We start from the raw sequence: 957,722 nt of genomic DNA on the forward strand, positions 1-957,722 counted from the left end.
GAATGAGTGCTTGGCATTCTCGGTCATGTGCTGAGCAGAGTCTTTGCTCTCCATTTTCAGACTCCTTGGCACCATATTTGCAGGCTCTAAGAGATCCACCATTGGTTTTACCTCTGGCCAGGCTGGGAGTCGTAGTACCCAATTTCTTGTAACCAGAGCTGATGGCAAAGAAACAAATGGTGACCTCCATTTCTGGCTTAGATGTCTTCTGCTCCATCAGCACCAAAATGAGAATACCTCCTGTGTAGCACAAATGCTTTGATAATTCAGGCTGACAACTTGTCTGCAAAAGCCAGAAAAACAGATACGAGAGAAGGCTTCCCTGTGGCCAAAATGCAGTACTTCAGTCCTGATCCTTTGTTTGCTTTTTTGTTGAAGTTTCACCTGTGGAGCATTCGGTTTTCTGGGTCTCAAAGCATGGCTTTTCTTTAGCAGGTTGTTAAATATTTACCTTCTCTGCCCTTCCCATCCCACCATACTTCAAACCAGAGAAGGGAACATTTATCCACGTACAGACTGGAAGATGCTTTGTCTGAGCAAGTAACAAATATTTGCGATTTAATAAAGACTGGAGCTTTCAGTCTTTGGGAACATGTATTTCAGTCTCAGTTTGGAATAGGTGATGAGGTGATTACTAGACCCTGGTTGCCATGGGGAAAGGAGGAGGGTGATTGCTTTTTGATTGAAGAAACCGAGAGGTACCTACAGTAACTTATTGCTAATACACACTCAAGGTGCTCTTGGCATCAATGCGTCTTACGGGGAGCAGCAGTCAGTCTCACTAATGTCTAAGGAGTCAGCTTTAGCAACATCAGTTATTGATGCTGAAGGTCAGCTTTTCATGACTGGCCATTCCTTGTAACGTCCCTCGAATTTTGTGCGACTGTGGGAGTGATTCCCACAAGGGCGGCTGATTGAATTTGCGAGCGGTTCGGGGGTACTCACAAATCAAGCAGACAGCTGGCCACCTACAAACAGGCGCTTCGGCGGCGCAAAGCGTCAGTGTGAAATGGAAGCTGGAGGCTGAGGGCTGTTTAATAAGTCAGATTATCGAGCTGGTGTGCTGAAGAGCAACTCCTGACTTAGAATTCAAAGATCTTAGAAGGAAAGCTGTACAGTGTCGGGGCTGTTCATGGGGTTGTAAAGATGCCCCAGCTTAGTGGTGTGTCTTGGAGGGTTTGCATCTATGTTTCGGTGCTTGAAGCACAAGGAAGAAGCTGGCTCCTCCATTAGATACACCAGGCCTGGCTCTTCCCACCCTGGGATAAAGCTGAAGCTGTTCCTCCCCAGGCAAAACAGAAAGGCAAGGGGAATATGAGAGAGGAGCAAGACTCACACATAGCAGAGGCCATTTTCCATCACTTTGGCAACTGTTTAGAGGGAGATCCCATGGGCTCCATCGCTGCTGGAGGCTGTGAGACAGTCTGCAACCATCTCATGGCTCTCAGAGGGGCGTCTGGACACCAGCGCCTTGTCAAGGCACAGCTTGGTCTGTGAAAGCAGCACCAAACTGTGGCTGAGATGGGGATGAGCACATCTTCAGGAGCTCGAGAGTGATGGAGAGGCTGGAGCGGGTAGTGGCTGCTCTGTCTGCTGGTGCTGAGAAGCACTGAGCATCTTCATCCTTTCCTATCCTCCTCTCCTGCAGAGCGTGGCTGAGGGCTGCTCTTCACGTCTTGTTTCTCTCTGAAAATGGCAAGTATTTGGGGTACAACCATGGAAAGTGTGGACTGACTCCTGCCCGCTTTACCAGTTGTCCCCCCAGTATTCCTGTGGGGCTCCTGTGCTGCACACAGGTAATGAGGCAGCCTGTTTGCCCTGGGTCACTGTGGGTTTTCCACCTTGCTCTTTTGCTCTGCTTAGAGCTTCTCCTGTTGGAAACAGCCCCGAGTAGCCAGAGTCTTCGGAATGACACTTAATTCTCTTATCGTTGTCCTTAATGATCAGACAGCGGTAGAGACACATCACCATAATTGTGTTTGTCTCCTTCACTGGCTTTTCCTTGTAAATTTGTTTCTTGCATTTGTTTCTGGATGGCAGATGTGTTAACGGATGGGTAGTTTCAATGTGTTTATCTTTCGTGTCTGTACATTTTGGATAGAGAAGCAGTAAGAAGAGATAAGCACATAGAAACCACTTCTGCATTAATGCCAGTAATTCAGAGATTATAAATATATATGAGAGGGTTTCCGTGATTATGAGTATATTTTAATGTTTTGTTTAATGCATTAACTCTCTGGGGACAAGACAGAGAAAACCTCATTTGTATAATTTGAACGGCTAGCAATAAAAATAGGAGCAAAGAAAGGACAAATTAAATAATTATGGTTTCAAATGTATGCAGATAGAATGTCCTCTGAGGACTCGGTCCTTGCCATGGTGTTTGTATGGCTCCAGCCCATCCTTTCCTGGACCAAAGCCTTGGACTGCGGAGCCTGCAGCACCAGGTCCCCGGCATCTCCTCAGGGATGGCAGGACTGAGGGAAGTCAAGTTCCAGCTCATGCGGTGGTACTTTCCATTTGAAAGCTCTATGGAAAGGACAGCAGGGACTGCCAAAGCCAGTTGTCCCCCTCTTTCCCTGGGTGGAAGGCAGATGATCACGTACTAAGGGGAGAGGCATGTAGGAGAAGACAAATTCATGTAGTCCCTATGGTGGCTATCTGGTTCTTGGAACAGCTCCTCCTAGCAGAGGAGGTACAGATGTGTGCTCACCAAAGGATACTTCATTTATGCTCTTTCTTGCTGATTCACAGTCTAAGCTGTTTTCAATTCTGTGTGTATCCAACTCTTTGTTCAGGGTCACACTCCATCGTCTCACCCCTTTATTTGCAGATTTCTCTTATTCCAGCACAGCATGCCAAGGAATAAAAAAAATAAAACCCAATTGCTTAACTTTTCTCACAGTTGAGAAAAGACTTGGGAAAAAAAAAAACAAACACCACAACAATAATCTATCAAAACATTTCCCATGGGCAAAGGCTGCTTGACCAAACATGCTCAGGCTTATCGGCAAAAATGAAACACTACTTTTCTCTTTCTCACTCCTTTTGAGTCCTTGTCACCAGCAGAGCACATCTCTGCTGCCATAGGGCAGGACGTAGACCTTCATCAGGAAGTGCCATGCCGTGAGGATTTCCTCCAGCCACTTCCAATAGCCAACGTGAGAAGAGTCTATGGGTTATTTGCCATACGCCCAAGCTACAGGAGCAGGCAGCAAAGAATGCCTCTGGTTGCCTGTCTGGTTTAGTGCTTTGTTTAACAGCTTCAAGTCTGCAGGAAAAAAATGTAAGGTCTTGGTGTCCAATTGTGTTGTACCCTTGCAGCCAGTGGAATCTGGAGCGAGGAGCTTTCCCCATGTCCCAGCACCGTCTTGCTTGGCTTCTCTTGGCTGTTGGCATGGAAGAGGGTGAGCTGCTCCGTTACCACCGCCCAGACCCCTGCACCCATCACTGGCCCCATTTTCCCAGGTGTCATTTATTGCTTGATGGAGCGAAAGACCCGGGAAGGAGTTTGTTGCTGGTAGGAGTTCTGGCTTCCAGTTCTGGCACCGTGCCTCGCAGAAGAGGTTTGCTGTTTCCATGACAATTTTGGCAGCTTTTTGGCTTCTGGGCTGTCCTGCCTGGACTTCAGGAAGGGAACTGGGGAGATGAGATCAAGAGGAGTATTTTGTTATTGAGAGCAAAGACTTTCCCACCCTGCACAGTCTTCCCACACTGTGCTTGCAGATGCAGATATGTGGCTCCTGTGGATGTGTTTTTCTTCTGGGACACATGTCTGTGTAGATCCATTTCACTCTCCTGCAGTTGGTCCCATGTGACATGATATTGGTTAACCCAAGATTTCCACTCACAACATGCAGTCACACAGATACTCACCGATTTTTGCAGGGACAAGGGTGTTTGAAACTTGATATGCCTACACCATTGGGAAGTATACTTATATGTCAGTATTCCTATTTCTGAAGTATACAAGAACACCCCATATAGATGGAAACCTCTTTGTTCTTCATTATCTTAATTTTCACTGCAAGAGGCTGCACATCATCAGGCTGCTGCGTTGTTCCTGGCAAATGGCAGCCTCAGGAAGGGCCTTAATACCCCTCGCAGCAAATTGCTGGAGGACTCCCTGGAGGATGCAGTCACCAATTTTCATCTTTGAAGGTCCGTGTGGAACAGGCAGATGGCTGAAAAATACCCAACCTTGAGACTTGAAGGTAACCTGAAAACATTAGTGAGAATTTTACCTCTCTGTGGGGAGAAAAATGAATACATTGCAGCTCAGACCTCTTGGAAAGATCTAATGTGGTATCTATTTCAGATATAAATTTGACTATATAAAAATGACACCTTTCTACTCAGCCTCTGGTGCTGGATCCAGCTCTGACTTGTAAATTAAGAGTAGATCCATTAAGTCGATGGAATTACAGCAGCTGATGTGACAACAGCCTCACCTTGACAGTATTTCGTTCACTGCAGGCTTCACTGAGCTCCTGCTGATATAAATCAGAAGAAACTCTTCCGAAGGTAACGCTGGTGGAGAGGCAATGAAAGGGAAGCAGGATCTGCGTGGTTTCAGGCAGCAGACAACCCATGCACACTCCCCTTGGCACCGAGGAGGCAGCACCCCCACCGCCTCGCCAGGCACTCGGGAACTGCGCTGGACCGATGGCATCAAAAATGTTTTTGCACAACTCTTGAGCATCCTTTTGTCTTGCTGCCTGGAGGCACCTCTGCACCTCCTCCTCGATATGCCAAGGTTACCACGTGGACATCACGGAGCTGCTCATCCCACCCCAGCCTGTTTCTCCTCCTGCTTGCAGAGGACTAGCTTTTCCCCTGCCATGAGGATTTAGGAGGAGGATTTTTGATACTTTTTCTATTCCATATCCTTTTATTGATGCACTTGTGCCAGAGGCCGTATTATGTTTTTAGCTTTTGAAGGAGAACATCCCGGTCTTCATGGAGGCTTTATGAGTCAACCTACCCCGAATACTGGTGCATACTGTGAGGCTGTGTAGGAACTTCTTGTTTTCTCCTGTGCTAGCCAGAGCCCAGAAGAACAGTCTGAAAAAGCAGACGTGGTAGATGAAGCCTTGGTAAATCCAGGTTCAGTTCTCAGCTGCGGGAGGTAATTAGAGAGGTTACCAGGTCACAGCCAGTCGGCGACTGCTCTGATGTCTCAGGTGCGGGTACCACTTACCTGCTGCTGGTTGTGCACGTTCGTGCTGGAAAAGGTCTTCCTCCAGGCACGTGGCTGTGTGAGATCCTTGGGCTGTCTCTGGTAATGATTATTGAGGATTTAATAGCATTATTAGTTTAGCCAGTCAGACCTTTATCAGAAGACATTAACAAGTGCATGAGAGCTTTAATATCCTTGGCAGCTCTATTTCTTGCCAGGTAATTGCCTTCAGGTGGTTTTATTTCACTGTCTGGATTTTCTTTCATTCCCCATTTTATACTTGAACTTGTTTCGGGAATGTTTTGCCACATTTTCCTTCCTCACATAAAGAAATAACAGCTCATGACTTGTGAGCACCAGGTAACAGGATACATCTGCCTAAAGACCCATTCATACAGCTCTAATTCAGCAGCTCCATTCTTGTGGTGAAGGGCTGAGGAGAGGAAAGCAGGGCTTGACTGAAAACACATCAAGTGGAAAATGAAGAAAGGCAAAGACTACTCGGCACTTGGGGTAGCAGCACGCCCGTGCAGCCGCCCAGAGGTGCTGGAGCATCGCCGGCTCATGGCTGGCAGGTCCTCATGGCCACTCTCCGCAAGCTCAGCCTTGCTGCGATGGTTAGAAATGAGAATAGTTCGATCTCTCCAGCCTGTACTGGCCAAGAGCGACAGATCCCCAGGCTGTGGCCAAGCCTGTTTCATGAAGCACGAGACCCAGCTTGGGAATCCTCCCCAGCGGCTCTGCTTGAGGACATGGTCTTCAGCATTTGAAGGTGCAGAGCTGAGAGGCTCAGCTTGGCCAGGCACGAAGAAACCATCTCCTGCAGGGCAGAGGAAGGCCAACTGCCAAGCACACGGGACAGCGAGAGCCTGGCCATCAGCGGTGCTGACTGCTGGCTTCTCTGCAGATTGGACCCAGAGAGCCTGGCAGAGGGCTGTGGCTGGGAAACACCGGCCTGGTTAAGGTTTGATTAAAGTTTGGTGATTTTACCCTGTAGTGCACACAGCATTTTGTGCTCCACAGTATCTGCTGGCATAAAACCTCACAGAGACAGAGGTAAGGCATACGGGGACAAGCTGTTAATTCCTGGACCTTTCAGATGCAGAAATATTTCGTATGTATTTTTAAAAAGGAAGTCTCAGGTAATTTCCGAAGTTTGCAACATAAACTAGCTGTCTTAGTCAGGGTGCAATGAGATAAGGTGGAAAAGGTTGGGCATAGAAAACATTTAAAATGAAAGGTCACGTTGCAGCTCCATGGGACTTCCCCTTCCCTGTGCGGCGAGGACAATCACCAGGTAATCAGTGCCCCCTGCTCTGGCAGTCCTGAGCCAGCTCTTTCCCGGTGTGCTCCAGGCACTGATTTCTTCAGGGGGTTTCTTGCAATCACCAAGAGACACCAAGCAGGAAGACTCTGGTGTAGATTCCTCACTTGAAAAAATGTTTTCTGCAAGTGCTGAAATCCATCTCTATTGCTGAAATACTTTAAAATTATTGTTTGAATGAAATAATTAAATTATAAGACTGCCTCACAACCGTTAGTGAGCGGGTACCGTTGTGGAGTGGAAAGCGGCATCCTTCCCTCTCCAGGTCAGGCAATTATCCTGGTGTGGCTCCTCCTCTGCTGCAGACCAGGTTTTCCCGACTGATTCAAGCTAAGAATGAAAAAATATCTAAATCGGGGCAGCCGGGAGCCTCATCATGGGCTGGCAGGAAGCTTGGGGGCAGGCAGTTGCCTGAGCCTGCATTGACTTTACAGCTGTGTTGTGTCAGCTCTGAGTCCTGGGACTTTGCTGAAAGATGTTTAAGCAGGCAGAGGAAGCCACTGCTGAATTCCTGTGCCCCTGGGACTGACCTAAGCAATAGTTCATCCCCAGAAAGTTTGGGAAAGTCTTGTACGATCCCCACATGTGCCAGGCAAGCACTTTCCTGGAGGTTTGCCGGAGGGCTCCAGTGATCTCTTTGGTAGTACCTGCTCATAGCTGCTCTTTTATTTGCTCCTCTAGCAGCCTCTGGTGATTTACTTGCATATTGAATATAATCACAAAAGTAAACTGAGCTGCGCTGATTTTTCCTAGAAAATTCTGACGGAGAGTTCTCTGGCTCTTTATAACAAGGGCATCACAATGTGCTGGAAACCCAGGCCACTCCTGTGCTCTCCCTGTTCCTTGAGATGTTTCAAGTCAGAAGAGCCCATGTGTCTGTGTGTGGGACATGCTGTGATGGGGGAGTGCAGGAGGGGACATGGGAACCGTGCTGGGGTCTGCTGGTGTTGCAGATAACTCTCCAGCCAGCTTCCATCCTAGTTTGAATCCCAGCATCAGTAAGACTAATATGTAAACTAGCGACAGGCAGCAGTTTCCCTTTGAAGGACACCCTTCTTTCTGGGATGCTCAGGGTGAAGGTGCTGACTCATTGAGAGGGCTGATGGATATTAGACGAGAGCCGGGTCTGTTATTTCTGTGGTGTTGCACTGGAGTGGGCACCGTGCACCGTTCGCGGGGACTGCTCAGCTCCCGCTCTGTGAGGGACTGAGTGAGCATTTCTCAGCCTGCGCTGCGTCAGCGTTAACGTGTCCTACCTCCAGATGACTTGGTCCTGCAAAGTCTGACTGTCAATCAAATTATTCCAGGTCTGAAATCATCCCCTGCTCCCACTCTTTGAAACAGGACTCAGGTTAATGTGCAGCTTTTTTTGCATAGGGATGTAAGAATAAGGGTACCGAACAGACCAAACGATGGTCAGCCCAGCATCATACTCCCGATGGTGGCCAGTAGCACGTGCTCTGGGAAGGACCAAAAGTGGAAATTATAGGTTATATACCCAGTGCTCTCTAAGCCAGAAGTCACATTGTTGTTTTTAATCACCCTTGATGGCCCTTTCTGCTGCGAACTGTCAAGTCTTCTCTTGAACCCGTTTTATTGCTATCAGCCCTCACCACCTCCTCTGCCCATGAGCTCAGCTGCTGCTCACGGTGTGAGGAAAGGTGCTGCCTTGCCCTTACACGTGCTGCCTTGACCTTACACATGCCGCCTAACCATTTCACTGGCTTCCCCTGAGTATTTTATTATGAGAAACAGTGATTCATCATTCTCCATACGAGGGCTACATACCAGTCATGATTCTATCTACTTCTATGATACCTTATATAAAAGATAATCTCTTTTTTCATCTCTCCAGTGGTGCACAGGCAGAAAATAAACCTGTAGCATTTTTGAGATGATACTGACAGCACATGAACAGATCATGGGATAGTCCCAGAGAGAGTTACCGAACAGCAATTCTCTGTATTTCCTTACTGCAGCAAAGGGTTTCAAGTAAAGCTGTTTTAAACATCCTATTTTGGTAATGTGGTAAAATGCCTGTATTGATTCAAATGGCAAAGCAGAGAAGAAAGACCCGTGGGGGGGAGGAGTGGGACTGAGATGCATTAGCAGCATTGCCGCGGGAAAACATTGTCCTCGAGACGTCTAAAATCCACATTTCTAGTCTGCCTGGGCGCATTTAGAGAGAAGCACTTTTCCTCAGCCATGCAGCGAGTGCAAGACTTTCGGCTTGAGCTCCTTTGAGGAAACCATCTGTGCTCACCAGCCAGAGCCGTGTCTGCTCCGGATGCCTCACAGGGCCAGGAGTCCCTTGAATGCCTGTCAAAGAGCCTGCCATCTGAAACGAGGAGCTTGTGTGGCCTGGAAGCCCCTCAGATGTCTTCTCAGCTCTAAATGTAAAGAGGTGTTTTATTAGATAGGAGGGGAAAAACGCCACTTTTCCCCAATGCCGAGGTTTCACCTCACTCGGAGCCAGCCTGAGTCACCCAGGCACTGCTGCGTTACGCAGACCTGTTCAGGTTAGGAACATCACTGCCAGAGCCCGGGCAGCTCACGGGGTGCTGTATGGCTTTCACATTGACGTCACTGCTTCTCATTTACCCTTGGGTGAGAGTGACCGAAATTCATTACTACCTGGCAGCCATCGGGTAAGCCGTGCAAAATAAATCAGCATTCTCCATCGCAAACAGGTGTCTGCAGCACAAAAGGAGCCATTCAAATCAGCAGGGCAGGAAGGGATTTTTCATCAGAGGAGTGAAGAGATGAATGAGTCGTTAGAGTGAGGGGAACTCGCAGGCAATGAGTGATAGTGGTCAGAGGCAGGGGGAGATTTCGCTATAGAAATGGTGGAGAAGTGGTTGGAGCGTGGGGGATAGGGAGCGAGCGTCTGAGTGAGACAAAGAGGAGGTAAAGTGAGCGATTCAACTTTATTATAGGAAAACAGGAACACTGAATGAAACTGGAAAACACATTTAAAAGTCTGAAGAGCAGACGACCTTGCCTGGTGGAAGCGGCCCTTGCCCGGTGCATCTCGGTGGTCAGGAGCTCTGCGGGGCTGGAGAAAGGCATGGGTGTCTGCGTCGGGAGGGGAAGGCACAGGCACGTTCAGGAGAACACACAGTCCCTGGTGTTTCTGCCTCCATGGAGGGTACAGAGACGGTCAGGGTAGTACCCAGGCAACAGTTCATGAGCTGAGAGAAAAAAAAAATCTTCTCTGGGATACTTTAAAATGTGGATTTCTTGCACCTTTGGTTGCATCGTTTGATCCCAGCTGTTTTCAGAGCTGGGCCAGCACATGAGACAGAGCTGGTCTGGCATCTCCACGGTCCATCCTTTGTGGTTTATTCAGGGCAGGATTAAATACATTGGTCAGGGAAGTTTTAGTGTTGTGTCACATCTGGTCTGGGGGCGGAGGACAGCTGTTTCCAGGACCTGCAGTCAGTGGGCATTTGGAGCAAGCTTTCAATGCTCCTCAGCCTGGTTCATTTTGCCAGCCCTAAAAATATGCCCTGAAAAAGGAAATAAAATCTTCACAGGCTTTTCTCCAAAGCTACTAAAAGATCAAGCAGTACCCTCCTATATCACCTGCAAAAATGCAGATGTTCTCATCTCCCAGCACACATAAAAGCCATTTCTCACCCAAAGTAAATCTGGGTAGTTGTAATTTCTTTTTTGTTCACACAAAAAGAGAATACAAATTACAGATGGCACTGCCTGTTAAGGAGGAATCTTTTGTTTTCTGGGCAGATCATTAGTAACATAAAATGTTACTGTGTGATCATTACAAAGGTGGGAATCCTGTTGGGTTGAATGGCTATTTTTTGTTTCTGTTTTTTTTTTGTGAGCAATAGGCTGCCTAGAAGGTAGGAGGATATTATTTGAAGCTTAGATTTACCAGAACGTCATTCACTTGTTCAGTAATAAAAAAAAAAGCCCCCAGTCATTGAAAGCCTGAGTTCCATTAAATGCAAAATCCTCTCCCAGGATGGCTGCTGTCTTCGTTCTGGGACTTGCGAAGAGGAGAGCCCTGCTGTGCCAGGCGCAGGTGCACCAGCAGCCGGGGCACGGGCTCTTCTGGCATCAGGAGACGGCGTGCATCCCCTCACACCTGGCATTGGGCAGGCACAGGGAAGGGGCTGATCTCTAGTTTCATTCCAGCCTTTTGTGCCTTTGTTGTATTTTTTTTTTTTGGCCCACCTGTGGCGTGGTCTGATGTATTTTCACTTTGAGCTCTTTGGGAGAAAGGTTTCCTTTCCTTATGAATACACGTCCAGTGCTCGGCGCAATAGAATTCTCAAGCTTTAGTGGGGCCTTTCGATGCTAACATAATAAAAATATACAATTTATTTATCAAAGCCTCCTTTAAAGGAGATGATGGAAGAAATAGGTTTTAACCTTCTTCTGATACTCAGAAATCCACTTTGATTCTTTCCTTCCCAGAGAAATAGCATTGCATTAGATGATTCTTATTTTATTAGCTATAAACCACTTTCTATTTTGATTTTCACATGCCATTGACTTTTTCTTGGTACAGACACAGCTGAACAACCAGGTTTTTCAAGTGCAAATCATGTTAATAGACACCCGCTTCTTTCCACTCCACCCGCAGGAACATAGCTGTAAGAAACAGAGCTGATGCCCAAAGAATATTTTCCTATTCCATTTCCTAAATCACCTCCGAGGCCATATTATTCCTTCTGAATTCCCAAACGTGGAGTGGTGATGGTTGCTTTAGTACTTCTGGCACTGTCTCTTCACATCAGAAGAATTTATTTGCATGGAGGAGTGAAACAATACGATCAGACAATGAAATCTCAAGTGGTAAACTGTGTGAATTCCTCCACCACTATTACTTTTTATGATACTGTTTCTAGCATTTCTTCTCTACTTGCAACTACAACTGACGGATTTGGAGCAGAGTGCCTCTTCTTGCTGCTCTTCATCAGCACAGGGCGAGCAGCAGCAAGCAGTCAAATCCTTGCTGTATCCAAACTGCAGCTCTGCATCCAGAGACGGAGCTGCGGGGACAGCCCACTCGTTGGGAAGCCGATCTATCTAATTATGCGACTGTTGACTGGGCAACGGGTTACACATCTAGTTGTCCCCAGTAAAAATCATTTGTCTTAAAAGTTGATCTGAGTTAAAATACGTCATCTTTTCCTCTCATTATTTGCTTCTTTCCTTGTTTCACTATTTTTGAACTGGTGGTGGGAGTGATTAGAAGAAAGTTTTTTTCCATCATTAAAATATCTGGTTCAGAAAGACCTCTAAGGAGTCATTCAATGCAGATGAGGGTGTGAGGTGCACTTCCTGAGCAGAATTACAAGGAGGTGTTCTCGCTGGAGATGGTGTTCAGAGGTGGACGCTGGCAGGAGTTCAAGCATCTACACTTGTTCTTGTGGCCATGACCTCCCCGACATCTTCTGCCTGTTGTGGGTGTTGCGGAGGGTCCTTTCCTTGCAGGCTCCATTGAACTCTGGTAAGAGAGCAGCTCTGGGACTGAGGAATGGGTTGTCCCTTCGGATAGAGAGAAGTTAAAGAGAGAGACCATTCTTTGGTGGTATTTGCTCTTCATTTCCTTGGCTGACCTGTAGAGGTTCCCAACAAAGCAATAGCATATGGGGTTGAGGCTGGAATTGGTGAGGCCAAGCCACTGGGCAAAAGGTCTGAGCTGCAGGATCCAAGGAGAAGGAGTCACATCCTGCAAGGATTTGGGGATATTGAAATCAATCCAGATGTCCATCAGGTAGACAGGCAGCCAAGAGATTGCGAACAGCAGAACCAGGGCCACCACCATCTGTGCTACCTTCTTCCGGATCTTCAGCCTGGAGGCTGGCAGAGAGCGGTTCAGGGCAGTGCTCTCCTTCAGCTTGCTGCTGCGGCTCCACAGTCGGCGTACCGTGAGGAAGCAGATGACCATGTTGAACAGGACCGGCAGGCAGTAAAGCGCACAGAAGAGCAGAAAGTTGTAGGCTTGCTTGAGCCTCTCCTGAGGCCAAATCTCCCTGCAGATGGAAAACACCAGAGGCAAGCCCTCCACCACCCCAATCTCATCCCGTTTGTTCATGAAGATGAGGGGCATGCATATCCCTGAGGACAACAGCCACACCACCAGAATGGTGCTGAGGATCCTCTTCTGGGTGAAGAAAGACCGGGCATTGAGTGGGTTGTGCACACTGTAGTACCGGTTCACGCTAATGACGGTCAAGCTGAGGACGCTGGCGGAGACGGAAACAGCCTGGATGAAGGGCACTGCTCGGCAGAGGAAGTCCCCGTACACCCAGGCTTTGTAGATGAGGTTGCCCACGGTGATGGGCATGCAGACGCAGACCACCATGAGGTCGCACACTGCCAGGTTGATGAGGAGGCTGCGGGTGGCACTCAGGCTGGACACCCGGCTCCGGCGCTTCCGCGTGAGCACCCGGATGGACATGATGTTGCCCACGAAGCCCACCACAAAGGACACCAGGTACATCGCCGTCAGGCTGATGGTGACGGGCTCCTTCGCGAAGAGGAAGAGCATCTTCTCCAGCTCTTCCCAGCCCAGCTCCTGGCTCCCGTTCCAGAGCCCTCCTTGGGTCTGGTTCTCCTCCTGCCAGAGCTGCAGAGGGCCGGGAGGGGCCCCGGGGGCGGGGGGGGAGGAATTCATGGCTGAGCCCCCCCGGGGACCCCGGGCTAACGGGGCAGAGCCTGCCGCGCTGCCCTGAGCGCTCCTGGCATCTTTAACCGGGACCAGCCGAGCCTGCAAGAGAGGGTGCGGAGAGCAGGGGTGAGCGGGGGCTCCTGGCGAGGTTTTCCCTGCTCGGGGAAGGCGCCAGGTCAGAAATGGCTTCTCGGCAACTTAGTTGAGATCCGGCCGTCAGGGCTGGGGAGGGCGGGGAGCTCCGCGTCCGGGCGGGGAGAGGGGCTGCGGGGTCCCCCCCGCACCTCAGGAGAGCAGCCCCGGCCGCGGCCAGCCGCCGCTCCACACCACCCCACCTCCCCGGAAAGTTGCGTGCCCCTCGGCCGCGCTGCGGGACCCCGGTCCCGAGCTGCCCCCAGACCCCCGGTTCCCCCCCCAGGTCCCGGTCCCGAGCTGCCCCCAGACCCCCGGTTCCCCCCCCACGTCCCGGTCCCGAGCTGCCCCCAGACCCCCTGTTCCCCCCGGCCCCGCGGCGCGGCGGCACTCACCGGGCGGAGCGGCGGGCAGCGCCGGGCCGGGCTCCTCCCGCGGCAGCTGGCACACGCAGGCTCTCGTCCCCCCACGCACCCACCTCGCACCGGAGGCTGCCGCCCGCTCGGCCCCCGCGCCCCGCACAGGCGCGCGGTCCCGCACACACGCACAGCCCTCCCCGCGGACCCGTCCGCCCTTGCACACGCACGCACGCGCTTTGCACACCCGCACGCTCTCCCCTCTTGCCCTGCCCCGCAGGGGAGCCCCCCCGTCCCCGCCCCTCCCCTCCCCTCCGCCGGGTGGGTCCAAGCCGCCTGCCCGCCGGGCTCCGAGCGCCGTGGTGCTGAAGGGACAGCTCCGCGGGGCGGGCAGGGAGCGGGCAGGCGGAGGGCAGGGCCGGACGGGGACGGGTCGTGGTCCAGGCAGGGACAGCAGGTCGAGGCAGGTTCTCCTTCCCCTCTACACTGCCCTAGTGAGGCCCCATCTGGAGCACTGTGTCCAGTGCTGGGCTCCCCAGTTCAAGAAAGATGAGGAGCTGCTGGAGAGAGTCCAGCGGAGGGCTACGAGGATGAGGAGGGGACTGGAGCATCTCTCCTACGAGGAAAGGCTGAGAGAGCTGGGCTGGTTCAGCCTGAAGCGGAGAAGGCTGCGAGGGGACCTAATATATGCTTACAAATATCTGCAGGGTGGGTGTCAGGAGGATGGGGCCAGACTCTTTCCTGTGGAGCCCAGTGACAGGACAAGGGGCAATGGGCACAAACTGAAACATAGGAAGTTTCAGCTGAACATGAGGAAGAACTTCTTCCCTCTGAGGGTGACGGAGCCCTGGAACAGGCTGCCCAGGGAGGCTGTGGAGTCTCCTTCTCTGGAGATATTCAAGACCCGCCTGGACAAGGTCCTCTACAGCCTGCTGTAAATGACCCTGCTTCAGCAGGGGGGTTGGACTAGATGACCCACAGAGGTCCCTTCCAACCCCTACCATTCTCTGATTCTGTTACTCTGTGATTCTCTGACAGGCTGCCCAGGGAAGTGGTGGAGTGCCATCCCTGGTGGTGTTCAAAAAACCTGTAGATGTGGCACTGCAGGACATGGTTTAGCAGGCATGGTGGTGATGGGTTGACAGTTGGACTTGATGATCTTAGAGGTAATTTCCAAACTTAATGAATCTATGATTCTATGACGAGTCATGGTCTGGGCAGAGACCAAGCAGGGCAGGAGCAGGCAGGGACTAGCCATGGTTTGGGCAGTGAGCAGGCAGGACAGGACTGGGCAGGGACTGGCCATGGTACGGGCAGGGAGAGGCAGGGCAGGACTGGGCAGGGACTAGTCGTGATCTGGGCAGGGACCAAGCAGGGCAGGACCAGGCAGGAACAGGCTGCCCAGGGAAGTGATGGAGTCCCATCCGTGGAGGTGTTCAAAAAGTGTGTAGATGTGGTACTTCAGGACATGGTTTAGTAGGCATGGTGGGGGTGGGTTGACAGTTGGACTTTATGATTTTAGAGTTCTTTTCCAACCTTAATGATTCTATGATTCTATGACTTTATGACCAGTCATGGTCTGGAGAGGGAGCAGGCAGGACAGGACTGGGCAGGGACTGGCCATGGTCTGGGCAGGGGGAGGAAGGGCAGGACCGGTCAGGGACTGAACAGGGACCAGACAGCACCAGGCAGAGATGTGCTTGCTCTTCGCCAGACTCTTTCTGATGTTCCCCTCTCTTTCTCCTCTCCTGCAGGTTCCCTGGGCTCAGCTACAGCAAGTCAGGGAGGTACCCAGGCGCTTCAGTGCTTGCTTCACTCTACATCAATCCACTCTCCTTTTGTGCTTTCCAGCAGAGGCCAGTACATCAATGGTTAACACCACAGCAGGTATTGGTGGGAATACACTTGAGCAAGGAGCACTCCAGAAAGAAACACAGCTTTTTGTCTTTTCTCTTAAACCGAAGGGATGGGGAGAATGGGTCATGGAAAAAGTCACTTGCAAAAGTTGAAGGGCATGGTTAGGGAGCAAGGTTGGTTTGTAAAATGAAGCTTTTGACAGGAGGTACTCTGGTGATGCCAGTGAATCCCAGGGGAAAATGTTTGGAAACAGGAACCGATACCTGTGCCTGAGGTGTTTATTTTTTATTTCCTTTCTTTGCCTTTTCTGAGAGAGAGCAAGGTGACAAATAAAGCCCGGGTGGAGGCTGTTTGTCACTGAGTGGTGAATGCCCTTGATTTCAGCGGGAAATTCTCCATCCATTTCTGTCTTTTTGTGTGAAAGAACAAAGTAAATATTTTTGGTCAGCCTTATGGGAAATGAAAGATCAGCAGTCGAACCACATTTTGGGGGGTGGGGGAATGTGATCAGTGTATAGAGCTCTTCTTCATTAGAATGTATTTGCGTTAAGCATGTGACTGCTTATTCCCGTATAGTTTTATATATGGGTATTTATAGATCTTCAGAGGCAAACAACTTCTACAAACTAATTACAGTGTGTCGCCCAGAGCACAAGGTACACATTATTCTATGCAGTGAAATGCACGGATACTCTCACGGATACCTAAAATCTGCTGCAATTTCACAGCTGCTCCACAAGCAAATAGATCTGTCGCAAACAGGCAACTGCACAGGCCAGGGTCAAAGCCAACAACTGGAGATCTCCATGCACTCAAGCTCTTGCCAACCACTGCCCAGCCTCCCTAAAGCAGACCTGTCATTACACACAGAAAACAACAGGGTGGAGGTGTTTAAGTCAACAATTTTAGTAGGGTATTAACAGAATACAAGAGAAGAGAGTGGAGAAATGTGCCAGGGCTCTTTGAATGTGTTCTGTCTAGGCAGTTACCTTCCAAATGTTCAAGCTAATACAAAAGTTTACTTCTTTTTTTCTCCCCCATGCACTTTATTTGTAACCTGCATGATTTACTGCTAAGGAATCTTTAGGGCTTAAAATATTAGACTAGACTACTAAGATGATCAGTGGTTCGATATAATTAGGATGAATCTGCTTTTGCATCCATGGACACAACTCACAAACGCCAAGTCATGTCGAACAACGAATGACAAATCCATGCACTGTGGACGGCTGATAGAGAGAACAAGGACATTGATTATAATGAGTTCATTGATTCTAACAAGTTCAAAGTCACCAAATAACTCACGATGGGGAATCTCCAACAAGAAGAAATGCCGTACCCTTTTCACGTTGGTTCCCCTCTTACAAAACAACTTTGGAGTGGAAGCTAAATAAAGCCCACTGGAGACAGGAGCCATCATTCACCAGCAAGGGCAATGGACTGGACTGTGATTGTACAGCAATGTACATCAGAAATAACCCACTGGTCTCACCGGAGTTACAGCTGTGAAGAACTGACCTGAGAGGAGGAGTGAGTCAGCCACTTTGGGGCTTTGCCAGAATCTCAGAAAAACTCACTCCAGCTCCCAAACCTGCTAAAGGCTGCCCAAACCTGCTCTGCCCAGTTCACCTCAGAGTCCCTGGGCAGGGTAAATTTAGCATAGCTGTCCCAGCACAACCTCCCCGCTCCCACTGCAGCACGAGCTGGGAGTCGCACAGCCGCGGTGATGCTCTGTCTGTCCCAGGCCCAAGAGAAGGTGTAAATTCAGGAAATCCTGAGGTTTGTCCAGCTTACGCTGGTGACCAGGTGGACCTTAAGAGTGCAACGATAGAACAGTTCCTCCAGTTGTGCATCTACCTACTGAAGCTCACTTGCTCTCCTCATTTAAACTTTTCTCCCTGCTGAGTACCCAGGGGACAGTTTGGTGGCTGGGCTCTGGGAGGGGTATTCCTCCCTGCCGGTGCCTTCCCACAGGGAACACACACACCTCCACGCTCCCAACAGAGCTGCGTCTTGACCCCCGTGTGTGCTGGCTGGCACCTAACCAAAGGGCACTTTGCTTTCTTAGCTTTCTTCCAGCGCAGATCGCGTCGTGCCTGATGTGTCTCAGCTGCTGCGGTTTGACATGAGAGCCTGTTTTGAGGTGGTGGGATTGGAGGATGTAGCTGCTTCCCCCCCCGCCCCCGTGCTTGCCCAACGGATAGGTGGGATGAGGTCTGCACACTTCACAGAGATGAAACAAAATTAGGGATTTTTTCAGTCAAGTGGGGGCTGGATTGGTGCTACTGGGATGGACTGTCCAGGGGCTGCTTGTGTTTGGGAAGAGACGGTGAGCTGGGATCACATCCCATCTTGATGTGAGGGGAGGCACGCTGACATTGGTGAAATGATTTCCTACTGGTTTTTCTGGGAGGTGCTGGTCTGAGTGCTCCTGAAAAGCACTGGCTAAAACTCAGCTTCATTGCCAGTTACCCCTTCTGCCCTGCATGCCTTTTGATTGACAGCATGGAGATGGGAGAAAGTTGGGGCAAGGGAGGTTTGTCGAGCCCTTACATCTGCCCCTGTGCTGCCCACACTCCTCCCCCCTCCCTGGACCCTTCTGCCACTGCAGCCTGGGAGGGTCTGTGTGAGCGTTTCTAATGCTCGATATAAACAGGAGTAACACTGAAATCTGTCTCTCTGGGTCTCTCTTGTCGTTAGGAGAGAGTAACAGCATCACCGTTTGCTAGCTTATAGTGAACAAAAAAAAAGGTGTCCATCCTTCTCTGCGACGTTTTCTCTACTAATCTCTAACCCAGCAGCAAAGCTCCCCAAATCCTCGGTGCCATCGGTTTGGGAGCCCTCTGAGCCGGCTTTGCCGCTCCCTCTGCCGGCAGCTGCTCTGTCCCTGGGCCACCGCTGCTTGGGCACCGCGGTTTCGGCGGGGACACGGGCTCTTTCTGGCACCGCGGTCCAGGTCCTCGGCATAGCTCCGGAGTGGCATTCGCTGATGTCAGCGCATTGAAGTGGCTGTGAATCCAGGAGGAGATGAGGCCAAAGCTGCGCATAGTTAAAGACAAGACACAGAAGATGCCAAGCGTGCTTCAGATTCTTTGAAAATAAAATCACAAAACAAATAAAAAACATCTGGGAATTGATGTTTGTTGTTTGTAATTACTTTCATGAGAGTGAAAACCTTTGTTCTCCCACTATTCTTCCCCCTCAATCAAAGAAAGAAACATTTAAACTATTTCAAACGTCCTTCGGAGGATTTTAAATGGAGAATGTGTGCATTTTTATGCCTGAGAATATTCACTGATGCCTGTTTTCATAAACAGATATGTGCCAAATTCCTTATCTTCTGTCCTTTTTATTGGAAGCCTCTCAGATTAAGTGCTCCGGAAATGTAGTGGCTGAAATAAAAAGATAATTTTGTAGAGAAGAATTTGTCTGATATGATGTTCACTCACTCAAGAATAATGAAACACCATTCTAGCATTAGTGTGATTGAGAAACCTGTCTTTCAAATATCTTTGCTTTTGGCTTGTGCAGAAGTGCAGGCAAGCAGCAGGCTGGAGAACGCAGAGCTGAACGTGCTCCTGCAGGGACCCTGCGTAAAACCGGGACCACATAATGTGAATATGACCCGGTCTCGTTAAAAGGAGAGTCACTAAATGCAGATGCACTGCACAACAAAGCAGGTTTCTTGAAGGAGAAATCAATGCTGTGGGTCCCTATTTCATTGCCCAAATCTATGCACAAGGTTTTGAAGTGACACTGAGCACCAAGTGACGTCTTTGAGAAGTTAAGGGAAGCCAGGACTTAGCAGGGGTGGCAGCTGGCACGCAAAGAAACCGTCTAACACTGCCTGCACGCAGCCCTTCTCTCCCCTGCGCTGCAATCCAGGATCGGTTGAAGCAACGATGGACTCTTCTCTGTGTCCGTGTTTTGGGTGGCCGTCTCACCCTCTTGATCCATACAGGCACCATCCACCGTGGGGAGAAATAATTAGAACCGGGCTGAAAGCAAAGCCCAAATCAAGCAGATTTGGTAATTGAGGTGTTCTGGCCAGGTTTGTGGGGCTCCGTTTCAACCTGCTGTACCTCTAGTGGTCTGAGGAGTTTGCCACTGACACTGCTGAGAAGGGAGGCAGATAATATCAAGAGCAGGGGCTGATAAGGCAGTCAGTCCTCTGTCCTTCTACCTACACGCTGCCAGATTTGCATAACAATATTGCCTCCCTGGTGCTCTATATCCAGGTGAAACAGGCTAATAAAGGGCTTTTCGAAGACAAAGCTTTCTCGGTTCCATCAGCTGATTGCCATCTGCGGGAAGGCTCTGACAAAGGCTTGAAATTCGCCCCTGTTTGCTTCTTCCCAGCTGTGCAGGCTTGCAGAGGGGAAAATGCAGGGAGGCAGGAAGGAAAGGCTCTGAGGAAAGCACTCTCGGGGCCCGGATCTGCTAGTGTCAGGGAGGAGATAAAGATTTTCAAGAATACAGCTGGAAGGAGTTTGTCTTTCTGAGCAAGATGATTTACTCTCAGCCTGGGTGATGCTTTGCTGGTAGCTGTTATAAAGTGGATACGCCTGGGATCAGGTTGCAAGAAGAATTCGAACTTGAGCACGTTTGCAACAAGAGCTTGGTGATCAAGTGTTATGTGTTTGAAAATAAGCTTTCCTATATTTTGTACTTCTAATCAGGAAATCCTTACAATTTCCGCTCTGTGGATTCAAGAGGGGATCAGCTGGGAGAAATGTGATCCTGGGTCTGAATGCTCTCCCGTAGCCTGCTCTAGTGTTTTGACAAGGTAAGAGGGGGGGAAAAAAATGCTTTGTGAGCTGTTATTTAATTTGGACAGCTTTTTAGAAGAAATCTCCACAGCTGGTTGTAGGAAATCGGGCAGGCAGAGAAGCTTTGAGAGGTTGTTATACTCTCCCAGCATCAGTTGCAAACTTTTTCTCTCTAGTAATAATGGCTCACCTCTCTCTGTGCAGTGACTCATCTGGAAAGACTTGGGCAATTTATTGGAAGTACAGTCACTGCCCTCTCATCGCCACTGACCACGTCTGTCTTTCAGCTTCCACTGTGTGCTCACGGCACAGAGTGACTTCGAGAAATGAAAGCTGACAATAGCTGGAGTTTAGCGCAAAGGCAGAGGTTACGAGGTGAAACAGCTGCATTTCAGTTTTACTCCCAGTTGTTGAAACCAGCAAGCTTTTGTGCGATAAATCACACAGCAATTGCTAAACCTTTCTTTGGACAGGGTGTCTATCAAGGAAAGGGAAGAAAATGAAGGGATGTTGGTGGCTCTTTGAACATTGTTTGGGCTGGAGCATGAAACAAGCTACAAAAATGCTGATCAGTAGCTGAGACCACAGCAATGACATCTGTGTACAGATGAATGGAAAACTCCTTGAGCTTATGAGCTGCTCAGTAGCCCTGGCCCCTCATTTAAGACAATGGGCTGGCTCGGCTCTGCAACCTGGGCTGTGCTGCAGGCTATAGAAGGGTCCAGCATGGAGCCTTGGGGAAACATCTTATAGATCATGAATAGTCCCAGCCAAACCTACCCACAGGCTGTATGGCCAGGCAAAGTGAGGGGACCAGGCTGGAGGCAAAAGCACCCGGTTCCCTCCTTTTTTTCTGCTTTGCTTCTTTTCTCCACGTGCCTTGGTTTCCTCACCTGCACAAGGGTGCTATGATACTTCCTTCTCTTTATAGCTTGCTTGGATCCCTATAGTTTTAAAGTGCTTTGAGACCCAGACAGCCTTACAATGGTGTGATGGTGCAGAGAAAGCATCCTGATCTCCATAGGCTGTTGCCTTGTGCTCTGGTGAAGTCGGACATTTGGCGAGCTATGTTCATCTAGCTTGAAGGAATAACATGATAGATTGTATCCGGCTTTAGCAAGAGGGTCTTGAACAGACTGCAGAACTGGGGGGCCAGCAAATTTGGGCATCAGGCTAATTTCTGTCCCCCTTTCCTTAGGCAGCAGTGGTATACAATAACACAGATGCCAAACCAAGCAATACCATCAGCTTCCAATTCTTCAACCTCCAGAGCAGATCCTTTGTTTCAGAAAACAATCCCTCCCCAGCCTGCATTCAATGTCTGCAGCTGGTACCTGCCACAAAGCATTCAAGGTCAGGGCTGGGAGGTGTACTTTCCTGTCTGAGCTGGCTCTGGATGGAGATGCTGTGAGTTAAAATGGCTTTACAAGGCACTCTTTAAATGCAATAAAAGAAACATTCCTCCTCTTTTCAGCAGAGACTCCTTTCTAGCTGCAATCTGGTGCTGCCTGGTGCCTCAGAAATGCCTCTTCCCAGCCAGAACTGAGAGTTACTCCTCGTTTCCTATGTTTTTTTTTCTCATACTCTTTTGAACATTTGCCCTTTATGTTCCTCAGTCCTGCCAGCAAACACCTGTGATTCCTGAGCATTTAAGGAGTTTGACAGCCCTGAGCATTTAAGGAGTTTGACAGCCCATGTTGTTGAATAAACAGCCTCTTAGATAAGGCCTCAGAGATGCAAGGAGGAAAGTCTTTGCTGATAAAGTCTGCACTTCCAGCAGTTATGTCTGTGACAACTGAGCCCTTGGAGGACGTGGGAAAATAGAGACGGGTCCAGGATCATCGAGCTGCACCACAACACAGTTGCTTAGGATCAGTGGGGAGGTGAGTAGCTCTGCAGCAGCTGTTGGCTATCAGGAGTGGTTCATGGGGGCATTGAAAAGGGAGGAGAAAGAGAGTTCTTAGTTAAATGGTTAACAACTGCCCTCCTCCTGCCTTCCTTCACCAGAGCTGATCTCTAGCTATGAGTAAGTAGCTAAACCTCCAGCATCAAATGTTTTTTTTATGGTTTTTTTTCTGTTTGTTTTTTTTTTTTTTGTAGAGGGGTGGTCATGTAAAAAAAAAAAATCAAGTCAGAAAGCAAGTGTGAAGCAGATGTAACCTGCATGACTTTCTCATTTTTCTGTGCTTTCCTAGAAGTCTTTCCCACTGTATTCAACAAGTCCTTACTCTCTTTCATGCTGCTTTTCCTATCTCAAGGCAGGACCCAGAGTCTGATATTCAGGTATCCCTTGCTAAGGCTGGCAGACACAGTGTCACTCAGTCTGATGTCCCCAGGCTGCTGCTCTACTGATGAGACATGAGTGTTGCTGACGCAGGAGCTGTGTGCTCACCGGCCTGTGAGGAGATTGCTGGTGCTTGCTGCTGGGGTATGTGATGATTGCCAGCAGTGTCAGTGGCACCAAGGAGCGCTCTCTGATCGTGCATCAGCAGATGCTCCGCAGGAGATCTGCAGCGCTGCGACACTGCCGGAGGGGACTTTGGCCCTGGGAGTCCTGGCTCAAGCACAAAGGATTACAAGCATAATTTTCCTTCATTGAGCTGGGGACAAGCCAGAGCGTTTCACTGAGCTCTACAGATCCAACCCAAATGAAGAGAATCAGTGGGAAAGAGAGAACCCATGTGGGAGATCACCTCTTCTCCTGGCTTTGCCTCCTGAGGGATGTCTCGGGTGTACCTCCCCATTTCATGCAAACTTTAAGGGAAGCAGCTGCTGCTTTATAAGCAGATCCTGCCAAGGGCAGCCCCAGTCCTGTCCCGTAGTAATTACTTTCTCTGGAAGCATTTCAGCCCAGCTCCTGCGCTGCACTTGGCCCCAGAAAAAATATTGAGCTTGGCCTTTAGGCTGGACTGCGAAGCGCTGGCCCCTCCCTGAGCTGCACCCCCAGCTGCCTCTGTTCCTTTCCCTTCAAAAGGCCTCCAGCTCTCCGGGCAGGAGCTCATGTCCATCAGTTCACTCCCCAGTTTCAAACCCCAGGTCGTGAGTAAAAGGAAGCTGGTTGAACAAATCAATCCTTCGTCCAAATTTCCCTTTGATCACCTCAATACCAGAACACAATGCCTCTGTGCAAGTCTGGTGTCCCAGCCCCCCACCTGAGCTTCTGAGAGTTTAATTGACCAACATAACTGTGGGGCTTCATTTTCCTCCACGGTTTCTCCTTAAGGGGCAGATGAGGGTCACAGATTTGGAGGGCATCTCTCATTCCCCATAAAACTGTGCAAAACAGCTACAAACAGCCAGCCCTGGCGTTCTCCTCCTAGAGATGCCCTGTAGCTCCCCAGATGTCTCTTGCTCTGAAGACCCCTTCACCCTTGGGAGGGTTTTGGCTGGAGGAAGCAGCAGATAAAATCCTGGAGCCAGCAGTAGTGCTGTGGACGTGTCAGGAGAGATTGGACTCTCTTGGTGCAGATGGTAATGGAGTGAGATCAGCTGCTGGCAGAAGCTGCGGGGGGAACATGTTCAGGAGTCAGGGCATAATCTTTGCTGCTGCATGATTTTTTGTGGCATCTCTTTATTTGTACTTGAAATGTTTTTTTGCCCTGTTTGTCTGTGGTCCTTTGTGGTCAGTTCTGGAGAACAATGAAATTGCGGTGTGTTTCTGCAGCAGTGGCTATCGATGGAATCTGTGGCCATATGAGTACAAAGTATTACCCTTATAAACAATTTCATCACTTTTCCTCCACGAAAAAAAATCTGTCTCTATCAACCCCCAAAGAAGCACAAATTAAAAGAACAATTTCTTTCAAATCCATTTCAGCATTATCAGATGTATGACACAAACATCCCAGCGGGCCTGATTTTGTCTGTTTCTGATGTTTTTACTGAAGTGATGGCCATAAGGGTAATGTTCGTTGATCCCCTGAGTTATGTCATGACAACCAGAATTTGAGGTAACCCTCTTGTCCCGGTGGTGATGGATTTATTCCAGTCCAGAGGAAGTCGCACAAACTCCAACCTTCCTGACTTGCAACCAAGACTGGGGCCATTTCCAGACTGTATTTTCTGCTCTTTTTGGAGGGAAGACGTACTGTCTGGGACCATTTTGTGTTCCTGTTATACTTGTTGCCACATGAACACGGTGGTTTCCAGTTAGTGTTCTTTATGGTCTGGAAAAACATTATAAACTTTTTAGCAGACTCATAAATGTCAACTTTGTGGTGTCCTGTGTTGTGGCTGGAGACACGGTTGCCTCTTCCTCAGAAGTCCTTGAGACTATAAATAGAGGAAAGAGTTGGAAGTGGCCAATTTAAGCATTGAGAAAGGGCTGGAGCATTGCTGTGACCTTCAGATATCCCACCCAAAGGCAAAGACTGACTTCTTACCAAGTGATCTCTTCTTGATGGAAAGGACTGGCAAGGCGGGATTGTCTTCGTCTTTTGCATCAGGAATGTGGTCTGTCTTCTGTCTGAGGAACAAAGGAGTGATCTGGGGGCAGCTGTAATTGCATTTTTGGAGTGAGTTCCTGTTAATATTTAACATTGTGACATTATGCTTCTTATGATGTGCATAATTTAAATAATTTTAGCCTTCTGTGGCCTGGTCAAAGAGTCGGAGATCTGTTGCGCTCCAAGGAAGAGGGTGGAAAAGAGAAGAGGGTGCAAGTGGAGAAGAGAGACAAGTGGACTGTTTTGAAAGACAACGAAAAAGGAGGAGAAAAGAAAACAAGAAATCAGAGCCAAGAGAAAAGCCAGAGGCTATCCACAGGAATAATGGCACTTTGTTCATTCTGAACTTCTCATAATTTCTAGACCCTGATTTACTTCTATCCTTTTGTTTGGAGTCCAGCTGCATTTCTGGTGTGTGATGAAGGGACCATGTGCTTTTATGTGTTTCTTTAAGCTTTTACCCTTTTCTGACCCACTAAATCACTCTTAGGGTCTGTCTAAGAAGCCTGGAGTTGGCAGGACTCACGCTGAGCAAACATCTCTCAATTGGTGAAAGGAATCTCTGGAAATATCTTACAAGTTGAATCTTATCATCCTGATCTACACACATAGGACTTCCATTTCATGTTAACTCTCAAGGCAAAATGGCAGTATTTTTCCAGTGCCGAAAACAAGCAACCCTCAGCCTGTGTCCTCCTGCCCGGTCACCAGCCCTTGTTCATGCCAGGTGTTTGGAGACTTGCAGGGAATGAATAACTTGATTGATCTGCTCAGTGAGGGACTTTTCATCAAGGATTTCGTTATTTGATTTTATTGACAAATACGGTAGCATTTTTATCCAGCTCTTGGAAAGAAATGTGCCTTTCCATCCCTCACATCCACACCCATTCCATCCTTCACCACGTGGCCAGCTGAGGACTAGTGCTAATTCACACCCTACTCTTGGACAAACACCATTTCTAGGATACGATTCAGGTGTCCGGACTACTTAAGACAGACTTCTATGCATTGTAGTGATCTGTCAGGCTGTCCAAAGGCATCTTTTGTAGGACCTACAAAGCCTGTTGTGCAGCCTAAGGCATAGGGGCTGAAGAACTTTGATGATCTGGGCTACAGCTAGCGACATTGCTGGGTGCTGCCTTAGTGGCGTGCGATGGGAATGACCATCACTTCCACTACAAGGACACATGCATAGCTATCTCCCTGGCTGGTGATGGCATGTGTTGGGTGGAGAAGTGGAGGAGATGGTCTCCAGCTGGATCAGGAACTTAAGGGGGAATGGTCTGCGAGACTGTCCCAACTCTGGTCTCTAGTAAAGGCCTCTCTTGGTGATTTCCACTGAAGAAATGGCAATATCGTTGAGAATCTGCAGCTTGGTGATGGATGAAAGCTGCTTCTGCCGATGCTTGTACTGCAAGATTTTGTTTTCGTCAATGAAAATGTGGAAATATTCCTGGTCAGAGTAGATTTCAACCTGAAAGAGAGACTGTGTTAGGTTCACCATGTGGCCACACATCCTCACTGGGCGTCGCTGCCATCACGTCTGTGAGTGCCTGGATATAACTCACTTCAAATCCTGCCAGAGCCGACACGGACACTGCTCACCCCCATTTGGGGCAAAAGGAGGGAACAATACAGTTCTTCTCTTCATGATAGCAGAAAGTAGTGATAATGCAAAGCCTAAAGTGAAAACAAATGCAGCACCCAGGGATTGCTGCTGGAGCTCTGCATGCCTGTGCCAGAGCTGGTGCAAATCAGCAGTGAATCAGGGGACTCAGGGGACAAGCGAAGCACTCACAGGAGACAGAGCCAGAGAGGGGCTGTTACTGGGTATGGTGCTGGGAGGAAAGGCAGGGCTAGAGAAGGACCCCAGTATTGGCTGGGTCACTCCTGTCCTACCCGAGGAGACCCGTGGGGTGACACAGGGTTACCTGGAATGGTTCCTTTGCTTCAAAGGGGAAAGTGTTATTAACCTCTTCCTTCCCCCAGTGGTTGTCGAGGAAGGAGTTGCAGACAATTCTGGAGCTGGAGAAGCGGGGATTGAAATGGAGAGCAATTTGATCTCCGGGGTCACAGAGCAAATTAATTTCAAACCTAAGACGGCGAGAGAAAGAAGTGATGGAGAGCTGTGGAGTGATGCTGCTGGCTCCTGTGAGCCAGGAGAGCTGCGAGCGGAGCGTGACCTTACATGCTCGTAGTGGAACTGGTCTCGCCCTTGACCACGATGCTCCAGCCGGGACACATCCCCTCTGGGTACAGGGCCTCGAACTGCCAGCGAGGAAGCAATGGTGAAGCATGGCAAGGTGAAAGAGGTGCATGGCCCTGTCCATCCCTTACACTTCTCCATCTTTCTCACCCTCTCATTCTTCTCCTTTCTCCCCCCTTCCCATGCAGGCACACTCTCTGCCCCTGCCTTTTTCTTACTCCAAAATAATCTCAGGGGCTCTAAATTGATAAGTAATGAAGTTGCTACAACATCCAGCTGATGAGGTGGGATTTGCTGCCCCCAAGGTCTTTTGTAAAGAGCTAGGTGGAATCAGGGACCAAAATTAAAGAAGAACCTGAATGCCTTCATTATCAGCAGGACACAAAGACGTTCTGCTCCTCTCCCTGCCTGAGTAAGGCAAAATCCAAAGCAGAAAACTTTGTAATGCTTTGAAGCAGGGTGTGAAAGATGAGGACTGAGCAAGGAATGGGTGGAATGTGGCATGCAGCCTGTCCTCATCCAGTGTTACATGGGTGACTCTTCCCACAAGCTCCTGCCTGATCCCCCATTCCACCCGCTCCCCCCATCTCCAAGGTTAAACTTGCACAAAATGAGCTGGAAAATGTTCCTTTTTGAATAATTCATAGTTTTATTAAATAACTCATTTTAATAAGAAGTGTTCACCATTTCACCCTACTTTTTTTTAGCACTCTTAATGACTTGCATTTCTGAGCATCCTCCGCTCCCAGACTTATTGCTCACATTGGGAAAATCTCTCCAGCCCTGGCATCTCCACTGCCAGCTGCGTGCCTGCCTCTCCCTTGCTACAGCTCAGGACTTTCTCTCCCCTGTTCTCTTCTCTGCTATGATTACCCCTTTCCAATGCATTTTGGGGATATGCACATTTTGGGGCAGGAGCTGAGACATGACGATGGCCAGCCTCATGCCTAAAGGCTCTGACCATGCCACTGTCCACCCCTGTGAAACACGCAGGGCTGATGGAGCTGACAATACAGTTTCAAACAGCGAGTGGTGATGGCAGCACCCAGGTTAGCCTTGCTCCAACCCTTAGCTTGTCATCTTTACAACACATCCAGCAAAAGACACACCACATACACAGGAAACAGCAATTCCCCCTTTCCTGCTGGCTGTCCCAGTGGAACTGGATGCCAAAGTGCAGACCTACTTTGCTAAAGCATTGGTTGTATTTTGGTCTCAGCTTAAACCCTCCAAGCCAGAAGCGCTGCCATCAGGGCAGCATCACCCCAGACCAGACCTGGTATAACCGAGACGAAAAATCTGTCCTATTGCCCTTTATTGAAAGCCATGAAGCTCTCAGCTTGGTGATAGCCTGGACAAGACTGAAATAGAGGAGCAGCACCACGAGTAGCATCCCCATGTCTTTCAGGATTTCTACCTTTTTTGTGCTTATCTCTGTCGCTCTCCTTTATCCACCACCTGACCCTGCATTTTCACCCATCAGACAGACCAGGCTGTGCCGGCTCCTGTCCCCAGCGCTTACCCGCAATGCCATCCTGCTCGCCTGCCCCTGTGCCGCGGACCTGGCCGGGTATACGGTCAGAGGGGTCTATATATGGGCTGGGGGCCAGCAGCCTGCGTGCCTGGGGATTAGCAGTGACACCGCGCTGAGATCTCCTTTTCAGAGCGGGCTGTCGGGCACGGCTGGGAGATGGGGAGCGGCAAATCCGGCTGCCCAGCCAGCAGGTCAGCCCGCTCATGCGTGCGGGGCTAATCCAGCCCCGCTGCTGCCCACACAAAGGCAGCGACGGCCTGGCGGTCCTGAACTGTGACGTGATGGAGCTGGCGTGCGGCAGCGATGGGGCAGGCTCACATTCAGGCTGTGATGCGAGGGGGCAGATGTGTTTAGTGCATGAAGGAAGGATGGGGGCTTCCAAAGCTTGGGGAGATATCAGGAGTCCCATCCACTGCACGGTCCAGAGAGAAGGGAGGTGGCAAAGGAGAAATGGTGGCTCCTACAGGGGCTCAGCTTCACCCTGACTGACAGAGATTTCTTTTTCTCCCTGTTTTCCTTTTTGCTCACTCTTTGTGGGTCAGAGCCTGGCCCGAAACAAGCTGATGCCAGCTCTGTCACAGTCACTTTTCCACCTCGCGGCATCCCGGGGCTGGCGGGGCTTGGGATGCTGCTGTGCTGAGCTCAGCACGCCCCGGCCCGCGCTTCCGTTCCCTGCTGGGGACAATACAGGGATTTGTGAGTGGGGCAAGGAACCCTTTGTCTGATATTTCCTGTCATGGAAAGGCACCAAGAAATGGGTAGTGATGAAAAAAATTTCAGTGATGGGGGTTTTCATACTGACAGTCAGCATGTGCTAACGTATGGCTGCGCATCACCCCCTGCTCACGGGGCAGATGCATTAAAACAGATGCCGGCCCCACCCCTGCATGCATGGGAGGCTGCGATGCTCCCGCGCTGGTCCTACAGGAATCCGTGGCTTTCGTGGTTAAAACCTCCTCACTGTATGGGTCGCAGTGCTGATGTTAGTTAATACGTTTATTTTATTTCCAGCAGATAAGCAGAATGAGAGCTACTATCCCAGGCTCTGGTGCCCTTGGCAGATGATTAAAAACGCAATCCAGCAGACATAGAAGCCAACAGCCTCTCTTGGGGCTGAAAAAGCCAAGTCCCAGGCTGGGATTTGCCCGTTTGGACTCCCACAAACCCAAACCATGTGAAGCTGAGCTTTGCCATGGTCTCCTTGCTCAGCTCCAGGCTCTGCAGGGACTGTGCCAGGGAGCACCAAAACGGCGCTCTGTGCTACAGATGGCAGCATCGGGATGCACAAGGGAGCCGTGAGCCAGCAGCGGAGGTGCCGGGGTGGTGGTGCTGGGGCCAGGGACATCCCACCCCTCCCTCCATGGATTGCTGTAGGATGCTGGACATTGGCCATGCCAATCCACCCAGCTGCACTTCTCCCCTGCTTATGGCCTGAACCCAAAGTTGTGTTTTCACCCCCCAAATGATCCCCCCCTGCTTGTTTCTCCTCCCAGCCAGGCAAGGGGCTGTGTGGAGAACAGGCTGCTTTTGAGATACCCACCACGGCGGTGGGCAAAACCAGACAGCGTTGCAGTCCTGCACGTGAGAAAGCAGTGATCTGCAATCTAGATAGCTATGCCAAGTTTATCATAATTATGTTGATGAAATCAGTGGGCTGGGGAAGGCTTGGGCATCATGGGGTGTGTCAGTGTGCAGTGGCATAGCAGAGAACCTTGCCCAGCAAGCTGCGGTGGGACAAACACTGGCTCCTTTCTATGCCCCGAGGCTGCATCTCACCCCCATGGTGCAGCAAACAGCGTGAGTCACGACCTCTAAAGAAGCTGCTGTAACCTTTTATTTTGTTTAGTAAAACCAAGCGCTTGCCATGAATCTGTGCACACAGCCTGTCCTGGCAGGGTGAGGTCCCGGCCATGCTGAGTCTCTTTCCAGCTCCCACCGCAGCCTCTGGTGGTGCCACTACCAGCAACGGCCTGGAGTTTGCTCCCATGCTGCAAAACTCTGCATCAGGCCAAGCGGTACTGGGAGCCACAGGGCTGCTCTGTGGGAGAGCAAAAACAGCCAGCTTTGGAGAGATGGGAAAGCTCTTGAAGAAGGCAGCGGAATTTAGATTGTCCAGTTTTGGGGACAGGAATTTCTGAGATGTTGAGCACTTCCCAAAATTCAAACCTTTGCTTCCTATCGGTGTTTCAGCAAAAGCAAGAACGGTTGCTGGGGAAAGATGCAGGCACATGTGTTTCACCAGTAAACGGTGCCCAAATACTGACTGGTTTTACAGGTGCACCTTTATTTGCCTTCTCCTTGTTGTGCCACTGCTCAGAAGCCATCGTAACATCTGTCTGTTTAGCAAGGAGGAAGGGACTGGAAATATGTTTAAAACCTCCGATGTTGGAGGCAGCATTGGGTGGTTAGCTCTAAATTCCATAACTTTTCCCTCTCTTTGGTAATGGATGGGAAAAAACCCAAACACACTGATTATGTGCCACGGGGATATAGAAAAGCCAGATACAGTCTGGAGTGGAAGGCAGCTAGCATCAGAAGGGAGCTGATAACCTGCCGGCTTGGCTAACTGCAGGGGATCTTCGTTAGTGACACTTTGGTGATTATCAAATCACTTAGCAGCTCTGCTTATGCATTTGTCAGCCATTTGGTCATACAGCCATCAGAGTTTGGACCTTTCCTTAAGCTGTTATTAGCCATGCCCTGCTCTTCGCTGTTTGTCCCAAAGGTTTTTTTTTCCTGCTGCTCACACCATGGCAGAAACGCTGAGTGAGGAGCTGGGCATCGCGCTTCCCACGGGAGCTCTCCTGCAAGGCTGCCCTGCGCCAGACCAGGTTTCTGGACCTGTGATTATTTCCATTAGTCTCTAGAGGTCTCCAAACACACAGCCTGGGCTTTCAGGAGCTGAACACCGCGCTCGCCTCCACACACCATACTTCGATTTTCTCCCCGTTGCGGTGTTTGTGTCTGCAGCTCACCCCCAGTGTGATGCTCCAGCTTCTGATGCCTGCTCAGGTTTTACTCTGAGCTCTTGTAAGGAAAGAGGTGGCCATTCCATGATGAACTCCGTCCAGCCCTGATGTGAACGGTGCCTGTGGTGCTGTGCCAGGTGTACTCTCCACACGCTGGTACGTGTGGTCCCGTATCCACCTTGTCCTGTCAGACAGAAACAGCACACAGACCTGGCTGTGCCCACGCCTGCGTTGTAGTATGTCCTCAGACATTATTGCAGCGCCCTGTCTCCTGTTAACACTCACCTCTCTATGGACTCACACACACGTATACAGCAGCTGCTGAACCTCAGCCATACGTACCTGCTGGAGGCCTGTGATCACAAATCAACCCTCATTCCTTAAACACACCAGTGCAAACAAGCCAGCCCAGTGCTCCCGGCCCACAGCCACGCGTGGGCAGTGGACTCGCATGTGCAAAGCTACTTTGGTGCCTAACGGTCAGACCAGGGTGGCTGTGGTCACAGGGGTGCAGCCAGAGGCAGGGCCCTCTTGGAATCACTCTTAGCTAACTCTCTTGGGACTAGTCCAGGGGCCTCCAAACCTGCAGTCTTGTGGAATAATTGAAGATTAAGCTAAGAAATGATGTATTTTTTAGTGGTGGGCTCTAGACACCAGGCAGGCTGGGCACAGCAGTGAGGCTGCAAATGGTGTTGTTGCAAAACCTCTCGCTTTTTCTTGCTTCGAATATTCTCATTCAGCCACCAGCCATCACTTGTCTGGGGAGAGCACCACGACCCCCTGCTCCAGCCCAAGGACTCAGGCCTTTTCCTCCATCTCTGGAGCCAGACTGGCTTTCCTAAAACCCGGTGCTCTTTGTTTTAGGACAATAGCTTTGCAGAAAAAAAACATACCATAAAACAATAACTGAAACAATAGTCCGGGTGCAAGCAGAGCCTCCTGGGCATTGCCCACCTGCTGTGTGTTCCAGGCAGGCTCAGCTCTTTTCTGGAGGGTGTCGGGGTTACCCCGAATCCAGGGGGTCTCTGAGAGCCTTCCCCTACCAGACCAAATCAGAGGCTGTGATTTCCCCAGCGCTCTGTGCGAGGCGTCTCCAGACTTGCTTATCTGCCGCTTGGTGGTCTTTCTACCTCCTCTGCAGCCATTTCATTTCCTCCAGGGAATTCCTCAAACTCCTTCCTGCTAGCGGGAGTCAGCCCTCTGCTCCAGCCATGCCAACTTGGGGACCTGTTACCCTGGGAAGGCTTTTGGCACATTGCTTCACCAGCTCATCCCGATTCCCTTTGCCCCAGACCTATGACCCTGTGTTAGCTCCCTAATTCTGGTTGCTCTGCTTGGGATCTCTCTCCAACGCCGCTGTCTACCAGCAGCATCCAGTGACCAGCCATTGCAGTGCCATGCCAAGGCTGGATGGTGCGAAGGCTCTTTCAGGTTTGTTTCTGGAGAGAAAAAAGCTGTTTATGTTCTATAAGTATAAACTATTTAAACTTTTTATTTAACTCAAAACAACCCTTTTGAGTTAAAATATCAATGCAACGGTCACTGGTATCTCTGTATTTCTGCAATATCTCCCTGCCATACTTTACTGGACCAGAAGAGGGCTGGAGACTCCAGGTAAATCCCTGAGACAAATGATAAACTTACAAAAATCACACATGGCTCTAATGCTGGAAGATCCTGATGCAACACCCACTGCTACACTGCAATGGGGGTCAGCTCTGCAGCCTGCATCTCTCCTACCTGCCTTGAAGAGAATTCAGTCTCTCAAAATGCTCTGCAGAAGGAGCCCCTTGCAGCTGCCCAGCCTAAGAATCACTCATCAGAGAGCGAGGAAAGAAAAACTTCACACCCTGCAAGGTGGCAAGAGAACCAGAGAAAAGCTAACACTCCCCGGCACACGCTGCCTGGCTCCAGCGCCGTGTTGACCAAGCTTCACGCGCCTCGTTGGAGTGTCAGCTCCACTAACGAGCTGCTGAGCCACTGGGAACAGCCTCGGCACTGGTGGCTTCTGGGGCCATTGGATTTTTCAGACTTTCCATTCTTTGGCCACTTGTCAGCATGTCCCGTCATCCTCCCAGTTAGGCACTGGTGCTGGTGAAGGGGAGGCCATGTCCTCTTTCCCTGGAGCCATCTGGGCAGCTGCTGGGTAAGAAATTCTACTTTGATGCTTATTGAATGGTGAGAAAAGAATTGTGATTTGGTCCCAGGCAGTGCTGCGAATGTGAATCACTGCAAGCAGAATCTCTGCCTCTCATGCACTCTCCCCCCATACTGGCAAAAGCGGAAGGTGATCCCACCCTGCGCCGGGACTGTGAACCGGCTCAAGTGCAACTGAGGCCAACCCAGGAGCTGCTGCTGTGCCTGGCATAGCTCCTGCTCACCGCTCAGGACTTCCTTTCTGCGTGGCTTTGAGGAGCAGGGATGAAAGGCAAGGCAGTGGGAACACAAAGCATGCCTGGTTTATTTTATTTATGACTAGCCTCTGCTTAAAAGGAAACCAGCATTATCAGCTCCAGCACCACCAGGTCAGATGAGTTAATGCAAGAGGAGGGTTTCGTTTACGAGCTGGAGCTTGAGTTTGCTCTTATATGGGCATCCCCACCAGGCATAGCGTGCTGCCATCTCGCTGCTACTCGTGTCATGGGGACGGCCAGGCCCCAGCCAGAAACCGAGCCAGGGTCCTCCAGGGGAGAACGGTATGAGGCAGAGCAAGCGGTTGAGCTCTGGTTGTATCTACCCCTACTTCCTTGGCTCAGGGCAGCTACACGTGCTGCAACACAAACGTCGCTGCAGCCAGCACATCGCAGCCGGTCGGCACTTGTACCTGCTGTGTCGTTCTCCACCCAGGCTTTGAGAACCACAACTACATCATTTCTTGCTCGGTTCCCTGGGGAGGAGGCGATAAAGCTATGACAAAGCAGGTGCTGTTGCCCTCGCCAGTGGCTCCAGCTGGAAAGGGGTGCAGGGTCTGGAGCACAGCTGGTGCTGGTCCTTGCCCACCATTCCTGCTCAATTCTGCAAGGTGCAGGCAGAAGGCAAACACGTGACATGGCATGGGCTGTTGTTTATTGCCTGGGGTTTCTAGAGCCAATATTTGATCATCCGTAAATAATTGCTCCATTTTATACGCAGGGACCTGATTTATCCTGTTCCTCGGTGATACCTTCCAAACTCCCCAAGGGGACATCTGTCTCCCTCTTCCCGGTGATTAATGGGGAAGGAGGAGAGCTGGCACTGGGCCTCGCCATGCTCCTTGGAGTCAGCGTGTGGGTGTACTGCCTGTCCTCCCATGGTGGTCTCTGGCTCTGAGCTAAAGCAATGACAGATCCTCAGGAGGAGGGAGGATATGTGTGAACTCTTCCTGCTCAGTTTTATGTTGAATTCCTTGTTCCTGGGGAATGGCGTCAGCATTGCCAAAGCTCCTTCCATCCCCCATCGCCTCTTTGCTAACTCTTGCCAATTCAGAAGTGTTTTTCCCAGGGGCTTCCCAGGTGAGGTTAGTCTTTGAGGGCCAGGTTACTTTGGTCTGAGCAGCTCTGATTTGGTGTTGAATGATTTACTGCCCCAAAATACAAGGGGAGGAGAAGACACATCACTAGAGAGGCTGCAGCTTGGCGGCATGCTCTGCTCCTGCGCTTGGCTGTGTGCACAAATAACAGCACGACCATCTCTTGCTGATGCTCTCCACTGCAAGCTTCATGACAGCTCCTTGGCCAGGGAGACTGCAAGGCAACAGGCCTGAGCACAGCACAGGTGGGCCACACTCTGCATATCAAAGCCTGGATTCCTCCCCTGGGCACCAACACGTGGGCTGGAACCACAGTCGTGAACCTGCAGGTAGGTTTAGAGAATACGAGTAATAGAGGGAAGCCTGGAGCTGAGAGGAAGGAGGGAGACTACCTGCAAGATTTGGGGGATGCTCTGGGGTTCAGAGAGAGGACAGATGCAAGTTCATTCCACATACTGGAGCCCTGATGGCTCTTTGCAGGTTTCATGAGGACCATTCATGTCTGGGGACATCAGGATTTATGTAGCTCAGCTTTTCCACCTTTTTTTGTTGATGTTTATTAACATAAGGAGTCATAGTCAGGTGCTAGCATCATACCTTCCCATGTCCATATTTGACATCACCATCATCATTGAAAATAGCTGTTCTACAAGGTGGGTCCTAGAGAAGGTCCGGTTTGTGGTCAAATGGTGACCAGCACCAAAGGAAACAGAAAAAGCTCAAAGCAGGAGAAAACCATGAGACAATCAGTGTCGCAAACCTTCCAGTTTCTTCCAGCTGGCTGCTCAGCCCAGTCCTAGGTGACCTTTCCTGAGCACACAAAAGTGCAAAAAATATTTACCCAGGAGGAAGACACTCCAAGCCCAGAGACAGCACAGCCTCTGCCCAGCAGGCAGCCAGCCCGGGAAGCTCTGACCGGAGAGCCACCATCCACCGGGGCTGGCGAGACGTACTGGAGACGGCGCTGCCTCTGACCAGAAGGAGCAGTTTTGCCTCCAGGCAGACCAGTGGTGGGTAGCGCTGGGACACAATAGGATGGGCATCATGCCTGGCTCCTGGAGCTGCTGATGGAAACATGAACTCCACCCCAGGGAGATCTCTGCGGAGCTTAGAGGGATTTTAGAGGTATTTGTGGAGGAGGAACTCTGGGTTTGTTCAAGAAGGGTTTAGGAACCAGGAGTTTTGCAGCTCTAGGGTCCAGAGCATGTTCTTTCTCGAGCTCTGAGCATTTGACCCACTCTTTGCAGCACCACTGGTTTCTCCTATTGGTCCTGTTGCACTGAAGCCACCCAGGCTGGCATCTGCACCACCGCATCAGTGGCATAAAGAGACCATGATGTTTGCAGAGAGGACGTAGGGTGCAATCCCCATCACACCCTCTGTGAGAAGGAGGGACGACACATGGGAGGTGAGGAGTGGGAAGGGCGTTTTCATCTTGGCAGGGCCTGGCACACATCCAAAGGGGACCAGTACCAGCAAGGACCCCATACATATCTGCCTAGGGCCACCAAGTCAACAAACTCCTGAGCTTGGAGACTTGGTCCTCCTCGCATGGGTGCTGACCATTGCTACGCAGGGCTGGTGGCTGGGGAGAAGTGCTGGGTGTTGCAGCAACCTGCGAGAGGCAGCTGGGAAGGAGGATGCAGCTTTCTGCTATTTCGGAGAGCAGGGAGGAAGAGGAAGGGCTGCTGACAAAGACTGAAACTAGAAAAATGATGATGATGACAAAAAACCTCCTCCCATTTAGGGAACCAAATACATTTTGTTTCCTGATGTGACCAGGATAGCTCAAACCGAGAGGCGCAAGTTCAAGTTACTAAACTGCAGCTCCTCGTGTCCCAGGGAGAGGGTGGCCCTTTTTGAGTTGGAAAGGACCAAACACTCCTACCAGACCCCCCGGCCCCTGACCTGCTCAGCGGCTGGGAGGTGCCTTTATCCGACTGCTTGACATCTCCTTTGCCTGGGTCCCCTCCCTGCCCTTCCCCGGCCGCTGTACAGGGCTGGCTACCAGGAGTAACTGCCTTGTGGTCGCACCCCAGAGGCAAAGGAGGTGGTAGCCAATGATACCATACTTTCAGGAGATTTTGGGGTGGTGCTGAGGAATGAGGAAGGGGAAGTGTATCCTTCCCTATAGCCGTGTTTTGTTGCTGCCCGTCCCGCTGCCCAGCTCCCCCTCAGGAGCTCTGCTCCTCTCTCCCTCTTCCAGCAGCGAGACTCCCTGACCCCACTGCAGCTCCTCGTTTGCAGACAGCAAAGTTGTTCTTGAGACAAACAAAAAGCCAGTCACCGCCCCAGGGAGCCTGTGGTCAAGGCAAGGAGATGCCATGTTATTTGGTTTCTTCTTTATTTTCGTTTTGGCTTTTGTAGTTGCAGATGGGCTCCAGCCACAAAGTCTGGAGGCAGGTCCAGCTTCCAGTGTCTCCTGACTTGGATGGAGGCTGAATCCAGGCTGCAGATTCTGACCCTCTCTAATGCTGGTGCTGGATTGATATATAATATGATTCTGTATAGTTATGGACACAGCTGAGCATGAGAATTTCAGTGGGGGGAATGAAGAGACGCTTTATAAATGAAGCATTTATTTTTTGCAAGATTTCAGCAAAAGGAAGGAATATAAACTGGCAGCAAGAGCCTGGTGTGGGGGGATGCCATGTGCCCTGAAAATGTTTCATCTAAGAAAGGCTCAATCCAGACCCATCCACACCTTGATTTCAGTTTTTCTGCTTGTAAAGCAGATCTGGGAAATGGAGTTGAAGCCCCATCTGCATCTCAGCAGCAGCTCAGGATGAGCCAAGGTACACTTGGGACCTGAGGACAGAGCTGCAGCTCCAGAATGTGCTGTATCCCTCTTCCCTGCTCCTGCCATGGCCGATGATGGGTTTCCAACCCCTCAAGGCTGGGGAGCAGGCACAGAGGGAGATGTCTGTCTGCCACAGTCAGGGCAAAGCTCCCATGGATGGGAAGGGAGAGGGGCTGCAGAGTTTCAGCCTCCATCTCCAGGAACGACCTGGGGTAGCTCTGACCTGCCTCAGCACCTCGTCGATCCTCTTTTCTCCTTGAAGTGGATCATAGCCTGGGAGAGGTTGTCCAACCACGGCTCTGCTCCTCACATCCTCTCTTCTCCTCCTCCTCCTTTAGATCTAGGAGAAATTATCTTTTCTTTCCAGAGCTTTTACCAAACTGCAAGGGATTTTCCAAAACATCTGGAACAGCTCATGGAGCTGGAGCGGAGTGTAACGCTGAGGGTAGAAATGGGGTCATGGAAACAGAGGCACCCTGTTGGATTAATGCTTGAGAGCAACACTAGGGAAGGGCTGAGTCCAAATCCTTACCCCACTCGCAAAGAAAAAGAGTTGGAAAAATTCCAGTGAGATCTCATCCATACCACCACATGCCTCTGGGTCCTGCTCCCGAGAGACCATGCCTGGAGGAGGTCTCACCAACACCCATCGATGCCCATTGCCTGCATGCGCGGATGTGACGCTGTGCTGTGAAGGGCAGCTGGGCATTTTGATCTGCCAGACCCAAAAACCTGCTCGTATGTCTCAGGCTGGGAGGAGGTCTAGAAGAAGTTTTTCAGAAAGGGCAACAAGGCCCCTCGGGTTATTCAGAGGCTGCCAGCTTGACATCCATCACAGCTGAAATACAGAGATGGCTTTTATACAAAGCAACATGCAGTTAATTAAAGAAGGGGTGTAACTGATGCCAATCCCAGAATATGATGAAAATAGATCTCTGCTAACTTCTTCATTTCTACAGGGCTAGGATTTGGGCTAATAGAAGATGATCTTGTCAATGCAACAGCCTTGCTTGTGTGGTTTGACTTGGCGTCTGGCCATGGTACAAATGGAGCTGGAGTGGAGTCTGCTGCTTAGATAAATTGATAAATGCTAATGATACAAAACCATCACGGCTCACCTGATGGGAGGGCAAACGGGGCTGGCTACAGGCTGGGAGATGCAGCTGCTCCGGGGAACTGCGGTCACGCAGCCGCCTTTCCAGTGGGGTTGCACAGAAATTGATTCTTCAGCCTCTCCAGTTTTACCTGTTTGGTGAAAAAAATAAAACCCTTCTGATGACATTTGTAAATGGCTGTGATGGAATAAGGGAGATCACTCAGCTTGGTGCAAGCCACAACTGCCTCTTCTAGTACAGCCACATGAAGATTCTAGGAACAAAAAGGGAAGGTGATATTTACAGGACGGGACAACATCTCTGTCTTGGGAAGCAAAGCATGTGAAAGTCATGGCAGAATCAAGGGGTTTAGACTTATTTTAGTGGGACAGCCTCTAAAAATGTTTCTGTTGTCCTTCGGGGTAATCCAGACTCCCAGGGTCCTCAGATTTGTGGCTGCAAAGTGCTGCAGTAACTCTGACTGTGTCCCCAGTGCAACACAGCAGCCGTGAGGGCAACCATCATCCTTGGGTGTGGTGGGGTGAGGATGGAGGTTTTATTTGTTGTGGCTGTGACAGTGGGGTGAGAGCAAGGAGAGTGGTGTTCCCAGCTCTAGTGTCCCCTTGCCAAGGAGGAGGGTGGCACATTGGGAGAGTCTGGGAAAAGAGCCCCAGAAGTGATTCAGGGACTGGAAAAGTTGCCTACTCAGGCAAGGTGGGGAAGCTCAGTTCATTTATTGAGTGTTATCTGTTTTAGCATTATACATAGAAGACTTCTGGCTCATGGTATCCCTAAATGTTGGGGTTGAGATGGGAGAAAGTTTCCCAGGCCAACAGGTAAAAGCAGGATAAGATCAAATGGATGGAAACCAAAGGGCATAACTTTGGTCTGGAAAAGACACTCAGCTCATCTGAAATATTGAAATGCAGACTGGGACACCCTGTCCCCCTGCACCAACTGCCGTGAAATCCTTAACTTCTGCAGAGAGAGTTTGGGAGACAAGGTGAGGGACTCTTGCATGACACGGCGAGTACCTCCACCTGCCAGCCGGCAGCAGGCTGTTGGGATTAAAACCCCGCTGACAGCCTCAGGCTTTCCCATCCAGGCGAGAAAACAAGCTGTGAAAAAAGTAAACATGTCACTGAAGTATTTTCCTTTCAGATGGGTTGATCTTTCCGAGCTCAGAGAAAGGACACAAGGAAGCTGCTGTCAGATGCAAACACACCAGCCCTGACTTCACAAATATTTGAATAACATTTACCAAGCATTTCATGTTATTCCACAATAAATTTAAAAAAATGAAAAAAAGAAAGGCTTTACTGGACTCTGCCAGATGTGATTCACTCAGGTAACCTCTCTGCCTCACTCAGCCCCACACTCAGCAGCCGCTGTCCCCACCAGCTGCAGTCACCCCGGAGTCCCCGGACTGAATCCTTGTAGAACCAAAAGCTCAGATGAGGATGTTGGACCCAAGCGTATCACCCATATGACACCGTGCCTGGCAGCACAGCAGGAGAGCCTGCCCCATCTCCATCACGCCCTGCAGACACATGTGTACTGCCACCACAGGGACGGGTACGGTCCGCCTCATCCCTTATTTAATGTGCAGATGGGCCGTTGTTTATGTAGGACCTCCCGAAAGTGCCTTTGCTGTTGAGCTCTCTCTGCTATTTCCTGCATTTGAACCCCTTATCAGAGCCTTGCCCCGGGAATATGTGCTTGGGAGGGTGCGTTTTATGGGTTGATAAGTTTTTATTGCAGCCAGACTTATTGACGGGATGTCTGAAATAAAGGGGTGGTGACCCTGTGTCTGGGCAGGAGGTGAGGAGGTCTAAGCAGCTCTGCTTTCCATGAAACTTTGTGGTCTGAACACAGGTTTTAAGTAAAATCCTAGCAATTTTGGATCTGATTCAGGCACAGCTGGGAAGGTTCGTGTCAGAGATCTTTGGGAGCAGCTGCCACTTGTACCAGGGAATTGGGTTTCATTTAAGTATTTATTTCCATGCCCTGCAAGAGGGAGCAGCACATGGATGTGTGGTGTCACCTGTGCCCCATGCACACCTTGGGCCCATAAGACACCCCAGGACCCCCCTCTCGGCACACCTCCGGGACATCCTGCTTGTGCGTGGAGCAGTTTGCACCCTCTCCTGCCTCAGTTTCCCTCTCCACTCTGCACACCTCCATTGCAGGCTTTCCTCCCATGTGGACCAAGTTCTTCTCCATGGTGGCAATTTGCATTTTGCTTTTTTTTTTAAACATCAGTTTAGAAATAAATTGAAGTGGCCAATAATTACTTTGCCAGGTGCTAACTCCCTCTGCACTTTAGCTCTGAGCACGCCTTTGTGTCCGTGTGCATGCACAAGCGGTGAACAATGATTAAAGAGGCTTTATTAGTCCCATGACTAAGCTATAATAGGAAAAACCTGTGTCCTTCCTGACAACAACCCGTGTGAGGGCAACAGCTTGCTATGAATGTTCTGCCCCAGCTCCTCGCTCTTGCGCAGAGGACAATGTTGTGGCCACATTAGAGGGTTCTCTGATCTCGTTTACCCCAACAAACACCTGGGGAACATAATGTTGGACGTGGAGATGGTTGTATGTGGTTTCTTCTAAGCTCTTCATGGTCTCATGTGTCCACTCCCACAGACATGACTGCTCCCCGTGTACTGCAGGGGAGCAGGAGCTCTCACCATGAAGCTCTCTTCCACAAGCCGATAGTATAACCTGCGCCTGCTCACGGAGATGGTGATGTCCCACCAAGGACACAGGGCAGAGCTGAGGCTGCAGTTCTTGGGAATGGATTTCTCTGCAGGGACTCGAACCAATGTTCCCCTAAATCAGTGCTGCAACATGAGCTGCGGAGAAGAGCTGCACAAACACCATAACAGTGCTGCCAGGGAGCCTCGTCTTCCTGATTTATTCATCACTCTAATAAAATATACTGCCATTTTTCAAACTTCACCTTTCTCTCTTGCAGCCAAAAGCAACAGACCTCATGGATGCCCCTTTGCAGGAAGACATCTTCTGCTTCTGAGATGACAGGTAGCAGGACATTTCCCTGGCTGCTGTCTAAATTGTGGGGGACAGGAAAACATCTCCAGGAGAGATGCTGTTGGACACCGGCTGGCCATGGCTGCTCTGTTGGCATCCCCTAGCCCCTGGGGTGTGTGACTGTCCTGGACCCAGCACCATGGAAAGCAATTAGGAGCTTCTGTGACCCAGGATGTGCTGCGAGATGGGACACACAAGGTTCTCTGAGATCAGCATGTTAGGAAAACTAACCATCCCAAAGTTACTGTTGTCTTCTTTGTAAGAAGGGGACGATTATTCAAAGCATTTGGGGCCAACAGATGCTGTGCAGCCTGCCCTACAGACACAACTTCGTCAAAAGTCCCCAGCGAAGGGGAAAAGGCTGGTTTTTACATTTTGGTAGAGACCTCTTCCCAGCACACGGCTTTAAGGTGGTCACTCATCCCACGTCTCAGCAGACTGATGCTGTGTGCTTCTGCCGTGCTGCAGCTGGCCAGAGGACGGGGCAGAGGAAAGCTGGGGGAGCAACGCAGGTATCACAGTAAAGAGAGAAAGCAGAGCAAGATATTTTCTTTCCTCCGCATACCTCCAGGCCCTGGGCAGCCCTTCAGCAGCTTCATTCCCATCGGAGGAGGTAGGATCTGAATGCGGTGACGGGAGCCGGCTGCCCTTTTCCCTGAACCTGCTGCCACTGAAACTCACCGGGCTGGCAAAGCCTTCTGCAAATGCCCCCCCTGAGCCAGCCAGCACGTCCCACCCTCCTGCAGAAGCCAGCATTACCATCCCCCCTTGCATACAAAGGAGGTTGCATCATAACTGCTTTTTAAACTCTGAGGCTTTTGAAGTCAAAGCCAAAGTTTGTTTTTACGCCTGCATTGAGCCAAGTCCCTTGTTCTGGTGTTTACAAGAGTCTCTTCGGTTAGCAGGAGCTCACCTCACCTTTTATAACAATGGAGTTATCTCGGTGATGTTTGTCCAGACTGGCAAGAATCTGGGCTCTTGAAGGACTGAAAATCAAAGTCACGAGAGAAACCAAATGACAGTTCTACTGGAAGATTTCCAGCTCTTGCTTCAGCTGTGGCTGAGAAAATCAGAATCAGGATTACCTACAGGGGAAGAGACAGGTTTTCAAAAGATGGACATCCTTTAGGACCAACAGGAAGAACCTCAAAAACAGGGCCTCGAAGTCCACGGGCTAGTAACAGAGTCAGCTGCACCATCATTCACCCTACATCGGTGCTGTAGGGAGAAGATGCTCCAAACCAGGCGGGAGGAGCCCCCAGCGTCCCTGGGAGCAGCAGGTTTGTGCAAAGTGTGACTTTCCCTCCATTTCTGGGCTCATTTGGGGGTTGCAGAGCCACCGTGTGAGCTCTGTCCACGACACCTTGCTCGCTGGCAGGAATCGGGCGTCCCCAGGAGCCCAGCTCTGTCTGGGACAGCTCATCGCATGCTTTCCGCTGAAGATTTGGAGGCCAGCAGTTTGCGGACACTGCTCTGGCTGCTCACAGCATCCCGGTTTTCCCAAAAACCAACCAGTCAGGCCGTCCACTTGGCATAAACACCCTGACTGAAGGGCCGGGGCTGAGCTGGCAGCAGCAGGAACCACCATCGCCAACAGGAGAGCAGGGAACGGGCTGAGCAACCCCAACCCAAATACCTCACCCCCGGGCACGGAGCAACGAGGGCGTTCCGGGAAAATTTGGGCCGGCGGATGAAAGCTGAGCGGTTAATGCAGCGCCTGTTCTGCACCGGCTTTCCAGTCGCGGCTTGCACGAGCTTCCTTGCGGACATCTGGCAGATGGGCCGAGCGAGGAATGTAATGAGTTGTGCAGATGGGAGGTGCCGCGCTCAGGTTGCAGCCCGTGGGGCAGGGAGTCAGTATTTTGTTTATAAACACAGGCAGAATGATTAAGATAAGAAAGGGATGGTAATTAAATTAAATTAAGGCTCTGCAAGTCGTTAGATGAGCCTGAAAGCATCGCCAGTCACTTTAATTCCTAGCTCTGCAGAACAGGGGCTCACTGTGACAGAGCATTGGAGGGTGACGAGGGGGACCGGGAGGCTCTTTCATGAGTTCAGTGGGGAAGAGACGCACACAGTCATATCCAAAAAGGGGAGATGGAGGGGAGTCAGGTAGAAGCAAAGCACCAGAGCATCAGGGGAGGGAGGGGAAGGTCTGCAAAGGTTCTCCCTGTGCCCCTGGGAACAGTGGTACCAGAGCATAGATGGGGAACTGAGGCACGGTGGGATGAAGGGCCAAGTTACCCCCCAGGATTTTGGTGCCAAAGGTGCAATAAAGAGTATCATGAGCCTCACAGAAGTCGATTTGGTTGTAAATGCCCCCAGACATCCAAAGCATCTCTGCAGACACTTGGGAACCTCTTGGTGAGCAGCAGAGAGGGCAGGATCGAGGAAGGCAGCCCCAGCCCGAACAGCTTGGGAGGCATTTGTTGGCCAAGGGAGCTGGATGAGGATAAGACAAGAATTTGGGAGAAAAACAGGCTAGGAAGCATGACGGCTGATGTGCAGGTTTCAAATCTGTTTATGTCTCCGGCACAGAGGCCGCAGCTGTACCTGTGCTTACTCAGAGCAAATGATGTGAACAACACCCAGAGCCTGACAAACCCACTCTGCTGGGGCACCGAGGGATGCTAGCTCCTCTTCCCAGGGCTGACAGTTTGCTGGGAGTTCCTGTGCCTGTTTATTTTTGTTTCGTGCATGCAGTGGCCCTGATACACCTCCAAGCCTTAAGTGCTTTCCCTGCTGCACAGACGGAGTAAATTTGTCCTCGGAGCTTTCGTACCTCTTTGGGAAGAGGGAACGGGCTGAGAAGGTCCGGATGCTGCAGGGCAGGCAGCATGGGGGGCTGGAGCAGCTAATGCTCAGTTGGAGGATGCTTCATTGACTGCCCGTGACCCAGAGACTTAAATCTGCTGCTGTCCCAGTTTGGGAACCTGGCGCTGGAGCACAGGATGTAGAAACATGCGCTTTTTAGCTTACAAGGTCTTCAGCCTGGTCTTCTGGTGCCAGCCCTTTGCAAAGGGCTGTTGGGAAGCACAAAGGAAGTATCAACAACCTTTGCAACAGCAGTCACGGCCAGGATGGTAAATGCAAATAAGAAGCCCCTTGGTCAGATCCTTGGAGAGGGGAAGAGACCCTTTTCCCACCAAGTGTTTGCAGGGTGGTGGTTGATCAGGGCTGGGCTGGCGGAAAGGTGTCTCTCATACAGGTGTCAAGGGGAGAGCAGCTAATTGGTGGCTGCCTGTTTCTAAATAGGGGAGGAAGCAACCACAAAAACCGTCAGGCAGAGCACCCTGTTCACTGTCATCAAGCCAGAGCTGAGCACACTTTCTAATTCCAGTCTAAGACCCTGGGAAACCTACTGGCTCGCGCCCGTTTGAGAGCCTGGCTGGACACCGGGAGCTGCAGGTAGGTGACAGCTCACTGGGATGCTGACCGAGCAGGGGGGACCACACTGGTGAAGAGGCTGGCACGGTTAGAAGGAAGTGTAACAGCTTTTCAGGGATGGGGTTGCTGCCGCGCCCCTGTCCGTGTGGGTAGGTACATCCCACGCAGCAGCCAATGCATTTCCAAAGCGGGTTCATCGGCTCCTATTAAACGCAGCAGCTGACTTCTTTGCACTGGCAAATCCTCTCCTCTTTGCCCACTAGACTCCAAGAAGCCTTCTTCCTTCCCGTGGGGCCGGAGGCAGCGGGCTGGCAGCAGGGAGGGGAAGGGAGCCGCCGGCCCTGCAGCGTGCCGGGCTCGGGGCCAGCATTCCTGCCGCCGCTCTGCAAACAGACCGGGTTTGTTCAGGCTGCTCGCAGCGATGAGGCACAAGCGTGCCAGGGCTTAAGGCTGTGGGGCCGAGGTCTGGATTTGGCTCCTGGCATGGGCCGGGTGTGCAGCGGGAGCCCAGCACCCCAGGAAGAGCAGGGGGCAGGGATCTGCAGCTCTGGGGGTGCACAGAGCTACAACCACTGGTTCCTGTCACCCCGTCCTGGCTGGTGGGACACCCCAAAGGAGGTTTCGCCCACCTGGGTCTGTCCTGGGCTGCAGTCCCGGGGGCAAGCTGAGCTCCCCATGCAGCTGCTCTGACATGATGTGGGACCCCAAGGGGAAAGTCGATGCCCTGAGTGCTGGCTGGGTCCTCGGCAGGGGAGTACATGCTGGCTTTCCTCCTGCTGATCTCCCCAATTAGTCTCCCATCTCCTTTTTTTCTTCTTCAAAGCACTAAGCGTCGTCAATCTGTTAAGGGTATTAATGCCAGGCTGAGCTGGGGAGGCTGGTGTCTCCCCAGCCCATGCACACCCACAGCTGTGCACACTAATAGTTTTTTGCTGTTCTGTCATGGCTGTTAAGGCTACAAAAGCCCTGAGTAAAGTGATCTTCTGTGGCCCTTGTCCACTGAGGCCTGGGCACATCAGATGCTTTTGAAGGCAGGAATGTGGCTGAGCATGTTCAGGTTTGTCCCAGCAATGGTCCTGTGTTTTCCTCCCCGACTGTCCAAGGGGGGGTTAACAACACATGAAGCATCTGATCAGCCCATGGGCCTGCCAGCCCCCGGTGTCCCCTCTCCACCGGCCCAGTTCCCACCACCACAGAGGGTCCCAAGGTCAGTGACTGGCGGCCTGAGACCCGGGAGAGTGTGCTGGAGGCACTGGTGGACACAAAAGGGTTTAAAGCCTAATTTGGGACAATAAACTTGGCATAAGTGTATTTATTCCAGACCTCTGTGCACGGTTGCTCTCTCTCAGGAGCCAATGGGCTGGAGGAGAGGTCTCAGGCAGCAGCTGATGTGGGCCATGTAGAAGTGACCAGGGTGCACAGGGGTGCAAGAACACCTCTGTACATCCCTCATCAGCACCCAGGGTCTTCTCTGGACCTTTAAGGGAGATGTGTAACAGCCAACCATGATGCAGGAGGGTGCTGGTTGCCCTGGGGGTCTGTGGGAGCCTTGGTCCAGATCTGAATACGCTTTTCCCTTTACCCCAGGGGACTCCAAGTCCATGCTCCCCTTCCTGGTACCCGGGTCCGGGATGTTGTGCCCTGTGGGGAGGGACCCCAGTTGTTGTTTTAAGCACTGCCTGCTGGAGACACTCCAGTCTAGATACCAAAGCAGATGCCGGCTCTTTCCTTGGATCTGAGGTGGCTCGGTGGGTTGGGGGCAGCTTTGTCATTTGAAACAGTGGGGTTAGCCTGGACTGTGTTGCCAGCAGCCCCGGCCATACAAGGGAAGAGGATCCCACTGCATGCACAGCCCTGCATTCCCCGTCCTCCCCTGCCCCAGCCTGGGACAAGCAGCCCCCAGAACCCGCTGACACCTAGGGGTGCTCCAAAGCACCCAACAGCGGAGGCCAGACAACGCCATGATGGGGACCAGGCACAAGCTGGGTCCTGTCCCTCCCTATGCTGCTGCAGGTTGGGTTTGGGTTTCTCTCCCTCTTGTTTTCTACAGTGGGCTGAAACTCTACGCCGGGGCGGGAGACGCTCAGGGGAATTTGCGATGGCAGATGGCGGGGAAAAGAGAAAAGGATGGAGCGCGCTGCCTGCGGGCACGGGAACACAACACCCTGGGAGGGAGCACAGAGTGAACAGCCAGAGGTGACCGGCCAGCAATGCTTTTAATGTTAAAAATGCATGGGACTGCCCTGCCTTCCCCGCACATGCACCTGCAGGCAAGAAACAATCCTGCTCCGGATGCCTTTTTCCTCTCTTTCTTTCTCTTTCTCCTTCTTGCGCTCTTCCCCCTCTAAATCAAAGATGTTTCCCCAGATGCACTGGTCCCCATCCAACAGATCCCTTTGTCTTGTCTCTTTGAATTATTTTTTCTTTGTGTGGATTCACCATCCTCCCAGGCTCGGCACTGGGTATCCCATCATAAGGCAGACACTGACTGGTCAGCAGTGCCAAAACTCCTTGTGACGCTGACGCAGAGGGATCCTTACCAGAGCAAAGATGCTAAAAGCTGTATCTCGGCCAAGGGAAGACTGTAGCGTGAAGTCAGAGAGCAGAGATGCCCAAAGGGGATTCAGAAATTTTTGGGTGATTTTAGCATTATAATGAGTAACTGGGATGAAGTGAAATTGCAGGAGCAGAGCCAGAGGACTTCCCACCCTAAGTGTATCATTTCCCACACCAAATGCGGCACTGTCCCCCAGCTCTGCGGGGTCACGGGAGCCTCCCAAGGATACCGTAAGCCGGGGGAGTGGGGGGGAGTGCAAGGGCTGCCCCAGCGCGGGCCACACGCAGCCCTGGGTGATGACAGCTCCTGCTGTCCCTCGTGCTAGGAGACAATGTGGACATCCCGGGTGTCATGTCCTGGGTGCCTGTGTCTCCCAGGCGGGCAGGTCCTGCTGAGCACCAGGCTGCTCGGCCGAAGCCACTGCGCAGTGACTGAGGACTGGCTCTGTACCAGACCACGGCTGTCCTTCTCTTGCAAGAACACCATTTGCTTTTGCAAACCTGCTGCTGGCTTTGACCCATCTCCAGCCGTGCTCCCACTGCCCTGTGCTGGTGGACGTTTGGGCTCCTGTAGTTTCCTGATCCTTTACCCCAGACCTGAAAGAGCACTTGGGTGCTCCAAGTCAGACCCGCTTCTCCCAGCTGGCTTGAGCTGGTTTAAGAAAAGGAATCGGCTCTCACCACAGGCCTGCCCTCACTTAACTTTGCAAGAGGAAATTTTCTCCCGAGCTCCAGGGATTGCAGGACATTTTTGATGTGAGGGAGATATGGAAAGCAAACCTGACCTTTTCAACCAGAGAATAGCTGTTTCCCCACAAGCCTGTGTTGCAAAGAAATGTTGGGTTTTATTTTCCTCCCAAAGCAGCACTGAAAACAAACATCCAACCTCAAACTTTGCTACAAAGCACAATTGTCTCTCCAGACTAGCACTTAGACATTTCTATCCGGTCCTGCCTCCCCGTGCTGCTCCCCGCCTCTCTGCAGGCTCGGGGAGTGCGGTGGGATCAGCCTGGGAAGTTATTTTGTTCCCACCAAACACCTTGGCTAGCAGTGGAGTCCTTTTATTGCCGGGATGTCATTCACACTGTGCTTGTTTAACACACATACCAGCTGCCTCTTTTCATGCTACTGCTCTGAGAACAGAGATTCACGAGGACTGAGCTCATCCTAAGTTCACAGGAAGATGGGCTCAGATGGGGACGTGGGATGTAAATCCCCTTGAACACTGCATATATTTGTATCTGCGCCTGAATTTACATCCTCTCTCTCATCGCAAGATTCCCCTGTCGTGGCGTGTTGGGGAAATGCAGTGCATCCCTCCAAGGTTGAGTTTGGGATTTTTTTTTGCTGTTCGTGACTGGTTTACTTCTTTGCATGATTTTTAGGGTAGTACAATGACCAAACAATGACTTTTTTCCATCAAATAAAGCAATTGCTGGTCAGTCACCACGTGGCCCCCGAACCTGCACCATCCAGAGTTCACCATCTCCTTGGGCAGCCACAATGTGGCACATGCATGGAGCAAGCTCTTCCTCGGCCACTGTGACTGTTTTCCCACTTTGGGACATAACAGAAGGTCCTTTCAACAACATTTCCTTTGAAAAATAATCCATCTAACTCTGTTTTTGGAAAGTGCTCCATGCTCTGCACAGGAAGAAGTTAATTACTGTCCGGGGGGTGAGGGCGTGTGTTCTCAAATGTTTTAAATGTTTAATTTTCTTGAAAGAAAAACCATCTCTGATCTCTGTTGGATCCTCTCCCTGTTTATACAGAGGGTTTCTATTAGCAGGGCCAACAGTACATCCCTGACCGCCACGTCCATGTCTTTTTCTTCTTCCCTCAAAACAGGAACCCCTCCCAAGGGGTGTGTGTCCCACCTCTCCGTGCACCTCTCTCCAGGGAGTGGGGGTGGCCAAAGCCCTCCTGCCTCCAAGGGCTTCTCCATCCAGACCTGCAGCTGGGGTGAAATTGTCTCTGACTGCTGCAGCTTTTCCTTTTCTCCCCATTTTCCATGAAGATGAGGAAGGAGAGGTGGGTTACCCCCTTCATAACCCCTTCCAGCAAGAGGCTCTGAGCAAAACGTCACCAAGACCTTTGCTGGTGGGTTCAAGCCAACTTCTGCTCACATCAGCTGGGGATGGGTCATGGTGATGAGGCATCCACAACTATTTCATATGAGGTTTCCAGGCAGAGGGTGTCTGCAGACATCCTTGCCTCCCTGTCATGGAGAAGACTGCTTGCTGTAAGCACACCATTAGCTTTGCTTAGTGCTAATTCCTCTAACGGGAACTGGGATCTCTCCTCCATCCCATTTGCACCACAGCAGGGTGCAGGCTCCTGGGCCCACCCAGCGGCTCCAAGCTGCTGGCCCCCAGCTTGTTGGGGTCTCTTACAGGGTGCTGAGCATCCCTGGTGTGGAGATTATGGGGAGATGGGCTGTTTGGTGTGACGGCCCTGAAAGCCTGGCCATGCATCACCTGCCAGGACACCCTGAGCCCCGCGGGCTGCCGTTGAGGATTGATTTCCTTTTGTTATTGTTGCTCATCTCAGCCCTGCTGGTGCCACGGTCAAGGCATTGTCGGGGTTGCTCCTTTAATGCTGATGAGAGGATAATGGGGATGGCCATCCATGCCATAATACCCATTTGATTTTTAAGGAAGAGGTGACTAAGAGGAAGGGCTGGGGAGCAGCGGTCAGGGTGAGCCAAGTGTGCCAGCTGCATGCTGTGGCATTTCCAGATTGTACTGGAGACCAAGGCCAACAAACTCTGCAGGACCTCCTGATTTCAGAGGTTGTTTCTTGAAGAGCTCAGGGCTGGGGCTGTCATCTTCCACAGAGCATTGTATGACACCATTGCCTCAGGGTGGATGATGGTCTTGGGATCCTATCCACTTCCAGGACCTCTAGGACAGCACAGGCTAGGGTTAAATGAGTGAGGTCCCATGGGAGAGCGGATGGACAGGGCTTGCTCTTCAGCCATGTATGTGGAGATGGAGGGGATTAGCTGTGGGGCTGCTGAGGGGTGGAGAGAGGTTTTGACACTTGGTTGTGGGGTTGGAGCACGAGTGACATTGGACAGGTTGAGGTGAACGAAGTGGACTTTGGAGGTTCTGTGGGCTGGATCTCATGGGTCTGTCTCCTGGGCTGTATTTAAACTTTTTCCAGCCTTTATCTTCAACTAACAAGTTCCTCTGGAGCCCTTTCCCAGAACAACTGGTATCTCACATTCTTGGCTTGAGTGCTCAAAGGTGTCCTACTTCCCCCAGTGACCGAAGCCCACAGACCCCATCCTCCAGCAGGCTGGGTATATGGTGTAGTACTGCAAGCTGAGGGGCAGGCTCAAAACCGACCTCCAAGCTGCCCTCCTACGCCAGCCATATTTTGGGTTCTAAACATCCATCCTGTACTTGGGATGAGCCAAGCCCAGTTTGCAGCAGGCAAACCAAGCTTGTGCACTCAGATCACATCTGTGCCCTGTTGAGTGTGGACCCAGAGAGGAAGGCAGTGATGCTGGGGGAGAAACGGGAGTTGCAGAGAACAGGAGGGAGAGGAGACAGGACCAAGGGCAATGCGGGAGTGCTGGGAGGCTGCAGGGGCGTGGGTTCATCTGGCCAAGCCAATGTGCTGCTCTTTGCACTGAAAACTGATACGGCTGGAGGAGGGGGTTGCCTGGGGAGCACTCAAACCTTCCTCTGCTGGGTCATGGCTCCTCACAGCTTTATTTTGGCTGTGGGGGCGGCAGCAGTGCTTTGCAACAGGCTGTTGGGTGGCTGGCGGCGCTGGAGAAGCACCAGAATGACTTTATTTTGGAAATATGTCCCTGTGGAGCACTCATTGTCCCTTGGCCATCCCAATCCAGAGCTGTCCAAGCCACTGGGACCTGCTCTGCTCGTGATTGCGCTCGCCCTCTCTCTTATCACTCTGCTGGGAAAAGAGCTGGCAAGAAAGAGAGCCAAACCCGCGCTTGCTGTCGCTCCCATCAGCAAGCTTGAGCCAAAGGCTGGTTTCTTTCTGCCTTTCTTTTTCCTTTCATTCTTCTTTCTTTCTCAGGCACATTTTTTAGGTTGATAGTGTGACGGAGAGGGTGATAATGTGGTGGGGCTTTGGCCAGGAATGGGAAGCGGGGACGATGTCCTGGCGCTCGGCAGCACCGTCTCCGTCATCGGGCCAGGCGGGTGCCAGGCAGGAAAGGGCGTCCCCAGCCCCTCGTGGAGTGGGACGGGGAGGAAAGGAAAGGGGCGGGGACAGGAAGGGCAGAGTGGCGCCCGGGGAGGGTCACACCAGGCGGGGAGAGCGCCCGGCTCCCCCGGGCAGGTTGTGCCCTTCAGCCGCCCCGCGGGTCGGGGCTTGGGATGGGGGGAAACAACACGGTCTTGAATCTGGCCCAGAATAAACAGCCTTCTGCCACTGGAGAAAACAGCCGTCCTGCTTTCCAGGCAAACGAGGAAACGGTGGAGCCTTTTTCCTCTGGCCCCATTCCAACTGGAAGGCGCAGCAGCATTAACCCACTCAGCCTGGGTGGGAGTGGGGAGCTCGTCCCAGGGCTGCAGCTGGTTACCCTGGGGATGGAGTTTCTCCCATTTGGCTTGAGCTTTGTGGAGCAGTGACGTTTGGCATTGCCACTGGGTTTCCTGCTCTTACTGTATCAACCATGGTTCCCTTTGGATGCTATGGACTAGAGACCTGCTCCCTCAAGACCTGCTGCTCTCCCAGTGGTGGTAGTGACCTGCTGGGTGGATGGAGGGAGCTGGAGCTGGGTCAGACTGGATGTTCTCACCCAGCTTCCTCCACACCAGGGATGAGTGGAGGCAAACCACAGGGAGAAGGACAGCAAAGAGCAACCCACACCTTCCCAAAGTGCTTGATCTTTAAGGAAGACACCCAAAGAACCATGAAGTCCATCACCTAATAGTGTTATTGGTGCCAAAACTGGAGCCTTCCCCTCCCTACAGGACACAGCAGCCCCATGAAGTCCCCGCGTGTTTCCACTCTGGAGCAGAGCTGAGCTGAGCACAGACGTGTGAACGAATTGGCCACAGACCCCCGGGAGCCGGCGGTAGGATGCCTCCCCACGGGAGGAGTAGCTTAGCATAAATATTTAATGGATCCAGTAAATATTTAACTTCTCTGACATGAGTGAGAATGGAAAAAATAGACCCTGGCAGGCAACCTCGCAAAGCCCCTGGGTGAGATGCTTCTGAGCGCTCTTCCCAACTCTCAGCCTGTTGTATGGGCTTCTAGGCAGGACCTGGCTTTCATTAGATATATGTGCAGAGCCTAACATAAGGAGGCTGTGATCTGAAATCAGCACATTACAAAAATAGCATGGTCTTTGCATGAGTCAAAAAAACACCCGCCCCCTATTAAACGGAATGTCACCCATCTGAAGTTTAGACCGGCACTTCAGCTGGCTCGTGCTCAGCATTAATAGCATCTCTCTGGGCATTTCTAGTTTCAGAGCGTGCTCCTGAGAGGATGAAGTTTTTTGGAGGATGGGCACAAGCTATGCAGCAGAGGAAATTGTGCTCTTCTTTGCTATTGAGGCTGCTTAACGTTAATGTTAACATTCTTAGAAGGGTTTCTGCCCTCCCCAGCTATGGACAGCACGTGGTGGATTGCAGTAAATGCAAAATGCCTCCTCTCTGCTGAGGGATCTGTTACGCCTGGAGCAAGGGAAGACCTGCACATCCGTGCTGTGAACATGTGCAAGCCAACCCTCTAGTCTGACACACTGAACCTCAAAATTTGATTGTCAGCATCACTTCCTCTGTTTTCAGATGAAACACTGCTCGCCGAGGGGATGTCCCACATGTGCAAGATGCTAGAAAAGCCCTTGTCCCATGTGTCCCGCTGCCTCGGAGCAGCAGTCTGGGATCTCAGGGAGCAGCAGGCAATCCCGGAGCTCTGTTCCAGCCTGTTTTATTCCGAAGAGCCAGTTTTGCTCAGCGAGACCTAGAAACATTGCCATCTGGTTGGATGTTTCTGTGCTAATAATAGTGCAGCTAAATATTTGCATGCAGTCCTCTTTTAGCGCTGAGGGTCCCAGAGGAATATGGGCCACATCTCTGGGGTTTTTAATAGAAAGCAAGCAGAGCCATGAAGTCAGAGGAAGAAAAGGTGTCAGAAAATACCAGGTCAATGGGACAAGGCAACAGGGGGACTCCAGCATGAAGAGGAGTCCTTCCAAAGGCTGTGTGTGACCAGCTCCAAGCGATGGCATGGGACTGGGGTGGTGCCACGTGCATCTGGGCTTGGGTGAAGCTCTGCCTCGTGCGAGGGAGGAAGCCTGACAGGTCAGCAAGCTAAAACCACTCAGACTCATCCTTCCCAAGACACATCACCCGATACTGGTCCTCTGAACTGTGGTTTCCTGATGCAGCTGTTTGATAAATATTTATCTCTGCTCTATTGCAAAGCAATTAGGACAGCCTCAGAAGTGGGTTTACTCAAGAGGCACCACAAAAATAAGACAATTTGGATAATGAATGTATCTATTTATTTTCCATTCTTAAGGACTCTCCTGAAAACTCCTGCGGAAGCAGGCATTTCCCAAAGCGTTGTGTATATGTCCAGTGCCGTGCAAAATTTAAAATTCACATCTCTCTTCTCAGTCACCTCATACTGGTTTTACGCCTCTGGTCCACCCACTGAAGCTGCCAGCTTGTACCAGCACAAGGGAGAGCTGGGTGGATTTCTATCAGGCCACTGGCTGCAATTCGGGAGGCTTGTCCTTTACTGTCCACATGTACTATCATCTTCAGCCAGAGAAGGGAGGGCCTTCTCCTGGTGCAGGCTGTCGGGTATCAGTTGTAGGTAAACACCTAGTAGCAGTAATTAGGCTGCGAGGGCTTAGTTTTCACTGCAGAATAAAGGTGTGGTCTTGCCCTAGGGTAAGGGTCCAGGGTTTCATAGAAGGTGCTTGGTCATGGAGAAGACAGTGGAGTCTTCAGTTCAAGCTGTGAGCTCATGAGAGAGTTGGATTTCAGCTTTCTACTTTAAACTGGCTTTTAGCTTTCTACTTTTCACTTTGCGCCGGACAGAGAAGGCTCTGGGGCTGTTCCCATGTTGCAAACCCATACGTAAGGGGAGGGCGCAGGCAGGTTACACTAACCACTGCGGGGTTAGCTCAGGAGTCAAGCCCCAATTTCCTGCTCATGCCTATGAGGAGATCGATCTCATTCCAGCCCCAGGTCACCTCCACTGGGTTGCGCCACGGTGTTCCTCAGGTCTAGCTGTGGTCCTGGTGTCAAAGGCAGCTGAATTGCACCCATTCCTAGGTCTCAGCCCCGATGGCCTTTTCCTGGAGGAGGTGTGGAGGGACCGAAGGGTTTGCACATCCTTCATGGAAAACTTGAGGGTGCTGCTTGGAAAAAAAGGAGCCCTTTTTATGGACTTGTAGCACCAACCAAGCAAATCCACCACGTGTCGTGGCCAGAAGATTAACTGGAGCCCATCCCTGGGACTGTGACAAAGGGAAAGAAAAGGTTTCTTTGTTGGATTTGGGAAGAGGCAGTCCCTGCACTCTTCTTTATGGGATTGCCGCTTCTTGCATTGCTTTCTTCCTCCATTCCTCGACACAAGCCTCACCGGCATTCAGGGCCATCCCACCCCCTCCCCAGCACCCATCACCATCTGCTCACCACAACCCCACACAGCCCGGCCCTGATCCCTCGTCCACTGCAGCTCCACAACCCTTTGTGCCATTTTATCCCCTCGGCCATAACTCCGACGCTTGCCCCTCGCTCCCTCCTCCTTGCCCAGAAAGGCGAGAGGTGGGGAAGGGAAAGGTTTCCCCAGCTCTGTGCAGAAATGTTCAAGTGTGTCAAAAGACAAAGCCTGTCCCCTTTGCAACCCACCAGCTGCTGCTGCCACAAAAGCGGGGAGAGGAGGGGGGCCGGGAGCGTGGGGGGCACTTTGTGACCCGAAAGGGAAAACCTTGAGAAAAGAACAGAATAAATATCCCCTCCTTCCGCCCCTTCTTAACAAGAGGGGACAGAATTAAACACTTTTGTTAAGTGAGGGGCTGTCCCCCACACCAGTTAACACGGCTCCTGCGCCCTGTCCTGGCGTCGGACTTTAACTCACTCTCTGTCGTGTCTTTCTCTCCACGGGCAGAAAATTCAATTAGTCTCGAGCAAATGCCTTCCTAAAGGACACAGAAGATGAAAATAAAGAGGAGAAATCTGCTTTCATCCTGTACAGAAAGAGGCTTTGGGGGGGAAATACAGATTAGGGAGATAAAGAGACAGGTTTAAGGCTTTCAAAAGGGTTTCTCTCTCCCTCGCTTTCTCTCTTTTCTTTTCTTTTCTTTTCTTTTCTTTTCTTTTCTTTTCTTTTCTTTTCTTTTCTTTTCTTTTCTTTTCTTTTCTTTTCTTTTCTTTTCTTTTCTTTTCTTTTCTTTTCTTTTCTTTTCTTTTCTTTTCTTTTCTTTTCTTTTCTTTTTTCTTTTCGTTTACTTTCTTTTTCTTCCTTTTTTCTTCTCTCCCTCCTCTCTTTCACTCCCTCTTTCTTGCTCTTCCTCTCCTGCAGCCATCTGATGACCAAAGCCTGTTCCCACACACCCCACTGCTGAATCTATCCAAACCCCTATGTAAGCGGAGCTGGTTTTGTCTTGCTATGAGTAAGACTCCAAACCATCCCCAGGTTTTTGCCTGTTTATACAGCTCCTCCATCCAGGTACACAACGATCCCCCACTGCCAGGGAAAGGGAACAGCTGATACTGGGAACAATTCCCTGCTGGGACACTCCTCCTGCAAACCACCAGGCATGGGGATTTCTGTTGGAGCCCTGGCAATTAGTGGCCACTGGAAACCAGAGGAAACGTTGCCAGTGGCTCAGTGGTGGGGACCAGCTCCCTGTGTGTGCAGGGCTCGGGCACTGCCTGCCGGGCACCGCCTGCCGGGCACCGCACCCAGGGGCACGGAAGGGCTGGGTCCCTCCTCCACGGGGCACTCGTTGGCTTATCGCACACGGTAAGAGAGGCGAGCATTTCCTGGCGATCACGCTTCCTGCCTCTCGATTGCAGATGCTGGTGTCTAATCACCACTTCCTCCCCTGCCTCGCGCCCTGCGCCGGGGCTCGGAGCTCCCTTGCAGCCCGGGGCAGGTTGGCATCGTCCCATCCTCCAGGTTCACCTCCCACAACTGGTTTTCCCCGTGTTGTTTACCTCCTCTGCTGCCAACAAGTTCATCTTCCTATGCTGGGCTGGTGCTTGGATGCCAACGCTCTGGAGCGAGGGCTGGTGCCTCATATTGCTGCCTGCCAGAGATAAGAGCTAATCTCTGTTTTATGGTCGTGAACACAACTTGCAGATCAGAGTCTCTGTGCGGAAATCAGGACCGTACAAACACTCACAGGAGGAGGGAGGGGGCTGGCAGCACATCCCTTTTATTGATGCTGTTTGTTGTTTTCTTGTGGGCCTGTCACTAAAAAGTACTGGGCTTCATTAGCACGGAGGTACAGCTCCAGAAAGCGCTGGGTGAGAGGGACCAAACACATTGGTGGGGCGGAAGACTCCTTTATGAGGCTGGGCATGGGGAGATTGCCCATGAGCTTTCCCTGAACAAAGCCCTCTTGAAGGTATGAGGAGGAGAAGAAGGGAAAAAGGACTGTACCAAATGGTAACCTGATTTCACACCAAAATAGCTCACAACAGCTCTATACCAAGATTTTAAGGATTTTATAGCATCTCTCAAGGTCAAAGATTGGGAGGAAAAGACACTCCAGAAACAATGTAAGAATTGCCTGGAAGGGATAAAATCTGGCTGTCCTTCCTTCCAGTACCAGCCACTGCTGTCTCTTCAGGTGCACTCAACATCTGGCAGGGGACTTCGAGTTTTTAGCCTGAATCCTTCTCCCCCAGTGTCTCTGTCTTGCAAGCTCCCTGCCACACAAGCGATGGAAATGCTTGGCTCTTTCCACTGGCACTGGCTCCGTTGCCCGGACCACAGGGGATGATGGACTGGACCATTTTCAGGTTGCTTTTGGAGATGAATGTGTAGCTGTGGCCTCCCAACATTTTCTGGTAGGCAGGAGGATGAGCCAAGTCTCTGAAGTGCCAAAGGACAAGACCACACGGGATGGAGTGAGGAGATGACAGAGTCACAAAGCAAAAGGGTGGAAGAAGAGGAAAAAGTAGGAAAAAAGACAAACTACAGAATCAGAGGGAGAAAGTCAGCTTGGAGACAGGGGTTTGTGTCTTGGCTTCTCCCTACGTGCAGGTCACCCCAGTCTCGTCTCGCTCTGGCTGAAAGCTGGAGAGGAACTGGTGAAAGAGCTGTGCAAAAACAGTATGGCAGCTCTCGCAACGCCTGCAGAGCCCGGCAGCTGCAGCGCTGGTTAATCAGTTACTTGTTCATAGCCTCAAGCTCCTGTGAGCTGCTTTCATCTCCGAGCCAAAGGAAAGGACGGATCATTCTTCAGCAGCTTCCTCTCCAACATCTGGGCTCCGCGAGAGCCGGCTCTGCCTTGCCAGGAGCAGCACAGCGACTGCAGCCTCCCTGGGCATGGGATGCTCCCACTGTCCAGCACTGTGGATGCATTTGAGGGGTCTGCTTGATCCTGGGCATGGTCTTGGTACCACCAACAGCTGTCACTCTGGCCTTGATTCAAGCTGTGGGTCTCTCCAACATGGACAACCCAGTGCGATCCAGCCTCCTGCCCCCCTGCTGAGGTCTGAGGCCATGCAATACCCAAGATTTAAATAGTCTAAAGAGAGGGGATGGCAGACACTACCTCATGCCAAGTCCCTCGTGGCCATCCATGTGGTCATCATGACCTCCTTCACCATTGCCCTGCACTCTGGTTCTCCTGAGGTCCTTGTCTTCCCTCCCTTTAAATAACACTTTTTTTCCTTCTCTGGTGTGCTACCAGGCTCCACGCTCCCAGGAAAAATTCCCACTCCTGTTCCCCTCATGGTCTGATGAGACAAAGCAGAAAAAAAATGGTCAGAGGGAAGAAGAAAGGAGCTGGTTTTGAAATGAATAGAGGCTGCTGGTCAGGCTGCCACTGAACAGACAAAGGCTTTCCAGCGTGTAACTGCTTGTCTATGCAGGGAAATTAATTGGAACAGCTTTTCCAAATTAGCTGCATCTGATGATGATAAAAATAATAAAAACAAATAGTGGATTAAGTTAAATTAGGAAAAAGCAGCTTTATTCTGGAATAGGCGTGTCCACATTCCAGCATATTTTATTCCACAATAGCAGCTTTGCTCTGCTCCTCTGTGCCGACAAGCCCTGACACTGGCCCCGTGCACGCTCCCACTCCTCCTCTGCAGGGCAATCCTGCCTGCTTGCTCTCCCCTCCTGCTGCCAGAGGCTCCTCCAGACATTTTCCTTCAGGCTGCCATTTTCCAGCACTTCTCCCTGCCTGAAAGTCCTCTGGGAACCCAGCCCAGGCTGTCTTGTGGACTTTGGTGTTTCTCATCCCAGCAAAAGCTGCCCCCAGCCCTTCCCAAGCGTGCGTGTGTCCCTGCTCTCCTGCTGCCCCTGCCCCCTGAAACAGCCTCCCAGCCAAATTCAGCATCATTCCCGCTCTGAAAATTCATTTGGGTCCCTCTCTTAGCACCCAGTCCTTTCTGCTTTGCCTGCAGCCCTGGAAGCTGGTTCCTCTGTTGCAGAGGCAGCTTGTCTGCCTTCAGCTTAGCTCGTAGATGACATTTGCGCACACATACAAAAATCCTGGGTTTGTTTTGGATGGGGAAAGATGAGAATTTGGCACATACAACTAAATAGTGACCTCTCTGACCACGCTACATTCGCAGAGCCTGGTTGCTGGATCCCATTTCATTGCTGCCAATTCCATGGGCTCGGTCTCCAGTGGAGTGAGCAGGAGTGACTCCACTGACCGCATGGAGCTACAACAGCTTGTATCAGATGAGGATCTTGCCCTTTCTCTTAGAAGAAAGACATAATTTTAATTATCTTGACATGTTTATCACTGTGAGCCCAGGCCCGTTATCTCCACGGGTTCGTTCTCAAATGTACAGAGCCGCCAGAACATAATTGTCTTCTATTAAAATCCCAGTTGAGGTATTCCTGCAGCTGCACTTTGTGTCAAAGGATAAAAAATGTGCAGAGTGACTTTCCTTGCGTTGTTAGCCAGGAGTAGCTGTTGTGTGCTGCGAGCCATTGCCTACACAATGGGGCTTCAGCGATTACAGCTAATTTATGGGTCTGCATGTGTTTGCCCTGTCAAACCTTCTTGCAGGGAGGGTTTAAAGCCATTAAAAAAATGGTTTTTGTTAGTTTCCCTCAAAGTGGCTTCACTGCATGGACTGAAATGTAAAAGCTACTGGTTTGCTGTGCGTTGTGTTGACCCTAGGTCTCTCCTGACCCAGCACAGCAAAGCTGGGACACATCCCGGGGGGCTGGCTGTGCCCTGCGAGAAGGGCAGCATCGCTGTTGCCCCTCTTTCAGCCATGGGAGCATGTGCAGTTTAATGAGCTGCCCATCATCGCTCAAACCCAGCAACCCCATCTCCCTCTCCAATGCGCCCATAGCAAGACCCTACTGCCTCCTCTTCTTCTTTGATTCTCATTTCATACCACAAAGGTGGTGAGTTTTTTTCCACTGGAATTGCCTGTGTGTGTTTGGAAAAGACTTTAAACATCTGTCTTGTTGTCTGATGAGTTACCCGCCTGATCCTGCAGCCATCTCTCTCTTAGACTGATCGCAGCCCTTGCCCCAGCAACCTCATCCCTGTGGATTTCCTTCTCCCCATTTGAACAGCTGGATAGTTTGGATCAGACAGAGTAAGTTCTTGGTGAATCGTTATTTGTATCTATTTGCTACACAAAAGAGCTCAGGCATCCTAGGCATGGGCTCCTTGACCAATGCACAGAAATGATGCTCTCTCTCCCAGCAAGTTTTATGATTGAAGGACAAAGCACAAGATAACTGGGGCTCGTCGAGGAGTCCCAGACCACAGTGTCAGCCAACCTTAAAATAGTCCCAGCATCAGCAGCAGGGCTAAAAATAAGTCTAGTGAGGTTTATTTTCATTATTATTCTGCCAGAATATGCCTTCTCCAACTCAGGGCCTCAAGCCAACCCTGCTCCTTAAGCTGTCAGGAGCAGCTTTCCCTCCTTCTCCCCTTCCTCATCCCTGTGCTGCCATCCCCATCCCCTCGGGGAACCCCACTCGCAGCCTCCCGCCAGCCCCGGGGGACCCACAGGTTGCAGTAGCAGATGGCAGCCGCGGGGCCGGTGACCTGTTAAACCGCCACCGGTCACTGCCTGCGAGCCCCCGCCAGCCCCGGGCTCTGTGTTTATTTTTTTAACACGGCCGAAAAGGCTGATCCTCGCCGGCCCTGCTCGGCTGGCAGCCTTCATCCCGCCGATGCTCGTGCTTTCCCACCCGGATCACACTGTCAATCCCCAGGGCCAGGAGCGTGCTTTCACCGGACAGCAGTTATCTCTGCATATTTCTGCCAGTCTATATAGCGCAATGCAGGGCTGCCAAGGCAGAAGCCAGTCAAACCCAGCTCTAGCGACATGGGAAGGAATAAAGCAGCAATAACCCATCCCAGATAATAGCTCTGCTCCTCGGCAAGCCTGGGACGGCATCCCATCGAGGTGGCTTTGTCCCCTCCATACCTGCACTCAGTCATTTAGGGCAACATGGGCATCTGTTACTGCCCCGCGTTGGTCCATGGGGACCCATCTTGGCCTCCCTGTCCAGCGCTGGCGGATGAGGGACCCTCGCTCAGGCAGGCGGGCTACCAGCAAATGGCACAGTGAAAAGGAATGGTGACAACGAGAAAGAGCCCATGGTCACAGGGACTGTGCAGGACCAAAAAAGCACACTGTGATGTGTAATTACCAGGAGAAGGTTGAGGAAACAACTACTGTAAGTGGGATATGAGAAGGTACACTGTGTCAAACAATTTTATTATTCTTACAACAATAAGGAGACACAAATCTCCGGGTTCAGGTTGCAAATTTAATTATCTCCTTTGCTCCCCTGCCCATCATGCAGCTGAGCACAGTCACGCAGATGCAGCCTGGGAGCCCTCAAGGGATGCCTGCCTGCTCTGGTGTGGCACGGCCCATATCCTGGGATAAGTGCCCTAGTCCCAGGCCTAGAAGAGGAGATTCCCTTGGTGCACTTCTGTCTCATGTGCCTTTCAGTTCAGTGTTAATGTAAGTTATAAGCGGCAGCACTGCAAGTCTCACTAAGCACACTATGGTGCAAGGCGCAGTACAGAGCTTCTCTGCCAAAAAACCATTTAGAGTTTATAAACAGCAGGCAAAAGGCAGAGAGAAAACTAAGGCATGGAGCAGGGACATGACATGCCCAAGTCCACTTGGCAAGGAGCTCGGTATCAGTTCAATTCACTCTCTGCTGCACTGACAAACCCTACGGCAGCACAGAAGCCAAGCTCAGCCCCACTCGCATTGTCAGGGGCGACGGTCGGAAGGAGTGTGGGGGATGCTGTGTGGAGCAACCCTGCCAGCCCGAGGGCTTGACCCACAGCTGACGCAAAGCGTGGCACCGTGCGAGGGGAAGCCTTCAAGGAGCGAAACTGTTTTCCTGTTGGAGCAGAATTGCTTTCATAGCTGCACCCCAGCACATCCCTGTCTCTCTGTCCTTTGCTTAATTAACTCCAGAGCTTGTATGGTTTTCTCTTTTATTTTAAGGCGGGGGGGTGGCGGGGAGAGAAAGAAAAGCAGAAAAGAATGCAATTTTTGAAAACGTCCCCCACCTCTGCGGGGTAGCACGGGTCTGCAGCCCCACGGATGGCTTCTTCCGCTGCCCACCCCCGCAGGACACCGGCGCTGGCCCAGCTCCCCCGCACACAGATGTGGGCTTCCCTCGGGCCCTCGGTGCCGTGCTGGGAAAGGCCAAATCTGCCACAGTCCTTTCACAGCTCTGTCGAGAATGTGTGTTCCCCCCCGACTGGGGCATCCCCCGCACCTCACAACATCCCCGCAGCGGCAGCCCCAAGGGGGTGGGAAGCGCTTCGTCCCCCGCTCCATCTTTCCTCGGTAGGAAGGATCCCGGGTAAATAAACAGCAGCTGCTCGTGAACTGGATCCGATGGCGTTTTCCCATTCTCTGGCTGGCTCCGTGATTGCATCCAGGTGCGGGGAGCCGAGGCGGGAGGCTGAGCGCTGAGATGCTGGGACAGATTTGGCATCGTTCTGCTCGAACAGCATTGGCTGCGATGGGATGACTCCGGGCTGACCCTCAGTACGTACAGTGAAAGACAAGACCCTGCAGGGCGAGAGTGACCGTGCCTCGAACCCGCGGGCTGTCCGCAGCAGGGAGGCAGTTCTGGGGAGCCGATGAGGCTGCTCACCATCCCAGTGCCATCTCCTCCCATCAACCCAGCTCTGGCACCGCACTCCTCTGGAGGTGGTCCCCATCACATCAGGCTGTGCCAAAACCAGTGGTGGCCCTCAGGCTCTGTGGAAAGTTGGTTTGAGACACAGGAAACCAAACGCAGTTTCACTTTGGATTGGTGGTTTTTTTTTAAATGCTAAGTTAGACCTACAGTTGTGAAAGCAACCCAAGCTCAAAGGTCTTTGTGGTCTGGTCTCCATCTCTGCCTGGGGAGCTCCCAGGGGAGTCTGGATGCTGCCCCTGGTGCGGGTGGCATCGCTGGTACCCTGGCAGCACCCCGGAGCAGCAGGGATGCTGACTGAAATGAGGAGAGAAAAGGTTAGCCGTAGCTCGCCCTGAGTGTGGCAGCTCTGTGGGGTGAAAGTGCAAAGCTGTGTTTTCGCTCAGCGGGGCGGGAGCTCAGTCACAGGTGAAAGGAGTCAGGGTGGCCCGGGAGAAATGCGTCCCACGGCTGCACCCGATGCCACCTCCTCTCCCGACACCCACTCACTTCCAGCCTTGGTCATGCCGCCTCCTTCAGCAGGGACTTTCCTAGCTGCCATGCCAGCGTTCTTGCCGGACCCCAGCGAAACCCAACGTGTCCCCACACCCGCCATCCTCCCGCCATCCGGGGGACACTTTGCCGCCTGCGCTCTTCGCCACCCTGGCAATGGCACGGTGCTGTTCGGCAATGAATCACCATCTGGCACGGACAGCATCCCTCTCCATACCACACCTGCCACGCTTTGGTTCGCCCTTCCCCTGGACAAGTTTTTCCCCCTCCCTTTGAGAGCGGCTCTTTTCAGCTTCCCATGAAAGGAGCCTGTTCTCCCCGTGATGGATTGCACCTGATTTCAATATCAATGAGGGCCTCGGCTCTGCCTGCAGCAGCCCCCAGCAGCCTGCTTAACCGAGGTTTGTTAACAGGGCTGCCCTCCTCCTCCCTTCCCTCTCCTTCTCCTCCTTGTCTGCACTGAAGAGCTGAGGCCGTGGCCGATCCCATCCTCGGGAATGGATTCTCCTGCCAGCCGATGGGTGCGTGGTGCACGGGGCAGCGGAGGCAGGGATGGCCTCGCAGCGGGGTTTGCCGAGGGCTGTGGGATCGGAGAAGGGTGGTTAGCGCGGGGCCTCCACCGCTGAGCATCTCCCCCGAGGAGCTTGGTGTTGCCATGGTGCCTGCTCTCCCTCTGCTGATTTAAAAAAAAAAATGAAAGAGGAGAAAAAAGATGATCCTTTCTTTTCTCCCAGCCTTTTATCTCCCCCTCTAAGGCTGTTGCTTTGAGTGCTGTGTCGAAAGCATCCATTGCTAAAGGAGCCAGAGGGTGCCATAAATTCAGGCTGCCCTGAGCGATGCCTTTTGCCCCCCACCCCATCCAATGAGGCACCTTTGTTGTTCACACTGGCTGTGATTTATGGCCTCCAAGCCAGGGCTGTTCCCAGGAGCGCTGTCCCCCTTGTCCCCAAGCTGGCGGACGAGCCACTGAGAAGGCACTGGGTGCGTTTTGGCAGTGCAATACCTGCCCCGAAAATAGCTGCATTGCTACATGCCGAACCCAGCCTGAACAGATGCCCACTGCTCCACATCTTGCGTGTCTCGCGGGGATCAGAGCTGTGATGACAGCCCCCTGCTAACCAGCTTTTTAAAGCTATCCTGTGTTTCGGAGATCCTCGGCTCGGTTCCCATCACGTCGGCCAAACGGGTGTCAGCTTCCCAGCGAGGTGCAGCGTGGCAGGCAGCTAGATGAGGCTGCGAACGGGCTCCTAACTGCCAAGCTGCAGTTCACTGCGAGCATCTTACCAGTTTCTTCAGCAATAAAAATCCCCGGCTATACTGATATCTTGCCCGAGAGAGCAGAAAGGGCAGAAACTCTATTGATACCAACCTCCTGCACTAAGAAAGTGAAACCATCCTAGAAAAACACATCCTTCCAAGCCGTCCTGGCAGCTGTGTGCAATCAAATCAGAGCCAAGATGAAGAGACTGGAAAGTCCCATGGAAAAGGTGAAGAAGAGTGATGCGAATTACCCAGCCAGCTCTGTCTGGCCCATCTGCCTGCACCCTGCAGGGACCTTAAAACCACACATGTGTTTCTGAGGATCTTACAGCAACACTGAGCCAGAGCTAGCATCTTGTTCCCCCCTCTTCTCTCTCCTCCCCAGGGTTTAGTTAAGCTTCGTGTCGTGGAGAAGAGGAAAAGGAAAACAGAAGGAGAGGGGAAGCAAAGCAAACTGTAAAAACAGTGAAGGGCTCCTAATGCCCCAGGGAGCTCGGGAATGGGAATGAGGGTCTAAATTTTGCAACAAGAAAAATAAACCGTCCTGATGAGCTGGAGAGGTGAGTCCCTCTAGATGAGGTCATGAAGATGTGAAAGTTCGGAGCAGTCAGAAGGCTCATTCTCCTCTGCAGTCCTCCAGCTTTATTCCTTCAGGGCCCAGGCTTGTGTCTCCCATGTCCTTGGCTGAGTTTTGGATTTCTGTGGTGGTTTCTGTGCTAATGTTGCTCCCAGGGGCACAGGCAAGATCCTGCGGTAGTGCCAGTGTAGCCCCTGTGGACTCTGTTGCCGGGATAGCGGCACAACTATCGTGCACCGGCCCTCACTGGGACCTGGCTGGTAGAATTTGACATAAATCCCCTGCCTGTTGCCCTGTTTTTCTTTATTAACTTGCCTCTGTTGTCACACATGACACAAAGTGACAGCACAGTTGATCCTGTTGCCTCCAAGCCCCATAGTGACACCCCATGACAGTACCCTACGTGACGAGGGCACGGCTCGACCTTCTGCTGTGGTGCACCTTCACTGCAGTCCCCGTGGCTGCAGCGGTGGTGGCCGTTCAGGCTTGGCTCTCGCCCTGCTGACCCCAGCTGAGATGAGTTTTCCACTTCTCCCTGGCACACACAGTGACAGCGGCTGCGAGGGCACAGGGACTGGTCTTTCATATTGCTCATCCCTCCTGCTCTCGACTGATGAAGACAAGCCTTTGATCACGGACTTCTCTCCCTGGAGCAGGAGAAGGCTTTTGCTGTTTTTTCGTTGAGATTCACTTTCAAAGCTGGAGCTGAGCAAACAGCTGGGGAGGTGCCAGAGCTCCTATTTTGGAGACCCGGTCTCTGGCGGAGCCGCAGGTCTTTTGGCAGGGAGGCGAGCAGCTGCGCAACAAGACGTTGCATCACGGAGGTGGATGTAGGTGCGGCCCCCATGGCGGGCTGTTCATGCCTTGGGGCTACTCTTTACTGCGGTGTCTGACAGACGCTGGCAGGTAAGGGCTGGCCGGCAGGATCAGCGCTGTCTGAAACACAAATGCACACCAGAAAAAGGTGCCGGGAGGCAGGGATGGGTAAGCACGCTGGAGTCTTCTTGACAGCTGGATTTCCTGCGCCTCTGCCAGCTGCCTGCTGCAGGTCTCTCCCCAGTCCCTGTGCAGCTCCTGGGGCTGCTGCTTCCCTGGAGATGAGGAGTTGGAGAAACTCGGGGTGCAGCGAGGGGTCTGCAAACCTGCCGCCACGCGGGTGGCTTTCCTGATGGATTCCCATTGGTATTCCTCACCAGGGAGGGTCTGCAGGGGTGCAGGGCCTCGGAGCAGAGCAGAGCAGAGCAACTTCAGCCCGCAACTAGGGACTGGATGTGATGGAAATACTTCAACAGGTCTCCAGTAGGAAGGTAAAACTCTTTCCAAGCCCAGCTCCTTGGGCAGGTTGTCCCAGGGCCCCGCCGGAGACTGTCTCGGGAGCTAACCTTGCACAGGTGAGAGATGTAAATGCCTTCTGCACTGGCTCCGCTGCCTCCCGCCAAGCTGCAATCCACAAGACAGAAGTAACTGGGATCACACGAGCCGTATCTCCGTGGGTTTTCCAAGTGAAGTCCTGGGAAGACTAAATAGGGTTGATCTCTCCCCTTTCTTCTCTGGAAATTCCCTGTGCGTATGGGTTTTTCCATCCAGCCTGCACATTGTATCAAGGAATCTGGTTTCAGCAGCTCCTGCCCTCCCGGTCCATCCCTTGTGGGAAGCGTGAGCACAGCCTGTATGATGATGACGCCAGGTTGCACCACGTGCCCATCGAGTAATTTTGGCAAGTTCTGGAAGTGAGTAAAACCAAGAAATAAATGTAGGACTGACACATATAGAGACATCCGTAATATTTTCCCAGGCAGCTTTGTGGCATGCAAGGCATTAGCGTTGTGGTTAATTAAACTGTGGGCTCCATAGCAACCGGGCAGGAATAGGGGGAATTACATATTTACTTTCACTTATAGTGGCAGCCTTCATCCTGACATTAAATGGGAACCAGCTCCTCTCCCCGCGCACACGGCTGCTCCGGGGCAGCTTCTGCAGTGGGAGAGGGAAGAAAAGGCTGCTTGTTTCTTGAGATGCCCTTTACTATTCAAGCTCCTTCTACATGGTTTTATTCAGCTGCATCTTACACCAGGCATCAAACAAGCCCCAGACTATTATGTGCTGAAAGCTTTCCCCATGGAGAAAGCTGCTTGGATCTGCCTTGTGTTTTCCAGTCCATCTCCCCAGTGAGACATACGGACAAGCTAAAACAGGCAGATTTCGACACGCTCGAGAAAGAGGACGGTGGAGGATCTGCCAGGCGCAGAAGGGCTGCCTCCCCTCGCTTCCCCGCCCTTCCCAGTGGAAATCGGGAAGGTCGCTGCTTTCCCAGATCCCGGCGTGGGGGTTTTCTTCCCCACAGGCACCCACCAGCACTGATATGAAGGACCCAGTCCCTGGCAAGGGAGGGGGAAATCTCCCCGCTGATGGAGGGGTGGGGAGGTGATAGGGAGCTGCACGACGGGGCTCCAAGCAAGGGTGGGGACTTTGCTGCTAATATGAGCTGAAGGGTGATAGGCGAGGGCTGCTCACAGCCCCAGCATCCCTGTGTGTGCAAGCGCACCTGCCCCGCTGCTCCCTCGCACCTGGTCCTGAGGCATCACCAAGGCTTGGGAAGGGGGTGCAGGCTTGGGCACCTCTTTCCCAGTGGAAATTTTCTCTTATCCATGGCTGGAAGATTTCTTCAGTGGCTGAGAATGGTCCCCAAGGGGAGATTACCCTTCCCTGGAGTCGGTCTTTATGGTTTTCTGGCCTCTCCAGGGCTCCAAAGATTTGCATGCAAGTCTGGCAGCAGTGTTTATTCACTAAATCACCCAAAAAAGGGGAATTTGCAGAAGAAAGTGGTTTAGGTGAGAGGTTGGTCTAAGCATAGAGGCAAAAAGAGAAGAGAGAGTGTAGGAAAAAGGGGAACAGGAAAGGAGAACTTTGTGGAGTGATGAGACATGTTTTAAGTTCCCTTGGAGAAGAGGATCTTCACCTTTATCCAGACCAACCACTTCGTCCATCATTTTGAAAACTTCTGCTTAGAGAAGCTTGACCCTGGAGCCGAGCTTCTGTTTGGTGAATGAGATGGAGTTCAGCGAAAAATGTGCCTTTTTGAGGGGAACCAACAATGTGCAAATCCAGGTCAAATGCAAATGCAGGGTTTCAGCCAAAGCAAGTGAGGGAGATCATTTGGAAGATGTTGAAACATCCAGTTTCAACATTTTTTTCAAAACAAAACATTTTTTTGGCTTCTTTATTTCAAAACAGTTTTTCCTATTTGAACAGTGCTGCGAGCCAAAAGGAGAAGGGTTAAAAAGGTATTTAAAAGACCCCAAAAAGGGAAGAAAACATTGTGGGTTTGGTTGGAGGGATGTTTCAGGTTGAGCTGAACCAACTTTTTTTTGACATCTTGCCACTTTCTTCCCTTGGTATTTTTTTAGCACAGAGAGTGAGTGGAGAAGCCCCATCCCGTGGAGCACCCCTGCAAACCAGGGATAGAGTCTGCCTTGCAGCCGCCCAGAAATACCCCTCTGCTGCTTAAAAAAACCCCCCACTTTTCCCTTCTCCCTGCCAAATTTTCAGAGCTGCAAACGCGGCATCACGCAGTCCTGTCTGCCCGGTGGGGACACGCATCGGGCAAAGAGCAAACCCTCCCCGGGGTCAGAAATCCCCCCGCGTCCCCGAGGGGAGCCAGCTGCTCTGTCTCAACGGTCTCCCCTCTCCCCTCACCCCCGGCACCGCTCTATTTTTCCACTCGAGCAGGCGAAGCCCAAACGGGGCGAGGAAGAATACGGCCCTTTGTGCGAGCTGAACACGGGCCATGTGTTGCGCTAATGCTGCCGGCGAGCCCACCCCGAGCTGCACATTCAGCCCTAGATTAGCGCAGCTATCAGGACACATTTAGATATGGACGATTTCCTCCGCTGTCGCCGGCGAGGGGGGACAGTGTGGGAAAGCTCTTCTCCAGGCACGGGGCCCTTCTCTTGCCCATCGTTGCCCAATCCCAGAGCCGGGGGCTGGTTGTTAATCGGATTCCCACCACGCCGAGCGAGATACAGCAGCGGCGTGTGACCTTCCCGGAGGTGCGGGACGGCTGAGGAGCCCTGTGGGAACCAGGGCACGGAATGCTCCGATAGAAAGGACGAGATTTTTCAGGGTTCAGTGGTCAAGGTCTTTTCCAGCAGGCCACTGTGCCTTGCAAGCTTGCATCCCACCTGTGATGCCCCCCCTTCTCCCAAGACGGCCCACTGGAGCGGGGTGGCATTAACCCTTGGTGGCCTGGGTGACTGGAAATGATTTTAGAGGGGCAGAAACATGTGGGAGAGGGAGAGGAGAGGCAGATGCAGCACAGCAGTAGAAGTCGCATCACCCTGTATCTGCTAATAGGACGAAAGCTTCCCTGTCCAGGCAGGAGGGTTGGATCCAGCCTGGATCAGCAGTTGCTCACCTGCTATGTCATGGGCTTGGTAGTGCTGAGCGCTACGTAGGTGATACATCCCCCCGGTCAAGGTGCTTGTCAGCCCTGTCCAAAACTGGGGTGCTGCGTGGGAGCACCCTGCCAGGTGGCACTGATACCCCCTTTCTGTGACTGGAAGGAATAGGGGCACTAGAGAAGTTATGTGGCTTCTTCCCAATTAGCAGCATGATGGGGACTAGCAGGCAGCAGTTCTGGGTCCCTCTCCCTCCTGCAACTGTGCTGTTTGGTGCAAACATATCTCGTATGCTGTTCCAAATGCATGCTATTAGTGAAGATGCTGTGCAGGCAGGGCATCAGCTGTGACCAGCAGGGACTGTGGCACCCAGGTCCCCATGCTGGGCTGTGTCCCCCTCTCCCAGCAGCCGGCTGTGGGGTGACTGGTGCAGGGACGGACTGTGGTGAGGACCATAGCCACAGAGACCTGCAGGCAGCCACGGTCTCTGCTATCCTCTCCACCAGACCTGATGCACTGGGAACAAACACCAGGTGCCTTCATTGCTGCCCTAAGGAGGGGGACCGTTGGGATGGTTCATGGAAACCTTGGGACAGGCTTTGGGGGCTGGCGCTCGGTCGGCTCGTGGGAATCGGCGGCGATGGAGAGCAAACCCCCGCAGGGACACTTCCAAAGTAAGTGCTAATCCTGCCACCTCCTCCTCCCACCCCTGTGGTGCCTCCGCACCCACTCCCGTGCTGCCCACGGCATCCCCGCTGGGAAAGGGCTCTCATTCCCCACCTTCTCATAGCGGGGAGGAAGGATGGCAAACTTCACACCACCATGTCAGGCAAGGTCCCAGCACACCTCTGCAGCATCCTGCCCCTCCGCCCCCGTGCCTTCTCACCCACCTCCATCTCCTCCCTCAGATGTTGCTATAAAGACATCAGCGGCAGTAAAGAGGTTAATGTGTGTGGGAGGAGGAGGAGGGGGAGAGTGAAGTGGTTCCCATGAACCGGGTCCAAGGCTTTTACAGCCTCCTTAGCAAAGCAGAGCATCTGGCCACGGGGTTCATTTGCCCTGGAGCAGATGGTCCTGTCCTCCATCGATGCGGCTGGGCAGGCGGGAGATGGGCTGTGGCTGATGCTGAGCCCCAGAGAGCCTTTTGTCACTTGGAGCTTTCACAGAAGACAGGGCTGAGACACACGGGGGGGAGGGAAAGGGGCAGGAAAGAGGGGCCTGGGAGAGCTCTGAAATTCTCAGTCTGAACAGGTTCCTGAAGGTGGTTTGGTTTTTTTTTTTAAGGCTCCAGAGCTCAGTGCTGACACCTTAACCCAGAGCCCCCATCCTTAGCCCGCAGCCTGTCACCCAGGACTTTTCTCCCAGGGGACTGCTGTCCCAGCCACAGAATGGCACTGGGACCTCCTGACTCTCATGCTGTTGAGTGCTTGGCATCAGTGCGAGAAGGAGAGACCACTCTGGCTTTGGTCAGCCTGCCTGGGCACGTTGTCTTGCTAGAAGGAGGGTTGGCACATTCAGAGCCACGTGTCCGGCACCGTCTGCCTTGTCACGCTGCCCAGGGAGGCTCGGCTGGGAAAGGCTGGGACCTCCTGCTGGGAGAGGCCTTGGGGAAGCTGGAAAAGTCACGTCTTCTGTCACCTCCCTAGGGCCATGATGCTGGGGTCCCAAGGCCCGAGCGTGCCCTGAAGGCTACTGTGGGACTGCCTTCCCCATAGCAGAGATACGCCCCCAAAAACAGTTGCCATATTCGCCACGCTGCTGAGCAAGGCGTTTGGTGGAGAACACCCTTGCCAAAGATGCCTAAAAAAAGATGTATGATGTGATGGTTTAAGGCTGTAACCAGAGCTTTACTTCGCAGGTTCCCGGTTTCCTAAGAGGAGTCTCCTTCCAGTACGCAGGAGGTTTCCCTGCCTGGGGCTGCTGGGCAAGGCTGGAGCACAGTCCTGGAGCAGGACCTCAACACCACATTCAGTGTACCATGAATCACGCCTCTGGTTTGTCTTCTCTCATTTATGACATCTGTCTGTGGTGCCTGGAGGGAACGGAGGCCTCCATGTCCATCTATATTGGAGAACAATCTCCTTGCTTGTCCCCTCTGAAGAGAGAGTTGAGCTTCCTGATTTACACATATCTGGGCTTACAATCTCTGACAACATATCTCTGGACCATCTCTTTATCAGCTGTGACATAATTATTGTTGCCAGAGACTTAAGCAAACCCTCCCTTTGCTCTCCAAGCAATACAGCACTCTCTCACCACTTCTTATGCTGGAGCAGTAGCCCTGAAATAGCCCCTTCCAAATTTCTGCTCCAGGGCTGAGGATCTTGAGGTCCTTCTCTTGGATCCTTCCCCTTCCTTGGAGGACTTCATACTATGACACTGCTTCTTGTCTCTTCTCACCACCCTCTTAAAACAATAACCCATCCTCAGTGATGCAGGATGTTATGCAATGATTTCTGAAGATATTACATCGCTGAGGGTTCCCGAGACCTCTTCTGCTCAGAAGGAAGATCAGCTGTGCTGGCTCCTCCAGGCTTTCTCCTGAGACCCACCTGTGCTGCCTCTCCTCTGGGTCTATGGAGGTGGGAGAAAAGGCTGAACTCACCAGGGACTCCAGATGGACCTCCATCATCCCTGCTGTCCTGCGGAAACCATGTCTTCCCCCAGCCCCTTGCCAAGAATAAAGAAAATTGATGAAATCTGTGACTTTGCCAACACGGTCCTCAGCCCTCTGGGTCTCTGATCTTCCAGGATGGCTGTAAGTTATTCTAGGAGAGCCTATATCCTCCCGTCTTGCTGGATTTTCCTACCTTGGCTCCACCGTGTCCCAAGGGGAGGACAATGTTAGCACAGATCTTCCTCTGGAAGCCTGTTTACCAGAGGATGGGAGCAATTTTCCAGATGTGCTGGAGGGAAGTGGCTTCATCCAGGGACCTGCCCATCATGTGTTTTGTATCCCTGCTAAGACATCTTTTCCTTGCAGGGAGGATGCGTGTGTTCGGCAGCCAGCCCGACTCGCATGAGCCTGGACCTGCTCCCAAACACCTCGGCCAGGGCCACGTCCGACAGGCTGCACACTCACGCATGCTGTGGCAGCTCGGCAGCTGCGGGCAGGCAGCCCCATGCAGCGTTGAGGAGAGACCAGCCTTGCGCCGGCCTCGCTGCCGCATTCCCCAGCTGCTGCAGGGACATTTCTACCCATGCAAGAACATCCCTCCCCACCCAGGGCCATGGCAGCAGGTCACGTGCCGTCCCCAGACAGCCAGCCTGGACAGCAGCCACCCTAGCAGCATCTCACGCCTGCTCGTCCCATCATCCCCAGAAATGCTCATAATTTCCTGCCAAACTCAACGTGCTTCGTCACACCGAGCCGCCGAGGGCTGCCTCACAGCCAGGCAGAGGATTGCCCTTCCCAGAAGACGTAGCAAGGAGCCAGCTTCGTTTAGAGAACTGAGAATAATAAAAGGAAACAGAATGAGCTGAAGTGCTATAGGAAGCAAGAGGCTGGGTGCTAAAGACAACAGGGGAAAGTCAATAGCAAACAGCTGTAGTGCAGATGCTGAGCAGAACCGAAAGCCTCAGCTCCCAGGACAGACTGTAACTAACCAGCAGACGCAGCCTGGGATGAGTAAATCAGTTTATCGCTAGGGGAGGAGGTCATTTGTCACTTAGGCAAAACCAGTGTGTCACAAATGGGAAACTGCAAATTCTCCATGACATTGCACCATAGCAGAGAGAAACCACAGATGATGCCGAGGAGGGCAGCCAGGACGCTGGAGGAAGAAGCATTGGGCAGGAAGAGAAAGGTCCCGATCCAACTCCATCCCATGTTTAGGTTTAAGCAAGTAAACAGTCCCATTCATGTTCAAGTGCTTTAATGTTTTATTGGGCCAGGATTTTAAAAGTGATGAAAAGTCTGTATGAATCCAGAGCAGAGGCTCGGCTGAGAGAAGAGGGAGGAACCAATCAGTCAGCACGAGAAGGCTGGAGATAAGGGACCAGTCAATGACTGGTTTATATCAGTGAGGCTTCACTGGGGTTATGCAGCTCCTCAGCAGAGAGGAGCCACAAACGGCTTTACATGGACTAAATGCAGTGAGTATCTGTAGTAAATCAGTCGTTTTAATGGGATCAGGGAGGGGCAAGTGCTGATTTCTTTGAGAAGAAGAGACACTGCAGTCTCCTTGGACTTGTCAGTACTCTGGATGGCATCCCATCCCGCCATGGGCCGAGTCACGCATCTGCCAGGCTCTGTCTATGCTGGATGGGGCTAGACATCCTGAGGACACTCAGCAGCATGAGCTTGTGCTGCAGTAGAGGCTGAGGACCAATATCCCTTCTTACATTTCTGTGAAGCATTTAGCACCCCTGCAAATCCCTAAGTGCAAAAGGTAGTCGGAGACAAGCAAGGCTCTCCCAGTTTTTGCAAGAGGCTGTAGGTGTTTTGTGCCCGGGACCAGCTCTGCCCAGCCATGCCAAAGGGTGCCAGGAAGGAAATGGAGACAGACCTGGGCTTTCCTCTGCGTTTTCCCACTCGTCGCTGAGATTTTGAGATTGTTGCTGCTCCCCCAACGCAGAGCCAGGGATAAGAAGATGGTTTCCTTGTGCCACCTCCTCCTTGCACACCCAAGGCACAAACCCAGAGTTGTCCATGGTGTACCAGTAACCGTCCATTCCCTGTTTGTGCATATGTATGTGTGTGCCTCACCCTCTCCATCTCCATCTCCACGCATAGGCTCAGGGATGCTTGCCAAGGGCACAGGGCTTCCATCCATACCTGCTTTTTTGTGGACATCTGAGTACAGAAGAGAAAGCACTGGGAAGCAGATGTCGACACAATCTCCTCGTTAGAGATGAGTCCCTCTGGACCGCAGGAAGAGCCGCCTGTCGGATAGGTCAGGAGCGCCGGTGCCTTTCGTCATTGTCCTACCGCTCCGGTGCCGAGCCATGCCGTGGGTTCCCACAGCTGAGCTACAATGGAGGCACAACAGGCTCCTCTGGGGACAAAACCTAATCTGAGAGATACCGAGGCTTAGAAAGCTCTTCCTAAAAAAGACACAGTCAAAAGCTCTCGGATGCCCTGTGTCCACGGATACCTGATACGCCCGCCTGCAGTATGATTACCTCCAGCAGGCTTTGTCCGCTCCAGCTCCCCTGAATGTCACACTTGTTCCCAAATGCCAGTGGGAAACAATGTGGGGGCACACAAGGAAAAGCCTCCTCTGTCCCTCCCAGCCTGAAAGTAAATATCAAATGCCTGTGCCAAAAGGGAGGGAGGGGAATGGCGAGAGAGGAGACAAAAAGTAAAAAGCCCAGGGTTGAGAAATGCCTCAGTGAAACTGGGTCATGGCTATCGGGTGACAGGCAGAAAAACGTCCCGGTTCTCCAAGAGGGTGAGCAGATGCCTCTGACCAGCAGCTCCTTGCTGCTGGTGGCCTCATGAGCAGACATGCCTGGCGGGTGCTTGAGGAGAAGAGGAAATGTGCCGTCATTACTCCGTGTGTCTCCAGCTACCCTATATGGTACATCATAAGGGGTGGGGTGCTTTGATGCTCCCCCTAAAATCCTTTCTGGGCTCTGAGAAGGGCAACCATGCTATGATCCAGCAGAGGTTGGAGGGCAGTGGGTTGTGGTGCGGTTGGCTTCGCTCTGCTACACTTAGACCCTCCTCGTGCCACTGCCACCACGGCAAGAGACATCACCTTCCTGCGGACAAAGAGGCTTCACAGGGTCTTCTAGAGGCTCTCCCAGATCCACCCAGCTTCCTGTCCCTTCACACCACACATGGATCCAATAGCCTCTTCCCCACGGACTGCCCGGACGTGAGCTGGAAACAATCTGATTTTCCATCTTTATCTTCCCTCCCCGCTGCTGGTGAAGTCAAGTTCTCTTCAGCCCCCTCCTTCCTGTAGGCCACACATGCTTTCTTCCTCTCTCAACGAGTCCCTTTGTCCCATGAAGGGGATGTGTGTCCAGCTGAATGTGCCTCTGGGCCAGTGTCTGGTCACTGGCCCTGCTGTGTCCTCTCCCAGATGGGGAGATGGTCCTCCCGGCGTTCCCATTGTCCTTGGAGCTTGGGCAGCACAGGCAGGAGCCGGGCTTTATCAAAGGCTTGCTGGAAATGCAAATAAACACTGTCACGAATGTGGTTGCTATCAGCTGTGCGTCCTCTTCAAACAGCCACAGAATGTCCTCGTCCTCTTCCCTGTCTGAGGGTGGAAGGGAAAAATTGTCTAAAAACATGCGTTTGTGTCAGCACAGCTACCTGGGCCACTGGCCCCAGCAGCAGGTCCAAGCCTAGGCCAGCGCAGCCAGAACAATGTGGCAGGAAAAGAGGCTTTTCTATGAGTTCAAGCTCAAGGTCTGACCCAGAAATCACTGACACCAGAGGCAGTTTTCCCACTAAGTTTATTGGGCTTTGGTGCAATCTTTTAATGGATCACTGGGAACATGGGAGGAGGCAGAGAGCAGAAGCAGAGGACACATGAGCTAGAGAAAAAAATCCAACCAAGTGCAAGGGACTGTAATGCATGGCCTGCTCCAGAGCGAGATCCCTCATTCTATAGGTCACTTAAAAAAGTAGTTATATTTCAAAGAAACTGGAGAAGTTATTCAATAGTTCACGGGATCCTAATGGCAGATCCCCTAGTGCGATCCAGGGGGCAAGGCTGGAGGCATGCCACATTGTCTTCTTGGAGCAGCATGGATAGGTGGGGTGGACCACAAAGGGAAGTCCTCTGCTTTGAGCAGTGACCCACCAAACAAGCGACAGCAGGGCCAACGGCTGAAACTGCATTTTGAAGACATATAGAGGTTCATGCATTGCAAGAGTTGATGAAAGACTTCCTGTAAAGAGAAGACAACCCAAGGAGCAGCCCCTTCTGTGGCCAGACGGCCACACAGGGAGTGTGACCTTGTCTCACAAGATAACGAGATTTATTCTGCTCCTTTTGATGGGACATCGATTAAGGCTTCCATGCTTGTGAGGGCAGCAGGAGTTCAAAGGGCTGAAGGGACAGCATGGAGCAGTGCAAGACAAGACTCTCTTGGCTTCGTCCAGAGATTTATAGATGCTGTTTGTCTTAGAGCAAGATGGATATGAACATCCAACTGCTTGAGATCAGACCAGAAAGGCAGAATCCATCCAAACTGCCAAACTGAGATGAACTCAAAATAAGCCTCAAGACCCCTGTCATATCGGGAACCCAAACAAACCATGCTGCCAGTGCTCGTGGGGCCGCAGGTCAGCTGGCTGCTCTCCCAGCAGTGTGCCTTGCAGTTCAGAAGAGATGAGCTCACTATGCAACAGAGCTGGAGATCAAACCCAAGCCGGGAGGGCAGTCTGTCTGTCTCATGCTCGCTCAGACAGTGAGCCAGGGCCAGTTTTGATACTCATTCAGGAAAAATGGCTTTTTTGAGTGGATGCAGCCACGCATTCCTCATCTTTTTTCGGTGACGGCCTCAGCTAGGGCAACTCAACAGGACTTTGCCAATGGAGCTGTGTCAATCTGGAAGTAGTCCCTTGGAAATCAAGCTCAGTTGCAGGTGCCATGAAGCAGGATTTGAGACTTAGGAACCTTCAATGGACTGAATTCGCTGCCACTGCGGGATTTGAACCCAATATCAGGCTAACAAGCCCTTGCCACCTGTGCAGCTAAGGCAGGAGAAGCAGCAAGGGCACATGTGCTCTGCCGACTCGCTGCCTCCAGGAAGCCTTCCTGCACTATTTTTGCAGCGCTGACCTCATTGCTCGTATCAGCCTGCCCTTTTCCAGCTTCCTCTCCTTGATATCTGGCTTTTGCCCCGTATTTCCTCACACGTTGAGCAATCACCTTAAGCCTCACTTCACATTTCTAGGATTCTTGTTTATCTCCCCGTGCGGCACGGGGCTCTGACGGGGCTCTGCCTTCCTGTCCTGCCTGGCCAGTTCCTCTGTTTACCTATAACACAAATTGTATTTGTTTGCCTTTTTTTTTAATGCAGAAAAACAACTTGGTACCAGGATAGACATTTTACTCCTTCTTTTCTGCTCATTTCTCCATGGTCCCAGTCACCTTCTCCAGTTCTTACCACCTGCAAGCAATGTTTCTTCTGCCCTCGCCGTGGGCAATGGCTAAAACGCCTGCTGCAAACAGAAATTCCCAGCTCAGGTGAGTCTGGAGTCTCCCAAACCTTCTAACTGGTCCCATACTGGCCACTATTGTTTGCAAGGAGGTAAAAACTTCGATCCCAATGGGGCACAGAGGGGAAATGAAAATCTCTTTGCCACCCCCACCTCCTTGTGCTCCCCCACTGACCCCTCTCCCCTCCATGATCCCACACTCTTCCCTCACAAAGCAAATTCTTCCTGGATTATATTTTAATATCTGCAAAGCCTCAAGTTTGAAAGAAAAACAAATGTGAAACCAGCTCATGAATTTCCTCGATGTGAAAAAAAGAGAAATGGCCTCCGTTGCTCCCAAGAGCCTGTGTCGGAGCCACATGGACGGATTAGTGTGGGCAGAGCTGACAGCCAGGCACTCTGTTAGACCCCAGGATTGAGACATCAGGAGCTTAAACCGAAAAGAGACGGGACAGTTGCACAGTGCAAGGGGAAAACACGATAGCAACCATCTTGAGAACTTAGTCTCTCTTGCCCCACGCATTTCTGGTACATATCCCTGGCTAGTTTGTGCATTTATAATTTATGTTCCCAGTAAAAGTGACGAGGTGACACTGCAGGGTCTCGGGGCTGGGAATGCTGCACCAGCAGGAGCATGGTCCTGTCTCCTGGGGAAAACCTGCCTACAATAGCATCCCACCCTGCAGAGGCTGAGATCGAGCTGGGAAACAAAGTCTTGCTGTTCCCTGAGCTTTTCCCTTTTGCATTTCACCCAGTTTGAGCCTGGGGAAATGACAGCTTGCCTGTGCACAGCCCTTGGTGGGGGAAGCTCCAGCCCTGGCTGTCCCTGGCTCAGCACGTGGGCTCCAGCAGCCCCTGCAAAGCATCAGCGTGTTTTTCTGCTTTGCAAAGGGATGGTGTTGTTACGAAAGGGAAGCAAGGTGAGAGATAACAGTATAATATGGTTTCCTCTTCCCTCTCAGCTGCTAGTTTGAATCCAGCCCAGGTCGGCAGTGGAGGACGTCGTTGCTGCTGGGTGCCTGTCCAGCGGTGTGTGCAAGCCACACTGTCTGGCTGCGGTCCCGCTTCCTACAGGGAAGGTGGCTTGGCATGGTCCCTGTGCCCTCTTCCAGATGAGCAGCCAGCAGCCAGCTTACTCCATAATAAAAGTCATGTTATTCCAAGTGCAAAAACCAGGATAACTATTCTTGAATAATGTCCTTTCTCCACCAGATTGGACAGCCCACACCCAGGATGCTATTCCTAAATGGAGATTGCAGTTAATTCTCAAGCTGGACAACACTTGAAATAAACCCAAAAGAAATGACCTTGTCATCTTTAGATGTGGTCCTTCAAGGTCAGGGAATGAGGGACAAAGGGGACCCTGAAGGGGCAAAGGACAGAGGCCGTTCTGCAGCAACAAGAGGAGCAATCGCTTTATCGAGGACGTCTAGTCCCTTCCAAGAGTACAAAACACGTCGCCTCCACCCTTCCTGACACAAACCTTTCTGAGCCATGGGGAACAGGAATAAGGAGTTTCCTCAATTTTTGCTACCAGGGTTTGAGCATGATCGCTGACCCAAGTTTTTCCCTGGTGGTATGCAGAAATATTGCGCCGTTCTCCACCACAGCTTGGTTTCCCAGCCTACAGTACATGTGTTTGCTTCTTGGCTCGTCTTGTTACAGCAGGGTGACAGGGGACAAAGGCTGTCCATGAGCCCCAGGGCATCTCGCAAACTGGGACAGCTGCCCCCAGAACACCCGGCACAGTGGCTAGGCTGGGTTATTTTCTCCTCCCCTCACAGACAGGAAAATTAATTCCCAGTATTTTGACTCTGTTTCCTCTTTTTCATAAAAAAATCCAGGTCTGAAGAAAGTTTCTTGGCCTCTCTGGGTGATGGGAGCATCATTCTACATCGCTTGACTGGGGACTTCCCCCCTGGGCTCTGTGTGTGGGACAGGCATAGGGGACTGGGGCAGGGACGTTGGCTTGCAGTACACAAGGGCTGTGCCTGGCCAGCAGGTCCTAATGTCACCCGGGCTTCCCAGGCACCCTGCTCGCACACACGTGAGAGGAACTTCAAGGGGAAGGCTCAAAGCCCCAAATGAGTGACCAGCGCTGGGCATCTTGGTGTGAGGTTCCAGCCCAAGGAGGGAGCTGGAAACATGCGTGGAGCGGGGGGTTAGTCCTGGACTGAATATCAACTCGGGATTTGTCTATGACTGACTGATCTGGGAAGAAATGTTCTCAACTCTCTTCTTGCCACATGGATTTGCTCTGACTTGTCTATGTTTTGGGGTTTTAAATATTCTCTTCTCAAAGGGATCATCTGTTCTTGGTTAGCTACCACCAGGCCACCCCATGCGCTGGTGGATTTCAATGGCTAGAAGGACTTGTCATAAAAGGCTGTTAGCTCCCCAAAGGCTTTAAAAAAACTGTGTTTTTAATGAAGTTTAAGAAGTGGATCTGAAAACTTCTGAACAACACAATCCTGGAGCAGCTGGGCTGAAACCTATTCATGTTGGAAAACCGTTTCTGCGTGTGCCAATATTGCAAGAGCAAATATTGACTTACAAGTATTGCATTTGCATCTATGAAGAATACTTTCTCTCTTTTTAAAGTATCGGTCCTTTTCACCTGGAGCCTTTCTTCTGAATAAATCGCTATTGTAAATTCCAGTGTTTGTTAACATCCTTGTCCTCAGGGTGTGGGTGTGCTCTGACGGGCTTTCATGGAAACACAGAGAGATCACCGTAGTTATAGTGGGACAGAGAATTGCAGATTTTCTGGAGAACATTTCAAGTTTGGGTTCCCTGTTTTCAGTGGTTTCCATAACTGCTCGTGGTTGGGCTCTGTGTGCCTAATTCTATTTTCAAGAGCCCTGAAGGCTGAGACACTTGGGTTGGGAGGGATGCAGAGTCCAAGCACGCCCCTCATCTCCAGGACAACTGGAATGAAACGCCTTCAGCCATAAATGTCGCAGCTGCCCTGCCCACACGGGTGTGACAGCCCAGCAGCAGAGCTCCTGGGGCTGTTCTGCAGCGCTAACAGAGGCTGGAGCCAGGCTGACTTTGAGATTTGCAGTTCGAATTGTGCTGCGATCTTTTCACACCAATCTGAAACGATTCTGCTGAGCACCCAAACCCACCAGGAGTATTTCTTCTAAGGCCAAGAGCTGTTCTGACACGGAGGCCACCAAGCAATTTATCTTGCCAAGTGCAAATTGTATTGCTGCGATCCAAAGTGCTGGGAGCTCTTGAGGGGGGTTGGCGGCTGGTACAGGCTTCTGTGAGACCAGTGAATCAAACCCCGCTCGCAGAAGCAACGCTGGTGGCTTCCTGCTGGTGGCTCTCACCAGAGGAAGATGTGTAGATGGGCAATGGAGGAATGCCCAGCTGTTTGCATTCACGGGGAGATGAAATGCCTCCACGAGTTACAGATCAGCTGCATCGGGATCCACCCTAGAAGAGGCTGCACTTCAGTGTCAGATCATACATATTAAGTGGCTTTCTCTGCCTATGAAACCGTGCAGCCTGGATGAAGGCTTCCCAGAGGACACTGTGGAGCAAATGGCGCTCTGCAAGATGGATGGGGAGAAGGGGAAGGGAGTGCTAATATGACACCCTGTGCACCCACCCCTGCTTACAACACGGGGAGTGGCATCACCTGCAGCCCAGCGGCGGGGTGAGAGGCAGCTGAGATGCTGCGCTGCACCTCGGGAGAGGCAGTGGCACCCGTAAGCAAACCCTTTTTCCCCGGAGGGGATGTGCTGGGGCCCTGCAGCGGTTCTAGGTCGCTGTGGTCTCAGGGGAGCTATTCAAGGGGAAAACCACATGCACATTCCTCAGCACAATGGAGCCCAGCGCCAGGCGATGCTGTGGTCCAGGAGCATCCTCCGAGGACTCAAGAAGCCGTACAGGAATACCTGAAAGAGGAAGACTATAGTTAAACTTCCAGTTCCCCAGAAGGTGGAAGACAATAAGCAGCCACCAAAAGGCTTTTCCTGTCCATCTATTTTTCCCTGCTCTGGGTCCTGATCAAGCTTTGCACATGGTCTGCAAACAGACAGACCTTCTAATTCGGACACCGGGTGAAGACACGCATATCCTTGTTGTCTGTACGAGCCTTGCAGCAGTCACCGAGCAGCTGGATGAAGATGTTTCTTGCAAACGTTTGCCACTGGTGGCATTTCTCCATCTCACATTTGGTCTCACCAGGCTCATGGGCCGTCCCAGCCTTCCGCTTCCCTCCCGAGTGCCTGTGCATCTTCAATGCCGCTGGAGGCTGGCACGGTGCAGAGGCTGTTCCCTGCCTGCTCGCCTGCTAGAGCACGCACAGCACATCTCTCCAGGTTAGGGCACCCAACCTGTCCTCCAGCTCTGCCTGCCTTTATCTCATCCCGTTTTCTGGCCCCAGCTTTTCTGCCCTAATTAGATGGTAAAAACACGTGGGATCCAGGCCAGGCACGAATGGTTTCAGCGGAGCAATTAGCCCGACGTGAGCAAGGAACAATTAGCGCTGCTCTCTGGAATTTGGCCATTGTGCGGCTCATTGTATATTTTTGCCTTAAAAGGGGGCCAGGGTGTTGGGAGGAGAGCGAGGGCCCCCGTTCGCAGAGCCGGGCTGACATTTGCACTATGTTAGTCATGCTACATGTCAACATTTTTGTGAGCTTTCCAAAAACAGAAATTCTAATGGGATGTTTTAATCCCGTCTTCACCCCCGCACGTCCCCCTCCCTTTTCCCCCTTTCAACTCCCACCTCCCTCCTCCTCTTCCCTGCCTCGCACAGCGCTAATACCACCCTCTCTCAGCTTCGGCTCCGGGAAACCAGGCGAAGTCAGAACAGCGAAATTCCTATTTAAACTAACATCACATGAAAAATTAACTGTTGCTTTTAATCCCCTTTGCAGGGGGAATGGGAAGAGAGAGAACAATTTCCCAGGGGTGTGATGGGGAAGGGGCCACCAAGGCAAGCTGGAGGAAGCGGTGGGTGAATATTGCCTCGCTGATCTACCTTTGAAAAACCGCTCGGCAACTTCATTGGGACACCCCAGGGGCGAGGAATAAGCCAAGCAGCTGTGGGGGCTCAGAAAGCAGCCAATTTCCCTGGGGGCAGCCAGCGTTTGGAAATGGCCTTGGCAAAAGTGTACTGGGGCCAGGGTGACACACGTATCTGATCTGGGGTGGATGCAGAGGGTGTGTACGGGCGGCTGCAGGAGCTATCACTGCCCCGGGGCGAGCTGCGGGCGCTGAGATGCTCAGGTCCGGGCAGGGAGTTAAAATGCATCCCCAGTCCTCTCCCCGGCTCCCTCTCCCCGGGAGGTTGTGGAGACCTGGAGCTGTAGGTAGCTGTGGGCAGGAAAGGAGTGGCCGGTGTCCCATCGTGCACGGGGACCAGCCATTGCATCAAACATGGACCTTAAAGCAAGGGATTTAGGGAGTCACTCAGCTGGAGGGGAGCCCTATGAGCAGGCAGCCACCTGGGCTCATCTCAGCTCCCAGATGCAGCATCAGGGGAGGGTCCCAGCACTGCTCCTTCCTGTGCTGCTGGCACAGCTGGGAACAGCTGGGCTCTGCCCTAAGCTGGGCTGAGGTGCGGCGTTTCAGGGCCAGACCTCACCTGCTCCCGATTCTGCCTCCCTCTGTTCTTGCCTCCGCTCCCTTTGCACAGGACCCACAGCGACTGCTGCCAAACACAGGGTAGGGCTTGGCTGGGCTGGGGTCTGGGATCAGCTTGCCTTTATTTGCTGTTCCTTCTACTCTGGTTGCTGGAGACGGGACAGGGGGTTCACCAGGATTTCATGCAGCCCAGTCCAGCCCAGTATGAGACTGGACTCCTGCCTCCTCCTTGGGGTAATCTCTAAACGCTTCCCCTGACATCAGCTTCTGGCTCATCTTCAGAAAGGCAGTGGGGAGAGGGACATCTCGGGACAGGAACGTGAAAAAATTTGGGGCCAGGAAGAATGAGAGGCCAGAAACTAAAGGCCAGGAGCTGAAAGCTCCTCTGACTGCACCTCTGGCTGGAAGGAGCTTGGGCCAGGCTGGCCGTCATCTGCGGCGAACCATGACCTCAGCTTGCTGTGCTCTGGCTCTGCCTGTACAGGCAGACACGTACGGGCTCTGTGGGCAGCCCAGCAGGGAATCTCCCAACCAGGCGGCTGCCCAGGGGACAGGGACCGCGGCGTCTCTGCTGGAGGTACGTCAGCTCTTGGGAAACTGAGGCACAGTGAGCTGGGCACCGTTGGTGGGATCCTTTGCTGCCCCACTTGCCTCTGTCTGTCTGTCTGTCCACCTAGCTGACCGCTGCTGAAGACTCTGGCTCTGTGACAGCTTGTGAGCGCAGGGCCATGAGTCACTTCAGCTCCGCGTAATGAAGTGTTTTCTTTTACCACCCCAGAACCACACTGCCAGTTAAACCTAAGCAGTGTGCAACAGCAAGCCCCCAGCCCACGACTGCTCTAAAGCCCCCCGGTTTGCTGTCAGGGCAAACACCAAATGCGAGACCTGCAGCCGGAGACAGCCTGCATCCAGCCCAGCCCAGAATCCCTGGCCGGCAGCAGTTCCCCCCTCCACAGCCTGGAGAAGAGGGGGGGGCTCCTGCCCACCATTCAGGGGATTTTGGGGTGGAAGAGCCAGGTCTGTAACGCCAGGTCTGCACCAGGAGCTGCTGTTGGGAGGAGAGATGCACAGGCTGCGGGAAAGCAGAGAGGTCCAGCCTATTTACTTAGTTCGGGCTCACTTTCCCTCCTGTTTTTACCTTCTTTCCATGGTTTTAGCAGTAAAAATTCACTCCCCAAAGGGAGGAGAGGAAAGCTCCCCTTGCACATTTTACACTGTCAAAACCCCCTCGAGATCCACCTCGACCGTGAAGACCCGAGCGAGGCATTTAATCAGCGGCGGCCGCCCCACCGCCCTCCTCGCTCCCCGCATCCACGTCCCCTCCCTGGGCTGAATAGGGAGCATGAGAAACCAGGCCGGGCAGGGACGGCCCTGTGCCCCTCGTTTTCTTTCAGGATCAGCGCGTCTACGGGGCCGCTTGTGTTCCCCAAGCCCCTCTCCCCCCGCAGCACCGGGGGCTGTAATCTGGGGGCAGCGGGCTTGGAGATGGAGAAGAATGCGGGAGCGGGGAGTGGGGGGGGGGGAACGGGGACCGTCCCCTCCCGCCACCGCCAAAGCCCCAAATTCTTAGACCTGGAGGAGTCACCACCAAATTCCATTCAACTGACAGAAAAGAAATCAAATCCTTTTAAAGAGAGCCCACTTTCCCCGCAAGAATGCTCCCTCGGCCTTTTGTTGCAGGGCTTTGCTGGCTCCCAGCAGCTCGGAGGAAGCTGCTCCAATACATTAACCAGTTTAACTTGCTCGTGACCCCCTCTGCCCGGCGCACAATGAAGCTCTTCGCCCGCTTTTTTCCCCCCAGCTCCTTTTCAGGAGCTAAATCCCCCGCTGTTCCCTGCTCGCTGCCTCTCTCGCTCAACCTTTCTCAGGCCTCTGCTTCAGCCCCCGGGAAAATAATAACGCTTTGCATTTGTATAGCCCCCCGGCCCCGTGGGACCTCCAAGTGCCCCGCACGGATCGCGTCGTGTCCCCCCCCGCCCTGCTGAGGGGACCCGCAGACCCCGAGGTGGAAGGGGAGAGACGTAGGGTCTGAGGCTGTGGAGGGTGGATGGGGTTTGCAGCAGGTCCCAGCGCAGAGCGGTGCCAGCGCACGTCGGGGGGATGATGGGGACGGGGACAGGTCAGCATCAGGAGATGCATCAGGAGCACCCGTTGCGGGAGGCTTGGGTGCTGGACGGAGAGGCACCGACGTGCTCTGCTCTCCGCAGCCAGACTCTCTGCCACAAGGGCAGGAAGGTTTTATGATCCCAGGGTGGTTAAAAAACCCAGCAGACGAAAAAAACCGGAGCCCTCGCGCTGGCCCTGAATTGCAGAGCCCATCAGACAATGGGAAGTTAACCAAACCCTGGCCGGGGAGCGCAGAAGTCTGCCGCAGGGTGCTGCCATTTTCCTACGAGTAATTGATGCAAAGTCTCTTTTGTGCTCTCAGAAAATCCCAGAAAATAAAAACGGGGGGGGTGAGAGAGGGACCGTGGGCAGGATCCGGCTCACCGGCCGCCCTCCTCCGCCGTCTCCCTCGCACGCCTCGGCCGCGTGGTCGGAGCAGCGGCCGCCCGGCCGCGCGTCGGGGCTGAACCCCGTTAAATACCCACGACAATACGATGGCGACGAAGTCGGCGCCTGACAGAGCTTTTAACCCCTGTCCGACGAAGCACGTAAATCGTTCCGGGCGGGCAATGCAGCTTTGCAGGCGGAGCGCGGCGTTTCTCTCGGATGACCTGAACACTTTATTACCGGGGATTTATTAACCGTTTGTAGCAGCCCTGAGAACCTGGGAGCCGCTTAGGGACCACCTATCGAGCACCGGGGTCAGGCTGCGAGCGGGGGCGATGCGGAGGGTTTAAACCAATTTAAACCGACCTAATACCATGGTACGGCTGAAAGTGAGATGACCCACGTGCAGCCCTGGCTCTGGGTTGGTGCAGGGCTGAATCCAGCCAGCTCCAGTAGAAAACCAGTACAGGGTTTCGGGGGGGTTAATTTGCAGTGGGAATGAGCTGGTGGGGTTCCTCTGCCCGCTGCCTGACTGCGAGGTGGGTTTTGGGACCAGGGCAGGTGGGGAGACGAGCAAAGGGGAGGTTTGGGGATGCTTGGGCAGCGGGTTCTGGCTCAGACCCATCCCTGTGGGGCTGGGCAAGGCAGGGAGCACACCACGACCTCGCAGCCACAGCCGGGCTCACCCTGCAGCATCGCAGTGGGGTGCGTTACGGGCCGTGTCCAAAACGGGATCCTTTTTGGGGGAGGAGGTGAGATGCTCCTCCTGGTCCAGCCCTGGCTTCGCTCCCACAGACCGGACACGACACCATCCTTTTCCCTTTGCCCCTTGTATTTACGGGGCACCCAAATTTTTCTGCCGCTGGGGTCACCCTGTTTAGGGTTGGCTGAAAAGCCAACGGACCGGGCACAGGGTGCTCCTGAGAGCATCCTCCCCGCGGCAGCCTCTCCTCCCCACCCCTTGGGTACCATCCTGTGCCCCCCGAGGGGTCAGTGCCGTGTCCCGGATTGGGACGGTGCCTCGCTGGGGACATCCGCGCGGCAGGCGAGGGCCGAGCCAGGAGTCCAGGCGCCCGGAGAGGAAGCCTGCGGGTACAGGGCCAGTGGCCTGCCGATCCCCGGGGAGTCTCGCTCCAACAGGACAATGCCACCAAAAGAACGGCTTCCCCTCGCCGCCACAGCTCGCCGATCCCGGGCGGCCGGGCTGAGCCGAGTGCCAGCCCTGGGAAGGGGGTTACGGGCGGCATCGGGGGGCCGGGACAGCCCTTGTGCAGCAGCACGGCGGCTCGGCAGACCCCGCCGCATCGCTCGGGGACTGGCACCACACAGAGCCGGTATTGTCACTCGCCCCGCAGCGCCGGCCGGGACCCCAACATCTGGCAGCGGCACGTGTCCCCGGCCAGCGCCAAGGCTGCGGGAGCGGGAGAGCAGCTGGTCGAGGGAAAAGGGCCTTTCCTTCCCTTTTGGCTCCTGGAGAAAGGGGCTCTTTCTTCGTTCAGGGGTTTGCCCATCAGGCTTTCAGCTGCCTCTCGAGCCGCGGTTGCTGTGCCATCGGGTTGGAGACAAAAGGCGCCCAAAAAAAAAGCAAATTGAGACTGGAAGGCTGGGCTCTGCAGCAATAGCGGGAAGTGGGGAGTGTGGGATTCGGTTCCTGTGTTTGTACGGTCTAACTGCTTTTTTTTCTTTCTTTTATTACGGGAGGCTTCTTTGGCAGCGCAGGTCGCTCCCCAGACACGGGCAGAGCCGTGCAAAACCGAACCCAGCAGCCTCCCCAAGCATTTCTAGCCCGGGGCCATGGTTCGAGGGCTGACCAGGGGAACATACAGCCTGAAAGCGGGAGAAGGCAAATGCTGGGGCTTGCCTGAGGAAGCAGCTTCCCTGCTTCGTCCTGCCTGGTATTATGGTATTGTTTATCCAGTGCCAGAGATGAATGGAGCACGTGACGGCAGGAAAAATGCAAGTTGGACAAGGTCCCTGCCCAAAAACGCAGCAGCCCCTGATTATGGCATTACATTGCAGCCCGGGCCCAAACCCGAATCCGCCTCCCTGCAGCAGCGCACACGCAGGGAGAGAAAACCCCACCAGCTCCCTGCCTGCAGAGGCAGAGGGTGGGGGGGAGCAGAGGCCCCAGGGTTCGGTGTCAGTACAGTAGCAGGTTGGTGGCACATCCAGGACCAGATTTCAACCCCAGTTTTGGGTTCAACCCAACCTTGGGGCCGCCGCTTCCCCCGCTGTCTGCCTGGAAAAGCCATGTCTCGTTTAGCAAGGTGTTGCTATCATGGTTGAGAGTCACCGGGGGGACTTGCCTGGTGTCTCTGTAGCATTTCTCTCGGGACCCCACCCGGACCGTGGGGCTGCCCCCCAGCATCAGCTCCAGAGCACGGTGCCGCACCCAGGGTGGGGTGAGCCAGGTGTGGGTCTCCCCGAGCAGGGATGGGAACAGACCCCCCTCTAGTGCCCCGCTCCCGGGTTTACCCACCGGGCTGGAGCTCCGTGGAAGTGAGAGGAGTGCTGCAGTTTGGGGGGATTTTGGGTTTTGGGGTTATTTTTGAAGTGTTCTTGGCCTCAGAAGAGACTTCTGGAGGTGGGTCAACCCGGATGGCTCACAGAATCACAGAATGTTCAGGGTTGGAAGGGACCTCTGTGGGTCATCCAGTCCAACACCCCTGTCCAAGCAGGGTCACCCTGAGCAGGCTGCACAGGACCTTGTCCAGGTGGGTCTTGAATATCTCCAGAGAAGGAGACTCCACAACCTCCCTGGGCAGCCTGGGCCAGGGCTCCGTCACCCTCAGAGGGAAGAAGTTCTTCCTCATGTTCAGACAGAACTTCCTCTGCTTCAGTTTGTGCCCGTTGCCCCTTGTCCTGTCTCTGGGCATCACTGAAGAGAGTCTGGCCCCATCCTCCTGACACCCACCCTGCAGATATTTCTAGGCATTTTTTAGGTGCCCTCACAACTTTCTCTTCTCCAGGCTGAACAAGCCCAGCTCCCTCAGCCTCTCCTCGTAGCAGAGATGCTCCAGTCCCCTCCTCATCCTCGTAGCCCTCCGCTGGACTCTCTCCAGTAGCTCCTCATCTTTCTTGAACTGGGGAGCCCAGCACTGGACACAGCACTGCAGATGGGAGGATGCGGGGGGGGGGGGGGGGGGGGGTGAGGGGGAGGCTGCGGGCAGGGCCGGGCGCGCGCTGCCCACGCCCCGCGTGGGGGCGGCCCCGGGCCCGTCCCTCCCCGGGCGGGGCGAGGGGCGGGGGGCGGGGAGCGGGGGGGGGGGGGGGCGGTTAAAGGCCGCGGAGCGGCGCGGCGGGGGCCGGCGGCGGGGCGGGCGGAGTGGGGCCGGCGCGGCGAGGAGGGAGGATGCTGAAGAGCTGCGGGAGGAAGCTGCTGCTGTCCCTCGTGGGCTCCATGTTCACCTGCCTGCTGGTGCTGATGGTGGAGCCGCCGGGGAGGCCGGGGCTGGCTCGGGGGGAGGCCGGCGGGGCTCAACGGGCTCTGCAGAGTCTGGGGGCGGCGGCTGTGGCCCCCCCGGCGGGGCGGGGACCCCCCGGGCTCCGCAGCTTTGCCGACTACTTCGGGCGGCTGAGCCGAGCCCGGCGGGAGCTGCCCGCCGCCCCGCCGAGCCCCCCGCGGCCGCCGGCCGAGGACATCTCCCCCCGCGATGTCTTCATCGCCGTCAAGACCACCAAGAAGTTTCACAAGGCGAGGCTGGAGCTGCTGCTCGACACCTGGATCTCCCGCAATCGCGACATGGTAAGGGATGGGGGTGGTACCCGCGGAATGCAGCCCACGGGTGTCAGCCGCGGTCCTGGCCCTGCTCTGTCTGTGGGGTGCTGTGGCCTGGGCAAATGCCACCCCTTCCTTCTGCTCCCCTGTGTTGCAAAGCAGGAGGGCTGTTTTGATGCCATGGGGGCTGTTCTGGAGCGAGTGGTGGGTTTGGACTGGGTGAGTGATGGAGGGAGCTGGACCTGGGCTCCTTGCACTCAGTAGCCCCCGAAATGCTGCTCTTGGGTCCTTTCTGCTGAGCATCTCTCATTGCAGAGCTCACCCCAAATTGCTTCCCACTGGAGAAACTGAGGCACAGTGTAGGGATGCAACCCAACCTGCTGGTGCCTGGTGTGGGGTCAGGTCCCTGCGAGTGCTCTCCTGGGCTGCAGGTGAGGTTTGGCAGGGCCCCATGAGGTGCCAGAGGTTGGGTTGACCAAAAGACGCCCGGTTTCGCAGCCCATGGCTGGGAGAGCAGTGGGATGTGCTGAGGTTCTCGGTCTCCTTGCCAGGAACTGGGCAGGACTGGAGTGGCTGGGGGCTCTTGCAGGTCTGCTCTGGCTCGCCCGCGCTGGAGCGGTTGCAGCTAGTCCGATTGCTGACCTTACTGATGTCCTGCCCGGAGCCCTGGCAGGCCCTTGCTCTGTCCTTCAAGTACTGAAACAAAATTGAAAATGAAAAAAAAAGGTGTTTCCTTAGGAAATGTGCCTTGCCATCTGCTCTTAAGACATTTTTTCTATCTAAGCTTAGACAGCTTCCCAAGTAAGTTATCCCTGGTCCTAACCTTTCCATCCTGCTGTCTTCACGTGTTTCCTTCTGGCCTGGAATCGTGTTTCTTGCTTGCAAACTGGGTTTTTTTTTTTATTTTATTTTTTTTTTTCTTCCAGAAATCTGAAGTGGTTGTGGAGGGAGGGAGGGGAAGCGGGGGGGAGCGACCTACCCTGGCCTCCTTCAACCTGAGGCTGCCGGACCTTGTGAGTCTTGGCTCCTACAACTTACCCCAAGTATTATGTTACCATTTTTTTCCCCTCCTTGTGAATCTTGTCCCTTTTTTTTTTTCTTTGCTCAGGTCTCATGGGCTTGGCAGTGGCTCTGCTGTCTCTCCCTGGTACAGACATTTAATGGAAGCCTCTTTTATGCTCTGCTGTCACTGCAAGGGGGTGGCAAGTGGTCGTGGGGGGAGAGGCTCTTTGAGCACCTACAGATGATCCTGGGAATGGCTGCTCTTTTTTTTTCCCCCCCTTTCTCTAGTGAGCTCCGGCTTTCTTCTAGTTTTTTTTTTTTTGTTGCGCTTCGTTTGTCCGTTTGGATTCCCAGAGACCCGAGGCTCAGCTCTCACGCTGTCCCCCTGGGCAAGCTAACAAAGCCCCTTTTCTCCTGGCGCAGAGAAAAGGCTTCGCAGCCTCTTGTGTGGCACTTTCCATGGGAACCGGGGAGCCGGAGCTGGCCGTGTCCAGGTCAGGTTGCCTAGAGATGAGGGCCATGAAGCCAGGGGGGCTGCAGCCCGGCGAGGTGCCCGCCTGACAAGCCAAGCCGCTGAGTGACGGCTCTTGTACAGCACTTGAGGACAAGGAGCTGCCGAGAGAGCGGGAGGCGGCGCAAACTCCTGCGGAGCAGAGCGAGGGTTTGGGGGAGGATGGAACACGGAGGCGAAGGGGACAAACCCACGCTGCTGGTGGTGATGGGCTCCCATCTTCCTGTGCTGACCTGGCTGCCGTCTCTGGGAAGCTTTGGGGCACCCTGGGCTTCCCCAAATTTGGCATCAAGTTGGGGTTCATTTAGCCTGCAGAGCGCAGGATTGGTGCCATGGGGCTCGTCTCCCTTGGTTTGCTGTCTCAGGGTGGGCTGTGCGGTTCCTGCATCCCCCTCCTTGCCTGGCCCCGTGGTTTCTGGCCCAGGAGGGTGGTTTGGTGACAGCGGGTGCTGCCTCTACTCAAACATCTCTCTTGGTCTGAGTCAGGCCTGACTCTGCTCATCCTGTCCCTCTCTGGCTCCTGTTTCAGTAATGGTGTTCAGGCACGCGTGCTGCCTGCCTGATGCAGGGAAGCTCCTGCCCAAGGGCAGAGAATCTCCCATGCTCGATGCCATGGCTCTGCTTCCCCTGATCCTCCTCCTGCATCAACCCCCACCTCCCTCCTGGCTGCTCCTTAGCCAGGCAGCTCTCCGGGCAGGAGGGATGCAGGCACTGGTGAGAAGGGGTTAAATCCAGCAGGTAGCTCCGGGCTGGACCCTGGCAGATAGGAGGAATAGCTATTGTGTCCTTCCTTGGCTGCTCTTTGTTCTGCCCACAATAGTCCCTGTTTCCTGCCCTCTGTCCCCTCCAAGACACTGCAAAGGGCACCCCCCTTCTCCTTCCTGCTGCTCTCTGCACAGGGAGGGCAGATCCCCGTTCCCTTCTAAATCTGCTCCTCCGGTTGCACAATCCAGGCCGGACAAGCTGCTGTTGGGGGAGAGTTATGGGTTTTCCCCTCCTTGCTTTGGGGAGAGTTTCCAGCTGTCTCAGTATCCTTAGGATGCTGGAGCGTGGTCTGGGGAAACCAGAGAAGCGGGAGGAAAATGGCCATTAGGCAGAAATCCCGGACAGGAGCAAGTCCAAACCCACTGCTTTCCTGCTGAGTTGGGTGATTTGGAGTGGCAGAGTTGCATAAGAAACGTCCCCTGTCCCTCGGGCACCCCGAAGGCAGCCGGGCGCCTCGGCACACGCCGCAGTGCCCGGGAGGGCTCTGGGCTGGGCTGCCGTCCCGCCAGCGTGGGATCTGCTGGCTGCTTCTAGCTCGGCGTGATAATTGCAGGCTTTGAAAAATTCCTGCTCTCGGGGCAGAGGGAATGGGTTTGCCTTCCGGAGAGCACGCTTCTCCCATGGCGGCTCCCGAATTTCTCTAGCACCTTGGCCAGGGTCCCCGTCCTTGGGGTGGCTGCGATGGAACGCGCCTCTCCCACTTGGGCTCCCACCGGAGCGGCTGGGACCGTGGGGGCTGCTCATCCCAACCCAGCAGCCGGCTCCCCTCCAAGCCCTGGGCTGTGTGCCAGGGCCTGCTGAGCACCGCTGAACTCGGTGCATGTGTGAGGGTCCCTTCCTGTTGCCTCGCCGTCCCGGGAAGCCTGTGTGGGTTTTCTTGGGGGGTGGGGTCCCCTTAATTGCCTGCCCCAAACCATGCCACTGTCCTTGTCCATGAAAGCCCCGGAGCTGGTGAGCGATGCACGTGCAGCGCTGGGTGGGAGGGTGGGGGACCCTCTCAGCACAATGAGCTCATTGTTTGTGAGGAGGTTATTAAAAATTATAGCATTTAAAATTACAGTGGAGGATTCTTCCTCTTGCTGAAAGGAGCAGGGGGAGGAAGGGCCTGCGGCCTTGCAAGCCTTTTCGCTGCATCTGCGGGTCCCAGCCTGGGACCCCTGTGGCAGCACAGATTCCCCACCCCCCCCCCCCAGTCCTGGGGAAAGCCACGGCCACCTGGGAGTGGGGACGCTGCCATCGCAGGGACACTGCCATCGCACTGCTCCCAACCCGCTGAAGCGGGGTGGGGTGGGGATTTCCCCTCCTAACCCCCGTGGGCTGGAGGGAAAACATCTGCTTCGGGGGACACAAAGCCGTGCAGGGACCTGCTCCCCCAGCAGCCTCGCCTCCCCCCAGAGACCCTTGCCCAGCTGGAGGCTGAGCCCCCCCCCCCCAGCACCTCTTTGCTGCCTCCTTCCCCCTGCACCCCAGTGGGGTGGGTGCTTCCCCCTTGTCCTTGGGGTGAAAGGGGGTACAGCCCCCCCGGGCACTGCGTAGGTGGGTGCTGGGCTGCTCCATCCTCTCCCAGCACGGGGAAGTGAGACGTGGGGCGGGGGCAGGGTTTGTGCACCCCAGGGTCATGGGGGTGCCTGCCCGGCCGAGGTTCCTCTTTTCGGTGGGTGCGCTGCCAGGGAAGGTGGGGACAGTGGCGGGCGCGGGGTCTGCTGAGTGTGTGTCACCCCGGGGAGCTGGCTGGACCGCTCGGCCAGCCAGTGCGGCTGGGGACGGAGGGGGATGGGGTGACCCTGGTGTGACCATGGCTGGTGGGCCGCCTTGCACAGCACCCAGCCATGAGCAACCCCTGAGCTCGGTTGGCGGAGGGGGAAATGAGTCACCACGAAAGGAGAAACAAAGAGAATGGCAAAAATAAAAAAGAAATAGGCCCTCCCCAAGGAGGAGGGGGGAGAAACTGACCCCATCGCAGCCGTAGGGACCCCGGGTGCCTCTGAGTCCCCACGCAGGGGCTGCGTGGCGCGGTGGCAGCTATTGTTCGGCGGGGATTTGGCATCCTGTGTTTCTTGAAGCTGCAGTTTGGAGAACAATGAGGTTTCCTGCGGGGGGCTGGGGGGGGCAGCGGGCCCTTCCTCTCCTGCACCCCGCAGGAAAAGTTACTCCGGGGGGGGCCAAGGGGTGCTGGCACCCCTCGGTGCCATGGCTGGCATGGACGCCAAGTCGGGGAGAGGTGGCGGGGAGTGTGTGTAAGGGGTTTGGGTGCTTGCTGCCTGGGAGAGAGGTGGGGGCCTGCCCCTGCTGCTGTTGGGTCTGGAGATGACGGCTTGGTTGGTGACAGCTTGGTGACCATGTCCTGTCCCATCCCACCCACCCGGCTGCAGACCAGGCACTGCCCTGATATCCAGCGCCCTGCATCAGCGATGCCGAAGACTGATCCGTGGTTTTTTCCCTGGCACACGGACACGGTGCTGTCTTGTTCCGCTCCTTTCCTGGCCTGTCCCCTCCCAGGCTCGGCTGGCACCGGTGCTCCTCTCCCCTGCAGCCCCGGGCGAGGGGGCTGGGCAGGAAGGGCACAGCTCCCCTCCGAGAAATGCAGACAAATTAATTAAAAAATGGAGCCTTTAATTTTTTTAGCTTTAATTGAATTCCGTGGTGGGGATGGGAGGGAGATGGGGAACCTGCGGGGCACGGATTTGCAGGGCTGTGTGCCCCTGTCCTGGTCCCCAGGGTGCCTCCTGGTCCCCCCGCACTGGGTAAACTACGGGGATGTACATGGGGAGAGGCCAGCGGGAAGATGCCTCGGTAGGATGAAGCCTGTCGGTGCGGGCGAATAATAAACAATTGTCCCCGCGGTCTATTTATAGCGGCCGAGCCGGAGGATAAGTTGCGGGGTTATTTTTGGAGTGGCTGAAGGCACAGTTGCTGGACGGCGTTTCTGAGCTAATGAAGCAAACATTTTCTGTCCCGCCTGCGTGGAGGCTGCATGTCCCCTGCCTCTCCCGTCTGCCTCTGGCAGGGCTGAGAGGAATACACCGGGGCACCACGTGTCTCAGGTTGGATGAGAAAGGGCTTGTGATGGGGCTTGAGCGTCCTGGGATGGTCTCCCCCTGCCCCGGGTCAGTTCGTACCCCCGGCAGCTGCCTGAACCCCCCTCCCCCTGCCAAGCACCTGGGGGAAATGGGGACCAGCAGCAAAATGCTGACTGGACCCTGTGGTGGGTGAGGGTGATGTCCTCCTCCATGCACAGCACTGACCCAGTCCCACCCCAGCAGTGACTTGTCCCAGGGCCATGGCGACCATGGGCATCCTTGGCCCTGCAGCCGATGGGTGAATGTCCCTGTACCCCGGCTGTCCCCTCCTCATCGGTGGGTCCCCTGTCCCCTAACCCTTTGCCCAAGGCCTTCCTGACCCCTCGGGGGGCTGGCCTCCATCCGTCCCCAGAAGCAACGCTGCACGGCGGGCTGTGCATTTGTGAGAGCTTGCCTACCCACAACCCCCATTTTTTTTTTTCCTTTCTTTTCTCTTTTTCAAGCCCAAAAGGTCACTTGTAGCCCCGTCCCTGGGAACGCGCCCTCCTCCCCTCCCGTCCAGCCTTCCCGCAGATCTGGGCTCTCCCCACCAGCCTCCCTGCTCGGGACCCGAGCGAGCACGGGCCGGCCGGGTTAACCAGCGCAGCTGTATGCTAATGCCTGCCGCTGCCCGCTTAACTCTCCTCCACTGAGTAAAGTCAACCCCGCTATTGTACCCGCGTCCTCAAACAAACCACAAAACCCCAGCGCGTTCCCGGGGCCGGCCGGCTGCGGGGTGGCACCCGATTTCCAGCTCACTTCTAATTCATCATCCCCAGCGCTCGGGCTCCACCGTCCCCCTCTGCCGCCTCTTGCCTTCCCCCCCCCAGCCCTTTTGTCTTTCTTCCTTTGCCCTTTTGTGCGCGTCTGGTTTTTAATAGCGCTCGGCAGCTGGTTGTGGTTTCTCTCCTCCAGCTTTGTTTGCTGCCCACTGATTGATGGTGATGCCTTTCCCACCCCCCCAGCTCTCTCCTCTTGCTTCTTGCCCTTCCCCAAAACCCAGGCCAACAGCAGCCCCCCCCTACTCCCCAGTCCTCCTTCCCGGGCAGCATATGCCAGGAATTAGCTGTGTAAATAGAGGAGTGCAGCCGGGCGGGCAGCTCGGGTGCCTGGGGAGGAGGCAGGGTGCTGCCTGGCAGCGTGGTGATCATGGCGGGGTGGGCAGCAAGGGACGGTCCCCTCCTCGGGGCTGGTGAGAGGCACCCACCGGCTTGGCCACCCTTGGGGGTGACGGGGAGCGGAGCCGTGGGGTGTTGTGCCAGTGTCCCGGGACAGCCACGTGCTGTTGACACAGGTGGGGACGTGGTTTGCAGCTGGCGCCGCGGGCAAACACACCTGCCCCGGCACCGAGAGCCGCCGGGCTGCCGCTTTGGCATCCCTGGACGTACGCGCCGGCCGCAGCGGCTAAAGTCTGAAGTCTCTGCTCAGATCGAGCCGTGATCTGCACCCGCTCCCCGTCACCTGCTCCTCTCTGCGCACCTCGCGTCGCCCGAAATCCCCTTGCCTGGTGCTGCCCCGTGGAAAAGGCGAGAGGGTGGGGATGCTCGGCGCGGGTGCTGGAGGGGGCTGGGGTTTGCACCCCGGCGAGGCGCGGCGTTGCGTGCCCTGTCCTGCCAGGACAGCTTCGCACCCTTCTCCGTCTGCGGCCGAGCGTGTTGCAGCGATGCCCAGCTCTCGGGTGCTGCTTTGGGCTTTCGCGAGGGAATCGACACCACGGCCTGGGGGGGACCGAGCCCCCAGGGGTGCCAGACGGCATCCAAAGCTGCATGGCCTCAGTCCTCAAAGGTGCCTCGTCTTCTGTTTCAGACCTTCATCTTCACGGATGGGGAGGATGAGGAGCTGAAGAAGCAAGCACGTGAGTCTGTGGCCCTTGTTCCTTTGCGTGACCTGGTCCCTAAAGAAGCCCCCCCACCTGGGGAGCATGGCTGGCGTGGAGCCTGCCCCAGGGAGCTCTGAAAGAACGGTCAAAATGCCGCCGGTCAGGCACGAACCTCGGGAGCTCTCGCCATAGGGACTTGGGCTGAGAACCGGGCAACTTGTTTCACTGATGGTGCCTAAAGCACCCTCAGCCCTGGAGCCCCAGCTGGGGATGGGTGTCCTTCACAGTCAGCCCAGCCCATCTCCTGCAAGGAGCTCCGGGGAGCATGCTAACAGGGTCCCTTTGCACCAGTTTGTCCCTGGGGCAAGCTGGGATTGATGGGCAACGAGGCCAGGGTTTCCTGGGAGCATTTCCAAGGCAGCCGCTCCCTGGGGCCAGGGTCAGCTCGCTCTATTCTCCCCATGCAAATATCTCCTTTTCAGGCCGGGAAGCGATTGCCTTTGAGCTGAGCGAGCAAAGAACAGGTGGCTGCTGCGGGAAAAGGCAGCGGGAATAGGGCAGGGTTTTGGCTGTCATGTTCTGGGAGGAGAAGCCGGCTCAGGGACACCCCCTCGCTCCTGGGGTGGCCGGTACATGGCCCCGGGATGGCCAAGGTGATGTAGGGTGGCATTGTGCATGGCACACGGGGTACGGCTCAACCCTGGGGCATCTGCTGCATCCGCATCCCTTGCTTATCCCTTCCCGTGTCTCGCCTGGATCCAAAAGCCATGCCCCAAGAAATTCATTCTTTGCCCAAAATAATGTGGCACGGAGGCCACTGAGCATCAGGGACATCCATGGGGTTTCCACCCCCCTGGTGCCCCTGGACTGTGCGCGGTGAAGCATCGCTGTTGGAGCAAGCGGGGAGGTGTGGGGTACCCCAGCACCGGGCTTTGACCCCCACCTCTTCCCACAGGAAACGTCATCAACACCAACTGCTCGGCTGCCCACAGCCGCCAGGCCCTGTCCTGCAAGATGGCCGTGGAGTACGACAAGTTCATCGAGTCCGGCAGAAAGTAAGCGGCGCCCAGGGCCGCTACGGGGGACGGCGGGGCTGTGGTGGGGGGGACGACACACGGTGTGGGCAGAGGCCGTTGGCATTTTTGGGGCGACATCTCAGCGTGGGGTCGGGGGATTTGCCCTGGCCCGGCGTGACACTGCTGCCGCCGCAGGTGGTTCTGCCATGTGGACGATGACAACTACGTGAATGTGCGGACGCTGGTGAAGCTGCTCTCCAGCTACCCCCACACGCAGGACATCTACATCGGGAAGCCCAGCCTGGACCGGCCCATCCAGGCTACGGAGAGAATCAGCGAGAACAAGATGGTGAGGGAGGGGTGCGAGGTTGGGGCTGGCTGCGTTTGGGCTGGGGTTCGCTCCCCGGTCGGCGGGAGGAGGTCTCACTGCCGTTGCTTCCCCTCTCTTGCAGCACCCTGTGCATTTCTGGTTTGCCACGGGTGGAGCGGGGTTTTGTATCAGCCGGGGGCTGGCGCTGAAGATGAGCCCGTGGGCCAGGTAAGAGCGTTGGCGTTGCTCTCCGGTGGGGACTCGTCGTGGTCCCAGTCGGGCCCAGAGTGGCAACAGCATCTTTGGGGATGAACATTCAACCGTGTCCTACCACCTTGCGCTCTTTGTCTTGCTGGGTGTTTCTGCAGGGGACATGGAAACAAGCTGGGAAGGACCTTGGTTCCCCCTAATTGACTTTTAATTAGAGCTGGGCACACATTAGCCAAGCCCAGACCCCATGGGGTGGCCTCGTCCTCCTGGGCTTTGCTCCTCTGCAGCTCCTCTCTGTCTCCCCGCAGCGGGGGCCACTTCATGAGCACCGCGGAGAAGATCCGCCTGCCTGACGACTGCACCATCGGCTACATCATCGAGTCCGTGCTGGGGGTGAAGCTCATCCGGAGCAACCTCTTCCACTCGCATCTGGAGAACCTCCACCAGGTGCCCAAGGCGGAGATCCACAAGCAGGTATCCCTGTCCCGATGCCCTGGGGCGGATGGAGGGGTTGGGGTGGACGGTAATGTCACCGCGTTTCATGTTGTCACCTAAAAAGTGGGCATCGTGGCTAAGAGATTGATTGGTGTGACCAAAACGTCAGCGGAGGGGGAAAGCCCCTGCGAGGTGATGCAGAGCGTGATCGGCGGCTGTAGGAGATGGGGTGAATTTCGCAGCCCCTCCTTGCTCACGCCCCTGCTCAATCCTCACGGCCATGTCGGCCACTTGACCCCCCCCATGCTTCCCCCCCCCCCAGGTGACACTAAGCTACGGCATGTTCGAAAACAAACGCAACTCCATCCACATGAAGGGAGCCTTCTCCGTCGAGGAGGACCCATCCAGGTGAGACTGGGGACTGGAGGACTGGAGCATCTCTCCTACGAGGAGAGGCTGAGGGAGCTGGGCTTGTTCAGCCTGAAGAAGAGAAGGCTGAGAGGGGACCTTAGAAATGCTTCTAAATATCTGCAGGGTGGGGGTCAGGAGGACGGGGCCAGACTCTTTCCAGTGGTGCCCAGTGACAGGACAAGGGGCAACAGGCACAAACTGAAGCACAGGAAGTTCCGTCTGAACATGAGGAAGAACTTCTTCCCTCTGAGGGTGACGGAGCCCTGGCCCAGGCTGCCCAGGGAGGTTGTGGAGTCTCCTTCTCTGGAGATATTCAAACCCTGCCTGGACGCGGTGCTGTGCAGCCTGCTGTGGGTGACCCTGCTTGGACAGGGGGGTTGGACTAGATGACCCACAGAGGTCCCTTCCAACCCCTGCCCTGCTGGGATTCTGTGATTCTGTGAGGTGGGGGGGGTCCCGTCCTCCCAAGGCCAGGGTGCTGCGGGGCCACCTCTACCCCGTGCTCAGCATCGCTCCTCTCCTCCGCAGGTTTCGCTCCGTGCACTGCCTGCTGTACCCTGACACGCCGTGGTGCCCCGCCAACGTGGTTTACTAGGAGACGGGTGTCCCCTCCAACCTCGTCCCGTGTTTCCCCGGTATCCGACGGGCGTGCGGGACCCGCGTGCGGGTGTGTCGGTCTGGCCTCGCCGCGAGGCGGACGGACGGACGTCGTTGCTGTGATATTGCACAGTGTGTGTGTACTGAAGGCTGCTGTGCGGCCCCTTGTCCCCTGCCCCGTCTGCCCGGCTGCCCGTGCCCACCGCCTGCTCCGGCCGGGGCGGTGGAGAGGGACGGGTCCTGAGCACTTAACCACTGGGCAACGCCACGGCGCTGGCGGGCCCCACGCCATGTGTGGGGAGCGACCGCGGGCGCCGCACGGCTCTGCCTCCCCCGGGCTTGCTTCTCCATTCTTTTTTTTATTTTTCCTTTCAAACGTTACATTTTTTTGGTGTGTGCCTCCCACCCCGCTCGCCTCTAACGCCCACCCTGCTCCCACCACTCCTCACCCGCCCCGTCCCCTTTCCCAGCCCCAAAATCTCAGCGGCGAAGCTCCGGCTCCCGATCCGGTTGAAGGCTCACGGGCGAGTTTTGCTCCCCGGCTCGGCGGGCAGGCAGGGGGTGAGCAGGGGACCCCTCTCAGCTGTGCTGAGCGCTGCTCCGGGGTGCTGCAAGGCGGCTCGATGGCCGCACCGAAGGGAGACGGCGGGGTGGGCTGCCAGCCGGCGTTGGCGTTGGCTCTGTTTCCCGGCAGTCCCCCCGCCTGGCTCAACCGTTGCCGGCAGCATCAATCCGTGCACTATTTATGGAGACTAATGTAAAGACTTTCTATAAATTCGGTGGGTGGGAGGGGAGCTTTTCTGGAGCCGCCGGTGTGTCTGTGCGGGGTCTCCCTTCCGTGCCATCTCCTGCCTGCTCGCGGGCCGGCCGCCGGCAGTGGGTGCAGGCAGCCGAACGCGGGCAGCCCCGCGCCTTTGCAAAGGAGCACTTCGAGGTCTGGCCCCGGGGCTACGTGGGTGTCCCCCCTCCCCGGCACCCTGGGGTCGGAGCATCCTCCAGCCATGGCCGGGCTCTGGGTGCTGCTGGGGCGGCCGGAGCACCTGAGAGGCACCCACCCTGGGCAGGCGGCGTTTCCCAGCCCAGCCGTGCTCTGTCCCTGCGGGGAGCCGCGGAGGGAGAGGGACCCCGCGTCCCCCTGTGGCCACCCTGCCTGCCACCGCCAGCCCTGTGCCCCTGCGGGAAGCGGGCTGAGCCGGAGCTGAACGTTTCCAACCCAAAGCTGAGTGAAAATAGCCCATAATGGGTGCATTGTAAATATGTTATTGCGCCAGTATTTTTTTTACTGTGCCTTTTTTTAAAAAAAAAAAAAAAAAAAAGAATACACATTGAGAAATATGTAGATTTTAAAATGCTTTTTATACGTTTTCTGTGGATCAGAAAAAAAAACCCCAACCTTCGGATAATCTGTTTAAGAAAGAAAAAAAAATTTGCAATGTCTTGTAACTATCACTTACCTTAATTTATGTGTTCCAGTATCTGGAACGTCACTCTGTGCTTTTTGTAACTAGGGTGTGTTTAAAGCAATAGATGTGGGATGGGGAACCAGCATGGACAGCGTGTTCTCAGGGACTCGAACCCGGTCGCTGCCACGGGGTCCCCGTGGGAGCCCTCACCAATAAAGCAGCTTTTTTGCTGACCACAGTCACCTGGTCCTGGGCTCCGGCGTCTCTTTATGGACGGGCTGCGCTGAACACCCCTCGTTCCCCCCGCGGACTTTATCGCCTCTGACAAAAGCTCCCAGGGCTGCGCCGAGGATGGATTGCGCTTGCATCCCGGTCATTTTCCCACGGGTACCGGGAACCTGCGACCATTTGCATCCCAGGGTGTGAGGGTCCTCTCCTCCATCCCCTCCCCAAAGGGCTCGGCGCCTCGGGGCTGGATTTTCCCAGGCTCTGGGGTGGGAGCGGGGGCGAGGTGAGAGCCGGTTGTTAGCAGGGTGCTGTTAGCAGGGTGCTGTTAACAGCCGGCGGGCAGGCGTGCGCGTGGGAAGGTTGGGGGCTGCAGGGACTGAGCCCCTTCCCTCCCTTCGCCCTCTCCGTCGCCGTTTCAGCCAACACCACACACCCACCTGCCAGCAGCAAGCCCCAGCTTTCCCAGGCTGTGGCCATACCAGAAGATCTGCCCCCCCCCCCCCCCCCCCCCCCCCCCAAACCAGCCCTGATTGTGCTGCACCAGTCCCAGCTTTCGCCTGCACCGTCCTCCCCCCCACCTTCCTCCATACCCAGCATCTTTCTCTTTTTTTTTTTTCGCTTTTTGAAGGCACACTTTACAGTTTCGCTTGAATCTCTCGGTTATCAGGGGTTGGCCTTGCTAAAAGTACAGCCTAGCAGGAAGTCGGCGTGTGCTAAAGCAGTACCCCCGCCCCAACACCCGCACGGCCTTCAGACAGCCCCAAGAGTCAAAAATCACCCCAATTTTCCAGCCCTTGAGACGCCGGGGGTGCGTGGGTGGGGGGCTCTGCATCCTGTCCCGGGGACCTGAGCATCACCCTGACCCAGATCCCCCCCCCCCAAAAAAAAGTCACAGGTACCGAGAAAGCACCCTGGAGAAACGGAAGGGTGCCTCCAGCAGCACGCCTTGACTGGGGCCAGGGACGGGGTGGTGGGTGGAGGGGTTCGTGCCCCTCGGCCCCCCCGGCACGGGGTCAGCGCGGGGGCACTGCGTCAGGCGCAGGAAGCTGTGCCACCCGCGTATTTTCCTATTGCTCATGGGGCCGTGGTTTCAGCAGCGCGGGCGCTTCCCGGCAGCGGGGCCGTCACCCTTTGTGCAGGCTGGCCCCCGCCTCGGGCCCCCCAGGAGGGATGGGGAGATGCAGCCAGGTCGGAGCAGCACCCATCTCGCCCCAGGCAGGGCCGGGTGCTGGGGACCTGTTGGCCGCAAACCAACCCGAATCTTCTGTGAAGCATCCACCGAGGCACTGGGGAACCGAAGGCTGTGGCACGGGGCTGGGATGCTGCTGCAAGGAGCAGGAGCCCCCTTGGCAGGGGTAAGGGGGGGGGGAGTGCTGGGCATGCTGCAACACCTGGAGGGGGCTTAAAAAATAAAATACAATGAAGTACAATGCAATAAAATTAAAAATAAAAATAAAATAAAATAAAATTAAAATAAAATAAAATAAAATAAAATAAAATAAAATAAAATAAAATAATAAAATAACAGAAAATAAAATAAAGTTAAATACAATACAAAACAAAACAAAACAAAACAATAAAATAAAATAAAATAAAAATAAATTAAATGTAAATAAAATCACCCCACCAAGGCTTCGGGAGCGGGGGCAGGCAGCACATCAGCCCTCCACTTTGTCCCACACCAGGCTCCCAGCCTCTCCCTCCTCGCTCCCTACTCGTGGGATGAAAAGTAAATAAATACTTGCATTAATAAACAAAATGAAAACAAAAGCAGAGCCTGCTGCTCTCGCATACTTGGCGGGCACGTCAGGCCCGCCGGCTTTCATCTGCGCCCCGGCGCTGCGGCGGGACGTCCTGTTTACCCTCGCCCGCTCGTGGCAGCTGATAAGGCGCCGGCTGCGCCTTTTGGAGGGTGATGGGGTGGGGTGTTGGGTGGGGACAAGCCCCCCCCCCCAACTGCCGCAATGTAGGACCACTGCTATCAACGCCGTCGTGCCCAAGGGATGCTCCGGCCCCGTGCCCAGCAAAGGCTCTCCCAGTCCCTGGTGGTTGCAGCACCCAGGGCAGAGAGCAGCACACTGGTTTAGTGCTTTTTTTTTTGCTGCTCCCCCACCTCCTTTTTTTTGTTGTTGTTGTTTAATTTGCATTTGGGTCAGTGGCTACGCTGGACGTTGTGTGAATCGCTGCGTTCCCAGCCCGGCTGCGGCGCGGGAGCTTCGTGGCGTGGGGACTCGTCCCTGGGGAGCTGCGCTGGGACAAACACCCGTCCCGGCACCGACGGCGGTGAGAAGCGTTTGAGACTCGGGGTGGGAGGCGGTGTCGGGAGACGACAAAACTCGCGTGAATCAGCGCCAAGCACCGTTTCCAGCTGCTCTGGCCCAGCAAACTGGAATATTTGTGGGAAACGAACATAAAAGCGGCCGGATCGCAGGGCCTGAGCGATGCACACAGGGCTCCAGCTGCGGCTCTGGGAGTCGACCGTCCCAGCGCTGGGAGAGGAGAGCGCTGGGTCCCGGCAGCGGCATGAGCTGCCCCCCCCCAACGGTGTAAACCCCCCAACTAAACACCCCCATCGGCATCGTCTGTCTTGGAGTGAGGGGTGCAAATCCCTGCGGCAGACAGTGGTGGCTTTGCGATAGATGAGACGCGGCGCTGGGGTGTGCAGGGCAGCCCCCATTCCCCCCCCCCCCCCCAAAGCAGCTCCCAGCCATTGCTCACACCCCCTGTAATTTTTTCATATTTCTACTATTTCCCACCTCTGCTTCGTCCACAGGTGGTTAAAAGAAATAACTCCCAAGCCCTCCAAAGTTTATTTTTCCCTGCTTGACTTTTAAGAACAGCCTTGACTCCATCAAAACCAGTTCCTCCCCTTCGCTCGCCCCGGAGCTCCCGCTGCTTCTGCTCTGCTCAGCCGTGCAGCCGGGCCAGCTCTGCTCCTGCAGCCGTTGGCAAGCCAAGAGCGGAGGAGGAGAGGAATCGAGCATCTTCTACGCAGCTGGAAACCCTTCCCATGGCGCTGCCAGACGAGACCCACGAAGCTGCTGCACTGCTGTACAGCCCTGCTCCCAAGCCTTCCTCTTCCTCGATGGACGTGTCCCCCTCCACCCCCCCAAATCGGGGTGGCTTCACCAGGAGGGGACGGTGCCAGGTTTGTGCCCATCCCTGCCAAGGGCAGGGGACTGAAAGCAGCAGTGATGCCGCACAGCAAAGTGTCCAGTTCTGGGTGATGCTCCAGCCATGCCCACATCAGCCTGAGGAGCACCCCCTTACTCAGGGGGAGCACAGGATGGGCTGTTGATTTAGAAACCCCTTGGGAAGCGGCTCCCTGCCCCAGAGCAGCCGTGTTTGGAGCGGATCATGAGTGGCCAAGTGATTTATGGGGTGTAAGCGCCAGCTCCCATGGTGTTCCGCTGGTGGGAAGAGGAAGCGAGTGGGAGAAGGGCTCCAGCATCAGCATCTGCAACACCTCGCAGTGAAAAGCGAGCTGTGCTTCCTCCCACTCCCCTCCATGGGCTGGGGTGGGATTAAAAAATCTCTGAGCAGGGATTTTTGCTGAGGTCATGGTGAGAAACGTTGCCTGCTCCAGGCAAAGACCTTCCTGCCTGCACAGCCAAGGCAAACCGCTCCACGGTCCGCAAGGGAGACATCAGCCCTAGAAGGAGAAACCCTTCTGCTCCTGCCGCCATCCATCCTCTCTCCACTGTGTGATGGTATGAGGGCACAGCTGGACCCATGACCCGAGGTGGCCACCCTCCTGCCCTGCCTGGCCATCTGAGCCAGTGAAGACTGCCAGCAAACGCGCCGGGTTGTCATCTCCGTCCATGCCATGGTGCTGGGACCCAGTTTGACTCCACAAACGTGGGGTGTGGAGGAGCTGTGCTGAGCCCCGGGGCTGCAGGGCAGCTGGAGGGGCCCAGGGCTGGTGGCAGCTTCTGTCCCCTCAGCCCTCCTGAGGCTGCCTCTGCTCGGAAATCCTTCCGACCGCCAAGAGCAGAGCTTCAACATCACCAGACTGGATTCTCCCCATTCAGGCTTTTCTTTCGAGCAGAGGGGCCAGTGGGGGCTCAGCTCTCTGTCTTGGGCTCCCTCGCAGTGCAAGGGGTGGCCAGGACCTCCTGAAAGCAGGAGAGCGGGATGGGCATCATCCCTCGGGGTCAGGGCTGCTTCGGAAGGTGTTAGAGGAGATAAGATGCAATTTCAGCTGGCTGCTGCCTTCCCCGGACACATGGGGGGAGGCAGAGCCCTGCCGAGACCCTGCCGAAGGAGAGCTGTGACTCCAGCTCTCAAGTGGATCCCATGGAAGAAGCTGGGCAGCTCCAGGCTTTAGCATCAGCAGCAGATGCTGCATGCACAGCACCACACTCAGCAGCAAGCACTGCCCATAGCACGTGCCATTTCCCACCCCAAGAGGTGGCAGGAGATGGGGGCATGCGGTCAGTAACTGCGTCCCAGCGAGCATGCTGCAGCCACCAGCTCTGCCTGCCAGTTCTCCTGCCACCAACCCACCCACAGCTCCCGGCGGCAACGCTCCTGTTAGCACAGCTCAGCACACCGCAGGACCAAATACGCTTGAAAGCATCTCCCCGGGGCATCCCTCCCTGCCTTATCTTTGAGGACAGAGATCTAACGGCCCACTACTGAAGGCTGATCAGAAGGTGAGGTTTCTTCAAACACATACTTCCTCCTCTCCTCTGTTCTCTCCCAGCTCTGCATTGCTCAGGAGCGAGCCCTGCCCTGCTCCCACTGGAACCAGGAGCGGTGCAGCAGGGTGAGTGAAGCCCTGGGGATGGCTGGCTGGAAAGCACTGGGAAAGGTCGCTGGGCAGGTGGCCTTTGCTTGGTCCCATCCCTGGTGGGAGTCCATAAACCTGGTAAAATATTTACGTGCTGATTCTGAAGGGGGCTTTGTTTTCCTTCACGCCATCGGATTCCCTTGACTGCTCCCCGAGCCCTTTGCACCAGAGAGCGGGTTTAATCATCTCAGATCAGGGATGAGGATGAAAATGTGTGTTCCTTCTTTGGGGGCTGGGGGGAAGAAGAGAGGCAAATTCATCAATTATTAGTGAAGGGAGGAAAAGTTGTGTCTCCTGAGATTCACAGCCGCGAGGGTGAAAGGCAACAAAAAGCCCTCTGTGGTTCTGCACTATAGGACTCCAGCGCAAGGGTGTGGGTTTCAGTCACAGCGAGACACACAGCACTTTTACAAGAAACACAGCATGTGTGAGGGGACTGGAACATCTCTTCTACGAGGAGAGGCTGAGGGAGCTGGGCTTGTTCAGCCTGAAGAAGAGAAGGCTGAGAGGGGACCTAATGTATACTTACAAATATCTGCAGGGTGGGTGTCAGGAGGATGGTGCCAAGCTCTTTCCAGTGGTGCCCAGCAACAGGACAAGGGGCAACGGGCACAAACTGAAGCAGAGGAAGTTCCAGCTGAACATGAGGAAGAACTTCTTCCCTCTGAGGGTGACAGAGCACTGGAACAGGCTGCCCAGGGAGGTTGTGGAGTCTCCTTCTCTGGAGATATTCCAGACCCGCCTGGACAAGGTCCTGTGCAGCCTGCTGTAGGTGACACTGCTTCGGCAGGGGGGGTTGGACTGGGTGACCCACAGAGGTCCCTTCCAACCCTACCATTCTGTGATTCTATGAACACAGAGTCAAATCCTTCCGAGGCAACAGCCCGTACCCGTGTGCACACTCCCATGGGGAGCAGGGCAGGAACAGCGGCACTGAGCAGGAGGGAGCCCGGGAGCTCAGCTCCAGTCGCTGGGCTGCAGGATGCGGCTCCCTCTCGGTGGCCTTCAGACTGGCTCTGCCACTTCGCGGTGACATCCAGGACAGTCAGCTGGTCCTTACAGCATCACTGGGTAGTTTGGGAGCTTTCTGCTTAAACACTTGGTCAGATCAAGGGCAGTGAGCATGGATGGAGCTACCTGCTGTCACCAAACCCTGCCCAGGGGCTTTTCCACGTCCCTTACCACCCTGTGGTTGTTTCCTCTCCGCCAAGAAGGCCTGCACAGCGTGAGGAGCTGCTCTGCTCCCCAAGTCCCTCGTCCTAGGGGTCAAGCTCAGGCACGGGGGCATCTGGCAGCAGGAGACGCTGGTTGGCTTTACCACGATTTGGTGGGGGCGAATTTCCCAAAGACCAGCAGCCTGTACGCGATGGGCTGAGGTCAGGGGCAAGAACAGCGCAGGACAGAGGCACGAGACCATTCCCCCGATCCGACTGGCAGGACCAGGCAGAAAACAGATCAGGAGAATGACAAAGTAAAGGTTTTGGTTCTCTGCTTGCTGGAGAAGTGGCAGAGTGGGCCTGTGATCAGAGAACAGTACAAAAGAAGAACTAAAAAGAAACCCGCGGTAGCCCGGGGCAGAGCTGATACAGAGGAGCCCACGCTGAGCTGCAGCCCCAGCTCCTCCGGCCCCCCGCGTGCTGCTGCCAGAGGCAGGCACGTACACGGCGCTGGCTGCTGACGAGGGTTGCCTCCGCGGCGGCTGGGGTGCTGGCGTGCCCCCGCAAACACCCTTTTTCCTCACTTCTTGGTGAAAACGAACAGCTGGCGTCCGCTGCGGCTCCAGCGTAAGCAAAGCAGCAGAGGGGTCTCGGGGGGGTATCCCATGCTATGTGTTGTGCGTGGAGTGAACATCTCCACGGGCCAAGGTCGACGTCCCCCAGCTGCTCTGGCATCTTCTGCAGCAGGGCCTGTAGCCCCCGAGGTCCCCGACACACGGCCACCAGCCCAGCTCCGTGCCCCCAGCCCGGCTCCCCCCTGCCAAAGCTCACCCTCCCAGCCCCCCGCAAGGGGCACAAGCCTTCTCCTTTCTAAAGCAGGATATGAGCAACTGCCCCCCCACAAAATGTCCGTATCGATCACTTGTCTTCACAAGTTCTTTCAATGCTGTCCAATTTTAACAGTCCAGCCTTCGAGTTGGGAGTAGAAATCCCAAAGTCTGTGATTTCTAGCAGCAACCAGATGAAGCCGAGACCCACAAGCAATGGAGGAGAGCAGGGCAGCTACGCCCCGTGCACACACCGCATCCCGCACAGCAGGGCCGACACGAACCCCTGTGCTGCTGCGCTACAGGGCACCCATCGGCTCTGTTACTCCTCCTTGCTTCATGGATCTACCACAATGGGTGAAAAGTAATAAAAATGCAGGTTGGTTTATGAAAAAAGAAAAAAAAAAAAAAGGAGAAAAGAAGACTCAGTAAATAGGAACAGTGGTTTTAAATCGTTTATTTTTAAAACATGAAACCCAAGCTGAATAGAAACCACAGAAATTACATTTAGGTTTTTTGTTTAGTATTTGCAAACCAAAAAGTTACAGTAAAAAATAGCTACGTTACAATCAATAGAACTACAGAATTGAAAGTAAAGATACAAAAATGGGCTCAATCCTCTTTAACCCTCACAATTTAAAAACATTTTGGGTAAGTGCAGGAACACTTGAAAGAAACTAGCAGGTCCAAAGTTTTAAAAAAAATTATATATATTTATATATTATATATGTATATAAAGTGGTATGATATACAACCATTATGGTTAAGAAGAAAAACAGAAAAGTTACAAAAAGGCCAGGTACATGATCACCATTAGGTTTCTGTGCACAGTGTCCAAGAAAATAAACTTCCCTCTGAATGACGTGAATAAAACTCATGGGGCCTCCCGTTAACAAGGGACCTGAGGCAGGCGACGTGACGGCTGGGCACCTGGACCCAGCGCAGAGGACGATGAAAGAAATGAAGCTTTTCTGGGACTCCAGTGGTCTCCTGGGTGGTGGCCACTGGAGAAGTCTTGGTGTGAGATTAGAGGAGGAACAGGAAGGAAGGAGCTGGGAATTGCATAGTGAGGAGCAATGTGGTATCAAATATGCAGAGCACCTAAGAGCTTCATGCTACAGTTCTTCTCTTTAGGAAAGTAATATTCTGAACTTTCTGGTTGTACAGCAATTTAAGTTCCACTTTGTTCACGCAGGCAGCCACAGGGCCTGGGTGAGCACCCGGGAGCTCCAGGCCACCAGTAACCCGTCCCGTCTCACCCGCAGCTGGGCAACACGCATCACCACCACAGCCTCCCCGAATGACTAGGGAAGCCATCCATAGCACGCACACAAAGAATTTCTAGAAAAGGGGAGTAGGCTGTGATGAAAGAAGCCACCTGGTTCAAAGGTACAGATTAAGTCTTGTTAGGTGTCTTCTCTCAAGGCATCAGATCTACTCCTTGGTGTCTGCCTGGGGCGCTTTCCGCCTCCCAGGCAGAGATGTTCACTTAGGTAGGCTAGCAGACTCCTTGAGGTGGGGAAGACCCTGGCTTCTCCTTGGTCCCTAGGCAGGAAGTACTTCAAAGACCCTTCCCCTCCCCAGCTAAAGGAAAACCCACCCACCTCATCTACTCCTGAATCAGGCGGGGTGGCCAGAATCAACAAGCCAAGATGCTTCTCTCTTCTTCGAAGGGCTCAGCACAGTATTTCAGTTCCTGCCAGAAGAAGAGAAGGTGGGACCACAAGTGAAGCATGGGTTCATCCACACAGGTACCTGTACCTGGCTTTTATGGGTATCCACCCACTCCTGTCTGCTGTCACCCTGCAGCACCCAGAGCTCTCATGAGCGATGGTTAAGCAGGTCCCTGAGAAATAGTTTACTCTCAGGAAGGCCAAACTTTTCATGTGAATACTCAGTATTTTCAGGGAACTGCTGTGAAAATCCAAACTCAGGATCACTTCAAACCCCATGCGCTGTGTTCCCCTCAAAGCACTCCAGTGAACATCCTTGCATCTTGGCTGAGATGACTGTACACGGAAAATTAACACCTATCAAATGGAGGAAACTTAAAAAGGACAGGAGGGGAAGGGAGCACTCCATCCTTCACACTTAGATGCATGGATGCACGCTGAAAATCTTAGCTTGAACCCTTTTATCAGCACATAAAATGAACTCAGTTTAATAATACATACAGGATACAAACACTACAGTTATATTCTCAAGACAGCACAAGAAATTCACAGCCAAGTCTTGATTTGATTTCCTTTACAGTTACAATGCAGTCTTGAACACTGGACACAAGAGTCCAACATGCTATTTACATTTCACATTGTGGAGATGTTTGTGTGCTTGGAAGAGTTCTCAGTTCCAAAAGAAAGTATCATTCACACATGATGATGCAGTGGAAATAAATCAAGCCAACCAGACAAGCCAATGACCACATTTGTGCTTCTGAAAAAGTAACATGAAGCGTCTTCACCAATGCAGTCACCTTCAGCTGGACAAGCTGTCTTCCATTTCGCAGTCCACAAGGTGTCCAGAGGCCAACCTCATTTCCCCTGAATTCTGGACCCTTTTGCTAGCAACCAGTAACATGAGTAATGTTCCGATAAGGTCAGCTGGGACACACCAAGTGATATGGCCTTGGCATTCTGTCACATTAAAAACAGAGACACAATGGAAGAGAGAAGTCTCTACAACTTTACCTCCTACAGCTTGAAGAGTTTGGACTCCCTCAACCATGAATGCCATCTAGAACAGATGAGTCTTCGCCAGATAGCACCTGCTGTTCACCCGAGAGGGAGGCACAGAGTCTGGGAGATCTTGGCTTTGGAAAGTCCACTCCTCAGACAAAATGTGACCATATGGATGAGGCTGATTACACTGCAGCCGTAAGAATAGGCAAAGGCCATCTGTTCTTCAGCAGATCTGTTCAGATCAGCCTGCAGAAATGCCACACTGTTGCTCAAGGTTCCAAAAACAACAAAAAAAAAAAAAAAAAAGAAAAAAAAAGAAAAAAAAAGTAGTAATAATAACAAACCAAAAGAAACCCATTTGTCTGTGTTTCCTATCCAGCGCTCTGCACAGCATGCAGCGGGGCAGCAGAGTTCCAGGATGCTTTACAAAAGTGCAATATCCATGTCAAGTAAAGGAAGTGCTGGCTGGACAAAGGTACACAGCTCACACCGCAGTCATGTTCTGCTGGCCTGCAGAGAGGTTATCTCCGTAACGTACTTTCCAGTTGTATTCTGAAGCCACAGAGCACATACCTCCACATCTGTGCCTTGCTGCAAGCCCCAGTGTCAGACGTTGTTCTGGGTGTTATGAGTGGCTATGCCAAACCTTGGAAAGAAGGTGGTCAAGGTGGCTGCTCCATTAGATGCTGCAAACAAAAAGACATAGGCTCGCTCCCCCGTTATCCCTGCTGGCACAGACAAGACCACCGTGACAATTCAGATCCAACCCAAAGTGCAGTCACACGCATGTTCAGGATGCATTTTGTGTACAGAAAAGTCAATATAGAGATGCACTTTGTTTCCACAGGGTTCCCCACACCCTCCAGCCTTCAAAACACTTGCCTTCAACTAGTAGGACCAGGCCACAGATTTTAGGGCAGCTCCCCTAAAATTGATACTGTAAGTAGCAATCTGACCCTATTCTTGGAAGGAAAGACGATGGCAGAACAGCTCAGTCTCAGTAAGGATTACATGGCTCTTGCTTCTTTCTTCAAAGCAAGGGGAAGGCTCAGTTCCCCTCAGACAGCAGTCACGTGCTTTGGGCCCTGCAAGCTAACCCTGCCACACGCTTGCACACCCAGGTCTCCTGGTAGGCTTTCAAGACAGGGTGGAAAACCTGGTGCTCATGAGCCACAGTGTCCCTCCATACCACCTGTGACCACATTTCCCTGCCCTTGTTATTTGATAACGCAGAGGTATGTTTCAGTGTGAAGCCCAAATGTGTCTGAAAGGGTATCTCAGTCCTGAGGCAAGAAAATCCTGCTTCCAGAGATTTATGGTGAAGTGTGAAGTTATCTCCAAAGCATCCTCTTCCTGTGTGGTGGTGCCCCCTCCTTGTCCCCCTTACTCCTTTGAACAGTAATAGCTGGCCCACAGCTTTTGCAGTCTATTAGTGGTTTCTATCTGAAGAGGGGTCTCAAAGGTTGCCATTCCACAGAGCTGGTACCATTTCACAGCAGGTACCACCATCCTAGTCAGCTACCTGCTAGAAGCAACTCCTACCTCACTGCAAGAAGGCAACTGACTTGAGTAAAGGCAGACTGGTAGATTCTGTACCCCATACAGCAAAAGTGAGGTGAACATCACCGAGGTGAAGACTAACTGCCTCTGCCAATGGCTCAACTCCAGTTTGAGAGAAGTTTCCCACTTTATTTACTCTGCCAGTTTTTTAACGTAATGCTCAGCAGCTACACTAAGATGCCCCCACTCAGAGGTAAAAAGACAAAAAGCAACATCACAGTTACCCTACTGAAAGGGCAGTACTCGACAGTCCCTCCCAAGAGGCAGTCTCCTCTTCCAGGAGGAAGCTGTCAGTGCCCTTCAGAGCACTGCTCTTCAGTGGAAAGTACAGCACCAATGGAGGATGTTGCCTTCTGCAGGCACCCAGCTGCCCCTTTGCAAGCCTTGTTCTGCCTCTTGCCTAGAAAAATGCCTTACATGTGCCTTAATACGGTCAGATAGTGGTTAGCAACATGCCTTGGAAAACAAAATGAAATAAAACACAATAAAATAAAAACCGGTTCTGACAGTCACAATATTCTCCAGACGTCACTTGGGTTTCTGATTCCAGAACGCAGAAGATATACCGACAGTCTTGTGAGTTTGTTAGGACTGAGGCTCCAAAAAACCTCCTTCAACGCCAGTTCAGCAACCCTGTGCTGTAAATTAGGATTTTAACAAAAGAAAACAGAAGAGAAAAAAGGTCCAGCAGAGTTCACAGGTCACTCCTGCAGGGAGAGCTTCCGTTTGCTATAAATCCACTGGTGCTTCCAGTCTCTCTTGGTTTTGCAAGCTGACTGTCCCATTAAGATCTAGCGTCAGAGAGCTGAAACTCTTTAGTGCAAAATACCCCCTATAAAGTCTTACAAGTCTTTTGCTGGAAAAATTTGGCACCAAGTGGGTAACTGGCTCCTGTTTGAGCTGTGTGTCGGCCTTGTAAAGGCAGCACCCAGAATGCCATCTGCAAGTACCCGGGCTTCCCTGATGGAGCAGAGAGGTCAGGTTCAGAGCAACTGACTGGTGCTGGGAACCCCCCCTGCTCCTCCTCAAGAATTCACATGCTAGATACATAGCAGGAAAGAAAAAGGCATTTTCTTAATGTTTTTTGTTTTTTTGTTTTTTTGTGTTTTTTTTTTAAAAAGAGTTAACCAGGGTTTGCTCTAGAAGAGCCTCAGGCTCCCAAATTACAGTGGATATGCAGTGACACCATGAGGCAGGAGCTTCCCTCCTCCCTCACACAGGGCACCGGACCAGAGGGCTCCCACCAAAATGCTGCACCGTGCATTGACTCAGCGTTCCCTCGTTGTACGCTGGTCATAGGCACCAAGCCTCCGCTTCTTCAGCATTTGACAGGCTGCTGATCCCACTGCAGAAGTGAAGAAGCTCTACCACTGTCTTTTCACCAAGTCCCTCTAGGGAACAGAAGGGGAAAAAAGGGGGCAGAAGATATTCACCAACTTTCTCAGACAGGCTACTCTGATAAAGTTGGCCCCACGCAGGCGGGCCCGGTTTCTTGCCTGGGTGCTCTCCATTGCTTGCCTGCACGTGCTTGCTCTCTCTTGCACATCAGGTACAACAAGGTGAAGGCTTAAATTCAAAAGGGACTTCCGCTCCAGTGGGCAGGTGCCAGGTTGGAGGGGTGGTCTGGACTGGAGAAACAGGAGCAGCTGCACTGGATTTGGGGCAGAACAGCAGGATTGTTCTACAAGGACAGCATAGGGGCACAGCAGTTGGCACATTGTTTAGTCTGACTGCACGTGTGGGTTTTGTCTTTTTTTTTGCTTTTGCTTTTTAATTTTAATGCACACTGCCAGCATCTGGACGAGGTTGGTTGGTGGCGAGGTATTTGGCTCTCATGCTGGAGGTGTACTGGAAGAAGACAAGACAGAAAACAAAACAAACAGAACAGAAAAGTAAGTCAGAATGACTAATGTAAACACAGAACCACAGATTACAACCACCTCCCAGCACAAAGTGGCCTGTATTTACAGCAAGCGTCTCAAGCTGCCGCTGGCTCGGTCCAGCAACAAAAGTTTCACAAGTCATTGCGTAGTCCAGTCCGAGTAACACACTGTCAGCCTGCCGCAAGGATGCTGGCCAGGTCAGTGCAGATGGGCGACTGATTTATCCAAGCTCTCCACAGCGAAGGAAACCCAACAGTCAGAGTCAAAGTCTGCCACACTTTGTTTGGGAGAAGAGAGGGAAAAGGAAGTGATGCAGATGTAAAAACGCATCTTATACCATCACCCTCTCTTAATCATGTTATTGCTTTCAACCATGCCAGAAAAGGAGGTTGAAAAGAAAATGGGTGTGCACTGCATTTTTCCATGGCATTTTACAGCAATGAGGGCATCAGAAGACTGCATGCACAGATGGGCAGTTTGAAAGAAACGTGTGGAAGAATGAATCTCTGAACAATTTATGCCAAGAAAGAACAGACCCTGTCAGGCTGGCAACAGGCTGCCATCAAACAAGATATTAGGTAATCGTTATCAGATGGGTCACTGTAGCTTGGGATCCAACCTGTGCACCACGCAGCAGTAGACAAAACTCCAGGGTGGGGGTGAGAAGAGAAAGTAAGAAAGATGAAAGGTGGTTTTGGTTTGTTTTTTTGTTTTGTGTTTGTTTCCCCCCTTATTTTCACTTTTATTCTAAACAATGTAATCCAAAACAGCTCCCAGAAGCTACTGAGGTAACATATGTCATTTATATGCTATTTGAATAACGATTTGAAAAGCATTTAAATAATACCCAGCAATAAGAAGAAAAGACTTTGCCTCTTTATGCTAGTGTGTTCAATGCCTTCCTCATGACCACATTACTGCCTCTGGGATTCTGCTACCATGATACTAACAACCAAGCAATAAGAACAGACATTTTTTTTCTTCTTTTTATACCAGCTGGAGCTTGAATAATTCTCTAATACCCACATCTAACTTCCCAAGAGTGCTCTTCAGCATACTGACTTTTTATCACCTTCAAAATGAACCACGTAAAATGGCCATTTAAGCTGGCAAAGAGACAACTGAAAGGCAGTTCCACACCAGGAGGTATGATTTATCTTGCCCACCGGGAAAGAACATTATAAGCTATCTTCAGGCTCTCAAAAGCTCAGCCCTCCAAAGACATTTTCAGAGAATTAACAGTATTTTATTAGTTTTCCCTGAAAGACTGCCCCAGGTTGAACCTCCGCACAACAGAAGAGAGAAACTGCTCCTTTAGCAGCGCTGACCCCATTGGCACAAGATGAAGACACCTGTGGCTTACTTGCACACATCTTTTAGTATCTTCCATAATTGGAAAACTTTCTGCAGAACATGGATCTTAATATAAAACTCTGGCCCAGAAATGGCATCTATATTTAGAAGACAAAGGGTACATCTGTTCCTCCTCTTTTTAAGGTCTATTTTTTGCGAGTGAGGAGGAAAGAGATAGAAAATACCAAGCTGAGCCAGTTTATGTACTATATTCTATACAGTTTATTAAATGGGATTACTGTTTCAGAAATAAAGTTTAGGGCATTATTAAAACACAGGAGACTAACCCAATGGGCTCAGAGGGGCTTAGAAGTCAAAGAACTTTCTCAGAGTAAGTAGGGCACATTTCAGGGAGCGCAATACTGAAATTACCAGCTGAGCATCATGACAAGAAGGTGTTTGAAGCAAAAATGCATTTAATTGCTCATCTTTCATCTATATTCTATATATGTGATAGGAAATGAGTATGAACAGAGAACTTCCAGGTGATGAGGTTTTGCAAGAAGTATTCAAAAAAATCTCAGATCATGGAAGGTTATCGTGCATCCTCCTGGACAAGTCATATAAGTTAAGCACACAACATGCAACACCAACTTTCTTTAGAGCATTAAAATCAAGAAGGGCCACTTGATGAACTGCATTTCAAGGATGTACAAAGTACACCCACCACGGAGGGAGAGGTCTAAAAGAATTCACTTCTTCCTCCACCATGAAAACACCCCACAGTTGTTTAAGTGTCACTAAAACAAAGTAATCAGGAACGTGAGTTTTGGACAGTCAAGCAGAGGGGATTTCACAGTCAAACCTACCTGCAATCCAACAAAAGGAACAAATCAAGACTCAGAGTTAGGGCTGATATTCTCTCCTTAACTCAGGATTTTTGTGCCTTTGTACCTCTTCCCATTACAGTTTGAACCAGTTACTCCTTCTGTTAAAGCGTATTTTTAATGAGCATGCTAAGTATGATTGAAACCTGGAAGTGGAGAGCTAACACCTCCCTGTGCACCTCATTACCAGCACAGCTCCATCAGCATGCACTGGATCTTCAGTCACTGCATTAGACTCCACGTTCGAATGCTTTGCTCCACATGCTGCTGACAGCAGTCCCTCAGCCAAGTCCTTCAGCGCATCCTCTGCTGGGAAGCAGAGGAAAGATGCTGTGGAATACACAGATCCCAACATCTGGACCAGCAGATGAAGATGTATCAACAGAAACTTGCCAGTCACATGGATATGAAACCAAACTATATTATCCGCAGTTAAAATAACTAAGCCTTTAGCTCCTTTAAAAAGTAATTCTAAAAACTTAAAGCCTAAGCACAATGCAGAGCTAAGGAGGCCTTGACCTCTACTTTGGGATAACCTGGATACAGTGCCTGACACAGCTATAAGGTATACAGTTGCATTTAGTTTCCCTTAAAGAGGAGCTTTCATAGGAGGTTAAAGAACATGCACAATGCAGCCATTCTTCTAGCACTCTCGCTGGAAGTACCCACGTGCCTATACACCCTCATTTACCCTTTCTAAAACAGCACGGCAGTCAAGTTTCAACCCATAACTTCACCACACTGCCAGCAACCCTAAAAAGAGCACCTAAAAGACTTCTTGTTATTGTTTCTCCTGCTGGCTTGTGCTACTCGACGCAGCACACTGCTCAGTCACTCCCCAGTCAGCGAGGACACACACAGTTGATTGCACACAAGTTTATTTTTGTGTTTCTCCAAAGGAAAAAAAAAAGTCTCTCCTTCACATTCAGCCTTGTTGAGGATATGAACTTTCATAGGTATGGTTTGCCAGCATATACTAGTTAGGTGCTTAACACCCTACAGCCTGTTACAAAGGAATCATTGGTTGCAAAAAAAAAAAAAAAAAAAAAGAATTAATGGGAAAAATCAGTTAATTTTAGAGATCGTAAGTTCTAACAACTCCTGTGAACTGTGCAGACCATGAGTACTTCACAGCTTACTGAGCTACACTGGAAGATCACTTACCATATGAAACCATGCCTCCGAATATAAACCATTTGCTAGTTGTGGTTAAAAACCCTACATGTATCTCTCTTCAGCTACCCTGCCAGAGCTATTTGGGTAATCCAATGAAGACCAAAGCTTCTGCATTCAAGTTCTTAAAGGTTGATCCACCTCCCAAATAGCTAGAGCACAGTAAACACACAGGGTTTGGTATCATTATGTGTATGGGAGGTACGAGATGCAGGGAAACAGCCAATTCCAGTCAGTAGGTTCCAAATTCAAAGGGACTTCATTTTCTCAAGTCAAAAGAACAGAGCTTCTGTTCGGTTTATATGTTCTTAAAGTTCTGGAAAGAATGCAATACCCTGTTCTTAGCCCTGCAGACAGCCACATTAAACTCTGGGTGTGACCTTAGGTAAGCAGCAAGACAGTGCAGACAGATCAGGTCACTTTTCAGTCCAGAGGAGATTTCAAGTCCAGAATGAAAACACTAGAATTCCCCTCCCTCCCAGCAACATTTTATTTCATGGAGCAGACCCATCTAACATTGCTACACCACCACCTGTAGGAATCAAAAAGTAGAAAAACCACCATAAGCTGATGCCCAAGAGCAGTCTTTGCAAGACTTCAGACTGTAGAAAGCTGTGACCCTTTCATAGGTGCTAGCACCATGCTTCAAGACAAGTTTGCATTCATGCACCATGGCAGAGGGCCTTGAGACACCCGGTTCAGACAGCACCCTTCCCAGCATGTCACAAGGCAGGCAGACAAATGGCAAGAGGCAGCAAGAATGCAGACCAAGCAGCAACATGGCAGAAAGGAATCCAAGGTAAGGCTGACCAGAGTCCCAGCAACAACAGCAGAAAAGCTAGAACAGCAGCTTTATGGACATGTGTTTCTGGGAAGAGAATGGAAGATACAGGTTATGGATTGCATGAGCCACCTCGGTTCCAAGTGGAACCAACACCTTCCAGTTACCATGTGACTCTAGTTCCCTTGGAGGAGCAGGTGAGTTGCCTGGTAGGTCTAATCACACCCTGCATTCAACCAAGCTAAAAAACTACAAGGCCTAATGCAGACCACCTACTCTTTCTGGAGGCAGGTGGCTTGTTCATGGACCACCGCGAGGAAAGAAACACGGGCTACCCTGGAGAACATCAGCAACTACAGCCCATTAGGAATTCAGACAATGAAATGGTATGAGGTGGGCCCTGTTCACAGAGCCTGTGGGACATAGATGGGATGATTCGGACACACACAGAACAAACGAAATAGTAAAAGGGTTTGAAACAGAATGAAATAGATAGTAGTGCTTATGCCTGCACCCTCAGGGACTTTTTTTTTTTAAACATACTGCTTTCTGACTTTAAATGCAAGGATAAAAGGAGAAGCTGCACAGATCTAACAGGCAATGAAGTAACGCTTCAGGACAGGCCACCGTTACCAGCTGGGATTTTTCAACAAATTAAAAATCCTACTGAGGAGCTTAAAGCTTGTGGCAGGTAAGTATCAGTGGTGTCGGGCACATGCCATTAATGACCAGTCAAGACAAACAGAACAGCAGTAGGGCTTGAGGGAAGCCAAAAGCTGAATTAAGACAACCAGTCCCCACTGAAAAGCTACTAGATTGGTTCTCCTTACTTCTAGAAAACAGCTTCTCGTGATGGGACAACTTGTATTCTTCATTTGGAGGGCAAGGTTAGTTCTACATTCGAGCAGCACTCAGTACTACGTGTTCAAGCTGTTCTATAGTGTGGACTCGGAGTTGAAGCTGCTGCGAGTTAGCTTTTGTGAGGCACGAGCGCCTATAACTCTCACAACGTGCACCACAAGCCTTTTCGAGGTTGATACTGCTCCTTGAGTCTGCACCAGAGCAAAACGGATTTTAATTTCAACCCTTGCAGGAGGGAATGGGGTGGGAGGTGCAGAGGGAAGGAATGTGAAGAAATAAAAGGCACTGGCCTGGGATAAACAGTGCAGGGATGAAAGGAGTGGTTGGGAGTGGAGAAGGGGTTGAGCAAGAAGGACCTTTTTTCCAGTACCTGTTCCATTTGCGGGCGCTGTTACCAGTATGTCCGTGCACTGTCCGAGGGCTTAAGCTGCCAGCTCATATGGCTGCTACTGTCCATGGCAGCCAAATACAACTGTGATGACGCAAGAAAGAGAAAAAGAGAGTGCAGCCTCAACGTGCATGAAAAACACAGTGCAAGCAAGTGAAACGCTGTGGTGTGTGTCAGCGACAAGGTGGACTCTACAACCCTAAGGGAATAGCCCTGTGGCAAGAAGGAGAAAACAGAAGGAATGAGAGAAGGCAAAAAACCAAACAAACAAAAAGCCAGGAAAAGTAACGGACAAACAATGCAGCAGGATCATCACATCTTAGTTTTCACCATCTGTTCACAGAAAGCTAAATGGAATATATCAGCTCTGCCCACCCCCTGGACATCACTTATTTGGATGGTTATCCCTTCTCCTCCCTCCCAGAAAGAGGCAGGGACATGTGCATTGGTATTCCCTGTTCATCTCTCTGCTCCTACAGACGATTTGCTACAAAGAGTTAAAATCTCTTCTGCCTCAGTACGGTGTCAGCCACCTGCTATGGAGAGCTGTGAACACAAAAACCCCAGAAAAGCCCCTTGCCCTGCCGCCTGCCAATATGAGAGCAGACAGTATTTTTATTCTCTCCACTGTTTGTCTGCTATGTCCCTCCAGAAAACATATTTATCCCATAGCCTGTCCCTTGCCTCGCCTAGGAAGAAGCTCCCCTTGTCTACAGGTGCAGTGCTGCACTCCCCTCCTCTCTCAGCTCCTGCGCTTCCCTACAGCCCATATTGATGGCTGCCAAGTCAAGTTACTCTGGAGGAAAAAAAAAATAATAAAAAAAAAATCTCATCTTTACCTCCTCTCAGAAACCAGCCTAAGGCACCAGGACTCAGATCCCCCCTCAGAGCATTACTGTAAACAGTTACCAAAGAACCAGGGAACTTCTTGCATAACTAAAGCCCCTGCGGAAACGGGTGTGCTTTCTCTGAAGCAGAAGAGCTGCAGGGGAAGGGGAAGCAGGACCTTGGTCTACAGACATTGAATGAAGATACACCTTGGCAGTACCAGAGGGACAGTGCCCTTCCTACACGAGGGAATGCCAGTAGTAAAGCCTTTGCCACACTGTATTGTGTGCAGCACAGCAGTTCTTCTGCCGAGGACCGTCTCATTGCCGAGAGCAGATAATGCTACCAGAGCTTGCAATCAGAGTACCACCAGGGATCAGCAAAATCTCCTTGTGAAGGTTGAAAGAGGTCTGGCCAAGTATAGAAACAAGGATCAACTTTCCACTCTTTCTACAGCAAGATGGACTGGTCATTTCGAAGTGTAAACATGAATGTGATGTCCCCATTCCACCACAATTCCTACTCCTCCATGCTCCAACCTCCTCTTCCTCCCCTCGATGTGTGAATTTGAACCCCCAGGAATTTGAAACATGCACCACAGAGTATTTTCTTTACCTATACCTGAAGACCGGTTGATTATTAAGCATGCTACTACTCATCCTCTGTAACCACACCACCAAGTTAGTGAGCACTGTGATGGCATGTTTTCCAAGTTCTGGTGTAAGAAAGGCTTACGGGATCCAGGGAAGGAGGGCAAGATTCCTCTAGTTCTTACACAGACATGAAGGCAAGCCCATGTTTTATCCAACATACAGAAAACGGCTATCAGGCCACTCCAAATACCAAAACCTTCCATGAAAGTTTTTTTTTTTGCCTCCATAGGAAATTAAATACAAAAAGAGATTCTAAAGAAAGAAAAACAATTGTGAAAGAAAGATTTAAAAAAAATCCCAACAAAAAAATACAAGTTTCATCCTACCATCTCTTCAGGGCAGATTAAGGAGAGAGGTTCAGCGATAACTCTGAATTTACTGCTTCAACAAGTTTAAAAAGAAACTTGAGGAACCAATGCCATAGATAGCAAGTACACTTCATGCAAGTGAATCATCCTGCTGAAGTTACACACGAAGATGCTCATGCATTTCAGTGGTGGCAGGACTGGGCCCATCGGATTACCAGTGTTAATAGTTTGAGTTTTATTCTTTTCATGTGCAATGTCCAAAGCAGCATAGCAGGGTTTTATTCTCCATGGCAGGCAAGACATGGCTTGTATTTTCAAATTGCTGCCATTTATGGGCCAGATCCTGTGTTTGGCTGCACAATCAGCTCCCTTGAGAGTATACAGGAGTGGAAAACGTGTATTCCCCAAAGTTGCTGAAGCAGAGAGGAGCAGTAAAGAGAGACTTACTGAGGGAGGTGGGGACTCCCGGCCAATGAGCGGGGTATTCTCGCAACGGGGGTTCTGGAAATTTGCATTCTGGCTCCTAGGAAAGGAAGACACACATGGTAACAGGGGGTATGTGCCACGCTTCTCTGGGGAAGGTCTTTGATGGTGACACAGGACAGAGCATACGCACCCCCAGGGCTACCGTATCAGGTCAGTCTCTGTCAAAGCTTTTCTTACAGGCCAGGTGGACCCCCTTTTTCAGACACGGGCACAAACCTAGCATTATTTTCCTCAGATTAAGCGCTATCTTTACACTCTTACTCAGAAGGGCCCACACTGAATCACGTCAAGCAATTTAAAAATAGGTCTGTGCAAAAATCTGCCTCCCTGCAGCATCGGAACTGCCAAGCTGCAGAAACAGAGATAAAATAAGGACAAAGTCTAAGGGGAAGAAAAAAGTGATGTACCAGCCTAAAAAAGATGGGCCCTGAAGGTAGCCCAAGTGTGATCAGGGTCAGGCACTTCTGGAGAAAGCTCTGAAAATCCCACCTGGACTAGGTAGCTCCAGACTGCAACAGATGTCAGAGCTGACTGCAGATACTGTGGAAGGACAGAACCTGCAGGTTTTGTCTTAAAATCTTCTAGCAAGACCGCTCTGTCTGAAGAATTAACTCTTCTGGTGATCAGAATCATTGTGCAGGAAGGAGTCTAGACAATACTTTCCTACTTCTTTTCTCTAGACAGGTTTCTAAATCGTGCAGGCAAAGCTGTTGACATTTTGGAGCATGCTGTCTAATACAACTCTTCCCACCGCAGGACTTCTAAGATATTCCCTTCTTCCAGTGCATGCCAACCAGAAAACATGCCTTTTGACACTTTGGACAAAATCATTCATCACCTTCTACTGCTAGGTTGAAAGTGCCAGCCTCGCAGCACTTCGTGACAACAGGAATCGGAGTGAAGCGACCTGGACCAGCCGCAATACAGCCTTCTTGTCGGGATACTCACATGTACTCCGTGACGGGAGCATTGCTGACTGTGTGTGCTGCTGCTGGAATGCTGGTCTCACTGCCATAACTACTCCCACAGCTATAGAGGCTGGGCATGTGCACTCTGTAAAGATTATCGTGTGTTTGTCTACTCCCTTGAGCAGCTGATTCTTCTTCCCCATCATCATCTGAGCTTCTGCAAGAAGGAGAAAAAGTTCCTCCTAGAACCCTACAATTACCCCACATGCGGGGTTTGCAGGAAACCATGGTAATCCTAGGAACCTCCCCAACCACCTTCCACACCTCCACATTTATACCCATTTGGGATGCCTCAGGGTGGCAGTGTCAAACACAGCCTACACTGCAGTGACTCAGACCTCCCACAGACACCATCTGGACTTTTACACTGCGTGATCCCTTACAACCTCCCTGCGGTCTTCTCTCAGGGCTCAGCAGACAGCACAGTTCTGCGACTGCCCCGTCACACCACCAAAGGACAGACGCACATCCTGAAATGCACAGCGCTTAAAGAAGAGAGAGGGGAAGTGGGGACGTACTGCCGTGCACCCCACAGAAAACACCCTTCAAAACTGCAGTCTGTCTCCTTCCATTTCTTGTAGCCATGTCCAAAGGGCTTTTAAGGATAAATCTCTGCAGACTTCTCTGAACTCCCATTCTGGTTAAAAAGGGTCTGCTTCAGCTTCTAGCAGAATCCTTGAAGTCTTTGCAGAGATTAAGTTACAACAGTTGTGTCCACAGGCTTTATTCTCTCAAAATGCCAGGAATTTAAAATCAATTTTAACGCAGCGCAGAGCAGTTTGTTTGCCAGCTAGATCTTTCCCCCTTTCCCATAGTATTCTCTTGTCCCTCCTATATAATACACATTGCTATTTTATCTCCCTAATTATGGGGTGAAGCACCAAGGTTTGAAATCTATTTTAGCGACGCTTGACAAAGCCAGTAAAGTGTTCTACAGGAAGCACTTTGTTGCTTGGGGAGACAGCATGGACATCATAGGACATCCCAAACATCCTGCAGCTTCTGTACACAAGGTGGCACTGAAGATTTATTCAGGGAACTGCAGCCTGCACGGTCTCTTACAGGCAATAAAGTATAATATATCCTCCACCTCCTGGAGGGAGACAGAGGAAGAAATGGTGCTCCTGGGAATGCAAGAGGGAATACCTCAGTTCCCAGCAGCAGCGTGAGCCGTCCTGGGGTTGGCATGGCAGGCAGCAGCCCACATGGAAGGCAGCACAACAGATACCACTACGTAAGCCCTTCTCCTTCGAATGGACAGACTAATACTCTCTTCTTGGTAACGCCTCTGCAGCCACACGTGGAAGAGGTGAGGAAACCAGCCATTCTCTTAAGTGCTATTCTGACGCATTTCCCTAGGCTTTCTCTGCGGGCACTGCAGGCCTGGCAGGCACTGGCTTCCTGCTATTGTTCAGGGTGTTCCATTTTACTTTGAACCTTGAGCCTGGGCTTGGACCACAAAAATCACGTTTTGAGACCACAGAATAGAATTTGCTGCACAGTCTACTGCTCTTCTGCAAGAACAGAAAATTCCAAGCTATTTTAATAGCTGTATGCGGTGCAGCAGGCAGTCAGCGAAGCGAAGGTTTGCTAAAGGCTTACCGATCAGCCTGGGTACCATCATTAATACTATTTCCAAACAGCTCTGCTGTCAGATGATTGCCACCAATTTGCGAGTATCTCATCTGTCCATGCCATGGCCAACAAGACAGTTCCTGGCTTCTATTAGCTATGCAAATCAGTCACACCAGCATGAGCAAAGCCAAGAAAGGCAAGTGTGAACTGCTTTTCATTCCAATTCTCTTCCCCATACTAGAACAAATGCCTCAAAGCAATGCAAAAGAATAGGTACTTTACAGAGATGGCACATAGTTCAAGCATTACTTTTCTCTACAGCTGTAATCATTCATCTCTGACTTGACTCAGTCCTACAGCGTACTGAATACTCTGCACACGTAGTATCCCAGGGCAATAAGGTTCAGGTGTAAATATTAACCACAACCAGAGCAAAGCCAACAGTTTTGGTTTTTTTTGTTGGACCTGTGCTTATAAAGCCTCATCCCTCAGACTCCTGGGATCATATGGGAAAGAGCTCCATATGCTCATGGGCACAAATCCAATAGCCAGTCTTCATTAGGAAAGAGCTCTACAATGCTACGGGATCTAAACCCTCTCTATACCTCTTCTGCTGCCAAGTGTGTGGGACGCTGCACACAATGGAACTGAACATGAGGGCTGTGACAAAGGAGAAGAGAACCAGGTAGATGAGGCCTTCCACTCCATCATAGCAAAAGCCCGTCAAAGCCTGGATGTAATCCTGGAGAGAGAAATGAGCAGAGTTTCCTGATCACTAGAGTGTCAACATTGAGCTCCAATTCAAAAGCCCTTCCCCGGACTATGTTCTCCAAAAGAACTTGGGAGATTGTAGCCCCTTTTCCAGAGTATACTTCTATTTTAATTTTGGAGACCTCAAGTGTTTTTTGTAACTGATCTTAACCCTTATTTTCCCTCAAAGCCCAACTCAGATATAGATGTGGGAATATTTTCAACCCCACACAATAAGAATTTAAAAGGAAAAAAAAAGAAAAAAGCTAAGACATACTTATCCACCCAACTTAAGATGCCACATTTTTCATTAAGCCTCTCAGCTCCTTCACTATGTCCCACTGCCCGAGAACACAGGCATGGAATATCTGTTTTTCTACCTTTGGACATGCAGCTTAGGCAACAGTTAGGCCATGCTATACTGCAACTATAAGGCATTCCATGGGAAAGGCAACAAGCTATTAAAAAAAAAAGAAGGCCCCTGAAGCCTTAGGGGTGCAGCTCGTGTATGTATAAAGGCATGGTTTTTAGTTTCTATGCTGATCTTTAAACGCAAAGCTAACTTGATCCAAATTTCCATTCTCCTTTTTGCTGCAGTCGATCAGTAAAACTTACTGTAAACTGTTTTGGCACACCAGAGACCTGAAACTCCAAAGTAATCAGTTCACTACAGGCTCTACTCCCCTTTTGTTCTTTCTTAGCTCAGGCCCAGTTACCAAGTACTCACCAAATGCAGACTCCGACAGTCTACTAAAGCTGTCAGTTGCTGCAAGTTGATTTCTGTTGAATTTAAAACCTCCTGGATCCGAGTAAGATACTCCTGTAAGCAACAAGGTAGTGATTACAGCAAGGAAGCAGCTTAGCATAAGCTGATCTTGGGCTTTATACAAGGGTAAGGGAAGCCAGAAAGCACAGGGAGAGCAAGCTTGAGGAGAGTTACCTTAGAGGTGGGGTGCTCTCTGCTTGCTGACCTCATGAGTTCCATAACATCATCTTGCATTTCCACTAGAGCCTTGTGACTTCCTGACAGCTTCTGCTCAACACAAAACATAGCGTTTCAGCAATTCAGACCACATGAACCAACAGAACTCCTGGGAAAAGACTGAAACCCTGCTTCCCAAATACTGAAGCATTATCTGTGTGAATGGCACAAGTTAAGGACGTCTCAGCTGACATGGGTGCAGCTAAGATAGGGTTAAGTTTGACTTTTACCAACCTGGAAGAAGTACAGACACAAAGAAGAGGGAAAGGGAAGGACCAAAAGAAAAAAAACAAAATCACATACACACAAAAAAACCCCACCATATGTGCAGCTGGGGCTGGCTCCAGGATAGAGGAGAAGGAGCAAAAGACAATGCACTCATGTTCTCACCACAGAGCACAGCTGGATTTTTTCTATTAAATCAGATGGCTGAGAAAGACTTAATGTTAACACTAGAAGTCGTTTGTATTGGGGTGCAGCCTCCATATCCCATTAAAGCACCCAGGGCAATTTCACATGCAATGGCATGTCAGAGTACACTGAGCAACCAGAAATGCAACAGATGGCAACGGTGCATCATACCACAGCTTGAAGCCTTCTTACCCCACCCTTTAAAACAGAGGAAGACAAGACTTAAAAAAATCCTAAATATAAATGGTGAAGCAGCTGGTGTCTGCCAAATGGTGGGTGGTGTGGGTTCATTCTGGCCTTTGATACATGAGACAAAGTTTGCGATGGGCCCAGGTGCTGTTCCTCAGCCCCCACACAAAAGAATAATGACTCACATTTATACTTTGACTCACATTTATACTTCAGGACACAAACCCATCAACATCCTAGGGATTTAAGAGGCGTATGTGAGAATCACTCCCTCACCCACAGAAGAGGCTGCATTTTGGGAGTGGAGTGTTGCCACTGTTTAACCCAAAAGAACCTGCATGAAGAGATTCAAAGCAGGAATATGCCACCCTGGCATTAGTTGTGGGTGCTCTGTCTCCACACTGCTGCTCTTAGAAGAGTGCTGTGTAAACAGAGGTACCACGAACAAAGCCACGGTCCTCACCACACCACACATGGGCCCCTCTAAGAGGGCATCCTGGACCTGAAGCTGTGCAGGCAGTGGTGAAGCTGGAAAAAACTGCACATGAAGTTACAGTGCCACCCTTGCACAGCTGGAAAGTAGCTACCCAAGCTTTACCAACAGGTGGAGTGCTCCCTAAACACCTTGCCACTTGCTGAGTACTGGCACCAAAAGCCTTTCACCAATACCCTGCAGGATGCCGAGAAGGGGCAAAGGGAGCTAGGAGGCTTACACTCACCTGCTGGAAAGGGTTGGGGTATCCAGCACTACAGGTAATGTAATAGCGGAGAGTATCTACAAAGACAAAAGAAAAGAAAGTCAGGCTAGATACCATTGTTCCAGCTTCGCAGTGTTTTCTGAGTGCCACAATGGAGGTGTTGCGTTCTGAAAGCAATACAGAAAATGAAAATGCAATATACGTGGAAATACTCCCCTGTCTCCGTGTAAGATTACAGTGCATGGATAGCACCAGAGAAAGGGATGTAACCTGCCTTTGTGGCAAAAAAGATCTGGTTGTTTTGGTGGGGTTTTTGTGTTGTTTGGGGTTTTTTTTTTTGAACAGTGAAAGGCACAGAGCTGCTCAACTTCTATAGTTAGGTGAACCATCAAACAAGCTTTCTTCAGAAGTCAGCACTATCGGTAGCATAACCGTAAGACATGCTCTTAGCCTAGAAGTTGTCCAACTGGATGTTTAATTTCTGCAGCTTCCAAGTGTCAGAATACTGTTATATTGTCACTGGAAGCAACCACAGGTAGAGACTGCTGCCCAGGGTACATAGCAAAGAGAAAACTCAACTTCCAGCCAACTTGCTTCACCAGCCACAAAAGATTAGCACAGGAGAGGTAGCAGTGGTGATATAAATACAGGCTGCTACTGTGGAAGCACACCATTGGGCCAAAGACAGTGCAGATAAACACCCCTATGCTACTACACAAAGCTGAATGGGCAGCTCCCTAAGTGTACAAGTTCAAGTGTTTAAAAAAGAAAGAGACCAAAAAAGACCTCTTCACAACTGGGGATTCTCCTATCACATTGAAGGAGAGACTGGTTTTAGGCAGTGTTCTGTAGAAGAACATAAGAAAGCCCTCTTCATTCAAGAATATCACAACTTTCAGTAATAAATCCTAAAAATGGTATCACTTTGAAAGAAAGCAAGGAACTGGGTGGAAAACAACAAGTTCTTGTCTTTCTGACATGGAATGAACAAGTAAATAGCAGTCTGTTTTCTGATGGATGTCGCATGCAATTAGATTTTAATTAGTTGCTTTAATTAGACTTTAACTAAAACAGTATATGTCATTTGTTTTGCATCCTTCTTCTGACTTATGCAAAAAAGTTATTTTTGGTATTGAGTCAATACTGCAGACTTCACCAGGAAAGAAAACTCTTACCATGTACTAGGATACCAGCGACACGTTATCTGTTCAAGCGACCTCAGTTCATTTTCTCATAACATCCAAAAGTTGGTCTTAATGCTGAGTAACTCTATCAGTAATCGCAGTACAGTGGAGATGTACTCATTAACTTCCAGGTAAGACTGCTGCAGTGCTCTGCTAGCAGCATCACACATTTCCAGGCTTGAAGACAGCTTTACTTCTCCTTATTCAGATGTGTACAAAACCACCCTGGTGCCCTCCTGAGCCCTTCATAATACTACACCAACTGCCAGCACGCACACGTTAGAAATATCAGATGTTCCCCTGCCATTCTCAGTAATGCTATCAAGGGAAGGAGCTCTGAGAGGCTTGATCATCCAAATACCTTTAGGTTATTTCTCAGGTATTTACAGTTCTTCAGGTGAATGGGAATGCATCAGGTCAGCAAAATCAAGGGGACGTTGGCTCAGTCAAGACAGCAAAAGCCCCCAAATACACACGCACTCTGCATTTCCCTCCCCACTAGCACCTTTTTGTCCATTCCTTTTAACCTTCTGTCTGTGACTTTCAGTAACGCATATTCTGGGCTGCAAAGGTATTCTAATCAGTCCCAGCTCAGAAACTGGTAAAACGCACAACCATGAGTGAGTGGGGCTGCGAAGGAAGCAGACCTGACTGTATCCCGACTCTGCCATGCTTCCCATAAATATTGGATGCACCTTTCGGCAAGCCACCACACTGGGGACTCAGCGGTACAGCACAGGCTGTCAGCTCCTGCGGGCTGACAATGCAACCTGACAGTTGTTATTTCTAATTCATTAGCCTACTTTGGGGCAGCTTCTGCCAGCTGCTCCACCTCCCCCCCACCAACTCTTTCTCTGGGATGACTTACATCTCCCAGCCAAGCCTCCAAACAGCAATTAGTAAAATCTGGGCAGATAGGAGGGCAGCAAGAACTGCTTTGTGTGCTCACTTTGGGCAGACCACAAGAACGACTGTCCACAACCACTGAGCCAAGGAAAGGACTGCTCCTCCCAGGCTCATAAATCACACTCAATGGCTAAGGAAAAATGGATTAAAATGCACCTGCGCTGAGAGAAGAGCATAGCAAAAGCAATCCACAGCATCCCACGCGGTGACCCAGAGGAGCTGTGATCTTGTCACCTATTTACTTTAAACAAACCAACCACTGAAAGTTTCTTTTAGGCTCCCACAGTGGTATCAAGTTTACATCACCTTTGTAGGTGCATTAAGTTGCATGACATACTGCTAATACATAGCTCCAGAAACGTTTCTTCAGGGCCTTCTGGATCATCCCTGCTGGGCAGATTACAGATGAGGGTTCCCGATATCATCATAGTTTACAGCTTGTAAGCCCAGGATAAAGGCTGCTGGTTACAAGCAAAGCAAAAAGCAGTGCAGTGAAGTGCGTGCTTCCCTTGCTTCATGCTGGAAGGCAGGATCAACAAGGCTTCGCTGCAGTAGCACTGGCTTTGCAGCTGACAAGTATGACACCCTGTACAGAAGAAGTGCTTTCCAAAATGGCAAAGCCAGCAGGAGCAGCTTTCCCCTGTGCTGAACCCAGTGTGCTAATAACTGTGTTGCTTTAAAGCTAAAGTTACAATAGGCAGTGAAGCTGCCTGAAAGCGATCCTGTGCTGCTAAGCCTGGAAATTAAGAGGAGCATGACCTCTGCCTCCATACCACCAGGATCAGAACGAGGAAAGAGCAGGAGGCACCTTCAGCGGTTTTAAACCTGGTGGAGGTTGTCCTGTACAACACCAAATCTCGTGTTTCTGTCCAGAAAACAGCTCTACTAACCCATCATTTGCACTCTGCTGACAGCTCCAGGCAATTTCTTTCTATAATTATCTTGCCGGTGCATTTTCCTCTCAAGTAAAATTCCTGAAGGTTGGAGCTAATCTTTGAAGCCGGCCTTTAGGCTATCTAGTTCAGAGGAGCAGGGTTAGGTAGGGTCACAGCTGCAGCTGCCTATGCCTGCTGTTGCTCGCAGCAATCCTCTTGGCGCACAGGCAGTGTGGGAGCAGAAGGCAAGGAAGGGAACTACCCAAAATGCTTTATTTTTGCAAAGTCTGTTTTTCCTAGAAAGGAAAGTAGAACTGCCTACTAAAGACAGCTTCAGCTGCTAGAACTGCTTATTGCTTCTGCAACCATGGAGACTTACTATTCACTTCAAAGCCCAGCTGAAATGAAAAAATGGCATTATGCACCCGCCAAAAGGCAGCAAGAGGGTCTGTAGGGTAAAAAGCAATCAAAAAATAAATTCCTAGTTAAAAAAAAATCCCCCCACCTAGGCCAGCTTTTCCTAGCCCTTCATCTCTACTTGAGCGTTCTCTAAGCAGCTTCCTTTTTACGTATGCACCCAGATGAGACTGTCTCTGTGGGTTCAGTCAGAGGAAGCTGAAGTATATTGCCTATGATGCGAAGGGAAGAAGACTCTTTTGGCCAGACTTTCTTGCCCAGGTAACACGTTCTCCACCAGGAGTTTTGCTTCCCTAAAACACCAGGCCGACAGCAAAGAGAAGTATTTGCATAACGTTTGTATTTCTCTCATATATGCCATGCTTGTACTGGTGAAATCAGTCATCGTGAGCCTTCAGCAAAGAGCTCGTAGCCATCCCACATGCCCTCCACTCAAAGCTTTCTGCTAATCAGGAGTCCAACAAAACCACACAGCAAAACACAGCTTCTCAATGCCAGCATCAGCTCAGCAGGATTCTCGAGAGTGTGTCTTTGGGCAAACTCTCTTCTGCAGTGTCTGCTGAGCCCAAGTAACAACTGTGTAACCACCACATGCCCCACGTGAGGTTTTGCCCTGACACTACTTCTAGAGAGGAAAGGGAGCTGGTGGCAGTGTCAGTCCTCTCCTTCACTCAGCTCTGGGCTTCTAAGATGAGACTGAACCAGTGAGAAGCCAGCTGAAACGCTGTGCACTACAAGAACGCTTGCTGCTTATATCTGAGCAGCTAAGTCTCAGCATCCAGCCAGACCAACTGGAGGTAAAAGGCTCCATTATCCATCCTCTGAGGTTTAAGATTTCTTTAGATGAAGCGAGTGGCTGTTTCCCATGCAGATTTCTAGTAAGAGAGTTTGGAAAAAGTTCTTCCTGTTGTTTAGACAGATTGTGCCTTTTTACTTAAATTTATGCAATAAGTCATCCGATAATAACATAATATCAACAGAAAAAGAGTGAGACTAGAAGATGGCCTCCTGCTTTGAAAATAAACATCTTGGCTGCACCAAGTCTTTTTACTAGCAGCAGGAGCTGATTACACAGCCACTCTTCAACTCCATTGGCTTTATCTCAGTTAATGAATACTGGATGAGATAGGCACATACATCAGCCTCTTCCGCAAAATGATTTAAGTCTCTCCTTTTCCAGGAAACCTGCATTAAAGGGTTTTGCCCCTCCTCCGCCCCCCCCACCCCTTTTTAATGCAGCACATTTTATCTACAAAACAAGTACATCTCTTCTCCAGCTAAAAACATGACAACAACAATAACACAATCAGATTATTCTTAGCTCCATTAATTCTATTTAGATTTGCAAGCAGCAACTAATGGACAAACAGGAATATTAACATATTAGTTGCCCAGTATCCACCACAGTTAATTTTTCTATGAAAACTACTATAACCACCAACAACAAAAAAACATTGCAAATATGCAAATCTAGATGACTCGGTCCTAGTCCGAATGCCAGAGCATAGGGCTGGGAATATTACAACACATGATACTTAAAAACCACAAATAAATGCAGTGATTAAAGGGAAAAAAGATGACCCAGCACTACAAAGCTTCTTAAGATTACTGTTTGGTTCTTATATCCTTAAAAATGGATGGCAGCACCTAGCCAGTACTGTCCAAAAGCTGATACCTAGGCAAGACTGACAACACGAGTGCGCTCTCAGCCCAACCTCAGCTGAAGCGATTCCCAAGGTCAATGTGATTCCTACGCTTACGGTAATTCCCAAAGGATTCTTCTTCATTGGACTGCCTGAGCCCATCCATCCACTCACACTCTTAGTCGCCTCTTTTCTGAGCTGAAAAATTCATGGCCAAGTACACTCTGGTGAAACTAGCTGGAGCAATCTTCAAGGGTTTCAGCCTCATCTGTCTATTCTCTATACTGCTGTTAACGTTGGTGAGCATCATCCAAAGAGCAGAGGCAGCAAACCAGAGCGCGTGAAGAGTCCATGCACTACAACTGGGAGCCTTCAAACAGGGCATCTTTCTCCAAGAGGACAACATCGATGCTGGCTCCCAGCTGCCTGCTCTGTCTCCTCAAGCTCACCACTCTCATTGTATATATGGCTCAACTGATCACAAAGCAAATGCTACAACTTACAGCCAAGCATATTAAGGGATACCAACATTTATTTCAGACTTTTAAAGATGTTTCTGTGGTGCCATTATTGGGATTAAAGTGTCATTGAGCATTGAGTGCCACACTGCAGTCCTTGTGTCATGATTTTCCTTCCTGCTCAAGTGCACAGAACAGTCCCAGCATCAGCGATCAGCAGCTATTTCCATAGCTTCTTGATCATAAACTGTGACACAGCAGTGAAAATCCACATGGGAAGGCAGAACATTTGATCATCTCCCAACCAGCTGCCGAGTGCTATGACAGACTCAGAAGTCAGACTGATTTCCTTCTGGAAAAAAGGAAAAGGCACTCACAAACGCTCAACGGCTGCCTAACAGCAGGGAGCTGACACACCAGCAGCCCACGGAAGGGGCCACCCTTCCAACTCAAGCCTGTGACAACACCTGCTCTTCCTCCTCTTCAGCATTTTGCTCAGACCCATTCACTGTTATTTATGGAGCCTTAACAACTGTTATAGCTGGCAGTGCTGCCAGAACTGAGCCTGATCTCACCCAGGGGAGCTGACTGTCCCTGCCGGGGAAAGCAGGAGGAGGGACAGAATGTCAGTCCTGCACTCACTGTCAGCCTCCAAGTGAATGATACTGATTAAAGAAAAACTGCAGGAGCCAAGCAGACAAGGACAACTGAAATGGAGAAGTAGCTCTAGGGGACATTTCTTCAGTTTCCCAGGGTTACCAAACATGCTCCAGAGCTGAGTTGGTTTACCAAATCATTACAGCACACAGCTGGCATTAGCATCAGATATTTCCCCTTGGCCTCGCTGACCCATTTGCCTCCTTGAATAACTAGGAGGCTAGCCTGGTACCTGAAGCCACATCTTCATCACCTTCACAGCCAAGAGAGGATATTTCACCTTGTACCGTGTTAAACACTCATTCTCTTCCCTCATTGCATTTCTTTGTTACAAGGAGAGCTGCCTGGCTCTGTCCTCTCCTTCCCAGGAAATCAATAAAGACGACATTCCAAAAATAAGCTGTAGGGTGGTAATATCAACCCGTACAAACTCTTTTATACTACATTCTGCCTCCAGATGTAACCATTTCTTATTACTTTCAGTCCCTGCATCCTCAGCCATGGCTACATACCTCATTTCCTATCAGTTGCACAGTAAGAGGCAGCATTTGGCTAAGCACGCAGGCATACACTGGACCTTTGGTACACAGATTCCTCTCCGATTCCTCTAAATAAGAACTAGGAAAAACACAAGTGGTTCCTTTTGCAAATCAGTGTCATTGCTTATTTGTGTTTTCTCACACACTAAACTATATAGAGGAATTATTAGAGGGAGAGAAGGTAGGAGAATAGTTAACTTTGCTATTTAAGCAGCAAACTCAGTCTTGAAAAATACTTTTCCCTTTTAGCACTTACATTATCTCTGCCGGCAGGCACCCAACTACTTTTTTGTTATGCCACAGTTCTGAATGCCACTTTTACCCCCCTTGAGGTCCAGACTGGAGGCACCCCTCATCTCACCAACCACTTCAGTCTAAATGAGGAGCAACAAACCCAAAACCCATCAGTGCTTCCACTGGATGCCACTGTGACGCAGGCATACCACTTTAAATGGAACAGGATAAACAAAGCAATCAAAACACGGCATTTATAATGGAAAGGGAAATTCATACTTCTTTGTGGCAGTTTCCATTCATTTACCCTTTAAATTAGCTCTAAAGAGACTACTATTTATAGCCACCATTAAGATAAAAAATTTTATATGCTTGTTGATAACAGATACAAAAAAGTAAGTATTCTGGGTTCAGGAATACAGACCCAAGATCACGTTTTAAAATAGACAACTCAAACTGCACACTGCTATTGCCACAGTTCTGTCACTTGGAGACGAGAACAAAATTCAGGAGTGCTACATTCAATGCAAAATAATCCGGGGATGTCTGTTGTTCCATCTTTTCACAGAATCATAGAATAGTTTGGGTTGGAAGGGACCTTTAAAGGATGTTCTAGCTGGAACATCTTGAACCGGATCAGGTTGCTCAGAGCCCAATCCAACCTGACCTTAAACGTTTCCAAGGATGAGCATCTCCCACCCCTCAGTTATTTCCACCTGATGGCTGAGACAGAAGAAGGGTTCTGAAGGCTCTTTGGACAAAACAATGCATACATGTGCACTTCTGATCAGAGTATAAATGCCTCTTTGGGAAGAACATTGGTTCCCCAGAGCTCCACACCGTACGCAAGCTCCTCTGTTTCAAACACAGCCTTAAATTCTCAGCCACTACCCTGCTCCTATGTGACACCTGGAGTCACAGCACCCTGTGCCAAAGCCAGTCCCAGCACTTACCACCACTAAGCACTGCATTCTCTTCAATCACTTTGGAGACATAAGCATCGGGGTTAATGCAGAAGTCACTGGAGCCCTAGATAGATGCAAGACAAAAGGGAAAAGGAACAAAGAACACGAGTATCAAAGAGCAGTTGAGCCAGGTCAACACCAGGGATCCCTCTACTACAGCGGTGTTTCAGATGCTGAAGTTTCTCACTGTCAGCCCCATTAGCACTGCTTTACACAGCCCGAGCAGTACTAGCTAGCACACCACACCTCTGAGGAAGGAAGAGCTCTGTACTTTTCATAGATGGAAATTGCTAGGACAGCTACTTAGAACAAGATGCACAGTGTAATGTTTAACCTCGTGTCTGACAAACCTGGAACAAAGGGTGAACAGGACTTGGCTTGGAGCCACTTACCACAGCGACAGCCAACTCCAGACCCAGGGATCCCCAGCTGACAATCAGGGCAAACACCCCAAGCAAGCACACCCTGTAGGAGACAGACAGATAGCAGATGCAGAAGCTCTGATTTCAAGCAGATCCTTTCATAAGATGTATCATTTGGAGTCCAAACCAATTACCAAACCCAAGAAATCAGCAACTACTGTATCTTCAGATAAACCACCCATTTTACACGTTTTGAACAGCAGCAACCAGAGAGGTTTATGTCAAGCAGTTGGTTCCCACATTATCTGGCACGGGAAGGAAGAAGAGGGTGGAAGCAAAGTCTTACCCTGCTTCTAGCAGGGAAGCTGAAGGCACAAAGACACAGGAGGTGGCTGTAGGGAAGGCAGATGAAGGACTACAGTCCCATTGCTTTCGCTATTACCATTCTGGACTTCACTTTCCAGTTCCAAGGATATTCAAAGAAAAATATGCCATGTAAAAAAAACCACAACCACCTACCAATCCGAAATTAGACAAATCCTTCCTGTTTCTAGAATAAATGAGTTTGCCAGGTGTAAGCACTGAATGCCTACAGATGGTTAGGGGGAAGACCCGGCCCCTGTTATGACACCTGACTTTGGTTCCAAGGTGCCTGCATCTGAACAGCACCTAAGCATCCCCATAGCCCCAGGAGAGAGACAGTCACCTGCAGGCAAACAGTTCAGAGCAACAGGTTAGGTGCCTACTACTGCCACAGGAGTCCACCTCTGCACAGGTTTAGAAGTTTTGTTCTGACAGGTGGACCTCATTACTGACAGAAATAGTGGGAAGTGTCTGCGATCAAGCAGACAAGGCAGAGGGACAACAGAGCAGTGGTCTCGGTGATGTTCAGCTAGCACACACCAGTGGAAAAGGCTTTTGCACTTCCCTAACCAGCACATTAGCTCTTCAGCTCTGCTGTCAGCATGAGTACTAGAGATATTTAGGCAAAAGAGCTGCTCAACTCCCTCAGGTATGAGGATGCAGACTAATAGGCAGTTTCATTTATGTATCCTATCTTCAAAGTAAAGGGAGGCTGGCTTGTCTTCTCAGGGATGCTTCTTCCTTCAGGCTTTGAAACACAAGTAGGTTCCCTTCCACCCACACCCTGAAGAAATCAAAACAAAAATCTGTTCATAACCAAGATACTCTTTATTCAAACCTAGTGCAAGCATCTCTGTGAGGAAGGGACACTTTTGTGCTACATTTGTGTCTCTGAAGACTAGAGCTTTAAAAAAAAAATCTATAGGTCACCATTTTTAAAGAAAAATCCATCCCTCAGTTTACCAACTTATTTTAATTCTAAGCAATTCATATTCTGTGATAGATCTGTGGCTCATCCTGCAGAAGTAATGGAGCTTCACCAGACCGACCTCTGTGCAGCACTCTGGAATAAGATGCTAAAAACTTTGTTATGCTCTTTCAAAATGGATGCTAAAATTATCAGCCATGGATCAGCAGGTTTCTGTGGTTTTATGACATAAGGACAACATGGCTTGGTGCCTCCAGCTGAGCACAGTAATCACTAAGACACATTTGTTGTTTTACTTTAAATGAAGATGACTGGGTCAGTAACTGATTGCTTGGCTAGAAGATCTAAAACTGGCATTTCACCATCTTGCTTGGCTGTGATACTCTCGGTTCTTTATGCCATGTGCTCCCTTTGGGGAATGCCTTAATATGAACTTCTGGCTAACAGAGAATGAGATTTTAATTTAAACCCTGGGTTTACCATCTGTGCATACATTTGGACTTTTGTCTGCATAACCTGCCAGGTATGAAGTCATCTGGCAAATAATAAATCTGAATACACATTCCAATTATTAATGGCATCACCACGTACCAGGATAAACTCTTGGCCATGTCAGTTGTCAAACTGTCACTATGTTTATGATACCAGTACCTTTTCCAAATATGCCAAGCTAAACCAAGCTACAAAACAGCGAGAGGAATACTTTTTTCTTGTAATGAAGCCTGAGCATGGCAGCATTTGCAGTGCTTTTCAGAAACAGACATGGATTAATACTGCAGTACCATGGCAACACGACTCCTCCTCACAACTGTACAAACCATTGCTTGTTCTCAGTTTAACATCCTCAGGTGTGACAGCAAAAGGTAAATAAGAGCAGATCATGATACAAAAGGCACACTACCAGTCCGTGTAAACACACGCAATGCTTATCATCAATTAACAAATGCCTTCAAAATTGTAGAGAGTTAAAGGGAGATTTTTAAAGCCTGTAAATTTAAGGGAGGATGTTCACATTACTGTCTCCCAGCAAAGAGAGGCTACCAGTACTACCCAGTGGAAAGCAGACTGCCCAGAGAAGTTCCTCATCTTTGATGAGAAAGCAATAGACACAAGTACCATTGCATTTTACAGCTCAAGAACCTTCCTGCTAACATCTCTTACACATAGCCCTAATCCTACCCACAGGGCTACACTCTACAAAGTCTCTCTACACTGAGAAGCAAATTTAAGATGTTCAGTCTCAGAAGTCCTTGATATCAGCTCACAACAGTCTAGAGGTTTAAACCAGCAGGCACTTGCATTCAGCTGGCCCTCCTTATCCACTGTGCCTGGGTCAGGACTTACCCCAGAAGAATGGCCCTGGAGTTTCTAATGAGCCCGAAGAGCACCAGCAAGCATATCAGGACATGGAACAGGAGCAGGCCCAGGTACCCCAGCCACCTGCAGCAAACAAAAACACAGTCCGCAGAGGAGAACTGATGTATAAAAGGTACAAGAAGCTAGTGTTACTCATAGGAAAAATGTAGCCCCTCTTTTCTTCAAGTAAAAGCCACGACTAATGATTTATCTCCAGAAAGCTCTGGATATTTGCTGCATCTGGAGTCAAGGCAGGTAAAAGCATTTACACAACACACCCAGCACACAGAGCTGTTGAGAAATGAGACTGCTCATCTTGTTCTAATGTAAAGTTACATGCAACTGGACACCAACAGGTGATGAGGCAGCACTGCAGCCTCTTGAACTTCCTAGACATTTGTTAGAGAATGCTTTAGTTATTTATTCCACATGTGTGGACAGAGGTTTTCTTTTGTGGAACACAGCTGATGCAATCTTTTATTAAATACATTTAATAAAGAGGAATGTCAGGGTGTGGTGTTAACTTACAGAACTAGTGCAGTTTTTGACTCCAGCTAATGTGTCACACAACTACAATGCACTTCTTACGACACAATAGTAGCTATCTCTGTGGCTGTTTTTTTCCCCAGTGTTAGAACACAAGCTACCAATTTTGTACATTGAGAGTAAGTTTCCCTTCAGCTGGTAATAAACATAGTTAAGAAAAAAGTTGTTGTAATGCATTTTGATTTCAACCGAATGCAATTTTGCTGTAAGAAACAAATCAGCTTGGGTGGGCCAAGAGCACCTGCAGTAACATACAGAGCCTTTGGCTCAGCCACCCAGAACACACACATCCTTGCTGCAAAACAGGTGCTACAACCACTACACTACAGCATGCTACACACCTGTACCAGTCATAGAGGTCAATCTGAATTGCCAGCTCCTCCAGAGACAGCTCTTCATTCTTCCAAAAGGGGATCTCAGTTGTTTGCCTGACCAGATCATCCAAGAGACCTTGCAGTTTCTGGATAACATGCAGGTAGTCTGTTTGCTTTGTGAACATCTCCTCCAGGATGAGCAAGTTTGGTTCCACTGTTTGGTTCAGGGCCACTGCAGTATCTAGTACCTACAGTATAGCAAAGAAAAAAGGAAAAAAGGACAAAAATAATTAAAGGACAGGAAATCAAGAAAGTAGAAGAGGATTCATTCTTACTAGTAAGTCATTTACAGCTTCCAGATTACCAGACCTCTGTCTTACAAGGCTCAGACTGCTTACCCTTCAAAAGCAACTTATAAGCATCTATAAAGTAGATAGCTTGCAAGTAGTGCAACGATGGCATCTCAGCTGAGCCTTTAACACATGTACACATTTTGCAGCCATCAGGGTTGCAGTATGATACTATGAAATTAGAGGTAGCACAGGAACAACCGACTATACTAAAATGATACATTTTACTAAGAGACTTGGCTGGTTTGGCCTGCCGCCTGCACCGGGTGTGGAAGAGAGCTGATCAGAAGCTGTTTTTAAACCTAGCAAAGAGAAGACTTCATTTAACAAGCTGTGTTTGCTTTGATATTTTTAGAAGAGCTGAAGAAATCACCACTCCATTAATGGAAGTTTTAGCACGTCTGTAAGCCCAGAAACTAACAAAAAATAAGGAAGATCCACAGGCACAGGCAGATTTGAGAGAAGAGGTGCTGAGCAAGTCTGTGCTTACCCGGTCCTGGACACCCGCCACAGTGCGGTTTGCATGGCGCAGCGAGTACGTCAGCCGGTGAATGCCGTCACTGGTCTCTCCATTCCCATAGAAGCCAACAGCAATTCCAGCACTGCAGAGGAAGGAAGCAAGAAAAGGGTAAAGCCATACAACGCACGGCTTACTGCTGCAGGGTCCTTGGTAGTCACATCGGCACTTTCCACAGAAAGGGAGGCCGTATGCCTCACAAAAGGTAGCTGGGGTAATAATAATCCTCAACCACCACCAAAAAAATCCACCTGTAAACATTCACCTGTGTTTTCCACACAGCCACCAATTCTCTGTACAGTATCCATATGATGAGCAGCGGAACACCATCCCTTCTCAATACGTATGTTCCGTTTATGGTACAATAATGAAAATCTGTTAGCGAGTGCAGACCTAGCCATGGACAACCAGAAATCCATCCAGCCGAGCAGCTCTCCAGTGGCTCCTGCAAGAGCTACCATTGCTATGTCAGGAGACGCATGCCTTCTCTGGATGTGAAATACAGATTGTTTCGTTACATTTTTTAAAAGCAGGACACGAAGAGCTTGTATTGACTGTTTGCCCAAGGCGGTGGTTCCCCTAGACACATTATCCATGCCCTCTTCTCTACATTGTGAAATACCTATGAACATCATCTATCTTGATTTATCTTCCCATTAGAAGCATTTGTGCTGCACTGATTTAAGAGTACTGGGAAGCAGGTCTTAATAACTTACTGGGACAAAAGGCTTATTTATTATTAAAGCAAGTGAATTTCAAGCTTGCAGACACAATTCAACTCCAGCTGCTTAGCAAATTACCACCTATCAGCTGATTTGCCACAACTGTCCACACGTATCAGTCTGCCCCAATTACAAAGTAAACTGTATTAGCTTAAACCTCACTTAAAGGAGGAAGACCCTGTAAATGAGTGGCAACAAGGAGATTATCTCATGCAAGTCAGCAATAGCTCTTCTATTAAGACATCGCTGCAGGAACTCACAGTTCCTCCCAAGCCCATTTTTCCTAATAATAGAGGAGGAAAGAACTTGTGAAGGGGTCACACAACAAAACTCAGGGCAAACAAACATTACCAAGATACAGATTTCCTATTCTTGTGTCATATTTAATTTCAGAGCACCTAGGATCGTTTCTGGGAAGACTCTGCAGACACCAAGGTTGTGTTTGTTGTAGTGGAAAGGAAGGTGGTGGTAGTTTTGGTGTGAATCTGAAGTTATTCTGGTTGAAACGTTTAGTTTCTTCAGAACAACTTTGTGCTTGGGCTATAGCCCTGCCATCGCAGAGCTGGTTTGAAAGAGGAATAAAAGCAGAAGGAAACAAGCCAAACTACAGCTTTCAGAACAAGGAAGTGCAGTGCCTTTATTTAACATGAAGGGTCACTAAGGGACATTTGGCATTCTTCACCATCATCACTACCCGGCTGGGAAATCAACCCCAGCAGGCAGGCCGGAGTGGGCTTCGTCTAGATAACAGACCCTTGCACAGATCTGCTGTGGCACATACGTCAGCCTGCTGTTTCTGTTCTTGCTCCACTCCTGCGGGAAGACAGCATCTGCCCCTCCTTTCCTGGGCTCATCCACTTCAGAAAGAGTGAGCAGGACATCATCATTCACCTGGCTGCATTTCTACTTTCTCCTCACACATACGAAAATGGCAGCAAAAACCATGCACTGGAAGTGGATCTACCATGAAAATCTGTGTCAGCCTCATCATTTCTCCAACAATTGAATCTCCATCAATTATAGAGAGCTTGGCCCATAAAAGCCTCAGCTGAAGAGACTTCCAGGGACAGCAGGCAGCCCACATCATATACAGAAATAGGTAGCAGTATGTAATTCTTAATATTTAGTGTTAATACAAAAAAATCAGCCTCTTTCTTCATGAGCACCATTGCTAAAACATTTTCCTAACACTAACAATGATGATAATTAAACAGATAAAAGCCCTCTGCATTCCTCCCCAGTTGCAGATATTATCAGAGCTTGATAATACTTGCCTAGGATGCACAGGGGTGGAAGTGATTAAAAAAAAAAAAAAGACATGTACACCTTCCCCTGAACTAGAGAGATTACAGAGGCAGAGCTATGTCCAGGATAAGGCAACTCAACATCCTACTGCAGCAATTACAAACCTCTGGCTTTCCCCTTGTCTTACCAGAGCAAACAAATTCAGACAGACTCTTTCAGTCTCTTGAGCAGCAGAAAACTTTAACAGTTGTTTCTACTCTAGACACCAAATAAATTCCAGAACATTCTTGACACTGAATATGCAGATCTAACTCCTTTAATTGGTGAGTGATTATTCATTCAGCCTGTTACAGCTAGTAGAAGCCTATTCTTTCAGCAAAGGCTTGGTAAGCGCCCCAAACCTGCTGCTTGGCTTGCAGTATTCCCAGCACAGCAGCACTGTTTTGGTGGAAAAGACTCAAGCAGCACTCTGAAGCAGCAGCAGTCATCTTGTCCTGAAAGATGCAGCACAGCTTGGTACATCAGCCAGTTTACTCAAAAGGTACCATTTACGAAGTGCTAGCAACTACAGGCAAGTGACCTGCAGCTCATCAGGCTGTTCAAGGCAGAACTACCCCAGCAGCCGTCCACAGGCTTCCTACCCAGCCCTGCACAGACCACAGCCTCGACTGCCCTTAACCCTCTAGGCACAGCCACTACTCCTGAAAGAAAACATTAGAGCAACAGGAATTGGGATAAAAGCCATTTAATTCAAGTAACAAATTCCACTAGACATGCGTATCCCATGTTCACTGGAAACTACACATAAAGCATTAACTATTCCATTACTGCACAGCAAAAGCCAGGTCTGCACTCACCCCCTATGCTAGCAAGGGCCACTTACACAGCCACTCCTCCTCGCAGGAGCGTGCTGTATGGTTTTGTGGCAGCTCCCCTTTCTGTCACACTAGAGAGGGAGGGAAACCATCCCTGCAGCCCAGAAGCCCAGGCTGGGGCAGCTGCCCAGACCCACGCTGCGACTGCGGAGGGGGCAAAGCTGCAGGGGAGCTGCCAGTGGGCAAAGAGGAGGAGAGAACGGCTGCTGTTCAGTTTTCTGTTTGCATGGGGCTTCATCTAAATCCAACAGTTATTTCAAATCCCTGCCTACACACACTGGTGTAAGTTGCTATTGTTTAAAGCAGATTTACAGATTCGCACTAGTTTTTAAACTACCTTTTATTTGATTAAAGGGAAACAGAGGGGCTCCTTCTCCTTAAGCTCATTCTTTTAAAGTAAAAATAGATCAACTCATCTTAACCCAAGAATGTAAGTCCTTGAGGTCAGGACAAATCACATGGCTTCTTGCACAAACCCCGGGAGGCTCAGTAGCCTAAGATACAGCAGATCCATCTCCAAGCACAGGGTGACAAAAATCACCACCCAATGGGGAAGCCTGCTTTTCTGTCATGCAGAGTGGATACAAGAACAGCACTCCTGAGTGACACAGCTCTTTTCCACCCTAGCACCCTCTGGAAGATACTCCAACGCATTTTCAACGCTTCAATAGGAAAGTCATCTCCACTTCTGCTATTCCTGCTTCTGTTGCACTCCCCTCCCCAGCACACACACACCTCTCCTCCCGAATCCACACCCTCCCACTCTCACTTCTTCCTCCCAAACCTACCTTTGTCAGTCGCCTGCCACTTCCCCCAGCCCCACCTCTCCCTTGCCTTCTTTCTCACTCATATTTTTGATATATTTTTTAAAAATACTTTTATTCATTCTACCAGGCTCTTACAGGACATTTAAAAAGTTGCTCCTGCTGTTCAGTACTGCATTTAAAAAGCCATTTGGCCATTCATTTGTTTTGGTAAGTTTTAGGAAACCCACTTATGTCAAGTCAAGAAGATACTGTACTCCCGAGCTTCACACTATCATCACCAGTGCACACCCACAGAAACACACAAGAGAGACAGTACGCTATACCAGCTCTTCAAAGAGTTATATGACACAAGACAGAAGAGCAGCATGCCACGATTTCTATGTATACCTACAGATACAACAGTATGATTTAAAGTACTGCAGGCTGCGTACACATGCTTCAGTATCACTTTTCTGCAAGAGCCAAGAAACTCAAGTCTGGACAATAGCTTTCCTGTCGTTTGCATGCAAGAGTCTCATGGGCTTAGGACATCGCTGATAAAGAACCAGAAAACTCAAGTATAAGTCCAAATTGGGTTGCAATACAACCCACAAAAAACCCCACGTTCTACAGATTATGTAAGGTACACACGTACAGCAGAGCGTTAATCCGACACAGAGAGCATATACATGCCTTCTGGTGGAGAGATCCTCCCGTTGTAACACCCACGCGTGCACAGTGAAAACCCCTCTGGGTACCCAGCCACCAGTCTGAAGAGCTGAACACTAGCCATTCCCATCACATCCTTAGAAATGAATAACCTAACTACACCAAGTCATCTTTAATTACAGTAACTTCATAAGGAGAGACCTTTTTAGATTTCATGTTCTCAGGAGGAATGTTAATTTGTCTGTCTAATTACCACCTTGCACTTTCGCACCAAGCAAAAGTGCTATTACTGGCACTTGAGAACGCAAGTTTTCACCATCTATTTGCACCCATTTCGTTCAGATATCCTCTCCATGGAGATTCCTACCCACCTTCGGAGCTGAGCTCCCTTCTGGGAGATTTAGGGTCACCTAACTGGTGGATAAGATTATTTATACAACAACTCCCCACACACAGAAATGGATCAAAATTGATAAGGACTAGGAATGAACCAAGTATTAGAGGAATAATCTAGGTGAATCATTCCTGCAGCTCTGTGGCTAGAGCAACAGGGAAGACTCTTAGAGAGACATTTTGTTGGCGAGTTCCTGTTAACCAGTTACGCCTTCCTGCTGGCTCCGCGTTCTCCCTTTTGCTCAGCAGGAAATCTCAATTCATTAGGAAACACTGATCTACAGCACTCAGCAGGTTTCAGAGCGCAAACAGCCCTCTGGGATTAAGGACTACCTAGATAAGCATCTACGAGGCATGGCTGGACTTAACCAGAATTAACTAGCTCTCAGCTAGGAGTGCAACAGCCTACTTCATACTCGGACAGACCACACCAGCTGCTGCATGGAACCTCTCGCTGCTTCAGCATCCAAGCTACTTCTTTCCCTTTGCAGACCACGGTGCAATCTGCCTCCCAGGTCAGCCTGCTATCAGACAGGCACTCTGAGCAGCCTTACTCCCCACCACGCTGAAATGTAACAGCATCTGCCAGCCTGGCACTTCTGTCACACATAACACACAGCCAGGACAGGATCTATCGAGTGGACTAATCTAACTGTGTGTACCCAACTGGGACTTCCTGCTAGGACAGTCAGAAGCCGCATGTGCATGCCCAGCTGGACGCTGGGTGCAGAGCACCAACAGGCACCGGTTCAAGGGCACTGTCGCATCCAGCTGCTTTAAGAGAGGCAGAAAACCGATTTGGGCTTTGCAGGAGAGCAGCAGCACTCACACAGCATCTTCACTCACCATGGACGGTACCAACCTGTTACCGCTCAAGCGTGCCAACTTCAGGGTGGAAATTTAAAACTTAATTCTAAAAAGTCAAGACAAATATCACTGTAGATTCAGGCAGAATCTTATTTTTAAGGATACTCCTGCATTTAATACTTGCAAAAGCAAATGGTATACCAAGGAGAACCAATGGTTCAGATTTTGAGGAAACGTAAGCAGTTTTCCAGCTTGTGCACTTGACTAGGAGTCGCATCAGGTTTACTAGAATTCATACGCTGACTTTTCAGGTTTAAGTTCTCACACACACTCTGGGAGATGTGCAGAATACCTCTTCTCACCCTTCCTACAATTAAAACCAAACCCAACTACTACACTCTGCAGCAGCTGCTTTGGACACATATGCTGCATAACAATAGCGAACAACAGCCTGTAGCAGCAGCACAACTATAAATAGCATCAGCTGGAGCTTCTGTAAGCAAGGGTTAGGACCACAGCACTTTCAGTAGATTGGAATGGATGCACCTGAAGCTCCCGAGATCACTAAAAAGCAAGGTCAATGAGGCTGAGAATTCTTCTTTCCAAGTTGTTCTCTGGTTTGCCTTTCCATTCTAGGCACCTATTTGCAGTCAGGAAAGTACGGAAGAGCTCCCTGCAATACTGGCTAGTGCACCAGCGCTACTCCTCAACACTGAGCCCCTGCCTCTACAGGCAAATCCATCCCCAGCTTCTAAACACACAACACAATGTCTGCTCTGCGGTGTTCATTCCAATACTTCAGGGGTTTTCTGTTCTCTTCAGTATGTGCCTCAAAAAAGCAAATACACAAATGGCATTAGCAGCACAATCTAGCCCTTGAACAGCTAAGCCTGGTCTTCAAGGAACATGCTCGCCTCCAGAAAGATCACATACCAGATCCACCACCTATCATCAGGCTAATACAAAAATCAAACCACAAGGCACTGCAAAATACTGTTGTCTCATTGTTATCTCCTTTCTGAATAGAGGACTACTCCCAGACCTGCCAGCCCCGCGGAGAGGCAACTAAGACCACCTGGAGTCTTGGGCAAGAGCAGATGATGCCTGGAATTGCTAAGAAACACAGTGCTCAATCCCAGGGCACACATCACACATCCTTAGAGCTCAGAGTATTCACTCTGCCCAAGTCAATACAGAGTCAGTCCAAGGCTCCTTCCACAAGTTCCCAAACATGTCCCTCCTTTGAGATGCCCCATCATTAACATTCTAGGAAACGGGATCCTCATATGTGTTGATCACAAAAACCAGGAAAAACCCAGAAAACAAACAAAATGTAAATTCTCTCCTTTTAACTTCTTCTGCACGTTTTCCACTAATTACTTAATTTTTCTTGTTTTTCAGCAACCTTTCTTTTCACCTAACCTCCAAAATCTTCTATTGCTCAGTCATAACACAAAACATTGCTTACACTAGCATGATTACTAGCAACCCTTGGAGATGGCTCATTAGTACATATAATGAAATGCAGCAGTGTCTTACACAATCTCCAAAATCTGAACGTCCACTCCAGTCAAACACCAGTACCTCCAAACCCAAAAGAATCACCTATGCCTTTTTCTTCATGATCTGCTCTCCCACGTAGTCATTCTTTCTGGACACCAGATTCTAGGAAACTTCCATCCAGACCTGGTAAATATTTCAAGTGTATCCTTCCTATTTAAGTAACAAGCTCCCTAGGATGCAGTGTCCTCGAGTTACCACTTGCAAAGTAGCAAAGAGCAGGACATTAGCTGTTCCTTTTCACATTGCTCTAACCATTAGGCAGTTCAGCAAGTAGTAGAAAGGAAGAAAATACATTACAGATATTTAAAACATATATACCAAGTGGAAAGAGGTATTACCACCAACATTCACTAGCTACAGACACAGCATACCGAGCATGAAAATGCATGCCCAGGATACCCCACCCCAAGTAACAGGGAAGATCCCTTTCAGGCATCGACCGTACCTGCACACCAGGGTTGCAATGATGACACACCACGCCGTACAGCAGCAGTCAGCATTTAGATGTTCTTCGCTCTTCCGATGGCGGCAACACAGCCAAAACGAGTAGAACAAGAGGAAGAGCAGGTCCAGAGCAAGGCAGGAGAGCGCGATGCCGCCCAACAGCAACAGGGCCTGCAGAAAAGAGACAGGCGTCACAGCTGGCCATGGCACAGCCACAGCGGGGGATGTGAATCCGGGCCCAGGCGTTTGAGGGTTCTGCAGCAAGGCAGTGCTGAAGGCATACCTTGAAAACAGGTTTTTTGTGGGTTTTCTTTTATGTTTTTTAACTATTAACTGGAGATTTTTAGCCCCGTTTTCTCCCCTCTCTGCACCCCACTCAATGAAACAACTTTCTGTACCTAAGTAGTAAACAGCTGGGCCATTTTGTCAGTCTGCAAACAGCCTAACTGAATCAGGGAGGGTTTCCTCTTTACCCCTCAGAGGTCAGCAGATTTAAAGGAAAAAAAATAGTTCAGCCAGCTGCCTCTATCTGTACAGTTCTTTAATCTTCATGAATAAATATGCAGGCTTATTCATTAGAAAACCAAGCGCATGAGTGGGTTTGAAAGGGGGTGGAATTTATTATACATGCATGAGATTGATTTAAAAAAAATGAACCCCCGTGCAATGCTTCTGTTCACAGTAGACCTAGAATAAATGCTAAACCCCTCCATATACCATCCACATATATAGGTACAACAAAGCTAATGTGGATGCTGCAGACACACTGGCTTGAAGCTGTCACAAGCTGAGTTATGTTACACCTATTTCTAGTCAGATGTTCCTGGCACGAAAGGGAAGCAATAAGTGTTTAACTCCATTCCAATTTATTTTCATTCAGAAAACCCTGGCTGAAACTCAAAAATGCAAAACAATTTTGTTAAATAAATTAGTGATAACAAAAAAAATCCATTCTAACACCAAATCCAGCCACACTTTCCCAAGCGAACGAATGAAGTAAAGAAGATGTTCTTTTACCTATAAGCTTATTTGGATAAACCCTTGGCAGTGGTGACAAATGCCAACCTATTACAAGTGATTTAAATATCTGGAAAGGACCTAAGTCACCTAGTGCTGCCCCAGTACTGGAAAGGCAAACATCAATCTGTATCAGCAAGCCTAAAACAAAGGTTTGAGTTGTTTTGGGTGTTTTTTTTTAAATCTGTATCTCTTTTCTTCCCCATGCAGAAATTCCTTAAAGAACATTTATACACTTCCAATCGAAACAATAACCTCCTCCTGGTCAAAGAAATTGTGCCCATTTCTAAGAGAGTCTGGCAGTAACTTGCTCTTTGTAGGCTTTTCTTCCCCCTACCCGCCCCAGGTCTGCTCCATAGGTGCTCCCTGCTGAGTTGTTATCCTGGCAAACTATACGAGCCACCCAACGTACTTTCCAGCCAAGCAAATGTCAGTGTATACAGACCATAAGGCCCATCACCATACATAGCAAGATTTACACGAGTTAAACCTAACTGCTGCATCACAGATACTCCATGTAGCCGTGCGCCGTTTGCTTCCCCAGCCTTAAGAATCCCACCCAAAGCCCACCCAGCGCACTGGCACGGGGGGGGTTTCCAGGCGCTGCTTTCCCCAACTGAGCAGCAGAAACCCAGTCCTGCCATGGAAAGCGAAGTTTGGGATCTTTAATGGAGAAGAGTGGGGGTGGAAGGGAAAAAGCCCTATCCCCCTTTCCCAGGCTCATGCCAGATGGTGTGCACGCCGCTCGAGCTCCTGAGCAGAAAGGGGCCTTCGAGAGGGAAGCTGCCTTTGGAGCCCCACGTTCTCCCACTTCTGAAGGCTTGCCATGTACGAGCACTCAATACTGATTTGACTAACACATTTGGCATACCAAAGCTCCTCAGGGATATTCTTTATTTTTTAAAGACATCAGGCTGCTGTAATGCAAAGCTTTCCTGCGCTTCTTTCTTCACACCCTCAACCTTCCCGCAATGCTAAAAGGCATTACTGCTAGAAAGATGAACCCAGCTGAAAACATCCTCCCAGCAACTCTTTATCAGCAAGAAATTCACACTGCAGCTCCAGATGTAGAGGAACATCCCTCAATAAAAGGAAAAAAGGAAATAAAGAGAGGAAAAAAGCTCCAGATGTAGGGGAACAGCCCCCATTAAAAGGAAAAAAAGGAAATACTAAAAAGAGGAAAAACATAATAAAAGACTGCCATGCAGCAAACAACCTGAAGTTGCGGACACAGTATACGCTTTAATTTATGCATCCAGCCAAAAGGACTTAGCTGGCCACAACACCACGATCTGCATGTCATTTTTCCAGAGAATATTTGTTTCCCATTAACGGATATGTGCCATGACAACAAGTGAAATCATCCAGCAGAGCAGTTATTAATCCTTCTGACTGATGAGTCAGTTTAGGACCCAGAGACTGGCTGGCAGTGAAAGCCTGGTTGCAACCAAAGACACGCCAGTGCCTGCTTGTCAGGATTAAATGCCAATATTTAAAAGAGCAGGGCTGAGGCTGGATAAACCCTCACTCTATCCTGCAACAGTAAATCTGGGACTCAGTTATCTAAGGCCACGTTATCCCAAGTAAATGTAAAGTTATGCACTGGGCCTTTTGCCACAAAAGAGCATCAATTCGTCTTTGAACATTTGCTGAGCTATCAGAACCTTTCTAGGAAGTGATGCATGAACTGCCCTTACAGGAGAATGGAGACAGCTTAGAGAAGCAACATATTACCACTGTGCTGACACTAATGGCAGAAGTGGAGACAGGGCAGTCCCTGAAAACGAGTGTAAATCCAAGTGGTATCAGCCAGACTGGCAGGAGACGAAGTTACAGTATTAGGAAACACTTTCAGCCCAGAAGTTGATAGCAGTACACAGGCAAGTCACCATGAGCAGCATTGCTAGCTCAGAAAGGCACCAAGAAACCTGAACACACTCGGTCTTGTGCAGGGACGGTGCTTGACAGCATGCTGCAGTGTTAACGGCCTTTCTCAACTCCAGCATGGTTGCCAGGATTCATAGCATTTACTCTCTCAGTTGGAATAAGCAGCCAAAAAAGGGGCACAAAACACGTAGGTCCCCATGCAGAGAGGGGCATCATCACAATAAGAAACACAGGGCACAGCAAAACACATCCCATGCAAAAATACCCAGGGGCTGATTAGCTCTTCCATGTGGTATGGGGGTACCCATAGGTGCTAATGTTAAACTTCAGGACACATCTGTAGATCAACCTTCAGTTTGCACAATCCCTGGTCTCCGAGACCAAGCCTCATATTACTGTGGCTCAGTTAAACCAGTGTACAAACAGCCTTGCCTACTGGATAAAAAAATTTCCACAAAACCCAGCCACTTTCAGCTTGCAAGTTCCAACTGTGACCCACATCATTAGTTACCTGAATATATGTGTGGACTGTGGTCCTGGAAGGCTAGTTTTAGCTGTTGAAATTGCACTTAAGGGATGCAATACTCCATCCCATTCTATATACTAGGTCAAACAGAAGTGATCTACATAGGAACGGGAGAAAAGGGATGTACAAGATACATTTGAGAGTATTTCCTCAGAACAAAAAGCCATGATGCCTTGTAACACGGGAGGTACACGCTGGGTCACATTCATATTAAGTGCCAAGGTTTAACATTGCCTAAAGTGCCGCTTGGTCGTCACTCGGTTGTACAGAGAAGCCTGGGCTTAGGGTCCCTTCTTCATACCACCACGTCCTCTCTGCCTTGAAGGCTACTTGGCACAAGTCCTGGCAGCAGAACAGGTTTAGAAAGTTAATTCTAAATACACAAGGGCTCTAAACAATCCATGTATTTATTAAGTACCAGTTTTACCAATCTCAATCTATCCAACTTGCAATTACCACACTCTTTAGACCTTAACTGGACTAACAGCAGCATGGCGTAATGAGCAGCTCTTCACATGGAACAGGCGATAGCTATTTCTGGATAGCACTGCTATTTTACTACTACTTAGAAAGTCCATTTAAACCTCATTAATAAACTTTAGAGCAAATCTGAAGCCTTCGGGTGGTTCCTGAAAAGCATGCAGTTTCACCTTTAATCTTCCATCAATAGTTAAAAAGTTATTTCATCTTAAAACTTCACAATTTCAACCCACAGGACAAAACAGCTACAGCTTTTGAGCATCTCAACACCACAGCTGTCTTAATCATTGCCAGATTGAGAACTGTTTATAGTTTTACCTTAAAGCTAGCTTTTGCCAAAAGAAAGCTTTCCACTGAATCTGCAACTAATGTTCCTTCTGGATTTCCATGCAACAAACTGAAATTGTGATAATAAAACAGAGAGAAGAGGTTAAAGGAGTGTGGGAAGAGAAAAACATTCACCCAGAAGAACAAATGAAGCAAACTGGGCCGCTGCCAAAAGAGCACTCATCTTTATTTATTCCATGAAGGACGGAAGTCTTCTTAGCAAGAAAAGAAACTGCTGTGGGATAGCGTCATGCCTACGCTACTTCCTACACTGTTTTTTTGTAGACCTCAGGACATGCCTAATACTCATAGATGATAAATAACTATGTCCTACCAAACAGGGTTTTTTTGTAATGCTAGCAACAGAAGGAACACACTCTGTCCCCCTCAACTTGTTCTAAACCTGCTGTGTTCAGAGACTCCATTTTCATTTCTGAAGTACTGTACGTGGTGTTTGTTGAGATACTTAAGTGTCTCAGGATGTCATTCATCCCACAGTCTCTACAGAAGGATGCAGGCTTTGGTAGGGAACGCAGCCAACCGTGTGTCTATTGGCAAACGTAATGCGGGGGGAGGATGTGGAAACCACTGCTGATCTCAGCACTAAGCCATCCCTATCTCCTCTGCCCAGGGGAAGGCCTTCCCCAGGCCAATTACTGTACTCAACACAGCGGAGGAGCAAGGCTGGGCGGGAAACGTGCTGTGGAAGAGGCTTTTCCCACGGTACCGAGATGTATTCTCCTTCATGAGGGATCCCTCAGCAGCATGGAAGAGCACCATGGAAACGGAGGACAAGTTCTACCATCTCATCTCCTTACACAGACATCTCCCAGAGAATGCACACTGTGAGGGAGCACAGTAGCTTTTCTACATAAATATTTAGGGCAAGTCCACACTGGAGCAAGCAATATAGGCCAACACTTTGCCTTTAGCTTTTTTTGGCTATTGGCTTTCCCTTCTGGAAAAGGCAAAGTGCCAAGGATTATGTCATGCCTTTTTTTTTTTTTTAATCTCCTTAAGACAATACAGACACATTAGAATAAAACAAATTTATGATTGAAACGTCTCCTAGCATGCCTAGATAGCTCAAATCTATCTAACCAAGTCGGTTAAACAAACAAACTAGCTTTCTCAATGCTGAGAAGCTACCTATATAGGCAAGGGCATTCCACAGTTAATTGGTATTAGAGCTGTGAACTAAAGCCACTTTAATTACAAATGAGTGTTCACACAGGGGTTTAATGTAGTTTAACTAGAATGGCCTTAATTCAGTGTAGTTTAATTCACTTTAGTGCATTTAAAGTGGTTTAACTAATCTGTTTTGAATTTATTCCTCCAGTTAATTCAGATTAATTTCTCAAGTGCCCTCGTGCAGGCAACGACTGAGAACAAGGCTACGTTGATTAAAGATTCATCATCATTTCCTCCATACTAACATTCTGACCCCTTATTTCATAATTAAAGTCTTTCAACACTGTTTTTATATTTGGTCCAATTCACAAAGCCTCCAGCGCAGAGGCGAAAGAGACACGACCTTGCTAATACTTGGTTTATTGCGGTAACCAACACACAAGACAATCATCGCCAGAGTTTTGAGAGCCGTGGCTGAGCAACAGATCACGCAGGTATGTCTGCACACCTCACCTTCCACAGGTTACACGGGAAGAATTCATCAGAGCACCTCATACCACAAACCAAAGAGAGATGGAAAGCACCGAGTAGAAAGGATTTGCTTAACAATTGGGTTGGATTTTTTTTTTCTCTGCCCACAAATGCAGATCTAAGCTGTGCTAATCACCAGTGAACACTGGAGTCCTATCGGGTTGAAGTCAAATAACAATCCATTTATTCCCTTAGCTGTTACCAACTCAGCAATCTCCATCTTACACAGCAAGGAAACGTTCCCAGAGGCAAGGGGGTACTCTAAATTGGATGTTCTTATCCCTAGTTTCTCCATAATGCTGGCTGAAAGCCTCTATGCACTACAGCGATGAAAAGAATGAGACACTCTCACCAAATTCAGTTTCCACTGACAGGTCCCCACAGACTAAATCTTTATTAAATGAGGCTTAGCTCAGAACTGGCAGCTTGTCAAATGAGCATTCTCGCTGAAAGGGCGGATTTCCTTTCTGGGGATTCTGCAAATTCCCCTGCAGGGCTCTCAAAAAAAAAAAACCACCACAGATGCATCAGTGCCTATGCAGGTCTTTGTCCCAAATCCCAGACCAGCAAAATGTGTAAGGAATCATCTCTGGAATAGGTCTTCAACTTTATAAGTCTATTCCTTCCTACTATTCCCAGTTGGATATAGTTAAAACAATTAGTTAACTTTGTTTAAGGACAAGAATCAGATAACTAATTGGAATATTGAGGCAAAGGACACTGAAAGGATAGGTGGAAGAATCTGGGGGGTGTCCCGCATCGCTGGCATCCACACTCAGCTTGCCCAGCTCACCCATGGCAGATCCGCACAATTTCACCAGACATTCCTTCCCCACAACAGACTAGCACACACATGGCCGCCCAACAGCGGCTCCTCGACTCGAGGCATTTCAGAAGCAGCTTTATTTCCTTGGTTAGAAAGCTGTATCATCCATTAAAGTCTTAAAACACAATCTCCTCACAAGGTAATTTTCCAGCAAACTGGATAATGGAAAGAAACCCCATGTTACAAAGCAAGTATGAATTCAATGCTCCTACAACTCAGGGATAAGCAAGCACTGCCTGCGTTACCTGGCTGAAGCCCAAGTGCTGTATAAATTCCTGTGCCAAGACCATTCCCCCATCGCCAGCTCTGCAGCGGGAGCTCAGCTATGCTCCTGCTGGCCTGGAACTGCCTGAAGGCACGACACGGCATGGCCGAGCTGCCTGTGGCACGCAGGCATGGACCCGGGCACACTCGCACAGCCCAGAACGTGAGCTAGGCAGCACTGGTATATTTAAAAAAAAAAAAAAAAAAAGAAAAAAATCCAAAGCAGGAAATGCTTAGGCCTGAAGCCCAGTGACTTAATCCAATTTCCATCCTTCTTCCCTTCCCCCTCCTACAACGTGGGCTTTCAGAGACAATGCACTTCATTTAGAGAAGGGGATTAAAAAAAAGTCTCCTATGTGCCTACCCTTACACACTATCAAGCAAAGTGCTGGGACACTGCGGTTTTTTTAATCTATCTATGCTGACCATGCGTGCTCAAGAGTGGATGCCAACCTCAAGGATTTTCTTTCAAGAATCCAGCTGTAAAGGGCTTTACTGCAGACTACCAGGTCTCTTTAGCTGCTCTTTAGCTGTTGCTGTTTCTTATTAGATACGGTTTGAAACCCAAGTATTCATACTGCTCCTGTGAGTTTCAAGAGTGTTCCTCAAAGATCGGATCTTTCAGTAGAAATGACTGCACGCATCATCTATAAGTCTTCTGTTCCTCTGTAGGACCTAAACCCCATTCTTTCCAGAACTGGGTAAAGACATGGCACAGGTTAAGATTAAATGCTGTATTTAGGATCACAGCAGCTTTCTTGATCTTCTTAATCACCTGCTCTTAAACCAGCCAACCAAACTGGAAGAGATCAGCCACTATAGAGTTTGAAGACACTGAGCTCAGCCCTCAGCTCTGACGTCCACAGCAGGAAAGGCCTGGTAGGGCGCTCACTGCAAGCTGCACACACCATGCAGTACCCCCTCAGCAGGCAGCTGTCAGTCTGCTTTGAGAGGCTTTCATATGCCATTTCTATTTGGAAGAGGATAAATAGGGCATTGGGGAGGGAGGGGAAGGAGAGAAGAAATGAGCAGAGCCACCCCTAAGTGGAACAGAAAACAAGAACTTGTTCCAGTTGTGGAAGCTTTGCCCAAAGGAACATCAACTATCAACATGGTCAGCCCATCCCATCATCAGGGATGACAGTGTTTCCATAAGCATGGCCGCCGTAGATAACGCAGTTCTGCTCACTTCTGTCATTATTTTGTATTATTTTGAACTTGCTGGATTGTCCTCTGTGATTCAGTATCACATCACTTGCATTAGTCAAGAGGTTTTGCCAGGCAAAGAGCATTTGTTCAAATTTCTTAGCAGCACATGCACTCAGTTGCACAGGATGCAAGCACAGACATCCAGCACAAGCATTCTTCCTCTCGCTGTACTTTCCTGGCATCTCTTCTGTGCAGCTCGTGACTTGCAGACATATCAAAGGAGTGAGAGGAAAACAGTTCGAGTATGGCCACTTCCCATCTTCCCCAAGTGATACAAAGCCCACACTGAGTTTCCCAATTTGTCTCCAAAATTTCCACATGAAAGAAGTTCATTTTAAGAGAAGATATTTTTAACCACCACACTTGGACTGTAGTGATTCTGGAAAGCCAGGGCAGGCTGCCTTTCATGGATTCCCACTACGGGACCGTGCACGGCACCTCATTTCCTTCACAACATCACTGCAGCCTTCCAGTGCCAAGTAATTTTGGTGGGACTGCAAGCAGGATTCGGCCCGTACAGGTAGGGAAGCTCATTCACTTTGGGGAGAGGCGAACAGCAGGACTAACAGAAGCAGCAACTTCACCTTGGTTCTCAAGCACTGTGTGCAATGACATAGGCCAATGTCTGCTCAGACCTACCAAGCTTATTTTTAAGGAGACTATTCAGGGTAGAGCAATGATTTACAGCAAGACCTGAACACCCTTTTTTTTAAAAAAAAAAAAAAAAAAAAAAATCAGCTATATGTGGAAACAAGGAATTAGTACTCCTTGCAACCAGAAGGATTATGAAAAGTGTCCCAACTGTACCACAAGAACACAGACAGTACAAAGAAACCCAGGAGATGAAAGAACAAACGTAGAAAACTCGACCATCACTGGGCCAGAGGGGTTTGTTCCTTGAATCATTTGCAGAACAATGTCTTGTCCAGAAAATTCTCAACAGCAGTATCACTGCAGGCATGACTTTAATCCCATTTATGTCTTAGGAGTTTTTGCGCCATGCATCTACTGCTGCACACCATAAACTCAAGAATAACAGTCTGTATCACCTTTGTAGTTCAATGCAGCAACTAATTTGAGAGTCCAAATTGGAATGCAAACTCCAACATCAAATTGCTACTAATGTTAGACGTGAAAGGCAACTTAAGGTACCGGATAACATTTACATAGCTGGTTTCATATCATTAGCACCATCAATAGGTCTTTTTCTAAACAGCATACACTTCGGCATTTGGAAGCACCCGAGTTTAAAAAATTTAATTAGGAGGAAAAGAGATACTTTCTGGCCAAGATAACAAATCCACCACAAATGGCTTCATCAACTGCTTCCACTGACTGGACAGGAAGGGAAGTTGCTGTAATGGGGCTTCTGCATTTATACATCAGTGATGTGAATGGGCTAGATCAGTGCTGCTCAGGTGCTTAACACAGAAATCCACATCCAGCTTGTGCTCAGTTTGCTACTGAAGCCAGTCTTCAGAATCAGAAGTGAGATATTTGGAACAACAAAAAACCAGCAAAGAAAAAACCCCAGGACATTGCATTTCCATTTATATTTGCCCCGTTTGGCTTTATGGGCATTTGTCTACAGAACTAAAGCAAGCCAAAGGGCCATTTACACAGCAAAAGCTTAGTGTAGCTCATAATACACATGAAGGCTACGACAGGGAGAGAGAGAAACAGCACTCTCGATTACATTATCGAATTACACCCGTCTAGCTGCCCTGATGGCTGACCTCTGGGAGCGGACGAAGAGCAGAATCAAACTGCCCTACATCTTTAAAAAGTCACAGCCCATTGGGCTACAGCTAGCAGTCCATATGACACCTTCCTTAAAATAATTTGTATTTGAAGTCAGCTTTAAGGCAGTACGTCAGTCATGCGGCGAACTGGAAAGGGGCAATATCCCATAGGGATATCTGCTGTAAGCTGGGGAAGGAGCAACACAGACCTCTGACCCATCTATTGACTGGGGACCTGAACTGACCTCCTTCCTCAAACAATGCAAACGTGCCATTTAACTGTCAGAGACAAACAAGTGCCATGCTCCTTACCATAAATTCACTTCAAACTTCCTCTTTGAAGACTACTAAAGTCAGGGTTTAATTAAACAAAAAAAAAAGGGGGGGGGGGGGGGGGCCGAAGGGAGCAAATCTCTTCCTTCAACTTCAAGGTCTACATTTCCCTCCCCCAACAGAGGCTCATTCACATGCAGGAAACTTTTCCACATTGAGTCTTCCTTGGTTTTATTCTGGGGCGTTTTGAGTTGCGTTTTTTCCCCGCTTTTCTTTCTTTCAAGAAGAAAAAAAAAGCTCTCCAAAAGAAATCTTCAGGAACAAAGGCAACCAATATTCACTATTGAGAACCTTCAAACCCAAGAAAAAAAATACCATAGAGAGACTAACGGAGGAAGCGGATCAAAAAACCATCCAAACCAGCCAAGGCCCACCACAGTCACAGCTGGAGCCTGTGTTTCTGCACCACGGACAGTGGGAGCGTCATTAACCACTCCGCATCGCAGCCTGCACGAGGGAAGCCACGGAGCTAACCGAGGCCTCACGCAGGCTCCTTGCCAAACGCCGGGAAGGGCTTAGGGCCTCCGGCAGCTATACAGAAGGGAAATACAATTTGAATAGAGATGCTTTCTTTACAGCTTTCCCCACTAAGCAGTGCAGAGCTGCAGATGGCCCTCTCGGCAACCAGGCTGAAGTCAGATGCTGTCCCCTCCAGAGCAGCATTTTGGCAAGCGGTCACAGCCTTCCCTCTTCACTGCTGCTGCCCAGTTGCATGCTGACAAAGAGGGGAGCACACGATTTTTAAAATCGCCTCCTGAATGTCATTCATGAGAACAGGGAAATGGCTAACAGTAGAGGCATGTATAGATTTAAAAACCTTGCAGTTACAATTCAAACACAGTGCTACAACAGGGATTTCCAGAGGGCATCCCACTTTGTGGCTTCAGGTCTCAGCAGCTCTTCTCACAGCTTCTCCATTTCCCAGCAGGGAAACGGTCCCCTTGCAACTAAGCCAAGGGCTTGTCTGCCTGCAAAGCTGAAAGTTGTCATGGATCGCTGGCCTAAAAAAAACCAGTTTCAGCTACTGGGTTTATATCAGCTTTTTACAGACAAACATACCTCACTTTTAGCTTCCTTTACCACCAGGTTTTGGGAATACGTAGGACATGGGGCTATTTGGCTGTAATACCAGTTACATCAGTTGAGAAGCAGGTGTTTGCTCCACTGTGTCCTAATAGGATTTTTCATTAGCTGCTCTGCTTTCCCAAGACATATGCATCACTTCCACTACAAATCAATGCACTTTATAGGTAAACCAATACACACAGAGCCCCCCTTCAGAGATCCCTCTTGTCCTGCTTGCGAGATCAGCACTGGTAGGATTCCTCCAGCTCCTGCGCAGGCATCATTCATTCACAAATTTTTCTGAACTGCATCTTGAGATTGATTTTACAGGAAAGTTCCCAGAGCTCTCTTAGAGGTTCTGCCTACACTGATGTCATGGCTATATTTAAAGAAGGAATCCTACTAAAGTGGTTTATAACGTGCTCTGGCAGGACAGTGTAGACAGAGCTAAATCCTATTAAGCCACTTAAGTTGCTTTCCCCCTCTGAAGTCATCTGTCAGATGCTGGCCCTATACACAGCAGCCAACCATCACACTAGCTTATCAAGAGTCATGATTAAAACATCAAACAAAACAAAGAAAAATTCAATCTCACACATGAGGAAGAGAAACTGGGGCAGTGTGCTGCTCCAGTAACCTCCTGGGATCCCAGAGGGTGGAGAAGGCTGGCGATTAGCTTTTCATTACAGCTAGATTGTAACCCACTTGCACACCACTGCACTTTGTTAGGTAAAAACAAAATAAGAATGACTTGTTTCTCTACATGCTACTCTTGATATGGAGTCAATATATTTTGAAAGGGCCATGGGGGAAATATGTCAATGTAAAGCATACTTTTTAAACAAAGATCACACTAATTGGGGTGGGAATAACCGGGAAAACAGAGCACCGTTCCACCTTAACTCAGCATCCCACGGAGAAGAGGGAAAGCAGCGTTCATAGTCACCTGGTCTCCTTTCCCAGTAACTTGAAAACAGGCACCACAGAGTCCTGAAAGATTAATCCCCATAAGTGTTAAATGTGCACATTTAGAGTTCCAGTTGCATAAAGCATTCACTCCATTAAGTCAACACATTACTGCAACAAGATTAAGAGACAAACCTCAATTTCACAGATCCTATAAAATACCAGAAAACAATAGGCTGGAAAAGACCTCTGGAGGTCACTGTAGTCCAACCTGCTGCTGAAAGTGGGCTTATTTAGTAGATCAAGTTGCTAAGAGCCTTGCCCAGGCAAGTTCGAGTGCCTCTAAAGTTAGAGTTTCCAAAGCTTCCCTCAGCCCTGCTCCAGCACTACCCGGAAAAGTGTGCTGAGTGATTGCACCCAAGGACCATTTCCCTTTGCAGCTTGTAGCTGTTGTTGCTTGTCCTTTTGCTGGACACCTCTGAGTAGAGCCTGGTGCCATCTTCTCCAAGTCCCACCTTCAGGTACACGAACACTGCTCACAGATCTGTCCACTTGCCTTCTCTCCAGGCTGAAGGGTCCCAACCCTCCCAGCCTCTCTTTGCCAGTCACGCTCTAACCACCTCAGTGGCCTTGCCCTAGGCACGCTCCACTTTGTCAACATCTCTCCTGCACGGACAGCCCCAAATCATTATGCAGCATTTATGCTGGCACACACAACTGGAGGAGATCCCATGCACACGAAATGGCTGATGACCCCATTTTAGGGCTATTTTCAGCTCGCATAGAGGGCTCGGCAAAGCACAAGTCTTCAGAGCTCATGTTTGCCTCCAGCTGCATGACCTACCCCACCTGCTATAGTCACGAATCACCAGAAGGTGACAGATCTCCCTCCACGCTGAACAGCGCGGACAGTCACTCTGTGGGCGTGAGAAGTGCAGCAAGTACCATTTGAGACTGAGCGAGAGACTCAACAGCACGGATGTGATTCCTCAAAACAACAAAATGAGACAGCTGAGGTGGGAGGAAAGGAGAGGTAAGGAAGGAAAAAAAAAAAGGCAGCAATAGAGAAGTTACACGCTTCAGACTGAAAACAAGGCACCTCGGGAGCGATTCGGGAGCCCAACCGCACGGATGCTCGTGCATCCCATTGGCTGCCACCTTCCAGAGCTGCACAGCAACGAGCCGGAGGTGGGAGGCTGCCAGCTCGCATGAGAGCTCCCCGCTCAAGCCCTCCTCCGCACCCCCACAGCCCAGCCCGGCCAGCACCGCTGCGGCTCCGGCTCATTGCAGTATCGATCCACCTTCCCCCACCGGAGGTCAACCAGGGAGAGACAGCCGAAGGAGGCAGGACCTCGGTTAAACAAAGGACAGGGTTGGTGCAGAGCAGCCACACCAGGTTATTTCAACAAAAGCAGTATAGAACAATCCCGTGTTCTACCTCAGTCCAAGGCTCAGGTTTCGCTCGCGAGTGGGAAGATGGTACTGCAGAAACAAGGATGGGGTGGAGGGGAAGGGGCAAGATAGGCAGTCGTGCTTGTGTCTGACAGGTCGGAGAAGTGCTCACACCCAAAAGGTATTAATACTGCTTAAAGGCAGCACCACACAGCATGAGCGCTGCTCTTGTAGATGTTTCGCTCCATGACTAAGAAAGTGAGGGAGGAAGCTGTCACAACAGAGAAAGCTACCCAGCCTCAGCTTCCCTGCAAAAGTGGCTCCAACTCCAGGGTCCTAGACCACACCGACATTTACAAGTGAGCAGACCTACTCGCAGAAGGACAAGCAGGAGAGAGTACAGAAACCGGCACAATGTGGAAAAACAACTGATCCAGCTGTTGGGCTTACCACCACCACAGCCACAAAACAGACCATGAAGTGTGCTATGAATGTGGAGGAGGAGAACTAGTTCTAGTGCCTGAGCACGACAGCTCGCAGTAGGAGTGCTTGTTACAGCTTTCCTCTAAATCAAATCACCATTAGATGTGAGCAAAAATTAATCTAAGACACACACACAAAGGTTGTAACTGAACAAAGAACTCTGATGCAATGGTTTGCAGGATCTAGCATAAGAAAGTCTGGAATTCTTTCCCTCCAGACCCAAAACCATTCTGTCCCAGAAGCACTCAGAGTTAGGGCCAAGCGCAGGATACCCTGAACTCCTCTGCCCTGCTTCCCAGTACGCGCAAGAGCAGCTCATCTGCAGAGCAGTCATTACTGATCAGGTGCATCTTCACAGCCAGCGCCTGGGCACACAGTGCTGACTCTCAGCCTGGAAAAGCAGAGCAAACAGAAGAAAGAAGGCTGAAAACTGAAGAGCAAACCAACCAGCCCAACTTCTACCATTTTTGAAAGAAGACAAATCAAAATTCTCAGTTGTTACATTCCTTAGTTGGTCACCAAAAACAAAGCCAAAGACCATGGTGAGTTCTTAGGCCAGTACAGTAAACAAACAAAGCATGTGGCAGGTTAATGCTAGCTACTACCAAGGCCCGTACAAGATCCCAGGTAAGCTACAAGCATGCAACAGGGGAAGATGACAGAATTTTGGGACAGGGAGAAGGTATTTTAGAACATAGGCATAGACGACTCCTCTAGCTTTTTTCAATGCTCCAGCTGCTACAAACCTCAGGAGTCCCACCACATCCAACACTGTCACCTTCACCTCTTCACTGGCAAAGGAAAGTGTGTTAGAGGGTGGAGAAGCATTAGCATCTCTCCTTTTCACCTTCACACAACTAATCACAGCAATTATTTATGCAGCCCACTATTTATGAGCCAAAAGTCAAACCACTGCAGGAACTGTGCTTTATGTCACTGCTTCCCCCAGACTGCCCGTCACTCCGCTGACCAAACTGCACTGAAGCAGATGAGAAGCACTAGCATGAAGTCAAATAGATAAGCCCAGTTCCTGATGACCAAACTCCACACTGAAATGGAAGGCCCCGAAGCAATCCATGCTGCCAGCTCTGTTGGGGACAGAGCAAAGAGCAGATTTAATATCTTAAAGACAAAAAAAAAAAAAAAAAAAAAAAAAATCACAGATTCCCCACATGCACACGTACACTCGCCCATTTCTGCTACGGTTGTCTCAAATGGAGAAAGATCTCCAAGAGATACAGTATCTTCCCCATACACTTTCTTGTCAGAGAGAAGTGGTAGATCCTGCCAGAATGCTCAGTACAAAAACATTTCAAAAGTTTTTAGGGACTAAGAGTACAAGTTCATTTGAAAATTTGTCACATCTTTTGTTAGTTCCCTTGAGTTATGTACAGCAAAACTAGTTGTAAAGACATTTGATAAGCAGACAGCTGAAGATTAGATTTCTTCATTATTCGGCAGTAGCCAAAAAGGTTCGTCATCACTTATATGGGCATAGTTCTCAGACTCATAAATTACTGTTATTTCTGCATCAACTTGCCTTTACCTCAACAAAAAGAGAGGTAAAAAGCGTAGTTTTAACAAGTGAGATCTCCCCAGCACTGACAAAGTACTACTATGCCCATTAATAGCTGCCATTATGTATGAAGGTGTCAGATGTTTTTCTTTCTCTTCTCCAGCATCCCCACTGAACATTTAGCAAGAACACCATCATGAAAAGGTTGTGACCATTCAGCACTGTAATGGGTAGGCTGGCTCTCACTAGGCTCAAGCAATCGCTCAATGCGCTACTGGTGCGGTCTCCAAGCTGCATGCAATGCAACATCTACTAAAACAGAGCCAGGAAAAGAAGGAAACCGTCAGCAGCATAGCTGCTTCTAAAATTTGTTGTTTACCCCATCCACAGATGGAAGATACCAAGGTTTTCCTCCATTTTTCCCTCACATCTTACAAAAAGGCTATAAATCCCTGTGTCCCCAGACGACAGTCTGACTTTGATATCCACTACACAAATGTGATGTCCTGTTTAAGTAAGCTATCCAGAGGTCATCATCTATCCAATCTGACCTGCCAGAGCAATGAAGCACAGCAGACAACTCCACCCTAACGAGCAAGGCTATTTTTGCTGCTGCGCTTGAGGATCAAAGCTTTTCCTTAAAAAGCTATGATCCCAGGGGCTAAGACCACTGTGGTAACAGCCAAGATGGGAAGAAAGTCATCTACTTTCAGGATACTTAAGACCCAAGCAAACATCAAGTCCATAGTAGCAAGCACCATGCAAGCTATGCATTAAACTAGTACCATTGCCAGCACAGAAGCAAGAATGCCCTATTAAAACCTGTAACTAAATCAAGGAATTCTAATATTCATAACTGAACTTAGAAGCACTGCCCTCTGGGATACGAGAGAATTTCCCCTCAGACTGCTCACCTCATTGACAGTCACGTTGCTTTTCATAATCTTGTCCACAAATTTAATCAAGTTCCCGATAAAATCTAATCAAGTTGCACAAGCTGAGTTGCAAGGGCTCTCTTTTCAAGTCCTTTAACAAGAGGTCAGCTCAAAATGAGCCTCTGATGTCCCAGGGCTTGAGCAAGCTTACTTCATGTAATTCATTGCTGTAGGCACCAAAGACCATCTTAGCTCCCCAAACTATCTTTAATACTCACTCTAATGGAGCAATGGAACACTTCATCTCCAGACAAGCTAGGTTTAGTCTTCTGTCCTTTTTGGTCATATCCTTAGTGATTTCTCCAAGCACAAAAAAGGCTCTCCCAGGTGGAGGAAAGGCCTGTTATTCACAGAACTCTTATTATAATTGTTCCGCAACTTAAGTTTGTCCCTATGGAAAACATGACCATCCCTGAGAACTACCACTAGTCTGAAACTTGCAACCATCTAAAGCAAATATAAAAGCACCCATAAGACACGTTGGTCACTTCAGCCTGTCCTTCAGCGACATTTTCTTTTCTTCTCCCCCTCAACTGAAAATACAGACTTTAAGCTATTGCCAAGTTCTAGATCCTTTTGCTGCTCCTTATCAAACAGGCATTACGAAAAATTTACTCCCACCACAATTAAGTAAGAGAAGAAACCCTTTTATATCTATGCACTTCAGACTAAGGTATTGAAAAGCATCAGCGTAACTTCTGATCTTTAAAATAAAGCAACTCTTTTGAATATTGACCAGTATGCTGATATTGTAAGAAAAAACTACTCAAGAGGTTCTCAGTTCTAAAAAGTTAACGTAATTTTATCTATGGAGCCCAGGAATAACACGGTAACATTTAAATACCACACATGACCACTGTGACATTGCAAACCAACATGACTAGTGTTGAAGCATGTCCAGCCATATCCCAACACATGGCTATCCTCCAATTGCCATTCACCTGTTCACCAAGCATGCAGAAATCTTCAGACTAATAGTTCCAATGCAGATTCAGGGCAACTCTGTCTATGAAAGTGTGAGGGGGGAAGTTTTATAACCATATTAGTCATACATTTTACTGTAATTAAACTCTTACAAGGAGAATATCACTTTTTCCCAGCATCATACTTCCATAGACAAGACAGCAAATGCTCCCACTAGCCAAATTCCTAACACTTCAACAGTAATTATTTCTAAGCTACTGGAGAGATAAACAGAACCAACAAGTTTACAGCCAGCAAACCACTCCTTGCCTTTCTCTTGTTCAGTGTGTGTAGCTCAGGTCATTTCCAATTTCGATTCCAACAGGAAGAGCTACTTCGACCAGAGCACAGAAATAAGATGCCCAGAAGCCCAGACTCACTGACTGCGCTGCATTAGAAAAGCACTTGGAAAAAAGGCTACTGATTAAAGGAAGGGTGCTGTTATCTCCAACACACCAACCTCTGAAAGGATGTTCCCTCCCAGACACTTCAATGTATGAAGTTCAGTTCCCTTCCTTTTTTTTGTTAAATAAAGTCTTTATAAAACAAAAGAAATCATTTGTTCGTTTGACTGTTTATCCAGCCAGCTTCAAAATTAAAATATTCCTGCCCTGTCTCCACTCCAGGATGGTCCCTGGTGAGTATCTCCAATATTTTACATATCCATATTTCTTTCTAGAAACTAAGCTCTAGGGAGAATGAAGTAGTGAAGAAACATGAACATATTTATCAGGCTTGACACTTCCTATCGGTATGCACACTAGAAAACAATTTCCCTGATAAATGGATGGGCCTGAACTAGTCACACAGCCCCGTCTCTTGGTTTCAGCCTCATTACTCTTCTACAGAGGTACAACCCTGCAAAGGGCTTCACAATGCAGATGGTCTTGCAACAGAGGAACTTGCAGGGAAGTGGGGACTGTAGCTATGTTAGACATGCAGTTGAACTCCAGGAGTCTAGAGAAGACAGTCCTTTGTGTTACTGCTTGTCCCGCTGTATATCGGCATTACTCCACCACCTTAGACACTGTCAACACGATACGGCTGTGTGTGATTCCACAAGTCATGTCCAAAGCTTTAAGGCACTTTGGTGAGGAGGGGATGCACGCACACCACCCAATCAGAGCATCAAATCACATAGAACCTACTGCTCTACAAGCAGAAAACTGATCAGCTGCTCATACGGCAACAAGAACAGCTCAAGACTGTTAAAGTGATGGAGAGCGTGGTCTTCAGGACAGAGAGAAATAAAGAAAGAATAAGCTCCAAAAAGGATGAGTTGATGCTAGCACTTCAACAGGAATATTCCCTGCTCAGCTACAATTCTGCAGGTCACAAAGTAACCAGAAATAAAATGTTATTACAGAGCCTTTTCACCACTGGCACAGTGGTTTGTCTATCAGCTTTCAGCACTGTTTCCGACTCCAAACCAGAAAGAAGCCATAAAGGGCAGGAAACAGCTCATCTATAAGCCAAACCCAGAAGTGTATTTTTTCCATGATCGTTTAAAAAATAAAAAGCTATGGTTTAAAAAAACCTGTGAGGTCACATGAAGACAGAAGTCAGCCAGGAACCTTTTATTTGGCTCCTGAAATCTGCTTGTTGGTTCAACATCCTGAAATATCCCAAAACGGAGATTCAGTGCACAAAGCCTTGTGCGTCCCACACTCTTCCACCCAACTCTCAGCGCCGAAGCACAGGTACTTTGATCTGGCCCCAGGTTTATGCCAGACCATGGTTACAACAACTCATCCAACGAGAAGAAAGTGTTTTACGCCTAGATCAGGTGCTCAGTCTGGTTCACCAGGCAGCCGTTCAAGTACCCTGGCCTCTAGTTAGCAGCACTGCTTCTTCTTGCACCAGGGCTAGTTACACTATAACTTGACTCACACATACCTCTGCGTGGGTGCCAAAATCTCTTTTCAGCCAGGTCAGTTTCTTGATTTGATCACCGAGCAGCTCCAGAGCGCAAAGTGTGCCAGCTGCCCTCCTGGACCGTGATCTCAGGAGCCACAAACCTTCACTTCAGACAGGGACCACTACAGGGTCTGAAGCTGCAAACTTTATTAGGGATGGAAGAGTTGCATGAAATTTAGGACTCTCCACGCAGGCCCTCAAGTTGAGGTCCCATTTACACAAAGGCACAATGCTGAAATCAGTTTGGCACTATTTCTCCACTGAGGTCCTGGCTGAAGAGGCCTAGCACAGACAAACATTCATGTTCACAGCCCAAATCTAACTTCAAATCATGCTCAGTATGTTAGAATACAGTACTATCAATTTTTTCTCTTGTACAGAAATACTGCCCAACAAGGACTAGACATGTATTTATTCTAAATGGGTGTTAGAAGCAGTTTCACCAACACACTCAGGTCTTGGCACTGAGCAGTGATACAGCAGTGCCATTCCACAGAAGTTCGGGAGCAAAAAAGTCTTTGATGCTATTAAAAAATAATCCGGCTTTCCAACGCTGCAGCTCAGTGCTGAATTTGTGCAAAAGACTTCTATAAAGCAAACTAAGCAGGAGACTTTGAGCACACAGCTACAGATAATGCCAGAAAGCGCAAGGTAGAACCTTGCTCTCCATAAACCACACCTCCTTGTACAGACCTTGCCCACTGCAGCCTGGGCACTCTCGCACAGCATTCGCCTCAACCTCCTTTGGAGATCTGTACTAACTTGTATTCACTTTTCGCTTTACTTACGATTTCACTGACAAAATTCAGCACACGCTACCTTAGATTTCCAGGTGGTTTAGGAATTGCCAGCAACAGCACACCCCACCCCTGCTGTTGGCCGCACAGCCGCCTTGCAGAGCGTTCGACCCGAGCACGCACTCAGAGCTGAGCACGTCAGCCCAGCCGCAAGCGGAGGTTCCCTGCGCTCAGCGCGTTATCACATTCTCCTGTGCAGCACGCAAGCACCATTTCCAGCGTGCATTTCAAACTCAGTCATGGCCTGCCTAGCAGAAGCAATTTGTGGATGTTTAAGAGAGATCTGCCAGGCTGCAGAGAAGTGGATTTGTTCTTCAAACATTCAGACAGCAAGTACAAAGCACGCAGCAAAGTGTTGACTTCATATAACCATGGCATTTCCTGGGTTTTCACTGTACAGACAGGCAAACTGAAAGGTACTTTGTCTGCATGGACTTCTACAATATAAAGGTGGCTTCTTTTCTTGTTCTTGAACAACCTCAAAACTTCTGCCCAACTTGGTAAGGTAACAATGGTAAGTTGTCTCTTGGATCCTTTGAGTATATCTAAGTACCTGCACGCTGCTAAAAAAATTTTAACAAAAAACCCCCAAAACACCCCCACAAGACTTGAGAACACCCTGTTTTTCTGGGTTATTAGAAAGAATAGCCTTACCAAACACAGCACAAGGGAGGAAGCATTTTGTAATGCCTGACAGTTGCCGGAGCAAAGGGAGCTCTCCTCGCACTCAGCCCAGCCCGCGTGCTGCAGGCGGGGACGTCATCAAACCCTTCGGCGATTTACAGATGCGAAGGAGGAAGTGGGGACGCTCCAGGCAGCCAAAGCTTTCCTATTAAGCCTGGGATTGAAAAATGTGCAAGACAGCAGAACTGTAAGTCGCTTGGTCATAATTTCAGCAGGAAACACTCTGCTCTTATCAGCATTGCTTCGAGTCACCCCTGTTATGCTAATCTAGTTAACTTGCGAAAACCGAAGCACCCTTGACAGAGAGGGCCATTGTGAAAAAAATAAGTCCTTCAACGTTTGTTTTCACAGCAGCTACATCTGGGTAAGAAATTACTGCAAATCATCTACCTCTCAGCAGAGCACTACTTGGATCAGTTTTAGAGGCCGAAATGCAAACACCACATGCTCTGCTGAAGCTTTAGCTGCTTAGAGCTTCATAGATCCTTGCCTCGTCCATATGTGCCACCCCACCCCAGCCCCCTGCGCTGAGTGAACCATGTGCGTGTCACTTGGACGCAGCCACCGAGCACGCTTCATTACTTGGGACTGCTGCTCCAAAGCTGGGCCTGGAGTACCAGTGTTCGCACCGAAATAACAACAAACAGCTCCCCTGTTGTTGCTGCCACACCTCAGCCACCTGTTGACAACCGCAGAGGCGCAAGCCATCACCCTGCCATGCCTTCATCTGGCAACGCTGCTCTCTTAGGACCATTCAGTGCATGATTTATATACTGCAACTGATGCAGAAGTGCACTAAATGCCAACTTCTGTCTAGGAAAAAAAGTGATCCCCACAAGCTGAAAGCAAGATTTGTGCCTTTTATAAAGGCACTGACTGCAAATTGGTTTCCCCACTTGTGATCAACTCAGCCTTTGCAATCTTTCCCCTTGTATTTCACTGGCAAATTTAAGCCACTTTGGACACTTGCTGTTGACATGGAGACTTTCCCCATTTCTCCACCCGTAAGACGCTATTCAGCTCACCACCGCAGCTCTGCATTTTGAGGGCATCGCATCCTCCCACCAAGGGACAGTTTCACTTGTCAGCAGCACTGTGCCTTCGACCTCGAGAACCTTCAACACACTGATGCCTTCCTTCACATTGTGGCAGCAACACTGCTCACTGAAGACAAAATTGTAAAGAAGCAGAAGGAAATACATTTTTTTTTTTTTCACATCCTAAACTGGCTGGTAGTTCCCCCTTCACAGGGTAACTCTGAGCTATGCTTCCCACCAATCCTCTTTTTTGTCTCTAGATGTGTATACTGTAACTACTGTACATAGTGTACATTTCACCGGCTTCTCAATACTGCCTTTAGATTAGTAACAAGTGCTTGAGATTAACCCTTTCTATCCATGAAGAATCACAACAAGCCAGCAGCACTACAGCTGAAGGGCTTTACAGGTCAAGTCCAAGGTGTTGCACAGCCACCAGATAAATGTCAAGGGAAAGGCTTCTTCGCTGAAACCAGCTGTTGGGAACACAGTCCCATCACGGCATCGGCATCTGGCACACGAGTAAGAGCAGCTGCCGGAGCAGGACTGAGCAAGCGGCCACACCAGCACCCGCTGAAGAACCAGGCTCCAGTGCTCCCTGCTCACCAGGTCCTCACGTGGCCCTGTGAGGGACTTGAAGTTTTCATCACAAACCAGGCTCTTTTGCTCCAACATCTTCATGACTACCAACTGGCAGAAGAATGGCAGATTTTGGATTATCCTGTCTTTCAGAACAAAAGCCCAGGAGCACAGACTGTTCACTCTTCTGCTTTGTTTTTAATCTCACATCTGGGGTTAGAAACACAGCCCTCTGACATTCAAACTGGAAGTACGAGGAGGGATCCAGCAAAGGAAGAAGAGATTGAATGGACAACAGCCATCTGCCTCGTCCACCTACTATTATGCACTCAGGTACTGCAGCACTTCAAAGCAACACAGTCTAGACAGATTCCTGGCCTGAAAACTCTTGGAAAGGACTATTTAACCCAGCCTCCCACACAACATCCAGCCCACAGCCACCAACAGCCAAGCAGTGGGCCATTCCTGCTGTAAACCATCCTTGTGGTTCCTCTGACCTGTGGCTCCGCAAGCCATCCAATACACACCTTGTGTGCCTTACAATGACCTCAGTATGTTTGCAATGTCACCAAGATTGGCCACTTCCACTAAACAACAACAACAACAACAACAACAACTGCATTTACCAGTCCTCCAGGGAGTGCTTACAGAAACTTTAAAAAAACCCACCTGCATTATTTAAAAACAGCTGTTAGGGCTGCCACCAGATCAGCATTCTCAAGTTAGAAGTTCCCCAGTGCTGAATGCAGCAATACAGTGTCTCACGTGTTCTGGCTGTTGTGGTTCCTGAAAAACATTTTCATCAGATCTACACCAGGAACTGGTGCTTAGTTACTTATTTGCTACTTGCTGACCATCTCCTGCATTGTTTATTTTAATTTAGCATCTTTCAGTTCACTAGACTTTCAGCCAGTTATCTTGACTGGTGAATCACGTTCCTTAGCTTTATAATAACCTTCAGAGTTAATATCTATATTTATCTTTATAGCTAACTTTGCATTTGAAAGTAGCTCTTCTGAAGCACCAAGTACCTTGTTACCTGTGCAGATCAGCATTTTGCCTGTTTGGAACATTATCACAAAGCGGGATTCACCACTGTGTAAGCAGAAATCCCCCAGGCTGTTTATGAACTCTCCCATAAAAGATGCCACAGAAGAGAGCCAGGTGGGTCTTTTTGCATTTGAGTAATTTTATACATATTTTCAAGCCAGGCTGCACCAGACAGTCAACTCACACTTGAAATATCTCAAAACTTAAGATCTACCCTTCCCTACATGGATTTTTTCTTTCTACCCTTTATAGTCAGGTATTTTAAGCCTCATTTGTGAGCTTATTTTCAGAGAGCATCCTAAACAGCAACCAGGAGAAGCAAAAACTATACGCTCCAGTGTAGGACTCAATATCTTAGGAAGCTTATTCTCTAATCAGGTGGGGCTAGCAGACCTCACTAACTACAGGACCAGCAGTAAAAACAGATCCATCGCAGATTCTCTGAAGCTAAAAAGCAGAGCACCATGCCCTCCTTAGCTCTATCGTCTCTCTTGTATCACCACTAGTGATCAGAATTCCTTGCTACAAAATCAGCTCATGAAAAAACACCATCAACAAAAAAGTAGCTGGGCAACAATACAGAGTTAGATCCACTCCGATCAACCACATCAGATTAAAGGGGAACATTATCTGACTCCCAGCCTATACAGAAAACTGGATCTTTGACAAGAGACTTTTCACAGCACTTAAAGGCTGGCAGCAGTTGCCTGGAATTCTTCACCCTTTTAGCAGGTGTTAAAGCTTCTGGGAAAGAGCCAAGCAGTACTTTTGACTCACTGAAGCAATTGAACCATTTGTTACATCACCCAAATGCTGCAAAAAGTGAAAGCAATTCACTAGAAAGAAGTTTTGAGCAGCCCCAAGATGAGACGCCCTGAAGCCACAAAGCAAATATCTGCAATAACTCTCATGTCTTCATGTTGCTTTTTATTGAATGAAAGCAAGCGGTGCATAAACTGCAGAACAAAGTAGAAGAGAGCATCTGCTCAAACACTCTTACAAAGCATTCGGTAACTTCTCACTTAACTCTATGCCGCATAAAACCCACCACGATACCGCTGGCAGTAACTGTGTGCACGTGAAGTAGCTCCCCTTCCTTTATGGGTCTGCAGAAGAATGTCACAAGACACTGTCAGCCTGCACTGCAGAACGAGCTAAAGAGAAAAGCTTTTGATTTTTCAGGTTCTTCCCATCATCTTTAACAATAAAACAGCAGACGTTTTTACTAAGAAGAGAAAGCATTTTAATTTAACTCTACAGACAGTACTAGTGGGAAAAAATGCAGTACTTTGTGGCAGACAAACCTTACCCCTTCCAGACTGAAGGGTAAGGGTGCTCTTGATGGCGGAGTGGAAAGAGGGAAGGCTAGAATATGTCCCTGGTGCCTTCAGTGTTTTAATCACATTAGCCAAGACAAGGCAGCCTGCTGCACTTGCACCTTGAGATCAGTAACAGGATCTCCGTAGGGCTTACCCTGGTTTGCTAACAACACAGACTCACCTTCTTAAAGCCTTGTTGCATTAGTTTAAGGACACACCTCATGCCACATGTGCACGTGTGTGTCCCTCCTCCTTCCCGGTTCTCCCGGTGACAGGGCCCCCAGGTACCACGCAGCACACGATGCAAGATGCTGCTCTCTCCTCACATACGTCACCGTATTTACCCTTCTTTGTGCCACGTTAATGAGGGTATTTACATGACAGGATACTTCCTTCCTAAATTCTTTGTGCCTTCCATCCTTACTGGGCACCATAATCCTGTTAACGACACACTGGTTGCTATGGAAGTGATTATATTGTCATGAGATTATACCTTCAGGTGGAAAATGTGCAAGTGAAGGAACACAAGCAGGTTTTTGCATACATTTAAAAATACGATAGTGCAATCCCACATGTAATGACTAGGAGCTTTAACAGTAGCTTTCTCTGAAAAGAAAGAATATGACTACAAGGAATAGCATAGCATCAAGTTTTCATTTGGTTTTCTCCTAAAAATCAGATTTTTTCATTTTCCTGTCACTGGTTCCTACTATTTAATTTTAGACAGTGCCCTACAGCTGAACAGTACAGTCCCAGTCACTTTCCCAGGACCCTGACAATTTTTCTGCACTCAAAACACTATCTCCTTAGTCCAAAGATGAGGGTAAAAGAAGTGACAAGATCATATAACCAAGCTCCACAACTCTAACTGCTCTTTTGTTGATTACTGTCTTTTGTAGCGCAAGGATTCAGAGGGCAGAAGCAAGAGAGACAGACTGTCTCAGATCTGACACGCTTGGTGAGACGCGTGACTAACCCAGCTTGAGCTAGCAGAGCAGGGCAGCGTATGTGCCTGGAATGCGGAACCCCACTCGGAAGCCTGTTTACCAGGGGCACCAGCATCGGGGGTTATCTGGGTGCTGCCTGGAAGTTAAATACACAACAGCAAAGAGTGCAGCGTAAATAGCCTAAAGACCCCGTTCCTCGCAAGCAGCTGGGAATCAAGCGAGACACCTTCCTACCTACTGAGACCCCACTCTGCAGCACTGGAGGAGCTTCAGATCTTTAAAGCCAGGATTGTACAAGGAACCAGCATCCCGAGCACAGCACTGATGCTCACCCGCAGTGGCTAGCACTGTTCCCTCAACCGATAGTATGGATGTATGCATGCCTGCCTCTGAACTCTTCCCAGCCTAGAGCAGTTTCAGCCATCAGGACACTTATCTAGATCAGGTACTGCAGAAATACCGTAGTAGAACCCAAAGAGCCATTGCACAATCCAAATCACAGCTGCACCAAGAACAAGATTCTTGTCCCAGTATAGTTAATGTTTTGACTACAAGAATAATATATAACTTGCAGTTAACATCAAACTTTGCCTCGTGTAATACTCCCTTACTGCAGCATTAGAACAGCACTGCGGTTCTGTTTCACACGTGTCCTGTTCTAATAGAAAAAAAAAAATCCTCACTGAGAATAAAGCTGAGGACTACACTCCAGTTTCCAGAAGCTCTCAGCCCTGTTTACAGTTCACCTATGTTCATAGCATGTGGGGGAGACCACATGCACTGACCAATGTCTGAGTGCAGCTACAGAGAAAATACTCAGGATCTCTGTTTTCCCAGGAGGAGCAACCAGCCACTTGTTGGAAGGGAACAGCACGTCCAATGCTAGTTGAGTACATCCCCAAGGATGAAAGTCCGGTAGGACTCCCACAGTTTTAGTATCAAAGAAGTGGTGGTATATGTGCGAGTAGGAAGTAAAGAACTAAATTGCTGGTGGATCCCATCTGAAGGCACAGGTGTTAGAAAGAAAGCTCAGCATTCACCACACCAGACAGCAAGCAGCAAATTTCACCTTCCAAGGGAAAAGAAATACAGATATGCCTGGTTTGAACTTGAACCTTGATGAGCATTCAAGGCCTATCTTTAAAATTGGTTCTTTCTTTGGAATCGTGCATTTCATTTATTGCATCAGCTAATCAAGATCACTCTTACTGAAGCCAGCACAAGTAAACCAAACCTAATAATTAGGTTAGCACTGAAAGTCCTGCCCATAGGTTACACCTGCAGAACTACATTTCACCTGTTGGATATGCCACCGCTGTGGTACAACAGGCACTTCTCAGGCCAAAGCGTAGCTGACACCAGCAGAAGATGATTCACATCTACCTACCAAACAAACTTGGATCTGCAGTCCTCTTCAGCACTGGGAACACGTTAAGAGGTGGTTCAATCACAGGCAGAAGACAACAGCTAGCAAATAGCTATTAAACGTATTTAGGAACAGTAATAAGACAAGCAGCAGTCTCTCAGAGCAACATTTTCTTGAGAACAAAATTAACAGCAATGAAATACTATTGCAGCCAGATGAATTTTAATAGCAAAAAAATCCACGCAAACACCAAAAAGGTTGAAAGGGCACTGGAGCGATACACACATGTGACCCAGCAAGCAGCTGCCTCCGTAAGAATTTCAGACTTAAGACAGGACTAGAGAGACAAGAAGAATTAACATGCCAAGGGGAGATTAGGGTAGCAAGATCCCCATACTTTCTCATCATCTTCTGCTGGGAGAGGAGGCAAGTTCACAGTTTGTCCCTGCCTCCTTCTCCCATAACCTCCACACCGCCCGAGGCGAAAGCTAAGCTGCACTAATAAAAACAGCAGAGCTAGCGTAAACTGTCGAGCTTTGTTATTTACACCTCAGCAGAATGCTCCCAGCATCTACTATCACTCACACGGCTTCTCCAAGAGCCGCCTGCTAATGCACAGGCATTAGAAGCACGTTCAGGGCACCGCTTGTCCACACCGAGAATTTTGCCACCTTCACTGGACATATTTTATATTCATCACCTTTAGTTTACCCTTTAATATTAGAAGTGTTTAAAATGCTTTGGAAGAGATTTTAACTTGCATCAGGTCAAGCTGAAAAAGCTCAAAAAAACCCAAAACAAACAACCCCTAGACTGATCAAGAGGTTCACTGTTAGAGCACTCAACCTGCCCCGGAACACGGTCTCCAAGACCAGCCAAGAACTTCACCAGGATCTTTACTTGGTTATACTTGTGAGAACAAAAGGCTATTTTCACCTTGTAAATCTGTTGCTCCCACTAATTTGTCTACTGAAGTTGATTCAGACTCTGTTGTCTAACCTATAAGAATTCCGTGTGTGTGTGTGTGTGTGTGTGTATGTATATATATATATATATAAATAAAAGGAACAGGCAGTGATCCAGCATATTTGACCTCAGAGACCAGGGATGAAATCCTCTCCTACCCAAGCTCTACGCACTACTCCATTACTCCATCTCATAAACCTACAATAACTCATACTGCGTGGGGAAAGGACAAGAAGGACAAACGGAAGACATCGGTCACACTTCAAAATACTAACAGGCACACAGGAAGCATTGTACAGTGCTTCTAAAATAGCACTCTCATCCAAAGTAAAGACTTCTGTTTAGCTACAGAAGTGTCAAGCAAATCATTCCATCCTCACTGGATGTGCTGTCTGTGCTTTCCACTAAATCCAGACAGAAAGACCCAAAACACAGCTGATCCTTTTTTTCCTGCCACCTACTACAACCAAAACGGTTTCCCTCTTAACAGAGCATGAACATTAATACTTGCCATTGACTAGAAGTACCTCCAACCTAGTCTTGTGCAATAGCTTCCATTTACTCAAGTCCAAGGCATTCAGTCTAACCTTACTCAAGTTTAAATCCTAAGGAAAAAAAAAAGTAAACCTATCTTCTTAATCGTATCTGTCCAAGCCCAGTGACAGCCAGCTATCTCTGTCCCTAGCCTTTTCCTAGGTCTATGCCTTTTGGGACTGCTTGCACTTGACAGCCTGTCAGTCCAAAGCTAAATGGAGATCATGTTTTCAGGGTCTACCATTGCCTTCGCAGTGATCATAACCAGAAGTAGAGTTGCAGTATGGTAGAAGTAACAAGTCCTTCCAGCCTTCTCTCTACTTCTCTTTCTGCAAAAAACAAAAAAAAAAAACCCACCATCACAAGTATTTCAAAGACACCAGAAGTAGCTCAAACTTCTCTCACAAGACCCCAGTCAGCTGCTGCCGGGGGTCACCCACACACAGTAGTTCCGAAAACTACCTTCCTTCTTATTTCAGAAAGAAGAGATTAAAAAACATTGGAAGTTTACTAATGATTTCTTTCCCCCAGAAGACTCAAAAACAAAAAGTACCTGGTACTTTTTGTTGTAGAACACTTGGCCATTCCCTAACTTCCCAACAGCAAAACAGGCAGCGTTTGCAAAGCCTACAACTGCTCCTGTTACGCTCTTATTCAAAAATTAAAATTCCCTCAGGTGCTGAAGTTTTAAGAAAAGACGTTTGCATAACTTCTCATTAGATTCTCCTTCCTCTTTTCTCTCCTTGAAAGTTACATTATGACACCTCCCAAGGAAAAAAAAACCATCTATAAGCAGGACAACTCCACCCTTTCCTCCGAGTTCAACACCACAAGGCAAGATTCAGCCAGAGGTCTGCCGCTACGCACTCTCAGCTGCTTCCTTCATTTCTACGCCCTTCCCCATTCCTCCCCAAAAACCAAATCGAGTAAGAGCTCACCACATCCGCATTTGCCAAAAAGCCTGCAACTGATGCAGCACAGCTTATTACAGCTGCAAACGTTCCTAGGCTCTGATAATTATAAGCCCATAGCTGGGTGTCTAATTAAAGGAGGAACGAATTAATGAGTTTTACCAAAGGCTTCTGAGTCACCATTATAATTCTCACCCTCAATCAGCAGCAGGACACTCAAAGGACAGCGTGAGCAGGATCAAGAGCTGGGGGGCGGGGGGATAAACCACCCCCAGCTGATGCTTCCCCCATCACGTTCCTCTCTAACATGTCACTGTCATTCAGACCCCAACAGCCAGATCAAACCCAGCAGGAAAACGCCTGGGCCTTTTGGACAGCTGAATACAAAAATGCTTCCTGAGGCAGCCACAAAGCACACACCAGCCTCTGAATGCCGAGAAGCGGCGAGATACTGGGCAAGAGGCTCTGCAGAACGCTGACTCTACCGCTTCCATTCATCTCCAGCCCCCACCCAGTGCCAACAATTACAGTTCAGTCCTGGGCTCCCAAGGAGGCAGAAATTGAAAACACGTTTTCATTGAAGCACAGCTTGAATTTCATGAATTCCATTACTCTCGACTTTCTCAGCATTTCCTGGAGTGAATACTGTAAAACAAGGGAGAAGGGGGGCCGTATGCACGGCAGCAATCCTATGCCACCCCCCTGCCCATGCCAGTCCAAGAGGAGACTACAGGGACACTTGCAGCGAGGAAGCAACATAAAGAAGGACTATTCCTAAACTGAACAAAATAAATACATGCTAAAGAAGTTTAGGGATGAAGGAAAGTAACAAACTGGCAGAGGCCTCAGAACAGTAACATCACCCATTACAACTAGCACTTAAACAGCAAGGCCACAGGCACAGCCCAAACGCAAAGCATTACAGTAGCAGCAACACAACAGAAAGCAACTCTTTGGTACATGGAAGAAATCTTAGCTACTACAGCAAGTATCAAAATCACCAGTCTGTCAGCTGGAGGAACTTGAGCGCACTGCTGAACTGCAAGAAAAAAAAGCATGAAGTATGGTGAGGTCATACTGTCAACCACATTATTAAGAAATCTACTATTGAATACTCAAGCAGTTATAGTCAGAGAAAACGGGCAGCATCAAGTAATGGGTCATTTTTTCCCCTTGTACAGTTGTTACCCAATCAACTTCAGGACTATTCAGGTTTGCTAATTAACACCCTATGGGTGGCTTTGATACCATTAGCAATACTCCTAATGGTCCCTTCACCAACGGTCTCTCCCCTGTCTTTCCCCCCAGCTCGGGCCGTAGCTGAAGGAGCATTACATCAGCCGCCACACTGAGCCCTCCTTGTAACAGACACTATTCTGCAACTGAAGTGCCTCCATTTGGATTTCGGCATTATTTTGAATTTCACTGTTGAATAGGAGGCTTGTTTAAATTCTCCGCATGAACAGCAGCGTTTCACAGACTGAAAAGGGTGTCCATGCACAGACACCAACACTGGCATAACAACGCGGCTGAATGTGTTATACATTTGTGAAACATCCATTCCCTGCATTCCCATTTCCCCTTGTCCAGGAATAAGTCCAGCATTGTTCGGACTGATTAGCAATATCTTTCATCCCTAATTTCACACTACAAAGGACTTTCATGCATATGCACGTGTGGCACCATTCTGAGACGTATCAGCCAGAAAAAGCATTTTACACTGACCGCGGAAATCACAATCTGAGGGTACAGCTCCAGTTTAAATGAGGGTGAAGGGGAGCATCAGCTCTTTCCCCTGGCTGGTTTCAATGCTGCTTTTACTACTGACCAAGAAAAATGCTCATTTGTTAAAATAATAACTTAAAAGAAGTCTGGCACACATTACATCTGCTGAAGCAAGCAACCTGACAACTATGTCAAAGTACACATTATTATAAATTTTATCCTCATATCCCAGTGCTTAGAGAAGGGAATTGGTACGAGTATCGCGACTGAGATACCAACTGCTTTATCCACACTAAGCTACTTCCCCCCTCCGCTACAAGCAAATAGCCTTGCAGCCTTAAGCACACAAATGACGACTTTGCAAGAACATTCACACTTGTGGCTTACCAAACCCTAAAGCTCACAACTATAACAGACTCAGAAACTACAAGTGCTTCATTACTTGTAAATCTAAAAAAAAAAGTTTGAAATTAAAGCCTTTGGAGCATGAAAGTGCACTGTGTTTTTGCTCTTTCCCAGTTCATCTAATATGAAAAAAACTAAATAGCATCAGCATGGCACTGCCCCACAGTGACTACACCCTAGATACCTGCAGACCCTTTCACCATGCAGCAAAAGTTACTTCTGGTTTGGGGATAAACATAACCAAATCCTAGTTTTTCACCAGTGCAATACAACCAACAGCCTTAGTCACTCCTTGAAGTGGAGGAAAGGGAAGGATTTCTAACTGTGATGGCTTTCTTCTTTTTTTAGACTGTCACCTGCGTGCATCCCCAGGACTAAAAACCTTCCTTGTTTTCAGCTCACCTGTCTTGTTAATCATCATCGTCAGCTAAAACAAAGAACTGGTAGGATGACATACCCTGGAAGTACAGACATCCTTGTTGAGAGAGGAGCAGGGTTACTGGGTTTTGGTTTTATTATTGTTATTATTAGAGAGAACTCTGCAGCATATATCGGTAAGTCCCTGAGTATTTTGAGCCTTATCCATGTCTTAAAAGTGAGAATTCAAGTTCAATACAGAAAGCAATCCTGATATATTCTGAAGTTACTCAAGTCTCATCTGAATCTTAGAACAAATAAATTCCCAGACATCACATCCCTTCCCCCAGCTATGGGAATTACATTCAGTTGAAAACAAGCCAAGTTCTCCTGCCCACTCAAGGGGAATGGCAAATCTCAACGTAACTAGTGGAAAGTTTACTACTAAAAGATAAAACAGAATCAAGAGGAGAACTGACAGAAATCAAGAGGTTAGTTGCAAATGAGCTGCTGACTCCCCTCCATCTCAAGAAAATTAAGAGTGAGCATCATCTTACTCAGTGCTTGCTTGCAGCCACCCAAATGTATTCACTTGACACCAAAGAATGTAAAAGACTGACTTCAGGAGAAGCGTTAACCATCACTGCTTCGTCTTCAGCATACTGATCCTTACAGGTACCGAAGCGTTGCCAGAAAGGAGTCACAGAGCTGACCGGGCAAGCTCTGCCACAACAGTCTCACCACACCAGCACAAATTGCATGAACCATCGATTCTGGACTTCACCCCTTCCATCAGTAAGTGTGCTGGTGGGGGGGAAAGAAGTGTAAACTTAGCCTTGTCCCAGAAGAAAACGGAAAGGAAAAAGAAATAAAAAAAGAGAGAAATGCCAAGGGTGCTTGTCCCTCCATCTGTTCTGAAGACAAGAATGTCAAGAAACCTGCTGTGACAAAGGCCCATAACTTTTCTCTATTTCATTCTTAATAGACAGATTTTTGTTTACAGGTTCAAAGCCAAATCTAATCCCATAATACAAGTAAAGACAACTTGTGGCACAGCTACTTAATCCACATTCAAAACCTTGGGATTAACTCAGAGCAAAGCACCTGACTTCCCACCCTTAGTCTCCAGAGTCATGCCTAATGGGATATGTTCTTCTGCGTGAGAATTTCTCACTTTCCCTAATAAAAAAAAAAATAAGGAGCACTAAAAATCCACAGCAACATCTGTTTAAATCACTGCTTGTTTTATTGGTTCAGCATTTAAACAAATGCTTTTTGTTAACCTGAAGAGTGTGGATTGTCCTCTGCTCAAAACAGCATTATGATTTGAGGGGGGGGGGGGGGGGGGAAGAAAGGAAGAGATGGTAAGACTGAATTGACTTTGATTAGTCCTTTCTCCAGAACACTAGCAATCAGGCTTTGCAGCTGGACACCAAGATAAGCTCCCTAAGCAGCTATATCATTTTGGTGGCAAACTGAAGGTTAGGGACCCTCATCTGCATTTTCAGTTCCTGTTTAGACTCCCTTTTTCCAAAGCAAATCCAAAATAGAAAGTTCTTGAATGTCAGCTCCTCCAAACCAATAAACGCTTGTGTGCATACAGGTAAGTGCAATATTTAGGCAGCGCTCAGAGAGGGTGGATGCATTATGAAGATTTACTTCATAAGTACTTAAACCCAGACCAGGAGACATAAGCTGTTACACTGAAGCAGAAAAAAAAAAAAGTGGATTTTCAAGAGGACAAATGTTCTCCCGGTGCAGAAGCGCCCAGGTGCCACTGGCCAGCCACCACCTGACCAGACTAATGCTTCTAACTTCGGTTCTGCTCTTCCAGCTAAGACCAGCATGATATCTTCAAAGCACCACATGCTACACAGAGGTCTCCCAAGACTGAGAAGCTCACCAGGCCTGGTAAAAGCAAACTCTCTGTGGAGGATTAATACTTTTACAATTCTACCCAGATGAAGCAAGCATGGTTTACATCTTTGCACACTCGCTTGCACCTCCTTCCCTTCTCCCCCCAAGACACGTTTCACATTTCTCCCATTCACCTTTTACCTCTCTGTGTGTACTTTGGTCTGCTAAAACCATACATTCAGAACAGTTACTTTCTTTTGACTAGAGTAAGGTAATCTACAGCCAGGGTTTCCAGAAACTGTCAGTTCTCAGGAGACCATCTGAAAACGTAGCAGCACAGCATGGGTCAGCAAAAAAAGTAAGCCTGCAGACAGAAAGCTGGCAAAGGTTGACCTGTCTGTATACCATATGCTGCTGCATGACTGAACATACGGTCAACAGAAACCATTGTATGTCTACCTTTGGTAAAAAATCAGCCATCAAAAATTGCCTGGATTCTACATTTCTGGTTATTCATTACGCTGCGGTTCCCTAGTCAAGGCTCTTCCAGATCAAACACAGAACAGAGGAGTCAGACTACAGTACCAGTTTGCTGATAAGAGCTATTACTGCATGGTTACTCATGCAACCAAGACTGCTGAGTAAAGGGAAGAGGGGATTTACCATGAGTTCTTAAAAACCTAAAAGCAACTTCAATGTAATTAGAAAACTTTGCATTCTACTAATCGGAGTCACCTAACCTTTCTGGAAATACGACCATACTAGTGTTACAGCAGGATAGCTGATCACACCTTGGAAGTGGTCCATCTATTCTTGAGGGAAACCTTCAGTCTAACCCCTTTACAAAAGGCACATCACCCTCTGACTTTCAGCCAACGAGACAAAAACACGTCATCCAACTTGACTAACACACATGTTTCCAATTTACAGAAAGGCTCTCGGTTTCAGAATTGAAATAAGACGCCAGTACAGTAGAGGAAGCTCTAAAACAATCTCTCTAATCCAAGTTTTTTGGCAGTTTAGGCTCCATCATGTTTCTCCAGCCAAGAAATACTTCCAAAGACGACATTAGCTGTTCTGTGTAGGGAAACAGCCCCGCAGAGCCAGAAAGTACCTGGCAGTATTAATTCCTTGCTGAACCTTTGCCTACAGGTTCAAGCACACATGCCTTGGATTCGAGTCTGCAAGCCAAAAACAGAGAAGAATCGCTGGGCTTACACAGCACCTTTCACTGCTGGATCCCCCCCTCAACACACATGCAGCAGTGGAAAAAGAATGTTACAACACAAAAGCACTGACAGATGTACGATAGGAAACTCCTGGGTGACAACACTAAAAAAGGCCATCTCAAAACCAAGGACTAGAGCGTACCCCTGTTCTTATTAACGCTTCCTTTAGTGTGGTTCTGCATCTTGATCAGCATGAATCAATCATCCAGTCTTTCCAAAGCACATACAGCTGCCATTACACCCATCATCCCTGCATTGGCAGTTCTGACTCTTGCAGAAAAAGCACGAGTGTGGTACAAAGAAAGAGTTTCAAAGATGCTGGAGAATATTTGCTTTATTCTAGCCCGATTCACACATAATCTATGCATTTACACAGATTCAGGTCAACATTGCCATTTTCCAGCAATTAAGCAAAAGCAGAAATTCAAGTCAAGGTGGTCTGTAGCTTAGCTTTCACAGCCTCTTCTCTGCTGTTTATAGTACACTTCTCAGCTCGCAGTGGGACTTAAGAGCTACAATGAAGTGTTGTAGGCTCTTTTTCTATCGGTACCAAAGACATCTTGTCTCCAGCAGATATCCCATTACCTGTTGTTGTGCTGTATTAAAAAGCTATTCAGCTTTTCTACTTCTTTCCAGCATGTAACCTCCACACTACCTCAAGGCTCTTAACCAACTCCACCCTGAGAAATAAAGTGAATTCAATGCCACGCAACCAAGTAAGTTACAAGTAGAAGTACTTACATTACTAAACAGATTAAACTAGTGACAGCAGCAGTCTCTGGACCATCTTACTGGTCCAACTAACTGAACTGGAAAACAAGTGGACAGTACGGGCAAGATCATCATCATTCACTCAGCAGCAAAAGGCATGAAGGCCAGAACTGCTATTAGCATGATGCTGTTAGAAGGAACACTAGCTTTGCTCCATTTTTACATTCCCTTCACTCCAGAGTTTGTGACTCACTATACAATGAAAAGGCTTTGCAGAGCACTGCAGTATGACTCAGATGAGAATACAGCCAGAACAAAACTGTTCATATCAAGATATCTTCAACCCCAATGATTCATGGGAGGATTAGGAAAAGAACTGGTCTGATAAGATCCTCGATAGGGATGACTCTGTGGAGCAAGTCCTGCTAGCAGCACATGAAGGCAGCGCTGACAGGACTCCCCAGCATGCCCAACCCCCTGGAGAAGAAGAATCACAACGCCAGCTCATTCTACATTGAAGCTCTCCTCCGCTCCCCCAGAAAAACAACTAGTTGTACTGCTGTCCACAGTGTGTCATGACAGAAGCTGAGCATCTGAAGGACATACGTATCCATCTACATTTTCAAACAATCTAGTCCAAAGAGGAAGGATCTGTTCTGCTCCTCCTCACTTGCACACCCTGTTCTAACCTGATGCTACAAGATACGCTGTGGGAGAAGATAAGAAGTAAGAAATACCAAGAGAGGGTGTTTTAGAGACCGACTCAGGTGAAGAAAGTACGCAGCCAAAACCTGCAGCTGCATTGATCTCAGCCCTTGGCAACAGCATTGCCATAAGCGTTTCTCATGCTCTCAGACAAAAGGAGGAAGCCCCTGTAGGCTGGTACACAATGGACACAGCCGCCTTGAGATAGGCCGGTGCACAGTGGGGGTCCTTCCTGCTCTGAAAAAATGGACTACATGGGACACAACAGCATAGCTAGCCATCAGATCTACATCCTTCCAGATATTCCCCATCATCCGGGGTCCCAAAAGACACACAAAGATAACAGACTTCAAAGACCAGCAGTATGTGCTTATCTACAAGCTACATGCGCTTCAGAGAGGTTTCAGGGGACAACAGCGTGTCTGCTGCTTCAGTGGAATAGTGGCTTGCGCATTATAGTAATCCTTCCTAGGCAGAGGGGGAAAGCCTGTTAAATCAGCAGCCTCCTCACCTGCAGGAGCACGTGGCACTGCAACACGTGACACGACAACGTTCAAACCCAAGCCACTGTATTTCACTTGTGGTTGAAGTGGGATGTTCAGCTGATGCACAAGTTCAAAACCACAGTTCAAAACATGAGTACAGAAAAACAAAGTACATCTCTACAAAGAAGTTACTAAAGGAAACAATTTTATAAGGAAAGCAATGTTTTCCCTTGGTCGTGGGTTAGGAAATCTTTTCTAGAGAAGCAGTGAAGAATCAGAAAGGATACGTTGCTTCCTTCTTCATAAGAAATCAGAACGAGAATGGACACTGAGCCCTGCTGTATGCCTATTTATGACAACAGTCTAGCTACCCGATGACTTCAAGCCATGGAAACTTCAAGTTATTTGCAGTTTAGTAAAGTAATCCTTCCTCGCTGCAGCTAGGGACACTCTGCCCTTTCCCATCCCCATAAACTCCCCACTGTTCTCCCCACTGACCTCTCTTTAGCCACTGGAGAACTCAAACGCAGTGTGCAGTTTAACAGGTTATACTTAAGCATCAGGGTATCAACCAGTAATGGAATAGAAAACACAAATATACACAATTTGTGCCAGTGAGACCTACAAAGAAAAGAAAAACATGCAGAAATTAAACTATAAAATAGACTTTCTCATTTTCAGGATGTATACAATCTTGCCTGCTACATACAAAAGGTTCCTAAAGAACACTGGAGACTATGCCATCACAGGCTGCAAACCAAGAGAGACGCAAATTCATAACAAAGCTAATAGAAAAAAAACTAGAATTCAGACCAAAAGGCCTTCAGATCAATTTAAAGCACAAGAGAGCATTCAGCACTACAGTTCCCGCTCCTGGATTAAATTTCCCTGTTTCACTGCATTAGAATTAATCTACATGGCTAGGAACTCCAGAGTCAACTTGCAGAGCCACAGCAGCTTCGTTACGTAACCGGCGACACCGATAACAGGCTGCGTTACCGGAGCCCGCTTGCTGTCCCTCCCCGACGCCGAAACCGGCAACGCTGCTGCTACTCAAATCCTTCTCTTGCTGACAAGATGCTCCAGTAATCCAGACATTTGGGTTTGGATTTGATAAGACGTTTTCTTACGAGCTGATGTTAAGACTTAAAAGGCCATCTACTGCCGTGCAAGAAGTCCTTAACATCACCAAGGGAGGGGAGGCAGCTACACAGGAAAAGAACAGCAGAAGGCTTGAAGTTGCAATATGATTACTGTAGAAATATTATCTGACAAATGAACACAATCCCAGATTGTTGCGAGGAATGCTTTTAAGCAAGTTAAGTGAAAAACAGTGCATCTCTGTTCAAAGGTCACCGAGTGCTTGTTTCATGATAACACGCTCCCCGAAACATCTTTCCAGGAACTCTCAGCTTCTGATCTCCAGCATCTCCGGGCCCTGGTTTCAGAGGCAGCTACCCTCCGAGGTCACGGAAACACAGCAAAGCTGCTGTGCAGCGTCACATCTGTACGTGGCCATCTTGAACTCCGCTAAGCCAAGGGAACTCAAACAAATTAACAAATTGAAGCCTCAAATACAAAGGTGAGACCAAAAGTCTGTTTTGTTTATTGGTGTAAAGATGTTTCTTTGTATCCCCCCCACTGCTCTTTGAATACATTTCTCACGTTTTGCTCTAGCCTCAGCTCATCTGTTTAAAACAAAAAGCCAACGCTTTCTGAAGTATTTCTAATATCTTCGAGGATAAAGGAGAACCGTGGCGATGCCCCAGCCCTTCTGCCCGTGTGTGTGACAGGAGGCTGCGCACACAGGACACCGCAAGCGCCTTCAGGGAACCAAAATGGTGTTTTCCAACCCAGAGCCCGTGGCGACACGAGGCAGCAGAGCCGCTGCAGCCCTGCTCCAAGATGACAGCAGAGAAGGCAGATGCTGGAGCCCACGGATTCACTCCACAACCATTTTAATTACGTGCCCCGGCAGCCAAGCGCGGGATACAGGCTGAGCAGCGTTAAGAAAAGAGAAAGCGGCGGCACACGGGCGCTGCGGGAGCATCTCGCCGTGCTCCAAGGCCGCTTTCCCGCACCGAGCCCCCCGCTCTCCCGCACCGAGCCCCCCGCTCTCCAGCGGGCAGGGGGGCTGGGATCGGCACCGCCGCCCGCTCCCCCCTGCGGCCCCGGGGCTGGACGGGCCGGCAAGGGGCGACCCGGGCCCGGGGCACCGCTTCGCCTTCTCCCGGGGCTTCCAGCGAGCTGGGAGCATCGCGGGGCTCCGGCTCACCGCGCCGCGGGGTTGACGGCCCCCTGCTCCCGGGCCGGCGAGACCCCCGCATCGGCAGCCGGGAGGCTGCCCCTCACGGGGCGGACAAACGGGACAGGGGAGCCATGGCACCCACACACAGCTCCCCCCCACACACACAGAGACCCCGCGCCGGCACCCACCTGCTGGTACTCGGCGTCGTGCGGTCGGAAGTCGGCGGCGGTCAGCTCCCAGCGCAGGCTGAGGTGCGGCAGGCGGTGCAGCAGGCTGACCCACCAGGGCGGCGAGTAGCTGACGCCCGCCATGCCCGCCGCCTCGCCTCGCCTCACCCCGACCCGCCGGCCATGGAGCAGCGCCGCGGCCCGCCCCGTTCGCTCGGCCGCCTCCCTCCCTCCTCACCCGCGGCCCCGCATGGCCAGCACCCCCCGCCCCCCGCCTCCTCCCGCTCGCTCCCTCTTTGTTCGCCCAGAGGCTCCGCCGCCTCCGCGCCCGGCGCCGCCCGCCCGCTCCCATTGGCGACGCCGCGGCCCCGCCCCGGCCCGGCCCGGCCGCCGCGGCCCCGGGGGGCTGCCCCGGTTCGGCGGCCCCGGTGCCCGCGGGGTGGAGGGGGGGGGGAGGGGTTTGCTGGGCCGCGCTGCCCCCGCGTTAACATGGCGCCTCACGCTCTCATGCCAGCCCGTTTCCCTCCAAAACGGCCCCGAAGCGGACCCGGTCCCCCGGTGCCTGCCCTCCCCGCGGTGCCGCCGGGCACGGTGCTGTCCCCAGGCCCCGAGCACCGGCGCGCTCCCTCCAGGCTCATGCCCGTGGCTCTCTCTCCCTGTTGGCCCCCCCCGGCCTGTCCGGGCTTCTCCCAAAGCCGGGGGGAAACTTCTAGAAGTGGTGAGGGGTCGAAAGAGGCAGGCGGGCTCCATCCTCCGCCGCTCCCTCTGCGGGCAGAGGTTTGGCCGCTTCCCAACGCTGCCCCAAAGCCAGCTCCGCTGCTTCGTGAACTTGGAGCCGTCGGCGCGTTGGGATGGCGGCGTTGGCCGGAGCGCGTGCGGCACCTCGGTGCTCCAGCAGCGACAGCACCTCGCTGCATCACGCCGGAGCCACGTGGAACGCGGCGGCCGTGTGCTGTGGTGCTGCCGCAGCCGCCCCGACTCCGCCGCCTTCCCCAAGCGTCTCACTCGGACCCGATGGGAACAGTTTTCATTTCTTCCCAAACAGAACCAAACTATTTTTAGTCTTAAAGGTAAAAAACACCAGCGTACGCTCTCGGGGGACGTGTCAGAAGCCATCGTGTACAGAACTGGATAACGTTAGGATGGCGTAGTAAAATCAGAAAGACAACATCAGGAAGCAGCAGCCATCCCAAATTCATTCGCTTCCTTACAAAGATTGTACCGTTCCTATCACAACTGAAATGTATCAAAATATTTGCTGTTTGCTTTTAAAAGGAACAGATTGAATGACTTCATCCTTGCTCTGCCTAGGTAGCGTGGTCCGGCACTAACGCAGCAGCTCCTGAGCTTGGCTGGTCAGTCCAGGCCGTCTCCTGGGCCTTCGCTGCTCCGCACAAGCCGGCGTCGCTGTTTTTTACTGGGTTTTTACTGCTTTTTACTTTTTTACTGTTTTTTTTACAGCATGGGTTACCCTAGGTGTTGCTTTATTCACAACTCGGAGTTGGGCCATCGCCTCAGTGACTGGCAAAGTTCAACTCGCTAGACCAGCTTCTATACATTTATTAAACCGATTACATCGAGCCTAGAATCTTCAGAAGTTTCTAAGCAACCGTTCCGTTTCTTGAAGTACGTCATTTATGAAGATCTCTCTATTCTTCTGTCTTAGCAGAATTCTCCCTCACTGGCTGCAGCTCCCCGCTTGGTTTCAGGGTCGTCTCGGGGTCGTCGTCTGTCCTTCATCTTCTTCAGTGAATTCTGTTTGGTACAATTCTGAGAAAGACTTCGAGAGACTTCAAGATGTTCTATTCAACTTACTCCTATTTCTAAAATTTAACCTATTGACCTGTGACATTAACCTTGCTACACCTTCTTATTCTTCGCTTACACTAGGTCAGTTGCTTTTTAACCCGACCATGATAGGGCCTACACAGGGGACCACTGAGAGCAGCATCCCGTGATCGTGTGGATTCTCAACGCACCTGTGTTCACACAGTTGAAACTGTGTTCTAGCTCTATGATTTTATTCTATTCTATAGTCGTAATGAATCTTCTCTGTAATCAGTCTCTAACAGTCGCCCCATCGCAGCGCTGCGGCAGCACCTCCCCTGCCACCGGTTCGAAAAAGCCCCGGAGTGTTGCACTTTAACCACCGCGCCACGCAGCTTGGAGCTGGAGGGGGGAAAAAGGACCACCCAGCCTTCGAACAGGCTCGAAGCAAACGTCTCGCGGGTCTTACAGGTTTGAGAAACCCTCGTCTAATTAGCGCTGTTTAGGTTTAGAAACCGTTATGGCCCGGGAGAACTCGCAGAATATTGGAGGGCTGTGTGTGTCTCATTGGGGGGAAAAAAAAGGTATCACCAGCTGCTTTTTTCTCCTAAATGGCAAGTCAACAGAGATTATAGAGACATCTCTTTTGCAAGTACTATTTTATTACATTCCCCAAAAGCAGCTGGGACTGCATGCTGTCCTCACTGATGCGTTTTATAAATAAGGAGAGCAGAAATGCTAAAATGGGCTGCTTAACACATTAGGACCAAATAAACACATTTCTGCTGACTTTCAGAAATATGACATCAACTTTAATAGCTTTTGACGAGGACAGGATTTTCATATGAGCATTATCAACATAGCTAAAAAGCAACCTTATCATTCACAAATAGCATTAAGACGCACGTCAGAGAGTTCCCAGCCACACAATACGTGAACAAGTACAAGATATACCAGGGTACAAGATAGAAGACCTCAGCTCCCTCCCTCCTTCTCCAAGAAAAGCTCTTATTTTTCTGCAGGGGGACAGCAGAACGACAGCCAATTTTGTTTTCTTCCTTCTTTTTTTTATTTTTTTCCTTTTTTCTCATTTTCACAGTGCCATCAAGGATGAGGAAGTGATTACTTTAAAGCCCAGTGATCTAACGTCTTTCACCTCCGGTTCGAGCGACCCGAAGACAAGGAGCTGAGACTCCTCGCTGGGGGCAGGTGATCCCCCCACGTCAACCCCTCCTGCCGCAGAGTTTATGAAATTCGGCACGAAAGCGCTCGAGGCCAGAGCCTGTCCTGCAGCTGTTGCGGCTGCCAGGGGCCTCTGCACAGGCAGAAAAACCCGACCAGGCTGCGGGTCCAGGTACCTTTGTCAGCAAAATGACGGACGGGGAATAGAAGCAGACGCAACAAGCGCTCCACACTGAGATGCTGTTTGACAAAACGCTTTGGAACAAAGGGCAGAAAAGGCTGGATGCTGTTAAATGGGAGGGGTGAGCAACAGTGTACCAGCATGGCAGTTCGAGGCGCCGTCCGGGGCCGGGGGTGAGCGGGAAGGGAAGCAGGCTCAGCAGCGCTGGTGTGCGTGCCCCTCGCACGGCCATTTGCTGCGGAGACGACTGGAGGAAATTAGAGAAGAACGAGGATTTGGGGACTAGAGAGAAACAGAGGCATCAACAGCTTTGATTTCTCCCCGACAATTGTTTACGATGATATGGGAAAATATTCAAATGAAGAGTAAAATGAACTCAGCAAACGAGGAGTAAGAGACAAACCGCAGGATCTGGCACTAGCCGCGCTTTCCATGGCCGGGCACTTCAGGATGTTGTACCACCTCACGAAGCAGTGTTTGCATTTCTAAAAAGTCTAGCGTCTCTCGTTTGCTCCTGTTCAGGTAGTTCTGGATTACATGACAACAAGACAGTTATAAAGGCTCTCATGTTTAGATTACAGCAGCCTTTTTCCCTCACCACACAAATGGGTACTCTCTATTTTGCCAAAGCAAAATGAACAGTCAAGCCACTGCTGTGACATCCCAGGAATAAAAACTAACAGTAAATCACCCTTGCATGGAAAACAGTTCTACAATCAACTGAAGCAAACTGCAAATGTCAGCTTGTTAGCTGGTAATCCTGCTGAAAAGTAACCCTAAGAGCCATATTAGCGTTCGCTAACTTGCTTTGACAGTGGCTTTGCTAAAGAATCCCTGGACAAAACAGGCAAATGAGGGATGTTCCAAATTAAAGACAATGAAGACAAAAAAACTAGTTTAAACCTCCAAAGGAAGGCAGCCGGTGCTGACCCCCATCCCCTTGAGATCATCAGGCAGTCTGTGAAAGCACTCCCAGAAATGTTCCATTTTGCGCTTTTCACAAGTGTCTCTCTGACTCCAGACATCCTACTGCTGACGTGACGCTTGCCAGGAGAGCACCTTTTAGAGCAGCAATCCCATACCCCTGGCTTTTTTTATTCGCTATCAAATGAAATAATTCAGCTTTTAATATACTCTGAAGCGAGGAGTCTTCCCCCGACTGTCAGATCTAATACGTGTTATGAAAGATTTTAGCCAACAATACAGATTTTAAAAAAAATAGAAAGGCAAGATTGAACACCAAGTGCCAGGAGATGGATGAATTACCCTCTTGAGACTGAGGACTAAATTACGGGCAGTCAGAGGGAGGTCAGCGAGACGACCGTGCCTCAGCACTCAGCTGCCACTGTTCGGCAACACCTCCGCCCCGCTCACCCTGCCACTCCGTAACCTCTGCCCTTCCATCAAGCCGTGCCCTCTTCCCATGGAGCCAGGCCGTGCCTCTGTTAAGATCACCCTTCCTCTCCTCCCAGGGCTTCCTCTGCATTTTTCTGCTGAAAGTCAAAGGAAATAACAAAGCTGGGGCTGCTCTCCAGCCTCCCCCAGATTTCGCTGCCCCCTCCGCCAGAGCTCAGTCCCCAGCCTCCGCTCTTCCCGGCAAAGCCACATTGCCGGGGATCTTCCCAGTTGACTTCTCCCAGCTTAAAGGATTTCCCCTGAGCGGAGGCAGCTGCTGAAAGGAACATACGTTTGGGCCTTCATCGCTTTCCTCTGAAGGTCTCCTAGGGACTTTTGGGTTTCAACAAAGAATAGCCACAACCAGGGCCAGCATAAAAAGCCTTAAGCCAACTCAAAGAAATCATGTGAAAAGGTTAATTCTGTCATTTCCAGTCCTGAGGCAACGCTCGCTCTCCCTTGTGTTCTACCGGTCTTTTTATACTTGGTGAGTTGCGGGGAAATGGGTGGAAGATGTGGAAATCCTCTTGCAAAAGCACCTGCCCGCTCCTTTCCTTTCCCCAGAGAGCAACACACAGAACATCCTATTATTTAGTTAATTGCAAAGAAACAATTACAAAGGAACTCGGCAAATTCTCTCTAATCACAGCGAGACCCATTGCAGTTCAGTAAGTTCAGCAAATTAGCAAATAAGTGAATATAAAAAGGAAAGAATAACACAGCTCAAATTGCACTTTGTTTTGTCACTCATAGTTTCTGTTTAATTATTTAAGATATTTCTTCATAACATTCTAGTACGTTTGTATAATAATGAAGGTTTACTAGCATAGAAATGCAATACGTGGCTATTAAATGTCTGCTGAGAGGAGGGAGAAAATTGCCAATTCTGTGTGTAAATTATAGAGAGCCTGTTCAGGAAAATTTTCCAGGTTAGATAAATAGAAGGTTCTGCCACAATTTGTGTAAGATACAAATAAGGATTGTTGCTAGATAACAACAACGCTAAGTAACGTGCGTGCAGAATGTTGTACTACAGGCATTCATGGTCAATCCCCTGTTTATTAAAAGCTGTTCTAATTTTCCATGCATATAACTAGAGGCCATTTAAGCATAGCCTTTATTTACAGCAGCACTGTAATCAAATGACAGATTTTACAGTATTTCAGTTCTAAATCCCTATTATGGGAAAGACTTTCAAGTTCCATTGCTGAAGCAGAGCCTCATCCCTGCAGAGGGGCAGAGGAGTAAGATCCGGGTGCGATATTATCGGGCTGATAGCGCGGCAGGCAAGACAGCCCTTTACAACAGGCACAATGTCCCTCCTGGTTCTTCCCAGACCATTTTGAGCATCAAAATTTCATGATACATCTGTTTGCGCTACCAAGAATAGAACCCCTAAAGGGGCTTGTGTGGTACCCAGCGCGAAGTGTCTTTGAGGCGTGCTGGCGAAAAACCTGCCGAATAGAAGGCGAGCTGCTACAGTCCCAGCAACATCTTGGGAGGGGAAGTTTTGTTTATACGCGGCTCCGGTGAGGAGAATGACATGAACGCTTTCCTGGAGGTCAGAAAAGATGTATGAATACATACGCTCTCAGATCTGAAAAAGGAAATTCGGAAAGCTGGACAGTGGAAGGGGCAAGAGGAGCAGGGTACAACTTTATCAGCAGGCTACAACAGAGTATAGTTAAGAACAGAGCAACGCTCGCTGCTCAAGGTTAATCCTATGAGCACAGTGAGGACAGAAGGAGCGCTAAAGGCCACATGTAAGCAAGAGCCAGGGTGCCTTACACACATCTGAAAACAGGGCAAACGTTCAGCAACTGATGGCAGTGCCATCTCTACCGGGCAAAGATCCACTCCAGCAAAAGTCAGAAGGAAAAACTGAAGCTTAGGAAGTTCCGTCTGAACATGAGGAAGAACTTCTTCCCTCTGAGGGTGACGGAGCCCTGGCCCAGGCTGCCCAGGGAGGCTGTGGAGTCTCCTTCTCTGGACATATTCCAGACCCACCTGGGCGCGGTGCTGTGCAGCCTGCTGTAGGTGACCCTGCTTGGGCAGGGGTTTGGACTGGATGTCCCACAGAGGTCCCTTCCAACCCCTACCATTCTGTGATTCTGTGAAGTGTCAGAGAACTGCTGCAGCACCAGACCACCAACCATGCCTGAAAATCCTCCCCTAATAACCTAGAGTCGAACATTGGTATTTCGCTCTTTGCAGATCTTAACGATGCTTGCAGAATGAATGAAAGTGGTTTTTTTTCCGTTAGAAATTCATGCGGGGAAAGCAATTAGTTAGCTGACAAACCTACCATAAACAGATGCTGCAAAGCTTGCGAGAGTCAAGGGCACTCTGACTTCAGACGAAGCCAAAGTATGGCTTAATACAACAAGTGTGAACACTTGATTGCTTTCAAGGGAGTTCAAGACTAATCTGCTCCAAGAAATCACATCAAAACTTTTCCATTCAGGCCGCATGGCCTACCTCCAGCGTTTAAGATTTAAAGCTGAAGTTTCTGCTACGAAATCCAGAGCATATGTCAGTGGGGCAGAGAGAAAAAAACAAGAAAGTGGAATTTAGATCATATATTCATCGAACACAAACTGTTTGTTTCAGTTGCGCTCTTATAGCTGTTTTAGTCCTACAGGGACTCTGCTTGATAGGAAGATGGCTGCAGGATTCCCAGGTTTTCACAGCCCTTAGCAGGGTCTTCCATCTTCACAAAGCAGCAGAAGGCTTGTCTTCCTGGGAGTCCCGAAGGCTTTTTCAGCGGACCTGGAAAGAGGTGCGTACATCCCAGTTCCTTCCCCCGGAGCGTCACAAACAGCAGCGGTAGCCGAGGTCAGGGGATGCACTGTACGCTGAACAGCCTTCGGAACCCTGGAGACTCATGTTCTCACCGCAGCTGACAGCAGACCAGTATCACCCAGTTCTCTGTATGACTATAGCACCAGCAAACCCCAGCATAGGGATTGCTCCGTGGCCCTGGCGAAGTCAAACACTGGTGATCCATTCTGCAACCCTCCTACAAAAGGTTGCTGAGAAGTACCCACCAACAACGTATTTAGGCACAGACAGTCACCACAATGACTTCTTTCGAATCTTTTAGCTGAATTTCACTGGTTTGGTAACTGGGCAGCATGGCTGTTTGAACCAACAAGCAAGCAGCACAACAACAGGTGGAAAGGCATAAATGAAACTTGCTGCACTCCGCATGAAGCCGGGTACGTTTGAGGCAAGGGCAGGGCTTTTACTTAGAGAACTACTTGACAAGATTTCTTTTATGAATAAAACACCAGAAGCCAGGACTGAAAGCAGAAGCCCATCACCTCTTTCAGTTCCAGTAGGCTGTGGCCAAGAACATCGTTCATTCCTGACAGGGCAATCTTGAACGTGTGCTAAAGAAGAAATTTCACAGCCTACACGTTTAAGAGTTATCTTCTTGCTATCGGCTCAGGAAAAGTCAGAGCAGAGGTAGAAGGTCACCCTAGGTACAAAGCGAACAGGAGCACGCAGCAGAGCGACGCAAATACGGAAACAGCAGCAGGAACACATGAAGAACTAATTTACAAACATAAACTTTATTTGGAAGTTCAACAGTTCGGAGAAAATACATTGCAATTGTTTTAGCTTTTAAAAGATCCCAACATAAATTACATCAGAGACTTGCGCAGGTCTAAATATTAAAAAGATCATAAAAATTAATGGCTCTCATGCCAAGATTAATCCTTTTCCATTTCAACTACATGAAAAGTTGCCTGTGCAGGGACTATTTTTACAGCTACGTGGAAAACAATACAGTTTTCAGGTCTTGATGCCTCAGGAAAAGATTTACAGGCATAGGCACTTAAGGGTGAAAAGAGATCAAGAGAGATAACACCCCATGAAAGTCAGACCTCTATATTCACACACAGTCTCTAACTAGACGGTACTGTAAACTGCAAAAGGTTTTGAGCAGGCAACATTATCCCATATCAGCAGAATGGAAAGTGTGCTGTTCGATTACGTAGGTTACAGTAGAGTTTAATTGTAATTCAAGACCTTGACGCCCCCACAAGGTCACCGGTGCTTTCTACAGAAGACTTTCAGAAACTGAGTATGTTTGTATTTGGCCTGTCTCAACAGTTTTGAGCCTGTTTGGGTTTGATTTTTACTGCCCTCAGCTCCGTGTTAAGGAAAACTGCCATTTATTCAAAAATTAACTTTTTCCTCCTTCATTGTTCCACTTTTCTTCCCAGATTTAGAGGTGCTGGCATTCAGACAGGTAACCACAGAGTGAAACCTAGCGTCAGTTACTACACGTTTTAACACATACTGTTAGAGTACACAATGAAACAACATTAAAGGCTACTAATACCGTGGAAGTTTCTCTTTCTTCTGTACCACACCAAACTTTGGATGCGCAGTGAGCGTACAGTTGTCTTCCAAACTAAGACGTGAGGCTCAAGCCCAGCTCAAATTCAGTATGAGATTTTTTGATAGCTAGGAGACAGCAGACCCAAATTTAGGAAGCCCTAGACACATTTTCATTCATGCCAGAAAACATCTGCTCCTTTTCACACCGATTTCTGTCTGTGCCTTTGGGTCACCATAGGACACCATCTCCCCTTTACCCCAGAGCTTGTCTATTGACAGCAGTACCGCTAGTCACACGCTCAGTTAAAATGCAAGTCATTCTGCTCTGTATCCACTTCCTAATGCTTTAATATTGGTTATTACAGGACAGTAAAAGAATGTCATCTTCATTGTATTTGCTGTCCAAGTATTTCTCTACAGGGTAACAGCTAAGTAGGTATTTGATACCGGTCTTGGTCCTGACACACTACATACTCTCCCCTCAATGTGTCCGAGGCCCCAGCTCCAGTTGCTCTCGCTGGAAGTATCCATGACAGTGTCACAGTTACAGACTTGAAATATTATATGAGCCACTCCGTATAGCTCTGCTTCTATTTAGCAATATGACTCTTTTTCATAACATGACCTCCAGAAAAAGAGGGAAACAGGTCTTAGCTTCTGCCAAGAGGATTCTATGCCTTTTATTCATTTATTTTATATAATTTTTTTATCCTTTCTACAGATGAGTCATGTGACCAAAGTACCAACAGGAAAAATTTATCCAACGGGAGTGTAAATGACATTCTTCAGACTGCTTCGGGTATGGAGAGCTCCCAAAACTGCCTTTGGAAATAGCACAGGCAGCATTTCCACTGATGGGATTAAATGAAATCAGCTGCATTGTGCTGTAGCCATCCAGTTTCCTCTCTGGCTGCAAGTACTGGCATGAACTATGATAAGCCTCAGATAGCGCTTCATTGAAATCAAAGAACTGAGAGAGCTCTGACTTATTAGTATTCTGTGAAATGGTAGCAACTGATTTTTAATTTAAAAAAGAAGGAAAAGGTGATAAAAATCTATATTTAAAAGTGTGCTTTCTGTTTACGGCAGTCTTTATTACTTCTTGATGACAAAGAAACCATTAGGGTCTCCATAAAAATTTCACTGTGTGTTTGTAAAATTAATTTCTCTTTCCAGTAAATATCATATAATTTATCTAGTTCACCTTACACCTCCCCCCCCCCATTGTAATGGCTATGAAGGATGGTGGCATGACAGTACGAACTATAAGGTCCTCCTTGCAGTCAAGAAAGGGTACAGTCTGCATCAAGGATCTGGAAAGACCTCTCTGACATCTTCGGTCCTTCCATGGACAACAATATTGTCAAACAGCACTACTTCTGGATGTAGTCTTAATTTGTATTACAATCCAACTTGCTAATTTCTGTTCCTAAACCAAACTGCACGCGTTAGGTTTTGCATATTATGGCTCATGCCAATCCACAGTGCCAGTCAGCCTCGTAGCTCTACTCGGTGAGAGAAGACTGCTGTATATTGTGATCCCTCTCCCAGCCTGTGACTGGATTTACTGCACACTCGCAGTATACATACATACATATACATATATATAATGTGTGCATAGGTAAAGTAGTACCGAGAAAAGAGATCAACAACAGCAAAGCAACATTAAACGCCTTAGTGCTCAGTGTATGAGCAATCTAGTTAGGCGAAAGTTTCAGACAGTCAAGTGACCCAAGCTAAAACAGGACGTAAGGCAACATATCTCCTACGTCAAACGCTTTCACATGTTACAGATGACCCTGCACAGTCCACCCATTTGTGATACGTAAGCAGAAAAAGCATTCACAAGGGCATCCTTCACAGAACACTCCTGCTATTATGCACCTTCTCTGAGAAATACAGAAAATTGATTACGTGATCGGACATTTCAAATACAAGATGGTACTACACATATCATTGCACGCACACTTGGAAAAAGCGATAAATAATAAAACCCTGCTAATACAATAGGCCTCGAATAGCCCTGTGACAAAGAAATGGCTTTCTAAAAGCCTTTACAAGGTCTGCACAGACTGTTCAGTATAAAAACAAGTAAAAAAAAATATTAAAATGTGACACAGTAAAGTTTTTAAACAGAGAGGACCTGATAACAAATACAAGCTGTTCCTCTTCATGTACACAGGCTGAAAATTGGAGCCATGTCATTAATCACTTCCCAATTAAGCGAAGTATTTTAGTCAACCTGAAACAAAACTTCTTCTGACATGAAATAGCTTAAGGCTTTATTGCTTTCATTTAAATTTGGCAATTGAGTTTATAATCCTCATTGCGAGACAAAACATTAAAGTGTTTTGTTTTAGTTTTTCAATCCAGACTCTCTCCCTGTACCAGGAGGAGAAGGTTAACAGGCAGTGGCTTTTAGCCATGAAGTCTGCAGAGATGACGTATCAAACAGTTACTCATTTATAGCCAAAATAATGACAACTGTCATTAAAAAGGGGATGATGTTCCCCCTTTTTTCATCTCTGATATGCTTTATCTTGGTAGAAATAGTTTTGTTTGTGAATTGAATAATTCAAGACCACCAGAGTCTATTACCAAAACTTAAAAGTTGGTGTAGTTTTTCTTCATCTGCAACAACGGAGAGACAATGACAATATCATCCGAATCGTCTGAGTGAGCTTCGTCCACAGACAGAGAGGGAGTAGGCTGCGATTGCTTCTCAGAGGACCTGGCTGAAATAATTACAAGGGAAACGAGGTCATCAATAAACAACATCGACAAAAACAAGCCCTTGTGGGAAGTCTAATATTCCTTGAGCCATTAAGTTTCCAGAATTACCGACAGTTATGAACAACTCTGATCTATATTTTTCTGCATATAACTATTCCCATTCCTCTTTAATGAAAGAGCATGCATGGCAAGCATTGACATACTGACCATACGTGATTTATCTTATTGTCTTGACATCTTTGCAAGTAGTTACACACCACAAAGTAAAGCAATTCAACACTGAAGCCACCTCAGGTCATAAAAATAAATATTTATTACATGGCCAGAAAATGAAAAAAATTGACCCAAGCAAGCTTAAGCTAAGCAGAAAGGTCATAATGAGAACTCCAGTTAGATACAGATAGAGTAAATGGAAATCAGTAAGGAAAAAAAACAGGATGGAAGCTCTCAGTGACTGTCTTTCTCCATATATCTGTAAAATATAAAAAAAAAAGTGGATTTGCTTTTTTTGCTTTTGCTTCTTTGCTGTTTTTCTGGGTGTGTGGTTCTATGCATCTCATTGATTCCAACAACTGAAGAAATGTTCAGGGCATGGACAGACAGAACCCTAATGATTCCAGTAAATACTGGAAAAATCGGAGGGATAAAATGGATGCACACAAGGTCCCTAACATCTGATGAGCAGAACTAGCAGCTTGCATCCCCTCTGCAAGAGATCTGCGAACCAAAATGAACTAAATGACAGCTATTAATACCTTCTAACATAACATCCTCCCTTCAGCTCCACTTATTTTTCAGTTTAAAATATCAATCCTCTAGAAACACTCTCCCAGACAAGAAAACAAATCAAGATGACCTGTGGTAGAAAGAGGAAACAGACAAGTAAGAAGCCATACACTGAGATTTTGACACTGAAGTGGAAGGGAAAATGGAGGCCACACAGAGGACATTATCCCAGGAGAAGAGCAGACACGCCATGGTCCTCATAGTGAACTAAGAGGTTCCCGACACAGAAAAAAACCTCCTGGTATGGAAGCAGAGGCATACACAGCAACTGGAATGTGGAATAAAAAGGGGACTGCAACCAGGCCAGAAATAGAAAAAGACTGACAGGCAGAGAGCCTGTGAATGGAAAGCAGGAATGCAGGGAGGCCGTCACATTGACCTCAACCTACAGAAGCAAAGAAACACGCATCCTTCTAGTTAAGTGAAATTCTTCTCTGCATCAGTCAACAAATAATGTAAGAGTTTTCCAGGAAGATTTATGAGCCAGTAGTACTGGTGATAAGGATGAGCAAAGAGAACTTCCAGAAGCAGGCATGATAACTAGAAGATGCAACTCCAACAATAAACAGATGTTATATATGAAACAGCTTAATTGTCCAAATCAATCTTGATTCTATCCCACTCTTGATGTCTGAGACTTTCTTGTCCTCATCCTCAGAGTGACAACTTTATCTTTGCGCTTGTGAAGGGGTAAGCACTGATTAGACTTAACGGTTGTATGTGAATTCATTACGATTTTAAAAAAGCCTCAAATTAAGTTAGCAGTTGTATCCAGAGTGGCTAGTGATATGCAGAGAAATACTGCCCTTATTCAAGATTGCTGTGCATGCACAGAACATATTCCTCCTCCCTGCCACTCCCCCGACAAAGAAACAAAATGCTAAGTTTCATGGACTGAATTGTTATTATCTGTTCCTTTTCATGGGAAGCAGCAGAGATGGCTTTACAAATCTCCAAGTACTGTCCATGCTCTGAAGATAAGCAAAGCAGCACTGAATGCTACACCACCTTTTTTTTTTTTTTTAGAAAACGCAAAGATACCTAACCTGATGTAAACAATAAATTAGAAGCCTGCAATGCTAGACCAGGATTATATAAATTTATTCTAGCAGATACATAAGGTTCTTTAAAACACATTTTCATCTTTCCCATTCCTCTCAAAATAATGCCAAAAGGCTACTGAAATTAAATGACTTGCTGCAATATATACTTTCACTGAAAGTTTAGGATCATTCACTGCAAGATCTAAAGGTCACAAAATGCAAGTTTGGACTTGGGACAAATGGAGCAAGAGCTTGTTCAACAGCTGCATGATTTAAGGCTAAAGGAATTTGATTGCTTTAAATCACTCAGCTATTAAACAAGCTCCACGTCTCACGTACTTTCCACACTGCAAGATGACCAGTGAAATACACTACATGAAAAACTAATTTTGCTAGTAGATCTTTACATCAGTCATTAGCTAGGAATGACAGATGTTGGACTTTTAGTTAACTTTAGCCTGTTTAAGCTACACAAATTCAAAAGGCAAAGAACCTGCTATAACCAAACAGACTGCCGACAGGTCACATTTCTTCATAGAGGTGGCACTTACACCATAATGCTCTCCTCCTTTCAGTGTTTTTTTTCTCCCAGTTTGTCTTTTGGGAGAATTTGGTCAAACCCTCCAGTGCACCAAGAGCTAATACTTCACTGAGCTACTTAGTGCAAGACAGCCTTCTGGGCAGTTGCGCAGTTAGAGAAGCACATACCCAGCAGGCCTCTTCCCAAGCTACCTGGATACATTCTATCCTCATCCCAGATTGTGAAGATGCCTCCCATATTTGTAAGATCAGCAGCAAATATAACCTGCTTTGCTCCCAATCTCTCCTTTTTGATATTCAGCAGAAAAGGACTGCAAGGAAGAAAGTTTGAATGCTTATAGTTTCCTCTTTATCCCTTCCAGTATAAATTCTTCTAGAACGTCTTCACTCCTCCCTTTGTCATCATAATCTGCATTAGCTTTGGAGACTTCATAGCTAGACAATGACTGTGCTCTATTAGTATTCATACTACTGCATTTACCAGACTAGGTTCATCTTCTTCGGGTCTTAGAAGCAATTTTTATTTTTTTTTTTAAAATGATTCTTTCTTTGTGTAGAATTTCACAACTGATTTACTCTGGGTTTGACTACTGCAGTACAGCCCAGGCAAAACAGAGTGCTGTGCAAGTACTACCTACTGCTTCACAAAGTACAATACACTCCTGAATATGGAATACAGTAAAGTTTCTTAAACACATTCTCCTTTACTGAAGGGTAAGCTCTGTATTCACAACCCCTGCAAATCTGGCTTGTTCCCCATCTCATATCTTAGAGAAACAGCCTCAGCTGCTTACAGCATGCTCTGTTTCTGAGCAAGTCCGCAGGGACTATCAGCTTTTCACAGACAAAAAATAAGTCAGTGTTTCTCAGGTCACCCCAAAGTTGCTCTTTTTCCTCCAACTGGTCCATAAAAGCCTAAAATATCCCACTCTGGATAGAACCAACCTTTTTCAATTATTTTTAACTCCTTTGAAGCTGCATGCCTAAGGCTGTCTTACCTGCATCATTGTTTTGCCCTTCCTATTCAGTACTTCTAACATCCTCTTAAAAGCCTCTTTGGCTTCAACTCTACCTTCTCATAAACAGCAATGAAGAATTCAAGAAGGAAACCAAATAGCATAAAAGCCATAAAAAAGACAGACATTTTCCCAGTTTGTGTTATAATAATACTAGTTGGCAAAGTTATCCGGGACTTCATTTTTCCCCTTACTGCAGCAACTGAAGACTGCTGAAAAAAACATGACTAAATACACGTGGCCAACTAGGATGGTTCTTTTTACCAGATGTCTGTCCCCTTCAGAAACAAAGTCAGGATGGTGGAAACATTCTCAGCTTGTCTATGGCTTTGGGCCCAAAATGCAGTGGAAATTACCACACTACAGCCACAGGGCTGAGGGGATTGAAAAGAAGGAGAGAGGGAACACCATGTTCCGTGAATAATTACTGCTCACACCAGAGAGAGACCTTCCAAATCACAGCTGTGACAAAAAGGGAAAGCACTGTGAGGAAGCTGGTACCGATATTGTCAAAGCTTTTATATTTTATATAAGGGACTGCAATTGCCAGTATAAACAACACATCATCAAATTAAGACTCATACACAGAGTAGAAGTATGCATTTGCACATGTGCATGCACATGCAGATGTTCCCTATAAAATTGTGCATGCACCCCCTCAAAACACGCATACTTTTGAACGCAGAGGGAAATGAGATTACCAGGAAGAGACGACATGAAGATTGAAGGAGGTCTCTGGAGTGCTGCGGAGACAGGTTTCTTCTCTGTAATGTAAACTGCAGAATCTGCTCTCTCGCTTCGTGCACTGGACGCAGAGGGCCTGCAAAAAGACATAGTGCATAGCGTGAGGCACAGAACAGGAATTGCAGTCTGTCTTCAGAGGGTATGCTGAAAGATTTCTTGTGTTGCTAGCCTCCAAGAGACAAAAGTTTATCACCTGCAGAAGCGAACTCAGACACTCAAGTGAGGTGACAGCTATGTAACTCTCCTTGTAACCATGGCAGCCAATATTAAACACTTTCAGAGCAGTAAACCCTGGAGAGAAAGGGAGTATTTTTCAAGACAGTGTCAACATAAACCTAAGCAGTAAGCAAATCACTACGTTCTTCCTGAGCTAAGTCACTAGACTGTATGCAAGATAGTATTTATTTCTTCCTCCATCAAACCCTTAACTTTTACATGTCAGGGCTTCAGATTCACTTATGTTAGGCGAGTGTACTAGCAATCAGTTTGACAGCAACTCTAATTTTTGTGTTTGTTTTGTCCAAAGAGTAATTATTTTACTTTTCCTCATTGCTATGGAAGAGAATATGCAACAGGATACAGGAAGAATACTGCTGCAACAAGAAACACTTTTAATTTCATAGTCTTTGAATTTTCTCATGAGCAAGCTCTCCCTCATTTTTGTTGGAACAATACCCTGTTCTCCTTCTCTGCCAAGGAACCCAAAGACCCCTCTCTCCAGTAATAAAAACAATTTTGCTAGTGCCTGTTGCAGAAATGTCTGTTCCTCACTTACCTCTCCTCAAGCAGTACTGTACGTGCTAAGTGAGCCCTGAAAATGGACTGGATGAGTGTCACAATCTCATCTTTCTCCTTGCAGTCAGAAGACAAGCTCCAGGACTTTGACATGGAAGACATGCAGGAGTTCTGCAATGCAATCACATCAAAGAAAACTGACCTTTTAGAGACTGCACAGAAGTTTGACACAAGCTTTCACAATTCTACTCCTGATTGTGAAAGTGGTAGTAGAGTACATATTCCCTCCCCTCTTTTGGTCTGCAGTCTTAAAAGTTCTGTAAGACTAAATCAGCAGGAAATGCAAATCTGATCATACAAGCTTTGAAGCATCTGTATTCAATTAATGAAACAGTGGACACCTGCAAGGAAAGTTCATTTATCTTCCAGAAAGGAAATCTTTCAAAGTCAAAGGACGTAAGGCAACCTTCACGATGGACATACCTTCTGCTTGTATCAAGCAAAAGTATTCAATCCTACTACATTGGGCCAGTTTACTGAAATAGAAGTGCATGTAAAGTGCAGCCAGATGGACAACCTGGATGGAGAATTACAAATTAACTTTAGCCTGCTAAAGGTCCAAAGGATTGTCATGTAAGTTGGCAAATGATTTACAGAAACTACATGTTTAATTGGTCAGGATATTCTTTTATATTTAGAACTGAGCCATCTGGAGCGAGTCTGACATGACGGAGGACACTACAAGACTTTGGTTGAGCATACCACAAGTACGACTCCTTTACTTTTCAATCCAAACATGCTTTCCCAATTCTTATTTCTGAACTTCAGTCATAAAGGTTTGTCTATTACTACAATGATTCAGTAGTGAACACGTGAGAGCAAGTAGTTTTCAACAGCACTCTGAATTAAAGAGTTAAAGATGTCCCAGCTCACTGCAGGGGAGTTCGGCCAGATGACCTCTAAAAGTCCCTTCCAACTCAAAACATTCTAGGATTCCATGATACGTTATTAGCCAAGAGGAGAACCAGGAAAAAAGAGGAGACCTAGTTACAGTCCATAATGCAGAGAAATACAGCTTTACTTCTAAGAAAAAACTGGGAACTAAAGAAGACGGAAAGGGAAGCTAGGGAATGAGCTCGATATCTTTCCAGAATTACAGTGGTGCTGCCAGCCAGTGTATTAAAACAACATCACCGGATAATTCAGAGAATTAATTCTGGAAGTACAGTACTTTACACAGTAAGCTAAACATAATGGGATGCCTGGATATCCATTTGCCCCAACAATTACCTTGTTGTGAGATTTTACATCATGCGTCCTGTTATTCAGTAACAGTTTCTGTCGAGCTAAATGTCCTCTGAAAGCTGCCTGAAGCGTAACAACTGCCTAGCATGGAAAGAAATAAGTAGATGTTAGCTCCTTTGAAAGATGGCAGCTATAAATTAAAACAAGAGTCCAGAGGGACGAGGCACATGGGGAAAAGAACTTTCCCTGTGCAATGGAAACTATTCAATGTCTTGACATTTTCTTATGTTTAAGGGATCTACAGGCATCCCCATTACTTCACGGGTACTCTGCCACAACCCAGAGAATCCCCAGCCTGTGACAACCCATAGACATACACCTCCGTGGTTTAAATTCAGTCTGGGAGGTGTTCACAATAGATCCTATCAAATACAGTTAAGTTCTAGCTGCCAACACTAGCCTATATTTCACAAATAGAGCAACATGCTCCCATTCTCATATCAGATTCTGGCTACCCAGCAGGGTCTGTGATGCTCTGGTACCATCAGAAATCAAGCCAAGTCTGGCAGGCCATTGTGGTGATTACGCTGAACATAAGGCTTTCCTCTCTACTCCGAGATTTTACTGGATTCTAATCAACAAAAAGCATCTAGATGTAAAACAGCATGTTTGTGTCACACGGTTTCTGAAAGTAGGATCTTTAATGTTCTAGGAGAAACAAGTGTAAGATGCTATGTCGTGCTATTAGAAAAAACAGCTTAATCAAAACCTTTGTGCAAACCATTTATCGAAAAGTGACAAGTTTGTCAAACAAAGCCAGTTTCTTTGTAATACTCAGAGGTGTTTCTTCTTAGCAAAGACTTCAAATTCCTACCTCAAATCTTTCTGAAGATTCATTGTAGTGAAAATGAAAGCATTATTGGAATTGTCTAACATAGAAAAACTTTCCTGTCTGTTGGTATCAAATTTTGTTCAAAATTTTCAGAAGCGTTCATCTTGCAGAACGTACCAAGTACAGAAAATATGAGACCAAAAGGGGAACGTTTTGACAAGATACATCAAAGAAAGCCAGGCTGTCAGAAGAAAGACAATGAGCCAGCCTGAAGAAAAAACATGATCTTGGTACAATAGTTCATATTACAACAATAAAACATCTTCAAAAATAACAAAGTTATTTGTTTGTCCTTTGATACAAATTAAGTCTGTTTTATTGTTTTGTTGGGTGTCAAACCCACTCACCTCATCCAAAGCAATTTCTTTTTTCTGAAATGAAAAATGCCTAAGTTAATGCCACAAGTATGTACAAATTTTATCTAATAAAGATTTTCCCCAACAATTAAAACACACAGAATACCTGTCCCACTTCCCCCTGAAAACTCAAACAAACTTCAGGAAAAAAAAACCACACAACTTTTCATCTTTGAAAGATGTGTGGAAAGTTCTTTTGCCTTTAGTTTCCTGTGAAGCATTTACAAGACCTATGTCACACCATGCCATATACGTCGAAAAAGCAGCATTATATTGTTGCTCGTAGAGCAAAATTTAAGGTTAACGCTTTTTTTTCTAGATAATTTTGTCCTAGTTGAGTGTCACTCACTACATGAAACTTCTTGTATTGTTTGGAGGATTTCAGCAAGGGAAATTTGATTTCTCAGTCATACTCCAAGGAAGCAACAGCAGCAGCGCTGCTTCAAACACTGCTGTGCTTCCTTAGTCCTCGGCCCACCCAGACCACCCATTCTGAAACTGGCTATCTCGCAGCAGAAACAACAGGGCTCTACGGAGCAAAGGCAAAAGCAGCAGCAGGGAGGACTTGAAAAAAAGCAGTGGAAGAGAAGACAGGGGTAAGGAATCGTACTGGGAAGCACTGCTGCAGTTCCTGGAGCCTGGCAGCAGGTTCCTGTAGATGCTAAAACAACAGTAAGATTCAGAGGGGAATGTCTTCACTGTTGCCCAACAGGAGAATTTCACCTTGTTTTGGTACATCTTCCACTGTCGCTGGATGGTTTTGGCTGCTTGTTCCTTCCTGTGATGATCTTTGCCTTTAACTGTGCAGGCTGGCAAAGACTGCAAAGGAGAATCTTTAACTTAGTACACTAAAGACACAAGCTGGAATTCTGTGAGGGAAATCAGTTACAAATGACTTGGAAAAAAAAGCACCAGAGTTGTTAAACGTTCATCCTGCCTGCAGGGTGGAAGGAAGTTAGAGAGGAAACTCTTGGTTCTAAATACTGCTGATGTTCAAACTCATCATCCAGATGATTGTTACAGTGAAACACATTCCTGTCCCCGTTTTAGCTATTAGCAGAGCATGGGAATGGAAAAGTTTTCATTTACACATACTCCTATTTTTCTATGTGTTACTACAGCAACAGGAACTCCAACAGTGGAACTCACTGCTTTGTTGATCAGAAGTGCTTTGTATGTTATTGACAGACTGAGAACAAATGTCAGGATTCCCAATTCTGCAATTCTTCTCTAGGAAAGACTAGTGTTAATTAACTGGGGAGCTCTCATGTCTCATCCTGGCAACTGTGGGCCCATAATCATCTGTTCAAGCTTACTGATGAGTTGGCCATCATATCACACCGACAACACAGAGAGTTTGCATAAACTGGCATAACTCTACTCTTCTATGTTGAAGAAATTAGTTAGAATTAGATTTTGTCCCAGTTCTTTCTTCTGAGGTGTGGCTGCATATTCCCCCTCTCACCATCTGATCCTTTTGATCCCTAGTTATCCCGTGCTAACTGTCATACTTCACTCGCCAAGCAAAAGTTAAATGCAATTTTAAAAGACTAGTTTCATTTATTGGTGTAAAATTCTAAGTAGAGGAACACGAGATTTTATAGACTCTGAAAAAACCTCGATTCTGTGAAAAGGATTTATTTATAACCTAAAAATGCTGAGATACAGGCTTAAGTTTAGCAAATGGATCATGTTATATTAAAAACGACAACCCACTATTAAAATGAAAAATTGGTAGGAACTTAGTGATAATTACAAATAATGGGAACATTTCAATAAATGGATGGTTACTGGCCAAGAATATATATAGTCTGCAGAGGAAAAAAGGAGATGTTTGTTGGCTGTTTTTAAAGACTTAAGTTATTTGGTATTCAAAACAAGCATCCATCAGCCTATAACACACAAAAAAGAATCTGGAGAATTGCACAGTATATCAAAAAACAGCACCCTCTTAAGCTAGTGGACGTTTTTATTCATATTTTTTACTACCTGTATTTCAGGGTCTATTTATTTTCAAGTATAAACGATCAAAATCTCCAGTAATAATTTTCAACTATCTTTAGTGAAATGAGATTAACATGACCACACTGCCTCTGAAAGCATGTCTGTCAGTGCCCATTCATCTCTACCAGCTAGTTACAACAACGTCTGGCAGAGGGATGGAAGATTGCAGAGGTATCTTAAGTTCAGCCATATTTCATGAGAAAACCCCAACTGATTACAGAGTTCCATTTAAGACTGTCCAGGATTAACAGATGTGCAAATATATTTATTAGATACCATAAAATCCAGAAAGAAGAGGTTATGAATACCTAAGTCTAGAAAAACTTCAGTTCAAAAGAGATACGGGTTTATTTTACTGCATATACATATTCCCTAATTCTTTATTCAAATATTGTGTCCTATCAGCAGTGGAATTGAAAAAAACCCCTCAATTTTAATGATGATTAGTGCTTTACATCCTGTAAACCTTTCCATGAACAGTACTCAGCTTCTATCCAAACAGAAAGGCTAATGAGTGTTTTCTGACTGGACAGCACATGTGCCGTAACTGATCACCCAACCAGCATAAAAATAATTGAAAAAGGGTTTTTTGGCTTTTGCCAGTCTGCCAGTAAGCACACCTACCTGTATCTCTATCCTTTATCTAACTGTCAACTCCTACAAGACTTCTCTCCCTCTACAAATTGGACTAAAATTAGTTAATTGGTTCATATGTTATAAGAAGATACAAGCAAAACCACAAGTGTCCTTTTTTTCCTTAGAAAGTAAGGCAAAAACACCCAAAACACTCAGAAGTGTAAGCTTTTTGCAACATTCTACTCAATAAGAAAAAAAAGCAATGGTGGGGCAGATAATCACTACGAGAACAGCTCCAAAAAAAACCCCCAAGTTGCAGTGGTAATTACTGAAACAACTTATCAAAAATCTCTCATCAACACGTCATCATTTAGAGTCTCTGTGACAAGATTTAATGCCTCTAAAAGACACAACTAGCAGCTATTTAGATTATCAGCTCAATTTGCAATATATTAGTTAGATGCAAGAGAAAAAACCCCATAAACAAAACCATGTGTCTGTACCTGATTAAGCTCTTCTACTGTATCTTCTGCCATTTGTCTCTTCTCTTCCTCCAGTTTTGACTCCAATTTCCTTGCTGTCGGTGTCAGGTTCTGGATTTCCTCACTATGGTTGGAAAGCAAAGATATTTATAGCTAGAAATTTTCTGTTATTACTGCTTTGAAAATACTAAACCTAATTCACAAAATTTGGTTGCTTTGGGTTTTTTTTAAAAGGTCAAAGTGGGAAACTGCTCAGGATAGCATAATACATGTTCTTATAGTAACTGACGTAACATCAGTTCTCAAGTTGTCATAGCACAGCCTTACATTAAAATTAAAGAGTCCCAAGGTTATAGTGGTACACTTGATTCTATTATTATTGCATCTAGATCAGCTACCATTTCATATTTGTCAGTCAAAGCAATAATGAAATGGTAGCTGATCTAGATGCAATAATAATAATGAATATTTTCTTACCAAGCAATAATGAAATAATCCTGTGCAAGGGTGGCAAAAAAAAAATTAACAGTTACACAGAATACATGAAGTAAATGGAATGACATATTGGCAATGGTACAGAAGCACAGGCCAAGGTAAAGATACTATAGTCTTTTCTTAGAAAGAGAAAAAATGTCTCCGAGCCCAACACGGCAGCTTTCTTCTTCCATTTATCTTACTAATTTTTATTATAATTTAATTCTTATTTTTACTGTAAGTCTAAGTCTTCCGCTTCCTCTAAAATCACTCTACAGAATTCTTCCCCTAGTAACTCACTCCATCCCTCCAAATCAGTTCTGTTTAAACTAATTCCCAGCTTCCTGCAGTTCACATGAACTCCTATGGATTTTGAGCCACTTCAAAAGAGAATTCTATTTTAACAGAACTTTTTTTGGTTCTGAAAGGATCTACTAATACAAAATATGATACCTTAAAGACTGCTCATCTATACTCTTTTCTTCCATCTTATTCTGCCACTTCTGCAGCTCCAGCTCCACTTCAGCCTTAGCTTGCAGTAACTGTTTGATATCTAATCTACAAACGTATAAGGAAATTAAAGCCACAATTAAGACATTCATACTTCAACAAAGTAGGTATTTTTTATTTAAACTTCTAAATAAAATAGGTTTTCTCAAATTTGTAAAGTAACTAGATGTTTCATTTTAATCAAAACAAAACGCAAGCATAGATTGTTCAGAAGCAAAAGGCCTCTTCGCATGCTCTCGCTATGCATTTTTGTTCAGAGGCGAGTTGCCACAGGAGGCAGAGTGCCTTATCAACAATACACAGCTGTGTGCACATCTCTGCTCACGATCAGATTAACCTGCCTGCCCTCACGCACTGACACACCAGACTAGTCCAAGCAACACAAACTGCAGATCAATTGCTTACTGGGGAGAAAAGAAATCACAGTGCATCATTCAGCAGAAGGCAGGCTTAAATGGAGAAAGTGGCAGATCAGGACAAAACATGTTGAAAAAATAAGACAAATTTTTACAGCAAAATACTCGCAAGAAGTATTGCATAAAGTGACATATAATCCTTCAAAGGCTTTTCAGTGTGGTTGGCAAAAAAAAAAAAAAAAGCCTTGAAAAAGGTGTTCTCATTTTCCATCCTCTCACCGACTTTCTTTTTCTGCAATGTAATTTTACAATGGTAGTAGGGCCAGAGAAAGCTTTTGAAACAGAAGCTGAAGGGACCCTCAAAAATTGTTTTCTTGATGAAAATGTGAAGGACTTATTACATTGTTTCATAATGTAACAGGAAACAATTAAGTAATTCACACCTACAAAAGAACATCATCTCAGACAGGAGTCACACTTACTCTTTATTGAGCAGCAGATTTTGAAGTGCCTTCCTATCACTCTTCAGTTTCTTCACCAACCCTTGGAGGCGACGACATTCCTCAGCATGGTCTACCTGCTGAGCGGCTGGATGATCCAGGTCTACAGCAGGTGAAGATGACACAGCAAGTAACTGTGATGACTCGCCCTCTGCTGAAGACACCCTGGTGTTCTCCATGGCACATGCTTTCTAAACAGGATAAATTTACACAAAAAATACAAAAGAAAGAAGAAGAAAATTGAATTTAGCATAAAATGATTTTATTTCGTCCATGAGAAAAGATCAAATGGAAGTTAATTCTAAAATGTGCATCTATATGTAACAAGTATGAGCAAAGAAAAAAGGGAGTCAGGGCACATGGTACAGAAGTCAGTTTACACGTATGAGTCAGAACGCACAAGGGTGATACACTGAAGCATTATATGCCATGAGCACAAGCCAGTGGTTCTGCATTTTCAGCTGGCCACACGATTACAATCACTTACTTTTTCTAGTTCCGAAATCCGCCTCACCAGTCTCCGTCTGCTCCACTCACTGTAATCTAAATACAATAACAAAGCTTTAAACATCAAACTATATCAGTGAGTCAACATTGTTCTTGCTTTTTGAAACTTCTGTCCATATAGCAAGACCATCTAAAGACCTCTGAACCCCAGCTTAAAATACACAGCAATGAAAAAGTGAGAATAGTCTTAAAATATCTGACTTCTACACCAATTGGCTCAGAAATCAATATAAATCATTCACATTCATCTGTTTTCAACAGCTGAAAACCAGTTTTCCAGTGAAACATTAAATCTTCAAGCGATTCCAGTCCAGAATTCTCAGGGATAATAATAAAGGAAACCCAGGTCTGACTGGAGCAGCATATCCAGAAGTCAGAGGGAGACTCCTGTAAGAAACTTCTCATTCCAACATTTGCCCCTCCTGAATCTTCACCGTTGTAATAACTCCCTTATTTCTACCACTGTAGGGTCCTGCTGTCAAACACATCCTTCAAATGTTCTGAAATCCCTTGCCCTATGTTCACCAACTTTTCAGCACGTACTTTTTGTTTCATTGGCAGGAGGAGAACTGCTCAGAACATGTTCTAGATCTTCTTTCAGCCTCCGATTCTCATTCTGCAATTCCTTGATGTTCCTGGATAATCTCAGGACAGCAGCATTCAGTACCTTTAGTCGTTTTTGGGTATCTCTGCCCTCTGCACTTGGAAATGGGATCAAAACCAGAATGTTAACTTAAAAGCAGAGAACAAAGCAGTAGCATTAAAAAGACTGGAAGAGCCTCATTATTCAAGTCAGTTGGCTAAGTTAACTGTCTCAGCTGCCCCCCAGTAGCATTTCTCAACACATTTTACTTGAGGAGTTACCTATTCATTTAGGAAAAATCATGCAAAGACCATCTTGCTCAACACTTTCACAACTGTTCCAATTCGCATCACAGAAAGAAGATACTTTAAGAATTCATTTATTACTTCTACTTCCTCCTCCAACCTCTTTCATTAATGTATAAACAAGGGTGCTTGTATGAGTTTTACTTAGTTGTTTTTTTTTTTTGTTTTGTTAACCAACCTTATAATGCTTTACCAGCACTCTGTGGACCACTGATTTAAAAACACTTATCTTCAGCCAATTGGGAGACTCCTCCAAAACACGGTTCAGCTCGGAAAGCTAACCTGTGTGCTCTGAATTGCTTTCTTCCACTTAAACAGATTGAGATTGAGAGAGAGGGCTATACACATAGATGGAACAACTCTCAAACAAATCCAACACACAAGTGTATTTTCAGATCACTGTGAATGCTGCTCTAACATAAAAGAAACTATTCCAGTGAAAGTAAACCCCAAAGAAATTTCTTTCTTCATTTGAGATACATTTCAATCAATGAGAGATTTGAAACAGATTTGAAGAATATGGGTAGTGTTGATGTGATGGGAATAAAACGCATCAGAAAAGAGAAAGCCTGCTACGTGTTAAAACTGTTTTTAAATATATTACAGTGATTTTGCCTTTATAATTTTTCTAATTAAAAGGGAAAAATTCTTATCTTCCAGATGCATGGAGTTCATAAAACAGATTTCTAGTGAGATGAAATACTTGTTCTTTATTGCTGTGAGAACATTCTTAAAAACTTGCTTCTGGAAACAAAGGTCTGAAGTTACTGACGGACCTACTTTTGGACAAATGCCACTGCCAATGACAATCACAGAACAGTTTGTGAAGGAATCTTACATCCCACCCACTGGAATAATTACAAGGTAAAGGGGGAGAATCTACAATTAGCACATCAGAGTGAAAAAGCTGAATCTAATCTACCTTTGGAAATTAAAAGGAATTGAAGCCATACAACCAAACAATTAAGGCTCTCCCGATGTCACGGATGACTACTCATAAAGCTGTCCCAGGCAGGAGGAAAAAAAAAAGTGAAAAACAAAACACAACACACCACCGAAAAGGGGAAGTGACAGCAATGATAGAAATCATAACCGTATCACTGAGTGCCATTATTTTAGGCTCATCAAAACCTAAATGAAAGAATTGCAGACCATTTTGAGGACTTGAAAGGTTGCTTAGTTTCTAGCTACAATTGGGTACTACAGCCTCACATAAAAATAATCACATTTCAGCATTAATACTGAAAATGAGGAGCTAAATGTCATTCACTTCAGACAGAAATAATGTAGACTTGCATCATGAAAGAAACACTCTCCTACAACTCTATGTGCCAGAGTCCTGACCTTCAACATCATTTCTTATTTCAGTGCACAGCCTCTCAAGTAGAGACTGACAGTCACGTAATGGGGAGAGACTGCCCCAACCACTGCTTTCTGAAGCTATGAATAAATGAGGACAAGAGACCTGACTCATTTTCACCTGTAAATAAATTAGGTGTCATGGCTTACAGCCTCAAGAGGCTAGTCACTGCATGCCTGAGCTCAGAGAGATGAATTTTTTTTTTTTTAAAGAGTGACAAAACAAATTGGAGTTTTCAGTCCACATGAGACAGCAAATTAGGGAAACAAGAATCGTACACATACTGACCCATAAAGAGTTCTCATATGTTTCTATCTATTTAAATAACCACATCCAAAATTAAGATAGTTGACTGTACTTAACACTAGGAGGGCAAGCATATTTTGAAGTGGTGTGGTAACAAATTTTCCTATCCCACAAGACTATTACCCTCTTCTCAGCTCGACTAACACTCACTTGCAAAGATGCTTTTACTTTGCTTCTCTTACTGGAGCTTTGTCTTTTGCCTTCGATTTTTATTTTCTCTATAGAACACTGACCCTCACCACCATGTATACACCCTCACACTACTGACAAGCACTAGTACAAGCTTCTCTGACAGTGTCTTACTACTACCACTCGTGGCATCTCAACAAAAGGTACCCTGACCTGTGGATCTGTGTCTCTGTACCATAAGAAAATAACATTTACGCAAAATTTCTTCTTCGCAGCTTACACCCTAGAGCAAGATGCCAAACTGACTCAAGACTAAAGTGCCAAACATCTAGTGAGTTTGTTTCAATCACCAGTGATGTCAGAATAAGCATGATTATGGGGGAAGATGGATTTTATTTAACACAAACAAATTTTCAGAGCTTTCATGTACTTTTACCATAGCTCTAGTGTTTTTTCCACATCCACAAAACAATCTATCTACAGGAAAAAAACAAAAAAAACCACGCGACTAAGACATATGCCAAGGCTGTGAAGCCAATCAAAGCAATACCAAAAAACAAAACCAGCAATCTAAGTGACAAAAACTGTTCCCATGCAGTTGTTTTCCATCAGTTATAGTACATGAGTGATATATCAAACATGTATACACAAAATTTTGCCTCAAAAGAATTAAACATACTTTTTCCTCATAGTCTCAGATTTTGCCAGGAGGAGTTGGAGACGATGAACCTGTGAAATATGAAATATAGATTCCATTAAGGAGCTAGCTGCAGAAGCCAACATTGCTATTGCAACACATTTGTCCATTAGGTGAAAATCAGAACAAGACTCTTTGGGTAGTAGCAGAGACGATGATGCCATCACTGAAAATCAGGCTACTGTTATAATGGCTTTCATCTAGACACCACAATTACAGATGTTTCTTTATTTTCCCTTTTTGGTTAACACACTCAGCTGATTCAAGAAAAAAGGTTTTCCAGTACATATAGTTGGAGCTATGAGAATACCTATGAAAATCTGATTCCAACGACAGGCGCAGCTAAGCTGTAAGAAACCCATCTAAAACCTTCCATTTATACCTCGACTCAACAACTGAACAACTTCCTCTCCTGTATGCACATTGAAGGACCTGCCAGACGTACCTCTTCATAACAGGTTTCCATAGCTATCCTCATTTCTTCCAAATTAGTGGTCTTCATGTCTGCCTGGAATTTGCTGAAAATAGAATAATACAAAAAATAATCCAATTAGACCAGCAAAGATGCTACAATACCTGTTGGTTTACAGTTTCTGGGTAGGTGGTTTAGAACTGCTAATATGTTCTCAGAGTTCATCAAAATGTCTTAAGGAACAGAATAATACAGATGAAAAGTAACATGGATTTCAAATTCCCTTTATTGTCTCATCCAATACAAGCCTGTAACCCCCCTAAAGTCATACTTAATATTGTTGTCTTTCTCCTTGCACTGCTGTTCCAGCTTGAGAATCTTCTGCTTTAATCCACTAACCACCTACAGAAAGAACAAAGAGCTCATGAGTTCTGGAACAATCCACCTCTTCACAGAAGTCCTATTTCTCCATAATCTTGTTCTCTCATTCTAAATTGTACCTAACCAGATACACTTCTTCCTACATTCTTCAATACTTAGTAAATCATACGCATGTCTGCTACCCCGTGACAAAGAGAACATTAATGAAATCAGACCCCTAACTTCTATCTCTGGTAACGTAACCAGCTGAATAATATTTACACACAATCATCAAATGAAAAAAACTCTGCCCATTACCCTGATAAATTCAAAGGAGCAAATAATAAGGAGAACACTCCCTAAAGAGATTCAGGATAGTGACAAAGAAGGCTCCCTAAAATGATGTTAATTCCAGACCTCTGTTACTGGTTTCTTATCTGACTACCGAAATAATAGTTAAACGATTCCCTCATTGCTTGTTCTTTCTTATTTAATTTTATTTTTTTTTCTATCACTAGTGTTTCAGCTTGGCAAGAGGAAAAAGGAAAAACGAAAACCAAAGATAATAAAGAAACTACTACCCATCCATTATCCGTCTTCTTTTCTGACAAAGCTCGTGCCAGCTCAGAGCCCTGCAAGGTAAGACAGATAAAGCAAGTGACCAATTTGGCTGCTTTATTCTACCGCCAGCTCCTTCCACAGAATTCTCTAACCTACTCATCTCCACAGTCATTTCACAGTCCAGCAGCTTAAGCTCTGAAGTTGCTACGCTCATTGTCTTATATTAGCACACTTCTCCCAAGACGCAGATCTGCACATGGAAAATGACAATCACAAGGAATTCAGTGAAATGCAGGTCTTCTAACCATGACCCTAAATGCTTCTCGGCCTTGTGGTTCTGACAGTAAGGCTCATCTTCTGCTTTCTGGTTCAGGTCTCAGGACCACATGCATCAGCCACCACGCAAGAGGTTAGCTCTCTTCTGCTCTGAGGCAAAATATTCAGAAAGTAGGCCTCTAAAGAGACAGCATTTTAATTCCACCTTCCGAAACTAAGTATCTTTGCTAAACGAACTTAACTGCACAGCATGGCATGATCTTCTTTGAACTGAGCTGGACTGGCAAGCTGAGACACACGAAACAGAAATCCCTTCACACCAGCCAACCACCTCCTGTATTCAAGCTCAGCATTCCTAGGAGCCAACACACTACAGACTCTTGAACTCTAGAGAAACGAGGAGAAGAGGGTCAACGCTGCTTAGCAGTCTTTTGCCCCACTTTTATCCCCCCCCAACAAATAGTCACCCTGGAAGGATCCAACAGTTGTTCAATTTGTTTATCCTTTCTATTGTTCTCTTCTTCTAGTCGGCGGAGCTTAGTTTTCATTCGAGATCCCTCACTTTTTTGAGCTTGTATTGTCTAAAAGAGGGGAGAGAAATTGTAAGCACATTTCAGGAACAGAAAGACACTGAGTTTTCATATGGAAACATATTTTGATGTCAATAACAATCCAACGACAATGGTAAGGATGAAGCAAAAGAAAAAAAAAGACCATCACACTGGATCAGGGCTGACAGATAACAGAGGTGATGGGGCAAAGATAAAAGGAAAAGGTTTAACAGAAAGGTAACCTTACACAAATGATCTACAACAGCCAAGATGTTTGTCTTTAGGTATCCCTAATGTTCAATATGCCCAGTCCTCATCTTTCATACACTGCACTAAACTCAACTAAGAAATTGTTAAAATGTGATGGGTAACAGCCAGGAAGGGGGGGAGGGAAAGAAAAAAAAAAAAAAGTGAGGTGGAGGGACACAGAAACCAAATGCAATGAACCTTTTCAGCGTCCAGCTAGGGCCATGGCTGGGGTTCAGGACTGGGTATACTTCAAGGATTCCACATCCAGTACTCAGAAGTATCTATCACACCATAAGAACAATGAAATTGCCTTAAACAGACACAACTTCAGTTTAGCCTTACATTAAAAATGAAAAAAAATTTGGTGGATGTCCCAGTTGTAGAAACCAAAGTATTCTGAACCAACAAGGCCTGGGCATCTACAGGTGGATGGAGCGACGCTATGACTTTCTATGCAAGTATCAGAGAGACTGTACCTTCTTCAGCTCTATAATTTCATCATACATATCTTCTTTTTCTTTGTAGTTAGGAGTTCCAGGAATGTAGCCTACAGAAAAAAGTATGTAAAATATGCAGATCTGAAAGAGGTATTTTTAACTAACCAGAAACCTTACAGTTAAAAGGAAAATACCTAGAACAGCACCGAACTGAAAACTAGGCTTTTCTGTTTTTTAAAAAAGAAGAAAAGTCAGCAAGCAAGTTAGTTTTAGAAACAGAGGTGACACGGAGATGTTACTGTATGAAACTTCTGCCAGATTTTACAGCAAATTTCTCCTAATTACTTCTCTCTGGTGCTAGATTAAAATGTCCATCTCAAGAAAGATACACACTTCATAGAAGACTGCAGTCTTCTCAACTCAACAAATCAATTATTTGCACAAGAATTCCAGAAGATGTCTAGAACACATTTTTCTATTTATGCTTAACATGTAAGAGTCTATCATCTTTAAAAGTTGCCAGAAACTCTGTATTACCAATAACAGTATAGGTGCCATTTTAAATGGAAGTGGGATTTTTAAGTTTACAGTTCTCCTTTAAGAAAAGCAGGATAAAAGTTTTAAATTTTGCTCTTCTCATAAAACTAAATTGGTTTTAATATCACAACCACACGATAAAACACTTTCTAGAGAAGAACTAAAAGGAGTCAATTGCATAGAATTTCAGGCAAGCAGATGGTTTCTATCAATGGTTCCTAAACTATGTTTTGCAAAGTCACAATAGATTGTCTACAGCTGGTCCACTGAACCATATAATATTCGCAAAATTTTCAGCTGCAAACGCATGGCAATTTGCAAAGAGTTCTGAAAGCTAATAGCGATTCATTGCTCAAAAATTTTGGAAACCCCTGTCTTAGCCAATTTAGAAATCTCAAAATGCATCCTACAGATCATATTTTGATACAGGTTACACTGAAATGGATTTTGCTTTACTGAAGCTAAAATCTTACGCAATGGGTGTTTTTACACAGAAAAAAGATCATTAACTTTTATCTACCATACCAATACATAGTTTACCATTAGTGGAAGAACGAGAATGTTTTGGCTTCTTCATTCCTAGAGCTTCCTTCAAATATTCTGGAGTGCTACTAGAAATGTTAGTCTGCATATACCCCAGGTCAACATCTGATTTCAGAGGATGGCTCATTCCTGCCAACAAAAATGGAACAAAAATGCATAAATTTAGGATAATTGTGAATTAAACTTGTGGATTTATTCTGAGCAAATGCAACACAAAGCTCCAGGTGCTGTTAATTATGCCCTCTCTAAACTCCAGTGCTCAAGATGACATAATTCCAACCACCCAAATAAATAATAGTGAAATGACTTCCTATGTAGCCTATAACCAAATATAAATCTATTTTTTAAGAGTTTATATGTTAAGTTGTCTACAACACTGAATTATATGTACATGTGCAGATAAAGTTTCTATACTAATACCTTGTTTCAGTGATCCCAGCCACATCTGCCTTGGGTTTTTTACAGCTGCACTCTCGAGACGTGCACTGCCTGTTCCCTGCAGAGATTGCCAGACTGCAGCTTTTTTAGGATACAGTTGCGTGCTAGAGCTGTATGGAGACTCTGAAAGAAAAGAAAATACCTCAGCATTGCCTTAAAAAGCTCAAGGTCACAAAAATTCTTTCTGTCATGTGTTTTAAGGTTCCCAAACACAGTCCTATTACTTACAAAAATAGACTTTAACAGCATGTTACATACTGGCTTATGCGGAGCAATAGTACAGTCATCTAACAAAACCCGCTATGATAAAGAAAAAATCCAATTCCAAAAAATGAAGAAAGGTATAGTGACAGCAATATGACTCAATGCATGCAGAAATATTTACATGTAGTTTGGATAGGCATCCTTAAGATACCTGCATGTCTGAATTCACATATTAAATTGAAATTTAAATGAAGGCATACACAAGCAACCTATCAATGTGTAAAATACATATGCTACACAGGCAAAACTAATTGTATAGCTATTAATCCACTAGCAATTTTCTTGCAGTAATCAAAGAACAGAATTGGTCTGACACCACTGCTGGTGAGCCGCTCCCATTACTACTTCAGGTGTGGCAGTCAGGTTCAAATACTGACACTACTTCCAGTTAAAATTATTAGTATAAATGTGCACTCTGTGGGCCAACTAGCTCGTCTTCAAATTACCAAGAGAAGTACAGTAAGAAGCAATGTAACAAACATCACACCTGAAATTAAACGGTTATTTTAAATTCCATCATTTATGCAAGCAAAGGGATTTCAGGAAAAGCAAGAAGATAAATGTACATCTGCCAGAAGAATATGGCCTCTTCCACATCCTAAAGCAAAATTTAAAAGTGCAAGCTTATTTATTAGAAATAAAACAATCAGCAACACTGAGCTAAAGTCTTCTTTGAAACATTCCCTGAAAGCATAAAAAGGAAGGTAAAGCAAAAAATGTATAAAACCCAGAAAAACACACAAAATCCCACATTAAATCTGCAGGTCTAATAACAACATTGTACTTCTAAGGTCATGTAAAAAAAAAAAAACAACCAACAAATGAAACAGAGAACTGCTTAGTCTACAAACATATCTATCTGCCACATGCTAGATAGCTCCAGGAATTCTAGATTCTTTCTACATAGCAAGTATCAGCACTTCTCCAAAAAGCTAAAAAGAAATTCAGAATGCTTGCCACTAGAAGGGACAACACGAAAAGAAAATAGTTTATGCTGGAGAATAAAGAATTACAATATTTAGCCTATAAAAGTCTAACTTCACTGGTTACAGAGCAAATCTCAGACAGATATGCTCTGCACATACCAATGAATAATTTTGAAGAGAGCAATAAGATGTTGTTTCAAATAAATCTTTCAGTTCCTGTGCCCCACAGAAATCTATCTTGTTCTGCAACAACAGAAGTAGAAGAAAGAAATTTGGAATACTTACTTGGTGACTTCGGTGGCTTGTGAAAAATTTTCTTCTTTAACTTCTGGAAGAGAATAAGACTTTTTAATGCATTTAAAATATTCCACTCTTCAAATATTTCACCATATAATCTCAAAATTGGCTTCAATTTCCATTTTCTATGAAGAATACTAGTTGTAATAGCACAAAATCATCTGTGTAGAAAATAAGAATAGTAGCATTAAGTATATGCAGATTTGTCTGCAGCAACGGTCACCAGACTGAAGGTGCTACCTACTGAAGTTCTGTGCTACAGATAAAAAATAGTCTATTCATTCTCACAACACTAAGACCCTTCCTACCGGTATCAAATACAAGTAGCAGCAAAGTTAAGATGAACACAGAGCAGAGGCTGATCTGTAGAACCACTTAGTTAAAGGAAAGACTTATTAAATTCCATTAAAACTCTGTAAAAGGGTTATTTAGGCCTGTAACTTAATATACAGCAAAATGAAGCCAAACACCATTTGCAGCCCCCAGCGCTGAGACTTCAGAAGGCAGTATTACATCTGGAATTAGAGGAGGTTTTTGAATCAAACTATACTACGAAAACATCATTAGCTCTCCTCTCTGAAGGGAGTCTTTATCGAGCAGGAGGCATCATGTGGATCTACTGTGTGCAAGAACATGCCGAGAGGCCTTTTAAGGCATTCACCTGCAGCGTGCCATTAATAAAACTCACCATTTCCATATCTGATTCACAGGTTATCACAGACAGGCTGTCATCTCCCTGGGAAATAGTAGTAAGTGTCACAGTTAATGTCTCTAAGTACTTTGTTACAATACACATACAGAAAACTTTATATCCTGTTACTATCACAATAAAGTTCAAGTGCAATACATTTAAATGGCGAATGTTTCACCACCGCTGCAAAAACCAGCATCATTTGCTCTAACACAAATGTTCTGTGAGATACAGTGCAAGCCATTTCAGACTCCAGCCACAGAGGCCTACACACCTCAGAGTATCACAACAGCTGAACCTTCAGGTGGTGCTTCTGCATGAATTGGTCCACCAGTAAGAGTTAAACAACAACTCATCCATCTGTCCCCTCCCTCCCTCACTTGTTCCTACCCTTGCTATGCTATGGGAACATTCAGTAAACTCAACTGGAGGAGTCATCAGGCTGAGGAAAAAAAGTCAAACCAAAGAATCAAATAGTGGTTATTTTTTCCTCAGCTTGAGCTGACAACTTTCCCTTCTTCTCAAATGTAAGCATGTCCACAGAAGAAGGACCATTTCCACTTTGCTTTCAAATTAGCTGAATGTTTGCTGCCCTTGGAGAGAGAGCATTTTCCCTTGCTGCTGACTGCACGGGGCTCACAGCTGCAGCACCACTCTTCGGACAGATACTGATCTATTGCACTGTAAGAGGCGGAGGGGGCTGGAGTATTTTTGAGAACCCTGGCTGACAGAACAGCAGCTGGGACTGACAACAACAGAGCAAGTAAAAGAGCTTTTTCTGCTGGCTGAGAGCAAGCAGGTATACATCTCACACCGCATGTCATATAGTTTTTAATTTCCTGAGGCACTGTTCCTTGCAACACGCCGATTATTTTTGTTTTTTTAAGGCCTTTTTAATCACTCTGGGAGATCTCTCTACCTAACTGTAGCTATCGTGTTAGGAACTGGAGAATGTGGAAGGCGCCCAGGCTCGACAGGAGATACTAAACAACAAAACATTCACCAAGATGTAAACGTGCAACAACAAAAAGACCCCAGTCCATGGAAAACTTCACAGTCCCTTTGCTCTTGCAAAACAGACGCCACGACAGCCACCTACGACAGACCACAGAGAACACGGGGGCTCCCACCAAAGGGCCTCGAAACCTCCACCTGGCTGCTGAGGGGGAGGGAAACGAACGCCAAGACACACACACAACCCCCCCGCCGTGCTACCGGCCCGCCGAGGGGATACAGACGGAACCCAGAACCCCGCGGGCTGCAGAGGGACGGCAGCCGCTCTCCTCTGCCTCCCCGCCACCGCCTCGCCGGCCCGGAGAGCCTGAGGGAGCTCCAGGCTTTGCACCGGGCAGGCGGGAGCGCTCCCCGGGCCGGGCCCCGGCTGAGGCAGGGCCGGGGCCTTCCTCCTCCTCCCCGCCGCCCGCTCCTTACCAGCTCCCCCTCCGCGGCCGCCTCGCCGGCCTCCCGGGCCATGGCGGGAGGGCGGCAGGGAAGCCTCAGGGAGCGGCGGGGGCCGCCTCAGCCCACGGCGCCCGGCTCGGGGCAGGGGCCGGCCTCCCCACCACGGCACTTCCGGGTTGCGGAAACCATGGCAACCACGGCGGGCCGGGCCTCGGCATCGCTGCGGAGCGCGACTGCCGCCAAGCGGCCCCGAGGGGGAAGAGAACCCTGACGCTGCGCTACGCTCCGCCAGCGGCCTCTGCCCGGTGACGGGGACGGGGACAGGCCCAGGCGGACCCCAGCAGCGGACCCCCACGGGACCCCCCCCGTACACGACAGCAGCACAGAGGCGGGATACCCACCGCACCGCGCCGCCGCGCCCCTTAACGACCCCCCTTGGCCACGCCCCCGCCTTTGCGACACTCGCTTTGCGGCCGGGGCCGGTAGCGCGGGGAGGACTCCCTCGCATCCCCGGGCCATGTTCTGCCAGAGGCCCGAGTTCCTGGCCCGGGCCCGCCGCCGCTTCGCCATGACCCGCGAGTGCTCCCTCCTCCTGCCGCGGGTCTGCGCCGTCCTGGCCGACCCTCGGCGGCCCGGCTCTGATGACACCTGCCTGGAGAAGCTGCTCGACTGGTTCCAGGACCTCACCAGGTTCGGTGAGTAACGCCCCCCCCCCCCCCCTCCAGCCCTGACTGCCGGTGAGCGGCAGGGCCTCGCCCGAGGGGGGGAGTGAGGCCTGAGGGCAGCCCCCCTCAGAGGAGCCGCGTGGAAACGCTGTGCGGTGCCTGAGGCCTGCGGGATGGCGTGGGGGGTGGTTTGGGTGGGGAGGGACCTTTAAAGGTCGCCTTGACCGATCCCCCTGCAGCGAGCAGGGACAGCTGCCGCTCCATCAGGTTGCTTGGAGCGCCGTCTGACCTGGCCTTGAATGTTTCCAGGGAGGGGGTATCTCCCACCTCTCTGGGCAGCCTGTGCCAGGGATTCACCACCCTCAGTGTCAAAAATTTCTTCCCTATATCCAGTCTAAATCTACGCTATTTTAGTTTAAAGCCATCACCCCTTGTCCTGTCACAACAGGCCCTGGTAAAAAGCCTGGCCTCATCTTTCTCATAAGCGCTGAAAGGCCGCAATAAGGTCTCCCTGCAGCCTTCTCTTCTCCAGGCTGAACAGCCCCAGCTCTCCTAGCCTGTCCTCACAGCAGAGGAGTTCCAGCCCACTGTACCTGGGCTTGGGCTAGACCCAAATTTGTCCCTGACAGTTGTGAGGGGTTACACTCAGCTCAGGCAAACACCTTAGAGTTATGAGAGAGGACAGAAGTCCTGGCAGTGACCCTCTGTTTTCTGGCCTTGGACAACACCCGGTCGCTAGATCCTACCGTGGAGGTGCTGCAGGACAACCCCTGCCTGACAGAGTTCATCACCTCCATGCTAGCACTGCCAGAGCCCAGTCCGAGCATCCTCTCCTTTACTCTGCGGTTAGCTGGGATACTTGCCGCTTCCGAAAACCGCTTCCAGCTCTTGCAGGTGAGTCAGCTACCCAGGTACCTGCTGCCACGTGTGTGTTCCGTCCTTCTATGTGGAGGACTCCTGAAAATGTATGTATTCTGCTTATAAAATTTCTGGCATACATCGAACGACTCAACAAACAGTGATATGATAATGAAAACCTACTCTTAGACTGTTTCTTTTCAGTTCTCATATAAAGCCACTGTCTGCTTGCTTCTGTCTTGCCACAGTAGTACTATGAATGCTGATATGTAGTGCTTCTCATTTTCAGCTCAAAACAGTATGTGGGGTAACACTGTCTCACAGCAGTCATTGCAAAGTGTTGTATCCCTGGACAGATCCTATAGATTCAAACTGCACCAGCAGATGTGGTTTTCCTTCCGTAGTGGGTTGTCAGGAAATCTCTGATTCCCTGCAAAAATGAGGGAGCTTTCTAAAGCCCTGCTATCTGCAATAAAATACATTTAGAGTACAAAACTCAAAACCCAATAGGCTTTGAGGGAAGATATGCATACAACTGCATAAAGCAGTCTACTGGAACTGATATACATAAGTTGTGCCAGCATATTAAAAACAAGAAATTTTAGTTTTGAACACCTCGATTGCTTAGTCCACGAAAGAGAGATGTTGAGTTTAAGCATGAAATTCTGAAAATTTTCTATTTTAGTGATACTTCTACCAAGAAAAAGTTTCACTACAGTATTGATACTCTTGACTTGGATGACAGGGCAACCTCTCCACTCCCCTCAAGCCCCTTTGTTTACCATTTACTCTGTGTGTTCTCCTCTGACCTCAGCAGGAGCAGCTGTTGGTCAGGCTCTTTGGTAGGGATGGGCCTCTGAGCAGTGCACTGTGGGAGAATGCATCTGTGCGAAGTGGCTGGGTGGAGGGTGTGCACACCATGATGCATCACCAGCCTGCCCTGCACTTCGTCTGCAGTGATGGTGAGTACTTCTAGGACTGGGAACTCCCCAAATCCTCTGTGTCTGTTTTTGTTAAGTTAGTTAGCATTCAGGTTTGTTTGTTTGGTTTTTTTCCCCAAACACTGAAGATGATGCCCTTTTTAGAGGGGAAAAAGGCACATTTTATGAAACGCATCATAAAAATATCTTACTAAAAGCCTGCTGTATTCTTATTTGTAACTCTTACTAAAAGGTACCCTTCAGTGTCATGTTAGTGCAGAAAAACTAACCAGGGGCTCATTTATCTCTTAATACTTGCACATATTTGCAGTCCCATTGTTGTTGTGCAGGTATGTAGATTCTGCTGCGAACACCAAATTTAGATCCCGTGTACGAAGAGGCCTGAAAGACGGGTTGGTATTAACGTGCGGCGTGCGCTGCTGTCCATGTGATGGAAAAGTAGTGCCGTTGCTGCCGTTCATGTTTTTCCTGCTGGTTGTGTCTGGAGATGGTACAGGCTCCTTCCATAAATACACAGTAAGCACGCTGTCACCTCCTAACATTGCTAATTTTATGTTGAAATCCTCTTCTGTTGCTGAGTTATTAAAACACCTGAGGATCTGAAAACAATTTTACTGTCTTCTTTTGTTTGCTTTTTGTTTGTTTGTTGTTAAGGACAGGCTGACTTTGAAACGCTGTAGAAACAACAAAGTATAAAAAACCCCACCAATGCCATTTAAAGCTGTGTGTTACTTGAATTAGAATAATACACATGGGTGGAGTGCAACAAGGCTCCACCTCACAATAGGAAGGCTGTTGTTTTTACCTCCAGTGACTTGTTTTGTTTTCATACAGGAGGCATAGATGTGATCTTCACTCTGCAAGGGGATCCCAGCCTGTTTGTGGCTTCAGCTGCCAGTCAGCTGCTGGTGGACATGCTCACCCTCTCTGTTGAGTCTGAAACAACTGAACCTCTCAGCGTGAAGGACTGTGACTGGCCAGTGTATGCCCAAGTGATTATAAAGCATATAGAAGATTCCCTTCAGTCCAGCTCTGTCTCTCACATCGAGCAGTCGTTAAAACTGTTAACTAGTCTCTTTGCCAATTGTCGTGCTACGTGGACTAAAGTACTTTGGTTAGGCATAGCAAAGCAAATAGAATCCTTTTTGATGGAAGAGACTGTTCAAGCACAGCACATGCTGGCGAATCTTTTGCTTCACGTGGCATGGTAAAGATCTGGGACCTTGGATCCAGTGATGAATTACATCTGTTTTCCACCGTGTAATAGGACATATTACCTACACTTCTTTCTTCTCAGGTCCCCTGTGCTTTGTGACACTGAAGACAGTTTTTGGGCATTAGTGACTACTGCTTTGCAACACTTAACCCCACTACACGCAGGTCCTTTGGCAGTGGGAATTCTGAGGCTCTACAAATGGTAGGACTTCCTGCAGTGAAATTTTTGCACTCTGCAAATGTTTCTTTACTAATCTCTCTGGTGTCTTTCCAAGAACTGTTTTCTTCCTCACTGCATTTTCCACTACATTCTTTAATATGTAAGACTGACTGGCAAGAATCATGCCAGCAGCTAATGAACTTCAGACACTGATAATAACAATCATACAGTTTCAAAGAGGGTGAAGTGAAAGGAGTCAATATCATATTTACATGTATACACTTGCATCTTACCTACAGCCGGCCAATTTCAGGAAGAAATAGCCAACTCCTCTAACTTTATACTGCCAAAGTTGATTAAGATGGACACAATTTGACTGCCTGTCAAATCCAGTAGTCTCTGTTCAGTTTTCTCTTTCACAAAACACTGAATAGTGTAAGAGCTTTCACTGCTGTCCAGCAGAAGTGTGCATCTGGAGACTCTGTCGGCAGCTGTAGAATAACTTAGAAGGAACCTGGAGGGGGGATCTAATTCAGGCTCTTGCTCAGTGCAGGGCTAACTTCAAAGATAGATCAGGTTGCTCGGGGCCTTAACCATTCAAGTTTCAAATATCCCAAAGGGTGAAGGTTACACAGCTGCTCTGAGCAACCTGCTCCAGTGCTTAACCACTTTCATTTCACTGTGAAAAGTGTTTTCTCTATGTCCAGTTGGAATCTATCTCATTGCAGTTTAAGATTCTTGTCTTGTGCGCCTCTGACAAGTCTGCCTGCATCTTCTCTATAACTCCCCTTTAGGTAGTGAAAAAACATCAAGAAATCACCAGATGTTACATGAACACAGCACATATGGGTACTGATTTACAGGCTAAGTAACACCTGTATCTTATGATATAAGGACATTATTTTGTTGGCAAGAAAGGCCTCTCCCTGAACCCCCTTCTTACACAGAATCCCACTGTCTGCATATCTTGATAAGGCTGCTTGTACATTCCAGACCCAGTTCTCCTCTGCTTTCAGTTAGCCAGGGAGGCTTGGAAGAAGACTTGAATTGGAATAATACTTTCATTGCTCTGTCAACGCTGGCTTGTTTAAAAGCCTTCATGAAAAACATTATTCTGCTCAGCATTTAGGGGCAGATGTTTGGGAAGGGACTGAAGTGTTCTTGTTTTGGTAACTGCTGTTTCCTGCTTGAAGCCCACAAGACGTGAGGATGCAGGCGCTGACTGTTCTACTTCAGCCAATGGACTGTATTTTGAGAGCAGCCTCCCAGCCTCTGGAATACGCAGGTACAGTTGTGACAGAAAGTTAGAGACTAGTCTGCTTGCCAGTGTTTTAAGTGTCTGGTGCAGACAAAACTGGAGGAGGAAGAGTAGAAAAAGTCAAGGATAGTAGCAGTGTTTGTGGTAAAGTGCAGCTTCCTACTGACAGTTGCATTTGAAGGGATATGTGTACTGCATCACCTGAAAATCACAGAATCCCAGCATGGCAGGGGTTGGAAGGGACCTCTGTGGGTCATCTAGTCCAGCCCCCCTGCCGAAGCAGGGTCGCATACAGCAGGCTGCACAGGACCTTGTCCAGGCAGGTCTGGAATATCTCCAGAGAAGGAGACTCCACAACCTCCTTGGGCAGCCTGTGCCAGGGCTCCGTCACCCTCAGAGTGAAAATCTTGATTAACTTTAAAATTCATAGTCCTTTGTACTCACTGACAACCTGAACTCCTCCCTCCTTTGGTCCTCTAGGTTTGCTGGATGAGTCTGTTAGTGATCCTGCTGCTGTTGAAAGTCTGCTGTCCTCCAAGTCATCGTGTGTTACTCTTCTGTGTCAGACCCTCGCTCATCTGGAGAAGCTGCTGTCTCTGGTAACATTCAGAGAAGGAAAAAAGCCTGGGGATCAAACTGGTCCTTGAAAGACACCATTACGATTGGTTGCAAACTTTTGCTGTAGGGCTTAACAGAACGTGGAGAGGAGCTGACAATGAGGCCTTCCATATATTAAAGAAATCTAGCACAGTACGCTCTGAATAGGAAAACAGAGGAATACTGAGGCTTGTGAAGAGGGACTGCACTTAGTTTTAAATACTTCTTCACAAGCTTCATTACCATACCTTACTTTTACTGCAATTACTCATCCAGTGAATAAACATGAACTGCTTTCCCAAGCAGTGAGAAGAGTCTCCTTCCATCTGTACAGTAGTTCTTGGGAGAGAGGAAGATAATTTTTTGGTAGTTATTAGCATTGTGGTACCTTAAGAACACACTAGAAATTGCAGTTTTTGCTGCCTCCTGACTAAAAACTCCTGCTCTGTATGCATGCTTGAGACTTTTGCTGGAAATTGTTTTTTCTATTTATCACTTCCCATTAGATGCATTTGCGAGTGGATTTACCCTATACATCTTTGCTACACTCTGTCATGACAATATTACAATTCTGTAATGGCTTCCTGAGTCCATCTTCTCCTCTGGGAAGCACGATAAGCCGAATCTTGATCAATTCCTGCAGAGTGCAGAGGTCAGCTCTTGATGTCCTAGCAGCACTCTCAAACCGAAAAGGTGAGTTAGTCTTTGCGCTTTTTTTTTTTTTTTTTTTAATTTTGGAAATACTTGTCTATTCTGTAGTTTCAGAATTTTTCATTCCCCTTCACTGATCTTTCTGAATGAAGCCTGCCATTTCCATTTCTGAAACTTGTTAATTTTTGCCAATTCTTCTTACTGTCTTGGCTAACCTTACTTTCTGTTGGTGAGCTAGGGCAGGTAATGCTGTAATTAAAAAGATTTTAGTGGTTGTGAGTGATTGGATGTTTCTGCTTTACTCTGGGGACTGTACTTACTTTCTCCTCCAAAACAGTTTTTCTGTGTCCTTCTGTATTTCAGTGGTTGAATTGTGATGTATTGGTCGTTTTGTTTTGTGTGTTTCAGGCTGTGACACACTCATAGGAAGCACCTTCGATGTCCTTCAGGCATACCTGGAGAGTCCGAACACCAGCCCTACTGTGAGTAGAGAACGAAGGAGAGACCCAAGTCTATTAGGTTGCCCCAGTGGGATGTAGTTCTGAGAAACTGTCTGATAATAGTTGTTTCTTAGCACAGTTTCTATTAGGATATGTAGGAGACTTGTCTTAGTTCTGGGTGGCTTGCAGGAAATAGCTAAAATTCTAATGAGTGGAGTAACTGAACAGTCTTGAAAAGACAGGAGCGATTGCATCAAAGAGCAGCACAAACATACTCTACATGGCTCGTCAGGACTGAATTCTTTGCATTAAGGGGTTTTGTTTTCTTGGTTTGTTTTGTTCAAATGACTCTGATGACAACTGCAAATCAAAAGCTGGAGGTACTAGAACTTTATAATACTAAGGTGAGAACAGGCATTTTCTAGGTGTTCGTTAAATTTATTTGTGGTTTACTTCTTAGTAAGGAAGCATATGTACTTGTTTACTCCAAGAATTTCTCTGTAAGTTTGAGGCTAAAATGTTTTTTGTCTAGCATAAAGGCAACAATGCCTCCTCCTGTAGTAAAGTAAATCTGCTTTATATTGCTTCAGGTTCTAAAGAAAACATTTCAAGCTACATCCAAGTGGTTGGTGTGCTTGCAGGAACTGTCCTGCTCCAACAGTCAGTGGCAACAAACTGAGAAGATTTTGGAAGGTAACGAAGCTATTCAAGTTTGGACAAACAGCAGCTAGTGGCATGTGTGAAATCTGCTCTTGCCTACCTTTCCTGCTCAAAGCACTTAAGATTCATTTGTTCACAATTTTGTTGAGTTGAGGTTTAGCTGGCCAAGCAGTGCTTTGAAGAACTCTGGGAGAAGCACACAGCAGCAGCAAAAGGGATTGCATCAGATAAAATGATGTAGAGGTTGTACAGCAATTTTTTCAGTAAGGCTTGTTGTCTTTCATGTCCATTCAAGCTTGTCCTTTGCACTTACAGGTGTGTTTCTGGTGCTGCAGAAGCGTTTGTGCAGTCCTTGCTGGGAAGTAAGAGATTCTTCTCTGGAGTTCCTCACTGTCCTGATTAAATGCTTGAGAGGTAGGTGCAGAGATTAAACAGTTCAGATTCATTTTAATGTTATGAAAGTCAGTCGGGCTTGTGAAGCATCCTCTGACCTGTAACTGGAGGAGTAAGAAAAGAAAGAATTGTCAGGATTTTTTACTCTTAGGTCATGATCAAAATCTGACACAAAATTAACAAACTTGCCCTACTTTTCTGTTGAACTTTGATTGCTGTGCCCTCCTTAATGGCAGTGTTGGTGAGTTAAACTGAGGGATGTTGAGACAACCGTATATGTTGAGATGTGTACGTCAAGGCAGGTGGCAAAGCTTAACAGCAGATAATACTTTCCCTTTTCTCAGCTTGCTCGGCAGTGGAGTCTGTTTGGTTTCACTCAGCAGGCTGGGGGCTGCTATTTAGGAGGCTGAAAGCCTAGATCTGCTTTGCGTGCTTTGGATTAATTGCTGATTTTCCACTTTGCTGGTAGGTCAGGCTTTGCAGCGGGTAGCACTAAGGCAATGTGAATCCTCCTACAGTAGCTCTGCGATGCTGGAAGAGCGAGGGGATGGCGTCGACTGCTGTTGTCCCCAGGTCACAGGGGAGGTATCCAGCACACTGCATTAGCAGTTACCCTGCAGCCCCTCTCAGTGCTGCAGTTGCATTCTTTTTCTTTGCCATATGTCTTGACAGCAAGAAAGGAAGACTATCTTTTTTTTCCTTTAAGCAAAGGCATAAGTCTGATGAGGCTGAAACCATGTCCCCCCTTGCCCAGAGAAAGTTTTGTCTTGCTTTTGGGACAACTGTAAATGGATTTTTCCAAGTTCCAGTGTCTAGCAGGGCTTAACTGAAAGTCACCAAGCTGCTGGAAAATGGAAAGCCTGACACAGGGAGTCTGTGCTCTTGTGAGCAGCTGCCTGGCCTCTGCAGTGGCTCAGCTCACTGGCAGCTGTCCCTGCAGTCAGTGGCCATCCTTGTGTGACGCAAAGAACTGTTTGCATTGGAAACAGCTTCCTGCTTCGAGAGAATAAAGCCTCACTTCATTGGACTGCCATCTTGTTTACAGACCAGGATGAGTTCAGGCAGTCTCTCCTGTCTTCGGAGGTGCCAAGGCTTACAGAAAATCTTCTTGAAGATCCAGAAAGCTACGTGCGAGCGAGTGCTGTGACTGCTGTGGGACACTTGGCCTTCATTACTTACTTTGCTCCGGAGTCATCTGTCGTAGGGAATCAGTATAATAAAGAGGTATGATGACTTTGTGTAACCCACTGCAGAATCAAGCAGAACTGCTTATCAGTTTGCAGATACCTTGTGAAGAAAGTTGTGAGTAGTACAGCAGTAGTCTCATGCAGGCAGATTTTGCAACCAATAATGAAGAGGATACACGTTTACTTCCACTGTTCTTGTTTCTTTGTGTGTTCTGCACCTCATTGTGCTTTCTCTTTGTCTTCTTGCATTTAGCACACTGTAGCAAAGCTTCAGGAAATCTTGTCAACGGACCCAGAGGGCTTTCCTAGGAGGGCTGTGATCAGCATCTTCACCGAGTGGCTGAGACAAGGCTGCGCAGGTCAGCTGGAAGATACAGAACAGTTCGTCTCTAGAGTGATCCAAACTGTGGAGCATGACTTAGACTGGGAAGTCAGACTTTGTGGTTTGGAACTGGTTCACATTTTCTGTAGTCAGACAATTTGCCGACTTGGCCATCCTGATTGCATGTATGATTCCATCCCATCTACGGTCACTAGTTCCATTCATCAGAATGAGTTGCTGCAGGTATTTTGCCGAGCAAAACTGTTCAGGTTTTTGTTTCAGTCTTTGTGTGACTGTGACAAACCAGTAGGTCAGAGAGCCTGGGATATACTGTATAGCTTAAAAGAGAATGTCTGTCCAGTTTGTACCCTGGAGGATACACAAGAGATTGGAGACACACCTGCAGGACACGGTGCTGCCTGGTTACAAATGACACTAGGGGAAGATTCTCTGGCCCAGAACTTCCCCACAGATGGTGGCAATAAGGTGGATTTTGAAGATCCAGAGAGCATGATGATAGCTTTGGGTGCAATAAACGTAGAAGAGCTACATGATGAGCTAAACAGAAGTAGTGACCATGTGGAGAAAAGCCCTCAGTCCCTCTTACAGGACATCCTTGCTACTGTAGGGACCATAGAGGAGAATGAAGCTGACTGTTACTGAAGACATCTTTTGCTCTGGAGGAGCAGTGCTTAAGCAGTTTTCTTCTGGAGGAGAATTTTTTGCTACCAGTCTTGTCTTTCCTGAGAGAGGATAAAAAGAAGTGTTACATTGAACAGAGGAAAAGATGGTTTTGTTAGCTGTTAAATGCATTAGAAAATCTTTGCTTTAATACTGATGATTTTTTTGTTAAAAAATGTAGTCTCCAATAAACTATGATTTGCTTTTCAAAGTTAGCACATTAAGAAAGGCATTTGTTCTTTTTTAAGTCCTGTGTCTTTTAAGAAAGCACCAGACCATGCCTCCATAAAGAATAATTTTTAAAAAACAAGACAGTGACTGAAAACAAGTTGTTGCATGCTCCTTTTAGAGCCAGAATAGTTAGGAATGATGAAGACTGGTTTTAAGGGATGCTTGTTTTGACCTTATCTGTATCTCCATTCTAAAAAGAGAGTTCTTGAGTTCCTAGTTGCATTTTAAGGTCTAGAGCAGCAGGCGGCATTCAAGGAGTCAAAAGCCGATCATCCTTAACATTACAAACTTTCTTCTATAGATAACATACACTTGTTTGATCTCAGCAAAGAGATAAAACAAAAAGCTGACTTTGTTTTTAATTGAAGCCAGAAGCCAATCCATTTTGCTGAATTTTTCAAAGTGCTCCTATTCACCATTCCGAAAGAAGTAGGATAGCTTCTAACTAGTAAGCTTAGCTTTGGTAAATAATCAGAAAACAGCAGCTATAGTGCAGATGACAACACTGTTTTCTGAGAAAAACCAATGCTGATTTTTTGAAAACTCAGGGAATACTGGGGTTTGCAACTTACTCCAAGGTCTTGCCATGTGCTAAGAAGCTTTCTGAAACCTAGGAACAAAAAAAAAAAAAAAAAGGAGTACCTTTGCCAGTAGGTCAAGACATGGTGTATTCCTTTCCAGCAGTGGGGTGGTACTTGGTGTCCTTTACCCTCCTGCAGCCTGGGTGGAGGCGGGAACACACCACTCATTTTAGGCTGATGGAGGCTGTAGCACCTAATGCAGTGGAAGAACTTCTGCAGTCTCCTCCTTCAGTATTACTCCTGCAGCAGTGCCATGGGGCGAGACATCTTGCTGCTGAGGTTGAAGATTTACCCTATGCCTTTTAATGAAGCCAGCATACTTACCTATCGCTCTGTGCACAGCTCTATGTGTGACAGAGCCCTTGGGTGTTGTACCAGCAGCTGCTATTAGGAGAAGGTAGCTACCTGAGCAGAGTCTACACCTGGCAAAAGACAGAAGATACTAAAAATCAGGCCTTTTCTTCTCAGAAATTGAAAGTATTAATGAGAGAAGGGATTTGCTTTTAAAGAAGTGTGGATTGTTTCTGGAGTTCTAGCAATCCTGTCTGGTGAAGAGATTGTAGCTGGAAAGCTAGCATTACGTGTTGGCAGTAGGTCCGATACGCTCCAGGAAAGGAGACAGCAGTTTGCTGGGCAAATGTCTTCCTCCCTTTCAGCACTAGGAATTTTTGTGATTACAGGGTTGTGCAGTTTAGGAGACTCCAAGGAATTATTCAAATATCAGCAAATTGAAAAAGTGACTTGTTACAGAAGGGAAACACCACTGCTTATTACCGAGGTCTCTTGACTCCCAGCCCTATTAATTTTTAATGGCACTTTTTAACTTTTTATATCAGCTGGGGTGATGGTGACATTGTTAAGTTTATACCGTTTGCCTAATTGCAGTCCAAAGTCTTGTTTATACACAAGATGCTTGTACACTAAAAACCCAATTTACAACAAACTGGGAGGGCTCCTTATCTTTAGAAGGGGAATTAAGGACTCCATTAAAAACAGGTGTCCACCTCTAGCAATTAGGTGACTCAGTGCTGATTTTGTACTGCTCTCTCTTCTGAGCTCTCTACATTACTTTAGTTTGTTTTCTCTGCCACTCCGGTTACAGCAGAGTCTTACTAACACCTAGATTGTTGTGCTGACATCCTGCACCTGATAACTGGGAGAAACATGAAAAGTCACGGGCAGCTGAGCAGCATGAGGAACAGATGCCAGGGAACAGAGAGATTATGGGAGATGAAAGCAAAAGAAAAATCTCATCTTTCTTTCCATAGAAAATGATAGCAGGTCTTGTGAGATGAAAATTTAGCTACTGAATTAGTAAACACACACCAACAACTACCAATGTGGATCATCCATCACACAGGAAGCCCCACCTTCTGTAGGATGCCCACCTGTGCAGACTGGTAAGAGCTCGCATGCAAGCCCTACCCCGCTTACTTACACTGCTAATTCATTTTCAACCCACTTCTTACCTGCCAGAGTTTCTTTTTTTTGCACCTCCACAAGACCCTTATCCCAACCACAGGGCTTACTGCTGGGTAAAGAATTTACACCATGTGGTATGTCTTGCCAAGGAGCCGTGGTCATGGTGCACCCAGGGGAAGGGTTTCACTCTCAAGGAGATGGTCCTGAGAAGCAGACTTGGTACCCCACATGTATACCGAGCATTCACTTCAACAAGTGCTATTGCTACTTACCACTTCATGACGTGACAACAGTGGTCCCTCCATAAACTGTACGTGTGCAGCTCACTCCCGGCACACGCTGAGGACGCCAACGATGTAGAAGAGGAGATGGGCTGCCTGGCCTTCCATTATGGATGCAGCAGATGACAGTTCAAAGCTGCTATTTTGGGATGGATTTCTGTGGAAACCGCTGTTTTCACACTATCATCAGCACTGTAACTGTGTACGGTTCCTGCAGGAGGCAGGCACCACCGAGAGTTTTCCAACACACATGACAGCCAATTTCAGTGAAGGCTGTAGCCAGACATGGGCCTCGTTTAGTGCAAGAAGCACCAGGGCTCAGGACTGTCACTTGCTTTAGTGTGGGCTGTGGATAGCAGGCAGTAGCAATACAAGTGGTGTCAACACAGAACACAACAGATTAGAAAAATCTCTGTCTCCAGTACTCTGGCTGGTACTGTGAAAGAAGAAGGTTACAAAGCTCATTTCATCTCTTTATCTGCACAGGGGCAATGCAAGTTCTGTTGCCTGATCTGTACGCAGGTATGAAATTCCTAGAGTTTCTTGGAACACATTTCAACAAAGCTCTGAGGAAAGGATTTATCGTTTAACTGCTCAGACTCAAACAGGCACAGGAGAGCACAAGCATCTTTGGCTCAGCCCTACACTAGCAACAGCTTTATAAAAGCTGCCAAAGGAATGGCTGTTAATTTTCTGGTTTAATACACTGGACATTTAAAAGCCAAAGAATATTCTTTGCCTAATTTCACAACTTAGTCAAAAATGGGCCATAAATGTCTAAGGCTGTTGCTTTAGCTTAGATACATGTGATCTGTGATTACAGATCAACTCATGCATATCTTCGTGATTTCCTTTGTTGGTCTCTATTTGCTCTACCTTTCAATACATATTCATCAAGGCTTCTAAAAACCACCATGTATTAGAGAGGAAACTCATCAATCAGCTTCACTGCAGAAGGTCTCAGCAATTTACAATGGAAAAATGTATCAGTAGCAGCACCTCTGTAGTCTGTGTCATTTTCCTTCAGAGCAGTGGTTTCTGTCCCCTGCTGAGAAATAAAGCACCACATTAACACGGCCAGACCTCAGCCTGCGTCAGACACGCTCCTCCACGGGCAGGACAGAGCTCCCCTAGAAACTTGCACGCAGAGAAATGGAAGGGCTTTCTTTCTAAGCAGTGGTGTGTCTGTCTCTGAACAAGGTGGAACAAAGCTGGCGATGTATAGTTGTAGCGAAAGCATTTGGGGCTCTACAAACACCCATCATGGATACACTTAGAACTCTCCCCCCAAGATTGAAGGGGAAATGAGCAGCCCGCATCAAGAGTCCCTGCGATACTACAGGTGCAAATATGCCACTGTTTCAGTTATAGCAAAATGAAACTCAAAAGTACTTCTATCTGTAATATCATTACCAAGTCTCAGCTTAGATCACAGCAGCTTAATGTGTTTATTTACCATAAACGCCTAACAGGGCCACAAAGATGCCTTTCACATGGCTGACTCCAAAACAAACCCATCCAAACCAAGTTACTCCCCAGCTCGCTCTGCAGTTGCCCAGTTGGTCTGTGCAAGGACTGGAACACGCTGCCTGGGACAGAGGGTACACCCACTCCTTTGAGGGACATTGCCCTGTTAGACCAGATCAGGGGTAAAGTAAAATCACGACCTTAAACAGCTCCTGTAAAGCATCAGGGCTCGAACCATGTGGTAGGTCTGCCCCTTTTCAGTGCAAGATACCTGGGAATTACCTTTAAGACAGAGACACTTTCAGATATTCAGCTCTCTTATTTCATTATCTCTTGGTCCTCATATTTCCAGTCTCCATGGACCCCATATTCCCTGAGCTGGTCCATAGAAGGGAGCAGGGTGCTTGCACTGGTGTGCGTAGGGACATCAAGCCTTGCCTCGGCTGGTGCCTCACCACCACCATGCTCAGAGCTTTGACCTCGGACCAGCTTCTGCGCCGGGCAGTGACGAGCACGAAGGAGCTGCAGAGCCAGGTCTGGCAGATGGTGAATCCAGGCTGTACGTCTCGAAACATGACTTGGCCAAGCCAAGCCAGCTCCAAAATAAACCCTTATTAGGCTGCATTAGCCATCGCATATGAAATTCTTCCGATTTAGCCGTTACATAGGCTGGGCAGGGGCACAGGTGAGCCCTGGAGCCCATTGCTCTCAAAACCAAATACCCTTGATGGGACTGATCTCGTGGTTACAACTCTCACTACATGTCCAACAACAAAAAAGCTGCAGTTAAAACGCAAGTGGCAATGGTTGCTAAGTGACAGCATCCGTACAGGCTTGTCACAGCAGTGAGACAAACAGCTGTGGCTGCACAGCAATCCCATCTTATCCATGTGAGTGAGGATAAAAATGCTGTTTTCATTACTGTCTAGTAACCTGAAAATATTCTGACAGGTCAAAGTTATGCTTTAGGTTCTGACCAAGAGCCCCATGAAAACAAGGCTAAAGCCTCCACTGAAACCAGTGGCAGTGAGTTGGATTCAAAATAGCTTTAATATTGCACGCTCTTTCAATATATTTTCTTCCCAGTGAACTAGCGCATAAGACAACAACACAGCTTTCTTGGCTAAACAGTCCATTTCTGAAAAACAAGGAGCTACATGACAGTATTTTCAGGGAGGGTCATTTGAAAAAACAAGAACAAATCAAAAACCCCACCCACCAGATTCTGAAGTGAACCTGTGGGCGATGTTCAACATGGAAGGTTTCTGCAATATTTGGAAAAGACGATAACTTCTTCAGAGCTGCAAACAACACATATAATTATAATTAGAGTATTTGAACTGGAACTTTAAAATTACATAAAGTGATGGTTGAGTTGTTAAGGAGCCTGGGATCCAGCAAGGCACGAAGGGGTCACTTGCTCCAGTGAAAACAGTGGTGGGATGGGGCAGGAGGAACCCAGGATAGGTGCTTCAGCACCATTTTGCCTGGGTGGAGTACTGCACACCCCTAGAGAGACCCCAATTAGCATAGCTGGCAGCTCAATGCACCCGAGGAAGAGAAATTTAAAAAAAAAGAGGAAAAAAAGTATTGCAACAGGCTGTGTACGATAGCTTGCTCACCATACGTACTCCTACGTGCTGCGGAAAAACCTGTTTGAGGCCGTGTTGGTAGTGGGGACAAAGGGACCGATCTGTCAACGTCCTGTGAACAGATCAGAAGTGACCAGGAAAGGCCACCACCCGGCTGCCAAACGGAGCGAGAAATGCACAAACGGGCGCGCCCAGCTCGGCACGCACACGCCAGCTGCAACGGCAACGCGCGAGCCACACGGCAAATCCCAGCACTCCGACACAAGGGATCACCGTCAGCTGCCGGTGCAGCGCATCGTGGCGCGAAACGTCCTGCCAGAGCACCTGTGACCGCGTTTACTCCAAGTGGCAGTCCTTAGCGACTCCTGACGCTAATTATGCCCCTTCCTAATGAATTCTCTTTCGGCTCCATCCGCAGAAGCCTCGATTTCCATTGCCAGTAGCAACAGCCCTGATCCTGCCGGCAGCTCTAACAACACATGAGCCGCCAGCGTAGTCAAAGCTCATCCACGAGGATAAAGCCAACTTGACTGTTGCCTTTGGTCACTATCTCCATGTCAGCTTATTAAACACTTCTATTTTGTGCATTGTGCCAGAGTAAAATGTGATTTATTTTTCCCCCGTCTGTATTTTATCCATAAAAGCAGCACTTTTCCTAGCTGTTCCCCTTATTCCTCAGATTGCTTCACCACAGTCAAGAAAACGAGTATGTCTCATACTGGTATTAAAACTCTGTGTTGCTGCTCTCTAAACCCTGCAGCACAGGGTGAATATTGCTGTGCAGACAAGGGTCTGACTTTTCAGCAGCATTAAATTAGCCAGCTCAAAGGTGTAGCACGCTGGCTGGCTGGCTGGATGAAAGGCACGTCTGCTGCATCCGCTGCAGCGCTGGCGGGCAGACAGCTCAACCTCGCCGCTACTACAGACATGGCATCATGGAGGGAAAAAAAAAACAAGAGAAACCTCCTGTCTCTCTAATTCCTGTTGAGAACTTCCGCCCCGTAGGGATCAGCCTTGCCTTCCTCCCTAGTTTGGGAGTATCTCCTCCGCCCTTTATTTATCACGGCGACATCAAAGATCCATCTCCATGGAAACGTCTGAGCTCAAAAGACTTTCTGCACTACGGCTTTACATCCTGCACGGAGGTTTTGGCACTGTGTTTTGAAACAGGAGCTTGGAGATGATCAGCATTCAGGTCTCTTCAGAAACGGTTTGATTAGTTATAATCGATAACCTGAGCAGAGCTGCCGCTGCATTACGGCATGTGCGGTCCATGAAGACCACAGCCATTCAGCTGTACATGGAGACACCCCATGCCCTGGCTCCTACGGCTTCCAGGCTGTTTCCCTCACATCCAGAACACATGAGGGACACTGTCACGTGTGTTCTTCAGTAGCCGGCACCCCAGCGCTGTGTCCCCACATCTGGGGTTTGGTAGGGCTTTCAGCAGACCGGAGCCACGTGGGCAGAGCTGCTGGAGCCCAGTACTGCCCGGTCTGCGCTGCGTCTCACACCTCGCAGGAGGCAGCTGCGGAGCTGCCTGGACGTACCCGACGGAGACGGCATGGCACAGCACCCAGCCCGGCAGAGACTTGGTGAGTCCTGCATTCAGACTGTCACCTCTGGACCAGCAGCGGCTGGGGCACTGGTGCTGGCTTGTTCCGGTGACTTCCCTCCCGGTAGTGCTGAGCTCCATTTCCTTCAGCACAGTCACTCCTACAGCTGATTGCCAGGAGAGGCCAAATAAATTTTAAAATTAAGTAAAACATACATGGTTTAAGATATTTTTGTTCCTTGTTCAGCTCACCACGTGGCCACACAAACTGCTAAACTGTTGTACTGGGTCAGGAGCGACCAGCCAGGAGGAGAGCTGCTCAAACAGCCATTGCAGCTGCCTACGATACGAAGTGGACGCGGAGCTGCAGCCTCGCAGGAAATCCTGGATTCAGCTTAAACCTCACGTGACGAAAAGTCAGGACAAAAAGGAGTGAAACAGAACTCACTTGCGAGACCCTCACGTTCACAGGCATGACCCGAGAAGGGCCAGCAGGGAGTGAAGACCACCCGGGGCTGCATCAGCACCGAAGCAGAGCTAGTGGCACCGACCTGGAGCGCATCAGCCAGCGCCCGGGGCAGGAGGGGGCCCTGTCTCGCGGCACTGCTGGGGGCAGATTGTGCTCCCAAGGAAGCCAGACCATGTCTCACTACTGCTTGAGGCGGTGGTGAGACCCAAATTACCCACATGTACACAGACTGCGATTTTTATAATCTTATTAAAAAATTTCAGAATAGCAACTGTGCAGAGAGGAATCCAGCTGCCAGCGTTTAGCCTTAGCCTAGGGCACAGGCAGAATATGCCAAGCGTGAATTAATACCGCATAAGCTGCACCATGCTGAGTTTCATGGCTTAATTATAAAACAGAAAGCAATAATCAGGGGATCTGTAAGGCTAATAAACGTTCTGAGAACAACGAATGTGACACAAGAGCCACAGCCAGTGCGACAGGACACGAGTGCATTTTAAGAGCACGTTAATCACACACCATGTATTAATTTGCAGCTGGTTTCCAATGACAGCACTTGGCCTTTAGCCACCTTGGCAGCATCGCTGGGCACAAGCAGATCATCGCCTAGCTCAGAGCAAAGTGAGCTGTAGCCTACCCACGAGCAAAATAGTCACCACCATGCATCAGTCCAACGAGACACAGACATCAGCTCCGGCTTAAAGCTCTGCAGCCCTGTGACTCTGCACTGCTTTACGCCTAAGCTCGGTTTACCGCTCGCACCTCTATCAGCATTTGGAGGTTTCTGGGTCAGCGACGGTGTCCACCAGGCTGCACAGCGTGAGTCACCTGGCGAAGGACAGCGCAAGGAGAAAACCTGGCCCCAGCAAATTCTCCAATCATCTCTGCAGTAAAATGCTTGAAAACGCTTCTGTTTCTCAGCGCCTCCAACTATCTCTCCTCTCCATCTCGTATTTCATCTCACTGCAGCTTTTTAATTACGCAGGCAGCTCGTTGCAGGGCTTTGCGTCTCACAGACCTCCAGTCTTCTGTAGGGAGTACATTTTTCTGTAGAGGGTACTGTCTCCAGTTAGATTATTGCCCATGTGAAACTTGATGTCTCTATCTCTTCGTCTTAGGGAAAACTCTGATAAACCTTAAAATGCAGATGCCACCAGGAAGAACCGCTCCACCTGCACTATCACACAGTGACACCCAAATTCCTCGAGACCAAGATGCCCATGCAGGACATGCCCCAGCCCTTTACCAGTTCCTGACATCAGCAAGATGTTTCTTAGGCTGAAACGCTGCAGGACTTGGTGTCAGTCAGGGCTGCATGTATAGAAAATTGAAACACTCCCAAACATCCACTTCTGCCCAATAATTTATTGCATCAGAGACAGTTTCCTTCCTGCAGATGTCTCATCCTTTAGTCCACCAGAAAGGGCAGCTCTTCACAGTTCTCTGTCCAAAGATCTGTTATCAAACCAAAGCATTTCAAGAGAAATAGCTACCCCTCTTCTCTTACTAATAATCCCAAATTTAACTATGTCCTACTTAACACCTCCTCTGAAACCAGGAAGCAAGATGCTATTTCTGCTGGCCTCAATAAGTGGACTCCGCTGAACCCCAGAGAACACACAGACCAGGTACCAGGCTGAGTTTAAAGCCTGGGATGGATTGCTCAGGCAGCAGCCTCCTTCCTCCTTGTTCCTAAATCCTGATCCGGAGCCAAGAGGAAGCAATCACGAAAATTAAAGAGGAAAAAAAAAAAAGTGAGTCTTACTCTGTACAATCCTCAGATCTTCTACGCCAGGCCAAATTTATACAGTGAAGTTGCATTCTCCTTGCTGCAAAAATATATATCTGCCCCCTCCTCTGCCTCTCCAACCATATGGGGGCCTGAAATCACACTTCCTCATGGGAATGAGTCACGGAGCATCCCCACTGGCTTCCCACAGAGAGGCTTCAAACACTAAATCAGCGGTAAAAGGGGAAGAAGACCCTGCATATGGACACAGCTTGGGATAATTTTTCCTTAGATTGGCACAAAGACAGAGTTGAACCAGCTATCACCTAGATCCGTGGGTTGACAGCCCCTTCTCAAGGGTCTCTAATGCCAGCAAAAAGTCTTAAATCTGAGTAAACCCATAGTGTTAGAAGCTGCCCAGGATAGGCACAAGGAAGCATGACCTAGCGGCTTATTTGCAGATAAATAAATGGCTCCCCTTCATTCCCCCGCAGATCTTCTGCCCAGTGTTTTCATCTTCACTCCATCGCTGCTCTCTTTTTCTCTCTCTTATCTTTTCCTCCAGCATCAGCTTGTGGCAGCAGATTGCACCCGCTGATCAGAGAAGGGCTGGGCTCTGTTTGTTTGGTTCTTGAAGTCTGTGGCACTATGGTAGCACCAGCCAAACACTTGTTTTCGTCACTGTTCCTCCCCAAGCCTGCCAACAGAGCCTGGACTGTGCCAGGACACAGCAGAGAGGGACAATTCTGCTGGTCCGGTGCGTTTCCACACTGAGCACGAGCATTGCCTTGGGGACACTAATGCCCCCACTCCATCATCTACCAGAAGGTGCCTGCTGCTCTCTTCTGCCCCCCTACCACCTCCTATCGAGGGGAGGATGCTGTCCTTCACTGCTGCCGAGCCACTTCGCTTGGATTTCTCCAGGGAACCACAGGAAAACCCGTGTACCACGCTCAGATCGCTATTCACCTGTGCCTGCATGAGGACCATCCGTAGGGCTCCTTAGGGAAGGGTGATGGATAGGATGGAGAGGACGCGAGGCAGCATCCCGGGGCACGTCCTGGCCCACAGATGGGGACGGCTTGGGTTGCGCCCAGGACAGCAGCTGGGCAAAGAAGGGGCCTTTCCACAGCACCAGCACAATACACTGCATTTTGTAAGGGTATCGTGAGTGAATGGGTGAGACAAGGAACATTTCATCTCCCTTTCATGCCTTCTGATGCACACAGAGAGTCAAACCAACTGATTTCAGTGAGGAAGCACAAAGCTCCTGTGGCCTTGTCGGACGTGGACCCTCAGACTCCCCTGTTCTGGGTGAAATCCTGCTTTAATAACTCCTCATCTCCTACTTCAGGCCTTCTGCCTACCAGAAACACACCGCGGGCTCTTCACCTTGCAGAGGGAGCAAACCTGCCCCCAGACAGTCCCACGCTACTTCCTCACAGGAACTCCCAGGATGGTAACTCTCAGCCTCCACCACAAACCAGTCAGTCCTGTTTCTCCTCCTCCTTTCCATCACTATTAACATGTAGCAGATCTCACCCTTCCGCTTTTGCACTCGTCCCTGCTAGCAAATCTTGCAGCTGCCTGGCTTTTGTAGAAGCAGCAACATGAGACTAGATTCCTATTTTTTGGGTGCGTTCCCTAGTTCTCCTCCTTGTGCAAGGGGCAATGGGCACAAACTGAAGCACAGGAAGTTCCGTCTGAACATGAGGAAGAACTTCTTCCCTCTGAGGGTGACGGAGCCCTGGCACAGGCTGCCCAGGGAGGTTGTGGAGTCTCCTTCTCTGGAGATATTCAAGACCTGCCTGGACGCGGTCCTGTGTGGCCTGCTCTGGGTGACCCTGCTTCAGCAGGGGGTTGGACTGGATGACCCACAGAGGTCCCTTCCAACCCCCACCATGCTGTGATTCTGTGCACGGCACAGTCCCAAGGCGAGCCAGCTCCTCGCCCAGCTGGGACTGCAGTTGCATGAGGACCAACAGCAAAGCGGCTGCCAGTGACTACTCCACAGCGCTGCCCAAATGTAGGTCAGCGCTTTGTGGTTGACCAGCGGAGAGAGAACAAGAGATGAACCCACGTTGCCTTTTCCAGACTGCTACCAATATCCAAACTTAAATAAAGTTTGCTCGTGCAATTTTTTTTACACTTCGTGATGGCATCCAGGCCTCTTCAAAACTGCCTCAAGACGACAAGGATGCACAAGTAACACTCTGACATTTGAAAGGCAGAAATGCAATAACAGGAGAACATTTCACACCTGCAGCGAGCAGTTTGCTTTCTGAAAAACAACTGCACAGATATTCCAAGTGTAATCCCACCAGGAGAGAGCCCCTGCAGAAGCTCCAGGTCAAGCTGAGAGGGCGAGCAAGGCTGAAAAAGAAACCAGGAGTCGGAAGGGAAAAGATTTGCCCCAGTTCCACTGCAGGTCAGTGGCAGAACTGAAAAAGCTCCGACAGCCAGCGCAGAGCTTGCTCTCCGTTAGCTTGGGGCGGGTGACTGATGCTGCCAGTGGGTCACCTACCTCCAGTCAGGCGCCCAGCAGCCTCACGTCAACCTCAGGTGACAAACACAGGGAGACCCGACCCGGGTCTGCACCCCCAGTCTCACACCCTCCAACACCCCAGCTCGGCTGGCAGGACAGGGCACAAGAGCTCCATCAGGCAGGCTGGGTCTGAGCGATCCTCAGGTCACCCTCACCCAGCTGCTATTTAAAGAGGGACAACCCAGCATGGCATCATCACAGCTATCCAGGAAGGATCTGGAAATACCCTCTAAGAGCACATTTTTCAGTTCCGTTCCTAAAAGCCAGGTGGGACCAGGCGGGACCACGAGGTCACCTCTTCACACAGAGCAGAGACCACTACATTCCACCCCATCCTTGCTCTGCTGAACCCAGGAACACACGCTTGGCTGAAGCCCATCTTGCAGAAAGGCATCTTATCTTGATTGGAAAACACAACCATATGGAAAGACTTTTACTTTCCCCACTAATTTGTTCCAGCAGCTAATCAACTTCATTCTTAAAAAATTAACGCCTATTTTCTCATTTCAGTTTGTCTGTTTCCAGCCTGCAGCTGTGAGTTTGGGTCACGTTTCGTCTTTCTGGCTTAAACAGCTCTTGGGTACCTGCCTTTTCTCCTCTTGGAGCTATTTATGTGCTGCTGCACAATTTTCCTGAGCTAAACAACTGCAGTTGCTTAAGTTCCAGTCTTAGGCATCGGTTTGGGGATTTTTGAATTCCGCTTCCCCTGAGGACGTGCTGCTCCGTGAAGTTTCCTGCCCTCGCCTACCCAAGGCACGCACCTCGGTGTTTTACAGCCGCCTGTGCAGAGGCAATGGATCGTGGCCTCTCTAGGAAACCCAGCGCAGCATAAACAACAGAGTTCAGAAGCAGAATAATGATTGCTGCTGCTCACTGCAGATAACGGCGTCGCGTCTCCGCTGCGACGTGAGCTAATGCTGAGCACAACCGTCCCAGCGCTCTCGCACTCCCTCCCCGGCCTGAAATCTTCATCCCTCCGACTCACTGCGTGTCTGCCCTCTCTAACTCCTGGCTGTCTTCTCATCGGAGTTTTGACTGCCTCCTCCTCCTCCTCCCTTTTCCCCCTCCCATTGTGCTGGTCTTCTCTGAAGAAAACCACTCGCCTCCTAAAACGTCAGGGAGTGAACGCGTGGCCGTTTCCCCAGCAGCGCTCTGTTCCTGCGCTCCGATGCCCTCGCTGTAAGCTCTCCGGGGCGCGGACTACCCAGCTGCTCCCGTGTCTGCCCAGGATAAATGCATCCTTACGACAACATTTAATAACAACACCAGTCTGGTTTACCTGCATTGGTCAGTCAGTGGTCTGGCAGCTAAGCCAAGTATTAAGTTTAAATGCAATAGGTTTCTTAGCAAAAGAAAAGATGCATTCTTGGAGCACGGTGCTTTGGGACAATATTTTTGTGTGGCTTTAGCTCACGGCTTCCTTGGGGCAGGAGCCCACTCTTTGAGGCTTGTACTGTTCTGAACATGCTGACAGTGTACTATGAGCAACTCTAGATAATTTAATTAGTACAAATAAACTCTAATTACAAATGGTGACCAATTAAAGCAGCACAGAGGCCATCTCCTGTGCTTGGGGTAGCAGCCAAAGTGGAAGATGATGCTGTTGCGAGGCCTTAGGACTCCCTTCCAGCCTCCCCACATGCTGAATCTCAGGAAGGTTCCCCATGAAGGGGCTTCGCGAGCAGCTGTCGCTGCCAGGAGCAGCTGCTGCTTCGCCTCTCTGCCTGATTACGATAGCAGCAAATTAGGGCAATTTTTTGCCAGTGATGCTGACGGTGCCTTAAGAGCAACGCAGGTCCTGGGGACAGACGTTGCAGCACACAGCGATGGTCTCACTCTGGTGCTTGCCAACCCCGCAGCATGGCACACGGTCACTTCTCCACTTCTGTGGCCACCTCGGCTCCGGCGGGGCATTTCTGCTGGCCCTTGCAAAGCCCCTGGTTGTGCTGGGCGTGTGGGCAGCACTGGGGCTTCCAGGACCCCTACAGCTCCTGAGGCTGTAAACCATATTTTTTTCCTAATTTCAGCTTATGCCACTTAGGGAGATGCTTGGGTCCCAGCCAGGGTATTCCCTTCTCCTTCCGCGTAAGGGTGGCAGAAACGAGGGATCAAAGCACTGGAGGGATCAAAACATGAAAGCCAGAATAAATGAAGCAATGAAGAACTGGGAGATCCACCCCTCGAACGTAATTAACCTTCCCAAGAACAGATCATGCTCCCAAATTAAAGGACGTCGCGGGACACTGAAATGCGCCCGGGGTCAGGCGGGAGAGATGTGCCGAGCGAGGAGGCGTCAAGGCGAATGGGAACGGTGCTCCCACGGAGGAGATCGCGTCAGCCGCAGAATCCCAGCGGGGGCGGGGGGTTGGCAAGGACCTCTGTGGGTCACCCAGCCCAACCCCCTGCCCAAGCAGGGTCACCCAGAGCAGGCTGCACAGGACTGCGTCCAGGCGGTCCTGAATACGCTCCGGTCTCCAGAGCCCGCTCCCCCCGTCACCTCTCACCGAGCGCAGGGACCGCAGACCCCCAGTCCTGGCAGCCCCCCCGCCCACACCCAGCTCTGCCTTCGCTCTCCCCTCCTCAGCGGCCCGGCCCGGGCTCTGCCTCCCGCCCCAGGCCGGGACCCCCCCACCCCAGCACCCCCGTACCCCTGCCCCGCTCCCCCCCCCAACCCCGGGGCCGCCCCCGGCAGCCCCGCCCCGAGGGCGCCCCTGGCGGTTGCCCCGCGCACCGGCGGGAGGCGGCTCTCGGCGGCGGCTCGGCGAATCCCGCGGGTTCCCAGCAGAGGGGACGAGCCCCCCCCCCGTTTGCTCCCCCCTTTTCTTCCTCCTCCTCCTCCTCCTGCTCCTCCTGCCGCCGCCGGGCTCCGCTCCGCCTCGCCAGCCCCGCGCCGGCCCTGCCGCACCTCCCCGGCCTCCGCAGCCCCGGCCCGGCGGGCGGTGAGTGCTGCCCCCTCCCCGGGCATGAGGGGGGGGTCCTCGCGGAGGGGAGGGCACGGCCCGGGGCGGCGGGAAGGGGGGGTCCGGCCGGCCCCGGGGGGAGCGCGGGTTCGGGGCATCTCCCGCGGTGATGGAGGGTCCCACCCAGGGCATCCCCTCTGCCCCGCCGGGGTGGGGGGGTTCCTGCCGGGGGCTGGGGGCTGTGCTCGAGACATCCCCTCTGCCCTGTCGGGGTTGGGGGGGGGGTTCCTGCCGGGGGCTGGGGACTGTGCTGGGGGCATCTTCCCCCGGTGATGGAGGGTCCCGCCTAGGGCATCCCCCCCGCCGGGGTGGGGGGGGTCCTGCCTGGGGCCATGCCGGGGACTGGGGGCCGCGCTTGGGGCATCCCCTCTGCCCCGCCGGGGTGTGTGTGGGGGGGTCCTGCCGGGGGCTGGGGGCTGTGCTCGGAGCATCCTCCCCAGGGGGCGGGGGGAATCTCCTGGCGTGACGGGGGCCGTGCGTGGTGCAGCCTCCCGGGGGCTTGGGGTGCCGGGGCGGGGTGGGGGGGTGAGCTCGGGGCATCGTCCCAGGGTGCCGGGAGACTTGGTCCTTCCCCACAAACCCACCCCTCCTTTTCCGAAGCAGCGGGGCTAGGTGGGCTCAGGTACCCCAGGGGGGCAGGACCAGCTACCACGGCGTTTCCAGAACATGCCTCCTGCCCAGCGACCCTCCGGGCTGGCAGAGCTGCCCGACAGCTCGGGTACAGCGGGCCACTAAGACATCTTGGGCTGGGGGTCTGTCATCGTCCCCCCGCACCCAAGCCGTGCTGGCGTTGCGGCTCCTCGGCCGCGGCACTGCCTTGGAGCCCCCTCCTTCTCCTTGGCTATAAAATTCCCATAAGCATCCCCTACCTGGCAGCACCACTTACAAAGCGCTGGACTTCTTGGGAGGAGGCAGAGCATTACGGTGCATTTATACGGCGTGATGAACCACTTTGATAACGCCTGTGCTCGGGGGAGTAGCTAACCATAGCCCTACCTGTCTGGGCATCTGTCTGTATGGAAAATGCAGCTTCTTTCCCGGCTAGCGCTGGGGTTGCCTTGCAGAAACCATTTAGTCTGTCTAGACGAGTCTGATGAAGAGCAAAGTGCCTGGAGCTGTGAGTGATTAGAGGTCGGGTGTCTCTGCAGCGTTGGGTTCGTTGTACAGTGCTGGGAGGTGTTGCTCTGCTTCCGAGTGCTTTTGGGTCTTTGGTGAGCGCGGGAACCGGCCAGTGGGTTGCAGAGGTTTGTTTCGTGTAAGAGCAAGGGAGGAAGGATGCAGCCAGCCCTTCATCACACGTGTGCACGGGGGAAGCATCGCAGAGAGTTTAACGACACTAAAACGAATGGAGAAAGCACTGAAAATGATGAATCAAGGGGTGATGAGGGGGAGCAGGGGGAAAGGCATGTACTGTCAGCTTACTTTCTGGAGGGTAGCGCAGAGAAGTTCAGGATGTTTGTATGACACTTGGAAAGCCTCAAACAGAAGGCACTAAAAAAAAAAGTAGCACTATGTATGAGCATAGAATAAATAAAATCCTTAGGACAGAAGACTGAAACTAGGGATAATGTATGTCCTTAATGCACATTCATATGGAGAAAAGCGTATTAAAGAGAGCAGGCTTTAACGTAAAACAAAATCAAGGGGAAAGTGGATGTGTAGGTGTTCTTAAATACTTAAGAACATTTAAATAAGAGTACTTCAATAAGGACAGATGGAAGCATCTGTCTCCATCTTAGGTATTTGATGACCTTTACAAATCTAGTCTTCAATCTTGCAAACCTTTCTGCGTACGAGCTGTCCGTCTCGCCTGTCCAGCAGTCCCAGCAGATTAATGAGGAAGATTCACGTGAGGTCAAACTTCCAGGACTGAGCCTTGTGGCAGTAACGTATCAATCACAGTTCCAATATGACAGGTAGATTCTCCTCCCAGTAAATGCACCTGTGAATCCCTGAAGGTTCCCACAGCACCGGGAATGACACATTTTCAGAGACCACACAGAGCATCTGTTTCTGTGTCACAAACATGTTCTAGAGCCATTACATATTATTGGGATCTGGCAGTGGGCCAGCAGGTTTTATCTAACTTTATGATCTGGAGCACCCAGAGGTCTGACTCAGTGTTTTGTGGCCGTTAAATGCAAAGTGACCAGAAGATGCTAGGGTTCCTTGTTGTACCCTTACAGGGATGATCAAGTCCAGAGTGTATTTCACCCGTGAGCAGAGGAGATTGATTCTGAGAGGTGCCGAGCATCCTGAAATTCCCCTGCAGCCCCAGCGAGTTTCCCCGTTTCAGGTCTGAGCCTGGCGAAACAGATTTGGTCTGATCCCAGCAGCTGAGCTTATTCACAGGCAAAGCCCAGCTCTGGGCAAGGAGCTGGGCTAGTGAGAATTTTATCTGGACCAGAGTTAAATGCTCTCACACCTCGGTGTCCTCTCTCTGTCCCACCACGCTGGACTTCTTTACCCGTTGAGAGTTCAGCTTCTCAGTCAAGACAAATCTCTTTCTATCCATGTCAACAAATAAATAGCTTTCAGGCTGTCATCTGTGTGATAGTGGGAAGGAGAGGCTGGTCCTAGGGTAGCAGCAGCAGACACCAACTGCAAATCTCAGGAAAAGAGCTATTAAGCAACTAGGGCATGTGTTGATAATTAGTTAATGCTTGTTATGTTTGCTCTGGGCTTTTCATTTCTGTTGACTGGCTATGAATTTTCTGCACTATCACTGCTTGTTTATAGTACGGCACCTAGCTTAGGCAATTAATCAGTTTTAAGAGACTCTGCTAATGTCCCTCTGACATCCAGAGAGCCCGGTTAAGTGAGGCGGCTGCCTCTCCATACTTCGCAAGAGCTGAGAGGGGAAGGGAACAGAATGAATCTCCCTTGGTGCAGCCTGCAGCCTATATGAAAGTCAGAGTTAGAAATTACTTACAAGTTGATTTTAAAAAAACCCCAAGTTCAGAATAACCAGCTTAAAAAAGAAACAAAACAAAAAGAGTCTGTACAATGTTAGGGCCAAATTCCATGAAATACCAAATAAATCCATGAAGTACTGAATGCCCTCCTATGGACCTGTACAACATAGATTTCCTGCACACAAGACCATTTCTATCTTGTCAGAATATCCCAAATGAACTTGCACTGTATGATATTGGCTTGGCTTTTGAGAATTACACTGTTACTGGCAGCCCCAGGCATATCTATCCAAGAAAGCAGTGTCAATACAATGAAGAATAAATGACATATCTGTGAATTACAAAAAGAATAATTCATAGGTAATTTTCAGGTATGGAGAATAATTTATAGGTGCCTGATTTGCAAAGAGAATAATTTATGAGTAACCTGAATTGGGTGTCAAGCACATTTACAGGTTACTGTAAGAAAGGGAGTATACCGACTGCTCAGCTGTCATGTGCTGAGGCTGGATTTTGGGGGCATTTCTTGTGAAAACACCCACCGTGAAAAAAGCCCTGTCAGATTCCATGGTAAAAAGATTTGTGTAATATGCCCAACCTGATCTGAAACCTCTGTACATTACCAAAGCTGGACGTACGGCCCGTGTTGTCCCTGGAGCTCCTGCCTTGCATCACGCACCACAAGGAGAAAGGCCACAACCGGGTTCCTACAATATTATCGTTGGAAAAGGCTGTCCCCAACAGCAGACAAGGAGCCAAGTGCCAAAACCTTTGGGTTAGGCGTGTGTCCACGGCGCTGCACGGCTGTGAGGATGAATAATATTGAAAGACAGGAATAACAGAGAAGAGAGGGAGGTCTCCATAAGATGTGTTCAGATTCCTGGCGCAGGCTGGTTCCTTCCGCGCGCTGTCGGGGGATGCTGCAGCTGCCAGGAGGGCACTGACTTGTGCCTCACCCCGCACAGACGGGCATCGCTCCTTCATACGACCCAATATGGGCGCTCTTGGCTTTAGAGAAAAATCACAATGTTAGCAAATGGCTGCAAGATGGAATGACAAAATGCAGCTGGGAATAGGACGCTTTTTTCCAATGGTAAAAGTAGAGAATGGCACACGAGCGGACATGGTGAGCATCTCCACTTGCAGCAGATCTTTATTACTTTGCTTAAAGCATTTCCTCAAGTGCAACCACAAGTTACTGGCCCTTTAAATAGAAAGAGTGACTTTCTCCTCCTCAGGACTTGCTAGTCAAGCCCTAATGCTTGTCACTGAACGAGGGGCCAAATTAGCTGCTCTTTACTTTAAAGACATGATGTCTCCTTCCTATATACCTGAAGGGCATCAGGATGCATCGGTGCTTCCACTTCTTCATCACCACAGTGGCATCTTAGAAACTGAGGGAGGAAAAAAAATATCAAAGCTAATGTGCCATTCCCTCCTGAAGCACTGTGTCAGGGGGTTGTACAAGGCACCCTCGACACAGGAGCTAAAAATTACAAAGCCCTTTTGCACTACTTCAGTTAATGAAACACTACAGTCATATATTAGGTCAAGCACAAATAACATCTACTATAGTTAATGTTGTAAAACGGCTTTCTTTTACGCAGCTAAAGTTGTCCATAAAAATTTTCTGAGGCATTAATTTTCTCCAGTGAAGTATTTTAGAAAAGCTTGTCGAAGAGAAGTAATTGTGTTGGATTTGGAGAGTGTAGTGGAATTCTGTCGGCAGCAGAACCAGAGTCTCCAAGAGAAGGAGGCAAGCGTTGCTCCAGACTCTGTGTTGCAAATGAATTCCTTTGCTTGAGATTTCAAACGGCTGAATCATGGACATCCTTGGGCATGGTGGACTTCACAAAACACCCAGGCTCATAGCTGGGACCGTCTGGAGCTGGGTGAATGTCCTCTTTTAGGAAGCCTTGGGGAACAATGTACAGCCCATAGCTGTGGGTTCACACTATACTCCATGAGAGACCCCCAGGGAACACACGCGAAAAGACTGTGCGCTCATTGTATCTGCTGTTGCATGCATCCACTCTCTGCTACTTCCCTTTTAGAAGAGAAAAATCCATTCATTTTCTAATCCGCGCCTCCTCCCCCAGACCCACACGCCATTTAGTGCCAGGAAGCGCTGATGAACGCGGCTCCTGCTTCTCAGAAACCTTCTTGGAAAAGATCACTTCAACCTGGACCAAGCGCAAAGCCTCTCCTTGATTGCCCTGGGAGCGACAGGCAGTCAGTAGCTCACACGATCACGTCCTCAGGGGTTTGAATATTGCTGATAGATTCCCAGTGAAAGTTCTGCATGTGACCATAAAAAGATGCTTGTCTTTAAAGTTTGTGCACAACGAGTGAAATCTTGGCCCTAGGAAAACGCAAATCTTCACCCCAGCCCAAGGCAAGGCTCCTGATGACCTGGTGGGGTCAGACTCTCGCTTCGTCCTCCCAAATCTGGAAGCAAGTCAGAAGTGTTGAGATTTGGGTGACAAAGCGCAGAACAACCTCACACGAACTCTTGTTGCTACCTGTAAACCAGCAGAAGCAATTTGGACATTTTTGGGGGGCAATAAGAAGAGGCGGCTGAGAAAGCATCGCAGATTTTATTTCCAAACTTTCGTTGGATTAGGGCCCTTGTACCACTTCAAGATCCCACTGTGCCATCTGCTGTCAGCTTTTAATGCTAGCGAAATATAAAGCTTGCAAAAATAAAACTGCTTACCCAGTCCCTCTCCTAGGCTATATACCCTTAGCCCCAAAAAAGATCATACAAAACGAGTCTTTTTTAAGGGCTGCTTATACATGTACATATCCTCCCAAGGGTTAGATGTAAAGAAATTCAGTGTTAATTTTAATGGGCTGCCACCTTTCTCTTATGGTGCAAACTACCAGAGCCTGCTCTGTGTAACTGAGGAAAGACATTGGCTCATGTTGGCACTGTTTTTTAAATATTGAATTTTCTTGTTATATTGCTGTCCTCAAGGGCCGCTGAGCGTCACTTACCTGACAGAGTTAGGCTGCAGACCTACTTAAATTATAGACTTAACCAGTTCCTCCTAAAAAAAATGTCACCTCCTTTTTTCTGTGATTGAATGTTGCTGTTTTAATGGTGATGGTCAGCAGCTGATACATTCGCTTATCCACCCAGAAAGCTGGTCTGGCTTCTTTTAAGTTAGTATGAACTTGCCTAATAGAAGATGATCCTTATTCCTAGAAACCCTGTGCTTTGGTGCCTATACACCTGTGTATTTTTTTTCTGCTGTACACAGGTGGAGCACTGTGGTAGACAACTTTGCCTAAAGTACTGCTCCAAAATACTCTAGTTCTACCTTGCATGATTGCCTTGCAAAAAATGAATGTCTTTGGAAAAATCCAGACATAGGTTAGGCATAGGGGTTGCACTCCGTTTCCTCTTTTTCTTCCCTTTCCCCACAATGTCTGCTGGCATCTCTGTAAGTGCGTAAACTGCAATGGGAAATAGGTGCTTGGCTTCCGCAGCTTTGGAACAAACGCTGGCCTTGGCAAGGACCCTAGAGAGGATATTTCTGGGATGCTCTGAATTAATTTCTTTCTGCTGCAGGCTTTCATTTGCTCTTTATTTACCACTTTACATCATCACCAGAATCCTTGATGCTCACACGGTGTGACAGGAAGTTATTCATGAAGTGACATGATGGCAGTGGGCCCGTACATGTCCTGCTAGAGAGGCAGCACCAGCAAACACGAGTCTCACACACCAAGTCCCACCTGTGGATCAGGCTGGGCAAACCTTCCCACACCCTGCAGCCTGACAACAGCACTGCGAGCTGGCAGATGCCCTGGGTCAACACCTAAGAGTGAGGATTTAAAGCTGTAAGAGAAAATTGTCAACAGTGAAAAGCTGCTTTCACTGCTGTCGGGTAAGACAGAAGTTTGGGCTTCTGAAAGATAAATAAAGACCAAGATCTACTTCTTCTGTCCTGCCATGGACCTATGCCTTTGAGAACCCCAAGGAGTGTGGTTTAGCCCAAGCAAAAAGGGGCACCACCTTGTGACATCGTACGAGGGCCAGCGCAGCCAGCCGCACAACACACAGAGGTATCCCATGTTATTGCGACTTCACCAACGAACATCAAAAATAAAAAAAATATCAAATTATCTCATTTAATCCAGACATCTGGTAGTAATAATGGGGCTCTGCATTCTTGAGCACCATCTGCTGGTACATTGTCCATGAACCAGTGACATGCACGCAGATGTAGAGCACCCTGTAACAGCTACTCTCACGTAAACGCACAGGGCTCCTGGCCAGCACTATGTACAGCATTTATGAGCTCCCCGTCAAACCTTACAGCTGAGATCTTGGGGCAAACTGCTTTCAGAGCAAAGTGTGAGAAGGTTTCCAGGTCCGTCCCAAGGCCACGTGCTGATGGTTGTATCCCCTCCTGCAGGCAGTGCCACAGCCGGTGGGTCTCTCCGCAATGCTGCAGTGCAAACACACTCAGGAATTCAGCTTCGGGCCCCGGGCTCTGAAGGACGCGCTGATCTCCACCAACCCAGCCCTGCAGGAGCTCTATGCCAAAGCTTTCTCCAGGGCGGAGAAGCTGTTCCTCTCCGAGGCCTACAACCCGCAGAGAACACTCTTCTGCACGCTGCTCATCCGGACAGCTTTCGACTGGCTCCTCAGCCATCCCGATGCCCCTGAGGACTTTGAGACGTTCTATCACGCCATGCTGAGGAGGAAGCAGAACTTCTATAGAAAGCACATTTACCTGCAACCTATAGGTAATGTGGGCATCTTTACGGAGCCACCTGGAAAGATATGGGAGGGAGGTGGGTGGTGCTGAACGCTGCTAACATCTTCTTCCAAGGACTAACCTGCAAAATGCAATTGCCATATCAAGGATAAGTGTAATACCAAAGGCTCTGACATGCCCCCAGTCCAGAGTCACAAGCCATGATGACAACCGTTAGTAGACCTGCCCTGTAAACGGTATGTGTGCCCCTGGCTGGGACTTGCTATGAATATATGTATGCATACATACATATCTATATGTAAAACAATGCTGGATAAAACAGCATTTCTGGAGCTCCATCCCTGATGGTTCATTAAAAACAGCCACCCATTCCCACATTCTTTCTGCACAACTTAACTAGGAGACAACCTTCCTAGCCCATCTGCTCTGCTAATTGAGAGATCATACTCATGTCCTGAGCCACTTCTCAGAAAGACCCCCTGTTCTCCTCCATACCTGTATAACCATCTAGAGATGTCTGCCACATCCCTGAGTAAGCAATCAACTTTAGAATGAGCCAGCCTTCCTTTTCCCCAGTTGCTGTGGCCAGCTCCACAAAACCCCTTCAGACCCTATGGTTCACCCTGGCTTTAAGGAACTGCTAATAAAGACCTTCTTTTCTTAGACTTAATCGAAGGGCCTGCTGGGCTCTCGCTGCTGGATTCCCTCCAGAGCTGCGTGGAGTCTTTCTTCCTGGGGCTCCGTGTGAAGTGCCTTCCCTCCATCCCCATCTCTTCCATTCACTGCTGCTACCGCCACAGCCGGGACTCGGACAGGGTGCAGCTCCACGCAGGTAAGGACCTGGGAGCCCGGGCAGCCATCGGCTTGGCACGCGGGCACGAGCCCTTCCTTAGGAAATGCCTGAAATAGCCCTCCATTGCCTGAGCAGGGAGGGGATGAGGAAGGGAGTGAAAAGGGAGAAATCCTGTTCCCGTGGAAAACCCAGAACTTTGAGGCTGGAAACAGGAATACAAACCAAAGTGACTTTCATCATATTTTCCTCCGCTGTTTGTGTTTTTCAGTGCTGTTATGTTTAGGTCTAGTGCTGCAACGTGATCGCATCAGCTCCGCGGGGCAAGGCACTGCAGATTTGGTGTAGTCTGAGCTCTCCCATCTCTTGTCCAGAGCCAAAGTAAATCAGTGGGCTGGGTGGCACAGGTGGGGAACTCGCTGGCCTTTCATATTCGGAAATTCAGGTTCAAGTGTCACACGGCTCCCCAGGGAAATGGGTTTATCAGCTGCCAAACTCACACTGGACAAACATCCCTCTGGAACAAGCTGTGTGCGGGTACCGCAGGCAGCACAGGCTCAGCACAGACCCAGCAGTGCGGCTGCTCCAGCTCAGGTCTGAAATGCCTGAGCAATGAGAAATTCTTCTACTTCCAGGCACTTCTTTCCATGGGTCAGTACTGAATTCATGTACATCTCTGCCCTTAGCTCTGTTTTAAGTCTCTGCTTAGCACCACTTCAGAAGTCAGGTCTGCTTATACTTGAGGGGATCGGCTACACAGCAGCGACTCTCCACCTGAGATACTGAATCCAGCAGCTCTGCCTATCTGTGGCTTGGATTGCATCCTCCTTCCCATTAACAGGAGAAATTCAGGCTCTTGCATGCCTTCTAGGGCTGCTATATTTTAATGAGTATCTCTTGTGTTTGTCTAGATGGGATCTTGAATTTCCTGAAGAACAACAAGCCCATGGATGCCCTGTGTGTCCTTGGGCTCACTCTGCTGGACCTTTATCCATGTGAGACCTGGAGCTTCACATTCAGCAAATTCCTGCCAGGACAAGGTAGGATTGGTGTCCCATGATCTCCTAGCACAGGGTGCAAATAAGGTCAAAGAACCCTTCCCTGGGAGACTGGGATAGCCAGATCTTATCCTTAACAACCTTAACAAGAACTGGGTTTTCCCGATTTAAAATTAGGGGAGTCAGGGCTGCTGATCCAGACAGAGGTAACTGAGGTGCTACAAACCTTTTGGGAAGTGGGTCTCATCACAGCCTCTGTGCTCAGCTGGGCAACAGACAACTACTACAACAGCTCTCTTCTCGCGCTGCCGAAGCTGAGAGACAGTCGTAAGAGCACTGATACCTAACTCGAATGCGCTTCCTTTTACAGAGGTGGGAGTCTGCAGCTTCGCCAGATTTTCTGGGGACTTCCCCCAGGCTGGCTGTAGCAGTTTGAATCCACTCACGCAGAAGGAACGGTTGTGTGAAGTCAGCAAGGAAAGCCGAGACCGGCCATTGCCATTCAGTGCCCAAGAGATGGTCCAGTGCTGTAAGGTAGGACCAGCAATCTCCTGCGTCGCTTATTTCTTGCCATGTAGGGTTAAATATTTCAGGCCTGGGCATAATCCACGTCCCAGCTCAGTGAAGCAGGCGAGAGAATCTGCTCCCAGGAGATGCAGGCAATGACAGCTAGGTCCACGCACTTCCACAGTCCTAAAGAGCTTGTAGTTTAGTGCACTACAGAGACAACTCTTACTCCCCTTGCCCCTGGAGCAAACTACAGCCTCAGCTGTCTAGTGAGGCTACAGGACTTGCCTTATGCCATGAAGCGACACTGAGACACAGCCCAGCTCCCTGGCTCACGCCTGGGTCAGCTGAGCGTTTTGCTTGTCAGGTGATGCATCTCCCATTAGATCTGGCAGCTGATGAAGTATCTGGAGGTTAATCAGAATATCTAGTGGAGCTGGGTGTTAACTAACGGAGGGCTGGGAAGGGGCGACTGTGTCTTCCTCAGACATCGGTATCCATGCAGGGAGAGGACCGCTCGCCACAACTGCTTACGTGGACAGAGGAGAATACCTCAGACAAATTTACACGTGTATTTACATGCAGATGCCCGTAAACCCCATTCATGTCCAACACATCCTCGTCACGAGTGCTGTCCGCCCTCATCCCAGCATCTCCCCCGTGCCTTCATGCCAGCCCTGCTTCTAGCATTTCTCCCAGAGCTGGCCCACGCAGAGCAGCCGCACCAACACCCGCGATGCCGTGTCTCTCTGCCTCCCCTGGACTTTGCTCAGGACTTTCTAGTCTGAGGTCTCTGCCTGTAGTCATTTCAGATGATGTTAGGTGGCAATGGGAGGAGGAGGGGAAGCCTCCATCCTCAGCCTTTCCACGGTTGCCAATTCCTAAGGCAGTCGTTCTTGGCCAGCTGACTCCAGCTTCGTTTTTGCTTTGGCAGAAATGTAAAGAGCGTCTGCTTTGGAAGGACCCGGATTGGTTATTGCCAATAGCTTCGTGCAGATTTCTCACATGGACAGTGCTGCTCTTTTCAGTCCCCAGTGGAACTGTTTTTCCCACTTAAAAAAAAAACAAACAACCAACCAAATGAAAACCAAACAGCACACTGTCCTTGGGGAAGAGCGTGACAGCAGCACCGCCCTATGGCTCTGAACATTCTATCTACAGGGTCTTCCCACAGCTGCTTCTAAAAAACACACCCTTCCTCCTCCACCATACAAACATGGACATGGGGTACCTGGGAAGAAAGTAGACGCGTTCCCCTTGTGCCTTGGAAGAGCCCAGGCTGAAGGAGCACCAGGGCTGAGCAGCGAGTCCATTAGACTGTCGGGGAGTGGGGACGGTGGAACAGCAGAGGAGGGGGCAGTGGAGGCAGGAGTGACCCTGTGCTCCTGTCATTTTTGTTTTCCTGAAAGGTGACCTGTCATGAGATATGTCACCTGATGGGGCTGGGGACCTGCCGCTGGCTGCAGTGCATCATGCAGGGCGCGCTGAGCCTGGACGAAGCCCTGCTGCGGCCCCTGGAGCCGTGTCCCATCTGCCTTCGGAAACTGCAGCACGTCGTGGGCTTCAAACTCATCGAGCGCTACAGGGTGAGAGAAACAGACCCGGCAGCAAAGCCAAGGGGACAGAGCAGGGAGCGGAGCAGCTCATCCCAAACCACGGCATTACGCGTGCTGCAGCAGCGCATTAAACGCAGACACTCTCAGGGCAAGGTGCTAAGAACGAAAGCTTGCACCTAAGCAAGGGGGGGTGTTGTACACATGGCCTGGGGCTAACATAGCACTTTACACAAGCTCTGGGGCTTTTGGCTGTTCACAACAGGGGACAGTGCAACGGTCTGACCACGTTTGGCTACTTCCAAAAATGAGGTGGGGAGGGCAGGCAGATTTCAAGCCAAAGCAGCAGTGAGCGCAGCGATTCCCACATCTGTTCCCTTCCCTGTGTGCCACCATGGTTTTCTGCCTCTCTGGGGCTGCTAGTAACAGGGAGAAAATACGAAACGCATACATTGCTGCAGTTCCTCTGTTTAAAGATATGAGAAAGGATCCCAAATTGTTACCTAGTAACAAGTGGCAGGTCCCAGGCTCATCTTTTGTCTCTTCTCTCCCACCCATAAAACTGCTGACACCACATTTAGACAACAGCAGGAGTCGTGCTAAGATGCCCTTAGCTCTAGACAGGGTTTTCTACCTCTGCTGTCTGAAAAGCAGGATTCTGTAGCCAAGTGCGTGGTGGAATAGAAATAATGTCATAATTCTTAATCAGCACCCTATTTTCTCCCTGGTTATAATTCCTGTCTGACACACATCATGTTCAGAGACAGCATTTTCCACAGCTGCCTATTATAAAGTCTGTGCGTTATATTTGTAACAAGATACATGCGAGATAGTAGGATGCCTCTAGTTTCATTCAGCTTGGAATCGGAGGCACAGAAGCACAGCAAAGGATGGGGGAAAAACCACATTTGTGTGGTTTCGCTGTGTGTCTGCGGTGGTTTTAGACCCATCTCTGACTCCACGGCTGTTTGGTCCCTGCTTCTGTCCAACAGCTGCCTAAAGTGCCCAGACTACCAGAGGAATAAATTCTGGTTTATTTAAACACCCAACCTGTCAGCATCCAGCTACTGCTTTCTAGAAGAGAACTGCCATCTGCATTAAGCTTTTCTAGAAGCATTTTTGCCTTCACACCTGCAGTAAATACTGTAATTGGCTCAGCATCCCCTGGCACCAGTGAACACAAACCTAAGAGAGGATATCCTGCCAAATGTCACATCTGCTTCCTCAACAAGGAAAAGCTCAGCTAGACAGAGTACAAGCTGGTATAAGAGTTGTGATAATCTCTGTAAGAAGCTTTGCTATAACATTAGGAAGAAATATAAATGCCAGAGATGAATTAAATAGTTAAGGAAGCTGACAGAAGAGAGCACAAAGCATTTGGAGACAGTATCAGACAGCAGTTACTTGCTAAGCACGTTCTGAGAGGCTGTGGCTGGCCAAGCGCAAGTCTGCAGTCACGTTTCCCTTTGGAAAGCTAGCACGGATCCCCACGGCCACGCAGCAGCCCCAGACGCTTGCAGTGACCACAGGAAATGCCAGACCCAAAGCTGCTCCTGGCCAGGAGCAGGTAATGCTGCTGAAGTCGGCGACTGAGGCACGGCTACGGGCAGAAGAGCGTGCGGGACAGGAAACCAGTCCTTCTGCGGGAGGAAGAGCCCCTCAATTTATCCGAGCTGCACTCAGACACATACTCCATTTTTTCCCGATTCCAGCGTGAGTCATCTTGACAACTGAAAGCAAAATCAGTTCTCGAGGTGCTTCCCCGCCACAGCCAACCGCTCCACCTGCTGCTGCAGCATCCCAGGCTGTGCTGCACGCAGCGCCTGGGTCAGTCTGCAGCGGCCGCGGCTCAGGATGGCGAGGAATTCATCCTCACCGCAGTGTTAATCACAGTATCTGCTCTCGGGCAGAGGGGTTTGAAAAACTTCCCAGTGCCAAACCTGGAGCCCCTTGAGGTGGGAAACAGCTTTCATTCTTAGCGACTGACTTGGGGTGAGCAGCCACCCTGCAGATAAGCTAAAACTGTGAAGAGGTTACCCCTTTCTAGTTAGATAGGAGAACGTAAAAAGAGGCTGCAGCCCTGCAAACCCTTCCTAAATTTGAATCAATGAATTACCCAAAGGATGAGAGACAAGAAAGATGCTGGGGTTTTGGTAGCGATCTTCAGTCAATCATCCCTTCCTTTTGCCTCAAATAATCCAGATATACTGTTTGAACATCCTCATCTCCACAGCTTTTTCTCTTCTTGGGAATTGTGCGAAGTAGCAGCTGTGATTCCTTTACAGATTCACTACTCCTGGGAATTTTAAAAGACATTATAAAACGCAGCTTTCAAATAGCTTTGCTGTCCCCTTCCTCAGTCTGGCTCCTCTTGCAGCTTCTGGTGCCTTCTTTGTTTTCTAAACCCAGAGGGAGCGAAGGGCTCTTGGAGGTGGGACGAGGCAGGAGAAAAGTTGTCCCTTTACATTTTTTCTTGCCCCAGAAGGAGGGGGCAGGGTGGATTAACTTTGCTGAAAGAGTCCATTTTATTCTTGTATGAAATTCTTCCCTGAGGCTTCATGCACAGACTGAAATGAGAAACAGGGCCTATGTCTCCCACCCACTCAATCTGAGCTCTTTATCCTTGCTGCCACTTGCCTGAAGAGCAAGCGATGGAGGAGGGAAGGGGGGAGGGAGCAGCCGGGCGTGGCGGGAGAAGGGAGCTGTGCACGGCTGGAACCCTCCTGCCCGCTTCCCAAACGCCACAGCTCACCCCGAGCCGAGCACACACGGACCCAGCGTCTCAGGTTCGTGCTCTGCCAGCCCTGTGTGTCCCAAAGCAGTTGCAGGGCTTTGCAAAGGTATCAGCTGGGAGCTGCAGAAAGTAAAGGTAAAGAAATAAGCCACAGGGTGTGAAAAAGCTGAAAAACACACAGAAGAAAAAAAACCCCAGCAAGGCAGACAAGGAGATCACCTTTTATCCAGCGATGACTGGAGTACTGTGGTTCGTTCCCCAAAGCATAAGGAATGAGCGTGCCAGAAGCAGCCTGTTATATGCCCCATTGTAGCATTTAATATTTAAAAAGGAAATTGTCTTAGACATTTTCCTTTCATTAATTCTTTCCCGGAGCCCAACCTCCCCCTTGTGCATTTCAGCTCGAGAGGGGAAGAGCTTTTCTTAGGAATAAAATGCACGCTACCACAGCAGTTAACAACACGATGAAACAAGATTCTCCACTGCTATCTCAGGAGCTTTTATAATAACACAGCCTCCTCTAGAGAGGAGCTTGGCTCTTGTGGAGATGACATCCACACAGCGAGGAGCAATTTTGTGCTGGTTTCTCCTACCATCTTCAGTAATAGGGCAGATACAGTCCACATCTGACCAGAGGCAGCTCTGCCACAGATGCTGACTCCAAGAAAACGGGACAAGAGAAAGCCCCTGCTTCGTAAGGTAACCATGAGTAGTGTCTGAACCCATCTTCTGGCAGAGGGGACCACAGCACCTGAAGCTGAGCCACCCAAGATGAGTAGGTTTACCTGACAAACACTAGGAAAGGCGTAACTGTTTTCTCTCATTCTCTGAACTGAAACCTTTTTTCCTCTCATCACAGAAGCTCTATGCTTGGACACAGACTGTACTGTCCACGTGGCCAAGGCAAGAGTCAGCAGACCTGTCCGCCTCAGAGGACATCCTTCCGTTCAGCTCCGACTCTGGGATGTGCTGCGAGAACGACTCAGAGGCTGTGACCTCCCTGTCCGAGCCGCTGACGCCAGACACTTGCAGCCAGGCCCTCTCCATCGGCCAGGAGCTGGAACAGGACGAGCACTCGTGTTCGCTGGCGGAGGCGCACAGCCAGCCCCAGCTCGCCGGGCCCACCAAGTCCACAGATACCATTAAAGATTACGAACTGTGGCTGGAGACGTGCATTGCTGCCCTAGAGAGGAACGTCTCTGAGGAGGAACTGGCGCAAGTCGACAAGGCCGTGGACGCCCTGGCGAAGTGGGAAATGTTCACAGGACAACTGCCTGCTATGAAGAAGGACCTACTCTTTGCTAGGGACAACACTGGGCTACGGAAAGTTCTCGGAGACAAATTTTCCTCCCTGAGGAGGAAACTGAGTTCCAGAAAACTGTCCAAAGGGGAATCGTCCCCTCATCATTGGCGGTGGGAGGAAAACTAGGCTGGGGCTGCCTTGGGTTGGGCCAGCTTTGCTCCCACGGCTTTGGTTACATTACTGCCCCGCTTCCGACCTTTCTCACCACAAGCTGTTGCTGTCGGAGACAAACAGCAACTCCCCCCAGGAATAAAAGTTGTTTCTTTTTCTGAGATTGCTAACATATTTTTGATGCGATCAGTTCTTCTCTAAGGGTTTTTCTCGTGCCGGTCTAAGTGACAGCACGGCTCCAAACCCCCATCAAGTCCTATGTAGGCACTTGTGTTTTTCTTGCCATATTTCATTTGGTCTGAAGTCAGCCAGGAAGAGCTCCATGCTAAACACTGACCACGTTCACACAGAAGCTTGGGCCATCTGAACAAACAGATGCAAGTTAAAGCAGGGCAGCTCTCCCGTACACAGACTGCTTAGCATTGCAGTCTGAAGCACAGGTGATCCTTCTCCCTCTTCTCTCCCCCCACACCAAATGTTCATCTCTGTTCTGGTTGCTGCCCCATCAGCTGGAGGCTGCGCTGAGCGCAGGAGCACAACGGAGGTTGATGGACTCACACTATGAGTAGGGGGGGGAAGATGGAGGAGGAACAGCACAGAGTCAGTACGGCAGAAAGATCCCTGGCAGCTCGTCTGCCATAAAGAACAGTGTTACTGTGACGACTGTCTCTTGGCGGACACTCGAGGGGATCTCCAGACCTGCTTCAGTTCAAGGAAAGCCAGGCTTGGAGCCGCGAGCTGTAACTGCCCACATCCTCCGTAGATTGGCACAGGAGAGAAAAACCTTGGAAAACACTCACATGTTCATTGATTATTAACTTAAAAGGGGGAACTACACATGCATTCCTCTCTTTCTGCCTTGAGAAGTTAACATTCTGTCCCTTTCCCTCTTCTCCACTCCATAAGCCACCCACCGAACAGGAACTGGTGCTGCGCTGGCAACAGCAGCTGCAGAGCCTGCCTTGCCGGTGCCGGGGCACGCCGTCCCTCTCCGGCTATTTATAGCCAAAGCTGAAGAGGATGATGGGTTTTCAAGCACGCTGGGGGAAGGCTGACCTCTCCATCCCCAGTTCACCCAGACCTCAGCACTGATACCGCTCTCTGCGGCTCACAGCTACGCGGCCGCGCTTCGGATTTCTCCCGTCTAAAAATATCAGCAGGTAGGACTGGGTCCAGTTCAGCTGGGAGGAGAGAGAGGATGTTTCCTTCCGAGGAGCCAATGGCTTTGGCTTTCCTGAGCCCTTGCCCTCTGCACTTTAAGGGCCCCACACCATGCCGTAACGCTCCAACGCATTTTTGGAGTGGAAAGGGAGAGAATCAGGGGAAGATATTTGAGAAAAGCTCGAGATTTACACGTGCAGGTGAGTAGAAAAGATGATCTCGTAACAAATTTAGCTGGATTCCGGAAACACAAGCAACTTCCCATCCGCATGATTCACGCAGGGAGAAAGAGGGAGTTCTGGCTTCGGGACCGATGACGGCAATTCCTGGAAATGTTTTTTCCAGGCTGCACGCCTGGACCCGGCGCAGGCGCGGGGCAGCGGAGCTGCTGCTGCCGCCCTCTCCTGGCAGCCTCAAAGGCGAGGGGGTTCTCATCCAAGACATTCTTCCCAGCAGCAGCAGCAATTTTCCGACCAAATCCTGCTTGAATTACAAATCCATGTACTGCCCCACACTTGCTCAGTTGTTGCCTTAACAGATTTACTATTTTAAGCAAGAGATTACTTGGTGTTCAGCCTTGTTTGCTCTTACTCGCTTCTGTACTGAATCACGAGGCTGAACTTTCGAAACTCTGCAGAAAGAGGCCATAAACCCAGGACGACAGAATTGCCTGAGGGAACGAGGCGGCTTCCTCTCATAACAACGTCCAAAAAAACTGAGAAAAGAGGTGGCACAAACTGAGCTGCTGGCAGAAGCCACAGCTGGGAAACTCCCTGCGTGCCACTTGGCTTTGGGACTCATGTTGTTGTGAAGGCAGGAATTTCTGCTGAAGAGTTGTTGCTTACCAGTAACAGGTAGTTTTGACACCGTCGCCGACAGGAGCACCACTTACCAGCTCAGCTCGTCCAGAAGTGCTCCAGGTGAGAAATAACTGAGCACAGCAACTCGGAGCTTCACCTACTCGCGTGGGCAGCTCAGCAGGGTCCACAAGCAGGGTGCAGCTCTGCAGTGAAAGGCAGAAAGCAGCTGAACGCCCTTTAAAGTCCTCAGGCAGCTGGAGAAGAGAAGGTCCATGCAATATTACACTGCAGGTTTTTGTTCAAGCAAAGACATTCCCGTGGAGGTGGCTACTCCACATCAGCAAAGGTTTCCAGCACAGCACAACATTTTCATCTCAGAGTCTGTAAGGAGTACTTTGCTTTTACACTACACAGCCTACACCAGTGTGAGTAAGGACTGGAGGCAACTTGGGTCACAGAGAAATAAAATGATTGGCCAAGGTTACACAGAAAACCAAGGTTATAACCAGGAGTAAAGCACAAAGGTGCAATTCCTACTCTTCTCTATCTGTATCAGAGTTGTAGAGGGGCAGAAAACAGCTGACAAAGTAAAACAAAAAGAAGGTAAGTCCCTGAATAAGATTTCCTGCATTTTAAGCAGCAAGTTTCCAGGAAGATACTTCCACTTGGAAGGGTGTGGGAACAGCAACCTAACCTGCAGCTAATAAGCTGCTGAGTAAGCTGTGGAACAGAAATACAGATGAGATACTTAGGAGTCATTTTAGAAGGTCAAGCTGTGGATCAACCATCAGCAAGAAGTAGCAGGGTACTCTATATATAAACACACCCCCAGAAGTTACTTGCAACTCAGCAGCCAAGATTGGAGTTGGTTACAAATGGTCCAGGAACAGTTTCACAGTGGGCAGGAGAACCTGGGTGTTCATTGTGCAGCACTTCAGCCGCAGCTTGGCGAGCCTTCTGCGGGAAGACAGGCAGCGAAAGGAGCTGGGCACCCAGATGGGGAAGGAGGCAAGTCCCCAAGGGCACCCAAACCAGCAGCCGGGCATGGAACTCCCTCGGGCACAGCTGCAGAGCTCTGGCTGGCAGCCTCCCCCCGCAGCCCCAGAGAACCTTCGTTTCTTGGGCTTGTGACCTGTGGGTGCCTTGCCTTGACAGGTAGCTGATCTAGAAATGAACTCTGCATGTGACCTGCCTTCAGGAGATCCCCCAGCAGAACCAGTAAACTCCTTCCTGAAGCTGCTGTTGTCTTTCACGTAACAATCCCTAAAAGGCAACGGTATAACACAGATCCACATTACACTCATCTGGCTCAGAAGTTCTCCCAAACCACACCATCCTTTGGCTACCCAGAGCATCCTTCACCCTCATAAAGTAACTCACTCAAGCATACTCGTTTTGAAGCAACTTCTGAAGTCTATAATAGTGAACAGCGCAGAAAACAGTCTTTTAATAGCTTTACGAGCTCATAAAGACAAATATCTTTTTCCCAAGAATAAACAGGCAGAACATTCCACTCCTACTCTTAAAACAAGAAGTTGCTGTAATTGAAGGGGGTGGGGGTACAACACAACTGTCCAGGGAAAATAAAACCAACAACAACAAAAAACCCCCAGACTCTTTGCTAGTTAGGGGTCAAATTGCCTACAACAGCTTGCAAAGGTGGGGGAGGAGAAATCAGCGTCTTCCACAGCCATTTCATTAGCAGTATCCAGCAATTCCTGATTCAGCAGTGGATGTGACCACCTTCCTCCCCTAAAAATGGTACTTTTAACTGCAGTCTGTTTCTGCTGTGCAGAATTGAGGCTCTAAAGGAAAGCTAGATTTTGTAAAAATCCATGAACACCCTTCCCAATAACTCTTCCTTCCTTAGCACCATGCAGCTTCCCAAGATGCCAGTCACTCTTGCCAGAGCGGCAAGATATTCAGTAATTTTTGTTAGTAACTGAATAAACATCTTCCCAGGTCTGTACAGGATAACGAGATACCAGACTGGAGCTAGAAACCACAAGGCTTTAATTTCTCTCCTCAAAGAGCTGTAACCAATACTTAAATATTACTATAACCACCCCAAACCTTACACCTTGTACATGCCAGCAATAGCCCTGCCTACTTTGCATTTTAGAGAAGCCTCTCCCTGGGGAAATAGCTGTGTTTTACCTTTTGTCTTCGGAGCGTTGGATTGCTGAAATTGCAGAAGAGATACTCTAGTAACAGGTAGCCATGCTGGTCCGAGGCAGAGAGTTCCAAGTCAATACACAGAGGTTCGGCTCTCCCTGGGGCACCAGCGTTCACTGGCACTGAACAGACAAACCTGCATGCAGGATCGACTGCTTCAGCTTCTGTTCTTACGGGGCAACGTCTGTGCAGCTGAATGATGAAAGGGACATCATCGCTGTATGACGTGAGATAGTTTGAGATGCAGAAATATTGGCAAGCATGAAAAAATGGCGTCACTACGATACCCTGATTAAAGCCTCCCAACCGTGTGTTCCAGATAAAAACTTAAATCCCACTGAAATGGGTGCACCTACTCACAGCTGCTGACTAGGGCAGGACTGAGCTCGCGTGGGCACTCCAGTGACAACACATTTCTTATTTTGATGAAAGCTTTGGAGATTCAGCAATTTGGACTTCAGAGAAACTCTATCAACACAAATCAACCAAACCCCAACCAGCTTTAGAGCAGGCAAAGCAACAACTTAAAACAACCCCCTTCCCTGTCTGATGGTCAAGTGTCTCAACAGCCTGGCACGGCCCCCGTTACAACGCCAGTTATTCCAGCAGATATTGCCAGAAAGAGCTCTTTCCTTCTTCAGGGAGAAACCTGATAAACTTTTTCTATATACTATCTTGTAGGGCTGTAATTCACACCAATACTGTAGTCCAGAGAAGGGCTAATTTGCTTCCACAGAGCTGACCAAAGGGAACCCTTGGAGCTGCTGCTGTTGCTGAGAGCTTGTCAGATTAGAAAAGTACACGATCACACCTGGAAACCTCCTTAGTGCATATTGAATTTGCAATTCATCTGCCCTTGTTTTCGGAGATGCTGAACACTGACAATACACATTGTTATCTGGATGTGCTCAGCACCGCCAGGGGGAAGAAAAAAAACCAAAAGCCAACCATTCCCAAAAGCTTGATGCAGCTGAGGACCTAACATTTCCACTGATTAGCAAAAAGCACAAACAACACTCCATGAAGCACCTCGAATTGTGTACCTGCCAATGTAATCAATTAGGCATTAACAGTTCATACAAGAAACAATTAAGACTTGCCACAAAAAAAATCTGCCAGATGTGACCTTTCAACGTACAAGTGAGGAAAGGTTAACAGCATTCCTAAGAACTGGAGCTCAAGTTCTGGCAGAATTAGTTGATGCCAGGATGGCAATGCTGCAAGACAGGGATACTGATGACTGTCCAAAGAGCAACGGCTCTGCACGGCCGTACGAGATGCCACAGCACACGAGCGAGCCCAATAGAGGGGACTGGCACTGGAAAAGAAGCAAGTATGGTTCCCATGGCTATTATCAGATGCTACACAGCAGCAGAGGAATCTCTAACAGGTGTTGCCAACTCAACAGGCTTAATTATCTGCTCTTAAAATACACAAGCACAAACTCTAGCTGTGTCTCCCCTTCCACTTCCCATCAGCTCTAATGCCTCAGTCAGCTACTGAAGCGCTACAGACGAATGAGAAGTTTTACACAGGTTAATGTTTCACCAGCCTTCCGTTCTGGACACGCTCGGGAAGAATGATTCTGACCAGAACTGGAGAGGTGGGAGATAAGTAAAGATCACAGAACAAGACTACATTGCATGACAGCTGTAGTTTCATGCAGTTGATGCTGTAATTTATTCAACAAGCAGCTCTCTTGTGGAAAATTTTTGAATAAAGCAAAAAAAAGGTCACTGTAGACTCTGTTGAAAGATCAAACTGATAAAGAACAGTATAACAAGTCAAGTTTTAATAGATTTATAAAATTCATATATATACAAAACAGTAAAACTAAGTCACCAAAGCTATAAAATACACTTTTTACACATCACAATATAATTTTATCTAGTACACAGTTTTCATAAATTGAAACTATTACAGCAAGTAGCTGCTTCTATCATGGATGCTGTTTTCGTGCTAGAAAGACACTTATGTGAGCAGTGTGGAACTGTGCTTTTACTTTATGCATTTTTCACCTTCTTCTAGTTTGTCACTGTTTTTAAAAGTACTTTCCTGTGAATTGTTAGAAAATTAAGGCTAAACTCAGGCCTTTCTTGCCCAATGCAGTGAACTGGTTTAAAAAAAAGAATGATATTGCATAGTATGTGTGTTACAATGCATAGGCACCAGAGAGCAAGTAAATTGCAGAATAAAAGTAACATTAATTGGCTTCCTAGCTACATGATTGTGTCACGAGATAACTTTTGTGTTTTGTCAGTTTGCTTTTGTACATATTGATTCCATAAACAAGACAACTCATCACAAGAGCAATAAATACTAGCCATTTTGTTAAGTGGAGTCTCCAGAAATACTTTTTAATGTATATCATCAATTCAAGCTCATTACACATTCCAGATAACGAAACCTATTTGCTGGAAGAACACTCATTACCCTAAAGAGAGTTAATGGCTTCAACGCGAATGGGAATTTCAACGCATCTTTTCAAACCCAGGTCCACCAACCACACTTTCCAAGTCTCATGAGCTACCAAAAGATCATTCCTCTTCCACATCCCCCTTCCTTCCCCCTGCTATCTCCTCTCAGCTTTTGTGCCCAACGACCTGCACACAAGCTCAGCACAAGAGATTGACGGGAAGCATTAGCAGAGAAGCAGCGCTATTCAAAATCTGCTACTTCCCTCGTAAGACACTCTCTCAGGTCTTACTTATGAAAAAATGTTGCTGTCCATCAGCTGTAGTTTTTATTGAAATAACAGAAAGAGTCTCTTACCTAGCCACTCCCCTGGAATACTTCTCATGCTCTGGTATCTTGAAGAAAGTTTAAGTAGCTGTTAGAAAGGAGTAAGATGTGCAGTCTGGACAGAGATCTGCATACTGTATTTTAGTAGAAATTGAATTTTAGTACCCAGTTATGAACAGATGAAGAGAGATTTACAATGGAAGGGCGTGCAGCTGCAGCAGGGCCAGCCTTGCCAGCCTGCTGCCGTTAATTCACAGCCAATAGCTCTCTGGAGTCACTCAAAACTTTGGGGGTCAATTCAGATGGCATTTCACTTCAATACAGTCAGTCTTCCAGCACCGTCAGCTTTTGGGATCTGTTTAGAAAATAGCTCCCCTCTCTTGCTCCCTTCCAACATACTTTGGCTTTTTTACCAGAATGCCCACCTTGGAAGTCAGTGCTGCTCTTTTTTCCTCTCCGACTGTGAATATTTTCACATCAGACAGAAGATAACAACCTTCGGACATACGCCAAGAGCTAGGCTGTGATACAGTTCGTCAAGCCAGGCACAGAACCACCAGCACTGACAATCTAGTACCTCCACACTCCCCACCCAATAAGAAAACGAGCATATCGACACACAGACAAACTTCAACACCGCTTTCCAAATGCCATTAGAAAGACAAAAACGTCAAGAATCAAGCTGAACTGTCCAACCACCACAATGAGCAAAGAGACAGCATCACCTGGTTAGCAGAGCAGCAGTTTCAGCTCCAAATATCCTGGCTTTACTCATTTCCATCTATGTAAAGAAAGATTAGTGTTAAAACAAAGAAGTGCCCACTTCACAGCACAAAGCAGAGATCACCCCAGCTAATTACAAAACAGGTAAGATTAAAAAGCACTAGGTCTTGTATTCTCTTGCCAATTACTTCCTCACTAGGCTAGACAGTCCTCATCTAGCAGCAGTCTGTGGAGTCAAAATATGAATTCAGGCCAAGTCTGGCCCAGACCGTGCCAGTCTTCCTGACCCATCATGGATGCTCCCTAGAAATCTGTTAAAAACTCATTTACAAAAGTAGGCACAGATGTTCTATAGTTGCTACTGAAACACCCTACACACCACTTTCTGTGTTAAAGAATTAATAAAGAGTGTACTGAGGTAAAGAGTTGGCAGTGCTACACTAAAACCCCTGACTATACCATGTGATTTTATACGGGAAAAATGATAAGAGGCTACTTCTAAACTTACAGGCATCAATACAGTTCTCATCACGAGAGATCAGTGCTTGGCTTACACGACAAGCTGCACTGTATGGAGGTGTTATTGCATATAGTGTTTGTGTCTCAAGCTGGCATGCATCAAGTTGTCTATCAACCCAAAATGTACTCCTGAAAATCTGATGACACAAGCAAGGCAAAGTCAGGTGTCAAAACTCATTGCTTGAAAACCAGAGGGACCTTTTACAGAAATCTTGTAGTTCCATGCAGCAGAATTATATTCTTCCAGGAGAACTAGAGGTACATACGTAGAAAAGACTCCAAAACATGAATAGCCACAAAGACAGCCATCTAAAGGTAGCAAAGGGCTTGTTTGCCAAAATGATATTCTGTGGAAGGTAGTTGTCTGTCACTAAAGAAAGCTGCTAGTTTCTTCAGTGGTTCCATGTCTGTTCTTTTAATTTCTTTAATTCTACAGTTCTTTGCAGATTACAGTAACCAGGACTGGTGAATACCCAGGGGGGATGGGGACAGCAGGATAGGGGGACAACACATGGACAGGCTGGAACACACTTTTCAAATGCACCATTTTTCATGCCAAAAACTACTTTAGCTATCCTAGTAGAATTACATTTTTCCCTGCAGTGCCACATACAGATGAGCCCTTCCTACTCCATTTCACTACAGTTTTTTTGCCGTTACTTTCTCTACTCTTCTTGGCTGAGGTTCAGGCTTTAGTTGGCTCAGAAAGCCTATAAACAGTCATCTTCAGCAGCTTTTTCATGCTTGTAACTGCCTAGTTTTAGGTTTTACATAGCAGTATTTAAAAAAAACACTGAATATATTATCAAGTTAATACGTCAAATAATCTATGCTGCCATGTTAAATAAAATAAGATCAATTCTTTGTATAAAACTGGAAGCATCTTTCAGTTGTAGTGTAAAGTTGAGTGGCCAGTAATTTCCATTCCATAATCAATATTAATTCGGTTTCAACATTAAGAATTATTTAATTCCTTCAAAGTGACAACTGCCTATTAAATATATCACTTACAGAAAACTGTTCTTCCTTTTTAATTCCAATTCACCATGTCACTGTGTAATGCCATCTAAGAACTGTTCGGAGAATGACAGCACTGCAATCCAAAGGAATGGTACTGATTGACATGCTGTATTAGCTTAAAGTCTGTTTTGAGGGCAACAAATTCAAAGTAGTGTTTGATAAATGACTGCCATTTAGGTAGTTTTTCTACTTAAGCTGCAAGATTACGTCAGTCTCTCCTGCAGGCACATACTTCAAGCACTTCCTCTCTTTGTCCTTCCGAGAGACAGCCCACAACCCCTTTGCAGACCCCACCGCTGGTCACTGACCTGCGGCTGTCAGAGGAGGGACAGCGAGAGGCTGGATTTTTCTTTTTTTTAGCGTAGTTTTTCAAGGTCTCCATCTGATTATCATCCTGCCTGTGACCCATTTCCTGACTCGCCAAATGAACAATACCCCTATAAAATTAACAAAAAAAATATGTTCTCTCCAGCTGTGTTTACCTGCAAAATTCTCCAGGATGTCAAAATAAAGTTTTCTATTTGTTTCTTGTGAAAGGACTAAGCAACCGACCAAGCCCGTCCTGAGATGTTTGTACAACCTAACCTACCTAAGTTCTGCTTTAGTAACTAACTGTTTTACCATACTGTGATTCTCTGGCTTTATCATACTACAGAGCTTACCTTGAAAAAAACCCACACACAAACCCCTTCAGTTGTGGCAAGAAGTGGAGTGTATTTTGCAGAGAAAGCTCCCACTTCAAAAAAAAGTCCTTTTTACTCACGGGCCAGATCCTCTGCGAACTTGAGAAGTGCTTGACTTTTGCAAGCAGCGTTTCCTGATCTTGGGTTCCTGGTGTGAACCATCACTATCAAAGTTTGACAGAACACAGAGCCTACAGAGTCCAACTACTGATTTTCATCCACAGTCTACAGCATCACGCTTAGGCCCATGTCATCAATAAAAATCAGAAAGGCAATAATTGGTCTGAGGTGATCAAACCAGTTTCCTAAAACTCTGACTTAGTGTGCAAAACTGCCATATCATACAAAAAAAAAAAAACAACCACACCATGCTGAAGAGCTCAATATGAGATATCTCATGCTGCTTCTTTTCCAGGTGTAGATTAAATTACTTAATATATTAAGTTGCATTATTAGCTCTGTTCAGAGTTTTAAATCCATAATGTGACTAAGGATAGGAAACCATGGATGAGCATGAAGAGAAAAACAGAACAGGAAATTCCATGCTATGCCTCCCAGGTAAAACTACAGTAGACTCAGACATAAAACTGAGGTAATTCTTGAGAAGAAAATACAGTTGAAAAGGAATGTTTAACTTATTTGAGATAACAAGCATAGTATCAACCCATCTAGAAAATTTAGTGAAAGAATAAAGCTCACAGCAAACTAGAAAATGAAGTCAAGTCAACCTAGAAGTCAGGTCAGCCCACAACTGCCTCCTCTTTCCCAGTGTCTTGTGTGAAGTGGAAACCACTACCAAGAACTCCACAAATATCTGAAGGCTTTGAAAACAGTCTTAGTCTTCAGACAAACAAACGGGCTAGGTTAGAGAAACCAACCTGATACGATGAGTAAACTTGTTCGCATCACTGTGTTGAAACATTTACCTTTTCAAATGTAATAATCTTTAGTGTTTCCCCCCATCTGAATATTAGAGTCACGTAACATTTTTCCCCTTCAAGGTTAAAAATGAATAAGTATTTAAGATAGAGTTGGTCCTGGCAAAAATAAGACTTGTTACAAGGAAGCTAATTCCTGTTTAACTGTGCTCAAATTTCAGTTAGATTTCGCCATCTGCAGCTTTTCAGTTGTTCTTACCTCGATACCGTGCGCGTTACATAGCACCGAAATAGCCGCATCTTTTCCACTCTGAAGCCTGCACAAAGAAAGCCAAGAGACTGCCACATTAGGAAACTACATAAATACCAATATGAACATCTGCAAGCTTCAGAGGGGAAGCAAGATTCCAGATTTTATCCAAATTAACATGAAAGGATAACGGAACAGGACTTTTTTTTTGACCACATTTCCCGTGGGACTACCAGCCGAAGTAGAATGTTGCTTGTTTTGACATGCCATTACAGGCTCAAAGGGGATAAGAACTCCAGGGAATCTGCTGACTTTTAACGGGTACAAACAGCCCTTCAGGTTTTATTCTTGGATAAAAACTATGACAAAAATTGCACAGTAAACTATGTTTCAAAGTTACCTAAAGGACAGCACTACAATGTTGATATAAAAGGCAGATCTTCAGTTAGTCCATGTACCCCACTGTAGTAGAAAAAAATCCGATGTGTCTGTACACAAAAAAGGCACCCGGCAGTTAGTTACACAGATTGAAAGCTAGGAAATTAACAGTTCTTATCAACATTATTCATAGCCTCTTGCAGTTTTACACTCCAACCGTTGCCCAAAATGGGCAACTCCCAACTTGACTGTACTCAGAATTACATGCACATTACTATAGGCTAAAGATCCCATCAAGACAGAGATTAAAGGCTAATTTTACAGCCAGGTCTCGCTGTCCAAGTACATCAGTGCAGATGTAGAACTGGGATCTCTAAGGTGTTCAGCCTTCCTATACGGTCAGCTGTTGGGAACTAATCAAGCAGCTGCTGTACTACCAAAACCTTTGCTTAAGGGTTTAATCAGCTTTCAAACTTTTGAATATAGATAAAGCCCTGTCACACGAGGTACTGAACCTTCATAAACACTGCCAACTGCAGGGGTGAGAACAGCGCTGAATTTCCATGAAGTGCATCTCACTTGAGCACCCACTGTGCAGATACACAGTCAGGTCCTCTGGCACAGGCTGCTTCACCAAGGAAATCAGTTTTCCCATGATGTTACCCTTCACACATAGTGCAAAATCAACCCTTCTCCGTATCACCAAGGCCTTAACTTCCCATCAAATTTACTCCAACACGGGTTGTCTTATACAGTTTTAGACTTTTGCCTCAGGAGACTCACGCAAAACCTTCAGACAAAAGCTGTGCTTCCGCCTTGATACGTGGACTCCAGACCCCTGGCAAAGTTGAACACGCACACAAGATCTGGTTATATTCCTCAGGGTTAAGAACGGAACTTCCATTAACATTCTCCAATACAGCTGCCAATCTCACTACATTTCGATTAGTTTGATCGATTCAGCACCTCCAAACTACAAGAAAAGGCAGTTTGTACGACAAGTGTCTCTGAAAAATGAGCATATTCATTTAAAACAATGCGTCTTCCACACATGGTTTTTCAGAGATTTCTTTTTTGTAAGAAGGCAGAAGGTGGTTGTGTTATTATTCAGCATTCCAAACTAGGTACAGAACCTACAACGCCCATATTTCAGTAGTGTTTCTAATCCAAATGATTCAGTAGCTAACATCAACGTTTGACTCCTTCGGCCTATAGCTCCTCTGTTTGGACTGGCTAGTTACAGCATTCCTGAGCCAAGTAATTAGCATGGGTCCCACACCACATGCAAGGGCCATAAAGAAAGGATAAAAACTTTGATCGAACCCTCCGGCAAATTTTAACAGAACATCGGCTGCTCTCCTTCACTGCAACATAATATCCTTCAGATTCTCTTGAAGGATTGTGTCCTTCACGGCATGAAATACAAAGCGGATGTTTTCAGTGTCTATGGCAGTGGTGAAGTGATGGAAGAGCGGCTTACTACGGTTTCTCCTCTTTCTGTCAAAGCACTGCACCAGATAACGTTGAACGTCTTCTAGCCTGTGAGGGTCGCCTTTGAAGTCCGAGAAATACTTCTTAATGCTCACAGTCTTTACCTTCTCCACAAGAAGATCCATCTTGTTGAGGAACAGGATAATAGAAACATTAAAGAAAAGCTTGTTATTGACTATTGTCTCAAAGATATTCATGGACTCCACAAGTCTATTTGTGCGCCTGTCTTCCATGAGAACCTGATCGTACTCACTGGAGGAGACCATAAACAAAATTGAAGTTATTCCATCAAAGCACTGGAACCACTTTTGACGCTGAGATCTCTGTCCACCTACATCCACCATCTTGAAAGGTATTTTTTTAATGATGAAATCATGCTCTACTATCCCCTTGGTGGCTTTTCTAGCCAACAAAATATCTTGTTTGCTGGGGAAATAATTCTGTAAAAGAAAGGAGAAAAGTGTCAAAAAAGTCCTTCAAAAAGGCTGGCTAATGGCAGAATATTGAAGTGATATGAAAAAAAAAAATCAACAAGAGCTGTAATTTTTTTAATTATCAAGTGCAGAACAAATACTCAACTTTAAAATAACGAACTGTTGACCATTTATCTCAACACATTGGTAAACAGCTACAGAAGATCCTGAGACATATGAGAAAAAGATATAGGACTAATGCACTGGTTCACATTTTTATCCTTCAAGCGTCTCATTTTTAGGCTGAAGTCTATTTTTTCATGATGAAGTTCTTAGCGACAGTGTTATTGGCATTCAGGTAGTGTTCAGTAAAGCAGATCAAGTAATCACTGAAAGGACTTTTTTGTTGTTTTGTTTTTTTGTTGTTGTTTTTTTTTTTTTTAATCTAGCTTTTCACAGTTCATTACTCTTACAAAGGACATCTTGCAAGTTTTAGTGGAAATATTTCTTCCAGTTTCATGCTCCATGACCAGTGAGTACAGCAACATGTTCTACCACAGGTTGAGGCCCAACCCACCACTGTAGAAAGATTTGTTCTTCAGAAGTTTATCACTCTTACAATTTAGGAAAATCATCTCCCTTCTTTCTCCTCAAAGTCTCCTGACAGATATTTCCATTACACTTTTTGAATCCTAAGAGTGCTAGTAATTTTTATTTCATAAGGTTTAACTCTGCTACCTTAAGTAGCACCAGCTATCCGATCATCATGAAAAATGAATGAGATCCAGAGACTGCGTAAAAGGACTTACAAAAGAAAATATGTGCATAAATACAACTTCCATAAACAATATTTGTTGTCTGTCAAAAACGATTAAGCAAATACTAAGCTTCAGTTTCACAAGGCTGGAGTTCACTATTTCTAGAGAAAGAACATTGAAGTTACTGAATGCATTATTATTTAAAAAAACCCAAACCAAACCAGAACCCAAGAAACATTAATCACAGTACACCCAGGCTTCCATTCTCTCTTTGAGCTCTCTGGGTTCAGAAATAGAAGGTACATCTTACCAGCTGACCGATCCGATCCAGGTTATCCAGGAAGTATTTCACCGATTCACCCTGTGGAAAAGCAAAGAGACAGGAACTGAGCTTGTTTCTAGGATAGCAACTTATATACCGTTATATATTAACAACTATAGCCTTTTCACTTTCCAGCATGCGCTGAGGTCTGACAGAGCAATATCACAAGTGCAAGCTTAGACAGCATTCTGATATGCTTCAGGAGCTGGAACAACAGAACTACTACATGGCTTAACTCACACGAGCTGCTGATAATGAAGCGGAGCTGCCATAATATACTACGGATGTGTAGGTAAGGCAGTATTTCTCCTACAAGCAATTTTCTGTTCGTTCTAGAAAAATCAAAGTTGAGCAGGAATCTGAATAAATGCTCAAATCTATCTAGTAAATATTCACAATGAAAAGGGACTGGTAAAATTAGTCCTTTGGCTTGAAGTATTAGGTTTTTTCCTCCTTGTACGATGAATGCAGTTAACTGACACTGTGTGGGAGTGAAAATGAAACTCATTTATAAGAAACCAATGTATTTTATTTAAAATTCATAACAGTGAACAAAAGCATACCCTAGACTCGTTGGCATATCTTTAGAAAAACAAAAGACTTCAGTCACCCACAATTTGTGATAATTTAAGATAGACTTGCTTGTCAAAAAAAAAAAAAAAGGAACATTAACATTCTCAAGGACTTTCTCGTCTACAGATAGTTTCCACTCTTAGGCTCGAGAGTGTTAATAATGGATTTGCTCATCTTGCACAAAATCCTTTAGCAGTTATATTGAGAAGAATATAGGCAATGTTTACAAAGAAAATTTAATCTGCCTTTTTTTTGGGGGGTGGGGTGTGTTTGTTTTTTTTTTTTGTGTGTTTTATTTTTTCTTTTAAACAAGTTTGCCCATGTATCAAACTCAAATCAAGTGCCACTTTGCATTAGTGGACACAAGAAGCCCTGCACATACTTTTTGGAGGTAATAACATTGTTTCCATATAGACTCAGACTTTAATTCTGGAATGAAACCGTCTTTGGCAAAAGCCCGTTCTCCCTCAAACACTTCCCTTTCATTTCTTCAGATGAAGATGATCTGTTTAGCAAGAAAGTATTCTTCGCTGTTTAGGATGTGTCTTGCAGTTGCAGCCATGTCATAAGAACGATAATATGGAAAATCCTGTGGCCTTTTAGTAATTTCAGGCAGCAAAACACATTACACGTACCGCAGATCAGAGCCATGTCAGTAAACCATGACAGCAGGTGCCCTCACCAAGTTACTAACTCAGAATGAGAACATTCTCAAAATATCATCTTGGATTCCAACAGCAATATAAATTCTGAAACCATACATTCTCCTCTATACCACAGGCTTGAGAGAGCACAACAGAATTATTCCCCTCCAGTACAACTGTAAACAGATGCCAGCACAACCGATCATTTTGCAGAATCAGACTGGAGATCAGAGGGTTCGGTGTCCTGTACAAGCGCACGCTTTCAGCACAAGGCACAGACAAAAAGGAGCTGCAGCTCATTTCCTTACATTTAAAACTAGAAGTGTCTTTTTCATCAAGGAGAGAGAACACACCTATTTGCAAAAAACCACCATGTATGACAAAAGATCTACAGTGGATCGCTAGCAAAAAAAAATTACTGCGGGGAAAATGTTTCCAAAGAACAATTGCTCTAAGAGCTTCCTTACAATCATGAATTTTCATAAGGTGAAAGTAATTTCCTGTATTTTTTGGCACTCCGTTGGATCAGCAGAGATATCACAGACTGCATGAATAAGAGAAAAGGTCTTCCTGTACAGCATTAGTCATATTTAGGAGACGGGAGAGCCCAAAAAGAAAAAGGTCATTGAAGCTACAAAAACCCCTTCTTTATCTGTTGTGCTTTGTGCTACACGGTGCCTTTAGATGTGCACCAAGGCTGCAAACGGGCCGTCTCCGACACAGCTTGTCCCCATTTTGTACCCAGCTGCTTTAAGAGTCCTTGCCTTGTCCGTACACCCTCCCACGCTGAGCGCAGGAAGCAGCTGTGTGCATGTGAACTGCCGGGACACCCCAGCAAGTTCACCTGATTTACGGCTTCTGCCTCCCCTCTTTCCTGCCCCGCACATCCATCAGGTTAATGTTTTGCACATATATAAGAAGGTAAGAAAATAACCTAATTAAAAAAAAAAACAATACACGTTCATTTCTGCAGTGATTTAGGGAAACTGGACTGCTCTAGTTTGTTATACATCGCTGTAGCATTGCCATTAAGCCACGTAATTCATTCCGGGAAGTTTTCAGCAGTAATTGCAAAACACTTGGATAGCTGGGTAACCAAGTCAGGTTGCTGGAACAGGTGCAAACACCCTGCACGCGGTCTGACAGATCTGAAGACATCTGAATAGTCTCTTCTAGCACAGAATTCAAAGACATCCAGTACTTAAGTCAAAATATCTGTTTCCAGTCAAAACAACAAATCCCTGAGAAGCTCCAGAGGGTTTGAAGTTAAGACAAGCTCCAAACATTAAAGCACACAAACCTGAAGGGAGGGAAAACGAAAAAAGACAACCCACAGCAAACCCTACCAAGCCCCACACTCCGACCCCCCTACTTTAAAGCTGATTCCCTGTTTAAGTCCTGTGATTCAGTTCCTGCTCCAAAGACTTCTTGAGTAACCTTGCTCTACATTTTAGTCTGATTCACAGAAAACGCGGTGGCTTCTGGGAAGCGTGCCGGGAATTTCAGTTCAGGGAGCAGGCAGCACAGCACAACTGCGGGCGGCACCAGCTGACTTGATGAATAACACGTAATGTATTTAAATGAGAAAAATATGGAAAGTCCAGGTGTTAGGACTGATTTGCATTAGTACTCTTAAGCAGAATAACTGTATTAACTGAACATTTCTTCATCTTTTAATTTTTTCCTTGTCATCCAGGGAGAATAGATAGCAATGTTAATTAGATCTAGAAGTCAAATTTATTTAGCTTTATCTCAAGCTGCACTTGAATACAATTCTGAATTCCATTGATAAATTATTATTTATGCAACGCTATCTGGGTATTATACACACATATAAACATGCGTGTGTATCTGTGTGTATGCGTATAAGAAATACACACACACAAAGAGTTTATGAATTGTCCATCACGGCAGGTTTTCCATTCAAGGCAAATTATTATCAAAATAAAGAAGTATCAGCTGCTCCTCTCATGTTAAACTACTTTCTTCTCTTGAAGACACTGACCATAAAAAAGTTGGTTTGTTTTTTTCAGTGTAAATTCTTAGTGTTTCTCCAAAGCCATCTAGCCATTCAACTACATCCAAAAATATTCGCAATTGATTCATCAGATACTAAAAGTATCTTTACACAGATTAATGACTTCAATCGCAGTATTTTAATGGTTCTAGTGAAAAAAAATATTTTGAACATAGCAGCAAGGAAGCAGCAAAATAGAAATGAAAGCCATTAAAGTTATTTGTACTATATTTATGTACCTAAAGATAATCACATCATGGTGTGTTCACTTAAAAAACAAACAAAAGAGGTCCAGTTCAGATGTGTCAATCTTTTACAGGCTGGCGTGTCAAGAAAAGCTGTGTCAGCTCAAGCAACTTCCTCAGTCAACTACATTCATAGAAGACTGCTGAGCTTCTGTCTTTTCAGATTTAAAGACTCAGATCTTCTTGAATTTCCTTGTTAGTACACTATTTGCTTTTAAAAAATATTCTAACAATATTCATAAACAATATTCTTAAAATCTGAAAGACATTATTTCATTTGAACCGTCACAGTACTTAAATAGAAGGCACCATTCTGTCAGTCACAGCAAAGGATGTCAGTGAAGCACGCCTGTACTGATTTTTTTGTTGTTATTTTTAACTAAGTGTCTATGAGTATATTTCACATTTGAAAGTTGTATCAACAAAGCCTGAGATGACCATTGTCTATTTTGCTGTTGACACAAACCAGCTAGCTGCCTTTTTTTTTTTCTTCTCATCCTCCTTGATAATAAACCAAGATGTCAAGATGCTGTCTTCCATCCACGCCCTGTGCTTTCCGGGATGGGACGGGGAGGGGAAACGAGTGACCACTCAGTTATGAATTTTACATAATTCAGATACTCCTTTTTAGTACACCAGAGCACAGTGTAGACCATTAGTCTTCCTTAACTTCTCGCTCACCACACAAGAGTTACCACAAACGCTCGGATGATTCATTCTCTCACTGCTAATCTCTTCTCCCTCTGCAATACACGTCCTCTGAGTAACAGTTCTGCCAACTGGGACCACGCGAGGGAAGAAGAGATGCTGTTCCCATTGTTCAGCAGGATGAGTCACTGCACATCTGGGAACTGGGGGAATCAAGAAACACAAACAGAAGGCCTAAAATGAGCCCACAAGCTCCATAATGCAGCATTGCGATTGGATCATTTCTTAAAAAAAATAATTTTTTTACACTGCCCTATCTGCAATACAAAGTTTGGTGAAGCCAGAGAAAAATAGTACAATTTGCTTAAAAACCGACTGTTGGAGGAAAAAGGGAGGAAAGGTAAAATGCAAACATATACTCTTGCTTCCTGAAATAGTGCTCTAAAACTCTTCTTTTATATGCTAGGTTATTTTGAACACAGCATTCTCAAGAGGCAAAACCCACAAAATTAAGGAGTTCTTATTCTATGTATTTCATGCTATATGAATGTCATCTTAACATTAGCTCCAAATAAGTCACCATGAAAACAAGTAATTGAATTTAACATCTCTGTCCCCTCAGGCTAGGTTCATAGCACATAAGAAAATCTCCCCACAGAAATATTGTAACTAATCTAGCATCACTCCCTTTGCCATTGATCGCCTCATTGCAAAAAGCAAGCAGAATACACTTGGGCAGAGATCCCAATCAGTATTCATTTCATGAAAATAAACGCACAGCAGATCGCATGTAGATTGCTTTAGAATACCTGCAGACACTCAGTAATGAGAAATGTTCTGCAAGGCTAGAGTTACCAACATGTCACTTTAACCCTCGGCCAGTTCTTCAAAGTGACATTTGGTCAGATCATAAGTGATAGTGAAATGTCCTGTTATCCAGTTCCCTAAAATACAGGGTCATTTCAAACTTCTCCTTCTGAAAAGCAGTTCCTCTACATTCTGCCCTGAACTGAGAGACTTGAAAGGGGACTCTCTGTTCCAAATTGGCTTTTTTCCTTTCCTTGTCCCAAGGCCTTTTGGACATAATATTAATTTAGCCCTTCCTGACCATTCTGTCTCTAGCTGCTAAATTTAGAGTGCACAATTTAAGGTAGACCTGTCAGTCTTAGCTTGTTTCAGATGATGAATTAAACCACACGGGAAGGAAACGTTGTACTTGAAAGAGGCATATAACACAGATCTAACCACACTCCCACAAATACAGCAAAACACACAGAGAAATGGATCCTGTAAGTAACTACAGATCCTGTAAGTAACTACCACCAACTGCAGCTGAATCTGCAAGGTGAAAGCAACAGTGATCGGAATCAAAGAACAGCGGTGCCTTTATCCCACCCTCCATCCGGGAGTTGTAAAACATTCAGCAGCACGGCTGAGAAACACAGTGGAAATCCAGGGGACCCCAGAAAGAAGTTTGAGAATCTCCTTGCCTTTAACCTCTGAGGTCTCCGATACACGAACGCCACGGACTTCAAGCATTGACACGCAATTTTATCCAAAGCTGGCCTTTCTATAAGGTACTATTCCATTAAGACTGACAGAGAAACCAACTGATAGAATGCAATGCTAATATTAACTTTCAATGCTAATTTGCAGGTGAAATCTTTGTTTCTCAGACAAATACCGAGGCCTCATTTTTTTCAAGTCTCCTGGGATGTCGATCGCCTGTTGATTGTAAGGGGTTTGAATGTTACTATTCCAGATGCTTTACAAAAGCAAGACTTCCAAACCAGAGGCCTAAGGGAAGAGCAAGGTCACAAGCACAGAAGTAGGATAAATTAACCAGGAGACACGCATTTGAAGATGTTAGAGATGTTAGATCAGCCAAGTTTTTGGGTACTGAGATTAGAACCCAAAACCTCACCAGCAAAGATGTAGGAAATGCTTTTCTTAGCGAGACCTACCAGACACAACAAGCAGGTTATCCTGCCACTGTAACACAGATACCCTTGGGAAGTGAGCACGCGGACACAGCTCCAGGTTCACACTCTGGTTTTGTCCAAGGGACGTAGTAGTCCTTTACAAACCCCGAAGACCCAAGGTGAAGATTCTCAGGAGGGGCAACTATAAACAAACAACTTGCCCTCCCTAAACCTGCAGACTCTTCCAACAGATTTCTTCTAAATCCGCACTTCTTTTCAACCTCACTGGTTACAGGGAATGGATTTACTACAGCCAAAGTTGTGTTCTCTTCCCTGTGACAGCTGATGAATTAAGTATTATTTTCCAAGGAGATAAGCAAGTCTGTGCTTGTTAAGAATTCACTCAGAAAGATGCTGAAGTAACCTAAATTGCCTTGAAATGCCAATGCCCATTCTACACAGTAATTCTGTTCTACAGATATCCTACATCCTGTCTGGGCACTGGAATTTATTGACACAAGACAAACATTAATTTTTCATTCAATCACCAGTTCGAAGGCAGAGACTAACCACTTCTCCGTCTTTCAGCCATACAGAATTCTAACTATCAAATCTCTCCGGTGTTGTTTAATTTCCTCCTTAACAACAGACTGAGCTACTGGCTCCCATCCAGCAACTCCAGCACTTATCCAAGTTGCTCCTATCTGTACCCTACAAACATACCAACTACAAAAAAGTACCATTTGGTTCCAAGCTGCTTCTGAAAACTACCTCTTCTTTCTACTGCCTAGTTGCACAGTGTAGGTATCAGATGTTAAAGTTTGAAAATACTTTTAAAATTATTTGTCAGCTCAGTACAAACAAGCAATGCAAAAATCTATTTGCTTAAGTCAGGATGGCTTTCTATAAACTCATCCTACATGACACATGGGCCAAACTGTATGCTTTACAGTACACAGATTACAAAAAAAAAGGTGATAAGTATTTATTTAATTTCCTCCCAAAAGTCTAGGTTAATCTGAGCTCCCACATCAGTGATAAGATCTGTGGATCCCTGTGACCGAGTGAAATTCTAGGCTCACAGCTAAGAAACACTCTTAGCAGGAGCAGAGTTCCTGTGAAGGGCAGCTCCTAGATGTGTTAGCTTTTCCCAGCAGCCAAATACAGCCACTCTTTCTGAAAGTGCTGCAAGGAGAAAAAAAAGGTTATATTTTTTTTCCTGAAATTCTAGGTGTTTCTACATCAACAGGATGTAGAGGAGATAAAATTACTCTCAATACTATGTTAACAATTCTGTCCATTTGCCCCAAATATGCACACTGGCAATGGTGCCTCAAAGAGAAAGGAATTTTTGGTTAATAGATGAAGGCAGGCTCATCCTACGCTATAAGCTTACAAAACGTTAACAAAAATCCCTGTTGTTTTGGTTTTACTCCTACTTACTGTCTCTTCATCACTGTTACTCCTGCTTTTCTTCAAGGAATTGCAAATCAGCAAAGCAGGTGCAAACAGCAGAGAAAACAATACCGGCCACAAGTAAAACACACAGATACAGAGTGCAATACTAAAGGGTTAAACTATTGCTTTTTTTAATTCTAGAAGAACCCTTAACCAGACTTGCACATTACCTACAGCGATTTAGCATTTCCTAGCCTTCACTGACTAGCAGCTAGCAAGATTCCAGGAGTAGCTGCAAGGGGATGTATGCCCAATTCATGCGGAAGAATCACGGTTATGTTTAAACAACAAAAGAAGTCTGATCACTGTATCCAGCATCAGCAGCGTGCCCAGCTCACACACACTCCTCCTGGCACGAGCGGACGACAGACCGAGTCACCAGCACCCCCTGAAAGGATTCCTTCCTGTTTCCCTGCCAACTGTCCCAGTGAGCACATTGTCTGAAAGCCCCGCCAGAACCCTTTCATCTCAAACACTGGAGGTTCTCCATGAAGTTGAACTTCAGCACGCCAGCTGAACTTCTCATTCCAAGCACAGGCGGCTAAAACGTACAAGAGAAAGGAACTGAAAGCATCAAACTGGCCACAGTTAAAAGAGTCCCGAGCTGTAAATGGAAGGATGGATCCAAGACTCTGGCCAGTCACTAGCAAATTATCCCATTGATTCTCAGCGGGCAGCTGCCGTGCGAAAATGGGCCTTTCCAACTAACAGATCAGAATTCAGAAGCAACTGGATGTTTTTATAAACCACCAGGCACAACACACTATCACTTTATGACGTGACCCTAGTCCCATGCTTTGTTTTGAGCAGCTCAGTATGCAAACCTGAAGCTTGCTTTGTTTACACAAGACATCTGCAGAACTAGAATAGACATTGACAGAAAATATTATCTTCTGACTTCATCTACTGAGCAGTGCTGACTATCTGATCAAGACTAAATGACAAGTTTACCAGTGAGTTTCCCTTTCAAATCTTATCAGATCAAGGGATGGGAAATAAGTATCTTGGATCTCGACGGCTGAAAGAACAGCTAACACCAGCCATGAGAGAATGTTGAGCTTGGACTTTTCCATGGCAGGTGGCCAACTGGAGAGCCGAGCAACTTGAATGCATTTACAACAGGCATAACCTCGAGTATCTCGCAGAGCAATGCTTCCTACTCCACTTCCACACCAAAGCAATTGTTGCAGACTGCCCTAATGCTCCACTTTTTGTGGAAACATGAGCTCAGACATGTTTTACTGAAATCTGCCTATGTCTGTTGTTAAAAGGCGACTGTAACGATCAGAAAAAGTCATTTATCCCTCACTTTTATTAAAAATTTGTTTTAAAAAAGATTTTCTCATTCTGTCTGCATGTATACAGCCAAGACATTTTTAGATGTGACGTAGACTAATATGATGGTCTTGCAAGATTCAGAAAGCTGCTCAGTATCTGAAAGTTAGGTTTTAGGTAGAAATCAGACTGAGGTAAAATGCAAGTTAAGTCTTTGTTGCACTAAGGTGCGCTATTTAACGGTTTCACTCCTGTAAAATCAAGTGTGTAGGCAGTAGAGTGTAGAAAAAAAAATTGCACCTTGCTTACATGTCTCTGAAGTTTTTCACCATGCCCACTGCCTCAGCACTCAGAAGTCTCAACTACAGAGAACACAAGGCTTGCAAGTCTGAAGGATTCCTCAAGCCAGTTTCCGAGTCTGATTTTCAAAAATCATTTGCCTTCGAAACAAAAAACTTCTCCTTTTTCAATAATAGCTTGGTATTTGTCAATTCTAAGAGACTGACCAACACAAACTACTCGATACCTCACATTCACCCACTTGCACTGAGACTGGTATTACCTTCTACAAAGTCTGACCTTTACATGCACCTGTAAATCCCCTAGATCACCAGGGATCAAGTTGTCCCATGACATTTGCCAAGAACATTTCTTTCATTAGTTCACAGCTGTACTATGGGTCTGAGAGAGAAGGTTTCACCCAAGAAGCAACTGTCCTCCCTATAACCTCATCTCTCCTGCTCCAGTGCCAACACCACACCTTGAGTCCAGCAGATGAGTGATAGCAAACCTCAACCAACCCTTGGTGATCTGAAATAAGCTTCTGTTACCATTCACAATCAAGTCCAGATTTCTCTGTGATATGATTTATAGTTATAATCTCAAAACATTTTTAATTTATTCACATCCAGTCACAACGTACCAATTATTCCAAATATTCCCTCCCCTATTGAAGGTGTTTTCAGCAAGAGAAGGGGAAGTTCTTCAAAATTTACACTTCAGCAAATTCGCACTATTGGTACTTTAGTATGAAGATTTCAAGTAACCTAAACTTCTTTTTGTTTAATTTCAGAATTTGTTCTCTTTCAAAACACTCAGGATTGCTTTTCCTGCATTTTTCACTTCAACTCATCCTACCACACAACTCACATCGTTACTTTCACTCATGAAACCAAAACTGGAATGGATTTATCTGAGCTGAAAGTTGAAGCTGTTCAAGTACCGATTCACTAAAGGATCTAACATCCCTGAGCGAAGACTCAAAGTGAGACGGGGTTGGTAACTGCATGAACAGCGGCTGTATTTATGTGCAAGTCCATTCTATTTTCATGTGTGTCTACAGCTGAGTCCTTTGACACAGTCCTCAATCATTATAAAGCTATCCTGAAGATCAGGCTTATTAGAAATGACTTACCGTGGAGGAAAAAAAGCCAACAAGTAATGTTGAAGTCTTGTATCAAATGGAAAGCTTTATTTTTATTCACCCTCACGTACATCTGCTTTATACAAATTAAGCACTATAAGCATCTGAAAACAAATGTAAAGATTAAAGAAGTGACTTAGCTTCCACCCTTAAGGCCTCATCTAGACATGTAAATTAATCAAGCCACAGTGGAAACTGAAGTGGGTTTAACAAACTTCTACAAGCTGGTGAGCAGACTAGCTTATAAAAAAAAAAGTCCTAATTAAAGCCCCAGTCACATCCTACTGAGCTGCAGAGGGGGAAACAGTCCAGCCACGCGGACGGCCATCTGAACTCCTTGCAACCTAGAATGCATGTGCTGGACTAGGAGAAAGACGACAGAAGAAGAGGATACAGTAGGTGGTTCTTGTGCCTCCTGCCCTCATCTAACATCATTACCAATTCAGTACTGTACTCTGCCCAGAGAAACTAGGTGGATCAAAGTCTTCAATATGCAGAATTGAGGGATGGAATTAAATGGGAAAGAGTTCCATCAATAAGCCAGTATTTTTTCAGTTTGAGATTTTACTGAATTTTCCAAAGTAGAATTAAGTGAATATCAAGGCAAGCAAGTCAAAATAAGAGGCTGTGGGGGCAGGGTGGAGAGCAGACCTTCTAAGGACAAACACCAACAGTTTGTTCAGGAGCAAAGCCAAGTGAAGCACAAGTCTGCCACAGTCTGAACTGCAGGAATCTGTGTTGTATACAGAGGAGACATTTGAAAGGTGTCAATAAATTACTTCTCAGAGCAACATGTTTTCCACTTTCTCAAACAGAAAATCTTGCATGATGTTTCCAAGAAGTTTTCCTCCCCTCCTCCAAACACTAAGTCAATAATAGAGCAAAATAGGTTTACTCCACAGAGCCGCTTTAAGTATTGCTGCAAACTAAGGAGAAGGTGGAGACCATGCTGCCTTCTGCCTTTGTAATAGAAAGCCTTCCCAGCTAGTGCTGGTTCACAAAAAGGAGCAGCAGAGTATTGAGCTAACCTTACTCTTCTCCTTCGAGAAGACAACCTAACAACTCTACTCCTTTCATTAGTGTTCCATTGTAAGCTGGTTGGTTTGTGGCCGTATGGAACCTGGAGAGATCTTCTGAACAGTATCGTGTTCAGATGCATCCTTAAGTCATCTAATCTATGAAAACCTCCACTGTTACACAGTTGTCATTTGACAAACTCAAAAGCCAAATGCTGTGTTTCTTCCCTCCCTCTGCGCACCACCTGCTCCCCTACACTCAGTACCTGTGAAACGGAGCCTGGACTTGGAACAGCGTGCAAACACTTCAGGGGCTCCGATAATTTGGAACACAAACATTTTAAAAACTAAACAGCACCCTCGTGGTACAGGCATCTTATTTTAGCATCAGGAAAGATTTATGGAGGAAATGAACCACTGCTTGGATGAAGGATCAGCGAGATAAAGATACTGCCATCATTCCTAGGCAAGCACTGGGTAGAAGTTATTCGTGATCACTTGCGATGCCAGCTGCTTGTTCCTTCACCAACGCCACAGCACGTCACTACTTCGGCTGCGCTTACCATCAGTCATAGGGTTGCACTCTGCCTCAGATGAACTGCCCAAAAACCAGTTGTGCCAACACAAGCAAGAGCATAGAGCAAAGCAGAACTCCCTAAACCACCATTTCCTATTGCTCACTGTGATTACTCTATCACAGAACTACAGCCCAAGTTAAGCCCTATACTTGCACGACACATTGAGTAAAACACTCAGTATTTTAAGGCAGAACAGGCTTGTTAGGGAGACAGCAGAAGCAGGGGAAGATAACAGAAGTAAGTTAAAGAAATCAAAATCTTTTCAAGAAGTCGTTGCAAAAGGATCAAGATTTGGATAGCTAGAAAGAATATAACATAGCCAACTGAGCAAGGTATTGCTCCCTAACTATCCCACCCACATTTTCCTTTCCAGCTTTCTACCATCCTGTTTCTTAAAGAACACAGGCTCATTAAACACCATTCACTGTCAGTGCTGCAAGGTAAGAGAACAGATATTTGAAGTTGTTCTTACGTATAAAAATCCAGAAGATACACCAGTAAGACTTCCCCATAAAAACAGACCTAGTTTTTAATGTTTTGCTTATTTGTTCATCTCTGCTTGTTACTTATTCTTGATCCTACATGGCTTACTATAAGCTAGGATATTCAGGAAAGCTTGAAAGCATTCATTAGCCATTATCCTATTAAATTCAGTGGCCCCTTTGAAAAATACAAGCCTTACCCTCTTACTGTTTTTCCTCAAGGGAACATTTTAGAGAATTTTGAAAGACACCGAGATCACCCTTACTCACTGTCCCATTTCTAGGTGGAAAGGATAAGGTCCGATACCAGTATGAAAGAAAGCTGAATTACTACAGAGAACACACAAATGAGGTGCAAAAGGTTGACTTGTAGAACTGGAACTTTGAAGTACATTGTCAGCACTGCTCTTCTGAGCACAGCGAGCCACGTCAGGCAGACAGCTGTAACAAAACCATTCACTTCTCTTTCAGTGCCTTTTTTTTTTTTTTTCCCTAATTTCCTGAAACCAGCCATAGAGTCGGAAAACTGCTAATAACAGCACACAGCAAGTAGCAGGAGTCCTCTCTTTCTTTTTTTGTTAAACAGCTAAGCCTGTCCTTGCTGGGTCTTCAAGTAGAACATGTAGCTTTAATACACCAAAAACTTTGAAAACCTGTATGATGAGAACACAAATATAACAGTCTCCGTTTCAGCTAGATCTTCGAGACTGAATGGTTGAAACCAGTCTGACGAGCAGAGCCCTTCCACTACAAACAATATTCAATTCTTTTTAGACTTCAGTGTAAACGGATAAATATTAACATATACATATCTGCATGATGCAGGTATTTTGTTGCAACTAGAATAAAAGTTGCCCTCATGTGCTACCATGGTTTTAACCTATGCGCATGCTCATTACTTCACACGTTAGCTCTCTCCCGCTGCACCAAATTTCAGCAGTAACTGTTTAGTAGACTCCCTCAGTCATACAACGGGTGCATCTTTAAATGTACTTAACTTGCTCAGATTTCTGGAACGCATTCTCATTACTGGGAATCTCTACAGAGAAACTAGTTGCCAATTTTGAAGTCTCTTGAATTATTGAGATCCATTAAAAACTTTCTGAACATGGAAAATGAACAGCATAATCTAAAGCTAAAGGCTGCTCGCTGGGTTAGATTTGCCTCTGCCCAGAACTTTCCTGTACACTAGAAAGGGATAAAGAGATCACTCCAGTGGTTTTTTAGCCGCACTTGGGTACTGGCTCAGACAGCCTGAACTGAAAGTTTCCTTCCTTGTTTCTCACAGCATGTGCCAGCATTTCTTAATGGGAATGCAAAGATTAATTACAGCTGTACTTGCTCTGAACAAATCCTTATATTCAACACAGTCCGGCAAGATTTAGAGTAGCACTAATTAGGGCTTAGAACAACAATTCTGCAAAGACAGACATACTGAGTATTTTTTCTAATTATTTTATGAATAATAAAATTAAAGCTTCTTTCCAGAAGCAGGGTGGCATTTATTCTCCAGAGTGGGGAGCCAAAAGGACCTTTCCAGTCTAAGAACATTAGATTTTGTGTTTCAGTGCTACTGCTGAAGGTAAGACATCAAATTATAACTGTTACCACACGCATACAGAGAGAGGCAAGGATGAGTACAGGATTTATTCTGTAAATCTTCTGGGACACCCAGACAGTTCTTCAATGGGCTCAAGCACTAAGAGGCAAAGACAACAAAGTTTGTTCTTAATAAAATACACCAGTAAAAAGAAATCTTTTAACTAGAAAAATGGCAATCATTAGGCAAGATGCAAATTCTCATAATGAATTTTCAACATGGGAGCTGTATCTATGAAGTCGTTTCTCTCATTCACCTTAACCACACCAAAAACAGTCAAGATTTATTGGCATACAATGGCCAAAAGCAGAAACTCCTACAGACAGCCTTACACAGTACCATAAAAATACAAGGCTTTTTAATCTACTTCCAAGAACCTAAAAGTTAAAATGTAGGACCACACAAAGTCTGAATTTCAACCTTTCAGTATCCATAGACAGCATGGCATTAATGAAGTGCATTAATGCACTGTACATTTTATAGACTTTAGGTGATTTGCCCCAAGTTTTTCATCTCTAAATGAAAAAACAAAAACAAAAAAAAAAGGAAAAAATGCAGAGTGCCAGGAATTCACTATACAGAGTACTAGAACAGCCAGTAGCACAGCTCTTTTTAATTCAGCATCTGTCTCAGTTCCCATATGGTAGGCATATCAATTTCTTGTTATCCGCTTATTTATTATGTATGATCTGCTCGTTACTTTCCAACTTATCCTCCCAATTCCATGCAGGCTACATTTCATCCAGCTGCTGCATTTTGTCATAACCTAAGGCCAGGAGCAATTCACGGCAGGAATCCTTTTATTTTTCCACAGAGCATTTAGTGCAGAGGGCTTTAATCCTTGGTTGAGACTTCAGGTAGGTACTGTAACAGATTGCTATTCTCTAACACTTTTCCATTCGCACTGTTTTGAAACGGTCATAATTCATGACTTTTCTGGTTCTTATTATTTCTCTCCAATAGCGGAATGCATTTAAGAACAGCTAACAACCGTTTTACTCATCACACAGCTTTCTATGGATGGTTCTGCTTGAGAGAATGGCTTCTGTCATTGAGAAAAGATATTGGTAGAATTCAAAATGATTTGCAGTGTAAACCGATTTACGACCTTGGATTTTCCAAATGATTTTGAATCTAGACTACTTTAAATGCAAGTTCTTCTCACCTCTTGCTCAGTGGCACTTAAAGCAAAACTGAGACTGTCAAGTGAAGCGTTCCTTGGTGCAGGCGACAGACAACGTGTTATGAAGGCATCCTCAACTCTGCCTCCTGCTCCAGCTTAGTTCTGAATTTGAATCGCAGCGACTGTCAAGACACACTAGCGCTGGCACAGCCAAACACCATGCTGCTCAAAGAGTTCTTCTGGTGGCAGCAGACCTATTAACATATTTCATTGAAGCATTTATTTTTAGAATACTGCAAATAATAGGAGACTGAGTATTTAACTTCTGCAGATGCAAACTGACTATACAGTATTAGCCAATATCCACAGAATTTTGTGTAAAGGTTTCCAGCTGCATTTTGCTTTATGTTACCTCTCAATTTTTAATAAAACCCAAACTATAATTCATTGACTCTCACCTCCTTTAGCAAAATGCTACTTCTGTTTGAGAGTTCTTACTTCAGACTTTGATCTGAAAAAAAATTTCCTATTTGGTCTAAGAGACAGGATTAGAAGCCAGGGACTCCAACTGCTAATGGCTCCTACTACAGACCAGCCATAATGCTTTGCAGTATTATACTTAAACAAGCAATTAACTTCTTTTGCTATACAAAGATGAGTCAAACTCCATAACCGGACCATAAACTTAGAGGACAGACCTAGAATTAAGAATTGAAATCTGGACATGTGGCACTTAATTGCCACAATACTGGCATAAAACCTTGCTTAGATATTTAACTGAAGAGAAACAGCTCCATAATTCACCCTCCTATATGAGTCCAGAGAAGGATATTATTCAAGCTGCATAGCGAAAGACTGCTAGTTAATGATCTTTTAAGTTAATATGACATCTTATGTCAGATTAAGCCACTGTTTCAGAATTCTAACATAAAAACAGATTATAACAGACTATTGCTATTATTTTTTTAACAACAAACAAGTGGCAAATTTAAGGGAAGGCTTAGGTTATATAGCTCTATCATTCCTTAAGTGTATTAGCTAAATTCAAACAGGCCTATTTATCATCCACAGCTTCATCATTAGCTTTTTTAAAAACCAACAGGAAAAAAATCCCACCAAATTGTCATGTAATGCTGTCAGATACAGATGTACTTGACTTTCAGCACTAATACTGCGTAATTCCACAATACCAAGGCTCAGCAACAGCAAACATGAGTTTCTGGTTTGTAGCATTACTGTTAATTCATTATTTTTTTAAAAAATTTTCTGTGTCAGAGTGGTATGTCCCATCCAGATCCACTAAAGAAAAAAATCCATGTAACTTCTCCAGCAACGATTTAGTTCCACAGGAGTTCTGCAATCTAGAAATACTCAAGCAAAGCTCAAAAGCAATCTGGCAGAGTTGCTGCCTAATCCCAGTTAGGTGTATTAAAGGGTAACAAGATTTCCCATGCTGGCACTTTGGACAGCGTGGCTATTTCCTCTGCACATCTCAGCAGCATTGGTCAAGCCCCAATGGGCTTCACTGATGAAATATGCGAGCTTCATGGCTTTGAAAAAAAAAAAAATCATCCATACAGAATAAGCAACATTCATAGCCTCTTGTATAAGGTCATATTCAAAGAGTAGTTTGTAAAAAGAGGAGCTCATTTTTGTGTTATGGCCAGTTGTATAAGCTGGAGTTGATGTGACACTCAGCATTTCCTCAAATGGAAGTGCATTAGCAAGGGCATTATGTCGATAGCTGGCACAAATACTCCTGCATTTCAGTGCTGTGGCATGTATGTTGAAAGCAGAGTAAAACGCCTCGAAACATGCTTTTAAGGCTAACTCTACTCTGCCCTTGCATCTTAAAGACAAATGACAGTTCAAGACTTTTTACTTAAGGATTCAAGAAATCTCTATTAAAGTGCACTCAAGAATTCTGGCAAAATAGAGCCCACTCCCACTTACCCCTCAAGCCAGCACTCTGCTTTGCTGCTCAACCTCTCAATTCACTTGGCTTACAGAGGCAGTCGAACGCTGCCACAAACTCCATACGCTACAGCAGCTGGTCCACAGCCTAACTCCTGATCACCTTACAATACTGCCATACCTAGTATTTCTGTACTAAAATAAAGTCATTTCAGCAAGTTTTCCTACTCTGTATTAGTGGGAATGACTAGTGCCTCACCTCCACACCACGCAGAACACACAGCTGGCTGCCTACAAGGCTCTGAAGCCATCAGCTCCTTGCGTAAGGAGAACGTAGCACGAAGCTATACTAATGCAATGAGCAGGCTGTTCACTACGCAACATTCCAGCGCACTATCTGTTCTGGCAGGCGTAATTTAACTGCTTCAATTTATTTTGAGTGTCTGCTTAGAGGGGAAAAAAAACTATACAGTTAATTCGTAGGGGAGTGACTTGTGTCCTATTACAAATATCCCCAGAACCCCCCCACCTCAAAACACCCAGAGAATTGTGAATCAATATAAAAGAAACAGTCTTTAAAACATTTTCCAGAGTCTTCCCACATCCAAGGCTTCAGAGGCTCTTCGTATTTGAAGTATTACTGGAAGTGTTCCACACAATTCCCCGTGCAGAGATCTAAAAATAGCTATGGACACAGTAGTAAGTTTTTGTCTCTATTTCCAAGCCCCTTACTTCCCCTCTCAGGAACCTCTACTTCCCATTAACGCTGACTTTTTTTTTTTTAAAGGAGCTATTAAAACATTAGAATATTTTTTTCAACAGTGCAGTGAACATAAATAATAATAAATACACCAATAATAATTAAATTTAAATTGATACTTTAGTGATGGATCATGAATATATTCTGTATATTAAGAATAACTGCATTAAAACCAATGCCTTTTGCAGCCTCCTTGGATAGCCATGATCTTTTCTGTATGCAGAAGGGCGGGAGTTGTAAACACAAGTCAGAAGCTACTCTGGCTGCATGTGAATAACGCAGCACAGTTGCCTTTACTGCAAATAGGCTTTGGAGTTGAGAGTAAATAGCCCCGTCGACCCTGAAGAGATGAGAATATGATTTGTACCACAGGAGAAGTTCAGGAGCTCTTGAAATACATAACTACAGGCTAGAAAGACTTCGTATTTTGAAGGGAAGCAGTAAGAATCATTCAAATAAAGATACTACTGTGAGTAGAAATAGTTAGGACAGAGGTTTAAAAAAAACAAAAAAACACTGTTTCTGTTTAAAAAACCCAATCTGATAAAACAATGTCAATTTTTCTCAAGAATTGACGAAGCCAGATGATGGCCTTTGCAGATTTGCTCATTGTTAACTTAAACTCTGTAACAGTGCTAGTGCACAATATATATCTGTTCTGACTGTGACAAAAGTATCATTTCCTTGCCTGACAAGCCCTATTTGTCCCATCTTTACCCCAAAGGACATGAAGCATTCCAAGCTGCAAAAAGTAAAAAAAGTAGCTAACCTCACCTCAGATTTTATGTTTGTTCTGGACACATTAAAACAAAAGTGAACGGCTTCTCACGTTCTCCCAACTAGCGACCTGGGAGGAAGAAAAAAAACCCAAGAAAACAAAAACCACCTGACCAAAGCAATTCCTATGTTGGCCTAGTCTCCATGATTGATGACATAAAAGGAAACATCACTTATGGGTGCAAAAAACCTTGCAGATTCTTCTATGTGCACCTGAACTCCCAAGTATACCTACATACTTGTTACTAGGCTCAAACTGAAGAAGCTTCCACCCCTTCAACTAAATCCTAGTTGAAGTCCCAAGGTCCTTTCTCCGCGGAAGCCACTCGAAGTAGGATTTGTCTCCACCTGCTGACAAGGAAGACTTAACAGCCCAGACTACCACAGGCAACCTCAAAAGAGCAAACGTTACACGCCATTGAAGGCACGTGACAAATGTATTCCTTTCTAACATACAGACAGAAAATGGGGTAGGATAATGAGGCCAAGGGAGAAGGGAGAAGAATCACATACTGATTACAAAGGAATTCCTATTCTAGTAGTTAAAAAACGAGGACACAGACGTGACAATGTAACCAAACACACAATGAAGCTTTTGTCCCCAAACTACTTGGCTTGCATACAAGAACAGAGCAACTTGGGGCGGTGGGGACAGGCTGAGGCGGGGGAAGATCGAGGGGCTGATGTTTGTGAGAAGAAAGCGAAATTGGTTAGTCTGCTTTAAGAAAGACAGCGAAGCAAAAAAGCAAGCAAGCACCCTGCTATTGTAGAATCCACCCACTCACTTCTGAAAGGCTCAAAGACCCAGACAGGGATTTACAGCCAGCATTTCTAGGCACTGAATATGAAGCAGAAAACACTCAAATGCCCAGAGGCAGCTTCTGCGGTCCCAGAGAAGAAGCTTTCAGATCGCATGAGGTTATGGTCAGAGCCATTTTCTTTCAACAAGTTTGCTACTGCCAAGTCAGTCATTAAGCTTGGCATTACAGACCATAGGTAGACACCTGTACACTGCAATTTTCAGCACTAGTTAAGCAACCAACACGTTTTACTCTATATTTTTAAACAAAGTCACACAACTTCCTGGAGAAATATAGAGTTCAAAAACAGACCAGTATAAGCTTATGGCTTAGAAGGCAAAATAATAACAATAATAGAAAAAAGAGCTAGTGTTCACTTGACAGTAAGACGAGAATGAAGAAAATGCAAGTGCTAAGCAAGGTCGTTATTGCAAACGTTGCCCAGAAACATTCAGAAAGACCATAGTAATGTAAAGCTTCAAATTTTGGTGACGATTTTAAAACTATGATAAAGATAATAAATTCAGTTCAAACCAAGCACATTCCATTTAATAGCTCATTTATACTAAATAAGAAAGAGACTGCTGATACAGAGGTTTTCTTTAGCCTTAGCTAAAATCAATTCAGAGATGATTTATTTTCTCAGAGTTCACTATATCTGGCTTCTATTTATTTACATGAGTCTATATCCAGCAAGGGTTTAAACTAAATGAAGGTATGGGTTTATACATATCATACGCAAGTATAAATACGGCATCTCCTTAAATCACCTGCTTTCTTTAAAAAGTTATGCAGTTTTAAGCTTGTTTGGTTGTGGGGGTTTTTTTTGGGGGGTGGTGGTGGTGGTGGTGGTGTTAAAAAGAAATCGTACTGCTGCTAATCCCCATATACTCAGGGAATCAGACTTCTGCTGAACTAGCATTTGTATCCCTGAGAAAAACCTATTACTTCATAAAAGCTTTTTAAATCTAAGTGCTTTTTATTTACAATTGAGATACTTTATTATCTCCTGGTGATGGAGCCTGCAGGACCGAGTTACACTGTTTCTGTAGTACACCACATTGTTGCACTATTGACAAGATAAAAGTTCTGGTGCCTGCACGAGTTTCTCAGTTGTCCCAGTAACTTTAAAAAGGTTGTATGAACGCCATCCAAGAAGATGTATGATAGAACTCTACCATGACATTGAAGATGACAGCATATTAAATGATGACTTGCATGCCTGTATGCTTGGGTTTTGTGGGGATTTTTTATTTTTTGGTATTTCCTGTTTAATCCTCAAAGCCAGAGAATGCAGAGGTAGGCCTACTAGTCTTGGAATGCTATTTATTCAACAAAATTGGCTTTTTTCTTCCAGTTTGATGCAATTTTATTGCTAACCAGTTGAGGAATGAACCTCCCACATGATCCCAACCTGAATCTCCCCTTAAAAACAAAATGCATGCTTATTATACTGGATTCTCTTAGTCGTTGTCTCATGTTAAATTCATGTTCCCTGTGGCATGAACCATCTTTTTATTCCATGTTTGAACAGTGCTTAGAACTGCAAAGTCTTAGTCTATGTCTACAGACACTAGGAATTATGAATCAACTAATCCATCCTCTCTCCCCCCTGCACGTCCTTCCCCCCTTCCTCAATACTGCAACATGGAAATTGATACATTCTTAACCTAAGGAAATCAGGTTTACACAATCATCCTGTGACAATTTTACCAAGTCATTTTATTTATTCTTTAGCCATTTACCAGTCTCAAGATACTTCAGAGACAGATTTCAAAGATGCAACAAGACACTAAAAGACATCTTATTAGTGGAGACTGAGTACCTTAGGGCTGCAACATGAGTTTAACTACAGTATTAGACACTAGAGAACCCACGCAGAGAAGCAGCATGAGGAAACAAACTACAAGTATTGCACTGCCGAATTTGTCTAGTTTTTTCTATACCTATATTGAGATCCTTTGTAAGAGTCTAACGGAGACTATAGAAAGCCACGTTTCTAACCTCTACCTAACTCCTCTAATTAAACATTGATAACATATCCAGGCATGAAGAATTTCACATTTAACTGCCTCTTAAAAAAAATAAAAAGCAGAATGGAGTTTAGGGACAGAACACCCAAAACAAAGAATTCTACTTGTAGATTAAAACATGATTAAAGATAAAATCATAAAGATACATTTATTAGCGCAATTAGGATATCATCCCATATCATGTCCAAGAACTAGTAACTGTGGTACTAGCTGCATGGATCAGTACCTTGGTTTCACTGAACAGAGAAGAAACAGAGAAAAAAGAATCTCCATCTTGTACCACAGGAAGCAAAAGTAGTGGTTTGTGAACAGCTGTCAAACTTCTTCCATACCAGAAGTGCAGCTATTTTGGCATGAGAGCCTGAAAACCTAATAGCAAGAGAGCAAGAAAGATCGCACATTTTTAAGCTCACTGTCATCTTTCAGTTGCTTATCCAAGCTTCACTTGCAGACGTCAGGATGAAAAGAAACAGCCAAAGAGCAGCAGCCGGAATGGGTGTTGCATTCACTTCGAAAGATCTGCATGCAGGAATAGTTTGCCAGTATCAATATAGTGCAAGCTGGCAGGACTGGAAAGTTAGAAATTAAGTGTGCCTTCATCAGTGACCTACTATGAACAGACCTACTGAGCTGCTACAATATTTTTAGTTCAACCAATTCCTGCCTTTTTTGGTTCCTCTTGCTCTTCCAGTTTATCCAGTCATGTGCACTTTTCCACTCCCTCTCACTGCCATGTAGTTTTTCAAGTTTGGCTCAAATTACCGCTTGTTTCTGCTGCTGAAGTGCTCAGATTTACAGCATTACTACAAACGGCTCATATCATGGCTGAATCTTGCACACAGCAAGCAATCTTTCAACTGAAGAGATATTTATACAGCAGGGAACTCCCCCCCCGACTGTGAAGATGGACATACTCACCAGTTGATACTCGCTCCGCCGGCTGAAGGCTTCCTTGATCCCCGAATCCCTCCAGAGCGCGCCCAGTGCAGGTACGTACAGCTGGAAGGTGGCAGGCTCTATGGGCATTCCAGCTTTGTTTTCAAAAGCCATCAAAAACATTCCGTGCTTCTCATTCTCGGTGTACTGCCAAGGGATCCCCAGCTTGTCCCGTGCATCAACCAGAACCCTGCAGCCCTAAAGAATGATTCAGATAAAGTCAGTGACAAAAAGATTAAAATGTAGAACAGCAAGGACTGAATCAGTGACAAAAAGATTAAAATGTAGAACAGCAAGGACTGAGAGGTACTTGAAGATTTTTTTTTTTTGACACTACTGAGGTGAATCATAAACATTGTTTATCGCAACATCTCCAACAGAAATAAGACAGAAAGAGCTTGCTTGTATAAACAACTTAGCCACAATATATTTCTCCAGGTGGAAAGAAATACTAGCAGCAACAGCTAGTTGCAACAAGCAATACTACCAACAGATAATAAAAGTAAACTTCAAATGCATAAAAGCGTCTGGGAACTAATATATGATCCTCACAGCTATAAGAGTAACACCATGCCTGAAACCATATTCTTCCATCTTTTTCTTCGCATTTGGGTTTCAGATACCAAAAAGGACATACTAGCTTTCTCAAGCATGGGGAGATCAGAAGAGCATTTAAGGAAGAAGAAAAAAAAAAAAAAAAAAAAAAAATCGCTGAAAGAACATACTGTATATTCTGGTGAAGCAAAGTATATTGAGCATCCAAAACTGCAGAAGCTTGGTAACTTCAAGAGCTGTATGCATCCACCAACTAGTTAAACTTTTAGGTAAAAAAAGACAGCAATACCAAACTGGTAAGCTCCAAAAAGCATGTTGCTATAAAGCATGGTTTTGGCATGATCTCCTTGGATGCTACACAACACAGCTATCCAACAGATTTCTTGAAAATTTCCTGTAAGTGAGCACCTTCCGTGGAGACAGTTTCATCCCAATGGTCACCTCCAGCAGGAAAGCCCAGTGGCAAGACAGCTGAAGACATTGCACAGATTTCAAGCTACCAGGCTCAGTAAAGCAGACGCAGTTTTCCATCAGCATCAGCTCACTTTTTGAACTTGCCACACATTTGCTAAGAAGTCCTGACAAGGTTTGGTACTCTGATTCTGGAAAAAAAAAAAATCTGGAAGGACAGTGATCTAGTTCTCAAATTTCTCAAATATAATTTAGGATTACCAAGACTGCTTAATTTCACATTTTGCAGTTTTTATGGAAACTTAATTTCACATTCATGGCAACAAGCCAAACATATGTGGTTAAGTAACTTTGAAACTTCAGTCTTGAATCTAACTACGTCCATACTAAATAGCTTCCGACAGCCAATTGTTATTTCTCAGCAGTAAGCACCATCTAATTCACAAGTAAAATCTGTGCATTATAGTAAACCATTTTTCTCACTGTGTTGATCTTTTGGTTTTACAGTTTACAGAAGTAAACAAAAAATAAAACTGAAGTTCTCTTTCCACAGCTATTCACATGAACCTCCACATTACTGAACTGATTTTTTTTTTGCATACTTTAAGCTATCAGGACTGCACGTATCTTTTCTTAACACTTGAACCTTTCACCTCTCCAGTCCTTTAACAGCACCACGCAACAAGGACAGTAACTTTCCCAGTGGAAATGAAGATTGGGGAAGGAAGTGAGCAGCAACTTAGCACGAGTGTCACAGAACAGGAACTCCAAGTGAAGCATCGCGGTTGTCACTGTGTGACCATGTTTCTGAAGTGCAGTTTCCCCAAAATGTAAATATTTATGATTCTTTAGTGATTGTTACTTTCTTTTTATAAAGCAGAGAATATATCTTCACAATACCAAGAGAAGACTAAAACTGAATATATTTACAAGCTGCAGCTTTAAGTTACAAACACAACTATTTAGTAACCAGAAGTAACTATTTAGACCAGAAGCCAGCTCTCATTCCTGTTTGCAGCATTTATCCCTTTATTAACAGAAATCTTTAGATCTGCATTAGTTGAACAGTGTTAACAAAGGTAAGCATGCAGGAAAAAAAATCCCCACTTGCAAGGTTCTGTCTCTTGAGTTGCAGGTGCCTGCAGTCCATCTCACAGCCTAAGATGCTTTTGCAAACCCCCCACCTGCACAGAACACCTTCCCGGGTGCGATGCCAAGTCGGTGTCAGCTCCCCCCTAGCCCCCGTCGAGAACTTTGAGTTTTTCCCAAAGTGTTGTGGTAACTGAGACTGGTGGGACACCGCTACTTCTAGGGAGTTAGTGCCAGATTTGTTTCTGTTGACCGAGAAGCGTTTATGAACAGAAACAGTTAATTGGCACTGTGTTGCCCAGCGATCACCATCTCCCTGCACTGGCGAGAAGTTTCCAGCCCACACAGGCCAGCTCTGACCTTTCACCTGCTTCGGCTCCAGCTCTCTGCCACCATCTCTGGCTTTTCCATCTCCCAGCTTTCCGACTGACTTAACCCTTACCCCTCTCACAGCTACTGCAGTCCCTTCCAAGCGTGTCGGAGGAACGATGGCAAAACCCCACAATTCCCAGTTGGATAAAGCAGGACTGGGACGCCAGGCTGGGAGCATTTCCCCACACTGTCGCTCTGCCTTCCCCTGCTCCCACTGGAGACACAGAGGATCGCGAGAGACTGCTGTTAAGGCAAGTTTCAGTGTTTGTTCGGAGAAAACCACAGCACAGAATTTCAATGAAGGGCACAGAGACTGCTCCAGTCCCAGAATAGTCACTTATCTGCTGGCTGCTGCTCCTTGGAAATGCAGGTTTGACTCTCCCTGGGAGAGAAGGAACTAAACTTAGACCGCACAGACCCTATGCAAGTGCATTAACTACCATGAGGTTACCCACGGGGAGCGCGCAGCATCAGCACCTTGCTCTGATGGTCTGAGAGAGAGAAAATGGTCGCCACCAAATCACACAGAGAGCCTGATCTGGGGCAAAGTGGGAGATTCAGATGCGGAGACATCAGCATTAGCACTGACAAAACCGAGACATATATAGACACACACAGTGGGACGATTTTAAACACTGAATGAAGAACTTCAAAATACGAAGTGGGTTAGCAGGAATGCTGTCCTCTGCATATCCACAGGAACAGCACCTCTCAAAATCGGAATTCATAGAACACGCCCCTAAAATGCATCGTAAGTAAAAGCTTTAAACAATGAGCAAAATAGCCAATGTTTCTTCCTCCCAGCTCTTAGCAGTTAAAGGTATTTGTGACTCAGCAACATCCCCAGTAAAGTGAACCTAAATTTAACATTTCTCTGTCTCCACAAAACAGTTCTATAAATGTAACAAGCAGATGTCAAAGATGAGGAGATGAGGAAAAACAGAGAAATTGCCACATTTAGATCCCAAGTATTGCTATTGTTGCATTTCAGAGTTACTGGTCACACTATTTTTTTGCGGCCACAATGAGCATTTGATAATCCTTGCCCCATTAATCTGCGGCACAAGTTACCATAGGAAAGGTTCCCACTTTCCAACAGCGACTTCCCACACCTCTCTCCTCCAAAAGGACCATCCTGGGAGACAGCCAGAGAGTTACTTACATCTGCAGGTAAAACTGCTTAAAAGTTTATACATACTGTTGATGCCCAGAGGTAGATTTCATGTAGAAGATCAAATTTAATTAAAATCCCTATAATTTCCATTTATTATAGAATGAACAGAATAGCTTAATATATTTAATAATAAAGCATATTTCTCAAAACTGAATTTGGACTTAGACACCAGTGGTACATGTAAGAAAAAACCACCAAACAAGTCTTACTGCATGCACAACACTCCCTCCTGAGTTCTAGCAAGGAAGGCAACAGCAGACTATTTTCACTGCAGTGCTCAGTTCACAGTAAACCTTCCCAACACTCCCAAGGCAGTTTTTCTGATTTTCTGCTACTACAGAAAATGTCAGTTCACTCTTTTGTTCAGAAGATTGAATACTGTCAATTAACATTCTGTTTTCAAATCTGGACTATGGAAAAAAATATGGCAACAACTTTTGATATGAAATAAACTTCTGAACAGCTGAACTGATTTAAAACTTTTGTGCTGCAATCAGAGCACAACACAGAATAAGCATAAGTGGAGAGAATTAAAATCCACAGATAAGGATAGTGTCAGGCAGTAGAAAATGGCAAAACAGCAGCACGCGGGAAGCACCAGTTAGGGATGAAAAATAGGAATTTCTCTGTTCCATTCCTTTCCTAATAATTTTTAACTTATTCAAGTGACTGTATAAATCCCCAGCAAACACAAAACCTGAATGGAGACAAGGTAGAAGAGGAAAAGGTGTAATACGAACGTGACACGTGATCTACCTCACGAAGTATTGTATCTTACACAGAAAAAAAGATTAGGTAGAACTAGAAATCACAGCTTTGGAAAAAGATAACTAAGGCATAACATCTCTACAGAAATTACAAACCACTTGGAGAAAGGGAGCAGAAAAAGACTATTCCTTCCCCACCGCTTGCTACACAAGTACGAGTTATACAGCAACACTGTTATCAAACAGAAGGCTAAACTAAAAGCAGGGTTTTCCCTATACACCCCCCACCGAGACAAACTCATTTACATGGGATGTGGGCCAAAAGTATAAATGGACTCAAAAAGCAATCACGACAAATTGACGGAAGAAAGGTCCAAAAAGGACTATTTGATTACATTCCATATGCAACTCCTGGCTCAAGAAGTTTCCGAAACCAAAGGCTGCCAATAACGGGAAGAGTATACCAAAGTATCACATTGCTCTATTCTTGTACCCATTTTTGGGTTGTTTCTTTTTTTTTTTTCCTCATGTCAGAGACAAAGAACCTCAGCCTGACAGAGCACAGCTGTTGGGCACCAGCAGAACGCTTGCTACTCACCAGCAGTACGAAGGTAATGCACACATGCTCATTACTAGGGCTGGCTCAAACATATTTTTTTCTTCTTTACTTTTGAAAGCATTCTAGCTTTGAAAAAATCCAGGTTGTCTTGTATTTTTAAATAACAATTAAATTATTTTGTTGCTATTATTAGAAAAGTTATCACCAGCTAATGTCATTTAAAGCCCGCAATGCTTGCCAATACATGAAAACAAGCGTTGCAGTATTTGAAGAGCAGCTCGATTTAAGCTTACCTTACATCAGTACTTACACTGCTACATAAAACACAACATTCACATTTCAAATTATTCACACACTCCAGCACATCAAGGATTCGTTTTTCTTAAAAATCTCACCCATTTGCCAGATGGACCAACTCAGAGGCCCAGCAAACACGCCACAGTTAAGCACCAAACACACAACGGAAACAGCAGGTTTGGGGGGTGCTCGCTCACCAGCAAGGGCAGGCTCTTCCACACACAAACCAACAGTCAAGCGATCAAAAGATTTAATTATTCTAGTCAAGTGTCTAGAGAGAACTTGCAAAACTACTTAGAGTTTGTATACAAACAGAGAAGTCTTCTACATTGCATTTTCTCAAAATAATTTTACGAAACTACTATGGGCTATGAGATCACAAGCAACGGAGTAACTCTTACGCACGAAACACTGCAGCAGCTACTTTTTAAGCTTTTGCCATCAACACACTGCTCAACCTGGTACCAATGCCCCAGATCTCCAGCACCCGCATCACTTGGGGAAACTGTGGTTGTGAGAACAGTGCTGATCGCTGCTGAGGTCTTGATCAGGGGACTCCGAGTGACAACCAACAGGCAATACTGTCTCTTCCTATGGCTGTAAACCAAGATGAACATTGCAGGAAACAGGGAGACTCCAACGTGTTTCCTACTGTGTTTTTCCTAATTGTTGTTCACAAGGAGCTGGCGAAGTCTGAGGATCACAATTCACAGAGACCATTATAAAGCTGAGCTAATGCCAAAAGGAGTGCTCCTGCCTCAGCAAGGTATTGGTAATGCACCCTTTGTGCCAGTGGAACAGCACTAAGCTGTATGAACACAGGTCCAACTGGACCAGCAAGTCTAACTGTGCCGAAAAACTGCAGCGGCTCTGTGATCACTGGTGCCAATACCAGAGAAAGCAAGCCGAAGCACACAGCCATAGATGGGACTGGACTTCTCAGCAGCAATGCTTACTGGCAAGTAAAGAAAGATGATAAAATGTAACCTACTTGTATTTTTAGAAAACATCTTTTAGCGTTCTAAAAAAGACTTTTCAAGTACAATTTTTAAAAATAAAGTTGTCAGTGTTCACAAATATAGTCGTATGCACTTTTTTTAAATTGTGGTCTGGAACACTGGGAAGAAGGTCATCTACTACCAACAAAGGAGTAGCAACACAATCAGATTTTTACAGCACGCTATCGTAAAGGCATTAATTGCATTTTTATTTGATCTATGTCCTCGGAATGTTATAGCCAAGCAGCAGCCAAGAAGCCAATGTCATTAAGGATAAGGTTTCATATTTCAGAGCAGCCTAACAAGTAGGTGCCATCAAAAGGGGCATCTTTCCTGGTCACGTAGTTCCAGCCTCTCCTGTCTGAGAGGTTTGTCATTTGTCTGAGCCCATGAGCCAATCCAGTGAGAAAACATCACCAAAACCCTAGTCATTTATGCAAAAAGTGGTTTCTACCGCTTGTATTAGTTTGCTCTAGGACGAGACGGACACAAGGGCATGGGTGGGAGCAGCACCAGTTAGCCCAGTTGGACAATGAAAAGGCTCAACAGTTAAGCCTGTATTTTCATCATTCATGTATTCCATCACCACTCAGGTGAGAGCAGGGTAAACAGTAAAGATGACCTACCTTCCAGCCCAACGTACAAACAAAAAATGGGAACAAAGGGGAAGTGTCATTTACTTAGTCCACAGGAATACAAACATTAAGAAACATTTGGATTAGCCACTGAATCTCTGAATTGGGAGTAGCAGTGATGTCTGCTTGTCTGGAAACTCTGAAAAGAGTCCTTGTCTTTAACTGAATCCAGCAAAATTATGATAAATGCAGAAGAAAAATACTCTCACTGTGAGCTTTACTTGCAACTAGGCACAAAGTAGAGAGATGATGACCTCAGAGGTGGCAACTGGTGCAGGACCTTAAAGAAAAACTCTTGAGTTAATGATTTCAGAATTGCACTACCAGGTTTCTTCTTTACCTGAGACCATCACACTAATATGTAGTTCATAATTAGTTCACGCTCTCCATGAAGTGGAGGCAGCATCTGCAGTTCCAAAAGCATCCCCATCAGGTATTGCAAGACCCCGGCATGCTGCCCTCACAAATACACTGCCACAGCAACCAGCAGATGTGCTTAGAGAGCAGGGAAGGGCGGAGAGGGGGAGGCCTTCAAGGCTAAGATAAGACCAGTTCCTCACCCCCACGAGCAAGAAAAAAACCCATGCAAGTGAAGGAAATTCATTTGGAAACTCTACAGACTCCAATTCCTCCTAGCTTTTTCGCTTGTTGTAATTTGTATTGAACTTACTTTTTCAAACAATGTGTACTAGTTTGCCTTTGGTCCAAAGTTTTCTTGTGAACATTGTTAGTAGCACAATTTGCTAACTTTTTTTTGCCAATACTGTTTCCAAGTTAATTATAAAAATATATGTATACTCAGCCAACTGAATATAATGTAAGCTCCCAAATTTAGTCACTCAAGTGACTAAACTTTTGTCTGGAAAAGATCAAAGTATGTGTCTGCAGTCTCCAGGGACTAACTCATGCTCTGCAATACTAATGACTACATCACAAGAGCATTGTAAGCTCTATTTCGGAACAACTATGAATATTTATCACTTACTATTGACCATTACTCCTCTTCCACTATCCACCAGGATGAAGACAGATTGCTCTCTCCTAGCCCAACGAAGAGAAACTCCAAATACAAAGAGACCACCAGAGCTGACGGAATTTATATTTAAGACACAGAAAACACATCAACTGGAAGTTAGTAAGTTTCATTGATTAAATGAATCCGAAAAAGAAAGACCAACAAGACTCATAAGTGTTATTTGCTTTTCTACATAATTTTGTCAATTTTATTTTTCATATTAAAATAACCACTACACAGTAAAAGCACAAAGCAAAGATAATCAGGTTTAAATACCAGTTCTACCATGGAACTTGTATGTTGTGAACATTGTTAGTAGCACAATTCTTTAGCACTTGTATGTTAAATTTAATGAAAAAGCTCCTAATTAGCCACAGTTCCTACAGAGTATTCTCCTTACCATTCCTTTCAAAAGAAGCTGTGCCAGTGGAAATAAGCTTGACTGTGTCCTGCGACCAACTACTCAACTACAACTAGATCCCAACTCTGAAGTAACAGATTGAGTGTCACTACGGTCACCTCCTAACAGGTCACCAAATTCATTTGTGGGTAAATCCAAGGAAATGTGTAGTCAATTTAAAGAGTAACTAGAGCTCACATAATGGAAAGATGTATTCCCCCTTCATTTGTAGGCTAGCAGAAGAAATCTGTTTGCATTATAAATTACTCGATAATTTGGCCACTTCAAGCGTAGCTCCCAAATAAATTGAGAAATATTATTTTCCCACCTCCTATTGTACTCATCTGTAACTCCCAAGTTGCAAGTGAGTTTTCTTATTTTGTTTTTCAATGACACAAGGTACATCTACCTTGTAGTCTGAGACCACAAACGCAATATAAGCCCATTCAAAGTATACAGAGCACCTGCAAACAACGAAGCAGCAGTAGTCTAGGTTTAGTATTGGTTGCAGAAGTCCAAACTTCTTCTTAAAATGCACTTCAGCACAGGCTACTCATCTTGCCTGCTTTACTGTCACTCACACCGTCAAGGAGAAATGCTCTCAGGTATGCCCACGTGTACTGCAACTGCACTCAAAAGTCCCAAAGATATCTCCTCAGGGAGTTTTCATGTTCAAAATCTTCAGTTGTTTTTTTCCCTACTCAGAGCCCACAAAAGAAGTTACACACCACTTCCTGAGTAGTCCTTTCCTCCACAATTCCAGGCTTTTCAATTCCTTAGTCAATCACCACAATTCAGGCCACAGACAACAAGAAAACACTCGCAGATGTATTGAAACCTTGAGCTGGCCTTCTTGTTTTCAACATGGAAACTAACATTACCAAAAAAAGTCAACGCATTATACTCGAGGCTTTTAAAAGCCGATTTTTTTCTCTCTTCAGATAGAAATCTCCCAAACAAGCTGGTGCAAGTACCACTCTGGTACTTGTAGATTACTTTATTTTCTTATGCAGCCGAATTGGGTTTTTTCAAGCAGCATGATATTCTCACACTTGAAACAAAAAACATTTAGACAAGGAACATCAGAGCTATGATTCATCAAGTATCCAAGCTCTTTAACTGTTATCAAAGGAAGCAAGCAGAGTAGCAAGGCCAACCCATCTGTTTTGGAAGGTATCAAAAGATTACTCCTTCAGCTACAGTCAGAAGGCATCGAAACGCTCATGTAACACCAGCGGACATTTCTTAGATTTGAAACTTAAGGTACACAAAAGTTTTTCAAGTTTCTCTGTATATCCAAGAGCCGCCTTAAAATTCACGCTGCAGCAGCTAGCCCTGTCCTATCCACTCTCCTTTTCCAGGTGGGTGTGCTAAAGTCATGAAGCCTGTGTACTCATACCAGAACATTAACACTGCTGCTTTTCACTCCAATCACCAAAAAGTTCCAAAAAGTTACTTTGAAACTTAGCCTCGATTAACAAGCAAAACCCTAGTTAACCGATGACTATTTACCTTAAACCAAAGCAAAACTAATGTGTTTGAAGACCGTCCCACAAATGCCAGAAAAAGCTAGCAAGGCCCTGAACCACCACCTGTACTAAACGGAAAAGTAAATTCTGTATCACAGATTTATTTCGTTTCAGCATTTCATTTCTAACTAGGCTTTCCCCGAAGTGAGGGATGAGAGAGAGAGCAGGGTAAGGAGAGAACTCAGCATTAAGGAGATATCAGAAAAGTGAGAAGCTGAAAACTCAAAATAAAGTGGAAGCTGACACAAATGTCAATTCATACTTAGCACAGTTATTTTCGAAGAGGTTTCAGGTTCTGCTCTCAGATTCAGTTCCTTCATTCTCCATACGCTGTACAGACTGCCTAAACACTCCTGCAACAAGCACTTTAGAAATATCAAGCACTACTGAGAGAGTAGTAATCCTCCCCCTTCAGAGGGAAGTTTAGTCATGGTTGGAAAACAAAAATTGACCATTTAATCCCAGAGATTTACACTGCATTTCTAACTCAGATCTCAGCGTTGCGGAAGCTTAACAGACCCATTGTTCGACCATGCTGAGAACTGCGTGAAAAAAGGGGCTAAGGTTGCTGCAGCTGCACTTCACAATGTCAAACAGATTTATATGCTATTCGATAGGATCGTTTTCATTTTCCATTGTCCACATTTCATACTATAAAAATTAATATTATATCCTTTCTTATAAATTACATACATGGTGATCCTTGCTCCACTTAGTCTTAAGGGATGATCATTGTAGTCTGACCTTCCTGAAAAAGCGAAAAGGACCTGTTGTCTGAACACTTTATTATAGAAAGAATGGCATTCAGGTTCATTTGACAATCCACATTGTCAAAGAAGCAAAATAAGTTTACTTGAAACACTTCATGGTTTTCCACAGAACAAAGTTTAATAGAAAAAAAGTACTATGCAATTACTCTAAAATAAAGACACTGACAACACCACTCTGCTTTGAAAGCCCCATAATTCTGTCTTGGTATTTGATTTCTTCCCAATGATTACGGCAGAGTATCAAAGTGTTACCAGGTTTCTTTCAGATGAGCAAAAAGCAAACAGAACATCTACTGCCTTCTCCACCACACACTCCATGCTCAGACCTCCTTCCCACCACTTCTGCATACTCTTTCCATAGCCACCACTCCCAAGCCATTCCTCAAAAACTATGGGTGAAGAGCAAGCCACAGCCTCATGTGCAAGGGCCATCTCCGTCGTCTGGAGAAACAAGAGAAGGAAGAGTCAGAGAGATGTGGTCCATGTACCCAGCAGTGTAGCCTAACCTAACACTCCCAGATCACGAACCGCAAGGCCAAAAGGGCGATCTGTTGAACCGTATTTACTCACTTCAAAAACACTTCCAAATTTTAGTTTGATGATTAGGAGGCTTGAAAAGGTGTTCAGCTGACAACAGTCCAAGAAGTGTTGTTAGCTACGGGTCTTAAAATCAGAACACCAGACTGCTACCTCGAGGACCTGGATTCTACTCTGCAAATTTGCCCAAAGCCATCCAGCAGACAAGTGCTTCAAGGGTGTAACTCAGCCTCCCCTACTACAAGATGGAGACACTTATCTTCCTTCCCAAAGCACACCAAATTCTGCTGCTGAAAGCTACACACCTTCTGCACATATAAAATATTACAATATTTTACCATAACTAGTCTTGCTTAGACAACTTAAAGAAGGAATCTCAGATTTTTTTCCGTTTTCACAAGTTTCTTCCTTAAAAGCCTCTGCTACGACTTTGAATCAGTACAGCAACAAATAAATCACTGGCAGTACCAAAATAAGCATGAATACCTCTAAAACAAGGCTTCTTATTTCTAGGTGTACAGACAAACACGTGTAACACTCTCTTTGCTTACATAACGTCAGCAAAAGAGAAGCTTCTGAGCTACAACTTTCCTGCAGTTAACAGGCTCCTACAATACACGTACAGGCTCCTGAAAATGGACTAAAAAAAGGAAAAGACAATTAGTCAACAATTTTCCTGTTCACTAATAGAAGCAAAAGCCCTTCATGGAACAGTGGCATTCTTAAAAACAAGTGTTACTGCACGTGTGCAACTTGTTAAGTGCATATTAAGGTTCTATTCCAAAAAAATTTGAAAATTTACAAGTAACTCGTTATCCTTAGCTTGCACAGTTCCCTTTTCTTTAATTTTCTATGAAATCTCAGAAAGCCTGAAAAATTCATGTCCACATAGGGAGACAGTCCTAGAGAAAAAAGTGGCAGCTCTTTTAGAGAAAGCTTATGAAGCTGAAGAGAGATACATTCTTAAGTGAGCTTTTTATGCACCTTTAGGCAATTTCTGAAATACGTTCACTTCTACCTGCACAGGGTTTACCAGAAAGCAAGAGTATTTGTCAAGACTGATCTTCCTTAATTGTCTGTAGACCGAAGGCTCTACCTGTAGGCTCCATCAGCAGCCTTTGTATTCTCCAGTCACTAGAGCAAAATGCTACCAGCGCTATAAAGCCTGCAGACGCATCGAACAAAAAACTCTCTTCAAAAGTAGCAAAACAGAGTTGCTTCCATTTCAGAGCGACGCTTGACCACACCCCACACCGCTCAGGGCCGAGGGTCCCCCGTATCTAAAGACCTACCACGCAGCTATCCCCAGCCACAGCACCCACACAGGGACCCATTTCTTGTCCCACCTCGAGCTATGCAGCCTCACGGCGCTCAGCAGAGGCGTGGAAATTCCTCCTCGCTTCTTCAAATTTTGAAGTTTCTCCAGTTCTGACTTAGAGGATGCTCTCATCGTGGTTTTTTTTTTTTCTCCAGAGCACAGGCCACACCTATATCCTCTTTCCTCTGCGTTTCCACAAAGCTTTCCTCAATCCCCTTTGCAGGGAAGTTTCCTTGGAGCCTTTTACCACCGAGGCCTTCAGCCGAGTAACAGAGCCTCCCCCCCGCAGCCCCCCTAGGCCGTCGCACAAAAGCTCGGCGCCTTCCCAAGCACCTGCACCGCAGAAACACCCACAACCCTCCTCCCCCCCCTTCCCCGCCGAGGAGCGGCCCAGCAAACCGGGGGGAGCAGCCCCCCCGCCGCCCCCCCGGCCCAGCTCACGACGGCGATTCCGGGCACGGCCCAAACCCGCGGGGCGAGCCGGCCTCCCCCCCCTCACCTTGAGGATGTTCTCGTAGATGGTGGCCCGGAACTCCAGCAGCGCCTTCTGGTCGAACTCGCGGCCGTGGATGATCCGCATCTGCTTGAGGAAGGTGGATTTGCCGCTCTCGCCGGCGCCCAGCAGCAGGATCTTGACCAGGCGGCGCACGGCCCGTCTCTCCCGGGCCAGCATCGCGTCGATCTCCCGGCTCCGCCGCCGCGCCTCCCGCTCCGCATCGCGGCTCCGCTCCTTGCTCTCCCGCCGCGGCTGCTCCCCGGCGCGGCCCGTGGCCTCGGCCGGCAGCAGGCAGCGGCTCAGGGTGCGCACCACGCCGGACATGGCGGCCGCGGGACGGCGGGAGCGCTCACAACGCCGCGGGGACCCCAGGCAGCTCCGCCAGCATCGGGCGGAGGCCGCCGAGACGCTGGGACCCGGGAGGAGGAGAAGGAGGAGCAGCAGCAGCCGCAGCCGGGGGCTAAGGGCCGGGACCGCCCATTCCCCTTCTCCCGGCTCGGCTGGGCGACGCTGCGGAGGGAGGGGAGGCGGGGTGCGGCCCGGGGAGGCAGGCCGGCCGGCCGGGGAGAAGGGTGGCGGCGGCGGGGCGCGGCCTGCAGGCCCTGCCCGGGGAGGGGGCACCGCCGCCCCGCTCCTCTCCGAGCGGCGAGGGGCCGCCGTGAAGACGCCCCCGAGGCCCCGGGTTCAGCCAGCGGCCGGCTCCGGTCCCGCTGAGGCGCGGCGGTGCGCTGGGACGGCGGAGCCCCCGGCCCCCTCGGTCAGGGAACGTCGCCGCCGCCTGCGGAGGGAGGTGCCCGTCCGGCCCTCCCGCTCCGCCAACGCTGCGTCTCATTGGGCAAGGGGAGTGTCGGTCAACGGCTCCCTCTTCCAATTGGAGAAGCAGGCTTGTGGGGCGGGCGTAAGCGGGCGACAGGGCTCAAGGCACGGCAGGGCGGGCAGCGCCGGGAGGGTCAGCGCGGGGGCGGGGACGGGGGCGGAGATTCCCCACGGGAGGCGGGGCGAGTACCAATCAGAGGCGAGAGGGCGGGCCCCGGAGAGAGGTGGCCTCGGAGGGGGCGGGCCCTGAGCCTCGCTGTGGGAGAAGGCGGGACGGCCGCGCGGGGCGTGACGTCACTTCACTTGACGTCACGCTACGTGACGTCGCGTCCCGGGCCATCGGCGTGAGGAAGGCGCTGAGGCGGTGGGGCCCGCCCTAGGGCCTCTCGGTACCGGGGTGCACGGCGCTGGGGAGAAGGCGGGCAGCGGTCGAGCCGCAGAAGTCGCGCAGTGACGTGTCGAAGCGTGTCGTCACCGACGTCATCCAGCGAGTGCAGGCGGTCAGGGCTCCTCAGCGTCCGCTGCGCCTCGGGAAGCCAGTGCTCAAAACCGTGCCAGGGGTCGTCTCTGCAGGCCGCGGCCCGAGGCCCCGCTGGCCCGGGGAGCAGCTCCCAGGCGGCCTCGGCCTGCGATGGCGGCGGCCGGCTGGGCCTGGGTAGCAGCGAGGGGCCAGGGCCCACCCTCTGCTGAAGGCCGTTGTGACACGTGGCGTTTTTCTGCCTGAAATTTAATTTCTTGATTGACGTCAGGTGTAATTTTAAAGCCTGTTGAAGCGATCTAGTGCTGGGTGGGTGGTGAGGCAGGGGTGAGAAGATCAAAGTAGGAGTCTGTGTCATTCGTCTGAAGGAGAATCCCCTCGGTCTCCTGATTCGGTACTGGGGGAAAGAAAAACAACCCACGTTTCCGGAAGCAGCTGGTGTGTCATCGCCTGGCAGTGGCTGGGATCCCGGACCTGGCTGCAAAGTGAAATCATAAAAGACAGGCACGTGCCCTCGGTTCTACGAGATTGTGTGGGCCTTTCTGTATTACTCCTTTTGTTTGTGCTTCAAATTTATGCCGTAAACTTCTAATCCAGTTTGAGCTTCAGATAACTCATCCTGCCCCAGGCCTGTACCAAGCACTGGGGCAAGTGACACAAATACAGAGAGCTGAGGGAAACCGCTAAAATGACTGGGATTTCACAGAAAGTTAAGATTGTTGAGAAGTTTTAAGATATCCCCAAATCTCAGGGAGTCACAGATTTAGGACAAAACCCAAACCAATTAAACAAAACCTTTCATGAAAGTGAGAATCCTGTGTGATTATTAATCACACTGAGAGGCTGTTGACAACATTTCCTCAAAGAGCAAATCTTTTTCTCCTTGGCATGAAGAGACTCTTAAAAACACCTTTAGGCGTTGCAGAAGTCAGGATGAGAACAGCACCAGACTCTTAATCATGAGCCATTCACGGGCAGCACAGAACCTTTCTTGAGAAAGTTCTTTTTCTCGTCCAGGATCTTACTTTTCGGTTGTAAGTTGAGACTGGGTGGCACCAAATTCCACATATGAAATACCGCTGTAATTCAGGAGTTTCCCCACAGGATGTCATCCTTGCCCCACGAGAAGCCAGTCAGACTGGTAGGATGAAGACAAAACAACTCAGCCTCTGAACCCCCCATAATCTCTAGGCCTGATTTTCGGAACAGCTGAGCACTCAGGACTCCCGCTGGAATCCACAGATGCTAAGCTGCCGGCAAATCAGACCCTATGTAACTGTGAAGTGCCCAGATTGGTGTTTTCTGATTAGCTCAGTTACTCCTGCCCCACTAGCTTTGTCTGTGCCCTACTTGAGGTCCTCTTCAGATTTCTGATGTTCCAAGGGGTTTTGGCAGAGAATTCAAACAACTATGAAGTCCAACTCCTACGATAGGCCAGCTTCGTCTGTAAGTGAGAGTGATATTAAGGTATACAATAATCAAACAAATCAGTTGCCAGACGCCCTTCGTTCTCTATGCATTCATCCATGAAAGCAGTTTTCAACGTCTTGCATCTAATTGTCAAAAGGAAAAGGCCCACCCCTCCCTCTTTCCCCCGCAGCACTGTTGTTGCTCATCTAATCAGTCAGAAGCTGTTCTAAAAACAGGACAAAACAGAATTTTGTTTACTACTGCAGATCTGCAGCAGTACGCCTTCTGTTGCGCTGCTGAGGGACTGGGCAGAACCTCACAAATACACATGAGGATCCCTATTGATGTTTCTGCAGATGTTTTGTTACGAGCGTAAGCATCCCAGTAAAATCTTGTAAGAGAGAGGCTTGTACTCAGTCTCAGTGGCTTCCCTTTCTCCATTTGCTTATTGTCTGACCAGTTCCATGCTTCAAGATTTCCAGTCTTCGACCAAAATTATAACAGTTTATATTAATACAAAATAGAATAAAAGACTATTAAAGGCTTAATTTTTCTATTCCTTCTTTTACTTTCTCAGTTTCCAGCTTTACCTTTTTCCTATTTCTATTCTATTTTCCTTTTCCCATCCCTGTTTCTTCCAATAACTCCTATTCTCTTTCTGCTGAGATGAAGAAATACTCATACAGCTGCTTCTGTATCTCCTTCCTTCATCTCCCGTATATAGAGAGAGGTTGGAGACTGAAAGATGGCAGAAAATAGAGGACTGGAGGACAGAAAGGAAGAGGCAATAAGGGCAACATTATTTCCATTTCGCTTGTTGGCTACAAAGCAACTGAACTGTGAGCAGAGACCAGGAGCTCTTGGGGAAGGGCTGGAGCGTGGCCTTCTGAGACCCTGGGAAAAGGTGGCAGAACATTACAGCTGAAACTTTGCATGGCTGTTGGAGAAGCTCATGGACTGCTTGTACATGAAGACCATATTGCAGTTGGAGTGGCGTCTGGGCAGCTCTGATAAATGAGGAAGAATCTATGGAAAAAGCACTGATATTGAGCTGCAGTGAGTAAGATCCATTTTCTGCTTACAGAAAGGCCAGAAGAGGAAATGGGCTCACTGATGAATGTTGGCACAAAATATGAAATGGGGAGGGCTGAAGTGCCTGAGTTTGGTTCTTTCTATCTGTTTCAAGCCCCAATTTTTTCTACCTGGGTCAAGCATGGAGAGGATATATGGATTTAGCCCTTGAAAGGATGCAGAGCTATCATTTCAGTGTCTGGAAGCTTGTAGCTGAGTAATCCCAAAGTCTTCCCAAGTCTCCACCTGGGTGACGGCCCATTCTTTACCCAGTCCACTGTGACCCATACCTTAAAGCCTGTGTTCTCTTCTCTCAAAGTGTGTTATCAACATCAGCAGAGGAGGCACAGTATGAGGGAGGTGCTACCACTTCACCCGAGAATGCAGCTAATGGACCCTGTAAGTGTTACAAAACTGAATGTTTGCGCATACCTGGGACATGCCTGTTGTTTTCCTGAGTGCTACCAGGCACTGTCACTGCCAGGAAGAATTATTTTGCTCAGAGAAACTGGGAAGTAAATAAACAACAAGGAGGATATGCCTACCACTTGCAGTCTAGCACCATGCCGCAATATCAGAGCTAGTGCTAATGTAATTTAAACTTCAGAGTTTAGGGAAGAACCTGGCAATCTTAAGACAACAGCAAGAAAAAGTGTGCACTAATGGAATCACCTGGGTTGATAAATCATCCGCCTTGTCCTTTCTGACCACTGTGCTAGATGAGCAAACTGAGTCAAAATATCGAACTGTTGTTACCACAGGGCAGAAGCACTCCTGGCTTCGTCTGACTTATTTAAAGGTGTTGGGGCCCTTGAATTGCTCGTTGTGCATTCAGATAGTAAAGCTGGTAGATCTGAAGAAGATTTATGATCTAAACTCTTTTTGCTTCTGCGTTGTTGAGACTGTGGCTCTCTGTGCCTGAGGAGGTGCCGGAGTTATACGCACTTCAAGCCCTTACCTAAGCTGATAGTTTTGTCGTGTTAGAAGAGCCATATTCTGCTTATTGCATTCTCAGAGGTTTTATGTGGCTTTTTCAATGTCTTTTTCTCTGCAAACTCCCCATAGCAGAATGAAAAAGTGGAGAGAGACAAAGCAAATAACACTCTCCTGTGGAGGAATGAAATAAGAATAGTTCAAACATATTGACTATTTTCTAGTAACATCATTAACATCCCTTTTAACATTGCTGTAATATACAGTTGTTTGGGACAGGCGTATTTTTTTTTTAATCCAGATTTGCCAAAACTCCTTGAGCTTCTAACCACTGACAGTAAGACGTTAAAAACTAGGTCCAGAGAAAGAACTAGAGAACCACAACCAGCCTTGTAATGGTAAGACTGGAAGAGGAAGGGATAACCAAACAGTGCTTTCAAATTATATTTGTTTGATTTCAGTGTATTCTGATTTTTAATCATATTTTCTTTCCCCTTTGATAGATCTGTGAGTACAGGGGTTGCAGAACGCTTGGTTTGTGCTGTTTGTAAGTTCACAAACGTGGATTCTCTTGCAGTGGCCCAGCCCAGCTTTCACTAAGCAGTAAAAGTGCCTAATTATGCCAAAGCAAAGCATGCCTTCTTCTTTTATTTAATTTGTAGCACCATTTTTTCTTTTCCATGAGATATTTTCATCTTCTGTCCCACAAAGGGTACATTACTTGTATACATAAACTATGTGAGTCGTGACACTTCACGTAGTTAATTTTCACTGTTTTCAGACTGCTTGACAGTAGCTTGTTCTCCTTCATTACACACAAGCCAATGAGTGGAGTAGTTTACTTTCAAAACACAAAACCTCATATTAATCCCCAAACAATTAATTATTGAGAGAAGACAAGTGTATTTTTAACCCAGCCTGTGACTTTTCTACTTATTTCATGCAACAGGGCATGATCTGTGTAATTCCAGGTGTGTCCTGCCAAGTGCCCTGCAGTCTCTATGTTCTTAGCGTGAAGTTATTGTGATCACATGCAGGGACCCTGTACCTTGGTTCTGAGAGTACAGAAAGATGAGAAAGTGAGGTTCTGCTCAAAGGTGTTTCCTCACAGGACACAGAAACTGGGCCTGTGGTGTCTGAGTGGGGCTGAAGGCTCAACAGGCCTTGCTTCTGAGTTCTGAATCTGAAGGTGTATTCCTAGAGCAGAAGGGGACAGGACAGGCACTTGCTGGCTCGAACGTGTGTCCTCAGCGTACACAAAAGTCTGACATCTCTGAAACAACATAAAACCAGACGTAGGTCCTAAAAGTGTTTGGACCTCTGATTTTGAGTACACAAAGGCTCAAGCAGCAGGTGGTTTTGTCAGTTCAGGCGCGTAGTTGTCTATGTCATAAAAAGTCATCAGAAAACAAGATGAGTGACATTAAGAGGGGAAAAAAAGGGCACAAGCCTAAGAAGTACAAAAACAAAGCCAAAGAAAATGGAGCTCCTGGAGAACAGAATCTAACATGTTTGCTGCTGAGCTATGTCCATTTTTTTCTGCATTGTTTTTAAAATGACATTTCATCTGGTGATGCAGAGCCAAATATCTCCACGGGTAACATGTAGCTCCCCCAACTCATAGGAAATTAGCAAGCCTTAATAAAATGGATGCATAGCTTGCTATTGCAGTTCCACATCTAAAGGGGAAACAGATGTTTTCTTTAGTTATTCTCTTCATGTCTGAAGGAAAGCTGTTGTTTAGTTGTTTTTTGGGGTTTTTTGTTTTTTTGTTTGGTTTTTTTTTTTAAAGGCTGGTGCTGAAAAGGTTACAAATGCTGCAATTTTTACAGACCTACTCCAAGGCTCTCTGCTAACCTGAATTGCTGAGGTGACGCTTGCAGGTGCCTGTCACCCACTTACCAGCCTCCTATTTCTTAACACCTACACTTTCGGATGAATAAATAGCACAGAGTCCACAGTATTTGCCTGAGACCATTACTGGGCTGGCAGGCCAGGCTTCCAAGCCCTCTGCCTGAATTCACTGTGAAGTTTCTCAGCCCAGGTGAGTTCCAAAGGAGAGGCAGGATGGATGCGCATCTGGAAAGCGTGCTATCAGAGATGTCACTAAGTGGGTCTCTCAACGCTGCCACATGAAAAGGAGAAATCTTGGTTCTTCACCTCCTTCACCTGGCTCCCTTCACTTAGTGCATGTTGTGCATTCTGCCCACAGTTTTCCACTACACATTGCAGATGGGCGATCTTTTCTCTTTCCATTTTTACACAAATATTTTCAAGATGTGCAAAAACATTGGCACTTACAGTGAGTGTTTGCCATCTGAAAGAGCTTGCCACTGCAAACATGTCTGCATGCATCCACATATCTCTAGTATTCATTCTTTACTTTGCAGATGGGTATCAAACACAGAGACTTTCAAAATGCTAATTCATTGGGCTGCTATATTTGTTTGTTTTTACATGTTTATTCATTGTTCCCTGAATGGGGGGATCCCAAGCCGCCTTTATTCCTCTGCAGCTACCAAGTGGACATTAATACGAAAAGCAGGTCCCTGTCAACAAAAAAAGGCCCCAAAAGATTGTAGCCCTTGGCTTAATACCCTTTCAGAGTATTTACCCAAACAATCCTTTTTAGCCTGTGAATATTCATGGTCTTACAGATATTATGAAAGGATAAACACTCCACGCACACCTAAATGCGACTACTAACTAATTTAGGAATTATTAGTCTCCAAAAATGGAGAAGGAAAGGGACTCTGTCATTTAAAGAAACGATAGCAAATGATGCAAAACCCAGGCGGCAGGAATGCAGAGAAGAGCTGGCAGGAGCTAACCAGATGAATGATCAGCATTTTATTCAGGCGGTGTTTCAGTGTCCACCCAGAGGAGATGAAGTATCCTGGCCTCTCAGTGCAGAGAAGGAGAAATAAATCAGGTTTTACCACAAGCAGGGTGGCAGGGAGTTAATTAGGAATGGAAAAAATATATTTCAGTTTGCAAAGGCATAAAAAAATGAGCAAATGAAGGCACTAAAATACATTGAAAACGTGTTGGAACACACCTGGGGAACAGTGACTGAGAATCCCGCAGTGGGAGCCTGCAGCCACGAGGGACTTCGCACAACAGGTGACGCTGGCAGCTCTGCTGAAAGCTGCAGTCCAGTAGCCAAATGCTGCTGCTCTGAGCTGTCGTGCGAAAGCAGACATTTCCCGTACCCTGTCTCCTGTCAGAGTCTCTCCAGCAATGAGGCAGGTAACAAAGGCAAGGGTGCATAAAGAAATAAAAGGACCTTAGATTTCCTCTCAAGGTAGATTTTTAAAAAACACAACCCTCCTTAAAGTCAAGAGGAATTGCTCCACATCTCTTGTAACTTGCCTCCCAGGAGTTGTGCAAAACTAAAATATGACAGATTTTGCGATTAAGCAAAACTACACAAGAAAATTAGCAGAAGCCACAAGAAGCAGGATGGTGGTGAAGCTACCTTATTACCCCATGTTCAGTGATTTCCATTGATGATTTAACAGTAAAGCTCAATTAAATGAGTAGTAAACTGATAGATGCCAGCCACGGATCTGCTCTGTGGTGTAGAAGCACATGCACATGGATACATTAAAGCAGGAGAAACTTTCAAAGGCAATGCATCACTTTATTTTTTCCTGTTCCAAGCTGAGGTTAAGCATGTCTGGGGCGTGCACCTCTCCAGCCCTAATGAAGATCAGTTCCAGACCAAGAGCCACGAGTCCTCGCTTCAGTCTGCTGAGTGACAGTGCTGCGTTTCTAGGGGGGCCAAAGGCTTCTGTTTTCCACTGGGTTTAAACCGTGGGTACAAGTGGGTTTGGGGGGCATATTGGCTTGCAGGAGGCAACGTCCTGGCTGTCAGCTGTTGGTGACATATTACCTCCGTGGAGAATGGCACAGGTCCTGCTGCATGCCATTCCAGATCTGCTGACGCACCCTTTTTGCCAAGAATGCCATAGGTTGCAGATCACTGCTCAAGAGGAAAGGTTTGTACATGAATGAATGCATGAATATGGCTTCTGGCTGAAATATTTAATCAACGTTTAAGTGACTTTCTGCCACCAGTGAATATCAACATTCCTCATTTTGGGTAAAAGCTGTGAGTCACATTTCAATAATATATTCAGAGAGCATCAATATATTCAGATAGCATCCAATGATGCAAGAGCGCAGTCTGTGGTCAATCACCGTTCCAGTAATTTAGGAGAGTGCAGAAGAAGGAGTGCTGGCTTTTGACTGTCTCCATGTTGGTTATTTACACACCACGTCATTTTGAGCTTGTTGTTTGCTTGTAGCTTTGGGCTGACAGTTGCCTGATTCCAAAGGCAATTCAGCCCCTGACATAAAGCAGAAGAACAATGCACGGTTCCTGTAAAACAACAGTGCTCCCCTCCACTGCTGTCAGAATGCAGGGATTAGATGCAGAATAATGCAGTCCCTGATCAAACCTGCAGCTGTAATTCAACCTCTGGACAGTGCTGATGCCATAAATTTGTGAAGAAAGTGCAGCTCAAGCGATTTGTGAACAAGGGCTGGTGAGTCCAATTGAATTACAGTTGTGGGAGCAGCCGGGATCCCCCTGCACCGAATCATTACTAATGAGAGCCAGAGAATGATTACTTACAATTTTAATGAAATTGAATTTTAATTTACAACCTTGGCTAGAAAAGAAAGAGGGAGAAACATACAGTGAATATTTGTGGGTGACAGGGCAAAAGTACAGCCAGGAACCCAAAATAAACAGAAGGAGAATGCATTCTCCTGAAAGAGACAAGATTACATTTTATCTTCAAAAATAAATTCATATTTTTGCAAACGGTTGTTATACAGCGAGTGCTGAAGAAAGCTACTCTATATCACAGTGATGATGAAGAAAGAGCTCAGAAAGAAAATGCTCAAATATGTTTTCTCCGGTCCATTGACGATACTTAGAAGAAGGGGAAGTCCTTAGCTGATTCTCAAGCCATTGCAGCCCATTGTTTTGGCATGAAATCAGCAGAATGGTAACTACAAGCACCACTGACGTATTGTAATCAAATAATCACGTGGAACCCTTTCTGAGCAAGTCTTCCAATTTCAGCATTGAGTGGTTATTAAGTACTGGAAGGAAAAGCATTATTAACACTAAATACTGGTTTAAATAGAATAATGTTTCTTGCTGTTTCCCATGTTGAGGCATTGCTCTGCTATTTTCATATCCTTTTTAATATTGCACTGTTTCTACTGGACTACAGTAAGGCATAGGGAGGTTAAGAAAAGTGGTTTATGAAGTTCATCTTGGGTATGGAAATGTGAGGAGAGACGTGGGAAAACTAGACAGCTTGAGCAAGGAACACAAAATGGATGAATAAGGGTGTACTTGCGGCTCACAACACAGGCCACACAAGTTTTGCAACTCGTAATATGAATCCGCAATTGAGGGATGAGTAGGAAGGTGTGGGATGTATAGTGGAAGGTCTGAGACCTGGGGCTTACAGCAAGGGTCGCACAAATCAGGCAGAGTGCTGGAGAGGTGCTGAAAAATGCTCAGGCTTTTGACTTTACATTTATTTTACAGAAGGTAAATCAATATCTCTTCACCCCAGTGCACTTGTACCATATGGCTTTCTGTTACAAGGTGACCAGGGCTTGAACGTGTCTCTTCTGAACTGAAAACAGCTTAATCCAAAGCGATTTCTTTTCTGCAAAATGTCTAAAGCACTGTATTACCTCATGCCACAGGGTGACAGGACCCAATCCAGTATTTCATTGTACAACTCGGGAATCAGCAGATACAAACTATTACTATTCAAATAGTAAAACATGCAAATTGAGTGGGAATTCAGTGTATTTGCATATATTAAACTATTTTGTTAAAACGAATAGTATTAAAATGAGATTTGCTATACAAGAGAGGATTTTCAAAGAGACGGGGTGGTTCTGCTGGGAGAAATGTTATAAAAATAGGTGGCTAATAACAAAGGGTCATTCTCTTCTTCTGTGTGTCACAAAATGATTTCACATAAAAGCATATTGTCACGCACAGTCATTTACTCAGACTCACATGGCCTAATTGACTTTGGACACCGAAGCTGTACCACGTCACCACTGGAGGGAGACATCATTCTTTTAAAAAGCTGTAAGACTGCTGCTGCCAGAAATGCACCTCAGCACGAAAGGGAGAAAAAATAATCTTGATAAATACAGCTGCTGAATTTGATCCAGGCTGGTCACAGTAAATCACAGGTTCTAATAACAATAATAACGCGGCATGAATGAAACAGTGCCAGATTAACAAAGATACTTAGTGTGTCCACTCTGATCAATACCGCTCAAGTGAATCTTATCCAGGCATTGAATTTAGTCCAGGTTAAATCCAGCACCAGTATCTGTATATTCTCCTCCCTTCTTCCTCCCTGCCTCCCATCACTCACAAGCTGTGCTTGCAGAAACCCATTTGTGATGTTAAAGTCTCAGGCTGATATTTCCTAACCCTTTATCTGACTGTGACCTTAAGCGTGACCAGAAAATGTTCCTGTAGATGGCATTATTTTAGTTTTCCCTTAACCCCTACTGGCCTAGTGGCCTATTTTACAATCATTCAATTACCCCTACTACTGCTGAAAAAACCCAGCGAGAAAATAATTATTTGGTGCAGCTCAAGGTCATCAGCTGCAGGAGGACAGGGAACCATCAGAGGAGCTCCAAGTCGTACTACTCAGACACTGTTGGACAACTGACAAGGGAATGTATGTACTTCAGAGAGGGGGCCAGGGCACTCCAGCTCAACGTCTTCTGCTCTAAAACCCAAAAGCTTCTGCTAGTAGAACAAAAGAAGCAGTTCTGCTTGTAAAAAAAGAAAAGAGTCTTTCTAGCTGATGTGGTGGGGCAGGTTCCCCAAGAGGCTAACGTGGTACATGCCCATATAGACGCATTCCGTGGTGGGGTGCACGTGTGCACACAGATGTGTGTTTGCACATGCACACGCAAACATTCACACATTCTGCTGAAGTTACAAACCAGCATCTCAGCAAGGTAAAACACGTGATAAGAAAGAAATTCCTGTGCAAGGGACTCTCACATTTCCAGTAACAGTGAAGAGCCCATGGAAACTTTCAGCTCAGCTGACTATTTGTGGTTTCTGTTTTGAACTTTATTAATGACACATGCTGCCACCTGCTAGCTGCCTCCTCACTCCTGAATTAGGCTAATTATAAAATTAATGCAGAAAACAAAGCTTTCTAAAAAAATATATTCTCATCACCTGCCGACGCAACCGCATCTCACACCTACAGTTGCGGCCAACCGTGGGTTTCCTGTTGTAGTAACTGAATGGGGCAATTTCAGAATAAATATAGTTCAAACGCTTATAAATCTCTAGAGTGAAATCCTAGCTGTGCTGAAAATATGAGCTTCACCACAGATTTTGATAGTTTTTTCAGGCAGTTTTTAAGTTGCTTTTGGTTCTCAGTGAGCCTTGTTTATGGAAAGGAGACGATTAATGCAATCATACAGCATGTGCCACCCGTTGTGTTTTTGTTGAACCACGCGTCAGCTTCCCTAAACCCCCCCACACCTCCTGACAGTAATCATCTGGTCTTTCCTAATGTTTTAGATGTGCTGGCTGAAGTTTGGAAGATCCAGCTTGGGAGCAGTGATCTAAGACATCAGAAAAGAGGTAGGAAGAAGCAGGAAAAAACATCATCACCATCATCTCCATTAATTTTACTGCAAGATGAAACCTCATCCTGAAGCCACCCGATCGTCCTAGCCTAAGCATATGCATATGCCTGTTCTGCACGCGCTTTCACTATACCTTCTAGCTGCTTTAGCTATAGCAATGGTTCTGGTCAGTGCTGAGAATTTGTAAGATGTCATCTTGGAGATCTAATTTTCAGATGTGCTCAGTATCCGTGATCCTCGTGGATTTCCCTAGGACTCCACCTGCAGGACTTCACACACTGGCAGACTCTAATTATCACAAAATCTCCATACGCTGTTTTGTAGCAGAGAAGGTTGTGGCTTAGTTGCTGGAAGAACCTACGGTTCTGACTAACACAGTAGAAACAGGAAGAGCTAAAAAGAAGAGAAATTCACATATCTACCCCTACTGCACAGTGCAGTTCAATCTTCCTGAGGCATACAAAGTAAATAGCAGTAATAAAATGTGATAGGAAAATCAATTGGAACAAATGAAGCACTGTCTGTGCTGTATTCTAGCTTCTCTGTCCCATTGTTACTGCTTTGATTAATAAACAGCAATCTGATAATGAGCAAATCAGCTCAGCACCAGGATATGGCGAAGTAAACGCTGCAGACATGCTACAATGACAAAGCTAAAGCTCACCAGCGTAAGGTTGTCTTTGGAAGACTGCGTGGCTGCTTCAGGAGGCTGGTCAGAGAAAGAGCATTACTACAGCAGGGTAGGCAGCGCGTGGAGGGCAGAGGTGTTTGGGAGAGAAGCTGTTGTAAGCCACTGGATTTGATGTAATATTTATAAATGTGCACTTAGAACCAGGCATCAAATTTTCACATTCATTTAATAGAAGTTTACCACACTGGCATTCTCTAGGGTGCAAAAATGAAGGCAACAACCAAAAATTGGCTCTTAAAATTTGAACAAGATGGTAATGTTACTATAAAGAACTCCAACTAGGTCAGAGTTGATACCCAGCTTAGTTCCTGCTGGTGTGTATTTAGACAGAACTGAAAGGTAATGGAATTGTGTCCATTTATACTAGGAATAAATCAGTTTAATTATGAGTTATTCTTTATTTCTTACCATGCTTATTTCTTTCCTGAACATTCTGGATGTCCCCATGACCACAGCTAGAGATTGCCTTGTGTAGCCCTTCCCGAGCACTGTCCTGATGTGCCCTGGTGTCTCCTGAAGCACTGTTAAGGAGTCAGTCTCTGAGTACCAGTTTTTGAGCGGGGTATGGAATTTCAGCAAGTTTCAGTGCCTGTTTCTGTTTCCTTGCTGTTTTGCTAATGCCTTGGTAGATGCAATCACTGCAGGCTGTGCCAGAGATCTTTGTTACTTCCCCACTTCTTCTGTGAGCAAAAATTATCAGATTCACTGACATTTCAGACAGAGAGATGAGGAGAAGTCTACATAATTGATGTGAGACCACTAGTTGCAGTGAATTTAAATCAGAAGAAGGAAGATGTTCTCCAAAGGGCTGGGTATACCAAAACTTGTCATCAAGAAATGGTTCCAAGATCTGATTGCTGACCACAAGAAGGCTTCTCTACCAACTTGTGACAAAGGGATTAATAGGACAGAGAATAAAGGAGAAAAGAGTCTCATCTTAGTTCTCAAGTGGAATTTTTCCATACTGCCAAGGTGGCAAAATGGCTATTTTGCCAGTGCCCTGAAAAGTCAGGATGTCTGCTGTATCTGAGGGAGGGACAGGTGGAGCGGTAGGTACCATTGTTCAGACTGCTTTGCAGGAATTAATCCACATATCCTCTGAAAATAGGAAGGGAAGCAAGCTGCATCCCAGGGCTCTTCCATATCCCATCTCAGCTCCACTACTTTACAGTACTTCCCATTTTCCCTGGTGGGAACAGCCTGGTTCTGGCCCCAGCCCCAGTTCTTCATCCCTGGGATGGTGACGCTCCATTCTGCACGCACTGCTGACGAGCCTGGAGCTGAACTATCTCGTGTATCCTTTAATAACCTCTAATTTACGGGCAGTGTTACCACGCCTACAGGACTGGGTGTTGCAGGTACTTTACTGTCTGGCGGTCCTGTCTTGTTATTTGCTCAAGCATGATGGGGATCCTACGAAAGAGCCATCTCTCCATCTTTGTCTTTCTGTATCTGCAGTTTGGAAGAAAATCAATATTGCTGTTTGTTGCTAAATTGTGAGACAGTTTTTAATGCTAATATCTGATGAAGCAGACATGCTGTTGTAGATATTTACTCTCAAACAGGTTCTCTATCACCCACCATCTGCTTTTGAAGGGTCATCTTTTCCCTTTTCTCCAGTGACTAATGGTGCGTTTAACCCCGGAGAGCCTCTGATCTGAACTTCAGAGAGTTTCTGTAACAGAGGAACAGAGAAAAGGAGGCGGGGGAGGCAGGGTGGATGAGCTTCCTGTTGTTCTAACTTGGCTTACTGGTAGGGTTCTCAAATCAAACTAGAAATCTCACCGCTTAAGGCAGCCACCACTCAAATCCTTGACACAGCTGCCAGGCTTGCATTACACTCTCGTTCAGAGCCTGCAGACTGGAGCAGCGTAGAGCAAGGGCAGCCAGCCCGGCGCAGGGGTTGGGGAGCCAGACCGTGTTGTTCACCTGCATGGACAAGCCACAACAGCTCTCTGTCCACTTGCTCTATCTGTACAAAGACATTAACATCACCTTTTTCCTAAAGAAGCATTAGTCCTACAGATGGAAACTGCAGGGATGGGAGGCCTGCTTGCTTTTGCAGGGCCAGAAGCAGAGATCAAAATTTACACTGGAAAGAGATGGGCAAAGTGTGTGAGAATGGCACAGATTTTTCAGTGTTTGGGTCCAGGATCACCCCTGAGGGCTATAGTTTTGCAGAAATATGAAGTGCGATTTCTGGGAGCACAGCAGTGTTCTGCAGTACCTGAAAGACACAGGAGGAAATTTCGTGTCAGTCTTTCAGCACTGCGTTGGCTGAATTAGGTTTTCTGTCCAGGAAAGTGTCAGACAGAATGGTTACCCCAGTTCCTCCAGGTAGTAGCAGGCAGGACTCCCACGCAGTGGTGTCGGTGTGACTCCTGCTATGCTGACTGGGCTGCCATCCAAGCTGCCAGAGCAAAAGAACCCTATTCACTGTGCTTGAACCAAAAATCACACTGGGATTTGGTCTCCAAAGTCAAAAGGCACATTGCATTGATCCATGGGAGAGCCTCCGTTTTCTTCTGCAGACAAGTCTGGTAAAGCACAAGGTTATTCTGGAATTACAGTTTCAATTTACACACTTCCCTTAATCATTTGGTGCACTGGCCTGCTGCATAGAGTAGTGCTCTGACAAAGGATCTCAGGTACAGACCCCGAATCAGCCCGCACCTTACACGGAATGAAGAGCAAACAAGAACTCTGAGAACTGAGCAAGCAGGAGAACCAGGAAAAACGAATAACTTACAAGAAAGGAATCATGGAAGGGAAAAGGTTCCTTTTAATGGCATATAGCACAAAATAGAGCTATACTATTAAATTGTCAGAACTGAACCAGAGCAAGGGAGATAGTAACTGCTCCAAAGGGGAACACATCTGATGGGCTTCACAGTAGAAGCTGATTAATGCTGAATGACTTGGAGTACTCAATTCAAATAACTGCAAAATCCTAGAATGTTGCTATCCCAGAAGTCCCAACCCCCTAACTGTGTCTTGCTGTTCCAGTCTCCAGGGGACAGCATAATAACTGCTGCTCAAACATCTGAGCCTTACGTGCCCATGCAGTGTTGTAACCTGCGTGACAGCTCCAGGGTTCACACGAGCTGAACCCCTCGGAGCTGAAGTCAGTCTGCCTGGATAGTGTCTCTCTGACTTCATCCTTGCTACAGAGTTTTCGAACCCTAGGCACTGAAAATAGCTTGGCACAAAAGAATACAGAAACCTCTAACAGGTTTCCAGGCACTTTTCCAGCTTTGGCAACCATCTCCACTTAAAGTTCATAGGCAAAAGTCTGCTTTGTGTGTGTTCCTACTCCCTTGCAAACTGTGCTGCCAGAGCTGTCTGTGCTGCAGACAGACCGATTGACTGCTTAGCCTCCAGCCAGAATCCTGAGTCAAAGGACTATCAAATTCTGTGTAATAAAGTTTGCATGAAAATTTTACCTGCAACAATTCCCCGACGTGCTGAACTGCATGATACTGATTTATATAATACCTCATTTTAGCAGCAGAGTTAAACAAAATGCAAAGCCAGGTTCAGCTTGATTTTTTCTCATGATCATAGACATGATACCACATCTGATATCTATAAACCATTACTTCCATTATTTTGTAGCATATAAACATCAAATACAAAATTTTCTTCAACAAGTGTTTCAATCAAGTAAAAGGTTTAAATGTAGACTTTAAAAATATTTCAACTATAAAAATAGAAAAAATAAAACAAAGATATTTTTAGGTAAAAGATTGAAAGTATGTGATATATTGAAAAGGACTGCTTCAGCCTGCTTTTAAATTTTTAAAAAATGACATGTTGGAATGGAAATATTTCCATAGACAATTGATTTGGATGAAAACACATTTTCTAATGGAGCAATATTCCATTGAAAAATTTTCCAATTGCATTTTCTAGTGGCCAATTTTTTCAATGACATTTTCCAAAGGACAATCTACATCTGAAAATTTTTCAACAAGCTCTTGTGAGCTCTTAAAGGAAAGAAGAAGTAGTTTTCCAATAATAGATTTTGAAAGGTGGTTATTATTCTATGCTTTACACCTTCTTACAGAAAAAGCAGTGTACCAAATATAGGGCAATTGCCTGGACTTTCTGTTAACTCCATTTTAAATTAAAATACAAATTGCTGAGAATCGGTCTCACACTTCAGTTAAAAACCTTGAGAGATTTGATTTTAAAATGGATTGATATAATTGTTGCTCACCTTAGACAGACATATACAACCGGTATCCAGACCTGTCTCTGTCAGGCAGCTTGGCCGGAATTCTGGTCTCCAAGCACAGCATCCAGTTCAAGCTCGGGTCTGCAGCTTGACTTTCTCTCTTTATTACACTGAGTTAGAGAATTTACCTGAATTTCAGTGGTACCTGCAAGTCCAGTTATTGATCGCAAGTCATACCAACTGCTGTCTAACAATATGAAAACACCCAAAGAATACTCCAACATAAAACCTGTCACATCTTTACACTGTGATGAGATCGGGCTGAGAGTCTGCTTTGGATTCAGCTGTGATACTGTTTGCAAAGAACATTTGCAACATTTCCAGTTTCCATGTTGTTTTCTTAATCATTGCTTCCAGTTTTTCCCCCATACAATTGCTACTGAAGCTGTCTACGCTTAGGTGGGCATTTGTACATGTGCTGAGGAGCCCAGGTTTGTGTATATTACATGTATATGTGAGGAGGGAAGTGTCTGGTAGCTTGAAGTGACACCTCACAAGTGAGACTTAGCAGAATAAAAAGTACTGCAATGATCTACAGCCCAAGTTCCAAGTTTGCACTTCAAATCTGCCAGTTCAGGACTTGGAATCCACACTGATTGCAACGCTCTGACATTCAGGGAAATTCATGGCCTCTTTTCAAGCCCGTAGATCTGAATATATTTCAAAAGCTGCAGAGGTTAATTTCTCCCAGTTTAGATGGACAGCGTTTGGATCTAGATCAGAAGCACCTCCTCAGCTGGTGTAAATGCTAATGGCCCTGCTCCAGTTCTGGGAATGTGCTCCAGCTATAGATTTGCTCTGGGTTCACTTCCAGAAGTCAAGGGGGAATATGGTTTTCAGTTCTTCTCCATCGAGCCAAAGAGAGACGAGGATTACACAGGCTACAGCACCCAGCTCCGTCAGTGAACTTCACTTAACAGAGCTTTGCATCACATGAGCAGACAACCACAACGCCTTATAGTATCTGCAGAGCTGGGAATTTACAGGACATGTACTTGGGTACCAAGGAGAAAAGTCTCCTCCACGTATTCACTCCTCTCTTGTTTCACAGAAATAATTAGACCTCTTGTTGTTCTCTGCCTCAGTCTCTTGTTCCACTTTTCCTATAAGGTGGTTTAGCTGTCCTAAATTACAGATCAAAAAGCTAAATGCTAAAGGTCAGGCTAATTCTCTGGTTTCTTTCCACAGTCCATGAAAAAACTCAGACAGTTCAGAGGGCAATTCATCTCATCCTTAGATAGTCATCTACAGTAAGTTAGACAAATAGCTCTTTGGAGGTGTATCTCCATTCACTGTAAAAGGGACCTCCTTTAGACTTTGGCATCTAACTTCCCTATGTCTGAAGTTAAGTAAGATAAATCACATTCACTGATGTTGTCTGTGTAAAAAGGGCTCAGAAATAAAGTTGTGGTGAGAGAAGATCACTGCAGAAACAACCATGACAGTTTGCGATACTTCATCCCTTGCACCCCACCAACCGTCTGTTCTAGCCATTCCACCAGATGTTGCTGATCTCTGCGGCACAGCCAGCGGGACATGGACATCCTACAAGTTCTGTCCTGCAGTCTGCTGGCTGCTCCTGAAGGGATCTCACGCTGACCTGGCTGAACTTTTTGCTGAAGCAGCTGAGAAATGTTCGTACAGTCCCTCCCATCGCTCAGCTGTGGACTCAAAACTGTCATGAGGGGCAGTGACAAACCCCAGGCAGCTGTTACACAAGGTTGCATTATCAGGACATTAGGAACGAATGCAAAATGCTCCTGGAAGGCTTAGCTTTTCCAGCTGACACTTTCTTATTTCTGGTTGAGCTACAGAGGATCTCTGAAGAATCATACAATGTGTTCTATATATACCCCAAATGGTTGGGATTCTTTGCCCTGGAGGGGGTTGCAAATTGTGTATGCAGCCTGTACCTTGTAAAAAGATTGCAAAATAGTAATATCCCTGTGCTTGCACAGTCCAAACAGATGGCACTGGGCAGGTAAAGAGCTATTCTCTGAGAAATGCTGGCTATGAACAGTCTTTCAAACATTAATAATTTGAGAAACGCAGCAGCAGAAAGATAGATGTAAAGTGACATAGATGACTTCTAGAAAATACCGTTAGTTAAAAAATGATGTGTGTAAAAGAGAAGAGCAGAAAAGCACAATCACACAAGCCAGCATGAACTGACCCCATCTACCTGAGAGATTCGCACAACGTCAACGGCTCACTGCAAAGACAACCTAGCAGTTCATCTAGTGAGGGCAACCAGGCCAGATGTTTCGCTTGGATTTGCTTGTCTCTTTATTGCCAGCTGCTGCACGCCAGCCTGGAGCACCAAGATGGGGGACTTGGGATGAACACCGACACAAAGGTAAATTTGTTATTAAATGCATCTTGAAAGGGAGGGATATGGCAAGGAATGAAGGATCTAAGGTTAATGGGATGTACAACTCTTCATCTCTAGGTGAATTTTTATTGCATTTCAGATCAGCAGTTGTGCAAGACATTATTATCAGGTCAGTTTTATTGAATCAGTTTGGCAGTCTCAATACAGTGTCTAATGTATAGAGGAAAAAATTTAAAAGACTTACGAGATTTAGGAGTCTAAGTCCCACTCATTATCAGTGGAACTTAAACTCTCCGAGGAGTTAAGTGCTTTTGAAAATGGGATGTGGTCTTCTAAGTCATGTACATGCATTTGAAAACTTTATTCTACTTGGCCACAGCACAGGGTGGTGTTCGCTGGTCTCCTTGCTGTCAATCATGGCAGAGGGGTCAAGGACTGAGTGGCTCGCAGCGATTACTGGCATATGAAATTCTCCTTTTCTTCTTCTCAGAGCAGTCCCTCCTGTTGAGAGCAGGCATGTTGGCAGGCAATGATGTTGTAGAGAAATATAGATTGCAGTGGAGAAACAGAGAAACCTGTTGTCTAGAGAAGGCACCATGGTATTTTCCACAAGTAAAAAATGTTAAAAATTGAGAGATATACAAATGAATACAATGCGAGGGCAGAGATAAACTAAATGAAACACTGGCAGATCTGGAAAGGTCTGATATGCCACTGGGACAGTGGAGTCTATTTTTCTGTAAGTGCCAGGACTACAAAGGAAACCTGCAAAACTGTTAAATAGAACTGGGGTATAAAAAGGAAGGGAAAATTTTCACTTTAATTAATGCCAGGAATAATAGCTATTTTCTTCTCTTCTGATTAAAATGGTTATAGAAAAACAGGGCTACAGAGCTGCCACAGCCATCAGCGGTAGTGTTGCTGTTGCTACCAACCAGCCTTCAGCTTCCTGAATTGAGTATGTTCAGAATCTCACCTCAGGGTGTGTGGGTGGCACATCTCAATTCCATATCCTTTAGCCCAATCCTCATGCTTTATTCCTCTTAGATTCCACTTATCTGGTTTCATCCGAAGTTTTCAATGAGCCAAATGTGATCCACATTTTTAACGTAATAAATTACCCCAAGCTCCCCCTCAAGGTCTTTGTCCTTCTCACATGTTCGACAGCTGCTGTCCCTTAAGAGATGCCGGTGGGTCAGAAGTTGTGGCGTGGCTGTGGTCTGACCCCCACCAAGATCCCCAGCATCTGGGACGTTGGCTGTTCGACACAGCTCCAGTTCCGTTCCATAGCTGCATCCTGCCAGCAGGCAGTCCCCAGCCAGCAAGGGTGAGACAGGAGTGAGTGCTGGGCGCCTAACCAGAGCATTCTGCGAGCCCCTGCTCCAGCTGCGTATGTCCTTTTGTCACCAAAGAGCTCCATTTTACTTACAGCTGATCTTCATCTATCCAGATGGTTTTACGCTGCTCTTCTCCAATCCTGTCTTTTATTGTTCGGATAAGATCTTCAATACTGCTCCACGCATCTGCCTCTACAGAGGCATAAAGACATGGCAGTGCTTCCAGTTCTTTCTCCTTCAGACGGCACATACGCAAAAACTCATCTTCAGTCTCTGGCTTTGGCAACAGTTTCCTGCATCAAATGAGCAGACCAAAAATACATTTCTTACAGGATTAACTTAAAACGCAATCCCAGCTGTCCCATATAGAATTTATTTTCTACTGACCATACGCAAGCAATAAACGCAGTGGAGAATACAGCTACTTGATATCTATCCTCCCCTTACCTCCATGCTGTCCCCAAGGAAAAATATTTGCTATGGGGAAACAATTTAAGAGGACTGAAAGCAGGGAGAGTGCAAGTGTTTACGACCTTTCCTCTTCCAGCTGGCATTACCTTAAGAAATGCTGTGGGAGTGCTGAGCATGGAGAAAACCACATATTCTTCAGTCTCCTCCTCCCACGATGCTCACTGCTATCAGTGACAGTGAAAGAGTGCTAGATTTGGGGAATTCCTACTTTCCCTGGTTGGAAGATTTCAGGGAGGAGTCACGGGAGGGAACAGTGCACATAGAATCACCAGATAAAGAGAAAAGAGGTGCTTTATTTCTCTCAGTAAGAACATTATTGGACTCGAGAATTATTCACTAAAGAAGAAGGAATATCAAATAAGCAAAAGGTTTGATATGTTACCTGAACCTCTTGATGTTTTTCTCTGAGACTCTGATAAAGAGAACAATAGGATATATTTTGGCTTTGATTAAATCCTTTGTGCAGCTTATTCCAGCTTCCAGGAGACAATGCTTGTTCTAAAAACAAAGTCATATGTGTCACAAAGGAACGTTCACTGCTGCGGAAACTCGAGATAAAAGTATCCATGCCTTATGGGGCCAGCTGAAAAGCTCTCCATTTACCATTGTACTGATTTAAAACCTTTTAATCAAATGTACATTTGAAGTCCAAACTCCTCCTACTGGTTTACAACTAGTCAGTCAAGTAACAGCTGAGCTTAATATCTTTCTGAAGAGGTTTAAAATAGAAATGGATTGATCTAAAGATGAAGAGTATGACAAAATACCAGTTTTACATATATATACAAACACATATTTGCTCTTTGTTCAGAGAGAACATCTACTGCAACTACTTGTGAGAGAAAAAATCATCACTTTAATTCTCCTTTCTTCCATGCCGTGCATCAAATCTACTCTACTTGATATAAGATCTCTGTCTTTGACATTGTTATCTTTGTACTGTACACCCCTGTGTCTGTGTTTCAGGCGATCCTTTGTTTTGCCTAGGTCCTTGTATCTCTTCCTATCTTGCACATTCGTATGTACTTAAGATATGAAAAAGAACAGAATAAGGGATGGAGCATAGAAAATGAAAGGATATTTTGCTGCATCAATGTGGGTCATCATAGGGAATAAGCAAGAATATAAAAGGATGTGGCTGGGGATGAAAAAGAAAAGGAAAAGCAAGAGCACAAATAAAAGCCATTTGGGAGAATAAATACAAATCTGAGATTGAAGGTGGGCAAGAGAGAGAACATGCAACTGTACATTGGTCAGTTTCTTATTCACGAAGAAACATGCATCGCAGACAGAGTCACAGACAGCCTGCCGGAGGGACACAGAGTAGTCTAAGCACCTTGGCAGTTACAGCCTCAATATTGGCAGGTACAATACATTCATATGTGTTCAGATTCTTTTCTCTGCTGAAGATGATCGTCTCTGTTCTTTGCTTCCTTAAGAACTCTTCCTTTGTTACAATATCTGGAAAGAGATGTCGATGAGGAAAAAATCAAGATTACAACAACAGAACATCTAGAAAACTATCCGACAATACTTCACATAGGATGTAAGGATGGTTCAGGGAAAGACGACGAGCAATGAATTGTCTTAACAGCTGCCTCATTTCTTCCACTGAATTCAATTAAAGCCTAATCTGATCACAGCTGAGCATCTCAGCTATAGCCTGCACCAATGAGTCCTTGGGCAATTACTATAACACTATGAAGGCATTAAATTAAAACAGTAAATACAATTCCAGCACCTAATGTTGTATAGTAACATTTCAGGGCTGGAGGATGCTGAGAAGTGCTAAAAAAAGAAAGTCTCTTCAGTATAGGCTCCTAAAACAAGGACTGAGTGTTCCAACATTTGTGTTTAAAGTTTCAAAAAATTTGGCTTAGCTTGCAATGTGTGATACTAGCCCCCCTGTGAATTGCAGCTCTACATCAAAGCTTTTGTTTTATGTTGCAAGACAGAGGATATTTATTATAATACTTAACTTTTCAGTTTCTCTGTCTGGATAACTGTAAGACTGTGTACTATGTGGTGGGTATTTAATATTAGTGTAAAAATGAAACATCAGCTGTGCTTAATGCTGTGTTGTATACAATCCTGCCCTACAGCAATCATGGTACCTCATATTGCTTTAATAGTAAATACTTAGCATAGAAAAAATCAGTCTTTGGAGTAGATCAAATGCACAATCTTCAGAGCCTTGGATGAGACAGAAACGTAAGTCGCTCTAGGGAAGATATTCCTTATAATAGCAAATACTAGAAACAAATTAATCAAAATTTCACATTGCCTAGATATGCAGTATGCAAACAGTATGCAAACAGAAAGAGCACTCACAGCATTTCAGTCTCTGAGGGGCATCCTAGCAACCACACAGCATACACACAGATAATATTCATAGACACAGAATCTCATAACCATGTGCACTGGCTGTCTCGAAAACATTCAAATATCTCAGATATGCTCAAAAAGCAGCATTTATAGCTACACATAACTCTGGTGTGACTTGAAGTACCTCAAGAAACTATCGCATGTGCATGCCCCTACGTGCATGCGCATATATATATGTTCATTTTCCTGACACTGAGGGTTAACAGTCATGGTCCTCTTTTATCCCATTACCTGGCTTGCATATGTTGAATTCCAGGGCACCTCCAGAATTGAGAAGCTTCTGCACCAAGGTCTTGGCAAGCATGGTGGGAGTGAAAAGTACGGGGCGCCTGCGCTCACAGTGGATTGGTCTCACCAAGCTATAAGGGATCAGACTGAGCCTCTTATTGATTTCACTTTCGGAATCCAAATCTGAGTAAAGAACAAGACATTTATCCTCTAGTTTCCTCTCCATCAGTATTTGGAGACAAAGAAGGAGAAACACATGAACCAGAAATGACATGGTTAGTTATACCGGTCCTCCTTTCTCTTTCGCCAGGGTTGTTTTTATTATATATCTAGTAGTATGACGTCCAACCTAATACTAAATAATTCAAGTGCCTTTTGCTTTGAAGAGATTATTTTGTAGTTTAACAGGACACTTGCTTGGAGAATCTTTCTGCTTATTAGCTTGACTTACTTTGAGTTAAATGTTTTTGGACAAAGAGCAAGAAAGCTCCTAGGAAGAACTGCCAACCAAACAGGAAGTTTCAGTGCCCTACACTTGCTCATGAAGGCTTAGTGCTCCAAGCACTTTTAGCAAAATCAATATTTTAGTCACAAATGCTGTCGAAATTTTGCACAGAGTGGGCCATGGAAGCTACTAATAGGAAAGACCTATGACATTTTTTCATAGCCATGCTGTTACGAAGGTGGCCTTTATATCAGTGCCATGTGTGTAAAAGCTATTACTATTTTATATCCATACCTTCCAATTTATCAGGCGATGGCTTCCTTGCTTCAGATGAGGTCCGTGCCAGACCAGAGGGCCAGCCAGTGACGATACGGACTCGCTCATTGCTATTCATACGCTTATATTTGTTTTCAGACCTACTGACAAACTGAAAAAGTGAACAAAGAGGTTTGGCCCTCATTTCTTACATTCTTTATTCTCCTGTGTGTTCATCAGCCCACACTTGTTGTCTACGAGATCTGAATTACCTATGTCTATCAAAGACAAGACTCCATGGATCTGTTGACTGAATTCTAAGGCTCTTTAAATATCACAGATCTGATTCAGAGCCTTTCTTAATCCGCTTTGGGATTTCTTATTTTGTTCTCTGCTCTTAAGCAGCATGTTCTTTTTGTCCGCAGAGCTCCCAGCTATCACCAGTGCAAGCACTGATGTGTTTGCAGCAGAGCAACACACCCACTGTGAGTATTTGCACAAATGTAGCACAGCTTATACCCCAAACTCTGCCTCTTCTTTGCTGTACCAGAGAGACTTAAAACCTCCCAAATGGCACATTTTTACACTGAGAAATCGGCTTAATTCTTTCATTCCCCATCCACCCAACTATTCCTCTATCCAAATATGAATTCTTCCCCCTGTATATTTGCTAACCTTCACAACCATCTTCCTCCGCAAGACTTTTTTATCTTTTACCCACGCAGTCTCTGTCATCCTCAGAGTCACTGGCCTGCAGTTAAAGGGCTATATTCTGATGGAACCTCACTGCACAGAGACTTGGGGATTTGGTCTAGCCCCATGGATTTGTCCTTCTGCTTCAAGCAAAGCACATTTCAGCCTCTGGTGGCAGAGATGTTTGATGCATCAAGCTACATTAGTAATGCAAGGCACGCACTTAAAAATAAACACCCCACATCAAAAGAGCAGTTAGAAAACACAACCCATTCATCTTTTTCATGTATTAAATCTATTTTTGATAGGAATAAAACTCAATACAACCTCTATATGTGAGGTGGGGTTTCTAGGGAAGTGAGGATAGCCTGAGAATATCTGCTGTTCAGATCCACTACTTCAGACATTGCATTGAGGATTTGAACTTTGTTACCTGTAATATTTGGCCCAAAAGAAAGCTTGCTCTGGATAGGCGAGGGCTGGCTTTCGGGTCGCTCTGTGGGGCAGGCTCCTCTGGCTGCAATGTATTCTGGTAAAAAATAACACAGGAATTTTTCTTTCCCTCCCTCTTTTTTGTTTTTGTTTGCTGTTTTATTTAAATCACAGCTTTTGAGAAGCAGAACAAGTAGATATTTTATAGTTCCAGTAGAAGGGATACTGACTGATTCATATCTGTCCTAAATACAATGTTCTAAGCATACTGTAGACAGAGCATGGCCTATGCTGAGAAACACCGCTTCTGTTACTACTCTTCCACATTCCCTTCTTCACAGGAGACTGCTCTCCACAGCTTATGAAAGAGGTAGTTTCTGCACCAAGAAATTGCATGCAAAGCTTTTGCTTTCAGTAGCATCTCTGCCAGTGATCAGTGGGGACCGGAGTACAGAAGGAATGTGTGACACTTAACCTTGACTGAAATCAAATACAAGCACTGGCTACAGTGTCTCTGCAAATGTTAGAAGTATGTATGTCTCCCAAGCTCTAAAAATAATTTATGGTAACTAATACACAAGGATTTTAGTTTTTAATTATGTAAAGATGGAATTCTTGGGTCTAAAGAAAGAAAAATCAGATTACTTTCACTAAGGGAAAAGGAGAAAATGGCAGAGCTGTTGTGTGTGAAGACCTGATAATCCCACTTCTCTCCATAGTGTGTAGGTTGGTAGAGACAGGTCTTTCTAATATGGGAAGAAGAGAGCTCAATGGATTAGATGCTTGTTCACAGCAGGAGAGAAATAATTCTGGTTATTAACTCCAAGGACACAGCTTCTTCCTCAAGTGGATATGAAGGTGTATTAGAGACTTATGGGCAGAGAAGAATGAAACGGATTAACTACGACACAGAACAGATACTAGACTTTTAAAGTGTGCTCCCTCATAGCTGGAAGGGTTAACAGTGTGCCAGAGCTAGGTCCACTGCCAGGGACAATATTATTTAAAGCAAACATAAGGTGCCCATTGCCCAGGACAATCAAAACCTACATAGAGTGTAAAGAGGACTTTCTGTAAAATTAACATAATGAACAACAAGTAGCAGTGGAGTAACAGGTGTCTAAAAGCCTTTGTTTGTAGATACTTACCCGGAGTGCCCGAAGGGTATTATATGAGCTTTCCGTCTCCTCTCTGCTTCCTCTGTGCATCAGCCGCTGCAGCTTCACCAAAAGGAGTTGCTGGGCTCTGAAAGAAAGGATGGAATCAGATAGATCAAGGTATCTTTGAAACCACTCTGAAGAAGGCTGGACTGCAATAGGTCTGTGCCTACAGAAAAGATTAAACAGAAATAGCAGTGAGGACTGACTGAACCACGCAGTAAATGCGGGAGCAAAATAATGAGCAGGACTGCAGTGCAGTTCAGCATTAAAGAATCTCCATTTTTCTGTGCTACTTTTTGAGAAACCCACATTATTCTTTCAGGTAACATCTGGAGTCTCCTTTCCAAAGCTTTGTAGCTCATCTTACAGTTTAACATCACCAGGCCTTATCTCAAAAATTAAGGCATCTCCCTCTCTCCTTACAGCGGTTATTGATGTCCTTGTTTATAGACCCACTGGTCTCAGTCGTGGTCATTCAGCGTTACCCTCACCTGTTGTAGCTGGGAATGGTCCCTGTTTCCAGGTCTCTGTCCGTGAAAGGATCGACTCTGGCGCACAGCCACTCACACTTCCCCTGGTACATGGTGTCAAGAATATGAACAATCTCATCGCACTTCACTGACAGGGAGCAGCAGTCCAGCTGGCTGGAGATGTTCAGGTTCAGGCGGATGTGAAAGGAGTCCCCCGATGTGATCAGCCCTTCCTCCAGTTCCGACAGCAGCGTCCGGTAACCTGCGGCAGCAAAGGGAGGGGTGAAGCACCATCGGCCACTGGTCAGACCTCAGTACTGCTGCGCTGCTGGGCTCCTCTGGGAGAAGCACACAGCACAAACTTCTGAGGCTCCTTAGAAGTGTGGGTTTATACTTCTGGAGTGCTAGTTACACTGGTTACAAGAAGGGTATGGGCCTGCACCTTTAAGACACTAATGGGGCATTGATTCAGAAATAGCTCAAGCTGCTGGTATCAGAATCTGTGAGAATATTCTCATTATAATGATACTTTCACGTAACTCCATTTTCAGTACTCCACACGTGACCTGTGAAACAGAGAACTTCTCGGCAAAGATGCAGACACAGCTACAGCTCTATCCTGTAAGTACATCTTCAGTTCTGCCACCAATTTTAATGACAAGCTATTCCCTTTATTATTAGCTCTAATTGGCTCTCCCACAACCTATAACATGCTTTATCTGCAGTTAAGTGGTGCTCAAAAAAACCTGCAATAGTCTTTCCTACCTTTGAAAACATCAAAGAAAATCAAAGACATCACTTCCTGTGTGATCTATGCAGCTGAAATTCTCTAACCAGCATTAAAAAAAAAACAAACTGCAAATTTATATACACCAGTAAAAAATGGATTTTGGAATGCAATTTTTGATCCATAACCTGAAATTATCATTACAGGCCATGAACACTAAAATCAAATTCTGTTCACCACACATGAACTCCAGCTGTTACAGATAAGATAAAGCCACAAAGGTAATAAACAGAGCAACTCCATCAGGTAAATGCTAAATCGACTTCAGCTGGATAAAGATGATTCAGCTCACCAGACTATATTACAGAAAACTGTACATAAAAATAAGTCCAATGGGTTTTGTGAGTCATGTCAGTATTGGCCCACCATGTAAATTCTTCAGAGACCTGTAGTGACAAGGATATGGGCTTTTTTTGTTCTCCGTCACAAGGCTAAAACCTGGAGCAGCTACACAGAGTACCCATAATTAACGCCAGTGGACATGCTTCAGATTTATACCAATACAAAGGATATTCTAATTCTGTCATTCTCATCCACACTACTTAGTATAATAGACCTGGGACTATTTGAGATGAGAAATACTTTTGGTCTTACCTTCGTGATTTGATTTACACTGGAGTGTTACTGGACCACTGCACCTCTGAATTGTCCAGTGAACTTCTTCCTTTGTGCACGTATCCAAGGGAACACTCTGATTTTCCCCTTTGATGCAGCCCTCCAACTAGATATGAAAGAAATATCACTCTCCAGTGCAGGTTCAATCTCTGAGTCAATTATATATATTTTTCTAAGCGACAATCTTTTTCTGATTAAACAATGCAGATACTTTGCTATCAAGATACAGATTACATTCTAATTATTTAATTTCTTTTCTCTCCAATTAGGAGTGCTAGCAGGCAACAGAACTGCAGCTCTTTGACAGTCCCAGGCTTCCCAGTATTAAGCAGTGCACAAATATAATTTGTGGGGTTTTTTTTCCCATTGGAGGCATTTTAATAGGAAAATGGTTTGGGAACAGTGGCAATGGAGGGAAAACTAAGCAAACAGCAACTTAGCAGAAGCACCTTTGAACCCTGCTTATGAGATGCTGGGGACAGCTGTACAGCCCTGCTCCCCATGCATATTGCAGCTGTATCCATTTCTGGTCATAACATGCTCGCTCCCAGGACAGGCCACTCTGAAGAATGGTTTGGGAGTCATCACGCCAAGCTAAGCAGCATGAACATCCTTTCAGGCAGGAAAAGCACTGGGAAGTTGAGAGCAAATCCCATTCTAGTCTTTTCATAGGGGCTGTACTATACCATGCAGCATTAAAGAAAGCATCAGTTGCTCTGATCTCTTCCATATAGAGCTACAGTAAAGCGCAAAAGTCTGCGCATGTGTTGGATGACTGTAAATACTGTTCTCTCATATCTGAATAGTCAATAGCAGATTTTCTTCTGCATGCATCATATGCTTTGTCATCAATACAAGGTGAAAGAAGCAGCAAAGGAAAGAGGAAAGTATTGTGGCGAGTGTGCACGCATGTAGGTGGACAGACATCCAGTCCTATTTGTTGATTATTTTGTGCTCACCAGTAGGATTTGGTGTCCCTCCCGAAGGCCTGCTTTCTCCGCAAGTGATCCTGTCTTGACAGAGCTAATAAAGCTCCCTTTGTCATTACCTCCAACCAGAGTGATTTCCGAATTGAGATTGTCTCCGTTCAGTGTTATGCGCTGGATAGTATGGCAGGTAGTTCTAATGCGACCAACAGAGGTGACAGAGGGACGAAAAGGTCTGTGTTCATGAGAGGAAGTAACAGTTAGACAGTTGTCTCAGCTTTTAACTATCACTCCAGAGTTACACGTAGGCATGATAAATGAGAGACATATAAATAAACTTTTAGTGTTATCAAGCACTAGAGTATAAGGACTCAAAAAGAAATCCTTCTCATTACTGCATAAGTTCTGGAGAACAGCATCTGGATAGCTTCAAGTGCTCTGACATGACTGAATAACTCTGAGGTACAATAGCACCTGCCCTAGCAACCTGTGGCAGCAAGATAGCCAGACCACAAGGATGAATTTAAGCCTCGAGAACATTTTGTCTGCCTTGAAGTTTTGAAATTTCAGGATGACCTTGATTGGTGTACAGGATATGAAAGGGCTCCAAAATAACATGTTTTCCTACTGCTGACATAAAGAAGTAAAGACTTAGCACAGTATCACAAGTTATTTGTGTCAAATAACAGCTTGTGACATCATATTCCTGCCATTATATCTTCAGCAACTAACAGAGAAATGGAGGTTCTCTATTATAGTAGCCTTTCCCCTCGGTCTCTGTCTAAGGTAGGTAAATTGGCATCTCAAATACCTTTCCAGAGAGAACTTTCTAAATATGGAGTTGACGTGCTCAAGCTCATAGGCATCCAGGCCTTCTGACTGATGAGAAGAAGAGGAAGAGTGCACCGAAGGAGCTCCATGGGATTGCCTGTCATGACTGTCATCTGAAAAGAGTGACAAGAATGAAAATGAGTCCTAGGTAGAGTGACAAAGATGGAAAAGGGAAAGTGGATATTTGACTGATCCCAGCCAAAGCTAAAAGAGGAAACTGCTGACGCAGAGGCATGATTCATGTCCAGAGGCCATGGCAAGGAATGCCAGTCTGGCTTAATGGACCTATCTGATCACTCTCACAGAACAGCAGGTTGGAAGGGACCTCTGGAGACTGTCTAGTCAGCTAGAGGAGATTGCTTAGGACTTGTCCAGTTGGGTTTTGAGTATCTCCAAGGATGTAGACTCTTTGGACTACCCTATTCCAGTGTTTGACCACCCTTACAGTAAAAAAACGTGCTTTTTTTCCTGTTTAAATAGAATTGCTTGTTCTTTAGTTTGTGCCCATTGCCTCTTCTACTTCCATTGGGTAGCACTGAGAAGAGTCTGGCTCTGTCTTGTTTTCTCTTTCCCCTCTCAATTTGATGCTTTCCTTATTTTAAGGCTAGAAGTCTTCTTTTCAACCTGAAAACCTCAGCCAAGCACCCTTCATCTATTCATTCAGTCTAAGCCTTCTCCTACTTAGCTTTTCAGTAATAACTGCTTTTTTATTCTCACCACTGGTTGCCCCTTTGTTTTCTTGTTATGATGAGCTGACTTGATTTTTTCTCAGACTGTGTGTCCCATCTTATTTAGACTAGCAGTTGATTACTTGACAGTATCTGTAGCTGGTGAGCTAATCACACAGATCTCATAGTTAAACTATATCCACGATATCTTTTTCCTTACCATCTAGCTCCAAAGCATCATATCCAAAGCTGTCATTGTCCTCTTCAACCAGGCTGGAATTAAAAACAAAGCATGAGATAATGGAAGAGAGAGAGAAAGCTGTTTGCTTTCCAACTTTCAGCAGATTTCATTAAGTTCTGAAGGAAGAACTTTGTCTGTGAAAAAGAAAGATGTTGGAGGTGTTCCATCAGGCAATGGTGCAGCGGCAAAATAATAAGCAAGTGACATTCTTCTGGGCCCAGAAAAGGAGTAGGAAGATGGCAGGCAGACAGTACATGTCAGCCAGCACGTGAAGCATCAAGAAGATTCAGAAGGAAGAACTGCTAACAGCAGTGAGGGAATGAAGATTTTGCTGAAGACGATGGGAAGCTGCTAACTGATGGTCTCATGTGTGTGACTTACACCACAGGTGCTTCAGCACTGAGATAAATGGTTGCATTATACCTGCTGTATATACCCTGCAGTATGGTTTTTTCCATAATAGATCAAAAATGTCAGAAGCTCACTGATGGACAGAGTCAATTCAAGGGAAGTGACTGAGGTGCAGCACTAAAGGAGTAATTTACCTGCTTGATTTAAAGTACTTGAAGCATTTTATAACAGCTTAATGGTACCTTGCCTGGTTACTCAGATACCTGCAGTCACAGAATGGCAAGGCGTACCAAGCTTTTGTACAGAAACTCTTATGCCACAGCTCTGGTTCCAGTCCAGCTCCCACTGACACAACCTTTCCTGGTAAGGGTGACTAGATTGGTTTGCCTTAAAAATAAACAACTAAAATGCACCAAAATGTTGCTCTTAAAGGGGTATCAGGGATGTCTACCAAGTGAGTGATCTGCCTGCTTCACTAGAAGGACTTGATTAAAGCACGTCCTTTGGTTGCAAAGCTGTTCAAACAACAGCTTGTTCTTTTTCCCATTCCGAATGATTTGTAGGTCTCGTGTGGAGCTGATATTCCTCACATTTGACTTCAGGTGAAGGGTGAATTTTTGCAGCCAGTCTGGGGAGGGTCAGCTATTTTTACACCATGCATAGGCAGAGAAATAATACACCTTTTCCTACATATTAAATTATTATCTCACTTTTTTCCCACACAAATCAATATCAGAGGAACTGTGAAACCTGCAACTTGGCGTGCAAATAGCAATTATCTTGGATTATGTTCACAAACAAGTTTAAAAACCTTAGCAGGCTAATTATAAAATTATAAACTACAGTGAACTTTTCTGGGCATGCTGTTGAGTTACTTGCCTTTAGTGATTATCCGTTCAAAAAAGTACAGCCACATTCAGACCTTGCTCCAGGGTACCTTTTCTTTCCACAGGCCAGTGGGAAAGAGTATCTAATATGAGGAAAATTTTCAGATTTCAATGCAGCTCAGTCTTTCATAATTCTTAACATATGGAACAGGATATAGTCAGAGCTGCAGTGAAATAAGCCCACAAAATGAATAATATCCATATAGTCTTTAGTGCATTCTATAATATACTGCAAATATTTAAATGTTCAGGCACGTCAAAGGCTTTTCAAGTTAAGCACCTGAAACATGAAACACTCAAATCATTAATAAAACAACCCTTTTTCTCCATCTTGAATTAATGCAACACACTTTAAAAAAAAGCTTCGAGTACAATATAGGAGAACCTAAGGAAGACTAGAATAAACTCTGCCTAAATCCTCAGCAGCCTAGAAAATTGTGTGGGAGAACTAGCTGATGATGCCCTCAATGGAAAGCTGTCTTGCAAAGCTTGACACAGAGAAAGAGAGGCAAAAGCAGCAGTCTGCCAGAGATGAGTTTGTCTTGAAAAGCATTAAAAATCTAAATAAACTTCTAATAAAGATGAGATCTAAAAAATAGATCTAATAAAGATCTAAGCCCTCCACATATATTGCTTTCTTCTAAATCTGTTTGCTTGGGCTTTGTTCTTTTCTCCTTCTGCTTGGGACCGTTAGGGAATATATTCTATCTTCTGATATTTCCGATACAAACACTGACGCGCTTGACACCAACACCAAAACAGTATGTCCAAGTATCGCATTGCTATAAACCTTTTAGAAGGGGGGTCAGTGCCCTTTAGGGTACTGTGAGACAGCGAGGTCTCTCTCCTTCCTGCCCCTAACTTCCCATTCCCCAGCGATCCGATTTTGCTCGCAGGGGAAGTCCTCAGTGCCATGACCCGACAGAAGGAGAAGCTGCAGCAGGAGGTGGAGGGCAATGCATCTCTCTCCCCTCATCGCTGTGCTGAGACACAGAGCCCCGAGCCCAACAAAACCAACCTCCCACCTCCACTTCTCCCTCCCATTCCTCCAGACATTCAAGCCTCTCTGCTGTGCTTTGGCAGCTTAGAGAGAAGAAGGGGCTTTGAGAGAAGGGGAGAGGACAGGGACACAGGCACCGGCAGCATGGAGCTGAGAAGCAAATCGAAGCCCTATCAGTCTACAAAGGCAGAGCACATTCTCCAACAGCACTGGTGCCTGCCTAGTCACTTCAGTACTGTTTCTTATTATGAACAAGGAAAAAGTCAGTGCTGCAGTGGTATCACTGTGTCATTCATCCCAGCTGAACTATCAGAGACTCCTGAGGTTTTGGACAAAATTAGCTATGAAGGACTGCAGCCCTGAGAAGTTTAGCAAGTCAGCCCTGCTGCCTAATAACAGCTCTCCATCTAGAGACACACACAAGGACATCTAAGGCCCTTTTGACTTCCTCCTGGTGACAGCAGGTTCTGGGCATATTGCACCAGCGTGGCAACCCACCTGCAATGAGGGGCGTCCTCTTTGCAGCGTCGGACTATTGAATCATTTCCTGGAGGCTCAGGTGTGGTAGACATGATGCTGTCATTGCGATTTCTCAGGGTTTGCTTTTGGAAAAAAAAAAAAAAGCATCAGGAAGGTTATCTGTATTAAACATGCTATCATTTCTAACTTACAGAAGCATTAGCCTGCTAGCTTGCCAGTGGTACTCTGCACTGTGAAGCACACACAGCAGTAAGAAAAATTGATTCTAGATGTGCAGAATGCTCCATAAAAGAGCATTCATATTCATATATTCCACTAGTTTAGCAACATGCTCAGCCTGTGTGCTGGCACAGTACCTTTTTCTGCGACCACGACTGGCTGATTTACCAAACAATTTTAACTTTACCCTTGATGTGTGGACTATGTGTGCACAGCTGATGTACAGGAGGAAGAGGATGAAAAGCAGAATGTATGTATACTTATAAACAGTAGGAATGAGGAAGAAAAATACAGATCTCCATACATTCAGTTATTAATCTACTACACTGGAAACTAAACTCTAAATTGTACCACAGGGAAGACAGCATAGGTCACCTAAATATCCAAGACACATTCCAAAGAATATTCCTAGCCCAGCTAAGCTTATTACGAGTGGCAGGGAGTTCTTTCTTAGCTATTCTTGGGTATAATTTTAATTTCCTGGGGGCAGCATTTTTCACGGTGTTCTAGAAAGATGTTTTGTTCTTTGTTATTAACACTCTGCAAGAGCACTCTCTCTGTCTGCTTGTCCTGCTGTGTCAGTGCTCACATATGTATAATGGAATACCTACCTTGGGAGATTATGGGGATATAGCAAGCAGGGAAGAAATGGCTTGGCTACGGCATGCACAAATTTCCAACTGTGATCTGCACCCCTTTTATCACTCACTGTTACTTATAGACAGGAAAAGCATCAGAGAACTCAAAAAAACCCTGAAAAATTTCTTAAATAAATTACAAAGCAGCTTTTAAAGAAAATCTCTTCTTTCTAACAGTAAATGTGAAATGGCACAAGGAGACAGTGAGAGGTCATAAATACCTTTGAAATATCTTTAAATAAACATAAACCAATTCTATGATTTTGGAAAAGGCTAATAACATGGCTCTAACAAAATGCTGGTAAGAGGATTAAGGGAGCTTCTGACAAGGGCCTTGAATGTGGTCACAGCCGGGATGCCAGTGAAGTGGGAATACTGGGCTGCGAAAGCTCTGAGGCGCGTTAGGAGAGGTGTCATAGACAGGCAAGGGGCATCTGCAGGCTCCTTACAATTTTGCTGATTTCACAGCTGCTGATGGAGTTACTGATGGAAACAGAGGAACTCGTGTCTGTGCGGCCATTGCTGGCATCTGCCCCGTCTTCATCCTGTGTTCTGACTGCTGCGTTTACAGATGACAGAGAAAAATACAGACAGCAGAGAAAATTATGACAGATCACTTTCAATGCGGAGTCTTTCACAGATTTGCAGCAACACTGAGGGTTATCTTTCCATTTCAGCGTATCTTGTTTCCCGCACCCTGTACTGGACGGAGGCTCCAGGAAGGCTCTGTGCCCCACAGCTCTGGCTCCCTTTGCTTCCCCGTTTGCTTCCCGACAAAGGACAGAAACGCACGCCACTCTGGACAGCTGCTTGCCAACATGGTCTTTCAACTCTTTCCTGTATGTTCGTATTAGATCTATGAATACTATTTGACAATTTAAAGAAGAATTTTTTTATTAATTTATGTTTTAACTCCAGCATCTCAGTCTGGCAGTCTGCAATAAGGTTGGCTCACTGAATTTCACTTTTTTTACAACCAGGAGCAAGAAGCTTGAGATCCCTCAGCAGCCCCTGGTAGCACAGCATGAGTGATTTTGTGGACTCCTTCCCTTCCTCAGCACCTGTAATTTGTACTAATGTTGCACATGGCCAGATACCAAACACACTGTTTAACATGCACGATCTTGCAGCAGGAACCATGTTTCCCATCATATTCTGCACAGCAGTGAGCGTGCTGCCGCACATAACAAATAAAGGAAGTGCTGCCTAAGATGGCGTTTGGCTCAAGAACAGCATTACATAAATAAGAGGAATTAGGACCAGCTCAAACATGAGTATACAGCAGCTAATTTGGTAACTTGGCAGTGGGCTGATTGGTGGGTCAACCCCACTCCTCCCAACCTTTGCAATACTTTAGATTTAAAATTAATTCCATTTTGCTGAAGGACAAAGGAACTCATTAGATGATCACTAGATTAGGGTCCTTTCAGCCTTTTTCCAATAGCAAAAAGAGAATAGTATAATGATGTTTAGTGCAGGTATTACACCGATGACTTCAAATTTTTTGTAAACTAAAAGGAAAATTGAGTAAACCGAAAATTTAGGTAAGCTATGGGATGCAATATTGTGTGTCTGTGGAGGTATCTTTGGATGGAGAGGACATTCAGGTAGAACACTTATGACATTGTTCACTACGAGAGGAACTGGCTATTTTACTGACTTCGACTTAGTTAAGTTATATCAGTTATATCCCTGGTTGGCATATTTGCTAAAACGACTTCAAGAGATTAAGTGAATGAAACAAAGCAACAGAAAAGGAATCAGGACATGGGTGCTCTTTCTGACCTTGAAACTCTGATGTTTTGTTCATGCTGACAGGGGATTTAGCTCTTGGATTTATCTAAAAGAAAGAAGACAAAAATCAGCACAAATGCAGAATATTTGGCACACGCTGTAAACCAGATATTTTCACCCCTTTTTTCACTGTTACGTGGCAATAAATTTGCCCTCCCTTAAAAGACAGGACCCCATATTTAGAAGATATTTAGGTATCTAAATGCCCCTGCAGTGAACGAGAGTTAGCTACCTAACTACTTTTAAAAGTCTGGCCCAAATACATTGCAATTTCCAGATTCTGTTGAGGGAACAAAGAGACAAAAGGTGAAGTGGGTGCCTTGGGACTGGTTTCAGGCAGCTGTTAATACAACAGGCATCCTTTTGGAGCATGCAATGTAAAAAATGCAGCTCTATTGCCATAAATAATAATGACAGTTAGAGCTCAGAAAGGTTATGAAGGGCAGGGAGAATTCAAATGCAGATGAAAGGAAAGAGAAGCTCAAAACCCCAAATGTTAGATTGTATATTTTTTTACAATTCATGAATATAGCATCAGATAATAGCTGTATGAATGCAGCTAGTCGTGGAAATCATGGACCTAACTCATACTACCCCTTACTCTTAAGTGAGAGGAAATTGCCATAATTTAATTCTAAATTAGGCAGTTAATTTTGCTCTAGATTGTGTCCATTTCTTTCTATTATTCTTTCCAGCTGATGTGAGCTTTTCCACCAATGCTTCATTTTCCACCTTCAGTTACTTGTGTGCTGGACTTCGGGCATTATGTCATTTTTTTTCAGTACTGTTAAGGAGGCAAAGAATCAATTTATTGACAATGCTCCAAGAATGTGAATGAACAGCAGTAGTAAGCAGAATACACAAAATCAGGAGAAGGGGCAGAAAATAGTCTATGAAGCCCGATTATATCTGCCCCTCAAGATGCAAATCACCACAGGGCAAAATCTGACAGCTCATTATCGTCTACAAATCTATTCCTGTCTTTCTAGCACAGCACTTTCAGAAGCATGACTGCAACATTATGGCTCTCAGTTGTAACAGTCCCTGCACTATACCATTCCAGCTTCATAGTAAGACACACCTGGATTCCCTTCAGATTCACTCTTCTCTTGAGTCGAGCTTGATCAGGCAAGAAGAATTTGTTGTCTTCGGGAGACTCTTCAGAAGTGGAGGAGTCATCTGCTTCCTGACCATTGGCTTTTGGGCTAGGACTCCCAAAGGTCTGGGAGATAATCGTAATGGGTAGATTCCGTGGCAAACTCTAAAGATCAGAAGAAAACACTTTACTTCTGAGACCAGGTTGGTACAACTCCTTGTGACCTCCCTTTAGAGCAATCTGATTGAACTTTCTGTGACTCCAGTGATTCAGAAGCTCATGCAGAATGTGGCTCCAGATCCAAATCAGTAATTTAGATTAACATTCGTGGGGATGTCTGCTCACTGGGGCATGTTCCTCAAAAGTATTTGCAGTTTCTAACCCAGTGTAGAAATTTATTGTCTTTCTGCATTTCTCTCCCTTCCATTTAAAATCAAGTTGTGGAATGCCAGCCTTTGAGAAGCTATGTGCATGACACAGACAACTTGAACTCCACCCTACTGAAGAACTCACAACATTGACATTTAGTAGAAGGAGGTTATTTTTTCAGTGAATTCGTGGAGGGAATTAGAAAAGTCCCCTCTCCCTTCCACATCAAAACGTTTTTAAAAGCAAGTCCAAAAAATAGAACTCGTGACTGTCTTCCTCAGCCCTACCTGGTCGTGAAAGTTATTGTCCTTAGAGAGCCGTCGGAGTTTGCACTCTAGGTTAACAATGCAAGCTTCTTTCCGAACCACCTCAATTCGGAGTTCATCATTTCTCTCCTCCAGTTCTCGAATCTGCTTCCTGTATTTATCTTTTTCAATCAGGCAATGTGAATACTGCGTCTGAGCCTCATCGCGTGAGCGGAATGCCTGCAGTGGAGAGAAGAAACCCGTTTTGCACCTGGGCACCAGACACCTTCTCCTGCTGGTTTTGTTTGTAAGGTGTTTGGAATGGGGACTTCAGAACTGGTAACGATTCACCAATTAACACAGCAATTAGGACCAGGATGTGCCACAGTAGTACCATTAAAAATTATGATGATGAGGGTGGTTCATCTCCAGCTCCCTCTTGGTTGGTGGCAAAACGCTCCAGAGTGCAAATCAGATGGCTTGACACTAATGCAAAGCCTGCAGTAGCTGTTAAGATCTTGGTCGTGCCTGCCAGATGCTATGCTGTGCAAACAACCCAATATTATCCTGTGTTTAATTACTGTAATGCAAATCCCAACAAGTAGTAATTTCTTGTAACAAGTAGTAATTTCTTGTAACTATTTATTTTTTAATGGTATTTTGGGTCCAACTACCCACAATTCCCCAAAGTGACACACATGAGACACTGGCTTTTGCTACTAATTTTCCCCACTTTAACTCTTAGATACCTGGTCTCGCTCCTTTTCCACCTCTTCTAGCTGTATCATCACAGTGTTCATACGGTGCTTGTACATCTCACAGTCTTTTCCTAGTGTTGAACACTTCAACTCCAAATCTTCTTTCCCTTCAAGATACTGGAAATGACACACTGTTAACAACCACTGCTCTCAGAGGTCTTCTGGGCACTAGCCTGAGATATTCCATCTTCCCATCCTTCCATTTCTCACCTTGTCTCTCAAGTCCTCCACATGACGAATCTCCTCTTGGAGATTAAAGATTTTGTTGACCAACTCATGACGATCTTCTAGTGCCTCCTTACGGTCATGTTCCAGAATATCCAGAATGGCTTTGTCCGAATCTGGCAAACTCCGCTTGCCAGCCTGAGGAAAGACATTTCTCAGAGACAGGCCAGGGAAAGACAAAATAGTGTTGCAGGGAGAAAAGTAACAAAGCCAGTAACAAACAAGAGGAATAGAAAATGAACATGGTGTTGCAATGGAAAAGCAGGAGAAGAGATGGACATTTGTTCAAATTTTAAAATAGTGTCAGGGAAGATGAATAAAGGCTGTCTTGCTACCAGAATAGGCTGATGAAGGAACTGTTTTACTGTTTTATTGTACTGGCTATAATTTGATCCATTTTGGATGCAGTGACAATTCTTCACTCCAAGCCCTGCATTCAGAACTCTTCTCTATTAATCAGCTCTCACTGAGCACAAAAATCACCCTTTGCCATAGAGCAAGGCCTAAGAAAACATTCAGGGGAATTTTTAAAGCACGCATAGGCTTTACAAGGCTATGCTTCGAGAATATTAAACATGCCTGGAGTAGCTTGTACCACTGCTTCATTTTCTATAGTGTCCAGCAATATTTTTTCTTTCAGATTTAAAATTAACAAGATTACAAGAGCAGGTTCCAACAAACACATTGCCATCCAAAAATAACTCTAAATGGAAAATGAAAAAGGCATAAAATGCAGGCAAAGTAATACACATCTTTATTTTTAAAATACCTAGACTCAGTTGGAGATTTCAGTGACGTTTTCATTATCTAATCTTTCTAAGTATACCTAAGTGTTTCTGAAACAAACTGCCTTTTGTTTATTTATACTTTCACTTAGGAGAATTTCAATCTTATTTTTAGCTATTTCATTATTATTTCTCTGTTTCTTTAGGTACTATAAGACCATTTCAATTAATGTAAGAGATTCTACATGGACCAGAACTCCCACAACCTTCTATACTACACCCCTTTTCAACCTCTGAATTGGATTTGTATCAGAACTAAGAATCGTTAGGCGCTGCTAGAGGCTACAGCCATTTCTGAAATGGATTCTATTGATAATTTTTAAAGTGTCATTTTAAAATGCCACAAGCCTTTTCCAGCAAAGTGCTAAGCACTCTCATATATAGCCTAATATTTGGCTAAGTTCTTCATAGAGTCACACAGTGCTAAATTTGCTACATATCATCCTTTCTCCCCATCTGCCCGAACAAAGGTTATTTAAGATCCCTGTGCACATTACAGCAGTGATCTACGGGGCATTCTGGTAACTAGTGACCACCTAAGTACAGAAACCTTTATTACTCTCTGCTTCATTAAGACCTCTTGGCACAGATATGACAATAGCCTAGAACAGGGTACACAGAGCCACTGTCAGAAATTTCTGGGCTGGCTATTTAACACAGCTTTGTAGTGACAGATTGGTACAAAGAACCACAGCAGGGCTAAAACATGGAGTTGAATGCTCGGCAATTAAACAGCTGCACTCTGCACCTCGAAAGAGCCAATCTCTCATGTACAGCTTGATTTATGAGATGACAGGGTTTTTTTTTGGTAGAACTCCTCCTCGTGCATGTGTTTGTACAAGGAGTACTACAGCCAGCAGGGAGCTATATAGCCAACCTTCTGTTCTTCCAAACTTTGCACTTATGCTCACTGTAGCCTTGGAGGTAGAGGTTTCACCCAACACTTCCTAGCATTGTAACAGGAGTGTGTGTTGAGCATGAGGTGAGGAGTGGTAGCAGAGACCATGCCACCTCCTCTTATCCACAGTTACCAGTTTCCCTGTTCTGTAGTAACATAACAGGAAAGTCCCCGTCCTTTACTGAAAACACCTGGGAGCTGTCACCACCTGTTGCTTCTCTGCCCCACTTTCACAGCGTCTTCCAGACACTCTGATCACGAAGGGTGCCCACCGAGGCAGGCTGTAAGGAGGCGTGACGCAGGTGAGACAGTATGGGAGGAAAATGTGGGGGTGCCTGTGGGCAAGGAGTGGTCGAAGCCTGCTGAATCCATCATCTGGGTAAGCAGGAGGGGTAAGGTGAAGCGTCTGGATTTTTCAATGTAGCAATCTGCTTTTATACCTGAATGATGGACTGTAACTCCTGGATTTTAGTCTTCATCATCTCATTTTCCCGCTCCAGCTCCAGAACCTGTTCCTTTTTGGGTCGGTTTTCAATATCATTTTTCAGCTTCAAAGACTGATTCCTCTCCAGCTTGCATTCCTCTTCCACCTTGTTCAAGCGATGCTTCAGCTGGTCAATCTAGAGCAGCCAGGGAGCAGTGAAAATGAGAAAAAGGAGAGGAGAGGAAAGAAATCATTCCTGGCTCTGATATTTACTGCTCTGAAAACACTTTCACTTCCAGCTGAAAATGTACTGTCATAGTTGGAAAAAACAGCTTAAATTGTGAATGCTAACAAGCAGCAGATAATTGGGTGCATATGTGTGTGTGTGTGTTGAATGTCTACGACTGAACTGTTGCACTCTCAAGCAGAAGCCTGCTATTTGCTAGCTAAAACTGGTGTGGGTTGGTTGTAAATTTTGATAACATCTGGGCTGAAAAAAAGCGGCATGAGATACAAAACAGAACTAACACATAGGAGGCTGACCATACACTGCGCTTTTGCACATAGACTGTTTGGATTGGGAAAAACAGGGGCTTTGAGTTCTGCATAAGAAAGAGGGGTTCCCAAAAAGAAAAAGTGATTTCAGACAATAGGGAGCCTGCGAAGAAGGTGGTGATGATCCTGGCTGGAGGAAAGATTGGAAAGCAGGGGAATATCCTGGAGATCAGAGAGATGCAAGGGGATGAAGGGTACGGGATGCTCAGGGACCTTGGCCAGTTACGCCTGTGACCGGTGACTGCCAGCAGCTGCACAGCACGAGCCAACACGACCTTGTGCACAGCCACCCCGCACCAGCAGCGACCTCCCTGCGGGGAAGGGACGTCGAGCCCAAGAGAAGGCAGCACCGAAGTGCGGGAGATAGCAAATGACTGTGTGAGAAAACAAAGTGGGGTAAAGCATCTGATATCATTGGTTCAAAAATAAACCCCGGTGTCCAGATTCACTATGGGTAGCTGCTTACTCCATCCCATCTGTGACACACACACAAGCATAGATTTTATGGCACTTGAAGGATTTCTCTACATTTCCTCAACGGCTTCAAGCTGTTCCAATGCTTTATATGAGAATTTGAATTAACCACCAGCAGCTGTAGTGCAAACTGGGGTAACTGCCCCAAGATATTATTGAGCCTGAAAGCTAATATTATGTTTTTAGCAAACAATTATGTTTTTAAAACTTTGTTTTTAAGTATGTTATGTTCTGTTAATCCATTACAAGTACATAAATTACCTGCCATTAATACACATCACTGCAGCTGGCATTTCTGTACAGTGATGCCTGTAAATCATCTGGATAAGCAAAGCACATGAGAGCTCTACACCTTTCTGCTGTCAGAGAACGTCTCATTTTGCAAGATGTCGCTGGCATCCTCCATTGCTGCTCCTGATTAAAGCAGCCCAGAGCATTTATCTCACCTCTAACTGGAGGTCTCGGCTCCTTATCACAGCCATGCTCTTCTCGTCACTCAGCTGGGCATATCTCATGGCCAGATTGTAGTTCTCATCTTTCACCTTGACCAGCTCATCATTGTAGTTATTCCTCTCCTCCTTCATCTTGTTGTATCTCTCCTGGAAGGTCAGCAGCTCTATCTTGTTCAGTTTTAGCTGCTTTCTCTCATCCTCCAACTGGCGAGACTTAGCCAAGAGTTCACAGCGCTGCACATCTTTTGTCTTTACTTGCTGCTGAAGCTTAATGATCTCATTCATTAGGAAATGGGTAAGGCCTTCGTGTCCCTCCTCCACTGAAAATGTTTGAACAGCTTATCAACATCTAATAAAGTACCTTCATACTAAGTAGGATCAGCAGAGCTGAGTGAGAAACAAATGTCCCAGAATATGTACAGAGGTGCAGAATATGCACAAATACATACACGTTTTGTATATCTAACTGGCAACAGTGTAAATATTACACAGCACGGCAGTACCAGAATCACAATATACATGCATACAGCTTGTCTGGATTAAATATGAAGTGGTTACATATGTCTTGTTTCAGCTGAGCTGACAGGCCTGTGACAATAGCACAAACTTTGTAAAATAAATCTGTACGAGTACCATTAATCTGAATGCTTCAAATTTGCAGCACTTGTGTAGGTCATCAGTGTAATTTAGTCCACTGTTCCAGTGTTTCTTCTCTTGAGATTTCTTGTAAAGCCTATCATTCAATTTGAAGCTCTTCAGCCTCATTCAGACAAGTGGGATGTTCCTTTTCTTTATACATTACCTATTGCTAGCTCATTTTGCATTGAAGGGAACTGAAAAAATGCAGAACGCTACTACAAGATTAGCTTTTATTTCCATTTCTTGCCTGAAAAATCAAACCCAGTCTTCAAGATAGTCCCTATTTCAACAGGCTCCTTTGGAACTGATTCTACTCACCAACAATAGTGGAAAACCTCCGTGTAGGTTCTTTCCCTGTCACCAGTTTGTAGAGTTCAGGGTAGTAAAACTCTAGGCTCTCCAGGAAAACTACGTAGCCCCTTTGGCCCTTGGTGTGGAGAATGTCTAGGAGTCGGCCTAAGTACAGAGCACAGAGAGAGAGGTGAGAAAACAGCACTGTGAACAGCACAAGCAAGTACTGTCTTGCTGAAGTCAAATCTGCTTAAGGCTTGTCTCTGCCACGGCAATGTGCTGTGGAGAATCTAGCTGATTAATTGAGTTCAGCTGAACTCATAAAGTAATGCCACGTATTCTTTATGTTTGTGCTGATCGTTATTCTGAAGGAGTGCAGGCAAATTGGTGTCTGGAACAGAAATTTCGAAAGACACGTTATTCAGTGCAGCCTTCACCAGGCAGTACTGAAACACGAGGATGGCAGACCCTTCAGTGACAAATCATGAAGCACGGCAAGACAGCTGAAAGCCTGCTCTTGGAATGGCATTGGCTGCTGCTTGTGTTAACTGAAATATTTGCCAAGGCTTTGATGGGAACATGAACCCCATGAGCTCCAGTCTGCACAGCACTGGAAAGAACCATTGTTATCAAAATAGCAGCAGTAGATTCTCCCCTTTACATTAAATCTCCGGTAAATGAGATATAGGGTTTCCATTTGATAATCTGTAATTTGATACGGGCTCCCTCCAGACTTAGCAAAATAATACTGTTCAGATAGGGATACAGATGTAGCCATTCACAAAATAATTACCTGCGCGGTTAATTTTGGAGGGCAGCATAAGGGAGTTAAGCACCTCATCCTCATCTTGCTCATCGATGACTTTGCACTGCCGTAAATACGGGGTCAGTTTGGCTGGATTGATGTACCGGCTCAGCATGTGCCGGTTGCATTCCACGTTCTCCCACAAAGCTTCCTCCTCATCTTTCAGTGTCTCCAGGCAGTCATCCATCTCTGGCTCTCCTCCTTAACAAGGGAAACAATTGGCAAATGAACATCAACCAGGACAGCTTCTATCCTGTTGCTTTTTTGTGCTTCCTTGTCACATAAGGATGAGCTTAGAATCCCTTCTGACTCATGCTGGATTTGCCCTATATTGAAACAGTTTGAGCTGAAGTGCAGCCTGTCCACAGCTCATCTGGAAAGTGACAGTTCAGAGAAGCGCTATCTTGAGTCTATGAACTATTGCATATTGCTCCCTAGTGATGAATCTGTAGCTCAGCTAACTCCATGAAGGTCTCTACAAGTCAGAGAATCCCTCTTCATATTAGAAGCGATGGTAAAGGACACGGTGCAATGCAAGAAAGGGTATGAGCTCAAAGCAAAGACAAATACTCGCTGCAGACAACTAAGGCTTTCATCCTCACCGCCTTTGTTCCTCTCAGCTGCGCTGATTTGAACCTGCATTTTTTCCTGCATGTATGTGATGAGCCAACACACGTAAATGACTGCACCACAAGAACAGTTAACTCGTAAGCAAGCAGTTATGTATGTCTGCCTTCTGCAGCTGTGTACAGATTGACTGATGCGTGGGCATGAATGCAAAGACCTTGCCTTTCTCTGCCTGAGTGGGTAAGTGTGAGCATTGTATCACTGGGGTCTGAAAATGTTCTTGACTCATGCAAATATTATCGCATGATTTCTGAGTGCTTGCTAAGCAATTTCCTGCCGCTCCTAATTTGTAACCGCCTCATTAGAGAAGGTTACAAGGCAGGCAACAATGAGGTCAGAAAACTGATAGTAAAGTTAAGAGGAGAGAAACTTTGTAAAAATCTTTCCTTCTTAATTTCGTAATAAATGTTAACCTTTGAAACAAGTCTTATTTTTGCCTTCTAGCTTTCTCAAGATCTTGTCATCCAGGTAGCAGAAGGAAGATAAGCTTCAAGAGTTATTTTACTCCATCAGAGACCATGGTACTAGAAGAATGAGCAGTTCTTAGGTCATGTGAGACAAGAGCTGTGCTTTATGAGACCTTGCTGGTAATCAGTAACTAAAAGCCTCTAAAGCAACATGTTGTTTTTCTTGGACTAGAAGAGTTCTCTCCATTGTGTTGTAATTTCCTCAGCTTCCCACTCTGAGGACTGCAAAACAGCCTGTGTTGCACTTAGCGTCACTGGGCAAAATCAGCTATTAATCTGTATAGCCAGGCGCTACGAACTCCTCATTTTGGAAAATAAAAACACAAGTGCTGATCTGCTAAATAATGTGTTTGTTGGTGTTCTATACTAATGAAATTTACCCTAATGAAATACAGAATAGTTCTACAAAAATAGTTCCTTGCTCGATGTTTTCAAAGGCCTTCCCCAATTGTCCAAAATCCTAGGCTGGGGTTCAGTATCTCTATTAGAAAAATTTGGATGGTTTCCTCTTACTATGGCCAGGTTAGATGAGTGTTGCCGGAGGTTTTTTTGTTCTCCTGTACACCAGTAGCTCTCCCAGAGTTCTTTTCTTTGTAGTTGCACATACTAGGAACCACTTATTTAGCATTTGCTCTGCTGATTGCATATAGATTTTAGTACTGCAGTACATTCTGTTCAATGTGCCGGGAGAGACAACAGCCCTCAGAGGGCCAGGAAGGCCAGGTCTACTCAAGGGGATCCAGAATCATGGGGGCATGGCTGTAGTTACGGCAAAATCTCTCTGATCTTATGAACTCCTCACAAGCTGGATGAAATTCCTACTGAATGCCAGTATTTACGTGTAGTAAAGATGACACTGCAGTAATGAACTGTATAAAGGTAAAACAATAGAAAGAGCTATATAAAGTAGGGAGCAGTGGGGGAATGCTGAAGGTGAAGTAGCTTCATCTGAAGTACACATACATTCTCATGAACCTTGCTCTCCATCACTTCTTCTGGAAATAACCGTATTTCACTTCAAAGGTGAATTTAACAAACACTACATAATTGGAGAAGCTGAACTTTTGGGAGTAGAAGGCAGTAAAGCAGAAGGTCACACAGTACCTTAGTCATCTTACAGCCACAGCTATCTATTGCATCTAAAATAAGGTGTGTTGCAGTCCCTTTAATTTTGGGGACAGCACCAGAAAGCTCACAGATGGACTTCAGAGTGCAAAAGAAGCACTTGCCTGAATTTCATAAAATGCAAGATATCTTGTAATCTGCTGCACTGGACCAGAAATTATTACACACTGTCAGCAGTTCCCTAAGGACATTAGTAAGGGATTTCTCCATTAAATGATGCAAAGAGTTCACTCATCAGCGTAATTCTTAACATGAATAAATTTTTTTACCTGACATTAAAAATACCTTTATCAAATAGTCCCTTGTGTATGGGCATAATACATCCATACTGTTATTTTGGGGACATAATGTTTAATGGGAAAGTCATAAGTATATTTCATGAGTGGCTAAGAATTTTAAAAGGAGATTTCTAGTAGCAAACTCTTGTTAAACACAGTCTATTATCAGGAGTAAGCCCTTAGAAACAACATTTAATGGAGTGGTCTGCCATTGCCATGTAGGAATTTCAGAATCTTCATCTTTTACACCTTGGAAATGCCCTCCCAGCAGCCCAGCTAAGCTCTCTCCTCACTCACGGTGCTGTTGCTCATCACCTCTCAGGAATTACTGCTGCATAACGGTAGCAATCCTCTTTTTCCTAGAGCTTGAGGTCTTGCCTCTGTTGTGTTTCTTTGGCCAAACCGGTCCAAGAGTACAACCCCCCGGTAGCTCCACTGCCTTGTGGAGCTATTCCAGAGACAACAGCAATGGACAGTCGACATTAGCAGAGCACCCTTCTTAGTGAAGGCTGAATGAAATAATTTCTTTGATTTAGTATTTAACACAATGTTGAATAGGAAATAAAATACTTGTGACGGGTTGAAATTTTGGTGTGCTTGTCAAAAACCAGATGTGACAACTGAACTCAGTGGGAAACCAACAAAGGTATTGTATCAGTGGCTTTCATTTTAAAAGATTTTCAGCAGCATATGCACTTTCTAGGTGTTTAAAAGACGCTATTCCCTGTTTCTGTCCTTCCTTCCTGTGATGATATTGCAGAAAAGTTGCTTTCACTTACAAAATTAAAAATGACAGATTTAAAAAATTCTCAAATGTGTAATCACTTATTTCATCTGATCTTCATTATTAACATTATCTAGTTTCTGATTCCAGCACCTCTTGAGTTGTAACCCAACACATTCAGAAGTTGTGATGTGTCCTAGAAATACTGTGGCGTCCATTACAAATCACAGGTGTGAAGTCACAGACTTGGACTGACTTCAACAGACATTAACAAAAAAGAAATAAGAATCGCCACAGCAGTTAAAAAATTGCTCTCCTGCTGCTCCTTTCAGTAGTTAGTATACAACATAGCTTTTATCTGCAGGAGATCTTAATCCAGTAATAATCTCAGCTAGTCCCATCCATTTCAAAGGTCTCTGCAGATGCAGACAAATAGAAGACAGAATCCCTTTTTACATGAAAAGAAACACTCTACTCCCCTCATCTCCTTTTCTCTCTCAGGGACAATCCTTCTCTTAGCTGTTACACACAAATGAATCTTTCTATGTGTTTGCTATTTTTTTGTTATATTTTTCAACCGAACAAATCACCTTGCAGTTAAAGCTGTTCTCTGTTCTCACTCAGACTCCACACTTTCATATGTCAGTGCCACTCTCCACTGATCAAGGGAATAAAGCCTGCAGGCTTCAGAACCAGGGGTGCTATAAAGTGCTCATCACCAGGTCACATCTAAAGCTTCATTTTTTGTGATTCGTTTCAAGCTGGTGCAGAAATTAACCCTTCAGCTGTTTAATTAATTGCATCAGCTTGCTCTGAATTCTTGTCAGCCTGTCGATACTGAGGAATCGCCATGTAGCAGACTGCAAATGCAGGCTTCAGCTAGGCTTTCTGATTTCTTGATAACTCCTTTATAAAATATGAAAAAAGGGTATTGTCCTCATACTGAGAAGCAGAAGGAAGTTTATTTTGGAAGAAGTGATCTATTTAATGTTTTGGACTTCTGCATTTGTCACAGATGTTCACAGAGTGGCAGTATTTAGAGAGAAACCACAACACAACAACACACAAAATGTTTTTGCAAATTATAAATTAATAAGAATGAAAGTTTATGTTAAATCCTAAATATGTGAATAAAGACCAGGATAGGATTACGTATAAATGATCACACTTTAAAGCAAACATAAAGATTAAAATAGCACTTGAAAGCTGTGTATATAATTATCCTTAACATTTTGAGGGAATTGTGTTACATCCTCTTTCTATGCATATCGCTAGATTTCATGGGGCAACACCCTTTCTCCCTCAAGTCTGTGTAGCACCTCGCATGATGAAGTATAACAACAGGGTGATTTTCTCAAAAGCTGCTTGTATGGATATGTGCAGATTTGCAATATCAGAGAACCACAAAACCGCAAAGGGATTTAGAGCTATTTTTAATTTTAGAGGAAAGTCACAGTTTAAAGTATGATAAGGAAATTCTGTTCCTTTGCTTGAGGACAGGAGAGCTCTGTTTGCACTCCTGGCTTTTGGAAATGCTGAATACCAGCAGCTTCCAATTATGCTGGCTGCACCACTGGATGTTTGATGGTACTGAAAACTACTTTTAAAAAGCTTAAACATCGATTGAGACTAAATTTTCTTACCTGTACTTACAAATTTTTTCCATACCGGTGCTTAAATCTGGACTCCCAAAGGAGAGGAGACAATGTCTTCATCTGCCTTTAAATGTTTGCACTTTATATTCATTCTTTCTACCTCAGCATCCCCACTTGAAAACAACACTAGTAAGAAGCATTTTTATGACAATTAGTGACTATAAAGCACTTGGAATCACCAAAATGGGAAAGCCCTAGAAAAACACTTACTATTAGTGCAATTTTATTACTTCGGATATTGCAGACCTTAGAATACTGAGTGAAGCCAGCAGCACTGCTGAATGCACTGGGCTGTATTTCTGTTTTAATTCATGGTGGCTGTATATGGAAAGAACCGTTCTGTATATATCAGACACCCCTCTTTATATAAAAGATTCAGCCAGCTTACTGAATGCCACGTTTTCAACAACAAAGAATAAAAAAATATAAAATAAGAGAAACCAAAGTAACAGAAGAGCAGGAAGCTTTAAACACAAAATAGGTTGATTTTAGCACAAATATATTCTGTTCAATTCCACTGAGTCAATCCTCCTGTCACACAACATACAAAAAAACCTCCACAACACTGGTAGGCTTGCAAGGCTTCAGTGCGGTAAAGCTAGACCTTCAGTGAAGCCAGATGATAGCCACAGCCATAAATACTGCTCCCATTCTCTGAACAGAAGAGAGACAGAGATAACCAAAACAAACTCCCTAACTGCTTCAAAGGGCTCTGAAGGTATATTCATCTTGCATCTACAAGCAGAAGAGGGAAAGAAAATTCCCCTCATTTTCATAACTATTAGCTCAACAACAAACAAGTGAGAGAAAAATTAATAATTCTATCATGTTACTCTTATTCAGTATCTCTGCTCCGTGAAAAAAAAAAGAAAGCAACAGAATAAATCAGCGATTTGTCTCTAATCACTATTCCTGGGCTAACAGAAGAGGGCCAGAAGAATTAATACTACAGGAACTCTCTTTAATTATCTGTTCCTTTGCTTTTATTTACTCTCCTAAGAACAGATCCATATAACACTCCACCTCCGAAAAGAAGAAAGGGTAATGCATACACAAAGCACGGATCAATTATTGGTATTGTTAGGCAGCACATCCAATGGTTTTCTTAGCATTGCCTAAACCAAAAACCACTGTATTCAACAAAGACACACAAGTTTTTCTATATTGCAGGATAATATTGCTAAGAACTAAAAAATCCTTGCATTGAATTCCACACGTATTACATTTAGCTTTTGTCTGCTTTTGAAATTGCGTATGAAATTCTGTAAAATACCTATCACATTCTGCAGGAAAAAACTATTTATACATTGAGTGTTGTTTTGCCCAGTGAGATATTGTTGCAAAAGACCTTAATCAGTGCATTAATACTTCCTAGGATCCTGTAATGATCTCCGTTTCATAAAAGGCTAAGATCTACGCTTTCCCATTTTGCAGTCCATCTGGTGAGAATGTCTAAAGTCTATGTCTTCCTTAAGTCTGCCAGCTTTACAACTTCAGAGCTCTTAGCATCATCACACAGGAAGGAAATGACTAATTTTGTCTCAATAGCGAACCGATAGCAGATTGTGCTATCGTGAACGTGCAACATCCAATCAGATTTGGTTATAGAACATATATTACCAATAATAAACAAAGAAAATGGAAAAATCCTCCTCTACAAATAGCTTAAATAATGTTTTGACCACTCAGTCATTTTTCAATGTGTTACTATTTTCTGCATACAGTGAAGATGTTTCTAGCTCCCTCAGTAAGCACTAGTGATAGAGCAGCAAATTCAGAGAGAGGATTCATCTCACAAATCTGAATTAGGCATCTAGTTTAACTTAGAAATCTAGTTCTCTAGTGAATGGAAAATTATCTGTTCAAAACTTAATCCCACCATTTTACACTTCTACCTTCTGAAGATTGGTTTCTAGTCGCAACTAGCTTCTTAGGTTCCCTCTAGGGTCAGTGGAGATTTATCCCTTCCAATGGCAATGACTACATGTGTGGTTAGATACTATTCTGTTCTGTCATTCTGTTTAAGAATCTGATACCCAAATTTCAGAAACTGTTAGTACTATCATTATTAAATTATAATACATGTGAAAGTAAATAAGAAATGAGAGGTGAGCAATGAAAGATGGAGAAAAAATTACTGAAGAGGAGAGAGAAAGACGAGATTTGGGGATGAAAAAGGGTGAGGCCAAGGGAAAAGGAAATATAAAAAAGGAACAGGAAAAGAAAAAGAAAGTTAGAGAAAGCGGAACTCAACAGAATGAAAGTGGGGAACAGAAGTGAGATCGAGATGAGAAAAAGGAAGGGCTCAGTAAAGGCAAAGGGGAGGAATGTGGAGTGTAAAGCAAATGAAGGGATAAATAGGGAAGGCTTTGCCACAGATCCTGACACATTATAAATTAGTGTTAGCTCTGAGCATGCAAATCAAGATAATGGCACAATAATTTAAATAAATAATTTAGCACAGGAACTTAGTGCATCTATTTTAAAGGACTTCCAAAGTAGCAGTGGAGAGCTGAATGCCTGACATTTAATAAATGTTTTAATCTACACATCCTCCATCCTGTTACGCATGATGATGAGGAGGACAGCAGAAATCACTGTGCGAACGTAGTACAAATATGTTTATATATCTGGCCTTTTTTTCGTGAATGCAGCATTAGCTTCTGAGACGAGCATTTCCTTTCAACTAATGTGTGCTAAAAGCCAAGATCTAAAAAAGAAGCTGTCATCCTCTGGCTGCCAAGGGCTCATGAGAACACTGGTCCAACAAATGCTTCAGAAGTCATTACTAGGTCCCAGGTTAATTTTTTCTTGAGACTGACTCACTCTGCTTTTACAATTGTTAATGAGATTCTCACTAACTTACAAGGAGGAGAAGGTGGCACAACTGGGGGCAAGCGTATAGTACTGTGTGATTAGGAGGAGTCTTGAATTAAAAATTCAAGTTGCCCAAACATGCAAATGGATTTGATGTTCATAGGTTATGTCCCAGTAAATGTGCACTCACATTTCAAAACCCAGCACATTCTGTGGTACAGAGAGCCAGTGTTCATAAGGGATTTCCATAGGCTGAGCTACATAAGAACCTGGTAAGGATAAAGATTCATTAGCTGATACACACATGTGAAACTCCCACAAGCTTTGCACAGATAGTCTGATTCTCATCAGTGTTATTAACACTTCACTTTTATTAATACGAGTCACATAAAACAGGAAAAGAAAGAAGTGCAGCTCTGCCATACAAACTGCTACTTAGTCTGTTTATTTAAAAAGTTGACACTTTCTGCAAACTCTTATGTTACATGAGATTAAAAAAACAACAAAAAACACTCAGAGAACATCTTCCATGCAGTTAGATAATGATTCCTTGTAGGTGACAGTCTCATCCCCAAACAGTCAAAGGATAATGCGGAACACATTAGATGGGAGGGCTGCACTCTACTTTAACAATCTCCAAATTCAGCAACAACCGACAGTAAATGCGTAGGCCATTCTTACAACAGAAGAGGTTACACTCAAATCTTGAATACTGTCAGATAATCTCACTGTAATTCACCAAGGCCCAAAAAAGTTTGAAAATAATATTTCATATTATAGGCTTTATAATATGACAGGAAAAGAAGACAGAACCCTATATTAAGAATCTTACAGTTTGTCAAAATACACAAAATACAAACAATGAACAAATAAGAAGCCAACTCTCATAACCCTCGTATAAAGGTCAACCTCAACAAAAAATGCTACTCCAAAGACATGAAAAACAACCCACATGCAAACCGTTCACTGCATTACAACAGCAGCATGCATTGATCATTATGAGAATGATTGTCAAATGCCTTAAATGTGCTATGCAACGGTGTAATAGCTGCCCAGCTAGCTCTGTGAAGACTTACCCATCCATGTTTAGCTCTTAATTGCTAACGATATATTCTGTTGGATCAAACACTGTCCAGTCTCCTAAGGGGGATGACTGCTATGATTCACACGTACATTTTGTTCATTTTATTTAAACGCACAACTTCATGTAGGTAGAACAGATACCTATACCTTACTCCACCTGTGACCTCTTTATTACTTTAAAATAGACCTAACGTTAAAGAACAGACTGCTGCCTTGCACATGCTAGTTTGACTGCGGCTTGAAGAATGACACATGTGCCTTACACAACAAGTACCTGTAGTCTTTCCATCTCAAAGTCACTGCAAGAAGCAAGGTTCACTTCTAGTTGCAGACTGCCATAGTCCTTGATGTCCTGCTCATTCCCAAAATACTCCATCCTTGTAAGCTTGCATAAAGCTGCATGAACGTCTCAGCCAGCAGAGCACAGAACACACAGGAGACAACTGGATGCCATTTGTCAAGAAAAAGCATACAATAGATCACAAGCAGCCTGGCCTAGGAAGGACAAAACCTCGCCAGCAATCAGAAGGAGCTTGCTATTTAACAGCTGGAAATCAGAATTCTCCTTTCACATGGAAATGGCTGTACTTGGTTTTTGAATAGATTTTTCCCACTTATGCTTTCTGGTCACCTCCTCTTCTTCTTGCTCTGTGTCCTCTCTGTTCTTGTAGTGGTGTCATGGGACTGTGTCACGTAGCTCCGGAAACATACACCAACATCCTCTCTCTCAAACTTACTGTCTATATATAGTAGATAGAAAGGCGCCGGGGGCTGCGTTACTTCCCTTTTCTTCTGAACAGAGGTTGTGGGTAACTTTCAAATATGACACCATTGCAGAGGAAAGTCTTAGAGGAAGGGTTCTCATAGCCACAGAGAGCTGTGTGCTCTGGATGGAGCAGGAGAGACCGGAGGAGTACCTCAAGCAGCTCCTCCTTTTCTGCAGATAACACAGCTGGGGTTCATTAACAACTCTGTGTCACCAAAGCAGCCTCGCTGTAAGGCCTGTGGTTAAGAGCAGGAAAGAAGCCTCTAGAAAACAGACACAATCCTCTCTCCATCCTGCAGGAGGGCTCCTTTAAGTCACTTCTACAGCAATTTAAAGTAAAAATTGTCTGATCTTTTACTTAACAGGACTGTTCTTTATTTCTGTAAGTTGTCACCTCTCTATGACCTTGTCTTGCTGCCTTGGAGAAGAGATAATACCAAATACTTGGCAATTCTGTATTTCCTACCTTCAAAGCATTGCAAGGAGGAACTAAGCATCTTCCATTGCTTTCTCCATAAGTAAGTCCATTGCTCTGATGATATAGAATAAAAGGCTGTAAAGCTTTTGTGTGGAAAACTTATCCAAGAAGAATTAACTAACCATTGGAAGAGACTAAACTCTGTTCTTATCGGGAAACTCTGGCCAGTTCAGTTCATGGTTAACATGTATTTTTTTAAAAGACCAAAGAAACAAAGTACCAAAATAGCAAGAAATCTGACTACCCATCTTCACCTGAGCGTGGTTCTTGAAAATGAGTCAACACAAGAAGTATGAGAATTCTACTGAATTCTCTGCTGACTGTGGAAATAAATACTTGTGACAATAGCAACTGGAAAGCGATGCCAGAATTACACTTCATTTGTGAGCATCCCAGTCTCTAAGCATGGGCAGCTGCTGCTAAGACAGCATCTACAAACAATGTTTTACAAAAGCAGGATTTGCAAGGTTATATGCACCCAAATCCAGTTCTTTTGGAGATGTTTAGCAGTACCAAGGGTGGTAACCAACTAGAAGTCAGTGGAACCTTTATTTTATTCTCCTAACTTACGCCCTGAAGCATGACAATTCCTTATGTGCTATCTACATTAACTGTACCTTATAGCATAAAGTATCACAAGCTACCAACAAAAGCATTTGCAGAATGCGCAGAAAAGCATTTGTTTTAAATGCAGTGTTGTATTTGTGTATGAAGTAAGGTTACATGCAATATGAGCACTAGTAAATGGCTCCCACACGTGAGGATTGATTTCCCCTATTTCTCATTCCTATTCAAGGGCACAACTCATAATTAGGGTCAGATTTTCAAATAGCGTAGGTGGCATTTAGGCATCAAAATAAATGGCCAGATTTTTGCAAGACTTGCCTCAGAGTGTGGGATAAGATAGCGTTATGAATCACAGAGCTGCTGAGTGTTATGCACTTTTAAAATTCAGGTCTTTCTTACATGCTTAAATCGAAGCTGAGCTCTTTCAAAAATCTTTTCACAACTGGATCATTCTTCAAACACTAAGTATTTGAAAAATGGGCCTTTAAAGCTTTGTGAGGTGCTAATTTTTACATGAATAGGAAACTGCTGTACATAGCACCTATAAATCTAGCTGGCAGCAGTATTGAAGTGGTTGTGATTCTCCAGTATTGTCTAAACTCTCCAATGGCGCACATTCCACAGGGAGAGGGCAGACACTGTGTGTCAGTGCTTACCTGCATTAATTCTAACCCTTCTGAATCCATGAAATAAATATTTTGTTAGCTAACAGGTGATGGTAAACACTGCTGTTGCATCAATCTATTTTCAGCATCTTGTGTCCAACCACAGTTGAGATTTTAAGATGAAATTTTAAACTTTGAACCCTCTGAGACATAATAAAAGAAGGGTTCTTTCTACATGACTAACAATATTTCTTTCTAGGAGGAACAAAACCAAAATTATTTTTCTTATGCTCAGAATTTAATACAGTGTAGAAACCATATGAGGTTTTAGATTAGACTCTCCTTTCATTGTTATTTTCTGTATTTATCTTTATTTTCAAAGCTGGTAAGTTCAGCCTTGCAGAATCTATACTGCTGACTCAGCTAACTCAGCCAAAACTCATAAAAATCTATTTTAAAAAGGTCCAATGATTTTATTTTCTAATCATAAATATGAAATTTAATTAGCATCTCATTGCTAACGAAGTCATCACAGAAGACAAGACTGAGGAATTAGGCACAGGGATGGAACTTCAAGCATAAAACCAAACAACTGTTGTGCAGGAGCCAGTTTAACTCCTGCTTTCCTCCACTCAGGTTTCAGATCTTTTAAGAATTCTGTGCTGTGTTCACTTGTTTCCTTCTTTGATGGCAAAGCTGTTCTATCTTCTGTTGCAGTAATTACTCTAGCATGATATAGCATCATGCGAAATACAGAATAACAGCAGATAAGGTTCACTCCGGATTAGAAGCAGAAGCAAGACAGAGCAAGCTGAATCTGAATTCAAAATCCTATTTTGTCATAAGCTACACAGGTCAGTAAGTGTTTCAAATTCTATAAAAGCAATACACTCATCAACTGAGGAAGGAACTCATATTATTCTCCTGGGTACTGCAAACATCAGTAAGATTGAAGGACTTTTTTTAAAGGAAGCATACGGAGAATTTTAAAAGCCTCTTTAAAATAGGAAATTTGTCCAGCTTTTGCATTATTAGCATTCCTAGAACCTGTGTCCCAGGCTGACATCAGCACTGCTGCTGGCATTACTGGCCGAAATTCTGTGTACTGTGAGCTACGTCTACCAGCTTCTCCCTGGAGTTCTTGAGAGGACAGGAGCTCTTTATCTGTCTTTGTCCACCCATGCCTGTATGAGAGGGTTTCATGAGAACTTTTCCCTGCACAGCAACACAGATTGTTACCTGAGGTGAAGGCAGGGACAGACATTCTACTGTTGTTCCATGAGGTGCCTTGGTGAGGGTGCACAAAATACAGAACATCACAGACCAGAGGACTCTGTGAGAAGTGGGCAAGTACCGTGGGAGAGCTCTAAAAGGGCTGAAGAACTACAGTAACCACAAAACTGTACTTTCTCCTTATACTCACACTGAAATTGTTGACAGCAAGTTAGTGTAGGAGGAAGTGTTTACAGGACCTGTCCTGAGAGCAAGTAATTATTAATAATTCCTGGATTGCTAGAAAAGCTTTTGGAGTAACTCTGTGTGTGGGCATGCCCCTTGGTTGTTCTCAGTCACAACATTCTCTACGGTAAAAAGGGCTTTACTCCTGCTGGTCCTGGTTACTTATGGGTGGGCAACTTTTTAATTCTTGTACACTCCCTGATGTGACTTGAAAGCTGGAAACATCCAAGAACGTGGCTGCAGCATTATAAAAGCTTTCTGTTTTTCAATGTGGCAAAACCAGCTCTCTTTATTATCAGTAATGGAAAGCAGATGTTCTACATCAAGCAATGTTCTATCTAGTAAGGCAGGGGCAGTTTGGGGACAGTGAAGCTTTCTTGGATGCTCTGTCACGCTAATTTTCTCTTGAGGTTCTCAGAATGCTTTAAAAGTACCATTCAGTTTTCAGGGCAGCTGCCAATGAGTACAGCAGTATTCTCATACCAGATGTAAGGATCAGCAGACAGAGCAGGTAAATGATATTCATGTGTCCACATTGCCAAAACCAAAAGCACAGTCCACAGGTTCTGATGCTCAGCTGTCCTGCTGTACGTAGAGCATCTCCCTCCATCTCTCATCTGAAAGCCTCCTAGTAGAAGCAAGTCTATCTATATTCTGATGAAAAGCAGCACTAAGTTTCTTTAGGAACAATTCATATTCTAGATTCTGTCTTCACTTTCCTCCTTGCATACAGCAGGAAAAACGTTGGCTCTGAGAAAGTAAAAATATGGAAGGAGAACCATATACTTTATTTTGACATCCTGACCATTTCTCTCTCCTAGAATTAACCCTTTCTGTCCTGACTGCTTAGAAGTGAGGGATCTGTGAGAAGGAAGAATGGTATTTCACCTTTCTAGTACTCATGTTCTTTGTCTTTTACAAAATATTTCATATATTAAAAAAAAAGGTAAAATTTGCAAAAAGAGCCCAATTTACCTGTGTCGTGTTTTCAAAAATGAGAAAAATACATGGGAGCCTATGTTCTCACTAACAGATATCAGATTAAGGATTCAATTCTGACAACTTTTGGAGTTTAGCAACTTTTAAGAAATTGTAAGAAGAGTCCTTAGCCTGATGCTGGCTGCTCATTCCTGCTTCTCAATGGGGTGAGGTGGTCCAGTGGAAAAAAAATATTTTTTTTCATGGTTAAGTTTCAGCTGGATCAGTTTCTTCATCCACTTCCCCACATAAGTCTGCAAACACTTACGTCAACAGGGCACGAAAGGCAGTGAAAAAGCAGCAACAAGCGGCCAAAGCCAGGTCTTCAGCAGGGTTGCTGCTAGATGCATAACCGCAGTCTCAGAGGCTGAAGCTGTTCAGGCATTTTTGGAATGCTGTCCCACATAACTCAGTGAGTCAGCAGTTGCAATGAATCTGAATGAAGAGCAGAGATACTGCAACGTTCCGCCAGTACTTCCTAGTACTGTTCCACAAATTCAACCATTTTTTATTCACTAGGAAACAGAAATCTTATCAGAAAAATAAAATTCATCAAAGTTTTATAATAAAATTTGGCACAGTTTTAATTTTAGTGAGTTGAAATCTGACCTCAAAAAAGTAAAAATAAACAATGTCTGTTCAAAACAGAACTCTGCCTCTGGCTGTCCTCAGATAATGTTTACTCAAAATGCAAGGCCAAAAGTATCAAGTCGCTACCAATTGTTATTTTGCCCAACTTCACATACATCAGGACAATTTTACATTGCTGTTACACTATCATTCACTTGCAATAGCAAACAGCCACAGCCCAGAGATGTTATCATCAAGACTGACTTGGTAAACCCTGCACATTTTACTAGCAGTTGTGGTGATGAGGTGAATGGTAGAGTCGAGGTGAGCTGAGTGAGGACTACCAGCTTTCTTCAAACGAATGATACACACAGTCTCTGGTATCTCCAGTGGAGTGGTGATGTCAGTCTCTGTAAACCAGACTTATCCTGGTTCAAATTTCCAGAATAACTCTTTATGTTTCTTTCTAATATTTGTGATGTCACTCAATCTAGCAAGCAAAAAAAGGAATTAAGCTTTCTCACTTAAACAGTTTGAGAATCTGAAATGGATAATTCTGGTAAAGCATATTTTCAAAGCATGAAGCAAGTTTAAAGTAATAACCATATTCGCCTTTTGGATTCTTGTATGCAAACATTTAGCACTTAGCCAAAAATGCTGCTGTTCCTTCTCAGGACAGAATGGTCCAGCTGGTGGCTCACAACCCACATTCAACCATCAGAAGGCATTTATGCAATTCACTGTGTTGTTCTCTGGAGGAAATGAGGATTGCCGGTTTGGGCAGCAGACAGCTGCATGTCGCCTCTTGGGCTTGTGTAAGGCCAAATTCACAGCAGAATGAATTTCTGGTCTGAGACTACGGAGTTCACAGCTTCCATGTTAGAGGAGGAGGAAGGTGGGAAGTGACCCACTGCTGGACATGTAAAGCACAATACAGAATGCCAAGATGTGGCATTGCACAGCCCACAGAGTCTGATGCTTGGTCTGACTTTACAGTGCTCTGCTTGCAGGACCAGAGGATCAGCATTGGACCATGTTGTCTGAAACACAGCACAACAACCTGTCCTACTACAGCCAGCTGTATGTGTTAAGCATTCTCCACAAGAGAAAAGAAGTGGAAGAATCTTCCAGATGAAAATATGAGTTTGTGAGTGAGGTCTAGAAACCTCACTAAAGCAACATGGCCTATCTCTGTCTTCCCTCTGATTTTTGATTTTTTCATTTGCAGTGCTTGATGCATTCTTTCATTTCCCTTGGATCAGTCACAAACCAAAGGTGACAGACACACTCAGTTCTAAAGCATGCCCTATGGAGACAAGTTTGTTCGGTATCTTTGCTCACCTGATGAAACTACCATATATGGGATGGCAATCAGCATCAGAGAGGAAAAGGAAAGGAGATATTAAATAAGACAAGTGAGGCAAGTCAGACAAACGGGTCAGACTGAAGGCAGAGAGGACTTGGGATGTCCTGTGAGGACCAAAATAACAGTGACAAACCACCCTCTGCCTTTTCTCTCATGTTCTTTCCTCACAGTAGTTGAATATTCACATTATCTTTACTGTTCCAGTTCCTTTGTGCAGAGACTGTACTTAGATCTGTGCTGACGGCATTAGCTATTTAATAGGTTTGCATCCAATATTTCTAATACTATCCTGCTCAAATAGATTTAGATTTATGCACTACTATCATGTTATAATGATGCAATGAGTTTGCATTTTTCTGCATTGCAGAAAGTGCTACAATGTATCAGGAGCTTGTAATTAAACCCACAGCCTGCAAAGCGACATTCCAATTCTGACCATTTCTATCTTAGACCTGGCATTTTCCAGTTGTTCTTTGCAGGTGAAGAAGTTCAGTCCTTCCTGAAACCGTATTCTCGCATGGCTTCTAAAGTAACTGTCAAGCCAGATGCTGCTCTCCCAGGTGTGCAGCCTTACTTATTCATTGACTGGGTGAAGGTGTTGCTGTCAATAGCATTTAATCCAGTAAAACTGCCTGGATACTGCTCTCACTATGGATATGGGCAAGTCACTAAAACACCATCCTGTAGTGTAACACTCCATAGGAAAATGCCCAAGCATCATTTTTCCTTCAGACCACAGACTTGCAGACTGAATAAAAACTGATTCAGTGTTTCCAGCCTTACAGGAAATGTAGTACTTCTTCGCTTTTTTCTAACAACTAAAGCAGAAGAAAAACAAACCCTTTTTTGTCCTAGCACAAAAGTTTAAATATCTTTTGTTTCATATTGCATTGATATCTTTCATGGCATAAATTCAAAAATGAGAGAATAAAACCCAGAAGGAAATTAAATTTTCTACAATAAAACATGTTAGTCTTGGGTCTTCCTGAAAAATACGTAATTGGAAATACAAGAATAAGTTACTGGAAGGATGAAACACACTCAAAATCTTCTCAAACAATTAAATATTGAGACTTATTCTGACATGTTTTGACAGGAACTGTAAAGGAAGGAAGACTAGCAGTATAGTAGCAGAGAAAGTCTTATCTTAAGCTTCTTTTTTTTTTCCCAGGAGAAAATCAGCTCAGCAATAATAAAGAAGGTGGAAAAAGTTTATGGAATTTTATATTTTCAGTCAGTGCAAGATATTAGTGAAATGAGTTTGATGATCTCACTAACTACGTCATTATAAACTATGAAAACATACAGAATGGCAACTCCCTTGACGTGGCGCTCAGGAACATGGTTTAGTGGTGGACTTGGCAGTGTTAGGTTTACAGTTGGACTCAATGATCTTAAGGATCTTTTCCAACCTAAATGATTCTATGATTCAGAAAAAGGCAAGAAACAGAGATGCAGGCAGCAGCTGCTGGAAAGACACTGTGATGACTTCTTGTAAAAGACTGTGATACACCAGTAGACTTTGGAGAGGATCCCGGTAAAATTGCAACCAGAGAGGAAACGTTCTTTTAAACACAGATCAGTTTGGTCAGTGAATGGTAAATGTCACTGGTATTTTAATTGAGATGTTTAAAGGCTTTAAATGATCTTATAAATGTGATAATCTTTCAGCTGATGATCAAGGAGTAAAGATTCAATCACCAGGTGCACTGTAGTTTTGAAATGAAGTGTATTCGGTGTAATCTTTAGAAAAAGAGTTGAAGCAACCTTCAGGTGTTTTCCCACTTTGTTCAGGATTCAGAATTCACAGAGGGAAACATTTGAAAAGTTTCTTTATTGGTGTTTCAAACCCTGGAGGAACTTACTTTTGTGCTCAAATATATTAAATGTGTGTAACAAGCTATTACATGTACTCATGCTGATTTCAAGTATGGGCACAGCTAGATCAGAAATGTTTATACACATATAGAGCTGCAAAAAATGAAGTGGAAACAATCCATTAACTGCTAATGATAACCATATATGTAATGCTAGCATACAGCTTTTTCTACATTCAAATGGAAAAAAAAACAATCCTTATCCCATTCTAAGCAGAAACTCTGTTAAATTTACTCTCTGGCGCCTCAATTACCACCTGAGGAAAATTTGCCAGCAAACAAGCAGCGCTCAGGAGGCCAGTGGGAATCCTTTCATTGGTTACAACGGAGCTGTATTCCTCCCATGAACTACAAAAACCAGGGCAGACTATCAGACTTGAGCAAATAACAAGCATCTTTGTGTAAGGCCAAACTGGCCTCAGGGACCAGAACAAATATCTCTATTAATACTACACAATGTTACTTTACACAGAAAAATTCACTGAGGCAACAATTACCACAAATAATATCACATCCACAGCTGTATATGCATTTATCCTTTTGACAAAACCAGAATGTTATAGCATTTCGTTTGACATTTCTGAGAGATTTCCAGCGAGATTTGACAAATTTCTCTTTCCTCTTGAGTTGCTAAACAGATTCACCAAAGCAGACAGCATTAGAACGTAATGCCCCATCCAGCACTGAAGATAAAATAGATTTTGTGGGACTGACACAACAGGAACTTCTGGTGCTATTAGTAATGTACTTTTCTGAGCTGTGAAAAAAACTCCTGTGTGTTTGCATTTTGTATAAAAAAGTACAAAGGGTTTAACCACTGGTAAAATTTTAAATGCACTCCCTGTAGATCATTAAGCATGTGAACTCATGGTACTTACAAACTATCACTGTTCCTAGATCCTAGAAGAGAAGGCTGAGAGGGGACCTTATAAATGCTTAAAAATATCTGAAGGGTGGGTGTCAGGAGGATGGGGCCAAGCTCTTTTCAGTGGTGTCCAGTGACAGGACAAGGGGCAACGGGCACAAACCAAAGCAGAGGAAGTTCCGTCTGAACATGAGGAAGAACTTCTTCCGTCTGAGGGTGACGGAGCACTGGAACAGGCTGCCCAGGGAGGCTGTGGAGTCTCCTTCTCTAGAGATATTCAAGACCCGCCTGGACAAGGTCCTGTGCAGCCTGCTGTAGGTGACCCTGCTTGGGCAGGGGGTTGGGCTGGGTGACCCACAGAGGTCCCTGCCAACCCCTACCATTCTGTGATTCTGTGATTCTGTGATTCCCCATATTTGGCAGAAGGTTCTGAAGGAAGAGAGGTGTTCAAAATCAAAGTTCAGAAAATACTTTTATGTTTAACTAAAGTCAGTGCAAAAACCTCCAGCCAAGGAGTAACCCGCTGCCCACAGCTGGGACACACCATGGCAGGGTACAGGGCAGATCTGCTGTGCTGTCCAATTGCACTTTAAACCAACTGGCTCTCTATTCTCCTTTTGCCTGAGAGAGGCAAACGTGAGAGGGTAATATAGGGAGAGAATACTGACGAAAGAAGAAGAAAGAAAGAAGCTTTTATCACTCGTTGGATGTGTGCCACACAGACCAATTATAGACATTTGTCAGCAACCATTATAATTCCAGAGTCCTTGAACAAATCACAAGCAGAAAGGTTACCTTCCTGAAAACGTTCATTGCCATTAAATAACTGACCCAGACTAGCGGGTGAAGGCAGCACTTAAAAGAGAGTTTGGGGGAAGGGAGGAGATGGAGAATGTTATTACACATACACAAAAACCTTGTAATTTGTTTCGAAAAAGGAATTGCAGATTCACTGCAGATACTGTATTCTCAGCAAAGTGGACAGTGTTCTGAGAATGCAAATCCTACCGGCAGCAGTGACAAAACAGCCAAGACAAAAGTAATTTCTAGCTGATACCAGTGGCAAAACTCCACTAAAATTGTTGAGGTTTATGGTTTTACCCTCCAGTTTGAAAGTCGCAAGACCCCGTCCCACTTTCCTTGTTCATTTAAGCTGAGATACTATGGAGGTTACTTACAAATGAAGCTGCCATAGGTCAAATTCCACCATCAGTTACACGACCTTAATGACCACATCTAAGTGAAACATTTGTATTTCATGAATTTCAGTATCAGAGAGAGTTGAGACATGCTAAAAAGCGGGTAGCTTGTTCTCTCTCAATAATATAAGTATAATATTGGGAGAAATAAGGATGTCTATAAATTTCATTCTTTGTGAGCAATCATTCCATGTATCTGATTAAAAATTTCACCAAGAAACAGTATATACCAAGGTCATTTGGTACATCACATTCAGTTTTCTTCAGCATATCCCAGTTATTTGGGATGCACCCTTCTACGGAAGGTTCAAACTGCCTTTAATTTTAACAGATGCATGCTGTTGGATGGTTCTCTTTTCACCCATGTTGAAAGTTTATTTTTCTCTTAATTCAGAGTTAAATCTAATTAGAAGTAACTATTTGTGTAAGAACAGGGAGTCAAATATTTTCTGAATTTCTGTTCTGGGGTTGAGCCTCTCAATATAGCAATTTGCTGGCTACAATTGAAAGTTTCCAAGCTCTTTCCAGCTAAAATTTCTCCTCTGCCAGACTCGAGAAACGAGTCACACACACAAAAAAAGAAAATTCTGGCTTCACATCCCCTTGCAGCCATCACAACCCAGCTATGACAATGCCCATTTTAACTCAACATACAGCAAACTATCATGATGAAAAAGGAAAGAGGGAGGAGGGGAGAGAGAGAGAGAGATGTTGTCTCAGCCGATTTGTTTCTGGGAGCTATCAAGGCCTTACAGAAAGAACAAGTAATGGGGGCACAGAATACTGAAAAAAACAAAGCATAAAGTCTTCATACAAGTTTTGCAGAATGACTAAAAGGAACACAAAAACTTTTCACATCACGAGTTGTAAGAGAGTAAGAAAGTGTCATGAAATGAACATCTCTTATTGTTCTAGGCTTGTGGACTTTTTGCAAGATCCAAAAGACAAAGATACTTTAATGTAACTGCTTCTGTATTCAGAAGAGAATGCTCACATCTCAAAGGCCACAGTTTGCTAGCTCTGAATCAGAAAGGATATATTATAACTGCAAACATATAAATTAAGCTCCTTTCACTCATAAGGAGATGGACAATTTGAGAGAGCAGGACATATTGCTAAGAGAATTCTCCTACATAACAATTCTCTTATTAATTCAGCGGAGTTTAATAAGTGATCCTTATTCAGTCCCCAAAAGCCCACATCAGAATATCCCTAGAAATAAATCTTCAATCTCAACATTCCTGCTTAAGAAGGTGAGGCTAAAAGGTTTCGTCAAAGAAATGTACTTATTTGTCATATCTGGTTCAAAGCTTACAAACTTAAACAAGGAATAATACCAGATATTGTCTTTGGACACAGTGTTTAGCCATGCCTGATCTTAGTGATGCACCAGTATATCTGCTATAAAAGAAATGATCTGTTTCCAGATCCTAGGAGGAAAGTTACTCCCACTACAACATTAGAGTTGAGAACCTCTACCTCTGAGATCTGAAATCCCACAGGAATCAACGGTACAAAAATGACACCAGTGTGAGACCAGTTCTGCTGTGGGGTAGGAAGATTAAAACTTCATTAAGTTTAATAAAAAGGCTGATGATCACCTAGAACTATTTTTACAGTTTTCCAAAGTCATTCTGAATTGTGTTCTCCCATTTTTTTCATCTGCCTTCAGTTCCATCACTACTCTGCTGCAGCCTGCGTATTCTGCACAGGAAAGCGGAGCTGAGCGACTGCAGTACTTCCTCCAGTTCCCCTACAGGTACTCAGCGGGGATGCTAAGACTGCACAGAGTAAGCCCATCTGCATCAGTAGTTCCTCCCAAAATGAATGTAACAGCAAGATAAAAACAGATAGAGAAACCTGGTGGGGAGTTGTGGTAAGGACTTAGGAAGGAGTGGGATGATAGAAAGAGAAGGGACAGGACACACAAAGTCAGGGCAGGCTCTATTCGCGAGCGGAGAGGAAGCTATGGTGTGTTATAGGTGTTAGAAAATCCTGTTTGTGAGACAGAAAGAAACAGAGAGACAGGATGACAGTGGTTATTCGTTGTGAATGACTAAATACAAGTCTGAGAACTGGAAGGAAGCTGTGCAAGTATAAAAGACTTGTATTTCGGGATGCATCCCCAGACCTGCAAATCTGCCAGTCCCACACACGTACATGAAAGGGGCAGGCAGGAAAGCGGCACGTGTGTGCAAGGACAAGCCAGCGGAGAGGCAACACCGCTGTGTGTGCATAGTAAACTTTGCAGGGCAGCGACGTATGCTGTGCGCACGAGAAAGCGGATGGAGCAGGAAGTAGGAGTGCGTGTGAGAAGCCAGGGGAGCAGCGGGAAAGGGGAACACAAGACAGAGAGGGAACTGACAGAGGGGAAGGAGCGAAAGATTAAGAACATGGGGGAGGATGTACAGTCTGCTGCACAGGCAAGAAAGAGAAGGCGGAGGGAAAGGAAAGGAATGAACAAGGGGAACATTTGTCACACTGAAAATACGCTTGATGAAAAACAAGCATAAAAAGGTGGTGAAAAAGATAATAAGAGATACATTAGGGTTAAGAAAAGAATAAAGAAAGTGACAAGAACAAATTAAAAGAGAAAAAAAACAAAGAAGAAAGATTTTATTAGTTAACAGAAAGCTAGTGAAGAAGTTTAAAGAAAAGGCTAGGGCATAACACACTATGGGTAGAACCAGTAATTCCCTGGAGGCCAGTGCTGACGATCATCTCCCCTCTCTGGAGCTCCATTTCAGCTCTCCTCCCCAGTGCACGCTTTCTTTAAGAACACCTTTGCACCTCCAGCTACAGCCTGTTTACCTCACTGAACCCTGAGCTCCGTGTATTCAAAGCACAACGAGACCTGTTCAGGGCAAGGAAGGTGCAAACGCAATCATTTTCAAAGAAACATACTCTTGAAAATGAACACAAAAAAGGCGAAAGGTGAAAGTGGAACTCGTAGTGATAAGAGTCAAGTGCTGTCCTAGCCAGCAGAGAGGTGGAGCTGATCTGAGGCTGCTTTCCTTACCTTGGGTGCTCATGAGTGACCGCGCTGTCTTGCTGCAGCTGCTGCAGGCTGAAACTCCCTATGTCGCCTCCATGCAATTGTCCGTGTCTCTCCAGGAGCCTTGGAGAGGTTATTTGCGCTCTGCAGTTGTTGAAAAGTAAAGGAAACACAAGGAGCAAAACAACCCCTGGCTCCTAAAGTGCTGAAAGTTTAGGGAGAATCAGGAATAAAGGTGGCAAGTGCACTGGTGTCAGAATGAGCAAAGAGTGACACAGAAAGTAAGAAAAAGTGTGTCAGAGGCTGGGAGGGGCGGAGAAGGAAAATGCAAAGATCTGACAGGAAACCAGACTATAAATCTGCTTAGGGTTTAAAAAAAACACATTTCTGCTCCCCGGCGATACAGCCTGTTTGCAAATGACTCTGCACACAGGTGACAGCAGAGCCCTGAAGTACCACTCTAAGCAAATAACGAGCCACTTTTGCCCCTTCCCCAGGAAGAACAGCAGGCAGAGTCGGCAGCAGCAAACACGACTGGCTCAGACAGTAAAACCAGGCTGTCTCCACTGCCTCACTTCTAGTTCTCCAGACTTGCAGCGCACGTTTCCCTCAGGCAAAAGGGGACCTGCTGAACGCCAGTCTCACCGCTGCCCTGCCTCTCCGACCACAAAGCAGCAGCCCTCACTTCTCTGTGCACATGCTGGCAAGAAAGCACACGGGAAAGAAAAAAGGAAGAAAGGACTGAACAAAACAGAGTTTCAAGAACAACAGTTCCAGGCAGAAGGAGTTCTGGGTTTTCCCAAGGTTTAAAAGGCTTTTCAAGAAAGCATCTATTTTACTAATAGCTGCTTTCCCTAAAAAGCTAGTCAAAAGGTTTGCTTTATGCAAACATTTAATTATTTTACAGTTGAATGATATTTTAAACAATGTGTTTTCCAGAGGGAGTCTCTGCTGACATAAAGAAGCAGCAGCATCTTGTATTGCTTTAATGTTGAACTCCAGGTTTAAGGCCACACATGCAAATCCAACTATCATGGGTCTCGCTGAGGACATTTACCCGCCAGGCTACAGCTAAGAGCCTCCCTCCACAGCCAAGCCAACAAGAGAAAGTCAGCCAGTCCTCTCGCTGCAGAACCAGGAGTCACCACCACTGCCAGAAATGTCCTTTGGTGCTGTGGCTGTCTTGCTCGGGGATCCTTAGCTCGACTCACTTGCATGATACTGTGCTGGTTCTCATTCTGCTATCACATGTTCGCCCTCGAGGGGGAAAGCAAGGCACGGATACTGCTCTACCCCAGTCGCTTCCTCAGCTTCACCCTCTGCACTGAGTAATGCACACAGGTGAAGCCTCACTGGAGTCAGCGACAGGTTCTGAATATGTGAGAATCCCAGCAAGAACCCCTTGGAGGAAGAGTCACATGTGGTAACAGGGATGCACATTTGCGAAGATGACTGCGGCTAGAAGAAAGCAACTGTGTTCCTATGTGCACAGATATGTTTTTATCTCATGAGAGAAACTAACAGAAATAAAAGCAGAAACACTAGGAATAATAAGTGTAAGTAACCTATGATAGATCATTTAGGAATGTGGGAAGGGAAAAAGCATGATGATAGTAATGGAGTGAAAGAATGAGAAAGGAAAAAATACTTGTTAGAGAATAAAGGAAAACACAACGAACGGAAAGTAAGTAAGAAAGTACAGTGGAAAAACTATCAAAGGATACAGCAGCGTCAAAGACAACAGAATGGAGGAAGTGAGATGATAAAAAGAAATGTAAGGGAGAAAATACATGGCTCAAAGTGTCATTACAATAACACTCAAAAGTGTTCTTACCAAACTGAAAACCTGAAGCTCGTGAAAATCACCAGGGAGCAGAATATATTCCAGGCAGCAAAATGCATGGGGCAGCTCTGCTTTAATTCTCCCTTACTGTTCCTCTAATTTCACATGTTTACGCCTGTACCTGGACTGGTAAGGGCCTAAGTTCAACCACGGATGATACTGAAAGAGATTCTGGAAAGGATTTCAGTTCTCCACATCAAGAGCTTGAAGACTAAGGAAGGCAGGAACTTTTCTCTCCCACTGAGCAACAGCAGTACATGCTATGCCCCTAGTGATATTTTTGAAGTGAGGACTACACTGTTATGTGCTACTTGTATTCTTGTACAACTTCACCAAACTTCGCCTTTGAACAAACCTGCGAGCTGCATGCGACAAGGCGCAGGAAATCTTCCTGCTTTGAGCAGCCAAAAATCTATTCATGTGACAACTTCATGGGGGAGGTTCTGCAGTTGCTGACTTGGGGAAAGCCAGGGATACTTTGGAGAAAAACTGTGAAATATAGCTATAAGAATTGTGGCCTACAATTATTCCATCAAAACCAATATAAGTTATTTCTGAGCCAAGCTTTCTACTGCTTTCCTAGAGGAAGCTGATCTGTGCATGCAACAGAGGAACCATTTTAAGCACAACCAGAGAAATTCACTCTGCTGGCAGAAGGCTTTGTCGCTTCACTTCGATTTAAAAACCACAGAACTTTCACACACGGTTCCTAACCTGAAAGGAAAAACATGCTAGAAATTCAAGTCAAAACTCACCAAGTCTTGTTATAGCTTTCTCCTTCTGTCATGGATTTCTTCAGCAAATAGAATATTAGGCAGTAGACTATAAAACTGCCCCCCAGTCAAGCAGTGTTATTGTTTGTTCTTCTTTCTGCTTTTGTTTTCCTTCATGTTGTAGATTACAAACAGCTTTGAAAAGGAACAATAACTGTTTTAAAGAAGATCCCACATTTCATTGGGCCTAAAGTGATGCCCTAGAGATGAAGCAGTTACGCAGTGGAGCCTGAGCAACTTTAAGGAGTCTATCACTGCAACTCAAAGGACCTAAAATTCTCATAAAGACTTTATTGGCAAACTGAGATGAGCTGAGCAGGATCCAGTCATCAATCACAAAGCCACATGTAACTGAGTATCAACTTTCTTTTATAAGAATTTACAATCTTAATCCCAGTTTTCAGTTTTAAAAAATTCTCTCTAGCTATAAAAATGTTACGGTTGAGGTTACAGTTCCTTGAGGCTGGTAAACTGAAGTCATGTGTTTCACACAATGTAAGTATACAAAGTAATTATGTTCTGTTAGGCAACCAGAAAATTCAAGAAAATCCAGGTGCTCCACCTAAAATACAGGTATGTGGCAAAAAGCTGCAGAGTTTGAATCAGGGTTTTCCTGATCCAAACGCAGGGTGTAGGACCTTGACTGGCGGAGTTACAGAGAGCGGCAACAATGGAGACTTGTACACGAAGTCAAAAACTAGAAAGACATCTAAAATAGGCATTGTAAACATGGTGTTGAGAAGAAGTCCAAAAAGAGCTTTCCTAAGCAGTCTGTCTGGAAAAAAGAACACTTGGAAGTTTGATTAAACTGTCTTTTGTTATTTTTGACCCATTCCACCCAGGGAAGCAGGAAATTTTCCTTTTTTTTTTTTTTTCCTGTAATAAAACCGAATGCCTCAAAGAGTTACATGGCCTCTGTCATCTATTTCTTTTCTCATCAGCAAAACAAACCCACAGGAACTTTCAGTTTAGCTAGCTGCCCAGTTAAGGGGTAAAATTAGGGTTTTTTATGTTTTTGTTTGTTTGTTTGTTTTGGCTTTTCAGTCTTCTTTCACTAAAATTGATACAGGAAACAATGAACTGCACCTCTGCCTGCTACGGAACTCGCCTCACATGAAAGTCACCTGCCAGGACACACCTGCTATGTTTGCTGTCTCCCTCTTTCAAAGAGACTTCAGAAAAGGAGATTGTATTTAGTTCTTTCCAGTTACTCTAATTCTGCATGACCTAAGCCCTGATGGTAAAATCTGAATAGCAAGAGCACCTTAGGCCCATTGATGGTGCTGTACCTTCCTCCAGGCTGTTGCTTTGGGATCCTTGCATAAAAAAGCCAGCAAACTTCAAAGGTTATTCTGTTATTCCATTAGAGTGATGAAAAAGTGGAGAAGATTTGGCATCTTAGATATTGCTCCACATTGTTGCTGGCCTCCTAAGTATTTTGCTCAAAGTGACTTTCATACCATAACATTGTTATTGGGGTCTATCAGCAAAGCTGCTTTTTCTGTCTGTCCCACAGGAATTATGTAAAAATTGTTTATCCAGTGAAGGTTTTCCTTGTACTCCACGACTTCCTATCATCAGCACTCAGGAAGACAGGCCATAATTCAGAAATGAAGCCACTAGAGAGCTTTACATAGCTGCAGACTGAAGTGCCAAAAAAAAAAAATCAGCATTTGGAAGCAGAGAAACACTAAACTGTCCAGCTCTTCATCTGCTGTTCCTTTTCTTCTATTCCCTCCTTCCCCCAGGAGAGCCATCCCAGCCCATGAGGAGACTGCCCTTGACTCCTCAGCAGTGTAACAGTCTTGAAAATCCCTGGATACCAGAAACGCGTTTCACAAACTAGTGATTTGAGAATTAATATATTGCATTTCTCCTGCATGCCTGAGCACAGTAGCACCGTATATATTGTTAACACAACCCCTCCAACTCTTTAGAGCAGAGAAACAGAAGTATTAAATATTTTCCACGTTTTACATATTTTATCTTATCAGCCTTGCTCAACTGTCCTTAGAGACTATCACTCTTACTTATAGATGCTCACAGTTTATCATTTTTCTCTGGAGATCTGACTTCCAGAACAGAAGTATTTCCCTATTCAATTCACCAGACTGTGAATAAGCAGCTGTTAGTGTTCATCTGCCTTTTCTAGGCATTAACATCAAAAATGCCCCTTGATCTCAAAAAAGCAACACACAGCAGGGTTTCTTTAACACCTTCGGGGGTAATGGTTTAAATCCAGTAGGCAAATGTTCTCATCTATAGGTTTATGATACACATTTAAACAGTGTTTCAATTGCCTGAACTATGAAATAAGATGACAGCCAAACATATATCAGCAGGGAACAGATAGTATAAAATTCTCTCTTTCATTTGACAGTGTTGGAGCTTATGTATTTTTGCACAAAATGTACAGTCTCTGTCGAGTTCGACAGTATTAGGGGATTTATCTGTCTGTGTCAGCTGTTAGCATATTCACCTTCCTTTTTATGGAAAAGTTAGGTTCAAATCCACGCCAGGAGCAGGATTCACAACCCACAGCACAGAGGATAGTGCCTTGCCAAAAGACCAGCCCTTCACTGAGCAAAGAACCCAGTCTGTCCTGTTTCTTCCTGGGGCCAAAGGGAAGGAAGATCCAGGCTCTGTGATGCTCTTTCCAGAAACGTCAGAGTTAATTCAGTGATTACTCCAACAATTCTCTTTTCACTACACATATATTATTCATCAAAACTGGGCATAAGCCATAGCTCAGGTCCTTGTACTGCTCCTTACACTCTTAAATATATGTGCATAGGGCTTAAAATCCAAGGATCTTTAAACTTTCCAGACAAATGGTTCAGTTTCACAGCAACCAATGAGTTAGATATTCATACCCATACTCAACAGATGATGAGACGAAGTATTGGGGAGATAAGAAAGGATTATTTAATCAGCGTTAAAACTAATAAATACATTTTTTTCACCTAATTTTAATTAAAAAAACCCACAACTTATGGACTATTTAAAAAAAAAAGGCAAAAGTTAAAGAACCAAGGCAAACACTTGTAAAATAACATTTTTTGTTAAAATAAATGGGGACAGAAGGGAATATAATCACTATTATTGCAAAAAACTTCAACAGAGTTGAGATCATTGTCACTAGAAAATGTAGTGAAAAAATAATTTTAGTTCAACAACTTTTGTTAAAAATGTTTCTAAATAAATTAATTAGTCCCATATCTCATCTGCTGCTTAAAACACAAGGTCATCTTTTCCCCATTTATGCAATAGTAGCATTGTCAATATGTATTTTTATTGTTAGACTGTGAAGGATTTAACATATCTGGACTCTGAAGGATGATCCATCAAACCTGAAATTTAGTAGATGCAAGGACAGGTGAGTTACTTATTCTTGCTTGTTTGCTTTAAATTGGAAGGTTTCTTGTCTTCTTTATAGGTCAACATTTACCCTAATTAAAAATGTATGCATCTTTTTAATAGAGACAAATTGAAAACAACTACAGAGTTTTAATGGTTTGTATTCAACATTTTTTCCCCTTTTTATTCAGTGCAGCTTCTTTAAAAGGTAAGAAGAAGGAAAACTTATGCTAAGTGCTACGCTCAGAGACAATATGCCCAACAGAAAAAAAAAATCAGGGTTAATTAATAACATAAAGGATACAATATCTAAAACAAGAGTTCTATATTAATCCACAGAGTTTGAATGGTAAGGGGCCATTTTCCATAGCTTAAATATCCCGTGAACGCAGCACAGACCTGGAAGTTAAGGACTTTTTAACTTCCATTACAGGTATTGTACAGACATCCTCTGTGATTCACATAATCTAAGAGTCTAGAGTGCTTCACTTTCCTCATCTGTAAAGACAGCCGCGACATCTTTGAACTTGGAACTGTTATCTAAATGAGATGTGTCAAAACCAGAACAAGAAACCCCACGTGAGCATATCGTAAGCAAATGCTATAAAAACAAGAATTACTATACTGAGTCAAACCAAAGATCCATCTCTGCCAGAGAACAGAAACTGTATCTTCCCCAAGTTCAAAACTGAACCCATCGTTAAGGAAAGAGACCTCCTCTCTTGCAAAGAAGCCACTGCAGAAACAGGAGTTGGTTCATTACAGAGCAGACACGGATACAGTTAAGAAACAGGAATTTGCCAAAAGGACCTTGGGCTAAGTCAGTAGTTTGATGTAAAAGTTATCAGAGACCAGAGGTCAGACTGAGATATTACCATGTCATTATGCCTTATTTCTCCTTATTTTTTCTTTAAAATAGAACAAGATTCAGCCAACATCACATGCACGGGTATTCTGCCAAAACAGCAGTGATAATTTTTGAAAGCAGAGGTGTCATAGGCACATTATGAACATACGATGTGTTCCAAGCAAGAGACAGGAATGCCTATGGAAGCAGGAGCAGCGTAGCACTGGAAAACAGGGCAGAAGCAGTAGATAGTGGAGAATTCTTGAGCAGTGTTTCAAAGCCTGTTAGACTGAACTGGTCTGCATGGCTTACAACATAGCCTTGAGCTTACACAAATCTTGATGTTATACTCCGTCAGTATGTGTGATTTCTCTATGACTTGTTACTTATAAATTATTTTTTCATCTTTGGATGTATTTGTTCTTCCAAGCTCTCATGTTCATTTTCCTTTTAGTTGTGTAGCTCCCAAGGGAAGGACGCTAAGCGTTCTTGTAGAAGAGCTCTTATGACGCATATGAATAGTGGTCATATATCACTAAATATTTTACATATGTGAGATTAAACATAGCCATAAAACTATACGACTGCTATTTATTGATCCATAAATGAATACCTTTAATATTTCTCTTTGAAACAATGGTATAGATTTCTGGAAGCTATGCTTTCTTAGTGCATGACAGCTCTGTGTTAGAATATTAAATACTTTTACATCTATATATAGAGCTTTCATTTCATTTCATTCCAATACTCATGCCCACACACATTACAGGCCATAAGCTTTGTAATAAACAGTAATTCACTTGTCATTCATGGAGTTACTTCTGATGCACCTGATGTAATACAATGCAGATACCACATATCAAAATGAGTAATGGAAATGAAATTAATTTAAGCATACATAGGCTGAGTCTAGGTTTTGTCTGTAGAGCCAGATTGCCATGATTGTAATAATTTCTTAAATTTATTACATTAATAGTTAATGATATCTAATAAAACTGAAGTCTGATTTTATGAGACATTACGCTAATTACCTGGTTCAATGTGTAAATTACCTGATTCTTGTGTAAAACACACAAGCTCACTGCTCAGCTTACTAACCCCCATTCATTCACAGAAGTATGCCTACGTTATACTATGTCTACAGGAGGGAAAGAACGTAGAGATGGACACAGTCCCTTCATGTAAGAGTGTAATCTGAAAAAAATGTATTTGTCTAAAATTTACAGCACTGCACAGTGCCCTTTAAGAGTCTAAAAAGTTTTGGATAAAACAAAGGAACAATATTGGCTATTTCTGAAAAGATGTCAAATTATGCACTTATCCCATTTTGGCTCACCAAAATATGAAAAACTTCTAGAGACTTTAAGGCTTAAACTTCCAGTGAGTAAAAACCATAAATTTTAAGAAACGCCAGTGACTCCTAAATTGGACTTTCAGTGAGACAAAGAAGAAATAATCTTAAGAGTATTGACAGAAAGAGGGAACTACCATTTTATATTAGGATTTAGGGAATTATATAGTCCCTTTGCAACTACTGTATCAAATTCTTATCCTTACATGATGAAACAAACTATACTCTATATTCTGTCATGGATTTGTTGAGCTCTTTCTCTACTCCAATATAATTGAGGAATTTAACTGTTACTCACACTAATCCTGAAGATTTATCCACAATGAAACAGTTCTTTCTCAAAATACACCTCCATACAGTCTTTTACTAATTACATACCTGTTGTCAGAGAGTTGCCTTCCTTTCTTCTGAACAGCAGTCATTCATGTTATACCGCAGGTGTTTGTATTTCTCTGATCATGAAAAATGAATGTGTGCGTGGGAGTATATTTGCTTTCACTGTATATAACAGCTCATTAATAGGCGATTCAAGTTTTTTTTAGCATCATCCACTTCATAAACAAGACTGAAAACTTCCTTCAAGAATGGTCAGTAATCCATTTCTAGCTCTGCCAGCTTCCCAGGGAAAAAGTCAAGTGTTTGCACAATACTATGGTTTGGGTCTTGAGAGACTAACAAATTGACGATAGCTTGTCATGATGGCTGAGAGCTAAGGTACTCGGAAAACTATCAGTCTTCTATTGACACATTAGGGAACTGGTTTCCTAGTAAGCGTTCTCTGAAATCTCTGTCCTAGTCTGCCCTTACAGAGACTCACTCTGGTGACTGCTAGATGCTCATAAAATGTTGAAAGGAGGAGCTGAAACAAAGAATCTGATTTTTCTTTGGCTTTTAGTTTTAGAAATTGTCTTTTTGTATAAAAATTTATTTCAGTAACAGTACATTCTTGAATTAAGTATATATTATTTCCAATATGGGAATGAATTCAGAAGTAGGCAAATAAAAAGGAAAAAAAGGTTGAGGCAATTGAACCGTTTTCCTGCATGTGACTAGGGGTTAGAGTCCAGCAGCGCTTAAGCGCCTCAGGGTCCTCTTTCAGGAAGCACAATGCTACAGAAAAACACGAAGTCCTCGCCTGGCTCTTGGACCACGTGCAGGCAAGAGAAGTGGGAAGGGTAAAACGGGAAGGAAACGAGAAGGCTTGCATTTCTAACAGGCTGGAAACCTTTACACTAATGCTATCTTTAGTTCTGCCTGTCAGAGATGGGAATAAGACAGATGGCAGAACTGCGACCAGCTTTTGAAACTGAAACAAACCACCACACAAAGCCTGTACAGGCATCAGCAGATGCCCTTTCATGTGACCTCCCCCCAAACAAACCGAGGTTTAGTATATGGCAGCTTTCTCCAGCAAGATATTTCTGGTCATCTCTTTAATGTGTGGCTGGGGTTCTTGAACATTTGTAAGTTAGTTAAAATTAATACTTACTGGAGGATCCCTATACACTTTTTTAAAAGTTGCATATTGACTTTCAAGGTAGTACAAGCGAGATTAACTTTGGTAAATAATATCCTACTATAATAGTGAGCATACATCAAATATTCTCCGCACAGAGAGTTAAGCCAACACATGACAGTAACAGAGAGACAGGCTGCAATTTTCTGGAAGCTAATGGAGGATGAGAAAGAGGTTGGGTAATCCTCCATACAGGGGTATAATCCCATTTAATTTCTTTTTTAATACAGAAGGTCTAGAAAATGTTTCACACTTGGACACAGCCTGTATATAGAAATAGAAGAAAAGTAACCAGGTAATAATGTAGTAAACAGGCAGGATTTGGAGACAAGAGCAGAGCTGTGAAGATGGGTACGTAAGTTTCAGAAAACATAATTCTTTGCAAAGAAAAATGTACAAGCCGTTAGCAGCCAGCAGATGAAGATCTGCTGCCCCAAAGCTATAGGTCTCCGTAGTTCTGTATCGACAAGGAAGCAAAAAAACTAATCGAAAATGAAGGGTAGTGAAATTGTCTTATAACTCTTTCGTACATGCAGAACACTGTTCTGGTCCAAAAACTATACAGCAGTCACTGGTCTAAGGTGTGTATGAGAAATACTCCAGTACTTGATGACTTCGTAGAGAATAATAGAGGTGACAGCAAGGAAGACGAGAAAGCTTTAAATACGGAATCTGCAGGTAGTCCAAAAATCACATGTGAATATTGTACTTGAGATGATGGGAGCAAAAGGACAGAACAGAAAACCAAACCTTGGACACAGAATGTTGGTGGAACAGGCTGCTGAGCAGGTGCAGAAGAATCAGTAAAGATGAAAGTACAAATATGCAGACAATGGGGGAGATTTTGTACTGAGTTCTTGAAACAGACCAGGAATTAGTTTACATTTCTAAAGATAGTGGTAGTGTTCTGCTTTCAGCAAAAACTAAGAAATAGACATTGCTATAAATAGTACTGTACACTTCCATGAGCCCTTCATCTGAGGTTCTCAACAGTTATTATTTTTCCCAAAGAAAAGCAGCTCAGTAATATTGACCTACACATGCAGAAAAAAACAGGACTTGAAATTTTACAGAACAGACCCAGATATTCTCACTACAGGCAAACAAGAAGTGCCCTGATAAGACACAGCACAACTTGATCCTTATTATATTAAAATCACAGTCCGACCTTTTTTCCATATGGGAAACTATTGTGGATGCCTTAGGTATAAGGAACAAAACAAGTGTGATAGTAAGTAAATAAAGGCCTAGTAAAGATGAATTTACATGAATTAAAAAATGAGGAGAAAGATTAAGATGAGGATACAATGCTTTCAGCAGAGATTTTCACTGTGCTGAGTCTAGTCTAAACTGACAGCCCTGGCTGGAAGCTAAAACTCAAGTGTTCAGAGGAGTGGAGAAGGAGAGCTCACTTTTATTTTTTGCAGAGTTGAAAAGTGTCACTTTTCATTTTGCTTTTATAGTTGCTGGAGACCATTACTGCTCACCCCATATTGGTTTTCCCTGCCCTGCAGAAAGTAAATGACATCTGAGAATGCAGTAACTGTGTGGTTTATCGGCTCATTACATGGTACCCCTACAAAATTACTGCAGGCTGATCTGTAACATTTCAGCTTTACATCACTTGGATGAATCAGTGCACCAGGGACAGCTACTTTTGTTTGTATAAATCTCATCAATTTTACAATAGGGAAGCAAGAACACAATGTCTGCTATGAGAAGCTTAGAGGAACACATGATCTTTACAGAAGACCTTACAGGAATTTGCTGTCCTTGAAGAGAGGAGGGGTGATAGGGAGAAGTATCAAAATATGCAGTGGAATGTTTATATGGCACAGATACTGGGAAAATCTTATTTCTGGAATGAGACATACACATCATTTTCAGCTGAATTCAGAATGTCTCCATATGCTGTGAGTGGGTGAAGGTAATGCAGTAAGGAAGGATTCTTTCTGGCACGACCCTGAGAGCAGAGAAAGGGGCACTACAAAGGTCAACTGCTTCTTTTCAATTACAGAATTTAGAGTAACCCACTGTGAGACTTTCGATGGAGGAGACACCTTTGGGTATGACAGACAGCACCTCTCTTTTTTTCTAATGAATACTCAGCACTCCTGTGGAAGGGAAAAGGAGGAAGAGGAGGCAGCACACAGCTATGCTGCTGGAATGGTCAGAAGCAAAGAGTAATTAATTCTGTCATGGTGCAAAAGGGAGTAAAATAAAAATAAGCATGGTCTGTAGGTTCAGTGACTGGATGATACCAGGGTTGTAAAGTCAGAGATTGTAGGATCAATGAACAAACAGAACCTGCTGCTCTGCAGCTATCTGTAACTGAGGTAGCTAGCAATTGTCCCTGAAAATAGAGCACTACTATAATTAAGGAAGAAGACTGAGACAAAGTTAGCATTCTGGATCTCAATTCTGCAAAGTCTCATGTAGGTTCTTACCCTTCCATACTGTGAACAGTCCTACTGAAGAATCAGTGCATAAAGTTAAGGCCATTAATAAGTCTCTGCAGGATCAGCATCAAGGTTTGTATTTTAAATCCTCTGTTAATCCAGGAAGGTGGCTTCATGAGAAAGATATTACAATAAAGTAGCCTGCAAAGCATATTCCATAAATTCTAAGATCCTAGAACCTACACAAGCTGGGCTATTCATTAACATTTCTGGTCTTCTCCAAAGTCATCAGAGATTAACATGATTGCTAGAGCAAAAGGCAGCAAGTACTATTGAGAAGTAAAATATTTGCATATGTATAAATCCAGACTAAATCTGATTGCCTTTGTACAGCATCTCCATATTTATATTGATGTATCTGATATCATAGAGTGGTAAAAAGAAGACACTAACTTCTCTGGATTATTTCCAGTGTTGAATATATCAATAGTGTGAAAAGCAAGGTAAAATCAGGAGGAAAAGGAGAAAGAACATTCATCATAAATAGCTGTGCATATCCAACATTTCATCCAGTCCAGGGTAAGACATTAGCCACCTTATTATCAATGCAACAATGGACACAGAGAAAAGCAGAGGGTTTGGAGTGGGGGATTTTTTCACATGAAAGGTAAAAATAAGACTCCTTCCATGATGTGCCTATATGATTGTTATCGCTGCCTCGAGCAAGTTGTAACAACGCCCCCCCTCCCCAAATGTCTTCCATTACCTCCACATGGATCCAGAGCAGGTCATCTCATAGATTAGCTGCTTCTTCAGATACCTAATGACTTCAAACTTACAAAAAAGTACTAAAAATAAACCCAGAAAATTGAAACGGAATGGTTTTAGAGTTCACAAACTCAATAGGAGCTAGAAGACTCAGAATCAAAAATGAACTTCCAGGCTCTGGATAAAATGAAAGGTGGATTAAAATATAGTTCTGCTCATTACTTTTGTATTTACTGTAGATTAAATTATTATACTTGCCTCTATTGGAGATTTTTTTTTTCCCCTCCCCAACTACCTTACTGTTTTCCTGACTCCTGCATGAAAAGAGATAATTCCATTCCTTAGTTCCCACGCAAAATCATATGAAAGAGATTTGGGGTTGTTTAAGGTAACTTTGCCTCCAAAACCAAGTCCTTATTTGTTTCCCAAGGCCTACTTAAGAGAGCAGGCAATGATCTGAAACCATGAAACCAGAGAATGTAAATGCTTTGCAATTTCAAACTTCTTATTCCCGTATATATCCAGTCACTTGCAGCGTTTGCTGTCTCTGTTCAGTTTCCCCAAACCCCAGCAGTACAACTGTCTCAGCTGCCTTACTATTACTTGCTTATTTCTACCATCTGCACATGTGACACTGATTTATTCAGCCACTGAGCGCTCTTCATCGTTTGGGCTAGGAGGGCTAGCAGCAGCTCTCCTCTCATCAGCAAAACACTTGCATAATCCCCAGCACAAGGCCCTCAGCTCTTCTTTGCACCTGACGTGCCAGTTCTATCTGCCAGTGTGAACAGAAACAAAACGGCCAGGTCACAAAGTCTCTGTGCAGTTATTTCCATACCACAAGCAAATTCAAGCAAACCCTACCTCCCTCTCCCTCTCCCCCCGCAGCGGTCGCTCCCCGCTGTACCGAACGGGCACGACAGCTGTACTGTGGTCTGCTATTTCAAAGACTTCATTACTTTTACAAAATATGTTGCAGCACATTTACCAATGCACTGTGAAGTATTATAAATAATTAAAACTAAACCATTCGTGTCAGAAATAAATGAACAAAGCCCATTTTGCAATGCAGCATCCCTGATTTATTTTTATTGTATTCATTTAGAGCATTTGTTCATTCACAAAGCCCAGCAGTCCACACAGAGTTGGTCTCCAAAATGTTAATGGATGCTAGTGAGGTTGTGTCTTCTCTTTAGGTTCATAAAGGAACAGATCACTTTGGGTCAATAAAAAACATAGAACACAGAAGGTTAGCAACCCACTGCTTCTGGATTTCACATTCTGTGTTTTCCAAGTGTATGCCATTCTGAACGTCTCTTTTTAAGAACCTTATCTGCATTTTGCATTTGCATAGGGGTACAAAATATGCAGAATCACACTCCAATTGGAAATATTTTTAAATACAGCTATGGTTAATATCTACAGCTTGAGAGAATGATATTATCTTCACTGCTCCCTGACCTCCAGCATGCTTGTTTGTGAGCATCATAAATAATACTGCTTCTTTTTAAAGTTTCAGTTTCACAAGGTGAGGATATCTTTTGGGGGTCTAGGTTATGGTAGTGCTGATCAGACATTCTTCCCTTATTGCTGTTGCTATTGTCATTGTCTGTATTGCTGATGTATTTCACAAGAAAGCTGTGATCAAATATAGGAGTGGATAAATAAGCATACTACCGCAGAACTACTGCTAGTAATACAAAGTCATACTGTCAAAAAACCTATTTTTTCACTTAATCTCATTTTAAAGAGATTCTGGATGGAGGCACATACAAACCTATAGTCAAATTCCTTTATTAAGCACTGAAACAATTCCTCAAAATTAATAAAATCATCATGAGTTTAAAAACTCTCTTTAAAACTATTTTAGAACAAATATACATGCACCTGTGGCAAAAAAAAATCCTGGAATAATCTTGGACCCTTCCAATTCCATCCATTTCTTCACAAACCCAGGTTTCTCTTTACAGCTCTGTCCCTAACAGCAATGACTCCTGTAACCCAAAGAGCTAATTGGGCTTTCTTTACTGGAAGAAGGCCCAAGAAAGCTGGAAAGCACAAACTTATACGAGAACCATGAGAAAGCAGAATGTTCATCTCTCAAGTGTCTTTTATTCTTATTTTGCCTAAAATCTTCCAAACTCTATGCATGTAATTTTAATACTATGATTAAATTAATTCATACTATTCCAATACTAATTATCCTACAATATTTTGCAAGTACTGCAGAGTTTTATTCAGTAAAATTTCATTGGTTTATTGATTGTGTGTCAATATTTTAATCACAAACAGCTTCACAGATGGAATATTTTACATCTTTCCTAAGGTTTCTCTAGGAGCTTGTCTGAGCTATTTTTTCTCACCGTTTAAAGGGGAAATATACTCTCAGAAGTTAAAATGGATGTGAACAGGGAAGAAAACAAAGGCTTTGCATCTATTCTGTTCTATTCTGTACTATTCTACATTGTTCTGTTCCACTCCTATGCTTTTCACAACGCTGAAAGTGGACAGGTTTGTAGACCCAAGTCACTGCACTGTTCAGGTAGTTTTCCTGTTCATGAAACTGTTGTATACCCTTAACGGCATTCCAAGTGCACCACAGAAATTAGTGGATTTAATCTTGCTATCTTATCACAGCAAAACCACCTATAAAAATGAATAGGATGCAAAATTAGGTACGATACCCTTTAATTCTGAAAACAACTTGCTGTCATGTATGATGTTTCCCAGCACAAATAACTCCTTGATACCTGGGCAAATTACCAATTACAAGCTCCCCAGAGTGGATATTTGCACATGTAGCCCTGCAATCTGCAAACTGTACTTAATCTTGCACAAAACTGACTTTGAGAAAAATTTGTTCCTTGCTGGCATGCGTACAAATACTCCCCATTGAGTAGAGCTTTTCTGCTGTGCAATGGGGCGCTGTATGCAAGGAGATCCAAAGCAAGGAGTATTTGCTAAGTTAAGACGTAAGGAGACTGAAGGAAGCAAATCATCCGCTCTAATTCATAGTGAAACTTCTGCACAGCCTCCACTGTAAAACTCTTCATGGAAGAGCAGTTGAGCTCACTTGAATCCCTCAGCAAGAAATGCCTGTGTCCACACCTCTGCAGATAGAACTTTATACAGCGCTCTGATGCCGGAAATAAATTTCCCTTGAGTTCAGTAGGATAGGAGCGTGCATCTACTGAACGTGGAGTCTGGCTTCTCCCAGAAGGTACTACACTCAAGGTCTGAACTCATGCACATAATTGTTATTCTACCGCAATCATCTTTATGCATGAACTGGATTTATTTTATTATTCTAAGCCATTATTTAATACAATAGGCAATGCAGAAACTAAGAAGCTAATACAATCACTTCTGCTGTATACTGCATGTTTATCTGGCTGAAAATGTAAAAGTGTCAGAATGTATGAAGTATATCAGAAGTGTCACTAGGCCTGTTTGGTACGCAAAAGAGCAGTTATTTTATTTTACAAAAATATTTACTCCAAGTTACATTTCTCCTACTATACCTTCAGTACTCAACAGCTAGTTTTTTGAAAAATTTATGACTGATTTTTAGATGTTTATAAGTAATGCAAACCAAATGATTAACAAGACTCAGATCTAGACTGAGATGTAAATATGCTCAACAGCTTTAACCTGAGCAAGCTTCTCATACCTGAGTTTTTAAACAAATTTTAACAGTTAAGGTGCCTTTCAGTTCTTATCAGAGAAACAGCTCTGATACCTATTTTGAGTTGACTAATGCTGCAGAGACTGAAATCTTCTCAAGTGACCCATGTTTCAATAAACGCTACTCAGTTTTAATGCTGAATGCCCCTTATGTTTGATACTGCTTACTTTTTATTTTATACATAATTTTCATCAGAGGGAAGCACCTACAGAAAGATCTACTGTGGTTACCTGAATACTGTAAATTTTTTATACATGTGAACTTTGTCAGGGATTGCAGTTCAGTTTTGGTCTTGGGGAGACATAGTTATGTTACTGTGATAATTAAATGATGCAACAACTTTTGAACCAGTAAACAAGTGAAGCAGAATACATGGTTCTCCAGCTTCACCTAGAGAATTAGCTCTGCCGGCAAACAGGCAGAGGGTCGGTCAATGGACATGTGTTACACCAGGGCTTACCAGTACCCTTTCAGCACAGCTCAGATCCCGTTTGCTAACAAAGACAGGGGCTGAAAGGCAGAGCTCCGTAAGTAGGGCCACAGAGAAGAGCAATTGGAGCTGGAGGACTGGCTACCCAGCATCAGGCTGGGAGGCAGAAGACACTGATTGTTGAGTTACACTGAGACTTTAGTCTGTTATATTTATTCAAGAATGTCTTAGCCACTAAAGCAACAGGCAACAGTGTATTAACACAATCACCATCACAATGATGACTCTTCATTATGGAAGACAAACTATTTAAATCAACCCCCTTTTTCTATTAAAACATTAACAAAAATCCCCATTAAGTAATCTGCATTTCACAAATGATAGTGACCTAGGTCTGCTGCTGCTACAAGCATAACTTGCTTTAGGGCAATGGGCTCTTAACAACCATCAGTTTACAGCAAATGAACATTTATCTGATTTTTTTTATTTTATTGTATTGTATTTCTGTAATGGTGCTTGAAATTAACATTTTTATTCTGTTTTTTTCACTTTTTTGATCATTAATGTAGTAAACTATACCAGCAAAATGAGTACAACAGTTTCATCTGTGTCCTAAAAATCTATTAACTCTAAGTGTCTGAGTAGAAACTGTGTAGCATTTTGAGGTTGTCTGTCATTTCTAAGGTTGTATTTGGACTTACTGACCTAAACCAAACTGACTGAAACACAAACATTCACAAGAAGAATGCTATGAAATTAAAAGCATAAAGCAAAAGAGGAAAAAGAGAGCCTAGACACATGGTTACATCCTCAAAGCTAAAATAATCCATAACTCGTCAAAGTGTTTCACTGACATCCGCAGGCTATCTTCCTGTGAAGCTCCTATCGTATTCTTCAGATTTTAAAATGTCTCCTAAGTTGAGGTATTCAGCAAGCTGCTGGATATAATTTATCTTGCTTTAATTTATTAGAACGTGTCTCTATATCACTGTTCTTCTTTTAACAAAGAGGTTTTTAAACTGGTAAAACTAAATGTATATTTAATTTATTTCATCCAGTAAAGAATCCTTGAGAAAATCAATTTCCATTTACAAAGGCATCCCAGCAGGTTGGAAGTCCCATTACTGCAGTATTGTACCTCTTACATCCAGGTTTATGTGACATATGGTATCATTTCTTCTCCATGATTCTATTACTTTCGGAAAACTATGTTAAAACATCATTATAAATGTAACTTAAAACTGACAAAAGCCGTGAAAATCAAAGTTAGTGCTGATCACTGGCAGTTCTGGCTGTACACCTGATGATTGACACATATGCGTTCATATTTCTTCCATCATACAACGAAGCAAACGTCTTCTACTTCACCCTCACAACTACTGAGGTATCACCAATAGTACTGCTTCTAATCTGCTAAGGCACAAAGTGGTTACATACTGCTGCTTTTTTATTTAATCAGAAATGCCCACCAAAAAAATATTTTTTTTCCTGATGTATCATTAATTTCTTTATCAAATGACACTATTTAAATGTCTGTAGTGGGTATCCTACTGTTGAACCACTGAGATTAAAAAACCAGCTGTTTTGCAAAGTAAGGGATCTCAAAATGTACACTTCATCCTCATAGAGAGCTGGGAATCAGTATTTTCAAAATCTTCACCTTAATGCTACAGTACAGACCGAACATAAGTTAATGTGACTGGCTGTCATATACATGGGAAGACTTGCAAAACTCACATTGGGTTCCCCTACTCATAAGCTATGCATCCACTGAAACTGTTCCTTAGAACCACACTTACTTAGATCTCAGAGCAGATAAACGTCGCATTAACATGTTTAGATAACAGCAGCTATTCGAGTCCACAACTGGATCAGCGGTTCCCCTGCAAGGTGATGTACTCAAAACCCACAAGGTTCCATTTCACCCTTCCGTAGGTAAAGTCCACTTCCCCATGCTTGGTTCAAGGAGTGTGATTTTGTGTTTGGTTTTTAAATTTTCTTGTGCTTGTGCAAGGAACCATTACAATAATTCATAGCTGCCATTGTTCTCAAAGCATATGTTTAAATCTACAGACACCAAACAATTCAACTCTAGAAGTATTCTTTGTACAATCCATTAATGTCAGAGGAATTTAATTCAGTTTCAGGTTGGGCCTTAATTTCATTCTTAATTTTATACTAAGTGTAAAAAAAGTGTGTATGTGTACATTCATATAATAAAACATGCTGTGAATTACAGGGCCCTGATTCCATCAGGGCTTCTGATGACCTCATAAACCATGGGAGAGGGGATCCAGTGGACTGTGTAATCCACAGGACCCAACGCATAAATTACAGCTCTGCAATTCAAACCTGACCTGCTCTCTATTTCAGACAAAATATTGGTACAGTTGGTGTGCAGTTACCAGCATCTTAGTGCTACTGCAACTGTTTACTCTGCTTCCTCAGTAACATAACCAAGACACCCAAGTCTGCTCACTTTCACTGATCCTGGCTCCTCTTCAGATATTTCTGGAGAGTTTTGATATTCTTGTACACGACATTTTGCAATCAATGAGCACAAGTTCAGGATGAATGCTGATTTAGGTGTATAATGGCATATGCAGGAATTACGAGGGCTTTTTCTGGAACTGTAATGTGCACAACATTGCAGTAAATAATGCTCCATTCCCCCAGCTAGCGTAAGAAAAACAGGGTTGTAAAACTAATCACCTCATAGCCCAAGAACGACACAGCTTAGGTTGCCTTTGCACCCTTGATTCATTTGAAGGTGTATATTGCCCCTCACCCACAGCAGCACAGATTTCAACGGCAACTAAGGGAATCAGATGCTTTGCTCTCACTGAAGTTCTGAAGAATGTAGCTCTTTTAGAAACTGTTGAAAAGTATTATTTACTGTATTTAATGATACAATCCTTCTGTCTTACTCAAGGATAGACGGTGCTTACTACAGTTATGTCTGAGCAAATGTAATCAAGTTCTTAAATTTGAGTATATCCTTAAATCCCATTTCCCTCAGAAGGAATGTAATGAATCTCTGAACTGATGAGGAGTGATGTTTACTTTAAAATAATATCTGAAAGCGGAAGAGAAAAACTTCTCACATCTAAGAACTTTACTTTTCTAAACTGCAAGAGGACTCAAATGAAAAGAGGAAAAAGACAAAAATATGTGTTCCTTAAGAATGCGCACACAACAACCAAAGGCAAAAAGGGTGAAGATAAGATATCCAAATGTGGCAGTAAAGTTTTCTCTTAGTTATTCACAGAATTAGTACGTATACTCTGCAATAGAAATGCCTATGTTCAGTATAAACACTTAGTTTCCATTTGCTAAAGCAAAGCATTTGAAATTTGGAAAAGGAAATCACAGGTAAGACAGTGACAGGAGGCATTCAATTTTTGTAAGCTGGATCTATGCCAGGTGACTGGGATTAGAAAATAGAGGGCAATTTGTTCCTAACACTCCTTTGTTGCACATTTTTTACAAGGGTTTAACCTCCAGCAACTCTGGGATTTGAAAGGAGGTGGTATCTCCCTTATGCTATATCCCTACATCCCGCATCAGACTAAGACTAAATTCCAGTAAGCCATTAATTGTGTATAAATCAATAAAAACCACCCAAACAAAAATAAATCTCAGAAGCCAAACATATAAGATCAGAATTTCCAAGCACTTGTCTGATTTATAGACTCTTTTTACTAATTCTAAACCCAAGCCTGTTATCAGCCCTCAAGCAGTGCATCAGGAATGCCACACAGCCACTAGTCTTTATCCTTATCTTCATCACCATTTCCCCTCTGCCACTTCAACACAGTACAGAAAAAGCAACAACTACTCTACTATTGGATATCACTACAGACATGCTTGCTCATTGTTTGAATATTATGTACTTAATTGCTGCACGTACTTCTGTTGTTACAAATATAGTTGTCTTCTTCATGTATCATTCTTTAATAAGCTATTGTTAAAAATGCCTAAAGATGCACAAAACATACAGCTACAGCACGTAAAACACAAAACATATAGAAACTGCAAGGTGCTTGTGTGCACATGTATACACACAAAGAACAAATAGCAAAGCAGGCAGCACTTTTATAACGTGTCCTTTTGGAAGACTGACTGTGTTGCAACACAGGACAAGACGGTGCCGCACCTTTCCTACCTAGACCTGCAGCAACACTATGTCCAGAAGCAACAACACCAGGAGGAACTGTTGCATCAAACTACTACAAGTTGAAATGAACGTACTAGAGAAGTTGCACAATGCTGACTTCTTCCAAATATAGCATAAGAGTATGGTTTTCCTCTACAAATGTCTTTGAGCAGTTATGAGAGGTTCAGGCTTCTTGTGAGCAGTCATAGAGCTTTGAAACTGAGTATTTTTGCAACATGTTGGTGGTGATAGCATTTGTGGAACAATGCCATGGCATATGCCACAGAAATATATCACTGAAATAAAGCCTCCTTCTTTCCACGCTGAAAAAAAATGTGAGACAAATATTACATATTTAGAAATGCGTCTGTTCAAACCAGGCAGTTCTTAACCCCCGAGTTCTGCACAGGCAGCTCCTGCTCTGCCCGTGCTGTTGCAGAGCTGCTGCGGTGTTCGTGCTGCAGTTCATCCGTATGGGTACCTGATGCCCGAGCCCAGAGCCTCAGCACACACATCAGCGTGGAGAGGATTTCACCGCTTAGAAAGAGCAGGCAGAATTAATCCCTGCTCTCAGCCCACTACTTGCAAAGCACTTATATCTGTCCATGTAACATCCTTCATCACAATATCCACTAAAATATCCACTGGCAGATCTCAAAAAAACCCCCACATTTCTTTTGGCACTGAGGTACCTCTGTACTGCTGGAGAGTTTCTCAGGGGTGATCAAAATAATTAGCACATTATTAAGTGATGAAACTCATACAGCGTAAGCCATTTTCTCCCTAATATCTGGGTCTCCGAGATCTTACCTACTCATAGGAAGAAACCAAACCCAATGTTCTCAGCCTTGCTGTCCTGTAACACACAGAAGCCAGCACTTTGTGACAATCACTATTCACTACAAAGCTGCTTTTCTGTGGCTAGAACATTCAGCAAGTTTTTAGCATGTAGGCTGTTGAGTCCATGTCAAATTAGGTGACCTCTTGGCCATTTACAGGGAGAGAGGCCCTCAGGAAAACTTTCGGAAGCAAAGGTGCAGGAGCGTAAACAGGCATTTAAGTAAAATGCAAGGGGGTAGTGGAGGGCAAGAGCTCATTATGTGAACTTTCCTCCTGCTGTCATCCCAGGTTGTGTAAATATTAGCTATGTGAACTGGAATAATGGCACGATTGTCTGAGAGGATGACAAGTGACAGCTAAGAACTGGGTCAGGATCAATCACTATTTGCATACCAATTAATGTTTTTTCTTTTTTCATACAAATAGAGCAAAAGGTAACATTTTTCACTTTAAAAAGCTTCAAATGTCTTTCAAACAATGGCTTATGTTGTATTTTTAGAAAACTTGTTTAGTTCTCAGGAGCTCTGCTAAAACTCTTTTCGTCATCATTTGAAACTCGTCTAAATCCCAGCTTCATCAACTCTGCTAGCGTATCTTAAGCAGTACTGCTCACCCTTCCAGTAAACCAGTGTGCTTAGCAATATGGTTTTTTCTGGCTCCAGAGCACTTGCTCCTATTTCAGTCCTAAAGTGCTTCTTCTTAACTCATATTTTTCAATATATTTTGGGACTAACATTTGTAGCTTGCCTCTGATTCAAGCCATAGGCCTTGTGTCAAAGCACCAGAATCCAAACATGTGGCACTCCTGCAGATTCCCTCTTCGGTCATTGTCACAAATAGATCTTGAATTCCGTCCTGTTTCTGTGCGTGGCAGATTTATGACAGAAATTACAAGAATCATTCATCTTTCTCAAGTTTATAGTATACTTCACTGCTGGACTGTTACCCCTCTTAGAGAGGCTACTTGCAGTAAGGAAATTGAAGAGTGGAGCAGCTAGATGGAAACTTTTATCATTTGGACACTGTTCTTGTCCTTATTGATCCTTGCCTTAGTTCAGCCCATACCCCCTTAGCTACAATAACATGAATTCTTTCTAATGAGGGCAGAAGCATCAGAGAGACAATGAATGTTAAATTAGTAAAACTACCCCTTTCTAGGCTTATTTCTTCAAGTATGTTAATATTTCAAATAATTCCTTCTAAATGTTTTAAGAGCTTTAAATTAGTAGTTGTAACCTGATCATAAATTAAAAGTCTTCCCTTACCAATGAAAAGCAATGCCTAGTTATTTGTATACTTATTGTTTGTCTACACTCCCCATCAAGATATTCCCTGGAAACTGATTCTTACTGCCAAAAGAATTTGAAATCATAATACAACTTCCATGCTAACTAATCTTGTATTACACGTTCATCAAGCAGCTACAGCACCACTCATTTCTTGTCATGGACAAACATCCACCCAAACCCATGAAATTTGAAATATAAGTAAAAATTCCAAAGTCCACATAAGCAGAGCACCTAATTCTCACATCAGAATGCAGATAGGTGAGAATGTGTGTGCAATCATAGCCAAAAGGAATTTCAGATGATGTAAAACCTTAAATGAAGCGCTCTGGCCAAACACAGGAATCACACTAACTCAAGCTTCTTTCTCCAGACAAAATGGAAAGTCAGAGTCATAGTCATGCACGTATGCCAAGACTAGTGTTTTCTTTTATTTTTAGTTTTATTTTTTTAATACAGTAGCACTGCAAGTCACATCTGTGTGTGACCCCATTGGTCTGGATGCTGTATGGCCATATAATACAAATAGCCGCTTAAAACTAAGCCAGAGGAAAACTAAGAAAGCTAAAGGGATTCCGACATTAGGGAAGGGGAAGAAAAAAACCAACGTGCACTCACACTGACTTTCCTCATTATGGACGGCCCCTTCCCTTAGATTTTTAAACAAACTTTAAGCTTTTGGACTTCTTTCTCTTTCCTATGAAAATTCCAGGAATGCAGAGACTTCCTCTGTGTTATGAATTATCCCTAGGCCAGCAGTCAGCAACAGGTCCTTCAGACGTCATTTCTGCAGCTCATTCTGTTACTAATGAGAAGCAGGAACAAATTCCAACTAGACCAAAGTATCATAACCCAAAAGATGCAAGGTACCATGAAGATGTCATCCCAGAATTCTACTGTCATATTGGTGCCGCATTGCTTAGAGAAAGAAAAAAAATCCACGTGCTTGTGAAATTCCAGGTATATGTCTTAGTGTTCAGAACAGTTCTCCACCAGTTTTACTTTAGGTATCTGAAAGCTGTTACACAAACTGTCCATGTTCACATTCTTTGCCTAAGGTGAATAAGTGATAATGACATTTAATTTACCCATAATTAGGACTTCACATGACAGCTACATTGCGTTGAAATACAGAAGGTGTCAAGTCAACTGAAGGAAGCTTGTGAGAACAGGAAAAAGAAATTTAACATGAGTTGGATCTCTGGAAATCATTAGCAATTGGGATGGGATTGGCCAAAAGGTTTCACAGATACAAGTAAAACATTCTGTATTAATTTCTCAGTTTCTTCACCTCAGAAATTGTCCTACTTGGATTCCACAAACTGTAGAAACACTAAACCCTGTATAACGGATGAATTTTTCAAAAGTTTATGTAATTCCTATGGCACAGCCATATAAAAAAACCACTTTTCTAACTAGAGAAAATATAAATAATTAAGTTCTTGTTGGCCTATTTGTTTTTCAAACAACAAAAGCAACAGCCCTTTCCTAAGCATTTGGAGATCCTCACAAGTATATGTCCATCTAACTCACTGGTATCACCACAAATTGTGCACTTCAGTTCACCTGAGAATTCAACTAATGCAGTAATGAAATCCATACAAGTAGTGCAAGGTTCCTGGAGTCAACGCTTCGCTAATGCCCTAAAAAGAACGATACAGAAAGCTCATTGGTTTCCAGTTGATGGAATATTTACAGCGTCTCATGTCTAAATGTCATTTTATTGCATTCTCTCTGCTTCATTCCCTATAAATTAAAATATGTGTGATTATCAGTTGTACTTTGGGTTCCACAAGCGATTTCATGGCATGCCCTGCCAAACCCATAGCCCAAGTGTGCCACCTAATGGCCCTGGAGTCAAGAATGCATTTATACTACCAGTTTCGCAAACAAAAAAAAAATCTAAAGAAAACATAGAGTCATTTGTTGAGGTGGATTTTTATCCTTATTTTTCTGAAGGACTTATCCACTACATTCCACTAGTAATTCTGAAGGTCTGATGAAATAATTCCTTTAAGACACTACAGAATTTTTAGATAAGCAAGCATTTGAATGTGACTATGAGGTTCAAGAATTCTGTGTAGCTTTAAGCTCTTAGTCAAAACCTCATAGGTTACAAACTGCCCAAAATCTCTGATATCCTGGTTGCTTCTATTTACTCCGAGTCTCCCTGCTAAATGACTGCAATTTCAAATGAAGTTGTGATGAGTGGCAGCAATAGATCCATCCTGCTAAATGAATGTTTTCTTTTTTTTATCTGTTAAAGTACTTACACAGGGCAAGCTCAATTTAGCTGATACCATCTGCTTAACAATACAGCCCTTTAGTCAAGATAGGTGTGTGCCTTAAGAAGCATCAAGAAAATAAACATGCCTAGAGTAGCTGTGGAATAACATTTCCAATGGTGATACATATGAACTCAAACAGAATATAATCACATTACAAAATAAATATGACATTAGCATACACTAATGAACTTAGTTGTCAAGCAAACTTCTTAAAAATACTGTCCATCTAAAAATACCATAAAAGAATAAAAAAGATAAATATAGATGCAATTTTTTAATATAACATTTAATATTGGGAAGCATAGCTACTTTATAATCGTTTACAAAAGTAAGCATGGCAAATGTGGCGCTGAGGTTAGAGGTTAAGGAAATGAGTTACTTACTCGGTTACACACTCAGAAACTGAACACTAGGAAGGAGGTTTGGGATTTATGTTTACATTGAAATTTAGAATAGCTTACTGTCAATTCCTGTTTTCTACCACTTGAAGATTCAGAAAATACTTACATTTGAATGGGATTAATGATTTATTATAAACACAGTATGCCAGCAGATGAACAAGGGATAGAAAATACTCCTTGACATTCAAATTATTTTCATATGTACTCAGTGCTTCCTTTTCATTATCATTAACTAATCATGTAAAATCTAAATCTAAATATTGTCAGATGCAAAACTGTATGGCAAGACAGCGTTTGTATTGTTTATTTTGAAATAACTTACAGTAATTTCCCTTTTCTTTCCAAATACGCCTGAATTCTGTGCCTTTCTTTCCAAGATCTACTTCACCATTCTGCTCACTTCAGGCAGGATGGTCCATATACACCTTTTGATCCTGACAAATTCATCCATACCACAAGATTGCTTCCTCTTTATCTAACATTAACAGTAGTAACAGAACAATTATATCTGTTTCATGGAGCTGAAACATTACAGAATATTTCTATGATTCATAACTATGGTGCTTTAGGAGGAACCATTACTGAAAAAGTGTCTTGACTGTATCAGTGACACAAGTACAGCACTAAGGAAATGCTTATGCATGCAGCGTGCTCTGGACAGACTACCATGAGTTGAGACGCAATGGAACTTCATTCATAGTTAAGTACAATGTTAAGTGCAAACATTCAAATCCAAATGCATTCCAACTTATGTATTATACATTCTATATACGTCAATGCTTACACATTAATTCCAAGCCTAGTGCCCTTTGCATACTTTGGAAATCTTGGGGAGGTGGTAGGGGAATAAAAATCACTGCAGTTCTAGTAACACCCTTCCACCTTTTTTGAAATCCCACTGGTGAAAAAAAATGCTTGGATTTCAGATAGAATGACCATGCTGAGTTTATTCTGAAGTTCTGGAAAGATATTACATTGGTACAATTCAATAAGAGATTTCAGAAAGCTTGAGCCTGAAAGGAGAAAAAAAAAGGAATCTTATTTACTTGGGTATTTAGAAACTGTGCAATACACAGCTAAATTTATGCAACTGTCACCTAATCAGACACTTGTTTACAGCTGCCTGTTCACCTAGCAACTGTTCCAAGCTATTCCAGCCATGCTGAGGTTCCAAACTCCAGCGGAAAGGGCTACCATAGGAATGGGCAGGGGAAACCTTCAAAATGGGAATTTTAGGATGCATTTGTATCCTTCAGTCCAGGCATGCTATTCTTGAAGCAACCTCCTACCAAATGTTCAAGCAAACATGACCCTCTAACCCTCACTGTGAAGGAAGCCATTTTGTACTGTGGGATGTCATTTCCATTCCTGGAATGCCTTCTAGGAGCTACCTATGCTGTACAGAATCGAACTTGTTCATCAAAGCAAAAAACAGACACTGTTCAAAGAGATGGTCATACATGTTTGTCTTGTTTTCTAAGGAAAGCATTGAAGACATTTCTCCATCAAGGTATATTTTTTTCAGTTTAACCACAGATTTCTCAATTTGCTATCATGGTAGGAGATGGAAAGATGAGCAACAGAAGAGATTTCTTTCTCTTTTCCTGTAAACCCTTGATTTCTTTTGCCGTAATGATGAAGGTGTTGTAACGCTCTGCATGTTGCCTAAGCCAACAGGAGTAGAAGGGTAAGACAAGAATGAGTAGAGTCAGGGTAGATGACAGAACTAAGTAGTTGATACCTGGGTTTTTACCTCTCTTTTCCTCACTTCTCCACGTTCATACTCGGGCAATTCCACACAGAGCCATCTCACCCTGCCCATCCTGAGCTCCAAGGTTCTTTCCATTTCAGCTCTCATCTCTCTGACAGGCTGCCAAACAGAGAGGATGCTGGCTCACAAGTTGCCATCTCAGGATTGCTAATAAAACAACAAAAGTAAAATAAAGATAGAAAATACCCAGGAAGAATTAAAGAAGTCATGGACAAGGCATTTCTGGGGAAGTGAAGTTTAAAAGAGGTATGGTTCCTATACAGTTCTTGTCACAAACAAGGCTCTTCTATGTCTGGCTATATTAAGTCTGGGAAGGGCTACAGTTCATGGAGTTATAATGCTTCCTTTCTTGTGAAAAGAAGAACAAGACATCCCTCCTTCCCATCCCATTCTTCATTTGCTGTGTTGAGGAATTTGTTTATTTTGCTAGCAAATGGAAGATGCATTTATTCCATCTCATTACAAGCAACATTGACCAAAGGACTTAGTTTTAGTAGAAAGCTATTCTCACTGCAGGTACTGGTAATTAGCAAAGAAGGACGGACTTTATGTTTGTAGACCCAGCCTTTCCCACTCTTTATATGGAGATAAAACTTCCTTAATGTATGGCTCTCATAACATGTGCGCGTATATTTTAAGACTGCATTTCTGCATAAATATTTAAATTAAATCAGTGACAGCTTTCTCTAGTGACAAAATACAAATGAAACTTGCAAAGAAAAGAAAAAATGCTTTTACTGAACGCTACTGAGAACTGCATGAAGTTTTTATGGAAATTTTTCACACTACTCGCTCTCTCATTTCCTGTTGTCATATAAATAATTCATCAGCAAAATCCTCATTCTGAACAAGAAATGAAAAAATTAAATAAATGGAAGATCTACAGATATGTATGGGCATTGCAAAAGTTATAAATTTTTTTTTTGGTTAAACTAGGTAGCCACTTGTTAGCAAGACAACCTGCCACACTGGGATGAGAGGAGGAGATTGCAAAACTTGGAAATAGATAAAACTGCTTGAGTGGCTGGAATTTTATTCCCTTATCAGGCTCAGAAAGTTAGCTGATGCAAAGCAGAGTGCAAACACTGAGTTTTCGTATTTTAAGCATGCAGAGAAGAAATGGTAATTGCACAGTGATAGCTTTGAGTTCATGGCAAAATAAGTCACTAAAACAGGTAAATAATTCAAATTTGACATATCTGCCAAGGTAGCTGAATGGACCAGGTGTCTTCCTGTCAACAGCAAGTAGTTAGTAGATTTTCCTCCATCCCTATCATGCTCCAAAGATCTTGAAGTCAAAGAATCTTGTTATCTGAATAATCCAGTTTTAGCTCAGTGGAAGAGAATTTGCAATTATAGAATGTTGCTGTAAACTTTCACGTTACTCATGTCAATATTACTCATCCCAACGTGACCTGTAAGCTCAAAAACCATCTCAGTTTGATAGTGGGATAGTTTCTTCCCAAAAGAGAAGGAAACTTGCAAAACATTTTCTGTTCTCATGATTGCAGTCATAAAGCTGCCTGGATGCACATACCATGGCTGCACCTACACTGCTCTGTCAGTAGCCACTGCTAGTAAAGAGTAGGTTAAGAACAACGAAAGCTCTATTTCTACTGGCTTGTAAGAACATTCTGTTGTGAACTAGGGGAAAAGCCTGCTGAGATTCCTGAATAAAATAAAATGCGTACTCATGTTTGACATGCTCCCAAGAAAGCAACAATTTGCAGCATGAAAAGGTCCTAGTCCTACAATTGGTTTATTCATCCCTGTGCCACCTTTGGATGGGTGGCAGAGACAGAGATGATGAGTCACAGTTCTTTGCTGCAAAATGCTAGTGTCCGCTCAGGAAGGGCAGGACCTCGCCCATCAACAGCAGATGATGCCTGTAGAGCAGGAGAAATACTTGGCAGTGTGTCCGAGGAACAGCCTGGGGTCCGGAATGCTCCCAGGAGCTGCAGTGACACTGCAGCCAGCCTGACCAACTCTGTTCTAGTTGCTCAATGGGGCTGACTTCTCCCTTTGTCTAGGCCAGTATAAATCAAGCAGTGAAATCTTGGGATGACTGTCAATGTTACTTTCAGCAGAGCCTAAGTATGGATCCCAAGCAGCAGTTGAGCGTGTTAAGCTGTTACTGGATGATCATAAAAGGAAAGAGAATAGTTCTCAAACAGAGGTGATGTCAGCTGGGCAATCAGGAAGCTCCTCTTTTGGAAATAAAAGCCTGATGCATCCCAAGAGTTTCCCTTATTTTCCCTAAGTAGAGTAAAGGGCAACCACTTCTCTTGATACTTATGATGTGATTCCCCCAAAATAAACTACATCACAAAACAAATATGAGCATAGTATTTTTATCTATGTGCCGAAAAAGAACACAGAATAGTGTTCTGTACTGCTGTTTTAATAATGACATCTTCCATGGTATATGTGGGGAAACTGATGTCATCAAGGGATATCTGTCTCAACATTACAAACGATTGGGGGGGAGGGCACGTTCTGTCCTTAGTAGTTTCAGATAATCTTATGTGTTCTGTCCTTAGTAGTTTCAGATAATCTTATGTAATTCTGGGTAGAATTTGATCAGCAATTTATAAATGATCATATATACTGCTAGAGTCTGCAGCTGTGTTGTGCTGATATTTAGCTGCTCTGTTGTGAGCCTCTGACTCCGCTATGAATAAATACACCAATGACAGAATGCACAAGCAGGGTAAATCTCAGGGGGACTGCAAACGGATTTTCTTGCTTGGCTTTTTTCTTTTTTTCTCTTAAATCATTCCAATCTCCTTTATTTGGAACAAAGGATTTTTTGGGAGGAGGAATACAGACAAACCTTAGAAATACCTAGATGGTATTTTCATGAATTTGGATTTTCAAGCAACCTGATGCAAGGTAATTAAACTTACCTCACACTAACAAATTCTGTTTGTGAAGAGCAGTTGTGAATAAGTTTGTGGCAGAAACAAAATCAAGCCATTATAAAGATGATTTTGGATACTACAGAATTTTTCTGGAATTTCTGGAGATGGTATCCTGTCTTTCTTCTCCAGGCTGATAAGCACAGAGTACATTGGTGACCTTGTCAATTCTGATTGTTACAGTTCAGCCCCGTACACTGACTGGGATTGTTAGCTAATTCTATACATAAAGAGGGAAAATATAGGACATGCCTGCATGGTGAACTGCAGATAATCACATGCTAGTATCCTTTGTTCTCATCTGCCTGCATAACGAACCAGCTGTGATCCAGAGGCACTGAGACATGCTGGGGGGTGAGGGTGTTTCTGCTCTTCCCAGGCTTCCATCCAGCCACCCCTCCTAGGTGAGCTGAGACAACATGTCTGTGCTATGCCAAGTCAGAATATACGGAGAGCTGGTGCACCAGCTGTCCAGCCTAACAGCCTAATGATGTCTGTAGTCTCAAAATCATCAGCCTATACTGGGTCAAAGAAGGAAAAGTTGCCTTAAATGTAGGTATTTTCTCCTGTCACATGAAAAGGGTTTTAAAATCCGTGGCAAGTTCTCTCAGATTCATACCACTATATACAGCTTCAGAAAAGAAACGTTGAATAACAGTGGAAATTCAATACTATCTGGTTTGCATTAGCAAATGTATGGTTTGCCTTCAGATCAACAGAAAGAATGAGTTTGGTCAGAAACCCCTGACTTTAACAGCCGGTATGGAACAGAAGAAAGAAGGCGGCTTTTTTTTTTTTTTTTTTTTTTTTTTTTTTTTTTTTTTTTTTTTTTTTGCTTCAACCAAGATAGTCTTCCTAGGTCAGAGTTACAGCTTCAGTGATGAATCACAATGCACGGAATTCAGGACTAAATGCAAATCAAGTTGCAGCAAAGGAAAAAAAATGAATGTCTGAACAGAGAACTGAAAAGTACAGATCAAATAAAACTAAGTAACTTCCCCCTTTTTCACCAGTGAATTTTAACCTTGGTCCAAACTGCAGAACTATAATTCTGAATACAGAATTTTAAGAATAAAGATATAGGCAAAAAGTATTTTGCCATTTCCTTTAAATGAATCCAGTGATTCTGTCTTCTAGGGCAGCATTGAATCCTCGTGGTGCTTAACCAAAACCAAGGGATTACTCTCCACTATTATCCTATAACAAACAGAATAGGTTAATAGCTGTCATTGCCATTTCTACATAAAGTACTGTATCATTATGCATTGTTAGAGCTGACAGGCGCACATCCCTATTACAGCACTTCTATAACCTCACACAGTAACAGCAATGATGTTTTGCAAGATGTTTTGATATTTGCAGACCTTATAAAATCTTAGTAAAGGCAGTGTTTAGGTTAGATAGGGAAAAGGAAAGTGAACACAGAAGTGTTTTTCTTCTTCATTCTAATTTAATGTTGTTCCCTGCACAACTCTTGCAACTTTTTTGACATATGAGAAATGCCTGGAGGCGGCCAGTCTGTCAGCAAAACAGCCAGGAAGAAATTTATTTATGGAAAGAACAGAGGTGCAGTTAAAAAAAAATAAAAAATACTCCCCTTTGAGAGGAGATGGAAAAGCAGCTATAGACTAAAGAGCCTTTCTTGATCCCTCCTCCTTACTTGAACAAAACTGTCCCAAAGAAGTCAGACTCCCAGCACTTAAAACTGGAAATTGCCATACAGCATCTCCCAGAATTTCCTACAATATAATAAGCGCTTGCTTAGGGACTATTTCCCACTTTTCTCCTGTGTAATACAGTGGTTCCTGTATACAACAGACTGGTATTCACTGGAGATGTATTAGACTCAGATTTGAACTCCACTCCATCTTCAAGCACAGACTTTGATTCCTGTGTCAGACATTACCCCAGAATTACATATCAGTACCCTTAATAACGGCTATTCTTGTTTTCAATTTCTCGCAAATGTTTTCGAAAGACTGGAAGTCTTCTCTTCTGCCTAATTGTACTGCCAGGCTTTTTTTCCCCCCCTATAAAATGGCTGAAGGAATCGCAGAACAAATACGATATGGATGGCAAAATCATTGTATGGGGCATCAAAATGTTATGACCACAATTACACTTCCTTTCTTTGGCTAAGGCACTCCCCTAAAGTGAACCTTGGACAATAAACCCGTCTCTCTGCAATCTTACACCATATCATGAAGTTAAAATTTCCTGCTGCACAGTATATGATTTTTGCATAGCTCCTAGGGCAGTACACAGAAACTGTCCTGAGTTTCAGCTCCATTGCACTGTTTTAGCTTATGACAAAGAATACCTTCGCAACACCTGACTCAGCTGCGCAAGTTCTGTGAGGGGCTGCAACTTCTCTCACCATGCTACTAAAGGAAAACCCCAACATATGGCACTGCAAAAATATATTTATAATCTATTTGCACTTAAATCTACAGGTTAGCTATTGGTGTTATCATGCGAGTGCCACTGTCTCAACTGGAACTGCACCAACTGACAATGGTAGGATTTTATCCATAGGCTGTTTGGAAGTATGGGCAGCTTTGTTGCAAGGAAACGCATTCTCATATATTCTTTTTCTCAATCTATCTGTCTTAGTCATTCACACCATATAAATGCTTTTGGTTTCACAGGTATCTCTTGCAGCATACTAATTAAATGTTTCAAAAGGCTTTATCCATGGTTAAGCGAAGATAAAATTTTAATGATTTAATTAGCAAGCTCCAGGAAAAAAATAATAATCAACAGAGCCGGGTACTTTTGGTGTCTCTTGCTCTCACATTACATTAGAACCACAGGAAGATGCAACATTCAACATCACTTTTCCTGGTTTACTCAGCAACAGAGAACATGGTCCGCACCATGCTAGAAGGGAAGTGGGGAACACAACAGTTGAGTGAATTATGCCAGTTCTCTTCTGCATGTTGTGAAGGGTGCTTCCTCAAAGTAAGAAGGCAGCTTTATGGCAGAAAAAACAAATCACTATCGCTTGACCCCTAATGCCTGAAAGCAACCAGGAAAAAACCCAAATGCTGTTTTCTGAAGGATGAATTGAAAATTGGTTCACTTTCAATATTTCCTCATGACTTTGTGTTTCTCTTGTCAGTTGGCTGCTTTACCCTCCCAGACCTCTGCATTTAGGGTTTGGTAAAGATAAAATTCTGTTGTTCTGTATTATACATTTGAGAAGAAAAAGCTAATTGCTCTGTCTGAATAACTTCTTAGTACAATTTGGAATTTATTCTTCTGCTTTTCTCTCCACCAAGATTAGCTTATTATGAAAATCATTACCCAGACACTACATATCATTGACAGAGAGCACAATATAAAGGCAGTCTGAGCCTGCCTCTGGGATGCAGCTATTCTAATCCCAACACTTGGCTCTCCCCTCCCAAATGTGAATAAGTTGGTTATAATATTCCATTTCATATGATGCACTACGCTCTAATACACATACTGAAAATCAAAAACTAGCATGTAAGGAGATGAAAGGGAGTCTGGATTGTTCACTCATTATAAAGCATCATTCATTCAAAGAAGTTAAATACATCAATAGGCAGCTTTACTCTCAGCACAATTCAGAAGGCTCAATGGCACATGCTAGCTCCTGCTTTAAGAATTAGAGACGAGGCCAGAGCAGGACGAGGGCACAGAAAACACACATTTAGCTGCAATTAGAATTCCAGTCCATTGTAACATAATCATTGTTTTACTTCATGAAATTTGCAGTTGGCAGTGATCTCACTCTGCCAGCCATCACTGAGTCTGCTCTGGAAAGACCAAGAGCTGTGTTGACAATCAGCTCCTGGCAAAAGCGGTCGCCACGCAGTCACTCAAAGCAATGTGATATCTATATTCTCATCTCTATCATTATTCTTCTCAGCCAGGATCCCCAGTAAGACGACATAGCTGGCCAAGTTCTAGGGAAGGCTGTGTGCATTGGATAATAAAGCTGTGAAAGCTACATGCAAAGGGAGGGCACATAACAAACACGCCATGCCGACAGTAAGCATCTGATAGGCGATGTGGTGCAGAAATTGAGGAACGGATCCCAGTCATAGAAATGCTGCATAGCATGCAACTCTAACACTTTTTGGTAGTATATAATGCTTATTCTATATTCTGGTTCTTACAAACTGAGAATATGGGCATTGTTCAAGGCTTTAATCTGCAAATCCCCTGAAGCAAGAATTTGATTTTGTATGTGCTAGTCAACCTGTTGTAAATCACTGTGTACAGCTAACATCACTGTATCAATGACTAGCGATCAAAGGGAGAAAATATGGGTGGCTGAGGAACCTGGAGAGATAGGTTGCAGGAAGCAACTGTAGAACCAATGTGGATAAACACACTTGAGCTCCATGTGTTCAACTTAAATTTGGACTTATTTTTCAATGCTTAGTTAAGAAACAAATGATGTTATCTGTACATATCAAAGTCCCATTTACTGGACATCTTTATGCTGCTCATCACACTATTTGACTTCCTGTAAATCTGACTCACCAAAGATGACCTACATTGTTGCAAAACACTAACTTCAATTGGCTAACAAAAGCAGGTTTGGAGAACAGGAGGAGGAGCAGAGAAACTGAACCATTCATTCACTAAAAAGCATCATCCATTCACAGCAGGTATTATACATCTGATGTATTTTGTTTTGCTTTCTCTGCATAAAAAAGAATCAAGCAAGGAAATCAACAGTTTTGAACTCTGAGCTACACTAACAGCAGATATGGAGAGTTCAGCCCCTGGTCAAGTTAAAAACACCCACAAACCTCCACTTAGATCTCTTTAGATCTTGTAGACTTTAGAGATTTTCAGTACTTAACTGTAATAATCTGAAAGAATTGCACTGTATAGCATACCCAAATCTTAAATGTAAGTACATCAATCTTTCAATGTCCTCACTCTTACAAACTTCGGAGTGAAAACTAGGGATGGTGATTCAAAGTGTATTTACTGACACAAAGGTTTTCCACACTTCCCACTGCTACAGAATGCAGTTATTTTCCTGCTGAAACTATGGAGCACTACCTCTCTCTTTCACCAGCACTAATGACACAGGAAAACTTGTGCTACAAGTACATTAACACATTGCTTAAAATTTGGTTAAAATTATCACAGGCTTCTAGCAAGCAAAGGTCTTTCTAAAGTCAGTTGTTTTTGCCTGACACCTTTGCAAATTTGCCTATGAGGGTCAAAGTTCTTTGATAAAGATTAAGGAAGAAACAGTCCATATTTGTGATCTCTTAATTTTCCCTGGAAACGTAAATGTTTGAAAACACTGTGAGGTTAGCTTCAGCTCTTTCTCAGACAGAAAACTATTGTTTGGTGCACAGCCAAGACACAGAAGCTCCAGCTTAAAATTATCAGTGTAATTTGTTGTCTAGCTGATTGGCTGTTAAAAACGAAGATGAACAGAAGCAAACCTTCCAAGTTCAGCACTATCTCAAGAAAACTTCTACCAGGGATTCTCACATTGGTGTGGCTGTAATAAAAAGTCTTATCAGTGTTTAAATTATAAGCCTTGCTTAATTTAACTGTAAAAAATTTGCTGGAGGCAGAGATTTGCAATATAAATTTTTAGCCTGACAGCAATTTCCACTTTACACATTTTGAAAACAAATGTGGCAATGTTCCAGTTAGTGGAGAACAAATAATGTCTTAGAAGTCTATCTGTTACAGGAGTTGAGAAAAGAAGCATTTGCACATTTTAAAGCTGACAAACTCCCATTACTATCAATGCTGACATGAGCTTGGTTAATTCATACTTTACCAGAAACTGCCATCAAGTCATGAAATATAGAATGATTACAAATGTTTCATAAGCATTCACACTGACAAACTGTCATTGATTGCCTTGACCAGTTTAACTAGGGAAATATAGAATACACTACAGAAATCTAGACTTGGTGTATTTTTCCCAGGTACTTGCTGGACAGAGGTGTTGATCTAAATCATCTCCTTACTCAACAGGATGAGGCACACAATCATAACTTCAGATGTCCAGAATGACAAGTGTATCTGCATCAAAATCATAGCTTTTCTGTGCAGAAGGGATTTTTTTTTTTTTCCAGGACTACATCTCAGACACCACCACAGGATCAGAGAACTACCATTAACCTTCCTTAATTCCATTCCAAGAGCAAGGTACAAATCTTCTATTGACTTTCGCATGTAGTAACTCCGCAGAACATCATGTTTGTTTGGTTTCTTTTTTTGAAGAAAAAAAAGGGTGAACCAAAGTATGACCATTAAAAATAATTTAATCTATTACTGATTTTTTAAGATGGGGGAGACAGAATGAATTACTGCTGCAAGTTATAGTGACCTACTGGATTTCTAGAATGGGTTTATGTATCATCATTATGCAAACAGCACAAGAATTTGAATAAGCCAGATTAGAACCAAAACTGTTCCTCAGTCACAGAGGAAAGCACAGTCTTAGGCAAGCAGGTTTTCTTTTCTTCTCCTGCCAAGATAAAGGCAAGACTGTTAGCTTTTTATATAGAAGTCAGGACAAACAACTGCTCTCTCCTTTCTAAATTATCTTGAGTCCAATCCCACTGATGACAAGCCTCAAAATGTCTTTTCAAATGGAGTCACTTTGATAACAGGATACAGGTTATATTCCCCCGTGTATCATCTTCAACAAGCCTAATTTGGATTCAGCATCCATGAGCCTGTCCTTTTGAGGCTACGATCATTAATATATTGATTGCACCACACAGGGCTGATAGAGCAAAGCACTGCTGCTTCTTTGCAACAGGATCACTTTGTAACACAAGAAGTATTTACTAGCAAGCTTAACTACCTTCATCTCACCATTCCTCTGATGTTGCTTTGGGGGCCTAGCTTTCTTTAGATACCTTTCAACAAAGCCTCTGGGTTAGTCAGCTTATCCTCCTAAAGGTTTTAAGAAATGATCTCATGCTTCTCTCTATGGAAAGCATTTTAATTGTTCACCGTCCTTTAGATTTTATGCCATGACAGAGTAAGGCTTTAGTTTGTTGAAGCAATGACAGGAGGACCTTCCCAATAAAGAGCCCAATGATTATTTTCTTAAAGATAGCTGATGTGTTTTTCAGGTGGTATCTTACCCTTAGCAATTTTGCCTGATGTCCCATGTTTTCCACCAACAACCCACTCTGACTTTACATAGTCAAGAAAATTCACCCCAAGAACAATCAGTCCTGTATCATGTATACACATAGACATAGAGAATCCAATGTGTACGATGTAAACTGCTTAACCTTCTTTTTCAACTGGGTTACATAATTTCCTTCAGGCCTTGCAAAATTATTTAGCACAGATGAGATATCAAAATTTTGAAAATATCTAAGAAATAATCAACAGCAAAATTTATACTTCTGTAAAGGGAAAATTATCTTTGCATTACAATCTAACTCGTCGTTTGCTGAACAGTCACTCGTAATACCTGGTAATTTACTTAGCAAAAGATCAGAACTTGGATATAGGATATCATACCGCACTTGTCTATGATTAACCAATGATACAGTTCAAAAAAGACTATCTCTTCATAGACCTTTTATCCTGTGGAAATTGTTTTATTGGAGGTTATAGGCTTCATTAGATCACTTTATGAGGGAAAAAAAAAGAAAGAAGAATTGCACTAACCACTCCAAGATAAGGAGTAAGAAGTCTGGGTTTGGGGGTTTTTGTTGTTTTTGTTTTGTTTGGTTTTTTTTTCCCTTATGAACACAGGTTTCTTTTGGTTACTGTTGCTCTTTTGTTCCACCTGTGTCTCACAATTTTTGCTGTAAATCTGTCAGTTGCTGGTTTTCAAACGTTCTGGAAGTATAACGAGCCATCACAACACTATAAGTGACAGTTCTAGATATAAAACCTGAGGCAAAAAAGAGCCAAAGGGACCAGAAACCCGAACATATGGCAGAGGTCCACACAGTTCTAGAAGTGCAAGTGCGTGATTCCAGAGATACCATGACCCTGAGAGCATGTCACGTGTGCACAGTTCCAGGCACACAGATATTCACTTGTCCACAAAAGAGGCTCTAATAAATCCTGATCAGCAGTTTTGCCTGTTCCCTGTGTAATTAGCATTTGTGTGCTTTTCACTGCCCAGGACTGTCATCTAGAATCCTATAGAGTACTGCTTTCCATTTCCCCTCCAGTATTGTAATTTCTGTCAAACTGCCTTAATGCCAGAGAACATAGTTGTAAAATGATTAAAGAAAAAAAAAAAATGAACTCCTCATGTTTGATTTTAACTGTTTTCTGTTTTCATTATGTGGTACATGTTTCTCTCTCAGGCTTTGTTGAGCTGCTTACCTTAGGTATGGTCCTACAGTTTCCACAATTGAAAGCTTGCCTGCAATTATTTTCATGAAATTAGAAAGATAGTATGAATTTCCATAACAACTTAACGGATTTCAATTCTTAATTTGGCAAGCAAGCTTTTAATTATTTCTTAGTAGTTTTACCAATGAACTTCTTTGCAACCTACAATAGTTAGAAAGTACTTATGTTATATACAAATTGAAAACAAAACATCTCCAGTCACTCTATATGAAATCCACTGAATCCACTGTGCTGTCTTAACCAGCCCCCGGGAAAGAGCAGGGTTTTACTAGATGCTATGAAGCTGAACGCACTTAGTCTCTGATGGACCAAGGAAATAAATTAATTGCTCCTCAATGGAAAATGCTCTAGTCTCCGATTCCTGATAAATACATTCTTGCTTCTCAGGTTATTCCAAAGGAGTAGGTGTTACTTAAAGAAGGATGGTCTCGAGATTATGTTGAATTAACAACACTACAAACATTGTATAGATTAAATTGTACCCAGAAACAAACTGGAAGACAATTAAATCTTAAAAAAACAAAGATAATTTGCTCCACTAAGCAGCAAGACAGCAGGATTCTATATCAGCTGAGACTTCAGAGTGATCTTTTCGTATTGCTCCAATACAGAGTACACATCAACAATCAATTCTGGAAACAGCAGAGACATGGATAACTGCAGTGGGGCCTGCTATTTTTAAAACTCAGGAAAAAGAAAACAAAGAATGTGATAAAGCAGGACAATATTTCAAATATTGAATGCTTTTAAACGTTTATTCTGCAAAGCTTAGCTGAAGTTTTATTAAAAAACTTCATAGGAAATTCAACTTTCCTATTAACAGAACCATTCTGGAGAGTAAATTCATTCATTAAAGTGCAAGTCCTACTTTGTATAAAAATCTCAATGCAACCTTAACTGCCAATTTACTGCTGATAGCTCTGTAATATGTGACATTATAAAGCACTGTGCAAGATTTTTAAAATTAAGTATTTATACTCCTAAATCACTCCTTCATGAAAAGTACCGGCTATTCAGCAATTTTGAAAATCATGCCCTTGCACGTCTAAATATAGATGTAGGATGTTCTTGATCACTAAAGCATCACAGAATTCTTCTCAGCTGAGAGAGTAAACGTTAATACTACACTGAGTCCTAATTCATCACTCTGCAGGGCGCTTTGAGATCTTTGGATGAAAAGCATTACAGATCTGCTTCCAGGATCTTTTCCAGAACTCTGGGAATATTTAAAAGCTCTGTAAAACTCTTCCTTCTTTAATAGGACTTACAGCATACTCTCTCAAAACAATGTATATGCCATTCGCTTTCATATACTGGCAATTGGAATTCTGTCAACCAGAGTTCTTTTGCCTTAGCCTACTCTGTTCTATTTTTGGTTGTCTGTGTTATGCTTTCCTCTTATTGATGGATGCTGTAGCTGTACTAAATGATGTGTAAGCTCACTTTTAGCTTGCTAGCCATATCGTCTTCACTTTATTAGTTGCTATATATAGGCTGTTTCTTATTAATTATATATATTTTCAGAAGATAGTAAATGCTGAAAAATAAAATACAAGTACATGTATGAGCCTGGAGCCAGTGAAAAAGGGTGAAATAACAGCTAGGCAACCTTCCAGCAATGTCATAGTAAAACGTAGGCTCTGGCTTTTGTTGTGCATTTGATCCGTCCAGAGCTTTTTCATTTCTCAGAACAGCTGGTTTACAACTATAGTGCACAATTTTTTGAATAATGGTGCATTCGTCTCAACCCTATTAAATAAACAAAAGAAATGCTCTTGTGACTGCAAAGAGTTTAGCTTTTTTTTAGAGATGTTCTGTACATTGAGGCTAGCAGGACTGCTTTTTCGTGGGGGGGGGGGGGAGAGGAGAAGCATGTCTGTTTTGAAAGGGTCCAATTAGCAAGTCTCAGGGCACTCAGCTTACAGTGCTGAGTGAAATTGGAGCTGGACTTCTGCAAAACAAAACTCCAGTACACTGCTCACTGGATAGAAAATGTAGTCAACTGAGAAGCAGGAAATAAGAGGAACAAAAAGAAAAAAAAAGTGGATGATAAAGCCCATTCTCCCCACGTTTTCATTTATAGAGTGTCATGAAAGCCTATTTAGAGGCTTTTATTTACTCTTAAGCTAGACACCGGAGTTCTCACTGAACATTCAACATGCCTCACTAGGAACAGTATCAGTATTTTCATACACAGACAAAAATATTTCTTTTTTATTGTTATGAAATTCTGATTTTCTAAATATTGGAAGTGATGCACAGGTTGATGAGTAGCCTGGGGATCTCAGAGGACATAGAACTACTTAGTTTTCATGCAAAGGAGAGGAGGAAGAGGAAAATATGCAAGGCTGGTAAGTATATGAAAACAGTCCAATCAGTGCCAAAAAAGAAAGGAAAATCACCATTAAACTCCAGTACTCTGAGCAACCTGATCTAGTGGAAGATGTCCCTGCTCGTGGCAGGGGAGTTGGAATTAGATGATCTTTAAGGTCCCTTCCAACCCTTACCATTCTACGATTCTAATATAAAACTAAGAAAATTTTAGCAAGCTCCATAATGTTATACCAGGTAAACCGAAGCCAAACTCATGCCAAAGCTTTCAGTTCAAGTACACACACAGATCCTCAGATCTATGTCTGTTAATCAATATTAATGTATCTATTAATCTCCACTTTCATATTAATAATCTCCCTACTACCAAAGCAAAGTTTATAGGATGTCTTTTTACCATATCAAACAATAAGAACCAAAGAAAAAAGTAAGCACTCAGGCACAGAAGAGTGCCTTCCAACATCAAAACCCCTCCCAGCTGCACAGTGTGGGATGGACAAAGTACAGACTCCGTTTCATTGGAGATAAGGCTGGGCTCCTTACTGGCCAGGTACTCCCAGTAGCCTCCTACTCCACACTGCAGCTGTGTGGCAATAAATCAAAAGCACATTCATTCCATTCATTGCACTGATCTCCCTACCTGTGCCAAATTCTCCTCCTTTTCCCGACAAAGACAGGTATCATTCAGCAACAGATCTCAGACATGCTGTGTTTTGTTCTGCTTTTATCTTTTCTGTCTCATTTTGAATGGCGCACTGCTTACTGATAGCAGTGTTGGACAGAGTTGTCCTGTCTCTAATGGAAGGGAAGACAGGGCAGAAAAATAATCTGATTTCAGATGCATACATACCTATACAGAGGACAAGTTTACTGTACAGAGTCATATATGCCTAGCTATATCTACAAATATGCATGCATTACGTATGTCATATAGGGTGTCCTTATAAATTATACATGTATGCATAGACATGTATGTATATCTATAAATATACATTCATATATGATTTAAGTGGGGAATGCAAGAGTTCATACAGAGTTTTTAAATGAAACTATTCTCCCATACAACATTAAACCACAAAACTGACAAGGATCTACCATCAAGTATTTTCTGTTTTGCAGTGGTAAAGCATAAAACAAGGCCTACGTATTACATGCAATATGGCGACATGGTTAAAACACCAATTTCAGTTATAAGCCTGTTCACTGTTGTCGACCCCTCTAACCATTTCAGCAGCATCTAATATATCCCGAGATCTTTAAAAAGGGTACGATCAAAACACATTGCAAAACAGCAATCAGAAGATCGTGTATGAGCAAAAAGCAGCTAGGCAACAACATGCCATAAATACCAAGCAGAGCTGCAGCAGGGGGCTGCCTTGGTGCCCAGGCACAGGGACACAAAATGGAGAAATCCTGTTGGGACTCTTCGGTAAATTACGTCCCCAAGGGATGGTCCCCAAGACAGAGCAAAACCACAGAGCAACCTATGCACCTTTATGAGATGGTCATATGGAAGGTATTATCAAATTGAAAAGCAGTATTGTTATTACCACTGCTACTGGCAGCTGTGCAAACACAAGGAACCATCTGCTATCATTTTATAAGCGCACGGGTGATCTGGGACAACACTGGGCTAAAGACATGCTCTTCCTAAGTAAGTGAAGTTGGCTTAATTTCTAACATTTCTGTCAACAAATCTGTGGGCTAGGGTCGTACTCTTGAGAAATTCCCAACTTAGTTTCTGCATGTAGGTGTTACATCAATGGTTTTTCCGGCCATAATATTTAAGCCCTCAGGACAATGACTGCAACTCATGGATCTTAGGGGATGATGTGCTCAAACATGATTTTGTGGTAGGTGCTGACACCTCAACAGCAACCGCTATAAAAAGACAATGCACGTGACAAAAGAAAAAATAGCATATTTTTGCAACCTAATCCGCAACAGTATCCCATCTAAAATTCATACACTGTTTTGGTGTTTTTCTGATTTGCTGGCACTGGCTTGCATCATATGTCATGTCAATCTATACTCTATTAAAAGCATGCCACAGTCTTACAGCACATAACACAATGTCGCAATTCCTACAACAAATACACAGTTATCTTGAACTGACTATTCATTGCCAACTCACATGTCAGAAACGTAGGCTCCTGAGGAAGAAAAGCAGCTCAGCAACATACAGAAAATGGAGGCTGGTGTTATTACATATAGCAAGAAGCTACTTAAGTATTATTATTTCTTGTCAGCCTTGTTGTCTTGTGGAGGTTACAGCAAACACTGGCTATTTATTCTGAAAACAGACTAAAAATTGTGGTACAAAATGGAAAATCACATCATACAAAGGAAAGAATACTAGAGGTAGGAATTGATTTATGGATCTCAGTAAACTAAAATTCATGTCTTAATACTGTGACTTGGTACTTCCACGAAGCTTCACATTTCCAAAGAACAGTACAAACATTGCCTAATTGATCCTCATGAATAATTTACTGTTGGAAATGACACTATAACCCTTGCCTTTTCAGTGTATCACTGAATCTTCTGCCTTATTTTTAAACTGTGGATTCTGCAAGGCATAAACATAAGCATGATTTAATAATTTCATAGAATTTCAGTTCTGGAATAGTCCACTACAACTTAGTGGAAGCTGCTTATCTTATCACAAAACACTTGTCGGTTCCTCCCCATGATGAAGAGTATTGCTCACATAAATATGCTACCTTTGCACATGCATTGTATCCAGATAAGTTTGCATATAAAATGCACAAAATCCTTTAATCTTTAAAAAAGTACTTCCTCAGTAAAATGTTGTGAACCTCTCATTAGTGACTATTCGCAACAACACATGGAAATCATTGCTACGATTTGTTTGCTACACGAACTCATTGCTACCAGGAATCAGAGGCCACGATTTAAGTAGACTTCAAATAAAGGAATAGACATTTACACAGAAACACCCATAATTACATCAGACAGCCTAAAGACAGCAAAGACAGCATAAAGCTAATTATCAGGGATACAAAACCCCATGCTTCAGACATTAAGCCAACCTTGTGTCTGTTAGGGCAGTGGTGTTGTTTTTTTTTTTTTTCCTACACACATCAGTATGTTTTATACTTACAAATGTCCAATAGGATACAGCTTTAAAAGAACAGTCTGGTATGTCATGGCAATTCTTAACTTCTTAAAGCTGTAGAAGAGATTTTGCAATATTCACTGTGAAAGCCCAAATCAACTGGAATTCAGTAGCAGCACAGTAATTATTTTTGTTTTAAATGAATGCACAATATCATCAATAGTGTTAATAATTTAATTGCATTTTTGATGGGATTTTTTTATTATTAAACACGACAATTGTCTGCTACACAATTAATTCACTTTCACTTAATTGGTACCTAAAACATAATAATCATGTTACCATTCAAAACTTTTTATATGACAATCATTAAACGTTCTTTAGTGTGCTGTATATTTTGAGCTACATGTATATTTTAATAAACTGAGTGAAAAATTTATAGGAAACCTTTTTGCATCTTTTCAAGCATGAAACTGCCTTACTACAGATGAAGGAGTATTCTGCAAAAGTGCGTAATGCTATGACAGCTCCAGAATTATGCAGATAACAGAGCACTGTACAAACACACACACAAAAAGAGGAGCATTCTACCTTGTGTTCTTATACTCCACAGATTTTTCCATTAAACTAACAAAAAAAAAAAATCCTTGATGTCTTTGAAGTCTTTCTCCCTCCTCCATACACAAGGGCACAAACATGATTTCACACACACACAGAGTTTCCCGAACTATAAACTTTTTCCACCTGCAAAGTAAATTATAAATTACAGCCCCTGGAGGCTAACTACTGATATTCCCTTAACGCATATGGTCAATAACAATATATAGTTTCATGGCTAAATAGTAAGCCTGTAATTTAATCATAGGGTCCTGCTGCCATTTATAAATTGCTCCAGCTTTTATGTCAGCATCACACCTTTTGAAATGCAGAATGTATTATTCTAAATGTACAAGGACTGCACGGCAGTATCCACCTAAACATTAACTCAAAGGGTTATTCTTTCTGGTCAAAGTTGCTGAAGCAGTTCACCAGGTTGAGACATTTCTTGAAGGGTGGAGAGGCAGGCAGACTTACCTTGTACTTAAAGGCTAAGACCTAACAGAAACCAGACAAAAAATGTGTCTTGGATCAAAGGTCGCCTTTCTCTTACTGCTCTTGCAACATCTTGTATTTTGTACTGGGATAAAAGGGTGTCTGAATTCTAGCTAGCCTTGTAATGTAAGCCAGCACCCTTCCTAGTAAGCAGTGTTTTCATGTGACATTTAGTATTCATATCCGACATAAAATTACAATTTGAAAACCATATGCCCACAAGGTCAGGGAAAGCCTAAATGAAACCAACAGAAAAGCATTAGGTCAACATGAAAAAAAACCAAAACAAAACAGTGAAAAGTGGGGGTTATGGGAGAAGAAAATTTATTTCCACTGCTGTGGATTTTTTTTCCATGAGAAGTTCTCAAACTGTCAAAGTTCAGCAAGTGTGATATGCTGTATTGTGTATATAACATCAGCAAACACATCATGGTATCACCAACTGACAGCATAGCACTACTGTGGAGGACAGGGATTTCAAAAGTCTTCCAGAAAGAGAGCGTGATATACTTACCATGGTTTCTATACATATTGTGATTCTTTTAATAAACATTAGGTTTGCTAGGCTACCACCATAATAACCATTCTTCTAACGAGGAAGCCCTAGTGAGAGGATTTGCAGGTTTTCCCTATGTGAACAACACTACTTAGTCTTTTAACAGTTAGAGGAGATGAAAAAGATGGCACTTGGCACAGTTTGATAGTTCCACTGTTTTCTTTATTTAGGAGTTCGCATCAACACCTTACTGCTCTTCAGGGAATTTTTTTCCAGGTCGATTCCAACATAACGCTTTAACAGCAGCAGAATTAGCATTGTCTGTCTCTCACCCTCCATTTCTCAGTGACCTTGGACACTTACGATAGAATCTGTAAAATTTATAGAAAGGGGGACTACCCTGAGAATTGTGATCACCAGAGCTTTAAAGAAAGTTTCCCTGAATATGAACTGATTCTTCAGATTAATAACCAAGGAGAATGCATGATGAATGGATATTATGATTCTTGCAATTGAGACCTGAAATATAACTTAAAAAAAATAAACCAGATTAATTCCATGTGGCTAGCATTGTGGCAGAAGCAATGGGAACCACAGCCTCATCCTAGATAAAGGATCTCTGAAGGGAAAAGTGTTAGTCAAACTTTATACTCAGCGCCATTCGTCTTGTCTGTCTGAGGGGACTGTACAGCTGACTCACCATTTGACCTACCAATTTGTAACTGGAAATACATATCTCTGCTTAATTTTCGGTAGGGATATCTATTCAAGAGTCTCGTATTCAGTCCAAAATCTGAAGACAGTCAGGATATACATTCTGCATTTAAATATCTATGGTATTCCACACAAGTAGAATAAATTTGTACCCAAATTAAGATAAATCCAATTCTAAATAGCTTAGGCCTCACTCTCACTGCCTGCCACACGGGTGCTAAAAGGATTGTAAAATGCTGCTACCAGGATTCCACTGGATTCTACTGAACCTCTCTCTTTCTGTATATGTATATATATTTACTCCACAGAGGTGTGAATGACTACAAAACCAAAAGGCAAAAATGACTCCAAAGAATTAGTTTAGATACTATCTGCAAACGTTATTTCTGTTGCAATTCTTGTATTCTTCAGAAATTACTCAGTTTGTACATGCACTTACATGTACAAAGCCGATAGAAACATAGGAGAGAAAAGCATTGTTTATTGAAATGGATCTCATTTTGGAGCAGAATCATAAGGTAAAAGTCCTACTTCCAGCACATACCAATGAGACAACTTGTCATGTTTCACAGGTTCATGAACATAAGGTAAAGATCTTTCAGCTTTATGTCTAAAGCAATCACAGAATACCCCAAGATGGAAGGGACCCATCAGTATCATCAAGTCTAACTTCCTGCTCCTCGCAGGACTACCTAAAACTAAACCATACAACTCAGACCATCATCCAGATGCTCCTTGAACTCTGACATTGCTCCTCCCTTCATTGTACTTTTGGCTTTGTGCAAACTAATATTTTAATTTTCTACCAGGCCGATGCAGAAACAAGTCAAAACCCACTGCTTACATTCTAATCCAATGCCAGCTGTTTTCATGGAGACTGGCTGTCAGCCAGCCTCCTGATGGATTCTTCTGTGGTTTGTATGAGCAGAGGTCACAGACTGAACTCCTGGGGAACACAACAACATACTTCATTATATGCTTAATAATGTAGCTCCAAGATAATTGAGCAAGCATTTCTCTTTCAATGTTCCTCCAATACAATAAAATGTGAGTTGGCCTCAGTATAAATTCTGAGGTTCTAAGTGGAATGGCCTAGGTTTAGGTTTAGATCCCTGCATCTGTTAGTACTAAAATACCTCCATTACTCTATTTAAGCATATGGAAAAGATTCTGTAAGTCTCAGATTATTAAAATACATTTTAACTATGCTCTTTCTCTTGCTGCTTCTTTTCTGATTTAATCTTTTTGCCTCAAAATGTTTTCCTGAAGGATGCAGAACGAACAATGGAAACATCATTCAATCCTGTTTGCGTATAAAGACCTTTTGACTTTGTACCACTGACACTTTAACAGGCTGATGTCACTAAAATTAATAAATTCCATCCAACAGTTGGACCCTAGCCACAGAAAAGTGTTATGAAAATGAATGATATAGCAGATGTCATTCATATATCAGGGTAGGAAGAATCATTGTTTTCCACTCTACAGAATGTCCAAACCTAATCAGATAACGGAAGACTTCCTGTTCCGGGAAGGACATCAGATTATCAGGAGATATTCAGTGCATGAGAAAACTGGACAACATGGTCAAAGCAGGCAACTTAGCCATGTCTGTAAGTTTATAAAAAGTATGCTTATAAGCATACTCTCTCTCTCCATAAATACCATCAACCTGCTTTTCATACAAACTTAGGAAGCCAAGCATTGCTTTAGTTATACAAATACAGAATCCACCTGTTTCGTTTCCTTGATTAGCTGAGGTCAGCGGCAACACAAGGATACTAGGTTAAAACTAAGCCTTACAAAATACATTCGACTACATCCTTATGCATAAAAAAAGCATAAGGAGTAACTATCTCATGGGAATTTATTATCATAACATACATTTTCAAAAAATACAGCTGAAATGGGCACGTAGATTACTTTCTACAGCTGGATTTTTCAAACTTGATTATGTATAAATCCACTAAATATTCTCAGGTTTGCTCTACTTTCTGAAGCATTGAGTCATTCCATTCTACCATATCTGAGCCATTTATAATACAGTACTATATTATTGTGCTTGGCCATTTTTGTATGAGTAATTTATTTACAAGCAAGAACACTGTAAACACCAAATTACGGCCAGAAGAACAGATAAGTCATCTGAGCTGCATACAAACACTACTTTATATACTGACTTTATCCAACATATCTCTGTGTCCCTATAGCGACACACTGGAGGATTAGAAGAGAGATACCTGGTGTTTGCTTATTGTACAAAAAAACTCAGTTGTGTCATCTGAAGGAACTGCTTAAGCTTCCTGGTAAAATAAACGAAATAATTTTACATCAGAAGGCCAAAACACGCAAGCAGTCAAAATTCTCCTTTGTTTGCTTGTGGTTTTTTAAAGTGAGAAAAAAAGGTTCAGGCTTGACCCTAAATGGCTTTAATCTCTTTGCAATGAAATCACCCAAAGATATAAATAAACTATTCTAAATAAAGTTCAGACTGACTGCAGCTTTAGATATGTCTACTAATCTATGTGACTGTCAGCCAAAATAAACTAACCTCCAATAGCAGCCATTTTCATAAAAATAATTATTCCAATGTCAACTACAAAAGACAGGTGCACTCTCACCATTCTTTCACCTAGACCTTTCAACGAACTTCTCAAATAGGCTGTAGTTAGAAAACCTTAAAAATAAATCTATATTTGAAGATTTGCTTTCATTTCACTTTATAGGCTGTGAGGTTGGTTGTTTGGGTTGTTTTTTTTTTTTTAGTAAACTAAAGGAACTAGCAAGAAAAAAATAAAGGATTCCTGAGCAACTTACATACACTACAATTTGATACAAAAATCTAAGAGGAAACTCAATGACGAAATGAACAGCATTGAGCCTCATGTGCTAGAACACGGAACCAAGGTACTGGCAAGCACCTGTTACTCACCTTAGGGATTTGGCTTTCGCCACTCTTCTGAAAAGTTGCCCGTATTTAGTTGCTGTAAATCTTTGAAAAACAGTTTCTGTAGCTTACTGCAGACTTTTATTTTAGTTGCCAATGCCTGCAAGATTCAGTCCAGACTGAGAATAGGATAGTTCAGTTGCAAAGGACCTACAATGATTATCTATAGTCCAACTGCCGGATGGAACACACTACAGTCAAACCTAAGTGGACTTCCCAATGCAGCTGCAGCTCTTGGCTGCTCCAAACTGTCTACTTCTAATTGTAGGCATAAATGTTTATTCAGACCTTGCATGGGAATTTCTGCATACCAATTTTCTGTGCTATGCAGACATACTATAAGCAAGTATGACCACTTCTCTGCACTGAACGGAGCATGAAGCCCATGGGGAAAAACAACAGCAGGCACGTAGCTGAGGTCTGTATTTTGTAAAGCACGGAGTAAACATGTGGATAACTATTAATTACAGAGAAGCAGATCAGTTTCATAGTTAAGATTTGTATTTTGCACTTGTAAAAAGGATTCGAACTGCTTGCTAAATCTAAAACAGGTTAATTCTAAAATTTGTAAGTAAACCCACTTTGTTATTTTCTGAGGTAAAACTGATAAAAAATTGAGTTCCGCACTCAAAATGTAACTTGGACTGCACACGCCTATTGCAGGTAAAGCTCCAAACTTTTAGAGAGGAATTTCAAACAATGTCCAGCATTATGAATCTCAGCATTAATAACTGTAGAGATCAGAATCAAATGAAATTCAAATGTGTTAAGACCTGAATATGTATTGTTAAGGCATCAGAACAGCCAGCTGTGTTGCTGTCACAGTGATGGCATGCTGCAGGAGACAGCTGAGAACCACACACAACCACCTGAGCTGGTGCTAATCCAAGCTAAAAAACCCACATGGAGCAATGTAGCACTGGGAGAGACAATTTCAGGTCCTCAGCTACTTCTGGTTCCAGAGCTTTTCTGGCCTTTCCTGCTATGCTGAAGGTCTCTGTTCCTCATGCAATTTCATGGGGTAGGTATGGCCTGAAGTGGAAGAAAGTGTATTTGAAAACGAAAATAGAAGAGTACGCTTACAACTCAGGTTTATCTAAATTAATGCTACAAACGCATTTTAATTGTAATTATGTACTTCATGCAGAGGTTCTTAACGACTTTGTTTAGTGCTAGGGTGGCTACACTTCCTTGTTGCATACCACTCTGAAGTTGGCTGCAAAACTCTAGATATATTTTCCTCTTTGTTGGCAATCTTAAGTTTCACTGAATGGCACTGCTGACAGACTATTCAGTCCTCTACCTCTGCTTCCATGCCTCAGCTCAATTTAAGTCCAGATATACTAATGCAGTTTTCTAGGTTTGTAATTCTTCTTTTTGGAATGACTATTACATTTTCCTGCATTTTAAGAAGGCTAATATGCATTCTCAAACTTATTTCCTTCCTGGCTTAGTGTTTTGTATGAGGGGGGTAGCAAAAATTGCTTGATTAACATAACAACAGTTTGCAAGGGATAGCTATAAACTAGTTGTGAAGAGGTTTGGCTAACGGTAATTTGTATAGAGGAATATACTTTAAATATATGGGTAGGGAAAAATCATAATGCTCAAGGCAAGGCTTTGCTACAGAATAAAGATCCATCTCCTTCTGCTCAGAAATACAATAGTTACCTAACATCACAACATTCCAAGAGAGAATTGGAGCATATACTATTCAATTTTACAAAACTGTTGAATTGTGCACTTGAGACAGTAAATATGGACAGCATGATAGACAGACTTTTTATTCCAGCAAAACTATTTCTCGTTGATATTCTGTGTCTGTGATGCATCCAAATAGCTGCCCTGGGGCAAGACCCCAGTGTAATCAAGCTGTCAGGTTTAACATAGATATTCTATGAAAATAACTTAAATAAATTAAAGATCATGGCTAGTTGCAAAGTAGTCTACTCACTATTTTACAGGCAGTTCAGGCATCTTTTTTTCTCTAAAATAGCAGGTTGCCATCAGATATTTAGAGGGTTAGTTTCATCACCAGCAGGATAAACAAAACAACATTCCTCAACATTTAAATCCCTTCCCTGTCTATGTCTTAACAAATTCAAGGCAGAATGAACTACTTGTCCTGTCATCATACTACACGGGGTATGAGTCCTGTCAATTTATTGGACTAAACCACTCTGTTCAAACAAACCTCAATACAGCTTCAGGTTTACTTCATGCACCTGCCTGCTTCATTATTTGGAGAATAAAAAAATGTTTTGGGAAATTAATATCTAACCTAGCAAAGAATAAGTTGCAGGACACAAAAATATTATTTCCTTATTTTAAAGCATTTGCATGGTCTTAATTAATTTGCATCCCAAAGGATTAAAATTTTAAAGAAATAGTCCCTCAGCCTCTTAATGTGCTGGATTCTGTTATTCTGCCTAAGCTGATATAATTGACTTCGAAATAAAATGTTATTTGCAAAAAGAATATTTGTATTTCTTGGTTACTATAATTTTGAAACAACAAATATATAGCTGTATTGTATTTCTCTGGACACTCAAAGCAGAACAAAGAACCTGAATTGTAAGTGGTATGAAAGAATTTCTCAATACCAGGTATTTTGGTTTTGTTGTTTTTAAAGGGGGGAAAATACAGACAGCAAATAGCAGTAAAGTTTGTTTTCTAGAGCAAAACATGAAGTCAGCTTTCCAAAGCACTTGCCTTTCTCAGAAAAACAAGGAGGTCAGAGCAAAGCCTGCCACATCCTGTTGGTTCAGTGGTCAGCAATGGTACAGAGCTTTCAGTCATTTGGATGTTTTTATGGGAACTACAAAATTAGAGAACTGACAATTGCAGGTATCAGTAAAACATGCTATTTTTCTCAAAATTCATTTTAGTTGGTCAATCTTGTCAACACTAAAAATCAATAGGTACTTGATATAGAAGTCACATTCATCCCTTTCCATGTGCTGCAAACCATGGCTTACCTTTGGTAATAAAGGCTAATATAAAACTTTATTTCTTCTTCTGTGTTATACTGTCAAAATATTTTAATCCGAGGCTTGAACACAGCTTGCTAAATAAACCTGCATTTGCTTTTTCTTGTTCTGAGATTAGAATAGTCTATGTCAAAATGACAGTCTAGCAATTAACTCATTACTCAACACCAATAAGATTGCAAGAATCAGATCCTTAGTATGTCTATTTGAGACATGAATTTGAATGAAGGGGAATAAAAGTAGCAACAGTTCAACAAAACTACTGAACACATACTGAACTTTAAACTTCTTCTTAATTACTGTGTGGCACATAGGCCAAAAGTATAAGCAAGTCTTATCCTGCAGCAATATCCAGTTTACAAGTGACTGCCCTATATAAATCAAATTACAGTAAGAGGCAGTCACAATAAAACACAGGCAATATACAGTTTAATTAAAGCAAGTCTCTAATGATGTCATCAGTAAACCGCAGTTCATGCTTTGTAAATAGCAATTACTCCAGAACTGCTAAATTATTAACTTAATCCTATTTATCTGCTCTTCAGTATAAAGCTCTCCTGTTTAAGTTGTGGACTATAGTCCATCATGAATTTAAACAGCATAAACATAATAAGGTTAATATAGCTGAGTGTCAATACACAACAAGGTTTTAACTGTGACGTTTGTATTGAAGGAAGAGTGCACCTGAAGAATAACAATTTGTTACTTTATGGACAGCCATTCAGGGGTTCTTACTAAACAAAATCTAAACTAAAGACTATACACACAAAAGAGTCATAGTCATTGCAGCGCTCACCTTAGTTTTCAGAAACTAGCAGAATCCATAACTGCATGCTAGGTGCTTTAAATATTTATACAATGCACAGAACAAAATCAAGCACCTCAGTGTGGAATTTTGAACAGCCAACAAGTTGAGAAGGTAACCACCAAAGCTAGCCAGTTAAAAAATATTAAAGAATGATGCATGTCTTAAATTTCATCTCTTTCCAGGATTAAGACTTCTAATTGCAGATTCCAGAACATGCTTGGTTTAGGATTGATAGCCTACAATATTTACTATGCTTAACTGCTGTTCCTTATAAAAAAGGGAACAGAGGCCCCTGCTTTTCTTTTAGAAGAATGAAGAATTGTAAAAGTTGTCAGTGCAATGCAACAGGAGTAGACCAACAAAACGAAACAACTGGTGCTGAGGACCCAACACCTATGCATGTTACACAGGGATTTACTTCAGACTTGTTCTTGTCTGATCCAATGAGTTGAACACTTTTGAGCATCTCTTTCTGTCTACTTTTATGAATTGTGCCTACTTCTGGGCATGTGTAAAAAGATGACTTTAAAATGCCTTGCAAATCTTACTATTGAAACCTCATGCACCTTAAGCGAAACTTTCCAAGAATGCACTTCCGAACTGGGGCATCCAAGGTCTCCTCAAGTTTCTTTCAAGCATTCCTTCTGATGATTTGGGACAAAAACATAGCTATAAAACATGTAAGTAGGAAAACAAGTTCACGTAGAATTTATTGCCTTGGAGGCCTACAAATATCTGAAGCTACACTCTCCAGTTACTTGATGTTTGTGCGTATTTGTATCTCCTCTTTTAGCTGTATGACTTCTTAGAAAGTAACAGAGCATGAACTGCCTTTTCATCACACCATTTTTATGTTGGTGAGACTCCACTGAATTTAGTGAAATTCTGTTGGCAAATAAAATGAAGAATAAGGTCCACAGGGTAAAAATCCTGGGCCAGCTAGTTTGAATGAGTTTTCCAGAATACCTGAAATCCCTATAAATTGCATGAGAGAACTTAAATTCAATCATATATGAAAAATAAATAAGAGGCTAGTTTCTTCTACTTTGGTCACATTGTAAATATAGAGTAACTGATTTCACAGGGACTAGCTGTAGAAGAAACAACTCAAAGCACACAGAATAGCACACACAGAATTGCTATTACCCTTAAACCAGTATTGATTCCCAATGTTTAAATACATGGAGACACATCTATGGATAAAAACTTGCTGATGTTCTATATCTGTGTGAACATGTGTAGAAGCTTTACACTTTGTTAATTTTGTGTCTAATTAATGCAAAACTTGCAAACCCATATTTTATAATTAAACTTCTTTGTCATTAGAGGCACACTGCTAAGACACTTCACAAATATGTCCAATTTCATCTGCAAAGAATGACAGACTATAAACAGCACATTAAGCAATTTGAAAATCATTTGGGAAAACACTCAAAACTTAATTACAGAGTTCAAATTATTGAAATTGCTCATGCCTGTGTTAAAAAAAACACACCACACAAACCACAAAAACCTTGAAACTCTCCAATAGAAATTATTGACCCATTCTTGTAAACCTAATCTAAGAAATACAATTTGTCTTGAGGCTTTTCTTAAGAATAATAATTTAAAACTGTGCTGGTCCCCAATAAGTAAGGCTCCAAGACAGTTTTGATCCATTGATGAATTCTTCCTAATATGTTCCCTGAGGTACAGTTTTCCTAAATCTATTAGACATTTACAGTCTTTCAGGATGTGCTGCCTGAAATGTTCTATCACACTGTATTAACTTGACAAGGTAATGCAGTGCTATCTTTTATTTTCATAGAAAGAACTATGTTTGACCTTGGAACTAGTAACAACAGTTTATTACCCCCAACCTTACTAGAGGGACGTTCTGATACATTACTGCAAATTATTGCACTAGATATATGATACACATAAGATGCATGTAGAAAGTTACGGGGGGGGGGCAATGTTATTCAGGACAAGATCCTGGATGTACCAAAACTCATAATATTGTTTCTACCTAATACTCAGTTCTTCAAAGAAAGGCAAAACAAAGCACTCCATAATGATTTAGCCATTTATAAAACACAGTTAACAGAAGCAAAAACAGTTCCCATTGTTGCTTAGTGGCTTCTCTAGGTTGTCCCTATCAGCATGGAATCATGGTACTAACTCGTCTTGCAATCATAAATGATCTTGAACCCTAGATACAATTATTCTTCTTCCCATACACACACTTACATTTTTGTGGTGATAAAACAAACTCCAGTCCCTCCCCGCTTATTCTGCAACAGCCTCTGGAAGAGTACTTTGAGTATTATCACACTGAGTACACGAAGCACAGTTGTAAACTCTCCCATGTAACAGATTTTGTGAGTTTATGCATCACAGTAAGCTTCCAGGAATAAGAGTCATTTGTGCATTAATCTTCATCGTAATAACCCCTTTGCTCCAAATAAATTATATACATATACATATCCATGTCATAAGACAATATGCTGCAATATGCTAGAAAGAAGGATCCCCTTTCATTTTTCTTTTTCAGACTCTCCACTTCAATATTTATCAGGAAGCCAACACAAAGTGTAATTAGTAAGCACAAGGAACACAACCAAAATTAGGGTTCTTTTTTACCCTTTAGATATTCCTGTAGGGACATATTTATGTATATTACTTTAAAATATATATATTAAAGTAAGTAAAAATAGAAAAATTTAAAATGCTTCGTAACTGAAAAATGCTACATCTGCAGTATTTTAAGCAGCAATTTAAGATTTATTGTTCTCTCTTTTTCCAGAGTTTTTATAATTACCTATGTTACAGCATTTTTTAGGATTCCTTTTAATGAGTTTTTGTTGAAATAATGAACACTAAGTGACTGTAAGACCCTGTGACTTGCTAGAGAGATCAACCATTACCAGTAGGCAAGGCACGTCTCCAACCATAGCACCAACTTCTAGTCTAGGTGACATTCATTGAAATTATGAGCGTCTGCTTAAATTAAATCCTGCAGAGATATTCATCTGCTGACAGTTAAGCATGTATATATTACTGATGTAATACATAGGATTCGTCCCTTGCCTGAAGTTGACTATAAGTCCTTGCAGTATTGAGGCTTTATTTTGGATTTATCTCATTATGAGAAAGGGCAGATTTAGTCTCAATATTATTTAGAACAGATGTATATAGTGAAAGTAGAAAGGCCACATCTATGAAAGCTTTTCTTGATCTATCACAACTCCCTGAGACTTCAAATATCCATAGCAGGATTCAAACTCCATCCAGGTATCCAAATGTTAAGGCTACTCATTTTGTAAAAAATTAATTACGACTGAATGAAAGAACTCTCTGAACATGTGGTTTTGAGATCTGCCAACATCCAAGGTCAATTTATTTTTTATTAATCTCTGTTTGTAAGATGTCTTAGACATTGTGTAAATGTCCTTTCAAAAGACTCGAGAGTTGAGAGAGGAAAAGATGCAGGCAGTGTTCAAAGAATGCCACAAAGCAAAGTTTCTCTTGTCAAATAAAGGAAATATGGCGATTCCAAAGTCACTAACTTTTTCTGCAATGCATTTTACAGATTTAAAAAAAAATATCTAATCAAATTTAAGATTTAATTGCAAATATCCTTCCTTGCTAGCTTTGTTTTTGTCCCCAGAGCAACCATCTTGCTTTTCTTTTGACAATTCTCTCAGAATTAGGAACTTTACAGTTTCTTTGTTTTCTCTGTGTTGCATAGTAGAATAATTCTTTGGGTGCTACTGGGATCAACAAAGATCACTGGATTCAGGTGAAACTGAGAACAATCAACCACTGTGCGACAGCAACTTCCTTTGCTCTCCTCTCCCTGAAGCTAATAGCTAAGCTCCCATTGATAAAATCAGAATTTCACTCCATCTTGCAAGCTAACGGTTTCTTGAAGGTTTGACAGAGCAATGTTGGTATATATCATAAACACTCACTAACTTTTAAAGCTAAAAAATGTACACAAACATTTATTTTTTATGAGTTAGAATATTAACATAACTATTATTTTATTGGGAAACAATACTGAACATTAAGAAATATCTAATTAGGAATAGCAAAGATTCTATTTACAGGTTATTTTCTAAATAAACAACAATGTCTTCCACAGACAGGGAAGCCATTGCGTTTCTAGGAAAAGTATTTGAAGACCAGTTACCAACCGGAATGGTCTAAGTGGATATATCAGGAAAGCTAAGGTGGTGAACACTAGCAATAAATTAAACAGGTTAAACTCAAACTAGATTATTTCATTTCAGATGTTAAAATGCCTTAAATTCTGAATACCAGCACACTAGAGGTCACATTACTCAGGATGCGAGTAATGTGACACCCACAAACGGATTTATCATTCTTTAATTCATGTTCTCCAATTTCACACTTTCAGTTGCCTCAACTGAGCTTTTTCTAAGTCCCAGCATACAGATACAAATTCACTGCTGACAGCCTCTACTCTTACTTGTAGTCTGAAATACTCTAGCATCACTTTTCAATTGTGGCCTCTCCCCACAACCTTCCCCCCCCCCATCATGCTTTTCCTGACAGATTAAAGGTCTATCAGAATATCATTCTCCAGGAAGGATCCTGAATAACATCAGGCAAAAAAATAGACCTGACAAAGTTCTCCCATATACACACTCCTTTCACCCACCGTTCAACCAGATGATGATTTTCTGAAGTTTGTTTCAGTTTATTATTCTAATCTAAAAGGCTGAACATCAGTTAATTTTTTTAAAGCCATAATCATGCAAGACACTATGGTCAAATGACAGTGCTGAAGACAAAGTACATTAAATCAAGCAATGGGAGATTATCTGTCAACCTTGCAATCTCATCAAAAGCACCAGCATGGTTGTTCAATATCTGTTTTCCATAAAAATCATATCAATCAGCACTGATTGTTAATTTTGTTCCTACTGTTTCCACCTTAACCAGTCTTTCAGTGCATTAGAGCTGATCTTCAATTAACATATCTGGGATTACTTGTGGCATCATGTTTAATCTCAAATTATTTACTCAATATTTGGTTTCCTCTCCACTCTTCTGGAACTTTCAATGGCAGTTTGAGATTCATTAAAAAGAACACTGATAGTTCTCAGAACTTATTAGGCAACTTTTTTAAGAATCCCTGGTATATCCAGACATGGTATTATATTATATTATCCAAACATTATAAATTTTATGGTATTTTGCATTCTTCCTTGTGACTCCAAGTATTAGTTTTGAGTAACAGAGAAATACATTGCTATTTCTTTCCAAACACAGAAGAAAAATACATCAGAGTTGTATCCATAATGGGTAATGTAAGCATCACCTTCCTTCAACTTTTTTAGCCCTAGTTATTAACATTTAGGCTTTTATAGGTTTTTAAGGTTATAAACTTCGTCATTTAGTTCAGTTGTGAGTGAATGAACCCAAGTTACAACTCAATATACAAATTCCACCCTTATCTGCTTCATTTTTGTCCCTGAGAGGAGACTGTAAAAGCTCCTTTGTGAGACTGTCATGAAAAGCAGTGATATACATTCTCAGCAACTCAAAGTAGCTCTTATTCTAATCTTACAAAGTGTCTGATCTGGAATCCACTATAGTTCTGGGGGAAAAAAACCGACATGAATTTCCATGGGTTTTTTCACCTTACCAGTATAAACCAGAAGTAACGACACCAAAATCTGTAGAGAAGCATCAGTTCGACTAACATGTTAGATCAGAATTAAGTTCTATTTGTTTGTAGCAATCCAGACTGGGCTAAGCCTTACTTTATTTCACTGTCAGTTAAGGCAACAGGAGTCCTGTCCTGATTACTGAGTGCTTTATATAGCATGTCATCTCACCTTGCAGTCTGTACTTACATTTTCCTCTTGTACCTATGAGAGTGCTGCAGAGCTGCTCCCAAAGGAAGGTCATATTATAGTCATCCTGGAATACTTAAAAACCGATGACATGCATACAAAGTCAGGAATGAGATAAGATTTTAATATTAATGCAAAGATTTACAGAGGTTTTTTACAATATATTCCTTAAGAGTCAAAAAACTGTAGCATTATTGTACTGCAACTGCCACTCAGTTTAAATTTCACGAGGTTTTCCACATCTTGCTAAACTCACTAACAGAAAAATCTCCAAACTTTTGCTGTCCCAAACCCCTGTATTAATAGAAACATATGTACACATAAACCAACTACAAGAGTTAGATCATATTATCACTCACTAAGAATCATTTTTAAAGTGTGTTTACATTTATTGCATATGAGCGTAGTGGTTTCTTTCCATTACTGTGAATTATTTACATTAGAAGTGTTGATTCATGAAACATAGGTTTCATCAAGCTTGACCTATGTGAAATGCATGCATCTGATGAAGTTCTCTGAACTATTGATTTTTGTGCGTCCATTTGTCTCACACTCACTCTGTTCTGAGTACTCTCTGAAGAATAATACTGGCATCTGTTTTAAGTATAAGCATTCCAAATTACTGCATAGATGCCTTACAGAGTAGTTAAGAAAAATCAGTGTTTTCTATGTAAATAACTACAAAGCTTTGCTACTTTCTTTAAAGTATTTATACCTTTAATAAAGATTGTTTTATTTTATTTTTACTCCAATATTTCTCCTTTACTTCAGCTACTGCAGTCCAAAGTATCATAATATTCTGCTGCTGTTTAAACTTACCACTGGTGTGAATTCCTTTGTTATGGGTGGCTTTCGTGAGGAATACACATTTCACATTGTGTTTACTACTGAGAAGTGAGATTTTTGAATCTGAATCAAGTACCAAGACCTTACTACACATTTAAATATATTTTCACAGCTTTTCTAAAAATGGTGCAAGGGTGTCACCCAAGCAGACCACTTCCAAATTATTTCAGATTAGCCTTTTAAAATACTTTTTAACTTCTATGGAAATTAAGATAAAATTTCTGTAATTAGGATGCATTCTTTCCTTCTGAGCACAGAACGGCAAAAATAACCTTGTGCTAAAGCTATGAGAATGGTAAAATGTACTGTTCATGTCCACAGCCTGGATTTCTTCAAAATTAATTTCTGTTAATAGAATCACGATAAGAGACCTGTGGAAGAAAGCTCTTCAGTGTTAATCTGGACCCTTGTCCTATCTCGAACAGATTCAAAAGATATAATTACTTTTGATCATCTTAAAAAGCTTATAAGGAAAGGAAGAATTGCAGCACTGAGAAGAACCAGTCTTGAAAAGCACTGAAGCACTGATTAGATGCCAGTTGAATTATAGACAGTCAGTCAAGAGAAGGGGTGAGGTGACATACACAAGGATGCAGCCAAGGAGAACAGTGGTGACAAATAAGTTGTTTTAGCTGCTAAAGATAAGAACCTGCTAGTGAAGATTCTCTGTACCAAACAGCTGGGGGAAAATGTTTTGGGACAACTTTAATTTTATGCCAAAATTTGTAAAAACCAGTTTGCACTTGTAAAAACCAGCTGGCACAGTGGCTCACTCACGTTAACCCTCTTATTTCATCTCCATGAACTGACAGAGTCTGGTTCATTTTTTTATTTTTGCAAACTGTAGTTATGGGATCTAAGCCTGATGTCTCAACTTTAGTCATCAACAGATCCAGGAAATCACTGGACACACAAGTGTGCAGGCCCAAAAGATTAATAAAGCCAAAATGTTATTCAAAGATAAGCAACAGTCTCATTAAGGCAGAAAACTCTGCTGAAGTCCCCATAGCAGCAGATTCCACTGGATTTGAATGTCAATTTAAAACAATACTAATCAATACCTTTTCATATCCTACAAAAAAATTATAATGAAGGTAGCCCATGCTGTAATCACTGTAAATACCTTCTATGTATAATTTAAAGCTTGCTTTCTCATTTCATGACCTGTTAATTTTATACAATGCGCAAATTGTAGACTATGACAGCAGTAATATGGCTGAGATGTTCAGCTGCATCCCCTTCAGTAAGTGCGACTGCTCAAGCCCTTGTGGTAATTTTTCTCACCCTCCTTCCTGTTATCTGTTATCACACTGCAATAAATGGGATTTTTCTTTTAAGGTTATTCCACTAGAATCATATCGATCAATTCAGAAAAATGCAGAACTGTAATCATGAACTAACTCATCACATCTATTACTTTGCATTTCTCAATTAATTACAGTATCTCAAGAATATGCTATTTTTGGAATATGACCTCCATGTATACATTTAACACTGTTCTTCACAGTAATAATGTAATCCCACCATAGAACATTCAACAGATGCCTTTGCTTACTTAAGACAAGGTGTTTATACTGCCTCTGAAAACAACCCATGCACTTTCTAAAAACACAGTCTTCCACAACACTGTTCAGGGGCTGCAAGTGTGTTGCTTAAGTCCTCATAATATCTTTGTGAGTGAGCATATAGGAGACAATAATCAGTTCAATAACCATTGAACTAGCATCCCCTCTGGGTGAAGCCACAGTCCAATTATAGCATCTTAGTAGAAGAAGATCAGGAAATCAAGAAAACTGTAACCAACAGAAATCACACCAGATCTTGCATGGTATACTATGACTTCAGTTTGTTGCTTTGGTATTTTTTTTAAATATCAAAGTTACTGCTTTGAAAAGTGGAAAACCCCATGAAATCTAATCTCATTTCAAAGTGTTTAATGTTTTATGTTCTACCTGAAACACATCCTGCAGAGGCAGTAGCTTTTAATGTTGCAGATGGGTTTTGGTTCAGTTCTGGAGGAAAAAAAAAAAAAGCGGGGGGGGGGGAGGGGAATGGAGAGAGCCGCTAACACCACACTCCCTATAGTCTGCTGGTGTTCTCTGAAAGTCTGCTGCCTAGTGTGACCGAGCGTAAGATGATGCATTAATGCATTTCAGTAGTAATACTCTGTTGCAATTTAGTAGATCTCTTTTGTACTTATAGTTTCAGGTTCTGATTTAATTTCCCCCCCCAATCAACTAGAAGACTGAGTTACCAAGATGGCACTCATAAGTATAAAGGTTAGGTACAACCAAAAGATTTAGACTTTGTCCAAAGTCCTCCCTTGTATTTATGGGCATTTTTTGACATTCCTGAAAGCACTCAGGTCACTTACACCTGGGGCGTCATCTGAATCACGAAAGGGCTATCTCTGCAGCCCATGGCTGGATAGCCAGACCGGCTGGTGTTTGAAGACACAGACTTCTTAAAATAAGATCTCTCTCTACATTCTAGCCAAACTTGCCTGGAGTAAAATCATTACAGCCCCTGTAGTCTTCCTCTGGGAGGCTCTAAGAATGTTTTCAAACGTCTACATTTCAAAAACGCAGAACCTGTTGTCTTGATCCTTTATGTTACTTTGCTAACTCTCTACTCCATAAAACACAGCAGGGCAACGTGGCTAGGTCATTGTGAATTTCTTCTGATAGCTAAATACGAAAGCCTATTGTTACATTGGGATCATACAGAAGACGGGATAGTTCAGAAACTACACTGGCCCCTTCTCCTGGCTGTACAGACTTTGTCCCCATCAGTTTAACTGTATTTGAACATAAACACAGCTGTGCTACAGCTCTATCAGGATCGCTCTTACACTCATAAAAGCCATGAAACATACATTTCAATCTATTCACTCTGCCCTCAACTTTTACCACTGTGCCTTAGAACTGTACCTTGTCTGTTCCCAGACTCCTAAGCACAATCATATTAAGCAGCAAATCAAGGAATTTAACTCTGAATTTGCTAGCATTTCTGAATTTAAAATCAGACCTAAGAGGTATATAAATCTAATTCTAATTTCTTTTATGTAAATTCAAACCACATAGAGAAAACAAAAATCTGTCATTCTGTTTGTTTTGGGGCTTTATAACTGACATCATATTAAGTTATTTAAGCCCAGTAATATTTAATGGGAGTTGTTCTTGTTCTTGCAGTAGTGTTCACTGCAGAAGATACTTCCAGAAGTGTGGTGAAGTCATTGTTTAATGTCTCCCCCGAGACTTCCAGCTCTTAATATGATATTTTTTTTCTTCTCTTGCAATGTTTATTATTGATGTAGAAGCATATTCACACCATAAAAGTAAAGCAGCTGGCTAGCGACCCTTGGGAATACACCCTTGTTAAGGAAGATTTTAGCCCCCTCCCGATAGTTTACTGCATTCAGGTTGATTTACTATGCTGAAAACCAATCCCATTTGAAAGCAAGTTACTTTCTACTCACATACTCATTGTTTTCTAAAGCTCTGTCCCTCTTGGGAGAAAAGGAAAGGCAATATAAATACTTTCTGGGAAAACCATGTGGTAGTCAATGCAATCGCTTGCCCTGAGTTTTGCACTTTTAAGTTTTTGAATGAAGGATAATGGAAATGTAGAACCAAAGCACAAAACAGTGTTTTCAGGGCACCCACACGATCTATACCTTCTATAGGAAACCCTTCTAACCAAGGAATTAGAAATACCACTTGCTCTACATTGCTTATGATGAAGATCTTACTAGAATATTAACTTTCAGGTTGCAATAGTTATTATAAGGTACTATAGTAAGTTGTTCTTTTGCCTGTGAAAGTATTCCTATCTCTTTCCATTTAATTTTAATTTTCAAAGTTTTTGGTAAAGGCTTTTTACCAGTTAAAATTTTCAGGTAGAGTAAGCCATCAGCCAGCACTGGTGGAAAATACCACGTAAAAAAAAAAAGCATTGATTAATTTTGTAATTTGGTAGAAGAATGAATGCAAAATAACTACTTGGCTTACAGGACTAAAACAGGCAAGCAAACCATAGCAATAACCTGGTTGAAAAAACATTACATTTGGTATAATCTACACCCCCTTTGCGTACTACTCATCAGTGACTGAAAGAAACACAGACTGCATCAGGAGAAACACTAGACCAAAACAACCTGCTGCATCTCTCAAAAAAAGCATATAAAATACTTGTACATGAGAACGCTCTCTCTAAAGGAGTTTAGCTAACTCCAAATGCTAGAAAGAGTCAATAAGCTATACCCTAGAAGATATAAAGTCCTGTAAAATGAAGCTAAGAATTAAGGTTGTACAAGATTGGTGAGATTTCCCTCTCGAAGTATTCCGTGATTCTGTTTTCTTGGCTAGAAAGCTGCCTTTCATTAAATGGCCTGTCTTGAGTAGCAGACCCTTCTATTCCTTTCTCTTTCATCTCATTGTCTCACCATGTATGTAAATAAAATGTCTCAGCACTCTGTATTAACTGTACAAAAGTCTGCAGCCCTTAGAAGACTTACCGCATTTAAACCTCCTTGCGGAACACAACATTCATTGGGAAAAAAACTCTTTTACCTCCCTTTCTCCAGCTTTAAATGAAACTAACTACATAGCTGCTTCTTTTGTTTTACGTACGTATAAAATACCTGAAAACCCATGCCCTCCTTTCTTCTGTCTTCATAAACATCAGATTTGTTTTTTCTGCTTTTTCAGGTGGGAGAGCTGTCCTCCTACTAGTCTTCCTGCTGCATGTTTAATACTTTAGTTCCTCACTTGTTACATGCATGCAGGAGAGGGAAGAAGCAGGTACAGAACAGAGGTAGTAAGTGGTGAAATGCTTTTACTGATCTAGATAACTTCATTTCTTTTTTCTGATTTGAATGCTATTAAGTACAGTTATTGCAACCAAGGCAAATAGAAAAAAACCCTCACACATATTGTCTCTATGAAATGTCAAAGTGACATGGTTATAGTTAAAAAGGAAATAACAAACTGAAAACATTTCACCCAAAAAGTGAAGTTGACAATTATTAAAAATACTACCATATTTAAATAATTTTTAAAAAGCAAGGCCTGAATGATGAAAATAGGTTAGCTTCCTCTTATGTTTGCACATTGAACAGATTTAGAGCACTATAAGGAAAATGTTTTAATTCAAAGATGAAACAAGTTTTCACTAAAATTAAACAATGTAATAGAAATTAGTATTTCTTTTCTGCAACATCTTTGTTTGAAACTTAACAGTGGGACAATGACTCTTTCAGCAGACTCTGGACAATAACAACATAACCACTGCAAATTGCCTCCCTTAGAACTTATAAGGAAGCACCAACTACTTCCTTACAAACCAAAATGAATTTAAAATCTTAAACTAAAATTTCCATCAGCAGCCTTATGCTCTTTTGTTAACAGTACTTAAAAAAACAGCCACCAAGCACACACAATTAAATATACTTTCCACTTCGAGTTAAGGTAAATCAGTTCCACTCAAAATTACTAGCTAAATAAAAAGCTTCTTCATGCTGCAGTAAATTAATAACTAATAATGGCACAATGGGAGTTACAAACAGACTGTTATTTCCTTGAGGTCAGTTCTCAACACAGTTGAAAACAATCTAGGTTCACTTTCCATTGTTCTCAAAACAGACATATTGAAACGAAAAATCATAAGCACTGGGTCCTGATATCTGTAGATAATTGTTCATGTGGTCTACACACACAAAAAAAGGAAAGTGTGACGCGAGCAATACAACAGAATTGCCATTTACACTCTTTTGGCCATAAGGAAGAGACGGCTGTTGAAGTGCAGCTCATGGCTTTTAGTTACTAGGAAAAGGTGACAGAACAGGAGAAGAATTTAAGTACAGCAACTTCCTGAGAGTAGGAGCAACAAGCTTTCACACACAGGGGAGAAGGGTGGACAGAAAATGGATATCATAAACCTTAATAACCTGTTAGTAGAAGAATCAGGCACTAGTCTAGGTAAGAATCTGGCAGACAAGATTTACCTGGGAGATACAAAGGGAGGGTCAAGCAGAAAAAACTGACTAGCAGTTTGCATGGATTTGCTGGCTTCGATGGTGAATCGGAGGGTGCAGCTGAGGAGCACGTGTTGCACGCACCAGGCAGACACTGCCGCGGAACCAGTAAACACCGTTCACCTGTACTGGGGTGGTGTGGAACCCAGTAAACGCTGTTCACCTGTACTGGGGTGGTGTGGAACCCAGTAAACGCTGTTCACCTGTACTGGGGTGGTGTGGAACCACTGAACGCTTTACCTCATTTATGCTATAAAATAACAAAGGCATGAAAAGAAGGTGCTTTCCTGAACAATATACCTCAGTCAGAAACCCATACTGCCAGCTGTTAATAACACGAAAAAAATGACCTTGCACTTGATGAGGTAATTTACTATGTTTGCCTGCATGACTAGATCATAAGCGACACGTTGTCAACAAGAAGAAAAAGAGCAGAAGCCGCCTGCCAACCTTCAACCCAAACACTCGCTAAACTCGCGGAATGAAACCAAGCTCCGAAACTTTGCTGTCCTGCCAGCCCGGCGGGCTGAACGAAACGTAACACAAAGAGCAGGAAACGGGCGTGGGCGTGCGCTAACTCGCGCCCCCAGGCTCCCTGGCTTGGTCACGTACCTGCTCTTTCCCTTGTTCGCTGACAAAAAAAAAAGAATAGCCGCCGGGAAGGCAGCAGCCGGAGCAACCGCACCCCGGCCTTCCCGGCCGCGCCCGCCGTGCCCCCGCCAGCAGCCGCCACAGAGGCGGCGCCGCCTCACAGGCCTAGGGGGCGCAGCGAACGCGCGGGAGAACGTGCCGCCAGGCGCGCACGCGCAGCGGCCGTTAAGCCCGCGCGGGGACGCGGGAGAACATCGCTCCCGCCTTGCGCGAGCGCGGTTCCCTGCGCCCCCCGAGCGCCTTTGCCGGCCAATCAGCGGCCGGGCTGGAGGCGGTGCTAGCGGAGGGGGTGAGGGAGGGGCGGGGTGCTGAGGCGAGGAGCGGTGTGAGGCGGCGGGGGTGGGGGGGGACCAGCGTCTGTGGAGAGCCGGCGGGCAAACCTGTACTAAGATCCCCCCCCCCCGCGCCGCCCAGTCCTGACAGTTCCACAGACACAGCCCCCCACCCCGCAGCTCCCTCCTCAGCTCCGCGGAGGATGGTCCGCCCGCCCCCCCCCCCCCAGTCACAGCCCCCGCGAGGTGTAGGTCGGGGGAAGGTGGGACGAGGCGCGGCGTGTGTTCGGGGCGGGGAGGCGGGAGGGGAGGCGGCGGCCGGGGCGGGGAGGGCCTCTGCCGGTTGTGAGGGAGGTGAGAGGGGAGCGAGGACGAGGGGGGAGGTGGGCGCCTGAGGGGGGGTGGCGGGCGGGGGGCGAGCCCGCTGCCCGGGGGAGGGTTCAAACCGCGCTGGGGCTGGAGGAGGCGAGGAAAGTTCAGGCTGTCTTTCGCTGGTGGGGGCGGGAGAGCCGAGAAGACTTTTTGTTTGATCAACTTCGCGCCTAGGTGCTTTGTTTCTAACTTGCGTTTATCCGGGGTGTACTTCTTTTAGAACTACTCGTGTCCTTTCTTTTTAATAAGGGGGGGGGGGGATCTCCTACGAAACTTTTCCCTTTACGGAAGGCGGGACTGAAACTATACCCGATGCATTGTTTAAATGTAAAACCTTCAGCGCTTGCTTTTTTTTTTTTCCTTTTTTATTTTTTTTATTTCGGTACGGTTTTATTGCCGCCGCCGCTGCTGTTGTGATAGCGCTTTTCCCTCTTGTGTTTACAGCTTCTGCGAGGGAGAGACGCTCTGAGGAAGAACCAGGATCCCTGGGCTGCATAAACAAGGAAAGCAGGAGTCCATCTAAGCAAAACTGGAAGGATTTCACCTTGTTGCTGTTTGTTTCGGGATTTTTCCCTCCCCCCCCCCCCCCCCCCCCCGCCCCGGACATTATCCAGCTGAGGGTTTGTTTCGTTGCTGCGACCGTAGCCGGCTAGAAGAAAAGCGCTTTACATGTTAGAGGAGATTTCTGTGGTGGTCTCCCTGCGAGCAAGATATCGGCACCAGCCTCCGAAGGGGAGGGAGATAGGATCAGCTGAGGTTTTTCCCTACCTCCGGCTGAACGGGAGAGTTGCGGTGAGACCGGCGCTGGTCTGGGGCCGGCTGACTGCACAGCGAGCTGGGACCGCAGCCGGAGCTGCTCAATTTACCTGCTCGAGGACCCTTCAGACCCTCCTGTTGGCGGCGGAGATTTGTATCCAAAGGAAAAGCGGATTAATATAAACTATGCAGAGCTTTGCGGGGATATCTGGAGACTACCCTGTCTGCATGGCTAATCTTGAAATTGTCTGAAATAAATCCTTAGTGCAAGGAATAGCGAGATACTTTCAATTAGTTTTTTTTTTTCTTTGACGCTGCCCCTCCCCCCCCCCCCTTCCTCTACGAGAATTTAACACTTCCATCGCCAGGTTTTTACAGGAGTATGGGACACATGCTGGATAACTCACCACGCCTCATAAAAATCACAGGGGTAACAGTTTCCATCAACGTTGCGGTATGAAAGGTACTCTTTGGATTGTCTACTGGTGGCTAAGATGGATCAGTCTTTCTCTGTTTCTGTTCGTGATGTGCTGAACGATATGGATTTACTGAAATACTGATGCCCATAAACTTACTCCCTCTCTTTTGAAGGCATTGGATGTAACAGTGCAGAGAAACATGTGTTTCACATTTCTGACTGGTTGTTTTGGTGCAATCAATACCTCCACAAGAAACATTGACTTAGGTGGCGATTATCATACCGGGAGGCACAGGGGGTGCTGCTTTCGGGTTGCGTGCAAAGTGAGCACAAATCAAAGAGTCCGTCGTTCCTGTGAAGTCGGGGCTTCTGGTCCCCCCAAACTCTGGGACAAAGGCAGCAGGGGATGTTCCCAGCCCACCAAAGAGAGCCCGGCCTCGGGGTGCAGAATGAGCAATGACCAAAGCGCTGCCAGGAGTGGCAGGCAGTCGGATCGGAGGGGCATCGGTGAGGCAATAACGGTGGAAAGAAAGGTGGATCGCGAAATTATTGCCCGAAGGAGTAGCAGGCGAGGCGGAATGATGATAAAGTTAAACTTCTGTTTCATCTTCTGTCGGGGATGGTGGGCGTTTCTGTTGCTTCAGCTCCACATGTTGCAAGCACTGGCACAAGGTAGGGCTAGAGACATTTTTGTTTATAGAAATGCTGCATCTGCCTTCTGAGAGGAAGGGAATCTTGCTCGGGTACAGAGAAACCCTTTTACTTTATCCTTATCAGAGGTAAACTGCAGAATTTGCACTGAGCTGATTTCATGTAGGAATGGTCGTTTCTCACACACAATCGTTTCTTTATGGAACAGTGATCTGCAAACTGTAGCTACATGCTTCTCTCCCTTTCTTGTCCTGTCCTTCCCCTATGCTCACCTCCCAGAGAGAATCAATAGCCCTATCAAGACCAAACCTACCTTTTTTATTTACTTAAATACGTCCATATATTTCTGTTCTTTTAGGCAGCAAAAGAGTTAACTGCTGGTTGTGTGTGTGTTTGAAAACACTGTGCGCGGAGATAAGTTATTAGGAGAAGGGGAGTCATAAATCCGCCAACTGGAACTAAATCAGGCATGTAAAAGGAATTCTGTAAACATAGGAGTACTATTCTATGTGAACCTCGGTTCGAGCATTGTTCATTTCTTTTGGATGGCCAAGTAACATTTACCCGAGACAAAAACTGCAATTGATTCGTATCTGACCATTTCCACATCACAGATCCTTGCAGTCAAATGAGTCACTTGTAAACGGTCAGAGTCGACCAATAGACTTTAAATATCAAGCGTCAGTCACTCTGCATGTAAATTCCCTGCTCAAAAAATTGCCAAATGTAGCTTAATTCTTAATAATCCTTTGACAGAGCAAACAATAAATGGCAGGCAGAAGCATTACAGTTGGCTGCGCCAAAGAACATGCTGAACAAACGCAGCTTTCACTTTCTTTGCTGGGTTGAGTTTTATTGCTGTGTGCATTGTCTGACTGAAGTGGTATGTGTTGGACAATGCAGAGCTGTGTCGTGTGGGATGAGGAGTTAGTTATTAAAAGCGGAAGTTAGTACTCTGTAAAGGGGAATGGTCTTTGTGTTTTAGTTCTTTGTTTTCAAGTATTTCATAGGGAACAACGATGCATTCAGTTTTAATAACTGGATGGGCTTGTGTGTTGAGGAAGAAGGGTTGTAAGCCAAGTCTGCTGTAGTTGACTGCTCAGGGTCTACTGCTGCATCCTCAGAAAGTTTGGAGCCGCAGGATACAGAAGCATTTTAATCCACTGTTGAATAATGGACTCCACCCTCATAAACCTTTTTCAGTGCTTTGTTTATGCTGTCATTGCTATTCCCAAACTCCTTATGCTGAGCCCTGCAAGCCCTAACAGGGTATTGTTATTCTGAAACAAGACACACCTGAAATAATTCTCTCTGCAAATTGAAATTCATGTCACTTTTTTTTTCTTTTGGTAGTTGTTTTTGATAGATGCCAACATGATGCTTCATTTCGGAAGACAAATGCTGATGATTCTTGCTGTTTACATTAAAAATGCAAAGATTTTTCATATAAGGCAGTTTTAAGTGCTAGTGATTCAGGAATCAGTATAGATGCCATATAAAACAGTTTTTTGTGGTTTAGTAGTAAACTAGCCATCTTATTGGATTAAAAAGTGAATTGAAACTTTTGTTTAGCATATAGTATAGAAAAATTTTTCAACAGCATATTTCAGATTACTAAGCATTTGCAGTATTATCAGTTTTTGATACACGTTGGGGAGTTACATAGTGTTTACAAACTATCCTAAAGAAAAGTCCTAACACCAAGTTAGTTTCACCCATCAGTATTTAAGAGGGGGAAGGGAAGCTAAGAGAGTTAGATACATTATTTCTCAGAAATATTGACATAGATAAAGCAGTTTAGAAGACATTAAACAATGAAAGATAGAACAATTATATAATGCAGAAGCAAAATATGTTTTTATTTTTATATAATGCAGAAAATGCAAATTACAGTTAGTCCTCTAAAAATTCTTTGACACATAAACCAGCATGGAGGTCTTAACGCAGAGCACTTCTACTAGGTTTTCAAAAAATTTGTATTCATTTATAACTTACGGTGCTGAATTTTAAGGGATTCTAGTACATTCATCATTTTAATACAAAAATTTACTTTAGATGACAATTTTTATAAATGTCGTTTATGAAAATGGAAATTCTGTTGCAGCCACAGAAAGTTTGTAATGCAATGATGTCATATGAATGAGAGAATTACATGACTCCACTCTTTTCATGTGATAAAAAAATGAACATTCTAAATATATGGGCCATGGCTATTTCGAATGAATCATAATACTATGCTATAACCAGCTAATGTTTCTATAATAACTATTTCAGCATTAAAGAAATAAGAAATATTTCAGGCATACTGAAATGCAGGTTCCTAGTTCATAGGAAACAGATTAAAGTCATTGAGATTAAGTATTTTATACTGTAAGGTGAATGGAAGAAAAGGTTTTCAACTGCAACAGGTTGGTTGAGTGTTCTCTAGACTTGAATGATCATCCATGTAAAAGCAGATCTAGAGGCAAACCACTTGTAAATTCATTTTGTGCTTAGCTCTTCAGCTTTTCTGTCTTCTGGTAGTTGTGTTACATAATTAGATATAATGATTTATTTGATTTCTTTTTACTTCTTAAAGTGAATTTAATTATTACGAAACATACAATGGTTTATTGTACTGAATAATAAAGTATTCTCTTCAAACCTTAGTATTATTAGCACAGACCTTCTGGGATTAATTTTCTGGGTGGAAGACGCATACAGCTGACAGAGGTTGGGGCCTGTCCCGTGGGCATAGCCTGGAGTGGTGCTCTCACTTCTGTCACGGCTGCAGGTCCGCACAGACTCTGTGTGGCTCATCTGGCTTACCACGTTGGCCCATCTGTGAATGGGAAGCTTGCTGGAACAATTAACCTCTAAGAGTCTGAACACTGTTGCACATTTCTTTGTTTACTCAGTTCTTTATGCCTGCTAGCCTCTGCCATGATGCCTCTTTTCATGGCATTTTTGTTAAATTTGAGTATTAGGTGCTAGTTAGCCTCAAGTCATTGTGTGTCATCAAATAGTAATGAGATGCTAATTGATAATCACTATAATTATCAAATCAGAATTTGCAAGGTGATGGTAGAAGTGAATCATTTTGACACCGTAACTAGCTACTGTACTTAGAAGAACGTTATCCTGCAGTGACCTCGCTCAGTGGTCCAGCATGCCTGGGCATAGTCCTGTGGAATACATAAAGCTCTTTGCAGGATTGGAATTTATTAGTTATATATGAGATTAACAAACACTGATGTCTACAGAGGTACAAAGTGTTTACTAAAATACTAGACTATTTGTATGGAAACAGAAATTCTACTTATTTAAATAGGTTGGAAGTTGCTAGAGGCTATTCTACATGCATCTTAATGCATTAAGTACCTTTTCAATGTCTTACTTTTGTTGAAGAGTGAAAGGATACTTAGAAAATATACTTCTTCGGATTGATGGCTGTTGTTCAGAATGATTTTAAAATAGATAAAAGCAGTGCTAAGCTTTAAGCTTCTCCAGCAGGAGATGGGTATCTTTAAACATTAAGAAAGAGAAGCTTGTCTGATATTTCTTAGTTTTACAGCAATGGAATCTTTTTATGCTACTTGATCAAATCTGTAATTCAGAATTCTACATGTACCTGAGCGTGCATTTAAGGTGATACTGATATCTATTATGCTTTCACAGCAGTTGTGACATGGAAGATAGAAGACAGTGTTTCTGGGGCCCAACTTTTTTAATTCAAATATTTGATCTGATGTAGTTTATAAATATGCTAAGTGTAGGAAGCATTTTCAAGCAAATTTCAAACTGCATTAGATGCAGAGATGATAAGCAACTTGCATAGAGTGTTTAGTTGTTGCAAGGACAGAGATGTGGTTAAATGTGAGGGCAGTACTTATTGGAGAGTGAAGAGCATTCTGAATTAAATGTAGAATGATGCATTTCTAATTCCAAATGATTCTGTTGCTGTTTATTGGAAACTTGTTAATTTGTACTGGATTTACCTCTTATGTTCCCTTTGCTTAGATGAACTTTTAAAATACATGTTAGTTTTTAAACAGGTGAATTCTTTGTTTATATAATTATAATAATTAAAAAAATTATTTGGAGGAGTAGATACAAGCCTAGTCTAAACAGAAATGGGGTGGAAAGAGTTGGCTTTTTCTATGGCTTATCATGCCATTTCTAACTCTCTCTACTGTGGTAAATCTAGGTTTTGTTTATATGCTTATGTTTTGCTGAAAAATGACTTATTCTTAAGACTTCTCAAAGCCAGTTCAAAGAGATATGTATACATATGTATTAACATTTTAAGTACAGTGTTTCAGTTAGTTTCTGGAGAGTGCAGTGTATTAGTACTGTTAGAGGTGAAAGGAGACCATGTTAACAGGTGTTACCAATGTTGTTTCCATGCATTACCAGAAGATGCTTAGACCAGGAATGACCTAGGTACAGAGAGAGAAGTTGTGGTGGTTCAGTCTCAGAGTTATGCTGTGTGACTTTCACATCATTTCAGAAAAATGGAAGGGAATCTGTGTCCATGACTCTTAGTCCTTGAAAGGTTGTTCTGGAAGGCTCCGTCATCTCTGGGTATAGTCATATTTTGAATAACAAAGACAAATTTTGGCTAATATTTTAAAGATTGTCTGACTGATTAAACAAACCATAGTAATTGTAGTAAACAATTTTAAAGTGAATTATTAGGAAGCTCTTAAGTGAAGGGCTTGTACATCTCAGAGGGATTTTGTAGTTGTTGTTTTATTGTTCTTACCAGAACATATGTACAACTCTTGAACACACTCTTGATTCAAATAAAAGATTTTCATGCATTTAGCAACTTTGTATACAGCTTTACCTGAATGCCACATTCTGAGTGGACTAGTTATTTGATTCACTTGGACCTTTTTGCTGTAATGAGTCTGTGGCCAGACTAGAGGAAATTAGATTCCTCATGGAGCAAAGTCTTGTTCATGCTGAGTTCATTGCAGAAATAGACCCTTACTTCCTCCTTCTGAATATATATGTACATAATATGCATTTAAATGGTTTTTAACAAATAAATTGATGATTTGTTGGTCTCTTCAAAATTGTGTTTTCTTGAAGTTATAACATAGAAACGAGAATAATTTTTATAAGATTTGTGCAAAGATTAGAAAATGTCAAAACCAAGATCACTTGTGCATCTTTAATCTGAATTCTTTATGTATGTGCATTATGATTAAGTTTAAATTGATATGTATTATTTTACTGTTTTCCTTAGTTAGAATTGAGTACTGCTCACAGATCAGTTTTTCAGTATTTTGTTTTCTTGTCAGTGCTTGGCCCCATCTTTCATTTACTTCAAATCTTTTACATTCAGCACAAGAAGACTTTTGTGTGGACTAAAGGAAGAACTGTTAGCAGCTATAGAGTGGCATTGCATTAGACTCCTTACAGTTATTACAGCTGGAAAGCAGGTGATTGGTGAGACTTGGACTCTATTTCTGACTATTGAGTGAGTATTTTCTAGTGAATAAAGACTCTTCTCTCCATGTGCCTCAAAGATGACCCTTCACCACACATGCGGAACAAAAATATAACTCCATGAAAGGTCTGTTCCTGAAGCAGTTGGGTTTTCTGGAGGTGTTTCTGCCTGTGCTGATGTTGGTCTTGTTACAGACTATTTCAGACAATTTCATAATTTTCATTCCCTAGGACTCTTCTGATAAGTGGCCTCACATGCAGTCTAGTTAAATTTATTAAACTGGAGATGTGTAGCGGCTGGCAGACTTATGGAAAGTGTATTGTTTTCTTGCTTTATTGGTTATAACTAGGTGCTAAATAGATGCGATGAAATGTTTTTTCATCTAAGTAAAACTTTCCAATTCCTTTGTGGACATGGTCTATGAAATGTCACAGCTGTGGAACTTCCAGTAGTTTCTATAGCAATTCATGTAGCACTTGCAGGTCTGAGTTCAAGGGGTTACATGGCTGAGAAGGGAAGAACCTTGTATTTTAACTTGCATGCTAATTTAATTACTTTTAAACATATATGACTGTTTCTGGAAGATCTATTCATTATACAAATTCTTGGCTTCTCAGCTTACATAGTATTTGTATACTGTATCTTGATCATTAGTATTTTTGGTTTACTAAGAGTTATTTTTTGTTCTGCCCTTGCTATGAAAAATAATAGCTATATTACTAGAATATATGCTAGTCTGTTGCTAATCATATGTTTTATCTGTGAAATGCCCCTGAGGTGTAACAGAAACGGCACCCTCACTAACATTAGAAATGTAGATCTAGGCTTTTTTAAAGTTAATTTTCAGCTGGTTTAGCTCCCTGAACTAGCTCACATTGGGGTCACACAAGTGTCAGGGACAATGCAAAAGAGGTGATGGGAATGCATGTCCAGGGGGCATAACCCTGGCAGCCATCACTAAGATCAGTTTAAATTGTTAAGAGAGTTTTCAGACTCCGACAAAACACAGGGGAATGTACACTGCCTAACTTCTTAGAAACATGTGGAGGCTGCTGTTCTTGGGTAGAAAATCGAAAAGTTAGTGCCTTTAAAGGGGTAGTTTAGAAGACCTTGGATTTCTTCTCTGAAAGACCATTTCAGTTAGTTTCTCCCTCTGTTAGATGGAGTCATTCTAAAGAAAGTCTTCGTAACCTAAACTTGTAAGTGCTAAATTAGGTAATGTGAATATTCCCCTTAATCCCCTTACATCTCAATTCTCGAGACCTATAATGGGAATAACATTGTTTTCTTTAAAAAAGAAAAGAACAAGTTGCAAATTCCACAGGTATTACTTTTTAACATTTGTATCTAGTATGCAGATTCAGCAGCTAAAAATTGTGGTATGAGCTCCAACAATTCTGATAAAAGGAAGTCTTTAACACCACTTTACACAAAATGTGGAAGCTGGTTGTGGAATCTTATGTCACACCATCCAGATAACTTTTGAGGTGTCATTCTTCATCAACGATAAAGCATATGTGTTTTTTAAGCAGATAACTTGAATCTTTAATCCTGTTTTTCATATTTCCATGCTCTGTTGCGGCAGCCTGAAGAGAAAGTTGATTCTGGTAGATAAATCATTGTCCCTGAGGTCTCTTTAAACCACTTTATGGTCTTTCAAGCCATAAGCCATATATTTTTCTAATAAACTCCTAGGTCTAACAAGTTGCCTAAAAAATAATTTGTTGGGTATAGCCCTCTTGGACCAGAAAGTAGAGAATAATGATACATAGCACCAGTACATGTTGACAAAATGGTCTCACATTGATTCCTGGCTGAAATTGTAGAGTTTGTAACTAATTAGTTAACTCAAACTCAAGAGTATGTAACACAAAGAATCAGAAGATGACTAGTTCCATCCTCAGATTTGTATTTGTCTAACTGTGTAAATTTATTAGCTGAGAATGTTGTGGCTTTGATAAGTGTTTTTGGCCTTGAGTTCATAAGAAATCTACTTAGTAGCTGCCTTTAAAGGGAAAGTACTAAGAAAATAATAGAATTATAATGCAAATATTTTGAATGTTTAGACTGATACTGTTTGCTCACCTAACGTTTGTGTTGAATACAGACTCAGTACACCACAGTCGTTGCTATCTTCCTTGCACATTGGGGAATGCCCGTTGTTCCTTACTTCTTATCTGTCAAGAAGAGCAAAGGACATTCATGACTAAATACTTCTGAAATAACTAAATGGTATGCAGTGTTTGGAAAAGAAATATATGTTCCTATGCCATACTTGCAGTTCAAAGATAATACATTTATCATAACATGGAACACATGGCAAGTGACAAAGTGCTGTAGTACTGAAGCGGGTGGGAGGAGGTAAGTGGAGTTCTCTGTCGGTATTTCTAAATATGTATACTGAGTAGTGTATTTTTAAGTCCTCTTGAATCTGTGCATGTAGAAGTACAACTACCTTTTCTTGCAGATTGTTCAGGACTGTTTTCTTTCCTTCAATATGAAGAGGTTGAATAAACTCTGATTATAACCTATGCTAACATAACATTTGCCACACAGCATCCTTGTACTTTCTTCCCTGTCCCCCTTGCTTAGGAGAAGCTCTTTGTCCGTGAACAAATACATCCTTTAAAGTCTTCAAGCACTTTTTTTCTATGATGCATAAAAAAGTTTTACAGTAGATCAGCTGATAATGCACTGGAAATACTACTGTCCCATGACGAAGACTGTCTCATTGTTCACATGTATGCCCATCTGTGTGTGTCTCTGTCCTCTGTTTGCTTTATCTTTTTGTCCCAGGTTGATAGAGCCTCTACCACAGTGTGCTTCTGGTCTCTGATCATTGCTCCTAGGTGCTGTTGTAATACAAATAATGCCTGCTGCTAGTAAAAGACTGAGGTGAAAATTTGAAACCCCTGATTCTACATGCAAAATATAGAACAGATTTCTTGTTATCCTCTAACTGGACACAGAGTAGCTTTTCTAGGCAACTCACATTATCTGAAGGAGGGCTTTTATTGTGCTGGAAGACCTCCTTGTTCACAACGTATAATCAGAAAGATTGTTTAATGGTGGATTATCCCAGGCATTGTTTTTCAGAAATGTTAGATAAGACTAAGAGGCAAGAGATCAAGAACTGTAATTCCTGTGTTTCACATGTTGCTATTCTTATTGCCCTGAAGAACTTAGATTTGTTTTTGAAGAGTAACTTCAGTTACTCCCTAAAACCATTTTAATACATGCCACTTCAGACAACAGATTTTAAGGTAAATGCTATCAACCAATTTCCCATTTCTCTTGATATTCTTTTTTTTTTTACAAACATAACTAGTTACTACTTTATCACGAACAATATTGGACATGTCTTAAATGGAGAAAAACGTGGATTATTGTTAAAATAATTTCCTGCATCAGCATGTGCGACCATAATTTTAAAACCAACATATTTTAAGAAGAAAATAATATTCTTTCTAGTTATCTTAAACATTTTTTATTATTTATTTGTTAAGTTCTGTGCTTCTTGGAATTTGTAGACTGGAGAGAAGGTGTTTCCTATTCACAGAGCCTAATCATACTAGTGTTTGTTATCCATACAACAAGGCTAAAATTTCACTTTAAAGTGTTTTTTTGTTCATGGAAATAGGAGATTAGGTTAATTGATTCTACCTTAATTCTGTTAACAAAATATGTGGGTGATGCTATTGTTTAATGAAGTCATCGCATAAAAATTTCAGGTGACTCTGAGGATAAATTTCCCATTTATCCACAAGTTTGAAGTAGCAATGAATAACAGAGCAAGATAGATTTCATACCTGTGTGTTTTGAAAACTTCATCTTGAAATCATTTATGTAGTACCTATCATCTTTATTGCAAGTTCCTCTATACCAGTGTTGATAGCAATCTTCCTCAGGTTCAATTATTTTCATTATATATGATTTATTATTAGCATTTAATGGGTCAAATATTTATGCATATTTTTTTGAATCTTCAGTTGAGAATTCTGAGTTAATGAGAGTCACGTCAAACTCAAAAGATTTAAGTGCTGGTAATTCAACGTTACATTCCCTATGTAAATGTATCATAATTAAAATGATGCCTTGTCAATCCCATTCAGGTTTCTCATGAGTATAATTTTCAGCTTTTGTATACTGGAAGCTATGTCTTCTGCTACCCAAAACCTGAACAGACATGTTTATGGCATACTGGTATAAATAAAAATCTGCAGTGTTAACTGTTGTGCCTGTTAAAATTTGAAGAGTGCAAATCTTATTAATTGTGTTACAGAAACTCAGGTAAAATCTAAAACTTAAATTTTTGACATTTTCAAATTATTGAGCTCTGCTACAAAAAAATAATGGAGAAGCCAGTGAGAAAATACAAGATGGTTCTGCAGTTGGACCATCCTGATCTCATGAGCAGAGATGGATACTTTTCATCTGTAACAATGCAGAATGGGAGCTTGGTGCCTGAAAAATATCTTTCACCAACAAATGTGGTATCACTTTCACCCTAAATGCTCTTTGACTGAAAAGAGATAAACTGAAAAAAGGTTTTTATCGTATACATATGACGTTATGCTAAATAGATCTGTTTTAATATTTCCTTTCTGCAGGCAATTTCCTCTATAAGCTGGCAGTCAGTGAGGAGAGACATAAACACAACTGAACAACAACTAAAACACAGGCAAATGAAACTAAAAACTGTCAGCAGAGGAAGCTGTGGACTTAAAGAGCTTCTAAAATTACCTCAGAAACAGTGGTGGCTGACCATAAATGGCTGAGTCCAAATGGGCACAATGAAGGAAGGATATTCTTTGGTCTAGGTTCTACTCTCACTAAGTGGGATTGTGTTTTAATTGCCCTTTAAATTGTTAGTTTCATTGTGATTGTTAACAAATCGGTGATTAAATCAAAGATCAGTAAGTAGGGTTTTTTTCTATACTTAGAAATGGCAAAATACAAAAGCTTTCACTCGTTGGCAAGTAGAGTAAGAAAGGGAAGTGATTTATCAATATGAATTGGTGGCAAGTGATTTAGGAGACAATATTTTTAATCTTCTAATTTTATTCTGTGGCTCAGTTACATCAGTGCCAGTGTAAACTCTTCAGCTTGGGAAGAACCTCTCCACTAGGGTGTATTCTGATTCCAGGTAAAGTTACATCCCCAGAAATTTTCAACTATCATGTGCTAGTGCAGCTGGGTAATAACAACAAGCCTACCTCCTCTTGATCACTCTGCTGACTTGGGGAACAAAAGAAAAAAGTAACTGTCAGTTTGTGCTTGTGCAGTCTGGTCAAAAAGAGCTATTAGGTTAATAAATGATCAGTGATATCATTTAATACCTGTCCTGATGGTTTAATACAAATGAGGTCAAAGTTTACATATTGTATATAAAAAATAAAGTGCTGAGTATTTTTGGATTTCTACACTTAAATGTGAACAAATGTTTTACATACAAGAACAATTCTTACAAGAATTCTTAGCGTTTTAAGTATCCTTCTGTAGAACTGCTGGACATTCTAACTACTGATAAGCCAGCTTTTGTGCAAAAGTTCACTGGGGTGGAGTGCTAGCTGTCACTTAATTAGAATTAATGGCGTAACTACTCATGTTCACTTGAAATTCATTGCAGCATGAAGTGATTAGGCATTGGTGCTTTAGTAAATTACGGCATATTGCATGTTCTTTATAACCAGTTAGTGCTGGTGTTGGGCACTTGCAGTGCATCTAGTTGTCACTCACACTTGAGTTGAATTTGATTGACATCCATATGTGTGTTTACCAGATGAGTTCTGTTGGAACTATTGATGTGTGACAAAGACAGTGGATATTGTCTAACTCCAGAAAGAAAGAAAATGTTTGCTATTGTTTTGTTGTATTACAAGACCAGATATAGTGCTGTTCTAAGAACATGACTGCCTTGCTTGAAAGAGCTCCCCAAACCAGTGCTGGAGTTGTCAGATAGGGATTTCTCACAATTCAGTCAAATCTTATCTTCTGTGTGAAAGGCGAATGTCGATTTCATGCGTATTTGCAGCTCTCGGTCACTGTTCCCCACATTCAACAGTCTCAGCTGCCTTGAAATTCTGGAAAAATGGCTATACGCTGAATAAACTGTGTGTATCCATGCTTGGTCAGATGCTGCATCAAGTCAAACAGAACACAAGACATAGCTATTCAGAGCTCACGTAGTAAGCTGACAAGTAAAATGTACTGTACATATAAAGAACTGTTCATAGTGATTGATTTATTGGTGATTTTTGAAGCCTTCAGTGTGTTCCAGCCCTCTAAAGTCCTGTTACTGATACTGGTCGGAAGTTCTTTTACTTTTCTGATTTTTGTAGACGAAGTATTACATCAACACAGAAAGACGTTTTAAATTAACATATGATTATTAGGCATATTAGTGCTTTGCATAATATTTTCCAAAATAACATTTTAATGCCTCTGCCCTGTTTTTAATAATTTTTTTTAGTAGGTTATTTTAACATATCTCTTTTCTGTGATTTGGCATTGAGTTAAATAATTACACCCTTATAGAGTTCAGAACAGTGATCCTCGGGGTGCAGTGTAAGAAGGAAAATACTGTTCTAGCAATAATTTCCACTCTTAGTTCCTTCTGCCCTACTCAGTTGTCTTTACCTGCTCCTCTAAATTCAGCTGGCAGAAGCAATGGAGTGATAAAGCAAAGGAAAAAACCCTTGGAGGGAAGCTACAGAAATCTTATGAGTAGTGCCCACCCTTAGCTAAGGCCATCTAACAACATCTCAGTTTTTAAAACGCTCGTTTTGGAGGCCTCCTCCATACTTTTGTGAGGTTTATTTGTTCCCATTTCACAGAAGTTTATGAAAATTAATTTTATAATGCTTCTGGTATGTTGAAACTTTTAATTTTGTACAGTGTTTGAGTTTTAAAAAACTCATTTTGCTATGTGCTGTCAATACATATTTGAGTATATACACCAAAGTGTATACTCTCACCCCCCAATCTATATGGCTATTTATTTTCTTTATAGTAGAGAAAAATTGGAATATATTTTAAGAATTTTAGCTTCACATTTAGATCATAGTTGTTATTGTTAAACACATAATATTCCTTTACAATCTTACTTAGTTGTCTAAAATTATGTGAAAACAATGATATAGAAGTAATTATCTAAAATGTTGTGACCTTAATAAACATTAAGATGCTGTTCTTAAGCTAAATGACTTACAACAGGGTGGCCTAGTTCTTTTTTTTTTGTTTCAGATGGAGACATTAATGCCAGTATCTTTTTTTATGTGTGATGCTGTAATTCAGTGAAAGGGGGGTATAAAATTAATTTTTGTGATTTAAATGCATATATTTCTGAATTTCAGATTTCTGGGCATAATTGGTGTTTATGACTGCATCTAAATGTAGTTTCATTTTGTACCTTGTATATTGACTGATAGAAACTATACGAAATTTCATGATCTTAAATGGAGATCTCAAATCTTATACATCTGCATTGTGAAATGTAATAATGTTAGGGTCAAAACACTTCTGGTTATTCAGTTACTTAGTCGTGCTATTTCATATCACTGTGTGTGCAACAGTTCCGTCAGAAGCAGAGTTTGGGTATTTCAGACATACCGTCTTTGAAGAAACAGCTAAAGGCAACAGGTTTCAAGCTCTTTGAAAACTTGGCTCTTGGAGTACTTGGTAAAGGATGGTCTGTCATCACTATTGGTCATTTATTAACTGTGCTTTTAAATTTGTGGGGAAAAAAATGAAGTGCATTATTACGTATTCATATAGCACAAAAAGGTCCTATTTTTTTTTTCCTTGTATAGTACGCATCTCCTGTATTTTAGAACTTGCAAAATTTGTTAGGCTAATTACAATGAGACCTTTTTGTAGGAGGAAATTAATGACCATCTAAACTAATATCATCAAAAGGAAGGTTAAGATTTTTATGACTTGGTTGAACGATAACTAATGTAATTTTACTAATATAATAACGTGGTATAAATGTAGGTGATTTTAATTTTACCCTGTATTCAGGAAAGCTTACATGTGAAAAACATTAGCTGACATGGTGATTTTCACTTGAAAATATTTTGAAGGGTTATGTGCTTTAAATGTATTGCTATTATAAAATTCTTAATAATTTTTCCTTAGGCATTTAAAAGCTTCAGTTGTGTTGGCATGGTTTTAAAACTTTTTTGGCAGAAGAATTAATGTATACAGTAAGGTTTACCAATAAGTATTACTGAAGTTATACAGATTAATTCCAATTAAGTTCTTTAATGTCAGTGTGTAAATTGCGCTCCTCTTCTTACTGTCACTCTGATCTAATTTTTTTGCATAGAAGTAAATGTGGGGGATTTTGTGTGTGAAAAAGGACGTGCTTCAGCATGTTTCAGGAATTGAAAAATTAGTCTACCCATTCACTCCGATTGGTAATGGAAGTAATACCCTTTCCAGGTAAAAAGTCAGTTTAAATGTAAGGATTTTATGATGTAAATACTTGTCTTTTGGGATATATAGTTTTCATAGCAGCTCATAATAAAGCCAAGGAGTCTCATGGTTTGGTTTTGTGTGTTGGGGTATTTTTTTGTTGTTTTGGTTTTGGTGGTTTTTTCCAATGTTCTATTTTGGCTCTATATACGAGGCTTAAGAAAATAAACAGGTTGTTGAGAAGATCAAAACCATGAAACGTTTTTAAACCATGACAGGATTTAAACAGAAATTTTGTCTGAACCAGGAAAAGACAAGACATGAGACTGTATCTTCACGTGTGTAGTTCGATGGCTCACCAAGTTAGTGAAAGACAGCCCTAATCTTCAGTCTGCTACTGGAGCATGTGTAGCTATTTAATAAAACTAGATATTTTTTCCAAGTCTTAAGATTTAAATGTAGTTCTTATGATGGTATTCTAGACAGAAACAGTAATACTGAATTGCATTTTACTGTACTTGGCTATTCCAGATGTATAGATCCCCAAATATAAGGCGGCAGTATTTATTCTAAAGGCTGTCATTTTTTTTCACTAGATGCAAAAGAAAGATGTGTGTTCTCAGTAACTCAAACAATCCTGCTTTTAGGCGTTTCACAGTCCAAAAAAATGCAAGTAACTTAAGCAAATGGATTTCATCTAATTGCCGTGATTTTAAAAATCACTGAGGGAATTCAAGAGACCTTGTTTCTGTATGTATCTTTCTTCTTTCTGTAGAAACTTGGTCCTATAAAAACCAGCATCTTGTATTTCCAGAGCTTTCTCTTAGCCCTGCTCCTTTTTTTGCCTGCCTTTGGTTGCCTTTTTGTTGTTGTTGTTGTGTTGGGTTTTTTTTTTTTTTTCTTTTCTTTTGTAGCTAGTGCAGGGTCATTTATTAGCAGAAAGGATGTCCTGTGTGGGAGGCAACAGAGATACTGCATAAATGGCTTTTTCCACACTGGAAGATGAAGGATCTTTCTTGAGTTCTTATCTGTAAATTCCTGATACTGTCCATCTGGGCAGAGCATAGAATACACATCTCACAAACTGTAAGTTACAGGGGAAAAAAGTGCAATAGGAAAACCAGCTGCTGGCTCTTACAGAGGGTTTTCTTAGAGGAACAATCTCTGGGGACTCCAGAGGGAGAGCGCTCTGCTGTAATCCTGAAGCCTGTGCAGGCGCTCTCACCCTTCAGCGTCTCAGATTCCAGTTAGTGTAACCTGTTTATCAAAATGAACATTCAACCTTTGGGCTTGCATGTAAGCCACAAGTTTTTGTACCTCAAACAAGGATTAATGTTGCGACACTTAAGTATGGCACATTCCATCACTTTTTTGAAGAGGATATTTACTTACTAAATATCGTCTCTTGGATCCCCTCTCATCTGTGTTGTTTGTAAGACTGGAGATAGGCAGAAGAGTTTTATTTGATTACTGTGATTAGAGTGGGAGAGGAATCCTTCGTCATTTATCTTCTTTAGTGTCATGATGGCTATTTGACCATCTTGGATCCTGCTTCTCTTCATGCGTCATCCACAGAATTGTTTATTAAGTTCTGAACAATTAACCTATGCAAACTCTTTCAAGGCAAAACAATTTGAGCAAGTGCTGTTGAAGCACTTGCACAATATCAGTATTGCATTGATATTGAAGATATCATTCATTCAGTCATTTTTTGTATCAATTTGAAAATGTGACAATTTAAAGGAAGAAAAATAGATTTTAATAGGCATATTTCTGTGTTACTGAACAGCTGTTGAGCGAAATTAAAGTACTGTCTTAGCTATGAGTGGTAGATTGAAAGAACTGTGCAACAAATTGGTCTTGTAGATGTACTGCTTACTTCCTGGAAACTACCCTCTTAATTCTATTACAGATTGTTAGTAGGGCATCATGAAGTGTGCATGAAGACGAGATTACTCTCAGTCTAACTGAAGAAAGTTATAAAGACAGAAAAACCAAACCAAATCAAATGGTTTGATCAGGGTTCAATAGAGACTTTATTATATTAACTAGTTCATATAGCAATATTAATAATACAAAAATCTGCTACTCACAGCTTTGTATTCCTATTGGCTTTATCATCAAATGGAATTTTATAATTTTTTTGTACTTTTAATTATTAAGTTATTTTTAGTCAGTTTTCACATTTTGAAAACTTTGTCAGAGAATTGTAACTATTTTTTGTGAGGATTCTTGCACAGCAAATTATGTTCCTACTAGGTAAAATATGTATTTAACTAGCATACATTTTCCTCTGGCAAGCTGTTTTGAAATTGACGTTAAATTAGGTTAGCTTACTATATATTATCAGCAAAGGCAATGTAGCAAAATACACGTGGAATACATTGAAGTACAAGTTAGTCCATCAACTTTGTAGAGAACCATGTCTCTGGGAGGTCGACCAATATTATTCTGACTTTATTGCTGCTTTGAGAGTTAATGACCATAATAAAGGTGTAAGTATGGCTTGCTAATTATCCATTAGTTTTGTTTTTAATAACATTTTAATTTGCAGCTTTGTCTTCTGCTGAAAACACGTGCTTTTAATTGTTCATCTTCAATTAGCATTACTTTTCAGATTTTGAAATGGGGTTTTAAAAAGTTTTAAAAGGGCTGGCTTAAAAAGTTTGTCTAAGTGGACTGAGATACCCAATTAGAAATGTGCAGAAGTAGGCTCATGTCAACAAATACTGGATTTTAGTTAGCAACTTAGAGTTGTATGTTCAGTTCTTGTCCTCCATGGTTTTCAGCTTGGAATCTTTTGGGCCATTTGGACTCTTACCAAATTGACTGACTTTTCCGTCTTATCTTGGATGAAATGGATTATTGTTTAGACACTAGCATTACAGTTTGAAAGGATAAATTATTGATTTTTGACATTTTGCACAGTATCAGATGTTTCTCTAAGATCTTTCCTACAGGATAGAGTTTAATTTCTTTGATCTTGTAAAAGTAAAGTAGAAGAGCATACTTTAAATTGATTTGGAAGAAAAAATGCTTTTACAAATAAATAGATTTTTTTCATATTTGCATTATTTAAAATGCATTTTCTGTCTTATAAATATGCTAATCTTCATAAGCTGCTTCTGGTATGACATATGGTATATAATTTTGTTTCATTTCTTTGACATCAACCTAGTTACTGTTACATAAAAGTGTACAATTGGCAAGGAAAATTAGTATGTTCAGTGGCATGATACTTATAAGACTTTTGAGAAGTATCCGGGGTATTTTTGTGTATTATAAGTAGACAACTGTTTGAAGAGGAGTTGTAGATTCTATTAATTGTATGTTTGTTCCTTTTCAGACTGCACTCCTTTTGGGCCCGTTTGGTCTGATGGAAAAACTGCAGATAAATACTTGCGAATAAAAGAGCAAAGCTCAGTTAAACATGTTTATATTTTAAATAGTTTTATGGCAAAAAGGATATTTAACGTAGTAATTAAGATTATTTTCTTAGGGGGATGGACTAGTATCAAGAAAGTAAAAAAATCACAAAACAAGTCTAAAAACATTGATTGAAATTGCTCCTTAATCTATCAGTCAACGCTTAGCCACATGTAAGCCCAATATTGTTTTAGGAGATGAAGAAAAATTGAATGATAAGCTCAAATTTTGTAGTTTTTTACTAGCATAGAGCCAATGAATAAAAAAACTGACTAAATGAACTAAAAAATCTGCAGGGGAAAAAAGTTAATTTTGGCACTGTGCTGCTGTTGACATGGAAGGAGGTTTGTTGTGGTTTTTTTTTTTTCTTTTTCAAAATTTAGTATGTTGTAACTGTCTGTTGATCTATGTCTGTTCGACGTTTTGCAGGGCTGCGCAGAGATAACTTAGTTCTAAACTGAAAAGCTATCTCGGGTAACTTGGACTAATCTAGCAGTAATAGTGCAGAGCTTAATGCAGGTATACTCGGTTAAAGTGAGAAGTTCCATGATCTTGTCCCTACCCTCAGGATCATGTGTACAGTTTAAAATAGAGGAAAAAAAATTACAAACAATATCAGGGGCAGGCATAGGACCTAAGGCTCCTTCCTCTCAAGAATTTCCTGCTTAGCGTATGCTAGAGTCAGGGTCCTGCTCGTATGTGCGTTTATGCTTTGCCTTTTCCTTTTTGGCCTTGACCCTTCTATGTTTAGAAGTATGTACAAGGGACGGCTTCAGCTGGATAATGGAAAATACTTCCAGTTTTGTCCTGTGGCCTCATGTTGCAGGCACTCTCAGGGAATGGGATACAAGAATTTCATATTGGAACTCCTTGTACAGAGGTACATGACTGAACCCACATGCCATATCCTGGAGAGAAAGATGCTGGGTCTTTGGAAAAAGCAGTGGGACTAGTTCTCTGTGCCGAGAGACAATCGCAGAATCTAACAGCACATCTGTGCTTGTGAACGACATGGACCAGGCCTGTTCTCCACACTGCAGCCATTTGGCATGATAGAACCATATGTTGCATAGATCATGATACGGTATGTATATAAAATACAGTAGAATCCATATGTTAAATTTTTTTACCTATCAAAACAAGACGGGTACATCCAATCTGTATGTTGGAAATAGCCCCTAGCTGACATGTCCAAAGGCATGTCCAGGCAGCATCTGGGAGACTGATAAATGGTCTATCACCAAAACCATGCCAAGGACTGTGCTAACAGCATGTCAGTATGGATGATCATGGGACAATGCCTCTGTGTTTATTAGTGTACATGTAGACTCTTCTCAGCTGACACTGAAGCTGGATTTGTGAGTTGAACTGCCCAAAGCAGATGTCAAAAATTTAGGTATAGCATATATACCCATTTATTAGATCTTAAATGTTAGAATATGTTAAAAACAGTTGCTTTCATTAAGTGCTTTCTATTCCTATTAGAAGCAATTAATTATTGTTACATGGATACTTCTGCCTTTTCTTACAAACATTTTCTCAATCTTAGCAACAAGAGAGATACTTGATAATCCAGGGAAAGACAACTATAGGCGGTTTGACTTGATTCTTGGTGTTAAAGGGTTCTTTGCTAGAAGTTGATAACGAAGAACATTTCCAAGAATTAATTCATTACTCTTAGTTTTGGAAGGTTGGTTTGATTATGATTTTCATTTAGCTAAGTTCCATCCCCAAATCACTGAGCAATGATTCCATACAATTTTATTAAAATTAATGAAACGAATACTTTGTTTATAGGCCAAATTCAGTATGGTACTTCAGCAAAAGCTTAATTTCAACTACATGAGAAGTGATATTATTGATAAGTCAAGCATGCTTTATCTTACTGAAGTGGGATTATCATTTGTGTAAAAAGCCCTCCCAGTCATTTGAGGTCTTTCATAATGAAAAGTTTCTGTAAATTATTCTTAGTAAATGGAAAACATCCTATTAGTCTTGCTTGGCTTTGTTTGCTCTGGAATTTTTTTTGAGGTTTTGAGTAGTGTGTAGAATTTCTTGTACTCTTGGGCCATTAGTTTAATATTTATGTGAAAACTGCATCACTGCAGCATCACTGGCTCTATAGTCAGAGAGTCGTCTTTTTTGTGCTAACATCTCTAGTCTCATTTTATCTTAACACAAAGTGATCTACACTTAGTAAGATGTAAGCTTCAGCTAATCAGAATTAGCAGCTATCTAGAGTAATAGACTGTTAAGGTGTGGCTGTGGTTCACCTGTCAACTTCAGAGCTCTCAATGTACATGAAGATCAGGTGTGCTACCTGTCAGGGCCTTGAGGACCACTAGGTTTTAATTTCCGTAACCAGCCTCACCAGGGCCCTCCACCCACACCCCCCATTTAAGCTCAGGGCTGGGTGGTCAGTCCCTGTCTGAGCTGTTACAGACGTGCTTGCCTTCTGCCCTGCCTCCTGGACAGACCTCAGGCCTGTGTGGTAGGTAGCTTGTTTCCTAGATGGGCCCCTCTGATGTGCCTTATAGCTTGTGTCTAGTGCTGTCTGTGTCCCTGTTTCTTTTTTTCTCTGGCTGGTCTGCCTGGTATCCCTGTCTCCGGCCCTGTCTGGGGCTGTCAGTAGATCATGCTACCAGCACCCTTGCTCCGTCCGCTGTGTTTGAGTGCTGTGGGACTGCACCCCGGGTGCGGAGGGAACCCCCTGTGCTGGGGTCACGCTTGGCTCCTTGTTTGCTCTCCCTCTGGGAACAGCCAGCCTTGGCTGCTGCTTGACACTGCTACGCACTCAGTACCCTGCTCCAGGATGAGCACTATGGTAAAGAGACTTTTCTTAGCATTGGCAGCCAATACTTTCATTCTTGCCCTTTTTCATCAGTGGCAGGGAACAGCAAACACAGTGCTCTGGCTCAGATACAGTTCTCTGGCACCAGTACACCTTTCCATCTCCTCACACCTGCTTCTGAGCCCCTTCCCTGTCAGCCCATCTCACCTACTTTGCCTGGTGGAAATCGCATTCTTCCCCACCATCGCTAAAAGCTGTGACCTTTTTATGATCATCTGCTGCCTCATGACTGACTTAAATATGCTTAATTTTGAGTGTATTTTTAAAAGATAAATCAACTGTAGTACAATGATGCTGATGCTGCAATTCGCTGACTTAAAGGGAAGAAAGCAGGGGGGCTGGAAGGGGATTCTCAAAGGTTCAGCAGTGCTTTCTCCTGGGCTGTGGCAGGATCAATCATAGCAACACAATTCCTGACAGATATTTATTTAATCTGTTTTATAAGCACTTCAGTAAGGGAGATTCCAGAGATTCCATTGTCAATCTGTTCACTGTTTAACTATCTGAGCAGTAAAGACAGAATTTTCTTGAGTTCAGAGTCTAATTGCTTTTGCTGCTACCAGTACTCCAGATTGCTAAAGTAGATGGTATTTCCGACACCTGCTATACATAATCCTTTTCTGTTTCATGGTTTTGATGAGCCTATGCTTCTTGCATTGAAATTTGGAGAGAACTGAACTGAGCTATCCTTCATTAGTGAAGTAAACAAAGATCCAAAGTGTGCCCTCAACAGATTACTCAGCCAAGTTTTGGGAAGCGGCTTGGAAAGTCCCAAGAGTGCTGGGGAAGAGATAGCAATTAGGAGCTTCATTAAAAAAAGTCCAAACCACCACCAACAAAAAAAGGCAATATAAAAAACAACTTTCTGTAGGCACTTGAACTTTTACAGCCTTCAGTCAGAGATGGTGGTGAAGTTTTACGCTTCTTTCAGACCTGATTCTTCTCAGTCTGATGTGTTCTCGGTGTTCTTGTGTCTTAGGTCAGGCACCTTTTAGGGAGGTTTGATCAGAATCCTTTAGTTCTGAGTATCAGACACACCCCAGCATCCCCCCCAGTACACTTTAGGGCTGTTCAGCTGGGCAGGAAATACCATTAACTTACTCTTTAAGGTAAAAATGAGATGTAAAATTTCAGTTTTTGGAGCCTGAAATCTAGCTTCCTTCTCCTTGCTTCATAGTAGTTGCATTAAGCATTGCCTTCTGCAAGACTGAATGTTTGCAGGCCGGCTATGAAGTAAATATATTGAAACGTAGAGAACATCGGAGATTTCGGTGTTTAGTGAAATATGACGTGTGGCTCCAGTAAAATTACATTGCGTTGTTACTTTGATTTGTACGGCTTGGGTTTTTTTTTCCCCAAGGAAATGCAAAAGATACTTAATTTGGAAGACTATTTGGATGTGTTTATCTGCAGGGAGGAGGAGGAATTTGTGTCGGAGGAGGAAAAAAGGTATCAGAGCAAGGTTTAAAAAAATGAAATGGAGCAAAAGAGAAGAGCAGAAGTGTAGTCTTTTAGAATGGGATTTTTAATTTTTTGTTTGGGTTTTTTTGTGGTGGTGTTTTTTTGTTAAATAGGAGGTCACACTTTTGCCAAAGAAAGCTGTTTGGAGAAGGGCTGGAGTCCGCATTTCAGGACAAGCCAGAGAAGGTCAGAGGCCCAAGGTGGGAAGCTTGGAATCCTGAATTCTCGAGCGCACTCAAGAGCAGGAGGAAAGTGCAAGGAACTGGCAAAGGGAAGACAATCGTTTGCTTACGCGTTCGTATCTCACACACTCTTTACAGAGTGACTTCTTTTAAATTGTGAAGTTGTTTTGTGCTTCGGTTTTCAGCTCCTCCCGGGACAGTAAGCTGTCTGTCGGTACGGCTGCAGTTTGGAGCTCGGGGAGAGCGCTGTGTCGCTCGGGGGGTTCTGCACCGTCTGGGGGGCGATGGGGCTCTGCCCACCACGGGGCTCTGCTTCGGCTTGGCTGTGCCGGAGCTCAGCGAGTTGAAGGAGACCTGCAGGGCGCGTGAGCCGCGGCAGTAAGGCGGGGAGTGCCCGCAAAGGGCAGCCCCCGTGGCCGCTGCCCGCAGAGCACGCGGGGGGCGCAGGAGGCCTGGGCGGTGAGGACGCGCCGCCGCGGGAGGGCCAGCAGAGGGCGCCAGAGCGCAAGGCGGGCGGCGGCTGCGCGCGAAGGTGCGGCCCCCCGCCCGGGCTGGAGCCAGGGCCGCGCGGCGGCCGTCGCGTGGGGGCGGCGGCGAGCGCCACCCGCGGGCGCGGTGTGTCTGTGGCGGCGGGCGTTAGCGCGGGAAGGGCCCGGTGGGTGGTTGGCCGGTGCGCGGTGACAGGACTCCAGCGCCTTATGGGAGGCCGCGTGTGGGTGGAGTTAGGAAGATGAACGATTCGGTGTGGTGCAATGTGCGAGTAGCCTAAAGAGATCTCCGAAGACAATACTTTAAAAGTCTTTTTCCAGTGGTGAAATGGATTTTTCTTCTCCCTTCAGTCCAAGAGCAGTATGGACTAATCCAACGAATAATGCAAGATTACCAGAATCAATTTGATTTTTGCTGTAAAAACACGTTTGCTTTGTGAGGAGAGATGTTTAACCTGCTGAAGAATTTGATGAGCCGAGAATCACAGAAAGCTCTTTTGGATAACTAAGAACCTGTTGACTGTCCAGTTACCTTCTTGAAAGAAAAGGATTCCAGAAAATGGTCTTTACACTTTGAGGAAGGCAATAGCTCATGCGAGACCCTCCACCGCATTCAGTATACAGCTGAAGTCCCAGTAACTTGACCAGGGTCAGGGTTTTATTGCAGCTTGTGCAGTATCCTCCACATATCCCTGACTGTCTGGAAGAAGCGGTGAGGGATTCGCAGGGCAGTGTGTTTACCTGCCTCGCGGTGTCAAAATGGGCAAAGCTGCTGTTGTGCTTGGAAGTTCAGCTCAACTAGATTAGAAAAGTTTTCATTATAGATGGCCATCCAACCAACGATGAGAAACTATATCCCAAGTGTATCTGTTTTTCTATGTATTCTGTGTTTCTTAAGGATTCACCAAGTATCCAGTGTGATTACCTACCTCCTGCCTTGTGTTAAAATTTATTAGTTTGAATGAAGTGAAATGAAATGATTGAATAGAAATCTCAACTCTTCCCCTTCCCCCCCTTTTCAGTTTTCCTATACCCATACAAATTATGAGAATTTTTCCTTTCTGGTAAGTAGAATCTGAAGCACTCAACTCTAGGCACTTCTAGTAGGTGATAGACCTTAGCACTCTGGCTGCTGGAAGGTGAAACAAAGCTTTGTGTGCGAGTGGTTTGGTTTGTTAACAACAGTAATAGATTAGTCACATAATGGCTTTTGTGGATAAGAAGGCTGAGTAATTTAGCCTGCTGCAAGAGCCCTCCCGTGCAAGACTTGTCGTGTTTTATATATAATAGACAGTTTAGTTTGCCCTTATTTTGATAGGGGGAATTTTTCTTGAGGTCCTCAGTTTGGATTTTAAGGGATTTTCTCTTTTTATGGTATCCTAATTTTATTAGTATTTAATTAAAATAATGTTTTGGGTTTTAACTAATTCCAGTTCCCTTCTTTTCAACACACAAAGCTTTCATTTTCTTCAAATACTCTTTTACTCTTTTTTTTCTTTTTTTTTTTTTTTTTTCCTTCTGTGTCATTTTTGGTATATCTGCCTTTAAACAGGTATTTGAGAATGTATTGCTGTTTCCCTTATGACCTTTGCAGGGATGTGGCTTCCTCCCTTTGAGGAGCTTAAGGAAGCATTGCTAGATACGTAACTAATCCCCAGCGAACGCGTGTGCTAGTGTGCGTGTGCACGCTCACACTCTTAGCTTACATATAAGGAGTTAAACAACGTGTCAGGATGACCAGCCAGCGTCAAATGGCTTTGCCTCATTTGTACAGAAACATTTTTGTCAACATAATGACAGCAGGTAGTTTTTATAAGAGTTTCATTTTTATGAAAATATTTGGAAATTTATATTTAGAAAGGTAATATATGGTGCTTAAGCAAGCTTACTTTTCACCTTGAAGAAGCAAATTTTTAGAAGCCTCAAAAGCCTGTTGTGAAAGACAATGTTTTTCTTAAATGTTTTAAGTAACAGTGTCAGTGCTTATGAAGACTGTTGTTTTCATTATGAATTTGTTGATGTCTAACCTGAGGATTTTTCCTCTCTACCAACAGAGAAAAGAGGAAGAAAGCCTGGTTTTGCAGTCAAGTTTTTCATAATGCCTCTTTTTGCGTTATGCCTCTTAGACATGTTGAAGATAGAGATCTTCTATACTCTCCAGTCAATTGGAATGTCTTTGATAAAAAATAATTTGTTTAATGAAATTGCTGTGTTTTGCTGTGTTTAACCTAATTGTTTCTCCAGTATGCAGCAAAAGGCCATTTTAGTCTTATATAGCAAAATTAATTCCATACATCTCTCTATCTGTCTTTGAGAACTTAGAACATAGTATATAGCATAGTGTCTTTTTTGTGAGTCTTGACTAGTCCCTGAATAAGAGAAATTAGAAAAATTTTCAGTACAGGAAATTGATGTGTCAAGGCCACTCTTTCCATATCTATATATAAAATAGTCAGGCATTATTTTCAGTGTGTCTGTCATTTAGCGCAAGTCAAGTGATTTACTTATTTATACAGCTTAGGCATGTGTTTTATATGCATCTGTAAATGTAATTAAAAGGATTGGTGATGTTAGAGCCATACTTACGGAGATTTGGCCTCCTGGTAGACAAATTGCTACAGTAGTGTGGGTAAACTGGTTTTGGTCTGTGTTTCAGCTGACAACTCAAATTCTGCTCATAATGTATAAACCTTGTGAAAACCATCACACTTTGTATAGTTTCTATTTGGGTCAGATTTTTCAAAGTGTAACTTGACTTGTCAGTGATATCATGACTTTCATTGCTGCTTATGAGAATTCCAAAAAGTTACCTTGAGTCTAGATTTTCCCAGCCTCCATATTCTCATGTGTTACTTCTGAAGTAGATAGCGTGAACTGGCTTTCTAGCTGTTTTCTGGAAAGGGACTTACGGCAGCAAGACTTTGATGTTTTTGAAATGTTACTGAATTCGTTTACATTCCTGAATAAAGAGAGGATTACTAATAGTTATCTGGTATTCATGATGCAAGGATGATTTATGTATTGGCATTCTGAATTTTTACTTCACAGTTCTGAAACTGCATGTCACACCTATGGAAGTTCTTGGATAAGATTTTTATCTGCCTTACCTCTCTGTAAATATCTTGCCTCTGCTGACAGCGTTCCATAGAATTCAGCATCTCAGATGCATATTGTGCTCTGCATTTTTTTATCACATCTTCTTTGAGTATTATATTGGTGTGAGACCACTGAATAATTTGTCATGAATCAACACAATTTTTTTTCCTTGAAATTTAAGAAAGGGTGCTATACCAATTAAGAGACTGTAAAGTATTATGCTTTTGAATTTGGAGCTGTGACAGATAGGAAAGCATTATTTAGTGAAGAATTAAGATTTAGCAATTCAACATTGTGCGCTTTTTTTTTTTTGGTCTAAAAAGGATATATTTTAAATCCAGTATACTTTGTTTTCTTTGTTTTGCCATCTAGTGGGGGTTGTTTGCACTGTGATGGGGACTTGGGGCTTTTCTTTGTAACCTAAACCCATAAGCTTTGTATCTTTTATGTAGTGGACAGTGAGAGTGAAACTGACAGTATTAATGAAGTACAGAAGCTAATTTACTGTATTTTGTCTGAATTTAGCCTGGTATCCACTCAAGTGAAGAATTAATCTTGGATATATGATGATATATAGTAGTGTTGCACTTGGGAGCAGTGCAGTTAACATTTCTTTTATTTAATTATCATGTCAAAGAAAGGAGAGTGGTCTCCCTTTTCATATGGTGTGGTAAGGTTAATATTGTGAATTTTTCATGCATACAAATCTGAGCATATTGCCGCTGTAGAATTGAGAAATCAGAGGACAGAGCACATACAGTGTTGGAGCAGGAAAATTAAATATTTCAGTAGTAAAATTTCCACTTGCTGTTTGAAGATGGAGAAGAGCACATGAAAGTGTGTTGCAATACGAAGGATGCAGAGGTGAAAGTGTGAAGAAATAGTCTAGAACATCATTATAGTTTGTAATTAAAAGGGGAGGGAAAGAGAAGTGAAGAGACTTGGTTCATAATTCTGGGATATTTTTCATACTGCATGTTAAAATTTGTGCTAGCAGTAAGTAACCTCTCAAACTGGGTGGGGCAATAGGTTGGAATAAGCACTGGACAAAACATCCATGGTAGAAAATTATTGGCTAAAAACCATTTTCATACCTGGTGGCTGTTTGTTAGTCTACAATTAGTACTTGCAAGGATATTTTTTATATGTACAAGCTGTTACCAGTTTTGGAAGAAACAATTCTGCAATTTAAGGAATGCAATCGGACTAACTTTTTCCTTAAACCAATGCCTCCCAACACTTTGTTCCAGGGTTCAGATGGAGAATTAGCTGATCTGTATTAAGGCCTTTCAAAAACCAAATAATGCTATTCAGTCTATTATTGAGTACCCTCAGCAAGTTTGCTGATGACACCAAGCTGGGAGGTGTGGTAGATACACCGGAAGACTGTGCTGCCATTTAGTGTGATCTGGACAGGCTGGAAAGTTGGGCAGAGAGGAACCTGGTGAGGTTCAACAAAGGCAAATGCAGGGTCCTGCACCTGGGGAGGAACAACCCCATGCATCAGTACAGGCTTGGGGTGGACCTGCTGGAGAGCAGCTCTGTGGAGAGGGACCTGGGTGTCCTGGTGGACGACAGGTTAACCATGAGCCAGCAGTGTGCCCTGGCTGCCAAGAAAGCCAATGGCATTCTGGGGTGCATTAGGAGGAGTGTGGCCAGCAGGTCGAGGGAGGTTCTCCTCTCCCTCTACACTGCCCTAGTGAGGCCTCATCTGGAGTACTGTGTCCAGTTCTGGGCTCCCCAGTTCAAGAAAGATGAGGAGCTACTGGAGAGAGTCCAGCGGAGGGCTACAAGGATGGTGAGGGGACTGGAACATCTCTCCTACGAGGAGAGGCTGAGGGAACTGGGCTTGTTCAGCCTGAAGAAGAGAAGGCTGCGAGGGGACCTTATAAATGCCTACAAATATCTGCAGGGTGGGTGTCAGGAGGACAGGGCCAGACTCTTTTCAGTGGTGCCCAGCGACAGGACAAGGGGCAATGGGCACAAACTGAGGCACAGGAAGTTCCGTCTGAACATGAGGAAGAACTTCTTCCCTCTGAGGGTGATGGAGCCCTGGCCCAGGCTGCCCAGGGAGGCTGTGGAGTCTCCTTCTCTGGAGATATTCAAGACCTGCCTGGACAAGGTCCTCTGCAGCCTACTGTAGGTGACCCTGCTTCAGCAGGGGGATTGGAAAAGATGACCCACAGAGGTCCCTTCCAACCCCTACCATTCTGTGATTTATTTATTCTGATGAACCCTGCTTGAAGTATCCGTTGTTTGGATGGTGAAGAAATAAAAGGGAAAAGTAGTTCTACTGCTGCTTTTTACTTCTCCCTGCCCTCCCTGTGGTTGTCACGCTGCTATTTATTCCTGGTTTATAGCAAACAGTTTAGGTGATATCTTTTTATATATTTTTATTTTTGTTGTTAAAGAGTAGTCATAATTTATTTTAATTTAAGAATTAATCTTGAGTGGAAAAATCTTGCACGGCTAAATGATGTGATGTTTTTCATTGCCATTTGACTAATCACTGAAGAAAGGTGAAGGAGTCTGTAACTTCCAAATTTCAAGACAGTCCTGAAGAAAAATGGGAACACGGGCTAATTGTGCTATTGGATCACAGAAATGGTTTTACTTATGTTTATATGATATTAACAGTTCTTAGTTGTCTCACGGAGTTAATGGGTATATGAAGACACAGTGGTTTGACAGTGCTGGAATAGAAGCTGAGCTTTTCCCGCCTGTAAGCAGGAAATCTCTTCCCTTAGCCCATTTGTATGAGGAGGTTGATGTGCATATGCTACCTGAACTATGTGCATCTGGAAGGATTTCTTTAAACAGTCATTGCAAAAGTTCTTCACTCATTGCAGTTGTGTGTGTAGAAGAAAACAGAAATCATGGGTACAAGAAGGAAATAGTCACAGATGCAATATGGTGATATCCCTGGCAGGAAGCTATTTGGAAAAAGAAGCTAGTTTCCATTAGAGAGACTGAGATGCTATGTAAGGAAATTGCTGCTTCCAATTTCTTTCTGTTCTGCCTAAGGAAAGGGTATTTGATATATATACCTGTCTTACAAATGAAGAAAACTGCCTCACAAACGTATCAGACTCAGCTCCACACTAAGTTCCCCCTGACAGAAACAAACAGGCCAGCAGAGGTGCCCAGCCATATGGGCAAAGGGGGCAGCAGCACACTCTTTGGTCTGAGCGAACCTCCGCTTCAAAAGAACACAAATTTGCTGTGATTTAGTAAGTATCATAGTTCCCTCTGACTGACACTGCATATGATGACATAGCTTCTGAACACAGAAATGTAAGAATATGTAATGTGTCCTATCCTGATACAAAGATGTAAAAATTGGTAGGAAAAGACATGTCTAACTCTGCTCACTCTAAGCAGAAAAGAAAAAAAATACAATCTTGCATTAGCCTTTTAACTAGATTATCCAGAGTTTTCTGCACTGGAATACAAATGTCATAGCCCGTATGTGGAAGTTTTGATTTCTGACACTTAAACAGATTAACTTTTAAGTATTATTTCATTCTAAACTTAATTTACCTGAGAACACATGAGAGCATGAGAGATCCTAAAGCACTAATACAGAGATTGTTTTAATACAACACAGTTGAAAGCCCTTTTCCAAGTTTCATAACCTCTACAGTCATAAGGTATAATTTGGTCATTCAGACTGAGGGAGCTATTAGTACCCTGTTTAATGATAATTAAACCAATAGAAAATACTGCCTGAAGTACAGACCTATGTGACGGGGTTAGTTTGAGAGCTAAGCTGTGTGTCTCTGGTGTGTGTTTTGTTTTGTTTTTTTTTTCTCTCCTGGAATCTGGAAGACATTGCTTGCTATTGAGTTTTAAAAAGAAAGGCCAGTAAGTACGCTTAGTTCAGTCTCAAACTTAGTGAAATGTAAAAGCTGGGAATAGCTAGCCTTCATACAACTAATGTTTGAGATCTTCAGAAGACAAAGGACTTGACTGGATCTGTTATGTCCAAATATTTCCTGCTGCATAAGAAAACAATTTTTCCCATCTCATCTCTCAAAAAAACCCTAAAACCCAAGCTGGAATATTAAGATTAAAAAATAATAAAAATAAAGCCATTTCTTTAAAGATGCTTAGGAATATGTTTGCAATTTAGTATCCTCCACTGTCTCTTGAATTGGTCTGAACAGTAATTTCAATGTTTGGAAAAACCCTAATGACACCAATTGTTTCAAGTTATTTGCCCAAGAATAGAGTTTTCTGATGCAATAGAAAAGTAAAGAAAAACATCAGAGCCTCAAACCAAAATTAAAGTTTCAGTGTTTCCTATGGCTTCCAAAGGTGTTGCTTGATAGCCTAGCTGTTAGCTGTAGGAAATGTAAATCAGTTTCCTTAGTGCATGGGTTTTGTGAAACGTTTATTTTTCAACCTGGGCATTATCAGACAGGGCTGGATTCCAGACAGCTGGGCAGATGGTTCTTTCTTTTCAAATTGGGTTGTGCCAACAAAGAGAGACAGCTATATAAATGTTAACCCCTAAGGGATAGAGGAAGCTCTGTCAATCCCCCCCCCCCCCCCCCCCCCAACTGTCTGTTTCAAAAGAAAAACAAAATAGCAATTTTGATCTATAACTGAAAAAAAACCAAACTGTTTTTCAAAAGTAAGTTTTCAAACTTTGCCTTTTCAGAAATACCCGTGTTTAGAAATATAATGCAGTTGATTAGTTGGTGTTTAACATGTGGTTGTGTAGATAATGAAGCATGAAAAAACCAAATTTGCCTCAGGTCAAGTACATATCAATTGCAGCATCATGAAGATGCTAATATATATTTAAGAGAAATGGTTAGTAACTTGCTGAAAAACTGATTTGTGCATGAGCTGTAAGATTTGTTTTCTGATGTTTGAATTAATTTGTTTTATATACTTTATCAAGACTGAAAGTTTCAAGTCTGTTGCCTAAGAATAACTACTTCAGGAAATAGACCTAAAAACTTGTGATCATGGAAAAAAAAATTTAAGAACTGCAGAAGTTACTTATGAGTGTTGGGTTTTAGTTTTCTGTGTAAGGTAGTAATTTAAAAAAAACTTTAATTCTGTGAAATTCTTTGGCCTTTGAAATAAATTTCAGATACTGTTCTGTGGCATTCAGATGAATGCTATCTTTTTTTCTAGTTTTGAAAGTAAGAAAACAGTTATCTGGATTTTGAGGTGGGCTTTTATTTAGGTAATAGAGGCTGGACTAACAGATATAGAAGGGATATTTAATTTTTTGTTGAGAAAGAGGAAGTCTGAGATACTGCAGACAGAATAAGCAGTTGTTTGTCTTTATTTGTGGAATAAAGAGAAGAAAATTATTCAGACAGAGGCTGATGCAGCGTTTAGTGGTTCAGAACAGGGTTTTGTACACAGCAGTTGAAAAATAAATAGATAACATTAGTTCCCATTTTTTTAACATGAACTCATTTTTGTTGGAAATAAGCTAGGTGCAGTGCACTCAGTGTTCTCGTCAGGTTGAGTTCCCCACCTTATGTAAAAAAAAGCGTGCTTTCTACATAGAATGATTTGATTTAAAAGCAACAGTAGTTGGTTTATTGTTTGGGAGAAACTCTTGAATGAATGACTACACGTTTCATAAATGTGTATTTTAGTGCCCTTTGCAGGTGCTTTTTCCCATTGCTTCCAATATGTCCAGATAAAATTATTAAGGAGTAGGTGAGGAGCAAGCCGCTGTGGTTCTGTTTTTCTGCACGTGGCTGGGCTTTTAAAAACAATAAAAAATAAATTTAAAAATTAAAAAATTCTGCCTGCTGTCATAAGGAGATATATCAATATCGTGTCCTAATTTCTGAGTTCTCTGTTTTGAGAGAGTAACTTTGATACTTTGTCATCTACTTCCAGGCTTTTGTTGCCAATGGTTTCCAAAGTTATTAGTTTAATTTTCATTGTATTTTTTTGTATCTTTATTATATTTTTTCCCTACTTCTGTCTATATACATAAATCAGAATCTCCAAAAATGCTATTTTTTTTTTTTACTTTGATGAAGAGACAGTCCATTTATTTCCATCACATTGTGTATTGGTGAAGTAGCAGCCAGCTAGAGAAAGGAGAATGAGTTGTGTATTTAAAAGCATATTCCAGAAATCAGCACTTAGTAAAAAATCATGTCAGTTCTTATGGCTCGAAATGGGATTCCTGTGATCAGAGTGAAATTTAATATTTATACTGAAGTGAGGGGATCATGATCTAGAAAGTTTACCTACTTAAATTTTAAGTTTTTCTTTATATCGGTAAAACAATATTAACCAACAACTTAAAAAAAAATTTGGTCATTTTTTCCCCCTAGTTCTCATGCTTCTCTTATAAAATTATACCTTTTATAAAAGTCCTGTTTCTAGAATAGCAGGTATACACACTCCTAAAAAAAAGTTTTAATTAAAATTTAATTAGAAACATTAAAAACAAACTCTGTGACACTTGGATGTGGTTTTTGCATCAGGTGTGGGTTACTGTAAAGGTTTTGCCACATAGCAGTTAGGAGAAGACTGAGATTTATTGCCTGTCAATATGTGTTGAAAATGAATCATAGAATCATTAAGGTTGGAAAAGACCTCTAAGGTCATCAAGTCCAACCGTCAACCCAACACTACTGTTCCTACTAAACCATGTCCTGAAGTGCCACATCTACAAATTTTTTGAACACCTCCAGGGACGGTGACTCAACCACCTCCCTGGGCAGCCTATTCCAATGCCTGACCACTCTTTCAGTAAAAACATTTTTCCTAATATCTAATCTAAACCTCCCCTGATTGCAACTTGAGGTCATTGCCCCTTGTCCTATTGCTAGTTACCTGGGAGAAGAGACCAACACCCGCTTTGCTACAGACTCCTTTCAGGGAGTTGTGGAGACCAGTAAGGTTCCCCTCTCAGCCTCCTCTTCTCCAGACTAAACAGCCCCAGTTCCCTCAGCTGCTCCTCATCAGACTTGTTCTCTGGACCCCTCACCAGCCTTGCTGCCCTTCTCTGGACATGCTCCAGCCCCTCAATGTCCTTCTTGTAGTGAGGGGCCCAAAACTGCACACAGGACTCGAGGTGCGGCCTCACCAGTGCCCAGTATAGGGACACGATCACCTCCCTATTCCTGCTGGCCACACCATTCCTGATCCAAGCCAGGATGCCGTTGGTCTTCTTGGCCACCTGGGCACACTGCTGGCTCATGTTCAGCCGGCTGTTGACCAACACCCCAAGGTCCTTTTCCTCTGGGCAGCTTTCCAGCCACTCCTCCCCAAGCCTGGAGCATTGCATGGGGTTGTTGTGACTGAAGTGCAGGATAGTAGAGTTTAAAATATTCTCTGAAGAATCTGAGAAAATTTTTTAGTTAAATTTGAAAAATTGTGATTAAATTCCTAGCCCACTGAAGTTCCTGGGAATTTTATGATTTATTTCAGCAGGATAGTCTTTAACTCTCCCCACATAAGTGTTTACAGCACCTATAAATTTATATGGGAAAACATTAATGAGGTGTGTGTACAGGGTAGTAGGGAAAAATTAGAATGGTTTTGAAAACACAGTGTGGTTGTCTGGGATGTTTCAGAGCACTTATAAATCTGCAGTAATAACTCTTGAGTTTTATGCAGCTATCTGTACATCGTTGAGATCATGGGATAACTTACTGCATCACGAGTAGTAACTTCATTTCATACTCGTGCTTCTTCACTATGCATATGTTAATTTTGTCTCTTTAACCACTTATTTTTTAATATTGGTCAATGAATAACAGCTTGGAAAACACTAGGAATCTGTTGGGTTTTTTTTCCCCAATGAGACAAAACTTCAGAAGTCCAAATAAAATGAGAGAGTACTTAAGAGTTTGATGTTGCAGTCATGCTTCCTTGATTTTCATTTCATTTGAGTAGATATCAGTTTTATTATCAGACAACTAGCATAGTTACGTTAGCCTGTTCAGTTTCTGTTCTTTATATATCTCCTACAGGGATAATTGTGTATTAATTCAGATTTTTGAAAGATCAACTTCACAGGATGGGTAAGTTACGTTTGTATTCAGACACTCATGTCATGCCTTTTTTTTTGTTTACTTTTTCAAATGTTTCTTATCTAACTTAGCCCCTGGACTTTTAAAACAAAAATCTGTGTTGATGAAGAAGAAAGTTAATGCTTTATTTGGTGTCATCATTCAATTAACTGAAAGTGTAAGTTTTTGACTTACACTGCTTAAATCAGTTTGGAAAATTTTTTTGAGCCAAAAAGCTAAGGAAAACTGTAGGTGTTGTGAAGCTTAAAAAAATAGCTGCAGCTATTCAACCTCTTCAAGGTTATTTCATAGTAAAAAGCTAAATTTGAAATGCTAAAAAAGAATTTAACTCAGTGTGCAAACATTGCAAAATAATCTTACATGTTATTTACTGTTAGTATGAGGAAGGAGGGTTTATTGTCTAATTAAATAATGATTTGGATGCAGCCTTATATTACGTTATATATGTATGCAATAAAGCTTTCTTGAAGGACAAATATAAAAAATCTATTTAAGCCTTATTTACAGAAAATATGAACAGTACAGAACATAGAAGGGAATTTTCTAGTGTTAGCATTATGTTTGTTAGTCTAAATGTCATCCTCACTAGTACCTAGGTTTAATGTTTCATGTAAGTTTTCTGTCCTTTCATTGTGCTGGTGTTTGGTTTCTGGATTCTGCTAGCCTCACTAACAGGGTAAATATAGTGTTATCTAAGAATTAACATTATATGAATTATAATGTGGTATTAATTGAAGATGGCAGGGGTAGAATGTGAAATCTAGCCAATTATTTAAATATTAAAATATTCTGTATTGTTAAAGCTTTTCTGCAGTGCTTGCTTTACACCTGTTACATTCTTGGCTTTATAGCAGAGGAGTTAGTCTTGTAGCTTTTGAGTGGTTCAGATGTCCCAGGTGCATTTGGTGTGATGTGTAGCCCTAGGATTGTGCAGGCAGCTCTTGGACAATCGGAATTCCTGGTTTTTGAAGAAAGTGAATGAGCACAGAGTCCTGAGGCTTGGGTTCACCTGGAAGCTGCTCGCATTTCATCTTTGCATTTACACATGCTGTAATATTTCACTATATATATATATATTTTTTTTTTTTTTCTTCCTTACCAGGGCATCTCTTACTTTGAGTAGCACCAATCCCCACCTGAACTTTATAATTCTCAGTCAAATCTAAAGTTTTCCTCCTTTGCTAAGCACGAATGGCACACCTATGCGGTTATATAGGTTATACTTATAACAGCTGCATACTCAATATCCTTTTGCTTATTTCACAGTAATAAATCAGCTTTTTAAAAACTTGTATCTTTGATTTTTTTTTTTCCTTAAAGTGGAAAGTATTCTGCCCCAAAACAAACTTGAAGATATATTTAAATACTGTCAGAATGGGTCAGAGGAGTAGGAGAAGATGCATAGCTCTGAGATTATGCAAATACTCTACAGCCGTTCCGATTCTTCCGGTTCTTGCTGCAGTGTCTAATACTCCCACTAGAGTACAAAGAATAGGTGGAGAAAAGGACAGCTGGGGAGGGTGAATCACCTTCTTGGATCCTTTTTGTTAATACAGTCAGAAATTGACCTAGAAAATGAGACATGTATCTTATATTAAGATAAATATAAGTGATTTTTTTTTTTACACTGTAACCACAGCAGTTACTCTACCTTTTTAATTTGCATATTTTTAATTTATTTTAGTAGAAAATGACTCCTAAGAATTCCATCAGCTCATTTCCAATTTTATATTGTTATGTTAGTTATAACTATGTGTTTATATTTAATGTAAGACACATTATAAATACTAATAGGTTTGTTCTGCTAGCAAATATTTCAAGTCAAATTTTTTGCATTTTGGAAGTGATTATATTCTTTCTTGAATATATAGGAACAACTATGCATTATCCCATTCAGAATACTGGAGAAACTTGGGAGTATGAATAAATAGAACTTAATGTAGTATCAAACATTATAGAACATTATTTTCAGATAGCCTTATAGTCTTAAATGCTTTTAACAATCAATGAAGCTTTTCTTATTTTGGGTATTGCTGCTTGACTTTTTATTTATTTAGAGAGCCAACTTGACATTATTTTTGGCCTACCCCCTCATGTTTATTGCACAAGTTATTTTTGCAAACTGCTTACCAGCATGTTATGTTAGCATAAATCTGATTTAACTCGTGGTAGTAGTAACCAGCAGCCAGCCTTCTGTATTCCTCTTGCTTTTGCTCAGGTTTTCTATGTAGAAGACCTGTTGGCTGTGGAAGTGCTGCTTTTTTTTTTTTTTTTTTTTTTTTTTTTTTTAAGATCAAATTTGTCAAGTCACACTTGAGCTTTTCTCTTCTGGCCTTGGTCTACTGTAAAACAGAAAGTCAGATGGAATGACACTAGGTAGTATTATTAATTTATGTACATTTTTTCATTTCAGACTTAGACTGTGGTTTTTATGCTCTGATGCTGCAAATACAGGAATCATTTTGTTGCTGTTGCACTAGAGGCTAGGCGAGTTTTCTAGTGAACCAAGTTCAGGCAGGGCAGTGTATAGAAATTCACTTTGGCGTAGCTTTCTGTATCTGGAATAATAATTTTGGAAATTAGGAAATGAGAACAGATTTTCTTTCAGACCCTTAGTTAAACATAATTGATAAGGTACATGTTAAAATTTCAAATCCCGTAATTTTGATACATGTGTATGTATTTGATACGTGTGTGTATTCTGTTTTTTATAAAGGTCAAGTATAGTGGCAGCATTTGATGGTTGATTGTATTGTGAAATAGAATTTACATCTGTGTTTTTTACATCTGAATACAATGTGGAATTAGGACTGTTGCTTAGAAAAGCTTTGAGTTCATTTCTGAATGAGAGAAATCATAGTTTACACGGCTTTACTGGCAAGTCAGTCAGCAGAAAAGCTAAAAAAAAAAAAAAAGTGCCCTCCGGGAAGAGGCCAGTGTGATGTCTTTCAGCTAACTCTATAATTGATAATGCACTAATGAAAAGATTTCTCCAGTACCTTGATTTTTATGTAACCAGGTTCTCAAGTAGATGTTTTTCCTTTATTTGTATAATTTAATACTTTATCTCCTTTTTTTGTGCTGCTTTATTTAGGACTCTTGGAGCTTCTAGAGATGATGGACTAACTTCTTTGTTGTAAATAGACTAAGTCTTGATAGATGTAAAGGGAATTCAATCTTTTTAAATTAAAAAAATGGAACTGAAATGTAAAAATAGCAACCCCTTGAGCAAGGGAAAGTTCTTGTCCTAGTGTGGTTTTCATTGAATATATCTAAAAAATAAGGGTGTTGAAGAAGAATAGTGTCAACTCAAGGCTCAACTGCATTTTGAGAAGCATACTTGTTTTTATTTGATGCTAGAATAAGTTCATGAAATTTGTAATCTGCGATGTGTACATTCAGAATTCTTTGATTTATCAAATTGGCCATCTGTGGATTGCTTTCAAGAGCATCCTAAAAGTTAAACATCAGATATGTTAAACAGCAGATCGACTAAATTTTTCATTTGAAACTTGGGTCTTAAAAATAAAAATTCAAATTTCAAGAGTTTTGTTATTTGGGAATGTTGACTTTTTCACTTTTGCCATAGGTGTGATTTTTTTTTTTTTTTTTTTTTGTTTTCCTCTCTCCACTCTCCTTAACTTTCAGTGAGTGATAAGAAAGTAAGGAAATCAATGTATTTTCCCAGTTACTGAGGTTTCACTTTAAGTGAAGTAAACCTTACTATTGCGTGCAAATGTCCTCTTGTGCTAAATTTCTAGAGTTTTGACATTACACAGAAAGAAATGCTTTTGGGGAAAAAGTGTTAGTGCTTCTGCCTGTCTTCTGAAATGTTAATGGTAAAAGTAAGGCTGTTTGAGGAGCAGTTGACCTCTTAAAGATACAGCTGCTTGGAAAAAAAAAATTCAGTGAAAACATCTTGTAGCAAAGCTAGACACATCAGAAAATAATAGTTCTAATAGCGCTTTGGTTTTACTGGCTCTAGGTCCATCTACTTGCTTCTGAAGTTCTATGCTGAGTGCTGGATGCTCTGGATCATAGAATCGTAGAAGGAATGTTGCTCCGAGGTACTCCTTGGATTAATAGCTTGTGGTAGTGCCCTTTGAGGACACAAATTTCTCAATTATCTATGCAGCGTTCTAATTTGTCCCAAAATGATGAATCTGAATACTGACTTCTCTTCTGCTTTAAAAAAATAGTATTTTTATTAAGTGTGCAAGCCCTCTAGGGAAAAACCAACAAAAGCTGAAATGATATAAGGCAAATTGGAAGCCTAGGCAGGGCTCAAAATGTGTAATTAGAGGGAGCATCCTCCCTCTTTCTTTGAAAAGCCATTAATTTATCTGAGTGCAGTATTGCAGAATTGAGTTTTGAGTGAGTAGTTTGTGGCAAAAAGTTGATTTTATCAGTTAATACTTAAAATATCACAGGTTTCAAAATGAAAATACTGGTTTTATTCAAGTAACAAAATTAGATGAATCTGTTAAATCTTAGCAAAAGATGCAATGATATTTGCAGAGAGAAAGATTTCCTCTGAAGAGCGCAAACTGACAAGAGAATTAATTCATCCCTGAGAAGGAATCATGAGACTTTGGCAGCGAAGTGTCTTAAAAAAGGGAGATCTTGAAGACAGTTCATTTGCAGGTAGTGAATCTATTCACCTAAGCCGAGTGCTTCGTTCTTGCAATCAGAGCAATCCTTAGAAGAAGCCAAGTGGAAAGGAGAAATTTGCCAAGAAGGGAACAATCTTGCTAGGCAACGTCATTTTCCTTTCTGAAGTGTTTGAGTGTACAATCAGGGAGAGAATAGTCCAAGAAATATATATTTTTGGTCAATAGAAACACAGGAAAGCTGTCTGAAAATTCTGTATCATTTTCTCCCACTTTTCATTCCTTTCTATTAGTGCAATAGAAGACAGGCATAAATTCTCGACTGAAGAATGTCATTAAACTTGTTTGTGCCGAGGAGAAGCTCAGAACCTCCATAGAAAGTGTGAAAACATCATCGGTCAACAAGAAATTCCAGATGTCATGGAATATCCTGACTTAATAAATTGTAGTATCTCACCTGATTTGAGAGTTGTGTATTCTGCTGGCCTCTAAACCTGAAGTAAAAGGAATCTACGTAGGCAAAAGGAAGTGTTAGGAAGATGTCATGGGACTGGCAGGGGCGATGATACTCAATGAAAGCACTTCAATATTAGATGAATCTGTGATTATTTGAAGGTGGTACTGAATAAATGACAAATTTTTTTCTACATTTGAGTAAGTCAGTTTTATGTTGGTGTAAATTAAATGAAAATTTATGTCCTCAAGTGGTTTAAAGATACACGAAAGGGGACCAATATTTGAGTTCAGTACAATTGCAGTAAACAAATTGTTAAAACTGTTTGTTCGAGAGTGAAGTAGTTAAGGATTCATAGGAGTATGAAGTCGCTGATTACTACCTGCTGGCATTGTACTTTATATTCTAAGATAATAATGAAATAGGCTTTCTGCCTTAGCATTTTTTACATTTATGAATATATATAAGTGAATAAATTTCATCAACTTCTACAAGGACAGCGAAGAGGCTATGATAGCACTGATCCATGGACCTCAGAGGTTTACATAAACATTAGCTGGCAATAAGTGAATAAAAAAATTTTAGGGCTAAAGTTGGGGGTATGGTTTGGGGGGTGCATGAAATCATGTTTCAGAGGTATAAGAGCTTACTTTAACATCTACAGTGAGTGTTTTTTCTGAACTTAGCGCTCATTTTTCCTCCCTCATAGTCCTAACTCGGTGTGGTGAAAAAATATATATTAAACATATCACTGAATTCCTGCTGCTTAGAGTTTACTGACACACAAAACACCATCTATCAGTCTTCAAAGGAAGACTCCAGTACCACTTTATAAGAAATTCCTGTTTTACGTATTTTATATAGAAATATTTTGCATATCTTAAAATTTTTTTTCAATCTTGAGACATATAATGAAATTCTTTTTGACTCTTATACAAAGAGTCATTGCTACTTAGCAAGTGTCCTACCTGATAGGAAGTGTACTTATGCTGAAAACATAAGTCAAAACTACCGTGTTGTAGATGTCAGTAATATACGAATAGGAGTTTCATTGTTAAGTGGACAAGGGCAACAGGCAGAAGGCATGGTAAGGATCAGATCTGGTTATGTTTGTAGCACAAAGAAAATGGAGGTAATGAAATGAGCAGATGTAGGCAAACACGAAAGGTCACAGGGTAAACTTCAGTTCAGAATATATTGCCTTTCAGCAAAACATTTCACAGAGTGTTTACTGGAAGACAATTTTCTTTGTTTAATTTGAAATACAGTAAAGGTATTAGATATTAACTGTGTCGTGCTAATTTGCAACTCCTTACTTGTAAAGTGATTCTGTCAGTATCACCTGCTGAAGGAATGATCCTTAGAGGTAAGTCAGATTACAGGGTTGATTTTGATTACTTAAAAAATGTGGAAGGAATATGTATTTTTAAGCTTGAAAAAAAACTGAGGTTAATGCACCTATCATATGTACATCTTATCCTCTTAAGCTTTAAATCAACAATATAACCAACTAAACATAAGATGACAATCTTTGTCCTTTTTGTATTGTTGGTATTTGTATTTTATTTTGGGGCTTAAAAATGAACATACAACTGTATGAAAATTAATTGTATTATATTGTTTTATTTGTTCAACTACAAACTGGTAGCCAGAAGGCTGTAAAATGCAATTAGGTCCTCTTTCATGATAAAAATACTACAAACAATATCTTTATATTCCATTGAATAAAATGCCTATAGTAAATAGCCATTTTTTCTCATGCAAATGTCTGTGTAGTTGATGTTTCAATTTTAATTGTATTAACAAATATTTTTTCTTACTATTCTTTTAGTAGTATCCCAATCATTTCCTTATTCCTATAAGGTAAAAAGAAAGCTGTTACAGTCCATAATTTAAATTTCTGCTTTGTTATTAGCGGGGGGGAAAAAAAAAGGCAGTGTTCTTTCTTGAAATACTTTTCTAGTGAGGTTTAAGTAACGCTTGTTTCTCTCTGCAGTGAATTTCAGTTTTGTAGAGAATCTTGAAAAAATGGCACTTTAAATATGCCAAGACAAGATCTCAATTGGTTTCTTGTAGGATTTTTTTTCAAATTTATGGTATCAGATCTTCTGTTTCAAATCCTTAAAACAACAAAGCTTCCCCAACCCCCCACCACCTGTGATGATCTCTTGAGCCTGTAATGTGATGCTTTTTAGTCAAATAGTAAGGTGGTGTGTGTGCCCTCCTGTTGCCTTTCAGCTGATTGAAAATATTTACACAAGATTTCTGACCTGGAATGTGTGAGATGGTCAGTTTTCAACTGTCAGCAGTTAACTCAGATTGTATAAATAATTCCGTGTGTTTTGGACAAATGTCTGTATGCATCAGTGTGCTCTCCTGAAAGCTTTAGGTCATGTTTTTTACGCTGTTTAACCCTTGCTAACAGACAGTGATGTTTTACACTGGGTATTTGCTGTGCTGAGTAAGTCTTGCCTCTTGGGCTGCATGGGTATGCGAAAACAGAAGTAGCTTGTTGCATGTTTCAGTGTTGAGTATTGACACATTCACCTCCTCTGCCTTTTTTTGACTAGGGGATTTTGCTTGCTTTCACACGCAGCTCTTGACAGAACTGCTGCTCCCCTGTGCTTCAGTACTTGTTCAGCTGAATTGCAGGATGTTAGAGCAAACATCACAGTTGTTCTTGACACTGGGAAAAACCTTGCTGATGTTTTGAAAACATTTTTCCAAAATTTGCATATTACATCAGAGATCATTTCAGCAAATGTTTATTCTGTGGAATAAGCTTCTAGTTTAATTTTGTAATTCTGCCAACAATTTAGATTTATTTCTGTTGTCTCTGTTAATTCAAGGGGTTAGATACTACAGCGATGCCAGCGTATAGTACTAGCAAGATGTCCGGGGTAATGATAAGAGAGCAAGAGGAAGGGAGACAGTCATCAAGAGGAGGGAGGAGGGGCTGTTTAATAAGGTAGCTGCCACTGTTCCTCACCGAAGAAGCTGAGCTGGAAGCCACTGTTGTGATTTTAATTGTCTGTTTATACCAGTGAGCCTGGTGCTCAAGTCATGGATCAGGGAGTGGACAGTGGTACAGTGCCCTGACTCGTATCAGAGGACAGTTACCCTATGCAAAACTTTTCTATACTCATATTTTCTGCCACACAGTAGTGAATGTGTTGATTTTACATACTTTTTCCATAGTAGGTAACTCTTTTTCTGTCTTTTTCTGTCTTTCCTGTTCCTAGACTTTTCTAGTTCTAACGCAGAAGCCGTTTAATTTTCCAAAGAATATCTGTAGTTATTTTCGTTGCCTTCAAGTCATTTAATGGAATTCAAGTAGCCTGTGCCACCATATTGCCACTGATTGTTTTCCTTTGTTAGCTAAATCAAAACTAACATAGTGTTCGTAAGTGTTCCACAGTCATGCTTGATTTTCTTGTGTAATTATTCCTGATCCTCTTTGGGACACATTATTTATGAAAAGAAGTAACCACACCATAATTTGAAGTGCTTAAAGACTAGCTTTCTGAAAGTGTGATTTGAACATTTCTGAGTATTTATTTGTGGAAGTATCCTTAAAAATATGAAGTGTTTGAGTTTTATCCGAGTTGATCCGTGTCTGTCCTTGAAGCTAGATTTAGTGTGCTCTTTCAACTTTGTGTTTATTGATCTTTCTAACACCCATCACTTCTACCAGGGACTCCCGTTACATCTTCTATATAATGCTCTTTATACAATAGCAAATTTTATACTGAAGTGTAGCTACATTTCTAATAGAACCCAAAGGCAGAATTTTGCTATGAAGTTGCTATATGCGTAAATAAATGAAAAAAAATACAAATGTAATAGAAACTAATAGGAAGGAAAGCACAAAAATTCATGTTTAGTTTTACGGCTGTTTTCAGTCTTTCAATGTAATCTGAAATTAGTGTCTTCTGCTATAGAAGCAGATGTCATCTTCACATAGTTATGTATGCAGCTTCTAAATTCTTTTTGGAAACAATGTTAACTACACGATTTAGTTCTTCAGTTTTACTATATGATGTACTAAATTATATATTCATGGAGATATTAAATTTAGATGAACATTCTCTCTGGGTTTCTTTACTCTTGTTTAGACATACTGACTGCTCTAGGGCCTTGAAGGAACTTAATTCAGCTCTTGAGTGGGTACTAATTCTCAGAAAACAAATTGGCAGGTAAGCATAAATTTAATTTGCTATGTTAACTGCAGAGGGTAAAAGTCTTGCTGGTGTGAATATAATGCTATGCATGATCAGGATTCTTCAGCTTGTCCTCCTCTTTGTCTTCCTGGATTTTTTTTTCCCCAGAGAGATCGATCTCTATATATATACATAGGGAAAAGTGCACACGTGTTTGTGTGTCTCTTGGATTTGACCAGTACTTCTGGATACAGCTGCTGCTTGGTAATCAAAGCTGGGCTTCTGCATACTAGACAGTCCTAGACATGTTAACTCTGCTCATTGGAAAAGCTAAATTTACTTTTGGACACCACTGGACATTTAGTGCAATTTCAGTGTTTGTGATGTAGAAAGTCTAATATTTTAGAAAATGATTTTGTGGACTTCTGTCTATATTTGAGTCATGCATACTGAGCAGGTTCTGAGTTTCTAGGAAGCTTTGAAATTATTGCATATATTTTGTGTGATGGATGCCTGAATCTTTTGGTCTGGAAGACTCTGTGGGTTAACTGAGCCAGCTGTGCTCTGTAATCTAAGTGTATGGCCCACATACTTGACATCTTAAATTGTTAATAGAGATGAAAGATTACTATGAGTCATGGAAGACTTCTGCAGAGATACAATATAATCGTATTAACTATGAACCAATACTTCTATGTAAATGTTGGGTCTAAGCCTTCAACTAGACAGATCGGTAAGCACATACTGCATGAACACTGAAGTCAAGTCTTGGGAAAAAAAGCAAGTTTTAAGTTTTTCTAGTTTTATGGTTTGTTGCTTATATTTCTGGAATGACCCCTGATTTACTGCTCTCTGAAGCCCATTTTTGTTAATATTAATTTTTAATTGCCCTAATCAAGCATATTCTAAAATTTTTGTGTGGTACATATTACAGCAGTCTTGGGAACATCATGTTTTCAAAATTCAAAGGGTGAAGCACAGTGTTCTATGTTGTTATTACTTTGCCTTTTGTTTTGAACATTTGTTTATAATTGTTCCATTCAGTATGTTGTTTTGTAAAGGGTGGTGTTTGCGTTACTGAAATGCAATAATTATAGAAGCCACCATTAGAGCTGCATAGGGTTTTTATGCTTAATGCATAGAAATATACAATAAAACTGTGATAAAATTTGTGAATACCTTTGTAGAGTTTGGTGCAGTTTTGGCCTGCTAGATATTAGAATATTATGTTTCATGTTCCTGCTTTCATAGCAAATTGTAATTATATTCCATAATTATTTTTTTTTAAATATTAGCATTTGCTGAAAATGTTAATCCACTCTAGAAAGTAAAAAAGATAATCTGGAGTGTGATAACAGTGACTTTGGTCTAGGACAGAAGCTTGGTGAAAGCTTTCCATACTTTGTAATCAGTTCTGTATGGTTTTAATAATTTGGGAGGAGTGGGAAGTGGTCTTAAGCGCTATATGGCTAAGGAAGAAAGAAGAATAAGAAATAAATACTAAAAGATGAGATGTCTCTAAGAAATCTTCCCTTCCAGTACCGCTTTGTTGTTCACATGATGCACACTTATAGGTATTTTTTGGGGATTAGAAAGTATTATTTTTAGTAGCAAGAATAAATGGCGAAAATATTTATTTTTATTTTTTTAAATGAATAATCTGGAAAAAAGATAGAAATCTAATTCAATACTGGAAGTTTGAAATGTAGAAGTTCTGGAATGTTTGTCAGTATTTCAGTCAGTAATTGTACCATAAATTGAGTTCACCAGTAACGTTTGCTTATGATATTGCTATCCATTCTGCTTATGCCTGCCCTTACTCAATAGTCCCTTTAGATGTGTTCCTATAGCTATTTCTGGGAGTATGCTCTGAACTGAATCAGGAAGCTGATTTGATTTAATCATTCCCTCATTTCTCTTGGTTTTTTCTTTTTTTTTTTCCTTCCTTTCCCAACCTGGATTAGTTCCCCAGTCACATTCACAATGCAGCCCTACAAACAGTTGTGCAGTACAACTGAAGGGCAGAACAGGGACAGGGATGAGTAGTAGAGTAGGGGGAATGGAAACCCCTTAAGTCAGTGTTGATGCTGAGGAAAAGGTATGTGGAACCTTACCCTTATTTTAAATACCACAGGTTCTTTCAGTGATTACATGTTCTGTAAGCTAATTCACGAGATACAGTATATGTTGTGTAAAACAGGAATTATCAATGAATAAGACAGACAGTGTGAATAAGTTGTTGTTATTCTGGTCAAATGTGAAAACCATAAGTGTAGGGCATTATTTATCAAAAAAGAAAGATTATTTTTTGATTACAACAGCAAAAAACTTAAAATAGCTTAAACTAGTTTTTCCTCATGATTTTTATGGAGATTCACAGATTTATTTTTATTTTAAATAATTGTTTGAACATTGTTAAAGCCCTTAAAACTATCAATCTCTGATAATATAGACAAGAGCAAAATATTTTGTAACAATTGAGTTAGCTCTAACTTAGGTGAGTTTGACATAACACAGTGGCTGTATTGTTAATGCCTTTAAAATCAGAGTTTTCAGTACCTTAGCCTGTGCTTTCTGTATGTTCAACTGCCTAAAAGTCAAATCTGTTATTAATTTGAGAGGTAGAAAAGCCTAAATTAAACATTTGGTAGAATTGCCATTATTTATATGATTTTTTTTTTTTTAAGTTTTCTGTTTTGGTTTTCCTGAAGTAAGGTTGAGTGTTGTGTGGAAAGAAATTACCAGGAAGTTGTTATTGAGTTGTGGCAAAGAGGCTGTAAAGGTCATACATAAAAATATGATTATGTTTCCTCAGATGAAACAAGAATATACCCTGTGGAGGCAGAGCAGTTTGAAGTGTATTTTTTAATATGGAGATAGTTCACGATGATGAATCTGATATCTAAATGAATCAAATGGATTATTTCTATTCAGAAGCCATTTCTTTCCCCTGTGGTCTGGTCTTTAAATATAGGGGTTAGAACTTAGATCTACAACAATCTGTTCAGTGGATTATGCTGGACGTTCAAAGAAATGTGAAATAAATTTGACTGATACCTTGGAATCCTAATTTTTGCCTTATCAGATGTACTCTTAAGATAAGTGCACTTTTTCCCGCTAATATGCCCAGAGGAGAGTAAGAATGCAAGTTCTGGGAAGTTTTTATTTCAGAAAAACATATTTAGGGTACTAATTATAATATAGCAGAATTTTGACTTCTAGTCTTTTGTTACTATGTTTGCACATAGCATGATGTAGATTAGCTTTGTGATTGTATTCTTAGTTTGCTAAATTCTGATGACCCAGCCCAAGCAGAGTTATTACAGGTAGTACAGACAGAGAGGGATCAGGATTCTGTAGGTGAGGTTTCCTCCTGTATGTAAATAGTACTCATTAAAGATACTTTTATAACTAGATAATCTGTGATTACAGTTTAGGAATGGCAAATTGAATGGTGAAATCAAAAAGTGGGACAGAAAAGTGACTGTTCATAGGACATTTGGGGGTTTTTATAGACTCGGAAGGACTATTGCCCAGTGCACGGTATTATTTAAATTTGTACTTAAGACCAGCTTTGGAGTTACAGAGGAGCTAAAGGCACATAAACCTTCCAAATTAGTCCCTGCTTCCCTTTTCCTTGCCCTTCAGCACTGATTCCTACTGTAGAATCATGGCTACTTTCCAGCTTCACAACCCGACCTGTTAGAGGCAGCAAACTGCTGTCCAAGAGTTTCTGGAGTGTGTTTCTACCCCAAGTTAGAGTCCTGTGCCAAAGGTCTGTTCCCATCGTGTCCCTCAGCATCCCCTATGACAATGCCTGCAAAGCTGAACTTGCACTGGGGCCGTGTCTGATGATGCCCACGTCCCAGGGAAATCGACTAGACTTACACATTCTGTGGAAAGCTTTGCTTAATGGATGGACTAAATATAAGTGTATGCTTAAGTGTTATTGAATTTGCATTTTTAAATATGGGTCTAAAAAGAACTTATAATTTTTTAGTATGCCTTTTGCGTATTATCTTTTGTTCTATGTTTTTACACAGTGGGGCAAAATCTCTTGTCTGTGATGGGACACTGTATGTGCCATGATAACAAAAGTTACAGAAATAATGAGGAAAATGGATCTCCTCAGGTACAGAGAACAAGTTCTGTTTGTATTTCTGTCTTAGTCAGTAAGGAATTTAATTACTTAAACTTGTTCTCCTATATTTCTTTTGAATCACTAAAACTAACAATTATTTTTAGTGAAGAAACTGGTGAACAGTTTTTGTAAGCTCTCACAATTTTTATAGGATATTCATGAAACTGATTTTGGTCATTACCTCAAATAATTGAGGTAAATATTCAGCTATTCTTTGCTTATTTGTCATAGATGGATAAATAGTGTCTGATTCGCAGTGTCTGATTCTGCTTTGCACCTGTGATAGGTGAAGAACAATACTAAATCAGATTGTAGAGTTTTTAAATGATTGAATTTGCATGTACTTCACGTAACTGAAAATATCTACCTAGTATGCAAGTCAGTGGAAAATTCACTGTTATCCCAGTGCAGTTTCAGTGCAAACTTCAGTACATCCTTAATTATGGAGTCACATAATATTTGCCATCGGGTCCATTTGTCAACTCCATTTGTTGTCCAAAGTTACAAATGTCAGAAACTTGTACATATCATCAATTCATTTGTCATAGTTGTTGTATGTTAACATTAAAATCAAGTTAGCTAATGTTGACATCTAAATTGACATCTTTAGGTTTCAGAGTCAACAACAGATTTCAATGAATTCCATACTGATCTGAGATGTTGTGTCAGCTTGGTGCAGATATAAGGAAGTCAACACTGGTTTATACTTGCTTCACTTGTTGGTTTTCTTTAGAAAGAAGTCACAATGAACGTGTAAAACAAAAGTTTCCCAAATGTAATTTCCATAAGTGAAGGTTTATGTTGATGCTGGGAGGATAAGAAAGAGCTCTTCAAATTACAGTGTGGAGTGGATTCTGAGTTAAAAAAGGGGGGGGGGGGGGGGGGTAGAAGTGAGGAGGAAGAAAAGAAACAATTTCACCTGTTATTGTAAATTTACCAAACTGTTACTCATTAGATAGTGAGCCTGTAGTCGTTTTGACAGCTAATGTAAACAAGAAAGCTAACAGCTGCAATTACCTGTTTCTTAATTTTTAAATGTAGATTTAAGATTCTTAGCAGGTCATTACTTGTATTCATGTCTCAGTACAAGATAGTATTTTAATTACACTTCAGGGTATTGCAAAAAACCCATTTTGAATCATTTGAACAAATGTTATGTTACTCAAACAGGAAAAGCAAAAGAACTTTAACATATATCTGTAAGATTCATAATGATCTTCACTAAAATTTAACACAAAATGGAGTTTTATGATTGTGCTTTTTTTTGTTCTTTGTGACTAGAGTAATATGCGTGCAACTGGAAGAAAGGTACCAAAATGGTGACAGAGAAGTGGTTTTTCAGGCTGAAAAACAGTTCATTCTTGTCAGTGTTATTACGTGACTGGGATCAATAACTGCAATATCAACAACTGCACACCCAGTAAATGGTCTGAATATGACCAGTTGTACCACATCAGAGTACTTAAAATGTTGAGATAATTACCACTGTTTTTAATTGGAAGCAAATGTAAAAGCTATGCTATAATTTTTAAAGAAAAGGTTTAGCATGGCGAACTTGCGAATCTTTTCCAAATGTATAAAAGTTGAGCTTTCAGCTTGACTGTTTAAGAAGGTACAGGCAAATCAATAGGTCTATTGTACTGTACCTTTCTCGGGAATAACGAGATCAGGAGTTTGCAGAACATCATGGTTTCTTTTTGTATTTGTGTTCTGAATAGAATTCTACCAAAGTAGTTATTTATGTAAAGCTCTTCAGAATTCCTAAAAATGAGCGTGTCTTTGGGGGTGAGGGTGGAAAACAACCAAAAAACTCCCAAGATAGCTCTGGTGCACAGGGAAACATGATATGCACGTGGAAACTTGAAGTTGTTTTAAAGATATTAAACTTTATTGACAGTTACAAAATATATATATATGCATTTGTGACGTTAAAAGTTTTATGTAATGCTGGACGCCCAGATGTTTTTTGCTGTCATCACTGAGCTCTTTGTAGAGTTCATAGAGCACACACTTGTTCTGTTATTGAGTGCTGGACAATTCTTGTAGTAAAGAAAATTGGGCACCAGTTTTGGGTATCACCAGTACGGTAGAGAGCCCAGCTCATGAGAGTAGCTACGAATGAGCTGATTAGCTCTGCTATTTCTTGATCTTGGTATGTTCTGGATGCTGATGTAGCCACGCTGATTTGGAATGGACGTGTAATCCTACTTGTACTAAAGTTGGTTTCACTACTGCTCTGCATTCATATACTACCTACTTTGTAGCTGGTTTTTTGTTTTGTTTTTTTTTGTATGGCGACAAAGAAGAGTCTAATACTTAGTGTGGTCTGGAAAGCATCTGCCAGCAGTAGAGGGGAGCAGGTCAGTCATCTCATTCCAATTCTTTTTTTCTGCTTCTTAATGTGTTTACTTTCCTACCATACAAGAGGTTTCTGTTATTGGTCCTGGGATATTGTATAGTCAAAAACTGGATGGGGAATTGTCTGGCAGAGTTGTCAATAATGTATGGTACTTGTTTTAAAAATAAATAAAGTAATGAGTGATGTAGTAAGAGGCTGTTAAGTGGGAATTAAAGTCTATGTATCTGTCAAGGCCTGTGTCTGCTAGCAGCACAAATGAGTATAGCAGACAGCTGAGGCAGGAAAAAACAATTTCAAAATTGTGGTTACAATAAGCCAACATGTAACTTTCTTAAGTAGAAGCTTAGTTGTTAGTTTTAATCACACCAGTTCCCTCAAACATGTCTACACGCCACTGCAACTTCCACAAGCAACTGTAAAAAGAGGAAGACAATCCATGGATAATCACAATTTCTGCTTTGACTCGTGCCTTATTGGTATAGAACTCTGCTGAATACGTACAGCCAGCTGTGAGGGAGAGACACCTAATACTCCCTGGGCTCTTGGTGTGCTACGGTGGATCAATGTCAATTAGACATGCCGTTTTATGGAGCAAGACAGCTTGGTTCTACTGCCATGACAGTGCTCCTACTGTTTTACAGTACATCTGTTGGTCTCTGTGGAACCAAACGAAGTGTTTTGCAATTCTTTTGTATTCTGTTTTGCCTTTAGAATGGGATGTCACCTCAGAAAAAAAAAATGCAATTCATTTTTTGGGGTTGGATTTTGCAGAAAGGTTTACAGCAGGTGGTTTAAAAAAAAAAAAACAAAAAAGGGCACTATTGCTGGGTGTCCGGGAGTTTATAAGGAAGCTTGTGGTTTTACAAATTTTGCAGACTTGGAGAAATAGTCTGCTCAGTAACCTGGAAAGAAAAGCCGTATTCCTTTTTAGATAGTGTGAGGAATTCCTATGTAATGGAAAATATGTATGCTTTTTTACCTATTCAGTGGCAACTGAGTAGGACTCTGGCAGTTTTGTGGGGGAAGAAAGGGAAGGAGAACACAGATGTAAGAGGTACTGGTCAGATATGATAGCCAAGCCTGAATAAATTGAGTGAGTTACAAAGAACTATTAACGTTTGAATGGAGTTATCTAGGGAAGACAGTTACCAGACATTAACTTTTAGGTATTGTCAGCCCACAGAGGGACTTAATGTGAATTCACTGTGATTCAGCTTGAAAAAAAAGAACTGATATGTCAGAAAATCCTGTTAAATTCTTGCCCTTCCAGTGCTGTGGAAGAAATTAAATCCAAGAAAGTGTGTTTGGGGGATGGGCAGTACTGCTAATACGCATCTGCATTTAAGTTTTCCATTCTGCAAGAACACTAAAAAACTGCATTTTAGTTGATAGATCACATGGATTTGTTTGAAAAATGTCCTGAGATGGGTAAATGTTTGGTCAGAATTCAGATTTTTTGGCTTGCTAGAAGAGCTAGAAGGGGAAGCAACTGCTAAAGACAAGAACTTTGAGTTGCACAGCCCCGAGTTCTACTGAAAAAAATAATATATGGTCATAGATCCCAGGTCTTATGGTGTACACTCCTGGTTCTTACGGTGTACACACCGAGTGAGGCACAGAGCGGACGTATTTCCTTCTTCCCACTGTCCTGCAAGGAGACAGTGGGGAAAATAAGTGCTATTCCAGATACATTTTCTGCACTTCTGGTTTCAGAAGCCTGGAATTCCAGCTGTGCATAGGGGGTGAAAGAAATAGAAATTTTTTTCTTAATCTCATTGTTAAAGTATCCAGATATTTTACAAGCTTAGGGTGCTGATAGTCTATGATACGAAGAAGAGAGATATGCATCAACTGGTCAAGGAAATAAAGGGTGAAAAAAGTGAAAACTGCATGCCTTAATATGTCTTCATACTTGTGTTAGAAGAAAGTTAACTTATATTTAATTAGAAGATAACGTAGCAATAATTTTTTAAGGCAAGCATGTGCATGCAATGAGCTGATGTCGCAGGAAGGAAATGACAAGTGCAGAAGAGCATAAATCAACCTCTAGCTGAAATTTCTTGTTTTTCAACAGTGCATGAAGGCTCTGTAAAAAATTTTAACCCTAAAGTAGTTCTTAGTTTTCAGATTTTCTAAGAGGATTTTGTAGCTTTGGAAGTCATGAATTGGCTTGAAAGTAATCCAAGGTCTTTAAATTTGTAAAAGGTAGGAACTTAGTGATATTACATGCAGTTGATCTGCTTAAAGTAGAGGATTTGTGCCTCATTGAAGTGAGCAACAGCTCTGCACCCGTTTGGTGAACAAAGAAGACCTTGCATGTTAGTAGCAGGAAAAAGTATCAGTAGTGTAAAAATTATGTATGTCTTTATTAAATTTTAAGTTTTAAATTATACTCTCAGTGAATGTTTTAGTATTTGTCTAATCAATTACTTCTGTATTAAGTCTGTAATTTTTGAACTCTGAGGGTGTACATTGAATTGACTTCTTGAACTTCATGAATTTTAAACAAATAGAGCTAAATGGGGACCAGCTAGAGTAGTATTTACTTTTTTTGTTTGATGAATTGCCAGGACTGGAGTGCAAAAGGGCATCACAGTGCAGGTGGTTTCAATACCTCTGTGTTCTTTCGGTGTTTTTATTTGGCACTCATTAGTTCCTGTTAAAGCCGTAGTTGTTTTCTGGATGCAGCTGAAATTCTTAGTTCTTAGTGAACTCCTCCTTTGTTCTTTCTGCGTCTTTATTTTAGTGTATTTTAGTTTTATTACAGGTCTTGACAACCTGGTATTTATCTTGCGTTTGTTTAGGCTTCAAATTCCATTTCAAATGACAGCTCTATTTGATTTCAGAGTGTATTTTATATTTTACACTACTTATTGTGTGGGATGAGAATGTGGAAGTTTGGAGTACCTTTACAATTCACGTTGTTGCAATACCTTTTTTTACTTTCATATGAAGATGTTCATGCCATTCATGTGGCTTAATAGCAACTGCAGTGAAAAAGGTGAGTCTCAGGAAGAGCTTGCACGAATTCATTTTTCCGAGTATTTCTGTATTTACTCATGTGCTGTTGTTTTACAACTCTTATTGGAGAGAACGGACTGAGGCCACTTGATATAAGTACTGGTTTTCTTTGTGCTTTTCCACTCTGGTTTATATTCACTAACAAACTATTCTAACAAATTGGTAGGATTCTGAAGCCCAGAAGCCCTTTTATCCACCCCCTCTTTCCTCTTACTTTTCTTTTTTTTCTTTTTTGATCTATGCTAAATTAGTAAGTACACTGTTCGGTGTCATTGGGTAGAATCTGGTTTTCTGAAAATGAGGAAGAACTGCAGTTCTGGCTGACTTTTTTTTTTTTTTTTTAATGCAATGCAGCTTCATGTAATTTTTACCTGAAGCTAGTAGAAGATTCTCCATGCAAATTATGTTTGGCACAGATTTAGGGTTGATGCCGTGAAAAGCCATAATTGAAGACTCAATAGTCGGCAGACTATTAAGCAGGTATTCTTTATTGCGGCGCCGGGCACACGGGGGATCTCTCCTCCAAACGTGTGCACCGAAGAGACACAGTTACTAGGTATTTATGCTATGTTAACATACATATTCATTACATTTCCAAGAAATGTTTATCATAGTAATGGCTTTTCCGAGAATTCATTAATATATGGTAATGTCCATCGCACATGTTTGTTTGGCGTCTCTCAGCAGGGGTCTTCAGATTATCCTGCAGCCTCCTTACCTCTGTAGTTTGCATACCTGTTCTCCCAAGGCCCAGGCGCCTAAAGGGATTATTCAGGAGTCCCTTGTCTTCCAACCGTCCCAATTATTCACAAAGAACCAAGACTTGTTTCTGACCACCTGAAGTGATAACATCCCCTACATGTTACATTTGTTACATTTACAGTTATCAGGGTTGTGGCTGCCAAGACTACTGATGAAGTAGATGGAGAGCTACTGTTTTGCCATCATTATGTAGTGAACTGTACCTTAACGTTAGTAGCAGTCTACTGCTAATGTTTCTAAGGACATGGGTTGAGTTTCAGACAAAGATGTTGTCGTCCCATTTAAGTAAGCTGAAAAAACAATCTGCCTGTGAAAATACCTTAGGAAAACTCTTTATTTGAAAGTCTTGATTGCTGCATGTTATAGCAAAGATTGATTGGTTGATTTGGATTTTTTGTTTGTTTTTTGCTTGTCGTAAACCTTTTAAAGATTTTCCCCCCCCAATATTATTTATTTTTCTTTGAGTGAGAAAGAAAACTAGATTGGACCCCAAGGAGTTACAGATTACATATAATAAAAAATACTTAATATAAATGGTAAAGCCGGTTTAAATGCTTTACTCATTGTTTCTGGGCCATAACAAACTCCATAACAAACTGTAATCGGAACAAGTACGCAGTAAAAGCAAACTCTTGTTCAAAAGAATTCCTTTCTTTCAGTTCAGAAGGAAGCCATCAGTAATTGTATTACTTAGCAATTATAGGGAAATCCCTTTTTGTTTAAAATGGCTTATAAGCTTGAGCTAATCCTTCAATGGTCTGCGGAAATAAACAGAAGCAAAAAAAAAAAAAAGGCAATTCAAGCAAAACTAGAGATTAATGACAGTCGGAACCAAAAATAAACTCAGAATTCTCAGTCTTAAGTCTCTAGTAAGAATCAGAATCTCTGGTCTTGTATACCATTCTTCTCTGTTTTAAATGAATATTTGATACATAATGTTTGATAAGTGTTACCAACAGGTTTAATAGAGAAAGGTATGAAAACTTTTGTTTTCGGTGGACTACATGCTAGCAAGTCTTGCTCTTAGACAGGAAGCTTTGAAAGAACCAGTGTACTTAGTGTTGCACAAGTGTGTTTTTTATGTGAGTTTTTGGTTGAGTGGGTGGTTTGCTTGCCAGATTGGAAAGGCATTGCCAGTGATGATTAAAATGTCATATAATTTGTTTTATGAATCACTTCAGGGGATACCATTATGACTAAGATAGATTAAAAAACCAGGGACATTTCAGAGAATTCATGTATAACACCATTGTGTTCTTGGAATTCAGTAGATTCCACATGCTATTCTCGAGCATATATTAATAATTTAAACTTACACTGTATGCCACTGCACTTGGTTGCAGGCATCTCACTGCAGTGCCTACGAACCTTGCTTCCCCCAAACTATTAAACTGATACATTGCTCAGCTGAACATACCTCGTTACGAACAGAAGCCACATTATTTAGGTAAACATTTAAGACAGGCGATCACTAATTTCTTCTACTTAACGGGCACAAACTGAAGCACAGGAAGTTCCGTCTGAACATGAGGAAGAACTTCTTCCCTCTGAGGGTGATGGAGCCCTGGCCCAGGCTGCCCAGGGAGGTTGTGGAGTCTCCTTCTCTGGAGATATTCAAGACCCGCCTGGACACGGTGCTGTGCAGCCTGCTCTGGGTGACCCTACTTCGGCAGGGGGTTGGACTGGATGACCCACAGAGGTCCCTTCCAACCTCTACCATTCTGCGATTCTGTGATACTATAAAAGTGTCAGAAATTTAATGCTGGCTGACTTATCATGAGAGAAACTGATAGTCTATTAAGTTCAGATTAACAGGCATACTATATAAACATCTGGAAAATCTACTTTCTGTATAGTTATGAATTAGTCTCAGAAATGCTCCATAAACTTCTAGTATTCATGAAGAGAAATCTTGAAGTGATTCTGCCCTCTCACTTTTAGTTTTGAGGCGTGTTACAACTTGGTCATGGAAGTTAACCTGGTGTATTTGGTTTTGTTTGTATTTAACTTTCCACTGAACTTCACTATAAAGCATTGAATTAGAGTCTAAATGAGAATAAACAGCAAGAACCTGAAACAGTTCACTTTTCTTTAAAATAAAGGAAGCTTGAAATAATGATGGGAGGCCTCTTTGTGGTTTTGCTCTGGAGCTGTGAAGGGAGAAAAGACTGCCCAAAGTTTCAGAACTGGTGTGTGAACTTACTGGTGTAGATAGTGCCTGCATCCTGGCACCTTTCATGCAGGCTATACTGGGCAGTAAAGGAAGATCATGAATAAAGTTAAAAATAATATTTTTGAAGTTTATTGCACTCCATGTGGCAGCTGTCTCAGTGTTGTCTCTCAAATGATGTAACTTGTGAGTGAGACTGCGCAGCGGTTAAAAAAATCTATAACTCTTCCCCATGCCAGCCTTTCAGTTTGCTGTGCTCCCCTGGGACTGGAGGATCTGACCAGTTATGTTTAACATGCTGTGACATTTAAAAAACAATTTTAAAAACTGGTGGTTACAGTTGTCCTTGTGGAAGAAGACTGATGTATTTTTCATGGTCTTTAATAATCTCATGAAAAAATGAAATTGCCTCTTAAGCTTTGCGCTGTTGCATGGATCAGGTACTCCCCTTTTCCAGACAAATGAAGCAGCTCTCCATAGGCTCCTCTGGAAGTTTGTGGTGCTTGGGGTACTTTAGATCTGCAGCGTACTGAGCAGAAAAACACCACCCTGAGGAAAGTGACAGCGCTGGTATGATCTTTGATCCTTTCTCTCTAACCACTACAAGATGTTCTGCTAAAGCATATGCTTCTCTTCTTGCAGCACCGGGTGTTCTGCATTCCATTGCTACTTCATTTTTCTGCTTGTCTTCCACAGATAATGCTGCCCACTTATTAAAGACAAGAAACACTGTAAAACATTAATTTTTTTAAATTTTATTTTTTACATCATCTCTTTCTGTTTCATGGTAAGAGGCTTCTTCAAACCCTCTTTGATATTGTCCTCTCTTCATATCCTCTTTCTTTCTCGAAAACAGGAGACTTGAGGAGATTGGTATTTGAGGAAAAACACAGCAATGGAGATGGCTGAAGTCAGATAAAAGGAATTCCTGCCTGTGGTCTGGCTGTGCTGTAACCCACTGTCACTTCTTTTTCCCAAGGACTGCTTGTTTGAGTCTTTATGCTTGAAAGAATAAGAATAAAAAAAAAGGGAAGTTGTATCTAATATCTGCCTGCCTTCCAGGCAGTGTGCAATGCCCATATCTTCTCTGGAGTTTTGTTTTCTTTTGTAGAAAGAAATTCCCATCTCATGTCTTGGTTTCCTTCTGCCACAAGTGCTGCTGGCAGTTTATAGTCTTTGGTTCATTACTAATTCTAGGCAATGTCCTTTAGCACTTCAAATCGAAAGGATGAAGATAGCCGACCTCTAACTTTTTTCCCTCCATTTTAGTTAGGTTTACGTGATGCTTCTAGTTTCCCTTCTGTTTATGGAAATTGGTTTTGCAACCGGTTAAGTAGCAGTGAATTCTGGAGTGCAAGGTGGCTGAGGCAGGTAATAAGGCTAACTTACCCTTTTATGGTTTTTATCTTCTCAAAAGAGCGTTCTCTTTGCTAGAACTTTAAGAGATGCCGTACTGAGATCAGACGTTCTAGATTTCCAATAGGAAAAGAAATAGCTGGAAAGACAGAAAAGAATGGATTTTGCCTTTGGTTTTGGGGTTGGGTGGGGTATTTTTTTGTTGTTGTTTTGGTTTTTTTTCTTTCCAAAGGAGAGTTAGAGGAAAACTTCAGTGGCACCAAGAGATTACATTCACGATGCTAATGATGCAAAATCGAGTTTCTTTGGGTTTTTTGTCAGTTTAAATTATATTTATCATATTTCTGTGCATTCTTAGTACTGAAAGTATTCATATAAGACTGGCAGGAGATTTCAGCTCCAGTTTTGCAAGCAAATGAAAAGGAAGTTCAATTAAAAACTTTGTGTAACAAGTCAGTAATGTGGCATTAGTTTTCTTATTTGTATTGGATTTAGACGAGAGAAATTATTATTACTTGCAAAAAAGATCTGTTTTGTAGAACTTGTGTTTATTGAAAAAACCCGCAACCACAATGTTTTATAGTGTTCTTAATTTAGAAGGGAAGACAGTTGTAGGTAAAGAGGTGGGCTTCGTCAACTTTATTTAGAAATTGTGTTGCAGTTAATGTAACTACTTTTATTTTACATCAACTACTTGTGTTTCAAGATTGTTCAACTTCTTATTGGTAAGACCAGATAGTCTATGTTTATATTTAAAGTAGTAATTACACTTTTTGTGCCTCAAGGCTATGGCAGGGTTTTGGCATCATTGAACCTGAGATGGTTTATATCGTTGTACTTTCATAGTAAGAAATACTTCAAGTGCTTTTGGATTTGTTTTCAAGACAAAATTTCTCAATTATTTAGTAAAAACTCTAGTGGAAGCATGCTATGTATACCGTACAAGTCTTACACCTTGTTTTATTGAACAGTGTGATTTCCTTTAGAAATGAATTTGTTTTACTGGTTTTTAATGCAGAATTAGCAGTATTGTGTTCTCTGTTGTCCTTCCACAGTTGCTTTCTAGAAGGTCTAAAAGACAAATCTTGTTGTGCTTATTATGACTACTCCTTTCAAACGTGGTGATCCAAAAAAAAAAGTATTCTTTCAAAGTGTTCTGGAAGACATGAAATTAAGAAAGTGAATAGGAACTTTTGCTCAAATTGATCATATCACAATTTTAATTTATAGAAGAAAATATTGATTGTGACATGTCAGCTATAAGTGAATTATGGTGATCATTCCCATGGAGAATGTGTAGTACTGGTTCTTGACAGGTATAGTGCACTTTGTTTTCAGTTTGGTGTCGTAACTTTCTTAACATGTTACAGTACCAGTGCTGTATCATTTCCATTTGTACCCAGCTGGGATATTTTAGAATTAAATAAGATCATGGCTTACCAGCAAGGTTGTATTATTTGGTGACTTTTTAATGTGGACAAAGGAATATGATAAGCTGTTTTCTTTCTGTTGTGGTTTAGGATTGCATATGATTCCAGCTTTTAGGCACAAATTAATGTAATAGATTTTCATTTTTTATCTTTTAATTTTTGAGTCCTTTTAATAACCCTGATATTCTAAGAGTGTCTAGATGTTTGAAGATGTGACTTCTATATATAATCAAATAAAAATTGGCTTCCAGAGTTTCTATCAGTGAAGAAGCAGAGTAGAACTGACCTATTTATATTTAATCATAATAATCTAAAGGATAACCTGAATAATATTGCTTTAAATTACTGTAGTGGTATGTGTTGAGTGTTCTGAATACAAACAGGGCTATGAGGGGCATTCAGAATATAGGATACTTTATGAGCAAAACTCTTTGTATCTGCAGCATGCCAATATGGAATGGGTGGGTTTCACTTCTCAGTGACATCTGTGGACAACATCACTGTTAATTACTAAGTACTTAGTAAGTACTTATGGAGTACTAATGACTTAATGGTCACCTTTTTTTGTAATGTCTTCAAATCATATCTTTCTTGCCATGGAAGTATTCTATGCAATCATCTCCTGAGGGAAAAAACCCATCCCTGTAGGAAGAAAAAAAAAAATACTGGTGCTGCCATTAGTTTTGTTCTTTGGGCTTGGATAGAGAAAGACGCCTCTGTATGCTAAAGGAAACTTTTTAGCTTATTTATAAGCTTATGTTGCTGCTGCTCAAAATTTGAGGCCTCCCGGTTTGAACACACTGAGTTAGTTATAATGGTCAACAAATCTAATCCTTCTCTATCACTTTGCAGAAGTTCTTGAATGTGTACCATGTATTCTATTAACCTGCTGGAGGCAAGTCGTAAAAAAAGCATTTTTGGAAGAAGAAGGTTATCTCCTGCTGAGTAACAGGGGTGAAGTTGAAAATTTTGAAACGAAATATTCTTTGTTGCTATTAGAGTACTTAATCCCTCAATAAATTCCCCTTCTTAAAAGAAAAAATATCTCTATATGATCATTCTTTGTTTCTGTTTAAGATGCAGTATATCTGTTTGAGATGTAAGTCAGAGGTACAATGTTCCTGAAATTTGCTTACAAGCTATTGAACAATAAATTACTGTAATTAATACAAAATTTCTTGGAATGCTGTTGATAAAGAACGTTCTATATGTAATCTTGATAGTCAAGACTTACCCGGTTGCTCATGATACAGCAGAACAATATTACACCATAAGGTGTAGGAGGTTACAGCCTATTTCAGTCTGCTTCTCCTATCTGAACCTACCTGCAGAATTTTATTTTTTTTTTTCCTGTCACAGAATCCTTTATTTTTTCAATTTAGAGCCAGGAATGTCATAGTAAATAAGAATTCAGTAGCCTTCACACAGGTTATGGCATAATGTAAGTTGATAGCAATAGCCACAATTTCAATGCAGATATATAATTTCATAAACAAAAATAATAGACTGCATATTCCTCAGTTTATTATTAATAGTATTCTACGTTTTCAACAGCAGCCCTAATCTAATAATAATCTATAATATATAGCAATCTAATATATAATAATCTAATATTAATAATAAAATATTACATAATTTAAGTGTTCAAAAATATGTATTCTGATACTGTAACCATACCTCTGTGGGCAGATGATTATGTCTATAACAAGTTCAGGAGTTTAGATTATGATTCCTTTTGATCTTTAATATCCAGTTTTGGATGGAGAAACTCCATAGTTATCAGCTAGATAAAAAAACCATGAGAGTGCAGAACTATACCCTTTTGAAACAGATTTATTGTGAAGCAGTGCATCTTTTGAATCCTGTTCTAGGATTAATTGAAAAAGCAGTGGAGTTGTATGGGAGTGTGAAAGTCCTAAGAATGCATGATGCAGCAATAAAAACAAACATAGCGAAGTAGATGAGAACAGGCGCCACTCCCGAGATTGGTTGACTTGTGTAACACATTATGGTGATAGAAGAGAATGGAAGTAGGAAAGGCGAAGACAGATGTTCATTTTTTCACTCTTGCTAACATAGCAAAACAGCTTCAACCTAGTTTTTGGAGATTATTTTTGCGGTTATAAGGTTAGAAAGATTTATTTTGAAATGAAAGCTGTAGAATCTGTAGAAAGTACTTCATCTTTCAAAGTACAGTTTTGGGGTCAAGTCATGCATTTGGAGCATGAAAATACTTACCACAAGTAACCCTACTTTAATTCTGCTTTGACTTTATCACTGCCATTCATATGTGGAATTGATGTACATTTCTGCTGTGTCAAAAATAGATGAGAATAGTTTTGCAGTTTTTCTGGGAATAACTGATTTGTTTTTCTGAAAATAATGCTGATTGTTGTTAATCAACTTGTCAGAACTGAATAGTTTTCGTCTTTATCAAAGTGAAGAAAATTGGGACACCAAATAACAGTCTGGGCGGAACTAGGCCACTGTGTTTGGAGACGTAGCTCCAGACGCTGTAGAGGATTTTTTTGACAGATAAGCTGTGTGCTTAAAGAGATAAATGTTAATCTACTACACTGGAAAACAGACAGATTACAGTGTACTGTGATGCATTCAAATAACGAGACTAAGTTCTATGTACCAGCTAAATCTGTTTTGTAAAACTCCACAAACTTACTGTGAAGACCGTGGCAGCAGCTGGTAAACTGTATCTCATAGACTCTTGATATAGGATCCAAACATTGGTAGAGTACGCAACAGCTCAACTAACATTTTTAATATAGAAAATTAAATTTTTTGTTATTGGATTGTAGGGAGTTGAAAGAAGATTAACATAGTGCCTCTTTTATCTTTGTTCTCTGTCAGGCTTCTCTGTCACTTTCTATCTTTTTCTTTTCAAGCTTCCAGAATAAATATTGTCTATCCCTACTATGTCCAAAATACTGATGCTTGATATTGTTGCATAAGCTGATCATTTGAATCCTATACAGCATGTGATTTCTTCAGCAAAATGTTCACATTAGTGCAGACATGGAGTACAATACACATGGCAAACTCAAACTTTTAGAATGGTAGTTTAATACTGTATTGCCTCAGGCATGTATGATAGGACATATTAAAGAATGATGGCGATTCAAAGAAGAATTATGGAAGCTTCAAGGTGCAAGAGCTGTTCTTGTCGTAATAAGACATGTTCTTTTATGGGTAAATCCGGGATAAGGAACAGTGAAAATGAACTCAATCAAGTTATCGGGTTCTCTGGAATTATTCTTAAATGTTATTAACTGAATATAGGTTTAGAGATTACTTTTTCTTTAAGAGTTTTGTAGTTTCTAATGCATAATAAAATGTGTTTATCTCTATATCTGTGTCTGACTACAAGGGAAAGCTTCATGTGGAACTAGCAGGTGGAGGGAAAAGAAAGTGACAGTCTCCAAAAGGCAAGGATGCACAATGCTGGAATAATTACCATCATTTAAAATCTGGAAGCAAACCCAGCTATTTAGTTTAGTATTAGGTGTGTGGCAATTGATATGTCTACAAGAACACGTGCAGGTTCTCCAGCAGTCATTTGTCCTTGTATTCTGGGTCCCGAATTTGTGTGGAATGCCTTGGTATAATATGTGAGTGCTGTGTTAGTATAGCGCTGTACCTGAGCTCACAAGACCTGCTGAAAGCCTGCACTGCCTTAATCTGCCTGTGTAATTCCAAACTGGAACTGGTTTATGTTTGGCTCGGAACATGAGTGGAGTACCTGCCCATACAAGATATCCTCAGTGGTCATTTTAATATTCTATCTTGTTTACTGGACGTGAGGCAAAATAAAGATCGATGTTAAAATGTATTGTCTAGTAGAATACTAGATATGCCTTGACAAGATCAATCCAGACTATATAAAGAAAAAGATAAGTAATAATTGGTAATGTCACTTGTTTTCGTCCTGTTCTAAACTAGATTCATTGTTTCGGGAAAACAAAACAAACCCAAACAAAACCCGCAAGTGTGTTGGAAGTAATAACCTCCGAACTAATGCAAGAACATATCACGATCTTGTGAAGATTCCTGCTAATGGCATAAGGACTGGTTAGAGAAGAGTCATTCGAGCTCCCAAAAGCAGTAGTACCTGAGTCAGGAGTTTTTAGACTTTTCCAAAGGCTTCTGGATAAAAAGAAGCCATGGAAGCACTTGTCTGCTTGTGTTCCTCACTAAGAATTTTCCATTCTCTGTCTGAACCTACTTACACCTTTATGGCTTGACGCAAGCATTAGCAAGGAAGCAGTCAAGTTGTAAGTGCTGTTTCAAAACTGCACTGCTTTTGCACAGGTGATACCAAACTGCTACCAAGAGAGTAGAAAGATTACTTGGTATGTTTGGCTGTTACATTGAAAGGGTGGTTTCAGATGCTAATGGTGTCTTTTTATATCTCGTGGCCCAGCACCGGGAAGAGAGTGGTCAGACTGCTCCATAGGTATGGAACTTTTCTTTATCAGGTACTGCTGTAGTACCTGAAACCTGCTGTGTGAAATAGCTGATAAAATGCAACTTACCTGCACTGCTGTTGCAGCAACAGGGAGACTGGTAGCCTATGCACTTCTCCCTTGCCATGAAGCGGTGCCTTCACAGGTTTTGTCATCCCAGGGTACCTGGTACTGGACTTGCAGTAGCTTTGCACTGAGTGAGCTTGCTTCTCTGTCTTATGAGACAAACCTAGCAGCTGTTCTGAGCTGTTCTGTATGAAATAGTAAAAAATCCTCCACTGAGAAGAAAGATAGAGATGTTCTGCCTCTTGGCTTCTACTTGAAGGTGTGGTAAGAGTCTGTACGTCTTTTGGTTTTGTTTTGAATTGCTGATCAAATAGAATATTTTACAGCTATCTCTTTTTTAATAAAGGGTAGTCACTTTAAGAAATGAGAACTTGGTTGTTCTAGCATCTTGGAGGGATATTGTCTCTCATCTTTTCTGGAATAGTTTATGAACATGTGGAAGCACAAAATACAGCATTTCTTTTTTGTATAAAATACAGGGCTGTTATAACAGATATAACAGGAGTAGCACTTGTAAAATTTTGACTCTGCAGCACCTTAGAAGCAAACATTGCAGAGATAAATTATAATGCTCATATAAATATATGCCTGTCTAAATTTAACACTGAACTAAAGATACAGTTGCCTGAGTAAGTGACAGGATTTTAAAGATGCTGCACACTGAGAATTCACCTTGACTGAAGTGCTGAACTGAAATCACAGACGTCACCACTTCTGCATTTCCTCATCTTGCATACGTAATTCACTTCAAGATGATCACTCTCAGATAATCAAAATACTTAAGTATTTGGAGGAATGGAGGTATGTTTTGATATGGTTTCTTGAGCTTGGGCACAAATGTTGGCTGGGTCCTTGTCAACAGTGAAATAACTGAAGTACAGGTTACAAATTCTGGTTTGTTTCTGGTTAACTGGGCATTTAATGAGCACCCCTACAACACTGGAGAACTATTGTACCATCGTTTTTTCTGAACTTTGCTGTATGATTTTAAACATTACTAATTCAAGTTCAAAAGGCTCGTTAAGTGCAAGATTCCTAGTAATTTTAAAAGTAATACAATGTATTAGAACGTATAAAGACCTTGGAAAGGTAAATGCTTCTCTAAGCAGCCTTTGTTCGGTTGGTAGCATAAAAAGAATGTCCACATCTCCTCTTGAACGGCTTGTTAGCATTTGTGAAAAAAAAGAGGTGGATACTATTGTGCCACTTTTCTACAAAATGTTTGGTGAGCATTTCTAATTTGTAGATTCATAGTTTCCCATTTCTACCTGTAAATGCTTATTTGCAGAGAATGTTTAGTAGAACTGTTAAACTGGAGAGATTTTCTTGTACCACAGATAAAGATCTCTATGTAGCCATCACCAGCATTTCATCTTAGTACAGAAGTCAGGGAAATAGTTAATATACTGAACAAATTTAGAAGACGTGAGAAACTTTGTGTGGCATTCCAATTTGATCTTTACCAAATGCTGTATGTTATAAAATAAAACATACAGATATTACTTCATGCAGCTACCTTGGAAAAATGGTTTGACTTACAAATATTAATTTTTGTCACGGATTGTATTTATTTTTCCTGCAGGTAGAACTCAGGGTGCCAACAATGATCTGGTAAAAGTTATAATTACTCCTATGGTAACAGCAAGTGACAGACTTCATAATATTGACTTTTTTAAAGATCTAAGGTTTCAATTTTAACAATATATAGAATAGGCTTTTGTCAAAACTCCAGTTCTTTGATGTAATTTCTAGGAAAATGTTGGACTACAATGTGTAGTTTCAAAGATGCCACTACATTTTTTCTTTTTTTTTTTTTTTTTTCTAGTATAGTGGTACCGGCATGGTACAAATGCTCTCATGGCTGTCTTTGCTTTCTCTAGTTCTGCAGTGTTACATTTGCCTATTAGAAGAGTAAAGTGATTTAAGGAGGAGGGAATAAAAAAGTTTTAGCTTCTTAAGACTATATATTTTTTGTAGCAAATATGTCAGTATTTTATGTTTTCACAAGGCATTGTACATTAATTATATTGTATAAAGATTATTAATATGTAATATAGACACTTATTCTTGAGTGAAAATACTTGTTCTATTTTACTGCCAAAAAGATTCGTGGTAGCAGGCCTTGTCTGAACACTGACAAATAGTGTTTAAGAAATGATTATTTGGACCTGTACATCCATCCCAGACTGGAAAAGCTTATCTTGAAATACATTATTTTAAACTTACTTTCAATTTTGAATGAGGATTAATATTCTGAGTGTATCTTCATTTCATTGTTGGCATGCTAGGTAAAAATAAGATATTCTTTCTTGGACTGAATACTGTTATATAGCCATTCAAATTTAGTATTCTAATAGCCTGCCGACCCTCCTTGCTAAGAAACAGAGACTGAGAAATGTTCTCAGACTATTTTTCATTAAGTGGCTGAAGATGTATTTAAATTGGTTGGAAGTCATCTGTAATTACAGGTAATCATAAAGCAAATGATGGTAAAGAAAAGGTAGTGTTTGGTTGAATTATAAATCATTCTTTTTAAGTGCATTCTAATTAATTACCAACTGTTCTTTCAGAAAAAAGTACTTTGTAAGAGGAATAAGTATCTATAAAATTACATGTTTGTTTACCTGTGTTTGTGTCTGTATTTCTCTTGTTTTTATATACCTAGACCACTGAGTGCAATATTATTTAAAGGCAATGCAATATAGGCTAGTGGGAAATTAAATAATACTAAATATTTAATATGTTAATTGTAACTTTTAATCTCAAAAGAATTTGGAAATCTGTCACATTTTTGAGGCTGATTATTTACTGAAAGCAGGTAGGAAGCTTGGAATATGTAATTGTGCTTTGCTGTGATGAGGAAAATGACTAGTATTTTGGTAGTTTTTACATTTTTTGCAGCATTCACGCTTTCAGTTATTAAAGCAAATAAAAAGAATTCTCCCTATGTATTAACACCCACTCCTACCCCTGCCTCCCCCCCCCCCAGCAACAACCCAACAAACCCAAACAAAAGAAAAAACCCCACCAAACTTGTTCAAATGTCCATGTTAATGGCTTGCTGCTGTAAGAGATCATGGGTGGTAATTAATTGTCCTGTATGGCCCAAAGAACTTAATGGTAAATATTTTATTGAATAAAGCTTTGTATTACAAAGGTACTGTTCTGGCTGTAATTATCAAGCTAAAATCAATATCACTTTCCCAGACTGGTACTTTATATGTGAGGGTATTCTTAAATACAATAGTATAATCAATAAACAACCGGACACTTTCCATTTTCAGTAATTAACTGTATCCAGTATTATTTCGGGGGACCTTCTGCTTTCTGTGCTGTTAATAAGAGTTCTACTTCTTCCCATCATACTTACTAAATGGAGCCAAAAAGCCTGGACAAAATTGTGTTGGTGTTTTGCATACATTTAGCCTTCTACTCCTCTCTTATTTCGCTTGGTGGCCAATACATCTATCATTGCTGAAATGGAATTGTTAGTTTTTCTTTCTAAAAAGATAAATATCAGATGAATTTTTGGACAGGAACTGGAGAACTTTCTCTTCCACCTTTGAGAGAAAGCCTTGCTTATTAATGATCCCACTGAAGATCAAGTTTATTAACCTTTGTGGCTGCTGAAAGCACACACAAAATGTTTGTGTATGCATTTCGTCTATATTAGGTAATATACACTCCTAAGCATTAATTTAGCTGGTGTTGTGGGAGGGGCTGTTCAAAAGGTTAAGGCATAGCTACTTTATGATACTGAAGTCAACAATATATGCTGTTTTTTATTGCACTGTGTCAGCAGATCTGACTTTTTCAGGAATTGTGCAAGTGTTGCAGTTAGTGCTTCTAGCACAGTCGGAAGCCTCTTTCAGGGTGGTCACTATTGGGGAGTTGAGGAAAGCAATTGCTTCCCATCTGAACGTTCTCTTCAGAATGTACAACAGTTTCAGCTTTCTCAGCCTCTCCCCATAGTATTTTTCCAGTTTCCCACTGTCTTGGTGGTCCTGTATTTGATTAGCTCAACTTTGGCAACGTCTTTTGTGTACGAGGGCATAGGAAGCTGGAAGTAGTGCTCCAGATGTCTCCTGGGTGCTGACTGGAGAGCAGTAATCGCATGCCTTGACCTTCTGGCTGTGCTCTACCTAGTAGTCCTAATTTTTACTTGTTACTTCTCCCTAAAAGGAAGGAAAGGCAGCAAAAAGGGCTCTGACTGTATGGAAGCATGAGACATATTTCACTTTCCACTAGTGTAATCAAGACTGAACTTAACAGGTTTAAACTATCTGTGTTGTAATAGCCTCATATTCTTGATGAATAGGCACAGCAGGATGTCTTTTCTGCCTTCATAAAGGGTACATCTGTTGTCATTATTGGTGTGATTTGTTTAAGAACTAAATTAAAAACTTGGCTTAATTTTAGCTTCTAAGAAAAAGGATGTATCAATACTGGAGATACTATTTTCTTTTTGTTTAAAAACGCTATTTGTAAATTTGACAACTGAAAGTAATTTCTTGCTTTGAACTTTATACCAGTGAATATAGCCATTGTTCTGATTTTTTTGTTTTAATCAGAATTTATTTTAGAGTGAACAGGTGTGAAATTATTGTTTTGAAAGATGAAAAGGTCTATGGTACACTTATATCCAACAAAAATTATATATTTTATATAATAAGTTACAGATAATCTTTATATTGTCTTTGAACCTGGAAGAAAATTGTTATTTCTCAGAATAAACTCACTTTATTTTGCAGTAATGACAAAACAGCTAAAACAGAAAATAAAATTTCTGTAGAAAGTAGTGTATTAACAACTTTTAAAGATAAAGCTATTAGAACTCTGGGTTTCTTTGAACAGTTAGTGAAATTAGTTTGAATGAAAACTCAGATTAAGCATATATACCAGCAAGCCGTCTTGTAGTTTGTAATAACATACAGGAACAAATGTGAATTTCAGGAATTGCAGTCTTTGACAGAAAACCCATGCTTTACATAAAGACCAAGCAACCAGTCTGGCAGAACTTTCCTGGCAGATACAGCTGCCAGTGTGTGGTTTCTGTAATCAATGTTTTATATAGGGTAAAAATAAAATTACAGATTTTGTGTAAGGCAATGATGCTGCTTCTGCTGAGAGGAGATACAGAACGTCATGTTAAGTAGCAGCACTTTTCTCTTCCAAATGCACTTTTCTAATTTGAAAAGAATTTTCTGTTACTTGGCAGGGTGGTTGAAATTATACAGTTCATAAAAAAAAGATATATTTTGTGAATGTATATACTGAAATGGTTCCTGAGATTTGAACTCAGAATATGAAAAATAACCATAGTACTTTATAAAGAACATATTTTTTGCTCTGATTGACTCTTAAATTAGTTTAGAAAAATGTTTTAGTCTGTTTTGTTACTAACACATATATATATTTTGCTGACAATAAAAATGGTTACAAATTTACCTTAATCATTTCCTTCATTTTCTCATCAGTCTTTTCTAGTATATTTGTTCAGTCCCATTTAACCACAAACCAAATATATGATACTTTGGAGAGCTGGTAAAAAGAATTATTGATGCATTGTGTACTGATAAAAGATATTCTTCCATAATGACTGGCTAGAGGAAAAGAAAGAAACCCTATTACCTGAACAGTTCTTGCAATTTAAGATCTCTGAGATTTCTTTAAAAATGGTAAAGTATCCTAGACTGGATGCCAGTGAAGTGTATCCATAAATGTTTTAACATGTACCAGTGACATGTTTAAAGTAATAGAGTACTTAATTATAAACCTCAACAGTATTGTCTCAACTGTCCAGCCTTTGCTAAAATAGAGTTCTGTAAATGTTTGGCCTTATGGGTTAAGGTAATTGGGTCGATGGTTTCTATGTACAGGTTGAAGCTAATTTTCGGTTATAATTGTGGAAATAAGTTTAATATAACTATTTTCAAAGTATTTCCAAAAACACTGAAATTATTTAAATTATACTGTTCAGTAATATGTAATTATGGCTTTTTTTAAGAGGGCAGAGAAGAATCAAGAGCATGGTTTTTCTGTAGTATTAGTGGGAAATTACCAATTCTGTTTTGAATGGATACTTTTATGCAACTCTCTACTTGAAAGAGTTACGTTGTAAAACATGCTTTTCTTAGAGCTAAGAGGATGCTTTTGTTGTTTTTGTTTGGTTGTTTTTATCTGCTTGACTTTGTGCTTTGGACGGTAGGCACGTGGAGTGTAGTTAAGTGACCTGAGCACTTCTGCTGTCACTTCTGGAATTTCTGTAGGTAATGGTGATGTACTCCAACTTTATTTTCATTCTCTTAATAATACATCTCTAAATTCAGTTTAGTAACCCTATCTTTCTCACTTCTCATGCATGTGTGTAATCTCACGAAAATTATTCAGATTTTTATCCTGATTTTGAGATCCTGCTGTCTATATCTGACTGCCAGTCCCTCACATCCCTCATAACATTCGTTACCTGCGCTGGCTGTTCCTGTCTGTGGCATGGTGATAGACTTGCTGCAGGTTAATAACTTAGATACAGCGTTGTCCTTCAGTCTTCACGTAAACCAGGTGACGTATCTGTTCGTGAACCTGCATAAGTTTTCTCATGGCCTTTGCAAAAACATGTTCTTCATATTTGTGTTTGCATGGAGAAGATTTCCTGGCTCCAAAGGGTTCAAACTACTTCCCAAGAGCCAGGTTCTCAACTGCTAGCCCACCTATTGTATAAACTTGTAAATTAAAGTGCTGTGGATTTTTTTTTTGAAAGAAATGTGCTATGTTTGTTAATAACGTGGAGGCACTGGGCATATGAGGACACGAGGGTATGAAAGTACAGCAGACGTGATATGGATCTGTGTCTGTTACAGCACCTATTTGGTGGTGGCCTCTGTCTCCTCACTGTGAGATGGCCCTAGAATAAGGCCATTTAGATGGTGTGCAAGGAAATCCTATGGGAATTGTAAAAACAGGGTGCTTCCAGCTTTTTCTTTGCTTTTCTGATTTAGTCGGCGAACGTGATTGCTGTTAGGGAGTGTGTTTGTGTTGTTTTAATGCAAGGTTGGTTGAATAAATCTTAATACAGTTTACCTGTATCCCTTAGTGAAGTTTTAAACATCCTTATGAGTCGTTCAGTTACCTGTACAACTGTCTTCTAAGTATATGCTTAATTGAATTGATGTCAGATGGGATTTAAAACTTTAGTAATATATGCAGAATAAGTGTAATAGGTTTTGCTTTGGAATATTGTAACCAAGGGACACTTTAATTTCTCCAGATAACCCAGCCATGTATAATATTTCTGTCTCAAACTGGTGATGGAATCTTCAGTTCCTCTCTCTTCCACCAACTGAGAATAAGATGAGAAGTACAGAAAATGAGTATTTTACAGTGGATATTCTATTTACATATATTTCCTGCATAGAAGAGCATAAAGTTTTGAAATGTGTAGACAGGCAGAATACTTGCAGAAATAAATACTGTAAATGCTTTTTAATGGCTTAACATAAATATGATTTACCTGACTCAGTACTGTAGTGTCCACATTTCTTTTGCATGAATGTTAAATTTGTGGTTATGCTGGACATGAGAGAGAATTTTATTGGTGTTCTTTGGGATACAGAAAGAAGTTAATATTTGTAATCTACATTGCTAGGGAGAGTAAAATGAGAGAGATAATAGAAAGAATTCCTGATTTTTTAAAGCATTTTTAGCCTTGAAAGTTGTTACTTAAATAATACAATCTTTTACTTAAGATTAAGAATTTTTCTTCTCAGGTTTAAAAAATTCTCACAGAATTTGGCTATAATGAGTGGAATTCACAGCAAATACTGACATTTGTATAGAGAAGGCAGATGGAAATAGGATTTTAAACATATCTATTCTTATCGCCAGTATTATATATTAATAACTTATGCCCCATCCTTTTCGGTGGTGGGATGGAGTTACTTTCTTCATAGTAACCCATATGGTGCTGTGTTTTGAATTTGTGACTAAAACGGTGTTGATAGCCCACCAGTGTTTGGCTGTTGCTGAGCAGTGCTTGCCCGGTGCCAAGGCTTTCTCTCACTCTGCAGGCTGGGAATGCAGCTGGGATGGCTGAAAGGGCTGAAGGGACACTCCATCCCGTCAAATGTCATGCTCCGCAATAAAAACAAACCCCGTACCTAAAAACAACCCCGATGTGGGGTGTTTAGCCTTCCAAGGTAGTTGTTGCTTAGAGACCAAGGGGACATCAGCCTGCTTGTGGGAGGTGGTGAGTGGTTGTGTTGCATCACTTGTTTGTTCCCCTTCCCCATTTCCTTCACTTATGAAACTGTCTTTGTCTTCACCTATGAGTTTTCTCACTTTTTTGCTTTATTCTCTCCCTCATCCTGTTGTGCGGGGAGTGAGCAAGGGGCTGTGTGGGTGCTTAGCTGCTGGCTGGGGTCAACCCACCACAGAGAGTCACTTCATAACCTATGGTAAGAACAGAGCACAGAAAAAAGTACTCTGATAAACAAAATAAGTAAGCATCAGAGAGATCAGATATAATATATTTAGTCCACTATCTAATTCACTGGAATTGCCCCCATGGAGATGTACAGGTCTTGCAGCTGGCAGGATTTGGTTTTGTTCAAAACAGAAATGTGTCTTGGACTTTTTTGATAGGTTATAAGCTCTTGCTCTTTCCCTAGGAAGTGGGATGTAAATCTCATACTTCCAGTTTACAAGGAGAGTGAAATAACTGACCGTCGATGTTGTGGAGTTTAGATATTATTAGCTCTATTGGTGTTGAAACAAATTGTGTGTAAGGCTTTTTTTCTGATAAAACCTTTGCTTTAAGAAACTTACGTTATATCTGTGGTGAATAAGCTGGCTTTGCATGTTTTGTATTCTGCTGTTGATCAGTGCTTTGTATGGTTTCCCTGTTAGTAAGTAGGTAAATATCTCCAAATCAAAAGCTTGGTGCTGAGTTCATTGATCTTTGGGAAGCCTTTGATTCCTAACAAAGGAATCTTTCTAGCTACAAGATGTTTAAAAAAAAAAAAAAAAAAAAAATTCAAGTGAGTTTGAAGTGTGTGTGTCTCATCATGCAGCTCAGACAAGATAGTGTAACATCAAGAATTAAATTTAATTTTTTAACCAAAATGGTTATTGATGACATAAGAGTGTATTTTCTTTCCACTCCTGCTCAATTAGAAAAACCACAATTAATACACATTATTGAAATTCTAGGTTTCAGTACTTTACACACTATGGTACGTATGGGTTACCCACTGTTTGTCATTGAGTCTCTGTGACTTTCAGGCTATCGACCTTGCATCCTGAATTATTTACGTAGTAATAAATTAATAATTAATTAATTACAGAAGAATGCATGGTTAAACTCAAGTGGCTGTCACTTCTTTTGATCATAAGGTAATATAAAATGGGTAACATATAGGCTTAGCCAAGCCTATATGTTATATATTGCTATAAGCCTATCGTTACTACGATTGATCTCGTGTAAGGTTTAGCGGTGATTCATGAGAATATTTGTTACGATTTTAAAAAGAACAAAAAACATTCTCACCTTTTGTGAATGTGTATCTAGAAATACACAATTTATCTAGCAGACTGAAGACACTATTTAATATCTTTATCAGTCATGAGGAAGAAATGTGGTGACGTTGGAGGCAGTTGTGGCTTGCAGAGTTCTAGGCCGTAGGTGACAGTGAAGCAAGAAAGGAACTGCTTCATCCCTTAGTCCTACTGTTAGTCATCCTGGACATGTAGCAGTGGCTCGTATACAGAGTGAGTAAGCTGTTCAAACTAAAATAACGGTGCTGGTAATGGCAGCCAGCCAAGTAGGCATTTATGGGACCCGTGAGCTGTAGTCCTTGCTCACAAAAACTGTCACAGACAGACCTGGTCAGAGAGCAGCCCGACCTTTGGTCTACAGTGTTATGGCAGTGGTATGTTCTCTGCAGCTCTTGCTTATTATAGGTTTTAATGTTAACAAACGTTAAGTTTAAGTGAGCTGGAGGGATGCAAGTTGGTGCAAATCAAATATTTGACAATTTCATGGGGCTATTATGACCCCTTAGACTTACGACCTGTCATTAGAAACTCATCAAAATGTATTCGTGGAGCTTAATTTTGTTGAACTGTCTCGTGTTGTTTTTCTCCTTTTTGCTCTGTAAAATATTAAGCCTTGATAGTTTATTTTGTATTAGTAAAGTGGCATATGTTAATGTTAGAGCATACTTGTTGACAAACACACAATGACAGATTAAAATGTGCAGTTGAAATTTTAGTTTTTAAACTTCATATTTTCCTGAAATAAATACCTGGCCTGTTTACTAGACCAGTGGTTCTCAGCTGTGCTTGCTCCTTTCAGAAATGACACGAGTTGCTGCTTAGCGTGTGCTTTTCTTTTGCCTTTTTCTGGACCCTGTGAGGTGTTCCCTGCACAAAGACTGAAAACTGCTGTGTACTCTTTGGGGTTTCAGGAGCTGAGTGATACTTTGAGTGTTGAGGGGTTACTTTATGAGTGTTGAGGGGTAGGGGGTTGCAGGTGCTTGTGAGTTTTTCTTTTTTTTTTTTTTTCAGTAGTATTTCAGTATTTTACGTGTTGGGGTTTTCTTTTGTTTTGTTCTGCCTTCTTTTGTTTCCTCAGACTCCCTAATAGCTTGCTGTGTCCCAGCATACTAGAGGAATGTTCGCTGGAGACTGAGTAAAAGAAGGCTAAGCTTCAAAACGAGGCTTAAGCAAGCTGAGATGTGTATGATCCAAGGGCTGAATAATTTTTACTTATCTACGTTTTGAAATGCATGTTGATGTGACAAGATGACGTTACAGCTGAACTCTGAAAATATTAAGATGGATTGATGAAATCTTAAAGGAAGTAACTGGAAAGTCAAACTACTGTCAAATTTGTTATAGAACATACAATTGTATGCATACACATTGTATACAAACAAAGTTACCAATGTTGCTTTGGGCTTCAGAAAACTCAGATTATCATATTTACATTCTTGGAGCAATTTTAAAACAGAAGATCATGGAAAAACTCTCAAGTTCTTATATTTTGTAGCTTACCTAATATCACAACAGAGAATTTTCATTGGGGGGAACAGTAAATTCCACTCGCATGCTATATTATGCTACCTTTCTTTGATTTATTTCATGTATTGCTGATTTATTTGTTTGTGCTTATCTGAGAAGGACTGTGAGCTGAGAACTGACTCAGCAATAATGAGATAGCAATAATCAGAGTAATTGAGCAAAATATATTTTTTGTTTTTCAGTGTAACTGAAATTAGAGGGAAAAAGTGTGAGTCATCAACTTGGAGTTCACTCACTAGCAACCTGTCATCCCGCTTTTGCATGATTATTTTTCTGTGCTGCTTCAAAGCATTTTTTAGATCTTTTCCATTCTCTGCTGTACTGGTGGCCAGGGCAACAGCTTATTTTCATGCAGTTGACAGTGGCCCTAGCACCTGCCACACACCTCGTGTTACGCTAAGGAGGAGGAGTGATGGGCTATGTTATCAGAAGGAGATTATGAATTCGTGTGTTGAAATAAGATATTGAAAGCTGCTGGTGTCTCCTCCGCATTCCCTCAGCCCAGGAAGGATTGCCGTCCTAACTGAAGTCTGTGATGTCCTTTCCTTCAAGACTTAGTCCAGTATAAGAATGCAGAAGGAGCACATCAAGGTGGAAGAGACAAGGAACTTCTCTCCTATGCTTTTTCTTGCTGTCTTGTTTGCTTGTTTTGGGAATTCTTTAAGTGAGCTGCTGTGGGTTTTTCTCTTTTTTTTTTTCTGTACTCATTTGGCTGATCCTGGTTAAGAAGGTCTGAAACCCCTCAAAGATCAACTGTCCTGTATCAGTTCTTTAATGAGATAATTTTTGCATCCAGTTGTCTCCTAACCTAGCTACAAAATTTTTTTTCCCTGAGATTTCTCGTGTGCTTTCATTTGCTCTTGGTTGTTCATGCCCACTCTCTAATGTGCTGCTGTTCTCTCACACTTGCTGTCTCTCTCTTGTAAGTTGAGTTCTTAGTTGAGATGTGATATAGTGGGGTAAATGCCATCAGTATGGGAGGGAGGAGGAGCTGTGGGGGCTGTGACTCGTTCATACTGGGCTATGAAAAAGTTTTGTGGATTAATGACTGGATTGTGGAGCACAGGAGGAGGACAGATGACACAGGGCTTGAGGGGCATGTAGTTAGTAGAAAGCACTGTGACTTGGAAGGGGAATGGCCTACAGCAAATGCACAATGAGAATCCAGCAGCTGGAGAAAGCGGAGAGGTACATGTACGTGTATACATTTCATTATTTTAAACTAGCAGACTCCAGAACAGGACAAAAGGTAGAATCTCGAAGATTCTGCTGGGTGCCGTGTTAGTCTCTTCAAACTTCAGGATAGTCCAAGGCGACCTTCTTGCCTGTCACCCCTCTGAAGCTCACAGCTTCCCATCTGTCAACGAACAAGTGCTATGCACCCCAAGGTAGCTACAGCTAGGGAACAGTATTTGGAAGGCAAAGTAAGAATCAATGATGTCCTTGCTGAACTTGAGAACACTCATTAAGCATCTGCTTTAATTCCTCTCTTACTTTGCTGGCGTATGAACAAGGATGCAAACAGTCTTGGAGCGCTGGTGTTAACGTATGATATTAAAAAGTGAACAATAAAGTCAACCCTGCATATGGTACAAGTTCTTTTTGCTCAAAACATTGGTTAGTCTTGAAAAAACCTTTCAAATGGGGAGGCCCCAGTGGTTTCCCAGTGCTGTAACGTGTAGCCAATTAAATTTCTGTGAAATATTAGTGAAAACAATTAATATTGTCTTGTTTTTCATCTTGATGTAAGAAATATTCTACAAGTACTGAATGCTAGATGCATGAAGAGCTTTCCTTTCAAAACTGACTGACTAGTACGTAGATTTTTCAGTCTTCCTAGGAGCTATAGAGTTTGTGCTTTGTGGCTCACACTTGAGATTGAGTGCTATTCCAGTAACGAGGTTAATCTTGCCATTAAAATTAACTGTGAAGCACGATGTTTACTTTGGGTCTATACTGAAATGTAGGAGTGCATGTATGATGAAAGGGTTGTGTTATAAATAGTAGTTCTGCAATTAATTCTGAGTCATCATACACAGTTCTCTGGATTTCCCTAGTAACAAGTAGGGGTTTGCTTTAAATCTTTTCCTCCTCATGTCCTCCCCACGTTGTGCCAGGCTTGGTTTGTCCCGAATCACTGACACAACAGAGCAAAACGCAGTGCAACAGTCAAAAAACTGTCATGTCCTTATTTCAAACTTCAGACAAGCAAAAAACAATTGTGTTCCAGCTCCTGAAAGCAATGCTCTGAAATGGTTTCACACAGTTTGACCAGGAAAATACAGAGAAAATTGTATTTTAAAGCACCTACAGTAAGCCTAGGGAAATTCAGAGCACAGTGCTATGTAACATAACCCTTCTGCTCTAGCATTGTGTTGTGCATGCAGTGAGAATATGAGCCAGCCTGGGTCACCTTCCTTCAGGGCTCTGTTCTCATTTGATTGTATAGCCAGAAAGGAGACCCGGCCCTCTGGTTAAGCTCCCAGACAGAAGTCTGCCTGGATTCTACTGGGATAGTCAAGTCTTCTGTTTTATCTGAAGACCAGAGTTTACAGAAGCTATGTGAGCTAGTGTACATGGTTGGGATTCATCACGAGCATTATCGTGCTCATCTCTAAAGCTTGTACGGACAGTGGAATGAAGGGAGGAGCTGCTGTTTTAAAGTTCTTGAGGTGAGCTTAGGAACTTTTATTTAAACCTGTTGTAATAGAGTATTTTTTAAAATTTAGGACTGATGTAAAGAACTGCAACCTTATCAAGTACATTTTGGCCTATATACAAAATAGTCTAAAACTCCCAGGTATTCTTAGTAAGCACTTTGCTGTGTCTTCATTTGAAACCTGCAAGTACAGAGTTTCAAGGGGATCTGTCAGGGATCCTGTAGAGCTGTCTCCTCCCATTTATGAGTTTAAGTGGTGCTAGTAAAAGTACTCCTGCTCATAATTCAGGTATTACTTCAATGTTTTAAAAGTAATTCTGGTGTTTCAGTGAAAAACTTGCTGCAGGACCCTTCACAGTACATCCGAACAGGAGAAGGGCGGTGGAGGGAGGAAGCTGGAAGTGCTCATCTGACTGGTGCTAATATTGCTGCAGTGCTTGCTGTGCTGATCTTGAAGGTTTGAGGTCACCTTTCATCATGACAGAACTTTAGAATGAATCACAGGCATGTAGGTTGTGTGAGTTCACTTTGGGGAAAAGAATTATGTAAACAAATGAAAATTTGTAAATTATTTCAGATGAGGAATAAACATATACTAATATATGCAATGCAGGGAAAGCTAATAAGCTTCCTAAGGAAATCTCATTGTCATTTGTTTTGTCAGCCCCATATGAAGGGCATGGACTCATTCTAGCATTCTACATGCATCAGTTCTCTTGTTCCATTTGGAAATTAAGGTTTTTGTAGCAAAAGATTTTGGCAGTTGTCCATGCTCTGTTCAACTTCATGGCACATGCAGAATTGATTCAGAATTACTGTGTGTGACCAGGCCGTTAACGCAGTACAGTTGCAGTTGGCTTGATAAGTTTGCGGTGCATGGAAAATCATGACACAAGTGTTGTGTAAATGCTCACGTGGAAATCCTGCGTGGAACTGTAGGTAAACACCACATGTGAGCCTCCCAGGGATAAATGACTGTGCAGTATGTATGAGGTCGTGAAGAATAAGATACCTTCAGATTGTAATAGTGGATATGTGATTAGAATTAGTTTGTTAGATTCCCATTATACTACAAAAAGACAATTTTAATTAATTCTTATGAAGCACTGTATATTTTTTTTGTTAATTGTTTATATTAAATGCATAGCGAAGCTAATCATCTGCTCAGTTGATTTCTTAATATCCTGAGGGATTTTTGCTGTTGTTCTTTAAATATTTGCTTAAGCAGTAGTGCTAGAAATAAGAAACAGTGCAATGATTTGGATTTTTAATGTTTCTAGCTCTCTCTTAGCAGTTGTTACTTTCATTAACACATTTCTTCATTTTAGAGAAATTGCTGCCAAATATGGCTGAATTCCACAGTTAGCAGTTAACTCCAGGGTAGTGGAGTTAAGCAAACCAAAGAATCCCAAACCAAAAAACCCTTAAGTTAATAGTCAAGATGTTTTTTTCCATGTCCATTGACCTTTTTGAAGGTTTTTGTACTCTGTACTGCTGCCTGATTACTTAGGGATTCACTGAGCAGTTTCCTTGAAGGCTGTTCTTTCTGATAGCCATTGGCATGAAAAAGCATCTGAGTGAGACCTCTTTGATCTTCAGAAAGCTTTGTAAAGATAGATTAAAAAGAAAGCTATCAGGCATTTTTTCCCAGTGAAAATGCTGCCTATGATTTCAAGTCAGATAGTATTTTGGGGGGTTTTGTTTGTTTGTCTTTAGGGAATTGAGTAGTGATTATAGCCCTTTAAAAAAAAACCAAAAACATAAGAAAACCCACAACAAAAAGCAACAAAAGCAAACAAAAAAAACCCCCAAAACCGCAAAGCTGAAGAGACATGAATGTGTATGATGCCTGGTGGAAAGAAAAAACAAAAAACCAAATCAGCCCTCAGTGGAATGTTTTATGTTAGTCAGAATCCAAAGGAATGATGAATCTGGTATACTCTGGACAAAATTATGTTTAAAAAGACTTACAAAGGTCTTGATTCAATGAAGCAATTAAAACAGAATATGCCTCGAAGTAATCTGAGTTTAACTTTATACTGAGGTGGTGATGTTCAGATAAATCAAAATTCTCTTGCAAGTTAAAAACAGTCTGCTATACTTACAGACTGTGTTATAATCCAAGAATTTTAAATCAAGCATTAATTTGCAGCTGTGTGCCTCCGGTGCCTATAATTTGAAAATGTCTGTTTACAGTTTTTTCTTTCTTTAAGACCACATTATGGGTATTGAAATGTCAAATAATCTGTGTTCCTCTTTTAGACGCCTGAAATCAGTCACTTCAGTAGCTGTGAATATCTGCCTGGGAGGTGGGAGGGGAAGGGTTTTTGAAGTAACCTAACCATGTGTATAGTGTTCAGCAGGGATAAGCAGCCGCAATGCATCGTGATATCTGGATATGATTGACTTAATAGTTATGATTTGCAAATATGTATTTTTCATACAAAAAAATCCCAAAATTTTATTGCAGCCTATGTACTTAGGAAGTATTTACCCATTGTTGCAATGTAGCAACTACCAGTTGGATATCGGTCGTGCATTTAGTTTGAGTGTTGGTACATCCAGTTGTGCTGTTCTGAGGCACTTGGTCTTTGTAAGCTGAAATGTCTTTTTTTTTTTTTCCAGATTCCATAGATGCCATATTTATAACACTTTCTTCATATTGATTTTTACTTTAGTGACTGATAAGCTCCGCCTCAGAAACATAAATGAATCCAACTTGAGTGTAAAGAGAGGCACAAGAACTTCGTTTAAGGCTTACCAAAAGGGACAGTTTAAGACAGCATACGAAATCTTTGGGTACTTATAGACCGTATCATTTGATCAAGTTCTTTTCCTGAATCCTACTGTATGAATTTGAGTTTCCTCCTCTGCCGACAGAATGCCTTAGTCGACTAGCTGTAGGCTGTTCTGGCTGATGGCAAACCAGTCCCGCATTCTGTAAGCCCCGCTTTCCTGATCACCAGGCATTTACCCCTCTCCTCTGCACGGTGGCACGTATACTAAATGTGGATGCAATATAACACGAGCAGGCTTAGTAGAGCTACAGGCAGAGATAAATATCATTCAAAGACACTAGGTTTTGTCTTCGTGCTTTTACACTATGTCTGTGGAGTTTCAAAATACTCTCTATTTGTTTTTCTGACAAAACCAAAGTAATTTAATCAGTGAAATTCATCAGCTCGCTAATCTGTTGCTCTAAATCGTTGACTCAAACAAAACACTTGGTACTAACTTAAGGAGTGCACTGTTACTAACGTTTTCCATTTTGAGGAACAGCTACTGAGAGTAAGGGAAATAATTTTTTTTATAGCAATAGCTGTATTTTGCTTTAATTTCTCTGATTTTGTTATAATACAGCAGCAGGTTAGGGAAATCTGATGATGATTACTCACTAAAAGGAGTTTTTATTGCTTCTCATGTATTACAGGTTTTATTGTCCTTAACACTACTAATTAGTTAACACAAATATTTTGATAATTGTGTGTAAGTGCTTATTAATTATTTTATCATGAGAAAAATGAGTGGGGTCCAAGTGCCCTATGAATTCATTTTAGCCTGAAAAATTTTCTTATAATTGGTTTGGCAAGAGCAAAGAGTCAAATTAGCTACTAATGAGAAGATAAGTATAGTAATCTTTTCATGATATAAAACTCTGATTGTCAGTGGGTAGTAATGGGAAGTAATATATTTCATGGGACCTTACTTCTTTGTGTGAAATCATTAACATCATCTGATACCGTAAATTGGGTTATTTCACACCTGTATTTTTATCACTGACTGCTAACTCTCCAGCCACAGATACTGATAAGTTTTTGCTAATTAGAGAGCCATTAATGAAGTAAAGAATATGAGCAATCAATTATGGCTTGTTTCAGTAATCCAAACAAAAATTTAATTGCATAGATTTGTCTCCTACTTTTAAGTTTTGACAGTATATTTGTGAAACATGGCAAGAATGTCAACACTTTGTAAGTAGCAGGTGTGACCTATACAAGTTTTTCTCATGTTCAATTGCAAATTGCTTGACTTGTGATATGCAATGATAAATTAATGCTTGTTAAAATCCACTTTTTTTCTGTAAACAAGAACTTAACATTTCCTGTTCTGGTTTGTTCTGTTTGCATCATTTGTATGGTGAGTTGTATGGGGAATAACTTGCACCTTTTATTTATTAGTTACAAGTTAGAACAGTACTATGTAAACAAAGTTAAGCATTTCCTTACACTCCTTTCCCCACCTTAAAATTTGAATATATTGTTCTTATGCATAAGAAGTGCACATCTTATGCTTTCTTGTTCCTTTCCTGTCCAGGTGTCTATGGTAAAATGAGGTTTCATGCTGATTGCCTCTTATTTACATTTCTTTCAATGTCCTCATGTTAAAAAATAATAATAAAAGTTACCATGCCAGAAAATGGCAATGTGATCAGTTCTTTTTAGCTCTGTTAGCTGTGCAGTGGTAACTCAGCTGAAACGTGCCTTTCTGTACAAATAATGTTCCATTATTTCTCATGAATAGAAATGTAGCCATGTTTCTTCATGGTGTACTTCACTTCCACTAAAGCCACTGTTAACTAGTGAAGTGTCAAACTGCTGATATTTAATACAAAGCAGGAGAGTGATTGTCTGTGGGTAGGACCATATTCAGAATACAGTGAAGCTTATTGGATGTAGGAGCAGCTATCTGAGTAGCTTTGGAGATGCTGCTTGTTGTAGGGCGGCTGGCAAGGCAGCTTGTGGTACTGGCTGCAGGAGCTGTTTGAAGGTGAAAGTAGTCCAGGGATTTGTAGCTCGACTCAGTTGCACAGTACAGTATTTCTGTCCATCTACTTTTTGTGTGCTGGCTAGCAATCGGATTCGGCCTACGGTTATGCTGAAATAATAATGCCAGCCTCCTCAAATTACAATAGCCATTCTGATGAATAAACGTGATACGAGAGAAGGTCACTATGAATATATTGCTTGACATTAAGTTGGATGAATTTGTAATTGTGCTTTTTCAATTTATCACGGAGACAAAAATGAGTAGCTTTTGTATCGCATTACAAATAAGTGTGACTCTGATGTGAGTGCACTCAGGAACCCTAAGAAGAATTGTGACTTTTGCCCCATGCTCTGAAATTTGTGGATATTGAGGTATGCAATCTCAAATGCGTATTAATATTTTTTCTAATAAATTCTTTCTCCCCTAGTTTGGCTGCTTAAAAGGCTTGCAATAAGGGTGTAGGTAGATACATATATATATATAAATATTTTGAGGCCATGACACATGGGTATTACTGCTAACATCTGGAAGGGATTTATACAGTATGACAGCACTGTACTGTAGTGGAATTATTGACCTTAGTTTTGTTGCTTAACTGATTAAGACACAAGGGAGGAAGATGTTCTTATCATTGCACAGTCATTTTTCAGAGCAGGATTTTGCACTAAATAGCTCGGGTAAGAACAAGACAGCTCGTTCTGAGGTGAATGCCCAGAGCTGTCACAAGATCTCAATGGTGTCCTTGAGAAAGTGTCTTAGGCATCAGTCCTTCACTTTAAACTATCTCTTTCCAGATTATACTGTTCATTTTGTGTCTGCTAGGTATTGACACTGGAACCCCTGACAGAAGTTGGTTGATTTGGGGGTTATTTTGGTCAAAGAACTAGTAGATCTGATTTCTGTCCAAAAAATGGTTGCACTTCTACATTGTCCTGAGTTTGAAGAAATAAATTCTAAAAAAAAAGGATATAGATACTTAATAGTGTTTCACTAAGCATTCCATAGTTTGAGGATTTTGATAATGAATCAACAGCGTTTTGTTGAAATAAAAGGTAGGGAAAATTCTAGAAAAGCAACTTCTTTTTTCATAAAGCCATATCAATTGTTTACTTGTTAAGTATAAGCTGATGAAGAAGGTGATGCAGTATTAAGCCATGAATACTTAAAATTAGACAGTGATCTGTCCTAGCCAGAGATGCACAACAGAAGCTTTTGCAAAAGCAAAAAGTCATGTAAAATGTTTTCTTACATGAATATGCTTAGCAGGCAGCTTGAAAAACATTGTTCCATCAAAGCCAATTATATCCATTGGATAGGAAACAGCAAAAGGTTAATATACTTAAAGACCTAATTGCTGGATGGTTTTCTGTAAATGCTGTTATTTTTTTATTTGTATTGAAGGAAGGATCAAGAATGATACATTATGCATTTCCTTCTTGTTTGTATTTTTTTCTTCTAATATTTGGGTTTAGGCTCCAATTAGCTGTGAAATTTGCCTTCAGTGAAATTACCAGAAGCACAGCGTGGGCTTGTGAGGAGCTGCTTAATTCTATAGCTACTAGGCTGCCTTAGCTAGGTGTAGCAACTGAGATACTGAACATCTCTTAAAGGGACTAGGAATAATTTAGGTGTAGCAACTGAGATACTGAACATCTCTTAAAGGGACTAGGAATAATTTAGGTTAATATTCCTCCTCATCAAATGGCAATTGGAGGAAAGAATAATGATTGTTTACTTTCTCCCCTTTTCCCCTTACATTTCAGTGGACAGCTCGCTCTCTTGCCGAGGTGTTTGTAGGTGTCTGCTACTTTCTAGTGTTATCGCATCCCAATGTGCAAAGAGGTATTGTATTACTATTTTTATAGTCTGTTCGCTTAGTTGGGTCTAAAGAAATTGCTCTAGGTTGTCCTGTTTTCTTCGCCATGTGGGAAGGACCTCTTGTAGATCCTGTTTTTGAGTCCCAATTTGTTTGCTTCTAAACACCAGCAAAGTTCACAAGTACTTACCCCTAGAGAAAATAAATGTCTCTATGCCATTAAGGGTCCCTATTGTATTTGTCATAGCTCCATATCCCAATTACAGGCTGACATCCCTTTCTCCCAGAAAGTAAACCTCTCAGAGGAGCTGCTCATAAAAACCCATCCTATAAAAAGACCGTAGGGATAGGAGGGTCTTCCAGAGCAGCTAGACTTCCAACTGCTAGCCATTCAAGAAATATCACACTGTTGTTCTCTGCAGATTGAGCCAAAACAAAGCGATATTTAAAGTGAGGCTGGGCAGTATATCTTCCAATAATCCTCTGTTGAAGCTACAGAGCTGACTGATGAATAAATACCACAAGGTGAGTATCAAAGACATCCTGTATGTTTAGTTTACCGAACAGCAATGGAAGGTAAGATAAGGATATGCCTATGCTACAAATCTGAGTAGCTTTGCAGCCTGTAAAGACTTCTTGGGTCCAATTTTCAAGTGGCTAACTTTAAAACTTCTCTAGTTTAGCCATAAATATCAGCCCAATATTCTTTGTAAGATAGCCACCAGAGTATTTAATCAAGTTCTTTGACAGATTTTTCCAAATCACAGCAGTTTTGTGCTCCTGTAGATATGTTAAGACTGCACGTTTAAAGCTGTGGTCACATTCAGCACTGTAGTGCTGCTATACCCTGTGTTGCCAGTGTCCCTTGGCATTTCGAATTACGGTTTGTGAATCACCTCCTACATAGCAAAACCAGGAGACAGAGTATGGAGAAGTCTCTTCAGTAATGTTGGAAGCAGAGTCTCCTCTGCTGTTGTCTGCTTCGACGCAGTGCTGTGCTTTGCCCACCTTCAGATTGTCTGACTGAGAGCAAGCTGCTTGCTTTGTCGCTTAACCTTTCTGAGATTTCAGGATCCCATCAGTCTTTTAATATGATAAAGTTGCTTATTTATCAAGCAGTGTTTTGGGATTATACCTCCTGAATGTAAGGGAATAAGGTTATTGACTCCAGAAAATCCTCTTCTTTTTCATTTCTGTCTCTGCATATCTTGCATATCCCCAACCTCTCCATTTAATAAAAGTTAAACTATCTTTGTGTATGAACCTCATCTCTCCACCTGTGAATCAGCATTTTTCTTTGTTCGTGTATCACAGAAAATATTTTCCTTCTTAAATTCCCGCTTCACTTTTCAATCCTGTGGAGAGAACTATATTAGGAAAGCAACTCTGAAAAGAATAACAGTCCCCCTCTGAAAAGCTTTTGGTGTTTAATACCTCCTGAGGAGCTGAAATACTTTTAAGAATTTTTTCTGAGCATAAACCGGAGTAAAAGTGAAATGTATTTCTACCTTTTAGTTACATGCTGTAGCTTAATACTGACAATTTTTCTAGTACTTAATATCCTCTGATTATTATGTAGCCCTACACAGTTACTTACAACTCCTGGTTGAGGGGAAAAGAATTAGCACTCTATTAGATTATTATTCCTTTTTTTGTTGTTGGGATTTTTTTGCATACAGATATGGGAGAACAAAGAAAACAATGTGTGTTGTTCAGGGTCAATGGAACTAGTTGGTGATAACTATATAGAAATATAAAAAATTTGTCTTTATCCCTGCTTTATATTGCCTTGATGATTAATGGAAATATGAAGTGAAATAATAAATTCATATGTGTGCTTACCAAATTATGAAGTGGCTATTTTAAGTTCTTGCCAAAATAATAGGAGAGAGGTTTAAACTGAAATATTAGCAAAATCAGCGAAAATCAGTGGCCATAATTATATGAACCAGAAGCTTCATTTGGTAATAAAAATCAGCGTGAAATGTGGGATTTTTTCATGTTTTTAGGTTTTAAGCACACTTGATATGTATAAGTGGCAAGCGTGTCTCTTCTGCATTCTGCAGAAGACCTGTGCTGTGTGGAGGCCTCTGCACGTTATCCGCTTTGTTTAGATTTGAGCCTGCATTTCAAAGCCTTGAAATCAAAGGAAAGCCTTTCTACTGAGTTTAGCAAGAGTTCTGTATTCTGCTATAGTTTTTGTAAATTCCTCTGAGTGACTTTAATGCTCTACATACTTGCAGTGCTTTCCTATGATGTCTGCCTTAGCTTGAAGGGAGATGTTAGTGAGGCATTCTCTGTGTTGTATCCTCAGTATGTACTTTGTTAATCATTTTCTTGTCTCCCTCTATTCTGCTCTCATGAAGACTCCTTAGACTCATTTGTTAATTTAATGGATGCATGAAAGCTGTTCAGGAAGGTGTAAATTTAGAAGGGTATATCAATGGAAAGTCTTTTGTTCACTGAAAAATGGTAATTTTTAATTTTTAAATAGAAATACAGAGTGTGGGACTTCAGAAATTAGAGTGTGTGTATGTATTACAAAAATGCTTACTATAAGCAATTTTATGCCTTCTACTTTTATTTATGAACAGATATAGCTGTGCTAATTCTATATATGAAACAAGGGTTCAGCAAGGAGTAGTCAATATCTAGGATTTTCTTTAAATAGTCTGATGTCAGACTAAGGCACTGGGAGAGACATTAGGGCAAGAACTTCAGATGTTCTATTATAAAACCTCAGGGCACTGGAATTCTGTAGAAGTTCAGTGATGGAAGAGGTTGATTTTTCACCTGTTCATTGAGAAACTCTGACGACCTCATAACCTCTTTTAATGCAGTGTGAATAAAATGGTGTAGACCTATTAATGCATTAGAAGGCATTTTGTGACTGCCAGAGAGCTTGAACATGTTCTGGTTTACTTGGATGACTTTTCTTCATTTCACCCAGATATTTTAAGCTTTGTTTGACGTCAGTGGAATGAAAAATACCAATAGCCTAATTCAGTATCAGATTACTTAGTAAAAAAATGAACAACTTTCTGAAGCTTAAGAAAAGTGTTTCTGTAATTCTTCCAGACAAGTCAAAAAAAGATGCATAAGTCTCTTATCATTTTAGTAGGTAAAATGTAGATGATATGTTCTAACTAATAAATGGAAATTTACTTGTCCAGGAAATCGCAAATTGTCTTGTCAGTGGTGTTCTGCTGGGAGCTTGAAACAAGACCTTCAGGATATGTTTTCCTGAAGAATATGCTATTTTCATTAGCAAGGAAGAAACCAGCTAAACATAGAAGATTTAAACAATAATTTAGACTTTGAGATTAGCTCTTGCAATGAATAGCCTTTCCTAGCTCTCACATTTCCTCCAAACCTGCCTGGTTTGCCTGCCTTAAAGTTCAACAGTCATCTTTTATTACTTATGATGAATCTAATAAATTTGCTGTATCTGAAAAGCTGAGAAATTTTGTATTGCAAACAAATTCAATATTGAAGATGCCTACTTTGCTGTTAAAACTATATAGTTCAATAAATACATGACAATTGGGAACACACAAACCATTCTCTATTAGCTAAGCAGAGAAATACTCCTGCATTTTTTTTAAACACTAATATTGCAACTATATATTTACAAAGTGTAGCTCTAACTTTCTTCACATGTGGAGAGAAAATTTATTAATGTCAGAGGATGTATAGTTCTTATTTTTTGTTCTCATTGTTTCTTTTGTTCTTTGAAACAATGAGCAAAAGAACATGAATGGAAAACAATTTTATTGAGTAATTTACTGTATGTAAATTACGGACTAAGTGTTCCATTCAATCTTTGAATATTTTAAAGTGTTTCTGTAGTAAATTATTTATTAGTCCGCAGGCTATTAAACAACACAGAGCTACTTATTCTAAGCCATAATGGGGGGGGGAGTGAGGGGGGGAACCAGTTATGTCTGTTTCTTTTTGAATGAGTTGTATCAGTTCTCTTATCATTAATTATGGTATTAGGGAAGTAAATTAAGACTCTTAAGTGAGGGCATCAAAAAAAAGGCAGATTTTGATCTGCTACAATTTGGTATATATAACCAAAATTGGCATTTAAACACCAAAGAAAACATCTGGGGTGTTTTCAAACCTTACTTGAAGACAGTTTGTTTCAGTACTTGGTTTTGAAAGTGTTTAACTTTCTCTTAATTTGTTTGCTGATAGTGATGCAGCGTGTGTATTGCTATCTATAAGGTAGCAGAAATGGTAAAAGTAATGTAGCTTGGTAGTCATTGCTATTCTAGAGTCAGTTTCTGGAGCAGCAGGAGAGATGATTTTACAAGTGGCTGTACAGTACCGGTTATGATATAACAGGAACTTGCAATTTCTGTCCCTTTTGTAGAGATGACATTTAATTATGGTAATAACTTTACTGATAGCTGATACGCAGTATGGTGTGCATTAAAATTATACTGTCTGTGAGAAATTACATCAAAATGTTGTTGAAAATATAAGGAAAGAAAATACTTCCCCACGGGAGAAAATTGTTAGAAATTTCTTTTGACTCAAGGGGTAATACAGCAGTTCTATTTCTTGTATCTTTCCGCAAAGGTGGTAAAAGATAATTTGACAAATGCTGTCAAACGTGGTAACCTCATCTAATTCCTTCACTGCACGTCTTAATCCCTGATGCGCTCTCCTCAGCTGGATGGGCCGCGAGCAGGGGGAGCTACAGCTGCGTCGCCGTCGCAGCAGTTTCCCAGTGACAGCCGCAGTGACCTGGCCGTGCAGCCAACTCCATCCAGGGTGACAGGCTACCAGCTGCCTTGTATTGGTCAGAACTGGTTTAGAGAAAGTGATCCTCCGAAGCTTGGCGCTGTTAAACCCCACAGCTAAATAGACATTTTAGTTGGAGACTTTAACCTTTAGGGTGTTTTTTCTCTCATTCCAATCTGATTTGTAGAACATGATCTGAAAGTGTGTCCTCTGGTGGTAAAATGCCATTGTCTTTCTAAAACATGGCCTTAAATATCGGAGTTAACTCAAGTTCCAGAAAGACAAGAACAGAACTGGAGTTCACTGTGGTTGAGATAGCAAGTAACTGTTCGCTGGGCCGAAAGACCGACAGGATCTTTTCAGCAGTTCTCCAAATAAAAGATAAATATTTTATCCAGTTCTCCAGTTGTCACTCTTTTAATGTAAATTTTATAGGTATGTAGATACTTCTGTCTACTATGTAACAATGTCTTGTAATATTTCAATAGCTGTAGCTAACAGGCACAAATCAGCTATATATTCCTGTAAATATTTCTTATTTATTTTTCAAACCAGAAGTAAATTGGTGGGTTTTAGTTGTAATGTTCTTTACACTTACAATATATTTGACATTAAAACTTGATAATTTATTTCATTTTTTACATTTGTTATTTAAACATGTTACTTAACATTTCATTAAAAAGGTATTGCCTTTAATAAAGTATAAATTCTACACTAGAAATTCCACAGCGTATGTAGTACAGAGACTGTCATAGAGTAATGTATAAATTCTCTCTGTTCTGAAAGACGCCTAAGCAGTAAATAAGAATCGCTTCACTGAACTAAAAATCTGCTGTCTCCAGGGGCTGCTACTCTTGTACAACGAAGCCATACCAGAGGTTTTCCAGAGAAGCTGAAGAATGTGAGATTTTGCTGAAGTAGCTGAGCAGCCAGTATAGTTCAAGAACTGAATGGGCATGGGGGCTGAACTGTATTTTCACTCCTCAGGACGATTTCTTTAGGGTCCCCAGGAGGACAGATTTAAGGAAGCTTGCATTTCGTGCTCCTTTTACCTCTTTTGAGGTACCTCCAGAGGTGTCAATTCATCACTTTTAAGAAATCGCAGAGGGAAGATTTTTAGAATCACACAGGGAGAACCTAGCTCTCCTTCATATCTTTTGGCAATCTGTGAGAACCGGGAACCGGAGGGGGACTCGAGGTATGTGATACTGTGACATGTGCTAGAACTCTAGAAAGGGAGGATTTTTGTCTCAAACATTTTAAAGCAGAACAACTTAGTACTATGTGTCATTTCTCTTCAGAGTGTTTTATGTGTGGTCTCAATGGAAAGAAGACAGCACGTAAAATATCACATAATGTAAGTATATATGCAATAAATTAGATATTTTAAAGGAGTCATTAGTCAACTATGTAGAGGGAACAGTTTGGGCTGGATGAGGAATGGAAGGCTCCAGGATGAATACAAGCAGAAATGAAATAAGCATTGATGGTCTCCTAGATTCAAGAAGAATCTAGAGTCAGAGAGTCCACTGATAGAACTTACAGGCCGTACGATCCTTGGCAGATCAAGTCTGGTGTGGAAGGGAGGGAGTTTGGGGAGTATCACAGTGAAGTGCTCCGGATACTTGGCTTCAGATAGAGTCGTTGCAGAGTTAATCTGAACACTCAACTATCCAGGTCAAATGACTAGGGCATGTATTGAGAATTTTAAGTGAAAGTAATTAAGCAAGTATTAATTGCATATTGTGAGGCTGTGGATGAATCAGGATGAAAGTGACAATTACAAAGCACCCTCTAATCTGAAGGTGGTGAATGAATCTGTGGATAGTAGTGCTTGCAGACAACCCTGAGAGACTTGTCCTGAGCTTCGGATAAACCCTGAAGTGTTAGACACGCCAAATGTGAATTCGCTAGGATACCACCCTCTGTCAAACACCTCCCAACCCCACAAGTTATTTAATGGGCATCCATTTCTAAAGTTGAATTTTTTAGTCTTGTCCAAAAAATGATGGCACGGTCTGTTTATTGCTGCTTAGCGTGTTCCTTGGGAAACAGAGTTACCTGGGAGATCTCTGGAAACATTGTGTATCTTGACCAGTATGAAAACAGAGTGGATAGTCCTAAAGGGCATCATTTTGAGAGCTGTCTCAAGGCTTCTCAGGAGTGTAGGCAAAATATACTTGTGCAGATAGCAAAGCTCTCTGCCAGAATAAGGTGGGTAGTAGGAGATAGGTGATCTCGGTGGAGGTTTGGAGTGGGTGTGAGGAGTCAGGAGGGATATTAAGATGCTGTCAAAAGAAAGAAGAAACATGGGAAAAGATGAGTCAGGTTGTGGAAACGATGAGAGTGGAATATTGTGCTGCAGGTGTTTATTAGTGTTCGGGAAAGTATGTGTTGCTACACAGCTGATTGCTGCCTCTTGCACAGGCCAGTGGTCAGGGTGTCACATATTGAAAACATTTTGCTTTCCCCCAAGCAGTCGATTGCTAAATGTCAGTCACCTGCTTTGCCTAGGCCAAAAGTCACCTCTAATCATAATCCTGTTGTACTATATTATAGTTTTGTCAAAAAAAAAAAAAAACAAAAAAGGTGCAAGGGTCTTGGTGGTAGTAATGTATTTTCACAAGAAAATGTGTAGACATCTGAAATTTTTAAAAGGAGGTAACTGAAATTTGCACGCTGTAGAGTCAATAGGCATGGTGTCAAAGGGAACAATATCAGAACGAATGCAGAGTAAAACTTGCAAGTAAAGTATAGAATGCAAACCAGAATGAACTAGTATTAGTTTCTGAGATGGCATGGATGCCTAGAAGAAAAGCATTTGTGTTACTTCACTGAGAAGGTTTTAAGAAGAAAGGAGATGATTTAAAGCATGAAAGGCACAGAATTAATGATGATACAAAAATAGACCAGATACCAGACTACTTTGAAAGTCTGTTAATTGTGTAGATTTTCTTTTTTTGGGGCCACAAAGAAGCAAGACCTGAGGAAAATGTAGCTCTGGGTAAAGAGAAACGAGAGCAAGATGTCCGCTTTCTGAAGAAGGTTATAGATGCCTCCTTGTGGAAATTACTGACATTACTCATTTGTCTAAATAGAGCTAATGAGCATGTAGGAAGGCACTTTTATTGTCCTCAATGTCTGATAATTGCATGCACTCAAGGTTCTCTAGTTCTGTAAAGCTTGGAACTAACACTCCCATGCTGTGACACTATTTCGATTGTGCTGTATCACCAGATTAACCATCAAATTGACTATTGAAAAAGGAGTAGAAAAATATTTTCTTCAAATTCTTTTGTAGAAGAGCATTTTTAGTCACACTGAATGGATATTTTAAATGAATATGAAATGCATATAGGTTATCCAATGGTAGTATTAAGTAAAAAAAAACAAAAAACAAAAACCCAAAGTATTCCAGTTTGCCTAAGAGGAAGAGGGTGGCGATTTCTCTAGACTGGTTTAAAATGTTTGTGTTATGCAAGTTTTTAATGTGCAGATGATAACAGAATGAGAAGTTCAGTGAAAGATGCATCCCTCGGTGAAATAGGCCATACAGTCACCAAAAGTAAGCGTAAGAGTTTTACTCTTCTCTGAAGTGAGATGCCTGCTTAATTGTAACGTGCAAGGATAAAGACATCGAAGTATCTTGAAGAACTTACAGAATCAAAGTTTAGAAAATATAGCTCTGGGAAGACAGTATTTTTCAATTACTCTTGATCCAACTAACATTTCCCTTGTAAATCAAAGGTTTTTGTATTGGTGGGATTTACTTGTTGGAGGAGCTTGTATTAGGTATTTAAAGTATCATCACATTTTGATCAATATAATAATATTGATCAAAACAAGCTTTGCTTGTTTGAAAATTAGTATTGCAGTTTGCTCTTGCTTTTGCTTAAATCTGTAATGACCTCAGAGAAACTACAGTAATTTGTATCACTGAATCACCTTGATTCTAAGCAATAACCTGAAATCCCATGACAGTTTGTAGGATTCTCCAAAATACCGTTGTACCAGACATTTCAAGAGCAATTCTACTTAATTGCCTGACTCTGGCTGAATTTCAAACAGAAGCTGACTCTCTGTGTGTTGCAGGCTTGATGTAACAGGTGGGTCTTGTCATCCTGCTGATGTGATTATTTGTGGAAAGCTACAGCATAATTGTTTTGAAGTAGAAAATTAACGGTAAAGAGAGCCCATTCCTGTTAACCTTCCCGCTCTTCAATTTTGGTTCCCAGGTTTTTGAGTTTTGTAACCAACTTTTTCTTCCAGATGCAACACTGCTGCTTCTCTTAAGAATTATTGGCTTTTACTTCTCAGCCTGAACGCACTGTGAAGTACTTTAAAACTTGTAAGAGTGAAAATTATTAGCTAAAAGCTAATGCTTTTTGAGATCACATCCTTTTAAAATGGCTTTTAGTAACTTCAAACGTGTACTGTTGCAAATGCTATGCATTTTGTTTTTGAAAAGGCACTTACTGGGGTTTACAGTTTATTTTTAGAGATAAATAAGTATTGATAACGTTTAATGAAGATTACACTGACTCACTAAATGTGCATTTACTTTGGTAACGGCAGGTAAGTATTTTAGGAAACCTGGGGCATGTCTGACTTTCTTCAAAAACGTTGAAAGCACTGTATTTTATGATAGTTCTCCAACTGCACAAGAGAAGATCTCACAGGTGTTTTGTTTTTTAGTCTTAATATTTTTCAGTTGCTGATTATCTTGTCCAGCTGAGTTTTAGGAAATTTTTGAGTAAAGGTTGATATAAGTCTCCTCAGAAGTACTAAGTTCTTGACACTGTTGTATTTAAGACTCCTAGGTTTCTTGGAGAATATATGCTGATCAGGAGTTTAAAGTTTTAGGCGTGGATTTATTTTTTAGCTCTTTTTAATAGAAACTTTTATGTATGAACTATAGAGTGTATAAAGATACATTGTTTAAAAACCCCCACACATAGCCTGTACTATATATGTATGTTTTCCTATAATTGTAATATTGCTAGCCATGTTGAATGTGTTGTTTCGGATAGTGATGACATTGTTTCACCCACTGTGGTGGATTTCTGGTAATTAAAGTTACATAGCATTGTTGGGAAGCTTACTGCAATCATGTCCTCACTTGCAAATAATGAATGCATAAAACCTAAAAATATTTAAATGATACGTAATTGCTAGGTTCTTGACTCAACAATTTAGTTAGCTCTAGGGAGAGGGAATGATAAAGGAAAAATGTTCATTAGGGCTTAGGGATTCAGCCTGGTGTATTAGAAGGAATTGGATTATTCGGTTTACAGTGTTCTTAACAGATTCAATTTCAGCCAGAGATAATTGAAGTGTCGTCAAAGCTGTGTGCATCGCTAAAACAGACAGAAAGACATATTCCCATGGGTTCGATAAAACAATATAGAACAATGTGGAGTAGCTTTTCAGAGATTTAACTGCCATTACATTGAGCCTGCTTTTAAAGTATGTTACAGGAAGGCATTCATCTAAGTTTGCTGTATAGTTTGCAGAGAATGAATATGTTCAGATTGTTTTCTTTCATTGTTGAAGGAATCTGTTTAACAAATTGTTATTTTTAAATCTAAAGCCAAAGCTCGTCACTTTGTAGCAAAAATTCATTCATGTTTCTGATCAATATATCTCTAAAATTCTCCCAATTTCTTTCTTAACATTCCCTATAAAGGCAGACTTTAATTTTTAAACAATTTTTTAACACAATGAATGATGCCATATGTAAAAATGCAGCTTAGTTGCTGTTTATTGCTAGATCAAAATACATGATTATTGAGAAACATCTGTTATCAAACCCTTCAGTCCACTGCCTTTGCACAGGGGATTGTCTCTGATTTCAGCCGCATTTCTGCCCCGATCTCTGCTGTACGTACATTATGGCACTGGCTTGTGTACTTTGGGGGTTGTTTTTTTCAGCCAGCCAGATCCTAATGCAGTGTCATAACCGATAAACTCCTTTTGTCTGTAATACAAAATGGACTTAATCATATTTGCTTATGTTTATATTCCGGACAACATTTGAAGAGGACTGTCTAGGCTAACTTGCAGCAAAAAAAACCAGGAATGGGAATTCCATGAGTTCAAGGTGAAATTAGGGTAGAACAGAGAGTTGACATTTTGTGACCATCTAAGGGTTTTACTGATGTCAAGATACTGATGATCAAGGCCTAGCTGATGTGCGTGTAGAAATAAAAAATCACTTGTTCATGACCTGTTCATGCAGAAATCACAAGAATTTTTGGAGAGAGGCAGGCAGAAGGTGGTGTGATGTGAAGGTGTAAATGAAACAGAAATACTAAAATGTTTCAAATAAGCTTTCGAAAAGTCATCTGCTCATTTGGATGCTTGCTTAGCCCGTGAAATTTCTTTCTAGCCAGTTCATGGAATCATAGAATCGTTAATGTTGGAAAAGACCTCAAAGATCATAAAGTCCAACCGTCAACCCAATGCCACCCTGCCTGCTAAACCATGTCCTGAAGTGCTATATTGTTTTTTGAACCCCTCCAGGGATGGGGACTCCACTACCTCCCTGGGCAGCCTGTTCCAATGCTTGACCACTCTTTCAGTAAAGAAATTTTTCCTAATATCTGATCTAAACCTCCCCTGATGCAACATGAGGCCATTGCCTCTTGTCCTGTTGCTAGTTACCTGGGAGAAGAGACCAACACCCACCTCACTACACCCTCCTTTCAAGGAGTTGTAGAGAGCAATAAGGTCTCCCCTCAGCCTCCTCTTCTCCAGAGTAAACAGCCCCAGTTCCCTCAGTCACTCCTCATCAGACTTGTTCTTTAGACCCTTCAGCAGCCTCGTTGCTATTGTGTATATGTATTGCAAATTTTGGGGTTAATTGTGGATTTTCCCCCCATGTTTTATTGAGTTTTATTGGATTTCACGTTCTATTGGGTTTGTTTAAAACAAATGTAATAGAAGTAGTCCTTGTGAAGGTAACTTCAGGTTTTTTCTAGTCCTTTGAACTTGCTTCAGAACGTAAATACTGCTTGTGAATTCTAACCTTTTTTTTAACCTTTTTTCCCCAAATATAACAGATTCACACTATATTATTCTATGATGGATGTCAACAGGATTTTAGTAAAACATTGATTTTTATGTTCTTTAGCTCTGAATGCGAGGTCATTAATTTATATAGAAACTAGAAAAATATTTTACATTTTATAGTGATGCTCACTAAGTTTTTTAACAAGATTTTTTATCTTTCATAGAATTGAAGTACTTAATGTATTTTATGCATTAAAGATGTAAGGAAAAGCTTCTTGATGCCAACACAGAAAATCATCAGTTATGGCCAGTTCATAACCATTTAAAAGAAGGTTTTCATAATGAATCAGACTGTCGCTTTTAGAAGGCTCCTTAAACGCTGTTCGTCTGGATAGAGAAGGCCGGGGAGGAGAAGCCGTTGTAAGTGTTAAACACAGCATTGACACAAAAGAAATGCAGTATGTAGTATCACAGTACGTGTTACATCTGTAAGTAGAAAAACCTGAAGTGTTGGTTGAAGTTATTTTACCTTTATCATCTTTTTTAATTATTTAAATAGGCAAGGTTATTATTGCAGAAGCTATACTGATTTAAATGGTCACAGTTAATTCTGTATGAGCTTGACAAGGTAAAGACAATAAGAAGTGGATTCAAAAGATAAAACTTAGTGCTTTGTGCTGTTTTCCATTCACTGATTTCCAAGCACTTTACCAGGATTAATATTGTAAGCCTCCACACACTTCCCAGGGGGAAGTTAAGCATTATTCATATTTTAGAGATGGGTAAATGAAATCCGGAGGGGTTATAACCTGTACAAAGTCACACAGAGGCACTAGGCCTCTGGAGAGCGAGGGAAATTTTTGCATCTTGTTACCTGCTGTTACCGTATGAGTAAAAGATCACCTGGAAGATACAAAAAACCCCTCCGAGACTCAATAGTTTAAGTCACTTTTAACCCATATAATGGATTTGTAAGTAAAAAGCAGCAGTTATTTCATGCAGGTCTTTAATTCCTAGTGAGTTATGTCAAGTCTCACCTTCAGTAGAGTTGTTTTCTATGTGGCAGCATGCTCATATTATTGGATCATAGCTACAAAGATAAATGCTGCAGATACTGGAGTGTCCTGGTTCATTGGCGCTCAGGTGAAATGTCATTTCTTCTGGTGCTTTGCTCTTTAAGGAGCAGTGAGCTAGGAGATCAAAAAGCCTCTTTCTAACTCTTGCTATTATGCTTGGTATATCTCAAAATGTTAGTTCACTATGGGTACAAAAAGACTAAAATGATGGAGAAACTAGGATGATTTCTGTTTCTTTATTCTAAGATGCGGAAGAAGTAAGATCATCTGTACCCCCAACTGCTAAACACAGTGGCTGGCATAATCAAACTGTAGAGTTTGGCAACGGGGTTTTGAGTAGTTGTTGTTGTTTGGATGCTTGACATAAATTACCTATTTTCCTGAACGTATTGGTTTGCTGCGTGCTGACTATGTAGTTTTCCAGCTGTAATACAAGAAATCTGTTTGTTTATATGTGCCTTCCCAGAATGCAGGCACTTAGAGTTTATGCTTTGACATCATATTGTGTTATTCATATAGGCACACTGTAGCCATATTCTTTGGGGTGTGTGTTTGAAAAATTTAGGTTGTTATGCATGAAAATGTAGAATATTATTAATGAGCATACTTTTATTATAATTAGTGATGCTCTTCAGACATATTGATTTATCTGCTAGGGAGATCAGATTACTGTAGCATAGTTTTTCCTAGCCTGTAGCAAAATCAAATAAATGGGATAGACGCCTGAGGTATTTTGAACAAGGTAGTGTCATGCTTGCCGAAACGAAAAAAACAGAGATGACCTTTGAAAGTACTCATATGGAGGAATTAATGTTTTCTTAGTATCTCCTCATTTGTAATTCTTGTTACAGGCTCGTTATTCATCAGAAATGTTCTGATGCTGTGTGGTGTTGCTTTTAAAGCTGAAATACATGGAAGAAGCTGAAATTAAATAATAATAAAAAAACCACTTTGCTCTAACAAAGTGAACCTTTTGCAAATGACATAATACTTCCTTGGTTACCTTTTGTGTTTCAGGATGGAGAGTACATTATTTTTGTACTTGGAAAGAACAAAAAAGCTGCATTAGAAAACTTTCCTTTAATCTCCATAAGGATTCTTTTTGTACAGTATCTTTTTATTGGTAATTCTTTAGTTACAATGAAGCGATTGCTGAAGATTCAGTTTAACAGAGTACTTAGTACTCGCTTAAAGTAAAAGATATGACCTGTACAACTGACTGTAAAAGAATTATTTATTGTGCTTTTCAAACTATTGCTTAATTGCCAAAAAAAGAAGGTGTGGTATTGGGTGAGAAATCAGCTCTTACTCTTACAGAGCTTCAAGGAGTACAACTGATGCTTACGCAATTACGGTGCCACCTTGAATAGGAGCACCTTGACGGCGAGTGTTCTGCTAATGTCAGAGCAGACGAGCGTGGTGATTGTCAGGCGGAGAGAGAAAGGTGGTAGGCTGCCCTTGAGAGATGATGATCCTATTTCAGTGGACAGAATTACAAATTTTTCAGATGGCAGAACATTCTCTTGCTCAATGTCATTCATATAAAAGGCATTCTAATGAGAAGAAAAACATGTTAAGTGAAGTATGCAAAGTCTTGAGCAGGGATTACTGACTCTTGCAATGTTCTGGCTGATGACACCCAGGTTTACCAAACCCTGTATTTGGTCAGTAGTCACGGACAGCCGTTAAGCTCTAATGTGCCAGTAGCAGCAAATAACATCAGAGGGTACACTAACAGCAGATGATACCTGTTTCTTGCTTGTGGAGATCGCCGTTTCTGAACCAACGTTCAGACGTGTGGTACCCCAGCTCCAGGGCTGTATCCGAGTTCAGCTGGAGCTGCTTGCAAGTCCTTCTGCAGGGAGGAATCAAGGCATCAAGCGTACGCTCGGCTGGCGTGTTACCACGTGCCGATTACTGCTGTGTACAGACTGATGAAACCACGCACGCTGCACATGGTGGCATTACTGTGTTAAGCACCTGGATTAATGAACTGAGGGGAGAAGAAGGTGAAGTTTTCAGCTGTCGTGTAAAAACCTGTTGTGACTGGCTCTTCTGTTTGTGTTGAGCCAATATTTTATTGTGTGTTTGCATTCATTACCCTGCTTCGGCAGGAGGGTTGGACTAGATGACCCACAGAGGTCCCTTCCAACCCCTACTATTCTGTGATTCTGTGATTAGGAGTATAGCTTGTTGCATATTTTTATAATGACACAGAGGCTACTGTCTGTTCAGTTAATTCTGGCTTTACAATTAGTGATTATTGGTATTTTTTGAGAGGTAGGATTAAAAAACATTTGTCTTCATTCACAAGATCAGTGACGCATGTTTAAAGCTGGCCTCTTACACTAGTGTTTCAACTGTACATTTTCTGGTACTAACTTATGGTTAGTCACTACTAATCTGGGTATTGCAATCAGCCTGATTTTTAGGCTGTCTGAATTGGAAGAAAAATGTTACATGCTGTGAAATATGAAGTTTTTTCAATGAACTGACAAGTCCAGGGGGTAAGTGGTATCCAGACGTTGGAACTGAGCAGCAGTATTCTGGAAGCCTTGCTTCAGAACTTGTAATACTCTGTTTAAAATATGTTCTCTGATAGAGTAGGATTTGTTTCAGTCATGATGTGGTAAATTTATCCTTGGGGATGTCAGGAAGGAGGAGTTCCATCAACAAGTGTCTGCCTTTCTGTCAAGATCTGATTAGTTGTGGAATTACAAGCAGCATTTTCGACATGGTTACAGTAAAGGTTACAGGCACTCTCTGGATCTGAAATTTCATTTCAGAGCAAAAGTTCCCCAAGGGCTGGTTTAATTTATTTAATTACATTGTACAAGACTTGGATAATAGTTTTAGATCAAAGTATAACAACCAACTTCCAGGTGGATTTGTCCTATAATTCAAAGTGTAAATTGCTAAACACTTCAACAGTTTTGCTTCATAGGACAGAATGATACAAGGATATGGATTGCAATGATGTAGCACAAGTGTAAGCCTTATATTAAAATCATAAGTAATAAACTAGGAAAAGTAACTTAGTTAATTGTAATGGCAGCATATCTTCCTTGAAAACACTGTGTTACAAAACTGAATTAAATTGGCCTAGGAAACCCCCAGGCCTTTTTAAGCATTTACTACCCTCCTTGGTAGCTTGGATGGGGAAGATGGGCTTTAAATCTAATATTTTCATAAAATAATTCTAAATCAATGGGTTCTCTGCCTGCAGTGCAGGAAGAATTGTTAGTTCTAGGTCTTTCACCCTGTTAGGTGTGGCATGCTGCCAGGTGAAACTTTCTTGCACTTTCAGATTACCCTTCTTGCATACCTGGAGTGATACTTATTTTCACTCTTCCCCCTTTCAGCTAAAACTTCTGCATCCATTTTCCTAGACGTGATGGGTGGGATGTTTTTTCTAGCTGCTTTACTACCACATGCCCAGTTGCATTGGGCATCTGGAAGCTGTTTCACTTTGGGGTCTGTGATTAGCAACACAATGAAAATGACTCAGAACCAGCATCACCAAAGCAAGGCATTAATTACTGATCTCTCTAAAGGTACAAAGTACACACAGCAAGAACAAGATAGCATGAAAAAAATTACAGGTGCAGATCTTCCTTACACCGTAATCTTTCTTTGCTAGCTCTTTTGATGTACCCTTAAGCAAACTATTTTCAAGTCTCTTGCTACAACTAGTAAGCTGCTTGGTTTGGGCATGCCACTTGCTGTGTGTTTCGTTTCTGATCAGTCAGCTTTGGCTGTCACTCACAGCGTCATGTCTGATTGCTAATACAGTCTCAAGGCCAAGGTTCCACTAATAGCAGTCATTTCTAAAACACGACAAAGGAGATATATTATGAAGGTGGAGGCTGGCGATAAATCTGAGCTGTTGTATCTGGTGTTTGTGAGTCTGACTTTTACCTGAGTTACTGTTTTACAGTTCTTACATTAAATCTTTTAATCCACAAGTATATTCTATATCCATCAGAAGCTTTCCCAATTCATCATGCATGGTCTTATAGCTTCTTTTTACAATTTTTATAAAATGGGCTAGCAATTTCATTGAAGCCTTCCTTTAAATAAAGGTGCTAGGATGCTTTGCCATCAGCATTCCCAAGATCAATATCCCTCTGAAATATAGTGCACTTTATTTCATATTTAAAGGACAGTTCTGTTTGTTTCTGTATTGACGTGCTGCATTTTAATGGTTTTCCATCTTGCTTATTTAATCTATTTTGTGATAGAGCAATGTTAGGTTTTGCTCAGCTAAGGTAAAAGTAATGACTCACCTAAGAGCTGTCTTCCTAGCGATATCTCCCACTTCAAATTATTCCACCTAAATAAACTATAAGTACATTGAAATTTAATATCCAGATTCTTGTTCTTGGAACAAAAAGAAGCAACATATGCAAAAATGACATCAGATACTGATAGCTTTTTCTAGAACAAATTTAATGATCAATGTCATGAAAAAGGTTAAAAATGAAAGAAAGGAATTGAAAATTGAGGAATATTGCTGAACTTAGTTTTCTCTGTGGTAACTGTCAATGCAATACTAAAGTTTTTCACGTGGATATATTAATTACTACAGCAAAAATAAGAGTAACTATAGAGCTACAGTAGAACTTCTTTATGCTAAAACACAGACGTCTTTTCTGTCGAAGGACAGAGTGAAAAACTGAAGTGGAAATATCTGCTCCCTGGCTTCAGAGCTTATCAGACAATCTTCAAATTGTCGTTTAGTTCTTTTGGCCACTTACCATTAAAACCATTCCAAATTAATACAAAAAGTTGGTTTGACGATTCTCTGTGTTCACTGGATCAAATAGCATTTGCTATGCTTCTTGCACAAGACAAACAGAGCTGCCTTTTGTTTAAGTTTTGCGATATTGTGGCAGACAATAAAATCTACTGCAGTTTCTAGGTTTGTAAAATTCTTGACACATCGTACTAAACCTAGAAAGGGAGAGTCATTTTGTTAATGTTGTTCACAGACACAAGAATTTATATCTGCATGTGGCTTACCAATTTTCAAATACCTAAATTTAAAGAATTCTCTTAAAATGTTTGATTAGTCTTGCAATGTGCTGTTTAGTGTCAAGGATTCAGTTGATGGTCGTCATTATTTTTGCTAAAGTCCCTTTTCATTGTAGAAGAAGCATTAACGGGTCGTTAAATGGTCAGTTCTGTAAAATGTATAATTTCCAAATGGATGTGTAAAACTATGTCAGGGATTTTTTGGTGGCTGTCATGGTTTAACATAATTCAGTGTGTAGTTTAATTATCGTTTGTCTAAGGTAAAGATTCAATTTCAATTTTCTAGAAGTTCCTGAAAATATGTAGCTGGATAATATAAAGGACCCAAGTTACTACTTTGGTTAAATATTATCTCAGCAATTGTCTTTTGTGGTTGACTGGCTCACCAGACGGGGTATGGGTACTAGTTGGCCCAACAGCAAGGGGAAACCTCCTGCTGCATCTCATACTTTCTGCAGCCTGATAAAGTGTCAGTGGGAGGGACTGAGGGTTGAGACGGAACAAACTGTAGATGTGGTGAAGGATGAAGGTATAGGGATGTGCTGGGAACCTGGTATTGTGTGTGGGACTGGATTAATGGTACTTACGGAGTTGTGAATGAAGGGGAAGACATTGGGGTAACTAGAATTTGAAAGCAGAGGAATTTCATAGGCACAAGCATGTCCATAGATAATTGGACTTTATTAATTCCCTGGCTGACAGAGCAGTGTGCTTGCTTTACAATACTTTTCAGTGTTGTACTTGAGATACTGGAAGATGTGTTTGTCACTGTGTTGGTTTGGTCTCTTTAATTTATATCAGAATTTTTTGCTTGCTCTAATGAATGAACTCCAGCTGTTGGATTCCATATGGGAAATGAAGCCAGCATAGCTCTTCCTGACAACTTGTGCCTGTGCAGTGAAAGCTGAGAATGAATCAGCATGAGAGATCTGGGAATGATAGTCTAACATAAAACAGATGACTGTCATCTATTATTTGGGTGGCAAGGAGAGATAAGAGGGAGGAAAGTTTTCTTTTCAAGCAGGGTTAAAGAAATGGACTTTTTATATCAGTGCAGTTTGTATCTCTAATTCGGAAACAATTTACAGTCACTTGGGAAACTCTGTCTTCAAGGGTGGATTTGAAGGCGTGTACTAGGGAGAAAGGAACGGTCATAGTAGCTTCCAGTGGTTGTGGTAGCTGTGGCGAAAGGGGAAAATAAATTAAAAAAGGGGAGAAGAAACCAACACCTCCCTCTCCCCAGTCTGCCCTTAGTTGTTAACATAATTAGTTACTAATGGATGTCTGTGTATATCATCTGATAGTCTGTAAAGTTTGAAGAAATAAGTAGCAAATACAAAATAACTGTTTTGTAAATCCATGTTTTCTAGTTCATGCATGCTTATTTTTCTCTGATTTTAAAGACATACTAGTTTTCACCTTTTTTTTTTTATTTTTTTTTTTAAACCAGTGACACTATGAATAGAATGCAGTTGAATTAGTAGACTCTGTTTGGATTTTGGAATTTCCATGCAAAACTTTGGGTCTCAGGTTAAAGCAGAGAGAAATTGTGTTGTGTATTTTAGAAGAACTAAGACAGAGAATCAAAATTCTTGTGCAGATTTACCTTGGTGCTCCTCACTATTTTTGGAGTATTTTCAGTATTTGAGCCAATATTCCTCTAAGAATTCAAGTTTCATTTCTTGGTCTTCCTTCATCTCGGACGTGAGTGCCTCCTCTGGGACACAGTCTGCTTCTGATCGTCCTCGTTCTCTGTTTTCCATCTCTCCGCTGATCTTGAGCTAACCTGATTTCGCCCAGCATCTTTCATAGTCACCCCCCCTTACAGTGCCTTCTTTGTGCTACACAGGTGCAGTGTCCCTGCTGATCTTCTGTGTTAGCAGTTTAACATGATGGAGCTGGTTTCCTACAGCTCGCCCACGTGTTCTCCAAAGCATGGGCGTCTTTTAAGCATCTTCTGGTTTACTGCTGGTTTCTTTCAAGAAGTGGCAGTACTACAGACTGTGGTCCCTGTTGATCCATGCTGATTTATTTCTTTATGAATTCATGTGTCATTTCAACCCTTGATGATAAATGGATTCATAATGTGTCCACTGATAGGTATAGATATATATGTATGTAACTTCTATTCATTGTATCAATGGAGAGAGGATGAACTGATACCTTATTACGTTTTCCCTTAAGTAGCTTGTTTAGATCAACAAAAGTTCCCATGACAGAAATGATAAATTTTTATGAAATTTATAATTTAGTGACTGCAGTGTCTAATTTTCAGAGAGAGAAAAAGTCTTGTTTTGGTGTTCAGTAACAAACAGAGAACGAGTGTTAAGAATGAATGTGTTAAATGTGCATCTTGTTACGTAAGTCTGTATCATTATGATGGTGTAGCTACTGCAATTTATTTTGCCTATGTATGTTTACTTTTTACGGGGCATATTTGGCTGCGCAAAACTTTTTCTTAATTACTCGAATTTTGAGCTGAACTATTTTATGCTGATCAGTGCTTGAGGGTAGATTTTTTTTTTTGAAAGCTTGAACAAGAAAGAGTAGTTCAAGTCTTTTTGCATAGAGAAATATATGGCGAAACAATATTGCTGTTAAAAATTAAAAACTGCATCGATCTAGATAAAGTATGACAGTTTAAAATAATTCTATACAAAGATTTATTTTGAACTCATCAACCTTCTTTTCATTAATGAGCCAACACTATTAGAAGTGCATGATGTAAATACTTTCTAATTCTTACCCCTGATGACACCTTTAGACTAAAAGAGGAGATTACTCTCTTTACTTGCATAGTTGCCGTGGGTATTTTTGTTTAGGCCTGTAAGAAGTCTGGTACCTTCCATGTTTCTTAGTTCATGTTTGAAAGTGTTCGGTACACGCTGAAATGCGGAGTGGGTGTCTGTTCTCAGGTGGTCGATGCTCAGCAGACGAAGCAGGAGCAGTGATTTGATCCATCCTGTAGCTCTATTGATGATAGTTGGTGTCTGAAGGCACAGTGGCACTACAAAAAGCGTGTTTCAGTTAAATAGATCAGGAGGAAAATGTGGAACCACTGATGCAGTATTCTTTCACTGAACAGTGAGGAGAAAAGAAGTAGCTTTGAATGGTTTCTGAATTTGGTTTTTCAAACGATATGAATATGGGGACTGCAGAAACAAGCTTTGCAGTCTGGCCATCTTGAAAGGAGTTGCATTCCCCTGAGAGAGGAAAGGGAAGAGAAATGTGATCTGTTGAGGTTTGTATCCTACAGGCTACACATGAAGATGTAACTGTAACTTGTCACATTTCCAGAACTCATTTGTCAGTAGACTGACTCCACAAACTGTGTCCTCCATGTGTGTTTTATAAAAGCAAGGAACTCTTATGTGGCCTCCTGCAATTGTTACCATGAAATCAATTGATTTAGAATCTACTCATGTGAAATGTAATAATAAATTAAAAGAAATTGCTAGTGTGCCTCTCATGTTTTAAAGATCGGTTATGCCAATATCTTGACCGATAAATACGCCATATTTCAAAGGTTTTGCTCTTCTCTCCCTTTCTGCTTGTTGGATACATTTGCTATTTGTTTACTGTAGGAAGATGAGGAACATACGGTTTTTGGTTTCCAGTGAAGTTCATGATTCCAAAGAATACACAAATAGTTCAACTTCCGTGACTTTCAGAGTTTTGGTTTTTGTGCTTCAGCAGCGTTTTATTGTTTCACTTCTTTTTATAAAAAGGTATTTCTCTTATAAATGCAGTTGATAAAATCAAAAGATCAGTTTCAGTTTTAAATCTCTTGAGAGAATTTAGAGCTCTTGAATTCTCTTGTACAATTTAAAATAAGTTTTCGCCATAGAAGTCCACAGGTTCCATCCATTTTGGCTTCCAGATAGTGTATGGCTGCTAGAATAGAAGTAATTAATATTTCGTTTGAACCTCAGTGTGCACTAGAAGTACTCATTAGAAGTAAAAGGCTGAAAATTGTGCAATAGCTGCCATGGATTTTGTAGCTTCTGCATCTAGTATATTGATATCCAGTTTTAAGGCTCAAATAAACCTCTTGCTGATGCGGGTGTTCTTGTGACATGTGAACAGCTGCTACCAGACAACGATTTGCAGTAACCAGTGGTAGTAAACCAAGGAATTCACCAAGGTCTTTGAAAAGTCACTACGGAGACTGGCTTTCAAAAATGAAACCTCAGGTCAGAGTTGCACAGTTGTTTCTGAGTGATGTGAACTCAATACAAATGCATTTTCACTGAATGGTGTTTATTGCTGCTTGCTAAGGGTTATGTCAACACAGCAAATCGAATCCTTCACTATTATGCCTTCTTTTAAAGAAAACCAGCATTTTCCCCAGGAATGACTCTTTCAAGACTTTCAACTTGCAATGAAAAATAGAATTAATTAACTTGGAACAAAGGCATATACCATTAGTCATGCAATGTGTGGCATTCTGCTTTTATACTGGTTACTTCTGACTTTGACTCAGATTCTTTTCCTCTGTGTATTTTGTGTGTGTTTGGTTTTTCCTTTTTTTTTTTTTTAATACTGGACATTCTGATGGGAATTCAGGAGAGCTGATATTTCTTATTTTTTCCAGAAGAATTCCAGGGTGCTCAGTAGAAGCTGCATGCTGCTAAAATCCAGTAAACTGTGGTTTGTACATTTAAGAAATATTTTGGGCATAATATAAACAAGACATTTATTAGAACCTACTTTAACTATTTTTTTCTCTGCCAACTATGCAAGCAAAGCAGCAAGGTAAAGGTCCCTCATCCATAGATTTAATCTTTCTTCAGTTCAAAGCTTTGTAAGTAAAAGCAACCATCTGTACAGGACAGCTGTTGAAATCCCTCTCTTACAAGCATTGTCTTGGTGCCAAAGTGAAGCTTCTTACCCTAATATCATTTTGCCTTCATTAAACAGAAGCAGCCCAAATCCATTCCATGTTATCCTTGAAATCCATGAAATGGTACGGTAATTCCGGTTTCAACAATAGTCTTCTGTAGCGGTTCTTAATGTGGAGCCTCAGCGCATAGGGTTCATTGCATTTTCAGCCAGTGTACATTTAATAGGGAGTTGGGCTTTTATTTGACATTTAAATAATTTTATGAATATTGTTTTTATCAGGTCAACTAACCATGCATTCATTCCATCTATGGGCAAATAATAGAATTATGCAACTGAAGCAATTGGTTTTTTGATGTCTGTAATGTATTTGTTCTGTCTATATAAATTCTTGTCTGGAAAAGAAGAAATCTAAGAAATTAAAATAGAAAGAAATACATGCATTAGGACATGTATTTTCATGAACGAACAGGCTTTCACTAGGTAAATGAAAAAACCTGTTATCAAAGAGAACAAAAAGAGAAAATAAACAGTGTTAACAGCAAAGAATTGTTTTTAATATAGCCGTCTGGTATTCATTTCAAAGGCACAAGAAGAAGGGTCAGGTGAACTTAGGAATTTTAAAAGGGATTTTCTTTCAGTTGCTTAATGATACAGGCGATTTTTAAGGATGAGGGGGGAAGCTAAGACTATGCATTTGATTTTTCTCTTTTACAAGACTCTTCTTATGTCCTTTTCTGTAGTAGTCTTGCCGTCTCAAGTATCTGTCTTTGAAATCAATTTCAGATGTCAGGAAAAAAGTTAAAGATGTTGGCACTAGTTGTCACAGATCAGACTAGGATGTCTCATTAAACAGAGCAAAGAGAGAGTGCGAATCACCTTTAATTTTCAGAATGGTTGGTCTTTAATGTTAAACTGAATGTGATTGATGCCTTGCAGAGTAATGTGTGATAATATTTACTGAAACTTCTCTTAAACATTTGAAGGTATATTTCTGTGTCTGCCTGGTATGAATGATTTTGGTTTCCTGTGTTCTCTTTTCTTGGCGGATGGCCTCTAAAAGTGAACTTTCAGAACAAATGTAGAACAAGTCAGGCATACCCCTGTTGTGTTGATAATATCAACTTGACAAATGTATTCTGAATTTTGCCTGCAGCCATTAAAATGGAAAGCGAAGTTGGAAGTGTTTTATGGGAGGGTTTTTTTTATTGCTTCTACCAGCAAGTATTGTACTGATTTTGTCAAAAGAAAACATAATTTTTATAAAACACTTGCCCTACTGACTCCCAACTAGAACAGTATGTTTTAATCTATCATGTTATTTTTACTGCTTCATTGTTTTATTTGCCATTATTGCACTTCTGTTTACTTCTAAGCTGATATAAACTAGAGGCCAAAAGTCTAAATGAAACAAATATTATGTTAATGCTAATTTAAGCTGACTGTTTATTAGTAGAACTTAGTGATGAGAAATAACAGAGGTTGTTATTGAAGTTTGCATACATGATTTCATGGTTTGTTTGCATATGCAGAGAAGGTCAACTCTGGTCATGCTTTTTTGTCATGTATACCATTTTTATTAATTGCATTTAGTTAACTTTATTATAAGTTGTTGAGGTACGTTGCCAAGTAGAAGGATAGAAATAACCGACTTTTGTCAGATAGAATTGGTCAGCAAGAAGCATGTGTAGAGAAGTGTCTTACATAATCTAGTGTATGTTACTTTAATTTAGAAAATATCATTTTTGTTGTGAGGCTGCTGGATTGGCCTTTGTTCAATAAGTGTTTTGTGTAACCATGGAACGTGTTATTTTAATGTGTTTTCACATTAAAATGGTGTCAAAATAAGTACCTGTTGAGTATTGCTAAACAAAGAGAAAAATAACTAATTTGCTGCTTAATGAGCCAGTAATAATGTGCTAGCATTTCAGTCTATTTACTTTTAAGTCAGACTGGGCGTCTGGTTGAGCGTGTATTTCAGAAGGTCTCCTCCCTGAACAAGCCTTTTAAAAGCTGTGCTGATAGAAGACATTTTCATAAACTACATCAATGAAAGCTCTGATTGTGAAAAATGTGTGAATAGGAGTAGTTATGTGATAACCCCTTAAAAATCAGAACTGTAGGGTATTTGGAATATACCACAGAAAATTAAATGATATTTGGCCCAAACTGTTCTCTTATTTTTTTGCAGTTCTGATGCTCATTCCTGTAAGAACAAGAACAGGTACATTACATGCACTTTTCCGTTCTTTTTCTCTTACTCACACCATGACGGGAAGTAAAAGCAAGGAAGCGCCCAGGAGGCTGCCCGCAAACTTCACCTGCTGGGATCACTTGAGTTTCTGCTGTGCCAGAATATGTGTTCTGCCTGGCAATTAGAACTTGCAAAATGGGGGTTGTTCGCAATAATGTATCAGAGTATCACTATAGGATTGCAACTGTATTCTGGTTCAGTGACCTCCTCCAAAATAGTTAATCTATAAAAATCTGTGCTTTTGTCTGTTAAGCAAATAGCTGCAGGCTTTCCTTTCTGTTATAAATCGCCTTTTGATATTTAAGAAACCATTTCCCAAGTATTTCAAAAAGACACTATTTCTGCAACTTCTATAAGTTTTTTTCTTTTGTTAAAATTGGAACATTTTCGTACGTGCTTCGATAAATTATTTCATTGTGAAGTTTTAGGTCAGAAAAACAGAAAGTATACGTTGATATTTTTTAGTCTGATGCCTAAATATGTGAGGAATTGCGATGTCAGAAGAGGGAGAGCAGCAAGTGGGATTTGTGACTCAAACCTCAAATAGCTCAGGCTGTTTTCTAGCTGGGTTGGCATTAAGTGTCTGGTGAAAGGTGAAGCTAACTTTGTTGATCTAGTCTCACCCATTTATTTCCTGAAACAAGTTAGCGCTCGTGTTAGACAAAGAACTGTTCTTTGTTTAAAAATAACTTGAAGTTGCCAGTCCTTTCAGAGAATGTAATTATTTCCTCTGGGGGAAAAATGAATAACATGCCTTATCTACTCAAGGAACGCATTTAGATGCCCTTTCCTGCTTGCTTTGTCCTGCAAGAATCTGCTTTTTTTTAGGAAGAACATTTCTGCTATCAGTGTTTTTCTCTGGTGGAGCCGAGTGAAAATAACCTCAGTCTGTATTGGCCTGTGATGCACTCCCAGTAAATATGTGCAATACGTCAACTATGTTTGACCCTTTCTCCCACGGAGTTTAATAAAGGAAATTATTTTGATTAATAGCTTTTAGATTTAACAAACAACATTGTTTTGGGTTATACATCCATCTGCTTCAGTTTCTAAATTGTCAGCTTGGTGATGTATGTGAATGTATACAGCAGGAACAGATGACTGGAGGGACTTGTGAAATCCTGCGGAGAATTAACTCGGCAGAGTGTTTCCCCCAGTGAGCAATTTTATACAAGTTGTAAACCCGCCCAGGGCTTACCCCTTACAGGATACAGGAGTTCTCGTGAGTCGAGGTTGAGGCTTGTTCCATAACCCTTTTGAATATACATCTTCATTATTGCCAGGTTCTCTAGGTTCAAAGTGAAGAGTAGAGGTTTGCTTTGCATTTGTTTAATGCTGCTAAGCAGGATTTAGCAAGACAATCTGTATTTATTTGATTGGGCTCCAGCAGAAATGATCAAGTGCTTCGGAGCTGCATTGCATGAGAGTAGGATTATGATAAGGTATAAGAAGTGTAACATGTAGGAGTGTGGTGGTTGTTTTCTTCTTCGACAACTTGTATATTGTGCACCAGTGAGATGGGACTGAGGTTTATGTTGTATTTCTGCAAGGAAGTGTTCCATGTTGCATCTCTCAGCCAGTCGCTCATGGACGTTCCCTGTCTTCTGACTCAGTCTGAAGTTGGGCAGAAAGGGCATGTGTGCAGAATTCTCCCATCTCACTCGAATAGTATTTTCTCATCTCTTTAAGGTGACTGAAGGCTTGCACAAAATTGTACAAGACTTACAAAACCAAGCTTTACCTAAAGCAGTTGATCCACTTGCTCTGTTATACCCATACTCCTACTAACAGTTTAGAAGAATGATTTTTGTGAGGGTAACTCTTTTGTCTGATTGTTTGAGACAAAATACTCAAACTCTGACAATCTCCTGACTTTTCTTGCATTAATTGGCAGTCTCAATAACAGTATTATGTTGCCCTACTTCATGCCTTAGCTAGAAGACTAAGTAGTTTCTTTTTTTTTTTTTTTGCTTTAAATATTTTGGTTAAATAGAATTTCATCTTTTTTCAACCAAGTGTGAGGCAAAGTTCATAAATGGTCTTTTTTCTTTGAATTATTTGCCACTTTTTTTCAGTATTCCTTTTTGTTAATTATTTCATAAACGTGCCAAGATGACTAGTAGATGATAGTCATTACTTGTTGCTTCTCACGACTATTGTCCAGAGTAATAGAGCTAATGAAGTATCGCTTACTTGTGCTTGATTCAGTACTGTGGTGATGCAACACAGAAGTGTCTTTTTATTTTCTAGTCCGACAGATTGCACTAAAATATAATGATAATATGAATGACTTCCAAAGGATAATGCTTCTTCCAGTTTATATTCCTTAACCTTTTGTAACTTTAAAAAGCTCCTCCTGATGAGAATTCATTATGGAAAATAACTCCTTTTGTCTGTTCTGTGATTAGAACATAATAGATTAGGTAATTAATTCTTCTGTCCTCAGAAATCTATCCATACTAGAAGGAAAACAATTTTCCATGCTATTTCAGTACATAATTATACATTCTGTATATACACATGCTTCTGATGATGGGTTTTAACCAATATTTTATTGATGTGCTTTTGTTACATACAGAGTAATAGCTTTTAGTTCTTTAGAATTTCCTAATTTTAACATACTTCAGGTCTTCTTTACAAATGGCACAAATGAGTAATGAGTATTAACATTGTGAGCTGTATATCCCTTTAAGATGTTTGAGTGCATTAGTACAAGCTCTTAGAATGATTAACAGAGTGGTTTCTTGTATTACATTTCATAGTACAGTGAATGCAATCCTTGAAGTTGATTTATGATGAAAATTTTACTTGTACATCCTTTAAAACTTTAAGCACATTAACTGTAGCATGTTTGCGAGTAGTAATTTTCACCTATGCTTTATTTTTTTTGATCACTTAGTAGCATGTGTAGATAGAGGTATGGTGTGCTGAAACCAAGAATAGGATAGCTTAGTAAAAATACACTTAAAGTTGGGGATGTGCAATTCATTGCTCCTACATCCTATAGGATACCCAGAGTTAATGTCGTAGCTCTGTATGCAGAGCAGTCTGCTTATGTTAGCTTCAGGTCTTGGCATTAAGCGAAAAAAAAAACCCCAAACCCAAAAAACTCAAGCAAACAAAAAAACCCAATCCCCCCAAAAAAATAACAAGAAGACAACCTCTCAAACCTTAATAAATTTATGAAATTGCGTTCAAAACACTGTATTCCCCCTCTGCCTCACTGGGGTTTGACTCTATCTGACTTCCAAATAAATCTTTTATTTTTCCTTTACATATCCTTTTGATGTGTGTCATCCATCAATGTTAGCAAGAACAGTAAATGCATTGATCTATTGCTACACTTGGCAAGTTAAATAACATTTTATGTAAGAAATATTGATTTATAAAATCCGGTACATGTAATTAACATTAGAACTGTCACAAGTTGAAAACAGTATTAACTTGCTGCTTATTTATAACCTAAAAAAAATTAAATAAAAATATCCGGATTAATAAACTAACTCCTTTTTTTGCCTTCAGATATGTTAAGCTGAGTTACGTTTTCAAGAACAGTGATATGTTTCTTCTAATTCTGGCAAGAAAAATCATGTGTTTCATCAGTATTGTTGAAAATAATTCTATAGTCTCTAGGTACGTGTGTTATCCCAGAGGTGGTGAAAGAATTCCACTTGGATAGCTCTGAAAGGGTTTAGTGTAAAAGATGCAGAAAGAAGTGACAATATTAGGGAAAATTAAGGTAGCTAATTTATGTCAGGTTTTCAAAGAGCCTTTGATCTGGCCCTTAATTAGTGCCTGCTCTTCTGCATGCAGCTGTGCAAAGGTGCATCTCCCTGTTTGCGTGTACGGTGCCTTAGCCAGTTGTCTACACAAATTACGCAGCGAGATGCTTTGAGAGCTCTGCAAGGGTCGCTTTGTGCTTCTGGTACTGACTCAAGCACGAACCAGGTGCCTGTTCCAGAGTTTGCTTAAGATGATGGGGATGTTTCAGCTGAGTTCTGTGAACTTTGCACTGTGCTTTGACTGCATTTTTGTCATAATTCAGCACCACATAAGGATTTGAACAATCCTGTCTCTGTTCAATATAGCATATGATCGTGTGTTTACCACCCTTGAATTCAGTAGCACCACTGAGATCCCTTGAATTGACTTTTTGAGGCAGGCCTTATCCAATTTATAAATCTATTTACATTTTTCAAGTTTAAAGGGCAAAAGAAGAAAATTACAAGTTACATGTAAACAAAATAACAATAGCAGTAAGAAGTGGGCATTGTTTTTAACAAAGGTTTCTGCATTAATCATTTCCCCTTGGGTCCCCTTCATCAAAAGCGATCTGTGTTTGTATATTTTTGTGGATATTCATAGCTGCTTTGCTATTTAGAAATAATTCTTTCCTTGAAATAATAAATAGGTGGCCTTAGATGGCTCTCAAGTCTGCCGGTGCCTTTGCTGTGCTGTTGCTTCCTCCTGCTGCATGCATGTTTCTGTTTTGGTACTTCCAGAATCTCATCAGCTGTTTAACTTTCTGATTTAGTTGATCTTCTACAAAATAACCAGCTGAGAATGCCTCTTGCACCAAGGACGGACTTGGGGAAAGTACATTTATGTTTGTCTTTTCTGTTCTGTTAAATGTTCTGTAGGGTTTTGTCCTGCCTCCATCCCAGTGTCAGCTGGAACAGTTAGTGGGTGTGTATCTCAATGAATAGGCATCAGTGTGGTCGGACTGGCCCTACAGTTGTTGGAAGATGGTAGGTTAGGTAGTAGCAACGGTAGCTTCCTTTGCAGTGAAGGCAATCCTGCTATATTGGGATTCTCTTGTCTGTAGGGTAGTTTTGCCTTCCACCCGCTGTGCGCAGAGATTTCAACAGTGACGCCTTCCTGCCTTGAGAGCTCCGCAAGACGCCGTAAACGTCACTAGATATGAAGGGAGTATAAAAAGCATGGAGGTTGTGCTTTAATACCAGATTCAGCCCACAGAAGTTGTAGGTTTCTTTGGAGGCTTTGTTTTCATTTTGATAGTTAGTGAGTTTTCTTTTATTTGCCTGCTCTGTAAGCTGTTGTGCCTTTTTCTTGTAGTGTATCTGTAACTTTAAGATATCCTCATGAGTATTTCCAAAAATAATTCTGCAGCCTTTTTTGAGGAGGAACTACACTGAACGTAACTTAAGAATGTTATCTGTAGCTTCTTGATTTTTAATCTTAGAGCAGTTATTCCATGCACTCATGAAACTATGAAATGTGGTTGCCTTCTGATGTGCCACTAACCAATTTTTTTTTTGCCCTGACTCAACTGAAGTATTACAGGAGGTGAGAAAGTGAAACTAAAACATGAGGTGCAGAAATTAAACGGGAAGAGGAACCCTTAGTGGGACATTAGGTTAATACATCAGGAGCTGCTTGAGGCTCAGTTAAAATGATATCAGCTCATTCTTTCTTTCTTTTTTTTTTTTTCCTCCTTGACTGGTCTGCTAAAGAAATCAATTTTAAGAAAAGAATGATACAATTGCATGTGGGAAAATCTATCTCGGTGTATTTGAGGATAACCAGGAGAGTTTTCTGTTGAATTTGAAATAGAGCGATGTTACCGATCACTGTCTTTTTTTCTGTCAGAATCCATGTCTTGTAAAAACTGTTTTGTGCTTCTGTGGGCCCTCCTCCTTCCAGTTCTGTTTAGAGCGCTTCTAATAAAACTCAAGGAATCTTTTGTCAAAAGGAAGTTCTGCTTCAAGAAATGATCCTGCAGTGATTGAAAGGATAGTCTTTAAATAGAAGACAGAGTATTAGGGAGTAGATTTTATGAATGCAGAGAGTAGGTTATACTTAAGGACTTCTAAGCAACTGGTGATAGTAGTATTTCTTCTTAATTATTAAAAATCTGCTCTAGCTTTTTTTTCTGTTGTCTTGCCTCAGCATAACTTGCAGATATATTTTTGTGGTTCATCTAAAGCTGTTTGTAGAGAAAAATGGAAGAAGGGTACAAGAGACAACACAAACTGTTAGGGCCTTAAAACCAGGTAGAAAGGTTGGAAATATTAAAATGGGTTTTCCCATAGCAAGTCATTTTGTGGTGTGTAGCTTAGAATTGTAGAAGTTTGCAATGGGATCAATTGTGATGTTTGTTCTTTTAAACAATGCTATGTGTTAGTCAAGCTTCGGGAAAAACATTTGTTCTGTTTGAATCAAGAAATTAGGAGCTTTAGAGGCAAAATGGAATCTGCAGTGGCATTTAGGTGGTTCTGAAACAGAACTGATGTTTCACTTAAAAAAAAAAAAGAATTTTTAATTAAATCTACTTAACTATCAGTGTGAAACACTCATTCTTGCCACTTGAGAGTCCTATTCTATTGAATTGTTGAAAGCTAATCATAACTATGCATTTCAAAATGTTTAGTTTTCCTCTTGGGAGAGCGTGCAACAGGTATGCAATCTTAAGTTCAATATTTCTTCCATCCAAATCAAATATATGATTGGCAATTACCCAATAACTAACTTGCCAATTAGTTATTTGACCTATTCAAGGTGAAAAAAGTTACCTATTGAAATCATGTCTCCCAGTGACCGTGCATTTAAAAGAAATAAATGTCACTTATTCTAGAAATATGTAGGTTTCCTCAGAGAATTTGCTGAGTCCTAAAAACAATTTAATTCCATCCCCAATTAAACCTTTAAAAGCACTATCCATCAATCTCAGCTGATGCTGTATTTGCATTTAGAGATTATAGTAGAGGTATCCAACAAGCAGGTTATCTTTCTTATCTATAGGAGGACGAAAGTGGGTAGTGTGGGCTCATTTACTTGACTTATGAAATTGAGTAAGAAAGGCTGATTTACATACATTTGCTCCAGTATTATTCCAATATAAAATCAGATACCGTCTTTGATAAAAGTTCAGGAAATCCACTTTAAGGGAATGCTCTATACCATTGTGTGAAATTTCTTAACTACAGCAGTATATTTGAAAAATAACCTGATATTTTAATGAAATATTCACTGTGATGCACCAGTCCTTTCAAATCCAGGCTTAGACTGAAGTAGTAAAATGCAATTTAAATTTAATTGTTGTGCTTGGTGATTTATGTCACACTTCCAACCAAGAAAATTTGAATCTCAAATATCCAATATTTTGGGTAGAATAGCCTTCCTGCAAATCAATACCGTTAAAGTGACTGAATGCTCTAATGTATGTTTGACGTTGTTGACGGTTTCTGAATAGATCATATACTAACTTTCACAGCATCTCACCAATGCATTTTAGATGGTTTGAATTCAAAAGAAGATGGATTCAGATATATCTGAGTTCAGTCTGACTTCTTGGTACATTTCCCAAGATTTACTGTGTCATAATTCCAAATTCTTATGCCATGTAAGCTATTGAAGTTCATTTCCACAAGAGAATACGACTTGCATCCAGAGGTAGCACATGTATGCATGAGTGTCAGGAACTAAGATAAAACGATTAAAAGGTCCTTTTGAAAAGAAAAAGAGAAAAATGTTTTCCATACGCAAGCTGGAAGTAAGAAGGAAATGGTCCTGATTTCCCAGAAGGCTGCAGTTATCAGCTGTCAGTCAGTCCAGAGCAACTTATGCTCGACTGGATGCACTCTGAAGCATCAGCTTCTGAGTGTCGCAGGTGGATTTTAATCCCTTCTGGATGGCATTCTGCTGTCCATCGTTGTACCTGCTTGCTTTGGACTACTGAAAAGATTCCTCCTGTCTTTAGTTTGGGTTTCCTGACTCTAGCTTCCTTTTTAATTTAACTATACTTTTGTATTATACATTCAATTCCCTAGATGGATTTTTGAAAAATACTCTTTTTAGGGCAGTTATCATTAACGTACCTGAAGATGGCTCACATCCTTTTCCTTGCAAACAATGAGAGCAAAAGCATTTTGATATTGTTGCTCTTCTCCTGGCCTGATAGTTCAGCGTCTGTGTGTAATTTATTTATCTAGTCTCATTTTCCTGGAAAATTCCTCAGATGTATTCTGTTCTTTATTTTTCTGTGTCAGTTCATTGTCGCTTTAGACATGTATCTGAAAAAAGGGTGATACGCATTATGCTTTGACTACGGACTAATAAGCTAAAATCCATGTAAGTGGTTTTTTTTAATAAACTAATTGTATTTTTGTTTGGGTTTATTGAAAAATGTATCTCAGTCAAAAATTTATTTTCACTATCGTATCTTTTGAGTGAACTGAGCGATGGAGAGACAGCTGCTGAAATGATATTTGTTAGTGATTGAGCTGTATTTGCTCTGACTTGCCAATTTATTAACATGTTAATCTACTTTTAATATTCAATATTTGCTCACCTAAAAATGACTTAAAAGTTGAGATATGTAACAAAGACAAATAGCAATGGCAGTGGGGAATCGCGTAACCTGTACTGTGCACTCACTACATTATTCTTCCTGAGTGTGTTCAGCACCACAGGGACTGATTTTCTCAAGATGTGAACAAGTGATTTGACCTGTAACTGTTTATATCCAACATTTTCGGAAAAAAAATGCTGAGATTTTAACAGGGTCATTGCAGTTTTTTTTTGCTGATGAAGGTGATGTGATACTTCTCTGGAGTATGGTAACTTTCCTTTTCTCAGTAGCATCGAGGTGTTCGAGATCAAATTACATCTTTAATTAAAACACATAAATTCCTGAGGGACAGGACTGCAGGACTGCTTTCAAGATCTTGTAGCACCCTGTGGTAATTGAGAGGTCTATTGAATCTGACTTTGGTTTATCTGTTTTAGAAACGTAAGCTGTTAGAGGGCTGAGAAGCATTAGCCAGTCTTTGTTAATGTGTTTATTAGAGGGTATGTTTGAGGTCCCCGAGATGGTACTCTCCTCAGTTTGTCATATTCACTGATGCTGTCCTTATGAGAATTAGGTTCCTTTGGTTAACTAATGAGTAGCAACTCTTGTTTTCATTCCCTTCAGTACAAAGCTGTGCCATCAGACTGCCTTCCCCTCTTACAGGTTGTATTTGGAAGTTTGTGCCTGAACGCGATTTTCGGGGAAAAGGGAGAGTGAGCAAGCTCTCAGCTTTTCTGTGATGCATCTCGTCTGCTAGGGCTGGAGGGAAGGCCAAAGGAGATAACAATTGCATACAGCCCCATTTTTGTATTTAAGCGTCAGCATTAATCTGAACAAAAGTGTATGGGCATTCTTGAATTGGGTCCTGAAACTGTATTTTCAGATGAAGTCCGTCTAAGCTTTGCATGTACGAAAGAAAAACAATAGACAGGCTAACCTGGCAGTAGATTGGATTGGAACTCTTGCAGATCAACAATGCACAAAAACAAGGCGGACATGTTTTGGAGAAAATTTCCGGATAATTTTGGCATATTCAATCCTGGTTTTTTTTCTGGAGTTTTACATAAAATAAATCATATCCTTTTAAGGATGCTAGTCAGGGTGTTAGCGAGTTGGGTAAGCAGACTTAATGAAAATTTGCAGAAGCCGTATATATGTGCCAACAGATTGGCACCTTATTCTTTCACTCCTCCTTGCAGCTCATACAATTTTTTAATTACTATTATTTTTATTTTTAAATCAGTGTAGCTGAAGAGCCAGAGAGGCTGGAGGTATTAACATATTTAGTGTTTAGAAAAAAGCAACAGTGTATAGCATGAATGCTTGCCTTTTTGGTTTTTTTAGACAGAAAGCTATTTTAGCTAAGAATATTAATTCCAGTACTTTGTTATTCCTGTTTCTTTTTAGTAGCTTTTTCTCCATCCTTCAAGAGAATAAAACCTGAGATGCTTTCATGGCTTCTAAACTCTTCATTGGCCAAGGTTAGCCTTATGGTGAGCACTCCCTGTATTTAATTAGTAAGTACAAGTATCTTATACCTATTAAAAGAGCCGCTTGTATCTTCTGTCCCTTAGCCAGTCACTCCTTTCCTACAGTTTTCTTTTTGAGATAGCTTTCATTTTTCCTGTTGATTTTCCTGTTTCTCTGGGATGCTCTATAACAACCAAGCTTGTCCTTGTAGGTCCAGTATAAAATTCTGCTTTCCATTACAGCTTAAAGATGTAAAGCTTAGAGTGTAGCGCCATGCTGATCGTGTCTGAGGGGTGAGCAGCATTGTCCTGTGGAAATGCCAGAGTCATCAAAGCTTTACTGCTACCTCTCTTCATGGAATTTTCGCTCAGTATTTTATTTTCATTTTTGCTTTCAGTGAATATTTAGTGAGCTCTGATTGCATAATTGAATTTGATAAACTGGTGGGATGTGATTGATGAGAAAGTCAGGAATAAAAGATAAAATTATTTCAAGGGTTTAAGTAAATCTTCCAGAGAGCTGGGGCAATTTAGAAAGCGTGCTGTATTCTTTATAAAAATATTCCCATAGGTCTGTTAAATTTTAGCTTCTACCAGAATTCGATTGAATTTTGAGAATCGTTTCCATGGAATAGCAGCGTGATTGGGATATTTTAAATGGGAGATAGCTCTGAGTGGATTGCAGCATCACTGGGTTTGGAATATTTGAGTAGGAAATGTAGGGCTGAATGACAGACTTGTGGGTAGCAGTCTTTGTCAAATAAATCATTTGTTCTTGAAAAGACTGAAGTTAGAAGGAGTAAGTGGATAATTCTGAGTGAAATAATGGAGGAGGTTACACTGCTTGAGCTTTTAAATCACTGAAAAACAGCATCAAGAAATTACTTGAGTAGAGGTGTATAGTGCAGATCCCTGTTTCATTGTAATCCCCCTGAATGGCTCAACTTTCTTCAGGAAGGAGTAGTTCAACAAGCTCATTTTGTGAGCCTCTGTGTACTAGCAGGTAAATATCGTGGTTTACAGGGGATTGTGCACTAATCGTTTCAGTTTACCAGTTGGACTCCGTGCTGTAGGACCCACAGGGATGGCAGTTAGAACCCCTTCCCCTAAGTACCAGCACAACTCTGCTGCTGCCTTTTCGTCTCCAGAGGAAGCCTGACACCATTAAATCTTGCAAGGGTAGAATGTCTCATAACTCCTTTGGGAGACTCCCCAAAATACACGAGAAGCCTCTGAAAGGATTTAATATTTCCTTGCTTGTTTAGAAAGATCTTTATGAAAAATCGGTTTTTGCTCTGGGTAAAAGAACTGTATTTCACACGAACATCATCTAACTTTGACTTAAATTTTCTTTATAAAGTTTTGAAATATTTGTTGATTCTACTATTTAGGAGAAAATGGGAATTGAGATAAGACTTCTTCACAATATTTGCAGTTATTAAAACAACAAAAAAGAATCTTTGAAGAATATTATCTCTGTGTAATAGACTGAAGTGCACAAAGCATCTTTGGTTTCCCTGGGACTATCTGTCAGTTCGGAACTATTCCTGTTATCTCATAAGTTGAATTGTCGTAGCTTTCTGTATATCCAGTTTTAAGAAAATATTACTGATGTGTACTAGCCATTAATCAATTTGTTTGAAAACCACATTGTTTAAAATCCTACAAATTGAAAGAAGGGCCTTACTTCAAAATACATTTTTTTTAATTCAGTTTGTTAGGTCAGATTTTGTGTGATAGTTCGTAAGTATTCCCAGTGGAAAAGGACCTCGGGGTGTTGGTTGATAGCTGGCAGGAATATCAGCCAGCAGTGTGCCCAGGTGGCCAAGAAGGCCAATGGCATCCTCGCTTCTATCAGCAATAGTGTGGCCAGCAGGAGCAGGGATGGGATCGTGCCCCTGTGCTCGGCACTGGTGAGGCTACATCTCGAATACTGTGTGCAGCTTTGGGCCCCTCATGGTAAGACAGACATTGAGGTGCTGAAGTGTGTCCAAAGAAGAAGAATAATGAAGCTGGTGAAGGGTGCAGAGCAGAAGTCCTCTGAGGAGCGGCTGAATGACCTGGAGTTCTTCAGTCTGGAGAAGAGAAGGCTGGGGGGAGACCTTCTCGCTCTCTACAACTACCTGAAAGGAGGTTGTAGTGAGCTGGGTGTCCATCTCTTCTCCCCAGTAACTAGCGATAGGATGAGAGGCAATGGCCTCAAGTTGCATCAGGGGACGTTTAGATTGGATATTAAAAAAAATTTATTTACTGAAAGAGTTGTAAGACATTGGAACAGGCTGCCCAGGGAGGTAGTTGAGACACCATCCCTGGAGATATTTAAGACGTGTACATGCAGAGCTTAGGGACATGGTTTAGTGGTGGAATTGGCAGTGTTAGGTTAATGGTTGGACTCGATCTTGAAGGTCTCCTCCAACCCAAATGATTCTATGATTCTGTTGCTTGAAGATGATGTGCTTTTTTCCTGCAGAAATAGCTGTATCTTTCAGAAGTTAAATCCTAAGAACTAACGAGACAGTTTGTCAATACAAATCATCAAATGTGCATGCAGCTGATGTTCAACTTGATAGCCAATTGTAGCAAATAGTTTGGCAGCAGTCAATCCAGGGCTCCTTGAGCACGCTGGGTGGAAGTGCAGCTGCTACCCTGGGACCGTACGCTTAGGCTGGTAATGAGTCTGTGTTGCCACGTGGTCTGCTGAGTAATAAACATTCCCCAGTAAGAGGCAAAGCGAAAGATAAGGGCTTAGGGAAGCTGACATCACCAGGCCGAGCTGCGTGCCCCCTGCCATCCTGATCTTCAGTGGGCACCAGGGCACCTAGAAAGCCACGGACCCCCCCTTGCCTTGAGGTCCTTCTTTCCTGACGCGTGTGGTTGCTATCTCAGGGCTATCAAATGTTAAGGATTATAGTATACGACCTGTGGATTCACAAATTTCAGACAGCCTGGAATAGTATATGAGGTCACTTCCCCGTAAACTGTAAAAGATAGCTTAAATGCTTTAAATAATGAGTATAAAAATACCTGAGCTTAATCTAAAGTAAGAAAAGATGATATTAAAAGAAAGATTAGCAATTTGACTGAACGGTTAGTTGCACTGGGACGACATTGGTGGTTGGTTGTTTTCTTTATTTTATATATAAAATACACACACTGCACTCCAAAAAAGTAGAGTGCAGTAACGTCTACCTGCTAAATATTATTCCATATTTTGTATTAAAGCTCTGACTCTGAATGTAACATCTGTATTTTGTATATATACAGAAAGATGTTAATTTTGATTATTGAAGATATTTGTGAACTTCTAAGATTTAGTCTGTAGTTCCTACATGGTTACAAGCAGAAATGCAGCACGTGAAGTGTGAAGACTTTCATCTTCTGGAGGTGACAAAGGGGTGGGTCTCCAGCAGGTGTAGACTTGTAATAAATCTGCGTTGGAGTGGAGCTTTGGCAATTTACCAGTTGAGAATTTTGCTGCTCAGAGTATTTTGAGCATTTGTGATCCACGGAAGAACAAAAGTTTGAGACTGCATGTGACCGTTGGACATTATTGAAGTATCCTAATTCAAAATCTGTTAGTGGCTTCACGTAATATAATTTAACACATTTTGGTTGGCAGTAACATTGAAAAACACATTATTCTTGCAATTTTCTGAGGTGTTTTTTTCGAAACTCTTTTTTCTATCAAAATTCTTCATTTACCCTGAGACTTCTCCTGCTGTTATAATCATTTCTATCCAAGATTACTCTTCTAGTTTCTATTCAATAAATAAATAAAAAAAAAGCTTTGAGTGGATTTAATCCTCACGGAGGAGAGGGAGGGGGGGGAAAAAAAGCCAGTAAGGCTGTTCCCTGCCTGCTGCAGTAGACAATGCTGAGATTGTGTATGTGTAAATAGTAAACGTGGACAAAAGCTTGTCTGGGCACTTCTCTTCTAAATCAATGCCAAGGACTAAGGTTATCAAGATCTTGGGAATTCTGTCTCTAAAGACAAAGCTCAGTTATGAACAGAACAGCATAAGCCTTTACTGAATCGTGTTGTCTATTGTTTTACGTTGGCCATTGGAGAAGGAATCTGCTGAATATCGGTGGCATATACTATACTTGTTCAAATAACTTACAAAACCCTTTTCTCTCTCGATTTCAGATGATGTTGCACCGTACTTCAAGACTGAACCAGGCTTGCCCCAGATACACCTGGAAGGAAATCGACTCGTACTTACGTGCCTTGCCGAAGGCAGCTGGCCCTTGGAATTTAAGTGGTTACACAATGACAGTGAAATAACCGCCTACTCCAGTGAATATAAGTAAATAAAAGCTATGTAGTAGTCTTCTTTAAGTGTAATTGTACAAAAAACCCCAAACAAACACCTTCCCATCAAAATCCCCAGTACCTCCAAGCAGTTTCGTAGGTACTGATACATTGAGAATGTTTTTTACCATGAAAGAAGACAGTATTCTGTAAACAAGTACGATCTCTATGAGAGAATCTCTTTTGCGAGAAATGGTAGTTCTCACTCCAAAACAAGGATCCCACCATAGAATTGCTAAGTACCAAAAATGCTTTTTTTCTGGACATGTAACCTTATGTGTATTTGTAAGCAAGAGCGGGCATATTCCTTAGCTAAATGTTGCATATGAAATGCTACTTTGTCTTTGAACAAAGCTAAGCTCAGTGGGACTATTCAATAAGATCTGGAAGAATGTGGTCTATCTTAAATTGCGTGTGAAACTTTTGGTTTCACTTCTGAGAAGGCGAAAATTAATCTTGTAGTTTAACAAACTGTTCTTCTGTGGTTGTGCACTTTGCTCCCAGGCCTTCGCTGACTGTCCCTGTTCCCCAAGACATCTCATCAAGCAAGAGAAAAAATGTCTGGTTGCTAATCAGAGCTAGTTTTTTGCCGATAGGCAGCAGATGGCTGGCCAAATATCAAAGTGTAAAGCAGCCAAGTTTTGTCTGCTCTTCTTTAATGGGAGTGTTAACTGGGTCTTCCCCACGCAGTTGGCAATTTTTGTAACCTTATGGAAATACAGTATTTATGCAACTTATTTGTTGCTTTCAAATTTTATTGGAATTACCTAGTGAATTCAGAAGTTACAAGGGGTGGATATGTGACAGACAGAGCAGTTGTATAACATTTATGTCTTCAGCAAACCAAGCGAAATACTGCACTTTTGTAATTACATTGCTTGAGGTAGAGCAAAGTTGTACTCTATCACTATAGACAGAAATTACAGTATAGAGGAGTATAAAAATGCAGATAATGATAGAAGGTTCTATATTGTTACACAAGGTAGCCCATAGTTACTTTTCTCAAAGATTTTTAAATCTGTAACATTAGTTCTATTTTGCATATTATTTACATTTACAAACAGTATGGGGAAAAAAAATCCTTAAAGAGTGTTTTAAAGCTTGTATGGGTCATTTAGCACATAAGGCATTTAGCAACTATGTTTCCAACCAAACATATAGTTGTATATGAACTCCTAGAAATTAATGACTTTTGATATAGTTTGGACCACTTAGTCCTGAGTAATTGCATCTATTAATGGTTGTTGTTTTCAAGCCTTGAGAAACACTGATACCTCAAAATGAGCCATACACACATAATGGAGTGTTCTTCAATTTACAGAAGAGATTTGTGAATACTTTCTAGAAAATAAAGAAATCTGTAATAGCACAATTAATCACAGAAGATTTGAGCATCACTTGGTGAAAATGCCACTTGTTTTGATCAACAGCAGCAGAAACGAATGTAGCTTCATGGTAGGAGTTGACAACAGCTCTTAACTGCGTAAGATGCTGAAAAAGTAAGACAAAGAGATGGTGTGAGAGGGCAGAACACGTGTGTGTGGAATGAACAAAAAGCAAAGGTTAGAACTTAAGCTTTGTAGATGTGCTAGTCACTGAGAGACTTAGATTTAGTGGTACTAGGAGAAACCTGAATAAGAACATGTGCTGTCGTGAAACTGAGATTAATATGCCATGGTATTTCTTGAAGAAGTGCACATCCCAATGCAGAACTGTATAATGCAAAATTGTAATTTTACTGTGTGTTGCAGGATAGATTTGAATCAGTGTGTTGGAACACCTTTCTAAGCTGTGTGTGTACGTATCTGTATACAGTACCTTGTTTCTTATCGTTGGACTTGATTCAGTCTAGTGCATTTCAGGTCATGATACAAGCTATATTTATTTATTTTGCATTTTTTATATTGTTCTTGTTTCTGTTTCTAATTAAAACATCTGCTTCAGAGGTGATTAAGAAGACAGGAAGCTCCTGGCTGATAATAATAAAACAACATTGATAGAAAATACTGATTCAGAAGTTGCAGCCCTACTACTACTGTCCCACAGTCAGAGATAAGCCAAACAGGATTTTGATTCTACAGAAATGCAAGGCTTTAAGCTTCCAAAAACGATTATATGGCATGGGTGCATTAGGATGAATGGAAGCAGGGAAGGGATATGCTTAGACATAAAAATTCCACTTGCAAAATTTAAACTTTCACCCCATAATAGTTTGCTCTGCATTTCTCTTGGGTAAATACTCCGTTTAAATGCATGTATCTTTCCTGTGTAAGAGACTTCTGCTGCAATTTGAATCATCAATCAAAGATTTTTGGTAACTGATATTACTTAGTGTGTCTCAGTTAAAGTAATGCCTATATTGTACCAGGCTGAAAATATTCAAAGCTTATTATAACACACCAAGTGAGTAAAGGACTAATTGTAGTCTTTGCTTTTTGACACGGGCAACCCTGAATGAGCAGCTTTCCTTTGTGTAAGGACGCTGATTATGTGCACAGCCTGGCTTTTATAGTGACTGTGCATACACTAGTTTGTATTAAGAATTTATAAAACAACCATATAAATTCTTTGTGATCCAAGATACATGTAACGAAAACAAGTCAATATTGCTGACTGCAGTAGCAATTTTCATTGTGTCTATAAGTTAAAAGTCTTTAAAGTTCAGGCAGTGACTTTTTTCTCTTTTTTTTTTTCCTTTGTTTTCTTTTGAATTAAGTTCTGGACCAAGTGTGTCTTCCATATTTGCTTTTGTGGCCTGAAGACAGTAATTTATATGAATTTAAGAAACTAAGGTTATGTCTAAGGAGCAGTATACTTTCCTCCCAAACTATTTAGAAGTATATGATTATCATATTTGTGTTTTTAACATTAGATATGTTTTAATTTTATTCTGTATAAAAAAAGTTAGATCAGTTGATGCGCAAGTCCCATGTAAAAAAGTTTGAATACATAAAATGTTATATGACTATCTATTAAAATACATGTGATTTTAATTCTGTCTTCAGAATTACGGCTATTAAATCCCGTAGCCTATAGGTTCACTCTTAACTCTTAGAGCATTTAAAATTAAAATGAAGGTGTAAATTTGAAATGAGGAATGGAACATTGGGAAGCTTTGAGAAACCATTACCTAGCATTTTGCCTTAGGTGTTGGACACCAGTTCATCCTTGGAGCTGTAACTGATCGCACTCCTGGTGAGGCAGCGCGTTATGCTCTGGAAACCCTCCCTTGCAGCTTTCTTTTATGCTTGTCACTTTACATCTTTTCATGGAAGTTTTCTAAACAGCCAGTTTCTGGTTGGCTGTACTGTTCGAAACAGAGAAACTGTCCGGTCTGTCTTTCTACAGGACTTGCCCGGATCCCCAGAAACCTCAAGTAGCCTCCTGGCATCTGTACAATGGGAAGATCTTCTGTCTTGAAAGTTAGAGCGTAGACAAAATTAAAGCAAAATTATGTCTTGTCACTGTAAAAAATTGTGTTGACCTTGGATATACTTTTATTCCGTGGAAGAAAGTCTTGTTTTGACTTTAGAAGACACTATTTATATCTCTCATATCAGAAAGTAGGTAGAATGATAAAAGCACAGCACAAAAAGCAGTGTTTTGACTGTTAGGTCAATAGAAAGGTATATTTAAAAAAAAAGGCAGACATATCAGGTACATAAAGACTGTTTAAAATTGTAAACACAGAATTAGAAATTTCATGAATATTTATCTCTTTCCCAGTTTTGTAATTTTCAAGTTAATCTCAAATAATATAAACATACGTTCTATTATCCTTTTTTTTTTTACCTTTGTTGTTTAATTATTCTAATTTTACTGTCCTTACCTGCACATTGTTACCCAGTAGGTCCATTGAGAAACCAACTGCTCAGTAGGTTTGGGCTGTCTCGGAATTTCCAAGATTGATGGGGTTTTCACTGTAAGCTTTTAAAAGATTTGCATTTCTTCAGACAGTATATTAAAAATTTTTCCTGCTGAAACATTAGTAAGTCAGAAAAGAAAACTGATGTAGGACACTTCTGATCCAATTGCTTTGTTTTGTCCTAGTGGCAGAAAAACTAACTCTGCATTACTGTCTTAGTACGGAGGAATACCAAAGAAAGAAGCCTCTAATTTTGGCTCTTTTTAATAGATAAGCACAAGAATAAACGTTAGCCAAGTACAATACTAAATCTTTATGGGAGGAAGAAGAGCTTGTTAAGCTATAAACTATTTGGTAAAACGAACTGTAGAAATGAATTGTCAATATTTATTTGTCAGAATCTTTACTTTTTTTTTTTTTCTTTTGGTAGTGATGTTTTGCAACAACCATCTGCCTGGCAGAGAAGGAAATTATTCTTTGAGAAACTAGGAAAGCCTTGAGTCCTATTGATTTCTATCCTATGCCTGGTATATTCACCTATTTTCTCCCTCTACTTCCTATGGCATACTCCTCAGGCAAGAGGCAACATGGCTACTTCAGAGTTAGATACTCGCTGGCCAGCAAGTATTTGTGCGCTGATCGTTGGGTTTACTGTAACTCCCCAACAGAGCCCTGTTTTGAGTCTTCCTTATCTTCCCTGTACAAATTGTCATAATCCCTGGAGAGAATTTGCCAGTTGCTCCAAAGGAGGTCACGCGGAGTCAGCTTAGGCACACGGGCAGACAGACAACACGCTCGTGTGCTTGGGAAGCCAGGGTCTCCTAGGAATCACAGTAGATTGTTAAAATTTCTCCATGGTGTTGTGCTCTGTTTTAATTCACTGTTGTTGGTTGTCTGACCTATTTGGTATAGTGTATTTGATTATAATTATAATGCAGTGATTATACTTCTAATTTATCACTTAAACTAGGCTTCTTCTACCGCCTTTGTTTTTATGCTGTCTGATCCTGTTCAGATATTAAGCTCTGTGTGTGTGGGTGTATAGTATGTGTGAGTCTGAGAGGAGATGCTTTATTTTAGTGGAATTAAATTTTGAAGATTAAAATTCAGCAGTTTTATTTTTCCTTATCTTTTCGTAAAGACTTTCATTAATCCTACCATATCTCCAGAAGGTGACCTGGGGAATATGCGCTTTGATTAATGTTTGTTTAATGCAGGATTATCTATATTATTCATGTGTTTTATTCACATTAAAACTGTGCCTATCAGCTCATTTTTGTGTTGAGTAATCAGATATAGTTGAATGAGGAAGGTAAGCATTAGTGGACTAAGTGCCTTTTTAAGTATACTGAAGGACAGAGCAAACACAATGTACAGTGCACGATGTCTTTTCCAGTATTATTCTGAGCTACAGTGGTCACACATAGTAGTAAAAATCTTTTTTCATTGGAGAGCTTTGATATTTCTTGCAAGTCTTCCTAATGCCTACATTTAGATTGTAGTCTGCTTGTGCCACCTCTGGACAAAATGCCAGGCCTCTTTGCCTTGTTGAATGGGGGTGGGTAAAACTAAAGAAAACATTTGAAGTCTGCATTTCACGAGAACTAATTAGTATTTACGAAATGTAGATCTTAAGGCTGAAAGATACTGTCTGTATTTCAAGTATTTTTTGTTCTGCTATATAGTACAGACAATATTATAGCCAAAGACGAGAGATTATATGAGAATGCTGTTTGTAAGAAAAAAATACAGTAAGCATTTGAGTCAGTGTATAAAATACTAGAGGAGAAAGAAGAAATACATAAAGTAACATTGATCTGCCGGTAGGAAGAAGTGCGCTATAATCCTACATTTTGTCTTACAGGTACATCATCCCAGCTTTGCAGAGGTCTGATGCTGGCTTTTATCAGTGTGTCGTGCGGAACAGGATGGGGGCATTGCTGCAAAGAAGATCTGAAGTTCAAGTGGCATGTAGGTTTGAATGAAGTTATTCTGCGATTCTTTAGCTAACCCATTCTTTTGGGGGGTAAAAAACAACATACCAACAACATTTGCTAGTCTGAAAAGTTATTTGATATCATATTTAATAAATTTAAAAATTATTGCATCCCAAGAAGTTTCACACTTACTGTAGTTATCTTCTGGGAAACAGTTCAAAGCAGTGCAGCTTTAAGTCTGCAGAGCAAGCAGTGAGCTGTTCGAAGCCATCTAACCGAGATCGTTTGGAGATAGCTGTAGCATGAGAAAACTATTAGATCTCTCCCTGAATACACAGGGATTAGGAAAGGCCATGTAGCACAAGAGAAACAGTCCATCAAAACAAAACAAAACAAGCCCAGAGGACAGCAGGGGATATCTGGAAAAAAACCATGTTGTCGAGGTAGCTCCATGAAGATTTTGGATCCTAATTCCTGCATTACAAAATAAGCAGTTGTTTGACAGTGAAAACCTTGCTAACCAGACTTTGAAAGTCTGTTCTCAACACCTTTCTGAACCAAAGCTTCCAATGTTTGTGTATCTATAGTATGTGCTATGCAGAATTTGTCAGAGTTGACCTCTAGTTTGATATCTGACTTCCCTTTGGAAATGTTAAATTGATTTTTCTGAGGAGTTAGTGCTGGTTAACATGACCTAAGAAATGATCGCATACTCTAATTTTTTTTTTTTTTAGTTAACATATGGAAAATATAACCCAAATAACTTGTTTGAGATTAGCCATAAAATTAGGCCTTATTCTTTTTCAAAGTAAACCCATTAAAAATAATTTTTAGAAGACGGATTTGTATACTGCATGTAAGCAGTCTGATACATGGATCAAATTTCTCTTCCGCTGGTCAATAACTGGAAATTCAGTAGTAGTAAATGTCACTTGATAAGTGGAATATAGATAAATCGAATTATTTATTAGAAATCCAGTTCCCGGGAACTGATTTAAGTTAATCACTGTGTCATGAGGGAGATTACATAGAATTTCCTGTGTTTTTGAAACAAAAACAGTTGCAAATGATACTCTGTAAGTTTTGGTATCATGTTCACCAGTTTACTATATTACAGTAAATTGTGTTACTATATCTGTAATGTCAGTAATACCAGTATTTTGATGTTTGATCTCTCAGTGAGATTGTTTCAGAGATGCTGGGAGCTAATGTAAAAATCCACTGCTAAAATGGGGTTTTCCTTCCCTGTCTTCTATCACCCCTTATGCCCCTGCTGTGTACTCCTTCTAGTGATCTTGTGCTCACTCTGACCTGTGTCTGACCCTTGCAAGGACTTTTCTGACTCTTCTTCTTTTGTTATAGCAAATTCTATCAGGTCACAGAGGATTTAATGAAAGCTGGTGTGAGTGAGCATAGCTATGAGTGGGGTGAGGGAGCTCCAGCAAGGCTAGAAGGGGGAGATGGAGCCGGAGGAAGGTGGAGGTGAGATGCTTCTCGTTCTGCAGCAGTGAGCCAGCAGATTAGTCTAGATGGCTCTGCCATTGCATCTGCACGTGTGACTGCAGGGGACAAAGGCTTTGGTAGCAGCACCAGAGAAACACGTACCTGTTTTCTCCTCCATCCCACTAATCCCTCCCGCGCTTGTATTGCAATGTAGCACCCTATCCCTTTACGCTCAGCAGTAAGACTTCTTTGTGCAGCTATGGACTGGGAAACTTCAGCAAAATTTAAAAAAGAGCAACAATTATTTTGTAGGGCTTGTTAAAATAGTTCTTTTCCTCCTCCGCTGATTCCCTATGCAGCTGTACAGGCACTTGTGCTGGCGTAGCGGAGGGAGAAATTCTTGAGAAAGTGCTGGTAAGGAGGCGGCACAGGAACACTTTACCTTGATGCTGCTGCTGAAGAGTTTTGTCTCCGGAAAAGACAACATTATGCTCCTCTGAATGAGGGAAAGATTTGCAGTGAAGTGTTCTGTTTCTCCAGGCTTTTTTCTGCATGCAGTTAGTTCTTCTGGAGAGAGAAAGAAATCGTTTACTTTTCTTCGGTTTTAATTTTTTCCCCCGATTTAATTTGTACTTCTGCATTGCTGAACAAGGCTAATAAGCTATCTATTAAACCGTCTCTGTCTGAATTAAGCAGTGTATTTATTAGTTTGTTTATTTTCACTGATAAAGACATTGAAACAAAGCAGAGCAGATCATATATGACTTTGGGAGACCTTTGGTCTTGAACTTGTAGTGACCTGCATGGCTTCTGTAGTGAAACTTGTCAGCTAGACTAGCACTTTATTCCCACAGATTTAATCAAAGTTTTAAATATCCTCTTTCTCCTCTACCCAGGGTAGCTACTGATACCATGTGGTTTTTTCTGTATTTTAACATTTTCCATCTGAATTAATTCATTTAAGCTGTGTGGACATAATGAAGTACCTGATATTTTACCATATTTTACTTTTTGGTTGTTCTTGAAAACACATCAGAGAGAAGCATTCCAAGGGGTTACTAAAGTCATCTTATCCAGTCATCAAGAGTTACGGGGAGCTGTGTGTCAGATGTTTTAAGTCGGAAGGTATTGGTTCACAGGAAATGAACTATTTTTGCCAAGGCAGTGACAAATTGAAAGTCACAAGTATAACATGTATTGAGAAAGATCTGAGGTATTTTTCATGTCTTAGATCTCTGAATTAGCAGGCAACTTGCTAAATAATTTAAAAAAAATGTTCTCAGCACATGATAACATATTACTTTAAATGAATGGGAACAGATATTTGTGAGAAAACTGCTGAGTAAATCTTAATTACAGAATGGGCTTAAAAACTCTTGGATTGTGAAGAATAAAATAATATGACAGTGAAGTTAATTAGATCCACCTACACGGTATGAAACTTCTTTTCAAGTAGATGATCTGATTACAGTTGTAAGAAATATGGAGCAGCAGAGGAAGTACAATGCTGATTATGTCTGAATAAAGAACTTGAAAATCACAAAGATGATTAAAGCTTCTTTAAAATACCATGTGTTTTTAATTTCTGCTCTTGTTCTGTCTCTTCTCATCTCCTGCCATCCACAGACCTGATAGTAGTCTTCTGTGTTTTAGAGTCATTTGCATCACTCTCTGCAGCAGAGAACTTGTAAAGAACCCTGTGGTCCAAAAAAAATTCAGTGGAATTCAGTGGTAGAAACCAGAACAGTTCTCTGTGTGTGTCAGCTTCTTGGTTTAAAGCAAATTAAAAAGCATAGAAGGTGAATAAGGAGGAGCCTACAGCCCTGTTTATTTTAATGGGTAGGAATGTGATACAAAAGGCGAAAGAAAAACAGGAAGAAAACATTTAGTGACTTTTTAGAAGGACTCCATAGATACGTGAACTTGTCTATGAAATGAAACCTAATAGCTGCCAATGTGACTATAGCCTTGTTATTTTGATGTGCATTTGGTTATAATGGTTTATTTGCATAGATCTGACTATACGTTGGTTTGACTGCAAGTGATAAAGCTGCTTGTCTGTTTGTTTAGCTATGGATAAAAGGATCAAAAAAAATTGGTGACCAAAAAATTGATAAAATTATATGCACCATTTGCATTCCTTTGCATTGTATGGGATTTTCTTTTATATTGTGCAAGGATTTATTTGAAAAAACAAAAACAAAACAAACCTCCATTATGCAGTCACTTTCAGTTAAAAACGGACTCAGTTATTGCAAAAGAGCAGCGAGGCCATGCAGTACTGCTGACTGACGCCCTTGTTGTGTGCACCTACAGCACTTGGATTTGCCTTATGCCTTATGTTCATCCAAATCTGTATTGATCAAAACTGTCTTATGATCTGTAGTGTCATATTGACTGATTGCAGCAATGCCAATGACTATTTAGTTATTTCTCTGTCCGCTGAAAAGGAAGGGGGAGAGAGGCGAGAACTTCCAGGATTCTCAGTGTCATTTTTTCTTTGCAGACATGGGAAATTTCATGGATACAAACCAGAGAAAAACAGTGACTCAAGGACAAGCTGCAGTTCTAAACTTCCTGCACATACTCAGCTATCCAAGACCACAAGTGACATGGTTTAGAGACGGGCACAAGATTATCCCAAGCAGCAGAATGTAAGTCAATTTAAAGCTCAAAATGCCTCCACCCTAAAATATCATTAATTATATTTGAAAACGCATTTTAAGTATGCTAATTAAAGTTTAAAGAGAATAAAGTAGCCTTGCTCATACAAAGTTTGAGATAAATGACTATTTTAAGACCATCTCTGAATTTCCTACGCAGTTTGACAAAATAATTCATGTGGTTTTAATGGTTCTGGTGCAGCATGAGGGACTAGATATGCACAGTGTCTGCACTTCTTTCACAATGTCCATTTTCGTGATACATTTTGGAAAAGTAAATGCTCGTCTCTCAATTACGTTTACTTGAGTGGACTAACTTCATGAATACTGAGATTCTTCTTTTTTAACATGAGTCTGATTTTTATTTTTACATGGGTTTATGCTTAATACTATTTTCCTCACTATAAAATTCTAAATATTGCTTATTTTTTTTTAGCCTACAATGGCAGTTTTATTTCTTGTTGACTAATTAGCAACTCCCCCACTAATGGCACAGTACTTGCACTTTGATTAGCTATTATCTCAAGGTGTGCTCATTTATCCTTTCCTGAAACAGTTATTAAGCCATCCTGTGTTCTTACCTGCGCAGTTTTATTTAGAGGCTGAAGAGGTTAGCTGTAAGATTAAAAAAGATAAATAAAACCTTTTTTTAGTTGCCTAATTTATTAGGAAACTGTTGAAATGCCAAGAATGGTGGTGGTTATTTTTATCTGTGTCTTCTATTTTCATATGTTTAAAGGGACAGTTGTGGTAGCCCCTGATGGTAAATTCCAGAAGGGATGGTGCGTCTTTAGACTTTATATTAGAAAGGGAAAACTCTTCTTGGATTGTAATTTTATTAATCTGTACTGTATATTTTACTGCTGCTTAAGTGTTTTTTTTAAAACCTGAAATCTAGTGCTACAGGCTCTTTGAAACTCTTAAAATTAGTATTGCAGGGATATGAAGCAACTGTGTAATAATTTATGAATAATTTAATAGTAATTTGATGGGAAACAAGCTGGAAGATGAAACAATGGGTTTCTGGGCAATCTCTTGGTGAACTAAGTGACAAATCTTGAGTTATTAACCATTAAGAATCTACTTCCTCCAGTCCTGCCACATTACAAATTTTATTTTGTCAATGCTGGGAATACACAAATCAAAAATTTGCAGATGGTGGAAAAGCCTTGTTATCAGGTAGCAGACAGTTTCTTGGGAACTATTACTGGGGAACAGAACAAAGTGACCTGGGCAAGCATGCAGTGTCTGAAAATGAGATTGGTGTGAGTCCTCTTACAGTTTGGGAAAATTGCAAGCGTATTCATTAATATAAAAGCCTAATTTGCTTATGCTATGCTTTACTCTTACTCCTACCCTGTCGGGATTGTTAGCCTAAAATCACTTGTAATTCATAGCACTGTGGTAAGCTTACAAATGGGAAAACAGTAAAATTCTGTTCTATACTAGGGGTCAAATATACTTAAAGGTTTCCACGTACATTTTATTTCCCTGTTCAGAAATGTTGTCTGAAAGGATTTGAGGACATTTGTCTGTCCTGTGTGGGAATTTCTGAATATTTTTGCAGTAGAAGTACACATGTTGAAAGTGTGAACCTCCTTGGAACTTTGGTCTGTGTGGTAGAGTAAGCCAAATAAATCTGTCACTTCCTGAACTTGTGGTACACATACCAGTCATCAGCGTGCTCTGTGCAGTGGGTCTGCTGCTCCCTCCAAGCAGTGGAAAAACCATACAGCAGCCACTCACATATTGCTGTGAAATTCTGGAAGTAAGTAGAACAGCCCTAAAAATACAGGAAACCTGAGACACGGAGAGGATGTGTATAAAACCGAGAAATGTAAAAATGTCTTATGGGAACTCTGTTTCTTATCTGTGGAGCAAGTTCTGCATTTAACATCATGTTTTCTGTGTGCAAAGAGGTGTATCAATTTAACTGATCGGTTTAGCATCAGTCTACACTGGATCACCTGCTAAACTGATCAGTTAATTTGATACAGTCACCTTGTATGAATGCTCTTTAAACTGCTTAAAAGTACCTTACATTGTTAAATCAATATAAAGCTTTTTTAATCCCCTTAAACAAGCTTACAATGATTTGGCCAAATCAAGCAGCTAGTCTGTCAGCTATAAACATGATTTCTAAGCGTGCCATCGCTGCAGTGTGTGCAGACTGAGGAAATAAGCAGTGGTAAAAATGAGGACAGTGGTGGTGGTTATGGTACCCGATAACTTCTCATCAGTGCTCGTTGAATACAGGTGTATGTGGCATTGCCCAGTATTTTGTCTGTAGCAACTTCTAAGACAACAATTCATTTAAATAGTTTGTCAAGTTAACTCTAACTCACGCAAAAGCCTTAATGTGCGTGTGCTTAACACTGCACCATTTTTATGCTGTAATAATGATCCTGATGCTTATTTACACAGGGCTACCGTCACCGCTAGAAAGAATACATTTCACTAATGTGGAAACAGTGTGCCGAGTTGTCCTTACGTGAGAAACGTGAGAGATCAAAAGGAAGGAGTAGTTCTGAGAAAAATATTTCGTAAGATGTTTCAAGGAATGTAATTTGATTAGCTCTGTAGTAGGGTTTGCTAGCAGGTTTAAGGTAGTAAATACTGATGTCTTTCTCTTTCACTGTTTACTGGTATTTTGCGTATTTATGGACAGGGGTTCTGCCAGCTGTTCAGCATTCCCAAAGTAGGGTATTTCTAGGGAGCCAAGATAACAGAATTGCTGAATTGTCAAAAGATTCTGGTATCGCTATATATATTATTTTAAAGATACTTTACAATATGTCAGATAAGACTCTTGTTTGTTCTTTGTGTTTTGTAATAATTATTTATACATGTTAAAACAGTTGCCAGTTCAAACAGATCATAGAATAGTTTGGGTTGGAAGGGACCTTTAACGGTCATCTTGTCCAACTCCCCTGCAATGAGCGGATCAGGTTGCTCAGAGCTCCGTCCAACCTGAGCTTCAATGTTTCCAGGGAAGGGGCATCTCCCACCACTCTGGGCAACCTGTGCCAGTGCCTCACCACCCTCATTGTAAGAAATTTCTTCCTTGTATTCAGTCTGAATCTACCCTCTTTTAGTTTAAACCCCTTACTCCTTGTCCTAGTGCAACAGGCCCTGCTAGAAAGTTTGTCGCCATCTTTCTTACAAGCCCCCTTTAAGTACTGGCAGGCTGCTCTGAGGTCTGCCTGCAGCCTTCTCTTCCCCAGGCTGAGCAGCCCCAGCTCTCCCAGCCTTTCCTGCCAGCAGAGGGGTTCCAGCCCTCGGATCATTGCTGGGGCCTCCTCTGCCCTGTTCCAACAGCTCCAGGTCTGTCCTGTGCTGAGGGCTCCAGAGCTGGACGCAGGACTCCTGATGGGTCTCACCAGCACGGATATTCCTTAATTCTGCCGACCAGGTCTAAGAAACCTGTAATTTCCTGTTCTGTTACTGATCTTTCGGCTGAAAAATATCAATTTAGGCTGGGGGGGGTCGGGGGAGGGGGGGGTGGGGGGGGGGATGGGGAAATGATTCAGTGGATAGTTTAGGTTTCACCTTTTTTTGAGTCAGAATGGTGTTCCTACTCTATGAGCATGCCTGGCTGTGACATTTTCTGGGAGAAAGTTTCCTTTGAGATGGAGGTAATTTTTTTTCAAACTGCATATTTTGTTTAACTGGCAGTATAACGTGGAGTTTTGCAGCAAATAACTACATATTAATTCCAATTTTAGTGGTGTTAGTGCCATAATATTTTGTTAAAAGCCTCAGATAAAAACAAGAGTAGCATGATAAGATCCTCCTAAATAAGTAAGCTTGTAAAGTCAACAAATCCCGGTATAATATATGAAAGTGAAGCAAATGTCCTCCATATACTTGCGGGGTGGTTGTTCTAGTTTATGACTTAAGGCAACTCACAAATCTGCAGCAGAGCTCTGTGACACAATGGTGTGTATTTAAAAATTTAAGTCTCGAAATTTTGCCCCCTCACTTAGTACAGTGTGCGTGTATATTCATTCTGTCTTTTGTGCATTATCTGTCACCAGAGCCTCAGCTTGGTATTTTAAAGGGGTGTATTGAGATCATCAGAAGGAAGCTCTGTACATGCTAGAAAAATACAAAGTGGGGAATTGAAGAGAAGATCAAAAGATGGACAGCAAGAGAAGATAAGCAAGGAGAGGAATGAGGGTTTGGGAAGTTTTTTATTATTATACTTCATGAAAATTTCCCCAGAAGTTTTAGACAAGACTTCATGTTACACTTAGACTGATGTTTTCCAAATACACCAGTAGACTAATGTGGAATTACAACCGTGCTATTATCCAGGGTCTTGACTGATGGGGTGATTTTGCCTTTCTCCCCTCACATCTTACAGAAGACGATAGCCTTTCCAAAGGTAACTGCATCAAAAGAAATTGCTGCTCTGAGATGTCAAGTCTTCAGCTTGCCTTGCCTGGGTGTGCTTCATCAGACTTAAAAGCAGAGCGCGTTGAACTTCCTTTAGACGAGGCATGTACAGTAGCTTGGAGAGGCACAAAGGACAGTAGCACAGTCAAGGTCTACAATTGCCTTTCAGTTGTGGTATTGAGGAATTAACTTCTTAGTACTCTTAAAGGATTTTTTTTTACCTTTTTCTAAGTGAAGGACTTTTCACTGAAAAGATTCACTCTAGCCATTAAATCATTTATTATTGGTTTCTTCTTTAAGAAGAAAACTTCTGTTAAGAAGGCATTATTACTGTCTTAAACTTTTTACAGTGAAACTATTTTTTTCCCTTAGTAAGCTGCAGTTAGATGAATATTAACTCATGTTTTTTGTTAGTGGAATTATGTCTGACACAAACCAGAAAAGTTCTTTTTTGACATATAAAGGCAGTTCTGGGGTGTCCCTTTCAGCTGGGTGGACATTTTGTCACTTAGTTAACTGTTAATGAACCAAAACATTTTACAAACGCGCTTCATCCCACTAGACAGGGAAGGTGGATTCCATTGCCTTTAGGTGTACATGAGTGTAATGCCTGTTTTTTTGCAGTAAGAACAATTCATTATGCATTTGAATGTGTGTGGTCATTGCTAACTCTTAGAGACTAAATGTGCTGACAGATTCTGGAATGAAAATATGTTAGGCACAAGCAAATGTCAAATGTGGCTTGCTGTGGTTTTGAACACTCATAATACCTTGCAAATAAGCAAAGCTGGTACAGATTTACTAGCCATTTGTTAAGGTAAAATTGAAACTATATTAATCACAGTTTCAGGAAAAGTAGCTGTAGCTAAACAGGCTTTAAAAGATGAGAAAAATTAAAATATCTAGGAAGAATACATCAGATTTGGGGCTGATATTAGCATGATATTAGGTTTTGCCTTGATGATAGCAGCTCACTTAATGTGCCATGTATACATTTTTCACTTTAAAACAAACACCACTTCATTTTATATAAGCAGTTCTAGTGACAGCAATGCATTTCTCTACAAATATGAGCCTGTCATGCAACTTACGTTAGTTGCACATAATTACTTTTCACATACACTGGATAATACTTTAATTAAAATTGTGATGATTAGCATTGGTAAACAATAAATTCAGAGACTGTCAACTCTGCAGTGTATTAGCTGAGCAATACTAAAAAAAAAAAGTTTGCAGATCTCTTAAGTCTGCTAACATTATGGAGTGATGTCTCTCAGCAGTACGAAATGTGACAAAAAACCAATAAGCTGTTTTTGTGTGTCTGTACCTTTTACAGCCTCCATGTTAATTTTAAAGTCAGTACCTGCAGAAGAAGAATATTTTGTAGAACTGAATTATTTCCTTAAACTGAAATTTGTTAGTGCCCTGCCATTCATTTATTTAACCAAACTTCTGCATTGAGTAATTTCAATTTGAAGGAACAGGCAGCACTAGGAATCATCTTACATAAAATTCTACTGTTATCCCCAAGGCCTGTATGCATATGAAAGACTGTAGGGAAATCTCCCATCATCTCTTCAAGTACTCGGTTTGAGTAGTCCTGGATGCTGTCAGCAGACTGTTTTGAGTATTATTGTCTACTGTGTTCGGTAGAGGAAAACGTTAACACCTCAGGGTAAGCAAATCCCAGGATTATTTTCTAAATCTGTTTGACTTGTCTCAATTCAACCTCAATGTTTTTCTCTCTGCCCAGAATTTGTTAGCTATGAGTTTTAAACATATGTTTCAAAATTTATTTATTCAGACCTCTTAACTTTTAGGGTGAAACCTCATGTGTTGATTAGATGAAGGGAGGGGAAGATTGAATCTTACTGGGGGACCCTGTGAGTGCTGAATGCAGGGTGTGTAGGAGCAACACAGCCCATTACAGGGTGGAAGAGGGACAGCCACAAAAAAAATACTGCCAAAGAACATACCTTTTAGCAGGGCTCGTTTGGAAGTGGATTCTTCCCAAGAGAGACACTCCAACTGATGAGATGCGAGGCACATTTTGGGATTTGACCAATATGGTTCATTACAAATTTGGACCACAAACCACAGAGGGTGTTTTAATATATGTATTTTTTATAAGCCGGGGAAGTTGTTGCCATTATGCTAGCACTGTAAAATCTGTATTTTTTTATAGAGAAAGAGTGGATGCTTGGAACTAATATTGTGGTTTAATGGGCCTCAGTACCTTTCAGCACAATCTTTGACAGCTATAAATTTCAATGTAACTTTAAAGATCACTGTTTGAGAGGAAAATCTGACTGTTGGATATTGTTTTTCTGAAGATGATCACATGTAAAGAACAAAATCATTTTATGTGCCACGGCATTTATTAATCGTAGATTTGGAATTTGTAAAACAAAGGGAATGGAAGCGTCAACTGAAGGAAACCTTTTTGCTCTAAGTATGATTTAGTTATCACAGCTTGCAGTAGAAATTGATTTATGAGTTTGTTGCTTTCTGGGGACAAATGTACTTTGAGAGAGAAAATATGGACTACAAAAAAGTGTCAATAACATTACTCTTTGAAAGTGAACTTACACTATTTTTAAAAAATCATATCCAATTTAGGGACGGGTAAGTATGAAGTCTCATTGTCATTGTGCTTTGGGGCTCACTACTTGCATCTGCTGCATTTCCTAATCGGGAGTAATTATGATATTAGGGACAAATGAAAAACCTAATCCTTTAACAAGCAATGTGCTTTTGTGGAAAAACATTTTTCTGTCCATCTTTGAACTATACTGTCTACAAACGGAAATATTTTGTTATGCAGCCAAGATAAGACTACTTAAAAGTGTTGCAGTCATTCTTAAGAGCAGATATGCAAAAGAAAACCCTTGCTTTGTGCCTAAAAAGTGGCAATTGTTCCTGAATCCCTGGGAACAGTTTATCTCCTATGACCCCTCACATATCTCTGTTTTTATGGAAGTAGATGCAAAATGCTTGTGACTTATCAAGTATTGCAGAAGGCAATGTTTTATGTTTACCAATTAACTGTTATTAATCAGAACTGACTGAAGTAAAATGTATCTGTCAGTACTTCTGGCTGTATGCTACAAAGGATTATTAGTTTCCTCTCCTCATGATTCCAGTGCATTCTTATAGGATGTACAAAGGTGTTGAGACATATAAATTTGTTATTTTGTAATACGGATTTATGTAAAATAATTTTAAAAGCCTATCATTTTGGCAGATGTGCTTTCGTATTGAAAACTGTTGTGTGATTCAGGAAGAAAAAAAAAAACACAGAACTTTGCACTCTGGGGATGTATTATGGCTTTTGTGGTTGATTTGCATCGTGTCTACTTTGTTAACGGTATTCAACTTGAATTTAAAGAATTTGGTACATTGGAAGCAAATGTGAAGCAGACCTTACATTAATTAATGCTACAGAGAAAGGAAGAAGCTGGCAGCCTGCCTGTGGCTTATCTCTGATCCTTAGTTGTGAGTGGAATCTTTAGTTGTTTTGTGTTTGGCCTTCATCTAACAGATTCCAAATGAATTTAAATAAATTGCAAATGTCCTGTCTGAGGTTTCATGGGTCTATCTGATCTGTATGAGAGGGGTGATTTTTGGCTCTAGTGAAATTTTGTAAAGGCATCTTGCAATTAGAAGTGAGAAAAGAGTCAAACTCTGCCAATATTCATATAAAATCTATTTGTCTACTGCATGTTAGCAGTACCTTTTATTTCTTAATATATTGCCTGTGGCTATTTTTATATATTACACAAATCTGTTGTTTTACATGTCAGGAACAATTCTTCACATAGACAAACAAGGCATCTGTTTATTGCAGTGACCAAAGCATCACTTGTTTGCTCAGCTTTATTCTCTTTTCTTTTCCCTCTAAACTCCTGTCACTGTTGTGGGGAAAGAGCAGAATAGATCCAGCGTACTTTTCATCATAGCAGTGGCAAGGGGAAAGGATAAGAAAGGGAGGTGCTGGAGGAAGTCTGTGCCTTTCATCCCCTTCCACCTGGCTGATACATGCTGTCAGCACAGAAATAAAGAAAACCAGTGCTGGGTCAAGATAATGCATGTGTGAAGTCTGTGGATACTGGGAGAGAGACGACTTCTGTTGTTCAACCCTGATAGAGGAAAGAAAAGATGGTGAGAGGAACTTAGAAGATGGCATGGCCTGGGGAAATGGTCAGAAATCCTAGGAAAAGGAGAGGGTGGATGAGGAGGAGTTGTGAAGACTGTGGTCTGGGAACGGTGGTCTTCAGCTTTCAGTCACATGGCAGAGGGAGTGCCAGTGTCTGAGAGTGTGGCCAACACTGGCATCACCATCTTAGTGTGAAGGCCTGTAGGAACGGAAGCCAGCCTCCCCAAAAGATCAGAGAAACCCCCACGCCTGGTCCATGAGCTGCTTCACTCTTCTGTACTTTCTTCCCCCAAAATCTTACTGACTCTTTCAATCCAAACTCCCACCAAAACCCTCTCATATTGCCACTGATCCCTCCCAGACGTATGTCCCCTTTGGACCTGCCCTTTGGTCACTGGAAAACTGAACGTTGCCAACATTTTGTCTTTGATTGTAGTAGCTTATTTGTAGGATTGGAACCTTATGTGTACTTGACAAATAAATTCATAGCTCAGAAAGCAAGAGAAGAAGTTTCTAGCAATTTCTAGCTTCTGTGTGCCTGGCTACTTGAATTCTCAAAATAGAGGTATAAAGGAGACGTTATTTGGGAAAAGTACTTGAAAGCATTGAAGCTAAGATCTGTACAGCAACATTTTCTGTATTTTCCTCTAAAACCTCAAAGGCTATTCACTTTTTAAAATACAGTTTTGCTAGATTTTGTTCAGTGATTTTTCAAGAAACTGCATTTGCCGTTGTCATTCAGCAACCAGTACCATTTGCAAGAATTTTAACAGCTCTGTTGCTGTCTGCCAGCTGCCATGTGTTCTTTTCCTACTCCCAGCATAATACCTCTTCACTGCAAGAAAGTGCAGTACTTTCATAATAATCACTAGTTCAAATCACTGATTATTTTAAAACATCAAATCTCATTTTTGGCAATCCATCATCTGTTTCCATGGGAACTGAAACCGGCCGTAGCTGCAACAAGAAGCAGACTTTATTGGGATACTTACAAATTTCAATGGCTGTTGTTAGACAGCTGCATTTTCTGTTTACCCAACAGATAATGCAACAACAATCTCGTAATACACTTTTACAATTCTATGTATGCTTCGTTTTAATTTGTTTATATTTTTATTCATATTTTCACAACTTAGCAGAAATGTTATGATCAAGGAGAAAGCAAATGTCAGTCATCTCCAACAGATGCAGTCAGTGTTGGATGTTTCCATGAAGTGTCCTTACTATTCTTTTAGCTAGGCCTGTGACAAAAAAGAATGGGAAAATGTCCTCCCTTGAGGGGGCAGAAGATAGGTGGACATTCGCACTTTTAAGGGTGTCAGGTACAGTATTGTGCCTTGGTAATCTTATCCCAGAGTTTTTGCTGTCCAAAGTCTGAATTTCTCCATGCCTTTCACCCCAGAACAACCCTTTCCCCAAGTCTGCATCTCATTGTCCTGCTTCAGAGCTCAAATTCTCCTGATGCTTGCTATTTTGGAGCTCCATGAAACTACTATGTTTGTAAGTCCTGCCTCCCAACTGTTCCTGTCGTTCACAGCCAGGTTCCCAGCTCGGACGCATCTCCTTCTCTTCACCTCTGTACTTAGACACCTTGTTACCTTTCTAGGTACTGTCATCAAGATCTCCCATCAAAGCCATTGTCTTATGTCCCCGAAACTTTCTCCTCTTCTTTGCCCAAATCTTCCACCAAAGTTTCTCTGTCATCTCCATCGCCTTCTCTACAGGACCCACCAACTCAGGGGTCCTGTACTAGCTGCTCGACTCCTGTCCAGACGTTGCTGCTGTGCTCTGTCCCCTTCCTCTGCTGCTGGCCCCATGTGCGGTCCTCTCTCTGTTGGGGAATGTGGCCAGCTGTGCCCATCCGGCTCCCTGGAGCTCCCTGCAGAATGAAAGCCTTAGCTTTGATTCTGGAAGAGGACCAGAAATCTAGATAGAGTCTGCACTGACCATACATCCACACAGACAGCTGTCTGAGAGGAAGAAAAGGAGGCAAATCTGAGAAAAATGGTAGTCATCTGAACCCCATTTACCAAATTAGTAAGTAGTAGTAGTAGTGTGGATTTAAATATGCTGTTTTGCTGTAGATCTGTATGGAGTATTTGAGTATCAAAGAGAATAATTTGGCAACTAATTGAAAGTAGTATTGATATGCGTATCTAGCCAGCTTTTTTCTTCCATTTTAGAATAACAGCCATTATTTTTATAGCTTGTCATGACGTTGGTTCAGAAGCGAGGCAGCCATTTAAGACAAGTCTCAACTCTTGAAAAACTGTTCTGTTACAAGACCTTATGCAAAAAAAAAAACAACCCTACCACTCTTTCCCACCTTCTAATACTATTTTACTGGTACTGTTATACATCACAGCTGGAACTCCTCAAGGAAGTATTTTGGGACAAAATATATCATATGTGCTAATAAACATGCTGGAACGAAACTGAGGATGGTTTGTCTTGTGAAACAGGAGGAGGGAGGAAATTGGTAGATGCTCCATCTGGTGCTGAGGTACAAGGGGAGAAATGCCGATTTCCCTAGGCTCTCAAATTATCTCTGAAGAGCTTCCACTAACATGAAGTATCTCATAAAACTACTGTAGAAGCTAGCAAAAACATTCCCTAGCCCTGTTTGTCGGCTACTAATACACTGGAGCTTACCTGGTCAAGTTTAGATAAATTAACTGTCCTTTAGTAAAATGACACAGTTCTTTGATTTGTTGGATGATCCCAAAATAAAGGTACTCCAGTGCTAATTCTGCTGCAAGTCTGGCTAGACTTTGGGTCTTTGATTGTATCCCTCATCACAAACTTTTTCTTTCCCAGATCTGAAGTGTGCGGAGGTTAGTGGAAGTGCCTTGAGCATTCCCAGTGTTTGCTTCTTTCTGTGCTTTCCCAGGAACTAATCTTAAATTGGGTAATTCACTGTTGCAGTTTACCACAAAAACCACTTTCTAAACTGAATATCTGCTCTCATATCTTTGTGTTGGCTTGTTTATTAATAATTTATTCACATTTAGGGTAATTATGAACAAATCAAGCTGTATTTTGCAAAGAGATGGATTTGCATACATTCATGTAGTTAAAAACATTCTGCAGGAAGGGGGATGGTAAATACCTGAGAAGTAATGGCTGAGGGTGCGTAGGAAGAGAGCGTGAGCCAAGAATATTGTGCAGCCACTTTGCTAAGTCCTGGGTCTGGTATTGACTGGACTCAGTTATGGCTTCTACAGTATTATCTGAAGAGTAAATTAATTTATTTGTAAGAAACCTTTGAGCAGCAAAAGTGAAAATACCTTGATGTGATCTTGTAAATAGGGCTTTATTGTATGTTGATGGTTTAAAAATTCCAGTACAAGAAATAAGCTAATATGTCACTGGTAATTTAATAAAAACAGGGAGTTAGCAAAATCTTTTTCTTTCAGTGATATGAAGAGAAGTGGCGGTTTAATACTTTAATGCCTGATAGCTTCTAATCCGTAGCTGTCAGCGTTAATTACGCTACATAAAAAAGTTCATGGTGCTGAAGGTTCACTAATCAAGATTCATGAAGGTAGAATTTCAGTTGTCATCCTCTTGTCTCATTGGGAGGCTGCCTTTATTCAGGAAACAATTCCAGAATGGAAAAAAATACCAAGCATGAAATGTAAATTCATGTGTGTAAATTATACTTTGCTTTCTCTCATGAAGCCTGTGGAAGTAATACTGGATGAATAAAGAATCTGAACATTGTTCCTGATGTTTTTAATTATTTAAGCAAAATTATTTCATCAGTACGAAAATTTCTGATGGTGGAATGCCTTTTAGAGTTCTCTTTTTCTCGCTGGGAGATAGTAATGAATTTTGGGGTCTCTGAGACTGCTGTCATCTCCTCTGCAGCCTGCTGCACCCAATGGGATTCTCACTTAATATCTTCTAAGACACTCTGTTACCGATAGGCATGAATTTTAATATTTTCTATAGTAAAATATGCAAGTTTATCAAATGCAGTGCTTTTTTGTTCTTTTGATAGGTTAGTATTAGATAGCACAGACAGATTGTTTGACACAAAAAGCACACATGGCGCCTTGTCTTTGCTGCACTCTGTTTTAAAGAGCATGTGCATGATGTAAAATGGTCAAACAGTATGACAACAGATCTAAGCTACTCAGCTACATGCCAGTTGATTTGCTGATAGTTTAAAATGTTAAATTCCCTAATGCTTCATTTATGCCTCTGAAATAACATCATATTAAAACCTTCTTTTGTGTAACAGCAAAGGACTTGCCAAAGCATTGCACTTTTTACTCATATGCGGACCCTAAAAAAAAAACATCCCTTGGGTCTTTACTCACATGCAAATGTTGAATATCTTCTTTTATTAAACTGCAAAAGGGATCTACCAGAATTATGAACAGGACTCTGAACTTGTACTTTATAAATGCTAATGTGAAATCTAGTATTCTAATAAGTTTTTTAAATTTACATTTTTAAATACAGTGCATTGGGTGAGCTTTGAAGGTGCACCCTCTCACTTTGACATTTACTTTGTGTTCCAGAAGTTCCCTACCCCTTTAAGTCACCCTTAAGAAGCTCTTTTGTACTTCAATCTTTTAACTATCATAGATTATTTTACCCTGTGCTGTGCTAGCCATGAAGTGGAGGTGAAGGTGTTCAGGGCAGAGGTGTGCAGAGGCTGGAGTATGTTCAGGTGGGGCAATAATAATCTTTAGAGCAGAAGAGTCGTGTCCCACCCGTGTTGTGACCCACGACAGCAACAAGGTGGTGCTTCTCAGTGTCCTGGGTGCATGAAGAGCCCAGGCCTTCAGAGTCAGTTTCACTTTTGTGACATCAGTGCATTTTAACTGAAGTGAACATAGTGGGAAGAACCAGTAGCAATATAACTAGAGAGAATAAAAATGGAAACCTTTCTAGAATAGCTCAAAATAGAACAAGCCAGAAAGAAGATTTGGTTGCCTACTAACTTATATCAGAATTGTTCTAAGCCATTTTGATATGTGAATGGCTTATGTTATTCTTTCCAAAACCCCACAGTGTTTTACATTAGTTAACACTTGTTTTTCCTTTCAACCTTCCTTGTTCAGTTGTCACGAGTAGATAAATACTGCTTTACACTTTGCAATTTTGCCATATCACAATTGTATCAGTCAACAGCAGCCAATTAGAGAAACATCAGGATAGTCCAGAATTAACTGCCAAACTCTGAACTGACCATTTGTATGTAATGCTTTTTACCTCAGTCAAAATTCTAATCCATCTGATTGTTTTGCATCTTATTCTGTGAGAATGCGGTTTTCTTAATACCAGCTTATTAAAGTTTTTGAAAGTTCTAATGTAGTACCACCCACTCCTTTGTTGATACAACTTAGCGAAATTAATGAGGGTGTAGTATAAGTTAATTTTATTTTTTTATTAGTGTGAAAACTCATTCTCAGGGACATTTTAATGGCGTTCTTGGGGGGCTTGGGCACTTAATGAGTCCTAGAGTCATTTTGCTTACTGTACTACAAGCGTGATCCCTGCATAGTGTTTTAATGGAATAGTGCGAAACCGCATGCTTCTCTTTGAGCATGTGATGAACTTACTGCATTTATTTGCATAAATATTTATAGGATCTATTCTCTGTTTGAAGATTTTAAAAGCGTATTTTAGTTAAGCATTGTTTAATTGCATGAACAGTTTTTGCAAGAAAACCTCATTCCTGTGTGCAGCAGTTCTTTGAATAAGTTGCTGAAGAGCAAAGAAAAGCAGCACAGTTGAATTTAAAGGCATTTATGACACAAGCACTTGGTGTACTCTTGATGGTACATTATAAATTTAGAGGATCTTTTAAATTTTTACAAATCTCTCAATTTCCCTTTAAGGTTCCAAGATGAAAATAGTTCTGTTACAAATACCAGCTGCTTAAAACTGAAATTAGATGTAGACTTTCATAAGATTCGGGCCACTGCTTTTACATTAAGAAGTTTTGTTCCTGTAATGACTTCTGAGTAGAGTGGTAAAAGAGTGGAGAGACTGGAACCATCTACCTGTGTTTTCTAGGTAACATTTCTAACTAAATGTTGTAATTAACAAACTCTTTTCCTACTCAGAATACTGAGCAAGAATGAACTGTATCGCTTCTAATCTCTACTTTAATTTCCCTTATAATGTAGACATCTGCCCATTAGGTAGCGTTGTTAGTAGTGAAGATAATGTTAAATGCCTCAAAGACAAAACAATATTATAATATCATTACAGATATCTGTTTGCATATACTAACATAGAGTTGTCAAATATAATTGGTCAAATCTGTACAGGATACAGAAGCAGAAGTAATCCAGAGAATGACAAGGATAATATCCTAATACTGTTAGAATATGGAAGGACAATTGTGCTGTGTCTTATGCTTTGTGCATCTTGGTCATCTTCATGGCAACTGGAACAGAATTTGCAGCCATTTGCAGTGGCGTTAGAAAAGCTTTACTGAGCACAGTATTTGAATAATGAAGGATGTAATGGAAATATCTGGGGTTTGCTTTTTGGTTTTGGGGTTGTTTTTTGGTTTTTTTTGTTTGTTGTGGTGTTTTTTTTTTTTTTTTTTTTTTTTTTTTTTTTTTTACCAGGAGTTATAGCAGTGATATGTTCAGTAGATTTATGTAAATGTTTATTTGCATGTTTGCACTCAAGCTTTGCAATATTGCAGCTCCTGGAAGATTTTTCAAATCAAATGCTCTAGGTGCAGGTAACCGCCTCTTTTTCCTTTGGATCATTCGATGTTACTGTTAACACAGCCTTCTGAAAGCTAAAATAATCATAAAGGTAATGACATTTCTTGTTTCAGGGCACATGCTAATACTTACAAATCTACTTCATGTTTTGTGATTGGTTATTTAATGTGTGTACACCATTTAGGACATAAGTAATTTTTAAAGTTATGCCAGTAACTGCTACAGACTGATCATCTGTGGAACTCAAGAGTTAATTTCTTCTGTATATACTGTACAAATTAAGAACAATATTAGGTTTCTTTAATCATCTGTATTTGTTACTGACAGATCATTTGTCTCAGAAGAGTAGCATATGCTACACTTAGTATGTTTAAAAACCAGCTCGTTCTGGGTAGTTTTCTTATCATGGCACACATTTAGGTGCCAGCCTGGCTATGTCCACATGAGATCATAGCCTTCTGATGAGCTCTAGGAAGCACCTTTAAATGCTTTATATTCGTGCTTAATCTCCACACTAGGAGCCTTCAAACAGTAGTCTAGACCCAAGGCTCTGGCCCTTCGCTTTTTTTTTCTTGCAAGGGCGTGCTTATATCCATCAAGAGATCAGAAGTGGTTTAAGATGTACGCTGCAATATTTCATGAGCCTGGAAAGGAGTATTTATATTGGGAAGATGAGAAGTGAAGCTGGAATATATACATGAAGTAAGAGAGTGGGTGTTCACAGGCAAAGTTTTGAATAGTTATGGTAGATGGGTGGTAGGAATTCAAAACCAGTCAGTTTTCCCTCTATGCTCATTTGATGAATAAAGGTTATTCTCAATACACATGGTAAATAAAGACAGAACAAGACAAAATGCATTGAAACACTTGTTCAGGGACAGTAACCTTTACTGAAATTAGAGGAACTGTGGACAGTTTTAACTGATCGGTTTAGTTTTTCCTCTTCAGAAGGTGCACATAACTTAGCTTTGTAAATCAAACTGTGTGGATTTGCGCTTGAAAAAGACATTCATATGAAATTTGCATCCCAGATTATTTTTATTTAGTAAATAGTTCAGAATTAGATTAGTAATTACGAATTGGCATCAAGTTTGAGTATGTTGAAACAAGCATTTCTCTATAAAGCTTACTTTCACTGAGAAATTAATGGTTGATACTTGCATTGCGTGTTGCGCTTGTTTGTTTTATTATTTTTCCTGGAACTGTGTTTGCTGTCATTTGCAAACAGGAGAGATCAGTCTGTTATTTACTGAGGCTGAGTAAAAACAGAGCGTATTATTCAGTTAGAAGACACAGTACACAGAGTAAGCAGATCAGCAAAATGTATTTCAATGCCAGCTTCATTAAGTCGATAATCATCTCAATATATTCCCTTACAATTTCAACAATTAGTAGCCATAGTTTTATTTCATGATTATTTTTAATCAATGGTACAAAAAAAAATCCCTAAGCAAAATTCCATGGTAATTGCAAGCTTCCAGAATAATGTTCTCCTATGTGGAGCATCGCAGCAAGAAGAGTCACAGGACCAAAATTTGCTCATTACCTCTGGATCCTGAAGAGTGGAATTCATCACAGGTGATACAACAGCAACTCAGCTCTGAGGAAACACACCTGAATTTCTGTCATATACCATATGTTTCTTCAAAATATATTGTTGTTTCCAGATACCTCAACAGTACAATGTGGCCACATGCAGAGAGTTTCAGTGCCTGTGGTGGCCCAGTTAGATTGGTGTCAGACTTTAGTATTCTGTGACTGTGCTTATCTCCCCTGCAAGACCATGAAGAATTGCTTGCATTCTTGAAAAGGGGTTAGTGTGTTATTAACTTTGCTCATAACCTGACTTCTATGCTAGGGTTTCATTTTTAGCTTCTGCCATTTTAGTCTAAGGTTCCAAAGGCATTGTTCATGAACCTTCTTCAGAATTTTCAACAACAGATTAAAAAAAAAGTCAATAAATTTGTTTACAGAATATGGGAATAAATAATGCCATAGCAAAATCACCATGGAAGAAATAACTCCCGTGAAGTCCCCGTGAAGTGGAGGACAGTAAGAAAAACCTGTAGCTGGCTGTCACCTATACCGATCTCCTCCTTGGCCCCTGTAGATGCGCATGGACGCAACCATTCCCTTGCCTCCCTCAGCCTGCGGTCACGGGGCTGCCAGCGCTCTGGCAGTTTTGTTGGTTGACCGTGCTGGGTAGACCACTGGTTCAAATAGTCTCCTCCACTGTAGGAACAAACTTGTACTGGGCTTAAGGAATTGAAATAGATGAAACGGCCAGAAAGGAAGGGAAGAGGCGGTGCCAATGTAGCAGTGCTATCATTCTACCCTGAATGTCAGTTATTGTGATAAATTGATCTGATGTTACTTTAAATCTTTTTTTTTTTCTACTCTTTTTGCTCCTTTTGGAAACTGTTTTCCGTAGTGCTCATGAATCTTGGTTAGAGATCACTTGGTATTCAGAGAAGCATTGCTACCAGCAGTCTACCAATGTGACATCTGGACTGCTTGGTACATCTTTCACGATTTTCATAGACTAAGTACAGGCCAATAATGTGATATATGCGTTCACACTCAGTGTTGAAGGCAAGTGGCCTCTTACCACACAGATTGTAGAAAGTTTGAAGGCAGGGAATACTTCCCTGAGGACCAACGCCTCTCCTCAGAAGCAGTCTGAATATTGGTCTTAGATGCCTTTATCAAATATGAAGAAAAGAGAAAAGAAATGCTGAACAGCATTATTGTGAGTAGATTGAATATTGAATATCTTTTGAAACTTAATGAAATAATACCCAAATCTGTGAAAAGGTCCTTTTTTTCCAAGAAGAATTTTGTTTTACAAGGTGTTTTCAAAAAATTATAGACGAAAATATTTTTAGCTAAAATGTTTCAGTCAAACGTGTTTGTAGGTTTTTTTCTGAACACAGACAATGACCTCTGATGGCATTGCTTAAGAATAGAATACTGTGTCACCAGATCCGTGAGTGGAAACAAGACAGGCTAATAAATATTCTTCGAAGCGTTACTGGCTGCTGTGGTGTCCAAAATATAGTGTGCTAAAGCCAGTTCTCTATCTCCTGGGGAAGACTCCTGGCTTTGTAGTTGCAATGTTAAACATCTCCTCTTGTTTTGAGGAATCTGCATATTTAGAACGATAACTTATAAGGACGTTTGTTTCAGAAGCAAAATTCAACAGTCTGAAGCTTCTATTCAATTTGTTCACGTCTAGAGATGAGGAAGAACCTATTTCCTTGTATTTATTGTAAAGGGTCTCATAATTGTCTTTCAAAATAAAATGTCAAAGGTGTCTACAGTTGTACACACACTTTAGGCTGATTTGAAGAGAGTAGATGAATTCTTGATACTACACTCTTCAGTGTGGATTGAAGCTACATGAACATCTTTCAACGTAGCTATTCAAGGTATATTATTATTTTTAGCTGACTTACTGATTTTAAATAAATGTTTATGTGAAATAGTGTTACAGTATGTTTTGTAACGTGTCATAAAATTCACTGAGTGTCATCTGGATTGATTCACACACAGTATGAAATATACTGATAGAGCCTTTCCTTGGCAATTTCTTCCTTTTTTTTGATCATGTCTTTTAATTCTCTCTTTCTGATATAGTAGACAGGTTTTTCTCACTGTGGTGAGCCGAAAGGCTCATGCACTACAAGCTTCAGTATTTTCCTGCGCTCCCTGCTGCTTTGTGTATTCTGTCACTGGCATATTCACTTAATTATATGACAGGCAATAACTGCTCTCTGAGGGAGTAAAAGAAGTGTTGAATTCGTTTTTAAATTATATCATATTGCTCTGTTCAAAACCTCTTTTAAATAAATGTTGAGGATAGAACTATTGATGTGGTTTTTAAATGTTAAATTTCAGTTAGTTTGGATCATTTTAAATAGTTCTTCAGCAAGAATAAATCAGTTTTTATAACTTATAACTTTCAATTACAGTCTTTGGAGAGAATAACAGCGTGTTTCAAGGAGCGGTAAAGTACAACAACAAGGAACTGTTGCTGTTTCATTTGTGCAGGCTTTAAGCTCCTGTGGAACCTAACAAGAGCCTTTCGCAAGGAAGCGCATCCTAGAGGGATCCTTGAGAGTGTCAGGCGAGGTGTGGCTTTGATCTAGTCTTTGAGCTTCCACTTGGGGAACTTCCTTGATAAACCTTACAGGGGGATGATGATGACCTACTTTGCTGTATTTCGACTGTTCAATAAAATGGGCTGAGAATCACAAGCTGTTATGATGTGCCACTGAATTGCATGAAAAGATGTTTCCTTTTAGCGAACTGCAGACTGGTGGCTCTGGTGAAGGAGAAATATCAGACTTAATGAACATCTGGCTCCATTGCAAGGCATTGGACAATGCCGAAAGCTTTAAAATGTAGCAGGAACAAATTTAAACTAAATCAGGTATGGATCTTTTTTTAGATGCAAACTAGGAATACTTATTTAGAATAGGCATAAGTGTTCTACTTTTAGAACAAATACTGTTGAATTAGATAGATGGATAGGTAGAACCCACACAATAGTGTAGATCAAATAGAAGGCTTCCCTGGTAACTTATTCTAAGTGTGTTAAATGACCCAGCTGATTGGTTCTTATCTGTTAATGTTACTTTTTAACGTATCTTTCAGACCTGGTAAAATCCAAAGGCTTATATGACTGCCAGTATGATTCCAGTCCTTCAGAAAAACCAAAAAGAATGACTCGAGTGGCAATCTCATTAGAGGACATCAGTCCTGGGCAGAGTAGCTGAATGGCTCTGTTGGCACTGTAGCAAGAATAAATGGTAAATTCACCCTACTTTAATTCTTTAGAGTGTCATTTACGGATTTGTTTCTGCCTGAGCTTTGTTTCTGTGTATGCAGATTCAGCTAATAAGATAGACTTAGGAAATAATACGGAAATACTGGAGTAACTTTTCTCTCCTCTCTTTCTGACCCTCTTTCCTGCTGGTGGCAGTTACTTAAACAGCTGGCATTAGGAACGGAGCACGTGTTGCTTTCCCTACATTTTTTTTTTCTGCTGAACCAGGGCTGTATGAGGTAAATTACCTCCTCTTAAGTCTCCCTTGGTCCAACTCTATGATGATGCATGCTAGGAGAGAAAATTGTAATCACATTCATTTTTAGCTGCTTATTATATAGGTTTTCCTGTGACTAATTAGACACCTTGATGCCTGAAAATATAGTACCTGGGTTCATTTCTTCTACCATTGCTTTACTGGCAAAGCAGAAATGAGGAAGCCACTGTTTGAACGTGTGGTCTGAAATGTTTAGCATTAATACCTCTCTGAAACATCTATTTCTTGTTTGCATTCTCTGGCCGCCTCTGTGGCATTAAATGCTTCAGTAACTATTTGTTTTTTCTGTTATGATAATGCTATATTCTATGAACTAAGGATTGGTTTTTTCGTAAAGCCTTTGCATCTTTTCTTTTTTCCACAGCCACAAAGGCAGATGAATGAAACTTATGAATAAGCCACTAAATTGGCATACGCAATGTTAATTCCAGGATGTCTGTGTTACAGATTGACCTGATATTTTTCCATTTTAATTTAAGGAAAAAAACAGCATAAATAGCAATAAGATGTGTAAAGGATAATATTTTCTCAGGTGAAATCCCATTCAAACTGTCAGGCATCCAAATTTAGTTAAGACAAAGGTGAGAAAATATTGTCCTTTAAACCAACTTCAGTGAAATGATGCAGATTAGAATAGCAAAGCCATGAACAGCAGAAATAATAATATTTTTTAATACTAAAAGTAATTTTTTTCCTTAACTCCTTTTGCCTTTCTTTCTCTTTTTTCTCTCCCTTGCAGTGCATGGGTTGTAAGCTTTCATCATTTACTGCATAAATCAGGATTTTACCTTTTGTAGGGGATTTTCAGATACTTGCTAGCTTAGATTCATATCATGGAATTCAAGCTGTGTTACCCTGCTGCTCCAGGATGTGAGTTGCTGTTGTAACGCTTCCAGTGCTTTGTTCTTTTATCGGGCCCTTGATGAAGCTGTGTTTGCACCACCATAGAAATGACACAATTTTGACCCTTTCGTTTCACAGAGCTTACTCCATTTTTCTGAATGATGAGTTGGGAACTTTAGGATGTATTCCAGATAGTTCTGTAAAATGGTACCTGAAGTAGGATGACATGTATCCCATCTCCCCATATGCCTCAGGTATTTCCCATGTCATCAGTGTTTTCTGCGTTGCAGCCCTATTGGGTAAAAAGGGACCAGTTCTCCACCTCTGCATGTCCATTGCAATTGAACTTGAAATACAGATTATGAGAAGGATGTTTTGTACATGAGCTTGAATCATGCAACATGTAAAACTAAAGAAAATTATATGCCAAATGATAGAGGGGAGTCCAATCACTCTGTTCAGATTTTCAGATGATGGATTTCTATTGAACGCTATCTTCTAACACACAGTCTTACTGCTCAGTATAATCCAAAATAATTGCACATATAATTAGCATTCAATTAACATGCGTTACATTTCTCTAACTGCTACTAACTTTGCATCTCCATTTACAGATTTTCCAAACTTGAGAATAATATCTGTCTTTTGTGGTGTCTAATTGGCTTTTAGAAAAGATAAATTAGGTTTTCCATTAGAACATAAGAAATGCCCTATTGGCTCAGACTAATGGTCCATCAAGCCCGGTATTCTGTCTTGCCACTAGCAAAATGAGATGCTTTTTCAGGAAAGTGTGTAACAGTTTCCCCCTGTTCTCCTCCAGCATCCAGAATTTTTGGATTAGCGATGCTGGAGGGTTTACTCCTGCCTGGTTCTTTTAGTATCTGGTTGCAGACTTGCTGTCCGTGAGTTTGTCTAATCCTCTTTTGAGCCTGCTGATATTGTCTGCCTCCATAAATTTACCAGATTTTTGCTATTCTTGAAGATTATTAAAATTATGATACGAATTTGTGTTATCTTAAGTGTGATTTCTGTAGCACAGATTACATAAGGAAATATTACAAACAACCAAAGTGATTGTGTGCGCCTTGTGCATTTACGAAGCAGGAGGGTAGCATATCCACAACATTACGATTTTTTTTCTTTAAAAATTCAGACTTAGTAAAAAAAATTGGGGGAACATTTAATGTAAACACTGAGCTATTTCAGTATGACAACACAGATCTATGAAAATGGCTTTCCTATTTAATGTTTGTAGAAATTGTCTAGGAAAGAGACTAAATGTAATACCACTGTGGTAGTATTCGCAGATTGTACTAAATTTGATGGAATGCTATAGGACTGAAGCAAGTATCTGAAGATACTAGACAAGGTAAATACAGCATGACATTTGGTTGAAAAATGGAGACTCTTTCAAAAAAGGAAAAAAAAAAAAAATCTTGGCCAGTGATTTAATGATTAAGAGGTAGGACTTTCTTTGGTAGAAGAGTGTTCGAGTCCAAGAGTTCTGGAAGGAAAAAAAGAAGTCAAAACTTTTTGTGTGATATTTCAGGGTATTCATCTGACTCTTTAAACTTGAATCAGAAAGAGGGCAATATGTGGTTCTCTCATTTCTTTTATCTTGTCTTCTAAGCTGTTTCACAAAAGGGTGAGTTAGGTTTCCTATGCTGGCAGCATCTCCTAACAGATACAGCTGTGGGTTAGTAATACGGGAATGCATATACCTGTATCCCGAAATAAATTGTCCTTTAATCACTATAAAATAACCTTTTTTTTTCAGGGTTAGGATTCACCTGTCCCTATGCAGATATTACTGATATAATTTATACATCATGGGTTTCGCTGCTACAGAAATGCCTTTTAAGTCTCTAACTGAATTTACCATGTTGGCAAAACTTCTAAGCCTTTTTTAATACAAGTAGAAGAAATTTCTTGAACTCTCTTACTCTACTGTACACCAGCCGAAGCATTTTTACAATCTGCCCAATCATCACTGCGTTGAGCTGATTAAGGATTAATGTGTTACAAAGACACTCCACGCGGGAGGGAGATTAGCTATGCATCAATCCATAGCAATAACTCATGAATCGTCGAAAAAGGCACTGAGTAGCCATGTTTAGAATGTAAGATTTTCTTGGGTTACAACACAATTCGTCAACTTCCTCTGTTGAAGAGCCCTGGCAGTTTCCTGGGTTATTTGGATGTCAGCTCTGGAACTGTGGACTGTTGAAGCCTCCTTCTTCAGTCATGGAAGAGTAGACCACAGAAAACTAAACAAAATGCCACTTTTCCTGGGAGGAGTTTATTGAATACTTCTAACACTTCCATGCCTGATCATTATCTTCTATGGTAAATGGCAGAGACAGCGAAGATATTAGGTTAACATTTCTGGGAACTGTCACATTTACTGTTCTCTTCAGAAGGACGCCTTTTGGACCATGCGACTCTACTGAATTACAGTTTCTTTGAAAACAGAGCTTATAATTGCAATTAAGTATCTGAAATTGCAGCAGTCAAAATCCAATTTCATAAAGCATTAAACTGAGTCTGCTTTAGAATATATTTACACAACACTAAGAAAGGGAGTGGACTGAGCTATAAATTTTCCATTTTACTTGCCAGCCGGAATGCTACAACAAAGTACATTTGCAAAATCTTGTACAAAAAAATTCCATGGCATGTACTTGCATGACATGTAACTCCAGTGAGTGTCATCACTTCTTGTTCCTGCGAGGAGCAGGCTCACGCTAACAGCTAAGATATGAAGGGTTATGATTACCGGGTCCCTCTATGAAAAAGGCTTTAGATCCAGAAGATGTTTAGCAAAAAGAATGTCTACTGATCAACATTTGGAGACAAACAGGGTCCTGCAGGAGGAGGTTAGCTGCAAAATAAAAGCAAAGAGGGTAATAAATGCAGTTTGTAAATAAACAATAAGATTAGAGAAGACATTTCAGCTCTAAGCTCTTCTTAGGGCTATGAGAAAATATATTCTGGTTTTTTTCTGCAGCCTGAAGATGGTCTGCTAGCCCATGTGCCATCTCTTATTTGGCGCTCTCTACTAGCGCAAATTAACCCTTCACTTAGTAATTTTTCACTCTGTACTGATGCTGAAAATTACATGAAATTGTTCTAGTTTTTCATCGTAGCAAACAGTAGTTTTCTGAACAGTCTGAAGTGTCCAAAGATGATCAATGAGGCTGGTGAAGGATCTAGAGCACAAGTCTTATGAGGAGCGGCTGAGGGAGCTGGGGCTGTTTAGTCTGGAGGAGACTGAGGGAGGACCTTACTGCTCTCTACAGCTACCTGACAGGAGGGTGTAGTGAGGCGGGTGTTGGTCTCTTCTCCCAGGTAACTAGCGATAGGATGAGATGCAATGGCCTCAAGTTACATCAGGGAAGGTTAAAGTTGGCTATTAGGAAAAATTTCTTTACTGAAAGAATGGTTAGATCTTGGAACAGGCTGTCCAGGGCAGTGGTGGAGTCACCATCCCTGGAGGTGTTCAAAAAGCGTGTAGATGTGGCACTTGGGGAAGTGGTTTAGCAGGCATGGTGGTGTTGGGTTGACGGTTGGACTTGAGGCTAGAGGTCTTTTCCAACCTTAATAATTCTATGATTCTGTAAGTGGTTAATGAATTTAGAGCTAAATGGATTGGTTTACTCCATTCGTTTACAAGTGTAGCCAAGATCAACAAGAAGTACAACAGAACACAGTTACAATCAGTGGCAAATATGGTGCGTTCTGTAGCTTCTGTTAAGCCCCAAGTGCAAGATTTTTTTGACCAGTTTGTTTAGAATTAAATATCCTGAACAACTTTATTTCTGCCCTTCCTGAAGCCCCAAATATCTTGTGAGTCCTTTGAATTGATCTAGGTAAAACTATTTTTTTATAAGAAGTAAGGATTAAATATATGCTAAAACTCCAATCACAGATTAGAAAAATAGATGTAACATTTCCAGTGAATTTTTTCAGTATCAGTGTTTGTCATATTTGTATACTTTTTACTTTCTGATAAAACAAACCAATCAATATCCTAGGAGATTTTCTAAATCTGTGAGTAGAACATAGGAACTGTTTGTTAAAAGCTTCATAACCTCTTTCCTAGTGAAGGATTATTAAAGAGGTTTCTTCTGACTGACATTCCTGGGAAATGTGTTTTTTAAGCTTAACAAGAGTGGCATGGCTGTGATAAGGAACAAGAATGGGTCATTTACGGTGATTACAAAGAGACACTGATGCTCCCTCTGTTGAACAATATTGATTTTTTCATTTTGGCTTGCATCATAAATAGACATTGAGAAAATGTACCACTCAATGATTGTTTGCATGGCAAAAGAGAGTTGAGATGCTTTTCATTTTAAAGTGAATTTTGTTGCTGCATGGATTTTATCCGACTGCTGTTTGTTTCTGTGCACAGATCTAATGTATAATCAGAATCACTAAACAGGGAACACAGTAATTCGCATTATATGTTGTTTTACAGTAGCAGAATGTATAAAATCTATTTTTAGAACTGTGTCATAAAATATGGCTTTAATTTATCCAAACAGCCATTGAAAATGTTAACATTTAAGCAGTCTGGTGACCAGGAAAGGAGAACTCTGAGATATATTCACTTTTTTTTTCCCTTAAATACTGGGTGCAGAAGATTTCTATGCCTTCTCTTCATGTCAAAAATGTCTGTTAAATTAGAAAGACTTTTCATCTAAATACTTTAATGATTATAAATGTTTGCCTTATAGTCATATTCATACTCAGATTTTCACACAGAGTTATACTTCTGAGAAAAAACAACTTCCAATAACATTTTTCAGCAATTTGCCATCTCAACCATTTTTTCATGCCTTTTTTTCTAATCTCTTGGGAAGATTTTTACTTATGAAAAACACATTCTTCCTGTTGCACCAAAAATGGTGGGTCTGCCTTCGCTGGGAGCCAAATTATTCCTACTCAGCAATCTGGAGGGTATCTAGCTGGTACAAATGCGATAAGTGCACTAAATTAATTGTCATTCAGTTTCCTCTAATACAGAAAAGTCCTTGAAGGAAAGTGTCACAGGAATAAAGGAATAAAGAACTGAAAGTAAGCAACCACTTAAGAGAGATGAGAGATGTATTTCTCATCCAGTTAAACTGGACGAAAACCTATTTGCAAGGCTTCATTGGCATTTAAGGAAAAAAGCCCTGAATTAGAATGAAAGATGATGTGCTAGAAAGACGTAAAGAAATGGAAAATATTGAAAAGTGCAACAAGAAATACTAGGATTAATTTCTAGTGCTGATAATTTTTTTTAATAGTCTCAACCTTTTTTTCCAGCCTTTTAATATAAATCCTTATTAATTCCTTATTGATACTTACATGTCTCAGTTTTCCATTGTTTGGTTTTCCTTTGTCTTCCACATATTTTCTCTTCATCTTTCTGTGTATTATTTCTTCAGTTCATCTTCCCCTGCCCACTTTTTAACCATGATCCACAAATTGGCCTTCCTTTCAGAAGGTCCTCCTGTGTGTTGGGTCATATTTGCAGTAGTCAGCCCAGAAGAAATGGCAAAGGCCCCTCCTCTGCAGGCAGTTCCCTGGCATATTTTTGTTTTGCTGCAGACCTTGGTACAGATATTTTGCTTTCCTGAGCTGCTTTTGTTCATAGCTAAGTCAGAAGAACAGAGTATCTTTATAAGACTCCTCATCATTGCAATACCTGAGTATCCAGCTTTCTTGTCAGTCACTCTGCTTCCCCCAAAAGTACTTTTGTTCATGGAGCTGTATCCTGCAAAGTTTGCACTGAGTTCATGCGTAGCCGAAAAGTGGCTGCGGGCTTTGTGCAATGGTTATCAACTTGGTCTCCAGAATGTAAGCTTTTATGTTTAAAAAACACCCCAAAACAGTCTCTGTCTTCCCTGAAACTTCTCTTCACTAGTGATGTCATTCAATTCATGACTGATCTTAAGTCGCTGATGAGCCAGACACAAAAGCCTCTCAAAACTCTGTAGATGAAGAATTGCTCGAGGTAGCGTATACAGCTGGAGATACAGGGCAGACCTCAAGAAACCTTCCCTCAGGAGCTGTTTGCCTGAGTTTGTTTCACATCGCAGACGGATTAACACCGTGACATAATGAGTGGCTTCGTTGCATCCTTTGGGTTACCCCATTTTGTGACCTAATTTGACATCTGTTGCTGGTTCCCAGAGAGTCAGCAGTGCCCGCGTTCTGCTCTGCAGTTTGCCTCGATCACAGGCCCAGCAGCACTTCTGGTACAGCGCGCTCTGACTTCTGAGAAACCTGTTGGAAAGCTTGAATTGTTAGTCTCTTTTCAGCTAGGCTGAGTCCAAAACTGTGAACACAGTTTCATTCTAGAGGAAGAACAAATCCAGAACTGTCTGAGAAGGACTGTGCTTGTTAGAAATCTAAAACAGAAACTGAAGTTTGTGGTGAAAATTATTAACTATGCATCTGTTCTTTACTCACTCCTCTTACAAACTGAAACACGTTAGCTTGAATTATAAGCTTTTGGTGGCCACCCTGAAGATAGAGAAGTTTATATGTTTTGCTTGGTAGATAGAGCAACTTAAGAGAATACACACAGTCAGCTGTCATGGCTCAGGTGACTAGGGGAGACTCTCGAAGCTGCAGTGATTTGTCACTTTTGATCATCTGCCCATATACTGAGAGGTTTGTGAACCATCCCATTGTAACTGGAATTGTAAACATGGAAGGCTCAGGGTGACAATGTAAGTATGGTGACATGTGAAAGGACTTTTTGGAGATCTGCATAACTGGGGATGGTTTAAAATAAACAGAGTAACCCCACTTTATTTTAGAAACATTTACACTGGGGAATTACAACAGCCAGCAATTGCAAAAGCACCACCATATGCTGGTGAAGTTGTATAGAAATCAACCAGTGTGAAAGTATCGATAAAGACTAAAAAAATACTGGTAGCGGTATCAGCATTGCTGGAAGACTTGCAAGCTAACAAGTTGTTTCTGTTATTCTAGTGGGTATGTTTATGAATGCTATTTGATGTGTTTGGAAAGCAGAACGCCTGCTTAATGCAGTCAAACATACTTTGTTCTGGAAGAGGCCAACACGTGACTTTACCGGATGTTACAGGACGCGCATGAGCCACAAGTGAAATGAAGACAAACATTTTCTGTAATTTTAGAGGTCGGTGTGACACAAGCTACTCGGGTTAAATTTTGTCAGCTCCTCAAAGTACTTACTATTTGGAGAATTTCTTTCCTTATGTTCATTTTCTGATGGTTAACATGATAAAATGAAAAGAAACCCCTCTGAAACTTGTAGTTGTCGTGATGACAGGTTTGCTTTTTCCTTTGCATAGTCTGACATGTTCAGTCACGATTCTGTTCTGTTCAGATGCAGTATGATTTAATTTACTTTGTAATTGAGATTCACCTTCCCATACATCTTCACAAGGGGCTTTATGTAGATAAATTTCACATCTTGCAGTCAACCTGACATCTCCTACAATATGATAGAAATCACAAGAATATAAATATCACTTGAACACTGTGTCTTTAGCTGATCTAAATAAAAGATTATGTAGATAAAATACCAGCACTAAGAAGTTTTTCTAAGTATTTCTTAAATATGCTTAGAAGGCAGAGCAGACTGGGAGGGTTGCAGGCCAAGGAGAGAGCCCAGGTGTGGATTCTGAGAACAGTGATGTGTGTAAATTGCATAATGTGTGGCTAACCTATATCAAACAATAATTCGCAAGTTATAGTAATATCGATCAGGAGAATAACTGATTATGACGTAGGGCTGGAGTAACCTTGAATAGATTTCTTGGTGTCTTGAGGACTATTCACGAGTGAGGTACTTTTTACTGTGGGAAGAGAAAGCTGGTTCACAATACAGCTTGCATTAAACAGGACTCCAAAAATACAGTAGTCAGCTATGTGAGTTATTCATTTATGCCTTTAGTCCTTACCTTATTCACGCTTAGTATCACCAGCTTTCAGTGGCAAATACTGCGACTTGACAGAAGATGACAATTTCCATGTTGTGGCCAGAAATATTTAAATTGCTGCTTCTTTTGGAGTGCTTCAATACAGATATTCTTCAGAAGATGTTATTGATCAGCTTGGAGTAGAACTTCAGTGCTTTTGTTAATGTGAAAAAATATAGCAACTTCCTGACTTTGTAATCTTTAAAAATTGATTAATTCAACCATAATCAGATGTAGTAAAGAAAGCACAGATTTGGTGTTAGTTTTCCTATAATGGCACTCATAACCTATGGGAAAAGCTGGTAATTTTTTCATCACAAAGTCACTGTCATGCAGAATAAGGCAAAAAAAAACTAAAACTTAGTTTTTCACTGTATGTTTTTGGTGAAGTGGTAGTGGATGAGACTGTGTTTATCAGCAGCTTCCTTTGCATGCTATTATGTCTTGTAAAAGCATTTTGGTTTTTGCACCAGGTACTGTAGTTCCAGTCCAGTTTTAAGGATAATGCTTCCTAGTTTGAAGCATTTGTAGAGTGCTTACAAGTCTTTATCTGGTAGCTGTGCATTGTAGGCTACTTCTGCAAGCTATTGAATGCTTTCAGCTCTGGCTAGAGGCTGAGGGAGCTTAGCAGTTTCCCATGTAGAACCCTTTATTAATCGGGTTAATAGAAGAAAAATAGCATTCGAAGAGTTGCTTTAGCTTACAAAAGGGTAGCAGAGCAGGTCATTAGTAATGATGCCAGATAATGAAAAATATGTTCTGCACACGGGACTTTGTATCAACAGAAAGGTCAGTATATTATGGTAGTTAGTATATTATGGTAGTTACATCTAGTCACCGATAACATAATCAGCCAGAGCTAAATTGACTGAAGTCATGGATCAGTGTTCAGTCAACTAAAGTGCCATAGGAAATCTCTCCTTCAGTATTCCTGATCCTCCAAAGTTCAGGACTTGTATCCAGAAGGGAGAGTTGGCCAGAATAGTTATTATCTCTTAAAATAGGAATGTCCTTATTTGTTGCTTTTGTGAAATACTTGTTACACTGAAGTTTACATCTGACCTTTCTGAGTAGTAACGTTTCCAGGTAAACATGACTCCTCAGAGGAAGATGGATGATTCAGTGTCCTGCCCAGATTCCCATTAAACGGAAGAGAGCAAACACTGACTACTTCCAAAAACGTAACAGGGTCACTTAGGGCTTAGGCTTATGTTCACTTCCAATAGGTTGATGTGATTTAAGAAGTTACTATGCCTTTTGATACTAGTGTCGCCGCTCAGCTAGAGACTGCCATCCTGGAGCAGAGCTGGCCGTAAGAGCACTCCTCAAGTGCCGAAGGGCAAAGTCTGCTGTCCTGGTTTAAACCACAGGGAAAGACTTGAGCTAATAAGTTTGAATTGACATTGTACAAGTAGAGGGCTGACCTGTGGTTTAATAAGCTCTGCCTGGGAGGCAGGGAAGGAGAAGCAGCGTGTTCAGCCTAGCTGTGGAGAGGCCATTTCTCTCCCAGGAACTTGCCAACCATGCAGAATGAGTACAGAAGCATCTCTAACATGTGATACTTTGTGCCCCCTTATTGCTGCCTCTAGCTGTTCGGCTACATTTTAACTTCTGCTCACTTGTCTATCTTCCAGCATTCTCTTATGAACTCAGTTCCCGTCTTGATACCATATCAACATCAGCAAGAAAAAATGGCAGTAAATTCTTACTTTTGTTAGAAAGTAACTGAACAGATTACTTGGCTTGCAAGGATGTTCAAGCCAGAGGCCTTTTTAAACAAGTGAAAGGATAGAATAAAAACATTCTCTGAACTAGCAAAACAATTCAATTGATGCTTTCAGATAGACTTCACAAATTTACCTGCCTGTTAGAAGAATGTTTACATGGAAATAGGATTTGGATTAATCCTGCTACTTGTTGTAAAGACCCAACAAGCGTATCTAGCATGTATTTACAGGAAAACCAGAATTAAATGATAAAGTTTAGAAATTATGACAGTCTAACATCCTTTTCTGCTACCAGTGGAATCCCTTCTATATTTTGTTAAATTTTGACCTGTGGCCCTAGTTGAGGGAGCCTATGTGAACCTATCTGTCACCTAGAAGAACATCATGTAAGCAGCCATCAGTTCTTCAGTGCTTTTTGCTGTTTATTTCCAGCTTCGCTTGTTTTATGAGTTTTGGCAGTGACTTATGTTGTGGGTCAGGTGCCTGAAGGTAGTGTCTGGTACCCTTTTAGACAATCTACACTGTCCCACTTGGCTCCAGCTGCAGCTCCAGGAGGACATAGACCTCCATTATGTCTTGTGCTGTGTGTACTTTGCCACGTGGAGTGTCATGTACCAAGTCACCTCCCACGGCGCTAGATGCCTGGTTCTAGGCAAGTAATTAAAATCTCAGGAGGAAATAAATCTAAAAGATTAAGAAATCTAATTCCAAGTATTTGCATGTATACGGAGAAGTATAAGCTTATATCACAGCTGGTGAAGATGTATTCTGTTACCAAGCTGGCTTGCACAAGCGAGCAATTAAGAAGCTAGTTAAAGAAGAGGATGAGAACAAACGGTGAGGGTACTAACTTCTTTAATCAGGCATTTAAGTTGCCTCTTCACAGGTGCATGTTCTGCGTTACAGTGATTTTATATTCTCGCACATCTCGCAAGGAACAGGGTGAGGTAGACCTAAGGACTTAAAGTAAATGTAAGTGGGTACAATTTACGCTATATTACATATAACTTCTGATTTATGCCAAAAGATACTAAACTTGTTTGTGGAAAAGAATGTGTATCTCCTACTATAGGGCTCATACTGAATTGGATGTTTTAAAACACTCTGTGGCCTCGCAGTGTACAAAGAAAGCCTGAACTGACAAAATAACATTAAAAAGATGAGTTATTGTCACACCAACCATCCATTTCTAATTCAAATCAATAGAAGGTGCTATGTGACTAGACTGAGCCTTCATCCAACTTCTTGCCTTTATTGAGAGGTGTTGTGAGATGGGACTTCATTTCAGAATTTTGTCTGTTATAGACACGAATGTGATATCCTTATAAATATGGGAGAGTAGGAAGACATGAACAAAGATAGGATGGAAGTGTTAGCTGGTTTTCTTTCAGAATTAGGACCTAGAATTTCTTGATCCAATGTTGTAACTGCTAAATAAACAGTAGTTTTTCTCATCGATGCCATTTTATGCAGTGACTATAGGTGGAAACGGCTGGAAGACATTTTTTTTGTGTGTGATTGGTAGCACATTGGAACTGATTACTCTTGATACCTTTAAACTATTTTAGTTTATATGATGTTGTCTTTGAGAGAAGAGAGCTTTGTCATAATGGTGCCTGCGTACTACTCCACAGAAGCATGCAGCAGTCATCTTTCTCCTGTAGTTGTTCTTCCATTTATGTCTATGTGTGTGTATTAATTTAAGTAGTAAAGAGAAGCTGTAGTTGCCTTATCATTTTCAGCTCTTATTCTCTGAATGCAAGAGAACAGCAAATACAATGTTTACAAGTTGGTTAATTAGTTTAAATGTATGCATTTCAAATTGACCTGATGAGACAATGTGTGAGTAACAATTAAAATAAAATTACTACATTGTTTTCCTTCTAGTCTCTGCAGATGTTGAACGGTTTTATGTTCCGACTTCTCTTTATGGTGGAAACCTCTTGGCATCAATGGCACTGTGATCCTGTCATAGGACTTAGTGTTGTGGAAATGACAAAACAAAATAAAAAAAAACATAATGCAGAATGAAAAAAAAGTGGATAGGGAGAATATTTTATAGGCCGTAGTTCTATCATTCCACACCTCAGATTTTAGTCAGACGGTCTCGTGTAAAATGCTGGTACAGAAGGTCGAAAAGGAGGACACCACTCAGTATCAGAAGTGGGGAGAGCAAAGAGGTTGCAAGCTAAGAGTAGTAGTGAGATTTTTGCAACAAAGCTGAGAAATAAAATACCTCTCACAGCACAGACAGTGATGTCATGCACTCTGCAATTAAGAATCACCTTGTGGGACCAGCTTTCCTATAAAAAATTATGCAGGGCAGTTTGAGAGACGTCAGACGCTTTGTGAGAAGGAAGTGCTGAATTCAGGTGAAAACCCTCTAAACAGACAGTGAGAGCTGTGAAGAGCGTTCCATACCCCTCAACTGAACAGAAGACTGCTGTACGCTGTTGTTCATCTGCCTTTGTTGCTGCTGTTCCGATGGGTCCTCTGAAACCTTCAGAATGACCTACAGAGTGGAGCATCTTTGGGGAAGTGGTTGCACTGCCTTAATTAAACTCAGTCCTTTCTACTAGGCTCCATGGCCTCCATCTTCCCGTAAAGCGATCTCGTTGTCTGACATACCGAAGCTGCACGATACACGGGTGCCTCGGTGGCAGGTAATGCCAATAGCCAAGCTGCAACGCCCCGAGTAGCACAGGCTGTGTATTCCTAGCATCGCCTCCAGCTCCCCCGTGCCTGTGAGCCGGTGCACTGCCCTGACATGCACAGTCCGGGAATCAATAGCAAGGAACTGAAATTCGAGTCAGTGATTCTGAGAAATATTGTGATCTTTACCAGAGCTGACAGGGTTTTCTTTCCCCTCGCAGTTCTAAACAAGAGTGGAAATCATAAAAACTGTGATGTTGTCTTGTTTATTTCTTGTCTTTTAATTTTTACAGCCAAATTATGTGTTAAGAATTCTTTAAAGAAATATATCAACATATTTATTCCAGGTTACTGCTTAAGGTCACCACAATGTAACATAGTTACATAGAAGAAGCTGTGTTAAATTCCAAATACCTTTAATCTGTAATGTAATTAGTTTGATTAAGACTGGTTATCTCTGTTAATTAGCATATCTGTTAGAAGCATTGACTGAAGTGCTTTTCATGATCACAACCGGTTCTTTATGAATTTAGAAATTCTTTCATTGTGTCTGTTGCTGGGTTAACTGGAAAAAGATCAAATCTCCTCAAAGATGCGAGACGCTGTCAGTGTGGAGTAAGCAGTTCTCCCAGAAGAGCTGGCAGATGATGAAAAGATGAAGGAATAGGATTTTGTTTAGTTTTAGATGATTAGGAAGGAACACGATAACATTTTCTAGCACATATTAGATTATTAAATGGATGATGTTCAGTTTTTTGTTATAGCTGGTGGGGAAAGGAAATAGAACAAGAAAAGAAATCAGCAGAATTTACTGTAAGGAAGATTTGGGTTAGGTAGATTTTTCTAACAGAAAGAAAAAATGGGTACTGATACTTCTCTGTGAGAAGAGCTTTTGACATAGCCTTTACAGGTCGTTTTTGCAAGTATGATAAGACAAATTTCTATTTGGAATAATCTAGGTATTGCTGTTGTGCCCTAAACTGAAGGATTTATCTAGATGGTGTCTTATGGTTGCTCTAGCAATAGCTGGTTCTATGATTCATGTTCCTGTGATTAAGAGGAATGGGTTATTATTCATAGGCAGTTCTTCTGTCAGAAGGTTGGGATAGGAAATATAGAAAGGCACTTGCTTCCCCAAACTGAGGAGTTTCTGAAGCTGTGGTTTTAGCTATATCTAACGAATAAAAGGCCCGTCAAGTCAGCTAAAAGTAGGTGAATAAATAGATACTTTTTATATAGGAATTTTCACATACTGTGAGCGTAATTAAACAAATGTGCATTGGAAGAATTATATATTTTGTTATTTAGGTTTTAGTAAAAATGGAGAAGCTAGGGACACTTAGCAAAAGCAATGCAGAAAGGTACCTCGTACGTTATTCCTTGAGGTATTTAGCATGTACAGAAAGTTTTTATTTTTTTTCTACAGTATAGTTTATGAGGAGCTTTACAAGTTTCTCATGGCTGAAAGGCTCAGATTGACTCTGCTAACTTACCTCCCATGAGACTTATTCTGTACTGCATAGGGCAGTAAATTTTTACAATCAATTTGCTTAATTAATTTAGTAGATCAATTTATTTTTTTCTGTGATGTATTCCTTCAAGGGCTTTAAATTTCCTTTTTTTTGTCCCTTGTCTGCATCTTTTTTTTTCCTTTCATGACTTTCACTTTGATATTTATTTACTGAATGTAGAGACTTATCACTTTAATACATTATTCCTTTGTGGTTCTAATGGATTAAATTTAAAATACATGTTAAAAAGTGTTACAAGTTGTATGCCTATTAGTATTGCCCATCAGAGGCTTAGGGAATTTTATGGCTGTGCTTGAGTCTTGGGTCCACGCTCAAAATGTCTGAAAGACAGGGCAAGAAGTCACTTGATGTCAACATTTTCGTAAATATTTTTTCTTCCCAGTTCATTTAAATTCTGAAAATATGTCCTGCTGCACTTTAAAGTTGTATAGCCACTATTTTCCCTGTGTAGGCTTTTAGTTACCCAACTGTATAGCAGACATAGGAGGAGGAAGTCAAATGAACTCCTTCCATCTCATTCGTGATATATTATACACGTTAATTCTGACACAACCTGCTATATTTTGACATCTCTTTCTGAAAGTGATGCAATGTTTTGCTGAAGACAGAAAAATAAAATTATTTCTTTGTGAAGTTATCCATTCAATATGGATTGAGATTGGTAAAAGAAGCCACTAACTTGCTTGTAATTTGTTTCTGTTAATGCATTTAACATCACATCTATATTAACTAATTTCTTGTATTGTTTCAGTCTTGGTTTCTGTCCGTTCCACCATGTGTCAGCTCTCTTGCTTCCTGCTGTCCCTTCACTTCCTCCCTCCCCCGCTCCTACACGACCCCCTTTGTATCTATTTGAAGGTTAATTTTCTTGTGATACCCAGGACTTTAAAGAAGTTTGGTTTGCTTGTTAGGAAGTTAAAATATGTTTCTAATTCTTGCATACCACCTTGCCCATTTTGCATCTTTTTTTTCACCAGTTGTGGTCAGAGTGTTTATCGCTATTTTTTAGTTTAGTGTTTAATACTTACATTCTTGATGGTACTGACAAAATTTGTTTTAATTAACAGACTAGATTAACTAAGTGCATGGCTGGACAGCTTTTTCTCCATTTAAGAGCAGGTGGTTTTCATGACTTCTTCAAACCTTGCCTGCCCCAAATCATCAGGGCATCATCCAAGAAAAACTCGTTAGTTGGCTAAGCCTGCCTTGTTCTAAACTGGTGTGTGATAGATGATGGCTTCCATATAACACTAGCTTAAAACATTAAAGGCTTGAGGAGCATTTCAATCAACTTCAATATTTCAATTGATACGCCTGAGCAAGCTGCCTAAGTGTATTATTTAGCCGAAACCTTTTTATCTGGCTACAAGAAAATGAGTGCCATTGATTGAGTAAGATGGATTTCCCTGTTGTGCATGTCTTCAGAAGTTTGGAGATTTACAATTCGTGTCTTGAAAGTCTGAACCATTTAGAAACCCTTGTTGTTTTAGGGAAGTCACTCATAGATTTTTGCACAGGAAATTGCAGGTGGGGTCAGGCTTTGTTCTGTCTGAAGTGGTACTGTCAAAAACCTTGTCCCAGGACAAGAACAAGAGAAGCTACCAGCAGCTCAATGGACAATGATATTTTATAAATAAAACTTCACTGCTCTGAAAAACAAAAAGCAGTTTGCAGAAAATAAAAACACTTCTATAACAATCTTTCTACTTGTGTCGTGTTTACAGAAAAAGTTCCTGGGAAAGTTTAGGCAAGCATGTGGCTGAAAAACATTTATTTCTGAAAGCTATCTGTTGTAAGAGATACAAAGAAAATTCGGAACAAAAATCTGATTCGACTGAATTTAACTACTCTTTTGAGGTAACTGTAAGTGTTTCTCTGAGTTGGGTGGTGCTGGCGGCTCATGTGGTATTCATAACTGAATTCTGAACAGGAGGAGAGGGATGGATACTATATTTTTTGCTTCCTTGGGCAAACTTTGTTCTACTTTTCTGTCAGAATAATTTTAAACCTACATCAGGTAATTCAGCACATATTAATCTTTCCCTTCTATTTAGGAATCTAGCAGACTGTTGTAAATAGTGAGGAAGAAGAGTTTTTAGAAATGAGACTAGAAATGCTAGCTTATTATAGAGTGAAGAATTTTAACCAGGTGCTGGGAGCATTCCGCCAGCCCTCTCTCCGCAGCCCTCAGAGATAAGCTCGTGGAACTTCTTTTGCTGGGAGGGCGACACATGGGAATAAAACAATTCTTTTCCACACCGTTCCTCCCCTCGCTTCCTTCTCACCAAAAAAAGTTTGGTTATGCAGAGATCACTAGCAGTTATATCAGCATGACCTGGTATCCAGGCAACCCAAAACCTTGTCAGCGGTAACAATACACAAGGCAGAACGCGGGGAGGATGAAAGCAGGAGAGTCTCGTTTGACAAGATAGCACCTGTTTCGCTCTGAACAGCCAGCGTTGAAATAATGATGGCATTAGCCAGGGGAATACAAGAGGTTCAAAAGGGGTTTTGTGACTTTGAAAGCGAATTGCAGCACAGGGAGCCATCACCAGTTTCCTCTTCAGAGATGAGTTGTTATGTCTCTGATTTATCTGGTAGCCAGTTCTTATGGTTTTATTGCTCCTGATCTCTTTCTGCTCTCAGCTATGGCTAGTTGCAGACATGCTTAGGCTTACGTTTCTGAAGTAAACAGTCTGTTCTATGTTGAACGTATCTGACAATGTGAATTACTATGAGCTGTGTGAAAACCGCAATGTGTAATGAGAAAGTGATTACATTGCTGGCCACGATTTTGTAGTTAGTGACTCTTCCCCAGGTGTGCCACACAGCACGTCAGTGATCTCGTTTACCTGGCACATTGACTTTTCTCCTCCGGAGTATTACCGCTTACGTTGGACGTCAGTAAATCCTCAGTCTTCTGGGCTGAAGAAATGCAAAAGGAGTAAAGGGAGCATGTCACAATGCAGAAGTGGAACATGTACAGAGGGACCTGAAATGGTTCAAAAGACTTAGATCTGGAGAAGCAGTAGGAAACATGAAAGCAATGTACAGCAAAAGAAATGGGAAGATGGGGAAATTATAGAAGCAACTCAGTGGGGAAGCAAAATATGTAAAACTGAAATATTCAGATGGTGGAATAAAACAGGAGTGGTTCACTACAGTGGGAAATTATATAAAAATTAGTCGGGCAGCAGCAGTACTACCTTAATGGAATTTAGTTAGGGAGACTGGATGGCCACTAAAGAGGTTAGATGGCTCACTGGGTTGGGAACCAGGGGCTCAGAGGGCATCTCACTTCTAGTCATTCACTGAAGCTTAATTAAGGCTCAGAGCGACCAAAATCAAGTACATGTGTTGGCAGTTTGGCAAACTGTAAGAAACGAGTTTATGATGTGGGATGGTCTCCAGCAGAGAGTGCTGAAGAAGATTTTTTTTAACTGTTACTAGCAGCTATGGACATGTAGGAAATAAACCAGTAGTGAAAAGCACCATATTCCATCCGGATATTTTAATCTATCTAATTACTTTTTTAAATAAAAAAATAAACAGACAAAATGACAAAAAATAGTAATAGATAGTGTACTGCATGGGAAACATAGGATGAAAACGTATTGAAGAGAAAGGGAGAAGAGGGATTATCTTCTACTATCTCTTTCCACTTCACCTCCCTTTAATGTATCTCTTACTTAAACAAGTTAAATGAGGAGAAATTATTTTATCTACAAAACTTGAAACTGGACAAATAAGTAAATTGGTTTTTGTATGTGATGGAAAAGATGAGTGAGAAACTGGGTTTAACAATCAAAAGAACATTAGGAAGAAATAATAATAAAAAAACACCTACCTCCAACTTTGTTTCCCTTCTCGTTGCCTGCTGTCGCCATTTGGTTTCACCCAGCTCCACACCCTGCGCTCTCTCTGACACCGTCTGCTCTTGGCCTCCAGAATCCCTCTGGAAGCTCGTGGCTGATTTCAATGAAAGTTGACAGAGTGAGAGATGTCTTGAATTCTAAAAAATTTTGATGATAATGTGAAACTGGATGGAAGCAAGAGACCAATAATGCATCTAGTGTGCGAAAAGCTACAGCCCTTTTTAGACATTACGGAACCCACGGGGGAGCTTAGCCTGAAGGTACAATCTGAGAAGAGACAAGGCTTTAGTAGTTCCCCGCTTATGGAGCTGATTATTCCCTTTGAGCCTGCTACCTAGGCTTTGACTACTCGTTTCTACCTTAGCATACTTTCTGGTTTTCTCTGTACATCCTAAATGAAAGTTGTCTTTCATCAAAGAGTGATGAAAATGTTTTGGACAACCATAAATTAGAGTGGTCAGAAATTAGACGTTGGCAGCCCGGAAGGCTCAGGAAGGTGAACAGAAGCAGCTGAAAGGCTCTGGCACCGATAGATCAGGACCTGAAAGCAGTTTGAAACAAAATGATCCAGTAGCTACACATGTGTGCGAATGTCTGTGGTTCTACGAGTTTATGAAGGTTTGAGATAAACACAAGAATAAGCAAAAAATGTGCAAAACAGATGCCCTTTGAAAAATGTGCTACCTTTGTCGTTTTTCACCCATTAGTACAACTTCTTATGGCCACATGATGGATCTTTCGTCATGTTCTGCTACTAGAAAAAGCAACAACCCAAAGCATCATATGTAGTGGTTCAGTATTATCACAGGAAATATAATAATAGAACTCACCTGTATCATCACGTGCTCTCCCAGCTCAGGGTACAAAAAGGACAGTGCAGAATGCAAGAGGCGTGTGTTTGGTGTTCCTGTGTTCGGGAACATCTGGGCATTGAGTAGCATTTCCCATTTTCGGTTTTAGTGCTGGAGTAGAAGGTTACGATAATCACCTGGTCTTCACGATTAAAGGTGAGGTTGCATAATGATGGAGTTCTCTTCAAATTAGCAAAAATGTGTTTTCTTGCAACATTTTTTCATATTGCCCTGTCCGTGACTAAAGGAAGCTTTAAAAATCCATTTGCCACACAGCTATGATGGTAATTAGTGGTAAAAAACTTCTCTAAACTTTAAAGGAGTTGAAATTTAAGTATAGAAAGATAATGTAGCATTTATATGCTAGAACCTTTAGGAGGAATAAATGGATGGATTTGAAATTGTTGCTCTGGAGCTTTGTGATATAGTAAATCTTGGTATTATTGATATTGAAGATTTCTTAAACTGAGCAAATTGTAAAGATTGACTTTTCTCCTAAAGGGACTGGATTATGTTTGTCTGCTATTTGGAGCTGAAAAATGCTGAACAATTTCAGGGATAAGCAAAGAGAGGGGATTTTGTAGATGAGTTTGCAAGCACTTCTGTCTTTAGTGGACTCGGTGGAGTCACAGGAACACAGTTCTTTGCAGTGCTGTGAGCTTCGAGAGTAGCTTAGTATCCAGCCAGCTTTATGCAGCTGCATTCAGTTTTTTCAGATAGAGGAGACAATGTAGAAGTCTTGTGGTAAAAAGAGAATTAATTTAATCTATTTTAAAAACAGAACTCTTGCTAAAGTAGCTGAATATCATTAATAAAACAGTCTTTAGAATGGTGATTGAATTAATGGGATGTAACAAAAAGAAATGCCACATTAAGATTCTTGACTATTTTTTCCTTGCTTGCTTTTTTTTTTTAAAAAAAAGGAAAACTGTTTGGTTTTTTTAGAGGAATCCACTGTTTCCACTGGTTTGGAACTGGGTCAGTCTCCTGACAGTATTCATCAAATGGCAAATGACTGAATTTCGTTCGTTCAGATGAATACAGTGAATTCTGTATTTTGGTAATATTGAAGGTAGTCTGACACATTAACATGGGGATCTTTCCTTTATTAAAATTATTAAATTATTTTCAATTAGAGATAGGTCAGCTGCTGAGTTTCAAATTTTTCTGCCTGTTTGCTTGCTTGCTAGACATGGGATTGTTTGAACAGTTTTCAGCTCCTGTGCTTAGGAATGGATTCTCAAACTTTATGATGTAATTCCATTTATAGTAGTGTAAAACTTGAATATCCCTTTAAGATTGGAAGAAGTACATTTTTGTCTTTTTTTTAATGACATTTTCTGGCCTAATAATATTTTTTCACTATTTAGTTCTAGAATCATAACAATCAAATGTGAAATCTAAAGGATAAAGCCTTGAGGGAAATCTTTGTTACTCTTTTTCTGCAGGCCAAAGAACAAACACGTTAGTTGACAATTAATTGACAAAAACTATAATTCTCAAACAATCTACGTACCTAGTTTAATGACATTATTTCAAGAGGGCTCATAGGTATTTGGCTCCTCTTCAGCTTCTGATGACTATAGAAAAGATACTAATGTTGATGTATGCTCAGAGATTGACATCGCTGACAATTGCCATGTTTGTTAGTGACAGAGGTCACGTTCTGTACTTGAAGACTGGCGTCTTGCGTTGTACGAACAAGCTAACCAGAAGTTTCCCTGTACGGGAAATACTGTCAGCCTGGAATAAGATCAGCTGTACCTCCTTAGCATTTCATATACATTGGTAATGTAAAATATGCAAACTAATTTTTCATCCATCTCGGTTTGAATGCTTTGTGAATTCGCGCTTCAGCAATCTGATCCATCTCAGACATACAGTCCAAACATCATTACCTGCAAACTGCATGTCCTCCGACTCCTTGGATGTTTTCTTTTAAAGATTTGAGATTAGAGAGCTAGCTGCTGCTGCGGGGATGGAGGAAAATGTTTTTTTGAAATTCAAACAGCTTTTCCCAGTGCAGTTGATGAAAGCTTTTTTAGAATCAGTTCTTTCTGCAAACTGCCTTCCTGTTTGCCTCATCTAATTCATACTGAGAAAGGACTAGAAATGTCTGACCTGGGAGTTTGTTAACTGTGCTTTCTTCTAGATCTCTTTTGCACAAAAATACCCCAGAAAGAAGTTCACAGGTCTTTAAATCTGATCATTGAATTTTAGAAGCTGTCGGTTGGTCCTTTCAGTGTTGCTTCCTGCAGGCTGCATTGTAAACCACTGGAGAGACGATATTTATCTGGCTTTTGGGTCTTCTGGCCCAGGATAAAGTCTGATTTTTTAGTTCAAAAATTTTGTGCAGAACAGCAAGAAGTAGCTTGGGCAGTACAGAGAGCAGAATGGTATTTCAGAAAGATTTTATTTTTGTTTTTAAATGGTCACAAATCAAGTGCAGACCAGAAAGAGGAGTGTCTTTTCCTTGACTTGTGCTCTGAAAGACAAGGTGCTGGCGACACGTAGAGGAGCCACCGTCAGAACTGTGAACTTTCAGGGAGATCGGAATGTGATTCTGAGTTCTCAGGAGACAGAAGCTAGAACTTCAGCTCTGTGCTAGAGATTTACTTGAACTAATACATAATTTACCATAGGATGTATGTTACTTTGCTGGGTTTTTTTAGCTGAAAAACGCACAGCAACCTTAGAAATGCAGTCACCATGTTTTTCTATTCCCCACGTTCTCACGTAACAGTTGATCCAGTATGTTGGCTTCCTTCCATGCACATCAGTGATCTTTATTGCAAGAAAAATACCACCCTGGTTTTGTGAGTGAGGGTTCATTTTAGTGTTTAGATCCAATTTGAAATCTGTATACTGGACAGGAGTGGTGAGTGGTGGCCCCTTGCTCCTGCATTTCCCTTCTGTGAAAGTGTGCTTGAAGGAAAACCTGGAAAGTATTTATTTAATATACTTCCGTCTGTTGACAAAATGTGCCTCAATATGTGAACAGGAACTCTGGAGGGTGTACTATTATGTCTACAAATATTTATTTCAACCTTAAAAATCATTTGCTTCTTATCATTAAAGCTTTTTCCAAAATACGTTGTGGTCGTCTGTAGTATGTGCTGGTGAACTGTCAGTTAAAAGCTGGTTTATGTCTTTTACATTTCCACCCAGTTCTAAATAAATTATACCCCTTTTAGTGATAGTATGAATTTATTCAGAAGCGATCACCGAAGAGTAAGGCTAAGTAACACCTTTTATTTTTAGCTTTCCTGAAAATGTTCATCTGACCCTTCTAGTTTAGTTGACTATTGATTCTGTCTTCTCTTTTGTTTCTGTATGCGTTATTCACATAGTGCATAAATCTGTCTATATGTTAATATTATTCATAATTAAACTCTAGAGAGTTGGTGAAACTAAGGATGTCTAAATAGACGTGTTTTTCCCCAGTTAATATTTTCATCCTGATTGACAGTGATAAGATTACTGCGAGGATGCTGATTACAGGCAAAAACAAACTCAAAGAAAAAGACATTTTGGAAGGTGTATACCACAATGTTGGCAGGCAAGTCAATTTAAGTTACTCTTTCTTAAGATTTGAAGCTACTCAAGTAAGTGTTCTCCAGAGACTGACTGGGCCTGTTTAGAAATCTGCTTGAGTGCGGAGCTGTGCTGAGAAGACACGCAAAGTATAAACTGACCTTAGAAATGGCTGGAGTATAAACCAGATCCACTCTGTTGTTATTAGACAATGTGACTGATTAGGGAGCAAGATGCTGGATGACAAATGGTATTTATGACTGGAAAACATGTATTTCATTTTTTTTTTTGAACTTAGGAACAGAAGCTGTAGCCAGGAGCAGTAAAGTCATTACAGTACACTATTTTCCAAAAGCTACATTTTTTTAATCCGCTTTTGTAAATTTCACAGAAGAAAAAGAGAAATCTTGACCTATGGTAATGACTAGTAATGCAGTAAGGCCATTTACTTTTATACAGTAAGTTAGAAATCCAGTTACATGTACCAAACATTGATATTTTGGGTATTTATTTGTATTTATATTTCATAAAAAATATGTTGGGGCATATAATGTGTAAAATACAATTGCATGTCCCAAAATATTTTTGTATATCGATATCACATATACATTAATACATGTTTCACTTGGGTGTATGAGCATGGTTCACTATTTTCATCCAGTGACTGAAAATTAAAATTCTATCCTAAGATCTCCCTCTGCTCTTTCACTTATTTTTGCTTTTCTTTGCAAGGCCCAAAGTCCAGATGAAAGCAACTGACATTTCTCAGTACCAAGTTCGACAGGATGGTTCGGATTTAGTTGTATATAGTTGTCTGAAGCTATTTGGGAAAGATTGAGGATATGTCTGGGATCTCTCCTGCCTGCTGGTTTTGCCTGAGAGGCAGGCAATGCTTTATCTTGTGTCTTCATAGCTTAATATTTCTTCCAGATTTTGGACCCTCTGCTAGAGCTATCTATTTAAAAATACAACCTTTAACAGGCACAGTGACATATGTGTGTGTGCATCTCATATCCTTACTACAACTTGAATTTCATTTGTCTGGGATTAAGGACATTAAAGGCTAATTTTGCTCTGTCCCACGCATGCATTCTTTATTACAAATTGCTTCGTATCATAATCTTCAGAACACAGTTCTGCATGACACTGCAGCAGAAAAGTGATCTTACCATTGCCATGCATTTGGAGTAAGTGCAGCTTTTACCTTCAAATGCTCTGTCATTATTAAAGGCACCTGGGGACATGATATAAAAATGGAAATTTGATTAATTAAGGTTTGAGAGGTGAGGCAATTCTTTCTGATCATATATGTCCTTTCCTGCACTTGATTCACATGCTGTCTTAAAGAAGAACTGTATCTGCAGTATAAAGAGTGGATGTGAACGCCAGGCGGAATTGGAAATGTGTAGTCTGGCTTCCCTCAGGACTTGGGTTGCAGAAGAAGGACGACTCTTCCATGTCAGAGTGAGACCAAGATGACAGTACATTACTGTCTGAATTCCACTTTAGCAGATACTTGTAATTTTATTAACCATTTTTTCCCAGTTGTAAATACCATCATTGTCAAAGCAGCTGGAAGCGTGAAGAGCAACAGAGGAAACATAATATCTTCTGGAGTCTGAACAGAAAAGCTGTTACTTTGAAACTCTGGAGAATACAGGCTTGTATTGTATAACAGGATTACTCTATATTAACTGAAGTGTAGCCATCGCTCGGAAGCAGTACTCTATGGAAAAAATAAAACGTCATAAAAATAAACTGCTAGAAAATTCATGCAAGAGGAGAGCTTTAAGATAAAAATTAATAGTAATATAGAGGAATAATTTATTGGTCAACTGCATCATTTTCCTTATTCATTGAGACTTTCCTATCGGTGTGCTTTGACAGCAGGTTTAAATAGAAAAATTACATTGCTGGATAATATGAGCTTGGTTCAAGGTACTAGGCACAATATATGTACAGCATGATATAGTCTTGTCTGACAAAACTTAGTGTCAGAAAAAGAAATCCATGTTGGTTATAGTAATGGTGTACATGTAGTTGAAGTTCCATTCTTTTGTGTTGTTATCTTGCACATGTAATTTATTCCTAGACAAACCTTTGCTTCATCACAAGTAACTTTCAGTTTCCTGAAAATTTACAACAAAAATGTTTTCTCCTTGCATGAATGAGCAAGGATTTCACGTGCAGGAATCCAGCTGCCTTGAAAATAGATTTCCTAGTGCTCATCTGTCTTGTGCTGTTGATGCAGTTGTCTGTGAAGCAGTGAATATACTCCTGTGCATGCCTGTTCTGTTTTTTATCTGTTTGCTTATACAGCACAAACCTAAAGCACGCTGGGGTTCTCCTCCTGATGCTGAACTACCATAGCGATGACTGTGGTGGTGACTGTCATAGCCATTCTTCGGGCAAAATTACACAATTGGTAAGAAATCCCAGTGACATAAAGCTGTTCTTCTAATAGCGACTATAATGAGGAGACGTGAAAGGCACCAAACACAGTCCTTAGAGTTTTGTTCACTGATTTAGCCCAAATAGCATAGGAGATGCCTATAAGCAGCATACAGAAAAATGTAAGTGGAAAGTGATGCTCATTTGAAAAAATGATTTGAATACATGCAAAGTAATGGACTTTGAAGTTAAATATTGATACCAGTAGAAGGGAGGACAGTAACCAGTACTTTTAAAATATGAGTTCTCTGCTCAGGACTGTGACATGAAGAATTACTTGGAGTGGCAAAATGGTGCTTGGTAGTTGTGCTGGAGTTCATGATGGCAAGCTTCGCAGACAGTGATGTTGTAGAGGTGTAAGTAAGAGTAAGCGGGTTTAGATATCGTAATGTTTATTGCTAGTGAGGGTGAAAAAGAGGCAGAAAAAGGGCTCAGCTCATTTTTCAGCTAAATTTTCAATTTTGCTAGTCACGAGAATTAAAAAAAAAAAAAAAAGTATTTTCCATTCCAAACAGAGCAGATGTCATCAGTGTGGTATACAGATATATATTTGGTTTGCAGTGTTGACGTTTGCTATGTCTTGTAGCATCCTTTTTTTAGATTAGAATAGCATTTTATATAAAAATAATGAGTTTATAATTATATAACATAAACAGAATAAAGTTGAAGGGTACATTGGGTTTCATTACTTCAAAGTGCTGCAACGCTTGCACATTATAGACAACATTTTACCGCTAAAAACAATTCACAGGAGACATTAGCAGGCAGGAATACAAAGTAGCTAAATGTTTTTAGACTGAGGTATCTATTTGTTTTGTAGGCTTAGCTTCCTTGACGCGGAGAAGAATTTGGCATCCCTTTTGAAGAGGTGCTTTTAGTGCATGACACTTTAATAGAATACCTCAGTGTAATAATAAATTAACAAAGGCAATACTAAATTATTAATGTTTTCTCCCTCCTCCCTTTCTTTTCTAGCCTTCTGCCCAAAGTTATCCTGTATATTGACTTTTATGAAATAAACATCCAATCTGTCTTGTGATGCGGTTTGACATCCATCAGTGAAATAGATTGTGGATAGAAAAAGTACAGAAGTTAAGAGTGCCAGGTTGTCTGTCTTAGGCTGGAGCACTGAATTGCATTAGGATTGCAGTTGTTTAAAAAGACCCTGTAATAAATCCCTGCTCTTGTGTGGGCGAGTGCTGTGATCAAATCTGTCTTCTGTGTTATGGTCTTCAGGATTACAAATGATCCAGAGGGGCAAAAATTGAGGACAACATCGGCTGCTTTTGTGGGTATCAAAAGTGGTGTGTAGCTGGTGAGTTTGATGGTTTCAATGCAGTACATTGAACGTTTTTAATTTGAGCTGACCTCTGGAAGCTGTAACTGTTATTTGTGTTCTAGAAGAATATTATACAGTACCGACAATTTTGAAAATACCCCGGTAGTGTCTTTCAGATGGGTAAACTACAGTCACTAGCCAGTAGTGTTTCTCCATTATTATAAAATACTGTTATGTGCAACAGATAAGCCATGTATCGGAATTCACTAAGTCTTTGATGTCTGTGAACTCAATAATAATTTTTAGTCTGTGCCAGAAGGTGAACAGTGCAACACTTGTGGGAGATAATGTGTAAAAATAAATGAAAGCACAGAATTTTTTTCCATATGAAACTTACTTACTGTAGTAGTTTTCAAAGTGAGCTGCTTTTCAGTGTTGCTCAAGCTGTTTTCCCTACCATGCTATCAAATAGGATGATGGCTTTTTATTGCATATCATCAAAATACCACATTCCAGTGACATAACTCATCAGCATGAGCTGTTTCGGCAGGTTCAGTACAAAAAGACCTTTTTAACTAGACAGAGCTGATGTCAAAAGCCATCTCACATTTGTCTGATATATAGAGAAAAAATTGTTTTCCCTTAAACAGCTGGAATTTTTTCCCTCTTTTTTGGAATTGGAAATTGTGTAGCGGCCATTAGGGCTTCTGATACTCTTCCTCACGATGTCTCAGCCTCCTGCTCTTTCTGGATTGCTTATTTAAACATCACCTTTTTATTTAAAGAACATGGATCTCTAGATGCTGTTTTAGTTTCTGAAATGGAGTTTTAATGAAACAGCCCTATAGCTCATGGAGGATTGTGATGTGAAACAAGAAGAGGTGGTTTTAACAGCAAGCAGGGAACATTCAATTGTTGTGCTTTAGGATCTCCAGGATCTAGGCATAAGTGGCAGTGTGAGAAGACTTCAGCAACTGCATTCTCATGTCTAAGTGTTCTGGGTCTATGGAGTGTGGGCATGAGTTTAAGAAAAGTGAATTTTTTTTGAATTAAAATTAAAAAAGAGGATATAGTCTTTGAGTATAAGACATGCCTGAAATATCTGAAGTTTGTGGAGCTTATTTGTTCATTCATTGCAATGCACAGAAACGTACCTTTGATAAGCAGGTACTTTGAAACCACAAGCTCTGAATCCTTTGAATGTTCTGTTCTAGGTCAAACAAGGCTTTTGATTTTGATAGAGCTGCAGTAAGGATGCAGAACAATATAGCCCCTTGTTTCCTGTAGATGATACAATCATCTCCTTTCAGCTTTGGTTCTTGACTTCCTTTGAAGTCAGGAATTGTAGAATGTGTCTCTAGTTATCTAACAGCATTTTCAGAATTCTTGTCAAATTCTGCCTTAAAGGAATGATAGCTTATAATCAGTTTTGGATAAAATGATGTTTGCTCAGTCTCCCTTGCCGTATCTTCCTCAACTGTTGTCTATAACAAGTCACGTTCTCTTCTTGCACCTTGTCTTAGGAGACTTAATTTGCCTACACAACAGCAACTGCCAGCTGTCTGCTGTGTGTGTGCTGCGCACGTCTGGAGGTTGTGTGAATGGCTGTGGTAAGCAGGGTAGTGACTGTAGAGTAATTCTCGTTCTGAAATGTACTAGGAAGCCAAAGGATGATCTAGGAACCCTGGCAGCACTTTAGGTAAGTTTATATGCTGTGCCTTAGGCGAACACTGATTAACAAAATGGCACAGTACCTAAGCAGCTTCAGAATCTGCTGAGAGAGGCTGTTTATGGCTGATACATTGCGTATTTGGACATTAAATGTCTGCAGTAATAGTGCACCAGAAAGTTCCTTATACTTAAGTATTTCTAAGGCATAAATATATATGCAAAAGAAGCCAAACCGTGTTCTTTTCTTTCCATATGGAGCAGGAGGGGACATAGGTGAAGTGATGCCCCTCACCACTAGTTTCCCAGCCCTGCCTTCTTGTACTATAGCATATTTATCTATGCTTCCAGGGTCCTGCGAGTCTGGCCAATTATCTCTTGGAGTCAAGCAGGAATGTCTGCTTTTCAGATATGTTCAGAGGACAGACAGGCTTTTTTGGCCTGCTGGAAAGATTGCTGAGGGACATTTACTTTGAAAACAATAGTAATAGGGAAAAAAAAAGTTAAACAACATGGAAATCTTGACTTATTGCAATTCATTGCTTGTGTCCCTTAAAAGCAAAAGCTAAAATGCCTATCAACTGAGGAAACTGTGATACAGGATTTATTTTGACTAACTCTTCATCTATAAGAAGTAGTTCCTAAATTTGTAGCAGTCTGAGCTTTTCCAGTGGCAGGGTGAGCTGATTCAGCAATGAGTTTAATCCTGCATTTAAACTGAAGAGAGAATTTACTTCCAGTTATTGGTGAAATGATGAGAATCTCTACACTCCATACTTTTTGAAGTATCTAATTAAAAAGGGGAAAAGGCAGATAGCTTGATTTTGTTACAGTAATAACATTCTGGCTTGTCTGTAAGACCAGCTATGTGTTTGCCTTTCATCTGCATGCTCTGATCGATATCTGTAAGCCAAAGCAGTTACTGGAGTCTCTGCAGAAATCCCCTCTCATGCCTGATATGTCTGCTTCCAGTCTCGAAATTGAATTCCTCACAGTGCCTCTAATGACTGTATCGCAGTGCCTGCATGTGGATGTGGGTGGTCTTTTCCCTTGTTCCTTAGAGATTTAGGACCTTTCTTTTGCAGGCCAACTTCCACAGAATTTCCAACTTGCAGTATATGCATTTTAAAGTCTGTTTAAATCCTCGTTAATTAGTCTTCCATGTTTCATATAAAGCTACAACTTCCATTTTTGCTATCAGAAACCAAGTGCTGTATGACATACTGTATGTTTGCTAGACTAACTTAAAAAAAAAATACTGTGCAGAGATTTTGGGGATGTTTGGGAGTTTTTATAGGGTGATAGGGAAACAGACAGATGTTTACTTGTAGCTGCAAGTCTGTTTATGCCATGGAGGGAGTGTCGTTTCTCTGTACTCTTTTAATCCACAGCGTTTGCAGCGATCATGTCAACTGTTAAAAACATCCTCAGAACTTCTGCTGAAAAAGTATAAAGGTTGAAGCAGAGGAAGCAAAGAAAGCATAATGAAGACATTGGGGCTTGTTCTGGGAAAATTGATATTTATAAAGAGAACACAAAATGGTCTGCTCATGTACGTGTCACACTTGAGACCTATTTCTGCCATTCTTTGAATCATCTGAATTTTGCTTGTCTGTTGAGTGGTCAAATGAAACTGGGCCAATATCAGTTATGAGAACCAAAATTTGGCTTTGATCATAGGAGATACAGTTGGTATTTGCCCTACAAGAAATGACAAGAAATTTACTGCACTTTTCCATTTCTGTTTCTGTTTTTGTGGAAGGATTAGATTAATTCATACAATCATAGATGGACTGTATACACATACGTATTGCTGTCAAGTTGTGTGCATAGTAGAGTCAGGCTGTATGCAGAACAGAAGGTGGAAAAAAGCCTAAAACATTAATCATGTATTTGCTCACTGATTTTGAAAATAATTATGACTTTGTTAGATGCTAAATTCAGGTTCACAATTCAGGAACAAAACAATTATTCTTCCATATTAGGAAAAAAAAAATAGAGACTTTCTCACTTCAGCTGTTGTTCCAGGAGAACTTTTTGTGTCACGCTTAGGTAAGCTTTCCCCATAGTACTTTATAGCAAAGAGGTGAACTCCCTTCCCATGGAAAATTCCCAGTGATGACCCCTTTGTGCACTGTTGATGTAGTGGTTTCAGAAGGTATGCAAGAATACTTTGACCTTGGTTTTTTTAACTGAAATCAGTATCTTTAGTCAGGACTAATAGTTCTTTTGAGAAGTACTTTGCAAAGGCGCAGTTTTTTCTAGATGGGGCTTTGCTCTCGTCAAGTAGAAGAACTTCTGCAGTATCACACATAGTCGGCTTTGGATGGAGTCGCGAATTTACCTTGAGATTTCTAATACTTCCGCTGTACTGTAGTATTTATTAAAGCTAATACGTATTGCAAAATGCTACTGAGAACTGCAGTGTCATATCTAAATTTGAACTTATCCACTGCAACCTGGTTTTCTTCTGCCTAATTTACGTGTGTGACTTAAAAATAATATCTTCCCATTTGCCCCCATTAACATTGCATTTTCTTGATTCCAAGTTAAACCAGCCTGTGCTTTTTATAGTCATAATGCTTGTAGATTGCTGCTAAAAATAAATTTAAAAGGGGAACAACAGAACAGTGGCATTGACTGTATTAAGGTAAGTAATTTTAAAGAATAAATGCATAAGAAAACTACTTATTCAAGCCTTTCCAGAAAATGAACTATTTAAATTTATTTCCCACAGTAAGAATCTTGGAGTACGATCTTTTCAGCAGCTCAATTGCAAACACCAGAAAGTGAGTTGGAATGCTTCCACTTATGAAAACTAAGAAGGGTCTTATCACGAGATGCTTTCTGTGGAATGCAAATGTTTACCATACATCATTTGAATTTTTCTCATCTGTGAAATACTTCATTGCAAATAAAAAACACTCATCCAAATCCTTCTTTCTGAAAGCATCTAGAAGGACAAAACAAGCTGTCTGGATTATGGCCATACACTGTTGCTGTTCAATAAAAGTCAAACTGCCAAGACTGCAGTAAACACAAAGTTATCATACGACCAATATCAGCAGTATCTAAAGAGTGGAAAGTTTTACAAGCTTTACAGCCGCTAGTTATCTAGTGTATACATTCATATTACTGCCCTTCGTTGCGTGCATTTAGAATTGCTTAATTGATTCATCGTCTCCATAAAGCCAGCAGCTAATGAAGATTTTCTTATCTCACGGAGCCAGTGCTTTTGGAAAAGAAGGATCCCTATTTGGTCTGTCCTGACGCTTTGAAGTTCTGAGTGGCAATGGTACGCTGCGTGGTGACAAACGCGATATTTTAGGTGACTATAGATTTTTTTCATTAGACTTGGAGGCATGAAAGAGGCTGGAATGAAGCAACAAGTTGGAGCTGTTAGTTTCAAAATTGGGGGAAGGAGACAAATCAAATGTATGGCTTGGTGAAAAAAATAGGTTTTCTATATTTTTAATAAAATGGATTTCATATCAGTATACTGCATAATCTAAGAATTAGTTCTCCCTTTCTACATCTACTTCCTGGAAAACCCTGATAACAGAGATATTTTTAGAGCACTACATTCTCGAATTAGCAGATATTTTAGAGTTCTAAAATAAGGTTTATGCAATTTGGTCAGGTGTAAGAAAATGTTTTACAGAAACAAACACTGAAGATATATAATTGAAAGTGCAATATTCTATAGTTACATATTGTAGGAAGGATAATGATGCCATTATTTGGTCAAAGGTATGATTAGAAAAATCCCTTTTCCATTCTATTTCCTTTTCATTTACAAATATATTTACAAGAATAGTATATATGTACTCATAAATGTACAAATACGTACCACAGTTCTTGTACTTCTTAAGGTAATGCTTGGATCTGTTAAACTTTTATGAATGGTACACACACTGCACCGGGTAATACATATTTTATGAACTGTACACACATTACCAAGTAATATGCAAAATTTTCCACAATTATCTGCAAGCCTTTAAATATCAAGTGGTAGAAGGCCAGGTATTGGGCTAACCTCAAATACTACAAATGCTGCTCTTAGAAATTGTTGAATCATTCATTGTGTTGCAAAAACCTAGCCAGCAAACAAAGTGCCACCTTGTGACCCCAGACAGCAGACCTGACTGGGAAATGGAGAGACTTTGCAAATAAGATTGCTCTTCAGTGCCCTGTTCAACATCCCTTTCGTAACACAGAAGAATTCCCTTTCTTGGCCCTAGTGCCCTTGAAACTTTATCAAACATCATTGGAAGAAATTCTACAAACAGCTAGGCTTGTGTAAATGGCCTCTTTATATGTGTTTAGTTGCTTTAATTAGTTATGTAATTTTAGTGAATAATTATCCGTGCGTGGAATTTGCGTTAATAGGTAGTGTATAACTTACCCAGGTCTTCTGGGGGGCTGCGTTATTCCTAGGCTGCTGCTCTTTGCTGTTTTTTTCTGCATATAGCTACAGTGGAGGTGTATCAATGTCTTAATAGTTTTCATAACTCTAAAGGTGAATATCAGCTGCCTTTTTCTAGTTTGAGAGCAAGAAATTGATGGTCAGGAGACCCCAGACAATGCGATGAAGTACATTCTTTATCAGGTTTTCCTGTTGTACCGTAACTGCAGAAAACAATCACAAATTCTCTTCACATTTCTCCCTCTTTCCCCACACTTTCTAGAGCAGGGAAAGAGAGAGTCCAGCTTCCAGACACGGGGCTTGGTGTGTTCTGTTCTGCTGGCATCACCCAGACATGCAGAAAAATCTCAGTAGTTTAAATGTTCTTCATTCCCTCTGTCCTTTTCGGGAGTGTTATGCAGCATGGGGTGGAGGTATCTCTTATTTTCAGCAGTTACTCTAGCAAGCATCTAAATTACTTTCTCAGGAGCTGCCAGAGTCAGAGGTTGATCTTGGGACTGCTCTGGAATGACGGGAGTCATCCAGGTGGAGAACTGAGAGCAGATGTAGCAAAGAGCATGCAGCAAATGCTCGGAGCACCCATCGCTGGGTTGCTCACAGAGACACAAAAATCATGGAGGCATGGCAAAGCATTATCAAACAGGATTTAGCTTCAGTTTAAAAAAGGCATGCATTGGGAGGCTTTAGTTAGTTCATATTAATTTTCTTTTTAACTCAGTATCCTTTCAAGGCCACAAACCATAATGTGAGCCTTCTGATTACTACCCCCTCTTGGTAATGCAGGTTGGCGGGGACGAGATAGCAGAAAGAAGTCCCAAGGCCATCAAAAGGGACTTCAGGGCACTGGGGCGACTGGTTGAGGGATCAAGGGCGCAGGTGGTGTTTTCCTCCATCCCATCAGTGGCAGGGAACAGCACTGAAAGGGGCAGGAAAACTCACCTGGTTTAACAGGTGGCTCAGGGACTGGTGCCATCAGTCAAATTTTGGCTTCTTTGATCATGGGGAGGTGTACACAGCACCGGGCCTGCTGGCGACAGGTGGAACTCAGCTATCTCAAAGGGGAAAAAGAATTCTTGGCCACAAGCTGGCGGGGCTCATTGAGAGGGCTTTAAACTAGGTTCAAAGGGGGCAGGGGATATTGCCCAGCTCACTAGGGATGAGCCTAGGCTTGGAGTGCCAAGGCCAGGGGTGAGATTGACAGCCCAGCTCAAGTGTGTTTACACCAATGCACGTAGTATGGGCAATAAACAGGAGGAGCTGGAAGCCATTATACAGCAGGACGGCTACGACTTGGTCGCCATCACAGAAACGTGGTGGGACAACTCGCATGACTGGCATGCTGTCATAGATGGCTACAGACTCTTTAGGAAAGACAGACCAACAAGGAGAGGTGGGGGAGTTGCTCTATATGTGAGGGAGCAGCTGGAATGCATTGAGCTTGGCCTGGGGGCAAATGAGGAACAAGTTGAAAGCTTGTGGGTTAGAATTAAGGGACAGGCTCACACAAGTGACATTACAGTGGGTGTGTACTACAGGCCACCTGACCAGGAGGAGGAGGTTGATGAGGCCTTCTACAGGCAGCTGCAAGCAGCCTCACAGTCACAGGCCCTGGTTCTCATGGGGGACTTCAACCACCCTGACATCAGCTGGGAAGACCATACAGCTAGGCAGGCGCAATCCAGGAGGTTCCTACAGAGCATCGATGATAACTTTCTGATGCAAGTGGTGGAGGAACCAACAAGGAAAGGCGCGCTGCTGGACCTTGTGTTAACAAACAAGGAGGGACTGGTGGAGGACGTGAAGGTTGGAGGTAGACTCGGCTGCAGTGACCATGAAATGGTCGAGTTCAGGATCCTGCGTGGAGGAAGCCGGGCGATAAGCAGGATCAAAACCTTGGACCTCAGGAGGGCTGACTTTGCCCTCTTCAAGGAGCTACTGAGAGGAATCCCGTGGGCCAGGGCTCTCGAAGGCAGGGGGGTCCATGAGTGCTGGTCGCTTTTTAAACGACACTTCCTCCATGCACAGGAGCAATCCATCCCCCTGAGAAAAAAATTGAGCAAAGGAGGAAGGAGACCTGCATGGTTAAACAAGGAGCTTCTAGCGGAGATCAGGCAGAAGAGAAAGGTTCATGGAATGTGGAAAGAGGGGCAGGCCACTTGGGAAGAGTACAGAAACGTGGTGAGAGCATGCAGGGATGTGACGAGGAAGGCCAAGGCTCACCTGGAATTGAAGCTGGCAAGGGATGTCAAAAACAAGAAGAAGGGCTTCTTCAACTACATCAGCAGCAAAAGGAAGGCTAGGGACAATGTGGGGCCGCTGCTGAATGAGGCGGGTGTCCTGGTGACGGAGGATGCGGAGAAGACAGAGCTACTGAATGCCTTCTTTGCTTCAGTCTTCAGTGCTAAGACTGGCCCTCAGGAATCCCAGGCCCCGGAGGTAAGAGAAGAAGCCTACAAAGAGCACGACTTTCCCTTGGTCGAGGAGGACTGTGTGAAGGATCGCTTAAGCGATCTGGACGTCCACAAATCCATGGGCCCCGATGGAATGCACCCACGAGTGCTGAGAGAGCTGGCGGATGTCATTGCTGAGCCACTCTCCATCATCTTTGAGAGGTCCTGGAGGACAGGAGAGGTGCCCGAGGACTGGAGAAAGGCCAATGTCACTCCAATCTTCAAATAGGGCAAGAAAGAGGACCCAGGGAACTACAGGCCGGTCAGCCTCACCTCCATCCCGGGAAAGGTGATGGAGCAGCTTATCCTGGAGGCCATCATCAAGCAAGTGGAAGAAAAGAAGGTTATCAGGAGTAGTCAGCATGGATTCACCAAGGGGAAATCATGCCTGACCAATCTGATAGCTTTCTACGATGACATGACTGGCTGGGTAGACGAAGGGAGAGCCGTGGATGTTGTCTACCTCGACTTCAGCAAGGCTTTCTACACAGTCTCCCATAATATCCTCCTAGGGAAGCTCAGGAAGTGTGGGCTGGATGAGTGGTCGGTGAGGTGGATTGAGAACTGGCTGAATGGCAGAACTCAGAGGGTTGTCATCAGCGGCGCTGAGTCTAGTTGGAGGCTGGTGACAAGTGGTGTCCCTCAGGGGTCAGTACTGGTCCCAGTCTTGTTTAACTTCTTCATCAACGACCTAGATGAAGAGTTAGAATGTACCCTCAGCAAGTTTGCTGATGACACCAAACTGGGAGGAGTGGTAGACACACCAGAAGGCTGTGCTGCCATTCAGCGTGACCTGGATAGGCTGGAAAGTTGGACAGAGAGGAACTTGATGAGGTTCAAGAAAGGCAAATGCAGGGTCCTGCACCTGGGGAGGAACAACCTCATGCACCAGTACAGGCTTGGGGCGGACCTGCTGGAGAGCAGCTCTGCGGAGAGGGACCTGGGTGTCCTGGTGGACGACAGGTTAACCATGAGCCAGCAGTGTGCCCTGGCTGCCAAGAAAGCCAATGGGATCCTGGGGTACATCAAGAAGAGTGTGGCCAGCAGGACGAGGGAGGTTCTCCTTCCCCTCTACACTGTCCTAGTGAGGCCTCATCTAGAGTACTGTGTCCAGTTCTGGGCTCCCCAGTTCAAGAAAGATGAAGAGCTACTGGAGAGAGTCCAGCGGAGGGCTACAAGGATGACGAGGGGACTGGAACATCTCTCCTACGAGGAGAGGCTGAGGGAGCTGGGCTTGTTCAGCCTGAAGAGGAGAAGGCTGCAAGGGGACCTAATAAATGCTTATAAATATCTGAAGGGTGGGTGTCAGGAGGATGGGGCCAAGCTCTTTTCAGTGGTGCCCAGTGACAGGACAAGGGGCAATGGGCACAAACTGAGGCACAGGAAGTTCCGTCTGAACATGAGGAAGAATTTCTTCCCTCTGAGGGTGACGGAGCACTGGAACAGGCTGCCCAGGGAGATTGTGGAGTCTCCTTCTCTGGAGATATTCAAGACCCGCCTGGGCAAGGTCCTGTGCAACCTACTGTAGGTGACCCTGCTCCGGCAGGAGGGTTGGACTAGATGACCCACAGAGGTCCCTTCCAACCCCTGCCATTCTGTGATTCTGTGAGGATCAGAAGTACTCTCCAGCTAGCTAGAATGGTAGAGCGTTCAGTGTTGCTGAGATAATAAATTGGAAATAAGTAACAATAAAACCCATGAGAACATCATGGTGCTTTTGAAAACAAGGAATATTTAATCTTTATTACATGTATAACCATCTCTCTTACTTGATGTCATACCTTAAATATTTCTTAATCAGTTGGCCAGGTGAAGTTTATCTAGGTTATATAGAGAACCTGCTGAACAATTTTGGAATCGTTAGCAGTTATCCTGGGGAATGAATGCAGAATGTGAGCTTGGGATGCGAAACACCAGGAAATTTCATGCCTGTTTTTAGTAAGGGGAATAAGAATTCTGGAAATTAAATGTCAGTCAACTTCTCATTCCTGGAGAAATACTGCAATAAGCAACCACAGAAACTAATTCTAATCTCCTAAACAAAAAAGACGTTGCTTGACAACCCATATAGGTATATATGTCAGAAATGGATGGTGTTGAACTCTGCTGCGGTCTGGTAGCGGACTCTCTAGGTAGGAGTGGAGCAGCAGATGTCACGCATCTTTGTTTCAGCAAGGCTTTCGATGCTGCCTCATAAATTGTACAAAAGTCTGGTCTGCAAGAAGTTGCTAGGAAAGGCATGGAAAACTGGGAAATTGTACTTTGAGAAGAGTTAGCAGGAGTTCACTGCTGAAGGGAAATAATTTGTAAGATCTGTAAGATACCCTGATACGATGAGCCAACCACCAGTCTTGGAAGCTGTTTCTTCTGTTTTGAGTTTGCAGTAATAAAGGGTTAGTAATTGGAAACAAAGTCAAATTTTGAGCAAAACCATTAGCAATCTTACAACAGCCCAAACTGTTGAGAAATTAAATAAGCTGTTTTAAAATGTCAGTCTGTCCTACTATAAAAATCAGATACATGTCATAGTGCTCTCCATTCAGATAAGAGTGCAATGCATAGAATGCAACAAATCCATCGCCAATATTTACTGTACTGAAGCCACAATGCATACTAGAAAAATCGAATATTTTTTCACCACTTACATCACACTGAAAACTATGTGTCTGGCCCCAGTGTATGTACTACATTGCATACTAAAATCTGTCTTCTTTATATGGTTGCTGGCTGCATGGTTTATAGAAAAGTGGTTTAGTAGGAACTACGATGTTTTATGTTATGTTGACACTCAGTGAATCAGGCTTCCTGCTATTTCTTATTGCAGAAATGTATCTTTTGCTTGTTACTACTGAAGAATGTTTGCATGTATCCAAAGCTTTTTAGACTTCTTAGAGACCTATAATTGGAGGTAGCTATTTATCGGTAATTCTTATAGACGATAATACAGAACATAGCCGCAGTTGACCACTCAAAGGTTACATTTTGTTTTTTGAGATCAAGATGGTGGATTATTGTTTCAAAAAGTACTGAAGATTGACATGCAGTGACTGTAAACATACACAGTATCCAAAGCTTTGAGATTTAAATTTGTAGAAGACTCACAGAATATTGTCCATCTATTTCGACTACAGATCCTTAGGACAAAAGTTATGTGTAATTTCTTCTTCACTTGAAAAATACCTGGATTTTGAGGACATTAAGGGCTCTTAGTAAGCATATAATCACTAAATATTCACCGTGTACAACATTTAATGTGCACAACATTGAATGTGCCAAAGAATAATGCCATAATTATAGCTCCTGTAATAATTATGTTTTATTGTGGCTTCCTTACTCTTTTTATCCCGCAGTTGGTATAAGCTTTTAAGCAGATGCCTTGGTTTTGCCCTTTGCAGCTTATAGGTGGATCACTGCTGTGTTGATTCTGCAGTCATTGTCAGCTATTCAGCAATCTCATTTTTCTTCCACTGTTTTGGCAGAGATGAAATGCGAAGTTTTCAACCTTCCACTTCCCTGCTACTTATTTGGCTGTTGGAAGCAAAGCTTAAAGCTTAAATAGGAGAGCAGGCATATCCTTGACAGTAACACATTTTTTTCCCTCCCTAGAGTTCTTGAGGCAACTGACTATTTGAAGACTGAAACGCAGTCAGTGTGAGGACACCAGTGAAAAGGCTAGAGTAAAATACAATTTGAGTGGCGTCTTTTTAAATTAACAGTAGCTTAGGTTCCGTAACTCAAACCTCCAAACAGAAACTTGTCTTGTAGATATAGAATATATTACAAATTTATTATTATAGATATAGAACATCTATAGATACGTTCTGTAGCTGTCTTTCTATGTATCTATGCTACAGATATAGACTATATAGAGAGGTATATTCAATATGTATAGACTGTATGTCCTGGAATCAGAATTTTATGGGGACCTGTGTCCAGACATCAAAAAAAGTCACATAAGCATGGATTTCTGTTGTGGATCTTTCTGCTCTGAGATGATGGGAGCACTGGAATTTGGCATGAAAAGATAGATTACTATCCGCGAGACTCATGCAATGCTGTGCAAAGTAGTTCAGTTACAAAGAAATAAGTGGGATCTGGCATGGGGTGGAATTCTTTACAGAGGTTCCTCCTAAAAGACTGAAGCTTATGTAGTATTGTTTGTTCTGTCTGTCCACATCTGCCTCTGGTTTATTCCTGCAAAATATTTTTGAATCTGTGGGCAGATATTAGCCCCCACTTGAGCAGAGGGTACAAATAGAAGTTCCCACATTTTTTGTGGGAATCGGATGCTGGGTTAGAGGAAGAAGTCCCAAAGAGGTGCCCCAGTGCTGGAAAGCCTGCGGCCAGCTGGGCTCAGCTGAGCCGAGTTCAGCAGCTTGTGCTTAGCTCCGAATGAGCTGCAGGTGGGACTGCCTGCTCAGCCACACCGTCCGAGGAGTGGAGGGAGCAGGAGCTCCGTGGGTTGGGGCTGACTGCTGGAAAGCGGGAGGCTGCTTGAAGAGAGGACCAAAGGCAGAGTGGAACATCTTCCAGGGCGGTTTGTGGCTGGAGGCAGCAAAGCAGGTAACAGGGCTGTAGCATCAGATGCAGAAAAAGTTAAGGGTGCCAGTTGTTTTGGATTTTTTTTGGTGGTGGTGATGGTGGGAAGATTTAGGGGCATAAGATGCAACTCGTGAGAGAAGCAGGCCTGGTTAGTTCTGCTTCTCAAAATGGCGCGTTTGTCTTGCTGGTGTCGGGCCCTGCTTGCAGTGCAGACGGTGTTTGCCCTTCTGCAGCGCAGGGCCGTAGAGCAGCTGCTGGTGTAACGCTGGCTGCTCGGCCTCTGCACCATTTTACCCTGCCAGGTAATTTCAGCTGAACAACAAACGTGCAGAGTTTTGCATTTGTTGGTACTACTGCAAACTGTTGTTTGCAGAAAATAATGCGAATGTGGAAATGTTAGGCACGTAGAATTACAATTGTGTTACAGTAAATGTTTTAAGTCCTTTTTTTCTTGAAGTACATTCTTGGTTGAAAGCAGTCCCAAGGACCTGTTTTAAATCTACATTAAGTGGATGAAATATGGTTTAAAGCAATAAAGTATTGAAATTCAGAGCTCTGGGGTTTGCTCATCCATCTTCACAGATCATCTTAACGTTATCCTTTACATATTGCTGCAGGCTCCCGTAAGTGGGTTCACTGGCAGCTCGTCTCAGGGTTGAGATGTGTAAAACAGACGGAGCAGCGTGGGCTGCATTTAGAGTCACCCCTGTGTCATGGGCTGGAAATGTGTGTTGCAGAAGATGATGATGGGGTGGAAGAGCAGGGTTTCAGGTGGCTGAGCAACTCTAGTAAACCTCCAGCTGCTTCAGATGGGAAAAAGAATTTTAGTTCTTAGAAAAATGCTTTATTATTAATGTTGTTCTTGCCATAGAGATTACCAACAAAAAGTATTTTGATACATGCTTGAGGCATCAGAGGTTATGCTTCGGAGTGGCAATAGAAATGTAGAAAAAAATTCCATTACTGAAGTGTTTGATTTTGGTGGAGAGTTTTTGCCTTCTGCTGCCAGTGCTATTGGAGTGAGGAGTTTCTTTAACCTGACAATCCCTCTGCTACTGTAGGAGTGAAACCAGTGAGCTGGTGTTAGTGGTGTGGTGCTGCCTCTGCTCTCGCAAGGTGACTCATGTTCTCTTCTCAGCTATTGTTTTTCAGTTGCCACTCCGTACTGAAGAGTAAAGAAAGAGGGAGGAAAAGGTGCACATTATATTCATGACCTCTTAGGTGAAGTCATCTAAACTAAGAACACCAAAATTATCTGTAGAGGGATATCATTAGGTCTTGCTTCTGTGATTATAACAATTCCTACCTTTGTGTAAGCAGTGCTAGCTCGTTTGAGGCACCAGGGCACAGAATTTACAGTACCTACCTCGAAAACTCAGGCTGTCCAATGAGCTGAAGGAGGAACTTCAGTGCTTCAGCTGACAGAGGGATAAATCAAGAAGCGGCTCTGACACATCTCCCGAGATGCCTATCTGTGTGTTTGAGGGTGGATGTGTGCCCTCTCCTCTTCTCATTCTCATGCACAGGTATTCAGTTAGAAACAAGGAGTGCCATGCCGTGCCGCGCCATTCCTCTTCCCAGTGGTCTCGCTAACTTAGCAGACAGTGGTGTATTGAGCTGAAGTGTAGACTTACATGTACTGAGTAACCGTGAGCCTGTGCACCTGAGTAATTGTTTTAGCTTCTGGGTTAAATATTAAGCACTTGTAAAATGTTTTTTTGCTACCTCAAAACAAGGCTACTATGTGAACTTATTTCTGTCCTTTTGTAGAAGAGTCTTCTCAACCAACGAGAATTTCTCTTATGAAGTAGTACAAACCTGAAAGAAGCTGTCTTTCTGTTTCTTTATTATTAATAAGTTAATAAGATTTGTTGCAGATGGTAATTTTTGTGATTGTCTAACATGATTCAGGAAGGACTGCAGTATAACCAAATACATATTTTAGCTATTGGTTTTGGGGTAAAGAATATAGGGAAGAAAACAGGAAGTCTACCTGACCGTCCTGTGTGACTGCCTTGTTCCATGACTTTTATTCATTAGCTCTGTTTTCAAGATTTCATTCTGAAGTGTGTACATTGCTATCTTTGGCCTCATTGCTCTGGCTCTCGTATGACCCTTTTTTGTCATTCATTTATACCATATTTTCATCTTAGGAGAGAAGAGGTTGATTTTCACATTTCCTTTAGCCAAGTAGCCTGCAGGGTTTATTTGAGCATTGTTTTCTATTTTCCATCTTCTGAGGTCAGTAATGACAGGATTAAGAACTTGGAAGTTAAAAATGTAGATGTCCATCTAATTAAAGAGATTGGCTGTCGGGGTTGTAGTTTTCTTTCTCATTAGCATTCCATTCATTCTGCTTGCTTTCCCTATCTCCCCATTCCCTACATGCTCAGCTTGTAATAAAAGTTAGTTCTGGAATGTAAAGAAGTGTGTTAATGCACCTGGGAAAAGCCTGTACAGGAAGGAATTGAATTTGTTTCTATCTAACCTAGGTAAGGTATAACGGAATGTTTCATTGTTTATCTTTACGGTAATAATCAAAGCGTCCTTTCAACACTCATAAGGATTATTTAAGAAGAAAATCAAGTAAATGTGTTTATTTGCTTGCTTTCAACAGAAAAACAGTCTCCTATTTTAAGTTTATACCCCTGCATCCAAGCGATAAGGGCATTTTAATGTTTTTCTGCATCTATCTTTCCATTTTAATATGTTGCAGGATTAGGGGATAGCTGATGCTGCTGTGAGTTAAACGTGAGCAAGTCGAGATCCTCATTACAGGGCAGAGTGGATAAAAAGAGTCAGTAACTGAAGGTGATGGAACTGTTGTGTCTACTGTCCATTAACTCAGTAATAGTACCTCTTCTCCAGATGAGGGGAATCGCAGGGAGCAGCTTTTTGCTGCGTTGCAGGAGCAAATCCCTAAAACCTCTGCAGCAGAAATGTCTGCGAGTAAGGAGATAAATATGTGAAGACAGATTGCAGCAAAGACTTTGGGGGCATCAGAGGTTTTCTGTTCTGGTCTAACTGTTATGTAGAATTACTTGCATCGGCAAGATGTTGAGCATTCTGTTCACAACCCCGGGAAGATGAGCTAGGCTGCTAACACGCATGCGTCTCTGGCAGGATTTGTGAGTTCTTTTGCTGTGTAACTCATAGCTGAGTGTTTCTTCAGTACCGAAAATAAAAACGCTCTGCAAAGCATATTGTAGCCATAAAATCAAAGAAACCAAAATGCATCTACTGGCACTTCAGGGTTTCATTTGCCTGCTCGATAGGCACGGTGTTTATGGACCATCCAGCAAGTGTAAACAAGGCAGTCTCTCAGATACCCACTCTCTATTGCTCTTCGTTAGAGGGAGCGCGTGGTGCTCTCGGCTGCAGTATCGGAAGGGAGGGAGTTGAGGTTCTCTGCCTTCTGTCTTACCTCTGGGACTATTTCTGAAGTGGAAGTTGCTGTCACTCTACCAGAGGACTGGCAAGATTTATTACACAGGCTTTGGCCCGCTGACTTCCTTAAGCTTTATGGTCAGGAGGGCTGAATATATGTTGCCGCTCCACCGCGAGGCAATTTGTGTCATTAGACTCAGGAGTCAAATAAGCAGTAAGTCATACAAACACACCCGTGTATTGATTTCAAGTAATTTAAAAATAAATGGAGTTGATGGCTTACCTATCTTCCTGGTTTTGGCAACGCCACCCAAGTTGAAAGCAAAAAATCTATATGGTCTGTTGCGCCTTTAGTTGTGCATTATTTACATTGTAGTTGGCCACTGAAGTGTTCTTTATGAGTTTTGGAGTCAAGGGCTACAACCAGGTTTCAAATACAACATACAAACGGATCCCAAAAGGGAGCCATACTTCTGAATGTCTAAAGGTTGTCTTCCAGGATGCTGTATTTTAAAAGATGCTGATGTTCACATTGAGGATTCATAGATTTTCATGTATGTAGTATTACTGTGCCTGGGAAAGGGCTGATCGAATGGTTGGATTTAGATATATTTATCTTCTCATTCTCTTACATAAATCCTCTCGTAACTTCACTTTCCACCTCTTAGAATTCTGTAGCTTTGCCACACAACAGCTTCATGTATGTTTGCCCCTTTTATTGGAAAGAGGTATTTCTCCTTTTCTTTCTGAAAAAATTTCAGCTTGTCTTGTTTTTGGCAGTAATGTATAGCACAGACCTAACTGAATAGGTAAAATGCTACTGATAGAGCAGTGTTTTCCAGTTCTTTACTGTGCTCTGTTTTACACGTATTGACAGGAAGGCATGTTTGGGTAGAAACCATAACACAAAACGCTGCTGTGTGTTGCGCAGTTTTCCTGTTATTCCAAGGTTTCCAGTGTTTGGCTTAGTAGGTACGTTCAGCATAAGGTTGAGTGTATCCAACCTGGCTTGGCTTTTATGTCACTGCATGGCCTGTGTGTGGTGGAAATGGGGAGTCGCTGCTTCCTTTTAAATTTCTGCTGAAGTTCAGCTGATTTGGTTTTTTTAAGCAGTGTTTTCTTTATGTTTTATTGTCACTGACTTGAAGTGCTTTGAAATGTTTGCATTAATGGCATTAAAAAAAGTCTGTGATTGACTGACTTGAAATTTCTTCTGCTGTATTATTTTCAGTAATAACCAGGATTTTATGGAGACTGTGGTAGACATGTTACTAAATGTGTTCAGTGTGAGGGGATTCTGTGGAAAGGAGTAGTGCAATGCTATCGGTTACTAGCAGACTGGTGTTTGGAAAGCAAAGCTCACCTGCCCAGTGTGTGTGATTCAGGAGGTGTTAAAGCGGTTGAAAATCAGAAAGCAAGACGTTGTTTTGCCTAAAGTCATAACAAAATGCCTGACAGTCAAACTGAAATGCAGGGGGAGAAAGTAAAGAGTATTAAGATTTAGCACTTACATAATCTTCTACATCTTTTGAGTGCTAGAGGTGTTAACTGTTTAAGCCTCTAGACAAATTTTTCAGCATAAAAAGACATACATACACGTTTTACCCTTTTCTCTCTTGGCAAAACATACAGACCGAAAGGCTAAAGAACTCGCCCAAGGCCGCGTATCACTGGCAAAACCTGGATATACTTGGCTACTGGGCCTGTGCTCAATTTGTGCTGCATAGCTATGGTGTAGGTCTTAATGGTGTGTAAATAGAAATAACTACACAAAATCCCCATTTTGACGTAGACAGCAACCCTAAGGTAGTATATAATAACATTATACAATGAGTTTGCAGCAGTAGCGCAAACGCTACTCTTAGCAAACTGTGGTACCGTACGTAGATGGCGTTAGCTGTTGTATTGATCCAGGCCACTAAATCTTTAATTATCTTTCATAGTAAAACTCCTCTAAATAAATTGCTCTGTTGTTCCCCAGTACCGCTGCGCTTTGTACAGATGGCAGCAGCAGGGGTTGGTGCTTGGGTCACTTGCTACTTTTTACCATATCCATGCTCTTTGTTTAACAACTTGGTATTATTAAAAGGAGAAGTAATGCATCTAAAAACTAATGGACTATCAGACTGTTAGTTCTGGAGCGTAACATTCCCTACCACTCCTCAAAAGTTACAGCTGTGTGAATTTTCCTATCCTTTGAAACTCTCCTGTTTATTTCAGCGTACTTCTATTCTGGGTCACCGAAAGGAGTTGAGCGGCTCTCTTGCTTACTGTTCACTTGAAGGGCTAGCCTGGTGAGTTTGGAGGTAGTGTTTGTAAGATGGAGGTATAGTTTTCTGAAGAAAACCAGCCTTCGGCTCGTGATAATAAAGAGTCATTGCAGGTGCCCTCCTCGTGAGGTCTCCCACAAGGTGTGTGGCTGTTTCATCGTCACTGGTACGCAGCTTCATGGCTACAGTCAGATGATTGCTGTCCATGCTCTGTGTACTCAGTATCGGTTTACAATATCCTCATGTGCTTGTATTTAGCTGCTGAAGAAGGACTTGTTTCAATGGAGAAGGCTGACCAAATGTATTAGAAATTTGCATGGACCCATCTGAGATTTTAAATTTTATTTCCAAGCTGTGGGTACCTCAGTTGCTGTGATACAGATTTTTGAGTTCCTGAGACCAGGTGTGTTTATACAGCAGCAGCTGTGCCAGCTCTTATTCTCAGCTAGACCTGTGTGCAGATGGAGACGGTTTCCAATGAGATGCCTGTGGAATCAGGAATAAAATGGCGGAGGTGGTGCTGAGGCAGATTCAGGAACATGAATGAACAGAGGCTGGGAGCAGCTAAGCAGGCACAGTTGTGGCAAGTCTAAATGTATCTGTTAAATACGCCGTTAAGAGGTTGAAGTTTCCTTTGGCATTGTCGTATAATCAATTATCTCTTCAGTGCATTGCCTCATGACAGGGCCGTACGGCTGCTAATTTGTTTTATAGTTAGTGCAGTTCACAGTCATGTCTTACATTTGTTTTTATTCTGTGCTGTGTACCTCAGTCAAATAATGGGATGAAGATACAGTATGCAACAGGAAGCTGTGTAATCCTTGACTACAAACCACTGTACCGCGTACCATTATGCTGACATGTTTTATCAGAAGTGAAGGTAGAATTTGATAACAGAAGTTTTCCTTTCACAGTGAAGGAAAGGAAAAAAAAATCAGTGTTTAAAAAAACCACAGTACCTTGAATGATCAATTCAGGAGAAATATCGTAAAGTGGAGCAATATTCATGTCTGTCTGTGTCTGCAAACTGAACTATAAAATCCCAAATGATTACAAATAGTCTTTGTGCTTGCCATCAGCTGTGTAGATCAGCAACCTATGACACTTTAACTGCAATGTTTTGTTTAAATAACCCATTTATATTAAAAAATTTCCACTATTCTTCTTTCCAGTGGTTGCTAGCTATGTCCGTAGCAACAGATAGCGATGTCGCAATGGGGTTCAATGTGTTGATTATCTGATAAACTGGAGAGAGAAGAAAATAGATACTCTGTTTACAAATATCCTGAATGCAGTAAGAGTTTTATATGAAGAGAAGACTGGAGAAGAGGAGACTGTTTCTGTTGTTGACAGAGATGTGTGATTTGTCTTGAAAGTCTGGATTTTTCTTCTAGTTTGAGCACTGAGTGGCACATCCAGGCACACAGCAGTGCCGTTCAACAAGAGAACACCCAAGAGCTTTGATTTAAGCACACGTAGGTACTGACATCAGCTGTACTAGGTCTTGTGGCTTAAAATGTTTTACAAAGAGTAGAGTTGTGTGAAAATAATTAAGTTGCATTAAATAAGAATTGAAGCTGCTGAAAACCTGGGGGGAGAAAAAGAACATTTTAACGTAAGTAGCTCGCTTACGGATATTATTCCTTAGTTTGTTAGTGTAATTGCTTGCTTCTGGATTGGTAGCATTGTCTCTCACTGCAAACATCTCTTTCGGGATCAGTTATGTAGTGATTATCTTGGGGTTTGTTTTGTGGGTTTTTTAAATCTCTAGAACAGTAATTGCTTGATATGAGCATGATTTTAAATACATATTTGGAAGAATTCATCTGAGCATCCTTTCTGGGAGCCTCTATCTCCAAAGACTAAAAACAAGCTTTTCCGAGGGCAATCTGCTAAGATTTTTTGTAAGAAGACTCAATATTTGATGAGTCTGCTTGAATCTGAGATACTTCTTAGTAACGGTCTTGTACATATATGAAGACCCTTGTGACAACTGTTTTGTTCTTTTGAGTATTCTCCTGCAAGTCACGCTTTCTAGATTACTCTTTGGGGTTGGGGAGGACAGAGTGGATGGTTCTGGTCTAGTTTTGGGGGCATTTTGATTCTTCTTGGCTAGTCCACATGTTTAAATCCAATAGCCAAAACTGAATGGAGGCCACACAGGGTGAGAAACGGGGCTATTTCTTATATTTTCCAATGCTGCTGCTGTTTACAGGCCCTCTTGTGAGGTTTGCCTGTTTTGCAGTCAGTTATTCCTTCTCAAATACAATATTTTGAATTTGCTCATTGAACAGCAGACATTAGTCTTGTGGAGAGGCTGGAACAGGTCTTCTGTATTTGGAATTCTAATTCTGTCTTCCAGAGTCTTTGGGCCTTCATCTGCAGATTTAGTAAGTGAAATCTATATTCAGGCAACAAACACAATGAAAATATTAAATAACGCCAGGCCAAAGACAGACTCTGTGGGTTTCTACCTGATACAACTTTCCAGTCAGGTAGTGGATCACTGGTGATTTGTCAAGTACAGTTTTCCATCCAGTTCTGTTCCAGCCTTACACAGAACAGGTTTTGTGTAACGTGCTCTTTAGCAAACGTGGGGAATAAAGTCTATAGCCTTACTAAACCAAGACCTTGCAAGCTCCAAGACTAGTGCTGGACACTAGGGAAGCCAAGCTTAAAATATGGAAATTCTGCCGCTTCTCTCATTTCCTACTGGACAAGTATCTGCTAAACATGTCCATAGCTAGGCTTCCTTCATTTCACGATAGTAGTCAGCCTCTGCCTGGCAGTTAGGACCGCTGGTTATTCTTGTGTGACCTTGGGATGCTCTCATGACTAGAAATCCCAGCTGCTTCCCAAAGCACATGTGGTGCCATGGCATAGCTAGAGAAGCGATAGTATAAACTAGCATTGATTGTAAAATCAATGCATTCATTTGTGTAGTTATACTTAATATTCAGTGGCTGTGTAAGTGTAAAATCTTTATTAACAGATAGTTGATTTGCAGTAACGATATACCTGGAACTTGAATAAAATTTTGTAGAACTGGCATCCAGTCACAGCTCTTGGTGCTTTGTTGTTGTGGACATGTTGCTCGTAGCACATAGGCTGATATTTTGCTCTGTGATGGAGTCCTGAAAAACACGGACTGTTTGAAGCAGACATGTATTTAAATAATTGTGATTAATAATTCCCCATCGGAACTGGAAGACACATGGGTGGTGAAATGCTCACTTTGTTAAGCCGTGCATGCACTACTCTGAGTCGGGATCTCCTTGAACAGCTGTGTTTTTAACTGCAGTGTAGCTGTAGGTTTTTCCAAAAGGGGAAATCCATAGGGGAAGTCTTGCAGCAATTGTGTTGTTATTACTCCATAATCTCTCCCTCTTTTATTAACATCACTGTTACTATGTGGTGTCTGGCTCCTGGAGAAAGATCAGTGCTCGCTATGTAATGCGGACAGGAGTTTTTAAAAGGGTAACAGAGGTTTTGTGGTAAAAAATATCTTGTAACAAGGGATTGATATTTGTATTAGCTGGAGATAACATTGGCAAAGAGGCTTTATGAAGACCTTTGTACTAAAATATTGCACGCTGGTTCATGAGCAGATGGCAGCCTGCTGAGTGAAACCCTAATCAGGTTACTCTATGATTTTCATTTTATGATGTTTTTATAACCTAGTATTATCTACTTATTGTGTAATCTGGTAGACTAATAGCGTAACAAATATCGAACTTTTGGGAATTATCCACTTGTAGAGTAGATTCTGGTAACTTCACATAAAAACATTATTCATGGAAATCAACCTATTTAAGATACTGCAGAGTTAATTTGCAGCATTTTACTAAATGATGCAATTTTCAGTGCAGGAAAAATTTGTTTAACTCCAAAAACCTTGTCTTGAATGCCTTAATAATAGTATGCCCTTTGGAAGTTTCTCTTTACTTCCAAAGGCTTGATTCATATTCCACTGATGCTAACAGAATAATTTCCATAAGCTTTAGATGAAACTTAGAGATTATTTGCACCAGAATTTTTTACAGTATTTGGACAATTTGGAAGGCTGCAATTAAAAATCCCGGAGTGTATCAAAGTGCTAAATTCTGGCTGCAATAAAAGGAAGAGGTGAAAACCTCATTAGGTGCCTGTTTGCATGTTCAGCTACTCCGAAGAACTGGGTGTATTAAATGACTTCTCTCCATCATTGCTGCCTTCTGCCATCCTGCCGGGCCATAGTCTGTGGTTAGGCAGCAGATCATCAGTGTAGCTGGTGGTTTGAAAGGCTCGCCTTGCCTTCACTTTCGGATCGATCTGTTCTCGTCTGTGTCTCCTTCTGTGGTCAAGGTAACACTGAAGTGCTCATAGGACATTGTGATACTGGATCCACCACCAGAACTGCCTGTCACTTGCACGTTGCTGTTTGCATGTTGTCTCCTGTTCCCTACAGGCCACTGAGCTCCAGAGAAATTATAAAAATTCCTCTATTAAAGCATATGACTTAAAATTCTCCTTTCCCTATGCTGAAGGAATGCCGAAGGCTCGGTCTGCTTAGTTTACTTGCCAGTTGCTCCTGTCTTGAAATCGTTAGGTGGAGTGAAGTTTGATATTGCTTTAAAGAAGCAATATTTATATTTTTTATGATTTCTTTGCTGGGTATGAATTACTGACAGGTCCACTCCATCTGCTGCGGTCATCTTCCTCAAATATGCTGGTAAATTGAGCAGCCGGGAATCAGATTTTCCTTGGAACATTCAAGTGGTGCTGTCATCATTTAAAAGTTATATCAGACAATGAAAACAAACAATAAACCCAGACAAACATGTGAAGCCAATTTTAGGTCACTCTGTGCAGCTGTTGTGCAAAAAGTGGCTGCAACCCCAGCAAGGGCTGGGGCGTGAACCTTCAGATGGCTTAGAAACATTGGAGTTAATGAGTCCTTAAAACATGACAAATGGATTTTTCTTGATGCGCAAGGCTCATATTTGATCTAAATAAAGCTCCCAGAGTCTGCAGCCTGCAAAGGCTCGTGTCTTGCTCTATACCTGCCTTTAGCTAATGAAATTGAAATATTCCATTTTTCACAGAGTTATTAAGATATCAATAACTCATTTTGGGGTCTTTAACATTAATTTGACTGTGTAATCGATGACCTCAGAGTTGTCTTCAGTAGCAGCTTTGTCTTCTAATTCTTTTTTCTGTACAAGTGAATACCAAAACTTTTTGCACTATTTTGAACATGTAATTTATAATGTTTAGCCCTTCCCCACTGATCTCTTTCAGTTCAAATATACTTATGTTCATTTAATCTTTAAAATTTGTTATGTTTCACTCACAAATGTGACATTTTTCTCACATTCCAAGAAATATTTGTGCTTTATTATTTTTAAAAACATCTTTGTTTTGAACATTTTTCTTAATAAATACATCTTGATTCCCTTTGCTCTTGATTAGTATATAAGGAATGTAACGGTTCAACTGTCAGAACTTCCAGCCAACTTAATACGAATAGGAGCAGTGTGCATCTCGCCAGTATTCAAGGATCACCTTTAAAACTTGGGGGGCAGCTGCAGCTGGCATCAAAGCAGTTTGAAATATATTTCAGTATTTTCAAAGAATCTTTCTAATGCTGCTTTCTTTAGAACTGAAGTAGAAATTAATGTAAATGTCATTGTCTTTGAATATTCAATTATTAGTGTTTCATTGGAATTTTATCTTTATTTGCTTAATCAAATGTCACATTAATTGCATTTAATATCCCCACTGTAAATCTATCACAGTTTCTATGATTAATTTTCTAAGTCAGTTAGGCTAGTACGTGTTCATTGAATAAAGAAAAAAGTCATATTGTGATTTTTTTTAAAGAGTTTTTATAAGAACTGTCAATAAAGATAATGTAAACAGGATCTTTAGCTGATGTGCAATCAGAGCTGAGAATATAGCCTTGCGTATGTTTCAGGAGGTTTTTATTTATTGGTATCTACTGATAGCTTTATAGAAGTTCAGTGTTCTTTTCATCCACATTAGAATATTGAAGTGATGTGAATAAAATACAGCCTTTGAACACTGCTGTGTTCTCACTGGAATTTTCTATGCCCCCTCCTACGTATAAAAACTAGTATGTTGCAGTAGGAATCTGTGATTTTCCCTATTGCTTTAAATGCTTTTTCAAAATCAAAGTAGTCATAAATTATTAACGTCAACCACACCCTGCCAAAACAAGAAAGAAATGCAGGATTGTTCATTATTGACTGATTAGCGTACAAATACTTTGACTTAGCACTGACTCTTTTTGAGGCCTATTGATGTATGAACTTGTTTCATCCAGTGTAATAATTTTATATGTTGTTTCAACCTCATGCTCAAGGATATGACTAATAGCACAGCTGCAGTCAGTGGGGCTTCTCATCAAGTAATATAAATGAAGGTAGGAGTTTCTTGCTCCAAGTCTTGCATTCAGATTTCCAAGTTTGTGCCTGTCCCAGTCTGCATTGGTGTCGGCTCTTTCCTCCACAGGCCTTCTCTGGAGCGTCACGTGTTCTTTTATTCTGATCTGGCTGTTGAGCTTCCCGTGTTCTGTTTAGTTAAGCCCTTAAATTTTTACATGTTGTCTCTAGGTTAAACCTTTAGCTTGTATAGTCAAGAAAAGACCATCTAATACATGTAAAATGCAAAGTAACCAACCCTATTGCAGTGAAAATGGGTAATGCTGCCGACAAGGGAGTTTATAGAGACATTTGTTATGTAGCAGCCCTAAGCAAGAACAGACGTGTGTTATACAATGACATTTGTTGACTCCTTCAGGCCTACACCGGTGCTAACTACAGGGTTGTGCTTTCCTACCTATTTTAGATTAAATGTAAACCCTTCTCTCCTTCTCTACACACAGATCATCTGTGTATATCAATTAGGCTCTAACTTGCCGACATTTTTGTCTGTGATGTTGCAATAATGAGCGATGCCATAAATACAGAAAGTTTACCTTCTGAGGTTCTGCTGCCTTTGATTTTCACTAAACTAGGTGTTGTTATTCCCTGAGTGTCAGTCTTTGATAGGCTAGCTTTCATTTGTTGAGAAGGTTTCCAATAAAACCAGCTTTGCAGCACTCTGATGTTTGCCAGGACTGTCACCAGCCCATAACGATGCGGTTTGCAGGCTATCGGTCTCTGTAGTAGTTTGCCATTTCTTGTGTAGCTTCTTATTGCCATTTTAACTGTTCTAGTTTCATATGTTGCAGCTTTCTGCATGTCACCGTGAACATCTTACGTGACCTAAACAGAGAAAAAGCTTAGAGGTGTCAAAGATCTTAAATATTACTTGTGAATGTGTTTGGAATCAGGCTGGTTTTGACTCCCCAACACCTTGATTTAGACGACCGATGGATGTCGTATCAGTCTGTTGAGTCTGAAATGTTGTACAGTTTTCACCTGGTGGATAGCATGCTGATTTCAACACGATCTTTCTCTTTCCTAAATAGAGCCATCACACTGGAGAATCAGCTGGTCATCCTTGCAACATCAGTGACCGATGCAGGAGGCTACTATGTCCAAGCGGTCAATGAAAAGAATGGGGAGAACAAGACGAGTCCGTTTATTCATCTCAGTGTAGCAAGTGAGTATCCAAATTCCAGAAAACGTGCTGTCATACCGAAGTTGCAGGCAGTACTCGCAAAAGTCTGCCCAATAAAAAGAGCCTTGCTAACAAAGGACTGGATCTTTAAAGCAGGTCAAATTTTCCTGCATGGTTTGGAGCATGTCAAGCTCCTTGTGCAGTAAGAGGGACCTAAGAGAGTGTATGCCCTCAACAAATCACCCTCAAAGCCTTTTGTCTGATGGCTTATTTTATGCAAGGCAGTTGCGTGATGATAGCCCTCGCTGTTTGTTGTGGAGTGGTGATCATAATTTCTTCTGAATGCAGGGGTTCAGAATGTATTGTTTTCCATTGTGCATAAGTAAACAAGTCACTTTTCTGAGTGCAATTTTATTAATGAGTCTATTCCCAGTCTATGACATTATTTTTACCTGGAGTTATCACAGAGTCCTGGGGAACATGCATTTCATTGTTATTACTTACTATTTTACATTGCGCAAATTATATTAGCACCTACCATTATGGAGGCATTCCGTGAGTAGATTGTGCAGCAAAGGGGAGGGCAAAGTCACAGAGCAATGGGGTCAGAAGGATGACTGCACGCTAAAGCTACGAATGTGCACGTTCAGCAAAAATACGCACGTGTAAACTGTTGTAAAACATTTAGTAAATGTGTCTGTATGAAAAATTAATATTCTAAACACAGTATAATAGTTTGACTCCTTTTCTGAGGGCATTTGGTAAAGGTGATTTTCATGTAGCAGCAAAATAGGGAGCATATTTAGTCTGTTGTGTAAATGTGGAGGTTTCTGGTTTTGATTGTAGAGACGAGGAAGAGATGAGTGGGTAAAACGCTGATGACACTGGTGGCTTTACTGACAGGCTGCTCTTACGGTTTGGGCTTCTGGAAGGTGTGAGACCCTCAGCTCTGGATCGGTGGGAGTGATGAGAGACCCAGATCTCTTGATCTTGGATACCGCTGTGTTTGAGCCAATCCCTATGGCTCGTTTCCCGACAGTAGCTTGGGCTTCTTGGGGGTCTGGGTTTCTTGGCAGGAAGCCTGGCAAATTGCTTTTGGAAAATGGTGATGTTTGTCAGAAGTTCATTAAACTGTTATGTTCCTGTGAAACATTTAATATCTAAGAAAATATGATTTTTCTGCTAAAATTCCTAGCCAGATTTCGAGGAGAGCTGTTCTTCCATGAAGCCCTGTTAGTGGGATCAAGGGTCACAGAGGGCAGAAGCTGTGTGCTGTAACAGACAGCAGAAGAGACAAACCTGTGGTTTCTTCCCCAGTATGTTTATAAACTAAATGAACTTCTCTGGGGTTTTATGTGTATCTTTCTGAAGTGGAAATAGCATTCCAAATCCACTTGTGAATTCTGGCTGTACTGTGGCATGTAGATTGTAAACATTATTATTTCTGACAGTATAAAGAGGTTTGCTAACACTTTAGTAATTTCATTTTTAAAGCAAATTTGTATTGTTTGTATTATGTGACCAATAATGTACTTCCCACTTTAATTTCATATCTTAATTAATGCTAGAAATAGTCTGTGATCATGCATGCATAACAAGTGCTATGCAAAGCAGAAGGTAATATGGGCATATGGAAAAGAAAACACTTCAAAACACATACAGACCTGATACCATGACTGCAAAGTCTATCTGGAGTGTGAAAAATAGGCAAGATTAAATGGGTAAAAGAAACTGAAGAAAGATGGAATGCCAAACGTGGATTTGCTTGTGAAAATTAATATTAGCCAATGAGATTTTTAAATTGTCGTCTTGATATCCAGGATTATTAATGCTATGTGTGCATTGAAGGAAGGTACTCTGGCCATGAGGCATAACAGTCTCTGTACAGAAAATGAGATTAACGTGGTCATTCTGAACTTTGATCTCAGGATGAAACACATGTGATACATTAGATAGAAGTGAATAAATCTTTTTGGTCCAGTAACAGAAAATAATCACGCAAAAATATAGTCCTCAAGCAATATTCAGAGAATGGTTGCAGAAAAATTATGTGTTTTGGAAGAGTAATAAAGAATTCCAGCAAGTGGTTGGAAATAGATTGTTCAAGGTACATCAGGTGTGGAAGATACCACACTGAATTGTCACTGTCTGAATCTTATCAGATGTTAAGAGTGATGACATGTCATTTTCCATTAGGACATATATAAAATTTAAAGCCAGTTTAATCAAAATCAAATAAACCACAAGTGGAATATCCAATCTCTGTGTGAGTAGATTATACATTAATTATTGAGTACTGCCTTGCTACATGACTCAGCATGCATATTGCCACTTTCATTGAGGGCAAAAGGAAGAAAAAACTATAGATAATTCCCAGGGCAGTCATCCACTGAGAACAGTGTTAGATATGCATAACTTGTTATTCCTTGAAGGAGATCCGTGTCAGACTTGCTCCAGCCTGTAGGAAAAGCAGATTTGCAGGATCAGTCTAACAGCTGAGAAAGCTGTATTTCGAACCAGAACAGGACAGCTTACAAGACTGACAGCAGGAGAAAGGTATAGCCCTGAGCTAAGCAGAAGATGAGTTACAGGGCCTTATATTGGAGATTTAAGTCAATGCTTTGAATCGTGGCTGGAAGTAAATGGAGTCTGAGCGACATCTGGAAAATATCGTAAACTGTCCTTCAATGAATAGCTGCATTTGATACATGTTGAATAAGAAGATCTGGGGATGTTGAACATGTTTCAAAAATCCAGTCTAAAAGCCCTAATCATGATGACTTCTCTAGTAGGGCTCTGAGTATTAAAGGTAAAGGCATTTTGTTTCTGGTCAGTCTAGCCTATAGCTCAGTCCGTCCCAAGCAGCATGAAGTCTTCCACTCACCCATCGCTCTGATTACAGACACAATGCATGGAAGCTGGAAAACAGCTGCAGAAGAAAGCCTTTCAGCTTGTCAGTGTTGCTTCTGCTGTGCTTGGGTTTGCTTTTGTCTACATTCTGAGGCTGGTCAGACATTGAAAATGTAGACATGAGAATGCCCTGGTTCATTGAAAATTAACAGATCTTTAGAACATCTTGGTGTTTTCAGATATGTATCCAGTGCGCATTACTGTGATGGTTTATTCTTTAAATATGCTTTGCACTGAAGATGTGTTGGCCAATAGGTATGGTCACCCTATGAGAAGATCCAAGTATTGAGCAGTACTTGTCCGGAATGACGGAGGCCCTAGCTTGGTTGAGCAGTAGTGTTCTGCCTGCCTGCCCTCTAAAAACCACGTGTCCTAGTTTGAAAGTCCAGGTCACAGCATGAGGTCCAGTCCAACCATGCTTGAAATCAGTGGTCATTTCTTTCAAATGGACATGTGTCCACTGGTTTCAAGAGGATTAGATGATCGCTGAGGTGACAGACTCCAGTGAAATACAAATGATGTCCAACAGGCAGCATATTGGGAATAATGTCACATTTGAAATTAGTATGAGATGTCATAAATTAGTCCTAAATTTAACATGTCTTAAAATCAGTTGAACTGTATACTAAGCTAATGAAAATCTTGCCTTTTCTTTCCTTTTTTTTTTTTTTTTTTTTTTGACCATATGTCCCAGCTTTCATGTAAATAACACAAAATTTTTGGCTAGGAAAATCGGAAAGTCTGAAAGTCAAGAGTTTGGCAACAGAAATAGTAAAACTCAGTTTGCTTTCTGACTCAAATACATTACTTGCTTCCTGTTGAAATTTCACTGTTACTGTTTTGGAGGATTTTGGTATTAGCTCCATTGCTGGAACTTCCCAAATTGACCAAAGAGGAGTGACAGTGAATATATCACTGAGCTGTCACAAGCTTCTTAGGTGTGAATATTACTTTTCAATAAAAACAACAGCGAAATCCTTAATGTCCTTTCCTGTTTCCATCTATTCAACAATAGATTTGATGATATCTTAAACCAATCCTTAATTCTTTAGGCTTTTTCTTTTGTGTCCGTTGTGCCACTGCAGCAGAGCTGGTGAGATCTCTTCCTGAAGACTCTGGCTTGTCGGGGAATAAAATGATGTGCTTTTGATCTTCCCAGTGTTGGAGGGACACTTAAAGATCGAAATGCTCATTAAAGTGAGGCCATCATAAAAACTCTTATTCTCTCGAAGGCCATACTCGGTGTATCAGCTAAATGTCTCTGAAACGTTGCCTCCAAGCCTCTTACAGTCGTAGTGTGGAACTTAGACATACAGACTGATACACGGTGCTTTGCTGTAGGCTGTGCCACTTATACATGAAGGTGTTTTGGAGGGGAAACAGGGAGCAGGGGTGTTAAGAGCTAAGTTAAGGAAACTAACTGTAAGGATTTCTAGTATATAAGATGAATTTAAGAAGTTTTTTTAGAGGGAAGAAAAGGAAAAGATTCATAGGGAGCTTTTTATTACTGTAAGGAACTGGCTGAGGTATTCATGGCAACGTACGCCGTGCGTGCCCTTGTTACTTTATTACATGACAACACGGCAAGAGTCTGGTGCGACCTTAGAAGAAGTTTGAAAAGCCCTGCTGAGATTTTTCTATTATTAAGTGCAGTGCTGTAGATGTGAGGTGCTTTGGCCCAGTCTTAGAAACTTTTAACCGTATGTGCTGCTATTTCAGACCTTAGTCGAAGTATTTTATGAAAAATTTGAGAAAGTGTCCCCCAGTAGATGATTTAAATGGCAAGTTTGCGAAAGTTGGGTATGTGTAAGCTGTTCTGACAGCTGAGATGCTCCTGCTTCAATTGGCTTTGCAGCGCTAATCATCTGGAACTGCAATTCAGGGCCTTGCTTCTGGACCTTCTTGTTACGCTGTGAAATATTGAGATGCGTGTCGCTTCAACAGATTTATTAGTAAATTAGATAGTCTCAAGACCTATTCATAACACCGGGAGATACAGAGTGTTCTGCAGACTGACGTCTTTTTCTGATGCAGGCTTTGTAAAAACAGAAAACAAGATTGATGAAAATTTTAAAAACCTTGCCAGCCAGCATTTCTGAAGAGTCAAAGATAATAAAGCCAATTATCATTTAACGAAGATAAATTTTCCCCTTGAGCCCTGGCAATGCTTAAAAAAAAAAAAAGTAAAAAAAAAAAAAAGTTGGGGACTGAAAATTAAACTCCTGGCTTGGTTGCATTGCCATTAATTTAAAATACAAGGGTGTCATGTTGTTCTGCCCAGCTTCCACTTGCAAGAAGAATTTTATTCCATTACAGCAGACACTGACATGAGGCTAAATAGACACTGTTTGTCTCTGGTTGGTGCCTATTTCGTTCTTCAATTTAATGTATCGAAGCATAAATTTTGCAGAAGGGAGGAGTCCCATTTCTGACTCACAGTGTACTGATTGTGCACTGAAAGTTTTTGTTTGTTTTTCTGTTATAAAGAAAGGTTCTTATGATAGCACAAGATGTTTAGGTCACTTTCAGTGTCTGTTAAAATGAAATATTCTTTATATTGTTAGGAAAGAAAGTAGAGGGAAAATGCCCTATTACCTGTCAGTGTATTTGGTAGAATATTACTTTAGACATCCTTCTGTCAGGTTTGTTAAGAGAAGTTTTCAGAAGATTCTCAGCAGACGTTTTCCTCTCTGGAAGAGAGCATTTCACTAACATAATTTTTCATATTAACCATCAAGGTTTGTTCAAGTCGGCAGATGTTGAGGATCCTTCATGGATATGTTTGAAGCATACTGCTACATGAATTTTTCATAGCTACTTCCAGTTTTCAGGTGTAGGCAGGAAAAAAAAAAAAGAATGGGCTGGCACCCGCAGCGAGCAGATACTTCTGTTCTGAGGTCAAATTCACACAAGCTCTATAAACTTGTCAAACTGTTTTTAGTTCATGCCGAGGGAATTTACTTCGCTTAGCCTCTCCAGGTCAGTGCTGTTGACGTGAAATTAGTGCTTTGATGATGCTCTTTTTTTTCTTTCTTTTTTTTTGGTGGGGGAAGGAGAAAGAGTATGGGATAAAGTGAAATTGCATTTCTGCGCTGTGAATGTACTGCACATGCCTGAGGTTCTGATCAGCTCCTGGAGAAGCCCAACAGAGTACAGCTCAGGCCTCTGTGCACTGGTTTGAAGTCACTCTGAAATAATGACATTTCTTTCCCATTTTCCACCCAGGCTTTGCTTTCTCTTTGTCAAGCAGAGTTTGCCGGGTGGATTCCCTGGTGGGTGTGTCGTGTGTGGTTTCATAAGGAAACGTGTGCCTTTTGCTTTGATGGTCACTTCACATCATTTTGTGATCCGAAAAGTTAATTTGAAGGAGCCTGTGAAAGTGTTTGAGATTTAAAACTGAACCTTAAGGATAAATTCTGTGTAAATGCCATCTTTAGTACCCTGGCAAAATACTGTCTTGGTGCTTTTTCTTCAGTTGTAGCTCCAATCTGCTCTAATAATAAAGGGCATAAATTTTTAAATAGGGATTTTTTTTTGTTTCTTATTATTTTGAGAATAGATTGAATACAACTTAATCATGCTCTTGAGATAGATACGTGTAAGTCAAACACATTTTAGTAGCAAGTGTGGCTATAAGAAAAAGGAATAAATTGAGTTAGTGTTAAAGATTTGACTTTGATACATTGGAACAAATGTTAGTTGAAGCTTTATCCAGAGGTAGGAATTTCAGTGAAGGCTGCTATTCTCAATGGTTTACCCTATTACCTGCAAAAGGGATATACTGTGTTTCAGTGTAGAATCATTTTCTGTGCATTACAAAGAAGGAACAGATGATGTTCAGGATTTATCAGCATTCTTGGACTCCAGATTTCATTGTGTTGGTGCTTTTTTGTTTGTTATTGGTTTTGGGTTTTGTTTTAAAAGCTTCAGCCAGATCTCTTCCATCATTCTGTACCTTTCTTTTCCTTAAAGGAAAACTTTCCTCACTTTTAACTGTAGTGATATAGAAGGAAACCTGTGGTTAAAAGGATAGGTTGCTGAACTGCAGGAATAATAAAGATGAGCCAAGAAACCTCTGTGGCAGCTTGAGCTTTTCTTTGGCTATAACCAAATATTCTGTCAATGTTCTTGCTGATAAATAGCAGAAATATTGATTGCTCTCCAATTTCGTCTTCCTCTGGACTGTTTCTGATAATACCTATTGCCATACATGGTGCGCTTCTGCATCTGCTGCTGCCTCTGTCCCGGGCAGCTGGTAGGCTCTGTCCCCTCCTGCTGGTAGAACTCAACTTCCAGTTGACTTTCCTCAGACTCATGATAACGTTGTAAATATATCAACTCTAATAGAGGATGAGGTCTTTTTGCAATAATAATATAAGTTAATATAATAAACTTTCTGTAAGACTTTTTTCAATCTTACTATGAAGGGAACTTACATAGCCAAAATTGGCATAAAACATCTTTAAATATCTGGCACTTAATTTTCATCATGTTGCCTCAACAAATGTAATCAAGCTTTGAAGACATGGTTTATGGAAACAATAGTTCCTTCGTTTTCTCCCAAATGCAGCTAATGGCACCCTGTTCTTACAGGGACTCATCACGAGCTGGTGAAGCTAGGGAGACACGCCTAAACTGGGTGTCTGTTCCTTCGGCATATGTACATACATTATGCATGCTGCTCTGAAGAAATGGCAGATGCTAAAGTTTCTATTATCTGACTCGCTATTTTAACATAGCTGCTTCTTATACTTGTCTGTTTATAAGGTTTGGGGTTTGGTGTCTGTAAGAGATCTGAAGTACACAGACAGACTCAAAGTGCTGGTTTGTCTCCTAAACCCTTTATTTATATCTGACACATGCAATTAATCTCTCCCCATCTCTAATCACTTTTGCTATTACATTCATTGGAGTGATTTGTATCCGATCTCTGTCACTGCTCTGTAATTGATATGTGGAGATAAGAGGTTCTTAGAGGACACAAACAAGGAAAAGAGAAAATTGAATTTACCTTGCAATCATTTTATAAAATGTGACATACATCAATTATACATGCCATCCAGGAAAATGCCATCTTGAACAAACTGTGATGATTTGTTGGAAGGCCAACAGAAGAGAAATGCCACAAAACTTTTCTGGACAGGAAAGTATTGCTAGTTCAACAGGCAGACTTCTCCATCTCACCAATTCACCTACAGTTTTTTAAAATAATACTGCAGAATTTACAAAGAAAGTATCATTTTTGATCAGTGTTTTTCTTCTGTCAGCCCTGTACTAATACTCCGGTGTAGAAAGATGAAAGGAAGTTGCTGAAACAAACATTGTTTTGATCAGACATAAAAAGATGATACTGGTTACTTACAATTGAATCATCTTTCATGGGCAAAAATCGTAAGATTAATAGTATAGTCCAGTTCCAACTTCACTGCATTCGACCATGAAAACATTTCTTTTTAGGTTATCTTCTCTATTTCATTGCAGTGAGAAGTGAACTAATTTGCTTGCTCTTGCTTAAATACTTCAGTGCTCATGGTTAGTTGGAATTGTTGGCATAAGAGTAGTAGTTCCTGCCCGTACTTGAAAGTTGAAGTCATGCTTTGGAATCTTTGAAAAGCTTTTTAATATGTACTGATAATATTACAAAAATCAGTATCTAGTACATAGATATGATAAATAATACGGTAACACTAATAGAAATGATAAAATTTGGATGATTTATTGAAGTCAAGCAACATGCCATGTTGGCCACTTCCTGGGGTGGTGGGAGTGGCAGACAACCTTTCCCCTCGAACTGTTTATTTCTTTGTTATCACGAACGCCCAGGATAAATTGTACTTTCTAAGAACTTCCAGAGGAGACAGAAGTATAGCAATTTGTCGACATTTGTAAAGGGCTTTGTGTTTCAGTTTGTGTAAGTATTATAATTCTGAAGCTTTAAAAGGAGCAGCTACGGAAGACCCACCTATCAGTTTACCTCTCTTGAACCTTACCTTTTGATCTCTTCGGAGTCCCGTTCTGCTGTGCCATACTCCTGGAGTATGCTCAGTAGCTGGCTTGAAATATTTCTCTTTATTTCACATCTTTAGAGTCAAATTTGTTTAAAATATAATTTTCATTTATTTAGAGTAGCTCAACCCTGCTGAGGGCTGCTTTTTACCAAGAAAGTAAGAATCTGTAACTTCTTGAAGGGAGCTTTAGCTTAAACCTGTTATTTTAAGAAAAAAAAAATCACATTTAGCGAAAATCATCCACGTGATGTAGGGCTGTGATGGCTTTGTAGTGCTCTGTAATGCGACGGGTTGTCCTGGCTGGTCTGAACAAGAGGGTGAAAAAATCCAGAGCTCTTACTTGGGAAAATAGTGAGGAGCATCTTATTTCTTATGAACTGGATAAACTTGCAGGGGATTTTTTATTCATAGGAGTAGGACTTACGCTTCAATTTAGAAAATAAGTAATTTAGGAACAATTTGGTGGTGGTGTTTAAACTGTTTTTGTATTAGGCAACCTTGAAATGTCTTATAAACAATATAAATAAGGAATAATATATATGCTTGAAACAGATGTTTAATAGAATGACTTTTGCACTTACTCAGTTACTGCAAGAAGTCCTAACGATTGTGTTGCGCATGCTAAAGGTCTGCATGGCAGAACCTCCCCCGCCAGCGTATTTACAAAAACTAATTTTCATCTCAAGCCTTCACAAACATATGGTTGCTGGAGGGTTACCATTTTTAAAACTAGTCATATTAAAGAAGTTTTTAATTTCTTTTCAATATACATCACAGAAAAGGGAAATTGAAGAAGGGTAGAAACCCCTCGCGCGTCTGTGTCATCGTTCTGCCAGATAGACGTGATTTGTCTAAGCAATTCCAGAAGTGCACACAGTAGCCTGCTTATGGGCAGAAGTGAAAGAAAGAGATTACAGCTGCGACAGAAGCGTTGAAGAGTCAGGACGTGCAAGATTCAAGGTCGTCTGTAAAACTCTAAGTATTCTCCTTTGTGTAGGAGCATTATGGTTAAGGCATTTAATTTGATTGTTACTGTGGTTCCGTTCAATAGAAAAGATGAAAGTTAGTTATTTATACACTGTCCAGTTAGGCTTGGTTTTTTTTTGAATCAGCTAACCAATTTTTCTTCCAAATTCAAATAAAAAATTTAGTACTGGGAATATTTTTAGATTTCAGTAAGGACTTGCTAGGAGTTTAAAGTAACATAGAAGAATTGGCCCTTCCTACCCCATTTGTAATAAGAAAAAAACCTCAGACTTGGTTGTAACCAGTGTTGCTTCACCTGCTGTACATAAAAGCTGCATCGATTTCTTGGCGCTTGGTTGTACCACGGGAGCTGTAAATTGGCCATTGAGGATGTTCGTCATCCTTCGGTTTTGTCCTACTCAGTTTCACATATTGTCGTTTGCATCTTGGGGGTGGTTGGGCATCAGAGTAATCCAAGTTCGGATTTTTTTTTCCTCCTACAGGAGACAGAAACACTGCTTTCTTTTCACGTGCAGAGTATTGTCTACACTTTTAAGCCCATTAAAAAAAAAATCCATAATCCAAAACTCTACGTTTTTATGGTAGATAAATCGTTTTAGCTATGGAATGTGGGAACAAAGTTACAGCTCCTATAATCCAGGAGAACATCATGGTTAAATAGTGTATCTTTAAAGGACTGCAAGTTTTCTGTGATAAACATGAAGGAATACAGCAGCCAGGAAGGTGCACACAATGTCCTGGTCTCTAAGGCCCTGTTTGTGCAAAATTATTGTTAAATTTTCCCCAGCTATATTTACTGTTGAATATGTTTACAAGCTCAGAACAAGTAGCTTACTGCTGTTGGGGGGGGGGGGGAAATACTGCAGTGGACAGTCTGTTGGGTGAAGGAGGAAGGATGAGAAGTTGTGTATGAAAGGTTCTTGATTCCCCTCTTGTTCCTTATGCACTAAGAAGGGAGAAAAAGAAAAGCTTACGTATTGCCTCTGTTGGCTATATTTCGATCCGCTCTGCAAAGCCATGTGCTCGTAAACCTGACTTAGTAAAGACAGTCAAGACTTAAAAAGCCAGCGGTGCTGTATCTTCTGGAAATGCCAGGAAAGAAGCTACCCCCCCCAGTGCTGCCTTCAGCCCTGCTTGTGGGTTTATCAGATCACCGTGAGTGATGCTGTTGTAGCTATTAAAGAAAGTAATTGGTAGTGAGTGATTAAAATTGCAGATGGCCTTTTCAAGGTGATTATGAATATTAAATCAAGTCTGTAAATGCTAGCTAAAAAGGCCCATGAAACTGAAAAGTGAATATGCTGAGGATAATTGTGTAAAACGAGGATCTCACAGGCATGCTATGCTCATCTACCCCCCCCCCATCAATCGATCAACCAAACAAACAAAAAAACCCCACAAAGAAAAAGAATTCAAGTGGACCTATTGTATTATGTTATGTTATCCCAGGTCCATCGCTGTCGTCGCTGAGCAGTGCCAGGTCTGCAACATCTCCTGGGCCATGCGATGTTGTGTAATTAACAGCAATCTTTTCCTGTTCTTTTCCAATTGTAAGTGATTAGGACAAATGCTTCCACATCACCCTGGAACAAGGCCAAGAAATACCATCGAGTGACTTAATTTCCTTTGGCGATCTTTATCTCGCAAAGCAAAGGTTACGTGGGAATCTTTTTTTGTAGTTGAAAAATCTAAGGTTTGTTTTGTTCCGTAATTTAAAATGGAAACTTTGGATGCAAACAGAGATAAAGGTAGAGGAAACAGAAAAATAGAAGTCTTCATTTTGAGCCTTGCTTACTTACAGGGATATTTTAATACAAGCACAAAGAGTATTCACATATGTCTGTATAGGCTGTGAACTGAGAGCCCGAGGGTTTGTTTTCTGGTGCATATTGTGATCAGAGACTCATCACTTTCAGACCACTTTCATGCTTTCAAATAGAAGAATTTTGTATGGTTGCTTATACTTTGACGTATTATTATTGTATTGCGTGCTGACCTATCTAATCTGCTCTACTGTAAAACACCAGGGGATTTATTGTGAAGATTTATATAAATGTGTTTGCAATTATTCTTTATTACCTTTGGTGTGGCAGGAATCATTTGTTTAGTCATTGAAGGAGCTCTTTCTCCATCGGATAATATTGCTGCTTACCTGAATTTTGTGGGCATTGTAATGTTAGCGGTTTTGTTGTATATTGATTCTTCATCTAAATTAAAATTTTTTCACTTAAGGATATTCCCTTAGTAAATTTGATAAAGATTCTGCTTATTCCACTACAGTAACACATATTTCTAACCGTATTGGCTTAGGGACTGATCTATAGCCTCCTTCACAAAAACATTTGTACCACTAAAAAAATACTCAAACATTTATTGTTGGTTTATTGCTCGTCAATGCAGCAGGCGTGGCTGTAAGGGACGGGTGGTCTGAAGAGATGCTCAGCGCTTCCCTTGAGCTGTGGAAAGACAAGTTCCACCTCTTAATGCAAACAGACAATACCCAAGAAGTTATGAATAATTAAAAAAGAGGATTTTTTTCTATTGGAAGAAGCAATAGATTAGAATCTGATGATATGTTTTTCCACCCTCAAGACAACATGTAGATTTTCATTCTTCGAGAAGTGTCCTGTAGGAAGTAGAAGCACAGCAAATGTGGCAGACTGTTTAAAACTGAAAGTATCTTGGTAGAGTTTGGATTATCAGTTGCCACTTTGCTTTTTCAAAAGGATATCAGTTACTTATTTTGCATGATCCATAGGAAGCGTTGCAATTTTTATGGCCTGGGAGCCTTTTGAACAATAGTACTGTTGACCACGTTGTCAGGAAACACAGAGAACTGGCATTGGCGGTGGTGAGGAGAGGAAGACTGCTTTTGATTAAGCTGTGGCTGCCAGACCTGATATATTCGTTGGCGAAGAGGGCAATTTGCACTTTGTAGGCTAATGAGGAGGAATATTATGGAATCTGTCAGACCTTTTTGGACTTGATCAGGACTGCTGAATTCCTGTCTTGACTATAATACTGAATTTATTAAAAAAAAAAAAAAGTCTGGGAGGGTTATGCATTTTTGTTGTAGCTTGTAATGGTGCTGATACCTTGCCGTTATCAGAGCCGCAGAAATAGTAGCTGGGCTAATTGCTGAGGGCTCTTTTCATGCTTTAAGGATGGAAAAAGCAGTGTAATTTTAAAAACTCACAGATAAATCTTTTTTTACAAGATTGTTTCAAATGGTTTTTGTAATGGAAGAAGTGACAGACCTCTAATCAGTGTGGCAGTACGAGACGCTGTAGCATATGTGCTTATGAAGAAGGATGGATTAACACTGTTTGTTGGGAGTTTATGGCTAGCAGATACAGGTAGATAGTGTTTTTCTTGGTTCGTTTTTTCACTGCATACACCAGAGGAGGTGTTTTTTAATTTTCTCGAAATATTTCCAAGTTGTGAAACTTAAAACACACGAGTTATGAATTTACTGTGACTAATGACCAAGCTGTTTTTCTGCAAGCCTTTGCAACCACTTTCTTTACGGTAGCTTCTCTTTGAACCTGTACTTTGCTAGGTTTAAAGCAATAAAGCCATTTTCTGGAAAAGGATACTATGTATTCAAAGTAGAGGTTTGTGAATTCAGCTGACAGGAACTTATTGCGATGTTTAAAAGACTGAGTTTTAAGAAGTCAATTATACTGGCTTAGTTTTGTGTGGATCTGGTACTTCAGTTTCACTTCCTAATGTCACAAGGAACCTTGATGACTTCTTAGCATCTTAATACAGTATTTACACATGCTTTGTGACACAGGATACCAGTGGAATGGGAAGTATAAAACTCATTTATGTGTTGATGCTGAAGATATTACCTTTGTCATAAACGCTTATCCTTAACTAGATGGTATTTTTAAAATATTCATCAGAAGGGAATATGGTTTACCCAAGTCATATTTGTGATGTAAAAGTTTGTCAGCCATATCTTTTAATAAGAATTTTCAAAAAATAAATTTAATCTTTGCGGTGCAGCATAAGCTACAGATTTGTGGAGAGTTTTGTGCGTGAGTGCAAACAGCAAACCTGTCTGTGCTGATGGCCTGCTGACTCCCAAAGGAACGGTCTCTGGAGAAACACTGACCCACAATCAAATGGCTCTGCAGCTCAGCTCCTTTTGGCATCCTATTACGTTTTTCAGACATAGGAATTAAAAAAAAAAAAAAAAAAAAGAAGGAGGAGAGGAAATACAGTTATTGCAGACAGTGTGTGGTAAAGAACAGGACATTTTGTGAAACCTGTCAGCTTTTGAAATATACGACAGAAGCCCCCCTTTTTTAACGGTACAGTGGTGTATTTTAAGTGGTCTCCACATCCTTAACTGCAGTGGGCTTGTGGTTGGAATGGGGTGAAGGTGACCTGACCTGCACAATCAATTCAAAATGGAGAGAGACTTGCATCAAAGTTGTCTTGCTCTTACTCTGTCCTCTGCAAATTCAGCAGTGTGAAAGGAGGGGGCTTGCCTTTAGAGCCCGAGTTGTTCCTTTTGATGAGGCCTGAAGAACAATCTCTCCTTTTCATCCTTGATCACCACGGGAACCTTAAAATCTGTGTTTCAGAAAGAAATCCCGGGTAGCAGTCTCTGGAAACGTGCAGCACTCGCCACAACTGCGTGATAAGTGATACAAAATCTCAATGAAAAGTGCAGGTCCTGGTTGAGGAGAGGCATGTGCTGAGTCACAGAAACACGTACGGTGTTGAACGCGTTGCCTCCGTCAGGCTGTAGATCCCAGTTTCACGAGCTTTGCAGAAGATGGGGCCAGTTATATTTTTTTATTTGTATTTTTTTTCCAAGACTGTATCGCAGGCAATCCATTCAGAAATTACCAAGAAAGCTTAGGAAAGGAAAGGGATCCTCTGGAAGTCACAGCAGGTTACTACTGTAAGTAATTCTCATCTTGCCATTTTGCTCTGGTTTTACCAAACAGGGAATGCTGAAAACAACATAACCAAGTTGTTTATGCAGTTAAGGATTTACGGCAATGTGATTCTCATTCACAAGAGCAGTGTGTGTGTGTGAATTCTTTTTTACAATATGCCACCATGATCCTGAAGTAATTCAGAGATTGATTTGTAAAACGTTCTGAATCAATTAAGGCTTTAATCAGCAAGAGGCAAACTTCAGATGGCTCATGGACTAATTTTACCATCTCCCATCAACATGAACCTAAGCTGGAAAAAGAAAACAATTAAGGGGATGTAATTATCTGTCCTGATTACTGAATTAGAAGAGTTTGTGTTTATTTCATCACTATATAAAAGGAGAAATCTGCTTTGAAAAACAATTCGCAGCAGCTACTAAATTGCCGAGGGTTTGCAGGGCGCAGTGTAGATGTTTGCTAGGACAGTTTTGGAAGAGGTTTGTAGTCAACCACTGTTGTACAAGTACTGTGTAGCGAGCTTTGGAGGCTGTAGTCACTAGTACTGAGAGTATTTTTCCTCCCTGTGCTTTAAATTAGTTTGGATTTTCAAGGCAGAGTCTCATCTACAGTTACTTGTCCAAGCATATATCAGGTGCTTTTATCTAGCGATCACAAAAAAAAATCTTGCAACTTCTAGAAGCCAGGAATTAATGTTGAAGTTCCCATACGATGACAACCTTTCCAGAAAGCAGGGAGGGAAAAGCATCTCTGCACAATCAAACTAGTGGTCCAGTTATCTTGTGGTGGTGTCTTCCTGCTACCGAGTGGGATTACTTCGAGTCATTGGTATTTTGCTTGACTTCACGTGAGAAGAGCCTATAGAAGTCTACCCAACTTATGACATAATTCTGTCTCAAACCAGACTTTTAGGTTTAGTAGGATTTTTATTTTCAGCTTAGAGAGATAAATACAGATTTGTGACAGACCTGTACTTACCCTTTACATCCTTCCCGATCTGATCGGAATGCACAAATTGCATAAAACCCTCTCATAAAGCCCCAGCTTACAACGCTAGTGTAATTTCTGTTTGAATATTTAGCAGAGTGTTAATCCTGACATATTTATCTGCTACGCTGAAGGATTGTTGCTGCGTTCCATGCAAAGTTCAGAATAAATGCCCAGAACTCCTGTGAGTTATAGGTCAATTACAGTAATTGGAAGGAAAAGTAAACAAGAAACCTGAGTAGTATCCAGCAGCAGTTGTACCTCTATTTTTTTATTAATGAGCAGTAAACAAGCCTGTCACCAGTCACTGATTTTGAAAAATGTGCCCTATAACTTACTCCTATAAATGGTATCATTTCTACATCGCATACGTGTCTCCTGGTGGTACTGGGTTTATTAAATACTGTTGAACAAAATTTTCAGTCGAGTGAGATTAAAAATGTCTCCTTAAGAAAACTGAACTTTATTTAAGCAGCAAGAGATAAGGCTGCCTCGTCTGCATCTGCTTTACAAAAGGCTGGTTTTATAGTGTTGGTGATACTCAATTAATGGCTTAGTATATTTTGAAACTTAAGTTATGTTGTTATGAAATAAACTAAAAGGACAGTCACTGTACAAATGTAAATTACATCCTATCTACTAGAACACACTGGCATAAAGGCCCAACCAGTCTCTCATTTACACAGTATCACGTAAATTAGAGTTTAATAGTATTGTAATTTATGCAGATTTAATAAATATATTTGACTTTTGGAGCAATAAAATGGGTTATGGCATTATCATAAAGGTAATTATTACTGGTGTTGTCTGATGCATTTCATTTTTAAATTAAGAAAGTCCATAATGATAGGTATGTTTGAGAGAAATATATGATGCTCCCTAAGGATCCTTAGTGTTAATACTCTTTTAATTCAATCCTGTATGCTATCTAGAGCTGCTGGGTTATGTTGCTTCTGGCAGGCTCCTCCATGAGCATCACCTTCCTCTTCGGAGACAAGAAGTAACTGTACTGATGTTGTTTGCCTTTATTACCCAGTCTGGCTGGGTAAGCACAGTTTTGCAAGGAAAAGTCTTTGGCGACGTTCAGGTTGCTAAAGCCAGCCCAGCACAGGGCAGGAAGGGGGAAAATGACTGGCGACTTCTGAAGAGTCTGATATTCTGAGGAGTCGGGTATTTCTGCAGGTAGAAGCAATGACAGCTTGCTTCACTGCAGCTGTATAAGCTTACACAGTGCAGCAGGACTGATAATTATGAGTGTCGGGTTTCCTTGCACAGCTTCACAAAATCTAACGCAGCACTTGTTTGAAACTAGGAATTTGATGCATTCATGGAATGCTGTGTAGACTACTGAAAATGTGAAGATTAAGCCATGAACATGTCTCTAGGCTTATATAAACACGTCCCACAAAGAAGACTTCTGTGGGATTTCCAAAACAAAGGTATACTCTTATCTGCAAGAATGTACAAGATTGTATAAATAATTTTAAAATCACCTGAAGTTTTAAATGCTCTTGACAAGCTGTGTATCCACTTACTGCGCACCCTGAGGTCTAACTGGGCAGAGATTTCTTGACGTCTTTGAAGGATTGAGCAAGTTTCAGACTGTAAGCTGATTTGGCATCTACATTACAGATGTGCTTTGTTCTCGGACCGCTTGAGCAGCATGGGTATCGCCACGAGCTTGTCAACAGGATTGTGGATGATTATGGAGCTATCGTGGACCTACTGTGAGAAGGAAGCAGTTCCGTGGCTGTAGTAACATTCTTATTATTAGTGTCTTCTACAGTCCCTGTTAGCTGTTGCACCATTCAGATAAATATCTTGCAGTGGAATTGTCCTCTGAAGAAGGTGGTTCATGTTTTTCTAGCAGTCTTCCACGCAGGTTCTTAATGTAGGAAATGCAATGGCTGATGAATCCTATTTTTAAAAAATTCAGTTTCTGTAGGGACGTATACATTGTGTGTTTCTTTAGGTTGACTTGGAATTCTTACTGATCATGACAATCTTTGCAATATTCCAAAAATGCCTCTTTCTTCTTGTAGCTGTCACTTCTCAAGGGATTCTGAAAGTATTCATGGACAGGATCTGTTGGAGCAGATTGGCCATGGTAGTGTTGCACGCAGGCTGAAGGACGGAGGGAGAGGACATTTGTGTGAGATCAGGAAATGTCTAGAGCACGTATTTCAAGGAAGAGAGTAAATGGCAACAGGCCATGAACTAGTGGGAGGTAGGGGTCTTCCTTTCTGCCAGAGCTGCCTTCCTCTTCCATGTGGATGGATAGACAGTGTTTTGGACAGATCACAGAATCACAGAATATTAGGGGTTGGAAGGGACCTTCTGTGGGTCACCCAGTCCAACCCCCCTGCCCAAGCAGGGTCACCCAGAGCAGGCTGCACAGGACCTTGTCCAGGCGGGTCTTGAATATCTCCAGAGAAGGAGACTCCACAACTTCCCTGGTCAACCTGTTCCAGTGCTCCATCACCCGCAGAGTGAAGTTGTTCTTCCTCATGTTCAGATGGAACTTCCTGTGCTTCAGTTTGTGCCCATTGCCTCTTGTCCTGTCGCTGGGCACCACTGGAAAGAGTCTGGCCCCATCCTCCTGACACCCACCCTGCATATATTTGTAGGCATTTCTAAGGTCCCCTCGCAGCCTTCTCTTCTCCAGGCTGAACAAGCCCAGCTCCCTCAGCCTTTCCTCATAGGACAGATGCTCCAGTCTCCTCATTATCCTCATCACATCAAGAGATGAAAGAACAAGTTTCTTAGAGAAACAAGCTTAGAAAGGCTGCTTTTCTAATGTCTTGGGAGAAAGGACAGTCTGCAGTCAGTCCACTCTTCTGGTAACCAAAGGGCAAGTAAAAGTTAAATCTGATTTCCCCTGGAGACAATGAGCAGATTATTGGGAACAGGGAGTATATGCAGAGTTACTACCTCACCTGGTGAAGTAGTATTAGCAGTACAGGTTTTTGCTTACCATGACTATTGCAAGGTTTCTTTATTTACTAGCAGGGTCATGATGTATGTTAACAGACATCTTGTCTACCAGAAATCCAGATGGTCTCCCTTCTCTTGCTGCTCGTCTCCTACTAGATGCAAAAGGTCAGAAGAAAAGCAGCAATGGGAATTCTTGCTGCCAGCACAAAATGCTCTTGACTCTCTGCATCAGTACCACAGACTTTAATTTCCTTTACACTGAACTAAGGTTAGACTCACTTAAAGGTCATTCTCCATGCAATAGGGTTTGTTTTGGTTTGCCATTTGTTTTATTTATTGAAAACGGCATCTTTCCTAAGAAGCAAAGTTGTTTTCCCTGCCATTACTTCCCCTCTTCTTAAGTTGCATTTGAAAGGTGTTTCATTTCTTGCTAAGCTCTAAAGTGATTTTTCTGATAGTGATAATATCAACTTGCAAAGTCTGTGAGCTGGGAGTGTTTTTATCTTAGAACTGCAGTAGTGCTTGTTGTGTAAAGAGATGGTGACACTTGGAATTGACCCTGCCCTTATTAACTCCAGTTTTGACAGAACCCTGAAATTATCCCCTTATCTTTCTGTCAGTTCCCCCAGATTCTGGAGATAAACTTCACCATATATTGGACACGACCAATGCTCTCATTATACAGTTGTCTTTGGGAAGTCGAGTGTTTTAATCAACAATGTCAGAAAAATAATTTTTAAATCTTTCACTTCCAGTTGGTTGAGGTTTTTGGCTTCAGCAATATACAGGTGAAGATGAACTCTGTTCTAGAACTGACCAGACCTTTCTGCCTCATAACTGTGACAGCTCCTTCCATAGAAAAATACGGGCTGCTGAAAGGCTATCTGCTGCTCTTAGCATATTCATCTTCAAACATGGCCATACAGCGAGCAGATGTGGTTTGTCTTATGCTGCCTTTGGTACCTGGATGCTCAGTAACTGCTAGAAAAAACTGGCTCGCCATCTGTCCACAGGTAGATGTAGAGACCACTTCCAAAGCTAGGTACTTCTGTCAGGTTTGAGGGCAGAGATCAGGAACTGGCTTTAGAAATAGGCGTAGGAAAATTTTTCTGGTATGTCTCCTTCCTTCTTGCTGCTTTCTGACCCCTAAAATGTGACTTTTGTTGTTGGTTGTTTGTTTCGATCATACCAGGTATTTTTCAAGGTAAAAATGTATAGAATCATAGAATCATAGAATGGTTTGGGTTGGAAGGGGCCTTAAAGATCATCTGGTTCCAACCCCCCTGCCGTGAGCAGGGACATATCCCACCAGACCAGGTTGCTCAGAGCTCACAGAATCACAGAATGTTCGGGGTTGGAAGGGACCGCTGTGGGTCATCTAGTCCAACCCTCCTGCCGAAGCAGGGTCACCCAGTGCAGGCTGCACAGGACCTTGTCCAGGTGGGTGTTGAGTATCTCCAGAGAAGGAGACTCCACAACCTCCCTGGGCAGCCTGTGCCAGTGCTCCGTCACCCTCAGAGGGAAGAAGTTCTTCCTCATGTTCAGACGGAACTTCCTCTGCTTCAGTTTGTGCCCATTGCCCTTTGTCCTGTCGCTGGACACCACTGAAAAGAGTTTGGCCCCATCCTCCTGACACCCACCCTTGACATATTTATAAGCATTTATAAGCTTCATCCAACCTGGCCTTGAACACTGCCAGGGAGGAGGCAGCCACAGCTTCTCTGGGCAACCTGGGCCAGTGTTTCACCACCCTCATGGTGAAGAATTTCTTCCTAATATCTAATCTAAATCTGCCCTCTATTAGTTTACAGCCATTCCCCCTTGTCACTACACACCCTTGTGAAAAGTCCCTCTCCATCCTTCCTGTAGGCCCCTCCAGGCACTGGCAGCTGCTGTAAGGTCACCCCGGAGCCTTCTCTTCTCCAGGCTGAACAGCCCCAACTCCCTCAGCCTGTCCTCGTAGGAGAGGTACTCCAGCCTTCTGATCATCTTCGTGGCCCTCCTCTGGACCCACTCCAACACATCCATGTCCTTTTTATGTTGGGGGCTCCAGAGCTGGACGCAGGACTCCAGGTGGGCTCTCACGAGAGTGGAGTGAAAAATCAGAAATAAAAGGAATTCAAATGCGGGCTCTTTCATGCATCTGGGAAAAAGCTGGGACCGACAGAATACGACAGCCTTAGGATTAAGGATGAGTTGGTTTATTGGATGATGGAGTTCTCCTCTGAGCAGGCATGGGAGGATTTTGTTAGATATTAGTCTTATTATGTAATTTGCTAAATGTGTTCATAGCTCCAGATGGCTGGATTTAAAAATATATTAATAAATTATCTTTACACACTTTTAAAGTTCCCTGTTAATGGCCAGGTATATCCAAAGCATTAGATAGAGAAGAATTGATGGGCTGCTTTGAAGTAAAGGGAAATAAATTAATTTTAAGGGTTCTCCTTGCTCGATAAAACACTGCAGAAGCTTTGAGTCCAAAGAATGGTCAAATATTTTTGATGTTTTCCTAAAAAGGAGCTAATTTGGGGCTGAATGGCATTGTTGGTGTTTTGCTTTCTGATATAAAAGTAAAGCACCCTGAAAACTGTATCTGGCAGGGAAAACATGGCCTTGTATGAAAATGGTGTCTGGTGATGTGAAAGAGCCTTGTAATGAGGATAAATTTGGCTTAGAGATCATATTGTTAAAAGTTAGAACCCATCCATGTTTGGTATTTTTTATGATGTAATAAATAATGGCGGCTGGTAAGAAGCCCGAGTGCTCTCCTCACACCACCCATTTGAAAATATTTAAATAGAATAGAACAATGTCTGTGTATGTTCCGAAGGGAACAAGGGCAGGCTTCTCTCTCCCACCTCATTCCAAGGATGGCACTTCCTCCCTTCGTCCTGAGGGCCAATATTCCTTAATTAATAAAAACAGAGCCCTATTCAACTCTTTCTTCTCCAATGAAGTGCCCATAAATGAGAGTTTTGTCTGAGTAAGATGCAGGCACAAAACCCTGAATAGAACTTATAATAATCACAGCAGAAGTTTTACAAGGGGTGGTCCTTTGTTGCTGTGTCAGAGTACAGAGCTACGACTTCTGTGATTTGTGACCAGTTCTGTCTCTTTTTAATGTAGCTTTTCCTGTTAGCGTGCAATTATTCCCCTTGTTTTTCTTTGCTAGAGTAAGGCTCTGAAAGCGGAGACAAAGGCGGAGAGAAGCACGAAGATGGTGTGTCGAGAATGTGCTTTGTTCCAGGGCCTCAGAAAGCTCTGTGCGTATATCTTGAAATTGGAAAAGGACCTTACGTCCTCTGTCTGACCGCTCTGTGCCGTTCTGCCTCTGTTCACACAAGTGATTGGGCTTAGTCGTCTTGTTCGGTCGATAGGTTTTGCACCGTCTTTTTTGTTGGAGGTTAATGTAGCATGTTTCCTCCTCTTCCTCCCCCTGCCCTTGTTTAGAACAAGCATTGCCATGCTTGAAGTGCTTCTCTTGCTTTTAGAAAGCTATAGTCTGAGATGGAGCCGAGCGATGATCTGATTAAAGTGATTAAAACTATATACAGAATGCATAATTAACCTTTGCCCTGGCTGTCGTGGGGAGCTGATGCATGGAGCTGATACTGTATCTCCCCATGGCAGCAGGCGTATGCTACGTGACTTTTTTTTTTTTCTTCTAGAGAACTTTAATCGCTTGAGATAAAGAGCCAGGAGAGAGAGATCAGGGCTGTATTAATCCTCTCAATGGCTTTATAATTTCCCCACTACTCTGCTGCTGGTAATCAAGAAAAATAATGCTGGCTTAATCCTGGACGCCAAGGTCAATCGTCCCTGAGCCTTTTGATAGTAAGGATGTCATTATGGAAAGATTTTTAATGAACGTAATTTTCCTTGCATACTTTGGGGCCAGGGATAGGTATGTGATTTCTTGTTCCTGGTGGAAGAATATTTCTTGGTTGGAGTAATAACTGTCTCATTTTGATCATTGTCTAACGGCTGGTTAGGGCAGGAGGATGGCCACAGCAGGCAAAGGCTATTTTCAAAAATACCGGGGGACAAAGAGTGCCACCGATCAGCCGGAGCTTGTACAGTGGCAAGAGAAAGGCTACTTCTGGGCATACGCAGGAGGATTTTAACAAGGAGTGGGGAATTAGGTCTTGATGTGCCAGACAGACACATGTACCGGAGAGGGGCTACTGGACCCTGGGGTGTTTTCTGGTGCGACTTCAATCTGCCATAATTCTAGTTCTCAAAAAAAAACCCAACCCACAACCCAAAAAAAATCTTCAGAAGCATCTGTCTTCTGTTTCTGAACTAAGGTGAAAAAGCTTTTTAGCCGTTTTCTGAAAGCTGACATTTTGAACACCTTAAAAAGCCGACGCTGTAAATAATGCTGCTTACCATCACATTTAGCTTAATTCTGCACCGCTTTCGAGATAAGAAATAGTGAAAGATATGTCTGTCACTGAGACTGAAGTCTGGAAGTGCTAAAAAGGCAGAGCTGACACTCGCACAGAAGTTGATGTTAATAGTGGGCTCATCTCATGAGAAAACGTATCAGCTGTATTTGTGTTTGGAGACAAAAGTGTTACGGAATTTTCAGTTTTGTCCCCGTAGCCAACATTTCAGTTAATCCCTTGAGATTATTCTGTGTTCTTGTCACATTCATGGTTGATAAAATCTAAAAGTTCAGAGATGTGCACAGGATATGAATGCTTTTGCCTTTCTTCTAGAAGCATCTGTTAGGAATTGCAAAATTCTGACTTTTTTTTTTTTTTGTTATGTTGTAGTCCACAGCATCTGAAACATGAAGCTTGTTATTTAAAGTCAATGGGAGTTTAAAAAACTCAACCGAACAAAAAGAAAACACCACTGGATACTCCATTTCATACTGGTCCTCAGCATGCCAGTCTCCCTCATTGCAAACTTCTTGCAGAAAAATAGTAAATGCAACTTAAAATAACCAAACACACACGAAAGTAGAACAGGATAAAATCCATGCAAAGATTTTCACATAATCCACTGAAAGCCAAGAATTCGAAGGAAAAGACTTTTTATTGCACAGCTCTGTTATGTTTAGTGCTATTAGTTGCAGTACCTGGGCAGACCATTTAGCTTAGCAGTTGCGGAGATATTTAATCAGGTCTTTAAAGTACAAACTTCGAAGGTGTGTGTGACAAGCCTTTTCCTTGTGGGAATCTTAGTTTTATAATATTCTGTAATTTGACTCTTTCTTAGCAGAATGAAGAAAAACCGTTATTTGGGATTTAATCCTTGGGTTTAGATAAGACGCTGTCAAGGAACTTAGATTTTCTTGCAGTAACATACATTGTTTTATCTCCGTGGTGGAAGTTTTTGGGTTGTTTCATAGCAGTCACTTTATCCAGGGGCAAGATGAATTATGTTCTGTAACAGCTTTTTTTTTTTGTCTTGGGGAGAAGATGGTGTTTTACAGCATCACCGCGGGGAAAAAAAAACAACAAACCCTAATGTTTTTTTGAGTGATATTTTGATGTGACCAAAACAAATGGTAGTTATTCTGCACAATACATTTTGAATGCAATGTTTTGTGAGTAGATAGTATTTAAATGAACCCAATTATAAAAGTAGCTGAAATATTTATAGTGCCTGACTATGGCTGGAACATAGCCCTTTTGGTGTTTAAATAATGCACTTCTCATTGTCTATATTGTCCTGTATGGGAAACTAGATACTGGAAATTATTCTTTTTTTCATTATTCTTTTTTCCACATATGCATTTTTTTAAAATTTGTTTTGGAATACTAAATGGATGTTAGCAATACTTAAGATCTTGTACATGCTATATAGCTGAAGCCCAAAACAGCACGCTAGCTTTATTTGATTTGCTAGTTTTGTTGTAGCAGCACCTTAAAGTACAAAAAATGTAGAAGTCCTGGACTCTGGAATCATTCCCGTTGAGATGCAGAAGTTGCGCTGAGCAGAAATGACAGCTGTTTAGTCTGGTGTCACCGCTTTCATAAATGACAAAAAGGGGCTTAATTATGATTGTTTGATGGGGGAGGGGAACTTCTTGTATCCAAATTTCTCTGCTTAGTTATTCTCGCATTCTTCCCCACTAAGAAGCAAAATACTACTGAAAATTAGGCTACTCGTCTAGATGGGGCTCCTCCCTCCTGGAGGAGTTTTGCTTCAGGCCATAAACACCAGTCGCTCATTAATTCCCCAGAAGTGCCAGGGGCCAAGGCCATCATTGCTAATCTAATTGATTTGTTGTTAAACAAAACAAAAACGTGTTACTGTTTTCCCGTGGAGTCCTCATAGCTTCTGGAAGCGTGAAGGCGAGCTGTCGGAACATGGCACTGGGGCAGGCAGAGGTTCTTTAATAATTAATAGAGACTCGGGCAGCCAGTGAGGTTTCCTCTTCTCATTTTCAACCTGGAATCTGGGTTGTAATGAAGAAAAAATATTCCTGGAAGGGAACACTGTTGTCAGGTAATGGTGTCTGGCTAGATAATGTTGAGGAAAAGGGAGATTTCTGAAATATGAAGAATTTTGGTTCTGGCCATATTAAGCTGTGTGACATAGCACTCTGCATTTGGCCTGATAATTTCTGATGCAAACTGATTAGCAATGAAGTCTGTTGTTACTGTCTTGCTGGAATTAGGACGGCTAAAAAGAGCCATGTTTATGCTTTACTTCACTCAGGTGGAGGATGTGTAAACAGGAAAATAACATTTTCTCTGCGGTGTTTTGGAAGAGGATGTATTCTTGTAACCAGTCAGGTTTCTAAGTGTTTGTAGCTGCTCTCTTTAATTTCCAGTAGTGTGAATATAGGTCACACGTCAACAGCCCAGGGATCTGACAGGAATTAATAATCACAGAATGGCAGGACGGGTGAGGTTGGGAGGCTCCTCTGGCATCCAACCCCCTGCTAGAGCAGGTCGCTCAGGACCATGTCCCGTTGGGTTTTGAGCATCTCCAAGGATGGAGAGTCCTCAACCTCTGTGGGCAACCTTATCCAGTGTTTTATCACCCTTTCAGAAACAAATATATACACTTTCTTATGCCAATAGAGAATTTCTTGTGTTTCAGTTTGTGCCCGGTGCTTCTTTCTCTATCACTGGACACCGCTGATAAGCTAATATCGGTTTACAGTTGTTTTCTCTGCAGTTTGTTGTGAAGACAGTGGGTGAAGCTCCCGCTCGAAGCAGAGCGCGGCCTGCGCTGTGCTTGTTTTCTCCTTGCCATTCCATGCTGAAGCCTGCTTTCCTGTAGCCCGCATGCTATTGGCAGCATTCAGCACTAAAAGCAAAAAAAGAAACATAATGAGCTGTGCCCTGCAGAGTAGTTAAGTTGGATAATTGCGCTAATAGACACTGTGGATTTTGCAAAGGCTTTTGCGGATGAAAATATAGGGCACATTAGTGAATAAATCAATGGCAATGCATTAATAGACGATGGCTCTGTTCTCCACTCACCCAGTGAAACTACTTGATAATGACATTTTCTTCTGTATATCATTTCAAAACAACAGCAGTTTCATCACAATTGTAATGACTTTGATAAAACGTTGCATAAATGGAAGGTTTGAAGTTTGACTGTTGATGGAATTTGGGGATTCCAGTATTTGTGGAGAAGATTCCATTAATACTGAATATCCCAACAGCAGCATAAAATTTGGAGGTATGCCATGCGAGTTCTTCAACACTACAAAGCAGATATTCGGAAGCCTCAGAAGCTGCAAAAATAATAATGTAAGGGCTTTAATATCTTTTTTTACACTTACAGCTTTGTGTATCCACTATGAAGTAATTTGAGTTCAATTTACCTGTCAGTGTGTAAGTAAAACTCGAATAGATCTGAAAGATGAAGCAATTAAAGTACTAATATTTTCTTTGAATTTAAATAGCACTTATCCAAAGATCCCAAAGCAATTTACTATTATTAATAATAAGGCCTGATTCATATCTGGTGCTTTTCATCAGTATTACTCAAAAGTCTTTACCAAGGTGCATGTCATTAATTCCAGTATCAAAATGAGGAAACTGATGCACAGAAAGATGAAAGTGATTAGCTTAAGATCACTTAGGTAGAGTCAGGGGCAGAAACAAGGTTAGAAATCACATTTTGTAATTCCCAGTCCCGCACTCTTCTCACTTAACAAAATTGACTCCTGTATACAACACAAGGATAATTATTTTACAGCATTTTTAAGAGCTGTGTCAAAGAATTTCTATTAAAATACCTCAGTATCTGTCATCTTTAGGGGACAATGGTATAATAAAGTAAGACAGAAGCACTTAACAGATCAAAATTGATCCACATTGCTGTGTTGAAGGACGATTATCAGCAGTGACTGTGGCTTGATCTGGGTAATAGACTTGAAGACCAGATGTACTGATCCTGGAAGATCGGTGAAATTTCTGCATATATTACCTTGAATTTTTTGTGTTCCCATTTGAAAAACATTCAGTATTTTGGAAGTAATAGTCCCTTTCTTCCCCAATCCAGTAATCCCTGGTGTGTGACACAGTGCACCAGGCATTCTTATAGAAATGGTTAATCAGAGGGTCAAGTTCTTTAAAAATAAGTACAAAAGTGAAAAATGGATGGTGTTCACAGGTGTCATTGTAGACAATATTGTGTGGATGTTTGAGTGAACTCTGAATACCGTATCCAGCATGCTGTTCACAAGATCACTGAACAACTTACCTTGATGCTAGAGCGAGAGAGAAGAAAAGACAGATCTTGCTTTATTTCCCCTTACCAGAAAGCAATAATGTACATGCAGATCTTAGTCCCTTAGTTTTCAAGCTGGGGACAGCTATTTTTGGTGACATAGAAGCATACTCTTTCCTTAGTATTTTGCTGGTAATGAGAAAGTGTAGTAAAAATATCTATATTTTCAGGAAGTATTTGCATCAGCTAATTTTTTGCAATGTATTTTCCTCATTTTTTCTGTTGCTGGACTGCATTGACTGGTACCAACCAATTATGGGAGAAATAGATGTTTCTGAGCTCATCACAGTGCTATTTACTTGCAAGAGGCAGCTAGCATACAATGAAGCTTTTTGGCAGAATCTAAACACTACTTTGGAAATTAGAGGGCAGAGAACATAAACCAGAAGAATAAAATGCTGGGAATTACCTAATGAGTAAAGAAAAGCATCAGTGACCAGAGTTTTTATGGGTGCAGTTCCCATCAATGTTAATGGGAATTGTTGATATAAAACTCGTCTCTGTCCTCTACCCTCCCGTTCTCTCTACACACATCGCCCTGAGATGGAATAGCAAAGTAGGAATAAATTATTGGGGAAGAACAGTTCCTACGTGCTGTTGAAGTGTTTGCAGTTTGGTTGGTGAAGATTTGCAAGGAAATTTTTGGATTGTTTTTAGTAAATGTTGAGAAGGTAATGATTACTGTTCAGGCTCCAAATTGTGCAGAGAAAAGGCCCATTTTAATATAACATGATAATGAAGTTACAATGTATCACATGATACCAGTCTTAATATTAAACCTTTAGAGCAAGAGGTCACTCTGCCTTTTCTGTGTTGACCCAAGCCAGTCTGATCTGACTATGGAAGCTGGGATTGTCCCATGGAGGTCTCAGCCAAGTCTCATATTCCAGCATAATTCCTTTTCTCCCCCGGTTCTCCTCTAGGATCCTCTGATCTACGTGAAATGACAGTTCTCTGCTGCAGCCCTTTACTAGGGAAAGGGGAGAGAGATGCTGCTTGAACTTCTGCCTTGCTCCAGCATTCGTACTGGTGGGGCCAAGTGGTCCAGTACAGCACATCCCACGAGGGCTGCAGCTGCCTTGGTCGTGTTTGTTCCCCATCATTGTTGAGAATCCCTCACGTTTAGGATGGTGATAATCTCATGGTACTAATTATCATTAGTTCAAACTTTGAAGCCTCTCATAAACATAAAGGCAAGAAGATTTACCTTAGATGGTGGGGTGATGCTCTAGATGAAAATGTGCAAACAGCCCCCCGTGGTGAGTGTGGTTTTTTTCCTGTGTCTGTGAGAGGTGCTTTAAGAGCTGATGCTTCTGAACATGTTGTTTATATATAGACTGCATGCCGGGCAAATATGAGAATGGAAAGAATAAAAGGTGAGAAAAGATCATTGAATACTTGGCTGAAAACTGCCTGAAGGGTTTGGTTGGTGTAAGGAGGACAGCAAGGAACTGGTTCTCTGCTTTCTTGTACCAGTTTAACTTGACTGTCCTTGTTAGAGTTACTTTTTTATTTGACAGAGAACATTTTTGAACTAGCCATTGTCTGGGGTCTGGCAGTTGCAAGGAAAGGTAACCTGTGAAGCTGTGTGGGTGTTGTTTCTGTAGTACTGTGGATGAGGATCAGCATCAGGATGGGATTCTGTTGGGTGACCGTGGAGAAGTGTAGGCCACTGTTTCTTTTTTGTTGTTGTGTTATAGGAGTCACTGCCATTCAGCAGATATGCTTCAGCATCCCAGACCACCTGGAATTTCTATGAAAGTTCCTCCCCATCCCTTGTAAAGCTTATTGCATTGAAGTAAATATACACAAATGAAATAAAAGATTAGAGAAAAGGGGTAGCCGGAGGATCACTTTTGTTTGCCTGCTTCTGAGGTGTTTTTATTCCACAAGTGCACTTAAGAACCAAGACCCTCAGTGTCTCTGCGGTTCGTTTCTCTAGAGTGAAGTCATCTTTGTTAGAAACTCTGACAACTGGGGTTCTTTCGCAGGCATTCCCCTGGTCCCTTGCCTACCCATCACCGATGCAAGGAGTTTGCTCCAAACCAACACGCTAACGTGTGTCCTGGGCAGATTTGATTTGGTAGGGTTTTGGTTCGCATTTTGAAACTGCAGCAGCTCGTTTGAGTATATATCGCACTTCTCCCCGCAGAGCAGAACAAATGCATGGCTATTAAGCCGGGGTGGTTTCGAAACAGAAAGATGTAGTACGTGCGTTTGGGCGCTGGGGAGAAACATAATGCTCGGGGATGCTCAAATTGAAGGAGCAGCAAATGCTCGCAGGTTGCTGTGACAGGCTCTGCGCATGACAAGAACACCAGTTCCAGTGAAGCCTTGCCACCATCGTTTGTGGAAATCCTGATTACAAATTTCTACACGAAGCCCTTGCTGTGAACATTCATAGATTAAACTAGACAGCTCCTTTTCGAGTTTTACTTCATCTTTGCTGTGTTTGCTCCTGGGGCCATCTCCAGCACATTTTCTGAGATTTAGAGAAAGAGTGAAAAATTACAGTGCATGTAGTGCCATAGGAACATTCTTCAAGATGCTGATTGTTATGAAAAAGGAGAGAGGATGGATTGAATGCCAGTCTAGTTATAATTGTAACCACAATATTTTTCAAACTAAAGGCTATTGATTGTGTCCTTGAACCAGCGGTGATTGTTTTTATGAAGCTTTATGTTAACCATTAAAACTATTTTAATATTTCTTGGTCTAATTAGATTCTTCTATAGAAGGCAATTAAGCAGAAGGGTTGCAGTCAGTTATATTGATGTGAGATCAAAGTCTTGCAGTAGTGCTAAAGTTAAATGCTGTCAGCAGTGCTAATCTAAAAATTATGTGCATTATTTGTTGCGTGGTTTGTGTATCACTTGTACTCCAGAATTGCCCTAACTGTGCTACAAGGTTATATGTTGGGAGCATTTTACCTTCCCTTCTGTACAGCACAGGTATTTTTCTAACTGTATTTTTTAGTTATCTATTTCATAACAAACTGCACAACAGTTTAAGGGGTGAAATGAAAAAGGATTCTGCATCTCACTGAACTTTCGTGTGGACTTTTGACTAGCTATGTAGCATGTACTGATTAACATTAATGTTAGAGCAAGTAATCTTGTGGAAAATACAGTTGAAATTATATCATGAGGTGCAATTTTCTATTCAGTCTTGGATTGTACGTTCTGGATCCCAAAATATCATCTGGGGAGTGGATTCAGTACTCATTCTGAAAAAGAATCTGAATCTCTTGGCGTACCCGTGCTGTAGTTCTGTTGGATTTTCTATAAGTCCATTAGATGGACACCGCTAAGGTTTATTATGCCTTTGCCATTAGTATGAAAACGTTATATTTAAATCGAGAGTTTCTGAAACATCTCCTTTTATGCTATCATGCAAATCTTTTGAAATAACTTCTCAATATTTTAAATAATATTAAAATATTTAATTTAAGCTAGGCCTTTTTTTATATTAGTGAGTGATATTACAAAGTAAAGTACTTAACAAACTAGTCTGCGAACTCAAAAGCTTTTTTTTTTTTTTTGTTAAAACAAAAATGTAGTAAGATAATGTCTAGGATATTTGTAGAAGTGTTAACCTGGGAAAGAAATGTTAGGCATTTAAGACTGCTGACCAAACCCCCAGAGTTAACAGGTTGCAACAGTGAGTTGAGGTGGTCGTGAGAAGCAGATTCGCTTTCCTCCCAGGGTACATCAATTGAAAGTTGTGGCTTCAGCTTGGTGCTGAGAATAGAAATGTGTAAGACACTCTCTTCTGAGCACCTCAGGGAGAAAATCTTGTGTAGACTCACATACTGGCAGCTCGGAGAGCATCAGCTGGCAGAGGCTGGGCTGTAACAATGGTGAGAAAAGTATTGTTTTATACGTCTGTGAAAGAAAGAAAACAAGGGTGGTTTAATTGCAAAAATAGTCTGCACAACCTGTGTCTTAAATGATGTTAGCCAAACAGTCAAGACCCATTTTTAAGCAAGGGCACATTTTTCTGTGTTGATGGTGACCTTTTTAAATTAACTTTCACCTAAAGAGCGTAGAGGCTTAAAAAAGCATTGGATGTTGTTTTTGTTACTCAAAACACATCTCTATTCAGCGTAATGAGAGTCTGGCTATTTCACTGTGTGTATTTCTCCATTGTATTGAGCTGTGCACCTTTTCACTGTATTGAGCTGTGCAGCTTTTCACGCTTGGTAATCAAAATGCTGATTCTTCTAATATTGAGATGTAATTTTACTTTTTCTTATTCCTCATGTTTACTTGTTAATAACAGGTAGAGGTTAAGCCAGTTCTTCTCGGTATAGATACCCCTCAGATGTACACCCTGGGTTATGTGTGTTCTACCTACATGAGCCAGGAGGGAAAATTTCTTTGAAAGCGAAAGAAGAGAGGAAATTGTAAAAATCAATATTTTGGACAGCTGAAAAGCTCTCCAAGACTGTTGTTCATTTTTCCTAAAAGCCTCAGTGGCAGAACCATTTCTTGTGGGGCTGTAGGAAGTGCCGTGCCCGCGGTGCGCCCGCCTCCTTGGCACCGTGCTGCATCAGCAGGTTTCTGTGGAGCGCGCAGTGCTTTGCGTCTGTGTGCAGCGAACAACGTGCGGAATTGCAGGATTAGTTCTGCTTACATTTTATAAGAGAAAACAAAAGTAGGCTGTCATATTGTGTTGTTACTTCACTCCTGAACTATAGTGTTCCGTAGCCACCCCTTATAAAAAAATTGTTTTTGAAGCAGCATTACAGATACCCAGATTGTTCTCTGCCTACACAGGCGTTGTCTGTTTTCTGGTGGACTGACTTTGCTAGTAAGATGTTGGTGTGTTAGAAAGCCAGTGCGCACCGTTAAAACGCAAGGCTATAGGAATGAAAACTTTCGATGCCTTGATTTTTTCATGGCACTAATTTCTGCGTTGTGTGATGGAAGTGTTTCAGTATGTTTCTCTGTATCACCCCAGTCAGGTTTCACCTCAGAGGCTTTGTTTGCTAGTTGGCTTTGCATCCATTCCAAAACTGTGGTCCTGTTTTTGAGCTCTTTATAAGGACTTGCTTTTCTGTACCTTTCTTTTCTTAACCTATGATGGTCCTCTTGGTTTTCTGAATACCCAAACACTGAGATAACAAAGAGGAATTTTGTAAGCCTCTTGGTATCGTAAGTACACGCTTTATCCAAGATATTTAATTTTATTAGCTTTATGTAAAAGTTGATAGCACAGAGGCTCATTTTACCCAATCTTTTGCTTTTTGCTATTGGTTCTTAACACCGGTTCAAATAACAAAAGGAGTGGTAATCTGTTTTGATGCTTTAGTACATATCTTCCTTGAAATCTTGACCGCTTCTGCTTCTTTGATACCACCCTTGCTTGAATTCTTATCAGTCTAATCACTCTTTCAGAGCGCTCCCACCTTAGCCCTGTTTCAGCTTTCTTCTTTGGGTATCTTTTTTGCCCTTCCTCTTAATCTCTTTGATATTTATTGACTATTTGTCAACCACTTTTGAAAACTCAGATTTATCTTGCCATAGCAGTTCTTACAGATCCTGCCGCACCTCTTCCTCTCATTCTTTCCTGATTCCCCAGAGAATGTAAACATGCTGCTGGTCCCAAAGGATGTCATTGCCTAGAAATTACTTACTCTGTCATCTTTCTAGACTCCTCATATTTATGTTGTATGTATTATTTACAAATTCCTCTTACTTTTAATACTCCCATGACGATGATACAGCCTTTCCAGTAAATCTAAAACTCCTTTCCAAGCTCTCAGCAACTCATATTTCAATTACTACAAAGCCTCAATGCCTATTCTTTTTTTTCCTCTTTTTGCCTGAAGATTTCAGAAAGCTGATCTTGGCTATCACTTTGATGTTTATACTACCTTTTTGTGTCCCACCATTTGTCTCCACCTTCCCCACCTTTGAGGACCTTTCCATCCTGGAGGCAGCAAGGAGAGATCAGCTCCTGGCTCCAGTCAGCTCTTTGCCAGCCCGTTACCTTCTTGTCCTGTTTTCAAAGAGTCCCACAGGTGCCAATTCCTATGCTGCCCCTGACTTACGCTCAAGAAAAAAGGCTAATCCTGTGAATCTGCCTCATTAGTACTACAGAATGCCTTCTGGAAGTGTTTCTGTGCTGGGATGCCTACAAGAAATTTAGAGCATGATCCAGCAAGTTAATCTGCTGTCAAATAGAGCTGAGTAATTTCCTTCTGCTTTCTTGTTTGGCTGTATCATCTTTGGGAGGGGGACTTCTGCCTTGTACGGGCACTGCCAGAGCTTGGAGACCGGGACCGTCTGTTCCATTTTCTTTGGTGCACTGTTACTCTGCAAAGTCCTGGTCCGTGCCCTTGACAGGACTTCATCCCAGTTTGAGTCTGTGCTGTGCTTTGAGCTGGGATTTCCATGATTTGGGGAGCTCAGCTGAGAAAATGTCTCGCCTAGATGCAACTTGCTTTCTCTCAAATCCATAAACCTTTTAATTGCTCGCTCTCTGCAAATCCCTCGAGTACAATTTCCTTGTTATTTTAGGTTTCTGATTTACATGAAGCTTCATTTATCTTTGCATTCTCACATTCCTAAATCATTTCTCTCCCTTTTTAATTTAGTGTCCAGGACAGGCTAGGTGTGCTACTTAATGCTTTGAATTTTGTTCACCTATACATTCATCTGTTTCTTGGTATTGTGTAACTTCTAGTGCAGACCTGCCTTTTTTCAAAGTTTTCTCTCCTTTACTTTCTAAAATATTTTCTGGTGTTTTATCTGATGGGACATTATGTAAAAAATATTACTTGAATAGATCATGTACAGAAGTAAAGAGAAAATATGAGGGTATGACAGACTACAAACAGAACTTTGCCAATTTAACTGATTTTTTACAGTCCTATAACTCAAGAAATGCTTTGGATCTCAAAACTGAAAGGTTTTGAATAGCTCCATAACAGCATCTAATTGCTCTAGCTATTTATAAAAAAGAGAAATTGTAAAACATAGAAGTTCAAAAGCTAGCTATTGCACATGCCCAGCAATCTTTTTCAACAATAATTTCATAATGATTTTTAGCTTGAGGACTTTGTGCTCTGCATTTGTAGCAGCCAAATTGACACGATGGAGTGTAATAGCTCCAAAGCAGCTATTACAGTCTGTTGGGTAATTAAAAGCTAAATGGAACGTTGAGAAATGATCCGTGCAATCGGATTGGCCAACTTCTTCACTTGTGTAGATTTAAGTCACTCAAGATGATGTTAGCGTTTTCTTAAAGTGGGTTTGTATTGTTCAAACCACCATGAAACCTGATTCAGCCTCAATATGTTGTTAAGGAAGCCGTCAAGCTTTCTTGGTTTGGTAAATTTTGTATATAGATTATTTTCACCTCATGAAATGCTTTCACACTCTTGTTGTTCATTGAGCTCATAGTGGAGAGGATATTCTATTTGGAAATTCCCAGGAAGTATGACACAGCGTGTTTGCCGTTACTGTCACTACAGGGGCACAGCAGAGACGATAGTCTCCCCTCTGGTGGGATGTACCTGTAGACAGAGGCATTCCCCATGGCATTCCCGAGTATGCCCTGGGCTGGCAGTTGGAGGGGTGGATGTGGCACCCTCGCTGCCTCTCGCTTCTGTTGTGCTCAGTCTAGTGCTAGACAACTGCAGCGCTAAACCATGAGGATATTGTAGAGTTGTTTCCGTAGATATTGAAGCATTTCTTTTGATGACAGGTTTCTTAATCTGAAGCTATATGAAAGAATGCAATAATTTGACCTTCTATGTATGACAGGTCATTATATTTTGCTGAGATAGCCTATATTGAGCAAAACACCAAAGTGCTTCAGTCTTCGAGCGATTAATTGGGAATGCATCATAGGAACAGAATATGAGACAAGAGACACCAGAGTGCATTTGAGGACTCTCCAGCGGCAGGAAAGTAATTAGATGAAGTTTGCGCTACCAATTCTGTTGTTGGAGAGACTTCAACTGATCTTACCTTTTATTTGATTGAGATATATTTTTAAAATTTATCAGTTCTAAGTTAAGGTATTGAAACAGTGAGACAACAGGTTTCATTTACAAAAATCAATTTCCAAAGAAGATTGAGGTCTGTTAGAAGTTAACTCTCCAGCTGCTGTTTTTAACCAAGAAAGCACAAATGTACCATAATAAGACTTGTGGTGCAAACACCTCCGCCTTTAGAAGGGCTGTCTCAGAGGATGAATGAAAAGATAGTCATGGCACCAGTAATGAAAACTGATCTTAATGCTATCACAGTTACAGTTACTACCTTACGAATATTAAAGCTTGGTGTCAAATCAGTGAACATCTCCAAAAGAAACCAAAGTGGGAGGGGGTTTGTGTGGTGCCACTGAGCAGATTAAATGCATTTCTGCAGTTGTTCAGCCAGCTGATATTTTCTTAGCCACAAAGTTATGGTATAATATGAACTCTGAAATATAGTTTTATAAATGTATATGGAGTTTATATATATAATTATTGTAATTGCAACAGTGATTTTCAAACTCTTTTGGCCATAGGAGAAGAGAGAACTGCTGTAGGCAGGTGTAGACTGATGGCCCTTTGAACTCTATTTTTACTTCATTTTTATTTCTTGTAACCCATGAACCTTTAGTTGGAAGTTAGATTTATACTTTAAGATAAGACCAGTGGTCTCATGTCCTGGCTTTAATGATGCTGCTGTCTCGTTCCAAAGGTGACCCTTTCTGCAGCAGGTAGTCCTGTGGGTCTTCACCAGCTTTGCCACTGGAGAACTCTTCTCTGATGAAGCAGGCGCTTGTGACTTTTAGCCTAAAAACTCCAACCAAGCATTAGTGCTCATCAGCTTCCTCTGAAATTATGTTCTGGAAAAATCTAATTTCGGTCAGGCATTACTCATTCAGCAAACCATTTCTTCATTTCTGGGCAACAGCGTTTCTTTAAGAGATGGAGTTATCTTGACTGTATTTATGTACAGATATAGTTATACACGAAATCGTGAGAGAAAATAAATTACTTTCTCTCCTGAATTTAAATGGATCAGTACCAAAATATTCTGGCTGAGGATCTGACCCAGTATGCCTGTGTTTAGTAATGTAGTTCTAAACCTGTGTGGAGACAAAGAGCAAATCTTGGCTTCTGTACAAGGGTGTGTGTCTGCATGGGAGAATGAATGTCATTTTGTGAGTGCAGGTTTGAAAATCTGTCCTTTGACTGGGAATAGGAAATGTGGTTCCAAGATTTCCTTTCCTATCCTGAACAATAAAATAATGACTACATCAAACATTTCATTAGTGCGTGGGTGACCACATGTGGCAGGTTGGTGGTCAGGTCTGCCTTGGTCATCTTTGGAGGTTTACAATCCCAAATATTCAAAGAAGTGTCCTAAGGAGATGAGTTTCCCTGAGATCAGGATCGATTGGTTTCAACGCTTAAAAGTCCAGTGAATCAGCAACATGAGAATGCCTTTGCACTGTAACTTATTTTCCAAAGGAAGCATCCCAAAGTACCAACAAATATTCTACACATATTAAATTGTGAAGTCTTCGTTCTATTCTGACCTAAATCTCGACTTCTGCTTTTTTTGAAATAATGTTAGGTTATATGCTTAACTTAAATCTCCTTCCAATGAGTAACTGCTCCTACAGCTTTACTTCTCCTAAGTAAGCAATTCTTGCCGGCTGTTGTCAGTTTGTTTTGTGGACCTGTCCGTCTTAACTCTACCTGGTGGAGGGCCATGTCATTTCTTTTTTATTGATTCTAGGGCCCCCTGAGACATGCTCACCCTTGTAATTCAGCAGCAATTGTTCTGCAGCTCCATCAGAGTTTCCACAGAACAAGCTGTTTCTGTTTTATTAGTCTTTATTAAGCTGCGTGTTTTTGCTGATCCATAGGTTGGACACTTCAAATGGGCTTCACAGTGATGCTGCCGGAACAGTACTTGACAGATATTTTTCAACTTGTCTGGAGTTAGCCTGGTTTTAGTGTCATTTCAGACAGCTATTGTAGCAAAAATTATGCTGCAACACAGGCTACCGGTTAGACAATCCATATTTCAGGACGTAACAATGTTAGGTGTGCATTCAAACTTGCTAAAATTCTCTTTGACTGTAACTACATTTAAAAATGGTTTCAGCCACAGTTACAAGCCCCAGAGGGAACAGGGCTTTGCCGCCTCTCTCCTCCAGGACAGCGCACGCTACCTGCTTCCCGAGTTCTTGCTAGCCTACAGAATAAATGGTGAATTAATCTTCTGTGACTGAGAGAAACTTACGGTACATGAAATTTAGAATGCTGTCCAGACCCTTTCAAAGAGGCTTCCATCTCTTTCAGACCTCAGGCTCTAGAAAATTGAACCAAAAGAATGTATGTTGTACCTCTGACAGAACTCCTGTTGTTAACTATTTCTCATCCTTTAATTTCTCCGAGTCAATAAGCTGGTGCTGATGCAGTCCAGTGTGTTGTTCTGAAACCTGCTCTGAGGAACGCTGCACCTGCGCTGCTGAGACAGTCACCTTCACCAGCCTGGCTGCGACCTTGCCCGTACACTTGTCTGCAGCTGTTTCAGCGAGGACTAAATCCCTCCATCTGCATTATTTTCCTTCCCTAACTTGAGTCCTTGACAAAGCTTTTTGTTTAGGTGGGGAAGGAGAATCTCGCCACTAAGTAACCCGCTTGGCTATTTCTTCAGTCTTGCTGATTGCTAAAGTCGTAATTTTAAATCTGACTGGGGGTATCAGAAGGCCGACTGCATGGGGTTAGGTGGGTCAGGACCTGCAAATTCCAGCATCTCAATTTGACCTTTGGCGATTGACTCTGTGCAGTTTTATTCCCCATCTTTTCTCCTTAATTGCAGCTGCAGCTCTGTGTCTAGCTGCTATTATAAGAACTGAATTAGAACAAGGGAAGAAGTTATTCCATGGTGCTTTGGCTCTAGAAGTAGCTATTTAACCCTGTGATTTTTAGAGCCATGCATGAAATCTATGCCTCTGATGTCTCTGCTGTCATACGTACTTACAATGCTGAGAAAAAACACTCTCAAAATGATGATAAAGGGAAAGCTTCAGAATTGTGATAATTTTGACACATCATTACTATGATTGACATGATAAATAAGTCAGGTCATAAGGAATAATGCAGTTCTAAATCCCCAACCACATAAGCTTGCTGAGAGGGGAAAAAAGGGTCTATTAAATTTTCTGTGTAGAGATTGCAGTCAGTGGTGCATAAACAATACATTCTATAGCAACCTGTTCATTGCTCAAGTTGTTATTGGCAGGCACTGTGGCATTTCTATAGCCATTAAAAGAAGCTATCACTATTAATCTCCAGTCTCAAGGCAGACAGGTTTAACCTGAAGCTGATCATCAAACAATGGTAACATATATTTGTGCTGTGTTGAACGTGCCCTTTCATCTTTGGGTGCCTTTCCTGTAATGTTATAAGCAGAGATGAAGGTTCTAGGCTTCATTATAAAAATTAGTAAGTTAATAACGTGTCTTTTAAAAAGACTTTTTCCCCCAACCCAGGGGTGTTCATGAAGGGGGAGGAGTTTTTATGAAATTTCGCAGCATTCAGACTATTGCTTACTCCCCGGTTTTCTTAGTCCTTGGTCTAGCAAAAAACCCAACTCTGAAGCTGTCCAAATGTATACAGATGTATTCGTGTGTGTGTTCCGTGAGACAGCTCAGTGTGAACTCTGTCAGGGAACAGTAGAATAACTCGGTGGCCAGAAGAACGTCTGGAGAGGGCTGGAGAGCACCTAGATCAAATTCATGTTAATGTTCCTCCATTAGAAGGAACAGTTTTGTGATGGCTTGCTGAATCAAGTCTTCAAAGATATGTCAGAGTAATGTACTAACTAGTGACTCGCTTTTGTTTCGAGTGGCCTAGGGAACTTCATCTCACCTGCATCTGTAGGTACAAGACCCCTGGGAAAGGACAGCCACATGGATGAGTTCATCAAGCTGCTTCCTTCGACGGTGGTCCTTGAAAGAGCTGAAAGAATTAAAACGATTTGATTGCCCTTCTCTTTTACTTCCCCTTCCTGAAGGAAAATTGTATTTTCCTCTGGGAAATACAGGAATCTGTCACCACAGACAAATGGGAAACTGTGATTCATAAAGGTTACAGAGAGAAAATTCAATTTATTTTTCATTCTTTCTAAAGAGAAAGTTATATCCCTTCTCGGATATCCCTGAACATCCTCTCAAAAATGGGATGACATCTGTCGCTTAAGCTCTCTAAGTACTCTTGTCCCAGTTCCAACTTTCAGTTGTGGTAATCAAGTGATTAGGGAGAAACAAACTCATCCTGAGTTATGTCTTCAGAAGCCATTTTTGTGTGCAGATAAAACAACTGAATTTCTACCCAGGAGACTTCACTAATATAAATTATCTTTGACGCATCTAGTGTCACTAGTGGATGGAGCTCACCAGAGATGCCGGCAGCCCTCTCCACCGAGCCTGTTGCACCCAGTGTGCTCATCCAGCTGTCGACAGCGACACGCTCAAAAGAGAAGCAAAGCGCCAGCAGTTTACTGGGCATCTCATTTAACCCTTTCAGGCTGTAGTCTGTCATGGATCACAATAACGGAAATAGACTGGAAAACAAAATTAACTATTTTGAGTCTGATCATTTTCTTTTTTAGTTTTCAGAAGAATACGCTTTGAGGGAAGAAATAGCGCTTGCCACTGGCTATTGAGGGTCAGTCTTAGGCTTTTTCAGGGGTCAGGTAGCTGTTCCTTATTTTTATGTGTTTGTTTCGATGCTGCTGATTTCCTTTCATCATCTGTATTTATTTTTTTTTTGAGCCACTAATCCAAGTGGTTACAGATAGGGCTACATCTGGGCAATAAGTTCATGAGGTCTCAGATTTTAAGAAATATGTTAACCTGCCTTACTGCCACGTGAAAATCTCAAATCCTGAGCCTGCTGTTTGAGCAGTGGCTGCCAGGGAGTAGACAGTGCAAGCTGGTCTGCAAGAGGAGAGTCAGGAGCTGGAGTTGACAGCAAGGCAGCAGCAAGGTCCTCCCTGGCAAGGGACACAGTCCCGCACTGTCTGAAGAAGGGCTGTGCCCAATGGTCCAGCCATCGCCAGATGAGTCCGTAGTGACAGGGCAGGTCCAACCTTAAGCCAGGAGGTCAAGTCAGGAAGGTACAAGGCTGGGGGCAAGCATCCCTACAACATAGCTCGGGACCAAGGGCCTGAGTTTAAAAACAGCTCCTCTGTCAATGGGTGGAGGCCCTGGATGAAACTTCTCACAGCTCTCTCACGCAGCTCTCCCAGGTTAGATGTTTTCCCAGCAGCCTGATCCAATGTTATACAGCTGCACCATATCAGAGCTGACGTTAACCACAGGAAATGACACCCGGGAGGGAGGAGAAGGCTGTGGAGCCCACTGGTGCAGTCCAGACCCCAGCGCTGGCCTTTCGGCAGCACTGGTCCATGTTCCAGCTGGGGATGAAGCTCCTCCAGCTGCTCTGTGGAAGCAGATAGCAGCCAGGAGTTAAGTTTGAACGTATGACACCGACCATGTCTTTGTTCGTAGGAAAACTGGGAAGGCGAAGAGATGCTGCTGGTTTGCATCGTGGAAGGGCTCAGTTCAGAGGCTTGCGAACAGCAGTGCCTCCTGCCCCCGGCGCCTTTGCCAGCTCCGTCTCCGGGCAGGGTGGACAGTGAGGCTGAGTGCTCGCTAGCAGCAGAATTACACGCTGCCTGAATCAGTGTTCTGCAATGTTTCAGGCTATTTTTCATTTTGGCTTTCTTATTTTTAAGTATTTTGAATATAAACATTTGATCTCTTTGAAAAAGTACAAAAGAAAGATAGGGCAGAAAATTACTGTAGAGATTGAGGGGCAGGGAAGCAGATTAATGCTAGAATGTAACCTGCTGTTTGAACGGCCTTACCGTAGGCTGTGGTCTGGGGTTTGGACATTCAGAAAACCAGAGAGTCATTTCATTAAGGTTGGAAAAGACCTCAAAGATCATCAAGTCCAAGTGTCAACCCTATTCGTTAGTAATGCTTGTAATAGCTAAAGCACCCTTAGATTGGTGTGATGACATGTGCCAGAGTCTGCGGCAGCTTGAAACAATAACTCTGAGAAAGGCAAATCGCCTGTTTTATTCTCATACTGGCATTGCCTCTGATAAAACCTGGGGGCATACACTATCTTTTTTCCCCTATCCTGTCTGCTGTTGACCAGAGATGCTACAAATAACTGTCCAGTGTTGTCTCAAAATTTGCAGTAGAATTTAATTTAGATTGCCATATCACATTAACAAATCTTTCAGCTGAGAACTGAGCTGCAAAGGGAGTGAGAGAAGGGGAGGCAGCTTCGGAGCTTGCAGGATCCCCGTGGATGTTCTACAGCATCTTCTTCTTCCAGCTGGAGATTGGAAAAAAAAAAAAAAGGTTTCCATCCTGTATTTGAGTATAGCCTAAAATGTTAAAAGGTCAGAATAACCAGGGCAGACTTTTACCTGCTGTAGCCTTATTTCAGCAGTGTTTGTCCTTGACTCATTTTCACCACATGTAAAATAGAGATAATGGTTCCTGCATCTTCTGTAGAGGTCTCTGGTGTGCTGGTAGAAGCAGTTATTATTTTTCAAGAGCACTTTCTACTTCTTATGCTTTCCAGTGGTAATAAATTATACTTTTTAATTGTAGGAGTAAAGGTTTTGTGCTGAATTAAATCAGCTTTTTTAGATATTCAATTTTCCTTCTTTGCTGGGTTTTAAATTTTGTGCATTTGTATGCATAGAGAGGAATCAGAAACAACAGAAGAATTTCTGGCATTTCAAAACATTTATTTAACGCATTTTTGGTTACTCTATCTCTCCTGGATGAAATAGGAAACAGATTTGTTTGCAAGATGCTATTTTTTCATGTTGTCTTACATTGGTTATTGCTGTTAATTATAGTGAGCAATTCCCGTGATTCACTGTAAAACACACTATTTTACGTCCATCCTGCCTGTATTAAGAGAAGGTTCCACCATTTACCACTTTCAAAGGCAGCTTTGAGTATTTTACAATTATTTGTGGAAGATTCTTAATGCCTATCAGAAATCTGGTCATTTTTCTCCTGCCTGTGGTTACAAATGTAAAATTTGTGATCAGCCAAAAAATGGGAAATGCAGAGAAACACTCGAAAGCTGACACTTCTAGACCTACTGGTGCACATTGAAGTTGAAGCTTGTAAGTTTTTTCATTTTTGTTATTAAAAACAGCACACACACCCCCACCCCCAACCCCCCCCCAAATTCTTAAAAATCAACAGCAAAGCTCCAATCTTGATTTGTGCATCGTTGCTGGCTGGGTTGAGGCTGAGTGGCAAGCAGTGAAAGCATAAACCCCAGGCAATTTCCAAGTTGTGTGAAATAAATTGCTTTATTAAACGTATAAAATCCTCAGTAGATATGTCTAAAGTCCCTGCCTTGTGTGCATACCACACGAGAGCACTGGGCAGCTCTTTATAGAGCCCCAGAACACTGCAGGTTATGTAACCTGGCCGTGGTACTGGTACCAGTAACTGCTCTGCCCACTTCACACTGGGAAGCGCAGTCTTGCCTGTATTCCCCTTCCAAGTATCGAGTTCTGGGGTGCAGTAAATGCTCGAGAGTGAAGAGCTTTGTGTGTAAGTTATGGTGGGCTCTGTTACAGAGCTGCATTAAAGCATTTTGCTGAAAAGCCAAGTAATCCTTTTCTTTTTCAAAAGCGTTAAGTGAAAATGCATTGATTTTTATTTTCTTTCAGCAGCTTCAATAGCTCAAGATTATTACTATTTTTAAGAGTGATAGAGAAATGTCAAAAATGCTTCAGATGTACTTTTATTTTTATATATCACCAGGTTTTGTTTTTTTCAGGGATTTTTTTGGTTGGGGGTTACGGGCTTTGGAGGCGATAGGAAGGAGAGAGCATGGTTTGTTTTGAAAAGCTGCTTGTATTTCTGGGTTTTCTAGGAGATTTTGTGGTTCAGTAGGTAACACCTTTTATTGTCTTCAGTTTGGTCTGTGCTGTAGAATTCTTTGGCTCCTGCACAGCCATGGTCTGGCACACCTTAATCTCTTCTTTATAATTACTCTTGAAAGAAAGGAGGGGAGAGGAGAGAGACCCATTACATGACAGTCCGGTGGGTGTTTTCAGTAGCTTTTACAGAGGTCAGCATGAGCTTTTTCTGTTAGGTGTGATTCATTCAGGTAGTGTTTTCTCTCACTGAAGGTAGGTGTGGATGCACTGAATTTGCAGAGCTAATGCAGCGATCAAGAAAGATGTGCAGAACCAGGCCAAACGAGCTCGGTGCTGCAAGCTGACCGGCAGCCATGGCCGAGCTCAGGTTCCAGGTGCTGGCTACAGCCAGCTCGTCCTGTCCTGCCTTCCAGGGCTGGCTGAGCTGCTTAGGATAGTTTTAATCCATATCTAAATGCGTTTTATGTCTGTCTAGAAGTGAAGTGATTCGTCCTCCTGCATTCTGGGTCAGTAGCTTTAGGAGATTGTATCCATACGAGAGCAAGAAAGCGGCAGTGTTGGTGGTCGAGTGGACCCTGCAACATTTTCTTACTGTTGTAGTTGCTCTGATGTTTGATAGTTCTGCACGAACACGGCCTATTACCATCCGGATAGCAGAATCATATTGTGAAGTGTTATTTTCAGGGCAAATCTGAATAAAATTGGTTGATTAAATCTAGACATGTTGTGTTCTCCCTAATCACACATTGGCAATTAATTTCAAACTGATAACCCAAGGACATTTTGGAAAGGGACAGCATGTTTGTAAACCTGGGGGTGCATTTACTTCTTTTTAAACCAGAATGAAATAGAAGTCACTTGTATCTCAGCAATATTTAAATTCCTGTCTTACACAATGGTACATTTCCTACTGTATCAGTTTCTCATCTTTCATTTATTCCCCCTAATTTTCCTTATTAACTGTAATTCTGTTGTGACATCCTAGTGTCATATTATGATGATAGAAATTTCAAATAAGAAGCAGCACAAAATGCAAAGTTTCGAATGAGCTGGGAGACAAGAGCACCCTGTGGAAATACGCTCCTGTTTCTCGCTCTCAAAGCAGTGAGCCCGCGTCGTATGCGGGAGAGGCTGTTTCCCATCCCTACACCTGGGAACGGTGACCGACCCTTTTCTGAGAGGGGAAGAAGTCAACGCAAGAGCAAAAAGACAACGTACTCCTAAACTCCTCTCTTATCTGGGAGCAGCAGATAGGAAATCAGAAGTACATTAATGCAAACAACATTTGTCCCGGCCAAGTAAGGTACGACGAACAATTTATTTTTAACAATGCTGACGCTACCCATACTGCAGAAATACTAACAAAGAGCCCGGAGTAATAGCTTCCCCTTAGATTTCTTTTTACAGTACTTGCAACATTCTCCGAGCACGCATTTATGTACTGTGTATAAATAGGCAGATACAAAAACCTATTCCATCTTCCAGAGAAGAGAGACGCCAGTTTATTCTCACTTCAGAAAATTAAATGCTTATCCATCTGTGGAATTATTTTTGAATGAATAAGTTCGTAGACTTTCTTTAGCTGGGTTATTGTTTGCTCTTTTGGAACATTCTTTGCTTTCACAGTTGTTTTGTTCTTGCTACAGAGGCAATACAGCAACGTGTATTTTTCTCCCTGCTGAGGTCTGAGGCAACCTTATATTATAAAATAACCGAAGATTGATAATCACAAAGGCTGCAAAGGGAAAGCCTCACTTTATTTAGAAGAACATCTGTGCTATAAAGAGGAAGAAAAATTCTTTCTTTTCATAGAAAAATATTTCTCTGGATGCTGAGCTCTGCTGTGTGAGTGATTTTGCCCCGCTTTTTTATTTTACAGTACTCTGGATATACGAATGGATTTTTATTTGCTTCTGAATCTCTGTGACCTGAACAACTCTACTTTTGTTAAGGATTGTATCCCTTCGCAGCAGAAAGGGGAACAAGCAGCGTGATGTGGTCAGGGGGATGGAGAGCTTTAGACCATATGGAGTGGACCTGAGGCCCCTGATAACCTATTTCTCAAAATATTATTTTGACAAGTCATTCCATATGTTTGGTTGAGTTAGCTGTTGGAAGAAGGCTGTGGGGTATCTTCTTGTTTTTCAGATCTGCTCTCTTTATGCAAAGGCTTGGAAATAGCAGACCTTTGGGAGCAAGGTAGCAATCTGGCTCCCAAAACATGTTTCTCATGTATGTATAAATAGAATGCAGCAAGAGCTGACCTTGAGCTTAAAATGCTGCTCAGTGAGTGCATCTCGGTTTGAATAGTAGTTCAACAACAAAGAACAAAACTGCCTATTTAGTTCAATCTTATAAATATGAGTAGAAGTGCTCTCCTTTAAGCCTTTGTAAATTGTTCTGTAGCATCTAGGATCTGAGGACAGACAGGTTTTTGAATCTGGTTGAATTTTTTTTTTCCCCTTTTAAAGTTCAATTGATGTTTAAAAGTAGTGAATTTTAATCCCTATTCTTAGAGTGGATTTTGTGGAGAAAGCTTTGATCAACACCTTGCTTATCCAGTAACTGCAAAAATCTACTTGCGTGGCTTTAACCAAGTGTCTCTGTGCACACTTTTTAGATTATGGTGGCGAGGCTGGCACCCAGCGCCTGTGCCACAGAAGCCCTCTCGTTGTGAAGGACAGATCAGCCGTGGAACAATTGCAGATTGGTCTGTTGCTTATTCTCAGTGAGGGCAGGTTTAAATTCTTTTCTGTAGTCTTTCAGGAAGATCGCAGATATTTAAACAAGCAGCCAGGTACAGTAGATCTGCAGGCCTAGGGAAATCTCTAAAATACAATAATATTTATTATTTTCATGTATTTGTCAGGTATCTAATAGCATTCTCCTGAATTTAAGCTGGTACTAGAAAAAAAAAATTTTGGTAAACTTGGAGCCTAACTGAAATTTAGTATTAATTTTAGCTTTATTGGGATGGTTTCTCAGAAGATCAGTAAACAGATGCAAGTGTCTGTTTCCAGTGTACTGCCCCACAACATCAGGTTCATTTAAAAAAACACTACAGAGAAATAGATCTTAGAAACTCATGTATGATCAAGTGTACATATTTGTTTTATGCTTTACAGAGCATGTTTAATCTTTTATCGTCTCTGTGAAAATAGTGCTTCAATTATTGTCGTCATAAATTCTTGAAGGCATTTCTTAAAGAATTTCCCCCAAAGTCACTGCAGATGCTTTTCTGTATTTAAGTCTGATGAAGGATAGATGAGAGTGTCTGTCTTTTTTTTTCACTTTCCTTTTTTCTCTTTGTTACCACCCTTTCATTTCTAAGTAGAAGAGCCTTTAAACTTGTTACAAGTAGGAGAAACAGCAACTGGATTGTCAAGGGTGTGATTTTATTTGTGCCAAAGTAAGGAGTTAAGAAATGCATTTGTAAAAAAACCAAGGAAGCCATGTACAAAGATACATTTGAAAATTGACAGCACCATTTTATTGTCTCCCATTTCTCTTTCTTTACCGCTGCCTGACAGTAGACCAGAATCTGCTGGTGAGAGCTGCAGCAGCTGAAATAGCAGCGGTTGTCCGATTCCTGTGACGCAGCCATGTCCCCAGCTCAGTGTTCCTTCTGCATTTCTTCTCTCAGCTCTTGTCTCACCACTGAATTTTGCATTTCTGGGCTTTATGATTAACTGACAGTTCTAGCTTATTACACACGCAGTTACTGATGTGTGGTTTATTAACGTATTAACCTTTATTAAGAAAGCAAGCAGCAAATATCCAGATACGTGAAGCGCAAGGACTATAAGATGTTAAAAGTTCGGCTTTGTCCTCAGGAGAAAGCGACGCTTGCTGTCGGCCGCAGAAATCCCCGAATCCGCTGCAGGTCCCTCAGACCTGTTTCCTCCTCCTAAATGCGTGCCTGTTTATATTTAAAAGGATGCTTCCCTTACGACGCACTAAAGTGCATTGTAAAAATATACGGCCTCTTAAAAATCATTTCCACTGATGAGTGGAAATCTTTTTAAACTTCGGCATGTTTTGGATTATACTGCTTAAAACCCACAGGCTCTGGATGCTGGACGCGGAGCGGCCGCTCGCCCTGCCGCCTGGCTGCAGTGGACCGCGGTACCTGTTGCCTCTTGTATCGCTTTGAAGATGACTCGGAGGCTAATAGATTCCACTGCTAGACCATGGATATTCCTCCCCCCCCCGCCGCCCCGTTTTTAACTGCTGTTGAGTAAGAGTACACACTTTATCCACCTATATAGCCAATATTAAATGTATCTGGTGAAATGAAAAGCCACCTGAGTGTTCTTTTGCTCGCATAGCTTGAGGCTGTGTATTTTTTCATGTTAAAAGCTCTAATGATGTGCTGGATGAGAAGTTTCTAGGCAGAAAGAAGCCCCTTGCTGTGCGTGGGGGAAGGTCAGGGCAGCGACGGAGACTGAACTTCCAAATTGCTCTTTTTTGCAGGAGGAGTGGTGAGAAGGGAATTTCAGAGCGTTGGCGCAGAAATCTGGCCTGCTTTTGAATTTAGCTGCTGAATCATCACAGGGAGCTGTGTAACTAAGCAGTGGCTTAATTTCCTTAAAACTACATAGGACAACATGAGAAATTTATTTCAGAAGTAGTCCTAAAATACACCATGAGTTTGGAGACCTCAGGTAGTAGAAAAAGAGGAGGAACAAGGCTGTTTTGTGGAGAGCTCACTCCCAAATGGCAGTTGCTGGGTTACCTGCACTTAACAGCCTGTAGAAAAAAAGGCAAAATCAGGAGAAAAGCCAGATCTCCCATCCCTGTCCCAGTCTACAGCTCGCAACTGGTGAGAGACAAGCTGGAGAGACTGGGTTGCCACAACCCGTCCCAGCAGTGGTGCCTCTCCTTGGGCACGCCAGTAGTTCTCCTGTTTACAGGAGTGCGGTTTCTGTTTGTAAATCAACTGTGTTTAGGCCGCTGTCTCTGATCGTGCCCAGGAATAGGCCCTAAAAGCTCTCTACAAGTTAGAAGCTTCTCAACCTGTATTTCGGGCGCTGTTTTATCTAATAAACTGTATAAAGTTCCTCTTTGCTGTAGTATCTGCACACAAAGGGGCAGAAGTCATCTCGTGGGTAGAGCTGAGTTCTCCATTAATCTTTCACCAGGGCTAAAGCCAACAGCTCTTGCAGTCGGTTCAAAAGTCCTTACAAAGCTGTTACAATGGTGGCTGTGATTTGTTTAAATATTTGGAAACATTTATAGTGTGATGCTAGCTTTTTCTCTTTTTTTTTTTTTTTTTCTCTTGCTCCTGTTCTTTTTTTTGTATGTATTTCAGTGAATCCTTCCAAACTTGTCAGACATGAGAAGTTTGGCTTTTTCAGCTAAGCAAAGCTGAGATTGTGAAGGAGTATGATTGTTCTCTATAAATACTAAAGGATGTAAACATCAGAGGGAGAAAAAAGCTTAAGGATGGCTTTGGCAGAAGAACAAGTGGGGTCCATTGGCCGTGAATACGTTTCAGCTGGAAATCAGGACTGCTTTTAACAGGTTGAATAACAAAGCTCTAGAAAACTTTTCAACCAGGAAAGTAGAGTTAAAAAGCCTCAATATTTTCACCACGGGCTCCAGTACATTCAGAAATGGGCTTGCGTGACGGGACAGACCTGGAAGGTGCTTTCTAGTCCTCTGCTCCAAACACAGTTGGTACGAAGCTCCATAAACATATAAAAACCTTCTTGCCAACATTTTGCAAAATTAATATATTTTCCCCATCTTCTCCTATACAGCTCTGTTTCTGTAATATTATATATCTACTTAAATTAGGAATCTGAGTATTATCGCTCTCTTCAGACTGACCAGCAAGTACCTGAAGTTAAAAATGCATTTTGAACCTGGACAGGCTGGAAAGCTGGGTAGAGAGGAACCTGATGAGGTTCAACAAGGGCAAGTGCAGGGTCCTGCACCTGGGCAGGAACAATCCCATGCATCAGTACAGGCTTGGGGTGGACCTGCTGGAGAGCAGCTCTGTGCAGAGGGACCTGGGTGTCCTGGTGGACGACAGGTTAACCATGAGCCAGCAGTGTGCTCTGGCTGCCAAGAAAGCCAATGGGATCCTGGGGTGCATTAGGAGGAGTGTGGCCAGCAGGTCGAGGGAGGTTCTCCTTCCCCTCTACACTGCCCTGGTGAGGCGTCATCTGGAGTACTCTGTCCAGTTCTGGGCTCCCCAGTTCAAGAAAGATGAGGAGCTACTGGAGAGAGTCCAGGGAGGGCTGCGAGGATGGTGAGGGGACTGGAGCATCTCTCCTACAAGGAAAGGCTGAGGGAGCTGGGCTTGTTCAGCCTGAAGAAGAGAAGGCTGTGAGGTGACCTAATAAATGCTTATAAATATCTGAAGGGTGGGGGTCAGGAGGATGGGGCCAGACTCTTTTCAGTGGTGCCCAGTGACAGGACAAGGGGCAACGGGCACAAACTGAAGCAGAGGAAGTTCCATCAGAACATGAGGAAGAACTTCTTCCCTCTGAGGGTGACGGAGCCCTGGCCCAGGCTGCCCAGGGAGGTTGTGGAGTCTCCTTCTCTGGAGATATTCAAGACCCGCCTGGACGCGGTGCTGTGCAGCCTGCTCTGGGTGACCCTGCTTGGGCAGGGGGTTGGACTGGGTGACCCACAGAGGTCCTTCCAACCCCGACCATTGTGTGTGTGATTCTGTGCTTGTAGAATTGCAAGCTGGACTGGGTAAATCACACATTTTGAAGGTTAATTTCTTCGGGTAACTTTCATTTTCAAAGTTAAATGCACCAGAATCATTGGTGTAACATACATGGCGTATCACGCAGGCCCAGAAGGGCTGGGTAGAAAAGGAAGAAGTGCGGATTTTCAGACACTGCTTTATGACGTGAGCGATTCAGCCAAGATTAATTTATGCAAGGCTTCCTCAACAGTTCTTGATGAAATCTTTTGTACTTGCTTCTCTCTACTGTATCCCCCCCCCCCCGCCTCGTACGCTGGGTATTTAATTTGTGACCTAGTTGCTGTATTTTATTCTGGTTTTTATTACTTTATTCACCATTTTTCGTTGGTTGGTTTTTGCTGACTTTTCTTGCAGCGGAAATGAATCGTGTTTGATCTGATGTGGGCAACGCTTAGTGACATCGGTGAGAGTATACTGAGTAAATAAATATAGCTGACCTAGGCCATTCACTTGTTTTGCTTGTGTTTTCTAAATCTTTTTCATGTCTGGCATTTTATTAATTTGTCATGATGTCTGATGTCTGGATCAAGACGAGGACCATATATGTAAGAATCCACTTGCTGTAATTGCTTCAAACAACTCGGTAATTTTCACTACAAATTTGATCCACAAAGCTAAGATTTTATGTTGTTGCGTATTTACTTTTGTGAGTCTAGAGTCTAGCTCCTTAAAGACTTTTTAGTGATGCCCAGCAACAGGACAAGGGGCAACAGGCACAAACTGAAGCAGAGGAAGCTCCAGCTGAACCCGAGGAAGAACTTCTTCCCTCTGAGGGTGACGGAGCCCTGGCCCAGGCTGCCCAGGGAGGTTGTGGAGTCTTCTTCTCTGGAGATATTCCAAACCCACCTGGACAAGGTCCTGTGCAGCCTGCTGTAGGTGACCCTTCTTTGACAGGGGGATTGGACTGGGTGACCCACAGAGGTCCCTTCCAACCTCTACCATTCTATGATTCTGTGAAAGGTTCAAGATCAGAAATTACGTTAATAGGTACATGTTTGAGGAGTCTTAAGATATCCTCGGATACTGAAAAGCTATAATTCTTCATACACCAACTCTGTACCTTTAGATTGCTAATTATTTTATAAATATGTATTCTGGACTCAAAAAAACTCCATCTGGAGCTTTAATGTTGTTCACCAGCCTAAACAAATGTGACCAAGGGTCCTCATAGGAAATGCTCTGTTATTTTTCTTTATGTCTAGAAATCCGAGCAGAGACCGGTACAGTGCGCAGTAGTGCACAGCATCACGTGTTTCCCTTTTCTTGAAAGTTAACACAGTCCTTTCTGGAATAAAAATGAAAAAGATAAATGGTAACTTTTTATTATTTTAACGCTCTTTCATTTTTATTGAATAACCTGTTAATAATCACTTTAATATGTAGGGAGCAAATAGGCAAGCCATATTTTAGGATAGAGTTTTACGACTGAGAGATACTTTTTTTTTTTTCATGATTTGCATAATGCTTCTCTCTGGGGCCTGCAGGTGGTTGTCAGCGTTTCCTAGTCTGTTGATCAGGCTCCGGTTCCTGTTGTGCCTCTCGTACTGCAAAGGGAAAGGGAAATGAAATCTATTATTGATCAGGATCCAGTTCCTGTGGTGTATCTTGTACTGGAAAGGGGCATTAATCTATTATGGGTTGATAATCCAAACCATCTGCAGGCTGTACCTGGAAAAAGTGAAACATATGCCATTAGATAGTTTGTATTTGTAGGGTCTTCCCCGCCCCCCCCCCCCCGAACGATCTTGAGATGCCATGCGATTGTAATTTCTCCTCTTTTCGCATAATCCTTGTTGCATAGGGAGAGATTGCACATTCTTGATGCCACAATGTTGAACTATTTATATGTAATATTTTTGCTGTTTGTATTGGACTCTTGTCTCCTGTTTGGCTTTTTTCTAATATAGATATCCATTATTTGGTAATATGAAGCTTTGCATGTATCCTGCATAGTAATAGCGAAGGCGTTTCTGCATACCGTGCAAGTCTGAACGTCTGTAGGAAGTTTATGGTGAAGGTTTTCTAATCTTTCTCTCCCAGGATAACTTATAAATGGTTTCGGAGTTCTATTAAAGTATTCAATTTCTCCTTTAGTTGAAGTCTGAACTCAAACTGTTACTTCTTTTCAGGAGAGAAACATTGTCTCTCACCTTTTATTAAGGCTGGTTGGCACTGTATCTCTCTGAGAAGAATTTGAGCATCTGTTGAGGTAATACTCTTAATATTCTTCACTGCAAACACAGATACAGGTAATCTTTGCATGCCATAATGTAAAATCTGGGAAAGAACATAATGTTTATACATTTCTAAAGGGGAAAGCACGTTTTGTATCTTCAGTCATACGGCCTGAGTGAGATTTCATCTTTGTTGGGAAAATTAAGCACCCAAGTGGCTTTGATAAAGTCTGTGATCTTTATAAGCTGTAAATTACAATATTTTAAATTCCCTATACCTGACATGGTAGTATGTGTAGGTAGGTAAAAACATTCTTTTTTCAAAGATGGTAGGGCAGTCTACATAATTACTATATTTAAAGAACAGATTAAAAATTCTACAGCTCATCACTATTAAAAAATTGATATTATAGACCACTGGGGACAGGTTTCATTCTTGGTCAGATCGGAGGAGAGAAGGGGGAAGAGCAGCGTGACCCAAGATCAGCGCTGCGCAGTCGTACGCAGCCACTGGTGAGAAAAGCGAATAGACTCTGCAAGACATGTTCACTTTCTTTCCCTCAGTATATCTCTGCTATGGGCAGAATTGCCAGATTCTTGAGTGCCACATTCTGGAGAGGAGTTTATGTTTAGAGGGACAGAAAAGCCCTGGATCTTCTCCTTTCCATTTTCTCTCTTTTTTCCTCTGTTTGGGGGGGAGAGGTTGGCGCTCTTTCTTAGCTGAGAGGAGGGGTTCAGAGACCAGATAGAAAGGAAAAAAGATCTTTTGTTTCAGAAAAGATAGGATATGGGGGGGAACGGTGGTCTCCTGTTAGCAAATTCATCTCGCTGTAACTGTGTTCTGATATGCATTTGTATTGCTCTCCCATTGCAGTGTCTTTAATAAATGTTTCCTACTAATCGATGTGAATCGGAGATTGAAGCTCGGTCACTGAAATAAAGGATCCATGGGAAACTGGGCAGTTCTTAAATTATGTGAAACATCTACAGGGGACCATGGGGTGGCCGGGAGGGGAAATAGCCAGTGATGAATACAGAGAAGCTGCCTGAGGGAGGGGAGGCAGGGAAGGAAGAGGTGATGAAAAGCCAGAAGGAAACAGCGGAGACCTAGAAAACTGGGACAAGAACAAGTCAGAGGAAGTAAAAAAGGAACAGTGAAGAGGAGAGAAAAAAAAAAAAAATCAATTGTTTTCTACAAAGGATTTTCAAAGAAAATGTCTGCTTACTAACAATGACATTCTCCATTGCATTTTAGCATAGCATCAGTCAAGTATAATCATGTCAGCGTGCTGCATTAGGAGGTGGGAGAGGGATGGAGTGGCTTTATTGACAGGTAGGATGAGAACCTTGGAAAGTCTGGGTAGTTTTTCATTATCTGATTGTTTGAATAGCTCTCTTTACATTCCACAGCAGACTGAAGTCTGGTTTGCTGCATCGCATCATCAAAACAAAATCACAGTATTACTCCTTATCTAGGTTAGGAGCCTGGCCGCTCTGATCTCCCAGCCTGTGGGTTTCTTACGGAAGGATGAGCTTCTGAGAGGACGGGGCGGACACACAGATCCCACGTTACAGCCTTGTGGAGACTTTTGCTCGAAAGTAAAACTAAATTCCTCCCTTGATATTCTGAGTAGCCACAAAACAAAGCTGCAAACTATCCCTTGCAAAAGGAACCGTGGGAATGCCTTGGTTGAGTTTTATTTGGCAGGATCAGGGCCAGAGTGAATTATGGCAAGTGGTTGCTTTGTGCTGCAAAGGGAAGCTTTAACTGTCTTTGAATACGAAATGGGAATATGCATGCTGTCTGCCTACTGGTTAGATAATACTTTGAAATGTTGTTGCCTTCCAAATACGTCTGTTGTATCTGCAGCTGACCTTTGTAAGGCTATTACTTAGAATCCAAGCCCTAACCATTTGGATGAGCCCTCTGTGTCACATCTGTATTAGTTCACCCACTTAAAATCTCTGTCAGCAGCCTGCTTTTAATAGATTTGTTTCAGGGATGGTATGAAATGGAAATAAGCACTTACCTTGTTTATGTTCTTGTTACGGTTAGTAATAAAGTAAAAAAAATTCTTACGTTTCCCTGGTTGCAGATGGAGCAACGTGCCCTGCTATTTCCCCTGCTTATCTGCTCGCTGCACAGAGAGCCATTTGCGTATGGCGAACTCCGAGAGATTGCAACGAAGCCGGCTGCTGTTCCTCGGCTGGTTTTAGTGGGGTTGAGCCATGCTTCAGGGGAGCGGAGAAGTCAAACAAGTGGTTTTCCTCTTTTCCAGATGGAGATAAGCAGTGATTACTGCCAAATCAGTAACTTCTTTGTTGACCTTTCAGCATTTACTGTTGCAAACCTTCATCTTGTGCAGCACTGGTTAATAGTAATGCTGAGGTTATTCTCGTCAGTAAGATGAGATACTAATCTGATCGCCGCTTGTTTTCTGTTTTTTCAATTACTATCTGGAAAATTCTTGTCGTGAATAGCTGTAAGATCACCATGGAAATCTTCTTAGAAAATAGAGTTGCTACCTGGTAGCATCATACTTCCAGGAATGTTGTTGAGCAGAAATAAGATCTACTAAAAGCTTGTTTTTTGAGATCCCATGTGAGTTGCATATAGACACTGTGTCAGGTCAACAGAGTATATCTATGGGAAGAAATATACGCTCACCACTTGCTGAGTACTATGCTTGAATGCTTCAGTTTATTCAGATGTGTGGGTGGTATTCGTAAAATTTTTGAATTATACTATGTGCTTTCATCTCCCATAGTACACTATTTTCTATCAGTTAGAAAAAAGTCAAAAGGTTAAAATTTTTTGTCATTCAGAACTCTGCTAACCTTGTGAACGTTCTGAGCCCCGTTACCAAAACCTTTGTCTATCCAACAAGTGAAATCAAATTTCAAATGGCTTTTGGCACGCCAGGTACAAGATAAACAAAGAATCTTCTGTCCATTTTTCTGTTCTTGAGGGAGTTATCTTAAACGTGTCAGGGTTCGTACCTTGCGTTTGTGAGTTTCCCATTCTGCGGAGTGGGCATGGCTTAGCCTCCTTTGCAGAAAACATTTGATGAACTGGCTTGCTTTTCCATCAGTTTAGTTTTATTTTCATTACTTTTCCCTATAATTGGTTTATTGGATTCTGTATCTTTAGAAAATTTTATTACTCTGTTATTCAAGCTAAAAAATAGCTAATTTTTCTTTCCCAAATGAGTTGCTTGGAGCAAAGTACCTATGAATACATGGGTATTTTAATTCACTTACTAAATGTATACAGAGAAAATTTACAAGCAGCCTTTTTACCATTTTTTAAGTGTCTGCTGACTGTTGCATAAGCTAAATTATTTACAGTATCACGCCTCACAAAAGAGTAGCAGATTTGGGTTATTTACTTTCCTGATAAGAAAAAGGGATTGAAGTTGCTGTGATATGCTGCTTTGTTAATTTTATATTGTTCCCCAGTGTGTAAAATCTTTTTAAAAAACTAACATGAGTGTTGGCAGACTCTTTTGAAATGGTGTGGAAGTGGTAAAATTAAACAAAACATGAAAGGTCTTAAAAATATAAGTCAGCAAGTGTTTGATAAAAATAAAAGTGCTCAACAAGAGAAAACCTTTAGAATGCTTAATTTATTTGCTCTCTGTTTGAGAATGGCCCCTGCACTCCATCTGGGAGTACATCTTGCGGGTTATGTGTTTTGAGTGATACCAGGCTGGGTATATTGAGATAGCGTGTTTGTACAGTCTAATGAAAGCCATCGAGAACGGTCATGCTGAAGATCTCACCTTAATGAGGAGATTAAAATCCATGCTGAGGTTGAAGAGTGAAATTTGCGGCTGGGTGGCTTGACAAGATCCTTCGTCTGGAACGTGTCAGTCCTCGCCGTTCGCAGATGTATGGAGGCTTCACCCAGGTTTCTTCCTGCCTGTGCAGGTGCCGTGGAGCCGTCTGATGCCCTGGCTCCCGCCATCGTGATCCCTCCGCAGAACACGAGCGTCGTAGCTGGGAGCAGCGAAGTCACACTGGAGTGTGTGGCCAACGCAAGGTATTGTAAAAGCCACAGCGGGGTTTTAAGGAACTGATTTTAATGTGCTGTCCTTTACTGAGAAGGACGTAGGAAGTGATTTTCATTTTCTTATTTATTTAATGATGGAAGCAGAATGCTTGCTCTTCAAAGTAACCTTATGAATAATCTTGTTTGTCCAACATTACTGAATTAAAGGCATTGATTTTTCTGGCCAAATAAGGATATAGGCAGAGTTACTTTCCTACCTCTTAAACGGTAAGGAAAAGAAGTGTAGTTTTGTTCGATCTGCAGACATCATCATAAGGAAAAAGTTATGTTAAGCGTTTATAATATTTCAGCTGTATTGCCTATTGACATGGAAGGTGATACTGTTGAACAGTCTGTGCTTCCTAGTAAAGAAATTAGCAAGGATCTTCTATGAAGTAATTTATTAGAGAGACTCATTTTACAGTGATTATTGCTCAACTATTCATAATGCACCCTAATATAGAGTTCACAGCATTTCTCCTGTGGTTCCATCTAGTTGGCCTTGAAGAGCATTGAATTCCAGCAGAAGTGAATAGTCGAGGTCCTTGGATGATAGCAAGACCAGCTGATTCACTTTCCCCTCGGAGGGCAGAGAGGTTCTTGATGTGATTAATATTGTTTTGGTAATTGAGTTATAATGAAAGCACTTCCCATGCAGCTGATTCCCGTAGCGGTATTTACTCCTTTTGCTTAGAGAAATCAAATTCTTAGCACTTAAATTCTGTTCCTATATCAAATAGCTGTACTTGTGTAATGCCACTTGGGTAGGCTGTAGTCTTCATGTGTAGAGGTTATATATGCATTTACTTCTTAATAGAGGATGTCAGGGATAGAGCAAGACTTAGAGAAGTTTTATAATCTATATATAACTACAGACAAGATTATTCTGTAATACATACATTTTATGGTTGTATTCTTGGGTTGTTTTTTTATTTTAAACCTCGGCAGACCTCTTGAGAGACTAAGCATGACCTGGAAGAGAAATGGAGTGAAAATAACCAGTGGCATTAGCAGTTTTGGGAGACGACTCACTATCACCAACCCAACCTCTGCTGATGTGGGGATGTACTTCTGTGAAGCGACATTGAGAGACAGCACAGAGGAACCAGCAAGAGCGAAAGCCTTCCTTTCTATAACAGGTAATTCTCAAGGCAATGTGTTTTTTAGTAAAACAGGCTCTGGACTGAGGTATAATAGGAAATAGAATTGATATTTTAATATTTCATTGACCTTATATTTGAACCTTTCTTTGGAGAACAGAACAAAGGAGGTGAAGGAGGGTTATCTTCCAAATTAATTCAGCTGTTCTTCCCCATGAATATAAATTCATCAAATAGATTTTTTTAAACACTGATGAGATTTTGAATCCCCCGTGAAACTATACATTTAATCAGAAGTTGGGGAAATACGGTAGCAGAATCCTTATTGGGCAGCTTCCGCATCTCTGCTTTTAGATGCATTAAATTCTGATTAACTCCCAGCTTGCTGACATCTGGTTTTAATATGTCAAGTGCCTGTATTTCCAAAAGAAGCCTTATAGGAGTACTTCTGCCCATTGGCTGTTGCAAGTGCCAGTCGGGGGCCAAGGGCGTGCCTGAGCACACTGGCAGGCAGAGATCATTAGGGAGGTAACATAAGGGAGAAGGAAATGCCATTAAAATCAGTGCTATGTGCTCGACCTTTGACTCCAAGGGAAACTTTGGACTTCATATTTTGAAAGGGATGTTGGTGCCCTTCCACTGCCTGTTTCCACCATCACCTCTGTGTCGGAGCTTTGCTGTAGCGAGGAGGTTGTCATTTGGAAATGGGAGTTACGGTGCAAGTGATATCCTGATATAATAATGCAAATTAGCACGCTGTACACACTGTAGAGTTTTTTAGGACTTATAGAATAAAAGAGACATTTTGGAACAGAGACATTTAGATGTTTTAAGGCAGAGCTGATTGTGTAAAGTCTAGCTTTTATGTAGTAGTCCCAGTAATAACTGTGCAAGTGTCTTGGAGAGGTTATTGCGCTGGCAGTGGTACAAGTCCCCGCGTTGATCAGAATTCATGCACATGCATTTCGGGAGTGCATTGCAGAGGGAGTTCGGCACACGGTTCTCTACGCTCTTCTAGCCTTCTGAAAATACAATTTTAAAGACTGCTGTATGGTCTGTATTCTACTAAGGCAATTTACAGTAGTTTATGCTAAATGAGAAAACAGCTCTTCTCTCTACAAAGCTCGATTCTGGGTTCATTTGTAGCACTGTGTCTCTTATATTTATTGCCTGCTGGATGAAGTTGGGTTCCAGTCTTTTTCCTTTGTGCTCTGTTTCTTAGAATTATTACCTCGCGGCTTCCCTTCCCTTTAAGGAGCAGAGACGGATTTCACTTATTTATGGTTTTTGTTTAAACTCTTCCTTATTCATAAGATTTTATTGTAACTAGTTTAACTTTGCTGCTATGCCGTCGGATCCAGCCTAATGCAATACTAAAGCAGCCTCTCAGTTCACGTAAAAGATTCTTAAATACAGTTACAATAAAACTGAGAAACAATCATTGAGGAATCATATTAAACTAGCAGTGCTGCCTTTATTTAGTAGCTTATCTGCTTTCTTATTTTTAAATGTTTTATTTATTTGTTATCCAGTTTGAGGGGGCTGTCAGGGAATGAAGTTATGAAAAGGCCTGTAGATAAGAACAAGCAGATGAAAGAACGCAGAAACAAATTGGTTACCAATTACTTTTATTTCCTTCTGATGGAACAAGACACTTCAGTTGCAGGTGTTTACTCAACGTGTCAGCTAAGCCTGATGGATTTCTTTATTTATGAGTTTCTTGAGCTGCAGGATGGATCGCTAACTCTAAACAGGAAGCCAAGTCAAAGGATTAGGAGTTAATGCATAACTTGTATTCAGCCATAGAATTCTTGGATGGATCTGGCCGTCGTTTAATTAGTCATTAAATTCTAGAGGCAAGTGCAGACAAGATTCAAACCCAGGGATTTTTGCAGTGTGTCCCTCATAGTCTGTTGGAGCAGTACTTGCAGAGAATCAAGTGTGCTTCTGCATTTGCATTCATAAAATTTTTGTAGCGTGTGCATGTTGATAGTGACCTGATAATGAGCTGTACTTCTTGGGAGAATAACACAGTGTGGACTTAATAAGGGGTCTGGACTAACAGAAAAAAGAAATTGTGTTAACAGAAGAGGTTTGTTTTCAAACTGATTGGAATAAATCCAATACAGACCCTCAACAGTATGGTAATGAGAGCTTTTGTGGATTAATAAAGAAAAATATTTTGCTATTAACAGGTAGAATAGATAAAAAGGTGCGTCAGAGGTATTACAAATACTGAGTTAATCAAAGCTTTTTTACAAATATATCGGTCCTCGCCTTCCCCAGCTAGGGGAAGTCACGCAGTTTGAGTGTGGGCTCAGATGGTGGCAAGAGCTTTATTAGAAGACAGTGGAACTTAGTACAAAGGCATGTAGTGAGTTCAAATTATTATTTGTGGCCTCCAATATTATCGCTGAACATTTATTTTGAATATTTCTGATAGTACATCTCAGTTTATGAATTAAAATCACAGTAGTATTGGAAAATATGAATCTCTAATGTAATAAAGTAGTACTGCATAAGCAAGAGAGTCCTCTAGTCTTGTGCTGCACTGCGATTTTCTTCTGAACGTGGCAGAGAGCTTTCTGAGGTCTTCATATTGTTCCAGCAGAAATAAACTGAGGTGGTTCCAAACCCTGGTTTTATTAGCTGCAGTTGTTATAAATTTTTAAAGGGTAGCATGTTCCTCAGTTGGCAGAGTAACAGTTTGGGAAAGATTTGTTGCGGATTAGATAAGAGCACATTTGTTTTATCACTAACAGTTTGAAGATTAAGTCATTTAAGGAGTCTTCTCATGAGCAAACCAATTTGAAAAGTGAGCTAATCTTAAATTCTTTTGCTCCAGTTCTGCAAGTTCAGTTAGCAACAAATTGCAATAGTCATTTTTTAAGTGATTGTTCTATGGGAAATTATTAATTTTAGGAGCTTAAGAAAATGAGGAAGGAAGGCCTTCCACTACATGAAATCTATACTGCTCTTTAAATCAGATGCAGTCAGAAAATAGAGTTTGAACAAAGTGAGGAGAAAAACAATTAGAAAGAATGGCCTGGTACGATGAGGTGTTGAAGCCCTGTGGCCTGTCCAAAGCAAGAATATGGAATAAAGCAGAATCACAGTACAGGGCTTCCCTTCTTTTTGGAGCAATTTTGTGCCCAGAACAACTACATTAATAGACATGTTATTCTCATCTTGATGTTTGCTAGAGAGAATTTTTACATCCCAGCTGGATAGATTTCTTGCTGGAAATAGTACGATAGGCAAGTGTGGTAGGTCTGTCCCTCTCTTACAGGCTACCCTGATTCTTGCCAGGTATGGATACAGCTTCATGGGATCACGGGATTAAGGAACACGTCAGAAACATTCGGATGTTAATATGGAGGGCCCACCTGGCTGGACTCTGAGATGAACTATAGGACTATCCCTGCTTCACTGTACTTCTCCAGGAGCAAGTGTGGAGATGCAGAAGGGCCTTCTTTGTGCATAGTCTTTGTTCATGCTTTACATTGAATGTAGATATGACTGCCAGAACAGAAGTTGTTTTCCTCTGTGTCTAGCCACCTCGATACCGTGCGCTCAGATCTCTGGGAACAGTGCCTCTAGCTTAGACACTTTGAAACACGACAAACGATGTCTGGAAAGCAGAGGAAGGAATTTTTCCATAATGATTGTGTTCACATATTGTGCTTAAGAAAAGATCATGATGACTCTGTTCATGTACCATGCGCAAGAAAAGAATAAGTGCTTTCAGGAAAACAGCGATATAAAATGTCTTTGGACTTGCCTGAACTTCAGTTTGGACTCAAAGCAGAGAAATGTTGACAATTTTTGATTTGGCAAGCCTCAGAAGTTCTTGAGATGGATGCAGACATGTCACCTTGGCCCCAAATGCACACAGAACCTGTAGCACAGTGAAGTAATGGGACTTCTAGGAAGTCCAGTTGTGTTTGTGACGTTCAGGAGAAGTTCCCCCTTCTTTCACTTCTGCAAACAAGAGATGTGTTCTCTGTGCTGCTTCAAGGTTTTAGAACACACTGACTGCAGCTTGTAGTAGGGATAGTGGTGAGAAAGTGAGTTCCTCTTCATCTCTTTCTGTCTTAACCTGACATGCATGCAAACAAAGATCCTGCTTCAAGGAACCTATTATACCTGCATATACACTGTGGCTTCTCTTCCAGCATGGACGGTCAGAGAATCCTGGAATGGTTTGGGTTGGAAAGGACTGGAAAGGATCATCCAGTCCCAACACCCTTCCACCCTTGGACACATCTTCTACCAGCCCAGGTTGCTCAGAGCTCCATCTAACCTGGCCTTGAACACTGCCAGGAATGGGGCAGGCACAGCTTCTCTGGGCAACATGTGCCAGGGCCTCACCACCCTCACAGTGAAGAGTTTCTTCTGTTTATCTAATCTAAATCTCCTCTCTTTCAGTTTAAAGCCATCACCCCTTGTCCTGTCACTCCATGCCCTTGTAAAAAGCCCCTCTCCAGCTCTCTCGCAGCCCCTCCAGGCACTGGCAGCTGCTCTCAGGTGTCCCTGCAGCTTCTCTTCCCCAGGCTGACCAGCCCCTCCCCAGGCTGACCAGCCCCAGCTCTCCCAGCCTTTCCTCCCAGCCAGAGGGGTTCCAGCCCTTGGATCATTGCTGGGGCATCCTCTGGCCCTGCTCCCACAGGTCCAGCTCTGTCCTGTGCTGATGGCTCCAGAGCTGGATGCAGGACTCCTGGGGGGGTCTCAGCAGAGCAGAGCAGAGGGGCAGAACCCCCCCTCACCCTGTGCCCATGCTGCTGGGGATGCAGCCCAGGGCACGGTTGGCCTTCTGGGCTGCCAGTGTGCACTGCCGGGTCATGTTGACCTTCTCGTCAACCAGCACCCCCAAGTCCTGCTCCTCAAGGCTGCTCTTAGACTTTGTACCTGCAAGGGGCTCTCGAGTTTCCAGCTCCCCTCTCTTTACAGGATATTCACCAAATAATTTAGTTTATGGTAATGACAGAGAAATGCTTCCATGTTTAAGGCTCAATTTTCCTCTTAAATATGCAGTCCTGAATTTCTGAATGATGCAGGAATTTCAGCTTTGGAGGATCCCCTGGGGCTTCCTCTGTTCTTTCTGACTTTCATGTGTGTATCTAGGATTAGGTCACACATCTCCAGTGCAGCTTGAAGGGTCTGTAATGGATGCTGACTGCTATCTTTTGAATGTTAAAATCAGTGACCATGTAACTCTGCGTGGGGGAAGTTAGAACAGTATCAAATTTTGCAGGCTCCCAAGGGCTTTGCAGAGAGGCTATCTTTTCAATGATGTCTGTAGTGCAAAAACCCCCCGAAACCCTCAACAACTATTAAAAGCATGCATTTATATTCAAATATTCTTTTCCCCCTTTGCTTGTTCTTGACCTTTTAGTTAAGATCAGTCAAACATCAATACAATATCCGAACAATGCAGTATCTGTTTCCTTCAGTCTAATATGAGATGTGACCCCTCTCAGTTCATAGCACGCTGCACTGCCAGCAGGGTGAACTTGGTGTAATGGGGCCCTTCCTATCCTAACCATTGTGATTCTATAATTTCAAAAAAATTAAAATGTTTGACCTGATACCAACAGACTACTGTCATTCCTAGATAATGTCGTGTCTGGGGGCTTGTGCCTGGCATGTTATATAGTTTGGAAGACATTGTAATTGCACCGCACATATTAAATTTCAACACATGATTATTGCCTACAACAATAAATGTTCAAATTCATACTGTGTGATTCAAACCAAGCCTTATAAATATGCAGTAGAATTATACATACAGACAGCCAGAATGACCCTTCAGAATGCCATCTGACCCCTATAAATATTGCTGCATTTTTATGGCCTCTTTCGGATAGTTATTCACCAGGTGGAGAATAGCACCCAAACTGAGATACCCTGAAGTATTCGCTTGCAATTTATGCTGGGTCTGCAGGCCCTCAGGCACACACCTGATGTGCAGATGATGCATCTGACTCATCAGAAAAGTGAGGAGCCTAGATTTCAGTTGTCTAGCACCTGTAACTAGAGCTATTTCTTCCACAGCCGGAGTTCTGTTGAAGCCGTAGACCCTTACTACAAAGGACCTTTTGAGCATCCATGTTGCTAGCTAAGACACATACATGTGGACAAGCAGCACAGCTTGCGTGGAAATCACTGGTTCATTTCCCTCAAAGCTCTAAGGATATACCTGCACCAGTACTGCTGTGATTCATACCTTAAAGCACCAAGTCTGATCTTCCATGTAGATGTGCTGCAGCACTGTTGTCCTTGTGGTATTCTAAATTTTCCAGAGTTCCCTTATGAATTAGCCTTGTCTTCCCACCCAGGCTTGTCTCTGTCTCCAGGCAGCAGAAGCAGATAATTAACAATCAGTAAATTGTAGAGTTGCTTCAGGAAGGTTTGCTTTATCTGTGCTTATCACACAAGGATAAAATCTGACCCCTCTACGGGCGGTTGTTGGCTCAGCCTCTCGACCCCTCCACGTCAATTGTAGCATTTGGCAGGGCTTCCAGCTGCTGAACGGCTGTGGGAATTGAGTTCAGCAGGCGTCAGTGCAAGGGAAAAGGTGGGGCTGGGCTTGATGCAGACTGCAAATCCTATCTGTTGGCACACCTGCACCTCGAAAGCCCTCTGGGATTTGTCTGTGGCCTTTAGATTGAGTCTGTCTGCTGCTCCTGCTCTTTTTCTGTCTTGTTTGCTTCCGTTTCCCCCGGCTTCTTTCAAAAAGAGCTGATGTGAATCTTCCTTTTATAACATCACAGTCCCATTTGCTAAGTGACAGTTGTCACTGACTTCAAGTTCCTTGTCAGGTAATTCATTGCTCGATACCTGCTTACTTAAGCATCTCTTAATGTAATAAGTTTCTTTGAGGGTGGCTTGACAGCCTCTGTGGGATTTAAAGGAAGGAGCACAGATTGTAGGATAGGATTTTGGGAGAGGCACTGGGAAAGCAGGCTGTGTAAATATGCCAAGTATAGCTGCAGGAGCGGTGTGCAAGAGCAGCACGTAAGCAGCGGTCATGGAACCGCTAGCATCTTTGAGGTCACGCTGAGTGCTTTGCAGCTGGACTGCAGGCCCGTGTTGAAGATAAATCTGCAAATTTATCACTGGTGTGTGAATACATTGCCGATCTAGGAGAAAGTTTGAGAGGTGGTACCTGAAGGTCACCAAGTTTAGAGATTGACCCCCTAAGGTCAGAGTGCCTTATAGAGGGGAGGGTGGGAGATGGGCAGCCAGGAGCTCTCTAAAAGGAGGAAAGTATCTCCCTTGAACCTCGCTGACTGAGGAGACAACCACAGAAGCAGCTTGGAGTTAGAAGGGAGTGTCTGGAGGTGGGGGGATGCGTCTGGCTGCTGTGCCTCTTGGGCCCGCTTTGTCTCCCCTCACAATCAAATGAAGCTGTCATAGAACGACAGATTCCAGTTTTAGTTTGCAAGATGGACAGATGGACACTTCCTTGTGTGTTCACAGACAGGTACGCAAGTACGTAAGGACACTAAGCTAAAAGTTTGGAAATTAGAAAGATAAAATTGTGGAAAGCGGAGCGCAAGGAAAACGTCAGACGAAACTTGGAGGACAGTGTGAGAAGCAAGAGTGTTCTCGGAGTTAAACGTGGACTGAGATGAATTGCAGAGGGCTCAGCAGCTTAGCTGATCAAACACGTCAAACTGTGTGCTATCAGTGAATTTCAATTAAATGTTCAGCTTTTCAATTTGTTGTTTAGATTAACGCATGAGATCATATGCAATAAATCACTACTAATTATGCGTGTTTATTAATAGCTTTATATTTAGGCAGTGAGGATCAATAATGTTAACACATGTATATTATTAGAATGTAATAAATCAGGTAGCTTGTTTTATTGGTTTTGCTGGGTAAATGAGTATTCCAGGCTATTCTGCAACCTCGCCTCCTCCTCTGCAGAGGATTTTGAGCACTAATATTGATTGACTTTATTTGGAATGAGTACAGAATTGTCATAACTACTGGTGCTCAAATGAGACCCCAATTCTGTCCACTCAAGGAAGTATTTTATCATAGTTAGTGGGAAGAAATGCTGGGAAAGCGGGGTTTGTGTTCTAATCTGGAGCTTACTGATGTGCACGTGATAGCAACACTTGCTGTACTACAGGTGGTAGCAGGAGAAATAAGATTTTGCAGGAAAAAAATCATGTGAGTGTGGTTTTATTTATGAAAATACTAATGTCCCGTCAATAATATAAACTGTGCATCTGGTTTTCAGGCGTGGCTGGTGAAGAGACTTGAGAGAAGGTTGGCTCAGATGACCTTGGGTCTTGTTGTAGCTTACTAAGTTTTCTGAAACATACTTGATTTCCTGAAAATGAAAATATAAGTAACTTGTTCTCACAAGCTACTTACATTGTCTTTTCTGTATTTTCTAAAACTTACCAGTGAGTTTGTCTCTGGTACAATAGCACTCTAGTTATAATCAAATAAAATGCTTCTAAAAACAGCCCTCGGATGATAATTGCATTGAACAGACTATGACAGTTTTTAGTTACCATGATAATTACTGCAACCTTAATGCCTGTGGGACTTTGACATGATGCTCTTCAATTTTACGCTGTGTAGAAGAGTTACATGGCAGCATACTCTACCATTTCTGGAATCTTGTCTTTGTTTAATTAAACATCTAATATCTTTTCTTTAGTCCTAATGATAAAGTGTGGATTTTTATGATTATTACTATAACTTCAATTAAAGCATTAAATCTGTTTGCTTTCAAGAAATAAAACAGTTGAGAAGAATTTTTTTTTTAATTATGCTACTCTTATCGTCTGACGTCGGCTCTCTTACATGCTATGGCACTTTATTTGACATGCTTCATGCCTTCACGAGGTGGAATTTAGTTTAGATACTGAAGCAAACTATCCTGTAAAATGCTACGTTGTAAATATAAACCTTTATAAACCTCTTGGAAGAGCCCTTCTGAACGAAGAACTAAAACGTTCCATGATTCAGACCAATAAAATGAAAAGTAGCCCCTGCTCTGAGTATTAATTTGCAGTGCAAACCGCTAAACCTTACCTTACATTGACTTAACTCTGTGGAATTCATACTTGGCACAGCAAAAAATTGTTGGCTTTTTTATGATTCTTTTATTGCCAAAAAAAAGGGCCTCCAAATAGAGACAAACTTAGACAAGCTAGTCGCTTTGTAATGCACTGTGGTGAATACAGCACGTGTGGAGAGATTATGTGATGAAGATTTTTAACATCTATTTTTTGTTTTGCTGTGGTTTTGTTTGTTTATTTTTCTTTCTTTCCCCCCCTTCTAAAGAACCACCATATTTTACGGCTGAGCCTGAGAGCATGATTTTGGCTGAAGTGGAGAAGGACGTGGACATCCTGTGCCAGGCGATGGGTGAGTGTGCAGACCTGTTCAAACTTGGATGAACCATCTAAGTACCTCCAGTACTGAAGAAAGCATCTTATACAGACTTCTAATGTTTTGAGACCTCTGCGTTATTGCTAACTATGACAGATCCCGGGCACAAGGGAGAGGGATGGCCTTTGCCGTTGAAAAATTGGGCAGTCGTCATAGTTTAGTTTAGACAGGAGGAACGCCAGCATGTTCATGTTTGTATGTTGGGCAGGGCAGCTCCTGCTCCTTTCCCTCTGGTAGCCTGCCTTTGCTTCATAGCTGTCACTATATTTTAGTGTCTTGGGCCAGAAAATGAGTAGTGGTGAAAGTATGGTTATGGAACCCATCATTTGCAATGCAAACAGTCAATATTTTCAGCAATTCAAATGTCCTTTTTTCTAAAAATTATGGAACTTTTCTACTGAATAGAAATGTCAGTAACTCTGACATTTAGGTGTAGTTAAGAATTCTGCAGGAGGACTATTACAGGCAGTTTTTAATTGGCAGGTGTTTTAATAACATAGAAGCCTTCAAAAGTTTAGAATTCCACCTAAAACAAAATAGTATTTCAGATGTCATTCCAGAGAAATAGAAGCTCCACCTCTTTTCGCACTCTAGAAGGGTCGGAGGCATCATGGCCTTGTGATTCAAGCAGGTTTGTCTATGTCACCAAATCGCTACATGACTTTGCAAGCGGCAGAACATTTTATGTCTCGCTTTCCCTGATGCGGAGTTTAACAAACAATACACATAAAAATGCCAGGAGATCCTTAGGTAAGAAGTACACAACCTCCAATAAACAAACACTCAAACCTAACTAACAGCTTGTTTGGATGGGTTCCTTCTCCAGATCAGAGCCAATAAAGATATTTGTTATCTCATAATTGTGTTATTTCCACTATGACTTAAGCATTTTTTAATGCTCTATGCAGGAAAGAGTCAACACTGCTTTTCTAGAGGGAAGCTTTGCAAATATGTTAGTGCGATAAGCAAGTATGCGTGTAAGGGTGCTCCAGCTGATTTAGAATTTCAGAAGCCCTTGATGAGGTCGCTTACCTAAAGGCTCTCATAGAAATGAAGCTATCGGGTTATAAGATGCAAGGTCTTCTTGTTAATTAGTAGCTTTTTAAATAAAACAGAGCAGGACCTGCCGTCAGTGGTGTTCCGTGGGAATCTGTGCTGGAACCTGTGCTGTTCAACATATTCATAAATGCCCTGGAAAAGAGGGTGAATAGCAAGATGATAATATTTGCTGATTATATAAAATTATTCAAGATAGTCAACATTAAAACTGCACGCAAAAGAGTTGCAGAAGATTCTGGTGATTTGAACTGACTGGACAATAAACTGGCAGGTGAAATTATTGACAGAGATGAAATTACCCATTACTATGCAGAAAAGGTATGTTTTCTGAAGAAATCTGTGCAGTGCCAAGCCGTGGTTCAAAATGTGAGGTGCTGGGAAGAAAGGAATGGAGAAAAAATAAGACAATGCCACTGTATGAATCCATGGGGCACCTCCGTCTCAAATACTTCATGCAATTCGAATTGCTCTATTGGAGAGAAGGATGTACAAAAACTAGAAAAGATATGTGAAAGTAGGAATGGTGTAATTAGAGGTCTACCATGGATTTTGAATGATGAGAAATTATATTGACTGGGACACTTTATGAAAGAGATGACTGCAGGGCAGGTGCCGTATGGGAAGGTGAGGAGAAGGTGATTCTGTATTGCTTAGTGTAAGAGGTAGAGGAAGCACCCAGCTAAATTTTCAGGTAGGAGATGTACAATAAAGGAAAGAATACTTTTTCAGACAACATAAACTGTGGAGGTCTTTGGTCCAGGCAGTAGTTAAGATCAGAAATAAAAATTATTTAGAAAAACAAACAACATTTATGGAAGAAAAATCCAGTAAGGACTATTTAACACAGCTGTGTGTATGCAACCTCTGGCTCAGGAAATAGCTAAAGTGCAGATCACTGAAGCTGAGAAGGTGGAAACAGCGTTTTGTCCTTGGGCTGTTCTTGCATTTTGTGCCGGGGCATCCAAGAAGAGACAATTTCAAAGCAAGGAAAAGTGGCTAGACAGACATTTATTCTGGCAGTGTGCCACCAACTTTATGTTTCAGCATGTAGTGTGATAAACATATTGGCATTTTTTTTATTGGAGAAGACTTTTCAAGTCGCTCTCAAGGGGATTAACAGGGCACTTGTAACCATTCTCAGTAGATGAGGTCTTACTGGAGATAGGAGAACCCTTACTAGACAAAATTATTTATTTCTGCTGAACTCTTCTGGTGCACGTCTGATTTGCTGAGGAGCATGGTTCATGAGCGTGGAAACCTGTCTTCACGTGGATGCTTTTGCTGAATATCTGTGACACAGTCTTGTACGGGGGCAGGTACTAGTATTAAATATAGAGGAGTTCTGAGCTGTTGTTACACATTTCTGGCAATTGCCAGCATTGAAGAGGGCAAATGAGGGTTGCTCCCTGCCTGCTAGGAGCTGGAATAAAGCACTGGGGGAACTGCAAAGCTGTCCTGTACCTTTGCTACGAAGAGGAAGACAGATTGTGTTTCCCCCAGCCCCATCAAGTTCTGTGCAGAAAGCCCATTTGCCAAGTCTTGGTGCATTTTGAGTGTGTGAGAGACAGATTAATTTCACAGTATAAGCAGAGATTAACTGTAAATAAAATTGCACCTTGCACAGACTAGCTCTATGCTTCCCTGTAATAGAGTTTCAGTGTACCAGACTGCGCAGTAACGGTGCTCTGCTGTAGATCTTTCAGCAGTCGCTGATGCTGCCTGCATTTTCAATGGGTTTCCTTTAAATGCTTTTTCTTATTTGCTTATAGAAAGTTTAGAGCCGCAGGCAGCGGTGGTGGTGCCTAGGGACCGCAGTTAATTGGACTTTAGTTCTACCTGTTTAGACAAGTAGATGGAAAGATGCTTTTGGGATTCCCCAGTAGCCTACTGGGATCTAAAGAAGGCTATAAAAAATAAATAACAAAAATGACACAGTGAATATTTTGAGTCTTTTATCCAGGTTCTGAAGTAAGTTAAATCTGGCAAAGAGTCAAGCATCTGTTTCATGGATGGGGAAACTGAGCCTCGGATTGCATAAATTATTTGCCCAGAGTTGCAGAGAAAGTGGCAAAGCCAGAACCAGAGTCTCAGTTTCTTGCCTGCCCTTCTCCTGCGTAACACTAGATTAATTTGCCTGTGATAAATGAAAGCACTGCGTACATGCTGAGAAATAAGGTTATTTTATTTATTATTACTAGTCCTTTAGGCCACTCTGTAGTCTCTCAGACAGTAAGGTAGGACTGATGCTGCTTGGAAAGGTATAGTCCAAGAGGTCTTTAACATGTTTTCTTCTGTTCGTAATTTTTTCATGAGAAGTGCTTAGAAAGGAAAAGAAGCAGAATTCCTTTGGGAGTGTGGCGACAGGAAAGGCTGTGGACTAGGAAAGGGGGAGAAGAAGGGCAGCTGGCTTTAACTATTTTTATAGCCAAAGAGGTAGCAAAATGATAAAAGAAAATTTGTACAACTTGGAAGACAAATCTCTCTGGGAAGATCACTAAAACCCAAATGAGTGCTGCTGACAGGCATCAGAGTGCTTAGATGAGATCCTGTTATTCAGACTCGTAACTTTGAGTAGAGGAAGATATCCATAACCGAAATGTAGAAACATAGAGATGGTAATATTCAGTTTGCCAGCCGAGTTGGTGATAGGAAGGTGTATCTCACAATGATTATAGGATTAGCAGGTTTGCTAATACTGTTAGTAGAACGGGATTTATGGAATGACACCAATGTTAAAGGTAGGAGTGTACTGACTGCCGGATTTCATTATTTCCTAGGTGCCTATCAAGCCTAATGTGTGGGAAAATGGAGCTGCTATTATTTAAACTTGAAATAATTTCCAGGCTTCCCAGCATCAGGAGAACTATTCCATTTTGCATCATCTGTTTCATCATTTCTCAGTGATAATTTGTGTTTACCCAGGAGGATTTTCAAGAGATGAATAACACTCTCACTGAGAATTCTGAACATTGAAATTTACGCTAATTCTGTATATGGGCTGTTGTATGAAATTTAAATTATGCCTGTCACAAGCTACTACACTACGTCTATTCTCTCTCAGACAATGCACTCTACATAGTGCATTTCTTCCTGAGATGATTACCTTACAGGTTATGAGTACATTTTGGTTTATCAGCAGAACAAGAGCATCAGAGGTGATTGTAGTAAATGGTGCTTGTTTATAAAAGTAACAGCAGCAACTGAATGTTGTTTTTCAATCATTCCATACATTGTTTGTACATTCTTTCCCCGAGTTAATGTAGCTTTTGTCTGTATAAAGAGAATAAGTACACGGAGAGAAGATATGAATGGAAGTGTAATATAATAGTATTTAACTTCAGAATTTTTAGAATGTTAATAGTGATAATATAGATCTTCCCGTAGCACTTTCGCTCTGAGCACCTTAAGTCATTGCCAGCATTGCAGTGAAATTCATTGTCTGCCAATGCTAAATTCGTCACCGGCATCCCCTCCTTAATGTTTCTGTGATACCCTGCTTTTCTCTGTTTGGACAAATTTCACTCCCCCATGAATTTAAGTCCGTAGTTCTTTACTTTATCACACGGGAATGTGAAGCTCTGAGATTTTAAGTGATATGTGTTCAAAAATAGCTACCGATTATGAAAATGCCATGTTTGGGGCTGAGATAACTTAAATCAGCTCGATACTCCTGTGGTCATCCAGTCACAGAATAAAATACCTGCTTCACTCCAGACCCCTGCATAGGGCCCTCAGCATTTGGTCAGTTTGGGATTTCTGGGGTGCAAAGATGAAACATTGTCTATGTGAGGAGTGGGACGGGAACATCCGTGTGTGACTGTTCTAGGCCCCTGACATCTCTCAAAGAAAAGAGAATCCTCCAGTATCTGTATGTACGAATTTTTCAGCCACTTCATCCCAGCTGACTGGGATATGACTGCAGCAAAAATATGTGTGAAATAACTGTGTCAGAGTTTGTAAAACATGCACATGAAAGCAAACAGGAATAAACAGGACTGTAAGTTATAGCTAGGGTAGTAGGATTTTTGTTTCTCCTAATATCTGCATTTTTCAAATAACAGGCGAAGCTTGAGAATGAATAAAAATAATAATAATTTAAAGCTATCCCATTGTTGGCAACATGTTGTTTGTACATCAGCTCAGACTAAGCTGCCAAATTAGGACTCGAATACAGCCATGTGAGCACTTCATTTTTTATGTGCAATTTGCCATTTCCTTTTTATTTTGACAGCTACAGTAGCACAGAAGAATCTTATTTGGGATGGAACAGACTTATAGACTTGCTGCATTGCCAGACTGCTGCTGTTTAAGTAGCATGATTCTGGCTTTCAACAAGAAATTGCTGTAAATCTTATTTTGTAGTAGCATGAAATATGATTGGGTGAAGAAAGTAATTTGATAACGTGTTTTCTCACCATTCCCCCTTTCACTGTTTGCTGGTTTTATTCCCACGTGTTCTGCAGTGTGTTATTACCATTGATAATGTGAGATGCAGTCTCCATTTATCAAAAGCAGCTTGTAAAAATGTAAATAATTAGTGTAGAAGGATGGGAAACCAGGGACGTGACCATAACAGTGCTGGGTATTTTGACAACCTAAAACATGTTTTGCAAAGACTAACAGTGAATTTATTCTTTTTTTTTTTTTTTTCTTAATAGGTGTTCCCATTCCCACCCTGGTCTGGTACAAGGACTCTGTTCCCCTCAGCAAGCTGGAAAACCCCCGCTACAAAGTGCTGCTGAGTGGCGGGCTGCGGATCCACACGCTACGTCCTCAGGATGCTGGGATCTTCCAGTGTTTTGCTAGGAATAAAGCTGGGGAGATACAGACATCCACCTACCTGGATGTGACCAGTGAGTAAGGAGTGGAGATACGAGGTCGATGAGTTGTCTTGTCGTTTCTGCGGGTGACCCTACCTCCATCAGATTTCTCCACCACTCTGTGCTTGTTTGGTTCTACTCACAGAACCTTGATTTTCGTCAAGTGTAGCTGTAGGGTACCCCCAAATGCTCTGTGAGGCCTGAAAGCAATCTGCTGAAGCCTGTAGAGAAACTTTCCATGACATAAGGGGCTTGAGGTGAACTCTCCTATTTCATACTGGGAAAGGAGAACTTAATGAAAAGCAAAAAAAAAAAAAGGAAGGTTAATTGTGAAATACTTTTCTTTTTCCTCTATACTGAAATAATTTAGTTCTACTCTAATGTAATTCTGTTCTGAATTTGAGCTACTAGTTCGTTATTGTGCGTGGTACCATTTTGTTTGCCTTTTGTCTACAACTACTTTTAGAAGAGGAAAGAAAGAAAATTCAGGTTAAATGTCTTTTTTTCTTTTTTGGACAATAAATTTGATTAAATGGTTTTGTTAATGAAGTACACTCTCCTCTATGGAAGAATTACAAATCCTAGTAGTCTCTTTTAAAAGCAATTATTAACAGGCATGTCTGTAATACTGTAACTCCTCTTCAGGAAGCTGATTTTTAACCCAAGAGCAGTTTACGTATACTGACCAGAATTCCTACTGGCCTCTGAAAATAGATCAGCTCCATTTCAATATATATATATATCTAGGAAACTGCAGGAAAAAAATGTAATAAAATGTAACTGGGGAAAAATAAGAGAGAAAGAAACTCAGAAAATGTCTTGGATGAGACTCAGGTTCTGAATTCTTTTGGCTGACATTTAAGTTTCAAAGTTAATGCCTTTCTCAAGTTGCTTTTCATCTCAAACAACTCTGTTATGAAGATGAAAGAAAATAGTTTTGTTTATCTAGATTTCTCAACTTTCCCCCAAACACTCATTTTAAGCTTTATCTTCATCTGAAAACCATCTTACTTGTACATGTACAAGCACTGATAGATTTTTATTTTCCATGCAGGTAATAAACTGAATTAGACAATTCCTAGGAGGTGAATAATGAAAGGTTACAGTCACTGCTGAAAGGTTTTCATGTATTATTGTCATGTCCTTCTCCATGATCAACTCAATGAAAGTGGATGTAAAGTAGTCCGTGATAATAGGGAAAGGATCTTTCTGATAGCTGATGCATTGAGTTTTTTGAATTTTTGATTCTAGACATTAAACCAGCATTTATACAGCCTCCAGAGGATACCACTGTTACAGAGGGGATGACCGCAGTGTTGACCTGTGAAGTTTCAGGGGCTCCAAGACCTGCCATCTCCTGGAAGAAAGGTAGCCAGTTATTAAGTTGTCGTGGAAAAGCTGTAATCCACGTTTTCTCGTCCATAGTGAGATTCTGTAGATGCATTTAGGGCATATTTCTTCTCTGGTTCTGCGAGCAGAGGATTTGTTGTGGGGCTGTTGTGAGCCGGTGACCTGGATAGGCTGCGATGGTCTTTTAGAAGAACCAGAACTGCAGTGCTCAGTCTGTGCAGTCTGCGTGACACTGATCATGCTGCGTTTCCCTTCTGTGTTTCAGGAAACCAGATCTTAGCCAGTGGCTCTGTTCAGATTCCTCGCTTCATTCTGCTTGAATCTGGAGGGCTCCAGATAACGCCCGTTTCCCTGCAGGATGCTGGCAATTACACTTGCTGTGCAGTCAACGCTGAAGGAGCTCTGCATGCTTTTGTGATGCTGACAGTGTGGAGTAAGGATAACGCTTTGTTTAAAGTCTAACTTTAATCAAGTATTAATCACTTTTTGTTGTATGCTCAGGAAATTTTCATAAGTAATTATGCTTTTCTAGTTAATAGAGATACTTGTATGATTTAATAAGAATAATGAATCTATTTTAGGAAACTTACCACAAATACCCTTTTTGTTTGTAAAATTATGCATGTAAACGTCTTTATTTTGTGAAAGGAAGCATATTTAAATAGAGCTTCAATCTCAATTACGATTTTACTCAGGTTTGCCTTGGCAAGTCTCACATTGCACATCAGACCTTTTGACTTGTAGGTTTGGCTGTCTGCAGTTGGTTTCTGCCTCCAGAAGTCTACAGGCACTATAGACCAGCCCATGCGGTGGCCACAATTACAATAGGTGTGATTTTCCTCATACCTTTGTATTTCTTTGTGGTCCTGGGCGCTGTTGGAATCCAAACCAAAGTACAGCAGACTTCAGCTAGCTTCTCATGTTACAGATTGTCATGGCACAGGGCAACCCATGGAATGATTTTGTCCTTCACCATTTGCGCTTGATCTCTATTTTTTAATTTCCTCTGTTGGGGAAGAGAGTCGGATCCAACAGGTTCACCTGCATTACTCCTAAGTGAGTTAAATTGCAGTTTAACTGTTTTTTTGCTCCTAAAGGTAGGAAATAGTGAACCCTGAGCTGGGACTAAAACTAATTAAAAACAATGAAGATGATGATGACAAACACAGAAGTGCTGTAGCCACCTCTCCTTTCCTGTGCTTGAAGTATTGGTTATGCTGCTGCTGTGTGGTGTGTATATGACATTTGTTAATCCCAAAACTGCAAGTTAAATCAACAACATTTTTCCTTTTGAACTTAGAAATACCTGAAAACAATACTGGCAGTAAATGTAATGTGTTTGTTTTGTATGACCATCATTTTTGTAATCTTATTGACGATATAGAATTGATATCAGGATGTTGTAAACTGAATGCTATCCAAGTGTATGGATCAAGTAAAGGAGTTCCTTCCTGTTAATTCTCAAAGGCATTGTTCCTATTTGTGTTAGAGATAGTTCCTGTTCATTGTACCTCGTTGGAAGGGGAAAAGTGAATATAACCTAGTATTTGTGTAGCAACAGCACCATTATAAAGCTAGAAGGCGTACATGGGTATGTCAGGAATAATGCTAAAAATTTCATGCTATTAGAGTTAGCTTTTGATTTTGCTGATGATTCCTTCTTGTGCATGTATGAGATATCTCAGTAGACGCTGATTATCTCTGTAGGGATTTGGGACTGATTAACATTATCCACATATCTTCTACACTCATCCTAGTTGTCTATCTGCTTCAGCTGATGCTATCTGCTGCTCCTGTGTGTTAAGCATAATAGAGATCTTTCACGCCAGATCTGGTTGCTGTAGTTACAGCAATTATTGTGTTCTGGGTCTCCAGGAGGTGCTTGAATAAAGATTTTTTGAAACGTTTGCATAAACAGCATATCTTTCTTATATGAAAAATTCAGACAACCAGAAGCTCCTCCTCCTATAACCTCTTTCCTGGATTTGACGAGGCTGTAGGGTGCCATTTAAGCTTTCCTCTTTCTGTATATTTTTCTGGTGTATTCTTCTCTGGACAGATTTTCTTTGTTTTTGTTTTTGTTTTCCCTGCTCCAAACAGTGTGCCATGTTTCCTGACTCAGTGCGCGTTTGGGTTCATTCCTAGCGTGTTACAAACATACTTGCTGCCCGATGACTTCAGGGAGTTGCCATAGGTGCTTGCCACAGGACAAGTGAGAGTTAGCACAGCTTTAGCATTCTTCTCACTCAGATCCCTGCCGACGCGGACTCGTGCCCTCTGCTGCTTTTGCTTCTCTGCCTCCCATAGTGTACCACCTCTTCTTGACACGATGACATGAGAGGGAGGGGAGCCTTCACAGCAAAGGCTTGAAAAGCAATGGCCTGCTTGCTTTGAATGACAAATATGCAGTTGCCTGCTCTCTGAGTGAATGCCCAAGTCAAAAGGCTGTAATTTCACCTGAACTGTGGCTTGTGTTCCTTTCAGATCGCACGTTCATTGTTCGTCCTCCTGAGGACAGCACTGTGATCAAAGGAACCACAGCCACTCTGCGATGTGAAGCGACTCATGATCCTAGAGTTTCAATCAGGTTGGTGGTGTCAGTTCTTGTTTGTGTGGTTTATCCGAGCTTAATTTTATAAGCTGTATGAATAGCATTAGATGAAAAGTTTCAGGACCCCAGATTTTAACACCGGACCCCTGATTACTGCATTATAGGGTTGTACACTGTATCATTAATCATATAAATCCCATCTTCCATTTCAGCCTTATGTATTATTTACAGTGAGCTATGTTCCACTTCATGACTTCGATATAGCCTTCCATGATTTTACTGTCAAGGTTAATACACTATCAATAAAACCAACTTGTCAGAAGCTGATACTTAATGAGAGTAAAAGCCAAAGAGAAGGAATAGGATTTCAGAAGTGTTTACATTGGGGTCCATGAAAGCAACACAATAAATGCCCATGTTCTTGGAAACAATTCAGTAACTAGGGGCTATATTCTGCTTTAACTGTGTAAAGGAAAACAGACTTTGTCTGAACTGTTAAAATTTGCACTGGAGCATTTAGAGGAAGGTCACCATTTTAAAATAAATTTACCATGAAAATTCATGTAGTCTGAAAGCAACACAAATGAAAGAAAATACAAGGAACAGCTTGGAGGGTGCTAGGAGGGTGAACTGCAGAAAGAACTTTGGAAAGAGAAATACAGGTGTAAAAAATTCATGTAGAGATACTTAATTGTAAGACCACGGGCTATAAACATCTCTGACATGTTGGTATGTGTGTGCTTTAATGGATGAGCTCTAGTGAACCTTGTCACAGCAGTTTAAGATGTTACTGATTATGGCAGTCAAAGGCTATTACAGTCTTAGTAGAGATGGGCCAACACCACAACTGTTAACTTCAGAGTAGGATGTTCTAGTTTAAAATGCTGATGAAGGTGGACTTCAGAACTTGGACATGAGTACTTTTCCATGTGAAATATATAGTATTGTTTATAAAATACGTAGTAACTTGGATGCAATTACTTTTCTCATTCTGATCACTGATCTAAAACTAGAATTTGTAAAAGGCACAGTTCCTGAAAGTAACTGTAGGGGCCTGTCATTTCTACAGTGTGATTACAGAAGCTGAGCTCTTATTGCACTGTTCAGATAAACCTGTTTTGAAGTTCTTGTGAGTGGTTAGTAACTGAAGCATTGTACTACTCAGGTATGTTTGGAAGAAGGACAGTGTGGTAATAAATCCATCCAGCAGTTCCAGGATCACAGTAGAGAAAGATGGAACCCTCCTCATCAGCCAGACATGGTCAGGGGACATTGGAGACTACACCTGTGAGGTCATTTCTTCTGGAGGAAACGACTCCAGAATGGCTCGACTAGAAGTGATGTGAGTATTCTGTCTTAAATATTCACTACGCTTGGCTTCAGACACCCTTGGGCGTTTTCTAGCATTTCATTCTAGGAGATCTGAGCAGTCTGTAAGTTTGATTTTTGGTGTGGCTTTTTTTAGGGGAAATTAACCATGGCTCATTCCTAATTGAATTGCCTTGAAATGTGTCCTTGCTTTTGCATCCTGCCATGCTGCTTGGACTTCCAAGTAACTGGAGCCTTGGAAGTTACTTCCAAGTAAATGCACCTTGCTGAATCACCATGTGTAGATGTCCATCTGGTTGGTGATTGAGCTCAAAGGAGAACAATTGAGAGGTGGTAGTTCACCTGAAGCCAGTAGCAAGTGGACTGCCACAGGGGAATCTGATTGGACATGTGCTGTTCAGCATCGTTATCAGTGATCTGAAGGAGGTGTCGGAGTGCATGCTCATCAAGTTTGTAGGTGGTACAACATGGGTGGGGGACAGTTGGGATATACTCAGGGGCGGGACCACCATTCAGAGGGACCTAGATAGGCTGAGGAATGGGCCAGCAGGAACCTTATGAAATTCAGCAAGGAGAAATGCACCGGCTGCATCTGGGAAGGGATAATCTTTTGCAGTGATACGGTTTGGGCACTGACTGGCTGGTAGCAGTTCTGCTGGGAACAACCTGGGGATCTTGGTAGACAGCTGAGCATGAGCCAGCTGTGTGCCCGGGCAATAAAAAAGACGAACAGCATCCTGAGCTGTATTAACACGGGCATAGCAGATTGAAGGAAATTATTACCCCCTTTTATTTGACACTTAGTAGTCTATATCTGGAATACTGTCTCCATTTTTCAAGACCAGACTGGATAAACTGGTCTGATCTCGTGTTTAACCCTGCTTTGAGCAGGAGGTTGGACCAGAGACCTCCTGAGGTCCCTTCCAGCCTGAATCCGTCATCCTGTGCTGTAGGGCTTTTCCAAAAAGCCCAGGTGCTGCGCTGTAAACCAAGGTTATAAGAAAATGTTTTCCTTCTTTTAGTATTTTTTCTCTGTTAAACATATATCAGAATAGCTGGTCCCTGGACAGGCATTGCTTACTCTTGCATTCCCTTTATACGTAGTTTTTCAGGGGAAAAACAGTTTTATGTGTGCCTTTCTTTATTCCTAAATATCTTTAAAAATAGTACCAAGAAAGTGTTTAAAGTGCGGTTCAGTTCTGAAAAGGGATTATAAAAATGTCGTTACGGGGTTCCTTATTTTCGATTTCTGTCATTCCATTGGGGTGAAGTGCACTTCCATTTGATTTTTATCACTAAAAGCAACAACTGTGGTTTTGGTACAAGTGTGGAGCAGATCAAATGAATAAGAATGTAATGTTTTATGTAGACTTCATGCATTTATTTATTTATTTGAGTAGTGCCACATGCTTTAATTTAACTAAAATTGCATCTGTTTCTGCTGGTCGTACCTGATGTCTCTGAGAAGATGGCAGCTTCTGCTGTTGGCAGTGTAACGAGTTCACCTCCGAGATTTGCTAGGCACAGGGCTGTTTGATACAGCATTATTCTGACAGTGCCAAGGCTAGATCAGATGCCCGTTTTCAGAGAGCGGTCATACATTCTTTCTCTAATTAAGCACTCCTCAGCTCTCCTCCCGGAGTACATTTTACTGCTGGTTTGAATCCAAGACCAGAAGACAATTCAAAATATATTGCTACATATAAGCGTACTTGCTTTTCTCTGAGGTGGTTTTTGAATGGAGGGCAGAAAATTATGGAGTGAAGACTGAAAAGAATGTTAAAACCTGGACTTTGAAACAAAGCTATGCATATGTGCTAACACTTCAGCAGTCTGACCATTTCTTAATCCTAAATAGCGAAAGATGCCCTGTGCAACCCAGTACAGCACAGCAGATGTATTTACTTGCAGTTCCTCACTGACCAGTAAGGAACAGTTTTATACGTCATACAGTTCGGGCCAGAAGTTAGCTGGGAGAAGCACATCTCATGTACGTTGCTGAGACTGCCTTTCTTGCACCCCAGCTTGTTTGACTTGTGTTGGCTGGCTCTCCATGCACTAGGACTAGCTCTTAAGCCTGTATCTCCGATTCCTCTGATGCTCGGCTGCTGATCTCATAGAACCTGCTTTTCCTGGAGGAATTAAATAAATGTATCAGACCTACTTTTTTAGAGGACTTCAGTAACTGAAAAGTCACTCAATCATACCTTGAATTGTGACATTTGATTTCAAAGTAGTGCTGCAGGTAGTGCAATAATGCCAAAAAACATTGCATTCCTTTGCAGCTTTCATCATTATCGTTTGGCTCAGTAGCACAAATCTGTGAGAAATAGAGATACATGATACAACAGAAGTGAAATGAAGAAGAAAATATGTGGAAAGGAAATGTCTGAAGTAAAGCTTAAATTAAATTCTAGCTCGTATACGAATGACAGATCTATAACATTCCCTCTTCTCCTAGATAATTCTCTTGTGCACAACATTAGCAAACAGGGCATGTACGTTCCCATCGATGAGCACTTACACTCCAGTGCCTTGAGTAGCACTAATGTCAGACAAATGTTCAAAGGAGGCCTCTCAACCAATTATGGACTGGAGCAGTCTACCAACGAATAATATCCTAGCCTACCTACCTTTATCTGACAGCTCCAATTGCCTCACCACCTTTTTTCCCCCCAGGAACCAGCATGTCCCTCCTCTACCTGGAGTCATGTTAAGAGAAATTTCCAAAAACACAAATAAATTTCTTACTGATTTCTATTCAAACTGATTCAATTCAAAACCATTGACCTTTAGGATGACCTTCAGTTATTTAATCTCTGAATGGTCTGGTTTTCTAATCTGTGAAAAGAAGGAAATAAAACTACTTCTTCCTTTGTCTTCCCTTGTTGGAAGACAGGCTTGGGGAAGAAGGTTCTGTTTCTTGCTAGAAGAACATACACTGATGGCACAGCGTGGTATACATTGCTGGTGCAGGCAGGATGGATCATTTTTCTCAGCATGCCTATGAAGAAATAAGATATTTGAAAGGGAAAGCCAGAAAACTAATGAAGAACTTACTAAAGTGCAGCCAAAGGTTACCTTGCTCATCAATTTTGCACTGATGGTACTTGGGCACAGAAACTAATTGCTAGTCAAGATACTCTGTTCATTCATTTGTCTTCCTTCTAAATGTGTTTATTCTTCATGTACATCACTTGATTTGATTTGCATGAGGTGGAACATTTCTGAGTGATATTTCTCATCTGCAAGAGATAGATTTTAATTTTTTATTTACTTTTTTTTCATTCCTAGCAGAGCTTCTCCACTGCAAATGCAGAAACATTTGCAGGTCTTTTGATGACAAGCTTGTGCTTCTCTTGCATTCCTCCAAGTCATAGGATTTGATCCTGAAAATAATTGTATGTTATGAAACATCCCAGCTTCATTTAGCTTACTTTTATAGTCCTGCAAATACCGTACTGCAATACATATAGAGGAAAAACTGCTTGTTTCTAAAGCTGCGTAAGCTGAGTTATCACAATGTATCACTCACCTGACGGAAAACTGTGCTGATTGCAGCTCAAAGTAACCTGAGGGTTCTCAATGTATATAAAATATGCAGAATTACCACTATCTATGCCTGATGATACCTGCTGCTCAGTATCAGCCTGTCTGCAGTCCGTACTAAAGAATCTCTTTGTTGTATGAATGTGACTGAAAAGTATGGTAATGCTGCATTGTTGGAAAATCAAAGCCCTCTACAAGCCTCTGTTATGTCACAACATAGAGTAAAATCTTTTAGGATCTTTCTCTATGCAAAAATGTGGGGAGGACAATGTAATACAAAAATAGACAATTTATTCCTGGCAGCAAGTTCATCTTCTTTCAGTTCTCTTTCACCAGAGAAAGAGCTATTATTGTTCTGTCTTCTTCAAAAGCAGGAGAGGGAAGCTCACCACTTACAATAAAACCCAGTGGGTCGCCAGGAATGCACCGTATGGCCTTTGTCAATCATTTATACGTGAATTTTGATACCCTTTTTACTAGAGTATTTGTAATTGCTACCTCCTCCAATTGCTTCCTGATACATCCCTTAAAAAGTAGCTTGATTACCAACAAGAAAATCAGGAAGACCAATACAGAGTAACAAATCAAAATGATATCTCATTACAAATTTATCTTCATAAGGATCCCATGTCCCTCAGTTCCCATGGCTCATCTCTTTTCCTTTCTGCAGGCAGTGAAAACAGGAAGGATGTCAAACTTGAAAATACATTTTTCCTTCCTCACTAGAAAGAAAAATTCTATTTATTTTTCCAAGCTCTCTATTGAGATGTCATCCAAGAAGTAAGGTTCACTGCTGAGTCTAAATGCACTTGATACTCAAAAGAGAAATACCACCTGGAAATACACTCAGAAATACAATTGTGTCTGTTCGTCATTGAAGGTGTATCAGAAAAGTAGGTGTTTTTAGCAAAAAGAAAGCATAAAACTCAAAAGCCTTTCCCAAGTCATTTGTAGATTTGAGCTTGTGGTGACCACCAAAATGAAATAAATCTGCAGGCCTTTAATTTCAAAAATCCACTTCGTTACAGGCCTGTGAGAGACAAAAAGCCTCAAAACTAATGGATGTCTTGCAAGAATCCTTCCTGTGTTTAGAAACCGGAGAGGATTCTTTTGCAAGAGAAACTGGAAAGTCCTGAGCAACACAGAACACGTTTCTTAGTTTAAAACATTCTGAACTTTTGTGAGCAAAGCCATCAGGGCTGAGTGCTTTGCCAGGCCTCCTGCCTCAAGTCCTTCCCATGTTATTAGGTCCAGCAGATGAACCACCTGCTCCAGAGTAAAACTTGTGTGGTGGACCTGAGTTAGGAAATCATTTATGAAATACGAGCGGGGATTTTTATAAATTGACAGGAAAACTTGTTTAATCTCCCTTGCCTTTTTAGTAATCCCCTCTTCAGTCACAGTCTCTCTAATTGCCTGCTGTTGGACCATTTTTCTCAGAAATCCCTCCGAACCATGTCTGGTTTATTTCCCTCAGCAAATAGTCTGCTTTTAGCTAATTTTATAAAACACTCTGTGTTTGCTGAGTGAAATTTTCAGCTGCCCTCTGGCAGTGATGAGCTGACTCAAAGCATTAGAGTTTCTGTTTTGAGCGTGTATCATCTGCAACTAGCTAATATTTCTCTCCTGGATTGTCACAATGACTTCATGTTCTTTTCTTGCAAATCCACTATTTTAATTGCTTTGTCAGAGTCCCCTCAGGTCACCATGGTGGCTATGCCATTAACCCTGTACTTATCTGTCAAATACAGATTTTAAAGTGTCCGTATACGTATTTTGCTGTCATACAAAGTAAGTTAAGGAGAACTTGCCTCCGTGCAACTCTTCAGCATTAGAGGAGTGAGGTCTTAAGATATTCTATATTGAAAAACCTTCATACGTTTCCTGTTTGGGGCTTCAGTGAATAGAGGTAAGATAATAATGCTGGAATTTAACTTCCAATGTCTGATCAGGGGCTGCTCTGTGCCCTTGTGCCCTGTGTGTTATAGTCCTAAACTTCATCCGCTTTCTTGATCTTGAACAGTTCTAGTCCGAGGTTCTTCTCATCTTGAAGAAGGGTTGAAATTGCCGTTCCTTGCAATAATTTCTTGGATGTTAGCAGCAAGGTAAAGTGATTCTCTGAAATGAAAAAAAAAAGCTATGATCTCTTTTGAGAATGTGAATATTCATGGTGGTGGTACAGGTCTCATTTATCATCCCTTCTGCACAGTATGTGGTAGCAAATGAGAAGGGGACAAAGTGTAAATGCTTGCTGAAGTAGGAATTACTATTTATTAATCTCTGCTTTTGTATACTACAAAGAGAGAAGTACACTTCTGTGCTGAAATATCTTTGTCATTTTAAGTATTTATTTCTGTCCAGGTGTATTTCTTAGGCACTTGTAATGTCTGCCTTGAGGGATTTAAATCTGTAAGCACCATCTGTTGCTGTTTGGTGTGGACACATATGGCTGAAGGATATGATATTAGTGGAGATAGGTGTTCTGTGCGGCTGCTACAGACTGAACAGACAGTGCCCGTTTCCTTCACGCTGCTGACTGAGCACCATTTTGTGTCCATCTAAGAGAATAATCAACTAATCCCAAATCCTGAGCAAAAAAACCCGCATGTTTAAGCTCAGTTTGTGCTTTAAAAAACGTGAAGAAGACAACGTCCGTTCTTTTTCAAAAGCATTTTGAGACTTGTGCCCTAGGAAATAGAGGCTGAGCTGTAAAGACTTTCTTAGTCTTGTAGCCTCTGTCCTCAAATGAACTGTTAATTCAGCCCTTCTAAATGGATGGGGAAACAAGACTAGTAAATGCACACCCTGAAAATATCCGTAATGTATTTCAAGAGCGTTTATGTAGTTTCCAGAAAAGGAGTGACACAGGGAGAAGTTTGCTGTGAGCTCCCCCTCAGCCACCCCTCCTGCATTGCTCCCTGTGTGACCATTGTCTTCAGAGAGAAGCCGAAGCCACAGCCCGTCTGAGCAGTTCCCCACAGGGTCCAGCTGTAAATAAAGTGGGGACAGGGGCTGCTATGAGCCATGTCACAACGAGTTGTTTCACTCTCTTTCCTGCAGTAATTTCCTTTGCCAGCTTAAATCACAAGAACACTTTTCCAGCCAGCTTGCTTAGGACGTAATGGTAAATTGTAGCGGAGGTTTAAAGTTTATTATAATTTAGTGTTTCATTCAAAATTAAGTAGCACACTCCTGTGGTCCCTGGGTAAATGGCCATATCTTAAACCCACACTCCACACTTTTCAAATGACGGGCTTGTTCTGCCGTTTTGCCTTGCAGGCCGGCTGCCCTCCTACTTTGTTTCCAGGTCCCCCTCTTCCCTCAACTCGTTTATCCAAAATTTTGCGGTGCTGTGTTCGAAGTGTGCTTCTCTTGAGCCCATGCGTACTCTTTTCTATGCCTGATGTTTCTTTTAGCTGAAAACTGGCTATGTCTTAGCTGTCTTTGGAGCAGGAGTCTGGAGCCTGGTTGCTGCATGGCCAGACCTAAGCAAGAACTCAGCTCCTCATAATCAAGACATCTTGAGCTAGTGAATTCATGAAGTTAACATCTGAATCACACCCTGGGGTGTCATTCCATGTTTACTACAGAAGAAGCCTGGGGTGACCATGCTGCTAATTTGGTTAGGCATTTGAAGTTAAACAAGATGAGACGAGACTTTGAGTCTCACGTTTAGCCTTCGGAAGCATCAACCCTTCTAGCCTAGAAAGAAGTGGGCAGGTGAGTGTCTTCCACTTATGTTGTCTCATTATCTGCGTGTTTTTCTTACCACTCTCTGGCTCTTCCAGCAACCTTTTTTTTTTTTGATTCTAAATCCACAGTGTGTAGCCGTCACAAACGTGTAAACAAACGCATTCACAGTTTTAACAGAAAAATAATAAAACTATTGTCTAGCTCTCCATATGTTCCTCAATCTTCCAGTAGAAACCCAAATCCAGGACATATTTCTTGTTCTGGCTTAAAGCTAGAGTCTGTATTTACTTTGGTGAGTGGCTAAGGATTCTGTTTTTTAAGTAACTGTAGCTTCAGTAGCATGATACATTACAAGCAGAAATTACTGTGTGTTTAAATCAAGCAGGTGAAATACCCCGGTGGCTTGCTGCTCCGGCCACAGCAGCTTAGCAGTGGTGCCGGCTGAGGATGGTTACCCTCCGCTCTCCTGGGCAGTCGGTTGAGTGGGTGAAAACTGATCCTCCTTGCCTCGCTTTTCCTTCACTCTGAGATCCTTGTCCTCCTTAGGAAACGGGATGATGAGGAGCAGAAATCGGGCTCAGATGGAATGGCTGAAGGGCTCTTACCTCTTGGTGCAGATCAGCATTTAAGGGATGAGGCAGAATTTAGTTTTCTCACTGCACCATGCAGCCTCCGACTTTCAGCCAATGACTGCAAATGAAATGTTTTTCCACAAATTGCCTTTATGTGGAGAAATCACACGTTTTAATTGAGCCGCTGTTTTATTTTTGTTTTTTAATGTTTCATTTTGTATTTCCATGGGATTTCTGCAGGCATTTTCACTACACTTTTCTGGATGGGTGCTTCCAAAAAAATCCTTATTATAGGAAGGAAAGATTCTACCCATGACAGGATAAGCCTGAATCTGCGATTAAATCAAGCTGTTCTGTAGCCTAAGAATACATATGGTAATTTTGAGTAGTAGCTCTATATGGATAGTATCAATGTCTTCTGCTTCCTTGAGTATGAAAAATTCCATGTGAAATTGTATCTCCCATGTGTTTTACTGTTTATATGTATTACTGCTGTCACATTTCTAGGGCATCATCATAGGAAGGGGAAAAATGTGAGAGAGGAAATTTATTGACCAACTTGTCTCAGTCAAAAAAAGTATGAAATTTGGCTTTTGTCCACATTTAGCACCATTTCCATTAGCTGCTCTAAGCATCAGCCTTGGGACTTTCAGCATGAGTTTTTTGGGTTTTTTTTCCAAATAGGATAAAATTGTGAAGAACTCAGAGATATCTTTCATTTATTTAATTGTACAGTAGCTGCTGATAGTTTTATGTCTTTCATCGTATGGGTCTGATATCGTGTGCCTTTAACTGCCTGTAAGACTGTAGCTGAATGAAATGTAGATTGATTTTTCTGTGCTGCTTTTTCTCCCTTTCTCTTTTCCTTGACAGCGAGCTGCCTCATTCCCCTCAGAATCTTGTGGCCACTCTAAATTCCTCATACAGCCGCAGCGTGATGCTCTCCTGGGTGCGTCCGTTTGATGGAAACAGCCCTGTTCTGTACTACATGGTCGAGCTCTCAGAGAACAGTGAGTAAAGTCAAATATGTTTCAACCTCATGTTCTTCTTAATTATTCAGCCTTCTTTCAGACTTGCCTTTTACCAGAGCTACTAACAAAATGTTACTGTTGTTTGCTAAAGGAGAGAGAGTGTTCATGAAGGGGAAGCCCTGGGTTTTGCACTCAATTGTTTTCAAGCTGAAAGAGTTAAACAAGAAAAAGAGGCTCGAGATGGTGGAGTTGTGGTTCAGGAGAGCCTTCGTTCCACCTCTGGCATCGCCAGCCACACTTGAGGCACAACAGCTCATTCCTCGGTGCTTCTATTCGACATCTGTAAAATAGCAGTAGTCATATTTTATTTCTTCCCATGGTTGTCTTTTGCTCTCGATTCATAATATCTTGATACATTCAGAGCCCAAATTCCACCTAAAAAATGCAGGCAGGGTGATGATACAAGGAACTGATGATCTGTCAGAGGAAGAAACTTGATGTCAATAGGAGCTACTACCTTATCTGTATATGGGTTCATACATTTCCTTCGCTTTCCCTAGGTTATCATTTTACACCCTTCTTTTAGGTAGGTGGTTGAGGATGCTTAACTGTAAGGTATCCAGATATCTAGCTTCATGGGTTACAAACCTGGTCATTGGGAATTGCCACTGCTCACAGTTTACTCATGCTGTCTGTCTGGTCCTCCGCGGCTCTCAGTTTGCAAGGTTATTCAGGGACATTGCTAATGCCTCTTTAGGAGTTGATGGAAAGATGAGGTTATATGGAAATTGGTCACCTTGGCAATACTTTCTAATCTCTATCGCCGTAGGAGCTGGAAATCCAAGCTTAACAAGTGATTCTTGATGAAAAAATTAAGAGCATCACTTTTTCTGACATGTGGAAATTAGCCACTGCATAACTGAATGTGAAACAGTGCTGATTTTTGATTATCTAGAGAGTAGCGTTTTGTTTTGCCATACAGAGAGCTTGAGATGAAACTTGAGCTTCAGGTCACATACAAGCCTTTTGCTTTGCACGCTGGAGGGCATAACTTTTCAGATGTGGAGGTCCCAGAACTGGTGATCTTGACATCTGCTAGGCAAAGTGCAGTCTTCTAATCCTAAGCAGAATTCCCAAGTCATGTCCAGGACTGCTTTCCTTAAAACAGTTCTTTATGAGCAAAGACTCCTGATCTTTCTGTAACAAATTACTTGGAAAATTCCGTGTTCTGCCCTCACACCCCCTCTCTACCTTTTTATCACCACCTTCTTCTTTATTATCCCTCTTCTTTCCTTCCCCTCCTATTGACTACAGGCCAGGAACTGCCTTTTTGCTTTTCCGCACCTCTTCTTTCACCCAAGGTCGTTACCCTTTGCGTTTTGTGTTTCCCAGTGGCTTTGACAACAAGAAGCAAATGAACTCCCAGTCTGGGAACAGAGTGCAGAGGTACTAGAGCTGTGTTTACACAGAGACAGCAGAGAGCTGGTGGAACGTAGGAACTTGGGTCCTGTGCTGTCCTGCAGGGATGGGGAAGAGTCGTGAAGAGAAGAGGCAGCGCACTCTGCATGAGGAGAAGTTTGAAAGATCTGCAAGTGCTTTTCTAGCAAGGATACTTTGCGGTTCTTGTCTAGGAATGGGGTAAATGTGCCATCATTTTGAAAATGCTATCATTCATTCACTGAAATTTGTAGAAGGCTCAGCAAAAATCAACGCTAGTTCTCTAGAAATCGTGCAGACAGTCCCTCAGAACTCCACAGGATTCTGTAAACCCTTGCTCACTCCAAGATAGATCCAATAATTTTGGCTGATGGCATTGCAGTTTACCACTGAGAGAGTCTCTTTATCATTTACCATTTCGGCGAAGCTACTGAAGGTGAAGGGTTCTGGAGCAGAGGCTCGCGCCGAGGGACCCTTTCTCCGGTGGCAAAACCGCAGCGGCGAGGCGGCAAAAAGCGCCGAGAGAGAGAGGAGACCCCAGCCCCCCCCCCCTCAGCGGGAAAGCGGGAAGTGCCAACGAGCAGCAGCTCCAGCAGCTCTGACTCAGCGGGGGCGGAGTCGAGTGTGACAGCGGCCAAACCCCCTCAGGGATAAGAGCAGCCCCCAGGGAGCGCGAGCGACCAGGAGCGCGGGCGACCAGAGCCGGCAAACAGGCGGCGCAGCAGCCCGGGAGCGGCGCAGCAGTTTGCGCAGCAGTTTGCGCAGCAGTTCGAGCGGGGAAGGCGACTGGCAGGGTACAGCCGCCCCTTCTGGCAACTCAAGTAGTGGGCATCGCTCTTCCAGGAGATATTCTAGCCATGGTTACCACCCGTGGTAAAGGTGTTGCTCGAAGGAGTGTGGGGACCCAGACGGAGGCCCCACGCAAGAACGCGGGTGTCCAGGTCTCTGGCTGCAGGGAGTGCCTGAGCCTGGCGCTCGTACCGGAGGACAGCAGAGACAACGGCTGTGTTCGGTGCGAGCAGGTGAATGACCTGCTCAGCCTGGTGGCAGAGCTGAAGGAGGAAGTGGAGAGGCTGAGGAGCATCCGGGAGTGTGAGAGGGAGATCGACAGGTGGAGCCGCACCCTGCCCTCCCTGAGGCCCAGGCAACAGGAGGCGGCTCCACAGAAAGCAGAGAACCCCCAACCCTCTTGCCACCGAGCAGAAAGAGGGGGCCTAAGAGATGGGGGGGAATGGAAACGGGTCCCTGCTCAGGGGGGCAAGCGAATTTCCCCCCGGCCTCCCTCACCTGCCCAGTTGCCCTTAAGCAACAGGTATGGGGCTCTGGAATGTGAGGGACTGGCCACAGAGGATGTGGGTGAAGGTGAGGCTCCATCCAGGGGGTTGCCTAGAACGAGTCAGACAGCCCCACGTATTACGACTGCCTCAACTAAGAAAAAAAGGAGGGTCATTGTCATAGGCGATTCCCTTCTGAGGGGAACAGAGGGCCCGATCTGCCGACCGGACCCATCCCACAGGGAAGTCTGCTGCCTCCCTGGGGCCCGGGTTAGGGATGTTGCGAAGAAACTCCCTGGTCTGGTGCGGCCTTCTGATTACTGCCCCCTCTTGGTAATGCAGGTTGGCGGGGACGAGGTAGCAGAAAGAAGTCCCAAGGCCATCAAAAGGGACTTCAGGGCACTGGGGCGACTGGTTGAGGGATCAGGGGCGCAGGTGGTGTTTTCCTCCATCCCATCAGTGGCAGGGGACAGCACTGAAAGGGGCAGGAAAACTCACCTGGTTAACAGGTGGCTCAGGGACTGGTGCCATCGGTCAAATTTTGGCTTTTTTGATCATGGGGAGGTGTACACAGCACCGGGCCTGCTGGCAACAAGTGGAGCTCAGCTATCACAAAGGGGGAAAAGAATTCTTGGCCACGAGCTGGCGGGGCTCATTGAGAGGGCTTTAAACTAGGTTCGAAGGGGGAAGGGGATACTGCCCAGCTCACTAGGGATGAGCCTAGGCTTGGAGTGCCAAGGCCAGGGGTGAGATTGACAGCCCAGCTCAAGTGTGTTTACACCAATGCATGTAGTATGGGCAATAAACAAGAGGAGCTGGAAGCCATTATACAGCAGGACGGCTACGACTTGGTCGCCATCACAGAAACGTGGTGGGACAACTCGCATGACTGGCATGCTGTCATAGATGGCTACAGACTCTTTAGGAAAGACAGACCAACAAGGAGAGGTGGGGGAGTTGCTCTATATGTGAGGGAGCAACTGGAATGCATTGAGCTTGGCCTGGGGGCAAGTGAAGAAGGAGTTGAAAGCTTGTGGGTTAGAATTAAGGGACAGGCTCACACGGGTGACATTACGGTGGGTGTATACTATAGGCCACCTGACCAGGAGGAGGAGGTTGATGAGGCCTTCTACAGGCAGCTGCAAGCAGCCTCACAGTCACAGGCCCTGGTTCTCATGGGGGACTTCAACCACCCTGACATCAGCTGGGAAGACCATACAGCTAGGCAGGCGCAATCCAGGAGGTTCCTACAGAGCATCGATGATAACTTTCTGATGCAAGTGGTGGAGGAACCAACAAGGAAAGGCGCGCTGCTGGACCTCGTGTTAACAAACAAGGAGGGACTGGTGGAGGACGTGAAGGTTGGAGGTAGACTCGGCTGCAGTGACCATGAAATGGTCGAGTTCAGGATCCTGCGTGGAGGAAGCAGGGCGATAAGCAGGATCAAAACCCTGGACCTCAGGAGGGCTGACTTTGCCATCTTCAAGGAGCTACTGGGAGGAATCCCGTGGGCCAGGGCTCTCGAAGGCAGGGGGGTCCATGAGTGCTGGTCGCTTTTTAAACAACACTTCTTCCATGCACAGGAGCAATGCATCCCCCTGAGAAAGAAATTTAGCAAAGGAGGAAGGAGACCTGCATGGTTAAACAAGGAGCTTCTAGCGGAGATCAGGCAGAAGAGAAAGGTGCATGGCATGTGGAAAGAGGGGCAGGCCACTTGGGAAGAGTACAGAAACGTGGTGAGAGCATGCAGGGATGCGACGAGGAAGGCCAAGGCTCACCTGGAATTGAAGCTGGCAAGGGATGTCAAAAACAACAAGAAGGGCTTCTTCAACTACATCAGCAGCAAAAGGAAGGCTAGGGACAACGTGGGGCCGCTGCTGAATGAGGAGGGTGTCCTGGTGACGGAGGATGCGGAGAAGGCAGAGCTAATGAATGCCTTCTTTGCTTCAGTCTTCAGTGCTAAGACTGGCCCTCAGGAATCCCAGGCCCCGGAGGTAAGAGATGAAGCCTACAAAGAGAACGACTTTCCCTTGGTCGAGGAGGACTGTGTGAGGGATCGCTTAAGCGATCTGGACGTCCACAAATCCATGGGCCCCGATGGAATGCACCCACGAGTGCTGAGGGAGCTGGCGGATGTCATTGCTGAGCCACTCTCCATCATCTTTGAGAGGTCCTGGAGGACAGGAGAGGTGCCCGAGGACTGGAGAAAGGCCAATGTCACTCCAATCTTCAAATAGGGCAAGAAGGAGGACCCAGGGAACTACAGGCCGGTCAGCCTCACCTCCATCCTGGGAAAGGTGATGGAGCAGCTTATCCTGGAGGCCATCATGAAGCAAGTGGAAGAAAAGAAGGTTATCAGGAGTAGTCAGCATGGATTCACCAAGGGGAAATCATGCCTGACCAATCTGATAGCTTTCTACGATGACATGACTGGTTGGGTAGACGAAGGGAGAGCCGTGGATGTTATCTACCTTGACTTCAGCAAGGCTTTCGACACAGTCTCCCATGATATCCTCCTGGGGAAGCTGAGGAAGTGTGGGCTGGATGAGTGGTCGGTGAAGTGGATAGAGAACTGGCTGAATGGCAGAACTCAGAGGGTTGTCATCAGCGGCGCTGAGTCTAGTTGGAGGCTGGTGACAAGTGGTGTCCCTCAGGGGTCAGTACTGGGCCCAGTCTTGTTTAACTTCTTCATCAACGACCTGGATGAAGAGTTAGAATGTACCCTCAGCAAGTTTGCTGATGACACCAAACTGGGAGGTGTGGTAGACACACCAGAAGGCTGTGCTGCCATTCAGCGTGACCTGGATAGGCTGGAAAGTTGGGCAGAGAGGAACCTGATGAGGTTCAACAAGGGCAAGTGCAGGGTCCTGCACCTGGGGAGGAACAACCTCATGCACCAGTACAGGCTTGGGGTGGACCTGCTGGAGAGCAGCTCTGTGGAGAGGGACCTGGGTGTCCTGGTGGACGACAGGTTAACCATGAGCCAGCAGTGTGCCCTGGCTGCCAAGAAAGCCAATGGGATCCTGGGGTGCATCAAGAAGAGTGTGGCCAGCAGGACAAGGGAGGTTCTCCTTCCCCTCTACACTGCCCTGGTGAGGCCTCATCTGGAGTACTGTGTCCAGTTCTGGGCTCCCCAGTTCAAGAAGGATGAAGAGCTACTGGAGAGAGTCCAACGGAGGGCTACAAGGATGGTGAGGGGACTGGAGCATCTCCCCTACGAGGAGAGGTTGAGGGAACTGGGCTTGTTCAGCCTGAAGAAGAGAAGGCTGCCAGGGGACCTAATAAATGCTTATAAATATCTGAAGGGTGGGTGTCAGGAGGATGGGGCCAAGCTCTTTTCAGTGGTGCCCAGTGACAGGACAAGGGGCAATGGGCACAAACTGAGGCACAGGAAGTTCCGTCTGAACATGAGGAGGAACTTCTTCTCTCTGAGGGTGACGGAGCACTGGAACAGGCTACCCAGGGAGGTTGTGGAGTCTCCTTCTCTGGAGATATTCAAGACCCGCCTGGACAAGATCCTGTGCAGCCTACTGTAGGTGACCCTGCTTCGGCAGGGGGGTTGGACTAGATGACCCACAGAGGTCCCTTCCAACCCCTACTATTCTGTGATTCTGTGATTCTGTGATCACAAATCATGGGTATATGTACGTCAGCAAGCTTGCAGCTGCAAAACCAAGCACAGACCAGGACTGCAGTGAATCGAGCATCTTAACTGCCAGAAATATTCCAGAGCTTGCTGTCCTTTCAGTTTTCATCTTTATTTACTTTGCTTTTATGTACAATGTCTAAATGATTACTCATAGAAGTAGGGCAGAGCAGAATCTAAGCCCTTGAATATTCCACTGCTGCTGTGTTCTCTCATTTCCTACGTTGTTGCTCAGCTTTATGGATGCCAACAGAACAGTGGAACAACGTCAACAGTGACTTTGGTTTTGAAAGCTGACTATAATGTCTACTTATTGTCACTGTTGTCTTTTGCTTTTTATTTTCTTGAAGTGTTTGTTTTCTAGAGTTATTTTGATCTCAGTAACGTGTTACAGACCTCCTGCTCCTTTGGAAAGCACCACCTTTCCTTTGTTCCACCTCCCCATCCCAAGTGATGTTTGTGAGCGAGGCAAACATTTGATCTCGTGTAGGTATGGTTTTGTCTGATACGACTCTGCAGAATCTCTCTTTGCTTTTCAGAGAAAATTTCCTTTCAGGTTTTCGGTTGGTCCTGTCTGTGCCATGGAAAGAGCAACTGTCGAGGAGTCAGCGCATGCCCTCCATGAGCTCGTCTTCTTCTCTCTGTCGCTCTTTCCCTGTCAGCAGCAGTGCGATACACTGAGCATCCTCATCCCCGTTTGCTTTCCTACATGGAAAGTTTAGGGAGGGACAGCAGAATGATGGTTCATTTTCCAGTTAGCAACGCTGCACAGGAGACTTTGTTCTTAGTTCTGTGGAGTTTTAATCCGTGGGTTTTGCTTTGCAGTTACAGGTGCCAAAACGTCGTCTGGTTTTGTTCGGTTTTTCAGCTGTTTTCCTTTGAATAATTTTCTAATAGCTTTAGGATCCATTGTACGTTTTGAAGCACGTACCACAAATGAATACATAATAACGGTATCTGTTTCAGAGAAATAGCTGAAGAGGGTTCAAAATAATGAGTGTAAATTTCAGGAGACTAATTACTAGCTGCATTAGAGAGAGGCGTGTCACTCCACCTGGCATGGATTAGAACTCCTTTTCATTAATATCAATTCAGTAGAGATAGAAAAACCTTATTTTAATTAGAAGAAAAAACAGTGGCAGATCATGCACGTAAATTGCTGAAAATATGAACGACTCTAGTCACCTAATTTTTAAAATGGATGTATTTGGCACAATGCAATAATTCTCAAATTACAAGTATTCACAGTAGACTGTGTCTGTGGGTGACTTGAGACATACAGCCTTAAACATCTGGGGGCAAATTTATAATCTAATTTGGAAAACACAGTTCCAGGGAAACACAGTCATTAAGTATTCCTGCCCACACAGAGTCAGGAATGTGAACCTTAATTTGAAATAGGATTTTCAAATAAATAGTACCATGCATTGCTGTCACTTGCACTGATATAATTTTTCGATGTTTCATGACCTGTTTAGCCCCTCCTGCGATATACCTAAGAATTCCAATGAAGTATCTTTATGGACTTAAACGGGGATATGCCTATTTTATTCCAAAGAGGTTTAGATTTCAGGGATTAATGAAAAAATATTCTGAACAGTCTTTTAACTGAAGAAATAAATTAATACTTAAAGAAGTCTGCTGAGTGCAATTAAGATAAAAGCCCATTTTTGTTTTATTGTATTCTGGGATATCTGTGCTGTGTGATGTAATGAGATAACTCAGATTCATCACGTTGTGCCAAAGAGGAGGTAATAGAAGCTCCTATGAAAGCATCTATACATGCTGAACTTAAAGCCTATGAATTGTCATCCTGAATTTGGTAGGGATATTCAAATAATAAAAACTGAATACATTGATAAATCTTTGCAAAAATCCAACTACATGGTTTGGTACGACTATGAGAGTGTGAAATGATACTTTTTCTTGGGCCACTGGTAAACTTTGTTGAAGTCCTACCAAGTAAAGGATGAACCATTTCATTTTTATTTTAACTTTTTGCAATATCGTATTTTGTTGAAGATTTGGAACATGAATTCAGTGAACTCCAGCGCTACGGCAAATTCCAATACTGCTGTCTATGCAAAACCCCCTGGAGAAGGAAGGAGATGTAAATGTACTCCAAACCTGCAAAAATCAGCTTTCTGCAATAGAGCTAATCCGTAATATCTAATTAGAAAGGATTTTTGAGAACTTTGCAATTAGTGGATGAATTGTAAGGTAGATAGGGAGATATAGAACATATGCCTGTTGATGAGTAACCAGTGTTATTAAACGTATCATGAGAGCATCCAAAACTTCTTGACAAAGTTTTGTTCCTACAGAACAAAAGCAATTTCTAAAACCCCCAAAATATCATTGTAAACTAGAGAGTAGCTTGTGAGAGTCTTCATTTCCAACAAATTAACTTAGAAAGGCAATCAGAGTTAATTCAAAATACCCAGTACCTGTAAGGCGATAGACAGCTAAACATGGAAGTTTTTCAGACAGCAGCAATTGCAGTGGAAGAGCAAGCAAGCAAAGCCCAGAGTGCATTCTGGGCAGCTTAAGTTAAATGAAGGATTAGCACAGTCTGTTCGATCTAACAGAGGCTTATTTAATAGTTTGACCTGGCAAGTCTTTTGTCACCATGGAGCTTCTCGAGGCTTCCTGGGACAGGCAAGAGACAGTCATCCCCGCCAGAGAAGAGAGCCGGTGATGAAAATTTCATGGCATGTTTCTGATGTTCGAATTGCTTTTCTCTCCTGCAAAACAAGCTTCTGTACAATTCTGGCTTTTGTTGTGTATTTAAGGAGGGAGAACAGCCTTTCGAAATGTTTAGTTTATTGATTGTCAAAAAAAAGACCTGACATTTAAATTTTAAAGATACTCTGCACACTGACTGTATCCACTGCTCCTTGAGCTGCAAATCCTCCCCAACCCACTTTCCTTTACGAATCAGAGTGCCCAGGAGATGAATAGGCTTCGTTTATATTAGTTTTCAGTTTAATCTCTACTCCTGCCAGATCTTTTATCTTCCACCAAGAGAGGAAAAAGAATAAATAAAGTATTCTACAGATGCAGCATATAAACAGAGCAAAGCCCCAAGGTGCTGGAGAGATTAATAGGCCCTGTTGTTGAATCAAACTGCTCACTACATTGAGCGGCTTGGGTTAAGCACTCTCAGGTGGTGTTTACACTAGCAGTAAACAAATGAAATGCTCTAGGAAATGGACCACTACCCAGGTAGCTCGTACAAGGGTATTTCACTCTCTTGCTGGTGTCTGCTCTTCCATTTTCCTGAGGAAGCTTCTTCAGGTGATGTATTAAGTCAGCCATACCTTAGCTGTGGCTTACCTGGATTTCTTCTTGTGCATTCTGGCTTAATAAAATCCAGAAGGAACTAGGGTGCAAAAAACTCCTAACCAGTGCTTTTCTAGATAGCACAGGTGTGCTTCTTCTAAGGTCTTTCTAACAGAAGTTCAACGTTCAGCTTGGATGGTTTGCCATCAAGATCTTGCAGTCGAAGTGACTGTTGGTCAATCAACAACTAGAGAGGACAGAACCTGACTGCTGTGCACAAGTCGCTCTCCAGCATTCCCAGTATTCTGCTGCATCAGTTTTCCTGTTAAAAAAGACTTGGTTCTCGGAAAGCTGTTACTGGAATAAATGTATGTTCAGTAATTCGAAGAGGCAATGTTCATAACCAAACTGGCATCACATCCTAGAGAACTTAAACTTGCTAAGGAATCTGCCAGAAATGCACTAAATTAGCAGTTTGCATCTTGGTGTGAAGTTTAGCAGCCTTCCACATTTGGGACATCTCATCTTCATTTTCAGGCAGACATCTAGGTGACCTGCCAGGAGCTGCAGTGCACTTCTGATGAGCAACATGCACAGATACGTTGCCAAAATCGACAGCTAGCTCCTCAGTAATTTCCAGAAGTGTTAGTAATTTTGAGCAGGGAGCATGAAAACAGCTGGTATTATTTAAAAACTGAACAAATCTTTAAATTGGCTGATTCCTTTGCTGTACTGTTGCAACACAGACCAAATGTCACCTCTCCCTGACTATTTCAGTCATGACTTCAGAGTGAATATGTGACACCAAGCTAGGAAGAAAAGAAGTCAGGATATTTCATTTTCAACATATTTCATTTCTGACCTCTTTGAAAACTTGAAAATGTAATTTGGGCATCAGAGGAGCTCTGTATGTTGAGTATGTGAGCTGACAACAAGGGGTTTATAGTGCTGCCAGGGCTGTTTATACCAGGGAATCTTCCTAGGAAATGATTAGACTGAACGCCATATACTATCTCTAGGAAAAAAAAAATTGCAGACACGTAGAATCCTCAGCAGAAGCTTTCTCAGGTCTTACAGCAAAGGGCTGATTTGGCAGAGCGAGTCACGCTTCTACACCTGCTTGCAAGCTGGGTAGGAAGATATTCCAAACTGCCTGGGAATTTCATTCCAGCCCTTCCACCAGAGCCACTCACGGGTGTGGTGGTACGGTGGCCTGCCAAACAGATGGGTTGTGAAATACACAGCCCATCTGTCTTTATCATGCTTGTTTCCTCTTTTATTAAAATGTTAATGAATATAGTTTTTATTTATTATGCCATGACATGTGCAGCATCACTTTCCAGTAGACAAATGTGCAATCTGCATAACCGTGTGGGCTGACAGGAAGGTTTCTTCTGCTGAAAAGAAACTTCTTCCCAAAGTTCCTCTGAGGAAAACAAGCACAAAGAGCTCTGAGCAGTCAGAGGCGTTTTCTCACTTCTGCAGGGCTTTTAACAAGCACTTCCATCTTTTTCACATGTAAATTATTCCAACAGATTCTCCCTGGAAGGTTCACCTATCAAATCTTGACCCAAAGATGACCGGTGTCACTGTGAGCGGACTAACTCCAGCCCGAACGTACCAGTTTAGGGTGTGTGCCGTTAACCAGGTGGGAAAGGGCCAGTACAGCTCTGAGACCAGCAGGTACAGTAACCATAAATGTCTGTGTGCTAAAGGTGCAGTAACCCCTAGAGAAAAAAAATTCTGATAGTTTGTGAATGAATAAAATAAAGTTATCTTTTTGCACAATCATTGGGGAACAGAGCATTACCCAGGCCTCTGGAGAGTGCTGTGCAGCTGTCAGTAATTGGTGATAATGGCAATTAGGCAGTTCAGGAGATCAGCACAGGATGGGAGAGGTGCCCTCAGATTCCAGAGTCTCTGCTGAGCAGAATCTTGGAAATACTTTTTTGCTGTTGTGCTAAGCCACAGCAGTCAACCCAGGAAGGAGTACAGCGTTCACCCAGTCATTGCAATGTCACTTCTGGATTTCACCCAGACGCGACATAGAAGGATGGCTTCATCAAATCTAGTTTCGAATGCATCCCCCTGCTTCTGTGAACCAGAGCTTGCTGTGAGCTTGAATTGCAGAACAGCTGAACTCTAAATGGCTTTTTCAGAATGTAGGAGTTTGATATGAAAAATATTGAAAGAGCTGAAAGAAACAATTTGGAAGGAGTCACAGACACTGGACCTGAGCTCTAACTCATTCAAGCTTGTAATCTTTTTAAGGAGTTGTAGCAGCCTGGGTGATTCAGAGAGAATAAGGTTACCTCAGCTGTCTGTCTTGTTGCTTGCTTAACTGATTTCCTATTATGTTGATTTGTTGTAACTATTTCATGCATGTCTTCAGCAGTTTGATCAGCGTTATATTCCTTTCTAGTCATCAGACTTTGATAAACGAAACTGGTTCCCATCACTTGGATACATGAAATAGAAATGTTGTCTATCATTTATTTCAACACCTACCTCCGTCACGTTCTTTTGTACTTAGGTTGATGCTACCTGAGGAGCCCCCCAGTGCCCCACCTAAAAACATAGTGGCCAGTGGGCGCACCAACCAGTCTATCATGGTCCAGTGGCAACCTCCTCCCGAGAGTGAACATAATGGAGTGCTTCATGGGTATATCCTAAGGTGAGCAGTTTCCTAGCCTGGAAAGTCTGGAGCAAGATCCGTGTGCGCGTGAGGGACTTCAGAATGGTGCGACTCAAAAGGAGGTTGTAGAGAGGCAGGTGTTGGTCTTTTCTTCCAGGTAACCAGCGATAGGACAAGAGGAAATGGCCTCAAGTTGCATTGGGAGGTTTAGATTAGATATTAGGAAAACTTTCTTTACTGAAAGAATAGTCAGGCATTGGAATAGGCTGCCCAGGGAAGTGGTTGAGTCCCCATCCCTGGAGGTGTTTAAAAAACGTGTAGATGTGGCACTTCAGGATATGGTTTAGTAGGCAGGGTGGTGTTGGGTGGATGGTTGGACTCGATGATCTTAGAGGTCTTTTCCAACCTATGATTCTATGAAAAGTGTATTAAAGACTATTTGTAATTCCATTAAATGTGTTAGTTATTATTTACAAGTGCAGTGGCTGCCCTGGTTTATGACAGGTGAGAAAACACCTCTGTTCAAACGGCCGTGAGGGTGCAGGCACTTAAATTCTAGCCTGGCTGTACTGGAGTCAGTGCGCTGGGGTCTCTGTTAGCTACTCCGACTGGGCTGCTGAAGTGGACTAGCTCCATATAGAGACTCTTAACATCCAGATAACTTTTTTCCATATTTAAAGTGAAGTGAAGCACCAAGTACTGTAAGTGTTCACATGGGAAGTTGGTACAGTGCAGCCTATGTATTGCAGATTTATATTTGCTTATTACAATCTCAGCTTCCTGCTAGAAAGGTTAATTAAGCTTATCAAATACACAACAGGGCTCCTGCACTTTGGAAGAGCGAGAATAGAATCAATCAACTTCGGCTTTGTGCCAAACAAAATGGAGAGGGGGAATGACAGGTCAGATGCTTCATGGCAGACCTTGATTTCATTTTGAAAATCAGTCAGATGAGTAAGATTCTTTCAGACCCATCTGTATTTACTAGCGAGAAACAGCTTTGGGCAGGTAAGTGGGAATCCTGAATACATCCAGTCTTTCTGCTTACACAGGATTTACTGCGTTGGAAAGAGTGTTGCCGCACTGACAGACTTTGCAGAACATTTCCCTTTTGTAATTTTTTGGGACTCAGTTATTCACTCCCACCCAATTCAGCTGCAGCTTACTTGCTCATTTGGCATCCTACACATCCTGCAGTGCTAGAGCCAGCTAGGGCCGCACCTTTAGTAAGGGAGGCATTATCTAAATTAGAGTTTTTGTGGGAGACTCCCAAGCATTGCACCACCACTGACGTATTTCCAAGTGATGGTTACAGCCTCTCATAGACAAGCTGCTGACATTTTTAATACAGTGTCCTCCAGACCTGCTAGAAGATAACTAAATGCTACAGCTTAAATGCCAACATCCCATTCATGCCGTGCTCCTACTTTTGCTGGCATGGATGGAAATGCTTTTGTGATGTTAAGAGAGTTGGTGAGCTCCCAAAATAGTGCTGGAAAGTTCCTTCACTCTCTGCAGGCAGAGTCGAAGTCTCTTAATCTCCCTGTCACCTGCACAGAGCCTATTACAGTGGTGAGCCGCTTGTGCAAGTGCCTGCAGTTTATGAGCTGGACTCAGTTCGAAAGCTGTGCCAGTCACCAGTGACAGGTGGGAAAAGGTGCTTTAACTTCTGCCCATAGCTAGAATCTTGTCATGAGATGTGGGGACCTATTTGCACAGGGTACAAGTGTTGTTTGCCCAGTTCTTTCCTACAAACTGGTCTGCTTGATGATAGGATTAATCCCTTAGCTATTCCCAATAAGTCTTACCCAGTCCCAGCATTAAGTCCTTGGAGAAAGCAATCCGATAACCTCCTAATTCTGGCAATCTGTTCAGTTTTCTCCGTGTAGCATTTTCAGTAATGTTTAACTTAAGTATTTTCTACAACAGCTATCAGTGTAATTGATCCTTGTCCTTGCTGTAACATCTCTTTCCGTTTTAGCAGAGAGTGATCATATTCATTATGCTCAATCTGTGAACATTTTTGATGTCTGCATGCTTTGTCTTGACTACAGAGCAGAGAAACTGTTTATTTGATGGGAATATAAGATTATCATATAAAAGCACAACTGTCCTAGGTAATAAACCAGGCTGTTCTAGCAAGTTAATCTGTGTGGTCACAGCAACATGCACTGAAGAAAAGGCTTCCTGCACTGATTTCTGTAGAATTAGGGTATAAGAAAATGAAAAGCGCCTTGCATCCCAGAGACCCAATGCTCAAGACACACAAGACACTAAACCGATGGAACACCTGATCTTTAAAAGTGAAGGTGCATTGCACAAGTCATAGGAAGTATACATCAAAGTCCATAGTGAGAAAAATCATGAAGACGTGACATTTCTGAACTGGCCTCCTTCCTCTGCCCTTTCTCTCACTGGCAGTATTGCATTTAGAGGAGTGCCATGCTAATAGCAGAGTAGATTAAATCACAGGAGTGCTCTACACCTTGTCTGCTAGGTGTGAGGCAAAACATTGCTGCACAAAGAATTGACTTTGCCAGGAAGCATACACCGTTCACGGGAGACGAAAGAAAGAAAATGGTAGATGCTGCATAAAGCAGAAGAAGATCAAGACATTCAGTAAGCTCAGCTGAGGCCTGATATTTCTTTATTTCCATCTGTATTTCATAAATGGAATCACACCAGTGTAGCATGACAAATACTAAGTATGCCAAAATATGGTTAGGCAAGCAGCTCCTCGGCAGAAAATAGAGGGATTGTCAGTGATTAAGAACTGATCTCTTTATAAGAAGACTTTAGAACAAAATCTATGGCTGAAATACACGAAGTTGTCTAGTTGTAGAAATTACACCAATTTATCGTGGATGAATTTAAAATCAGTCTGTGAGATGTCAATGGAATTGTTCTGTGTCAATAAGCTTTTGGTGATTACTGTGAAGCAAAAGATGAAGAAGAGTGCATAAAAGCTGTGCGGTGAATAAAAATACAAATGTTTCCATATTTGTCTTTTTCATGGAGTAATAATGCCTTGTGCCCCTTACTTGGCCTCTATTTTTCTGATTTTTTTGGGAATTAGCATATTGTAAGCATCTGTTGTACTGGTTTCCTAAAGGAAGGAAAACAAACAGTATTATTCGCATTCACAGATTTGCAAGGTTTGTTTGTTTGCTATAATTTAGTTCTTCTCCATAGTTTCGTGGCCTAAAGAGACACATCAAAGGGGCTCTGGTTTTCGCAGTACAGTTTTTACAGGGGAAAATATATTCAACGTCTCAGTTTCCCCTGTCTCAGCAGAAAGTTTGTCGGGATGTTTACCACGCATCCGTATTTGGTACAGCCCTGCTGGAATTCCAGTGCTCAACCAGTCCTTAAGTCTCAACTATATTCCATCCTTATTTTAATCAAGCTGTGAAGTAAATCCTGTTGGAAGCTGGAGATGGCAATGCCTGAGACTCTAGAAGGTCAGAGCTCTCTGAGCTCTTCCTTTTCAGATTTCAGAGGAGAAGGAAAAAACATTTCTCAAGCTGATTTACAGCAGCACCCTGATAAAAATCACATCTGGGCTATTTTTTTCTACTAAATCACAGCTTTTACTAGACAAGCCACATTTAAAAAGCTGTAATTTTTCTGCAACCGTAAAACAGGATAAAATACCCGTTTTGTTTAGCCCTGAGCATGTAATCTCAATGAGATCAGATTATAAATACTACAGCAGTCAAACATGATATGGTGTTATCGGGAGTTAGTCTGTTCTTTCTGATTATTTTTCATTATTCTTTGTATAATTCTGCTGTAAAAGTTTGCATATTGCCTCTTTACAAAGGAAGCTATTTTGCTAGTCAGGATATTTGCTATAATTAATACCATCTAATTAACTAGCAAATTTTTCTTCCCATATGGTAGGTATCGCCTGGCTGGCCTCCCTGGAGAGTACCAGTATAAGAACATCACCAGTGCAGAAGTGAACTACTGCTTAGTGAAAGACCTGATCATTTGGACCCAGTATGAAATCCAGGTGGCATCTTACAACGGAGCTGGGCTGGGAGCGTTCAGCAGACCTGTGACAGAGTACACTTTACAGGGAGGTGAGCCAATCGGACCCATATATGCCTTATAGTTAAGATTTATAACACACTTTCCTGAGGAGGAGACACGCTCTTTGATAGTCCTACCTAACAACTGGTAAAACTAATGGTCAGTTCAGCCAAATTGGATAGACAGCTTGGGGTAGGAAACACCTACAAATTTCAGTGCCTAAGCAGAGATGAGACAAGACTCTGCTACTATTTCTGTTGTAGGAAAAGCTGGGAGTGAATTCAAAAATTATCTATTTTTGTTGCCCGTCGTGATGACATGTTACCACACTTGCAGGTCAGAGTCGGCCGCAGCATAAGTAATAAATAGAACTGCTGAAGAGAGCTGGAGTCCTGTGGAATGGATTCATAGGATGTGAGACAGGCAGGGGCTGAGGTTACGCTGCCAGGAGAGTCGGAGAGAATATCGCAGGGAATTGTGTTTGTTGTGGTCGAGATATGCAGTGTGCCGCATGTGCAATAGAGGAGACAAAAGCGGAGTAAACCAGCTGCATTAGTTCTGATAATCACAGAATACCTTGGTTTAGAAATGTGGAATAAACTGTAAGGCAACTGTAGGGAGAGAAATACAGCCTGTGGAGAAGGAGTGTTCTGTAGCATTTCAGGAATGGTGCAGACATTTGCAAAGAGGAAGATAAAATGATCTTTAGAGCCCTGATTTTTATGCTACAACTCCTCCACACCTTTCTGGTAAGTGCTTTAAGAAGGGTATAAATTACATCAACAAAAGGATATGTAATTACTTTTTATAACCAGAGTAAGGCATGTTTACACCTCTAAATTGGTGTAAAAATCTGTAGGATAGTGAAGTACCAAGCCCTTAAAGCTTTCATATATTCCCCGAATTGCAGGGTTGTGCTGAATTCTGAGCACTGGAGAGTACGTGGTCTCTACTTTGTTGGTCATAAAACAATTAAACTGTTTCAAAAACTTGTAGGCTGACAGAACATCAGTTAATATACAATCAGTAAAGAATATGTAGTTGTTTGTTAATTGTTACTAGGAGTGCATTATAACATGTTTAGGTACAGTTTGAGGTGTAGGGAGATCTTTAAGAAAAGATTATTCGTATGCAACACTAATTAACCACAACAATTAAAGAAGGAAGCCATCTATATTTTGTCTTAGGGCATGCAGAGTCTCCCAGTTTAGAGGAGTGTAGACACACTCAACCTCTTGCTAGAAGTATTGACAGCAGACCTTGAAATGTTTTTCTTAAAGTCTTCTCCTTGCAGCCAGGATTAATCTTTTGTGTCCCTCTAAAGACCAGATCTCTGCAGAGAATTGGTTTGCACACAGAATTTGAATCTCTTTTGTGGATATGCTTGTAATTCATTACTTTGTGTATCTGCACATTTTAAGCTATCATAGCACCTTAACCTTCCATCTATTAAGACTCAGGTTTGGACTTCACACTTTTTTTTCTTAAACACTGCAATTGACTCTAATTTCCTTGGATGATGTGTGCTGTTATTATCATCCTTTATTGATTGGCTGTCTGATGTCATTTATAAGGATACAAATCCTCTGTAATAAATTAAGTGTAGTCAGTCCTGCATTCATATTAATCAGCAAGAGTGTTTAGACTGCAGGACAACCCAAAGTGGCCTGTTTGTCTTTATGTAGTTCCTAAATGCTCAGTGGTGGGTGGACATAGAAGAAAAACTGGATATTTCTTAATTATTTTATATATTAATATTTCATAATAGCATCAAGTAACTACTTTACGATGCTGCCGTCTCCTAATGAATGCCTTGGCGGGTTTCTGTGCATATCACCAAAGGCATACAGTCTGTCCTAAAAAGAGTTTCAAGCCTTTGTACATTTAGAGTTGAAAAGGGAGGCTGGTTGATATCAGTATCATTTGAAATTGGATTAATATCAAGTCCCATATGTAACGTGCTACTGTCCGAAACTCTGCTCCTTTATCTTTCTTGTAGTTGGGAAACAGTGGCTGTTTCTTGCTCCAGAATGTCCTTCCTAAACCAAACCAGCAGGAGTAAGAAAAAGTCATGTGTAAAACTGCCTTCTAAATCATATTCTGATTTTAATATGAGCGGAGATAAATGTCAAAGTCACACACTCCCATCCATCCCCTTCTCCTACTACCACTACCACCGCCTCTATTCTGACATGCATTAAATGATGTGAGCTATGCTGGCAAGAACCTGTCTGTCTGCGGATGAAAAATACCTGAAACACCTCATATTAATCAAGTGTGCTGTGCAGTCAAAGCCTGGCAGGGAACGAGCACGGGGAGCTGATCAACCCATTGGCAGGAGCAGATGAGCACGTTGGCCTCTTTGTCATGGGGAATATTGACTGGCCATATAAGCTGTGGATTTATACCAAAACCTAGTCTATTAATCCCTTATTAGTCCTCTGGCATTGCTTTAGCCACAGGTAACTAATCAGCTACTCAAAACTATTTGAAAATCATGAACAACTTCTAGAATGTAGCCAAACCTGCAAGGTGCTGAAAGATCTAAACTTGTAGAGAAACTGGCACGTAATGTCAGTTCGATAAAATGTCAGAAAGACTTACTGGCAAAGCACTGAACATCCTAGCACTAGGGTCAGACAGTTTGACTGTCTCTAAATCTTGAAAGTCTTTTCAGAGTGATATTCAGCCTAATCCTTTGATGCTCTGTATATATGGGTCTTTCTTCATCAGAGTTTCTCCAGCTGTTCCTTTCTTTGATGTTCCTTTTCACAAGGATTTGTGCCAGCCTTCTGCATAGGGCAATTTTTACTTATTTAAACAGTGTCCTGCAGGACTTTTCATTGCAATATGAAAAAGTGAAGTTTCCTAACACCTTTTCATATAAGAATAGCTTTGTGAGATGTGTAAACGTCTTTCTGCAACGTAACAATGTTGTTTCTGCTCTGTACGCTTGGACATGTTTACCTTTTCCTGCAGGTTGGTTTGAGAAAGCAGAAGCCTCCATCCTTTACTTTGGGTCTGTCCTTTTTAGTTCATTAGCACCAATACTTCTGAACTTCTCGCTCTTTGAAAAACTCCCACAGCTCCTTAGATTTAAGCAAGGCAAGGTTTAGAAGTAGAGACGTAGCTTTCATTAGGCTCTTTGCATTGGCATTAACCCACTTTTGTTTCTGCTGTAAGTGCCATTTCTTTCTTTTGATGCATATCCCAAAAGCCAGTCTTATGTCCTAAACTTCGTAGGTCTCAACGTGTAGTTCGATACTGTTTTGTTTTCACTTCTGTGCTGTGCATGGACACCTTGAAAGGCCAGGAAAGTGTGAGCAGAATTCCCTGCCTGAGTTAAAAGAGTGGATGAGTCACTGGACTAGTGAGTGTTGATGGTGCGGGGAGAAGGATAAAAGCAAGAAGGGTCTGTTCAGCCAGGTCCAAAGTGGTTTCTTCCTCACGTGGGAGGAGGTGAATCAGAGAAATTTATAAGACTGAAGCAGAAGAGCTGAAGAAAACCCAGTTAACTGAGAACTTCCTATTTTATGCAGGAAATAATCTTGAAAAAGGAATTTCTGAATAAGGAGTGTCCTCTGCAATCATTAAATTTTATCTCAGTGAAAACAGATTCCCCTTAGTTTTCCCTTAGTGTTTCTTGGCAAGATCATCTTAAAGATCCTCGTTCGCTTCTATTGGGGAGTCTCCCAACAGCCTGACAGCATCCATGGCCACTCTGAGCCCTGCTACTTCTGTGCAGAAGCAGGTTGGAGTTGTAGTAGTTGGATATTATATCTTTCAGTTTTACCACTGTGAAGTGTCATTAGCCATCTACTGCTTTTTTTGTTGTTTTTTCAACGATTTCACAAAGATTGGGCAGTGAGCCGTTGTCTCGTTGTGGTCCCTGGCCCTCAGCTCTTAAAAAAGATGTAAAACCTTGTCCTTGTGAGAGGCATGCGGGAAAGGAAGAAGGCATTCCGCAGCCACGAAAAGCCAAAGTCATCCGTTAGTGCTGAATCTCACACTACTGAATTTCAGAGATCAGCATGTGTAGAATTGCAGAGCCCACTTTTTCTGTGCCCCTGCTACGGTTCATAGCAGAGCACAGGACGTCGGCCAGGCGCGTACGGGAGTGGGCTTCCCAGGAGGAATCCCACCGCTCCCGCTGGGGATGGGCGGCTTAGCACCTCAAGCCACTGCGATAAAGAAACGACCAGATCTTCACATAGAGAAAAAAACCTGCAGTTCCCTGAGCCTGCCTTATTGAGACATAGAAGCAGCCACCACAAAGGTCAGAAGCTGTGGAAGAATAGGAGACTTTTCTACAAGCCACTGTTGAAGATCTATATTTAAGACCAGTAGTCTGGCTGTCAGAATCTCTGTGGGGTTTTACATGCTATTTGCACATAGCTAGAGACAGAATAATTACATGTGCACATGCTTAACCTTAATGCCTTCTCTTCTCTCAATTACCTCGTCAGCGAAACCCTTTTAATGGCTTTTATCTGGAGTGCTTCCATGACCTTTTCTGCTTAGAATGCTGTGCATTAACTTCCAGTCCCAGGGACTGAGCTCTTAACAGATTTCCAGCCATGTGAACTTTATCGGGAAGAAAGTAACAGTTGGTTTTGTCTGACCAATTTGATCTGCAATTCCAAGACGACTCCCAGATGGGTCTCCACTGTAAGATGGTTTAGGAATGCTTGCAAACATGATGAAGAACAGATTTAAAAATTGAGCATAGAAATACGTGGGGATTACTCTTGAAACACCCATTTGACACTGGTAGCTTCTGTGCCACTTGACAACAAGAAAGTTGTAGGAAGAGGATAGATACCACCACTAAATTAGAAAAACCTTGATGCGGACAGTTGCAATTTCAGTAAGTTGCTAATCATGATCTTGGAAAAATATTTGAGTTTTGAAGTGACCAGAAGGTCAATTCTGGTTTAGCTTCTGTCAGACTACTTTTCTTTTTTAAATGCAAAACTGTTCAGATACCGAAGGAAGTCTTTAATATCAGGATATAAAAGGAGAACTTTATACTGGCACTTTGAAGTGAATTTGAGATTATAATGCCAATATTTTACTGATTAAAGATATAAAAATATATTATGTCTTTTTCGGTATAATTAAGCTTACGCATATCAGATGGACCACATTCTTTCCAGCTTTTAAATGCATTCATTGAGATGCAGATGTTGATTTTTCAATAAAGAAGTCCAAAGAGGAGTTGTAATATGAATCATGATTTCCAGCGTTCTGAAGGTTTTATGTTTTCTGTTCGTAATTTTTACCATTTCTCTTCTTGTAGCAGGTACTTTTTGTGCTATGATGATTTATTCTTGTTTCAGGAAATTGTGTCCTAATCAAAGAAAAATATTTCCGTTTTTAAAAGAAATAACTAATGCATTTGGTTATCCACATTTCTAAAACTGTAGTAAACCTATCCTCAAGTGCTTGCCTGGGCAAAAAGCCTCAAAAAATGAGGACTGTAGGGACTGCAGATGAAAACTTGGAGCTTGCTGATGCAGGATTTTTCCTCTCTTAAAAAGTTTCAAATATTTTGAATTAGATCTAAAAGACTCATCAGACCCTTAGAATAAAATCCTTGTGATACTGAAATCACTGGAAATTTGCTGTTCATTGTACAACATCCACGGGATCCTCCACTAAAGAAAGCAATGCCCACAGAATGAAGCAGCAACATGCAAGCTAATCTGTGCTTCAGGAAAATGAAGCAGCAGTGGGAGTGCCCTGCTGGGAGTTGTCGTACTGTTAACCCAAGTCACCTACGTGTTTCTTATGCTCTGGGAAGAACAGACTCTTCCTACCACTGCCAAAGTTCTGCTTTTCTTGAAGGGTGGCTGTCAGTGGGCAGCACTTGGCTTGCGCATAGATTTTCTGTACAATAATTGTGTTACAAATTCAACCTAGCACTTATAAGTAGAGTTGTAATGTAGTAGTGCAACAGAAGAAAGAGAAACGAGTGGAGATGGTGATGCTCGGCTGGTTTAGCCCTCATGACAGAAGGAGATTAATGTATCGATGTCCAAGTGACTTTCTGGTAACAAACTAACTTGAAGGCTTCTAATCCAATTTTATTCTGCAATAACAGATCTCTATCAGTTATGATATCTGAATAAGCAAATGTGCAGGAAAGTAAGAATTTTGGTTTTTAAAAAAATCTTATTCACGTTAACAGTTAGTTATATGAAGTGTTGCACACGTAAGGAAATTGAAATACATCTTGTGCATCTCAAACTGTTCCATCAAAGAACATGAATAAGAAAAACTACATTTAGTAGGGGAATGTAGCCAAAGCAGCTCGTTACAACTGTAGAGTGACTTTAATATATATATGACTGCATATCAGGATGATTTGGTGAATCTCTTAACTACAAAAACTTTATGATGTCTATGGGTCGTTAAGATAATATTATAACCTTCCAAAAGCATACAGGGAATTATGATACATGGCAGGAAGTACGGCCCAGATTCTAATGAAAATTTAGAGCAGTATCGGATAAATTCTGGTTTTAGAACTCAATAATTATGCATAGTTCATAAATTGTGACATCAGGTTTTAAATTAGGGCAAGAAAATTCTGAGTAATATGCAGTTTCTGAGGTTAAAATAATGTGCAGAGCTGAGTTTTCAAGCCCTGGTAGCAATCGGGGAGTTTGTGACACAGGGCATGAAAGTGGATGTTTTTGTCATTTCAAACCTGACATCTTTGAGGATTTCTCCATTTTTCTGTGTTGATATTTCTAGGTTGTGGATATCTTTGATAAGCGTTTGCTGTCCTAGCTCTGCTGGCTGCAGTCGCTCTATGGCTTTTACGCCAGTGAAGAATAATACCCCTAGAAGTCTCTTTCAAACAGACAAAACTTTCAGTGAAAAAAGAGGCATTTTTACATTTTTAAAGTTGATGTCTTGATTTCTTCTCCAAACAAAGAGTCATCTTCCAACAGTACTTTGAAGCTTTAAAAGTTTGTGACCTGGCTTTGAAAAGTACGAAGCAAACCACCATTCCTCAGTGGGAATTGTGGATCCTTTTTAGAAGCATGGGGCTTTGGTAGAAATCTTCCATTGGAAGCAGAAGGAACAAAACTTCCCACACTTCAAAACCACTTGTGAATAGTTCCTCTTTTGTCAAATACAAATGCACATGACTGTCAATACTAATATTTTTGAAGCTTTATTAAACTAACTTTATGGGATTCACAGAATACTAGTCTAGTCCATTTTTTTATACTCAAATAGCAGTTTTCTGAAACTTACTATAAGCCTGGTAATTTTGGAAAAATAGACCTGTCTATTAGTATTCTTTCCTCTGAGAGCTATAGAAATGACATCCTAAAGCAATAAGTTGAAAAAATTGCCTGGAAGGTATTTAAAGAAACATTATATTAAATGGCAAAATATTTAGGTGTTATTTTTTGTTGTTTGAAGGCAGTGTGCTGTTATGTTCTGTGCTTTCTCTTGTATTGAGAAAACATCTGTCTACTTAAATACTTGGCATAAAATGTTTATGCAGCTTTTCACAGATTAGAGGATGTATTGGCTCAGAATATATATAATTAATTCAATATACATGAATGAGTATCATATAAAGATAAAACGAGAACATCTCCAATTCCCAAGAAGAATCTTTGTTGCGTGTGATATGACTGGTCCTAATGCTGTAAGCAGCAGTAAATAATAAACAGATGCTGTCACCAGATTATAATTCACAATTAGAGTTTTAATTGTGCAAACTCCATGTTTGCTTATCTGGTGTGGGGAATTGTGTGGTCTTAAAAGACTCAAGAATTTTTGCTGAAACTGTTCGTTCTCTGTGCAGTCATGGATAACTGAAAGAGATGTGTTCACATGTCACTACCTACCTTCTGTCTCAAGTCTTTAAGAGAAACTCATCTATGGAATAATAAGCTACAGAAATCATTTCTTTCCCTCCCTTTGAAAGAATCTCCAATACAGAATGAGAGATTAACCCAATTACCCTTCTCTCCAAATCATTGCTGGCTACCGTTTCACAAGAAGTGCATCCTTCTCTCAAGGTTGTCATTGCTTTGTGACCTGCGAGTGGCAGTCGACGGATTCTGTGTTCACCTTTCTCTTTCATCCGCTCATCCCTCCTCTGCTCTTTTGTTTCCCTCTCTGCTGACTGGGAGCAGTGCCCACAGCTCCACCGCAGAATGTGCAAGTCGAAGCCGTGAACTCCACGACCATCCAGTTCCTCTGGAACCCTCCACCCCAGCAGTTCATCAATGGTATTAACCAAGGGTACAAGGTAAATAGAAGCAAGATTTCTGTAACTTCAGATAAGGTTTGCCTGAACAGTCCTGGTATGTAACAATTAGGAGTTGAATCTAATAATCTGTGAATGTCCAAAATGACTGTATATTTTCAAGGGTATCTTACACAAAAATGGAGAGAGGGCTGAGCGATTGTTGCTCTTAACGTAATGTTTGCTAATTTATGTAGGTTCTGAAAAGGGAATATGTCATGGGGTAGAAGTCTTAATACCTTTGTCATTTACCTGGAGAGTTTCCAAAGCCAAAAACCAGTTCAATATCAAACAGTTTGGAAAGTCAGTACAGGAGATATGTCCTTGTGCCACTGAAAACCAACCCGGAGATTTCTATTTACTCTAATGCAAAATTCCCGTTCATGCCATTAGGAACCAAGACATCACACTAAATATTTGTCTTAACTTTCCCACTATGATGATTTGGGAGACAGAAGAAGGTAGAATTTATTAATCGTGATTGATGACATGAAGTTAGCACGATAAGTCCCTGTTGATGGGGCAACTGGCAATATCTATTACAGTATGCAGAGTAGAGAGTGCTTAACAGAGCACTTGTTGGTACTTTGACCAGCAGAGTGTATGCTAAGGAGGTAGCTGGAGTGGTTTATTTCTGTCTCTCAGGAAGGACTGCTTAATAGAAACTCCTTCAACAGTTCAGCAGTAGGGGCATAATAAACAAAGGGTTTAAAAACATTCATGGGAAGAACAAAGAGACATCTCGTCAGCATCACAAGGCAGGGAGAGGGAAGATGGCTGTGTTTGATGAGAAGGGAGGAGGAAGGTTGATTTGGGTGTTGGGTGAGGGAAGGTTGAGTGGGTTGGAAAGGATGTGTAGTTCAGAAGACAAGCTGTGAGTTGAGGGACTGTAGATGGATTTAAGAAGTTTCAGAAGACCTGAGCCTTCTCTAAGAATGTCTCAAAGGCACGGAGGAACTGAGGCAGAGGTATGCATGGGAGTTGTAGTATTTTGCCCAGATCTATGTATTCCTCATAAAGAGCAGCGGTGGTTTGAGAATCCCGCTGCTGAAGTAGTGTATACATGTAGACACGTTTGTCTCTTCTTCCTAGAGATAGAATCAGCTCTCAAGACTAGGTGACTGACAGGGCTGCAAGAGTAAATCACGAAACCTCGATACAGAAGCAGTACTTGGCTTCTGTTCAGACTCTGGAGAAGAGCAGCACTTTTGGGGGTCAGTGGACTGCAATGCACTGTAATTTTCTGGTGCAAGTCCAAGCATGATGAGCTCAGATTTGCAAAAGCTATATTTCAGCTTTTTGTTCTTTGTTTTATTCAAACACAGTTTCAGTCTAAAGATCCTTAGTCGCATCACATAGCTACTTCTAATTTATGTTTCGGTTTCTTTAGCAATGGTATAAAGTAACTAAAATAATAATTTGTATCTGTCAAGGGTTAGGGAGAACTTTTGAGATTATCAAAATTTCTCTTACCTTGGACTTCTTTGATTGCAGTAGATTGCAACAGCTTTGCTGTTCCTGTTTCTCATAGGGACTGCGAATTGCAGACTGGGAGAGAACATTTCTGTCAGTTACTTCTATAGCATAGTTTTTTGTATGATTTATAAATGACTAATAGTCAAAGCTAGGCCTTTGCTTTTCCTAAGGATTAAATCCTTTTTTCCTTTAACTGGCAGAACTGTTCACCTTTATTTTCTGCACATTTCCTGAAGACTCTGCAAGGAAATGTACTCGAAAAGAGAATCAGTCTTCCAAAGTTATAAACGCCAATTGTAATCCACAAAGGTGATTTAGAAAAGAAAAGAAAACTTACTATTCTATCAACCATTTTCCATTTTATCTTTTCTTTGAAATTTATTTGCATTTCACGAACTTGTAAAGTGCACCTTTTCAAATATGAAAGATTCCTAACAAAATTACTCCTCATAGTCCTCTAACTGTGCTTTCTGATTATCAGGAACTATAGACATTGGCTAAATGTGTCGGATATGGCCCATTAATTTCAGGCATCTATTCGTGTTTATGAGCCTGAAATCAATACGTATAGCATGATTTACACAGACTGAGTAAGGCCTGGAGTTTTAACTTCCTTATGTAAGCCACACGATCAGAATTTCTGAACAAAATAAAAGTTTCATAAGCTCTTTAAAGCTTTAGACCCCTAAGCCGTTAAGGCGATTTCAAAATTGTTTTAAAATTTTCAAGTTATTTGCCAAAAATGAATTTTTAAAGTCCTCATTTAGGTACCTACACGTAAAGTACTCCCCTCTAAAAAATATTGATCACCCAGAAGATCCACTGAGATGAATGAAACCTGGAAGAACTGAGCACATCTGACAAGCACGCTACTTTAAGTGCATGAAAATGTCTTCAGGAGTCTAACTTTTGGGACGCAGGTGTTAAAAATTGTAGTAATCATCTTTACATCCATTTTCTGTTCTTTCTGTAGTTCCAGAACCACTTGAATCATTCACAGCGTGGATCTCCCCAGCCACCGAACGTTGGGATACTCTTAGCCTGCTAGGCAAGGCAGGTTGCTGGGGGGCTGTGGGAGGGGAAGGAGGATTTCCCCCTTCACCCCCAACCTCCCCAGCCGGTAGGATCTTTAAAAGAACCCCAATATAAAATAAAGCATTTATCTCAGAGTAGCGCTGAAAGCACTTTTCTTCTTTCAGCTTCATTGCAGCAGCAGGGCCTGTCCAGGCCGGTCAGAGCAGCCCGGAGAGAGACAAAAGACTCATGTCATACAAATAATCATTTGCAATAATTTTTGGCATTGTTTAGTAGCAGACATGGAGAATTGCAATACCTCCACGGTATCGGTGTGTCCCCCATCAGTAGTGAGTATTATACACATCCCTCCAGTTATCATAGTAACAGTGTTCTATCCATCTGTTCGGCATCAGAGCTGACAGTAGTTTAACAGCATTGCTTGGTTTTTTACAATCAGATTAAGATGGTTTTGGCAGCCAACCATACTTGGATTCCAAATAGTCACAACTTCTGATGAGAGCTCATCCACATTTAAATTTTCTAGCTTCTAGCATGGCCGATGGATGCTCCAGAGACTGTGACTGTGGTCACCATCGCTCCAGATTTTCATGGTGTTCACAGCGGCTGCATCACCAACCTGAAGAAATACACTACGTACTATACGTCGGTTCTGTGCTTCACCACACCTGGCGATGGACCACGAAGCACACCCCAGCTCCTGCGCACCCTGGAAGACAGTGAGTAGTCAGCACTGGTAAAGAATCTCAGCACTCGGATTTTGTTTAATTGGATATAAAAGCCAGAATTTTCATATCTGGATGCTTAATACTGGACCTCAGATTCACAATCAGTTTGCAATCCCTTGTCAAATCACTTTGCATCAGACAGTGACCTCAGCCTGTTGTCCGTGTGTGCTCTTTTAGCCTGTGACATTTGATAATTTTTTTGTTATGGACTAAACCTGTATGAATGTTTTTACATCGGAAAAGAATGGAAGCTGAAAGCTGCCTAGTCTGGTTCAGCTAACACACAGCACGTTGTTTATGTCTGTGAACCCTTATGCTCTTAAATCCATGTGCAGACATCCGAATAAATATGAATTGATCTTCTTAGGAACTGAGCCCTGGAACTTCCTGTGGAGGTCAATGATTAATTTACGATTGCTTCCTTCTGTTATTCAATATATTGAAAATGTCTGTATCTATATTAAATTGCAAGTGTTTGTATAGAAGAACCAGAATCACAATAATGCAATAACTTTAATTCTGCAAAAGTGGAATAATATTCATAGGGTGAAGTAAGATGAGCTGGATAGTTTTGCATCTAAATTATTCCCTGCATCAGAAAATGTTTTGGCCTCTGTGGCCCCTTGGAAGTGTTTGCTCAGGACATGTTTGGGACTAGCAAGTCCGATGTGTGACTGATGCAGATAACAGTTAAATTGCAGTGGCCCTAATAGCTGACTATGTGTCCACAGTGATCTTGGCTCTGGCCAGCGCTTCAGTGTCTTCCTGACACTGTCATGGAGCGTCATAAACACTGCTGCACATTTTCAGATCCAAATCAGGATAAAAAAAATGTCTAATACATCCATTAAGGTGTTGGTTTTAGGAATACTGCTTTGCCTTAATAGGCATTTTTAAGGTTAGTTGGTGTTCCCGTAAAGAAAAGATCTGATTCTCATTAACATTCACAGAAGAGAGGCTCAAAGTGCTAATCCAATTTTTCATGAGATGCTCTTGAAAGAATATGAAAAAAATGAAGTACTTTCCCATGGATTTTCCTTTTGTGGTCAGTCTCCGCCATATGCGAGACCTGTGCCCCAAGAGCAGATTGTAGACCAAAGCTAGAAGATCACAAAGAGAGCAGTTTAACTACCTGAAATCTGAACCATTAATATAAACTCACACGTGTTTATCTGGGGTTAAAAGAAAAGGCATGAAGGAAAGAGAAACACGTGTCAGATCCCTCTGTGTAGTATTAACTTTTTTGCCTATTTTCCTAAGGAAATGAGGCTTTTGACTTCGATGGTTTGTAAATGTGTTCGACTGTCTGCCTTGGGTCCATCTGTCTTTCTCCCTCCAACAACATTTGAACCCCGTGGCTAATTTCAGTGAGTACGGAAGAGTAAGAAGCCAAAGATACGAGACTCCTAAGATTTGGCAAAAATTAATCAGCTGGGAAGAGGAAAGAGACTGTTAATATTTCTGCCGAAGGAAAGGCTGCAGAAATGAGCCTTGAAGACTTTGTGCAAAGGGGGCGAAGCGGCACAGTCAAGGCAGTGGGGGTATCTCAGGGAAATGTTATTTTAAACACAAGAAAATTCCATCCTGAAACATAAAATGAGAGAAATCTAGATGTGTATTTTCTAAAGCATTTAAAACATTTCTTGGTGTGCGCAGCAGGATATTTTTTTTTTTTTGATCCTTCAGAATTGCTTTCCTTGGTTTTCACGGTGACTGAGAAGTGAAGTGCAGGATGGTATAATGCATCTTTGCGGAGAGCTTGTTGGATCTAAGTTGCTTCAGTATTTATGTGGTGGGAGAAAGGATTCGAAAGGGCTGTCTTTCATGTCCTCAGGTGATAATTTTCACTGTAGTTTTCAGGTATAGCAAAGTTAGGCAATCCTTTAGAAAGAAATAGTGCAAACACATCTGTTTGCTGATGAACTGTGGGTCAAATAAAACCTGACGCGCAGTCAGAAGCAATGTGTCCTGGCTTGGAGTAACCCGCACCTGCTCTTCATTATGACATTAAAATTGAGCTGCGACTGCAGGAGCTAATTGGAGTAAGGCTTTGCGAGGCTGCGGTTTGCATGGCTGCGGAGACGTGGTCCCGAATAGCGCGTAATTGCTGTGCTCTTGTTGGGTATTCCAGAGATCGCTGCTGGGTCAGCAGTTCTTTCTGTAATACCTCGACTGCTATATAGGCGCAGAATGGGTTTGGAAATTTTCCTCACTAGGATGGCAGAACTGTGAATGTGGTTGTAACCGACCTACTGGCAAGTTTGTTGTGTTTTTTTTTTTTATCATAGCTGGAGGGGAATGAGAAACTGGACTAAAGCGAGGAGGAAACAAAATTTGAAATTGCAGACGAGAAATTGTCAACTGATGTCAGTAGAGCTGGAGGATACTCGGGCAGGGATCCAATGACAGAAGCACAGTGAATATAAAGTGAACAAAAACTCCTTTTTCCAGTACATCGATTGAAGACAGAGCAGCAGTTGGATCAAAAATCAGTCAGGATGTCTTCCTTGAAGATCAAAATTGAGGGAGGATGGCATATTCTTGACAGTCATTCCATTTTATGCTCTTTCATTGCACACTAGGGAGCTGAAATTTTTAAGAGCTCTTGAGCTACATCATAAAAATCCTTTAAAAGTTTCACACACTTGTATTCATTTTACAGAAGACAGTTGCCGTTACGTTGGGCATTTTTAGAGTTGTTTTGAGAGAATCCATCCAAGCAGTGGCTTGGTGACTCTGTCCTTTCTTTGACCTTGTGGGTGCGGCAGTGCTGGTGGTGTTGCTACAGACCTGAGGCCAGCTAAGCTGCACGCAGCAGCACAGGTAACTGCCGCACGCCATTGAGGAGGGAAAACAGCAAGCGCAATCACTTCCAGGATTGCCGGCTTGATTGTTCTAATTAGATTAGCTCAAGAAGAGAGGCAGACAACAAGTTGCGTGCAGGTCTCCTGCTGCCACTCTCTTTAGTTCTCTGCAGAGTTAGGATGATGACTGGATAAAATAATTTATGTGACGATAGCTAGAGTGCTTCTTAACACCTCGCGTTCTCCCTTCTCCCCTGCAGCTCTCACTGATGTTTCCAGCAGGCTTCCCTTGGCCCTGGCTCAGTGTTTGGTTTCTTCTGCCCTAACCTTGCCACATGAATCGGATCAGGAGTAAGTGGGGTTCTCCTGTTAACAGATTTTCTTTTCTGATTGCCAGAGCCAGGAGCGGTGGGACACCTGAGCTTCACTGAGATTCTGGACACATCTCTGAAGGTCAGCTGGCAAGAACCTGTAGAGAAAAATGGCATCATTACAGGCAAGTATCAGCTGCTATCTCCTTTTTTTTTTATTATTATTATTTTAAGTGTGTGTATCACTGCAGTGAAAAAATGTTTGCGTAATAGAGCATTTAGGGAGAACCGGCTGCTGTGAGCGCTGGTTTCTTGATCCCTCTTTTGGGTAATTGAAATGTCAGCTAGGGCACGTTACAGAAAGTACAGGTCCAGTTACTGGCAGCTCATGATTGTGGTCACTGAAAAGGCAATCTGTTTTAGAAATCAGCTCCCCATGGAGTTTCTAGTCTTGTGGAATCTTCTGTGACCTCCACCTGTCTTACTAAAATTTCTGAAACTTGGTGAGACAGTGTTTGGCCTTTGCCCCAAAGGTGGGGGGTTGCTACATGGAGTTTACAGCTGCAAAATCTGGATTGGCATTGCTGAGATTTGCAATCAAGACCAAGACTGAAATCAGCGGTATCCTTCGTCTGTGATCAAGTGGTCTGGCTGTGGACTGCATGAATGAATTTGCATGTCATTACTTAATTTTGTGTAAACCATCACAAGGGTTCAGAACTCTCTTGTTTCTCTTTGACGAGCTTGCCATTTGACAAGCTGTTTATCTATTTACTGTATGCCAGTGTAGATACAACATCATCAACTTTGTTTTTTTTCATAAAGGAAGCTATAAACAATTGAGGAAAAAGTCTAGTTCTTATCAACAGAGGAAATACTGCTTTCAGATGGGAAACTATGACAGCTGCACAGGGTGGACATTCCATTTAACAAAGGGTTTCGAGGTTTTGAAGTGCAAGAAAGGTCCCAAATTTTAAATTACTGGAGCTAAAAATCATAGTTGGGAAGGGAGAAGATCATTTCACATGGGTGGAAATATTTTTGAGCATTGACATTGAAAAGTTTAATTTTTATGTTTTTTTTAAAAATGTATTGTAATTTGTAAATATTAAATACATTTTAGGAGTTTAAAAAAATCAGACTTTCTGGCCCCTGAACACTGAAATGTTATATCAGTCTAATTTCCTGACTCATTTTAACAGTTCTAATTATTTTGACAGGACTTGCACTTGTCAGTGTTTTCTGTGTGTATTAGTAGCGTGCACCATTTATACATGTGTCTTCCGTGATGTTTATCGTGTATGTGGAGTCCTTATGCACATCTTCATATGCCTTTATACCACAGTAATCTTCCTGAAATATGCATTGATTTAAGTGGTTCAAGAACAGAAACTAATGACTTCTGAAAGCATAGCAGTATTGATTCAGTGAAGATGGCCAAAGCCTTCAAGCCTGAGTGCTTAAATTTAGGTACCTAAATCCAAGTCTAGCTGTCTAAGTAAGATGATGTAATACTCTTCCTTGTTAAGCAGAAGTTAGCGGCGCTATGCTTGGTGTTACAGAATTGCTTGGCTTGAAACAAGCTGCTGCCTCCCAGAGTGGAGCTCCTGAAGGAGTCCAGCAGAGGGCTACGAGGATGAGGAGGGGACTGGAGCATCTCTCCTGCGAGGAGAGGCTGAGGGAGCTGGGCTGGTTTAGCCTGAAGAAGAGAAGGCTGAGAGGGGACCTTAGAAATGCCTACAAAGATCTTAAGGGTGGATGTCAGGAGGATGGGGCCAGACTCTGTTCAGTGGTGCCCAGAGACAGGACAAGGGGCAACGGGCACAAACTGAAGCAGAGGAAGTTCCGTCTGAACACAAGGAAGAATTTCTTCCCTCTGAGGGTGACGGAGCACTGGCCCAGGCTGCCCAGAGGAGCTGTGGAGTCTCCTTCTCTGGAGATATTCCAGACCCACCTGGACGCGGTCCTGTGCAGCGTGCTCTGGGTGACCCTGCAGAGGTCCCTTCCAACCCCTAACATTCTGTGATTCTGTGAGTGGGTTGAAACCCAGTAGAGCACTATGATGGGCTCTGTTACATTTGGGGCAAATTGTTTCAGAAAGAATGAACTCCAGAAGCTCTGTTGGTGATGAAGAAACACCAGTGTAAAAATGCCCAGCAAAGTTTATAAGGAAAAAGAAACATCTTTAATAATGCAAATTGTATTTGGGATGGAAGAGAAGAATAGCAAAATTGTTCATGCCCTGGGTACCTCCGAGGTTTATAGAGGGCTGCTTGGAGAGCTGAGTCCTTAGGGAGGCAATTATTCATCATTTCTGCTCATTGATATCTTTACTGGACCTTGATGTTCGGTGCAGCAGAGCTGGGAGGAGGGGAGCGCGGAGAGTGGCGCCCAGCAGCCAGCTCTGCTCAGGGAAATTGCCCATTATTCTTGCTGTAAATTTCAGTATCTTCCCTGTTCTCTCGGTAAACATTGATTTATGAGGACCTGGATGTAGACGGACAGTTTGTGATTGGGTGTACTGCTCGCTTGTAGAGAATTTACTCCAGATCAACAGAAAATTATTTCTGAAACTCCTCTAGTCATTAGTTTCCGTTAGGCTGCGTTTTGTGGAGAGGGTGTAGTGCCAGAGCATACAGGAAGGCTCCATGGCATCTTTTCTATTCTCACACCTAATCTGGAGGAAACACTCAGCCCAGGCCGGCTGGACTCTGCCGTGCCCATTTCTGGCAGCGATCACGTCTGTACAACAGAGAGCACGTTTTTACCAACCACATGTCCGAAAGTTCTGCCCATCTGTCAGTCATTGTGGCTTAAGTGCTACATGGGGGTCCAGTGGATGTTGTTCCTTTCCTTCAGCATTTTTTCATCTGTTTTTGTTATGCATGGTTGCATTTGGCTTTGTGTCTGCTCGGTATGTATGTGTGTACTTGCTGTTTGCATTTTTCAATATGACTAGAATTTAACTGTACTTTCGGGAGTGAAATATCCAGCAGTAAATGCTGCCTCTCTGCCTTCTCTTCAATTTGCATGTGAACTCCGCATATTTTTCCCAGTGAATGTTTTTTCAGTTAAATAAATACATAGAGACTATGTGCCTAATGGGTGGGAAAGCTGAGTCTCATCCCTGTAGTCACAAGGGAGAAAATATAAAGTGTTCAAAGAATAATCACCAACATTTTATGCATATCCAAAGCTTATCTAGATGGGAGAGAAGATATCTCAATCACTGAGGATTGCCTAGTGCATGGTGGATGAAACTTTCTATTGTTTGTAAGCCACAAATGGATAGGGAGAGCATAAAAAGTCCCCTGCTTATCTTCTGGCTGTTTATCGCTTTGAGCAACCCATTTTGTTTTATTCTGAGGTGATGCTCCTTGATTCCCTCTGCCAGCCCATGTGTAGGGTTCAAAGCAGGCGGAGCAGGGTCGTCCGCAGCTCCCGGCAGACAGATGAGCCATGGCATGGCCCTTGCCCAGCGTCTGCTCCATCCATGGCTGCACACGGACGTTCTGCTGGCCGGGGCCGCGGTGCTCTGTCGGGAAGCGGGGAGAGGCACAATTGCACCTTCCTGGGGCTTGTTCTCATTCTTCCACGTTGCCCTGTCTGGAGCAAATGTAGCACCCACGGCTTTTGAAAGAAGGGGGTACTTGTGATGGTTGTTCTGTTTGCAACTCCTTCGTGCCTCTTCACTGAGCATCAGAGTGGGAAGTCATCCCCCATCTTTCTGTTCACCCTCTATTAATAAAAGCAATAGAGTCCTTAAGTTTTGTCAAATCTTCGTACAGATTGTAATCTTACCTCTGCTACATAAACCCTGATCACTGGCAAACGAGTCTCAAGCATTTCCAGAGAATTTCAAAATGCCACAGGATCTCTGAGATACTGGAATATTACTGACTGAATTTCCATTCAGGCACTGAGTTAAAACTGGTTCCAGATGGGCATTCAGGAGTTTTTCCCCTTCCCCTAGGTAGTGCGTAGTCAGACAAGCGGTTGTGGTGTAGCTGGAATGGTTGAAGTACCACGGCTCGGTATCACGACCCCCTCACCTGAAAAGTAATTAGTGACTATGTGAGTACTCCGAGCCCGTTTTCATGCAAAATTAGGTGAACATGAATCTCTGTCAGTGGTGGCAGCTAGCACCAGAGGAGGGAGAACAGCACTTCTCAAGTTGTTGCAGAAATATTTGTCTCACCACGCTTTTAGTTCATGAGATGATGTTTCCCTGTTGATTAATACCGTAAGGTATTTTGCTACATCAATTTGTATACATTAAACAGCTTATCATGTGGGGTTTTTTTAAGAAGAAAAAAAAGAAAAAAAACCCTCAAGCCCCCCAGCTGGTCTGAATTCCTTATCTTAGATGATGGAAACAAGAACCCTGTAGGGAGTTTCTCTAGGCAGCTTGCCTCATGCGTGGTTCACTCAGTGGGGTTCCTTTCTGTTAGTCCTTTTCACTCACTTCCATTTCACAAGCATTCAAGAGCTAGGTGTATTTTTCCCCCCCCTGAGTCAAATCACAAAGAAAGCTGCAATCAAGCAAACTTTTCAGACACGCTCTCTGGAGACTGGCACAGTAAAGTTCAAATGGGTTCAAGCGAGAACAAAGTGGCACTGGGCAGGAGGAGGACAAGCAGATTTGGAGGTAAAATTGAGCAAATCAGACAGTAGAAAGTTTCAAAAGTTCTTGGAAGGCAAATGGTTATAAAAGTGATAAGAAGGAAAGCCTGGTTATGATAGAAGAATAATATGGAGGTCAGGGTGAGTGCAGTTTTGGACAATGCGTTGGCTACACTATGGTTTTGAAAGAAAGGATAATGATTCACCCTGCTAAAGGATTTCTGCGAGGAACAAGCAGTGGGGAGTAGAGGTTTTTCAGTTCCTAGAAGATTTCCCACAATGTTCCGGCCTGATTGTTATTGTTGGATTTGTACGTATTTCTAGATATACAGCAGTGAAGGTAACTTCAGCCTGGAAAGGGAGTAGCCCTACTAAGCACATACAGATTTTTAATTAGACATTCCAGCTGACGAGAAGATGTTATATCTTCCAGTGCTTCTTCCTATTCACTTCATAGAGTTCACAAAATGAAAGTCCACCCTTCTGCAAGATGGTCCCCAGGTTTCCTAGCCATTTCATAGTAAACGCTGTGTAGTCATAGAAAAGAGGCAGAATGTTGAGAATCCATGTCCTCCCCCAACTGTAATCTGCTGGACAGATGATAGCCCATGGGGTACCTACATCAACTGCTTGTTGGAAATAACAAGATTAGAAAAATACTTGTGTATTTTAGCCAGCATTTGCTTCAGCTTTTTTTTTCTGCTTATAAAAGGTGACCGTAATGGAGTAGAGTAGGACACAAGTCATACCATCACTGACCACAAGCAAATCTTGCAGAAGCAGGAATTTATCAGTCTCTGGGTTACTGTACGACTGTGCTTTAGAAGGGAAACTAGACCCCACCACTGCTACGGCCCCCTGACTGCTGTGTAATTGTTTCTCAGGGTACCAGGTCTCCTGGGAGGTGTACGGCAGGAATGAATCTCGTCTCGCCCGCACGCTGCCCAACACGACACTGGAGTACAAGATCACAGGGCTGTCGTCTCTCACCACCTACACCATCGAGGTGGCAGCTGTGACCGCGAAAGGGAGCGGGTGGGTCACGTCCTCCACCATCTCTTCTGGTGTGCCCCCAGGTTGGTAAAACTCCGTGAAACTAAAATTCAAGTGGGCTGATGCTTCATGTTTGTATGTTCCCAAGATTACAAATTACTTTGGTTCAGTAATAATAAAGTGGGTTTATTTATAATGCATTGGAATTCCTTATTTAAATTTAATTTTTAGAACAGTTGAAAACATTAACATGAACACGCTTACAATTTGAAATTGCCTGAAAGTTGAGGCTGGTTAATAGAAATGCAAAAAAAGTTGTAGGGATGGCAGAAGGAATGGACAAAGTAATACAGTGGATACAATACAGGATCTCTTGACATTTACAAAGCAACGTAAGAATGAAGCATGAATCAATTAAGTGTTGCTTTGGGGGAAAAATAGAGTCTGGATGCTGTTAAAAGGGAAAAGTTTTTCCATTTTTAATTGTATAGTTTGTCACCTAAGAGAGGACTTTCATCTAATGAAATTAAATGCTTATTTACAAGATGAAGGAGTTGTGGCGTGAGAACGGTTTGGGAGGAAGTACTCCTGTGCTGCATCGTCTGAGTGACAGTTCGGGCACCTGTAAATTTAGCCTTTTTTGCATTTTGTTTTTAAAATTCTGCACTCTCCCTCACCCAGTATAGAAAGCAAACTAAAAAGCCAATTCTTACCTCAGACAAGCAGTTTCAGTTAATTTATGGGTTATGCAAGTAGAATTTTCCAGAGTGGAGCAGTTAGTGTACCTCACTGATGGTAATCCAGTTTTTCCCCTTTCTGGTATTTTTGACCTTTTCTGTATGCCTTGAAGTATGCTTGCCTTTCTTTTCCTTAATCACAGGTAATTGTGATAAGCTGTAGACTAGATCAATGCCATGCTCCCTGTTGTTAGCCCGATAACAGCATTATCCTACTTGGTCAGGGTTAGTTTATCGATCATAGTTCCCACAAATGTGAAGTAAGAATCAAGAAATATTGTGTATTCGTGCATACATGAAATATATGCCAAAAATATGCCCATTTTTTGCCTGTTTCATTTGCACATAGTACAACTTTATGAATGATTACTGATTAGAATACTAATTTCCATTACTTATAAATGCAGGTACTATTGGGAATTTATTCTAAACAATCCATATTTAATCTCTTTCCTGGGCTTGCTTTTGTTGATAATTCAGATAATATTAAAAATGTAAATGCCACTGTAAGCTTGACTGATGTGAGGCAAAGATCTGATTGGGGCTGCAGACTTTTACCTGTAGAAGGTCACCCTCTTTATTTGCAACAGAAATTTGAAAAAGTTCATGTGCTTTATTCAGGCATCAGAAATGCCCTCTAAACCCCAGCTGTTATAGGTCAATATAAGAATCACAGAATCTTCCCCATACACTACCCAAAAATATGAGTCTTTTTCTGTTGTTAATATATTAAAATTCTATGTACTTTAAGAAGTGAGTAATAATTATTGTCATTTAATTCTGGAGAAACAGAAATACAGTGGAATCAGGGGACTTGGCAAGTGACTGGCAGACCTAGAGCTGGGCAGCACCTTCCCTCTGAGCCACCAGGCTTTGTCGGTTATGCCACTTCTCTAAAATAGGAGCTGTAATTCTGTAGGGGGGCTCTTTCTTTGCCCATCTGATCTGCAAAAATGAGGTGCATGCTCAGAGCATCAGAAATAGCAATGCTGTATGTAATGCTCTGCCAAAAAGAAAAATCCCACAGCTATTTGCTCTGCTATAATTGTTACCAAGATATTTTATATGCTGAAACATTGAATGTCAACCTATGTTACTGGGCCCTAGACGAAGAGCGTTTCCACCTCTCATTTACATTTCTGTTTCTTCAGAACTTCCAGGTGCTCCATCCAACCTGGTGATTTCCAACATCAGCCCTCGCTCTGCCATGCTGCAGTTCCGGCCAGGGTATGACGGCAAAACCTCCATCTGCAAGTGGATAGTCGAAGGCCAGGTATGTCCCTGACAAAAAGCTCTTAATGAAGTTTCTCAGGGGTTAAGAAGGGTCTAAACAGAGAATTGCTGTTTGGAGTGCAGTTTTTATTTAACTTTGGACCAAAGCTCTTCAGTAAATGGCCTGGCGGTTGTTGTTCAGAGCGTCATGGAAAGGTTGGAATGCGAGGGAGCTTGAGAGGCTTAGCTGAGAAATGTTTGTGCAGTGGCCAGTGAGAAAAGGGTCCTCTGAATGTGTAATGTCTGTTCACAGGAACAGAAGAAAAATATGATACATAATATGTATATGTGAGAATGCGTATCCTTTAAAAAATTCACATGGGTTTTTGTTAAACAGCTTTGCGTATGTTCAGAACACCAGATGCATCATAAGCAACTCATACAGCAGAGCTTATGTCTATCCATTTAGTCAAAAAAGGGCGTGAAACCTGTGTTTGGTTCTGTTAGGTGTATTTTCAAACCAGATGCAAACCTGGAATTATTATCTCATAGAGTCAGAAGTATAGGAAGAATTGCACTGAACAGTAAAGGTACCATTATTGATGAGACTGAGTGTATTTTTCTACCTTATAATGGAATATACTGAGGCTTTCTATCCAGGCCTCTAGATATGAATAGGATGAATTCTCCTCTTCATCAGCTTTAAACAATACCCCTCCTTCTGCTGTCATTATGCCTTGGAGGAGTTATAAATTCCTCATTTGTTCTCCTGACAGATGAGCTTTGCTTCTTCCTTTCCACCCACAGATCTTTATAAATAATATAATCTGGTTTTGAGACCAAATGTTGGACTTCTTAAATCACCGTCACCACTTAGACATGTTGATACAATCACTTCACTTGGTAGTGAGATTGTTGTGAACGAGTTGGTACATTTTGTACCTTTTACATACACATTATTGCGTGTTACGGAATTAAACACTGAAATTCTGTAATATGGTGGTTTGGCACATTCTGAGAAGCATTTTTGTGCTGGAGCACAGAAACACAGAATGTTAGGGGTTGGAAGGGAACTCTGTGGATCATCTAGTCCAACCCCCCTGCCAAAGCAGGGTCACCCAGAGCAGGCTGCACAGGACCGCGTCCAGGTGGGTCTGGAATATCTCCAGAGAAGGAGACTCCACAGCCTCCCTGGGCAGCCTGGGCCAGGGCTCCGTCACCCTCAGAGGGAAGAAGTTCTTACTCGTGTTCAGCTAGAACTTCCTGTGCTTCAGTTTGTGCCCATTGCCCCTTGTCCTGTCTCTGGGCACAACTTGAAAGAGTCTGGCCCCACCCTCCTGACATCCACCCTTAAGATCTTTGTACGCGTTTCTGAGGTCCCCTCTCAGCCTTCTCTTCTTCAGGCTGAACAAGCCCCACTCCCTCAGCTTTTCCTCATAGGAGAGATACTCCAGTCCCCTCCTCCTCCTCGTAGCCCTCCACTGGACTCTCTCCAGTAGCTCCTCATCTTTCTTGAACTGGGGAGCCCAGAACTGGACGCAGTACTGCAGATGGGGCCTCACTAGGGCAGAGTAGAGGGAGAGGAGAACCTCCCTTGACCTGCTGGTCAGTGCACCCCAAGGATCCCATTGGGCTTCTTGGCAACCAGGGCACACTGCTGGCTCATGGTTAACATTGATATTGCACCACATTGATATTGCTTGGAATTTGTTAATTCTGTGTGTTACAGAACACCACCGAAGTGAAATAAATTTGAATGCTTTAAACCTGCAGTAATAATTACCAGGACATTCATCTGCATCCTTGAAGAGCCCTGGGTACAAATAGTGATTGAAGGGTTCTTGGTGTGCCGGGAGGGAAGGGAGGATTCCTCTTGTTCACAAACTCTCATCAACATCTTGTGCGTTGCTAGAAAATCAAGGGGTTAGTGGTTCTGGTAGATCCTGGATCCAGGAACATTTGCTCCATTTGGGGAGGGAGCACAGCAAAAGTCTTTGTGGAATCTGGACAGTTGTTTTCACCACAGCTACACTGCAAGTTTCTTCTGCACCGTACTTCACTGTTTAGCTTTGGCACAACAGGAAATGTTGTGCCAAGTGGACTTAATTGAAAAAAAAAAATCTTGCTCACATGATTAACAAAAGTCTTTTCAGGTATGAAGAGGAATTGGTGACTCCTTAAGGATATGGCAAATCCTGTTTCCAGGATGTCAGCTGCATATAATCCTTTGTTCACAGCCCCTTTCTGCCAGCACTCCACTCAAACTCTCTCTCTCAAAGTGCAATTTCACAGCACCTTTAGCCAATCTAAACCAGAGCTGCCATTATCCTGCTTGTGTTCCCGCTCCTTATCCCCATCACCCTTACCAACACTTTCTTACTCCTGCCTCAGCATGCGCTGATTCTGGCCTGATCATACCCGGAGCTGCTTGATCCAGCCAAGAACTAACGATGGTCAGATGGATCGACACCCCACACAGGCTGTGTGTGCGATCAGAAGAGCCCTGTAGCAAGGGGAGGGGACGCGAACACGGGAGTGGGAGCACAGACAGGGTAGGGATGCCTCCATCCTGACCTGCTCCTGGGCTGCCGTGGACCTGCCCTCTGGACTTCACAGGTTTTTCTGCCGATGTTTTAAAGACACACGAGCTTTCACAAAACAGCTGCCAGTGACACCCCAGTGTTTCCTCATGCCTTTCATGTAGTCAGTTCTAAGCAGTGGTTCGGCGGTGCTGGGGTGCAGATTACTGTTGCGACATATGTGTTTTAGCACAGACAGCCATAATTGTTAGGACTATGTCAGGTTGAAGGGCAGTGGTTATACCCAACCACAGACAGTACTTTCTAAACAGAGACATAGGAAGGATATTTTCCCTGCTGGATCTTCCATTCACTGGCCCATGTACAGCTTTTAATGGCCCTGTTAAGTGTTTCATGCCTTAGTATTAAATTAAAAGCCCCTAAAGGCATTGGTTTGCACACCGTGGTTTTAAAACAGGTGGTATCGAGGAGTGATAGGATCACATTTAACTATAAAACACTAATCTATATGTTCTAGCATACTTTTCAATTCATCAGTTGAATTAGAGAATAAAGATTCTGTCCAGGCAGGTACAGGGCCTACATCTCCATCCCTTCATGAATTTTCTGAACACCAGCCTTTCCGAAAGTTTGCAACAAGGTGCAGAGTAGCTGAAAAAAGCTTATGACTTGGGGAATAATACATTGCGGTTTACGAGGACCTTGTACAGCACGATCTCTCCTGGAAGGAGGAGAACTGGGTCCGTGTCCTCACACAGGTCTGTTCCCTCTGGGCTGCGCCTCTGCTGTCGGTGGGTTCTTGGCAAAGCGTGACCAGCAAAAATGCTGTACGGCCGTGCGCTTCATCTGTGTCCCCCTCTGTTTGTACAGCTGGGTGATGGCTTTGTGTTGGACATCGCTTATATGTAGTCCATCTTCGCTTCCATCTCTACTAGGAATATAACCCTTTACTATGAATGTCCGAGTCCTTGCAGACAGGCTGTTTTATATTCACACACACAAACAAGTTGCCACCAGCGTGGTTTTCTTCTTTGTTCCTTTATGTGGCACAAAGCTTCCTTGATAAGGGCAGGTCTAGAAAACATTCCAAGTATTCCATTTTGGCAAAGTGCCATTTTTGAAGCCTGATAGTTCACAAACAATTTGGATGAAGAACACAGCTGGGAATTCCAGCTGACGTGAAATTTTGTACATCTGGCCTTGGCTTCTGCTTTTTGTGCTGGGGTGTAAATACACGGGAGCCACTGTGGAACTAATTCTCAATTATGTCAACGAACATGAGAGGAGAATCAGGTCTTTAAGTTTTTAGTGTTGGTAGATACTCAACTATCAAGTGTTAAAAAACCCATTTTTATGTTTCTAGTGAAGTTACGTTCTGTACTTCTGAGGGGATTTCATAAAAATCACTAGGCTGTTTCTTTTCCATCTTTCCATCTAGACTCAGAGGACTGGAGGAAACTAGATTTCCAAACAGAGAACTACAAATAACTACCAATGCTATTTAAAAAATATTTGTGACATGGTTTTTCCTCTACAGACAGTATAATCTAAAGAGAAGAGGATATAACGTAATAGAAAGGTTCTGCTGACACTTGTTCAGAAGGACCAGCAATAACTGTCTTGTGGCGTTGACACGCACAGGTAACATGTTCATCCCCAAAGAATTTCAGTAAATCCTTCCAGTCATCCTGGGCTTTCAGGTGCAGTTAAGAGTATATATTGGAGACACTCGTTTTGGCAATCTGCCACCAAGAATGGCGCCGAGTCCCTGCTGTTGTTCACATGGTTTCGTGTTTGCACTCTCTGGCTGCTGCAATCAAATTTCAGCTTATTATTTTTCTCGTGCTGGAATTTTCCAGGGGTTTTGTCAGGACAAGTACATAAATGACATCATCATGGCAATGCCTTGGTAGGTGCTCGGTCCACAGCACCAAACTTCCCAGTGGCTGAGTAGAAAAACTGGGCTAACATCTGCTGAGTTTGGTGTGGTTTTCTGGGCATTAGTGTTATTGTGCAGACAGCAGAAGACCTGTGGAGCAGCTGAAGGCAACTTACGAAGAGGTGTTGCAAGCCATGAAGCCATGAGTATGCGGGCTTTAATATAAAGAGTTTGTGCTTAAAGCCTTGCTGCTGTTTTTAGAGAGTTTTTGTGTGAACATCATGGTGAGCAGTAGCAGAGTTTCAAAGTAGTAAAATATTTAAAGCGTTATCGCTGCACTAGCTTGTAAAGCTGTGAGTTGGGAAAGATGTTGTAACTTTAACCACATATTTATCTGGTTTTGTGGGTGAAGTCAGTGACCCAGAGAGGATTCATCCATTGTACAAGGTGATTCTCTTGGTGTCATTTTTACGTCGGAGCTGGTAAATAAAGTGTCTGAAACTCTGACAATTTTATGCCTTTGCCAATCTTTAAATCAAAAATGGCTGAATCGATTTAAGGATTTTGTGAAGAAAAAAAATGCACCCAGGCTGACATCTTGTGAACCAAATTTCTCCCAAAGCGATTTCAAATGTGTGAGTTATGGACCTCTATAATGAAAACTCTGACATGTCTTGAACTATAGTAGAATGCAGGGTACCTCTCTAATGTACAGAAACACTGTGTTTTCCTTGCCTGCAGTCAGTGCTTTGTAACTGTTCGAAATTTTGGAAGCGTTATTGTCTTATACAAAATATTGCAGCAAATAATTTTTTTTTAATTCAAAATTTTAATTATTTTTTGTTTCTTTTAAGCCACAATTCTGCAAGTTTGCTCATGTAGTGCATTCCATGAGAAAATGTCAAGTCCCTTGATGAAATATGTAACATTTTCCTTATTAGAAATGGAGAAACTTCTGCATAGAGAAGTGATGGGTTCTGACGTCACTTCCAATGTTGTTTTATACTGTCTCATTTCTGTAATAATAGACGGATATGCCCTTTTATTGAATGTAGTGCCTTGGGAACAGCTGAGAGATGGGAATGAATATGTGCTGATCGGTAGGGAGAATCATGTGAAGTGTCTCGGTGGACATAGGTGTGTTGATCGTGGCAGTCGTGGGGATTGTGGCCCTGTTGTATGGAGAGCTGTTGAGATGCAGAGTGCATTTCTTAAGGAGGTTTTATGCGGTAACAGAAAAGCAGTTGGTGTTCTCATCTGCCTCCTAAAACAATGCACACATGAATATGTGCGCGTCTGTCAACAAACATAATCCTTTTCTGAAGTCTGCATACACTGTTATCCGAAAAACAGCTACAAGAAAGAAGCCTCTAAATTAACTTTATTTTATGCAGAGTGACTCATATTGGACTCTCCTGCCCCTCAAAGAACTCTTTTATCCTTTCCATTGCCCATAGTTCTGTTTGCCCCGTGGGAATCCCTTTGTACTCTGATGCTTGAAACTGATACGTTTCTTCTGATCTGACATCAGAGTGCTTCAGCAATAATAATTTCCTTTTTCTTCAAGAGCCTGAAACTTGGAATCTACTATATAGCTGTTGTGGAAGTTAAAAATACAGAAGTGCATCACTAAAGGTTCTCTTCCGAGACTCATTTCTGAGATTATTGCTAAATAAATGAAACTTGTTTTGAAAAACAGTGGCGTAGAATTGCTCGGCCACACAACTCCGAGGTCATGCAGAAGTCCTTGGGCTGTTCACTGAGCCTACCCTACAGCCATTCACCCTGCAGTCCTCTTACTTTGGAAAAACTCCCCACACAAGCAGCACTCTCTTAAAATACACTACTGATTTCAGTAGAAGATGTGACCCTTTGAGTTAGTTTCCCAAACGCTGGCACCAGATCCTGGGAACATTACGTGATATTATTCTAACTAAAGCAAGTTCCCCATCTATTTTTCATAAAATCTTTTGCTGAATCACAGAACTATGCCTGTGGTTGATTTTTTTTCTGTCTCTCGTTCGTTACCTTTTGGCAGAAAATGAGCCTAAAAGCGGTTAACTGGGACTATCTATGTTGCCGTTTGCCCAGGTTCCCCCACCTCCCACTAGAGGTAGTGGTCACCTCTTTACCAGCTGGCTCCTGAGCTTGGGAGCAACCAACACGCCTGGCTTGATTGGCCTCTGCCATTTTCTCATGGGCTGCACCCTTCGTTCCTACCAGGAGGAAAGCATTCTGACCAGAAAGCTGTCTCTTCGGATAGCTTTCGAGGGGCTTGTCGTAGTCCTGGGCACAGAGAAGCGTTGGCTGCTCCTCAATCAGTAAAAGATCCTTAATATTGTCACCTCTGCAGCCAGCTGGTGAATGCCTAGCTGTGGACCAGGCAGGGGGTTTTGGACATCTCTCAAGCTTGAGTCAATGTCAATTTTCACAGCCCTGTGGGCCTCTGGGTCTGAACCATGTGGTCCTTAATGGGTATTAATGACCTGCCTGCTGCTGCAGAACAACTGAAACCTGTGGTCCTTTTTTTTTTTTTTTTCTCCTATGGAAGAAGTATTTTAAAAAGCCCTTACTGTTCTTACAATACAAAAAGACAACGGACTCACTACTGGAGATTATTTGCAGCTCCAAAGCGCTGTGAACTGTTGCTATACAATTACTGCAGCACTTTGAGGTGATGCTGTTAAGAGCAAGGAGTTTTGCAAAAATAAGCGTTTACTATAGACTTTCTACAATATTAATCAAAAACTCTTTTTTTAAAAATTCTTCTCTGTTTCCTTGACTGAAATCAACCCTCTCTTCCTTTCTTTGTTCATGTAGGGTTTTTTTTTTTAATTCTCTTTATCATCTCTTTGGTCTCTGGGTTCAGTTTAGGGCTGTTCTGTTTTACCATGCTTCCTTTAAGTTTCTGCATCCATGGACTTTACTAAAATTTATGGAGCTCAGTTGGGCTGGGAATTTTAAAAGGCCCATAATATTCGCTGACGTCTATTTTATACATTGTTTGGTGTGTGGCAGTGTGCTTGATAACCAGCAAGACTGAAAAGCCCATCAAGACCTGTGCAACCACATCCCCCCATGAAAGCAGTCCTCTGCTAGGAAGATCACAGAATTTTCTTTTCACAGTGCAGTGCAGAACTTATTTCTTTGGCCTAATTTTCTTTGTGTCATTTCTTCATGCACAAACATAAATATGCAGCACATCAAGTCCTGGGTGAGCGAAGAACTAAAACATCTATAAATAAATCAGGCTGCTTCTCCTGAAGGAGGAAGAAAAAAAGTGAATGAAACCTAATTTTCTATTTGAAGTACTTGGGGTATGCTAGATACTTTGGGCTACGTTGTCTGTTGAGTGCTTTGGCAGTGTCTGTGGCTGTAACTAGTATACAGAACTCGTAAGAGATCTGTTTAAAAAAGATTAAAGAAAATAGCTCTTTACACAGTGGGTTGTGAGCTTCTGGAATTTGTTGCCACAGCAGTCTGTGGCAGTAGATAGTGCCAGCAGGGTAAAAAAGGATCTGCGTGGATACTAAGTCTGTGAACAGACACCAAGGGAAATTGCTGCCTACGTACCCTCTGATGGCCTTCAGCCCGTGATTGTGGATACCAGGGCAGGGGGAGGGACTTGGACCCTTTCTGGTAGGGTTGAAACAGCAGGGTAGATGTGCACAGTGCTAGGGCATTGCATCGGGGAGTCTCATCTAAGCTCCCCTGGGCTTCCGCGCCCGTGGATCTCCAAAGGGAAGTGCAGCCATCTACCACCTCTCTCCGTCTCCTGCTGCTGCTGTGACTCTTACACCCACAACCCTGCCTCCTGACGCTGCCATCTTCCAGGGTCCCCGGCCAGGCTCTGGCCTTGCCATCATGCCTTGTTGACTTCCTTTAAAGTCCTGATTCGTCTCCATTTTCTCTCCAGAAAGCTGGATGGAAAGTAGTGCTCTCAATTCGCATCCCCATTTTGCCCCTTCCAACACTGCCGTAGCTGAGGGACTATGTTGAGTAACATGCTGTGATTAATTAATAGAAAGGATTGCACACAGAAAAGTCTGGTCTAAGTGCAGGCCAGCAGATGAGGTTAAAACACTTTTGTTCTTTGACTTTGTTCTTGTTCCTCTGTCTTCATTTCCATGGCATTTTGCCTCCATTGAGACTTACTTAGTATGCATCAGTTCCTGTGAGTTATTATCAAGGCTATTTCTCATTTTGTTATATTACTACTTGATACTTTTGTATTGTGGCAGCAAGATTGAACAGGGTATTAGCGCTCTCACGGTGTTTTTCTGGAATAGATCTTATCAGAGGATCCCAGTGAAGTCCCAGTAGGTACAAGGAAACTTGGCTAACTGGGCTCGGTTGTCGTTTTACAAATAACTAGTGCCTTGTCATATAAAAATTACTTTTAACTGGATAATATGTATTTAAAAGCATTTGTTCTTCCACTGCAGTGATGACATACATTGCAAAAGAGTTTATGTATATAATTCTTTGTAAATATCTGTATATAGTCTGCATTGTATTCCTGCTTAACCTTTCTCATCCACAGGTTGGTGTGCTGGGTGATGAAGAAGAATGGGTGAGTCTTCGTGAGGTGGAGAATGAACCTGATGCTCAGATGCTGGAGGTACCGAACCTTACTCCTTACACTCATTACAGGTAAGAACAGCAGGTAATTAGCTGCAGCATGCAAAAAATGAGTAAGTAGCAGCATGGAACAGTTTTCCTAATCAGAAACAGCTGGCTGTGTTTTATAATCTGAACAAAAGGGAAAAGGTTTGCTGTTGTCATAGTTTATACTTGAAATTACTCGTCTGATATTGTTAATTGTAATTGACATACAATACAGTTTGTAACAGTAAAAAGGAAATCCAAGTGCAGAGTGAAATGCTTTTATGAGTAACTGATGCCCTGTGACTTCCCTCATCTAAAGGGTGCACCAGTGCAACATCGGTCAGTGACAAATCAATTGCAGTTAAACTGGTGCAAACAAGTAATTACATATTTACATCAGTTTAAACATCGCTTTATTGATTTAGCTTAATTTGGTAACATCAGTTAGATGAAACCTTTGTTTATCAGAATTTGCCAAGTTAAGCTTAATAGATATATGCAATGCTTAAACTGATTGAAGTGAATCTACATTATGGGTACACTCCAGTTAAATGAGATTGATTTTTAAATCAATTCAATTCAAGTGATGCGTTGCTTTGGTATAGACAAGATTTGAGAATTTGAGGTACTCAATCCTAATGAGAAATACTTCCATGAAAGAGCTTGCTAATGTAAAGGCTGGTTGCAAGGAGATGTAGGGGCAAGTCTTAAGTCAGCTTACTAGAAACTTGTCCATTTTGCGCTGGCTGAAGGGCCTGTTAGCTGCCCCGTGCGCTATTGTGAGCTAGCAGTAGGTGCAACCAAGTAACGCTCGTATAATTTACACCTAGTTTAATGCTGGTACGCTAATTTTCCAGCCGTAGTCAGAAGCCTAGAAACATAGCGAATTTCTCACAAACTCTCCACAGAAGTGTTTTACGCCTCGTCCTCAAGAGCTAAACATTTTAGTAAAAGCTCTTTGGAAATTTGTGAACTTGAGCAGAGATTTCTGGTGCAGAGGTTTAGGAAAATTCTTTTCAGATTGAGATTTTGCTCCCTTCATAAAGGTGGATCCATAAAGCTGAAAAGGCAGAGGTGAATAGTAAAGTGCAGGTTGTACCAGAGTTCAACATTCAGCATCCATGAGAAAGAAGAAAGACTCGCACGCCTAGCAGGTGTATGGAAAAACGTCTTTGGGATAAAAAATAATGAGGAAGTGTATGAGGAATTTGGGGTGGTTGGTTTTTTTTCTACTGTTCAACTTTGTGGTTTCTTTTGCTGCTGCATCTCATTTCTCTCCTGTATCTGTTGAATTCTAGAGTGATCCCAGTTATGCTGGGATCTTTCACACTTCCAGTTCTCTGATTTTTTTTTTCATCGTAAAGCAGCTCCTTGAATTTTTCCTAGTTTTTTTTTTCTCTTGTGCACGCACAGATACGAGCTTATTTGGTTTTATTTCAGTGTAGAGCAATTTTACAGAATTTTTTGAAACATAGAAGTTTGTTGCCAAATGGATTTGTTGTCCTCTGGTCAGCTTTAGTGATTGCCTACTGAGGAAATACATCATGAGAGCTAATTATCAGGCCCCATCTTTATCGCCCAGCTTCTTTTGTAGATTTTTGTGCCAGTGTCTGAGAGTGAAATCAAGGACAGTATTTGTTTAATGTGTTTCCTTTAATGCATTTTCTAGGGAGATCAGAGCAGATAAAGAAACACTGCTGTGTTGACTAGCTCACCCTTTTCCCAAGCTCAGTCATTAGGTCCAAAAATTAAGTGTTCAGTATAAACAGGTCATGTATTTATGTGCAAGTGCTGGATACCTCTAACTGCTGGTGGCGGGTGAGAGTATCAGAAATGTACAGCACGTCTTAATTATTTTGTGCTTCCTGAAAAAAAGATTTCTCTAAATCTTTTGTGACCCAGTAGGGATTTTTATTGTAGAAGAGATGGTTTCAAGCAGACAGGGTATTTTTTAAAGACGCATATCCATATTAAATAACTTAATCTTTCTTCTGCAGGAACGCTGAAAATGCAGCACAGGGATAAATCAGCTTCTTTCAACCAGTAATTGAGGGGAAATGTTATCGCTAGTGTATTTTTTATATTGACAGGGAATGAGGATATCCAAAGTTTGATATTTTAATACCTTTCTAAATGTATTGTACCAGCATTGCAAGAGAAAATCACTTACCGCTAGCATAAGCTCATCAGGCTTGGTATAATTAACATAAATTTCTCACACAAATACCTAAGTTTCTAATAGACCCCAAGCTAATCTCATTTTCATTTTTTTAATACCTGAGAGGATCTGAAAGCGGTTACCATAAAGCATTCAGCAGCAAACACAAAGGGGACCTGCACGCAACGATCTTTGTGGAACGTTTCGAGAGACCTAATTTGTATTTTTCCATCTTTTTCCTGTTCTGGAAAGAGAGGTACCATTCGCTGAGCTCTTACAGCACGCACCGCGTCTTCCCCCCCACTCCAGGTTCCGGATGCGGCAGGTGAACGTGGTGGGCCCCAGCCCGCTCAGCCAGCCCTCCCGCGTCATCCAGACGTTGCAGGCTCCGCCAGATGTGGCCCCCGGGAGCGTCACCGTGCGCACGGCCAGCGAGACCAGCCTGTGGCTGCGATGGGTGGTGAGCTGGGAGGGGGAGCGGGGTGCTCGGGAATGCTTTCTCCTCGTGTCTGGGATGAGGAGGAACAGCAAAATTATTTCCTTTTTCAGAGTAGTCGGAAATCTGAGACTTACCTTAAGTGCCCTATTAATCACTTAAATTGCCTGCTGCCACTGCTGCTGCCACTTCATCAGGGGAATATATGCCTGTGTGTAAAACCTTGGCTTTTGAGACCCTCCAGTTCCACGCTCTGGGTCAACAAGTGGGACAGGAATGGAACCCTTGAGCCAATTTGCAGTTTCCTAGGGCTCAGCTGTTTGCTTTGTACAGAGCAGTCCCAGAAGGCACACACCGGCCATTGCAGTCATCCCGCGGGTACTGAACAGCTGTGGTTCAAAGGCAGCAAAGTTTGTGCGTTACACTCCCGTAGGAAGATTATATTTATGTGAAAGGGTGTGGAGCTACGTGATAAAACGTGGGAAGAAATGAGAAATTGCTCAGGTGCAGTGATTTATGACATTGATGTGCCCCTTTGACTGTCTCAGTTACCTGCGGAGTTGCCACACTGGGATTTACTTGGCAATTAACCTGCTCCAGAATGGTTTTTCTTCTCCCCTGTTAGGCAGATTTTTCCACTGGGGTTACTGTGGTGTGAAGTTGATGAAGCACAGGTTTCCTTTTGCCCAAATGTTAGCTCTTCCATGCAGAAATTTGTTATGGCTGAAAGTCAAAATTGGGCTAGAAGCAAGAGAGTTTTTCTTTGTTCAGAGAGGAATAATTCCAGTTTCTCAGGGCCGCACTGCACTTAATTCTGAACCTTGAAATACCGAAACAGCAGACTTGAAGGTGTCACCTCAGTATCCGTCGAAAAGCCGTTGCCGTTCATTTGATAGGACCCACATAACTCACTCATGGCTTTACCGTGTGAATAACATGCCCACATCGTTAAACCTTTGCTACTATGTCCAGACCTACATATCTTACATCAAAATTAACTCAAGGTTGTTTTAAGAGACTTTAAAACCTTTCTAAGATTGTGTGTTCTTGCTATGCTACCTGGAAGCCTGATTTTCATGAGTTGAGCTGTATAGGGTTCAGGAGGAGCAACAGCCATAGCTAAAAATGACCTGACACACCTTTATTCATGCTTGGTAACATAAGCATTTGAAAGTGTTTAATCTCTTTTTTTTTCAAGACCTGAAGGTGAATCTGTGTTCCCCTGGGAGCTGGGCATTCCTTCGTTCCTACAGAAAGAGGGGTCACGTTTCTAGCCCTGCTTGCCTGCGGGATACAGTCTTCTAAACTGTGAAATGTTAATGTGTATCAAACTTTCCCAGTGATTCAGAACTGAATCTCAGCCATCCGTGGCATCATGTAGTTAGTTTTAAGGGGGGGAAAAAAACTCAAAACTTCATGAAGTAGGCTAATTATTTCATATTTTAATCTCTGAAATTGCTTGGGGAGTTAGAATACTAGAATAAATCTCTGCTGATAAATGAGCAGGCAGAGAGTCAGTAAAAAAAGTAAAAAATGTATGATAAATGAATTTGTCGCATGCTTCAGCAATTTATCATTCATTTCCATAATTAATCACAAAGCTCTGAAATATATTGTATTCATATCATTTCTGTTGATATGCCCACAGCAAAGGGCATAGTCCTGTGAGCATATCTGTTTGGTTCAATATTAAGGTAAAAAGGAAAAGAAAATTTCAAGCAACTCAGAAATTTAGAGATTGTGAAACATAAATAAACCCCAAAATCATCCTCTCGATCTTTTTTGCCTTCCTGTGGCCTGATATGAGTTTGGGCAGCCTGGGTATATAGTTTGGAAAGCCCTGGCAATGTGTTCCATGTAGGAATATTGTGCTTTTCTTTATGTCGTTTGCCAGCCGCTCCCTGACACGCAGTATAATGGCAATCCAGAGTCAGTGGGATACAGGATAAAGTTCTGGCGTGTGGATCTGCAGTCTCCCACTTTGGTGAAGGTTGTTAATGACCGATTGGAAAGAGAGTACACGGTTGAAGATCTGGAGGAGTGGACAGAGTATGAACTGCAGATCCAGGCTTTCAATGCCATCGGGGCAGGACCATGGAGCGAAGTAGTGAGAGGTCGTACACGGGAGTCCGGTAAGTCAAAGCACCGTGCTTGCTGTGAAGGACACATCTGAGAACTTCAGCATTTTCTGCCCTTTTGTTCAGCTTTTTTTTTTTTTTTTTGCTTGTTGATCCATTAAATCTAAAATGAAAGAGAAAAACACGATCTTAAGATGCAGTGAAGGCAAAAAGCCATATAGACATTTGACAGAGTTATTTATTGCATTCCTACCCTGCTCTCGCGCATAAACCTGCAGGTTAGTTACTGAAAGCAAACAAACCAACCTCTCCCCATTCCTGCCCCGGTTTGGCAGCAGTGCGGACATCACGACGAGCAGCTTGCATACAGCTGGTGTGCATGCGCATACCCTGCACAGGTCTCCCATGCTTTCTCTCCCTCCTTGGTACCCCACTGCTCCCCATTCTCCCCCTTTCCCTCTCTGCTTCTAGACTGGGGCATATTTGCTCACAGTCATGGTTATCTGAAACTTTATTTCAAGCCCCAAATATTTTTAAAAAGGCACAAGTTGTTTTGGAGAGCTGATTACCTGTAGAGAAATAAAATAAGTGTCTGAGCTTTTGATGGCACTTGTTCAAAACTGCCTTCTAAAATTGTGTGGACGAGGCTATATAGATATAACCTGCGTATAGACATAACCTGCATAAAGACCTAGAGCACGAGTACTGCGTTGTCTGGCAGCATCATCCGCAGTAACGTGGAGACTTCAAACATCAGAAGCAAACTCTCAATCTCACGCAGCAGTAAATTATTGTTAGCTTAGCAGCAACAGTAAAGGCAGATTGACAGCAACTTGGAAAGCTGCTCTCTAGCTGTTAAATTCCACCAAACCTATTTCCAAACCTCCCCTACATGCACCTGGTAAATTAAAATTTGTATTGCAAGTGAATAACAAAATGGATGACATATATAGTTTAAGAGTTTAACAATAAAAGCTCTTTGTGACACGTGTTTATGCAAGCTTGAACATTGATGTTTTTTTGTTTGTTCTTTTTTCCTATTTTTCTTCATTAAAACTGTTTCAGAATGTAGTTCTACGCATACCCTACACTTACAGACACACGTATGCGTGTCTGCGCTCTGTACCACATGGCGTTACTTGGTGTGAAGCGTGAACATGCTGTAAGCAGCAGGTTTCGGTCTGCTGGTTCAGATAACTGACCTTTGAACTAGCTGAGGAGCAGGCTGAACCAAGGCATCCCGCTCCATAAACTGTTGCGTTTTGGGAAGTGGTAATTGGAACGCTATTGCCAGAGGTATTATAAACAAGGCGTGCTTGTGCTGGATTTAGAGCTAGCATGACCCAGACAAAGTAGTTTTGAAGTGTTCTGTATCATAATAAGAAGATACCGCATTCTCCACTTTCCACTGCTCTTCAAACACTTCTTTTGAAATGTAGTAAATACTAAGATTAAGTGATTTCATAAAACCTTAGGATGATAGTGCTCTTGCTCAGCATCTCAGGATCAGAGGTTACGTGTGTATTTGGCATTTTCTCTTGCAGTATTAAAAGAAGGTTGACTTGAAACTGATTGTAGGAGGCACACAGAAACCAGGATCAAAATAACACAAAGCTGTGATCTAGGCCAGAAGGACTCATTTGGTTTTTTTCCTGTGTTTTCTTTGATACTAACATCTGATTTCTTGAATAGAGCAAGTCAGGGCTCAGAGTTTTGGCTGTGTCTTCTTAGATTTAGAATACACAAGAAGCACTGGCATAGCAGCAAGCTGTGTGAGAGAACTTTGGGGAGTCTGCAGTTAACCTGTATGCAGAGTCAAACGGGGTTAAAATGCAAATAAAAGATCTAAAGCCAGAGAGAGAGGCCAGAGCATTTTTAAGTCTGTTTTCTGAACTATAAGAAAAATTCTGTTGATCACGTATGTTTTCATAGTACTTTAAAAGCAGGTGGCCAAAATATTTTGTTTTCCCTTTTGTAGATACAGAGTCCTAGGGAAGCTGGGTTTGCCTGGTGCTGCAGATTGCAGACATCCCTCGCAGCTGGCCAGCAGTGCCGTGGCCAAGACGCGGTGGTTCGATGGCAGAACTCACGGGTCTGTGTGTTACACCACCCCTGGAGCCGAGGAAGTTAAAGCCTGGGCGCTAAATCAGCTCGTGGTGTCTAATGGCAATGCAGCCACTGGAGTCCAAAATCACTATTAAAAATAAATCTCTGCTTGAACATTTCGGTGTATTCTAGGGTGTGCGATGATATCACTAATAGCTGAGCACACATGCTAACAGTAAAGGAGCATGTCGTTATGGGTACTCTCCAGTTTCTCAGCTCTTAAATATAAAACATCTCGAAACCAAAGAAACTATGGTGGAATAAATAATGCTGTGGGGTTTGGTGGCCCAGGCTTAGAAAACAGTTGGGAAACCCTAAAATGAACATCTGGGATGAGGTTTCAAGCAACTGAGGATAGAGGTGGGTGAATTATGATTTTTTTTAAAAAGGACAGGTTTTATCAATCTAAAAATATCTTTATAATGTTAGAAATTAAATAACTCATTAAATTTTACAGTGTAAAGTAGCTACAGAGTAACGAGCTCAGTTTCCACTCAATAAATTGAAGATGATAGTAGGTACGGTATAGAGAAGGCATGAAGATGCGAGGACCTCTAATGTATTAGAACAACCTTGGCAGGGCTGCTTGCTTTGAAATATAAACCCTCTTATTTTCAAACAATTCATCTCGAATACAGCTAACCCGCTGCCTTCATATTTTTTTGGGCTCCTAATATCCAGCTACATGAATGTGTATACTTGTCTTACAAAATCAGCAACTCCACAAGCATTGTCACATATCTGTGGCAAGGATCAATCTCCCGATGTCTCAGAGGCTGACCTTCATAAAGCAGTTACTGTGGTGTGATAAAGCATCGCTTGATAATTCAGATGTGGTCCAATTTCACTGCGGGGATTTGTCAGTTTATACAAGCTGAGAATTTGGCCTGCAGTATCTAATTTTACAGGCAAAATGGTTGTGTGCTGCAGCTATGCTGCGTTTGCCATGAACCTTGCTCTAAATTTGCACTTCTTAATTGACGGCAGATGTACAATATGCCAGCTTAATTTTTACTTTCAAAAAACCAGTGATGGATGTTCAGCTAAAATGAGCTGCAAAAAGCGGAGAGAACCGCTGCATCCCACTATCCAGCTTTCTTAGAAAGCCAGAATACAGGCTGGCTTATTAAAAGCTGCGTTTGGCCCAGTTAGAGACAGAAAACAGCATCATTTGCTGTATATCAAATACGGCTGTGTCAGATGTAGAAAGAGGATGCATGATCTTAGATGCTAGAGCAGATAACCTTAAAAACTTGAGTTCTTATTGAAGTTCCAGCGGAAAGTGCCAGTAACTCTGTAATTTCCTACGTTTGATCTCCTAAAGTACATCGCACAGCTGGCAGTTTGCTGGATTAGCTCATCGTTTAGTTTTGGCGTTTCCGGTTCATTTCATTAAAGCTCGGAGGTTTTTTTGGACACTGTTGCTTGGCTTCTGTTCTTGCAGGTTACCAATGAGAACTCGGCTTTGGAGCTTAGAACAAAGTCTTCAGTGCAACGGTTAAGGAAACCAGCGTTAGAGAAAGGAGCTTGCAGAGGGAAGAGGGATCTATATGCTTCACTCAAGCCACTAATTAGTCTTAGCAAACTACAGTTTCTTTGAATCAGGATATCCTGAGAGAGGAGAGGGGTTGGAGAAATGAAGTTTATGTTTCAGTTCATTCTTAAAGGGTCGATCAAAGTCTGTTACTTCATAGAAGACTGGCGACAGTAAGATCCCGAATATCACTTGCAGGTCCTGAATTCATACATCCATATTAGAATAAAATGCTCAACACTGATAGGAGAACTGGAGAGTTAAAGCGCACTCAATGAACACGAGCATTTTTACCATTGGGCTTAGATTCCTTTCCAGCGAGAGGGGACGTTTAGCTGCTCCGGCTGTCACTGGGAATTAAGGGGAGTCTGGGCTAATAAATCTTCAGGCAGACCGTTCTCTCCTTTGTCAGCAGCGGGATCGCACCCACACCTCAAAGCGAGCGCGCACGCAGGGCCAGCCCGGGCACAGCCTCCGCCTTTTGGGAATTCAGGACGTCTCGCGGCTGCTGATCAAAGAGGAAGAGAAATATTTGTAAAATAAAGAAACTTTTTCTCTCTTGAAAGGCTTCAAACCAGATAAAATAAAAATAAATGTGGCTGGAAAGGGCTTCTTTCCTCTCCGCATCCTGGTTTCCTGCGACCCACCTCCACCCTTTTTCTCTCCAGAAGTGATTCATGTGGGAGTAGCTCTTTGTGAAGATCTACAGATAAAGCTATGGCAGCTATCCAAAGACATTCATGGCTCCTGGCAATCTATTTTCCTTTAACGTAATTATATCCTTGTGGGGGATAAATCTAGGAGAAGATTTTAGGAAAAAAAAAAAAAAGGCACTTCAGCATTGGAGGGGAAAAAAAATTGGATTTTAGTCTGCTGCAGCGTTGTGTGATGGTGCTCTGTTTCTCATGTCCCAAATAATTGGTAACAGGGAAATTGTTTCAGAAATTACTATCTCTGCGGTTAACCTTGAGTGCACAAGGGTGGGGGGCGGTGCGCTTTTTTTTCAATTTATATTAATTCTGGTGTCATACTCATTATCTCGTTCGTGTTGCTAGGAGCTTCAGGAGCTCGCCTTCGAAACAGCAAATCTGTTCTTTCATTCGGACAGCCAGGAAAGCATTACTTTTGGCAGAGATTTGTGCTCCTTTTTGTGATACATTTGGGACCTAATCAAGCCTCACTGTCCATAAGTGCTTGTGTAACATAACCTGGTGAACGTTCTCTGGAGGTCTGACGGGTCTATCAGGCTGGAGAAAAGACTGTACCCTTCAGATGCTGGAAATGCCACAGGAAAAAAAAATGCAAAAGGGCAGCATAAAATGTGGACTCTTAAAAATAGCTTCAAATTCTGCTTGCGTAACATGGTGTGCTGTTAAGCTTGCCTACAAAGGCTTGCAGTTGTGTGGCTGTTCTGCAGCGGTTAGAGTTCTAATGGCATCAGAAAATGCAAGTTTGCTTTTCTCTCGAGTCAGAGAAAATTACAGTGTTCCTGTGCTATCAGTTCTAATGATGTTTCTAGTTTCCTAAGAGCCAATTTTGCAACCTAAATGAAAGAGGCATGTCTTTCATTTACACCATCTCAGTCCCTGAAGATACACCTTCCATTAATGTATCCGTCTATAATTGATGTATTGCAAATGTTGAGCACTATCACATAATCAAAGGCTCATAGGTTAAAGAACTTCATACTGAACTGGGAGTGTAATCCAGTGGTTGAAATTATTGCTAACTCTAGACAAGATGCTATAATTTCCTTTCAGATGATATAGGAAGCCAGGGTGGTATAAAACTTGTTGTTAGAACAGATCGTACCATAAGATAAACTCCTGTTAATAAAGATTTCTAACTTTTGGCATAGGGAAATAAAATGTATGGAAAAGAGATACTGGGAGATAGACTTCCATAGAAGTCCAGCAATTTGAGCTTGATTCTAATTACTGCAAATATATAAAACATGAAATTTATTAATATTTGTATATATTTACTGTCTGTTGGTAGACACTGATTCATGTTAAATGTTTAGCTCTACAAACATTATGATTTCGGAGATGAACTGGCAAGAAATTGTGAAGCAGGCTGAAATACAACGAAGATTTAGAATGAATACAAGATAAGAAGGGATTGTCTAGAACTTATTCCGGTCCTCTTGGACTCAGGTACTCTTCTGTAGGATCCTGGAACAATCCCAGGCAGGTAGGGAGATGGAGCAAAATGATGTAATGTGTCTTACTTGTTTCTACTTTTTGGTAATGCCGTGTGATTCCAGTTCCCTCTGCTCCTCCCGAGAACGTCTCTGCCGAAGCTGTGAGTTCAACCCAGATCCTTCTGACGTGGACTGCAGTCCCTGAGTCCGAGCAGAATGGTCTCATCCTGGGTTACAAGGTATGCAACTGGAGTTTCATGCTGATTTAATTTCTGATGCATTACCTGGGTATGGTTTTGCTTTTTGTTATTTATTATTCACCTGCTGGATATTTATATTATTCATAAGTCAGCTGGAGAAGATACGGGAAGTGTGCTGTCTTTCAAAGGGGTCGTTGGTGAATATAATCTCATTTTATATTTTGTGAAAAGGAGGAATCTAAAATGCGTACCCTTCTTGTCAGTCCTTGCCTAACAATCTTTTTCTCTCTCTGTTTCATATACGTTTATTCTGCAGATACTTTTCAAAGCAAAGGATTTAGACTCCGAACCAAAGAGCCAAATAGTGAGGGGTAACCACACTCAGTCTTTCCTGCTGTCCGGCTTGCGGAAGTATGTGCTCTATGAGATCCAGGTGTTGGCATTCACGCGCATCGGAGATGGAGTCCCCAGCTCTCCTGCAGTTATAGAAAGAACCAAGGATGATGGTAAGTTTAAAGGTTACCAGAAGAAGTATCTTATTTGATCCGACCTTTTAACACTGCCTTCTTTTAGTGATGCAAGTGTAGGCGACAGCCCAAACTAAGGCTATTTGGATTTTTAAAAATTTTTTCTTTCAACTTTGAACCTAAAGGACTTGGTCCCTACCTAGTATAACTCAGCACTATTCCATTGGTCATGGGCTGAGGGTTTGGCAAAAATGCAGAATGCTGGAGTCCCCTGTTTCCTCTTTCCCTGCAGCTGATGAAGAAAGCTTCTAAATTTGTACTCTGAAGCTCAGTGTAGACAACTTCTATCAAAAATAATTTTTAGACCCCAAATTTAAATTCCTATTGAAGTTGAATCACGCTCTAAAAAAAAAGTGGAATGCTGCAAATGAAATCAATAAAAGCGATAAACAAATCTGGGTCTGACTGGACTGCAGGAGAGGCAGGGAACTGGCACTTTCATAATCCATTCTCATTTTTTTCCCAAAACGAGTAAGTCGCAGACCCTGGGAGGTGATGGTACCAGGTTCCTTTTGGCAGTGCCTCCCGCACTGCCCATGGGCGCAGGGGCTCCCAAGGGCCATCAGATGAGTGAAGGAGCCCCAGCAAGCCCCTCGCCCCGGTGCTGCCTGGACGTGTCGCTGTGGTGGGAGCATTTCTGCTCATGGAGTTTTACAGAAATTTAGTTCAGCTCTTAAAATATTTTTGGCTTTGCAGATGCTAGAGTTACTTGTATTTTCATTACATTTTCAGTATTAAATGAAGGTTAATATCAGCATGAGAGGCTTCTGTTTATTACTTCCAATGAAGATAAACCAAAAAAATAAGTCTCTCCCTTTTCATCAAAATCTTTTCAATAGTAATGGAATAAACATTGGTTTCTACAAACAACTTCATTAAGGTAATTTGGTTGGGCTGAAAACACATTCAGGCTTCGGGCTTAACGAGTCCTTTTCTACGGAGTGCAGGGAAGGCGCAGGAGCATGCAGGGACAGGAACGGGGACGGAAGCAGGGACAGCAGCTCCCTGGCATTGTTTTTAGCCATTTTCTCAGCACGCTGCCTATGTGGGGACTTGGCTTTTTCTTTGAAAGGAAACAAAGAGAAATTACTGTTAGCAGAACTCTGCAGGGAGAGAAAAAGCACTCACTGAAATGTACATATCAGACTATAATGGGAAATATATAAAACTGTTTGTTTTAGATAACCCCATTATAGCAGTTCCCTCCTTAAGCGCGTGTTGGCAGATGATGCAAATTGTTCTTCCATCCCCATACCCCTGACATAAATATGTTGTGTCTCCTCTGGGCTCAGCGTAATTAAAAGTATCATCAGGGGTAATGCAGGTGGAATTTGTGCCGAAGGGGAAATTTTGCAAATGCTAATGTAAGAATTAGCATCTCCTCACCTTGTGAACCTGGGATGGTCAGTGCAGGCACCAGCCGTCCGTATTAATGTGCTTCTTGCCTGCCTCGGGTCCCCCTGCTCAGACCTAAGTGTTTAAAATGCACTTGTAAAATCAGAGGTGGTTCACAGATGGTGCTGATGACACAGAGAGGAGGTAGTCTTCAGTTCCAACAGGTATGAAGTGTTTTCAGCTGACCTGTAGCTCTCTGTAAAGGCAGCTTGGTGGCTTGCTTCACGGTATCTGATGGGTTACGTGGCAGGGCTGCGGCCGGCTCACAGGGACTCCCCGCTGCACTGCTGGGAGACCTCTTGCAGAGGTCGGAGCTCCTTGGTCAGAGCACCCTGCTAAATGCATTTCCCAGGTAAAATGCAATATAAACACTGGAGGGTGCATTGTTTCTGTGTCATGTCTGGTGTCCATGGGTGCTGGAGGCATTTGGCCGTGGACAGGATTCCTCAGAAGACGTGTATATAATGTACATACGTAGGTGCTCCTAACCATCTACTTATTGTTGGTGTTATATTGGCTTAGGCTGCCTCCTATGCAAGGTGAGCAGAAAACTTGCAATTCCTCTTACACGCAAGGCTTGCTAGCACGATCTCTGTTTTTCTTTCCAGCCCCTGGGCCGCCCGTGAGGCTGGTGTTCCCCGAGGTGAGGCTGACATCCGTACGGATTGTTTGGCAGCCGCCGGAGGAGCCCAATGGAGTTATTCTGGGTAAGAGCGAGCAGCAAACCCAGGGCTGGGAGGAGAGGGCTGGAGACCAGAGCGAGCTCTGGCCGTTGGGTTTGCCTTCCCCTTGCACGTTGGATTAGAAACCGCACATAAGCAAATGCGTGGCTAAAGAAAAGAAAAGATGTTGGTGTCAGCTGAGTGACACGGTACCCTGTGGTGAGGAGGAAAAGTCTGCCCGGCTCCAGAGTGCATGTTTTCCTGAGCCAGAATTCTGTGTCTTTCATGGCTCTCTGTTTGAATTGTCATCTCTCTTCCCATCTGCAGTTGGGTTTGTAACCTCTTAGGCTGGCTGTTGGGCAAACTGCCTGTAGAGCTGCACAGGGGAGAGCTGGATTTTCCCCTCCTTCCCCCCAGTCGCCTTTGCCGGCGTGCCCAGCATTTTGATTTCATGTGTGCTTCCATTTTACTGCTTCCCTTGGATAGTACTGCCCGACAGGTCGCAAGGAGTTAACTCACATTTGGCTTTCCATCAAGGGAAACAGAGGCAGCAAGGCACAACAGGAATTCGTGAAAAACCTGCTTACCTTCCTGTCCTTGTAACTCTTGGGTTGCCTTTGCAATGTGTACACCAGCCACTACTTGTACTTAAAACATGAAGACTTTTACAATGTAAGAATCCATTCTTGCCTGGAAAATTAAAGTAGCTAATAGTTACCCAGCCATTTTGTGTTCTCTGCTGATGTTAACACATTTTATAGCAGTTCTAGCTGGTGAGTAAAGATTTGTCTCTCAATTCTGAAAACAGAAGCAAAAGCTTTTGGGTTTTGTTTAGTTCTCAGTCTGCCAGGCCTTCCTGCTTCTAATTTCACTGCTGTCATTCCAGGCTTGCTTGTAGTCTTTTAGCCATATTTCCTGAAGCCTACACTGTTGGGTGGAGGGTGCCGGCTTCAAACGCTGCTGCGTCGGTGGCATCCCCTTGAGTAAAGCAGCAGTCTGGCATTGCATTTAAATCTGGAGTCAAGAACTCAAAGTGCTTGCTCAGGTGTGTAGTTTCCCGAAGCGATCCTGACACCTAAAGATGCAGAGAAATCATCAGATGGGCTCCAAAGCAGACGCTGCAGGGACTTTCGGAGCCTGAGAAGGAGTCTGTGGGAAGCCTGGCAGCGGAGTGCTGTCAGAGACAGCTCCGCGCAGGGTTTCTCTGCAGCCCAAGGAAGCTTGGCTTCCCGGTTGTCTTCTGGGCTTTATTTGTTGCTTTTTTTAGGGAACTGTGTGTCCTAGAACTTACTCTCAGTAGAGACTGGGATTTGAAATGCAGGATGTGGTTAAGGATTAAAAAAACATTTGATAGAAATATTGAGAAAGTACAAAAGACATTTTGCTCTCCCAACTGCGTTCCGATGCCTCGTGTTGCTGCACTCTGTCAGCCTTATTTGCTGAAGTTGCAAGCTCGGTGCAGTAGGAGCATTCTTTTATTTTGTCTCTCCAGAGTGCTTTGCGCAGTGCATCCCCCGCTCAGTTGGTTCTTCCTCATGGCCACTACGTTGACGAAAAAACCCTGCAAATGCTGGGTTGGAAGGGAGGGGGGAGGCTGTCCCGTAAAGAGTGCTTGGCGTGCTGAGCATGTGGACTGTTGTTTCCAATGTCTGGCACAGTCCGTTCCGCAGTAACACATCCCAGGATCCTTGATACTGTCCTGACTTGACTTTTTTTGCAACACTGCTGGTGTAACTAAGTAGGTTTACGACCCGCTATTAATTCCTACTTTTTTTCTGTAGTACGCTTCCAGGTCAGTCAGTCCCTCTTTTATATGTACATTAAGCTTTTTCTTTGTAAGCGTGATAATTCACAGGTGCTTTTATTGAATTTCATCTTACTGATTCTAGACCACCTCTTCTCATTATCAAGATCACTTTAAACGACACTCTTGTCCTCTGAAGTGTGCGCAGCCACTCACAGTTTGGTTTCATTTTTGGAGTTTCGAGTACACTGGTGATTCCATCAGCCAGGTCATTAATGAAAATATTGAACAGAAGCAGACTCATTCATGGGGTCTCATGAAAGCTTACTTAGTGTGTCCTCCCAGTTTGTTAGCAAACTGTTGATAACAACATTTTACTTGTCTTTTTATAAGTGTTCAAGTCAAAATGTGTTGTATTTTTCTTTGATTCTCTTCCTCGTTTGCTTTTGATGGGGCTGTGTGCAACCGTATTAAAGCCTTACTTAAAGTCAGCGTGGATTATATCTTCTCTTCCCACCTGGCTAATTACACTGTCAAAGTGGAAAATAGATGGTTTGATATTTATTATTCACTCCAGACAAGTACATATTGGCTGTTTCTTGGCACTTTATTATCCTCATGGATCCTTACATGTTGACTCTTTTTTTTTTTCCCCCCCCAGGATCTTTCTGGATAATGAACTTTAGCTTGATTTTTCCAGAATTCCTCTGGTCACTCTTTTCCCATTTTAAAAGATAGGGTACTCTGTTTGCCATTCTGTACTATTGTGGGATGTCACCTGTCCTCCACAAGTTCTTGAAGATAATCACTAATTATTCAGAGATGGCTCCAGCTAGTTAGATAAGCATCGTGGGACCAATTTCATCAGGCCTTTCTGACTTGATTACATCTCACTTAACTAAATATTCGTTAACCTGTTCCCTGTTCTATCCTACATCCCTACTTATATTGTTGTCAGTTTTAATTTGCGTGAAGTATCTAGTCAGCATCAAGTTTTTTGTGAGTGTGAAAATGAAGCAGCGGAGGTGTCAGCCTTCCGTTCTTTTCTGTCTCACCTGTCTTGTGCTTATCTTTTCTTCCCACTAGTTGTCCTGTCCTCCTTCTGTCTCTCAGATTTCTAACGTATTTAGAAAAATCTTTCTCATTGCCTTTGATGCCCTTAACTCACTTTGCACTTTAGCCATTCGGATTTTGTCGCTACATGCTTGTGCTGTCTATTTATACACTCCCTTAGACGTGTGTCCTGTTTCAACTTTTTGTCCTCTTCAGTTTTGATTTCCAGGTCATTAGTGAGCTCTGAATGCAAACGTATTGGCTTCTTACCATCTTTTGTCTGCATTGGGATAGTTGTACTTTTTTTTTGTCTCTTTTAAAACTGTCAGCTAACCTGAATTCCTTTTTCCCTTAGAATTCCTTCCCAGGGGGACGTTACCTGCCAGTTCCCCCAGTCCACCTCTTTGAAGTCCGTTGTCTTTATTCAACAGTTCTCAGTCTTTTATTTTTGCGATAGTAGAAATATTGAGGTTCGTGGAGGAAGTAGTTAGCTGCCAATGTCAGAGGAAAAAAGTAAAGATTACTCATGCTGAGTACTTCTGTGATCTTTCCGAAGAAGTGAGGTCTACTTCAAAAACAGACAAAAAACAATGTGTAGCATTGTAAGTAAAGGTTGCAAATTTATTTTTTTTCCTGTACACCTTTTAAATCTCATTACTGTAATATATTTTCAAAACACCATCGTAATCCCCGCAGCCAAGTGCACTGCAGTACAGTTGTTGGAAAAAAGAAGTTAACATAATATTGCACGGTGCCCTTCGATTCACTACTGGGGTTGGAAAGAAAAAGATGCTTGCTTTGCAAGAGCAACTTATATTCAGAGCCTTTGAACTAATGTTCCTGCTCTGCTAGCTTTGTCCTCTGAGTATACAAGCACCTTTGCAGCTAACATTTTTGTATTCTATATCAAAACATGTTCTAGCATTTCAGAGGGAGATTAGCAGGATGAAATACTGGCAGGTACCAAGAGGGAAAACCACTTGTTTGTTTGTTTAAATATTTTACAGTGGAAGACTGCAAGATATTTCCATTTTTCCTTTTGGGAATGTTACGCTAACCATCTGAAGCTTCGCTCTGTCGACTTTTCCGCACTCAGTTCAGCTAGCACCCAACATAGTTCCTTCAAATACTGTTAAAGAAGAAATGATGAATTAATGTGCGTATGTGCACCTCTGGCAATGAGCTTCCCCTGAAAATGAGCTGCACCCGCATCCTCCTAGGTGCTAGTTAGTATTCCTCATGGTATCCTTGCCTTTGGCGTTTACCTGAAGCTTGTTGCGAAAGACTGTAAGAACTCCACCGAGAATTTGAACCAAAATTGGATGTAATCCATGTTTTCAAATTCATATTTTGATCCTAGACTGCATTTGCACACCCACTGGCCCTTAAACAGATAAGCAGTAAAGTCAACAAACTGGATTGCTGCTCCACCAGACAGACCGTAACCTCCCAGTATCATTCGGCTTTCCCCAGCTTCTGTGACAAATTAATAAGCGTTTGTATCTCTGCTGCACCATGGCCTGCGTGAACGGGTGCTGTCAGTTCTGAAGGGCTGGGTATGGTGATGAGCTTGAAAGCTCTTTTATATTCATGGTGTGTTGTCATCTTCCTCCCCGTTTGCTTTGGGGAATCCACTGGTTGGGTTACAGTGACCTAACATTTACCAGGCAGTTCAGACTGTTGCCGTCTGTCAAGTTCAGAAAGCGTAGCTCAGGAAACTCTTTGCAGTTGTGCGAAAAATACTTAAAAAGACGCTAATGCGAAATTAAGCCTGCTTTCAATGAATCAGTAGAAGAGTTGATCTTTCAGGGCTTTTTTTTATGTTGTTTTGGCCTAGTGAATGGCAGAACTCCCAATAGCAGAAGAGATTTAGGATCTAATGCTATATGGGGGGGGGGGGGGAGAAGAAAAATTAAGAAAATAATAGGAATTGTTCTTATTGACCATCCAAATACTTTGTATTCTGTAAGATACTCCTTTCCCCAAAGGGTGTGCTCTGATCACCTTTTAAAGATTTTGCTTTCATTCATAACCTTTGATATTTTTGTTTTTTAATCTAAGATATCTGCGACATCTGATTGTCGTAGTCTAGTCAGGGAAAGAAACTTCCTTATTCCGCAACTGCAGCAATTGCAGTTATTGCCTCTTATAGCCCTCAAGCATACATTAATTTCTCTTTGAACACTTTCCATTTACCTCTATTGATTTCCCTCATTTGATTTCACTTAACATTTCCTGTCTTCTCCCATCCCATGTTGCTGAAATTCATCAACTTCATAATTTTATCTTTTTGATCTTGCATTAGCCCTAATTATTATCCGAGCTGTGGTTTAAATGCTGCGTCTGCTGTGTCACTCAGAAAAAAAGATAAGTGATGCTTTTTATGCCACCACATATCGTGGCTGTCCCAAACTGTCTAATAGAAGAAGGTGACATAGGGGATCAAAATTAAGAAACTGGCTATCTCTCAGGTGGGCTGAGGGTAGCAAGAAGAGCAAGCTGAGTTCAGGTGCAGAGTTTGGATGTGTAGCTTTGAATCAGACCGAGGGAAGTGTTGAGCTTCTGGGGACATCTGTAAAGGTGATGGCTCGGGTTGTGTCAACTCTGCCTGAGATATCCAGGAAAACAGATATTTACCCAGACTTCCAGCCAACACGGCAGATGTAGGAGAGGACAGTGAGGGCTGATGCTGTTTTTCATGGGGATGCATTGAAAGGGAGTTTGCAGAGCCTGTCAGAGAGGCAGGCTGTGACAAGAGGTTTCTTCTTTCTCATGGCTAAATTAGTTTTTGCACTAGCCAAGGATCCATTCTTGTGTGAGTTATTATAATGGCCTAGATATGCATGTGTTCCTTTGCCTAATCTGAGCGTGTCTGTAATTGGCTTTCCAGCCAGGAGTACCACCAGTTAGCAGTAAATAGTTATCTTCCTATTCCCTCCTTACATTTTAACTACACTTTATGTTTTACAGAGGTTTAGAAAAGAGAGGAAATTACTCGACAAGGATATGTCCCAGATATCATACTTATCTTTTAATAACTAGATAAATCAACTTTTCTATTCTTTTAATATTCTCTGTTTCCCTCCAGGTCTTATTCTTTGCATCTTATGTCCCTTTATCAGACTTCTTTAGCCATCTTGGTTGGTGCTTCCTTCATCTTTCCTGCTGCTGTAAAAATTTCCCCAGTGCATTTCTTTGACTATTTTTTCCCCTTTATTGAAATCCTGCACTGGGGTTTTCACTCCCGCCTTCTTCACATCTGTATAAACAAAAAAGATTGTGGTATATCAGTTCCTTCTCCCGATTGCTATCTGTCTCCCTGTGGACTTTAAAGAAGATGAAGATATTCTAGAATTAAAGGTACAGAAATACTTTGGTGAAATATATTGGACCAGGAATGGGAGAGCTGGTGCCGTGGCTAAATGGAGGTAGTTTTCATATGGAAAAATGAAATGTTCAAAGTGTAAGACCCTAAGACTTTACTTACGTTCCTGACAGACCAGCTGGCACAGTGCGTGAGGGTTCCCCAGCAGCACGGGGTGAGCCAGCTCAGGCGCTGGGAGCCTTTCGCTGCCGATGCCCGTTTCCAGACGTGGGTGCCTGGAGCGCGTGAAGGCGCAGCAGTGAGTCGGCTCTGTGCCCAAACCTGTTTGCAGCCACAGCATGCAGGAGCTCAGGCCAAAGCCGCGGGTTCTCAGAAAAGCCAAGTCGCTCATCGAGGTGTCTGTGCAACCAAATCAGTTCCGTCTGAGGCAGCGATGGCTGTTGCCTCACTTTCCCTAGCAGCTGCTGAAGAAAAAAGGACAAGGAAATGCTGGTGCATCGTCAACAGTACTGTGAGAGTCAGCACACCAAAATTAATACCATCTCTATCCCAATTAAATTCCACTGTTTCTGCCAGCGTGCAACACACACAAGAAGGGCGTTCATTCAAGAGAGTGCAGGAACTGTTTGTGCCTTTTCCATGAGCGGGTATGCGGCAATTGTTGCATGTTCACAGTGGGAAATAAATGTCATTGATTTTGTCAAATAGCCACAGGTAAGATAAAAACCTCCGTTTTCATGCACTGACCTTCGCAAATGAAGCATGCCAGGTTTGGCTCCCCTTATTCTTGTTCCAGCCAAAGTGTGGTGGGAGTTCAAATTCTAGCTGGGATATTAATTCCAAGAGAAAGAGATGGTCTCAGGTGCTGCAGACCCCTTTGTTGTTCGGAAGATGAGCAGAGGGTTGGCAGAATCACGTCAGGATTGTTTTGTTTTCAGCTGGTTTGATTTGGATTTGTTTGCTCCCCTCTGCCCTGTGTAACTCCATGAAGCGTTTAATCATACAACTGTATTCAGCTTGGGCAATAAAGCCCCACACCCGTTCTGGTATTAATTGATTTTGGAAGTCAGCAGCTGGACTGAAAGTTACCGTCGAGCTCCAGAAGTGAGAGCCTTATTCAATTGCTGGGTTTACAAAATGAATTTGAGCATTTGGCAGCTCCTCTTTGGGGGACAGTTGCTGCTAGTGGTGCGTGAGAGCCCTGGAAGCCCTCCTTTGCACAGTTGGATCATTAATAATACAGGCTAAACTGCGAACTCCTAATTGTCAGGCAGGTTGGAATGGGGGTTATCACTTACAGGCATCAACCAAATTGATTATTAAGTGCTGCTTGGTTGAAGCAGGACCTCACAGCTTGCAGGCTTCTTCCTTGGGCTGTGGGCAAGGGCAGCAACGGTGAATGACAGAAGGAGGATGCTTTTAGTGGCAGTTCTGGCACTCGCTGTACAGCTATGGGGGAGCGGGGGGAGCTGAGAAAAACACACGTGCAAAAAGCAGGAGCAAGCCTTTACCTGAGCGGTACGATACGAAGGCTGCACGGTTTGGGCAGTGCGGCTGCTCTGCAGCTGAAGAACCTTTAGTGTGAGCCCATGCTGAAACCGCGCGAGGGGAGCCTGTGGGCACACACATGCACATGGCTGCATGGGGGGAAAGCTGAAACAGAGGGTGTTGGCTTGAACAGGCTCAGCTGGGTGGGTGGTACCAAAAAAGGTACCAGTATGCTCAGGAAAGATTAAACTGGTGTTATGTCTTGTTGGTATAAAGGATGGAGAGTGAGGTCAGTTTTATGGCAGATAACATTCAGTAGACCCCCTGTGCGCCTTGACTGGGGGAGGGCTGCCCTAAAGCAGTTTTATAGCACTAAAGGAATTAAATTACTTTGTTCTGGTCTCAGATAAACAAGTAATTATGATAAGCTAACAGTTTTGTTGCTCTTTTGTCCCTGCTAGAAAAAAAAAATCCTGACCCTTTTTCTCTCTCTTGTTGATGCTGTGATTTCAGGGTATCAGATCGCCTACCGTCTGGCCAGCAGCAGCCCCAACAAGTTCACAACGGTGGAGGTTGGCTCGACAGTCAGGCAGTTTACTGCTACAGATCTCACCCCTGAGTCAGCATACATCTTCCGGACATCTGCCAAGACCAGGCAGGGCTGGGGGGAGCCTCTGGAAGCCACGGTGATCACGACAGAAAAAAGAGGTAATGCTTGCAGCCACAGGTTGAGGTACTTTCTGTTGCATGCCTTGGAGGCTGTGCTGCACTTGGGGGAATTTTAATAACAGGCTACAGCCTGTACACCTCCTCCTTCTCACCCCATAAACCTGCCCCAAACCATAGCAACATCGTGATTTGAGGAACCTGGTGAGCAAGACAGACTTTTATCAGACACAGTTCTTCTAACCTGCCGGGCTGTTGGAAATTGATTTTTCCATCAGCTGCTATATTGGCCATATGCAGCCTCCTTCTGCAGTCAGATCTTTTTTTCAGCACTCTCGTTTTCTAGAAAGATTGCAATCTTAAGAAAGTAAGTGATGGATGAATTATATTGATTAGGGAATGCAAAATGAGAGGCGGTGATGTTGCAGGATTTCTCCACAGCTCCTCCATTGTACATCAGTCTGACCTAACATTAGTAATTACTCTGGCCTTTCGTTGCCGCACACTTGAGCGGGGTGTTTGTATCTGGATAGGACAGAATTTTTCTGCTTCTTGCATCAGCCATAAAATGGTTATTCGCATTCTAAATCTCCAATCAAATTCTGTTCTGTAGGAAGTCTACTTGAAGAAAGCAGGAGTTACATGTGTGTAAATGAACCCAGATGCTTAGATACCAAACAGATAAAAATGTGAAATACATGTAAGGTATTACAGAATCTGCTCTACATCATTGCTTGTTTCGAATGCTTTGGGTCAATAAACTACTTGATTCTTCAGCCTTAGAACGGATCTCTAGACCTGCTAGTTAGAAAAAATGTATTTTCTACTTGTACATGAGATTTTATGTTTTTTTACATAAAGATAATACATTGGTAGACAACAGGAGTGTGGGTTTTCATCTGGTCTTGTACCATATGCCATGTTCCACTGCAAAGCATGTATCTGGTCTAAGTCAAAGCTAGCCAGGATAACTTTTACCAGCACCGCTCCTCTGCGCATCACTGGTTTTTGTGCCATGTGCCACTCTGACCCATTGTGCTGTCTGGATATTAATCTTCAAGAAAACTTCTCCCTCAAAAATTAAAACCGTGCAGCTCCTGTGATTTATAAAAATCCAGTTGAAAGAGAAGCACACTTCAGCAGGTGACTAGGGCAGACCTCCATAAACGTCTTTCAACTACTGGTAGCACTTTTGCGTGTGCTTGCGTGCCTGGTCTTGGCTCTTGCCCAAGTCTTGCACCGTAATACAATGAATTATATTTACTTTTTGTTCTTCAAGTCTGCCTACTAAGCAATCTCTTTATTTTAAGTCCTTTCTGCACCTTGCAAATCATTTAGTGCAAGAGTAAGGATTTCCCATGCTATTTGCCCGCAATGTCTTCCTCGTTATTTTCCCATAACACTTCTAAGAAGAGAGGACATTGGCCTGATGTTCAACCGCCAGCAGCGAGAACCTGTGTGGTGCATTTCAGCTACTTCTGGCCTGTCTGGTTGGTGTTAAAATTCCTGCTGGCATATCTCTCCAGGTCATGTGCAGCCTTCCCAGTGCAGAACAGCGCAGTCCACAGAGAAAGAACCTTTAGGAAACTTAAAGCGCCTCTACTAAAGATACTGTCCATCAAAGAGATTTATCAGCTCAAGGTTTCTTCCACCCCTGTCTGATTGCTGTCAAAGTGTAATTTTAAGGTCCTATATGTGGAAGTTTAAAAAAAAATTCCACCATGCCCAATAAAGCGAATACTCACTGCTCGGAGCCTCTGCTTTTCAATAAAACGTGCTCAGATTTCCCAGACTGCGCACAAGCTGTTGCTGGATGCACAATAGCTCAAGGCAGAACTCCCAGCTCTGCTGCGGGAACACTGATCCCTCGTTGCTATCAATGCTTTAGGGTTATCTTGAATAGGCAAGTCCTAGCGTAAAATGAACCCTTTCTCTGTTTGATGGATGGCTCTACTGAGTCTCTATGCATGCTGTGGAACAGAGTCCCGAGGCACTGAGAGTTGACTGAAGTGATCCCATATGTAACATGTGGAGGGAAAAATGTGTAGTCTCACATTCAGCAAAGTGGATATGAGGAGATGATAAAGAAATTTATCCAGTGCAGCTATTCTGCTAACAAATAAAGAAGTGCATACATGACAAGAAATATTCTGAAGCAAAACTATATTTCATTTCCTTTTATAAAAATGCATTTAATATCCTTATAGTCCTTGATACTAAGGTGGGCAGGCACAACAATTCACTTGAAAATTAGGAAAATCGGTCACTCTCTTCCTTTTAAATTCCTTGGATAATACCAGTATAAATCTTTACATTTTACTATTCCCAAGTTGTATTTTAGGTGTATCCCCCAGAGGTGGTTCTGTAGTGCTTTGAATCTGCATAGTGATGTGATACCCTTCAGAATAGTCAACACCAGTGATCAGGGCAGAAATGAGTCAGAAAATGTAAATGTAGCGAGAAATTAAAAGTAGTCCATGGAGTCATATGGCCTGGTCTTGCATTCCTGCACGAACAGCTCACCTTAGCATTTGCTTCTGGCTAAACTCCCGTAAATAAACTCTTTATAATAATGGGTTTGTACAAAGAGTCAGGAATTATATCTTGTAATACAGGAGATTTGAAGATCTCCCATTAGCAGCAGAAGGAAACCCAATCATGGGAGACTGACTGCAAGATCTGACTTGCCCAGAACTGCAAGCTGGTTAAAGCTTATTGGCAGAGAGTATTAAATCCCCGCGCGACACTCACTTCCCCAATGGAATAACCCAGAATACCTGTCTCAGCCTGTCAGTGTAAGGCATTGACCTTTTGCATTGTACTCCAGCTCGCAGGCTGCTGGCACAGGGGGCTTCCTCCAGCTAATAGCTTACAAATCTTTGGGCACTGATGTCAGCAAGAGCATGCTGCAGAGAAATGCCAAGCCATATCGGAAATGGTTTGGGGGCATGGCAGGGAAATGAAGTTCTCGCCATACAGAGCTGCGAGGGAGCGGGCAGGCGGAGGTGTGTTTGTGGAAACAAGTGCTGATGAAGTTGAATTGAATTGCTTCTCAAAAGCAAGTCACTGCGGTGTCTCCAATCAATTTCTGCTTTATTACATGCCACACATTTTAATCAGAATCAATAATCTTCATGATAAACAATTAAACAATTATTCCTCACTCTATAGAGTTTCTCTGTTGAAATCGATGGAGTGCGGAGACACAGTGACGGGAAAGGAGATCTATATTGAAACAGTTGGGGACTGGCATACTTACACCTGCATTACCATTCCCTGCCTCGTCTAAAAGGTTTACGGTTAATTACTCTGGAGAGATCTCCTTCAGCATTGGCATTGCCTGGTTTGACTTTGCAGGTTCAAGGTTAGTGGGTACGAAGGGAAGAATTGAGGAGGTCTGGAAGTGAACTGCAGCTCTGCGCTATCTCCAAGTTGGGGTTTGGAAGCAGCAGCAGGAGCTGCTAATGGTTCACAGTTCCTCACCAGAGCAAGCTGGTGCAGGAATTCAGTATCAGCTGCAAGTCGTGCGCTTGGCTCTGCCATGCACCAGCCTGGTCCAGCTTCATCCCTTCCTCTTTGTCATGCCTCGACTGGGGAGCAGCTGGGGGAGGAGAATGATGCATAGCACAGAGAGAACATGGTCCCGTGGTGCCAAGTAGTAAGCACAGGTTAAAAGTGAGCTAGTTTACAGGCAAATTCTGTCAAAAGAGCAATTGCAGCTGGAGCGCAGCAGAGTTTCATTGAAGACTTCCTTGGTCTGCTTGGCTGCTGGTCCTAGTGATTCTTCTTCCTTAACCTGCCAGGCTAAGACTTCCTCTCCCCCCAGATTTTAGGTCAGTTGCTAGGAAAGCATCTATTCAATAGTGACCTTTTATGCATGGAGATAAGAATAAAGTTTTGCCTCTCTTCTTGGCAGTAGGAGGTTAAGGAATGGGATGGCTTGTATACTTCATGGGGCAAATCCAAAAGCTCAATCTCCTGTGGCATTACCACTATGAAAACCCAATCAGGCTGTTGCATTTTACCTTTCCTCTCAAAGCAGTACCAAACTATGGTTTAATTTCAGAACGACCAGCACCTCCCAGACAGCTGGTGGCCCCCCAGAGTGACGTGTCGTCACGGAGTCTGCTGTTGAAGTGGGTCCCTGGAAGCGATGGATCTTCACCGATACGATATTTTACTGTACAAGTGCGAGAGTTGCCGAATGGAGACTGGCAAACCTACTCCTCTTCCATCAGCCACGAGGCAACATCCAGCATTATTGAAAGGTACCATGAGATACTGGACTAGCATAGAAATTCCCCCACTTAGCACTTCTAACAGTTAGGAAGCCCAAGCAAGCCTCACTCAGCTTCACAGACCTTTTGGGGAAGAGAGGTTAAGTGAGGTCACTGCTCCCATTTTAGAGGTGGTGTTATGAACAGCAGTTGAGAGAGTTGCTGAAGGTCATGCAATAAATCTAATTAAAGTTGGATTGCAATGCGTCTTTCTGAAGCCCTTCCTGAAAGCTCAGCATGGTAGATAGCGCTACGCGGGCTAAACCATGTGTAGCTACACAACGTTCTGTAAAATACAACTACTTAAAAACTCTTTCTTTCAGTAGTGACTGATGTTAAAATCCAACTCTCAATGCTGCATTGCAATTATCTCTCTATAAGGTTTTCCAGATGAAATGGGAACCATTTTTATCTGTATTTTCCATTCTGAAGTTTATAGATAGCATCAGAATGTTTCAACTTTGTTATTCAGGCTTCATTATATCCTCAGCGATGCTGTTGTAATTAAAGTCCTTGTAACATCTGTGAAAGCAATTGAATGTCTGTGAGAAGGTACTTGTTTTGCTGTCCATTTCCTCTATTGACCAGCTAGTACAAATCAGATGATTTCTACAAGGCCATGACCTTTTGGACTATCAAGTATTCAAAGCATTTGGATACAGATTTTTCAGGTCTGTTGTAAAAACGTCAGTGGCTATGGTATATGGCAGCTCCCTGGGCATGTGCCAGAAGATAGAGATCTGTTGCTATCCTTTTGTCTAACTGTGCAGAAAAAAGAAAACTTGGCAGTTGTAGGTACAAATATAGACCTGATTCATTGACCTTGGAGATGTTATACCCACTCTGAATTATACCCAGTATCTTTCCAGTCAAAACCTGTAAAATCAAGGAAACCAACTATGTCATTTAAACTTGACATTGGCATTACTGAAAACAAAAGAACAAGAAAGATGTTTCCAATTATTCAAGTTGTTGAAAGTAAGCAACAGTGTCCTAATAGGGTGGAACTACTGAGAAGATTTCTTCTCCCCTTGCTGAAAACATTTTCCTGTGAAAGTCTGGAAGAGTCGTGCAGGCGTGATGCGAGAGTGCTGCCCATCAGAAGGCATTATCCCTTGATGTTTAATCATTCCTTACAAGTAACTTTACTTGGGTTTGTAGTCAGTGCTACAGCTGCCAGCTGATGGCTAGACACTACCGATTAATTAGCTAAATTCCCCGTAACTTATGGCTCTGCATTTGTAGCCTCTGCATGACTCGAAAGGCAGCCTCCCCCACACCTTCCCCTGCCAAGCCAAGACAGGAGAATCTCTGCGAAGGTTATGTCAGCTGGAAATCACTCTTTGCATATCTTAAACCACTGCGTAGGTTGAAGAGCTGCAGGGAGCCTATTGTTACTGTCTTTATCAAATAATCCAGGTAATAGCATTAATTTGTCATTCAGTAGGAACAAACCACGCGGATCAAACGGCGTGGTCTGGAGGACTGGGCAGAAGGCTGGTGATCTGAAGTCCAGTGCCTGCTGCGCGCTGGCTGACCCTGGGCATGCTGCCTGCCTCCCCTCTACCCGTCCTCCCCGCCTGGGCACGGAGGGTGACCTGACCCACCGATCTGTCTGGAGGCTGTCTCAGGCAAAGCTGCTTGAAAGCCAGGCTTGGGGTAGCCATGCAAAACTCGAATAACAGCACGTCTTGTCCTTTCCAACAAGCCCCAGTCGTAGGCTGCTCCGTGAACTGCAACTTCATGGCTGTTTTCTGGAGCCCGATTCAGCCATGAATCCATGTGTGTTTTCAGGAACTCAGGCCAGTGGAAATCCGAGGAGATGCTGATGGCAGCACGGGGGTGAACACCCCCATGTCTGGAGGAAGCTGGGGGAGGCTGCAAAGAAAAGGCGATGCGGAGAGGAGGCCAACTACTCAATGGCTTTGGTTGCCAATGGGTAGATTCTCTGCAGAGCCTTGTTCAGAGGCAAGTTGTGATGAGGTGGGGAGATTTCATCCCTCAGTCTTGTTTTTTGCGTTCCACAGCTTGACCCCCTTCACCTCTTATAAACTGCGAGTGAAAGCAACCAACGATATTGGAGACAGCGACTTCAGCGCAGAGACCGAGGCGGTCACAACTCTGCAGGATGGTAAGCGAGGAGGAGAGGCACGCTGGGGGTATCACCGTGGGGTGGGCACTCCCCTGTGCTGCTGGGCTCGTTGGACCTGCTGCAATGCTGTGGAGGGAAAATTCAGCAGCCAATGCAGTTTTGTTCATAGGAGATTGATACAGGTAGAAATGATATGTGGCTGAATTAATAGCAGGCAGCCATAAGTGTCCTGCTGTGCCCTCTGATAATGAATCATACTTTCAGGAGTCTCAAAATGGAGTTAAATGCTGTTTGATTGGCTTCCAAACTCTGCACTAACCATTATCTTTGCAGAAATTGAATAATTTACAAGAGATCATTAAAAATAAATGTAGAACCATGCATACATTTGAAGAAGTTTCTTCAATTGTTTTCACTCACAATCCTCATCAGTCTGCAACATGGCAAAATTGCTGAGGTAGAAGTAAGAAAGAGTATGAAGCTCCTGGAAACAGGAAGGTTTAATCCTGCATATCAGGGCTAATAAACTGCGAATGACATTGACAGGGCTTTTATTTTTAGCCTTAGAGATCAGCTTCTAATTCCTTGATTGTATAAAGTCAATGCCTGAATGCAGAAGTAGCTCTGATGTCTTGAATGGAGAAAGGAACTCTGCAAAGTGTGCAAAAGCATTGGTATTTACCCTTAGCCTGGGAAATGGGGTAATATTGAGATATATATATGGTGCGAGGAAATGGGCAGTATTTAATACAGTGCAAGGAATGCCTAGTTAAATATGACAATGGGATATAAAAACAGGGAACAATTTTTCCAAGGAACGTTGAAAGAATGTGACCTTGAAATCAGAACACCAGAGGACAGAGCTCAGGAGTATCCCAAGTTGAACAAGAACCCGTGCAATGCTCGAGCAATGAGCCCAACAGCCTGTTAAAGACACCCTGACTCCCCACCTTCCTGCTCAGCAGCCGCTGTAGTGGCGCAGGCTGTAACCAGTACTAATCAGACAGCACCGACTCACTGTTTCGAAATTTAAAATTTTATTTTCAGTTCTCTCTGAATTTAGCTACAGTGAATCCAGAGCTGTGCTTGGCCTCCTCACAATGCAACGGGGAAAGACTGTGAAAGCTTCTCACCTGCGTAACAAACCGAACATTTATTCTGCTGAGCAAACCTGCTGCTGCCACTGGAGCATTGCACTGCGGAGGGCTGTCAGCTCCTGATAAGCCTTCCCTTCTTCGTATTTAAGCTGCTGTAGTGTGGGGGGGTGTATGTGCTATAGGCCGTGGGGATAGGGATAGGTTAACCCATGGTAAATCGAGCTGTCCTAACTAAAATAATCTGTGACAGTGTGACAGACTCCTAAGAACAAGGTGGGCTTGCCCCAGCTGTGGCAAAAATATCGTGGAAGATTTGGGAGCAGTTTGCTCCCACTTTCAAGCACGCAGAGAGCTGGTTTAACTTCCTTTCAAACGTGTATCCAGTTTGTGAGCGGCTGGCAAGCTGCAGCTTCTTCCAGATTTACACCCTCAGCATTTCTCTTATTCCTGCTCAAGTTGCCAAGGTTTGAGGTAGAGCGAGGGATGTCCAAGAACTGTCTGCCTTCTGCCTGGATTGCAGTGTTCGCATCCACCGCATTGCTTTTGAGACCCACCCTGTAGTAGCCGGGATAGAAGATTTTCTTCAGCAGTGAAGAAAGAGAATTTGATGAACAGAAGTTGAGCGTTTTTCACCTTGTTGTTATAACTGCTTTGGTTACCTGTTTTTTCCTTGTTTAGTTCCAAGTGAGCCACCCAGTTCTGTGTTAGTAACTCCCCACACGACTTCGTCTGTGCTTGTGCAGTGGCAGGTAGGTAAAATGAAAAATTTTGATGTTTCTGGAACAATGTTTTTGTTGCTTTGTCTTGTTGACCCTAATGATACATTGCAAGGGACGTTTTCCTGAGCTGGAAGTACTGTAGTAAAGTTGAAGGACTGCAGTTACTCCCTTATTTTCCTGATCTTGGCATCTATTTTAGTGATGGATGGAAATTGCTGGCAGTTGCTTTGACTTTGTGCCCCACGAGGGAAAGCTTGGGAGGTAAAGGAGTTTCTGTAGCAGTGCCCAAGATCATTACTTGGACAGATTCTCCTGTCCTTTCATGGATATCAACAGATACGTATCTTTACATTGAGACCGTTCAACAGAGCGCGGCACTGGTAAAGATCAGGTAATCAAAAGCTGGCTTTCGTTCACGTCGCGTACTGCCTCATTCAGCTGCTGAAATCATCGGCAGCGTGGGCCGTGCCTGGGATCTTGCTCACAGCTTTGAGGAGCTCCACATGCCCTTTCGGCTCTTTGAGGGCTAAAAATTGAGATTTCTTCAGAGAAAAGGAAGGAAGTTTGAGCTCGCATCGTATCACTGAGTTGGATGTGAAAGTATTCGTGCCAAGTCTGCGTTTTATATAGGCATTTCCTCTGCCTTCCTTTATCTTTCAATACTGGCCTCCTGGGAGATGCCGGAACATTTTGTGACCCAGTGCCTGAGGCTTCTTTTTGCCGAGTGAGCATGAATAGAGGGAACCCAGTGGGGTACTGCACGTTATCCGTAACCTATCCTGGCAAGCCTCTGCCCGCCCTGCTCCTGAGACAGTGTCCCACACATATAATAAGGAGAACTTTGGACAGATTGCATTATAGTGAAAAATGTACATACGCGTTTACAGTACAGATGGGGCTCCTTGCATTTTTTGGAAAAAAATATATGTATGAGGGTCTGTTTATTGCTGTGCAGCAGCACTTCGGAAATATGCCTGGCTGTGCTGCTGCCTTGCTGGCTCAAGTTCACGCGGCATAATGCTGAGCAACAGCATTGCTTACAGCGTGTTGAACAAATAGAAGACAAGTTGAACAGTTTTACCGAAAGAATCATGGAGAGATGTAAACCTACCGCCCCACCGACAAATCAAGCCCACAGTGAAGAAAACAAGGTGTGCAAAGAGAGGACAAAGAGGATGTGAGCCATGATGTACCGTAGGAATAAACATTTCCCCAATTGACTGATTATTGGTGTGTAGTTAATGGAAATAGGTGGTTGTTTAGGTAATTGGATGCTTTTTATTTCATGAAAATGAAATGGGCTTGTTGTGCCAGAGCCATCTCAAGGGATTTGTGGGCGATTATATGTCATTACTACATGTATATTAATAGGTCGTGGTAATTCAGCCGTACTATATTTTTCAAATAAACAAAAATCTTCAAGTCCCCCAATAGCCTCCAATTAAGAGGAAGTTTCACAGCAGTGTCTAAGAAATAATATAAACTGAAAACAGCAGTCAGGCTAAATGGGAGAGTAGATTTCCAAGGAAAGCTGAATTTTTAACTTTGAGCTGTGTTAATAATTCAAAAAACAAACTCTAGATGCACTATCTGTGCTTTCAGCTGCTTGGTCCAATCAGTCCATTATTTTTAAATTTAAAGTAGGAAGAAAAGAAGTAATTTCCATTGAGGTCTCTTGTATCAATAATGCAAGGTTATTTCAGATGTTCTGGAGGATGTTGCAGTGAACATCAGGATCATGCACTGTTCTGCTGCTACCTCGGAGATAACAATTATTCAAACTGTCATTTTGGTCTTTGTTTTTTTTAAACAGCACAAAAATGTTTCTTGTACTTCTGTACAACATTACAGGCTGCCACTCATAATCATTTTACCTGTTTCACCAGATCCCTCAGGCCTTCCTACAAAATCCTAAATAATCCATTAGATCAAAAGCAGAATTTTGTCCATGAAAGACAGATAGGAAGGGGAAGACCTGACCTTTTAGCAGAGTACCCTTTTCAGGAAAGAATCATCATTTCCTCGGCAAGGAGAAAGACAGTTTTCAAGCCATTTATTTTCTGAGTTTTCCTGTCCTAAATTTAAAGCAAGGAAAAAACAGAGAATCACATGAAAGCATAAGAAAACAATGCTTGTTGTCAGCAAATCCATGTTGTACTGCAGTGAGGAATTATGCTTTATCCCTTAGGCAGCTATATGGCAGAGCAGGGAGTAACAGTCTACTCGGCTTCAGTAGTGTTTTCCATTTAAGATTCAGTAGGATATTCCACCTTAACATTTTTAATTTAAAAAAAAAAAGATTAGTAGTTAAAATAGGAAAAGCCATTGAATCTTCCCAAGAGCACCTTCCTTCTAGATAATAATTAACCGAAAGACAAATCCATGTAATGTTGACGGTATTTTTTCGTTGTATGAAGTTTGTTTCCATGCTGGACAGGCTTTGTGGTCTTGCAGCCGCTCTCCTCCTTCGTGGTGATGCACTGCAGACGTGTCTCAGTGGGACAGTGCCTCCCTTTACCCTCCCTGCGCAGAAGGCAGTGCTCCCACTTTGCGTTGTGACTGCTCCCTGCCGGGACAGAGGGACCAAGGACACTGCCGGGCTGCAGACCCCTGCTCTGCCAGGGCACCAGCAGAGCTAAAGCAATTGCATTATAATATAGAAATCAAAAGAGGGAAGTCAGAAGATTGAAAAAGGAAAAAAAAAGATAGTGATAGATGTGGTAGTAGTTGCCAGTAAACCATATCTTGTCGTCTACCTTGTGGGGGAGAAGGCTTCAGCTGGTCCGTGAGCGGTCGTGTCATCAGGCAGCCCTGGAGAAGGCTGTTGCTTTTCTCGGTCTGTTTGCTTGGTCCCTTGAACAAGGGGCTCAGGCTGAGACTAGGAGAGGCTGTTGTGTGAGAAGTTGATTTATTTGCCTTGTAAAATGGAGCCTGAGAGGGAATATGATTGCCCTTTTTAAAATACATCACGGGAGTAAACACCCCATAGGGAGAAGAACAATTTAGCCCAAAAAGCAATGTTAGCACAGGAACAAATGGTTATAAACTAGCTATGAATTATTTAGATTGGAAGTTAAATGAAGGTTTCTGACCGCCCAGGTAGTGAGGTTTGGAACAGCTTTCCAGTAGGAATACCGGGAAGCAGAAAAATCACCTTGTTTTCTGGTGGAGCTTGCTGTTTGTGAAAAGACCTTGAAGCAGTTGTGTTCTGCAGTTGTGAAGGCCTGCTCCTGGTGATTCTCAAGGTCCATCACAGTCTTTTGTTCCTAGATAATTCTGTAATGAAAATGCTGAATAATAGTAGCAGGTGGTCAGAGCTGCTCCAAAGAGTGGAGCACAATAATGAGCATGAAACGTAACGATGAATGAGATTCTCCAACCATGCAGAGGAAGTACAGCAAGGTCTTGGGACTATTTGGATTGCTTTCAGCAGACTCTGGGCAGGAGAGCTGCAAAAGAAGCAAGCTTCTTGCAGGAGCAGTTTCTGCTCGTTTTCCTGGTGCTATGTAGCTTTCTTATACTCTAGTTCATGTAATTTTATTTTTTTGGCTTCCATAAGCTGCAATCTTTCTACTTAATTCCTTCAGCGCTCATCCAAAGCAAAGTCCTTTGCATAGCGACAGGACAGCCCTCCCTCTCCTCTTGCCATCATAATGAAGTAATGGAAAATTCTTGTCATCGCTGGAAGCAGAATGTTAGGTTATTACCAAATATCTTCCTCCTTTCCTGTAAAAATATTCTTACTTTCTTCATTAAAATTACATGTGGTATTACCTTCTATTCTGACAGCGCTTCACACCAGCGGTTAATTTTTCCACAATGGACAGAATGTTTTCCTTAGTAATGTTCTCAAGGCTGCTAGGGATCTTTCTGGATTAAAGGCGAGATCATCATTAAAATCCTTTTCATTTATACTTTCAGCCCCTTCAATTTCAGTACAAGAATGTTAGAAGATAAATGGCTCAAGGCATCTTTTCTTCTGTGGAGTTCTTAGCCTGGGCTAGACTGATGAAAATAATTTTTTTTCCCAAACACGAAGAATCCCTTTGCTTGTCTTTATTTAAGCAAGCCATTCAGAGAAAAATGTCCTTTTCAGTGTGCTGGCTGTATATCTGCGTCAGAAGGAAGATGTGAGGGCCTGCTGGAGAACCCTTGCTGAGGGCACTGCATTTCTGAGCGTCTTCCAGCACGTTGCAGAGCAAACAAACCTCGTATCAAAGTCAGCCCAGTGGCCGTACGAACCATACTGCTCAAAGCTCTGACCAAGAGACCTGGGTTTCCCTGGGGGACTGGACCTATGCCACACACTGGAGTCCGTCATACCGTGACTCCTCTCTAAATGGTGCTCTGAGGCTGTTAGACCTATTTTCATCTTCCTGATTTAAGCCTGAATACACCAATGCTTTGGTATTGTCTCATCAGTCTTTCAATAAAATAATACCAAACAAAGAATGCTCTAGGAACAGTCCCCAAGGAAAATAGCGACTAAAGAAGTTCTGTCTTCAACAAAATAATGTATTTTTCATCTGGGAAGCAATAAAATACTGGTTTGCTATTCCACTGTTGGTGGCCAGCAACATGCATTTTCTGTATCACAAGTTTCTCCAGACCAAGAAGGAAAGGAGCTTAGCTCTTCGTGTTGTGCATCAGGTGCCAGTTTTTTACGTACAGAACCTTTTGTAGTTGCCACAGCTGAGTGAAATCATCAAAGTTGCCTTTGTGTTTTCCAAATTGTACAACCTTTGACTGTGTACATGTTTTAATGGCTGTATCCACCAGCGAGGGGAGTGTCCCTTTGCACAGGACCAGTGTCAGCCCCTGCCCGTTGCGATGGATTTTGTTGCAATGCCCATTTTAACAAGACTGTTCTTAATGTGAATGTTTTTCAGCCACCCAAAGTTGAGAGTCTAAATGGCTTGCTGTTGGGATACCGGATCTACTATCGGGAGCTGGATTACGACACTGGATCTGGAACTGAATCCAAAACCATCCAGAACCCTTCAGCTTTAAGAGCAGAGCTCACACGTAAGCCTGTGGTTTGGACCCTGTAATATCCCAGAATGGTGACCCGTCGTTATACCAGACACTCTATGCCCTCTTGCCCTGTGGAAATAACACACAATTGTGTCTAAGAGTTCGGGGGATAATTTAACTTTTACACAGTCAGGGTGAAGGTGCTTACAAATGCTAATAACTCTGATCAGCATCGCTTGTAATGGTGCACTCTAATCTATGCCAGCATATTTGAATGGATACTCTGTCCCCCATGGATCTCTGATTTCCTGCTTTCTGTTCCCTCCCTTTCGCAATTACCCTGGTATACTTTGTTCTGCCATCAGACAAAAAAGAGAGGGACTTATTTTTCCTCAGCTGGGAACTTTGTTCTTTCTTGCTATTTTTTAATAGTTTTTATAATTGACATCTCATTTTTCTTTTTACAGTATAAGAAAACAGCTGAGGAGAAATTTTAAAGAGAATTTTTACAATTTCAAAGTTCTTGTTCCTATTTTGGAAGAAAACAGCAAAAATGAGCAAGAATTTTAAGGTGCATGCTTGCCATGTTAGTCACTGGGGTGCTTGGCTCACATGAGAAGAAGGTGGAGAGGGAGAAGAAGAACAGAAAAATTAAAAGGATTTTTAGACAAAGGCTAGAAAGGAAATCAGAGGGAAGAATAGGCAGAATAAGATGATGGGAAGCAAAGATGCGAGCACTCAGTAGCATGAGAGGTATGGTCCAGCAATGAGGCGTGCTCACGGAGGGACCGGCTTTTGACCTGTTTGATGTCAGTGGACTATTCAGACTAACAGAATACCCACTCTAAGAGCAGCAGAATAGAGTGGAGTGAGACTATTTTAATATCTTACATAATTTTCTATGTCTTCCTGCACCCATAAAAGTGTTTTCTACACAAGCAAGAAGTATTTTGGTGGGGCTGTGGAGAAAGTGGGTGCTTTAAGTATAATGTAATTATGTAATGTGTAATAAATGTAATAAATATAATGTAATCGCTTATATGGTCAGTGCTGAGTGAGACTTCTCAGACTGCACTGAGTTTTAACCAGGACAGAGTAGAGATATAAAGCTCCTATAGGTGTAGGTATGCATAAGCGTTTTATTTCCCAGAGAAAAGCTGAATGACTAGCTCTATTATCATGAAATAATGACTTTGGATGCTCTCGAGCCTCACAAGCCAGGGAGACTCTAAAACCTACCAGTTTCCTCTCTTCCCTCTTCTCGGCTGGTCCTGCAGCTATGTTCCTAATAGCTGTAGAGTAGAGAAAAACATGCTGAACCTCTCCAGGGAGTCAAGGGAGAGAGAAAGGGGTGGAGACAAGTATATTTTAAGAGAAATTTCCCTCTTTCTTGTCATAATATGACAATTCTCACCTTAGTACACCTCTGCTCCTCACTGACCTGTGGTTTCGCGCTGTGTGTATTATTACAATTTGCTCGCAGCGGGAATATTGAATTCTGTAAGTGAAACTGTGGGAAATCTAACACACATTTAAAGAAACAGACCCTGTCCTGTTGTCAGTGCTCGCTCTTTGTGGCCCATGTTCCAGGTCTTTATCCTGCAGCTCTTCAGGTTTTGAATTTTGCGGGTTGCGAAATAAGGATGTAATACAGTGTTGAGAGTTTCCCCCTAGAAATTGTTTCGTTTTTACCCATTTCTTCTATTTAATCTAAGAGTCAGAACATTTCTGTGTTGTATATTTGTGACATCCTCTGTTTGAGGAGGAAACAAAACAGCCCCGTGTGAGTGAGATGCTTTTGATGTGTTACGAGAGTGTGATGTGGTTTTATTGTGCTTCAAGGTATAGTCCTAAAGCTCAAACTGCATATGTGTGTGCTGCATCATTTGCCTCTGTCTCTGCTGTACATCATTTGCAATAACTATTTCCTCGCACTGTAACAAGCTTTCTGCTTTGCTTACCCTGAATAGCCCAAAGCAGCTTCAAGACAGTGAACAGCAGCTCTACATTAACGACGTATGAATTAACACGTAAGTGCACATTGCCTTTAGATGAGACTCTTTGTAATGGTTCAGAATACACTGTAGGCAAACTCCTATGGTTCTCCTCAGTGGATCTAGCAGAAATCAACACAGATTAATGATTCTGCTTTCTTGAGTTGCTTTTTCTTTAAGTCTTTGCTTTCTCTACATCAAGAGACATTGATGATGCAAGTAGGTAGCTGTTGTAAAAATGTGGCTGCTGGGAAGGTAAAACATTATTGACTATAAAAACCCAGTGTTGCTGATGCTAAATGAATTTTGATACGCTTGCTGCCTATTTTGCAGTCCATCTAAGTTTAGTTGTTATCCCATCATTAGTCCTGGGAGTCAAGCATCGAGATGCTCAGGCATTCCATGGAGTAAGAGGCCAGTTTAGAGAGCGCCCAGTGAATTTATGTGCATCTCCAGAGGTGTTTTCAATTGGAAATGAATAAAATAGCATTCGACAGAGTTAAAAGGCAAGTTGCTTTGTGGTGATGATGGTTCACTAGATAGGTTTTGCCCAAGGCTTTTGAGTCACAGATTGTGATGGGCTAAAAAAAAAAATGAAGCCCTATCCCCACTGCGACTTGCATGCATGAACTCTCATGTGTTCCATTTTCTTCCACATCCAGTTAACACTAAAATCTCCCTTGTGGCTTTTCATGGCAGCAATTAAAGTTTCCCTGTACAAGCTGCCCAGTACTATATCCTATATATCATACTACTTTGTTTGTTCATGAACTTAGCATCATTATTGCTGATTTGCTTGCTACGTGTTTTGCAGTCCATCTGAGTTTAGTGGTATCACAGCAAAAAGTTAGTGATGTATTGGATGTCATTTACAGTATGCCTGAGACTGGGGAATGATGCTGGACTCAGAGTCATGTATAGGGGCACAGCACTGGTAAATATCTCCATGAAACCTGAAGTTAGGGGAACCTGTGTGATTAGGCTTAATGAATGTTGCCAAACCGATAGCATGCTGTCAGCCATGGAGTTAAGGGTACTGTGCGATTCGTAGATAGCAGAGAAAATTATTGGCAAAAGGAGAAATTTGGAACCCTGGCCATGCACGTCTTAATTCAATGCTCGTTTAAATACAGCAGTTTCTATTATTGGTTGCTTTCTTACTCTAATTTCACTGTTAAATATTTTAGATTATAAAGATTTCTGTTAGGATTGATTCTTTCATCCTAAAAATGCAAAATCTGAAATGAAACTGCTCACGTGCTGCCTTCCTTAATGATGCTGACGTGATTTTACTCCACCCTCATTTGCATCTACTAGTTGCCCTCATGCGGTTGGGTGTTTCTAATTTTTTTCACACTGCTCTCGCTCTCCTACCTCATCTGTCAGAGTAGTTTCTGTATGTCAGCAGAGAAATTGGTTGCCTGGTGGCCCAGTGGATTCCAGACTTCAGAGTCTCTTTTCCCTTTGTGATTGATGTTCAGGCTGTGGTGACTTTGAAGGAGAAAGATTCTCATGGGACGGGACTCCAGGTTCCCGCTGGAGACCTTCTCCTGCACCCTGCTTCGGCAGTGATGTTCTTGAGCAGTGCCGTTGCTAAATGAGTCCCTGGATGAAAGTCCCTAGGATTAGGCAAAGGCTGGAAGCCATGTTCTTTCGCACCGGCAGAGATCCAAAAGGAGCCAGACATTGAACATTCAAAGCAAAGTCCTGCCTTTTTTTGCCATTAAGAATGACCTAGAGTTGTTCCTCTAGCAAGTTACCCATCAAGAATGATTCCTCTTACTGGAGCAACACTGTGAGGAAACACTGGAAAATCTTGCCATTTCATTGCAAAGATCTTTCATAATTATGCAAATCCTGCTGTGATGTGTGAATTAAGGAAGGATGGAAGTAGAAATTGCACTAATTGTACTGTGTAATGCTGTATTTCATGAGAGAGAAGTCTGGTGATAAAGAGGTGATGGAGTCTAAAAAATACCTGTAATACAGTATAAATAATTACATATAATATACTATTTTACTTTTTCAGAGTTGAAGAAATACAAGAGATATGAAGTGCTAATGACAGCGTATAATGTAATTGGTGAGAGCCCTACCAGCACACCAGTGGAAGTGTTTGTGGGTGAAGCAGGTAGGTGGAAGGAAAATCAGTTGATTTGTTTTTATTTTTTAACAGTACTGACATATTTTAATATTCACCAGATAATATTTAATATTTGTCCAGGAAAGGAATTACTTGAAAAATTCTGTGGTCCTGGTCACTAAGAGGTTTTTGGAGTGTCCTCTCCTGGGATAGGTTGCACGGACGATTTCTCGCCATTTGAAAGCCACTTGGTCTACACAAGGAAGGGAGAAAGGGCATTTGAAAGAAAGAAGAGAAAATATTTTCTGGAGTTGCAGGAGGATGTCTGTTCATACCAAACTAGCTTGAGGGAAAAATTGACTCAAGTTAAAGAAGTGTGCGAAGTGGAACACAGGAAAGCCACGAGGGAAAAGAAGCAAAACAAGGGAGACTTGGAAGGCTGGTTCTTTTCTTTTGTAGCTCTCTGTGTAGAGACATGGCCTGTGCACCACATCTTGCTGTATTTTTATGCTCTTGAAGTCAAGAAGCCATTGTGTCCAGTTTAACGCTAGCTTTGGAGGCACAGGTGATGATTACTCTCAGGAACATTGCAGACTGTGTACCTGCGTCCCGGCCCTACAGAAGCCGAGGGTCAGTGGCACTATTCATGCCTTTACTTATTATGGGTCTAGAGCATGAAGCCGGCTGTATTTGTGAAATGTAACTTGCTGATCATTTTAAAATCCCTCCGCTGGAAGGCCAGAGGCGGGTATCAGGACGAGACAGTGAATGAGACACTTCTTTGAATGCCTTGTGAAACAAGGTGGTTTTGCAGAGCCCGGATAACCCCCAGCTGAGTCCGTTCTTCCCAGCAGCTCTGGCTGAGAGGCGCAGGACTGGAATAGCTGATGTCTTGCTCCCAGCCACGACGGCAGTGCCATATTTCTGGTGACCCCAGCTGGAGAGGCTGGCGCCGAAATAGTTGTTAGTTATGGTATCAATTTCTGCAGCAGCTTCTTTTGAAGCTTAGAAGAAGAAAAAGCGGCACACACCCTCCTGTTGTTCAGCCTGTCGCCGCGAACAAATCTGATTACGCTTTTGTTCTTCTGTCTCAAGGCTAGGAGGTAGAAACTATCAAACCCAGCACTAATTCATTTTATTATTATTCATTAAATATTCTATTGCTCAAAACTAAGCAAAGCGGCACATTTTTTTAAACTCTGCTGCACATTTTTTCAAACTCTGCTTAACCTTTTCATTTCAAATATGGTGTAACATTCACTATCTTTCTCGGAAAACATCTTAAATTAATCAGAGCAGCATGGTTCTGGAGAGACAGCTGGTAATATTTACATTTTTCTCTAGTTTGCTGCTGCTCCAACTTACTTCTGCAACTGCAGCAAAGAAAGTCCCAAGTGGAGCCAACTGTATCTGGCTTCAAAATATGTTTTTGTTTCAGAGCTAAATATCTCACTGCTGCAAATGGAGCCAGCACATGCATTTATACACATGTACACGGCACAGAAAATCAGCTGGGGAAAACAAGGAAATGCTGTTTTATCGTGTCTTTTAATCCCGTGGTTGAGGTCTTTCCCATTGTGACTCAGACAGGGAACAGGGCAATGGAAGGAGCCAAACTCGGGAGGAAACAGAGATACCAAGGAGACCTTCTTTCACAGGCAGGGCTGGGGTATCCGAAGTTGTAGCATGACTCAGATGGTTTTTTGGAGATACTGGATTTACCTCTGGGTAGGGACAATCCAGGTTTCACGCGGCAGAAATGATGAATGTAGGATCTTCCTGCCGATTTTCACTCTTGTTGTGTGAAGTTATTACGCTTTGTCATATAACTGCCTTTTCCACCTCCAGAACTGGCTGTGATTTATACTGTGAGCAAAGTGATTGGAGCTGGTATTGCAATTTAAGTTTTAAATTGATTTGTGACACCTTTGAGTTAAAGTGTGCTGTGGAAATACAAGTTTTTGTTGTTATTGTTTGCTTGATGTTCTTACCCGTGGTAAAGGCAGTTAAGCAGCAAGCTGGAAAAAAATGGGTCTGCTTAGCTTCAGCAAAGGGGCATCCGTGTTAAAAACAGAGAAATCCTTCCCAGTAAACAACCAGTGCTGACAACACAGGCACAGCGCTGAACACAAAATGACTGAAGGGGACCAGTCCCTGGCCTGAAGGCCCCAGATAACTTACGTCTCAGTGCGGTTAAACGGTGCTTCGTCCTGCCGTGGGGGTTGCAGTAATTCCGGTAGGTGTGAGAACATTCCTCTCTCGGTTATAAAAAGGAATATACAGCACATGCCTTCGGGGAAATGTGCTGGGTTTAAGCCAGCTCAGAATGTGCGGTTCTGGTGGGTGTTTCATACAGCACGGGGCACCTGGAAATAACACTGACGGCTGGTGTGCTGTTCAGCTTCTGTGTCTGGTGCGGCCAGATGAGTGTCCGTAATTCCTTCCTTCCCTCTTGCACTCTTCCCTGTTAGATGTGAAGATTTTCCTATCTTCATATCTGGCTTTTTCCAATAAAAGCAGCAGTAGGCAATGGAGCCCCTTCACAAACTTGAAAAAACCAGCCGTTACAACCAGCCTTCTGGCAGTTTTGCCAATCAAGCGAGTAAAAAGAACCTGAATGGGGAGTTTCTCTCGAGCGCCGTTGGGCTGTACCGCAGCCGACAGCCTCCTCGGGCAGCTCGAGCGCTCGGGTCTTGCCTGCCCCTGCCTGATGGGCAGGGGAGGTTTGGGGAGATAACAACCTGCTGGTAGGCAACGGGCCGGACAGGGGTAACAGATCTCTGTGCCCTGACTTGCCTGGTGAGGAAGGGAGCTGGATGCAAGTGTTTCAGGGTTTTTGGGTTGTTGGTTTTGCTACAGGTGGCATAAAACCTTTTTCTTGTTATAGTAGCCTGGGAGATCAAAGCCCCGGCAAAGGCTCTGTTTTCAGTTCTGCCTGGATGTTTGCAAAACTCGCTGGTGTGGAGAGCGATGCTTCCCCGTGCCGGGAGAGCGGGCTGGGAGTGCTTGCGCTCAGCGCAGCTGGGAAGGGTGCTCTGCCTGCTCAGTCTGAGCAGAGCCCGCGTCCTTCCCCCACCTGCCTCGAGCGTCTGGATCCTTCTCCTCCACAGACCAGAAGATCCTCGTAAGGTCGCCTTTTTAGAGCTGGCTTCAGCTCTGCCCTGCTCGTTAGACAACCATGTGCATCTCCTGTCAAACGACAGAAGAATTGAAAGCCACTTGCAGAAATTAGGAGGGGAGTCGCAGCCCCGGCGGCAAGCCCCCTTCTCGCCTTGTTAATTCATTTAACGGTTGAGCTGTCAGCGATGCCGACTTTGATTGGGAAGGCAGCAAGTGTTCGACGAGAGGCTGGGAACTGATATTCATCCCAGCCCTAAATGCAGCTGCTACCAGAGGTGCTCTTCTGCTCGACTGAAATTAAGACTCTGTTAGAGCAGCCGCTGTATCAAGAGCATTATTCTACCAGGTCGCTGTCACTATCTGATTGTGTGGTGGGCTCTGGAGTTCAGGAGACTCCACTACCTGCATTTTAATTAAACAGAAATCACAGGTTTGGGGCAGGCGTGCCTCACCTAATTTGGGAAGGTGAATAAAATGGAAGGCGGCAATACAAATCCTGTGCTAACGAGCCTGCAGCCTCCAGTGCTTCTCCTGTATACTGCAAAGCTGTTCTGGATGAAAAATAATGGAATTCATAATTTCTTGCAGCAGCTGCTGCTGGGGAGAGCGCGTGTGTGTGGAGAGGAGGTAGCAGAAGGGGTGAAGCACGCCAAGAGACACTAGCCTTTAAACAGGTTGTAAATCCATTTATGTGAAGAGGAGAGTGATGTGTGTCATTGTCACTGATGGTGACATTGGTGACCTTCAGAATTCACAAGAACTGATGAGGCTGGTTTGTTGTTGTTGTTGTTTTTAATAATGATCGCTGAGAGCTGGTTCTGCAGTGAGAAAGGCAAGGAGTAAGAGCTGGGAGAAAGAGATCCCTTTCTTCAAAGTCCTCCATTGAAATGGCACCTTGGTTGTACTGTCATCGTTCAGAAAAGGTTTCCTGGCCATCTCACTTTCTTCCAGGTGAAGCTGTAGCTTGGGAAGGAACAGGAGTGGCCCAGAGGGAGGACTGCTGCTTACCTCTCTGTTCTCACCATCTTCAAAAACCTGTGTCTACCTCTTGGTGAAAAGCTAGGAGACACCAAAGCAAATTTGCCAGTTATCTACAAGTATTTTCATCTGCCCTCCTGCCTGCGGCTCCACAGGTGGTTCCTGGAGTTCACAAACTTGATTTTGTCCACCCGTAGCTGACACATGGAGGGAAGTGCTGCTCTGCCAGTAACGTCAGGGGAAGCACGCGGAGCTGCCTGGCCATTTCCAGCATTTTACAGGCAAGAAATAGAAACCATCTGGAAAGCTCCAAGACCAAAAATAGTGATTTAGGTTTGGGAAAGAGAAAACAAAAGAGAGAGAAGAAGCCGTGCTAAGGAGAAAGAAGTTCCATAAGGAAGCAAAGACTTGACTTCAGGTACCTGGCTCCCCTCTAGAAACTGCTGCTAGCAAAGAGCTTTTGTCCCTGCTTGCCTGGTTATCCGTGCTCGGGCAATGTCCCTTTGCTAGAGAAGGTTGTCAGAACAAGGCTGCTTTGTCCTTGAATGTTTTCACCTCTTTTTGCAGGCCTCACACTTTCTGTGCGTTCATACAAAGTGCCCTATGTGGTGTCACCTCGCCATTGTAGGTCACTTTCTGGAGAAGGGAGTCCCTCAGCACGACCTTGGGCCCCCCTCTCTCTTATGGCACGGAAGCTCTGTTTCCTTCTCTGCCCCCAATGTAGCCGAGAAGACGCTTTGCAGAGAAGTCCCCTGTGCCTCCTTGTTAACAGCCTAGAAGAGGAATGACAACATTTCAACACATTATAGAGCTGGCAGCTTCAGTCAGTCTGCTGTGGCCCCCTCGGCTGTTCTCTCCTATCTGTCGGGGACACGTGGGCCGTGTCTCCCGGTGCCTGGCTGTGCCTATGCAGATAGGGAGCGCGTCGCTGCTGGCACGGCTGGAAGAGCTGGGTGGGCATTTCCATCCCTGACGCCGCTGGAGGAGGGAAGAGAAGGATTATCGTGGCCATTTCACATTGCGGTAGTTTAAAACCTGTCAGCCTAGGGACAGTATCCTCCCTTCATAAATAAAAGGGGATGGAGGGAAGCTGTTGGAAAGTAGTATAAGAAATAAATTATTGGTTTCACTTGCTCAAACTTTAAACAAAGGGGTTGACCTTGCTTTGCACTTTAAAAGCACCAAGCCTTTGAAATGTTAAGATACTTGCCTTTTAATTGTTGACACTTCTGAACATTAGCAAAAGGCTACTTGTGGGGGATGGCAGGGTGCTTGAAACGTGGATTTTCCTTTTCCCCTCCCTTTTAAATTTAAAGAATCTGCAGAGCTGTTCCAACATCATGCTCAGTTGTTAATGAGCTTTACACAGCCGTCCTGGAAATGCCCTACTCCAGGAGCAACACTGGGTGTTCATCCTGTCCCTGCTGTCTTTCTCCCTAAGGAAGGAGTTCTTCTCTGAGCTTGGAGTTAGAGATCCAAGCCATGTTCTGCAACAGTGCTCTGAAAGAGAGAGTAAAGTCAGAGAAGAGCAAGAAAGGGAAACTGTAGGAAGATGGAGAGGAAAAAAAAGTGCTGAGACATTTCCTGTTTGGACTGGGAAGGAAACCTCTTTTCAGTTTCTCTTGCATTACTGGGAACCATTGTGCTGTATCCCAACAGCATCCTGTTTCTGGGAGTAGGATCAGCCACCTGGTACGGTGGCTGTATTTCTTGGGGGATTTTAAACTCCTCCGTACTCACTCTATACACAGTTTCTACTTCAGGCTTGTCTGCAGCAAGTCCAATTTGGATTTGTTGTTCCCATCAATGCAGCTCCACTGGTGGTAATAGCAGTGTAGATAGCACTCGGCAGCATTATCTAATCCTGCAGGGCTGTGACAGGGTAGTAAAAAATAACAAACTAAAGTGTGCCTACATTAAAGCATTAGTCATTCCCTGTGTGTTACTGGTATTGCTGCAATGCTGGGGAATTATGGATATGAATTTTCTGTATAAGCCTTGGCTCACTGTCCTATTCAAACTGGCTATTTTCTTAACAGTAGTTTTACATTCTTAATCTGTTTACAGATGAGCACGAAGATTTCTTAATTAAACTTCCAAATATGGTAGCTTAGCTCAGTAGCTGCTCTCATAATGGTGAGACATAAAGGAAGTAACCATGCCAGTGTAAGCCTGTGGAAGAAGTGTCCTTAATGTCAACATGTCAAAAAGACATCCCTGCAGCTCTCTGGAGACTGAAATCTAATGTCAAGGCAGAGGGAAGCCAAGTCTAAGTGAGAGTTGTACTGCTGTCAAAGCAAGTTATTCTACCATACAGAAAAAGGAATTTTAAGAGAATGCACCGGAAAGCAGTGTCCAGATTGAGACATAGATTTGATGGGCTTAGTTGACATCTTTAATTCTCCATTGACAATCCAGAAGCTCCCTAAAATGATTTGCAATGTTTTCATGCTGCAAGTAAAAGCTGAATGTGCGCCTCATTAACAGCTCATTAAGTTGTTAATATTGGTCATAAGCAGCCTTTGGTAGAGCACAATGCTTTATACAGTGCGGCAGCTCCTGCTTGGCTCTGGTTTAATTGCCTCTTTTTATCACGTCTCAGTGTAGGAAAGATGTTTCTGCCCAAGCAAAAATATCATCGGGTTTTGATCAACTGAGCTTGCTTATCTCTGCCACTGCTATTGCTGGTGTGGGTGGCACTGGGCTGCAGTGGCCATGCGACGTTTTGCTCAGATGATGAACTTCCATCTCTCAAACCCAACAATTTGATGTCGATTTTCAGTACTGACTGTAGCCTGAGACAGACAGACTCTCCGTGCTCAAATTCATCATCGGGACTCCTGCCTTTGTTCCGCAGTTGGTGCAGGCAGCAGTGGGAGTGGTAGGACAAATTAGCTGTTCTGCTGCAGTGTTATATGGCCTGTGAAGAACCCAGCGCGGGGACATCCCTGCACAGTGCACAGAGGGCGGAGGGATGAGAAGCCTGATCGTGTATGCAAAGCCTTACTGAACTAACAGCAGAGCTACTCCATTAAAAGCAGAGGAATTAACCTTCCTTTCAAAAACACGAGCAATCAGTAGTAAAGTAAAACGGGCCATAAATTGCACTGCTGAAGAAGTGGGGAAGCCCCTGGCTGATAACTCATATTCAAGCAGACAGAGGCTGGAGTCGGAGTCGTCTTCACTAAGGGGCTATATTTTTAGCCAAATTTTTGTTTCCTCTAATTGCGCAGTCCTGCCTTGCTTGTTTTCAATTGTCCTGGGATATGTGAGCAAAATGTTGTATTTTCATCTGGGTCTCGACTCCCGTGGCTTTGCCTCCTCTGTGCAGCTTTGCTGTGAAGCCAGCTGTAGACAAACGCAGTTGGTTTTCTTTTCTGACATCTGTTTGCTGTATCCGTTGTCAATCATGGAACTGGAGGCATTTCAGGATGCCTGTTGTACACTGAAAATGAAAAAGTTGCCATTTTTTCTTATAAAAGTATGAATTAGCAATATTCTAAGCCATTTTGGCCACTGCAATCCAGACACTGAGATGATATGGGGGTATAGGACCACAGTGGTGAACTCAAGGATGCTATGACTTGCAAGATAAACAAAGAAAGAGAAAACTCTCACTCAGAGTCAAGAAAATGTAAATTTAATCTCTCTGTCCCCAGGAGCTCAAGATCACAGTCCTCTGTGGGCTCCCTGGGGTTCCCTGACCATTCAAATCTGCAAATCCTAAATTAATTCCTCATGGGGGTCAGCTACCCAAACTCACATTAAAGCCACAGTGAAAGGTTATCACAGTTGCAGATCTCACCTGCTCAGTTTGACTTTTTTCCGATACGGCTTTTAACATTTGGTATATGGCAAACCCAGTGGAGATTCACCCTAATTATTTGATACGCTCTCTTGACTTTAGTGGAGCAGAAGGAGTTGTCGGTGCTTATTAGGCTTTAGTAGGTGCTGCCATTACTCTTAGTGAGCATTAAGTGGGTGCTTTTGTCGGCTGCCTTGAACTTGTGGTATGATTATATTAGAGAGCGGGATTAGCAAATTATAATGAGGGGAACATGACTATGAGTGGAGGAGGGAGTCTTGGGAACCAGAGAGCCTGAGGAAATAGTCTGAAGTAGGTATTTTTGCCTCTGTTGAACGAGTAGACTTTTTTAAGAGAGTTGAGAGCCGTGCTTTCCCACTCAGTGCTGCTCCCACTCCTCCCGGTGCACAGGAGGGAGGATCAGGCCAGAGCATCAAACTCTCAGCTGTTCTCCATCATCCCTTGAACAACCCCCAGTACCTCCTGGGGGGTGAATCCTGCACTCGTCAGAGCCAGTGCTGCTCGCAGCTACACGACTTTCACACTGGGTTAGCTCTATGAGCTTTAGGGGAGCTAATCCTAGTTTGCGTCGGTGTAAGTGAGAGGGGATTTTGGCTCGCAGGTTTATGCCTGTGTGTTTGTTTGCGCATACCTAATGCTTGTCAGGCTCTTGCTGTTCCTGCTCGTGGGTCCATCTCTGCTGACTGATGGGCTGCCCGCCTGTGTGTGATCATATCCTTGTTGACACAAAAGAAATAGAGGAAAAAGCTCATTTTATCATTTCCCCCCTTCCTGTTTTAACCACCTGTCTAGCCTTTCCAGAGGTATTCTGACAGGTCTGTAAGAGCTTTACTTTTGGGCCAGCCGCTCTCAGGTCCTTGATGAATAACCTCAGGATACGATGTGATAGCCTGTATTAGGTTTGTAGTAGCTAAGCAGAACTGTGGGCTTCAGCAAAAGCAAAGTGGGTAGTTTTTGTTTGCAGGCTCTAACTATTTTGGAGTACTGCTCCGTGAGATTCGCCTCGGCTGTAGGCATTGTAACGCAATCACCATAACTTTTTCTGCGTCGCTCAGATCATATCTGTCCCGTGAAAATCCTGGCTTGCACGTGGCTTACTGGGAAGTCTGAACCCCACATTGAAAGATTAGTAATCACAGCAACAGTGTTTCCATTTCCACTGAAAGAGATGTTGAGGGACAGGATGAGAATTACTGCTGCTTGAGTTACTTGCCAGTTTATGAAGGTTCTTCATGAATAAGTCATATCCGTGGAGGTTTCCTCAGGACATGATTGCCTCCTCAGTTCAAAAAAACGGCATTGGCAGATGACCTCCTGGAGTGTGGGTGCATGGAAAGGAGACTCCGCTTCCAGTCCTTGTTTCATTTTAATGTTTTTCCGATGTGTGTGGTGAATGTCATCTCTCCCTCTTCCCTCCCTCCACCCCTGCCTCCCTCTGATGTCTCTGCAGATGCTGAAGACATGTGTTGGGAAGCTTCCCAGTGCTAAGCAAAGAAGCTGGAGATGGTACATTTGGATATTGTTTGCAGCTGCTTTATTTATGCTTTTTCATGACATTAATACCCTTAAAAATTTGATGTGGCAAAACACAGCTACTCTGCTAAGTGTAGTATACAGGGAGGAGGCCAAGTGTTTGCCTACCCAGATAATACGGCACAGAGTAAAGCAATTGCAGGTGTGCTAGATTCCCGGAGTCCCCATCCTTGACAGCTATTCTCCTTCTCTCCAGCAAGCTAGGCTTATCGGTTTATCTTTCTAGTTCTGCATCTATTAGACTGTGCTCCGTCTTCATCAGTGTTCATGGTGGTGGTGAGAAAGAGATTGTTCAAGTTCTTCAGGTATTGACTTCCCTTGGTCTCTTGTATGCTAGGAGATATTTCAATTTCTCTTACGCTGATCTGTGCAACCGTGTAAATCAACACGTATCACGTATATCAACATTCCTGAAATAAGTGTTATTTCCTATTAAAACCTGGCTATTTCCAGCTGCTTTACACACACCTCCACGCAGTAGGAGGTTGGGCTTCTCAGTGATGGGGGAGACCAGATTGCTTTTTGCTTGAGACTCGTTTCAAGTTGCAAGGTGACACAAACCTGCTGAAGTTAATAACTGGCCGAGCACTGGATTCTGGTGCCAAACTGTCATGCCCAAAGAAAAGGGTTGGAGCACTCAGGTCCAGTGTTAGCAAATGGAGTTGCGCTGGAGGGGTGAAGACCCACATCCTTTGTATGCGGGTCTGGGTGTCTTAGTGCATCTGAAATACATCTGAGGAACCCGAGAAAGTCCTTGGAGAAAGCGCATACTTCCATCACTAAGTGTAGCCTGACTGAAACCAGCCAGAAATTGGTGGGAAACATCTTTTGCATTCTAAATATAGCTTGTGCTGCTTTGTCACAGTGGAAAGCAGCTTCGCAGTAGCTGGTTTTGAAGCACAATTCACTAATTGTTATTGAACTAATCAGCATCACTCACGCAGCACTCCTGATGGCACAGAGGTACTGCTGCTCAGGGGCAGCAGTGTTCCTCGCTCCCACCTCACTTTTCCAGACACTGTAAGAAAATGGCCAAGAAACACGGAACATTTTTCTCTCCTGCTGCTTTCACAGAATCACAGAATCACAGAATAGTAGGGGTTGGAAGGGACCTCTGTGGGTCATCTAGTCCAACCCTCCTGCCGAAGCAGGGTCACCTACAGCAGGCTGCACAGGACCTTGTCCAGGCGAGAAGGAGACTCCACAACCTCCCTGGGCAGCCTGTTCCAGTGCTCCTTCACCCTCAGAAGGAAGAAGTTCTTCCTTATGTTCAGATGGAACTTCCTCTGCTTCAGTTTGTGCCCATTGCCCCTTGTCCTGTCACTGGGCACCACTGAAAAGAGCTTGGCCCCATCCTCCTGACACCCACCCTTCAGATATTTGTAAGCATTTATAAGGTCCCCTCGCAGCCTTCTCCCTTCGTGGAAGGGGTGACTGCGAACATCTGCAGCCACACCTCTCTTCTTCCTTGGGAGACACCATCCTTGCGCTCCTCTAAGCCCATACTGCAAGAAAACCCCTTGCGATTCGCTTTGCCCGTTCTGCAGACAAGTCCGGCTGTTTTATCTTGCGACTTTTGGTTTGTTTTGTTGTGTTTGGCTTTTATAATCCACTTAACTGTTGCTTATCTGCGCCATAACTTGAGGGCAGCAGCTGCAACAGGAGGAGAAACAGTCTGTTCTCCGTGCCACTGCAGGGATGGAACTTCAATACAGCAAGGATGGTTTAGGCTAGACATTTAAAAAAAAATAATCTGAGAGTTATTTTAAGAGTTATTAAAATAGGGATATGGTGGCAGAGTTCATGGGGGGGTGGTAGGGGAGTCTGCAAAGAGGTCAGTGATGGAGATTACACAAACATCTGACCAGCCGAGCTGATCTGGGTGTGACGCAGGAGGGTGGATGTCTGAGCCCTCTCCAAATCCTTCCCACCTCTATTTTCCGTGACTGTGTGTACCGGGAACCAGCGTGCAAACTTTGGAGGTGCTGCGTGTGCATGCTGGAATTGTCAGCACATGCTACACAGAATATCGCTGCTTCTCCTCGCTTGTTCCTTGCTGGGTGGGTAAGATCACAGCTGATAGAACATGCTGCAACCACCCGTCCATGATAACGTGTAGACATACAGATTAGAGGCTTTTTAGGCTTGGAGCTGACTCTTTGTTCTGTGTTTATGCAACACGTTGTGCAATGAGATTCTGGCCTCTAGGTGCTAACACCAAAATGCAAATATATCGATTACTGGGGAATAAAAGCAGGCATGTTCACAAAAGCCTGCTTTGATGAACTGGGGGGAAAATGCTTGCTAGATAAAAAAGGATCAGAGGTCTTTACAAAACAGAAATTTGCTTGGGATTGTTTGGAACTGCGGGATCAAGCTGATGCACAGAATATCTTCCGTCTCTTTCACTGCATTTTTCTCCTCTTTTTTGCCTGTATGTTTATTTAAACGGCATCAATATCTGCGTATCTTGTCCCAGGCTTGTCTGTGAGTTTTCTGACATAATACTGGCATTATAAAAACAATTAGAAAATCAGTAGAGGAGAAATCCTTTGCTACCCAGAAATTGGAGCAGATGTAACGAGAGCAAGGGATGCTCCATAAAAACAGTTATTAAATTGGCCCAATGAATCGCAAGCATTTGTAGCCTACCTGTGCTCCAGAGCATCGTGGCAACTGTCACTAAGCAAAGGAATAGTACGTTTATGTTGATGAAAACCTCTCGGTGCCACACAGTCAGGAGAGCAAATATCCCAAGCAAGCGGCGAGAAAAACTGAGGGGGACCTTCTGCAATGCATGGAGCTCCGGTGCGAACAGGCCGCTGGGGGTCTGAAGCACCTTCTCTGTAAAGGCTGTAAGCATTTGCCAGCTCAGATTGGCTGCAGGGTGGGCAGAGGCTGTTCAGTACAACTGGGAAATGAAGGCAGCGGTATCTTTAAATGTGGATTTAGATGGGTAACTTTCTTCATGGGCTTGTTTTGACTCTCTCTTGCATATCCAAATGGATTTGTTGTCTTTACGTGATCCTGCCAACATCATCCTAGCCGTAGATGATGATGGTTTTTTACTAATTACTATACAACCTGCTCAGCCTTCCTCCTTAATTTTGGCTGAGAGAGAGGTTCAAGGAGGCAACCTCAAAGGTGAGTTGAAATCAGATAAGAAAGAAAATACCTGCCTGAGATTCCAAGGCAGGATGCATACACAGAATTAGACTTCATGAATACATGCATTTTTTTCCCAGGAATAGTGAAATGCTTTCCACCTGCCAAGAGCTGAGTTTGGACCCTCAGGGGTCTGTGTCACTCCTGCTCTAGTTGATAATGTCACTGACACTGAAAGCAGTGTGAAGTATGCAGCTTTAACCTTGCTTTTTATGTATTCATGATTTCAACAGCCGTGAAAAAATTCAGAGCTCAGTAATCTTGAACTGCATTCCTAGAAGGTAAAAGGCTTTTGAATTCACCTCTGAAATGCACTTGCTTTTATTGGCACAGGCTGTCCATACATTCAGTGAGTGGTTTGGGGTTTCAAGCAGGTAGAGTCTTTAGGGATGTGTTTTCTTCTTTTTAAAGTCTTTCTTTTCACCCTTAGCATAACATGCTGTCTGCACAGAGCCGCATCAAGCGTCAGCAGCACTGCTCTGCTGTCCCTTGCTGTCAAGAAGAAATCTGTGCTTAGAAGAGGAGGGACACATCAGCCTTTGAAAGTTGAACAGAGGGACAGACTCACAGGGCACAAAACCAAACAATTTGCATCTTGTCAAGGCTCTGGGGTGGCGAAGAGAAATGTCTTTTTTCCACAACGTCTTTTTTTTTTTGTTTTCTTTTTCCTCCCATCAAATTTTCCACCGCCGTGCCAGCAAAAGTGCAGCTCCAGCAGCGAGCGTGTCAGTGGAGAATGATCACTGACAGGTTTTAACCATTGTGTTTCTTAGACGTGCTCCGAAAAGGGTTGGAGGAAAAGCAGTGTTTTTCTGGCAGTAGGCTGAGTGCACCGGCTCTTCTAATGATCGCGTCTCGGAAGCAGCAACTCTTCCAGGCTGGCACATGGGATCCAAAGCAAAATGCTATTGTAGACACTGCTTCAGCCCTGGGTATTGAGAGTACTTTGAAGCTGTTAGCTCAGAACAGGCAGTAGTGTCACTACCTAGAAAGAAAATACATTGCTAAAGTGATCCATTTTCTTCTCTGATTGTACATATTCCTGTTTCCATGAGCATGTCATCATAGAATCACAGAGTCCCAGCATGGCAGGGGTTGGCAGGGACCTCTGTGGGTCACCCAGTCCAACCCCCTGCCGAAGCAGGGTCACCCAGTGCAGGCTGCACAGGACCACGTCCAGGCGGGTCTGGAATATCTCCAGAGAAGGAGACTCCACAGCCTCCTTGGGCAGCCTTTTCCAGGGCTCCGTCACCCTCAGAGGGAAGAAGTTCTTCCTCATGTTCAGCTGGAACTTCCTCTGCTTCAGTTTGTGCCCGTTGCCCCTTGTCCTGTCACTGGGCACCACTGAAAAGAGTCTGGCCCCGTCCTCCTGACACCTACCCTTCAGATATTTATAAGCATTTATGAGGTCATCTGCAAATCGCCCAGATGTATTTTCAGGTTTGTACTGTGTAATCGGTTTGGCCTCGCACTCTGACATGTCCTGTGAAAGCCTCAGAATCTGGAGATTTTGGGTCGTTAGCGGAAGCGCACTGCATTGCACGGAACGCGGCTGACGGCTGCTCCCTGCGCTCATCTGGCAGAGCAGGGAAGACGCGACAGCAATTAGAGCAGTGCACCCTGTGAGCAAGCTGTGTTTTACTGAGGGTCGTTGTCACCTCGTGCATTTGCTACAACCAGCCAAAAATGAAACAAAAAAACCAGAATAAACAAATAGTTTTAACTGGGCACTGGGATAAAGGCTATTTTCAATTTTGCCTATCACATTTTAATTGTATGGCAATAATTTTGGGATAGAATTGCCAATGGCAAACATGCAAAAGACATTAACTTTATTTATGTATTGGATTATTAATGTGGCTGTTAAAATTCCTCCAGTTAGTTTTGATTGAATTGTTTTTTTGTGCGATTCTGTCGTTTAATGGAGCGGTAAATAAGAATTTCTGATAATGAGCCCAAGCATCTGTCACAACAACCTGGCGCTGGTTATTAACATTTCCATTAACGGCAGGGTGGGCAGTGATAATATGGAAACCACACAGTTAGAACAAAATAAATAGTTGGTGTCAGGCTGAGTGGGTGTTAATTACTATTTTATTTTATAAGTCTGGGGGGAGGGAGTATTGGTAGAAAAGTGTGACTTATGAAGGTCATTCTCTCTAAAGAAAGAAGTCCCAGAGGAGCAGATAACCAGGGCTATCTCACCCGAGTAGCGAATGTTTTATCGCTTCTATTTACGGCTCGTAAAGGGGCAGCGAGAAGAGAGACAGCTTTCCCAGGTGGTCTGGGTGAAGGCCACGTCCCCATGAACACAGAGAAAGGAGGAATGTACCCTTTGCCCTGCCTTTCTCTTCCTACTTCTGGAGGGTGAACAGGACACACTTTGGCACCTTTTCTGTAAACAGAACATGTGCGGATTTGTTAAGACCTGCTGGAGGCAGAGACAGCAGGTCTGGAAAATAGAGTGTCCTTGCTAGCCACGGGGGAAGAAAATCCACCTGCACCGAGTTGGATCCCGACAAAGGGAAGGCTGGTGCGACCCGGCTGCACTCAGAGAGGAGTTTTCTAGCACAGCACAACGCAAAGAAGAAAAAGCACCAAAGAGGGCCAGCCTGTAGGTGTGAAGGTAGAACCAAAGCAGAGCTAACAAGCAGCAAACTACAAATCATTTTGTCATACAGAAAGTATTAGTTGAATTGATTAGTGTCTGACTGGTTTTGGAAGTTGTTTTAGACAGTATTTTGGCCCAAAGTCTTGGAGCCTTGCAAACAGGCTGTTCTAAAGGCTCGCTGCGAGTGGGAGGCCAGGCTGACAGTGCCAAGGGGCTGCCTTCCTCCCAGTTACCTTCGGAAGTGGTCGGCCGGGAGCGCAGCATTGCTGCCAAAGGCAAGCCCCAAACGTTAGCAAAGAATGAAGACAAAATTCTCCTTTCTTTTCCAAAGCTGTTGTGCCTGGAGTGAGTTGATTGAATGTCTAACCCAGTCTGCGTGGGACAGAACGTACGCACCTTCGGAGGCTCGGCTGCTGCTCAGTCCACGTGTGCTGAGACCGCCCTGCGACAGAGATACCTCCAGGGCCATGGGCTGACTTGCGGCGTAAACAGAGTCTGTCCTGGCTCCTTCCACAAATGGAAAATTGCAACCTGGATATGAACTAGTTCTGCTTGTCACTATTAATTCTTCTGTTCTCCTTTCTCTCTAGCACCAGCGCTGGCCCCACAGAACATCCAGGTAAACTCCCTTTCTGCAAGTCAGCTGGAGCTCACCTGGGACCCTCCTCCTGCCGACAGCCAAAATGGGAACATCCAGGGCTACAAGGCAATCCTCCTGTTTCTACTGGTTTCATTTATCTCGCTTGGTGTTGCTGTTACATGTGAGATAGCTTTACAAACTACAGTCGCCCTCGCTGCATAAGGCAAATTAAAACGGCATTCAGACTGCAGTACAGAAATGGCACTGAGTCCCAAACCTGAAAGAACGAGAATGAGATTGGGAGGGGGTGGGGGGGGAGAAAAGGAAAAGCGTGTTGCTGTTTGTGGAGAAGGAGCGCGGGCGGAAACAGGGTGTGCAGATAAGGAGGCAACTCCACTTATGCAGGCAACATATCTGCTCCAAAAAGCAGCAGACACACAAGAGCTAGGGGCAAGAAATGTATTGAAGGAAATGAACTAAGCTCTCTATCTATCAAATGTTACAAGCCGTTAGGAAAAGCAGAGCTTTCTCCAAGCTGGAAGCATGAGCCAGGTCAGATTTCGGAAGAATTATTTCATTTCCTTAACTTTAACAAAATTAAATCGTAGTATTAATTGCATTTGGTTCATAGGAGATGAGCACGTTGCAGAGGCATGTTGTTTAGCTTCTCCAGCATGAGAATGGACCCTCAGAGAGTGGAAATGGGCAAGTCTACAAACACTGGAGCTTGGCTTGGGTTCAGTGTCTGGCTCTGCCTCTCTCCATGAATTTAGGTCCATAAGCAAAGAAAAGCCAAGCCAATGTGAATAATCTGGCATCCCTTCTTGGCAGTAACAAGCATCCTTATATATCAATTCATGTTCTTTTCCTTTTGTACGTATATAGATGGCTCTAACAGCTTGGCTTGTAGAACCAAGGTGGAGTCTTGCCTTGGCTCGTTCTCTCAACTTTCTGGCTTGCTTTGGCCAGTTGTAATGCTCTCACTGCCAGGCCTGTCCAATAAGTGGGGCTGGCACCACTTTTCCTCTTGGAAATGACTTCTCCAAAGCCTGATTTTATGGCATCAGGGTAGAAATTATGTAAGGGAAGAACAGGGAAAAGTACCTCAAGGAACTTTAGGGAAAGTCTCTATTACCCTCTTCAGGAAGGCATTTGCGCGGCTGTCCCGTGAACACAAATGGTGAAATTGTAGTGTACATACAGAGGTGAATTACGGACCATCGTATCTGGATGCCAGCGCTGACAGGCAGCTAGCATTTCAGGGAGAATTTAAGAACTGACCTCTCATCACTGAACTCTGGCAGCTCATATCTGCTGTCATTAGGCCATGTTCTTCAGCTGGTGCTCTATTTTTGAGTGATGTACTCAGCTACACGGTCACTGGTCTCGGGGGAATTTGCCAGCGGAAGAGAAAAGATTGGGCACATGGTGAAAAGCATTGCTGTCCCGTTTAGCTGGGGAGTCCAGAGCAACACCGTGCCGTCTTCCTGATCTTTTACAGCTGCAATGCCCAGATATGGGTGTAGGATATACTAAAACATCTCACTGTCCCAACAGATTTATTACTGGGAGAGCGACGTCCAGAATGACACGGAGAAAGTGAAGGTCCTTTTCCTCCCGGAGACAACCGTCCGGCTCAAAAACCTGACCAGCCACACGCGGTACATGGTCTGCATCTCCGCTTTCAACGCAGCCGGGGACGGCCCCAGGAGCAGCCCCTCGCAGGGCAGGACGCACCAGGCGGGTACGGGGTCATCGGCTTGTCTCAAAGTATAGACTTGGTGATGACCAGCAAGTAACTGGGCAGCAGCTAAGGGAAATGGGTGGGTGCAGAAGGGCACTGGTCTTTAGATTTTGGTTTTGGATGGGCCATTGCATTGTAATGGTCTTGGAGGGGGAAAAAAAGGGATCAAATAAGTGGACCATGTGGGAAAGGGAACGATACAGCAGAAATGAGAACAGGCTGGCAGAAGGAGCGATCCCTGACCCCTTCACAAAGTGGTCCACAAGGAAACTGTCTGTGGGTCTGTTTCTGGCCTCTGCTATGACACCTAAAAATTTGAAGAAACTTGTCTCCAGTGCCTGCAAATTCCCAAAACAGTCCTGTGAGGGAATTATTGTGCTTTTTATAATTGCTCCTTTTTTTCTTTTTGAATCCACCAGTCAGACTGAGCTGTCTCTGTGCTGGACATGACCACACAGGGTGAAGGCAATGCCCTCGGTGGTGGCTATGAAGAGATGTGCACTCCAGCTTGTACGCTCACATGGTGCCCTTCTGAGGGTCTTTTCCTTCTATGCCCTACCTCCTTGCTTGCTTCTGAGGTTCAGCTTTGCAGCCAAGTGGCTGCTTTTCTTAGGACCAGTTGTGTTTCTGATTGATTACAGGACATTTGGGTACAATTGACAAATCCCATTCTTAGCTTGTTTCCTTTATATTTAGGCTGGGCAAATAAACCAATGTTTTATAATATTTATGTATATCAGATTGACTGCTACTGCAATTCAATCTATTTGTAATCTTTGCAGCACCCAGTGCTCCCAGCTTCTTGGCGTTCTCTGAAATCACTTGCACTACGCTCAATGTGTCTTGGGGCGAGCCGACAGCAGCAAATGGAGTCCTGCAGGGTTATCGAGTAGTCTATGAGCCTTTGGCTCCCGTCCAGGGTAAGAGAGACCTCCAATCATACATATTCATGGGGAAATGACAGAAAAGCGCTGTAGTATCTTTTATCTCTGCCCAATTTCCTACTTGCTCTCTGCTGTTTTCCAAGAGCAGCCAGGTGGCAGAGGGTAAGTAAAACAATTCCGCTTTTGCCAAAACTGTTCAGCAAACTGTAATATGGTGGAATATAGCTTTTGTCTGTCCTCTCTCATTTTCTTGCACAAACTGTACTCTGTGTGATTTGAAAAGTAATTTTCCTGCCGTTGTTACCTGGTATGGGTGAAGAGGAAGCTCAGCCTGGGAGCACCTGATTGTCTCCCCGCCTCGCGCTTTGAAATTGCTGAGTCGGCTCCATCCCAGAATAGTCGTCAGACACGTTTGCGTTGCTTATCACATCATGTGTCACTTCTGTTATCGCAAAGATTGCCCAGGCATCAAATGTGCTAGGCATCACTGGTACCACCGCCGCTTTTGACAGGGGAGAAGAACAGCGACAGAGACTCAGTGGTGTCTGTTTACCCGGGGTTTGCAGGCAGCGTTTTGAGCCCAGCACCAGATAGAAGCTGCACCCCGGCAATGTGGTGGCCACCAATGTTTCATTAATTTGCCAGAACAGCAACAGAGAAGGGTTTGGCAGTTTCTCTGAAAACAAATGTAAATTCATTCCAAAAGTGAGTTAGAAAAGATTACAAAGTTTGTGGATGGTCTTCTTAATACTTTTATGTTCCTGGTAGATAGTTCAGTGGGATGTCCAACTTCGGCAGTGTGACAGCAGGGAGAGTAATTTCACCCATTGCCAATCCATTTTAAACTCTTTTCCAAAGAAATAAGGGTATCAATCACTCGTATTTGCTTCTTCTGTAAGGAATGAAGATCTATATTGTCTGAATACGTGTCTCATGTACTGAGGAAGTCATATTCAGGAATGAAAACACAAGGGTAAAAGCACTTTCAGCCTTTACGGCTGGCAGGTCTGAGCACAAAGAGCTAACGCAGAAAGCATTTCTAATTCTGCCCAAGAAATGTGCACAGGGTATGCAGGAGGTTCGGGCTGTTTAGGCGTTTCCTGCCTTTTATTCATTCCTACACAAAGTTAAAGAATACAGTTTTTTCCCCTGAAAATATGGAAGTGTCAGATCGTGTTTTCTCTGCGTACATTTGACTGAACATCCTCAGAAGCTTTGTTTGCTTTTCTTCCCTGCCTCTACCTGTGCCATCTCTGACTCTGGTTTGTCTCTCCTTCCCCTGGAGAAGATTTCTGTTGTGAGCAGGGACGTTATGGAGGGCTTTTCCTCAGATTCTAAATTTTTGCCTAAATTTATTTTCCTGTTTATACCCATTAGCTCTTGTGCCAACATTTTTAATTCTCCTCCCATGGTAAACAATCCCTCCCTTGATGCCATCATTTTCTTCCGATAGAAAAGCCGTGCTCCTTTATTTAGAGAGCAAGGTAGAGCCAAAGCCCTTTGAAGACGGAGCAGGTGACGGTGCTGGATGCAGGCAGCGAGGCTCGCGGGGCCGGCAGCTGCCAGATCCCACCGTCGCGGGGGGTCCATCCAGCCCCAGGGCTCCCATTCCTCCATGCCAGCACTACAGTGCAACAACATGTATGGACCAGACCCCCAGGAGCTTTAGTCCTGCATCTTTTGGCTTTACACCCGTCATGATTTCCAGCTGAGCACCCTCGCTGTTGTGACACCTCCTGCCCTTCCCACCCACAAGCCACCGCCCAAAACCTGCACGTTCTGCAAAGCTTTCTGACAGCGATCCGTTCTTTAGCGCAGCCTTCTCCCTGTTTGACCTTTTATTGTTTAAGCTCTGCAGTGTTATGTTTTACACAATAATAGACAACAAAGTTGCCCCGGAGCCTTTTTTAACAGTTCTTTTTTTTTTTTTTTTTCGAATATAACTTCAAAATGACAAATGCTTCCTGATTTGTCTCAGAGAAATGAAAATAGTACACCTAGGGAAGGAGAGAGCGCTTTTACTGCTTCCTCGTTAACCAAGGAGAGATTCCCCAGGTTATAAATTGTATCTGGGAGAAAACTTTGAACAGAAATCACTTGGACGTTGTTCTTTATTTAACTGATAAAAACTGAAAGCATCATCTTGCTTTGCATAAAATAAGCATCTGGATTGAAAACCATCTTCCTTCAGCATTTTTCTGGAAAGATAAATTAACAAGCAGCCTTCTCTAGTGGGAAAAACATTTTCCCACTTCCTAGCTTCTAGGTTTGAAATGTGTGATGTACATCCACAGTACCAGAAAAATGCCAAAAGGACTCTGAATTCGAACTTTCTGTTCTGTAAAATGTGTTAGAAGTCAAATTCTTTCCATTGACATACTTTTAGAAAATTTCACTAAAAACTAGATTTTTGTTTGTTTGTTTTCAAAGTACTCATTGCTGCCCTGCCCTTTATGCAGCACTGAGAACCTGAACGTGAAGCTAGCTATGAACCTTGGTGAAGGAAACAGCGCTGATTTTAATTCATCTATGTAAGAAAAATTCTTAGAGAGTGAAATCAAGTTATGACTTCAGCCTTGTCTGAGCTAATAGTGCTTTCATTGCACCCCCCATTGCGGTGACGTTTATACCCAGGAGTTACCGGTGAGACAGACATCCCTCATTCCTGACTCACTTGGTAATGGTCGAAATGGTAGGACGAGATGAGAGGAAAAACCTGGCCCTCGTCTCCTCCTCCAGGCAGTGTTGCAGGTTACTTGGCAGAGAAGCAGTGGCGAAATGCTTGCTTAGGAAGCAGCCTGCAACATGCAGTCTTCTTCGTTTACCTCCTCTTTTCTTCCCAGAGTAATTAGTGAAGTTGCGTGTAGTCTCTTGGTAATTTCCCAGTTGTGTTGTAAGGTTTTTTTCTTGTCAGTACCCACTTATCAAGCTTAAACTCTAATTATACTTATCAGTGCTGAAAATTGGCTATTATCACTACTTAAACTCCTGCTAATTGTAAGAAATACTTTCTTAGCAAACTGTTAGATAATTTTACTTACTATCTAGATGTAATAAGCTCCACTTGATTTCTTTTTTTGCACTGCAACTTGCTCGTATTTTTTTTATTTATCTGTGTGGCTGTTCCAGGGGTGAGTAAGGTGGTGACTGTGGACATTAAAGGGAACTGGCAACGCTGGTTGAAGGTCCGAGATCTAACCAAGGGCATGACCTATTTATTCAGAGTGCAAGCCCGAACCATCGCCTATGGACCTGAACTGCAAGCCAACGTCACAGCTGGGCCAGCAGAAGGTAAGTGGAGCCATCAAACCATGTCGCACGCCAGATCAGTTGTACAAACATGGTCCAACAGCGGGGAATAGTGCACTCAGGGCTTAACATGAATTTCCAAGCCAAGGAGAAATTGAGTCACAGGAGCGCAGGACATGATCCAGTGGGTTTCAAAACTGCCCATGAAAAACATGTTTCCTTTTTTCCTGAAATCTAGAAGTTTGATGTGAATAAGCAAAACAGTGTGAATAAATCATGACACAAATGGGCTAAGCCAGGGATTTCAAAGCTGCAGCATGACAGCGCGGTGCATAATTCTGACTATACTGCTCTGTGGTGGAGTCAGAACTGGAATAACTCTGCCGAAACCAGAAGGGGTTCCTGGATGTAAAACCAGAAAGAATTTACAATTACTCTCTCCTGACGCTTTGGATTGTGCCGAGGGAGAGGTCTGCAAATTTCCTGGGGTGTCAAGAGGAGCAACAAACCGAGCGTCAGCATTCCCTGCTTGGTTCAGTGTCTGTACCAAAAGGGTTGGTGTTCTTATTTGATCGGTGATTTTAGTAAACAGGTAATCTAATAAGGTAAGTGCCGTCCAGTGATACCAGCCTGTCCGGTAAACCGCAGAGCATTGGTGCAATGGTCACAGTTCTGATTTTTGCTGCTTTTCCAGCTCAGGGAAATATTTGCTCCCTCCATCAGAGCCACACGTGGCAGTCCCACCCCTCTGGGTGCCAGCAAGCTTCCATGTTATCTCCGTACCCCCCGTAGCCATGATCTGGGCCAGCAGCATGGCGGATCCGCAGCCTGACTCTCATGGCCCACCGCAGACAGTGTCAAGCAGGAGTCCCAGCGCGGCTGTGGCATCTTCCCGAGCACATGGGCAGGCGGCCATCACCATCAACCTCCCCCTGACACTCGGAGGGTGCTTTCGCCTCTGGAGTCAGAAATAGCAGTGGCAATGTGCAAATGCTGCTGATATGCTAATAGCTAAAACAAGGGTGGTTTTTCTCTCTCCGTCTTAACACAGGTACAGGCAAAACCCAGTCATTGACATGTAGCTGCTGGTACTCAAACTAGTGAAAATCAATCACCCGGTGAGCTGGTTTATGTTACGGATATGTTGACCAATACTTCTAGAATTATTTTTTCCCCTATATCAGTAGAAGAAATGAATACTGCCATCTGTCTGTAATACCACTACTGTTTGCTCTTCTTATTTCATCCTTCAGGGTCTCCCGGCTCCCCTCAGGAAATTCTGGTGACAAAATCCGCTTCTGGGCTGACGCTCCAATGGACTGAGGGAGATTCAGGAGAAAAACCCACGACTGGGTACATTATAGAGGCACGACCCTCTGGTAAGCCGTGGGAAACACGGAGAGCTTGGTGTCACGAGTTGCCTGCCTTCAGTCCATGCTGAAACCCATCCTGCAGTGGAGAGGCTGTTTGTTGTCCCAGTAAGGTCATGGGATTTTGTGAGAGAATGCTGTTGCCAGCCAGTATTAAACCATTGCTGGTTTATTATGTGCTATAGCAAATTTTCTCCTGTTTAGGAGCAGTCGCAGAAAATTACCCGGAGTGCTCTGTACTACTACACTGATAAATCATCCAACTGATGAGCTAATATAGTTAATAATTAAAACTCACTTAAATGCTTACAGTATCCTTCATGCGCAAAGACCAGTAAGTACTTGCAAATTGTATTTTGAGGACCACAGATGGAAATCTGTCCTATTCTGCAGCAGAATACGTCAGCTAATTACAGTTTCACAGTTAATAACAGGCCCAGGACTTCAGCACCACGTACACATCACTTTCCCTATTTGTTCTGCAGGGAGGGTGTTGTGGGGGGAAGAAATCCCCTCATTACGGCAGTTTTTCTTGGTGCTGTCTCAGAGCTCCTTTGCTCCTGGGATTTGCATCTTATTGAAGCTGCTCTGTGCTTTTTCCAGAGTATTTCCCCAGTTTGTCGTTTGAAATGCAGGCGTATTCTCCGGCCTCTTTGCAGCCTCTCTCAGCTTCGTACCCCTCGCAAATTCAATAAGCGCCAACTTTCTGAAACCGAGTCATTAACAAAATGCAGCGAACGCTGGCAGACCTCTGTGTAATCTCGCTTGATTATTTCCCTCCACTGTGACAGCGAATGTTGACAACGATTCGCCAAGTAGAGTTTTCCAGCTGGTGATGCATCTACCAGAGACTTGTTTCACGTAGGCCGTGTGTGAATGTCACAATGTCAAAAGCTTTACTGAAGTCAGGATAGATGATGTCGGCTCTTTCTCCTCTATTGACAAGGTCTGCTACCCTGTCACAGAAGGAAATTAGACATGATTTATACTTGACATATCCATGTTGGCTGCTTGTTCTTTCTTTTTTTACTTCTAGGTGCTTGCACGTTGCTTGATTATATATTGATTAAATAAATGCCGATCTGTTTGATTGTATGAAGGATCCTAACTGTTTCTTGTATGCATCTTGAATGTAAGGTTGCATTTAAACGCAGTGATTCTAATTATGTTTAACCAGACCCGTAACAAAATGATTGCCTGCATTTCTGTGGTCATCACGGAAGATGCAGATTTCCGTGCTTGCGTCTGGTGGAATTTGCTCTGTGATAAGGCTCTGCTGTGACCTAAAACTTCTTCCTAATTTCTGTCATTTCACTTGACAATTGTTTTCAAAACAAGGTGAAGGACAACATGTACCTTCTCAAAGCACTGGAGTTTCTCAGTCAAGGGGGTTTTTTAATTAGGGGCATGACACCATTGTGCTTCTATTTCCCTTACATCAGCTTATGGACATCTGCCCTTATTTCTTTAAAGGTAAAAAATACCCTGTCTTGCTTGAGCAGCATCATTTAGATAGCGAGTTAAACCAAAACTGTTCATTGAAGTTCACTTACCAGCTTATTTTTCCCCAAACAGGGTTTTTTGAGTAAGAGTATCTTAAAGGGAAACCCACAGCCTGCGTACAGATTGTCTGCAAGCTGGAAGCCCAACTTGTGTGGGTGGTGACATGGCAAAGTCATCCGATGTTCCTGGGCTTGTCTCACCGCTGGATGTGAATGAGCATTTTAGAGTTCATGGCTAAGGATGTAGGATTTGTGGCCTGCTCTCTTGGAGTAGGAAGTAAATAGTCCCTCCAAGGCAGGTCTGAGCTGCATTAACCCTGGGTCACTCCTGCTGGCCCCACTCCACTGGTGCTGGAAACACACAGAAGAGGTCTTATTCTCCTGCTCTTGCAACATGACTGTTGAAGCATTTAATTCCTCTTCAGATTATTTTAATCCTATTCATGCTGCTGTAGCAAATGAACTGGGCATTTGTGTGCTGGATTCTCATCCTTCATTCTGGTTGCAGCTGTAGGAAGCGTGAAATGGGATCCAGGAGAGGAGACAGACTAATTGGAACGTTTACTTATTTCACCCAAGCGTTGGTTTCCTTTCTGTGCCGCTTTTCTTCCTCATCTCTGCACAGAGGAGTTTGAAATCTGAATTATGAGCTTAACAAAAGCAGGGAACTAATTCCTCCCGTCAGGGCTGGTCATTCAGAGCAGCTTCTGTTTTAATATAATTCTAAGAATTTGCTTCTGCATGTTGATTTATATGGGCAGTAAAGCGTAGATTGGAGCAACCTTTGTTTTTAAGGAGTTGTTGTCCAAGAGAAGAGCAGTTGACTTGTGCCCTTCACATAAAATCAAGGAAGGAAAAGATATTCATCCTTCTGAGATCAAAAAAAGGGACATTGAACAGACAGATGAAAAGCTTTAGCTTGTTGCCAATATTTAAATGCAATACCACTACCTTAGTGTTTCACATCTCAAGTGTCATCTATTATAGGCATCATTACCCCAAACGTTAAATGCTGTATCATCTCATTTTCCCTGCTGTAGCTCCCTGCCAAGACTCTTCCGTCAGAGTAGGAGGGTGGCTTTCTGTCAGAAATGGCAAACCCCCTTTTGTCACTTCCCCTGGAATTTTTCGGTGCCCTGCTGTGTCTCCCAGGGCTCCAGCTGCCCTGCTGGGTTTAGCAATGGTGGCAGCAGGCAGCTGAGATTGTTCATTTGATCTCCCCATTTCTCTCCTGGATTTATGGAAGGTGACCAGGCTGACTGCCTCCTCTGCATTTTGAATATACTCAGACACGGGGATGGAGCAGGCGAACCAAGATTTTTTTGAGAGTGATCTGTGCTAGAGGAAGACGTTACAGAAACAGAAGAGTTTTTCTTTTCCTTCAACTTCTCTGCCCCCAGAGAAATGGATTCCAGTTTAGCTCCTTGTGCATTACAAGAAATGCAATTAAGCAGCCTCTGCCACTGCCATCGTAAGCACTCCCCAGACATCAGCTAGGCTGGCTAAGGGATGGGTATTAGATCATGTCCTCAGTTTTTATGTACAGAGGAAACAACAGAAATGGCACAACGATGTTAAGGTTCCCAGTGCTGCTGGAGGGAGTGGAGAAGCTGGTTTCACCCGTATTTCCCAACCCCATGTCACATCCAAGGCTCCTCTCTCTGGACTGTGCTGCAATGGTGGGTGTGTGGCCTGTAAATGACCAAGCAGTCTCACACAGACTCGCCTTCCCACTTATCCCCTATCTACAAAGCAGGTGTAGCCCGAGGGCTCCATGCTGCCAGGAGTGCATTTGGGGACGTACCAGCCAAGCACGATGCCTTCATGTATGTATTTGCCTCCTGCAGTCATCCTGAGCTGCAGGGCAGCCAGGTAGGTGTTCGGTCAATCTGCTTCACGGCTTGTGTCGCCTCAGGAAAAGCCTCTGACCCAGGACAAGCTGATGTAGATTTCCTCTTCTGCTTCCTCTCCCCATGATTTGTTTCAGGTTCTGTTTGTTTGCTTTTCCCAAGCAGGGGATGACTTAAGCCTAGTGGGAGAGGATTGCATCTTAACATGCTTCCAGTAATAATATTTCTAGCACTCTGGCTGGCATGAACAGGCCAGTTAAATCATAGATCAGCCACAAATCATGAGCTTAGGACACAGACAACTCAGGAAAGTGTTTTCTTTTGCTCACCGAGATGATCAGTTCCATGAAGGCAGCAGATGTTTTGGGGAAGAACCCATCTACTTGGAGTGGGGAGTGTCCTTCCCAGAAATGCTGGTGTTTGCTTCCCACATCCCGAGGGCAGATCTCGCTTTAGTTTCTTTTCTGGTGTCTTGAGTAATGTTTTTATGTTTTCTTCCTTTTCTATTTATTTTTAACCAAATGAGGGAGTGCAGTGTCAAACATGGACACAAACCAGCAGAAGTCAGTAAATTCAAAGTGAAGGGTGCAGCTGCATTGCCGGCGTCTGCCATGGGGCCTTTGGTTCGCTTCTGCTCGCAAACGACATGCTGAGGCTGACAGTTTGTCAGCCTTCACTTCCCATTCTCATCCTTTCGCTAGTTTGCATGATAATCCAGCCCTTTGCCTCTGACAAATACATCCACATTTTAATTTTGTCCTCTGTAGGAGGAACACTGCCCGCATTGAGCCGGTCCTTATGTCTCGGCTGCTTCTCCCTTCATAAACCTCCTAATGTGTAATTAGGAGAAAGTTTTACGGCACAGCTCTCCTCTTACTCCAAGAGGGGAAGGCTGGTGTTTAAGACCCAAATAACTGACAGCTTTCCATCTCCCCAGCCGCAGAGCAGCAGTTGTTTGTTAGTGGCCTGAGTTAGCAGAGCCAGGAGCCTTCGTTACTGACTGACGGTTTTATTCAGCATGGAGACCCCGATTAAATGGCTGTGAAGCCCGGCTGGCCGGTGGGTGCCGTCTAAGGCAGGGAGGGGGGCCGGGGCAGGCTGGATATCGTGTTAGGTCGGAGGTGGTTTCACCTTCCCCTGACATTCAGATCTGCTCCCCGTGCACGTGCCTTACTCCCAGATTGGATGGAGAAATCAAGGCTGGGAGATAAAGATCAAATCTGACGTTGGCAGGAAATAAGGTGAAGAGTTGATAGGAAGCAAAGAAAAACTCTTTTTTTTTTTTTTTTTGAGGAACCCTCCCTTTTCCATCAGGCCTTTAGGCCTTCTTGAAGAACCCGAGTGCCCAGGGAAAGGCAATACGAAATGAAGAAAGGGGCAGATGGTGCTGAAGGAACAGCATTTGCGAGCAGCACCCGTGCATCCCTGCTGCCAGCTGTGCTGCCGCTCGCAGGCGTCAGCCGGGAGGGGGCTGGGGCTGCTGAGCCTTGCACCTCTGTGGGAGTCTGGTGTTGCAAACTTTGCTTTTCTCGGCGGTCTCTATGAGTTAATACCCAGTTAATATCCCAGCCATGGCATGTGCGTCTTTCCTCCGTAAACTGAGTGGAAAACACCGTGTACAGTGTACTAATGATTTTCTAGTGAACTTAAAGGCCAATCTTTGCTTTCACAGTGACCTCTCTTTCAGCTGAACTTCTAACATTCTAGAGCAAACCTAGTTTTGAGAGATGGGGGAAGAGATGCAGTGAATGAATTCGCCAGTGCGTGTTCAATATTTCATCTCAAAGTTCACCACTAAAATAAAATGCTTTTTCAGTTTGGATATATCTGATTGCCATCTCTGTCTACAAAGAGGGGCCTGAGTATTCCAGATGGAGAGAAGATAAACTAATTGAGGGTCTGGAATTAAAAATCTTGTTGGCCAGGGCTTGGGAAGCCCCAGACTATCCTGCTTATAGCATTGGCTTGGGGTCGGCAACAGGGCAGACGTAAGGATGTCCCCCTTTCCAGGCTGCCCCCCGCAGATTCCTGACCACTGATCAGCACCTCTCTGGGATCCCAAGGATCACGTGCTGGGTCACATCTTGGTCAAGCCCTGTTCCCTACCTCAGAAAAAATATTTGGGCAGAGATTCTTTCAATGAATCCAAGGGATATGGGCCAGAGAAGATGCGGCCACCAGCCGGAGCATCTCTGAGTCCCTGTGAGACAGGAATCCCCCCCAAAGAAACACCCACCAGCAGCCTTTGCTGCCCCACACCATCGCCACCGTAGCCAAGGGGACAGAGAGGTGGAAATGCAGTGTTGGCTTCTCAAGGATAGTTTTCTTGACTTATTGCAAGCTTTACAAAGTGGTTAAGTTTACACTTCTTGGTCTTGCTGGATATTCTGCACTGTGCACCCTGATAGGTTTGGGAAAAGGAGTGAGAAAGTGCATGTGTGAACAGTTGTGTTCGTTGCAAGGAGTGTTCAACATTCATTTTTATTGTTGCCTTTTCTTTCCCCATTTAAGTGGCTTTCAATACTAACAAATTGCTTTTCAGACAATTCACAATGGGCTCAAATTCTCTTATTGCTGTTTACAAATGTGTTTATGAAAGCTCAGGCAATTCTAGCAATTATGGCAATATTTTATAGTCTGAGATGCATCTTCCTAGTGTATTGGTGGTTGCAACAATCTAACTTTGAAAATGCATCCCTCACTCCACCCTCTTCAGAGAAACTAAATCCCAAGCTCCCTTTTTATTACATTGTAAGTTTACGTGGTAGAAATAATCTTGCCTTCTATTGCCCTGTAAAAGGGAAGTCAATATTTTATCTCTTGTTTTATAGCCATTGTAATATCCAGCTAATACATAACAATGGTACATTATGATAACTTCATTATACTCTGATCATGCTGGTGAATAATGTATTGGTCTGAATTTTAAGCATGACAGAAAAATTACCTGTTTTTATTGTTCTTCAGTATTTCTCAGATGTAGCCGGAACAATACATTTCAGCCTGCTTTTTGCATCCACTGAGACTGCCAATCCCCATGATCAGAAAAGATGTAGTTTGGGGGTTGTTAGTCATTGTGTGTGTTGCTAGACGTGCAGCACAGTGCAAATTACTGAGCCAATATTTACTGATGCCAAAGTTAAAACATTCACATGGAGACGCACCTGCCACGTTAATTAGTCCATCTCTGCTGCTATTCCCTGCTGCACAGAAGTAGGCTGAGGGCCAGATTTTGCTCTGTTACACGAGCACAGTTCTGGAATCGCTGTGGTGACTTCCATTAGTTTACAGTCAGGTAAAGGCAAAACAAATGAGAACAGATTCCGACCTTGCATTGCAGCAGCAGAACAAGTCGCTGAGGATGGTGCTGCCGGCTCCTGCTTTGTTGTTACCTTGATAACACCTCAAGCTACAGAAGCCGTGCTGATGCTCGACTCCGACAGTGCAGAGGGCTTGCTTTCAAAGCAGGCAGCTCCTGCGCTGGAGTCGTATCTATGCAGAGGTTATCACCGTAGTCCCATTGCTGTGGGACATGCAGAGAAAAATAGCTGGTGCTGGAACAGCTTTGATAACTGAAAGCAGAAGCCCAGTGGGATACTTGTGAGGTCAGGTCTAGAAGAGCTACGCTGGCTTAGGCTAGCTGAGAGTTTGGCCCCATGCGTAGACAATAACTCCATTTTGTCAGCAAAAGTGCTGGGCACCAGTTGTTACTGAAAAGCAGTCCATTTAGATTAATGTTTGATTTCTGCACTCAAAATTATTGACTGGCATTTTAATTATAGTTGGTTTTGTTCTTACTGGTAACAGCATCCGTCTTGTTGAAAGTTCTTTCCATTGTAGTCAAGTGAATAGAAGATTATGTGTATGGATCAGGGACCAGAACAGTGCCTGGTCAGGATGTGCATCAGGATCAATGACAGCGTGGCTGCTGAGAACTGAGATCACCCTACCACAACACTCTCATCAGAATGTCATTGTGTTTCCAGAAACTTGGAGACATTTATAATACAAACAAAAACTCATTCCTGTTTAAAAATGCGTGGCACAGCAGTGCGGTGCCAGCTGTCTCGCTCTGCGGGCTGTGCCACGCTGCAGGCCAGCACATGCGAAGGACATTTCACTGTTGATATTGTGAAGCAAGCAGTGCCCCAGTGACACCAGTCCACCAGGCACCAGTTCATGCAAGACCATAGTAATGTCCGCCAAGACCCATGCCTTACATTAGTTTGCAAAGCCTAGCCTACGCGCTTTGGTAGTGAAGTCCATTTTGCAATGGAAAAGGCAGGTAAAACCTGTGCAGTGAGGACTCACTCATTTATAGAATCACAGAATTGTAAGGGTTGGAAGGGACCTTAAAGATCATCTAGTTCCAAACCCCTGCTATGAGCAGGGACATCTTCCGCTGGACCAGGTTGCGCAGAGTTCTATCCAGCCTGGCCTTGAACACTTCCAGGGAAGGGTCATCCACAGCTTCTCTGGGTAACCTGTGCCAGTGCCTCACCACCCTCATGGTGAAGAATTTCTTCCTAATATCTGATCTAAATCTGCCCTCTTTTAGTTTAGAGCCATTCCCCCTTGTCCTATCACTACACACCCTTGTGAAAAGCCCCTCTCCATCCTTCCCTGTAGGCCCCCTTCAGGTACTGGAAGGCTGCTGTAAGGTCACCCCGGAGCCTTCTCTCCTCCAGGCTGAACAGTCCCGACTCCCTCAGCCTGTCCTCGTAGGAGAGGTACTCCAGCCCTCTGATAATCTTTGTGGCCCTCCTCTGGACCAGTTCCAACACATCCATGTCCTTTAGCAGGTAGCTTGAAGTTTACTTGCTCTGTCAAATACCAGGCATGCTAATGTGGTGACCTTACCTGATCAGGAGGGACCCAGATGGCTGGAGCTGCTCTGGCCAGCTCAGGTCGCTGTGGGTGCTGCTGCAGGTTTTAGAGGAGACCACTTCCATCTGGGCTGTTTTAAGGCCCCCATCAGTTATAAATGCCTGTGTGGATGGGGTCCGGCAGGGCATTCTGACACTTGTGTGTATCACCAAGCAGCCTTCAGGTAAGCACATTCACTGCCTGTGGTCAAAACACACCATTAATGGTAATTTTTTCAGCGAGCAGAAGGAAGTGCCAAGCCACGTAGTTCATGTCGTTTCTCTCCTTGTTTTTCTAGATGAAGGACTGTGGGATATGTTTGTGAAGGACATCCCGCGCAGTGCCACCTCCTATACAGTCGGCCTGGACAAACTCAAACAGGGTGTGACCTATGAGTTTCGGGTGGTGGCTGTCAATGAGTTTGGCTATGGAGAACCAAGTGTTCCCTCGGTGGCAGTATCAGGTAACCATGGAATTTTTTTCTGTCTTTTCTGATGGAATTTCTTGGCTTGGGAGGGGGAAAAAAACCAACATGGATTCTGTAGTTGCAACAAATAATTAAGGGCAGCTTGTTTTCAGTTGTTTTAGGCTAAAACAAGAGTAATATAGTGGTGAATCAAGGCTTGTTATTACAGTATGCTTTACTCTCAAGAGGAAAAATGCAAGTGTGCCATTTTTAAGTTTGACAAACAACCTTCTCAGGAATTTCATGACTGTTTCTGTGTAAGATCTTTTGCCCTAAGACTAATCTACACAGTCTACAGTTCATTTGCATTTTCTTCTTTCCTCTCCTGGTCCATGGTTTTGTTTATTCTGCTTCCTTTTTTTTTTTTTTCCCCAAGGTTGTGTGATAAACATTTTCGGTGTTATTTTGCATTCAGCTCTGAAAAACATAAAAGTGTAATTTCACAGAATTATTCCTGGTGTCCTCTGTGCTGGCAGTTCGAATGCGGTGTGATGCCTCCAGCCCCCCTTCATCAGAACAGCTCGTTGGTGGTGCTCTCAGGCTCTTCCCACCGTCCCTGCTCTCTTGTGCTTATTCCCAGTAAACAGGGCGATGGCCTAAACGTGCTTCCAAAACCCCTTTGAGCAACCCGACACTCTGATTTTCTGAAGGAACTTCAGTACCTCAAAAAGCAAATTCCTCTCAGCTTGCCACATCTGGGCAGCTGGAGTTCAGTGGCCTGTTGTGAAGTGGGAGAGCTTGCCCTCCTGGCAGCTTTGCTCACATCTCCTTTTACCCTCGCAGAGACAGCTGTACTCCAGCTTGCTTTTGAGCAATAGGCTTCATCCTTGCTGTGTCAGCAAAGACAGACAAGAGGAATAAAAACAACCTGATAAAGCAGCTTTGTGATTCAAAATTCTGGAGAGTCCCAAGAACCTGGCAATGCTCCAGTATCTGGAGTGGCTTTTATCTCTTTGCTCCTCCAGTGAAAAGCATAAACACCATTCAACAGTTATCCAGCAGGCAAGAGTAGTAAATGCTGCTATCGCCATCACGGCTGCGTTTGTCCTTACACAATTAACCACTTAGCCTGAGAGAGCTCTCTATGGATTTCAGTGTGAGTGCTACCCTTGCTTTTCTCCTTCAGGACAAGGGCACAGACAACCCACTTCAAACACCAAGAGTCAGTGTTTTTCCTATCTGCGATTTCACAGAGGTTATAGCACAATGTAAAGGGTCAGTAATCATGTCAGTCTTTCCTTTCCTGGAAGACAATATTCCTCTGAAGCTGGGCATGCAGCTCCTTCTGATGCTTTTTATAAATAAACTGCTTGTTTTTAGGTTCTCCACTTGAACAGAACTGTTTAATTCACCTCCTTTTGATGCTTCAGTGTTCATCTCAAATTGCTGCATAGAAGCAAGAGGTTTCCGTTGAGATTCGCAGTCGTAAAAGTATAAAGCATTTTAGGCTGGCCACTTCACCTAGCACAGGGAGGAATAAATTGCAGTGAATCTGCTCAGCCCAGCATGGCTTGTGCCGTTTGCCTTTAGGACTTTATCGGCCTGGACTGGCCTCCTAGCAAAGAAAGATCGTGGCTGCTTTTCACTGCTGCAGAATACCCAGTGATCTGGAACAAATTTGAGCTCATATCATCAGCCTTACAACAGACTTGTGTTTGGGTCCAGGGCTCAGGGTAGTGAGGGAAAGAGAGCGCCTGGGTTCGGGTTTGGTTGGAGTTAGTTTCCTGGCATCGCCCATTCCTACCAGGTGTTTTTCTACCTTAGGGACTAGGGAAATTATATACAGCTGCTGGCTCGTGCTCCAGCAGCAGCATTTTTTCCACAAAGCTGAGGGATGCTGACAAAGAGAATATCACCGCAAGAAAATAACAATAGTTATTACTTTAAACCAAAACTGGCAAGATAACTCTAGAAATGAGAAGTTAGTATCATTTTGCGTCTCCAATTGAGGTCAAATGGGGTGAAATGACTTGAGATCGCACAAAATCCAGGCAACTGAACTGATAGCCATGTGCTGCACATCAGGCTTGGCTAAACTGATGGGGAAACAATATAGAGTAGCAGTGAATGTTGGAAGCTGGAGTTAATGGAGGTGCTGAAAGACACTGAACCAAGTGTACTTTGTTCCCTGGCACTAGCTGTATTTTTCAAAGAGCCACTGAGCAACATTTTGGCGAGGCAAGCCTCTTAAAAACTGGCATAATCATGACAGATATATTGGTGGTTCCTTTGACCTCGGGAGTACTAAGCATACTGCAGTGGTCAAGAAATGTAGGTGTGCGGAGCTGTGGGAAGAAACCGTTCTCTCTTCACTTGCTGATAACTTCTTCTTAGCTAAGGGATTCTGGAGTGCTGCTCTGGGTGTGTGAAAGATGCTTGCGGAGATGTTGGAGCCATGATAGGCTCCTGTTCTTGCCATCTTAGAAGTGTCATCAAGCCCTTTCAAAGTCTGATTGCCCAGTAGACGATGTTACCTCCTTTGAACACCTCGCTCTCCTGAACACTATTATAGATGCATCGTTCAGTGCAGGGAAGAAGAGAAAGTTTTGCAGGATCATAAAGAGGAATTGTTTTTTTGTTTTGTTTTTTTGCTCTTTCAGCGCAAACAGAAGCCCCTTTCTACGAGGAGTGGTGGTTTCTGCTGGTGATGGCACTCTCAAGCCTGATCCTCATCCTCCTGGTGGTGTTTGCATTGGTCCTGCATGGCCAGAGCAAGAAGTACAGGAACTGCAGTACAGGTAAGACATCAGCTCTGTGCTGTACACACACTCTCAAGAGCTGTGAGAACTGGAAATATCTTCCCTTTGAACCCCTGATTTCATCAGCGTGGGCTCTCTTTGTAGGGATTTGGTTTGGCAGAGGACTCAGATCTTTTTGCTGTCTGGTTTGGTAGAAATAGCTTTTGCCCATAGTCATACTGGGCAAAGAGTGCCTGATCTTACCAGATTTTGGACACTAAGCAGCCATGGGCTTGGATAGGATGGCATCTGGAAGTCCCAGGGACTGTAGCAAAAACCAAGGAGTCTGGGTCAAATGTTTGGCAGAAGATCACAAAAAATGAATAAACTGAGACTTCATTTAGCTTTGTCATCATGCTGAAAAGGAGGAAGATTCTGCTTTTCCGTGGCTGTACCCAGTGCAGATATTCTAGGTCTGTATATATGAGGACTAAACCACAACTCCAGTATATTAAATAGAGTGCCCTGCATCTCGCATTCATTCCCAAAGCCAAGCTGCAGTTGCTGGGCCGGGGGCCAAACAGTCTTGGTTATCTGGACCTGTTAGACTTTAAGGCACCGTGGGCATCAAGCTTTGAATTTTCCTTTAGTTATGATTTTTACCAGTCTCCTTCCTGAAAGGAAACAGGAGATATATAACTAGGAATATTAAAATAGTTCGCTTTCAAAACGTCTAGTTCTTGAGCTCTGAATGTTGTTTTTACCTTTCCTCTGCTGATATAATAAAGTCCTGGAAGGGTTGTTCACACGTGTATTTCTCTGATAGCCTCCTCCAGCAAGAAATTGCTCTGATGCCAGGAGCTGCCAAAAAGGGCACATTAATGAGTAGGATCAGCTGGATGGGTCATTGCGCTGCCCGTTCTTAGGGATTAATGTAACGAAGGAGTCTTCCAGGAAGTATTTAGTAATTCAGTCCCAAAGTGAAGATCTTTTCTTCTAACTTCTAACAAGTGTTAGAAAATCAGATTTCAGTCCCGTGAGAGACGAGATGTATGAATACCGTGGCATTTTACCAAGGTAATAGTATGACGTATTTGTATGCATAGCTCATAGGACATCTCTCCTCTTCTTAGTTTTGCTCTGTGTTTGGGGGACAGACATGAAAAGACAGGTCTGACCTGTGCTGTCAGGTAGCCGTGTTCACGCTGAGTCTAAACGTAGCACTGAAATTGAAGCCAAGGATAAAATACCTGTCTGCTGCAAAGTGGCAACCAGTCCTTCTCCCCAGGACATGAGCTGAGCTTGCACCTTTGGGATTACAAAGAATGAGGATGGGAGAGAATAAGCTTTGGCTATATTTGATCACAAGAAATAATATACTTTGCTGAATTTTCCCTCTTCTGCCAGTCCCCTGTCCTTTTCCCTGCCTTACATTGTCCAGTGATTTCTCACATCTGTATCTCATCCTCATTACCGCTCTGACATCTTTTTCCTATTTGCTATTCACTTACCCTGTCTCTTGCTTTCTTTCCTGCTTTTTTTTTCTCCTTTTCCTCTTTTTCTGCCTTTCCTGGTTTTATTTTCTCTTTCTTTGCTTCAGTCAGCATGAATGGGATTCAGAACACTTGATTTAGGACATCGTCAATGGCCATCTGAATTAATCACCTGGTTTCTATTTATAGTCAAAAGACAAGAATAAGCACTTTTGGAGCACAGTTCATCTGCGCTATTTTAGATACTTATGAAATGCATCCTTTCATGACTCGTCTTTTCCCCTCCTTTGGCTCCTTCTGCCAGTTCACTCTCCTGACCTCCTCTCCTCCACTCTGATTGTTCTCATTTGCCAGTAAGAATAGTAAAGAGATTTGCAAATAATTAATGATGTCATAAGACACAAAGAAGGAAAAGTTAGCTCTTGCAGTTGTATTTGGGGGGAAAAGTGCCTTTGTTTTAGCTGAATCTTTCATTGCCTGGCTCCAGGTAAAACCATCTCCAATGTGGAAGAGTCGGTCACCCTGGATAACGGAGGCTTCACTGCGCTGGAGCTCAACAGCAGACACCTGAACATCAAGAGCACCTTCTCAAAGAAGAATGGAACCAGGTAAGAAGCTGGGAACACCATGCTCTTGGAAATGGCTTTTTATCTAGCTTCAAGCGACTGTTGAATAGGCAAAGGGGAGAGACTGTTGTCTGGAGGATCTAGGGAGGACTTCAATGCCCAAGTCACTGCCTCAGGCTGTAATTCTGGCTTCTAAGCATGATTTAATTCCGTTATTTCAGAGAAACGACAACATCCCATACACTCACCCTTTGCCTTTCCTAGATCTCCTCCTCGCCCAAGCCCGGGGGGGCTGCACTACTCTGATGAGGATATCTGTAACAAGTACAATGGAGCTGTGCTGACCGAGGGCTTGGGCCTGAATGAGAAGCCCTTAGAAGTGTCGGAGTCAGAGGTAAGGGTTTCCCTTTGCCTTGCAGACATTCATTTCCCCACTCAATTCTGGCAAGTCTTCAAAGTCCCAATCCCGTACCTGCATTATACTGTATTGTCACTGTCTTGTGGGGACTTTAAAATGTCCGACTCACGGGGCTGTTTGCATCACTTCTTAAAATTAAAATGTCAAAGGAAAGAATGACAAGCAGGACCCAGCCAGGCCAGATTCCAGACCTGGCCTTGGCAGATATTCACAGTTTTCCAGTGTTACATAGAACGACGAGTGCAGTCAGTCAGCCAGTGTGTGCGGGAAGGGTCTGCACATCCCCTGCTGCCTGTGGGCTGCAAGCTTGGAGCGCTTTTGGGAAAATGTATATACGCTGCAGCATAACCAGCTGGCTGCAGCTGCCGTCTGGGTGAGGCTGAAGGCAGGACACACTTTGAATTGTTGCGCTGACTGAAGTATGGGATATGGTTTGAAGTTTTCACAGTGGCTTTTTTAGACAGCTACAGCGAATACCAAGATTCAGAAGAGTGATCTTGAGTGGCAGTAACTGCTGCCTCTGTTACAGAGGGAATAAGTGGGGAATGAGTAGCCTACCAGGGAGCACGTGGCCGTGGCTGTGAGAGCCCAACGTTCAGGTTTCCGAACACCCCAGCCCGCAGCCTTAGTCTAGCTCAGGAGGAGCCTTCTGCTCGGGTTGCCTTCAGATCTGTTCTCTAATGAAGGTGGGCGTATGCCGGCATTCTCCATCTGACAGTGCTCCATCTGGAGTCTTATACCCCCTTTAAGAAGAAAGAAAGTATTTGTTGTCTGTAGAAGTCCAACAGTGGCCAGGGTGAACAGACAGACTTCAAAGGATGTCCAGAAAGGTAATTCTGTCTCTCAAAATCGTGTGTGGTCAGCTGAGATCCTGACGAATCTGAACTGACAGAGCAAGAAGTGAGCAGTGGGCCAAACCACTCCAAACCTGACCCTTCTAGCAAGAATAAATCAAGGGCAGCAAGCAGTGAAAGAAGATGACAGGTTTCATCTGTAGCTTTTCTGCACCTGCAGCTACAGCTGCTTTTCCTGGCTACCTAGCTCTCACCTCCTGCTAATTACCACAGACAGCCTGCTGCTTTCTGCTGCCCCATGGCCGACCCGTTGTGCAGGCAGCTTGCCTTGGTGCAGCTCAAGCCGCTGTCTATGCAACGCGGAAGCGTTACCCTCCAGATTAAACCCATAGTGCTTTGGTCATGTCACTGTAACAACCCAGCATTAAACTTGTCATTAAACTAGTTTCCTGAGCATGATCATGAATTTAGCGCTGGCACCTTTTGACATTAATTTCAATGCCCCATGTGGCATTTCTTGGTAACGTGCAGAAGTCTACTTGCAGGGTGTCATTACTGCCTTCTGTATGCACTGTTTGTGCAACACAGAAGAAAGTGATTTTTGTTTCTTTTTCTCAGGCTATTATGAATATTATTTATTTACTGTGTATTGCAGTCAAGCCTGAAGGTCTCAGTTGAGATTCTAGTGTTTTTGTGAGTCTGTGTGTGCTTGTGAGTATGTGAACAAAATGTGCCTCCTGTTTTTCCTTGGGGCTTAGATATGCAGCCCTTCTGTATAATGCCTTTGATGCTTGGGTTTTTTTCATGGTGGGGAGTGCTTTTAGGCATGAAATGTTAATACGCTCCCAGTAGAGGCAGCTATAGGAGATGCTGCCTTTTGATCAGCCTGAAAATGCTTGTTGACGTTGGCTGGCGCAGACAGGAGGTGAGGATGGTTGGGGCAGAGGTGGCTGTAGATGTTGGACCACTCTATTTTCAAGTATTTGTGTACCCATTAGCGCTTCCTGTTTGTCTTTTCTGTTCTTTTTGCTTCTATTCTCAAAGGAGATCTTAACAGACAAGCTCTGTTTTCTGAGGATTTCAGAATGTCCATCTCTTAGCAGGCAGAAATGCTCCCCATTATATGAAGAGTTAAAGACATCTTTCCATAGAAGAGCTCTACACAGGTTTGGTCCTTTGCAGCAAAGGGGGTCCTGCTGCTGTTTTTCTCACTGCGTGGATCTCAAATTCCACTTAATACGGTGCACGTAAGGGCAGGCATGGCCAAAAACTGTGCTTTTGCTTTCAACCCACATGTCATCTTATTGCTGCTTAGTCTTACCCCGGTTGCCTGAGGTGTCAAGATTTTATGTGGATAAGAAGGAAGCTCACTGGCTCTGGGTCTCATGGGTTTTAGGGAACACGAAGAATTCTGTGAGAAACTCTCAGGCTGACTGACTGCACTTACAGCACAGCTGCCTGGGAGCCTGCCTCCGAGCTCCCTCCTGATGAGGAGAGCAAGAGAGAAACAAAGAGAAAATCAAGCAGACCAAGCAGTACTCTTAATATTCATAAATCAAGTGGTTAACTTACTCCGTATCATGAAAGCCAAGCACCAGGACTGTTAATAAGGTTGAAGTAGTTTAATTGGCAGGTATGGAGCGAGAGAGTGCTAGAAGTGTAATTTCTAAATGATTAATAATAATAGGCTTTTAGATAATGAGTCAAGTGGACGAGGCTCTGGACAGATAATCTGAAGAAATTTGGTGTTCACCCTGTACAGAAATGTAATGATATCTCTGCGATGTCGTCCAGCCACGGAAGAGCAGTTTTACAGGAGGGAGGGTGGTGTGTGTTTGTCTGTTCTCACGTGTCCTTGTGCTCTCCCAAAAACTGTTTTCAGGAGACGGTGTTCTCCCAGGCGGCACACATCCGCGGTCAGTGCTGGGTGCTGGCCGTGCTCTGATCTTCCCAGCTGCTCTCTGCAGTCTGTCTGACTTTGGTTTTCTCAGCTCTGTAGGAAGATATTATAAATTTCCACTTAATGCTTAATAGGAAATATGATTTAACTTGTTTCTGATAAAGTTCTCCAATGATTTTGACAAGTTGGGCACCATGTGGAAACCAGCTGCAGGCAACACATTGAATAAGCAAGGAGAAATCTGTTTCCCTGCTAGGTTACCATGTCTCTTCTGCAGCATATTCATTTCATGTCAACCAGAAGAAAGCACTACCATCTACATTTTTAGAAACCATCTCATAAGATTGTTTCTTATGCAGTCACTTAAAAACAAAAAAGATAATTGGACCTATTTTCAAATTTCCCGTTGACTAAGCTAGCCATCTCTGGTCACTGACTTGCCTCTGAACAGCACTTGTGCTTTTTGTGCTGTCAGTAAAACACTTAAATAGCCTCTCATTTTCTGTATTTATTGCTTCGTAGGCATCCATGCACCTATGGTTGACAGTCTGTAATGTCACCGCACACCCAATCGCGCCCCAGCCTATGGAGGTTTCCAAGGTAACAAAGCCACTGTCGCACTGAAGGGAGAAAACCGAAAACAAAGCAAAAAGCCCTGTAGCATTTCTATTTACTCAATAGTTTAAAAAACACTAAAAAGTAATCCTCTAGTACAAGCTGTCTGTATTTTCATGCAAAACAGGTTTATCTTGCTGCTCCTTGATTTTCATCAAGGCAGAGATGGATGTGAGATGGCAATTTAGAGAATTCCTTGCTACTGTGAGTGGTTGTTAGTAGCTTGTTCGGAGCAGACCTTGGAAGATACTTTAGAAACATGGACGGAATAGTCAGTTCCTGCCTGTTCTGAAGGAAACACAAAGAAAACACGTCGTATCGACACTAACAAATAGGTTGCCAGCTCCAGCATCAGTGCTAATGGTGGTGAAAGGCTGAAGTTAGGGCAGCTATATATGTTTCATGAAAGTCGCTTCTGAAAGGCGCTGGCCTTGTTCACACCACATTAGTGTTCTCTTTCAGTTGGTGTAATGAACTAATTAGCGGACAGATGATCAACAGGTGGTATTGTTTTAAATTCCCGCTTTCTGTTCATGGCGAGTCCGAGTGACACTGTGTTTCAAATGGCAGCAGCCCATCTAAAAGTGTTCCCAATATTTCTCCTCTTTATTATGTTGACTTCTGGCAGTCTCAGAGGAACTTGGCTTTGGTACAGAAATTATATTAGTTTTGTGGGTGAATATTTTTATGCTAGCGATGGACAGAAATCAAGTGGCTGGGTCAGTATTACTATACCTGTGAAGTCGTGTGTCAGTCACAGAATCACAGAATGGTGGGGGTTGGAAGGGCCCTCTGTGGGTCACCCAGTCCAACCCCCTGCCGAAGCAGGGTCACCCAGAGCAGGCTGCACAGGACTGCGTCCAGGCAGGTCTGGAATATCTCCAGAGAAGGAGACTCCACAACCTCCCTGGTCAACCTGTTCCAGTGCTCCATCTTTTGAATGCAGCTTCTTCTCAGCATTTCTTCTTAGAGCATCCAGCCTTTTAGTTGTCATTACGTTTCTATATGTCTGTGGGGACGTCAGAAAGACCAGTAAGGACCCACTAGAAGTTTGTGGGGTTTTTTGTCCTTTGATGTGATCCATCTTTTCAGCAGGGGCTTGTTTCTTTGAGGGGTGGCTGAGTGTGTCCAAGTCAGTAAGAGTGATGGTGGATTGGGGAAGGAGCCAGAAGACATGGCAAGGGCAGTGGTAGTGTTGTGCCTTTGATGGAGGGAGCACATCCACGATAGCTAGAGGAGTCCACACCTTCAGGTGCTGCTTCTGGTGAGTGAATCATGACCACTTGCCTCTGCTTAGGATGTAGAGACTTTTCTTCTGGACACCTGCACCATCCCTCAGCTTCCCAGGCACGTTTACCTTAACGTTGGACTACAGAGCTGCAGCATAATGTTTGGAGATGTAGGCTGGTCCAAAGTGCAACACCTTGATTCTTGATAAGGACAGAGAAAACCGGGGTTTGGGGGATCTTTTGGTCTGCAGGTAAAGTTAGTTGGTTGCGTCTGCAGCTGAGGACCAGCCTGCCCGAGCTGTTGCTGCCATGCTCTGCCATGTTGCCACATCTGCGGTCACCAGAGGCACTCTCATTGGAGCCCCGTGCAAAAATAGGCAGGGCAGTGCGAGCAGGACATTCCCTGCAGCGATGCCAAGGCTCTGGAGCCATTCTCTGCACCCACTGGCTGTGAAGTTGTCCAAATCTGGGGATATTCTGCAAAAACCACCTGTTTGAGAAGGTCTTTGGAGGGAGTCGGATCTTGGCTTCCCGAGGCTGGCAGCTGGTGCAGAGGAGCGTTTTTCTAGGAGATAAACTTGCCGAGTTCCTTCTGGAATTATTATTAAATGCTGGTGGGGTTTTGTTGTAATATTACTTACGTGTCAAGGCACCTGAAGCTTTGCATTCTTAAAATAATCAAACAGCACATAACTCTGAAAGAGTCAAATCATGGGTAAGAGTGGAAGGGAAATTTTGCAAAGCTGTAAAAAGCTGCTTTGCTCAGACTTTTGGAAAACTCTGAGAAAAATTTCTCAGCTCTGTCCATCACCCTCCATGCTGGAAAATGGGCATGAAATGGTATCGAAGCAGCAATCCCAGCAAAGAAGTGGGATGATGGATGCAGTGCCCTTTTCAAACGCTGGTTCACAAGGCGTTTGAGGCTTGTTCTTCAGAGACCATTAAAAAGGAGCTTTAGAGGAGGAGAGGCTGGTTGTGTGGCAGGCAGGATCAAGAAGGATGTGTGTTTGCTGTGTGGTGTCACAGATCAGAGCGGTACAAACCTTTTGAAACTAATTGCAGCAACTAACAGTTACGAGCTGCACTTACCCATCTCTCCCTTGTATGTCTTAGGCAGCTACTACTTTGATATTTAATTGCCTTTAGCATCGGCTATGCAGACTATTGGGGGGGGAGGAATGAAAGCTTTTGCGTGCTTAAACTAGAGGTTTTAGAGAAGGCATGAGATATGGAAATGACTGGCTATATGTTTGTGTGCTGTATGGGATGGGGCTCTTATTGGTGGGAACATTAGTGGGAACAGAAGGAAAATGTGTGCTTGGATACTGCGGCCAAGGCTTTGCCGTGGTCTCTGCGCTCGGTTGAGATGTACGAGCCCTCTGCGATTCCTCCAGCTGTATCGCAGCAGCGGTGCTTCAGAGGAGGGGCAGATGCACAAAGCTGATCCCGTTACGTCTCAACAGAGCTCTTGCTCGATATTGATAGGAGCTTTGAAGCTACCCAGCCACCGTGCATAAATGTTTCAGGGGGTAAGATCCACTCTGAACACCGGGCTGTGCCTGAGCACAGGAAAGCAGCTCCTTCTGCCTGGTGGTTCGTCTTTTCCAGATTTTACATTCTCTTTTTTCTGTCGCCGCTGGTGGTGCACCTTGTTGTACCCCACCAATGATCAGCTGGAAAATACAGGCAGAGTTGCCTGAAAAAAACCTGATTTTTCTTACTTCAGTGCTATAAGTAATTTTCAATACTTAATGGGGCTTGCAAGCCAAACTGGTTGTACTGTGCAGGTGGCCTGGTCTGACCACCACAAGCAGCAGCACGTCTGGCTAACTTCCGTGCGCTGGCAGCGGAGGCGTTCTTTCCGTCCTCGCGTCGGAAGAAGAGATGTTCTCAATCGCAGTTGTAATTGTGGTCTGGTTGGTTACGTGACTGAAGGCTGTCAGTTTCCCTGTGATGTCTCTACCCTTCCCTGCATCCCGTGACAAACGGCAACTCCTAGCTCCCGCCGCAGCGTTCTGCAGTGAATTAGACGGGATTTCTCTGCATCTCTTATTGCCAGTGTTCATCGGGGGACTCTCCCTCTAGCAGCAAAGCCTGGCTGAACCCCAGCCCAGTGCTTTCCTACAGGCCAGCATGTATTACACTTGGACTACAAACCATCCTACCCTAAAATTGCTGCTTTTGTCAGCTGGAGATATTAAACTCGTCTCAAATTTCTTTTAGAGTGGAGCAGACTAAATCATAGATGCTAATGGCTGATTTTTTTTAAATTTTGTTCTTTTTCCCCTGCTGCTCCAGGCCACTGACTCAGATTATGAAGACGAGTTGCCAAAGCACTCCTTTGTGAACCATTACATGAGCGACCCCACGTACTACAACTCCTGGAAGCGGCAGCAGAAAGGAGTGAAGCACCCAGCATCCTACAGATACGAGGAGTGCGCCGCCGGCGAGACAGAACCCTATTTCCAGACTGTCATCACGACACAGAGCTCAGGAGGGGTGTACACCCCAACGGGACAGCCCGCGCCCGGCTCCCGGACTCCAGTGACAGGGTTCTCCTCCTTCGTCTGAGACGGGGCTGGAGGGGACAGCCGAACCGCCGGCGGCACTCGGAGGGACCTGTCGCAGTGACTGTGTGCGCGTGACCAGTGCGGTGAACTGTGGGTAGCTTCTCCATCAGGGTAGAAACGGATGGGAACACGGATGAGGCTGGAGTTGGGTTTTTTTTTCTTTCTGAAGACAATCAACTCTTAAAAAAAATGGAGCTGAACTAGCTGAACCTTTGTTTAAAAAAAAAAAAGAAAAAAAAGGAATTCTGAAAAGTGATGATTTTAACCACTTGTGAATAGTAGGGGTTTTTTAACCGCTTTTTGTAACACTGCTTCAGGAAGCAGCTCCCATGCCCTTCTCTTCCCTCTTGGTTTCTCTCCCCTCCTTCTGTCCCCCTGTTCCCAGACAAGGAGGTGAATTCCCTAGATGCAACGAGTGACTTTGTGATGTGATTTGAAGAGAAAACATAAAACCTCCCAGGCTCCTTTTTATTCCTTTTTCTCTACTCTTTTTTTTTTTTTCTTTCTTTCTTTCTTTTTAATTTTTCCCTGTCATCAAGGTCAAGTAGGAAAACATAGAAAAGGGACAAATTTTTACATGGAAAGCAGACACCTCCTCCCTCCTCTTCTCCTTGCTGCTCCCCACATTAGGAGCACTGGCTGATCAGCTTAGGCTCACATGTGTCACTGTGTCTGCTCTAGGCTCACTACTGGTGTATTTATACTGAATTACTGACCTGCTTTTCTTTCTTGTTCAAATGGGACCTGCTGCATTCGCTAAATATTCCAACTCCAGGGCCTTTGGAAGAGGAGATGGCTCGAAAGAGCGTTGCAGGCAGCAGTGGGTGAAGCAAGTGGGAAGAATTCAGGTGCAAGGTCAGTTTATTTTTGGTGTGGCTCTAATCCTCCCTCGTGGACTGCAAGTGCCATTTGAATTGGTCTTTTTTTAAAAGTCGAAGGGCACAGACCAGCAAGCCAGAGGAATCTTTCAATTAAGATTGCAGTGACAAGCTAGAGAGTCTACTAATTGATAAGGGTTTTGATCATCAAAGTTATCCTGCCTTGTCAATAGAAGCTGAGCATCCTTTCTCACCCAGACTCTGCAGCGCTGCTTACTGGTCTGTAAAGAAGTACACAGTAGCTGGGTTTGTTTGATTTTCTTTTTTTTTAGTACAGAGACACGTCACACAGACTGGGTGAGTTTTGGTGTCCACAGGTGCCTTTTATTGATTCTTCGGCTTCAAAGTGTCTCCAAATAAAGCTAACCAGGATTTTCAAGCATTAGGGTCATGAATTACCTTGCACACGTTTACAGGCTGCTTTGTGCCCTTGAAGCTGCAGCCTTTGGAAAGAAGAGAGGGGATTTTTAGTTTCTTTTCCATCTTTTTGTATAGCTCCCTTTTTGTTTTCTTATTTCTATCCCTTTTTTGGGTCTGCCATGCTTAGCAGCAAGTCGTTTACTCGCTAGGAAGTTGTCAGGGGTTGAAAGAATCCAAGTCCGGCCCTTGAACCTAGCAACAGTGCTGGATCACCAGACTTTTTACTGCGAGAGTTTGAAGGGTGAATTTGGAAGTAGGCAAGTCCTTGCCACTCCAGCAGCTGGCATTTCCTCCCAGGTGGGCATAGGTCAGCCCGGAAGGTTGGTATCCTGCTGCTTGCTAACGTCCCATCAGGGCGCACGTGGGCACTGTTGCTATCGCACATTGTCCCCGTCCTTTGTGGAGGGATGCGGGACAGCTCTGGCACTGGGTGGTGGTGGTGGCTTCAAGGCACGTTATTGAACCCAACCTGGCGTTGATGGTGGTCGCTGCCTGTTCCTGCCCATGGGGGCTGTCTAGAAGTAGCCTGGTGGCACCTCACCTGAACAGTTGAGGTCCAAGGGCAAGCTGAGCCCTGCTGCCACATTCCAGTGCCCCTTGGACAGGGCAAACGACCTCAGAACTGCTTTTGCTCTTTGGCACTGTCTCTGAGCACTGCTGCTCTTGGTGCATACAGATTCTGGATGGCTTTGGCACTGGATTGCTGTTCCTCTGCAAAGGCTCCAGAAAGAAAAAGTTCAAAACCAAAAACTCCAGTGGGTGTGTTTAAGGGCTTTTGAGTTTGGGGTAATGATCTACAGCTCGTTAGATGGCAAGGGATCTGCAAAGACGTGGGCTTGAGCCAAAACCCTGTGAGCCATCCCCCTCTCTGCACCTGGATAGGATGTGTGTGGGTTGGAGAAGGGGCTCCAAAGAGGATGACGTGGAGCTTACTGTGAAGAGGAATGCAAAGCAAACAGAAACCCCACTGCCTTCTGTGCACTTTGACTGTTCTCTTAAGCCATACAGACTTTGCTTTAATTACTGAACTGACAAAAATTTGTTTGTAGTCAGAGTTTTTTGTTTCTTAGCCATATTATCTATGTGACTTTCTGATTTGTTTTCTTCCTTTGTTATTTCCTGCATCAGATTACGTATTTTACACACCTGGTTTTATATACATGTGACATAGCAATGCAGTTGCTGTCGGAATTTTAATGGCGCTTATCCAACAGATGTGAGAGGTAGTGCTACAGGAGGAGTCTTACAAGGACCACAAAGGACTTGGGGATGCAGATTAGTAGAAAGTAGATCGAACACCGAAGAGCTTGCTCCAGAGGAAAGCGTAGTGTGAGTAGCTCCGCATCTCCTGAAGATTGCCAAGTCTGAATTGGTGTAAGGTGCAGTTACTCTCTGGGCGTGATCTGATACCACATTGAGCAAAAAAACAAGGAAACCGTGGGGAATAAAGGAAATGGACTCTGTGGCCACTGCTCCGCTGAAGGTCAACATGGGGAGCAGCACAATCTATACAAAGCGAGGAGAAGAGACTATTCCTTTTTTCTCAGAGCCATCTGCAACTAAAAAGCCTGAGCCTGCTAAGGGCCTGCTGGGTTGGCTGTATGGCCCTTTTCTTCTGGCTGCTGCCGAAATCAAAGGTTAGGTGTGATTCCTTTAGGACCTGTTGATCAGAACAAAGGTATTTCTGTTCCATTCCAGTCTACACTATTGTCACTCTCGGTTTTATTTTGTTTAGGAGTTGGCTTTTCGTACGTGTGGGTTTATTTTACTTAGGCATTCACAGAGCGTGGAAGTGGACTGCCCTGCTCGCCCCTAAGATGAGCATAGGATGTGTGTTCTGCTGCCCAGGATCCTGTGTAGCTACATGCATGATGCCTGCGCCTGCTTGTTAGCATGCTGTACTTGTAAAATGTGATTAATGGGTAGGTTTTATTTACCTATCAGGTAAATTGTTCTATCTGGAAGGAAGCACTCCATCAGTTAGCAAGAAAGCTCTCTTTCATAGCTGTGATCTTTGGGTATCACAACCTTGAAATATGACTTTTAAACAGTAGTTGTCATGTTACAAGAACTTCAACAATCACATCCACTGCTGTTTCCATCTTCCTGTTTAGAACAGTCTTGAAAAATGAAGGTTTATATTTAAAACACCTTCTTATGATATTTTATTTGTATTTATTTATTTACTTTCCCATGTCTCAGGTCTCTTGGTGGCTATTACTAAAAAGTAAAAACAGTGTCATGAAATGACCAAGGGAGACATTTCAGGGAACAGTTTAATAGGAGCTCATTTTTCATGCAATATCCGTGGAAATATCCAATCTCCTGAAGGAAAAAAGTCCCCAAGTCTTCACCCCCCTCCCAGGGCTGAGATGACACCAAGCCACAGCTGTCAGCGATGCTCCCAGCGGCACCGAACCTCAGGTTGTCCCTGTCATAAATCATATGCAAAAGCGCACGTAATTGAAGGAGTTGCACTGTTCCAGCCCACTCGAAGCAGAGCATTTGATCCCCCCAAAACCCATATCACCCATGGTGTGTCCCCCACCATAGCCCGCACCCTTGGGTGGAACATTTTCCATTCCCGACTTTTAACGCTCCGATGCTGGTGCCCGAGCAGTGCTGCTCGCAGCGAGCGGCAGCGGTGAGGAGGGACAGGAGAGGGCACTGTTATACTTTCCTCAGTGACAATCGCCTGTTCCCCACGCGGGGAGTCACCCGTGTGAAAGCTCTTCGTGGGGAGGGCAGGGAGAAGCGGGAGCGAAGGGTTTCATCAGCAAGTACTAAAGGAATCACGCTGCGGCCAGCGAACCCAGTTTTGGAAGCAGTTGGCATTAGTGGAGAGAAGAAAAAAAAAAACATACAGAAAAAGAAACTAATCCGTTACCCAAAATGATTTTTTTTTCCTCTTCATTTTGAGTGTTAAAACCAGTGATGCTTTGCAGATGGGCCAATATCTCATTTTTCTTGCGTATACCCAGGTCTCTGCCAGAAGCTGCTGTAGCAATTGCTTAGAATAAATATCCAAGTCTGTCTTGACATGGGGATAAGTTTATTATCCTTGTCATTGCTTCCGTCAAGAAATCCATTGGGTCATCCAAAGATTATCCAGTCTGCTCTCCAAAAAGGGAGGAGAGATAGCTGTTAATACACACAAAGCGCTGGTGTGTTCTCCCACTTGCTGTTTTCAGGTAAGCAGGGCAACTTGTTTCAGAAAAATCCTTTTAGAAAAGGAATTTAGCAGGAAACTTCAAAAAAAAAACACCACACACAAGAAAGATAACCTTTGGCAAGGCCATTAGAAATCTTGAAGTCCTAGAAAACTGCGACATGTAAGAGTGAATATGATCCCAAAACCTCCTATCTTTAGTGGTCTCCTTTATCAATAGCAGCCAAAAGGGCACATGCAACCAGGGGTTAGATTTGGAGAGGAAAAGCCATCATAGAACAGTTGCTAGATGGTCAGGTTGTACTGTAAACAGCTTCATTCAACCTGGAGTTCCTGCTAGTTCAATCTTCTTTCGTAAGTTGTTTTTATAGGTTTTTGCCAGCATGTGTGGAGTCCATACATCATGGCGTTGCTAGAGGTCATGTGGGGGGAGGTATAGAATCATAGCTTGCAAAAACCCTGAAGATCATTGAGTCGGACCCTAAACCAGAGTCCAACCATAAACCATCAAACCGTATGTTGCTGTGGTGTTTACACAAAGCCACGCACATGATAATGTAGTTGCACGGTATCCACTGAAACCTCCTTATGGAAAGCCACCCTTGAATTAGGAGCACATTCACACCAAGACTGATCATGTTGGGCTGGGCATGGGCCTTACATGGCTCCACCTGACAAGTCAGGTCTTCAGTTCTTTGTATTTCTATATCCTGTTTCTTCTCCCCCACATCTCCACCCCCAGCCCTCCCAGACAAATAAAATTGGCTTGCACTTTGGGAAGGTGTAAGGTTTGCCGCCCACAGTAGTAGAGAGCCACAACCGATAAGCACACACGTGACACATGGGACAGGTGAGACATGTTTGAACGAGGAGTGAAATACCACTGGGACGCGAGATTTAGGCTCTGACTCAGAATTTTAGCTTCTCAAAGCTGCCACCTGCCCATTTTAAACGGCCTTGGAGCCTCAAGACTTTGCAGGAAATATTATTTTTTTGATGCTGTTTGATCACTGTGCACTTTCTTGGGGCTTGAATCACTGGATATAGAGACTGGAATGGGGTTACAGAGCTTTATATCAAAGTGTTTTCCCATTGATGTCCGATTCTCTAGATCTGGAAATGAAACCTTTCTGCTAACGTGATGTGGTGGCGTTCTGCTGGTGGGGGCTCCTGGGGAGTGCCACCAGCACTCCCCCTTTGATGTCGTTAAGCTCCTGGGCAGTGCTGGGACCTGTCACGGTGCCGTGGGAGCTCTTGGGTAGCAGAAAGGTGCGAGAACATCATATTATGGCGAGTTTGTTGCCGGTCACTTTGCCACTCTTGGGATAGAGTCCGTCCTCTGGTTTGGTAGCTGCCATCAGTTTAGGGGTAGGACCACCTTACACAGCTGTGTTTGAGTTACCCTTCGGTGTACTATGGTGATTGGATCGTCGCTTTTAATTCAGTGTCTCCTTGGGGATTTGCCCTGGATTTCTGTTCCACACCTCTCGTTAGCCTCACCTTCACCACTCCACTATTTTATATGAGAAAGTTACTTCTTCTTTTGCAAACTTGCTTCTAATTAAAAGAACCCTTTTTGAAACGTTTGTGTCCTCGGTACATTTATTTTGGGGAGGGGAAAAAAAGTATTTTCCAGCCTCTTCCGTTATTTTTGGCTTGAAGAAGTTTCTGGGTGCCTTGCCAGCATGCTCACGAGTTAACAGCTCAGGACAGAGAAATGTAGCACTGGCTGAAATTCCTCACTGTTAGTTCTGGACTGTAAAATCTTATAATCTCCTGCTGCTTTTGAGCTAAAATGACATTCTCAAATAGTTTCCACCCAAATTTGATCAGCCTTAAATATTTTGTTATTTTGTGATGATGAACTTCCTCCAGATCCTTAATCCAGGAGAGTGAAAACCCATTCAGAAATCAAAACCCTCAGGGCCACCATTTTGTACGCCTTCATCCCCTCGCAAGTAGCGTTCGTCCTCCGCTGCAGCGGTGGAGCACCCGTTAATCGGTTCCCACAAACGTGCTGGTGCTGGGGAGGCTGCACCAGATCCCAGCTGGCAGAAACCGGGGCAGCCCTGTTATTCCAGGGTGATGGTTGGTGCTTTTCACCAGCTGAGCTTCTGGCCGAGAGAAGTAAACTAAGCACGGTCAGGTGGGAGAAATGAGGGCAAGAAATCAATGTTTTCCAGCAGGGGGGCTGTGGGGAGTCAAATTGCTAAGTTGTATTTTCCTGCCCCTGAAAGGGATATCGTAAATAATGCAGAGTTGTATAAATAGAGGCAGCCCTCTGCAGCTGGTAGCTTGCAATAACCCAGAGGTATCAATGTACCCATTTTGAAGATGAAAATCCTCACGCCATAGCATTTCCTGAACGAGACATTATTCTGCAAAATTGCCATAAGATGCAGAAGTGCTTTTTTGAGGTCGTTCGGCTCCAAAGTTTATCATCCTCCTGCTTCCAGCCCTCGCTCTTCTCAGGGCGTGCTTCCTCTGCACGTGTCTTTGTGGTTAGGATCGGAGCACGGACGTAAACACGGGAGTGGATGGGAAATCTGCCACGGCATTTGTAGCCTAAACAATACCAGAGAAAACAGATTGGCTTCCCGCCCTGCCCTGAACAGCACAAGCCATGGCTTGACTGAATTGAGTAATCTGGGCTTTCATTACTGACCCCTTTCCTGCTATTTGTCTCATTTGTTTCCTCATCTTCCCCTTGCGTTTTTGCTCCAGGGTTATTTATTTTTCTCCTTTCTCCTTTTATTTTCATTTTTTTTTAAGCCTGCCGCTTGTTTGGTGGTTTTTTTCCGCTCCTCCTCTTGCCTCGCCAATTATTTTAATTTCAAACCTGCGTTTCCCACAAAATCAAAAGGAAGTTGATCTGAACGCACATTTTTGTTGGTTTTTTGTTCCCTTTCACTGTGCCCGAAGAACAGGAGTCCTTTTGCTTTGCTGTCTTGTGTCCTTGGAAATGCGGGGCACGTCCCTCTAAGCCAAGGCATCGTGGCCGCTGGCTTCCCAGGCCAGCAGAGACCTTCATTAGGTAGGCAATTGGCATGTTCATCCCAGTTCCTTAACGAGATAGGATTATCTTAAGTCAGAGGAGTCTGACACATGAAGTCATTCTGCAAAGTTTTGCAAGGCAAATTTCTCAGCAGTGCCGAAACCGGTGAACTCATTTGCACAATCAGAGAATCTGCACCTATATATGGAAAAATGAGCAATGCAAATTAGCAGTGCGTGACGGTTACAAGAATGTGTCAGGGGAGGAGGCAACCAACGCCCACGATGTCACGCAAAGGTACTTCCCTGCACTGTGCAACTTCTAGGGCGTTTAGCTCACCGTTCCTGCTGATCTGGTTCTGATACACGCCGAGGCAACGCAGCAGTGCACACATGTAGTGGTGATGCCATGGGCTTGTTCTGCTTCACCCTGATCCTTAATAATCTGAGTTCATACAAATGCTTGCACATTGTGCGCTAAACAGAAGGTGGAGATAAGACTGAAAGGCAAGTCTGAAAATAAACCCATGTAATACAGCCTGAGGCCTCATGCCAAGCATAATAAAACGCCTTATGAATGCAGGTGACCTCACCACAGCTTGTCAGATTGGGAAGGATTGATGTCCCTCCTTTGGCAGGAGGAAATCGAGGCACGGGCCAGCTGTGGGACCAAGCCGCCGTGTGTGGGACTGGTATCGGTGTGCCCGAGTAGCCACGGTTGTAAATGTCCTCAGCGCAGGGCAAAGGAAACACATCTTTCTTACAAAACAGCCGGATGAGTTATTTTTGGGTCTCTATAAATTGTCTGTTTTCCAGCACTATCATTCATACCCTACCAGGGGAACATGACTGACCTAATTAGAGATTAATTCCAAGAGTACAAGACTCAACTTGTAAATACAAACTTTTTTTTTTTTACTTTGGGCTTATTTTTTATTTATGCACAAGTGCATCTGATTGGTATAAACAGCCCAGAGGTGGGGGGCAAAGGAGAAGCAATTAGAAGTCATCAGAGAAGCTGAACTACGGGAACTTTGGGATGAAGCAGGGCAAATTTCCAGATTGATTTAAGAGACTGTAGCCTCTGGGATTAAACCTCACGTAACCTGATGCAAATGAGGAAATGTTTTACCCCCCACCATGGAAAGGACTGGCAGAGGAAGGATGCAGCATTTCAATCCTTCATCCAGCAAAAACCATCCAGGGTGATTGATGAAGACACTTGCATTGATCCGTAGCTGTCTCTGCACCACAGAAGAAATTAAAGAGGTGAGAAAATGATGCCTGTTTTTCACAAAGCCCATTTTATGAAGCAAGCAAGGGTTAATGCAGCCAGCCAAATGCCTGGCTTTAGTTGCTATAGAAAATCCTCCCAGTGAGGTTGAGTGAGAAGCCTCCAGCCGTACCTGCTGGGTTTCTCGGAGGGATTGTGCCTGGGCATGCTCAGGATGGCTCGCATCCAGCACTGCTGATAGGGAGCCCGCGATGCTGAGTGAATCATGAGCCAAAGAGCTTCATCCCTGCCCTGAGTCCTTGAGCGCGATATGCCCCGGAAAAAACAACCACAGCCCAGGCACCGGAGATGTAAGCGATGGGCCAAACTCTGCCCTCGGGCAGCGATGCCGCTCTCAGCGTCGCTGGGTCTGGCCCAGCAGAGATTTTGGCTCTACAATGCATTACGCCCACCAGGCTGTTTTTAACATGTGTCCTCATGAGATAGGGGGTAAGGGTTTGTGACAGGAAGGGCTGTGTGGCGCGTATTTGAAGCTGATGTCTTCAGGGCCGTGTCACGATTTCTGATTTTTTTCTGGCTTGACTTCTTGTTTGGAAGTGGCTTGGCACAAATTGAGGTCATTGCAAATGTGGCAACGCCACTTCACCTCTTCACCTTCTGGAAAGCGCTGGCTGCTGCATCAAGTGAGGCCAAGCTACCAGCTGGGAGATCTGAAAAGACAGAGGAGTTCTTCTCTGGTAGAAAGTGAGACAGGCAAAGGAGAGGCTGTCCTTGGAGGAGCTGGTGTCTGGGAGCACGGGGAGAGCACACAGCGCTGCCCTCTCTGTGCTTTCTGTAATTGGTTTTATGCTGTAACACTGGCTGCGGCTTATAATTTTCTGTCCTTGCTCAGAAATTATAGGGGAGTGAAAGGGAGATGGGTTTCAGCTGTCGATGCTTCGGGAGCATTCAGCAGCGTTACTGGATGAAAGGAGCAACGTGGTGTTTTTGCTCTGCAGAGGTCCCAGAAATACCCAGGCATGAAGCACTGCGGGGTTCTGGGCTTGGCGAGAAGGGAGGCAGAAACTGGTGCCAGTCCTTGGTTGTTCCCCGGCTGCTGGAGCTCTTCGAGGAAGTCGTACATCTGGTGCTTCCCCATTTAGTCTTTTCAAGAGGCTCGTTTGAGAGCAAGGTTTGTAAGGAAGAGCCAGAAATAAACAGCTCGTGATCCCATTTGTGGGACAAGAGGAGCATGAGAGGAGAATTGTTAAAGATGGGACAATCAGTGGATAAAAGCCTGTTTTTGAACAAGGCTGACGTTTTGCTATGTCCTTTAGAAGACTGTTGTGTGTTATAATGTGGTTTTTTCCATAGCATGTAGAGGAAAGGAAAACTTCTAGGTCTACAACATAGCCGCTAAAGAAAAATCCTGAGATGCAGCAGAGCACGTGTCTCCTGCGGGTCATCTTCTACCTGGTGGTCTGTGTCTACGCAGGACTTCTTCCTCCTTGGCCTCTTTCAGTCCTGCCAACCAGGTAAAATCACCTCTCCTCCCAGGAGGACTCTGTGGTTTAATAGCTTTTGTACCTCTGCCTCTCGAGGAGTTTTTACAAACAGAATGGGTTTTGGTTTCTCAGCCCTGCTCCTCTGAAGTTCTGTGTGAGGTTTAGTATCATCTTCTATACCCCATCAATTCAGGCGTTGCTTCCCTGGTTGCTCTAAGATGTGTTGTCCCATTTTTACAGCTATGACACTACCAGTGACTATGACCAGATATCACAGTTCAAATCCCCTTCTGTTTGTATTAACCATGGTGACCATCGGCTTTTGAAGCTCCACATACCTATTTTGCTTGGCCACCTGTCACCTCTGGGCATGGAGGAGAGGACTGCAGGGTGCTGACCGCAGCGGACGGGTGCTGTACTCCAGGGTGACAGTAACACAAACACAGGGAAATTATCTGATGCATGAAAGCCAAGCACCTTGCTACTCCTGCGATAAGGAGCGGTAGATAGTGTACGAGTTAATGTTGAACCAGGATTGTTGCCAGGGTGGTGTGGCAGGAACAAACATGCCAGCAGCCAGCGCAGGGCGATGGACCACGTGGTGGCCGGCAGACAAGCGTGGGAGGCATGGGGGGCCGTGCCTTCGGCTGTGTCCAGGATCACTGCAGTAGACTCTGCCATGTTGGAAGCAGGGGTCACAGTGACTCGCTCCTCCTCTCCGGTATAAGACTATATAGTCTTTTTATAGCACGGTGCACAGGATCCCACAAGCTTCCTCAGGGTCCTCAGGTTTTCTTATTAGTAGATAAGGAGTTTGCAGTAGTTCACCAGGCATGTGCATAGCCTACATCTTGTCTTCTGCTTAGAGTGTTGCCTCTAGATCAGCAGATTGCTCCCACTCAAACCTGTTTTGGACAAAAGCAATTTCCTTGTGTGTGAAGTTGCTGCACACTTTATTTACTTTTTTGGGGGGGTAGCTAACATCCGTGTTCTCCTCTGAAGTCTGCCTTTGCCTCAGTTTCTGTCTGAGAGGAGAAAATAGTGATCCGCAAACCTGCTTCCCACTGAGAAACCGCAACAGCTGTTAGCAGAGGTTATTGGAAAATCAAAGGGTTTGTGCGAGGGAAGAAATGCAGCTAATCCCGGCTGGGGAGTTCCTTCCCTGGCGCCTGGTTTCTCCTCCCACCTCTCATCTCAGTCCTTGATGTCCTTCTGGTATGGGACTCCGTGAGGGGGAGAACTGGCCTTTGGATGCAATGATAAAGGATAACTGTCAGGGTGTGGTTGCTTCAAGGTGTCTTGTAAGTGGGAGACCCCATAAAATGGAGAATAAGGTTTCTGCTGCAGCCCTCTGCTGCAGCACGCTGCTGGGGTTCAGCTCTTCAGTGCAGCCTGGGGAAGCAGGAATCAGGCTGATTCCTGTCAGCCGCTGATTACAAGAATTATGAAGCACATCGCAGCCGTGCAAAGCAGGGGGTGGCTGAGATGTCGTCCGGCCGCTCAACTCTTCTGCATAGGTGTTGAGATCACCATGGGACCCACCAGCGTCTCAGCACCCACTGCTTGTGTTTTATGAGGCAAAATAAATCTTTGGGCAGCGGGAAAAACCACCACTGGCTTGCAGGCATGGCCACACATGATCTGCCTGTGCTGGCAGCTAGATAATTGCCGAAGCACTTGGGTTTCTTCAAGGCTGAATGTGCCCAAGGCAGAAAAGCGATGCCTGGTGCAGGGGAGCATGATGCACATGGGCTCCTTGGCTAGGGTGCAGGGGACATGGGGAACGGCACGGGGCTCTACTGCCCAGAAGAGGAGATGCATGGTCCTTCCCCGTGTGATAGGGGCGAAGGAGACCATGTCCTGACCCATCCCCACAGCCACCCACCAGCACGAGGAGTTTGCATACATTGCAGGTAAGTTGGCCAGAGGCTCCACACCGCAGTCTGCCCGTGTGCGCAGTGCATTTTCTCTGTTTCTCTGGTAGAAAGCAGCCAGTTCTCTGGGTGTGTCTGAGGGAGACATTGAGCTGCCTAAAGCCAAACAACAAAAGTCATGTTGTGCAACCTTATGCCTGAGAGCAAAGAAAGTCGGGGCAGAAGTGAAGTGGAAACCTATCCCAAAATGCCACAGCCCGGGAGCGTTGGAGCTGGCTGACCTCCTTGCAAGCATGGTGCTCACTGTGCCGGTGGATTGCTTGATCCTCAGCCACCTCCTGCATGGGTGCCCATGACCTGGTGTCTTCCTGGGTCTTGAGCCACGGGCAGGCAAGTCAGCAAAGCCACTGAGCCATGCAGTGGAACATCAGGCAGAACTCCCATCGGCTCAGGTATGCACACAGGTTGTGTTCCCCATCGAGTCTGAGGTCCAGAGGCCTCTGCCTGAAGACAATGGACCCACTTCAGCCCTGGGCAAGTGTTTCCCAGCAGGTCTGTCTCCTCTGGCCTCTTCCCTCCTGGTCCCTAAATAGGAGGTGTGGGAGCACAAGATAAGTGGGGATGGGAGGGGAAGGCACAAGGGAAGGTATGTGGTGATCTGCACAGCCAGAAACCCTCAAGGGGGCAGGTGGGGGCCAGTAGCTGTTCCTTGGCTCTCCTGGTCATACCCCTAGGTAAAAGCGAAGAAGCCAGCAAAAGCACGACTGGGCAGGGTAAGGGACAGGAGCAAGTCTGGCTCAGCATCGCCACTGTAGCAGGAGCAGCCGGGGGCTCCCCTCAGCTCCACGTGAACCTGACGGCTTTCAGGCGAGAGCCAGAAGGAAGGGGTTAAGGAAGCTGATGTCCTTTGCTATCTTTTCTTCTTGTAAAAACAGTCCTTTCAGCAGTTTGAAATCTCAAGAGGTGTGGGGCGGGGCATTTTATTGACATCCCAATCCAGGAAGAAACCCGCCCAAGGGTTAAAGTTTGAGTAACCGAGCAGTCATCATCGACGTCACATGGGCGTGACTGCGAGTAAAAGCCAGGAAATAAAACTTATAAACAAAGGCTGTGGCTTCGCGGGAGACGGATGCTCTCAGGGCAGGCTGCGAGACACGATGGATCTCTTGCCAAACTTTTCTTTTGTCACTTGGCTGCTCCTCACCGTTTTCCTTAGCCTCCTGGTCCTGTAAGTAGAGGCTGGTCCCCCAGGGTGACCAGGGAGGAGGAGAACCCTATGCCTGCCACCGGGGAGGGGCTGGGGCCATCACCCTCGCTATGAAGTGCCCAAGTACATGAACTGGTGTTATAAAACTCGTCCTTGGTCTTCCTGTGCTACATTCAAGGCAGAGGAAAGAGCTGATAAAGAGGGTCTGCAGGGCTCCCCCATGCCCTCCCCTTGCTGGCTGGAAGGCAATGAGGAAGCTGGGCTGAAGTGGGGAGAGAAATGAAGAGGAACTTCTTTTTGCTTTTCTCAGCAGATCCAAAAGGAGAAGTCACTTCCGTGGTTTTAACTGCAGCAAGCTCTGGCTGGCTGCAAAGGGGACAGGGCATCCCTGGGCCCTGCAAGCTGGGAGCAGGGCAGTGGGTGATGTCTTGCGTGATGTCTATGTCTGCCTGTGTGCTTGTGCCAGCAGAAGCTCCCACTTAAGTAGTTATGCTGGGAAAATAGCCCTTTTGCTTATGTTACTCAGGGGAGCCGTAGTGAGCTACACAGGCAAAAACTTCATTTTGCTGTTATAATTTATGTCCCTGCTCGGCTGCTGTGCTGCCATGGCTCTACCACCTGAGCATCGCAGTAGGTCTTTGCAAAGACAAACGCAAGGGCAAGGCCTCAGCTGGAGAATTTGATCCCTCTGAGATCTTTCTTCAGTCACCTGAGTCACAGATCTCTGATCTGGAGAACTAAATGAGGCCCCTGAATAAAGACCTGAGGTGCCCAGGTATGCCATGTTTGCCCTGGATGGGTGACAGCTCCTCTCACCCCTTGCCTTCTGTCAAAATGTACCCCAAATTATCTTGTGCGCCAAGTGATTCTGCATTTATTGCAGGAAGAGAGGATCCTCAGCAGGTCTGCTGCTGCTGGTCCATAATTCCAGCATTCTCTGGGTGGCAGGAACTGGCTATTTAAGCTGTTCACTGTGCTCAGGATGAAGAACCTTCTCTTTTCATTGCATAAATGCATCTCATATGCTCTTTGCTTGGCAGCTATGGGATCTGGCCCTTCCAGGCCTTCAAGAAGCTGGGCATTCCTGGGCCACAGCCTCTGCCGTTTTTAGGAACTTTCCTGGAGTACCGGCAAGTGAGTACTGGCAGCTGTTGCTCCATAGCTGCCTTAGATTCTTACTCGTAGCTGGTGCTGCTGTTCTTCCCATCCTTTGAGCAACTCTTTTTTCTGCCCTTGATTCAGTTGTGTGGAAAAGACACTTTCAGGTAGGAAGATCTTTGGACACACAGAGAACACAAAAATTACTTTTAGGGTCAAGTTGACCCGAATGAGGTGTGCTGTGTTCTTCAACTACTTTGTAACTTAAGTTATTAGTTTCTCCCTGGATTTCTACCTGCTCTCCAGCAGCTGAAGTTCTGTTGGAAACAAAGAAAAAAAAATATCGCAGAGGTGCCTAAAACTGCTGATTTCTGAGAACTGCATGTTTCTCTGTGCTTTGTGTCATCGCCATGAAGAGGCTGAATTAGTCCCAGCAATGCCCCATCCAGCCACCAGCTGTTGGGCCTGCCTGAGACTAAGCCAGGCAAACAGATTTCTAAATAAACCTCAAATATTCTCAAGTTACCAAACCTTACCAAGGAACTAGGTAGTAGCCGGTCCCAGGTAACTGACTGCAAATGCAGAACAGAATGTATTAGCTGCAACGGAAGAGGTGTTTTCACTTGTTTGCTGGGCTGGCAGCATGCATGTGGTCTCTTACTAATGGTTTAGCTGATGCATGGTGAGTGTTATGTGTCCCATAAGTTTCATCCTCACACGTAACATCAGTTAAAAACCTTAATGGAAACAAAGCAAAACAAAAAAGCCATCGTCACTCCAGTTCGGTAACTGCAGTGGAAGATCTCTTGAGGACCAGGCAGTAGCAGCTCTAACTTGTTGAGCTGAAGATGAAAGGACACCCTGGGATCTAGTTCTGCCTGCAAACTCTGCTCATGCTAAAACTGTGTACCCTGTCATACCTTGTCTTCATTACATTTTTAGCTCAGGTTGGCTAGTGGAAGTTGAAAGTGGGGGTTTTTTTCATCTTTCTCTGCTCTCTTTTTTCCCCTCCCGTGCAGATGTCCGCTAAGAGTCTATGTGAGCTGCCATGCACCCGCCAATCTCTGCCACTTACGATGGGGCTGTGGGAAGCACCACACTGCCAGCTGTGACCTGCTTTGATCACTCTTCACTGGTAAACTGTTCATTTCTCCTTTCTTCTCTTGCAGGGACTCCAGAATTTTGATCAGATGTGCTTCAAAAAATATGGTAAAATCTGGGGGTGAGTTTCTTTCTGCAGAACAGAACTGCCTGTTTGGGGGGCTCTGCAGCCCCAAAATAGAATGAGAAAAGGTATGTTGCCACCATGACTCAGCACTGCAATTGCATCAGCGGCAGCTTGGGAAAATCCAGGTTCACCACCAGGAAAGTCTCCAGCCGTCTCTCCAAGGCTTCTCTCCTGCTGGGATTTCAGTACAGTGCAGGGCTGGGGTGATGGTGACCAGTTTGGGGGTCATTTGTTTCCATAAGCTTTGAAAATAACCCTTTTTTCTTTTCCCCTTTGGGAGCATTAAAAACTAAACAAGGGTGTTAGTGACCTCGGGGCTGGGGAAGCTTGCACCGCGGAGAGCCCAGGGAGCTCCCCTCATCCTCCGACACCCACCAGATCAGCACGGCCATCCCTTTATCTCTCAGCTCCAGATGCATTAGGGAGGGAAGGCACCAATCATTTCCCAACCATGCAGCCTGCCCAAAAAACTCCACTGCTTGGTGTCAAACCGAGCCTCGTGCCTTTGAAGCCGCTCTTCTGTCTGTCTTGAGCAGAAAGCAAGCTGCAGGCTGCCGCGGGGCTTTTCATCTTGCTCCCTGCTTCTCCCAGAGCCGAGGCATGAGCTACCTTTCAACCCGCTTCCCCGCTCCCTGCACAGCGCTGGTTTTGTGCCGGGGCCTCTTATCGTGCTTCTGTTGAGAACCTCTCAAACCGAAGCAAAATCGTTGTGCAAAAAAAATCCTAAGAGTCTTCATGAAACCCAGCACACTTTTTTTGAAAGATTAAATGTTCTCAAGCCTCTTGAAGACTGCAGCTTCCCTTGACTGTGGCCCAAGGCTCCCTGCCCTTTAGCCCACACTATGGCTTTTAAGTTTTGCTGTCTCTGTTGACTGAAAAATGGAGGAGATAAATGAGTTTTGCCCCTCTGATTGCCTCGTAGGCCAGGCAGGGAAATCTCTTTACCCCACAGGTAGGCTGTTCGGTGTGGATTTATTGACTCCAGCTACCAGCTGCAGAAACGGAGCTCAGAGTGCCCAAGCGCAGGGGATCGATGTCATGGCAAAAGCTGCGTTTTATCTAAACCCACACTGCTTTGGCAGCACTTTAATGCCACAGACGATTGCTAGATATGCTCATACTGTCTGTGTTTGGCACTTTCCTTCCCTTTCTCCTGCTTTACTACATAATAAAACAGTTTCAGCCTCATCCCTTTGGCTGTTTGGTAGGAGGGGTCTCAGCTGGCCCAAGCCCTCTGGGCTCCAGCAGTCAGTGTGCATGGCTCTGGCCACAGGCAAGGCGGGCTGCTTTTGCTGCAACTGACCGTGAGCAACGGACTGAGCGTTGGTTTCTCTTGGCTTAGGATTTTTGACGGCAGGCAGCCGGTGCTGGCTGTTTTGGACCCCATCCTCATCAAAAACATCCTGGTGAAAGAGTGCTATACTATTTTTACCAATCGCCAGGTAGGTATCGAGTCCTGTGCATTTCTCTCTGGTGCAGTGTGCTTTGAGCAAGAAAGAAAGAGTTCCTGCTTGGTTTCTGTTCTACTTCTGTGCTACTGAGTCTCTCTCAGCCCTTCAGCAAGTAGTTGCTCTCTGTTGTGCCCCAGTTCATTGATGGTACCAACAACAAAACTCTGCCAGGGAGGTGTAGAGGCCACTCTGGTTGGAACATTGGGCCATCAGCCCGGATACACCCTAGGACTGAAGTCCTTTATGACTCTTACAATTTTCTTTCCGTTTCTGTTGTTAGCTGGCTGAGGTAGTGCTGATAGGACTTCAGGGGCCAAATCAACTCTCCGTGGTTGGGGGGGGGGGGGGGGGTGTTTGCATTTCTGTCATGTGGAAGGGGCCTGGAAACCTTCACCCGTCTCCCTGTGTGACTGTATCCCTGTTGCTGTAAAATTCTCTCTGTGCAGAACTTTGGTCTGAACGGGATCCTGGAGTCGGCCGTCTTCGTGGCTGAAGATGAGAAGTGGAAAAGGATTCGTACTGTGCTGTCCCCAGCCTTCACCAGCGGGAAGCTGAAGGAGGTAAAGCAGAAGCCACTGGTACTTTGCATCAATAGCTGGAGGAGTACTGGGCCATCTCTGAGGACAGACCTTCCTCTCAGATGGGGAAGTCACCCCATTTATCAAGACCACTTCCATTAGCTCCTGTGCTGTTGGGTGCAGTTCAGCAACACAGTGGCTGTCTACCGTCATGGGGACATGGGGACAGAGTCAGGAGAAGGGTATGGAGGATGAAATGGCACACAATGTATTGCAAGCTGAGGCTCTTGGCCCTATGACCTGTATTTTCTTCTTGCTAAGCACATCACTCAGACCATGGATGCCCATTTCCCAGGTGATTGGAAGCCACATTCACTCCCAGTTTGAGCGAAGGCTTAACTGGAATGGGAGCTGCATGTGGTTTTGGAAGGAAAACCTTGTTCAGTCATAGTCAGATGAGCTCTGTGGACTGATAATTAAGATGAGAGAAGGCAATGAGGCCTGGAAATGATGCTTTCCCCTTGCCTGTCCTTCCTCCACAAGCCAAAGACTGGGCAAGTCGCAGGTGGCAGTGCGGAATTGTCCAGCCTTGTTTGGTGGAGGTGAAAGAGTCAACAGTGCCTTCTGCTTTGGTTTGCATTTCAGATGTTCCCTATCATTAATCACTATGGTGAAAAATTAGTGGAAAACATTGAGAAGAAAGTGGCTAATGATGAGTTCGTGACCATGAAGGAGTAAGTAACTGCGTGGGTCTTACAGGAAAGAGTTTGTATTCAGTGTGGGGAAGGGGCCGTTTTGGAGAGCATTTTCCGTGCTGCAGCATAGATCCCTTGTCAACTACGGAGGCAGACTCCATAGTGGTCATGGGCATAGTATGTTCCTCAGCGGTGGGCTTGCTGTGCTTTGCTCTGCTCAAATGGGGTAGGTGTGCTCTGTTCCCCGTTTCATTTTACTGGGGGTGCATTTTCAGGAAGGAGTAGGGCCCCTTCCAGATGCCCACAAGTCACAGGTCATTTTTACAATTTCTTTTACAGATGGAAATCAGACCACAGTCTTTGTTACCCTGGACTGAAGTTCAGTGTTTTCCAACTACAACCTGGGTTTTTAACACTGAGTAAAACTGGGGGATGAATGCAACTGGGGAAACTTGGGAAAATATTAAAGCCGGTTACTGCCAAATCAGGACAGGACCTACTGTGTTAGAACTCTGCACTAAGTCCTTGATTAAAAAAATATTCCCTCTCTCAAGGGTTGTTCCTAGATGGGCTCTTATTCACTACTCTGTTTGGGTTCGTCCCATTCACTCTCTCTTCTTCTCTGCCTAGCATTTTTGGAGCCTACAGCATGGATGTGGTGACCAGCACTTCTTTCAGTGTGAATATTGACTCCATGAGCAACCCCAGTGACCCCTTTGTCGCCAACATTAAGAAATTTCTCAAATTCAGTTTCCTAAACCCCGTGTTTGTATTCTTAGGTATGACACACCTTACCTCATACAGCCCTGAATTGATGTCAGAGGTGGTGACCACCTGCATTTCCTGCTAGCTCCCTTAGTAATTTTGAGTCCTCTTTGCCAGACAGGAGATGCTCAGCACTTTGCAGCATTATATTCACCCTAGCAAATCCATAGAAATAGTTTCCTGAGGAAATCAGAGTCAAGATTTGTATAGGCCAAGTGGGTCTTTGCAGCACCCTCCTACAAGCAGAGACCCTGTTTGCAGAGCCACGATAGAGAGCTTCTCTGTCACAGAGAGCTGCACTTCATGTGGCATTGTGGCCATATAGTGATATATGGAGGAGATTCTCATGTGCTATTTCATGCCAGCCATGGACGGTTAGATAAAAAGAGCGCTGAAGACAACAGAAAGCATTTTTTTGGGTCAGAGTCCAGGTTTACCCCTCTCCTTTCTATTCTTTGTGCCATTTTTTAGTTTCTTGGGCCCTTTTGAGCTAAAATATGTTGTTGTTTTATCTCCTCTTAGTGATGTTCCCCTTCGTTATCCCAGTGTTGGAAAAGATGAATGTGACTCTGTTACCCTCAACAGTCATAGACTTCTTCATGAACGTCTTCACAAAAATGAAGAAGGAACGGGAAAAGGGCAGCGGCATGGTGAGTCCAGCCCAGGTGGCTTCTTCACTGTGCTTTCCTTCTGAGCGCAGGAGGGACCTGGTGGCATCTTCAGAAGCTATGGTGTATTGCCTACTCTCCATAACAGCTCCAGGCTCATCAGACCTGGGGAGGGCCAGAAGCATACCCCACCTGGGATTCCATGTGGAGGAAGTATCTGTGTTCACAGAGGGCCTCCAGTCTGAACCTCAACGTTCACTGAAGCCGTGAGCATGCTGGTGGGGCTGCAAATGGAGCAGGTGTCTCAGCAAGGAACTTGTGCTGGACTTGTGCCTCCTCCTCACCCATGTCTTCTCTGACTGCCCCTCTTTCTCCCCAGGACCGGGTTGATTTCCTGCAGCTCATGGTTGACTCGCAGATCTCACACGACAGCTCCAAGTCTGCTGAGACCAACTCATACAAATGTAAGTCTTGAGATCTGTCCTTCTCTCAGCAGAAAGCACGGTAGTTCCTCATGTTGTTAAAGGAAGGAAGTAGGAGAGGAATTTAGTCATTAATCCTACGGGAGACTCAAGATCTCGGTAATGGGGCTATAATGATGCTTATCACATATCAGCCATATTTTATTATATCCCATTTCCTGGGATAAATTCTGAGGTGTGTTTGTGTGAATATCTCCTTATTCCTATTATCTTGTTTTGTCTTCTCTGAAGGCCAGTGATGTTGGCTGTATTTCATAAAGCACACAAAGCACATATGCTGCAGGTACCTTGCTCATCTGTGAGCTCAGCTCTGTTCCTTATCCTAGGTAAACTCTTAGATTTAGAAAATAATGGCTAGGCAAGACATAGACCCAGTCCATGAACCTCAGTCAAGGTAGGATGCTTGTAAACTTTTGAGGTGCCAGGACAGGGTATTTGTACGGCTGCATCCTGGCAGCGCTTGGGTGCTACTTCAGCACCCGCGTTAAATCCTGTATTGTCGTTACTACTGTCACTAATCCCTCAGCAGTGCAAGGCTCACCCCATGGCTTAGAGGAGCTGCTGGACATCTCTTCATCTCTAATTTTTCCTGGCACATGTCCTTATTTTTTTGGCCCAGGGGCATGGTCCCAGAAGATAGCAGAGACTTTCTGAATCAGGCTCAGGCTGCATGTACCCTGACTCTCCTCTTAAAGACAGCAATGTAACACTGCTGATCTTGACAGCAGTCTTCTGGCTGTACAACAGTGTCAGACGCACCACTTTGTGGTCCTAGAGGGTTAGCTGGAGGTTTCCTATACCAACAGTTAAGTAGTTATGAATAGCATTACCTAGATTGATGAGCGGGATCCTGAGTTCCCAAGGGTTAATCATGGTACATTTCAGCTGCTTGCATGTGCTTTTATGCCTCTTTTCCAGCATTAAGTGATGAGGAGATTCTGGCCCAGGCTCTTGTCTTTGTCCTTGCTGGCTATGAGACCACCAGCTCCACCCTCAGCTACATATCATACAACCTGGCCACCCACCCTGACGTACAGCAGCGACTCCAGGATGAGATCGATGCAAACCTGCCGAACAAGGTCAAGGAGGGAGGGGAGATGCTGGGGTTGTTCCCACCTGTGCCTTGTAGACCCTGAGCCAAAAGCCAGGCTGGAAACAAAACAGTGGAGGAGGTGCTGGCACTGAGATTTCCCCTCTTCTGGTCTCTGATGCCTGAAGGGAAGCATTGTGGGGGTGTTGTGGCAGGAGTTAAAGTCCCATGTTCATAGCCATCCTGATTCTTCTCCCCAGGCTACTCCCACGTACAACGCCGTCATGCAGATGGAGTACCTTGATATGGTGGTGAATGAATCCCTCCGTCTCTTCCCCCCCGTGGGCCGGATTGAGAGGGTCTGCAAAAAGACAGTGGAGCTCAACAGTGTGACTATTCCAAAGAGCATGGTGGTCATGATCCCAGCCTACGTGCTGCATCGTGACCCGGGGTACTGGCCGGAGCCAGAGGAGTTCAGGCCTGAGAGGTGAGGGCCAGGCGGGGGGAATAGCTGCACACTCAACCTCAGCCCTGGGAGTGGAAATGGCAGAAAAAGTGGCGAATGCATGATTATAACATTTAAATTAGGCATTTATCATTGTCTGACATCTAGTCCCAGCATTACCGTGAGGGGAGTTTTATGATCTACATCCATAAACTGTGCATGGAATTTAATTAACTGCATTGAAGGGACCGACAGTGAGAGCAGCTCCCAGCAGCTGTAACACTGAGGGGTTTATGGCCAGATATTAAAACAAGAGCCACTGGGTGACTGGCACGATGCCGTGCAAATCAACAGTGGAAGGGCAAAGATGGGTGGGAAATAAAACTTAATTTTTCAACTGAAGTTTTGAAACAATCCTTGCTTAGGAGTCTCTGTCAGACCCTGCAAAATGGGACAACAGCCCAAGGCAGACCTGGGACCTGCTAGTCCTCAGGTGGCCGCAAAGATGTTGAGGGCTGGTTCAGAGAGAGCAGGACCAGATCTATACCCTTGCACCAGGAGCTGAAATACCCCTGGAGGCTAACTCCGGTGTGGAGATGTGGTAACCTTTGGGACAAAACATGGCAGCAATATCAAGCAGAAGTTAGGGAGGGAGACGTGTGCCGTTGAAATTGGCTATGGACTCCTATGGTCACCTCATGTTGAATGCTGAAGGAGCCACTCAGATGGGAGTACTCTGGCAATGGGCAGGTTACAGCAGTTGCTCCAGTAGCTGCATCCTTACTCCAGTTGGCAAACTGGGCATGGGTAGCTGGACAGGGGCTCTTTAGGGATTGCTTGCCTTGCTGGGAGTTCATCAGAGGGATGTGCTGGTGTCTCAGTAGCGAGATACTTCACTGCTGACATAGCAAGGCTGAGGTTTGTGCCTGGACCTCATGCACCAGGAATGAAAAGCTTTCTAACATGAAACTAATTGATCACTAAGAAGTATCACTGGGAATGCTCAGTGTCAAATTTCTCTGTGAAGCTGATTGTTCTTCCTTGTTTTTCATGACAAGGAGAGGAATGGCTGGCTTATCTCAAAAGCAGCTCCCTTTAGTCACGCAGGGGGAGAATGTCTTTGTGTTGGCTCAGTCCTTTGATCCAAAGGGAAGATGTGAAGCTGGAGACCTGTGTGGTTTAGGGTTTGAAATCTGGGTTCAGTTTTTGAGCTGAGAGAGAGTCTTTGTGTTGGCTCAGTCCTTTGATCCAAAGGGAAGACGTGAAGCTGGAGACCTGTGTGGTTTAGGGTTTGAAATCTGGGTTCAGTTTTTGAGCTGAGAGAGAGTTCTGAGAAAAGAACAGTTATGAAATCCATTAGCATCTTTCAGGTGTTCCCTGCTCACCTGATGCACCTGGAGATACACAGCCAACTCCAAGCAGCAGGATACAAGCATGAGGTATCTATTGCAACAGAAATAAGGGACTTTGCTGGGTTCTTCTAATATGCACAGAAACGTTGAAAACTTTTGCCTTCCCAGACACCTCATCACTGAAAGCTGACACATCCTGGAAGAGTAGCTCTTTCTAACTTCTTTTTTGTTTTTGTAATCAGGTTCTCTAAAGACAGCCGAGAGCCTATTGACCCCTACACCTTCCTGCCGTTTGGGGCTGGCCCCAGGAACTGCATAGGAATGAGGTTTGCTCTCCTCGTTGTGAAAGTGGCTGTGGTCGTCCTGTTGCAAAACTTCTCGTTCAGAACCTGCAAAGACACTCCGGTGAGGACATGGGATGATGTGTTTGATTAGCTGCCCTTGAGTCCCACTTAGACGGTCCTGTGCACTCTCTTTTGACCACATCTCAGGACAAACAGGGAACCGTCTCACATGAACATTAAATACCTTGCTTCCCCAAGGAGCTCAGAGACCACTGAACCTTGCCTGCAGACTTGGGTTTTACTACTTCACACAGAGACAAGGGAGGAAGATTTTGCTGTGGATTAGAGAGGCAGATGGGAATTACTGTGTTTCAATCATCTTCTCAGTTAATTTAAATGGTTCACCACAAGTTACTGGTACATTTTTTTTAAGCCTCTACAGAAGCAAATTTATGGTGGAATATGTCAAGCTGAAATCCCTGAAGTCCTCTCCCCCTCTTTGGGTGCACCTGAGATGTGACATGCTCGCTCCCCCAAGGTGCATTGCCAGTCTGTCTGCCTTCACCCAGCTTAGGAAGACCCTGCTCCAGAGAGCAGAAAGGCAATACCCCCCAGCCCACCCAGCCCGCCCTGAGGCTGTGCTTTGCAGCACAAAGATGGCTGTTCTCTGTCAGAGATCCCAAGACACCAAAATCCGTCGCTTATGGGCCACCAGGCAGTCTCCAAAAAGTAACAGTTTTCAAGCAAGGGCTGTCTGAGCTAAATTTGAATTGGCGACCCTCTCCGCCTTTGAGGCTAAGCAGGATCCCACCAGGTTTTGGTTTTGCCCAGGATCCCCGTGGATGCCACATGCAGTGCTGATGGGTCAAGCCCTGCAAGACGGGGCTGGCTGACACGCAGTAAATGCGATGCCTGTTGGAAATTCTGTGTCAAGGAAGCCCTTCTGAAAACACAGCAGCTCCCTATGACTCAGAGGCAGGTAGCATGACGTTTGCTGTCAGCTTCCAACCCCAACCCGGCTTTCTGCATAGACTGCCGCGAAGGCATTGCCGTTAATGCATTTCCTTCACGAGGCGAGCTTGAGAAATCAGAGCAGTGGGGGCAGCAAGTGTATTCAAAGGACATTTGTTGTAAGAAACAGAAAAATCCTTATTAAGTTATTACTTGGCACGGGTGCTCAGCTGGAATCTCTGCAGATTCAGATTGCAACTCAACTAGTAACCTGGAGGTGAAAGATTGTAATAGTCCATTAACAATGCAGTGACCTATCCACCCTCCCCCAAGTCTAATGACATTTTTCTAGTCCTCTGCAATCCATAAAATTGATTCTTTTTATAACAGCCTTTAATTAAAAGGAGACAAGTTAAATATGTATTGTATTATTGGTGCCCATAGGTTTATGGGGCTCTTTCAGCCCTTTTTACTACAGAAGATGTCGTGTACATCAGATCAGAGCGGGAGGGAAAAATTCATGCCGGAACATCCCTTTGGAATATGTGTATGGAAACTGCAGCCTCCCCTCACTCCTCCACTGATGACACATCGGGCTCTGAGCCACAACACTTAAATTTCCTGAAACAAAGCTTACTGGGATATGGGGATTTTAATGTAGCTTGTCAGGCTGGGGGTGCATTACCCTCGTCCTGAGGGGGAGAAGGACACCTGGGATACGAGCAGCATCGAGTTGATGGAGGAGACTTGGTAAAACACTCTTCCATCCTCTAGAAGACGACTCCCTCTAACACCAGTTTTAAATGTTATTTTTATTGAAATTTCCATCCCACCCCAAGGAAGCCCATCGCTTTTCTGTGTGAGGACACTTTTTCTTTCGTACTCGGTCCATGCAACAATCTTAGTTTCATCCTTCGTAGAGAGCTTATTGCTCCTCCAGCTTCCATCACGATCTAGCTCCCCTTGGCGCTGACACATTTCAGCACTACACAAAATGGCAGTGCGTACCCCTCCTTAGCTGCAGCTCCCCGGATGGATTTTGGCTGGTTTTTCCTCCATGTGCAGCCTGTTGATCGGTGAAGCTCTTCCTAGCATGCCATGTGAAAGCCAGAATTCACTAACTAGTTTATTCAAGAGCTGAGGGCTATTAAATCCCAGCTCACAGCAGGTTCACATGAGCAGTGGTGATAGTCCTGCTCTAAGGACTATCTGCAAGTTATACTGATACATCTGCAAGTTAGAAAATGCATTGAAAACAAGGGGTGTCTGAGACGTATGTGGACTGTAGGAGTCCTGTCTGTGTCATGACTGTCCTTTGACCCAGCTTACATGGCTATTTTGGTTTTTTTCCCCTCCTGCTCAAGATCCCACTGGTTCTGGACTCGAGAAGTTTCCTGCAACCAAAGAAACCCATCGTCCTGAAGATGGTCCCCAGAGCCCATGCTGATGGGGACAAGTGAAGGAAGCAGGAACAGATCAGAGACTCTTGTTCAATGGTGCCTCCTCTAACTCTGGAGAGGAGACCCAGACTGATGTGTGCGCTGTGGAAACGCCAGTGGTGCAAAGCCCCACTTCACAGCAGGGCGTTAGGGGTTTGGCCCTGCATAATTACATGAGCATTATCCTAATGAAAACTAGCCCCAGATCCCAGTGTTCCCAATCACAATAGGCATTTTGCAAGACCATTTGCACTCAAGTTATTTGGGCATTTTTTTCTGTCTCTCTGAAGAGGCTCTTTTCTGAGCAATTTGATTCCAGACACTGTCAGTCTCTTCTGGCAGTGTAATTTAAATCAAGATAGGGAGAGCAAATTGCACATAGTTAAGTAATGCTGCCATTGCTCCTGTTCCTACTGCCTGCTGGGTGACTCTGTACGTCTTCTGGCTTTGTTCTCCTGGGAATGCAGAGTTGTCCAGGGCTATTTCCTCAGCTGTGTGCTGTGACCCTGACAAGTGTTAAAGTGGTCACATCCTTGCAGGAATGAACGCCTGCAGCAGATTTTCTGATGCTGATTTATTTAGATTTCCTTGTAATTTTAGATGGCTTTTGCGTGATTCAGGTTGCGGATGAGTTAACTGGAGGAGCCCAGAGACATGCAGCTACCCCTAATGACTGAAGATTTGCGGAGTGGGAGAGAAGTGCCCTGCATGTGTTTCCTGATTGTTTTCTTATTTTACCATGGGCGTGCAGCCATCTCCCCTGGAAGGGATTGTCAACACAGGCATCATCTATACTGTTGTCATGACACCTTTTAGTCTCTGATTTATATTAGGCCATTGTAAGACCAACTTAACTGAATTAACTATGATGCAGGGTGAAGCACTGAGAGCCTTCAGATGTCCCAGAGAACCCTAGTTTGAAAGAAAGGTGTTGTCTTTGGCTATTGAGAGCTGGAAAGTTTTGCTAGACTTTGTAATTTTTGTAGATTCTGGAAGACCTGTATGCTCACATTTCATATCCTCCAGAAAGGGCTACTGGAGGGCTAACTGCAATAAAAAGCTCACTTACCTCTTCTGTAACCAATTGATGCCAGTCTCCGAGACTTTCCTCTATACAGAAGTGAATCCATCTGCAAGTCTCATAAGCCATTAGCCAGACAACCATGTGGTCTCATCCCCTCTCCCAGCTGGGCTTCCTCACTTCTTTGGTGGGGTTCTCAAAGCAAGTCCCTCCGCCTCAGAAATCAGTGCCGCAGAGACAGAAGTCCTCCTCTTTTGCAGTTCATTCTGCCACCGTCACCTTGTAGCACCACAAAGTCCTGAGGGTGCGGCCTTGAAAATCTCAGCCAACGTTTGTGTGAAAGCAGAGGGATTTGATTCCAGCATCTGCTCCATGCTGCAACCAGCTGACTTCACGCAGGCTTCAAAGTGCTCTCCACACTCTCTCCTAAACACTTCATGCACCTGCCTCAGTGTACCCTTCCACGGGAGGATGTCTCCTGCTTCCAAGCTGTCAGATTTCAGCACTGGGTGAAATACTTGCATGTGCATATATATCTAACCCAGTCACTACCATGTGTAATGCTGCTTGCATTCCTGGAGGATGAAAACTCATTACATCTGGAACGAACCCGAGGCATTACCCCATGTGTATCGTCAGGAGTAAGAACTGCTGCTGGAAATGTGGAATTTAAGATAGCCCAGTCCAAAATAAATGGCTGAGCAGAGCCATTGATGCCATGAAGTGGTTTCCATTGCAAAATTGGGCTGAGGAACTTTAGTAACTAGACAGCAGGTTTTTATATTTCTTTTATATTCTTAGATAGATAGATAGATTGTATATATTATTAGATATTCTTTTTATATTTTCTTTCTACATTTTTGAGGAATTGAGTGAAACTCCAAAAGAGACATAATAATCTTTCTGCAGCAGATCAAATTCGCCGGTGAAAGACACCCTTGCCTGGAAGTATAAGGGGAAAAGTAAGGCTGCTTCTCTAGAGAGTCACCGATGAGCTGGCTGAAAGGGTTAGAAAATTCCCAGCAGCTCAGGCAGTCACAGCTTCCCTCTCTGCCTTCGTAACCTGCAGCAGTGCAGCTCCCTTCTGCCACCAATGTACAAAAGTGACAATTCATCTTCATTTTCAGCTGTTACTGTCCCCTTTTTTAAAGCCATGGCACTGTGTTTGACTGTGATGGCACATCTCAGGGGAGAACGACAAAATATAGAAGCAGTCAAAGCCCTGGAAAACAAACAGCCGAGAACTGCCTGCACCATCGCAGTGGCGCACAAAAAGGGGCACGGAAAATCCTCAGGTCTCTGCCTTGAGAGGTGACCGAGAAGATGAGGGTGACAAAGTCACACGCAGTGTCACAGGTCAGGGATGAATTAATAACCTCGCTAGAGCAAAGGGCATAGCTTGTCCGGTGGCAGCAAGGGAAGGATTTTGCCTCCCTACTCCATGCCTGTGTTGGAATGAATGACTCGCATACAAATGTCAACGCTACGGAAAACATCCTTCGGGATAATCTCTCTCACAAAGCTGCTTAACATTTTGGTAATATACAGTTCACTTGCAGGTGTCAAAGGATTTCAGCCTCTCTCATCTCTGCTCAAAGGCATCTTCATCAGCTGGCACCCCGCGCCGATGGAGCGGGCGAGCGGGCTGCTGCGACCAGCAGAGCCAACGTACCCGCGGTGAGACCGACCGGCAAACACCCAGCACAGCTCGATCTCCCGGCACCTGCGCGGGACTCTGGCAAGGGACAAAATGATGCTGAGCTGTGCCAAATCTCATCTTCACTTCACTGAGTTCGGTCATGCTTAAGAGCAGAAAGTGCACATCTTCGCCCTTTCCTCCTTGTCTTGGAGGTTTGGAGGGAGGTTTGCTATCAGGTTTTGGCTTTGTGGAGTGACGGCGGGGGACGTTAGAATGGGGAATCACTCAGCCACCGAGTCTTCCAGCAGGCACAGCACAACATTTCTTGTCTTTATTCCTAACTGAGCAGCTATGTGGGGGTTGTTCTGCGTGAGCCCTTTCTGGCATGATTTCCAGAGGTAATGAGCATGGACCATGTCCCGGTAGCTAGAAGGAAATAGTGTTCTGCTCTTCAAAAGCTGTGTGCCTCAGTTTACCTGCAAGTAAAATTTTTTTTTAAATTAATAACAGCTAGGCAATAGGAGCTTTGGCACGCGTCCGCCTTACGCCATGCTTTGATTCAGATCACAGCCAGGTCACAGAGTGAGCAAACAAATTTCCTTTCGGATGACACTAAAGCAGAAGCGCTTCAGGAGCTCGTCTAACGTGCTCCAGCTGCTGGCAGCTTGAAGCAAGTCCTCTATTCCCCCTAAAAAACACAGAGGATGAATATAGGGCCCTGAGCACCAACTCCTTTGCCCTGCGTATCCCCCTCCTACAGCACAGCAAGGCTTCCTAATGCAAACATAGCTTCAGCTTAGCAATAGCTCCTTCTGTAAGGGCAGTCCACCATCAAGTTGCATCGTTTAAATCTGGCCCCGTTCCCTCGTGCTTCAATTATTTAGGCTGGCTTCAAGCAAGAGCACCCCCTTGCACTTAGCGTGGTTCTCCCTCGTTGAAGTGGTATCGCTGCCGGGCTGAATGTCCTCGAGTGCTTCGCTGGGTCTCGGGTCTCTCCCCTGGCTGTGCGAGCTGGTGAGCGGGAGGTCCCTGGGCCAGTCCCGGGTACAGCGGTCATGCCTGCCACAATTTGCAAGACACTTGGAGCTTTCCTGACCCTGACCCAGGCTTGTGTAGAAGTTGTCTGTATTATTGCCACTGGTGCTGTACTGGACCTGCTGCTGAAGAGAGACAGGCCTCCAGACACTGTTATTGAATGCTCAATTCAGTTAAAATCAATGGAATAATCAGCCCACAGGGTCTACCCAAAGGTCAGGAAGCAGTGATTTTTCCCTGCAGCAGCTTTGGTCCTGAGCTCTTGTCTTAGTGTGAGGATTGCAAGCAAAAGCACTTCAGCAGGTATGTTATAAAAGTGTTATGACTGCTGGTATTAAGCTGACAGGCTAATGTAACAAGTGCATAACAAGGTCTCCTAAAATAGAGAGATAAATTCTTGTCAGCGCTCGTTTCTTGGACAACTCAAACACGAGCTGGTGACGGACATGGTGCAGGCTGGGCTGGCATCCTGCAAGGCAAAATGCAGAAAAGCCTCAAAGAGGAGCCGACCAGCGTGGAGGAGGTAGAGAATGCCAGGAGAAGGGGTGCTGGACCATTGGATGATGGTAGGTGGGAATGACCCCCACTTTCTCACCCCATTCCATCCCATGGCCCCAGATTTCATCCCCCCCAGCCTCTCCCCACCTGCCTGTCTCTCAGAGACACCTTGGTAGCTCCTCAGTCCCACACGTGCCAGCAGAAGTCATCAGCAGTGTCGGAGGACACAACGGGAGAACCCGTCTTTACTCAGGCACACGAACACTATCAGCTGGACACACGACATAGCCTGGGCTGAAATTGCAGAAACACTTTGATCTTTCATTTCCAAGCCCAGCAATTCAATCCCCCACAGAGCTAAGGTAAACGGCTGCAATGCTGCTTCAGTGAATTTGAGGTTTCAAGTCAAACAGCAGTCATTTAAACCACTCTTTTAAAGTTCATATCATTTGAATGTCATGTGTCAAACTGATGCTGCTTCCACTGAAGGCAAATAGATGTTTATTCCCCTCGCAGCTGGCCAGCAGTCTGACATTCATTATTGAAGCCTTGCAGCTGCCAGGGATTGAAGCTACCTGTAGGAGCACGTCTATCAAAGCCTTCCACCTCTTAGGGGTTATTCCCTGTAATATCAGCTCATACATTTTAGTTCAGGCTCGTTTTATGGCTGCTGTAGGTCTGCAGCTGGTTTTTTTCCTAAGTCTAGGCAAGGTCAGGCATTGTTTTTTGCCCATTCCCTCCAAAATGATGTTGTTACCTCATTTTTCCTGGTTTCTCCTGGGTTTGCCTCACAGTGACTGTGCACTGGCCCCTGAGATTGATGATGTGAACGTTCCTCTGCTTGCTCTTCTGTCTGCAGGCAGTGGCCAGCCCACAGGACCATGGTGCTAGTGACCCAGCCAGGGCATCTCGGTGCAGTTCCTGCCCTCCTTGGGGCCAGCACTGCTAATTCTGTTTCTGGGGAGTGAGTTCATGCATGAAATATCTGAGGTTTTGTAGCTTTTTGGGCATTACCATGTTCAATTGTCTGCAGAGGAGTTTACAGAAGAAAAAAAAAAAAAGACAACAGAGGTGATCAGATTAGTTTGCATTTAGACATTGCCCTGAACCTCACAGAGCAATTTACACCTGTACAAGGAGTCTGCAGAGTTATATTGAATCAGACCTGGAGCATTTTACAGCCACTTTGCACAAGCATAAATGATAACATAAGGTGCAAAGGAAACAGCCAGCCGGACAATTAGAGAGTGTCTTCACACGCCTTATTAATCCTCATTACAGCCCTCTGTGCTGAGACTCGGCATCTTCCCTTCCCCAACGAGGGCCGGGGAGGCTGTGGAGCCAATTTAGCCGCCTGCCAAACTGGCAGTATCTGACGGCTGGTATCAGCGTGTCCTTGGTCCTGGAGAGCTGGATGCTCGTTGCCGGTGTCTGGGATGCACCTTGCTAAATTACAGTGATGGAGATCACAGCTGCCTCCTGCTCTACCAAGCTTCGGAACAACGTGTGATGTTACGCTCAACTGTACGTATGTCTTTTTGTCAATTTTTTTCTTTTCCATATGCTTACCTTCAGAGGTATCTCAGGAAGGGGAGGTGAGAGCCCAGTTCCTTGCTTGTGCCGATGCGCCCATGAAGCAGGTCTGGATGCGGCATTGTGAGCCTCAGGACGCAATGAAGTGGGCGAAAAGAGGATTATTCAGCTGCTCTTGGAGCGAGAGGCTGGAAGCACTGCCTGCACGTGTCTCAGCTGTGCCTGTGCACTCAGGTTAACGACCCAATATACAGCTGCCGGCATCGCTCTGTATCTACCGTAACATTTCACGAGTGGTATGATTGTTTGCCGTAGCTCTCACATTTATGTCTGCTACTGAAACTCCTCAAAAGAGAGCAGCTACCCAGTGTTCCTCAGCACTCCCAGAGCTCTTGCTCGTTTCCCACTCGGAGTCTCCTGCTCAAAAGCTGGTAGTCCTGAACTTTTCCCACTGAAGATGATGAGAAAGACCTGGTGAATGTTGAGCTACGCAGGCAGGAGACAGTCTGAATAGTTAGACCAGCTGTATGCATTTGGGAGATTGGCTGTCTAATGTTCTTTCTGAGAATCTTATTAATGTTATCTTATTATTTCATAATAGATATAAGCCATGTGCTAGTGCTGGCAGGCTGTAATTGGGCCTTGCCAGGGAATTACTCATATTTTTCATTCTTGAAGAAATGAAGAGCGTATTCGGTTATACTAACGACCTCATTTGTGTGGATTCCATTCACTTGATATGTCTTGCTCGTGACGTATTGCAGCTAGAGCGATGATTTCTCACTCAAAGTAATCGTTGGGATGTCTCGAAGCAGATGCTCTCCTCTCCAGATGCTGAGCGGATGCCTCTGCCGTGTTTGCCTCTGCTTTGGCAGCTGCAGCCTTGCCCAAGGTGGTGGGGTTGTTTTGCAGAACAGGTTTTGCTGATGGTGACGCACATCTTTCCCCCTTGGTGTCTTGGGGTGCTGCGGGAGATGTGGAGCTCTTTGAAACGGCAGGGGGAAAATTTGTTATCTGTTGCTGCTTTATAAATCCTTTCTGCCTATTTAGTAACCCTTGTTTGGGCCTTGGGCCTTTTGGGGTGGCTTTTAAAACACTACAACAGGCAGAGTGTCTACCCAAGTTCTTAGCTGAAGGCTTTTTTAACTCTCCACAGGGTATAAATGATAGTTTCAGCCATGGAGAACCTTCCTCCCCATACTTGCAATTATTCTCCTTTGTGTGCGTATCAAAGCACAAGCAACATATCCTCGTCAATAAAAGCCCTTTCTAATTCTTTTTTATCCTCCCCAGGGGAGTCCTTAGAGTCCTGTGGAACCTCAAGCAGCCCTTTAATTCCTCCTGCTTTGGTCCTCGCCGCTGCTTGGGGCTTGTTGTTGTAGCAGCCGCACCGGCTGTGAAAAACGCTGCTCCTTAATCGAGCAGAGCGGTGGCTGCTGAATGACACAAAGCATTACCTGCCCACGGGGACCCAGCGCGCTGGCTGTTTCTGCAGCGTTATCAAAAATGTTTCCATGCATTTGTTTGTAAAATGTCTTTATCCAGCCAGGAGAAATGTCCCTTGAAGTCAACTGATCAAATAAATAAATAACAGTCAAAGACAATACAGTGAAAAAAGTTTCTAGAGGGAAAGAAGTGATGGATTGAAAGAGATGTGAGGCTGTCGTGTTGTACAACTCAGCGCACGATGTGACAGGAGAGAGCCTTCACTGCGTTGCTTCCCGGTCTTCCATTTTAAATGAAGTCCTAAAAGTGCTGATTTAAAAGGGTTCAAGAAACAAAATAAAGCAGCCTGATGTACACTGTGGACATTTTTTAGATCTCCTGAACTTTTTTCATAATGCATCTGCTGGTAGCTGTGTCAAAATCAAGCCCTTCAACCAAGGTGCAGCAGGGATGCTGGAGCTGCCAGAAGTTTTTCAGTGTGTTCATGCACCAATCTGAGCAAAGAGAGGAATGAGTTCACTTTTCACGTATAAGAATAGCAAGCAACAGGAATCCTGACCTGGAATTTGTCTTTGCTTTCCAAGAGCATCCCTGAGCGGTCTGTGGAGACTCAACTAAAATGTTGATTAATACCACTGTTAATGAAAATAAACACGGGCTAAAATTCCAGGCACTGTGATTACTTCTCAAAGCATCCAGGGATAGCAACAGATGCAATAAAGCAGAAGTCCACTTTGGCTGCCAGGGGATAATGTTTCCTACTTCAGACTCCAGCTCGGCAGGGGAGAACATACCGCCCATAGCAGAGCAGGTCGTGACCTTCAAGCGCTTGTGTGTTTGAAAAGCTATCTCAGAAATGCAGCAGACCTGAATGGGCGGCTTCCCAGCCCCAGCAAAGGGTCACCTGCTGACCTGCATGGGACCTGGATACTGCTCGGGTGTGTCTTCATCGGCTTTTTCTACCTGTGTATTTATCTCATTGATTTGACCAAAGGAATTACAGGGTTGAAAGAAAATTAGTAGCTCCGTGCCCAGCCAGCTTCTTGTTTTGATTCATTCCATTCTTGTCACTTTGAGTGAACTAAATAATTAATCGTGTTACCAGAAATAATTAGGGCTAATATCACACAGATTACGCTAGCCAGTTTAACAATAATGTTGGTAAGAACATCTAAATAACCTGATATTTATTTATAGTCTGGCTTGTTTAGCGATGTACAGGTTTGGGGCTTTCTCTCGCTCCAAATTTGGCCAGCTACATTGATTAAATGAGAACTTTTTATAGCTAGTGTTCAAATTATCAAATACTTGCCTAAAGCAGTCCCATTGATCAAGTGTATCATTTGTAATACAAATGTTTTTATTAGGAGGCTTTGTTCAAGATAAATGAAGGATCAAATTAACTGGAGATTGGATTGAGTAGAAAATGCTGCAGCTGGATAATTTCAAGCACTGAGGCTGAACATTTCTTTCATATGATGAGAAGTCATCAACTAAGTCTTAATATGAAACACACACACACACAGAGGCATTTCTGTATTGATTCCTCCCACTGCTATGGCACTCTTTATGCAAAACACATTCAGGTTCTGTAGGATAGGCTACAAACCCATCACCTCACTGCAGCAAAACAGTCGGAGATTTTATTCTGGGCAAAGCTAGGTATGCTATCCAAATACCACCGTGCACCAAACCTCTCTTCCTGCTCCCTCATTTTTCATCCATGTTCTGCTGCCTCTGTTACCACCTACTTAAACTCGTTGTGCAGCTCTCTCTTAACCCAAATGCCTCCTTTGCATCCAGAATGGGGAAATATTTTTCCTCTTTTTAGGAAGCAAAACCACTAGAAGAGACCCAGCATGAATATATTTAACTATTTAACTATTCCAGCATTCGTGGTAGCACAGCAGGGTCCAGACATGATTGAGAGTTTATCCATGACCAGCCAGTGGAAAATGACCGTGTGAGTGAAATGCTGTTACTTTATAGACATATATATACACACATTTTAATACAGTTCAAATTAGGAAAGCTATTTGGGATTACATTTTTTTGGTTGTCAAGCAGAACTGTAGACATTAAGTAGTTGCTTTCTGAAATAACTCTCCCTTCTCTACATCCCACTCCCAGAGCAATGTGTAAAGTATTTGCTGATACAAGAATTACAGATGTTTGAGAACCTGCTATAAAATGTCCCAAGATTTACATCTCTTTCGTGAGGTTTCTCCATGGGCTGACTTGACAGGGAGAGTTTTAACAGGCGTTCAGGATCCTTTTGAATGTATCTCCAGAGGCATCTGCAATAATCGGAGGAAATCCCTTGAAGCCCACCAGATAAAACACACAGAGTTAGGAAGGGGGCACGGAGGTCATTTAGTCCCCACGGACGAACTATTTTTGGCTGATTCAGGGACACAAAGCCAAGTTTCCAACTTGTGCTGAGCGCTGGCTTCGTAAAGACCTCCAGATGCTTGCAGCCTCATCCCAGCTCCAGTTTGGTCTGGCTTACAGCATGAAAATTAACATAAACCTCCTGAAACTGCTGAGTTTCTTCTTAATTCGGGGTAGAGAGGGAAGTTCAGCTCTTACACCTGGATCTAACCACTCCTAATGCTGACCCGATGCCCCACTGATGTGCAAGGCTGGTGCTCCAGCAGTGATATACGCAGCACCGCTTTTAGGGAGAATTATGCTTTATTCATTATCTCAGTGAAAGAAGTAATGAGCCCAGGTGGAATTACAGGTGGTAGTGAAAAATAGAGACTTGTTTTTCTTCGAGATCATTTGTGGCCACTTCAACTCTATGTGTATGTATGTATGTATACATATTTATATGTATGCAAGTACCATACATACGTAACATATGTGTATGTGACAGATACACAAAGGATTACATATATACGTTTGTCAGGTAACATCTATATTTTGGAGCTGCAGGCTCTGGGTTTTGAGGGCTTGTATTTTGCTTTTATGCTGTGGCCAGTAATAGCTTATTGCCCTCATCGTAAGGTTTAAGACCTGTGACCATTACGTTTGCTGAAAGAGGCTTAAACTCGGCTTTGGAAAACTGCAGTACATTGGTGCGAGATGTATTTTCTCCAGAAAAGCTACAGCTATTGTAATAAAAACAAGCAAATAATCAAATTTATGAGTTATATTTAAAGAGATGGGGAGTGAGAGCAAATTAACCCCTTCACGCTGCAGCCAAGGCTGCAGCACAAGGACACGGCTGCCGCCTGCCCGGGGAGGCGAGGGGTGAAAGCAACGGCATATATTGATAGTGGGTGACTTGGTACGCATCAAGCCATTTAATTTCTGTAGGGCATCCCGTGATTGAAAGCAGCACTAATGCTGATTAATCCCCCTCCCTCTTTTCTGTCTCCGAATTTCTCGCTGCTCGGTGCTCTTTCTTCCTTTCAGCCGATTTCCGCCGTGTATCTATGTCAAGACACCTCATGATGCAGGCACTGAATACATGTAAAACCTTGCAGATTACACCGTTGCCTTTCTTAGCCTGTATCACAGTTTATACCACTGTGTTTATCTTTGCTAATTCTAAACCAATTTATATAGTTCATTTAATTTCTGTTCTAGTAATTTACCACAAGCAAATCTGGATTTTTCATCAGGCTTTCCTGCTGGTTTTTTTCCAGGTGAGATCTGGCGGCATTACACCCCTGTTCGGTTCCCAGGGCCGTGCTCAGAGGACCGGATCTGATGGGATATATGCTCTCTCCTGCCTCTTTTCTCAGTCTGATCCCAGGTACAAGGACAGATAAACTCAAAGGCAAGATAAGTTCATGCTCCTCATAACTGTCCTCATTTCAGGAGAGCTGATCCAGCTGGATTTCACCAGGCATACTTGGTTTGGTTTGGTTTGGTTTAGTGGGAAATCTGATTTCAGGGGGAGAAAAGCATGATCTGGGTTTAGAAATGACTCATGTTTGGCCACCCAAACAATAGAACTGCTCTCTGATTCCTTCCTGTGTTGGGAAATCTCAGTCAAGTTCAATGTCCCGTCTCTGTCTCCAGCATCCCCTGGAAAAGCCGTTGAAGTGAGTCATGGGTTGCTTCTTCCACCAAGACCTCTACTGACTGCTGCTGTTGCAAAAAGAGATTTCCCCATCTGGGGCAGCAGCTGGGCTGCTGCATGCGGTTGGAACGGCCTGTGAGAGCAGAGGATGTCTGCGAGACCGACTGATACAACGCAGTGTCAGGCAGGAATGCATCTGAGGATGAAGCTTGGTAGGGAAAGCTGAAAAGAGGAAAGTGGGCAGAAGTTGCAGGAAGAAAATCCTGATTTTTCTCATATTGTTTTCAAAAGGAGGGTGACATTTCTGGGGGAAGCGCCAGGGTTTTCAGTAACTGGTTTTCTTTTCTGAGTGGCAGACAGGCCTTCCCAACAGGCATAATGGTGAGGTTTAGTAGATTGGTTTTGAGAAGAAGTGTTCCCAGCTGCCAAAGAGGCCAGGCTGTACATGATGATTAAGAGCAAGCTCTGCTCATCTGATCATCTGTGTTCACATGCAACAACAACAACAACAATAATAATAATAATAGGAGAGCTAACAGAGGTTCTCCTTAGGATGAAACAATAAAAAAATACATGGTTTGGGGCAAAACAGTTCTGACTTCTGCCTGAGGTTATGGACGTGAAGTCTATCTAGTCAAGGAAACACAGTAAAACCATGGTCAATCAATGTCAAAGAGATGGCTGGGAAGGGGGAGACCCTTTAGTTGGTCAAGAGATTGTAAAATCTTGCACAGAGGAGCAGTGTCTTGGAGGACTGAGGATCAGCCAGGTTGCATTGGAAGCCAATGGACTTCAGACTTGGTCCTTGCCGCCACGAGAAGCATAATCTCAGCACTGCTGAGGTTGATTTTAGATCTGACTTCACCTGGAGCAGGCCCAAGGATTTCGTTATTCAGCACCTACTCCATCTGCTTTACTGAAAATGTAAAGATTAAACACGGCATGGGATTCGTTTCCAAGAGACTGATATTTTGGGATGGATTAAGAAATACAAGTACCCTCCTTTCTCTGGAGAGTAAGACAGGCTGTCTGTGCCTCTCGGCTCTGGTCTCCTCCATGCTGGCCAGTACCACAGGGCGGAACAGACAGTGGTATGACAACCACCACGGCTTTTGGGATTTATTTATCTGCTTTTCCTACAGACCCCTTCAATTCAAATTCCAAAGGAAAACAAGTTCATCAAATGTCGTCTCAAGAATATCCATCTGCATCCAGGCATTACGAGTGTGAGAAATTACTTCTTGGGCAATACTACAGCTCATGTTCCTAGTGTTCACCTGTTCTGATCCATCTCCTGTCAGCATTCACACCCCTGTCAACAAACTGAATTTCACCTTGATTTCATCTTTCCAGATAGCACAGATTAACTGGGAGCTGTGTCATTTTTTCTGGTTGTTTTGAAAGGAGGCAGAAAGAGCAATCCCAAAGAAGAGATACAGATGTTGTCTGAGAAAAGCCTGCCCTCCTAGCAAGCGATTCCAACGAACGTATTGCGGGAAACAGAGACACCAGAGGTACCAGAAACTTATGTAAGACTTCGAGCACAGTAAATGTAAATGCTTGTGCTATTATGGTGATTTAATACCGGTTTCATGTCTCCCAACCAGCCCCAACTCCAGGGTTACAGTCTCCATCGTCTCACCTGGCATGGCTGGCTGAGATACTTCTTGAAGTGACTGTAGGAGATTCCTAAGCATCTAATGTGGCCTTGTGTGCCAGGCCAGGACAGTCAGCCCACAGCTCAGGCAGGCAAGGACAGAGCTGATGGCTTCATATCCCAGAACAAACCCATTTTTACCACCCTGTGCTCCGTATGTATTGCTGTATACACAGCCACCAGTGAGAAGAGATCATTCCCTCTCACTCTATCCAGGGAAAGAGACGTAGGGAATGGAGGCTGTGATGAGATAAATGGCTATTATGAGGTATAGGCATTTTTAATTATCTCCTGCAGACTGTACCACACTGCTAATGAGCTCTTGCCAAGTTTCCTGCGATTCTTCTGTACTTTTTGTAACTCTACAATAGTAACAATATAATCATTTTCTATAATAACCATGATAAAACCCAGATAATCCTTCTGTAACTTCTGCATAAGCTTCATGTAATTAGATCAGTTGGTGAAACGTTCTTGGTCTAAGGGATAGATGAATGCAGCACAGCTCTGTTACCCGATGAAGAGGACGATGCGAAGCGCGTATTCCCCGTATCCTCCTACCCCCAAAGCAGTATAAATCCAGTAGAAGGCTGGAATAGGGTTAAAATGACAAACAGTTATGTTTGGATCTCAAATTAGCCCATCATTGCTAAAGCAGAGGCCAGAATATAATCAAAACAGCAGCTCTGGTCCTGAGGGAAGAGCCTGATTTCTGCTAGGGCAGTTGGTAACTGGGCAGCTGCTGGGCTCCCAAAGCAGAGAGTAGTTCCCAGATGGGTGGGGAGGTGTGAGAAGGGATGAGGGGAAGAGACATCACAGGAGTCCCACTTTCATCTGTCCCTTAAAAGAAGGGGGAGTGTTTCTCAACAGTGCTGAGAAATGCAATTTAGATAAATAGCTGGTGGCTCCTATGAAGAGTTTACCCAGCCTGTTATCTTTCACTGGGCAGCTTTGATTGATGTACCCCAGGTGGTGTCATACGTGCTTGTTCTTTTCTTTCCTTTTCTTTTATTTAGGAGAGACGTTTTTTCTATAATTACTCTTCCTGTAAGAATTTCTCATGCAAAAGCACATACACATTGCAAAAGAACAGCCTCTCTGCACTGGGGTTGGGTGAACAATTGCAGATCTGCTGCCCTCCCTCTAGGAGCCTGGTGATGATGAAGGCTTTTGTGATGCTGCTTTTAGATGAGAACCCAGCTTCTTACTTTCCTCACTCACGTTTAAGCCCGTAGAGTTTATTGTCAACCCCAAGAAGCTTACCCTCGGGCAGAGAAAGGCAGTAGCCACTCACAGCAGTGCCACAGACTGAATCCTGCAAGGATCTCTGAGCATAGCTGTTGGAGAGCAAAGCCATCCCACACAGTCCTGCCACACGTCCCCATCCCACAATTTCACACTCCGCAGAGATGGGGAGATCAACAGAGGTGAGCGAGTTTCCAAAATCCCCATCCTACATTTCCTGGGCAGCAATTATTGCTGCCACATGGTCCAGGTAATGCGACAAACCTCACCTCAAGAACGTGCAGTGGAGAAAGGTGAACTTGTAAAACAATTCTGCTTTCACTCACCGAGAGCCCCGTGCTCACATGCACCAAGAAGTGTGTGTAGGTGGTTCAGGGTCACTTGTGGTGACGTGGGGCACAAGGGGTGCTGGCTGCTGGCTCCTCCATGGGCTCTCCTGGGGCCAGTGACCTTCTGCTGCATTTCAGATGAGCATTTTGTACCCATTAGGAGCTGACAGTGATTGAGATGTTTTGTCTCTCCATCTTCTCCTACACCCCCACACTAGTCATTAAGCAACACTTCAACTCCTCTGCTTTGTGTCTCTGTCCCCCCTCACCTGTAATGGCTTCATTCATCAGTCTGCCCTTTGTTTTGGCTGGATTTTAGTGTGGACTGTGGAGTTTTTGGTCTGGGTGCCCTACGTATGATGTGCTGGGATCTCCGTGACGTGCTAGCACGGGGACCATCAGCACAATGCAGTCTTTCACCTCTTCTTCCAGCTCTGCTCCTCCACCAGGTGCTTCCACATCCAGACTTTCCCATTTGCACTCCACTGTACCATTCCCCACATTTCTATTACAGATCTCATTATCCACAGGGAGAACACACAAACGAAAGTCCTCCATAGACATAAGCATGACTTTCCCCTCTTATTTCCAGGGTAAATACCAAAGTATAAATGTTAGCGAGCAACTGTGTCCATCAGCACATCATGTGCCAGCTCAGGCACGTCTCTCCATCTCCCCACGCTGGGTACTTTCCCGTAGCTGCTGACCACCACTTTCCCAGCCAGCTTGCTGCTGCAGCAAAGGCTCCATGCAGCCAAACCGCTCTCTGGGCTGGTTTAACCCAGTCCCCCTCTCCCTTCTGCAGCCCTCTCAGGTCCTGGCTGCTTTCCTCCTACTTAGTGCCTTGGCCTGGACTTTGGTCCAAGAAAAAATCTGGTTTTGTTTAAAATAATTAAACCCCCAAGAACTAAATGCTTTTCTTTGGCTTTCTCTTGAATTATTTGACTTCATTTTCTCTTCTAGTGCTGACATACATTTTTCTTCTTTTTTTTTTTTTCCCTCCATCTGGGCTAACTGAATAGAGACTGTTCCTTGCTCCACTGTGATCTCTTCACCACTGAGCATCTTTCTTGTGCCTTTGCTTTAATAGCAGACCATGAGAAGAGCTTCAGAGACTTTGGGGAGGACATTCACACTCCTCGTTTTAAGGAAAGGATGTACATCTAGAAGACAATGAAATATGTTGTGAAAAGGATAAGATGCCCTGAAAATAAAAGTCCATTTCATTAAGAGACAGTAAAATCCTAACCTCAACAGTAAGCTCCGACAGCGTTTGGACGTGTTCTGGTTGGTAGAGCATCCAGATTTTACTGTTTGCAAATTGGGCTCTTTACTGAACCAGGTGCTGAACAAGTGCTTTCCACAGGTCACTGAGTCCAACTTTATTCTAAATAGCACCAGCCCCAGGCCAAATTCACTCCTGAAATAAATGGACTCATCTCTCACTTACAAAGCCACATGCCCTGGCATGGTGCATCTTCTGCGGTAGCCTGCGGCATCAGGGAACGCACAGCAGGATGATTTCTTCTTCAGCTCTCCTGTGGGCAATGCAGCTACTCACTGGCCCTCTTACGGGTTACTGCCTTTCTGCTCCAGTTATTGCCACAGTTTATGAAAGCCTGCAGTGAAAATGTTGTACTCACATTAAGGGGAGGTGAAAGGACAGAGGAAGCCCAGCATGAAAATACTTGGAGTGTTGGAGGGTCTCCTTCCACTTGTTTGGCTATCTTCAATTTTCCTAGCCCTCTCACATCTCATGCTGTAGGAGCTTCTGAGAAACCGCTGCTCTGTTACAGTCTTTCCTACCTGCTACAGGTAGGACTTATTAGATGGACCCGATTTTGTTCTTACATGCACTGATTCCACTGACTACTGAAGCTGATCTCTTCCCTAGCTAAATGCAAGAAGTAAGAGATGCCTGGGTATGGATGATCACAGAATTTGATCATCAAAAGTCCGTCCCAGTCACCTGAAAGCTGAAGTATTACTTTAATTTTTTTTTCTCTTGCTGCTAAGAGGAGAAAGGAAAAAATAACTTCAAAATTAGCTAGTTACTTCCTCCTTACCCTGACAAAGGTGTTGCTGGGGTTGTTCGTTTTCTCAGTGCCCATTCTGAAGTACTAGTGTCACATCTAGGCTCTCAGATCCAAACACACTGGGGAAAAAAGGATAGAAAAGATAACAAAGATTTAGTGTTTAAGGCCTGAAATAGGCTTTTATAATCTTCTACTTCCTACCCATGCACCAAGCACGGAGGCACTCAAACCTCGACTAGGCAGGCCCTAAATTGTCATGCAGAGATTTCCTCCTGCTGAGGAAGGAGGAGGATCGTCTGCATCCTCAGCATGGGTAGACTTTCAGAGCCTTGTGCAGAGTATGAACCTGCCCAGGCGCTGACAGTGCTTAACGACCCTGACCAGCCTCACCTGGGCTCTCCACCCAACCCAGAGCCCATATAAGCGCAGCCTGGCACCAGTAGTCTTCTCCCCAAGCTCAGCTGGAGGGGTGTGGATCTTCAGCTCCAGCACAGCCAGACACTTACCTAACCACAGGCCCCCAGCAGCCATCTGAAGAAGGTGGCCTTTCCGCCCAATGCCACCATGGTAATGTCTTGTTTTGCTTAAGGGTTAAAACTGGTGGGTTTGTGACTCGTGCTCTGTAGGTACGGGCTTGCTGCAAGGGCTGCAGAGCCAGAGCGGGATGCTCATGGTGGTGCCTAGGGAAGGATGGGGACAGCCCTGCCCCAGCCATCTGTGTCCCCTTTCCAGCTGCAGCCCCATGTCTGAGCACCCCAGCTGCCAGTCTGCCATGGGGGTAAGCCTTCTTCAGCCAGCTGCACAGCCTTTGCACAGGGCTGTGACTACATCAGAAACTCGATTCTTTTAGGAACTGATGTTTTTAGATGTGAATGAGTATGGGACCTTGGTGCCCCTGGGCAGGGGCATGGGAAGCAGTATAATTCTCTTCTTACTCACAGAGGTTTGTCCTTTCCTATTTACTTCTGAACATTTTTCATTACAATGTTCTTATGATGCTTTAGGGCTGGAGACATCGGGAATACAAATTGGAGTTTGTCATTCACAAGCATCACATTTGTTTTACATTAATATATGTTTTCTGTTAAAATATCACACATTTAGTTGTGAATTTTGGCTATTATCAAAAGCTTATTGCAATCATTTTCCTTCCTTTTTATTTGCATGCATGAAATGCTGTGTTTAATGATGGATTGGTTTCTGACTGAAGGGATCAGGCTGTTTGGAAAGTCGCAGCCTGCGTGGCCTCTGTGCTCTGACTTAGCAATGTAGTTGCCTCAGTTCCCTTGGGTTTTATATCTTTTTCCTGCTGGTGAACTTAGTGAGGGAGCACAGAAAGCCTCTTCTCTACTTCTTTTTTCATGGCTAATACAGGAGCGGAGTTCAGTATCCCCCTTAGACCAAAAATCTGGGGAGAAAAAAATAACATAAAAGGAATCTGTAATTCCAGAGGGATTTGAGGATTTCTCTGGGGAGGCTGAGAGTGGGGAGTCCTCCCCTGTCACCACCAGTCAGCTGCAAAATGCTTCTCAAGAAATGAAGGCATAGAGAGGGGCAGGTCGTGTTTTCCTGGGCTGTCTGGTAGGAATCAGAAGGGAGGTCTGTAAAAAAATGATATTCTTCAGCTGCGAGCCTCCAGCTGCATGACATTTCCAATTATCCAAGCACATACATATGGATGTGCAGACCCCTGCAGTGCCGGCACACTCAGTGCTTCCGCAGTGACGGAGGGCCTAGCCGAGAGAGAGCCTGGCACGGCTCTGCCTGCTCCCAAGGATGGGCACAGGCAGCTCCCAAAGAGCAAGACTTTGTCCTTGAGGTCTCTGTACACCGCCGGGCCGCACAACGTTCAGCAGCTTTCTGAAGTGGAGCCCAAAGCCTCAGTGCAAGCAAAGATGCTGATTTCCTATGGAGCTTTTCCTCCTCCTGATGCTTTAGCTGAGGACAGTGGGCAATTAGCTGCATCCCAGGGAGGTAGATTTGGGCATCTTGTAGGATCATGCATCGGTTTCCTGCGAGGTGTGAGCAAGGATGCTCTTATTTCTCCGAAGGGTTATTAATGATTGGGAAATTACCCATCCAGTGGGGTAAAAGCTGTTACACCCACAGCTTCAATGAGTCAGATTCCAGATAGCTGACACAGGCTGCCTGCCATCAGAGAGCACGGCAGGGAAAGTAACCCCTTGTACTGATCAACCTGCATTGGCAAGAGAAAGTGTGTGTGTAGGGGGGAGAGATTTAAAGGATGCTCTTCTCCCAGATTTTCAGGAACAGCTGCAGGATCTGGGCTTTATAAACTTTACAGTAAGGTCTGCTGATCAGATATGAAAAATAGATTAGATATTTTTTTCTATAAGCTTCATTTGTACTCATCAGAGTGCTACAAGTAATAACACCAGGAAATAGATTTGCAGGCAGAAGTATGATTTTTAAGTTAACGATGTTCATTTAATTTCAGCTCTTGTCTCCTAGATGTGCCTCCTCCTAATGCTCTAAATAGCTCCTCTGCCTCTTTGATGTTTACACCCTTCAAATGCATAAAGACAGTTCTCTACAATTCCTCATTTTGCCAAGCAATACGTACTTAGTGCTTTTCATCTCTCTCCATAAATCAATCCTTTTCCTCCAACAGGAGCTAGAATAGGATTTTTTTTTCCTTATTAGATTTGTACTGAGAATTTCTTTTCAGAAACAGATAAATGATACTAGGTTTTTCCATGACAAAGCATCCTATCATACATTATTAGCAAACATTTCCACAGTAGAACAGGAATAAAAATAGAAAGTGGGCTATAAAAAAGAATGTATAGCAGGATGGCATCTAATCTCACAGCATGGTACTAAAAGTGGAGCAGTTCCTTCACATTTCTTTGCAGATCTTCAAGGAAAGATCCAGGAGGCCTAAGAAACGCTTAGCATCTTTTACTTAAGGATTTCGTTAAATTCTCTGCGATCTTTGACATCAAGTTAATGAATTTTCTCCTTATTCAAAAAGCCCACCTACTGCTTGTGATATGTTTGAAGCTGCAGAGCCTTTCTAGCTGGCTTAGCTGCTGCTCCCTGCCTCGCTGTCCCTCTTCCCTCTGTCTCAGCACAGCACTGGCTGTGTGCACCCCCTTCCATAAAACTTTCACTGAGAAACCACCTGAGTTAAGATTCTTTTGGCTCCTACTTATCTCAAAACCAGATTTTTTTTTTATTACTGATTTTCAGTGGAAGTCATCAAACATGAACTAGTTGGGGGTTCTCACCCGACAGGCCAGGTTAACAGGTACATAATGTGCTTTTGCAATTGCTTCTTGTGATGGACCCTGCCCAGGGATCGCACCCTCTGACTTAGAGGGCTGGCTGTGCTTTAGAGGCTGCAGCGAGAAAAGGCTTGCAGCGGAAAAATAGCCACCCTCTGATTTCTCATATTTCTGAAAGCAATTTTGGTTAAAGTCCAGCAAACCCTGCAAAAATGGTTTTAAGATGAAATTACAAATGAAAGATGAATACTCAAATGGACAACAATTTCAGCAGCTATTTGTCAGGAGAAGCTTAGGACTTTGGAGATTAGTCTGCTGGGGTAATTACTGCCCTGGGACAGCGGCACACGCGGGTGGCACTCGGACACATGCTCAGCCGAGTGCTGTTGGGCCTGATGTTACTTCCCTGCATTGCTCTTTCGGCTGTGAATGAGGAGTGAGGAAAAGAGAGATGGATCGATGGGTTTGTCTTCCTTGCTTGCGGTTTCAGGGGTGAATTAGAGAATGGGAACGTTCCCCTGGGGCAAAACAGCCCGGGGGGGGGGCTGGCTGCTGGGTCTCAAAGTCTGCCTGGGAGCGAATACAGAGATGGACAGAGACAACAAGGTTTAAACCCCAAGCATTTTACTGATTTTTAAGTAAATGTAGCAAATCAGCTGTGCAGCTGCAGCTTGTGCTCGGGGAGGGAGCCTGGAGGTAGCTTCCGTTGTCTGGCAAAGGAGCAGGTGCTGCAGAGGAAACCAATATCTGAAACTTTGAGCAAAATGCCAAAGATCTTCTCTAGAGCTGCTGCCAGCAAGCAGAGAGGAGGCAGAAAACCCAACACAAAGCTGACATGGCGTTATAATAAGCAAACCAAACCAGTGCCAGGAGTTGTTGCGCATGGGCTTTTGTGACCGTGCGTTTTAATTCCTTGTTGTTCTTGCTGTCCTTAGCCCTGGGTTAGCACAGCAGTGGGTCCGACCGCTTCTCTGTGGTGGCTTCTTGCTGGATGCTGTCAGCACCATTGTAGATTTCTGTCTTTTGAAGCACTGTGTGAACTTCATAGGTTCCACTTCAGGGCCTGCTGGGTGCCTATGAAAGTTTCTATTCTTGTCATCTTGAAGTTTGCCTTTGCTAGTTTAAAACAGCTTTTGAAAGTGTTTGTTATGGGTTTGCGTGGCAAGGTTTGGTAGCAGGGGAGCTATAGGGGTGGCTTCTGTGGGAAGCTGCGAGAAGCTTCCCCCATGTCTGATAAAGCCAGTGCCAGCCGGATCTAAGACAGACCCACCGGTGGCCAAGGCCAAGCCATTCAGCAACAATGGTAGCGCCTCTGTGATAACATATTTAAGAAGGGGAGGAAAAAAAAAAACTGTGGTGAAATGGCAGTGAAGAGTAAGACAATGTGAAAGAAACAACTCTGAGGACATCAAGGTCAGTGAAGGAGGGGGAGTGAGAATGGTTTTGGTGGACACCTGGCATTTATCCATGCCAAACCAAAACAGTGTTTGATGTGGTGTGGTGATCATTAACTTCAAGGGCCAGATCTTTTTCACCCATCATCACCTGAGATCAAGATCTTTGTTAAAGAAAAGACAACAAAAGACTTCTTGCACTGGATGCTAAAGAAGACAGTGGACTTCTGTCATGGATGCTTTTACTTAAATCTAACTGCTGATAAATGCTGAGACCTGAAGCTATGAAAGCCATTTATGAGTGTGTTCACCCATCTGATGCCCTGAGGTCTACGGCAGGTCCTGGGACAGTGATGGCTGAGGGCAGTGTTGGCTCTCCCACGTGTTGAGACTCATCTCATGGGGATTAGGGACACGTGTGTAAGGGTGGGATTTCCAACAGCCCAGATCCAAGGACTGGTTCAAGATTTTGAAGTGTTAGCACTTTATAGTTTTCAGTGTGGTTGACAGTGTAAATCTCTTTCTATCTTAGAAAAAAGTTTTATATCAATTTAAAAATAAAATAATACTATCTTAAACATCAATAACTAAATATGATCCCCTCAGCCAACTACAGCTTGAAATGTAGACCTTTTAAACTCAGAGGTTGATGTTTCAAAAATTTATGGTGCCCTTTTTGACCCATTTTAATTGTCTTTCCTGATAATGTGCTTGAATATCACTGCCCATCCATAGGGATACTGAGAACCGTTTGGTTTTGCTATTCCTCCAGAAAGCAGGTTTCTGTAACTGCTTGTGCTGGTGTTGCACGGAAGTTTAGCACGAAGAAGAAAAGAACAGCTAGGAAGTGATGGTAAGAAGGTTTCTTAAAACCAGGTTGTGGGTTAGTGAAGAGCCCAAACTGAACAATTCTATTTAAAAAAATTCTAAAAAACCTGTAAGACAGCAGTGGTTTTGGTATTTAAATGTCGCTGGTAAAGAGCAGTTGTATACCTTGGTGCAGAGCAGGTAAACACCCTAAACGTCATGGTCCAGGCACTAAGCTCCTCACCCCAGATAGTCCCCAGGGTCGATATCAGACCTGGCACTGGAGAGCCTCCCCCAAGACAAAAGAGATACCCCTCTGCCCTCTGCATGTGTGTATATGCACACATGCGTGTGTGTATATATATCTGCACATGCTCCCGCAGTCAGTAACAGCACAAGCTGTCTGTGTTTGCTGCACATTCTGTTCCTTCGGGCAACATTTAGACTGTGAACTCCCTGAAGAAAAGACTGTCTTGCTGAGCGTTTCCAACACTCCTAACCCTCCCGGGCTTTCATTTCCTGGCTGGCTTTTAATGTAATGTAAAGAATAGAAATAATATCTTCCATTAAAACTTTATTAGGTAGCTCTTCCACTTAAGAGGGCTGTTTCACTTACTCCTAGCCAAATGAATCCCAGTCATTGAAAGCTAAACATGAAAATTCAGCAGGGGGAAGAAGAAAGCCACCTGTGGTCTTGAAAAGACGAGGAAAACCAAGAGCGGTGGGTTCAGTGACCTGTCTGAGAAGATGCACATAGCTAAGTATGGAGTCCTGGGCCAGAGCTATGTGTGATAGGACAGGAGTACAACAGCCAGCATGGGAAACATGCTTCATTTCTTGGCAAGAGGAATCTGCAAATGCATGTCCCCGCTTCTACATCCTACTGATTTCTACTGGACTCATAATTATTGGGAGTATCAGACATCTGCTTGCTTCCATGGATGTTGCTAAGGCTACTGGTGGGCTGATTGATGTGTGGTTACCACCAGAGAGCAGCCTGAGTGGCAGCAGCTGACCTTCTTGGGAGCATCTGTATTGCTCCTCACCTTCCCTCTGGCTCTTGCTGTGACCTTTGGATACAGATCGATCCTAGATTAGTGTGCGTTAACAATAAATACCCCAAAATTAGGACACAAGTAGACAAGTTCTGAAAAGGTTAGACAAGCTCAGGGCAAGTTAGTGCAAGACCCTGCTCACCATGCTGGCAGTTGGTCTGTGTGGTCTGTTTTCCAAAACTGTTTTCCAGTCCTGTTACCTATGATTCCAGAGCAAAACCAGCCCTCAGATGGAGGAGCTGCAGTGTGGCAGCTGTGCCTTCTCAGCTGGGCTACACAAAGCCCTGATATAGTCCAGGGGATGGACTATAACTTATTTTTCTGGGCACTCTGTGGAGTGTTGATGGAACTAGTGTTTTGCCAAGCAAAGATGGGTGAATGCATCCAGCTGTACTGGACTGGCTTCAGTTCATAAGTGGCAGGCAAGGTTTTTCATTTTCCCTTGAATAGTTATATTGTTCTCCCCTCTCCAATCGCTAACTTTGACTGCACAAATATACATTGGAATATGCTTATACATTACACGTATGATATAGAAGCTGTAGGTCATATAACAAAATAAATTTGTATCTAGGCATTGTACCCAGCCATGTAAGAAAGCCTACAGAGAACGTCGCTGATCATCAGTTATGAACAGGTTAAATAAAAACTTTGATCCGTATCACCAAAGGCATTTTGTGCATCTTGGCAACATCTTCAAGTGTTCAGTAACAAAAAAAACCTCTGAGGGGAAAATTAACTCTGTCATGGGTGATGTAAAGCTGCATCAGTATCTATAAAGTGCCCCAGCAATGCAAGAGAATTGAAGCAATGAAAAGAAATGCTCAGTTAGAGCTTTTTCCATATTTTATGTTATATCATTAGGGTAGAGCTGAAATTAGCTTTAATTGATATTAGGGCTTGAAAAAGTGAATCCTCTGGAGAATGAGCCTCTTTAACCTTTAATGATGTAGTAAATAAAATAACCTGTCAACATTTGTGCAATAGTAAGGGTTTTCAAAATTCCATATCTGTATGGCAAGTGACTCAATATGCCTAATTCTCTCCATTACAGCAGATAAAGGTGATGTCAGCGCATAAATTCAGCTACAGGTTTTCCTCGTTTCCAAGTTGTCTGTCATACCCTGGTAATTCCCCATGCTGGCTTGTTGATTCTAACAGGGAGATGGAGGGAGGAAGGAGGGACTGTGAGAACTAAACAAATTCTGCGTGCTGGCTTTTTGATTTGGGCGCTTTCTGACTTGTAGGGTTCTGAGCCAGAGTATCTGTAGAGAATCTGTGCTTCAGTAGAGGGGAAGATAAAAGGAGCAATACTGTCTATTCCTCCTTTCAGGTGAAATATGCCTGAAAATGTTTCATTTTTCACTTTAAAGGCAAGGTGGAATTGCAAAAGACTTCAATACTTTAGGGACACTTAGTTTGGTAATAGTCAGGCCGTTCTTCTATCTGTCAGGGCTCAGCCTGGCATTGAAACATCTAATAACTGACTTCATGAAGCACATGAAATATTCCTCTGCTGTAAGCAGGAAACCTGTTTTTCATAAAATCCATTTGATCATTGCAATCAACTGGAAGCATTGCATCATTTAGGCAAGTTACTGTAACATCGGTGGTTGCTCTGCTATAGTTAACTGAGAAGCAGAAAACAAATCTCCCCACTTAGAACCATCTTTGTCTTTCACCAGGACTAATACAATAACAGTTCTCATATCATGGGGTATATATCTCCTTGGAAAATCCCCAGCAAGCCTTTCTGTATTAAGGGCAATATATTTCTGCATACTTACAGAAGTCTGCCTGAGTGATGCTAACGTTTTACCAGGGGGTGAGTCTGTTACGCTTGCACAGTCATTTGATAATGGCTTCTCTGATGAGGCACAGTGGTAAAATCTTTGAGAAAAGTGTATTTTTTAAAATGTTGATGTAACATAGATTTTTCTTCATTCTTTAATTTTTTGTTCTTAGGGTTTGGGAGGATTTAGGGGAGGAATTGAAGCAGAAGTGTCCTCAAAATTAATTTCTACTTTGTATTGTGTTTGGAAGCTCTTTCCTCTGACAAAGACCTGTCTATCTTTGGACAACACGATGTCCCAGGCCTGCCAAGGAAGTGTTGAAACAGTTAAAGCAATCAGCAAGATCTAGATAAAGTAAATATGGTTTATCAGTGAATGCATGTGTAAGTCAAGTTAAACAGTAATATGTCTGGCTTACAGGAAACAGCCAAACCAGTGAAAACAAATCTGGTGAATGCACAAAGACCAGGACCAGCAGGCTCCTGGCCAAGTCACATCCGTTTCTGAGGGATGGCCAGCGAAGCAGTGGAAAGAACTAGGAATTGGAGGCAGCCCTTACGAGCAAATTTTATGGAGTTAAGACACAGAGGATCTAATTCTCTTCTAGAAGACTCATTACCATGATTTTGTTACACATTATTTATGGGCTGTTATGATAGGCCTAGCAGGTCATAATTGGCTGAAGCTAGAGGATTAGTCACATTTGTCCCATTCAGAGGAATGATCTGTACAGTTACAGTAATGACTTCATTCCCGGAGAATCCACACACTAGGCAGGGACTGTCTGTCTTGGGGTACGGCGGGATTGACCCTTTCTGGTTCTGAGAACCATGCAAAGGAACTTGGTTTTGTTCATGAGGTAACAAAGTGACTTTTCCTCATGTCAAAGCAGCTGTTTGACTTGTGTCTTGTTGCTGTCACGATGGTTTCACCTTTCCTTCCCTTTCCTTGAATTGGGAGTTAGTTTTCCCTAGCACTATTTTTCTGCAGGGAAAATGCCTTTTTTAAACTAGTCTGTGCATCAGAGCTGGCTGCTGCAGAACTGCAACAGCAAGACAGGCCCAGCTCTTCCACTGAAGGTTTTTTAACACCCGTTCTGAGATGAGCAACAGTTTAAGCTGAGGAAGGGCCTTATGGGTAGCACTCCTAACTACGCCTTTCTATGTACATAGCAAAACCCAAACAATTTTTCACAGATGATGAATCAGAAGGGAGCACTATAATGGTTTTATCTGCCTTTTGGGACAGCACAAGCTGCTAACTCTTCAGTTAGAGCCTAGTGAATGTTGCTGTATCTTCCTGAAAAATGGAAATCTGTTTTCAGGATTTCCAGTGATCAGGAATCCACCACACTGTTGGCTGACCACTCTCAAGCTCCTTAATTGCCATCATTGGTAAAGAATGGACATTAATTCTTGAATAAATTTGTATTATGGTGAATTGTAGCGTTTGGGTCATATTGGAGTTTTACCTGCTTGACTAAAGAGGAAAGTATGTGGCCATGGGACAATTATAGACTGTGATTTGGAAAATATTGCCTTGGAGTGAAGGATGCCAGCAGAAGGTTAAGGGGTAACTTAATCTGGTGTGCAGTTCTTTTTAAAAAACCTTTCCAATTTTACAAGGATCCTTCTTAGTTTGTGTCAGGACCAGCTCGATATACTGGGGTTAACTGGTATGTGAAATTCAGGTCCAGGAGAACCTCACACCTGCCTTTTGATATTCCCTGTTTATACAGAATCATTAAGGTTGGAAAAGACCTCTGAGATCACCAAGTCCAACCATCAACATACCACCACCATGCTTGCTAAACCATGTCCAGAAGTACTATATCTACATGTTTTTTGAATGCCTCCAGGCATGGTGACTCTACCATTTCCCTGGGCAGCCTGTTCCAATGCCTGACCACTCTTTCAATAAAGAAATTTTTCCTAATATCCAATCTAAACCTCCCCTGACACAACTTGAGGCCATTTCATCTCATCCTATTGCTAGTTACTTGGGAGAAGAGACCAACACCTGCCTCACTACCTTTCAAGTAGTTGTAGAGAGCAATAAGGTCTCCCATCAGCTTCCTCTTCTCCAGACTAAACAAATCCCAGTTGCCTCAGCTGGTAATGATGATCAGGGATGGCAGAAGTCTATCAGAGACTTATGATCAGGGGTGGTATAATTCTTTTGGTCATATCATCACGCTGATGGCAGGACCAGCCCATAGGGCACAAGCTCTGGAGCAGTTCAAGAGCAAAGCAGCCGCAGCAGACTGACACCCCATCATGGGCAACACATAAACCCCATCCCTGGCTCTGGGAGGAGGCAAGAATCAGCTACAAGCTGTGTCCAGACAATTTCTCCAGGAGCAGTGGCCCTCCTGCGTTGTCACCACCTCCTGTGAGCTGCTTCTGCTGCTCTCTGCAATCCATCCTCCAGTGCGGAAGAGGGTTGGCTAGTGCTGAACTGAAGGCAACCTCTTAATCAAACTAAGAGATGGGAGTTATAGTGTTTGTAAAATACTGTACAAATGGGAGGGTTTGATCGCGTTAAATGAAGGATCAGATTCATTAAATTAAGTGGGAAGCAATGTACATGGATAATTTCAAGGGTTGAGGCTGAATACGGTTTTTAAATAGGAAGTGATCAGCCGCTATACACAACACAGAGCTGCTCTCAAACATTTTTAATGACAGTATTTGTACACACTTTAGTTTAATTAACACATGGCACAAGAGAGGTTTGGTAACTAGGATATAGTCTCAAACCAGTCAGCTCAATTATAAGACAGGAAATTTCAAGCATCAACACACCAAGCAGAACATCACCTGTCCCTGCCCAGCAAGGTCTGGCAAGCTGAATTTCCATCTGGAAACGGATGGTTGTTTCTCTGGGATGTGACAGCAATTCCTTCTCCCCAGATTGAGAAGTCCCCTTAGAAGTGGATGATTAGCTTCTCATTTGGATTAATTTCTTGTTTTCTGCAGTCAAAATTAAGGGGACTGTATATTGTCACTGCCCAGTGATCCACATTACATTTCTGACAGCTATGTTTACTAGTAAATATGTAGTAATTGCTTCCAGCATTAACAAGAGCTGCTCTTCTGTGCCTGTACATGTAGGACAGACTTCCTGCAATGCGTGATCCCGTTGTTAGCACAGCACTCATTAGATGCTGGAGAACTTTGCAGTTGCAGCTGGGTTTTACGCCTCTGCAGGTGCAGTGTTGCTCCGGGGGACTAACTTCAGAATAATCGGTTTCTTTGGTGTTAAGAGTCCCTGTGAACTCAGCTTGAGAGGGATCTGCAACAACAAGAGGAAAAGCACATTTGGAGACAGACAAATAAGTAGAGATTAAAGGAAAGGATCTTGGCCATGGTTTGGTCCTAACTTCTTCCATACTGCTTGCAAGTGCAAAGCAACTGGTGTTGGTGCCCACGGTGAGAAACCAGGCACCTGGCTCTTCATGTGAGAGTTTCAAGATGTAACCTGCTCCTCACCTGAGTTTCTTTGCAGGTCTGGAAGGTGAAATGTTGCAACAGCATGGTGATGGCAATTTTCAGAGACAGGAGAGCAAACCGCATCCCAATGCAGTTCCTGGGACCGGCTCCAAAGGGCAGGTACACATACGGGTTTATGGCCTCTTTGTTTTCCTTGCTGAACCTGGATAATGACATGGTTGGCGAACAGAATGAAGGCAGCAGGAAGTACATATCTATATTACTTTTCCAGAGATCTCTTTCTGGTGGTCTATGGAGACTTGATTAGTTTTTTGCTAAGGTATCTCAGCATACTCCAGCAATCGAGCACTGTGTCAGAGCCCTCATCCAGGATGGGGTGGGATCCCATTTCAATGTTTAGTTTAGCTCTGTTCATCCAGAGTAGAAGTTAGGAACAATGTCAAAATCTACACGCTCTCCCCAAATGACTGATATTTCCTATCTGTTGTGTTTAGTGAGAGAAACCATGGGTTATCTCTTGGGAGCAGCCTGTAGGTTCAGTCTTGCTGGGAATGAGAGATCGATACCAGTTGTAAAAATTACTAACTTGGGAAAAGCTATCACTTCCTTGAAAACAAAGAGGGAAGGCCACTCTGGAAGGATCAGCTCTGGTATGTTTTGTAGCAAAGTCTGTGTGATGGAAACAGGTTCACCAATGAAGATTATACAGAAAGATGGCTAGCAACTACAAAAAACTCCAATCAACCCACTCTGTTAGCAAGCCCAAAAACTGTGTACAAGATACTGTATCAATGTTATTCTCCGAGCAAGATTATGTTGTTTGAAACCCCTGCTGTAACTGCAAAGCTCATTTTCTTCTTAAAACGACATTCCCATGAGCCTGCAATTTCTCATTGGTATTGTTGGTAAAAAGATAGGAAGAACACCATTAGGAAGCTAATCGGTGATTAATACTTAATTACTACGTGAGGAAAACGCAGCATGATCTCCCTTCCCTTTCATTACACTTTTTGTACCTTTCTGGTCTGAACTCTTCCGGGTTTGGCCAGTACTCGGGGTTGCGGTGCAGACTATAGGGTGGGATCATAACAACGGTTCCTTTGGGAATGGTGACTCCATTTATTTGTACGTCTTTCTTGCAGGCTCTCTCAAGCCGTCCTCCAAGGGGGAAGAGCCGAAGGGTTTCACTCACTGCCATGTCCAGATAGTCCAATTGCATCACCGCTTCGTACGTGAGAGGAGCCTGTGGAACGACAGGAGAACGGTGACCAGGTATGTTGGCATGAGGATTGGATTGTCCCAGAATGACTGCTGAGATCAGAGCGTCCCCAGCCCCTGCTGCCCCAGCTATGAGTCAGACTCACTGAAGAACAAAATGCAAGGTGGAACTTGTGTAATTGGTTTCATTTTCCATGCCCAAGTGATGGAAATGCCTGGAAATCCACATCTACTTGTGTGTGGGTGCGGAGTGCGGCAAATGGTTTTGTGCAGTGGGGTGGCCTGTAAGGTTTCAGCTGCCAAAATAAAATCGCTACAGGGTGGAGTTTTCTCGGTGTGTGTGTCTCAGAGCTGTTGGAGGAACCCAAGAGGAGGGTGTTTAGGAGCTAAAGATTTTTTATTGTCTTGACTGAGCAACGACAGCAGGGTCCGAGGGTCTTCACCATCACTCAAGGTCCCCTTACCTTGTTGGGTAAAATGGTGTCGATTTCCTCCAGCAGTTTCTGCTGCACATCAGGATGCACAGCCAGTTCATACGCCAGGTAACCAAGCAAGTTGCTGGTGGGCTCGTATCCAGCAAAAATAAAGATGAATGCTTGCGTTATGACCTCTATGTCAGTCAGGGCTGTGAGGAGAGAGGACACGGGGAGGTGAGCAAAACTGGTGTTGGCTGATGGAAGGCAGGAACAGGTAGCAACAGGTGGGGTTGAGGCAGATTTGTTGTGGTGGTTTTCTGCTAACACATTTATAGCTACTCTGCTATCTGTGTGGAAAAAGTCATTTGATAGAGGAGTCGGATGACTGCCATGGCAGTCCTATTCCCTGGAAAAGGACCTGGGAGATTCCACTTAGTCCTGGTGCTGGCAACAAGGGACAAACTTCTGACCAGCTCCAGGCAGTCGAGATGGTGGTGAGCCATTGAGCCTTTCTCAGGGAAACAGCTCCCCATGTTCTCTTTGCTCCCACAGCCCCTGCTCCTGTGATGAATATTTGGATGTTGTTACATTTATATGAGTGATTTGCTTCATTGCTCCCATGACTGGTTGACTTCTGGGATTCAATCATCAGCTGCAGAAAATCCACTCTGCCCTGAGAAGAAAAGCAGGAGAGTTTCTTTGGTGACAGGTCCCTCGGGGGGCCTCAGAGAAGCAAATTTCACAGCCTAAGCAAAATTTTTGAACTGAAAGCATCCCCAAAATATATGTGAGTTCCTTGTCGTAAAACACAACTCTTGCATTTTATTTTGGAAACCTATCTGTCCTTTTCATGAAGCTACTGCATAGGAAAGCAGTGTCTCGAATGAATAATGGGAAAGGGACCCAAACTCTAAAAGGGAGAATTTTATCAGGAAGCAGCTTCAATTTTTGAAAAGTAAGAAGGGACAGCACAACGCTGAAAGGTGATATTGCTGCTCTTGTGCTGCTTATTCCGCCCTCTATTATCCTCTCCCTAATCTTCTATAGAGAGTCTCCTCTTTGACATATTACAAGTTCTGCGAACCCAAGCTTAATGCAGTTCTGCTGAGCCTTTATCTGGATTTAGCTTCAGATCATGGGTGTACAGAGTCCACTTGCTTCCCTGCCAGGACTGGTCAGATGAGGCTTTTCTGACAGTATTAAAATAGTGTTTACACTTCAGTAGATTCAGGGGTTTGAGTCATTCTGCTTTGACTTCACCTTTGATATCATCACTCTAGATTTCATTTAATTGTATTTTCTGTCACAACTGCCAGCAAATTCATTTCATGCTCATTTACCTTGTAAGTCTCCTTTTCACGATCCTGCTTAATTTTGGAGATGGATCTTATGAAGAAATCTACAGCATCACTGGGGAAGGCACTTACATTCATCTTGGCCAAAAGAGGAATAAATATTGGGAATACAACTGAAAAACAAATTGAAAATAAAATCACACACTGTAAACAAACTCTGCCTCATATAAGATAGCTATGGTTGTTACTGAGCAACTAATGATGCTACTAAGAAATTATTTTCTTTCTTCATTTATTTACCTGGGAGAAGCCTAGGCCTTGCCTTTTTTCCTTTTTTCTTCCCTTGGGACAGTTTGTCTTGATGCAACCCTCTCCCAAGTACCTGTCAGCTGGGCACAACTGAGCTGGGTATAATCTTTGCTTTAAGACATGACCAAAGCCGAAAGCACATGCCACTTTCTTTTTCTAAGGACAGCACTACAACAGGAATGTGGCTCAGAAGACAAGTATTTCAAATTCTGAACTCTTTTTCTTTTAGGCTGAGCTATTTGCTGCCACGCTGTGCTCATACAAACATTTTCGAGTCCTTTTCAGAGTACTTCCTTCCTCATAGAGACTTGATCTTGAGCTTGTGTATAGATTCAGAAAATCTGTAGCACCAGAACCTCCTCTATGCACAGATCACAACTTTCCCTGTGCTTTAGCTAGGTATCTAATCTTGATTTAAGGTTGCAAGTGATTTTAAGGTCCATCACCACTGCTGCTAAGCTATTGCACTGCTAGGAAATTGCATCTAATTACAGTCCCCACTCAGCACTCTCTTCCAGAAAATGCATTTCAGATAGCATCACTCTCCTCAAGCCTCACAGCTGAACTTGCTTTTCAACCCTAGAATCATTTTCCAGCACTTATATGAACATCCCAGCCAACATCCAAATGTTTCTTGCACTGTGGACGCCAAAGGTGAGGGAAGCATTTACCTGTCTCCTTCCCAGAGTTTTAGCATGAAGCTAACAATGAGAAAATGATGACACAAGAGCCATTAGGACTTCCATACTAGCTAGTGAGGTTATCTAAGCAATAGTCGAGTCATTAATCAATAGGATCTGCTTGCTGAAGTCCCATTTCAGTAGTACTCTGACACCTGAATGAAGCTTTCAAGTCATTTACATGCAAAGATGAAGAGTGGGTCAGAAAAGTCAAACTTGACCAGCTTCTGCATCTCTCTAACAAAGGGGTCTTTGGGGTTGTTCATGGAGTCGATGTTCACACCAAATGAAGTGCTGGTGATGATATCCATGCTGTAGCTTCCAAAGATGCTAAGAAAAGGTGGAAAAGATAGCCTGTGGTTAAATATTTGGACCAAGTGAATAGAGTCCTTTCTGATGCCTATGTGACATTCAAATATAAATTCTCATAAGACCTCCTGCCCTGGTTTTGAAAAGGAAATTTGCTATATGGTAATGGAAAAGCACTTGCAGTGAAAGGGATAGATTTTTAGAGTTTGGTTTCAAGACTGCACAGGCTTTGAAATTGGACAGTTTTTCCAAGGATTTTAAAACTGCGTGTAGCTACATCAGCAGGTGCGTGCAAGGACAGCATGAGGCTCTCGAGGATTTTAGTTTCTTGGCGAGGGGTGGTAACACAACCTGCTTCAAACATACCATGGAAATGGTCTTGTTCAACCCAGCACAGGTACCTATAATGGTGCAAACTGTCCAAACCCTCTCCTTACGGGATTTTTGGTAGGGGAGATCTTTGCTAGTGTGTGACTGCTGGTGTGCAGCTGCCCTTTCTGCATCCCTGCTTTGAAATTGGGGGTGAAATGCACAGGTTTTGGAGCCCATCTGGAGGGCACAGATGAGGATGACACACCTAGGGCCACACTACATCCTCCCTCCTCACTTCCCCCAGCAATGGGGGAAGCGATGGATGAGCATCCCACAGTGCTGGGTGTGGGACTGGGAGGTCAGCAAACCCTGTGCCCTGTGGTATAAGAAGGTGGTGCACAGATACCCAGGGTATATAGGGGGAAAACTGGGTTTTTCTAGTGGATTTGGGGTTATCTTGGATCTGTGGATTCACAAAGCTGTGCTGGAGCTTTTTTTGTTTCCTCCCCCATTCCCTTTAGAAGACGTCTCTGTAGATCTCTGCCTCTAGGAAGTTTCAGTAACATCCCAGCTTGAATTTTCCCTTTTGGCTTTCCAGCCTGGCTTTCAGCTAGCCCAGTTTCTCATTTCAGAGATCTGGTTTACCCAGCAAGTGATCTGTGTCGCTGGTAACGAACAAACCACAGCACTTGCTAACCAGGTTTACTGCTTAGCCTGCTGTTCCTAGCACCTACTTACTCCTTTACAGAGAGAGCATTGTCCTTTTCCGCTCGCTTTTGAACATTTTTCACCAAAACTTCTCCATAGTGTTTCATTGTAGGGAACATCTGTAACACAAACCACAGATGGTCGCTTAGGTATAGTCCATTTTACTCATTTAAGACAGGCTTATGAAGACTGCAGGGAATTTCATTAATATCTACAAATAAGATCTTTCTGCTAAGCTTTTATTTTAAGCCTTTTTTTGGTTCACGTTAGGCATAAGTTAAACAGACCAGCTTAGTTACCAGGTTCTCACTAAAGAAATTGGACCCCTGTGACAATCTCAACCTGGAATCACTGTCTGCTGACTTGCTGGTCTAGTTTGTACCCGCCTCTCTGTGTTTTACCTCCTTTAATTTCCCACTGGTGAAGGTTGGGGAAAGCACAGTACGAATCCTTTTCCACTGTTCGTCTTCAGCTAATGAGATGGCGTTTTTCAGCACCCCTACAAGTTCAAAAGGCTGGAGGGGAAAAAGACAAGGTGTTAACCCCAGAAAAGATAGTGGTTTCCTTGCAAGAATGGGAATGTAGCACGTAGCCCTGCCCAGGCTATTTCAGGGGCACTACTACTGGCAGCAGGTTAAGGCCTGGCAAACAGCCTCTCTCAAGACCCACATATATAAATAAAGCCCTTTCCTGCAATAAACCAGCTGTGAGATGTCATTTCCATATCCAGGACAAGTAACCCAACAAGCTCAACGTAGATGCACACCCACCCCAAACCGTGCCACCCAGAGCCTGCATCCCAGCTGCTGGCACATGTGCTAGCTGGACCCTTATGGACTCCTGCATGCTCCCACAGACTCTAATTCATCCATATATATGTATATATGGGTGTGAGAGCAGCATTTGTCTGAGGTGCAGGTGAACAGCTTCCTCTGCCAGCCTGGCTGTGCCGTCCCCCGGCTGTAAGGCAGGGGAACAGTGACATATAGTGGCCATTTACAGCAGTCCCTATAGCGCAGTCACTCGGCCCCTATGCAGCCCTGCTACATGCTTGACAGGCTTGTCTCCCCCTGTCCGCTGTTTTCTGGACTTTGTGGTACACCACGATGCTTCTGCTCTTACCCTCCGGTTGGTAAAGGTGGAGTAGCACTCTTTAACCAGCACATTTTTAATGATCTGGGGGTCCATGACAGCCAGCACAGGTTGCCTGCCATCATAAATCCTGGCAGGGGGAGAAGAGGAGACATTAAACAACCCCAGACAGTTGAAGTACAAGGCTCAGCTGATGTCCATGAAACAAAATGCATTAAAAAAATGCTCCTCCATCACCAGCCTTGCTGCTCTGAAGATGCCTAAATACAGAAATGTAGAAAGTAGAGACAGAAAAGGACTCCCAGGCCTTCTTCCCTCTGGTTTTGAAAATTATAAAGGGGGCTAAACACCGTCCAAATTCACTGGGAAAGGAGCAGAGCTCAGTCCCTTCAAGGACCAGACACTAAACGAAGCAAGAGTTTTCACTTTCTCCCCAGACTCTCTGTGTTTTTCCAGGCACTTAAACACATTACAGTATTAGAAGGAAACTTGTTCGACCCCTTTCAGGCTCTTGAACTGGGTGTCTGGAGACTCGGGCTGACAGCACTGAAATATCCTTGGAGATGAAACTCGATCCTTGTTTTTGTCTTTTTAAACTGCCAGCTCTGAATGCTTCCCTGGAACAGATGTAGATTAAGTGGATCTACGCACTTTCCCTGTTTATGTGAAGAGATACTTTCCAGACTCCATTTTTTAAAGTTTCTATAGGGACCAATGGATGCATTATAGAGGATATACAATTTTGTAGCCCAAGTTATAACAGTGGTGATAAAAGCCATAGGAGATGTCCAGAGCAGAGCAACGATAGCTGCGTGAGCTTCCAGCGCAGCAGGGAAGGACTAGTGGCACAAGGAAGTCGGCAGACTTTAGATCTGCTGCTTCTCTCAGTACTGGGAGTCAGTCACGTTCCTGTGCTATTGGCAAACCAGAGGAACTCAACCTCCCAGTTCCAGATTCTCCCTTAAGTAAATAGTAGTTTTGCTGCTGGTTTTGTTAGGAGCAGGCCAGGGCCTTTTGTTATCAGCTTTAAAACAGCTTTCATAGTATAGGTCAAAGCAATTTCTGTATAGCGTGACAGCAGCACAGCCCTGCAGTCATCAGGCCTGAACGTAAGCCACCAGGAGGACCCTATCATCACTGTACTTGTTGTGCTGGGACCATCAGCAGTGCAGGCAGAGAAAAGGGAGCTTTCCTAATGCATTTTTTTTTCTCCCCTTTGTAGGGGTTCTAGTTTCAGCTTCAGAAGAGATCAGTGGTTCATACTCACCCCCAGACTTTCCCATATTTATGGAAACATTCATGGTCGAACTCCAAGAAACCCTGCGGAAAGCAATTTACAAATTATCTTAGAAAGGCTGCAGCAGAGGGGGTGATGTTAGCGATGGTGGGTTGCGAGGGGTGTCTGTAAACTTATGTTCAGAGCTGCCTTCTGAGTTCTCCTCCTCTCCAAAGTCATCATGAAGGGCAGCATGAATGTACATCACGCCTGTGAATGAGCTGTTTGCCAGGACGCGGGCAAAGGGCAGCTGTACATCAGCCACCCCCGGGTGCTCGTTTGGAGATGCTGTAAAGGCAGGGTCCCGTGATCTCTGTTACTGAGCCCTTATCCTGCACCAGCCTTTGGGCAATCTGTGCGTTAGAGCGAAGCTTGGCATTTGGAGATAACTTATCATCGCCGTGTATCTGTTTAGCTACAGCTGTATGAGCAAAGGCAGATATTTCTGGAGCCAGGAAGGCTTTCAGTCACTTACTTTGTGATATTCCAGGCACGTCCCGAAGAAAGGCAGAGGTCTTGGCCCAGGAATACCCAACTTCTTGAACAAACCAAATGGCCAGGTCCCATATCTGTGGGATAGAAAGGGCAACCAAAGGCTACATCACCGTGGCACTGGGGCTGCAAGCTCTCCTAAACTCGGAGAGTGCAGCAGTGTCCCTTTGGCTCTGAGTAGAGGAGGCTGATCCAGGAGCTGGAAAAAAGCAGCCCAAAAGAAAATTCACCTGTAAAAATTACTTAATGAATGTGGTAAGGCTCACTGCTGCCACACAGAGCTTCGGAGAGATCACTTTGCTGTGAAAGCAGCTGTCTCCTGAAGGCATAGGTGCTCCGGTGGAAAAAGGACCTAAAGCCTTTAGCAAAAGTCAAGAGAGGAACGTATTATCAACCAAAGGAGAGGCAGAAAAGGGAGCTGGAAGAAGGAACACCAAGCTTACATGATTTTATTGAAGAGAAATCAAAGCATTGCCAGAAGTTATGTCCCAAACAGGGTTTTTGTCAAGCTGCACTGTAATTTCATTTACTGTTCTCCCTCTCCTTAGCCCAGCATTCACTCAGTGGCGTATCAGGAATTCTTGACTTGATGGTTTTCTCTTTAGATTTTATTGACAGCTTTGCAGATTTCTTTCCTCTGAAGCACCCTTTTTGGCAGCTGTAAAGTTATTACTTCTACCTCGGGGCTGGCTGTTTCTCAACAAGGGCCTGGGCTGCAGCCCTTTGAAGCTTTCCTTTGGCTGTGTTGAAAGAGCTCCTCAAAATATTTGTTTTTAGTTAGTAGCTGCAGCTTCCCAAGTGAGCAGTTCATTGCAGAAGGGATGTAAAACCGCAAAGGTTTGGCAGAGAGATGTTATCAGAGATCATCTCTGGGCCACATGGCAGCAGCCGCTCAGCCAGCATCTTGGAGATGCTTTCCTGAAAAGCCAGAGTCTAGGCTGAGACTTAGGGAGGTTTCCCCTGCAATGAGTAACACTTTTCTAAATCTGACGGACCCCAAATTCCCCCAAGCTCAGGTTCTGCCAGAGCACAAAAGTGGACCTCATCTTCTGGTCCAAACAGAGCAGGCAAAAACCAGGCAATGGGGTGTTGGCAGGTGCAGAAAGTTTTCGCAGAGCTCATTTTGTCAGTGTTTAACCTCTTCTGTCAAAGGTTAATTCAGTGCTAAGTATAAAATGTTTGTGAATTCTGTGGGCAGCCAGGGCTCCGGGAGGACAAGGCAATGCCAGTCTGGCCTGGTTACAAAGCCCAGAAACACTACAGGAACGTAGGCTAGACTAAATTAGTTTGAAACATGGCTAGGAAAACGCAGGCTAATGCTTTTACAACTAAAATGTGACACGGTTTTCTGCAGGCTGAGAAGGACCGTTCAGTCTAAAGGCAGACAATAATCATTACTACTTCTCACCATGGAAGTGAACCAGAAATGCCTGATATTCCTTCATGTGTGAACTGGAACAGTGCTGCCCCAGTTGTCCAGCATCTGAACAACCTCCCCGTTGTCATGGGCAGTGAAATTTCTATTTTAGCTCAGATATCAGAGTACAAAGATCCAGGCTTTGTACCTTTTGCCACAACAAAACTGCAAGTGGCTGCAGAAAGTGGGAGTGTGGTAAACAGCAACCTTAGATGGCCACAGAGTTATTGAAATAGGAGACTTTAGGTCAATAATGAGAGTGGGGTTTGGTTTTTTGTTAAAGAGTCTGCCTCAAACAGGCTTTTGAGTGATCCAAATCACAGGAAAGGGTTCAAAAAACCAGGGCTAAAAGTTTCAGAGCTTACTGAACCGCCACACTTGAAGCATTACCAGGGCAGACAAATGGATTGTGCTCGTGTGCACCACATTAATCATTAAGGTTTATGGCCAGCAACATGCTGTCTCTGCCTAAGGGCTTGTCAACACTGCAAAGTTTGTCAGTCCAGCCTTGTTGGCAGAGGCTGCCAGCGGAGATGCTGTATGTCCCAGCAGAAGGGGGCTTTCAGCCAGCCCTGCTACGCTGCAGCGCTGAATGGCATCAGCAAAGCAGATGGAAGCATTTTCTTACTAGCACGGCTCCTCTGACGCAGCGGGATACGCTTCTGCCTGTTGGAGCTTGTCTGAAAAGCCATGAGCAGAGAGCTGACCTTGGTCTGGGCTTCATTTCTTCCCTCGGCCAGGGTGGGCTGTGGGGACGGGCAGGGGATGCTGACCCTACAAGCACGTGGCAAATCTCACTTCTGCAAACTGGCCCTTCTGGTCCAGCTGCCCGTGCATGGAGCGTCTTACCTGGGCACCACGGGAGGAGCAGTAAGAACTGATCCTACGAATGCTCCTTTCCTGGTGCCTTTCTGCTGCTCTCCACCTTTGCAGGTCATGCAGCAGGGTCATCTGCTCCTCTCCATAGGACAACCTCAGTCAGGGAGGCACAGCCTTCCTCGGACTGTATTTCTGTGGAATATAACCCAATCAACGGATCACGATCCTCCCTGAAGCCAGCACCCTGCTGGTAATGAATGCCTGGCACCATTGTTATTCGATTACGGCTTTGATGCTTAGCAGCGAGATCGTAACAGCGCACGCAAATACTCCAAAGCTTGGAGGAAGATCACGCATCTGTACAGTCTTTAGACTCCTCCGCTACTTCCCAGAGCCTCGTTAGAGGCTGGAAATCTGGAAATCACACCTACCTGTTTGCTCTTCAGCAGACTAGCTGCAGAAAAACGAACAACGGCAAGAACAGGAAAACGGCATGAGCAAAGAACCAATAACGAGTATTTTACTCACGCTATCAGGAGGACTAGGAAAACAAGCAAGAAGGCCCATGTCTCTGTAGAGAACGTGGGAAGAAGGTTCATTTTGGTTCTTCTCTGGTTGGCTTTGAGTTCTGTCTTGATGTGTTTGTCCCAGGTCTGTGGGAAATAGGAGTGTTTCGCAGCGTGCAATCTTTTGTGTCCAGTCATATGATTTATGGGCTGTCCTTCCAGTGTGAAGGGGGAGGAGTGGAAAGCAAAGGTAGCAAAGTGTGCTGACGTGAAAAACATGATTCATGTGATAGATAAATGCCTGGCTGAACTGACTGAACTGTCAAAGGTTCATATAATTTAATACATATGTTGCCAGGCATTTCCGCTACTTTCTCTGTTGTAGTAGTAAGTAATAACTGACTTCTTATTGAGTAAAGCTCCTGGGCTCCTACACCAAAATAAATAAAACCAAGTTACGATGAAAAGGTAAATCCCAATGCAGGTGTCAGAGTTGGTTTGCAAAAGGGAAAGAGAAGTGAAAAGGTTATTCGTATATTGTATGACAAGATCTTTTCTGGTAGCTGAATTAACCTTGGCAGAATTTAAGATTTTGTTTAAAATATCTTTCTTTCTGTGTTGTGAAGAGCAAGCACTGCCTGCGTCTTCCTGTGGTGGGTCAGCAGCAGTTTCTAACAAAGGCAGGAATTTGCCCCCTCTAAAGGCTTTAGAAGTTCACCTTGTTTGCTGGCTTGTGCCCAGGCACTTGGTAAGAGAAATACTGGCGTTCCACAGCTGTAAGCGGTTAAAGTACCATCATTTCCAAAACACCAGCTCATGGCTCATGAATAAAATGAGCACCCACCCTTCTGCAGCAGTTGGCAAAAAGATGCAAGCAATGGGATAACACAAATTTTGCAGTGGCTCTCCTGCAAGGATGGTGTAGCAAAGGAATAGCATCCTAGAGGTACAGACGTGCTAAAAGAAGATTACAATGGTGGAAAAAGCTGGACTGTTTGGATGGTGTTGGTTAGTGGCCATAATGTTAGGGCAGGAGGCTATATGGTTTGCACAGATGTGTACTACAGCATCTTCATTTGGAAGAAGAGGGCTTCATTCAGAACTTTAAATAAGCAATTCCGTTCGCATTGGCAGAACTGCTGTCCTCAAAAGGGAGTTTACTGATTGCACTGGGTACAAATAACCTGATGTTATAGTTATTTGGCACATTAAATGCCTCGTATCTCCAAGGATGTTGCTGTCATTGATGCTGGGCTGACTGATAAGTGGACACAGTCCACATGGTGATACGCGACACGTTCTGAGAGTCATCATATGACTCATCTCAGCGGCATTTGCATCTCATTTCACCTTTGCTTGGCCTTTGTTCTGACCTTCAGAGACAACTCAGCTGCAGATTATTTTGTAATAAACACAGTCTATGTTAGTTTGACATGAACAGGCAAGTTCATGACACAGTTATACAAGCCTGTGTCCGGTCCTACCTTGCTTGATTCAGATATGTTGAAAGAGCATGTGATTAAATAGGTGCTTTCCCATCCAGGACCTTGTCACAGCAGTGATTGTTTTTCCAGGGTTCCGCTTTGCACATTTTGACACAGCCTTGAAATCTGAACTTACTGGGCACCAAATGTTCCTGACTCACCATGTTGGGAAACAGGTTAATACAGTTTATTTGTGAAATAGGATTGCAGTAGGGGTCTCCATCCTCAGTAAAAATAAGCCTCAATCTTTGTCCTGTCTGGGTAATTTTTGAGGGTAAGTATAGTCTCTGGAAAAACTTGTAAAAAAACAGATAGATGCAGAGTCTTGTTGCTGGTTTTGCATTGGGGTCTTACGATCTCTGCCAAGTGAACTGTGCCTATTGATTTCAAACAAACAAAGACGCAGAAACCCACCATCCCCTTGAGAAAGCTGACAGATAAACAAACAAACAAAAAAATCTCATGTGATTAATCCATGCCAGAGCAAAGTCAACAACCCAGGAATCAACAATCGATTTTCTCATCATACCTAAGTCCAGCCCAGAGCTGGGTTTATGCCCTAACTTGCCGTATATTAAAACTGTAAACCCCCAACTCTAGGCTGTGGTGCTCCCAAAACTGCTGGGGGATACGGCAAGCCAGCCGGGAGGTCGTGTTTGAGAGATGGCTTGGGCACATGCAGAGGAGAGCCTGGGGAAGACTTCTCCTCCTACCCTCCTTCTCTGGGAGGGAGGAGAAATGTGAGCTGTTTGGCATCATCTTCAGCCAAGACTGAACCCCACCTCACAGAGACTGTGGGAAGGAGGAGAACTGCATGGCCAAGCCACAGCCTACCCTCTCCCTTCCCAGCCAAGGTCTCTGCCTGCCTGGATGCAGCTGCACCGAGCCATCACAATTGCCCCTTCACCCTATCCAAGTCCTTTAGATGTCTCTTATTCCTTACCACTACTGGTTTTTAGACCTGTTCTCTGCTTCTCCTGGATGTTTGAAGTGCACTGCGTCCCATAAAGGGTTTTGGTGAGCGCAGTACCCCAGGAGTCCGGAGCAGAGGCACCACTGCTCAGGGGTGTGAGAAGGTGCAAGCCCGGATGGATGTGTGATTACACCTGTGGGAGCACCCTGCTAGTGACACAGATAGTCTCGTTCAGGGGTGACAATGTCACGCACGCTGTGCAGTGCACGGTGGATGTGCAACGCTCACCCTCATCACTTAGGCTGCTGCACCCTACGGTAACTCCTCGTTGCCACGGTGCTCCCAGGACAGCCACAGCCTGAGGGTGAGAGGTTTAAAAAGCCAGAGTTTGCAACAAATTCAGAAGAGAACTGAGCTGCTTTTCCATTTCTAATGCCCCTAAGTAGCTCAGATTTAATGGATTAATGGCTTTCAGGAAAGCAAAATAACACCACGTTTTTCTTTGCAGTGTAATGAAAGGAGTGCTCCTAATCCGGGTTGTGAACAAGGTGTGATGAGCAGGAGGGATTTCTTGTATAGCAACGACTGGGGGCTGGGCAGTAAAATGGAAGAACGTGCATTTCTCTCACAAGCTGTGAAACCAAATGATGTTAAGGTAAGAAAAACACTGTGGAATAGCAATTATGACTGGGGCACAGGTGTGGAGAAGAAAGAGAAGTTCAGAAGAGAAAGAGCTATTGGTGGGAAAAAAAAGAGCCACAGTGTGTGACATTTTGTGTTCATGATGAAAAGGACTGCATGGGAATAAGGAGGGCCAGGCTGGATAAGCCTGAATCTTTAGGTCTAACTCACTTTTGAGTATGATCATGAAAGAGGTTCTCCTGAGATACTTTGGGGGATTTATTTTAGATTTTCAGGGCTGGACCAGTAGCGGTAGAGACTCTGCAGCACTACATGGGATATAAATATTGCTGGGGAGTTGTATCATTGTGGAGTACTTTAAACTCTCTACATATAGATCATGAAAAATGCTGCTAATCATGCAGAGCTCAGCTAATTTCTGTATGGGAGATGGCAGATTTCTGTACTGGAGAAACACCAAACTGGCAAGCAGTGGAACTGGTTTAGCTTTGGTGTTCATAAGTAATTTAAGATATTCTAGAAGAACAGTTAGGAGCAAAATTAGCCTGGGCTGAACAGAGTGGACTCCTTTAGTTTGGCATAAGTCGAAGTAAAAACTAAAATGAGCTTGTAATTAAGACTTTTTTTTTTTCAAGAGGACATATTAATGAAAAAAACAGTGGAAGATCTCAGGGCCGTTACGGTAGACTGTGCCTAGCTTCCTTTTCAAGCCAACGGTGCTAAGACGTCAGCCAGTTGTATGCCAAGAGACTTGCAGGAACGGACTTTACACCCAGCTGGCTGAACAGCCACGTTAGAAGGGATGCTCGGAATAAACCAACCACATAAGAGGCAGAGACAAAAAAAACACAATGGCTTTGTAGTTCAAGGCATACTATTATATGTTCTGCCCATCACATATTCTGGGATGGGAGCTTGTTTCTGTGCCCGACTCAGGGCAGCCCAGTGCTTGGACATACCAGCTTCACTGGGGTCCAGTTATGGGGAGGGGATCCAGCATATCAGTGCCACTTCTAGCTCTCTTGGAGACATGACTCCAGAAATCTTGCTTAGTTTAGTCTAGCTAAATGATAGCTGGGCTGGAAGGTGGTGGCGATGAGATAAATGCCAGATAGAAGAGCTATTTAATCAAATTATTATGTTGGTGCAGGGACAAATCGGTATAACCCAGCCATGAACAAATGCCAGGCTGGAAATGAGCACAGTCCCACCTGGAAAGCTCAGGAGTCTTCCCATCGTGGGGTTAAAAGAAAGAAAAACAGCTCAGATAATGTTAAATGAGGCTAGATAAGACAGCTGCTGGTGAGCGGAGGGAACAATACATTAAATTTCTTACCAACGCTCTTCTGCTGGAGCGATGTGAGGAGTTCACTTTCTGCATAGGCAGAAGATGTGGGGAGGCAGCTATTTATTTTCCCTGATACACGGTGGTTTAGTTACCCACAGGAAAATACTTCATAATGAAGGCTACATTTTGTTGTCAGTGGTTAAAATATTGATACACTGCTGCTGGATAAAAAATCAATGTATTTGGAGGGGTCTCTAATGATACTTTATGTAGTTCTGTGTATAGATGACTGATACTCTCCTGCACATAGATTTCCTTGGGATTTAAAAAGCTCACAAAAAAACCTCAACAAAAAAGTAATTAATTCCCTTGGATGTTTTGTTCCATATACCGAGCTTTGGAACTACACAGAAACTAGGACATTTTTCTGATGTTTTTTCAGTTAAAGTAATATCCCTGATACACACCAATCTTCCCTCATAATCTTTACAGTATATCATTATATTCCTTTTCATTCTGAGAAATGACAGCTACAAAAGCTACATGATATCTCGATAGCTAATTAACTCTGAGCACTGCATTCTTTTGCCCTATCCAATACGAATGCCTGCTTGAGGTTCTCTCACTTTAACCTTACAAAATGAGTAAAGAAATAATAAAGTATCCTGCTAGCTCTGCACGTGACTTCTTACCTGCGATGCAATGAAAGGCAGGGCTGTGTCCCACAAGGGACCAGCAACAACAATCCTGGACAAACACTAACTAGAAGAGATGTATTTCCAATACAAAGGGTAGGATCATGTTAAATCCTGGCTATTATAGGGAGGATACCTTGGTGGGGCAGCTGCATGTGAGTGCTGCCTTGTTACGCCAGAATTTTGGCAAACTCGTTCCAAGAAGTGTCTGCGCACGTCATTGCCCGAGCAGACTTCTGCATTGGTGTGTCACAGCCCGGTGAAGTCAGCGCCCTTGACTCACTCAGAACAATGAGTCTTTTAAAGGGCGACAAATCAAGCGGTTCATCCGGAGTATAAGGATTTTGTCATGCAAAGCACTGCATAAGATTGTGCCTAAAGCTGGAATAACGTAATGTCTTCAGTCGTTGTCCCTGCCACAGCTGCAGCTTTCCACGGGGTGACCTGCTCTGGCTGTAGCTCAGCAGGTTCCACTGTGGTTGTAGTTGTGCTAATTAGTAAGGATTATGAGACTCCAGTATTTGTAATAGAAGAAACCAGAATCCTTTCTTGGTGTGCTTTTAGACCACAGATCCCTTACCTTTCCATCATTTGACTTTGGGGGGGGTGCTTTCTTCATTGCTCTTTGGTGGACTGGGATAGACGAGGCCACCTCTTGTGACGAAGATGGGCATAAGTGGTCGATGCCAGGGCTGTCATGCATGGAGGTTCATGGCAAGGGCTGTACTCGGTAACAAAGACAGCTGGGTTTTTTAATGCATTTCACCTAAATAGGAGTGTTTCTGAATTGCTGCTCCCTCACCCCAGCTCCCTCTGGTCAGCTACCTGATCTGCTCCCAGCTACCTGTTGTGCTAGAAAAGGATTATCTCAAGGTTATTTTCACATCACATATCAGTGATGTATATCCTTTCCCTCTTCTGTTTTTTAAATAGCATCTCCTCAGGGTCTAAAGTTTCAGCTTTAAGCCAGACTTTTTTTTTTTTGTTAAAATCAAATGGGATTATTTTGAGAACCAGTCCCTGAAATTACTTTACACAAGCAAAATGTATGGGCATTTAGGTCATCTCAGCCATACAGGCTGTTGTTGGAATCACTTTGTGATAAGTTCTTATTAGTACACATTTGTGTTAAGATAGTTACAATGTAAAAAAATAAAAGGAAAGAAAAAAGTTGTGTCATCTCTGTTGCAGGCTGGAAATGAGTCTGAGAGGTCAAATGAGCTTTAAGTACCCAGTAGCATGGACCCATGTCAAAGGGTTCCTGGAACTGGCTTGTCTGAACTCAGGACCTCATATGAACAAGTCTTTTGGGATGTCACAAGTACTGATCTCGGGTCTGTGTGTAAAAATGTGTCTCTTTTGCCCAGTATCCCCCTGCTGTTTACCTTGTTGAATATTTAACCAGTTCTTAGTCTATGTGACAGTATTCAAATCACTGAGCCTCAAAATTCCTAACAGAGGTGTGGGAGAGGATGGGTCCCACCAGAAAAATTTCTACCAGTCCCAAGAAACTAGGCATCTAGTTTCTCCAAACCAGGGGACTTTTATTTGAGCCTTCTGTGCTTTTATGCAATTTTCTGCCCCTCTAGCTTTTGACCTATGCAGACCAGCTCCCCCTCCCTGGCAGGAGGCACCTTGGCTGTATGCAGAAATACTTGGCTTGGCCAATGAGGGCATCTCCAGCCCCAAAGCCCCAAACCTTTCGGGTGCTTTGAGGAATGGAGAGCTTATCTCCACAGCAAGCATGCTTGCTCTGCTCCCAGCTTTGTGGGCTCTTCCTGCTGCTCTTTTAATTTAGAGAGAGGCGTATTTTGGAAAATGGCTCGCCGTGCTGTCACCAGAGAGCTCTGGCTGTGGTTCCACGCTGGCTGGTACCAATGCCTCAGAGGTGAATTCAGGTGCAAATCTGACAAGACAAGTATAAATGGCAAGGCCAGAAATAATAGCTTTAAAACACAATCATTCCCTTAGGCTGACGCTCCTGCCCAGCAGCACGGCGGGTTCTCAAGGAAAAAGCAGTGGTAGAGAAAGCAGTTTCAAAACCTTTTTCTGAACTTTCATGGTGTCATCCTGTAATCTTTCTACACTGGGAAAATCCTTACACCTGTGATCTGCATTAACGGTGCTGAGCGCCTGAATGAAGAGTGAGAATCAGACTCTAATTACGAGATATTCATCATTACATAGAGTTTGGCCAGAGGGCCTCGTCCCTCTCTTTTTTCAAGAATAATTGCAAAAATAACATGAAGTTCTGCAGCTCTCAGAGCTGAAGCTGAACCTTCTGACATTTCACCCCTTCACCAGGATGGCTCCTGGTGGCCACCATGCCCTTAATTTTCCATGTTAACTAAGGAAAAGGCTCTTTCCACCACCATGTGCTTTCCTCCTTCTCATTCCAGCACCAAGCAGCAATTCCCACTCTTCCCCATAACCTTCAGCTTCCCTGAGCCTAAATGTATGACAAAGACAGACCTTTAAAATGTTGGACAGAGACCCAAATTGAAGGGCACTGTGATAAATTCTGGCAGTGGTTTGACATGATGGGAAATTCATTCCTCCCACATAAATTATTTTCTGCACTTTTCAGGCTTTAGCCTTTTACTGTGCATTTTCAGCAATAAACAGTGAAATATGACATTATTTACTTGTGAAGCACTAATAATGCGTACACGCCATAAAACCCGATGATGCTCTGGAGAGCTCGCAGTCACCAAGATAAACACGGGGAAGACAGAACGTCACCGAGACCCCGTGCGGGGACAGCCGCCCGAGCCCCGGCTGCTTCCCTGCTTTATGCCTCCCTGAAGCATCACTGCTTGCAGCCAGCCCAATTTATTCCCTGCTGACTTAGCTCCCCAAACACATGGGTTGCCCTGTCCTTTAGGTTAGGGTTGATCTCCCCTGGTTTTATAAACATCCCTGAGCTACTCTGTTGCTACCTGACCCAGCTTGTTTAGTGACACATCCCCGGTGGAGCTGAGCTCAGCAGGGGCTGCGAGATGGGGTAAAACCTGAGCCTTGCTAAACCCCACCGCAGGGCTGCGGTGCTCGGGCGCAGTTAACTTGGCATGGCTGGCTGCAGGGGCCGAGTGTCGGAAGTGATTTTCAGCATGTGTGCGTGGATAATGCCATAATGAAGTCCAGCTAGTGTAACTTTTCTGTATGACTTGAGGCCTTTCATGCTGATGTGGCTTGAATTAATGTTACTGAGCTTTGGGTTAGCTTAGCCTGGCTTTGTGTGTTCAGGCATAGCTATGCCCATGCCGTGTCCTCGTACCCACACCATGTGCTTGGCACTTCTGTCCTTGGCTTTGTGGGTCGGGAGCTGGCTGGATCTGCCAGCAACGTCCTCCTGGAGAAGGAGTTTATGGGGTGCGTTTGTGGCATCCCAGTGGTACCGTTTCTTTCGTTACGCCAAGCCAGGGAAGTTTGAGATGAAATTAAAGGTGAAGCCTGGGATGCCTACGGGTGCTAGCGAGGCTCTGAACCCAGAGGGATTCCTGTAAAAACCCCGGTAAGGGCTTGGGTTAACTGTGTGGGGTAGCTAGGTCACCCTTTGAATCCCTCTGGACTTTGGCAGTGTGAGGAGTGCGGTCTGGTTACCGAACCCTCAAAATGTCTGAGAGACGAGAGCTGGCAGCGCGGTTAGCCTGTCTGCGAGCGGGGACGAGGAACCTGGCCTCCTCCAAAGAAAATACAAAGTGGCTTTGGCCATATCTATTATCATTATTGGAGCTGTCAGCTGAGATTCAATACAGAGCTTTAGACAGATGTATCGAGGCCAGCTTCCACGCTGACTTACCACAGCAGAGAAGGAGCCAGCTCCTGTCTAATTTGTGCTCATTTAATCCCATTGATTTCATCAGAGCTATGGGTGAGGAGGAAGGCAGCAGCGGGCTCTGCAGACTACGGCTCAGGGCACCGGTTTGGCTCGACCCCCTCGTCCTCCCAGCACCATCCCCAGGAGATGACGGGGATCTTGTGCAAATCCCAAGACCAGCATGCAGGGATGAGCTCTTCCAGAATGAAAGATTTTGCTCTAAATCAAGTCACTGGGAAGCTGGACCATAACCCTTTCATTTTCTGATTTCTATTATTCTCCCTCTGCAGTACGTTTTTACAGCTTAACTGTTTTGTTCCATGTTCAGGCTGTACTGAGAAAGGGAGACCATTCACTGTTTTAGCAGAAGTTAAGCAAATACTTCTGTGTTTTCCAGCCCATTCCAGAGAGCTGTGCAGCGGTCAGTCTCAAAGAAGCAGGATCTCCTGAATTCTCCTGTCTGTTATAAAAATATTGTGTCAGGAGTTAGGTCCCTGTGGGATGCTGATTTACCTCGAGTATCTATACATTTCTGTAGAAAATTAGAATATTCAGAAGTAGTCAGTCTGTTCTAGGACTACAGCTTGAGTTTTCTGTCCAGATTAATTAAAGGGCTGGAGAGGTTGCGAATGTGATTTCTTCTTATCTTGTTCCAAAGTCCATGCAATATCTACAGAGTTTCAAAGTTATATATGTTTTTTAAAAAAATCAATAGCAGTGGAGTTCTCATTATCACCAACCTACAAATAAAATTGTACGAGAAGCCAAGAAGGGAAAACATCGGTGTGGAAACAGGTCTCGCCTTTATATTTGCGAGTGGATTTTTCCAGTGAGAAAAACTATTGAACAGCTGAAAAATTACTAACGCAAAACAAACCAAAACCCCCGTAATTATTACTGTCACCTCCTGTAGGTGAGGCTTTAAAGAGCAGTTATCTGAATACTCAGGATCAGGTACTTGAGGTGAAAGAGGTGTTGGATTTTGGCTTGGCCACCAAATTCCAGCCTGTGAATTCTTCTGTACCTTTTTCTCCATGGACAAGGACAGTTTAATAGTAGGACCCCACAGAGGACTTGGTAGGACCTCAAGGAATAGAGCCGAGTCCATTCTTTGGCCCTAAGAGCTAAATGCAGACCTCAAAGCGTCGCTTCTCCCATGTGCTGCTATTCAAATTGTTCTCATTAATTGGCAGTGTGGCATTTGAGATGAGGGGAGAGACTTTATACCTGTGAAGGTTGGTTTCTCCCATCCATCTCACAGGGAACTTGCCATTGCTCCCCTTATGCCCTCCATTGCTGCCGCCACCGGTCGGACCTTCGGATGGAGGAAGGCAGCTTTATTTTACCCAAGGGGCTGTGCCAGTTTGGGGCATCTGTTGGTGGCTGAGCACAAGGCTGGCAGGCTGGGCTGGGACCCTCCAGCCGCAGAGGGCTTCAGGTGTTGCCTCTGTTGTCACGTTTCTTCCAAAAGCCATCACCATAGCCCCATCACCCCCAGGGCTGTCAAGCACTGCCATCAGCAAGCAGCCAGGTCAGCAAAGCTGCTGGTGCCCTTTTAGCCTGCTGTGATAAACACATAGTCACAACAGTTTTATAACACAGCTCAGAACAGGATGTGCCATTCGTTACGAGGTCGAATTTGTGCCGGCACATAGCTGTGAGTCACGGCAGGTTTCGATTGGGATTTCTGATTTCTGAACAAGGACTGATGAGGCTGCTTGGTAGCTCCCATTAATCTCCTTTCCCATGAGCTCTGCGTGGCTGCAGTTGAAGAGGTTTTGTGTTTGCTCTCACTCATTTGCACAAAAGGTGATGGTGCAACGGGTCTGACAGCCAGGACACGGATGGGAAGGATCTCCTCTGAGTTTCAGGCCAGGGATTTCACAGCTGTCCTTTGTCACTTCTCAGTGGTGCCTTGGAGAAATGCAGCTGCAGAGAGAGGTCTCGGTCCGTGTTCCTGAGACGTGGTGGCTCGGGGCAGCTCCTCCAGGGATGAAGGGAGTTGGTTCTTCCGGTGGGGCCAGGGTATCCCATCGCTGGAGAGTTTCTTAGTGGCATAAATGACTGCCCACTGTACTGATACCAGTGTCTGTAAGCAGCAAAGCCACCTATGCTTTCGGCTTGGGAGGCTTCCTGCTCAACGTTGCGCGATTTAGGTCTCTCCTTAGTATTTTAGGAAGCTTTCAGACCAATTAAATCTTCAATGATCGCCTTTCAGCTCCTTGCGCAGTGGCTTTGCTTCTGCCTTTGTTGCAGAGTAGCTGCATGTCTGTGTATCAACTGCCCTAAACACACCCGGGACAAGACAAAGATTCATCTCCCTGCTCCCTCTCTCTCCTCCCCTGACCATGCTCTGCCAAAGAGGGGAGAAACCAGCAGCCCTGGGTTCACAGTCCTGGGAAGCCAAGGGAATTAGTTTTCTGTTGAACCCTTCATTCTCCAGATAGCAAAACACTTTGTGAAGTTGGGGCCTGTAGGGAAGCAGAGCTGCTATTTATGTGATCAATAAAAAGTTTTACACGGAGCCTTGGATGCTCACAAAAGATGGGAAAGAATGTAGCTGAAACAGCTCTTCACATGAAAACAAGATGTTTATTGGTATTGAAACACCCTGCTAGGCTGAAATCAGATGCCAAGAGATGTGAGCTCAAACGAGGATGGTTCCCATTGGGGAGGGGAGAGGAGCAGGCTGGCTTTTTGCATAAGAGGAGCTAAAATTTCCCTATCATTATGTGTAATAATAGAAGGATAAATGCGCCGCATGGTGAGATGATTGAGGTTGGAGCCAAGGGGGACAGAGCCAATAACATTTTATATATTTTCCTGCTATATGAATGCTTCACACCTTGAACTACTTTTCCTTGATTTTCTTTTTTTTTTCTTTTTTTTTTTTATTGAGGTAACAGCCAATAAAAGAAACTAATGCGTTAGAAACCACGTAAGCAATCTCCCACTGAGCTTTATTCCCCACAGGCTCGTTGCATCAAAGGGAAGGCAGCAAAATAGGGCGACCAAATGCTACGTAAGAGTGAAAACGAGTTGGCTGCTGCCTGCTCTGTCCCAAGCTCGGGGCAGGTCACTTTGCCTGCAAGGACGGGTGGGCTCCTGGGGACCATGGCAGCCACCTGAGCCGGGGTGAGGAGGGCATTTGGGGGCTTTACCCAAGGCAGCACAGCTTGTGCCTTTGCTCTTCATTCCTTCTTCCCCACTCCTTCAAATGCAAATACTTCTCTCCAGCTTCCTGTGCCACCTCCACACTTCGAGAAGAGGTTTCTTGCTGCAGTTCCTCTCTTGCTGCATTTGAATCCTGTTTTCTGGCTGGAAAGTGCAGAGAGACAATTTATCCCCTGTACCTCCTGCCTGCCCCTTCACCAGCGAGGGTAGTTTCATCCCACTCACGATGTCTTCCTTTCCTCACTCCACTTTACTGACCTCAGCAATGTCCAATTAGCAAATCTGGGCCTCCCATAAGCAGCAGATATTATTTCCACCTCATTTAAAGTTTACCACTCTGCCAGTTTTTGTTGTGCTCTTTCCAGCACTCGGTAATTTTGCTCCATAATAATGGATCAGCGTCTCGTAATTAGTGCGAACCATGGTGCTACATCCTGGGAAACAAGACACGGTGAGAAAACATTGACTGTCTCTTGTGCTTCCTGGGAGACATCAACCCTGAAGTTTCAAAGTGGTCTGGAGGGGGCAAATGCTGGTTATTGCACACAAATGTAGCCCATGAAAAGTGCAGCACTAAACTATGCTCTGGGTACGAAGCCTTGGAGTCAGCACAGAGCAATCGCAGCAACACAATACACAACTTTATTAGGGGCTCTGAAAGTTGGAGTAAGGACTTTCTGCAGGATAAACTCCAGGCTTTTTGTAAAGGCTCGTCCTTCTAAACCCTGCTAACTCCACAGCTGGTGCATTTGCTCAGTGGGGTGGGCAGTGCAGCTCAGGGTGTCCACGTCTTAGCTGTTCTTCTCTCCTACCCTGTGCAAGCCACCGTCAGGGAGCTGCTCTTAATTTCCTGCGTTACCTAGCCACAAGCAGTGCTGCTGGTAACAAGCTCTGAAAAGACACAGGGAAAGAGCGTTAGGAGATAATAAGTCTTATTTACAGCTTGGAGAATCTGCATTTTAGAGCGAGACACTGTACTTAAGAATCAGGAGAGACAAAGGGGCACCTTGCAAAAGTGTGTGTTGCCTGGGCAACATCAGCATCTGCATCCCCGCATCTCCCCAGCCCCGTGCTTAGCAAATACCCTCGCCGCGGTGCTTCCGTGCACGCCCAGACTTACACTTCGCTTCCTCTCACTCCCATCTGCAGCTGCTTCTCCAAGGTGAATGTACAGGGATTGGCACAAGAAGCCTGCATATGCCGCTGGCAAGAAATGAATCTTCCATCACTCTTTAGGCTTGTCTCACCTGCTGTGCTCCGCAGAGTCCCAGGTCTGTGCTTGCACGCGGCGTGGGCTTCGCCCCACACACATGCCTGCAGATAGAGCCGGGCACAGTTGTGCCCTCCCTGTTTGGAGCTGAACCATAGATCCTGTGCATCTGGCTGTGTCTTATCTCACAGTTACATTTATGTAGTAGTTACGCTTGAGGACAGATGCTTCCCCCCCCCCCTCGCTATTTTTTTTAACACTGTAAAAGAAAAACACACTCATCTTCCAGAGCTGGGAGTTCTCTTGACAGCAGAACAGTGTGATCGATGTGCCAGGGCATCATTTCATCAGAATATCAAGCCATGAGGTTGGCTACTGCCATTCATTCTTGTTGTTTGAATCCTCTTGATGTGTAAGATCACATTAAAACCCTGTAAGAGAAAAGTGCTGCATATCTCCTTGTCAGAGAGGACTATGCCGGTTCATCCATCCAGCCCCAGGACAATGCAGGTGGAGAGGAGGTCTTCGTCGGACCATTCGCTGAAGGTGAAACAAAAAGCTCTGCAGGTACCTAACCCCAGTCCAGCTCCGGTTTCCGAATGAAGAGAAGGACAACTTTCATGGCATTTTGCTTCCAGTTTTCTCCACCCTGGTCATTAAAATGTTGGGGTTTTCCTTTCATCTTGCCAATGACAAAACCAATTTGTCTTTCTTGCACCTTTTACTGATGTTTTTTTTTAACATCTTGAGCAGTGGGCTGCTGGCCAGGTTTCTGAAGGTGTTTAAGCATTAACAGATGCAGCTGGGTACCTGGAGGGATTTTTCAAAAGCACCTTGCTGTAATTGTTCATGATATTCTTCACTTCCAGTCATCATCTCTGGTAGCATCCCTATTCCTGCCAGCATTGCATTTCCTACTGCAGAACTGAGGTGGATTTTGCTTCTTTTCTTACTTTCAGTCCCAGAACTCCAGGAAAGTGTACAAATGGGGAACAAAATGGGCAAAATTTGCTGCAGATGGTTACATTTGGGTAGACTGTAGTGTCATCAGAAAGTAGTGATCTGAGGTTGGCCCCCTCCGCCGGGACAAGCTGCAGGAGCCATCGCAGCCCAGGGCTGTTATTAAAGAGCGAAGGGATCCGCAATTTCCATCCTGCACTGCCATCTATAGTGCAGCAAACACCACTGCAAAAATCAAACCAGCAGCCAAAAAAATACCCAGCTGAGGCGGCAGGCTGCGAGAAACCTCAGCACAATGAATGAAGTTAGCAATTTAGGGGCCATGGTCCATCTTGTGTTGGACTGGACCAGAGTGGGGGAGCTTGGGATGTGAGTCCCACCCGCCGGGCATCCCTAATTTTGGGGGGTTTGCAACACAACTTCAGCCCGTCCAAATCAACACAGAAATGGCCAGCTTTCTCTGGGGGACAGCTTAAGATATACTAAATCAGAGGCGTGAAACCAAAACCCATTTTGACTCTGATGAGCAAAGGGAATTTCTCTTTATCTTTGATTTTGAAACCAGATGTTGCTTTCATGCTCTGAAACCTCCGAAAGAACCAAATGGATTTTCTTCAAACTCCTCACAAAAAAATTCACCTTTGGGCTGCGAACAAGCTTAAGAAATTGCACCGTGATGGAGATTTTTTTTTCCCCTCCTCTCTTCCTTTTTTTGATTTGGAAAGTTAAAAGGATCCTAAAATAGAAGCTGAGAATTGGATTAAACATCCCTTTGTTAACTCTTAGCACTGCTCCAAGTCTGCAATTATAATCTCTTAAGGTGCCTGGCTCCCATCCCTCTCACACTTCCAGCTGTCACATCTTTTATTAAAATAACTGCTAAAATAACACTGAGGACCAGCTCATCTCTGGTGCAGTCTGAAGAGGGAGCTTTCCTGAGAAAACTCAGAGAAAGCCCAGGTTTGGCCCAGTTTCGCATGCCTCCAAAATTGACCTGTGGAGTCAGGGAAGGAGATGGAGGTCGCAAGACCTGGGGAGCCCTAGATCAGGAGAAACCTCCTTGTGCTCCTCATGGCCCACCAGCATCCTTTGGCAGGAGGGGCAGAGGAACAGCGTGGTGAGAGCTTTGGCCTGGACCGTTTGGTATTGAAATATCTATCCTGAGACCCGCAATGCCAACACAGCGGAAAAATAGCACAGCCAGTTCCCCAGGAGGAATGGATAAATACCTCTCAAGTAGCTTTTCTGGCCTAAATCTAGCTGCAAAGGAACATGAGAAATAAAAGTTGTAGGTACATCATATGCATGTCATGTGTAGTTACCCAAGAAACCTTGTAATACTGTGGAAATACGAATTTTGCTCCCATCAGTTCTATTTTTCAAGATCAAGCTCACAAGCAGCTTCCAACAAAAAGGTCATGCGGGATGCCTGATCCCAACAACAGCCTCATGGTCATATTCATCGATGGTCTTGGGAAATGCATATCTACCTTACTACAGTCGCTTTCTGCGTAATATGGGAATACCTAGGAGTGTTGGATGCTTGGGAAATGCTTTCATTGACAAAGGATGGGCCAAAATCACCAGCTCCTTCTCTCCTCATTAATTTTCAGTGCCCCTCATTTGCGCTGACGAAATATCTTGCATGAGTAATTATTCCCAGTCTGAACACGGAGCAGACAAAGCCCTACGTCAGTAGGGAAGGAAAGCAGGGTGGGCTTTGCCGGTGTTCGAATAAGGGATTTCAACCACCCAGGAGTGCTGGAGATCGAGAGGGAGCCATTCGTGACCTCTGGCAGGGATTTGGTGAGAGCAGCCCTTCGTGCGGAGGAGCTGGACAGGCTCTGTGCAGATGGCTGCGTTAGCTTGGCCACTAACTGTTTTAACAGAAAATTATATGCTAAATCAAGCACTGGAAAACAAATTGCACACTCAGCTTGGCTGGAAGGCCAGCCTCTGGCACAGACGGCTTTTCTCAATGGAGGCACATCCACCTCCCGCGGGACCTGCCGCCGTGATTTGCCTTTAGCAATGTTGGATGGCTGGAGCAAAAGCCAGAGTCTCCAGGGCAGCTTCAGCACGTGGGTGCTGCATTTGCTGCCAAAGCGTGGGTATTTTTTTCAGGTTTTCCACTAAGGAAAGCGTACGGCATGGGGCTGCCTGCTGGAGGCTTGGCTTGGGGTGGAAGCGGAGCAGGAGGCTTCCCCAGGGAAGGGCTGGAGCCTGCTTGGCTAGAGCCCTTTGGGCAAGCCAAGACGTTCCTGGAGGGATGAGATGCGGATTCGTGTGGCCTCGTGAAAGGGCAGCATCTCCTGCTCTTGAGCTGGAGGCAGGAAGGGGTAAACCAGAAACTCACTTTAGCATCTTAGCTAACGAAATCCGCAGTAAACCCCCCTGTTTACACATACAGTAATTCCTCCCCTTGCTCTTGCAAGCCCAGTTCAATTTTCTTTTTATTCTTGTGCATGTATCTGCAAATGGCCGATTACTGGTGTTAGACCCTGCCAATAAACTGTATGCTTTTTATTTGTTTCCTTTCCTTGCAGAGTCGGTTAGCATTAAATACCGCTGCAGCGTGTGGAAGGGGTTGACGTAACGCCTTGGTGGCCACATAAAACAAGTTATTACTGAGCATGGCCCCGCTTTCTCACAAAAGGAGCCCTTGGAAGATGCAGCAGCTGGTATATGGGTATTTTGATGACCATAAAAACTTCATTTTACTTTTATTGCTATTGAAAAGCCCTGGATAGGTGCATTTCTCATGCAGCTGATTAATCTGAGGTTAGAGGCCACCGCGCCAGCAATTACAGGATGTGTACCTTTGTGCGTATGGAAGCAGCGTATCTCAACCTCTTTCCAAAAGAAAATCAAAGGCAAAGCGTTGCTAGCATGGAGACACAAAGAATACCCTCCCTTTTTCATCTGAGACTGCAGCGCGGGCTCGCTGCGCCCACTTAGGCTCCTTTCAGCTCCCAACAAGCCGCTGGGTTGCCTAGCAATCCTAACAATATTTTATGAGGCCTTAATCCAGAGGCACATTTTGCTAATGCCGAATTTTAGTTAGAAGCTCCAGGAGAAGCACAGAGGAAGCCTGAGATAACATCACTCCAATTTATTACAGCCAGGGTACAGGGGGAAAAAATAAAATACCTAATTATCATGATGGGCATTTAGCATTAAGGTCTTGCATCGTAGCCTGTGAGCCAGCGTGCTGCCAGGGGTGGTCTCCATGCCATCAACCAACTGTAGCAACACAATCACATATCTGTGAATGTGCCAAGGCTCCAAAGAGGCACCTCTGAAAGGAACCGACTGCTGGTGGCCAGGCTTCCGAGCAAACATCTAATGGTAAGAAACAATGAGGGAAAGAAACTTCTGGCTGAATGCGACAGAAAGGATTCAGTACGACCAGTTGTTGCCACCCCACTGTTGGGTGCCTCCAGGGCAGCCTGCCTCCTTCGCCCAGGGTCATGCCCCAGGGTGACTGATGCTGGGAATTAAATGGGCTGAAGGGACAGTGGGCTCCAGCATGGCTTGGAGAGCCTTGGAGGACCTGCAAACTTTGGTCCCCCACTGCCTGGGCTGGTTGTCCAGCTCCACCCTGGCGAGGCCCTCTGCGTGTGCGCAGCTCCCCAGAATCAGCAGGATCAGGGCTGTGTGCTCCCAGGTCTGCGCTTGGCGAGGTGATGCACTGAACTGGCCCTGCCTGGACGGGACATCCGTGGCACAAATTGTCCCGGCTGGACCGCGGCACTGCTGACGGCAGAGTCCTGCCTGGGTGACTGGTTGTCATCTCTTCACAGCAGCAAGGTCTGGACGCTGAGCGGGGACACGATGGGGACAGGTCTGCTGATGGAGCGGTGGGCGGGTGGGAGGAGGCTGGTGAGTGATGACATCCACCAAATTACTTTCTGCTCTAAGCCATATGGGAAAACAGAGGTACCAAAATTCATAAATCTCTTTCAAATCACATTCCCTTGGTTTCTCCCTCTCTAGCCCCAAACGGACGTGTAACCCAGGAATAACCAAGACCTTGGGGTTAGAGTCAATGTTTCTGAAGGCTACAGAGTTCCTATTTTTGTCTTGTAGTTTGGCTAATGCAAACTTTGTCCAAGACTCAAACTTTGTAAAAGTTACTTTTAATGGTTGGGGTTTTTAAATCTGACCTTAAAAAAAAAAAAAACACCTTTAATTTTGCCAAAGATTACTCCATAATAGTAATCTCTTGCTAACATAAACTGAATTCCATCCAACCATTAAACTCTTACATTATTATTTTGTTGATGAAGAATGACCTTTGGTTAAATTCAGCAAGTTTCATTTCTGTAAAACATGTATTTATAAAAAAAATCGATAGACATGTTTTCATGCCTTCTTATTTCTCTCTCCCTGTTTTTGGCAGGTTTTTATTTTTTTTTTAATTTCCAAGGTGCATAGGTTTTTCTCTAAGCAGGTAAACATATCCCCTCCTGCAAGCGCATTAACATGAGGGAACTGGTAAGTTAAAATTAAACAAAAGGAGACAAATTTCCTTGATTTTTTTCACTGGCCAAGCTGAAGGACAAGTAAATTGTTTTTTTAAAATCCTTTCACTTGTAATACTGTATGGTATTATTAGTAATGTAAGTAAGTAAAACTGTTTATAGATGTTTTTCTGAAGCTGACAGTGTGCCCTTAAAGTGATGTGTGATCATCATAAATCCAGGGTTTTCCAGCAGTAACAGCAAATGCCCTTACCACGCTGACATATCTAACTAATGCAACCAGCTAGAAAGTGGAGCACAGAATGGGAAAAGGAGAGAGTTTCACACTTCATCCAGGATTTTACTGGAAACCAGCATTAGTGCTGGAAATACAATCAAAGGTTAGCCTTGCTCAGTGCTTTAGAGGTGTCTGTGAAACAGCAGGACATTTGCAGGAGAGTCCCTCCCCCAGCATCTGCTCCCTGCTGAGAGGCTCCAGTGATCTCCAAGGACGTTCAGGACTCACTGACAACAAATATGGTTTACAAGTGCCTTTGCTAGTCCCTACTTCAAGGCTAACCTGCTGATGGCCAAAGCCAAGAACAGGTCACAGCAACTTCAGATTTCCTCTGCTGGGATGCTGTGCAGCGGCTGAAGTCCAGGGCTGTTCCAAGATGGGTGCCTGGACACCTTGGCTGGGTCCATGTCAGGGCACTGTACTCTTTGCCTCTGCCCTCAGTCCCCTATCCCTTATTTGAGAAAAAACAAAGCCACGTGAAGACTGGCCATCACCTCCGTCCTCTAGGTATGACCCAGCCGGGAGGGTGTCCAGCGTGTACATGGATCCTCGGCATGCTCCAAGCCAGCAGCCCTGAGCAGAGTGAGATAGGCTGAATCCAGATGTTTTCCTTTTTTTCTGGCATGGCTTGGCCCAGTGGTGTTTTTTCCCTTTGGAAGGAAAGCTTTCGGCATCCAGCTCTTCACGAGCAGGTTGATAGGCGATAGCTGGTTAAAAGAGAAAAGGAGGTTGTTCGTTTCTGGAGGGGGAATTTGTTGCAGAAGCACTTGAACGCAGCCGTCCCTGATGCCCGGGACGATGCTGGGTCCAGGCCAGGGGCTCAGATATTCACGACATAAAGGTGATATAGCAACGAGGCCATTTACACACATAACCTACCATGGGTTATAGATCTGATTCCAGACTGCCCTGACCTTCTGTGTGTGGTTTCTGCCTGTGAAAATATAGGAAGGAAGTCGGAATCAGGTGTGACCACTGTGGTTTTGGCAGCACATTACACTGGCTGTATATCATGATAGATACGTCATCGCAGGTGTGAATCATGACATAAGGTTTTGGACAGTAAACATGCAGGTCCTGTGTTTTTTGTTTCAATGTTTCCTAATAATACAGGGCAAATTCTGTAGCTTTACTGGCTCCTCTAGCTACTTGAACGGGCTGTAAAGCAAGATATTTAAGATCAGCCATTTCCAACCCTCCAGACAACTCATGGAGCTTGTTTTCAGCAGCGACAGGCAGTATATGTCAGTTACTCACAGAAGTCCAAAACCATATTCCTTTTGGGCTGAAATGTTTCATGTTTGCTATCAGCTTTTATACTTATTGGTTCAGTTGGTTTTAGCTGTTGAAAAGTATGTGGGGCTTTTTTATCTCTGTTCGCATCGATAGAAAGTGAGAAAATGAGATCATTCAAAAATGACTAAAGCAAATAATTCAGGCCTGGCTTGTGTTATGTATTTCACTGAGGTCTAAGTTTCAAGCCAAATTGAAAGAAAGTTAGCTGAGCGGGTTTAAAGCTCAAAGCGCCCACACCAGTGTAAATTTTATGAATTATTTTAATTGCAACCCACAAAATGGTATTGCTTTTGTAAAATTATCTTGACAACAAATGGTCTTGTTCAAGGCTTTCCAAAATGGTCTATCATACATCAGATAGTCTCTGGCATGGATTCTAGAAAAGCGACAGCGTTTCTACATGGGGAATGAGCAGATCATATAATATCTTAGGGAATGGCAGAGTCTGGGCATCAGATGTTCCTAGGTCTTTATTGTATTTCAGAGAACTTGCTGTGAAAATATATTCTTGATAAGTGTGATTTGAAAAAAATCTCTGTGAAACCTAAACAAACTGTGATAGAAACATTTCCAGCATACTGGAGTTTACAGTAAACAGGATCACAGCTGATTTAAAAATGAAAAAAATGCATTACTACAGAAAGAACAATCTTTCCAGGCTGTGCTGCTCTTGGGAGGGAGCTAACAGATGCAGCATCTCATTTAGCCCCATCTCACCAGGCACTGAGGCCGCTGCTCAGCGCCCAGCACGAAGCACACAGCACCTTGCAGGAGGCAGCCCTGACCAAACAGGGATTAAGCAATGCCCGCCTCGCACTAGGTCCCACTGCCTGCATGCCTTTTTCAGTCTCCGATACTGCTCCCTTCAGCATAGCAGCCTACTGGCAGTAGAAAAAAAATGGTGGGTTTGCACCCTTTTGTGAGCTTTTGGGACCCCCCACCACATTTCTGACTCACTGGTGTTGTTTTCTTCCACCTTCT

The 957,722-nt window shown here is 43.3% G+C and overlaps 12 protein-coding genes across 21 annotated transcripts; 5 read left to right on the forward strand and 7 right to left on the reverse strand.

Moving 5' to 3' along the window:
• Positions 1-11,771: 11,771 nt before the first annotated feature.
• LOC104331236 (galanin receptor type 1-like) lies at positions 11,772-13,152 on the reverse strand. The gene has a single exon (XM_075436134.1). The coding sequence runs from the start codon at positions 13,150-13,152 to the stop codon at positions 11,824-11,826; it is 1,329 nt and encodes a 442-aa protein (XP_075292249.1). The 3' UTR covers positions 11,772-11,823.
• Positions 13,153-26,014: 12,862 nt separating this feature from the next.
• On the reverse strand, positions 26,015-28,445 carry GRIFIN (galectin-related inter-fiber protein). The gene is made up of 4 exons (XM_009936491.1): positions 28,434-28,445; positions 26,894-26,973; positions 26,637-26,799; positions 26,015-26,179 (listed from the first exon to the last, which is right to left on the reverse strand). The coding sequence occupies exons 1-4, from the start codon at positions 28,443-28,445 to the stop codon at positions 26,015-26,017; spliced, it is 420 nt and encodes a 139-aa protein (XP_009934793.1).
• A 60,992-nt stretch (positions 28,446-89,437) lies between these two features.
• LFNG (LFNG O-fucosylpeptide 3-beta-N-acetylglucosaminyltransferase) lies at positions 89,438-101,598 on the forward strand. The gene is made up of 8 exons (XM_075436737.1): positions 89,438-89,845; positions 96,962-97,010; positions 97,930-98,029; positions 98,186-98,339; positions 98,443-98,528; positions 98,819-98,984; positions 99,268-99,353; positions 99,885-101,598. Exons 1-8 carry the CDS (start codon positions 89,453-89,455, stop codon positions 99,949-99,951), a joined length of 1,101 nt encoding a protein of 366 aa, XP_075292852.1. The 5' UTR covers positions 89,438-89,452; the 3' UTR covers positions 99,952-101,598.
• Positions 101,599-108,809: 7,211 nt separating this feature from the next.
• TTYH3 (tweety family member 3) lies at positions 108,810-187,528 on the reverse strand. Of its 2 annotated transcripts, XM_075436135.1 has the most exons (14): positions 187,341-187,528; positions 147,792-147,961; positions 140,300-140,411; positions 139,487-139,707; positions 138,588-138,683; positions 135,983-136,055; positions 135,579-135,654; positions 127,734-127,789; positions 126,373-126,465; positions 126,160-126,252; positions 125,288-125,424; positions 123,088-123,264; positions 122,101-122,176; positions 108,810-114,446 (listed from the first exon to the last, which is right to left on the reverse strand). In XM_075436135.1, exons 1-14 carry the CDS (start codon positions 187,461-187,463, stop codon positions 114,375-114,377), a joined length of 1,575 nt encoding a protein of 524 aa, XP_075292250.1. In that variant the 5' UTR covers positions 187,464-187,528; the 3' UTR covers positions 108,810-114,374. The 2 variants fall into 2 exon arrangements, with proteins under 2 accessions (XP_075292250.1, XP_075292251.1); XM_075436136.1 differs by lacking the exons at positions 122,101-122,176; positions 123,088-123,264.
• Positions 187,529-195,400: 7,872 nt separating this feature from the next.
• Positions 195,401-223,183, reverse strand: IQCE (IQ motif containing E). 5 transcript variants are annotated; one of them, XM_075436550.1, is made up of 22 exons: positions 223,047-223,183; positions 221,613-221,660; positions 220,913-220,952; positions 219,420-219,560; positions 218,997-219,128; positions 217,959-218,029; positions 217,150-217,263; positions 216,427-216,477; positions 215,817-215,887; positions 215,519-215,591; positions 215,056-215,105; positions 212,237-212,394; positions 211,674-211,729; positions 211,169-211,377; positions 210,274-210,378; positions 209,368-209,470; positions 207,008-207,103; positions 206,276-206,299; positions 205,082-205,177; positions 203,832-203,962; positions 203,014-203,132; positions 195,401-198,929 (listed from the first exon to the last, which is right to left on the reverse strand). In XM_075436550.1, exons 1-22 carry the CDS (start codon positions 223,086-223,088, stop codon positions 198,799-198,801), a joined length of 2,061 nt encoding a protein of 686 aa, XP_075292665.1. In that variant the 5' UTR covers positions 223,089-223,183; the 3' UTR covers positions 195,401-198,798. The 5 variants fall into 5 exon arrangements, 4 of the variants coding, with proteins under 4 accessions (XP_075292665.1, XP_075292664.1, XP_075292666.1 ...); XM_075436549.1 differs by having other exon boundaries at positions 220,913-220,955; XR_012765621.1 differs by lacking the exon at positions 195,401-198,929 and adding an exon at positions 203,250-203,347 and having other exon boundaries at positions 203,051-203,132; positions 220,913-220,955.
• A 108-nt stretch (positions 223,184-223,291) lies between these two features.
• BRAT1 (BRCA1 associated ATM activator 1) lies at positions 223,292-233,272 on the forward strand. Its single transcript, XM_075436436.1, has 13 exons — positions 223,292-223,711; positions 224,421-224,575; positions 225,354-225,501; positions 226,315-226,687; positions 226,778-226,897; positions 228,049-228,140; positions 228,594-228,712; positions 229,217-229,403; positions 229,770-229,843; positions 230,392-230,494; positions 230,777-230,875; positions 231,900-232,078; positions 232,295-233,272. The coding sequence occupies exons 1-13, from the start codon at positions 223,534-223,536 to the stop codon at positions 233,024-233,026; spliced, it is 2,559 nt and encodes an 852-aa protein (XP_075292551.1). The 5' UTR covers positions 223,292-223,533; the 3' UTR covers positions 233,027-233,272.
• Positions 233,273-247,778: 14,506 nt separating this feature from the next.
• AMZ1 (archaelysin family metallopeptidase 1) lies at positions 247,779-263,689 on the forward strand. The gene is made up of 7 exons (XM_075436494.1): positions 247,779-247,855; positions 255,216-255,549; positions 256,186-256,353; positions 257,223-257,351; positions 257,680-257,843; positions 259,226-259,402; positions 262,963-263,689. Exons 2-7 carry the CDS (start codon positions 255,246-255,248, stop codon positions 263,530-263,532), a joined length of 1,512 nt encoding a protein of 503 aa, XP_075292609.1. The 5' UTR covers positions 247,779-247,855; positions 255,216-255,245; the 3' UTR covers positions 263,533-263,689.
• A 5,734-nt stretch (positions 263,690-269,423) lies between these two features.
• GNA12 (G protein subunit alpha 12) lies at positions 269,424-313,659 on the reverse strand. The gene is made up of 4 exons (XM_075436258.1): positions 312,920-313,659; positions 300,037-300,252; positions 277,819-277,869; positions 269,424-276,777 (listed from the first exon to the last, which is right to left on the reverse strand). Exons 1-4 carry the CDS (start codon positions 313,238-313,240, stop codon positions 276,208-276,210), a joined length of 1,158 nt encoding a protein of 385 aa, XP_075292373.1. The 5' UTR covers positions 313,241-313,659; the 3' UTR covers positions 269,424-276,207.
• An 18,997-nt stretch (positions 313,660-332,656) lies between these two features.
• Positions 332,657-447,272, reverse strand: CARD11 (caspase recruitment domain family member 11). 4 transcript variants are annotated; one of them, XR_012765647.1, is made up of 25 exons: positions 380,415-380,629; positions 357,879-358,091; positions 357,113-357,250; positions 356,150-356,475; positions 354,691-354,870; positions 352,553-352,705; positions 352,334-352,459; positions 351,627-351,824; positions 350,956-351,135; positions 349,866-349,920; positions 348,530-348,639; positions 347,242-347,345; positions 344,485-344,537; positions 343,577-343,709; positions 342,799-343,000; positions 341,819-341,945; positions 340,459-340,699; positions 339,956-340,052; positions 338,809-338,904; positions 337,722-337,854; positions 336,986-337,165; positions 335,706-335,830; positions 334,752-334,867; positions 333,538-334,191; positions 332,657-333,062 (listed from the first exon to the last, which is right to left on the reverse strand). XR_012765647.1 is itself a non-coding variant. In XM_075436757.1 (24 exons), the coding sequence occupies exons 2-24, from the start codon at positions 358,075-358,077 to the stop codon at positions 333,987-333,989; spliced, it is 3,477 nt and encodes a 1,158-aa protein (XP_075292872.1). In that variant the 5' UTR covers positions 358,078-358,091; positions 447,191-447,272; the 3' UTR covers positions 332,657-333,986. The 4 variants fall into 4 exon arrangements, 3 of the variants coding, with proteins under 3 accessions (XP_075292872.1, XP_009934796.1, XP_075292873.1); XM_075436757.1 differs by lacking the exon at positions 380,415-380,629 and adding an exon at positions 447,191-447,272 and having other exon boundaries at positions 332,657-334,191; XM_009936494.2 differs by having other exon boundaries at positions 332,657-334,191.
• Positions 447,273-448,457: 1,185 nt separating this feature from the next.
• On the forward strand, positions 448,458-877,855 carry SDK1 (sidekick cell adhesion molecule 1). 2 transcript variants are annotated; one of them, XM_075436492.1, is made up of 45 exons: positions 448,458-449,719; positions 571,309-571,468; positions 577,203-577,309; positions 581,225-581,372; positions 654,670-654,803; positions 710,997-711,108; positions 712,066-712,256; positions 721,530-721,613; positions 727,355-727,549; positions 728,768-728,884; positions 729,132-729,299; positions 731,351-731,453; positions 732,583-732,759; positions 741,434-741,570; positions 752,706-752,853; positions 753,704-753,844; positions 757,709-757,890; positions 766,006-766,121; positions 769,156-769,348; positions 772,559-772,657; positions 777,980-778,171; positions 779,977-780,098; positions 789,000-789,109; positions 791,532-791,682; positions 793,553-793,790; positions 799,643-799,758; positions 800,036-800,225; positions 802,250-802,348; positions 810,427-810,621; positions 814,646-814,847; positions 816,884-816,987; positions 818,724-818,794; positions 823,654-823,789; positions 825,709-825,768; positions 827,762-827,863; positions 843,639-843,754; positions 845,186-845,372; positions 846,155-846,292; positions 849,386-849,547; positions 850,759-850,884; positions 859,392-859,556; positions 862,160-862,297; positions 864,218-864,338; positions 864,561-864,690; positions 871,551-877,855. In XM_075436492.1, exons 1-45 carry the CDS (start codon positions 449,248-449,250, stop codon positions 871,821-871,823), a joined length of 6,828 nt encoding a protein of 2,275 aa, XP_075292607.1. In that variant the 5' UTR covers positions 448,458-449,247; the 3' UTR covers positions 871,824-877,855. The 2 variants fall into 2 exon arrangements, with proteins under 2 accessions (XP_075292607.1, XP_075292608.1); XM_075436493.1 differs by lacking the exon at positions 825,709-825,768.
• Positions 877,856-884,970: 7,115 nt separating this feature from the next.
• On the forward strand, positions 884,971-898,498 carry LOC104331242 (cytochrome P450 3A29). The gene is made up of 13 exons (XM_075436641.1): positions 884,971-885,103; positions 886,123-886,216; positions 887,350-887,402; positions 888,751-888,850; positions 889,306-889,419; positions 890,023-890,111; positions 890,703-890,851; positions 891,360-891,487; positions 891,825-891,909; positions 892,846-893,006; positions 893,218-893,444; positions 894,997-895,159; positions 897,354-898,498. Exons 1-13 carry the CDS (start codon positions 885,033-885,035, stop codon positions 897,447-897,449), a joined length of 1,530 nt encoding a protein of 509 aa, XP_075292756.1. The 5' UTR covers positions 884,971-885,032; the 3' UTR covers positions 897,450-898,498.
• A 26,361-nt stretch (positions 898,499-924,859) lies between these two features.
• Positions 924,860-936,704, reverse strand: LOC104331210 (cytochrome P450 3A9). Its single transcript, XM_009936496.2, has 13 exons — positions 936,521-936,704; positions 933,740-933,833; positions 933,256-933,308; positions 932,019-932,118; positions 931,298-931,411; positions 930,927-931,015; positions 929,749-929,897; positions 928,624-928,751; positions 927,872-927,956; positions 927,332-927,492; positions 926,666-926,892; positions 925,689-925,851; positions 924,860-925,491 (listed from the first exon to the last, which is right to left on the reverse strand). The coding sequence occupies exons 1-13, from the start codon at positions 936,694-936,696 to the stop codon at positions 925,393-925,395; spliced, it is 1,638 nt and encodes a 545-aa protein (XP_009934798.2). The 5' UTR covers positions 936,697-936,704; the 3' UTR covers positions 924,860-925,392.
• Positions 936,705-957,722: the final 21,018 nt, after the last annotated feature.

Source organism: Opisthocomus hoazin, chromosome 15 (assembly GCF_030867145.1).
Source record: "Opisthocomus hoazin isolate bOpiHoa1 chromosome 15, bOpiHoa1.hap1, whole genome shotgun sequence".
Classification (NCBI taxonomy): domain Eukaryota; kingdom Metazoa; phylum Chordata; class Aves; order Opisthocomiformes; family Opisthocomidae; genus Opisthocomus; species Opisthocomus hoazin.

Bases quoted from the DNA above. Each gene is read 5' to 3' on its own strand.
- LOC104331236 (XM_075436134.1), bottom strand. From the start codon at position 13,152: ATGAATTCCTCCCCCCCCGCCCCCGGGGCCCCTCCCGGCCCTCTGCAG.
- GRIFIN (XM_009936491.1), bottom strand. The intron at 26,800-26,893 runs GTAAGGTCACGC...TCGCCGTCTTAG, and splicing joins ACCAGTTCCACTACGAGCAT to GTTTGAAATTAATTTGCTCT. The intron at 26,180-26,636 runs GTAACCCTGTGT...TCTCTCTTTCAG, and splicing joins AAGCAAAGGAACCATTCCAG to GTTGAAATCTACTCTGACCA.
- LFNG (XM_075436737.1), top strand. From the start codon at position 89,453: ATGCTGAAGAGCTGCGGGAGGAAGCTGCTGCTGTCCCTCGTGGGCTCC. The intron at 98,529-98,818 runs GTAAGAGCGTTG...GTCTCCCCGCAG, and splicing joins AAGATGAGCCCGTGGGCCAG to CGGGGGCCACTTCATGAGCA. The intron at 98,985-99,267 runs GTATCCCTGTCC...CCCCCCCCCCAG, and splicing joins AGGCGGAGATCCACAAGCAG to GTGACACTAAGCTACGGCAT.
- TTYH3 (XM_075436135.1), bottom strand. From the start codon at position 187,463: ATGGCGGGCGTCAGCTACTCGCCGCCCTGGTGGGTCAGCCTGCTGCAC. The intron at 147,962-187,340 runs GTGGGTGCCGGC...TCTTTTCTGCAG, and splicing joins ACGACGCCGAGTACCAGCAG to GCCCTGTTGCTGTTGGGCGG. The intron at 114,447-122,100 runs GTAAGTCTCTCT...GTCTTCTTCCAG, and splicing joins GGGAGTCCCCACCTCCCTCA to TACACCTCCAGCATGAGAGC.
- IQCE (XM_075436549.1), bottom strand. From the start codon at position 223,088: ATGGCCCGGGAGGCCGGCGAGGCGGCCGCGGAGGGGGAGCTG. The intron at 209,471-210,273 runs GTATCATATTTT...TTCCAACCATAG, and splicing joins ATAGATGAGCAGTCTTTAAG to TGAGGAAATCCAGAACCTGA. The intron at 207,104-209,367 runs GTACAGACACAT...TCTCCTTTGCAG, and splicing joins CAGTAGAAGAGCTTAATCAG to TCTTTGCCAGCCTGCACAGT.
- BRAT1 (XM_075436436.1), top strand. From the start codon at position 223,534: ATGTTCTGCCAGAGGCCCGAGTTCCTGGCCCGGGCCCGCCGCCGCTTC. The intron at 228,141-228,593 runs GTACAGTTGTGA...TTGGTCCTCTAG, and splicing joins CCAGCCTCTGGAATACGCAG to GTTTGCTGGATGAGTCTGTT. The intron at 230,495-230,776 runs GTAACGAAGCTA...TTGCACTTACAG, and splicing joins AACTGAGAAGATTTTGGAAG to GTGTGTTTCTGGTGCTGCAG.
- AMZ1 (XM_075436494.1), top strand. From the start codon at position 255,246: ATGCTGCAGTGCAAACACACTCAGGAATTCAGCTTCGGGCCCCGGGCT. The intron at 256,354-257,222 runs GTAAGGACCTGG...GTGTTTGTCTAG, and splicing joins CAGGGTGCAGCTCCACGCAG to ATGGGATCTTGAATTTCCTG. The intron at 257,352-257,679 runs GTAGGATTGGTG...TTCCTTTTACAG, and splicing joins CAAATTCCTGCCAGGACAAG to AGGTGGGAGTCTGCAGCTTC.
- GNA12 (XM_075436258.1), bottom strand. From the start codon at position 313,240: ATGTCCGGCGTGGTGCGCACCCTGAGCCGCTGCCTGCTGCCGGCCGAG. The intron at 300,253-312,919 runs GTGAGGGGGGGG...ATCATTCTTTAG, and splicing joins TCTACGAGAACATCCTCAAG to GGCTGCAGGGTTCTGGTTGA. The intron at 276,778-277,818 runs GTAAGATGTACC...TTTCTTTTACAG, and splicing joins TGGATCGGATCGGTCAGCTG to AATTATTTCCCCAGCAAACA.
- CARD11 (XM_009936494.2), bottom strand. The intron at 352,706-354,690 runs GTATAAAAGCAG...GTCTTTCCTCAG, and splicing joins AGTTACAGTCCATCATTCAG to GCTGGCAAGCGGAGTTTGCC. The intron at 337,166-337,721 runs GTATGGATATAA...TTCTTTACTCAG, and splicing joins ATCGCCTGATAAATTGGAAG to ATTTGGATTCCGAAAGTGAA.
- SDK1 (XM_075436492.1), top strand. From the start codon at position 449,248: ATGTGTTTCACATTTCTGACTGGTTGTTTTGGTGCAATCAATACCTCC. The intron at 769,349-772,558 runs GTGAGTAGTCAG...TCTGATTGCCAG, and splicing joins CCTGCGCACCCTGGAAGACA to AGCCAGGAGCGGTGGGACAC. The intron at 825,769-827,761 runs GTAAGTGCACAT...TTACTTTTTCAG, and splicing joins AACGACGTATGAATTAACAC to AGTTGAAGAAATACAAGAGA.
- LOC104331242 (XM_075436641.1), top strand. From the start codon at position 885,033: ATGGATCTCTTGCCAAACTTTTCTTTTGTCACTTGGCTGCTCCTCACC. The intron at 885,104-886,122 runs GTAAGTAGAGGC...TTTGCTTGGCAG, and splicing joins TTCCTTAGCCTCCTGGTCCT to CTATGGGATCTGGCCCTTCC. The intron at 891,910-892,845 runs GTAAGTCTTGAG...CCTCTTTTCCAG, and splicing joins TGAGACCAACTCATACAAAT to CATTAAGTGATGAGGAGATT.
- LOC104331210 (XM_009936496.2), bottom strand. From the start codon at position 936,696: ATGACTGGACACAAAAGATTGCACGCTGCGAAACACTCCTATTTCCCA. The intron at 928,752-929,748 runs GTAAATGACTTG...TTTGTTTTTCAG, and splicing joins CCCACTCTTCATCTTTGCAT to TTGTATTCCCAATATTTATT. The intron at 927,957-928,623 runs GTAAATGAGCAT...TTTTCTTCTCAG, and splicing joins GTGAAAAGGAGACTTACAAG to GGCAGAGTGGATTTTCTGCA.